Source organism: Callithrix jacchus, chromosome 12, assembly GCF_049354715.1.
Source record: "Callithrix jacchus isolate 240 chromosome 12, calJac240_pri, whole genome shotgun sequence".
Lineage (NCBI taxonomy): Eukaryota > Metazoa > Chordata > Mammalia > Primates > Cebidae > Callithrix > Callithrix jacchus.
Window position 1 is genome coordinate 69,612,512 of NC_133513.1, and position 1,125,818 is coordinate 70,738,329.

General features: G+C 38.5%; 5 protein-coding genes, 1 long non-coding RNA gene, 2 other non-coding genes and 3 pseudogenes across 63 annotated transcripts; 6 read left to right on the forward strand and 5 right to left on the reverse strand.

Moving 5' to 3' along the window:
* Nucleotides 1-16,487: 16,487 nt before the first annotated feature.
* LOC144578695 (uncharacterized) lies at nt 16,488-25,305 on the forward strand. Its single transcript, XR_013524965.1, has 3 exons — nt 16,488-16,600; nt 17,161-17,256; nt 25,193-25,305. It is a non-coding gene; the product is annotated as an uncharacterized LOC144578695 (long non-coding RNA).
* A 22,719-nt stretch (nt 25,306-48,024) lies between these two features.
* On the reverse strand, nt 48,025-66,925 carry CDK1 (cyclin dependent kinase 1). Of its 4 annotated transcripts, none has more exons than XM_035268359.3 (8): nt 66,871-66,925; nt 65,180-65,241; nt 57,169-57,325; nt 56,241-56,364; nt 53,781-53,951; nt 50,232-50,395; nt 49,994-50,135; nt 48,025-48,377 (listed from the first exon to the last, which is right to left on the reverse strand). In XM_035268359.3, the coding sequence occupies exons 2-8, from the start codon at nt 65,214-65,216 to the stop codon at nt 48,279-48,281; spliced, it is 894 nt and encodes a 297-aa protein (XP_035124250.1). In that variant the 5' UTR covers nt 65,217-65,241; nt 66,871-66,925; the 3' UTR covers nt 48,025-48,278. The 4 variants fall into 4 exon arrangements, with proteins under 4 accessions (XP_035124250.1, XP_017834585.2, XP_078202051.1 ...); XM_017979096.5 differs by having other exon boundaries at nt 66,833-66,925; XM_078345925.1 differs by having other exon boundaries at nt 66,773-66,925.
* Nucleotides 61,271-61,870, forward strand: LOC100407960 (serine/arginine-rich splicing factor 10 pseudogene; annotated as a pseudogene).
* Nucleotides 66,926-108,911: 41,986 nt separating the features above from the next.
* LOC144578694 (uncharacterized) lies at nt 108,912-118,622 on the reverse strand. Of its 2 annotated transcripts, XM_078345926.1 has the most exons (3): nt 117,924-118,622; nt 116,979-117,065; nt 108,912-109,018 (listed from the first exon to the last, which is right to left on the reverse strand). In XM_078345926.1, the coding sequence occupies exons 1-3, from the start codon at nt 118,489-118,491 to the stop codon at nt 108,999-109,001; spliced, it is 675 nt and encodes a 224-aa protein (XP_078202052.1). In that variant the 5' UTR covers nt 118,492-118,622; the 3' UTR covers nt 108,912-108,998. The 2 variants fall into 2 exon arrangements, with proteins under 2 accessions (XP_078202052.1, XP_078202053.1); XM_078345927.1 differs by lacking the exon at nt 108,912-109,018 and having other exon boundaries at nt 116,978-117,065; nt 117,908-118,622.
* On the reverse strand, nt 112,591-113,146 carry LOC103796729 (large ribosomal subunit protein eL32 pseudogene; annotated as a pseudogene).
* A 12,296-nt stretch (nt 118,623-130,918) lies between the features above and the next one.
* On the reverse strand, nt 130,919-131,059 carry LOC118146633 (U4 spliceosomal RNA). Its single transcript, XR_004732473.1, has one exon. It is a non-coding gene; the product is annotated as a U4 spliceosomal RNA (small nuclear RNA).
* Nucleotides 131,060-154,076: 23,017 nt separating this feature from the next.
* Nucleotides 154,077-154,679, reverse strand: LOC118146333 (ADP-ribosylation factor-like protein 4A; annotated as a pseudogene).
* Nucleotides 154,680-263,056: 108,377 nt separating this feature from the next.
* On the forward strand, nt 263,057-805,040 carry ANK3 (ankyrin 3). Of its 50 annotated transcripts, XM_078345880.1 has the most exons (53): nt 447,689-448,201; nt 557,832-557,933; nt 558,313-558,411; nt 558,589-558,687; nt 567,016-567,114; nt 573,726-573,911; nt 574,570-574,593; nt 575,772-575,870; nt 602,568-602,666; nt 623,567-623,665; nt 629,790-629,987; nt 632,395-632,493; nt 635,157-635,255; nt 637,726-637,824; nt 639,387-639,584; nt 641,288-641,386; nt 641,670-641,768; nt 651,134-651,331; nt 656,340-656,438; nt 664,378-664,476; nt 664,569-664,667; nt 665,156-665,251; nt 670,868-670,940; nt 671,111-671,173; nt 691,239-691,292; nt 698,421-698,544; nt 703,460-703,562; nt 723,000-723,106; nt 725,511-725,543; nt 728,208-728,432; nt 728,974-729,072; nt 731,196-731,350; nt 749,496-749,707; nt 750,986-751,193; nt 753,160-753,256; nt 753,579-753,807; nt 754,767-754,892; nt 755,633-755,755; nt 756,195-756,221; nt 758,083-758,164; nt 762,173-769,978; nt 770,603-770,677; nt 774,339-774,470; nt 775,386-775,529; nt 778,541-778,849; nt 779,117-779,207; nt 782,829-783,207; nt 785,177-785,227; nt 786,913-786,999; nt 793,454-793,537; nt 793,669-793,725; nt 794,789-794,876; nt 803,620-805,040. In XM_078345880.1, exons 1-52 carry the CDS (start codon nt 448,088-448,090, stop codon nt 794,855-794,857), a joined length of 13,926 nt encoding a protein of 4,641 aa, XP_078202006.1. In that variant the 5' UTR covers nt 447,689-448,087; the 3' UTR covers nt 794,858-794,876; nt 803,620-805,040. The 50 variants fall into 50 exon arrangements, with proteins under 50 accessions (XP_078202019.1, XP_078202020.1, XP_078202006.1 ...); XM_078345884.1 differs by lacking the exons at nt 786,913-786,999; nt 793,454-793,537; nt 793,669-793,725; XM_078345883.1 differs by lacking the exons at nt 786,913-786,999; nt 793,454-793,537; nt 793,669-793,725 and having other exon boundaries at nt 794,789-794,866.
* Nucleotides 805,041-945,872: 140,832 nt separating this feature from the next.
* On the forward strand, nt 945,873-1,060,703 carry CCDC6 (coiled-coil domain containing 6). The gene is made up of 9 exons (XM_002756339.6): nt 945,873-946,251; nt 1,000,724-1,000,873; nt 1,020,312-1,020,440; nt 1,035,747-1,035,850; nt 1,037,662-1,037,822; nt 1,043,900-1,044,056; nt 1,046,454-1,046,554; nt 1,054,954-1,055,078; nt 1,056,439-1,060,703. The coding sequence occupies exons 1-9, from the start codon at nt 945,949-945,951 to the stop codon at nt 1,056,631-1,056,633; spliced, it is 1,425 nt and encodes a 474-aa protein (XP_002756385.1). The 5' UTR covers nt 945,873-945,948; the 3' UTR covers nt 1,056,634-1,060,703.
* On the forward strand, nt 966,213-966,274 carry LOC118146547 (U7 small nuclear RNA). Its single transcript, XR_004732403.1, has one exon. It is a non-coding gene; the product is annotated as a U7 small nuclear RNA (small nuclear RNA).
* On the forward strand, nt 1,059,029-1,105,543 carry MRLN (myoregulin). Of its 3 annotated transcripts, XM_054242215.2 has the most exons (4): nt 1,089,551-1,089,652; nt 1,091,757-1,092,006; nt 1,103,950-1,104,055; nt 1,105,310-1,105,543. In XM_054242215.2, the coding sequence occupies exons 2-4, from the start codon at nt 1,091,998-1,092,000 to the stop codon at nt 1,105,468-1,105,470; spliced, it is 276 nt and encodes a 91-aa protein (XP_054098190.1). In that variant the 5' UTR covers nt 1,089,551-1,089,652; nt 1,091,757-1,091,997; the 3' UTR covers nt 1,105,471-1,105,543. The 3 variants fall into 3 exon arrangements, with proteins under 3 accessions (XP_054098188.1, XP_054098190.1, NP_001293150.1); XM_054242213.2 differs by lacking the exons at nt 1,089,551-1,089,652; nt 1,091,757-1,092,006 and adding an exon at nt 1,059,029-1,068,802; NM_001306221.1 differs by lacking the exon at nt 1,091,757-1,092,006 and having other exon boundaries at nt 1,105,310-1,105,540.
* Nucleotides 1,105,544-1,125,818: the final 20,275 nt, after the last annotated feature.

The window sequence follows — 1,125,818 nt, forward strand, 5'->3', positions numbered from 1 at the left end:
ACTAGTGAGTACAATAGTGAATGTGCTGGTCTGAAAAATCATAGCATTTTATTTCACTATCACTACCGTTCAGTTAAAAAAAAAATTAACGATTCATATCCAGAGCCAAGAAAATGTCCTATCCCTATGTTTACCCACTAATCCTACTTCATAGAAATAATTCAAACCTTGGAGCCAGGACAAGAGATGAAAGGGGGGCATTTCCCACATGAGTGCATTCATTGCATTTTTATTTTTAATAGCAAAAATTAAAAATAATCTAAATGTTTTATCCTAGAGACTACCATTAAGTTAATTTTGGCACAGTTCCTAAAAGGAATACCATGCAGCCATTAAAATTTCAGATTATACTGTGGGGTATTTAACAACATAAGAAAACGCTTATTTTATAATAAGGGAAAAAAGCGCATGATACAAAATTGCATAACAATATGGAAACCATATGCCCACAAAGGATTATAAAAAGAAGAGTTTTTGTAGTAGGCTGGTAAGATTATACATGACTTTTTTCTATTTTTCTAAAACTTTGTACTGTTATTATATTACTTTTAGCATTTAAAAATATTTTTAAGAACATAAAAACAGTTTTCTGCCAATATACCACTAAAGAAGCATCCATATACATTTTTAAACTCAAATGTATTCCTGACAGGGTAGAGAACACATTTTTCAAACAGTACTTCCACTTATCTGTAGATGCACTGAAACTCTACTAAATTTTCAATGATACAAATTACCTTTCAACTTGAAAGGTATGCTAAGGCCTTTAGATAAATATAACCAGTGCTGGTGCCCAACACCATTATTTTAAGTAATTTTAAAAAATCTATTCTGCTCTTGTTGCACCTGGTAATTAAGTTCAAACATCCTGAAGAAGGCCGCCTCATCTCCCTGAGGCCCAGAAAGAATTTCAATTGCCATTTTAAGCTTCCAATTAGTTCACAACATAAAATTACAATTTACTTTTGATATATTTTCCTCTGGGCCTAATTTTTTTTTTAACCACTCTTATAACCCATATTTTAATTATGCCTGCTTAGTCTTATGCAAAACATTCTCTCTTTTTATGCTAGGCTCACCAAACTATAACCTGACTACTTCAGCTACTGTCCTATTTAACAATACCTGTTTCTTGGAGACAACTGACTGTCTCTCCATGCTTCTGGAAGAAGCTCTAGGACTGCAAATCTCCAAGTCTTGGCCCCAGCCTGCCCCCTGCTCCTTGTCAGCAGGCCCATAATGAAGCGGTGTTATTCTCAGGTAGGACTTTGGGGTCTTCTCTCTAATATCTGTTCTCATTTCTCTAGCTGGTTTCCGGAATGGTTGGCCCCCATTGAGATATAGGGGATGAAAGAAATAACTAAAACTTATTTTCCCACCACTTGGAAGGCAAGTTGCTATTGTCACTGTGACAGGATAATTTATTGATATATTAATTTCTGGGGGTTTTTTCTGAATTCTTCTGCTTTTCTATTTTATTTCATTTTATTCTATTTATTTTTGAGAGGGATTCTCTGTTGCCCAGGCTAGAGTGCAGTGGCGCGATCTTGGCTCACTGCAACTTCCACCTCCCAGGCTCAAGCAATTCTAGTGCCTCAACCTCCCAAGTAGCTGAGACTATAGGCTTCTACCACCACACTGGGCTAATTTTTGTATTTTTAGTCGAGACGAGATTTCCCCATGTTGGCCAGGCTGGTCTCGAACTCTTGATCTCAAGTGATCTGCCCGCTTCGGCCTCCCCAAGTGCTGGAATTACAGGCATGAGCCACTGCACCTGGCCTCTCTTCCTATTTTAAGCAGATTGTCAAACCTTCCTAATTTCTTAACTCGGGGATTCTTACCTTCTACTAGGGTCAGAACTCTGACACTGATTGGAATCAAAGTCTTTTTTAAAATACTTGTCATAAGCGAGATTAGACAAATAGTGAGAGAGGAGAAAATTGCTCAGGAAGCAGGCTGAGTGAGGCGTATGATCGCCTTCCCCATCCCCTCAATGGAGAGAAGTCACCTAGGTGACTGAGCCCTGGGAATTGTGGGTAGCAACAGAATGGCCCTGTAGGGAGTTATTTCTTCCCCAGGCCTCCTGGTTTTATGCTCCGCTTGTCATAGACACACACAAAACTATATACTCCTTATATATTCATTAGCGAGTGTCTTAAACACCCATTATTGTGAGTCACAACTTTAAGACCCCCAGGAAGTGTCTCTCCCCATCTCTTGTTCTGTCTCCTCAAATTCACTTGTATCTGAATACCATAAAATTGTGTAAGTTATCCTGATGATGATGTCAGAGATGAACACTGATTAAAAGTGTGGGAGGATTTGAGAGGAGGAAGAGTTTAGGTACAAAAAAAGACAAATTAATTCATTTGTCAAGTCCTTTCTATCAATTAACATTAGAATCCAGTAGAAACTTGCAAAGGAAATATTAATTCCCAGTAGTGCTAAGTACCCTTTTCTTGTGTGTATCTTCATGTCCCAACTTATGGCTACAGAGCAAGCCAACAATTAGAGAAATATTCCTAATATTTGCACATTATAGCTGAGAGATATTTTATAACACTAAAGAATTCATATCGCCTTTAAATTTTTTACACATGGGTCTAGATTTTTATCTGCACAAAATGTAATCCTGATATAATACCATGTCAACAAGAAGAATATTGAACACTGGAATTGTGAACCTTTTTATTTAACGAGATTGAATTTAAATTTCAAAATTATTTTGAAGTTTAAACTACATTCATATACCCTTCCTTTACATTTTTATATTATCTGTAGTATGCATTTTACATTTCATTTTAATAGACATAGCTTAAAAGCAAAATAACAGCAAAATATTGCTAATTCTTTAAAATGCATTTACCTTAATTCTGTATCTTTTGATGAAGAAATATTCAAATTTTTAAAATCTATTGGATCATTATTGTCAATAGAACAAATTATGTAAAATCTTGATTATAAAATGGTTATTTTGCTGTTATAAATTTTAAAACTACATTTTATGAAATAATTACATAACAATTTGAGATATATGTATGTGCCCATGTGTGTTTATTACCCCTCTAATCATTGCCAGCATACTAATAAAATGCCCAGTCATGTTCACCAAAACTTTCCTTTGTATTTGACTATTTGATAATTTTCAATTACATAAAAATAATGGCCTTAAACATATAGTTTGTTTTTTTGTCCTTATAAAGGTATAGTAGTCACATTAGAAAGACAGATTATATATTGCACATTTAGGGAAAGGTCTGACTCCCAACCAACTGGCTTCCTGGCACAAGCCAGAGAACTGAGTCTCTGGCTCTGATTATATCATATGCCTGTTCTTGAACCATTCTCTTAGACCAGCTGATTGCAATGCTCTATTGACCAGCTTGGAAAGACTTGCCCTTCCAGAGTCTGGGATAGAATCATTCCCACCTGGACCTCACCAAGTGAGATGGCAAGGGCCATTCCCAGAGGCAGATCAAGTTTAGTGGGTTCTAATGCATTTTCAGTTTGCAGAGCCCTTCAGAAAAAAAAAAAAAGAATAGAAAACAACAAATATAAAACTAGATATTGTAGGAAAATACTTTAAACAAGAAAAGAAATAAATCACAGATCCAGAAAAGTTAAGAAATACCACAATCATCACCAAATCCTCCCTTACTATGTCCATAATGGCTTTTTTTTCTTGCTATGTTTTTTGGCTGAATACTCTTCAATCACTTCTTCATACAGCAATAACTTCAAAGTATCATTTTTAAGGAAACTAGAAAGATAATTAATCCTTCTTCTACCATGGTTAATCAGAATTTCTTGGAGTTTTTTGTTTGAGGTTTTTTTTTTGTACTGATGGCTTTTTAATGTTCGTTCAGCTTCACAACTTGTTATTGATACTTTTCTGTGTATTGTTATCATTGCTGCCAAGTTTGGAATCTCTCAAATTTCTCTTCCATATGAGCTGGAAGATTTCCAGCCATGTCAAGTTGTCTTGTCCAAGGACTGATATTAAATATTCTTAGAATAGTTGATGCTCATTAACCAGTTTGCTGTAGGTATTCTCCTAACACAACAGCAAGGCAGTCTTCACAGGGTAACGGGTATTTCTGGAAGTCAGGAATTACATTAGGATCCCAGTACTAACTGAACTGTCATAGAAGTGACTGTGAGCCACGTAAGTATATCCGTTAAACTGAAACTAAATGTATGATTCCCAACTCAACTTCCCTCAGTTGAATTCAAAAGTAGGCCAACAGCCCTTCTAAACATCTCAAACACAATGGAAGTATGAATGAGGAAATGCCAGAACGAAAAGAGACAGCGGTCTTAACCAGTTAAGGTTAAAGTATCTCACTTTTGCCCACAACAACACAAGGGCTTTGTCTGAAGTCTTAGCTGCAGCACTTTCACAGTATATCCACCTCTAGCAGTTTCCCAAGGAAATTCTGATGCTATTACCTGAAGAAGGGGGAATGGATTCTGGCAGGCAAACACAGTAGCCACCTACTGCAATCATTTTGGCTTTTTTCCCTTTCCATCAAGAAGGCATTATTTCCCCCGGGAACAAATATAACTTCTACAAAACATTTTTGCTGCTCTCAATTATAAAACACTTTGGTTTTTGCTTTTGCTCTTTTTTGTTTTGTACCCCAATTTTATTTAATGAAGTCCCTCTCCTTTTACAATGCCCACCCCAACTGCTGTCTTCTTTATCTGTGATCTCCCTGTCCTAGAGTTTTCAAGATCTGTTCCTCAGAACCTTAGCTTTGAGACACTGTATTTTTTTTTAAGTGTTTGAAACAAGTTGCACAATTTCTCTCTCTCACTTTTCAGTTCAGAATGCATATTAGGACTTTGGGTTCTGAGAAGTCTCACATTCAAAGAATATATATATTTTTTTGTGTTAAGGTGTTGGGATCCCACTCTTTCACCCAGTCTGGAGTGTAGTGGTATGAACATAGCTCACTGCAGCTCACTGCAGCCTTGACCTCCCAGGCTCCAGAGATTCTCCTGCCTCAGCTTCCTAACAAGTAGCTGGGACTGCAGATGAGCACCACAACGCCTGGCTAATTTTTTTTTTTTTTTTTTTTTTTTTTTTGTAGAGATGGGGTTTTGCCGTGTTTGACAGGCTGATCTAGAACTCCTGAGCTCAGCCAATATAATAAATAAAATATTTTTGTACAGCCATACAGTATGACCACTTCAGCCTCCCAAAGTGCTGGATTACAGGCATGAGCCACCACATCTGGCCAGAATACTCATTATTGAGGGTATACTCTATAGCAAGCTCTTCTAAATGCTTTGCATGTCTCATCTAATCCTCTCTGATACCTATGGAATCTATTATTTTCATAGATGAGGAAATTCTTGGGTTAAATAACATGACCAAAATTTCACAATGGGTAATTGAAAGATAACCGGATTTGAACCCAGAAACTCTTAGCCACTCCCCATTTGATTTTGTTTACATCAGTGCTTCCTGGCTAGGCATGGTGGCTCATGCCTGTAATCCCAGCACTTTGGAAGGCCAAGGCAGGCAGATCATCTGAGGTCAGGAGTTCAAGATCAGTCTGACCAACATGGCGAAACCACGTCTCTACTAAAAATGCAAAATTAGCTGGGTGTGGTAGTGTGCCCCTGTAATCTCAGCTACTTGGGAGGCTGAGGCAGAAGAATTGCTTGAACCTGGGAGGCAGAGGTTGCAATGAGCTGAGATCATGCCACTGCACTCCAGCCCGGGCGACAGAGCAAGACTCCATCTAAAATAATAATAATAATAATAAATAAAAATCAACAGTGCTTCCTAACATATTCAGTTACAGACTCCTTTTCTGCACGACCCTTATAAAATCGCCCAAAACAATACAGTCATGCACCACATAACAATGTGTGTAATAATGGACAGCATATACAATGGTGGTCCTATGAGCTTATAATGGAGCTGAAAAATTCCAGTGGCCTAGGGAAGCCTTGATGATATTGACCTTGTGTAGGCCTAAGCTAATGTGTGTATTTTTGTCTTAGTTTTTAACAAAAAAGTCTAAAAATTGAAAAATAAATAAAATGTTTTAAAAACAGAAAAAAGCATATAGAATAAGAATATAAGAAAAAATATTTTTGTACAGCTGCACGATGTGTTTAAGATAAGTGTTATTACAAAGCATTAAAAGCTTTAACAATTTTTTAAAGTTTATACAGTAAAAGTTACAGTAAGCTCAGGAGGCTGAGGCAGGAGAATTGCTTGAACCCAGGAGGTGGAGATTGCAGTGAGCTGAGATTGCGCCACTGCACTCCAACCTAGGCAACACAGTAAGACTCCATCTCAAAAATTAAAAAGTCACAGTAAGCTAAGGTTGGTTTATTACTGAAAAAAGTTTTATACTTTTAGTGTAGCCTAAGTGTACCGCATTTATAAGATCTATAGTAGTGTACAGTAATGTCCTAGGCCTTCACATTCACTCACCACCCACTCACTGACTCACCCAGAGCAATTTTCACTCCTGCAAGCTGCATTCATGCTAAGTGCCCTATACAGGTGTACCATATTTTATCTTTCGAGTATATTTTTACTGTACCTTTTCTATGTTTTGATACATAAATACTGACCATTGTTACAATTGCCTATAGTATTCAGTACAGTAAGATGCTGTACAGGTTTGTAGCCTAGGAATAATAGACTCTACCATACAGCTGAGCTGTCTAGTAGGCTATTCCACCCGAGTTTATGCATGTACGCCCTATGATGTTTGTACAACGATGAAATCGCCTAAGGTTGCATTTCTCAGAATATATCCCCATCATTTAGTGGCACATGAAAGTAGTCCCAAAGGACCAGTGTCACTGCTACATTCCTATGCAGTGCAATTGTGCCACTCCCAGACCTTGCCTTACTATCTCACAGCAGTCACTTGTATATGCTTCTCATCTCCTCCAGCAGGTTGTAAACCCTGTTAAATGGGCCTTTATCTTAGTCGTATTGACCCTCACGCCTCCCATAGCATCTGACACTGTATCATAGTCTACTCTGATACACCTGTGGTACCTAACACACACAAACCAATAAATATTTGTGGACCAAATGCATGTTGATAGCATTTCAAACTTTCCCAACATCTAATTCATTTCAAAGGGAAGAAAGCAAGTCCAATAAACTAAATGATAAAAAATAGTAGGCTTTATACAACTTTTCCAAATTCTTTCATACTGCTCCAATTCTGATGTTTACCAAGTAAGGAAATTAAAAGGCAACTACAAACTGTTTTAATAGTCAGACAAATTCAACTTGGAATCAGCACAGAGAAATACTATTTTTGAAGGCCCATAACTGAAAAGGACTGGAAAACATATTAAATAAAACTCAGAAAAGAGTCATAGCCCAGTATTTGCAGTTTTGAGAGAGAAAATATACAACATTCTTAATAGTATCTACAAATTCTTACATCATAGGGACACAAAAACTGTTTATTCCAGATGACAGCTTCTCAATTCAGGTTCTTGTCCTGCAACTGAGAATAAACAAGAGTACCCATAGAATATTCTGTTGTAAGAGCTACCAGTACAGAAGGTATTGTAATTTCAGAAAACTCAAGTTCAAATCATGAGTCATCTTCTCCATTTCACTCACCATTCTGGTAGACTTTTTATTGGTTAAAATAAATATTTCTTACTGCAAAAAGTAAAAATAAAAAAGAATCTAAGCAAATTGGCACACTCACTTTCAAAAACTTAATTTAAACACATTTTTGTACCAACATAAATAAAACTTGCTCAATTTTGCAATATCTTTTTTAGAAAACTAAATGATTTAACTTAAAGCTCCCTTGCCTGTGTTATAAATATATTGCATATTATAAATCCATATTACATACACTATTTTGATTACAAGCAGCCAGTCCAAATATTTAAGGTGGAGTGCTCTGAAGAGTAAAATTCTCTGCAGGTAGCAAGATGTTGACCAAAGCTGCCTGCCAGGAAGAATCCCAGCTGTGGAACTGAATTCATCCTCTATGTGCCTTCCACAGTGATCTTGCCCTGCTTTTCCTGAAAGCGTTCAATGGCTCCCTAGTATCTTCAAAAGAAAGTATAGGCCAAGAAGCTCCTCCATGGCCTGAACTCTGCTTTCTTCTTTAGCTTTATTTCTCTCCACTTCATCCATACAGAACCACTGTGAGTTTCCTGCACATGCCTTTATATTTTAGACCTCTATGGTTTTGCTCAAAACACAAAACATCCTCCCAATTCTAACCCATCTTTTCTCCCTCCTCTGACTTTCCCTGCCTCTTCAGCTTAAAAACTCCTACTTATCATTCAAAACAATGCTTAGCCCAGCAATCCCACTCCAAGGTACATACCCAAGAGAAATGAAAACATCCACACAAAAATTTGTACATGAATGTTCATAGCAGCATTATTTATAAGACGCAAAATGTGCAAGCAACCCAGTTGGTCATCAGCTAATAAACAGATCAATAAAATGTGGTATATAATAGGACACTATTTGGCAATACAGAGGAATGAAATACATGCTACACGGATGACTCTTGAAAACATTATGCTAAGTGAGAGAAACCAGTCATGAAGGACCATATATTGTATGATTTCATTTGCATTAAATGGCCAAACAGTAAGTAGATTTGTGGTTGACTAGGGCTACAAGGATTGGGGGAAATGGGAGGTGACTGTTAATGGGTACATGGTTACTTTTTGGGCTGATGAAAATGTTCGAGAATTATTTGTGGCTATGTTTGCACAATTTTATGAACATACTAAAGCTATTGAATAGTACACTTTAATGAGTGAATTGTATGATATATGAATTATCTCTCAGTAAAGCTGTTATGAAAAATGGTGCTCAGGTATCGCCACTTCTGGGGAACATTCTCTGATTTCTCTCTGAACAATCTATAACTCCATCCTCTGATTCTTTCTATCTTTGGCACATGAATTTTATCACCAATGTATAATAACTAACAGCAATCATTTTGCCAACTACTTTACACCCAATATCTTAATATTTGTAATAAACTTGTGAGCAAATTATTTTTATGCTGATTTACAATTAGACACATTTTCAGTGCTTTGTCATTCCACAAGACAGTTTCCCAAAGACAGAAGTTGCACAAATGTGGTCCACAGTTATTTGATTTTTAACCTTTATTTTAGGTTTAGGGGTACATGTGCAGGTTTGTTACGTAAGTAGCATGTCATGAGACTTTGCTGTACAGATTTTTTGTCACCCAGGAAATCAGCACAGTACCTGATAGGTAGTTTTTTAATTCCCTTTCTTCTCCTTCCACCCTCAAGTAGGTCCCTTATCTATTGTTCCCTTCTTTGTGTCCATGTGTTCTCAATGTTTAGCTTGCACTTATAAGTGAGAACATGCAGTATTTGGCTTTCTGTATAGGTGCATGTGTCTTTATGGCAGAACAATTTATATTCCTTTGGGTATATACCCAATAATGGGCTTGCTGGGCCAAATAGTGATTCTGTTTTAAGTTCTTTGAAAAATCGCCACATTGCATTCCACAAGGCGGAGCTAATTTACATTCCCACCAGAAGTGTATGAGCTTTTCCTTTTCTTCACAATCTTGCCAGCATGTTATTTTTCAGTTTTTAATAATAGCCATTCTAACTGGTGTGAGATGGTATCTTATTGTGGTTTTGATTTGCATTTCTCTAATGAGAGTGATGTTGACCATTTTTTCATATGCTTGTTGGGTGCATGTATGTCTTCTTTTGAAGAGTGTCTGTTCATGTCCTTTGCTCACTTTTTAATGGGGTTGTTTTTTGCCTGTAAATTTGTTTGAGTTCCTTATAGAATCTGGATATTAGACCTTTGTTGGATGCATAGTTTTCAAATATTTCCTCCCATTCAGTAGGCCGTTTGCTTCTTTTCTGTGCAGAAGCTCTTTAGTTTAATTAGGTCCTATTTGTCAATTTTTGTTTTTGTTGCAGTTGCTTTTGGCATTTTGTCATGAAATGTTTGCCAAGGCCTGTGTCTAGAATGACATTTTCTAGATTATAGTTTTGGGTTTTTATAGTTTTAGGTTTTTATAGTTTTAGGTTTTACATTTAAGTCTTAAATCCATCTTGAGTTGTTTTTTGCATATGATGTAAGCGAAGGGTCCAGTTTCAGTCTGCAGCATATGGCTAGTCAGTTATCCAAGCGCCATTTATTGAACAGGGAATCTTCTTCGCATTGCTTATTTTTGTCAGCTTTGTCAATGGTCAGATGGTTGTAGATTTGCGATAGTATGTTCGGGCTTTCTATTCTGTTCCCTCATTCTATGTGCCTGATTTTGTACCAGCACCATGCTGTTTTGGTTACCATACCTTTGTATTATAGTTTCAAGTTGGGTAATGTGATGATTCCAGCTTTGTTCTTTTTGCATTGGCTACTCAGTGACCCACAGTTCTAATGTAGCCTGATGAAATTTGTTTTGATCCAAACTCACAGTGTTTTTTAAACTTTAAATTAGTCAATAGCATTTTGAAATCAGGAGACTTAATGTAAACATTCATTTTTTTTTAGCATGTCTTAAAAGTTAGAGAACCCAGTGATAAAATTTGAGCAAAGCCTTTAAATCTGGAAAGCACTCTACTGCTTACCATAGTCTTCACTACTCCCTGTTGTGTCATATTCAGCCCACTTAACTAATTTATGCTACTTGCTTAAGGCAGCACGGACAAGAACCATGTCCTATTCATCTTTGCATCCCTAGCACCTGGACAACACCTGATAAATAGCATGGGTACAATAAATATCCCTGAATTGTTACTTCTCCCTGATTATAGAAGAGCTGTGTTTTGAGCATGTTCCTGATCCTTTTTTTTTTTTTTTTTTCATCATTTACCAGCCAATAACTCCCCAGAGTAGAGCCCTTGCATTAGGCCCTTGTTTAAGATTAGTTCTACAAGTGTCTATCAAATCCTAGCATTCCAGAAAAACAAAAAGAGGTAAGGTCTTATTTACCATAGTCTTCACTACTTCGCAAAACCATTAGCAAGTGGTACCAAACTGCTATAGTTTTAATGTTTGTCCCCCTCCAAAACTCACGTTGAAACTTAATCTCCAATGTGGCAGTATCAAGAGGAGGCATCTTTAAGAGTAACTGCACCATGAAGGCTCTGCTATGATTAATGGATTGATGGGTTAATAATGAATTAATGGATTAATGGGTTATCATGGGACTGGGACTGGTGGCTTTATAAGATGAGGAAGAGAGACGTGAGCTGGCATGTTTAGCCCCCTTGCCATGTGATGCCCTATGTCACCTTGGGAGTCTTCAGAGAGCCCTCATTATGAATACTCTCACCAGTTGTGGCCACTTGACCTTGGACTTTTCAGCCTTCATAACTGTCAGAAATAAATTCCTTTTCTTTATAAATTACCCAGTTTCAGATATTCTGTTACAAGCAACGGAAAACAGAATAATATACAAACATAACTAACAAAATTTAAATTAGGTATACAGATTATAGCATTGGGTTCCCTGTAGCTACCCTATGAAAAGATTCAAGTTTAGTAAGCAAGGTTTAGACAAAAATACGTGTACATAAATAATAAAACATTACTAATTTTTAATTATCCAATTGGAAGCAATCTGGTCCAGTCTAAAACTGACCTGAGAGTTTTCTATGAGGGTACATCTTGTCAAGCAAAGTAACAGCATAAATGGAATTTGCAGGGATTTGCTTAACATATTTATCAAGGGAGAAAATTCTTAGGACTTTATTGAATCCGTTATTGCCTGTGTGAAACTTGCGCTACTCAAAATGAATCTTTAATTATTTAAAATACTTCCAACAGGACCCCTTGGAGCATTTTATTGACACCTGGTACTGACTTTAGTGACTATGTATACCGAGCTCCAAGTCAACCTTTCACTAATTCACTAGTGGTTCAGAAAATTAACCCTTTTTTCACACATAGTTATATTACTCATGCACATACATTAAAAATGCAATTAATCATGTATATATCGTACATACATGTAAAGTCCTTAATCTACTGTTTTTAGATAAATATATCTTTAATTTTTAAAAATTTATACTCATTTTAAAAATTAGAAGAAACGACATTAAATTTCTCTCAATCCCAACCACCCAAAGACTAACATTTAACATTTTAGTATCTTTCATTATAGTTTTCTTTCTAAGCATATTTTTTGCATAATTTAAATTATAAGGCAAATACATGGCGTTCTATTTTAAATTATAACTTAAAGTTGTTTGTTTTTGTTTTTGTTTTTCACACAGGGTCTTCTCTGTCACCCAGGCTGGAGTGCAGTGGTGATCATTGCTCATTGAAGCCTCAGGCCCCTGGTCTTAAGTGACCCTCTCACCTCAGCCTCCTGAGTGGTTGGGACTATAGGTACATACCACCATGCCAGGCTAATTTTTTTGTAGAGATGGGGTCTCACTCTATTGCCCAGGCTGGTTCAAGAACTCCTCACGTCAAGCAATTCTCCTGGCTCAGCCTCCCAAATTTATGGAATTACAGGTGTAAGCTACCATGCCCAGCCAACTTTAATGGCTGCATAGTATTGTAATATGTGTATATACCCTAATTTATATAGCTATTTCCCTGTTATTAAACATTTAAATTATGTCTTCTTTTTTAGATTCATTAATAATGCTGCAATTAGTGAAAAACTTTTTCATATTTCAAGATATGTCCTCAAGGTAAATTTCCAAAAATAAAATTTCATTATTGGAACCCTCATCTGTATTAGCAAACTGACATCCAGGTTGAATTGATTTTAACTCCTATCAGCAGTTGGAGACTCAATTCATTTTTTTTTCTTCTTCCATATATAAACTTTTTAAACTGACTCTTAATAATGATTCATATTTATGGGGTACAGAGTGATGTTTCAGTAAATGTATATAGTGTGTAATGGTCAAACCAGAAAAATTAACATCACTACCTCAAACATTTATCATTTCTTTGAGTTGGGAACATTCAAAATCCTGTCTTCTAGCTATTTGAAAATACACAATAAAGTGTTAATTATAGTCACACTGGAACTATACTATAGTAATATATCACACTGGAACTATACTATAGTACTATATCACACTAGAACTTTTTTCTCCTATCCAGCTATACTTTCGTATCTGTTAACCAACCTCTTCCTATCCCACCCCCACTCTTCCTCCCCTCTAGTAACCACTAATACACCACATTTTCTTTATCCATTCATCCCTTAATGGACACTGAGTTTGGTTCCATATCTTGGCTATTACAAATAGTGCTGCAATCAGCATAGAAGTGTGTGTATCTCTTCAACGTACTGATTTCCTTTCCTTTGTATATATACCCAGGAGTGGGATTGCTGGATCATATGGTAGTTCTATTTTTAGCCTTTTGAGAAACCTATATCATGTTTTCCATAATGACTGTACTAATTTACATTTCCACCAACAGTGTGTCTGAGTTCCCTATTCTCTGCATCCTTGTCAGCATTTATTTTCTGTTTTTGACAAATAGCCATTCTAAGTAGGGTGAGATGATATCTGATTGTAGTTTTGATTTGCATTTCCCTGATGATTAGCGATACTGAACATTTCATATGCTTGTTGGCCATCTGTATGTCTTCTCTTAAAAATTTCCAGAAAATTGTCTCTCAAGATCAATTGCCCATTTTATTTATGTATTTACTTACTTATTTATTTTTGAGATGGAGTCTCACTCTGTCACCCCAGGCTGAAGTGCAGTAAGTAGGCATGATCTCAACTAACTGCAACCTCCACCTCCCAAGTTCAAGTGATTCTCCCACCTCAGCCTCCTGAGTAGCTAGGGCACCTGTAGGTGCCCACCACCAGGCCTAGTTAATTTTTTTTGTATTTTTAGTCAAGATGGGGTTTGTTTCCTTTTTTGTTTTTTTTTTTTTTTTTTTTTTTTTTTTGGAGACGGAGTTTCGTTCTTGTTACCCAGGCTGGAGTGCAATGGCGCAATCTCGGCTCACTGCAATCTCCGCCTCCTGGGTTCAGGCAATGCTCCTGCCTCAGCCTCCCGAGTAGCTGGGATTGCAGGGACGCACCACCATGCCCAGCTAATTTTTTGTATTTTCAGTAGAGACGGGGTTTCACCATGTTGACCAGGATGGTCTTGATCTCTTGACCTGTGATCCACCCGCCTCGGCCTCCCAAAGTGCTGGGATTACAGGCTTGAGCCATCGCGCCCAGCCCAAGATGGGGTTTTAACCATGTTGGTCAGGCTGGTCTCAAACTCCTGACCTCACATGATCCACCCACGTCAGCCTCTGAAAGTGCAGGGGTTACAGGCGTGAGGCACCATGCTCAGCCCAATTGATATCTCAAAATTTGATTATTTAGTTGTTAGCTTTTTTGTTTTTGCTGTTGAGTTTCTTATATACTCTGAATATTAACCCCTTTTCAGATCAACAGTTTGAAAATATTTTTCTCATTCTCTCTTCTATCTGTTGATAATTTCTTTTGCTGTACAGAAACATTTTGGTTTGAAATGATCCCATTCGTCTATAGCTTTGGTTGCCTATCCTTTTGAGGTTTTATCCTTTGCCCAAATCAATGTTCTAAAGTGTTTCCCCTACAAATTCTCCTAACAGTTTCATAGTTTTGGGTCTTATATTTAAATATTTAATCCATTTAGAGATGACTTTTGTATATGGTGAGAGATAGGGGGTTAGTTTCATTCTTCTGCACGTGGTTATCCAGTTTTCCCAGCACCATTTATTGAAGAGACTGTTCTTTCCCCAATGTACGTTCTTGTTACCTTTGTCAAAAATCAGTTGACTGTCAATATGTAAATTTATTCCTATGTTCTCTATTCTGTTCCATTGCTCTATGTGTCTCTTTTTATGCCAATACCATGCTGTTTTGTTTATTACAGCTTTGGAATATATTTTGAAGTCAGGTAGCGTGAATATACTTTGTCAGTAATGTATTTTGAAGTCAGCTTTGTTCTTTTTGCTGAGATTGGCTTTGGCTATTTGGGGTCTTTTGTAGATTCATACAAATTTTAGGATTGTTTTTTCTATTTCTGTGAAGAAGGGCATTGGTAATTTGACAGGGATTGCATTGACTCTGTAAATTGCTTCAGGTAGTAAATCGATTCCTTCTTCAAGAGTGCCTCTTCTGGAATCCTTTCAATTGTGATGTATAGGGCTGGCTGTAGACAATCTGGAGAAATAGGAAAAGTATGCCCTTGGTGCCACATTACTTGCTTTTCACTCCTGTTTCTTCAGCCACCTCTATCCTGCCCCCATCCCTCCTTTCTCTTCAGATATATAGTGTTCCTGCCTTCTCCACCAAAATCCCTACTGGGCTAAACATTCCAGTAAGGACTAATTGCTTGAGGCATACCTAGGAAAATACCTTGCAGCATTCCCAGGAGCTACAAGAGAAGGCCTTGAGGTAGAGGATACGTCCGGGAGGGGATGGGTAGAGAGGCTTGACTCTCACTGTGTAGAAGGCTGCTGGTCTGTTTTGATAGAATCGTTTCGATTTTGATGATCTTTATTTATTTTTCCTGATTATAAAAGTAATTTATGTTCCTTATTAAAAATCTAGAAAACATTATCCCCATATAAGGGAAGAACCAAAATCACCCAGGATTGCATCACCCAGCTCAGTGCAATTACTACGAAAACTTTGTATACCCTGTACCCTCACTTGAGCTCCTGGAGAGGCTGCTGCCCAAGAGAGAAGCTGGGTCCTGCTTATTCCCTTTTGATCAGCTCCCAGAAACCTGCACTCAACTAAGTCACCAGAATTAGAACCAGAAAAGGCAATTTTATCCCACAGAAGCTCAGAGGGCTTTTAACCTTGCAGAAGATAGCACATTTCCTGTCTGTGTTTGGAATTCAGAGGCATTTCCTGGAATTCAACTACCTTCCTCTCTCTACAAGGGAAGAAAACAGTTTAGAAACCCAGGCTCCCCAGAATGAGGACTGAGTCACTGGCATAAAATTCTTGATACAATTTTCCCTTGAGTGTAATGATCAAGTACCTTCTGTTGGGCTTCTGGTTTCTCGTACTTCTGGCCAGACATTTGACTCAAGGTCAAGTTTCTGATCTTTTCTTACATAACTTAGTTTTCACTGGATTCACGCAACTTTCCCACTAATTTGTCCTTGGGAGACAGTATGGTACAGTGGTTAAAAGCATGAGTCTTATGACAGAGCACTATGAGAGTGTGGCCATGGTGAAACAGGCACTGTGTTCTATCGCTGGTGGACATGGGAAAGGGCACAAGTCCTTTGGAATGCAACTTGGCACAATGCATCAAAATTACAAATGCACATGGCCTTTGATTCAGTAATTCCACTTCTGGGTATTTATTTCACAGATAGCCTGCACATGCAAGAAATAAACATGTGCTGGATGTTTATTGCATTTATATTATGACGTTATTTTATTCTAATTGTAAATATTTTAATTATGTTATAAATAAGTACATCATAACTACATTCTATGTTGTTATCATTGTTATTATAGCAAAAGGTTTGGAAACAACCAAAATGTTCATCAGTAGGAAACTCATTAAATAAATTATACAACACTGGCATAACGGAATACTATATAGATGTTTAAAAAGTGAGACAGCCCTCTATGTACTGACATGGTAGGTATTTCACATTACATACAGAAGGTATGTAATTCACATAATATAAAAAACAATTGAGTTTTAAAATATGTGATCTGCTTATATATTCATGATAGTTTTTTTTATATGTAATATATAATATCAGAAAGGCAGCTTAGAGTAGAGAATAAGAACACAAACCCTGGAACCAGGCTGCCCAAGTCTGAAACCTGGTTCTTACTGTCTGTGTGATCTTGAAGACACTTAACCTCCCTGTCTCAATATGATCGTTTACTACTTACCTCGCAGTATTGATTAGAGCATTCAATGACTTAATATGCATGAAGCAGTTAGAACTGGGTGTGATGCACAGCAGAGAAGTTACTATTATATACCACACTTTGAAAAGAGCAAAGTGTGAAGGTGTATAATAACAAATAACTTCTGCAAGCCTAAGATTCTTCTCTCCTTACAAATTGTGCTTACTAGTAATTGAGATGTCCCAATAATGTGTTAAGTGTGGTGCTGGCCCATGGTATGTGCCCAGGAAGTGTCATGGTTCACAGTACTGCTTGCTTTTCACTTTCATTTTATTCCAGGTATCCCCAGAACACTGATTCTCCTCCTCAAGCTGCCTGCATTCCAGAATCTGAGACCAGATTTCCTTGGATGGAAGAGTAAGGCCAGACTTTGGGGTGAGTGACACAGAGCAGCATTTAAATCCCAGACAAATCCATTACCACTAACAGTATGGACTTGGGCAAGTGGCATCAACTCTCCAAGCTTTAGTTTCCTTGTTTGTAATACAGTCATGATGGCAATATTAATAGCCAACATCTTGTAGGGTTGTTGCAAGGACTAGAAATAATATTTGTAAAGCTCCTGGCACTGAGGAGGCACTGGGTCCATTACCAAGAGGAGAAGGAAAGGAGGGGCTGAAAGACAAGCAGAATGGCTCTTATCCCCAGCTCCTCCTCTTCCAGTATTATCACACAATGGGTCTTCATGCCTGCTGCACAGACAAAACCAATTCACTGAGACCATGGCATTGCAGTAAAGAAAGAGTTTAATTATCATGACTTGGGCCAGGCAGAAGATCGTTATCACTGAAATCAGTATCCCCACAGCTCAGAGGCTAGGGATTTTCAAGGATAGTTTTGTGGGCAGGGGACTAAGGGTGCTACTGATTGGTTGCGGATGCAATTATAGGGAAATGTGGAAATGGTCCTTGTGCACTGAGTCCATCTCTGGGTGAGAGCCACAGGGCTGGCTGTGTTGTGAGCCATGGGTCCATGTGGGGTCGGTCAGTCAGGCCAGCATGCAAAAATCTGAACAACATCCCAAAAAAGCAATCTTAGGCTCTACAATAGTGATGTTATCTGTAGAAGCAATGGACAAAGTCATCATTTTTATGACCTCTGGCCACGTGACTCCTGAACAGTCAGGGATTATGGGAATTAAGCCTACATTTTAGCAGAATTTAGTCTTCTCCCATAATCCTAATATTGTGGCCTTTCATTTGTTTTACAAAGATGATCTTTGGTCCCTGAACAAGGAGGGGTCTAGTTTTAGGAAAAGACTATTATCATTCTTGCTTCAAAGTTAAACTACAAATTAAATCTTCACATGATCAGCTTTGCCTATGGCCAAGAATGGGTGAGAACAACCAGCCTCTGAGGCTAAAAGCAAGATGGAGTCAGGTATGCTAGATTTCTCTCACTGTCATTTTTGCTAAGTGATTTCGCTAGTGTTGGGGATGGGCTAACTACTGAAGACTAGTTGTTGAGTCTTGTCTACATTTAGCCTCCTGGGGAAAAGAGAGCATCTGGGTTAAGCAGACACATTATCATTCTCAACGATGCCAAATAGAACAAGTTTTGCGTAGGTCACCAGTCAGGAAATACACTGTGCAGTACGCTAAACAAGTACAACCCTTTGTGAGCGCCTGTGTGTCAAAGGTTGTCTTCAGCCCAAAGAATACACCCACCGACAGGGCAGGTGAAGTCCCTGCTCTCATAGCACCTACATCCCAGCAGAAGTGAGGCAAACCTAAACCAGCAGACAATGAGGATGATGTTTGTGGGGTGCTGCCCAACTGAGATGGTCATGAAAGTAAATTGTGGAGCTCAGGAAGTTGGTTTGGGGTTTGGGTATGCTTTTTTCACACTGAAGATGTTCTAGTCTTTAGTTTTTGAAAGACTGGGCAGTTCAGACATGTTTTGCATCCAAGGAGAATGGAAGAGGTCAAGTTAAAGGTCCAGACACCAGTTTAAATGCTAGCTCCGACATTCACTAGGGACTGTTCTCATTATTGACAGGTTAGCGACTGGGCTGGAAGATTGTTCATCATCAATGTCCTCTCCAATTCTGACACTCTGGGATCCCTGCTCAGCTAGGCATTAACCATAACACTCATGTGAGGTCACTGCAGAATTAATATCATTTTTATGCCTTTGCAGACTTATTTTTTCACTTTCCCTCTTGCTGAGAGTCATGTGTAGCTCTCTGCATTATGGAGTCAAGTTGTTACTATTCTGGAGCAAAAGGTTGAATTTTTGGCAAGATTCAGATAAGCAAAACCCTGTGTGTGTCTGGTAAAACTAAATAGTAATTGCAAAGTATCTCTTGCTACAAGCCCAAGATGTTTCCCAGATTTTTAAATATCTACTTTTAAATTCATGATTCTTTTGAGAAAAACAGGAAAGTAAAATAAATCTTCTCTTTTATGTACAAGTGCCTCAGGGAAAACAGAACTTTACGTAAATAGCTGCAGGTGGTGATGTAATAGTATCACAACAAGCCCCTATAAATTTTGGAGTTCTCCAAGTGAGCTATGGAACAATGACTAAAACTTTGCAGATTCTGTTCCGTCTCCCTGAAGTACTCTCCTCCTATCTCTCTGCTTGCACCTAATTCTCCTGAAGAATTTCTAATTTTCCTACTGGGAGTGGTGGCTCATGCCTGTAATCCTGGCACTTCGGGAAGCTGAGGTGGAAGAATCACTTCAAATCAGGAGACCAGCGTGGCCAACATGGTGAAACCTCATCTCTATGATAAATACAAAATTATCTTGGCGTGGTGATGCATACCTGTAGTCCCAGCTACTTGGGAAGCTGAGGCAGAAGAATCGTTTGAACCAGGAGGTAAAGGTTGCAGTGAGCTGAGATCACACCACTGTACTCCAGCTTGGGTGACAGAGCGAGACTTCATCTCCATAAAAAATCTCTAATTTTCCTTCAGTTGCAACTAACACATCCCTTTCTTGCAGAAGCCTTCTGTGACCAACCAAGACTGGGTGGGTGCCCTCCTCTGTGTTCCCTTAGCAATCTCTATCTTTGTCAATGATTTAAATAAGCTTTACCACACTACTTAAACAAAGTTATTTTTCACCCTTTACCTCAGATGCATGAAATCAGTTGAAAAATAATCCTTGGTTTGTAATGAATGCATTATTACCACTGCTATGCTTGGCCTTGTTTTATAATCAGTATTTTATTTCAACTGTGTATTTATTTATAGTTCTGCCCAAGAGAAATATAATACAAGCCGCTGCCCAACAGAAATCTAATGCAAACCACATTTGTAACTTTAAAATTGCTAATAGCTCCATTTTAAATAATGTTTTATGTAATTCAATATATCTGAAAAGTTATTCCTTCAACATTAATCAATTATAAAAATTATAAATGAGATATTTACATTTTTTGCAAATAAAAGCCTCAAAATCTGGTATATATTTTACCTTTAGAGCGTATCTCAGGTCTAGTCACACATCAAGTGATTGGGCAAATCAACACTATTCCTGATGCGAGGTAATAAGAAGACACAGCATCCTTTCCATGGTGTTGCTAACAAAAATGCATACTCTGAATCTAATCATGAAGAAACATTAGACAAACCTGAATGGAGAGACATTCTACCAGATATTTTGCTTATACTTTCCAAAAGTGTCAATGTCAAGACAGACAAAGCAAAAGCAGTTTAAAGGAGACTAAAGAGACATAACGACTGAATGCCACATATTATCCACGCACTTTTTTACTAGGTTAAAAAAATTAAATTTTATTCACACACATACACATATGGCAATTGGAAAAATCAGAATAAAGTCTGTAGATTGTACATGTTTTAACATTAATTTCTTGATTTTAATCATTGTACAGCAGTGATGTAACAGTGTTCCTGTTTTTAGGAAATACACACTAAACGGGAGGAATTGTAACTTTTGCAGTTCAGTCTCTAATGGTTCAGAAAGCAATATGAGAGAGTGAGAAGAGAGAAGAGCAAACAAAATGTTTGTATTTGGAATCTGGAAGAAGGTTATTCAGGAATTATTTGTATTAGTTGTTAAACTTTTGTTAGACATTATGTCAAAATAAGGAGGTAGATTGGTTTTTTTGAAGTTTACTGAATGAATACATTTCTAGAAACCCCACCCTCTTCAGTTTTTTAATTTAGGCATTAAAAGGTGTTCGAAGGACGAAGTGGAGGAAAAAGAAAATTCTCTTAATGGTTATTATTATATTCTTATATTGCATTAATCATAAGTGCTAAAAGTGCCTCCAGAATTTACCTCCTTTCTTGTGATTTTTCTTAAAAGGGCCTTTAGATCCCTGAAATTGAGGTTTTCATTACATGAATTCCAAATTATTTTGTTTCCACTTTGATGTGGGGGAAAGAGGATGTTTTACCAGCTTCTAACATTGAACCCAGAGGGAAAAGATAAATTATAAAATTACTCTTGGAAGATTGAGAGACACTTGAGTCATATCTTAGCTCTTTAATCATCAGGAGTTGGGGCAGTTCACAAGGAACGTTAACAGGAGCTGCTTCTCAATTTGAGTAGGCCCTTGATGCCAGGCTCAGGGACAAGACTCTCTATCTGTGACTCTTCATTCCTCTCTTCTGGTCTGGAAGCTTATCGCTTGTGGCTTGTGGCTTGACTGCTTTGAGACTGAAAAGGGGCCTAGGCCTTCTAGGGTTGGCTGAAAATGTGTGTGGCTTAGAGTCTAGCCCTATATCTAATTAGAAGTGGACCATGGAAGTGAGCCAGAGTTTTTTTTAACAACACGCCTTCAGTCTTCACATTTCAATTCTGCAAAGGTAGCCTCACTGGCCTCCCTCTAGTGGTCCTGAGTAAGATCGTCTTGGCCAGAGGAGCCATTCTCCCTGTTCAGGAAGGGATTATGAGTGTTGGTTTTGTATTTTAAGAGCAAGAACCATATAAATTATAGTTATTTGAACCCAAGATAAGGATGTTAAAATCTAGAGAGGTCAAGGAAATCTCCCAAGGTCACAGAGTGACTTAGGGGCTAAACCAGGACAGGAACATCAGTCAGCCCCCAGGACAACTCACAGGTGAACCTACTGACTTCCCAAGCATACTGGAAACTCCCAGAGCCAAACTTAGAATAAAATACGAATCCTTTACCCCTTTCATAGAGCACCCACTGCAGAGTCCTTCATAGCCTGACCAATTCATTTCCCACCGTTCCCCTGGCTGTTCCCAGGCTCCCTGGGCCTCAGCCACCTGCTTTATTTTTAGTAGACAGCGTGCATCACCCTCTGACAGAAGATTGTGCATCTATCCATTTGTTTATTGTCTCTCTTCCACACGAGAATATTAATGCCATGAAAGTAACATTTGCATTTCCAGGGATTAGCCTATCACAGTGACTAAGACATACTGGCTGAATAAATGAATTATCTCATGTACCCAATGGATTTCAAAATATTTGAAAGCTTGTTCTGGATTATGCTAATAATAGCACAGAGAAATGTATTGATGAATGCGTGTAAGCCCTCAGCTCCCTACTTGGAAGTAGCTGTTCCTAAAAAGCTCTTGCTTTCTTTGTTCAGACAAAATAAGTTTGAGAAACATTGAAAACTGCAACCAATCCAGTCCCAATATCTTAGTGCATGGCTGTTTAATGTGTGGGAGATGTGTGTCAGTGTACCATTTACCATTTTGCTGAGTTCTTCTTTGAATAGTAGGCTTAACAAGGGCAGAAAGCCTCTTTCTCCACCCCCTTGTAAAAATTCACCATGCCCATTTCAAGCAATCACCTAGAAAGGCCCTTTGACCTACATTCCTTGAGCATGAACAGGAAGAAGATCATAGCATGGATAGGAAGAAGGTCATAGCTTGGAGGTGTCACCAAAGTCGATGATGTTGATTTGTCCTATCACCGGTGATAGGACATCTTAGTATAGGTGATAGGACTGATGCAAGGCAATAAGAAGACACAGCTTCATTTCCATGGTATTCCTCACGAATATGTGCATCCGGAATCTAATCGTGAAGAAACATTAGACAAACCCAAATATTCTGCTTGTACTCTTCAAAAGTGTCAATATCAAGAAAGACAAAGCAAAAGCAGTTTAAAGTAGATTAAAGAGACATAACAACTGAATGCCACATATTATCCAGAAACTGGCACCAGCCCTACAAGTGAACACCTGCCTTTATGCTTCTACAAAAAGTTGCAGGTGAGACTAACATGGCTCCTTCATTCTTGCCTGGCTTACAACGGGAAGATGGGATGCAGAAGGAACATTTAGGGGCGACAAATCTGAGAACCAAGTGTGTGTTGAGCATTTACTATTTGCCTGGCTCTTTGCAAGGAGCTTTTTGTTAATATTTCACTTGATCCCTACAACATTCCTATAAAGTAGATTTTCTCTTTTCTGCAAATCAGGAATTGAGGTCCAGAAAGGTTAAGCAGTTGTCCGTGGTGAGACAGGTAGCCAGTCATAAAGGCAGGGCTTGAACCCAGACAGTCTGATTCCAGGGCCTTCTACTACCCTACAAAGGAGTTTGATGGGCAGCTGTGCTTTTGTGGCTCATGCTTATAGATGAACAGTTAACTCTCCTTCACTGACTAAGTCCTATTCAGGATGCTACAGGGATACAAAGAGATCAAGGATTGACCCCAGTCCTCCAGTATGTATCCGTTTAGTTGGGGGAAAAAAGGCTTAAAGGTAGTGGTTACCTTTTGGGAGTTGGGATGAGGGTGGGGATGACTGAAAGAGAGCTTTCAGAAAGGGGGCTTCTGAGTGCTAGGAATATTGTTTCTTGATCTGGTGCTGGTTACAGTAAGCATGTGAAACACTTTGTGAAACTTCACCTCTTTGTGTATATTATATTTCGCAAAAGGCATAAAATTGGGGCATTGAGTCAGGACTCTGGGAAACGTAGGAGCTGCAAAAGAAGCCAAGAGGCAGCCTTTCCCACAGCCCTGATGTCCAGGCCATTCTCCAGATCTTCTGACTAATCCGCTCAGTAATTAAGGGCTAGAAGGGTGAGAGATTGAGATTTTGAAGGACCTTTAGCATCAAAATTCCCAGGGTGGGCTCACCTCAAACTCAGTTTGGTTGTAAAGCAGAGTTAAACAAACATCTTAAGTAACATTCTAAAATGTTGTAAATAAGGACTAACACCCCCAAAAGAAATCTATTATCACATATACTTGTAAAATCCCAGGCTAAACAAATTTAGATTCCTTTTGTAACCACAGGACTTGTCAGAGCCTTTAATTATGAGTCTCCAGAAGGGAGTTATACTTTGCAATTTTTCCCAAATTTATTTTACTATAGAATCCTTTTTTCTTAAAATTTTAAGAATTAACGTTCTAGTGAACGAATTGTGGGAACTGCTATTGTAAAGTTCTGATTTACAGATACAATTCAGCCAAAGATCATGGATGCTGAAAGTCATCTGTCAAAGCATTTCCTTGAAGATTTTCTGAATTATCCCCACTGTCCCTCAACAAACCAGGACTGCTGGTTCAAAAGACCAAATAAAATACTCTATAACCTAAATGCCTGGATAAATAAATGATGGGGGAAGAGGAGAGTTGGAAAGCTGAGGAGAGTTGAGGTGCAAGGAGGAAAAATTACAGTAACTTGAGCTCCAGATTATTTTGAATGGTCTTTTCATAAATTAAGGCTCTTTGGGTTGCAAGAAATCGCAACCACCAGAGTCATGTGGTTGAACAAATGATTATTTATGATGAGGGCTTTCTCTTAGAATCCAAGAGTGGCTGATTCCCCTTCTTTTTTATTTTGAGACAGAATCTTGCTCTGTCGCCAGGCACCAGGCTGGAGTGCAGTGGGGCAGCTTGGCTCACTGCAACCTCCACCTCCTGGGTTCAAGCAATGCTCCTGCCTCAGCCTCCCAGTAGCTGGGATTACAGGCGCATGCTACCACGCCCAGCTACTTTTTGAATTTTTTAGTAGAGATGGGGTTTCCCCATGTTGGCCAGGATGGTCTCGATCTCTTGACCATGTGATCCTCCCACATTGGCCTCCCAAAGTGCTGGGATTATAGGCGTGAAGAATGGCTGACTCTATGAACATGAACAGTTAACTCTCCTTCACTGACTAAGTCCTATTCAGGATGCTACAGGGATACAAAGAGATCAAGGATTGACCCCAGTCCTCCAGTATGTATCCGTTTAGTTGGGGGAAAAAAGGCTTAAAGGTAGTGGTTACCTTTTGGGAGTTGGGATGAAGAAAGTGCCAAGGACAAATTGGGATCAGACATCCAGATGCCATCAAGGCTTCCTCAGTGCCCTGTCATCCTTACCTCTGCTTTTGTTTTGTTTTGTTTTTTGCATCTTGGTCCACAAGATGGAAAATATGGTGACCAGCAGTTGCAGAGTTTGTCCTGTCATCTGTAGAGAGACTCAAGTGACTCAACTGCAAATTCCTGAGGAAGAGATTTTGGCCAGGCTACTGACCACCCAGGAGGTCAGCGGAAAGGCCACATTGTATGCCAGTGACACCAACACCATGTGAACAGAGAAATGCATTATGAACATTCACACAAAGGCAGCAAGCCGGGGAGACCATCCGATAGGTGGCCATACAAATCCCAAGATTTATTTTATGTGTTCCTGCTTTTTACAAGTACTTCTTTGCCTTTGGTGTAAATAAAGAAATAGTGTTTTATTGATGACCAGGGAACTTTCAGTTCCTCAGAATCATGACTGAGAACATCAGCTCTCTTTTACTGACCTACAGATGCGTCACATGGAGGCCCACTGCTGACTGCGCTGGTCATCTCTGAAAATCATTTTCCCCAAGTAACATGAGAGCAGTTTGCCCTTTTTAAAATGATTTGTTTCTTTCTCCTAAAATTTGAGTGTGAAGGGAAATGTTGTCGATTAACAATACACATTTTTGGAAACTGGTTATTTGAAGCTCCACTGTGCCTGATTTCAGTTGTTTTCCGCTCTTACATCCTCCATATTTAATGCTATCGTTTTTGAAAATAGATTGACTTCAGAAGTATTTCTCTCTTGCTTTGGAGATTTTGCACATTGGCCCAAATGGGTTTTTATTTTCCATTTTAATTTATACAGTATAAATACAATGTTGGACTTCTTTGGAGTTAACAGTTTCACTGCAGATGTTTCTTGAAAGCCTTTTCAATTCATAGTGTTGGTGTAAAAAAAAAATTTTTTTATTAGCCTGGCTGCCTGCCAGAAAAAAAAAAAAGTACCATTCCATTTTGCATAGAACTGTTAAGATTTTCTTTCTTTCCTTTCTTTCCCCACCCCCAGCTAGCTACATGACTGTCAGGATTAAAGATGCCATAGCGACATCTTGTGGTCAACCACCAGAGACACAGCAAAACATGTCACAGTGGGATAACAGAAGTGACCTCGTTCATTCTCCCACAAGTATTTCTTGATTTACTTTACTTGCTTTTTATTTACCATTTGGCTCAAATTGCTCTCGATTTCCATGTTGTTTTGCTTTATGGAAAATGTCCAACTTCGCTCCATAGAAAGGATAAACACTCTGTTCTGGAAACGAAAGGCGGACATAACTCTTGCTTTTGGCTTTTGTTAGACTCCTCATAAAAATTGTTGTGCAAGTCACCCGGTAATGACTGAAAAATATTCAAACCTTTTTCCTAAAAAAGTGATAGGAGGCAATGACTCTAAATGGGCTTTCATTCATTATTCTAAGTTTTCAAAAATAAACTGGTTTTTTTACATCACTTGTATATTTAAATGGAAATGTATAAATAAGAACCCCACACTTTATCTCTCTAGCTAGTATCAGTGAAGATAAAATCTGCTTGCATTATTTTTTACTTTTAAAAGAAAAATACACAAAATATTATACAGTAATCAAAAATTGCGTTTACCAGAAATGTTGCATAACATGAAAGATATGATACAATGTTAAAAATGCAAGCCACCAAATTATATAAGGTATGATCCTATATACAGATCAATGTAAATAGCTACATGGGTGTGAATATCTATACAAGTGTGGATATAGACGTCAGTATCAAGGTTCGTGTGGAGGTGGGTGTAGACACAGAAATAAACCCAGAAATATACATACTGATAAATATTTTCTGTTTCATGTTTTCATTTATTCTCTTGTTTTTCTCCATTTTTTTCACTGTTTCTTAACTGAGCATATGTTAAGATCATAATCAGGAAAAATACTCAGCACTTTTTAAAGGATTGAATTTCTCTTTGTTTATATATAGAGTATCTCCCTTTTGGGATGACACAAACATTTTTTTAAAAATTCCTGTAAGTGAATTGCATAGAGGTGCATTGAGATGAGAGAACCTAAGTGAATAGAGGACAAGAGAAAATGCTTGAGAGCGTTGAAATGCTTGGAATCCTGGAAATATAAAGACCGGTCCTGTCTCCTAGGTGCCTTCTCCATGGAGCTGATGGGTGGAAGGAGGTCTCTCTGGGGTCTATGGGGATGCTCTCTGCAGTAGATGTTTGCCAACGCCTTCAAAGAGACTATAAAGTAATTCAAGTGCGTCTTTGGTGCAAAATACACACACGACTAACATATGCCAGGTGCTGTGCTAGAATTCTGACATATTAATTATGATCCTGATAATTCCACAAAGAATTTCCAAAGGTGAGAAAAATGAGACTTGAAGTGCCCCAAATCACACAATGGGTAGAGCTGGATTTAAACTCAGTTCTATGTTCTTTGTACTATATCTGCCTTTGACAGTCCTTTTCAGCAGGTGAAATTCTTTACACACACTTTTAATGACCACATCTCCAGAATCATAAGACCAAATTCCTGTAAGAGCCATCACAATATATCCTGAGGAAGAATTCCCATCAGGTGCTCTTCAAGGTCCACTGTCATGGTGAGCATCTTTTGTCTACTTGTTCCTCATATTTCCATGGAACAGAGGTTTCCTGCTCTACTCCCCAGGATGCAGTGGCATGGGGTAAACTTCCAATTGTCCCTCTTCCCCCTCCCTCACTTGACCTCTTAGGTAGAGCAGTGGTATATTTGACTGGTGATACTGGATCATACTAACCAAGGGGCAGGACCACCACACTGTGAAGGTAACACATAAAGCTATCAGGCCTTTCCTTGCTAATCAGTAAGTGTAATATCGTACCAATAAAATGTTAACTGTTTTTTAAGCTGAATTCGTTGATTCTAAAGTTCAAATGGAAAAATAAACAAGAATGAGCAAGAAAACCCTGATAAAGAATAATTTGAGATTTTTTTCAAACGAGAAATTAAAGTATTTTATAAAGCTATAGTGATTAAAAATGTGTAATGCTGATGGATGAATAGATAGAGATCAATAGAAAAGAAAGTCCAAAAATAGACACAAGAGCATATAGAAATTTCACATATCCTAGATAGAATCTCAAATCAATGAAAAAAAGATAGATTATTCAGTTAAAAGCTTTAAGGTATCTGGATGGCATTTATTTATTTATTTATGAGACAGAGTCTTTCTGTGTTGCCCAGGCCGGAGTGCAATAGCATGATCTCAGCTCACTGCAACCTCCACCTCCCAGGTTCAAGTGATTCTCCTGCCTCAGCCTACCAAGCAGCTGGGATTACAGGCACTCACCACCATGCCTGGCTAATTTTTGTATTTTTAGTAGAGACAGGATTTCACCACATTGGTCAGGCTGGCCTTGGCCTCCCAAAGTGCTAGAATAACAGGGGTGAGCCACTGCACCGGCCTCATGTTTTATTTTATTTATTTATTTTTTTATTTTTTGGAGACAAAATTTCACTCTGTCGCCCAGGCTGGAGTACAGTGGCATGATCTCGGCTCACTGCAACCTCTGCCTCCTGGGTTCAGGCAATTTTCCTGCCTCAGCCTCCCAAGTGTCTGAGATTAATGTTGCATGCTGCCATACCCAGCCAATTTTTATATTTTTAGTAGAGATAGGGTTTTGCCATGTTGGCCAGGCTGGTCTCAAATTCCTGAACTCAGATGATCCACCTGCCTTGGCCTTCCAAAGTGCTGGGATTACAGACATGAGCCACCATGCCCAGCCTGAATGGCCATTTAAAAAAAAGTTGGTGCCAGATGTGGTGGCTCACTCCTGTAATCCTAGCACTTTCAAAGACCAAGGCAGGTGGATCACTTGAGGTCAGGAGTTCAAGACCAGCCTGACATACATGGTAGATCCCGTCTCTACTAAAAAATAAAGAAAAACTATCAAATGAGTTGGGTGTGGTGGAGTGCACCTGTAATCCCAGTTACTTGGGATGCTGAGGCAGGATAATCGCTTGATCCCAGGAGGCAGAGTTTGCAGTGAGCTGAGATTGTACCACTGCACTCCAACCTGGGTGACAGAGTGAGACTCTATCTCAAAAAAATTAATTAATTTCAAAAAATAAAGTTGGAACCCAAACCTCATACTTTATGTCAGGACAAATTCCAAATGGTGTAAAAATTTTAATGTAAAAAATAGCATGTTACAAGTGATATAAGAAACCATGAAATAATTATTTAATAATCTTTTCTGGCTAAACTGATCCAAAATTTTTAAAATTTCTTTTAAAAATTAAAAAAGATTTAAAAATTATTTATAATTGCAAAGTGAATATCTTTTGATTTATAATTTACACAAAACACAGAAGCCACAAAATCCTGCAAAACAATCAAGATCAAAAGAGAAAAGACAGAACTGAAAGGAAGAATATATTTGCCATAGACGCAGTGCTAAATTTCCTCAACATATAAAGAATTCTCGAAAACGAACAAGGAACAAACCAATGACTCAGTTGGAAAATAGACATGGGATATTAACCAACTCTTGCCAGCAAAGAAAACTCAAATGAGTCTTAAAACATGAAAAAGAGCTCAACATCACTCAATGAAAGAGATGCACATTGCAGCTATAGGGAGGTATCATTTTGCACTAAGCACATTGGTGGAAACCAAACTTTGTAACAGACAGCGCAGGGAAACAGGCATTCTCTTACATTGCTGGTGGAAGTGGGAATTAGGTTTAGAGCCCCATGCAACAAAAGCCTCTGTGAAGGGCAACCTATAAATGCATGTACCATTTGACCCAGCTATTACACCTCCAGGAATTTATAGTTCAAAAGGTTCTCACACATGCAAAATGACATACGTACACAGTCTATCACTGCAGCAATGTTTGACATAACAAAAGGCTAAGAACATCCTAAATATCCATAAAGAGAATATTGGTTAAATAAATTGTAATGCATCCACATTAAAGAATACTGTGTAGTTATTTTTAAAATGAAGAAGCTCTTTATGGGTTGATAGAAATAATCACCAAGTTATTGTCAAGGTAAAAAAACAAAACAAAACCAGGGCTTAGGACTGTGTTATAAGTGAAAAAAGGGGAATATATGGAATATACATTTCTGCTTATGTATGGGCAGTTGATCACTAAAACCAGTGCTAACAATGATTAGTTAAATACCCAGAGACAATGGTGTCTGAATGGTTTAACCACACAGGGTCTGCTGCTTTCACCAACTCAGAATGGTGAGACCTTTTATAATGCTCAAGGCTGTGCTCTCCACCTGCCTGCTAAGGTTCGCCTAATAGCAGAAAACAATGAAAGGTCCCCAGGGAGGCCTGAGGACTTTCTGACATGTCCTCCAAAAAAAGGGTCTTTTAAAAACCATGGAATATTATGCAGCAATCAAAAACAATGAGTTCGTGTCCTTTGTAGGGACATGGATGAATCTGGAGAACATCATTCTCAGCAAACGGACACAAGAACAGAAAATGAAATACCACATGTTCTCACTCACAGGCGGGTGATGAACAATGAGAACACATGGACACAGGGAGGGGAGCACTACACACTGGGGTCTATTGGGGGGAATAGGGAAGGGACAGCGCGGGGGACGGGGAGCTGGGGAGGCATAGCATGGGAAGAAATGCCAGATGTTGGTGAAGGGGAGGAAGGCAGCAAATCACACTGCCACGTGTGTACCTATGCAACTATCTTGCATGTTTTGCACATGTACCCCAAAACCTAAAATGCAATTAAAAAAAAAAAACTACATGAAGTTTCCTTTTTATCTTAATTAATTGGCACTCTAATTAACAACATTTTTGTGTGAGTTTTAAGATAAAAATGATAATGGACTTCTTCCCAACTTTGGAAGCAAGAGAGGATCCCTTAGGACTCAAAATCACTTTTAAATTGTCCACCTTTCTGTTCTTGATCTCTCCTCCTGAACTCCAAATAATAACAAAAACAACTGAGATTTGTTGTCCACCAGACTCTTTGCTTAGATGCTTGCAGCAATTCTAGGTTGTGAAGATTCTAATTATCCTCATTTTTAAATGAAAAAGCGAAGGCTCAAAGAGTTTAAATGACTTTTCCAGAATCACACAGAGCTACGAAGGTTGAAAACGGTAGAAAGGTTGAAATTCCACTACATATCGATCTGACCACAAAATTATATTTCTTTCTCTGTATCAAGCAATTCCCAACCCCCCCTCCTACTGTTTTTTGACACCTACTTAGAACTCTCTATTTATCATCCTAGTCTTCCTCCCTGGAATATTAAATTTCATACATTCCTCTCGCTTCAGGATCTACGAATCTAACGGATCGCCATCCTGGCGATGCACTAGACTCTCTTAGGGAGATTTTAAATTACACTTATGCCCAGAATTCACCACCCAGACACTGTTCTCATTGGTCAGACAACAAAACAGAAGCAGTCATGAAAGACCTAAGCCAGGTGAAAGCTGGGTACACTGCAGAGTCGTTTTGACCTCCTCCTGGGATACTGCAGAAGGAAGCTGCATCCCTGTAACCCAGTCCAGAGCCCCACACAATGGAAAACTATAAATAGCAGCCCTGAATCACATGAGGGTTATGTAATATAAGGTCCACAGAACACTGCTGCCTTTATCACTCAGGCTTAAGTTGCACTGAAATGGAAACTCAGCTGATGCCCTATGTATTAGTTTCTCCAAAAGATGAAAGTCTCCCTACCTTTCCCCATTTATTGGCCCGTATTTGTAGCAGGGTTCCTGGGGTCCTTCCTGCTAAGGGATTCCTGCTGTCTTTCCAGATAACAAGTGGGCAATTTTAGCAGAATAATTATTTTTATTTGTGGAGATAAGACCAGATTTTCCCCCGATCACATGAGAAGGCAGTGCACATGGGCTTTTCAGACACTTGGGAGGACTGAATCACAGGCTCAGGGAAGGAGATGGGCTGAACCAGTTTGTACAGTTCCAAAGAGGTCACCGCTACTCATTCCTCCAATGGAGATTTGCCAATCTTCTGAAAACCCAAATCGACTCTGTGACATTTGACTCATATTAGTAGAGGTTTGTGGTGATCCCAGAGCTCCTTCTGAATGCACAGTTGATTCTCACTGGTTGGTAAAACGTAACTTTGAAATAAATTGTTCCATGAGCAAAAGAGTGCAGATACTATAGCAAAGACCAGCACCCACATTCTCCTTTTCTTCCTCCGGGTGTAACTAGCCCTCATTCCCTACCCTTGCTTGCACTTAGGCATGGTGTGAGACTGTGTTCTAGCAGTAGAATGTGAGCAGAAGTGAGGGGCGATGCGTCCATACCTGGCCGTGCACATTCCTCCATGTTTCATCTATCTGCCTGCTGGATGGCTGCAATGGAGACACCTCCTGGGGAAAGTCTGGAAGCCACAGGTTGAAGAAGCTAGAGCATCACCAGTCTGGATCCCCAAAAGATTTGCCTGCAGGAAAGGCATGCTGCCATCCTTTTTATTGTCCAGGGCTGTCATAAGAACAAAAAGTAAACTTCTATTGTATCTAAGCCACTATACACCATAGGGTCTATTGCTTACAGCAGTTAGCCTTCTCCATCTAATCATATAATGACATGTTATTATACTTGGGCATCAAGGACAGGAATTTCTCATTTTCTTTAGAAGAAAAGATCATTCTGAATGACCTATCCAAAAGCCATTTTGCCAGCCTACTTTTGTCCCTAGGAGGCCCTGGGTTTGATAAATTCAATATTCTTAACACTCTAAAGCCCAAAGTGGATGTTTTCAAGGACCATCTAGTTTATCTCTGATATAGATGAGGCAATTTCTCAAATTTCATATCAAAACACGGACACTCCAAGCAAAGGCTTTAGTAATGGCCTGAACTGGAGGAAAGGGATGCTTCAACTACACAGTATTACACAACATTTGCATTACACAACAGATGGTTTCCTAGAACAGTCATACAAAATTGAGATTTTTATGAACCTGATGATACATCAAGAAGATGAAAAAGAATCTGTCTTTAAAGACCTTCTTGCAGTTCAGATAATCACAATCCACTTTCTTTACCTAAGTTATTATTTGAATTATCATAGATTTGTTTTGTTTTGTTTTTAAACATGACTGGCATTTTTGCAGAAGTTATCAATGATGATTCCACTGAGGCATGGGCTGAGGCAGAATGAAGAAAAAGACAAGAGAACACTCGAGATTGCAGGTGTCCAATATTTTGGCTTTTCTGGGCCACAGTAGAAGAGTTGTCTTTACATCTACACATAAAATACACTAACACTAACAATAGCTGACGAGCTACAAAAATAATAATAATAAAAATCACACAAAAATCTCAGGTTTTAAGAAAGTTTACGAACTTGTGTTGGATCGCATTGAAAGCCATCCTGGGCCACAGGTTGTACAAGCTTACTTTAGATGAAAGTGAAAAATAATATTCAGTCCAGACATCAACAGTTGCACAGCAGAAAGGATTCCTGGGCAAGAAAGAGTATTCAATGCACAGATGTTAGGTTAATGAGAAGAACTTAATTAGTCAGTAAAGCTGGTAGAATGCTCCCAGGAATTGACAAATGGGGGACTCTGTTCGACATTTTAAGCCAAATGTAAATGTCTGGAGGTATAAGAGAGGGGAACTCAGGACCCCAGCTGATGCTCCTTCAACTTCAGCTAGAAGAGGAGCAGGGCTACAGGAAGCAGTGACGATGTCTGGCACTTACTTGGGAAATAACTCTGGAGAAGAGTTCCAACGACAAAATAAATATAAAATGCATTCTTCAAGTAATAATAATAATAAAAAAAGTAAGTTCTTAAAACTCTGGATCCTGACAGGAAAGGGCATATCCAGGTAAAAAGAAATCTATCCTTCCTCCATGTTAGACAGAGGATTTGACACAGTCCACAGAACTTTATCATTTTGTATTCAAACTTTACCATTTTAGAAACCTTATTTAATTATCTCCTCAGCCATCAGGCCAAATCTGAACTCAATGACTTTGGAAAGCTTCCCAAGTGAGCTTTTCAGCAGAGTCATATACACTGTTCAGAAAGAAGAGGCAGTGTAGCTGTGGCTTTGGAGCAGTAAACTCCAAATTCTTGAGTGCAGCCTCCTCAATAAAACACTATTGAGTGCACAGCACAAAATATGTATATTTATTTATTCATAAGCACATGTGTACACTGCTGTACTAATATATTATACATGATACAAAACATCTTCCCAATAATAGAAATATTAAAAGGATCCATTAAAAGAAACATTAAAGAAAATACAATATTTTCTTCCTGTGCATTATGTGGATTGTCCTGTGTACCACATATTGGACACCATGACCTTAAATCCTGCTCCTAGAAGAGAGAACTTGTCTTCAAAAGAGTAATCGTGGTTTCAAAAAGAGATGAAAAACTCTTGCTTATGTGATACTGACAGTGATACTTTTATAGAGCGGTCTCTGGGTGTCTAGGTTGAAAGTGAGGATTGCATATTATCTACTAATGCTGTATTTGAGGTCTGTTGCCTGAGTAACCAGAAGAATGATATGAAAATAGAGATCCTTAAGGAGAAAAGCCATGCTTTATTTATCTTGTCTCCCTCTAGGGCTAGCAGGGTGCCCTAGGGGACATACTGGGTCCTCAGGGATGCCTGTTTAAATCAAACATGAATGAATGAATGATTGATATGTGAAAAACATTTTTAAGCCAGGAAAAACACAATTAAGATGCAACTCTCACCTGTCAGTGAGAAGTCTCCATTGCAGGTAAAATGCACAATTTCTGCCTCACCTACAATTTAGAACTCCAGGGACCAGAACTCAGCCAATTCTTCCCCATATCTTATCAGGAGCTCTCCTTCAAAGGCCTTCAGGGTCTGGGCAGGTACCATACATGCCTAAAGAAGACCAAGTAAGGCAACAGGGAGAAGTAGTTCAAACTAGCAAAATGGAGAGTGCTTAGGAACTGATGAGGATGGCCATGTCTCCTTCTTAGGCTAAGTATTTTTATCTGGGTATCTAATGGTTTTGGGACTTGTCTCATCAACTACATTGTACGTTTAAAGAGGCCTAGGAATGTAGGGTATTTCTCCTTTCTTCTGTTCCCAGCATGGTCTGGTGGAATGAAAGTTAGACTTGGAGTCCAAACCACCAACTCTTCAAGGCACTTAACCTCTCTTATCCTCAGTCTCTTCATCCAACCAATAAGATTAGTACTACCTCCCTCAAAGGAATGTTGAGAAAAGCAAATGACTTTTGCAAACTGTGGTACATATATTAAAGAATTACTATTACAAGTAAAGTAGTGCATACATACTTGTTGCAGTACATTGAACTGAATAGAGGGGTGATATAATTCCTTACACTAGGCACTCAATCAATATGTGTCTCTATTTAAGACTCCTTTTAAAAATAAAATATGGCTGGGCACAGTGGCTCATGTTTGTAATCTTAGCACTTTGGGAGGCTGAGGTGGGATGATCACTTCAGCCCAGGAGCTCGAGACAAGCCTGGGCAACAAAGTGAGATCCCATCTCTACAAAAAAATTTAAAATTAGATGGGCTTAGAGGTACATACCTGTCGTCCCAACTACTTAGGGAGCTGAGGCAGGAGGGATAGTTTGAGCCCAGGAGATGGAAGCTGCAGTGAGCCATCATGATACTCCAGCCTGAGCCTGACCCTGTCTCAAAACAATGAAAATGAAAATAAAAATAAAACGAAGGGGATATATAGACAGATAAAATAAAACATAGAACAAGTCACACACATGGACAAACACATCACATTGCTGTCAGCAATGAACTTGGAAATTTCAGACATTTGTGATTTCACGGTAAATTAATGTTTTTCCACTTTACAGTTTAAAGTAAATGTTAATCCTGATTGTGTTTCACTGGGACATTCAAAACATCTATTATAAAGTACCAGAGTCCTAAACACTGTAACAGTCATCATTACACATTTCCGGGTGGCAGAATTACTCTTTACTGTGCTTTTCTCTTTCTTCAAATTTTCTTTGCCAAACACATTTAAACTTTTCTGAAATTAAAAAAACAAAACACCATAGACTGAATTGCCTTGCACTGGTAAGTAAACACAGACTTTTAAAAGAAAACTTGAAAACTGTCATAGGAGATTAGGAAAGAAATTATCCAAATGATAGTCAATTCACAAGAAATAGCTAATCCAAATGTAAAACCTTTGGAAAGCCAAGGCTGGTATATCATGAGGTCAGGAGTTTGAGACCAGCCTGACCAACATGATGAAATTCTGTCGCTATTAAAAATACAAAAATTAGCTGGGCAAGGTGGCACGTGCTTGTAATCTCAGCTACTCAGGATGCTGAGGGCAGGAGAATTGCTTGAACCCAGGAGGTGGAGGTTGCAGTGAGCCAAGATTGTGCCACTGCACTCTAGCCTGGGCGACAGAGTGAGACTCCATCTCAAAAAACAAAACAAAAATTTAAACCTGAGTTTAAAACTATTGCTTAAACATTGCTTACATCTGTAGTTTTTAAAAAACTGCCTGTGTGTTATTCTCACGTAAAAATTGGGAAGTATAGCAATATATATTCAAATTTTCTTGAATTTGTATAAAGAAAATGTTAGGGGGCTGAGGAGGAAAGTGAGAGGTGAGAACCAAGCTGATAAGAATCAAAAATTTATGTTCTTTTTGTTATGTTCTTTGAATTTTAAAAATAGCATATGCAAGTAATAACTATTCTAAAATACACATGTCATACAAGCTCCTGACCTTTGCTCTGGGGAGTCAGTCCTCACAGTGGGTTTGTGCTGGAGGCTGCCATTGCCAGTGGAGAGATGAATGTTCAGGCCTAGGCAGCCAGGGAAGCATCAGACAGGTCCTAGGCTCATTCCTCAGCCTGCTGAGGAGTCGTGCTCAGATCTCTCTGCTTCCTGAGGCAGCACTCGGCTTTGGCCATACGGCGTCTTTGTATTCTCTACTCCAACTCAGCATGGCTCTTGGCTGCCAGTTGGCCACATTGCATGGAGCTGGTTACATTTCAGGGACTTGCCCTGTCCAATAAAGTTTCCAAACCAGGCTCAGTAAAAATGGAAAGAAACAAGTTCTCATTATAGGCTTGAGTTCGGCTGAAGCTGTAGTACAGTTAGGCTAGGAGAGCCTGGAAGTTGCCCCTAGTGAAGCCATACCTCCTCTAGTGTCCTGGCTGGGACCTGCAGCAAACAGAGCCTGATGTTTCTTGAGTCCAGCCATCTATGCTCCTTGGCTAGCCAGGTATGAACCACTTTCGTGCACTTGCCCTGTCCAGGGGATTGGGTTGCAGAAGATTTGTCAACACAGGTAGTCTGGTCTTCAGCTTAGCTCATGATTGAAGGCTCCCGTCTCATCACCAATCTTCTGTGACACTCGGAAGCATTAAAAGTATTTGAGAACCACACTAAAATTAGAAACTTCTGTCTGTGAAAAGATACCACTGAAAAATGGCAAGACAAGACTAAGAATGGGAGAAGATATCTGCCACACATATAACACAAGATTTGCATATAAATCTAAGCAACTCCTATAAATCAGTAAGAACCAAACAATCAAAAAATGGGCAAACATGCAATTCACCAAAGGGAGAACCTGAATGGTCAATAATATATACAAGGAAATGAAATGAAAACTTCAGTGAAATACTGTTTCAGGCCAGTCAGATTACCTAAACCTAAAAAGTCTGACAATACCTAATACTGGCAAAGATCGTAACAATGAGAACTCATACACTGCAGGCAGAGGTCTAAATCGGCACGTGTGGAGAGCCATTTCAAGTTAAGAATGTGTACAACCTACATATTGGGATGCAACCAAGAAAACAAAAAATCATTGCAAGTATTGAAACGGAAAGCGTTTAATCCACAAAATAGGTTATCTGGGAACCGAAAGAGTTAAGTCAAACAGTAGTCAGCGAGGCCACCAGGAATGAGCAACTTCAGGAAACCACTGCCACCCCAAGTCTAAGACGAAAGCGTCGCCCCACCAGGAGTTAACTGGAGTTGTTGAGAGGAGGTTAGAACCAGGGTGGGTCTGTCCAATGGGTGCTAGAGGTGCAGCAAGAGGCCATCTGAAACTGGGAGACATGGAGCCGAGCACTCTGGCTTCTCTCTCCTCTCTCCCAAACCCAGTGCCTAAACCCAGAAACAAGCCAGGTGACACAGGGGCCTGGGAAATGCAACCCATCTGGGTCTGCTCCTGAGATACAGAGCAGAGCAGAAGGGCAAGGAGTTGATCTGCAAAAGAAACAAACACAACCTTGCCCGAGAAAATGAAGACATATATACTAGAACTTATAGCCTCATTGTTCATAAAAGCAAAACACGGGAAACAAGTGTCTATCAACAGAAGAGATCAATGAATTGTGGTAGAGTCATACAGTGAAATACCCTACAGCAGTGAAAGCAAATGAACTATAGCTACATTTATCAACATGGAGAACTCTCACAAAGCAGAGCCAGACAAATAAATTTCAAGATGTATAGTGTAATACCCTTTATATGCAATATGATGATGACAGATAGCTAGATAGATTGTAAAAGCGGAAAAAGTATAAAGAAATCAATCTTTATTTTAAGGGCAAAAAGGGGATGTAATCAGGGAGAGAGACACTGAGGGTTTCAAATTTAATAATAATGTAACTGAATGATGCATACATGAGGTCACTGTACAGTTATGGAAAATGTTGCATCTAAAATGTTTCATAATACATGAAATTTTAATTTTACAAAGGAGCTTGGAGGAGTATGAGTGATGCAGGCCTGGCTACTTTAAATGGTAGGAAGAGACTCTATTACCTTTGTTTTGGAGACAGGACTTGATGCAATTGCCAAGTGCAGGCTGGCCCAAGACATCCCCTTTCCAACTCTTGCTCTTGGCCCCAACACGGTTAGGCAATCAACCCCTGCCCCCATCATCTCTAGATGAGCAGTAGCACTCTACCACAATGGCATTCTCCTGACAGTCCTGTAGATCAGGTGGGTAGGCGTTCCACCCCAGGCTAGTCTGAATGAGATCTCAAACAGGCACATTTCAGAGCTCCTCAAGGGGTCCCTTTAAAGCACTCCCAAATGAGCGTGTTTTAGATGGTAGCATTCTGAAAGCACGCAACAGCTTTCCAAAAATCACCCTCCCCCAAATCTCCCTTCTTCACTCTAAGCCCCTTTCATTTTCTTTCTTTGGCTGAAGGATCCAAGCAGGACCAACACTTTATGGATGTCTGACCTGTGCAGTCACACAGGGCACTTAGAAGGGCCCTATGCTTGGTTTAATGCTCTGCTGTTGCTATCTGGAATTTCTTAATAGTTTTTTAACAAGAGGCCCTGCATTTTCATTTTACACTGGGTCCCACAAATTATGTAGTTTCTTGTGAACCTACAAGTTGTGGGACAGCTTCTTAGAGCCATTTCCTTATAAATATGTATATGAGATAGGGAATTCTGAAAACTACCTTGTTGTCCTTAGTCAAAACTGAGGCAGGAAGAGTTCCATTCTAAGATCCTGTTACATGTATTCACTTGCATATAATCTCTTATGAAAGGATGTAAAGCAAGAACTATTAACCCATTTAGTTCAAAACTATTAATACGTCCTCATGACCTTGCACAGTATCTGACTCATAATAGGTGCTCAATACTCATTGGATGAACGAACATTTATAGAACCATGAAATCTCTGCTTGTCCTAGAATTGCTTTCTAATAACACGGTTTACAGGAATATCATCTACCAGATTTTATGCAGAGGATATTCTTGAAGAACTTGCATAATTCAATACAAATTTTTCCACAGTAATAAGTATTAAGTAGGGAGATGCTTCCTTGAAACCTGTGACTACTCTATATTTGTACTTTAATGCAGCTCTTTTTCTCAGGATCATCACTTTTTTATGCGTTGCTCACTGTAAAATGTACTATGGAAATTGGCCTTCTTTATGACATTAAAAGCACATCTCAAGTTCTTCAAAATTTCCTAATTCTAAGTATTTCAGATTATAGTAAATGTTAAAACAAGTAGAAAGTCATCACCAGAGATACCTGCAGGAGCTGTGATCCAGGGACACCACAGGCTGATGCATGCAACTCCGAAAAAGGACTGCAGGAATTTCTCTTTACTGGCCAAAGGGCCACGTGGCAATAGCATAAACCAGTCTGAAGGTTATTTGGCTTGCTAACCTTAAAATGAATTTTCAGAAATGGGGGGTATTACATTCATTCAAATTCTACACATAATTCCTAAATAAAATTTAAAAATGTAACTTTATATCTTATATTTGCATAATTAAGTATATACAAATATAACCATCCTGTATTATCACGCATTATCCAGATTTTAATGTGTCCATAAACACATTGCTTTACACCAAACACAATAACTAGTGGATGGCAAATAAGAAGCAACAGCGCTGTGCACCTCCAGAAAATATAAAAGGGTACTGGTAGCATAACCAAAGGCAAAGGTACTTATTTAAATCCATTTGGTACACAAGGCAATGATGGAAGATGTGAAATATCTGCCTAATCCCTAATATTTAAATTCTAGACAAAACATTTCTGTCCAAATCAGGAAGTGCTTTATTTACTTTGATCTAAGTCAAAGGTAGCTGGATAATTAGTTTTCTTTAAACAACATTCAGCTTTGCTGACATCTCATTTTCCAAAAGCAGCTGCTAACCAAATATAGTATTGTTTATTCACTCCCTGGAAGGCTGTTTTTAAAAAGCACTTCTTCTGCTAAATATGCTGCATCACATAATTGGAGATAACAGGAAAAGTAGGAGTTGCTGTTTGTATTTAAATAAACATCTGCTCAAAAGTCCAGTTTTCTGTTTGTGAATAATCCTTTTATGCCTTTAGGCACACTGAATTATTGTTTACTCCTTGCTTTTTGCTCATGCTAGGACATATTCCAAACATTTCAGGATATTTCTCCTGAAAAAGGATAAAAGAGATGAAGTTGAGCTCTTTGCCTTTTTCCTTTACTATACATACATTAGATGTTTCTGCGCCAGTGACTTTATGAATATGCAATATTAACTATCACAGTACATCTTATGTGGTACATGCTTTTAGTTAAGCTGAAGTTGGATAAAGTTAGCTTTATTGTTGCTGTTTGTACTATGGCTATTTAAAAATACCTGTGGTATCTGAGTTAAATCTCCAATTACCCTCCAAAGAAAGGTAGAGAATGAAAATTATTGTTACTTTTAGAGAACACACCCAGTACTTAGCATTGCTTGGTCTATATCTACTTGCACTGTACACTGTACATGCCTTTACACTTCTAATTTCACTGAAAACCCACTCCAGGCAAATTTCTCTTACTTCTATTTTCTCCTCACTGGTCATTGGAATTCTCTTTTGCCTGGATATTTTATCCTCCAACATAATTTCTTTCTTGACTTCATGGTGCTGACCTTAAAGCAGAGTAGAAATCTTTTTAAATGGAGATCAGAAAACCCAGGTTCTATTTCTCACTCTGTTGCTGAGATCTGAAGGCTCCTCACTGGGAAAACATAGACTGCATTGAATGATGTTCAACATCGAATTCGATGTTAAAATTTTGATTTTACTAAGCAGGAAGTGAGATTTATTGTTAAAAGCAGATGGGTTACACAGTGAAGGCCAAAATTTGGCACAGTGGAGTTGAGGGGTTTGCTCTTTGGGGTTATCCTAGCTGTCATGACCTTCTGTTAGCGTGGGTAATTAAGAGCTCCCAAACAGTGCATTTGTCATCTAGTTCTTGGGGTTTCAGACCAATGTTGACTGGTCAAAAATTTAGCATTTTGTGCTCATCTGGGAAATTTCAATCTTTTTATGGTCTGAGCCATTTTCTATTACTGCTTGTGCATGAGAAGTATTTTAAACAAGAAGCCAAAGCACATTTCTAAAACTGTTCAGATTCTAGCAAGAAGATTTAAGATGGAGCAAATGCTCTGCTTCCTATTTGGATTCTAGGAGCAGTGAACACACTTCATGAAGAATACATTTATATTTTCTTGCACATAAATACATTTGTCATGATACCAAAACCATTGAGACAAATGGTTATGTTCAGTTGGGAAATGTATCTTTTCTCTCTGTATTAGAAAGAATGTGTTACAGTATACTTATTCTTGTGGTTTTATAGTTCAGAGCATTTTTAGAGTATAGGAAGCTTCTGTCTATTGAAATAGCATATGGCCCTTAATTACTATAAAGCTCTTTACAAATATAAAGAACTAATACTCATTAGCAAATAAATTCTCCAAAAAACATTCTGCTTTTGTAATTGCATATTTCCTTAACAGAGAAGTAGAACATGGTTTTGAAATCATAATAGGGAAAGGAAGGAATGTCTGTAGAAAAGTGTATTTTACAGATTTCTACTCTTGACTGGCAAAGAGTAGGTACCATATATAAACATACCTCAGCAGTTTGTATTAAATAGGTCCCTTGAAAGGTCAGTTAGCATAAAATATATTTATATCAATACCATCATATACAAACAATACTAGAAGCTGCAGTAAAAACAGTAACTATGAGCAATATACAGAAAGCTTTTAAAGAAGTTGAGATATTTAATTAGGAAATGATTTATAACTACAGGAGTGCTTAAATTGAGGGTTTTAAAGAAATTATTTACCCAATTGCTTAGTATTGACAGCTGTATTAGTTGGGACTCTGAGGTTTAAGTGACAGAAATCCAACTGAAAGTAGGTTCAGACAACACACACACCCCCTCTCCTGCATCTGGGAGGAATGCCAGGCAGCTCACAAATAGTAAGGTAGTATTGCAGGAACCAGGGCCTCAGGACCAGATCAAGTACATCAAGCTCCTAGGAATCTTTCTCATCTCAGTTCGTTCCAGAATGGGGATGTTTCTCAGGCTCTCCAGTCATGTCATCCCAATTTAGCAACTTCGGCAGAACTGCATTCATTTATGTTTTGTAGAGAGGGGGATCTCGCTATGTTCCCCAGGCTGGTCTTGGAACTCCTAGGCTCAAATGATCCTCCTGCCTTGGTCTCCCAATGTGCTAGGATTACAGGGGTGAGCCACCATGCCTGGTCTCTAGAATTTCATTCTCTCAACATTTCTATAGCAAAAAGGGCCCTGGGTTTTGTGAGGTAATTTGCCTACCCCTTGCACTGATTTACTGCTGCTAGGATGTGGCATATTGTGACGGATTCAACCTGGGTCACCCTTGTGAACAAGGAGTGGAGAGCCAGCATTTAAAGCCCCATGAGGACCACAAGCAGCAGTAGAGTTCTGTAAATAAAATGGGGATATTATTACCTAAATGAGATAGGAAAACCAGCTGGACTGAAAACTGCATCTTATTTTGGTGGCCTTGGTCTTTCCAACCTTGAGGCAGGATTCTGATAATCTGCCTGGAGATTCAGTGCTAATGAGAGGTCTGTAGATCTGTACTATTGGTTTTGAGCTTGGTGCTGCTTGGCCTGTCTCGATTGCATTGACATTTTGGTTGTTGGTTTTTTTATGAGACACAGTCTTGCTCTGTCACCCAGACTGGAGTGTAGTGGCAACATCTTGGACTGCAACCCCCACTTCCCAGGTTCAAGTGATTCTCCTGCCTCACCCTCCCAAGTAGCTGGGACTACAGGTGCCCACTACCACACCCGCCTGGTTTTTGTATTTTTAGTAAAGAAGCAGTTTCACAATGTTGGTCAGGCTGGTCTTGATCCACCAGCCTTGGCCTCCAGAAGTGCTGGGATTACAGATACGAGCCACTACACCTGGCCTGCACTGACTTTAGCATTTGCCTGTTTCTTCCTTCAGTTCTTTCTTCTTAAGCCTTAAAAACCAAACACACATTCTCTTTAGGAATTTACCTTGGGAACCAACATGATGCAAACAAAACAGTCTTAAGTCAGAAAGCTCTGAAATCCCATGATCTGGCACTTACTAGCCTTATCATCTTCCACAAATTACTTAAGTTCTATGAGCCTTAGTTCCATCCTCTGTAAAATGAAGGCTCCCACTCCCTGATATGGATGAAAGAAAAAAAGGAAATGGATATAAAGCATAAAAGCAGCTCCTAATGGATGAGCAGTAATTAGTAATTATTACTGAAGGTGAGATGCCTCTACCTTTGGACCTTAAGGACTGGAATTGGATCTAAGGCTCAAGATATTAGACCAGTGTGGCCCCTTCCCTCATTGGACTTACACTTTAGTAATGAAGAAAATGAATATGTCTATGTGTAATGAAAGAAAAAAAATGCTGTCGTAGGTTATATAAGGAAAAAGGGCTGTGAGTTCAAAGGAAAAAGATTATTACTACATGCCAAGAATATTACCTATGCTCTGGACTTAAGTGCCAATTACCGTTGCAAAACAATAGGTATAACTGCCCAATTTTTGTAATGTATTGAAAAAAGCTTAGCGCAGGACATTTGGGACATGTCCTATATATGCAGGATGCTCGGCAATCCTATCTCCATCCCTCATATTGAACCTACAAAGTAGGTACTCATTCCCATTGCACAACTGAGATGCTCACTTGTTCAAGGCTACAGACAGAAAAGGTAGAACTGGGAACCACTCTTATGTCTGGCTTTTAAGCCAGGAATCTTCACATCATACTACACACTTCTCAGGGATGACAACGAAATACTAAGGTTCCAATTCCAGTTCAGCCTCTAAGTGTAGCCTGACCTTTGATTTCTCCTTCTGTACCTGTGCTTTGCCTGCACACCTGGCAAGCTGACCAAACAGCTGAGCTTCTGTTCAGCTCTCTAGAGCTGAACTACTGCCTATGTAGTGATTTCTCAGTGTGGTCCCTTTAACCATCAGCATCATTACCTGGGAACTTGTTGGGAAAGTATATTCTTAGGCCACAACAGACCCATGGAATTGGAAAACAGAATGGGTTCAGCAATCTGTTTCAAGTTCTTCAGATCTTAATCCAAGTGTGAAAACCACTGATCTACAGCATTCTAAAATGCAGCTATTGATTTAAAATGTTGTTATTGCTTCTAAAATGCTGCTATTGCTTGTGATTACTTTAGTCCATGACTCTCAGGTACATTTTAATTTTTTTTTTTAAGAGATGAGATCTTGCCATGTTGTCCTGGCTGGTCTCAAACTCCTGAGCTCAAGCGACTCTCCCACAGCCTCCCAAAGTGCTAGGATTACAGGCATGAGCTACTGTGCCCAGTTCAGGTACATTTCTTTTGAAACTTTTAAGGCATCTTAGACACATGCAATTTATACTATGGCAGAGATGACAATGTGTACTATTGCTTCCAAATCGATTAATTTCATCTCCTACCCATAACAAACAAGTCACAATCCATGCCAATACCATCACTTTCCCACCTTTCCTTCTCCTGGGCCTTATTTTTCAGTCTGAAATACCTCTCCCTCTGCAGTCATTTATGCTTTAATTTACCCCTCTATCCTTCTTTGTTCCCATTAGTCATGCTTCACTCTAGCCATCTTGTCCCAAACCCATTTAAACAATGTCCTCTCTTTTTTTTGTTTGTTTTTGAGATGGATTCTTGCTCTATCTCCAGGCTGGAGTGCAGTGGCACAATCTCGGCTCACTGCAACCTTCACCATTTTAGCCAGATGGTCTTGATCTCCTGGCCTCATGATCTGCCCACCTCAGCCTCCCAAAGTGCTGGGATTACAGGCATGGGCCAAGGCGTCAGGCCTCCTCTCTTCACTCCTCATCCCACACACATCTTTGTCTGCAATGCAGAATGATTCTATGGTCCTGTGAAAACTCACCGACTTATTTGAATATGGCAATTATTTAAACAGGAATGAGACTAAAGTTGACATATGAACTACTGTTTGCTAAATTAACTAATGTTAAAAAAAATTCCACACAAATGTTTTCAAGTCTCAAGGGCTTGGAAATACTTTACTATAATTAAAAACTATTTTACCCTGTTAATCTAAGTCCCCAAAAGGCCCTTTATTGGGCCATTAAATTCTCAAATACTATTTTTTCAAAACTTTTAACTTATATATGTCATGCCCAAATAAATTAGTAAAGACTTCATTGCTGTGTTCATGTATATTAAGTCTTATACTGGTGACTATATGTATGTACAGCTTTTTCCCTCTACTAAAGAGTACAGACTCAGAAAGAGTAACTTAAAGATATTGCATGAAGTTTTGAGACAACTAAAATCAGATGTAGGACCTAAATGATCAAATTCACCACCAACTGATGACAACGGGATTCATCTAAATCAGCTAGGGAAACTTTTGAAAAGATACATTATTGGGATACATTTCCCAGTTTTCAAAATCGGAATTCAGGGTAGTGCCAGAATTAGCTTCTGGGGGTTTCTAGCACATCACAGACTTAAGGATCACTGGCCTAGAGACAAGCTTCATTTTAAAATTAATCAGAAGCACCACAGCACAAACTAATTTAAAAATACATTTGAGATGAGGACACAATTCAGTAGCATTTCACCTACTCGCTGAAGTTGACACAGGATGAAAAGTAGTTCACTCATTATAGCAAGTGAGGACAGTGTCCTATCATCTACCTCATTTCCCTGGTCTACCAAGTCAGTTCTAATTTGATGCATTATTGACTTTTCAGACACTTGGACTCTGTGGATCAAGAGTGATGAGGTTGCATGCTGTTTCTACATTATCTACAAAGCCTCAAACATTTCTATCACCCATGTAGCTATATATTATAGGAAAAAAACAAATAATTTTATGGGATACACTGATAGTTTCTGTTCTACGCTGGGGTAGAAAAGGCGTTGGTGGTTAATGCTGGTCCTATATCACTAAAGGGTTACAATCCACAATTTGAAAAACAGATCTAATTCAATGCCTCATTTCATAGGTAAGGAAACACAAACCTGTAGATATGCCATTAGACCATCTTCAACCTTTAGTGTTACCTTTCATTTACCAAATTCCTGCCATGCAGTCCTGAACAACCCTCCACATTATAACCCCAAATGACTTCCATTAATAGGCTCTACATTCTCTTACAACAAACTGGCTTCCACCAAAGACCACAGAACAAGACAACCAAGCCACCAATCTTAAAGGGTCCCACTGCTGAAGAAAGTGACCCACACTTTCTGCTTCAGAATGCAAAATTTCCAAGACAAGATGGATTAGACAGATCCCTCATTACGCATCCCATCAATTGAGGGGTAAAAATCAGTAACCCAGCAATGTACATTCTAGCCCATTAACCAGGAGGAAGACTCAAGATTTGGTTGGAAAAAGGATAGTACAGTAAAAAAGTAATACAACTATTGTACATTTCTCTTGATTGCAGCAAATAATTCAAATTAGGCTGCTTATTGGTAAGAACCACAATAAGTATTATTTAAAAATTCCCAAAGCTAGTAATTTTAGCTAAATATTTATACATTAGAGCCTTTTTAGAAGGCTACTAATAAACACTATGTCAAAATGTATAGTTTTAAACTCAGACTTGAAAGCCAAGATAAGCAACTCCTTTAGTTATTATTCCAACCAAGGCAAAAAGAATTCACTTAGACAAAAAGCTTTCAAAACGTACCTAAAAATAGGATGGTTCATATATTTTCAAAACTGTTGCGGACAGCCCTTCATCTTTTTAAGACTTAGCAAACTTTGGCAATGCTCTCAGGTCAGCTTTTTAAGTTACTGAAAACTCCTATAAATTTAGCATCATTTCTCAAATCTGTATGGTTTTCTCATTCTGAATGCTTAAACATTTAGGTCAAAAATTAAATTATCAGTAGAAAAATATTCATATTTAGGCAGGTTGCATAGTTACCACATGGCAAGAAACTGATGAGAATATTTAAACATTCAGAGCATAAAAATACTTCAAAGCATTATGAAACTTGAACTTAGCACTTTCCTAAACTTTAGTAGTTCCAACCACAGGAAAATACAACTGCCATAAGGACTGAGATGATTTAAGCCAACTCAAACTTTTTCCCAGTTCCTGACATCAATATTATAGTTTTATTATAGTAACGAATAGTTGGTACAGTGAGACCTACACACATATACAGAATTATATTTAAATTCATATAGAATATTTACATTTTAAGTTATACTTTTGAAATTAGAAGATGAAGTACAGCTTAAGTTTGACAACAGAGAAATATATAAGACAAAAATAGACAGAGTTAACAATAAAAACACAACTATCTGTTCTTGATATAAGATGTGGAAACTTTTTGTCAGAAAGCTATATCTTCTTAATCTGATTGTCCAAATCATGAAAATATGGATGATTCAGTGCCATTTTGCCAGAAATTCTTTTGGCTGGATCGTAGATTAACATTTTCTGGGAGAAAAATGAAAATGAGATACTTATTTAGGAAATAAACCATTTTTTACAAAATCCCCGTAAAGCCTTAACTTTTCTAGCAATAAACCAAAACTAATACTGTCAGTGAATATCTATTAAATGAGCATTTCTATTAATTTAACACCAAACCACACAGATGTCTCATCCCCTATATTTCACCCTTTAGCTCTAGAATAACTCACTTCATAAATCATAGATATTCTCAATAACCTCTTTTTGTTATCAATTATGGTAAGACTCAAGCATCCATAAATAGCTTTAAAACCAAGACATAAATTTAGGAAAGATGACTAGTTAATTATATTTACACTGAGAATTAAATGGCGTTCTGAGTTATTTTATTTACAACATTCTTGAAATGGCAATTAACTATGGCAGTTTCTGATGTAGTGTCCAATAAGTTCCAAATAACCCCCCCCACAGCACAATGTGTTATAAAAATAGCTAAAAATGAGTCACTAAATGAATTATGGTCAGACAACTTAGTGTTAAAGTTAGTTTATGCACCACTAGAAAAAGCTAAATAAAGTTTAGGAGTGATGTTTAAATTTGATCTTTAAGAAATACTAATCTTAAAAAATCAAAATCAACAAGCAGACTATAGATTTTACTAACTAGTTACCATGTGAACTCTCATGTAACCAGCACCATACAAACTGCTACGGATAAATCATAGCACTCAATTCTCACAACTAAAAGTAGGTATTAGTGCCATCTTACAAATGAGAACATTGAGGCTCAAAGGGAAATAACTTTCCCAAGTTCACAGGGCTAAGAAATGATAAAGTTCAAATTTGAAATCAGTTTAATTTACATTAATGGTTCTCAACTAGGGTAGACTTTGCCCATCAGGAGATATTTGGCAATATCTGGTGACATTTTGGTTATCCTAAGTGTGAAGACTTACTACTGGCATCTAGAGAGCAGAAGACAGTGATGTCATACTGCTAAATAAGCTAGGATGCTCAGAACAATGCCAGCAACAAAGATTTATCCACTTCAAGATATAGCAGTTATGGCTAGACTAAGGAATATGATTTATAGTATTTGATTTGGGGGAAATCTAAGCTTAATTCGGTGGCATAATGAATTCTTGAACTGTGAAAGAAACCCAAAGACCAATGAGAAAATGTATACAATGTATAACAATAGATCTTTCTGATGGAGAAGCTAGGTAGAAAGGGAGAAATAAAGCTTATTCAGATGATGACTTTAATAATTAAAAATATCAACAATAAGAAAACACTTATGTCTAGCATAAACTAAGTGGGCTCAGTAGTGACAAAAATGCTAGAAAGGAAAGCCACTATAGTTCAGCAATTTAAAAACAAGAAAAATGTGTATTAACCCTGGCCTCTCCTTCAGAATGTCCATAGCTACTTGACAGATAAAACACAAGAACTAATGCTAAATCCTCCTCTCAAAGTCACTAGCGCCTCTTGATATCTAAAATGAAGCTAGTATAATACAATGTACATAAGATACCTAGCTCAAAAATGTTGGTTTTCTTCCTACTTCCTAGGTAAAAGAAAGAATTGAATGCATTCAGAATCATCAATAATTTGAAAGTTACTATAAAGGGCACTCCTTACTGAGAGCAAATCCAAGCCATTTTCATCCAAGTTTTTGACATGGGATGCTAGGCTTCCTGGTTTCCACTTGGGAAATGTATTCTTATAGTCCTGTAAGGATTCCACTTCTGGCCAGACTTCATTATTAGGAGTGCCCAAAGCTCTAAAAAACAGGTAAACAAAAATTTCTTAGTTAAAGCATAAATGTAATCTCATTGTTAAATGTGTTACCTTTATTATTTCAGTTTTTAATAGCTACCTGAAAATCCTGAAGAGTTGATCAATTTCTGAATCCCCATGGAAAAGTGGTTTCTTAGTTGCTAGTTCAGCAAATATGGTGCCTATACTCCAGATGTCAACTGGAGTCGAGTAACGAGCTGACCCCAGCAATACTTCTGGTGATCTGTACCACAGTGTCACTACCTATCAAAAAGCAAATTTTTACAATGAATACATGTGGTGCATAAAATTATCTAAACTTGAACATTTATATTTTTACTAGGGCTGTCCTTTAAAGGTTGTATGAACTGTCACCAATAATATTGTTTAAATCAATTAAAAGTACACAAAATTAAGATAAATATTTCATTTCTAAGTTCTATTCATTAGAATAAAAAACAGATAAAAGCATAATAAATCTTCTTTTGCTTTTCAAATCACTAAAGATCAAGACAGTTATACAGAGCCTTATCTCCCCCCACCCCCGCCCCCCAAACCACCACCAACCCTGCTGAAAAACCAAAATCATTGATTTGGGATAACACTGAACAAAGTGCAGGAAGGGAGGGGAGTGAAGGGGAGGAAGGAAGGAGCATCCAAATTGCAAATTGTCCCTGTGTGCAGAGATGATCTTATACATAGAAAAACTTAAAAGACTACACCAAAAATTCTTAGAACTGATTAACAAAGTTGTAGTATATAAAATCGAAATCAGCACACAAAAATTAATAGTTTCTATATACCAATAACCAACTAGCTGAAAAAGAAATCAAGAAAGCAATCTAATCTGCAATGGCTACAAAGAATACTTTTAAAAACCTAGGAATAAAATTAACCAAGGAGATGTATATATAATCTCTACACTAAAAACTTAAAACATTGATGAAATTTAGGAAGATACAAAAAAAGACAAACCATCCCATGTTCATGAATTGGAAGAATTAATATAAAAGTTACCATATTACCACCCAATGCAATCTACAAATTCAATGCAATCTCCATCAAAATATCAAGGGCATTCTTCACAGAAATAAAAAGAAATCCTAAATTCATATCGAACCAAAAGAAAAAAAAAACCCTGAAATAGCTTAAGCAATTCTGAGCAAAAAGAACAAAGCTGAAGATATCACACCACCTGACTTCAAAAATGTAGTACAAAGCTATAGTAACCAAAACAGCATGATTAGCATAAAAACAGATGCATAGACCAATAGAACAGAAAAGAGAATCCAGAAGTAAATCCATGTATTTACAGTCAACTCATTTTTGAGAAAGATGACAAGAACATTCACTAGGGAAAAGCTAATCTCTTCAATAAATGGTGCTGGGAAAACTGAATAATCCATATGCAGAACAATGAAACTAGACTCCTATATCCAACCATAAACAAAAATCAACTCAAAATGGATTAAATAAGACCTTAAACTATAAAACTACTAGAAGAAACAGGGGAAACACTATTGATATTGATCTGGACAAAAATCATATGGATAAGACCTCAAAAGCTCAAGCAACAATATCAAAAATAGACAAATAAGGCCAGGTTCAGCAGCTCATGCCTATAATCCCAACACTTTGGGAGGCCAAGATGGGAGGATCGTATGAGCCCAGGAGTTCAAGGACAGTTTGGGAAACAGGCTGAGAGCCCTGTCTCTACAAAACTTTAAAAAATTAGCCTAGCATGACGGTGCCCGCCTGTGTATGGTTCCAGTTACGGACGTTGAGGCTGCAGTGAACCCTGTTCCCACCACTGCATTCCAGCATGGGCAGCAGAGAAAGACCCTGTCTCAGCAACAACAAATAGACAAACGGGATTATATCGAACTAAAAAGCTTCTGCACAGCAAAAGAAACACATAACAGAACAAAGCGACTATCTGCAGAATGGGAGAAAATATTTGCAAATCATTTGTCCAACAAAGAATTAATATCCAGAATATACAAGAAACTCAATGGCAAAAAATAACAATAAGAATCCAATTTAAAAAATGGTGAAATGATCTGAATAAAACTTTCTCAAAAGATATACAAATGACCGGCAAGTATATGAAAAAGTGCTCAACATCACTATTCATCAGGGAAATGCAAATCAAAACCACAATGAACTATCACAACCCAGTTGGAATAATTATCATCAAAAGACAAAAAAATAACAAGCGCTGACAAGGATGCAGAGAAAGGGCAACTCTTATGCACTGTTGATGGGAATTTAAATTAGTAGAGCCATTATGAAAAACTGTTGAGAGGATCCTCAAAAAACTACAAATAGAACTGCCATATAATTTAGCAATCGCACTGCTGGGTATATATCTGAAATCCCGTCATTTATGGCGACATGGATGAGCAGTGAAATAAGCCAGGGACAGAAAGATAAATACCACATATTCTCACTCATATGTGAAAACTTAAAAAGTTGAACTAATGGCCATAGAGTAGAATGGTGGTTATTCAGGGCTTACTAGAGGAAGCTAGAGATAAGCTGGTTTATACACACAATTACAGCTCAGTAGGAAAAATAAGCTCTAGTGTTCCACAGCACTATAAGGTGACCACAGTTACTAATGATTTACTGTAAATTTTCAAATAGCCAGAACAAAGAATTTTGAATGTTCCCAACACAAAGAAATAATAAATATTTGGGGCAATGGATATGCTAACTATCCCAATTTAATCAATACACATTCCATACATGTGTCCAAATACCACACTGTACTTCATAAATATGTATAATAACATGTCAATAAAAAATGAATAAGTCAAATAACAGCTAATTAGAGATCTAGAATTAACCAACCATTTTAGTATATTTATCATAATGGTAAAAATATTGCCTCTAACTTAGAACAAAGCAAATGAGGTCAATAGTATTTGTTTAAGACAAAGAAAACAAAAATAATCTTAATTTATTTATATAGCCATGTAAAAAAATGATAAAAAGGGCTAACAAGCAGCCAAGACACATAATTAGATGAGCTCAGTTATAAGTTTTGATCTGGAGACAGTATTTGGGTCAAGGGTAGACAGCTTTTCAATAATCCTTTACTATACAATGTTCCCTTTCCTTCAGAAACTCTAAATGCCAAGTCAGCAATATAACACAGATCAAACATAATTATATTTAGTAATTCCTAAATGTATCAGAAATAATATACTTTATTATTCAAAAACAAAACTTATTTTTGAATCAATCTGACTGTAATCAGGGAGGGTCCAGTCAGGAGACAGAAACTGACATGGTAATTTGAATGGGGAAGAGTTTAATATAAAGAATTAAACTATAACAAAGGATGGGAATAATGTAAATAAACAGTAAAAAACAATGAGAATGTAAAACCTGTAGCCAGGGAATCCCCTTCCTCCTGTACCCTCTACCTTAACAACACAGCAGCTGGCAAAGAAAAAAAAATACTTAAAAGGCTTTGGTTCCATTTTCAAATAGCATGCAATGAATTTGGAGCTGAGAGGTAATAAACTGATACTGGCACAGAGTAGATATCTTTTATTGAATTATTTTTTGACTTCACAATTACGGAAAGAAATCTAGCAAACACACACATTCAAAAGCCATCAAAAACCACTATTCTACTTACCTCATGTGTATATACTCTAATAGGTATTCCAAAAGCTCTGGCAAGGCCAAAATCAGCCAGTTTAATTGTTCCTTTGTCATCAATCAAGAGATTTTGAGGTTTTAAGTCTCTGTGAAGAACTCTTCTAGAGTGACAAAACACAATCCCCTGTAGGATTTGGTATAAATAACTCTGGAAAAAGCAAATAAAAGTCAGAAACTTAAGTAAAGTATATGATTTCCTAAACAATCAATCTGTTTCAAAGATATAAAACATTAGGATGAAAGAAATAATTTAATCACTAAAGCTGTCAGGCCATTTTAGGCTAATAAGCATTTGTGGGTGGGAAGCCCATTTATATACAACATCACATTTGTATACTTAAGAAAATGATCTTCACCTTATAGACACATCTATAACCATGTGAACTCATTTCGTTTTTTAAAAAAAATTTGTTCCCGACCCTTAAATTACAAGTTGCTTTTCTACACAGAAGTTTCTTGAATTTTCTTCTATATACCTCTACCAACTAACTCTATTTTCTATCTTGAATATGGTTGGCCTTCTCTTTCATTTTTACATATTCATTTCCTTTTTGAAAAAATTAGATTCTAAAAGTGATGGCAAAGAAGATATTATATTTATATATTTAAATGGATAAAATTATTATAAAATGCTGCTTAGTAGTTCAGAGAAAAGTTCTTTACAACGTCATTGTCATTTGCAGTAACATGGCTATTACAAAAATATAAAGCAAACAGAAAAATTAGTTTGAAATTGGAAAGTAATACAGATGCTCCATCTTAAAGAGACGTGGCATTCAAAAACAAAACAAAACAAAACAGATGATCCATCCAGATAAACTCATTCTAAGTTGAAAATATCTTGTCCAAATGCATTGAAAACACCTAACCTACCAAATATAGCTAAGCATAGCCCACTTTAAATATGTTTAAATTACATTAGCATATAGTCAGAAGTGTTGAATACCTCGTTATTTATTGAATACTGTACTGACAGTGAAAAAACAGAATGGTTGTATGGGTAAATGAAGTATAGTTTCTAGTGAATGTGCATCACTTTCGCTTCATTGTAAAATTGAAAAATTTTAAGTAGAACCATTGTTGCCTGAACATAAAACCAGTTAGAACAACTGGCTAGCCATATGGAAAAAGATAAAGCTAAATCTGTATCCTAGCTTTTAAATAAAAATAAATCTTGATCCATACAGAATTTAAGACAAAAAAGTATGTGTGCAGGATAGGACTTACTAAACCTACCAGAAAAATACTGACATAAATTGTTCTAATACATACAATCTTTGAGTGAGGAAGACTTCAGCAATGCATAAAAGCAGAAAGTCCAAAAGTCATGCAAGATTATTAAAGATAGTATCCTGATAAAAAATAGTGGAGAATAGGTATAGGCTGTTTATAATTATAAATATGAAGTGTTAAATGCCATGAAATAGAAAATTAAAACAATATTAATAAGCCTTTTTCACATAATGGATTGGTAAAATAGTTAAAAGGTTGATAAAATCAAGTTTTGGAAATGATGTACTAAAACAGTAAGTGTTACACACCATAAATATTTAAGAGTAAATTGCTACAAGTTTTTTAGAGGGCAACTGGCAATATCTATCGAAATATAAATAAACATCTTTAATCAACCATTCCAGCTCTAAAAATTTATCCTATAAAGTTGCATACAAAGATAAATTATCTATAAGGACATTCAGTGTAGTACTGTTAATAAGAGCAACAATAATCGAGTTAGAAAATAAATGTTCATCCATATGGAAGTGGTTTAAATAATTATATCTGAAATGTAAATAGACATAGATCCACATGTCATATTTTATACAAAAAAGGGAAAACATGTATATATACACACACACAAACACACATATATGCAAATAATTCCCTTTTGTGTAAAAAAAATCTTTATATACATACAAAGTGAACATACAAGTAAAAGATTACAAATAAAACTAACAACAGCTGCCTCTGCAGAGTGGTTGGGTAGAAATGGTCTAAGAGTAAGACACTTTTATATTACTTCAGTAAACTATACAATTTTATAATTTAACTGAAATATAATAAATGTCTACAATAAATTGACCAAAACATATTCAAAACCAGAATAAAACACCTACATCTACCACTCTGCCCTAGGCTTTCATTACTTTGTATAGCTGACAGCCAAAGAAAGACCAGACTACCCTAGTTTCTAACAATATTTATCACTTCTATGCTATCTCAGGCGCTACTTTTTACTTAACTAGAAACACTATCTGAGAATAACATGAATAACTCTAACCTGCATAAACTAACTGTGAGGGAGAAAAATGAAATACGTTTCTTATTCTATTTTCTAACACTTTTTTCAAGTATATTGCCACAAAATGCAGGGACTTCTATATATAATCCCTTTATATCCACAGTACATAAATATTAATAAAATTAGGTAAGCTTTTACCTTAACAAGTGAAGAATCCATGTATTGGCCAGGAGGGATAGAATCTAAGTATTTCTTCAGATCCATGGAAAGAAATTCAAAGATGAGATATAACCTGGAATCCTGCATAAGCACATCCTGAAGACTAAAAAAAATATATATTATATGAAAAAAGAATCCAGCAAACATTTCTGACCTCTGTTTCACAAAATAAAACTCCTTCCATAATTTCAGTTGCTATAATAAAAAGTGGGGAAGACATACTAGCTTCCCTAATGAACAACACAAAACTCAAATTTGGAAGAGGAATCTCAGGGCAATAATTTAAAATTAAGCCTTGAACAGGACGTGCTTACTTATAAGTAACCTATATTCCAAAAGAACATATCTAGATTGGCTACTAATTGTTCAGAGCTTATCTTTTCATTGAAGTCAATTACACAAATAAATTTTAAAGTGGTATCTGACCTTAAAAGTTACTTCCAATCTCCAGCCCCAGCCAAATACGATTAGATTTTAACTTAGGCTATTAGGAAGACAACTCCCCAAAAACACCCAGTGCAAATACTTGAAGGAAAAAAATCTTTTTCATTTGACCTAGCTACCTTTCTTAAGACTCCGACTAAAGTGTCTTCAGGACTAGAACTCCTAAGTAAGAGAGAGTTGACAAAGCTCTATAAAAAGGGCTTTATTCCCATGGCCAATTTACCTTGCTTTTCCAGTCTCAAATATTAATCTACATCACCAAGCTCCTGTGACTGTGTTCCTGCTTTAACAGCCTATTCTATTTTACATATGTGCAGCATTCTCAGCTAACAAAAATAGTAGGGTTCTAGTCCACTCAGTAAAGCTAGATCAAGAAATTAAGCAAATGTTAAGATTTCCAAGTTGAAATTTACATTTGAAACAGCATGCAGAAAATGGCTTACATTCAGATATCATTCCATACCTGACTATATTTGGATGACGAAGTTCTTTTAATAGAGAAATTTCCCGAATTGCAGTACTAGGAACCCCTTCCTCTTCACTTTCTAGTCTGATTTTTTTCATGGCGACCACTTGACCTGTAGTTTTGTGTCTACCTTTATACACAACTCCATAGGTACCTGAAACAAAGTAAATAATACACTGTGTGACACAACCCACAAACTGAAAGATCTTTTTTTTTTTTTCCTGAGGCAGGTTCTTGTTCTCTTGTCCAGGTTGGAGTGCAGTGGGGCGATCAAAGCTCACTACAACCTTTACCTCCTGGGCTCAAGGGATCCTCACACTCCCATGTAGCTGAAACTACAAGCACATGCCACCACACCTAGTTAATTTTTGGCAGAAATGGGGTTTCACACCATGTTGCCCAGGCTGGTCTGGAATACATGAGCTCAAGCAATCCACCTGACTCACCGTTGAAAAGTGCTGAGCCACCATACCTGGTCAAACTAAGATTTTAAGATTATTGAATCCCATAGGGGTCACATGATAGAAATGTCTGGCATGGCCAGATGGGAAATATCTTACTCATACCCTCATTGCTTCCAAAAAGAAATTGAGAGTTGCCACAATCTGTATGGCTTAAAAATATGATTCATGTAGTCATCACAAGTTTTCTATACATTTAAATTACCGTTAATGTTCCAGCATATTTTACAGAAGAAAATAGATCATTTGCAAATTAAAATTAACCTCCTGCCAAAATCCTACCCAGCAATAAAGTCGGCATAAAATATAGTGTAAAAATGTGGGCTCATGAAATACTACTGATAAGAGTCACCATGATACTTTTAGAAAATTCTGCAGTGTTTTATGCTTTTCATAACACTTTCATCTATATCTCAAAATACAGTAAACAGTCCTCATTCTCAAAAGAATGGAGATAAAAGACCAGGTGTTTGTTTATTAGACCTATTAAAGCACATAGTATGTACTATATATATTAGGAAAGCCTCACACCCATTTGCAAGTTGATGAAAACACTGATTTTGATATATTGGCTTCAGGTAATGCGCAATGTCAATTGTAAGGGACAGTAGGGAGGGAGGAGGTGAATACAGGGAATGAAATGGCAATAAGCAAGAAGACTGTCTAAAATACATCATATATGTGGCAGCACTGAATTCCCTAGGTAAGTCTTTGTAAAATTGGGTCGAAGTTTAGGGAAATCCTGAACTCCTTAAGTACACATAAAATGTTGTTGAATGGCTTTTGCTTTCCATGGCATTGGTTTAACTTCAAAAGTGATTAGGAAGAAGGCCTCTTCTATAGCTTTTATGAGTTTCTCTGAAGGTACCAATATTTCAAAAAAGGCTAACAACCAGCAAATTACCAACTGCTTAGTTAGAATATTAAGCCCTTTGAGCAGTAGCAAATTGATGTTACTTAAGCTTTGTTCTAATTTTTTGACAGAGACTCTACACAAAATCTGTTTTCTTAAATACTGATGTCATTTTAAAACTATAAACTGACATAAAATTCATTTTATATTATTTCAATTGTGGATTAATGTATAACTTGTTGATAACCAAAATTACTCTGTTAAAGGAGAACTGACTATATTTTATCCTCACAGCCATCCTTAAAAGTAGGTAACCTTCATACACATAAAATCTATACTTTTTTGGATATAAATTAAGCTCACATTAAACACAAAAAGTAGGTAAACGAGTAGCACACTCATCTAGCATACTGTTAAAGAGATCTTGGGAAGATTAGTCACCTGCAAAATACAGTCAAATAAGCAGTTAATGGTAAATTCAGAACTAATTTTTTTTCTAACACCCTTTCTTTTCCCTCAAGTGTACAATCTCATCTAATCCTAAATAATTTTCAGAATTAACAATTGATTAACCAGTGGCCAACAATCAATGTGTTGAATTTTAGAGATAATATTACTTCTCACTGAACTACTGGAATGGGATTAAACAAAGCAGAACTATTCTATTGGTTAATCATCCAAAATTATTTTTTAAATACATCATATATGCTCCAAACTGAACTAAGAATTCCAAAGATAGAAATACTCTAGGGTATCTAACTAATTATAAATAACTAAGGAAGCAAAAATCATTAACACAGGTAAGCCTAGGAGATCAGCCTAAATCTACCAGAAGACTTATCCCAGGAAACAAACAAATAAAAAAATATGTAAAATATGATCAAGTTATGGAGGCCCATAAGCAGAAGAACTTCCTTAAGTAAGTATTTATCAAACGCCTACTAAATGCCGGGTAAGGTTTCACTACCATGGATACAGCTACTCCATGATCCAAAAAGACATTTTCTTAAGACAGGAAGGAGGAGTTCAAGGATTAGTATGACAACACTCAGATTTCTGTAATTCAGAAGAAGCCAGAGAACAATTTTTGTAATATTTAAAATAGAAAAGTCTGGATGTATTTAAGAAATGAATTAGGTTGTCAAGACTCACTGTCAACTGAGAGAAAAGGCAGAGACTGTCTTTTCAGAATTAAAAGAGGTATTAACTGCCACATGAAAGGCATGACCTTGGGTAAATATTCAGAATATACCCACAGATTTAGGGGAAGAATATCTCTACAACTTACTTGAAATGCATTAAAACGCAAAACATCTGAATGTTCTCACCACAAAGAAATGATGAAGTGATGGATAGGCTAATTACTCTGATTGGATCATACAACACATACATGTATCAAATCACCAAACCATACCCCATAAATATGTACCATTAAAATCTGTCAATGAGAAAAATAAAAAATAAATTTGTGTTAACATACACACAAATAAAGTAAATATGACAAAACACCAATATCTTCGTAAAGTATTACAAGTTCATGCATAAATCTTTCAGTATATCTATAGATTTGGAAATGTTCAAAAAGAAAAGTTGAGGGGAAAAAAATATAACTTTAAAAACAGTACTTTAATACTAGACTTTAACCAGATACCTGGCAGAAACAAAAAAAAAATTGTGTGTGGATTATTTAGGCTTCCAATTATTTCCACAAGTTCATTTTTCCAAAATAATATCCAGAACATAATCCAAAACAATCAGGCACTGGAGTTGAAAAGACAATCCAAGCCAGAAAAAGAAACAACAGAGTTCAGAAGAACAAACAAGGAAAATAGTTGTTATTATTATCTATTCATGTATCTCCTGTGTATTATGCACTACTGCCAAGGAGTGGGCAAACAGTTGTGAACAAGACAAAAATCCAGCTCTCAAGGACCTATGGTATAATAATTAAAAAGGATATTAAGCACGATGCAAAGGGAACTACAAAATGCTCTCAGACTAGACAAAATAAAAAAAAAAAATGAAGCTAGTAGAGACTGGCTTCCAGGTAGAAAGAACAGCCACTGCCAAAACTCATAGGCCAAGTCACAGGATACATTTGAGGACAAAAAAATCCAAATTATAGATGAGTGGCATTAGATGAGGCTGGTAAGGAAACTGTTCATAATAATAATTCAACCTTCAAATGATAAGCATTTGAAGGTTTTCTGAGTTAAAGCACTCAAATGCTTTCCATAACACTGTTCCATTGAATAATCATATCTTTTGTGGTAAGTCCAATTATCACCATTTGCAGAGGGAGAAACTGAGATCCAGAAAAGTTAGAGGGTTTACCACTGTCACACTGCTAGAAATGAAGAATGGGGGTCTTATGACTTACATGTATGTAACGGATTAAATTTAAAATTCCCTTCTTAACTGCTCCTATTTGTAGTAGCTATTAAAGTACTTTTTTCAGGTCAAACCTGTACTCTTGTATGCTTGGAGTTCTATCATCTTAAAGAATAATATATTTACACTTTAAGGTCTCCTTTTGCTGGGCGCGGTGGCTCACACCTGTAATCCCAGCCCTTTGGAAGGCTGAGGGGGGCGGGTATGGATCACCTGAGGTCAGGAGTTCCAGATTAGCCTGGCCAACATGGTGAAACCATGTTGTCTTAAAAAAAAAAAAAGAGGCAGTTGTCGTAGCAGAGCCCTCTGGCTGTATGTGTCTGAGGCTTCGGCGCCGGAGCCGCGGACGGTTTGCTGAACCCGTTAGTGCACCTGGCCAAGACACGCCGCCGCCATGTCCAGCTACCTGCATCCCCCAAACACGTCTCTGTTCGTCAGGAACGTGGCCTACAATACCAGGTCTGAAGATTTACAGCATGAATTTGGTCGTTATGGTCCTATAGTTGATGTGTATGTTCCACTTGATTTCTACACTCACCGTCCAAGAGGATTTGCTTATGTTCAATTTGAGTATGGTCGTGATGCTGAAGATGCTTTACATAATTTGGACAGAAAGTGGATTTGTAAACAGCAGATTGAAATACAGTTTGCTCAGGGGGACTGGAAGACACCAAATCAGATGAAAGTCAAGGAAGGGAGGAATGCGTATAGTTCTTCACGCTATGATGATTATGACAGATACAGACGTTCAAGAAGCCGAAGTCACAAAAGAAGGAGATCAAGAAGTCGGTCTTTTGATTACAACTATAGAAGATCGTATAGTCCTAGAAAGCGTAGACCGACTGGAAGACCACGGCATAGGAGAAGCCATTCAGACAATGATAGATTCAAGCACCGAAATTGATCTTTTTCAAAATCTAAATCCAATTCAAGATCACGGTCCAAGACCCAGCCCCCCCAAAAAATGAAGGCTAAATCACGTTCTAGGTCTGCATCTCACACCAAAACTTAGAGGCACCTCTAAAACAGATTCCAAAACACATTATAAGTCTGGCTCAAGATATGAAAAGGAATCAAGGAAAAAAGAACCACCTAGATCCAAATCTCAGTCAAGATCACAGTCTAGGTCTAGGTCAAAATCTAGATCAAGGTCTTGGACTAGTCCTAAGTCCAGTGGCCACTGATAGTATAAACCATGGTCATGTTTAGGCATGTATCATTTACTCATAGTTTTGTTTACTTAAATTATCAGGAATACAATGTTGCAATGATGCTTAAAAAACCCTTGTTAGTTTTCCCTGTACCAGGCAATGGTTATAATTAAAACCATATGCTGTTGAGAAGCCACTCTTAAGAGTCCAGTATGTTTAATGTTATGGGCGGGAAGCTACCAATTTGTGGTGTCTCTGTACATTTTTTGTAAAGATTCTCATTTTTTATGCTTGAAGTGTTTGGTGAAAAGATGTTAGTTGACCATAATTTGCAATACTGTCTCATTAAAAATAAACTTTCATATTCATATTTGGTGGAACTGTTAACCTAGAAATGTAGCTTGCTAATAAGATAAAATGATACAAAAGTGAAGTAGTAGCCACAGTACAGCACTGACTGCTCAGACACATTTAGGTTCAGGGTGGGCTTTTATGTCTTGTCAAAATGTCTAGGCCCGGCCAGGCGCAGTGGCTCATGCCTGTAATCCCAGCACTTTGGGAGGCCGAGGTAGGTGGGTCATGAGGTCAGGCATTCGAGACCAGCCTGACCAACAGGATGAAATACCCTCTGCTAAAAAGACAGAATTAGCTGGGCGTGGTGGTGCACGCTTGTAATCCCAGCTACTTGGGAGGCTGAGGCAGGGGAATTGCTGGAACCTGGGAGGTGACAGTTGCAGTGAGCCAAGATTGCATCACTGCACTCCAGCCTGGGTGATGGAGTGAGACTCCAACTCAAAAAAAAAAAAGTCTAGGCCCATGATAATTACTTATGATGAAGTGTGGATTAGTTCTTTTGTTAACCCCACTGTCTTGGGGGAATGATGCCAGCTGGGTTAGGTAGTATTTTCAGGGAGATTGAGTTTTTGACTGAAACACAGAGGCTTCACTGCTTTTTTTCTGGTTCCTGTGAAGATTTGGAACATAGAAAACACGAAAACTTATCCTAAAATTTGAGCAGGTCAACAACAGCAAAAATAATTTTAAGGAGAAAGGAATATTCTTATGTAATTATTCTGAAGTTTAAGGAGCATTGTTGACCATAATATTGCTTAGTTTTCTTACTGCTGTTAGAAGGGAGTAAATTGTTTCAAAGTAGCTTCTGTGTGTGTGTGTGTGCACAGTGTAAAAGAACTAAAATTTTTTGATGCTTACAGCACTTGGCCTGTGCATTTGTATCAAAATTTGCCTGCCTCTTTATGAGCGAGGCCTGCTTTTCACACCTTAGTTTATTTAATATGAGGCAAGTTGAAAGATAACACTCATTCTAGGCGATTCTGTGGTACCATGAAATTAAAAATAATTTTGGAAAAAGCATTAGTTTTGAGCAAGAGTCACATCTGAGTTTGTGATTATGAGTGTAGTAGCTGACTAAAAAATGAAGTAATATCCTTACCCATTTCTAATTTCTAGTATTTCTCTGAAAGATTGTTTGGGGGACAAAAGTGACTTGACATGCCCAATTTCATTTCAGAATAAAAAGCTAGCATCTTTAAAAATCAGATTGCTTGCTTACAGATATAAGTAAGAACTATGGAGAAACAATTCCTTTTAGAGAATTACTTTTTTCAATTTTGGTTTTTGGAATCTAGGCTTTGCCTGTAAAGAATAAAATGATGGATTTTAAATACTGCTTGTGGAATGTGTTTAAAGGACTGATTATTTTAGAACCTTTGTATATTTGATAGTATTTCTAATCTTCATTTCTTTACTGTTTGCAGTTAATGTTCATGTTCTGCTATGCAATCATTTATATGCACGTTTCTTTAATTTTTTAGATTTTCCTGGATGTATAAACAACAAAAAGTCTATTTAAAACTGTAGCAGTAGTTTGCAGTTCTAGAAAAGAGGAAAGTTGTGGGGTTAAACTTTGTATTTTCTTTCTTATAGAGGCTTCTAAAAAGGTACTTTTATATGTTCTTTTTAAGAAATATTGTGTACAACCTTTAAAACATCAATGTTTGGATCAAAACAAGACCCAGCTTATTTTCTGCTTGCTGTAAATTAAGCAAACATGCTATAATAAAAACAAAATGAAGGAAAAAAAAAAGGTCTCCTTTTATGCCAAACTGCAATCAACACTAATTCTCTGAAAATTTAAGAAACATACTACAAGGCATTAGACATACTTATCACATATTTGTAATTCAGCAGCAAAATTCATTTAGAATGGGTATGAATTAGGTATTTAAGTGATTAAAAAATATATACACACACACACACATCCAATCTACCACTACACTAACTTGTCATTCCTATTTCACTAAATTCCCTCCAGTATAGCCCCATTGTTTTTTATTATTTCTTCCCAAGTGGAGTCTTTGATCACATTAAAAATATAGTTGGGAATTTTCTTCAGCCAGAACCTATACAAACTGGACTCTATTAGCAAATTATTTTGTTCCCGGAGAATTGAGAATGTCAAAACTCCTGGAAAGAAACTGGGATGTTCTGTTGCGGGACTCAAGGGGACAGGTTAAGGGATATGATTTGTGCCATATATAGAGCTAAACATTCCTTCAAGTATCACAGAAAGGGAATGATTATATACATAAGTTATAGTTTTAGAATAGATTAAACACCTACATATGACAGGTCATTTATACTTAAGGTAACTAAATATCAAAATTAACTTAAGTCAAGACTGACTTAATAGAAGATTAAGTCAATTATTGTAACCAGTCTAGAAAATCTGAATAAAAACATTTATCATCTTAAAAATAACTGAGACTAAAAATATATTATGAAATTAGCATAATGCTGCTGCCCTAACCTCTGTCCCTAAATACATGTACAAGTTATCAACAGTGTCTTCAAAACAAGAGTAATGCTGTAAGTGTTGGGTATCAGCAGAATGTAAGACTATGGGGGTGAGGGGAAGGATCATTAGGGACTCAATAATTTTGATTCTCTTGAAATATGAACAAATTTGTGTTTAAGTTACTATGTAAACAACATATATTAATATACATTGATATTACAAGACATCTTAGTCGTTAAATTTTAACAAATATTTACATGTGTTCATATTACAGAAGTTGGTGGTAGCATTGTTAAATCATTCTAAAAAATGTTATATTACTAAAGCCACTCACCTTCTCCAATTTTCTCTATTTTAGTATAATCTTCCATAGTTAGTCAATAGGTATGGTAGATCCTAAAATGAAGGGAAAAACTGACTTAATTACATGCCACTAACTCGAGTAGTTTTAAGTATTGAGATACTATATATAAAGCATTTTCCACAATGCATACTGCAGTATAGTAAATATTCCATAAATATTAATTACATTCAAATATTTACAAGGGTAAGAACTCCTACAATAACTTTCCATCCTTCTTGACTCCTGAGACATTGGAAACATTTGTATATTCCATCCTAGTATAGTATTTAGCGTCTTCCAATCAAAATAACCCTCAAATTCAGAAATCAATTTGTCTGTTCTTTCCAAACAAAAACCAGAATGTTCCCTTTATTTGACAATTTAAAGTAGTACCAGCATGTACCAAAGTTATACCGAAATTTTTTTTGTTTATACCGAAATATTTCAACAAATTTATACCGCTTTATGATATTCCTAACATTATGCAAAACACGGTTTTTTAAAGATATAGAACTAAAATGTGTTCAGACTGTTCATTAGGAAGATTGTGTTTAAAGCGGCAAAAACGTGTAAGTGTTTACAGTTGCCCACGTGACAATTTTAATCTTTTTCCTTTGCTTGTAGAGGTCACAGAAAAACATGCTCAAGGCTTTCAAGATACTTTTTGCACGAGTAGGAAATACCACTTAAGCACGCTAAAACAAAAGAATGAAAAGTGCAATTCTACAGATAAATTATAATTATAGCCTACGCAATTTCAAGGACCAAGCAGAAACGCTGTATACTTGAATCACAATGAATGGTTAAAAAAAAAAGAGCTGACAATCAGAAGTTCAAGACTTCCTCTTAAGTTTGCCAATGAAACGTCAGAAGTCCAGGCATAATTACTTCGATTTTTCTAACACGCATCCCTGACGATAAAATCATTTATAAATACCACTCTGAATAGATTTTTAAGTTCTATTTCTCATTCATCTTCAAAGAAAAATCAATCCAGAAGGAAGCCGAGGTATATTTCTAAATGAAAACAACAACAACAACAAAAACTGCACTACACTGCTCTTGAGTGTTGAGTGCCTGGGCTGAGTGTTCTTAAAAACTCCAGGTGGGCCGGGGCCGTGGGCAGAGCCAGCTCGAGAAGGCCCACGAGTCCCGGGAGCTGTTTCTCAGGGCGGCCTGGCTTTAGGAACCTGCGCCCGTACCTGGCCCAGGTGCGGTGCCGCTTGCTCACCCCCGAGGCAGGATGGGAGGGCGCGCAGGGGGCGGGTGCAGGAAGGAGCCGGCCACTTCGCAGGCGCTCACCATAGGGGAGCGGATTGTGCTTCAACCTTGACCCGAAAGCCTCCCCAGTAAGTTTCTGAGAGAAGCCGACCTCGAGCCCTGACTGCAGGCAGCCCCAACCGCCACCCCCACAACCCCGGCTGGGCTCCGTCAGCCTCACTCTAAAGCCGGCCCGGTGTGGCTCACATGCCCAGGCCCCGGCCCAGGAGAAGGCCCTGCCTGCCCTCCAGAGACCCAGCCTGGCTCTGCGCAGATCCCTGCTCCCCAAGCCCGGCCTCCTATGAGGACTCCGTTCCTCAATACCCAGCCTCTGAGGCCCCTGGGCTCAGCCTCTAGGAGCGACCCCGACACCAGCCACTCTACCCGGCTTATTATCCCACGGCGGCAGCAGAGGCAACTACCACAGCCACGTCGCTTTCCGCTCAACTTCCAAGAGCCAGCTTTGAAGCGAAGTGCGAGCAGTTTCAAACTCGCCGCGCTAAAGGGTCCCAGATCCACCAATCAGGTAGCCCGTAGACTTTCAAAGCAGCCAATCAGAGCCCAGCTACGCTTGGGCAGGCCTCGTGGGTGGGTAGAGCGCGAAAGAGAGAGGAAAGGGCGGCTGGAGAAAAAGCAGGAGGGCGGGCGCTCTCCAGCCCTGAGAGTGTCGTCCTACTGTTTCTAGTCAGCGGAGCGGGAAGCTACTACTTGCTCCGTTCTTTTTTTTAGTTTTTTTCTCCCAGCATTGCCACAGTTCAAATTTATTACACTCAAAATAGCTCATCACTCAAAGCAAAAAAGGGATATTGTGTTTACATCCAGATTCCATTACTTTAACATCTAATACTTAGGGTAAGCAGTGTATAGTTACGTTTTTCTAAATGCGTGATTTGCGGGCTGGCTCCAAAGAGCACATTTCAGCCACCTTAAGAAGAAAATGGAAAACTCAACAGACCGCCTCAAAAATGTAAAAGAATATTTATTATTTATATCGTTGTGCTTTGTTTCTACTTCGTTTGAATTTTAATTTATTATTTACATTTTTGTTTAAAACATTTGAAATGTTTTAAATTTTAAAATATTTTCACATCAGAATTTTAAATATATAGAGAGACATATATTTAGAGACTGGGTCTCATCACGTTGCTTATTCTGGCCCCCAACTCCTGGACTCAAGCAATTGGCCTCAGCCTCCGGAGTAGCTGCGAGTACAGGCACTCGGCACAACGTCCGGTTTCACGCCCGGCTTAAATATTATGAAAACACAAAAATTCACAATTGTATGAGGGAAGAAAAACAGACTTAAATTATGCTTTAAATAATACAGTGTCAAAAACGCTGTCTTCAATGCCCTCCACAATATCCTTAAGAGCGATTTCTGCACTTACTGCACTTCAATATCTTTTTCCCTCCCTCTTTTCCTTCCTTCCTTCCTTCCCTTCCTTTCTCCCTCCCTCCCTCTCTCTTTTTTCTTTTCTTTCTTTCTCTCTCTCTTTCTCTCTGTTTCTCCCTTTCTTTCTTCTGCTTGTTTGCAGAGACAGAGTCTCCTCATGTTACCCTAGCTGGCCTCCAATCCTAGGCTCCATGGATCCTCCTGCCTTGGCCTCTGAATGTGCTGGGATTACAAGTGTAATCACCAGCTCAACCTAAACACCATTCTGACGTCTTTTTAAAATAAGTAAATAAAACAGAGCTAGACGTAATGAAAGTCTCCATTTTAAGGATTTTTAGTTGCATTGACCCTAATAGGACATAGAACAAAGACTGATTGCCACACCCACTACAAATATGTATTAGAAGACCCAAATTAGGATATGGAATGGAACTTCCTTATCCTTGTGATATAGACTATATCACATGCATTTAAGTGTTTAATACCTTTTTACACAATGAGCTGCATCTATCGTCTGGTGCTATACTTTGCATCTGGCTCAATCTTGAAAATTTTTGCTCCTAGGTGACAGAGGCAGAGCATTTGGGATTCATGGTGGAGGTAGGAATTTAAGAACTCCTGCTGGAGCCTAATAACTTTTAAAACTTTTAAAATAAAAAGTTCATTGTTTAAATGAAAACTGACTGCCCCAGAGAAGTGCTTTCAGGATCCAGGCTGTTCCGTGCAGTTTATGGTACTGGTTTTATGAATTTTAATATGTCTTTCTCTTTGAGAGGCTTAAGGAATTCAATTTCTGTATCATCTAAAAATGGCAACTAATTTATTATATCCATTTTACCTTCAACATAAAGAAGACCACAAGCTTCCACAACTGTGATGCTAGGTGTACCAATTAACTCAATCATCTTTCTATATAAAGTTTCAGAGGTTCTTGTAAATCCATGTTATCATCTTGGCAAATACAGTTTATTACCCTTTGGACCAACTTCTATATAGTGTCTCTAAAGTGCAACACTGTGCTTCATAGACACAAAAATGAATAAGATCCAATTACTGCTGGAGGTGTTGAGAGTAGGGGAACAGGATGATTACTGAGGGATTCTCTTCTGGTATTCACCTTGGAACTTACGTTATAGGGCGATGTGAGAACACAGAGGAGGAAATTGCTAATGCAAACGGAAGGGACATTTGAGCAAATGCTGGGGAAACAGAGGAAATTGTATGAGTAAAGCACAGAGGCCAGAAAGTCAACCCAAGTAATTTAGGGTGCCCTCTGTGGTAAAATGCAGGGAGTGCTGCATCCTGTGACGTTAAAGTCAGAAAAGGGAGTTTGGAGTCAGAATCCTGAGGAGCCCTGAACACTGTTCCAAAGGATCTGAGCAGGAAAGGGACACGCAGCCTTAGAACCATATCTTAGTAAAACTACCCTAGAGGTGGTATGAAAAAAAAAAATCTGAAGAGGAGAGCAAGGGCAGGCATGTGCTCTGAAAATTGTCATATTTATATTTTGGTAAATGCATTTTGGAAGGAAAAGAATGGTATTGCATGTAAGTCTTATTTATTTATTTTTATATTTAAGTATTGCTATGTTGAATGTTTGTTCTCCCCCGACTCCCCAAGTTCATATATTGAGGTTCTCACCCAGCTGGGGTGATGTTTGGAGACGGGGCTTTGGGAGGTAATTAGGTTTAGATGAGGTCATGAAGGTGAAGCTCTCATGATGGGTTTAGGGCTCTCATTAAGAAGAAAAGCCCAACAGCTTGGTAACTCTCACTCTCTGCCATGTGACATTAGAATTCCATCTGTGAGGAAGAGAGCCTGCATCAGAATCTGATGTTGCCCGCCCTCTGAACTTGCACACTGAGCCTCCAGAACTCAGGGAAAATAAAATTTTGTTGTTTAAGCCACCTAGTCTATGGCATTTTGTTGTGGCAGCCCAGGTCAAGACAAGTGGTTTTTTTAGATAAGAAATATTTGCGAACATTTGCTTAAAAATACACCTTAGGAGGGCACAGTGGCTCATGCGTGTAATCCCATCACTTTGGGAGGCCTAGGCGGGTGGATCACAATGTCAGGAGTTCAAGACCAGCCTGGCCAAGAGACCAGCCTGGCCAATAGGGTGAAACCCCATCTCTACTAAAAATACAAAAATTAGCCAGGTGTGGTGGCAGGCACCTGTAACCCCACCTACTCCAAAGACTGAGGCAGGCGAATTGCTTGAACCTGGGAGGTGGAGATTGTAGTGAGCCAAGGCTGCACCATTGCCTGGGTGACACAGCAAGACTCCAACTCAAAAATAAAGAAAAGGAAAAAGAAAATACACCTTGGAAAGGAGGTGGAAGAAACTAATAAAAATATGCCTCTGTGGAACACAAGAGTGACCTGGCAGAGGTGAGAAAGGAGAGTTTTGTATCTTTCAAATGTTGAGCCATGTGAATGTACTACCCCAGCCCCAAAATAAATGAATGAATGAATGAATGAATGAATCAGTCTTGCCAAGGCCTCCACTGCTACTGAATAAAAATTGTAAAAATTGGCCCAGCACAGTGGTTCACACCTGTAATCCCAGCAATTTGGGAGGCCAAGATGGAGGATCCCTTGAGACTAAGAGTTTGAGACCAGCCAGGGCAACATAGTAAGACCCTGTCTCTATACAGACAAATATATTAAAAGAAAGAAAAATGTAAAAGTTTCTGCAAAATATATCCAAAAGAAGAAGATTGATCTTTCTTCATGTTAATTCAGAAAGAAAAGTGATAGATTATGCAAGATATATAGATTCAAGTCTTTTCATCACAAGTGAAAATACTGAACTATTGTTGCTATGACACAGTTGGACATTTTTCTGATTATAAAAGTAATGTAATTTTTCTGTAAATTTTAAAAAATTAATTCAAAATGTAAAATACAGATAATAAAAGTTTGTCATACACAACTTCCATCTTCCCCATTTTCATTCCCTCCCCCAAAAGAGAAAGAGATCACTCTAAACCTCTTGGTAATTGTACTTTAAATGCATACATGTCAATTTACCTTAATCTCTCTGGAATTTTAGAAACTGGGCATGATGTAGGGAGAAGAGATTCATACATCAACCTTGGGACTAAAGAGGATCAAGGATACCAGGTGAGTAGATGTGGATCTCCACTTAGGTGGGGTACAAATGTTTACAATGCAATACGGTGAAGACTGCTCTGTGCAGAACCTAGTGGAGAGGTCATTAAGCAAGGCTTCATAGCAAAGGTGACTGAACCAAGTCTTAAGGATTGAAAAGAGTTTGACAAGCAGTTAAATGAATGTGGATAGCTTCTTGATCCATTGACAAAAAAGAACAATGTGAGTTTGCTGACTGAAATTAATTCAGTATGCTGGAACATAAATAGAGTCTAGGGGCTGAACAAGGGTCATAAACATTAGGCTAGGGAGTTAAATAATATCCACACCTTGAAGATAATGTTCAAAGTCATGCTAAAATATTTGGATTAAAGGTTGGACTCAAAAAAAATATGTGAATAAGGAAGTGACATAGTCATAAGTGGGAGTTAGGAAGGAAAAGTCACGAGAAGGGCTGATGAGGCAGCATCAGAGCCGGCAGACATTGGAAGGCTCTGCAACAGCCCCAGCAGGTGCTGAACTTGGGGAGATAGCAATCAGTTTCAAGAGGAGGAAATGATGATGAGATATTTTTAGGAGCTGGGACTGGATTAAATAAGGGGGAAGGAGCCATCAGGGATGACTCGGGTGTGTGTCTTTGTAACAGGCTGAGGGTCCTGCTGTTCCAGAGAGAGGCTAAGGGGCAGCTATGGGGCATGGAGCATCACTTTGGGCATACTGATAGTGAAGTACTGTGGGACAACCACATGACTGGATATGGCCAAGGGTAGGTGTGAGTTTCATGGAAACTGAAGTACATATCACTTAGGGATTGCTATGATTTGAAGGTATGCGCCCCTCCAAAACGCATATGTTAGAATTTAAATCCCAAGGTGATGGCATTAAGATGTAGGGCTTTTGAGAGGTGATTATTAAGCCTTGAGGGCTTTTCCCTCATTAATGTGATTAATGCCCTATTAATAGATGCTGCAGAGAGCTGCTGGTATCTTTCCATTTCTTCTGCTATGTGAGAACCCAGAGTCCATTCTTTTTGCCCTTCTGCCATGTGAGGACACAGCAAGATGATACCATCTGGGAAGCAGAGAGCAGTCCTCACCAGACACCAAATCTGCTGGTGCCTTGATCTTGCACTTCCCAGCCTCCAGAGCTGTGAGAAACAGTTTATAAACAACCCAATCTATAGTATTTTATTATAGCAGCAGGAACAAACTTAGAAAGGAATCCCTTTTTCTGTAAATTTTAATAAAATACCATAGATTAAGCAAAATTAAGTGTGAGGGGGATTATGTATTGAAAATAAGAAATCACAAAATCCACAAATTATCTTTTTATTAATTGCTAGATACATCTTTATAATGCCTTTTGTCCTACTTTTTTTTTTAGCTGTAGTTTTTCAAATCATATTTTAACTGTTTGGCTATCTACTCACCTTACAAGCTACTTCATCTTTGTATTTTCATGACACAATTTTATAATATTTTCTATGTACAGAAAAAAGATACTTTAGTCTTACCTCTAGCATGGTTAATCCAAACTGGTTTTGTATGAGTGATCATTTCAAAAAAGTTTCTTTGGCATCCTAGTTCATTATTGCTTATGTCACCAGACACCAAATCTTTGAATTTGAATTTCTGGTAAATTTTTGAATTTCTGTTCAATTTGAGAAAATATTTATTTCATATCTGAGCTGTTTGTACTGCTGCTCTAAGTGTGTGCCCCACAGATGTGAGAGTTATGGTAATTCTAATTTGTTGTTTCCACATATTCTGGATTCCAAAAATTATCTTGTGTTTTTATAATTGTTTATGGTGTATTAATGAGTATATTTCTGACATAAGAGAAGTTCAGTTTACATGAGGTAATGATGAAAATCAAAGTCCTGTCTGCTTATAATGTTATATGTTTAAGTTTGGTTGGTTGGTTGGTTTCTTTTTTAAATTATTTTGGAGAGGGTCTTGCTCTATCACTCAGGCTACAGTGCAGTTGTACAATCATGGCTCACAGTAACCACAAACTTTTGGCTCAAGTGATCTTCCACCTCAGTCTCCTGAATAGCTAGAACTAGGTCAGGCCACCACACCTTGCTAATTTTTTGGTAGTGGTGGTAGTGTTGAGACAGGATCTTGTTTTGTTGCCTCAGCTGGTCTCAAACTCCTGGGCTTAAGCAGTCCTCCCACCTCAGACTCCAAAAGTGCTGAAATTAACAGGCATGAGCCACCATGCCCAGCCACATCTGATAGTTGAAAGAACTTTCCACATGTTAACTTCTCCTCTGTTACCCACTACTTACTTACTTCTGGTTCAGTTAAGATTTTTTACCTTACACCTGCACTTCCAGATGCCAAGAGAGTTTGCAGAGCAGGTGGAAAGAGTTTCCTGGGAGTTGTGCCTACATTGGGACTGCTGGCAATAACTTGGAAGTGCTGTGGATAAACAACTGGATACCACTAATTCCAATCTAAAGTAGGTCTTAGTCCACTCAGGCTGCTATAATAAAATGCCATAGACTGAGTGACTATATACAACAGAAATTTATTTCTCACAGTTCTGGAGGCCGGGAAGTCCAAGATCATGGCTCTGGCAGATTCATTGTACAGTGAGGGCCTGATTCCACATAGATAGCTCTTTTCACTTGAACCTCAGATGGTAGAAGGGACAAGGGATCTCTCTCAGGCCTCTTTTATAGAGGCATTCTTCTCATTCATGAGGGTCCCTTCTTATGAGCTAACCATTTCCCAAAGACCACACCTCCCAATTCATTACCTTGAGGATGAGAATTTCAACTATAAATTTTGAGGGGACATAAATATTTAGATCATAGCAATGTATCCTCAACTCAGTTTCCCTGGGCTGAATCCCAAAAATGTTCATAGTCATTCAATGCCATTGGAGAGGTGGGAAAATGTGACTGATAGAGAATGGAAGTGGAAACAAACAGCAGCCTTAATCAATTGTAATTAAAATATCTTACTGTATACATTTTACAAAAACTTACTACATGAGCACGTTGCTAAGTATCCATCTCAGAGTCATAAGAGGGACCTGTGCAAAGCCAGGGCCCCAAAACTTAAGATTCATTAGAATCATGGTGCATCTAACTCCTGTGGACAATTTTATATATAGTTGAAGCTGAGATAAATGATCAGGGCAGTCATTGTAGTTGAACTGCTTAGGTATTTTTTATATTATTATGGATTCCTGATGTCCCTTAAACTTTATCACAACACTACTTATGACTAAGATAGGCCTTTCTTCCAGAACTAAAAATGCAGAGTGAGAAGTGATTCTTTAAGTTTTTATCTTTATAAAGTCATTGCACCAAACAAAGGCAATGGGTTATGATTAGATTTCTAATCAGCAAGTTAAGGAATTAATATAAAAGCTCATGTTCTAATGGTGTTGAATAAATGAAGTTCTAATTTAACTCACTATTCTGTCATCTGAAATGAAACAGGTCTGAGATTTAACATCACGAAATATTCTAGTTCATTTCAAATGTTTACTATAATTAATGAATTTCAAAGAGCAAAGCTACAATAACATTTCTCTTACTGCTAAAATGATCTGGAATATAATTTATTCTTTCCTCAAAAATGAGACAAGCACTTCAGAGTCTTGTAGTACCTGAGGGCCTCCTTATAAACATCCCTTATCTGGCTCTGTGCTGTGCATTGTTTTATAGCAGGGATGTGCTGCTGAAGTACTACACAGGGCACTATGCAAAAGGTTGAAACTGTGTCAGTTCCACTCACCAAATATGGAGTGTCTTCTGTTTACCTGACATTATCTGAGGACCATTAGATACAAAGATGAACTAGACTATCTGTTCTTTTAAAATTATTTAAAATTTTTCTAATTTCCATAGGTTATTGGGAAACAGGTGGTGTTTGGTTACATGAGTAAGTTCTTTAGTGGTGATTTGTGAGATTTTGGAGCTTGAGAGAAGGAGCCGAGATAAGAAATAATGCAACAAATGATTCTACTTTCTTTATGCTAATTATCTTCCTCCCTTGAGCTGGGTTTTTGAACCAAGTGTGGTGGAGATACAAAGAGAAGAGACATCACATCCAGATGAGACAAAAGCAAATGAAAAAAATTTATTTGCTGTGTTAATAACATTTTATAAAATTATCAGTGCCTTTCTTATGCCCCAAGCACTAGCTTAAATAATGGCTACACAAACAAGATTAAAATACAAGGCTGCCCTTCCATGCTTCAGAATCTAGGTGGGGAGACACATAAAAAGAAAAATAATTTAAAGAGAAAAATTAACCTTTTCTTTTTTTTCTTCTCTATTTTTTTTTGACGGAGTTTCGCTCTTGTTACCCAGGCTGGAGTGCAATGGCGATCTCGGCTCACCGCACCTCCGCCTTCTGGGTTCAGACAATTCTCCTGTCTCAGCCTCCTGAGTAGCTGGGATTACAGGCACGTGCCACCATGCCCAGCTAATTTTTTGTATTTTTAGTAGAGACGGGGTTTCACCATGTTGACCAGGATGGTCTTGATCTCTTGACCTCGTGATCCACCCTCCTCGGCCTCCCAAAGTACTGGGATTACAGGCGTGAGCCACCACGCCCGGCCAACCTTTTCTTAAACAAGACAAAACCGAAAGTTCTTCTTAACCCTGGAATTGTATTTTCCTTCCACAGCCAATTCCCTAAACCAGAGACTCTAAGGCATGTTGGCTGTGCTATCATGACAAAGCGCCCTTCTAAAATGAATATGCCGACAGGGTGGTTAAAAATTCAGATCTAGAGATGGCCTTGGCTCAAATCTTTTTAACTCCTGGTTCCTGCCTTACCTCATCTATGACTTTGGGCAGTATTTCATTTCTCTGTGCCTTCTCAACTCAAACGTTGATAATAATCGTACCCAGTTGCAATGCTTTGATCATAAAATGAGTTATCCAGGTAACGTTTACTTAGATCATTGCTTAGCTTGAGGCAATCTCTTCACACATGATTTCTTTTCCTTAATCTCATTGATTACTATCTATTCTTACAAAAATAGCTCTGGTAGTGGGTACTGGAGCAGAAAGTTGCATACATTGCTACTATGTCACAGGAGAAAGGAAAATAACTCTTGGGAAGGCAGATAAGTTTCCTTAATGATGTGATCCCTGTGGTGGGTTTGGAAGGAAAGATGATGTTATCCTTTTAAATGGTAATGAGGGACAGTGGGAGTGGCAAAAACATCCACAGCATGTGCAACAATGCATGTGCAGTGTCCTAAAGGCACCTGGCTTGCTCAGGACTGATGAAAGGAGTGTGTTACACTTGAACAGAGTGCCTTTGAAACAATTCTTGAAAGATGAGCACAGTTTTGGCAAGCAGAGATGGAAGAAGGACGTATCTAGGGTGGAGATGACTAGGTGTGTGGCATTCTAGGCAGAAAGAGGGAAACATGGGGAGGGTTGAGAGAATATCCAGGAGTGGGATTTGTTTGGAGGTAGGGAGGATACAGGGGGTGAAGGGCTTAGTGGAATGGAAGGAGAGTTGGATTCATATTGTGAAGAGCTCTGGAAGCCACCATGGGAAGTTTGCCAGCACCACTTCAAGCAACCCAATGGGAAGAATAGAAGGTTCTTTTTGCTTGATTGAGCAGGGACATGATAGAATCAAATTTTTCCTTTATACAGATTAATCTGACAGTACTTTCAGAAGGGATTAGCATGGGAAGATAGAGGAGCAAGAAAGCCATTTAAAAGACAATTCTTTCTAGGAGTTCATAACATCCAAGGCTGGGACCAACTCTATAAAGCTAAAATCAATAAATTTCTCTCTCTGTGTGTGTGTATGTGTGTGTGTGTGTGTGTGTGTGTGTGTGTTTAATCTGGAGGCTATGCTGCAAAGATATTACGACTGTGATTCCACTAGAGGGTAGTAGAGACAAATTGGTAAAATAGACGAAGCTGCTATTTTCCCTACCTGCTATAAGTCAACTATTTTCTTGTGTATATTTTGTAATGGTTGCAAGTTTAATTTAATTACTCCATGGATAAGAGAAATATGACAAGTACATTTAGTGATATATAGTTCTAGACAGTTTAGTAAGTTCAAGGGATCAATTTTTAGAAGAGAATAAAGCTGGATTGACAAAATCAGGAAACTGGATGGCATTTAGCCTTTTTACAATAATCAATATTTCATTATGGCATTTAATTTAAAAATTTTCGTTTAAATTGAATGGTGAATATTACATCCAAATCTCTTATTGATTATAGTAAAAAAAAGAAAAAGAAAGATTGGTAAAAGTTAATTCTGGTGTGTACTCTTAGTTAAGTAATTTGAGAAGGTATTTCTTTGATATATTCATCTATAGATAATATCCTAAATTAGATACCACTATATTATATTTATTGCGTATTTTAGCATACACACACATATACATACACTTTTGGAAAGTAATAAACAGTGTAAAAGATCTATAAGGTACATACTGTTTTGTTTTTCAACTTGTATTTTTTTTTACTGTTAATTTATCATAAGGAAATAATTCTACATGAATAAAACCACATACCTGAAAAAGTTCATTACACCATTTCCTAAATTAATAAAAATTTATAGCCAACCTAGAATCTAATAGGGAAATGATAAAATAGGTAAGTTAGGGTACTTTTCTTAATCAAATACCACATACACAGACATACATACAGTGATAGCAAGTTTGTAAAAGCATGAACTTATACTAAAAGTAAGTAGATAGACAATTATTCACTTAGTGTTATGGGATGTGTCATCATTTATAAACACTTTTTCCAACTAGTTTTATGTTGTTTTTATAATGACTACATGCAAAAAGGTTAATATACTGTCAATAATATTTTACTTATAATTTCAAGACATTGCCACTTAGCTAACTTTACAATTGTTCATAATCCAAAGATCACTATAATATATTAACACTTTAATCAGAGTAACTTTCTTCAATTACTTTATATTGTTAAAAGGAAGGGAAGGGAGGGAAGGAAGGAAGGAAGGAAGGAAGGAAGGAAGGAAGGAAGGAAGGAAGGAAGGAGCAAACTGAGACTCTTAGAATGCATCTGCTATCATATCTACGATGAATTATCTCTAGAGTAAGCTGTAGTATTTAAAAAGATTTCTAAGTACCTTCCTCAATAGCTTAAGGAAAGGAATGCAAAGAGTCCAACAGAGCAAACAGAATTCTGAAATGGAATTTGTCCATATACCATAAGTACAGTATATTACCAAATTCAAATGGGTATGTTCTATTACACACTCATTTGAAGATGATAGAACATCTTCTTCCATCTTTAAAAACCTAACAGGCCAGGCCCAGTGGCTCAAGCCTGTAATCCCAGCACTTTGGGAAGCCAACACAGGCTGATCGCTTGAGGCCAGGAGTTCAAGACCATGTGGCCAAAATGGTGAAACCCTGTCTCTACAAAAGTACAAAAATTAGCCAGGTGTGGTGATGGACACCTGTAATGCTAGCTACTCAGGAGACTGAGGCAGGAGAATTGCTTGAACACCAGAGGTGGAGGCTACAGTGAGCCGAGATTTCACCACTGCACTACAGCCTGGGCAAGAGAGTGAGACTCTGTTTCAAAACAACAACAACAACAACAACAACAAAAACATAACAAAACCCCAAACTAAAAATAAACTCATCTTCATTCTAATGGCTTTTAAACACTCACAAAGGCAATAAGCATAGAATTATAGAGTAATAAAATGTTAGAGGTGATGGAGCCTTAGAGACCATCTAAAGAAAAGGGAAGAGAGTGTTAAGGAGTATTAACATTTCTTTCATTTTTACAGCAACATGTACTTATTAAATTTGTCTTGTTATTTAGCTACTGATAATAGTGTAACTTTGTCAGTAAGTAGGGTGTGTGTGTGTGTGTGTGTGTGCGCGCGCGCGTCTGTGTGTAGGTAGGTAGGTAGAAAAAGTCATCAGTTAAATGCTTCAAGATGGTAATAATAACTGTTATAATATTTAGAATTGTGCCAGGAACTGTTCTAAGTACTTTAAATGGACTGTCTTTAAAGATGCAACAATTCTGCTAGTGCAGCGCCAGCTTCAGATGAGGAAACTGACATCTCAAGAGTTTAGATAAATCATGCAGTGCCAGACAGCTAGCAAGGGGGAGTACAGACACTTGAATCCAGGATTTTCCTGACTTCAAAGCCCAGCTTCTCTACCAGCATTCACTGTTCCACTTATGTGCAATAAAGTGAATATATGGCACTCATTTAAGATGATAAATTACTTTAAATATCATTATTAATTTTGATACATATAAATTATATATTTTGTCCCCTTATACTGTTGTATCTGAATGACAATTTCATTCTTACCAATATCTTCCTAAATCACAGTAGAAGTATACCATTTTCTTTAAATGAGAATGTGATTAGAGAAGGTTGAATCACTGGTTGATAGTAGAGTATTTAAAATAGTTTGTTCATTATTCTTGGAACGCCACAATCATTAGCTTCAGATGAAATGGATGAAATACTTTAGAACTCATTCTTATATAGCTGTAGTTTCAGGCTTTCTCACACCACTAGAATTTTCCACTCAAGATACATGGTTGTTTATTTTTAGTGCTTTTGTGGGAATAGGCAGGGGGTGACTTAAGAATACAGAAGTGAACTAATGTAATCCTTGGTTCATGACACATTCCCACCATTGGCGTGTTTATGGGCATCCTTATTTATATGATTATTAATTTATAGTAATAATGTAGTAAACACCAATGAAACTCTAACCCAACATTAAATCTGGATCCTGAACAATAACTTACGCGTGTGTGTGTGTGTGTATGATTCTCTTTGCATCATCTCATTTGACCACTGCGCAAACCTCAGGTAACTGCTGCCATCTTGAATCATCATTCCTTTGCTTACCTTTTTATTTAGTTGTGTCTTACCTGTACAGTCTTTAAAATGCACAGTCTTAAAAAGTCCTCTGAAAGTTTATTTAAAAAATGTTTTAAACCTCAAAATAGTTGAGAGTAGTAGCAATAAAACTCATATACCCTTACCATAGATTCCTCAATTATCACTTTACCAAATTTGATTTCCCTTCCCATCCTTTCTCTCCCCTATCCTTCCATTCCCTTCCCTCTTTTCTGCCATTCTTCTTCCTTCCTCTTCCTCCTCCTCCTTCTTCTTCACCTTTTCTTTCTCCTTTCCCACTCTCTTCCTCTTTTCTTTCTTCTCACTTCCTGAACCATTTTGAAGTAAATTACAGACATCATGGCTTCCTCAAATGCCTCACTATGCATTTCTTGAGAATGATGTTTTCCTATATAACCAAAACACCACTATCAAAACCTAAGGAAAGTAACACGAATTCCATAGTACTCTCTAACATAGCATTCGCATTCAAATATCCATAATTTTCCAAAAAATGTCTTTTGGATTTAAAAAAATCTGAGCTACAGTTGAGACATATGAATTATGTCTGTTTATTATATCTCTCTTTTAATAGTCTTCCATCTTCTGTTTCTTTTGTGTTTTGTGAGATTATATTTAAGCCAGCTGTTCTGAAACGGTTCCCACATGGTACATTTATCTGATCATTTCTTCTTGGGGTCATTTAACCTGTTTCAATATCCCTGTATTGCATACAATATTTTCTGTATTGTATACTGGTCTGGTAGGTTTGATTAAGTTCAGGTTATGCATTTTTGGTAAGGATACTTAATAGTGAAATTGTGCATTTCACATGGTAGTCTGTCGAGAGGGACATGATTCAGGTTGCCCACTTCACTTAATTGTAACTTTTTTTTTTTTTAAATTGGATTTTAGGTTTTGGGGTACATGAGCAGAGCATGCAAGACAGTTGCGTAGATACACACATGGCAGTGTGCTTTGCTTTCCTTCTCCCCTTCACCCACATTTGGCATTTCTCCCCAGGCTATCCCTCCCCACCTCCCCCTCCCACTGGCCCTCCCCTTTTCCCCCCAATAGACCCCTGTGTTTAGTACTCCCCTTTCTGTGTCCATGTGTTCTCATTTTTCATCACCCACCTATGAGTGAGAATATGTGGTGTTTCATTTTCTGTTCTTGTGTCAGTTTGCTGAGGATGATGTTCTCCAGATTCATCCATGTCCCTACAAACGACACAAACTCATCATTTCTGATTGCTGCATAATATTCCATGGTGTATATGTGCCACATTTTTCCAATCCAGTCTATTATCAATGGGCATTTGGGTTGATTCCAGGTCTTTGCTATTGTAAACAGTGCTGCAATGAACATTCGTGTACATGTGTCCTTATAGTAGAACGATTTATAGTCTTTTGGATATATGCCCAGTAATGGGATTGCTGGGTCAAATGGAATTTCTATTTCTAAGGCCTTGAGGAGTCACCACACTGTCTTCCACAATGGTTGAACTAATTTATACTCCCACCAACAGTGTAAAAGTGTTCCTTTTTCTCCACATCCTCTCCAACATCTGTTGTCTCCAGATTTTTTAATGATCGCCATTCTAACTGGCGTGAGATGGTATCTCAATGTGGTTTTGATTTGCATCTCTCTGATGACCAGTGACGATGAGCATTTTTTCATATGATTGTTGGCCTCATATATGTCTTCTTTCGTAAAGTGTCTGTTCATATCCTTTGCCCACTTTTGAATGGGCTTGTTTGTTTCTTTCCTGTAAATCCGTTTGAGTTCTTTGTAAATTCTGGATATCAGCCCTTTGTCAGATGGGTAAACTGCAAAGATTTTTTCCCATTCTGTTGGTTGCCGAACCACTCTAGTGACTGTTTCTTTTGCCATGCAGAAGCTGTGGAGTTTCATTAGGTCCCATTTGTCTATTTTGGCTTTTGTTGCCAATGCTTTTGGTGTTTTGTTCATGAAGTCCTTGCCTACTCCTATGTCCTGGATAGTTTTGCCTAGATTTCCTTCTAGGGTTTTTATGGTGCCAGGTCTTATGTTTAAGTCTTTAATCCATCTGGAGTTAATTTTAGTGTAAGGTGTCAGGAAGGGGTCCAGTTTCTGCTTTCTGCACATGGCTAGCCAGTTTTCCCAACACCATTTGTTAAACATGGAATCCTTTCCCCATTGCTTGTTTTTGTCAGGTTTATCAAAGATTGTATAGTTGTACGTATGTTGTGTTGCCTCCGGTGCCTCTGTTTTGTTCCATTGGTCTATATCTCTGTTTTGGTACCAGTACCATGCTGTTTTGATTACTGTAGCCTTGTAGTATAGTTTGAAATCCGGTAGTGTGATGCCCCCCGCTGTGTTCTTTTTGCTTAGAATTGACTTGGCTATGCGGGCTCTCTTTTGGTTCCATATGAAGTTCATGGTGGTTTTTTCCAGTTCTGTGAAGAAAGTCAATGGTAGCTTGATGGGGATAGCGTTGATTCTGTAAATTACTTTGGGCAGTATAGCCATTTTCACGATATTAATTCTTCCTAACCATGAACATGGAATGTTTCTCCATCTGTTTGTGTCCTCTCTGATTTCGTTGAGCAGTGGTTTGTAGTTCTCCTTGAAGAGGTCCCTTACGTTCCTTGTGAGTTGTATTCCAAGGTATTTTATTCTTTTTGTAGCAATTGCGAATGGCAGTTCGCTCTTGATTTGGCTTTCTTTAAGTCTGTTATTGGTGTAGACGAATGCTTGTGATTTTTGCACATTGATTTTATATCCTGAGACTTTGCTGAAGTTGGTTATCAGTTTCAGGAGTTTTTGGGCTGAGGCAATGGGGTCTTCTAGGTATACTATCATGTCGTCTGCAAATAGAGACAATTTGGCTTCCACCTTTCCTATTTGAATACCCTTTATTTCTTTTTCTTGCCTGATTGCTCGGGTTAGAACTTCCAGTACTATATTGAATAGGAGTGGTGAAAGAGGGCATCCTTGTCTGGTGCCAGATTTCAAAGGGAATGCTTCCAGTTTTTGCCCATTCAGTATGATATTGGCTGTTGGTTTGTCATAAATAGCTTTTATTACTTTGAGATACGTTCCATCGATACCGAGTTTATTGAGGGTTTTTAGCATAAAGGGCTGTTGAATTTTGTCAAATGCCTTCTCTGCGTCAATTGAGATAATCATGTGGTTTTTGTTTTTGGTTCTGTTTATGTGGTGAATTACGCTGATAGACTTGCGTATGTTGAACCAGCCTTGCATCCCCGGGATGAATCCTACTTGATCATGATGAATAAGTTTTTTGATTTGCTGTTGCAATCGGCTTGCCAATATTTTATTGAAGATTTTTGCATCTATGTTCATCATGGATATTGGCCTGAAGTTTTCTTTTCTCGTTGGGTCTCTGCCGGGTTTTGGTATCAGAATGATGTTGGTCTCATAAAATGATTTGGGAAGGATTCCCTCTTTTTGGATTGTTTGAAATAGTTTTAGAAGGAATGGTACCAGCTCCTCCTTGTGTGTCTGGTAGAATTCGGCTGTGAACCGGTCTGGACCTGGGCTTTTTTGGTGGTAGGCTCTTAATTGCTGCCTCGACTTCAGACCTTGTTATTGGTCTATTCATAGTTTCAGCTTCCTCCTGGTTTAGGCTTGGGAGGACACAGGAGTCCAGGAATTTATCCATTTCTTCCAGGTTTACTAGTTTATGCGCATAGAGTTGTTTGTAATATTCTCTGATGATGGTCTGAATTTCTGTGGAATCTGTGGTGATTTCCCCTTTATCATTTTTTATTGCATCTATTTGGTTGTTCTCTCTTTTATTTTTAATCAATCTGGCTAGTGGTCTGTCTATTTTGTTGATCTTTTCAAAAAACCAGCTCTTGGATTTATTGATTTTTTGAAGGGTTTTTCGTGTCTCAATCTCCTTCAGCTCAGCTCTGATCTTAGTTATTTCTTGTCTTCTGCTGGGTTTTGAGTTTTGTTGATCTTGCTCCTCTAGCTCTTTCAATTTTGACGATAGGGTGTCAATTTTGGATTTCTCCATTCTCCTCATATTGGCATTTATTGCTATATACTTTCCTCTAGAGACTGCTTTAAATGTGTCCCAGAAGTTCTGGCATGTTGTGTCTTTGTTCTCATTGGTTTCGAAGAACTTTATTTCTGCCTTCATTTCGTTGTTTACCCAGTCAACATTCAAGAGCCAGTTGTTCAGTTTCCATGAAGCTGTGCGGTTCTGGGTCGGTTTCTGAATTCTGAGTTCTAACTTGATTGCACTATGGTCTGAGAGGCTGTTTGTTATGATTTCAGTTGTTTTGCATTTGTTGAGCAGTGCTTTACTTCCAATTATGTGGTCAATTTTAGAGTAGGTGTGATGTGGTGCTGAGAAGAATGTGTATTCTGTGGATTTGGGGTGGAGAGTTCTGTAAATGTCTATCAGGTTTGCTTGCTCCAGGCCTGAGTTCAAGCCCTGGATATCCTTGTTGATTTTCTGTCTGGTTGATCTGTCTAGTATTGATAGTGGAGTGTTAAAGTCTCCCACTATTATTGTGTGGGAGTCTAAGTCCTTTTGTAAGTCATTAAGAACTTGCCTTATGTATCTGGGTGCTCCTGCATTGGGTCCATATATGTTTAGGATCGTTAGCTCTTCTTGTTGTATCGATCCTTTTAACATTATGTAATGGCCTTCTTTGTCTCTTTTGATCTTTGTTGCTTTAAAGTCTATTTTATCAGAGATGAGAATTGCAACTCCTGCTTTTTTTTGCTCTCCATTTGCTTGGTAAATCTTCCTCCATCCCTTTATTTTGAGCCTTTGTGTATCCTTGCATGTGAGATGGGTTTCCTGGATACAGCACACTGATGGGTTTTGGCTTTTTATCCAATTTGCCAGTCTGTGTCTTTTGATTGGTGCATTTAGTCCATTTACATTTAGGGTTAATATTGTTATGTGTGAATTTGATACTGCCATTTTGATGCTAAGTGGCTGTTTTGCCTGTTAGTTGTTGTAGATTCTTCATTATGTTGATGCTCTTTAGCATTCAGTGTGATTTTGGAATGGCTGGTACTGGTTGATCCTTTCTATGTGTAGTGCCTCTTTTAGGAGCTCTTGTAAAGCAGACCTGGTGGTGACAAAATCTCTGAGTACTTGCTTGTTCGCAAAGGATTTTATTTTTCCTTCACTTCTGAAGCTCAGTTTGGCTGGATATGAAATTCTGGGTTGAAAGTTCTTTTCTTTAAGAATGTTGAATATTGGCCCCCACTCTCTTCTGGCTTGTAGTGTTTCTGCCAAGAGATCTGCTGTGAGTCTGATGGGCTTCCCTTTGTGGGTGACCCGACCTTTCTCTCTGGCTGCCCTTAATATTCTCTCCTTTATTTCAACCCTGTTGAATCTGACGATTATGTGCCTTGGGGTTGCTCTTCTTGCAGAATATCTTTGTGGTGTTCTCTGTATTTCCTGCAATTGAGTGTTGGCCTGTCTTGCTAGGTGGGGGAAATTTTCCTGGATGATGTCCTGAAGAGTATTTTCCAGCTTGGATTCATTCTCTTTGTCCCCTTCTGGTACACCTATCAAACGTAGGTTAGGTCTTTTCACATAATCCCACATTTCTTGGAGACTTTGTTCATTCCTTTTTGCGCTTTTTTCTCTAATCTTGGTTTCTCGTTTAATTTCATTGAGTTGGTCTTCGACTTCAGATATTCTTTCTTCTGCTTGGTCGATTCGGCTATTGAAACTTGTGCATGCTTCGTGAAGTTCTCGTATTGTGTTTTTCAGCTCCTTTAATTCATTCATATTCCTCTCTAAGTTATCCATTCTTGTTATCATTTCCTCATATCTTTTTTTAAGTTCCTTAGTTTCTTTGCATTGATTTAATACATGTTCTTTTAGCTCACAAAAGTTTCTCATTATCCACCTTCTGAAGTCTAATTCCGTCATTTTGTCACAGTCATTCTCCGTCCAGCTTTGTTCCCTTGCTGGTGAGGAGTTTTGGTCCTTTCTAGGAGGCGAGGTGTTCTGGTTTCGGGTGTTTTCCTCCTTTTTTTGCTGGTTTCTTCCCAGCTTTGTGGATTTGTCCGCTGGTCGTCTGTGTAGTTGCTGACTTTTCGATTGGGTCTCTCTCCGCAGACTCAACGCGAGCTCCAATCCTGGGTTGTTCTCACATCGCCATCTTGAGTCCTCCCCCAATTGTAACTTTTAATTAAATCTTTTCATTTTAGGCTGGGCATGGTGGCTCATCCCTGTAAACCCAGCATTTTGGGATGCCGAGGAGGGCCGATCACTTGAGCCCAGGAGTTTGAGACCAACCTGGGCAACATCATAAAACCTGTCTCTCCGAAAATTACAAAAAAATTAGCTAGTTGTGGTGGTATGTGCCTATAGTTCTAGCTACTCAGGAGGCCGAGGTGGGAGGATGACTTGAGGTCAGGAGTTTGAGACTGCAACAAACCATGATGGTGCCACTGCACTCTAGCCTGGATGACAGAGCAAGACACTGTCTTGAATAAAATAAAATTTTCAAATATAAATTTTTCCATTTTATAGTTGTGTCATAAATTCTTGAATACTCTTCCACTCATGAAGCGGATCTTATTTCTTCTCCCTCCAGCCATTATGCCATGAGGACACCTATGCCATGGTTGGAGAGGCCTATGGATGAGAAACTAGTCTCCTTCCAAGAGCCAGCAGTGAACTAGTTCTGCTAGTGAATGAGCTTAGAAGTGGATCTTGTGCCAGCATTTGGTTATTAAGTTATATTTTTCAAGAAGTTTGTCCACTGGGTACCATTTTTCAAGTTGTTGGTATACAGATTGTAATAGTATTCTCTTATTATGTTTTGTATTTCCAGTAAGGCTATACATTGTTTTAATTCATAATACTATTCATATGTGACTTTTCTCCTTTTCCTGGTACAATCTTGCCAGAAGGTTTTCTGCTTTGTTCGTTTTTTCTTAATGTTGTTTTTGTTTTGTTGTTTTTTAAGACAGAGTCTCTCTCTGTTGCCCAGGCTGGAGTGCAGTGGCACAATCTTGGCTCACTGCACCCTCCGCCTCCCATGTTCAAGCGATTCTCCTGTCTCAGCCACCCAGGTAGCTGGGACTACAGGCACATGCCACCACACCCAGCCAAGTTTTGTATTTTTAGTAGAGATGTGGTTTCACCCTCTTAGTCAGGATGAAATCAATTTCATGACCTCGTGATCCTGCCGCCTCCACCTCCCAAAGAGCTGAGATTATAGGCATCAGCCACCACACCTGGCCAGCCTGCTCATTTTTGAAAAACCAACGTTTATCTTCATTAACATTTTCTGTTGTATCTGTAATTTTATATTCCATTGATTTCTGCTTCTATTTGTATCATCTCTCTTCTATAGGATACTCCTATGTATTGAGTATCTTGTCTTTCTTAATATAAGCATTAATATCCAAAAGGTCCCTTATATCATTTTTGCTGTGTACTATGAAATTTGATATATAGGGTTTTAACTTTTTGAATGTATAGAGACAGTAAAAATAACTGTTTAAATATTATTGTTTGCTAATTCTGATATCTGTGTCAGGTCATCTTGCTTCTTAGTTGATTTTCTCTTCATTATTGGTTGTATTTTTCTGTTTCTTTACATGCAGTAATTTTTACTGCATCAGCCATTACTTTTACCTTGTTGGGGGCCAGATCCTTTGGTATTGCTATAAGTATTTCTGAACTTTGTTCTGAGGTGCAGATTAAGTTCCTTGGAAACAATCTGATTTTTTCCAGTCCTGCTTTTATGATTTGTGACAGAACAAATAGATAGAACCAGCGTTGTGTTTAGTCTGGAGCTAATTGTTCCCCATGTCTGAGGCAAGACCCTCCTGGTTACTCTTTTGGTTGTCCCAGAAATTATGAGGTTTTTTACTCTGGCAGGTAGAAGCAGACACTGTTCCTGGCCTTGGGTAAGCAGCAGGTACTACTCCCTTTAATCTTTTGGGGTGGCTGTATTAGGCTCCTCCAGAGAAATAGAACAAATAGGGTGTGTGTGTGTGTGTGTGTGTGTGTGTGTGTGTGTGAGAGAGAGAGAGAGAGAGAGAGAGGGAATCGGCTCATAAGATTATAGAGGCTGAAGTGGCCCCAGATCTGTAGCCAGTAAAGCTGGAGACCCAAAAGAGCCAACAGCATAATTTCCACTCTGAAAGCCAGAAGGGGATTCTAGAACCAAGAAGAGCTGATGTTTCAGTTTGAGTCCAAAAGCAGAAGACTGATGTTCCAATTCAGTCAGGCAAGAGAAATTCCCTTTTACTCAACCTTTTGTTCTAGCTAGGACTTAAGCTGATTGGATAAGGCTGACTTCTCCCTAATTAGGGAGGGCCATTGCCTTTATACAATCAATTCAGATGTTAATCTCATCCCAAAACACTCTCACAGACACACCTAGAAGCATGTTTAACCAAATGCCTGGGCAGCCCATGGCTAAGTCAAGTTGACACATGAAATTAACCATTACAGTGGTTCTTTTCCTGCCCTCTGCAGTTCATTCACTTGAATTCTCAAGGGAGACCAGCTTCACATTTGCAGGGGATTCTGTGCTCTCCTTCCCAAGATTCTGTCCTGTAAATGTTAGTCTTTTTGGTTTGTTTCTCTGGATTCTCAGCCCTGTCTCTTCAACTCAGAGATTTTACTGCCTCTGCCTGGGTCCCCTTCCTGCACCAGACTGTCTCAAGGTAGTGAACGGGGGCAATCATTGGGCTTACTCTATTTGATTCTCATCTCTCATGGATCACTGTCTTAAATTGCCTCATGTCCAATGTTTTGAAAACTATTATCTCATATATTTTGTCTATTTTATTATTTTCTATAATTCTTTGAGATGGGGGAGGATTAATTTAGTACCTGTCACTCCAGGCTTCCAAGCAGAAGCACCTATAGTAGTCTACATTTTATTTTTAAATTTCCAGTATAATTTTTTTCTTTAACCCAGGGTTATTTAGAAATATGTTTTTAAAACTTGTAAATATTCTTCATTTATTATTTTAAAATTATTTAAACTTAAAACAGAATTTTGTTTATGTCCATTAAGTTCAGGCTCATTATTTGTGTTACTCATATATCTTTATCACTGTGGAATTTTTTTTTTAATTTTCAATCCTTGTTTGGTTGAAAGCACTGTTGAATTTCTGACAGCCTCATCTATCAATAGTTAAGAAAAATGTGTTGAAATCTCTCATTATTATAGTTGAATTTATCAATTTCTACCAGAACTTCTACCAAATTTTGCTTCATATTTTAAGAATGTTTTCCTGTGCAGCTCTGTATTTGGTATTTCTATAACTTCTTGGTGAATTGAACTTTTAATCATTATGTAGCAACCAAGTTTCTTTCTTAATAATGCTTTTGTTCTTAAAGCATATATCAGAATTGTCTAATGGAAATATGTGAGGCATATGTGTATTTTCAGATTTTCTTGGAGCCACATTATAAAGGTAAAAAGAAACAGGTGAAGTCAATTTTAATAATACGTTTTTTTTTTTCTTTGACACAGAATCCTGCTGTCTTTCCCAGGCTGGAGTGGTGACATGATCTCAGCTCACTGCAACCTCTGCCTCCGGGGTTCAAGCATTTCTCACGCCTCAGCCTCCTAAGTAGCTGGGACTACAAGCATGCACCACCATGCCCAGCTAATTTTTTTGTATTTTTAATAGAGATGGGGTTTCACCATGTTGGCCAGGCTGGTCTCTAACTCCTGACTTCAGGTGATCTGTCCACCTCGGTCTCCCAAAGTGCTGGGATTACAGGCATCAGCCACTGTGCCTGGCCAATAATACATTTTATTTAATTCAATATATTTAAAATATTATCAGTTAAGTGGATAATTCATATAATTATTAATGAGATATTGAATATTCTCTATATTTTGTGGTAAGTCTCTGAAATCTGGTATGTGTTGTACACTTAAAGCACATCTTAGTTTACACTAGCCTGGAGTGTGGTCAGTGCCTACCTTATTGGACAGTGCAGTTCTACCTAGCTATAGCAGCTTACATTTCGTTACTGTTAGTCTGTTACTTCTTTTTCCATCTTGTATTTGAAACTGTATTCTTAAGCTCTATAGCCTTGTAAAAGGCACATGCATTATTTTATGGAGTCTAAGATAAATATCAAATTTGGCATTGGGACAACGTTGAAATCAGGATACATCTTATAATTAATGGAAAGTTACAGTCTCTGTCAGCCAGGTGGCATTTGCGACATAGTTTTCATTGCCTGTACATGCACAAGCATCAAAAGAGCCTGTATCAAACTTGAAGAATGGGTGTCAGTGGCTTGGAATCAAATTTTAGTAGAGCATAGTGGGGGCTCTTTTAGCCCCTAAGGTTCACATGGTTGTGGGAAAGGAGTAGAGAAAAGTGTTAATCCAATATGTTTGGCAACATTCATAAAGCAAGAGTAAACAAAATGGACTAGTTCTACATAATCGCAAGGTTGTCTTAAGAGAACAGAACCAATGTTTTTTAGTTATTTTATGGATTATTTTAGGAAGTGCTGAATCACCTGTGCTTTTGATAGCATGAACAATAATATTGAGAAATAAAAAGGTGATTCATGAGAGCTGAGTGGAACACTTTAATCAATTTTCTTTGCTTTTGTTTTACTTACTTTCTCCTCCTCCTCCCCCTCCTACTCCTCCTTCTTTCTTCTGCTCCTTCTCCTTCTTCTTCCTCTTCCTCTTCTTCTTCTTTCTTTTTTCTTCTTTCTTCTTTTCAGATGAGGTCTCTCTATGTCCCCATGCTGGTCTCAAACTCATGAGCTCAGGCAATGCTCCTGCCTCAGCCTCCCAAAGTGCTGGCATTACACAGGCCTGAGCCACCACACCTGGCCCCAGCTTCTATTTTACTTTCTATATGTATGTTAGTTATATAGATTAAAATATATGTCTAAATACATCTAAAAGAGCCCTTTAAGCTAGCATAAAGTCTAAATGACTGGAAAGATTTTGTCATAATGGATAGCATTTCTTCTTCTCCCCTTAGATTTACATATATAAATCTTACATTCTATGGTATGTTAGATTTGATGAAATAAGGTTTCTAGATCTCAGTTCTGCTTTTATACAATGTGACAATCTCTTTTAATTAGTAAGTTTCGTTCACTTAAATTTATTGTAATTATTAATATATGTAACTATTTATATAGTTTATTATTTATATATATAACACTTTTTCAGTATTCCTTTTTTGGTCCTCTCTTTACATATCTTTCCATTTTGGCAGGTTCTCACACCCCTTAATATATAAAATATTAAATTTGGGTTATTTATGGATATTTCTCTCTCTTTCTCCCCACTACTATACAGATATAGAAATGGCCCAATAATGACCTTCAAAGATAACTGTATTCTAATCTCTGGGACCCATGAATATGTTACTTTACATGGCAAAAAGGTCTCTGCAAATGTGATTAAGGTTAAGGATCTTGAAAGAGGGAGAGTATCCTGAATTATCCAGTTGGGCCCAATCTAATCATAAGTATCCTTAAAAGTAGAAGAAGGGACTGGGCACAGTGGCTCATGCCTGTAATCCCAGTACTTTGGGAGGCTGAAGCGGGTGGATTACTTGAGGTCAGGAGTTCGAGACCAGCCTGGCCAACATGGTGAAACCCTGTTTCTACCAAAAATATAAAAAATTAGCCAGGTATGGTGGTACACACCTGTAATCCCAGCTACTTGGGAGGCTGAGGCAGGAGAGTCACTTAAACCTGTGAGGCAAATGTTGCAGTGAGGTGAGACCGTGCCACTGCACTTCAGTCTGGATGACAGAGGGAGACTGTCTCAAAAAAAAAAAAGAAGGAGTCAGAAAGTCAGACTTAGAGGTGACTATTTTGAAGAATTACTGGAAAGAATCAAGGTTGCTACTTTGAAAATGGAGAACAGGGCCATGAGCCAAGGAATGGGACAGCCTCCAGAAGTTAGAAAGGGCAAAGAAATGGATTCTCTCTTAGAGCAGGCTCCCCAATTCCTGGGGCCACACCATGGCCTGTTAGGATCCAGGCTGTGCAGCAAAAGTTGAGCAGTGGGGAGAGCATTACCACCTGAGCTCCACCTCCTGTCAGATCAGCGCTGGCATTAGATTGTCATACGATCGAGCACAAATCCTACTGTGAACTGTACATGTGCAGGATCTAGTTTGCATGCTCCTCATGAGACTCTGAGGTGGAATGCTTGAGAATCGGAGGAGGAATGGTTTCATCTCAAAACCAAACCCCCAGCTGTCTCCATCGTGGAAAAATTGTCTTATATGAAACCGGTCTCTGGTGCCAAACAGGTTGGGGACTGCTGCCCTAGAGTCTCCAGAAAGGAATGATACCATTCTTATGCTTTTATTTCATCCCAGTCAGATGTGCATCGGACTTGATCCTACAGAACTGTAAGGTTCTGGTGTTGTTTTAAGTCATCAAGTTTGTGTTAATTTGTCACAACAGTAATAGAAAACTCATGTAGAAATTTTAAACACCACAAAGTTTACCCGGTATTTGAAGACCTTTACTTCATATATAGTTTTCATATTTTCTAGACTTGTCTTTTATTTGAGTGCTTTATGTATAATTTTTCTCAGGGTAGAATTTTGTGTGGTATGTTTTTTGAGGCCTTCTATGCTTGAAAATATTTTTTTTAACAGACCCTTATATTTTAGCTGTGTAAAAAATTCTAGGTCCTTATTCATTTTCCTTTTTTTTTTTTTCTTCGATTACTTTCAAGACAGTCTTGCTCTGTTGCTCAGGCTGGAATGCAGTGGCGTGATCTCGGCTCACTGCAACCTCAGCCTCCTGGATTGAAGTGATTCTTCTGCGTCAGCCTCCAGAGTAGGGGGGGATTACAGGTGTGTGCCACCATGCCCAGCTAGTTTATGTTGTTGTTGTTTTGTTTTTTGTATTTTTTAGTAGACATGGGGTTTCACCATGTTGCCCAGGCTGTTCTCAAACTCCTGACCTCAAGTGACCTGCACACTTTGGCCTCCCAAAGTGCTGGGATTATAGGTGTGAGCCACAGCACTGGCCCCTCATTTTCCTATTTTTAACAAACATGTCTGCTCTTTCTATAAGCTTGTAGAATTTCTTTTTCATTTGATATTTAAGTTTTCCACTTAGCAGATCCAGGTGAAGTGTTTTTTCTCTTTATTTCTTATGTTTTGGGCTTTATAGATTATTTCATTCTCAGTCTTATATCTTGCTTTAATTTTAGGATTTTGTCTTCATTATTTCTTTAAATAATTATTCCTCCCTATTTCTATTTTTCTCTACTTTGGTGACTCTTTTACCCAGGTGTTGACAACTATACTCTTTCTTATCACCTAGCTTTACCTTTGTATTTTTAGCTTTTTTTCTCCTTCTTCCTTTGATGAGAATTCCTCAGTCTGACCTTCCAATACATCAATTTTCTTTTTTTTTTTCTATATGTATTTCCTCTCTTCTTGAATATATGTTTTAGGCCTTTTTGATTACTTGCTTAATTTTTAAGTTTGTTTTGAATGCATTGTCTCCTCTAACACTGCTTCTGAGGCAGTCTGTAATCACTTGCTATTTTTCCTTATAAATAGGTATCTGCTTGTTTTAGCCTGTGAGATCCTATGTTCTAGAAGTAGTACCTGCTTCACATGTTGGGAAAAGCCAAAGTCCATCCCTGGCTAGGTGCTGAGGAAGTGAGAGGAGTCTCAGAGAAGACAGTACTAGGCACAGAGAAGCACCATTAATTACTCTTCCCTCCACGACTGGCTGCATGAAGCTGCTGTCAGTGGAAATACTGCTTCTGCTGAGAGAAGGAGTGTGTAACTGAGCCCAGGAGTGGGCTCAAGGGCGAGCGGTGGGGAAGCAACTGCTTAAGAGTACTCTGTCCCTGCCGGCTTTCTCTGCTCTTCACCTGCAAAGCTCTTCTGTGCTTCAATCTGATCCAGCATTTCTCCCCAGTCTCCTCATGGCTTCTAGTTGTTTAATTTAAGAAGATAAGAATGCAAACTATGTGAGCCTGGAGACAGTGACTGTTTATCTTTGCATCCACAGGGACCAGGATAGGGTCTGGCACTTGGTAAGGGTCCAATAAATAATTTTATAGTGCATTTCATTACATGGAGTTAGAGAGTGGAATGATAGAGAAAAGAGATTGGGAAGGGTGAGTGGGAAGGAGGAGGGAGGATGAAGAGAAGTGGGTTCAAGGATACAAACACACAGTTGACAGAGGAATGAACTGCAGAGGAGGGTGGCTTTACATAAGCAAAAATGTATTGTGCTTGGATGATGGATATCTATATTGGATAGTGATCGAGTCAGGATATATACCCTAAATATCCTGACTCGATCACTATGCAATATAGATGTGTAGCAAAATTTCACAAGTACCCCATAAATTTGAACAAATGAAAATAAATAATTAAAATTCAAGATTATGAAAAGCTCATTTTTTTTTTGCAGTGAAATAATCTGAAATAGTTATAAACTATACTGGGGGTGACACAAGAATGCTACTTACAAGTCAATACAAACATATAGACAATTTAACAAAGATTGAAGATAGAATGTAAGGCTCTAAAAAATTTTTGAAAAAAATTAATTTCATCAGGTTCTACAGAAGTAAAAATTATTTGGTTTACTATTCATACACACAGAAAAGCCAGACAAAAAGTACTTATTTTATGTACATATATGTATATATATACATATATATTATATACATATGGTTTTACACGACCTCTATGAGACATTCAATATTGTTGCCAAAACATTTTTTCTTGAAACTCTTTTTAATAGATGCATTCTTTCTACTAACAGCCTCTCTCATGGTTTTTCTCTTACCATTGATTTCTTTTACTTTTCTACTTTTCTTTTCTTTCTTTCTTTTTTTTTTGAGACAGAGTCTTGCTCTGTCACCCAGGCTGCAGTGCAGTGGCACCATCTCGTCTCACTGCAACCTCCGCCACCAGGGCCCAAGAGATTCTCATGCCACCCTGCCCAGCTAATTTTGTTGTATTTTTAGTAGAGAGAGTTTTCCTCACATTGGCCAGGCTGTTCTCAAACTCTTGGCCTCACATTGGCCAGGCTGTTCTCAAACTCTCAAACTCTTGATCCACCCGCCTCAGCCTCCCTAAGTGCTTGGATTACCAGCATGAGCCACCATGCCTGGCTGTTTTACCATTGACTTCTGCTTCCCAATTTCCTTCATGGACTAATTTCTTTTCTCTCCATTGTGGATCCCAGGGTTCTGTCCTGGACACTCTTCTCACTCTATTTCCTTGCATGATCTCATCAAACCCCAGGATTACAGCTATCACTTACATAATGGTGCTGTTTTGTATTTGCAATCTTCACCTCTCCTTTGAGTTCTAGGCTTTCTACATACTAAACTTCTCCACCTAGAGTTCCCACTGGCATCTTAATCTCCAATATCTTCTCCCACCAAATACAGCCTGTTCATCTTACTAATGGTTACCATTTTTACCCATGGCAGAAATCTCAATGTTGATCTTAAAGATCATTTTTCGCCCTGAGTCACACCTAATGCAACATGTCCACTCTACCTTCTTCTTTCTTTCCATTCTTACTGTAACTCCCTTGTTTTAGGCTTCCATCAATTATGTTTACCATTTCAGTATCTGCCTAACTGGTTGTCCTTCCTCCAGTCTCTCCACAATCAACCCCCTCCATAGCTGGGCCATGACCTCCCTGAAAATCATTCAGTAGTTCTCCATCACGGAGATAATAAAGCCCAAACCTATTAGTATACAATTCCAAATCCTTCAATCCCAGTCTATCTGATCCATGACATCTCCTGCCAACCCCCATGCTTTATTCTGTGCTCTAGTAAATTCTAACAACTTGTGATTCTTCAAACGTGTCATATTGCACTCTCCCTGTCAGGAATGTCTACCTGCTTTACCTACTCTTTCTTGAGTAAGAAGGTTCAGCAAAAATCTGGCTAAGTGAAGGAGAAAGGTTTCAAGTTTAGCTGGTAAAAATGGAAGCAATAAATTCAGTAACATCAAGAGAAAGAGAAGGTCAGCCAGAACATGAGACAAAGTAGCCTTGTAGAGTGAGAAGGAAAACAAGGAAATAGAACTGTTGGAGTTTGATTGTCCAGTATCCAGTTCTTGGTGGCCTGGCAATGGTGTCATCATTTTACAGTAATTATTCCAAATGAAATAAATAATAATTAGGGATCTTGGACTAGTCACCATCTCCTTGGAAGGAAGTCAGGAGATGATGTTGGGAGGGGGTCTGTGCTGCAAACAATGAATGAAATTATGAAGGCAAAGGAAATGTTGTATGTATATACAGGATTAACTTGATCCTGCACTTGGGAGAGCTTTCTGGTACTACACACCTGTTTTCCCCACTATTTTTGGTCAGAGTCAGTGAAAATTAGTAAAGCCGGTGATTTTTTTTTTTTTTTTTTTTTTTTGGGATGGAGTCTCGCTCTGTTGCCCAGACTGGAGTACAGTGGTGCAATCTTGGCTCACTGTAACCTCCACCTCCCTGGTTCAAGCGATTCCCCTTCAGCCTCCTGAGTGGCTGGGACTACAGGCGCATGCCACCACACCTGGCTAATTTTTGTATTTTTAGTAGAGACAGGGTTTCACCATGTTAGTCAGGCTGGTCTCGAACTCCTGACCTCACAATCCACCTGCCTTGGCCTCCCAAAGATTACAGGCATTAGCCACCATGCCCGGCCTAAAGCCTATGAGTCTAAGTGTCTCTCATACTCATTTTGTTATTGGAAGGAACCCTAGAAATCAAGAACCTAGACTTGGGAAAGACACTCACTGTCTACCCCGGTTTGGAACAATCCAGGCAGTTCGCTATTGACCTGCTCTTCCTGTCTTTGCTATTAATAGGTGACAAAGGGATAATGGGGTAGACAGGGCAGCATCAAATCTATCCAAACCTACTCTAGGAATTAGAGCAGGGAGCTGACATCAGTAAAGTACTTGTTATATAAACTGTAGTTTCTCAAAACATAATCCTGTGCTACTGTTAAAAATTAAGGTTCAAAGGAAGAAGGACGGGGGTGGAGAGAGAATTTTTTCTGTACAAAAATGATATCATCTTTAATATATTGTTTTTGTTCCTGTTTTTTCTTAAGACAGAATTTTACTCTTGTTGCCCAGGTGGGAGTGCAATGGTGCAAACTCGGCTCACAGCAACTGCTGCCTCTCGTGTTCAAGTGATTCTCCTTCCTCAGCCTCCCAAGTAGATGCGATTACGGGCATGTGCCATCACACCCAGCTAATTTTTTTTGTATTTTTTAGTAGAGACAGTGTTTCTTCATGTTGGTCAGGCTGGTCTTGAACTCCTGATCCCAGGTGATCTGCCCACCTAAGCCTCCCAAAGTGCTGGGATTATAGGTGTGAGCCACTGTGCCTGGCCCAATATATTGTTACATGACATAAATCAGATGCAGAACAGTGATTATTGCATGCTAGCTTTTGTGTAAGAAACAGGAAAATAAGAATATATGTGGAGTATTTGCTATTGTTTGCATAACAACACTAAAAAGTTACAATAAGAACCTAATTAAAACAGTTTCCTATGGTGGGAGGAAATAGAAAGCAAGGTGAATGAAGATGGTGTATTAGCAAGATATCTTAATTATGACTTTAGATATTGTTTTAATATTTATGCAAATATTTTATATATTGAAATAAAACTAGCCATTGATATGTATTTGTCACCTCTTAGAAACATCAACAAAACTATCTGTTGATTATCAGATAACTGGCAGAGAGAGAGAGAAAAAGGTTCGTGACAGTGTTGTTTTTAGAACAAAGGAAAATAACTGCGATAGTCACTGATTAAGCACAATAATGTGCAATTATACAGCGAATACCTAGAGTTGTTATGATGTAGATACATATTTATGAACAGTCCTAGTGGGAAAATGTGATATCAAATAGTATGCACAGTATGATCTCTGTATATGCAGATTAACAACTGTGGAACAAATACAGCAAAATGTTAATTTGAAAATACAGGTGACTGTTGTTTAACCTTTGTTTGCTAATATGGCTAACAAGTTTTTTTTTTTAATCTATCAGGTAAATTAAAGTTTAAAAAAATACTAACTCTCACCGGCCCTTGTCCTCTCTCTACTCTTTCAACGGTATGTCCTTCCATATTTGCTACTACTAGCATATATCAGTAGCAGAAGGATTGATGTTTATTGTTTACCATGTCCCAGGCACTGTTATAAGCACTTTGCAAGAATTATATAATTTAATAATCAGAACAATATCATGAAGTAGGATTTACTCTATTTCCATTTACAGATAATCCCATGGCAACATGAGGGTATGTAACTAGTCCCTTTCACGTGGATAAAATCAGTGGTGTGGATCATCAGCTTAGACGATTTGACTCTAAAACATGCGACTGCCCTGACTATTCTATCACATTCCACAGGCAGCTGCACTAGATTCTTCTCTCACTTCAATATAACTATACAAGTCTGGCAACCCTGGCACTCTCTTTAATTTCTGGGTTCCTGCAAACTAGCTCAGCACCTTACTTTTAACACACAACTTCATGTTTGTTGGATGGATGAATGAATGAATTTTTTTTAAAGCTGTGAAGCTGTTCAGCTTTGGCGGCTCTCTGGCTATGATCTAGTGCGATCGTTCTTAATCATATAGGTTGCTTTCCTTCTATGTTGCCTGTCAGAAACAACTGTCCAGACATATTACTCTGAAGTCCATGTTTTTGACAGTCATGCATTAGTTGTACTGTATAGTTGAGATATAATTTTTTATCCCATAAGCCTGCCAAGGAAAATTTATAACACATGTATTGAGTGCCTGGCATATAGCATGCTGTGTCCTAGGCACCCAGTATACCAAGATAAAAACTCAGTTTATGATTGTAAGGAACTCATAGGCTGGAGCGGGAGGCAGGGGAAGGGTGTATCTAGTCATGGATCTTTACAAATGAGATGGAAGAACACACAAGTTGCCTGAGAGCCAGTGGAAGAGTAACTCACTCCAACAGGGTTGGAGTATCCTGCAAGACTTCCCAGAGGAGGTGGCAGTGACTGCACTGAGTTTCAAAGGATGAGTAGGAATGAGGCTAACAGTAAGGAGGCAGACAAGAGGAGGATAAACCAGCCAACACTTCTCATAGGAGCTTGAAGTCAAGGGAAGTCCATTTTATCCACTGAAATTGTGAAAAAGTATTTTTCTGATAAGAATCCTAACCATTTCTATGCGGATGGATCTCTTAAAGTAGCCAGAAGAAGGAGGATTTAGAAATTGTGTGAAGAGAGAAGTGCAAGCCTATATGAGTGTACAAGATGAAAGGAAAAAAGACCAGTTACATTAAGTGGAACACAGAATCTTGTTACACATCGCATCTTTGTTTTCTGGCGTTCTTAACAGTAATTGCAGTAATTGTGAGTGGGCCAGTCCCCTCTGCTCTGGCTTAGGCACATGAATTCCTTTCACTGACTCTGATAGCCATGTGCAAATGCAGAGTAATTTTCTCATTATGACTCACTATTCAGTGACTGGGAAAAAATTAACAAGCCTCAAAATAATGCCTTTTTTATCCAGACAGAATTTTAGCCTTTGTAATGTCAGACAACATAAATATATGACATCTTCTAATTTTAAAACCTTTTTAAAAACAAAGGAAGTGACTAAGCTTATTCTTCATGGTGCCCAGAGGCTGAAGGAAAATTATTACAAGTGCTCTAGGTGACCAGGTGAGGATATGGGAAAAAACATCCTGATAGAGGACTGAGTTCATTTAGTCAAATCATCCAATTAAAAAAAATTACAACTGCCTTAATTTCAGTTTAAATACTGGAAACTATATCCCAAATTTCTTTATCTCAACCACTGTGCTTGTCAGAGTGGAAGAATTAATTAGAAGTTAATTAAATTCCAGGCAATTTTTAATTAAGGGGTTTAAAAACAATTAAGACAGGCATAGAATTGTTACTTAACTCTAATTAGAAGAGAAGTAAAAATCAACAAAATAATCCAATAGACTTACATTTTACCTATAAAGGAAGTTTTACATCATCACTATCTAATTAAGTAGACAAAAATGTGGGGGGGCGCGGGGGGACTATCTTTAAATATGAACAATTTGGGGAAACGGTACCAGAGATGGTGCCTTTAATCAGATCAGATGGGTATGATCTGATTTTTATGTCTTCTGTGCCTTCAGTGAATTGTTTTCAGATCTCTCTTAATTGAACAGCTGGTAGCCTGGGGCGATCCCGGACAGGAAGTAGGTAGATCTTTATGTTTAATACAGAGTGCATTCTTGGCATACATTAAGTGCAAAGTACTAGCCGGTTGTATCTTTCATCAGGCAAGGTTATGGAGAAGTTTATTACAGGGCTTCTTTTGTAATGAATAGGTATTACTTTTGCTAGTTAAATGATGAAATCGTGCTAGTGATTCAGGATGGGTGTAATTTGTGTTTGATGTTCAGAGTGGTTGGCTAAATAGCACATTTTCCATCCCAAAGCTATATGTATCCTCTATTACCACCCCTTGTAAGGCAGGAATTGCTGATGTGAAGATAGCCATTGCCCACACACCAGGAAAGAGCAGGGATTAGGTGGCGGGGAGTTAGGGCACTAAAGTCCTTGAGCCGGAGAATCTTAAGGATTGCATATCTGACCTGTTTACTTGATTTTCTCTTTTTTGTGTCCAAAAATTAGTCTTTACCTCTGTCTCTGTCACCATCCCCAGGTCTCCCAATGACTTAAATTGTGCTTCTCAGTCACTTGAACCCAACCTCAATACTGTAAGGTACAACTTTTGCTGCCTGCAGACATGAGTTTTTCAGTAAGAAGACTGATATCTTACAGTCACTGACTTACTATCATTAGACTTACAACTTTTCAATTTTACAATGGTGCAAAAGCAATATGCATTCAGTAGAAACCGTATTTCAAATTTTGAATTTTGATCTTTTCCCAGGCTAGCAATATATGTAGGTCAACATTTTATTATAAAATAGGCTTTGTGTTAGATGCTTTCGTCCAACTGTAGGTTAACAAAAATATTCTGAGAATATTTAAGAAAGGCTAGGTTAACAATGATCTTTGAAAGGTTAGATATACTAAGTCCATTTTCAACTTACAATATTTTCAACTTATGATGAATTTATTGTGACGAAACCCCATTGTAAGTAAAAGAGCATCTGCATTAAGCTAAAATTCATGTCTATAGCTTCCTCATGATATTTAATATGTGACAGAGATGGTGTTTTACTCTTGACTGGGGTCTCCTGACCATGGCATTATGGACATTTGGAGCTGGATAATTCTTTATGTATTCATACATTTATTTATTTTTGAGACAGGGTTTCACTTTGTTGCCCAGGCTGAGTGCAGTGGTGCAATCACTTCTCACTGCAGCCTCAAACTCCTAGGCTCTAGTGATTTTCCTGCCTCGGTCTCCTGAGTTGCTGGGACTACAGGCAATTCTTTTAAGTTTTATTTTATTTTTAATTTACACATAATAATTATATATATTTATGGGGTACAGTATGATGTCTGCAGGCATGTATATATTATATAATGATCAAATCACAGCATTTAGCTTAGTCATTACCTCAAATATTTATTTCTTTGTGGTAAGAACATTCAAAATCCTTTCTTCTAGATATTTTCTTTTTTTAAAATTTATTTTAATTTATTTATTTATGATCAAGTCTCACTCTGTCACCCAGGCTGGCGTGCAATGGCACGATCTCAGCTCACTGCAACCTCTGCCTCCCGTGTTTAAGCAATTCTCCTGCCACAGCCTCCTGAGTAACAGGGATTACAGGCACCCACCACCATGCCCAGGTAATTTTTGTATTTTTAGTAGAGATGGGGTTTTATCATGTTGGTCAGGCTGGTCTTGAACTCCTGACCTTAGATGATCCATCTGCCTCAGCCTCCCAAAGTGCTGGGACTACAGGTATGGGCCACCACACTATTTTGAAACAGTATTCTTAATTATTGTCATGCTACTGTACAATAGGACACTAGAATTCATTCCTTCTATCTAACTGTAATTGTGTACCTGTTGACCAATCTCTCCTCCTGCCACCCTTCTCCTACTCTCCTTAGCCGCTGGTAACCACTGTTCTACTTTCTACTTCTGTGAGATCAGATATTTTAGATTCCATAAATGAATGATATTATGCCAGACACAGAAAGAGATAGTCTCTTTAAAAATGCAAATTATTGGGCCTCACTCCAGACTAGATTAGATGTCCTCCAGGCTCATCCCTGTTGTTATAAATGATAGAATTTTATTTTTTTATGGCTGAGCAGTATTCTATTGTGCATTCATACTACATTTTCTTTATCTATTCCTTTGCTGATGGCCACTTAGGTTGATTCTGTATCTTGGCTATTGTGAATAATGCTGTAATAAATACGAGAGTGAGGACACTCTTGGATGTACTGATTTCTTTTCCTTTCAATAAATACTCACTAATGGGATTGCTAGATTGTATGGTAGTTCTCTTTGAAGAACCCACTTACTGTTTTCCATAATGGCTGTACTACTTTGCATCTCTACCCACAGTGTGCAAGTGTTCTGGTTTCTCCACATTCTCATCAGCATTTACTTTTTTCCTTTGGATGATAGCCCTTCTAACTGGGATGAGGCGATATCTTGTGGTTTTTGTTTGCATTTCCTGGGATGGTTAGTGATATTAAGCATTTTCTCATATACCTGTTGGCCATTTGTTTGTCATCTTTTGAGAAATGTCCTCAGGTCTTCTGTCCACATTCTACTTACATTATTTAGTGTTTTTGCTATTGAGTTGCTTGAGTTTTTAATATATTCTGGATATTATTAACCCCTTGTCAGATGGATTATTTGCAAATAGTTTCTCCCATTTGGCAGGTTGTCTCTTCACTCTTAATTATTTCCACTGTTGTGCAGAAGCTCTTTAGTTTTATGTTGGAACTAGATAATCCTCGTAGAGAATAATAATATTAACTCTGTGTATTGCAGGATATTTAGCAGCATCCCTGGCCTCTGATCATTAGATGCCAGTGCAACCCTAAAGACTGTGACAATCAAAACTGTCTCCAGACTTGGCCAAATGTGCCCTGGAGGAAAAATAGCCCCCAGTTGAGAACCACTGTGCTAGATCTCCTTCCCATCAGGCATAAGGAGGAAATTCTGCTTTCTGGCAAGTTTGAAGAGTGCTGTATCTTATCTCTGTATTTCACACCTTGACCTAAGAGGAGAAAGAAATCCTTCTGACCCCACCGTGATAAATCGAACTCTAACAGAAAGCTCCCAAACCAGTTTATCAAATTTCTATTGCTGTTACCCAATAGATAGCCAGTTTCTCATTTAATGATTTTGCTGTTGGTAATTCATTTCTCTTTCCCTACTGTTTTGTTCAAAGAGATAACTCTTTTTTTCAATTTTATTTTTCAGGTCTCTGGCTTACTGGGAAGTGAGATCTTTTTTTCTCTATAGTGCCAGTCTCTTGGTCATGCTGGTTGGAATTGTTTTCCTCGTGGTCACCCCAGACCACACTCCTGAATTTCTTGAATGCATTACACAGCATTATGCACATGCTTCCATCCTTTGATTGTTGAGCTGCCAGTCAGTGCCTTTTGTCCAGTCAGTCATAGAGTTTTCCACCCAAACACACCTGAAAAGAAAATATCCTCAACCCATAATCATTTCCACAGACCTCCTCTACTTGGAAAGCCAGCTGTGTTCTCACTCTTTCCTTCTGCCCACTGAGCCTCTTCACCCAGAGAAAACTGGCATTACTTTCAGGAAGTTGTTCTTACACTGTAGCTTACAGCAGAGTCACCTGGAAGGCCTGCTGAAGCATGGATTGCTGGGCCCTAACCCCAGACTTCTAATCCAGTCTGTAGTGAGGCCCAATAATTTGCATTTTTAACAAATTTCGGATAATGCTTCTGCTCCAGTCATCTCACCTTGAGACCACTGCCATAAGGCATAATGGCAGAGGAAAAAGCCCTCCAGGTGAATCTGATTGAGATAGGGTGCCCACCTAGTGCAGGATCATGGTTTTATTTCCTCCTTTCTCCAAAGATCAATGTGTCTTGAGGGGTTCCATCCTGCCAGCAATGTCAGTTGAGCTTGGAAAAGGCTACGAAAAATTTCCAAAGCTATGGAACAAAGCGCATGGACTCAAAATAGCCAACACTATAACACACATACACTTGGGTTGTTCTACCCCTGATCACACGGTGAATTTCCAGCTGCACTGGCTTTTAGAGGAATGTTTCACCACAGTCCTTCCACAAAAGAGAGAACATTTGCTTACTTAAAAACTATGGACAATTACATTCAAAGCTTTCTAAAGAATGTAACAATTAAATTCAAATCTTTCTAAAGAAATCAAGGAGAGACCAGGGACTTGGAGTGTAAACACTTGGAGTCTAATCTGACAGGAATTCAGGGAACAGAGGAGGTAGGCTTGGACAGATCCTCTACAGGCTCCCATCTTCCCTCACCTCCAGCTCCTGTTCTGGTGTCTTGTGCCCAGCTGACAGTAAGCCCGTAATAACATCTAGGAAGCACCCACAATATGCCATGCCTTGGGCTAAACCCACTATCTACTACAACAGAGTGCCTATTAGAGATACTGCAATTTGAATAATCGTGGAACTCTCTAAGATCTAAAGAAAGGCAGCCATGTTGAAGGGCAGGCAATGTGATTCATTAGAACACAGGGCACCATTTGTCAACCTTCTGATTTACCAGCTATAGCTATCCCTATTAAAAATTTCCACTTTGGGAATCAGGAGAGTGTATGTGGTCCTCTCTTCACCTGGCATCCTGTCAAGCTGATCTTCTCCCTCCCTCCCTTTAAAGGGCCCTATATGCATCTCTCTGCATTCACTGACATTGTCCCAGAAACCTCTATGCCTTCACCTTCTACCACACACATACTGCTGTCTGAGAGGCAGAGGAGCTCACAGGCAGTAGGATTTAGGAAGATTTCAGGACCGTCTCCTGAAAACAAATGTCTCTCATTATTTTCTCACATCCCTGAGAGAGTTGAACAGGTAAGGCAAGCATGTGGCACACATGGTCTCTTCCCCGATCTCTGACCAGTGACATGCATCACCAATTGATGATGGCACTCTCTCCATTGAACTCAGACCAATCAATTGGAGGTGACACTGTAGAGGAAACTCATTTGACATGCCTAGACTATGATATGCATTTGAAGATGAGGTACTCTGTGATCTCTTCCTAAGTTGTGAATCCACTTAGTAATTTCTGAATTCTAACCTTTCATTAAAGCCCAGGTCCCATCTTATGTATTTTGAGAAGCCACCTCTTATCTTACTGTTGTCTCCCCTACATTTCTCTCCTCTGATACTGATATATCCAAGGGAGAATTCAGATTTTGCGGGGACTGAAACCTGACAGCAGTTTTGTAATTTTTCTATAGAGAAAATGAAAAGATAATTCAATTTTTCCTCTAGGTTGATCCAAATTTGTTTAGAAAAAATTATTTTGGCTTCAGACTAATTATTGATTATGTCATGTAAATTTTCAAGATGATCTCTAATATGGGAAAACCAGTATCAATTTTATTTCATATTTGAGCTCTAAGATTTTAGAGCATCTCAAGTTTGCTGTGCAGTGTCTAATCAGAAACAGTCTTGTAATGAATGACACTCATTGGCCAGTTTGTCCTCATGTCCTCAAGTTTTATTTCTAAGTGGAATGCATCTAAATATCTAAAACCATTGTGGGCAATTCATCATGCCCTTGCAAAGAGCATCAAGCATGTATCGTGGAGCACTGAGTTAGGCATGTTTCTTCCCAAGCACTATGGACATGATCACCTCAGTGTGAGCAAAGTGATGTCCCTTCTGAAGCAGGAGCCAGGCCTTCTATTCGGCTGTGTGTCTACTGTCAGCTCTTCAAGGATGCTCAGAGAATAAATCCAATTTCTTTATCACCCATAAGAAAACCCAGTCCTTAAAAAATGTCATGTGACTTACCCAGAAAATTGGAGGTAGAGCCTGGACTAGAATCAGGTAGGTGCACTCTAAGATTCATGCAGTCTCTCCCCTCTGCTTAGAAAGGTCATCATGTCCTTGCTATTTGAAAAATATTTCTAAAGCTCATCATATACTGGGTATTTGATAAATATCCCTAAGTTTCAGTCCTCTCAAAACATCTAGTAAAATGCCTATAAGAATTCAAATACATATCCTTTAATTAATGAATGAGCAACTAAGTGAATGAAAAATATAGTATAAGCATCTCCAAATATTCTGGTTGCTCTTTTTAATATTTTTTTGTATTAATGGTGTTTTATATTAGTAGCCATAATTTCAGGCTTTTTTTTTTCCTTCTGAGATTAAAGTCTTGATGAAATCATAGACTGGTCAGTACTGGAAGACACCCCAACAATCATATAATTCAATCCTTTTTTTTTTTTTTTATCCAGTGGATAAGGAAACTGAGATTGCAAAAGCTGAAGTTATTTACCCAGGGCCTTAGAGTAGTTATTCTAAATACTTATCCTGGCTTTTTGTCATGCTCTTTAGTATCACAAGACAAGTGCTTATCATTTATTTTTAATAGACCCAGAATTTAGAGAGTCTGAATCTGCCTTGAAATCAATCACTTCAACTGCACCCACCCCTTATTTTTCACTTACGACATTAGAGTATTTATTAAATATCCTGTGTGTTCAGTGCCAAGGGGAAAGCAGAGACATGGTCCTTACCCTTAAAGAACTCATAATCATATATGTTCATAGAAACATATGACCTTATTTATGACAGGACATAATTATGGGAAACATTTTGTCAATTTCATTTGAATTCTGTATGAAATAAAAGTTATTTCTCTTTTAGACCACAACTTTTTCATTTTTAAATGAGACATTTGAAGTATGCACTCTAAAAGCTAAATCATTTCAGCAAGACTGCTTATCTTTTTTTTTTTTTTTGAGACTGAGTTTTGCTCTTCTTGCCCAGGCTAGAGTGAAATGGTGCAATCTCGGCTCACTGTAACCTCTGCCTCCTGGGTTCAAGTGACTCTCCTGCCTCAGGCCTCCTGAGTAGCTGGGATTACAGGCATATGCCACCACACCTGGCTAGTTTTGTATTTTTAATAGAAATGAGGTTTCTCCATGTTGGTCAGGCTAGTCTTGAACTCCCAACCTCAGGTGATCTGGCTGCCTCAGCCTCCCAAAGTGCTGGGATTACAGGCATGAGCCACCACTCCCAGCCAAGACTGCTTACCTAAACAATCAAATTTAGCCACATCAAGATGGGGCTGTCACTTTTAAGGGTATTATTCATTGAATGGACCATATCTTCATCTTTGGTCATTGAACTAACTGGCTAAACATCATTCATGTATTTTGTTTTTGTCTGCTATGTCCATGGGACTATAATTTAAGGAATGTGAATAGAGCAGCACAAACCAAATGCTTCTCCCCAAAAACACTATGATGCATGTCATGGGAAATGGCCTCAGCCAGTCCTGGGAGGCAGTAAAATGTGAAGAGCATGGAAGTTGGGTTAACAAACATTCATTTATCAGATATTTATAAATAATTATTAAGTCCTTACTAAATGCCAAGCACTACTGGATACTCAGAGTCAATATAGTGGTGAATAAGAGAGAAAGAGATCCCTGCTTCTATAGAGCTTATGCTCTAGTGAAGTAAAGAGGTCATGAACAATAGAAAATCTACATAGTAATAAGCACTATGCAGAGAAAAAAAAGTTTGATGATAAAGCATAGATTGGAGTATCAGGAAAGGCTTCCAGGGGACAGGGGACAGGGAGTGACTTAGATGCTGTCATTCAAATGACAAGAAGGAAGCAAATGAAGAAGACTTGTGGGAATAGCGGGGAAGATTATCTGGGCAGAAGGAACATGATGGGCAGCGCCCATAAGGGAGGAGGCATGGCTTGGAAACAGAACTCACGCTGGTGTGTCTGGGGTCTTCAGGAGAAGAATAGGGCAAAGATGAGGTCAGAGAGGCAGGCAGGGGCCAGACAATGTCATACTTTGTAGGCAGGGTGAGGAGTTTGGGTTTAATTTCAAAGGCAAGAGAAGCCATTGTAGGGTTTTCAGTAGGGAAGTCACATGATGTAATTTACATTAAAAAAAATCATCCTGGATTCTGTGAGAAGAGTCAATTGTAGGGAGGAGGAAGGGAAGCAACGAGGTAAATTAGGACACAATGGCAGTACTGCATGTGAGAGACAGTGGCCACTAAAAGGAGATGGGGCTGGCACATGGACAGATATGGCTACTTGACTCACTGGCTGGGGGAGCTGATCAAATCAGCCTTTTAAGTATGAATTTTCTTACCTATGAAAAGGGTATAATAATGTTCTCTTGGAAATTTGTTCTGGGCATTAAATGTGATAATCCCCAGCACATACTAAGTACACAGCGACATTCTAGAAAATGAAAGGATAGTGTGCTAGTAACCTGGATCAGTATCAGCAAGCTCTGGCCCATCCAGTCCATTACCTGTTTTTGCTGATACATTTTATTGGAACAGAGCCATGCTTGTTTGTTAGATCTGCTTCCACACTGCAATAGCAAAGTTGAGTAGTTGCAACAGAAACTATAACAGCCTGCAAAGCCTAAAATATTTACAGCCTGGCCCTTTAAATTAAAAGTTTACTGATCCCTGATTTAGATTGTAATGAAGAGTAGAAGGTAGAAAGAATGTAAGAGATATGAGATGTATCTTTACAAGGAGGAGGCAGACAATTCAGAGGAACATTAGTAGTGTGTCATGCACTATATTTTTTAAGTGCTCTGCAAAAGAAAAGGCCCCAGCTGTAAAGACATGATTAATAAAAGGAAGCATTTGAAATAAACTTCAAATGTCATCATCACACAAATCAACCAATAGTATGTAACATTTATATAGTGCCCTTATATTTCCATTATGTTCATCAATAATTTTAGTGTAAGAGAAGACAAGTAATGGAAAACAGCTAGCAATAAATTGCAAGAATCATAAATAAAATACAGAGTTCATCCATGCAGTCAATAAATATAAATTTGGCACAAAATTTATACTAGGTCCAGTGCTAGGTGCTGGGATGCACAATGGTAGACATGACAGCCACAGTCCTTGCTTTCATGAAAATTGAGTTTAATGTTTCCTTTTGGGGAAGGACTGTCCCCAGCTTCATGTAAGTACCTTTGTGTAAATGAAGAAATACCCTCTCCTCCTTCCTCAAGATACTTTATCTCCATCTGTAAGAAACATTCCACAAAAGATTAATTTTTCTAGAGCTTTGATTGGCATCTGCCAACAATTTTAATATAAATGTTCAACTCTACTGTAATTATGATGTAAATGGCTCTGGGGCATGACACCTATTGGAGTACAGAAACATGTTTAACTCTATGCAGAAGCATGAAATGTATGTGCCCACAACAGAAAGGGATGATAATATGGAAAGAAGGTACTGCCTGAGCTGAAGATTATGAAGACTGTTTCTCTAGGCATCAATTTTTACTAAGTTGATGATCCCTAATTATGGTTTTATTAGTAGCCTGCGGGTATCTGGAATAATTTTATATGCCATTTTAAAACTTTCAATGTGAAATTTAAGCAAGCAATATATTATACTTGAAAGAGTGGACAAGGGGAAGATTGTAGTAAAATGAAATGATCAATTATAGGATGTTCAAGTAACAAAAAATTTTGGGGTCTCTCAGAGCAAAGCCGGTTTGCATAGTTTTGGGGAGTTGTGTTGGTATGTTTCTATTTTTATTAAATTTAATTTCTTTATTTACTTTCTAGTTTAAACAGAAAAATCCAGATTTGAAGTTCAAAGCTTTATATCACATAAGTAGTATATGATTAGAATTCCTAGGGGAGAAGTCCCATATGGGGCCATTAGAAACAGTTCTATAAAACACAAAGGCTAAAACAGGCAATTCCATTGGCACTGGAATCAAAGCATGCATGGAGTAGGTCAAGCACCTTCATGATTTTTTTCCCTTTGTTCAGAAACAAAATGAAAAGATGTATGAATTGAGAGAGCCTAATTCTGGTTTAGAATCAGAATGGAGGAGCGTAAAGGGTGAAACAAGAAAGAACTAAGAGTAATATGTGGGAAGAAATAAAAATAATTTTTTATTTTGAGACAGGGTCTCGCTGTTGCCCAGGCAGGAGTGCAGTGGTGCAATTGCAGTTCACTGCAGCCTCCACCTCCTGGGCTCAAGCTATCCTCCTGCGTCAGCCTCAGAAATAGCTGGGACCACAGGCATGTACCGTCATGCCTGGCTCACTTTTAATTTTTTTTTTTTTTTTTTTTTTTTTTTGTAGAGATGATGTTTTGCCCAGGCTGGCCTCAAACTCTTAGGCAAGTGATCCACCTGCCTCAGCCTCCCAAAATGCTTGGATTACAGGTATGATATACGGCACCTGGCCAGATGAAAATATTTTAATTATAAGTCTGGTCCTCTTCATTCTCCCAAATTCTATTCTGAAGGTTTTTATTCCTCTTCCCCTGTGTCCTAGATGCCATGCCAATGAACAAAATAAAGTTCCTCTTTACTTTTCTTTCCTAAACACCCTCAACCAGAACTAACATAGTTCAATTCACTGGGAATTCAGGCAGAGATAACAAAGTTTGCTTTTCCTTATTAATAAGTGGCTAAAAGTTACCAGTTTATTTTCCATCACTAATTAGTTTTGCTTTACATTAACTTTATATGTGTATTTTTAAGGAATGATATTACATATTGTCATTGCTTTAAATGTTTTTGAAATCCCAGACCAAAGTGAATGAAAAGAAGTGATGAAAAGTTCTGATCAAAACGTGGAGATAAAGTAGAATGAATCATACTGATTATTTTGTGTTCTGTAAATCTATTGTGAAGTTTCTTATCCTATTTCATAAACTACTTTGGGCCTGGAGTTTTAAAATCAACAATTAGTTATCTCAAATATGTTGAGTCATAAAATGTTTGTCATTTTACAGAATATATCAGATAATCTCTATTTCCTTTCAAATGTTTAAAAAAAAAACCTCAAAGGATTAAGAAATGGAAATAGACACTAAAATAAGTCACTTAACCATATCCTACATGGGATTGCAACACTAACTCGATAAATAAACACTATACTCTCATTCCACTTGACCTTGATAAAAAGATTGCTAAGTCATGATCTTTAATGAGTGTTTAGAAGTATGAGTTTCTACCCAGTTGAGACCATTCTTGAGGGGAAAGGCCAAAAGCCACAGGAGAGAAAACATTTTGGTTCAACTTTGTGCTTGGTGAGCTGTTTTCCCTCACAAATTCACAAATTAAGGGACATATTTCTACATACTATCATACTCCCATGGCTTGTGGTAAGCAAATATATATCTCTTCTACTTGAGAAATGTTTTCTATTACTTCTTTTGTGAAAGAAGCACACATTCATTAAACATCCTCTCTTGAACTTTAAACAAAATTTCTCATAGGCGAAAACTTTCTGTATTAACTCGTTTCCTTGTTTCTTGGAGATTTCATAGAACCTACGTAAGAAACCAGCTTTTTGCTCTTGCGAACGGTCAGGTAAAGAAATTCTGCTGTTTAAACATAATTGTTAGTGTCTAATTATAGTAAAAACTACTTTGGAAGGAACAGTGTCTCATGGTAGCTGTGAAGAAATGTCATAAATTCAGAAGCTGAGTGAGTGGGAGAGAGGAAAGTTCATACAGTCCCCTTTCTACTGATGGTTCTTGATGACATTAGGTGGCTTAAGGACAGGGGATTAAATAATATTGGATCACGTAATATGTGACTGCCTTTTCTGCTTCTCTTTCCCTCCTGATAATGTCAAGGAGAGAGTTTGCATCCAGTTCTGGTTTTCCTGTCCCTTTAGAGCTTTCTAAGTTTTCTTTTTGACAGAGAGGGCTTCAGACAGAATATAGAATAAAACAAGAAAGGAATAATATAATAATACTTTGTTTTAATCCTGTGTGTTCAGTGCACATGAAAGTGATTTTTCCAAAGATACTAAAAGAAAGTTTCTTTTAAAGATAAGTGTGTTTAGAACTTCCAGATGACCGAATACATGGAGGTGTCTGGAGAGTGGTACCTCAGGGAGGGCACGGAAGCTTTCATGCCCCTTCCCCTGTACCTTGCCCCATGCATCTCTACATCTGTATTCTTTGTGATATCCTTTATAAGAAAATAGTAAATGTAAGGTACTATGTCATTCTTTATGGTACCAAGTAAAGTGAGAGTCCTGTTGTCCATGGTCAGCCAACCTGGGACTGTCAGGGAAGTCCTGACCATTTATTTACTATGGGAAACATGATTAGAGTTTGACCAAATTTGTTCAAATTGGGGGAAATGTAACTGAAACACCAGTGGCTTGTGTATCGCACCATTTGAGGGACCAGATCATATGACCACAGTGTCATCATGAGGAACAGACCAGAATCTCCAGCTTCAAGCAGTGGATGCCTAGGAAGGAAGATCTATGACCACAGACAGAAATCTGGTGGCTCTAATTGGCCAGTCCCGGTCTATGTGACCCTGACTCAGTGGCTGTATTTCCCTGTACCTCAGCTTCCCTTTAACAAAATTGGATAAAGGGTAAAATATGTGTTTAGATAAAAAGTAAATTAATGTAAATAAAAACATTAAGTAACAAAGGTGATGCAAGAATGTGATGAACTACAGGGTCCTTGGCTCATGCCTATAATTCCTAGTACTTTGGGAGGCCTAGGTGAGAGGATTGCTTGAGTGCAGGAGTTTGAGACCAGCTTGGGCAACATAGTGAGTCTCTGTCTTTTTTTTTTTTTAAGGAAGAGGCCAGTTTTATTTAAACACAAAACATGCACATAAGCTGTCTACTCAGTTTCTTCGCTGCACAGCCTGGCATTGGAGTTGGTGACTTTGATGGCCAGCTGGGCAGCTCTTTCCACGATGGCTTTGCGGTTCTTGGAGGAAACATTGTGAGCGATCTCAGTGCAGTAAGATTTGTTACACATCAGCAGCACTTCCAGCTCCTTGAAGTTGTGGACCAGGAACTTCCGGAAGCCACTGGGCAGCATGTACTTTGTTTTCTTATTGCTCCCATAACCAATGTTAGTCATTAAGATCTGGCCCTTGAACCTTCTACGAACCCTGTTGTCAATACCTCTAGGTTTCCGCCAGTTATGCTTAATTTTGACATATCGGTCTGACTGGTGCGGAATGAACTTCTTGGTTCTCTTTTTGACGGTCTTGGGTTTCACAAGGGCTCTAAGGGCGGCCATGATGCCAAGGAGGAGATCGCTGCTATCTCCATAGGCAGTGCCATGGAAGAGAGCGAGTCTCTGTCTTTATGAAAAATCAAAAAATTACCTGAGTGGGGTGTCATGTTGCTGTTAGTCCTAGCTACTCAGGAGATTGAGGGAGCTATGATTGTACCACTGCACTTCAGTGACCAAAAAAAAAAAAAAAAAAAAAGGAAAAGGACAAATGCTATAAAGTGACTGAGTTTGGAACCCACTGTTACAGTTCTCTAAATAGAGATTAATTCGCCTTCCACCAGACTTCATCTTAAACAAACAAACAAAAAACCACTTCCTTTTCTTCTTTCTCTCTCCCTTCTTCCTTTCTACCCTCTATCATTTAACAAAATGGATTCCTAGTATATATAATATGCCTGACATATTAGGCACTGCAAACTCAGAAATGCAAAGATCAGTAAAGGTATTATCATCTTTCTTCTCAACCTGCTCAGTCTCACTGGAAAGACAGATGTGCAAACAATTATTCTATAGTTAGAAATGTAACATGTATAGCTGAGCATGGTGGCGCATGCCTGTGATCCCAGCTACCTGGGAGGCTGAGGCAGGAGAATTGCTTGAACCTGGGAGGCAGAAGTTGTGGTGAGCTGAGATCACACCATTGCACTACAGCCTGGACAACAAGAGTGAAACTCTCAAGAAGGAAGGAAGGAAGGAAGAAAGGGAGGGAGGGAGGGAAAGAAAGAAAGAAGGAAAAAAAAGAAAGAAATGAGGGAGGGAAGGAAGGAAGGAAGGAAGGAAAGAAGGAAGGAAGGAAGAAGGAAGGAAGGAAGGAAGGAAGGAAGGAAGGAAGGAAGGAAGGAAGGAAGGAAGAAATGTGACATGTACGCAAGGTGTATAGTAGCCTAGAGGAGGAACAAGCATTTGGGAAGCAAGGGGAGATGTCAGATTTCAACCTTGAGAATCAGTTCGATGAAATACAGTCCAAGTTCATAACTATACCCTTAATTTATTCAGCAAACTTCTACTGAGCCAGATGCTGCATTAGGTCATGGTGATTTGGACATGAAAAAGATACAGTCAAAGCATCAAGAAACTCATGATTTAAGTGGGATATAAGCAAGGAAAGAAATGGTTATATAGGTCTATAACCCTTACCTGAAACCCCTGAAGGCAAATATGTTCACAATTCTGAATGCTTAGTATAGTGATTTGGCATATGCACTATATATCACATAATAGTAGTAAAAGGGCCTGGGGAAGTCCCTCATAGTTAAGACATAGAACTAGTCATACTAAATGGAATAAAGAGTATAAATACCCTTATGTCAATTCTGTTTAGGTGTTTAGTTTTTGTAATTGTTTAGATTTCTGAATTGCAGAAAGTGTTTGGGAACATATTCAAAATTGTTAAGAGTTATGCTGCAGAGTATTTTGGCAGAACAAAGAAAGGGCAACAAACTATGCTGTAATAGAAAAAGAGTCATGGAAGGCCTCCCTGAAGATGTATTTTCTGAGCGGAGTCTTGATGGATGAATAGGAATTAACCAGGCAGAGAAGATGGGTGAAGCAGAGAACTGGAGGATGGGGAGAAAGGTTTTCTTGAGAGAAAGGTTTTCTAGGCAGAAGAAATGGCTTGTAGAAAGACAATGGCCTTGGTGTTTGGGGGGAAACTGCAAGTAATTCAGAATGGCTGTGCTTGTGGGTTGCCAAAGTAGATGGAGAAGGGGATGGAGATGGAAATGCTGATGGAGAGCAACTGAGATCTAGTGGAAGAAGTGGACAAGGACCCATGCTGAGTTAACCTTTATTGTGAAAGATAGAATGAGATACTAAGTAATATTTTAACATTGTATAATCATATTAACAGATTTGAAATTTTAGACAAACCATAAGATTGGATAGAGCTGATATACTACACAAAATTAAGAGGATATTGAAGTTGTTCAGGTAAGAAATGGTGAGAAAATGCAAGTTGGCATGGTTTGGCACATAGTAATTGCTCAATAAATCATAGCCCTTAGAGGATCAAAGGCAGGGATGTGGTGGAGATAAAGAAGAAGGGACATTCAAGGACTCAGTATTTGATTGGGTTGGGAGGTAGGAGGCAGTCTCCTCCCCTGACTTCAAGGTCTTGGTTGCTTGGTGGAGCTAAGACAGAGCATTGGTAGAGCACATGATTCTGTTGTCCTGGGCAGCAGAAAAGAAGAAATGTTTTCCATTTTGGATGAAATGAAATTGGGTTTGGGATTCAGGGAAATTGTCTTAGATGGATTTGGGAGTCATTATGTTATAGCTAAGCCTTAATGTGAATAAGATCATAAAGAGAGAAATAAGGCAGACTAAAGTTAAAGTCCCAGAAGATGTTTAAAGAGGAGATAACAGCCCTATCAAGTGCTCTTGAAAAAAATCTAGATAAGGGTCTAGAAAAGACTTTCATGGCTGTAGCAAAGAGGAGATCAACTATAATCTGAAAAGAGAAGTTTCAGTAGCTGAGGAAGGGCAGAGTCCTGATGATTATTAATAAAGGAGTGTGCAAGTGAGAACATAGGGACCCCAGTGTCAACTACTGTCCCTTTAAGGTACTTGGCTGTGAAAAGAGAAACAGAGAAGAGACAAACTTAGAGACAAATGTAGACTGCACGGGAAGATTTTTGGTTTAGTTTTTAAAGGTAGGAGCGATGTTGCCAGACTGTCAGTTACTTCTTGCCGTTAGCTTTTCAGCTGTGTTGCAGCCTGCCTCTGGAGGAGGGGAAGTGTCTTTGATGCTCCTGAACACAAGCATTTCTCAGAAACAGATGGCCAGATAAACAGACTGGCTAGGAATAGCTCTGCAGGGAAGTACCCCTTTCTGGGCTTCGCTCCCAGGTGCTGCTCCTTATGCTAACTTCCTGTAGAGTTGTTTTTGTTTTTGTTTTTGTTTTTTTTCCTCTCCCTCTATTGTCTACCTGGCTGGCTGCTTGCCTCTTAAGATGGCTCTTGTGACTGTATCAGTGCCAGGGAGTTGGCTTGTAAAAATACCTGTCTGTGTCTGTGGAGGCTTTACCAAGGTGATGTGCCTCCCAAGCCACCAACACCTGGCCCCTGTAGTGTGAATTGTCTGTCTCACACATTCAATTTGGCAACCAATTTTTATGAGTGCCTGAAGGGATAGACAAGTAGGCTAGGCACAGTGAGAGATAAAAGAAAACAGGACCTTTGCCCCAACGGACCTTAAAATCCAAGGCATAGGATAGTCTTGTAAATAAGGACGATAGTGGTTCTTAACTTTCTGGGGACACCCAAATCCTTTTGAAAAGTTGATGAAAATCATATGCTTTCTCCCTATGAAATAGCACACAGAATTTAACATACAATTTCAAGGGGTTTATGAACTTGCTAATTCGGAAGTCGCTTATAAATCTCATGTGATGAATGCCTAAAGAGTTATTGTTGCCCTAGTAGCGTGTGACCTTGGCTAAATAATGCTTCTGAGATTGTTTCCAGATTATGCTGCCTGTCTTGTAAGGGTTTTCTGAAGACTAAATGAGACAACATGAATAAAGTGCTTAGCACAGGTTCCAACACAGAGCTAATGCCCGATAAATGTTATTCCAGTTTTCTGTGTGTTACGGAGAAAATGAGCAAGGTGTTAGATGGGAGTTACAGCTAACTTGCTGTAGTGTTCTCTGGCAATGAAATCATTCCTGTATTTAGCTGTTACTTGTGGCAAACGTATGTTTCTCATACTTTAGTCATTCCCTGCCTACCTTTTGAAATTTTGCTTATCCCAGTCCCACCTGGACAATTACTCTTTTAAAATATTTTTTAAACATACACACTTGCTTAGGAAAGAACTTCTGGATCTCTACCTTAGATAGAAAAACCGCTTTCACTTGCCTTAAATGGAAAATAACAGTATCAATAAACAGTGAAACTAAACAATGAAAATGAAACAATGTTATAAATTCCAGTTAGATACCAGTGCTTACCTAGGGCTTTGAGCCTGGGGCCTGCTCTGTGATAAAAAGGGAGTTTACTGTTTGAGAGAGAATACTTTCTCCTTGTATGCAGAAGAACTGAAAGAGAATCCGAAAAGAAATACATTTCTTACTGTGTGATTCATAGTCATTTAACGCCCTGGCCCTGCTAGCATCTTCCCTGGCTCCAAGTGAGATGTCCTCCCTTTGGGAGACATTAAGTGAGGGCAATCGCTCCCCTCGCCCCACGCCAAGCCAACTAGAATAGTAAATTCTGTGGGGGCAGCGGCCTGATATCCACCTATCCTGCCGGCCTTGTCCAGGACAGGAGTGCAGCAAAACTCTTGTCATAAGAGCTCCTAGAAACAAGGACACTCAGAGGTCCTGCTCCCCATTCTGTTGCTGGATCAGGCTCAGTGCCTTCGTCACACCCCGGGCAGCTCCGGAGTTTCATGTTTTAATTGGGCATGTAGCTGAAGCAATCTGAGGGCTGCCGGAACCTCGGTGGGGTGGAAAGGAGTCTGTCTGTGGGCATTGCTTAGAAGCTATCTGCCCAGCAAACACTGCTTTTACATAGATCGTACCCTACAGATTAATAATAATAATAATGCAAAACCCAAATTGCCTAATTTTATTGCCTGATTTTATTCCCTTAAGCCCTAATAAGCACCAGTAAATCGTAGAATGTTATTTTATTATTATTAACTATTATCATTATGGAGATGGCTAATGAAACTCTATTCAGCAGCCCGGAGGAAAGGGGACTCGCCCTCCCTTTCTTCCTGGAACTGCCTCTGATGCCCCCAGTCACCCTGAGGCCACCCGCCTCTTACTCTGGCCCCCTGGCCCACTGGGTGTGATCTCAGGGAGGTGGGAGCAGCGCAGCCTCGGCCTCCGGCCCAGCCGCATCTCTACCTGGGCCGGGCCCGCCCCCCGCTCACCGGCCCGCGCTGGCACCTGGCGGTCGTCGCGGACACAGCAGGAGGAGGAGGAGGCGCCGCGCGGGGCGGGCGTCGCGGGGCCGCGCTTGGCGTTCCTGAGCCGCGGCCGAACTTTTTCCCAAGAAGTCCCAAGTCTGGGGGACGGAGGAGCGGGACGGGGAGGAGAGACCGGAGTTCCTGGAAGGAGCAGCAGCAGCAGCCCCACAACATGGCCTCCTCTGCCTCCTCCTCTCCCGCAGGCGCCGAGGACTCCGCTCCTGCGCAGGTGAGCACGGCGCCGCCCCCCTACCTGTGGCTGCCTTCACCCAGGGGCACTCGGGGACCTGGCAGGCGGGAGGCCCGGGCGGGGTTAGAGGCAGTAGCCCTGGAGACTGCCTGGAGTCCTGCCCTCCTGGGGTGCCAGGCGGCGCCGCGAGGCTCAGGGAAGGCGAACGGAGGGGACCTGGTTCCTGCTGTTCGTGGGGGTCCGGTTGCGCTCGGAGCGCGGGGCTGAAGTTGCGGCCCGGGACACAGGCGCGAGCTGGAACTCGGTCCCAGTGCTGGAGCATCCCCAGGAGAGAGAGGGGACCGAGGACTTGGGGCATCTGCTTGGAAACATTCGTCTAGAAAAAAAAGCGGGGCCCGGGCTCAGGACGCCCTCACCTGGGTCTCCCGTCTTGGGGCTTCCTTGTTCCTGGCTTGCACCTCCAACCCCTTGCCAGGCTGAACCCTTCCTAAGGACACGACCTAAGCAGGCTGCAGAGGCTGCATGTTTGGCAGGGAGGAAATCACCTGGTTCTGAAATCACCTGGTTCTCAAAGTTACCTTCAGAGTTAGGCTTTTTTTCCTCCTTTTTCTTTTTTGAAAAGTGAGTCTATTTAACTCTGTTAAAGAATAGAATATACTTTATAGATTGAGACAGAAAAGTACAGAGTAGGGTGGCGATCGTGACAGTGCCCGGGGGTGGCTTTGGTGGGTTTACCTTCTCCCGGATCTCCGAGAGCCTTGTAAAGGCACGCAAGCAAAAACACGAAGTGGAAATCGGGTGCCTGACGAGCAAAACCGCAGCATCAAGATGATCTCCTTCTTCCCACCCCACACCCCCCAGCAGATTGCCACCTTTAAGCCCGGAGGCATTTAATAGCAATTTTGGAGCTGCCACTGCGTGTATAATGTGGGATAATTGGTTTAAAACACTCGCTTATGTTTGCATGTGCATAGAATGGCTAGGGCAGGGTTCTTGAGAAACAATAGTTGTCCCGGGAAGGGGGTTGGGGAGACAAATGAGAGGGTGAGGAGGGAGACTTACCTTTCGCATACCTTTTAGGACTTTTTTTTTTTTTTTTTTTTTAATCCTGGGGCTTGCTCTACCGATTTTTGCAAAAGAATAGATACTATGTGTTTTAAAAGTGAGGCACATTAGAATCGTCTTGAAAACAAAAGTTCAACTAGTTTTAAGTTATGCAGAATCGCCCTTGAAACACAAATCTTGCCCATGTCGTGTTTTTCCTTTAGTCGTTATCTCTAAAAATCCTCAAGGAATCAAGGAGTCTTCAAAAGAAGACTGAAGTTTTGACCAAGTCAATTGCTGATTTTGCTTTTGCTTGTTTGAGTGTGGCTTGTCTAGTTTTGAAAGAGTTCACTTTCTCTTATTAGTAAAAGCATAGAGGAGTCATCCTGGGGTTATACAGGACCCCATTCCAGGAAGGTAGGCCAGGGTAGGTAGGCTTTAGAGGGAGACAGTCTCAGAGTGGACACAGATTGCTGCTTTGGCAGTTCAGGCAGCCTTATAATCTGCTGACCTGGACTCAAACGGTGCACGTTTAAGGAAGCAAATTTCTGTATTGAAAGTGAACGTAAAGTTAAAACCACAGTTCCAAAACGAAAACTGACTGAGGCAAAACAACCGTTTGATTATCTCCAAATCAGCTACTCACATCCAGAGAGCCAGCTTCTCTTAGTTCTCAAATCAGTGGAGGATAAATAAGTAAGTTGGGAATTTGGACTGTAGACTGTTATTAATGATGGTTCTCAGTATTCTTTTTGTTAAGGCACAAATAAATATGTTTCATAATCTACACAGTGATGTGTAGGCCTCACAGCAGATCTTGTAGCCTAAGATTCTTCAGACAATGTAAAGGCCAGGGGTGTGTTTTGGAATCCAAGGAAACTATGGATTGTGAATCTGTTTGCATTTTTGTGTAGTTATATAAGTACTGTTTTCTTTTTTTCAGTACTTATTTTTTTTTCTTTTTACAGTGTTCATGAGTTTAATGAAAGTGAGTGTCTTTAACTCTAGAATAATATTGATAATTGAGAAGAATATAATTGTTGTGGACTCTTAGCAGTTTTTCTTAGGTTAATCTCCAAAAGTTACTTCTCTATTTAAAGTTATTCATTTTTATACACAAAATGTCCATATATTTTTGTAGAGCATGTTATTGTAATTATATGGAACCTGTATAATCCAAATTGGAGATATGTAAAATTCTAACCTATATAAATGGGGTTTTTACCTTTTTGAATGAAGTAAATACCTGACACTGATGAGTCCAACTATCTGACACTCTTACACAAGATTCATTCTGAGTTAGAACACATGATGAATTTAAATTGGAATGTTTAGCTTTGATACAACTTCCCCAAATGCATATTATTAAAGTTAATCCTTCTGGAAAGATCAAGGTTACTAAAGATCTAATCAGATCTGAAGTAACTTTTCTCTGATTGACTGGGCTGATGTTCACATAACTATATCCTTGGATCTTGCAAATGTGAATGCCAGTCAGATGCAGCTTAATGTTAAGGTACCTGGAACAATAGGGCCATTTAGTTGTCATAATTTTCATCCAGTGTCAACGTGTGAAAATAGCTTAAACATTTTCAATTGCCTTCTATCCATGACACAATTTTAAAAGTTGATGTGATATAGTGTACTTTCTCTTAGATGTGTGTTTTAAGTACTAGAAGCTCAGTTGTTATTAGTTATAATTTGAAAGTTCTATTCGAGCAGGCATGGTAATTTATGCCTATAATCCCAGAACATTGGGAGGCCAAGGTGGGAGGATCACTTGAGCCCAGGAGTTCGAGACCAGCCCTGGTGACATAGTGAGACCCTGTGTCTTCAGAAAATAAACAAATTAGTGGGGCATGGTGGCAAATGCCTGTAGTCCCAGCTACTCTGGAGGCAGAGGTGGGAGGATCGCTTGAGCATGGGAGGTTGAGGCCACAGTAAGCAGTGGTCATGCCACTGCACTCCAGCCTGGGTGACAGGTTGAAGTGCAGTGGAGTGAGACCCTGTTTCAAACCAACAACAAAAACGCCTTTAGCATTAAGTTTAGTGTGTGCTTGAGGACCATGCATCTTTTTTCCTGATTAGACTGTAAAAGATGTGGTAACATTTCCAAAATATACATTCATGGTTGAAATATACCCTGTACACTGTCTCAGCATGCTTGAAGGTGGACAAACAAAATCTTCCAAAGGGTTTGTCCATTCACAAAGACATAGATTTTCTCAGGAACTGACCAGATTCCTGTTTGACCATGGGAGTGAGATCAATGGTACCAAAATAGAAGCAATTCATTGATGTTTTATGGAAATTAATCCTCAATTTTCTCTCTTGGGAAGGTCTTGTATGGATCAATTACCAAGTGTCATATGGTGTGATGGGCAAGAAGAAAGCAATCACATGAAAGTTATGTGTTTTCAGTTCTGAGTAAACGGTAGTATTTTCCCAGAATAAACTGGCTCTACTATTTGATGTATATTAATAACCTGAGGTTAAATGATGTAATGTTTTGAGTTAGAGCTTTAAAATATGAAATAAATTATTTTGGTGTTTTTTTGATTAGATGATGCTTTGGCACTGTCATTTGCAGATGATAAGAGAAGGGAAGTAATGAAAAATGGCCCTAACATGTATTTTGGACCTGGCCTGGTAAGGGAAAGTGGCAGAAATCAAGTTAGTTTGAATGCCATTGTTGAATTAAGTTATGTGTTGCTAAATTGGAAAGGCTGTTCTCCTAAGTGTTTTAAAGATAACTATGGTGATTAATTGGTAGCTGTTATGTCATCTAGCTTCATTTCTGGGCTGGGCTACTTCTCTGGCAGATGCCAAGGCTTCATGCTAAGGATCTACTCTACAAATGTAGGGCCTCTCTTTCCCCTACTTTTTTCATGTTATGATGCTTTATAGGGAATCTAGCAAAAAGCAGCTCTGTGACTGTGGTGTTGCTCGTTAGCATCAAACGTAGGGCTTGATACACATGAAGGCCAATTAATGTTTGTTAAATTAAGAATCTAAAAATGATGAGGACCTGACATTCGGATTTAGTAGCAGCTTCAATTATTTAAACAACACATACTTTTGAGCTCCTATCATGTAAAAGGCACTCTTAGGGTACACAATGAGAGCATGGTTTTAACTGTTAAGTAAAAAGAAGTATGCAATCCAACTAGAGAACACATATGCATCTTGAAAATATAACTGCATTGTCTAGTAATAATAACAACCATGACTTATTATGCCTCTCACAGTAGAGGTACTTCACAATCAGCTTGGGGTTTGGTATTGTTACCACCTCCCACCCCTGGCATTTTATACATCATGAAATTGACCTTCAGGAAGAGTATGCAAGTTCTAATGTGGTAACCTGAAACTTGATTGGAACCTTTGTCTAGTAACTGATGGAGAGAGCAATGAGAGTAAAACCAGGAGTCAAGGAATGAAGTCCCTGTTCTCAACTAACTAGTTCTGTAACCTCAGAAATGTGTCACCTCCTGGGCTTCCATTTCTTCACTAGACGAAGGAAAGCATTATATAAAATATTTCTAAGGTTTATTCCAGCTCTAACAGTCTATGATTTAAAAAATTTAACTGCTAAAAGAGTTACAGACAATCAGTAATAAAGTGATACATTTCCTTGTTTCCAGGGCACATTTTTTCTCCTCACATTGGCATTCCTAATGTTAGGATAGTTTTCCAAATGTTGGGAACTTTTACAATTATCGTATTTTAAAAAATGATTTATTTTTCCCTGAAAGTCTGATTTTCAAGCAATTGTGCTTCCTACTATTGATGGCATCTTAGACAACAAGAAATTTGTTAGTTCCAACAGGAAGTGACAAGGTGACATCTCAGTGAGTTTGGGCTGGTAATTGAACACTCACCAAAGAAAAAGAACTTGAGTGTAGAAGAATGGGGTCATTTCTCATAGTAGGTGGAGAACAATTGAGAATAACTACTTGGCCTCTGTGGGTCTTTGAGGTTTTCTTTCTTTTTTAAACAAGTTGAGATATTATCAGTGGTATGCTGGTAAAATGGATCTAGAAAAAAAAAAAAAAAAGCCCTGATTTGTAGCAGTTGCCTATTCCTACCTCTACCATGGCTGACTTCAAGTTACCAACAGATGAACATGGAGCTGGAAAGAGCAGTACAGAATTCATAAGCACACCACTTACATACAGTGAGATGCACAGAGGTCATTTTCAGTTGGATGAACAGTTTGCTTTTTCCAATTTATATGACACCAGGTGGTATCAGGCACACATGGGGAAGCACAGATAAATAACATGTTCTTACTTTTCATAATGTCATTATTTAGCAGACTGTTTCCATGAACTTTTATGTAGAGAAAGGGCTCTTGCACTGAAAATAGTTGATTAGGTCTCTCTTTTCCCACTGAGAACAAAATAAATACCCAGTAGATCCTTAAATACCTAGATTAGGTCTGAGAGAACTGAGGTCTGTAACTGGCTTATTTGATGTTAGAATGATGGATTATGATTTTTAAGACCCTGTTTCTAAGGCTGTCAAGCATAATAGATTCTGGTTCTGCTGTGTACGTGTTAGTACATGTGCATGTCTAATTATCACCTTTATTGAGGTATAATTCACATACGATAAAACTCACGATATTTAAGTGTACAATTTGTTGAATCTTGGCAGGTCTCATACCCTATCACAATAGAATATTTTTACCAAGCGAAGAATTTACTTGGGTTATTTTCCAGTTAAACTCCCAACCCTCCAGGAGAACGCCATTCTGATCTCTTTCACTATAGATAAGTTTTGCCTATACATATTTTTGTGTGTCTAGCTTCTTTGAGCATAATGTTTTTGATATTAATTTATGTTGTTTTAGGTATTAGTAGATTCTTCTTTTTTATTGCTAAGTAGTATTTCATTATATGAATATGCCACAGTTTGTACATTCATCAGACATTTGAGTTGTTTTCAACTTTTGACTATGACAAATAAAGATGCTAAGAATATTTTTGTGCAAAAATATTTTCCCTTTCTTTTCTTGAGGATGGTATGTAAATACTTAAGGCTAAAATTGTAGGATCCAAGGTTAGTATATATTTAACTTTATAAGAAAATATTCCTGTCTTACCTCACACCTCTAGGGAATGAAAGATTATAGATCAGAATGGTAGGGTAGAGGAAAACCCATTGGAGAAAATATTACTTTGGCGTTTACTTGAGAATTTAAAGAAATGCAATCATAACTATTGATGAATGTAAATACTGAAAAGAGACACTGATGTTAAATCATTCTCAAACAGGAAGTACCCATTTACAGTAAAAGACAAACGAACAAACAAAAACCAAAAACAAAACCATGGTTTTAGCATTAGAAGAGCTATGTTTTAGTCTGAGTCTTACTGGTATAGCAACTGTGTGACTTTGTAAACAAAATCTGAGCCTCCACATCTTTCAAATGGAGATGAAGCAGCTTTTTACAATGTTTTTATAAGGATTGTAACTAAGGCACATGGAGCACTTGGTACATACAGAATATTAAGTAGATTATAGTGTTTATTGTTGAACCTTGTGTGCATCTTTGTCCTTCCTGTGACATTTTGTTCATGTCCTTCTGTCTGCCTCTGCTACAAATATTTTTGAACGTATCTTTTTGACAGAAATTAGATGGAGTGGAAAGGAGAAACCTGGACTTTAAGGAGCTAGAGTTTTCTGGCTGAATGATTTAATTACTTGACTTGGCAAATTCCTTACCTGTGTCTATTTTGTTATATGAAGAATTAAAGTCATTACATCCACCTTGTGGGATTGTTTTAAGTGTTTGAGAGAAACTATGTGATATGCTCATATAATAGATGCTCAATAAATAGGAGCTGTTCCGTGATACCAGGAGCTACCATCTGTGAAGTCATTATATTTATGTACAAAATTCAAGACATATATGGAAAATTTGGATGTGTTCTGTGTGCGTATCTGCTGTATGATTTTTTTATATTTTAGGATTAGTAGAGGACCCTGTACATAGTTCTTAATATTTGATGAAATAAATGCGTGGATGAGTAAACAAAGAAGAAAAATTATTTTCCCCATTCTGTTTCAATTTCCCCATGTTTGGGTATCCAGGAGAAAGTTTCGTTTTTTAAGCTTTAGGCTTATTCACTTATCTCCTCTCTTTTTGGGGCTGGGATGGGGGGATGATAGTTAGAAACTTTTATTATAAGAACAAAAATAACAATGCTAACTGCTTTTACCTTTGTAAGCAGCTATTTCTGTATTTTAAAAAGTACTTTCATGTTATGTCTTTGCATTCATGTCTCACAACCATATCAGGTAATTGAAGTAGAGAGTCTCATTATATTGAAAAGGAAAGAAAAGTGACATTCAGGGTAGACTTGTTCCTGGTCCTTACGGAGCTAATCAGCATAATAGCAAAGCCAAATTAGAGAAGGAGGGAATAAATAGGAAGCCTTGTGTGTGCTGGTGGAAGCACAGACAGGGGCTGCTGTTCTGGAAAACAATCTGGCATTACTTAAGCAAATTGACTAGTTATCTACTCTGTGAACCAGCAATTCCATTCCTACAGGTGGACACAGGAATGTGTGCCAGAGGTCCCCAAGAGGACATGTCCAAGGTTGTTTACTTCTGTTATTAGTGGTGGAGGGAAATGGGAGGTAACTGAGCAAGCATTGCTGGGGGGAGAGGAAAAATGGCAGGTGCCCATCATGTAGTTGTCTGTGGCCATAGATGCAAAAGATTAGATAAGCAAAAGCAACTCAAATGCACTTTAAGAATATGGTGCTTGGTGAAAAGGTGAGAGTGTGAAATATAAGTATTAAATCCTTTGTGTGAGTTTGAAATGCATAAACCCACACAGTACACATTTTGTAAGAGTGCTTACAGAAAGATGCTTCTTAAACACATTAGAATGGCTGCCTGGGTGGGACCCAGAGCACTGGAGTGGGCTATGGAGATAAAAAGGAATAAAGAAAGAAAGAAAATAATAATGTACCATGAACCGGGAAGTATAGTTAACTCAACCCTCTGGATGGTAAAGTTAAACAAAACTAAACAATACATTGTTATTTGATACAGCTTGAGTTCCTTTTATTGTGATTAACTCGGTTACCATGAGGCTTAACCAAAGAGATCCTCACATTATCATTATATGGGATGGATGTTCCAAGTGAAATACAATTTGGATTGGTTTCTAAAGTTTCAAGTGAAATTTCAGAGTAAGATCTTTTTTCCTTTTAAAATGTTTACAAGAGAGTATGCTCGATTTAGTGTGATTTAAAAATTAAGTTCCTTGTTAATTTTGCATTTTGGATAATAGAGACAGATGTGTCATATAGTACTATCAGTTTTTACAGAATTAGAATGCAATATACTAAATCTTTAATTCTAAAATGATACTCAAAGCATTGTATCTTTATCATACTTCATGGATTTAGAAAGTACTCGGTATCCTATGGTACCTAAAAATATTTTGCTGCATGTATCCTTAAAGGATTTTGATATGTAAATTTTGGGGGGAGGGCAGATATATCACATTCTATTGCAATACTTGTTTTTCAAGTTAACTTTGAAGTATAATAGATCACCTTTTTGTGGTGGAGTGGACTAAAAACAATACAGATTTACTAGGTGCAGTTCTGGAGGCCAGAAATCCACATAGGTCAGCAGGGCTGTGCTCCTTCTGGAGGCTTTAAAGGAAAATCCATTTCTTTACCTTATTCCATTCCTAGAGGCTGCCTGTGTTTCTTGGCTCTTGGCCCCCCATCACTGTGACCCCAGCTTGGGTCATCACATCAGAGTGCTTTTCAATTTACCTTCTCTTTCTACCCACTATTTGTAATTCTGAAATGATAGTTATAGAAAATGGTTATAACTATGTTTTATATATGATGTACATTTTTGTAAAATCAGCTATCTCTATTGTTTAAAAAACCAGGCCCCACGTAATGTCACATGCCTGTAATCCCAGCTACTTGGGAGGCTGAGGCAGGAGAACACTTGAACCCGGGAGGCGGAGGTTGTGGTGAGTCGAGATGGCACCATTGCACTCCAGCCTGGCAACAAGAGCAAAACTCTGTCTCAAAAAAAGTTGGGGAGGCGAGGGCCCTAACGGTTAAAAGTTCTACTCAAAATAATCAGCCTTTGAGTATTTACCCATTGCTACTGAGGAGGTGTTGCTGGTATTCAGTAGGAGAACTCTGCTGAGTCAAGAAGGTCACCCAATTATTTTAATGGTAGGTGTAGGAGCTGGAGAAAAGCTGATTACATCTTTGACCCTAGAGTCCACCTGTTGGTGAGTGGCATTCAGGTGAGAGTTTCAGGTTTATCTGTAAAATGCAGGAAAAGGCCGAGCTCTTGTGTGAGAGTCTGATCTACACTAACACTTTGTTGTGTAAGTGTGCCTCTTATAAATTTCAACGAAATGTTAACAACAAATAATAAATTTTAATGTTGTGTTTTGGTTTTCTCCACACTGAAATGAAATACACAGAAAAGGAGGGTGTTGTGATCTTGAGAAGGGATACAAAGAATGTCCAGAGCGTAAGTGGTAAAAATTAGATTCAAGTGTGTGATTATGAATCGCTCTACCATTTAGTTTCCACATCTGCAGCCTGGGAATAATAATTCCTACTTTGTCTCAAGACATAAGGTTCAAATTGTATGATTAGAAAATTCAAATTGCTTAGTGCTATGTGAAAATATTGATATGAGATTTTTTAATGTACTTTTTAAAAAATGTGCTGCTCTTTTCAATATAATAGTTTTTCCATTGAAGTAATTTAGTGTGTGTTAGTTTTTGTATTGCTATAAAGGAATATTTGAGATTGGGTGATTTATAAAGAAAACAGGTTTATTAGTTGGCTCATGGTTCTACAGGCTGTACAGAAAGTATGGTGTTGGCATCTGCTCCTGGTGAGGCGTCAGGAAGCTTCCAATCATGCTGAAGGCAAAGACAGGTATGTCACATGGTGAGGGAGGGAGCAAGAGAGAGAAGGGGAAAGTCCCAGACTCTTAAACAACCAGGTCTCCCATGAACTCACTAGTGAGAACTCACTCATCACCAAGGGGATGGTATTAAGCCATTCATGAGGGATCTGCCCCATGATCAAAATACCTCCTACCAGGCCTCAACTCCAGCATTGGGGATTATATTTCAACATGAAATTTGAAGGGGACAGACATCTAAATCACATCCTTTAGCATCTTGGCAAATATGATAATAATAGCAAAAACTATCTCAGTGATAAGTAAACAGTTTAAAATTTGACATCTGAAAAGATTTGTGATTTTTAGCCTCTCTTTGAGGTTCTGGCAATTAATTTTTTAACAATTTTTAATTTTTTTAGAGACATGGTCTCATTTTGTTGCCCAGGGTGGAGTGCAGTGGTGTGATAGTAGCTCACTGCAGTCTCCATCTCCTGGGCTCAAACGATCCACCCGCCTCAGCCTCCTGAGCAGCTGGCACTACAGGTATGTGCTGCCACACCTGGCTGACAATTAAATTTTATTAAACATCAGATATGCCAGAAAACTTTGCTTTCAGGCTGGGTTCAATGGCTCAAACTTGTAATCCCAGCACTTTGGGAGGCTGAGGTGGGTGGATGATGAGGTCAGGAGTTCGAGACCAGCCTGACCAACATGGTCAAACCCCATCTCTACTAAAAATACAAAAAAATTAGCCATGTGTGGTGGTACATGCCTGTAATCCCAGCTACTTAGGAGGTTGAGGCAGGAGAATCACTTGAACCCAGGAGGCAGTGGTTGTAGTGAGCTGAAATTATACCACTGCACTCCAGCCTGGGCAACAGAGAAAGACTCTGTCTCAAAAAAAAAAAAAAAAAAAAAAAGAAAGAAAAAGGAAAGAAAAGAAAACTGTGCCTTCTTAGGTACTGAATTCAACAGAACAGGTGCATAAGCAATAATTAAAATCTTTTTGCAGCCCTATCCTTCATTTTGCAGAGTCTGGTTAGATTAAAAAGCTGCTATGGGGTATAAGCGGTATGAAATGGCATGGTTTAAGTTGGTGTGGATGTCCACTTAAGTCTCTCTCAATGTGTGCAACAGATCAACTAGAAATTATTCAAATGTTTGAAATGTCATGAACTGCTGTCTGAATTGGGACATTTGGATTAAACCTATCATTCAAAATGTATATACACTTGACAAAATCACTTCTGCAGTGTTTCCTCCTAACTGGTAAGATTTCAACCAGTTTAAAGATTTGAACTATGATGAAGGTGTCAATGAAAAGTAGTACATGCTATTTTGCAAAACCTCCACTGAACTAATTTTAAGCTGTAGGTTTACCCAGAAATTGATGAAGACTCTGCAGGAATGGGTAAATACTTTAATGTGCATTTATGTGGATTCTTGAAGCAGCTTTTATCTATTAGTGATTATTGTTTGCCCAAGTTAGAAATCTGAGTCACTAATAAGTGTCTCTTTCTCCCTGTCTCATGGAAGGAAGTACAAATTGTTTAAATACTACCCCATAAATGCCCATTGAATCCAATCCTCTCTCCAACCCTCTGCCACTGCTTTAGTTCTGGACCATTTTTCACTTGGGCCATTTGAGCAACTGCTTAAAATTTCTCCTTGTTTCCACCTTGTCTTTAAATAGACAGCTAGTCTCACCATTTATCTGTACAAAACAATGATATGATGGCATTCCTCTGTTTAAAAACCTTTTAAGATTACCCATTATAAATAGAATAAATTCCAAACATCTTAGGGGGGTTATACAGAATATCTTTTGCCATCTTGATGCAATACATACAGTTTACCATTTTACTCTTTATTTTTGTGAGACATCTGATCCTGTGACCATGCTATACTTAATTTTTCAACCTTTCTTTACATGCACTCTGCCTTTGCATGTTTCCATGTCTTCATACAAGTCTTCTTTCTGCTGATTTGTGCCATTCTCATTTTTCTCTTCCTGGCAAATATCCCTTCAAGACAAGACAAGCACAAGAGCTCAAGAACTCCTCTTCTGGGTAACTTTCATGGTCTTCTGCAGATGGTGTCAGTCAGTCTATCTTCTATAGTGTTGCAGTACTTCATGTACATTCTGCAGTCATGGCATTTATCACAGTTTATTGGAACTATTTACTGTTTCTTTCCTAACTAACTGGACAAATGGACTCCTAGAGGCTATTTTTACTAATTGGTCATTTTTGTATCCACTTACCCACATCTAGGATCTAGCACATCGGGTGCTCAGTTGATGGCTGTTAAACAAAAAGATGCTCGGTTGGATGGTATTTACTAACATGGTCTCCTGTAGGACAGTGTTAAGGTCACTTTGACCTTCAAAAATCTTCAAAAGGACTGGGCTTGGTGTTCCATGCCTGTAATCCCAGCACTTTTGGAGGCTGAGGCAAGCAGATTGCTTGAGCTCAGGAGTTGGAGAGCAGCCTAGGCAATATGGCAAAACCCCGTCTCTACAAAGAATACAAAAATTAGCAGGGTGTAGTGGTGTGCACCTATGGTCCCTGCTACTCAGGAGGCTGAGGTGGGAGGATTGCTTGAGCCCAAGAGGTGGAGGCTGCACTGAGCTGTGATTTGTGATCACATCACTGCTTTCTGGCCTGGGTGACAGAGCAAGATCCTGTCTGAGAACAAACAAAAAACCTTCAAAAATATTTACATTTAAGTCAGACATAGATATATGATAAGATTTTAGAAATGTGTTAGAAATCTGTCAAGACTATACATTTATAATATAATTACATTTTTTAAAAATTCAGTCTCCATAGAGACTGTCAAAAATTGCCAATGCCGACTATATTTCAAGTCATCATGGCGGGGTATTGGGAAAAGTTTTCATTTAGCAATAATTATGCCTCAGATAAACCTCATTGGCTATGATACTGCCACTGTGCAAAGCTTAATATATAATCGCTTTTAATTGTAAAACCTGCAATTACTTTTTTTTAAATTGCATTTTAGGTTTTGAAGTACATAAAACTGCAATTACTTTTGCACCAACCTAATAGTATTTTGTGTTTCTATATTTTTGGAAGCTTTGACCCTGCAACAATTTTCGGCTAAATAACATAGTGTAGTGGATTTTATAGTAGCTGTGTGACAAGGGTAACTGAATTCATTTCTCAAAGACTCATTTCCTCATCTTTAAATAGGGTGCATATCTCTTAGGGTTGTTGAGAGAATTAAATGTGATCCTTCATGGAAAGCACTTAGCACATTGTCTCGCACGTAGCTACCATCTTATGAACATCTACTGTTAAAGCTGAGTTTTACTATGTGTGTGTAATATCTGTGCTAATATATGTTAATAATATGCATTTCTACTGTGTATTCTTGTAAGGAAGGGACAGTTCTCATAAATTCTCTATTGCAAAAGAACAGCAGATTCTTTTGCTTAAACTTCCTCCTGTTATCTCATCCTCTTATAATAAAATGATGGGAATTCGTTCAGTATTTTTCTTTAAAGTGATCTTAAAAATATTGATTATTGATATAATCAGTTGATGTTAAAATGAAGCCAATCTCTCTTCTGCTTGCTTGTGATAGATAGCAGCTGGAGTCTTTGAAGACTACAGTGATCTCATGCACAAGGCAAACAGTGCCATAATGTGCTTACTGCACCAAAATCAATGCCATATATTTTTATTGGTTTATAAAACTTATAACCAAGTAATATAGCAAATCGCATCATAATTAAAGTCACAAGAAAGGTTAAGAAAATATTTATAATAATGTGACAAGATATTATATCTCTAGTATGCAAAGAACTTGTATATATTTCCAAGAAAAGAACAAAGCACCGAAAGGAAAAATGGCTATGGGGTATGAATAGACACCTCACAAAGGAAGGAAAGTAACGGGCTAATAAATGTGTAAAAATACATTAAATTGACAAGTCATAAAAGATTAAAATGACTAATTTTCATTTGATAGCATTTTATTTTTCAGATTGGCAGAAATAAAAATCTTTACAATGTTGAATATATGGACACTTCCAATTATTGCTGATTTGAGCATCAGTTGGTACAACTTTTTTGGTGGAAAGCATAGGCAAATGATTAATCTGTTAAAATAAAAATATGCTGACTGTTTGCCACAGCAACTCACTTTGGGGAACTTCTGCAACAGATATAAAAATATTAATATGTAAGGATATATTAATATTTATAAGGATATTTATTACAGCAGTGTTTGTAAAGCAAAAAGATCAAAAACAAACTAAATTTACCTTCATGGGACTGGTTGAATATATTTATGGTTTCTTTATTATATGGAAAGTGATAATTTAAAAGTGAGTTAGAGCTACAAATAGTAAAATGAAAGGATGTACGTTATTCGTTGTTAGGCAGAAAAGCAAGTTAATGAGCAGTGAGTATTGCATAACACTAGTTTAAAACCAAAAAAAAAGTCATACTATTTGTCTGAATTAAGGTTGTTCTTGGGTTTGGTTGTCTCAGGGAATGAAATTTTGAAGGGAGGAAAATTTATTAGCTTTTCTTTCTGCTGTATAATTTGATACGTTAAAATAAACATGTGTTTTATAATAAATCCAATAAAGCAACAAAAACAATCAACAAAAGAAAAATTTAGGGTGAAGTAAAAGCAGAGAGCAGTTTCCTCTTGGACATGTTTTCCTTGCATACATTTTGTGTACTATCATTTGTTGTACATTTGGTCTTGTGAGTGCTCCTTATTCACATAGTCACAGAATCTCACTCTGTAAAATGGCTTAGTTTCCCTCTGAATGGGATGGCCATTAAAAAATTTTTTTGAAGTAAAATAAAATGGCTTGGCAATTGTGCTTGTGGAATATTTCTCATGGCTAGTTAAGGTTTTTGTGATGTATACAGTCCTACTGTTTAGAAATTACATTTGGAACTGAGCTGGAGCATATTGCTTTTGTTCAGATTGTCGATAGTACAAACATGTTTTTATAGAGTAGAATTAAGGATGCGTTTTTTTCCCCCTTCTATGTTTTATGCCCAAAATCAAATAGCCCTGTCCTCATCCCTTTTAATTTCAGGTAAGTAAATTCCTTGCATCATTGACTCCTCCCATTTTAAATTATTGCTCAGGTGAACAAATTCCTTACTTCATTCACTCCTCCCATTTTAAATTATTACTTTGCCTGTAAAGTTTAAATGTTTTAAAATAATGGTTTTTTTTAAATTACAAAAACAAAGGTTATTACTGAAAAATCAAAGTCATGTTTAAGTAAATACCAAACAAAACCAATTTCTTTTCTTTTAAAACAACAACAAAAATGCTATTAAACTAAATTTGGCCTAAAGCTGTCTCTGCATGTAGTGAGTTCCAACCCAACTTAGCATGTAAACAAAGTGCAACAAAACAGCATATATTCTTGTAACAAATAGCTAAGTCTCAGCCAATCACAGCAGGCGAGTCTCAGCCAATCACAGGCTAATACCTGATCAGACCACTCCATAGAAGGCAAATACCTGATGGCATCCTGCCTAAATAAGACAGATGTTGAGCTGTAACCAGTGAAACTGTTTGTGTGTTATTTCCCTTTTCTGTCTATAAATACTGTCTGCTCATGTTGCTGGTAGCTCAGTCAACCTTTTCTGGTTCTGAGGGCTGCCTGTCTTATAAATTGATTTTTGCCCTAATAGACTCTACAAAATTTAATTTGACTGAAGTTTTTCTTTTAACAACGCAAATCTCACCAATTTGGTGTCAATCTCTCAGTCTCTTGGTAACTTTCAAACTTTTCATTACAAATAGTTTTCATGAATAGTAATGAAGTTCAAGGGATTTCAGAGTTAGACTAATCTGAGCTTTCATTACTTGATTTTGTTGACTTGTGTCTCAGTTTCTTTTCTGGAAAATGGGCATAATAAATATTATTAACTTCCCACAGGATTGTTGCAAGCACTAAATTGTAAAGCTCAGTGCTTGGTTCACGGTAAGTTCTTCTTATTGTTAGGCTTAAAGATTTTACATATGTTTATTACATATTGCTTAAATCATCCATGTTCAGTACAGAGATGAACCTTTTTAATAACATGGCACACTAGACTCAGAGACAGGCTACTCCCAGCTGAATTTGATGCTGTGGAGTGGTAGTTACACTGGACTCTGCCATTGCCCTGAAAACTGAGGGACTAACTCCTCACTCCCAGAACCCTTGTCTGGCACAAGTTATCACAAGTGGAACATGCATAAATGGTGTGGATAGTTTTAACAGTTTTATGCCCCCTTTGTTTTTTGAGTACCGCTACCTCTTCCTCTTGATAGGTTATTCCAATTTACATCTCACAGTGTAGAAGAGATCCCAGTTTCTAAACTTTTCACAGCATGGTATTTTTTTTGAGATGGAGTGTCGCTCTTGTTACCCAGGCTGGAGTGCAATGGCGTGATCTCGGCTCACTGCAACCTCTGCCTCCTGGGTTCAGGCAATTCTCCTACCTCAGCCTCCCGAGTAGCTGGGATTATAGGCGCGTGTCACCATGCCCCGCTAGGTATTTTTTCTTTACTTTTGCCAGGGCGATTGGTGAAAAGTGGCCTCATATTGCTTTATGCTGTGATTATAAATTTTGGTCAATATAAAAATAAAATGTGGAATACTGGCTTAATAAAAAAATCCTCAAGGGATAAAGTAAGGAGGAACTATACCTGATAATCTTATAAATCACTGGCTGGATAAGTAGCAATTTCTGGGTCTCTGTTCTTTGTATGTTTCTTATGAGCCAGGCTACTCTTTTTTCATAGCTGCTCTTTGTGATTCTGGTGACAATTGTGTAATCTGTTACTAAATGAAGATTGAATATGGAAATCTTAACTCTCAGCTTTTTCCTTTTTAACATTGATGAAAGCTGGTCACAGTGGTTCATTCCTGTAATTCCACCACTTTGCGAGGCCACGGCCGGAGGAACACTTGAGCCCAGGAGTTTGAGACCAGCCTGGGCAGCATGGCAAGACCTTGTCTCTACTAAAAGTAAAAATAGTTAGCCAGGCATGGTGGCATGCACCTGTAGTTCTAGCTATTGAGGAGGCAGAGGTGGGAGGATCACTTGTGCCCAGGAGGCGGAGGTTGCAGTGAGCTGTGAATGTGCCACTGCACTCCAGCCTTGTTGACAAAATTTTGTTTCTTAAATTATCTAAAAAAAGGCCTAAAAATTAAAAAAAAAGTTGAGTGTGAGATTGTAAGAGAAAATAGAGAATAATCCATGACTTGAGTGGAAGACTGAGACTTACTTTCTTGGCTAGAGTTTCATGAAAAATTTTCCTACACGTTTTTGTTTTCCCCTAAGCAGTTTTTCTTGAGAGTTCAAGAAAGTTAATTTTTTGAAAAGTAATTATATACTTAGAATGACATTTTAAAAATTTTCTTGGATTTTGATGTTAAAATACAATTTTTATGAGAGATAGTATTCATGATTCTTGATAGGAATTATTTTCATGTAATATTCATGTCTGGTAATAGGTACACAAGAAAAACTTGAATATGTATCACATGTAGCGACAGTGTATTAGCTTTCAGTTGAGAGCATGACATTTCTAACTGACCACCTGAAAGGCATCCGCTTGAAACACATTTTCTGGTGTTGAAGCTAGATTTACCTTACTTTGTACATACACATTTCTAATTTTTTGTACAAGGGAGAATATTTCGTTAAGGAATAGAGCCAAGTTGATTTGGTCAACATGGTCCTTAAGTTTCAAACCTTTGATCTTCAGGTTAGAACCTTAATGGTTTTGGCCAAAAGCCATTGTAAAGTTGAATTAAAAAAAAAAAAAGGTCAATCGAAAATAAATCATAACTTTCATGGTAGAATAGAGTTGCAAATATACAAAACCTACCATTTAAGAATACATTTTATCAGTAGTCAATATCACTACTCAAGTATCTGAAATAACTTTTATACTGGTTTTAGAAAGAAATACAGAGTCTCCAGAAGTTACTCCTCTTGCCATGACCCAAATATACCCCCTTCCCTGTCTTTGTGTTTTGGTTTAAATTGTTTTCTTTATGTATTCTCCCCACCCTTATCTACCCAAGAAAGGTCTTACGTACTTTATGCTCATTCTTTGAATTCACTTCTTTTATAAAACCTTGGATTTGTGTTTTTCTCACCACCAGATATTGTGTGTATATATGTGTGTATTTTCATAGCTTGTGTTCCTTTATGCATTGTTCCTTTAATTTATCTGACAGTGACACACCTCTTTGTGCCAGGCATTCTGCAGGGTACTTGATTTACAATGGTAAATCAAATACTGTGTTTGTCTTTACAGACTTTACAATGTGATTTTACACACACACGGTTTGTATATGTAAATATATATAATATATTTTGTACCAAATTAAAAAAATTGTAGACTTATTTTCTAGAGCAGTTTTAGGTTTATAGAAAAATGGAGTAGAAAGTGTAGAGTGCTCCCATATATCCCACCTCCCCTAAACCCACACATGGTTTCCCCTGTTAATAAAATCTTGTGTAGAATGATACATTTATTAAAATTGATAAAGAATATTGATACATGATCATTAACCAAAATGCATAGTTTACATTAGTGTTCACTTTTTGTGTTGTACAGTTCTATGAATTTTGACAAATATATGATGCTTATATTCTTTGTTACAGTGTCATGCTGAATAGTTTCGCTGCCTTAAAAATCTCCTGTACCCCACTTATTTATCCCTCCCTCTGCCCATGAATCTCTGGAAGCCATGTTTCCCAGACTTGTCTCAAACTTTAGGGGCTCAAGCAGTCAGCCTCAGCTACTTGAGTAGCTTGTAGATATAATGCTCCTCTTTATCTGATATTTTTCCTTGCTCTGAAATCAGCATTTTAAGAAATTAATATAGCTACTCAGCTTTTATTTGATTCATGTTAGCATGGTATATCTTGTCCATTCTTTTACTTTTATTTTATTTGTTTCTTTATATTTAAGGTGGGTTTCTTATAGACAACATATAATTAGGTGTTCTTTTTTGAATTCATTCTAACTGTCTCTGTCTCTTAATTTGTGCATTTAAACCTTCATGTTTAAAGTATTTATACAGTTAATATATACCATATTTTTCACTGTTTTTATTTGGTGCCCTTATTCTCTGTTTCTTCTCTGGTATTGAGCACTTTATAGGATTCTATTTTCTCTCTAAGCCTATAAATAGTATTCTTTAAAACATATTTTGGTGGTTTCCCTAGAGCTTGCATTAATAACCAATCCAAGTTTAGTTTCAAATAATACTTATACCATACCAGTATATGAATAATACAAATGCCTTATAGCAGAAGCTATTCACTTCCTCCCTTCCATCCCTTATAATATCGCTGTCATTCATTTGGCTTATTCTGCAGAATGTCTAAATTACTGGTAGATTGACAGATCCAGAAGGATAAGCTATAATCACTGAATTACAAGCTGTATCACCAAACAAACTATAATAACTGAGTACCTTGTTACTATTATTATTATTTTAGAGATGTTGGGCTGGGAGGTCTTGCTGAGTTGCCCAGGCTGGCCTTGAATTCCTAGGCTCAGGCAATCCTCCCACCTCAGCTTCCTGGATAGCTGGAGCTACAGGCATATGCCACTGTGCCTGGCTTACTGTTATTGTATGGCAGGTCTTCTGGTAACATATTCCTCCAATTTTTGTCTGGAAAAGTCTTTATTTCTCTTTGCTTTTGAAGAATAATTTTCTTGGAAGTGAAACTATAGGTTGATGGGTTTATTGTTTCAACACTTTAAATATTTCATGCCACTATCTTGCTTGTGTGCATGGTTTCGGAAGAGAAATTTAATGTAGTTATTATCCATGTTCCTTTCTTAGGTAAGGTGTTTATTTCCTATGGCTTCTTCCAAAGTTTTTCTGTTTACCTTTGATTTTCTGCAATTTAAATATGATATGTCTAGATGAAAATTTTTTGGTATTTATTCTGCTGGCATTCTCTGAAATTCCTGAATCTGTAGTTTGGTGCCTGTCATTAAATTTGGAAAAATTTTGGCCATTATCTCTTCAAATACTTCTACTGTTCTTTTCTCTCTATCTTCTCCTGGCATTACCATTATATATTTATTACACCTATTGTAATTGTCTCACATTTTTTGAATATTCAGTTTCTTTAAAAAAATTTTTTTTCTTTTTGTATTTTATTTTGAGAAGTTTCTACTGACATCTTGAAACTCACTAATTCTTTCCTCACCTGTGACCAGTCTACAGCTGAGCCCATTAAAGGCATTCTTCATATCTGTTAGTGTTTTCATTTTTAACATTTCCATTTGATTCTCAGAGTTTACATCTCTCTGCTTACATTACCCTTCTATTTTATATGTTGTTCACTTTTCCGGTTACAACATGTAATGGTTATTTTATGTGTCACCTTGACTGGGCCAAGGGATGCTCAACTAGCTACTTAAACATTATTCTGGTGTTTGTTTGTCAGAGTGTTTCTGGAAGACATTAGCATTTAAATTGGTAGACCTAGTAAAGTAGCTGGCCCTCCCCAGTGTGGGTGGACATCATCCAATCTGTTGAGAGCTTGAATAGAACAAAAAGGCAGAGGAAGGTTGAATTTGCTTTCTGCTAGACTAATTGAGCCAGAACATCAACCTTCCCTTGCCCTCAATATACCTGGTTTTTAGGCCTTCAAACTTGGACTGGACTCTGCACCATTGGCTCTCTGGCCTTTGACTACACCACTGTTTTTTCTGGGTCTCCAGCTTGCTGATGGCACATTGTGGATCTTCTCAGCTTCCATAAATGCATGAGCTAATTCCTAATAAGAAACCATTATATAGGTGACCCTTGACAACGTGGGTTTAAATTGTGTGGGTCCTCTTACATGTGGCTTGTTTTAAAAAAGTATATTGGAAAAGATTTTTGAGATTTGCAACAATTTGAAAAAACTCACAGATGAACCATGTAGTATAGAAATGTTGAAAAAAGTAAGCAAAAGGTATGTCATGAATGCATAAAATATATGTGGATACTGGTTTATCATTTACTATCATACAATATAGATAATTCTATTATAAAAAGTTAAAATTTATCAAAACTTAGAAATACAGACCATTCATGGTACCACTTACAGTTGAGAGAAATATAAACAAATGTAAAGATGCAGTATTAAATCCTAACTCCATAAAATTACCTGTATTACATACTGTACTTCTGTAATAATTTTGTAGTCACCTCCTTTTGCTATTGTGGTGAGCTCGAGTGTTGAGCAGCTGCTTCAAATGTGATGCTAGTCATCTCCGTGTGAGCAGTTCGTATCTCCAGTAAATTTTGTATTGCAGTAAAAAGCGCTCTCTTACAGTTCTCATGTATTTTTCATCCTTGTTAGTGTAATACTGTAAACCTTGAGTAACACTATGGGATCCATACAAAGGGCCACTAGTGATGCTGGCAGTGCTCCCAAGAAGCAGAAAAGAGTCACGTCATTAAAAGAAAAAGTTGAGTTGCTTGATACGTACCTTAGATGGAGGACTGCAGTTGTGACTGCCCATCATTTCACACAGATGATTCATCTTATAAACAGATGATGTAAACTTCTATTGACAAATACGATTTAGAACTATAAATACATTTTCTCTTTCTTATGATTTTCTTTCTTTTTTATTTTTTTAGATGGTCTTACTCTGTTGGCCAGGCTGGGGCACAATCATGACTCACTGCAGCTTCAACCTCCTGGGCTCAGGCAATCTTCCTACCTCAGCCTCCTGAGTTACTGGGACCACAGGCGTGTGCCACCATGCCTGACTAATTTTTGTTTTTATTTTTGCAGAGACAGGGTTTTGTCATGTTGCCCAGGCTGGTCTCAAACTTCTGGGCTCAAGGGATCCTCCTGCTTCAGCTTCCCAAAGTGTTGGGACTGTAGACATGAGCCACTGCACCTAGTCATGATTTTCTTAATAACATTTTCTTTTCTCTATCTAATTGTAAAAATATAGTACATAATACATGTAACATACACATAATATATTATGTCAACTCTTTATGTTGTTGGTAAGGCTTCCAGTCAACAGTAATCTAGTGGTAACTAAGTTTTTGGGGAATCAAACTTTTGTACACATTTGTAATTGCTCAGGGGTTGGTGCCCTAGCCTAATCTCCATGTTGTTCAAGGGTAAACTATGTGTAGATATAGATATAGTCTATTGGTTCTGTTTCTGTGGAGAAGTCTAAAACAGAGCCCTTAGTATATACATCATTCTTGCTTACAACTTCCAGTCTAATAGTTCCAACATCTCTGTCGTATCTAAGTCTGGCTCTGATGCTTGCTATGGCTTTTCAAACTGTTTTTGGCCTTTCAGCATGCTTTGCAAGTTTTTTTTTTTTAATAGCCAGACACAATAAATCGTGTACAAGGAACTGAAATCAATAGACTTTATTGTGAGATTTTGTGTTTATCTTGCTAGAAATTAGGTTGTGTTTATTGTTTGTTGTAGCTTTGGTGTGGTGGTCTAAAATATCCTATAGTGTCTTTGTTTTTGTCTCTCCTGTTGCCTTGGAGTTCCTTAGAGACTCTTTCTTAAACAGGGTTTGAGACTTGCAGTTCTTTCAGGTGTAATTTCCTGTTATTACATCGAAGCCCAATTGACTGGGTCTCACTCAGTCTTTTAATGTGCCTGTGCTCCTGAGCTGTGACCTTCACAAGTGCTTCTCAGTCTTTCTTTTCCTCCTTAGGTGAGACAGAAATGTCAGGGGGTGCTGGAATTGGGTATTTCTTTTCCCTCAAGTGGGTTAGGATCTGGTAAATCCCAAGTCAGTTATGCTCTGGCAAATCAGATTCTTTTGAGGAAACACTTTATTAAGGAAAACAGAATGTTCTGGATGTATTTCAAAATGGCTACTTTTCACCTTCCCCTGCTGAACTCATGAGAGTGGTTTTCTTCTTTCTGCTCTGAGAACTTTGTGGGGCTCTTAGAGGTAAAAATCTCTACCTCTTGAAATTTAACTCATTCTTCAGGGCTTATCTCACATGTATTCCCCTCTGTGAGGTTCTGTTTTGACCATTTCTTCTCATGGATTTTGTTTTCTCACCTTTGGTGTTGTACCTCTGACATCCCCAAAACATGGAATGCATTGAATTACATTTGGCTTTTGTGTTTTGACTTGAAGAGAGGATTTCTTTGTAGGTAGGCAGGATTCTCTAACTGTAATAGCAGCAAAAAAAAACTTTGAAGACAAATGGAAAATTAAACTGTGGCAGATTACTGGAATTCTGGACTTGACTAAGGTTTGGGTGTCTTAGCAAGGTTAGAGGTAAATATGATAATGAGATAGCCAAGTGGGAAGGGCTCCCTGGCAGAACCTCTGACAACCTGGATGGACACATGGGAATTTCATATCCTTTGCAGTGGGGAGGAGCCTGGCCTCTCCTGTCCCTGGATGTGGTATGTGGGATTCAATCTGCGAGGCGGGAAGGGCACTAGCAGGATTTGGGCTTTGCAGAATGTCCCTGTTTCCCTTTATTTACTTTTTGCCCAATAAATCTTGTTTTTCCTCACTCTTCAAATTGTCTGCAAGCTGTATTCTTTGTGGTTCTGTGACAAGGACCTTGTCTTTAGCTGAAATAAGAAAAAGTCCTGAAACACTAAAACTTCTGGAATGGAGTTTTTTTTTTATTAGAAAAGAAAACACCAACAGCAAAACATACAAATTGCTAGCTTAAAAAAACTCATAATATGCACAGAAATTATTTCAAAATCAACTTGAATTTTTAAAAAATTGGCATTTTAAATTCTATAATCATGTCTAAGTGTATCAGAACTATATTTTGTGGAGTTTCAGGAAAACTTTCTATGGTGGCCCAAGTCAGAGTATCTGTAGTTCTGCCACATTCTGTTAATTATTATAGTGTTTTCTCTTGATGATTTTAGATTTAAATCACTTTATCAAGTTTAGAATTGAGGCTCTAATTTTACAAACCTGCTCCACGCTTGTGTTTGTATTAATTCAAGCAGGGTAAGCAATCTCTGAACTCAATTGAAATGTGACATCTACAGTTTTAAAGTGAGTGGTTAAAATGTCATATTTTGATGTAAGGTTTCATATTGACTTTTGAGGTATGTAGCTTGTAAATAATTTCATATTAGGACTTCTGTCATGTAAAATTAGATTTTACATGATCCAAATAATTCATGATAATGATTTTTGACTATAAGATTAGGGTTGGATTGTGGGTTTTTTAAAAATTATTTTTTGGCAAAAAAATGACATTAAAGTAATTATTGTCTATGAACTCCTAGAATTTATAGTAAAGGAATATTTACATATAAACATACATTTGTATATTATTATTGGGTTTGAAACATAAGCATGTTTATATGAACACACATATATACCATATTCATTTGCTTTGGTTTCAAATATGTAGTCAAATTATGTCCAAAGTATGCCAGGGAATGTAAAGTTTAAACTAAATGACAGACCTGAACTTACTGTGCTTTAATTATTTATTATGTGTTCTACAGGTTGTTTGACTTGACTTTGTTAATTGTCTAATAAACCTGAACAATTTGTCTACTGGACACAATAGTAGTAATTGTGGCCATCTTGAGAATAATGAAGGCCATAGAAAAAGACAATCTTACTACTCACAAACATTATTCCCACTATACTCTAAAATATGAAGGAGAGATATAAGAGTTAAAGAAAGAGGAAAGAAACATGAAAAGCAGCTCAACAGTCAAGACAAGTTTATTTTGGAGACTATATCTGAGAGGGCCTTCTGGCTGATTTCAGTCAGGAGCAATCTCTCTTACAGACTAAGAGTATTTATTGGTGAGAGAGCTCATCACAGGCTTGTAATGTTTCTGTTTGGGAAAGTTTATGGTGGGGTTCAAATGTCTTGGTCAGAAGGGCAGTTATTTTGAGCTGACATCTCTCCAACTGGGAGGGAGGTTATTTTGGGGCTGGCATGTCTCTGGTCAGGGAAGGATTTATATTATGGTTGGAATGTTTCTGGTCAGAGATATCATTAGTGGTTTATGGTCATGCTGACCTTAGCCATTAGGCTGATACCCTTTGAATTTAGATGGTTTTTGATCAAGGGGAACTTTAGAATAGTGGTTCTTGTCCAAGATGGCAGTACTCCTGCCCAGTGTCAAGAGAGAATCAGAAAATAACCTTTAGTAGGTTGGGTGCAGTGGCTCATGCCAGCACTTTGGGATGCCAAGGGGAGCTGATCACTTGAGCCCAGGAGTTTGAGACCAGCCGGGGATACATGGCAAAACCCTGTCTCTACAAAAAATACAAAAATTAGCCAGGCATGATGGTGTATGCCTGTGGTCCCAGCCACCCAGGAGGCTGAGAAGGGAGGATCACCTGAGCATGGGTGGTTGAGGGTGCAGTGAGCCCTGACTGCGCCACTGCACTCAATGGAGATGACAGTGAAACTGTCTCCAAAAAAAAGAGAACCTCTAGTAGAAAACAAAACTGGGAATGTATATTGATACCAGAGGTTAAATCATTATGGTCCATAATAGCACTGGTGATAGCTTTTCCTTGTAATAGATGGGCATGTACAGATGCTGCTTGCTTAAAGGGAGGTTTTAGTGTTTTTTGTACATTCATATTTTGTTTGGGGGAGGGGAGGAAAACACATCTATGCCATTATCTAAGCTTTAAGTAAGGAAACTTGTCATAAATTTTAGAGACACTTGAGTGTCATGGTAAGTTAAGGACATAGACTTTGGAACCAGTACTCAAGTTAGTTTCATATAACTTAGAGCTTCTGTTTTCCTATATGCTAAATTTCCTGTATCCTAAATTAGGAATAATAATATTATACCTACTTCATAGGATACCCATGGGAATTAAATATGAATATCATTTAAAAATTACATAGTGTCTGTTACTCTGTGAATGTTAGGCAAAATGTTACTATCATCACCTTTATCTGTTTAAGTAGATGGTTATAGAAGTAACTTGTCTTCCCTTCTATGGATATAAATCAAAACAGGTATTGAAGTTTAAAAAGAAACTATTTTAGGAAAAGAATTCTCACTTAACTCAGAAGAGACACTAGAGTTACAGTCTTGTAAAAAATCTGACTTAATTAAACTCTAAGAAATCTCAGTCTTTAATACTGAATCAATAAGCTTTAAAAATAATATCTGTCAAACAATGATATTCATAGCAGATTTTGAAAAGTAATTTATTTATTTTTAGCTTTTCTAGGAAAGCTATTTTTTGTCTCTGAATGGGTTAATTGGCTTTCATTGTTCTAATAAAGATTAAAAACCAGAGCTTTAAAAATGTTTCATTTTACCAATGAAGAATCTTTAAATGAAGATTCTATTGATTCATTTAGAGAACGATAGATACCACCTGTGATCTAGTTCTAACTTTAAAACATAGTTATTTTTCAGTTATTTGCACCTAACTTGGAGTGCTAGGATGTATATTAATAAAATATGTTGCAATTGTCCCACGATGATAGCACTGTATTGTTAAAAGAAAATTTCTGGCTAACCCCCAGCTGAATTAAAATGAATTTGAAATCTGAGCGGAACATTAACTGTCTGATGCATCTGGATTCTTTTTTCATTCACATTCATTTCCTAGAGTGACCTTTGTACTTCCTCTTTGTAGCGTTTCTTTGTTGGAAAAGGTTAGGAGGACAACATTATTAAAATTCTTTTTTTTTTTTTTTTTTTAACTTCACCCCCATTATTGATTACTTTTTCTGGGATTAGTTTTTTCTTCTGGGTTTCAGGATGAAGGCCTTTTACTCTAAAATCTCTATTTCTCAGATACTTTTTTGTATAATTACACTAAACTTCATTCAGAATTTAGGCATATGTTGATTGCTGCTATTTATGCAAGCTCAATATTCAATCTGGATTGATTAATATGTATTATAAGTCTGATGTTTATTTCAGCTGGTTTTAAATTGAGATAGTGTAAAAGGAGAAATAAAACTGATAGTGAGGTGAAATGGTTTAAAAACACTGTACTTGACATTATCTACTATAGTGACTTTAAAGCTTCTTGGAGGTTTAACAGCCTATTGTTTGATTTTGATATCACATCTGCATTATTAAGCTTATACTTATCTGACAATGCACAATTAACTTTTGTAGAGGCAATAGGATGTAAGGATTGAGAGCATAGCCTCTCCATGTGGTGTGGGCTTCTCACAGTGTGGCAGCTGGGCTCCAAAAAATAATGGCCTAAGAGTAAGTATTTCAAGCAATCCAGGTGGAAATTGCAGGGCTTCTTATGACCTGGCTCAAGAAGTTACACAGTGTCAGTTCCACCACATCCTATACTGATCAAAAGCCGGTGTTAAGGTCAGCCCCAATTCAAGGAAAGTGGTCCGAACAAGGGCATGAACACCTGGAGGTGGTCATTGGAATGCTGTCTTTGAAGACTAACTATTAGGCATATGGAACTACTCATCACTAAATTCAAAACAGGGGTTACCTTTGGGGAGGTCAGGGAGAAGTTCACAGAGGGTGAAATACAATTAAGTAAACACTGTATTTTTTATATATGTTGTACTAGGTGGTAGATACATAGCTGTTAGTTCTATTATGCTTTTCGGTATTTTTGAAATATTTCATCATTTTCTTCTCTCCTTAAGTGTGTATTTCCTTTCCCTTCCTGTATGGAATTACATCTTAATAAAATATATTTGTATGCTTAATTAAAAAAATTGATCTTTATATTAGACTTCTTGGTAATAAATACGTATATAAATTAAAAGTAATTGTTTAAAAATTTTCTATGACCAGAGGCTTTAAATGCTAAGACTTTTTTTTTATTGGTTTCAAGTTCCTATTATAATTATTTGCATAAAGTCTATACAAATAGCACAAATATATTAAAAGATTTGATTATTATTGCATGTTTTTAAAAAGTAAAATTTTATTGGAAATGCATTTCTTAAAGAGGTGGGTGAGACTTTTTACATATCTTCTTGGAATATTAGTTACTTGAATAAAACAGGGTTCAGCAATTCTTTTCCTGTTGGTTTTTATTACTATAATCGTAAGAAGCCTAGATCACATGCACAATAAGTGGTAATAAAATAATTTTTGGTAACAGTGTCATTCAATTCTTTGACCTTCCTCAACACCATATGACAAAAATCACATAATCTGTTATCTGTTATCAAAAATCACATTTAACAATCAGCTAAACACCTGAAGTTTGCCCTTCTGCTCTGTTTAAAGCAGAGAATTGGAAATACCTGACTTGCAAAAGGATTGGCTAGTCAGATGTTAGAGTCTGATTTCTTTCTGATTTTACCTTATTAAGTTGACTGTAGTAAAATTTAAATTGTCTTTTATTTGGAGTCCCAGTGGTTGTTATACCCTGACACCATGCACCCTAGAAAAATTCAGAGTAGGAAAGAGGTTTGTGGGTTTTTTGTTTTGTAAATTGAGCAGACAGGAATTATTAGAGGAGGAGAAGAATGTGTGACACTTCCATACATTCTTAACAGATCAATTTTGAGAAAAGGTAGAAATGGAAATTGAGAACTTAGGAATAGGTATACAGAAATATCTATGCTCAGATTTGTCATCCTGAACCTTGTGGGGTACACACCATAGCCCCAGTTTGAAGACCCTCATTTGAGACAGCCCGTGACAGAAGGGACAACACCTTGGGCTACATTGGTCTTGTCTAACAACAAAATGTACTGCAGCTGGAGCCAGCAGAGGCAGAGGTCCTGCGCTCTGTAAAATGTATGCCACTATTGCTTTATGTAGGAACGCTACCCAGTGTTGTGTTACTGTCGTCACAAGAATGTTTTATGCAAGTTGATATATGGTTGGTCACTCAAAACAAAGCAAAATCCTTTATCACACATTGGGTTTTAATTCTGTCCCATAACACCTATTTGGATCTTAAATAATGTGGTTCACATAGCTTCGGTCAGTCTACTTGATGATGGCTTGAATTTAGCTAGTGATGAGGAATAGAGGGCTACTTGGCATATTCCTTACCAGCGAAGGCTATTATTCATAACCCATCCTACTGGGTTTAAGAGATAGTAATGAACTGTTTTCCTGTTGGAGATGAGTTTGTGGTGCAGATACATGTGCATATGCATGCATGTGCTTTGGCAGAAGACATTTTAGAGCCACGGCCTTAAATTATTCAGTCTTAAATATTTAAACCTCAACTCAGCTCTTGAGGGAAAGAGGAGAGCGGCTGAAAGCCCAGAGTTGGGAATTAAAATGCAGATACTGTATTTGGTATTGCTGTGTTAAAACAGTAATTTGTTAATCATGCAAGAGGTATAATTGACCTTTTATAATAGGTCAAGGATCCAGACCTATATTTTGGCTGGGAAACCAGGTCATCTCAACTTACCTTTTGTGAGCAGCAGGGGATCCCCTCTGTAGGGCAAAATGTCCTTTCAGAAATTACCTTTGACATGCCAGTAGTTTAAGTAAGTGAAAAGTGGCAACCATTTATTGGATGTTCTGTGTGTGCCTGGTACGATTCTAAATGCTTTATACTGGTCCTTTAATTTAATCCTCATAATAACCCTCGTGAATGGATTTCAGAGATACTGATCCTCTCAGTCTCAGAGTTGGCAATTTGCCTACAGCTCTGAGCAGCCTTTTCTACTCACCAGACATGCAATTGCAAAGAGTATTTTTTTTTTTTCAAATTTCATATAGCTTCAGGGGTACATGTTTGTTACCTGGATAAATTGCACGATGCTGGGGTTTGGGCTATGAATGATCCTGTCACCTAACTACTGAGCATAGCACCCAGTATATTCTATATGTGTCAAGAACTGTAAAAGATTGGGAGACTTGCCATGGAGTCTAGGAGAGCTGACTTTGATCTAACAGATCTGTGGGTAGATGCCATAAATGGACTCGATAACACTAAAAAGAGATAAAAACACATACACAATTGACCTGTTCAGTGAAGTTATTAATAGAGGTCTTCATGGTGAAGAAAATCTGTATGGGTTTAATCCAGGAGTTAAAAATTAGTGGTCTGTGGGAAATTGAACCTACAGATTGTGTGATAGTCCAGTACGATATTTAAATAAAATTAGCATTTGCCTGCCTTTTCATGGGGGCAGAAACAATAACAGCTCCTGCTGATGCTGTAGCCCCAAAGCTTCACACGTTTATGTTTTCCTGCCTGGCTTCTGAAGGCTTCTGAGTGTGTAGCTCTTGGTTAAATCACTCAAAGGAGGTGGTAGGTCATACATGGTTGGTAGGCTATGTTAACTATTTGTTTTAGCTATTTTTACCAGAGATTTGGGAGATGGTGGTGGTGGCAGCAGCCCTGGATTTATCCAGCAGGCATATTTTAAAAATGCTTAAGCACCAGCTAGTTAGAAGTACAACAAAATCCTCATTTCTTTTTTGAAAAATTGGTTGGAAAAAATTTATTTAGTGTTTCATAAAAGTATTAAGTTTTAGGAAAAAAAATGCCTGTCATGAAAGTATTTGGAAAATGATATGATTTTCTGTAATTATTATTAGTAAAAATCAGAACTATTTTGGATTTCCTTATACAATATTTCAGGTTTTGAAAAAAAATTGTATTGCATATTTTGAGAGAAAGAGATACCATGAATTTTGCATTGGAGCAATGATCATCTCCTAGGGGGAGGTGATTGTTAAGAAAAAAAAACTTCAACCTGAAAATCACTCCACAGTTCAGGTCTGTACAATGTACCTACCTTAATTATCATGATGGGTTGTGACTAGTAGGTATCACACAACAAACTAATTTCCTTTAAAAACATTTTCTTAAGTTTTTCTAATATATAAAATTATAGTGAGTATTATAATGATCATTGGTGAATGTACCAGCAGCTTTATAAAATCTTACTTTTTTTCCCCATAATTGTTCCAGATATTTCATAAAAAATAAATTATTTAAGTACTATTTATTCCAGTTTTTAGCACTTCCTAATCTGACTTCTTCCTCATTACATGCCCAGGATACTACCTTAAAGTTGATACTTGCTATTCTCAACCATGTTTGTATACTGCATTGGCACATTTGAATCTACAGAGAATGTGGAGTACTGTTTCATATTTAATATGTTTCAAACATGATATTACTGTGTTTATACTGTACATACAATTTTGTACCCTTTTTTCCTCAACCTAATTTTGAAGTTCATCTATAGAAATGGAAAAATTCATATAAATATAAATTACAAAATGAATGTCTCTAGTTCATTTTTTTTTGTTTGTTTTGTTTTTTCGAGATGGAGTCTTGCTCTGTCATTCAGACTGGAGCATAATGGCACGATCTCAGCTCACCGAAACCTCTGCCTCCCGGGTTCAAGCAATTCTCCTGCCTCAGCCTCCCAGTAGTTGGGAATACAGGTGCCTGCCACCATGCCTTGCTAATTTTTGTATTTTTAGTAGAGTCAGCATTTCCCCACATTGGTCATGCTGGTCTCAAACCCCTGACCTCAAGTTATCTGTCTGCTTTGGTCTCCCAAAGTGCTGGGATCACAGGCCTGAGCGACCGCACCAAGCCAGTTCATTCATTTTTAACTGCTGTATGTGATTTCATTTGATAAAGTCACCTTTATTTTTATTCATTCATTTATTTATTTATTTATTTATTTATTTATTTATTTATTTATTTATTTTTGAGACAAGGTCTCACTATGTTGCTCAGGCTGCACTGCAGTGGCACGACCATAGCTCACTGCAGCCTTGACCTCCCAGGCTCAAGTGATCCTCCTACCTCAGCCTCCCAAGTAGCTGGGACTACATGCTTGTGGCACCACACTTGGCTAATTTTTTATTTGTTGTAGAGTTAGGGTCTCACTATGTTTCAGGGATGGTCTTAAACTCCTGGGTTCAAGCAATCCTCCTACCTTGGCCTTCCAAATTGCTAAGATTATAGGTGTGAGCCACCGTTCCTAGAAAAATATATCTCTGTAAGCTTCCGTTCTCTGTTGACAAACATTTTATTTGTTTCCATCTCATTATATGAGAAACAGTCAGCATTACATAGTGGCTGAAGCGGGGATACAGGACGTATTTTCTAGGTTCAAATACTGATTTTATATTTTAATAGCTGCTTTGCCTTGGGCAAGTGACTTAATCCCTCTTGCTTTACTTTCCTCATTTATATTATGGTATATTCACAAAATGGAATATTATATAGCAGCTGACAGAAATAAAATCTAGCTATATCAATCTTAAGACTTTTTATTGTGGTAAGAACACAACATAATATCTATCGTCAATAAATTTTTAAGTGTGCAACAGAGTATTGATTATAAGTACAATGTATCACAGATTAACTTATTCATTTTACTTAAATAAAATTTTGTGCTAATTAAATAGTAATTCTGGGCCAGGCATGATGACTCATGCCTGTAATCCTAGCACTTTGGGAGCCTGAGGTGAGTAGATCACTTGAGGCCAGGAGTTCAACCCCACTGTGGCCAACATGGTGAAACCTTGTCTCTACTAAAATACAAAACATTAGCCAGGCATGGTGGCATGTACCTGTAATCTCAGTTACTTGGGAAGCTGAGGCATGAGAATCACTTGAACATGGGAGGCAGAGGTTGCAGTGAGCTGAGATCGTGCCACTGCACTCAAGCCTGGGTGAGGAAGGGTCTCAAAAAAAAAAAGTTGGAAATTCTTCATTTTCCTCTCCTCCCAACTCCTAGGAACCACCATTTCACTCTGAGTCTATGAATTTGACTATTTTAGATGACTCATAAAAGGGCAATCATGCAGCATTTGTCTTTCTGTGACTGGCTTATTTCACTTAGCATACTATCCTCCAGGCCCATCCATGTTGTTGCATATTGCAGATTTCCTTTATTAAGGCTGACTGGCATTCCATTCTATGTATATGCCACATTGTTTTTATTTATCTCTCACTGGACATTTAGGTTATATAACCACATCTTTGCTATTGTGAATAGTGTTGCAGTGAACATGGAACTGATAATATGAATATCTCTTCAAGATCCTGATTTCAATTCTTTTGGATAAATACTCAGAAGTGTGATGACTGGTTCATATGGTAGTTCTGTTTTTAATGTTTTGAGGAACCTCCTTAACTGTTTTTGGTAGTTACTGTGCTATTTTATGTTGTGACCAATAGCGTGCAAGCGCATCAGCTTCTCCACATCCTCACCAATGCTTATCGTGCTTTTTTGTTGTTGTTGTTGTTTTTGTTTTGATAACAGCCTAACACATGTGAGGCAATATCTCATTGTAGTTTTGATTCGAATTTTCCTAATGATTAGTGATATTGAGCATTTTTTTGTATATCTGTTGACCATTTGTATGTCTTTGTATGTCTTCTTTGCAGAAATGTGTGTTCAAGTCCTTAACCCATTTTAGAATCAGGTTCCTAGGTTTTTGTTTATTTTTTGTTATCGAGTTGTAAGAGCTTCTTATATATATTTTTGGAGATTAATCCCTTATCAGATGTGGTTTGTAAATATTTTCATTTCCTAGGTTGCAATATAAATACTAATAAACCATTGAGAGGGGATGGACTGCGATATATATAGTCATGTGTTGCTTAATGACAGAAATATTTCTGAAGAATGTGTCATTGGGAGATTTCATACTTGTGCAAACAGAGTGAATTTACACAAACCTAGATGATATAGTCAACTACGCTATTTAGGCTATAGCCTAATCTCCTAGGCTAAAAGCTGTGCAGCATGTTACCATCTGAATACTGTAGCAAATGTAACACAGTGGATGTATTTGTGTATCTAAACATATTCAAGCATAGAAATGATGCAGTAAAAATATCATATTTATAATCTTATGAGACCATGATCATATATGTGGTCAATCATTGACTGAAACATTGTTACACTTTACACTATTTTGTGAGGTGCATGATTGTACATGGCTAGATGTAGGTTATTGTGAAGATACTAGGATTCCTGTTGGGTACTGAGTTTATGGGTGCTTGTTACATCTGTAACATAATTAACAAAGTAGTAAGTTCACGTGGTTCAAAAATGGACCTATGAAGAGACTATGTTGTGAATGCAGGATAATAATTCATATTGTGTACATGAGGTCTAAAATTATACCAAAATAGAAAGTAAAAATATAATACCTACAGTTGTTAGAAGGATTAAATGAGTTAATATTTATAAAGAACTTTTATTAATGCCTGGCACATAGAAAGTACTAGACAACTGCTTGTTATGTAAAATATATGTACATCTTTAACTTTACAAGGTACTGCCAGACTGTTCGCAAACTATTAGTACTAATGAATTGTATAGCTTCCTCCCACTCCAAATGCCACAGACATGCATGAGATGACATTTCTTCATATTCTTTTACCATTTGAAATCATGAGGTTTCTAAATTTTTATCAATGTTTGGTTGTGAAACAAATCTCACTGTGGCTTTAATTTGCTACATTTTCCTAATTTCAAATGAGGTTGAACAACCTTTAATATGTTTAATGTTATTTTGATTTCCTTTTTTTATAAAATGTATAATTACATTCTTGACTCATTTTCTTTCCTGTAAGGCTCTTTGTGTTTTACCTATTGTCTTAAATACTAAGGTTTGTAAACACTCTTGGTGTCTAATAGTGTACCTCCATGCATACTTGTTTAAAATTGTCTGAGCTATTCTTGCTCTTCTAAAAAACATTATCAGTTTGTCAATTTGCCTAAAATTTCCATTTTTATTTTGGTTGGAATTGTTTTGAGTTTATAGATCAATTTTGGGGAGAATTGATCCATGAGAAAATTTTACTAATAACTTTTTTTTTCTATTTATAGCTAGTGTTGCTCTATTATTTTGCTCTGTATTTTTTGTTATTCTATTTGTATGTTTATATATTACTTCCCATTCTTTTGTGTTTGGAGCAGATGCATGCACTTAATTGGTAAGTTTGACATCTTTATTAAAAGTCCTCTGTTCTTTACATGTTCTCCTTCTCAGATCTTTCTAGCACTCACAGTTCCAACTATCATCACGTGTAAATAAATCCTCAGTCTCTTTCCCATCTTGTCTAGTCCTGCTCTTAATTCCCAAGGTCATCATTCTAGGTCTTTGTTTTTCATTCCCATTTTCAGTTACAAACCTTCTCCATCCTAAAGTGTATTGCCAATGTTTTTTACATTAGCTGAAGATTAGCCAGCCTTCTTTTCATGAGTGTGGGTTATTTCTATATAACAAACATGCTATAAATCTTCAGCAAAGGCTAATAATTTGACTATAAGGCTTTGTAAACTAATGTTGGTACAGTTACAAGGTCTTTCTTTTATCAAAGGAAATAAAAGCATTTGGATATCAAATATTGTTGGCCATTTTGCCTTTTACATGGGTTTTTGAAAGGTTTTTGGCCATTGTGCATTATGAACAGATTAGATGTTCTGCCTGAAAAGCACTCATCCTGAATTTCTGCATTAAAAAAAAATATAAACAACGTATTTAAGACTATGGTTTGCATGACCATTCCTCAGATGCTAGAACTTCAAGTTCTTCTGAAGGCAGCTGGGGCCTCTCTAAGTGGATGAGGCAGCTGCATTTTTCCATTAGGGTTTTGAGCAGTACTGCCAAGGAAAATCTAAATGATTTGAAACACATCGTCAGTACAGAACTTTAATGAGCATTTGCTAATAACTGAGGGAGGGGCATTAAAAACCACATCCACATTCTTTTTTTTTTTTTTTTCCCAGTTCTTTAAAGTTTTATTTCATTAACTTTGGGTCAAATTTCCACAACTATGTTCTAGTCAATTTCCCATCCTTGCTTGGCTTCCCCAAATGTACCAAAAGATTTGTGGGGTAGGGAGAATCACTGCATTTACTCCATCTTCCATGAGGCAGGAGTTGGGCATCTGACTGTCCAACAAAACAAAGATTTGATAGCATCCAGGAGGGCGGACAGGCAAACCAGGCTGTAGATACTCTTCTATTTGTCAGAATCAGACCAGACAAAACCTACTCCACACAGATATAATAGATATTGATATTCATCTTTTCTTTTTCTGTTGCCACAACATTTTTCTTCTTTGAACGATCATACCATGTAGTTTCTCAAGCCCTTCCTTTAGGCCATCTCCTTTGATTGCACAGTTAGGCTGAAAATGCCATGGAGTTGATGAACTCAGTTCACCCACTGCTAACAATTTCTCAATTTCTGAAAGAGACACTGAGTTCCTCAAGTCTTGTTTGTTAGCAACTAGAAGCACAGGGACTCCTTGATTTTCTGATATCCTAGTTATTTTGTGAAGTGCTGTTTTGGGTTTTTCCATCCATTCGACATCAACAGAATCCACAACAAATACAATGCCATCGGTGCATCTGTTGTATAACTTCCACAGTGGCTGTAATTTCTCCTGACCACTTACATCCCAGAAATGAAAAGTGACTGTTTTATAATTTCCCAGGGTTACCCTACTTTTCTCAGCGTTAAATCCTTTGGTAGGTCCAGTATTTACAAATTTATTGAACTGCAGTCTGCATAAGACAGTTGTCTTTCCAGCCTAGTTCAAACCCAGAATAGCAATGTGGAAGGACTGAAATGAAGGCAGGCTGGACAGGATAGAAATCTGGTCTGATAGTCCATTCCCCATTTCCAGCTGCAAATCAATGTCCCAAGTTGACATGCATTCTTCTTCTTGTTTTTGAACTTCTCTTCGTAGGTGATCCAGCCATAAGACTGACTAGCCATCCTTCCCTCCTCTTCACTCAGTCTCTCTCTCAGCTGCTGGGGAGGCGTGCTCACTGATACCTGTTAGCTGGCCCCAGGGAGGTGAGGGCGGTGGCAGAGGATTGGACACCCAACGGGCGGCATGCGCCAGTCTGCCCTAACGGTGCTGGCCTGGCAGCTCCACATGACAGATCCCGCCCCCTGCCTGCGCACCCCTAATCACACTAAGGATTATCAGAGATGTCAAACTGCTTCTCCCTACCTTCCAAGAGAATTATGATTCATTTTTTCGTTATTTAATGTTAATACTTTTCTTGCTTCATCCATGATTGTCCATCTATTTTGACCCTGTAGAATCACTTGATACGTAGTTCTTTTGATTCACATTGACCGAGCAAACAAACAAAAATTAAGGGCACATAGCTCAAAAGGATTTTTAGAGAATGATGGTATTTCCATGAGTTTTGAAGTGGATATGGAAGAAGGCAAACCTTGTTTCTAAAAGGAAACCCCACTTGTGAAGTGTCTTCAAAGTGAAATTCATAGTCATGTTTCTAGTTTGGCTTCCCTTTGGGGGATAAGGACAAAGTGTTACATCCTCTGTAAAGAGAGTGATATGGTTGCAGCCAGTCCCGCATTAATTACGAAGCTCGATAGCATGGATTTGACTTATTTTACTACTCTCTTCCTTCCGAAAAGCCCCATGCTTTGTCAAAGTTGGTAACTGTACCGGATACCGTGGGATAGTTTCAGCACTTACTGAACAATTTCTAAAGGCCAGAAATTATCAATTGTCATTTATTTTATGTTAATAACCTTCCTAAACAGATGTTGTGATAATCATTTAACTAATATATAGGGGGAACCTTTGTCAAACTGTGGGTTTTCTCTGCTCTCAGACCACCACAGCAGTCATCATCACAGAAAACTTGCCCAGGACCCAGGTTCTTAACCATTGCACCCTGCTGTGTCTAATCAACAGAGAAGATAAATTCGGTTTTGGTCATGCTGAGGTTGAGGCACCATCAAGACATCTAAATGGAGTTACCCACTGATTTGGAGTTTAAAAACAAAATTTAAGCCAGAGAGATGGATTTGAGAAACATTTACCTGTACACAGTAATTGACCTGTTTGAGGAGGAGGAGGTAGAGTAAAGGAGGAGGAGGCCTGTTGGGAATACTCATTTAGAACCATTCCCGGAAGACTGAGGTTGTGCAGCCTGCAGAGGTAGGAAGAAAACCAGGAGAGCATGGGCTAGATATTCAGTGACATCTTTATGGAGGTAACAGGTTTTGAAAGGAGGTCTCTCCAGCCCCTACTGCTGCTCCCTCTGTGACTCAGAGCCCCTGGGCTATGATGGCACTCACTGCCTTGTCCCTGGCCTTAAGGCATGCCCTCTTCTGCTGTGGTGGTAGCAGCAGTGAATCTGTATGGGTTGGCAACAGCTCAATTCTTGTCTTCTCCGAGAAAATAATTCTGCTGAAGAGTGTAAAGTCAAGTGGGAGACCAAGGCAAGTTTGTTTTTTTTCCTTAACTAATTTTGTTTCCTTTTTTTTTTTCTGAGACAGAGTCTTGCTATGTCTCCCAGGCTGGAGTTGCGGTGACATGCTCTAGGCTTATTGCAACCTCTGCCTCCCAGATTCAAGCGATTCTTGTGCCTCCACCTCCTGAGTAGCTGGGACTAAGGTGCCCGCCACCAAGCCTGTCTAATCTTTGTATTTTTAGTAGAGATGGGGTTTCACCATGTTGACCAGGTGGATCTTGAACTCCTGGCCTCAAGTGATCTGTCCACCTCAGCCTCCCAAAGTGCTGGGATTACAGGCATGAGCCACCATGCTGGGCCCCAAGGCGAGTTTTAGAGCAGGAGTAAAAGCTTATTTAAAAGTTTTAGAGTGAAAATGAAAGGAAGTAAAGTACACTTGGAAGAGGGCCAAGTGAGTAGCTTGAGAGTCAAGTGCCTGGTCCAACCTTGACTTGGGATTTTTATACATTGTCAGGGTTCTGAGGTTTGCATTTCTTCTCCCCTGATTCTTGGGGTGGGCTGTTCACATGCACAGTGGCCTGCCAGCACTTGAGAGGGGCCACATGCGCAGTGTGTTTACTGAGTTGTGCACATACTCATTTGAGGCATTTTTTTTTAACCAGTCAAGCATTCCCAGAGGAAGGTCATATACTGGCTAAACTGCCATTTTGACTCCTGGTGTGCATGCTTGAGCCCACTCACTCAACTCTTGAAATCTTAATGGAAAGCTGCTCATCACCAGCTTCTGGTGTTTTCTATCTAATGGGAGATTGCCTTTCCTTGGGGTCGGATTGTGACCCATTATTATTTTAGAGAAACTGTTTAACAACCACCTGACCATCACCTTGATGGTTCCCTGACATTCCCGGTGGGAGGGGGGCCCTCTCCTGCCTTGCTTATGTCTGTCTACTTACTGTAATAGTACTCCCTTCTACTCAGGCCCCAATTATATATCACCAGAGTATTTTATCTCAGACCAAGCTCTTTGCCTGCCCTGTCCATGCAGCATTTTTGGTATTTTGCATTCATGTGCAGTCTGTGGCCTCTGTTTAAATCATTGCCCTCCTTGGTTGTATAATCCGGAGACCCATGTTTTAACTATTCCCTAGGCTGAGGACACTGCTGTCTGCACCCTGAGCACTCTCTGTAGCAAGCCTCTTTCCTGTTCCTCAAATCCCTTTATTATGTGATTTCCACCCTTGCTTTTCAGTTCAGCCTGTTCTCTGTGATCAGCTTTTGAACCCTTTAAAACCCAATGGTAGACTCTTCCCAGGTAACCTACTTCCATGTCCAAGTCTGAGCACTGGGTTAAACCTATGGTTGGTGTGCTTATTTTTTTCTGAGCTTCTGAATATTATAGAAAAAAGTCACAGAACTGCATTAATTTGCCTCCAAATATTTTGTTTCTGAAACTGTGAGGTCTTAGTCATCTCCTTATTTTTGTCTTAATATTCAATAATCTATAAATGAGTTCTATAACATATAAATGTTGACTACAGTGGAATAAAATAAATGTTTGCTAGTGGTCTGTTAATATTATCTGTAATAGCCTTTGTAGATTTTATTTAGGAATAATATTTGATATAATCTAGTAAATACTTTTTGAAGTATTTTATAAATTGAATATTTTCTTAATTGCAAGGAAAAGAAAGTCATATTGTGTTTATATACTAGGGTAAGTCTGGTATTTTGCTTATATACATATAATCTTATCTAGACTTACGGATTTTGTGGTTTTTAAAGGCTATGCCAAACTCTCTTAATTTTATTCTCCTGACCCAATGTTTAGAAACCTTGTCCACTTAATTGTTTCTTAAGTAATCACTTGTTTTTCGTGTTTTTCATGTTAAAGCCAGTACTACAGTCAACATATGGTATCCTATTTTACTAAGCTGACAATTTAATTCTCACAAAAGCCCTATCAATGCATTTTCTTGTTGGATTCTGCAACCTTAATAAACTTTAAAATTCAATTTCTGTTATAGTTTTGAAATATTCAAGCTAACTCCCACAGCTTTTACCACTGCCTTTGTGTACATGAATTGTAAGAAAATTGTTCTAAAGTTATTGTGCCTTTTTCTCAGTGTGTGTTTTATGTCATTTGTTCTCCATCTGTGAGGGTAAAATCACCAGCTTACAGATAACAGCCTCATTTCCATTTCTTCCCTAAGTTAGTATGGCAAAGGACTGTTTGTAAGTAGGGCATTCTGAGCGGATTTGGGCAGCTGGGATGGAATTTGGACTTCTGTGACAAAGGACGGGTAGAAGTCTAGCAGGACCTGGCATTTGAAAGGAGTATCATGTAAGGAAAAGCTAGTAACGTGGTAGTGGTTTTCTTTTCTTTTCTTTTTTCTTTTTGGTAGTTGAGAAAGGATTAGTTTGGGATTCAGTCTCTAGGTGAGGTTGTGAGAAACAGCTTGGAATTTGAGAGTCTCTGGAGATCAAACCTAATACTTCAATGAAAAAGCCAGTGCTTTTATTATTCATAAGTCATTTTAAATATTCCATAACCATTTGTACATCTAAGGCATTTAGGTATTTCAAATATACTTACTTCTCTGAAAACTGGAATGGTAAGATTGCAACCTTGTAAGCTGCTTCTTTGAATAGGAAAGCTAAATGATGTACGTAAAATTAGTTGTTTAAAAAAGTTGTTATCTCTGTAGCCTCTAAACCAAAGATTTTCTTTTGATAAATGTTAAACTTTTGAATGATGTAATATATTGTAGACTAATATCTCTGGCAGGTACTGATTTAACTCTAGGAAAGATATGTTCTTACTACCACATAACTATAAATACATATAGTTCTTTTTCTTGTCTTAATTCCTTCTCCAGTTGACTGCCTCACTGTCATTGTGTCTCATTAAATTGGGGTCAGTCAGTTCTTTGAAGGAACAAGGTGGTTAGAATGTTGATGTTTCTTTGATCTAGGTTATTTATGAACATTGCCGATGTACTTTCTCTGGACCATAACTGTACCATTCCATTCAAGGGCATCTGGTCTTGACCACCCTCTGCCCTGATAATCCATCCTCAGGTATGAGCAGACCTGGTAGCAAAATCGCTTAACCCTCAGATTGTTAAGAAAATGTTTTAAAATTGATACATAATAATTGTACAGATATCACATGGTACATGTGATATTTTGATACATACATAGAATATGTAGTGATCAAGTCAGGCTATTTAGGATCTCCACCAACACAAGCATTTATCATTTCTTTGTGTTGGAAACATTTCAAGTCTTCTCTTTTGGCTGTTTTGAAATATACAATAAATTATTGTTAACTGTTGTCACTCTACTGTGCTAAAGAACACTAGCTCTTATCCTTCTATCTAACTGTATGCTTGAAACTGTTAACCAGCCTCTCTTCATTCTCCCTACCCCATGCTTTTGAATGGATAAGGAATCACTTTGCTTCTGTCCTTTCATCATAGTTAGGCATCTTTAGTTTCCAATATGTTGTACTCCTTCTAGTTATTGCTTTCCAACACAACATTGAAGGAATCATGATGATTAACGATCCTTAATGAGTCCTATAACTATATTTTACTCTGAGGTTTGAAATGTATTTATGTTAGTGTTTTATAATTGATGAGTATTATTATTATTATTTTTTAGGGAGGGAAGGAGGAAGGGAGGAAGGGAGGAAGGCAGGAAGGGAGGGAAGGAGGAAGGGAGGGAGGAAGGAAGGGATAAAGGAAGGAAGGGAGGAAGGGAGGAAGGCAGGAAGGGAGGGAAGGAGGAAGGGAGGGAGGAAGAAAGGGATAAAGGAAGGAAGGGAGGAAAGGGGGGAGGGAGGGAAGGGAAGGGAAGGAAGAATTCAAGCAATGAGAGAGACATTGCCGACCTGGATCTAGAGGTTTACAAGTTGATTTCTTTTTTTGAGAGAAGGAGAGAAAAAAAAATGAGTAAAGGAGAGAAAGAAAGAGGAAGAGAGAGAGGGAGGGTGAATGGAAATGTTGCTTTATTCTGAAAAAAAATGGGTATTAATAATGGCCAATCAATGTTTCATTTAAACCTATGAGTAGGTGTGATGTGGTATTGACAAGAATGTATATTTTATGTATTTGAAGTGGAGAGCTCTATAAATAATTATTAAGTTTACTTGTTCCGGATCTGAGTTCGAGTCCTTGATATCCTTATTAATTTTCTGTCTCATTGAATCTAAGTCTCTATGTATCTGGGTGTTAGGATTGTTAGCTCTTGTTGTTATATTGATCCTTTTACCACTATATCTTTGTTGCTTTAAAATGTATTTTATCCGCTACAAGAATTGCAACTCCTGCTTTTTGTTTATTTATTTATTTATTTTTGCTCTCCATTTGGTTGGTAAATCTTTCTCCATTCCTTTGTTTTGAGTCTTTGTGTATCCTTGCATGTGAAACAGGTCTGGATGTAACATGCCGTTGGGTTTTGGCTGTGTCTTTTGATTGGGGGATTTAGTCGACTTTAAATTTAGGGTTACTGCCATTTGATGTTAACTGGTTGTTTGATCCATTCATTGATGAAAATTCTTCTTTATGTTGGTGCTCTTTACTTTTTGGTATATTTTTAGTAAAGCTAATACCGGTTGTTTCTTTCTGTGTGTAATGCCTCTTTCAGAAGCTCTTGTAAAGCAGGCCTGGTGGTAATAAAATCTCTGAGTACTTGCTTGTTCATAAAAGATTTTATTTTTCCTTCAGTTGTAAAGCTTAGTTTGGCTGGATATGAAATTCTGGGCTGAAGGTTCTGTTCTTTGAGGATGTTGAATATTGGCCCCCACTCTCTTCTGGCTTGTAGAGTTTCTGCTGAGAGATCTGCTGTAAGTCTGATAGGCTTGCCTTTGTGGGTAATCTGACCTTTCTCTCTGGCTGCCCTTAGTATTTTCTCCTTCGTTTCAACCCTGGTGAATCTGAAGATTATGTGCCTTGGGGTTGCTCTTCTTGAGGAGTATCTTTGTGGTGTCTCTGTATTACCTGGGGTTGAATGTTGACCTGCTTTGCTAGTTCAGGAAAATTTTCCTGAATAATATCCTGGAGAGTATTTTCCAGCTTGGATTCATTCTCTCTGTCGCATTCAGGTACACCTATCAAATGTAAATTTGGTCTTTTCACATAGTCCCACATTTCTTGGAGACTTTACTCATTCTTTTTATCCTTTTGTCTCTAATCTTGTCTTCTTGTTTTCTTTCATTAAGTTGGATTTTGACCTCTGTTATCCTTTCTTCTGCTTGAACAATTTGAGTGTTTAAACCTGTGCATACTTCTCGGAGTTCCTGTATTGTATTCTTCAGTTCCATTAATTCACTTATATGCCTCTCTAAGTTGTCTATTCTCAATAGGATTTCGTCAAACCTTTTTTCAAAGTTCCTAGTTTCTTTACGTTGGGCTACAACATGTTCTTTTAACTCACCGAAGTTTGTTATTATCCATTCCTTGAAGAGTGATTCTGTCATTGGGATGCGCTCGTTCTCCATCATGCCTTGTTCCATTGTTGATGTGGAACTGTGATCATCTTTAGAGGGAGAGGCGTTCTGATTTTGAGTATTCTCAGCCTTTTTACGCTGGTTTCTTCCCATCATTGTAAATTTATCCTCCTGTTGTCTTTGAAATTACCAACTTTCAGATTAGGTCTCTTGATTGGACGTCCTAGTTGTTAGTTCCCAGGGCCAGAATGGTGGCGTTAAGACTGATCGTGCTTTTCTGCCCAGGATTCTCCTATCTGGCTTCCTTCTTGTGTCCGTAATGGGCGACTCTGCCTTCCCCGGGCTCCAAACCTTGGTCAGAAGGGGAACCAGTCTCGTTTACTCTGCGCCGAGAGCTGCCGCACTGAGGTGCCATCACAGCCGCTGCGCTGATCTCAGGAGTTGTGCTGGGGACCCGTGTGGGTCCTCCAAACCTTGGTCAGAAGGGGAGCCAGCCCTGTTTACTCTGCTCCAAGAGCTGCCGCGCTGAGGTGCCAGCGAAGCTGCTGCGCCGGCCACAAGAGTCGCACTGGCGACCCGTGTGGGTCCTCCAAGCCTTGGTCAGAAGGGGAGCCAGCCCTGTTTACTCTGCTCCAAGAGCTGCCATGCCAAGGTGCTGGCGAAACTGCTGTGCTGGCCACAAGAGTTGCGCTGGCGACCCGTGTGGTTCCTCCACTGGGGATCTTCTGCTCCGTGAGCGACCAGAATTTGTCTGAAAGTGTGGTGTCCTCTAGTTCTCTGCGCTTTGACTGAGAGCTGCAATCCCAAGCTGTTATCGATCGGCCATCTTGGATCGTTCCTCGATGAGTATTATTTTTGCTTTAGAAATACAGAAATGGATTCTTCAGCAAATATGACAAATTACTTATATGTGTCATGATAACGGTTTACTGAAAATGAATATAATAGACCTTAATTTATAATTCAATTAGCATATACTTGTAGTGATTTATAAAAATGTAGAATAACAAATTTGTATGTAAAACTGATGGTCTAATCCTTATTTTAAAATGTAATAGACATAATCAACATATACATCCTTTTATGCCCATTTCTATTAGTTCATTCTTATTGAGAAAAGGGAAAACATTTTCAAATTACTTGCAAGCATTATCTACTGTTAGTTTAGTAGAACAATATTCCTTTTAAAAATAGCAACACCAGCAGGGCGCGGTGGCTCACGCCTGTAATCCCAGCACTTTGGGAGGCTGAGGCAGGTGGATCATGAGGTCAAGAGATCGAGACCATCCTGGTCAACATGGTGAAACCCCGTCTCTACTAAAAATACAAAAAATTAGCTGTAGTCCCAGCTATTCGGGAGGCTAAGGTAGGAGAATTGCCTGAACCCAGGAGGCGGAGGTTGTGGTGAGCCGAGATTGTGCCATTGCACTCCAGCCTGGGTAACGAGTGAAACTCCGTCTCAAAAAAAAAAAAAAAATAGCAACACCAATTATTTTGCTTTGTTATAGTATTTTCATTTATTTTATTGGCAGTTTCATAGTGTTCTATCTTAAAATTAAGTAAGCTTTGCCTTTTGAGCTAGTCATAATTTTTATAATTTCCAATGTACAGATGAAGTAGAAAAGATAAAATATTCTTGTTTTTGAGGTGAACTTGTATTTAAATGTATAAACGGTGCAATTTAACTTTTAGGTTACTCTTTTAAATGTGGATTCTTTTTTTTATTATTTTTTCATTCTCCAATTATCTCAACATTTTAATTTCTTTGTTGGCTATGTTCCTGAAGGACTGTAGCCCCAAATATGTAGAGAATTGTGATGCCTAATTGACCTCCTTTATATATCTTTTTGATTTCTTATCACCTTTTGGGACTAAAGTTCATTTGGAATCTGAAGAATGTGATACTGCCTCTTTTGAGAACAATGAACATATTTATAAACAAAATTTAGTGAACTCTGGCTCTTTCTATATGTAGATACTATTCTGGTCTAATTTCAGAAAGTACTCAAATTTAGTATATATTACTTGTTTCATGGGAACTTCCTATTTCTATAGGACTATTTTGCATTTATTAAAAAATACTTATCAATCATCAGTTTTGTGCATGCTATAGAACTTGGGTACTGAGAAGAAGCCAGAAATTCTCAGAGAAATACAAATCTATACTGTCTTTTGCACAAATTTAGAGGACAAATTGTATGGACTGGAGTGGTCACGGATGTTCTTGGGTGTGTTGGATTGAATTTGGCTTAAGAAAACTGGGAAGATGGGTGGAAGAAGTGAGTGATGCTAGTCTGGCTGCAAACATTTAGTGATGACTCAAACCCTGGAATCCTTATATCTTTGAAGGGAGATAGCCTAGATCCTTATAGGATAAATATGTAGGCTAGAGCAATGTTTTTCAAACTTGAGTAATGTACTGACTCCTTTTAAAAGAAAATTATTGTGGCCTGTGAATGCTGACTGAAATTATTTTTATTTAATGTTACTTAAATATGTAAAAATATAAAACTTAACCTGAATGTTTTATGTTCATAACTCTTATGCAACTGTAAAATCCAAAACTAATTTGAAAATTCCACAAACAATGATAATGATATGTTGCTGCAAATAAATTGTCACTTGCAATGGACATGTGGTGCTGGCTTTTATGGCATGAGTTCTTTTGAGGTCAGCTTGCCCCTGATACCAGGACTCAAATGTATGGTTTATGTGTTTGTTCTTTTCCTAAAAATTGGCTTAAAAATATTTGAAATATTACTACCTCATATCAACTTGACTGTAAAGATAAAATAGGCACAATAATCAGTTGTGAGATGGTCATCCAGATGACTCAGAATATATGTGTTCATTTATTAAAGATCATAATTGCTGTGGTTATATAAATCAGAATAGTGGTTATCTCTATGGGGAGATTGACTGTAAAGCGGCCTAAGATAATTTTGGAGGGTAGTCAAAACTTCTAACAATTTGACTTGGGCATTATTTTCATAGGTACACACATGGTATGGTTTGGATGTTTGTCTCCTCCAAATCTCATGTCGAAATGTAATTCCCAGTGTTGGAGGTGGGGCTGTGTGGGAGGTATTTGAGTAATGGGGGCAGATCCCTTATGAGTGGCTTGGTGTCCTCCCCGCCATAATGAATGAGTTCTTTCTCTGAGTTCACATGGAATCTGGTTGTTTAAAAGAGTGTGGCATCTCCCTATTCTTTGCTTCCTCTCTCGCCATGTGGCATGCCTGTTTCTCCCTTTACCTTCCACCATGATTGGAAGCTTTCTGAGGCCTCACCAGAAGCAGATGCTGGCATCATCCTTCCTATAATGCCTGCATGTACAGGAAGAACCATGAGCCAAATAAACCTTTTTTCTTTATAAATTACCCAGTCTCAGGTAGTCCTTTATGCAATGAAAACAGCCTAACACAACACATTTATAAAAACTCATCAAATTAAACATTTTATTTCACTGTAGTAAAGTTTACCTTAGCAAAGAAAAAAATTATTGAAATGAAGATATAAATTTTTTTTAATACAACAACTCTCATACTCTGACTTTATGTATATGCACTTAATTGGGGACCCACAGTCAAGGAAGGCTACTGAATATTTACGACCCCAGTAGGCTTTGGCCCAAACTTATGTGCTGTTTCCTACCCTGAAGAATGGAACTGGACCATATCTGGGCAATGAAGACTCTTTGCACCCAGTGTAGAGACAGCCTATGCAAGGTGTCTTATGCCACCAAGCACCTTGAACCATGCTGATTTCAACTCAGGCTTCTAATTGGAATATTACTCTGAATATTTTTCCTTTCCCCATGGTAGCCACGTAGGGGAAGAGAGAGGAGGGTTACTTGAAGAGTGCAGAAAGAAGGAGAACCAATTCAAGTTTAGTAGATACTTTTGTCCTGAAAAATCTCTATTTTCACAGTGAACACTTGAGGGACATTATTTAAAAACTTGTCTCATGATCAGGTGTGGTGGCTCACACCTGTAATCCCAGCACCTTGGGAGGCCAAGACTGGTGGATCACCTGAGGTCAGGAGTTTGAGGCTAGCCTGACCAACATGGTGAAACCTCATCTCTACTATAAATACAAAAAAATAGCTGGGGGGTGCAGGGACCTGTAACCCCAGCTACCCAGGAGGCAGAGGCAGGAGGATCTCTTGAACCTGGGAGGCAGAGGTTGCAGTGAGCCAAGATTGCACCATTTCACTCCAGCCTGGGCAACAAGAGTGAAACTCCATCTCAAAAAAAAAAAAACTTGTCTGAAGAGAGGTAAAAATTAAAGCTAGATGTCTAATCCTGTGAGTTATTTTGTATTCTTTGGTTTTTCCAGCTTGTTGAGGAGAAGGAATGGGACCTTATAATCTCTCATGAATGTCTTTCCTCTTCTGTGCCTATGAAAAAGAAAAACAAATGTGTTTTTGAGCAAAACATGTTCACAGCAGCAGTTTCTAAATACTGAAGAATTATTTGATCATTCTATCACATGAACTCTTTTACCTTTTATAGGTTTTAGATAGATGGTCCTCATCTACACACAAAGATGATTTTTTTTACCAGATTTAAATTACAGAAATATGTATTGTATCAGGAAAACAAAACATGTTTTCTTCTCTTAAACAGTAAACACTCATCATACTTCTGTGACCAGAATGTGTGGGGATTTCTCCCTACTAACAACCAGTTTTCCAGTGAACGACTGGGCGTCCTAAACATCAATTACATTCAGACACTGTTTGCCTAGAGTTAGAGTTGGCTCTCCTAGGTTAGGTACAAGGTCCCACAAGACTGTCCCTCTGTTTAGATACCAATCGCAGATGGTAGGTTGTCACCTATGCTTCTGATCAACTGCTTATAAATCAGGGTTCCTAGGACCCACTTCTAGAGTTTGATTACTAAGATGGCTCCCAGCACAACTCAGAGAAACACGTTTACTGGTTTATTATATTAATAAAGGTTAGAGATGAATAGTCAGATGGAGAAATACAGAGGGTGAGGTCTGGAAGGGTTTTGAGCACTGGAGCTCTTGTTTTCGTAGAGTTGGGATGCATCACCCTCCCTGCACATGGTTGTGTTGTCAATCTGAAAGTTCTCTAAACCCTGTAGTGCAGGGATTTTTTTATGGAGTTTTTATCAGGTAGACATGTTTGATTATTAGCTCAATTTCCAGCCTGTTGCCTCTTCCCAGAGGATGGGGTGGGGATGAAAATTCCAAGCTTCTAATCATGGCCTGGTCCTTCTAGTGATCAGTCCCTGTCTAGTGGCCAACTAACAGTCACCTCATTAGACAGAAGATGGCTCCTCTCAACAAGGAAATTTCAAGGAATTCGTGGCTCTGTGTCAGCAACTGGAGGCAAAGACCCAATATTCAAACAAAAGATGCACCTAGTTCCTCTGCTCAGTAAATTACAAAGGTTTTAGGTGCTCTGTCCCAGAAACCAGGGTTGGAGACCAAATCTTTTTTATCACATTGTCATAACTGTTTATAGTTGAGTAACAAATTACACCAACAGCTTAGAACAATAAGTGTTTATTATCTCATGTAGTTTCTGTGGGTTAGGAATCCAGGAGCACCTCAGCTAGGGTTTCTGATTCATGATCTTTCACGAGGTTGCTGCCAAGATGTCAGCTGGGACTGCTGGGTCTGCATACATGACCCAGAGAAGCTTGTTTATAAGCCTGGCAAGCCAGTGCTGGTCTTTGGCAGGAGGCTACAGTTACTCAACAGGTGGACTTCTTTATATGGTGCCCTCACAATTGGAACCCTCCATTGGGCTGCTTGAGCATCCTCACAACATGGCTGCTGGATTCTTCCCACTATGAGTGGTCCTAGAGAGTAAGATGAAGATTGCAATGTCTTCTGACTTAGCCTTGTAAGGCACATTCCTGCATTTCCACAGTGTCCTGGCTGTGCTGCATACTGGGGTACAATAGTGAGCAACAGATATACACACATTATGTGGCCTTACAGCTTGCAGCCCAGACAGGGGAACACCTATATATATATACATTTTATAAGTTCAGTAACAAAAAAGAATATTTTCCAAGGCAGAAATTGCTGTGACAAAAACAAAGGAAGTGCTGAATTAGAGTGTAACTGGGAGGACCCACTTAGATTGAGATACCAAGGAAGAGCTCTGAGAGGAAGTGACTTTTAGGCCCAGCCTAGAGGCATGAGTAAAACCAGTCGCAGAAGGGTTGGGAGGGCAGAGGGAAGATCCTGTGCAGAGGCCAACAGAAAGCAAAGCACTTGGCCTATTTGAGCAATCCAGAGGAGGCCAAGGTGACTGAAATGTAGTAGGAAAGAGAGGACGGTGAGGCACAGGTGGGAGGTAAGTGGAGTTGGATCATGCAGAACCTTGTGGATCATGGAGTTAAATTGTTAATACAAATGCAATGGAATATGTATATTTAGGTTTAGCTGCATGTAAGTGAAACCAAAGATTAGTTTATATAAGATAAGGGTTGGTTTCTCTTATGAAAGGAGTCATGTGGTAGGAAATCCAGGGTAATTTCCGACCCGGGTTCCTATTGATTCACTTATTTATTCAACTATTTTTGGCTTCATTATTCTATTGCATTTGTATTGACTTTCACTCTGAAATTACATTGTGCCTTAACATGGCTGGTACAGCTTCAGTTGTTACATCCTTGCTGTAGGTCAGAAGAAGAAGGAAGATGGAAAGAGCAAAACAGGGACTTCTCCCAGCTGATAGTCCCCTTTGGTGGCCTTCAGAAGTGCCGCAAACACTTCCACTTTGAGTCGGCTAGCCAGACCTTAGCCACATGCCCTTCTTCAATTGCAAGGGAGAGTGTGCGTTTTATTTTGGACAAAGAGTACCAACTAAATATCATGTCCCTGCTACTTAGTGGAAAGTAGCAGGAAGTTGGGAAACTGAGTGGGGGCCTGGTCAGGCAACCAGCAGCCTGTGCCGCAAATGGGAAGCCCCTGCAGGGGTTAAAGCCAGGGAGTGTCATAGTGCTGTATAAAAGGAATATTCCAGCACCTGGTGGAAATGGCTTACAGAGGAAAGGAGAGGAAGCAGGGAGGCCAGCGAGGAGCCTATTGCAGTAATCTAAGGGCTAGATAATGAGCCTGGGCTAGGTTAGAGGTGGTGGTTTGGAAGCGGGTGGATCTGGGATGTATAACCCAGCTCAGATTTACAGGTCTTGGTGATAAGCGAGGTGTGAGGAAAGGGGAGGAATCCAGATGAAATCCAGGTTTCTTGTTTGAGCACTTTTGAGAGTAGTGGTGCAATTTATGGAGATGAGGAAGACTAGCAGGGGAGGGTGGTAGAACTGGCCTGGAGGGAAAATTAGGGGGTTGGTTTTGAGCATGTTAGGGTTGAGAAGTTAGGGTTTGGAAGGTGTTGAGTAAACCGTTGATGTACATTTCAGGAGTTGGAGGGGAGGCCAGACCATATTCATTGTTTTTGCAGCCATGGGCTATTTAAAATCAATTAGGGGCTGAGCACAGTGGTTCATGCCTGTAATCCTAGCACTTTGGGAGGCTGAGACAAGAGGATCCCTCGAGCCCAGGAGTTTGAGACCAGCCTGGGCAACATAGCGAGACCCTGTCTCCACTAAACAGAAAAAAAAAATAGCTGGGTATGGTGGTTTGTACCTGTGGTCCAGCTACTTGAGAAGCTGTGGTGGGAGGATCACTAGAGCCTAGGAGGTCAAGGCTACAGTGAGCTGTATTCACACCACTGTACTCCAGTCTGGGCAACAGAACAAGGTCCTGTCTCAAAAAAATAAAAAAAAAAGTAAAATCAACTAGGGTGAGATTATAGAAAGGGAAAGGAAGTAGGCCTGTGTCCTAGCTCCAAGAGACATTAACATTTTGAGGTTGGATAGAGAAGAAGTCAACCAAAGAAAGTGAGGAGGGGCCAAGGAAAACCAGGAGGTGTGTGCTGCCATGGAAACCTGGCCAGGCAGGGCTTCAGAATGTAGGGTGTCAACTGTCCCAGGCACCTGAGAGGGAGGCTAAGATATGGTCAGAAAGGCATCCATCAGATATGGAAAGCTGGCAATCACTAGTGATTCCCCAGGCCAGCATCATAAGAACATTCCAGGGGAGTGGTGAGGATGGAAGCCAGAGAGCAGTGGGTCGAAGTGGGATTAGGGACCCAGCAGTACCCACCTGCTGATATAGGGTGCAAGCCTCTGAAAGACAGAGTGTTTCTTAAGACAAAAAAATCAACACCAGTAGATAAACAGAAGAAGCAAAATGGAGCCCATAAAATGGGTGTAAGTGGCTGCCAGCAGGAATGCATTTGAAAAATAGTTTTTGAAACAAAAGCAAAGTTTGTCAAGTTATTGAGCACTGCACTTCTGTGCTGACACTTGTCAGGAGCAAACTTGGTTGTGAGGGAGCAGTTCCAGGGCTCTGTCCTGAGTGAAGCTCATAAATACAATCAGTTCAATCCTCAATCCAGCCTGGAAGGAGAAAAACCTGTTTGACACGTGTGTGGAGACAACGTAGGCCTGGCCATTTAGCCCCATTTTCAAAACTAGGAGATCACAGCGAAGAATTGCTGACCCCCACAGCTGCTACAGTGTCATATCTTGTGTTTGCAGACTTTTGGTTGGGAACAAGCTGAGCCTGGCTGACGTGCACCTGCTTGAAAGTTCCCCTCACCTCCCAGTGGAAGAGGGACTTTCTTCTGTTCTCTTAGCATTTCTTCTATATAGCAGGAATGAGCAATATCCCTGTGATTAAGAAATTCCTGGTGCCTGGTAGCAAGAAAAGCCCACACCCTGATGCCAATGATGTGAAAACAGTTCACTAGATCTCTATATTGTAAAGCTGGTATTTATTTATATCTGTGAGTCGGTCAGCCTCCGTGGATTGCTGTGCCCCTTAGGTACTATAATCAGTGCCACACTGTGGTGGTCCCTAGGCCTATGAATAACTACTTCCTCAGCAGTTCTTATGTTTCAGGGGTACCTTCTCTACGGAAGATCTTAATTCGCTCATGAGTAACTGGGAGAGAGAGCAGCCAGATTTAAGTAAGCCCTTCATCTGATGAGTTATTCCCATCTCCTATGGCTAGTCCATCTTGCTGTGGGTGAGGGTGAGAATTATGTTCTCCTCTAAGTTTCCTCTTTCTTTTCCTTTTTAGAAAGTGAAGTGAGATTATTTGGAATAGGTCAAGGATCAGGATTGTGTTTATTTCTTAATGCAGTGGACTTTAAAATGTGATCCCCCAAGCCAGCATCATCAAATTCACCTGGGAATTTGCTAGATGTGCATTTTTTAACCCTAATTTAGACTTACTGTACACAAGCCGAGGGATGGTTCCCAGCAATCTGATCCCAAGCAAGCTTATCTTGTGCTTTTAACAAGTTTTCCGGGTGATTCTGTTGTAAGCTAAAGATTGAGAAACATTGTCCTAACCAGGAAAGAGAGATTCAGGCTCATTGCAGAATAAGGGACACTGATGCAAATTACTGAGGATAGAACTGAGCTGAGGGTTGACCATGTTACATGTCAATAGAAAGCTACAGGTTCCGAATCCACTCTGAGGCCCTGGAGATGTCCCATGTCCTCACTGGAAAAGAAAGGAGTGGAGGACATCTCTGACTCAAGACAGCTTGAGTAAGACAAGTTAGGTTGCAAAGGGAACAAAAAAAGACAAGGTTATAAAATATAAAAATATGCATTAGAAATATTTCCGGAAGATTTTCTAGCTTCCTTTACGATGCTTTTGATGTCTCTTTAGAGATGGACAGTTTTAACTTTTATAAAATTTTTTGTATCATTTTAATGCTTTGGTTTCTTTTTCTGTTACTCAAAAAATAATAAGAATCACTGTGTTTAGCAAAACCTGTTTTTAGTGTGTTAATTTTTTATTTCAATGTCTGTAACACATTTTTGGTTGTCTTTATTTGTAGTTAAGAACATTCTGGTTTGGTTCTTTAGACTTTTAAAAGTGGTCCTTTTCAAATCCTCCTAGTAGGAAATGGGGGATAATTTTATATCTCTAAAGTCTAGCTTATCTCTGTAATGGGGTGGCTCTTCTCCCTTTCTTCAAATATAATATAACATATTTTATCCTAGAAAGAAACTCTGAAGAAACTGGGGTGTGTGCCAGATTTAGCAAATAGAAATACAGGATGCATAGTTAAATTTGAATCTCAAACAATTAACAATTTTTTTTTTAACAATAGTATCAGTACACTCCCTGCAGCATTTGAGACATACTTATATGAAGAGTTTATTCATTGTTCACCTGAGATTTAATTTTAACAGGCATCCTCTATTTTATCTGACAACCCTAAATTGGTAGTAACTCTAAAATTAAAACATCTAACTATTACAGTCTTTCAGAATTGCTCCAGCTCTTATTAATTAAAAGTTTGAAGAGAAGAGTTATCATCTTAGATAAGGTTGGCTGTGGGATATGTGCAGTTTTAGGTGCCCTGAAGGAAATGCCACCTTTTTCTTTCCTTTTTCAGAAATCACACTGGAATCAGTGAATAAGAATGATAGACTTATAGGGATCATCTTGTTGATAGTCACTTTTTTTTTTTACAATATAGTTTTTGAATAGGTAATATATACACATCTCTTTTTTCTCTCTCTCTTTGGTTTTCTACATTTAAGAAACCTGTTGGTATACTTTTAAGAACTGTGGTCAAATACAAGTAAAAGTCACCATCTTAACTATTTTAAAGTGCATAGTTCAGAGGCACTAAGTACATTTGCACTGTTGTGCAAACACTCATCTCCAGAACTCTCTTCATGTTGCAAATGAGTGTTACTCTGATTTAATGACTGTAGCTCTGCACCCACTACACAACAACTTCCATTTCTCTGTTTCCCATCCACTCGCAGCCCCTGGCAACCTCATCCACTTTCCATCTTTGTGAATTTCACTACTCTAGACACTTCATGTAAGTGGAATCATACAGTACTTGTGTTTTTGTGACTCGCTTATTTCACTTTGTATACTGTCTTCATGGTTCATCCACGTTGTAGCATGTGTCACAATTTCTTTTCTTTTTAAGGCTGAATAATATTCTATTCCACATTTTATGTATCCATTCATCTGTTGATAGATACTTGGGTTGCTTATACTTTTGGCTATTTTGAGTAATGTTCTTATGAACATATGTATACAAATATCCTTTTGAGATCTTGCTTTCAATTTTTTTGGGTATATGCCCAGAATGGAATTATTGGGTAATATGGTAATTCTATGTCTAATTTTTTGAGGCACCTCTATACTGTTTTCCATAGCAGCTGTACCATTTTACATTTCAACGAATAGTAGATACATGTTCTAATTTTTCCACATCTTTACCAACACTTTGTGTTTATTTCTAGTAGCCATCTTAATGGGTGTGAGGTGGGCACTTCTTATATTTAAAAAATAAGTCACTAAAAATATAATTCTTTATTATTGGTAACATTATTTGATTCAAGTGTATGACCATGTTGTTACATGGTGGTTGAGAACTGCTATTCTATTCTATGATACTAGGTTGGCAGAAATTGCAGTGGGATTAGGATGGAGAAACTGGATAACTCTAACAAAATATCTCAAGATATGCTTCATAGAATGGCTTCTTGATTTTATTTTTCATAACTTCCCAGAATGTCAACTGTATTTATATTAAAACAAATACTGAAGGCACAGTCTATGTTGGAGTATAAGTGAGTATGTTTTGTCTGGAATACCACCCTTCTCCCCATGACAATGTGGTAGCCTCAAGAGCAGGATTTATGGTCAGAGGATTTGTTCAGCCTGTATTTCATAAGCATCTGCTACATGCCAGGCAACATATTTGATGTTGAGGACACAAAGAAGAATCAGGCCATTTAGATTTTGTTCAGTGCTCATCAGGCACAATGATGAGCATGCTTTAGAATCTTAGAAAATGCTCTTTGAGTATAACTGCATTTTGATGTATTTGGTCTTTTGTTTTACAGTAGTTCAAACAAAATGAGAGTGGACAATATTACCGTAGCATATTTCTTTAAATAGTAATATACTTAAAAATATTTTTTTAACAGTATTTTGGGCTCCCCAGTGTTCCTGAAGGAGGTATTAGTCTCATTTTATTGATGAGGAGGCAGAGGCTTCGCATTGTTAAGTGACTTCTACAGAGTCCTAATCTGAGTACCTACTGGGGCTGGGAAGCAGCTAAGTCATTATAGGCAACATTCTCATTCTTTCTGTCGTGGTGTGCTGGCCATTCTGGATAGGAAGTGCTCTCTGTGTTCTAATTTTGTAACAGGATCCTGTGAAAATTTATAATTGATTCTGTGGTTTAATGCTTATTCTTTTTAAACTATGTTGCATATTGGATACAAAAGCAATTTAAATCCCTTATATTTCACTCCTCTTACGTTCTTGTTAATCAACATTTAGCATCTATGCACTTGAAAATATTTCAACTTCATTCAGAACTAATTATTACTTTGTGATTTGAGTATTATCGTATATGACATGAAGCAAATATCTGAATACCGTGCAATACCTTCTGAAAATAATCAGTACCTTATTTAATGGAGGTCATTGTTAGAATTTTAAATTTTATGCTTTTAAATGGATCTTGGGGTTAATTCTTTTTTACGTTTTATTTCTGTCTTAACTCCTGAGTCTTCTGCTAACCATTTTGGCCTGCGGTGGTTTCTTTTGAGCTAATTTATTCTGGTTTCTCTGTGTTTTGAGACTTTAAATGGCTAACTTTACATGAAACAAGCTTACACTAGGACCATCTGGTATAACAAGGTGACCGATTCTCAACTTGTTTGATTAAATGTTTCTTTCTGGAGTGTTCTCTGCTATCTTTGTACACACATAGATATCTTTATCTGGTATAATATTTTGTATTTCAGATTTAAGACAAGGTCATTGCTTCTTAATTTTTGTCTCCTTATTTCACAGTATGTGATAACTATTATTTCATGCATAATTATAAAATTATGCCATAATAAAACCTCTTTTACCCTTTGCCCTAACTTGACAGTATTAGTAAAAGAAATTTGACACTAAACTCTTCTTTATTCATCTGAACCGTCTAGAAATTATTAGAAGGGCTGGATCAGATTTTAAGCTGAGTTCGTATCAGGGTTTGTGCTGTCTCATGTGTCCTCCTGCTTTCCGCCCTAACAGTGTGGTGGGAAGCTGCGTGGGTGGGTAAACGGTAGACTGCATTTATGTTCCCAGGAAGGCTGTTTGTTTTGCCTTCCGAGACAGGCAGGATGCAATAAGAGGAAGAGTGCTACATGATTAGGCAGATAAGATGCATTTGATTTTGAGTAAGCCCTTTCATCTGTCTCATTTCATTTCTTATTGAAAATATTAGGATCTGCTCTGTTCTAACTACCTCACTGCTTATTGTTGCAAGAATAAATAAGACACAATTTGTGAAAGCTCATTGTAAATTCCAAAGCTTTATACCAGAATAATCTTGCATGTATTAATTTGGAGAAATAAGTTAATGTGCTACCTACTAAAGATGAAAGCATGAAAAATACTTTACTTTAAATGGTACTTTTACAGTTTCAAAGTGCCTTTACATGTAAGTCTCATTTGAGCATTTTAACACCATTGTGAAGATAGAAGGAAATGCTATTACCAGAGGTATTCTGTGAAGGAGAAAACTCAGGGTTTTGGTGCTGTGACTGCAGTCAGGAATGGAGTCTAAGGATTGAGACTCTGGGGCTTCCCTCCAGATCTGGACCACTATCACTACCTCTGTCTTCCCTTTGTGCTCTTGAGCAGGTGTAAGGAAGTCATAGCCCTGGACAGAGCAGACCCGCTGTGCTTTCATATCATCTCCTTTCAGCTGAGACTTGTAATACTGGTCAAGGTAGAGCTGCTTGGGTTGAAACAAGCAATGAGGGGCTTGGGGACCCTTTCTGTTAGCCAATAGCTTCAACGAGGAGCCTTAGTGGAATCCGCTTCTGCCTTCTCCTTATAACCACTCTATCAAAATCAGTAGCCCTTTTCCCACAAATGCTTGTTGTACTAGTTTCTGGAATCGGAATTTTAAACCTCCTAGTGGCCAAGAATGTATACATAGGAAGTGCTTTAATGGCAGCAATCTGATGGGGGTAACGTGTGCTGTTTGCATGGCTAGCACATTATTTTTAGGTGAAATGCTCCTTTTGGGGAGTGATTTCATGAGGGGAGTTCATGGAGGAGAAAAAACTTGGTATTACCAGGAACTCTTACGTTGTTTGACTTGACTCATTTCCTCAAGTAGTTTGTTCTTCAGGACTTTTGAAGGACCTTATGTGAGGCTTATTTGTATAGCTCACGAGGTCTTACACAGGTGTTCTGAAAATAGCCCAGAAACCAAATGAATAAAACATAAAGTCCTGGAATAGTTTGTTTATCTTAAAGGCCTGTTTAATAGTAGACTGTACTCTTAATATATTCATCCATTCAACAAATATCTTTTGAGCACCAACTACATGCTAGACCTGGCTCTAGAGACTCAGGATGATGTAGTGAAGAAAGCAGGGTTCTGTCCTCTTGAGGCTTGCATTTATGTTTCAGTTTAAAAACATACATATAAACATTTGCTAGGAATTGATAATGGTATTTGTTCTCATTAAAACTTGCTTAAGAAAATGATCAGTATATTTTATATGTTTATTTTAATAAATGATTCAGATTACCTGTTATAAAGTAACAGGCAATAATGAATGTGCATACACACACACACACACACACACACACACACACATATTTGGCTGTAGGGCTGTAGGTTAAATTGTTAGAATTTGGTTCTAACACTTCCTAAGACTGTTAAGGATTTGATTCTAGAGATTATATAGCTATTATTCTTGTCGGTTTTCCCCAGAAATTTGTTGTAGAAATATTGGTAAAGGATTAGTTGAATTCATATATAATTTCCATGTTATACATTTTTCTCTTTTAGTACTTAACAAAAATATCCATCAGATATGAAGTAGGCACATACTACACTTCAGAGTGCAGCATGTCAGTGGGCCAGTTGAAAACATTTTCATTTTCTTCTCATTGCAGGCCAATCCCACAATTATAATTGACTAGACGTGGCATTTTTTTCATCATTTATTTCTTTTTTTCCAAAATAAACTCAAAAGAGACCAATAGCAGTCATAGTCTACAGATTTCTCATAATTTATATTATTTTTTGATATATTCTAACTGATTTAATTTAAAAAAATCTCGCCAGATTGATTGAAAATAGATATTTAGCCTTGGTTCCTACTCTTGACAGCCTGATAGTACAGCAGCTTGGAGCTACAACTGGGACCAGATGATCTGGTTCAAAACCCAGTCTGGCTTTGTTTGGGGGATAAAAGTACATACTGGTGTTTGAGTCCACTCAAAAAAAGTGAACTTAGAGGAAATAATAATGCTTTTCTAGCCCAACTGAGTCAGACGGAAGATGAGGGTCTGAGGGCCTCCCAGTGGGTGGCCGGCATCATTCCTGTTGATACCATTTTCAGATGCTTTTTCTTGCAGCTACACCTGGAAACAAAATGTTTGTCATTCATCTGTGCAATGGCTGCCTGAGACTTTTGAGTCTGCAAGCTCATGTATAGTGAGCAGACCATCACTGTGCTGCGAGCTTAAAATCCAAAGTAAAGAAACAATAAAAAAAGGTAAAATATAGGTTAAAGTTATGGAATCTTCCTGGAGTCAATTGATATCCATAAGCAAAGCTGTAGAATACACAGGTGAAAAAAATGAAGCTTTTCTAGGCTAAGGAAAAGGAAACTAGAAGGGCAGATGGTTATGCCCTTGTAATCTCTATGTCTGGGCATGGTGCCTTTTATGAATTGGAAAGACTCCCTGAAGAGCATTACCTTGGTAGATGGAAAAAGAAATGTCTAGAATTTACAGTAGTTTTATTTCTGGCTCTCATTCTTTCACTTTCTAAGAAACAATTCCTTTAGTTTTATGATTGCGAATTAGAAGTGTAAATGTACAATTTTTGTAATATGTGCTTATATGTTTATATGTAATTTTGACAAGTATACATAAAACTGTAACTTAGATACTGTCAATATTCCATCATTGACAGTATTTAAGAAAAAAACAAAACCAAACATTTCCTCTCCCTGCTCTACCCCCATTACTTCTCCCTCTGTATTTTATTTTTCACATTGCTGCCAGAGTCATCTTTCTGATCATTCTACTTACCAGCTTAGGAACCTTTCTTGGTGGTTTCATAGTTTTACAGAGGTAAGCCTAAACTTCTTGATATAATTTCCAAGTAGATTGGTTGTACATTATGGGTTATGTGTTATACATGTAGGGTGTGTGTGTGTGTGTGTGTGTGTGTGTATGTATGTATGTATTTAAAACTCTGAGTCGTTTGCTCCTTTTTTTCTCAAGGCTTTAGGCAAGGTCAATTCTTGATTCCTGAGATGACTTTTACAGTCACACTGCGCAGCTCATACCATGTTATTAGCCTCTAGTGGTCCCCCATCCTATCCCTAATTCTCTGTCTAGGAGAATTATCTTACTTCCACTTTAGGGACCAACTTAAATGCCAACTCTTCCATGAATCCTTCCAGGAAACTATTATTATCCTGGAGAGCTATTAATACTTTTCCCTATTCCATATCATTTATTCCATATCCTCAAAGGAACCCAACACAACCCAGAGTTGCTTTGTTATCCCACTAGACATGCAAAGAAACAAGAACATTTGATGTATACTCAGGAGAAAGTTTTCAAGTAGGAGGGAAATGACAACAGGGGCAACTTGGATCCACAGGAAAAAAAAAATGAAGAGTACCAGAAATGATAAGTATGTACATAAATACAAATATGATTATTGTTGCAACAGTAATTATGACTTGACGGGTGTTTTACTTAGTGATAAGTATGACAGTATCTAACCTGATTGAGGCGAGACATGCTTCTATTTGAAGCCTCTCTGCATCCCTAGTGCCTAGAGCAGTGCCACACACATGTAGTCTTTGCAGTAAATATTTGACATATTCATGCAGAGGCATGTAGATCCATGAAATATTTTAGTGCCTGTATGTGGTAGGATCTTCAGTGAATAGGAGGGTGAATAAAAGAGGATTCTTGTTCTGACACAGCTCAAAATTTAATATGCAAGCAATTGTCTAATCAGAAAAATAGATGCCACCAAAAAGGCATAACTCATGAGTCCTGGGAGTTCACAGGAGAAATGTACTGATATACATTCATGTACACCTACCTGCCTACTTACCTACCTGCTTTTCTATCTAGATAGCAACAACAATCTCTAGTATTACCAAATTTTAAGAATAGGTAGACTACTGATAAAATTTTAAAAAGCAGAAAGAAATCCTAAAAGTTTGCAGATAATATTTTGGAATATTTTATCTTATTTGTTGCACAATCTCATGGAAACAAAGGATGCCCATTATCAGATTCCTTTGTACCCTTTGTCCCATTTTTCAGCTTTCTAGATCTTAATGTGCCTTTGTGTAGAAGGCAGTCAATTGACTTTTCCTATTTGTATTTTTTCCCCATTGATTTTACATTTACAACAATGTACCTTAAAGCAAGGGGCAGTCTTTTCCTTAATCACTTTAATGATGATTGTATCTTATAAAAAATGTATGATAAACTAAGGATACACTCTTTTTATTAAAAATGTTTACATATACAATGAATATGGTGTTTCAGAACGGCCAAATAACAATTATGTACCTTTGAGTTTTAAAGTTGTACAACTGCCAACTACTTTTAGCATAGGCAGAGAAGTAATAGGGTCACACAGTCACTCTTGCAGATAACTGATAAAAATAGAATAAAGTAATAATTAAAAATAAGAAACTACAATTATTTACAGATACTGGAAAGTGTCACGGAGCAGATAGAAACTAGAAAAGAAACTAGAAGAGAGCAAATGGAACTGGAAAAAAGAACTGTGACCGAAGGGGGTCAACAGGATGAGTCGTACCATTCTGGCCTGATAGTACCTTTTCCCTGCCATAATTAGGTCAAAACTGCAGCTTTGTTGGCTAAAGGTACCAGAGATTAGAAATCAGAGCTGGAAAAAACAGCACATTATTAATTCCACTTTTTGTGGAATTCATTGCATAACTCAAGAGCACAAAGATTTTTTTTTCTTCTATAAGTTTTCTACCTTTAGTTTTTATATTTAGGGCTACAATTCATTTAGAGTTGATTTTTTAGTCTAGTATGGGGTAAAGTATGTTGTTGATTTTCCCATATAGATTTCCAACTATTATAGTAATATTTGTTGAAAAGATCCTCCCTCCCTTCCTTCTTTTTTCTTTCTTTCCTTTTCTTCTCGTCCCTTCCCTTCCTTCTTTCTTTTCTTTCTCCCCTCCTCACCACTCTTCTCTTCCTCCCTCTCTCTGTACCTTTCCCTTCCCCAATAGACCAATCAACTCCTATTAGAATGAAATACCAATAATCTTCAGAGAAATGCAACACATTCCAGAGTTGCTACAATGTATTATCCCACTAGACAGACAAAGAAACAAGAACATTTGACGTATACTCCGGGGAAAAAATTTAGGTAGAAGGGAAATGATACCAATTGCAACTTGGACCCATAGGAAAGAATGAAGAGCACCAGAGATGGTAAATATGTGGGTAAATACAAAAGACTATGACCACTTAAAGCAAAATTACAACTCTATATTATAACTCTGGTTTATAAAGTATATAAATATAACATAAATGATAATAATAGTTCTAAGAAGGTGGTAGAGGTCAAGTAAGTAGAAATATACCATTGTATGGTTCCTATATTTTACCTGGATGAATTCAGTATCAACTATAATTAGAGAAGGGTAAGTTAAAGATGCATATTTAATTCCCAGAACAACTGCTAACAAATAATGAAGAGATACAGCAGAAAGCCAATAGTGGCAATAAAATTGAGTTTTAAAAAGACACTTGATTAATAGAAAACAAGGCAGGAACAAAGGAACAAAAAAGATGAGACAATTATTTTAAAAGAAAGGCAAACCTGAATATAGTCAGATGGATACTTACATTAAATGTTAACACTCCAATGAAAAGGCAAATTATCAGACTATCTTAACAAAAGCAAGGACCAAGTAATGCTCTCTACCAAAGGTGCATTTTAATAACAGGATACAATTATATTGGCAGTAAAAGGCTGGAAAATAATACAGCATGAAAACAGCAAAAAGGAAAGAAAAGAAAAGAAAAAGTTGAAAGAGCTATAGACTTCAAAATAAGGAGTAAAATTAGAGGCAATGAGGAGTATATAATGATAAAAGAGTCAAAATAAGAAGATGTTAACACTTATAAATGTATATGCACCTGGTAATAGAATTTCAGGACAAACTAAAGGAATAAATAGAGATAACCATATAATAGTTGGAGGCACATCTCTTAGTAATGACGTTTTTTGGATATAATTAAACCCAAAACATCAGTAAGGATATAGAAGATTAGAACAATATTCCTAACCATTGTAATGTAATTAATATTTATACCACACTACACACAACTGCAGAATACTCTTTATTTTCAAGTGCATATGGAATATTCTCACAGATAGACCATATACTGGGCCCTAAAACAAGTTTCAATAGATTTCAAAAGATTGAGATCTTGCAGAGTATGTACTCTGGCCTCAATAAAATAAAACTAAAATCAACAATAAAATATCTAGAAAAGCCCCCAAATACCTGGAAATTAAATAAATTTCTTCTAATTAACCCTAGATCAAAGAAGAAATCAAAAAGGAAATTAGGCCGGGCATGATATATGTACCTGTAATTCCATTGCCTAGGGAGGCAGAGGTCATAGGATCACTTGAGGCCAGGAGTTTAAGACCAGCTTGGGCAACATAGAAAAACATAGACAAGGTTTGGCTGTGTCCCCACACAAATCTCATCTTGAATTGTAGTTCCTATATTCCTATGTGTTGTGGGAGGGACCCAGTGATGACTGAATCATGGGGACGGATCTTTCCCATCCTTTTCTTGTGATAGTGACTACATCTCACAAGATCTGATAGTTTTATGAAGGGGAGTTCCCCTGCACAAGTTCTCTCTCTTCTCCTGCCACCATTCACATAAGATATGACTTGCTCCTCCTTACTCTCTGCCAGGATTGTGAGGCCTCCCCAGCCATGTGAGAGTTTTAAACCTCTTTCTTTTGTAAATTGCCTAGTCTTGGATATGTCTTTATCAGCAGAGTGAAAACAGTCTCATACACCCCTTAAATAAAACAAAACAAAACAAAAAATGCCAACAACAATTAGCCAGGCAAGATGGCATGTGTCTGTAGTCACAGCTACTCAGGAGGCTGAAGCAGGAGGATTTCTTGAGCCCAGGAGTTTAAGGCTGCAATGAGTAATGATCATGCTACTACACTCCAGTCTGGGCAACATGAGGGATACTGGACTCTTAAAGAAAAAAGAAGAAATTAGATATTTTGAGTTCAATTATAATGAAAATACAACATACCAATGTTTGTAAAAAATAAATTGTATGGGGTACAGCTGAAAGTGCTTACAGAAAAATTTATAGCTTTAAAATATTTGTATTAAAAAAGAATGACTGTAAAATCATCGATCTAGGCTTATTCATTCACACTTTAGGAAACTAGTAAAGGAAAAACAAAGTAAACCCTAAGCAACCAGAGGAAAGGAAATAATTATTACATTGGAAATTAGAAAAATAGACAAAAAGACAAACAATAGAGGGAAATCAGTGAAACCCAAAGTGGATTCTTTTAAAAGAGAGGTAGCATTGATAAATCTCTACCTAGACTGATTTAAAGAAACAGAGAGGACACAGATTACCATTTTCACAAAATAAACAGAGGATACCAAGACAGATACTACAGACATTAGCAGGACAATACGGGAATATCATTAATAACTTTATGCCAATAAATTTAACAACATAGATGCAATGTACTAAGTCTTTGAACCACACAAATCATCAAATCTGACCAAAAAAAAAAAGAAATAGAAAATGTCACTAAACCTACATTTATTTAAAATGTTAAATTTGTCATAAAAACTTTATGAAGAAAACCCCTGGCCAAGATAGTTTCCTAGGGAGTTCTGTCAAACAGACTCATGAATTACTTAATGATATAGATACATATTGAGAAATTCGTTAGGTGACTTGGTTATTGTGCGAGTGTCATAAAGTGTACTTACGCAGACCTAGATGGCATAGCTGACTACACACTTACGCTATATGATATAGGCTGTTGCTCCTAAGTTACATGTTACTGTATCATGTAACAGGGTACACAGGAACATGGTACAGGAACATGGTACAGTAACCATGTACAGTAACATGGTCCTGTGTACCATGTTACTGTAATGAGTACTGTAGGCTATTGTAACACAATGCTATTTGTACATCTCAACATAGAAAAGATACAGTAAAATATGTGTCTAAAAGATAAACAGTGGTTCACCTGTATAGGGCACTCACGATGAATGGAGGTTGCAGGACTGGAAGCTGCTCTGAATGAGTCACTGAGTGAGTGGTGAGTGAATGTGAAGGCCTAGGACGTTACTGTACACTACTGTACATCTTATAAATGCGGTACACTTTACACTAAATTTATAGAAATATTTTTATTTTTAATAATCTCAGCTTATACATTTTTAACTTCTTAATAAACTTTAATAAAGTACATACAAACCTTTTAATTTTTAAAAAGTTTTTGATGTTTTTATAATAGCACTTAGCTTAAAACACAAACATATTGTACAAATGTCCAAACTTATTTTTTTCTATCTTTATTCTAGAAACATTTTTCTATTTAAAAATTTTTCCTTTTAAATGTTTTTGGTAAAAGCTAGACACAAATATATGCATCATCCTAGGCCTATACAGAGTTAGGATCATCAATATGACTGTCTTCCACCTCCGCATTTTGTCCCCCTGGAAGGTCTTCAGAGGCAGCAACATGTCTGGAGCCGTCGTCTCCTGTGATAACAATGCCTTCTGGAATCCCTCCAGAAGGACCTGCCTGAGGCTGTTTTACAGCTAATCATTTTTTCTTTTATAAGTAGAAGTATGCTGTAAAATGATGATTAAAACGTATGCTATATTAAATACATAAAGCAGTAACAATTATTTATTATCATCATCAGGTATTATGTTCTATATGTAATTGTGCAATACTTTTATGTGACTGGCAGCACAGTTTTGTTTACACCAGTCGTACCACAAACATGTGAGTAAGGTGTTGCATTATGCTGTTATGATGGCTATGATGTCACCAGGATATAGGAGTTTTTCAGCTCCCATATAATCTTATGGAATCTCATCATATATGTGGTTTGTCATTGACCAAAATGTCAATGTGCAGTACATGACTGTATTAAAAAAGAAGAATAACAATAAACCTACACAAATGCTTTCAGAAAATAGAGGAAGGAATACTTTTCAATCCGCTTTCTAAATTCATAATTGTTAGGATACTTAAAGGCAATATAAGGAAAAAAACTATAAATAAATACCTTTTATGAATATATATATAAAACACCTCAAAAATCTTCAGAAAGAAGTCCAATAGTATATTTTTTAAAGGATAACATGTCATAACCATGTAGGATTTATCTCAAGAAAGCCAGTTTAACATTCAGAAATCAATGTTACTTACCATAGCAACAATATACAGGAGAAAATGTTTATGATCATCTTAATAGATGAAGAAAATAATATATCATTTAACACCCTGATATTCATCATAAACACTCTCAACAGATGAGGAATAGAACTTCCTCAACTTCAGTAAAGACATCTGTGAAAAATCCATAGCTACCATTATACTTAATGGTGAAAAACTAAATTCTTTCCCCCAACACTGAGCAGAAGGCAAGAACATTCACTTCTTTTCAGCACAGTACTGGAGGTCCTAATTAATGTAGTAAAGCAAGAAAAATAGATAAAATTTGTACAAATTAAAAGTAAAACTGTCTATTTGTAGACAACATAATTGTCTATGTAAAAAAAAAAAAATCCCTGGAATGTATAAAAGCTACTAGAACTAAGAAGTGAGTTTGGCAAGGTTGCAGGATATAAGAAAAATATACAAAATCAATAGTATTTCTATATAGTAGCAATAACAAAAATAAAATGTTAGTACAGTTCCATTTACAATAGCATTCAAAAACATGCAATATTAAATGATATACAAGATATGTCAATGAAAAATACAAAAACATTGCTGAAAGAAGTTTAAGAACACTCAAACAAATGGAGAGATATATTTATGAATTGAAAGACTCAGTTTGCTTCTTAAACTGATCTATAGCATCAGTGCAATGCCCATAAACATCCTAACCTAGAATAGCCAAAGCAATTTTGTTTGTTTCTGAGACAGGGGCTCATTCTGTCACTCAGGCTGGAGTGCAGTTGTGCTATCTTGGCTGGCAGCAGCCTCTACCTCCTGGACCCAAGCAATTCTCCCACTTCAGCCTCCCAAGCAGCTGGGACCATGGGTGTGCACCACCACCCCTGGCTCGCTTTTGTATATTTTGTAGAGATGGGGTTTCATTGTGTTGGGCAGGCTAGTGTCCAGCTCCTGGCTCAGGGATCCTCCCACCTTGTCCCCCTCCAAAGTACTGAGATAACAGGCATAAGCCACCATTCCCAGCCCCAAAGCTATTTTAAAAAGAACAAAAGAATTACATTACCTGATTACTATAAAGCTACAGAATTGGGGAAAGGAGAGATACATGTATCATTGGAACAACACAGACAGAAAGTCCAGATAAACACTAACATATATACTTTCAATTTTCAACAAAAATATCAAGGCAATTTAATGGGCAAAAAAATTTTTTTAAAAATACTACTGGAACAACTGGAAATCTGTATTTAAAAAGTTGACACCAGTTTTTACCCCATACTATACTAGAAAATGATCTCTAACTGTATTGTAGCCCTAAATATAAAAGCTAAAGCTGTAAAGCTCCTAGAAGAAACTAGAAGAAAAATGTTTGTGACCTTGGCTGAGAGTTCTCAGGGCACAAAAACCTGACTACAAGAGAATAATTCATCAAGTGGCTACTTTCAAAATAAAAACATTTGTGTTTTGAAAAATAATAAAACAGAAAGAAAGTGTCAGAATAGGGGAAAATATTTGTGATATATGTATCTAATAATGTATACCTAGAAATTATAAAGGTCTCTTATAATTATAACTAGACAACCCAAGAAAAGTGTGTAAAATATTTGAAAAGACACTTCACAAATGAAAATATATAATTAGTCAAATAAACATAGGAGGAGAGGCTCACCATCGTGAGTATTTGGGGAAATACAAATGTGTAAAGGTCTGCGCTTTGTAAAATCTACCCAGACTCTACCTCCTGTCTGGTCTCTAGAGAGCCCTTGCCCAGTTTTCTGTAGAATCATTTTTGATATTCGTTTCATTCTTTATCCTGCCTCTGCTCCAACTTCTAAATACTTCTGGTTCAAAGTTACCAGACTGGAACCTTTGTGGTCCCATTTCTTTGCCCAGTTTAGGTTTTTTTACATTTTTCCTGGAAGAATGTCAATTTCGCAAACAATAATGTAGTGAACAAACTGGTGTCTTCCCTCCCCAATGAAAACCACCCAAGGAATTTCAGTACTTGGCTAATACTGTTCTAAATTGTTATGCTTTACACAATCATGCCCCTATTTATGCCTCTGTCTCCATTTCCTTTTCTCCTTAGGTTTTGGTTAGGCTTTTATTAAGGTCTTTTTCTCAATAAGACCTTTTTTAGGGTTCTTTATCTCTCCTTTTAATTCCATTAGCATAGTACAGTTTTTGTTGTTGTTGTTTTGAGACTGGGTTTCGCTCTTGTTGACCAGGCTGGAGTGCAATGGCATGATCTCGGCTCACTACAACCTCCACCTTCCAGGTTCAAGTGATTCTCCTGCTGAGGCCTGTGCCATCACACCCAGCTAATTTTGTATTTTTTTTTTTTAGTAGAGATGGGGTTTTACCATGTTGGTCAGGCTGGTCTCAAACTCCTGACTTCATGATCTGCCCGCTGCAGCCTCCCAAAGTGCTGGGATTACAGGTGTGCGCCACCATGCCCGCCTGTTGTTTTTGAGAAAGGTTCTCCTTCTGTTGCCCTGGATGGAGTGCAGTGATGCAATCATGGCTCAGTGCAGCCTTAATCTCCTGGACTTAAGTGACCCTCCTCACTGAGCCACTTGAGTAGCTTGGGCTACAGGCTGTGCCACTATGCTTGGCTAATTGTTTTATTTTTATTTTTAGTAGAGATGAGGACTTGCTGTATCTCGAACTCCTGGACTTAAGCAATTCTCCCACCTAGGATTACTTGTGTGTTGGCATTACTTGGCCAAATGCTGTGATTACTTGGCCTCCCAAAGTGCTAGGATTACAGGCATAATCCCTGTCCCTTGACTGTTAATATAGTCTTTGAACTCACTCAGATGATACCAGTTCTTCCAGGAAAATTCTGTTATTTTTATGGGCAAAAATTAAAAGTTTAATATTTTTTTCTTAAAATTATATTTTATAAGACTATACTGTCTAGTTTTTAGACCAACAATCTTTTAACTGGGTATTATTTGAGTGTTTGTTTTGTTGTGTGTGAGAGGCCAGAGTGCCTAGAGTGGGAGGGAGGACAGTTGGGTGCATTTAATTTACAAACACTTGTATAGTGCCTCCTATATGCCAGGCACTATTCTTAGCACTATCACCAATATAACTCTTCTTCATGAAAACCCAACAAAGTAGATACTCTCATTATCTCTATATTACCAATGAGAAAACTGAGGCAGAGAGAAGTTAGGAAATCCACCTCAAGGTCAGACAGCTAATAAATAAGAGAGCTTTTATCTGAAGTGAGAGTCTGGCCCCAAAGTCTATCTAAATTGCTAATCTGTGCTACATTATATAGCAAAAACATGCATGTTAATTTACAATGTTATTGTTAAAGTAGAACATGTTCATTTGCATTTTACTCAAAAAAGTATGTTTCTTGTGTATGTCCTCAATCTGCCACATTAAATTTCTTTATGAAGTTTTTTTAAAGTTTTGGGCTTTATGTGATGAGCTCTGTTAGTTTTGATGGAGGCACTTGCTGAAACAGCTTGACTAATTTCTATAGGAAAGTGTAGTGGGCTCCATATGTCAAATGCTGGAATAACCACTGATCTTGATGTGTTACCCTTGAACACACAAAGCATCTGTTTTCTGGCTAAGAACATTTTCCAAGACTTCATTACTTCTATCACTAATTATATTTTACTAGTAGCTAATTTTATTTCAGGGCTAATTTTATACAGGTACATTGTGTGTGTGTGTGTGTGTGTGTGTGTGCACGCGTGTGTACACATTTACATATATAAAAATATACACACATATGTATATAAACAATATGCATATTGTTTTAGAGAGGGAGGTTCTCGCTTTGTCACCCAGGCTGGAGTGCAATGGCTCAATCATAGCTCACTGCAACCTCAAACTTCTGGGCTCAAACAGTCCTCTCTCCTCAACCTCCTGAGTAGCTGGAACTACAGGCATATGCTACCATATCTGGCTATATATATATATTTTTTTTGGTAAAATTTTGTATGGACGGGGTCTCACTATGCTGCCTAGTCTAGAACTTCTGAACTTAAGCAACGCTTTTTGCCTTGGCCTTCCAAAATACTGAGATTACAGGCATGAGCCACCATACTGGGCCCAGATGCATAATATTTTTGACCTTTCATGACAGTTTTTTTGAAAACTTTGAAGCCGAGTGGAGAATTACAAAGTTGTGATGAGATACAATTATTGTAAACAGCCTACTGGGGTCCATTATTAGATTAGTGCCTTGTCTACAAAGCAGTCTCTCCACCTTCTAATTCAAAGTCATGCCTCTATAACATTTCAAATTTTTCACAATATCTTTCATGAAAGCTAAAGAAGAGTCACAATTATGCCTATTAGAACTACACATGCCAATGTCTATTACACTTCATGTAGGGAGCAAATTTTGCCTTATGTTTATTTTGGCTGATTCAGCACTTGCTGTCAAAGGCCATGGATCTATTCACCTTAGTTTTCTTTAGCAGTACTCAGCACGGAACTTTAAAGCAGGAGCTTGTAAAAAAAATTTTTTTTTTTTTTTGGTGAAGGAGTAGATAGTACTTTGTGAGCTATTCAGTCTCTGTTACAGCTATTCAGCTCTGCTGGTGTGACTCTAAAGTAGCCTAGCTAATACATAAGTGAATGGGTGCAGCTGTCTTCCAACAGAACTTTGTTTACAAAAACAGGTAGCAGGCTAGATGTGGCCCTATGCCACTGTTTGTTGATTCCTCTTTAGAGCGTAGGTTTAGCAAATCATCTAGCAGTCAGAAGGGTAGGCTGCACTGCATAACAAACACATAACTCAAAGATCTCAGTGGCTTTGCACATCAATGCATAGTTTTTGCTTATGCTTTCTGCCTAGTGGGAATTGGCAGGAGATTTCTGCTCCTTCTAGACACTCAGGGACCCAGGCTGTCGGAGACTTCATGTAGACATATGTTCTCATCCAGTAAACAAAAGGCAAGGTGACAGATCATGAAGTGTCTCTTAAAGCTTCCATCTGAGGGCGACACATTTCATTGGTTGAAACAAGTCCCATGGCCAACCTTAACTTCAAAGGGAACAGGCAGACAGATTCAACTCTATCATGAAGCTGGAAGAAAGAGAAATGGAATATTTGTGAACAGCTGAAGAATGATAACAGATAAAACATACAACAGCATAAAAACAAATGCAGAGCTGCTCAGGTTGAAGCTGTAGTGAGGTGGCTAAAAGTTCTCTCCTAACACAACTTCAGGGGCCTCCTAGGACTCAGCAGATTGTAGTTTAAAAGCCTCTGCTTTAGAGAAAACTACTGCCTACTCAATTGGGAGAACTAGTTCTAGGTTTCAAAGATGTGTATCAAAAATATGTTCTGCTGAATGGATTACACATGTCATTTTTGAAGCAATTCACTGACTTTACTAAACTTTTATGATAATTCTTACCATTGGTATTTTATCTAAGATGTTATCAGAAGTACTATTCCCATGAACATATTAAGATGCCTATGCTTTAATAGGTTAAATGGTTACTTTGGTAAAAATCATTATACTATTAAAGAACTGTAGAGACCGTGTATCTTAAAAAGTATTATTTATTTTTGGTAGTATATTTTAAATGTATTTATTAGGAGTTCATGTTGATATGAGTAGTTTTTTGATGGGGAGGCTTGCCAATGATCAGATCTTGGCTTGCTCTATGCTCTTCCCCCTGTGGAGTTCCTGGGAGAGCATATGTCACAATACTGGCAATCCAAGAAGCAAATGCTCTGTCTTAGTAACTGGGAAGCTGTGTTGGAGTGTCTTGAATCTGTCTGGGAACAGAAGTTTAGGTGGTTCTGCACAGAAAATTAGCCAGTAATGACACTGATTCCCTTTATATTCCCTAATGAATGGAACCAAGAAAAGAGACATGGGAGCACTCTTTGTGCCTTCATAAAGGCCACTCACCTTGCTGGTTATGGTTGCCCTGGGTTCTGGCCGATATGATTAGCAAATTCTCCTTGGTTTTGGGGGTCCAGGAGCAGAAGGCACTTGGAAATAGCTGGAAGTGGTATTTGAAGTGGGAAGAGGAGCAGAAGATATCTCCTCCCAACCATTTTTTTCTTTTTAAGGCAGAGTCTCATTCTGTTGCCCAGGCTGGAGTTCAATGGTGTGAACTCAGCTCAGTGCACCCTCCGCCTCCTTGGTTCAAGTGATTCTTCTGCCTCAGCCTTCTGAGTAGCTGGGACTACAGGCATTTGCCACCATGCCTGGTTAATTTTTATATTTTTTGTAGAGACAAGGGTTTCACCATGTTGGCCATGCTGGTGTTGAACTCCTGACCTCAGGTGATCTGCCCGCCTCAGCCTTCCAAAGTGTGGAGATTACAGGTGTGAGCCACCATGCCTGGCCTTCCCAACAAGATGTTAAAGAAACTTCCCAAAAGGCAGACGTTGTTTCTTTCTTGAAAATTTGAAAAACTTGTTTTTATTCCTTAAAGTGTGGTTTCAATTGAAAAGGAAAAGATTTTCCTCTATTCTGTGATATACAATGATGTGTTTTTAGCCTCTAATTTGTTCCTTGTGCAACTGATATCTATAAGCAGTGTTATAGACAGAATTTGTCCTTCCTTTTCCTGCTCCACACAGGACATATTGTAAAACCTTTTCACAAGGCAAGTTTTTATTTTTACTGTTTTTAGACACTATGAATTTAAATTTTTATTTAAATTGGGATTCTTCTATACTATTTAGATATTTGTATTGTGTTTAACTTTTGTTATAGGGAGTTTAAAAAATATTTTACTGTTCTAATCAATCATCAATTAAGTTGTCCAGTGATAGGACTAAAGAAACCTGTCAAAGAAAATTTAAGCACTATCCAGTAGATGGCAGCATGGCGTTGCACATGAAATAAAACTTTGCTGAGGCCATTGTATTGCAGCTGCAATTTGGCATTATTAAGGCAAAATGACTTCATATTTCATTTAGAAAAGTACATTTTCAACAAAATAGCTTTTAGATTAGAGCTGAGCAATTTCTTCCTTGATTATAACCTAAATTACATGATTTCAAGTGTCTTGGCTTTGCCTACCCCATAGCCAACACCTTGAGGTTAGATGTAGCATGTTATAGCTTTTATTTCTCCTCTAAATATTGTTCAGTGCAATGCCAGGCACATAATTGTGCACCTACTTGCTCATCAGTGTTTTGGTTTAAAAATGATTTAAATGTGTTATTGTGCTTTCTATTCAAAACAGTGTCCCATAAAGCCCTGTTAGCCTGTCATGACTGTATACATCACACACGCACACACACAACACATACAAATATACCCCAATGGCCACGCTACCTAGAATAATTTATATTAGAAAGTTTGATATGTAAACCCTCCGTGAAGGCTATCAGGGATTTCCATGTTGCTAAATCCCAGGACACATTTCAGGCCTCATCTTTCTTGTCCTTAGCAACTTCTGCACTGGGGTCTCTTGGCTTATAGCGTTCTACCTTTTCCTATTTTTCCTTCCTTTTCCAGCAGCAACTGCTTAATAGTCATTAGCTTTCTCCTCTTGTCTTCTTGAGCTAAATGTTGGGGTTTCTCAGGTCACAGTCATCTCAGACAGCCTTCTTCTTCTTCTTCGTTTTTTTTTTTGAGACGGAGTTTCACTCTTGTTACCCAGGCTGGAGTGCAATGGCACGATCTCGGCTCACCGCAACCTCCGCCTCCTGGGTTCAGGCAATTCTCCTGCCTCAGCCTCCTGAGTAGCTGGGATTACAGGCCCGCGCCACCATGCCCAGCTAATTTTTTGTATTTTTAGTAGAGACGGGGTTTCACCATATTGACCAGGATGGTCTTGATTTCTTGACCTCGGGATCCACCCACCTCGGCCTCCCAAAGTGCTGGGGTTACAGGCTTGAGCCACCACGCCCAGCCTCAGACATCCTTCTTTCATGCCCTATAATCAAAGCAGTGAATTCTCTCCATGACAGGGGCTCTACCCCAGGGAGGCCACAGGCCCTGAGCCTGGAACTGGATCTCTGTAGTTGTCTTTTTGTTCTTGAAGAGATGGAGTCTTGCTGTGTTGCCTAGGCTGGTCTAGAACTCATGACCTCAAGCTGTCCTCCTGCCTCCATCTCCCAAGTAGCTGGAACTGTAGGCACGAGCCACCTAGTGCAGCCTGCAGTTATCTTTTATCTGGTTTTCTTATCTTTAGGCCCACCTTCTACTAATCCCTTCTCCACATTTCTCCAGAAAGAGCTTTTCCAAGGTGATCTTACTTCTATTCATAGAACACTTTCAAGTTTCTTCATTGCTCTTAAGAATCAAGTCCCAAATCCTTAACACCGCACTGTATTTCTGGCCCAATTAATGTCAGGTCAGTCTTGAGCCATTTTCCCTCACTCATTGTACTCTAACCAAATAGCTTTTTTTTTTTTTTTTTTTTCATTTCCACAAAAGCCCTTTCTGCAAAAGCTCCCGGACTGCAGACATTGGAACATGTTGTAATCTTTGCCTGGTGCTCTCTTAAGGCCCCCAACCCAGTATCAGTTTAAATGCCACTTTCCTAAGAGTGCCTTCTCTTCCCCATTGTTGATATTAGATCCTCCTCCTCCTGTAACAAGTTCTCATTTCAGGTTGCATTTATTTCAGAGCATTTATCACAACTCTAATTAAATACAATTTTGTGTAACCAGGTGTTCCCTCCTAGACTGTAAGCTCTGCAAGAAGGGAGACTATAAGCTCCACAAGAAGGGAGACTGTTACTACCTGGTTCTTTTTGTACCCTGATTCTTAGCAACATTTTTGAGACAGACCAGGCTGCTGTGAACATGAGATCAACTGTGTTTAATAGATGCCTCAGTAACTTCAGAAACATTTTATTCTTATTTCTTTTTTTTTTTTTTTTTTCTTGAGAGGGAGTCTCCCTCTGTTGACTAGGCTGCAGGATGCAATCTTGGCTCACTGCAACCACTACCTTCTGGCTTCAAGCAGTTCTCCTGCCTCAACCTCTCTAGTAGTCAGGATTACAGGCGCCACCACCATGCTCAGTTAATTTTTGTATTTTAGTAGAGATGAGGTTTCACCATGTTGGCCAGGCTAGTCTTAAACTCCTGACCTCAAGTGATCCACCCACCTCAGCCTTCCAAAGTACTGAGATTACAGGTGTGAGCCACTATACCCAGCCTGTTCTTATTTTCTGAAGCTTAGCTTTTCATTGTCATAGATTATACATTAACTTACTAGGCCAATATCTTTGACAGAAATATCGTTCGGAGAAATGTGTTTAAAATTACTCATGTCAAAATGCAATTTTTAGAATAACAGGTATATTTATAAGAAGTGGCTTAGTTTTCTTTTTAAAGATCAATAATTTTTCATAGAATATATGCATATTTTTATTTATTTATTTCTGTTGTTGTAATCCCTGTAGAAAATTGTGGAAAAAATGAATTAGGTGACAAAAGAGGATTTCAAATTCTGGGCATCAAAAAAAATCTCATTAGGAAACATTTTCTTAGGATATATGAGAATTATATACATCTTAGCCCACATTTCCAGAAATATCTAAAATTAAATGGAAAAAGCATTAAGACATTTGTATGAAAGCCTCATCATTTTTTACAGTAAATAAAACTTTAGTCCTAATCAACCTTGTAGACGACAATTACTCCTAAAAATATGCCTGAGTTTTATGTTTAAATTTGAATGTCAGGGAAGAACTGCGATGACTCATCATTTTTTTAAAAAACTAAAACTATCTGTAATTCAGGCCTGAATTTCAGAGCATTTTTTTAACTGAATTAACTTCCTTGGATAGCTTTTCTTATTGATTTGAAAATTGTCTTTTGGCATAATAAAAATTGAATACCTCCCTGCTACACGACTCACAATTATACTTTTCTGTAAGATACATGATCTCTTGCATTATCTAATCTAGGAGAAGAGGGAGGGGAGGTTGAAGAGGATGAGTATGCGGCTGGAGGAGAATTATTTGCCAAGAATAGTGTAATCAATCCCATAAACCAAGCTGCAATTTTAAGAATCCTGTTGTGATGGTGATTAGACTCATAAATCTCTTTGCTGCATTTTTTTTTTTTTCAATAGGTACTTTAAAGACAATTATGCCTTCCTTTGGTTCGAAGAATAATTTAAAACCTGATTTTATTTAGTAGTGAATTTATTTACTTAGAAACATATAACATGAAGGAAAAATCTTCATGAACTTACAGTAGAAATTTTTAAAAAGTCTTTTTTCATGCTACATGAAAACATTTTAAAATAAGAGTAAAACTGTATTTTAAAGGCTGAAATAATTAGTGGAATCTACTTTGTTTATTTGTTGGTTTGGGTAGGTGCTACATTCTCCTTATTTTCTCTGGGCAGCTCTATCAAGAGATTGACCGTGCCTGATAAGCCAATACCTGCAAGGCAGATATAGATAAAACCAAGAGATGGGAAGTCATCTTACATTCATTACTCTCTTCTCCAACAGACAAGCAAAACAGAAGTTCATTAAATTACTCTTTTACTGTTAGTCTGGGTTCCAGGCATAAGGGTCGGAGACAAGGACTCAAATAGCACTATTACATTTATGTTTCTTTCCCTTTGATATTCAGCACAACTTCCCTCTTGGTAGCCTCTTGTCCTAGTAACACATTCTCTGGGAATGACAAAGGTTTTCTTTCCTGGTCCTGGATTACAAGTCCCTCTGTTAAAAATGTCTTCCAGCATCCATACAAATCCTTGAACACTGAACCTGCTTGGGTCATGTCCCACTTATGGATTAATCATGGGACTTTGAGGAATGGGGTCATATGTCAATCTGGGCCATGTGGATAACCCATCACTATGCAGAGGTTGTAGTCACTCAAACTGAGAGCTCTACCATGTGAGAAAGGTTGGTTCCTAGAAGGTAAAATGAGAGTTTGTGTATTAGGGTTCTCTAGGGGGACAGAGTTAATAGGATGGATGGATGGATAGATAGAAATGAGTTTATTAAGAATTAATTTATACAATCACAAGGTCCCACAATAGGCTGCAAGCTTGAGGAGCAAGGAGAGCCAGTCTGACTCTCTAAACTAAAGAACCTGGAGTCCGAGGGCAGGAAGCATCCAGTACAGGAGAAAGACATAGTCTGGTAGGCTAGGCCAGTCTCGAGTTTTTACATTTTTCTCCCTGCTTTATTCTAGCTGTGCTGTAAGCTGATTAGATTGTACCTACCCAGTTTGAAGGTGGGTCTGCCTTTCCCAGTTCACTGACTCAAATATTATTCTCCTTTGGCAACATCCTCACAGATACACCCAAGATCAATACTTTGTATCCTTCGATCTAGTTAAGTTGGCACTCAGTATTAACCATCACAGTCTGTCACCAGGTCAAGGAAGGGTTGACAGATAAAAATAAGGTGGAGCTAGGATACCAGGATTATTAACGTTGAGTATGTGCTTACTGAAAAAATCTGAAATACAGAAAAGTATAAAAGAGAAAATAATGCTTAACATTTTATTATAGTACATTTGTTTTTATATGTGTGTGTATGTTTTAATTATGCAGCTGAATTTTCTGTTCTGTCAAGTTTAATATGTATAGTATTTTGAAGCTCTGTTATTGGACACATGCATATTCTGAATTATTATTAAACCTTCTAGTTAAATTAACTCCTTATTATAAAATACCTGTCTTTATCAATGATAATATTCTTTATTCTCAAGTCTACTTTTCACATATGAATTTAGCCTTTTGGCTTTTTCTTGTCTTAGTATTTATATGATCTATCTTCTTTCATCATTTTACTTTTAACCTGTATCTATAAATTTCAAGCAGATTTCTCATAGAAAACATATAGGTGAGTCTTGTTTTTTATCCAGTTTGATACTCTCCTTTTTCATTGCAATGTTAAATGATTTATGGTAAATGTAATTATTGATCTGATTTGGTTTACATCTGTTATTTTGCCATCTGTTTACTATTTGATCCGTGTGTTCTTCCCCCCCCCATTCTTCTTTTGGAATAATTATTTTTAATGATTCTGATTTACCTCATTTATTAGCTTATTGGAAATGTCTCTGTGTTTTATCTTTAGCAGTTATTTATTTTAGTGGTTTCTCTATGGATTGTCCTATGTATATTTAATATTATTATATATTCAAATACTAACATACCACCCATATAAGAACCTTACAACAGTATACTTCTATTTGTTCATCTCATTGTTTTATTAAGTTTTTATTATACATTTTACTTCTACATGTTACAAACACCACAATATATAATTGTTATTTTTACATTAAAAAGTAACTTAAAATATAACTATACTATTTTTAATAGATTAAAATATTTTTAAAACTACTTCTTATATTTGGTGCTTTGGACAATCTTCATTTCTCTGTTAAGACCTTAAGACCTACATTTCCACCTTTAGTGGAAGTCTGGTGGTAATAAATTCTCTAAGCATTTTTTTTCTTTTTATTTCTTCTTCATTTTTGCTGGATATAGAATTCTATGCAGTTCTCTTCTTTCAGAACTTGGAAGCTAACATTTCATAATCTTCCAATTTACTTGGTTTCTGACAAGACATCTTCTGTTGTTCTTATTTTTGCTCTTAATGTGTCTTTTTGTCTGGCTGCTTTTAGAATTTTTTCTTTATCATTTTATCACTCTTTATCAGCAGTTCAATTATAATATATTTTTTGTGGTTTTCTTTATATTTATTGTCTTTGGGGATTGCTGAGCTTCTAAAATCTGTATACATTTTATCAAATTTGGAAAATTTTCAGCCATAACTTCTTTAAATACTTCTGTACCTCCCCGCTTTCTTCGTGATTACCATTATGCATACGTTAGACTGCTTGATATTGTCTCGCTTGTCACTGATACTCTGTTCATGTTTTCAGTCTTTTTTCTGTCTGTGCTTTATTTTGGATAATTTATATTTCTGTCTTCAAGCTCATTGATCTTTTGTTCTTATGATGTCTAATTTTCTATTAAACTCATCTAGAGTATATTTGACCCTAGAAGTTATTGAGCATATTTTTAGTTCTACAAATTTTATCTGGGTGTTTATATATTTTTTAAAATTATCTTTTTATGATGGTCATATTTTCCTTTATAGCCTTGAGAATATTTATAATTTTTTTTCTTTTTTTTTTTTGAGATGGAGTTTCACTCTTGTTACCCAGCCTGGAGTGCAATGGCGCAATCTCGGCTCACTGCAACCTCTGCCTCCTGGATTCAGGCAATTCTCCTGCCTCAGCCTCCCGAGTAGCTGGGAGTACAGGCACGCACCACCATGCCCAGCTAATTTTTTGTATTTTTAGTAGAGACGGGGTTTCACCATGTTGACCAGGATGGTCTCGATCTCTTGACCTCAGGATCCACCCGCCTCGGCCTCCCAAAGTGCTGAGATTACAGGCGTGAGCCCCTGCACCTGGCTGAGAATATTTATAATATTTTAAGTAATTTTGCTAACATTTTAATATGCTAATTCTATCATCTGTCATTTCAGTTTCTGTTTTGATGGATTTTTTTTTCTGCTTCTTTGAATGTCTGCTAATTTTTGATTAGGTATCAGGCATTAAGATTTTTATATTGTTGAATGCTGGATTTTGTTTTATTCCTTTAACCAGAATTGGATTTTTTTCTCTGTTATGCAGCTGTTACTTGCAGATCAGTTTAATCTTTTGGAGCAGCTTGTAAGTTTTGTTATGACAGGTCTAGGGTAGTGTTTGTTATCAGGCTAATTTAGCCCCACTACTACAGCATGACCTTCTTGAGGTCTACCCAATATCGCATATATTACAAGATCTCTCCACTCTGGCTGGCGACAACATGAGCTATTTGTAACCCTGTGTAAGCTCTAGGAATTTTCCAACCTACTGGTTCTTTCTTCTACCTCATGGAGGTTCACCTCATCCATGCATAGATCTGTACTTATTTAATGATGTAGCGAACTTCTTTGCAGATCTTTGGAACCTACAGTGCAGTTCCCTCCCCTCTTATACTCAGTTCGCAAATTCAAATTATTTCTGAGTGTTTCATATGTTGGAGTTCTTCCTTCCTGCACTGTGGCTTGAAACTGGCTCTCAGAAAGTTGGTGCAGTCCTACTGAGGGTGTGGCAAAATGAGCACACAGGGCTGAACTCACTCCTCCCTCTCCACTCAGGAATCACAGTTCAGAACTGCTTGTTTTTCAATGTCTGAATAGACATTGGAACAAATATTGTTTAGTTTACATCAGAAAGGAAATTTCTATAGCAGTTAATATTTTAGGGTTAGAAACAGAAATAAGAAATATTATGTAATTGGATTTATTTTAGAAATGCATATTTCACTTAACATTATAGTATTTTTCTCATATCAACTGGTATAATCTCATTTTACCCAGAGGAGGCGCCATGATTTATTTAACTCTTCCCTTATTTTTAGAATATTACACTTGTTTCCAGTTTTCCTTATGTCAGAGAAGGCCATGTTAAAAATCTTTGAACATGAATTTTTGTTTTATATATATTAAGCTATATCCTTGTGATATATGTCTTAAGGTAGAATTATTAGTTTGAAGAATTTGAGAGTATTAAGATGCTACAAATATATTGCTAAATACTTTCCAGAAAGATTGTACCAGTTTTCCTTTGGCATTCTATGAAAGTGCTCATTTTGCCACACCCTCAATTGCACTGTCTGTTTTCTTCTTTGAGTGAAAGCATATGAAATGCAATTGCTATGCAAGGTGACTTGCCAGGAAGAATCAAGCACAACCTTCCCTGCTAATGGTTTATAAGTAAGTCATGAAGAGAGATAGTAAGCCAATCACCAGCACGTGATAAATTAGGGAACTTAGTAGCATGGGGAAAAGGGTGATCAAATTCTGCCTAGGAAGAACCTGTAAAGTTTTTTATTAAGTATTTGAGGAAAAGTGGTTTTAATAAGATTAAAGAGAGAAAAAATGTTAGAAAAGTTAATAGATTATTTAAAGTGACTGAAATGTGAAACAGCATGGCATATGCCCTGCATGGTTTAGCTGGCACTGTGGGCATGTTTGCAGTGAGAATGTACTAGGATATAAAGCAGAATTTGAAGGTAGGAAACAGATGCAAAGGTTTCCGCATGGTCTTGAGCAAGTGAAAGTCACAGCCCAATCTTCTCCATTTCATGGGGTGTGCAGACACTTTAAATGTAGTGAAGTTCAACTGTTTACCATTGGGTTTGTTTTTCTTACTTTTTACAAATGGTCCCAAGTCTTTTTATATCATGGGCCTGTTTCATTTGAGAGTTAACACCCAGTAACTAAATACGGTAGCAACTCTTTTCTGTTGCTTGTTTGTTTTTTAGGAGAGTAGGTCGAGGCCTTGTCTGTTCTTGTAAATTCTTTCTTGTCATCTAAACAGTAGACATTGCACTTCTGTGCAGGCATAGCCCTGCCTGAAGCAGTCTTTCTTGAGCTGAACACAGAATCTGCTGTTTTTTGTGGTTGAGTGTTCTGTCTGGGCTCTTACTAACTCAGGCTCTCTCAGGATGGAGATTTCATCTTGGCTGTCTGCCTCATTAGAATATAAGCAAATCGTAGGTATTTTGTACTAAAAATTTGAATGCAAATTAGCCATCCCCTGAAGAGAGGAAAGTTGAACAATGTTAAGAACAGAGGAATTGAGACTTTGGAGGTTGCTTTTTTTCCAGCCTAGTTTAGTGATTAATAGATTGAGTGATCTTGGTCAAGTCACTAACCCCTTTAAACCCCTGCTTCTTTGTGAATAAAGTGACCTTTATATTCTCATTAGATCTAAGCTTTGAATGTGTAAGCAAGGGTAAAAAATTTTTTAAAAATGAAGAAGCCAAATTTTTCTTCATTGTGGATTTAGAAATTAAATTTGTGTTGCTTATTAAAAGCAACATTTAGCTATATTATGTAATGATTTAAATTTCCAGCTTGCCAAAGATTCTTTTAATAAGCATGATTCTAGTTTTTTAACTAATTTTCTTCTCACCATGATGTGTCAGCTTAATTTGTAAGCAAAATATATTGGGTTACTTTTCATTTATCTTAGCATATATTTAAGCTTAACATGTTTCACTATGAATATAGTTAAAATAAGGTGCTTATATGACTGTCAGATATTTTCTTAAGAGTTCTCAAATGTCAAGACTTAAATTCAGAGTAGTAGTCCTGCTTGTGGACATCCCTGGCCTTTGTCTATTTCTACTTCTGCCATAATTTTAAGGCTTTTACCTGTCCTGCAATGTGAGATGAGAGAAAAGGCTGTCTGGGGCTGTGTATTATAAAGCGCTATTAATCTGATTCTAAAGTTATTTTTGGCTTCAGTAAGCTTTTTGCTTAATATCCAGGCTTTAAACTACAATAATTAATTTTTTTAAATGACTAACAAACATTTTAAGTTCCGAATAATGGACTTGTGATTGAGTTTTGGACAAATGCCTCCTCATGTTTTGGATTTTACTGGTATAGAGGGCACATGTGAAATGTTCTATGAATGACTTGGAACCACTTATATGAAGTCAGGTGCAAACTGATAAGGTGTTCAGAAACTATTGATGTTAGGTCTATCAGGCCTTAGGAGGAGGGGCCTTTGGTTGTTGCACTTCTATCTATTCAATCTAATTTTATAGATTTTTTTTTAGGCATGTTTGCTGCTTTCACATTTATATTAACTGCTTCTCATATGATTCATACTGGGCTGAAACTCCAGTTATATGAGTTTATTCAAATTATGGAAAAATCAATAGATACTAAATTTGAGGGAGTCTCAGAAAGACAACTCTCTACAGATAGATGAAAGGAAGTTAGGTGAAACTACCTTTTGAATAATGAGAGGTCTTTCATCAAGACTATATCTGGAGGTATAGAGTAGGATAGAGAGTTAAGAAAACTGAAATATGCCTGAAGTTTAACCCCTAAATTAGTAAGGTTTTAGAAATGTGTGAGCTCCCAATAGTATTATAAAACTTTAATATTCAGTAAATCATATTTCTTATCAGCTGATTTTTCTACTCAAGCTATAAATTATAAACAAGTTCGGTTAGGGGAGAATTTTGGAATACAAATACTTGACAATCTTACACTATTTTCCTCTTCTTGTTGAATTATCATGTGCCTTCAGAAACTTCTACCCAACCAAACTAGACCAACCGAACAAAACACCAACAGAAATAGTAGGTAAAAAACTCAAAGTAATTTCAAGGATTCTGCATTAGTCTGTGTGTTGTAAAGCTTGTTGTATTCCGTTATATAGAATGAGTGAATCAATTGCAGTGAATTATTCCCCACTCAAATAGTAACAATTGAATCCCATGCACTCTATTATAATTGAGATATATCTCTTATTTTGATCAAAGCATTAGAGTTTACACAAGCTCTATGAGATTCATACCTTATTTCTTTCCTTGTCTTATGTTAAAATACACTTTCTATTGTGTTTGATTCTAAGGCAGAAAGCAAATATTTGTTAGGCAAAAACAACAGCAGATATTCACTGGCAAGCATTAATTTTCAACTCAAGAGAAAAATGAAAGAAAAAGAGAGAGAATCCAATACGGATACTTCAGATCACATGGAGGTTTAGGAGATGCTCTGCCATTGATTTCCTTTACCATGTTGCATGTTGGTAAATATCACCTACAGTTATCCAGAAAACCAAAGAGGTAGACTATCCTTATCCAATGCCCAGACCTCCCTGCCCAGCTCTAGTTTTAAAAAAAAATCCATTTGATTTTATTGGATTGGCCAGCTAAAATTTAAAGCAATGAATCATGACCATGTTTTATATCCAAATCTGTACATTTGTTTAGATTTGCTTAAATATATATGTTCATATTGCACAAAGTTTACATCTTTGACATTCTCTAGTAAGGACTGTTTCCTTTATATCAATACATGTTTATGTGTTTTTAACTTACATGATGATTCATTGTGTTTGCTTAAAAAAACTCCAGTAGTCTATTATTAGAAAATAAATTATTCCTAGCCATATGATAACACTTAAAAATAACCTTAAAGGAGTCTCTGTGATTTACATTTTTTTCAGTCTTAGGAGGTATATTTTTAGCATTTATTTAATGTGCCATTATTGCATGCAATGAAATGTCTTAAGCTTTGCTGTATGTCATGTTAGTGCTTATTTTTAGTAGGTATCTTGACAACTGTATTGTTTTGCATACCTACTAAATGTGGATTTAATCTAGGTGGAAATTCCATTTCAAAAATTTTAAAGAAAATTTTAGTTATACCCAATGTGAATAATATTAAACTTTTAAACATAACTTTCATTTGCTTTTATCAAATTGAAGTATAGAATCTCTATATACACTAGTCTATCTGGAACTACCTGATAGAGATAATAACCTCAAAATAGAATATTTAAAAATTCCTATAGCTTTAATTTGTATAATAAAGTCAACTATCAAAGCAAGAATCAGTAGTGTTTGTATTGTGTGTATTTTGTTTTCTGTTTTTGAAGACAGGTTCTCGCTGTGTCACCTAGGCTGGAGTGCAGTGCTGCGATCATGGCTCACTGCAGCCTCGGCTTTCTGGGTTTAAGCAATCCTCCTGCTTCAGCCTCCCGGAGATCTGGACTATAGGTATGAGCCACTGTGCCTGGCTAATGTTATTAAATTTTTTATATAGGTGGGTTCTCACTACGTTGCCCAGACTGTACTGAAACAGTTGGGCTCAAGTGATGTTCTTGCCTCAGCTTCTTGAGTAGCTGGGACCACAGGCATAAGCCTGGCTAATTTAAAAAAAAAAATTTTGTAAAGACAGGATCTCACTGTGTTGCCTAGTCTTCTCTTGAATTCTTGGGTTCAAGTGAGCCTTCATCCTTGGCCTCCCAAAATGCTGAGAATACAGGTGCAAGCTACCATGCCTGGGCAAGAATAACTAGTTTTAAACAAAGATTTATCATCTTAAACTTTATACTTTCCTACGTCTGTTTTTTTTCCCTTTTTGCTAACAGTCAAGGTTTTCAAAAAGCAAATGATTTGAATTCTATTGAGCCATGATATAGAATTTTAAATACTATATGTAAGTGTTCTCTTGTAAATAAATTAGAAGTAATTGAAAATGTGATTAAAGGATTACTGTCTTGATGATGAAAGCAATTTGGTTTTTACCTAAATAAATAGGAACTATATCAATTATAAGGCAACATAACATTAAGGGGTATTTTTTTAAGTTCATTTTATCTGAGCTGAATGTTGATTTTGTAGATACAGGGTTTGAAGGTAGCAGTTGACAGCAGGGAACTAGTTGATGGGAAAGACCAGCATCCCAAAGGTTGGCTGGGTGCTCCCCACCAACTGGTTTCATTCTTACGTCTTTATTTGGGTTCCTTGGCTGAGACTAGACATTAAGGAACTTGATAATATCTAGACATAAATTGTAATCCCCTAGTTCATTTCAATACTTTCTGAAATGTAAATTTTAATTTAATTAAATTTTTATTTATTTATTTGTTTTTGAGATGGAGTCTTGCACTGTCACCTAGGCTGGAGTGCAATGGTGCAATCTCGGCTCATTGCAATCTTCGCCTCCCAGGTTCACGAGATTCTCGTGCTTCAGCCTCCGGAGTAGCTGGGATTACAGGTGCACACCACCACACCCGGCTAATATTTTGTATTTTTTTAGTTAAGACAGGGTTTCACCATGTTGGCCAGACTAGTCTTGAAATCCTGACCCCAGGATCTGCCTGCCTTAGCCTCCCAAAGTGCTGGGATTACAGGCTTGAACCACAGTGCCTGGCCAGTATTAACTATTTATAAGGAAATCTATGACTTTGGACTGGGAAAATATTTAACAGGCAGATCAGTACAAAATAGAGCCCTTATTACCTGGCACAGTCCACCTTTTCCTGCCATCCCAAACCTGTTCACATCTTCATAATTCCCATTGCAGGAGATGGCATCATCAGCCTCCAGTTGCTCTTGTCAAAAACCTGGGAGTAATAACTGATTCCCCCTTGCTTTTGTCTCCTGGGCTTAAATCATCAGCAAATCATGTTTTCCGTACCTCCAAGGTAGATCTTATTTATGTTCACTTCTTGCTGTCAGCAGTGCCACTTACTTGGCACAAGTCATACCATCATCTCTCATGTTGGTGATGTCATAGTTTCCTTTCTGGTCCCTCTATGCAATCCATGTCCACACAGTCATAAAATCAGATTCCTACTTTGGCTTTCTCTCCCTCTAGGTTTTCTCTGTTCTTTAACCCCACTGACCTCTGTGCTTTCTTGTCAACCTATTAACCTCTTTCCTACTGCAGTGTCTTATAACAGCTGTCCTGCTGCCTGGCTGTCTGTCTCCTCCCATGGCTGACCCTGCATCCTGGTTCCATTTCACAGCCCCTTACTTCCTTCCAGAGCAGAGCACTGACCTGCAATGCATCTTGACCTGAACTAGCCCACATCTTAAAAATCCTCTTTAATCACTTCACTCTGATTAGTTGCTCTGTAGCACTTTCACATTTCTTAGTTGCCTTTGTTTACTTACCTATTCTCTAACATTTTCTGCTGGAACCTAAGCTCTATGAATGCAGAGACCTACCTACCTATCTATCTTGTTCATCTTGCTGTTACAGCAACAATTGGTAACATAATAGGTACTCAATAAATAATCATACATCAAAATAGTTTATAATACACATGGATTTAATACATGGATCTTTATCATTAACTTCAGTGTTTTAAAACAGAAATGTAAATAGTAACATTTTAGTTTTTTTCTTTAGCTGTATTAATTTTTTTCACAGAGTACTTATATTTATCTAGCACATTTTGTAGCAAATTGGTAACGAGGAGGAGGGAGATATCATGCCCTTTGACAGATAAGTAACTGACACTCAGATTAAATGATTTATGAAATTCATATGCTGATAAATGGTAGAATAGGAATCATAGAGGCTTTAATGTCCTTTAAATACAACCTCCTTTTGCAAACAAGAATCCAAGGCTTTCAGACGTTACATAGCTGAATTCTTGAAAAGAACACGAACTAGGAAAAATGCCAAAATAAAGTAAAATAAACCAATAAAAATTAAAATCTACACAAAGTGTTCTTGTGTTGCTTTGAGGGTTCACATTGCAATGTTGCATGCACATCTTTTGCAACTGGGGAAAGATATATCCATTTTCACAAAAAATTGTGAGTCTATATTTAAAAATATAAATTACATGTTCTCATATTCATTATTGTATTGACATGAATTCTTTAAGTACCATAGGCATTTGGGTTTTTTTAGAAAAGATTTTAAATACGCCTTTTATATTTTCTAGCTAATACTGTCTTTCAACACTGATTTTGTTTATTAAATATACAAAAGCATCCATAACATTTGTAATAAATGTTACATGAGCTATTTGGTCTCCAGACATCACCTCTTTGACTCTCTGTTGCTATGGGTTTTCATTAGTATTCCATGGAGCCTGGGTTGCCATAGAAAATGTGTGGTTGTAGAGGAGTTACCATGGCAACAGTCCGCCATTATGTATTTTTCAATATCATCTAGCTCGAGATGATAGTGAATCTAAATGATATTTATTTAGTGATTCAGTAATAAAAAATAAAGCAAACATAATATTTTGATATCCTAGTTAAATTCAACAGATATTTTAAATATGATGCTTCTTACCTTTTATTTAAATAAATTAAATAGAAATTGAAAGCTGCTCTAAAAAGCTAGTTTTTAGCAGCCATTTAACTTGGTCTCTGGAGATACTAAAAATTTAAATTGCCTTAAACATTTGACATGCATATAAACTTCCATGTAATAAAGCTCCTTGTCAAATAAACATACATTTTGTTGTAATGGTCTCCTTAACAACCTTGAACCCTAGCAGCTCAGGTACATGTGAGAAGACAAACAAGAGTATGTTTTTCAGTATCACATTACACCTATTTTGAAACCGACCACATAAATGGAAGCAAATTACTCTTCAATATTTGCATAGCATTTCACAGACTTTAATGAAATATTGGTTGGCTGTTTATTTTCTTTCCGTTAAAAAAAAAAAAGAGTATTTTTTTTGTCTTTCAAATGGAACTCAGAGATAAAGAGGGAAATCACCTGGTGACTCATTGTTCAATGTAGCTTTTCAAAAGAAAAAAAAATCAGAGAAACTATTTTCAATAAAATGGCAAATCCCTGAGTTGAAGAGAAGTTTTAAACATACTACTCAAAAACTATTTGATATATTCCGTCCTTTAAAAATCATTTTGAAATTCCTAACCCATCGTAAATGTTAGGCCTGACATGTCAATTATCTACAAATAATCATTTTTAACTTCATAGAGTGACAAACCATTAAGTGGGAAAAGTGGTATGACAGCAAGTCAGCAAATTGGATCCATGTAGCTTAGAGATATTTTTTTAAAGATGAGTGAACTTCGACAGTTTTAATGTTGCGATCTGGTTACTTATTTATTTAACTTGCCAATTCTGGCAATACATGATGAAATTGTGGCCATACGTGATGTTGGGACTCCCTTGTTTTGTTTTCTTCAAACGATTTTGTCTGGGAGCTTTCCAACAATCTTTCCTGAAGCGGGGGTTTCCCGTGGGACATGTAAAGCTATTCCTTTCTGCAGCAGAGGCTAAGCACAGAATCATAGGGTCCTAATTTTAGCACTTCAGAGAATCAGAGAACACATGAATTGCTCCTGCATGATCATGGGAGATTTGAGAGAAAAAGATAAAAGCAAACACAAATCAGGTGGAGCCTGCAAAGAGGCGGTATGTTGGGTTTGATAGAAAATCAAAAGCAGATATCCTAATCCATGATGTTGTCATATCATAAAACCTTTAGCAAAGAGTAGCTTCAAGTAAAATGAGAGTAAATTACCCTGAATTCCAAGCTATGGGGTTCTCAAACAATGACATTCACCTATAAATGGCATCTGACCTAGTCCTGATAGTTTTACAGATAAGGGAATTAGTAACTTAATGGATATTATCAATTGAGGATGGGAGTATTGAATTTAGGAAAAATACAAAATGAAATTCTTGGTATTCAGTAAATTAAAGGTTTGTTGTTGAGAATACATTAAAAATATTATTGTGTGCATTCATTTTCTCTGCCACAGGATATCTTTGAGCAGTAGGCAACAGAATATCCCGCTTGAAAGCATGAATTTTGGAGTTAGACTCCCTGAGTATTAACTCTGATTTGATCATTTACTAGCTCTGTGGTCTCGGATAAGTTAATCAACCTCTGAGGGGCTCAGTTTCCTTATTCTTATAATGAGGATAATAACTCTAATGATGTTATGGGGTTATTTTGAGGATTAAATGTATTTAAATTTGTAGAGCTTAGAATTGGGTCTGGTATACAAAAAGTACTATTCAGGTGCATGTGAATTAAAGAGAAAAAAAGTACAAAGTTTGGGGTTCGGAGTCATTCAACTGATCATAGCCAATCGGAGGGCAAACTCTTGACCAAATGAAAGAACAATTCAAGTCAAATAAGTCAGATAAACAATACCATAGCTAATGAGCTTGTTTCATGTTTTTCAGATTTAAAAAGTTACATGTAAAACGTTGACATAACATTAGTAGTCTTTTATACTCTATGCCAAGGTTCCATTTGCTAGCAAGCCTACCCAACAAGGATTAATTAATTAGCCTTGGTCATTGTGACGTTCATTCCCTGGGTAGAGGTTTCTGGCAGCAGAATACAGATGCCTTTTTTTTTTTATGATAGAAGATAATGATGTCAAGTAGAATTTGTTATTATGATATATAACCCTCCTTTACCTGTGTTTACTCCCCTTGATAGATCTTCAGTCAATTCATAACAAAAGAATTAAATAGAAGATAAGTACAATTCTTTCTAGAAATTGCAGTTTGATTTGATACATAATTTCATGTTATAGTTAAATTCTTTCAATATCAATGAATTTAGTGATGCGTATTTAAATTGGATATCACGCTAATCCACACCTCTAATTCGGACTCTCGTTTCTTTTCTGAGGTGACCCTAGACTGAATGAACCTTGTGCTATTTTTCATTCACTACTTTCAAGCCCTTCTCCGTCCTCAGTTTCTTCAGTTTCTTTCTCTCCCTACATTTGGTAAATCCCAAGGCTCTGTTCTCTTTTTCCCTCCTGTCTTTTCCAGGGCTTTTTATTTCCCTCCTCCAATCTCATGGTCCTACTTTTGCCTCTATGTGGTTTTCTTGAAAACCATCCTGTTCCTGTCCTGATCTCTCTCCCTAACTGGTCCTCAGTCTGACTACAAGCTAGTATTTCCACTTGAGTATTACACTGTTAAAACTTCAAATAGGCATATAGCCCCAGGCCCTTGGTACCTATTATCTCTGTCCAACTCTGCCTCTTAAACTCATTCCTATTGTCCTGTCTTTTAAAGCAGGTGTTTCCTTTTACCTTTTAAATTTTGTCAGGATACTAGCAGCTCCCAGGCACCGAGGCTCAATGTTTTGGAAGAACTGTGAATTCAGTGCAATTAACAACAGACCTGTCCAGGGCTTTAATGCAAAAGGTTTAAACCAACTATCTGTGAATACAATTTTTAGGGTCTCTTTGGATGGTAAAAAATAGTCATTTCAGTAATCCCTAAATGAAAATTTACCTTTTTCTTTAATTATGAACATAGGCATAAACCACAGGAGAATGAATTGTGACTTCGCCACCATAGTAATTATGAATATTATTATATTTCATTATCCTTGTTGAAGATGTCTTGAAGCATTATTTATGCTCTTACCTATTTAAAACTTATAGATGTTATTAGGCCTATTACTTGACTGTACAATATAATGCATTAATAAAGAAGCAAATATATTCTCACAAATTTGAAAATATCTTGAAACTATAATATTGCAATCCAGTAAATATAATTCAACGATGTCATTGTCTTTAGCTAATTTCTTTATTTAGAAAATATGTAATCACCCAAGATAGTAGAGGTCAGGAGAAATAATGGGATGTCCATTGGTTTGGCTTTCTTACCAGCCTTGTTTTGTTTCATGCCTTTGAAAACAGTATTCTGAGAAGGGCTCCAGAGGTTCTGTCAGTCTCCCAATGGGAACACCTTCCCAAAGAACAATAAAGAAAAATTGAACCCTCGTTCAATTTTTTTTTCTTTTTTGTTTTCCTGTTCAATAAAGAAAAATAAGAACCCTTATTTTCCTGGAACAAGTGCTCCTATAAAAGTTGACAATTTTGAATGTCACTGCTCTGATTGTTCATTCAGCATTTTAAAAATATGTACTATACGTACTAATGTCCTAGATGTTACTGTAATCTCTATTTCGTGTCAGTTTTTAGAATCAAAATATCGTAATTTTATAAGAACCTTGGATTCTTTTGAAGAACTTTTAGAATAGCAAAATAAACCTAAGATAGAGATGTGTGTGTGTGCGTGTGTGTGCGTGTGTGTGTGTGTGTGTGTGTGTTACCTTCTAGAATCCTGGCAAAACAGAACTAAGTGAGCTTGCCAGTAATTTATCAAACAGGATAAGACTGTAGATATTAATAAGCTGGAAATAATGGAGATAGTAAACAAGCGGAGAGGATGAGCCAGGTAACATTAGAGACCCAACTGAGTACATTAGCCTAGTGGCTCCTTAACACATAAATTAGGTATTTTGGGAAGTAAACTGATTTTGATAATCTATGGCCACATAACAGAATGTCGTCAAGCTCTTTGGGTCATCTGTGGATTTTAATTAGTTCTTCTTCTGACTCCTGAGTGCCATTATCTTGGGTGATCACATACTTTCCAAATAAAGAAATTAGGGACAATGATTTAGGTGAATTATATTTATTGTCTTGCAATTCGGATGTCTATTACCATGTAACAAACCACCTCAAAGCATAGGGGTTTAAACAAGGCATTACCATCTCTCATGGCTCCGTGGGGTTCTTGTCTCTTACATGTGTGCAGCCATCTAAAGGCCCTACTGCTCTGCTCATCCAAGGGGGCTTCTCCACTCCCAGGTCTGGTGCCTTGGTGTTCCCCTCTGTGGCTCCTTTCTGAGTAGAGTAGCCTGGACTGTTTCATATGGTGGCTTAGATTGCCAAGAAGCAGGAAGCCGTCCTCTTAAACACTAGATTCAAAGTGGCTACAGCGCATGGCGGATACTTGTTCTGCTGGCCAGACAAGATTCCAAAGGGTAAAGAAACAGACTTCACCTCTCAAGGGGGTTATTGGTGTGTGTGCACAGGGAAGAAGGAATTGAAGTCACTCGTACTTACTTCACATTTCCCCTGCTTCACCTTGTTTTCCTCCTGAAACCAGATCTGTTTTCTTAGTTCTCAATTTTCATTGACTAACTATTTAATTATTTTCTCTCAGGCAAACTCCTTTAAGTTTCCTATATCGAATCAGATCTCTATCCATTTGTGTTTGTTTTCTATAAAGTTCTAGCACAGATGCCTCCTCGATTCCACCCTGTTTTCTTTTAAGCCACCAGCACCTCATGCACTGCTGCAGAGGGTTTCTTGTGTTGATTGGTGTAAAGATAGGAAGATCACAGGACCACGTTCATTTCTGACACCAACTGTAAGTTTTTGAGTTTCAAGGTCACCCTCAGGATTCATAACTTGCTAGAAAGACTCCTGGAACTCTGAAAGCTGTCATACTCACAGTTCCAATTTATTAAAGCAAAAGAACACAGGTTCAAATTGAGCAAGGGAAGACTGGGGAACACAGATCAGGGTCTAGAAGAGCTCCAAGCTTCCAGTTGTTCCTTCCTGGTGTAGTGGTGTGGACATTGCCACTCTCCCAGCAATAGTGCGTGACAACATACATGGGGAGTGCTAACCAGGGAAGCACACTCAAGCCTTGGTGTGCATAATTTATTTCAATACTTTGTACTTTATTGAATATATTAAATATATTACATACATCCCCATTAGCTTTGACTGCAGTGATGAGTACTTTTTTTTTTTCCTACTTTTAATTTAGTTTCAGGGGTATATGTGCAAGTTTGCTATATTGGTAAATTGTATCATGGGGGTTTGGTTTACAGATTATTTCGCCATCCAGGTAGCAAGCATAGCACTCAAAAGGTAGTTTTTCTGTCCTTACTCGTCTCCCTCCCTATACCCTCAAGTAGGCCTCAGTGTCTGTTCCCTTTTTTGTGCCCACCTGTACTCAGTGTTTAACTCCCACTCATAAGTGAGAACATACGGAGTTATGTGGCTGAGGCTAGTCACACAGGCATGGTTGGTCACAGAGATATTGTTGATTGCTCCTAATACCATGTAGCCACAGGCGTCCTACCATAAATCAGATTGTTTGCATAGACTGAGATGTGGCCTAAAGCCCCAAGGTGAACAAAGCCACTCTTTTCAGACAGGATATCCCAAGGGCTTAGAGCTTCCTGGGTGAAGACCAGAGTTCTCTTTGGGCAAGGTTAATTCCTTAGCGCTGAGGTCCTTCATCTCCCTCCCTCTCCATTCCAGTTAATACGCTCTTGCCAGGTAAATTGCTCTAATAAATAGTTTTAGTCATTGTCAGTTTCCTGCTCAACAACCTATGATATCTTCTTAATGCATTTTTGTCCCTGTGTTCCAATTTTTTTCAGGTGGCCTTTATTATAAATTTTTTTATTTTTGGCCCCACAAACTAACAAAATGTCAAAGTGGTCCCAGGTTTCTTAATCACTCTTTGTTTTCCTACCTGGCCTTTCTGCTTGCTGTCTTCTCAGCCTGCTGTGTCCTTGCCCATTGAACTCCAACCTGTCCTGTGGTCTCATCTGTATGATAGTGCCCTCACTGTCAGAAAGGCTTAATTGCTTAAAATAGATTTATTTGATTCCTTTTTGGATCCCTTTCTTTGTACCTCTGTGTGGCACTTGCTATGGCTGGCCTTGCATTACAGTTATTTTTGTACCTGTTTTATTCTCTTTCCAAGACAGTAAGTGCCTCCAGAGTAAAGGTTGTACCTTATTCCTCTTCATATTCCCCGCAGGAGCCAAGATCATGCCTGAATCTGGAAGGGATGGAATACGGGGAGAATCTAATTCCTACCTTCCTGGGGAAGACCCAATACATGCTTACTATCACAAGTACAGACTCCTTAAAATGGTAGCTTCTCTGTTGTATTTAAATCCAGATAACAGTTTCTGTAATAAGCCTTCTTCAGTTCTATAGTGGGCTGTGGTGGTTAGGGGAAATTCTTTTGAAGAGTTTTAAGTAACTGAATTTACTTAAGCATGTAAACACTAGCATTGCATTTTTTGGTCAGTATGCAGCATTTGGCACTACATATAGATCAGGGATTTTGTGGAATCTAACCTAAAGGATCTGACTGGGCTCTGTTGGTCCCATGTGAAAAATAACCTTCTAGGATTCGCTTAACTTCAGATCTGTGTTCTCTCCTCTCTCTCATTTTAGAAGCCTGTTTTCTCGCCTGCCAGAATTCTAGTATGCATTTCACTAAGATAGCTCTTTTAATATATCATTCATATAATGATTCAGCATGTATTTAATAAGCATGGTTTATCAGATACTATGTAAGGTGCAAGAGATATAGCCAAACAGCAATAGCTCCTGTCCTCAGTTTCTCTCTTAGAAATAACTTTAAAAGCCTCAAGTGGCCAGGCACGGTGGTAAACACCTGTAATCCCAGCACTTTGAGAGTCCAAGGCGGGCAGATCACGAGGTCAGGAGTTCGAAACCAGCCTGACCAACATGGTGAAATCCCATGTCTACTAAAAATTCAAAAATTAGCTAGACATGGTGGGGCACGCCTGTAATCCCAGCTACTCAGGAGGCTGAGGCAAGGGAATTGCTTGAACCCAGGAGGCAAAGGTTGCAGTAAGCCGAGATCATGCCATTGCATTCCAGCCTGGGTGACAGAGTGAGACTCCGTCTAAAAAAAAAGCCTCAGGCATATTTTTTGTAGGTTTAGTTAACCTATAAACTTACTAGCTTACTGGTGTCTGTAAGCACTCCAGTTTCACAGACACGAGTGATAAGATCTCCAACAGCTAGTATTTATTAAGCATTTACCCATTCTACATCTATCACTTCATTTTATCCTAACAACCTGTTAGGTAGAAGCATAATCATTATTCCATCATAAATGAGGAAATTGATGTGATATTTCAAGAACTGCCTATTTTAGAACTTGTACTCTTCACCACTGTGTGATTACTATGAGATTGAGTAAGCGTGAGCACCATTTTGCTTGAATTGACTTTGATCTTGCATTGTTATTTCAGGCCAGGCTTCAAAAGTCTTCCATCCAACTGTATTAAAATTTGCAATTTGAGTTGCCACTATATTATCAGCTAAACAATGGGATCGAACCTGTTCCTGGGTCCATAGTGGTGGTATTTGTCTTTGTTCTTTACAGAGCCTCATTATATTGCTTGAATATCATCTTGAAAAAAACATAGATGATGTTAGAAATATTTTTTGACTAGATAAAAATTGCTAACAATAAATGTGCTACTTGGAATTTGCTAGTACTTCATTCTAACTGTAAACATTGGTCTGAGTTCAACAAGTGAATGATGACTTTTTTCAGCAAATGGGTTGACATTATGCTCCTCAAACCTGCCATGAATTACACGACCCCGGGAGAGTCTAGAATATTAGTTTGATAGCGACGAATTGTTGCACTGCTCTCTAATGCAAAATATTATGAATGATAGTTATTTCAGTTTATTTATTCAAGTATGTTTGAAATTATATATTTGAAGTTCTGTACTTTCTGAGCTCTGTAGTAGACTTATTTCTTTATGGAAATAAAAATAAAATGTCAAATTCAGGACCAAAAAAATCTAGAATTTTAGTTATGTAAATGAGTGAGATAAATAGTACTGTTTTAGCACCCCCTCTGTCAAAGGTCCTTTACTGAATGCTTCATCCCAGTAGGCACTTCTCTTCAACATCTTGGCAGGTTCGTTTGTGAGTGTAAGTAAACACATTGCATTGCATTGCCTTGTGTTGTTTGCAGTGGAGAAATATTTGCCCAAATTGCTTTTCTCTAATCTAGCCAGTGTTATTTCAGTAGAGAAGATTGCAGGCAGGTCACAGAACAGCTAGCATGTACATAAGCTGTACATGTACATAAGCTGTGTAACTTTGGACAATTTAGTTAATCTAAGTGTCAGACTCTTCATCTATAAAATGAGAACAATACTAATTCCTACCTCATCTTGTTTAAAGGATCAAATATGGCTTCTGATGGGTGTACATTAAATGCCCAGCAGCTCCAAAAGGCTGTTTTACTTGTTATTAGAGAAGTATCCACTTTCTTTATTTTTATTCATTAAAAAAATGCAACTTTAAAAGAATAAGTGGTCTTGGTAATTAACATTATTGTGAAATATGAAAAAGCCACTTCAGGGTAGAACAAAAAGCAATAACACAACTAATAGTTTCTTAAGTGGGTTGTCAAGATGTCACACTTTGATTCTTGTGGTCAATATAATAACATTTCAATTCATGCCTAACCCTCGGTATCAAATGAGTCTCTGGAAACCACAAGTTACTAAAACTTTTTGGACTCTAGAGTCTCTCAACCTGGGTTCAGATAGAGTCTCTGTTACTTATTTACGGTGTAACTTTGGGTTACTTATTTTCTTTGTGCCTCAGTTTCCTTTTATGTAAAATGGGATAATAAAAGTACCTATCTCATAGGGTTGTTAGGTGAGGATTAAATAAGACAATATTTGTAAACTCTTTAAAAGAGTACCTGGAAGATACAAGGATTAACTTCAGTTATTTAGATGGATGGTACTAGTAGAACTAGATTTTTACACAAATTTAATAAACACCTTTGATGGAGACGCATTTTGAATCTTTTTTTTTTGAGACGGAGTTTCGCTCTTTTTATCCAGTTGCTGGAGTGCAATGGCGCGATCTCGGCTCACCACAACCTCCATCTCCTGGGCTCAAGCAATTCTCCTGCCTCAGCCTCCCGAGTAGCTGGGACTATAGGCATGCGCCACCATGCCCAGCTAATTTATGTATTTTTAGTAGAGACAGGGTTTCACCATGTTGACCAGGATGGTCTCGATCTCTTGACCTTGTGATCCACCCATCTCGGCCTCCCAAAGTGCTGGGATTATAGGTGTGAGCCACTGTGCCCGGCCCCGCATTTTGAATCTTGATAGAATAATTTGAATAATTTATAGAATAAATTTATTAAATCATGGATAGAATAATTCTTTATTATCATACACATTGACTAGCTGGAAATGTGAAATAAGAAATATGTCAGATATGGAAAAGTCACCAATGAAAGATCTTTTTGGAAACAGAGTCATTATTGAAAAGAAATCATTTATAAGACGGTATATAGTTATTGTAAATGATGTTCAATCCTTTTAATTTAGCATTTGTAGGAATATTATAATTTCCATTCCTGCCTTTATAAATGCAGGCATGGTTTGGCCCTTATATCCTGGCTTGTTACCAGAAGAGATTATTCAGTCAAGGAAGAAACAAGAACTGTGTAAGACAGTCTCAAAGTAATCACTGTGGACTTCAGAATAGTCTTATTGGAGAGCGATTTCTGAGAAATGAACCACGATTGCTTCTGTAGCTCCAGTAGCAATAGTAAATGTTTGGTAACTAATGGTTCTGGAGACTGTGGATATCAGTTTCAAGAAACAGGAAGAACTTGGGACTTGACCACAGAAGTCCTGGATTCAGGTTCTCTTGCTTCCATTACTGACTGTGTAGCTCCAGGCGCTTCACTCATTTCTTTGCTTACCAGTTTTGTCTTGTATCAGGTAAAAAGAATAACATCTATTCTGATGCTCTGCAGGATTGTTTTATGAGTCAAAGAAGATACAAAGTGAGAGCCCTAGGCACATGACTGTGCTTTCCATTTTTACTAATGTCAAGACAAGAGTCAAGAACCAAGCATTTTTGTTTGTGGAACCTAAATACATGGCCTGGCCTATGAGAAGAGAAAAGCAAAAGAGATATATTCTCTTTAAATTGTATTCCACTAAATTTAATTATAATTAGTTTAATTCTGTTTAATTATTCAAATTCTACTTAAGCACATCACTTTACCTCATAGCATATCCTTTTACCTGTTTGGCAGAATGAGATTGGGGAAGAGGAATATAGATTGGGGCAGGGTTAAGGGAGGGGGAGAGGGCCTTGGTGTACAGCTGGTTACCAGAAAATGTGGGTGTGGGTGTGTTTTGTCAAGACTTGGTCATCAGATGAGGTCTTAACAAGATAGACTCAAGACTCTTTGGGAGTGGGCCTGGGCATGGGAAAGGAAAAGAGGGTAGGATCTATATGTTTTGGGATACAGAGAGGTTTGGGAGGGGCAGGATCTGGGGTTTCCGTTAGGGAGATGGGAGAAAGCCTGGGGGTGGGGGTGAAGGAGCTCTTCCAGAAGAGGGCACAACTAACCCAGAGAAAGATAATGGCCTGGGTAATTTTCTTCTAGGAACCACTGCAGGGTCAACTTTGATTATGAAGCTTTTTAATACAGGACATTTTTTTTTTTTAATTTCTAGTTTTAATTGACAGTTGCTAAAGTTAAGTTATCCTAGAGTAGCACAGAAAGACATGTATTTAGGGTCAGGTGAATAGGAGCAAAACTTGCCTTTCCATAATATGGTGAGCTGCACAGGAGAAAAATTTGGATCAGATTGGCTGGTGGCCAGGAAAAGGAAAGTGGATGGGCCAAATCTTATTTATACTTGGCATTTGCTCTGACAGACACCTTCAACCCTAATATATAAGGAAGAAGGAGGAGGCCAGGAGATGCCACAGAAACATTTCACTCTGGCTTTCTCCTTCTACCTTGCTGTTGACTACCATCTCCTTCTTACCTGCTAACTCAGTCCTTTTCCTCCAAGAATTTCTGTTTTGCTTCAAAGTCCTGTGCTTTTCTGCTTCAGTGTTTGTACCTCCAGTGGCCAGAGCTGTGAGTTCTTTTTTCTTTCTTTCTTTTTTTTTTTGAGACGGAGTTTCGCTCTTGTTACCCAGGCTGGAGTGCAATGGCGCTATCTCGGCTCACCACAACCTCTGCCTCCTGGGTTCAGGCAATTCTCCTACCTCAGCCTCCTGAGTAGCTGGGATTACAGGCACGCGCCACAATGCCCAGCTAATTTTTTGTATTTTTAGTAGAGACAGGGTTTCACCATGTTGACCAGGATGGTCTCGATTTCTTGACCTCGTGATCCACCCGCCTCGGCCTCCCAAAGTGCTGGGATTACAGGCTTGAGCCACCGCGCCTGGCCTATGAGAGTTTTTTATTCTCTCTGCTTAGAGGATAACTAAGGAGAAGTCCCAGCTGTGTCTCTGGCATGTCCTACTAATTTGCTTTCACATAGAAGTATTGATGAACATTAAAATATTTCTGCTGATAATGGATGACCTACATTTCCTTAGGTGAGCTAATAAACTAACCATCCTTTATTGCTTTACTTTTACAAGACGAGGTTTTATAAGGTCTAAACCACTTTTTTGGTTATATATAATTTTTTTTTTTTTTTTTTGAGACAGAGTTTCACTCTTGTTACCCAGGCTGGAGTGCAATGGCACTATCTCGGCTCACCGCAACCTCCACTTCCTGGGTTCAGGCAATTCTCCTGCCTCAGCCTCCTGAGTAGCTGGGATTACAGGCACGTGCCACCATGCCCAGCTAATTTTTTGTGTGTTTAGTAGAGACAGGGTTTCACCATGTTGACCAGGATGGTCTCGATCTCTTGACCTCATGATCCACCCGCCTCGGTCTCCCAAAGTGCTGGGATTACAGGCGTGAGCCACCGCACCCGGCCTATTATATATAAATTTTGGACAAAGCTTATTACTGGGTTGGAGACTGACTACATTATAGGAAAACAGAGACATTGGAACCAGAAAACTTGGGTATGCATTCAGGCCCCACCATGTACTGACTGCATGACTTTGGGCAACTCATATTACTGCTTTAAAAATCAGTTTCCTCTGTGGGAAGGATATAAAAAAAATTAATATTATAAAATAAGGAACTGAAGGATCTTTCCATAAAGACTATCTGTTTGAAGCCCAGAATCAACATCAAACTCATTGGTGAGCCCCTAGAAGCTTTGCTATTTTAATTAGTTAAAAGACTAAGGTATCTGTGGTTACCATTACTTTTGAACATTGTTTTGGAAATTCTGGCCTATGTAATAAGACATGCAGAAACATATTAACATGAGAGAACTGCAGGAAAAAAAGATCTGAAGAATAACTGTAATGAAAAGTGAGTTGGGCCTGTGTAAAGAATAAACAGGTAGAAACAGCCAAGAACATGTCTTGAAAAAGAAATTCAAAATACTTTTCTGACCAAATGTTATATATTCTATAAAGTTTATACTGTGAGCACAAGAATTGACAGATGGATCAGAAGAATAGAAATGAATAGTCCTGAAACCAGTGTCTAGTTGGCTTAATCGAGGATTTATGCTGTGCTAGGCCCTGAAGTAAGGGATTTCTGTACATTACCTGGTTTAACCCTTACAATAAGACTGCAAGATGGGCATTGACAAGATAGACTTGACCAGGTGTCAAAATTGACATCAGAGCTCAGGTGTGCCTCAAAGCAAAATTGGCACTGATGAACTAGGAAGAAGTAGATTATTTCACTAGTGGTGCTGGGGAATGTCTGGGAGAGGTGGTGCTAAAAAATTATAGTAAATACTCATCTCATGCCATACCTGTGATAAAGTATACATGGACTAAAAAACAAAAAAAAACTAAAAAGAACCAAGAGTAAAAGGTAGTGATAGGACTTGGCAGACAAGGAAAAGAAAACATAAGTAGCTATTTAACTGATACTAGATTGAGGAGGAACTTTCTAAGCATAGAAGCCAGAGAAGACATCCCAAAATAAGTGATTGATATATTTAATCACGTAAAATTTAAACTTCTGTGCATCAAAACCATTATAAACCAAACCTAAATGCAAATAACGGACTGGGAAAGCAAATGAAAATATTTATATAATTATGATACACAAATGATTAATGTCCTTATTGTCTAAAGAGCTCTTACAAATCAATAGAAAACCACAAATCTCCTAAATAAGAATAGTCAAAGGCGCTAAAGGGGAGAACTGCAATCAATTTTAAAAATTGCTTAGTTGTAATAACAAGAAAAAATAACTCGAATAAAAAGTACATACCATTTCACTATGAAATAAAAAAGTATTTTATGAAAATGCTAAGATATATTTATGACTTTTTAGAGAAATGGACACTTTCCCATACTGCAAATTGTTCTCTTGATGAGCAAGCTGTAGATTTTGCCCTTTTGGTGGGCACATAATAGGCAAGTGCCATGAAAAAAGTTTGTTCCTTTCCTTCATAAATACCATTTTGGTGAATTTCACTTAAGGAAATTAGCAGATAAAAAGTCAAGATTTTTATGCAGCAAGGTTATTGCAATGTTAGGTATGCTAGACAAACAAAAATGTATATCATAAATATAAGGAAGTATTTGAAAAAATTTTGCCATGTAATTAGGAGGATTAGGATGCAAATATTAAGACCATATATTCAGACTATAATATGGAAAAATGATATGATTTTAAGGGGAAAAGTCTAAATATTCTGTATATATGGAATAATTTTGATCTTGTTTAAAACATTGTATATGTGAGACTGTGTGTATTGAAAGAGAACAAAAAATATTAACTTTTCTACTAATGGTAGGATTATGATTGATTTTTATTTTCTGTGCTTGGCACATTTTCTGTAGTCAGTGTGCATTGCTTTATGATTATACAAAGCTATTACATTTACTGTTTTAGAAGTTGTGAAGATTAAATAAGAAAATCTAGCTGAGATACCAGGAATAAAGTTAAGGTTTTAGAAATGTTAATTTCCTTCTATTTTTTTCTTTATTGGAAGCTCAAATAGAAATGTGGAATTGCAGATTTAATTCCGTATGATTTGATAGTGGGTTTTGAAAGCTGACAAAATGAGATAATTTTTGTGGTGTCAATTTGAATCGCCTTTGATAGAGTCGAATGAACTGAACACAAGTGTAAAGTCAACTGCAAAGTAGAATGTTTCTTTCTTTACATTCTACATGTTTAAACTTGAATGTCAGTTGGAATAATTCGCATATTGCACATACTACTATATTCTGATAGGAAATGAGCTGAAGGTATTTCTTCCCTGATGGGATCAAGTTAATATTTTGTAAAAACAAAGTCAGCCTTAATCTTCATCTTGGAGTTCCTGTACTCAGAGTAGATCCTTAGTTTTCTATTTGAGGTTGTGATAATATTATAGGAACCATGTCATCTCTTGCATATTCAAACTTTTGGCTTTTACATGCCTTGGTATTCTGATCCTTGCTAAACAATATTTACAGTAATGAAGTTTGGGAGGAAATGGATTTCTTGTAATAGCTGTGCTAGAAAGTTGTATGGGAAAATGTTTTTCGATGCCAGCATTTTCATGCGGAGGAATTTTTTTAGGTTATCTTTATTATTACTGTTACAGTTGCATCTCATTGATATATTCATTTCAAGTCCAAGATCATACTTTTTATGTATCTGGCACAATTTTATTTTTAAAAATTCTCTTTAGACTATTGATGCTATTGATTTGGTGTTCCCGCTTTTCTTTTTTTTGGAGTTATCTAAGCATTTCCTGCAGATGTCTTTTTTTTTTTAACTAGAATCCATCATATTTCCTATTTTACTTTGTGATCAACCCTTTTAAGGCACTTACTATGTTTATAAGTCAATTAATAATGTGCCCGTGTAAATCACTGTCATGGCAAATACATGGTATTCTTTTATCTTTGCTAAATATTTGTTTCTTTACTTTTTCAGGGTGGCTTTGGATCAGATTATTCACGAAGTTCTGTAAAGGTAATGAAAATTAAAACTAAACTCAACAAATATTTTGTGTGGACAAGTTTCTTATAATTATAAACATAGACTCAAATGAATTATTTACAGGAGATGGTACTTTTTAACCAGTTTATTATTGTTGCTGTTATTTAACTAGAGGACAGTTTGAAGGCTTTTATACCCTTGCCTAGTGGGGCCACCTGATCACCTGAACATGTGCTCATGGTAGGATAATTCCTTGATGTTATTAGTTGTGTTTCACATCTGCTTCTCAGCTGTGCAGTTTGAGGCTTGATAATAATGGCATGTACAAAGTAACCAAGACCCCCTGGAGACTGGTACAGCAACCATTTCTCCACTGATAATGCCATGAAAATTAAATGTTTGATTTAGCTAAACTGAAAAGTCTACGTGGGAGTCCCATTATGATCAGGTGTTTGCTTCTAGATCTGGAATTAGAACAAGGAGAGTCACTTCAATTATTTTAATAGTGAAAGACCTTTAGCTATGGTAACTTGATATGTCTGTCTAACCTTGAAGGGTATTCTGCTCAGTGGGCTATGGAGGCTACCTTTCCCCTATACAGTAATGTGTAAATGCTTCTCATCTTCTGGAGTCATCACAATTCATCTCTCCATATGCCCGTGCCCAGAATAGTGGATGCACTATTCTTTTCAATCAGCAGGGTCAGGTAAAGGTTAGGACAGACTGCATTTGAATGTCAGTTCTACTTGCTTCATTTTCTTTATATAGAAATAATAGTATCTGTCTCATAAGTTTGTTGTGAGAATTTATTGAAACAAAACATTTAACTTGGTGCCATTTATTAACTACAAGCTTAATAAATATCAATATAATTCACATTATTATTATTTTTTTCTTAAGACGAATTCTGCAGTCATATGTATATATTTTACTAGACTAAATTATGTGAAATTGCCATTTTTGTAATTAAAAAATAGTCTAACACCAATCATTTCACATGATTAAACTCATTATAATTCTATTTTCTCTCTGTATCTTTTAGTTACTTTGCTTCTGTAACATATTCACTACACAATTCTGTGATAGACTTGAATTACCTTCCTTTTTTTTGAGATGAAGTCTCATTCTGTTGCCCAGGCTGGAGAGCAGTGGTGCTATCTCAGCTCACTGCAACCTCTGCGTCCCGAGTTCAAATGATTCTCCTCCCTCAGCCTCCTGAGGAGCTGGGATTACAGGCACACATCACCGTGTCTGGCTAATTTTTGTATTTTTGGTAGAGATGGGGTTTTGCCATGTTGACCAGGCTGGTCTCGAACTCCTGACCTCAGGTGATCTGCCTGCCTTGGCCTCCTAAAGTGCTGGGATTACAGACGTGAGCCATGGTGCCCAGGCTAAATTATCTTCCTAAAACGATTTTTTGTTAGTTTGTTTGTTTTGTCTAGTAAAAGGACTGAGTAATGCTGATTTTTTTTTTAAACGAATGACTCCTAAGAATGATAATGTAGTCTAGTAAGACCTTGACATTGGTTCAGTAGGCTCATCATGATACCAGCTGGGCTCCAGCTCAGCAGGATGTTGTAATGTTGCTGGTCAATATTAATTGTGCCACCAGTAATATGCTAAAATCAGATTTATCTGGGTCAGACACACAATTTCATCTTAGCCATATGATATGTTCTACCTATCAAAGTACTTTTCCATTTTTAGTGTATTTACTTTCTCAATAATTTTAAGGAGCAAAAGTATAACTATTTTAATCCTTTAAAGATTAAAAATGGAATCATACAGGAGCATAGATCTAGTTAGTGGCTATTCAGAGAATTAAATTTAGGTCTTCATAATTTCAAAGCCAAGACAGGCTTTTTAGGTCTTATCCCAAGTTCATTTGATGTAATTGGATAAGTAATTCTCCCAATTTCTCCCATTCCTACTATATTTCCAGGATTCTGTGGTTGCTCTAAAGCATTCTCTATGCTTTAGAAATTTATATCTAGTATACTTAATACAATTTTTGAAATGAATGGAAAATGAATACTCTGATGAAGAACAAAAATATAGGCTGCCACATCTCAAGATTGCAATATTTTAGTTTATCTTAAACTTTCTACAAGAATGAAAGAACTATTCATATATGGATTGAAGACTTTCCTGTTCTCTTGTACTCACATATTTGTGCGCAGTCCAACCTCATTTATAGTCCTTAGCCATTTAAACAGGTTCTGAAATGAATGTGTGGATATGCTACCTTATGTAGCAATTTTTAAACGTGGTTTAAATGCTGTCTTTACTGAAATTCTGACTCTGTACATGTGATGCCAGAAGACACAACAGCTATAGGGAATGCCAGGCTGAAATGATTTCTTTAGAGGCTCCAACATCACCAGGAATTCAGTTAGGTGAGAGATTAAAACTGAGTGAGGCAAAAAGAGGTGAGAGTTGATTCCTTTTATCCCCAACTTAAAAGTATCCCCTACTGTACATTTTTGGTATCTTGGGAGCATTTCTTCTGAACTTGAACCCATTTAGCTATACATTTATCTACCTCGGTGCTTTGGAACCCTGAGGCAGCTCAATTTGCCTTCTTTCTTCCTTGTCATAGTTTCAAAGAACCTACATTTCAGAAGTGAGAGCTCTGAACTCGACAGAGATAACTTGCTGCTTGGCACGCACTCAGCTCCTGTAGCTCTTGTCACTTAATGGTCCAACCCTCTTTGCCAGCAAAATGATGTCTGGGGCCTCAGTGGAAAATGCAGAATCCTTTTTCAGAATCTCTGTTATTGAATCTCCTCACTCAGCTAAAATATTAAAATTCTCCTGGGATTAGGGAATGAGATAGGAGTTCATAGTGTGCAAATTGAAGAGGTAGTTTGGATGAAATCTGAATTTAATGAGATAAGAGCATCAATAAAAATGAAAGAAAAACCATTTATTTTGTGTGGTATCTGATTCTTTCTCCATTTCTTCACCCCACCCCTCCACTGCTTTGATTATGTGTTTCTATAGAATGCCACGCCAGTGGCAACATTTAAGAACCCGGGGTCATTTTTAGATTTTGTATGCCAAACACTTGCCTAAACAAGCCTTTGATTTAGATGCCTGTAAATGTGACTTGACATCTATAGATAGGTGTGCTGTCAGGATGCTCGATTTACTTAATAGAAAGGATGAAGGAAAGTGTGAGCATATCTGATCGAATTCTTTTGTCTTTAGACTGTGGAATATGAGTCATCAGGAACAATGCTGCAGCATGTCAGGCAAAGGCTGAATCCCAATAACACAATTCTAAAATCTGTCAGAATTGACTCACGCCCAATGTAAGGGTATGGGTTACAATGAGGCTGACTAAAAATGCGTAGGTGATTTTGGTTGCTGGCAAAAGGTTGTTTTCATTCTGCATTCAGAAGAAATCAGAGCTACCACTGTTCCAGCGGGAGGCTGCCCTGAAGGTCTTGATGTGTGGAGATTGCCTTCTGTTAGGTTCAGAAGTGCGAGTGCTCTGGCTGCATTCTCTGTCATTTTATTTATCCTCACGACTGAGCCAGCAGGCCAGGTGTGTCCTTCCTCTGCTGATTCAAGCGGGCCCTTCTTGAAGGTGTGTGCTCTGTAGAACGAAAAGACTCCCATCTTCGTTTCGGAATATCGGTCCCTAAACACCTTTCTGTAATGTCTGAGGAAGATATATTTGTATTGATTTCTACTCTAAGGAGACTAATGTTGCTATAGGCCCTTTAACAAATGTGTTAGGAATGCAAATATGTGCCTATGGAAGAATAAAATATTAATACTACGTAGAATAGTTATAAAAGTATACAATTTACTCATATAGAAATTATCTTATGAATGACCACTGTAGTTAACTGACATCTAGCTATCACATGCAAGTAACTGACACCAGCTTTGAGCCCACTAGCTTTGAATTCTTGTTTGGCAGACCAAAAGATGCATAACCGCAAGCTGTTTATCTCATGATCTCACAAAATAATACTCTAGCATCCTTTAGCTCCTGAGAAAATCTAATTTTTCAATTGCCCCTCTGTTTTCCAGAATCACTCTTTAAGTTGTTGAAGATTTCAGAAACGAAGTCTGTTATCACAGTATTTCCTTGCAGACATCTGATTCTTCCTGAAGGTGGAAGAATCATCAATTTTATTTTTTTTCCTACAAGTTTAAATGCTTTGCTTAAGTCTGTGGTGAGGATATTATTTGTCCTAGAAAATGACTTAAAAATGTGACAGTCATCTCTACAAATTTGGATTGGTTAATAGACTCAAGATCTTGGCAGTTAGTGAAGTTTCATTTAGAAAAATACTGTATTTAGAGACCAGCCATGAAGATAATATTCAGGAAGAAATCTTTCTACAAAAGGGGCCCTCCTTGCCTTTCATTGAGTACTAATGGATAGAATATTTTTTCATGCTTATTAAATATTTAACAACTTCTTTCGTGACTTGTCTGTACATCTATCAGTATTTTTCTTGTTAATTTATATGAGCTTTTTATGTATTAATACTATTATTCCTTTATCATTTTGGTGGCAAATATTTTTTCTAGATTGCTTTGCCTTCTAACTCTCTTTGTAGTCTGATTAACCCTTAAAGTTTAATTTTAAAATCTAGCAAACAATTGTGCTGGAACTGTTAACTGTATAATTGTTTTCAAATATGTAAATCTTTAGAAAATATATTTGGGCACAATTAAGGATCATAGTTTTCTTAGCGTGATAAATGTGGCTGAAAGATAAGCTAAAGTCAGGCTTTGAATTCTAAGGCAAAAGAGCATCCGGTATAAATATGTTTCAGTCTATGTTATTGGATGCAGTTATGGGTTATGATATGGTAAGGTTTCCGTGAATGCTAATCTCTTCAAAGCAGTGCAGTGGTTTTCAAGCAACTGCATTTTGTCATATCTCACTGTCATATTATCTCATTTTCTGTCATATTATCTCATTGTTTTGTAACTCTCATAGAAGTCCCCTTTTGAATCTATCATAGTTGTCAAGGAAAAAAAAAATGGAAGAAAAGAAGTCCCCTTTGTGGTAGACTTTTTAATGGATTTATTCATGTCATGTCTACGTCTATTATCACATCTAAACACATCCTGTAATTCTAAGGTGAATTCTTGCTCTGCAATCCTCATCTCTGTGGTGGAAGTTGTGGTCCTCACTTGGGTAATGCAGTAGCTCTTGATCACAAGCTCCCTCCGGCTGGAGGGCAGTATAGCCTAGCAGTTCAGAGTACGAGTTCTGCAGGTTGGAGTCTGCCTGGCTACTCATTAGGAATCATGAGCAAGTTACTTGATCATCTTATTCCTCAATTTTCTCATCTCTAAAGGGGATTAATTACAGGTATCTATCTCATTGGGTTGTTATGAGAATTAATTGAGAATGTATCATTTTCAAAAAGTTCTTGGCGCTTATGTTTGATAAATTTTAACTATCAAACATTCCTTCATTCTTTCCTCTTTCCTTTTCTTCAGTTGATGGTATTCTAAGCCCATTTTCCACGTAGCAGAGGTTTTGTTTTATTTTTTATTTATTTTTATTTTTTGGGTTCTTTCTGAGACGGAATCTCACCATGTTGCCCAGGCTGGAGTGCAGTGTATGATCTCGGCTCACTGTAACCTCCACCTCCCGGGTTTGAAGGATTCTCCTGCCTCAGCCTCCCAAGTAGCTGGGATTCTAGGCATGTGCCACCCCACCCAGCTAGTTTTTTTTTATTTGGTAGAGATGGTGTTTTGCCATGTTAGTCAGGCAGGTCTTGAACTCCTAACCTCAGGTGATCCATCCACCTCGGCCTCCCAAAGTGCTGGGATTATAGGTGTGAGCCACCACACAGCCCAGGTAGCAGGTTTTAAGAAAATGGTGCTAAAACATAGAAAATCATGAGGGCTTAAAAAAGAAATGTTAAAGCAGTAGACAAGAACTTGGTGATGGAGCCAGGGAAAGATGCTTTATAGTTCAGTTTCAAAATGGTCAAGGTTTCTTCCTATGCCTGTCTCCCTGACTCACATGTCACATACTCCACATTCAAGATATTCTAAAAGTGGGATCCGAAATAGAGGAACAGGATTTGAGGATGTTAATCTCACTTTGGTCTTTAATAATACATCTTTATCTGTCTATCTAATATGTGTACTATCACTGGATATTCCAAGCCATTTTATATATATATATTATATACACACACACACATATACATATACATGTATATACACATATATATGTATATATAGATAGATAGATAGATATTTGTATACACAAACATTGTGGATGTGTATTTGTTTAAAATATATAATGATGTAAATTAGAGATCTGGAAACTCTCACATCCCTGTTGAGCCTCTGATGGGAGTTACTCTGCTAATTTATCCCAGGGGAAAGAGCTTTGATGAGACAAATACAATATTCTCTAAGCTACAATGATACACTACTCTCTTCACGATACAGTATAATGCATATCACCCACTGCTTAGTCTGTATCTCCAAACACAGAGGTTATTGCAATAAAAAATGCTTCTGTCTCAAGCCATAAAAAAGTAGAACATATATATATTCTTTCTTAGGTTCACAAAGGAGAAAAAGACTTCCTGATGTAGCAGATTGTGGTTTGTATTTTGAGCTTATGACCAGTCTACTGATACTTAATTACTTCAAATGGTGCAGTAAAAAACAAAAGTAAAAGAACGAACATTTATTGAGTAGCCATTATATGCTATATGATGGTAACTCATTTGATTCTCCACTGATTCTGTAAAACTGGCTTGATTACTCTCAATTTATGGATGGGGGAGCAAAGGTTCAACACAGTTGGTATATAGCAAAGCTCTGTTTGAACCCAGATTTCAGTGAGTCCCCAAATCATGCCCTACCCAGGGCCATGCTGCCTGCTGATACATCTGGATTAAAAAATCCAAAAAAATGGATCAAGAATTTCCAGGTATGACATTTGGAGTGCTGGCCCTGGCTGGCTACTCCCAGGGATATCAGCTGGAGGAGGCTGTGGCTGATAACAGTGCGAGGTAGGGTAGGTTTCTCCAACAGACATAAGCTTCTCCTCTTTTTGGGTACAGCCTCACTCTTGGCTACTCACTTGCGTGCTCTGACTTCTACCCTACTTCCTATGACCTACCGCAGTATTTTTATTTGCTAGATTTGCATTCTTACTAGCAAAGCCATATTGGTGACAGTTATTTGCTTCACTTATTTATTTCAACTTGGATCCAGTGTTTTGAATATCTAGCTATAATTTGAGGCGTATATAACCTTCTGAGAAAAGAGTCAGCAATTAAGATGTCAGCCTTGTCAGGATTCCGGAGCACTATGCTGATAGGTACTTGGAAATGATATAGATAGAACATATGCTGAAACCTTCTGGTGTGTAAATATGTTGCTCTTTAACGGAAAGTTTCCAAAATTCAATAGGCAGCCTTTTGCAATGATTTAGGTATTCTGGACTGGATTCAGCCTCCCTTAGTAATTTTTTTTTTATATTAGAAAGGGAAGCAGTATGTGGTGTAAGGTAAAGTGGGTAAGCCTGAGAGTCAGACCGATTCAGACTCAAATGTTAGTTCCACCCTTTACTGTCTGTGTGTCCCTGGGCTAGACACTTTACCTCTTTGAGCTCTGGTTATCCATCTGCAAAATAGATGTGATACCTACTTTATGGGATGGTTTAGAACACCCAGTATGGTGCATAGCACAGACTGTCACTGAGCAAACACGAATTCTCTTCATCTTGACCTAGAAGATAATGCTTTTTAAAGTTCTTGTCTTCAATGGATGCTTATATATGGACAGGAAGGCTGGTTAAAGAAGCCTTTTCTCACATAAAGACTGTCTTTCTTTATAGTCCTATATCTGTTCCAATTCAAAGGAAGGTTTAAGCTTTCTCATTTCCTTGATACCTCTGCATGAGATAAGGCTTGAACTCAATATACAACAGCTTGTTGGGTGTGTTTCGTACATCTGTTACGTGCAAGTGTTCTTCCTGCCGGATCTGGGGAGCAGTGAGAGTCACATTTTGCTAGTAGACTTAGCTATTGATGATTTCAACACAACATTTATCATGACATAGGGGATGCTTTTGAAATTGTGCAGGAAGCTAAAATGAGTAATGCAGCAAATCAAGGCTTACAGCCATAGAAGGAACCACTTCTTGGCTGGGTAGGCAATGTGTTTCTTCTCAGACTCCTCTCTTCTGTGAATTCCATGCTCCATGATAAATACTGTCCTTTCCTACCAGCATACCTTATTAAAGTAAACTCATCAGTTTTTGCCAATGATGTCAAATGTGCCCAAACAAAGGCTTAGAGTTAAGTACAAGCATATCAAGGTTTTATCTTAATTAGCTCTTATACATACTCACCAGTGTCTGAAACTGGTTAACTGTTCTTTCACTATTAATTCAACAGCTATATGGGTCACGTATTTTAAATGAAAAAATAATATTTTAATAACCAAATCAGAGAAGACTTTTCTCTCTACAGAAACATAAGTTTTAGAAAGCATCCTGTGTACTTAAAAAAAAATCATCTCATGAGATCAATTAATTTGATTAATAAAAAGCTTTTAAATTATTTTCAGTATTTTACTCTTAACTGTGTTATAAAAGAAAATGTTCCCCAATCCAATTTATAATTGTGTTTAGTATTGTTCTAATTCAGCCATCAAAAATACTAAGAAAGTCATCATTTTTAAAAATCAGGAAGTGTAGGGAACTGGGGAGAGACTGACTACTTCATTTTTATGTTCCTTTTCTAATTGTCAATACTGCTACTCACCAACTGCTAACACTAAATGTTATGTTGGCTTAACATCTAATGATAAAGCTACATTTTAGTTTTTTTCCAAGCACTTCTTTATAGATGGAAATAAATTAAAATTTGCCCACTTTTGACTAATAATTTGAAGCTCTAGAAATCGTCAGTACCAGTATGGCACTCCTACATGACTTTAGGAAACAGAAACTGTTGCATAAAGTCAGAAAGAGTATTCAGAAGTTCATAAGTGCCTTCTGTTACTTTACTTGAAATTATTTGATTTTTAAAAAGCATCATTATGAAATGAGCAGAGAAGCTCTTATTAATACAACTTTATAGATAAACAAACTGAATCGCACAAAGTCACACAATTGACCCGCCTATGCATAGAGCACAGACCTTTGTCCATTGATTTTTTTCTATCATCCCATTACCTGACTGAACTCATTTAAGAGATCACATTCACATAGTTTTCTTGCAAGAAGCAAGCAAGCTTTATTCCTTGGTGGCCTGGACTTTCAACATGAATGGACAGAATCTGTAACTAAGTATAGAGAAACTAAGACTAAGCTCATAAATGCTTGTGAATTCTTCTGTATGTGTCTCTGCTTTCCTTTCTACTTATTTATTTATGTTTTTATTTTATTTTTATAGACATGGGATTTTGCCTTGTTGCCTAGGCTGGTCTCTAACTCCCTGCCTCAAGGGATCCTCCTGCCTCAGACTCCCAAAGTACTGGGATTTACAGGTGTGAGCCACTGCACCTCGCCTGCTTTCCCTTCTTTAAGAGCATTTGAGTCTGTAGACATATCACATCTTGTGATGGGTGTCATTTGTGTATTTCCTGTAGAACCTAAATGGAGAGAGACTGAAAGCTGGTCTGTGGCTGTCGGTTGTGCTGATGCCACTTCAGTTTACTGATCATGTTTACCAGGCTCAAGCTTTTAAAATGAGGCTCTATGGAAATGAACTGCTCATTTTGGGGACTTGTTCGGGGCTGTGATTAGCCATTTACAAAGATGGTGGAATATACTAAAAGATCAAGCTGTAATAATGTGTTTACTGGAAAATTGAAGTCAGCAAAACTTAAATCTCATTCTGTTGTTCAATAATCATCTAGGGAGCAGCATAGAAAGTAGACTACAATGTTGGTGTTTATGGAGTGAAGGTCCACTTTCTACCTTCTAGCTCTTGAACCTGTGATTTAGTTGTGTGGAGCTTGGTTTCAATAATAAAGCACACTATCTGTGACTGTTAGGCCTTTCTTTCCTATGTAGGAGTTGTCTTCTTTGAGCAGAGGTGGTGGCCACTCATTAAAAATGTTATAGATGGGCTTAAAGCATTGGAGAAATTCCTTCCAGATCTTTGGTTTTATAAACCCCCAAAGCATTATTCTGTTTTCTTTTTTTACTTTTGCAAATTTAGGTAACCTTGAAAAATATACTGAGTAGCTAGCTTCTATTTCCACAGCACTGGCATGGAAATTTCTTACAGGCTAGAACTGCTGCTACTGCTGCTTAGATTGGTTGCTATGCAACCAGGAGAGGAGTTCACAAGCTTTGTCACAAGCCAGCAATCAAATGAGAGGCAATATATTTGTGTGTGTGTGTGTGTGCGCGTGCTTTTGTGTTTGGTATTGCTTGTTTACATCTTTTGTGAAGTTTTTATTTGTAGAAATGCCTTTTCCAGAGAGACTTTGTTTGTTGAAGGCATTTTGGTTTGATCTTGCTACATTAAAAGGTGAGCTCCACCTCAAAAGCTGTAGGTGTTGAATTAGACCTTGAAGCAAATAAGAGTTCTTATAAAAACATGATGATGTCACAATGCTGCTTTAGCTACTCTCTATTAAGAAAACATATATGTACCTTTGAATTCTTTCCACTGCTTATTTTTATTTATTGTGTGCTCTTTGACATAAATCCGTGACTTGGAACCTATCATGCCTTCATCCTCTTGATCTTGAAAGCCACCTCTGAATATAAGATCATTTGAAACTTTATGGTGAGGATTTGTTCTGGCTGAATTCTTTGGAACCATCTTTCATTTAAATCCTTCTTAACCTTTACAGATTTTGTCTTTCCAATACTAATGAACCAGTTTTTAAACCAATGCTGGAATAAATGCTTATAACCTATGTTTATATTTCAATTATCTATTTCCAATTATACTTGGATATGTACTGAGTGAGGCTGAGGGGTGTGCCTCAGAATTATTCACCGTGTTCTTACAGGTAGACAAGCAGAGATGGGGACACTAAAATGAGACAGCTCCTATCCAGTGTCCCAAAGGTAGAAAAGATGAATTGCAGAAACTACATATCAATTAGCTTGATACCAGTATCTGGCAAATCATAGTCTGGGTTCTTGAACTACTAGCTTGTAATTCCATAGCCACTGGAGATGGGTTTTGGTAACACATTTGATGAAATATTTCTTGTGATAATCAACATTTTATTATGGTGAGCTCTAATTTTAATGCTTTAGAAATAGCAGTTAGCATTTTTTTTCCACAAATGTTTTCTATTTAAATTATTTGAAGAAATGCAACAGAACATTGAAACTGAAGAAAATGTTTTTGAAATTCAGGGATATAATATTTCCATATAAATGTTACAATTTGCATTTCCCCCTACTAAATTGGCCTACTGTAGGAAAAATCCTTTTTGCTCTTTTGCCTTTTAAAGTCAATATTTATATTTAGCACTTCATTGCATGATGCCACACTCACATTTTAGGAAAGTGTAACTCAAGAGGTTCAGGATGAGCTGTCTTTACCATTTGTGCTCTCCTACAGCAAGTGCGGTTCTAGTTATGGCTCCTGTTACTGCTGGGGGTTTGCATATGATGTCAGTGCACTAATGGCTGTTAGAAAAAGGCCCAATACCTCGTCTTAGTTTGCAAACTCCTTTTGAGTTCTTCATAGAGAAGTGGAGAGTGAACCATTTTAAATCAAACCATAAAACAGGAATTGGGAATGAGGATTTCTTTCACTTCTTCAACCCACAAGCATTTGCTCAGTAGGGCCCTTCACTGGTTTCAAGACAAGTGGAGCAGATGTATTCTGCATCATGTACTAAACTCTCATTCTGACCCCCTTTTTTAAGATCCCTTTAGCAGACTGATGAAGCCCTATAACCCCTTCTCAGGAGGAAAAATTTAAATGTGTAAAATGAAATATAGGAAAAGTAAATTATATTGAAATTATTATGGAAAGATTTTAAAATTGTGATAAAATAATAGATACATATTAGTGTTACATTAAGTAATGAGATCTAGGAGAGGATCTAACATCAGCTATATTTTTGATCTCGTGATGTTTTAGGTCATATCAGGAGATATCTGTCTAATCGTAATCCATGAATACTACTGTGACTTGTATCATGCCTGTATTTATAACGGAAGGAAATGCTAGATTTCAGTGAGATGGCTGTGAAAATAAAGATGTACTTTTCCCATCCAAGCTCTATCTGCAGACCCATTTCGAGGGGTCCATATATCCCACTTTAAGAACTCCTGATTACATGATCCCCATTGACACAAAACATAAAATTTAATATTAAAATAAGGTTATGATATAGTCTTTTCAGATGGTATGGTCTCTAGGGTTGGTATCCTTGGGGGATATTCCAATTGCTATATGTCATTCAAACTATATTAAGCATGCATATTAGCAGAGACAGGTCAGTTTCATATGTGTATTTTCCATGTGGTCTAATTATTGATAGAATGGTAAATTTTTACAGAAGATGCCAAACAACTGGGCCCACTGCCAACTTTCCATAACATTGTGGAGGGAGGATAAGAAATAAAGTCATAGTTTAAGTGGTGAAATTTCATCTGAACAGGCTGTAAGTGACCAAGGGGAAATGCCCAACATATTAATAAATAATGCCAGTAGTCACCTTGAAAATCTTCTGCATAAATAATAATACTGATTTTTATGGATTTTTGTGAGAAATAAATGAGTTAATCCATATATATCACTTAGAGTCATACCTGACACGTGGTAAGACCAGTATTAATGCTACTCTTAGTATTCCAGCATAAGCTATTGCTACTACATTTTACAAAAGTGATTCAGCTATCTTTAAAGAAAGATTTTATGTACATGCAAGTTTGTACACACAGTCTTTTTATGACTGCATCTATATACACTGTACTTTTCCCTGAGCATATCAATAAATATATTTGATATTATTGCATATAGAATTGCCTTTTTTTAAAAAAAAATAAACTTTGTCCAGTAGAATAATTTTAGCCTTACTGAAAAGTTGTAAAGGAACTCAGAGTCTGCAGATGCCATGCCCAGATCCTCTATTGTAAACATCTCTACTACCATGGCACATTTATCAAAATAAAGGAAACAACATCATTACCACATTACCTTATATTCACTAAACTCCATACTCTATTTAGATGTCACTAGTTTCTCCTTAATGTCCTTTTTTATTTATTTGGTTCCAGGATCCCACTCACTATCCAGGTCTCCTATAGCCTCTTCTAATCTTTGATAGTTTCTCAGTTTTCCTCTTTTTTTTAATGACCTTGATGGTCTTGAGGGACACTGGTTAGTTTGTAGATGCCCCTCAATTTGAGGTAGTCTGAAATTTTTCTCACGATGACACTGGGGTTATAGGTCTTGGAAGCTTTACCACAGAGGTGAAATACTATTCTCATCACTAATAACAAGATTATCTGCTGTCAACATGACTTACCATTGATGTTGCTAACCTTGATGATCTGAACAAGGCGATTTTTGCTATGTTTACATTATAGAGTCACATTTTTTCTCTCTTTCCATACTCTGCTTTTTTTAATAACAAGACAATTAGTACACAGCCCATACTCAGGGGGTGGGGAGTTAAATAAGATCGACTTCCTTGAGAGGGGTATGTCATGGGTGTGTGTGTGTGTGTGTGCACACGTGTGCACACATGTACATGTTTGATGACTTTGTAATAGTCCATTGGACTTTATAAGACATGTGAAAGTCTTATTTTTGACATCTGTTGATATTCCCCAGATAGAAATTAGATTTAAAGTTCCAAAAGATGTTTCCCCAAATCTAACCCCTCCCTTCATACATATTTCTTATTTGGGGACACCTCTTTCTAGCTTCCCTGAATCTTCTTTTTGTTTGTGTTAAAATAAGTTTCTAGATTTTTTTTTTGCCATGGTTTGTGTAGATAGCTGAATTCAAAATAAACAATAAGCCACATTATAGATGGCTTTGTTCTCATCTATATTCATAGATGAGGATGTTTCAGCTACTTACCTGACAGCAAATTATTTGATCCAGATAACTAAATAATCAGTCCTTCACAGAACCATGTTTTTGAAATTATTAATATCAAGGCATGCTGCTGTCTTATCAAAGGTCACATAGAACCTTATTGCATAAAACATCAGTATGCACTCACATATTTTGGGGCTCTTTATTCAATTAGCAGATTATTTATTGAGCTTCTGCTATGTTCTCACCATGGTATGGTGGAAAGACAAACTAGATACCTCCTATGAGAAGGTTATATTTCTAGTAGGAGACAGAATAAACACATTAAAAATTAATGGAAAAGATCATTTTAGAGAGTGGTAAGTGCTTGGAAGAAAAAACCCTGAAAGCAGGGTGAAGTGCTAGTGAATTCTTTGGTCATGATGACTATTTAGGGACTGTTCTATGTTTTGTGGCCAGGGAAGTCCTCAGGAGGTGGCAGTTGAACTAAAGCCCAGGGATGTAGGAGCACCAGACATATGAAAACCTTGGAGAAGAACATTTTAGAAAAATATAGAGTTAGGAATAAGCCTGACAAACTCCAGGAATAAAAAGAAGGCCAGACACAGATTTTCAATAAATGTTGATTAAATTCAACTGAAAACAGTGTCATTGTCCAATACCCTGTATGAATTCAGAATCCTAAATTCTTCAGTATCTCCTAGCACTTGAAACAACTAAGACTAACATCCAGTTAAAAGTAGGAGCTTTGTCGTCAAATATTGTTTGCAACCTATATAATTTTAGGCAAGTCATTTAAGCCATTTTTCTGAGTCTACAAACTGAGGCTATTTAAAGCTGTCTAATAGGATTGATGGAAGAGAGTAAAAGAAAGAATGTAAAGTATTTAATATGGAGCTTGGCACATTCTAATTATTCAATAAAATGATTGCTGTGCAAAAACAAAACAAAACAAAACAAAAAACAAAGAGAAAGCCAGAGTTGTAGAAGAAAGGACAGAAGTAGGCTACGGCAGAAGGCGGGGCCTGGTCCGTATGGGGCTTCACAGGCAAAGTTCAATTTTGTATGGAATCCCTAGATGGCTTTAAGCAGAGGAGAGGGACATGCATTTTTAAAGACGTGAGTGTTTTAAAATAATCTTCTAACTGCTGTATGGAAAATGGATTATGGAGAGAGAAGAGGAAGCAGGAACACCAGTTAGGATCACTGTGAGAGTCCTTGTGAGAAACGGATGATGATTGGACTAGGGCAGTAACAGAAGGATAAAAGTAGACAGATTGGGATATGTCACATGGTTAGAACTGTTAGAATTAGTACATGAATTGGAATACATTATTGCAGATGGGAATCAATAGGAAAGATAAGGTGATGATGTTATATAAACTGCCTCAAATATAAATAATCTTTCATGTGAGTAATGTAAAAATATTTGACTTTATATTTTAAATTAATACTTTAAAAGAAGAATGATATCAAATATCCATATTAACACACTAGGAATAAGTTAGGGGGTCATGTCCATTATAACTCAGTTCACCTATCTAGTAATAAAAGAGAAACCTTGCTTACCTAGTTAGTGAGCTCTTTATTTTACCATCTGATGAGTCTGTCATAACTACCAAACACAGGCCAGGCTCATTGGCTCATTTCTGTAATCCCAGCAGTTTAGCACGCCAGAGGGACAGGATCACTTGAGCTCAGGAGCTTGAGACCTGCCTGAGCAATATAGTGAGACCTTGTTTCTATGGAAAATAAAAAAAATTAGCCAGGCATAGTGGTGTGTGCTAGTAGTCTCAAGTACTCAGGAGGCTCAGGTGGGAGGATTGCTTGAGCCTAGGAGGTTGAGGCCACAATGAGCCATGTTTGTGTCACTGTACTCCAGCCTGAGTGACAGAACAAGACACTGTGTCAACATGAACAACAACAACACAAATAACTACCAAATACACAATGTTAAGGCTTTGTCTTTAACAGTTAATATCCAACTGAGGGATTAGCCTTCTCATTTATTTACTCTTTAATTCTCATGAATTCTAATTTCAATAATAATATTTCTGATGTAATGGTCACTGAATTGCTTTTATGTCATAATGATGTTAATATTTAGCAAAGCAGAACACTTTCAACCATACATTGATGTTTAATTTTGAGGTTACTGAGGAAACATTTAATTTCGTACTGTTACTTTCATACAAAATTACTTTTGATAAAGGGTTTTACAAAGGTTTCTTTGGAATGAATAACTAAATATAGTCACAATTTTGACATTTTGACATATCAAATACAGCAATTCATTTTACGAGGACTTGGAGTTTAATTTTATACAACCGCTTTGCTTTAAATTTCCAAGGTAATCTTTTCATATGAAGAAACATTGTTAATATAACAAAAACTTCATTAGTCAGGATCAATTTAATATATTTAGATAAAGTAGGCAAGATAGGTACAATATATTTTTGTATCCTAAAAGGAAGGATTTGCTAAGGAACTGAGGCATAAAGAGAAGGGAAATATTTGTCTCTTTAATAAACTTTTAAAGAATACTGCATAAGTATGTGGATCTCACCAAAACTAAACAAAGGGATGTTGTTGATATGCTGTGTATACCTCTTGTCTAATTATTAGGGCAGGTGTAACTGTACTTTAATTTGCTAACACTTAGTTAAGTTAGATTGTGCTACAACGTAACAGATGTTTCTGTATCCCTGGATTTAGTTCTTGTTGTTCTTATTTAAAGAATAAGATGCTCTAAGTTGAAATGGATTTCTCTATCAGAACCTGTTAGTTTCAAACAAAGAATTCTGCCCAAATTTATTATTAGGAATATAATTAATTCTATGTGTTGAAAATTTTTGGTATCACCTCACCAAAAGTATTGGAAGTATTTTAGTATGTGAAGTCTAGAAAAAGGAACCAAGCTTAATGAACTACTTTATAATAAACACTTTAAAATTATGAAAATAAGAATAAATATGTAACATTGCTTCAGTCCTTTTGAAATAAGAAAGGACACAAATAGATGGAAAAACATTCCATGCTCATAGTTAGGAAGAATCAATATGGTGAAAATGGCCATAAATTACTGCCCAAAGTAATTTATAGATTCAACGCTATCCCCATCAGGCTACCTATGACCATCTTCACAGAACTGGAAAAAACCACCTTAAACTTCATATGGAACCAAAAGAGAGCCCACAAAGCCAAGACAATTCTAAGCAAAAAGAACAAAGCTGGAGGCATCATACTACCTGACTTCAAACTACACTGCAAGGCTACAGTAATCAAAACAGCATGGTACTGGTACCAAAACAGAGATATACACCAATGGAACAGAACAGAGGCCTCAGAGGCAATGCCACACATCCACAACCATCTGATCTTTGACAAACCTGACAAAAACAAGCAATAGGGAAAGGATTCCCTGTTTAATAAATAATGTTGGAAAAACTGGCTAGCCATGTGCAGAAAGCAGAAACTGGACCCCTTTCTGATACCTTACACTAAAATTAACTCCAGATGGATTAAAGACTTAAACATAAGGCCTAACACCATAAAAACCCTAGAAGAAAATCTAGGCAAAACCATTCAGGACATAGGCATAGGCAAGGACTTCATGACTGAAACATCAAAAGCATTGGCGACAAAAGCCATAATTGACAAATGGGATCTAATTAAACTCCAGAGCATCTGTACAGCAAAAGAAACAATCATTCGATTGAACTGGCAACCAACAGAATGGGAAAAATTTTTTTCAATCTACCCATCTGACAAAGGGTTAATATCCAGAATCTACAAAATACTAAAACAGATTTACAAGAAAAAAACCAACCCATTCAAAAGCGAGCAAAGGACATGAATAGACACTTTCAAAAGAAGACATATATGAGGCCAACAAACATATGACAAAATGATCATCATCACTGGTCATTAGAGAAATGGAAATCAAAACCACATTGACATACCATCTCATGCCAGTTAGAATGGTGGTCATTAAAAAATCTGGAGACAACAAATGCCAGAGATGTTGTGGAGAAATAGAAACAATTTTACACTGTTGGTGGGAGTGTAAATTAGTTCAACCATTGTGGAAGACAGTGTGGTGATTTCTCAAGGACCTAGAAATAGAAATTCCATTTGACCTAGCAATCCCATTACTGGGTATATATCCAAAGGATTATAAATCATTCTATTATAAAGACACATGCATACGTATGTTCATTGCAGCACTGTTTACAATAGCAAAGACCAACCCAAATGCACATCAATGATAGACTGGACAGGGAAAATGTGGCACATATACACCATGGAATAGTATGCAGCCATAAAAAACGATGAGTTTGTGTCCTTCGTAGGGACATGGATGAAGCTGGAAACCATTTGTTTTCAGCACACTGACACAGGAACAGAAAAACAAACACCTCATGTTCTCACTCATAGGTGGGTGTTGAACAATGAGAACACATGGACACAGGGAGGGGAACATCACACACTGGAATCTGTTGGGGGGGAATAGGAGAGGGACAGCAGGGGTAGGGAGATTGGGGAGGGATAACATGGGGAGAAATGCCAGATACAGGTGATGGGGAGAAATGCCAGATACAGGTGATGGCGGGATGGAGACAGCAAACCACATTGCCGTGTATGTACCTATGTAACAATCCTGCATGTTTTGCACATGTACTCCAGAACCGAAAGTGCAATTAAAAAAAATATATATATATATATATATATAAAATTGCTTCAGTCCTTATAAAATATTTTGTTATTTTATCATGTTATTCTTAAGAAAGGATTGCAGTTCCTCTAGCTCAATATTTTATTCTCCTTGAGTTAAAAACAAAAACAGAAGTTGCCATTATGAATCATATTGATCCCTTGATTACATTGCTTGAGCAAAGAGGAAAACTCTGTTGAAATTCTTGAGAAATTCCATGGCATCTAGCATTTGAGCTGATTCTTCAGGGGTGTATAGAATTTAATTTAAACAAAGGGAAATGACAAAGCCTTGAGGGAAGTGAAGGAGGCGGAAAATGACAGTGCTGATTCTGGCCTGCCTGTTATAACCAGGGATGGTGCCTGATGCCTGACTGGTCACTGAGATGTTTGAAAGGTACCCTGAACAGAGAGACTGCTAAATACATACAGTAGTATAGATAGACAACACATTTGCATGTTGATTTGCCTACAGGTTACAAATGTGTATTTGAATCAGTTAAGACAGCAGAATCCCATAAGCTACATTCATGTTACGATATCTCGGCAGTCTATTTTATTTGCTTCCCATCTCATTTGTAATTACTAATCTGACTGCTGCAGATCAAAACAAGAAAGAACATGTGTGGTAGAAGAGAGAATTCATTGGAATTCCTCTGGCTAAATGTTACTAGACATCTCCGAGATGAGCTTTTGGTTTGTAGTCTCCTGGTCTAAGAGTCTGTAAAAGAACAGTTGATTTAATGGTTTCTATTTTTTCACCTTTGCGGGCTTTCTTTAGTGGAGGAAAATGCTAAGAATTTTTAAGGAAATATTTAAATAACTGCATTTTTTAAATCAGGAAAGTTTCATATTGATGGAATCTTTTCATGTGGTATAGATTCAATTTTTTAAGTAAATAATCTTTCTATAATTTACTGATTTAAAAAACTTGGTTTCTTATACATCTGATTTGAGTTCTGGGTTTCTAATGTCCCAGTCAACTGAAAGTTTGTAAAGGAACAGGTGATTTCATGCTTCTGTTTTCTTACTTGGGGACACTCACATTAGTGATAGCAATCCTAAAAGACTTTCAAAGATTACATTTAAATAGTTCCATTTTTTTCTTAAATCAGGAGAATTCTACATTCAGTGGATTCTGAATTAATTTTTAAATTAAGGTATGAATTAATTTTTTGATGTAAATAATCTTTCTGTAATTTACTGGTTTCAAAATGTACTTTTGTATATTGGATTTACTTAAAGTGAAATATGTCTAATGTACTATTGACTTTATATTAAGACCATTAAAGTATCCAGTGGACACATCTATCAGTACTTCTCAACATGTATTCTAAAATCCTATCAGGTTTAGAGGATAGGCAATCTGGAAAATTATATCCGACACAATATTAAAAGTAAGAGTTTATTTTAACATAGCCTGTCATAAAATAATGGCTGCAACTGGGTATGGCACTGTTTCTATGTTTGATTAGGGCATGCATATATGACATATAAAATATTGTTCTCATTCTTGTTCACAGCAGTAGATTTATTTGGGTAAATTTTAATTTCAGTGTTGGTGATTTCATTATTGTTGAGTGTTCAGCCATTTCACAGCTTGTTAAAGATCTATTTCAAGCATTTTTTTTTTCAGAACAGTTTCCCAGTACTAATTATTAATGAGAACACACAATATGTAGAACAAATTCACATATGTAAAACTGACAATCCCAGAAGTGTTATATTCTTATTTGTATCACAGTCTTATTCATGTCAGGTAAAATCCACATTTCTCAAATTTCTCTTCTTTTCCTCATTGAGCCTCTTAGCAGGGATGCTGTACATGATACTGCAGGCATGCTGTTAGGAATATTAAAAAGGTTAAGAACCTCAAGCTGAAGAATTATGGGAAAAGGATTCAGTGTGAACTGTCAGTCAGTCCTCTCTTGCATTTTTAATTGTTTTACTTTCTTGTTGGCAGTATCTTGGGGAAAATGAAACTGCGTTTGCAAAAATTATGATAGTGAGAAAAATCTGACATAGGAAAATTATAACAGTGAAAGAAATCTGACCTAATCAACTCCATCTTGCTTTTAGCTATCAAGCTGCCCCTGCTCATTCCCGGTTGCAGGCCAAACTAACTTTGGTAAGAATTTAGTTCGTAGTTGAAACAAAGATGATAACAATTCCTTCCTGAAGCAAACCCCCTTCTTGTTTGGGGACCAGATCTCCTTTTTAGAACTAACAAATTAGCCACAAGATTGAAAATTACAGCTCAGTCACACAACCAGAAACCAAAGATTTCTAATCTAAGATTGGTGTTTGAGGTATTTTTTTAAACCCTGCATTCTGATAGACCAACTGGTGCCATCCAGTCTAGTAAAGTGGCCCATCTGTTCTTGTGGCCCCACCCAGGAAGTGACTCAGTGCAAGAGGGTAGCTCCAATTTCTATGATTTCATCCTGACATAACCAATCAGCATTCCCCATTCCCTAATCCCCTGCCCACCAAACTCTTTTTCAAAAACCCTAGCCTCCAAATGTTTGTGGAGGCTGATTTGAGAATAATAAAACTCCACCCTCCTGTTTAGTTGGCTCTTTAACTATTGCAGTTCTCATATCTTGATAAGTTAGCTCTCCCTGGGTTCTTCTCCAACAAGAACCCATAGGACAGTTACAAAAATCTGAAGCTCTTTTACATGCCACCATTCATCATTTTTTTTAAAAAAAATTCATTTCCCAGGGACCTGTTTGAATTGACAGGTTCTATGCTTTATATCAAGGTCTGAACATTTTATTTCTTTTTCTAGAATGTTTCACTCCCTCAGACACCATAGATTCCAGTGGATTCTTACCTCGTTGGAAGTAGCAATAATCTAAAGGATCCCATTAAGCCAGAATCAGCCTGAAATTGCTAGTGGCTGCCTGAAAGGACCAGTTATCATTCCCTGCAAGGTTGTTGGGAAGAAGCCAGAGAGCATGCATTTCTCAGGCATAATCAGCAGGACTAACCTTTGTAAACCCTCAAAGACCTCATCATAGTGAAACTATTGCTATAATACAGCAATAGTTCACAAAAAAATGCCCGGAAAAAAACCAACATTGCAATGAATGTAAATTTTCTGCAGATAAATTGCAGACTACAAAATGGCAAAACTCATAAAAAATTTTCTGCGTCTATATTTTACTTTTCTCATATATATATTTTCACATATAGTGTGTGTGTGTGTGTGTGTGTGTGTGTGTGTAAAAAGAGGCATATAATCCTTATCCTTATACGTAGAAATGCAAAAAGTATGATAGTAAATAAGTTAATAACATTAATTTGTAAAATGTTATTAAATCTAACAAATGACTAATATATTTTTGAAAGAACAAGACTGAAAAGAATCAGGTTGGTGTTGTAATCCAGATTTTAAAAGAAGTTCATAAAGTCTTTAACTGAAAAATGTATTTATTTGTAGAGAAAACCTCAGAGAGAACAAGTAACATATACTGAATTATTAACTGTTGTTTAGTATGATAGGCGTGAAAGCTATAATCCGGGGATTAGCTTTAGATTGTGTGAGTTGTTTTCGTGACCATATTGTCCCTGCTGTATAGCAATCTTTACAAAGAAGCATTGAGAGGGTTATAGAGAAAATGATAGAAAGGTAGGTAGAAAGATTTCTATATAGGTAGATGAACAGGTTACAGTAAGAGAGAAGAGGAAGAGAAACTTTTAATTTTTTTCTCATGTTCCATATGAAAAGTAAAACAGAATTCTTTAATCAGTTTTAGTTCTATACATCTCTTCTATGAATGTCAGTCATTTGCCCAGTGCGATGATATAGATAAGGAAGCTTCAATGGGACTATGTAAACATGTGACTTACCCTAATTTGCATTTTAGAGCATGTGGAAAATAGCTCTTGGTTCCAGGCCATCTATTCTTAATGTATAAGTATGTTCTTTCACTCTAACCACTTTTAAGTCAAAGCTTACAGGTATTTCACTCACAGAAACCCATGTAGACACCTTCATTTTCCTGTTTGTAGCTTTTTTTTTGTTGACAGAAAAATTAATGGATTAAAACTTGAGTGAGGGAACCATGCACATAACCGAAGTTCCCTTGAACAGGGGGTATTTTTCTTAGAACCCTTTCATCAAAATTACCTTTAGTACATATTTAATTATCTTGTAGTAAATATACATTTGACCTCCTAACCTTAAAGGCTCTAAAGGAAACAAATAAACATTGTTTATACTTTTAGAAATATTGAGAATGCCCAGAAAGCAACAGAAAGCTCAAATGTCAAGATTTTTTTAAAAAATAATTTTCCTCATTATGGATTAAAATGTTTTGTTTGCTACTTGAAAAAGATCTGGAGGCTATTTGCCCTAAAGCTGCCTTTTATTATTCTATACTACTTGTCCCTAAGTACTTAATTCTCTTTATAGTGAGTCCTTAGAGATCAAGGCAAGATATCCTAGGATAGAAATCCATGGATAACATTTTACATACGGCAATAATTCATATATTTTGATTAAAACATATTCTTTACTTCCCAGCTAGGGAACAGGACAGGCACAGAATATTTTAAAAGGGTGGTAGTGAGGAAATGGTCATCATTTCCTTGGATTTGGAAGACCTATGATAATGAGAGTTAATTAATAGGTGTACAAAGATCCTTAAGACTAATTGCTGTGTTCACTTAAGTGTCAGTTAACTTACTAGGTGCTACTAATTATCTTTCAGGTAGCCCTTGGCAGCTCTAAAGATTTCTATGTGATGTTGATCTCAACAAAGACATAGGGGTCATTCATGCCTCTAACAAATTCTAAGTAGGTTTCATAAAGAGGGAAGCAAAAGGAAAAGAGTTTTTTTTCCCTACCCCTTCTCTCCACTGGGATCTAGGACTTTGGAAAGAAGGATCGGGTATGTTTTCTCTGGATTTGTTGTAGAACGTTGCTTCAGCTACAAATTATTCTTGTATTTAGCCAGTCAACTGCCCAAAGAGCCTACCAGAACCGTCAGAAGGAGTGTGTGAGGGGAACACTCTCAAACTCTTGTCTGTCTTAAAGTAATTCAATCTAAATTTCTATTTTATTTTTTTTAGACACAGTCTCCCTCTGTTGTTTACATTGGAGTACAGTGAGGCAATCTCAGCTCACTGGAAACTCCACCTCCTGGGTTCAAACGATTTTTCTACCTCAGCCTCCCGAGTAACTGGGATTACAGGCACTTGCCACCATGCCTGGCTAATTTTTGTATTTTTAGTAGAGATGGGGTTTCACCATGTTGACCAGGCTGGTCCTGACCTTAGGTGATCTGCCTGCCTTGGCCTCCCAAAGTGCTGGGATTACAGGTATGAGCCACCATGCCCAGCCAAAATTTCTATTAACTCAGTTACTCAATTATTCACTTGATTCCCCTCCAATCTCTCCATGCCTTACTTCACATGTAGTAGGCTGGTTATGGTGTACTCTCCCGGACAATAATCTTTGTGTTTGCTGTATAGTTCATTGTCCTATACATTCTATAATCTGAAATAAAAATAGTGTTCTTTGTTGCAAAGAAGAAACTGATTCTGGCTACTTTTTTTTTCTATTTTTTCTTAAATTTTTGGATTATTTAAAAAAATGTTTGTGGGTACATAGTAGGTGTATATATTTATGGACCACATTAGATATTTTGATACAGCCATTCAGTGTGAAATAAGCTCATCATGGAGAATGGTATATCCGTCCCATCAAGCATTTATCCTTCAAGTTGCAAACAGTCCAGTTATATTCTTTGTTATTTAAAAATATACAATGAAGTTATTATTAACTATAGTCACTCTATTGTGCTATCAAATAGTAGGTCTTATTCATTCTTCCTATTTTTTCATACTCATTAACTATTCCCACTTCTCCCCCAAGCCTCCACTACCCTTCCAAGTCTCTGGTAACCATGTTTCTGCTCTCTATGTCCTTGAGTTTAACTGACTTGATTTTTAGATCCCACAAATTAGTGAGAACATGTGACATTTGTCTTTCTGTGCCTGGCTTATTTCACTTAAAATAATGACCTCCAATTCCATCCACATTGCTGCAAATGGCTGGATCTCATTCTTTCTATGGCTGAATAGTACTCCATTGTGTATATGGACAACATGATCTTTATCCATTCATCTGTTGATGGATACTTAGGTTGCCTCCAAATCTTGGCTATTGTGAACAGCGCTGCAACAAACATGGGAGTGCAGATATCTCTTCCATATACTGATTTCCTTTGGGTATATACCCAGCAGTGGAATTGCTGGATCATATGGTAGCTCAATTTTTAGTTTTTTGAGGAACCTCCAAACTGTTCTCCGTAGTGGTTGTGATTCTGGCTAACTTTAGCAGAAAAAATCATCATTTGAAGAATATTTGCTTGAGCCTGGGAGGTCAATGTTGCAGTAAGCCATAATTGCTCTACCGCACCACTGTACTCTATGGGTGACAGAGCAAGACTGCCTCAAAACAATTTTTTTTAATAAAATAAAAAATGAAGGATGTTGAGTAGATTGCAGATTTGAATGGAAGCCTGGAGAACAAGGCTTGGAATTATGGCAGAAGCAGAAGAATGTGGTAAGCTAAATAATACTGCCAAGGTGACGCCCCAGAAAATGTCCAGTTAGGACTTTAGTAATGGAGCTGGTCATGATCACTGCTGGATACCAACCCCAATCATCACTTCTGTGAATAACCTGCTGCTGCCCCTGCATTTTGTGTCTCTTGCTCTCTGGCACACACGTGTCCTTTGAGGTATCTGGGATAACTTCTAGGTTTTCAGTACCTCTCTGCATGGTGTCTTCAATGTCATTAACTACAGTTGGCCCTCTGTATACACGAGTTCTGCATCCACGTACTAAACAAACTGTGGATTGAAAATATTCTGGAAAAATAAACAATAAAAAAATAACAATACAACAGTAAAAATACAAATAAAAAACCAATACAGTATAACAACTACTTACACAGCATCTGCATTGTATTAGGTATTATAGGTAGTCTAGAGATTATTTAAAGTATGCAGGAGCATGTGAGTAGGTTATATGCAAATACTATGCTGTTTTATATAAGGGACTGGAGTATCTGCAGATTTTCCAATGTCCATGTCTGCTAAATGGCCACAAGGACCTTTGAGGAAGGCTAGTTTGAAGACTTATGAACTATACTTATGACGTTACTGAAGATGTAATCATTCTTCATGTTGTTCTTCACTTTTAAGTTGATCTTAAAAACATAGCAAACTAGAACCATTAAATCTGAAGCACTCACTTTCTAATTATTTGTGTGGGTTGACTGCCATTTCCATTTATCTTAGCCAATTTTCTTTTCAAGTAGTTTCCAAATAGCCTCATAAAGAAATAAAGTGAACAAGATGAAATTAATTTTAATAACATATTTTATTTATTCTAATATACTCAAATATTATCATTACAACATGTAGTAAGTATAAGTAATTATTGAAGAGATACTTTACATGTTTTTTCATACTGAGTATTCAGTGTTCAGTGTATATTTTACATTTACAGAACATCTTATTCACACTCAACACATTTCAAGGGTGCAATCACCACATAGGACTGGCAACCTCCACCTCCCAGGTTCAAGTGATTTTCCTGCCTCAGCTTCCTCAGTAGTTGTGATTACAGGTGTGCGCCACCCCAATTGGCTAATTTTCATATTTTTAGTAGAGACGGGTTTCACCATGTTGATCAGGCAGGTCTTGAACTCTTGACCTTGTGATCCCCCCGCCTCAGCCTCCCAAAGTGCTGGGATTACTCACTTACTCACAGGTGTGAGCCACTGTGCCCAGCCTAGTATGTTCTTTTTATAAAACTTATCCAGAATAAATGTAAAAAAATTGTGATTCAAAAACTACACCTACTTGGATTTTTAGAAATCCAAGTAGCAGCCAACAATTATTAGCGAGGGTCTACGTTGTGGAAATCGAAGGAAGCCTATATCTTCAGTTAGGATTGGTTGAGAGAAAAATCAATAGCAATTTAGCAATACTGAAAGGAAGCTGGTTGAAACAGTACATTTAAAAAATGGTTGTGATAAATTATCCATAATAACCAGTGAAATCTTTTTCCATCTAAGACCTTTTAGAATGATCATTGTTGAAAGAAATGAATTACAAGATTATTTTATTTCTGATTGGGCATACCAATGCCTTTTTTTCTTTACACTAGTTTCATTGTCTTCTATGGAATGGAGGCAGTGCTCTCTTCTTTAATGCTATCTGCCACCAGTTTTATCCTGCTTCAAGCCACAGTCATGACTTCAGTTGTCATCATATGGTTAGTGAGCCAAGTCAACATGCTACCTGGAACTTAAAAAGAAGTCTGTCAGCAACTTAGTTTATTATAACAGGCATGAAAACTGTTATGTGATGCCATTGCATATAGAATCTGTGTGAATAATTATTAGGCATTTGGATTTTTGGATAGGACTTATTAAGAGCTCATAAGAGATTGATATGTTTTTAATTTGCCTAAACTTTTTATCATGGAAAATTTCATATATGTGCAAAATTAGAATAAGATACAATTTTAACTGGCAGATGATTTTTTTTCATCTATAACTCTATCACCAGTTATCTGAAAATAGAATTTCAGAATCATTGACAATTCATAAATAATTTCAGTATTTTTAATAAAATGCTACATCACACCAAAAATGTAAGAATCCTAATACCATCAAACACTAAATATTTGCATTTCTGAAATTGTCTTTTTAAAAATAATAGGCTTGTTTGAATCAGGATACAGTCAAGATGTACATGTTGCCTTTGGTTAATAGGTTCAAATCTCTTAATCAACAAACTCCTTTTCCCTTTCCCCCTTGTAATATGTTTTTGTTCATTTGTTTTGGTTTTTGTTTTTGAGACAGGGTCTCACTCTGTCACCCAGGTTGGAGTGCAGTGGCGCAAACATGGCTCATTGCACCCTCAACATCCCGGCTTTAAGCCATCCTCCCAGTTCTGCCTCCTGAGTAGCTGAGAGTATAGGCATGTACCACCATACCCAGCTAGGCTTTTTAGTTTTCTGTAGAGACAAGGTCTCACTATGTTGCGCAGGCTAGTCTCACACACCTGGGTTGCCATGACCTGACAAAGTGCTGGAATTACAGGCATGAGCCACCTCACCCAGCCTCCTGGTAATATATTTTTTGAGAGAATTAGGTAATTTGTTCTTAAAATGTCTCACAGTTTAGATTTTGCTGATTGCATCCCTGTGATATATCATGTGCCTGTATCTCCTGCATTTCTTGTATAGTAATAATTAAACTAAGAAACTCAACCAGATTTATATTTAAATTTTTTTTTGCTAGTAATATTTCATGGGTGCTGTTGTATGCTTTCCTATAGAATCACATAATGTCTAGCTGTATCTCTTCTTGTGATGTTAACTCTGGTGATCATGTTTATGCATCATCAGCTTGGACCATCCATTCATTATAAAGTTCTCCGTCTAATTTTCAGCTAATGGTTTAGCAGCCATTGATGATGATTGCTTTGATCCATCATTTCATTAGGATTACAAAAATTCTAAAACTGTCATTTTTTTCTTAATTTATTGCCTGGAATATTTTGACATAGAAAAACTTGTCTTTATCCACAGTCTGGTTACTTTGAGGTACAGTTTCTAAAGCAAAGGATTAATATTTGATTTTTTTCCTTATTTAGTAGTTTGGTTGGTTGGTTCCCTGAGGTATCCTTCAAAGGTAAATAACGTTTTGGTGGCTTTTTTTTCTTTTAGTATTATTATAATTCCTGGATTAAACATTTTAAATGTATTTTAATCCCTTCTATCTATTACTGTTTTTGATGCCTCACTCTGGCTAGTCGGAAGCCTCTTTAAGTTGGCTCTGAGTCCTTTCAATGTGACTGCGGTGGATTTTGACAGCTTTCTTGCTTTCTGAAGCGCCAAGATGTTCTAGGCTCATCTTACATTTCTCTGTTCCAGATCTTGAATCAGCCATTTCTATGAGGTTTTGGGAGGTGATTAAATGTTTTTAGAGATTACACCTGGGCATCTCAAGTTTTAAGCTTAAGGAATTTTCAATCTGAAGTTTGTATTAGTTAGGGAAATACAAACTTCTAATGAAACTTTCTAATGAAAGTAGCCATAATCTCAGTGGCTTAATGTCATTCAAGTTTATCTTTACCTAATGATATGGTTAGGCTTTGTATCCCCACCTAGATCTCATCTTGAGTTGTAATCCTCAGGTGTTCAGGGAGAACCCTGGTGGGAGGTGACTGGATCATGGGTGCTGTTTACCCCATGCTGTTCTCATGATAGTGAGTGAGTTCTCACAAGATCTGATGGCTTTCTAAGTATTTGATAGTTCCTCCTACACATGCTTTCTTCTCTCTCCTGTTGCCCGGTGAAGAAAGTCCTTCCTTTCTCTTCCCCTTCTACCATGATTGTAAGCTTCTGAGACCTCCCAGCCATGGAGAACTGAGTCAATTAAGCATCTTTCCTTTGTAAATTACCCAGTCTGGGGTATTTCTATATAGCAGTTTGAAAATGGACTAATACACCTAATATATTGGCAGAAAGTCTTCCATGCAATGATTTGCAGATCCAGAAGCCTTTTACCTTACAGCTATCATAACTCTTAGTGGCTCAGAATCCTGTCCTTTCAGCAGAAAAATCCAAAAAGAAAGTGGACAAATACCTACTTTTTAACTGCTTTGTTCTGGAGGTGATACAAGCAATTTCTACTTTTTATTAGTGAGAATTAGTCATGTGGCTCCACCTCAAACCAACATGGTGGTAAATGTAGTCCCTGGCTACAATATCTACAGTATAGATATTGTACATTCTATAGAATACACATTGTACACTATATCATAGAAGCAGAGCACACATCTTGGTTGGATGTCAAGCTCTCTTTGCCAGAGACCAGCTCTTCTGTTACCCCAAATGATGTGCTCTTCCCTACTCCTCCAGAGACAATTCGAAGTCTCAGTTAGTTACTGCATCTGGCTCAAGGCATAGTATCTTCCCTCACATTAAATAACTATATAGTGGTGGGGTAAAGACAGGCAACCACAATAAGACTCCCATTTAAAAAATGAAAGTGGATCACTGATCCGTAGGAATTTTGGGCTACTGTTGAGTATATATTGTGAGGTCTTTCTCTTCTGGCATTGAATGAAATTTCTTGATTAGACTCAAATTCTACCCTCTGAGAGCAATCCCTTGCTAATTGCTCTTTGTAGCCCTTGTCACCACTCTGGAAATTCTTTCTTATCCATTTTCATACATGTCCACATTTAAAGTGATTATTGAAGATTGTGCCATCTTTGGAATCTATACATCCTTGAAATCTGCTTTCTACCCTTGCAAGTTTGAAGGTAACTTTGGAAATTCTAAGTTTTTTCCCCTCCTTTTTGAAGGCTCAAAATCGCAAAGTCTTTTTGATTTTTTTAAGAAAATGGCCTGATTTCTTTAGTAATACAATTCTTTTTTTTTGGAGGGAGTGCATAGTTTTGCTCTTGTCGCCCAGGCTGGAGTACAATGGTGCGATCTCAGCTCATTGCAACCTCCACCTCCTAGGTTCAGGTAATTCTCGTGCCTCAGTCTCCCAAGTAGCTGGGATTACAGGTGCCCATCACCATGCCCAGCTAATTTTTGTATTTTTAGTAGAGATGGGTTTCACCATGTTGGCCAGGCTGATCTCAAACTTTTGACCTCAGGTGATCCACCTACCTCAGCCTCCCAAAGTGCTGGCATTACAGGTGTGAGCCACTGCGTCCAGCCTAGTAATACAGTTCTTTACCTTGGTACATCTCTAATCTATATCCTTACAGCTAGTTCCATTTGCCAACCTCTGTCAAGATGTAACAAAGGTCTGTCAAGATATAACTACCAAACCTTACTGTTTCCTTTGCTTCCCAATTCCCTTGGCTATATGTCCCATTTAGAGGTGGCTATTATAGGCCACTTGAAATGATAGGGAGAAAGACATTCTTAATCTGACCTTTGTTCCATGGCTAAATCTCAATGGGTTTTTTTCCTTCGAAGTCATTCTCAGTATCCTATCTTACTGTTTCGGGTCTTTGGGGGCACTCCACTTTTTCACTTCTGCAAGTCCCCAAATTTCTGAATGTTCTCTATCCTATACTTAAACTTTCTCATAATTTTTGCCTAAGCTCATCTCTTGCTTCCAAATGTTTGCCAAATTGCTGACGATAACAACCAACATACACAACATTTACAGGCACAACAAACATGGAATCTGCCTTTCAAATTACTGTACACCAGGTTTACCAAGTGTTTCACCACTGGTATACATCAAGGCTCTAACTCTCCAGCTTCCAGCATCAATTTCCTTGCTGCACAACTGCAAGGCCAATTTTAGATGTTTGTTATGGCAGCATCTCACTTGAAGGTACTAATTTCAGTATTTGTTGGGGTAATGCTGGTTGCTGTAATAGGGACTGTCACAGAATCAGAAAATTTTGGAACTAAAACAGGACTTTAGAGATCCTGAAGTGTATCCAACACTGCTTCATTTTAGGAATCAGAAGCAGACATGGGAAAAGGCTGTGGCTTGCCGAGAGCCATAATAATGACCTTGAGGTGGTCCATCTACCAGTTCCACTGGGTCTTGGTGACCTTGGCCTCTTCAGCCCTTTGCTCAGCTCTGGCACATACTGGAGACTTAATGAATATTCATCAAACTGTATTGGGAATGTGTAAGTCTAACTGTATGAAGATATTGAGTTTCAGACAAAAAGAGAAGAAGGAAGGAAAATTCAGGAAATAATTGGAACATCAGTAGAAATGCCTCAGGGAAGGTGTAGATTAGAGGAACTACATCACTTTGTTATGTGTCTTTTGTACACTTTCATGCTCTTCATCTTTTTTTGTTGTTGTTTTCATTAGGAGATGGGGTGTTGCTTTGTTGCTCAGGTTGAAGTGCAGTGGTGCAATCATAGCTCATTGCATCCTCAACTCCTGGCTCAAGTGATCCTCCGGCCTCAGCCTTCTGAATAGCTGGGACTATAGGCACATGCCACCACACCTGGCTAACTTAAAATTTTTTTTGGTGGAGACAGGGTCTTTCTTTGTTGCCTAGGCTGACCTTGAACTCCTAGCTTCAAATGATCCTTTTCCCTTGACCTCCCAAAGTGCTATAATTATAGCCATGAGCCACTACACCCAGACTTGTGCTTCCATAATCAAAATATTAAGGACACTGTGATGTCATACTTTTGATATCAGACAGCTGTTCTTATGTCATCTTAATAATAAGCCATTTACTACTTAGAATAAAAACAAGCAAGTAACTGGTCCAGCATATGGACCTCTTAATCTTAATTCCCAGTCTTCCTCTCACCTGTCTCTGAGCTTCTGGTGAGAAGTGGAGGTAGAGAGAGTTGGTCATAATTAGGATGAGATGGGCCAAGGTTGAGGAAAGGAATGCTTTAAGATAATAAGAACCATCATCTTTTAAAAAATGATTGACACATAATCATACATATTTTGGGGGGTACAATATGATGGCTCCCTACACGTGTAAAATTGTGTAAAGATCAAATTAGGAAAACTAGCATATCATCACTTTAAACATCACTTTTTTTGTGATGAGAACATTAAAAAATACATTATTCTTAACTTTAATCATCCTGCTATGTAACAGACCACCAGAATTTATTCATCTTATCTAACTATAGCTTTATACCATTGACCAATCTCTCACTATCCCTCTTCCCTCTTTTCTTCCCTATCCCTGGTAACCACTATTCTCCTCTCTACTTCTATGGGAATAACTTTTTAGATTCTACATATGAGTGAAATCACACGGTATTTCTCTGCCTGGCTTATTTCATTGAGGTAATGGTCTCCAGATTCATCCATGTTGCTGCAAATGACAAGATTTCATTCTTTTTTAATGGCTGAATACTATTCCCTTATGCATATGTATCACAGTTTATCCATTTATCTGCTGATGGATACTTAGGCATATCTTGACTATTGTGAATAGTGCTGCAGTGAGCACAGGGGTAGAGATATCTCTTCAACATACTAATTTTATTTCCTTTGGATATATACCCAGTAGTGGAATTGTTGGATCATATGGTAGTTCTATTTTTAATTTTTGAGGAACTTCCATATTGTTCCTTCCATAATGGCTGCACTAATTTAGAGTCCTACCAGCACTCTTTTCTCCACATTTTCACTGACACTTGTTATCTTTTGATATTCAGATAGTAGCAACTCTGACTGGAGTGAGGTGATAAGATCAAAGGAAAAAGCTTCTACACAACAAAGGAAACAGTTAACAGACAACAAGACAACCCATGGAATGGAAAAATGGATTTGCAAACTATACACCTGATAAAGAGCTCGTATCTAAAATATATAAGAAATAAATATATTTACATTTTATTTTATGTAGTGTATTATACAAAAAGTAATATGTTTTAGGGATTGGAAGCCAACATGGGAAAAGGCTACAGCTTGTCCACGGCCACATAGTGACCCTGAGGTGGTACATCTACCAGTCCCACTGGGCCTTGGTGATCTTGGCCTCTTCAGCCCTTTGCTCAGCTCTGGCACATATTAGAGGCTTAATGAATATTTGTCAAGTTGGACTGGGAATGGGGAAGTCTAACTATATGAGGGCATCATTGAGTTTCAGACAAAAAGAGGAAGGAAAATTCAGGAAACAATTGGAACTTCAGTAGAAATGCCTCAGGAAGATGTACTGCCTCAGGGTCACTTTGTGGCTCTGGACAAGCGGCAGCCTTTTCTTTCTTTCTTCTTTTTCTTCTTCTTCTTATACACTAAGTTCTGGGATACATGTGCAGAACCTGCAAGTTTATTACATAGGTATACGCATGCCATGATGGTTTGCTGCACCCATCAACCCCTCATCTCCTAATGCTATCCCTCTCCCAGCCTCCCACCCCCTGACAGGCCCCAGTGTGTGATGTTCCCCTCCCTGTGTCCATATGTTCTCATTGTTCAACTCCCATGTATGAATGAGAACGTGCAGTGTTTGGTTTTCTGCTTCTGTGTTTGTTTGCTGAGAATGATGGTTTCCAGCTTCATCCATGTCCCTGCAAAGGACATGAACTCATCCTTTTTTATGGCTGCATAGTATTCCACGGTGTATATGTGCCACATATTCTTTATCCTGTCTATCATTGATGGACATTCGGGTTGGTTCCAAGTCTTTGCTATTGTGAATGATAAGCTGCAGCTTTTTCTCATGTTGGCTTCCAATTTCTAAAATATATTCCAACAACTCAACAGCAAAAAAGCAAATAACCTGATTAAAAAATGGGCAAAAGACCTGGATAGGCAGTTTTCAAAAGCAGACATAGAAATGGCAAACAGGCTGTGTGTGGAATGATTGGTATCCCTAATTATTAGATAAATGCACATCATAAACTACCTTTATATTTTGATGGTGTGCGAGAAATGGCCTCCTGAGATTTCTGTGTTAATGCTGTCTCTCACACCACATCAAAATGTAAAATGGGGTTTCAGTTTTTAGATAGAATAATACTTCAGTGTAGGACAATGTCCAGCATGACACAAAACTCTGTAACTCTGTTGCTCGTCAATTCATTCAATTCATTAATTCAGATGTTATTTATAATGCACCTCTTCTATACCAGGCCTTGTGCTGCCATCTAGGATGTATATATGAGTTGATATAAGCTTTGTGCCAGGAGCTTACAGGCGATTCATGTTTATTAAGTTTCAGAATATTGTACTGCACCAGAATATTGGGGGTAGCATTTTCAAAGATGATAAAAGTTTGCCAGGACATAGAGGTGATCTTCTTTGATTACTGTGCTTCTCCCTTATAGGTAGAGAAAACAAACTTGTAGTTCATTTCTTTCATATTTTTTCTACCCTTCAAGCCTGAAAACTGCCTGGACAGCTGGGCTAGCCCAGATTCCCTACGAAGGTGTTCTGTTCAGTTGTTTGGGGACATTTTCAGTTTCTGGGTGAGCATGTCTTTAGTTTGTAAGTAAAAGTCAGTGTAAAAGTTGGGTTTGTTTAAGTAAAAAATAATTTATATGCTATATTACAAGAATTAAATAATAAAGAATAACTGTATACTGAGATTAATTATCTGGAGAGCTTTCTGGATAACTTTGGAGGATTTTATAGTGAATAATTCCAGAGGATAAATAAATTTTCATACAGAATCATATAATGATTGTCTCAAGCTAACTTTAATTTATATGTAAAAATTCTTATTTTAAAATTCTTTTATAGAGGAGGTTAGAAAAGGGCAACGTTTGAATATGTTTAAAACAGCAGTGGTAGGTTTGAATTAGCTAAAGACGGTATACAAAAGAAATCGTGCTGTTTATATGCTGGCTGTCATCTGAATAGGACTTTATAGAGACTTATTAGATATCACTTATGGCTCCCCAATTACTATTCATTTGGAATAGCGGCTGTGTGTTCTTTACTCCTCTGTTTCAGAGGCTTAAAATTAAATCCATCCTCCTTGATTATCTTGATAGACTGAGCATGGTCATGAAAATAAAATTCACAAAATAAGAAATAAGAAATGAAAGTTATTAGCAAATGTGAAGAATGTAAAGAAATATGAAGAGTGTTCTACCAACCAAAGCAATGCAAGTTAAAACACAACATAGTATTTTTCCCTTATCAATTTGGTAAATATGACAAATGATTGTTGCTAACTTATGATAATGTGGTTATAAGCAAACACACATCCTTATATATCACTGAGGAATGTTTAGATTGAAAATGAATGATAAACTCCAGAGGAATATCATTTTCACTGCTGATCCTGATAGGCTTTTCTGAATCATTTTGCCATATCTTAAATGTATGAATCATTTAAGATTAGGGGCATTTTGTGTGTCAAAAACATCAATATTACAAATAATTAAAGGGATACTTATAAAAGGATTGACGTTGTCCTGCAGTCCCATCACTTTAAGAGGAATGCATGTTCTCAGTCATTTGACTGGAGAATCTTGGGTCAAGGACCATGACAAATCCAGAAAACTATGTGGCAATCAGTATAAACTTATTTTAGAACTAAGGATGTTACCTTAACTTTATACTTATGACTGCCAACTAATCTGAGGGATAATAACGACATGATGAAAATATCATTGGCTAGAACCTTGTCCTGGTTTTAATATCAGTACCATTTTTGATCATGGGCCTGAGGCAATATTTTGATGTCACAGGTGAGGGGACAGCTCCTTAGAACAGCTTGCATTCTCCATGATCTTCAATCCACAAACTCCCCACTTCGGTAACTAATTCCTCTTTCATTGAACTGTCTCCTTTATTTATTTATTTTTTTGCCACTAGAAAAAATTTTTAAGCTCATTTTTTTCTTCTGTTCCTTGAACAAATGATTTCAGGCATCTATGTCAACAATTATTAAACAAAACCAAATAATAGGTAGGAGAGATGGAAACATACTCATCATTATATCATGTTGATTTTAGGCAAAGTAGCATTAAGATTAGAATAAAGTTTTAAGATACTAGAAAATATCATTTCAGGTAAAATTTAAAAAAACTAATTTTATCCCTTTTATTTTAGGAGATAAACAAATAAGGCTCTTGATAGTTCTATGTTGTTGGAAAATGGAGAGTTGCTAAGTTGCTATGTTGGATGGATATTTGATAATAAAGAACTCGAGTGTAGCTGTATCTGTCCATCTTTTGTATGACTTTTCACAGCAATGAAAGAAAGCCAGGCAGAACTACTGACCCCATTTCAGTACTCAAATCTAAGCAGCCATGTTTCATAGTCATTTTAATGTGAGCATTGCTGGAGATTACCTTTTACAAAGCAAGGGACTATCTTTAGATGCTATCATCATGGTTCTCCTTTACTATTATGAAGTAAAACATATGAATTTAGGGAAGATCAAAGGAATGACTTACCAGCTCCTCACCTCACAAAAGAACGTATATCTGTCATGTAAATATTACTGGGCATCTAAAGAATATTATTAGCCTAGTGAAAGAAAATTACACTCCTTAGAAAACCATTCCAATGAAAATGTAAAGATTCAAGGAAGTAAATAAACAAAAAGCAAACCACCCATTTGCCAGTGTTGTCTCTTGGAGCATTCTGTCTCTCCCTATTTTACTAATGTACTTTTATTATATCATTGTATTTTAATGAGAATATGGCTGAATAACCAGGAAAGAAAGAAAACTCAGAACAAAACTGGAAAATCTTGCTATGGACCTGCTTGAAGGGTTCAGTGCACTGTCAGAAATGGATCTAGCTTATCAAAACCATACTGTTACAAACAGTGTTGTTTACAGTTAAGCTACGTTTAAAAAATTCTATCTTAATTTACAAATGACCATTAGATATGGCAAAAATCATTGTAGGTATTTGAGGTTGGGTTGAAAATTACAACTCAATTCACAATCTCGTTCTGCTTCACCTTATGCCCCACACCTACCTGAATTTCCAGTTGCTATAAGAAGATGGACCAATGTCACTGTGATCATTTTTCAGTATGAATACTCAAAGAAGAAGGCTAGAATCCTGAATATATAGAGCATGTTTTTTCAGATGCTTTCATCACATTAAGAATACCAAGACGTTGTATAAAACCTAATGACTTTTATACATACATGTGTTAGTCTGTTTTCATGTTGCTGATGAAGACATACCTGAGACTGGGTATTTTATAAAGAAAAAGTGGTTTAATGGACTTACAGTTTCATATGGCTGGGGAAGCCTCACCATCATGATGGAAGGAGAAAGGCACATCTTACATGGTGGCAAACAAGAGAGAATAACAGAACTTGTGCAGGAAAACTCCCCTTTATAAAACCATCAGATCTCATGCGACTTATTCACTAGCATGAGAACAGCACAGGAAAGACCTGCCCCTATGATTCAATTACCTCACACCCATTCCTTCCATGACACGTGGGAATTGTGAGAGCTTGTAGGATTCAAGATGAAATTTGAGTGGGGACACAGCCAAACCATAGCAATACAATTAAACTCTGATGCTTTAGTATTTGTACATCTTTACTATGGCCTAGAAGTTTAGGGCCCCAGGAACATCACGTGAGGTAGTGGACAAGCAGGAGAATGATAGAGTACTGGTGGTAGTGGTGGAACTAACTCCAAGACCATCCTTAGCCTAAGGCGATGTAAGCTCTGTGAAAAGAAGAATGGCCAGTTTGACTTAGGAAGCAGCCACCTATTTCTGCTCACTCTCTTTGTCCTGTTCCCTTCTCTGATGGCATTCACACAAAGTAGTGCAAAGTAACCCCACAGTGAAGTTTTCATGAAATGCACCTGATGGAGCCTAGTTCCTTTTTTGTTCAAATTGAAAGTAAATGCATATCTATTAAGGACAAGTTTGTTTACCTTTGAATGTCATCTCAAATTTCACTCCTAACTTGACATTCTCTGGGAGATACTGGGGTAGTGCAAAGAAGCTTCAGAGCAGTTGCATCTGGTCCCAGCTATGCTATGAACTGGCCAGATGACTCAGGGAGAACCCTTCCCGCAGGTGGCGGAAGAGGGGACAGCACCTTAGTGTTTCACTCAGCTCTAAAGATTCCCCAGTTTTCAGAAAACAGCCTATTTGCCTATGGATTTGTCTTTCACTTTACAAGTATTTTAAACATTAAGGAATGGTATCAAGGGAATGCTGTTGGTAATATTTAGTAACTATTTTAGCTTGCCAACTAGCAGTGCAAATTACAGTAAGTACATGACGTCCTAACCTTAAAAATAAAATTAGCCTGTTCATATAGGTATTTCTGCTGAACTTCAATGGAAAGTTGTTGCTTCATTTTGTTTTGCCTTCAATATAATATACATATATGTCAGTCAAACAACTATAATCAGTGTTAGTGTTTGCAGGTGAATGTTTGCAGAAGATAGCTTCAAAAAATTTGCTTCCTAATAACCCCAACCCTGTTATTATTCCTATGGCAAGCTACTTTCTGTTTTAAAAATAGATCTGTTCTACGAGACTTCAGTTGGCTTTGGTTGGTGTCCTCTTATGCGAGTTATTTAATTTAAAAATAGAATGGTCTCAGATCTGTATCAACTAGTTTATGATGGCCTCTATCTAGAGTAAACCCCAGTGTAGGCAGTGAATTCTGTGGAGTAAAGTTCGGGAACTTTATAATCCAGTCATGCTTTCCTCTTTGGTGAACTAATAGAGTTTCGCACCCAAACTGATATTTTCTACGTAATCAGCTTATGTTTTTTCTTAGGTTAAACTTAATTATTCCCTCCAAGAGTTGAGGGAATTTTATAATTTGGGTGGAAAAGAGATTAATGCTTCAAAGTCGTTAACATTTAACATTTTTGAAACAAGTAATCAATCACCCCTAGACTGTTTTTAGGTCAATCAAATTACTCTTTTACACAAAACAGTTTTAATTTAAAATGCACCTTTGGCCATATTAAAACAATTATTATTTCTTGGAATTCATATTTCCAGAGTGGAGGTGTAGCAAAACATCATTAGATAATAATAAAGTAATACTTTTTCTATTAAAGGTAAGTTGTTTTAATTTTTCAACCTTTAAATAAAATTAGTCCTATTTTATAAAGTGAAGATATGTTTTTACATTGTTAGAAATTAAATTACCATTGATTTTTGTGATGATTTAAGGCCTTAATTCAAAGACGGAGGCTCTTTTTCCCTTACAGAGTTTCAGAGATGTAATTGTTTCTTTTAAAAAGTCTGAAACCTATCAAGTTACAGAAAGTGGACATAAAACATGTGATATGCCACATAGTTTTATTATTAAATTATAAATTTAAATGATACATTTTGCAACCTAAGTAATTTTACCTATTTTAAACATATTTTTCAAAATTGTGTTTTCTATAAGACCTAATTGGACAATGTTGGCATCTTGAAATATTATTCAAAGTTACAAGTTCCTCATCAGGAAGAATAATTCCTTCTTAAAATGACCTTTTGTAGAATTTGCCATATACTCCAGTCTTTAAAGGTCCTGTTTTTTCCCCTCCAACCAGCAGAGAGCACTTTAGCCTGTAATATGAACATTACATATACAAATGAATACAGTCAAGATCATGCTTTATCAAAGAAATGGGCAAACAAAACTACCTTTAGTCACAGGTTTATTCATTTCCTGTCAATTCATGTTTATTCCATCAGTTTCCTAAAATTTGCATTCATTTAAACAGATGTTTATAGTTTAAAAAGAATTTTATAATGACATTTTCTTCAAACACATTCTTGTGCTATGTCCTGGGCCAGACATACCGTGTTAATTATATTTTGTATATTTTATAATCCCAATTAACTTGTAAATTTTTATGTGAATGAACTAAATGTAATCTCAATTTTTGTACCCCCTCAGTTGTTTTTGGTTTTTGTTTGTTTTTAAAGAAAGAGGGCCGTGGCTCTGTGGATACTCAGTAAATAGTTGTTGACAAAGGCTTATTGTGGGAGGTAAACCCTACTGCCTGGAATCTACTATAGACAAATTCCTATAGGTGGATATACTATCTCTGTTGCTTGCTTAGTGAAAAAGGCCAATATTTAGGTGGGAATGTCGAACTGAATTCACCTGCTTAGACTCTTCAGTTTATGAAGAATTTGTATAAAGCACCCATCTCATCCTCATCCTTCAGAAGACACACGACTAATAAACAAGGTGCAGCTGATTGATGTCAATGAGTGGTAGAAGCAGTAAAGGTACTGCCAGTTCCCCTGACTTCCCTGTTTTGAAGATGAGCAAGGGTTGAATCACTGAAGAACTTGAAAGGTTTATTTTGCTATATTGAGATGCCCTACCTTTTATATTGCATGACAAGAGGAATGCTATTGAATAGCAGCAGAAAACGGAAACTATGGTTAAATAGCAGTTCAGTGTCTGAGCAGAAATGTGGGACATAGGGATTAGATGCCCAACACCATTCAGAATTCTGGCCACCCAAGACTTACTGAAATGTGTATTATTATAATTAATGCACACACCTCAAATAGAAAGTAGCTCAAATAGCTGCCCTATAGTTGATAAAATCCATGTGGCTCTCTAAGTGTGTCAATTGTATCCCTATGCTTGACCTACTCAGCCCTGAGTAAAGCATCTAAGCATCCCTCATACTCATGTCTTTCTCTGGGACTGGTGGTCCAGGTGTAGGGGAAGGAATGTTGGTTGAATATGGGCACAAATTCCCCTTTGTATGATAGGTAAAAAAATGGGGACTATTTTAGCCTAAACAGATTTGTCCTTTTGGTTTAATATTTTAATATCATCTCCTCAAACCAATGTTAAGTTCTCCTACACATAACACTGAAAAATTAGCCCTCTGTGACTTGTTTTTCCCTGTATGGGTATGTTTTGTATTCATTTGAATCCCATTTCTCCTGGAAAAAAATGTTAATATTCATTTGAATGCTATGTCTCCTGAATAAAAATGTTAGAGTGAGGAACTAATATGATTTATCCTGGCTCCCAGCCCCTAGGAGTGGACCTGAACCTGCTCTCCCCTTCTTTCTCCTGTTCCCACTTGTTACCCTACTCCCACCCTATACCTGTGTTAGTTATCTGCTCAAAGTACTCTGTCTTCATCTTAGTAGTTGTCTGTGGTGGCTCCTAGATCCTTAATCTTTCCTGAATCAGAGTGTATCTGGCATGCTTCTAAAGATGCTTTAATGACAGCTCGTGATAGTAATTTGGCTGATTAAATGGATGGAAGGTGTGGTGAGGGGGTTTCCACCCAGATGTGAAATACCCCAGATACTCAGAAAATATCCATATTCCTGGGGCTCAGGAGGGTGTGCAGCAGGGAGCGTGGGCACAGTGTGTGGCCAGGGCAGCTGGGGAGTGTGTAATGTGATCTGAGACCTGCACTGCCCTGAACACAGTCAGGAAGCACGGAATGTTTCTGCCACAGAGACAGCAGCCTTGCTCTGATTATTTCCTGAATATTCTGGAGGGTTTCTTGTTGGTTGATTGGTTGGTTGGTATATTCATGGAAGGAAACAAATGATTATGAATCGTGGCAAATTGGGTATGGGGCTTTCCGTCATTAACCCTTCATTAGAAATCCTTAGGTGAAGATTGGCAAATACCCCCATTTTTTGCAAGTCACATTTAAATAAAAAGTAATCATGGAGAAAATCTAGCCAGTGATGTGACTTCTCTAGTAGTAGTAGGTCTCTTTTATTGTTTGAATCATTGAGTGTTTTTTTTTTCAAACCAAGTAACCTGATCTTTTATCACTCTCCCGACTGCCTCCTCCGGTATGCCCTGATGCATTCAACACATGTGTTAGTATGGGAGGCTAGCAGCACAGAGAGCAATTTACATTCAGCTTCCCAGCCTGCTAGAAGCAGCAAATCAGCCCCTGGGAAGGCTTCGGAGACTTGTCAGCAGTCTGTAGCTTATTTCTGTATGTGTGAGGGTGTGTGTGTGTGTGTCTCTCTCTCACCATTTCCAGGCTGAAATCACTGTGGAGGAACAAGCAACAAAGTCTTGTCAGGACCTTATCTCAGGGTAACGATTAGTTAAAAATGAAAGGCTAAAATATTGATTTTTCTTTAGAAGAGTAATTGACTGTTTGATGTAGAGAACACCCAGTTTCTTCCTGAGGAAAGCTGAACAGGGCTACATTAGCAGCCCGCGTCTCTGACAGCAGCAGGGGCTGGGTTGAAGCAGCGGCTGCTTTGCCTGGGGAGCACCCGTAAATGGACTTTGGTCTCAATGCTTTGACTCTTTGTCGTGGTTTTGGATGTTGGAATACTGGCGGTGATCTGTCTTTTATAAACTCACCTGATTTAAAGGAAAGATGAGTGAAGAACCAAAGGAGAAAAATGCAAAACCTGCTCATAGGAAAAGGAAAGGAAAAAAGGTAAGAAATGAATAAGCAACATGTTCTCTTCATTGTTCTCTGGCTCTGGGGAGGAAGTGATCTTTAGTCTGGATTTTTAAGAGATTGGCTTTAGATTTTGAGAAGCTGCTGGAATCAGAATGCTTTTGTTTTTCTGGTCTATTAATGGGTGTGTTCTATCTTGGAGGAAAATCACAACTCGGATACATTGCTAAAATATTTAAACAGTTAAATACAGTCATTTAGGTTTCACTGAAGTGGTGTGTTTTTCATAGTGATATTCAGGATTATTAAGTAAACACATGTCCTAATTATGTGGGTGGGTGTGTTTTTTTTCCTCCTTTAAATTTTACAGAATGCTTGGTAATCAACAGGGTACACTTACTAATGCATATTATTATGGTATAGATATTTAGCTTTAACATACATTTTAAGGTAACTTAGAGAAACCTGTGGTTATACTTTAACATTACAGCATGGAGGTGAACTCCATTTTAATTATTGATCACTTTATGGCTGACAAATCTCAGGTTTGCATTCAACCCTGCAGTCATACAGCCATATGTCTAGTTTGTCTATTATAATCCATAAATTTAATGTTGTTTTCCATGTAAATTGAGGAATCATCAATATATAAATGGATGATTATGGTAAACCTGTAGATTCATTTTGGTTTTCTTGAATATGTATATCTTCAAATGTGCTTCTAACTTTTTAATACATTTTGAAATGGGGAAAAAAGATCATTCCCTAGATCTGTCATTTGGTTTTGATCCATTTTGGTTTATAAATTGTCCTGGTTTTAGGGTGTGCCACCAATGGAAAAGACGGTTGGACATCTGTAACAAAGAAAAACAAATCTCTAAAATAGGATTATAGCTCATAGATGTTTAAGGAGAATGTGTGCTATATTTTAAAATCTATAGTCAAAATCTTCAGATATAATATTTTAATTTCCAGGACTCTTATATATAATTTTACCTCTTTAAAATGTTTTCTTGGCCCAATGTAATGTATTGCTCAGACAGTGGATAGAGAATGGTTGCTTATAGTAGAGAAAATAAGGATTTCAGCTACTCATGGAATATATCAGGCATTTAAAAAATGTTCATAGTCTGTTTATTATTAATTAAAAGATTAATTTGAATATGATGTTCTTAAGAGACCTACGACCAGCAGACTGTTCTGAGGTCACGTCTGTGTACATGCCAACATTCTAGGGCAGTGGTTCGACGTCTTCCAGATAGCGAATCTGTGCAGACTGGTTTAAGTCAGACTTGACTTCTTGCACATTGCCTCGGCAGGGGTTGATGATGTTGCAAAGGTGTTAGTCTGATTTCCCAAGGGAGCAGGTCTCAGCTGCACAGCACAAATGATTTAATGCTTAGCATAGTGGCACTGGTCTTAAAGAAAAAAACTGTCAGGTTTGCTCATGTTTATGAGATATGGATTTAAGTGTCTGACAGGCTCCACCATGATTCTGAACACAGAGTGTCATAGAGAGCCCAGACAGGCACATGGGCCACGACAGTGCAATCCAGATTAGAGTGAGCAGTGGCTGGATTCACTGTAAATTATTGAGCTTTTATGTGGAATCCTTTAACATGGGCATTTTTTTCCCTTCTCTCTCTACCTTGAAATTTTCCCAGCTGTGTTCCATGTCTCCTTATATGAGGTTATCCTGCTCAGAGCACAGTATGAAGTCAAATGCTTTGAGCCCTTCTTCCTTCATTTCACACTCTCCCAACTGCTACTAGGGCACTCTTAATGAAAGCTTTGATCATCACCCTCTGCTTGCTCAGTGAATACCAAATTCCTGACCATAGGACTTGAAGCTCTCCGCAGTCTAACCTGTACCAACATCTCAGGTTTTCCCCAAACCTCATCATACTTCATACACATCTAACTCTATCCAGACCAGGGTTTCTACTAGTCCCTGAATTAAATCATTCTTCTAATGCTTGTTCTTTGTTAATTGAGAATGCATTTCTGTGCCAGCCCACTGGGTGACATCCTACCCATCCTTGAAGGTCAGACCCAGATCTTGCCCTCTTCTTGAAATCTCTTGATTCGCCTAGTTGGAAGTTAGTCTTCTGGATGAACACAGCACCTTATACTGTCTGGACACTTAAAACATTCTGCTTCTTTCTCAAGCTGTTGGATACCTGCTTTATTCTCTTGACCAAATTGAACCTCCTGATATTTTCCTCCAAAAGCACTCAGCATGCTGCCTTGCATGCATTTGGCGCTAAATAAATGTCCCATTGAATTATTTCTACCAGCTTACTGATCAGAGTTTACTAAGAATTTTCAGTGTTAGAGCAGATACATATCAAAAATAAGATATCTTTCAAAGAAATAGGCCTTTTCTCCCCATGTTTTCTGGAAAAAGGATACAATATGTTGTTGCTGAAAAAATATGTATACATATATATATATCTTTTTATTCTGAAGCAAATATTCCAGAAGGTTTCTGGGTGCTCCAGTTGACTTATACTGAAGCAGGGGAGGGTGTGGCCAAATAAAAGCATTTCAGGTGGGAAGTACATGCAACCTGCCAAACTCTGTGGCAACAAGCTCCCCAAGCATTCAAAATACTTCCTGGTGACATATGGAATTATTTTAATACAAAATTTAGTGTGACATCATTTTCTGTAAAAAACAATCTATCTTAAAATGGCCTTTAAAATTATGTGTTGGTGTTGAGTGTTTTCGGAAGAACAGATCACACGCTTAGGGCATTTGAGTATAAAGTCTCTCTTGAGACATTTAATATTGAGCCATCAAGATAAATGTGATGGAATCATATTATTTCTCTGTTAGCACATAGTATTTTTGTATTTTGATCAGGAATATAATGTTTCAAGTTGGTGTTAGAAAATGTTTTTTCTAATAATTTTTGTATTTTGTTCTAGACTGTGAAGAGGGTATCTGTGTGTATCCACATCCTATAGCTGTTTATCTCTCCTTATGCTAGTTATGAAAGGATTTGCTTAAAGAGATGTGGGTGCTCTTCTAGTCTTGCTTCCTACTTAATATCTTGTCTTGAATAGATTATTGAAACTCTTTATCTATAAAATGGGGATCATGTACCTGAGGCAGCTACTTGGGACATTAGGAAAGTAAAATAAAAATAATTAGACCATATTTTTAAAAGAGTTTTTAAAACAATACACCTAACCTCAAAGTGGTCATGATGATGGAATTTCAAGCTTGATGTAGAGTAACTGATCCTATAGAAGAGATGATACAGGAGAACATATTGTCCTCTCTGAAATACTGTAGAAGTGCTTATTTTAACCAGCTACCAAGGATAAAATGTAGGAAATGACACAGAGATTTTATTTCTTTAGCATCTGTATTAGCTTGGGCTGCCATAAAAGAAAAATACAATAGACCAGGTGGCTTAAACAACACAAATTTATTGTCTCACAGTTCTGGAGACTGGATGGCTGTGATCAGGGTGTCATCATGGTCAGGTCCTGGTGGGGACACTCTTCGCAGCTTGCAATGGATCATCTTCTTGCTATGTGCTCACATGGCCTTTCCTCAGTGTGTATCTTTGGAAGGAGAGGCATCTTTTCCTCTTCTTTTACGGCCACCAATCCTATTGTATTAGGACTACATCCTTATGACCTTATTTAACCTTAGCTATCTCCTGAAACCCCTGTATACACATTCAGTTACATCGGGGGTTAGAATTTCAACATATGAATTTGGGAGGTTGAGGGGAGACACTATTTTTTTCCATAGCAGCATCCAAAGAAGGGTGTACTATCCAGGCTCACAACTTAGATGTACTTAATATATCATGTGATAGTGACTGAAATTCTTTCTATTAATCCAGTTCACTTAGCAGATGCCATGTAGGGGAGAGCCTTCAATTACGGGGGCCAGAGCCAGCCACAGGCATACCTGGGAGATACTGTGAGCTTGGTTCCAGACCACTGCAGTAGAGCAGATATCACACTAAGCAAGTCATGCAACTTTTTTGATTTTCCAGTATAAAAGTTATGTTTGCACTATGCTGTAGTCTATTAAATATAGTCTATGAGTATGTGTGTATTTTTTATGCCTTAAAAGAAAATGTACATACCTGAAACTTCTGCAAGTCTTAATCTTTTTGTTTGTGGAGGTTGTGGAGATTCTTTTTTTGACGCTGATGGGTAGTAGTTGCCAAAAGTTGGGGTGGCTGTGGCAATTCCTTAAAATAAGACAACCATGAAGTTTGCCACATTGATGAACTATTCCTTTCATGAAAGATCTCTCTGTAACATGCAATGCTATTTGATAACATTTACTAAGAGTAGAACTTTTTTCAAAATTGAAGTCAATGTCAATCTCACCACTGCTTTATCAACTAAGTTTATGTAATACTCTAAATCTTTTGTTGTCATTTCAACGGTGTTCATATTGTCTTCACCCAAGAATACACTCCATCTCAAGAAACCACTCTCTTTAATCATTCATATGAAGCAACTCCTCGTCCATTCAAGTTTTATTATCAGATTGCCACAATTCAATCACATCTTCAGGTACTTAGTTCTCTTGCCATTTCCACCACATCTGCAGTTACTAATACTTCCCATGTTGAAGTCTTGAGTCTCCAAAGTCATCCATGAGGATTGGAATCAACTTTTTCAAAACTCCTGTTAATGCTGATATTTTGACCTCCTCCCAGGAATCACAAATGTGCTTAATGGGATCTAGAATAGTGAATCCTTTCCAAAAGATACTCAATTTACTTTGCTCAGACCCATCAGACAAACAACTACTAATGGCAGCTATAGCCTTAGAAAATGCCTATCTTAAGTAATAAGACATGAAAGTTGAAATTATTCCTTGATGATGGGCTGCAGAATGAATGTTGTATTAGCAGGCCTGAAAACAACATTAATCTGCTTGTATATCTCCATCAGAGATCTTGGGTGACCAGGTGCATTGTCAATGAGCAGTAATATTTTAAAAGGAATTTTTTTTTTCTGGCCAGTAGGTCTCAACAGTATGCTTAAAATATTCAGCAAACCATGCTATAAACAGATGTACTGTCATCCAGGCTTTGTTGTTCCATGTATATATCTTAAGCAGAGTAGATTTAGCATAATTCTTAAGGGCTCTAAGATTTTTAGAATGGTAAGTGAGCATTGGCTTTCCCTTAATGTCACTAGCTACATTAGTACCTAACAAGAAAGTTAGCATGTCCTTTGAAGCTTTGAAACTAGGCATTGACTTCTCTCTAGTTATGACAGTCTAGGTAGCATCTTCACCCACTACAGTATAAGGCTGTTTTGTCTACATTAAATATCTGTGGTTTAGTGTAACCACCTCCGTCAGTTTTCTTTGCTAGATCTTCTGGATAACTTGCTATAGCTTCTAAATCAGCACTTGCTGCTTCATTTTGTACTTTTATGTTATGAAGACAGCTTCTTTCCTTAAACCTCTTGAATCAACCTCTACTAGCTTCAAACTTTTCTTTTTCATTTTCCTCAACTTTCTTGTTTTCACAGAATTGCAGGGAGTTGGGGCCTTGCTCTGCAAATGTTGTGGCCAGTTTTCGTTTGTTTTGTTTTTAAGAGACAGGGTCTCACTCTCTGTTGCCCAAGCTAGAGCACATTGACATTATCATAGCTCACTGTAGCCTCGAACTCCTGGGTTCCAGAAGTCCTCCACTTTAGTCTTTCATCTGGGATCACAAGTGTGCTCTACCACATCTGGCTGACTTTTTTTATTTCTTATGGAGATGAGGTCTCACAATGTTGCCCACACTGGTCTCTAAGTACTGGCCTAAAGTAATCCTCCCCTCTTGACCTTCCAAAGTGCTGGAATTACAGGTGTGAGTGCCACCATGCCTAGCTAGTGTCTGGTTTGATCTATCCACATCAGTCAGACCTTCTCCTTACCACCACTAAGGCTATTTTGCTTTCTCATCATTTGTTTGTTCAGTGGAGTAGCACATTAACTTATTTCAAAAACTTTTTTTTTTTTGCATTAATAATTTGGCTCACTGGTGAAAGAGGCCTAGTTTTTGGTCTGTCTCAGCTTTTGGCATGCCTTCCTCACTAAGCTTAACCATTTGTAGCTTTTGCTTTAAAGCAGAAGATGTGTGGCCCTTCCTTTCACTTGAATATTTAAAGGCCACTGTAGGGTTATTACTTGGCTTAATTTCAATATCGTTGTATCTCAGGGAATAAGGAGGCCCAGGAAGAGGGAGAGAGAAATAAGAACATGTCAGTGGAGCAGTCAGAACGCACACACACATTTATTAATTAAGGTTTCCATCTTATATGGATGTGGTTTGTGGCTACCCAAAATAGTTACAATATTAATATGAACTTCAAACATCATCAATCCCAAATCACTGAGACAGATATAATAATAAAGAAAAAAATGGAAATATTTTGAGAATTACCAAAACATTACCCAGAGGTACAAAGCAAGCACACAGTGTTGGAAAAATGGCACTGATAGACTTGCTCATTGCAGGATTGCCATAAACCTTTAGGTTGTAAAAAAAATGCCATATCTGCAAAGCACAATAAAATGACGTATATTGGTATGTTAAATCAATCTGTGCAGAAAGTGTTAAGGGAACCAAATAAAGCTGAATTCATGCTTTATTGGTGGCAGAAAAGAGTGAGCAGTAAATTCCATTTGGAGAATGAAGTCATAAAAGGATAGTTGAAGGCACGCTTGCATTGAGATTAGGAAGATAGGTTTTCCAAAATGACAGAGGGTAAGAGCATTCCAGTTAGAGAGTGTAGGATGAGAGAGAGAAAATAATTCAGAGCTGCCTGGTGTAAGTTTATGAATCTAAGCATTGGTTTGTATATTTGGACTATAGAGCACAGGGGTGAGTCATGGCAAGATACAATAGTAAAGAAGAAAACAAGGAATCTTAGCTAACAACATCATTTTTGTTTTGGGGTTTCCCAGAAGGCTTTGAGCATGGAAATATTGAGGTCAGACATACTTTATAGCAGGGGTCTGTACTTTATGACATGGACTTTTATTTATTTGTGCCCTGCTGGGAACTGAGCCATACAACAACAGGCAAGTGAGCATTACAGTCTCAGCTCCACCTCCTGTCAGATCAGTGGCAGCGTTAGATTCTCATAGGAGTGTGAGCCCTACTGTGAGCTGCAACATGCGAGGGATCGGGGTTGCATATTCCTTATGAGAATCTAATGCCTGATGATCTGAGGCAAAACAGTTGTATCCTGAAACCATCTCCACCATCTGTGGAAAAACTGTGTTCCACGAAACTGGTCTCTGGTACCATTGGGGCCCACTGCTTCGCAGGAAAATGTCCCAACTATTTGGTAGAAAGGCCAGGTCTTTACTTTTGTACCATCATCTATCTGGTAGGACTTTATGTTCCATTGGACCGTGGACCAGAGTATACACTTTCCTTGTGAATGATTACTGAAGACTTGGTCCCTTGAGTGTTTCATTTAGTGATTATTTTTTAAGGGGAAATTGGAGAAAAATATTTATATACTTAGGATTTTACTAGGTAAGGAATCACACTACAGTGAGTTTGCTTATTTTTTAGAGAATGTCAGAAAAAGGATTTTCACTATTTCAGCTCAGCTGCCTTTTCCATCTTAAGAATAAAAACTACCTTACTTTATTTAAACTAGTTTTGATGGTTTGTGTTTCTTCTAAGGGTAGATTGCATAACTTTATCTCATTCCTTCTCTTTCTACCAGGCCACCATGGCTTTGCCTGATGTGTGAGAGCTGTACTTGTTTCTTCTCTGATGAAGCTCAAATTATTCAAACATATATTTATTTTTTAAGGGAGAGTCAAAGGAATGTCCATTTCTTATTTTCATTCACTATTCCTAATGCTGCTGGAATGATTTTGCTGTATTCTTGTCTGGTTCTGGAGTCTTCATTAGGGTGTCTTGAACACACCATACCCTCTTACTAAGTTGATTGTGTGCTGGCAAACTTTGAGCACACAGCAGTTATATTGACCTGTAATTTTCATTCTTGTGTTTGGACATTGCTTAATTTGCTTACTACTGCTCTACAGGCAAATAACCTTTTGCAGTCTTTTGTTGTTGAGCAGGTGATTTGAGTAATTGTGTGCTGAGCATAGTCACATGTTCAGTGCATTGTTACTTCTAATGATATACTCCATATCAAGAGGCATTTTAATTCTTTTTAATTTTACTTTATACTTCATTGTTGAATTTTTTTCTCTTAGTCTCACATAGCTAGAACTTTTTAAAAATTTATTTTCTACTTGGCTGTTAATTTTATTTTTATAAATGCTATCCATTTTATAGTCAGTAATCATTCAAAATGATCAATGTCTTGTGCACCCACATCCATGAAACAGAAATTTTGTCTCCTTCAGTAATTAATTTGAAATGATTCTTTTTGAACTTAGCATTGAAATGTGCTTATTTTAGTTCAGATTTTCATGTTGTCTTTGCACAAGCTAGTTGCACACTCGGAACTTTCTTTTTATAAGGAGGCATTGGATGTACCTGGGATATTACTTCTTGATATCAGAATTTCATAAAAGGATAGACCTTTAGTTTAATATCACCTTTTAAAAATCAAACAGTGAGATTTTCTTCAAACTTTTTCTTAGAAAAAGGATGGAAAAATATGATTAAATTTATTTTATATATAGTAGCCTTGGGGCATAGACTCTGAGCATGGCTTTAGATTGAAAATTGGTTTGCAGTCCCCTTCTCCACAATTTCAAAATCCAAAATGAAAAATTGAAATTTTTTCCTTAACTTCTTTGGCGGCAAAAGCTGACCTGACCTGAACACATTTGGCAGCAAAACCTGATCTGACCTTACGTGAAGCTATTTATAGTCTTTATTCATCCTACTTAGTGTGAGTATTCATGTTTTCCTGTAGAAGTAAAAATTCTTTGCTTATGGGATATTGCCCCAAGACACTGCTGGGGACATTCATAATATTTATACATACCTTTCTAAGATGGAAAAGTTCTGAATTGCAAAGCTTTGCTGGCTGCAAGGATTTCAGAGCATGGGTTGTGAGTCTGTATTGAGTTCTGAGCTGGGACTGGGAGCCAGTAAGGTTAGCTTGGGGTGAGGAGAAAGGGGCTTGTTTTTGTCTTTAATAAATTCCAGATAAAGTGGTGCTCTGTAATGACAAGCACTATAGCAAAGGTCTGTAATGAAGTTTTCAGTTTTGTAGAAAAAGATATTTCCAGAAGCACCCAACAGAAAACTGCTTACTTGATAATAAATCTGAACATTTGGACCAGGTGGTTTTCAGGCTAATATTTATAAAGTTTGTTTTCATTTTTTTTCAAACCCAATGAATTTAATGAATTGTGACATATCAATAATAAAAGAAAAAAAGGGTCCTGATTACTATTTTGGATATTCTTTATATTTTGTTGTTCACAAGCATTTGATGAGGTCATAAAAAATAACTCTGGTATATATTTTCTGAAAGCAAGGATATAGACTTTGGGGAAACCATTGTTTGAATCATTGTACCTGCTCGACAAGAAAATAATGTTAATTATATGAATGAGAATTAATATTGCATGATTAGCACGTACAATGACTTTGTCATCCATCTTAAAATTCTCATCTATGCTATGGCTTTTATGCAACTTAATTTTAAGTTATCAGTGTATTTTTTTCCTGTGTGTTAGATGGTATAATTTATTCCGTGGCTATGTTAATAGCTAAAAATCTAAAAATTTCTTTCAAACTCTATTGATTTTACAATGTTTGTCATTGAAATCTTCTCTTGTCATAGAGGAAGTATCAGAAACAAAGCATGTTTAAAACATGGCGAAACCCCATCTCTACTAATAGTACAAAAAATTAGGTGGGCGTGGTGGTGCGCACCTGTAGTCCCAGCTACTTGGGAGGCTGATGCAGGAGAATCACTTGAACCTGGAAGGTGGAGGTTGCAGTGAGCCAAGATCATGCCACTGCACTACAACATGGGAGACGGAGTCTCCATCTCAAAAAAAAAAATGCTGCCTTAAGGTTGCTATATATTAACTGGTATCTCTAAAAATATTGTTAACATTTTTAGAGATACCAATTAATATACTAGCTTTAACAGCACCTGTAAGAAAAATGAAACTCTAAAAAAAAATTAAAAATAAAAAAATTAAATTCTAAACCAATTATGAAGTTTCAGTGCATGAGAAGAGTTTAGGTAGTGAAACTTGGAATATTAAGCAATTTGCTTAAAACTTTCATCTAATTCACTAGTCTTTTAAGTTATATGTTCCATGAGATATGTTTGTCTGGCATTTCTACCATGTGTGTGTTTAAAAATAAAGTGTAATTATGCAAAACTATTTAACTATCTGTTTTATTGTTTTGATTCTCCTCAATGCCATACCATTGATTCCTTCAACAAATATTTTAAGCACTTACTCTTCTAGGTGCAAGGAACACATGAGAGAACACGACAAACAATAAACACACACAGTACATGACTAATAACTGTCACTAGTTATCACTAGTTAAAATTACACAAGAGGCTGCTACAGTGGAGAGAGGTTAGGGCTCAGACACAACTCAGGATCAGGGTGGCCAGGGAATCTGGTGGAAATGATGACTCTTGAGTGTGAGTGTGCTCAGTCACCACAGGGACTTGGTCCACTCTGGAGAGAAGACTGCAGAAGAAAGGAAGCGCTTGGGAAAAGGCCCTGTGGTGCTCAGTTTCGGAGAAAGAAGCATCATTTGATCTCATAATGGACTCTCCTAGTTGTCATGAACGTAAGAGATTTCTTCACACAGCCCTCACATGTTTCTTTTTTCTTCCCAGAATCCAACCAATGTTTTGTGAATTTTAAATGTAAGGAAAAATATTTTAGGGAGTTAGCTGGGCACCCATGATACCTGAACTGTACAGCATCCTGTGAATTTTTGCTGAGTGAGTGAATGTTGAACTTTTATTTTACTTTCCACTCTCCTTGCAATGCTTCTCATTGTTAGCCACTGTGACTCATGTACATGAGGAATTTAAAAACATCTTGCAGGAAACCACATCTCTCAAGCCTCCATGTAACAATTACTTAATTTGGTACACTGTCTACTCGACAAAATAGAAATACAAATAAAGGTGCACATCAGAAATTTTAACCTTGATAAGATGCTTACACATGATAATTTTTGCAAATGATATAAATGAAGCCTGTGAAATATTTCCTTAGAATACGGGCTGCCACTCATGCATTTGTATCATATTTAACATTAGCATTTGTGTGTCCTTAGTAAAACATTAAGCAATAATTATAGCAAACCACACTAATTCCTTGAAACAAAGCTTAACCTCTGGATAATTTATTTGGGAACATTGTACAATTTTCCCTTGTTATTTTCATGACACTAACTTACTTAGTCTTTGCATATGGTGATTTTACCACTAGATAATTTATCTTGGCATTTTACAATATTGAAAAATTTCTTTGGAATATTTTCATACTATCTTGAGTGATAGTTTCTATGTTTTTCAAGCCAGTTCCTTTTAACATGGGAACATCAAAAATACATGCACAAGTTGAACTATGGTGGCCTATTAATGAAAAAGATTTTATGTATAATTACAGGTAATTAAGTGAATCATGTATTCAAGTAAATATTTATGAATTGACTTCAAAGTTTTTTTGAAGTTAATTCAAAAGCTACTGTGGTTGTAATTTGATGGATTCTCATCCCTATCTCCCAACAGAGATGTCTATTAGAAATTTAATGGATTTCCTTCTACTACAAATGTGGGGTTATTTCACTCAATCTGTTTTGGACAAATAGAGAAGCCCAGGAAACAGCTTGGTTTGAGATATTTGAAGTTCCCGTTCTGACCCATTAAGCAGAGCTGTTTATTCACCATTGTTCTCTATAACTTAAAGTTAAAAATTAAATGTCTTAAAGTTAAAATTAAAAAAAATGTATAGAGCATTTATAAAGTTAGACTAGCAATATGTTCTAGATTCCAGCCTTTTTTTAAAAAAGAAATTGCTAAACATGGCTTTTGATGAATTATGTGAACAAGCTTGAAATAGGTGCTAGTACCAACTTATACCAACACATTAGTCCTTAACTGAGACATTTTCACTGTCTTTCATAGAATTTTGCTATTTTAGGAAATTTCTAAAACAAAGCTCTAAAAATGAAGGAGTGACCTCTATATTATCAGAGTGTAAAAACTATAAAATATTATATTTAATTGCTTATATTAATGACAAATTTTCTTTTGATAGTCCACTTGGTAAAAGTGCTTTTAACACGAGTCCCTTATCTTTTTAAAAAGGCTTTTTGGAGGTAAATTCTAGATACTATAAATAAGTTATAAATATGCCAATTATATTTTTCTACCTACTTACCTACCTACCTACCTACCTACCTGAAACAGTCTGTGTCACCCAGGCTGGAGTGCAGTGGTGCAATATTGGCTCACTGCAACCTCTGCCTCCCAGGTTCAAGCGATTCTCCTGCCTCTGCCTCCTGAATAGCTGAGATTATAGGCACCCACCACCACACCTGGCTAATTTTTGTATATTTCACAGAGATGGGTTTTCACCATGTTGACCAGGCTAAATATTTTTCTGTTTAGATGACTAATGTACTGATGTGGTTGTATTAAACTAACGTGTTAACATATGTCTTTTATCTGCTACTTATAGAGCTTTTCCAGAATCTTTAACATGGAGATTCTTCTAAAAAAATTTTAATCATAAGCTTGTGGTGGAAAAAGAATTCTCTGCATGGTGACCTGGAAAGAGCAGAGATGGAATCACATGTATTAGAGTTTGAATTCTGTACCACTGTTTTAAGAGCTATTCAAAATTTAAATTACTTAAATTTTCTAAGTCCTTGTTTTTATAAAATAGGGGTATTTTGCCTAATAGACTTAATATAAGGGTTAGAAACAATATATGTCAAGCAACTAGCACGGTTTTTAGCAAAAAGTAGGCATACATGCATTAAAATGAATGAAATAATGGCATTCACAGCAACTTGGATAGATTGGAAAGCATTGGTCTAAGTGAAGTAACTTAGGAATGGAAAGCCAGACATCATATGTTCTCACTCCTAAGTGGAAGTTAAGCTATGAGAATGCAAAGGCTTACCAATGATACTATGGACTCTGGGGACTCTGGGGAAAGTGTTGGCGGGGTGAAGGATAAAAGACTACACAGTGGGTACAGTGTATGTGGCTTGGGTGATGAGTGCCTCCAAATCTCAGACATCACTTCTAAAGAGCTTACTCATCTAACCAAACACCACCTGTTCCCCAAAAACCTATTGAATTTTTTTTTAAGTAGGCATAGAACATATAGTAGCTATTGTTCTCATTAGTGTTAAAAGCGTTGCTAGCATAAGAATAGATTTTGTGCTGCTTATCACCTGTGAAGAAAACAAACTTGGGGTCCTATAAATACAGTTTCTTGTCTCTGAAGTCAGAATTTTTGCCATCCTAATCTGACTGGCTTTATTTCCTTCTTTACAAATCAGAATAATTTGTTCCATGATGGTAAAATTAATATGTAATGTTGATTCCTTCCTCCCTAATAAGAAAATTAGAAATTTGTCTTCCAAGATGTACAAACATTATTGCTTTAGAAAATTATATATTTACTAAATCTCTAGGGATATTTTGATTCTGGAACAAATTTATGAAACATACTGAATTATATAATCATAAAAATTGGCAGAGATAGTTCTTAATATATTTGTGTAACATTAACTTCTGATGATACACGTTAGCTAGGATTTGGATTATTAACATTAGTATATTAGCATAATAGTGTATATTTTACACATATTTGTGTTCTAAAAATCCTTGGCACTGTTGTTTATTTAGGAGGAGGGAATAGGGTAGCATATAAGAGAGAACTGTGCACTGAGGCTTCAAAGTCTTAGTTATTTGTCTTGGCTCTGATGTAATAGTAGCAAGAGGCAGTGTGCTGCAAGGAATATGAGATTCAGAATCAAGTGATATGAAATTTCCCATTGCCATTTATATGGCCACACACATACCTCACTGTTTTCTGCTGCGAATATCTAGCACCTATTTCAAATTGTTACAATCTTACACACTGAAATTGCCACAACTGTTTGTACTTTTAGACTATATACATAAAAATATAAAAATATTCACTGTGTTTACTGTGACATTGAACTGAAACTCCCATTTTCTAATATCAGAAATGCAGTTGAATGAGATGATACTTGTGACCCTTACGGGTTTTAAGAGTCTACTCTAGGCCGGGCGTGGTGGCTGAAGCCTCTAATCCCAGCACTTTGGGAGGCTGAGGTGGGTGGATCATGAGGTCAAGAGATCGAGACCATCCTGGTGGTGAAAGAGATGGTGAAACCCCGTCTCTACTAAAAATACAAAAAATTAGCTGGGCATGGTGGTGTGTGCCTGTAATCCCAGCTACTCAGGAGGCTGAGGCAGGAGAATTGCCTGAACCCAGGAGGCGGAGGTTGTGGTGAGCCGAGATCGCGCCATTGCACTCCAGCCTGGGTAACAAGAGTGAAACTCCATCTTAAAAAAAAAAGAGCCTACTCTATAAAAGATATCGAAGTCATCTTTTCAAAGCAATGGGTAATAGGTGGGGTTTGATGCATTGCTGTGTGTTTGCTGAAAAAGGTGCAAAGGCCTAAGAGAACCTCTTCTTGGTAGTTGCTGTCTTCCATTCAACATCTAACATTACAGTGCCTCTGATGATACAGCCACCTTGTTTACTAAGTTGTATTCTGATTTTGTATTTTTATCATTGAGATGCAAAGAAAGCAAGAAACGTTACCTAATCTTTCACCTTTCAAGTAGAATTTCAACTGCCATCCTGTATTATATTTCATAACAACAATGCAGTACAGCATTTTGAATTTTAAAATCGTTTTGAAAAGAGCACCCCATTTAATGGCAAAGTAGTTGGACCCTTTTATGTCTGGGCCTTTTATCAAATTTCCCTCAGGGACATTTTGTGAATTGCTTACATCTAGGTCATGAGCAGTTTGTCATCCTGACTTTTAAAATTGTGACAAAATACTCATAACATAAAACTTACTATTGTAATAATTATATATTGTATTGCAAAATAGATTGGTTGCAATATATATTTAAGTATACAATTCAGTCGCATTAACTATATTCACAATATTGAGCAACTATCACTACTCTTTTGTTCCAAAACTTTCACACCCCCCAAAGGAAGCCCTGTACTCATCAAGTCCCTCTGAATTCCTTCCTCTCCCCAGGCTCTCGCAACCACTAATCTGCTTTCTCTATGGATTTTTCCATTCTTGATGTTCCATATGAATAGAATCATGCAACATTGTCCTTTTGTGTCTGGCTTCTTTCATGTGGCATGTTTTTAATGTTCATCCATGTTGTCACATTTATTAGTGACACATTTATTAGTGATTATTTCTTTTTTTAGCTGAATAACATTCCATTGTGTGGATATTCCACATTTTGTCCATCTGTGGATGGATATTTGGGTTGTTTCTATTTTTTGCCCATTGTGAATAAAGTTGCAACAAATATCGTGTATGAGTTTTTGTTCGAACGCTCATTTTGAGTTCTTTTGGGTATATACATAGGCGTGGAATCAATGGTCACATAGTACAGAGGTCCCTGAAGTTTTTGGCACCAGTGTCTGGGTTTTGTGGAAGATAATTTTTCCACAGACCACAGCAGTGGGGGAGGGGGATGGCTTTGGGAAGAAACTGTTCCACCTCAGATCATCAGGCATTAGATTCTCATAAGGAGAGCACAACCTAGGTCCCTCGCATGCATAGTTCACAACAGGGCTCATGCTCCTATGAGAATCTAATGGCACCACTGATCTGACAGGAGGCGGAGCTCAGGCAGTAATAACGCTCACTCTCTCACTGCTCACCTCTGCAGCCCAGTTCCCAACAGGCCACAGACCTAGAAGTTGGGGACCCCTGATATAGTATTATATTTCCATGTTCAACTTATCTAGGAACTGCAAAGCTGTTTTTGTCTGATTGATTTATGGACTTTGATTTTTATTGTATTAAATATTTTACTGTTTTATTACTTATCTAGTCACATTATATATTACTATTTTGGAAGTTTTTGGGCAAAATGTAGTAAAAATTTGTGTATATTAATCATAGAGAGATGGAGGTAGTGGGATGGGATGTGCAGATAAAGACAGTGGCACTGTTCTGCTGCAGAGAGGGGATCCCTGCATGAGTTTTTAGTGAACCGCAGCAGGTGCACTCCAGAGCACTGGAAACAACTGAAATCACTATGGTTCCATTCCTGATGAGGACTTTGTAATTGACGTATAAACTTTGAACAGTGGCAGAACTGAGAAGACTTGCAATTCCTGTTACATCCCTTATTACGACACGTCAACTGTTCCAGAACAGAGGCCTTAAGATAGATCAGTAGTCCAGAAGAAAGAAATTTACACCAGGCCAGAAAGTAGATAGTGCACTTAGCTACAGCTGGCTTAAGGTTTCTTCTCAAGAGAAGTAATTTAGAGGTAAGTTATATGCCTTCTGTTCTGCATGTCGGTTAACTTAACCATGGTTCAAATAGTATGTAATTCTCATTTTATAGTGGAAGTTCAGTTATCTTCACTTGATTCTCTTTTAATATCTGGAGTCAGAGAATGCCCCTGAGCAGTGTTACAAAGAGGTTTCTGAAGCAGGTAGGCTATGACTGACAACTGCAGCCACGACTTTGGCCCACAATTTTGGGGAGTATCCGTTGAGCTATACCCCTGGGAATTTCCTTTAATAAAGGCCTACTGAATATGTGATTGTAATGGGGAAGTTTATATCAAACAATTATTTACTGCCTTGCTCACTACAGGAAAGAGAAAAGTGAAGGAAAATTATTTGCTCATGGATCACATGAGCTTCACAGACAACACAGAAAAATTCCCACCTATCAGGTACCCGGCTCTCTTTTGGGTAGGGTAGGTTTTTTTGTTTTATTTTCGTATGTGCTGATACCGAACCTTATAAAAATATGCAGTCAGTGCAAATTATTCCATAGTCTACCGGTCCAAACTAGTAAGGTACTTTCTAGTCATGACATGCTACAATATTGAAGGTTTAGAATGACCTATTCAGAGGAACCATCCAAGTTTGTTTTATGGTCTTCAGATTCAAAATACAATGTAGCCTTCATACCTGAATGCTTTCATATTTTTTCTTGCCTTATATTTATTTATAACTAAAAACATTTGTAATTTATTTTATTTTTTATTTTTTATTTTATTTTTAGAGACAGAGTCCCACTCTGTTAACCAGGCTGGAGGACAGTGGCTCCATCATGACCCACTGCAGCCTCCATCTCCTGGGCTCAAGTGATCCTCCCACCTCAGCCTCTTGAGTAGCTGAGACTACAGGTACACACCACCACACCCAGCTAATTGTTCAGTTTATTTGTAGAGATGGGGGTCTCACTGTGTTGCCCTGTCTGGTCTTGAACTCCTGGCCTCAAGTTATCTTCCTGCCTCAGCCTCCCAAAGTGCTAGGATTATGTGTGTGAGCCAGTGTGCCTGGCCAAGTTTTGTATTTTCAATTCTAATAGAATATATTCCAATAAAATCTGGCTTCCTTAACTAACATTTTCTTAAAATGTCTTGCTTTAAATTTCTTTATAACTGGAAGTTTTAAATCATTTTTTTCTTCTAAATGTGTCCCTTATTCCCAGCCAGCTTCTGTAAGAATTTTGTACTCCAGTTTGTTTTTAAAACAAAAGAATTACAAAACTGAAAATTTGGAAATATTTTTGCTGAAAGAATCAATTTAGAAGCTGCTTCATCTTTTTATTGCTAAATAAATTTTTCCCTAAATCTTATTTAGGGTCTTACATGACTCAATATGACTCATGGTATTAATATGATGTAATAGCATAACTTTAATATAGTGCCTAATAATCATTCAAACTGTGTAATTACCAGGATAATACAACAAATATAAATGGTAAAGTATGATTTATTTTACCAGGAAAATAAATTTGGTATTAAGTTGGTGCAAAAGTATTGAGGTTATTGCTATTACATTTAAGTAATAAAAGAAAATTCTCTTTGGAATGCACCTTGACACATGAAGATGTCAGCATCTATTAGATGGAGTTTTATTTTTCCATCCAATAGATGCTGGAATAGATGGAATTTCATTTTTCATTTAAATATGAAATTCATAGTGGTTTTAGGCTTATCATTTACTTTAGAATGTATTCATTTACTTCCTTTATCTTTGTGCTAAAAAACCTGATGCCATTGTAATTTCTGGCTTCACTGGTTTGAAGGTGGTCAGCAGCAAGCAGATATCATTTGTAAAAAGATGCTACAACAGAGAAAGGCTAGGATTTTGTACTGTAGGCTCTTACCTTGAGCTGCCACCAGTTTGGAGCCCAGCAGGACCACCTGTGCTTACCTGCAGTCATGGTGCAACACACTGCCCTGGGCTCCCTGAGTGCAGCCCTGTCCCTGCTCTCAGGGAGATTACAGTCTCATGGGTTGACTACTTTTGAATTTTACTTAGGGAAAGAGTTTTAAGTGATATAGTTTGAAAAGGTTAATGCATGCATAAAATAAAAAGCATGGCTTAAGACCAGGAAGAACACAGACTTAAAGATGCATTTTGTGCTATGGCATATCTGAAAAAGGGGAGAAATTTGTTTTGAACCTTGGTGGCAAATTCTTTCCTTTTCTTTTTTTGAGACGGAGTCTTGCTCTGTCGCCAGGCTGGAGTGCAATGGCGTAATCTTGGCTCACTGCAACCTCCGCCTCCCAGGTTGAAGTGATTCTTCCACCTCAGCCTCCCGAGTAGCTGGGACCACAGGCGCGCGCCACCACGCCTGGCTAATTTTTGTATTTTTAGTAGAGACGGGGTTTCACCATGGCCAGGATGGTCTCGATCTCTTGACCTTGTGACCCGCCCGCCTCGGCCTCCCAAAGTGCTGGGATTACAGGCATGAGCCACTGCGCCCGGCCCTTGGTGGCAAATTCATACAAATCAAGAGCCAAAGAAGTAATGGAATCGAATAAATTGGGGCCGGTCTTGCCAGCTTTTAATGATTACTTAAGAAAAGCCAGAAATCTAATTTCTATGTGAAAGCTCTTGATGCTGAAATGTTGAAACTAATATATTTTTTAAAAAATTTAGCGTCGGTTGAAACAAACAAAAAACCAGTCAACCAGCACAGTCCCTGAACTCCAAGTCTGTACCTGTTTTGAACTGTGTTATAAAGGGCTGGCTACTATCATCAGTTATCACTGAGCAGAATGTTGCAACTGAGATCCTACGCAGAGAATCTTTGTGGTAAATGTTTATCTAATATATACCTGTCTTCTTTTCCTTTATTAATTTTCAAATTTTTTTTTACTCTTTTAATTGTTCAAGCACTGATTTTAGATTTTACTTTCCTCTCCTTCCCCTGCCCTAGGCAAAGCCTCTTAGAAAAATGATTTAATGAGCACTGGATACATTGTGTTCCCCAAGGTACTGAATAGTTGATTTTGAGTAATAAAAGGACAGAGATGATAGCTGAAAAAATCCGGATAATGCCTGAGCAGCTCAAGAGCTATAAATGGAGATGGAATTTCAGATTTCCAAATTAGTACATATCAGGCAGGTATTTATTTTATTAAAATCATATTATGAATTAACTATTTCATAAAAATAGAAGATGAAATTAACATTTGCTGAATCCCTTCTATGTGCCTGATATAGTCTATGAGATTTATGTAAGTTATCTCATTTTTATTAAGTCCTACAGCAAACCAATGAAGTGTTTCTTCACTTTTTCACTAGTGCTCAAGCTCAACCTAAGAAATGTGTCTAAGGTTACCCAATGGGTATGAGGCTGACCAAGGATTCCAGCCCTTCAGAATCCAAAGCCTCGTTTCTTCCATCTTGCTCTTTTAGCACGTCCCTACGTTAGAGAAGTTTGCCATTTAGGCAGCACAATTAAATTTCAATAATTGTAATTTATCAGTTGGTTATCACTGCATTATTTCATTCTCATGCTGCTGATAAAGGCATATCTGAGACTGGGCAATTTTCAAAAGAAAGAAGTTCATTAGACTTACAGTTCCACATGGGTGGAGAGGCTTCACAATCATGGTGGAAGGCAAGGAGGAACAAGTCATCTTATATGGATAGCAGCAGGCAAAGAGAAGCAGAAAAACTCCCATTTTTAAAACCATCAGCTCTCGTGAAACCTATTCACTATCACGAGAACAGCATGGGAAAGATTCATCCCACAATTCAACCATCTATCTCTGGGTCCCTCCCAAAACATGTGGGAATTATGGGAGCTGCAAAATGAGATTTGGGTGGGGATACAGCCAAACAGTATCAATCACAAAGTGAAAGAAGCAGGAACACCTGCTTTAGTAGATTTTGTAAAGCTTGAGTAGATTTAGTTCTTTATACTTTATTGCTACATACAGCAAATTTCCAAGATTTCGCAGCAAACTGGGTTCATAAAAACAGCTCAGATCTCACATATTGAGAGTTCATGACTGATAAACGAACATTAGTAGTAAGTAAATCTATCTTCACTAAAGTGCAATTCCAAATTCACAAGGTGTCCAATATCCTTAACAAAAACATATGCTTGTACTTTGTAATTGTACATAAAACTTTAAAGCCAGTGATGTTTATATTTATGTTGTAATAAAAACATTTTTTTGAAATCTCACATATGTATATGTTAGTTGGTTGTGAAATCTGAGACATGGGTATTTAAAAAGTGTTATGCGTTCAATCTCATTAAATAGTTAAGAGCAGCACAAAAATTAGCTTACATTTTATAGACTAGAAGATACATGAAGACTCCTATTTCTAATTGTAGATTAACAAGAAATGAATATGAATATCATGTTTTCTCAGCTCTAAGTGATATAATATGTCTCTGAAATTGGAGTGTATCTTGTAATCGATAAAGTCTTATCCTTGGTATTGTCCAGGCAGCAGCCTTGATGAAGTTGTCATTGCTCTCATGTGTGCAGACTTGGTCGTTCTTGCAGGTAGTATGATTGTAATGCCTCAGAATTTTAGTCAACAAATAAAGATCTTTTGAGAGAAGAATTTTCAGATAGTAGGGTGGAAGAACTTCGTGGAGACAGTTGTGGAGCACATTAGAAATGCTGCATCATCTCCCATCTTGATGAAACAAAGGTTGATGTTACATGTGAAATAAGGCATTGATGACCTGATTTCAAGAAGGACTTAAAAGAGTAGTACTCTGAATATGAAGAAGTATTAAGAATACCTCAACCAGGCTGGGTGTGGTGGCTCATGCCTGTAATCCCAGCACTTTGGGAGGCTGAGACGGGCGGATCACTAGGTTAGATCAAGACCATCCTGGCCAACATTGTGAAACTCATCTCTACTAAAAAATAAAAAAATGAGCTGGGCGTGGTGGTGCATGCTTGTAGCCCCAGCTACTTGGGAGGCTGAGGCAGGAGAATTGCTTGAACCTGGGAGGCAGAGGTTGCAATGAGCTGAGATTGTGCCACTGCACTCTAGCCTGGTGCCTGGCAACAAAGCAAGACTCTGTCTCAAAAAAAAAAAAAACCTTAGCTAGTTTATTTTACTTATATTTTCCCATTTTACATGCGTGTTAAGGTCATAGGAGATAAAAGTCTCTCTATAAATGAGTCAAATTTTTCAAAAAAACTAAATTTGAAATTTCATGTGATAATCAATTGAATTATAATTTGACAGTATTTTTATTTGTGTTACATTAAAATGGTACATTTCATAAGCAATGGCATCTTAAGTGTGATTAAACATGGTAGTAAATAACACTTCAGATCAAAATTCAAAGCTCAGAAATAATTAGTATTTTCATCACTAAAATTAGATACTTAGTATTTTTTCTCTATGCTATAATAATACTTGCCACTCAATTATAATTTTAAAACTTCTATGTAGTTCTGGAAGACAGGGTTTTTCTTTGCGATTAAACCAATGTCAAACTAAGTATATAAACTGAACATACATATCTTCTTTTCAAATTTTTGTAGTTTAATTTGTAAATGGCATCCCAAAAGTCAGCAGTGTGTACCAATTTAAATTTGTAAGTAAGATAAAATCAAAAGTAGAAACATAACTGAATGGCCTGAAAATTAATTGGCTCTCACTTTGATGCCTTCTGTAAATGTTTCCTCAATAATGGCCCTTTCTACTATTTTCAATCTGATTCTTATTTTATAAAACAGTTGTTCTTTGATCTGTTATTGAATGTATTGACCATGCCTTTTCATTCTGAATTTGCAATTTAAAACTATTACAGTGATAGATATCTTTGAATATTCAGATTCTAAATTCATGTATAAAATACTGTTATATTGAAAAAGTAAGCAAACAAAAAATCCACACCAGGCACTTTATTGTGTGATGTATTGAAAAGAGAGCCAGTATCATGATATTGGTAAAATACGCAATTGAAGACAGGAAGTATTTAACTTAACTTTTGTGCATAAAAAACTATTAATAAGAATACACTGAATCCTTTCATAATTGTAGCTATATTGAAATGAAAGAAGCCTCACTCCTGAAGAGACATTGCATATTTGAAATGATATGGTTGATATATTAAGCAGAAGTTACAAAAAGGCATAAAATCTAGTGTATGAGTAAAAAACAAAAGCAAAAACAAAAAATTTTGCCAGTTTAAAAACCATAAAGTAAAATTGACTTTACTATAGCAATGACTTCTCCAAAGATATATTAGCTCCCAGGAAGTGTTGTGTTCATGCTTTTCTGCTGACTTTAAAAGGCAGATGCATAATTGTAAAGTTAAATATCATTTTTCAATCTTTATACTTTCATGCTGCCATTTTGTTTTATGTTTATTTTTTAGAGAGTATATTTTCCTGTCTTTTTGGAATATAAAAAATACATCTTATTATGAAAATACCAGAGAAATTTGAAAACAAAAACAAAAAAGAAAGAGAAGAAATCTATATAGCCACCTAAAAAAATTCATTTTAGTGTTTTAGACTTTTTAGAAATTTACATCTTTTCTATACTATTTTAAAAACTCTAAACATATATATTTTCCATTTCTTTTATACAAATTCCTCTTATTTAGTTACTTACAGAAAAGAATCTAAAGGCTGCTTACATATCTTATTTTAATCAAGCCTATGCATTCCTAAGACACATGAATATTTTTACCCATTATTACATTTATATAATAATAAATATGTAATATATTAAAATATATACTTATAAAAGTATATAAATGTAACATTTTTATAATCTTATTTAAAAAATGGTGTGATTTACATATAATTTTACTGTTGTGATTTTTAGTTTCAATAATTTTCATATGATATGGCAGATTACCGAACAGGTCTGTTCTCTTAGTTTGAATTATTCTAGTTCACTTTAACGAAAGCAAAGCTTCCCTATGGAAGGATAGTAAATACTCTTGCTTATTTCTTTGAAGGCATTCATGTCTTCTACTCTTCTTGATAGCATGTTCCTTCTAGGTATCTGTGCAAACAACCCAGAGTAATATGCCACCTAGTGACCCTATAAAGAATTCACAATTTTCAATCAATAGCCCAGCACACATTAAAGGCATTTCATAGAGCAGGTCTTTATCAAAATGCCTGCCAACAATACGTGTATATGTACTGCTTTGGATCTTCTCTTTCATTTATATTTCCAAATGTCAATTATAATAATAATATTTGGATTTGATGTAAAAACCTTCAACATATAATTTCCATTCCGCCTGAAGTAATATATGTGATAGTTCTCAATAAAATCCAAGTTAAGTGGCCAAATGGCCTAGAATTCTGGGCAGATTAATCTTTTTTGTGTCTGGAATATAGTTAAGTGTTTCAGCAAGTTAAAATATGTTATAAGCACTAGTTCAGTTAATTATGTACCCTGGAAATAAGCATTCAGCCTCTTCCCTGAGGTAGAAGTAAGAGAATTGTTCTCTAAACAGAATATACATTAGTTGTAAGAAAAATGTTGTGTTATACTATTTATACTGTTGAAGAATAAGAATAAATTATTAAACTGCAATAAATGAATAGCAAGATTATACAACATTTATCCCTGTGGTAAAGTTATTGAATCATAAACACGCCAAATATTAATTATTAATATTTTCAACTACAGCTTTTGAAACCTATTTCAATGTTATTAAATATTTTAAACTCATGGTATCTAACATTTCCTGGAAAATCATGGTGTTTTTGTATACAACATAGTCAACATGATGGGGGGGGTGCGTGTGTGTCTATGTGTGTGCATGAAACACACCCTTCTCTCACTCATATGTGTAGCAATTATTGATTAGCTTGGTTTCCTTAATAATTATATCATTCAGAAGGACTGGTAATAAAGGCTTTGTTTCTTATTTAATTTCTATGGGAATTGGAAATGTCCACAATATTGCAATTGAGGATTTGACAATTCATTTTCGTTGTGCATATGATTTGGATTTTGGTATTAAGTTGTGGATTAAGTGAGCAGAAGCTATAAATTCTTATTATAGAAAGCCCTGGTCCAGGCAGTGACTCATACCTGTAATCCCCGCAATTTGGGAGGCCAAGGCAGGCGGATCACGAGGTCAGGTGTTCGAGACCAGCCTAACCAATATGGTGAAACCCCATCGCTACTAAAAATACAAAAATTAGCAGGGCTTGGTGTGGTGAGCCTGTAATCCTGGCTACTCAGGAGGCTGAGACAGGAGAATCACTTGAACATGGGAGGCGGAGGTTGCAGTGAGCCAAGATCATGCCACTGCCTTCCAGTCTGGGCGACAGAGCAAGAATCCATCTCAAAAAAAAAAAAAAAAAAGAAAAGAAAGAAAGAAAAAGAAAAAAAGAAAGGCCTGAACTCTCAGCTTCAGTTTTCCTAACCACAAAAATGGGATAACATGGGCTTGTCTACCTCATGAGTTTGTTGTAAGAATTAAATGAGATTGAGAATGTGAACTTTTTCTATGGTTTATAACCATGTAGTTTACATAGAATGCTAATTATAACAATCCTGTACTATAGTATTTTAGAAACTAGTTATATATTACAATGAAGGAATGAACTATTACAGTCAATGGGAACTAGTTAGGTATATTTAACTACTTAAGTCTATAAGTGAAGAATGTTAATAAATCAGGACCCAACCCTTATTTTGAACTATTACACTTAAAATATTTGGGAAATATGGCCGGGTGCAGTGGCTCACGCCTGTAATCCCAACACTTCGGGAGGCCAAGGTGGACAGATCACTTGAGGTCAGGAGTTCGAGACCAGCCTGGCCAATACAGCAAAACCCCATCTCTACTATAACAAAACAAAAACAAAATAGCCGCACATGGTGGTAAGCACTTGTGATCCCAGCCACTCTGGAGGCTGAGGTGGGAGAATCACGTGAACCCGGGAGGCAGAGGTTGCAGTGAGCTGAGATCGTGTCATTGTACTTTAGCTTGGGTGATAGAGATTCCGTCTAAAAAATTAAAGAAATGGGAAATATTTAAAAATTGGTTTGAAATTCATTTGATTATATAAAACAGGTAGTTTTATATAATCTGAAACTATGTATTATTTATTGTTAGGTATTATGAATGTTCTCTGTGAATGTTTTCAAATACTTTGGAAAACTTTACTCTTTGAGAGAAAATGATGAGAACCTGTCCTCAGAGCAAAGGGTGCTTATTATGCCATTTCAGACTTGTGTGTTTCTTTTGCAGTGTCTTCTAATTTTAACTAATAATTTCCACTCAAAGGAAATCTGTGTAGTGTTTTTTTTTTCTTAGAGATTAAATAAAACAGAGGGCTATAATGTCAAGATAGACAGCTCCAGCCTTCTATATTGCTTGTGGATAAGTTTATAAAACAGGATTTCATACTACCTTTAAGAGTTTGAATAGATAACAGCTCGCCTTTGTTCTATCCTTTTCGTAAATACATGGTTAATTTGCTTAATAAGGGCAATTCTCAAGGGCAATTCTTCTCTCTCTCTCTCTCTCTCTCTCTCTCTCTCTCTCTCTCTCTCTCTCTCTCTCTCTCTCTCTCCTCTCTCTCTCTCTCTCTTCTGGTTAACTGCACAAGTTATTTATAAGAGTTCCATTGAGGGAACTGACAAGCTGAGGAAGCAAAGGCAACATTAGTAGCAGTTCAAAGTATGCCTGGTTTCAAGTTCAGGCTCTCATGTTTACCAGCGGTGTGATCTTGGCAAATCACTTTACCTTTTTGTGATTCTGTTTTAACTTTTGTAAAATGAGGTTAATATCATCTACCTTATGGAATCACTATGAGGATTACATAAGTTAAAATGTCACCTGGCACTGGGAAGCACCATGAGAGGATCTGCCTCTCATAAAGTGGCCTGATGTAACTTTTGTTGATTTTGTTTTCATTTGAATGTTTTTTCAATATGGTTTCAGTTTTGTAATTATTTTTTTTCTCTGTGTGTATGTTCTACCTTTTTGCAGAAATTAAACTCAGTTGCTTGTTATAGGACGGGTCACATGTCTGAAGGAAGTGAAATTGCAGAATTAAATAGAGCAGTTCAATGGAATGGAATGTGGAAATATCTTGTAATTATAAAAAGACTATCCAGACTTGGCACCATGGCTCATGTCTATAATTTCAGCTCCTCAGAAGGCTGAGGCACAAGAATCACTTGAGGCCAGGAGTTCGAGACCAGCCTGGGCAACATAGTGAGCCCCTGTCTCTACAAATAACGAAAAAATTAGCCATGCATGGTGGTGCATGCCTGTAGTACCCTATTCAGGAGGTTGAAGTGGGAGGATTGCTTGAGTCCAGTAATTTAAGGCCACAGTGAGGTATGATTGTGCCACTGCCCTCTGGCCTAAGCAACAGAGTGAGACCTTGTCTCTAAATAAGAAAAAAGACTATCCAGATGTGGGTTATTATTATCTGTTGTATCTTTGCCCTCTGCAGAGGATCCTTGCTTTCTGGAAGACATGGCAAGGATTAACATGTTGGTGCGAAGAGCCAGTTACCTCTCAGTCCCTCTGGGCTGAGGCCTCCTTCTGAAAACTCATTATAGCATTATCTTGTCTTGTAAGTGGATGATAGCACAGGCTTAGCATTATGCCAATTATATAATTTTCATGATATAAACTGAGGTGATACTGCCATTGTGTAATGTCCTTAAGAAAGTCTAAATATCATATAACCAGATTTTAATTATAGTGCCCTCTGCATGTCTATCCTGATCTTTTGACCTTGTGAGTCAGATCTATATATACAATATTCTTTCCTTTGACTTGGTAAATATTTTAGACTAGATCTAGTATTTCTTTCAATCCTTTGAAAATCTTACACATTCATGAGAATTATAAGAACTGTTCCTGCCATCATACTTTCAAGCTTGAAGGCTTTTAGTATTTCTTTTTTTCTGTGTTTTATAACCAAGATTTATAATACTTGCTTGCACAAAACATACTAGAAACTCTATGAATTAAAAAAAAAAATCAGACACATCAGTGTCCGAGGTGGGTGGATCACCTGAGGTCAGGAGTTCAAGATCAGCCTGGCCATCATGGTGAAACCCCATCTCATTAAAAAAAAAAAAATCAGAAACTCTATGAAGTATTTGTAGAACTTTTTTCTAATTATTATTATTTGACTTAAAACCACAGAATTTCGATCCTGGAAATACCTCCACACAACATTTAGTTCAATAAAAGACACCGATATGCTCCCCAGAGATACATAGCTGGAAAATAAGATGAAATTGCAATCCCTGGACAACTAATTTCTGACACTGCTAGTTCTCAAGTCTCGCTTTTTTGTTCTCTCCATCTTTTTTGTTCTCTCCATTTTTTGGCTTCCATCTCTTCTCCTGTTCCATCTGATGTTGCTGATCATGTCTTTCTAAAAGCACCCCTAGGTTTCCTTTACAGTCTTTTATCGATCCTCTTCCTACCCTAGCATCATCACTGTTCATCACAATTTTGATTTACTATTTTATGGGTCTTTTGTACTGACTAATTATGGTTGTTTAACTTTTTAAAAACATCAGTGATTGTTAATAAGAGAGCCTTGTGGGAAAGAATCAAGAAGGGACAATCTTAGCCAAGATAACATGGCACAATGCTCCATTTTAAAAAATATTATCTACACCCTAAAATGATTAGTTCACTAGCAAATCACATAACTACACATCTACCATTGAATTATTTGAGGATTTTAAATGGATTTGTGTTAAAATACTATTTGTTGAGATAAAGTAATATGGAAATCTACAAACATTGGTAACCAATATTTAGACTTCCTCAGTTGTCATAGGTTAAAGAGTACTATAGATTAACACAAACAAAATGATCAAGACAGCCTTATAAATGAGAGAATATGGCGAAAACTTACCAATTTTGCATTATTTTAGTATTTGTATGTGTTGCTTTAGATTAAAATCTAAGTCTATCACTTCAGAATGAGCTGTCTAATAATATTTTCATATGTACAACTGCCAGTTAGAGATAACTTGAAGTTCAGTGCAAAGTCATTATCTTTTAAAGGAAGAATTTGTTAACCTGTCAGAGTTTGAAGGTTATTAATGGTGATTAAATATGGGGGGAAAATGGAAAGCAATATTTCAAGTGAGGTACAAAAGAAAGCAGAAATGTGGCAGGGATGGCAGAGGAGGATGTTAAATTATTTTATACATTTAGGATTTAGTAATCATGTTTTCATTACTCTTTTTTACTTCTCAGAGACCATAATGACATTCTAATTTAAAATTCTTATATAACAGCATCAACATCAGGTAGTCTATTGAATTAAAGGGTATTATCTCAAAATGGGTTGAAATATGACAAGACTAATATTGTTTCCTGCCAAGACACATTGAGTGGGCTCTTAAAATAAAGCATATATGGCTATTTATTGATGCCTGCCCCTTTCTCTGGGTTGCCTTCTGGAAAGTGTTTTCTATACAGTACATTTTGCTTTCTGCAAATTTCTGGGCATACAGCATACAAGTACATAGATCCCACTGAGTGTTTTGCACTATAGCAAGCCAGGGAGAAAGAAATAGACATAGCCCCCCCTCCCATTCCATTGTCTTTCCCCTCGAGGAGTTTACACTCTTATTGAAAAGATGGGAAATTAAGCAACAAAACAATAACATGAGTAGCTTATTAAGTAAAATTGAGACATTAGCTGTATGTCCTATAGAAATTTAGAAGAGATAAGAACTGAGTCTGGACAGACTAGGGAAAGCACCATGCTGGAGCTGGGAATTGAGCTAAACTTTGAAAGTTTTGACAATTACGTAGGTGGGAGAAGGTGGGCATTGTGAGAAAGTGGAATTTATATCTCAGGAATAAATATTTGAAAATTTTAGATTAAATTTTATGAGATTAAAAATATTTAAAAATTAATACATGTACATGACATAAAAATAAAAATATATAAGTAGTGGGTACATACCCAGTGACAAGAAAATTCTTCCCCAAAGAGACAATCACTATTACCAATTCCCGTTCAGAGACAGTCTGTGTATACAAAAATGTGTGTGTGTGTGTGTGTGTGTGTGTGTGTGTGTGTCTGTGTCTATATTTTTTTCCCCTGGAACTTAACCTTTTCCATGAAGAGATACCTTGCTCTTCACTACAGCTCAAGTCAACATATGGAAGTGCTTACATTATTTAAATACTTTAACTACTCACCTATTGATAAACATTTGGCTCATTTCCAATCTTTAGCTTTTACAAATTCTGCAGTAAATATACGTATATCTTTGTACATTCAATGTTTTTGTGCATTCAATGTTTTTCTAGGAATGGGATACATTCCTAGAAATAGGAATCTAGGGGCAAAAGATGTATACTCTAAATTTATAGATATTGCCAAATTTCCCTCCACAGAATATCCCCCAATTTATCCCATATTTCCTCTCAATCGTAAATAGGACATCCTGTTTCCCTACAGCTCTGCCATCACATAGGGTCGTCAGACTTTTTGATATTTGTCAATTTGAAAGGAGAAAAATGTATTTCAGTTAAAATGTATGTTTCTTAGGTTCATGAGATTCTAAGTAATATGCATAGCACAGTCCCTTATGGATGATTCAAAACATGATATTTTACTAGAAAGATTACTTATAGGATACTTACTGGTTTCAGTGACAGCTACAAAGCCTCACTAAGGGCAAGCTGAATCATGTTGGGTATGTGGGGTGTTAATTACCTTAGTGTTGTTGCCATACATTTTTCTGGCTCCCACAGCTTTAAACATCATTAAAGTAAGTGAAAGAAAACGCAATGTTTCAAACCTCAACCTGCTGCTGAGTGCGCTCTCAACTGCTTGAATTAATGACTCAGTGAATGAATGGGAATCTTAACCTTTAGAAAGGTGAGATTTCAAAGGCAGGAGAGATAAACCTCACGTTCTGGTTTTGTTCTCTGATCATGTAATTATTTTAATTCTCTCTCTACCCAAAGACTAATCAAGGGCAGAATGAAGAAATATGCATTATATTATCCTTAGTGTCCTGAAATAATAAATAATGTACTTTATTGATAAAATGGTTCTGGATTTCTTTCTGTGATTTTGTTCCCCTTAATTCATATCCACATCTGCTATAAGGCATTTTTTAAATTAATAAACCTGCCAGATGTATCTTCTTAGTAAAACAAAACAAAACTAAACTAAAACCCAATCCTGCTTAGAAAAGAGAATATAGCCAATCCAAACATTCTTAGCATTTTTTCATGTTGTGAACTGGTGTATTGAGGGAATGTAATTCCCAAAGTAGGGAAGATTAAGGGGGTATTTGGGGTAAATTTATGTTATTGTAACTGTAATGCAGGATCTCAGACACAATAAAAGAATCAGACAGTTGCTGGAGGGTGGGGACTCTTTTTTTTTTTTTTTTTTTGCTAGGGGGAAGTACCATCAAATGAGTCTAAAATTCACAGGAAGGAAAGAAAAGGATTTAAAACAGAAATTATAGCCAAACAGTTGGTAATTGGTGTGTGGTGTTCACATGTATGAGGGGAAGTGAGAAGATGTTTCTTGGCTCAAACATCTTATTCTCAAATAAACTACAAATGTGTTTACAAATTAAGAGCACACTAATCTATGGCAGCTCAGCCCCAAGGAAGTAGATTTTGTTTTTTAGTGCTCAGAAATGAAGAGTTCCCACAAGGAACTTTGCCCACTGTACCAGATAAAAGGATCCTCACAAACAAAGCGATAATTCAGTTACCTGTTCCTGAATAAAAGTCTCTTGTATTTTTAATCTAAGTACAGTAATTTCCCAATTTAGCTTTTTGGGAAAAGCCTCTCAGGGTGCTATGACAACGCTCATTTTCCTTCCCCAAAGGAGCTCCCTCCTTTGCCAAAGCCATATTCTAGCCTAGTAAGTAGTGGGACTTCATCTTTAGCCACACTTTTAGGAGTACTCTAGAGAGTCTGGGTGTTATTCTTAAGATATTTATAGCAAAAGGAGCTGAGTGAAAGCTGGGTGCTGTGGTGGTATAAGGGTTATTTTTAGTACTGTCAGCACTTTGTGTTTTTGCAAAACTGTCGGCTTCTATGAACAAGATGTAAAAATCACTAGGTTTCTTTCTTTACAGTACTGTAGAGCAGTTTAAAAAAGAAAGAAAGAAAGTGTAATATTATCTCACATTTCTAAATCTGAGTTTGTTTGCCATTTTTATATTGTTAAACCTATCTTTTATCTTCTGCACAGGCATAGATTGAGCTTACTACCATTATTGCTTTACTGATGACAAGGGTGATGCATACCAGTGAGAAATACGAACAATATAGAGACCAACAAATCAGAAAATGAAAATCTCCCTTTAATCCCCATCAGATGAAATCTCAATGAAGAGTTTTGAGGAGACTCATACAGACTTTTGTCTGCATATTTTTATTACATATGTAAATGTGCACACATACGTGCATATTTTTGACCTAAGATAATATCGTATGTTTTTTCCTGAAGCTTTGCTTTTTTTCCATTTGTCAATATGTTTTGCTCATGGTTCCATGCCAGTACATGCAGCATTACTGGATTACTTTTTAACTATTTGATGTTCCATTATGACTATCATAGTTTAGTAAACCAGTTGCCTTTTGATACATATTTATGTTATTTTCAATTTTTCACTTAGACAATACTATAGCAATAAATATTTTTGTACATGCTGATGCAAATATTTCCACAATATACTTGCAGTGAAATTTTGATATGCACATTTAAAAACACCAAAGCCTTTAAATGAACAAATTGTCACTGTCATGACAGGCTTTTAAAGGCAGAGTTATTTTAGAAAACCAAGTAAAGTCTAAACCCAATGGCTATGTTGGTGATAGGTCCCAACATAGCCTATCCTCTCCATTCATGATAACAAGATGCAATAATTTGCCCAATCTCTTGAGTTTTAGAGACATTCTAAACTGCCCTCTGTGTAGCTTTGTGAAGCTCTCACTGTGGTGTCTCTTAATCACATTGTCATGGCATCTTCATCCATGTACCTTCTCCACCGTACCATGCTTTCTCTTAGCTGACAGTGTTTAGTATTGACTTGATAAATGGATTCCTAATGTGCTTCCTGATGGAACTCAGAGAGCAATTTAACCCAGTTGCAATAACCATGTTTTAGAAAGATTAAACCCATTTGGATTACTTTACACCAAAGAAGGAGATTTATCTGAAAGATCCAGATGAATTTCACGGATCCCATGGGTTTAAAGCACAGTCATACCTCAGAAAAGACTAGAACCAAGAACCGAAAAGCCATATAAAACTGAGGTCACTTCATCTTCCCAAGACCTTGGGGTTTCTCATCTCTCTGTCTCTTCTGCTCTCATTCGTTTTTTGGATAATCAATTATCTTGGCCCATTAAGTAGAAACAACTGCCCAAAGCCATCAAGCATTTAACAAAATCAACTGTCTTAGAGTCGCAGTTCCAGATTTCCTAGGACAGAATGTTTTATTGGTCAGTGTAGTCATACGTTCACCCCCAGTACAGTTAGGGAATCAGAGTTAAGGAGACTTACATTTTCTTCATATCAATCACTTCCTTCTTCTCAGGTGTTACTATCTCAGAGAGGCCTTTTCACCCACCCAAAATGTACCCCTTGTCCATAACTTTTCCTCTCCTGATCCTGTATTATTGTTTCATGGCACTTAATCTTGAACTACTTTTTTGTTTTTGTTTTTTTTTCCCACCAGAATATTAGCTTCGTGGTAAAAGAAAACATCTATCATATTCATTGCCATAATACCAGGGCCTAAAGTAGTGTTTGTTTTCATAGCAGGCACTCAATAAATACATGGTGGGTGAAGACCCAAGTGGACAGACCCAGAAGACACTCCTTTGTCTTGCAGAGGCTGTCTCTTGGGATTTCAGTGGCTAGTGTACATTTAATTGTACATTGCAGCTTCTCTCAGAGCTCTTTTGTCCTATATGTGCATTTGACTACTTCTCTTATTTGGACACCATATATTTCACTACTCTTAATTTAAGCAGGGCACTCTCACGGTCAAATTGCTTACAGTTTATTAATTTAATCTCATAGCAACCACACAGGGTGAGCAAGTCAGGTATCATCTTCTTTGGTAGATATATTAACTGAGACATTGCAGGATTTGTTCAAAGTCAAATACCTAGTAGACAATAGAGTTTATTCTAGAACTCAACTCTTTGCTGGGGTTCCTCTCAATAATCCCTAGCTCCTAGGATTAATTATTGGGAATTAACAAGGAACTTTTAATTCCGACCCAAAAGTGCTATTTCTTCGTCAGGTACAACAAAGGACTATGCCAAGAAAAATCAATGCTGGTATAGTGTATATCTGTTTTTCTTTAACTTCCTGTGGATCGATTTTATATGCATGAAACTTCTAACAATAATAGTTGTATTTTTATATATTTCTATTTCAAGGTAGTGTTGATATAATTGTGACATTTCAAGTATTAATGTTAGTTTCATTTTTTGATTCATAGCCTATTTTATGCTTCCCTTGGTAACAGATCTCTGAAAATGTATCATCAGAGAACAAATACTGTGATACTCCGCGTTTGTTCATACTGTGATACTCCGCGTTTGTTCATACTGTGATACTCCGCGTTTGTTCATACTGTGATACTCCGCGTTTGTTCATACTGTGATACTCCGCGTTTGTTCATACTGTGATACTCCGCGTTTGTTCATACTGTGATACTCCGCGTTTGTTCATACTGTGATACTCCGCGTTTGTTCATACTGTGATACTCCGCGTTTGTTCATACTGTGATACTCCGCGTTTGTTCATACTGTGATACTCCGCGTTTGTTCATACTGTGATACTCCGCGTTTGTTCATACTGTGATACTCCGCGTTTGTTCATACTGTGATACTCCGCGTTTGTTCATACTGTGATACTCCGCGTTTGTTCTCCTTTACTTTTATTACTACTTATTCATTCACTGTTAATGGAGAGATTACTGTGTGCTACATTTAAAGAACTTTATGGAAATAACTTGTGTCTGTTGAATGTAGACAACCAACAACAAAAAAATGGAAATATATATGCAGATATTTTCATTAGAAGCCATTGTTTCCATAACTATGGCACAGAGATTATAATTTTAAACATACCATTTGTTTGAGAAAGTATGAAAGTTACTAAAATGGATGCTGTTGGTATGTGTCTCATTCAGTAGTAAATATATATTTACTATTTTCTATGTGAGAGAAGACAACCCCTGCCTTTAGAAGTTTTAAATGCAGAAGAGAAAGTTACCTTAAGAAATAACTGCAGAACCATGGTGTATGTTAAATGTATTTGAGCCTTCTTTCTATGTATCTGGCCCAGTGTCTAGTAGATTTCATAGCACACAGAATAGAGTATGTAGATGTTTGTTGAATGGCTAAATAAATAAATGACTGGATACTCAAACAAACTTCCAAGTAGAGCCATTAAAGGAAAGGGCTTGATGAAGAAGTAGGCTTTTAAGAGGCAGCGTGGGAGCTGGAAGGCAAGTATTTCAGGCAGAGAGAATTAATAAGAGTCATGATTTCTTTTCTAAGGAAGCAAAAGATAATGAACTATGGCAGGAAGCCTGCTTGCAAACAGGTAACTGGGAGAAGTTGGCTTTTAAGAATCTTGTGCACCTCACTGTACAGAAAGGTCTAGTATATAAGGCTTTTCTTTAGTGGTGGACAAATTTGGAGTTCTGTAGAGAATGCATTTTCCTTGTCTATTATCCTTATTTACCACTGGCCCTTTTCTTTGCCTCACTCAGTTTTAATCATCATCCTGAAATATCTTTTCTACTTCTAAAAACAACTATCAAGGGACATGTGACCCAACCCAAATATGAAACTATGGTTGGCGGCCCCATGGATAAGGAACAACACAAAATCAAGTATAACCACAGTTGCCCTGCTTAGAGGGAAATGACATTTATCTGAAATTATTTTTGATGTGTTCAGATTTTAAAAAAGAACCTAGAATTTATTCATTACGCTAATACATTTTAAATGTATTCCCTTATAAGAATGACTCATCATGAATCACACATTATAGGAGCATTTTAGTCATTGTACACAAATGAAATAATGACAAAGGAAAATGAAATGTCACCTTGTTTGTTCCATTATGTTAAGTGTGGTTTAAAATTCAGATTATTTTTAAGTTATTGCCTATGGCCAATACACCATATATTCCAAATCTATCATATTTTTGAAAATCAAGTACAAATTTTTAAATTTGTGAAATAAGGCTGCTCAGGAATATTTATTTTATTTGAGCATTACCTTATTTTTATGATATAGAAATTAATGAATATACTTTTTCCATGACATAAATTATTTCCATTTTCTTCCATAAATTTCAAAGGCAGGCTTCTCATTTAAGCCAGTGAGTTGGAGTATTGTGAATCTAATATTACAATATATACTAAGAATGACTCTGAATTATCAGGTGGGTTATCTGGTAGATATTTTACTTAACCCCATCATTTAATACCTCTGTTTTCTGTGCATATGATGTGTTGGTTTGAGGTTCTCAGTTGAAAATGATAGCTACTGTCCACTTTAAAAGTGTTTTTTTATATAACAATCTTAAAATAATTGGTATGTACAAGAAATACATGAAAAATCTAAAACTAGATTTGCATCACATTAAGTTGCTGAATTGTTTAACACATCCTTTTATATATTTTTCCCCAAATCTTGTACCAACTGTTGGAAGAACTGAGTAGCTATAACAAAGGCATTTCAGAAAATAAGACAACTGTTTTCATTCTACAAAATGACAGTCCCTGAATGAAAACTTTTGTTTAGTTGAATGTGAAATTTAAAATCCTTTCTCTAAATTTTCATTTCTTTCAAATCTTTCCATTGAAATGTGAATTTTTTTTGCCATTTTTTTTCCTGTATAATTTTTCTTGAAGCTGAATGTCAACCATAGCGATTTCTGGCTCTTGCTGGGGCAGACATTTAGGTTAATGCTTCTGCTGGCTTTGTTTCAGCCTACTGAAGAATTTTGATTACAATTATTGGGATTACTTTAATTTAGAAAAGTGCCAGTCGCTTTTTGCAAGCATGATTTATTCTCGAATAAATCAAATTAAAAGTTTTTATAGACAGCAGACCTGTTTTCTTGGCGCTTATACTCTTGGGTGCACTATTACTTACAGAAGAAGAAACTGGAAGAAAGAAGATGACTTATTAGAGTTGAGTCAGACTCTGTTGTGGAAAGCTTTGTCACCCATCAAACCACAGTTAACTGGGTGGATGCATTTTGCTTATCCCTCTTTTCAGTAGAAGTGGCATTGTTTTGTTGTTTATGTGATTTACCTTTTCTTGAAGTGGTATGAGAAGATCCCAGAAAAAGGAATCTTATATCTGAACTTGTGTTGGGTATATTTCATGATACTCAGGAGAGAACATTCCTCTCCTTGAACATGTCAACTATTTTAGAAGCATACCCTATGATTTTTATGAAGGCACTATTTTCATGTGTAGCTTGTAAAAGTGTATTTAAAAGGATTTAAAAGAAGGAAAACAGATGAGTTGCAGGTGGCATTTGTCTAATTTTTTGCTATTACATCATTGTAACTACACAGCTTGTTTAATTTTTCATGCATGCATTAAAATATATGTGTACTATTCTGTAAAACAAATTTTCTGAAGCTTAACTAAGGGGATGCAGATTTAAAGTAGGATTGTTAAATTTTTCATCTGCAATTATAAAATCAGTGATTATGATCTTGACAAAAATAATTACATATGCATTTTATGATGGGTTTGATAAGAGAAATGGTTGTGGATTCCTGAAAAATAACCAAGTAAACTTGTTGAAAGTAGTTTTTAGTCACTCCTAATAATATCACAAGCATATTGTAAAATATTTGTAACCACATAGAATTCTTTTTTGCTTAGTTGTGATTTGCAGTGGCATCCTCGAAGAGAAAATAATTTGATTGTTATCAAAATCTTGAATTGAAATAACTAACACTGTCTCCAAAATAATATTTGTGACTTTTTAGTTGGAGGTTTCAAACAGTTGCTTTGCTGATAGTTAGAGCAACCATTGATTAATTATCATTGCTTACTTAAGAGGCCTCTTTATACAATTTTTTTTCTAATCATCTCCCCCCAGTGAAATGTTAGTACTACATCTACCTTATATCTCTTTATGTCCTATATTTATATCTGTACTTTATGCATAAAAATAATGTGCAATGTGTGAGAGTTTTCTTCCCCAAACTACAGAACCAACATGTGCCCTGTGAGGCTAATTAACACCCCCACCAAGAATGCGTGATCTAGAATAAACTCCATTCAACCCTGACGGAGGTGAGATCAGTAACAAGCCAGGAAATGTCAGCCCCTTCTCTTTATTGCTAAGTAATATAGAGGGTACATAATTTTCTAAGTTGTAACATTAGACTTCCTTACTATATTATTTCCACTATATATAGCTAACCAGTGTGTATTTGCCATATATTCAAATAGAAAATAATTGTCTCTTCAGATAAAGGGGCTTTCAGAGCCTTCTGAAATAAAGGACTATTTTGAGAAAGGACAATTTCTGCTGGGTATCAACAAATCAGAAATTTTGAGTGAACGTATTTATCATTGCTATAAAATAGAGAAATGAATAGTGAGGAATTTCCCATTCTGGATTTGGCTCACACAGTATATTGGGTTCATACCTGGCCTAAATTGGAAAGCGCACTGACACTGAGTGATTGTGAAACTGCAAATTACAGCCCAATAAGTGTTGGGATGTGTCTAAATCTACAAGTGCTAAGATTTACGGTTGCCAGTCTATAGTGACCTGTATTCCTAGTGGCAATGCTGAATAGTTTCACAAAAAGAAAAACATGTTTCAGGGTAGGCGCTCTGGAGCCCTAGCTGCAGTGAGCCCAGCTTGCTTCCAGCAGTTGTATGAATATTTACCCAGCTGTGATGAAATTAGGTTTGGTTTTGAGGATCCCTGAAGGTTTAGCAGTGGAGGCTGATTGACACTAGGTGATCCTGCGGGGGATTTTTGTTTTGAGTTTGTTTCTTGCTGAAAAGCTAGGGAAGTACTTTTCCATCCTATAGCATTGGGACTTTTGTCACAAGCCAATAGTTTACCAATTGCAGTAACAAGAAACATGTATTTTCTGCATACTTGAAAACAGACAATTGCCATTTTAACCATTACAGCCAGCTTATGGCTATGATTTCAGACTAATTACAGTTTTCTCACATATACTAATAACTCTAATTTAGAATTTTTAAATAATCCACACTCTCAGGTAGAACTGACAAGCTTCTAAGAAGGAAAAACTTTGTGTATATCCTGGAGGAAATTTAGGTTGTTGCAGATTTAATGCTCTGCCCTACAGTAATGAGATGTATTATTTTTCTTGAGTGCCAATATATTTTATGCATAAGACTGTTTGAAGCAACTTCAATTAGAAAAAATATATATATACCGAAGAATTCTTTGACTTATTGCAATTTAGAACACCCATTTATCTTTTACTATGTAGTTGACCCTTGACCTTCACAAATTTAATAGCAGAGTCTCAGTATTTCCCAAGTGATGCAGAGTAATTTGCAATTCTGCTGAGACATGAATTTGTTTGGAGTTCTGGAAGGCTGATGAGCAGAGGTAATTCACTTCGTGAGAAGTCTAGCCATCCACTCAGGACCTGCCACCCATTGCACTCTGACTGTCCGATATTATTTGTTTGCACCTATGTAGGAAATTATGTGCTGGAGTGATCCATGAATTTGGGGAGTCACAGAGGTCTCTAGCTGATCTAGTCATACATATCAGCACTCTGTGGCTATTGTTACTATTCTGAAGTATCAGAGCAGTGACTCTTAACACCACCAACTAAAGATTCCTATATGGACCTCCTGAGAATCACTTCCATAGAGAAAAGATTGTGTCATAAATCCTTAGCATGTCAGGGCAGGAAGAACAAGCAGAGGGAAAAAACCAACTGGAATGAGGCTTGAATATAACAATAGAAACAAAACACCTTAATTTTTTATTAAATATCTTAATATATCGAGTGCTACCATATATTACAAGGATAAATCTTGCTGATATTCTAATGAATAATAGAACAATTTCTTAAATTAAGTCTTTGTTGCAATTAGATAAATAAAGGTAGATGGTATAAAGGGGCTTGAGAATAATAGTCCATATTCTTCTTTAACTTTCTTCTCTACCAGTTAATCTTATATATTTACCTTTGGAATATAAAACAGCTATTCCCTAAACATAATTCAGCCCAGCTCATGATAAAATGAACATGCATTATAAATAATGGGGTCAGAAACAGGTTCAGTTTTATTGTGCATTTGTTCCCTCTTCACCCTCATTCTCCACTTGCTTTTTTTAGTGTTGGTGATACTTCCCCCAGAACCCACAGAATTATCTTCTTCTTAACTCCACTTCACATGATGCTACTAGGCTGTAATTTCCACTGGCTTCATCATTTGTCTTGAGAAGTTTTGCTTACTGGCATGTGTGTAGGAATGTTTTGGTAAAGAAGAAGAGTGCCTAGGCTGGGCTTTAGAAGATTGGAGAGGCTGGAGCCCTTCTTCCGCTGCTCTGGAGAAAAAATAAACTCTCTGCCCAGCTCCTGGGAGGGTGCTGAGCTCTCCTCTGAGTGACAGCTTCCTTGACCCAAACATGATGGGATTCTTCTGACTCACACAGCTCCAGTCCAACTCTGAAGTTCTGAGAGTTTGTGAATTCTATTATTCTTAGCCACTCCATCATCTACACAACCAGGGAGCCGCTGTGCCTCCCAGGGCCTGGTACTAGCTCCATTTGACCCAGTCCTGTCCAAATTGAGTGGCAAGGGCCTGGGGCAGGCAAGAACTGAGTTCATGAGAGCAGCACTTCTCAAATCTTTAGAGTCCCAGGATCAAGTTCATACACAAGAAATGCTGGAGAGACATTTCAAGGAGTTGCATTCCAACATGATACACTGTTTTATGACTTTTGCTGGCTGAGAAGAATTGCTCGCAGCCCTGAGCAGGCTTTCTTAGCCTCCTAAGGTTATCTGTTAAACATTCAGCCACTCTTCTTACAATTACCCTCACCAGGTTCCCTGTCCAACCTTGCCCACCACAACTTGCTCAGCTCAAAGGTCTGTCTCACACCTATACCCATAAAATTATCCTTCTTCAATGATTGCAAAAATTATTATAGTTAGTGATCATATTTGTCAGCATGCTTGAAAAGGGCCTATAGCATTCTGGTTGAAAACCAGTGGTCTAAAGATGTGTTTTTCAAAGCGCTGAGACCAAGAGATCACCATCCATATCACCTGGAACTTGTTAGAAATGCAAATGATCACCACGACCCCCAGCCTAGACTGCATGAGAAACTCTGCAGTTGGGATAGTGCACTCGATGTTTTAGCAAGGGCTGCAAACAGTTCACAGCCAGCAAAAGTCGTAAAATAGAGTGTATCATGTTGAAATGCAACTCCTTGAAATGTTCCTCCAGCACTGCTTGTGTGCGAACATGATCCTGGAACTCTAAAGTTTTGAGAAGTGCTGCTCTCATGAACTCAGCTTTTGCCTGCCCCAGGCTCTTGTCACTCAATTTGGACAGGACTGGACAGGAGCTGGTACCAGGCCCTCGGAGGCACAGTGGCTTCCTGGTTGTATAAATGAGAGTGCACCCCATTTAGCATTCTGTTGCCTCCTGAAATTTGGTCTGCTGTACAAAGATGACGATGCATACATTCAACTGAGAGGCCTGAGGAGAGGCCTGATTGTGAGAAGTATGTAACTGGATCTCTTTAGACCCCAACATGCAGATTAATCTTAGTAAAAATCAATCAAATTGATCGTAGCCCACTTTGATTTTAGAAAGTGGTTCCTAAGCCCTGGCTGTGTGTCAGAATCAGGCTTTTAAACAATATGCATTCCTATGTTTCGTCTGCGATATTGCAGTTCGGTCTAGTCTGAGGCCCAGGTGCCTGTTTTAAATGCACTCTCCAGGTGTGTCTGCAGCTAGTCTGCAGAGTGTTTGTGAAGTACTTCTCTGGATGGTCAAGTGTGAGTGAACATTTGAGTCACCAGGAGGGCTTCTTTAGCCTGATTCCTGGCCTCATTCCTAGAGATATCTTTTCAAGAGGTCTGAAATAATATCAGGAATCTGCTTTTCTAACAAACTTCTAAGTGATGCTGCTTCATGGACCGCAGAGTGCTCTGACCTAGAAAGCTACAATACAAACTTCTGAGCTCCCAGGTGAATGTCATACTTACTTTCGTGAGCTCACCAAGACTTACAACAATCTCACTGATGTTTCCTATTTATCATTATTTTCCTTACTTTTTGAAATAGCTGATATATTTACAGAATTTTAAATTAATGTTTAACTTTTAATTAATTTTTTAATTAATTTAAAATTCTGTAAATATATCAGCTATTTCAAAAAACAAGAAAAATAAAATGTATAAAAGGACATGTAGTAAATTTTCTTTCTTCTGGTCCACAGCCACTGATTTTTCCCCACCAGAGACAACTAATATTACTAGTTAATTGTGTATCTTTCCAGAGATATTTATGTTTACAAAGGCACATGTATATAAATATACATGAACCTCCTTCGTAATTAAAATGTTAGCATTCCCTGTTCTGCACCTTGCTGTTTTCACCTAATATACTTTATGAATCTTTCCCTCTCAGTAACTAGAAGGCTCCCTGGTTCTTTGTGTGTGGTTGTGTGGTACTCATTGCACGATTTTCTCATAATGTATTTCAACAACCTCTATTCATGGGCGTAAATGAGTTGCCAGTCATGGAGTCCACAAGTAGCGAGCAGCCATCCAAAGTCCAAAAACATCACATCTGAGCAAATCACCTTATCCTCTCCATTCGCTCCTGAAGAGATTGCTTTCTGAACATTGTCTGTTAATTGTATTCTCATTGCTTCTAAGTAAGCAAGAACAAAGTTTAGTTGTGCTCAGTGTAAAATGTAATTTTAAAAATTACCATTAACATATTAAATGAAGACTTCTCTTGGATAAGGAAGGGTGGAGAGTAGTATTTATTGAGTGCACCTTCAGGGCCGTGTCCTTGGATCGAGGTGTTCTCAAACTCAGTGGTTAGGAGGCAAATTCTTGGTGGATATATGTTTGTGTTTGTTTTCCACAAAATAGCATCTGGCTCTGAGAAATTAAGGGTCAGAGCTAGCAAATAGTGGAGCTAAGGTGTTAACTCGCGTCTTCCAAACTTCAAAACCCCATAGGTGCATTCCCTTATGAGTGTCTTCAGGTTCGGGGTGCTCAAGGCCATGGGGGCTCAAATTCAGCTTCCTGAGCAGGGCCAGCTTTAGGCTAAGGTGAGTAAGGCATGTATGGCAACAAACTTATGGAGGTGCACACTTTCAGAATCATCCCCATATGTGTGAGGTGCCTCATTTGCCCTGGTCTAGTCAGCCCCAGTGCCTTAGTTTTCTTATCTATAAAAATTGTACCTATCTCACTGGGGTTTTTTTGGTGAAGATGAACAGAATCGAGGATTAATACAATTTAAGCACATAAAATATTTACAAGTCCTCACCTATTACAAGTTCTAGTTAAACTCAGTGATCATTAAGTTCAGTTTCTTGATTCTTCCCCTATATAGAACAGTCATAATCTTGATTAAATAAATAGGGCTTCAGATGCTCAAAATTTTAAAAAAGAACAAAGAAAAATTTTGATGGCTTCTTGTGAGCTTCCTTTCATGGACTGACTCAAATAGGAAGATCAAGATCCCATCATCTCCTTTCAAGTCATCATCTCCTAAAAATCTACCCAACAGAAACCACTGCCTGGGCACCAAGACTGGTTTCTGTCTTGGGGTGGGGGAGAAGAGGCAGGGTTCTGGCAAAGGCCAGCCGGCTGCAAGGGGTCAGGCCAGGGGACGGCGTTCTCAAGACTGGAGCCTTGTTTCCTTCTTCAAAAGCAGGAGGTGGGATGGGGGAATCCCGATTCCTTTTTAATGCCAGCTTTTATTCCATTCCTTTTGAGAATTCCCTCCTTCCCACACTTCCTCCCACTCAATATCCAAAAATATTAATGCTTGAGAATGAAAACAAGGATAGGCTTTTAAGTAAGTCCTTTGAAAATGTCTATCATGTGTCTTATATATTGGTTTAGAAAGTAAGATGATCAGGGGTTGTATATAGATGGTGTTAATGTAATGTCTAAATGCTATATTGTCACATCTTATGTTTGCCAGTGGTTAATCAGAACCAAGACTAACAGATTCATGACTAAAAGCTGTCAGCTGGTGTTTGTAAGGCATATTTTTTCTTTTCTTTAAAAATGAATGTTCCTTCAGAGTATGCGAATAAACAAACATGTGTTTGAACTTTGCCATTCTTGCTTTTGATAGGAGGAAAATCAGCTCACTCTGTGTATATATTTACAACACTCTGGAGTGAATGCACATGAGCCATCAAAGTATTTCCGTATATAATCTATCTTAATTTTCAAATAAATTGTATTGATTAAACCTCTGTGATGTGTGGCGGTAGCACACAGATCAGTTAGTGACTGACAGCCTCTTCCACCATGTGCGTCTGTGAAGACAGTCCTGATTGCACTCTCATTGTGTTTATGCCTAGGCATTTGGGAACATTTTGTGATCCAATGTTTCAGAGCCTTCTGAAAGCCTTTGCTTGGGAGAAGCACACTCAGGCCTGATGACTGCATGCTAGCCAGGCATATATATATGACTGTTGTTTCTGGCACTTTGCAGATATGTTTTCTCTCACCCTTATTGTCTGCCCCCACTTTATCTCAGGAGAGCAGCTGCTGTGCACCCCCTTGCTGGTTGTTCTTTGCACATGCCTTCTGTGCATGTCATGGTACTGTTGTGAGTACCCTTTGAGGTTTGGTAGATTACAATGTTCATGGTAATGGTGAACCCGTCTTATCTTTAACAGATGGCTCAGATGTGAAACTCAAATAAATGTCCATATTTGGTTAGTATCTTGGCATTATTATAAATGTTAATGTCACCCATCTCAATCGTTTAGGCAGTGGACTCCAAACTATTTTAATCATTCATTCAGTTGTAAAAACTCGGCATCTGTACACGATATAGATCAGTGATTATTAACAGGAGATGCTTTTGTCTCCCAGGGACTACTGACAATGTCTTGAGACACTTGGGTTGCTGCAGTGGTTGGGGAGGAGGGTGAGGAGTGGTGCTGTAGAAACCTAGGAGGAAAAGGACAAGGATACTGTTAAACATCCCAAATGCACGGGGCATCACCCCACAGCAAAGAATCATCTAGCCTAAAATGTCAAGTACGCTGAGGTTTCAAAACCCTGATGCATAGGTTGAACCCTATGAAATGCACACAATTTTTAATTATGCATATTAGGCTGAGCCACATAAAAATGCAAATGTTTTGATTTATAAAAATGGAAGTTCATACTGTTCAACCTAATGTATATAATTACAGATTTTTGCATGAATTGCTGTACGAATAAGTTATTTACATTATAAAATTCAAGAGCACTGATTGTTATAAAGGCTATAATTGAGAATTTTAATATTTTCTTTTTGTTTGCTTATGGATCATTTTGCATGTATCCCACCTTGGTAAGCACTGTTCTGGACTTTTAATCTGAAGGTTGGTGTGACTGCCATCAGTTTATTAGGCTAGAGCGCTCTCCTGCCGTGCTCTTTGGAGCAGATAGGGGTTCTTTGGTGATTTCTACGGTGAAATCAGGTAGGGCAGACAGACCTATAGGAATTTAGGCTCTAATCTTGTTTGCTATGTCAACTGAAGCAGCTCTTCCCTGAAATCCTGAAGATATCCACCTTCCATTTAGACTGCATTGCAAGAAAGACTTTAGCAGGCAAAATTATAGTTTGAAAACCACTGAAGGAGTTGGTAACTTACCGAAGTACAGGGATTATTTCCTTTCTCTGTAGCCTCAGTATATAGTACATAGCAACTGCGCAATAAATGCTCTTTTGAATGAATTTCAGAGAAAATGCTACTTGAATTGAAAAGGACTTTGAATTATGGAAAGGCAATTTTTTTCTTTTAGCAATACTTTCTGAAAAAAAGCATGATTTTCTTAAGGTTCTTAGCCTTAGGCAGTTTTATAGGCGATTTTTGTTTTGTTGGTTTATCTGGTGGTATTTACTCAGAACTCAAGTGGCTGTGTGTTTCTGAACCCCTTTCTCTCTCTCTCTCTCTTGTGTTCTTAAATATCCTGCAATCAATATGGATTACTAAAAACAAAAGACTTCTCCTGCATATGGTTACATAGTGTACATTGATCTTATAAAGCATGTTGAAGAGATCTGGTGCTTATCTTCCTAGCACCCAAGCAACTGATGAATGTTAGCTTACCTAGGGAGCTTTGAAAAATCCAGATAACTGATTTGGGGTAGCTCCCTAACATCAGTATTTTTTAAATGGTCCTTAGGTGATTCTAGTTTTGTCAGAGCTGAGAGCTACTGATTTAGAAATTATCATTTGTTTTCTACAACTTCTTTTTTAATTTAACTGCCTATCTAGCACTTTATGTAAACGGTCTCCAATATCTATATATTTAAGTGAAAAACAAGACATGGATATTTGTTAGATGTATGTAGATATATACATATATGTATGTGTGTGTGTATAACATGGATATTCACACAACACATATATTCAGAAAATGACTTATAGAGAGACGCACCACAATTTTCAGTGCTGATCACTTGAGTGAGATTTGGGGTTTGGAGACTCACTAACTGTCCAGTTTGCATTTTTTCCCTATGAGCATTAAAAAAATAAAAGAGCAAAAACAACAAACTGCACTGAGCCTGTATTCCCTTATCAACCTATATTTTTAAATTTCTTCATACTAGTCTTTTTTGAAATATACCATGTGGGTCTCTCATTTCTTTTCCACTGCATTGACATAATTTCTTTGGAAATCTATTGTAGAAAATATTAATTTGGCACTGGGAAAAGCTAATTATCTCTATCCTAACAACCTCTTTAGAAAGATTCTAATATATTCCTACCACAATGCCTTTTTTGTTTCAAAGTCTTGATGGGTAAGCATATTATACTAAAGAGCTGTTTTGTCACAATGATCTGGAATAATCCCTCCTGACATTTTTATGAGTCACTGCAAAATTCAAAGAATGTCTGTTTGATGGAACACATAATAAAAGGGACTCCAATGTATAGAAGCAGAGTGTTAGGGATAATGTTATATTTTATAATCGCCCCAGCTGAGATTGATACTGTTTTTAAAGTTGCTACTGATTTCACTGCTCTAATAACACTGATGAAATCATTCTTAGGAAACCAACATTACAGTACCCAGAGAACAATCCATCAAATACATCTTTTGTGTACTGAAGAAAATAACAGCTTCAAAAGGCCTTCTAATTTTTCTGTCAACTGTGTGTGAAGAATGAGTGTATTTGATTTCACTGAGAGGACCCCGTTAACTAAGGGAATTACACAAGTGAAAAATATCATTAGGATGGGGAATTCTTTCACAGTTGACTTGCTTTATATTGTCCTGGAGGAGTCAGAGTTTCTGACAAGTTCCATATAAACCTAGGCTAGCTCACATTACATTTTATTTCTAGATTTTTGTGGCTCAAATATTCTTTTTCTACGATCTCTGAAAAAGCTTAAATCAATTTGGCCTGGTTTCCCTTGATGCAGCATCAGGCAGTCTGGACCAGTTCTTCCCCTTCTGCAAATAATGTTAGAGCATTCACATCTGTGCAGAATCAGTGAACTCACAGGAACTAGCATTTGCCAGGTGCTTCATCATTTACAAAGTGCATTCACATGCATTTGTTCCCCACAATAATGCAAATGATGTAAGCATTCTATTCCTTCCACATTGCAAGGAAGTTAAATGATTGTCCAAATTCATGGTTTGAATAGATAGGACCAAAATACACGGTAAAGGGGCAGGAATCCTTTTATGTTTACAAAATAAAAATAAATAAAAATAGTTGACAAAATCTGGAGTGTCTTCTCTCAAAAAAGAACTGCAGCCATGTAGGACAGAACCCACATCTCTTATTTCCTTAGTAACCACTGCAGTTTAGCGCATACAGTAGGCTCTCAGCAAATACTTAATATCTTATCTTTCTAAGACACCTAATGAGTTCTTTAAATACCGTGTTCTCTTTCTTTCTAAAGAAACTAATAGTTTTCTTCTACCCTTCTAAATTTTACATATTATTGAAACAATGTGTGTATTAAATGCAATTTTCCTAGTGTACCTCATATCAATGAAGAGTATTTGCATGGATTTTCCTGAGATGCTGAAGGACAGCTCTGACTATTAATATTGAGAATCAGCTTTGACATTTTTACATGGTTTCTGGGAGTGAAAGTGTTAAAATTCTGTCTCTTTTCAAGATGGATATTTATATTTATATTAGAATCTTCTGAGATTTTTCTCAAAATGAGATGCTTCTGTTTACATATGCAAACTGTGCTGTGGTTTTAGAGCACAATTCCTTCTACAATTGCCCATGAGAGAAATGTCCTTTGGGTTGGAGTTTCTACAAAAAAATTAATTTCAGATGAAATTATTAGAGGGGAAAATTAAGTACTTAATTTAAATAATCTATGTTTTGATATAAAATATCACAATGATTTGAATAAGCAAAAATTGACAAAAGACATTGCTTAATTATTGATTCAGCCTAGGGTACTCAATGATTACGTTGTAAAACATTTCACTTCATGGGTTTAGTTCATCAAGTGAACTGTAGGTTCATGGACTCTTCATGCTTTTGAGGTGATGCTCCCTTTCATCCTTGTACATGTGTCCTTGCAGGCGTTTAAGACAAATCGAATTTCCCTTGACCCCAATCTTAGTGCCTTCCACCCTGCAGGTCTGATGAAATATATGGTTTTATTGAGTCAGCAGATTTTATGGTTGTATTAGTCTGTTTTTATGCTACTGATAAAGGCATAACTGAGACTGGACAATTTACAAAAGAAAGAGGTTTAATGGATGTACAGTTCCACCTGCCTGGGAAGGCCTGACAATCATGGTGGAAGGCAAAGAGGAGCAAGTCACATCTTACTTGGATGGCAGCAGACAAAAAGAGAGCTCGTGCAGAGAAACTCCCATTTTTAAAACCATCAGAGCTCGTGAGATCCATTCACTATCACAAGGACATGGGAAAGACCTGTCCCCATGATTCATTCATCTCCTACCAGGTCCCACCCACAACATGTGGGAATTACGGGAACTACAAGATGAGATTTGGGTGGGGACACAGAGCCAAACCATATCATTCTGACCCTGGCACCTTCCAAATCTCATATCTTCACATTTCAAAACTAATCATACCTTCCCAACGGACCCCCAAAGTCTCAACTCATTTCAGCTTCAACTCAGAAGTCTAGAGTTTAAAGCCTCATCTGAGACAAGGCAGGTACCTTCCAGCCATGAGCCTGTAAAATCAAAAGCAAGTTAGTTACTTCCTAGATACAGTGGGGGTACAGCCATTTCAAATGGGGGACATTGGCCAAAACAAAGGGGCTACAGGCCCCGTGAAAATCCAATGCCCAGCAGGGCAGTCAAATCTTAAAGCTCCACACTGATCTCCTTTGACTCTATGTCTCAAAGAATTCAGGTCACACTGATGGCGGAGGTGGTTTCTTGGGCAGCTCCACCCCTATGGCTTTGCAGGGACAGCCTCTTTCCCACCTGCCTTCATGGGCTGGTATTGAGTGTCTGCAGCTTTTCCAGGCACACAGTGCAAGCAGTCAGTGGATCTACCATTCTGGGTTCTGGAGGATTGTGGACCTCTTCTCAGAGCTCTACTAGGTGGTACCCCAGTAGGTTTTCTGTGTAGGGGCTCCAACCTCATATTTCCCTTCTGCACTTCCCTATCAGAGGTTCTCCATAAGGGCCCTGCCCCTGCAGCAAACTTCTGCCTGGGTATCCAGACATTTTCAATAATCTTCTGAAAGCTATGTGGAGGTTCCCAAGCCTCAATTCTTGGCTTCTGTGCACTTGAAGGCTCAACTCTACATGGAAGCTGCCAAGGCTTGAGGCTTGTACCCTCTGAAGCCACGGCCTGAGCTTTACATTGGCCACTTTCAGCCATGGCTGGAACATCTGGGACACAGGGCACCAAGTTCCTAGGCTGCACACGGCACAGGGACTCTGGACCCAGCCCATGAAACCATTTTTTCTTCCTGGGCTTCCTGGCCTGTGATGGGAGGGGCTGCCATGAAGACCTCTGATATGCCCTGGAGACATCATTTTCCCCATTGTCTTGAGGATTAACATTTGGCCCCTTGTTACTTAGGCAAATTTCTGCAGCCCACCTGAATTTCTCCTCAGCGAATGGGATTTTCTTTTTTATTGCATTGTCAGGCTGCAAAATTTCCAAACTTGTATATTCTGCTTTCCTTATCAAACTAAATGCCTTTAACAGCACCCAAGTCACATCTTGAAAGCTTTGCTGCTCAGAAATTTCTTCTGCCAGATACTCTAAATCATCTCTATCAAGTTCAAAGTTCCACAAATCTCTAGGACAGAGGCAAAATGCTGCCAGTCTCTTTGCTTAAACATAACAAGAGTCACATTTTCTCCATTTCCCAACAAGCTCTTCATTTCCATCTGAGACCACATCAGCCTGGACTTTATTGTCCATATTGCTATCAACATTTTGGTCAAAGCCATTCATCAAGTCTCTGGGGAGTTCCAAACTTTCCAATATTTTCCTATCTTCTTCTGAGCCCTCCAAGCTGTTCCAGCCTCTGCTTGTTACCAGTTCCAAAGGTGTTTCCAGATTTCCAGGTATCTTTTCAGCAGCACCCCACTTCTCATACCAAGTTATATTAGTCTGTTTTCATGTTCCTGATCAAAACATACCCAAGATTGGGCAATTTACAAAAGAAAGAAATTTAATGGATGTACAGTTCTACATGGCTGGGGAGGCCAGACAATCATGGTGGAAGGCAAGGAGGAAAAAGTTACATCTTACATATGGCAGCAGGCAAAGAGCCAGCTTGTGCAGAGAAACTCCCATTTTTAAAACCATCAGATCTCATGAGCTCCATTCGCTATCACTAGAACAGCATAGGAAAGACCCACCCCCATGATTGACTCATCTCCCACTGGGTCCCCGCTACAACATGTGGTAATTATGGGAGCTATAAGATGAGATTTGGGTGTGTACACAGAGCCAAGCCATATCAATGGTCTATACTCTTCTGTGGATTACTCTCTTCATTGCCAGGCTCCAGGTTGCTGCTTAACCTAGCGGTTCTAAGGCTTTCCTGATAATTAGAATTACCTGGAATGGTTTTTTTAAAATCCCCAAGACCTTTTCTTGGAGACAAGGCTTCTTTTAGTCTAGGAGATTCTTATTACCAGGAGTTTGTAACCCTTTGCTTATACCACCAAGTTTAGGATGGGACATTACGACCTAGAGATAACTAAGATGGTAGTGGTGGAATGAGTAAAAGGGAGAGGTCAGAAGAAATAAAATTATTTGTTCTTTGAGTTCTTTTAATTTAATGTAAGAAAAGGCCTGGACAAAGTCTTTCACACCTTTTGAACAGACTAGTGTAAGTTTATACATATGTGTGCAGATGTAGATGATTATTTTTAAATGCCTGCCATTTATTACATACCTGGTATCATTCTTCAGAACATAAGCATCTCACTTAACCTTACAACAACTTTTATTTTTTAATGATGGTGACAAAGTGTGTATATGATCACATGCTCTTCTTTTATCAGTAGAAAAATGTGTATCTCTGATAAATTACTTTTGGTACATAAATGTTATTCTCACAATTCTTTGGCACAAATAAACTTCTCCATATACCAGGAAAGGATGTATAAGACTCTGAAATGGGCAAAAGTAGATTACTAGATGTCTTTTTAATGGACTGTTAGGCAACCTCAAGTATACTCTTCCCTGGTTATCTAATTCTCTAGAGGTGTGCTCTTTTCATTATCTTTAACATAGGCTATACAAAACTGATAGTAAGGCAAATGAATTTTATCTATGAATATTCAGCTGACACCACCCATCTTTCTTACAGAAGAGGTTTTGTGTCTTCTAATTCATTGCAGCATTTCAGATTGTCCATGTATGTGTTTGCTCTTTGAACTGGTTGTAATGTCTTACAGGTTTCCTCATTAAGGATTTCAATAAAATCTTTGAAGCATGTCTATTTCATATACATAGAATAATCATCACTTTAGTCTTCACAAATTATCCTTTAACTCATATTATCCTTATGAAGTCTTATGAGGATTATAAAATGGATATTACTATCTCCATGTAGGAGAGGATAGGAATTCAGCCAGTGGATGGGATTAGAAACCTATTAGACATGGACAAGTGCTTAGGAACTTCTAGTTATGCTGGACTAGAGGATCTGGAATTCAGCAGGATTGACTGTCAGTTCAGATAGCCCAAAGCTAGATGGTGGGTACAGATCCAAAACCTGGGTCCAGGCAGAAGGTCAAAGATGTATACAAACAACAATTGTAGGATATGGGGAACGAGCTGGGATATAGGGAAGGAATTTTTTTAATCTACCAAAGGAGACAGAAAAGGGCCATGTTTCAAGCAGAAATCTGGCCCCAAATCATGCATTGGCTACGAAAAGAAGTCTCAATGTGGAACCTTAGCAGTTCCTTTGTGTCAGAGCCATTATGTCATCCTTTGTCAGCAGGAAACAACCTCAGCGTGAGCATTGAAACTAAGCATAAAATTGGAAACACCTGGCTAAACGGAGGCGCTTGTGGGTTGAGGCAGGCAGCGAACTAGATAAAGACAATGGCCTTCAGCTGGACTCAGCTGCAGGGAATTGCACTGATTTTTAGCCATGTGGTTTACTTCAGAAAACTGCACACATTTTCCAAATCCCCGTGGAGCTGACATTTTCTTACTACCCTGATTAATCAAACTGTGTTCAAAGAAACTTCTCTGCCCAATGTATTCTTAGTCCCTTAATGGCAGCAATGCTACCTAGTCTCCCCTCTATCCCTCCACACTTAAATTATTCCTGAGGTTATGTTAGCTGCCATTTTAATGTGGAAGCAATGTACAGTGAGAAGAGAGTGATGTATTGAAAGTGAGTGACTTAGAAAATGGGAGATTTTGTCATTGCTTTTTTGGTCCCGTCACCTCAGTAGGGAGCATAGTATTCAATAGGAAGTTTCTCAAGCCTTGCTTTTCTTCTTCCTTCCTCCCCAGTGTCTGTTGTTCCCATCTTTGTGTCCATGTGTACCCAGTGTTTAGCCTTCACTTATGAGAATGTGCAGAATTTGGTTTTCTGTTTCTGCATTAATTTGTTTAGGATAACAGCCTCCAGCTGCATCCATGTGGCTGCAAAGGACATGATTTCACTCTTTTTTATTGCTATGTAGTATTTCACATGTATATGTACCACTAAAATGGAATTTTACATCAACAGACCTGAGCTTGAATCTTGGGCTTATCATATACAGTAGTTACTTGACTTTGTGTGGCTTGTGTTAACGCTGCTTAAATGGAAACTCATGATCAGAACACAATACCTCATCACTTCATGATAAAAATTTCAATAATTTAATAACTGATCAACCCTCTAACCCATCTTCCTAATCCTATATGCACACATACACAAACCATCATCCCTAATGTCATCAGTATTTCACAGTGTTATCTTTATGATTCTATGCCTTTACTCTTAATGTGGTCAGGTGTGATAAAATGAACAACAAAATATAAGCTCTTTGAAGGCAGTTATTTATTCTTTTTGGGGTGTCCCCAGTATCTAGAACAGGGACTAGAACATAGGTGTCGAAAATACATTTGTTGACTTATTTAAAATTAGAAAACCTAAGATGAGTGCTGAGGCTTGTTCATTTTCAAGCTCTTATCTTCTCTGAGAATCTATTTAAGTTATCAGAATTTAGAGTGAGAGGCAGCTTCCCTGCTGGCAAAATGAGGAACTGGGGCAAGATAAATGTGTCCAAACCTCTGGGATGTATTGTCATTCATCCTTCCTTTTGATTAATGTTTCCACCAGCATTGGGCTATAAGCTCCTGGAGGGCAGGGATTATGCCTGAACGTGGATTTTATTCCCTGTAACACCTGTCTAGTGTCTTAATACACAGGACACTGTGAGATATTTGGTGAGTGGATAGACAGAGGAGCTAGTCTGTGTTCCAGTGGGTGCCTCAAGCCACACAAGCAACTTTGTCAGCCTCTTTGCTGAAGCTTGTCATTCTTTAATGTCTCACCCAGGGCATTGGGTCCAGGCAGGGGGCCCCTCTCAGCTCCACAGATATTGCAACGTTGCTTTTCTTTATTCTTCTTACTTTTTAGCCTACAGCAAGGAGGGAAGCAAGGGTAAGATTCTCTTACTGTGTTTTCCAGCATCTACAGAAAAGGCTTTTATTATAAAGGGGAAATAACTTAATTGCTCATCCCTGAGGCAGAAGGAAACCAGGTAGAAAGGAGGCTGGGAACTGAGCCAAGGAAGAGATGAGGATGCCTCCCAGTGCTTCCCAGCAACACTGGGCTGGGTTCTTTTTCTCATTTTGGATTAGTCACGAATTAACAAAATGTTTACAGGCATCACAAATGGGAATTGCATTTTGGTTTGGATAATTAAAAGCTGTTTCCATCAAAAAATTTGTATTCAAATCCTTGGTGGTCTTCAGGTGAAAATAATCTTCCTGTCATTAAAGCTAATTAGTAAGTGGCTACGTGTGTTTATCTATGAAGCTGCAGAGAATGGTTTCACAAGTTGTGAGAGTGGGAGTTGGAAGGGAGGGGGAATTGGTAAGGAATCACCATCGGTGTCTAGTAGTCAGCTAGGCTTACTGGGCACACTGTATCCTAAACAAGCCTGATCCTAAGGTTCATTTGGAGTATAGATTCTCAGGGCTCTTAGAGATTCTGATTCTGGGGTTCTGAAGTAAAGCCTGGAGTCTAGATTTTTTTTTTTTTTTTTTTTTTTTTTTGAGACGGAGTTTCGCTCTTGTTACCCAGGCTGGAGTGCAATGGCACGATCTCGGCTCACCGCAACCTTCGCCTCCTGGGTTCAGGCAATTCTCCTGCCTCAGCCTCCCGAGTAGCTGGGATTACAGGCACGCGCCACCATGCCCAGCTAATTTTTTGTATTTTTAGTAGAGATGGGGTTTCACCATGTTGACCAGGATGGTCTCGATCTCTTGACCTCATGATCCACCCGCCTCGGCCTCCCAAAGTGCTGGGATTACAGGCTTGAGCCACCGCGCCTGGCCCTGGAGTCTAGATTTTTAACAGGTACCCCAGGTGATTTTTATGATGGGCTTAGAGTCAGAAAACCTGCTGTGTGCCTTTTATAAGTATCTGAAGACTCCAGCTTCCTGTAGGAACGTTAGGAGGCTTGTAACTCAAGGAGGCCAGAGCAGCAGCAGTACAGGCCTGCTACGTGTCACCAGGAGCATTTAATCTGCTGGGAAATAGGAGCTTGCTATTTTTTCTCCTTTGACATTTCCTGATATGCACCATGTCATTTGAAGGTAGAAAAAGTAAGTGCATTTTACATAAATTATGGGATGACAACACCAGAAACTTCTGGCAGCATGGAGTAAGTTCTTCCGTGATGTCCTTCTTGCCCCAGGCTTTAGATTAATATTTGGCTATGCCGACCTCTAGGGTAGCATGGTGCTGACATATTTTGGCTACATTTATTCAGTATTTCTGTTGTTCAAGGCTTTTCTAAGCCAATGAATCATGCCACTTAAACTGCACAACTTCTCTGAGATGCAGTATTATTCTTACGCTTACGATGGGATGCATGATAGGAGCAGAGGGAGGTTGAGCAACTTGCCTGAGGTTACACAGCTAGCCAGTAGGGTGGTTGTCTGGTTCCTACCTCTTGCTCTTCCCAGTTTCTCTTTAATGTCTGCTGGGGAGGGAGGCGTCAGTGGCTGATTCGTCTAACTCTGGGAGAGTCATCTTAATGGTTTTTTACAGAGCATACTTCTGTCTCTCTCTCTTTGTTTTCAATAATAGTGTCTTATATGGGTCTGTATTTTAAGTTTACAAAGTACTTTGAAATATAACATCTTGTGTGAGTCCCCACAATCCTGAGAGGTTATTTCCCCATCTGGTAAATGGGGGAACTGAGTCTTAGAAAGTTATAACTTGGACAGGCTTGCAGTTACAGCTTTTACTTTTCTGTCATTTTATTTCATTAGCTTTTTGGGCAGGTAATAAATACATACACGTGGCCTCAAATTCAGATTGTACAAAGGGTACATGTTCTGGTTAATCTCATTTCAGATGAGATGGAGCATGTTCCGGGTGGTGTGGCCACAGGTGGGTAAACTCATTTAATCTTCTCAAACCTACCAGCTTTATAGCTAAGAAAACTAGGATTCAGAGTGGGTCAGATAACTTGTCCAAGACCACACAGAGGTGGTAAATTGAGGTCCAGAGTTCAAAGCCCAGAGCAACTCCGTTCCAAAGCTCTTACGGAGTATGACTCTACAGTGTTTTCCTTAGTCTGCAGTGATCAAGGAGGCTATTTTTCAGAGGGGTTTTAAGAGGAGCATTATCTCCTCCTCCTTAGGAAAAAGAGAATTCTCCTTTGTGATCCCTTTAGTGACAGATAAACCTGCTGCATATTTGGAGTGTTGCTGCATTTTTTTTTTTTAAATATACAAAGTATGGTCTTGCTATGTTGCCCTGACTGGCCTGCAGTAGCTATTCACAGGCACAATCATAGTTCACAGCAGCCTTGAATTCCTGAGCTCAAGTGATCCTCTGGGTAGCTGGGATCTCAGTTATTCACTACTGCTCCTGACTAATGTTTTCCCCTCCATTTTCTGATGGGGTGGGTAGAGGTAGTGAGAAAATATTTGGCAAAACAACAGCCTCTTTATTTTGTCTACAGGAGTAAGTTGCTACAGTCTTTCAAAATATTAGACGCGAGGCTAATTAAAGTAGGACTTTACAGTGAAAAACAGGCTTGAAGCCCTCTCTGCTGATGGCAGTCTTGTGCTTTTCCCACCACTCTGTCCCTCTCTCTTCCAGTGGTGCTGTCAATAGTTTTAAGTCTGTTAAATGAGATTCTCTAGAACAGATTCTGGCTCCCAATACGTGTGTCCTCAGTCACATGGATTTGTGTTACAAGTAGGTGTTTCTTCTATTTCAGCCAAGGTTCTTGATATCCTTTTCTCTTTTGGGGGGCTCCTCTTACATTTGATGACTGTTCTTCATTTACATCTTTTTCATTGCTGTGGAATTGAGTCCTTGGATGCCTGTTGGAGGGAGGTAAACTTCACATAAATTTCACCTCCTCCTTGGCCACCCTTAATAGTTCCCTCCTGTGTTCCCTATTATTCTGGATCAGTTCCCTATTTATTACATTATCCCGACCCCTGTAAATTTTGTTGAAAGAACTGACCACAATTGGTAGTGACACACTGAATAGACAATTTTCCCTTTCTGAAGTAGGTTGATCATCATCAAATCCTTGATCATTTTAGTAACTCTTGATCTCTTACAATTTATATTTGAATAGGGTGCTACAGATGATACGGAATGTTCACATACAGTACCTCATTTAATTCCCTGCAGCATTGCTGTGGGATGTACATCTTTATCCTGATGGGGTGGGTGAGGAAATAGGCTCAGAGGTGTGAGGTGAATCTCTCAAGGCAACACCATTACCAGTGGCAGAGATGGGTTTCAGCTTCCCTGGTTATCCCACAGCTCCACGTTCATATACATGCAGTCAATCAGGCAGGTCACTAGATGTTCTTTACATTGATCTTGCAGCTGATAATAGGTAGTTTTGGGAAAGAAAATGTTAGAACTGGAGGGGATAATGAACCAGTTAAACTCCAAGCCCTGTTCACCTGGGCCATTCTGATTGCTTAATACCTAAACCTTGCTGGCTATTCCATTTTAAATGTCACTCCTGATTAGGATTTGCTTGATTTTGGAATTTTTATTTCATCCATCTGCTGATTGGGCTATACAGTTGCCTCTTGAACAGAGATGGGGCTGGGGCGACGACCTAGCACAGTAAAAAATCTTATGTGTAACTTGACTTCCCCAAAACTTAACTACTAATAGCCTACCATTGACCAGAAGCCTTACTTATAACATAAACAGTCAACTAACACATATTTTGCATATGTTTTATGTACTGTATTCTTACAATAAAGTAAGCTACAGAAAAGATTATTAAGAAAACTATATGGAAGGGAAACATTTACTATTCATTGAGAAGAAGTAGATAATTACAAAAGTCTTCATCCTTATTGTCTTTACATTGAATAGATGGAGGAGGAAGAAGAGGGGTTGGTCTTGCTATCTCAAGGGTGGCAGAGGCTGAGGGGGAAGGGGAGGCAGATACACTCAGTGTTACTTTTATTGAGGCTCACCCCTGTAATTCCAGCACTTTGGGAGGCCAAGGCGGGTGGGTCACAAGGTCAGGAGTTCAAGACCAGCCTGTCCAACATCGTGAAACACCATCTCTTCTAAAAATACAAAAATTAGCTGGGCATGGTAGTGCACGCCTGTAGTCCCAGCTACTCGGGAGGCTGAGGCAGGAGAATCACTTGAACCTGGGAGGCAGAGGTTGCAGTGAGCCGAGATTGCACCACTGCACTCCAGCCTGGGCAATAAAGTGAGACTGCAACCAAAAAAGAATAAAAAAGGAAAAGAAAAAGGTCCATGTATAAGTGGATTCGCTCAGTGCAAATGCATGTTGCTCAGGGGTCAATTGTTTATATGTAAGGCTATTTTAATTCATTAATAATTGTTTCTTATGACTACCTGAGATAGTGCTATGCATAAGAATGTCTGTTAAGAAATAGATTTGTTCCCCTTCCATATGTTATGCATTACTTTAAAAGATATTAAAAAGATAGGGTCTCTAATTTTTCACAGTATGTTGAAGGTAAACAGTACAGTATATTTAGGGAGAGATTGATATGTTATCAAATTGAAGCCATATGACTTTGAAATTTTGATCGGTATGTTACCAGTCTTTTCTTTTTTTTTCCTACTCAACACTAACTTCCTATTTAGCCAAATTCCCTTACATTAAGACTCAACTCCCTTTAATTTTTCACTTCTTTTGAGTTTCACTTCCTCAAAAAAGTCTTCCTGGTTCTCTCTGCCAACCTAGAGTGGTATCTTATTGTTCTGAACCCCCGTGCATGGCAACACCGTCAGAATAAACAACCTCATATAAAGTAGGCTCTTGACTGGTAGTTGGATTTTTATGTTTAAATATCCCCAATTACTTTATTAACTCTCTGACTGTAATGACCACATCTTATAATCTTTGTTCCCACCGTAGCTACTCACACCTAGATGTATTTTTATTCATTTACTGAGCAATATTAAGCACAACCTATGGATCAATCACTATTTTAGATGCTAGAAATACAAAGGTGAAATGAATTGCTCTCTTCAATTGTTATCTCATGAGGGAGGAAGACACATAATTTAGAGAGGAAAAACACTAAAGGTATGAACCTCTTGAAATGGATTCAGATTTCTGTCAATTTTTATTTTTCCTCTCATTAACTGAGACACAGCTACATTTTTAACATTAAAGTTGTCCATGATTCAGCAATTCCTAAGTGCAAGTTTTTAATGAAAATAAATACGAATCAAGTAAATTATGGAAAATATTTCCTTGTTATTTCTATTCTTAGTTTACCTTGCAGGAATTTCCCGCATGTCCCGCAATAGAGGCCACCATTACTGCTATATTTCAGCTGTTTTTGCAGCTCTTAATCCTACTTGCTCATGGCATATATGTAATCCAAATGATAACACAGAATTAGTTTCCTTATGCCTAATATTTCTCCGTTCTGCATCAGAACCATAGTTGGTAATTTTCTATAAAATTTTATTCCCTCAAGGACAATTTTTCAAGATTGCCATAGGTTTTGAAAGAATCATGCTCCCATTAAATGAAGAGACCAAGAATATCTGAAGCCAGGAAATTATTGATAGCATCTTGGCCAGCAGCAAAATCATTTTCCTCGCACTACAGTGAATAACTGATTTTGCTTAAGAATTTTCTTTTCTTCTGCAGAAAGATCTTTTTTTTTCCTATTTCCTCGGTATGAAAAATAACCCTTGGCATATACATCATGACACTTTCCCACTTGGTAGTATCTTAAACACTTAAAATCAGTAAGGCTTTTTCACTAATTAGATGAATATTTCCCTTTTAGGATTCTTTATTCTTTAGTTTAAAAGGCTTTTCAAGGATTATTTGCATTGTTTGATGCAGGGTGTAAAACCAGCTGAAGACATGAGTGTTGGTTTTTCATGACTGCACTAAGACCACTGATGCAAAATGACCCTATTCAAATCTGGTTTTATGATTTTTGTTTTTGTTTTTGTTTTGTTTTATTTACCCTCCGACTTCTGGTGGAAGATAAAAATGAATTTTTCTGTGCAAGATAAGACCAAGACTGGTGTCTGTACATTGTACTTTTTTTTTAACTGATGGAAAAGATGAAAGTTTCTAGAAATGGGTGATGTGTGCCTCTTGTCCAGGAAAGGTGATTCCCTGAGTTTCACCGCAGTGAAGAACACTCTGTGCTCTATGGAGAGCTGCTAATGTTTCCAAAACCTAGATCATTTCAGGATGGCTCTTCCAATCTTGACTCAGTGTTTACATTGAGAATTGAGACCTTTAAATGTCTCTGAAATTCTGTCATTAGCAGAGGCATTTGAATCTCTCTTTAGAAAGGAAAATATTCTGTATACTGCACAATTTGCAAAGTCTCCTCTCATTAAAATAAAGCCCTTCTCCACTGTCCTGCTGATAGTAGGAGAAAGGTGGGGGAGCAGTGGGTAAGAAAGCCGGAGTGCCTTCTGGTACTGGGGGCACCGAGCTTATCCTTTCAGTATTCTGCAGGGAGTTGAGGTCTCATCTCTTAATAAATGTGTGTCATAAGAGACTGGAGGCCACATGCAGTCATCTGTAAATGCTTTGAAAATATTCTGAGACACGCGAAGAGCTATTTGCATAAAATAACTCTTGTGTTAAGAATACCCTCTGTGAGATGCATTAAGTATTTATTTTATCTCTAGCTAATAGCTTTTATTATGTAATTCTGAGATGGAACTTTATTATTAGTAGGGCAAAGCACAGATGTACCACTGTACTACTGCTCATCTTCTAACACAATAGTTACTTTTTAATCCTGTGGAATTCACAGAAAACAATGATTTGGAGCAGGTTTTTTGTTCTTAGTCGCATTCATTTTCTTGTCATATTTCTCTTTCATTCTTTCACAGCAAAAAGTTAAAGCCATAGTAACAAAATGCCCATTCCAGACCTGCTTTTTTATTGGCCAACATTTTCTTGCTGACAAATTGAGGGTAGAAAGTAGATAAATAGGGATTAAACAGTTGTGACCATTTCTATTTGAAATAAAATTGGCTCATGAATATACTTGCTTAATCTCATTCCAGTGTTCAAGTGGTATCCACAACAGTCAGTAAGACAGGGTAGGTACCCAGATCTAAAATATAGAGTCATAAGAAACAGAAGGTAACTAGACCTGATGAATGCGATTTTCCCCTTTTAAAAAAAGTTTTCTCACTCTGTAGAAGCACATATCAGTTTTTCCTTATAAAGCAGATTATGCAGTCAAATGGAAGCTGGCAGCCCAAAGCATGTCCTCTAATGTAGAGGCATGGGCTGGAATCCCAGTGGAGAGCCATGTGGCCCTTCCCCTCTGATGCTACGTTTCCTTTTTTATTTAATTTTATTATTTATTTATTTTGAGACGGAGTCTTGCTCCATCACCCAGTCTGGAGTGCAGTGACACCATCTTGGCTCGCAATCTCTGCCTTCCAGGTTCAAACAATTCACGTGTCTCAGCCTCCTGAGTAGCTGCAATTACAGGCACCTTCTGCCATGCCTGGCTAACTTTTTAGATTTTTAGTAAAGATAGGGTTTCACCATGTTGTGGCCAGCCTGGTCTTGAACTCCTGCCCTCAGGTGATCCACCCGCCTGGGCTTCCCAAAGTGCTGTGATTATAGGCAGTGAGCTACTGCCTCAGACTCTGACACTACATTTCTAAATCTGTTTTCTTATCTGTAGGATAAGAATTACACTGTCTTCTTAAGAGGATATTAACTAAACTAAAATCAGCTGACAGGTGAAATGCTTAGTATTGTCACCTGGTGGGTAATCAACCACTTTTGAATCAGATTCTTTATATGATTGGCCCCAATGATAAGGTTATTAGTAGGGAGAATAAAACCGCACATGTGCCAGAACATTCAAAGGAATGTTTTGCTCTTCAAAGTCTTCACTATAGAAAGTACTATTTGTATTCAAGAGCTACTTGCCTTGATACATGTGTGTGTGTGTGTGTGTGTGTGTGTGTGTGTGTGTATGAAAGCTCTACCTATCACTTACCTATGTGTCTATGCAATAATGTTAATGAATGCAAATATTTTAGAAGATTTGACTTTTCAAAATAACAATTTATCTGATACTAAGTGAAAGACTACTTCCACCAAATAATACGGTTTTTGGTTGTTGTTTTGTTTTGTTTTTTGAGACGGAATTTTGCTCTGTCACCAGGCTGGAGTACAGTGGCCTGATCTCAGCTCACTGCAACCTCCGCCTCCCCGGTTTAAGCAGTTGTCCTGCCCCAGCCTCCGTAGTAGCTGGGACTACAGGCACGTGCCACCACGCTTGGTTAGTTTTTTGTATTTTAGTAGAGACAGGGTTTCACCATGTTGGACAGGATGGTCTCAATCTCCTGACCTCATAATCCACCCACCTCAGGCTCCTAAAGGGCTGGGATTACAGGCATGAGACACTGCACCTGGCAACAATATGGTTTTTAAGTCAAAATCAAAATGTTATAAAGAGGCTATTGCCTTGTATGATTCATATAATGTCTGAAGACAGCTGTAAAATGGGAGAGGTGGTACTTATAGGAGAATGAGTACCCTACTTCCATGTGGAGATACTTTGAAAGGAGGTCCGATGCCATTGATTATAGAGGTTATGTTATATGTATTTATTATCTCACATTTTATACATCAGTTATCAGTCCTATGAACAATCCTTGAAGAAACTTTTGTGAGACCAGTTTTAGAGAATTCATCTAAGGACAAATAATGATTTGATACTTTGCAAACTTTGATCCACTGAAGCATTTTATTTCCACCAAATGCTGATTGTTAATAGTTTATTCTAAGGGAATAATATTCACTCTCTTGGAGAAAACAGCCATAAAGCCGTACTATTATCATTTTGATTTTTTCTGAAGTGCACAATTACAGACTCTTCCTCAGTCTTTCAAAAACATGTCAAAATGAATCCCATAAGGAAAAGAACTTGATGTCTTGACTCATTAATCTATGAAATCTGAGTGATGATAATACACAAAATACATATCTTTATTCTAGCTTTGCCATTCTTGAACATGTGGCTTTCAGCAAGTTTAACTCTTCTTTTTCTTCCTTGTTTACAAAATAAAAGAAGATACTACTAGTTTATGCCTCAAAGAATTGTTTAAAATACTAAATGAATTTATACATGTAAACTGCTTTCGTCCTTGACACGATCTATGTTCTCATACATCCTAGTTGTGTTATGATTTTATATTTATGGAGAGACAGAGGAGATTCACTTATGTTGCTTTTTTTTTTTTTTTTTTTTTTTTTTGCTAGTTATTGTCGTTGGTGCTTCACTGTTTTGCATATATCCTATGCCTCGAGACAAGAGGACTGTTTGGCTAAAATATTCTTTTGAGAATGTGCACACCAAAGTGTGCAAAGGCGGAAGACTTCAGGGTAGTGAACAGTGATGGTATTTGCTGCTCTGTTTACGGCTCTTTGAGCTGCCAGTTGCCCTAAAACTACACCGGCAAACTCCCAGCAATAACTAGCACCATTTAGTACTATAAAGAAAGAGTTGCAGCTGATCCAGTGACAATCATTAGACACTTCCTGGGAAACATCCTCAAGATCTTAAATGATTCCTGGTTCAATCACCTGTTTTATTGTCACCTCTGCACTTCAACAAACTGAAGAACAATTGTTTGTCAGCTCACAGTAAAGAAAATACTGTACTTCTGCATCCAATTAACTTGTATCTGTCAAGGAATTTATAGATTGTAGGTAGGGGAAGGGACCTTCTATTTTCAGTGTTATGAAAGGCCACACAGTTATATTTGTCTTTTTCTTCGTCACATAATCTGCTTTAAGTCAAAGCTAATTAGTAGAGATGTGAAGAGATAATTGTGCCTTCATGATTAGAGAGATTTAAACCTCTGCTTTTCTTTTTGTAGGTAAGTGAACCTGGCATTGGGTATTGCTTATTACGCTTCCTGTCTGGCTCTTACTCATGTTGTCATTTTGTGGACTAAAACTCAAGGCAGTTCAAAAATACTGATATGCAGGTGCCATGGATGCTGTGGAAGTGTGTGTCCTGAGAGAGATGGTAAGTGTTGGTTTTCCATTTTAAACATACCTCATGATATCGAGCGGCCCCCTCCTTTCACGCCCTGATTCCCTTCTTCCCCCAAAAGTGGCTCTCTTGGTTTAGTAAGCATCTCTAGTCGGCAAACTCAGAAGAATGAATAACGAGATTCATTTTGTAGGTCTGTTGGATGAGTTTTTGCGGGATAATTTTTACCAAAAGCCTGAAATCATTTGGCATTGTTGGTGTTTTCAATGCGTCTGCATCACAGCACATTGCATCTCACATCTGGCCGGTTTGGAATGAAACTTAGAATATCACTAGACTACAGTGCTATAATTGTCATGAAGTGGTTTTTGTAGCTTAGAGAAAAGAAAACGCTTGGCTGAAAGAGAATGGTCTGAAGTCCCACCCAAAGTAAAACATTCTAAATTAATAGTTGCCTGAAGACTAGAGTATTATTAAACCTCTATTTAAAAAAATTCAGAGTTGCAATCAAAGAAGTGTAATTGGAGTTTCCTTTTTAAATATTTGAAGACTGTATTTACTATGTTGTTGTTCAAATATTAGATCTATATTTAGAAGGAAATCTAGAGGCATTTTGAGCTAAATAGGAATGTGGATTCCTATTCGATTCACTATTGGAAAAATACATTGTCATTACAGACTTTTTAAAGTATTAAGTAGTTTTTTAAAAATGCCGTAGGACTGTTATAGCTAAATCCTTTAAATATCTTCATTGTTCTTAATCTAGGAGTTAAAAGTCTAGTAACATTTTGTGCTTTTTTTGGTGAAATTGGAAGTTTATTTCACTAGTTGGCTATTTCTTTACATTGAGACTATTTTTCCCTCTGAACAATTAAAAATTAAGAAAAATTACACTTAAATATAAATTCTTGATGGTTTCCTTTGTTGTTCTTTTTTTCAATTTGTTGTTATTGGAGAACAGATATTGAATTAAAATATTTGTTGAAATATAGGCCTAAGTGTGTTTTCAGATTGACATACTTAGAAAGTACCTGGATTCATTGGTTTCCTATTTATTATAGCTTTATCTGGGATAAATGTATAGAAATCTTGTCATGATCTTTAGAAATTTTACTTGATTGGATCAATGTTACTAGTATTCTAAATGCTGACCTATTTCACCTTGATTTTTTTTTTTCTAAGAAAATATGTTCGGGTGGTATGATTCTTTTAACTCTTAATTATTATGCCATTGTGACACATTAACTTTTGGCAATGATTATTTTTAAAGTAAATATATACCTCCCACCAAAGCACCAGGTTTCATTCCAGTTTTAAACAGCCCATTTCTTTGTTTTTGAAAAATGGATACATAATGATGGTACATATTTTGGAAGACACAATGTGATGTTTCCGTATGTGCATGCATTTGTGTAATGATAAAATCAGGGTGTTTAGCATATCCATCAACTTAAACATCTACCATTTCTTTAAACAACCTATTTTTAAATCCTGGATGGATGTGTGAATAAATGCCATTTTATAGTGTGGTTATTTTCACAACAAATTAATATTTACATTTCACAAGTTGGGGACTATGAATTATAAAGAAAATATTTTTTTCCCATTTATTATTTGCAAAGTAACTGCTTTCACTTCTAATGGGAAAATGTCCTTTTTAAAAAATTGGACATAAGAACTTTCAAGATGAGTGAGGCATTGAGAGAATGGGGCATGAATTTCAGACCTGTACCACTTTCTAGACCTTTTAATCTTGTAAATTTTATTTCTAGTTTATTCATCAGAAACTAAAATCTCAATCAACATTATGCTTTGACCCAATAAACTCCAAATATCGTGGATTTTACCATGATACTCCTGGTCACACAAGTTTTAATTCTAATTAAAAGCAGAGTCATGTCTACATCTGCTGAAATCCAGAACCTGTAATCCTGGCAAACTGGGGTCCTTTAAAAGCCTGTGAAACTTAACAGTAACTTAATATACAGTGAATTGGGTTTATGTTTGGAGTATATGGTTTACATCATAGCATGTTTTTAAGTCCCAAAACTTTGGAAAGATGCCCCAAGCCACATCTTTCTCTTTAATATAATTTCAGAAATAACTGAAGTTGTTATTCCTAGATAAGCTTTCTAAAGTCACTTTGGGATTTTCTTGAGTGATTCTTTTTGCATTGCATGTCATTTGCATAGTCCTTTAAAGGGTGCTGATGGTAACTGAGTTGCTTCCCCTGTAGGAGCAGAATCATTTCAGTAGCTGTTATAGAACAGTACTTTTTTTGTTACTAAAATGATACAACTGGATGGGAAGGAAATAACTGTATTTGCATATTTTCCTGTATCAGTGAGCACTCTCATCAGTTTTATTGTTTATATTTAAAAAAATGAAATAATCACCCAGTCTTTTTCTCTTCTGTTGTACTCTTCTGAGAAAACAGGCTTGGGGGGTTTACTGTGAGTATGAATAGTTACTTAATTGGGTGAAGAAACTTGATCCAGGTGTCTGCAGAAGCAGGTTGTATTTGTGGCTGGCTGGACAAATTTGACCCTGCCCCACACCGTGATATTCGCCATCTTAGTGTGTAAACCACAGTAGGTTGTCTGATCTGCTTGAGATTGCAATATATTTTAATTGTGCTTGGAAAATACAGATTTGAGGTTTGGTAAAATAAAAAAAGAGAGACTTCTAAAAATGTTCTAACTCATTTCAGAGTTTTCTAATATAGACACTAGAAATTTAAGGGTCCAAAAGAAACTGGAATATTCTGAGAGAGTTGGAGTGGGAGGAAATGAGAATTTGGGATGTTCATTGTACCTCTGGATCCTCCTCTGCCAAAAGAATTTTGTAGCATAAGGAACTGAAGATGTCATAGCTTTGGAAATGACACTACATGTAAGGTTGAACTCGGACTCTTGATCGGGAAGAACTTCTGGTTCTTCCCCTGATGAAAAATATGGTCTTTTGTAATTTCTAGCAGAACAATAGCTAATGCTTAATTTGAGCAAAAATTAATCTTCAAGAACTAAAATATTAAAGATGAAATATATCTTGGTAGATGAAGTAAGAGATTCATGTTTAATATAAAATGTTAGGCAAATGATGAGTGAATTTTTTTAGTCTGCAAGTAAAATGTCAACTCTTTCAAAAATATATATATATATCTTTTATGCTGTAATGTTTAAAGGTCATATTTTATAATTCATGTTGATTAACACTATGTATAATAGTTTCATATATTTAGAATTCTAGATTATCTCTAAAGAAAACTTCTTACTATAAAAATAACACACAAAAATGGAGAAAACTATTTAATAAATCCTATGTTGCAAGATTCAACAATTATCATCACTTTGCCATATTGCTATCCTGTCTTTGGGGGTGGAGAGTGCTGAAATATTATAAAACGAATGTTAGACATATCATTTTCTTGTAAATGCTTCATATACATGTCTAAAAAAGGGATTTTTTAAAGATAACTACAATAGTATCATCACACATGGAAAAGTTAAAATGATCCCTTCATATCCTTTAATCCCTAGTTTACATTCAAATTTCCCTTACTGCCTCAAATATGTCCTCTTTCTTTCTTTCTCTTTCCCTTTCTCCCTTTCCCTTTCTCCCTTTCCCTTTCTCCCTTTCCCTTTCTCCCTTTCCCTTTCTCCCTTTCCCTTTCTCCCTTTCCCTTTCTCCCTTTCCCTTTCTCCCTTTCCCTTTCTCCCTTTCCCTTTCTCCCTTTCCCTTTCTCCCTTTCCCTTTCTCCCTTTCCCTTTCTCCCTTTCCCTTTCTCCCTTTCCCTTTCCCCCTTTCCCTTTCTCCCTAGTTTGAATGACTTCTAGTCATAGGGCTTGAAATTCTCACTGTTAGAATAATTCCTTTTGGGCTTTCTAGAAATGCTTATTAAAGAGAAATCAAGGTATCACATTACTTGGGAAAAATAACACGTATGTGTCTCACTGTCACCTAAACCGAGATGAAGAGCTCGGTAGCCACCATCCAAGGAATTTCTTGTCCTTGGACAAACATTTCATCTGGGAATTTTTCTTGGGCTCTGGACACCTGGGAAACACCTTGTAAAGACCAAATTCTGTTGAAGTGGAGAACTTCAAAAGAAGAATATGAGATCTCTTAGGATTATTGCCTCTGGTTTCTAATAAACTGAATTATGTTGATAATACCTATCCCAGGCTCTGTGGTCTGTGGAAGGAAGAGTGGATCAGGAGTAAAGAGATACTGATCTCTTCAGTCCTGGATTCCAGGCAGTGTAGCTTGGTGATCAACAGCACAAGCTCCAGATTTACATTGGGTGGACAGTGTTTGTTCCTCCTGCTCATGTGACCTTAAAAAATTTACTTAACTTTCTGAGAAGTCTCCGTTTCTGGATCTGTAAAATGGTAATAGTAGTAGACATTGGCCTTATGGGGCTATTATGAGGATTTAGTGAGACAATCCACGTAAAGTGCTTGCACAGTTCTGGTACTTAGGAAATGATCAATAAATGTCATCACTACGGTTTTACTATTGATTGTAGCTGATGGTTGTTTCCTTCATTAAAAACTTCTTTGCGGCCGTGCGCGGTGGCTCACGCCTGTAATCCCAGCACTTTGGGAGGCCGAGGCGGGTGGATCACGAAGTCAAGAGATCGAGACCATCTGGTCAACATGGTGAAACCCCGTCTCTACTAAAAATACAAAAAATTAGCTGGGCATGGTGGCGCGTGCCTGTAATCCCAGCTACTCGGGAGGCTGAGGCAGGAGAACCCAGGAGGCGGAGGTTGCGGTGAGCCGAGATCGCGCCATTGCACTCCAGTCTGGCTAACGAGAGCGAAACTCCGTCTCAAAAACAAACAAACAAACAAAAAACTTCTTTGCAAATTCTGGCAGAGAATTAAATTTATCAGTTGCACTTTCTCAATATTTACATTTCTTTGGCTAATAACAGTTACTTAATTTACAGAACTACTCTTTGTATGCCAAAGTCCTCTAATGATAAACGCTAAATTTAAAAAGTTTTAAGAGCAGCATGTCAACAGAACTCCATTCAACCTATTTGCTGATTGTTTATGTACAAGAGTATAAATGGATGTTAAATTTTAAATATATAAATATAATATAAATGTATATAAGGTTGATACATAAGACTGCAGAGTTAAGTGCGCATAAGTAATTGAACCAGAGTGTACTTGCTTGCTTTTTTCTTTCTCTTTTTCTTTCCTCCTTTTGTTCCCTTTCTTTCCCTTTTTCGTTCCCTTTCTTTCCCCTCCTCCCTCCCTTTCTTCCTCCCTCTCTCTCTTCCTTCTTCTTTCTCTCCTTCTTTCTCTCTCTTACTCTCTTTCTCTCTTCTTTTCTCTCTCTCTCTTCCTTCCTTCCTTTGCCTGCCTGCCTTCCTTCCCTCGCTCCCTCCCTCCGTCTTTCTTCTTGGTCTCTCTATGTTGAGAGACTTGGTCTGGCCCAGGCCAGAGTGCAGGCTGTTCACAGGCACAATCATCACGTACTGCAGTTTGAAACTCTTGGCCTCAAGCAGGCTTCCTTCCTCAGTCTCCCAAGTTGCTGGAACTGTAGACATGTGCCACCATGCCTGATAAGAGCTTTCTTTAATGCCAAGTATTCTGCCAAATGTTTCACGTAGATATTTCATTGAATTTTGGCAACGTTTTTATCGTTCTTGCTACTGCTGTCCTGAGGGCCAAGGCCACACTGTTAGAACATGGAAGATCTAGAATATGACTCAGGTGTGTCCAGCTCTGGAGCCCCCCTTTACCTTCCACATACACTCTGCTTTTTGGAACCCATTTTCAACCAAGGGACTTGTTATTGGCATCTGTTTGTGAGTGTGATATGTTACTGTGAGGGAAGAGTAAGTGTTTGCATCTTGTGGTCCAAGAGTTTCTCCAGGGGCTGTAACTATATGAACTGTCCCTATAGCTCTAGTACCTACACTACCATCAGTTCATCCTTAAGGTCTCAGATAGCTGGTCACTCTAGCTAAAACTTTTCTAGCTGGTCAGAAGTTCTTGTCACAGTATTTTCTTACTTTGCTTAAATTTGGGGTATCCTATAGGCATTTGGGAAGATGTTAAAATATATCCTCTTTTCCCCCAACAATGGACACAGTCTCATCCCATCACCCAGGCTAAAGAGTGCAGTGGTCATAGCTCACTGCAACCTCAAACTCCTGGGCTGAAGTGATGTTCCTGCCTCAGTCTCCCCAGTAGATAGACTAAGGTTTGCACCACTAAGCCTGGCAATTTTTCAATTTTATATTGTAGAGATGGGGTCTCACTATGTTGCCCAGGCTAATCTCGAACTGTGTCTTCTTTCAATGGACAAGTTTTCATGTCTTTTGCAGAGTCTCACTGTTGTGGCTTGGGCCAGAGTGCAGTGGCACAATCTCAGCTCTACAGTCTCTGCCTCCCAGGTTCAAGCAATTCTCATGCCTCAGCCCTCCAGATAGCTGGCATTACAGGGGTGCACTACCCAGCCAGGCTGATTTTTGTATTTTTTTTAGCAGAAACAGGGTTTCTCCATGATGGCTAGGTTGGGCTCGAACTTCTGGCCCCAAGTGATCTGCCTGCCTTGGCCTCCCAAAGTGCTGAGATTACAGGTGTGAGCCACAGCACCTGGCCAAGTTTTCATTTTCTAGGTGCTGTTCGTTACTTGAAGAAAGACATTTACTTTGTCAGCACTGTGGTTTGTCATTTGGAAAGAAAAATACACCCTCCTTAAGAAAGTGAGTTCCCTGTAATGTGGTGTGCTTTCTACTAGGATTCAAATCAGAAAGAGTGTTCAGCACAGATGTCTTTATTCTGTCCTCTTCCTCTCACCTCCTGCGCTCAGCCCACTGTCCTCTCTGCCCCGTTCCTTCTTGGGTTATCTTAAAGTCAAAAGCTCTCAGGACTGTATTGATTGGGGCTTGCAATCTTTACCTGTCAGTAAAGAATACCTTTGAGTACAGCAGCCTCTTTGTATTTTGATGACATGGTTGATTAAGTGGAGACTGTAAGGACTTGGAAAGTAGAATGTTTATGTGGTTTGCTCGCATATCTCAAAGTAGATAGCACTTTGCAAATGGTAATATTTGTTTAATAATGAGATATAATTACCACAATCAAATATTTAATTGAGAAGAATATTATGTACATGTGGGACAGATTTCAAGGTGTGATTTCTGGGCCTTCCCGCAAAAAATGTTAATACCCTCTAGTGCACTGGTTTTATACTTTTGTACTAAAGGAATCCCCTGAAGTACTTGTTATAAAATGCAGATTTTTGATCACACCCATAGAGATTCAGATTGAGTAAGGATGAGACAGGGCCCAGAAACCAGGGCAATTTAAAACATTATCCCAGTTGCTTCTGTGCTGGTGATCCTCTTAAAACACTTTGAGAATCATTGTTCTAGGGTGGATTTGTTGTCTGAAAATGTCACTGTATTTTCAATTGTTATTTTAGAGGGTTGTACTTACTGTTGGGTTAGAGCCTAGAGCAGGTTAAGCAACTGACTAGCCTTTGTAGCCCTTTTTCACACACCTCTCTTTCTGTAAAAGGTATCTGGTATCCTCACATTACCTGTTTCAGATAGATTCCTATTACCCTCCACAAATTGAAACTTTTTTCTTCGTCATGCTTAACTAGCTGTTTCCCATAAACCCCAAATGTGAGATTTGGTATGCGTGATTGACAGTTGCTTAAAGTGTTACCCTTTCCCAGAGTTCAGTTTACAAAACCCAGATGAATAACTTCTTATAGTGAAAATTTAGTTAGTAAGACAGATTTGGGAATGGGCACAGGAAGACATGATTTAGGGCAAGGATCGTTCTTCTTGGAACCGCTCCATTCTTGCAACACCTGAGATATTATTAAGACCTGACATTGACCAAGCCAAGGTGGTAGCATTTTCTGCTTGACAATTGATGCAGCAGGAGCTTAGGTAACTTTGTCAAGCTGTCTGGCTTTTGATAAGTGCCATAGTTGTCTGTACTATAACAGATGATGTGTAGTCAACCTAAGTGTTTCTGAAAGATATGAAAGGGAAATATTTAAACAGTTCTTTAAAATAGTTCAGTAGATGTGGGATGAGGATTTGGGGTAGGGATTGGGAACAGTATGGACAAAGCAGATTGTCCTGGTATGTTGATGTTCAGTGAAGCTCATTAATGGGCACAAAGTGGTAAATTTTTACAACACTCTATTATGTGTGTGTTTCAAATTTTTACCATAAAACATTAACATGGGCTTAAAACATTTCACCAAATGTGGCCAAGCCTTCCTTTTTGTTATTTCTGAACTAGCCCCTCAGTAATGTGGCATTCTGATGCTATCTGTCTCTGGCTCCTCTGTAGGCCTTGCTGTGTAGACCAAGTAACTCAGCGTGGAATGGGAAGATGCACCCGTGTTAGGGAAACACTGTGCTTTAAGTAGCCCTTATGAATGCGACGTGTTCTCTCCATATCTCTCAGGTTTTAATCTGGACAGAAAAGTTAAAATCAAATTGGTGTTCTAGAGTCATTTGACCCCTTGATGATGATGTTTCATAATTTTTCACCCATTGTGGATAGCTTTTTTTGAAACGTCAAGCTTTAGTTTTCTTTTCCTTTATTGATGATTTATAAAAATATGTATTATATGTATAATGAGCACTACAAATCATACTTTATAGAAAACTAGTAATTGCTACCCACAGGTGCCTACATACAGCTGAATGAGTTACCTAATTTTATTTTTGCATGATGTATTAGAAATAAGATTCCCATGACCCTTTTGAAAAAGAACGTGCATTTTTCTCAAGTATCCAGTATTCTAATTAATTTTTATGGACATATTGAGGCTAGGAGAACCTCTGAGGGTGGGAATGTGTCTTAATCTGTCTTTTCTCCCCTGCAGCATCCTGGAGGACAATATAATGGGTACTTAGACTATAACAACAAATAAATAAACAGTGGTTAAAAGAACTGCCTTGTTACAAAACTGTGATTAAGATACTATAAGAAGATAACGTGACTGGATTTTTAATTAATTGCTTGATATGACAAGCGTAGATTCATTGAAATCAATCATTTTCATTGAATTTGTGTGAAGTATACTTATAAAATCTTTATCCCCAGGTATACTGATTGTTTTACAAATATGCCTGATGCCCACCTTACAATTTTATATTTTAATGACATGCAGTAGTAATTATTTGAATGGCAACCTACCTGGCAAAATCAGTCAAGTCAGTTAAAGTCAATGAAATGGGAAAAGAATGTTGATTGAGTCGGTATGTGCATTAAAAATATATTATTGGCTATAATATTATTACATCAGTCATCCCAGCACTTTGGGAGGCCAGACGGGAGGATCACTTGAAGTCAGGAATTTGAGACCAGCCTGGGCAACACAGTGAGACTGTATCTCTACAAAAAATAAGAAATAATTAGCCAGGTATGGTGATACACACTTGTGGTCCCAGCTACTCAGGAAGCTGAGACAGGAGGATTGTTTCAGCCCAGGAGTTCAAGGCTGCGGTGAGCTGTGATTGTGCTGTTCTCCAGCCTGAGTGACAGAGTGAGATTCTGTCTCAAAAAAAAAAAAAAGTCATTAAACCAAAAGATAAAAATAAGCTAACTTCAAAATTGGAGTTTCGTTGTATTCTCGTCAATATACCCAGAGTCAACGCATTTACAGAACTGTATATCACAAAGAAACAGTGCTCTGTAAATCGGAGGGTTTTTGTTTTGTTTTGTTTTCTCATGAAATTAGCTTTGAGCTATAAAAGATCAAGAGAATGTGAAGAACAGCTGTTCTAACCATGGAAGGTTGAATATACCCAGTGATTCAAAGATAGAGAAAGGTGAAAAAGGTCTGGGGACAACAAGGTGGAAATGGGAAGGAAGGCTTACAGATACTTGTATGAGAACAGAGCATGAGAGGCAATTTGGAAATAGAGATTGTGGGTGGATTGTCAGGAGTCTGACGGTGATAATGGATGTTCCAACAATAGGTAAACACAACTGCAGATAAAAGCTCTAAAAATATTTTCTTTTCCCAAGAGATGCTGAAAATTATGTTCTCTGAGTTACAGGGGTAAAATGAAGTTTTGTGCATGATTTATAGCAACTATATCTTGTTTTTGAGTGTACTGGGCTTTGTATGGTGCATCTAAATCTCAGTATTATCATTTAGGACAGTACTTTTCAAACTTTGTGCATCAAAATTATCTGAGTAGCTTTTTAAAACTGAAGGGGACCTGAGCATTAGTTTTAAAATAGATGGCTACAGTATCAATCAAATGAAATTTTTAGTAGGTAAATCCTTCTCTAAAGAATACCAAGCAAAGTACCATCCTTTTTGTTCCTTATAAGAACCTTGAGAGCTATGTACAGGAAATGTGCCAAAATGAAATAAAAACAAAACCTAAATCAATCAATCACGTATATGTTGAATTTCCTTCCAGCATTTTGCTTTGTACATTTTTATGCTTGCTTATCTCACAAACTCTGACATACAAAATGTAAAGACATGACCTCCTAGGACTTCACTTTGTGTGTTTTCTATGGTTGGCTTTGGGTTAAGCATAGATATAATTAAGTAGGCACCAGAACAACCATAATTATTCTTTCTGACTATGCTATTAAGAAGATTGATACTAGGCACATATTTATTACAACTTACTTGGGCCATTTTTTTTTTTAAGATAGGGTCTTGTTCTATCGCCTAGGCTGGAGTGTTCACTGCAGCCTCAACCTCCTGGGCTCAAGCAATTCTGCCTCAGTCTCCTGAGTAGCTGGGGAACCCAGGCATGAGCCACCACACCTGTTTTTTTAATTTTTATTTTTTATAGCGACAGCATCTCACCATGTTACCCAGCCTGGTCTCAAACTCCTGGGCTCAAGTGACCCTCCCACCTCAGCCTCCCAAAGTGCTGGGATTACAGGCATGAGTCACCACACCCAGCCTGTTTTTGTTTTTGTTTTTTTAAAGCTAATGTTTTATTCAAAAAAACCAACAACAATAAACTATTTCTGCAACAAGTCCTTTTCAGAGAGAATTGAGCATCAATGGTAGTGTATATAATTTCGGTAAATAATAAAGATACAAAGTAGTAGGACAATAGGTAGAAAATAGGAGACCCAGGTTCTATTCTTCCACCTGCCTCTGACCTACCTCCCAGCCAAGCAGTTCATCCTTACCATGTCTTGTGGTATTCTCCTATGTAAATTAGGATGATCTTTTTTTTTTTTTTTTTTTGGTATCACAAAGTTAGAATGAGATTCTATACCAAATGAGATTTGAACATGTCTCTTATCTTGGACAGAGGTTACTGTTGCCTCCAAAGTAATTAAAGTTGAATAAATTGTGCCATAAGAATGAAAAGAAAAGCTAATGTTTGTATGGAAGATTTTCTTCTTGAAGTCGTTTTGGAAAAAAGTGATCAGATTAAATTTGTCCAGAGATGGAATGTTATGTAGATTTCTATTTACAAAGAAAAAAATTTATAAAGAAATAGGAAGAAGATTACATTTCATTTTGCCTGGCTTGTTTTGCCAGTAGCTTGTTTTGAGCTTATCTTCAGTTGTTTGAAAGAAACCTAATTGCTTAATACACAGGAAAGGGCCTCATTCACAATTCTGTCATCATGAGTACGACAGAATCTGTTATGAGTAGGTTGGTTTTAATACATAGGAAAGTGTAAGGAAATTTCTATTATGTCTCAGTATTTGTTTGAATTGGTAAGTGCTGCTTGGTATTTAGTAACACAGGAAACTCTTGAGTTCGATGGGCAACTAGGAATACAGCCAGTAGAGTTCCATGTTGAACTTTGGTGGTGTTCATATCCAAATCATACGTTACCCACCAGGAGAAATGAAAATTTATTTGTGTTTGCATTTACTCATTCCATATTGAGCTCCTTCATATACCAGACACTATGTTGACCTTAGCTATATAAATTAGAAGCAGGCAATTTTGCCATTCTTGACATTAGAAACAAGAGGGGGCAAAAAAAAAAGAAAAATGGAAAATGCACACACCAGTAATCTGTTCTTAATTTAGATTATATCAGCTATAAGAACACTTATTAAATGCCTTTCTGAATAGGGATTTGCAAAGACAAGTTAATTATTAAAGACAAGCCTTGTGGAGTCTTATAAAAAAATCGCAACTAACTGCTGCCTCTGTGCTTGAGGGCTGATGTCTTTTAACTCTGTTTGTCCCACTTAATGTTATGATCATAAAATTGCAAATTTATTTTCTCTTCTCTTCCCTCTACCCTGTATGCTGGAATGTGCAGTGAGATCATAGAAATGTCTAAGTATTAGAAGTTATTTCCAGTATTTTTCATACTTCATAAAGGCAGTTGACCTAACATTATTTTGTCCTGAGTCAGACTACTGGCTTTTTGCTGGAGACCCCATGTGCACAGTGAACAATTCAGCATTGCACTCAAATTCTGAGACTAGCTTTTATGAATGACGGGCTCTGTATTTCAATGAGAACTCAGCCAGAGGTCAAATAGAGGATACTCTAGAAGTGTGCTTCTCAAACTGTAATGTGTCTACTAACCACTGATGGCTCTCGTCAGCGTGCGAATTCTGATTCGGTAAGTCTAAGTGTAGCCCAAGAATCTGCTTTTCAATATCTTACCATGTAATGCCAATGCTGCTGGTCCATGGACCACATTTTGAGCAGTAGCATTCTAAAATTATAGCATGAGCCTTAACCTCAGGGATCTTAGTATAGTTTTAGATTATATTGACCTTGAAATGTTAGTATTGGTTTATAAAACTTTAGAAAAACTTCTTAAAATTGTCCCATAATTCTACACTAGAAAGCAATTGTCCTTTCTGTTGACCTGAACTTTTTGCTACTTTGTGAACGTTTCTTATAGAAGATAGTTTCTCTCTTTTACAAAGAAATGAGGGATGAGTGATGACATGTTTTATCTTGCCCTCTGCTATTAATCTGATCTTTGGTGGAAAAGGTATTGTGAGATTTCTTGGTTCCTTGTAAAGCTAGTTGTCTAGGGTTGTAAATTCTTTGCTAATCTCTGTAGAATTCATCCTATTCTGTAGTAATGCTTTAGAATGGTAGAGCATAATGCAAATTATTTGTTTTATCTATAAGGATGTATACATTTACATCTGTATCTATACTCTCAAACCTGTGCTATGTCATTCGTAGTATTAAATTTATGTAGTAATACTTTAAAAAATCAAATCATGTTCCCAGAAACATATAACATTCCCAAATTTTAGAGTGTATACTTCTTGAATGTAACTGAGAGAACATCTTTTATATTAACTAATAAAAAATAAAATTGATCACTCAATTTTTTAAAATAAGGCTAAAATAAAACACCTTACCTTATTGGAAGCAGTTTGCATTCATTCTACAAATTTTTACTGCAAACTGTGTGCCAAGCATCAGGTTATACTGTGGAGAGAGAACAGGCAAGTATTTAGTATTTTTATTCTTAATCATGAATATTTTAATACAATGATCAAAAGAGACAGCGCAAGAGTGCCTAAATTGAGACATATAGAATTATGTCAGCATAGAGAATGTTTTTATATAAGCACACAGACACACGTGCAGTGCATTCATAGGTCAGATAATTTATCACTTATGCAATCTTTCCATATTGAAGTTTATTCTCCTGGTTTCAATAATAGCACTCTTTCCATTTCCAGTCTAATGATTTTCTTCCATCTCTGGTGCAGATACATTTTTTTCAGGATGTTTTCCACTTCAAGTAATAGAAACTTTGACTGAAATAGGCTCATACCTTAAAGACAGGTATTCTCTCATAAAACTGAAAGTCCAGAAGCAGGACAGGCTTTGGATCTGGTTGATACATTAGTTCAGCAATTTCATTAAATGTCAGGTTCTTTCCATTTCTATAAACAAGGAAAAATTCCCCAGAAGTCTCCCACCAAACTTATTTTTGGCCTGGACTGGGTCCATATCTCTCCTAGTCGCTAGCAGAAAAGATGACGTTATCGTGATTGATATGTTCTGATCATTTGTAGTAAGATGGAGTAGTTGTTGGGCAGTCAACCAGTGTCCACTATCCTCTTTCTCTGACAGCTTTAAAATGTTAGTATTCCCAAAGATGGTGTTTGAGAATCTCTTTCATTCTTACGGTATACTCTCTGTGTGATTTTATCCAATTCTGTGGCTTAACTACCTTTATGTGTGATAATTCTTACATCTCTATAAAGCCAATCCAAAAAATGAATATATATAGAGAGATGCAGGAACATGCAATTTCTCCCTAGAACACTTGGCTTGACACTGCTAGCACAGTCTCAAATTCAATATACTCCAAAATTTAGCTTTTTATTCTGTTTACCTAAAAATCCCAATCTCCTACTACCAAATTGGCTAGTCATTTAAACCCTAAGGGTCATCCACGTCCACTGAATGAGTCAGGAACCAAATTCTGTTAATTCACCTTCCTTCCCTTCCCTTGTCCTCATTCTTCTCCTCCTCCTCCTTTTCATGTGGCTGCCTCTTCCCATAGGGCTTTTACTGTTTCTAACTTGAGTGTTTTCTAACTGATCTCTCCTTCTCCACTCGTGCTGTTACCCACGTGCAATTTCTTCTTTACATTTAGTAAGTGAACATCCCACAGTTACATCTGATCTTGACACTTCCTGCTTACAGTCAGCAACTCCCATTTGTCTAGCGATATTCCTAGCCCTTGTGTATCAAGACCTAAATCTTATCACTTTAGCATGACAATGAGTCCTGCCTTTTCCAGTGCCCCTATCTTCTAAACTCACAATTCAATTAGCTTTTCTTATTATTTTCCCCCCAAACACACAGTACCATTTCTGAAAGTGTCTATTCTCATGCTGTTTCATTTACTTTTATGTCTCAGGACAATCACTATCTCCTTTTAAAGAGATCAGAACTTTTTTACTCCTTTCATACTGCCAGGAGAACTGAGGATGTTGGGGTTATGATGATGATGATGATGGTATCTAATGCAGTCATCACACATTGCTTAATGATCGGAATATAATCTAAGAAGTGCACTGTTAAGTGATTTTGTTTGTGAACATCAGAGTGTCCTTGCACAAAGCTAGATGGTATAGCCTACTACACATCTAGGCTATATGGTGTGTGGTTTATTACTCCTGGACTACAAACCTAACAACGTGTTACTGTACTGAATAGTGTAAGAAAATAGTAACACAATGGTAGGTATTAGTGCAATAGAAAATCTTCAGTTCCATTATAATCTTATGGGAACATGGTTGTATATGAGGTTTGTCATTTACTGAGACATTGCCATGCAGTTCATGACCATATATATTGCCAGGCACTGTTGAAAGTGCTTTACACATATTAAGCCATGCAAAACTACTGTGAGGTAGGCACTCTTATATCCATATTTTATATGTGAGGAGACGGAGGTACAGGGAGATGAAACTACCTGCCCAAGGATTCAGAGGTATCAAGGAGTAAAATTGAGATTTGACCTTAGGCAGTCTGGCTCCTAGATCAGTACTCTTAAGCACTACACTGTACTGTGTCTCAATCATTTGATCAGTCTTTTCCTGGGAGGCATTTTACCTTGGACACAGTTTTATTTTACACTTAGGACATTTTACTGCACTGTGTTTCATGTCTAAGTTCCCCGACTCTATCAAAGTTCCTTGAAGGCTGGAGCAATTCTTATTCACATCTAGTCCTCAACACAGTAGGCACAAAGTGTTGGTAGGACGTGGATAGAAAGGAATGGAAAGAATGATTGATAAAGTATTTATGGATAAAGAAATGAGTCAACATTTCTCTCAAATGCTTTGAAAATGTTATGATTTACATTCACAGAGGCAGTTCTTCTGCATTTTACCAAGTCTGCAATTTAAAAACAGATTTATGCAAGACAATAACTCACCCAGGTCGATCCCTCACTTATGTGTTTCTTCATCAAATATAAGTCATTCTATAAAAAGACTAATAAGCAAATGTTGATTGCAACCTCAGTCATAATATTAAGAAAAGGGAACCAATTCAAATACCCACCAATAGGTGAAGGGATAAACATAGTGTGCTATATTCATATAATGGAATATTAATCAACAATTAAAACATGAAATGAATATTTGATGCCATCTTGCAACATCATGGATGAACATCAGATGCATTATACTGAACAAAAAAGCCAGACACAAAAGAGTAGTATGTGATTCCATTTAGACTAAGTTGTAGAACAGTCAAAGTTAGTCTTAGTTCTTCTATAGATCAGATCAGTGGTGGCCTGAGTGTGTGAAGCAGAATTTATTGGAAAGGGACAGGGAAGAACTTCGAGTGATGGGGATGCTCTCTGTTTTGTTCTGGGTGGTGGTTATGAGTTTAGACAATTATCAATATTGATTAACGTGAACACTTAGAATCTCTACCTTTGATTATATGAGAGTCCTGCCTCTATTTTTAAGAAATGGTGGTGATAGCCAGGGAAGTGGGAGTCAGGGAATTTTATTTGAAGATAGAATAAATAACAGCAAGTTTGTATGCTAAATAAAATCCAGTGGAAGAAAAGCATTGATGAATAAGAGACCAGGGAGAATTGGTGAAGCAATGTGCTTGAGCAGGAGAGAAGATGGGAGTGAGCACACAGGTGGAGGGCCTAGCTTTAGAAAGGTCATTGATAAAGACAGGATGTGTAGCTGTAAATGATGATCGCTGGTTGCTTATGATGTTCTGAGTCTACACAGGTCTTCCTTGCCTGATTCTCCACAGGGAAATAGGAAGGCAGGACAATAGTTTTTAGTGAGGGTTAAGAAGGAGGTACAGGAGGTCTGAGGAAGCGCAGAGCAGTGGTCCTCAGACTTTTTTATGCATCAGAAGCATGGTGCATGTTAAAATAAATGTTCTGGGCCTCATCCCAGAGTTTCTGGTTCAGTAGGACTGGGAAAGACCCTGAGAATGTGCCAAGAAGTTTTTAGATGATGTTGATCTAGATACAACTCTGAGAACCACTGGTGAAGAGCTTTCACTTTTATAGCTGAGACATTCGTGCCTTGCATAATAAAATGGTTCATCTAAGGTGACGGACTGTGACTAGTAAGTAGTCCAGGCTGCTGCCTCCAGCTTGGGCTCATCCTACATATGCGCTCTGATTTCAGGGAGGGAGAGAGCAGTAGAAGGCAGTAGATTCTTTCAGGGGTTAAGTGGGGAGTGTGCACTAGGTGGGGAATTTTGGAGAAAGGAGAGGCTGACCTCACCAAAGCAAATTTTGTGAAGGTCACCTTAGTTTACTATGCCCTGTTCCCTGATGTGGGCAAGAAAATGTTTTTGTCCTATTCAGTACATAGGAGCATAGCTTCAGATTCTAGGAGGGCTTTGCTTTGTTTTTCTTCCTATGAAGGAGGTTTGTTCTTAGGATGTTCATTAATGGAGATATGATTATATTATTTTTAAAAGGCTGGTTCCTCATTTGCATGCACATGCTTTTTTGGACCCAGGGCACATATATATTTTAGAGACAATTATGCAAATATGACTAAAATATCTATAAATATTTAAATACAGATTTCTATTGTATATACATGAATTATATTGAAAAGCAACACAGTCAAGGTGAAAGGTGAATTTGAACTATGTATAGTAATACCAATTAATAAGCCTGTTTATGTTTAAAGAAAAAAAATCTAGAAGGAAATGTGCTGAATATTAACTGTGGCTTTTCTTTGAGTTATATGATCACAGATGGTTTTAATTTTTCTATATTTTTCTGCTTTTAATGCTTCTAAAATGAGTAAACTTATTAAAGGAACTATTCATAGTAACATATAATATAATACATAACATGTAATAATAACTAACAGCATAAAGGCTAATTTGTGACTAGTGCATTAGCTTTGGCTCCTGGGCACTTAGAATAAATCAACGAACACATAAAATATTCCTGTATATTTAGAGTTGATATTTTGCAATATCAATGATTAAACTCATGGTGCATTGGAGAAGCTATTGATCCTAGTGGATATCTTGGCACAGTGTAACTGCACATGTATATTTTGGTTTGAAGTGCTATTACCCATGTTTATGTTGTTTGCCTTTTTGGATTATATATTTCTTGGAACAATGGACTATGGCCATTGTAGAAATTGTCATTTGCTTCCAAAGCAACCACTTGTACTAAAAGTGCTATAATTTTGCCTAGAAAAAATATTAAATGTATTTTATCTGTATAAAAATAGAATACCATATCCATTTCTGGCTGGAATCTATTCATGGAAATGAGCGAAATTTTCAAGACTATGTTTGGTTATGACAAATCATTGCAAATAAGATGAATTCTTTGATTTAAAAAATTTAACAGCCCCCAGTAACATATGGTATAGTTGTCTAATGAATGAATAAATGACAGCTTTTATCAAGATTCATCTTTTCTAAACATTTCACTGAAAAATACATTTTTTGGCAAAGGAATGAAGTACTGATATTTGCTATCAGGTGGATGAATCTTGAAAACACTAAACAAAGTGAAAGAAGTGAAACACAAGAGGTCAGCATATTGTCTGATTTACGATTTCATTCATATGATATGCCCAGAATAGGCAAATCTGTAGAAGCAGAAAGCAGATTCATGATTGGGACAAAGGGCTGGGAGAAAAGGGAGAACAGGGCGTGATTACTAATGGGTGTGGGGTTTCCTTAAGGAGTGATCAAATATTCTAAAATTGTGATGGTTGCACAACTCTGTAAATATACTAAAACGATTGAAATTTACACTTTAAATGGGTGAGTTGTATAGTATGTGAATAATATCTCAAACGATTACAAAACATTTTTAAAAATATTTCTCAGCATATGTTTTAGGAGCTCTTCATCTGACTGCCCTTTCCTGTTCACCTTCCCATTCTTCCAGGGCATGTGTAAACTTGTCCAAGCATTTAGACTTTGAAGCAAAACAAAACTTTGCCTAAGGGGTTTTTCTCAAGTTGAGCTACTTTTGGCAAACATTTTAATTAGGTGACATACAAAGAAGATCCAGAAGGCATCTATCTCATTTAATTAAACACTTTTTAGTATTTGTTTCTACTTCTCTACCCCTTCTATACCTCTTTTTTCCCCCATATGTTACTTTCTTTTGGTATAGTAGAAAAAGTACTCAACTTGGATTCTTTCATAGGTGTTTGTTCTCAGCCTATAGGAGGAAATTTGGATGAGATGTCCAGGGTCTTCAGAAGTGTAATCCATGAGCATTCAGCATCAGAATTATCTGGAGAATTTATTAATATTAAAAATGCAGATCTTAAGTTGAGTTTCCAGAGACTCTTGGGGTTTACCAGTATACTTTCCAAGTCAGATTTTCTTTGCTGGGACCCAGAGAGATGCATTTCACCAAGTACTCCTTCCTCTGCCCTGCCACCATCCCTGTGTGATTCTCAGGTGCATTAAAATTGAAGAATCGCTGCTTATTAATTTATTAATGGCCCTGCCCATCTGTCCTGCTCAACTATTATTCATGTCTTTTCTGTCTCATTTGGCTTATTCTTTCAAGGCATTAGGCAAATACTAAACTTCTTTGGTTTAGTATTTGCTTAATGAAGACTGGGGCCAAAATAGTTACCTGAGATATTTGATTTTCTGGTGAAGACGCCTTCTAAATATCTTAATTTTCTTCTTTGAATAATTTATTTCCTTCATACCTCTCCTTGTTTCTCTTCTTTCAATGCAAAGTACTGGACAATTCCAGGTGTTGTGCTAAACATTAGATATTCTAAGTCTTTCAGGATTAATAAAATATAGATATTTTCAAAAACAAAATGGACAGTATAGAGTTCTTACTATTTGGTTTAGTTATTTTCCCTTCTCAAATTAGGTTCATTTTAAGTTTCTTTCTTCCTTCAACTGCTCATAGCTCTAACTTTGAGAGCAAATAATGTATTTGTGTTATTAAATTTGGGAAGAATTACATATGGATCCTCAACTTTAAAATTCAGCAGTGTGCATAAATAGCCTGGAATTTACAAAAAAAAAATGTGTTTTGTGTATTTTTTTTAATAAAACAGACTAAAACCTAACATATAACCTTTAAGAATTAGAGTCTGGTTTGAAAAGAATCTTTTAAAATGTATTACTGTGTATACTACAGAAAGGAGGGACACATTTCTTACTGTTTGCATGAATATATCAATAAAAGCAGTTCAGCTATTAACTTAGTTTATTTTAATATATATTGTTAAACTCTTATTTCTTAGCTTAAGATTCCATGGCTTGGAATGTTTTAAGTGTAAAATATTGACTGCAGAGGGACTGGAGAATAAAATCAGAAAGTCTGAAACTCAAACATACTTATAAAATGTGACCATAATTTTGTTACAAATAACCATAGGTTTTGCTGCTGCTGTTATGAGACAGAATCTCCCTCTGTCACCCAGGCTGGAGTGCAATGACAGGCCTCGGCTCACTGCAACTTCTACAACTTCAAGCAATTCTCCTGCCTCAGCCTCCCGAGTGGCTGGGATTACAGGCGCCCACCACCACACCAGGCTAATTTTGTTGTGTTTTGCTTTTTTATTTGTTTGTTTGTTTGAGACAGAGTCTCACTCTGTGGCTCTGATTGGAATGCAGTGGCACAATCTCATCTTGGCTCACCACAATCACAGTGTCCTGGGTTCAAGCAGTTCTTGGCGTCAGCCTCCTGAGTAGCTGGGATTACAGGTGTCTGCCACCACGCCAGCTAAGTTTTGTATTTTTAGTAGAGACAGGGTTTCACTATCTTGGCTAGGCTGGTCTTGAACTCCCGACATTGTGATCCACCTGCCTCAGCCTCCCAAAGTGCTGGGATTACAGCCGTGAGCCACTGTGCCCGGCCTAATTTTTGTATTTTTAGTAGACACAAGGTTTCACCATGTGGGCCCAGCTGGTCTCAAACTCCTGACCTCAGGCAATTCACCTACTTCAGCCTCCCAAAGTGCTAGGATTACAGGTGTGAGCCACTGCAGTCGGCCTTTTACTGTTGTTGAGACACAGTTTTACTTGCCACCCAGGCTGGAGTACAGTGGCACTATCTCGGTTCACTGCAACCTGCGCCTCCTGGGTTCAAGTGATGGAACTACAGGTGCGCACACCACACCTGGCTAATTTTTTGCAGCTTTAGTAGAGATGGGATTTCACCGTGTTGGCCAAGCTGGTCTTGAACTCCCGACCTCAAGTAATCCACCCATGTCAGCCTCTCAAAAGTTCAGGGATTACAAGCAGGAGACACTGCACCCAGCCACAAATAACCATAGATTTTAATTGAGGCTTAATATTTTATTTAAAACTAATAAGTGGCTGGGAGTGGTGGCTCATGCCTGTAATCCCAGCACTTTGGGAAGCCAAGGTGGGTGGATCACCTGAGGAGTTCAAGACCAGCCTGACCAACATGGAGAAACCTCGTCTCTACTAAAAGTACAAAAAATTAACTGAGCATGGTAGCACATGCCTGCAATCCCAGCTACTCAGGAGGCTGAGGTAAGAGAATTGCTTGAACCTGAGAGGCAGAGGTTGTGGTGAGCTGAGATCGCACCATTGCCCTCCAGCCTGGGCAATAAGAGGGAAACTCCCTCTCAAAAAAATAAAAGCTAATAAACAACTTTTTATTCACTGTTCTTTTTATTAGAGGATAAATGAGATTTAATTAAGAAATTGCTAATTATTTTTTCCATTGCACATATTTATATCACTTCCAGAGAATTCCTATTCAGAAATACTGCTTCTAGTGTGTGGGTCAATTTCTTATCAGTTGGTACAACTGGAGCATCAGCCTATGAAAAATGTTCCATTCTTTTTGAGTGAAGTTTTTCTGAGTATGCCCTGATTACTCAAGCACCCCTTTCCTGTTCCACTGGTTTCCTCTTTGCTTTTTTTTCCTTCACTTTGCCATCTCATTCTTACATCATCTTTCTGTACTTTCTGTTAGTTAGAACTTGTCCAATCCCCTCCATTTATAGTGTCTGAAAAGCCAGTTTTTCAATGTACTACTTTAAAATTTATAGCTGCTTTAGGTGGAATGTCTCAATGTGCCCATCTTGCCAACATTTTTCATGCCATCCTATGTTGTCATAACTGTCCCAGCAAATACAACTCGAGTATGCCAGAACTGAAAGCTGGAGATAAGAGAGTCACAATTAAGGCACAGGTTCTGCCACAACAATGCCCACAGCTAATTTTAAATCAGTATGGCAGATGTACAGAGACTTGATCACGGAGACAATGGGAACACCAGGTGGGGACACTTACCCCACCCCTAGAGAACTGTGCTTGGCTGATTTACCAACATCTTTGCCACCTGCCTCCCACCCTCTCCCAAAGGTTTAGTGTCCCTTGATGTCCCTAGAACCCCTTAATAATCCCTGCCAAAGAACTGATCACATTGTTCAACTCTTCCCTGAGGATAATGCCTTCCATGTGACTGGGACATATCTCCGAGATTCCCTGCCTGTTTGCATGGCTTCGTTCACTTCCGATGAGAAAAGCCAGAAATAAACTTCTCTTTGCTGTTCCATCAGTCGGACTTGCAGAGACCGGTAGCCTTCCTAAAATTGGAGGTGTCATAATCTCTGGTGAGCACTGGGTTCCTGGACAGATGTAGACATGGAGAGAAACAGATTTCAGCCTCTAGGATGTTAGAACCAAAAAAATCTTGTGTAATGTGTAATAGAATCCAGTCATAGTACAGATGATGAAACTTACTCAAGTGTTGAGTGACTTGCCTGCATTATTAAGAGGTTTTTCTGGCACCATTAGCTGGGTGCCTTAATTCTTCATTTATTCTGTTACTCTTTCTACAATAGTACTTCTTGAGATTAGTGGCCCTTTATTATTTTTGTTTGATGATTCTCATGATCATCAAAGAAATCTCTGGTTTAATTATATCAGTGATCTAGTTAAGTCAATGTCATATTTAGAAATGCCAAAATACATACACAGATACGTGTGTGTATGTAGTTTTGAAATTCATTATTTTACTTGATTATAAAGATAAAGGGAAAATAACATTAGATTTATCTTAAATTAGTTTCTAAATACAAATCACGTCATAATTTTTGAAAAGGTCAACTTTGAGTCAGGAATGGGAAATACTCAACTCAGTGGCCCAGTGTGTAATAGGTGGAAGTTGCTTAGATTCTGTCTTTGTTTTTACCATTGTATTAGCAATGCTGAGTCCATCATCCAGGGAAAACAAGTGAGTCCTCCCACAGATTATGTAGTTAGATGTTCCTGTTTCCCCTTTATGTGTATTACCAAGCTCTTCACGTGATTCTCTCTGATAATTAACAGCCTACATTTTTTAAAAGAATAATGTAATGAAACACTGATTACCCATCACCCAACTTAATGATCAATTCATTTCCACTCTTGTTTCACTTATCTTTCCCACATATCTCTGATAGGACTTAAAGTACAACCAAGATTACCATTTTTGCATCTAAAAATAATCCTCTGATATCATCTAATTCCCATTCATTCAAATTTCCCCAGTTGAAAGAGTCAAGATTTGAATAATGAATACCTTAGATTTATGCCCCTCTTTTATTAATTAACTTGATAAAAGTTAATTAATAACTTTACTCTCATAAGCCCAGCTGACACAACCGTCATCTGAGGTTGTTTCTCATTTCCATCCCCCTCATTGATTTTTAGTTTTCCTTATTATTGTTCTTTTCCAGCTTTCTCCATCTTGGATCTCTGTCGAATGGCTATGCATTTTCAGTATTTCCCTATTTAGCTTCATTGGTGGTGAATGTTAGCAATACTTTATTATTGCTTATCTTAATTTAGGATGTGAGTTCAATAAGGGCGTAGGGAGGAATGGTATCTCCAGAAAGAATGCACGTGGTAAGTAGAAGTCCAGGCTCCTTGTCTTAACTGTGTTCTTTAACAATGTCAGCTTAATCAAGTTGACTAGACACTTTGCTTATCTGTAAATTGTGGACAGTACCTGGACATTGTTCTGTCCAACTATATATATGTTTTGCAAGTCTATTCAAGCCCTTTGTGGCCTAGTCATAAATAATTACATACGCTCTGCTTGCCTTCTTTTAAGGTCTTGTTTGGGGGTATAGACAAGCACATGGAGTGTGTAGCTGACATGGGTCCATGGTTAGGTCTCCATGAGTTCCTGGGGGCTGGAGGGGGAAGTCGCAGAAAACATTCAGGCTTCTAAATCATTCTGTCATTGAAAGCAAAAGCCTAACAAAGTATGCTCTGTGTCATTTTAAAATTGCTATTTCACATTGATATAAAATCAAAGAGAAAAAAAATACCAGTTAGCTTTGGTAAGCATAACAAAAATGCTGAACAGAACTTGTTGAATCAAAGGTCTTTGTCTTTTTATTTTGAACCATACTGAAAATTATCTCTGAAGGAACATGAGCATGAAAAAAGGAGAAAATGGACAGCAAGGGTTGCAAAAGAATGCGTAGTTATTTACAATCATGTGAAGTGTGTAGCTAACATAGGCCCATGGTTAGGTGTCCATAGGAACCTTGGTTCCTATGACTATATAGTTGACGAAAATCCCATAAGATATTAATGTAAAATATTTTGGAAGTTTTAGGTATTTTCATTATTTTGGATTTGAATTTCTTAGAGATATTACAGATAGAAGTCTCTTTGCTTAGTATGAATCATGGTATTTCATACTTCCCTCCTCCAGAGATAAGGTGTTTTATGATGATTGAATGCCTGGGCCCTGGACTCAAACGGACCTTTTTCCCAAACACCAACTTGCCACTTGATAACCATTTCTTGGGACTAACAAGATACATAACTCCATCAAGTTTCAGTTTATCTACACAATTCAGATAAAAAATACTTCTTATAAATTGTTAGGAGGATTAAACAAGATAATGTGTATAAGTTCATCAAGTTTCAGTTTATCTACACAATTCAGGTAAAAAATTTCTTACAAATTGCTGCAGGGATTAAACAAGATAACGTACCTAGCAGAACTCAGCACTGTCATATCCACATTAAGCAGGAGAATGGGGTGACGATCATGTGTCCTTCCTTGATCCTCAGCATTTAGGACAGTCCTGTGCTTAGTTCTTCAATTTTTCTTTTGTGAACATGATTCTATAACAATCTGTTGTCTTTTATTTTTCCTTTTTTAAGGATCAGAGTCTCTTGGATGAAATCTTAAGTGTTTTTGCTTTTAACTTTGTTTTAGTAAATGAGACATCTTAAGATGTTGGTAGAAGGCTGAGTGCAGTGGCTCACACCTGTAATCTTAACATTTTGGGAGGCCAAGACAGGTGGACTGCTTGAGCCTAGGAGTTCAAGACCACTCTAGGCAATATAGTGAAACCTGGTCTCTACAAAAAATACAAAAATTATCCAGACATGGTGGCAGGCACCTGTAGTCCCACAGTTACTAGAGAGTTGAGGTGGGAGGATCTATTGAGCTCACAATGTCGAGGTTGCAGTGAGCTGTGAACAGCCACTGCACTCCAGCCTGGGTGACAGAGTGAGACTCTGTCTAAAAAAAAAAAAGATGTTGGTAGAGAGTAGTTGTGATTATTCTAGGTATGTATTTCAGAACACTTGTAAGTCTGGTGAAGGAGATTTTATTTTAAAATGGTTGAAGATTAGCTAAAGGAGAAACTGACAATATCTTTGGTTTGGAAATTAGAAGACGTGGGTTCTGGCAGAAATCAGTTTGCTGCTCCCAGCAATTTACTTAATTTCTCTGGACACCAATGTCCTCTGCTACGAATGTGGGGTTTGGAATTGGTGATAGTGCAGACGCTTTAGGTCCAGCGTCCTGTGGTGATTGTTGGGAAGGTAGAGCTTTGCCGTTTGAGTCAGAGCAACCAGGGAGCAAGGCTGATGGGTTTGAGTTAGGAATTAAAGAACAACAGGAGATGACAGAAGGCATTACTTTTCATAATCAAGGGAACAATATGGGGAGTGGGAGGAAAATTGAGAACTGAAGAACAGAAAAGGAGAGCAGTGCCAGGAACTTTAATCTGACTTTTATTTTTTGAGCAATGCCAGGATTTCATAGCAGTCTCCACTGATGCTTCTGGACATACCTGTTTTAAGGAGTATCTCTCAGGGAGTGTGTATTGTAAACCCAAGTTCTGAGGAAACCCTAGGCCTTTGCAGTTGGAGATAAAGACAATATGAATGTTTTGGTGTCTGTGTTAGGATGAAAATGAGAGTATGGTATGACGGCTTTTGCTCTCAGGTTTAAAAGGAAGTTCAAATTTGTGGCTTGTGGCTGGGTGCAGTGGCTCACGCCTGTAATTCTAGCACTTTGGGAGGCCAAGGCAGGCAGATCACCTGAGGTCAGGAGTTTGAGACCAGTCTGGCCAACATGGTGAAACTCCGTCTCTACTAAAAATACAAAAAATTAGCCAGGCATAGTGGTGGGCACCTGCGATCCCATCTATTCGGGAGGCTGAGGCAGGAGAATTGCTTGAACCAGGGAGGTGGAAGTTGCAGTGTGCCGAGATTGCACCAGTACACTCCAGCCTGGGCAATAGAGGGAGACTCCATCTAAAAAAATATACATATATCTGGCTTGTGTTCATAGCCAATAGGAACTTTGGAATTTTGTTCAAAGGCCAGGCAGCAGAATGTAAGGCATGGCTTTGGCTAGAGGCCTGGATATTAGTCATGCTGGCAGATACGGTGAAATCACTTTGAAAACATGTGCTCATGCTGCCTTGTGCCAGTTGTTCAACAGGATTTCCAAAAATCTTCATCATGACAATTTGTGATTGGATGCAGGGATGTAGAAAGATCATCATTTAGCAGTAAAGTACTCCTTGGTATTCTTTGACAAACAGTATCCTCTGCTGTTCAGTCTTATTAATATCACTTTGGTTAACCTTTAGAGGAAAGTTTCATCGAGATGAATAACCAGGGAGATTGAAGGATTACTCAGGCAGAGATTCACAGGATGCAATATTCTGGGGAGGGCATTAGCTTCTAAGATCTGGGACTTTAGCTTTGGAAGTCCAGCAGCACCATCTCTCAGTGTGTACACTGGCAGTCTAGTTCAACTGATTCTAACAGACCAAATTTATAAGATTCTGATGTATAAATGAACATGGTAATTTATATGATGCATGAATGGATTCAAAACTTTTGATAGCAATTTCTGCCAAAAAGAACTCTAACCTAAAAAGGGCATTACTATCGGAGTTTGCACAGAGTTTAGGGAATTATTTGAGTGACCTTTTTGGCAAGTATCATTAAGTTGTAATTTTTATTGGTAGTTCACAGGTAAAACCACTAAAAGTAGTGAAAAACCAAGTTGGTTGACTAGGGAATCCTCTATGAAAACCTTTCCCCTGCCTTATTTCCATGTTAATTATCTTCTTAAGTAAACTCTGTCTTGTCATTGTATTTCCAGTTTCTAACAAAGTGCTTATGAGATATTTGCGGAATGATTGAATGGTAGATGCACAAATATATTGACTTGAATTTTTTTCGGAAATTGAGTAACAATCAGTTTTGTTTTAGCTTTCACGTCCCTTTTTCTTTTACCTCTTCCAATTGAAATGGAATGTTTCCAGGTCTCCCGGCCACAAGTTAGGTTACTTTGTAATCTCGTTCATTAGGTGTTCATTTTTTCTGGTTTCATTCTCCTCTTTCCCTTCAAGATATTTTCCACAAGAATTCATCTGTGCCCATGGCTTTGAACATGTTTAAATGCCGATGATCCCTTCTTGTAAATGTAGTATGTCTTGAGCTCTCGTGGGCATTTTAAACAGAGCAAGACCAAACTGAACTCATCATCTTGCCCCAAACCAGCTCTTCTCTAGACCTTTCCTTCTTTGTAATGACTCAGGTGCTCATGTTTAGAACCCTAGGAGTAGTCCTGGACCCTTCTCCTCTCTGCGGCTACTCATCTAATCAATACTGCTGTGTCAGGGGTCAAAAGTGGTCACATTTCCTAAACAATAGTTTTGTTTCACCACGGCAGTGCCTGCCAGCTTTTTATATTTATTGCTAACCTCCAAATGTACTGAAAAGTTACTGTATATGATGTAATGGGAGCAATCAAAGATCAACAAGACCAGGCCCCTTCCCTCAAGTAATCTGTAAGGAGAAAGAGGTTTGTCATAAAAAGGTTGAAAACAAGTTAATGTGTGGTAAGTAATTAAAGGTATTGTGAAATTCTGGAGGTTAATTTTGGCTGTGTATGAGGCTTCATGGAGATGACTGTGTTTGAACTGAACCTTGAGGGATGATTTTGGCTAACATAGCTGGCTGTCTCCTTATATGCTACCAGTCTATAAAAAGAGGTATCTAAGATAGGAGTGTCTCCATTTCTTGGTGTTTCAGTTTCATGATAGCCTCATAGTAAAGAAATATATTTCACTGGATGCCTTCGAAAATTTTTAGCTGACATATAATTCTGTAACATGATTTTAGGATTTCAAAAACTCTCAGGACCCAGAAATGAGTCAGCTAATCCTCTTAATATGCAGTCATGTGTCACTTAACCATGGGGATAAGTACTGAGAAATGCATAGTTAGGCAGTTTTGTTATGCAAACATCATAGAGTATACTTATACCGGATGGAATAGCCTACTACACTCCTAGGCTATATAGTATAGCCTATTGCTCCTAGTTCACAAACCTGGGCAGCATATTACTGTACTAAATACTGTAGGCAGTTGTAACACAATGGTAAGTATTCATGTATCGGAATCTATCTAAACATAGAAAAAATACTATAAAAGTGTGGTTTTGTAATATTATATAACCACCAACATATATGTGGTTTATCATTGGCTGAAATGTTATGTGGTGCATGACAGTACACTTTTTATTAAGGAAAAATAATCCTTCAGTTGCTTTGATGTTTTTATTAAATTTCAAGCAATTCCTTGGACAACCAAGTTTAGCTTGTTAAGTATTGGTAAATAAATAAAGAGTCTTTAGTTCCATGTATTTAGAAAATTTGGTTATTAAAGGTGAGATTGTGGCTTGGGAACAGCTGCCTTTTCTTTAAAAAATATTAACAATAATGACAATAAAAATAATCACCATGTTCATATGTCAAGAACAGTGTTATAATATATACTTTCCATTAGCTACCCTGTTCAGGCTTCGTAATAACCCTTACGATTATTAAGGCAGATATTACAATCCTTGTTTTATGTGAGGAAATTAAGTCTCAGATATTGTAATCCAGGTCTTTTGACCCTGAAGCTTAGGCTGTTAACCACTAACATGCTCCATTTGGTTTTCCATGATTTGTGTTAATGAAATATGTTTGTCAAATTTTGCTTTTTTAAAAAACAATTCTGTCAGTGAACTCGATTAGCTCAAAAATATCATTTCTCCTTTCACCTTCCTTACTTTTCAGGCTAACAAAATTATGAGAAATTTATATATTTTTTGTACAGTATTTCCTTGCTCTCAGAAATAACTGGCTCATATTAATGATCTGTATTCACTTGAAGGAATAACCATTTATTTCATCTCAATTATCTTTAAATATTTGCTGTCATATTTGAAACAGAGCTATAATGGTAATTTCACAAAGTTCCACTAGTCATTCTTCATTCCATTCAGTTTTTGTTTCTACTATTGTAAAAAATCATCTATCATTTAACCTACCGAAATAGTACAGATTTTTTTGGCATTGCAGAAAAATATGTGACTGTTAGGAACGAAATCAGAAAGTATGAGAAATGACAATTTTCTAAAGTTTTGATTTTGAAGTTGAAATTGGACCATGAAAAGAAATCCATTGAGTCAGACTAATGACCTATTCAGGTTTGTTTCCTAAAAATGTTAATTTTTGACTGCTTCATGGTTGGACTCTGGAGAATCTCTTATCATGTTACATATCACAGAAAAGAAATTCATATCTTTGGAGATTAATGATGAATTCATTTCCCCCTCATCTTTTTGTCCAAATGAAGACTGTCATTTGACTTCTCACTAAAAGAATGTCTCACTTAGTGGGTAATGATAGTTGATTATTTACATACTTGCCAGTTATATATTTTAAGTTTTACAAAGTTACCCAACTTAATATTATTCCAGAAATGTCCTTCCTGCAGGATAAGTAATAGATTACATAGGCTGGGCACATTGGCTCAAACCTGTAATCCCAGCACTTTGGGAGGCTGAGGCGGATCACGAGGTGTCAGGAGTTCGAGAGCAGCCAGGCCAACATAGTAAAACCCCATCCTTAATAAAAATACAAAACTATTAGCTGTGCGTGGTGGCAGGCACCTATTATCCCAGCTACTCGGGAGGCTGAGGCAAGAGAATTGCTTGAACCAGAGAGGCGGAGGTGGCAGTGAGCCGAGATCACTACATTGCACTCCAGCCTGGGTGACAGCGAGACTCCATCTCAAAAAAAAAAAAAAAATTGGTTGCATAAAAATATTTCAATCTGTTCATTTGCAACTTTTTTGTCTTGTTTCTTTACTGTGGAAATAACAGGGATATACAATTAGATTTTTGATAAATGTTTTTTAGAATAACTATCATCCTTTTGCTTACCTGTTTTCTCAGTCATTTATATAATTTTTATGTGGGAACTTCCTGAGCTTTCTAAGAACTTTCTGCTTTTATGTATTTATCTTTATTTGTTTTAGATTGACTTGCCCAAACTGGAGCTGGCATTCACGATCTTACTGTGCTCGTCGGTTCTAATAGCCCCTGTAACGCTTTGTTTTCCACTGTTCTTCATGCTACCCGGTATGTGTGTGTGTGTCTGTCTCTCTGTCTGCAGATATGTATATTTCACATTCGCCTATACTTCATATCCACAGGTCATTTTTGCTTTAGAAATTAGAACATAATTCAAGGCCCAGGAGTACAGAACATATAATTTCTGTGATTATTTCCTTGACCTTCAGTGTTGATTTTGCCGCTTATTCCATACGATTCAGGTATTTGGACTTGCACGACCTCGTTCCAGATGACAAGTACGATCTTTCCTTTTTCCAGACAGAAATCGGCCATTCCCCCTACCCTTCTTACTCACTGCCATGTTTGTTTCCCACAAATTAAATCCCATAGTTATGAAGTCTCCAGAAAGATGTTAATTTTTTTTTCAAAAATGTTAGCATCAAAGGGCCTCTTTACCCTCTTCCCTCTTCTTGAAATTTAACTAACTATATATTTTAAGCAGTAATTTTCTGTGGCATGCAGAATTGTGGAATAGCACACACTTTATAAAGAGGGTTCACTTAAGAACAGAAGTGGCTGGCCTTTTTCGGTGGGTGTTCTGGAAGATTTTTTTGCAGGCTTGCTTTCCTTTAATGTGCCACTGTTAGCAATTTCAAAGCTGGAAGATGCTCATAAACAGCTTTTCATATTAATTTAGGAGGAAAACCTCTCTCTGTTCATGATTGTATTGTTTTCAACTAGAATCTGAAAATGAATGATGGTTATTTTTCATTTAGTATCCATAATCCAATTTAATTTTTACACAAGGACTTCATTTTATAAATGAGAGGACTGAATCTCCAGAAGATCCATTGACTGGCTTAGATTGATACAGTCCATGAAATAACAGAGCTGGAGTTTTGGCTGTAAATCCTATTCATATTCAGAGTTTTGGCTGTAAATCCAATTGATATCCAGTGTTTTGACTGTAAATTCAATGTTCTCACCACTAGAATGAAGCTACATTTTGGAAGTTGCCCCCTTAAACTTTATCAAAAAACATATGGTTAGTGCCTACATATAATTTTTGGCATTGCATAATGTAGTTTAAAATAGCAGAGTAGGAGCTTATAGGTTGATATGAAGCTTTTTGTTAGCTGGAAGAAAGCAAATTCTACCTACTTTTCGCTATTTCCTGATCGTTCTCTTAGGTAACCAAGGCAAACAAGTTAAAGTCACTTAAAAAGGGATATTATAATGTTCCGTGCCTACAGAAATTATATTATCGTTTGTCCTCTAAATATACAATTTACATCATCAAGTCACATGTGGGTTGCCATTTTTTTGAGCATTTGATATGTCTAAAGGTTTCTCCTTTTGTTCCTTCAACTCTACTAACTCCCTTCATTATGAATGTGATTTTGGAGAATAAATTTGGAAATTGTTCTCTTTTCCTCCATTAAAGTCTTTTAAAAAATATTTTATCTGTTGTTTTATTCTGAGATCACAGTTACCAGATTCATAACATTTAGCATCTCCCTTCATTGCTGAAGACAAAATATTAAAACAACAATACGGCCGGGCACGGTGGCTCATGCCTGTAATCCCAGCACTTTGGGAGGCCGAGGCAGGTGGATCACGAGGTCAAGAGATTGAGACCATCCTGGTCAACATGGTGAAACCCCGTCTCTACTAAAAATACAAAAAATTAGCTGAGCATGGTGGGGTGTGCCTGTAATCCTGGCTACTCAGGAGGCTGAGGCAGGAGAATTGCCTGAACCCAGAAGGTGGAGGTTGCGGTGAGCCAAGATCGTGCCATTGCACTCCAGCCTGGGTAACAAGAGCAAAACTTCGTCTCAAAAAAAAAATATATATATATATATATACAACAATAAAACATAAAGGTAGAGTTTTCTGCTCAGTCCTGTTTTGATTTAATCAAGATTTCTCTTTTAGTTGTTTTCTTCTTTATGCATTGATTAGAGATGATATTTTGGGGATTATAAACCCTTATGTTTAAAGCTGCTGCTTTAGGTGGAGTTGGAATGTATCTAACAGCATGGTGTGTGTCTTTGGTGCACCTTGGCTGCTTCAGAACCAATTTTTTTTCAAAAGCAACTCCATTCCATGAGATCAGTGGAAATGCAGTGTCCAGACAGGCTTGTGGGATGTGGCCAGAGTCTGAGAAGGGCTCTCTAGTTAGTGAAGATATACCAGTGGATATACCAGTGGGTAGTGGGAATAATTATCACTTAGTAATATGTTCTATTATTTGAGGAGAAAAAAGAATCCCTCTAAATTTTACAACTGGGATTTATTTGCTGATATGATAGACTATTTCAAAATTAAACTATTTGGCTTAAACAAAAACCTGAACAAAAGCAGGTTTTTGTTCAGATGCATTTGTTTGGGGTTGGAAAAATTGTGTATGATACAGATCTAGATATGCTTTTTCTCCTAAATGGGTAAAATCAGACTTCTGTTGTCAGTTCTGAAATAGGACTGAAACATGTCTATAGAGCTGATGTGACAAACCGAAGCCAAAATTTATGGACAGAAGGAATGGTAGTGAACAGGAAATGCACACTTATCTCTGATTCTTAACTCTAGTTATAGTGTGATGATTATTTTCAACTTGGATTTATATAAAATGGGGAGATGGTAAAGTTTTTTCTGTCATAGTTTATTCTATGTATATTTTTCTCATAGGGATTATGGTCATAGGTGGCTACCAGTAGGATCTATTGCTTTTATTTGTTAAAAAGTTGAGATTTATATCATGGCTTCCTTTTCATTCAACATTACTATATGGTGGCATATGTGCTTTAGTCCTTCCAAATCCTTCAAATGAATTTTCTACTTTCAATGCTGCCAGCAAGTTCTATAAATTTTATTTAAATTACTGATTGGATGTGAATGGTAGCTCCTGAATGACACACATTGAAATAGGTAAGACTGAAGATGTGGGGTTAACAAGATAACATTTATATTATATAGATGATTAACAATTTGTTTTAGATATTTTAGTATATAAAAACCTTATAGAAAAATTTTAAATGCAGAAAAACATAATGAAGAAAATAAAAAACTTCTATATTCCCTCTACTTAAAAATAACTACTAATCATATATATAGTATTATATATTTTTCTATACATTTTTCTGTGAATACACACACATACACACACACAGATGTGTGCTTTTTTCAAAATGAGCATGGACTATTTAAAAACAATAGGCTTGCATACATAATAATTCAGTTTTAAATTCATACAGAAACTCTTATTCAGTCTTATTCTTAACCAAAAGACAAACTGAGGCCTAATTACGATTTGAAAGCCCACAATTGCTTTCCAAAAAGCAAGAAAGGCCAAAGTATGAATTCACAGATCTTAAAATTACCCAATCTTAACTGCTTGATTGCACTTCCCTTTTAAGTTTTTAATAGAAAGCCGGGAAATATTTCTCCTTTGATTCAACCCACTGTTCCTATCACTGACCCCTACTTTCAGAGAGAGGCAGAGGTATCTTTCATCCTTTCCCTATTCTTGGCAGACTTCTCTTCGAGTGACTTCAGCAATCTAAAGAAATTTTGGCCCTGCCCTCTGGCATTAGAATGCCATAAAGATCTCTAAGTCTGCCCATGCGTGGGAGCACTATCTCCATTATGTGTGTGCGCCCATTCTCTAAGCATGTATTTCTGCCCCTTTCCTGCACTCCCTAGACTTTTCGAAAAACTGCTAAAGGATAGTGAATTTGTACCTGACACTAACTATAGCAACTTTGGAATTTCTTTGGAAATGTTTAATTTATTAGTAAATTATTTTTTAGAGATAGGGTCTCATTCTGTTGCCCAGGTTGGAGTACAGTTATGTGATCATATCTCACTACAGCCTCAAAATCCTGGACTCAAGCAATCCTCCCGCCTCAGCCTCCCATGTAGCTGGGACTACAGGTGTGCACCACCATGTTTGGGTATTTTTTGTAGAAAAAGGGTCTCATTTTATTGCCCAGGCTGGTCTCGAACTCCTGGCTTCAAGTGATCCTTCCATCTTGGCCTCCCAAAGTACTGAGATTACAGAGGTGAACCACTGCACCTAGGCTGTTTATTCAAAAAGTTCGTATAAACATGGCATTCCACACTCATATGTCATTGTTTTCACAGAAGGATAATTGTCAAGTCATATTACCATTCACCTTCCCTAAGTTAAACCAGTACTCTAGGAAGATGTCCACATTTGCCATTGGCTTTTTATGCTTTAATGTCCTCACCACCAGCCTGTGTACTTGAGGTTGAGAAGTCACGTAATTCATTCATTCAGTGAAGTCTATTACCTAGTGCTCCTAAATAAACGGGATAGGGAAATTGTACTTTTCTTAAGGGGTCCTTCATGCTCACCTTTTTGTTATCTTCATGATAGGATCACATTTGAGGTGAGCATTATTGCCTTGATTACGTCTTCTGATCCTCTTAGTGAATGTAAAATCCCAACATATTTTTGTATTTAAATATAGAATATAACGTGTAGACAAAGAATACTTAGGCATCTGGAAGTTTCTGAAGAATTGGAAAGTAGATGTATATCCTGGATTTTCTTTATAAAATGAATAAATGTAAGCTCTTGATGTAAGTACTTATAAACATTTAGAGAATAGATATATGAAGAAAAAACAATGGTAATCCATCACTCGACAAAAATCACTATTAATATATTTTTAGGCATTTCCTTTCAGAATATCTTCTATTTAAATATATGAGTGTGAATGTCTGTGGGTGTCTATAGACGTGTCTGTGGAGATTACAAAATTGGAATCATGCTTTATATTGAGTCTTGTATCCTTTTTTTATTTGATATTCTGTGCACATTTTTTGATGTCGTGAAATACTCTTCAGTGTGCTAAAAATACTCTCAATTGTGTGATCTGTTATTTAAACATTAAATAATTCCTACCTTACAGCTGGATATTGGGAAGGAGGAGGGAACTGTAGGTTGTTGCCCCCGTTATCAGGAGTTTCAAGTTGTTTTCCTGAGTCTTTATGAGCTCTGTGTAGAAGAGAAAGGCCTCATAGGCAACGAATGCTATGATTTTACAAATGTTGTGTAAGTTTAAAATCTCAGGTTTCTTTTATCATAAGTTATTCATTCACCAGATATTCAGTCAATTTCTACCATGTGTCAAGAAATGTGTGAGCAGTAAGGCTGGAGTAAGATATAGTCCTATTCTTAATGCTTGGGCAATTGCTGTTGCCTGACCCAGTCTCTGTTGAAAGTAACAATGTTGCTTCTTAAAACATAAATGAATTTATTTACTTATTTACTGATTTATTTATTTAGACGGAGTATCTCTCTGTTGCCCAGGCTGGAGTGCAGTGTCACGATTTCGGCTCACTGCAATCTCCGTCTCCCGGGTTCAAGCAATTCTGCCCCAACCTCCCAAGTAGCTGGGACTACAGGCACATGCCCTTGGTTAATGTTTTGTATTTTAGTAGAGACAGAGTTTCACCGTGTTGCCCAGGCTGGTCTCCAAGTCCTCAGGCAATCCACCTGCCTCAGCCTCCTGAAGTGCTGGGATTACAGGTGTGGGCCACCACGCCCAGCCATAAATGAATTATTTTAAAAGGAAAAGCATTCCTTTTCTGATTGTTCTGATAAGTTTATAAAATGCTGCAACTGTATCTCACTCCTGAAATAGAGCTTTGAGAAGTCCTACAGCTAAAAAAGAAAACTGAACAAAACCCAACTCTATTCAGCTTTATTAAATCAACCACTTCCAGAACTTTTCTAATCATAGAAACCTTTATCCTAGCACATTAAGATGCCCCTGAATTCTCCTAAGGAATACAGTAAATTATTTGGCACCACAGTGTTTTGTGATGGCTTAGTTCTTGGTTGAAGGTTGAATCGTTACTGGAAATAATCTATGTGATGTTACAAATTATCAAGGGACTTTTTTTCTAATCTTGAGTTACTCTCAAATGATAGCATGAGGACTATCGATACCAAAGTGCTATCCTGAGATTTCAGCACTGCTAGGTAATTGCAAAGAGGATTGCACTGGTATTTAACCATGTATGTATGTCTGCTTGCAGATCATTCAATTAGTCTTTGCCTTGAACTTCTGAAAAATCTTTATTTCCAAGTCTTATTTGATATCTGTCATAAGCATGACTTGAAATGCTAAATTAGAGCCACTCCATCTGATAAGATCTAAGTCTCCTTCTCTAAAACTTTTTCTACTAAATTTCCCTGAAATAAATTCTGTGCCTACAAGGGCTTTTACTGATAATGACTTCTTATCAAATATTAATATTGTTATTAATCTACTTTTGGCTCCTTTTTGTAACTCTTCTCTCCAGGGCCCTTATTTGCAGTATTGGAAAGCTCCAGTATCCAGTGGCAGCTCCATTGAGCTGAAGCACATTTTCATCTTAGCTTATTTATTTGATGCATGTATGTTTTCCAGTACAGTTTACTCTTTTAGCGTAGTATTTTGGTGTCAGGCCATGGATTAAAAGTATTTTGATGTATATTAAGTATGAAAGCATTAGTAATTTCTTATAATAATGATCGGACTTTTAAAATGTTATTCTTGGAAGGCGATTTGGTGATTTTTCAATAGCCACAATGTATATAGTGTTTGATCAAACAATTTTACTACCATGAATTCATCCAGTGGATATCCTCATATAAAAGAAGCCCTCATGATAATGTATAAGGACCATCATTGCAGCTTTGTCCTTCTAAAAGGCATTCAACAAATGACTGTTGGTACATCCATGCAACTGAATTCCAGGCAGCCGTTATTAAGTATAAATATATCTGCATGGGAAGATCTTCAGCCTAGACCAGTAGACTGTATGCCGGTAAGTGGGAAAATGATGCCAAGTGGTTTATACAGAATATCTTCTTAAAAGTAATAGCAACAAAAAGGTAATACACACACATATACACACTGTATATCTGTATGCATGCGTTTTTGTTTGTTTTCTGGAACTATACACAAGATCTATTGGCTTCGTATCCTTTGAGGATAGGGACCAACTGGCTTGTAATTTGCTTTTTATATTTTTCTGTATTGTTTGGAATTTCAAACTAATTTTATTTATTACTATTTTTTGATGGTGTGAGTTTTCTGTATGATATAATTTGGAGTCTTTTTTGTAAATGTCAAATGAGATAACACATATCAAAAGCCTAGAGCAGTCAGTGCTAATATTGGTACTATTTCAATATATTTTTTTAAAAGCCAGTGCTGTGAAGAAATAATAAGGGCACCAGGGGAGATGAAAGACATTCTAAAAGTCAGAGGAGTGCAAGTCAGGGAAAAATATGAGAAAAAAGGGTTTGTTTGGGGGATGTGGGAAAGGATGGCTGCTTTTAATTTTGTTTACTTTATTCAAGTTTTGTTCTCTCTGTAAACTTTATTATTTTGTACCTGGTTTTTTTCCCCCCCAATTATTTGGCTTCTATATTAGATTACTTCTCTACTCTGTGCTATTCCATTTCCTCCCCCTCCCAGCCACTGACTGGTCTGTGTGGTTCTTTGTTGCTCTCTTTTCTGGCAGGGTTGCAGTGGGAGCGGGGCTTTGGGTATTGTTACCAAAGTCAACATCAGTCTGTTCTTTGCTTATCACTGGCCAGCCCCGGGGGTGATTCCTCTAACAGCCTAATATCTAAACTGCCTCAAATATGTATTTCTTCTTCTTAAGTCAACTAAGTCTGACATTCTCTATCCTTGTACTAGGAGATAGTAAATTGCTAGGGTTTTTTTGTTTCAAAAAATAGTATGAAGTTGCTTAGCCATGATACTGCATTGATATTAACGGAAAATGTGAAGTGTTGCATGCAAAAAGTATTGACTTGCAAGAAATCACTGTGGTTTATTTATTGTCATGGTTATCTAACTTAATTTACCAAGCACAGCTCCCCTAATGCACAATTGTGTAATTGAACAGCTGAGGCCCACACAGTTACTCAAAATGACAAATTTCTATCCAGCTAAATAACAACGAAGAGCTGTAAAATGCACATTTCCCCTGTGAATATTGTAACCTCCTTAATGCTCAAATGCTTAATATCCCACCATTTCTGTGATTTTTCTGATGTGGCTAGCTGGTAAACCAAGGAAAGCCAAAGAACTTTGTAGACTTACATGGAGGATTATTATAGATATTTCCCCATCTATAAGAGGAAAACAGTATTCAGCTGCGCTTCTGGTCCCTGTTGGCTTTTCTCTATCACTAATTCTGAAGTTGGGGAATGAAATTACACACAGATAAATAGATTACCATAGAAGTTATCTTTGACCATTCAATTAACTTGTAAAACTTGATTTCCATGAGACCACAGCTCCATATATGAGGCACAGTTGATTTGGTGAGAGAATAGGTTTTATTGGAATGGATTCATTTTCTAGTCAGATAAATGAAAGGATGTGACTCATTGATAATGTGTTGATAGCCAGTTTTTAATACTGGTAAAAGTTTATAATTGGAAAATAAATATTATGTTTAATACATGTTCCTTGTGAGATAAAAATGGTATATAGGACCACTAATATATATATACACACACACACACACACACACACACACCACTTTTTAGTATATAGTATATAGTAAAAAGCAGTATATGTGTGTATTTGTGTGTGTATGATACACATATATTTACACTCACACTAAAAGTGGTGTGTATATATATATATATATGTCCTATATACCACTTGTGTGTGTGTGTGAATAAATACACTACGCACATACACACACAAACCACTTTGTATATGACCACAAAGAAATATTAGAAAAAATATTAACAAAGACAAGGCTGTCTTAGTATTTCGTTTTAGCCTTATCTTTTATTAATTAAGCTGTGCAATAACAAATCACAATAACCAGTGTATATTGAGTGATGTAATATATTATGCCAAAGTTCTTTTGTTGTGCCATCTCATTTATTTTCATCTTAATGTTGGCTTTATTTTAAAGCCAAATATGCTAAAGTTCATCCATCTAGTAAATGTCAGAGCTGGGATTGGAAACCAGGCTAGAATATCCTTGTGTATGAATCCATAATCATAGTAAACAAGAGACTGGTTAGGGGAACAGTTTGGATGGAATAGAGGGAGAGTCCAGTATGTATGTGATTTTTGCTATTTTAATTGAAAATTGTAGATTTGTAGAATATCAGATACCTATACTTAAATATGAGTGCAGCCAAATTATTGCTGTTCCTTTTTCTTTTAGAAACTTGGTATCCAAAACTAATTCACAAATGAGAATCTCCACATCTGTACTTAATTCATAGTTTCCTCACACATTTATAGACAATATACACTTTAAGCATATATGGTGCTAAATTACACATTTTTGTAAACGTTTTTATATATTTTTCCATTTTTATCTTGAAATACTGTTTGTCTTAGTAATTTCACGTTGTGTTTATGTAAGTTCAATTACTTATCTTTTAATTATTTGCAGCTCCATATTTATTAGGTTTCTCCAACTTGTGTATTAATAACCAGTCTATAAAATTTCCAAGAAATAAATCAAGTTTGTTTGCTTAAACTAGTTTCCCTTTTCTTTAATTACCTATTCTTCTGTGAGAAAGCAGTTTAAGTTCATACTTCACATTATTTACTAGGAAACATTTCTTAGTTGAAAATAATAATATAAAATAGTTGAATAATTTTTTTTCTTTAATTATAAAAAATCGAATGTATTTTAAATGTTACTTGTAAATATTTAGGTGAAAAATGTTCTCATAAAAGATTAGTAGTGCCGGCCTGTGGCTAAATGTGCCTTTATGAATAATTTTGATATTTAAATATTATAAGCATCAACCTGTTTGGCAATTATTTTAAAAACTTTGTGTAAAGAATGGAGCCCTACTTCTCTAAAAATCTGATACCGCCCACATTCTGCTAAACATATATTCAGGATTAGGATATAAGCGTTAGTGGAATAATTTTATTATCAAAATGAAATGAAACTTTTAGAGTGGCAATATGGGGAGTGGAAGAGTAACTATATGTTAATGAATTTCTGAGTTGAAGCCTAAGCAGTGGCTATGTGATAATATTTGAGTTTGTTCTTTTCTCCTATGAAAGTTTGTTCATTTTCTGTTTCGTAAGGGTAGTAAGCTGATAATGTATTAAATTGCCAAGTAATTGCATTTTGAATCAGCCAATAAATTTTTAATCTTGGATAAATTGCATACATTTCCTGAGCTTCACTCTCCATATCCTCTTCTCTCTAAGAGCTTTATTGAGATATAATTTACATACCATACATTTTACTCATTTAAAGTATACAATTCAGTGGTTTTTAGTATGTTCACAGAGTTGTCACCATTACTACTAATTCCAGAGCTTTTTCATCTCAAAATAAGAACCCTACTCTTATTAGCAGGCACCCTCCTTACCCTGGAAACCCTTCCATTTCCCAGCCCTATAGGTGACTACTGATGTACATTTTTACCTTACACATTTGCTTATTGTAGAAATTTCACATAAGTAAAATCATACATTATGTAGTGTTTAGTTTCTGGCTTCCATCACTTAGCATAATGTTTTCAAGGTTCGTCCATGTTGTAGCATGCATCAGTATTTCATTCTTCAAGTGACTGAGTAATAGTCTATTGAGATATGTACATGTTGTTTATCTATTCATCAGCTGAAGGACATTTCAACTGTTTCTACGTTTTGGCCATCATGAATCATTACTGCTGGAAAGATACATGTGCAAGTTCTGTTCACAAGTTTTGTGTGGACATGTGTTTCATGGGTACATATCTAAGAGTGGAATGGCTAGGTCAAATGGTAACTATATTTAATGTTTTGAAAGTCTTACAGGCTGTTTTCCAAAGCAGCTACACATTCCCACCAGCAGTATATGAGGCTTCTTATATCTTTACAATAGGAATAATAAAACCTATTTAAGGCCGGGCGCAGTGGCTCAAGCCTGTAATCCCAGCACTTTGGGAGGCCGAGGCAGGTGGATCACAAGGATCGAGACCATCCTGGTCAACATGGTGAAACCCCGTCTCTACTAATAATACAAAAAAAAATTAGCTGGGCATGGTGGCGCGTGCTTGTAATCCCAGCTACTCAGGAGGCTGAGGCAGGAGAATTGCCTGAACCCAGGAGGTGAAGGTTGCGGTGAGCCGAGATTGCGCCATTGCACTCCAGCCTGGGTAACGAGAGCGAAACTCCGTCTCAAAAAAAAAAAAAAAAAAAAACCTATTTCACCATTGTTGTGAAGATTAAACAAGGCAAACATGTGAAGTGATTAGAGTGTTATTGGCATAGTGAGGGTTTAATAAATGTCTCTTTCTTTTCCTTGTCATTATTAGAAAGACCTCTTATCTTGATCCAAAATCTTGAGCCACAGGAATGTAACTGAAGAGAAAGAATCTAATGCCTCCTCCAAAGCGTGTCCTTCAGATACTGGAAGACAATTATGAGGTCCTCTTTATCAAAGGCCCTACTTAAACCATGTAAGGCTCCATTTTTTTTTACATGTTTTGCATAAATAGACCCATGTATTGTTTCTTATATAATTCTAGAGGTGTTCAAGAGAAACAAAGAGAGTGAATGGCATGACCCATGGTGTGATGCAGGAGCAAGAGCTCTTGCTAGAATCTGCTCCCATCTCTCCAACTAACTGTGAATCATTGAATTGTTCCTTAATGCCTCCATAAAATAAAGGCTCCTATGAGATGATCTCTAGGGGGCAGTTCCAGCTCTACGTAATATTTGGATTCTACTATAGCCAGAAAAAGAGCTTAGTTTCACTATTATGTATACTTTTCCCTATGAAATACCCTAACTCTTCATCCTAAGTCCCTTCTTTTGAAAAAATAAAATAAAAACTGTGTTCCTGTTAGGAATTCTTACACTTCTGTAAAGCATTCTGTTAAGGTTTACTGTTGAGTTTATTTCAGAAATCATTTGAGAAGATGATGTCCCTGGCTTCTAATGAAGTAAAGAATCCTGCAGTGTTTGGCCTCAGTGGCAGAAGTGACCTAGCCTTTCAATTTTCCTCTAGTCACACTTTCTCACTCACTTCAGTTCGGTTTAATTTCCTCCCAAAACTCTTCAAAAGGAACCTCTTTCTTTTGAACTTTACAGTTTTCTGCCCTATAGATACAGACATGATGACTGATCAGGAATATATTTATTTTTCCTGGTCATTTAGATGTGGATTTATGTTATTCCAAGCAACTTGGAAATCGTACATATTGGTCTGTAACCTTGTGCAATGTGCACGGGAATTCTCATAGTTCACAGAAGGTCTAAAAATCCTGAGCTGTTCCGCCACCTCCCCCTCAATAGACCCAAAAGAAATATTTCTTCAACTACTTCCTGGAATTGTATAACTCACTAGTAAAATTCCTACAGAAGTCTTAGTAGAAAATGAAAAATCTCAGTTTCTCTCTTTCTCTCCCCGTCCCCCCTACCCCCTCCTCCCTCTCTTTATCTTTTGAAACTGGGTCTCACTCTGTCACTCAGGCTGGAGGCTGGAGTGCAATGGGGCAACTGTGGCTCACTACAGCCTTCAACTTCTCAGGCTCAGGTGATCTTCTCACCTCAGCCTCCTCAGTCGCTGGGACTACATGCATGTGCCATTAGGCCCAGCTAATTTTTATGGGGACAGGTTTCATTGTGTTGTCCAAGCTGTTCTCAAACTCCTGGGCTCAAGTGATCCACCTGCCTCCTCCTCCCAAAGTGCTGGGATTACGGGGGTGAGCCACCAGGCTTGACCAGGAACTTCTTATGAGAATCTGGTTTACCACAGAAGCATGGTTAGAAAATAGAGTGCTGAAACGTTTGCTTTGGAAGGCCTAAGGGTGTGGCTCATTGATTTCTGGATAATGAGTACAGCACGCTAAGAAAATGTTTCTATGAGCATTTTTTTTAATGCTTTAGGGTGACTTTGCATTTTTAATATGAGCATAGAATTAGTTCCACACATTGCACCAAATTAAAAGTGACACGTGTTATAATTTTGTTTTCGAATATTTGACATGAGGTACTTTGATAGTATGATATTGGGGGATACCAAGTAGAGCTAAACATAATATACTAATTTTTGAAAACTAGCAATAGAACAGAAATAGTCCACCTTCAAATGCTAAAGAAAACAATCCGAAGCACTTTGACAAACAGTAGTTTCTCAGCACATTACGTCAGGGTGTTCTGTGCATGCGGATCACTTTTAGTTAGGTAATGTTTAAGACGCTTTAGTTAGAGCATGCTCTTATAGAGACAGTTCAACTCCCTGTCCACAAAGAAGGCTGTGTGAATCTTTGTTTAATTCCGTCAGATATCTCGGGATAAATGACAGGTTATTACTTTGTGTAGTTATCTGGTTTTCAGAAAAAATATTTGTTTGGAGAAAGATATGTGTTAATTTGAAGCATCACATTTTAAAGCAAAACATAACTGTTTATAGTTAAAAATGTAAAGATGAAAATAATCTTATACATAGACTTTTTCTTGCCTGAATAAATAAATAACATTTTGCTCACCTCTTGATCAGCTCTGTGATGTAAGTTGTTCTATTGAATGGTGACAACAGCACCGATTAGCACACTCACTCTCTGGCATCATCTCTCTGCAGATGTATAGGTGTTTCTTCTTTAGTATATATACCGATAGTACCCACATAGGAGGTACAAAGTTCAGTACAGTGTGGAGATAAATCTCTGTGTTAAACAATGCTAATCTTTTCCGTGTTTCTTGAGCATTTCATAGTTTTAGTGGAGTACATTTCTTGGCAAAGAAGGCAACATTTTTAGCTCCTCAGCAGAGAGTTAAAAATGTCTTCTTGGTGGAATGAAGCCATCATTCCCCTCGGAGCATGCTACACAAAAAGCTCCCTTCCTCCCCACACTAAAAAAATTTTTCTAGAGGCTAAAGAGTTGAGCCTATTTTATTATATTTGTTCATTAAGCTTAAGTCTCCCCAAAAAAGTAGAAATGAAAAGTGTTTGTAAAGAAAATCTGTTATCTGTCTCAAAAAAAAATCTCCTAGAAAATTCTTTGGTTTGGGTTTTTTTTTTTTTAAGCAAGATTATAAAATTTTCACTGTTGAGAATAAAATGGAACAGTTATGTCAGACTGTCATTTGCAACAGGGCTACTAACCTGTAGATCAGGGAATTTTAATGTATATTCAGTAATCTTGATATTCTTATGGAAAAAATGGGGAAATGCAAGGAAGAGAAATACAGTAAATAGTTGAGTGATTTTGCCCAAAGATGACAGGGAGCTTTACAAAAAAACATGCCAGAGTGTTTTGTCTTGAGCCTTGACCTAGCCACTGTTTTTGTCAGTGGCCAGGATAAAACAGACACAATGCTTATCCCCTCAAATCTAGGCAGATGGGAAATATATTTACTGTCAAAAATACCAAAACAACATCTGAAAAAGTGGGTCAAAGAGATCACTCTTAATAGGGATACATATAAGGTTTAAGAAAACCTGTGGAACAAGTCCAAAAGAGGAAAGCAATTTTAGCTATAGAACTGAGGGAGGCTGGGTGTGGTGGCCCATGCCTGTCATCCCAGCACTTTGGGAGGCCAAGGCACATGGATCACTTTAGCCCAGAACTTCTAGACCAGCGTGAATGGTGTGGTGAAACCCAGTCTCTACAAAAAAAAAAAAAAAAAAAAAAAATACAAAAATTAGTGGAACATGGTAGCACAAGCCTGTAGTCCCAGCTACTGGGTAGGCTGAGGTGAGAGGATCACCTGAGCCTGGGAGGTCAAGGCTGCAGTGAGATGTGATTGCATCACTGCACTCCAGCCTGGGAGACAAAGTGGGACCCTGTCTCAAAGAATAAAAAATAAAATATTTAATAACCTAGGGAAAGAAGACAGTGAAGAACACAGATAGGACAGTAATTTTTAGCTTTAGTTATACATTCTTTATAGGTACCTGGAGAGTTTTTAAGAAATTTCAATACCTGGGCATCACTCCAGCCAATTAAATTGGAATCTCGGGAGGTGAGGCCCAGGTATTTATACATTTAAAAATCTCCCCCTGTGATTTTATAGTGCATCCTAAGTAGGAAACCACTGATTTTATTTATTTTGTAGATAGATTTATAAACCCAATAAAGAACTAAAAGCACATGACTGCCCATCTCTTTTTAAAAGAAAAAGAAAAGCTGAATTTTTTATTGATCTGATCACATTTGGAGTAATTTAGGGAAAAAAGGAAGTCTGTACAGGAAGAACAAGACTAAAATGCTGAACTGATTCAAAGTCTTGTCTGAGAACTCTTTAAGAAATTGTAAATATTTAGACTCAATATAAACATATACATTGGCAGTAAACATTTTCAAGGAACAGATCTTAGCATGCATACTTTTACACTCAGGGTTATTAAAGGAAACTGGGGGTTACTATTTAGGGAATGACTCCAAAAATATAGACTAGATTGTCTGTAGAGAATCAGAATATTACAGAGAATTTCCTGTGAGAAATAGGGGCCTCATTAAAACACATCTTCTCCTTTTGATAGTTTGGAGTTGTACACATATATCAAACATTTTTTAGTGTGGTTTTTTTTTTTTTTTTTTTTTTTTTTAGCTTTATCAACAGAGTAATCTAGAATACCCCTGGCCTTCCAATCGGGGAAAAGCACCGATTTCTGCCAAATCTTCCCGTTTTGTCCCTTATTAGCTAGTTGAGTAAATCTCTTCTTTCTTCTAGAGTCTCTCTCGAGCACAAATTGCACATCTGTAAACCTGCTCTTCCATTGTTCTTCCTCATTCCCCTTGGGCACCCCACCCGCTGACTACCTCTTTCAGCATCTAAGCAGCATTGCACAGAACTTCCCCTTTATTCCCATCTTGTGGTAGGGAGGTAGCCATTGCTGATTTGGTGATCACAGAACAGGGAACAATGTGAAAAGAAGCTCTTTTCACATCAATCTCTTTACTCTGTCAGGGGTGAAATGTGTGAATTTATATTTGATTGTGTGATTCTCAACCTTGCCCAATCTGAGTTTGCAGGGGAGTCATTTACAACACTTTTCTTGATATTAAGCCATTCAAATAGTGGTTATATTGTCTTGTTATTAAGTTGTCCTCAAGTCAGTGATTGCCTTTTCCTGCGGATGGTTTTGCTGCAATTTTTGATGGGATGTTGAAGTCAGGGCATATACCTAGACAGGGAAGTCAGACAAAGTATATCTTATGTACACAGATTCACTTTAAATAAATGCATTATTGGGCCCACTCTGGCTGACAGTCTTCATTCACCCTGCTTGTTGATGTTTCTATCTGTGCTTCATAACATGTTTGGATGTTCCTATCCATTTGCAACAAATCAATGCACTGAAAATATTTTGATCAAATTATGTGTAGGGTAACTCTATTTTAATAACTGCAAAGCATTACTTATTAAACTGCATTAGTTCTGTTAATCTTTATTATTTTGCAGTGTAAAGAAGTAGTATGGAAAGTATAGCAGTCATTGACTGTGGTTTAGGTTTGAGTAAAGAGTTTTTCTCTTCAGATCTGTATAGGGGAAATGATGCTCTCCCCTTGAGAAAAAGGACCAGAAACCAGAGCCTTTATTTTAATAAAATATGAGCAGCCTATGTTAGGGTGTGATGTGCTGGGAGAGATCATATGATAGAGGCCAGTGTGGCCATTCAGGGTAGATTCATGCATAGTAGAAAATGAACATGCATTTTGAGCTCTGTGACCTGTGCTAAAATCGCATCCCTGCTTCCAGCCAGTCTTGCACTAGAAGTCTCTACTTTTCTATTAGTATCTTTCTCTGCAAAGTGAAATTATTTGACAGAATTACTCAAACCTCTCACTCAAAATCCTCTATGGTATTGTGAATTACAAAGTCATATCCCATGTATGTACAACATTATGCCATAGATTTGTGTTTTGATAAAATTTAGCAGTAATTGAGGTGCCCATACTATAAATTTGTGATCCTTCCTGCATTGTGTTGTTAGTGTCTTTATGTGGAAAATACAATAATAAAATGAATTATTAGGGCTATAGACAATAAGAACTCTGAGGTACAGTCTTTTGGTGGTAATACTTTCTTTTTTTTTTTTTTTTTGAGATAGAGTTTTGCTCTTGTGGCCCAGGCTGGAGTGCAATGGCGCAATCTCAGCTCACCGCAACCTCCGCCTCCCAGGTCCAAGCAATTCTCCTACCTCAGCCTCCCGAGTAGCTGGGATTACTGGCATGCACCACTACACCCAGCTTATTTTGTATTTTTAGTAGAGACGGGGTTTCTCCATATTGGTCAGGCTGGCCTCAAACTCCCGACCTCAGGAGATCACCTGCCTTGGCCTCGCAAAGTGCTGGGATTACAGGCCTGAGCCACCATGCCTTGTCAGTGGTAATACGTTCAAAATCCAGAAAACTAAGACACTTTCTCCTCAATTTCTTAGATATTTTGGCATATTAGTGACTGTATAAATTTAACATAAATTCAGATATAAAATGACACAAAATAAATAATACGTTGAGGTGAAATCAGAACAGAGCTCTCAGAATGCCCTGAAAACACCAGCCAGTCTAATTTGAATGCAGTGGAGATAGCCTGTTAGTTCCCTAAGAAATATTCAAAAGACATAGGAAAAATATATCTGTTTGGTTACTGTTTGGCAATCATCTTTTTGTGCCTTAAGTTTCTTATAAGTTCCATGCAAAGTTGTATTTTCTCCCCAGGTTTCTAATAATTCTTGCTTTCTTAAATATTGCCTTTCTGCTTCTTCATCTGCTGAATCATTGTATGTGCCTCTGGGAGACATGTGGTTATTTCCCAAAGGGTTTGCTCCTGACGACAAGTGATTCCCTGCAATATTAGCAGCTTAGGTGTTTCTGCTGTTTGGCTTCTTTCGAGATAAATCACAGTTTTGTGAAGGGAGTGTACAGCTAAGCTTGGGAATAGGGAATTTCATGTGGGTATGCTCAAAGGAATTGGTGGTGTGTTCTAGGCTGGCTATTGCCTTGAGACCATGTTTCAGATGTTAGAGGGCAAAGGTGAGAAAAACCGTTCTGCCATCTGCTTTTCTGAGCTGAGCTGTTTCGGTTCTCTCAGGCTTGTGTCTCATACACTCGACTCTGCTTTTGAAGCTCTTGCTCAGAGCTGTGGTATATTTCAGAGACATAAGGAAGTTTTACAAAAAACCAATTGGAGACAGATGGCTTTCAGATAAAGGAAGCACTGAAAATATTGGCAAAGGAGATTGGCAAATGTCTAGGAGAGTGTGTGTAGGTTCCTAAAAACAGTACATTACTAGGAGTCCATTGAAGGAACTTAGGGTTACTGATCCGAGATGTCTTTGGTTAATTAAGGTCATATTCCAGAAAGTAGCTGCATTTTACTTGCTGGATGAGAAAGACAGAGAAAGCTTTCTGGAAACAGTTTTGAATGCCACCAGGCATCGTTAATTAGAGCTGACAAAAAAAGCAATCAGTCAGAAAGAGAAAAGACTTAGAATGATGGTTCAGCATTGAAAGCAGATGATCTTAATAAAGTAGAAGAGGGTTCCAGGCAGTTTCAAAAAGTAGCTAAGTAAAGACTCGGAGGTAGTTATTCAGAAAAGATATCAGGAACAGGTATCTGAAAAAGCCCAGAGTACCTTGTGAATCCAGGTATGTGATTGTCAGGTTGAAGTTCCTAGTTAGCACAGGACCCAGGGGCAATTTCCCTGACCTGCCAGATCATACAAGGTTTTGAAGTGAGAAATATTGTGAATAAGACAGACAAGTGTGCTGTTAATACAGATGTGGGTGGCTTTCAGATAAAGGAAACACTGAAAATATGTGCAATGCTTTTGACTGTCAGACCAAGAGACTAAAAAACCTTTTACATGTCACAGGAACACAATGCCAGATTGTTGTGTGTAAAATGCATCTATCCTTTGAAAAGAAAATATATTTGTTCCTTGTAGACTGATTCTCTCAAGACGCAGTTGAGTGCTTTTCAGTTTAGACTCTCCGATATGCACTATCACTCATTTTGATGCATTATATTTTATGGCACTTTTTAGTGTCCTTCTAATTTTATATTTAAAAATCCCTCCCATATTACATAGACCACATATCATCAACATTTTCTGTTAGTAGCATTAAGGCCAACAATTCTCTTTGATAAAGGTAACGCATACTCATAAATTCCTTTTGTTTTAGGTCTGAATGACATAAGTAAGTCTTCTTACTTTGACTATAGTATTTACAGACCCGCCAGCATGAGCCTAATGTCTTCACACAGCCATAACTCCAGTGAAATGATTGGGAGCCTCATGTAAATCTGGCTGGTGTTAATAACTTTCTTCTGTTATTATTCCCATAAACTATCCATTACTATGTGGTAGATATTTTTTCTTGAGCCTCATTATTTTCTGTTTCCCTTTCTCTCATCTAGTTTTCCAAAATTATATTGCAAGTTCATAAGAAAAAGTAACCTCTGCTTTCATCTCTTCTGCTCCCAAAGGTCAGAACCAGTCTCTTTCTTTCTCGTGCTCTGGCCGAATTTTCTCAGTACTGCCGTTAGGACAGGACAGCCATTGTAGATGAGGTCCTAATCAGCTGGCATTTGCCCATTTCTTCCTCTAGATTGTGAATGCCTTTGGCATCTGGAGGTATACCTAATTATTACTTACCACAGTAACCCAAGGTGTACCAGACACATATTAGGACCCTCCCTAAGAAATGTTGGATTGTACCTTCCTGTAAATGAAATCATGGAGTATCTGGGCTGCTAGCAAATCTCCTTTTCTTGAGTTACTTTGATGGCAATATGAGATAACTGGAAGAAGCTAGTTTCAGATGAAGGAACATGACAGGAGAGAGTACACTTTCATCTCCCAGCAACTTCCATCTGTACTTGCAGGATGCTGATTCCGAGGGAAGAACACCACAACTTCCCTGAGCAATTTTTATATATGGGAAATAATAACAGCCAACATTTTTTGTTCATGCCATGTGCTAGATAGTTGAAGGCACTTTCCATCCTCATCCCTTTTATTCCATGCAATAACCCTATGAAAAAGATTCTATATTCCCTTACATGTGAGAATGGAAAGAGACAGGTTAACTAACTTACCCAAGAACATTGTAAAATGGCACAACAGACCCATGCTTGCTCCTGTTCCTGATTCAGGCCACGCCTTCTCTCTGCTCTACTACACTCCCGCGCACTGCCTTCACTGATTCGCTCTCAGACTTAAATGGTTTCTGGCAGGATATACTAGACTAGGAACAGTGAGGACCCAAAGATAAGGCAGACATGAAGGAAGGGTTGTTTGCTTTAATAATAAAGCAGAGCCTAGAACCTCCGGGAAGGTACTCTCAAAGGAAATCAGGAGGCCATACTCTCTTTTCCTGTCATTTTCACCTTCCTCATGAGGCTCCATCCCTTCATGTTCCTTTTCCAATACTCTACTAAGGAGACACTGACGATCATTTTATCCTATGACTTAAAGGGTGACATGAAGGGGGAATCCCCTTTTTTAGTTCCATTAACACAACAGAGACCACTGGAACTTGCTAAATACCAAGGGAGAGCAAAAGGAATATAAACACAATTTTAGAACATATTAGCATTTAGAACATATTAGCAATCTAATCTATAAATTCCAGACTTCCGTTCTACCTGACTTCATCTTCTGCCAGGACTGGCAGAGCCTTTATCTTCTGTTCATTTTCTTCAATTTTCATATATTGGCACGGTGGATCCTAATTTTTTCTTCCGTTATGAGGGCACCTTTTACTTAGTATAGAGAAAAAATTTATTGTACAGAGGAATTTTTAGGCCCCTTTCAATTACTAGACCCACCATTTCTACCCCTTCCTGGTATCTGCAATTTAGCTCTAACTTTGCACATGTTTAGCTTCTTTCTATGCAGAGGGTGCTGTATTATTGCCCTCTGCCCAGGAGCTCCTTCTGAGTATTTACGACAAACCTTGGTGAAAGCCAGGTAGAGAGACTTCCTTTGTCTCTTTTTTAAGGCTGTCTTACAGGCCCAACTTCTTAAGAAATATGCCCCTTCCTTAAATTGACTCCAGGAATGGAGACCCACCAACGTTTGGCCTTTTGGCCAAAAGAATAGAAAGGTCCCAACTATAGTTGTTAGTTGAAGACTCAGGAAGGCAACTAAGCACATGGCCCAGGCTCAAGGGAGAGAGGAGCAGTAAGCGGAATTCTATTCAGTGGTAGAGGGCAGTCAACAGACTAGGGTTGACCAGACCTAACAGCAGGAAGCAAAAATCTAGTCTTGGAGATGGGGATTTGGAAGTCAGGTGCCAATCCCTGAGTAGACTTTCAAAAGCCAGGCTTTGAGTCTTAGAGGAACTTGGGTACAGGACCAAAGGAAGACTAGCAGCTAAAACTGAGTTGATGTTGGCTGATAAGAATCAAGAATGAATGGTGCCAGAGCCTGCTAGGAGACGATCCTATTCATGATCACGGTACCTAAAATGTAAGGAATTGGCAGGATTCGGTAAGAAGACATGATCACAATTCCAATTGGCAGTTGCAGTCTCACTCATTATTATAGTTTGATTGCTGGTTAGTTCATTTAGGTTAATAATGTCAGGACAAGGGCATGTTTCCTCCCTCTGTGGAATCAGGGTAGGAGGGAAGTAGTTTGAAAAAACATTGATTGGTATCGTAATATAATTTATTACTCATGGGAAAAATAGCCCCATTGTTTTTATAGTGTAAATTTTAGAAACTAATGCTTGACAAGATCTTTTTGGCTAATGATAGGAAATAGGGTGATTCATTCCAAGAAAGGGAGTGAATCAGTCTCCTAGGGGAGATGAGCTATGTTTCCCCAAAGGAGGCGTTGGCGGCTTGACTCCTAACTGGATTTTTTGCCAGATCTCACAGGCATTTTACTTCCTTGGTTAGATGCAGGATAAGATTCTCTCAAAAGAAAACTCCATGGTAGGCACCTTCTGCTAATCAGGACAGTGGATTCAAGCCTTTTAATATAGGTAGATCTCCAAATTCTGTCTCATGTGTGACATTTATTTTAAAAATGACATGCTAAATTAAATCAGCTATGGAGACCTGGGTCTCCCTGCCTAGAATGCTTATAATATAGATTCACCTTTGGTCACAAGAATTTGGTTGTCTAGATTGAAGAGGGAGCTGTTTAATAACCTCATTGTACATACCTTCACCCATATCATCACATCTCCCAAGGGGAGTGACTCTTGAAATTAGAGTGGCAGAAGGACTGATTCTATTGAGACCTAAGAAGCATTTATTCTTAGACCAGTAGCCAAGACTGAGTTGACATTGATTGACACGGGCCAAAAAAATAGTCAAAGCTTCCTATAGGGTCAGCCTATGAGTGGGATCACAGTGCCTCAAATGTAGGGAATTTGAAATATATTCAACAATGACAGAGGCACATAATTAAAATTACAGTCACTTCTTTTACTAAAGTCAATGTAATTTCTTAGTGTGATATAGACAAAAGATTTATATTTATAGGCAAAGGAAAATTTTAAACTATATTTAAACAATAAACATATTACAATAGTTTTAAGGTGACCAATTATAAACTGCATAAAAACTGTAATGAAATATAAAATGTTAGTGCATTGAAGGCTCCTAGTGCATTAATATTTATTGCCTGCTTAAATTGTTTTGTGCATACTTTGAATAAAGATTTTTGTTACCTATGTTTAGTTGAAGAATATTTTGACACAACAGGATTAAAAACTAAGAACTGTTGTTCTTTAAAATTAATCGTCTGTATTAATTGGGAATTTTTCAGTGTTCTGCAAGCAAAAAGAAAATATCCAATGCTGAGAAAAATATTATCTATAATGCCTAGTTTGAAATTTTGGGGCAAATAAAAGCAACCTTATTATTCTCATTAATTTTATAGTGGTTAAATTTGGTAGTTAAATTGGATTTTGTAAAATATTTTTAATAACTAAAAACCTCTTTTTTCTGTTTTTTGCATTGGAGTTTCTTATTAAGATCTTGTTTGAAAATTATTATGCTTCTTTAAAAACATTTTAACAACTACAAAAACACTTCAGATATTTGGGCACACCACACCAAAGAATGCTACTTATTGCAATATGTCACAGAAATGGAGTTTTACAATAATGTCCAACATTTTCATATTTAAGAATGTGATCTTATTTTTCCTCCTGTTCAATTTAAGTGATTAAAAAACCATTTGAGAGCTTAGTTGCAGGGCTGAATAAGTATTATTTTGTGACTAAATTTTTCCAGTAATAACTCATTCAATTAGCACTTCAAGCCCAGAAAGCTTATTTGAGAACTAACAGCTTCAAGTTGGGAGACAAATTATTTTATCTTTGATTTGCAGGTAGAGACAAATTGAACTGCAGAATCCTTTTGTGTATGTCATAAAAACGTTATCCCAGGATGTCCTACTTCTGGCAGAGCCAAAGGGTGGCCTATTTTTGTCTTGGTGCTTTGAATGGGGCTTCTCTTTGGCAGGGGGCATCCTGTAAACCGACCGTCCTGGCCTTCTTCCCTATTGTAAAGGAAGTGCTCTTCCTGTCCTTATCAATTTTGGGGTTACAATTTCACAAGGCTCTAAAGCCGCCAGGAGACACGGGAGATTCTAAGAGGCTGGGCTGGCATTAATAGAAACTGAAGGCAGGAGCCTGAGGGCAGTCTGTGGATAGGAAAATAGGAGAAAAGCGTCATCCTTGCCGTGGATTGTGCTTTTTCTTCCTCTCTCATTTTCCAGTGTATACAGAACATTACATTTTAATGTCAAGGAAGACAGAATGATGTTATCAAAAGATACAGTCCTTGAGAAGTTTCTATTCCAAGTCAACATAACAGTTCAGTACCTATAATCCAACCTATTATGATTTAGTAGATGAACAGAAACGCAAAGGAAGCATCCAGTTCTTCGTGAATTTAAATCTACACTTTCAAAAGGGAAGGGAAGAAAGTGGTAGACAAGGATGGTTTTTAAAAGGCCGAATTTGCATATAGGAGAAAACATGCCAGCTGTTTGATTCATTGTTGGACCTAAAATGATGGGAAACCTGTAAACCAGTCATATTTGTTCTGGCTGTAAATTTCTATTTCATTTATTTTCAGTGTCTAGTTATGAACAGTAACCAGATTTTAGTAAGTCACATGGGAGTTAAAATGGGAATACCTAGAATTATTGCTAATAGTTAGGCATAAAATTTGAAAAATGATTTTTATGACTTCAGAAACAATCACAATTGGAGATTTCTATTTGTGTGTGTGTCTGTGTGTGTAGAGACAGAGAGAGAGAGAGAGAGGCTATTTCCTATTGGTTTAGTTTAATATTGAAAAAGGTCCATTTTCAGTCAGAGTATAGAAGAAAACAAATAAGTAAAGGGGAGTTTAAGTTCTCAGACATTGATTCAGCCATTTTTTTTTTCATGTGTATTTTCTAGATCCTACCTGAATCCCAAGATCATTACTGTTTAGCTTTGAAGTCTCTCAGAGATGGAGGATTTGGCAGTCACACACACGCACAGACAAATTTGGGACACTTTAATTTTCTTTGAGGACAGAACTCCACAAAGACTATTTAAATGGCTGGAAAGTGTATTTAAATTCAACAAAGAATTCTTAACTTGAAGGAGTTAAAATAGATTTTGGAAGTAGGTCATAGATATTTCTTCTCCAGAAAGCATCTGTGCAGAGTGGTGAAAGAGGGTGAGAAGAGCCCCTAGTCTGCGCTGGCACTTGCCAGCAGTGTGCGATGCAGTCCTCAAAGGTATTTTGTAGATTGCATGTTATTTTCGATACTGTATGTAGGATTAAATGGGTTGAGAGGTTAAGCAACTTGCCCAGGCTTTTATAGCTAGTAAATCCTGGAACCGAGATTCAAATTCAGGACTTCCCGTTTCTAAAGATTGTGTTTTTTTCACTCCACTGTACAACTCCCCCTAGAGATCATTTTCATAAATTTGGTTTTCTTTAAAACTACCAATTGGATTTGCAGAGTTTCTTTCAGCCCCTGCTGCCATGTGAAACAGAGAAGATGTCTCACTGATGTGGTCAGCAGTCCCTCGGTACCACAGAAAACGTGGTGCAGGTATTGTGATAGCATTCTTCTCCAAAAGCAGTGAGCACCTGTATAGCTCACAGTTTGGTTTATGTAGAACTTTCTGGTAGTCACAGAACAAACAAGCCTTCCCAGCACAACTAATAAAAGGAGAAATTAAATGAGAAGTAAGAGACACCCAAATCTGCAGGAAACCTGCAAACAACTTTAAATCAAAGGTGCACTTTTGGAAATCTCATTTTTAAAAAGTATAAACTCACATAATTGGACTGGGCTTGAATTACTGGCTACCTTTGTAAAGTTTGGAAGATCTTAACATGAGAAGACTCTCTTTGTGAACTGCAGTTGGCATTCCTTACTCTGGTAATATTAAGAAGATTTATTATGAGGGTTCCCCCTCCTTTTAAGGCAGTTGAAGGGAAGAAGACCAGCTCTCTAAAGTTCCTCTTTAGTTCACTGCAGATAGGATATCAAGAATACTTAAAGGGTGTGGACAGGCACAGTGACTCAGTGCAGAGGCTGAGGTGGGAGAATTGCTTAAGTCCAGAAGTTTAAGACCGGCCTGTGTAACAGAGAGACACCTTGTCTCTATAAAAATTAGAAAATTAGCCAGGTGTGGTGGTTTGCACCTGTGCTCCCAGCTATGCAGAAGGCTGAGGCAGAAGGATTGCCAGAGGACAAAAGGTCAAGGCTACAGTGAGCCATGATCACTCTACTGCACTCCAGCCTGGGTGACAGAGGGAGCCTATGTCTCAACAAAATAAAATAAGAAAAAAAGAGTACTAAAAGAGTTCAATGCATGATTTTTTTTCAGTGATGCTTTTGAGAGATCCAGTAGAGAATACTGGCTGGGCCTTTTGCCGGAGCCTCATTCTTTCAGGTGGATTTACAGCTCTCCTCTGCTAGCTTTAGGCTGCAATGATTATTGCTACCTCCATCAGAATGTAGGTGTCTATAGGAGGTTCTCATCCAAGATGAGAGGAAGTGCCAGGCTGCCTGAAGGTATTTCCCACACTCACCAAAGCCCTCTTCTAAAGAATGCAATCACTGTTGCCAATGAGCAACACTGACAGTGCGCAGCCATCCTTGCCTCCTGTTAGAACTTCATCCCACAGGAACAGCCCTGGTTGCTATGAAGAAACCACAACAGAAGAACCTCTCTGGTACTGAGGATGCACGTAGCTGTGGTGGTTACACTGAAATCAATAAGGGCACAGTCCTGGCAGCATGAATTGCCAAGAAACGGTTCCTTGGAGTTTGTACCTGGGGAAAGAGTGGCGAAAAGAGTTCCAGAGCTGATCAATCCACTCTGCTGGTTTGCACTGTGCGTACCGCTTGAGGCTGGATGTCACCATTCTTACCCCCAGGGTCATGGGGATGTCTAGAAATTTAAAGATAACATTTTCAATGAATTTGTAGAAACATATTATTCCATTTTATTCCCCCAAGAAGGCAAAGTACTTCAGCAGAGTTTAGAGAGCAAGACAGAGCAAACGTGCCTCAGACCCATGTGCTGGTGAGACTCCACTCTGTTTCTAGAAGTAACCTTGCCACAGGTCCTCCAGTGTATGTTCAGTGTCCTGGAAGAAAGTGGAAACCCTTGGGATACACTTGTCAAATCCTTCAGTGATGGCAAGAATCACTCAGTTCCTCAAGTGACTTCTTTTTCTCAGGCTAGGCCAAAGGGTAGCTCCACACACACCTGCAGAGTGTGAGCCGTGAGAGCAAACAGCCCAAAGATGACCACATTTGGAGCTGCCTAGAGGCCCAGTGCTACCATAATGCCAGCTAGTCCTTGGGCTCTAGCAGATTTCCCTGGTCTGGGTACTTATAAATACCTTCAAGGGTACAGGCAATTGGGGATGTTGAGGAAAAGACAAAAAAAGTCTGATTCTGTGTTCTGGGTAGGAAGTGAAGCTTGCGTTTTTGCTTCTCCCTAGCATGAAGCAGCCTAATGTTGCTTCTGTACTTTTCCTGGATCCCCATGTGTTCTTCAAAATGCAAGGCCATGTGAAATATATAGGTTGATCACCGGATCAGCTGCCAGAAGACTTGCACTCCAACTTGCTCCAGCCTCACCAAGTTCTAGGCCAATGGTTTTGAAAGGGTTAACTTTACCTCTCTGAAGCCTCAATTTCATGCTCATCTCTTTTTAATGTCTGTATGAGTTTCCAAGGGTTGCCATAGCAAATGACTACAAACTGGGTGGCTTAAACAACAGAAATGTGTTCTCACGTGCGTCTGGAGGCCAGAAGTCTGAAACAAAGGTAACTGCAAAGATGGCTCCTTGTGGGGATTCCGAGGACAACTCTCTTCCATGCCTCTCCTCCAGCTTCTTGGGTGGCTGGCAATCCTCAGTGCTCCTTGGCTTGCAGATGCATCCCTCCAGTCTATGCCTTCACCTTCCTCCTGTGTCTCTCCCTCTGTGTGTCTCCAAGTATCTCCTCTTCTGTCTCTTGTTAGGACATGTGCCATTGGATTCAGTGTCCCGTAATCCAGGATAACCTCTTCTCAAGATCCTTACCTTCATTACGTGTGCAAAGAGACTTATTCCAAATAAAGTCACATTCTGAGGTTCCCTAATAGACAGATCTTTTGTGGGGTAAGGATTTAACCCACTACAGGACTGGTGGTATCTACTCTACCTGCTGCATAGGTCCGTATTAGTAATAAGTGAGAAAATGCATGTTAAGTGTTTTGTGAAATATGAAGTGCTATTTTTTTTTCACTTTTCAACTCAGTGGCTTTGGTAAATTTCCTGTTTTATAAAGAAACCCTTTCTCCTATTCCTGCATTCCGTTTTCATTATGATGTGATCCAAAGCCATCTTTCCAGATTCACTTCCTGGTTTATCCTCTAAGGCATCTCATACTCCAGGTGAAAGATATCACTCTTTTTTTTGATTCATCATGCATTTTTCATCCCTCTTGTTTTTTTTCACTCATTTTTCTCCCTTACTGTAAGTTCTCTTTCCTCTCCTACTTATCTCTCCAGGCTGGGCTGCTAGCCTATTTCTTTGGCTAACTATGCTTCTTCCTGTAAGTTGAAATTATTCCAGGGGTGTGCTGGAGCTAGCTCATACTGGCTAGAAAGAGCTGATTGCTGATTGTTAAATATTCAGTAATACTTTTGGCAGCTCAAAATCAGCCGTGATGGAAGTGTTACATCACAGAAATTGGCAAACACCACAAGTCAGAGTTTGTTCATTCTCTCTCTTTGTTTTTCTTGAGACAGGGCTTCCACCTGTCACCCAGGCTGGATGGAGTGCGGTGGCATAATCCTGGCTCGCTGCAGCCTTCACCTCCTGGGCTGAAGTGATCCTCCTGCCTCAGCCTCTCAAGTAGCTGGAACTACAGACGCTCTACCATGACTAGCTAATTTTTCATTATTTGTAGATATAGGGTCTTGCTGTGCTGCCCAGGCTGGTTTTGAACTTCTGGGCTCAAGCAATCCTTCTGCCTTGGACTCCCAAAGTCTGGGACTATAGGCATGAGCCACTGTGTCCTGCCTCTTTATCTTTTTCTCGCTTTTCTTCCTCATTTCCTCTTTTTTCTTTCCATTGCACCGCTGAATTTTTTGGTTGTCTAGACTTTTAGAGCATTTTATGTTTACCTCTATTTTAAGATTCTAAACATCTATTACGTAGTTATGTAAACAGCCATCACTTGTGCTAGATTTTGAGTCCCTTGAGACCAAAGGAATATTCTGTATTCTGGAAGAGATATGGAGTTGTCTTATTTCTCACAGTACCTAATCATAAAAGGCTCTCAGTAAATGGAGGAGGGTAAATAAATGAAGAAGAGAGTAATGCCAGTGCGCATTTACTGAGCCTCCTCTATCCCAGCAGCTCTGTGAAGCAGGTATGATTATTGGGCCCTTGTATGGAAAGTAAGTATCTTAGAAAGTCTTAGAAAGGTGAGTATCTTGCCTAAAGTCACACAGCTAATAGGTGGACCCCAGCAGTCTGAGCCTGAATCCGAAATTCTTAAGCACTACATGAATGAGACAAAATTTCCTATCCCAGACTGAACTCTGCCATCCAATAGAGTTGCCACTGGCTACATACAGCTACTAAACACTTGAAATATGGCTACCATGAATTGAGAAGTACAAAACACATACCAGATTTCCAACATTTGTGGTGGAAAAAAAATGGTTGTTTAAATATTGAAATGTTAAAATAATAATGTGAATGTATTGGGCTAAATAATATCTATTAATAAAATTCATTTTGTATAGTTTAATGAGGGTACTAGAAAATGTATGGGTAATATATGTGTCCGGCATTATATGTTCATAGAAATACAGACTACTGTCTCCTAGGACCTGGAACTCTCCTCTAGCCACCTTATTACCATACTAGCATCTATATGTCCAGAGAGATCCATGCTTATTTTAGCATAGGGCCAAAGCATGTTCATTCAGAGACTATTTCACATGTTTCTAACCTCCTCTGAAATTTGCCTCTTGGTCATTTCCCTGACCCTTTGAGACAAGACGTTTGTCATGAATGAAGAGATGAAGGTCAGTGCTTCAGTCAAATTGGCATCTTGTGGAAAGGTCGGGCATCCAGGGAGTCATGAGAGAAGGTTGGAGCCATTGGCCAAAATTTTATCTCTGAATAATCTGTGAATATCAGTTACAATAACTCTGGTGTTTGCTCAGTTGGAGAGGAGCCACGGCTCAAAAGAAGATATTTCAAAGGAATTAGTAATCAATTTCTCTCTTCCTTTAGGGCAGGAAATCTGCTTCCAGTAAACACGAAATAAGCCATGCTAGAATCCTGCTGTTCTCCCCAACTAGCTAGGTTGGGGTCCTGGGCTTGGGGGGCCGTTCCAAACCGTTGAGTAGAGAAAATGCATGAAGTGGATGACTAAGACTTAGCCATGGCATCCTACCAGGTTATCCAGGAGGCAAGTAGTAAAAGAAGAGGAGGAACAATTTGTGTAAATAGGTCAACTAACTGTCTTAGAAAACAGAAAACGGAATACCAATAAATGTCAGTAAAAGGCATCTACCAGCCTCCTTGCTTTTCTGTTGCTGCACCAGGGGAGTTCTCACATGTTCCAGTCTGAGTCAGAAGGAAAGACAGGATGTGAAAACCGTGGTTTTCCTGACTTTCTAATGAAGAAATAAATTCTGAAAATGTTACGATGACATTTTATTTTTCCTCAGAGTGCTGTAGTTTCATATGATTATTTTGGCTTTTCTTCAGTGCTGTGTGTCTTTCTGATTTCCAAGTCCCAGAAATATAAAGAGTCTCCCCAGTTTTGCAGCCGGAGAACAAACATAGATGTTAGTGCCAGGCTGTGGCCTTGATGGCTGTCTCTGCAGTTGCAGAATGCTGAGGGCTTTCCCTGCCTGTTCTCTGGATTCCCAGGTATATGGAACTGAGTCCCATCTAAGCTGCTATGTTGCGAATGAGTGGGCTTTGCAAAGTATGTCAGAAAGGGCTCCCTGTGGCAGGGGGAGCCTATCTGCCCTTCTTTCATTAATAGAGCACAGTAATTTTAAGGGTCCCTAGATTTGTGAATGTCATTCTTCTAAAGGGAACAAAACCGTAAGATTTTAGGGAAGGAAAAAAATTCTTAAAATCATCTAGCCCAACTCCTTAATTTTTAGGTAAGTGACACAGCAAGGTTAAGTCACTTAAGCAGGGTCATATATCTGCGCCTGCTAACTGCTAGTCCAGCCTTCTTTCTACCACATCGGGCCATCCCATTTCAGTAAACAACTTCCAAGTCCCTCATTTCATTCACAGGAATAAGGTAGAGGGCAAGAGACTAGGTTTAGATCAAGGTCAGGAATAAATGTCATTTTTGACATTCAATAGGAAAATCTGGGCATGATGCATTTTGCCCAGGGAACAAATTTCTCTCTGGCTCCCTGGGCAAAATGAACAAGAACACCCTGTCTCATAGTGACTTCGGAATTCCCTTGCTGTTTGCTTCCCCCCGCCCTCCACATGCAGACATCATTAACTTCAGGTAATGTCAATGACTAGAACTGTGATGCTTTTACTGCTGGAGTAGCACAGACCCCCTTCTTTCTGTTAGCCAGAGGAAATCAAAAACTTTAGTGACCTTCCATAAGTATGTTTTTGAGGGAAGTATAACCCTGTCTAGCAGCCTTAGAAATGGCTCTATTTTTACCTTTTCCTAAACCATCACCATCTTCTCAACACCCTCAGTTGGATACTTTATCTCTGCTCTCCATTTGTCCTGATACCCCTTTGTCACCAGCTGTGAGATTTTCAGAATGCTTGAAAGTGAAATTCCTCATTTTTTCTTGTGAGGTTTCTTCTTCCTCTCTGGGGGAAGCCCTCTCATCTTTGAACACACAAGTCTCCCCTTTCCCGCAAATAGAAGCAAATGTGCACAGATGCCTGGGATGTGGCCATGTGGTGTTTGGCAGGGCAGTCGGCTCTAGGAGAGTGCCCAGCTTCTCACTCCCCTGGTATTTCCTGTCACTTGTGGAACTTGTTTCCTATTACTTTCACTAACCCAGGAAGGTCTGTATTTTAAGCAGACACTTCCTGCTTCCGTAGCACTTCTTACGTACAAGATCCAGAGTAATCTGTGGATCAGACGGAATGATTAAATGTCAGAGTAAACTCATCTTAAGTGGTGCCTCACTTCCAGTACTTGTTGGGTGCCATTTTGGTTTTTCAAAGGTGTTTTTATTGGTTATGGTAGTTTTGGGTAAGACCATTTATCTTGATAATATAAAAATATTTTTTAGTATCCTAGCCTGTTTCCCACAGTTAAACCTCCAAATTAACTTGAAGTTGGAGCTGCTTTGAAAGCAACCTTGGCATTGCTATTCGGAAAAATGGTATCAAGCTTCAGAGCCTGTACATGTTATCTGCCCTTGGCTGTATGGAAAAGCTCAAAAGAACAAACAAGGAGAGAGATAAAGAGGAGTAAAATATTTTGTTTGGATAAACCTTTGTCACTGAACGTCTTTGAACCCAAGGAAGACACCAGAAAGTCTCCAAACTTCTAATTCATCTGTAAACTGGAAACTCATACTAAGTCATGCTGACTGTAGGAATGAAGAGATGAAGAGGAAGAGGGAGCTCACTAGGAATATCAGGTACCACCCAGAATTAGTGCCAGCTGATCCTCGGTCAAGCTGTTTAGGCCTTGGAGAAGAATGAGTTCCCAAGGTCATAATGGAACACATTCTGAGATCCAATTTTCTCAAACTTACTTGGCTCTGGATGACTGCATTTCAATCTGATGGAAGAGATATTTGCTTCCTGGGAAGGTTTTTCTTCACAACAGGCAAGCAAAATTGCTCTTTAAAATATGCCTCTTCATGGCTGAGGAACACAAAATCCTCCATGGCTTAAAATTCTAAATGGCTAGCCATCATCAAAAATACCCCAGCATCAACGCATCAAGGCACCAGGTTTGCTGTGCTTTCAAGCTGGATATTAGAAGCAGGTTGTAAAGTGCTTTCTGCTTTCCCCTCCTTTTGTTCCTCAGAACAAACACGTTGTAATTTTAAGAGCAGCACTAATGGAGAAAAATGTTGATGACAAATGCCAGTGGTTACATTGGGCAGGCATAAAACACAGCTTTCTGTATTTTTATGTTCTTTTTTGTATTCTGTGATCATCTGAGAGAGGCTTTGTCTACTTTCAATGTCTGTATTTTTGTCTTTGATTGATATGCAGTAACAGGCCTAGGAAACAAGATATAATTCTGCAACAGCCCTTTCAAAAATTTCCCTCACAACCTGACCTAGCCAAAAAGTTTGAGAACTCTGGTGCACTGTTTATGTTGCCAATCTGATTGGGAGTTATCCAGAAATCCTTGTTTAAAACTGTCACTGCAGTTATTTAGGGAATTTTATTGGCTAGTAACGTATGAAACCTATGTTTGATAGAGAGGCTTGTACAAATATAAATGGTATTTACCTGTGAATTTCAGCTCTCCTTTCTTCTTAGTAGAAGATACACAAGACAAACTAAAGGTTGACTAATCCTGGAGCCCTGATATCTTCCTTAATCACTGTTGACAGCTTAATAACTTTACTGTGATCCAAGTATGTGCAAAGAACTGTTTTTTGTTTGTCTGTCTGTCTGTTGAGATAGGATCTTGCTGTTTTGCCCAGGTTGGAGTTCAGTGGTGTGATCTCGGCTCACTGCAAACTCTGCCTCCCGGGTTCAAGCAGTCCTCCCATCTTAGCCTGCGAAGTAGCTGAGACTACAAGCATGCACCACTACACCTGGCTATTTTTTTGCGTTTTTTGTAGAGATGGGATTTTGCCATGTTGTCCAGGCTGGTATCAAACTCCTGAGCTCAAGCAGTCTTTCCACCTTGCCTCTCAAAGTACTGGGATTACAGGCATGAGCCACTGTACCAGGCCAAGAACTATTTTATCTTTTTTTAAAACATAGTTTCAATAGTTATTTTTCTTGTAATCTAGAATATTGCATTAATTGTGTCTTTGAAATTACTCCAAAATTATTTATTAAAGAATAAAACTATCTCTCAAAACATTCTGACATTACATTAACAGCTATGTAATTGTAATGTTAGCAGTAGTTCATTTTTAAAACAGTTAAAATGCAAAAAAAAAAAAAGTCATTTAATTTACCAACCTCAAAATTGTGCTGAATTCAATAGGAGTAGCTACAAAATTGTAACCAAAAACAGAAAATTAGAAGGTCCTTCAGACACTTCACAAATACCCAAAACTCTTACCATGTATTCACAATTCAAAACTGTGTGTTAAATTAAGCATGTTAAAGAAAAAAAGAATGTTTTTTCTTAGCAATTTAAGAACTTGCTTAAAAAGAAAAAAAGATCAACCACTCCCTCTAGTGACAAAGTAAAAATTAGCAACAAAATGAAATTCAGTTAAAATTCCAAACACTGTGGAAATAGAAAGCCTTGTATTTTGGATGAAAGGATTTATGGCTGGAATTAAGAGATTAAAATGCAGAAAAGTGGGTGAATGGAGAATATTTACTTTGTGTTTTTAAGTATTAATAGCCACTTTTTGTCTAGCCTGTTTCTCCTTTTATTCATTGTCTTCGGTGTGTGTGTGTGTGTGTGTGTGTAGAAACACACATATATAAGCATATATACATATGTACATATACTTATTTATGTATGTACATGTATATATATGTACATGTGTACATATACATATATGTACATCCCAGTACTCAGAAGTATTCATTCTAACATTTGAGATAATGTGTATCTTCCATGGATTTTTTATGAAAAATCTGACCCTTTTCATCCTAAAAAATTTTGCTTAAGCATCATTGGGGTGGCCCTCTTGTTAACTGAAGGTGAATTCAAGGGTCCACGATACCCTGGTAGTTGTAGGTTTGAGTAGATTCTGATATTCGTGCATCTGAGATGGACATGGGCTCCCAAGTAAGCAGCAGCTGCCATCTCACTTGGCACCTATTAGAGGACCAGAAAATGTTTGCTAAAAGGATGCGTGAAGTAACCTCACTATTAAACAAGAGCTCTGAAGAGTAGAAAGAAGCTTTAACTGAGCAGGGCTTTGTAATATATTTAGCCAAGAAGGACATCCATTTTCTGATTGCCACTAAGCATCTGTCGGTATCACACTGGGGTACTCTCCTTGGAATGTCAAAGACTTTTATTTTTAGTCGTCTCTTTTAGTAAGTACAATGTCCCCCAGGAACAAAATAGCATTTTAACTTGAAGTAAATTGGGCAAAAAGCAATGGGTCATGGTGGGGGTTCTGAAATGAAGGAGTTTATGTTGGGAGTAAGCATTGAAAGATGTGGCTGGGCTGTTTTGGAAATTTGTGGTTATTTTGGTGCAGAGTTCTGCAAAATATTTTTTCACTTTCACCATTCTCCCAGAAAGAATGTGATGCGGATTCCAGAAAAAAATAAAGTAAAGCCTTTCATCTAGATTATGAGACTGCAGTGATCTATCCTCAGCCCACACCCCACTCCTAGTCCTGCTCTGATACACACACACACATTTTATTCTAACAAATGTCCTTTATGTTTTCCCACCTTTATGTTTTTTCTCCAGTTGTAGCTTATGCTTGGACTAACCTTCCTCTTTCCTCACCTATATTACCCAGGTACTAGCTTAGCTACAACGTCTATTTTAAAACAGATACACAATAAATACTTTTCAAATGAACAGTGAACTCAGAAAATTCTTAGACAGGTATCCTTTAATGTTCAGCTCAAAGGCCGCCTCCTCCAAAAAAGCATTCATTGAAACTTGATGTACATCATGAAGCTCTAAGTTGAAGACAGATATTGTGAGTACCTACTGTGTACTTTACATGTGTTTATTTTCACATTGATCTTTGGGCTTGATTAACTAAGTTTAAACCGTCTCTGTAAGTACATTACCTTGGGGTAAATCATTTGACCTGCCTGTGCTTTAATTTTTTATCTGTCAAATGGTGATAACATCTGCTGCATAGAGTTTTGGTGGTTCAAATGCTATAATCTATGTAAGAAATTTAGCATAATGTGTAAAACAAGAAGAAGCAATGATTGAATGAAGAATACTTTATTCGAAGTGAATCATGAAAGAGTTTTTAGTTTTTTTCTTTTAATGTAATACCTAACACAATACTGAGTTAAAATTTATTAAGTACAGTCTGCCTTCTGTATCTGTGGTTTCAACATCCATTGGTTACATATCTGCAGATTCAATCAATCTCAGATTGAAAAGTTCAGGAAAAAGCACAATAAAAAACAATGCAGCAATAAAAAGTAAATCAAATTAAACACAATATAACAACCATTCATATAGCATTTATATTGTATTATGTATTATAAGTAATCTTGCAAGGATTGAAAGCATACTGGAGGATTGCCTGTCGTGATGGCTCACACCTGTAATCCCAGCACTTTGGGAGGCCAAGGTGGGTGGATCACCTGAGGTCAGGAGTTGAAGACCAGCCTGACCAATATAGTGAAACCATGTCTTTTCTAAAAATACAAAAATTAGCCTGGCATGGTGGCATGTACCTGTAGTCCCAGTTACTCGAGAGGCTGAGACAGGAAAGTTGCTTGACCTTGGGAGGCAGAGGTTGCAGTGAGTAAAGATCGTGCCACTGCACTCCAGCCTGGGTGACAGAGCCAGACTCCATCTCAAGAAGAAAAAAAAAAGTATACAGGAGGATATGTGTAAAAAAAGATATATCATTTTATATCAGGAGTGTGAGCATCTTGGATCTTGGGGTCTGCAGGGGATCCTGAAACCAGTCTCATGGTTACAGAGAGACAACTGTCTTTGTTTGTTCTTCAGTGCACAATTTTAAGCAAAATGTGTCTTAAAATTCTACTGAGCGAAAAACAACCCATGGCTTCAGACTGTGGGGAAAGAGAATATATCCCAAATTCACTTGGTTAGTTTATATGGCAGAGAAAGGTAAAATAAACAAGTTACGATAAATACTTGGAATTTTAGAAAAATACTTGAAATTTATACAAAAATCTAGGTCTTTGGTGCTTCACTGAAATTGATGTACATGTAGAAACACTAGAGGGAAGTGTTGTGGACAGCAACATAAAAAGGGGTAGGAATTAAGAGCTCTTACTGTACTTAGTACAAATATAATTTTATATATTTTTATTTACTTATGCCAGATATAAACATGTTCTATGCCTAAGTTGTTTAACCGTGAAACAGATTTTAATAGGAATTCCAGTCATGTAATTGCTATTGTGTGTGTGTATAGGACCTACACACAGCATTTCTAAGAGAAAAATGCAAGATATGAAAAGAAATCAAGCTTCAGAAACTTTATAAACAAAATATCCAGAGGAAAAAATGGCTTCTGATAATATGAATCAGAAGTTTCATTATATATTAGTTCATTATTTGTTTAAAAAAGTAATGCTTTCACCTAGATGTTTTAGAAAGTATATTAGGATAACAATCCTAGATTTCTAAATCTCTAGAAATTGTTTGTTCTCAGGCAATTTTGGCCGGTTTTCTAATCTCTGTAAAATCAGGAGTGGAATGATACTTTGATTGACGATTATAAAAATAGTAATGCTCATTGAAAGGCAAATCCGAACAATGCAAGAGGAATGGTATTATAAAGAAAGCAGTCACCCACAATCCATCTTACTACCCAGACATGACTGGTGACTTGTTAATGTTTTTGGTGAATATCTTTCTAAATTTTTTCCTGCCTTCTGCTTCTTTTCCCTTCTCTCTCTTGCCCACCCTCCTGCCTGTAGGCAGTACCCTTAAATCAGCATTGCCATTTCAGATCTGTCTCCTGAGTGAGTGCCATTCAGAAGTCCCACAAGCTCCTCAAACTCAATATTTTAAAACCAGTGTAAGGAAAACTACCTCTTTTAGTTTTCTATTTAAAAGGTCTCTACTATTAGTTCCAATTGTTGAGGCAATTTGCCACCTCACACACTTGGCTTCCTACCTTAATTTGGGATGGTTGGATGAAATTTATGTACCTTTTGCTACGTAAGTCTCTCAACATTGAGAGCTCTCAAACTGTGCAAAGGGATCGCTCAAGAAACATGACAAAGATGCAGACTCCTGTTTCCCACTCATAAAGATCCTTAGCCAGTGAGTCCTTGGGTGGGAGTCTCAGCACTCTGCATTGTTTCCTAGATGATATGGTTTGGCTTTGTGTCCCCACCCACATCTCCTCTTGAACTGTAATCCCCAGGTGGTAAGGGAGAGACCTGTGGGAAGTGAGGGGAGGAACTGTGGGGGTGGTTCCTCCCATGCTGTTCTCATGGTAGTTAATGAGTTCTCATGAAATCTGATGGTTTTCTAAGTGCTTGGTTGTTAGAACTCTTGGTTGAAGAACTCTTGCTTGTTCTTCTCTGTCCTGCCGCCTTATGAAGAAGGTGCCTGCTCCCCCTTCCACCATGATCATGAGTTTCCTGAGGCCTCCCCAGCCATGCAGAACTGTGAGTCAATTATAGCAATTTTCTTTATATATTGCCCAGCCTTGGGTATTTCTTTGTAGCAGGGTGAGAACAGTCTAATACACTAGATGACTCCCATCACAGGTTATTTGGACAACTTCTCTGAGAGCCACACTTTGAGCAACTCCACCGAGTCAAGGGCAAGGAGGTGAACGTTGTTTAAGCTGTTATTCTCTTCCTCTATTCTCCCCCTACTCTTCCTCTTGATTTTTTTGCATGAATTGTTGTAACGGCCAGACTCGGGAATACTCGCTGGCAGTGGAGCATTCTGTGTAACGTGGAAGGTTCCTGGGGGCACACAGCAGGGAAGGGCATATTGAAATTTGTACAGATTGAAAAACTCAGAGGGCAGAATGAGTTCATTAACTAATTTTTTCCGTGAAGCGAAATGTCCTACAGTTTGTTTAGGTTTTCGCACAGGTTTTTCAGGTGCTGGAAGTAGGAGTATCTAGCTAAAGTGGAAATTTAGGAAAAAATTACAGTCATGAATTGTCAGAGCTGCAAGGACTTCAGATGTCATTGGAACCAATGCTTTCCTTTTCCAGAGAAGGGAACAAAAGCTCAGAGAAGTAAAATGCCTTGCCCAAAGCCACATAGCAGGTTATTGTCAGAATCAGCTCTAGAACTAGCTCATGCTCTATGTAGTATTTGCTTTTACCCTCAGCGATACTGATGGATGGCATTCCTGAGGCTCACAAGGGTTTAACAGTTTAAAATATCCCATGGGGGCTGGTTTCGGTGTTTCGCAACTTCATATATAAGTTCTCAAACTAGGTCTATTTTTTTAATTGAAAAACGGGTTTTTTTTTTTTTGTTTTTTTGTAGAAATGAGGGCTTACTATTTTGTGGACCTGGCAGGTCTCTAACTCCTGGCCTCAAGCGATCCTCCCACATTGGCTTCCCAAAGTACTGGGATTATGGGCATGAGCCAACTGTACCCAATCTTTCATATGTTATTTAAATGACAAAATGTTTATGCCAGTCTCTGCCACAGGATTCTGTTTAATGTAGTATTTTTGATAAATAAGCTATTCCCTTCTCCAGCAGTTCACAGAAGTAGCTACAGTGAGCCACCACATTGAGTCCTTTTTACAATGGAGCCACATTCTACTCAGTGGCTAAGATCTCAAAGTCAAGGCTTATCAAAATTCACCTTGAAAGGATAATCTATCATTTCTCAATAATTTCAACAGTACAAACATTTCCTGTGGATTTGGAATAGATCTTCATTTCTTCAGCTGGATTAGTTAGTTTGTGTTTAGAATCATGTTATAAGAAAAAAATACTATTTTAAACAATAGAATCCCAGAGTTTCCCACATCCCTGAGAACCTGAGACTTTCTAAGGGAATGACAGACTTGGCTCACTTTGTTTTAAGACTCTTAGGGGACAGATGATCATTCTCTGAAATGGCCAAAGGAATTTTCCATGATTTAAAAACTTTTCTTCCTACCTTCCTTCCTCACCACAGCAGAGGATCAGTTCACCTGCTCTTGAGGGAATCAGAATCAAATGTTATCAGGGGAAATATCTGACGTCTGATGCACTTTCTCTTAGGGTAAATTACAGGGAACACAATTATTCTTTGCTTGTTCTTCTCTTACGTCATTATTGCTGGCAGCTCAAGGTTTCCCCGAGGCTTTGTACTGGACACTTGTTTGGTTTTTCTCACTTAATAGAAACTTGTCTTTTTTTTTTCGTCTAACACCTAATCAGTCAATCATTGTGAGGTGGTGATGGCTGGAAATGGCTTAGGTGTTCACATTGGGCTTACCCCACTCCACACTTTGCATTTTAAACTGGGATTTTTACTGCTTTAATAACTAAAGTACTGAATGTTGGGATGCAGGAACTAGGTTAGGCCTTCAAAGGGATGTAGTAGAGGGGAGAGAAGGAGGGAGAGTAAATTTTCATGGGAGCTTCCTATCTCATCCTTTCAATTAGACCTAATGATAAGAGGAGTTGAGGCTCCATTATTTCAGGAAGTGGAGTTCTCATTGCTAGTGCTGGTCCTGTCCATCCAGGCCTCACTCTTCAGTTCATACATATATGCATATAACTTTGGGCAAGAACAACCTGGTGTATTGAAAGTTATTTTTAAACTAGGTGTGTTCCTAAAACCACTAGCTAATCTAGGAGTTGGAGAGTAGAAAATTAGGCGTGACCATCATACACAAGGATCAGCATGAATTTCAGGCCAAGATAAGTTTGCCTCTTCTCGGTTTTAATGGACACTTCAGCTTCTCCATTTGGAAAGAGTAGTAAATAATTCTTTGCTGTTATATAATAATTGCCAGAAATGTAATAAAAGCATGGAGTTTTGGAGTATATGAGAACATCAGAGCCAACTCATGACAGTGTGCATAAATGGAAATACATGCGTTCTGGAGGGAAACTTCCAATCAAACCTCACTCTCTGTGAGGTACTGCACACGGTGCTTAATCCTTTTAAGTCTGTTTCTTCATCTGACAGGAGAATTAGGATGAAAAGCTCTAATGTGTCACCTTGATGTGAGTGTGCTTGCTCTAGGTCGAGAGATTAACAAATTTATATGCCTGTTCTCCTATCCCCCTTATGCACACTACAGGAATCCTTTCTGCCATATCCTTCAGCTTGACTATTCCAGGGTAATGGAGCATATTAATTTTTTGAATAGCCATTTGCATTGTTAGAAAGCTTGAATCTGTCCATTCATTCTTTGATTAAGTAATAGTTATTGAGTCCCTCCCAGTGCCAGGCACTGTGCTAAAAAAAAAACTTTGCTTTACATCAAATCCTGAGTCCCTGTCTCGGTAACTCTGTTTTTGGGTCCCCTGGCTCCTGCAGCACTGCAGGGTTCCCCTACCTGATAGCTCTACTGCTAATATAAGGACATGCCAAAGGTCTTTCTTGCATCTTTTCTTCTTTGAAGTGTCTTCAGCTGTTTTCTCCCACCTGTCACTATCCTGTCAGTTGCATTCTTTTTCCTAGTTGCATTTCAATTGTTTTTATCTTTCATAAAATATGGCACCCAGAAATCCCACCCCATCTGTTGTCTGGCCCTTGCTGAGTCCTGGCTGAGTGCTCTAAGGCTCTAACTTCCTCTAACAGGACCATCTGCCTGTGCTCATGAATCTAAGACTGTGTTTGCTTTCTGCCACATTTAGATAGTAATTGTGAATTTGTAATGCCCCAATGAGTGGTCTAAACACTCTGGAGTCAGTGATAGCTCAACCAGAGGCTTGGTTTGGAGAAGCAGTGTTCCAGGTGGAAGAAAGGCCCACATGCCTGAAGCCTACATGGGGTCCTGTGCATTCTAACGCCAGTCTACATCAGACTAGATGAAGATTTGACAGACCCCATGTGATAACTGATTCTCTGCAGTGTTCTGATTATATCTGTTGTTCCTTTTTTGTTTAAATCCACCACAACACTGTGGATTAAAATAGATTCTGTTGATGTGACACCAGGTGCAACCAGAGGAAAAAGATCACTTATCAAAATATAAAAGCTTTTGTATTTCAAGGGACACTATCAGAGTGAAAAGACAGCCTGGAGAATGGGCAATGTATTTGTGGATCATCTGTCTGTCAAGGGACTTTTATCTAGAATATACTTTAAAAATCCTTACAACTCGACGATACAAAGATAAATAACCAAATTGAAAAATAGGGAAAGCATTTGAATAGGTAGTTATCAAGATAGGATATACAAATGGCCAACGAGGACATGAAAGATTCTCGACATCTTTAACCATCAAGGAAATCTAAATCAAGACCACAATGAGATATCACTTTACACCCACTGGAATGACTATAAAAAGGGCATACAACAATGAGTGTTGACAAGGGTGTAGAGAATTGGAACCATCACCACTGCTGGTAGAAATGTACAATAGTGCAGCCGCTTTGGAAAATAGTTTGGCAGTTCCTAAAAATATTAAAGTTACCCTGTGACCCAGCAATTCCACTCCTAGGTATTTTCCTGAGGGAATTGAAAACATTTTTCCACACACAAGCTTGAACACAAATGTTCATAGCTGCATTGTTCATAATAGCCAACAAGTGGAAACAGTCTAAACACTCATCAACTGATGGATGGAGAAACACAATATATCCATACAAGGGAATATTATTCAGCTGTTAAAAGGACTGGAGCACTGATTCATGCTACATGGATGAAACTTAAGAAACATGCCAAATGAAAGAATCCAGACACAAAAGGACAAATAATGCATTCTTACATTTATATGAAATGTCCAGAGTAGGCCGATTCAGAAAGACAAAGTCAATTCGTGGTTGACCAGGACTGGAAGAGGGGAAAATAGGCAGTAACTGTACTGGGCATGAGGTTTTTTGGGTATGTGTGTTTTTGTTTTGTTTAGTGATGAAAATTTTCTGGAATTAGATACTGGTGATTCTACAGCTTTGTTAAAGGGAAAATATTATATCTGAATTACATCTTTTAAAAAAATTTTTGCTAAAAGGAGATTTTTGCAAAAGGTCTATATAGTGATTAGGACTCACCTAGAGGAAAGATTTTTCTAAGACAAGACAATGTGCTGGAAGTAAGAGAAAATAATGTGGAGACAGAACGAAATTTGTCTTTTAAGGCATCAGTTTATATATTTGTTTTGGTAAATGAATTATTTCCAGCGTAAAATGTCATTTAAATCAAACCAGTAGGAAACAAGTTTTCTTAGCAGGAAAGTTTACAAACTTTCAAAAATAGTCATTCCAATAACTGACAAAGAAGAAAACAAATTCAACCTGTAATTCTGTATTGTGTTTTAACACCAGGAAACAATATATTAAAAAACAAAGTACTGAGCAATGCATTATGACCTCGTATTCCAGTGATGGCTATTAAAGTAACACAGTTTTCAGCACTGAGGTTGGTTCATAGGAAAAGGGGTAGTATTCAGGTGACCACATCCTCTTTTCAGGAAGTCATAATTATAACTCATTGACCAATGCACTCCTTCAGTTACTTCTGTTGGACATTTTCACAGAGCCTTATACAAAATTTTCTTTGAAAAACAGTGAGCATACTTAGCTTAAAGGAAACTCAAGTTCACATAAAACACATTTTTACATTAATCAAAAATGAAACATCACTGACTTTTCAGTTTGGAGAATGCTCTGGAAAATTGTTAAGTGTGAAGTCATTGCAGGCATATAAATTATAAAACCATTTGATTTGAGCTTCTGCAAAAATGCATACACTGTACTAAATAATGAAAAGATCTAGTATTGCCGGGCGCGGTGGCTCACGCCTGTAATCCCAGCACTTTGGGAGGCCGAGGCGGGTGGATCACGAGGTCAAGAGATCGAGACCATCCTGGTCAACATGGTGAAACCCCGTCTCTACTAAAAATACAAAAAAATTAGCTGGGCATAGTGGCGTGTGCCTGTAATCCCAGCTACTCAGGAGGCTGAGGCAGGAGAATTGCCTGAACCCAGGAGGTGGAGGTTGCGGTGAGCCGAGATCGCGCCATTGCACTCCAGCCTGGGTAACAAGAGCGAAACTCCGTCTCAAAAAAATAAAAAGATCTAGTATTCCGGTATGCAGGTGGGGGCATAGTTCTTAAGTTTAAGCTTTTCCAAATCTGGTTGTTTTCTCAGAATATTCCACAAGGTGGCAGTGCAGGAAAGCTCTACACTCAACAATTCTATTGAAGGTGAACCTGTCAAAGAATTTAAGGCTCCATATTTACAAAACAGTGTTTTCTGAGCTAGGAATTGATGATCAAGTGGATTTGATTTTTTAGAGAAAACACAAATTGGAAGATAACTCACATGACAATTTTTCTGACTTTGTTATTTTGTTAAAACCGCTAATATTCTTTAATTAGTGACTTCATGTGTTCTATTCAATATGTGATTTGATTTAAATGCCACATTCCAATTACTTATAGCATAATAAATAGACTGTATTCCTTCTGAATATTGAAAACATGGGCTATGCTATAGAGCCACTAATATGAAAATAAACTTTTGAAAATCAAAGTTATAAGCTGACAAGTATCTATATGTTATATTAAAATCAGGATGAATATTCATAAGCAAAGGTAAAACCATTTTATTTAATCAGGAAATATGAGACCACAAATACATTTTTGATATTCCATAGGGGTTTTGCATGTTTAATCAAGGCCTTCCTTATTGTTGCATAAAGTATTTTAAAATTATTTGCTTGTACATTCAATTTGTTCCCCTTTTATGACACAGTTGACTTTTTTAAGGCTAATGAGTAATAAACATAGCTGGTATTTGCTGTGAATTTCTACAGAATCTGTTTAGCACATGCCAAGTGTAGAAAGTTTCAGCAGCTGGAGATGATGCACAGTAAGAGATTTCAGAGTTATCCTGCAGGCCATCCAAATCCTGCTGGCAAGATTAAGAACTACTCATTCAAGCCGCATTTGATATATGTACTCAAATTTGGAAATATATCAAAAACTTGAATATACTCTGGGTGATTATCTCAATGATGTAGTAAGTGTTTTTCTAAAATATTCTAAAAGCATAACTAAATTATTATAAGCCTTCTTCCCGGTTTCTGCTCCTTTCTCTGCCCTCTACCTCCCTACTTCCTTTGTCATCCCTAGGCGACTTAAATATTTGTTTTTTCTTTTTTTATTTCTTTCTGAGACAGAGTCTTATTCTGTTGATGGGGCTAGAGTGCAGTGGCATGATCTCAGCTCACTACAACCTCTGCCTCCTGGGTTCAAGCGATTCTCATGTCTCAGCCTCCCAACGTAGCTAAGATTACAGATGTGCACCACCATGCCTGGCTAATTTTTGTATTTGTAGTAGAGACAGGGTTTCACCATATTGGCCAGGCTGGCCTTGAACTCCTGGCCTCAAGCAATCCACCCAGCTGGACCTCCCAAAGTGCTGGGATTACAGGTATGAACCATGATGCTTGGCCTTACATTCTCTTTTTCAGTGTTGTTCTTCATATGTCTTTTTGTTGTTTTATTGTTTCTTTTTCACCAGTCATTTCTGGACATTTAGGCCGTGATTAGCACCTGAAGTGGGGCAGTTTTTAAAGAGCACTGGGGGCAGTTTCTGTCATCATTATCCCACTGTCTTAGTCTCAAACTGGCTCTATCACTGTGGCCAACCTTTGGCTGAGGCTGGAAAAAGGAAGGACACTGTTGATGGTGCAGTGGGCTGATGCAGGAAGAGGGGCACAGGGCAAATTTTCAACTTGTTCATGAAGATATTCATTCTGTAAATGACTTTCTCAGAAATGGCAGCAGAGCCACAGCAGGATAATTTCACTTTGGTAAGAACTTGTGCTCTCCTTATTACTGCAAGATCTTAGAATAATGCTGAGAAACATTTTATTCCTGTACCCATGCCAGGCCTCCTCCTGAATGTACAAGAGCTGTAATATTTGACCTCATGTTTGTTCAGCTTTTTCTAATGCAACTCTGTGTTCTAAGAGTTAGTCCTTTTTATTATTTAGAAGGGAGCTGACGTACTCCATGGATAGTCAATTCCTAGAGTTAATAAGGATTACAGTAGATGTCTTTGCATAAAAAGTGCCAGTAGGATGTTTACCTTTGTGTGTGTTAGGAGATCTTCTGCCATCAGCGTCACCCCGACTCAAGGAGGAACTAGGAAGTAGAAGTTATGGTCATCAGATACTGTGGACTAATGTCCTTCAGAGAATACCTTTGTGTGAACTCTCTGAAAGTTTATTCCCAAGAAAATACAACATACCTTATAGACAAGCTCTCTCCTGGGGGCACCAAACTCTCGATGCCTTCATATAAAGCAAAAGAAAAGAAAGAAAGAAAACTCCAGCTGGTTTGAGGAAAAGTTACCATTCACATGTTAATAGCAATTGCTATAATATTTGATGCAGCCCCAAAGCCCTGTAAGAAGGAACAGGTATTCTGACTTACATGAACATCCGTCCTATTCAGTGTGATATTGTCAGTATCCACTTTGCAAGTTGAGCACTTATTTATAAACAGGGATTGCCAACGGCCATCAGAATAATGTTTATTAATCACCTCTTCAGACACATTTTAGGCTGCTTTGAATGTTTGGAATTCTGATTTCATTTCATGAGATAGGTAGGATAGAGTTAAGGCATCTAAACAGTTTGGGATCCAGGTGGCATGGAAAACAGGCTAACAGATGGGAAGGAACAAGTCAGAAGGGCAAAGACACCGCAAAGAATTGTTTAGATGTATATGGTTGAATGTGGGACCTTTTTGTGCTAGATGTTGTCCTAGTAATTTACATTTTAATGATGGTAATAATAACTAGGGTAAATGTTTTACTTCAGGGGTCCTTACCCCCCAGTAGTGGTCCATGGCCTTTTAGGAACTTGGCTGCACAGCAGGGGATGAGCAGTGGTCCGGAGAGCAAAGCTTCATCTGTATTTACAGCCACACCCCGTGGCACAAGTTACCACCTGAGCTCTGCCTCCTGTCAGATCAGCAGCAGCATTAGATTCTCAAAGGAGTGCAAACCCTATTGTGAACTATGCAAACCCTACTGTGAACTGTGCTTGTGAGGGATGTAGGCTGTATGCTCTTATGAGAATCTAATGCCCGATGATTTGTCACTATCACCATCACCCCCAGATGGGATCATCTAGTTGCAGGAAAACAAGCTCAGGGCTCCCGCTGACTTTACATTATGGTGAGTTGTATAATTATTTCATTATATACCACAATGTAATAATAATAGAAACAAAGTACACAATAAACGTAATGTGCTTGAAATCATCCCAAAACCATCCTCCTCCACTGGTCCATGGAAAAATTGGCATCCACAAAACCAGTTCCTGGTGCCAAAAAGGTTGGAAACCACTGCTTTACAGGCATCAGCTTAATCCTTAAAACAAACTTACCAGGCTCACATTTTTTTCCTTATGTTTGCAGATGAGGAGACTAAGTCTCAGAGAGGTTGTTCCTTGAGCCTGGGGTCACACAGCTAAGAGATAGCAGAGTTAGAATTCAAATCCAAGTTGTTTTTTTTTTTTTAATTTCAGACCTATTTGTGTTATGAAATGTTTTTGAAACTCCATAAAACTTGATTATTCTAGGAGATGAGGAAACAAGAACTTACGATTTTTCTCTCGTTACCCACAAGTTGATTGTGTGTGTTTTATGCCAATAAAAATTATCTGGGGTAAAAAAACAGCAACAATACATGTGACTAGGATAGCCATACTCATCGATTGCCTGGGACAAATCGTTCAGATCTGTTACCCTGGTGCAGTTACTGATAGCACCCCCTTTCAATCTTATAGTGTCCCAATTTGAACAATGAATTACATGGTCACCCTGAAATTAACCTTTTCGTTTTTTGTCAGAGCAGATTCTGAGAGTAGAGAAACCCTGCCAGTTTGGAGTTGGTGGACAGATAACTGGTCATTTCTCTTGCACTCGATGGACCACCTATTCTACTTCATTCTAGGCGTCTTCAGGGGAATGATGACATTTGGTCTTTGGACTACTTGAACGTAGATATTACGGGGTACAGACCAGTGAATTCTGGCGTGCTCTTCCTACACACTCCTGTAACTGCTATATCTAAACACTCCAGTTCTCCATCCTTGATTTTCTTGGCAGTCAGCCTTCAGGCAGACTTTCTGTCCAGACTTCCGAGCCTGTGAGCCATTGACCACACTGGTGCTAGTTAAATGCATTGGTCAGAAAAACTTTAAATAATGGGTTCTCTACTAATCATTATATTTTTTATGAGACAGATTAAAAAGCTCAAGTAAAATTTCAACAATATAACTTCACGCAATTGTTTATTACTTGTACGTAAGCAGATCTATCCACATGGGATAAATATACTTTTGCCAGTCATCACAGTTGAGTAGGACTAACAATTTCCAAACCCTCCTTTTTTCCTTTTTGAAAAGGGGTATGAGGATTAAAGCAGTGGCTTCTTTTTAAATGTTACATTAAAATAGGGGAGTAAAAGTGATGACTTGATGAATAATGTATACTATTGAGAACATGTTTGCATAGAGAGCTCTTGTGTTTTAAAGAAATATCATATCTATTACCTTAATCCTCTAACACTTCTGTGTTGAAAGTAGGACAGGGAATTTTATCCATTTTTATAGAGGAAGCATCTCAACTGTGGAGGAGCTAAGTGAATTTTTACCAGTTGGAAGTAAAGCCAGGACCAAAACCAAGAACTGTTCTTCCAGGCCAACAGCCTTCCACTGAACCAATGTTCTGACTGTTCATCTGTATTTCTGCAACACATTCACCCAAAAGCTTTTCTTTCTTATACTCACTTATTTTTCCTACAAAAATAAACTCTTAATCTTTACTAATCTTTAAAGGCTTTTTGGAGAAAATTCTATCTGTTCTATTTGGGATAAAAGGGCCCTATTTTATATGGAATATAGGTACCCTCTTTCCCCCCTTTTTCTCACGGCCTTTCTCTCCTATTCCACATCTCCTTGTGTAAGTCCCTTTTACTTTCTTTCTTTTTACTTTCTCCTAGGCTTATAGAGAAACAGGAAGGAATATAGGAGCTTGAGAGAAGATGAAAAAGTACCTCAAGTTCTGTTATTTTTAAGTGACTCTGCAGTTGTCAAATAGTTTGATCTGATGGATTATATACATTCAGCACCTTAACTTCAAAACCGTGTGACTTACATATTAGCAGTCTCTGGAGGTCACGTGGGTTTTTGCCTCTCATAAAATACCTGAGATGCAGGCCCTGGGTCCTGTAATCACATTAATTTTTGGCAGTTGAATTAAAGCCAGATTTTAACACTGAACTTTCAGGCTCCAAATACATTTATGAAATACAGACATTTAAAATGAACATCCCTTATTCCTGGAGATTTGATAGGAAGTGATATTTCTAATTTTGTCTGTGAATTACCTTCCTCACAACACAGAAGGCAAGTGAAGACATGTCTTTCTCTTACAAAATCTAGAAAATCTTCCTGCTAGCATTTCTCCTTTGCTTGTGCATGTTTAATACAAGCAAATGTGGTTCCCAAGAAGTCAGAGTCCATTCTGTGTCCGTGGAAAGCAGGTTGGAAATTACCTAGCCCTTTCTAATAAAGGGAGAAGATAACACTGATTTATTCAGGGAAACCCAACATATTCCATATCTAGCTCCTCCTTAAGTCTTAAGATGTGATTTCAATGCCAGTGCAGTTTCTAAAAACAAATGTTGCTTGAATTTTCAGTAAGCCACTGTTTTCAGGGCTGTGCTGTCCTCCTTAGAACGCTGGCACCTCTGAGAATGATGTTGTGGTGCAGTGATGAAGCCATCAAGTCTCTGAAAAGATAACTGTGAACAATAGGGAACTGTGCGGAGCAGCCCATTTTCCATCTTTCAATCTTCAGCGTGTCCCAATTTGTCTTTCTTTGGCTAAGCCACTAAAGTTAGTCACAGCACCATGTAAAATGAGGAGTTGTATTTTCAGAAGCTAACCATCTTTCAAAGGAAGGATGAGCACAGAATCTAGGCATGGCTCCACATTTAGGAACTCGATAGAAGCATTCTCCTCGTGCTTGGTCATGTTTCAGACAGCCTCGTTGTTTGAACTTCACGTTTTGATGTGATTGTTTAATTCGGTGATCACCCGTATGGGTCTTTGAAGGACTCCATAAACAACTATGAAGAGCTCACTGCCTAGACTCACCACATGGAAATGTGATTTAGTTAACCTTTCAGAATTGGGTATTAGAAGAAATGAAGCCATTGGAAAAAGATAAGTAGCAGGTTACTGCTGATGTGGGCTCTGGGGCTAGGCAGGTTATGGTACAGATCGCCTTCTAAGTGAATGCCAGCCTCTTCCTCAGGGAAGATCTGAGGTGTTAACATGCTCACTAGTAACAGTGCATTGTTTAACTGCATACTCAAATATGTCCTTCTCGGTACTTGAGGAGTCTCACCTGTTCAGTGCATCGTCAGAAAATCTGGGTTCTAGTCCAGCAATGCATCTAACCCACCAACCTGGTGATCTTCGGAAAATTGCTTTGACTCTCTGTGCATGAAGATTGGATGGCATCAGTATTTTATTTTTTACCTTTTTATTAACCCACCTATCTTTTCAAAAACATTAAAATGTCATGCCCTTCTCTAATTTTTTTCAATACAATGTCCATGGTAACTATAATAAAAATGGCATCCATACTGGATAATGTTCTTTTGAAAGATATTTGATACTAACTTGATTCTGATTATGTGCCATTTCTTTCACTTACCAAGTTTGAACTTCTGAGGATTTTTTAGGGTTCTGAAATCCTATATTCTGTCATGAGACCTATCTAGGCAAAAGTGCTTTTAAAAGAACCATTTTCTGGTTTTCTCTTATCTCTGCAGCTCATCAACAAGAATTTCAGAAAAGCGTACCTTACTTTTTACTCTGTTTTGACTGGGAATATCCCTGGACTTTCACATCAGATGCCCACACACATACAGGCCAAAGTCAGGATATGTCGGTTGGTCTGTCTGTCTGTCTCTCTCTCTCTCTCAGGTACCTGTCAGTAGTTAATTTGCACCAGAAAGAAATGTTTACTGCTTTCTGTTCTGATATTTTCTGATTGCTCATTTGATTTACATGTAGCATTCTGTTGAACTAGTTGCCTACGTTGGGATGTTGAGTATAAACATTGCTCTGAGTCTGCGAATAAATATTGCTCTGAGTCTGAGTCGTGAAGTTCTTCATGAACTTCATCAAAGGCTCAGTTGATTTCCAAGTGGTAACACATTCTTTATCACTTGTAATTTTGCCAGCCTGGTGGTATAGAATTGTCAGAGCGTGAAGGGAATTTGGAGCATTGGATTTGGACCTCTCAGTTTTACAGAAGTGAAAACTGAGGCTCCAAGTTCACTGCAATTGAGTCTCACTGGGAATCAGGTGTGATTTTGCTTAAATTTCAGCCTCTTCCTTAAGATGCCTATACAATGCCTACAGTTTTTCACAGGATCTGTTCCCATCAGCTGTTCTTTACATATCGGCTTCTATACTTCATAATTTTGGAACTTGGGTGACCTAATTGAAGACGCTGATTTTTGCTTTGCTAAAAGCTTCTAAAGCTATAAATAAGTAATTGTGGGAAGATGCTTGACGGCCTTTCAGCTGAAATAATAATCTCTTGGATTGATAGGGTTTCTCTCTTACAAAAGCTAAAAGCACGTCTTACATGTTAGCACATTCATCAACATCCCTCTGGAACTACAGCAACAGATTTGATCATCTGGATGATTCAACAAAACTTGGAACAAGGATTTGCCAAATGACCCATTATGTGTCCTGCCCCTGAGTTCAATCGAAATTATTGGGATTAAAGAAATTATAAGACAAAGTCCTGCCTTTGAGTTAGTTATAATGAGATATGCAATTATGAGATGAGAAAGGAACACAGGAATCTTTGTATAGATCATTACATTATAGAAGATGGTGATACCACAACTTGAGGCAGTGGCTAAAACTAGGGACATGGCAGCTGTGGGAACAGGTGAGAAGGAATATAGATTTATGCTAAAACAAGGAGGTGGGAGACAGGAGCATTTGGATTATGATGAAAAGGCATCAGCCATTCAACAGGAGTTTTATTGGCCAAACTGGAAGCAGGAATCAAGGGGAGATCAGGAGAGATTAGAGAATGTGGTGGGCTGAAAAGGTGAAAATACAGATGAACTGGAGAGGAAGAAAGGTAGTTAAAAATTGATAAACATTTAATGTTTTCAAATATTTTTGCTTCCCCAGATAATCTCCAAAGTTTGTTCTTAGTCAAATATTCTTTTTTCGTCTTTTCAAATCTGAGAGATAGCTAGGATGATTCATATTATACCCATTTTAACAGATGAGAAAACTGAGGCCTAGAGAAGCTAAAGGGCTTTCTCAAAGTCACATGGTAATTGGTAAAGACTAAACAAACCTAATATCAGCTGATCCTCTGGTAACTCACACTCATCATTCTACTTCCTCTTCTTCCCCCTTCCCCCTTGGTTATCTCTAAGCCTATTTGAACCGTAAGCCCAAGACCCATTTCTTTACATAGCTTTTGCTGACTTACCTCAGCCATTCACTGTCATGTCAGAGGAGCCCACCTTAGCTTCCTTAATCTTTCATGAGCTATTTGCTAGGTATATTTTAAGGAGGGCAACTACCTGCCTCGGGAACAAAAACTTGAATTCACAGATTATGACTGTATCATCGGGTTGGTTGTTTACTTAAGGAAGAACTTTATCCAAGATTAATGGCACATGATGAAGGATGCATTGTTGAATCAACTTGGTTTGCAGAGGTGAAATGAAAGGCAAAACCTTTCCTGCTTACTAATGGCCATAGCTGTGGAAAGGGATCTATTGTTTAAACACATAGAATTTGACAATAGAAGTGGAAAGGAAAACAGAATCACTACATATTGCAATATTTCTTCCCAGTACTTATTTTATAGTGTTACCAATGTAGTAGCTTCCAAACTCCTTTTGTGTGCTTTTGCTACTGTCCTCTGAACTCAAATCCATCTTTCCAGTGCTGCCAAAATTATGGGTCTAAAACACAAGTCTGACTCTGTCACTTAGTCAGTAAAACCCTTCAGCTACTCCTCACTCACCTAGAGGAACAACGCAACATTCTTACCTGAATATACCAAGACTCCATCACTTGCCCCACCCAGCTCTCCAGCTTCCCTTTTCGTCACTCTTTACTCTGAAATGTACTTCACCTCACTTGTATTTCCACAAGCACCCTAAGAAGTGTCACCTTTTCATATCTTTGCTGCTTCTGTGCTTGAATTTTTTCCTATTAACATGCCCATCTGCTATTTAGCCTTCGATATTCAGCTGGGGCCCCATCTCTTCTAAAAAGTCTACCCTGAACCATACTCTTTCCCATCTCTGACTGGCCTAAAGACCCCTCTTTGGGGGTCATAGATGCCTTTCTGTGTACTATCATTGAAATAAGAAATTGAATACAAAGTAATATCTTTACGTTTCATTATCATACGTCACCATTGTTAACATCTCCTGTAGTGTCTGTAACCACCACATACTTGGCACACCGGCAGTTAGGAAAGGTCTGTTGAATAGAATCAAGCTATAAGAGGGATACTATTTAGATTTTTCATGTGATAAAAAAAATTTTCAGAGCAACTCACTGTCTTTCCCAAGGTTCGGAACCAGGAAATGGAGGGAACTAACTGCTACAGCATGATGCATCCAACAGTTCTGCTTTCATTTCTGTCTGGTCCAGCAAATCCTAAGAGTGGAATTATAAGGTTCTCAAGGGCACAAGTGACTTTTTTCTTATTTCCTAATCCCAAGCATATTCATATAGGAAGAACTAAAAAATGTTTGGTGTAATTGACCTGAATTTTCTTCGTATGCCTTTCTTCATTATTTCTTTGGAGTTGGGGTACATCTCTATCTTTGAATACTGTCTATATTAAAGAGTCACTATTTCCACAGTTATTCAGCGGACAGATATTAAAGAAAGACTTGATTGTTTTTTCCCCTAAAATTAGTTTTCTAGATTCTTTTATTGGTGACTTTATCCAATATCTCTCATAAAGTCTCAGTATAATGAGAGTGATGGTATTATTTATCACACTTTTGAGAATGAAAGGGAGCACTATTAACAATAATTTGAGAGGACCGATGTGACTGGAACTGTGCTGGCCAAAACCAGGACGTGTGGTCACCCTAAGTATAGTGACTCCCAGATAGGGGGAACTTAAATTCCACATTTGTAACCAAGACTTTAAATCAAACTTTTGCTGTCCTCTGAGTTTATCATAGCATAGCAAAGTGCTGACAGTTGGGCACAGCTTTTCAAAATGTAAAATTCGTTGACAAAATCTGGAATGCCCAAAGAAATTATATATATCTGCCAATATTAAAAAGCGTATGTGAACCTCAAAATTAACTTTACTTTCCTTTAAAGCCACCATCAGAGTAATTTTTATGAAAGAGTGGTAGGAGAGTTGTTCGCCACTAGCATACTGCGGCACTCTAGAATACATAAACCCTGCACAGGGATATTACCAAATTTGGAGCAGTGTATAAAGTGCATATTCTGGGTTTTCATAGCTTTATCAGCTTGCCTGCCTGGTGGCATCTTGGCTGACTTCATTGTTCATGAAATACAGTGAAGAGTGGGGACCAACTTGGTCTTAGTTAAGAGGTAAAATGCAGGGCAACATGAAGCTATTGGTAAATATAAGGAGTTTTTTTTAATAGGGATATACAAGAACTTTATTTTATTAGTAATAAGAGATAGAGTCAAGGCAGTTGTCCACAGAGACTCCAGCCTGAAGATTATCCCAATGAAGAGTGACAACCATGGACACTATTCTAGATGTTCTAAGCTAGCATATTGTTATAGCTTGATTATTAAAAGTCCTGGTAATAAAAATTCTAGAGTGTTCTGTGAAAACAGAAAGATGGAGAGTCATGGTGAAAGAATAGGTATTCCAGACTTCCCTACCCCACCTAGTATTAAGGCATTTTGACTCAGAGGCTTCTATGGATATTATTTTCTTTTTATTTCTTTTATTTAAAAATCAAATAATTGTCAATAATAAAGGAAGGCCATATGCAGATACCTAATGTGGACATAGACCACAAGCAACTTTTTTGGAAGCAATTGTCTTCTTTGGTGCTCCTCTTGCCCCTAAAAATATATTTAGGACATATTTATGGGAGAATTCCACTAGTTGGGTTTTCATCTAGACGAACACTGCTAACTTATGGGTCTTTTGAAATTATTTGGAGGTGTTTGGATTGTCGTGGTGACTGGCGGGACACCACTGGCATCAGTGGGTGGAAGTCGGGGGTAGTATCAGCCCTTCGCCCTTCAGTGCACAGAACTGTCCTGTACAGTAAAGGATTGTCTTTCCCCAAATGTCAATAGTGTCTCATTGTGAAATGCCATGGAGAGCACGCATTCTCATGTGGTAACATGTATTCTGTTTTCTCCATATGTATAAAAGTCAAAGCATAATTTTCCTATTTTAAAACTACTGAAAATCACTCCTGCATGAGCTTTCTATTAGTGTGATTATTTTGACTGAGAACATTTTTAAATATTTGGCAAAGCTCTCTTTATTAGCTTGTGCAGTCTACCTACTTCTTATTTGCATTTTAAAAACTTCCCTTATTGCAACAGCTGTGCAAAAGCCATTACAGCTTAGGAGGGAAAAAGGAAATAGGCTATGTTTCTGAACCAAATTAATGAAAGGCATTATTAAAGGAAAATGATTGCACAAGCTTTATTACCTAGAAATGAATAAAATAATGTGTTGCTGAATCCAAATAGAGTGAAATCCAAAAGATAAGAATCTTATAAAAAAGATGTGTCACCTCTTGTCCCTAGAAGCATATATTTTAATATTTTAGTCAGATCTTTATGGTTATTTCAATGAACTTGGATAGCAGTAGAGGATCTGTATCTCTTGGCAAATCACTGAAAGCTTAGAGCAGTCTTTGTCAGTTAAAATTCACATTGCTAATCACATGTGAAACGGAATAATTTTGTACATAGAAGATGCTCAGCAGGTATTTGTTGGCAGCTGTATAGATGAATAAGTTAATGGAAAAATGAATGAATGAATGTTTATTCCTTGTGACTTTTTTGTAACCAGGAATCTGTGGCTCTAAGTCTTAGCCAAGGGTAATTAATAGTAGAAACTTTGGGGGAAGACTTTGGTGGCAGTTATTCTAAATTAAAAGGCAAGACAGGGTCAACATTTAAAAACTACAGCAAGCATAGAATCAGTGTGCAAATAGATTTCTTCATCACCAACCCTCAAGCCATGGTCAAACTCCTGCTCTATAGTATCTAATCTGAACTTTTGTCTAAGACCTTTTATTTATTAATAAAAATGTAAAATTTTTATACCACCTAGTTTTTTTTGTTTTCTATTGTGGTTGTGGTTGTTTGATTGGGTTTGTTTGTTTTTTTTTCTTGTAAATCTGTTTTAGTTCTTTGTAGATTCTGGATATTAGCACTTTGTCAGATGGATAGATTGCAAAAATTTTTTCCTATTCTGTTGGTTGCAGGTTCACTCTAATGATTGTTTCTTTTGCTGTGCAGAAGCTCTGGAGTTTAATTAAGTCCCATTTGTCTATTTTGGCTTTTGTTGCCAATGCTTTTGGTGTTCTAGTCATGAAGTCCTTGCCTATGCCTATGTCCTGAATGGTTTTACCTAGGTTTTCTGCTAGGGTTTTTATGGTGTTAGGTCTTATGTTTAAATCTTTAATCCATCTGGAGTTAATTTGAGTGTAAGGTATCAGGAAGGGGTCCAGTTTCTGCTTTCTGCACATGGCTAGCCAGTTTTCCCAATACCATTTATTAAACAGGGAATCCTTTTGCCATTGCTTGCTTTTGTAAGGTTTGTCAAAGATCAGGTGGTTGTAGATGTGTGGCATTGTGTCCAAGGCCTCTGTTCTGTTCCATTGGCCTTTATCTCTGTTTCGGTACCAGTACCATGATGTTTTGATTACTGTAGACTTGTAGTATAGTTTGAAGTCAGGCAATGTGAGGCCTCCAGCTTTGTTCTTTTTGCTTAGAATTGACTTCCCTATGTGAGCCCTCTTTTGGTTCCATATGAAGTTTAAGGTGGTTTTTTCCATGTCTGTGAAGAAGGTCATTGGTAGCTTGATGGGGATAGTGTTGAATCTATAAATTATTTTGGGCAGTATGGCCATTTTCAGGATACTGATTCTTTTAACCATGAGCATGGAATGTTTCTCCATCTGTTTGTGTCCTCTCTTATTTCGTTGAGCAGTGGTTTGTAGTTCTCCTTGAAGAGGTCTTTCATATCCTTTGTTAGTTGTATTCCTAGGCATTTTATTCTCTTTGTAGCAATTGTGAATGGCAGTTTGTTCTTGATTTGGCTCTCTTTAAGTCTGTTATTGGTGTATAGGAATGCTTGTGATTTTTGCACATTGATTTTATATCCTGGGAGTTTGCTGAAGTTGCTTATCAGTTTCAGGAGATTTTGGGCTGGGATGTTGGGGTCTTCTAAATATACAATCATGTCATCTGCAAACAGAGACAATTTGACTTCCTCCTTTCCTAATTTAATACTCTTTATTTCTTTTTCTTGCCTGATTGCTCTGGCTAGAACTTCCAATACTATATTGAATAGGAGTGGTGAGAGAGGGCATCCTAGTCTAGTGCCAGATTTCAAAGGGAATGCTTCCAGTTTTTTGCCTATTCAGTGTGATATTGGCTATGGGTTGGTTGTAAATAGCTTTTATTATTTTGAGATACGTTCCATTGATACCTAGTTTTTTGACAGTTTTTAGCATAAAGGGCTGTTGAATTTTGTCAAAGGCCTTCTCTGCATCTATGAAGATAATCATGTGGTTTTTGTCTTTGGTTCTGTTTATGTGGTGAATTACGGTTATAGACTTGCGTATGTTAAATCAGCCTTGCATCCCGGGATGAAGCCTGCTTGATCATAATGGATAAGCTTTTTGATGTGCTGTTGCAATCAGTTTGGCAGTATTTTATTGAACATTTTTGCGTCTATGTTCATCATGGATATTGGCCTGAAGTTTTCTTGTTGAGTCTCTGCCTGGTTTTGGTATCAGGATGATGTTGGTCTCATAAAATGATTTGGGAAGGATTCCCTCTTTTTGGATTGTTTGGAATATAAACTATTTCCTTTTGGTCATGAGAGTATCTCCTAAATTAATTAAAGCCTGTAGGTTTCAAAAATAGTCCTGACTGATACAACTTGTTTATACAGTAATGACCAATTCTGAATGAGGATACAAATGCTATGTTTACAATGTAAGAATGTGGTTGGATTTTAACTACATATTTGAAAAGATCTAGTGGGATTACTTGTGCCTGGTTAACACACCCCTGGAGTGCCTGTTCACTTAACCTAAGATCTATGGTAGTCTGCTCTTTAGTGTGAGGTTGGGAGAGGAACTCCTAGGGAGTAAAGGGAAGTCAGTCACAAGATCACTGTCTACCTCCAGTACCTGTTGGGAGTCAATGTGCACCGCCCCCCCTTAATTGTCCTCCAGTTGATTTTCCTTTGAGAAATCAAAACTTGATTGTTCTAGTCCCACAGGCTGGTAAGTGGTGCAGTTGCCTCCTCCCCACTCTCATCGCATCACTGTAGTTTACATGGAGTTCTCAGAGATGGCAGCCTTTCCTCTTCCACATTTATTAAAAATGATTTTCCCTTTTATCTCCACTGTTTTATCGTAATAAAAGATAAAATTTGCCACTTTAACTATTTTTAAGTGCACAATTCACTGGCAGTGATTATATTCAAATGTTGTACAACTATCCCTACTATCTCCAAAATTCTTTTATCACCCCAAACTTGAACTCTTTATCTATTTAAGTAATAGCTACCAATTCTCCTCTTCCTCCCAGAAATCTCTTATCTCTCTGTGAACTTGCCTAGTCTAGATATTTCATGTAAGTATAACCATGAAGTATTCTTTTTGGTGTGTATTTTTACTTAACATGTGCTAAAGTTTCATATGTGTGGCATGTATCAAAATTTAATTTTTAATGGCAGAATAGTAATAATTTTGTATGCTGTCTTAAAATTTCTATTTAGGGTTGCCAGGTCAGATACTGAATGCCCTGTTAAAGTTGAATTTCAGGTAAACAAGAAATATTATTTTCTAGTGTAAGTATGTCCCATGCAATATTGGAGACATATTTATACTTTAAAAAATTATTCATTGTTTATCTGACAATTTAGATTTAACTGGGAGTCCTGTATTTTATTTAGTGAATCTGGCAACCCAATTTTTATTGCATTTATTATTTTGATATTATTTTGTTACATTTTCTTAGTATATTTAGATCATCAACAGTTTAGGTCCTAGGCATTAAAAAATAAATAAAACCCACTTTTCCTCAAGAAATATAGAGGTAATATGAACAGATAACCTTAATAATGAAGCAGTGCAGCTATGAAAGCAAAGAGGAAGGGTACTTGGGCAACCTGGTGATTGGGGAAGGCGTTTGCTGGAAATGATACTTGGGTGCAGGTGTAATAAATTAACCACCTAATGAGACAGGAATCAGGTTCCAGGCAGAAGCAATAGGGACAGTGAGTCAGTATGATGTGTATTTGTTGAGGCTCTACTGGAAGTCAGAGTTGGGGAAGCTTTTGAAATCATGGTCACAATGGTGCTTCAGATGGATGAGTCTGGCTGTGACCTGGATGGTGCATATCAGGAGGCCAGGACTGAAGGTAAGGCAGCTTGGAGGCTGCTGCAATAGTCCATCTCAGGAATGATGAGTCAGAACTAGGGCTCTGATAACTGAAGAAGGAACAGACCAAAAAATATGCCACAGGCAAAGTCACCCGTCCTTTCCTGTTAGATGTAGATCTCACAAATAGTGGGTGGTAACTAGATATGTGTTTTTACTCAAGAAAATAGAAATGTGTATGTGGTAAAAGCACAAACAATTTTTTAAACCTTTCTATTATAATTAATATGTTTAATTTGAGTGATTATCTTGATACTGTATCTAAATGAATGCCTGTTTACTAGGCAGGGGATCCAAAGGTATTCCAGAAAAAGACACTGGTACCCATTTTCTTAATGTTCCTTCCCCAGAGTTCTCTTTAGGGAGTAGGATCTGATTTATTTCTGTTGGTCCTAATTGTGACATCATCCACCTGCCATTCTGTGTCCCTCCAATAGTAGCAGCTAGCTTTCCAGGAAAACCACGGAATTCCTGCAGGTTTTCATCCAGTCTTTCCGCAGGTTGCTAACTTCACAAATGGCACATCACCTTTCACTTACATCTTTTTCTTCATCCATTGTTCAATTGCAACCTGCTGCAAACAATGCCTGCTCAAACATCTGTTTCTGAGATCAGAACTGTTTTGTAAAACACCAACCTTATACAGAATTCCTCTGTTCCCGTGAAACCAGGCATGCACTAGTAAACTAGATGGATGGTCAGACCAGCTTCTATATGTGTTTTCATCCCAGGTTTCAGGCACTGGCCAGGTTTACAACTGTTTCTTTAACCCTGGTGGCGGGGGGCGGAGAGGGGGGTGGGGGGCCCTCCATTTTCTCAGCTGGCCCCTATCAAGTTGCTGTTTCTCAAACCACCTTTGTCTTGGCTTAATGATTCTTTTTTTTTTTTTTTAGACAGAGTTTCGCTCTTGTTACACAGGCTGGAGTGCAATGGCGCGATCTCGGCACAACCTCCGCCTCCTGGGTTCAGGCAATTCTCCTGCCTCAGCCTCCTGAGTAGCTGGGACTACAGGCATGTGCCACCATGCCCTGCTAATTTTTTGTATTTTTAGTAGAGACGGGGTTTCACCATGTCAACCAGGATGGTCTCGGTCTCTTGACCTCGTGATCCACCTGCCTCGGCCTCCCAAAGTGCTGGGATTACAGGCTTGAGCCACCGCACCCGGCCAATGATTCATTTTTACTAATGACATCTTCTAGAACCTTTATCTCTAATATCTAGGACTCACTTTTCCCCTGAGTGCACATGTTCCCCAGAGATGTCTGCTAAATCTCAAACATTTTCTTGTCAATTCAACTCTGTGCAGCTAATGAAGTTCCTTTCTGCCTGCTGTTTGCTGCAAGGTATCCTTCATCAGATCTTCCTGCTTCTCTCAGCCATCCTTTCTTTTTATTATTATTAATTTTTTTTGGAGACGGAGTCTCACCCTGTCATCCAGGCTGCAGTGCAGTAGCACAATCTTGGCTCACTGTGACCTCCTACCCTCCAGGTTCAAGTGATTCTCCTGCCTAAGCCTCCTGAGTAGCTGAGATTACAGGCACCTGTCACCATGCCCAGCTAATTTTTGTATTTTTAGTAGAGATGGGGTTTCACCATGTTGGCCAGGCTGGTCTCGAACGCATGATCCACCCATCTTGGCCTCCCAAAGTGCTGGAATTACAGGCGTGAGCCACGACGCCTGGCCTCAGCCATTCTTTCTTTACCACCATCTCCTTCCCTGTAGAGTCATTCTCCTAGTCTTGGAGAACAGTTTATTCTTGGTGCAATTTTCTCCCAAAAACAATTTTTGTAGTCAACTCTATTACCCTGTAGTTTATATATCTTAAAACATTTAGCTTTAAGTGTATGGCTTCATGGGTCATAACAAATGAGACCCCTTGTAACCACCAGTGAAATGAAGATATAGAATATTGCTGCCCAGTAAAAGTTTGGGCGATGATAAAAATGTTCTATGCTGTCTAATATGGCAATCATAGGCTACATGTTTCAATTGAGCATTTGAAATGAGCTAGTATGAGAAAATGACTTTTTAAACTTATTTAATTTTTAAAATGTTAATATATCTAAATAGTCTTAGACGGCTACTGTATTGTACAGCTCAAATATAGAACTTCCCCATCATTCCAAAAGTTTCCTAATGTAACACCTCTTTGCAATCCCCTCCTCACAACTCACTAAGCACCACTGGTAATGAATTTTGTCACTTAGGACTTCATAGAGGCCGAGCACGGTGGCTCATGCCTGTAACCGAGCACTTTGGGAGGCTGAGGCAGGTGGATCATGAGGTCAGGGGTTGGAGACCAGCCTGCCCGACATAGTGAAACCCCATCTCTACTAAAAATACAAGAAATTAGATGGGTGTGGTGGTGGGCACCTTTAATTCCAGCTACTTAGGAGACTGAGGCAGGAGACTTACTTGAGCCCAGAAGGTGGAGGTTGCAGTGAACCGAGATGACACCATTGCACTCTAGCCCAGGTGACAGTGGGAGACTCCATCTCAAAATAAGTAAATAAATAAAATGAAAACACCTCTGAGATATAATCCATACACCACACAGTGTACCCATTTCGCATGTACTTAATGATTTTTAATATATTCATAGATGTGGGTATGTCTGACTTATTTTGGTCAACTTGTTTTTAAGATTCATCTGTGTGTTTGCATGTGACCATAGTTTATTATCCATTTTCTGTTTTAATAGAAACATCCGTTTTTGGTGCTATAACAAAATTCCACAAACTAGGTGGATCATAAATAACAGAAATCTATTTCTCACAGTTTTGTGAGACTGGAAAATCTAAGATTAAGGTGCTGATAGGTTTGGTATCTGAGCGCCCACCTTTTGGTTCTTAGAGGGTGTTTTTTCATTTTTGTCTTCACATGGTAGAAAGGATGAGGGTCTGTCTTCGATCTTTTTTTTAATAAGGGCACTAATCCCATTCATGAGGATTCCTCCCTCACGACTTAATCACCTCCCAAAGGCCTCACCTCCTTATACCATCACATTGAGGGTTAGAATGTCAACACATGAATGGGGGTCAGGGGACACAAATTCAGGCTGTACAATAAACAAAAATAGAAATTATCATTGCTTTAACCAATGCCATATGTAAGGGTACTAGTATCTGAATGAACAGGAGCTTTATTCAATGCACCTATTGTCCATTAATATTTTGTCAGGTACTATTTTCTTTGTTGCTTGGGTGAAATATTAGGGCTTAAAACTCTGTGACTCTTATATAACAAAAAGCCTCTGGCCACTTTTGGTCACAGAAATACTTTCATTTAGGTAATTAACAGGTTGATTTGAGTATAATAGTAACCCAGAATTTCACTGGATGGTCAAGCTTCTTCCCTCCTCCAGCTCCAGCCTAATTGGAAGTCTGTAGCAGGGGTTGGGAGGGTTCAGGTTTCCTGCTTACTTTCCTGCTGCACATTTATCCTCCCTCTCCGTGGTGGCTAATTCTGGACACTCTGGGGTTGCAGCAGGTGGAGGGAGCAGAGGTGGGGACAACCACTGACGTCATCTGGCAATAGTTTCCTCTGGTCATTTAAGAGGAATTTAAAGGTTGTTCTTCCTGCATTTTGCAGATGATCCAAGCTGCCTCTGATTGATTGTAGGTTTTAGGAGCCTTCTTCCAAAAACATAGGCTGGTCTGCTCATTTTCCTCCCTTGGCCTCTGGGAATACTGGAGTACCAGATGCATGCCGCTCCTTCCAGAGGTCCTCATAGGCAGGATTTTCAGTAGCTCCAGGCCAGACTGTCTTTTTTTACCCCGTGGCCTACAGCCGATCACAAGAAACACCTGTGCACTCTGGCCTTGCTGCAGGTGGAACGGGGCAGCTGACGACAAAATCTGGTTTGTTTTTTCTCCTCCTGCTGCCTCCCTTCAATAGCCACAATAGCCTCCCTTCAGTAGCCACAATAGTCTCCCTTCAATAGTCTCTGGCATGGACATTCCCCCAGGCATGTGTCAGGGACTGGTCCACTCAGCCCCTGGAACTCCAGAAGACCTGGAAGGAAATTCCTCGACTGTGTTCTCACAGTCATTGTGGGTGGAGATTAGTCAGAGCATACTGATAATGTCTCCAAATGATTCTTCTCTAATCTTCAGGGCTTCCTCTCAGCCTTTCTAATACAGTCTGAAGGTGAGAACACTAAGGCTACAAAACTGGCTCTCAGATACTCCTTTGGCAAATGCTGCTTAGGTGTCTAATAGCTCATTCTGAAAGGTGGAGGTCGCTGCCACCACCTTTTTATGCCTTTAGCCAAAAAGAGCTACTGAACTATATGATTTGAACATTCCTGTAACATATAAAATAAGATTTTGCCAGCATTGCACCATCTACCCTTCTCCGATAGTCCATGGAGCGTAGGAGAGAAGGTACATTCACTTAAACCTTCCCCAACCTCCAGTGCCTGTTCCTCTACTGTGGCTTCCTTCCCTATCTCCAAAGGAGATCTCCCTCAAAAAATTGTACAGCTTCTAATCCCAGCACTTTGGGAGGCCGAGGCGGGTGGATCATGAGGTCAAGAGATCGAGACCATCTTGGTCAACATGGTGAGACCCCGTCTCTACTAAAAATACAAAAAATTAGATGGGCATGGTGGTGCGTGCCTGTAATCCCAGCTACTCGGGAGGCTGAGGCAGGAGAATTGCCTGAACCCAGGAGGCGGAGGTTGCGGTGAGCCGCGATTGCGCCATTGCACTCCAGCCTGGGTCACAAGAGTGAAACTCCGTCTCAAAAAAGAAAAAAAAAAATTGTACAGCTTCTTTATACCACCTTTTTTTTGCAATTAATTAGACAAGTTTGTCCTTTACTGTGGTTACTTGTGGATATGTTTTGTGTTCCTTGAACTTTACTGAAAATTGATCTTCATTATTATAAATAACCTTGCATGATCCTGAGAAATTTTACGTATCCCTGTTGTGTTTCAGAATCCAATTCTTGTAGACATGTAGACATGGGAGTGCACTGAATGGCTGAACACAACAGGCTATGGTTCAATGCCGCCCTTCCCAGCAGGAAGTGGGTTAGTGAACTTGCTGGAAGCAGGATTGAATCTATTCCACAGAACAGATCTCTTGTAGGGATGTTTCCATGATAAACATAAATGCTGGTAACTTAAAATGCCATTGTTTCTGTGATGTGAGACTAATGGAAACCACTTTTTTCAAATCGCAAATGTCTTAAAAATTGGAGACAAAATTACAGTGCTTATAGTATAATATCAATATTTTATGTTCAAGTTGAATTACAGAGCATTTGAGAGTGTGTTTTAGTTTTTTTTTTCTGTTTTTTTTTTTTTTTTTTACATAGAGTCTCACTCTGTCACTCAGGCTGGAGTATAGTGGCACCATCATGGCTCACTGCAGCCTCAAACTCTCAGGCTCAAGTGATCCTCGCCCCTTAGCGTCCCTAGTTGTTGGGACTACAGACGAGCACCACCATGCCCACCTAATTTTTTTTCAATTTTTTTGGTAGAGATAGGGTTTCAACATGTTGCCTAAACTGGTCTTGAAATCCTGGGCTCAAGTGAATTACCTGCATGGGGCTCCTGAAGTGCTGGGATTACAGGCATGAATTGCCACACCCCGCCTGTTTTAATTTATTAAATATCTATTGAATACTCTGCATTATTCTGAATAGAACATTTTGACTCCCTTTTTCCTGGAGTAAAATTGATTTTTCCCCATACTTCTGTAGAATTACATACTTATTTTATTTTGCAGACTCTCCCAGATTTCCCAAAGGTTAGTGTGATATTTGATAGTGAGCAATATTGTTTTGAAATTCAAGTAATAGGTCTTAGAGATTTTTATATTTTTTCCAAAGAGCAGAGAAACTACTGAATAACTACCTTGGGAACTAGAGAAGATTGTCAGTATAATAAAGATTTTATCTGTCATCTTTTCAAACACTTATTCTGTAGAGCTTTAGCTGAGGCACTGGCATAGAAGTTTCACAGGTACTAACATAAAGAAACGTGTCAGCCCCCACTTTATATTCATTCCCATTAATTTCATGAATCCTTCACTTGTATACTATGTGCCATAGTATCAGAAGAGGAAATAGACTTCTTTTATGAACTCAATATTGCCTGTAGTAAATTGGCCAAAATAAAGTCTTCATTCAATGTCATAAAACTTTAGTGAGGCTAGAATTGCTACAATCTCTTTTATAAAAAGGCTCAATATTAGTATCATAGAAAGGTGATAATTATTTTGTACTTCACAGTTCAGTTTTGTAAAGTCAGGTTTTACTGTTTACTGAAACTGGGAGGAAGGGTTATTAATGAGTAGACTTTAGTGGGTGCTCCAACCTTTTATCGATTCATTAACTCTTTCAATTATTTATTGAGTCCTTATTATGTACCAGATAGCATGCTGGGTGGGAATAAAAAGATAAATGAAGTGTGGACTCTGTCCTCAAGTAACTTGAGAGAGAAATAAGACACACACATTGAAATAATCATAATTCTAAAGAGAAAGTCCTGATCATCATTAGAGAGAGAAAATTAGTTAAATACTTGTTGCACATTCTCTCCATGCTGGGTGTAATTAGCAATGGTGCTAGCATAGTGAAAATTATAGACAGTCTCAGCTCTAAGGGAGCTACTCTGGCTAAACCTTCCTAACAGCTGGTAAGTAATTGACAGATTTTTTTTTAACACTCACATAGCATATTAGTAGGGTGTTCTGAAGAAACAGAACCAATAGGAAATATACAAAGAGAGATTTATTGTCAGAAATTGGTTCACAGTGATTATGGAGGCTGAGAAGTCCTACGGTCTTCCATTTGCAAGCTGGAGACCCAGGAAAGTCAGTGGTGTAATGCAGTCCTTGTCCAAAGGCCTGGGAACCTGCAGAGCCAATGATGTAGATACCAATGTGGGTCTGAAGACCTGACAACTAAGCTGAAGAAGTTGGATATACCAGCTCAAGCAATTGGGCGGGAAGAGGTCAATTTCTGTTGTTCTCTTCAGGCCCTCAAGGGATTAGATGAGGCCCATCTGCATTGGGGAGGGCAATCTACACTACTGAGTCCATAGATTCAAACATCAATCATATCCAGAAGCACCCTCACAGACTCACCTAGAATAATGCTTAATCTTGAGCACCCTGCAGCCAGTCAAGTTGACACAGAAAATTAACACACATAGTTTGTCTACCTGGTGGCTGGGAACAACTTCCCACCTGCTTCCTAACCAGCAGCCAATGAGAAATTCCCTCCTTACATACCCTGTACCAGCCACTTTCGGGGCTCTATTTATTCTATGGTATTCATAAGCTTTTTAAAGATTCAAAAGTAGCTTTTCTTCAAGAAAAATTGTAGGATTCATTAGAACTAGGTAGTACACAGCTGGGATTAATTGCCCTGGCTCTCTTCCTATCTTTTTTTTAAATTGGACTCCTTATTTTTATATCATACTTACTGGATTAAGCACTTTACAAATATTCTTTCATTTTATCTCCATAGAAGCCTCATGAGTACTTTTTTTCTGTATCCTCATTTATATACTTTAGAAGTATGGAAACTGAGGCACAGGCAGAAGGGGTCACTTGTCTAAGGTTATTTTTCTAGTGAGTGACCACACTGGTATTTGTGTTCAGGCAGTCTGGTTCTGGAGTCTGGGCTCTTCTCCAGTCCACTGTGGTGCTGCTTTATTCATTTATATTCCTATTTCTCCAAGGTTGGTAAGAGGGGCACACAGGTACCTGCCCCAGCTGGAGTCAGGCTCTCTGCCAGTGTTCCCCACTTCCACCCCTCCAGAAACTGAGAAGCAGACTGCCTGCACGTGGTCCCTTCTCCCCAAGCCTGCTCTATTAGAAGTGGTGCTCTTTTGGCTGCTTTTGTTATTTTCTCATACACACAAAAGAACCATCAAGAAAACATCTCATCTACTTATCCTTAATAGCACAACAACTTCATCTGGCTTAAAGAAGTTTACCACTTCTCGGTTTAGGTTGCCCTGACCAGAAAGTACAGTTATTGCTAACCAGTTGTACATTTTGAAAGATACATACTTCTGAACCCTAAACAAAACTGGCATAACCTTTTTTTTCTCTTTTTCAAGTGAAAAATAAAATATTCTGTGCAAGAAAATCACAGAAGGTAGTAACTACTTTCTCCTTCCTCTTCCTAATTCTGTAACTCAGTGAAACCTAACTGCTAAAATAAACTGCAAATCTAACACAATACAAGTTCGTTTCTAGTTCACATCACCATCTATGTGGCTTGGTGCAGGGTGCAGTTATTTGGAAACAAAGTGCCTTCCAGCTTGGGGCTCCATTATTCACCAGTTCCTTGGAGTTTCCCCACTGGATCCTTGATGGCTGGGTCAAAAGCCAGTAGGAGAAAAGGGAAGCATAGAGACAAAGACTGAATGCAAGAGGCCAGGTATAGTGGCTCACACCTATAATTCCAGCACTTCAGGAGGCAGAGACAGGAGGTTTGCCTGAGGCGTGGAGTTCAAGAGCAACATAGTAACACCTCGTCACTGCAAAAAAAAAAAATGAAAAAAAAAAAAAAAAAATTGGCCAGGCATTGTGGTGTGCACCTGTAGTCCCAGCAACTCAGCAGGCCACAGCAGGAGGATTCCTTGAGTCCAGGAGTTTGAGGATGCAGTGAGCTATGATTGCACAACTGCACTCCAGCTTGAGACAGGGCAAGAGAGTTGAGACCTTGTCTCAAAGAAAAATACTGTGTGGGAGGTTTTTAAGAGCCTGGCCTGGAGATGCCACATGTCAAATCAATCTGCATCCCCTTTTATCTTCAGTCACACGGCTTCACCCCCAGGATCATGAAAATTGAAAAATATCTAGCCAGTCTCTGCTATACCAACCAAAGTTTGATACGAATGAATATTCTTTTTGTTATGTTTTCCTTCTTCCCTCCTCCATCCTTCAAACAAATATTTAATAAGAACTATCTATTCAGTGGCTCAAGCCTGTAATCCCAGCACTTTGGGAGGCCGAGGCAGGTGGATCACAAGGTCAAGAGATCAAGACCATCCTAGTCAATATGGTGACACCCTGTATCTATTAAAAATACAAAAAATTGGCATGGTGGCGCATACCTGTAATCCCAGCTACTCAGGAGGCTGAGGCAGGAGAATTGCCTGAACCGAGGAGGCGGAGGTTGCGGTGAGCTGAGAACGCGCCATTGCACTCCAGCCTGGGTAACAAGAGCGAAACTCCGTCTCAAAAAAATAAATAAATAAGAACTATCTATTAAGTGTCAAACACTCTATGGAACACAATAGTGAAGAAAAACAGACGTTACCCCTTCCCCCATGAAGCTAAAGACTTGGTGTGGGGAAATCACACACAAAGAATATAAAGTTACAACTATGAGTAATGCCATTTTTGTTTTTACTTTTGAAATCTTTTTGTATAAAGAGGTGGGGGTCCTACTATATTGCCCAGACTGATCTCAAACTCTTGGGCTCAAGTGATTCTCCCACCTCCCAAAGTGCTGGGATTACAGGCATGAGCTACCACCCCTGGCCTACCTAGTACTTTGAAACAAGGTGTGTGATACTATGAAATTTACAAGGTTAGGAGTTTACTCAATCAGTGTATCAAGAATACAATACTTGAGCTGATTCTAGGAGGCTGAGGAGGCATCATCTAGGTGAAGAGAGGAAGTGCAGGGACTGGTAGAGGACCAGAGTATATGCACCCTGTGGAGTGAGATAAGCCTCAACAGGATGAAGCTGAGAGACTAGGGGTCAGAACATGTGACCCCTGATTAAAGAAAGGTGGCAGAAGATGGTGTCATTCTGAGCTAAAGACAGTGGCAGATTTGTGGGAGACACATCATATATTTTTAAATGTTAAGTTTGATATATCCAAGGGAAAACATCAAATAGGCAGTTGAATTTTGTGACCAGAAGCTAGAGGAGGGGTCTAAGCTATGAGTCATCCCACATAGGTGATCATTCAAGCTTTGGGCATGGAAGTGTCCTAGGCAGAGAATATGGAGTGGGAGAGGAGAAGCCCCAAGATGGAGATTGGAGGGCCTCTGATGTTGATTGGGAAAGCAGGCTGCTCTGCATCAGAAACAGGAGCCTGACTTCTTAATAGGGAAACAGAAACTCCTTTGCAAATGCTACTTTCTAAGCTTTATTTTCTTTTTTTTAAAAAAACTAACCAGTGGAAAGTGAATCCGCCAACTTCTTTATATATGCATCTTTTTACTTAATCAGCAAAGAATTTGTTGTTTTTTAAATAAATGATAATCACATAGACTGATATTCTCTGCCATGAACTATACACAGGAATATTTGCAATAACTTCCACATTTCAGAATGGAGACCCCGTACCAATTGGTGGGAAAGGTGAAACTAATGCTATTGGTTTCTCTCGGTCTCTCCAGAACTGGGAAATTTGCTGTTTGGGTTGGGTGGCAAGTTTCATGAGCTGAACTTTGAAGGAATGCAAGATAATACATGGCATGAAGGGACCCTTTTTCTTTTTAATGAAACACATAAAAGGGAGAAATCAGCTATAACTCTCACTGCAGTGCTAGCTATTTATGTAAATTTGGGAAAAAGAAATTTGAACTCTGCAGGCAACTTGCAGTAAAGATTTTCACTTTGCCTTCCCAAATATATTGACATCGCTGCCTGCTTGAGGAGGATAGCAGAGGCAGGCAGAAGCCACATAATGATAGCGTTGCAGCATGCCTGTTTCTGAACTCCTTCCTCTTGTTAATTAGTTAATGCACCAGTGTTATTAACTGATCTCAGAAGCACGTCTTTACTCAGGAGGAGCTCAGTTCATATAAAAGCCTGGTTGAGGGGTTTGGGAGGGGGGACAAAGAGGAAAAGAAAGCCAAAACCCAACTGCAAGAGGAAAGCTTGCATATCAGGTCCAGTGACAGACATGTTTTCTGCGTACGCATTAGGGGAAAGGGTCTCTTGAGATGGCACATTGGTCCCCAAAGGAGTAAAGCGATTGGTGCTTTCTTTTGTGTTTAGATCTTTACTGCTCATTTCTTTAGAGTTATTCTTTCTTATTACAGTGTGTATTAGTTCATTCTCACATTGCTATGAAGAAATGACTAAGACTGGGTAATTTATAAGAAAAGAAGTTTAATTGGCTCATGGCTCTGCAGGCTGTACAGGAAACATGGCTGGGGAGGCCTCAGGGAGCTTTCACTTATAGCAGCAGACAAAGCAGGAACAGGCATCTTCCCGTGGCTGAATAAGAGGAAGGTGGGAGAGAGGATGCATTACACTTTTAAACAACCAGATCTCATGAGAACTCACTATACAGTACCAAGAGGGCATGGTGCTAAAGCATTCATGAGAAACTGTCCCCACGATCCAGTTACCTCCCACCAAGCCACACCCCAACACTGAGGCTGACAAACATGAGACTTGGGTGGGGACACAGATCCAAACTATACTACAGTGACAAATAAATCATAAGCAGTCAGGCTGATAGAGTATAACGGAAAGTTCAAAATGGAAGGAGTGTTTCTTAGGGAAGGGAGTTCCTTATTCTATTGTGTTCCATGGATTTATTCCAGAGAAGCCAGGAAGAAAATGAGAAAACATCACATAGAAGGTGTGTTGGAAATTATGTTGCCTGAGCAGATGGCAGCAGGGATAGGGGTAGTCGGCAAAAGTTATTGATTATCCACTGTGTGCAGAGTGTGGGAGACACAGTCAAGGGCAGGCTAAGATGTGAGCTTCCTCATTCATTCTTCACAGAAATAATCAAGTGGCAGAGATGGGACAAACATACTGGAAAAGTGTAGCATCGTTTTGTGTTGCTTCCAAAGGACAGAAATTCATTAAATATGTGACATAAAATATCCAGTTATAATGTTTATTGAAAGTCTTCGGAGTAATTTGCTATATCTGGTCTGTGCCATTTCTGAGCCTTATGCAAAAGTCATTTAATTACTCTTGAGCCTCAGTTTATGCAATTTATAAAACAAGAATTATAAATTCATAAGATGGTTTATATAAATCATGGTGTGTAGCAGTTTTTCCATACTGATTGATGAATACATAAATGAATAAATGAATTACTTAGCACAGTGCTTGGCACATAATACTCATTAAATAGATCTATTATTGCTATCACAGTATTATTTTTGTAAGCCATTAAAGAAAGTGGAAAATGTCTCTTCCCTTGTAATATAACAATCACATATACTCTTGCAGTTTTGCCCATTGACATATTAATTGAGAAATGATTGGATAATTTGCATCCTCACAATTCTGTAGAGAGGAATAAATTAGAATTATCACTAATATTTTCCTGCCTCAGTTTCCTTCAAGATATTTGGAGAGAGACCAGAAATTGAGTTTAGAGGTGTCACATACTTCAAGAAAAGATCAATTTTCAGTGGGATTTTGAATACACAGCTTGGCACCAAGGAATAAATGAAATAATGTGAATTATGGAAGTGATCTGACAGAAACTCAAAAGCAGGGGTTACCAATTTGCTCTAGTTTCGAGTTAGAAAGAGTAACTGCGACCTTCATGTGATGCAACACAGTAGAAAATCAGCAGGGTTCTCAATGAATTTCTATCTGAAAGTTTGCCTAAAAAACGCAGGGAAAATTATATATTTCTATTTATAGTGCAACTATTATAGCTTTACAGAACAAAAGGTCTATTATGGCTGATTGATTTGGTCAAGTGACATTAAATGGCTTGCTTTTCTGGTATAATTTGCCCAGGCAAAAGATTTGGTGGCAAAAAATAGTGAGTGAGGAAAAGGCAAGGTAATAAAAAAAGAAAAAACAACATTTACCAAATATCTGCTATAAAACAGGCACTGTGCTAGTTACTTGTTAGGGAGTTACCTAATTTATTTGTCATAATAACCCCAGGTGATAGGCAAAAACCAGATTAATCTGACTCTACGTCAGTCCTCCTATTACTAACCTTTAATGAGAAAACCTAACTTATCTAGGGTAGGAGTCCCCAACCCCTGGGCCTGTTAGGAACAGGGCCACCCAGCAGGAGGTGAGCGAGAATTACCGCCTGTGCTCCACCTTTTGTCGGATCAGCAGTGGCATTAGAATTTCAGAGGAGCACAAAACCTATCATGAACTGTGCATGTGAGGGATCTAGATTGCTTGCCCCTTATGAGAATCTAATGCCTGATGATGAAAGGTGGAACAGTGATCCTGAAACTATCTCCCACCCACCCCACTCCCCAGTCCATGGAAACATTGACATTTGTGAAACCTGTCCCTGGTGCCCAAATGGTTGGGGACTGCTGATGTTGGGGTCAGCAAACTACAACCTATGGCCCAAACCTAGTGCCTGCCTGTTTTTGTGAATAAAGTTGTATTGGAACATAGCCATGTCCATTTATGTATCATCTATGGCTGCTTTCATGCTGCAAAAGCAGAGTTCAATTGTTGCGATAGTCTGTATGGTCTGGAAAGCCTAAAATAGCTACTGTATAGCCCTTTACACCTTTACAGAAAGTTTGAAGACAAAAAAAGTTTGACCCCTGTTACTGCCCTGACACTTGGAGTAAAGTACTCTTCGAGAGTTTCTTCCACAAGAAAACAGATAACATTTCTGGCCTTGTCTAACATACAGTGTTATAAAAATATAACCTGTTGCATATAGTAATCATATGTAAGTTGAAAAATGGTCTATCATGCAATATTGGTTACTTTTTCTCTCAGCATGCTGTTAGGAGAATTTTCAAACCTAAAAAAAAAGGAAGAATATATAGTGAATGCCCACGTACCTGCCCTTAGATTTTGCAATTAACATTTTGCTGTATTTGTTTTATTACCAACTTATCCACCTGTCAATCTCTCTATACATTCATCAATTTATCTTTCTTTTTATGTATTTCAATACATAGATGTCAGTAAAATTCACCCTAAGCAGACTAGCTAGTATGTTATCATCAACTGGAGGTATTTATTTACTTTTTTCTTAGGTAAAATTTACATGCAATAGAATACACAAAACTTAAACGTACCATTTGATGATTGTTGGCAAAAGCATATACTTAATAACAGACCTTTGTTGAGACACAAAGTATTACTATCATCCCAGAAAATTTTCTCCCTTCCCAGTCAGTTCCCACCTCACTCCACTCTCAGAAGTAACCTCTGTTCTGATTTTTTTCACTATAGATTAGTTTTCCCTGTTTTAGAACTTCATGTAAATGAAACATACCATGTATACTCATTTGAGAAAGGCTTCTTTTACTCAGCATAATATGCTCAGTAACCGTAGGGTTTTTTTTTCTTCTTTAATTGTCATTAAGTGGAGGTGTACACTAGTTTGTTTATCCATTCACCTGTTAACATCTGGGCTGCTTCAAATTTTTTGTTACAAATAAAGCTTCCATAGACATTCTTATACAAGTGTTTTTGGACATATGTTTTCTTAACTCTTGTGGGAACGTCTAGGTGTGGAATTGCTAGGTTATAGGGTAGGTGTTTGTATTATTTTATAAGAAACGGCCAAATAAGTGGTTGTGCAATGTTACACCCTCCACTCACAACATATTAGAGCTCCGGTTTTTACATCCTTGCCAATATTTGGTGTTGTCAGTCTTTACTTTTAGCCTTTCTGGTAGATGATAGTAGTATCTCATGTCAGATTTCATTTGCATTAGTCCCCTACTATGTACTGACCAATTGGTAAGTGTCTGTTGAAGTATTATGTTCATTTTTAACTGGGTTGTTTATCTTGTGATTTGTTGGAGTCATTTGTATTTTCTGAACACTGATCCTCGATCAGATATATTCTTGAGAATATTTTCTTCTACTTGTGGCCTATTCATTTTCTTAACAGTAGCCTTTGAAGAGCAAAAGCTTTAACTTTTAACGAAGTCAACACATTTTTTAAATTTTGTGGCTACTATATTCTGTATACTGTCTTAAGAAATGTTTGCCTACCTTTATGTTGTAAAGATATTTCCCTATGTTTTCCTCTGAATGCTTTAGAGTTTAGTTTTCATGTCTAGATGTATGATTTCTCTTGGATTACTTGTATTGTGTAAAGTAGGAGTCGAGGTTTATGTTTATTCATATGGGTATTCTGTTGTTTTACATGATTTGTTCAGAAGATTTTTTTTATTGAATTGCTTTGGTGACTTTGTTGAAAATGAATCGATGATATACGTGTAGGTCTGTTTCCCTTGCGTTGTTCTTTGTATCTGTCTTAATGCCAGTACCATACTGTCTTGACTATTGTGTGTTTCTACAATAGTAAATTTTATATTCTGTTAGTGTCAATCTTTTAATTTTATTATTTTTCAAGATTGTTTTGGATATTCTAAGTTCTTTATATCCGCATACAAATTTTATAGTAAGTTTGTCTGTTTTCTAAAAACAAAAAACCTTGTGGTGTTATGATTGGATTGTGTTGAACCTACAGTTCTGAGGAGAATTTTCATTTTAATAATATTGGGCCTTTCAATCCTTGAGTGTAGTATATTTCTACCTTAATATAGTTCTTCTTTAATTTCTCTAAGCAATGATCATAGTTCACAGTGTGGAGGATTTACACATGTCTTTCATTAAATTTATCCAAAGTACTTTGTGGTTTTTGGTGCTTTCAAAAGTAGCATCGTTCTTTTTTAAATTTGATTTTCCAATTGTTTGCAGCCATCATACAAAATACAGCTGATTTCTGTATGTTGATCTTGTATCCTGAAACCAAGCTAAATACACTATTTAGTTCTAGGCGTTGTTTCGTGAATTCTTTAGTATTTTCTGTGTTAACCATCATGTTATTTATAAAAAGAGCCAGTTTTACTCTTCCTCTCCAATCTTGTGGTTCTCTTTTCCTTTGCCTTAGTATACTGGCTAAGGTCTCCTGCATAATGTTGAATAGAAGTAGCAAGAGTACCAACACTTTTGTCAGACTTAGAAAAAAAGCATTCAATATTTCACCATTATGTGTAATATTAGCTTTTGTAGGTATCTGTCAGATTGAGAAAATTTCCTTCTTTTTCCAATTTGTTGAGGTTTTCTCTTTTTGAAAAATATCATACATGAGTGAATTGTGTCAAATAAATGATCTGCATCTATTGAGCTGATCCTGTGACATTTTCCCCTTATTCTGTTAATGTAATGCATTGTCTTGACAGATTTTTAAATATTAAAACAAGCTTGTATTCTGGAATAAGCCTCACTTTATTAAATTTGATTTTGCTAGTATTTTGTAAAGCATTTTTACATTTTCCCTGATGAGCGAGATCATTCTGGGATGTGTATGTGTGCATAGTTGTAATTTGTTTATTAGGTTTGGTGCCTTATAAAACAAACTGAAGTGTCCTCATTTTCTCTATTTTCTGAAAGAGTTAGTGTAATATTGATATTTTCCCCAAAAAAATGTTCAGTAGAAACCACCAGCAAGACCATACAGGTGTGGAATTTTCTTTGTGGGATGATTGTTTTTGTAGTAATTTAAATTTCTTTAAAAAACATAGGCTCCTTAGATTTTTCCTTTTCATCTTGTGTCAGTTTTGATAAGTTGCATTTTTTGAAAAATATATTTATTTTACCAAAGTTTTCAATTTATTAGCATAAAGTTCTTCATAATATTTACTTTTGTAATATCTATAGGCTTTGTAATGATAGCCCCTCTTTTATGCCTAATATTTGTAATTTGTATTCTCGGCCTTTTTTTTTTTTTTTTTTGGTATCAGTTACTTGCACTGCAAAACAAGCCACCCCAAACTTAGTGGTTTAAAATAATAATTATTAATGTAACCATAGTTAGGCCATTGGGCTGGGATCAGCCAGGCAGTTCTTGCGGTTCAGGCCGGTTCACACAAACAGGATCTTTAGTTACCTGCCAGTCTGCTAGTGACACTGCTGCTCGGGCATAGCTGGCTATTGTCTGGAGCATGGGGTGATGGGCCACATGTCTCTGATCATCTACCAGACCAACCCAGGCTTTTTCACATGGTGGCTTGGCAGTGTTCCTAAAAAGAATGGAAGTGTACAAATTCTCTTGAGGCCTAGGCTTGGGCTAGTGCAAAATTGCTTTTTTCTTCTTTTTTTGTACATTCTGTTACTTAAAGTCAGTCACATAAACAAGTCAGACTTATAGAGAGGAAACATATAGCCCATCCCCAATTCCAAGTGAGTGTGCATATAGGACCATTTTTTTCAGTCTATTGCATGTTAAGGCATATTGTGACAATATACATTATTCGTTATGAATCTAACAGTTCATGTAAGTAGTCTAATGTTACTATCAATGTTATAACACAGTAATCCTCAGGCATCTTCCTGGACCTTACTGAGCATTAAGTTCTTTGGTGTCTCATCAAAACAATTTCCTCCATTAACATGCAAGTTTTTGTTGTTTATATTCTTAGTTTTATAAATCACTTATTTTGGTTATCCACACAACCTCAAGCCAGTATAGTTCTAAGCTTCTATTTTGATCCATATTACCACTCTATGATCCATAATACTTGAATAATTAAAAATGTGGCACTGGTAAATACTATCATGAATATATTCACTTTTGGTTTAAAAAAATAGCATGGGTTTTAAATAATTTACACCTGTTAGTAAATTGTAGGTAAAATGAAACATAGCACAGATAATATATTTCTGCATGTTTCTAGTTCTGTCTGCCAACTGTTAGAGAAAATTCTTGGACAGAGAATAAATAACTAGAATTGGAAATGGGATCATAGAAATACAGTTTAATTCCACCAGTCTCTAAGTATGTATTTTAGCTTAGCCATTAAGTCAGGTTGATTTCACCTTTTACTGAAATCTACCTCCAGAAATTTATCCTAAGTTACTTATGGGTATGTGAACTCATCTGATGATAAGTGGTTATTTATAGCATTGTTTCTCTCATAGAAAAATTAGAGGCAATCTAAATGTATAATAGAAGGGGACTGGTTTTAAAAATGGCAGGTACATCACTTGGCATATTATACAACCTTTTAAAAGTTATAGAAGAGGACTTAGTGATCTGCATGGGCATTTAGTATATGTTAACATATACATTTTAAAGCAGATTGTAAAACTACTTGAATGATTATGTTCTTAGTAAAAGAGTTACATTCAAATACATATAAACATAAAGAGGGCTTGTAAGAATATACAACAAAATACTAATGGTACTCATTTCTGAGTAGTGGCAATACAATTTTTAAATTTTTCCAAGTTGAAATTTTCCTTTTGTGTATCCTATGCTTTTTGAGTGGCAGTTTTTAAGTTTTATTTTACTGTGGTAAGAACACATATAAGCTTTACCCTTAACAAACTTTCAAGTGTACAGTGCAGTATGGTACCATTGACTACCAGTGCAAAGGTATACAGCAAGTCTCTAGTCATTATTCATGTTGCTTGACCAAAATTTAATGCCCATTGATTACTAACCTCCATTTTCCCCTTACAGCCCCTGAGAACCGCCGTTCCACTCTTTGATGCTCTGAAGTTCACTATTTTAGATACCTCATATAGTGGAATCATGCAGTATTTGTCTTTCTGTGACTGACTTATTTCACTTAGCATAATGTGTATTTTTTGCTATTCTGTTTTTTAAATGCATGATTTGACATTTTTAGAATGAATATATGTTGAAGACAGGAAAAATGAATAAAAACGACTTTTACAAAAAGCTCCACACAGCCACAGTTTTCAAAATTATTTTTATTTTTTTGTTGCCATTCTCAATATAGGAAGAGCTCATGATCTTTAGAAAGCCTGCAGAATCAGGTATATAAAGTATTACAAATATTCTACTATAAAGACACATGCACACATATGTTTATTGGGGCACTATTCACAATAGCAAAGACTTGGAACCAACCCAAATGCCCATCAATGATAGACTAGACTAGATAAACAAAATATGGCATGTATACACCAAGGAACACTATGCAGTCATTAAAAAAGGAGAGTTCATATCCTTTGTAGGGACATGGATGACGCTGGAAACCATTATTCTCCCAAACACCGCATGTTCTCACTCATAAGTGGGAGTTCAACAATAAGAACACATAAACACAAAGGGGAGCATCACACACCAGAGCCTTTTTGGGGTGGAGCGCTGGGGGAGGGATAGCATTAGGCGAAATACCTAATGTAGATGACGTAGTGATGGGTACAGCATGGCACATGTATACCTATGTAACAAACCCCCAAATCTGCATGTTCTGTACATGTACCCCAGAACTTAGAGTATAAAAAATTTTTTTTGGCCGGGCGTGGTGGCTCAAGCCTGTAATCCCAGCACTTTGGGAGGCCGAGGCGGGTGGATCACGAGGTGAACAGATCGAGACCATCCTGGTCAACATGGTGAAACCCCGTCTCTACTAAAACTACAAAAAAAATTAGCTGGGCGTGGTGGCGCGCGCCTGTAATCCCTGCTACTCGGGAGGCTGAGGCAGGAGAATTGCCCGAACCCAGGAGACGGAGGTAGCGGTGAGCCGAGATTGCGCCATTGCACTCCAGCCTGGGTAACAAGAGCGAAACTCCGTCTCAAAAAAAAAAAAAGAAAAAAAATTTTTTTAAATTATTATTTCTCAAAAAAAAAAAAAAATACTTGCAGTTACTTCATACACTGGGGCCTGTCAGGGATGCAGTGAGGGGAGGGAGAGCGTTGGGAAAAATAGCTAATGCATGCTGGGCTTGATACCTAGGTGATGGGTTGATAGGTGTGTAATAAACCGGCACATTCTGTACATGTACCCTGGAACTTAAAATTTAAAAACTAAAATATAATTTAAGATATGACAGGAAATTCCCCTAAGCTGAAGCAAGATTGTGTCTTTAGAATCTAAAGGCAACCTGCACCTGCAGGCAGTTCACCTGCTTTTATAAATAAAGTTTTATTGGAATGTAAAAAAAATAAAACAAAAAAACTTGGAATGATCTGCTTATCCCCAAGACTGTTTTTATTGCCACCTTAATAGAACAAGCCATCATGAAATGTGGTAGTTACCTTAGGATTGTTGTTCCTACTGCTAATACTCGCAAGTACTCATAAAGTGGGACAATTTTTTTTTTATAAGCTTGATGTTCTTTTTTTTTTTTTTTTTTTTTTTTTAGTTTGCCATTATTGCAAGAAAGGCTTGTAAAAGGTTTTGGTCGGAAAGCCAAATCAGCATTCTTATTCCTTTCCCACAACTCCTATTCATAGGATCTGAAGTCTTTTTAAAAACTCAAATTGGCTAGAAAATTATTGTTAAAAATAGACACAAATATTGCATCTGTGTTAAACCACTAGTTATTATCCTGTGCTTGTCTTACCAATCTGACTGAAGAGCTCACTGACAAACATCCGTTACACATCTGTAGTAAAGTGGTATTTCTATTTCATAAATCCCACTATTATCACTGGTGTAGTACAGATTTTAGCCAAATCTTACTAGATTTTAGTGCCATGGCTACACACACACACACACACACACACACACACACTGATTGGAGGTTTTGATTTATATTTTATTTTCATTGAATAGATTGTTAAAGTTAAATTTTCATCTAGAAAATGGTTAATGTAAGGGACACTCTGTAATGCCCAGAATGCCCAGGGATATTGAAACTTTCTGGAACCCAAATTAAATTTGATTTAAATTAGATGTATGCTGGAAAGAATTTTTAGAGTGGAGCAAAGTGTTGCAATATCACCACCTCTGCAGAAAATACCATGATTTACATTTTTTGATTAAATTATTTGGTTTGTTGCAGGAAGGAGCAAAACCTAGATACTGAGTCTATGGAGTTTAGTGAGAGGTTTCCTGGGCCTGCAGAAGCACTAGGGCAGATTCAGTCCACCTGGGTAACTGTAGCGGCTCCTTGCCTGCAGCTCCGTTGTTCAGGCAGCTTGTTCCATGTCAACACCTGCTCATTAGGAACTGGACCAAGACTCCCAGAGAGCTCTCCAATGGCCCTGGTTTTGTATCCCTGCCAATCTGCGCTAGAATTTAATAACAACCTTGAGGTGAAACTTGGGCCTTTCCTCATTGCTAATCCCCAAAACCATCTGGCCCTTCCCTTTCACTGAATAACAATTTCGTGTATGCATGGAGGGAGGAAGGAGGATGGGGTGAGAGAAGGGGAACAAACATCTTACATTTCTTAAAGGACAATGCACTCACTTTCAGAGTAGATAGAGTTTCTTTTAGGTCACAGACCTGAATGCGTTCTTTCCATTGCTTCCACATCTTTAATGGCCAGATTAATTGTTTAAAATTTGTACCACTCATTAACTGTTGACAAACCTCCAAGTTTAGCTCTTTTAATGAAAGAATGCCAAAAGGAAGCCTGTAAGTCTGTAATCATGATTCTGATTTTTAAAAACATTATGCATTTTCTCTTTAATTTTCCACTGGGCTTCGTACAGTATTATATAGGAGATACCCCATAAATATTTGTGTATTCCTGTGTGTTGCTCTCCAAAGTGATTGAAGTAAGTTATGTGCTCTACAAAGTAACAGAAGATATGTGTAGTATGTAATAGAAAATTACAAACAAAATATAAAGCATCAGAACTTCCTATGCCCTGTCCCCACGCTAGGGGAGGAACAGGCCATAATGAAGCCGATGTCCTGTGCATTGAGTAGAGAACACCATGTTTATGATACTCTTAGAAGTTCGCTCCAGGGAAGATGCCCACTGAGTGAATGGCATGTACATTCAATCAGCTGTACTACTTAAAATTGTTTTCTTACTTATGCTCGGTGAGCATGTGTTGAGTTTGGGTGTCTTAAATAATGTATAGGATTATGCTGCTTTATTGTAGGAGTTACCCAATAAATATTTGTTAAATGAGTGAATTAAAGAAATATTATCTGTGTGGACATGGTATTGAAAATGTACATAGCAACATACATTTTTATATCCCTGAAATGTCAGTTATGTTCAAATCCAAAGTACAAATATTCATGGCTATTATGTGAATATACACATCCACACATGTATACTTACATGTATGCACATATACCCATGTGTATATGCATACAGATATGCACATATACATGTATGTACACATAAATATTCCAAGCATCAGGTTTTGACCATGCTGTTCATTCACACTTTCCCAGAGACCCTCAGAATGATATGTTATTAGCAATGTGATACCTCAGACGAGCGGTCAGCAAACTGTGGCTTCCAGGCCAGATCCAGCCTTATTTTGGAATAGCCTGAAAGCTAAGGCTGTTATTTACATTTTAAATGATTAGCAACAAATTAAGAAGTATATTTGGTAACACCTGAAAGTTACATGAAATTCAAATTTCGGAGTTCGTAAATAAAGTTTTATTGGATCAGAGAGATACTTTGATACCCTTACGTATTGTCCCTGATTGCTTTTTTCACAGAGTCCATTAGATGCAGCAGACCACCTGGCCTGCAGACCCTGAAATATTTACTCTTTGGCCCTTTATCTTAAAATGTTTGCTGACCCCTGCCTTAGAAGACACAAAAAACAAGTAGGATGAAATCTGCCCGAATCAAGGAATACCTCACAGTATTTCAAATGATGCTGTCCACCCCCAGCCCCTTTTTAAAATAAATTGGGAAAGAATGAGAAAATTGTTCTGGAGTTGTATTTTTTAAGGGACTTCATCACCTTTATCTCCTAAACGTAGGACCTTATATCCCAAACAAGCACTTTTGATATTCAGACTTTAATCATTCCTGTGATTATACTGGCATGATCTAATGGGAAGGACAAAGTTGCAAAGTTGTAGAACGTATAACATGAAGCTCAATTAGTCTGATTCCAATTTGCCTTCCAAAACAACATGAAAGAGAAAACCTGCTGACACTTGCCAAGTTCAAGGATAGGTAAGAAAAGGGGGAATCTCAAATCTTCTCAGGAACCCTGAGTGCCAATCTGTGTTACTGTCTCCCCAACAGGCTGATGTCCTGTGTTTATATGTTGTTGTTTCTGTTCTCCGTGATGTCTGTGTTGCTTTATAGACATTGGTCATTGAAACACACAGGTAAGATAGGGAAGAAGCAGGTGTTGTTTCCACTCTACAGAAGAATGAGGCTATAAACTCTACATTTAGCCCTTTCCATGGCAGGAAGTCAGTTCAGTGCATAATCCAAGAAAATATAATTTTTTTTGGTCAGACGTAAATTTCTGTATGGTTGATATGTCCCACAACATGATAAAGAATTACTATCCGAGTCTTAGTCTGAAACATAACTGATTTTCATTATAGGATCTGGTGTAGTATTTAGCTTTTTTTTTAATCCTGCTGTAAGTATGACCTCCTAAATCAAAGAGTTAAATGCCTCGTTCTCTGAAGATAAAACTCTTTGCTCTCTTATGTGTGCTGCTCCATTCCTCATACACAGGGTCAGCAAATTATTCCTAGGCCAACAGTTTCCTGAATCTTCAAATCCTATCTCCTTTGTACTTTTGCCTTTTAGAAAGAAATGTTTTGAGAAGGAATTTACTTTCCTTATATCTTGATCAGAACTCACCAACATAAAAGGATGCAAAACCTTATTGTAATTGTATTTCAGCATCACAGAGTGTATATATTGGGAGAGTTTAGAACTCCTTTTATGTTACAGATACGGAACCAGAAACTAGAAAGGATAAGGTCTCTGTAAGGTCTCATAGCTACATAGCAAAAAAATTGGGGTAAGAGCTATTGTGCCATACTTAGTTACTTTCATTATATTTCCTTTCGGCCAACTTAGATATAATTATTATGTAGACATTAAATAACGAGAGTGTATTGAAGAGTCAAAAGAAATAATTTCATAGAATATGTTATATTTGACCATGACTCAACAAGACTTATTTCCACGATGTACAGAAGAAAATTTATCTCATCACTCAGTGGTTACACTTTATTAGTTTTTTTGTATTGTTATTAAGCTATAAGTTTAGAAAGGTGATGGAAGCTATAATTATACAAATAGTTTAAAAGATAAGTGTTACCAAGGCATATCTGTTGTTTATCTTCAGTAATAAGTATATTTGAATTAAACATATTACTTGAGAAATCATTCACTCTTCACTATTAAATTAATTTCCTGGTTTAGAGGGCAATTTTTGGAGAATTACTACCCTAATAGAGTGAAATACCTGGTTCAGTTGGCTCCTCACTATCTTGATTTATTTTTCCTAGGGAATCTAAACATGGAATGAAGCAGAAAGTTCATAGACAATTGTTCCCCATCCAGTCACTTTCAATTCACTCATACTATTTTATTTTCTTCATAGTACTTGTTACTATCCAAAATTATCTTATTCATTTCTTTATTTGTTTACTCCCTGGCCCAATACTCAAGAATTGAAGCTTCTGAAAATGGGATCTTCTCGGCCTCATTCCCTGTTGTATCACCAGCACTAACAGCAGTAGCCAGGGTGTAAAGGGAGTTTTGTATTCTCTGTTCAGTGCATTAGGAGTTGGGCATGTTGACTAGAATGTGAAGGATCACTTGTGAAATCAAAATTCCATGGGCAAGGAAAAGAGATCTGACCTAGAAAGCATTGTGCTGAGTGCTGACCTCTTCATTCTGTTTGACATTACCCCATCCCTGCTTCTATACCACCTGTCTGTGTGTTCTAATTATTGGCTTCCTTGTCTTTTTTGCCCACGGAAACTTGAGGGCAAGGACCAAGTCTCATTCCTCTGTACGTCCCTGGTGCTGAACACAGTGATTGACCATCAGGGTGAGGGAACAGGTCCATGAGCAACAAATGCTTCTTTCAGCACAAGTTCCTGAGAACACACTATATCATATGCATCACTTCTTAAAAGAAAAAAAAAGCAGTGGTTTATTGCTAAGTGTTCTCTGCTTGTTTGACCAAACACCTGCCTTCAGGAAGACAGTTTCTGACAGATCGGGCTCTCTTTTTGTTACTACTGTGTAAGCTCGTTATATAAACCAGTGCTCTTCAGTAGTAATGGAGTGTAAGCCACGCATCTAATTTCAAATTTCAAATAGCCACATTTAAAAAGCTTAGGGAAAGTGAAATTAATTTAGTAATAGATTCTATTTAACTGAGTATATCCAAAATATTATTTCAACATGAATCAATATATAAAATCATTGAGCTACTTTGCATTTTTTTGGTACTAAATCTTGAAACCTGGTATGTATTTTACATCTCAATTTGGATGCAGAATTTTTGTTGGAAATACTTGATCGATATGTTATGTCATGAAATTTAAAGTTAGAAAAGTAGATTTGCTTATCCAAACTGTTCCAAACGCACTTGCATGTGTTCTAGTATCTGAATTAAATATCAGTTTTAAATTTGAAATTTTAAATAAAACTAAAAATTTTGTTCTCCAGTTACACTGCTCACATTTTCCTACCCAGTAGCCACACATGACGAGCGGCTACTGTGATGGCCAGTGCAGATTATAAACTCTGCTTGAATAAACCTAAACCTTTCCTATATATTTTTTTGTTTCCAAATACCCAGAACTTCCTATCACACCAAATCACAGAATTCTAGAAGAGTGAGGACTGTCATCAAAGTCACCTGGTCCAGCTGCCTCCTTTTACAAGAGCCAGAGGGCAGAGAGGGAGTGTCCTGCGGTTCATCTTCCTCGCACCCTGCTGTTGGTGCCTGGTTTGCACTCAGAACTCTGCCAGGCACTATCAGCCTACTCCTTCGGGTTGAACAGACACCAATGATGTGGCTGTGGAGGCCTTCTATGTGCAATAGAGGATCTCCTCCTCTCTGCAGGCCAGTGTGGGTATGATGATGAGACCTCGGGGAAGCCTCCCTATGTGCCTGCCCCTGTCTGCCCATGTGAGGTCACAGAAGCAGCTGGCGTGCTTGGGACCAGCTGGCTCTCTCACCAGCACTGAGGTCAGGCTGGATAATCAGATGGATGGGGAAAGAGGGCAGATCAAGAGCTAAGACAGATGTCACCAAGGCCAGTGCTTGTTATTCAGAGGTGCGACCCCCTACAAGTGTATATGAATGGCCACCAGTCCCTCAGTGCTATTCAGTCAGTTTTTTTCTTTTTTTTAGGGACTTCATATTGTCTCATCTAAAAGTGAAAAATAATATGTGACTGTGAGTTGAAAATTTTCCAGGTGTGTTTTTTCTCTTTTATCATTTATAATCATTGACAGGTTTAGTGCTTTTTTTTCCTGTTCCTCCACCTTGTTTCAAACTTGCTCTAGGTCTCTTGATATCATCTAGGATGCCAAAAATTAATGAAATGATAGTGGATCCAGATTTCTTTGCGAAGGAGAAATATTTTGACTGTCTCTTATGTTGAGGCTGCTCTGCTTCTGAGGAAACTGAAGTGGGTGCAGCATGAAGTCATTCTCATTCCATCAAAACACACATTTGCCTCATTACCAAGAACCTGGAGTAGGGATGAGGAGGCACACCCTCCCTGGCAGCCCTGGAACCATTTCTCTCTTTAGTTTCTTTCTTGGTTCCATCCTCCATTACTTTATATACTCCCCATCTTCTCATTCTTTATATCACAATGCAATATTTTTTTAAATGTGCACAGGTCTTGTAACTTCAAAATCTCCAAGTGACAGTGTCATTTCTGTGGAAACCACATACATTGTTATTTGTTTGTATGTCAACTCAGTTTAACAAGGTAGAGACACAATACAAAATGATAAGAGACTAGTCAGGTTATTAATTGGCTGAACTAATATTCAAAGCTTGTCTTGAAATCCTGGAAAGGTGTATGTGAAAAATGAGAGGGGAGAAATACTTGGCTGTGATATCTAAAGTCTGTAAGGCATCTTAATGAACTGATTTGTCTTTATTTTCAGTGGAATATTTAGTCACAATTCTTTGATTCCTGGATTAGATGATCTGGGGTATGAACAATTACTCCATATGCCCAGCATGGAAAGAGATTTTTATTGTTTTTTAGAAGATTCATGCTCTAATAATGCACAGGCAGGAAGCACTCTACATGAAACTTGTTAGTTCTGGTAAGAAATAAAACAATTATTTTGGACACTTTTTAGTAGGGAGAATCACTTTTTTGACCTAACTTCCAGGAACAAAGCTGCAAGCAGGGAAAATAGTGAGACTCATTGGGGTAGTACACCGGCTTTCAAGTTGTGCTCACCAGAGCTGCCTTCTGGAGGCAAAGAGCTGGGCTCCAGGACACCATTTTTCCCATTCAGCCATGCAGCTCCACTGTTATATTTATTATAAGTATCTTTCTTGTAAGACTTATTCAAAAAATAGTTTCTTCAGCTAATAAAAATTTGATAATCCCAGCACTTTGGGAGGCCAAGAAAGGCAGATCATCTGAGATGATGAGTTTGAGACCAACCTGACCAAAATGGAGAAACCCTGTCCATACTAAAAATACAAAATTAGCCGCGAATGGTGGCACATGCCTGTAATCCCAGCTACTTGGGACACTAAGGCAGGAGAATCACTTGAACCTGGGAGGTGGAGTTTGCAGTGAGCCAAGATTGTGCCATTGCACTCCAGCCTGGGCAACAAGAGCAAGACTCTGTCTCAAAAAAAAAAATTGAAATATTGTTCTGTATTGTATTTTGAAAGCATGGGTTAGAAATTCTTGTACCTAACTTTTATAAAACAAGAACAGATTTTTTCTTTTTTTCTTGAAAAAAGTCACTTAAGAATTATCCTCAACTTTTTTTTTTTTTTTTTTTTTTTTTTTTTGAGACGGAGTCTTACTCTGTCGCCCAGACTGGAGTGCAGTGGTGTGATCTCCTTTCATTTCAGTCTCCGCCTTCCGGACTCTAAGTGATTCTCATGCCTCAGCTTCCCATGTAGCTGGGATTACAGGCACACCCCAACATGCCCAGCTCATTTTTGTATTATTATTAGAGTCGGGGTTTGACCATGTTGGCCAGGATGGTCTGGAACTCCTGACCTCAAGTGATCCGCCCACCTCGGCCTCCCAAACTGCTAGGATTACAGGCATGAGCTGGCATACCCGGTGCATCCTCAGCATTTAATAGCTTTGACATTAGGCCACGCCCATCCTATACAAGTCCTATGTATACATTCTCATGGCCAATGGCAAGTAGTAGGACTGGCTAAGTTGCTGTAGATGGAGGTGACTGTCGGACTGACTGACCTTGTATTGTTGTTTCCTCTAAGGCCATGTTTGCATCTCATACTTGTTGCTACCAAGGATCTGCCCCCCTTCTCAGACACATGAGCTTGTACCAACTGGACAATTAGTTGTACTTTAAAGATTCATACCAGTTTTGTAATCTGAATGACCATAAGTTCTTAAAATTTAAGTGGAAATTTTTGATAAAATTTTGGTCAAGGAATAAAGTTTTTAAAAGTTCTTTTAATGTTTTTATTTCAGCTATAATAAAAGCTTTCTAGAATTATTGATAAAACTGTCAATTCAGTTTTGGGGGGAAACTGGCATTTCTGGCTATCTTGAGCCAATGCCTTTGTGTTGAGAATAAGTACACAAGGGGTTAAGAGCTACTTGTCAGGTAACTCTTAACTGTGTAGGGAGAAAGGGATTCAGCCTTAGTAATAACGCAGTCAAAACCTAGGACCCACTGACTGCCTTTCTTAGTAGTCACTGTTCAAAGTTCTGGTTTAGAAATGGAAGATAAAAGACGACAGTTTCTGTTTAAAAAGTAATCTGAGCAAGCTATACCTTAGGATTTTTTTTTATGGGCTAACCACTTACTGAGATAAGGGAAAATCCAAGTTAACAAAAAAGTCACATTATGGAGTCATAAAAAGTCATGACACAGTCTCAACTTCTGAACATTTAGGGGAAGCAAAGAATTATTCTGGAGAGAAATATGTTGAAAACTACCTGCGGCATATTTTCCTAATTTCCAACTAGGCTTTTGCTGATAGAAATCAATGAGAAAGTATAATGCTTTGCTGCTTCAGATGGAGAATTTACTTAATCAAGCATACTTCTAAATATATTTTAAAGTATCATTAGTGTCTACAAAGAAAAAAAAAAAGATGATCCAGGAGCCAGTGGGAAAGCCGCCAGCTTTTTAGCTGACTGTTCTCTTCAACTTGCTGAAAATAAAAGAAATCGTATGAACGTTTTTCAAAAGTATTGGATGATTTATACTGGGAAAAGGCATACGAAAGTTTAATTTTTACTCTGCCCCACCTGTTACTAATACAGTAAAATATCCTAGCAGAAAAACACTCATGTTTACTACAAAGACCCAAATGCCTTTTATCTGCTTTCGGATCCGAGTTACATTTAATCCTCCACCTTCATTTTTCCCCATTTTTGTATGGTTTCATAGGCAATGGAGAAACTTTCCAGAACTCTTTCTTCATGAAGATAGTTTCTGTGGAAGTCAAGCATGTGAGCATAAGTTCACATAGTAGGCCCTTGGTAATTCTAGGACCAGAGTTGTTTCCCTGTGGTTCACAGTGAGGCCTCAGAGAAGTGTGCAGTCCATCGGTAGTAAGAATGGGACACCATGGTGCCTGATTCTTTCCCTTCCCATTTTTATCACTGCTTTGCAGAGACTATAAAGCATCCTGCAAGAGGAAAAGAGAAAAGATCTTTGAACTCAATCTGGAAGTATGGTGAGTAGAAGCTGTTTGCAGGAACTCATGCTTGGCACTCTTTGTGAAGCAGGTAAACAGCGGCTCCAGAGAACCCCAACCAAATCTTCACATGATGCATTGGACTTGGTGGTCTATCCTTCACACACCCACACAGTCAGGCCTGCAAAGCCAAATGCAGTGACCACCAAAGTTACAAACTTTTGCATTGGAAGCATACGTGCTAACAAAGTCTTTTCATCAGGACATCATCTTTTTTTTCTGCTCATTTCCTTGGTGAAATTGTTTTTTTCTCTTTCTTTTTTTTATCTAGGTCTCATATGTTTTAGGTGCAGCCTGACATTTCAGCAGTGTTTTGCTAAAGCTCTTACTGTGAATACTGTGTAGTATGTGTGCAAATGACTCCTAACTTATTAGATTTCTTCCAGTGCGTGCATCCTGGCAGAAGACACCCCAGCAGGCCTTGAGCATTGCTGCTGCTTCACTTCACATAATGAATATTCAGAGGCTGCAGTCATTGAGAACTCAGGTGGCAAAAATAGTAAGGTGATTGAAGCAAACCCTAACATGAAAGCAAATCTGCATTTCAGTGACTCAGACACACTGATTACAGAGCAGATTCCTGACCCCCAGACCCCATGAGAGGAGAGTCCTGGGGAACCTCCTATGAATGAGGCATCTGTTCCATACACCAACATGCTCACATCTTTCTGTATGATGTGTTGTAATCAGCATATTGTTTTTAAAAGACAGTAAGCCCTTCTGTAGTCCTCTCCACGAAATGCATTTAGGCTGATAGTTGTTCAGCATAAAGGATGGACTGTTGAGACGGGCAATACATGCATTGTTTTCCCTGTAATGCAGTCAGGATCTCCAGAGCAAAATTTAGTGTGTTTTTTGAAATCTTATTTTATGTATTTTGTCACCATCAGCAGTTGGACTAAAGTAGGAACAGCTCCATTCTATCAGGGGTTAAATTATTCTCAGTGTAGATCTAGTGGTGATGTATAAATTGCAGCCTTTTCTTTTTTTCAAAGGATTCTAAAATAGGTTTTCAGAATTAGTGCTGGATTTCTGCTTCTGCATGTGTGGTGACTCTTGATTCTTCCCCTTTGGAGAAGCATCCTTTGCAGCATTCCCCCTTCCGAGGAATCACTTAGACACTTCCAGCTGGTGGCAGGGGATACAGCCATAATACAGCTTCCTCTGTCCCAGCTGTCTTCTTCACTACGGTAAATGCATTACGATGGCTGCACTCTCCTGTAAAGGTTCAGGTAGAGGAAGGTGTAGGATGAAGTCCGGACACCGTCGTTGGGGTTTTTAAAAGCTTCAGCTTCTCCAGCATCTTTTCATGGTGAATGTCTTCCTGCTTCTAGTCAGGGCTTTCTCTCTAGTGATTGGAATGCTGCTGTAAGCCTGATTAAAGGTGCCTGAGGATATCACCTTTTACGAGGAAGCCGTGCGTGCTTGAGAGGATCTTTTTAAATGCATTATGGCTCATGCAGCCTCACAATTAAAGAAAACCAGGGATTTAGAAATCAATGCTGAAGAAGAGCCTGAGAAAAAAAGGAAACACCGCAAACGGTCCCGGGATCGGAAGAAAAAGGTAGCTATGTATGCCAGAGCATATATCTTGCCTGGATTCTTTTTGTTTTAATCTCCCCCTGGCATCTGTTAGAAGCATTTAGGGCTATTTTTACATGCTGGGTAGAGTGTAAATTGGGTGTGTAAATTGGAAACAGATGATAAAACCCTATGGCAGACCATGGCCCTAGGATGGGCAAGTCAAGGTTTTCTGGAGTGGGGTGATTGCAGGGCTATGCGGAAAGTGTGCTTCACTTTACATAGGATAGGCATGGGCTTGTTTCCATGACACGCAAAGGTGTTGTGAAGGAGTTACAAAAGTAGTTTGTTCACAGCGCAGTCAAGGTTAAATGCACTGCGGTGACTTAGGGAGAGGGAGAGGCCAGAGAGCCAGGCTTTGTACTTCTTAGAGGTTTGTCTCGTGGAAAAAGAGCTTTTGTGCTGGAACTGTGTCACATGCGTGCGTCTCCCAGGCAGATCTGTGACCTTAGAGACGTAGCACAAAAGTCATTTCCTGCTTCGCTTTTATTTCCTCTTTCTTCCCTTTTGCCTGTTTTTTCTACAAGGTGCTTTTTGTCAAGTTGTGCAATGGAAATAAGCTGTCAGAAATAACTTTCTTTTGTTAAATAAAGCTGAAATCACAGAGGTTTGTTTTTTCCTGCTGGGGGATTATCCTGAATGCAGGAATTCCAGGGACCTGCAACCTTCAACACTGATTGTATTAGATCAACGTATGGACATTGATGATTCCTTACTGATACTCCAAGGCAGGGGGAAAATAGGAATGGTCTGGGTCAGTGGTAGTTTATCATAGCCCATGAGTACTAAGAGGGTTTGCCCTTAAATATGACTCCTAGGTACTGACCCGGGAGTAAGACCCCAAAGTATGTTTCCTCCATGATAATTAACAAAAATTGACTAAAACTCTGTGATCTGAATAGGAAAGGCAGGTCACAAAGCATTTTAATGTGTCTTTGTGAAAAATCCCAGGGGAAAGATATCCTTAATATGCTCTGAGCAGTGAGGCATGTGCTTTCTAAATGACATGCAGTTTTCATCTTCCATATGTACCTCTCTTCAGGAGTGACCGTGAATATTTCTGGTACCTTTGCCATTTTCTTCAGAGCCAGGATCTACAGAAGACTCTGCCTTTTGTTGCATCGCAGACTTTAGATTGAAGCTGGAGAGCTGCAGTTGTTTTGCTGCATGATGTTAAATATAGCTAGTTCCTACTTTGATATTCTTGTAAATAAACTTCTTGAATATATTTTCATAAAGAGAAGAACTTGGGTTAAGAAACTGTGTGCAGGCGTATTTCAAAGCCTTGCACAGCAGAGTTGTTATGAAATTGCCATACTTTGCTGGATTCTGGGCTAATTTTATTGTGTGAGGTTTCTCTGTGGGTAGGTCACTACCACTTGCCCCCTCTCCATACATCTCTACCCACCCCTAACGTGATAAACTAGCTTCTAAGAAACATGGAAAAGGTACATATATTTGTGTGAAGATACAGTGTCATATTAATATTGACACTATATGTTAGGGTTGTTAGGTTAGCTAGGTTTACGTACAGCAGTTTTCTGTAGCAGCGATGACAGATCTGTCACCTTCGTGCCTAGGCCCCTGTTTGACTTGGAAGCAAAATAGGGAAGGGGTGAGGCAAAGGGAGTTTCTGGACTCACTGAGCCTTAGCAAATGCTTTGTGGACCAAAGTGCTTTGTTAGCAGTACAACAGAGTCTGTCCAATGTAAATCTCTTAGCAACCAGAAGGGAACATGGAGAAATATCAATATCGCTATTGTAAATGTCCAAGTAGCTTTAAATGTTTTGTTCTCAGGACACTCACAGAGTAGACCCTGAACGTGGCTCATGGATAACACTTTCATTGCTGTTGTACTTGTTACTTCTTAACATAGTAAAATAAGTATATTCTCTATCAAAGATACAGTATATTATGGAAGACACAATATTTATAGTCAAATTATTTCATGGACTACTTGTAATATATAAAGTGAAGACTGAATTAATTTGAAGACACTCTAGATTTCCTTCAGTGGCATAGCCATGTATGACCCTCATTCCCTACAAAGTGAATTGTTTCGACTTTGACTTTCTTTCTCCCCACCTTTTTCTAAGATCCTAATGAAGGCCTGTAGGCTACTTGGTTTCTTGTTGTAAATCTCTTGTCAATCAAAAATGCTGCTTCTGAGTATTTTGTGGGTTATTATGGACATAGCTCCTCTTGTCCATATGCAGAAATATCCTATAGAATCTTTTTTTTTTTTTTGAGCTGGAGTCTTGCTCTGTCACCCAGGCTAGAGTGCAGTGGTGGTGTGATCTTGGCTCACTGCAACCTCCGCCTCCCGGGTTCAATCCATTTGCCTGCCCCAGCCTCCTGACTGTGATTACAGACACCTGCTACCACATCCAGCTTATTTTTGTACTTTTAGTAGAGATGGGGTTTTGCCATGTTGACCAGGCTGGTCTCAAACACCTGACCCCAGGTGATCTGCCCTCCTTGGCCTCCCAAGGTACTGGGATTACAAACATGTGCCACTGTGCCTGGCCAGGATCCTTTAATTACATAAAAATAATAGTGAAAAATCATAAAATAGAAAAACTTGGGAAAATCTTAGAGTATCTAATTTATAAAATAAGGAATTTTGTCCATGATATTCTTGCAGTTCAAGTTTGGGCAAGACCAAAGATGAAGCTTTCTTAATTGTATCTGATGACACAGAATCATATAGTATGGGATCTCACTATGTGTTATCGTGAAATCATAATACACATGTAGACTTAACATTGAATTCACATTTCATCGATTTTTTTTTAAACCCAGTGAATTATACATTTGGTCTATTTTGAATACGTTAGTCATGAATACATGATTACCAGTCCAAAAAGAAAAACAGTACAGAACTTCTAGGAATTTATAATTAGTTGAATTTTAATAAAGATGTGTTTTATTCTAGACATAAGCAGTGTTAAGAAAAAGGAAATCTTATTCGTTGAAAGGAAATGCATCTGGGTAAATGAATCTTTACTCTTTTATTACTAATTTGTCTGGCTTGGGGAAAAAAAGTTTTAATGAGTATCTAGTTTAAAAGTTGCTTACCAGTGCATTTATAAACACCCCTTACCCGCTCTTTCCCACTGCCCTTCCCTGCCATATATTTTTCCCTTCACACTTCTCTGCTCATGGGCTGCTTAGGTTGCCAACCAGTGGGAGGCATGCCAAAAGCAGTCAGAGTGCCTTTGGGTGGGTTATTACTGGATCCCTGCCCTGACTGAGCTAGTTGCAGAGAAGAGCTGTTTATATACCCTGCTCCCAGCAGGGCCCTGGTCCATGGGTGGTGGTTGGTAGATGGCTTGTCCTCCCATAAAGCCATGAGGGGCTGAAGTCACAGGTGCTCCCCTCGGGATCAGGTCACAGTCCTTGCACATTCCCTGTCATTGCTGGCTTCTGGTACCATGTTACCTGCCTGGTGTGCCCTCCCCCACATAAACTATAAAATACATTTCAACAGTGAGGGATGTTACCAGAACTGACCCTAATTTGTTCCCTAAGTGAGTTTTGTTAGTATATGAATGTATGCTTGCATATATTTACCAGGTCCTGTCAAAAAACTTTGAGGCAACCTAATGAAATTTATAGGAAAAAAAGGAAACATTATAGAGTTTGCTCTCATCAGATAGGTAGGTAGGTAGGTAGGTAGATCTCTCTCTATATATATGTGCACCTGACACAGTGCTAGATACTGAGATAAAGTAACGTCTTTTTTGATATTGATGTCAAACTTATACAGTTCATCAGTGACAGAACAGGAACAAATATTCATTGCTTTATTGTTGCTTTCATGTATTCATTCAGTAAACATTTATTAACTGACTTCTATGGATCAGGCATTGCCTCAAATATTGGAGACAAAGCCAATCAAAACATAGTAGCAACACTACGGTAACGCCCAGAAGAGGCAGGGAGGGAGAAAAATAAGAGCCATTAATCACTCTCCAGAAGGAATGAAGACACCACAGGAGTTCACAGAAAGACCCTCACTTGACTCAGATGGGCTCAGAGAAGGATCTCAGTGAAGCTGAGCCTTGAAGGAGGAGTCAACAAGGTAGTCAAGCAGAAGAACAGGAGTTTTATGCCCAAAGTGATAGAAGTGGGAGAGACTCTTGGGCTGTGTGGGAAACAAGCAGTATTTTGGAATTCCTGGAGGAAAGAAAACTTGAGTGTGTGGCAGGAAAAGTAGGCAGGGGCCCGAGCATGGAGACCTTCATAGTCTATCTTGTGTAGTTAAAAATTATCCTGCTCAAAGCAGGGAGAGACCTTAATGGCGGTGGTAGAAGAGAGGACTGTGAAGAGCTTTATGGGGTAGAGCCGGCACTCAAGCATCCGTGTTGTAGCAGCAGCAGGGAGAGCAGTCAGGAAGCTCTGATGGAGATCCAGGCACGAAATGCTGAGTGTGAACCAAGGCGGAGACTATGCCAGTGGAGAGGGGGTGTTGCATACCAAAGATATTTAGGGGAAGACTCAGTAGAACTTGGCAGTGGATTGTAGGCAGGATGTGAGAGAGAGATCGGATTCTAGGATAACTGCCAAGTTCCTGGCTTGAAGGGGAAGAGGAAGAATTAAATGTCCTGGATTCATGTCTTTTCTCCCAGGCCATTTATTGACCACTTATTCTGCACCAGGAAGGGTATTACATTGCTTTATAGGCGGAGGCTCCTTTAATCTACATAATAATCCTGTGAGAAGAGAAAGTATTTTTTTATTATCCCCATCTTACAGATAAGGAGACTGAGGCTGAGCCTTGAATCTAGTTGCCTAAAGTTTTCACCCTAGTCAGATAGTCGTAGAGCTAGGATTCCAATTTGGGCAGTCCAAGTCTCTAGCTTGTGTTCTTAACTACTATGCCATACAAGGTGTGTAGTATGTGGCATTAATATTTACACAGCTACACATCAAAGTGGGCTTGTTTCAGAAATTCTTCTAAGTGATAAGCGATTTTCTAGACATTTGAAACTTGAAACGACAGCCTTTGTGTCTCTAACTAACTCAGTATTGTAGTGTCTGTTTTTCTTACCCTCTGCAGTAAATTTTAATGTTTTTTTCTTGAGGTTCTTTTTTTAAATTTTTTTGGAAGACAGAAATGAAAATTACCAACACAAGGATTTCAAATCCTGAGACACATTGTGTAATGACAACGTAACAGTGTGTGAGATGTCTGCTCTATGTCAGGCGGTGTGCAGAGGGATTCCCATGCATTATTCCTTTTTCTTCCCTATGACTTTCCTATGAGGCACACCTTATTTTCATCTTCATTTTCATAGGTAAAACGAAGGCTTAAAAAATGCCTTGCCTGTGGTCATATAGTTCATGAGTGGTGGACATAGACTTGAACTTAAAGGATTTGGGGATCCATATTTAACCACTGGGTTTATTGTAATGAGATGCTAGCAGTCTCTTTTAAGGTTAACTGCAATGATTTAAGGGTTTGAGAACAGAGTTTTTAACAATATGAAGGATAGTGTTGTTGATTTCTTGCTATAGAAGCTCAATGCTTCCTGACATTTTATAGGCTTTCCCCATTCCTCGTCACCTAGGTATCTATGACACCCTGATCTAAGATGCCAGGCATGAGTAAGGTTTTGTACTGCAGCAGCTGGACTTTTATGGCAGAAGATTGTGTAGATCCTTATGTGATCAAGGAACCCTGCTCTGTTCCCTGCTGCATCGAGTATATGGACTCCAGGTCTCCAGGGAGCATGGTCAATTAGCATACTTGATCTTCTGTACCGTAATTATGTGTTTACGTGTCTGTCTTACCTAACAGACTATGAGCTCCTTGAGGCCGGAGATGGTATAATTATCTATTACAGACAAAGTGGGGCTTGCTGGGTGGTGAATGAATGGATGAGAGGCAGTATCATGTAATGACTAAGAGTATGAACTGTAGAGTAAGATTGTCTGAGTTCAGATTTTGGCAGTATCCATTAGCTGTGTGACCTTGGGGAAGTTATTTAGTCTCTCTGTGCCTCAGGCTCTTCACCTGCAAAACAGATGTAATAGTAGCATGTGCTTAGTATAGGGTTGTAATGGGATTTCAGTGAGTCCATATTAGAATGGTGCTTGGCACAAAGTAAGAGCCATAGTGTTAGTTGTTGTTGCTGCTGCTGTTGTTCAGAATGTACAGACAAATGAACAGAAGAATAAATGGACTGTAGTGTGACTATTTCGTGTTAGCCAGTGTACTGAGGCATTAACCAAAGCCAAGGTATGTTTATGCATCTTGCCTCAGGTCACAGAAATACCTGGTCTTGGAACCAAGGCCTGTGTGGTTCTATGTCTCTTGCTTGGGCCATCAAAACCTCTACAGGAGAGGTTTTCTTAAGGGCGAGTCTTATTAATAGACATCCAGGGTGAATTCTTAAGTCAATAAAAAAATGATCACTTTTGAGATGTTAAGAGTTAAATTATTTGCTAATTCAAATTTTAATAAATAATTTAAATTTAACTACAAAATCTAGCCTTGTATAATCCTTCATACTTAAGTTAGTGTACTCCTGCATTTAAAATTTTTAAGTAGAATCCATTGACTGAAAAAACAATAAACGCATTGGCTTATGTATATAGATTAAGGTATAGATTAAATATTGAGGGAGAATATCTAAATCCAACATTATATTGTCAGTTACATAATTCAAATTTTACTTTCAAGAAATAAGTAATTTGCTATAGTTTTGCCCAAATGGGTGTTCTAGTTTATATTATGTAAATTAAAAGTAGAAGAGTTAAAAGCAAAGCAGAGGACATCAAGCTTGAATTATTTACATATAGGTCAGATTTTTATCTCGTCTTATTTCATTCACCCAGGTATCAAAGTTGTTAAAAACATTCCCTCTTTTTCTCAGTTCGTCAGCCTCCTTCTTGGCTACATGCTCTCATGGACCCAAAGTGGAGTCATGAAATGGGATTGTCCATTATTGTCAAATTTGGGAGGTGCTTATAAAATGTATAGATTTCAGTTCAGATTTAATTGGTTCCTGTAAATTACTTCTCAGTCATGGGTGACTTTTTGATTAGTTAGGATCATATCCTCAGTGTTATTTGAACTTAGATGTATCTCATTAGAATGGGAAGATCAGAGACTACCATTCATATCTGCTGGGTATAGCTCAGCTTTTCCTAGGAAAAAAGTACTAATATCATAATCATAGGAGAAGAAGGATGTATGGACTGCAGGGTAAAAAATGGGGACAAGAACTAGACATAAAAGGGTTGGAAGAAAGGAAGTTCAAGATTTTCTAGGTACTGGAAGTCAGAGACACTGAAACATTTGTGACATCCCGTGAAGGTACACCTGAAATCAGAAATACCTGGTCTTGGAGCCAATCAGATAAATATCATTCTTTTATCCTAATAAAGTACAATTTTGTAAGACATCTATACAGTGAAAGAAAGTATGAAAACATAGTAAAGTTTATTTAATGGAAGATTAGAAACATTAATAAACAGGCAAGCAACAAGGAGAGATGTGGGAAGTATCTGGGGCTAAGTATTACAACTCATGGTATTAAAGAGAATGGGCCTTGGGGCTCAACGTGAGTTCACAGAGAAGCTGCTACTAATTAACTGTGTGGCCGGGAACTAAATTTCTTTGGGCCTCAGTTTCCACGTTGATCAAACAGGGATACTGTTTTTTCTTTGCATATGTGTTGTTGTGAAGAGTAGAGATACTGCAAATAACTGCATTTTGCCAGGTTCCTTGCATAGAAAGAGAGTGTATTTAGCAAGTCTCCAGCTTCTACTCCTAAAGTATAGGCTCTCAAATGTCATTGAGGGTTTGTAGCCAAGAATGAGGTTGAAGAACTGAGAAAAAGAGGGAATGTTTTTATCAACTTTGATATCTTATAAGCACTCAAAATTATTTGCTGAATTGATATGGTGAATGAAGTTTTACTAATAGACCATCATTTCCAAACAACCATTGAAATCCCTCAGTTAGCTCTTTGCAAACTTTCCACAGCCCTCAGGGAGTTAAATCTGTCATTTTGAGAAACACTCCTGAAGACTCATATTTTAAATACATTTTTCCATTCATTAACATTAGTACTAATTAGCTTCTCTCAGTAGTTAAATGATTGCTGAGGTAGATATTAAAGAAAGCTTAAGAACCATATGCACAGATAGAGGAAGTATCAAATGATTCTTTTAACAAAATAAGTTTATTTTTCAGATTTGAGCATAAATGTTTTAAAAGGGAAAAAGAGGACTACTTGGGTTAAATGAAGAAATCTTCATTATATAGTTTATGTATTGTGATTATGGAGAGGACACAAAATATTACTTAAACAATGAAAGATTTATTACCAACCAATTTATCCCCCTGTCTAAATAGTGTCCATGATAGAGGTGTCATTAGTTTCAGGATAGACGGGTCCTGGAAGAGGAATGGATAATCTAACCAAGGTAGACTTATCTGCTGTACCTGCTTTCTGAACCTAAGGTGGCCCACTGGCTGTCTTCCTTTATCAGCAGATTCCCTTCTCCCTGCGATCTGATTGCTATTTGCAAGAGCCTCTAAATTTTTCAGTCACATATAGCTAGTTAACCTTCACCTGACCAAACTGGCCCACTTCCATAACTGCCATTTAGAATTATCAGTGTGTTCATCTGCTCCCACTCGCCTTAAACCAAACAGAACTGAGTCTGAAACCTGGACATCTTTCCTTAGATGTTTTCATCATAGATCCTCTGTGATGTTTTTTATTGTTCCAGGAAGGTCTACCCACCCCGTGAGACATCCAATAGCAGAAGTGTATTAGGCAGAATTTACCTGTCCTTTTATTTGTTGAGCTATAATTCACTGAGGGACTGCATTGGGCCAGGCATTCTACCAGGTACATGACATGGATCATTGTATGGAATCCTCATGGCATGGGTATTATTTTCCAATCTTCTAGATTAGGGAAATTATACTCTGAAAGTTTCAAAAACTTGCCTAAATTGCACAATTAGTAAGTGTAAAGCTGTAACTCAAACCCCGACTGACCTGATTTCCAGCCCTGTGCTTTTTTCACACCTCTCCACACCTGGAATTGCCTCTATTTCAACTGAGAGCACCATTTTACAGAATACTGAGTTCCATGAGATGAATCATTCCTGGACTGTGAAATGCCATGCAAGGATTTCTCCCCACTAGGAAAACTCATATCGAATCCTTTTTGTGATTTACCTCTTTCCCCCGAAAGGACATTACAGAACAGGACATAGAGAGTAGGAGGTTGATATTACTGGATGTAATAAATAAATTGACTCAACCTCAAATGACTTTTACTTCATTTACTGGAAATGCATTCTACTTTAACAGTACCATAATCCTATTAATGCTAAATAAAGAAATATAAATATAGTTAATTCCCAATATGTTTTTATTTTTGAAGATGAGTGGCAAAATCACTGCATCTGATTTGGGGGACATTTCTTTGATTTTTTTTAAATTGACAAATAATTGTACATATTCATGAGGTACATAGTGATGTTTCAATATAATGTAAAGTGATCAGATCAAGATAATTAGCAATATTCATCGTGTCCAACCTTTATCATTTTTTTACTGTTGGACACATTTGGTATCCTCTGCCTACTTGAAACTACATATTGTTGACTGTAGTCATACCACTGTGACATAGAATGCTAAATTTACTCCCCTTATCTAGCTGTAATTTTGTATCCTTAACAAATCTTTCCTCTATACTTTTTTTCCCCTACCCTTTCCAGCCTTTTGTATTCTCTGTTCTTTTTTCTTCTGTGAGATCAACTTTTTTTAGTTTCCTCATATGAATGAGAACATGCAGTGTGTAACTTTCTGTTCCTGGCTTATTTCACTTAACATGAGGTCCTCCAGTTTTACCCACATTGCTGCAAATAACAGGATTTCATTCCTTTTTATGGCTGAATAGTATTTCATTGTATATACATATACTTTTTTTAAATCCATTCATCTGTTTCTGGATACTTCGGTTGATTCCATATCTTGGCTATTGGGCATAGTGCTGTAAGAAACATAGGAGTGCAGATATGTCTTCGATATACTGATTTTATTTCCTTTGCATAAATGCCCAGTAGTGGCATTGCTGAATTATATGGTAGCTCTATGTGTAATTTCTTGCGGAACCTCCATATTGTTCTCTATGGTGGCTGTACTAATTTACATTCTCACCAACGGCGTATAAAATTTCCCTTTTCTCTGCATTCTTGCCAGTATTTCTTTAAATTGTCTTTTAGATAATAGCAATCCTAACTGGGGTGAGATGAGACCTCATTGTGGTTTTGATTTGCATTTGCTTGATGAGTAGTGATGCTTAGCATTTTTCTTGTATTTGTTGACCATTTCTATGTTTTCTTTTGAGAAATGTCTGTTCAGATAATTTGCCCATTTTTTAATCAGATTGTGTGGGATTTTTGCTGTTGAAATGTTTGAGCTACTTGGATATGCTGGATAGTAATCCCCTGTCCGCTGAATAGTATGCAAATATTTTCTCCCATTCTGTAGGTTGCTTTTTTTTCACTCTGTTGATTGTTTCCTTTCCTGTGCAGAGGGCTTTCAGTTCGATTTAATCCAATTTGTTTCTTTTTGCTTCTTTTCCCTGTGCTTTTGAGGCCTTATTTATATTTTCCCAAACCAATCTCCTAAAGCATTTCCTGTATGTTTTCTTCTAGCAGTTTTATCATTTAAAGTTTTACATTTGGGTCTTTGATCCCTTTTGAGTTGATTTTTGTGTAGGGTAAGAAGTAAAAGTCTAGTTTTATCCTTTTGCATATGGATATACAATTTTCCCAGCACCAATTATTGAAGGAACTCTTCTTTCTCCAATGAGTGTTCTTGGCACCTTCATCAAAAATAAGTTAGCTGTAGATATGTGGATTAATGCTTGCATTGTCTATTCTGTTTCATTGGTCTATGTGTCTGTTTTTATGCCAGTACCATGCTGTTTTGGCTACTATAGCTTTGTAGTATATTTTAAGTCTCGTAGTGTCAATTTTTTGCTTTTTGAAATGAGTCTATGCCCACATTTGCCAGTGCCTTTCATTTTATGCTTATCATTTTTTATGAGAAAACTGTGGTAAAAGCTGGCTTTAAATATCTCCCTCAGTGCTTTAAAACAGACTAATTTTTAGAGTTTAGATGAGAAATTAAATGCAACTTGTAGAATGGTAAGAAATTAACACCAACACCAAAAAAATACTTTAGCTGATGATATAGACAAAATGTTAGAAATCAATCACCTTGGGCTTTACCACATTCTTTTCTTATCGGGATAGAAAACTCTCATAGCCCTTAGGAAGTGATGGGGACTTTTTTCTCCTTGACAATAGAAAAAATGAATAAAAAGTTAAATTTGAGGAGGAGGCTTGGCAAAAACTGAAGTTCTCAAAAATTTGATGAGTCAAAAACAGATGCTTTTAGGCATTGCTAGCAAACTTCAGTTTGGATTGATAGGAAACATGCTATCAAAAGTTAAGTTCAATTAACAGTAAAAATAATGGGTTGGTGTCAAAGGTTGTCATCTCATGAAACAGCTAAATCAACCCTCTGAGTAAGGAGGCATTATTCGCATTTTGCTGATGAGGAAATCAAGAATTAGAACTTGCTTTTTATCACTATTACTGATAAATTCAGAGGCTGACCTTGAACCCATGGCTATCAGACTCTAAGGCCCCCTGCCCCTCCCACCTATTCACTATTCTGTTTGCAGATTATTCACCAGTCATATAAGATTCATGCATTTGGAGAAGCCTTTTACTTTGATTTTTATTTTATTTTCTATATATAATGATTTTTATGTCATGTAATTTTTATCCCTCCCTCATCATCACCAGCATTATTGTTCATTTGTTTTATTTAGTAAAACCAACGAAAAAGTGCTTTTTAAATAATGGTGCATGACTGAAGCTTTATGTTTTTAACTTCAGATGTTACATGGGGATGTTAAATATTATTGCAAAAGCACAGAGCTATTTTTGAATCAGGTGCATACAGATCATAATTGATATTGGCACTGTATATTTACAATAGTCTAGGGATGCAACATTTGTCAAAATCATAATCTTGAACAATGCATTTTGTTTTCTACTAGTAACCCCCTACAATGTCCAGTTTTTAAAATCCTGGCCACATATCTGCTACCTGGCTGGTTAGGGGTGAAGGAGACAGGACACGCTGCAAGAGACACAGCATCTGAGGTCACTGAATCCCCTCACTGTTCGCTGCTTCCTCCCCTGTTCTGCAAGGACCTGCTGTCCCTCTGTGCAGTGGCTTGGCTACTGCACCCGGATTCACTAACATGATGAGTATGTTTACTTAGCTCTGTCAACACTCAAAATACATTTGCCTGTCCTTAAGTAACAGTAGGATAACCATATTGATGTTTGAAAGTGCTGCCTGTAATTAATTTCTTTCTTTTGAAGCATGGCCATTGTTAACAATCCCTGTTTTACTATGCTTCTTCAGCTGGAGCCATTCTTTGCCATCTAAAAATAAATGGCTTTGTTATACACATTTATTCCATCTGCATTTATTGCAAATACAGTTAATATATTAATACTAGGAATCCAGGCAGATGAAGTGCACACATTCGTTTGTCTTCATTATTATAGAATTAGTGATCCTGATCTCCTCAGTTCCAGTCTGATTCATTTCAAAAGATTTTGAGTGTGCCTTGTCTTTGCTGAAACTGCATCTTTGAGGGTGACCATGAATGCATTTCAAATGCATGTTTACTCTGCTGACTGGGTCATGGCCTGGCCAGTGCAAGCACTCGTCTTGATTTTCGAGTCATGCTCGCGGTCTACGTTAGCATGAGTGTTCTCTTGCTGTGGAGTGTGTGAGTCCAGGTTCTGGTCTTGTTCTGAGCTCTCCATGGAAGAGCCTTGTCTTCAGCGGCAGGTTGTAATTTGATTTTATATAATATGTTTCAGTGGATTTTCCGTGGGATTAGATTCAAATAATTATATAGCCATCCATTTGGCATCTGATAGACATTATGTTTTTAGCTGCTTTCTGGTGGATTAGTTAGGATTCTGTTGTGGCGCAGGAAAGGAGAGTACTCTTATGTTCATTTGGCATTCTCAGCTTTGACCTGTTTTCCTAGACCTCCATTTCAGCTTTAGTGGAAACTAAATTATTAATATGATCTGTATTGTGCCTGTGCAGAGAGCTTAATTCAGGCTGTTTTTTAAAGTGCTGCCAGGAATCTCTGAAGTAATAGGAAAACAGATTTTTTGGAAGCCCTGTCGAATAAGAGATAGGGCCTGGGCATGGGCAGCTGAGGCAGACCGGCTTGGGTTTGAATCTTGACACAGTTACTACTACTTCTCTGTGGAGTCTGAAGTTGGTTGCTTAAGCTCTCCGAGCCCCTGTGCCCTCATCCATAGTAACACCTACCTTGAAGAGACACTACAAAGGCTAAATTAAATTGAACATGAAGTGGCATCTCAATGCAGTGATTCAACAAATGTTAATTCCTCCCGCTTCCCCACTCCTTTCTTCGTTCCCTTGTCCATCTGGAAGAAATGAGGGTTTGTTTTATGCTAAGCATATTTAGTGAGTGGCATCAGCTAAAATGGGCAAAGTAAATTTGCTAAAGTGAGTTACAAGCTGAGGGCAAATAAATAAGGAAATGATAAGTACCTGTATGTGTTTATGTTGGGGGAAGTAGGGAATATGTATCCCAGAAAGGACAGTTAAAACCAGAGCCGAATTTCTATTAGGAAGAAATGCGGTTTATGGAGGCATTACAGGTGGGCAGGAGGCTTGGGTTCTAGGGAAGTGCGGTGGTTTTCCCCAGATCACCCAGTGCCGCTCCAGCTGCTTCCTCACCAGCACTCGAACGGTCAGTGGACATGCCTCAATCTGCTTCGGAGATTTCCTAAATTGTGATAAGCCAGTCCTTCCCCCAACCCAAGCAGGCCTTAATGGGTTTACCTTTGAGTCCCCACTAAAGGCTGCCCACTGGCAGTGCTGCTTGACTCCCAGAGCAAAAACCTCTTGGAGGAAATTCTTCAGCACAAGTTCAGTTCTAGTGACTCTGATAAGAGCGCTCATCGCAGTTTCTCAGGGACAATTAGAAGTAGGCAAATGCATCAACTGATGGGTTTTCTTGCTAAATATTAACCACCAACCCAAAGAAAACTGCTTTCAGAGCTCCTGACAGTATTTAGTATCTGTTGTACCCCTTGTGCTCCCTGCTTGATCACTTGTAACGTACCAGAGCATTCTGTGTATTCTTCGGACTTATTTTTAATCACCATCTAAATAGATGTCCATTGTAGAAACTATGTTAAACCTAGCGGAGAGGCAAAGATCACCCAGAGAATCACAGCTGTTTCCATTTTGAAATGGATTTTTTTCAATGTTTTTGTGTGTGTGTATATATTTCACTTCTTTCCTTTCTTCTTAAATTTTTTCTTTTCTCCCCAAATGAAGATGAGATAATAATAGTACCTCCTTTTTTGTAACCTCATTTTCCCACCAAAAATATTATGAACATTAAAAAATGAAGATATGTCCATTTCAACATATTTCTATATATTTTTAAAGGTTCTATTGCATTCTACTTTATGAATGTACCCAGAAGTACCAACTGATCTGTTCTTTTTCTATATTCAGTTTGTTTTCATTTTAACTGTTGTGAAAGATGCTGCAGAGGACAACAGCATGTCATCGTTTTCCTAAAACACAGCGTTCCTGTTTTCTGCTCTCCTGAGTTTTTGTTTTGTTTTAACATGGCATTCCAGGTCCTCCATTCTCAAGCCAGAGCTGGCATTTCCAACTCATTTCCCACAAATCCACTAGCTGACCTTAGTTCTGGTCAGAATAACTCTACTTTTCCCATCCCCAGAGCATACCCTACTTTGTCACTGTGGGTCTTAGTGTTGGTCTGCCTGCAACCCCTCCTTCTATCTCATATATACAAATCCTTCCAACTGCTGAGGCTCATCTCCAGTCTCCCGCTGTTCCTGAAACGCTAGTTTACCCAGTTGGAAGGAACTTCTTTCATCTTAACTATTTTACAACTGTTTGTATCTGTCAGGAAACTTAAGATACTCTACATGAAATTATAGTTTTTGTGAAGACATCTGATGGAAAGCCATAGGTCTTGATTTGGAATATTGGTAAGGCCCCTGAGGTTGCACCTGGAGCCCCTTTCCTTAACTGTTTTATCTCAAGGACCCTGACACCCTGGTCCTAAGTGTCCTTCCCAGCACCAGGAGTATCCCTGGTGCTCCTACTGCAGGACAAGTTCCCTGGGTGGGACCATGAATCACAGTGTGTCCTCTTCTAGCCCCCTTAACTCTGTCCTGTTGAATGAAGAAATGATAGTGGGTACACAGCTCTCTGCCCAGTGCTCTGTACTTTTCCTCCAGCCTTCATTAACTCATGTGCAATTCTTTTAGGCCAGTGACTCTCAACTGGTGAGAAAGAGGCTTCATCAGGTTCACCTGGGGTTAGTGTAAGCACCTGGCCTGGTTTGCCCAGGACTGAAAGGTTTCCCAGGGTTCCACTTTCATTGCTAAAAGAAGGACAGCCATGCCTCTCACTCCAAGAGCATATTAGAATTCATGTACAAAGTGGTGGGCAAATTGTAAAGCAAGGGATAGATCCTCCATGTTACCTGTCTCTAAAACCATCTCAGCCTTGCTTGCCTTCTGTGGCCTTGCTTTCCATCTGTGATTACGAGATTCCCCATTCTTCCTCTAGGAGTTCATTTCCAATTTTGTAATTTCCAGTGTCATCAGCAGGCATTACTCCATTCTAACTTTTCTGCCATCTTCTCACTGTTTAAGTACAGTGAACTCTTCCCCATGTCCTGATATGGTGAATTGATTACATGAACATACATAAAATTCAGCTTTGGGTACACCAACTCCTGCTTTCATTATTTAGAGTCTCATCCAGGATCCAATTTTTCCCTTGCTTTTATCACTCTGGCTCTTCAACTCCCAGGTTCTTGTTTCTTACTCATTTGTGTTCTTGTTTTGATTATTTCCAACTTTAACTTTCCCCTACCTACACTACCTTAGCCAAGGGATGAACATTAAAATCTTCTCCCCACACCTGGTTGCCACCTTCTACCTGATGAGGTATTGGACATAGACATCAAGAACATTACTACTTTCTAATTTAATTCTAGTTTCACTTTTTCCTGTCCCAGTCAGAGAAAACCTACCATCGTTTTGTTAGAAAATATTTTGATGGCGGGGTGCTACAAAATTATGTAACTAAAATACTGTGTGTGCAAGAGAATCACTTTTTACTCAAATTTATATGATAGAAATGACAAACATAATTTTAAATTGCTTTACAATAAACACTGTGTTAAGAAATTCTTTATCATGCCTCCATTTTTATACCAATCACTCAAATCATATTTAATGCATTTCTAATGACTTTATGGGCTGCAGATGAAAACACATGATTCAGGCACTTCATTAAAGTGAGTAAATGAATGATTTCATTTATTTTAAGTAAAAAGAAGAGCTACTGTAGGCATCTGAATTTAAACCTATAGGATTTATATAAATACATCTGTTTTGAAGGGCAGAGTTGTGTGGAAAATTCCCAAAGAGTCTCTAGAGTCCAGGAATCTTAGCGATGGAAGGGACTGTTGAGGTCAGTGAGCCAGGGCCTCTGCAGAGCCAGCCTCTCCTTGACAATAGCTCTATGCATTGTCAGTCTCTGCTTATGAATTGCATGCGACTGGAAATGCCCTACCTCTGAATAGCCCCCATTGCTGAACTGTTCTGATTGTTAGAACATCCTCTTTCATTCTGAGACTAAATCTAGCACCCTGTCATGGCTACCCATATGCCAGCTATATATATAGATGAAGATAGTGCTATGTTGGTGCTGCTGCTTCTCTTCAAGTTATCACTCCCTGTTTCTTTAGCCGGTCTTCATAAGACAGACAGTCATGATACCCCTGAAGCCCCCTCTGAGCCATCATGAGATAACTAGAATTGACACCGTATTTGATGTGTGGATTGTCCAGATCAAAATATATTGATGTAGCAGGTCTACAGTTGTTGCCACAATTGGTAAAAAAGGGCCAAGGTCACAGTTGTTTTGAGGAGAAAGCAATTGAGAGCCCATTCAGACCATTTTCATGGGAACTTTGTTTCTGTTTCACATACATTTTATTCTTCTTCTTTAACTTTTAGTTTTATCTCTTGGTTGGCTTTGAAATAAATGCATTTAAGTGATTTGTGAATATACTGCAACATTTATAAACAGCAGTAAGGTGTAGAATCATGAAGATGTGAAAGCTTTTTTCCTTCTTATATTCTATCTTCTGTGTTTTCCATTGTAGTATTTCCCATTACCTTATGCCTCATACTTAAAAATTATTTTCTAAATACTGATTAAGAAGCAACCCTATGCCCTACATTGCTTTCTCTTTTTTCTGCTTCCACTTGGCTTCTGCCCTTCTATTTATGTTTTTGCTTTCTTTTCTCACCTTCTTTATCATAGAAGTATTCACTAAAATTCACTAGAACAGATGGAAATATTTTAATATCAACTGGATACCAGAAAGGAACAAATTATGTAACATGTTAAAATTTATGAACAGCTGATTTTCATATAGTTCAGACCAAACAAATTTAATAAACAGTTGGTTTCTTAGGGACTGAATCTTTAGATACTAACCAGTATTTAGAATTATCTTGACTGGAAAATTATCCCATAAGGAGGACATAAAAAGAACAAAATTCTAAAACATGTAAGTATTTGTTGTGGTGCAGTGAATATGGAACATACATGTTTTGATTCAAAAACATTTCAACATTTTAGTTCAACAAATATTTATGTGCTGCAGGGGTGCAAAGAGAAATAAAACATGCTTCCAGTCCCTTGGGAACTGGCAGCCTATTAAGAGAGACAGAAGCTTTAAAATAGTCTTACAGTTGATATAGAGAATGTATAAAGTGTAGCCTCACCAACATCTGATATTTTTGACTTGTTGACAGTAGCCATTCTGACTGGCATAAGATGGTATCTCACTGTGGTTTTGATTTGCATTTTCCTGGTGATTGGTGATGTGGAGCAATCCTTGGTTTTTTTCTGTTTTTGGCCACTTGTATGTCTTCTTTTGGAGATCTTATGAAGGGGTAGAGGAAAGGGATGAGACAGATGCGTAGATTGAAATAGTCCTGAAAACTGAGATGGCAGATATTATAAGGAGCACAGGTAGAAACACTTTGAGAATTGATGCGGCATTCATTGGGCATGATGATTTACTGATGTGGTTGGAAGAGAAAGGAAGGATCCCAAAGGAACCTGTAAGAGATGTCATGTGTGAGCATCTGTAACCAATACATGCTGACACCTTGTATTGAGAATGGAATGCAGAGGGATTGGTTTCTATTTATTTAGGATATGCCCCTTCCTTTCCTCTTGATGTCCCCCATTGCTTTACTTTCAATTATTAACAGTATGTTTGCAAAGTAGGAAGTGTTATCTCAGGTTGATGTTTAGCTTGAGTTTTCAGAGGTAGCTCACAAATACTGAAGTTCTAGAGTTGAAACAGAAATCCACCAAGCTGATGAATTGGAAACTTGGAGAATAATTACTGAATAATTTTGAGAAGTGTTGAAGCCTCTGATTTTTGTCTAAGCTGTCATTCATTGGGCATGATGCATGTTAGAAATGCTAGTTAAAAGGCTTCTCAGATTTAGACTATGACAGTCTTTATGGTAAGAACCGTGATGTTGTTGTCCTGTTCTCCCATTTACTGTGCTACAGGTATTTGCTGGATTCATGATAAGGCCTTTAAAACAGTGTCATATTTTAATGTATTCTTCTACTTTGAGAGCAAAATTTTAATGGTGATTTTTATATATTTTTACTTTTTAAATTAATTTTTCAATGCTATTCATAGTGACTTTTAAAAAACAGAAAAGTAGAAGAAAATCATCCACAATAAGTTCCGTGTGACCAATTTAATACAATCCATTTCTTTTTCACATGCTGTAATAGCATTAAAAGTTCAATTTTCAGAAGTTTAAAGAAATGAAAAAGGGAATACTTTGAAAAATAATTTTATATGAGAATAGTTTTTCCTTTCAAATCTGTTTGTGAACAGAAATAGGCGTGATTACACTTGTGATGTAAGCATGCTTTGAGAAGTTGCCAAGCTGATGCTAAACAACATGGACTAGATTTCATTTTTCTGAAATGTGCCACTTTTATTGAAAGATCGTTTAAAATGTGAAGCTGAATTTTAAAGACTCTTGCAAGAACATTAAAGTGCACTTGGCTGATCTCTTTATAAAATACTTCTGGTGAAATGTACATAATATTTTAATGAAAAATGTTACCTTAATATATTAAAGCTCAAATTGACAGTAAAGAAGGCCATTGTCCCAAAATTCATGAGATTAATTTGTTTTCTAACTCTTCCTCTTATAGTTTGTGTTAATTTGTGTTTGTAAATCTCTCTGTATGTTTAATTTCATTAACCTGGCAGTTGTGTATCAGTATTGGCAGTTACTAGTTCTAGCAGAAATAAACAGGTATCTAACGTGATAAAAGTTTATCTTAGATGAGAGTCAAAGTAGACAAAAATGAGAGGGAACACTTCACAGTTCATGTTATTTTCTTCTAAGATTAAACAGATATATCTACTGCTCAAATAGATAGTTATATTAAACAGGAAGTTCCCTGGATGGAATGATTGTAAAATATACAATGACACTTAACAATGTAAAGAAATCTTTTTACAATAACTGTATTTATATATACATTTATGTATATATTTTATATAATTGTATCTTGTATCTGATAAGATATTCAATTATCATAAAATGAGGCATACATATAGTGTAAGGCAAGAGGCCTTCTTAGACTCATCTTCTGTGCTGTGACCACAGCTGGGTCATTTACTTCTGATAGGACTAGGAAGTCCCATAGTCCCTGTTGTCAGCATGGGGAAAATGACAGGAATGAATAGCTCAGAATGTTAGCTTGAACTTGCAATTTAATAATGTTGAGCTTTTAATTGCATTCTTGGCAATGTTGACTTTCATCTCATAACAATAAACTGTTGATGGTAATGTCCTAGTAAATAAAGTGTGGTGCTGAAGCAGAGACATGTGGCACAAAGAATCCCTCAGCTTTCATGTAAATGTGCAGCCAAAGGTGTTCATTTTATCTGCTTATTTGCCTTACAATTATATGTACAGAAAATTCTGAAAGGAACTCTGTGCTTAGATCTTATTATTTTTACTGTTTCTAGGGAGTTGTTTTTTTTTTTTAACTGAGGTATAATTTTCCTACAGTCAAATGCATTGCTCCTAATGGTAAGTTAATCAGCTTTGACAAATGCACACAGTCATTTCACCTATTCCTTCCACAAGATGTAGAACATTTCATCAGCCCTGAAAGTTCCTTTGTTCCCTCTATAGTCAGTATCCCCTACTACTTGAAGTAGGCAATGTTAGAATTTCCAGCACCAGGCTGGATCTTAATGTTAATTCTTAGAGATTATATGTCAGACTGACATGTCAAAAGGGATCTTCAAAACTATGTTTTTCTTTGAGGAGTTTTTCTCCATAGAGAATTATTTGGAAGTACATGAATGAGGATTTAAAACTCAGAAATACAGATTTCCTTTCCATTGCTTCTAAAACACATGACAGCATTCTTGTTGTCTAATTGTTATTAAAAGACAAGCAGGTCAGTTTCCAGCCTGTCAAAAATATTTCAAGTAATTTTCTTTCTTGTATTTTCATTTGGCTCTATTTTAATTTCCACTTATGCTAAAAAAGATTGCCAGCATAATAAATTTCACATAAATCCCTTAACTTTGTATGGTGTATTTCACATAAATGCCTACCTTTGTGTAGGGTGGAGTAGATGATCAATTCATATAAATTTCACATAAATATCTACCTTTGTGTAGGGTGGAGTAGATGATCAATTCATATAAATTTCACATAAATACCTACCTTAGTGTAGGGTGGAGTAGATGATCAATTCATATAAAGTTAGTAAGAACAGTCAATAAACATCATGAATAAAGACAAATAGCTCAGTGTACCCCCCTGCCCTGAGTTTGGAGAAGCAATGTTTGCCTTGGTATCTATCAGCCTCTGTGGGGTGATAGGAGATCAGGTCAAACCCTCCTCACACACATACCTTCTCCATGACTGTGTGCCATTGCACGAAATGTGAAGCTCTGTCATTTGGATCTTATGGTAGCCAGACAAAGAATACTTTGGTTCTTCTTGGAAAGTGTGTGTGTGTGTGTGTGTGTGTGTGTACACACTGGTATAGCATCGTATATTGCCCTTAGAGATTTTCTCTTCCCTACTTTTAGCTAATGTGCTTATCTTGATAAATACATTTCAGAGGCAAGTTTGTAATAAACTGAACAATGCAGTGAGATACATGATTCTAGGATACAGGGCTGCTTGTGTTTCATTATTGCAACACATGGAGTATACGATGAAATTGCACTGCTGTTGTAATTTATTCTCTTTATTAAAATAGACAAGCATTAGACAAGCCATAAAATTTCCATCTGCATTCACAGCAGGCTCCCACCATCTGAAATACAGATTTTCCCCCCTTCTCTTGAAAAAACTCAGGACTGAAACATTTTAATATTGGGGATCAAGAGAATTATAATATTTCATTTCTGAAAGTGATGGTTATCCTCATCTGTGCTTTTGACTGCTGCATCCATTTTAAAGAGAAAGTTCGCCTTTTATACTTAAATGTCACTGAGGACACGGGAGTTGGGTCAGAAAGATCTGCAGTGCAGCAGAGGGAAATGAATGGGTTCCCAGCTTGATCATTCTGCTGTAGTTCTGTTTCTATCACCCTACCAGCCTAATCACCTTCAGAAGGAAAACAAAAGACATTTTTGCAATGTACTGATGATCACTCTCGAGGCAAGGCAACCATTGTCATTTTAGCATATTTTTCTCCACTGCCTGAAGTACAAAGGCTTTTAATAATGGGAAATTGCCAACCAACGCATGTAAAAGTGAGAGCCTCCTTCTCTGGCTAGAGGAAGAATTCATTTCTTTCTTTCTCTAATTTCCAAGCCAAACACTTGCTGGACATTTTAGGCATAGAAAGCATAGAGTTCTATAAAGATAGCTAAAAAGGTAATTGTAAATTCTGATCCTCTTTTTAGCAAACTGTTCCCCCACTTGGAGAATATTCTGTTTCAATTTTTCATAAAGGCAGTCTGATGAAAAATTTAAACAAACTCTTTTAGGAGCAAGTCTTCCGTCAGATGTCACGCCAAGCTCCCATTTGGTAGGAACGGTTATGTAAGGCAGTCTGTGCCATCTATCTCAGTAATAGACATTTAACAGGAATCCAGGGTCCAGGAAACTCCAATGTTTGTCTCTCCCAGAAGACTTTATGTTTGTGGTATTTCTGCCTCTGTTAAGTGTAATAAAAAATTTTATAAAGGTTAATCTGTTCAGAACAATGTTAGGAAAGGAGGGGGTATATTCTCTCCTTGGAGAGTAAAATGTTCATGCAGTTCTGTAATTAGGTAAATTTAGTAAGAATAAAAATGATACTAGAGCAAGTTTGTTCATCGGATAAAGGGATAGGATACAGCGCTTTGAGAAGGACCTCCAAGGACACTGAAGGGGAAACTGAAAAAAATGAAAGTTCTGAAGTCGTAAGCAGTGCATATTGATTTATTATTTACAGAGGACTTTCATGCACATTATCACATTTGATCCTTGTAACTCTGTGAAAAAGATAATGTCGTTTTCTTGCTCAAGGTCAGTTGGCTACCAAGTTACTCTGAATTCTGACTGATTTCCTCCCTGCCTCCCCTCTTCCCTCTTTCCCTTCCTTGCCAACCCCCCTCTCTTCCTGCCTCGTTTCTTCCCCACTTTCTTTCTTTCTTCAACGTGTTAAACATGAAAAGTCTAGTATCTCCTCTTATTGTGCTAGAATAACCATTTCAGGCACATACTCATGGTGAAAGCAGCAAAGAAAGGTCTAAACCTAACCAGATTATATCACAGAGACCTGGAGGAGGTGCTGAAAGTGTCTCCTTTCCTGGCAGGGTCATTAGCACTAAGGCAAAAATAGAGAAAGAGCAGTTGGGTTTTGACAAAGAATTTCTAAGTACAGTGGTTTAATTTTTTATTTCCAAGACAGAGCCTCTGTCACCCAGGCTGGAGTACAGTGGCGTGACCTTGGCTCACTGCAACCTCTGCCGCCCCGGTTCAAGCTGTCCTCCTGCCTCAGCCTCCCAAGTAGCTTGGGAGCGCATGCCACCAAGCCCAACTAATTTTTATATTTTTAGTAGAGATTTCACCATGTTGGCCAGGATGGTCTCAATCTCCTGATCTCAAGTGATCCATCTGCCTTGGCATCCCAAAGTGCTGGGATTACAGGTGTGAGCCACCATGCCTGGCCTAATATTTTGGTCCTAAAACACAAATATTTTGCCCTTGACAGGTGAGAGAGAACTAAGGTTTGGTATAACTTACAAAGATGAGATATGTGTGAAGTTGTTTCAACAACTGTATGTATATGGTAATTTATCATTATATTATTATTACTGTTATCACTCTGCTGCTGACACAATCATAGTTTATCTTGGTAGTTAGGAGTCAGTCAGCTCTGGAGTAGGATTGCTGGATTTCCTGTGTTTGAGTCTCACCTCTGTTGCTTACTAACTGTGTGGCCTTGGGCTTGTTAATTAACCTCAGTCAATTTCCTCATATATAAAATAAAGACAACAATAATCTGTCTCTGCAGGAGATCCTTGGGAAAATTTCCTGAAATGGTCAATGTAAATTGTTTTAGAAGTGTGCTAAAAAGTCTGATGTTTTTCTCTTGTTCCATTAAAGAATATACTTCAGATTAAATCTTGGTTGAGACTTTCATAGATAACTTTCTCAATATTTTTTAACAGCAGCTATTTCTTAAACACTAGGCAACCAAGAGAGAAATGCTTCCAGTAAGTGGTAAAGGCTTATAATATCATTCAATGTCATATAATTCAATTTTCCCTTTTAAGAGCAGATTGATTGGCTTTTATTGTTTTAGAGGTTTATTTTACAACAAACATGAAAACTGCTCAAGGAAAATGGTGATAGGTATTATCAGATTTTGATTAATAGAATTTAAAGTGGAATTTTGGAGTGATCTTCAAAGTATTCAGATTGATCTATAACTTGATAAGAAAGTATTTTTTGTTGTTTTTGAGTTCTTGGATATCATTTGGCAACTTACATGTTCTTTACATTGAATGATATCTCTAACAGAAAAAGCGAAGTTCTTTATAAAGAACATCTTGCTAATATAAGAAGTTTTTCATTTCCCTCCTCTCATTTTCTATTTTTTCAACAAATATTTTAACATCTATTTTTTTAGGCACCGTACAACATGAGGGAAAATAGTGGCAAATAACAGCCAAAGCCTTGCCCGCTTGGAATTTAGAGCTTGTGTTTTCCATACCTTGAAAAACCATTTGTTACATACTTATTTTCCTTTTTTTAAATTACACGCTTATTTCACATTTAAGTGTTTAGTAATTTGGGGATATTTGCTCTCAAAAAAACACATCCACAAAAGTTGAATGTTGCCTTTACCCTTGGAAATACAGAAAATGTCTCTGTATTTATGTTTTAATTTTTTATTCTTTTGTTTAAAAGAATAAAAGAATATAGCTCTTCCCCATTTATGTATAATTTTGTAAATTGTCCACTTTAAAAATTATTACCTTATTTTCTCATTACATTAGGAAACCGTTTACTAGCAGGCTTTATGGCTATATTGTCTTATTTTTCTAAATTATATCCATTTGTATTAACTCTTCTTTTGATATACTGCTTTACATCATTTCTAGATCACTTGAGGAGGCTTAATCATACTTTTACACTGTTCAGTTGGCCAAAATAAATGATTATCTAGATACTGTTGTTTTCTCTTAAGATTAAAAAAATCTCCTTCCTCCCTTTTAACTCCAGTGGTCTGGTAGGCAACACCTTGGTTGTTACTTAGAAACAAATGAATCCTATCTTTTTATAAAAACTTATGACATTTTTCTATAAGAAAAAGGATTTAGAAAAGACATTTATGCATATATTCCCTTTTCCTGGTTGTACTGCCTTTTTCATTCTCATTTTTGGTACGTACATCATATTTACTCTTTTGTTCTGATTCATGTTAAGGTTGTTTTGTTTTGGTTCTTTGGAAGTTGGTTTGACTTAAGGAAATTATAATTTTTTGAATTTCTTTTTGGGCTGTGTCAACATATTTTCTAATGAAAACATCCTTTGGGGCCATCACAGTCAGAGAAGTGTTGCCTTGTATACTTAGCCACACCTCCCAACCTTGAAAGGGTCCTACCTCTAGAGCCTAAGAGAGTCGTTTAAGTTGCACATTCTGAATCCTATGGCAATCTTCCCTATTTTGCTCTATCTGGGCTCTTTATTCTTCTCTAATTTTCTTGCCTCTATCCAGATACAAGTGTTTGGAGGAATGTCTCTAGCCACAAAGAGCAGTATGTCTAACAGTGAGGTGAACAAAGAGGGGTTTCCTTTTCTCCCACAATGCAAGCAATCTGAAGGCAGATGGCTGCTGGTGTTACTTTGGTTTAGTGATGCTGGCCTTCGCTCCCTTCGTTCCATGCCACAAATCTGCACTCAAGGTGGAAAGAAGTGAAGGATAGGATCAGCCATTCAGTATCTTTATCGAAAAAAGCAAATGCCTTCCCTGAAGTCCCAACCAACTTGGTTTATGTCCTGCTGGCCAGAACCGCATGTTATACCCCTGCCACCCCAGCTGCTAGGGAGACTAGAAAATAAGTAGTTGGCATTTTTGCTGGAGGGGGTAGCAAAAGAAAAGGGCTTGGGAATATCCAATGGATGAACAGAGAACCAGTCATCTATGTCCAGGATAGCCCACCCTATCTACGCTCCCAAGACGAGCTCTAATGTCCCCAGGTAAAGCCTTTCCCAGATCCCTCAGACAGAGTTTACTCTGTGAATCCACCTGGTACTGTGGCCATCATCAACTAAACTAAGCGTGCTCTCCAGGCGAGGGCTCCATCACCGCACATGGTACCTGAGAGATGGTGCTCAGTGAAGGTTTGCTAAGAAATGAATGAATGTGTGGGGATCCTCTTGGTGTTGCCTGAAGCCAGCTGCTGGAGGTATGCAGAGTGCTGAATGAGGAATTCTCCTTTCCACCTGACGTTCCATCCTTGTCCCTGGACATTCCCCTGATGAAATGCGAAACCACAGCCCTGACCACTATATTCATTAAGATCCTATGGGCAGCTTTTGGCCAAAGTGCTGCAGGCTCACGTGTAATGGAAATATTCTTGTTGGGACAGTAAGCATTCTGCCTTCCTAAAATTCGTACACAGTTGTAAATAGTTATACAAGAGCCATTTAGTCTCTTGATGATATAAATTTTAGCTCAGTATTACAATCAGTACAGTTTTCTGAAATGACAAAATGTACAAAATATCTATTCATAGGAATTATTCTTGGTTATGTCTGAATAGGCATATAATTCAAAATATAGTTTACACTTCCTGGAATTTATCCAGATAAGAGAGTTAAACAAGTGTGCAAAGATATGTGCAAAGTTGTTTTGTTTTATTCTAGTAGTGTTTTTTAAATGAAATTTGGAAAAATTCAAGTTCTTTACTAGGATTTGGGTTAAATGGATAATGGAACACTATGGAATCATTAAAAGTGATCACATAGGACATCCTGAGAGTATAGATTTCTTATGGGGCATATCGAAGGCTGTGTGTATGTGAGAAGTGAGTGACCTCTCTCTTCACAAAGCTGAAAATATGCATATATAGGGGTAGCTCTTCACCAAAATGTTAAATAATTATCTCGTGATGGTAATATTTTTTAACTTTAAGATTTTTTGTATTAATTTATTTTTGAAACAATGTATATGTGTGTGTGTGTGTGTGTGTGTGTGTGTGTGTGTGTGTGTGTGTGTTCCAATCAGAAAAAGTAGTTTTCACAAAGCATAGTTTTGTAAAAAATGCTTTAGGTCAATGAAAAAAATAGTATGAAAAACTATGTATGAAAGTTCAACTAACTAGACCCAAATTAACAATAAAACTGAATTAACAAACTTATTCTCATAATTCACAAGAGTGGAAAATCAGGACAAAAAGGGAACTATAACCAAGAATATACTGTAAATTATAATCTTCAGAATATGTCTTGGATTACGTCTCTTCCACTTCCCCCATACCTTGTTCCACTACAATGAATGATATCCCTGACTCCAAACTCCTGCCATTTCCTTTCTTACTGAATAAAGTGACTGAACTATATGAAACACAAGTAGAATAATACATTGATGAATTTTTTTCTTTTTCTATTATTATTATTTTTTTTTGAGATGGAATCTCCCTCTGTCACCCAAGCTGGAATGCAGTGGCACAATCTTGGCTCACTGCAACCTCCACCTCCCGGGTTCAAGTGATTCCCCTGCCTCAGCCTTCAGAGTATCTGGGACTACTGGCATGCACCACCACACCCAGCAAATTTTTTATATTTTAGTAGAGATGGGGTTTCACCATGTTGGCCAGGATGGTCGTGATCTCCTGACCTCATTATCTGCCCACCTTGGCCTCCCAAAATGCTGGGATTATAGGTGTGAGCCACTATGCCTGGCCACAGAATATTTCAACATCAAGATCTAAACAAAAAGTATTTTCTGAAAAGTCTTGAGTTAAACCAAAACTTAAATTCACAATTCTATTCCCTGAACATTCCAATTAATGAAGCATTAACTGTAGAAACTTTGAAGAAGTGATTTTAAAATTCTCACTTTGAAATTCCAACATATCAAAGGACTGTTACTATAAACCACAAATACAGGTGAGAACTCTTGAGAGCAGTTCACTCATGTTACTGTATTGCCCTGCTTTTCTGTAAGTAGTGTCATAGTAGCAAAATTCTGATTGACTCAAGTGGAAAATGTATTGGAGAGGTAAGGGTATATATTAATTCTGTGGGATACTGAACAGGTTCCTTAGTCAAGACAAAAAAAAAGAAAACCCCAGAAGAAAGATTTCGAAAAATAGAATTGATTCAATGTCTTGATTCTGGAATATGTCCAGTATCTCTCATTTTCTTGTTATAAACCTGCATGAGTTTTCAGACTAATTAATAAAGATTTTTATATTGTATTAATTCAGAAAATTGATCTTTCTGGTCTATTGTTTTTAATAATAGTTTAAGCAGGTGTGGTTTCATTTTCACCAATCTTTCCTAGAAAAAAACATTGATAATCTTTCTCTGTAAATCTTCCTTTTTCCTTCATGGATAGATCATAGGTAGAAATCAAGAAAAATAATGGTTTCTCTTTTTAAATAAAGGTTTTGCATGATTAGATTTAAAGTTTAAATGAGATTTTTTTTCACACAAAAACATTCTTTAAGCTTCAGTAAATCCAGATCCTGCCTCCTGGGATATCCTGTCACTAAAAGGAAAAGAGAGTGTTTTAGATAGTATTTTTTATTTTTTGAGACAGGTCTCACTGTCACCCAGGCTGTAGTACAGTGGTGTGAACTGTAGCCTCAACCTCCTGGGTTCAAGCAGTCCTTCCATCTCAGCCTCCCAAGTAGCTGGGACTACAGGTACACACCACCATGCCACGCTAGCTTTTAAATCTTTTGTAGAGACAGGGTCTTGCTGTGTTATGCAGGCATCCAGGCTGGTCTGGAACTCCTGGGCTCAGGCAATCCTCCTGCCTCAGCCTCCCAAAGTTCTGGGATTACAGGTGTGAGCCTGGCCCTGGCTAAGTACTCTTTATTTTCTCCTTACATGGCAAGAAATATTTCACACTAACTTTGTTTAAAACAAAGTGAAATAGTTGTCATGCTGTAAGTTTCTTGAGCTCTTAGCTAAGCACTGTTATTCATTTAGCTACCTGGAACAAAAGAATTGTTTCTGATCAAATTAGATCCTCACTTAATACCTTAAGATTTTGCTCCAGGCCGGGCTCAGTGGCTCAAGCCTGTAATCCCAGCACTTTGGGAGGCCGAGGTGGGTGGATCACAAGGTCCAGAGATCGAGACCATCCTGGTCAACATGGTGAAACCCCGTCTCTACTAAAAATACAAAAAATTAGCTGGGCATGGTGGCGCGTGCCTGTAATCCCAGCTACTCAGGAGGCTGAGGCAGGAGAATTGCCTGAACCCAGGAGGTGGAGGTTGCGGTGAGCCAAGATTGCGCCATTGCACTCCAGCCTGGGTAACAAGAGTGAAACTCGGTCTCAAATAAAAAAAAAAAAAAAAAAAAGAAGATTTTGCTCCAAACAGGCAAATAAAGTAAGCCTAAAAGGGTGGTCGTCTCTTGCTCTGCCAGACACACATATAGGCATGCATATACACGCAGAGTACCAGAGGCATCAAGATTTGAAACTGTGGTTAAAAAGCTCTATAACTATCAAAAGCATTTCATGAATCCTAAAAGTACTCGATATTTTAGATATCTCTTTGGAATCATGTAATGTGCCATTTTATTCATAGTAGTTCAAAGTTTGGAGAGTACTGATACCAAATAGAAATTTTATAAAGGAATAGCAGAGTTGCCCTTGATCCTTCAAGTTTGGTCTAATTGGATTACTTCGTATAATGATTCAGAATTGTTAAATTTTAGATACTAAGGCTGAACTCTTGATTCAGATTGGCATGTCACTTAAAATAGCTTTGATTGATTGCTCAATCCATTGGTTAGTTTTAGAGACAGAGACTTGCTCTGTCACCCAGTCTGGAATACAGTAGCATGATCATGGCTCATGCTTTGAACTCCTGGACTCAACTGATCCTCCTGTCTCAGCTTCCTGGAGTGCTAGGATTGTAGGCATGAGCCACCACACCTGGCCCAAATAGCTTTGTTTTTAAAGGAATTTTTAAAAGACCAATTAATAAGGATTTAGATCAAATTACTCTAAGGAAATCATAAATCACACCAATAAAATCTGAACTTAAGAATACATGTGACGAATGTTTAAAAGAACCTCAAACTAACTGGTATATGATAGGGTGCTTTAATAAATAATAGTAGTTAATTTTGGTGTGACTTGAAAAGATGCTATTAGCTCTGCACCACAGTTGAGCTTGGTATATATTTGCAGAGAGAAATTGATCCGAGGGAGCCATTCCAACCAACACTCCCACTCAAGGTGTGAGGAGTATGCTTTAGCTGGAGAGGAGTGCTATTGATGCCACTGACATTACTGGATCTCAACCACATTGGGGGATTAAGGGCAGCAGGTGCTTATGAAAGATGAGAGCCAGGCATCTTTATGAACCACTGTCACTTCTCATTACCATGTATGTAGACATGGCATGCAAGCAGACATTAGGCATTCCTTGAGCACCTCCCTAGTGTCAGACCCTGTTTCACACATCAGGGATACAGTTGTAAACAAGACAGCTTGAGACCCTGCAAGAATGGAGCTTATATATAGTAGAGATAGTCAAATAACATGTGAACAGTAAGCCAATAAGATAACTTCAGTTCCAAATAAATTTGTGAGGAAGGAATACTCAGCTAAGGTGGGTAGGTGGTAACTAGAAGAGTTGCTTTATTTATTTAGGGTGGTTAGGGTAGATCTCTCAGAAGAGATGACATTTGAGTTATGATCTGAATTACTAAAAGGAGAAAATCTTTTCCAAAAAAAAGTTTTATCAAGCAGAAGGAACAAGAAGTGCAAAGGCTCTGTGGATTGATCCAAGCTGGTGTGTGTGAGGCTCAGAAAGGTGACCAATGTTTAAGGAGTAAAATGAACAAAAAGAACAAAAGTGGGTGAAGTTAAATTTATCCTTGATGGGTCTGTTCTACAGCCAGCTGTAGCTACATCAGCAAGTCAGTCAAATATGCAAGTAGCGATGTCAATCAGGAGTCCAAACCTAAGACATGAAACGGCCATCTGTGAGTGTACTGAATTTTAAGCCAATGGAAACTCAATGAGAGGGTAACTAAAGAAGAGAGGATGATTGAGCACAGAGCACCCCCACACTTAGAAATGTAGAAAAGGAAGAGGAACTAAATGAGAGACTGAGAAATGACACACAGTGAGGTAGGAGAAAGACCAGGTAGGTCTGCATGATTGTCTAGGGAGGGTGTGGCCGATCAATAGTATCTGATACAAGGGAGGTGCTTAAGGAATACCTGACGTGTGATTGCATGCCCTGTCTACATAAATGAATTTGTAAGATGTGGGTTACTGGCGATCTTGCTAGGTGGGTTAAAGATGAAGTAAAACAATATGTTGTAGCATTCTATGGTGAAAGGAAGCAGATAAATGACATAGTACCTGGAAAAGTGGGATAAGAGAGAGGTTTTGGGTTGTGTTTGTGTGTGTATGCTTGTTTTTAAGTATGAGAAGGATAGGAAAAGCATCTTATTGATGGGAAGATGACCACAGAGATGGAGAAGTTGACAATGTAAAAGGGAGAGGAGATAATAGCAGGAGCTGAGTTCTTGAGAAGACAAGAGAAGCTCTGAATGATGTGAGGGAGTCAGCACCCACATGCAAGTGTTGGCCTTAGAGAAAAGCAAGGATGCTTCTGCCATTGCAGAAGGGGAGAGAGTAAAGTGGCTAGAACAGATTCCGAAGGTTGGTAGAGTGGCAGTCAGAGATGAAGTAGTACTCATCACATCTATTTCCTCTATGAAATATGGGGGATGGCTGGAAGTGAAGGGGGTTTGAAGAATGAGGAAAGGACAAGAAAGCAAATTTGCTAGGGAAGTTTATGAGACCATCTGGCACTATTGAGGGTCCATTCAAGATTCTTGGTAACAAATTTGAAGTATGTCCCATCAGCAAAATTGGGTGATTTTCTCTGGGATTGTTCAACTGGCCAGATCCAGGTGCAACTCGATTTCCTTATTCATGTTGAAGGTATGGTTGAAATGCTGAGAGCAAAGCATATAAAGGAAGTGATTGCAGAGGAGGTCATATATTGTAAGCTGCTAAGTAGGAAACTGAAGATAAGAGAGGGTGATGGATAGTGGAAACGTGATGGGGTCTGTGGATGTGAAGGTCTGTACGGAATGGAGTACTAGAATAAGTGAGCCAAGAGACACAAGGGGATGGTTAACTGGAATACCCACAATAGCTATTTTGGAGGTGATGCAGCTGTTGGTGGTTAAATGCAGCATATGACCACACCAGTGTATGGCTGACGTGGACTGGAGAAAGAGCCTTGGAGTGAAGGAGGTCAAGGATATAAGAGTCCAGAGCCTCGGAAACATCACTACATGAATGTTCAAGCTGCAAAGAAAGCCAGGATCAATAGTGGAGAAAAGATGATGGGCCATGGAATGTAATCATCAGTGACCAAGAGCAGTGATGAGGATAGGAATGATAGGAAGTGTTTGGGCCTAGCACGGTGGATCATGCCTGTAATCACAGCAATTTAGGAGGCCGAGGCAGGTGGATCACTTGAGGACAAGAGTTCAAGACCAGCCTGGCCAACCTGGTGAAACCCCATCTCTACTAAAGATACAAAAATTAGCCAGGTGTGGTGGTGCACACACATAATCCCAGCTACTCAGGAAGCTGAGGCACAAGAATTGCCTAAACCTGGGAGGAGAGGTTACAGGTTACAGGAGAGACTCCATCTCAACACACACACACACACACACACACACACGCGTGCGCGCGCGCGCGCGCGCGCGCACACAGTAAGTGTCTGGGAAACTTGAACTTTTGATAGTAATCAGGGGATCTTAGATATTAGGAGAGGTGAGACTGCTCCGGGAAATCTCTCCAGAGGATGGTTGTTAATCCAATAGAGTCCAGAGCATTTAGTTGGAGCCAGTGTGCAAGTGTTCAGTTCTCCAGCTACTGAGCAGTTGGGTAAACAGGGATTTTTTATCTGAGGGAGCTTCCTGAGCTAGGATTCTTCAAGGGAGGAACTGGATGGCAATTCTCCTTAAGCCAGTAGACACCACATCTTCTGGGGATATACGGCAAGTGGTAATCTCTGGGCATATGATCTTTCTAGAGTCAGTAGGGTTATTATTGACTATGTATGTAGACTGAATCCAGTATATAGATACATGCCCAGAAGCAGTTCTCAGCTCCCAAATGATTTTAGAAATCTATGTATTGAACTCAGAATGTATTTTCCTGTGAAAATTGTGTTTAACAACAGAGGGTGTCATTTTCAGGGAAAATGGTGTCATTTCAGGTTGTCATTTTCAGCCATATTTTGGCTTCAGATAAAGCCATATGGAAAAACTTTACCCAATCCCCTGGCTCTGACCAGCAAGGTCATGGGCAATGACAGTCCTTTAAAAACTAGCGGTGCCACTAAAGGCTCCTGAGGAACTGGCTATTCTAGACAGTGGCACAAAAGCCGAACTTAGGTTTTTGTAAAAAATAAACGATCACTGCTTTCAACTCTGTTAGATCTTTGAGAAGAAAATAAAGGTGCTGACTTTTTGATAAGGTTTTGTTTCTGTTTCAGTTACACTTTTGGGAGAATACGGTTGTTTTTCATTTTGTTGGTTTGTAAATCTTGAAAATTGTGAAAAATGTAGATTATAAAAATAAAAAATTAGCAATACAGATTGTAAAAAGAAAAAAATAGCGATCATGAATAGCGTCAACACCCAGGATTAAGCATTGTTAACATGTAGCATATTTCCTTCTAGTCTTTTTTCCAATGTACTATTTCTTAAGTGGTTAAATTATATTCTATGAATAGTCTTGATAAAATAAATTTGTAATCTGTCCTAAGATTAAGCACGGAAACAAGATCTTTTTATTCTAAAGTTAACTATGAAGATTATCAGACTCAGGGTTATTTCTCTAGCAGAAATATCAAATGGTGAAATTCTCTCTGGAAAATTCAAAACCATCAATATCTAAAAATACAAATAAAAATATTTTTTAAATTTAAAAATTTGTAAGCGTAAGATAAACATGTATTATAACTTTCCACTTCCTATACAACTGCATTGTAGGGGCGTAGCTCTTCTAAAATAGGATTAAAAAGAAGGTATTAACATTAAACACAACTTGCATTACAGTTCCCTCTCCTTATCAGTAAGCAAGAGCCAGGAAGAACTGGGGCAAGAGCTATTTTTATGTTATATGTTCTTTATTTCTGGGATTTGCAAGAGAAATGGTGGCAAACGGTTTCCTAACTGCTGTTCTTAACTCTGGTTTATTTGGGACGTGTTATTAAAAAGCAACAATGTTTCTGGTTATTTTTCATTAAGGTTTTACTAGACAATGTCAAATTCAGGATTCTATTGAGTTTGAAGATAGTATCTTTTTTGTGTGGTAATGAAAGCAGTTTGCTACTGAGAACAGTGTTTCAAGCAGGTGAAGATGTAATCCATCCTGTCTTTAATGACAACTATAATTCCTGGAGAACCACTGAGTTATCTGAAAGGCATAAAGCATTCAGACTTAAAGGTTTCTGAGATCTCTCACATTTCTTGTGGCAGATGTACCATTCATCTTGGGGGAAGGGAAGAATCGCTTAAACCCTAAGGCTTGATTTTCACAATCCTGGAACAATTCACAATTCACAAAGTACTCAGTGGTCAAGTCTAGCTGATTGTATTGGAGAAGGTGGGATGGAACTGAAAACTGGGCTATTTATTCAACTTTGAGAGATAGTATACAGTGCTGTGCAGGCGACAACACGATCTCCATGACATCATGGACTGCACGTGGGTATGGAGATGCCCCAGCCAAGCACAGCCATTTCGTGCCTGCTCACAGGCTGGGCTGATAACAATGCATGCGGCTCTGCTGGCCCTGCCTGCTGACAACCTCTGGGAAAAATAACAGGCTGGGATCTCCCTGGGGAACCCCAGAAGAATTGAGTCAAAGGTTAGTGCGGTGAAACAGTAGGTTTCTGAGGCAGTGTTTATTTTAGAATTGGTCTTCCTTCTAAAAACTGCCCCTGTGATCTTTGTATTCCTTCAGTGGTTATTGAATGCTCCTGGTTTCCGCTTTCCCCAGAACAAGCAACAGCAGATGCAGGGAACAGAATGAAAGGCAGGCTTGTCATCTTCTGCCTCAGCTGCTAATCTGGGGGCAGTGGACCAAAGGTCTTAATCATATCTAGCACCTTCAAAATGCAGTAATTCCCTCAGATGAGAGCAGGTTGTTTCCCAACAAAAATCAAGCAACAAAATTAACGACAAAAAGATTACATGGCAGGAAATCCTATAGGCAGTAAATAGTATGAGAATCTAAAGACCAGTGAGTGTTAGGCAGGCGTAATCAAGGAAAGTTTCACAAAGGGGCTTATAATTAAAATAAGTAATGAAAGGATATTCTATTCCTGGTTTATTATAGCACATATTATAAGAGTTACAGAGAACTAGTGGACTAAAGAAATAGTAGATTTAAGAGTCAGGGTTCCTCTAGGCGGCGTGGCTCATGCCTGTAATCCCAGCAGTTTGGGAGGCTAAGGCAGGTAGATTGCTTCAGCTCAGGAATTTGAGACCAGTCTGGGCAAAGTGGCGAAACCCCGTCTCTAATAAAAACAAAATTTTGCCAGGTGTGGTGGAGTGCCTGTAGCGCCAGCTATTTGGGTCTGAGGTGGGAGGATGGCTTGAGCCAGGGAGGTGGAGGATGCAGTAGCTGAGATCACACTCCTGCACTCCAGCCAGGGTGACAGAGTGAGATCCTGTCTCAAAAAAAAAACAAAAGAAAAAATCCATACCTCCTATTTTTCATTTGTTTCTTTACATTCTTTTTTTCTCTCTCTCCATCTCTTTTAACCGTTTTTCCCTCCTCTGCTAAGAGAGTCTAGTTTCATTTACTCACACTAAATGCAAGTATAATTTAACTGTATTGTTCACATATATATAGCATAACATAGTACTTACCATCCCTGAATCTTAAAATTCAAGTTTCTAAGTAGAAATAGAAAAGTAAATGGCTCAACACTTACATCTTCTACTTGCTAGGAATCCTGCCCTCTGTTCTTTCGGGAATGAAAGCAAGAAGAGGAGAAACACATGTTAGAAGAGTTGAAGGAGCAGTTCAAAGATAGTGGAGACATTCTGAGGAACCTCATAGGAAGTTCTCACCTGTGCTCTCAGGGCCCATGATATTACCAGTATATGCCAGACACCATAGTTTCCTTGGATCTGGTATCATACTTACACAGCTGCCAGCTAGTTTGAACTTCTAAGTGCTGCAGTGACTGAAATTAGATTATGCATTTGTCTAAATGAGAGCTCCCTCTTCAGCCAGTTCCATAGTGTCTTCAAGCTAGCTTCTATGTTTATGTGCGTGAGTGAATGAACTCCAAAGGCAAACATTCAGCAAGGACTTTATTATCACAGGTGAGAAAGGGATTTTGTTTAGTTTTTCAATTTGCTATTATTTATTTATTTATTTACTTACTTACTTATTTAGAGAAGGAGTCTTGTTCTGTCGCCCAGGCTAGATTGAGTACAGTGGCATGATCACAGCTCACTGCACCCTCTGCCTCCTGGGCTCAAGCGATTCCTGTGCCTCAGACTCTTGCATAGGCATAGCTAGAATTACAAGCACCTGCCACCCTGCCCAGCTAATTTTTTGGCATTTTTAGAAGAGACAGTGTTTCGCCATATTGGCCAGGCTGGTCTCTAACTCCCGACTTCAGGTGCCTGCCCGTGTCAGCCTCCCAAAGAGCTGGGATTACAAGTATGAGCCACTACATGCCAGCCTTGCTATTTATTTAATACAGAATTCAAATGAACATGAGATTAATTTTCATTGTACACTTATGCTTTACATTTATAGTGGTATTTTTTTCATTTCTAATGCATTTCTGGATCTTTTTAATGCATTATTATCTGAGCTACTTGTTTTATAATCCTTATTAGAAAGAAATTTTAACAGGGAGGTATACATTTACATTCTTGCTGAACTGTTCTCTCAGACCACGAGGACTAAGCAGTGGTCCCCTGGCCACCTGTGGCTGCCCAGTCCCCGTTAAATTCCCTGTGACTTGCCTTGATTGTTCCAGACTCTGAATTGTAAGTAGCTGCACCTTTACCTTATCCTGTCATACAGTTTCCCAATATGGTTCAAAATAGAACTTAACACCTTAACGTGGTCTGTAGTTTGTGTGTTTTAGTAAAAGAACCTGGACTAAAAAATGCAAAGGAGTAGCCTTTTATTTTTCTTCTTCAAATAGGAAACTTCCCAAATGCTTCTGCCCTGGGATGGAGCAGTCTGTGATAGTACTGAATTGAATAATTCTAGACTTGGCAGTTCTATGTCAAAGCAAGTCTCATAAACACAGCAGATGTACTTTCTGGGTGACTGCCATTAGCATGCATCTGAGGGGTTATTGACTGGTTATGGGCAGATGTCGGGGTGGAGGACAGTGAAGGAAGGGGAACCAGGACTTTTCCCCTCATTGTTTTATTTTCTGAGTGATTGCCCCAAAAGAAAAACTTTCCCAGTCTGAATCTCTAAGTAGATCTTTTCTGTTCAAATGTTTGTGGTCCTATTAACTATTGGAAGTAAAACATTCTCAGTCTGAATCTCTAAAAGGATCTTTTCTATTTAAATGTTTGTGGTCATAGTAACTATTGAAAGCATTGGATTGGGAGTTTTTCACTGAACTGAAAGAAGTAAGCCTTAAATTACAATTGTTTCTTTTTAAAAAATGAGAAAATATATGTTCTCTGAATGGTATTGTCTGCTTTTATAAAAGTCAACTTAGGAGATTTTTTTCTCTATGAAACCGATAAAACAGTTTCAAGTAATTGGAGCTAAATTATTCTTCCGGGAACACAGCCAGGTCAGTGGCCCTGGGAAGTATTGAAGGGAACAGGGAGCTCCAGGGTGGGCAGCAGCACCGTTACCTTTGTTCACCTGGTGAGCCAGAGGTTGTGAGACCCTGTGGAACCCAGCTCAGCTTTCCTGGGATCCTTTTCCTTCTTGATGGCTGACCTAAAAAACCCGTTCACACTATGGTGTTTCCCCTCTCCCTGTACCAGCAACCTTCAGTTGCTTTTATCTTGTCAACAGTTACATTTGCAGACGTCTACCTGCTTCTTTTCTTTATAGATTAGAGCTGAGGTTTAAGAGACTCTCCTGGTTAGATTTTTGAGTCTCTTTCCTGGGGAAAGAGGACTGAGAGGATTGGCCTGAACAGGCTAAGGGACTGCCTTCATTACTATGAGACAAACTTGGAATCGCTTCTCTAAATCACTTTTTATCTGTCCTGTCTGCCCTTATTTGTAACATGCCAAGAGTTAGAAGACCCCATATTGTTTGTGCAGGGTGTTGTGAGGAGCTTTCCGTGACCTAAAGTTTTTCAACCACATTTATTTAAAGCCATAGCTCTTTCCTCTGTTCCTTTAAGCTATCTCATTCCTAATTCATTCCCTCCCCCACACCCTCCACTGCTAATATACAAGTGGTCTCCTTAAAGCCAGAACCTTTAGCTACCATCTATGCTCAATAATTAGCTAGCCTACATTTATTGGCTGTGTACCATGTATTCTACTACGCATATTATAGATAATCTGCATACATTGTCTTATCTCTCCTCCTAGATTTTAAGTTTCTTAAAATCAGGGACAAAGCATTATCTGTGTTTGCCTCTCCTTAGTGTAGTGCCTTGCACTTAGTAAGTGCCGAATAAATGAGGCCATCACTATGATTGTCACTTGACTTGAAAAATATAAGAAATGGATATGTTAGCTATTAAGTGTGTAGTCTCACCATTGTATCCTATTCCATTCATTTCTAGAAAATGCTTATTAACTAGACAGGGCCCTTGCTTTATTTTCTTTCCCTGCTATTTTCTTGTCTTTCTGTTCCAAGTCTCCACTCACTTCTAAAAAAATATGACTTGTCCAGAGACTCATGTTGCTCTGAATTTTCTTATTCTTCCATGAATATCTGTGCCTATTAGAAGGGAGAACAGAGGGTGGGAGTCTCTATTTCTACCCTCATTTCAACTTTTGTTCCAATGATTGCTACTATTTTTACATCCTCTCCTCTGTTTCTTTGTGCTTAGAAAGAATTAGGGTTCATGTGGGTTTTTTGCAGATAAATAGAGTTATTTGTATCCAAAGAATTTGAGTTATTTTGAGTCTCTCTTTATGAAGAGCAAAGCTTACAAATCAAGAGTAAGGATTAAGATTTTCATACGTTTTGGAGTTTTTTATGTTAAAAAAGTGATTCTAGATGCACTGAATATTTCATCGATTTGTTTACTGAGCAGGTATCTTCCTTAGCATCAAACAATTATCCTTAACTAATCTTTGCTTATTATTTTCATGAGAACTAAAATTTCTATTTCCTTCAGTTTTGAATTGCCTGCCAGAGCTATAACACATGAGGTTTTTGTACTCTTTCTCTAGTAGTTGATGAAATCCAGAATTCAAGCTGTCTGCCTAGACATCTTGCAGATAAAGATTTCTGATTTCTCTGGTTGAATTCATGAGATCACAAGTTGAATGAAAGGTTAAGTTCAAGTAGCAAGTGAAAAGCAAAGTGCAACACTAAACAGTTTGTACCAAAAATGTCCTGCATTTCCCTCTTTAAAGCAGCTGTTGCTCAACCAAGTTGTGGTGGTACTGATGCTTTTCCCTCTCTGTGTTTCTCATGAGCCCATCTTGTTACCGCTTACTCAGCCTTGGAGCAAGGCATCTTAAAGTACAGTTCATGCTGGAGAGGCTAAAATGGCAATAGAGAGTTTATAAATATGTGTTAGAGACATATACATTGTATGAAGATGTACACATTGCTATAGCATCCCTTCTGTCTTTTGATGTTATAGTGTAAGATCTTTGAGCAGATAATGGATATACCCCCTTCATTCAATGTACAATTATAGAGACCCTATTGTGTGCATGTCACTTACTGTATCAGGCAATGTGGGCCTATAAGGACTGGATGAGACTACTAGAAATTGATTTTTGTGTGGCTTGTGAAATCACATTTTATTTTAAAGGTACCCCTTCTATAAAATAGAGATTCAGTTTCTCATGTGTATAAAAACCACCACCACTGCTACTATTAGCACCTACCAAATACAGGGCTTTACTCTATGCCAGACACTAGAAGGAATCTCTCAGCCCTCTGAAGTGGGTAATGTATTGGTATTTAGCAGCTGGGAAGCCTGAGGCAAGTAGAAGTTAAATTACCTGTTTTGAGTTAGATAGCTGGTTTGTTTCAGAGCTAAAGTTTGAACCCAAGTCTATCTTATTCTAAATCTGCATCCTTAGTCACTATCTGCTACTGTCTCCTGGAGGTCTTCAAATGCCAATGCTTCCAGAGACAGCCAGTTATTAGTTTTTTGGCTGAAGTTTTCTTTCATATGACAGATAAGACATACACATGAATAATTAAAACCCTACACCCCAGATTTCTGTGCCACTTAGACTCAGAATGGGCTGGCTTGGGTGTCAAAGACGTAAGACTCAAATATGAGTTGGTTTGGGAAATAGCAGAGGCAAGATGGAGGAGCCTCCTTTGGCCCTTTAAATAATTTGTGATCCATTCCTCATCCTATTGCTAATGAGGCTAGAGAGAATATAAGGCCCTAAATTCGTGTAGGAAACAAAGTCCATTTTCTGGCTGACACTTTCAGTACAAAGCAAGCAAACAAGGCACAGCCTTGTAACGGTGAGGGGTTGGGTCTGGGGCTAAGAAGTTCAAAGTCACACGTGACACTAAGAGCCCATCTGATGTTCTCACTTATGCTGAAAATCTGTGCACCAAATATAGTCACACATAGTTGAGAATTTAAGGTAGTGGTTGTCAAAACTTGGTCCCTGGGCCAACAAGATCAGCATCAGCTAAGAAATTGATGGAAATATAAATTCTCAGGGGGTGAATCCCAGCCATCAGTGTTTTAACAAAGAAATCCTGATTCATAATGAAGTGTTGCAACCATTGACTTAAGGTATACATTTTTATATCATTACAAATAGGTCTAGTGATACAAGAAACAGCAACAGATTTATGATTGTATCAATTCACCTATTTGGAACTTAACTGTTCATTACCATTTTTTGAGTGTCAGGCACTTTGACAGCTCTCTATTTCATCTTTAAAACAATCCTGTTGGATATTCTTATCCTCATTTTTAAAGATAAGGAAATAGAGGTTCAGAGGTGTTAGGTGACTTGTCCAACATCATGCAGCAAACATGTGTCTTGGCATTTGATCCACATTTCTGGAAACATGCTCTCAAAGTGTCCAATCCCAAGGAACTGCTTCATGGTCAAACCAAAAGACAGATACACAAGCAAAAATTGGAAAACCCTACTATGTATTTATTTTCATGGTGATGAAATTAACCTTTTCAGCATGCAAAGAGTTAACAAGCTGATGTTCCCTTAAAAATCTACATAAACTCTTCTAGACTAGAGAAGTATTGTAAAGAGATTAAATATGCATTCCTTCTATATATAGTTTAAAATCATGGAATACTGTGTAAATTTTAAGTAACAATAAATTTTAAATAAATTATAGTAATATTTTAAGTACATGACATTTTTGAACACCTGCTAGTGGGAAAATCATTTAATAAACATGTATCTAGTATGTATGTACAGTACTGCATTAGGTACTGGATAGAAACTAAAAAGATAATAATGGTCTCAAGTTGTTTAAAACACTCTTATAGCCGGGCTTGGTGGCTCACACCTGTAATCTCAGCACTTCGGGAGGCCAAGGCAGGTGGATCACGAAGTCAGGAGTTGTAGACCAGCCCAGTCAATATGGTGAAACCCCATCTCTACTAAAAATACAGAAAATTAGCCGGGCATGGTGACAGATGCCTGTTATCCCAGCTACTCAGGAGTCTGGGGCAGTAGAATAGCTTGAACCTGGGAGGCGGAGGTTGTAGTGAGCTGAAATCACGCCACTGCACTCCAGCCTGGGGCGACAAGAGCAAGACTCCATCACACACACAAAAAAAGACTCCTATGTGTGAAACCATTAGAAAACAATAAAAGATAGAGTATCAGGCCCTAAACGACATGATGTAATAGTGGTTGAGTAAAGGGTGAGATCAGTGAGGCTCAAAACACCCATTCTCTGTATATCAAGCCACCAATGTTTTCCAGAAGAATAAGTCTGTATGATTGGTAAAATGAAGTTAGTTACTCTGGGCCTAGGGCAAAAGACATGAGGCATAACTCACTCTGTGTACGCACTTTTGTGTATATCTGTTTGTATATATATTTCCAAAGTATGAGAGTTGGTTATGTAGGTACATGTAAAACATCAACAGTAATTGCTGAATTGCCCCCCATCCCCTGCAAGTAGAGAATTCTTTAACAATATCTGATAATCTCTTTGTATTCCTTAACACTGGGTGTTTATTATCAATATTTTAATCTACTAATTTAGTAGGAAATAATACCGTTTTCATGTGAATTTATTTAAAGATTTGTAAGTTTGAGTACTTTTTGTATGCCTATTTCATGTTTATGTCCTTTGCATATTAGTTTTCATTTAAGGGTTTCCTTAATTGTAAGAGTTCTTTGCACTGTATGGATTGCAGCCTTTGTTGTATAAGTTGCATATATTTCTTTTTGTTTGTCCTTTTTTTAACCTTTGTTGTGTGCCATATAGAACTGTTACATATTCATGTACACAAAAATATAAATTCTATATTCTCCATGACTTTTGCATTTTTCTCCTACTTAGAATTCCTGCTTCAAAGCAAAATCATCATCCATGTTTTCATCTGGTTGTTTCCTGGTTTTATTTTGTACACATGTATTTTTAAGAAATCTAAATTTTATTTGTTATAAAGAGCTAGGAACTTAGCTTCATTTTTTTTTTCTTCTATTGGCCAACCACATGTTCTTAACCCAATCATTATGAATAATCTACCTTTTCCCCACTGATTTCAAATTCTACCTCTATTACATATTAAACTCCCAAATTTACTGGAGTGATTTAATTATTTTTGAACTAGTTTTTAGACTTCCTGTCATCTTCCCCAGATCAGTCTGTGTTCCTAGAATCAATTGCTGGTTAATAAGGGACCACATTTGTCAAAACAGTTTCCTCTTAGCACCGCCTTCAGTCTACTTTACAGAAAAGAAGTGAGATGCAAACAGTTTTAAAGAGTGTTTTTATTAAGAACATAAGTCTCATGATTTTTAACGAATATATTATATTCTCCAAAAATGTAAGATCCATGAGGACCTAGAGCAGTTCCCCGAGAAGAGCTGATTCCTAATAAATATGGGTTGGATGAATGAATTGGAGCCTGTGTATTGTCATATCATGTCTGTTTTTTCTTTCTAAAAGGCTAATATAGTTCATCCAGAAAAGAAAGTAATTCACCTAAATGGATATAATTCAGTCATTTTGTGTTGGGTACTATATGCCAAAAGCCAAAAAACTTTCTAAGAATCTATCTGAAGGAAATTAATCCAAAAGGAAATGGAAAATTACACCTATAAGTATTATCCTTGCAGTACTCTTCATATTTGCAAAATGTTGGTAGCAAGTAATCTAAATGACCAATAAGATGAATGACTGACAAAATAATTTAGAAGAAAACACAAAAAGTAGGGATATGGTATGCCAGCTGTTAAAACACACATACACACATGCACATAGTAGAGAAAGCCTAGAATGAGTTACATGAAAAATGATAAGTTGTACTGGGAGGTAATATTTCAGACCCTATTTCCTTATTTTCAGAAGGTTAATGCTAGCTTTTTGTTTCTGTAGTAATAAAATAAATAGCACCATGAATTTAGTTTCATGCTCAGTTGAGGCACAAGCACATGTGCAGCATCCTAAATTGGGCACTGTTTCAAAATATTGGCCTGTGTATTGTCATATCATGTCTGCGCTTTATGCAGCAAGAAAGGGGCAAAACAAATGGGCATTTACCAGCAAATCCACGGACCCGGGCCTGTATTTGAAGACCCACCTATACAAATGTCAGAAGTTTCGTTAGCCTTTTCCGAATGAAGATCTCTGATGCCTACTTTCTATTCTCTGTATTCACACGCAATGCATTTTTAAAAAAATCTCTTTCATCTTTCCAAGTTAACCAAATATTTCATTTGAATTTGCAGATCACACAGTGAATTCTATTGATGCACAGATCTGTAGATTCTATTATGGCTACAAAATAAGTGAGGTACCTCCCACTGATAGCCACTTTTGAAGCTCTGTTTTCAATGTTGTATATTCTAATGAAATCTTGTTCTTGGTAAAATATCTTAGCTATATGTTTTGATCTAACAGTTTTTAAAGGAGTTTTGAAGTTGTGTACCTAGTGCCAATAACAAATATAAAAGGTATTTTCAGGAAGGTGGTGGCAACATTTTTCAGAGGAGTGTTCTTTATGATGGCTTGTGTGCATGGGAATACCGTGGGGAGACAGAACACTTTGTCATACCTCTTTGCTGTGTGTCTTTGTTGAACACAGAGCTGTCATCTGTGTTCCTCACATCTCCTGTGAAATCTAGGCTCTCCCTTAGCATCTTTGGCATAGGAATAATCTGGTTTGGTAACTATGTTATTGTTTTATTTTTCAGTTTTCTACAGCTACAAAAGTACCTTTTCAGATGACATTTCTCTTAGCATCCAAGAAATGTAAAATATGAAATTAAGAATTTATATGGAATATGAAATTAGGCATATTAATTAATGTGGAATATGCTTCAGCTGCAGACATGATATTAGATAGCCTGAAATCAGTTCACAGATGACATTCAGTGCTCTCTTTCCATTTGTTATCTACTGGATTTTGGATGTTGGAAGCAGGTGATTTAGGAAAATGGCAATGGAGGGCAGGACAGGGCCTGCTTTTATGAGCTGGTTTAGGATTAGGCAGTTATTAGATCTGCCTCTCCCTTTGCCTCTTCACATGTTCGAAAAGGAGCAATCACGCTAGAAAAATACAGGCCTAGGTCCATGGATGTGCAGAACTAGAACTTGCCACAGTGCAAGAGTTCTCAATGTGGTCTCTGAATCAACTGCATCAGCATCATCTGGGGACTTGTAGAAATGCAGATTCTCAAGCCCCACATCAGCCAGCTTGAATCAGGAATGCTGGAGTGGGCCCAGCAGTGTTTCCACAAGCCCTCCGGTGATTGTCATGCATGCTCAACTCAACACGACACTTACAAGAACAGAAACTTTACCCACAACTATATTCTTGTCATCATCACTTCTCTTTATGACTGCTTAGTACATAAAATCCAATTTCAAACTTTAGAGAAAGGTACCTCTGGATCTATCTACACTCTCACTCCTCAGAGAAGCCATTTCTGATCATTTCTGGTCTTAGATATATTGGTATTATTTACCAACTCTAGAATATTTTCTTAATATATCATCTGTAAGAAGTATTTATTGCAACCTCCTTTGAGAGATGAGGATTTAGCTTACTGATACTCTGGTTTCTTTCCCCTGGCTCCTGCCAATTGTTTATCACGTAGATTTTTGAATTTTTGGTTCTTCCAGAGATTACTTTTATAACTTTAAATTCCTACGTCTTTACTCATTTATTTTACATAGTAAATTTTACTATGTAAAATAAATGGACATCCACTTCCCTACTCCCACTTTTCTGCCTCCCTTCCTCTTTCATATAAACCATTAATTTTTATTTTGTTATGCTGAATGCAAAACCACTAATTTTAGATTGTTGACATTTTATTTTACTGTGATAAATTATATAATAATTTGTATATACATTGCTTCTGAAAATTGGAAATAGTCTTTGCAATAGGATGATTGTATGAATATTATTCATTGCAGAATAAAGGGATAGGACTGATCTTTGACTTAATATCCCACCCACGAGTGTGTGTCCTCCTGCCCTTGATTGATTGCCTGGGTTTGGTCTGTAGCCTTACATTGTATCATAGGAATATTTCTCAAAGTGCTTTCTATGGGTTTTAAGGAAAAATATGACAAAGTAAGCTTGGGAAACACCAACTGAAACACGTGACTGTAGAACTCATCAAAGTCTTTAGTTTCTAATGAGAATTGTTAATCTTCAAGAGAGGGATTGGTATATAGCATTTCTTATATGTAGTGGGCTGTGGAACCCCTTTTTCACAGGCTATCTCAATGAATTCATCTTATGTAGAAAATATTTTGGAAAGTGGTGTCATATGGGATCTGTCAATTCCAGGTCCCAATGACCTCATCTCTGCCTAGATTCTACATCCAGCCTATTACCTATCTTGTCTGGGTTAATGCTCAGACTTAGTGAACCACTGCTCACTGAGATCCCAGCCCTGACTTCCTTGACCCATGAAAATACATTTTCTCTTAGCTACCATGTTAGTTTCAAAGAACTAATGTGTACAATCCATGTTACAATCAAGTCTTGCCAATACCATTGCTTCAGTCAGAGTGTACCTTGACTGATTGTCTTTTATCAAATCATAGGAAGGTGATTTGCATGTTTCCAAAATCTTGGTTTCTCTTGAGTTTTCCTCCAAATTATCCTAGAAGTAGTAACCTTAACCAACCTGCCCCTCTGAAGATATTTTCTTTCTGAAAAGCAGAGCCATTCTATAATAAAACAAATTGACTCATTTAATAAGAAAACCACTGAAGTATATTTGCAGTTCTGAAGATTTTATTATTCAATATCTGAATTCTTATCTACCAAAATAAAAAGGTATTTTTTTTTTTGGAAAGGACTGTTTTGGAATACTGCAGTGTAGGAGACATTTAATTTCAGTCTGATTCATACTTCTCAAGAATAAAATATACCATCCTGAGGACAAAGGCCTTGTCATATTGCAGCATATTGCAAAGTCTAGGCAAACATATGAAATGGGACACAGAGTAAATCTTTAATAAAAATATTTATTAATTTTGACTGAATGAAACTTTCCTACCTTTTCTCCTACAAATTTGGTTCCCTTCCAAACCTACTCCCTCTCATGAATGTGTAATTTGTCAGCCAGAAGGAAGTAGGTTTATATTTATCTTTCTGTAAGGTATCTCCAGTTAAACCACTGTTGAGATACTTTGTGTGTGTGTGTGTGTGTGTGTGTGTGTGTGTGTGTGTGTGTGAAGATGACCAGTTATCTACCCTAAAGTATGATATTATAACAAAAAACCTATTCCTCGTGTGAATTTACCCTATCAGGGTCTACTTAAAAACCAATTTATACATTTTTAACCTAAAATTAGGTTTCTTTTGACTAAACTGTATATTTTGCATAACCATTCATTCAGAAACCAATCACTCAGTGCCTACTTTGTTTAAAGCACTGTGTCAAGCACAGAACAGAACACAAAGAGGAACCAGGAATGATCTCTACCCTTAAATGCCCACTCTTTAATTGGGAAAGCTGGACAAACACCCAAGTGGATAAAGTGCAAAGCAGACGCCTGCCATGTAACAAGACCACAGGAGCAATTCTTTGGGAATTCTCTGAATAAAAATAATATTCATATTTAGATTATTTTAGTGAGAACTCTGATATTTTCCACTCATATCAATTAATGATAAATCCTAATTGGTAGATTCTGGGAAGAATCTAGAGAAACATAAGGACTGTTTTTTACCTTTGAATCAGAAGACAAGGTATGAACACAAAAAAAAAAGGAATTGATAATGATTGAAGAGGTAGCCATCATAAGCCAAAAGATATATGAGCTGTTATAAAGTAGAGCATGACTAATCACCAGATGAATAGATTTGAGTTTCTAAAACTCTCTCCATTGGCTTTGATTCATTTTTTACACTTGCTCAAGAATTCAGAATGTCCCAGATGCTCAGTAATAAAAATGTAGAGTTGAGTAGCCCATGTCAAGACGGAGAGAAAGAAAGATCAGAATTCTCAAGAGCAGCATCACTGAGGAGGTAGTCAGATGGCAGTGGCTTTGAGCAGATGCTAGAAGGGATAAGGGACAGTCAACATTGAATGATGGCTCAGAAGTTCTGCACTGGAGTCAAATAACCTTGGGTTTGAGTCCCAGGTCTTAATACTATGCTCATTTTGAAAACTTGGGCAAGATTTTTAATCTCCTTAAGCCTCTGTTTTCTTATCAGTAAAATAGTAATGCTAATAGAATTCACAGAGTCATTGTGAAGATAAAGTAAAATTTTGCACATCAAGTCTTTAGATCAGAGTTTGCACAGATTAAGTGCTTAGTTGATGCTGGCTGCTCAATGTTGCTACCATTTGTACTACTGCCTCTATAGCATCTTCTCTGATCTGTAGGAAAAGATAATAATAGTACCTTTGGCCAGGCACAGCGACTCATTCCTGTAATTCCAACACTTTGGGAGGCTGAGGTAGTAAAACTGCTTAAGGCCAGAGTTCGAAACCAGCCTAGCCAACATGGTGAAACCCCATCTCTACTAAAAATAAACGAATTAGCCTGGTGTTTCAGCACATGCATGCAATCCCAGCTACTCAGGAGGCTGAGACATGAGAATCACTTGAACCTGGAAGGTGGAGATTGCAGTGCACCGAGATTATACCCCTGCACTCCAGCCTGGGCAAAGAAGTGAGACTCTGCCTCAGAAAAAAAAAAAAAAAAAGGAAGAAAAATGAGCTGGGCCTGGCTGTGTACAACTTGTAGACCCAGGTACTTTAGGAGGCTGAGGCAAGAGGATTGCCTGAGCCCAGTAGTTCAAGTAGTGCAGTAAGCTATAATCGAGCCATTATAGTTCAGTACTCTGGATGATTCAGTACTCTAACCAGTACTTAGACCAGTGGTTCTCAAATATCTGCATGTATCAGAATCACTTGGAGGGCTTGTTTAAAACACAGGTTTCTGGGCTCCACCCTCAGAGGCTCTGCCTCGGCAACAGAGCACTCCAGCCTGGGCAACAGAGCAAGATTCTGTCTCTAAAATAAAAATTTTTAAAGTACATCTTCATACATGGAATTTTTTGTGAGAGTTAAATGAAAAAGTATTCAGAAAGCTTAGCCAGGGCTGTGGCTTCCTATTCCATGATTTCTACATTGCACATTTCAGAGGGGGTGGGCATCAATCTCCTTACTATCATCATAGATACACGTAACCATTAGTACCTTTTCTTGAGGAAGTGACAATTATTTTCCAGTTTGCAAAAAGCCGTATTTGTCAGCAGTGAGCTGGGAAATGGCAAGCATGTCATAAATTCTAGCTGGTACTGTTACAGCTGCTGCTTTTGATGCTTCTATAATTCCTAGTGATTTTTGCCTCCTCTTCTACTACCCATGATTTCTGTTTGCCAAAAGCCTTCATCCTGCCCTGGGAGGAGAAGGCTGTCTGGACAAAGTAGAAGAGCTTCTCTGGTTTTATTTCATTTAGTATTTTCAAAAACAGTGTAGGATACATTTGTTTTGCATTTTAAGGAGAAAGAAAATATTCTGCTCCTTACTGAAAAGCCTCAGGTGGCCCTCAAGTGATAGAGTGATAAAGTTGGAATATAAACTTAGCTTTGTATATATTTTTCTGTTAATATACACAGCCTCCCCAGAGGAAGTGTCTGTCTTTGTTTTACATGACGGGGAGAACTGACTGAAAGGCCATGTGAGAGGATTATGGTGAAATAGTTATGTGCATGTGACATGATATGTTTATAATTCAGTGAAACATGTACAGATAGTATCATAAAAGTATCCATCCTTTCCTAAGAGAAGAGTTATAGGATTCTAAGGTTTGCTGGTGCTTTATCTCTCTTAATATTTTTATTTTATTTCACAATCCAGAAATATTTTTGGCCTCTGAGTATATCGCATTTTCATCGCAATGCGGAGGACTAAACTCCCACAGATGTTAGTGGAAGCCATATAGCTATGCAGCACTTTTCAAAACGTACCACTTAATGTCTGAACCTTTTAATCATGCTAGAATGTTTTTTTTTCTAGCAAATAAACACAAATCTATTTTGGTACTAACAAAGAAAAGAAACAAGCACACATTCGATTTCACTCTACTCTTGGAGTATATACTAACTGTCTTTGGAAACCCTCCGAAGGTCTCTGAAGCTCTCTCCGAGACTTCATGGCTTCCAGACTCAAATATGGCTCCCATTTATTTGGAGACAAACAAACAAACAAAACCTTCAGACAAGTAAAATTTTTCTACATTAAACTTCTTTGGGGGAAAAGATTCTAGGAAGTATTTAAAGGGCAAGCCTGAGTTAGGGATTTATTTAGAAAAGCAGTATAAAAATTTTCTCAAAGCGGGGACCTTTCAGCCCAGTCTCCTCTACTGTATAAATCACCATATGAGATGATGAAAGTTGGGGTGGCAATAGTTCCCACAAGGGCTGGGGACACGCAATGTCACACAGATCCTTGAATTTTCATTGCCCAATACACGTTGACATACCATGGGTGTGTCCTGATGCTACTGACCTGCATTCTACTGAATTTGAGAAACGTCTGCTTATGGCGCATTTTTCTTACAATATCAATTTTCTATGTATGGTTCCTAGGCCAGCAGCATCAGCATCATCCAGGAACTTGTTATTAATGCACATTCTTGAGCCCCAGTCAAGGTCTACTGAATCAGAACCTCTGCTGTGTGGGGCCCAGTAACCTGTGTTTCAGCCAAGTCCTCCAGGTGATTCTGATGCAAGCAGACATTTGAGAACCACTGGTCTAGGTACTAGCTAAAGTACTGAATTAACTTGAGTGCTGTTTTATATACCTGCTGGATGGGTGGAGGTTTGTTCTAGCCTATTGCCCAATCTTTTTACCAGTTAACTCTTTGTACTTTAAGTCAGTCAGTGCTCTGTTTCACACTATATTCAACCTCAGAGTGTAAAGCAGTGGGAGCCAAGGCTCAAGAAGAAATCAGAGATGGAGAGAGAAACAGGAACACAGGTACATCATTCTCAGTACAGGTGAGAGAGGTCAGGCATCCAGCTTCTTCCTCATATAGTTCACAACAGCAATTCAAGCATTTGTAAGCAATGGGACTGAGATCAAAATGTGGAGATAGATGAAATGCCATATGAAAAATCAAATAAAAAATCAGATAATGGAAGAAATTCAATGCTGCTTCATTGGCCAGTCATGTACAAAATGCTTTTTCCTAATATGGTTCTGCAATAATATATTTTTCTACTACAGCATTCACCAGGATGTGTGAGTAATAAGAATGACTTGTAAACTTATATTCATAAATCTGTGAAGGCAGGGAATATCTTGCTGTATTAATCTGTGGTATGCCTTAGTACCCACCTAACGTATATTAGGGGGTTTAATGGATAGTGGAATTGAATCAGGCACTTCTGGTTTGGGACAAGCTGCATGCTTGCCAATTATGAGATAAAAGAGATGTCACTGAGAGTGAAGGGGAAACATACTAAGAAGATAAACTAGGGAAGAGCTCAAGAGATTGTGGGGTCAAAGAGGAGGCACAGAATTTAATAGGGAAAGTATTCAGTAGGAGCTGATAAGAGAAATGCTGTAATTGAAAGTAGGAGTCTGGCATTGAAAAGAGAAAGGAAGTGGTGGGGAAATGTGATATTTGGAGGGAAACAGAGAGGGTTGTGTATAAAGAGCAGAACTTAGATTGTAGGGCTTGGCAAGAATAGAGGATTCAGAAAACAGAATGGAACAAGATGGGGGTGGCAAAGAAAAGACTCCACAGAACACATGGAACTACCATGAGCAGTGGAGAGAGGAGAAAAAGCATGGGGCTGGGGAATGAGTATTTTCTATTTTACTTGATAGTCTGGACTTAAGGACTTTAAAGTTCATTGTTGTCTTATTGTTTCTTCACCAAAGCAAAGTCCAACTCATAATTAAACCATCTATCAGTGTCCCCACAACTACCCAACTCTCTTTCCAGAGAGCCCCACTACATAATTTGGTTTTGGCAACAGAAATTCTCTATCTTCCTCTGGTTTTTTAGAGGCTTTCTCCTGATGACAAGCCACTGAGGAGCAATTCCTGTCTGCTGCCTGAAAACCAAGAGGCCAGGCCAGCAGGCTTAAGGGTCAGCTTGTATTCAGGTGCCATCCCTCATCAGCTAGACTGCAAAGAGACTGTAGATGCATGCAAAATGGTCCGAAGGAGGAGTCCATCTCTTTGTCTAACCATTGGGTACTTTTCTCACTGAATACACACTTTACTCTGTGAAGGGGCTCTCAATCTTCAAAGGGGCCTGATCTGGTCAAAAGCATCACCTGGCTTCAGTAGATATGCTAGCTATTCACTTATAGTTGCCTTATGCAAAATACAAATTTAACTTGTTTTTTTTTTAAATAAACCACTGATACTTTTTTCTTAAAATGCACATTCATTTTAGAAAATATAAATAAGCTACCTAGCTAAATGTGTGTGTGTGTGTGTGTGTGTCTCCAAATCCCACCACACCAGAAATATGCAGCTACTGTCACCACTTTGGCATAGTGCTCTTCTGTGCGTATCTATGTGTTTGTGTCCTAGGAAAAGCAAATGTATTCCTTCAGGAAAAACACATTGGCAGAAGAGCATACAGGACTTACAGTTCATGTTCTGCATTGTGAGCTATCAGTTACTATGATTTACTGAATTGAGGGGTACATTATGAGAAAGTGAAATCTGGGTTTTCCTCTCCTCTCTCTCTCTTATATTTTAAACTTTTCTCCTTCTCAAGAGCTTTCACATTCTCCTGCAAATATGCCCAATTCTCTCCCAGCATAATTCAGCCTTAGTTGCTCCCGGGACTCCTGCCCAATGCCTTCCTCTCCCCTTTTAACCTCACCTTTTGCAAGAATACTTTAGTCATGGCCTTGACTTCCCAACCTGCCCCAATGTGACTTTTGCCTGCTCCTTGGTACCAGGTTCTCCTTCCCCAGCTGTATTAAAAATACTCTCAATAGTGCACCAGTGATTGCCAAACTTCCGTATCCAAAGAGTATTTTCTGGACTTCTGAATTATAGTGGGCACCTATGGTTATTGCTCCTTAAAATTCTAATCTATTGGCATGTGTGTCTTAGCCTGGGTTGGCTTTCCATCTCTGCCATCTAGAGGTAGCTGTGCAATTTTAGACAAGTGTCTCCACCTCTCTCTGCTTTGTTTGCCTCACTGGTAAATTGGGCAAAATAATAGAACCTGCTGGTTAGGGTTGTTATAGGATTAGATGAATTAAAAATTTACAAATCAATTAAACTGTTACCTCAAGAAATAATAATAAACATTGATGTGGATGATATCTTCCCATACCTGCCCATTTTATAAGGTTAGTTTTTAAGTCAAGACTGATGAGCTCATTAAATTTCTGATCACTCCATCTGTAGTTGCTCAAAATCCTAAGTTCCAAAACTGTCTTTATTGCCTGTATTTACATAGCTTGACATTTTGCCCTGGTTTGCTATTCTGCAGCTGTTTGTAAAGGCTGGAATTTAGGTGGGACCACCTGCCGCCTTCACTCTGCCAAACAGCAGGAATGGTGCAGGCCTGACGTCTCATTTGCAGGAGAGAAAATTTTATAGATTGTCTAGAAAAGAACAACCTCCAAGTTAAATGCTACAAAAAAAAAAAAATCCCTCTGCTATGCAGAGATCATTTATTTACAGGTTTTTTTTAATGTCCCACAGTATCTTTATTTCCTTGAGAAAACAAAACCTTTTTCTTTCTAGCTGCATGGAGGTTGACTGTGAAGTAGAGCTTGTCTTTAAGATTGTTATTTGTAATCCTCACTTTCCTCAGTAGCCACAACCTCATTCTTGTTCTTGCCCATCCAGAGGCCCCTGCTGCCAACTTGGGAAGCATTCTATAACCTGGATTGTAATCATTTTTCTTTTTCTCAGCAACCCTCAAACATACACACGCATGCATATTTTTCTTAAAATCCCATTTTCTCAACATGGCTTAAGTTGAAATAGAGGACTTAGACTCGTGTCAAGTGTCCCCTTGAAACTAAACTAACAGTGGGAATATAAATATAAAGCCATGTAAAGCCAGTATGGTGTTTCAGACCTCTGAAAACCTGGTGAAAGTTATAGACTGCATCTTCTACTCCAGATGTATGTTAACACCCAACAGGCACATCGTTGTTTGAGGTTCATGAATCTCCTGAATTTGGCCCATGGAGTCAAGTTTAATAAATTAAAAACTCAAGTTTAGATGTTTACTTTTAGGCCTATTAGATGCTAAGTTGTAATAACTTTATCACTAGAAGGGGGCCGTACTTGGCTCTTGCTCTCAATTTTAAGGTAAAACATTTCCCTTTTTTTTTTTTAGCAAAAAAAAAAAAAATTGTACTGCCTCATAAAAGACTTCAGAGATCGATCATCTTACAGTAAAAAACTTGCTGCAAAGTTCTGCAAGGCTACTGCTTTCCCTTACACCTCCTAGAGCTAAGGGGAGAGACCTTGGCCCAGCAACTTGGGATCAATCAGGAAATTTGCCTAGGAAACTCATCTGGATCTTCCAGCTCTGCTCTTCTGCACCCGGATAGATTTGAACCTCTCTAGTTGGCAGATATGTAATAAAGCACAGTGATGCTGGCTTGCTAAGAATACAAATTTTCACCATGGTAGTAAATATTTTATGACGTGCGGGGGGAGGGGAGGATTGTGGTGTGGTGGCTTTTGGGTGCTATTAATACAGATCATTTTTATCAGGGGAAACATTTATCATTGAAGTACATTTTCAAATTAAGTTACAAAGATTATTTTATGTGGTCAAAGTAAACACGTGAAGCTCATGTTCATTGCATTGTTAGTTAAAATCATTAGGTGACAAAGTGTGAGATAATTAGTATGCAACATATTCAAGACTGCAGACATTGTATAAGAGCGATGAGTACTAACAGAGGTTACCCAGTTCCTTCACCTGGGATTTCGAACCTTTTATAGTATGGTGTTAATTTCTGCTCCCTGTTGAAACTCCTGTGAGTACAAAGGTAGGAAATAAAACACAACTAAGCAACACATATATACATCATTAGTGGACAACTGATGTAAGTAAAGAAAAAATATATATAATTAGAAATAAATAGTGTCCCAGATTCAGAATAACAAGATAATATGTGTTTTGGTTGGGCTCATCTGTAGAAAAGAAAATTTACTTTAAAAACACTATGAGAATGGAGATCATTAAAAGGTCAGGAATCAACAGATGCTGGAGGGGATGTGGAGAAATAGGAATACTTTTACACTGTTGGTGGGAGTGTAAATTAGGTCAACCATTGTGGAAGACATTATGGAGATTACTCAAGGATCTAAAACCAGAAATACCGTTTGACCCAGCAATTCCATTACTGGATGAATTCTACCATACAGATACATGCACACATGTTTATTGCAACACTATTCACAATAGCAAAGACTTGGAACCAACCCAAATGCCCATCAGTGTTAAACTGGATAAAGAAAATGTGGCACGTATACACCATGGAATACTATGCAGCCATAAAAAGGATGAGTTCATGTCCTTTGCAGGGACATGGATGAAGCTGGAAACCATCATTCTTAGCAAACTAATACAGGAACAGAAAACCAAACAATGTTCTCACTCATAAGTGGGAGTTGAACAATGAGAACATATGGGAACAGGGAGTGGAATATCACACACCAAGGCCTGTTGGAGGGTGGAAGGCAAGGTGAGGAATAGCATTAGAAGTAATAACTAATGTAGATGACTAGTTGATAGATGCAGCAAATCACCATGCCACGTGTATACCTATGTAACAAACCTGCACATTCTGCACATGTATCCCAGAACTTAAAGTATAATAATAATAATAAAAGAGGATGCTCAAAGAAAAAAAACCACTATGGAAAGTTTGAGACTTTAGATGTATACCCATATGTCCCATTTTTAGAGTTCTTTATAAAAAAAAAATATATTAAAGAGCCTTTAAATATAAATTTGTATGCTTTTATACTTCAGTGCCGGAAAGGGTGTATATGTGTACGCACACTTTAAATAGACCCTGTGAATTAGCCTAAAATTTGTTCCATGTTAGAACACTGGGATGATGTGGTTTATTCTTATTTCTATTAATCCTCCCAACAGACCCATTCTCCTTGTGTTTTAGTCACTTTTCACTGTTCATTGATTTCTCTGATACTATCTTAAAGCACCGATTCTTGGAATGGTCAAAATTAAACCACATGGCAGCGATTCCAGACATGGCACAGAACCATCAAAATATATTGATGCCTTCTTTCAATATGATTTAGAAATTAGAATAGAGTGCTCTTATTTATTTATTTTTGGCCTTTCCCACATATTTGCCCGTGTTCCTTTTCTTCCTCCTCAGTAGCTGCTGCCAAGCAAATGTGGCAATACTGACAGTTGTCACTTTACAGCAGCCTTGCCATTCCCTTCTGTCTCCCTCCATGTGTCCCTTTCAGTGGGCCAACTGGGGGGTGACTACAAAGGGGTGCAACTGGCAGAAATTAGTAAATATCTTTCTAAAAGTTATAAAAATATGTGTCGGGTGTTACCATCAGAGCAGTGGTGCCAATACCTACATACTCAGCCCTTGCAAAATTCGTACTTTGCATTAGAAAATGTACTTGATATGAGGTGAGTTTCTAATGGGAAATTGTGTCCTATTTTCCCCACACATTGCATTAAATATTATGCATATAATTAAGCTACATATGTCTTCACCAGAAAATTGATAGTCATTTTATTCTGGGCTGAATGAAGCCCCGAATTGCTTCTTTATACTTTTCTCAATCTAGAATCAGAACATTAAGAAAACATGCCAATTTGCATGTGCTTGTAATGACAGAGATGGAGGGATGTCTTAGTTTTCATCATGAGGAGAATGGTAACTCACTGATGTCCTTTTTTGCTGAGGTTAGCACAATAAAAAATGGGCTTAAACTGCAACAAAAAGAAATTGAGTTAGCCACATAGGTAAATGTCATGATGTTATGAGTCGTTCAAGCGAATTACTCAGAGACTAGGTCTGAGTTTTAGAAAAAGGTAAAAGGTATTTATACTTAAAGGGACCAGAGAATCAATTTCTTTCTGATTTTATCTTTAAAATGGTTTCTCTGCAAAAGTAATTTAATATTTAATTTAACATTCATTTCCGAATGAAGTCAGTTCTTCAGTTCTAATTGGTTGTTCCTTACAATAAATCAGTAGGTTTTAGTTTAAAATATAAACTATTTTTTTTTAATCTCCTGGAGAAAATTAATTTGGTTTATCGATTAGCAGATTTTAACTCAAGGACAGGTTAGTGTGTTGATCAAAAAGACTGACCTGTTTGGATTTGCCTTGAAAGAAGAATGGGCAGGAAAGAAATTTTAAGCCACAAGCAACGTTGAAGAATGACCTGCAAGTTCACTGCAGTGAGAGTCTTTGTTTTCTTAATTAGGTTGTTTTAACTTCACAGGAAGTTTTCCTCCAAATTATTGATATCTTAACTCTTAAAAAATTTAATCATTCTCATTGTCAAAATTTCTTAAGGTAAGTCATCTGATAACTTGCCAACCAGAGAGAACCACTGTTTCATTTTGGTTTATTTTTTCCCAGTCTTCTGTTTGGTTTTGGTGTATAATACATGCAGATACATATTTGTAAAAATAATTCCAGATCTTGTTTATTTTACTTAGTGTTACAGCCTAAGCATTTTTATCAGATCATATGATATTTCATAAACATTGATTTAATGCCTGCAGTATATTCCACCATAAAGATACAATCACTTTATTTAATCATTTCTGTTATTAAGTATTGCTTACCATTGCTTCTAATTAAGATAAATGTGCAATGAATATTCACTGGTAAATCTTTGTCCAAATTTAATGTTATTTCTTTAGCAATAACACTTTTAACTCTATCTTTGTCTAAAACTGACACCATCTTTTTTAAGTTTTTTATTTTCTATTGCATTTTAGGTTTTGGGGTACATGTGCAGAACATGCAAGACAGTTGCATAGGTACACACATGGCAGTGTGTTTTGCTTCCTTTCTCCCCTTCACCCACATTTGGCATTTCTCCCCAGGCTATCCCTCCCCACTTCCCCCTCCCACCTCCCCTCCCTTTCCCCCCAATAGACCCCAGTGTTTAGTACTCCCTTCCCTGTGTCCATGTGTTCTCATTTTTCATCACCCACCTATGAGTGAGAATATGCGGTGTTTCATTTTCTGTTCTTGTGTCAGTTTGCTGAGAATGATGTTCTCCAGATTCATCCATGTCCCTACAAACGACACAAACTCATCATTTCTGATTGCTGCATAATATTCCATGGTGTATATGTGCCACATTTTCCCAATCCAGTCTATCATCAATGGGCATTTAGGTTGGTTCCAGGTCTTTGCTATTGTAAACAGTGCTGCAATGAGCATTCGTGTGCATGTGTCCTTATAGTAGAACGATTTATAGTCCTTTGGATATATACCCAGTAATGGGATTGCTGGGTCAAATGGAATTTCTATTTCTAAGGCCTTGAGGATTCGCCACACTGTCTACCACAATGATTGAACTAATTTACACTCCCACCAGCAGTGTAAAAGTGTTCCTTTTTCTCCACATCCTCTCCAGCATCTGTTGTCTCCAGATTTTTTAATGATCGCCATTCTAACTGGCGTGAGATGGTATCTCAATGTGGTTTTGATTTGCATCTCTCTAATGACCAGTGATGATGAGCATTTTTTCATATGATTGTTGGCCTCATATATGTCTTCTTTTGTAAAGTGTCTGTTTATATCCTTTGCCCATTTTTGAATGGGCTTGTTTGTTTTTTTCCTGTAAATCTGTTTGAGTTCTTTGTAAATTCTGGATATCAGCCCTTTGTCAGATGGGTAAACTGCAAAAATTTTTTCCCATTCTTTGGTTGCCAATTCACACAAGAGACTGTTTCTTTTGCCGTGCAGAAGCTGTGGAGTTTGATTAGGTCCCATTTGTCTATTTTGGCTTTTGTTGCCAATGCTTTTGGTGTTTTGGTCATGAAGTCCTTGCCTACTCCTATGTCCTGGATGGTTTTGCCTAGATTTCCTTCTAGGGTTTTTATGGTGCCAGGTCTTATGTTTAAGTCTTTAATCCATCTGGAGTTCATTTTGGTGTAAGGTGTCAGGAAGGGGTCCAGTTTCTGCTTTCTGCACATGGCTAGCCAGTTTTCCCAGCACCATTTGTTGAACAGGGAATCCTTTCCCCATTGCTTGTTTTTGTCGGGTTTATCAAGGATTGTATGGTTGTAGATATGTTGTGTTGCCTCTGATGCAACTGTTCTGTTCCATTGGTCTATATCTCTGTTTTGGTACCAGTACCATGCTGTTTTGATTACTGTAGCCTTGTAGTATAGTTTGAAATCCGGTAGTGTGATGCCCCCCGCTGTGTTCTTTTTGCTTAGAATTGACTTGGCTATGCGGGCTCTCTTTTGGTTCCATATGAAGTTCATGGTGGTTTTTTCCAGTTCTGTGAAGAAAGTCAATGGTAGCTTGATGGGGATAGCGTTGACTCTGTAAATTACTTTGGGCAGTATAGCCATTTTCACAATGTTAATTCTTCCTAACCATGAACATGGAATGTTTCTCCATCTGTTTGTGTCCTCTCTGATTTCGTTGAGCAGTGGTTTGTAGTTCTCCTTGAAGAGGTCCCTTACGTTCCTTGTGAGTTGTATTCCAAGGTATTTTATTCTTTTTGTAGCAATTGTGAATGGCAGTTCGTTCTTGATTTGGCTTTCTTTAAGTCTGTTATTGGTGTAGACGAATGCTTGTGATTTTTGCACATTGATTTTATATCCTGAGACTTTGCTGAAGTTGCTTATCAGTTTCAGGAGTTTTGGGGCTGAGGCGATGGGGTCTTCTAGGTATACTATCATGTCATCTGCAAATAGAGACAATTTGGCTTCCACCTTTCCTATTTGAATGCCCCCCCCCCTTTTTTTTTTTTTTTTTTTTTCCTGATTGCTCTGTCTAGAACTTCCAGTACTATATTGAATAGGAGTGGTGAAAGAGGGCATCCTTGTCTAGTGCCAGATTTCAAAGGGAATACTTCCAGGTTTTGCCCATTCAGTATGATATTGGCTGTTGGTTTGTCATAAATAGCTTTTATTACTTTGAGATACGTTCCATCGATACCGAGTTTATTGAGGGTTTTTAGCATAAATGGCTGTTGAATTTTGTCGAACGCCTTCTTTGTGTCAATTGAGATAATCATGTGGTTGTTGTTTTTGGTTCTGTTTATGTGGTGAATTACGTTTATAGACTTGCGTATGTTGAAGCAGCCTTGCATTCCCGGGATGAATCCTACTTGATCATGATGGATAAGTTTTTTGATTTGCTGTTGCAGTCGGCTTGCCAATATTTTGTTGAAGATTTTTGCATCCATGTTCATCATGGATATTGGCCTGAAGTTTTCTTTTCTTGTTGGGTCTCTGCCGGGTTTTGGTATCAGGATGATGTTGGTCTCATAAAATGATTTGGGAAGGATTCCCTCTTTTTGGATTGTTTGAAATAGTTTTAGAAAGAATGGTACCAGCTCCTCCTTGTGTGTCTGGTAGAATTCGGCTGTGAACCCATCTGGACCTGGGCTTTTTTTGTGTGGTAGGCTCTTAATTGCTGCCTCAACTTCAGACCTTTTTATTGGTCTATTCATAGTTTCAGCTTCCTCCTGGTTTAGGCTTGGGAGGACACAGGAATCCAGAAATTTATTCATTTCTTCCAGGTTTACTAGTTTATGCGCATAGAGTTGTTTGTAATATTCTCTGATGATGGTTTGAATTTCTGTGGAATCTGTGGTGATTTCCCCTTTATCATTTTTATTGCATGTATTTGGTTGTTCTCTCTTTTCTTTTTAATCAATCTGGCTAGTGGTCTGTCTATTTTGTTGATCTTTTCAAAAAACCAGCTCTTGGATTTATTGATTTTTTGAAGGGTTTTTCGTGTCTCAATCTCCTTCAGCTCAGCTTGTGCATGCTTTGTGAAGTTCTCGTATTGTGTTTTTCAGTTCCTTCAATTCATTCTTTTCCTCTCTAAGTTATCCATTCTTGTTATCATTTTCTTGAATCATTTTTCAAATCTTTTTTTCAAGGTTCTTAGTTTCTTTGCATTGATTTAAAACATGTTCTTTTAGCTCACTAAAGTTTCTCATTATCCACCTTCTGAAGTCTAATTCCGTCATTTCGTCACAGTCATTCTCCGTCCAGCTTTGTTCCCTTGCTGGTGAGGAGTTTTGGTCCTTTGTAGGAGTTGCGGTGTTCTGGTTTTGGGTGTTTTCCTCCTTTTTGCGCTGGTTTCTTCCCATCTTTGTGGATTTATCCACCTGTCGTCTGAGTAGTTGCTGACTTTTCGATTGGGTCTCTGAGTGGATGCCCAGATTGTTGATGATGAAGTATTTCTGTTACTTGGTTTTCCTTCTACCAGTCTAGCCCCTCCACTGTACAACTGCTGAGGTCCACTCCAGGCCCTGCTTGTCTGGGGTGCACCTATAGCGGCTGTGGAACAGTGAGGGATGCTACCAGTTTCTTTTTCTGCTATCTTTGTCCCAGAATGATGCCTGCCAAATGTCAGTCTTCTGGATATAGGGGGGTCAGGGAGCTGCTTGAGGAGACAGTCTGTACTTTATAGGAGCTCAAGTGCTGATCTGTGAGCTCTGTTGTTCATTCGGGGCTGTTAGGCTGCTACATTTAATTCTGCTGCAGCAGAACTCATAAAAAAAAAAAAAAAACCTTTTTTTTCTCAGATGCTCTGTCTCGGGGGGTTGGGGTTTTCTTTATGTGTCCATTGCCCTGTCCTGCCCAGCTAGTCACTATTTGCCTGCCGAGGCTCCGCCCTGCTGGTGTGAGGTTCACCATGTTGCTGCAGGCTCTGCCCTGCTGCTGCGGTCTTCGCCCTGCTGCCACGAGCTATGCCCTGTGGCGGAGTCTCTCCATTGTGGCGGGTTGCCTCGGCAACAGCAGGCTGCGTCAGCAATGGGAGTGTACCTCAGTAGGAGCATGTTGCCTTGCTAATGGCAAATGCCCCTCCCCCACCGAGCTGCACTGTCCTGGGTTCAGCTGTGCCCACAGTGAAACTCTCCACCCGGAGCGTTTGGAATTGCCGTTTTGTTTGTCCCACTGCCCTGGCCCAAACGCCGTTTCCCTGGAATCTCCTGGCCTGGCTCACTGTCCAAGTCCCATTCAATCAGATGGGATATGCCAATCTGCCCTCTCAAGTCTCAGATTGCCGGTTCAACAGGGCACCCGAACCAGTGCGCTTTGTGCGGAGCACTGTGGAGTGCCGCCGGCTGCACCAGCCGCTGGCTGCACCAGCCAAAACTGCTTCGCTGGTGTCCCATGTCTCTTTTATACCTGGGAATTTCCCCGTTCTGTGGGCAACAAAGATCCATCTGGAAATGTGGCCCTGACTCACCCTCCACACATTCACCAAGAGCTTCAATCCTGGGTTGTTGTCACCATGCCATCTTGAGTCAGTCGACACCATCTTATAACTGATTTCATAAGCCTACGTAATTCAATAAAAGAGAAGGTATTAAAAATGTCACTGAGACTTCTATTTCTTGTTGTATTTGCTTCCATTGTTTCAATTGTTGTCTCTCAAAAATGTACCACTGTATCAACTTGAACTGAAGAGTTCCCTATCTTGGAAATATCTATTTTAAGTGAATCAAGCCTTTTATCTACTTTAAGTGAATCAAGTAGATTAAAAAAAAAATCATCATTTTTTTAAGAAAATGTTCATTTAATAATTTCTTTAATTGATGTCAACTCAAGTATGTGTAAAATACAGCCAAATTTACCAAACTTCCGCTTACACACACATACCTTTCTAAAAATCAATCATTTTGACTCTAAAGCAGTAGTTTGAAAACCTGGATGAAACTCTGGTTATCTGAAGAGTGCTTTTAAAATACAGTTTACTAGGCCTGCTAAAGCAGAACGTCCAAGGAGTGGTCCTAGAGAACCGATATTTTTAAAATATGGCCTGTTAATTCTGATGGTCAGCCAGTCTGAGGAGCTGTAGAGTCAAGGGCATCTTTTAGGCTTTATCCTGTGATGTTAAAAAGATATCAAACAGAAGGAAGAAGGCATGGAAGTCAGGAAAGTCTATTAGTTACAGTGACATAGCTTTTGAGCCTCTCTTTTACTTCCAAGAAACCCTACAGCACTCTCCCATATCCTCACCCTTATTCTTTCCTGGACCATTTAAGAGGACAGTGAGGGACTCCAGATCTTGAAGACAGTTTTACTTCAGTATAACGAGAGAAAAAGATTAGTAGAATGTGGGAGTCAGTGCAAAAATAAGTTTTTTTATAGGCAGTATTTACCAACCATCCACTGTTCTAAATTTACATACTAATATGTATTGTATCTGTCCACTTAGAAAAAAAATCAAACAGAGCATGCTATCTTAACATAAGAGAAAATGTTGCTATCTTAACATAAGAGAAAATGTCTTGTCCCCTTTTTATCTCAGAAGAGAGAGGACAGTCAGTCTCCCTAAATCCATGTATACCCTGAATCAGTAGCCAAAGAACCTACGAAAGAATAGGCATAGAAGTGAAGGGTGGTCATGACTGTCACCTTGCCTTCCACTGATGCCGCACTTGAATCAATCAATCTGGCTCTTCCCTTTCTTCCTCTTTATCCCACAAATATTTATATGAAAGCTGCATGATCACATGAAAATTAATATCTGACTTGCTTTATGAAGGCCAGTCCCTGTATTAAGGGAGCTTATATTTTAAGAATGAGAGAAGACAGGTAATCTACATCCACCTATTCATGTAAATCAATGAATGCCAGTAGGAGGCTTCGTGAGAGGGGTTGTATGATTTGGCTGATCATTAGAGAATAGGTGGTGGCGATGGTCAGATAGTCTTCCAGGGAGACTATGAAAGGAGGGGGGTGGCATTAGAAACCAGAGATGAAAAATACTTGCTCAAGTTCAAATATTTAGATGTGGTATGAAAAAGAAATCAATGATAAAGACTCACATCAGGATAGAGAAGGATTTGGAGATAAAAGTAAGGTACAGAATCCCACTGGAAACTGTTTGAGGCAATCAATCATCAGAACTTTACCCTTGATCTTGAGTGAAATGATACATGAAGCCTTTTGTGATGCAGCAGACTGATACGAACTTTGGCTTTCTTAAGCAAAAGGTAGTTTCATTTATTTTTTATTTTTTTAAACTTCTTAAGTTCAGGAGTACACATACAGTCTATTATCTAGGTAAACCTGTGTCATGGGGATTTGTTGTGCAGATTATTTCATCACCCAGGTGTTAAGCCTAGTACTCATCAGCTGTTTTTCCAGATCCTCCCTCTCCTCACACCTGCCACCCTCTGAAAGGCCCCAGTGTGTTGCTCCCCTCTATGTGCCCAAGTGTTCTCATCATTTAGCTCTTACTTGTAAGTGAGAACATGCTGTATTTGGTTTTCTGTTCCTGTGCTAGTTTGCTAAGGATAGTGGCCTCCACTCCACCCATGTGCTGCAAAGGACATGATCTTGTTTATTTTATGGCTGCATAGTATTCCATGGTGTATTCTTTACTCAGTCTATCATTGATGGGCATTTAGGCTGATTCCATGTCTTTGCTGTTGTGAATAGTGCTGTAATGAACAATGTGTGCATGTGTCTATATAATAGAGTGATTTATATTCTTTTAGGTATATACCCAGTAATCGGATTGCTAGGTCTTTGAGGAATTGCCACACTGTCTTCCACAATGGTTGAACTGATTTTCACTGCCACCAACAGTGTATAAGCATTTGCAAAGGGTAATTTTCTGAACGATACCTGGAGGTTGTGTCTAAGACAGGGGTAGGAGACTGAGGGTTGGAAATCAGAGAATCAGTAAAAGTGTATTGCTCATGCCTGTGTCAGGAATAGAAAGCATGAAAATCCACTTCTCATAGTTTGCTCCAAACCATCTTACAATTTTATGGTCATTGCAGCTAGGTAAAAAAGCCCTGGGCTGATGGTGATGGTGGGGGAAGGGTGGTTTCAGGCTGGTAGTTAAGTGCTCCAGCTGGGAAGGGACATGTGTAATTTCTACCTACCAGCCTTTGCCCAAAAGTGGACACTGGTATCCTGCTAACTGCAGAGAGATGTAGTCTTCTCACAGGCACAGAAAGAGATGAAAACCCTATGTAGGGACGTATTCAGTGCCTCTATGATAGGGGTAAGAAGCAGGACAGGATCAGAGACCGAGGAAGTAGGAATAACAGGAACCTTGTCTCAGATGGTCTTGTCTGGGCAGTTCCACTGGTACAGCTGAAGCGGAACAATACTCACACTCATTGTTGCTGTCATTAAGATTCAAATGTCAGAGAAGAAATGTCTGATTAGCCTATCTTGGTTCAGGTGTTCACCATCTAACCAGGGTAAGCAGACTACATTGTGGGTAGTGACAGGCTTACAGTTAAACCATAAGGAAATCAAATTAGGAATTCATATCCTAGCAGCCTAGGATATGAATATGAGCTGTTTATTTAACAGCAAAAATATCCACCTCAATCTAGAGGCTGCTGAGAGTATCACATTTCGGTATTCACCAAATGTTTATGAAACAACTACTATATGCTATTCTACGCACTAGGGATACAGCAGTGGGCACAATAAACACAATTTTACTTCTTAATGACCTTGCATATTTAATAGGTAATCTTGGTTGGTGAATTGCTCTGTGGCATGTAGAATATTCTAGAATTGTAAGGATAAAAAAAGATTTTATGGCCTAGGCAGGCAAAGGGAGAGCTCGCCAAAAAAAGGGGGGAAAAATGATTTTAGAAGCCTTAAGGGTCTCTGTGCTTCTCATTCCTGAAAGATTTCAAACTGAATCTGACTGACCATGTACTACTAATGTTCTAGAGGGATTGTGTGGATTCTGTGAGCCACAGAGACTGAGAACAACCTTTGCTTAGGTTCCTTTCAGGTTGAGAAAGTTCAGTGAATTAATAAAAGCCCAATAAAGGGACACTGTCATTGAGAAATAGACATGAAATGAGATAATTTGGGCAATATTGTAATCAGAGAGAAAATATTTCTTCTTGGCAGTAGTAGACTCCATAGGTCACCCTAAGTAGAATCTGAAACTGGAGATCCAGATGAGTGCTCAGCTAATGACGGTACTGATAACTCCCTGCTGCCACACATGCTCACCTCCCACTTGTACTTTCTTTGTCTTCTGTCCTGGTACCAACTGTCCATGTCTAAGGACGTATTCTCAATGTGTACACGAGCTTCATCTATTCTTGCCAACTCTAGGGCATCACTCCAGCATTTCCTTCTTCTCTTTCTGCCATAATATTTCTCTCTGTAGCGAATGGTTCCCATCAGTATCTCACATGCTTGTCCCCTGTCTTCTTCTAGATACTACGTCTTTTCTCTGTCCCTCTTTATAGTCAGATGTTTGAGTTGCTCACATTCATTGCTTCCAAGCCTCTTTTCTGGGTCCCCTGTGAACCCTCTCTAAATGGCATCATCCCTTACCACATCATCCATGCTGCTCTTGCAGGAACACAGTAAATGCTACAGTCAGTTCTCAGCTCTGGTCTGAACTGCCTGGCAGGAGCATCGACACATTTGACCACTTCCTCCTCTTTGAAACATGTTCTTCACTTCACTTCTAGGACACCTCTTTCCTGTTTTTCTTCCTACCTTGCTAGCTACTTTTTCTTGGTCTCTCGGCTGGTCCTTTTTCATCTCTCTAACTTCTAAATGCTGACGTACTCCTGAGCTCAGTCATTAATTGATATCCCTTGTCCATTTTGCCTTTTCCCTTGGTCATATCATCCAGTCTCATGGTTTAAAAAACCTGGCAATATGTTGATAACTACCAAATTTTTATTTCCATTCCAGATATCTCCCCTAAACTCCAGGGGTGTGTGTGTGTGTGTGTGTGTGTGTGTGTGTGTGTGTGTGTGTGTCTGTCCGTCCGTCCATCCAATAGCCTACTTAAAATCTCTACCCACAAGTTGGGATAAACAGTGCTGTTGTACCATCCCTATTGCTCACAATTCCCATGCATTTTCATCGGATTGCTAGTTGTTAATACCTACAACTTAGCCAGAAGGCTCTCTTTAGCTACTAGAGCCTAGTCAGCCTACTTGGCCTATGTATGGGGCTGAGTTAACTCCCTCCATAAGCTTCTGTCAGCCAGTGACGGATGAGAGCTAAAGGATGAATGCTCCAACTCGTTCACTCCTCGGGGACTTCTGTGCTCCTGCACAGAGGTTTGTTTTGAGGTATGTTCTGTTTCCCAGAGTTCCCCAGAGAGACTGAGCTCCACTTGCCTATGGTGTCAAAGGCTTGGTAATACACCCTTTACTGGAGTCCTTCTCTCACCTGTCTCACTTCAGTTCCCTCTGGGGTTTCCTGGGATCATCTCCTGGTAGATTACTTGCACTCAAATATGTGTCTCAAGGTCTGCTTGTGGGGATATCCAAGGATAGATGTCAAATGGGCATCTCAATGATAACATGCCCCAAACCAAGCTCACGACCTTCCTGCCCAACCTGCTCTTTCCATAGTCTTGCTTATCTCAGTAAATGAGGAACTTCTTCCAGTTATAGGTCAGAAATCTTGTGCTCACACTTCATACTCAATTAGTCAGCAGATCTGCCTTTAAAAAATACCCCAAATTCAACCACTGGTTTTTTTTTCCCCTATAGGTTTTCACCCTCTGGAATAGTATAATAGTTGAAATTTTGAAATTATTTGTATCCAGACAATTAATTTTTGAAGAAAAGAAATGTTGATTTGTTTCATTTGCCACTGGATCCTCAATACCTAAGAGAGAGTCTGGCATACATTAAACACAAAAAAATATTTGCTAAGAGAGTTGCATGGATGCTAAAAAAACAGTCAGTTGATGAGAAAAGGCCTTGGGGAGGAAAGGGATAAAAGGATATTACATAGACTGCTTGGGGAGGATGAATGTACTTTTTTCCAGACCAAATGTCTTTATTATTAAAGTATTAATACAACTAGAAAAAAACCCTAAGACAACTTCATCACTGTAGGACACTACAGTAAAATATTATGTTACAAAGGCGGAGGAAGTCAAAAGATGAATGAATCATTTTTAATAATGCATTCTTCCAACTCCCACCCACCACCACAACGGTGCTGTGTGCTCAGATTTACAGAGACTTACCTATTTGTGTGGGTATATTGAAAACAAGTTTGAAATGTCCAGAATTACTTTAAGTGAGTTACTTTCAGGGTCAATAAATGTACAGTTCTCATGATCTGATGATCAGCAAAGTGGAGGCAGGGCAGCACAGGGGTGACAGAGTCAGCTCTGCAGTCAGCCTGCTGATTTCAGTCCCAGCTTTGACTCTCATTTTTGCAGTGTGACCGTGGGCAAGGGTTATATGACTTCTCTAATTTCAGTTTCTGCATTTATAAAATTAGACTAATAATGGTTAATAATGGTGCCTATCTGACAAGGTCACTATGAGAATTAAATGAGCTAATACATGCAGAGTGCAGAGCAGAATGCTTAGCAAGAGTAAGCCCTGAGTTAGCGGAAGATACTCTTTTCTGGTTGATTCATGTCCACATATATTTACTTGTCTTTTCTCCCAGGCTACACTGTGAGTTCAAAGACATGTAAGCTACACCTTTTCTTTGTTTTTTTTCTTTTCCTTTTTTTTTTTTTTTTTTTTTTGAGATCGGGTCTTATTGTATATCTCTGTGCAGCCTTGACCTGTCAAGCTCAAGTGATCCTCCCACCTCAGCCTCTTGAGTATCTGGGACTCCAGATGTGCACCACCAACCCAATTTTTGTAGAGAGGGGGCCTCATTATGTTTCCAGGCTTGTTGCAAACTCCCAGCTCAAGTGATCTTCCTGTCTTGGACTCCAAAATTGCTGGGATTACAGGTGTAAGCCACATGCACAGCCAGTTGTCATAGCTGTGATTATACATAGCATCATTATTATGTTTGTAATAATTTCCACTTTTAATATTCAAAATACCCTCATTGTAATTGGAAAAGTGTACATACATTAAAGTATACTTTTTTTTTTGTCCTGATTTTACTAAGGAAGCTTGGAAAATTTCTCTGTAATACTGATTTTCAACCAGACTGGAAAACTTTGTGATGGAGCTTGCTGGGAGGATTTTGTCACCCCACACATACCCAGTAGAGAGTCTGAATCACTGCTGCATGAGGTCACTCTTGCGAATGGGGTGGTGGGAGAAGGGAGGGATTGTATTCCACAGATTGAGAATACTCTGTTTGATGGCATTTTATACTGGTATGCACCAAACAATCCTTTTCTCAACTTGCACTATCCCATCCAAAATAGATAGGAAGTCACTCTATAGGCTGTGCCGTGCTCTGTGTGTTCCCTTCAGATTTCTGTAACCACTGAGACTATTCCTGTACTCTGCACACAGCAGACCTACAAACATAACTCTTTTTTTGTTTGTTTGTTTTTGAGATGGGATCTCACTCTGTCACCTAGGCTGGAGTGCAATAGCACAACCTTGGCTTACTACAACCTCTGCCTCCTGGGTTCAAACAATTCTCATGCCTCAGCCTCCCCTGTGTTTGGGATTACAAGTAGATACCACCATGCCCAGCTAATTTTTCTGTCTTTTTAGTAGATACAGGGTTTCACTATGTTGAATCTACTATGTTGATCACTCAAGTGATCCGCCTTCCTCAACCTCCCAGAGTGCTGGGATTACAGGCATGAGCCACCACGCCAGGCCCATGTTGTTTTTTGAATACAAGGCCAGAGGTTGCTGGAGCATTGAACTCCCTCCTTTATCCAGCCTTGCATTTCTGTGCTTTAAGGTACTCATCACAGGCAAAGCACATGGAAGATTTGAGACAAAGTCAAGCAAATGGTTCCAAGTTACTCCAAGAGGGAAATTGTAGATGGTAGTAGGACTGCTGCCACAAGTTAGGCACCGGGCCCAGCTCCTTCTAATCCAGGAAAGAAAGTGACTGAAACTGAGGAGAAACTGATTTTAAGGCATTCAGGGAGAACCTCGCTTATACATGATCTATGTGAAGAAGGGACATAGAGGGCTGAGGGAAACTGATGTCTGTTTCCTCCAGGAATTCCTCTAGAGTACCAGTTTAAGAAGCCCTTGTCTGGAGTGTCGTGGGGAAAGTTGGGGTGAACAGAGGAAGAGATGATAGGGAGTATTTAGGTTATAAGTAATCATAATCAGTAGTGAAGAGTCAGTTTATGAGCAAGATAGAGATAGAACCTTTAGGCTAGTCAATTTACTGTAATGTTTTTAAAAATCTGAGGATGGTTAAATTTTGGTGGTCAAGTAGAGAAGGATTTCTTCACCGCATAGCTGTCTCTAAACACTTTGCCAGTTACTCATGGGTGGAGGCAAAGTTTCATTCCATGAATCCCTAAAACTGAGTGCAGTGCCTGGTGCCTAAGAAGTGATCGTTAGGTACTTGTTGAATCAATAAATGGATGTGTTTTAAAGCATCTTGGACACAGGCAAACTATGTACTTAAATACTAAATAATGGGTACAGAGTAGAAGATGTGTTTATAACAAATTCTACCTTACTATCCAATTGCTTTTCCCTGGTCTGGCATTTGTTGTGTTGTCTTATTACTGCTGTCGTGATGGGAGACTACATTAAGGAGCAGAAGTTAGAAATTAAAAGGCGTCTTTCTAGTCCATGCTCTAGTGCAACTACCTGTTTGGGGGAAAGGTTTTTAATCTCTATGAGTGTTGGTTTCCTCCTCTGTTAAAGAAAGAAAATAATAACAAACCTGCCCAGAGTACCTTACATCTCAGGTACTAGTGATGATCAAATGAAATCAAAAATGTAACAAAGCCTCTGAACTAGACCCATCCCTTTGCCCTTTGCAAATGTCTATTGTAGCAGCCTATGAATAGTGTTTTCTCAGGGCAGGAATTTACCCTACAGTCCAGTAATATTTTGAAGTAATCAGTAATCATTTTTACTAAGAACGCCAGCTCATCAGTCTTCCATAGTGAACAAGCAAGAGCGTAAGTCTAGATTACCAAGTACGTGGCTGATTAGTGAAGTGTTCTTCAGAATTCAGTGGCATCAAATGGCTTCATACTTAGGATCACAGTAACCTAAAATGCCACCAGGCACTCAGAGAAATTGTCTTTGTTTCTTAGATTCAGAAAAGTTTTCTTCCATAAATTATCATAGCATTTGGCAATTTTCTAATCCAGTTATTTAAGTCTCTGATCACTATCAGCATTTAGAGATGATGTTTTGTGTCATAACGTAAAGAGAGAGATTTAAAAAGAGATACAAATAATGTTTTGAAACGGGGCAGCGTAATGAGGAAGCGACCTTTACTTCTTGGTGTTCTGGAGTGATGATGGTTCTTAATTTGTTGAAGTAAGATCCTCCCCTCCTCTCCCCAGTGGCCTCATGCAGAAATACGAAAGCAATTTGCACTCTGCTTCCCAGAGTTCAGGGAACCACTAAATCCTGTGACATTAAGACTACCTAGTCTGGTATATTACAATCGAATTTTTCTTTGAGTCAACTTGTATGTGGTCATGAAAGATGTTCATTAAGTCAGAGATCTGTTGGTTTATTGAGGCTTGTGAGATAAAGTTGATCCCATTATCTACAACCATTGATTTGAGAGTCTAATCTTGAAAATTCAAATTCTAATCTATTAAATTTTTTAAAGGGTGTATTACTGTTTGTATAGTCTAAGTGAAAATGTACTGTAAACTGTTAAGAAGGACACTCTAGGCAATGTTTATAAAGCAGGTATTGAGTAGATAATTGAAAAATTATTATATAAACATATGAAATAGTATCAGGATAAATAGCTCGTCCATGCCAGGCTTCATAGCTAAGTGACGAGTTGATAGGTGTGGCAAACCATCATGGCGCGCATTTACCTATGTAACAAACATGCACATCCTGCACATGCATCCCAGAACTTTAAAATAATATAAAATGGGCTCAGATAACCCAAAGTAAACTATTTGTATACATTGTGCACAGTAAATGGCATTTCTTTGGAGCATCTGTGTATTGTTTTTATAACCTTATGAATATGTCAAAATACTGGCATCATGGCAAAACCCCATCTTAGCCAGGTGTGGTGGTGCATACCTGTAATCCCAGCTACTCAGGAGGCTGACACAATAATCACTTGAACCCAGGAGGCAGACGTCACACCACTGTTCTCCAGCTTGGGCATCTGAATAGGACCCTAAATATACAAAGTACTTGAAACATTACCAGATGTTCAATAAAGGTTAGCATGCATGTATACGGATGGAATTTGCCCTTGCCATGTACAAATCCAAGTCCTTATAATATATCGAATATGGATGGCTAGATTCTATTCTTATGATATATGCAAATGTGAGACAGGGTTGCAGTGTCTCTAAAAGAATAATTATAAAACCATTTTCTCTTCCTTTTTGTAAAGAAAAACAATGGAAATTACAACTAATATTTGTTGAATGCCTACTTTATATACATTAATTAACCTCATTGTATATATTACCTTTATTTATATTAACTTATTCCTTTTAGAAACCCTGTGAAAAAAAATTGTTATTATGCTCATTTTTAAGATGAAAAAAGTGATAAATAGCCCAAGAAGATGAAAAGAAGCTGAAGAAGTAGACCAAGGTCAAGAGCTAGGAAGGAGCCGAGCAAACTTTAAACCCAGGTAGTCAGCCCTTAACCTGACTTCTTGGTTTGTGTGAGGACATGTAGTTTGCTACATGTCCTCACACAAGGGGTCATACATTTATCTAGCATTTCTTGTTCTATCTCTGCTTATTTAAACAGTTTTTCACAGGGTAAGCACCAGGCTGCCCCAGAACCTTTGATAGCAGCTTAGGAGAATCCAAAGGTTAATAAGCATATCCTCATACCTCACCAAGCTGTGTGGAGTTCTCAAGTCCTCCCTGTCTCTCGCCACAGAAGCTGTGGCACAGGGGAAACTTGGTTTGGGCAGGTTTTTGATGTCAAGGGAGCCCTGAGTTTCTGGAAATCCTATCTGCTGAGTCAAAAGCATTCTTCTTGATTATTTCCGTTGCAATTAGCACATACAGTTAAAAGCTGAGGCGATTTCAAACACCCCTGAAATATACGCATTGGAATATGCTGAATTATTACCTTATCACTCATAATATCTGCTGGCAGAATCTTGCTGGAACACGTAAAATAAATCCTTAACATGCTGGTTGGGGAGAGAATGGTGGCAAACGGGGCCAGCTCACTCCTGGCACAGTAAATCTGCCATGGATTGCTGAGATTAGGAAGGAGTTAGAGAGAGTGGCAGCATATATATTTTTTGAACTTTCCCAAATCCTGTGGAAAAAAAGTTAAGCAAGTGAAGCTAAATGTTCAAATTAAATTTTACCAAAACCTTCTCTCCATAATAACAGGTGGATAGGTTAGACAACTTCCTGTCATTTCCATTGTCAGTATTTTAACAATTGACTCATTTCTAACAACTATTTTGGTGGAATCAGTGTTTCTGGACCTGTTTTTACTTTTTAACTGACAAGTGCTTGAATCATTGCAACCTGAGTGAGCTCTGACTGGGATCTGTGCCAGAATTCTTCTTGGGTTCTTGGAAGGGTCCTTGCATTTACTGGATCTAACCAGTGATCTGCTTGTGGGTTTCATTTGCACACCTCAGTGAAAGTTATATAGATCTTAAAACACAATAATATAAAAATACTTTCAAGAAAAATTTAAATAAAAACATAACATTCTAGGAAACAAAAACAATGTCAAGTTGGGAATCCATTCTGTGTATCAGAGGAAGAACTCAGAGCTACTACTTAACTTATTTATGCACTTATACTTTTTATCCCCTCTATCTCTGGCCCTAAAGTTCGGGCTGTTTTAAACTCTTCTGGACCTTCTCCCAACCCCTACCTTCCAATATAATGGTAGGCCATTCTAGAAAAGAACGAAAGGGTGGATAATGGGCTGTGTAAACTGGAAAATTCCACTCTAAAGTACCATGAGAAAGTGAATTATATCATCATTCGTTTACATTTCTATAATTGTGTGGTATCAGAAGTCTAAGCCAATGTAAGAGCTTTACTTTTAGACTTAAAATCATGTGAAATTTGTTTTCAATTTTGTTTTCTTTTTTAGACAGAGTCTTGCTCTGTTGCCAGGCTGGAGTGCAGTGGCACCATCTCTGCTCATTGCAACCTCTAACTCCCTGGTTCAAGCGATTCTCCTGCCTCAGTCTCCCAAGTAGCTGGGATTATAGGTGCACACCACCATGCCCAGCTAATTTTTTTGTATTGTTAGTAGAGACGGGGTTTCACCATGTTGGCCAGGATGGTCTCGACCTCCTGACCTCGTGATCCGCCCACCTCAGCCTCCCAAGGTGCTGGGATTATAGGTGTGAACCACCACACTTGGCCCCAAAAATCCTGTGAATTTTAACATAACTCTCAGCTCCAGAATAGAAGGGGTTTCTTTTTGGATGTGCCCTTCATAGTTTATGTCCAGTTCTTTTAATTCCTTGCCAATATATAGTAACAGGAGAGTGGCATCTTAAAACATCCAGATTTACAGCCTTTCTTGAACTGTTAGGAGATCCACATTCTTGCACCCATCAACTTGAGCCAGTTGTGTGCTGTCCTCCTCAGATGGAGTTTATTCCTTCACTCATCAGGGTCTAAATTTTCTGCACAAAATTTCCCCATTTGATGAAAGTGAAGCTCATGTTTTCAGTCCCAATTATGCTCTTACAGTTGTATCTTCATGGGATTGTTCCACAGAAGTATGCTTCTTCTCTTCCCAGTGAGTCATGTACTACTCATATAACAGATTCCAGAATTGTGTCCTCATTTGCATTTCCTGCCTGGCCTAGACCTGGCTCTATTTATATAACATAATCGAAAAATTGCTATTTTAAGGGTTAATTTGGTTAATTCCTGTTGAGATTCATGTTGTGCAAGCTCTCTCAAGTATAACACAATAGTAAAGAGGATTTGCTTACAAAATGAATAACAATGACTTCTTACAGTATTATGAAAATTAACTGGGAAAATGAATGCAAAATGCTTAGTGCAGTGCCTAAATGTATTGTCAGTATTCAGTTAATAGTATAAGCATTATGTATTTCTGTCTACACTAAAAACAGTAACTGGACATCATTTGATGAAAGCTAAAGCTAAATCATTTGAAATTGCTTTTTAACTTGATTCTCTCAAAGTATCCTCCTAATCAGAATCACAACTGTACTAAAGGCTATTTATTCACTCGAAAAATATTTACTGAATACCACAGTAACCAACAGGTAACTTTTTGTCTTAAAAGATCGCACACTCTAGCAGGGAGATGGAGAATAAACTACTAGAGATACATATCAATTCAGATAGAGACAAGAGCCAGTAAGCAAAAACCAAACAAACAGAGGCAGGGGCCAGGGTAATGGGTGATGCGCGCTGGAAATCCTTTTTTTTTTTTTTGGCTAAGATACTCGGGATAAATCGTTCTGACAAGGTTACAGGTGAGATACATCAATTAGAGGTGATTTATTAACTTGGTTCAATGTCAACTGTTGGACTATTTATTCTTGTGTTTCATTTAAGACTTTTTTTTCTTTTTGCTAAACATTTCTGTAAATATAGGGGATGTTAGGATAGCCTGGTTTAATGAACTTGGTTTGAAACTGGAGAAAAGAATATTTTATGAAAGTACTGGTAGTTGCTGGAAACCCAAGATCAGGCAAAGACCAATTGAAGATTCAAGAAAATAGAGTGACTGATGACTGAAGTTAAGGAGAAAATGAATGGGACTGGAGAACAGGCAAAGTGATGAGCTGTGGACACCAGAGGATCTATGTGGTCTGGCTCATCCTTTCCCTCATGAAAGACAAACCAATGACATCATGAAGTCAGCACTTTTTCCTTACTCTCCGCACAAAATATTATCTACCTGAGTCAAGTGAGGCTCTTTTTTCTATCCCAATTATATTTTACAATATTACATTCACATGGTTCTCATAAATAGGCTTATTCTTTCCCCTGTGACTCATATATCACTCAGAAGTTACTGGCTGCCTGTAACTGACTGAATCTCCAAACTCTCTTGAGGATATCTCTTCCACAGAGGTGTTGACCGTAACAAAGTTGCAGTTCATGTTATCCCCAGACCAGATGTGTGCAGTTCTGTTCTGGCCATTTTTGTGGACAGATCTCAGATGTCATGCTCTGTGAAAAAAGAGCAAAAGTGAACAGGACGCCTGTCCCTAAAGTTTAACCATAGCTACTAGAACTGGCCTTCCCAGCAAGAGCCCCATCCTATTTTGCACACTAGAGAGGTCCCAGGTGTCTTCAGTTTGGCCTCTTGATGGCTGTCAATCATGGAGCTGCAAAGTCCATGTCTACCAAGACAAGGCTGGGGAGAACTAGAGCAAACTATAGAGAAAATGCCCAGCTCTAGGTCACAGCTGTGGCTCTGATGCAGCCAGTTATTGCTATACAGAAATGAAGGTGTAGTTTTGCTTAAACATCTGATTTTCGTAAGAAGAGGCAAAAATCTGAACTCATATAAAATCTATTTATTTGTGAATATTGGCAATTAGTTAGATTTCTAACATTCAACAGATGTTTATTGAGAGCTTCCTTTGTGCCAAGCCCTGTGCCAGGCACCATCCTTCAGGCCTCTTTATGTGGATAAGAAGATTTTTTATTTCTAGCTCGGGACATATTCGGGAACCCAGCCCAGAACTGGGCTCAGAACAAGGGCTCAATAATTGTTAATTTTCTTCTCCTCCTTCCCTGAAGCTGCTCCCAGGGAGAAATCTTTGAGAACTCATTTTGCTTGACTTCTTCCCTCAGCCTAGGATATGTTTATCTTTCTTTAACAATTTTAACTACTCTCAAAAGCCAGCTCAAATCTATTCTTTTTTATTCCTGCCCACAAACTCTGAACTCTGCTTGCTCACATTCATTTATTAATTGAGCAGCTACTATGTTCCTGGTGCCATTCACAAGATAGACAAAAGCCCTGCTTTCAAAAACTAAAGTTCTACAGGACTGGAGGCAAGGAAGAAACAAACTATGAACCAGTAATAAGTGAGAAATTGATCAAATGGTATTACCTGGAAAATAAGGGTGATGTGGTAGTTATTTCAGACCTACTTTGGATTGAGTGGCCAGGAAAGGCCCCTCTCAGGAGGCAATATATATTCTGTGACCTATTGATAAGAAGGAAGCAGCCTTGAAGGATTTAGAGGAAGACAGCATTCCAGGTGGAGGGAACTGCAAGTTCAAAGTCCCTGCTGGAGGAATACAACTGCCTTTAGGAAGAATATATAAGAAAGCAGTGTGTCTGGAGCATAAATTAGAGATAGAGGGGAGAGGTAACAGGTGAGACCAGACCAGAGAATTTGGTCAGGCATAAAAAGAAAACAAAGTCTTCTTCCACCATTCCCCCAACTGGAGTAAAATTTCCTAGAAGGAACTAGGACTATTTTTTTTCCGCTTCTGCACACCCAATTACTTAGTTACTATTTAGTTAATTGACTGAATGTGAGGAACTCACTAATCATTTAGTGTAGCCAAGTAGGGTTACATTTCAGTGGTTTGATTTAGGAATATTCAGAAGGGTACATCTAACGGGCTACATCTAGGAGCCTACGAGGTTTCAGCAGCCCTTTCTTGATGGCTATTTCGGCAGTGCCCATCTGAGGACAGTTTCATTCCTTGCTTCTTCATTGACCCATGTGCTATTTCATTGCATGTTATTTTGAGCCAGTAGCCGACAGCCCTCTAATATGGTTTAGGGAATAAAGAAGCAGGCAGAGGGACACTTCCACAAGTCTTTGTAGTTGAACAACCAACACCAGAATATGGTTTTTCTTCACTAAGTCTGTCATTTTAATGAGAGAAGTTTTTTGCTTTTTCCCGTCTCTGATAACTGACTCTGATCATCCTTTGCCTCCCCAATCCCCCTTCATCCTTTGCCTGAGAGAGATTAAACGTGGCTGGAATGCAGGCTGGAGTCATTAAGTGTTCTCTCCCTTAAAACGAAACACATGACATACACCAGTCCTTTCTGCAGAGTAGTGGACTATCATGTGACTTGCTCCACTTGACCTTTTGATTTCTAGAGTTGAAGAAAAGGACATTGCAGAGAGGGGTGATAAATGAAGGTATTTACTTCTACCCCCTTTTTGAATTTCTGGGAAAAAATTTTCAGTAGAAAGGAGGAGGTAATGTCAATAATTACATTATTCTACACATTTTAGCCATTGAGAGTTACTTGTATTAGAACTGATTACAGATCTGTCTGGCATAGACATCAGGGCTCCTAAGTGTAGATTTTCTGCTTAATGTACTGTCAAATTGATTTATTAATTTGTTCTATTTGTTCTCTTCCTGTCTCCTAAACTTTTGTTAATACATGCGTTTTTAGTTCCTTGCATTAAACTATTATTTACTCTTTTTTCTCATGTTGCAAGTCATGCATAATTTTGTCCAAAGAATATTTTTCTGGAATAATAGTGCTTTTCATTCATAGAAGAAAACTAGTTTTCTTTAGAGAATTATCCAAATTTAACACATCTCCTATAATAAATGCATGTGTGTATTTGTTTATTACAAAAGCAGTGTCTGGAAATGGGATCTTAGTTTGTTCCTTTTATTTGTGGATGAAGATCTGTCATCCATAAATAAAACTTAGAATAAAAGCATTGCAATTAGAATTGAATAATTATTGAAGATTCCTGGAAACGGGTTTGTGTGCACATGTGTATCTGTTTTGCTCATGAAATGACTTTTTAAAAACTGGGGTATGGCACAGTGGTTCAAACCTGTATTCCCAGCACTCTGGGAGGCCAAGACCTCAAGAGGATCTCTTGAGGTCAGGAGTTTGAGACCGACCTGGACAACATAGATAGACGCCGTCTCTACAGAAGAAAAAAAAATTAGCTGGGTATAGTGCACATAACTGTAGTCTTAGCTATTTGGGAAGCCAAGGCAAGAAGATTACTTGAGTCCAGGAGGTCGAGATTACAGTAAGCTATGGTCATGCAACTGTCCTCTAGCCTGGGCAACAGAGATCCTGTCTCACAAAAAACAAAAGAAAAGAAATTGATTTTACTGATTTCTGCTTGATAGAATGCCAATTGTAAAACTGCTAAATGTTTGATTCTGAGACTATTGATTTTGCAGGCCTAACTTATTCCTATGTTTCTTTCTTTTTTTTTTTTTCTGATGCTTTAAATAGAGAATTTTTAAAGGGATTGGTATATTTCTACAGTTGTTTTTTCTTTACTTACAAGTATTTTAAACAGTACGTTAATTTTCAAACTACAGACATAACTAGCCATTGTAAGTTATTCCAACCTTCTTATTCATCTCCAGAGATGTGTGCTGGTATCATAGTTTCAGAACACCCTCCTGGAGTAATGTGTCACTGTCAAATGCACAACTGTAAGCTCATCAACTTTAAAGGTCTTACTCTTCGGCTAATCAAACCCCGCAGAGTTCATTACATTTTCAAAATTCTCCAAGCCCTGATTATACATGACAGCAGAAGCATAGTCAATTTCATCTAACTAAGAATGTTATCATTCAATGGAGCTCCTCAGAGAAGGGAAAAAAGTAATCATTTCATAATCAATTCTGAGTTTTGCATGCTTCACATTTATATATTCAAGAGCATATGAAATAAGAAATATCTCATCATTGTGTTTCTTCAGGCTACACTGAACACAGCTTTGATCATCCAGAAATATCGTGGCTTTCCTAATGTGATCTGAGCTTATAAAAATCAGCATGCTAAGGGCCGGGCACGGTGGCTCACACTTGTAATCCCAGCAATTTGGGAGGCTGAGGCAGGTGGATCATAAGGTAAAGAGATCGAGACCATCCTGGGCAACATAGTGAAACCCCATCTCTACTAAAATACAAAAGTTAGCTGGGCGTGGTGGCCTGTGCCTGTAGTCCAAGCTTCTTGGGAGGCTGAGGCAGGAGAAATGCTTGAATCTGGGAGGTTGCAGTGAGCTGAGATTGCACCACTGCACTCCATCCAGCCTGGTGCTTGGTGACGCAGTGAGACTCTGTCTCAAAAAAAAAAAAAAAAAAAAAAAAATCAGCATGCTTTCATCATTAAGGATCAGCACCATTTATATGTTTTTATCTGTAAAGTATACAGGTATCAAGAACACATACATGAAGTACTGAAGATATTATTATTACATGTGATTTCTTCTTTAGTATCTTTTCTTATTTCTATGGCCTCATTTGCATCCTGGACCATTTGCAGAAGTTAAGGAAGGGGAGGATGACGAGATGTGTAAGTTCAACTATTTCTCCTGGATTACAAGATTTTGAAGAAATGTGGTAGTGGAGCTCAGGCAGGAGAGGTATTATGAATGTGAGTAGGAAGCTATGAACTCAGTGGGAAAAACAGCACCCAAAGTGAAAGTTCCCCCAGGCATTCAGTGCCAGGGGAGTCATGACTGCTTTCTATTAGGGATAAACCAGGCCTCCTGAGGACTTAGTGAAGTGGTCACTCCCACCTTAGAATCAGTCATATTAGTAAAAGCAACCTCCAAGATAACTGCTCCGTGCCCCTGCCTAGACATATTCACTGGGTTTTGGATAGTAGGGACTGAGGACCTGAGGGGTGGAAGAGAAAATGCAGCTGGAAACAGCCTCTCTAACCTCTTTCTCTCCTCCCCTCCCCAAGTCTGTTGAGTTCCTGACCTCATGGTTGCCAAAACAGACATCTAAAACCAGATTCTGGCCAGGCACAGTGGCTCATGCCTGTAATCCCAGCACTTTCAGAGGCTGAGCCAGGCAGCTCACCTGAGATCAGGAGTTTGAGACCAGCCTTGCCAATGTGGTGAAACCCTGTTTCTACTAAAAATACAAAAATTAGCCGGGCATGATGGTATACATCTATAGTCTCCGCTACTCGGACAGCTGAAACAGGAGAATTGCTCAAACGTGGGAGGCAGAGGTTGCAGTGAGCCAAGATTGCACCATGGCACTCCAGCCTGGGCAACAGAGAGAAACTCCATCTCAAAACACAAAACAAAACAACAAAGATTCCCTCCAAAGTCAGCAGCCTCCTGTCAAACCGGATTCTCTACACTTTTCTTTTATCCTTTATCTTATCTGTTATCTCAGCTGGTAAAAGAAAGTAGAATATGTTCTAATGAAGATCATAGAAAATACTAAATACAGCCAATCTAGATTACTTTGCTGCTTAAAACTCCCTTTTAGATTAGATCATTTACCCTCTTAGAAGCTCAATGAGCTGCTTTTTCCATGTGTTCCTTTGAATATTGTCTGCGTCATGGCCTCAGTTTGAAAGAAGGGAGAAAACAAGAAAAAGGGCACATTTTGTTACTACAAGTTTCCAGGAGTCTCATCAGTGATATAAATACTATTGTCACATTTTCTTTTTTAAAAAGAATTTCATATTTTTGCTGAATATTGAACAGAGAAAATTTTATAGAATCCAGGTCTTGGGGCTGAGCATTTCATGTGTGACACACAACGAGAGGCTAGAGAGGATATTAACCCTTTAAATTATTACATGAAAAGATAGTAGGGTTTTTGGTCATATAAAGCCAATGGGTGAGTGGACTCTTCTGGGGGCATGTGGAGTTTCTACCATTTTTTTCAATCTCATTATCGCACAGCATTCTAGGTTTCTGGGAGTTCACAGCCTTTCATTTAAAAGTACATCATAGGTCAAGCATAGAGGCTTATGCCTATAATCCCAGCACTTTGAGAGCTGAGGCAGGAAGATTGTTTGAGCTCAAGAGTTCAAGACCAGCGTGGGCAACTTAGCAAGACCTCATCTCTACTAAAAATAAAAAAATTAAAAATAGCCAAGCATAGTGGCACATACCTGTATTCTCAGCTACTTGGGAGGCTGAGGTGAGAGAATTGCTTGAGCCCTGGATGATGAGGCTGTGGTGAGCTGTGATCATGCCACCGTGCTCTGGGCTGGGTGCCAGATTGGGATGCTATCTCTATTAAAAAATAACAAAAAATTGGCTGGGCATGGAGGCTCATGCCTGTAATCCCAGCACTTTGGGAGGCCAAGGTGGGTGAATCACGAGGTCAGGAGTTAGAGACCAGCCTGGGCAACATAGTGAAACCCTGTCTCTGCTAAGAACAAACAAACAAACAAAATAGCTGGGTATGGTGGTGGGCACCTGTAATCCCAGCTACTAGGCCACAGTACAAGACTTAGTCTAAAAAAAAAAACAAAAATTACAACTACATCATAAGGACACAGCTGCCAAACCCCTGGCTCTAGATCAGTGGTCAGAAAACTTTCACTGAAAGGTTAAATAATATTTTAGTTTCTGTGGTCCATACCGTCTCTGACAACTACTAACTCTATCATTGTAGTGTGGCAGCAGCTGTAGACAATTTGTAAACAAATGACAATCACTGTGTTCCAATAGAACTTTATTTGTGAATGCTGAAATATGAACGACATAGGATTTTCACAGGTTAGAATATTATTCTTCTTTTGATTTTTTTCAACCTTTTAAAAATGTAGAGCTGGGCAGAGCATGGTATCTCATGCCTGTAATCCCAGGTTTCAGGATCCTGAGGTGGGTGGATCGCTTAAGGCCAGAAGTTTGAGACCAGCTTAGGCAATATAGACCCTGTCTCTACAATAAATTTTAAAAATTAAATGAGTGTAGTAGCTCATACCTTCTACTCAGGAGGCCAAGGCAGAAGGATCACCCAAAATACCCTAAATCTTTATGCTTGTCCAAGGAATCCGGTTATGAATTCTAGACACAATAATATCAACTCACAGTGTGCCATCATGGAATCACTCTGGGTTTTTGTTTCCTCACCTTTAAAATGATGAGGTTCAACACTTTTACACTCCTGGTGGGAATGTAAATTAATACAACCACTATGAAAAACAGTATGGAGATTCCTTAAAGAACTAAAAGTAGAACTATCATTTAATCCAACAATCCCACTACTGGGTACCTACCCAAAGGGAAAAAAGTCATGATGTGAAAAAGACATGCACACACATGTTTAAATCAGCACAATTTGTAATTGCAAAGATATGGAACCAACCTCAATGCTCATTGGCCAACAAGTAGATAACGAAAATGTTATTTTACATATATATATGCGTACCATGGAATACTATTCAGCTCTAAAAAGAAATGAAATAATGTTTTTACAGCAACTTGGATGAAGGTAGAGGCCATTATTGTAAGTGAAGTAACTCAAGAATGGAAAAACCAAATATCGAATGTTCTCACCTATAAGCGGGAGCTAAGCTATGATGGACACAAAGGCATAAGAGTGATATACTGGACCTTGGGGACTCAGTGGGGAAGGTTGAGAGGAATGAGAGAGCAAAGACTACAAATTGGGTACAGTGAATACTAAGGGTGACAGGTGCACCAAAATCTCAGAAACCACCACTAAATAACTTATCAGTGTAACCAAAAACCACCTTTACTCCAAAAACCATTGAAACAATAAAAAAGGATGGGGTTTAATTAAATGAGCTCTGAGATTATGTGATTTATTCTGTTTATTTTCTGTGAAAAAATGTATTTCTACATACTGGCTTTCCTCGAGGCAGGGCATATTGTTCTCATCAAATGAGATGGAAAATGTTAGCACCATATCCCACTGTGAACACAGCACTTTCAGTCAATACACCAGGCTCCCGGCTCAGGCTCCACCGACCTCCCCATCTGCCTGGGCTTACCCTTTGGGGATTTCAGTTCTGCCTCCATCTCCTTTTGCTACTACAGTGTCTTTGAGATGAGTAACAATAGTTTGAGAAACAAAATGTCCTGGTTGGGGGGTGGGTTCAAAGACACAATTATGGGAGTTATTAGTCTTCTTGTTTAATGTAATTGTAGAGTGTTTTTCTCTGAAGAGCTCTACAGAAAGATTGAATGAATTGGGATTATTTATCCTGGAGTGGGGAAGACTGTGGGGAGGGAAATAACTCAGTAATAGCACGGAGTGTTTAAAAAGACGATAACCAACTGCTGTCTCTTCTCACTAAAAACAGAGATTAAGAAATGGATAGCAGAGATCTAAATTAAATGTGAGGAGTAATATCTTGCCAGTAAGCATGATTAAACCCCCAAGAAAGTTCCTTGGGGAGGTATCAGTGGATAGGAGCATGTGAATGTCCTGCCTAGAGCCAGATGTCTTATTTTCTGGTTTTTGTTGATGGGACTAAGGACCACCTACAAGATCTGAGGGACAGATCCCCAGGCCTGGCCTCCTGGCCTCCAGCATTTTGATAAAGCAAAGATTCTCCACACAGACATAAAGAACAGACCAAAAACTGCAGCAAATGTCATTGGAACAAAATCTACAGCTTCTGGGAAGTGAGCTGAGCTTGGGGTGTGTCCTGGAAGTTTATGGAAGAGTTCTATCTCAATTGGGTAAAGCCAGGCATGGGGGTAGTGAAGACTTTTTAAGCCAGCCTCACCTTCTCCAGAGCATCAACTTGTGGCATTTCTTCCCTTTCTGACTACCTCCCCTACCCACCGTGACCACCGCAGCCAGATCAGATTTGCTATATTCCAGAGAGGACTGGCTCCACCTCACTGTATGTCAGATGAGAAACAGACACAGAGCAAGCAGGGTGCTGGTTTTCCAGGCTTCCCTGCCAGAGCAGTTTCCAGCACATACTAAGTGCCTACCCTGTGCATGGTGATTGTATACATGAATGAATGAAGCAGGGGGCAGGAAAGAGGAAAGGGGCAGGGAATAATGAACAACCTGTAACTGGAACCCTAGATTTTGATATGCAGTCTCTCAATTTTCAAATGGTGGCAACCGATTTCAATATTTTTTCTATCTTTATTAAGGTATAATTTACAAATAAAAAATGTACATATTTAAGGCATATAACTGCACTTTTTTTTTTTTTTTTTTAAAGACAGAGCCTTGTTCTGTCACCCAGACTGGAGTGCAAGGGCACAATCTCGGCTCACTGCAACCTCCACCTCTGGAGTTCAAATGATTCTCCTGCCTCACCCTCCTGAGTAGCTGGGATTATAGGTGTGCACCACCATGCCCAGCTAACTTTTGTATTTTTAGTACAGAGAATTTTGCCATGTTGGCCAGGCTGGTCTTGAACTCCTGGCCTCAGGTGATCCACCTACCTCACCTCAACCTCCCAAAGTGCTGGGATTACAGGCGTGAGCCACCACACCTGGGCAATGTTTTGATATACATATACATTGCAAAATAATCATCGCAGTCAAGCTAATTAATATCTAATACCTTTTATAGTTATTTTTTTGCTGCGTGTATGTTGTGAATAATTAAGTTCTACCCTTTCAGCAAATTTCAAGTATATAATAAAGCATGATTAACTATATTCACATTACTGTGTATTAAGTCTCCAGAACTAATTCATTTTCATAATTGAAAGTTTGTACCCCTTGACCAACATCTTCCCATTTTCCTTTCTACTCCTATCCCTTCTACTCTCTGTTTCTATAGGCTTGACTTTTTTCAGTTTCCCATATAAATGGGTCATGCAATGTTTGTCTTTGTATGTCTGGCTAATTTCACTTAGCATAATGTCTTCCATGTTCATCCATGTGGTCACAAATGGCAGGATTTATCTCTCTTTATGATTAAGTAATGTTTAACTGTGCATATATACCACATTTATTCATTAGTCAACAAACAATTTAGTTTTCTTTCTGTATTTTGGCTATTATCAATAATGCTGCACCAAACACAGGAGTGCAAATATCTCTTTGAGATACTGATTTTATTTCCTGTGAAATATACCCAGTAGTAGGGTGCTGAATCATAAGGTAGTTCTGTTTTTAATTTTTACTGTTTTCCTTAATGGCTGTACTAATTTACATTCCCATCAACAGTGTACCAGGGTTCTCTTTTCTCTGCATCCTCACCAACACTTATTCTCTGTTGTCTTTTTAATAATAACCATTCTAAGTGGTATGAGGTCATATCTCATTGTGGTTTTGATTTGCATTTCCCTGATAATTAGTGATGTCAACCACCATTTCATATACCTGCTGATCTTTTGAAAGGCCGGACTTACACACTGGCCTTCCTAAAGTCAACTTTTGAAAAACATCTATTCAGATTCTTTGCCCATTTTAAATATTGGGTTATTTGATTTCTTGATACTGAGTGGTATGAGTTTATTATATTTTTTGGATATTAACCTCTTATTACATGTATGGTTCACAAATATTTTTTTCCATTCCATAAGTTACTGAGTGGTTTCACTTATTGTTTTCTTTATTATAAAGAGGCTTTTTAGTTTGATGTAGTTTCATTTATTTTCACTTTTGTGGCCTAAGCTTTTGACATCAAATGCAAAAAATCATTGCCCAGATCAATGGTAAGAGAACTTTTCCCTTATATTTTTTTCTGTAGTTACATGGTTTGTGGTCTTACATTTAAACCTGTAATCGATTTTGAGTTCATTTTTTTACATGCTGTGACATAAAATTCTATTTCATTTTTCTGCATGTGGATATCCAGTTTTTCGAGCACCATTTATTGAGAAGACTATCCTTTCCCCATTGTGTGTTCTTCAAACCCTTGCCAATGATCAATTGACTAGATACACAGATTTGTTTCTGGGCCTTCTATTCTTCCCCATTGCTCTAAATTGTCTGGGTTTTTTTTGGCCAATACCAGACCATTTTGATTACTGTAGCTTTGTAATGTATTTTTAAGCCAGGTAATCTGATCATTCTAGTTTTGTTCTTCTTGCTCAAAATGGTTTTGCTAATTCAAATTTTTTTAAAAAAACTATGGGAGTCAAGAAGACATGTTTACTATTTGCTGCTAGCATGTGGCCTTATCTTTAGAATCATGTAGAATTAGGTGTAAATACTGCCTACTTACTAGCTGCTAACCTTGCCAAGTTCTTGATCTCTCTGAACTCTAGTTTCCATTTCACAAACAGAGAAGCTGCTTTACAACATAGCTATGAAAACTAAAACAATGTATGTAAAGAAATAAATGTAGTGTCTTGCATGTTTGATAAATGTTAATACTATAATAGCTGATATAATAATGTAATAATAAATAGCTGTATAAATATATCATGATGTTGACATATAAAATTGCTGCATTCACCTGGTTTTAACCTATAAAAATGGCAATTTCATATGGTTCAACATAATATTTAGTATAAAATCCTCCCCATCTGCATTATTATGACATTATTGCCAATATCAAAGCCTATATATATATACCCTAAACACACTCTTAGGATTCCCCCTTCCCTGCTCTATTTATCTCCATAGAATTTATTGCTTTGAATGTATTCAACAAATTATTATTTTTATGGTTTATTATCTGTCTGCCCATGCCTGCTGGTGTGTATAAGAGTCAAAAAATAGGAATTTTCTCAATTTTCTCCCTTGTTTCCCCTGACCCTCACACTGAACCCCAGTGCCTAGAAAAATGTCTGGCACTTAGTAGGCTCTGTATAAATTATGTGTTTAATGAATAGACTTACACACTGGTCTTCCTAAAGTTTAATTGAGTCTACCATGGTCATGTTCCTTCAAGCCTTAAAGGTTTAAGAGAAGTATTTATTAGAACAGTTCTAAATAAAATATAAATGCAGGTTGTTACAATGATGGGTTCTTTAGGGCTCTGATTCTTGTGTGAGAACAGTAAAAAGTTGCCTGAAGTTTTGCATATTTGAAAAGCAGAATTTTATTAGTTGAATAAAGCTAAGTAAAAAATATTAATCTGGACCAGGTGCAGTGGCTCATGCTTGTAATCGCAGCAGTTTGGGAGACCAAGGTAGACAGACCATTTGAGCTCAGAAGTTTGAGACCAACCTGGCCAACATGGTGAAACCTCGTCCTTACTAAAAATACAAAAATTAGCCAGGTGTGATGGTAGGCACCTGTAGTCCCAGCTACTCGGGAGGCTAAGGCTGGAGAATTGCCTGACCCAGGGATGTGGAGGTTGCAGTGAGCAGAGATCCCACCATTGCACTCCACCCTCGGTGACAAAAAAAAAAATTTATCAGAAGTATTCAATGAGTTGTTTGGGTTTTTTTCTCTCCTCCTAATTTTACACATGAGTTTGTTGTAGTGCCGTATTTTTATAAAGATGATCATCAGCTGCGTTTGCCCTTTTATAAAAGGAAATTGGTTTAGTAAAGTAACTCTCCTTGGCAGTAAAGTATGCCCTCAGAATGTGTGTGTGTGTGTGTGTGTGTGTGTGTGTGTGTGTGTGTGTGTGTAACTGTAGATGTACATGTATACACAGACATATATTCATTAGAAAAGCTAATATAGGGAGGGAAATTAACAGTTTAAAAAGCCCAATTGTAAAAGTCAAGCCTGACTGGGTTCCAGAAAGAGGAGAAAACGGTGGTATTGTCTTTAGAAGGAATGTCAGAGTAGCCTGTGTACCGAGGAAAGTGCTGATAAGCAGAATGACAAAAGCTGGTCTCATGAGTGATTCCAAGCAGCCAAAAAGCCAGGCTACAATCCCCAGCTGATTGCCCTGCTATTCTCGGTATTTCACATATCATGACTAAATACACGGAACCAATATGGTAAGTCGTGGGGAATTCTGGGAGGCACTGCGATGTTTGTAAGGGCCCAGGCAGATTCTGTACTCTTGTCTGCCCCACCCACCCCCCATTTAAATACTCTAGTTAGTTACTTCTGACCAGCTCCTACCTCCTTCCTAGGAGGTGGGGAAAACCTTTACATTTCCGAAGGCAGATATTTTTAGATGTGATGCTCTCTGTCCAAAGTGTTAACTAATTGAGTTATCAGGTTTCCTACTTGACCACAGAGAATGGCAGTGGAAGAGGGAGAGAGCTTCCCAGAACAAGTAAGCATTTACAGCTTCTAAATGAAATGTGCGTTCCTTATAGACGTTTTGTTTTGCCCTGAATTGTTGTGCCTTTTAAAAAATGTTTGTTGCTGGGTAGGAAGAAAATTGTCCTGTTTGTACCATGGATCACTTGAGTTAAATATGTGTAGGACAATGGACTGTCCTTTCTGTTTTGTTCCGATCTGGACTCGAGGTATGTTTTGCCTGTGATATAATTTGGAGTGAGTTCAGCTGAGGCCTGCCTTAAGAGGATGCATAACAAAATACAAAAAGATGGGTGATTAAAAGTGCAGGAAGGGCCTGGTAAATCCAAGAGTGTAAAACGGTTTAAATGGTTGCACTTTCCTCAAGAGAAATCTAAGAGCTTGAAAATTCAGCTTTTTCTGATGTATTCATTACAAGGAGCAATATGGAATTTTACAGTTGGGGGAGAAAACATAGAATTAAGTAAAATTAATTTTTGAAACTTATAAATGGTAGATGAAGGATTTAATTAGAAGTTGGAAAATGGAATTTTATTTCTATCTTAATATAATTGCACATAGGTAAGTCATCTTGTTTAATAATTTTAAAGAATTGGCATAGTAAGCCATCTCCCCCCTTAAAGGATACTATGTAGATAAAGGGGGTAAATATTAGCTTTATGTTTGTGAAGTTTTGAAGTTGTTTCTGAGGGATTTACCTAATACTATGTAGATTATGGTATAGTTGAAAATTTTCATTTAATCTCATTTCTATCTGTATCCTTTCATCTAACTGTGTGATGTTACACAGTTAACATCAGTGTATCCAACTCTGAGAACACCTTAAATCCCTGAATATTCTTTTTAAACATTTAGTGAAATGGTCATAATGACTAGAATGAGACATCATAAAAATCAGGACATTGTTGCTTGTTCTAACAGGTGGACAGACATGCTAATGTTTTGAGAAACAGCTGTCATTTCACAGTGTTACAAAAGGCAATTTGGAAAACTCTCTTACAATTTTTATCTTTATTTTCAATGGATTCAGTTTTCATCTTTGTACTCTTAAAGACAGAATAATTTTTGCAAAAAGATTAACTTTTTGTGACCTTTATGGAATGTGGCAATATTGCACATGTACAACTATGAAATTTCAATCTGAGTGAGATTTTGTAAACATTCTGTGTGTCTCAGAGAAAGACTTGTTTAGGGTAAAATTTGAGATTAATAATAAAGCTATAAGATTGTTCATGAATTCCAGACATCAATGACAATTGTAATTTACTAGTAGTGTAAGCATATTGGCAAGTGAATCCTAAAAATCATGTTTTATCACTCTAAAAATAATCAACTTAGCCAGCCAAAACTTTTAAACTGTAGTGTTAAATTTTGATATCTATTCTATTCCGTCAGTTGTGAAAGTTTTACGTGTGCATAATCCTAAATTACACAGAAAGCTTTGAGAAATACTCATTGCTGGGAAGGGTTTGAACAATAAGGCTTGCTGTAACAAGTCTTAAAGAACGTATCTGAAGAGTTCTGCCCTTTTATTAATTAATAAGTTTAAAAAGTTTGAGGTCCAAAAGGAAAGCCCAAATAAAAGCAGACCATGTTGTTTCTGCCTCCTGTCAGAATATATCAACTAAATGATGAAAGCATCTGATCTCAGCCCATATGTGCAGTGTTTTCTGTTTTGGTGGGCATGCTGTCTGAAAAACGTGTAATAAAATGACAGACTGAATTTGAAATTATCATGCCCTAAGCAGTAACTCTGGAAGGGTACTGACCCGATACAAATCATATAGAAGTTCCATCACAATAGAGTAGCATAATATTGCTATACTGGGTTTTGCTGGAAAATGAGTAAGAATTATTCCTCTCCTGCCTTCATCTCTGACTTGAGTGGAAGACTGAACACTCTATCTGCATGAGCTGAACTATGGATAAAATCCTTGCAAAGAGGGTATAGTAGATAATTGCATTTTCATGAATGATCATTAATACTTTCTTCTGCTTCTGTTTGGCTTGGGGTTTTTACAGTATTTAGAGATTTTCTGTATGGAAGAACTGGAACTAGTTTTGACATAAATGACTGATGAAAAGTTAACCTTAAAGTTTAACTCTTCAATAATGCTCATGAAAAAGAAAACTAGACTCTAATATTGAATAAAGCCCAAATGTAATCCAATTTTAATGTGCATTTTAGGGGTAGCTAATAAGAAGATCCTTCAATAGCAACTAATGTGCATTAATTTTAAATCCTATAAAGTTACCCTATAATGCCAAATAGAAAATTTTCAAACTCAGTTGTTTCCTATTATATATTTCTTTCAGTGATTGATCCACTAATAAATACATATTTAACTCTTGAAGGAAACCCTCATTTTATTGTTGATGATTTTCACTTAAGAAAATTAGGGGCAAGTAGGATATTTTGTATAGTCATAAAGAAGAAAAGGATCACAAAACTTGTCTTTTTGTTGCTGAGACTATTATAGTGTTTGTTTTGAAATGGAAACTTTTAGTTATATAGTAAATATAATATTTACCAACTATATATGTTCTCTGTGACAATATAAGGATGCTACCTCAGGTCAGTTATAAATTTGGATGATAATTAAATTTAAGTTATCCTTAAGACCAACGAGAATTTACAATATAATGTGGTGTCTTTAAATAGTCATTCTCTTTTTAATGTTAAGACATTTTTAGTCACAAAGTAAATATATGTCTGCAAACTCTATCCTAATGCAAATGTTTATTTTTTAAGAGTTTTATTGTGGTCCTCAGAATATATTGCAAAACCTAGTAATAAAAATTAAACTGTGTCTTCTAATTAGACTATTGATAAATATATAATTAGATTAATTACATAAATTTTAGTGTATTTCAGGGAAATATTCATAGTTACTAATAATTACTTGTTAAGCATAAGAATCTATAAGGAATTTAATTCTTTCATTTTAGGAGTCTCTTTTTATTTTTGTAAGTAAGATTTTTGTAAAAATATCTTTGTAAATATTCATGATAGCAAACATTTCCAGAGAATAATGTTGGGTAGTGAATGCCATTTTTTTCTTCAGACAAGTGACAGTGAGTTATGGCAACCAGTTTGAAAATTGCTTTGCAAAACCTAGATATGTTTCACTTAGTCTTTAATGATTAATTATTTGATTATTTTCAATATCATTTTGATACATTGTAAATTTACATACTTCTGTAATTCAGTGATTTTTGTCATAGTTTGAAAACACTTGCATCTGTAAGATAAGTTACATTTTGAATATTGCAGCCTTCCTTCCCCCCCCCCCGAGACACAGTCTCACTCCATTGCCCAGGCTGGAGTGCAGTGGCACAATCACAGCTCACTGCAGCCTAGACCTGCCAGGTTCAAGCAATCCTCCCACCTCAGCCTCCTGAGTAACTGGGATTATAGGTGCACACCACCACACCCAGCTAATTTTAAAAAAATTTTTTGTAGAGACAGGGTCCCACTATGTTGCCCAAGCTGATCTCAGACTTCTAGGCTCAAATGAGCCTCTCATCTCAGCCTCACAAAGTGCTGGGATTACAGGCGTGAACCACTGCACCTGGCCCTACTGTAGACTTTTAAACCCAGTCTGGGTCTTGCTCATTATTTGATCCACATAACCTGGAACATAATATGCATTCAATAAATACTTGTTAATATTTTAAACAAAGCTTCATCTTTGACGGGTACAGCCTCTCATAATTGTGGTCTTCTATTCACCACTTAGTCGTACAAGAGACTATTTTAAAATATTTAAATATTTTAAAGGAACATGCTGTAGTTAACTTTCCATTTTAGTGACCCAAACTAGCCGTCATTTCCCATCTATAAGTTTCCCAGAATAGAGGATTTGTATCTGTAGTTGTGTTTGTGCAATAATGACAAGTTGTCCTTAAGGAATTCTCCTGCTATCTTTCTGGCGGCATCACTTGCAGTGGAATTTGTTGCTTATTTCTCACTTGTCATTTCTAAGGACCTTAAGTGGACATCCTATGGACAGTGTCATCCACTGGGGAACTGTAGTAGTGTCCAAGTATTTGAAGTGTATGGACAGAACCACTTGAAAAGACTCTATCTAGGTGTACTAAAGCAAGGTAGCAGAGAAGCAATGAATGGGTACTGATTAGAGTGATCCTGATGTGCTCTTTTGCAAAAATAGCAACAGTATATTTATTTAGACTTAGTCTTCCTGCTCAGTCATGCCTTTTTTTTTTTTAAGTATTCTCTTCGGAGGTGTTAGGCCTTGGTATCATGAGGTCAATCAAGAACTCCTGGGTGTCCCTGAGACCCTTCTAGAATACCCTGAAGACTGGTATCCCTCATGTACCTCAACCAAAGCAATGCATACATTAAAGAGATTTGCAGACTCATGAAACCATACCTTTTTTGAGTATTTGTTTTGGAAAATACAGTTAGGTTTTGAAAGACGCATATTTTAAGTTAGCATGTAAAAAGTTTGCCATTTTTTTTAAATAAATTGATTACATTTTAAATTCTTAGGTTTATTTTCTAATGTGATAAATATCAATGGCTATAATCCTCACAATCAAAAGCTCTTTGGGGCTCCTCAGTAATATTTAGGAGTATAAAGGTATCTTGAGTAATAAGTTTGAGAACTACTGTTGTAGACAGATCTCAATGTGAGTGTTCTATGCTTTGCTTGTGTCCCTTACTTGCTGAAAGCACCAGGCAAATAAGGTCAAGTTCATAGGTTCCGTCCCTGTATGACCAGCTATGTTTATTTGACTCACATGGTTAAAATTGTAGCCAAACTGGAATATTAACTCAACATAATTTTAAAGTGATAATAAATAAAGGATAATGTTAATTAGGGACCAACTGTATGCCAGCCCATTTCTAACTGCTTGGCATGTACTATCTCCTTTAATATCAACAGCCCTCTGAGTTAAATTTTACTGCTAATCTCATTTTACAGATGAGGTAACTTGACTGCAGTATGTTTAAGTATCTTGGCCGGTGTCACATCCTTTGTGAATTGCAGAGCCAGGTTGTGAACTTAGGCATCCTGGGTCCAGAGTCTGAACTCTGAAATCACTAAACTATATTGACTTGCCAATAAAAAGTTTAGATCTCCCTGCAAACACTTAAAAAACATATCACATAGCTCCTTAAATAGCAGTCTTTGATCCTAGTAACCCTTGTACATTTCAGCTCTTAGACTGTAACATAACTGAAAGTCACCCTCCATATTATAACTACATATTCCAATGGTTGCTTTAACTTTGGGATAAAGCCCACTCTTACTTGTTTCATTTTACATCATAAAAAATAACATCTTCCTTATTTTCTTTACTACATGTTTCCCTTGCACTTCTAGAAAGATCTCTTGTATGTCTAATGTATGTGCTCTTTCTTTATTTGTCCTTTTATTGTATTTAACGTAAAGCTGCTTAAGTCTTCCAATTCCAAATCTAGTCAAGGAAAAGTATAAATGTCACTTACAGATTATTTAAGATCCCAAATCTAGTCAAGTAAAAGTATAAATGTCACTTACAGATTATTTAAGATCCCAAATCAGTCTATCTATCTGTCTGTCTATCTTACTTCTGTAGTGAATTAAACTTTTTTTAAAAAATACTTTTATACATTCAAATAAGAACTTATTTAGTATATTTTCAGCAAGGCCTCCTAAAATCCTTTTGTTCATTACAGACTTAAGTAAAAATGAAAAATTTTCAGTGAAAAGAACAATAGCATTTGTGTGTATTTGTTTTTTTAAAACTCAGCATTAAACCATCCTCCCTACCTCCCAAAAGAGGCAGACAGTTTCATTTACCACCAGTTCTAGCAAGGATCCAGCTGCACCAGCTGGTGCACAACATTTTAGGTTGGTAAATTCAAGAACTCACTAGCTAACGCCTCTTCTCCGTCTGGTGCCCTGGCCTCACCCTTCAATTCCTCTGGGCATTTAAACCTCGGGCCTGTAATGATCTGACCAGGAAGCTGAAGTCCACTATATTTTAATTTCCTAGCTGATTCACACCACATCGAGTATATTTATACATTGCAAAAAATAGTTATGTTTGCAGTAGGAAGTCTATCCACACTAAAAATTAAGCTATTTGTTTCTTGTTCTCAAAAAACAAACAAACAAAAAAAAAAAACTGCTGTTGAGAAAATGTTCATCTACTCAAATAAATTCTTTCTCTTCTCTCTGCTACCTTAACCAATTTTAGCTTATCACTGTTTTCAGATGCTATATATAAAATGTGAATAGTTGCCTGGATTAAATATTTTAGGACTCATGCCAATACCTCCTACATAATAAGGATCCTTAAGCATGAAGCCCTGAAATCCTTGTTCTGATTCATAACATGCCAAATAAATGGAAAAATCCCAAACAGTTATGCATTTTATATAATCTACCATGTATAATGCCAGAAGTTACTGCTGTGTATTTCCTGAGTGGAACACACCAATGTCTTAGTATTATGAGGTACATCTCTAAAGGACTCAGCAGTTCGTGGTCGTTGTGGTTATTGTGCAGCCAAGCTATGCAAAAATTTGGAATTTGTTTTATAAACAAGGATCTCCATAAATTCCAGATTTTAACTGCATTATACTATTTCATTTCATTTTACGTTTAGGAGACAAAGTTGCCAGTGATTTTTAGCCTTTGGGTCTAATTCATTCTTGTTCTTGTGTCATTAGGTAGCAGGAAGAATATTAAAGCCAGGGAACCCAGATTCTATTTTTAGCACTTTCTCTAACTAGTTAAGCAAATCACACCTCTCTCTGCTTCAGTTTTCTATGTGATAGAGATGATACCGTGACCTCTGCCTACCTCAAAGTGTAAGATGTGTATAACAGAATTGTACATATTATTTTGTTTAATACAAAGCAAGTTATTTATGAAGACTAAGAGTTAATCATTACTGTATTGAATCTTTGCTTATTAGTTTACTAGTTCAGGGCTATGAACCATGAGTTTATTTAGTAAACGTTGAGGTGAATCGAGGGCATGTACGTAAACGACTAACGCTATCACAGGATGATAAATGAAGGCACGATGAGATGCATGCCAGTGGACCCCTCCAGCAGAGGGGTGTTTAAAGCAGCCACTTTCTCTGGTGAACAAGGAAGAACAGATTATGCATCAAGCATTTCCTAGGCAGCTTGGCTTACAGAAAAGCAAAAGAGAATTTCTTAACAGACATGCTCATGTGGGAAATAATTGAGATGGTTGAACCAGATGAAGCCAGGCAAAGAGAGAGGAGGGAGTGACCGACAGAAAGTTTAGGGCCCCAGGGGCTCTCTGGTTTTTTGTTGTTGTTGTTCAGCATGCGCCTTCTGCCAAAGAAATGAAAAATACTTTAGGTCCTATGATTTGGGAAGGCTGTCATCTAGAACATTTGTAGATTACAAACCAATCTGAACTGCTATTTTATTCAACTTTTGACTATTATCTTATTTTAACTCAATGGGGAAAATAATTTATGAAACAAACATGATTATACTTTTCCAAAGGACTAAATCTTCTATATATGTTTTTTGTCTGTTTGTTTGTTTGGGACAGAATCTCACTCTGTCGCCAGGCTGAAGTGCAATGGTGTGATCTTGGCTCACTGCAACCTCCGCCTCGCAGGTTCAAGCGATTTTCCTGCCTCAGCCTACCAAGTAGTTGGGATTACAGGCGTGTGCCACCACACCCAGCTAATTTTTATATTTTTAGTAAAGATGGGGTTTCACCATGTTGGCCAGGATGGTCTGGATCTCTTGACCTTATGATCTACCCACTTCTGTCTGCCTCCCAAAGTGCTGGGATTACAGGCGTGAGCCACTTTGCCTGGCCTAATCTTCCTTATATTAACATTCTATTTGTGTGTACTAAGAAAGAAAAAATTCTCCAGGGCTGCTGTATGTTCTGAATTGCTTAGCCCTGAGAATGCAATGGATAGACTTGTTTTTTTTTCTTTCCCAAAGCAATATATTACTATTTCTCTTGTGTTTCCTTGTCTTGAGAGCTAACCAGTAACAGCTTCAAACACAGCAGAGGTTTCAAACAAGTCTGGTAATGACTATACCTGCAAAACATACTTTTCAGAAATGGTTTCTCCATATGTAGCTTATTTATTTGAATCTTTAGATTTCAGAGTAACCAAAGCTAAATATTTTATTAATTTTAGGGTTGACCTGTCTGCTCCTGTTGTATAGCTTCACCCAAGTAAAGACAAACTCAGGCTATCCTAAAATTTCCTAGTGGAATAAAGTTGAATAATTCATTTTAATTTTAAATTTGAAAAATATCTTGAGCTGAGCATGGTGGCTCACACTTGTAATCCCAACACATAGGAGACCAAGATGGATGGCTTCCTTGAGCCCAGAAAGTAGAGAACAGTCTGTGCAACATGGCAAAATTCTGTCTCTACCAAAAAACACAAAAATTAGCCAGGCATGGTGGTATGCACCTGTAGACCCAGCTACTAGAGAGGGTGAGGTGAAGGATGCAGTGAGTCAAGACCACGCCACTGAACTCCAGCCTGAGTGATAAAGACTGTCTGGAAAAAAAAGAAAAGAAAGAGGCTGGGTGCAGTGGCTCACACTTGTATCCCAGCACTTTGGGAGGCCAAGGCTGATAGATCACGAGATCAGGAGATTGAGACCATCCTGGCTAACACAGTGAAACCCTGTATCTTCTAAAAATACAGAAAATTAGTCTGTCGTGTTGGTACGCACCTGTAGTCTCAGCTACTTGGGAGGCTGAGGCAGGAGAATTCCTTAAACCCGGGAGGCGGAGGTTGCAGTGAGCCAAGATGGTGCCACTGCGGTCCAGCCTGGCAACAGAGTGAGACTGTCTGAGAGAAAAAGAGAGAGAGAAAAGGAAAGAAGGAAAGAAATGTTGGATAAAGGTCTATACCTCTTTTCACATCTTGGATTAGGTACTTGGCCACAATAGAACTTTTATTAACACTGCTCCATCTTTGCTCATTTGGAAAATTAAACACTTACCATCAGCAGTGGAAGTGTTTGCACACTGCATAATATCATGGAGCTTTTAGGGCAGGGGGGATCTCATTTGTTATCTAGAGAAATCATCCTGTCGGTTCCTTACGGCATTTATAGGATTCTGCCTAACACGGAATAGTGACTTTGTGACTACAGCACAGTAAGATACCTTGCAACTTCCAGACTGTAAGGAAAATTAAAGTTTTGAGTCAAAATAGTTTGAAGTCAAAATAGTTGGCCACAGCCTGGTACAAATCAAGCCAAAATGTTACTATATTGACCTCATTAAGACACAAGTTCTTCTCTCCTGATGCCTATGGTTTTATATCCTCTGAAAGACAAGTGAAACTGGCTCTTTAAGATCTTTCTTTATATTATCAGAAAATTTGAGACAAATACAAATCCTGTTTTGCAGCTCAACATATTCAAGTTTATGTTGAGGAATATTGGAAATACCCATCTACCACCAGCACCTGACATGTGTTTTTCCTCCCATGGGAAAATTGTTTTTCTTCTCTGTATTTATTTTCATTGCTAATCAGTCTCCAAGATAATTTTTAGGGGTCTGGATTCTGGGTGAGAAAAAATATCCCCCAGGGCAGGAATTCTGGATCCTCCTTTTGATGTAACCCAGATCATGGTAGACAGACTGGTTGAGGGCATGTTTTATCAGCATATGGCAAGGTAAATCTCTTGAAAACACTGCCTTTGCAAAAACAAAAGCGTGCCAGCACTGTATTTTTTTTAACTGGTTCCCACTCCCCTCTATTTAGAGATAAAGATGGGAATGTTGTTTTGCCTTTCAGCATGAGAGTGGCCACTGTGTGCAGATACCCCAGCGTGTTTGATATGTGCGCCAGCAGGGGCCTTTCTGGCACAGGTCCCAGTGTAAAGACGCTAACCATGCCTCACATGTGTTAGGGGACAGTGACCTCATTTTCAGGGATGAACTGAGGTTACTTCCAAGCAAAATCCATGCAAAGGCAGCCTTGTAGCAACCAGAGGGCATCTGTGGAGGCAGTCCCTTTTACTGTGGTTGGTTTTGATAGTGAGGATTGCTAATATAGATTGTCTTTAGAAATTTAGAAGTATTTTTTAATTGGTTAAGTAACCACTCCTCTCTGCTCCTCTTCTGGCTGATTTAAGGATGAGAAATGCGGGTCTATTTCCAATAACTAGATGGCAATTAAGTAGAAAAAAATAAAAGCTTAATAATCAGGTTTTTCCTGACTAAAAGGGTTCAAGTTTTTTTAAGCTTTTGCCATGAAAAAAAAAAAAACATAAAATTCCCCTTTATTTAAGATCTTCACACCCAAAACACATATTTGAAAAGAATATATTTGCTAACATAGACCAATCTCTTAAAAAGAGACATGCCAATGTCTTAACTATCCAAGATTTGTACTGACTGGCGGCAGATTAGAGTATGAATGTCACAGTTGTTTTCGTTTGTGTAATTGGTTGCATTCTTTTGAAATTGGTGGGAAATTAGATCACTGTGCATGATATCTATAAAAATATCAGTGCACAATATCTTACTCTAAAATATCTGGCAACTGTGAGTGGTCGCAATTGGATGGCCATGTCCCAGTGATTCAACTCTACTGTAGTAGGAAAAAAGAAATCCCTCTCATGTGCTTGGGCAGAGCCACAGCTGTGTGTCCCACGCCAAAGCCTTAAACACAGAAGAATGGCCTTTTCAAGTCATTAGACTTATTTTTTTGTTGGAAGTTATCTTATTTTAAGTAGGCACATTTTAGATTTTGAAAAGTTCAAATCCTCATTCTGATGGAGAATAATTTTCAAACTCTTTTTACTTTGTCCACCAAAAATTATTTCTCAGTGCTACCAAGCAAAGCCTCTCATCTTTATTTTCTGGCTATACAAGTTTGCCTTTAAAAGCAGGGGATATAAGGCTGGGCACTATGGCTCACGCCAGCACTTTGGGAGGCTGAGACAGGCAGATCACTTGATCCCAGGAGTTTGAGACCAGCCTGGGCAACATGGTGAAACTCATGTCTACAAAAAATACAAAAATTAGCCAGGTGTGGTGGTGTGTATCTAAAGTCCCCACTATTTGGAAGGCTGAGATGAGAGGATCACCTGAGCCTGGGGAGGTCAAGGCTACAGCAAAGCCATGATAGTGCCACTGTACTCCAGCCTGGGCATGAGAGTGAGACCTTATCTCAAAAAAGAGAGGAGGAGGGAGGGAGAGAAGGAGGGGGAAGAGAGAGAGGGGGAGAGAGAGAGAGAGAAGAGGAAAGGAAAGGAAAGGAGAAGCAAAGAGAAGAGAAAAGAGGAGAAAAGATGAGAAGAGAAGAAGAAAGAATCCAGAAGCTGTGGATTGCTTGAGCCCAAGAGCTTGAATACAGCCTGGGCAGCAGAGCAAGACTCCGTATGTTTAAGAAAAAAAAAAAAAACAGGGCATAGAAAAAAAGGGTTGGAGGAGGTAATTATGAAAGCCAAGAATTTAAAATCTGGCCATGAGATCTTGATCTTGTATGTGATATTAGAAGCCTGTCAGTATACCTTCAGAGTACCTCTCACATCACTCCTTTCTTGTCCATTCCACAGCTAGCTCCCCAGGTCTTCTTATCACATTATCACACACAACTGTATTTCACAATAACCTACTTCAGTGGCTTTCTCCTTTGGTGAAGGAGAACTTAATGTGCAGCCAAATGAGATCGGTTTGAGCTGCATGATCAAAACGTCCCATCTCAGACCCATGGAATTTGAATCCCTTGGCTGTGACGTGTGTGAGTGTGTGTGTGTGTGTGTGTGTGTGTGTGTGTGATCCTACCTGAGAGATCCTTGAGGTATGCGGGGTTGACAACAAGGACCAACAGATCTTGTCTCCATTTCCTCCCACACTCAAATTTGATATCAATTAATTGGGCCAATACATAGCTTTAATGATGTCTTTTCACTCCTCAAAACTCTTTATTTCCTTCTGGTATCTTTAGGGTGAAGTTAAATCAGATTTGTTTGGCATTCCAAACCTTCGCTGAACCTGTCCTTTATGCCTGCTCTCCCCACCCAGGGAAATCCCCTTTGAGTAGAGCTTGTCTGTTCACCGTTCCTCAAACCTTTCTATCTCTTTATTTCTACCTAACTTTTCTTTCTTTTATTCTCTACTAACCAAATCCCCTGTAGAAATCCTGCCTCCTCCTACCAGCTGTTTTCCCAGCTGTATCCAGGATGCAGAAACAGCCCTTCCCAATGAGCTGCTCTGATTTTATCAACCTCTATAGGTTCCTCTACTATGAATTCAGGCTCCAGTTTGCACAGCTAGATTATAACATTATAGAAAGCTGCATCCTCAAGATGGAGGACAAAGACCTACTCTAAAACAGATTATCATCCATCTTTGTAGGATGTGTGATCCTAAGTAGAACAGACCAAGTGCTGTAGGAGTCCAGAGTGAGAAGGGGTCATGCCTGGTGTTTATCAGAGAAAGTAGCAAATATGAAGGGATCTTTGAGCTGGACCCAGAATTTAGTAGGTGAGTCTGTTGGTTGGAAAGGGAAAGTGAGGAGGGCTAGTGAGCATTGCTAGTGGAGCATTACTGTTATTACCAATGTCCTGGGTGAAGTCACAGTGCCAGGAAATTATAGGGGGCAGTTGAGGAATAAAAAGATACCTAGATTGCTTTCAAGATTAGTGTTGATTCATGTTTTGTTTCAGGCAGGAAGTATGCATTTGGGACAGGTTTTAAAGGGCCTGTGCGCTTATGCCATAGAAGTAGATTGGATATTATGGTTTAAAAGCAACAACATTTGAACAAGTGAGGTATGGCATCAAACAGCAGTATATGAAACAGGTAAGGGTAGACCTACTTGGGATGAAACTGAAGATAGACACACAGAACTCTGCTGACTGAGCCCTACACTTGATCTCAGTGTTTCTAAACTTCAAGGCTCCATAGAACTCAACTGGAAAACCACTGGTGTTGAGGAAACAGCTGGGCCTGTTATCGAGCAGTCTTGGGTTTCATTCCTTGCTGCTTACTTATTAGTTATGTGACATTGGGCAAAACATTTAACGTTTATGAAAGTTAGGTTTCTGCCTCTGTAATGAGATTCCTGCTTTGATTGAATACTTAAGAAATTAATGATAATACAGGTATGGTGAGACATATTGGATAATAATATATGTAAATGCTTAGTGAGGTCCCAGGTACTCATTTAATTGCAGCTATTTTCCTTGTTTTGACTGTCTTAGAACCCTCAGTGGCTCTTTATACACTGTTCAGTGCTTCCAGCAGATCAACTAGTGCCAACTACAACCTCCTAGAGGTTTTTTAAATGATCTGGGCATTATAGAGCAAGGGTCTGAACTGGACAGGGAGCAGGATGAATGAGGAAAAAATAAGTGAGCATATGTTCAGCTGTAGGGAAAGCTAAGATGTTAGGGAAACAATAAAAACAGGTTTTTGAAGTGCATCTTTGAACTACCACTTTAAAAGTAAGAAGCCTGTAGAGATTTACAAATATATATATGTGTGAAAGCAAAAGCTATTATAGTTTGTTGTGTGAATACAGAGTATAGCAGACAAAGCCTAGGACATGCCGACAGGGGATCACCTAATAAGAGACCTCACATTAATCTGGGCCCCAAATGGTGAGCCCCCAGTATAAGAATGGACAGGAAATAAACCCACCATACAGAAGAGACAGAAACAAATTCCTGTCTCCATTTGTCACCAGATGGAAGTAAAAAGAAAGTCTGTCCTGAGAATTTGTAACTGCAAGGAATCCCTCATGTCTATACCAGTTTGACACCTAAATTTATCCATGTAGTCTTAACAAAAACAAACAAAAAATCTCAAGCCAAGCATTTATTTTTAAAGTAATCTTGGGTTGATAGTGCCTCTAGCAACGGGCAGAACCAATCTCATATTTCTCTTTGGAATCTGATAACATTAACCTAGGCATTAAAGAATTACCAAAGATTAGTTTCTATGGAATATGAAGTCACAAGCAATAGTCACAAGCCACAGAAATGTAAATTGCTGCAATCACTTTGAAATACAATTAACTAGAAATTAACTAGTAAAGCTGAGTAAGCACATACTGAGTGACCCAGCATTTATGACCCTAAGATTTAAAAACCCCTTGCCTTTATGCACCCCAACTAGAGCCAGAATATTAATGGCAGTATCTTTCATAGTGGATCCAAACTGGAAACAAGACAAACCTCCATCAACTCTACGGTGGATAAATACCTTGTGTTATAATCACATAATGGACTCTTTCTTCTACATTAGCAATAAGTTACCCACATGTTACATATCAACATGGAAGACTCTAAGAAACACAACATTAGACAAAGACAGAATGATACATAATATATAATTTTACTTACATAGCATACTAAGACTCTTAAGTACTAAGTCAATTACATATTATTTAGCTCAGGGAGGGGTACATACATAAATGTTTAACGATAAAGAAAGGCATGAGAGTGAATGGCTAAAACACAAGATGCCTTAGGAGAACCATTCATGAAGGGACTTGTTAGGAGTCTTCAAATCCACTTGTAACTTGTATAGTTGAGCTGAATAGTGCATATATGTGTTTCATATATGTTTTATGTGTTCTTTTGAATGTATGATATGCATCATGATAAATACTTTTTCTAAAAGGGGAATGGAGAACTAAAAAAGTCCCTGAGTTGGAATATTGAATCAGCTGTGTACACATAACTTTCTGGAAGGGGGTTTGAGGGAAAGAGGAAGGAAGAAAAGGTAATCAGAGAGATACACCAAGATCGTATGCCTGGGTGGATAGGATAATCTTGGGATGTTTAAATAAAAATGAGAAAATCTCTTGTTCATATCTGTCGTTAGCACCTGGCTGCAGGCAGATTGTATGTCTCAGCACACTTTTTTTGTTGCTGTTGTTGAGTGTGGGACATGGAAGTGTCTTGGGATGAGGATGAGCACTGTGTGGATATGGAGTGCTGGGCTTAAAGAGAATGGTGGAAGCCATGGAAGCGATGAGGTCACCTAGAAAGAACATGCAGGAAGGAAAGAAATGTGAGCTCTGAACATAGTGAACATTTTCAGTGATGGGTTGAGGCAGTGAGGCACAGAAGGAAGTGAACAAAGAGATGACAGAAGAAAAGCTCAAGGGAAGATTTTCAAGAAAGAGAAGTTATTGGTACCATCAAATGGTTCAACATTACTAGAGGAGAAATTTGAAAGTCATGAAACTTGATGACAGGAAGGTCATTGGTGATTTTGTACAGAGAGACTATATTGATTAGTGAGAGAAACCATATTGCCAGAAGAGCAAATATGAATTAGTATTAAGGCTATAAGTCAGTGTGAACCTAAACCACTTTTTCAAAATATTTGATATTTAAAGGAGAACTTAAAAACATCTATTTATTGAGTGTCTAGCTATGCACTCACATTAATCACTTTACCTGAATTATCTAATTTTATCCTAACTGTAGGTTATTTTATTCCCATTTCACAGCGGAGAAAACTGAGATGCATAGATATTTTTTAAAACTTGCCTAATCTGAGGGGTAGAATAGCTGAAATACAGATTTGAGCTATGTGACTCCAGTGCTTTGGTTCTTACCTAGTCCAACACAGTGGGAAATAGAGGAGATCATCACTTATAAAGGGGTGCTGGGTAAAAAGGAAAAGGAAACTTTTTTGTATTTTGCGTTTTGTTTTCTATGTTGGTAGGCAGAAGACAGGGTACCAGTAGAAAAAAGGAATTTGAAGTTTACAGAAGGGATCATTTGACCCTTCACATGGTACCCAGGTAGCTAGGAAGATGAGGTAAAGGGAAAGATTAGCAAATTGGCACATCAAGTAGAAAGAGGTTCCTGAGATCGCCCTTGAGCCCTACAAAGATTTAGAAGCAAAAAGGCAGAGCTCTATTATGTACTCACTGGGTCTCCAGTATGCGTTTTTTCAAGTGATCCACTGTAAGCCTGATCTTGAGTCTCATTATAAAAGTGAGGAAATTCTGAGCCACGGAAGATATATCCAAAAGTTCCCAAAATAGTTAATTTGTTGGATGGACAGATAAGTGGATGGACTGATGGAAAATGAATGAATGAATGAGCTGAGAGTTACTGAGCATTTGGAATAGACCAGGTACTTATTAAGTTCTTTCTTAGAGCAGTGATTAACAGCCTAGACTCCAGAGCCAGGCTGTATGGGTTTGTGTCCCTGTCATTCACAAGCTCTATGACCCTGGGAAAGTTACTTATCCTACAGCTCAATTTTCTCATCTACAAAATGGAGCTGGTAATAGTACCTACTTGTGTTAGTTTGCAAGGGCTGCTGTAAACCACCACAAGCCAGTGGGGCTTAAAATAACCGAAATGTATTCTCTCACAGTTCTGGAGGCCAGAGGTCCAAAATCAAGGTCTCAGCAGAATCATACTTCCTCTAAAGACCCTAGGGGAGGACTCTCCTTGCCTCTTCCCATGTCTGGTGGTCCTTGCCTTGAGATAGCATAACTCAAGTCTCTGCCTCTTCCTTCACTTGGTCATCATCTCTCTTAAGTGTCCATGTGATTTTTCTTCTTACAAGGTTAGTCATTGGATTTTAGACCCATTCTAATCCGGTATGACCTCTTCTTAGCTAATCGTATCTGCAAAGATTGTATTTCCAAATATGGTCATGTTCTGAGGTTCCTAATGAACATAAGTTTTGGGGAGACACCATTCAACCTACTACATTACTTTATGGCACTGTTAAAAGGATTAAATAAATTATTATAAGGAATTATAAAGTTAATGCATATTAAGTAAAGAATAATATTAAGTTAATATTATTTAAGTGCTTATAATCATGCCTAGCTTATAGTCAGAGGTATGAAATATTATTACGGAGGTTGGCATTCTGAAAATGCTTATTCTTTCCAACAACTGCTTTCCGCTGAATAATGTCAATATTCCACTGCCAGTAAAGATGCTGAGTTACTAGATTAATTCATAAGAATGCTTGACTGCATCCCTGAAGATATTTTCTTGAAAACATACATGATTCACATTTCTAGTAAAATGACTAGATGGGACATTAAATGCTAACAGAATCAACTTTCATTTTCCAAATTTTTGGTCACCCAGAAGGAAAAAAGTGCTGAACAACCTGTTCATACACATTTTTGTGCAACTAACTCCTTAGGCAGTAGCCTTGTCTGTGTGACTTTTCATGTGGCTAAGCCCCACTTGTCTTTGAACCTAATTTCCTCCTTAGTAATTTGTTGACATTTTTGGTGCATCTTTAGATACAGCATCAAAAGAGGCATTGTTTTGATACAAGGTTATCAAAAGGTTAAAAAAACAAGCTATAGACTATGTTAAGAGTAACTCTAGTTATTCCATGAAATGACAGAAATGAGATACAACCTATGATACTGAGTCTAGTAAAAATATTGTGTTCTTCATACGTGAAGGATATAAACAACAATGCATAAGTACTATATAGTACCTATGGGCTAACTTGGGAGAGAAAAATGGTTAAGAATCCAATATTTGCCCTGCCACTTATGAAAGGTTATTTTAGAGGAGAGTAAGAAGTTGTGAAATGAAAGCATATAAGTCATTATTTGTACCACATTTATTTTGTTCACCACTGTGTATCCAGTTATTGACAAAATGACTAATACATAGTCGAGATTCAGCAAATATTTGAGGAAGGAAGCTGTGGCTACATTGCTTGCTGGTGGCTAAGGGTAAAAGGAGGAGCTTACTGGTTATTTTTCTGTGGGTTTTGTAAGGTCATTTCCTAATATGTAAATTTTCTTTAGGGCAGTCTTCATTCCCCTCTTCTTGCTTTTTCTCTACCTTTCCCCCCTTTTTATTTGCAGTAGGTGGTTGGTATGGTTTTGGGGTGGTAAGCGTGTTGATATGTAACAGAGGGCCAAGAAAAGTGAAGAAAATTAATTTCCATTTTTGCTTGTATTTCCTAAAGTTCTGAGGTGGTCAATTAGCTATCTCAGAGAATTGTTTGATATCAGGATGATTGGATGAAATAGATATAATGCAGATGTCCACCAGAGAATTTTCTATCAATAGAGCAGGAGTTCTTAAATGCAAGTTCACGAGCAGCCTTAGCACACCTGAGCCACATGAAATTATGTGCAAATTGTGTATTCAGATTAGATTTGGTGTGTGTATATGCAATTGTTGAAGAAAGATCATTCATTCATCACCTTTATTAGTCTCGAATTCAGATTCCAAATAGAGAACCACTGAATTCTAAGATTGGTTTTATACTGATTTTGTTTTGTTTCAGAGGTTTGGGTGGGAAAATTCTGAGGAAATGTGAGAGGAAAATGGAAAGTATATGAAATTATTAAATATTTCCAGATACGGGATCAATTCAAAGGCTTTTTTCTTGAATTGCAACAGCTCTTTTTAACTTCTTTAGCTGCTCTTTTATATGTACGCCACTTCGGAGTTTGGGATGCTTAACTCACAGTTGTTATCTCTGGCAGTTGAAATATCCAGGCAGACTGATGTCATTTGTTCCCAGAACGGCATCAGAGCCCTTCTGGGCAAATTCACTGATAAGTCATTGAGCAGGCACAAAGATGATGATATTTTATGGTGCAATGAGCCATCCTTGCATAGCTAATTTAGTTCTAACTGAACTTATAAACAGAAGACTAACCTCTAAATAGTGAACCTCTTTAAAAACTGCATTCTATTTTTCTTTAAATCCTTGGAAATTTTGATTTGTCCTTTATTTAACTTGAACGTTTATCTCTTGTCATCTTTTTAACCTTCTGCTCTAATTAAATAATTTTCATGCTTATCTCAAATTCCAATTTTATGTTATTTTACGTAATAGCTATGTGTGCTCTCAGACACCTGACTCGGTGACTTAGCTTATAATCCCTGGTATTCACCTTTGTATCTATCAGATTCTCAACTTAAACTGCTGTTGCTGCTGCTAATAAAGCCTCCTGTATTATTTCAGGCAGTAATTTACTTCAGAGGCTATTTCTACCCAATTTGCTTATTTGTTGATTCATTCATTGACAAAACACTTAGAGGCACTTGCTATATGCCAAGAATGCTTCCAGTTGCAGGAGAAACAGAAAGATGGGTATTAGGTATAGAGTCACATTGCCTTGTGCTGAATTCAAGGCGTGTGGCAAGCTAAACAGGCCAGAGTTCAGCCTCCTGAAGCATACAATCTTTATATAAGTTGGGTTACTATTTATTTAAAGCAGTGGTCCTCAACTGGGATGGCTTTTGCCCCCTCCCCCAAGGGACATTTGGCAATTCTGGAAACACTTTTAGTTGTCACCAATAGGGGGTACTGCTGGTACCTAATCAGTAGAATATGCTGGTAAACATTGGAAAATGAATAAGACAGTCCCCTACAGCAGAGAATTATCCAGATCAAAATGCCAATACTGCCGAGGCTAAGGAGCCCCGATTTAGAGTCACAATAATGATTGAGAGGCACACTACCATAAAGGGGAAGGGGCAGGCCACCCCAGAGGCAGTGGCCTCTCCTCCGAGGTCCTGAGCAAGTTGACTCAGTGAATCGACCCACACTGGAACCACAGACCCTTCTGAGGGGTAGAAGAATTTCCTTCTTCTCAATTACATTTGCATGAAAGAATTAGAGTTCCTCTCTTAAAGACTGGCATCTGGGCTGCTTTTCAGTTGCCTGCTCCTTAATCTGCGTCCTCTGCTTATTCTGAAGGAGCTCAGAATTGAGGGTAGAATAAGGAGAGGTATACCAAAATCTGTGATGCTGTGTGGTACACACAAAGAGAGTTCAGTGAAATTCATGCTGGGAGCACTGAGAAACTAAACTCCACCTGGGGGGTCTGGGCAGGCTTCACAGATGAGGTGGCATTTGAACAAAGGCTTTGAAGTCAGTGTTCACCATATGGCTGAAAGAAGACACTTTTCTCTTTTAAGCCATACCCTTCGTGATTGCATTTATAACCAGTGACAAGATGTGTTTGGCTGCTCTTTCAGGAAAACCTGCTTTTGTATTGTACTGTATTAAGCAAGACTTCTTTATAAAGTTTGCAGGCCAGGCCCAGCTTTGCAGTGTCTTTCTTCTCACCATCTTTCTATTAAAGATTTTAATAGTAGATGGTTTCAACTGTGAAATTATAGATGTTAGAGTTTAGCAGTTGCAAGCTCTCAGTGAGTGAAGTACATGTCTTGTTTTTTAAAAAATTTTTATATGTATTTCTTTCTGCTGCTGCTCCTACAGATGGCTATGTACTATAGGAAAATCCAGTAGAACATCATTGCCTGCAAATTTCTGTTAGACTGTGCTAAGTACAACGTAAAATGTGTCAAGCATGATGGCTCATGCCTATAATCCCAACACTTTGGGAGGCCAAGGTGGGAGGATTGCTTGAGGCCAGGAGTTCAAGACAAGCCTGAAAACATAGTGAAACCCCTGTCTCTAAAAAATAGCCAGGCATGGTGGCACATGCCTATAGTCTCAGCTCCGCGGGAGGAGGAGGTGGAGGATCTTGAGCCTTATCGCACCACTGTGAGATGTGATTGCACCACTGCACTCTAGCCTGAGCAACAGAGTGAGACCCTGTTTCTAAGAAGAAGAAGAAGAATGCCATTTTGAAGCTATTAATTGGAAAAATGGCTGTGGTAGATATGGATAAATGGAATAGATGTTACTTTTCTGCTACAAGAAAATAGTGGGGTCTTCATAATGTAATTATCAATAAGTAATCAAATTTCTCTTTTCCCTCTGGAAATTGTGTGTTGATTTAAGGTGCCTATACGTTATAGGGAATTTTCTCTCTCAGTTTGGAATGAATTGTTGACATCACACAAGGGGTAACACTGTACCATCAAAAATAACTTTTAAAAAATTTGTCCTTTTCTTGGTTCTTTTACAAAGAACTTTTATTCATGTCTCCATGTTAGAAATAAAACAGTTCAATTATTTTAGTTTGAACCCTAAGCTGGATAGTTTAGAAACATGCAGATTAGCTTCATTTTTCATCAACATGTTTCTCTTTTTTATTTTAGTCTGATGCCAATGCAAGTTACTTAAGAGCAGCTCGAGCTGGACACCTTGAAAAGGCCCTCGACTACATAAAAAATGGAGTTGACATCAACATTTGCAATCAGGTTAGTGGGAGTTATTATTGAATTTTTTACTTAAAATTCTAAAAATCCAGACTTTAAACTCCTTAAAAACTTTCTTTTTTGTATGTGAGATTTTTTCCATTGAATTTTATCAGCTTGTCATTGTCAAATTATTCTCTGCTGTGTTAGAAGAACATTCAGAAATGTAGGCATATGTCCCTTAGTTAATTTCTAAAATTTAGTAAATGATGGTAACAGAATAACCCATGTAGTTTTCAAGTACTTTGACGTGTAATTCAAGTTCCTGCACATGCAAGTGATCAATAGGTAGGACATTACAATATCTCAGGAGTTCTTGGTAGGCTGTTTACTGCTCTATTTTCAACCTACTGAGTAAAGCTTTTCCTTTGCTTTTGATCAGAATGGGTTGAATGCTCTCCATCTTGCTTCCAAAGAAGGCCATGTAGAAGTTGTTTCTGAGCTGCTACAAAGAGAAGCCAATGTGGACGCAGCTACGAAGGTCAGTATCACATATCGAATGCTTTTGGTACCACTTGCCACGTTCTATGAGAATTCAGCCCACAGTAAGAATTGGGGCACAACTCTCATAAGATATTTGTCAAATTTGTTCTCTTTGAGGATAACAGAAAAATTCAATAGATCAGTGAATTGATATATCTTGATTTTCATTTTACAGAAAGGAAACACAGCATTGCACATTGCATCCTTGGCTGGACAAGCAGAGGTAGTAAAAGTCTTGGTTACAAATGGAGCCAATGTCAATGCACAATCTCAGGTAAGTGTACAACTCCATGCATAGACATTGTTACAACTTACAAACAGTATTCTTTGGGTCAGGTGCTTGCTTAGTTCACATATCCTCTAAGAACACAATGCTTAAGAACTACATTTAAAACAGTTATATTACTGCACATTTTGGAAGGCAAAGGTGGACAGATCACTTGAGGCCAGGAGTTTGAGACCAGCCTGGCCAACATGGTGAAACCCTGTCTGTACTAAAAATACAAAAAAAAAAAAAAATTAGCCTGGCATGGTGGCACACGCCTGTAATCCCAGCTACTTGGGAGGCTGAGGCACAAGAATCACTTAAACCCAGGAGGCAGAGGTTGTAGTGAGCCAAGATTGCACCACTGTACTCCAGTCTGTGTGACAGAGCAAGACTGTGTCTCAAAAAAAAAAAGTTAAATTATTGCAGATTATTTAAAATCACATGTATTCTCATTTGCAATATATAAGTGACAGAGATTTTTAAAGTGGTCTGTCTATAAAAGATACCAGTCATAGATGCAAGTGTTTAAAGAGTATCTGTAATTCAGGGTCTTACACTGTTTTATGATGCTAGCTTAGGTTCAAGCTCAATATTTATTAACCTACAAAAGAAATAAAGATGCCTATAAATAAGGAAATGTTCTTAAAATTTCAAAATATTTCAGTGTTTTATCTATTTGGGAAAGGGGAGAATATACTTAATTCCTCCTTATAACTAAAGTATCTTTGTTGCTGTCTGAAACAGGTTTTTTTTAAAAAGACAGAAGGAACTTTAAGAGTCCTCAAATTCAAAAATTTTCAGATTATTTGTAATGAACATAGGTGCTCCTATAAATTTTACATGGTCTTTCCTGAATTTCTAAGAGAAATGCCAATAGCTTATTATTTGATAGACTTTGAGTCTAAAAGAATTAACTTTATTTTGTTTAAAAATATCTCATTATTCAAGTATTCATTATTCGGGTCCCCACAGACAGGTCATGTAGGAAAGCAAGTATCATCACAATGCAAAAATATTCACTAAGAACATGACTGCATTTAAAACTGGTTCCCACTCAGATTTTCCTTCCAGACAAATGCTGACTCCCATCCCTATTTGTCAGTGTCTCCCCAGGGGTGTTGGATATTGAACAAATTGATTGTAAAACAAAACTACAAGTTTTGACAAAGACACTAGATTACCTGAAGTCAGGGAAAGTGATGTTGGAGAACTTCTGAATGCACAGCTAAGCTGTGTGTACATAGCACTCTGGCAGCATTAGGCTAGGAAGCATGTGAAAAGTTAGGATGATTTCCTGATAGCTGTTTCATATAAGAATTATTTGAAAATACATAGATTAAATGAAGACCAAAAGTTAAGTGAGATCTTTAGATGGCAAATACTTCTTACAAAAGATGGTCTTTTTTCTCATGCTATGAAAATTTTAAAGTGAAGAATTTCAACATATATCATTTTGTTGGGAAAAAATAACACTTGGTTTAGTCTTTGTTCATTCCGAGCACTTATACAGGAATGCAGTTATAATCTGTATTATATTAAATCATATAAGCCTATTTTTATAATTTCCAGTTTTATCTTTTAAGAGTGAGTCTGAATCAAACTTTTTAAAAAAATTATTTACTATGGCCTTTTGCTCTCCATTTTAAATGCACTCGATTTTACCATGCTTTTCCAGTACTAATTATCTTTGGATATCAAGTGTCCTCTGTTTTATGGGTTCACAGAATTGCAGTGACTTCCTCCCCTGTTTGCTACAGACATAGTAATGACAGCTCTGATGCCATAAAATGGCAGAGTCAAAGAAAAGGAACTGCATAGTGCTTCCAACTGCAAGGTTCTGTATATTTGCTCTAAATTCATTCTAGTTTCCTGTGGTTGGACCTTTGTTATATGATCTAAGCCAATTATTCTGATTCCCTAGGAGAGTTCCTCGGAGTAATAATGCTTTTCCAGAAAGGAATAATATACAACTAAATAGCAACAAGTATGGTACTTTGAGAGAGATACAGACCAGCTGACTACAATAGAAGCATCATGCTTTTAAATGAAATTTTTTTTAAATACTCCAATAATATTTTACTGAAATAAGGCTAGGTAGTTTTAAGCTCTGAGATAGTGGGAAAACTCTTTAATCCATATTCATTTCTTTTATTATTTTCTCAAGGGAGGAAAAAAATAGACCTCCTTCTTTCAAACATCACATCCGCTATTGAATAATAGCCATAGTTTTAAACTGACTCTGCAGTGTTTGAGAGAAGCTGCAGTTGAAATAAAATCCTAATCAGTTCTAATTTGAATTTATACACATTCCGCACTGATGATGCAGTAAGGGAGAAGAACATAGGAAATTCCCTGTTACTTACAGTTGTGCTTGAAATTACCAGCCACACATTGCACAGCAAAGCATTTCCCCCTGCATCTGGACACCTGCCCTCATATGCCTTCTGAATTCGTTCTGTGGATGGAATAAGTAATGAGATGAACATGTGAAGGAAGGGAGTTTTTATGATAATTCCTGGTAACAACTCTTCAGCAGGAGCTTTTATAAAGAGTAACAAGCAACGATGTCAATTCCATTTAGGCAGCAGCACATAAAACAGTACAGAAATATTAGTATTCAAGAAAGATGGCATCACTGTTGACATAAAATTTTAACCCATAGGCAATATTTAATAGCTAACAAAATATAGTGTAAAAAGAGTCCCTTACTCTTCATTATAAAAATTCTCATCTTAAACATAAAAATGACATTGGGGTATATAAAGTTCTCATCTTATAAACTAAGGCTTTATAAACCAGGAATTTATAGATTTTAAGGTAAGTTTTGTCATTGCCTTGATCTTAGGTCCTAACAAGTTAACCCTTTCTTTTATTATTTAACATTCCAATCATTGAGTCCTACTCTGAGAAAGAAATTGAGTTGACTAAATTGTGATAATAAAGAATTCTATTATTAAATCCTTAATGCTTTATACTAGATAGATCAGCAATGATTAACAATGTTTGCTGTTGAAAAATCTCAAACTGCACAAATGACATCCCCCACTCTTCCCTCTTTCTCTGTCTTTATAATATAAAGCACAACTGAATTTATAAAGAAGCAAAGTCTGTTTCCAATAACATTTTAACTGCCAAAGTATTTTGAATGAATGGATTTTCATGGTGGTATTTGCAAAGGTAACAGCCTTTAAGTTAACCAGTGCCTCCTTGTTCTTTCTGGGTACTCTGATATTCCCTATGGTGGGACAGTTTGATCCTGACACAGTTAGACAGTACAAGTATGGGACTTTGGGTATGGTTCAGATTGAGCCTTTGTGACCTTACATTGCACCTCTAATCTAACTGACTTTCATGAAAATTAGTGACATATAGGAATCAATGCAAATCTTTCACCATACCCTTAACATCTTAATTAAGAACAGCACTTTATGAGTTGCAAAGGCTAGCCGTAGAAAACTAGAATGAATAGAAAAATTTCATGGATGAAATGTAAGCCCTTTCCCAAGTGAAATCATAGGAATACTTATTATTTCATTTTCTTTTATTTTGGTGTGTATTAGACAGCATGCCTCAGTACTATCAACAGATTTACATGCTTATAATAGCACCACTATAAACATTCAGAGCAGAAGGTATTGAATATATTGGATAAAATCAGACTTCAAATAGCATACTCACTCCCTCTAAGCTGCTCTGCCTTTAGAGAATTTAATCTGTTGTTGCTACAGAAAAGAAAATGCAAATTGGGCATTCGTATATTCCTTTTCAGCTAGCTTTGTTTTGGAAATGTTCTAAATTAGGAAATTACTATAAAGACAGTGGTATACTTTTTTCTGTTATTTTGAAATTTGACCATTCTCCCAATCCACGTGCCATTTCACAGTGAACAGTTATGGTTCTAGGTTGTCTAATGACAACACATTGAGTTAAGGGTGTCTCAGCCTCTTTGAGCTGGGGAGTGATAGCAGTATTTTTATTCACCCTTTCCAAAGGACACTTCTGATTTTCTCTCTAGAATCATAACTAAATGGCATGTATGTGTTTTCATGTCTTGACCATTTCTTGAGACATAAAATTTGTAATTTGGGGTGTTATTTGAATTAAAGGAACAGAAGTTAACTTAAGCACAAGAGGAAATTTATTGAAATTGCTTGGGGAACACAGAAAATAGAAAGCTAAAGAAACTTTCAGAAAGCTTTGGAAACCCCATAGCTAGGGTGGAGAGTAGGAGAACATAGTGAGAAGCAAGACAGTAAGGCTGCCCTCTGACCTGGTTCTTACAGGTCAACCAAGGCTGGAGAGGGAGAATCAAGGGTGGACCTAAACGAGAAAACAGAAGATAGCCTGCATGTGTGTCTACTCTGTAATTAATGAAGGGCAAGCTCATTTTTCTCAGTCCATCCAGGACAAGTCCTATCTGCATAATGGGAAGAAGTAATTCTCTAAAAGAAAATAGGGGTGACATTTTCTTGAAGGGGAAATGGGTATGAGGACTGGTGACAGAAACTAAAGCAAAGTAAAATAAGCACCCACACTCTACAAATGACCACTCTAAAATTGAAAATTCCACCATGAGAGGCTCACCAAAACATTTTATCAGTATAGAGCACAGAAATAGCATAAGAAGGCCACGCACCATGCTCACGCCTGCAATCCTAGCACTCTGGAAGGCTAAAGCAGGAGGCTAGAGTTTGAGACCAGCCTCAGCAACATAGTGAGACCCTGTTTCCACAAAAATAAAAATTAAAAAGTTACCCAAATGTGGTGGTGCATGCCTGTAGTTCTAGCTACTCAGGAAGCTAAGGCTGGAGGATCACTTGAGCCCAGGTTAAGCCTGCAGTGAGCTGTGATCATACCACTACACACCGGGCTGAGCGATAAGAACAAGACCCTATCTATATTAGTCTGTTCTCATGCTGCTAATAAAGATATACCCAAGACTGGGTAATTTATAAAGAAGAGGTTTAACTGACTCACAGTTCCACATGGCTGGGGAGACCTCACAATCATGGTGGAAGGCAAATAAGGGGCAAAGTCATGTTATACATTCTGGCAGGCAAGAGGGCTTTTGCAGGGGAACTCCCATTTATAAAACCATCAGATCTCATGAGGTTTATTCACTACAAGAAAAGTATGGGGGAAACTGCCCTATGATTCAATGATCTCCACCTGGCCTTGCCCTTCATATGCAGGGATTATTACAATTCAAGGTGAGATTTGAGTGGGGACACAGCCAAACCATATCACTATCTCTTAACAAAAATGAAAGAAATAGCATAAGACCCTTCAAGGACAGATATTGTATGATTATGTTTATATAGAATAACCAGGATAGACAAAACCATAGTGACAGAAAGTGCATTAGTGGTTACTAGGAGGAAACGGGGAGTGATTACTAAGGAGTATAGGGCTTCTTTGTAGGATGATGAAAATGTTCTAGAATTAGATAGAAGCGTTGCCCAATTTGATGAATATACGTAAAGCCACTAAATTGTACACTTTAAAAAGGTGAGCTTTATGACATGCAAATTATATATCAATAAATATTTTAAAAATCAAAAAACAAGCAAGGATGTAACCATTCAGAAAATGATCAACTCTCAGGTAATAATCTTAGGATGGCAAGTACTCTAAAAGAAGGTGGAAGCTATTGTGGAAGACAGTTAATTACAGGGCTACATCTTTCTGTGACTTGTGTCTACAAGCGGTTCTACATAATCCTAATTCTGTGCATCTCAGTTTCTGTCATTGTAAAACAGGGCATGTGGAATGATTTCAGAGTTGTGCTTCTTAAGAATAAGTCTCTAGAAGCTCCAGGTTCGTAAGAAAGAATTATCTTAAAACCCAGTGCCTGAGTCTGGACTTTCTTCATGGATCCTGAAATGGTTGGTTCTGGAAAGAAACTGTGACAACGATGGACATTTACTAGAGCCAGACATGTGTGGATAGACTAGTGTTTCTTAGGCAGTCTTGGACCACAGCAGACCTCCACCCTGAAGCTGAGAATGAACTGGCATTACTTGCCGTGACATAAATATCTTGTTGATATTTATGTCTAAGAGGAAAACATTTATTTTGGAACTATTAAAAAAAACAAACTTTACCCCTAAAAATCTGAACCTGTCCTCTCAAGGTTTCAGCCTTCAGAGAGAGCACCGGATGAGGGAAGGTAGACACTTAGTACCTAGTTTAGCTATACGAAAAAGCCAACTGGTTTTAGCCTTTCTTTTCTTTTTTGTTTTGTTGCTTAACAAATATTTAAGGCTGTAATGACCTTTCATTTTGGTCTAATTCGAAAATGAGAAAATAGCAATATGATGAGGATAATCCTAAACTCCCTTTCAGTTTCACTCATAGTGCTGGGAAGAGGGACAGAGATGAAAGACACACAGGCCTATGGACACACACACTCACGCGCGCACAGTCCTATGGACACACACACGCACACACTCACATGCACACACAGTGCTCCAAGTACTCCATGCTTCATGTTTAAATGTGGTAGAATCTTTCATGATAGATTGTGGCTTCATGTTTAAATGTGGTAGAATCTTTCATGATAGAGTAGAGTAACCATGGGCTCCAGAGATATTATCAGGTAGACAATTTAAAAGCAAGAAGATTGAGTGTGATGTTGCATTCCATCTCCTCTAATTTTGTGTTTCTAATATGGAGCTTGGCAACCAGATCACCTAACTTGTTACAATTGTGTGCCAAAGAGAGAAAGTAGAATAGAGGAACTCTGATAAGTACACAGCCTTGGTGGATTTGTTATATGGCATCAAATTTATCTGCTCAAGGATCTTTTTAACTTACTTTTTAGTTCTCAGTTATAAGCCAAAAGCAGGGTGTTCACCAGAGGCTGAACTTATGGATAAGTAAGGTAATCATATAGTAGTTGATATTTATAATAATGAACCTAAATCTTTTTGTCACAAAAGTTTGAATATTTGCTAACATTGTAGTTTAGGATATATTTACTTTTAGTTGTTGAAATTGCACAATGTATACAATAAAATTTTTAGAATATTCGGTTAAATAGTATTGCATTTTGAAAAGCATATTCAAAAAGAATTTACTGGCTGGGTGTGGTGGCTCACAACTGTAACTGAGCACTTTGGGAGGCCAAGGAAGGCAGATGGCTTAAGCTCAGGAGTTCAAGATCATTCTGGGTGACACAGGGAGACCCAATCTCTATAAAAATATATAAAAAAATAAGTAAATTATCTGGGTGTGCATGCCTGTAGCCCCAGCTACTTGGGAGGCTAAAGCCGAAGCATCTTTTGAGCCCAAGAAATTCAGGCTGCAATGAGCTGTGATCACACCACTACACTCCATTCTTTTTGGTTTTTTATTATTATTATTTTGAAACAGGGCAACAGAGTGAGACCCTATTCAAAATAATAATAAAACAAAATATTATAGTTTGAAAACTGTAATTCGTTTGATGTTTATATCTTGCAATAAGATTTTAAAATAGTATGGTATTTCAAAGATATGTAATATATTCTTCTAGAAAACACATGTATATGCAATATATTTTTAATAGGAAACTTAAGATGTAATATGCATGTTAATTTGCTTGGATCCAATTTCTTTGAGAGTTGATGCATATTTCAGAGAGGCACACACACACACACACACACACAAACTAAATATATGTGTATACGTAGGTATGTATAATATATAGGGATATATGTATTCTGAACATAAAAATACCTTGGCAAAAAAATACAAAGGAAGGAAACCTACAAAAACAGACTATGAATTAAATTGAATCATACCATTATTGGCATTTCTTTTTTCGCTCTAAAGACCACATCTGTGCTAACCTTGAAGCTATTTGAGATTAATATAAATTCATTCCCATGTCGAAACTACTTCAGATGCTTACTTTTGTGTGAAAATATTACATGTTTATTTAAAACAGATAATTAAGGCTTGGGAGCTACAGTGACAAAATGTGTTTTTCTTCATCTTCTCACGGCATCTAGTAAAACACTTACACATGGTAGGCTCTCAATAAGTGGCTGATGACTAAGTGAGTGTACTTATTTTTAAAGTGGGTAAATTGCGTTGACTTATACTTGGACTATTTACTATAAACTATGATCTATACTAAAATTATGAATTATAAAAATAATTTTGAATTACACAGATTAGGAATTTAGCTTAAGGGATGGTGCTTGGGTTTTCTAATAATTATTAGTATCTATATGAAAGTATTAAAGTTATTGTATGTGAGTACTTCTTAGAGCATAAATCATTGGTATCATGGAAAAATAGACTGTCTCTGGAAAGCTGCAGATTAACATTGTTTTTCTTATTTGGCAGAATGGTTTCACGCCATTGTATATGGCAGCCCAGGAAAATCACCTGGAAGTTGTCAAGTTTCTTCTTGACAATGGTGCAAGCCAGAGCCTAGCCACAGAGGTAAGTCATTTTGGTTTTTTTTCCTATGGTAAGTTCACATATTTACAGGGCATTTTGAAAACCTGGAGTTGAGAATTTGTCTTACTAGTATTTCATTTGAAGATGTATATTAATGTGTGGGTTCACAAGTTTTATGAAATACATTGCTAAATCTTTCAATCTTTAAATCTGTCATCTTTTAATCTTTAAAAATCTTCTGTTGCATAGATACCTTTTCTGTTCTTAAATGCCTGATTCTATGCTATAGTTGTACTATTATTTTAATATTTAACATATTTGCTTGAGAATTCTGTTTTGTCTCTTACAATTTTGCCTCATGGGCAAAGGCAATAATTGTTTTGGAATAACTGATTTGAACTATCATTTCAATAAACCATTAGCTTTAAATTGTTTCTTTCCAAATTTAAGTTAACCTAATTATGATGATTGAATTTGTGTGTTTTTCAAGTTGAGACTTAATTCATACTTATAAATAAAACTATTAGACATTTTTTTGAGACAGAGTCTTGCTCTGTCTCCCAGGCTGGAGTGCAGTGACACGATCTCAGCTTACTGAAACCTCTGTCTCCCAGGTTCAAGGGATTCTCCTGCCTCAACCTCCCAGGTAGCTGGGATTACAAGCACCTGCCACCATACCCAGCTAATTTTTATATTTTTAGTAGAGATGGAGTTTCACCATCTTGACCAGGCTAGTCTTGAACTCCTGACCTCGTGATCCACCTGCCTCGGCCTCCCAAAGTGCTGGGATTACAGGTGTGAGCCACCATGCCCAGCCAAAATTATTAGACATTTTAAAGTATTAAATAGACATGGTATTTGAAGAAAAAAATCTTTGCAGTCTATAATAGATGAATGATTAAAAAATAGAAAGTTATTTAAGCCATTGATACTGTCTTAGGTACTGTTTATTTTTAAAACTAATCTGGATGGAAGACTGGAATCACTTCAGCATGTCACCAAATATCTATTGCTAATAATAAAGGATTAATAAATGAGTATTTTTTTATTTCTAACAAAACAGTGAATTAGAGCAGATGCAGGGTTATCCTTATTATAAACCACTACTCTTGCTTGCATGCCGATGTGCTTCAAGCACATCGATGAGTGGCACAGAAAAGATGGCAATAGAGGAACTGCATCTAATTTCACTTAGTTTTTGAGTTTATACCTTCTAGGGAAACCACTACATAAATTAAGAGATAGCTCACACAAAAGATATACAAACAATCATAAATATATGAAAAATTCTCATCTTCGTTTATAGTCAAAGATGTATTTATTAATCAGATAAAAAAATCTTACCTTTTGTCAATGAGACTAAAAAATAATCGATAGGGAGAGGAAGCCAGAACTTTCCTACAATACTGGTGAAATTGATTGTTAGTCACAACACTTTTGCAGAGCATTTGGCGGCAACTATCAAAAATTAATATTTACAAGCCTTTTTACTTGGCAGTTCCACTTCTAACAATTTATATTATAGAAATACCAGATACATAAACTATATATTATAGATATATGTGCATTAGGATGCAAAAATAGTAGAAAAGAATGTCAACACAATTAGTAACAGCAATTTCGAAAAACCAGAAAGAATCAGCCAGGGGTGGTGGCTCACGCCTGTAATTCTTACATTTTGGGAGGCCGAGGCAAGCGGATCATGAGGTCAGGAGATCGTGACCATCCTGACCAACATGGTGAAACCCCATCTCTACTACAAATACAAAAAAAATTAGCTGGGCGTGGTGGCGCACACCTATAGTCCCAGCTATTTGGGAGGCTGAGGCAGGAGAATGGTTTGAACCCATCAGGCAGAGATTGCAGTGAGCCAAGATTGAGCCACTGCACTACAGCCTGGGCAACAATGCAAGACTCAAAAAAAAAAAAAAAATCAGAATCTAAATATACCACCGATAAGAATCCTGTTTATTCAGAACTATTTGGCTTTGAAAGGAACTGAAAAGAAACCTGTTAATAAATGTTCGCATATTTATGTAGTAAAATGCCGCAGTTCAGCACTGTTAAAAATGAGACAAGCCTCTGATATAAGAAAATGTCCATAGTAGATTATTATCACTGGTTTGCCCTGAGAATTAGGAGGGAGCCTTTGTACTCATCAGTACTGTTGGGGATTTTTATACCCATTTTTTTCATTTTATACCCATCCATACTTTAGGGGATTTTTATCTTGAGAATGCTATTTTTTAAAATAGTATTCTTAAAGCTAGTTAAGAAATAACTACTGATTGATATCAAAATAACAAACATTTAGCCAGGTGCAGTGGTGCACACCTGTAGCCCCAGCTCCTCAGGAGGCAGAGATGGGATGATCACTTGAGCCTAAAAGTTTGAGGATATAGTGCTCTGTGGTCGCACCGTGAGTAGTCACTACACTCCAGCCTGGGCAACAGTGAGACCCTGTCACTAAACAAACAAAAAAGAACAAACATTTGCTAGGCAGAGAACAGTGCCTCTCTTCAGACTCAAGAGTAGCTATTTAAAGCACAGTATGATGCACACATTGTATCATAGTGCACAGGGGAAAGAGAGACAGTCAGGGGCTACTGGCTAAGGGAAAACCCATCCTCATTTTTGGCTGGAAATATTAAACAATATAAATAACCTAATGAAAGTGATTCCATAGCTGTCTTTGTACAGACGGTATGGTACTCTCTTTTTTACACTATGATGTACAGATCACTGTCTCTCCTTTAGAAGCAAACATAACCCCAATTTACTACTAATAGATTTGAATTAGCTTGTAAACCAATTGCTAATAACTCTCAGAGCTCTCTAGTACTTTTTGAAGTTTTCAAGGCCCAAAAAGAAGCCCTACAACTAACTTAAAGAAAAATAGTATGTGAGATCTTCAAATCACTTCAGTCTTTTGGTCAAGGATATATATTTTAAAAGCTTTTACTCCTTTACATTAATTTAATTTCATGTTATTTTTGTAGTTTTACGGGGAAAAACAATATTGTGTCTAATAAGTCATGTTCATGTCTTCAGGGAGGTTGCTATTATATTGCTGCATAAACAACACCTAATTACCTAGAGATGTTTGAACCTTTGAATTTTTTCTCTTCTTCGGATTATTGGTATTAGAGAATGAGAACAACAGGATATAAGACATTTTATTCAAATGATATTCTAATTACTGTATTACACTCTTATTAGCAATAATATTGGTGTCATTTATAGAAAAGTCTGTATTTACAGAACAAATAGTAGGGGACAATTAAAGGATCCTTTAAATAGCAAATTTTTGATAGAATCCTTAATTCACTACATAATGGGATATTGCCAGATTCTTTCAGATGTGTTTTTTTCAGTAAGCCTGGCACACTTCAAATCTTGTATATGTGCAGCAAGACTTCAATATAATTGTGTTTTTGAAAACTTTTTTATATTACTGTGTACTGCATATTATATCTTTTCTATCTGTCTATATCTGTCTATCTTCCTCCTGCTAATTTTGATTCTGAAGCATGCAGTAAATTTGTTTGTTCATTTGTTTCATGAGTAATTATTAAGCATCTATTATGTTGCAGACACTGCACAAGGTAGTGGATCTCCTTGGGTAACCAGGGGATGGACCCTTTTTTCAAGTATCCTGTATCATATTTCCTTTCTGCTCATTTTTATCTTAAGAATAACCACACACAGCAAACCACACCATTTAAACTTGGTTTTGAAACAAAATCTGGAGCTGCTAATTTTAGCTGTCAACACCTTAGAGCTGGTATCTTTGTGTCTTTAATTGGCTTATGCAGGAAACATATTCTTGTCAGTGTTAATCGGCTCAGTGGCAGTTTATTTTCTGGTACAAAATAGTTTCCTTTGTGAATAGGTCCTGTGAATTTTAAAATTCACCTCAGTGGAAATGTAGCCATTTTGTCTGGATTCACAACAGAAGTGGACTGACATTTTTACCGCATAGGTTTTGTTCAGGTTTTTAAAGTGAGATGCAAAATTAAATCTTAAAACACAATTTTCCTTTTGCCACACTCTCATTTAAACAATGCATATTTCCTTTTTTTTTGCAAAAGTAACACATTACATAAATTAGAACTTACAATAAAATGCAAGAAGTCTGTTAGTTTTTCCTAGAGATAACATTTTTATCCAATTGTTTGCGCATGTACACATTATATACATGTAATACCTTAATGAAAGCATCCATACATTGATATGTAGACTACTTTTCTTATATATTCTAAAGTTTCTGTCTGTAAGTGTAAACCTATAGCATCATTTTAGTGACATCTTGGTTGTATCCAGTCTTTCCCTGTTTATCCTGCCTTTTTGTTGTTGTTGTTGTTGAGACAGAGTCTTGCTGTGTCTCCAGGCTAGAGTGAAGTGGCAGCATCTCGGCTCACTGCAACCTTTGCCTCTCGAGTTCAAGCAATTCTCCTGCCTCAGCCTCCCAAGTAGCTGGGACTACAAGCACGTGCCACCATACCCAGCTAATTTTTGTATTTTAGTAGAGACGGGGTTTCACTATGTTGGCCAGGATGGTCTCCATCTCTTGATCTTGTGATACTCCCTCCTCAGCCTCCTAAAGTGCTTGGATTACAGACGTGAGCCACCGCGCCTGGCCCTTGTTATCCTTCTTAAGGCTTCAGGGAATATCCTTCTAAATGCATTGGTTATGTGATTGTTTTCCTTTTTCCTGCTGTCTTGGGTAGTAAAGTTGAAAGAAACAGGTGTCATTTAAGCCAGATCTTGAAGCATCATGGATAGACGGGATGTGTATACATAGAAGAAGGGGACATTTCAGGGTTGGGGAAATAGCATGAGTACAGGTGTCAGAAGAGAATTAAGTCTGTACGAATTAAAACACTGGTAAGATTTATCGGGGAAGATACTGAGCAATAATGCCACTTAGGTGCTTTGGGTCAATGTTTTGCACGTCTTGAGTATAAGTGTACTGATTTGCATTCAGTCAAATGATTTATAAGAGCCTTTCTCTGTATTCTAGCAAGGGAAAGAGTATTGAAAGGGATGTTTTAGGAAGACCTAGGTGTATACATGCTCCTATGTGCTTTCCAAATGTTCTTCTGTACCATAGGACTACAGAAATAAAATATGACCCAAATAAAAATCATAAGTCACTTGCATGCCAGTTCTCTAGCAAAAAATAAATAAATAAATAAATGCCCTCTTGATTATATAATAACGAGAACATTGCAGAATTACAATTTCTGAGCCAGTCTTAGAATTTTCTATCCTGTGCTGTTTTTTTGCATTCAACAACTCTAGGTAATCTGCAAATTAATTAACTGCAGTGAAATCTGTAACTGTGTCCCCTTTATCAAGTCCCAGGGTAACATAAAGGGAAGATTCAAAATCTATAGAGTACGTATGTGTGCACTTATGTCTGAATTTATTCTAAAGTCATGTTTTAATCAAATCCATAGAAGCCAGGAGGAACATGGTAGTTATCAGAGGCTAGGAACTGGGAGTAATGGGGAGACAGGAGGTAATGGTCAGAGAGGAGGAATAAATTTCTGTTTTTATTTTACTTGTTTTGAAATCTATTGCACAACTTGGTTAACAGAGTTAGTAATAATGTATTGTACATGTCAAAATTGCTAAAAGAATAAAGTTCAAATATTCTCACCACAAAAAATAAGTATTTGTGGTGATGAAGATGTTAATTCGCTGGATTTGATCATTCCACTTGTATTCATAAATCCTAGTATCACTTTGCATCCTATATTTGTAATTATAATTTTCAATTTAAAATAAAATTTAAAAAGAAAAAAGACAACCAGAATAAATAAATAGTCATGTTTGCATGATCTTTGTGTTGTTTTCTCTCACTGGTCACAGCAACTAAGGTCTTTCTCTTAGCTCTTGAAACCTTAGTCTCTATAGACTTTTCGTAAAGCAGCAATGAGTACCATTCGTGAATTCACATATCCTGACAGCACCGGGAATATGCGAGGCAATGGGGCACAGGAATGAACCAGACAGGCCTATATCTCAGTTTTTAAAAATCCGTGGAAATTTTTACATCGTATTTAAATGAGTTCCTGAGATTTGTTTTGTAGACATTCTTGCTCTGTTGCCCAGACTGGAGTGCAGTCGCATGGTCTCGGCTCACTGCAACCTCCACCTCCTAGGTTCAAGCAATTCTCCTGCTTTAGTCTCCCAGATAGCTGGGAATACAGGCGTCCAGCGTACCCAGCCATTTTTTGTATTTTTAGTAGAGATGGGGTTTCACCATGTTGGTCAGGCTGGTCTTGAACTCCTGACCTCTAGCGATCCACCGGCCTCTGCCTCCCAAAGTGCTAGGATTACAGGCATGAGCCATCTAGTCCTGAGATTATTTTATGGATGTTGATATTATGGCAACTTTTTCTTTTCAATGTAATATTTTTGTACATTTTCAAAAATTTCCCATTTGATACACACACAGAGAGAGAGAGAGAGAGAATCTTTCTACATTTCTCTCCATTTAAATATGTTGTTAGTTTTAATAACTCCAAACAAAAATTGATGTCTGTTCACTTGATTGCCTTTTTTGTTGATTTTTTTTATTTGTTAATTTCATAAAAAAGAAAATATTCATTGGAACCAGTCTTGACCCATCCATTTACTTGCAGGATGGCTTCACACCATTGGCAGTGGCTTTGCAACAAGGTCATGACCAAGTCGTTTCGCTCCTGCTAGAGAATGACACCAAAGGAAAAGTGCGTCTCCCAGCTCTTCATATCGCGGCCCGAAAAGACGACACAAAAGCCGCTGCCCTGCTGCTGCAGAATGACAACAATGCGGATGTGGAATCCAAGGTGAGGCGCTATAGCCACGGGCTTGTCATGCAGCTCTCCTGTGTTGGTCTCCCTCTTGGCAAGCTTATGCCACACCCTTAACTTCACTGAAGGGAGGAAAAAAATGTGTGTCCGAGCTAGCCACTGAAGGCACAGCCTCCCTTCACGTTAGAAGCTGGGACTGAGGAGACTATGACCCTATGCGTGCTAAAAGGGAGGCCACCCCAAAAGAAGTCAGTTTCTATACAGTGATCATTTCCTTCCTTTGAATATAGTTTCGGAACATATTCAACACTTCAGCTCAAACATCAGGGTAAAAAATTACAAAATGCTAAAGACAGTGTAGACAGCAAACCTCTGTTTGATACCCAAGGTGACAGGCCAGGCACTGAGCATAGATCAGCTGTGGAGAGCATGCCAGCAGCAAGAGAGCCACAGCCAAAAATTTCCATCGTCATGACGTGTGGTACCTGAAAGTCTCTGTGACTGAAATGTGGCATTTGGACCAGGCCTTTGCGTAGCCCATCATTCAGTCTAGCTTTCTTTCTGTGCCTATTGTGCTTTCATCAGCTTCCATCCTCATTACTTAGCTGTCATGAGCTTTCTGCAGTCCATATCACCAATAGTGAACTAACCGTTCATTTTTTCCTCCTCTTTGCTTCCAAATGTGTTAACCTAGATGGTGGTGAATAGAACAACAGAGGTATATATACATATATATATGCATATACGTGTAGTCTATATCTGCATCATCATTTTCCCATTACTTAGTGCTGCTGCCTCATGTCTCTCCCTTCTTCTTTGCATCGCCTTCTGTAGGCTAGATACCTGCTTTATCCCTGATCCCTCCTCTCCCCAAAGGAGCATGTGCCAGATAAGATAGCAGTAGTTTGACTACCAGGGCTTTCTGCAGCTGAACCTGGTGTTTGAAAGAGAAGAATGAGGAATCCTTGACTCTTAAGGGTATTGCAATAGAGCTGTGTGAGATGAAGAGTTGGGACACTTTAGATGTTTATCAGCTATATCTAAAGCTGCAGACAACCCTGTCATTCTACTCATCCAGGACTGGTTTCTTAGGGTTGTGCATGACACTTACCCTCTGTGGTGTCAGCAGAAGGAAAGGTATTTCAGACTGGCGTCAGTGTGACCCACCCTTCTACAAGAGTCAGTGAGATCGCTAGCATGGCTAAGAAGCTTGCTAACAAATTAGAAATGCATCTAGTTCCTACAAGGTTTCCATCTTTGGGGACTAAGTGAATCGCTGCATGTTTTAGCATTTTTAAGGAAGTAAAATGACCTTGGTATAAACAATCCAGAAACATGTGTTATTGAATAGGCATTTGCTAACAAACAGATTAACTTGTGGATTCTTCATGGAATACAGTTGCCCATTATATAAAACCAATTTTGTGGTAGTACCTCTTCCCCCGAAATTGCTTTTGCCATTAAAATTGGCATTTACTATTGGTTAATTTGCATCTGTATCAAATATATAAACTAATTGAATTTTGAGTTTCAATGCACAATTCTATCATCAGTAATAAAACAGTGGTACTAATCAAGCTATCAGCTTTAACGATTTTTCTCGTCATCTCTATCTTAATTTTTTGAAATGTTGGCTTTTATATAGTTCTGTTACTGGGTTGCTAAAATTGCTCAGTCTCCACCCTTGGTTCCTCCCTGGCTATTCTTCTGCCTATGAGTTTAGGGTTTATTAGAAACCCTGCGAGCAATTGGCACTGATCGAAACCTAGTACAGAATGGAACATAGACCTCAGCATATTTTGCTTCCTCATTTTGATTTGGGCAGGGCTATGATATTTGCCTGTCTGACGGGGGCCAGCAGGAATCAATTGAACGTCTGCTGTGTTTTCTTTACAGAGTGGCTTCACTCCGCTCCACATAGCTGCTCACTATGGAAATATCAATGTAGCCACGTTGCTGTTAAACCGAGCGGCTGCTGTGGACTTCACTGCAAGGGTAAGAGCACAGCCATGTGTCCTGCCTTTAAAGCATTTGAAATGATTTTACACTCCATTTTCCCAAAATGAGGAGGCTGGAACAAATGACCTCCAAGAGTCTTCCCAGTCAGTGAAGGCTATGACTTTCTACTCATCTTAGTGAATGTTCTTGCTTTTACATAGGTGTGCCTGTTTCCTAGCAGGAGAGGTAAACCAAGATCAGGAATGCTAGGTGGGATGGGTGATAAATAAATATATACATGCATATATAGAAGATGTGATTCAAGGAATCATGGCTGGGACAACAAATGAAATTGAAATTTTATTTCAGAAGTTGAAATTTCTGAAACCCTTAGAAATTGGTCAGCTGGCACTCGATGCTCTAAAGATCAGGGTCTTAACCTTACAATGGGAATGTTCTGGAGTGTCCAGGTGAGGCCTAAATTACAGAAGCCAAATAATGAGACCATCTTTTGCCTTTATCTTCTGGCCCCTACAAACTTTCATAATAAGTAGAGATTGTGTAACCTGAATAAGCTCATATCCATTGGAGAAAGGAATTGCAATGTTACATGGCCCACAGCACAGCAGGTTGGGCATCCAAACAGAGTAGTACTGCTCTCACTTTAAAAACCGCTGTTCAGCTTGATCATCAGAAACACTATCAGAACTACAAGTGAAGCCAGAGGAAGGATCAATTAGTGGCTGAAAGTCTGGACTGTGACTTGAGACTCCTTGGGTTCAAATTTTGGCTTTCATTTTCCTCCCTGTGTCCATCAGTTTCCTCATTTATAAGATGAATATTGAAATTAAATAAACAATTATAAAGTAGCACCTCTACCTCATTAAGTCCCTGTGAAAATTAAAAGAAATAGCGTATGTAAATCACTCAGCCAGTGCCTGACATGGTGTCATCACTAATAGCAGCAGCAGTAGTGTATTCAACTGTTTTCATATTACAAAGAAGTATCTGAGATTCCATAATTTATGAAGAATAGAAGTCAGTTGGCTCCTGGTTCTGCGGGCTGTACAGGAAGCATGAAGCTGGCATCAGCTCGGCTTCTGGGGAAGCCTCAGGAAACTTAGAATAATGGCGGGAGGCGAAAAAGGGGCAGCACATCACATGGCCAGAGCAGGAGCAAGAGAGCCAGAAGAGAGGTGCCACACACTTTTAAATGACCACATCTTGTAAGAACTCCCTCACACACTTTTAAATGACCAGATCTCGTGAGAGCTCCCTCACATGCTTTTAAATGACCAGATCTCGTGAGAACTCCCTCACACGCTCTTAAATGACCAGATCTCGTGAGAACTCCGTCACACGCTCTTAAATGACCAGGTCTCGTGAGAACTCCCTCACACGCTTTTAAATGACCAGATCTCGTGAGAGCTCCCTCACACGCTTTTAAATGACCAGATGTCGTGAGAACTCCCTCACACACTTTTAAATGACCAGATCTCGTGAGAACTCCCTCACACACTTTTAAATGACCAGGTCTCGTGAGAACTCCCTCAGTATCACGAGGGCAGCACCAAGCAGATGGTGCTAAACCATTCATGAGAAATCCTTCCCACTGATCCAGTCACCTCCCACAAGGCAGCACCTCCAACATGGGGTGCTACATTTTAACATGAGATTTGGGTGGGGACATACATCCACAGTGTATCAAGCAGCACTGTTATTTTGAACATAACACTTGGAAGTATTATTTTTTGCTGAACGCTCACTTCTTAGAAGAGAAATGGAACTAGATTGGCTAGGGAGACAGTGGATAATGCCAGAACCAGCAGTACAGTGGTAGTTGCATCAGCAGTAAAAATAATATGATTTATGAAGTAGTTCCTGACTGTAAGATGCCAGGCTGTGCATTTTATCTCACACATCCTAATATAAGGAAAGGCATAATTTATCCTTATTTGCAGAAGAAGAAACCTAGGCTTAGAGTTAAGATATAGCTGCTTTAGGATCACGGCGCTAGCAGGTTGGAAGAGGCAGGATTTCAGCCCCAAAGCTCCTAACCACTATTCTCTTCCCTACGCAACTTAAAGGGGGTTTATTTTACTTTTCATCTTGTAATTCATTCGTTCTGTAAAAATTAATAAGGGCTGAAATTGTACTAATAGAAAAGTTATTTCCTACCCTATTGTTACAAGTTTACTGAACACCTTCATCAGTTTAAATGACTGGAGAGCAACAGCCAATTTTATTCAGTTTTTCTCATTGCATTAACTACACCCTCTATGTGGCAGATCCAAGGCCTAGTTTGACACTTTGAAGGGCAAAGTTAAGCACTTCGTTAAGTCAGGTATAAACATGGTATGTCAATGTTGAAACTGAAGTTCATTTCAAGATGCATTCTTCTGCTTTTATTTCTGTGATTTACAGCATAATAAAAACCTCATTAAGTTACATCTTCTAATTAGGACATTTGGAAAATTTATGTCAGGGTGGTGTTTGAAGTTTGTCTTTGCCTTTGTTTGGAAATTTCCTGAGGTTCCTGAAAACAAGAGGATTGGAGAAATGTTTAAGCAATTTAAGAAGACGTATTACAGTATTTTCAGACTTTTTCAAGTGATTCTAAAATATCCATTTGCATTAAAACAATGACTGTGGTAATTACAAAAGATGCTCATTTATGGATTAAGAATCAATGGAGATATCAGACCCAGGTTGTTAACCTTTGCGAGTTAGTTACCATATATGATTAAAGTACGTACACTGTGCTTTTGTTTAAAATGTGTTAAAATTCAGACTTTTCACTGATTCAGAAATGCATTTTCCCTAGTCTTTCCTAATTAATGATGTCTAATAGCATTCTGAGCTGAAGGCTGTGGTGGAATTTGATTTTATTTAATAGGAGGCTTGGGCCGTTGCAAATTCCCCAGTAAGTTCTGCTTCTCTCTGCAGTGGGTGATTGATGACTTGCTTTGGGGTACCTGAGAACTCTTTATAAAAAAGAGCTTAAACGGAGGCAACTGCCAGTTGCCTTAAGCAATCCATGGTAGGCTCCAAATCTGTAGCAATTTTCTTACATAATAATCTAGCATCTCCACTTTTGTATTACAGAGACCTCTCCCTTCCCAGCTTCCATGGGGTCTTTCTAGGTCATAGCTCTCTCAGGAAGGTAACAGAAATAGCAGGTGAAAGTCAGAGGCCCCTGAATGCAGACAGGAACAAAGTGTATCCAGTCAGAGCAATAAAGGGAGCATCATTAAGCCTCATTTGCTAAGAATTGGCTGCAAATTGTTACTATAAATCATATGCTTCAGAGCCAGGTTTGGACAGAGGTATTGATGAGGTGGTTAGAAGTAGATAAAGAACACCAGCACCCTTTGTCTTGGGGGGGTTGTGATTTCTGTTTTCTGTCTGTGACAAAATACAGTGGAGAATGGAAGATTTAAATCAGTGAAGAAAGAAGTAGGGCAGATCAAGTCTTGCAGTTCTTTACAGCACTCTGAACTGAGGGCATATCCCAGAGAGTGACCACCTGCTAGCAAAGAGAGCTGAGGAAGTAGAAGAAGGACAACGCTCTGGAATTGTTTCCTGAATGCAATAGATGTTCATTTCCAAAGCAGATAATAGGCAGAAACAAACACAATGTGACTGAAGGGAGTACACAATAGAATGAATGGCTTTCCATGTTTGTATGTAGCGCCAGCTAATTTATGCAGCAGTAAAGCAGGTCCCAGTCAGTGATGAATGTATACCCCTGAGTAGCAGTTCTGGTAACTGATTTATAGCATACTTAACAGTTTTATTAACATCTTTCCTTCAATTTTTATTACGATGTCAATTTTGACTTTTGCATTGTAATTTTGCTATGTATATATAAGATATCCTGTCTGACATCGTCAGTATTTTTTTTTTTGGATTATCCTTGGAGAGCTATTCAGGCTCACGGGCCTGCCGCAGAGAGTTATTGCAGTAGCTGCTGAATGCTGCAATGCTGTGTCAGCATTCTTCATTCTTTGAACTGAGTCTGCTGAGATGGCACTGACACTGTCTGAATTTATGCATGACCCTTGCTCTCTTTGCAAATCATTCTAACTCTCCTGGGAAAGAGAATGTAACTCAAACATACCAGATCTACTACTGATTGTCATTCCAGTAAGGAGCATGCATGCACTAGAGTAACAAAAGGCCAAATTATATTATGTGGATGCCTGCAAAGTTCCCTTTATTGATTGAAGAAGATAGATGAATACTTTGCTGGCTGAGTTTTTTCATCAAATATAATGGACCACCTAATCTCATCTTCACTCTTGTCATTGACCTTTCCCTTGTAAATTATTATTCAGCTTCCCATTTTGAGAAGATAATTGAATCATGCATTCTTCTGTTAGTCTTGCCATTTAGCACTTTTTGTTTGGATCTCTGAAAGGATTAGGGATTTATGTGTTTGGATTTTATACCTCATTTGCTTCCAAAAGGATTTCGGGTGGTTTACAGATTAAAATGTACAGACATGAAGTGGGGAACCAAAAAGGTAAATGTTACCGAGCAGCAGGAATGAGTCAGTAAATACAATGGAAAATAAATGTAGGCCTTAAAAGCTTTGATATATATGGTGGAAAGGGAAGCATGGATAATAGAGTTTTCATTTTTGACAAATGAAATTTTGCAGTTCTTCATAGAGACTAATTTTTGTGTGAAATAACTCAAACATTATTTTTATCATATGAATCCTTCTATTAAGAATAGAAAGTTACATAGTTAGCAATATCTTTAAAAGGCTCAATTGTACTACTCCCTACTGCCTATGACTGCTGTATCTCCATCTATGAAGGCACCTTGCCCAGAGAAGCTGAGAGACTGTGGCCCTGCTACTTAACTTTATGATGTTCTAGTTGTGTAGGAAAGAACTTGGCATGTATGCCACAGATAATGACTGGTTAACATGTCCATTAGACTGCCTTCCTCAAATATCCGGTATTTTATACAAAGTTTTAACAGATATTGGACCACATTCAGAACTCTATTAAATCATACAAAAGGTTACTTTATTTAAGATATTCTAATGTTTGTATAAAATGAGAGCAAAGTTTTTAGATACTTGAACTATTAAACATGTTCTTCTGCACTTATACACAGAACAAGAATGTTGGTAGGAAAGTAAATTCGTTTAGCCACTAATTGGAAAGCACTTTGCGATTTCTCAAAGAACTTAAACCAAACTACCATTCAACCACTGGCTATGGATTAAAAAGAAAATAAATTGTTCTACCAAAAAGACACGTGTTCACATGTTCATTGAAGCACTATTTATAATAGCAAAGACACAGAATCAACCTAGGTGCCCATCAACAGTGCACTGGATAAAGAAAATGTGATACATATACACTATGGAATACCACACAGCTATGAAAGAGGAACAAAGTTGTGGTTTTTGCAGCAGGATGGATGCAGCTGGAGGCCATTATCCTAAGCAAATTAATGCAGGAACAGAAAACCAAGGGCCACATGTTCTCATTTATTACTGGGAGCTAAACATGGGGTACTCATGGACATAAAGATGGCAACAATCAATACTGGAGACTACTCTTGGGGGGTGTTGAAAAACTACCTATTGGGTACTATGCTCACAACCTGAGTGACGAGATCTTTTGTACACCAAACTTCAGTGTCATGCAGTATACTCACATAACAAACCTGCACATATACCCCTGAATATAAAAGTTGTAATTATTTTTTTAGAAAGACAGGTTCTGCCCAAACCTGAAGCCAACATGGCTTACCACATGCGTGAGCAAAACAGTATCCATGGATGAGCATTATCTGGGGATTTCTTTTCTAAATTCAATCCAGTTTACCAATATTATAGAGCATGTACTATGAGCTGGACCTTAAGGTTCAGACTTGAGTAACCTACTTACTCTACCATTAGTATTTATTACTAATATGAGAATACTTTATATTTGGTTAGTATTTTGCTACTAATTTGTTCAGGCACCAACGTGCCAAACCATGTAATACAATTTCTCCCTTAAGTCCCCAAAACGTAGCTACATCTAGGCTATATTGCTGAACAGGACTTTTTTTGAAAACTCAGGACTTGATAAAAGGAGTTGAAAGCAGAAAGGCAAAGCTGAAGGATAGGTCTTCTATAAGTGTCCCTGAAGCACAAGCTGTGCCTCCTTCCTCAGGGTTCATCTGGTGACCCGTCCTGAGCCCCCAGAGACCACTGTGTTGCAGAGTCCCTCTCACTTCCCCCAAGTGGGAACCTCTTTACCACATCTCTCCTTGCCAGAGTCCAGGCCTCTTGACTGCCTCTGGGGCCCAGTGAGAAAGGAAAACTCTGTTTTCTCTATACCTGGACTGTCACTTCTGTAGCCACTAACTTGGGGGAACTAGGTTTAACTTAAATAAAATTTAAGTTGTATGTTTTTATTCCCAAGAGCATTTTTTTCTTTAGCATTTTTTGTTTCTAAAGAGCATTTGATTCTCAAGAGCATCTCTTTCTCTGCACCTGGGCGATGCCCACTAACTTGGGGAACTAGCTTTAATTTAAATGAAATTTAAGGCATATTTTTTAATTCTCAAGAGCATTTCAAGTGCTCAATAGCTAGTGACTATTGTCTTAATAAATGACACAGAAATATAGCATCATAGAAAGTTATTTTGAACAAAGCTATGAAACCATTCATCTTAGGCCTTCCTTCCCTTCAGTGTCATAATGATCTGAAAATGCAACTTTTCCCTCAAGGAAGATGGTTACTTCCTGCTCCCACAGGTGAGCATCACAGCCTTTACTTCCAATCACATTAGCCCTCAAATATCATTTTATTTATCTGCTATTGTCCATTTTGCACACACTATTTGCTACCTAAGCCCCTTGAAGGCCGAGATGCCCTAGGCATCCTCTGTCTCCAGGTTTTTCTTTGGTCCGCAGGTGCCTACCACGTGCCTGGCTCTGTGCTAGTGACTTTAACATAAACTTAATTCTTTGATCTTTCAGTGGATGATTTGTTTTCGCTGCCTGATAGCCTTTTTTCCTGTCCACCTACTTTGACATGTTAATATAGTCACCAAAATGTTCAGCTGCATTTCATTCAGCTAGAAGTCAATGAATGTAAAAACATCAGCAATTCTGCCTGCTACAAAATAAGTGCTCAGTAAATGTCCATTCCCTTCTCTTCTTCTGCAGGTGAAATTTATAGTAAAAATTATTTAAGCTATGATTTATTATCTAGCTTCTTTATTAGGCATTTTATACTTATTATAACAATCCTACGAGGGCTAAAGTAAAAATGTAATAAAATAAAGCTCTCTCCTATATCCAGTTTTCATCTCACATGCAAGACTTTGAATTTTCCATGAACAGACCTGTATCATCTTACACACTTTGGAATCCCTGGAGTATAGCTCAGTACCCAGTGCTGGGAGGGACTCAGTACATATTTATTGAATTCAAAAATGAACAACAAAGCCAAAGCCATTTCTTGGCCTTCCTGTCCACCACTCCTAGTCACCCCCAGTGTCTATTCAAACTTCCTTTCCTCTCCCTAGTCTATCAAAATTCCTGTTACTTCAACCTGAATCTCTCCTGGTCTAGGAGCTCCTTTCCAAACTAAACTCAGCTTCATTAAGGGAAATGGAAAACTACACAGGATTCCAATAGAATTTTGGACCAGTGCACCAAGCCTAAGTGTTGAATGTCAGAGGCAGAGGGACAAGTTTAATTGAGCAGCAGGGAGACTTTGCTTCGTTCAGCTCTGTAGATGACCTTGGATGACAGGCCCAGGCTAATGGGCTAAGCCTAGGCTAAAAGTCCATTTCCAAGCTTTGTTCAATTAAGAGTGTTTTATGCAGGGCCCCAGGTTCTGGGCTATGAAGGCCCCAAGTGACCACCAGAAGATGCTAGATAGGACATTAACTACTGAAGCATGGAGAAGAGGCGAGCCTGGCTCCAGGAGGAGTGTGGCAAACTCATAATGGTTTTACAAGGGTATAGGGCTTCTGGAGACTACTCTGGTTTGTGTAGTGATGCACTTGCAGACATATCTTTAAAAGACAATTGGCCCTCCATATTCTTAGATTTCACATCCGTGGTTTTAACCAACCATGGATGAAAAATATTTGGGAAAAAGACAATGAAAAATAATACAACATGGAAAAAGTACAAATTTTAAAATAACTATTTACATGGCTTTTACATTGTATTGGTCATAAATCTAGAGATGATTTAAAGTGTACAGAAAGTGTGTGTAGGTTATGTGCAAATGCTGTTTTATGTAAGGGACTTGAGCATCCACGGGTTTTGGCATCCTCAGGAGTCTTGCAACCAATCCCCATGGATACCATGGGATGACTCTATATTTCCTCTCATTATACAAATCATGCTTTAAATAAAATACAATAAATCACAAGTGAGAAAATAAAAACCACTTATAGCAGTCATTTTTTTAGCATTTGAATGTTTATCCCAACAGAGACCAAACACATACATTTCTTTTCATTGGTACATATATTTTAATAGGTTTATCTCCTAGTATAGGCTCAACAGCATTAAAGGCAACGACTTTTTTCCTTTTTCTAAGGGTTATATAAACCTCTTGAATGAAAATGGGGATTTGAGAGCCTTAGCAAAGGAATATGAGTTATGGGAAAGTAACCATGTGTCTATTGCATTAAACATATTCTTGTTGCCATGGTGATTTTAACATCTCGGGAGGAACAAAACCAGTAAGTTTTTGTAAGGTGGCAGAATGGAGGAGATGCCTGTTTACATTTGCTCTTATAATTATACCATGTAATCTCATTTCTGCCTTTTCCTGAATGCCACACAAAGGAGAATCTTCTGCATACTTTTTTTTAAAAAGTATTTTTATCTGATATCCATTTATATTTTTGAACTTTTTGCATCTTCCTGTGTGGGGTGGGATCTATGCTGTTCCTCACCTGAAGAAGTGACATTTCTAAGTGACAGTGGAGTGAGGGGGAAAATACATGCTGGACCCTAGACTCTTGTCTTGGCTGTATCATTGGTCACTGATGTGGTCCAGGGCAAGTCCCTTCACTTGGCCAGCAGTTTTCTTAGCCAAGTGAGAGAGATGTCAGTCAACCCCAGGCCCTTGCCGTCTGCCCAACCATCTTGTCCGACAGCAATGGAGGCTGTCTTCAGCTTCCCTCCCCCTTTCACGATAGAGTATGTATAGGACAGTGGCAAAGTAAACCACGCTGAAGTCAGACTGCTGGAGTCCCACAGTGGCCTTACAGCTTATCCTGGTGCTCTTGAGTGAGTTGTTTATGTTTCAGGGTAATCATCCATAAAATGGGTCCAATGGTAGAACCTAACGCTATCATTGTGATTGAATGAAATAATTCACAGAAATTGCATAACACAATACCTGGCCCACAAGACATGGGCAAGGGCTCAAGGCTGATAGCTGTCATTGCTTTCATCCAGGAGGGGACCCTCTCGCTGCAAGGCACATTCCCCTGTGAAGCATGATGTGGATCAGATAAAGTACATCTAGAAGTCATCAGCAATGTGGCTTCTCAGAATGAATTATGTTGTTTGCAGTTGTGTTTGTCAGTATAAGGAAGTGAGCCTTTAAGAAACCATTAATGAATGACATTGTTTGAGATAGTAAGAAAACCAATAAAAGAAATCATAGAAATTGGGAGGTTTTTCACTTTTTCTCCTTGAATATGTGCCCTGACTCCCCCAGTGCTGTTCTAGAATTGTCACTCTGAGAACATTTTTAAATGACCCAAATCCTATTTTGAAGTTGTGTGACATAAAGTTCTATTAAGATAGAAGTTGGTAGAGCTCACTTTATTCATTTGCACTTTGAGAGATAATTATTCATTAGCTGTAGAATTTTTAATTCTCCCATTCAGTGAAAATAGCAGCTAGGGCCTGCCATGCCCCAGACTGATCTTCTGCTAAATGTTCCGGCACGTTGTCCACACTCCCTGTCATCAGACAGTGAATTTGGATCTGCTCAGATAAACCCCAGTGCCCTCTTGAGCACTGCAGTTCTTTCACAGCAATGAAACAATGCACTGCTCTTCTTCCTCTGGTGGTTTGAAGAATATGCAGAAAGGGCAAAGGGGTACCTAGAATGTAGGGGTTAGGGATTCATAGAACTTAAGGGTTGCACAGGTGTCAGTCCCTTTGGACACAGGCAGGATCATTTACTGGCCATCTTCCAAACTCTAGCAAGAAGTTCTAAGAAAACAAATTCAAACAGAAGATCAGCATGGACCAGATAATTGGAAGAAAAAAGTTGCGAAGCTAGACTGTGATGGAAATGTAGAAATGGGGATCAGCTCCAAGAAAAGGAGACTGAAGCCCACATGCAGGTGTGAAATGAGACTGGAGATGAATGATGAGAGTCTAGCCCAGTGGGGAAGGGGCTCAGTGAGTGCCAGACTGGGCTGCCAACGCCCCCTTGATCCTGTAGGTAGAGGGAGTTATTTATTGCAGGTCTTAAGTGGAGAGGTCCAATGATGGCAGTAGTGTTTAAGGTGCATTGTGACATGTCTGAAGAGGAAATCAGGAAACTGAAGTTACAGGCTGTGGCTGACTCCAGTCACAGAAAGAAAAGAACTGACAGGAGCAGCCTGTTACCCCCTGGTATGATGCACTTCTCCTTGCTGATGACCTCTGTGGAGTCCTGCCAGAGCCACTGGTTTTCAGTGGAGGAAAAAGGAGCATCACCTTCCTTAAAATATTTGAAAATTTGTAGAGGTATTTTTAGTTGTCACAGTGGTGGTTGGCATGTAATGGGAGAGGGCCAGGATGGCTTAGCCTCCTTCAACACATGGGTCGGTGTCCCAAATAACAGTGTCCCAACCAAAAGGCCAGTGACACACCCATCAGACATGCTGGATTGAACATCTCTTTACAGCCAAGAAATGGAGCAGTGAGATGTCCCAGGATGGGAAGGAAGGGCCCAGAAATCCATGGTTGGTCTTGGATGCTCCTCAGAAAGTGTCTAGCATCCCCCAGCAATGTATCCCAGAGAGCAGTTGGTCAGAAGACCCCGAGGCTCCATTCAGCTCCTACTACTGCTAAGACTTTGAAACATGAGGTGGGAAAAAAGTTAACCCAAAATTCAAACTAATTTAGTTAATAGCTTTCATGTATCACTGGGTATCAGGCATAGTGGCAAGTATTTCATTTATTCTTCACAATAATTTTGTGAGGTGTTGGATATGATTTCCATTTTATACTAGGAAGCAAGAAGTTCCATAGCTTGTGCAAAGCCACACAGTTAAAATAGTGGAGCTGGTGCTAAGATACAGTAAAGTAAGACAATACAAAAAAAAAAAAAACTGTGTAGTTTGCAATATTGTAACATCAAAGGCAATGTGTATTTGGACTTTGACTTAATCCAAGGTCATCACAAGAAAACCAGAACTGACAGCAGCTTCTGTGTTCTGCCTGGTGATTTGGTCTCTGCCTGGGCCAGGCTTGTGAGGTAAATTAAATACATTTTTGAATCCCTAAATAATCATGCTTTGAAATGGACTCTGGGTATTTACAAACTCAATGACCTTATGACAAAATCATACAATATATATTCCCTGGTAAAATATATAAAGGCAGGCTTGCCTCTAAAAGGAGTGAGGCCCCCTGAGTTAAAATTTTAAAGCAAATTTTCTAATAGTTTCTAAGTCAGGACCTCTCAACTAGTTTTTCTCAGTTTGCTTCAGCCACGTTTTCCTATGGATTCTGACTCATTAAATCTGTAGTGGGGACTTGCAATTTGCATTTTTAACAAGTTCCTCAGGTGATTCTTCTGATCAGGTGAGATTAGAAAATATTGACCAAGGCCATGTTATGAAAGTGTTTCTCCATATAAATTGCCCAAAATTGAGTCATGTAAGTGTTTAAGAATAATTTACTTGTAACAATTATTCTTGTGTTGATAACCCCTTAATATAGCCTTGAGTTTATTTTTTATCTTACATCTTACAAAATACCTTTAGGTATATAGTACATCATATGAAATTCACAAAAAATACACTTTTTTTTTTTTTTTGAGACAGAGTCTCATTCTGTCATCCTGGCTGGAATGCAGTGGGAGGATCTCGGCTAATTGCAACCTCTACCCCCCAGGTTCAAGTGATTCTCCTGCCTCAGCCTCCTGAGTGGCTGGGATTACAGGCACCTGCCACTATGCCTGGCTAATTCTTGTATTTTTAGTAGAGATGGGGTTTCACCATCTTGGTCAGGCTGGTCTTGAACTCCTGACCTCATGATCTACCTGCCTCGGCCTCCCAAAGTGCTGGGATTACAGGCATGGGCCACCACACCGGCCAAAAAATTATATACATTTATATAGATGATTCAATGAGGCTCCCATTTGTCTTAGGTCCTACTTAGAATAAAGTGGCAGAACACGGATGTGAATCCAGACCTTCTAACACGTTTTGGTATGCCTCAGTGCGTGACCTGCAGAGCTGGTGGGACATGCTGGGTTGTGAGGAGAGTCAGCACTGTGCTCAGCAGGCAGCCTCAGTACCTCATTCTCATTGATGATGGAGTATTGGCCATTGGTGGTAGCTGGGGTCTTCATGGGCCCCTACAGGAGTAGCTCAGTTCCTTAGGACAAGTGTACTGCCCACAGATAAAGCTGTTGGCCCCAGACTGACTTTGGTATTTCCAAACCATCTTTTTTTAGAAACTTCATTGTTTTCGTTTCTTGATGTGTTTGAAACTTCAGCATCTAATTTGTTGAAAGATCAAGTGAGGTCAAGATACCTGAGAAACTAAGAATTTCAACTTAACTAGTATCTCAGAAGCCTGCAAGAGTGACTTAGTTTCTGGAGAGGTAAGAAAAGATATTCAACACAGAAATTAATTTAGTTCCAGGTTTATCAGAAGTGATACAGAGTATAGAAAATTTGTAATATAAATCCCTTCATTTTTTTAAGAATTTTTGATGGCAGAATGTTCAAAAAAAGGAGGTAGATTTTTTATTGAAGTTACAGCATTCATTAGAACCATTTCAGGAAATCCAATATCATTAGATCAACACATTTGAAATAGTTTCAAATGTTAAAATAACTTTCCTCAATGTAGAGAAAGTAATCAATTCCTCTACAGTTTAGTTTTAAATGCCCCTTTCCATTTAACTACTATGTATGTCTCTCTAGTCACAGATCTTTCTAGCTGGGAAGGGCTTTCTTTACTGTAAAACAGTAATTGATTGAGCTTTAATAGTGACCCCTCTAAAGAAATATAGAGAAAAGTCATGAGTTCTTATTTAAAATGAAAGAGTTGGACTAGCTACTCTTTTAGACATTACTATTTTTTCTGGCACTGAATACACTGTTTCCTTTGGTTGGAAATTGTTTGTCAGCAGCATTTCTTTTCTTTCTTTTTTTTTTTTTTGAGACAGAGTCTCACACTGTTGCCCAGGCTGTAGCTCAGTGGTGCGATCTCAGCTCACTGCAGTCTCCGCCTTCTAGGTTCAAGCAATTCTCCTGCCTCAACCTCCCAAGGAGCTGGGACTACAGGCATGCACCACCAAGTCCAGCTATTTTTTTTTTTTTTTTTTTTTTTTTTAGTAGAGACGAGGTTTCACCATGTTGGCCAGGATGATCTCAATCTCCTGACCTCGTGATCTGCCCGCCTTGGCCTCCCAAACTGCTGGGATTATAGGCATGAGCCACCATGCCCAGCCATCAGCAGCATTTTCTGTATAGAGACTGTGCTACTTGGATTCAGAGCTGGAGATAAAGTTTAGAAAGTGACTCACTATCAGGATTTATTTTCTCTTCTATGACCCACAAGAAAGAGTCAGCACAGCTTTTGGAATCAGACAGCTCAGGGTCACATCTCAGCTCTGGTATTTTCTAGTCATGTTACCTGTAACCCCCTCCAGCTTCACTTTGCTCCTCTGTGAATTGACATTAATAGCCGCTATTTCATGGGTTGCTATGGAGATAAAATGAGATGATGCATGTTTTATAGAGCCTGTACAAAGTAGAGGTCCCATAATTGGTAATTTTATTCCATTTTAATTATATTTGTTATGTCAAACAGTTTCTTGGTCTAAATCAGTGATGTCCTTTTTTTTTTTTTTTAAGTATAACTCTTTTTTAAAAAAATTTCTACAGGAATTAGGCATTTACTATGTCAATCTTTAGTGCCCCTCCCCAAATTTTTCATTGTTTATAGGATTGTGGAAACTCTGAAATGTAGCCTAAAAAATTATATTTTAAAAGCATGTATGGAACACTTATTAAAACAGCTACTATCAAAAAGAAAAAATGAAAATCAAATCAGAAAATAGCCAGTCTTGGCAAGGATGCGAAGATATGGGAACTCTTGTACATTGTTGATAGAAATGTGAATTTGTACAGCCACAATGAAAGCAGCTCATCACTTCCTCAGAAAGCTAATATAGTTACCATATGGTCCAGCAGTTTCACTTCTGGGTATATACCCAAAATAATGAAAAGTAGGTTCTCAAGAAGTATTTGTACATGCATATTCACAGCAGCATTATTCACAGTAGCCAAAAGGTGGAAGCAAGCCAAGAGTGCAACAGATGAATGAATAAACAGAATGTGGTACATCTACACACTGGATCATTCCTCAACCTTAAAAAGGGAGGAAATTTTGATGCATGCTACAGCATGAATGAACCTTAAGATATTATGCTGGCCAGGCACAGTGGCTCATGCCTGTAATCCCAGCACTTTGGGAGGCAGAGGTGGGCGCCTCATCTGAGGTTGGAAGTTGGAGACCAACCTGGCCAACATGATGAAACCCCATCTCTACTACAATACAAAAATTAGCCAAGGCATTGTGGTATGTGCCTGTAATCCCATCTATTTGGGAGTCTGAGGCAGGAGAATCGCTTGAACCCTGGAGGCAGAGGTTGTAGCAAGGCAGGATCCCGCCACTGCACACCAGCCTGGGTGACAGAGCGAGACTCTGTCTCAAAAACAAACATACAACAAAACACAAAAAAACCATTATGCTAAGTGAAATAAACCAGTCACAAAAAGACAGATACTAAAATTGCACTTAACACAAGGTATCTATAGTAGTCAGATTTAGAGACAAAAGTAGAATGGTGTTGTCCTGGGCTGGAAGGAAAGGGCATGGGGAAGCTGATGGCTATAAAGTTTTTCATTTTTCAAGATAAAAGGAGTTCTGGAGACTGATTGCAGAGCACTGTGTACTTAATGCTACTGAATTTTTTACTTAAAAATGGTTACACTGGAAGTTTTATGTATATTTTACCACAATTTTAAATATAAAATATTTTAAAGCATATATTGAAAATCACTGGGCTCCAAAGACCCAGTCACCTGTAACATCCAATCATGCAAAGATGGAAGATGCAATTAAGGGAGGAGGTCCAAGATGAGCTTCCATCCTGGTCTTTCTCCTCCTGTGGCAACTGCTGGGATTGTGTGTATTGGCTGAGGGTGTACATGGGGAGAAGCAGGTGTGGGAATCTTTAGATATGGTCTGCCTTCCCCCTAAATCACTTGAGAACCAAAGGAAGACCTGGCAGTGCCTTATCTGAATTGTTGATGAGCCAACCTCAATTCAAAGGGATGCCTCTGACAGGATTAACAATAAACAGCCTCATATTATCCTTAAAAGAAAATAAATAAGGCTATTGAGTTATTTAGAGCAGAGCAGATCCCAACACTCAGAGCCTGACTTCACAACAAACATCAAATATCCAAGCATTTGCTGCTGCTTCCTGGGAAGGCCAGCGCTATCAGGTGTCTGATCAAATGGGATTAGTTGGTCTCTCTGAGAGGAGTGAGGTGCAGAAATGTCACTGGCGTCAGTATCTTTGGTGTCAGTCTCAGCGAGTCCAGTATGGACTTAATCTCCTTATCCAGAAAGCACACAGAGAAAAGTTGGTGTAGAATAAGCAAGCAGTTAGCAAAACTGGAGATGAGAAAAGGACTTTGTCTAAAAATATCTATTTCATTTAATTAAAGACCCATGAGTAAAGAGGGGAAGAAAACTGACAATGGCGGTCATCTTTTTTCTTTTCTTAATTTATTTTATTTTTGAGACAGAGTTTCTTTCGCTCTGCCACCCAGGCTGGAGTGGAGTGCAGTGGCACGATCTTGACTCACTGCAACCTCTGCCTCAAGCAGTTCTCATGCCTCAGCCTCCCAAGTGGCTGGGATTAGAGAAACACACCACCACACCAGGCTAATTTTTATATTTTTGGTAGAGATAGGGTTTTGCCATGTTGGCCAGGCTGGTCGTGAACTCCTGGCCTCAAGTGACCCACCTGCCTCAGCCTCCCAAAGTGTTAGGATGACAGGCATGAGCCACTGTGCCTGGCCTGGTGGTCATCTTAATAATGATCACTATGGTATGAGGGAAGTTTCTGCATTTTTTTAATACCATGTCCAATTTTTTTTAAAGAAATCTCCTGCATATAGTGTCACACTAGGAAAGCTGGAGTGTTTTCTTATCAGTCTATTCAAATGTTGGAAATTTTCCTGAGTATATCCTTGAAATCTCAAATCCTTATCATTGGCAGTTATCATTGTTTGCATATTTTTATGGGATTCTTAAGGAATTTAAAAACTAGGCATTTTCATGGAAAGAAAGTACTAACTAGAATATGGATAAAGCTTGAAAACATGCTAAGTGAAAGAAGCCAGTCACAAAAAATTGCATAATATATAATCTCATTTGTATGAAAGGTCCTGAATAGAAAAATCCATGGAGACAGCAAGTAGGTTACTAGTGAACAAGGTCTTGGGAGACAGAGAAATGGGAAGCACTACCTAATGGTATGGGATTCCTCTTTGAAAATGATGAGAATGTGCTAGAATTATATACTGCTGGTGATTGCACATCCTTGTGAATAGACTTTTTAAAAAATCACTGAATTGTACTATTTAAAATGGTAAATATTATGATATGTCAATCTTATCACAATAAAGCCATTATAAAAACCATTAGAGAGAACTTTCAATGGAAAAATAATAAAAACTTACAGAAAAATATTATGTTTTTATATTCTCTAGGAAAATTAAAGGGATGGAAATTCAGTTCTCTAATTTTCTACATTGTATCAAAATCTATATGACTATTAAATAGAATTTATCAAACATTTGTTGATTACCCGTTCTGTGCCAGAGAGTAAGCAGATGCACCCTCTCCCCTTAGAGGCTAAAAGACTTTTCAAAAGATATATATTTATAGGGTGAATAAGGATGGTAGTAATCTTTGCTTCTGTGTATTTCCTGTGCTTTGTCTGTGAACTTATTCACTAATCATTTTTGTTTCTATTTGTACTAGAAATAATGTTAAAGTACAAGAGAATAGAATGTGAGAAAGCATAAAATCCTAAAATGTATGTGTTTTAAATATAAATCGTTAACACTGAAATCTTGATCTTCAATTTGTTATGCTACTTTGACTAATTTTTTAATCAAAATAGTAATTTTGAGGCAAAAATTATGACAAGTGGGAAGAATTAGCAGAGGATACTGGTGGATTCCATCTCAAAGTAACGTTTAATTATTTTAGAATTTGTCTTCAGTGGAAACATGTCAAGGAACCAAACTAAAAGGTCATATAAGTTAATTGTTCATTATCTACAAGATTTTGGTGATATCATCCATTTAACTCTCTCCTTAAATGATAACTTCTCCCAGGCATTTTTAAAGAAAAGAAGAGACATGGGGTGGGGGGAGACATCAGTAATTCACATATATCCTTTATATATTTAAATGAAAAGTTTTCCATTTATCACAAGTAATATAGAAAATGGTCCTGATTTCACCTTGGGCAGTTGCAGATATGTACCTGTTTTGGGGATTATTTCATGAAATAAATTTGGCTGGATTTTTCAGAAACAGCTGAGAAAGAAGAAATAAGCAGGTAATTCCACCATTTCCCAGCAGAGGAAATTGTTTTTTTCCAGGTCCGTTACATCAATAGTACCCATATATTTCTATTATATTCTATCACATATATCATGTTATATAACACATATATCTATCATTTTAAATCAGCTCCATCTTGGCCCAAGCTTCCCTTTCCTCTCAGATGCTCCTGACCCCAGCATGGTTCACAGACACAGCCTGTTCTGAGCTGATGCTCCTCTAAGACCTTCTGCATCCCTCTTAAGATTCACCTGATTTAGCACCTTATAGTTCATGGCTTACTTTAGATTTGCATGTCTTTTCTACCCAAATTATTTTATAATATCCTTGTGAGATACAGTTGTTTCATACATTTTTAAATGTCCATATAATAAGTAATAAAAATAACACCTAATAGTTACAATGTTTACTAAATGCCAAGTACCATTCTTAAGACTATGCTTATTAACTCATTTACCCTCAGGGCAATCTATTATCTTAGTCCGTTTTTTGCTGCTCTAACAAAATACCAGAGATTGGGTAATTTATAAAGAAAAAAATTTCTTATATTTCTGGAGGCTGGGAAGTCCAAAGTTGAGGGGCTGCACCTGGTGAGGGCCTTGTCAAAATGGCAGAAGACATCATATGGTGAGAACAAGAGTATGCATGTCCAGCTCGGGTCTTTCTCCTCTTCTCATAAAGCCACCAGTCCCATTGGGAGGCCATGCCCTGGTGAGCTTATCTAATCACTAATCCCTGCCAAGGACCCTACCTACAAATCACATCAACATATGAATTTGGGGATTAAGTTTCTAACACATAAAATTAGGGGGGCGTATTCAAACCACAGCAACTATGATATGAGTAAGTACCATTGTTAGCCTAATTTTACAGATGAGAAATCTGATACAGAGAATTTAAATAAACTTAGCTAAGGTTAATTAGGTAGTATGAGGCAGGCCTAGAATTTGAACCTAAGCAACCTAGCCCTTAACCGCTGTCCTGCCCTGCCACCATCCAGTCTTTCTCTCTTAGCACACTCTTAGGTGCTCCAGAAATGCTTTAATAGTAAGACATAATTATGTGTTAGTACACTACAAAGTAAGATGATGGCATGGCCTGGTCTAGTGAAAAAAAATATGAACTGGGGTCAGAGAACTGATGGCAGCTTTGTGACATTTGGCAAGTTTTTTTTATTTTTAGGGTCTTCAAAACATCAGATTTTTATAGATTTCCTCTTTTGAGGGTCGTTGTGTATATTAAGACAAAAGATATGAAATACTTGTGAATTTCCTTCTTTTGACACAAATTATCTCATGTCTCCTCTTGATACCCCTGTGATGGGGGCAGTGGAGGTATTGTGTCCACTGAACAGATGAGGAAATAAGCTCATTAAGGATAAGGCACACTCTCAGTATCGGCTCTCATAAAATGACTGTGGAAGAGTGAGCGTTGGGGCCTTGTCTTCTCATTCACGGTGAAATGTGCTTGACACTAGACATATGCTAAGGATGGGATTGAAATAAATTTATATCCAGGATAGAATTTCTCCCCCTATGCAATTCATTATTACAATTTTTCTTTACATTTCTAAGCCAGTTTTATAGTTTAGGAAGTACTGTAAACATTTATCTTTTTTTTAGAGTTAGACGATCTTTTAACAGTTATCCTAAAATATATGATACAATGTAACATGCAATACCATATATTACTGTAGAGAAGTATGATGACGTTGCAGAGGAATATATTGAATTTTTACAAATCCCGAGAGATCTTAGTTCATTCTGGGTGATTTGCTTCTCTTTTCTCTAAAAGTAGAAGGCAAAACCTATTGTAAATTAGAATTTTTCCCCCTAACTTCAGTGGTAGGGGCCTTCAAGGAGTATAGGTTACAGACAAAAACCTTATCTGAAAATCCAGATGGAAGGAGATCAGCATAGAAGAAAGTGAATAAACTACAACAGAAAAAAGGCTAGAAATGGTATCATACATAAGAAAAAAAGCCACACATTAGAGGATATAGCAGTGATTCATGTTGTTTTCTTAAGTACTTAATTTATTGGCCTAGAAATTTGAGAGAATTAAACTTGCTGTGTACTATAATTTTGTTCAGTCAAATTTCTGAATATTTATCCAGGTCCCATTAATGCTTTATATAAATACATGTATAGCCAACTCCCTTCGTTGTTTATAAAATGTATCTGTGTGTATGTGTGATTCCCTTTTTGTCTTTGTCCACCATTTTTCAAAAAGGATTAAAGAGAAGTAAATACTAGAGAAAAAAGGTATTTGTTAGTCATATTTATACTTAGGTTTTTAGAGTGAATAAATATTACCTTGAATAGTTTGATGTAATAGTTAAGTTAAATAAGATGCTATTGTGCTGGCAATGAAAATAGTGGTTTATAAATAAGCCCAAAGAGCTTAGTGAAATAGAAGGGGCAGTACCTGGGAGTTGGGAAACCTGGGGTCTTGACCAAGCACCAAGTTCTGTGACTCCACATAAATCACTTAGCCTCTTGGGTTAATATAGGTGACTAGGCTGAATGAACTCAGAGGTCTTTCAGAAACTTCCCAAATGCTAATGTATTCAATAATATTTTAAATGAACAAGAAGAAATTTCTTTGGTACAAGAAAAACATTCTATTAAGAAACTAATATATAAAAAATTACAATGGTATCTACTTTTTTGTTTGCACTAAATCAGGTCAGATTCAAAACTCCAGGTGGAATTTGTTTTTATCCAAATTTAAATTCATGCTGCTTCTCACAAAGTGCCTATTAGATCTTTAACTCTAACCATACTTAATATTCTCCTTTAATGGGAAAAATTAGTCATGTATTTTTAGGTGCAGAGTATCTTCAGGTTTAGCAGGTTTCTTCAGAGTTTACATATTAGGGACATTAATGGCTAAGTTAAACTTCTCTGGGGCACTAAGAGTACAGAATGCAAGTGATGAGAGTTGAGACAGATGGTAGTTAAGTGGGCTGCAAATTAGGCAATGTTAAAGCACAGCCATTTTTCCACTGTACAAATGTACATGCTAGACATTTTTTAAAAAGCATGAAGGAGCAAAAGTCATCTGTAATCTCATTACTGAGAGAAATTGTTAACATTTGGATTAGTATCTCACCAGGCACCATGGCTCAAGCCTGTAATCTCAGCACATTGGGAGGCCAAGGTGGGTGATCACTTGAGGTCAGAAGTTCAAGGCCAGCCTGGCCAACATGATGAAACCCTGTCTTTACTAAAAATACAAAAATTACTTGGGCATGGTGTGGGCCACCCAGCTACTTGGGATGCTAAGGCGGGAGAATCACTTGAACCTGGGAGATGGAAGTTGCAGTGAGCTGATATCATGCCACTGCACTCCAGCCTGGGCAACAGAGCCAGACCTTATTAAAAAAAAAAAAAAAACTACAATACTAGAATGCATATATATTTATGCATAAAAATTTAATATATCATGTTTTCCATGTTATTATCATAGTATACTTTCAAATATGATACGAGCCTGACAACAGTATAGTTCCAATTCCTCCTTCCCATCTATGTGTGTGGTTGTTGTCATGCATTTTACTTTTGCATATATTATAAACCCCACCATTCATTGTTTTTGTCTTTACTTTGGCCCATCCATTACCTCTTTTATTTATCTTCTTTTTTCTTTTTTTTTTTTTTTTGCCATTTCCAGAGCCCTTCATTTCTTGGTGCAGATCTAAGTTTCTATTTACTATCATATTCCTACCATCTGAAGAACTTTCAACATTGTATGTTTTTCAGGTCTGCTGATGATGAATTCTCTTAGCTTTTGTTTATCTTAAAAAGTCTTTATTGCTCCTTGAATTTTTTAAAGGTATTCTCATTGGGTGAAGAATTCTGATTTGACAGTATTAAAAGATGTCACTTCTTTTTTTCTGGATTGGGTAATTCCTGATGAGGAGTCCGCTGTACTTATCATCTTTGTTCTCTGTATAAGATATGTCTTTTCTCCTCTAGCTACCATCAAGATTTTGCCTTTATATTTCATCGCTGGCAATTTGATTGTTGTGTCTGGTTGGAGAGTTTGTTTATTGTTTATCTTGCCTGGTATCTCCTGAACTACCTGGATTTGTGGTTTTCTGCCTTTCATTGCTCCAATAAAATTTTTGATCATTATCTCTTCAAATATGGCTTCTGTCCCATTTTTTTCTCTTCTTATGCTGCTCTCATGAGCCGTTTTATATCATCCCACAGTTCTTGGATGCTCTGTACCTTCTTTTCTACTTTTTTTCCTCCTTAATGTTTTTAGTTTAAATAACTTAAATGGACCTATCTTTAAGTTCAGTGAATCTTGCCTCAACTGTGTGAAGTGTACTAAGGAGCCCAAGAAAGGAATTCACTCTGATGTTGCAGTCTTTCTTAATCATGTTTCCCTTCGACTCTTTGCTAAGAATCTCATGCCTTTGCTGGAATTCCCTATCTTTTCATGCATGTTGTTCCCACTAGATAGAACACTGGATATTGTGTGTAAATAATATTGTGTGTAACGGGAGAGATTGAGTTAACTAATATTTTGGCCTGGAAATGAGCATACTCATACTTTTTCTTCTGTGCTGTAAATGTGAGAGGTGGAGCCTGTTTAGGCAGGAGTTGAGCTGAATTCATTTTTTTTCCCAGGCTTCAGATTCCCCTAGTGGAGGGCTGCCATTGACTTCCATTTAGGGTGGAGGCTAGGGCATCAGAGAATTTTGCTTAGTGTTAGTGCTCCACCCTGAGCTTTCTCTGCACACCTGCAGCACAGAGGAGGTCTCACCACACTCCTGCCTTACCTCAGCAGTTGACTACTCTTGCTTGTGACTCTGTGCTAGGCTGGTGCTGCGGGTCTAGGGTCTTTCATGCAGGCTCAGACTTAGTCTTTTGGGAGTGTGCCTGGATTCAGGGCTGAGTCTTTCTCCATATTTCTGCCCTTTCTACCACAGCAACCAAACTCTGCCCTGTATGTATGGTTACAGATTTGAAGGCTGTTTGTATAAACTGCCAAATTGCACTCGAGCAAGCATGTACAAACTTGGGTTTCATGAGCAGCAAACGTGGGTTCTCTTAGGCAGGCTTTCTAGCTCTAACATCACTGAGCTTTTCTGATATGTTGAGATTTCATGATTCTGTTGCTTGCTTAGGCAGTAAAAATGCAATAGCCTTACTCACAGTAGGGCATAGTACATTTTTTTGTTGTTGTTAACTGAGGAATCAAAATAAAAGTAGTCCACTGAGTGGCCCTGAGGTACCACTTTCATTTTGGTTTTTTCCTACTTAACAGGGGCATCCACAGTGTGAGTAAGGAATAAAAAGTGTTTGCATTTTATTGGAAGCTGCATTAGACGAGATGAGAGGCTAGGGTTTTTACACAGAGGCCTTCTGAACCCTGCCTGAAAATACCACAGCCTGAGGGTGTGGAAACCTGCATTCTCATCCTGATTCTGCCTCTAATTAGCTGTTTCCTGATCTGCAAATTACCAGTTCTGTCCCTCACTTTCTTTATCAAATGGAATTAATGATACTTATCCCATTTCAGTGGATTGTTGTGAGGGTAGAATGAAATTACAGAAGTGCAAGTCCTTTACAACACTGTTTAAGTGCTATAGAATATAAAATATTTCTCCAGGAAGGGTCAGAGGGGTGTAGAAAATGTGGGAGTTAGAAACTCAAGGCATCTTTTGTCATCTACACATCCATAGTATGAGAGCATGCATGAATATGGAAGAGAGCGAAATTAGAAATAGATTTCTTCCTCTCACTAAAATTAGCCTGTTTGTGATAAAGGTTAATTAAGTCTTTCTCAACCAGTGAGGGCATGTTTTTAAAGGGAAATGGCATGCCAGCCCTTACTCACACTGGGAAGTGATGAGGTCTTCATGTCACATCCCACTTGGGGCTCAGTAAGTTTTCCTACTGGACTGTGTTTCCTTTATTCCCATCCTGACCCTCCACCTGCTGTGTCAGCTCTAGAATTCATCCACTATGTGGCTTGGGTCACTAGAGCAACTTGTACTCAGAAAACAGAGACAAGCAAGCAGATCTAAAGGTCATCATGCAATTTATTTCCTTCTGCCAGCTTTCACTCATACCAGATAGTCCTCCACACCGAAAAAGACCACAGTGGGCAAAAGCCACAGCCTATAGTTTTATTTCCTCTTTTGCAGTCTGTTACATGCAGTTGAAAGCTGTGCAGCTGCAAGCTGGTAGGTGCAGAGCAGGGGTTAGCAAACCGCTGCACACAGGCCAAATCTAGCCCACTGTCTGTTTTTGTAAATAAAATTTTAGGAACACAAATGCTCCCTTTCTTTACATATTGCATGTGGCTGTAGCTGCTTTTGTGCTACAATGGCAGACTTCAGTAAATGAAAAAGACTGTATGGCCTGCAAAGCAGAATATAGCTGCCATCTGGCCCTTTGCAGAAAAAGTTTACCTACACCCTGGGTAACAGCAATATTAGTCATGTTTACTTTCCCTAGCATCACTAAGAGACATTTGTTTTCCTCAGGTCTCTTTCTTTTTTCGTTGAAGATTTATTTTCTAGCACGTAAGAAAAGTGAGCAAAGAGAATGTGCAAGCTTTCCATATGTGGAAAGATTGTAAACCGAATCCTACAATCATTACAAGCATTTAACTGGAAAAGTTTACATAAAATACAGGGAGAAAAGGACATGTTAACATGTTAAATAATTCCCCGTGAGGACTCGGTCAGTCAAATCCAGACTGTGGAAGAGTCTACACGGTAAACTACCCAGTTTCTTCAATAAATAAATGAACACAGGGTGGGCAGTGGGAGGGAAGGCGGGATAGAGAAGCTGCAGAGATTAAGAAAGACTTAAAGGACCTTTCAACCTAATGCAATATGTCGACCTTCCAATTGGAGCAGACTAACAATGGGGATATTAGAGGTAATGGGAGAATATGAACATGGAAGGTGTCTTGGGTGCCATAAAGGAATTATTTTTACTTTCTTAGTTATGATAATGGTATCATGATTTTTTTGAGATGTGCTTATCTGTTAGAGGTAATTAAATTGCAGTATGTATGGGTAAAATAACATGATGCCAAGAAATTTCTTTCTCTTTTTCTTAAACTCCTTCAGAAAGAAAAAAAAAAAAAAACAGTAGGGAGCAGAAAAGAAATAATATTGGCAAAAGGTTGATATTTACTGAACCAGGGTAAGGAGCACTTGAAGTTCATTATGTTTTTTGCCCAAACTTTGTGTATGTTGGTGTAAGGGTTATTCTCTGTAAGGTTTATTGCCGAGTTTAAAATAAGGAAACTGAGGCCTGCATGAGAACAATTAGATGCCAATTTATTCGGCTCCTGGATGAGGTTCTGAGGTCCCGGGGAAAGAGGCCAGAGAAGTCACGCCCGACTTCTCTCAGGCGTGGGGGTTTTATAGGGAGTGAAGCCGTTTGATCGGCTGTGGAGAAACAGGACATGGACGGGGAAAGCTGCTATTGGTAGGTAGGCGGGATTTCCGGTGAGTGGGCTAGGTGCCGAGTGCAGAGCTTAGTGCTGAGTGCAGAGGGGATTTCCAAGGCGGAGCTAGATGATGGGCTATTCTGGTGATGCAATTTTCAGGTGGGGAGAGGGATGGGTGTGTCCGAGCTCCCAGCAAGGCAACCGGCCTTATAGTTGGAACCTTTCATTATTGTGTTTTTAAAATTAGGCATGTAAATGTTTAAGAGTTGAATCTGCCAACGGTTTCTGCATGTGTGAAATGGGGATTGTAATTCAGATTATATATGATATTATGGGGATTGTGAGAATTAAATGAGATAATAAAGAATTTAGCGTAGTCTCTGATATGCAGGAAATGATCCATACTTGATAGCTACTATATTGTTTCTGTTATCAAACTACAAATACATAATCCCTGTGAGCCTTGTTTATTTATGATATAATTGATTCTTTGTGAACAACAGACCTCAAACTCATATTGCTGCTACACAAGAATAAAAAGCCAGACATAGTGGTACACACCTGTAGTTCCAGCTACTTGGGAGGCTAAGGCAAGAGGATCGATTGAGCTCAGGAATTTGAGATCAGCCTGAGCAACATATGAGACTCTGTCACTCAAAAAGAAAGAAAAAGAAGAAGAAAAATCAAAAGAGGGAATTTGTTTCAATGTATGCATACATTTCCTTGACAGTCTGGAAACATTCATAACACCTGTAAGATGCTTGGCAAGGATAACTACGGTAGCTACCATTGAAATCAAGGAGAACACAACTGGAATTTCAGATTATCCTAACAATGTCACTATTCTTCCAATATTTGTAAAAGAAGAATTATGGTTTTCCATAAGACTGCTAATAAAAGCCTGTAAACACATTTAAGAATCGTGGGCATGGGAAGTCATGTGACTTTGTATAGAAGTAACGGATTTTCCAGTTTGAGTTTCTGTTGTCTCTCCTTGACAACCTGATGCTCCCAACTGAACCTGCGAAAGGCTCCAAGTCACGTGACACTCCTTTAAACTCAGTCTGTACTGACTTAGCTACTTGTTAGTCAACCACTGACTAGCCAGTGTGTATCACTTGAATTTATATAAAAATACACTGACTTCAAAATACAGGATTTTTGAACAAAAAAAAAATCATCACCTCATCCATGGGTCACCTCAGGTGATTGAAATAAATTAGCTTGGACCTTGCCTCACAGATGCCCTTACAACTCATTTTTTTTTTTAAGTTTCCTTCTGAAGAAAATTCCTGTCAGAGAAAAGTATTAGAAAACACATTATTCATAAAGCTGTTTAATAAAGATGAGGGGGAAAATGGGGTTATGTTGGGGGAAAGTTTAGAAAGGAATGTTTTGTTGAAACCAAAAATATCAAATCTGTGCTTTTTTTTCTGTACTTCCCAGAATGACATCACTCCTTTACATGTTGCATCAAAAAGAGGAAATGCAAATATGGTAAAACTATTGCTTGATCGAGGAGCTAAAATTGATGCCAAAACCAGGGTAAGTGTGCAACCTACATACCTGCTTCTACTTATTTTCAGGAAGTGGGAATCCTTTTCCTAATACCTTTGGACTGAGACAACATGGGCTTTATTTGTGTTCTATTTGTTATGGTCTCTTGGAAAATGACTGCTACTTTTGTTCTTTTTAAAATGGGATGGCCATCCATTTGTATCCATAAATACTTAATTCACAGTTAAATAGTACCTGGCTTTAAAAGTTCTAGAGTTTTTGTTGCATTTAATTTCCAGGACACTGTAAGCTAAGCTATTCAGTCAGTTTGATACTAAAACTGAAAGTTATTCTATTTAAAAACAAATCTGTCTACCCTGTGCACTGCTTCTGGAAGATGTGACTGCTGTGGAAAACAGTGTGGAGCTTCCTAAAAAAAAAAAAAATTAAAAATAGAGCTACCATATGATCCAGCAATCTCACTTCTGGGTATAAGTTCAAAGTAATTGAAAGCAGGATCTCAAAATATTTGCATAAGCATGTTCATAGCAGCAATAGGCAAGAGGTAAAAGCAGCCCAAATGTTCAGGGATAGATGAATGATTTTTAAAATGTGGTATATACATAAAATGAGTATTATTTGGCCCTTAGTAAAGAAGGAAATCATGTTACAGTATTGATAAATCACGAAGATATTATGCTGAGTAAAATATGACAGTCACAAAAGGACAAACAGTGTATGGCTCCACTTATATGGGACATCTAGAGTAGTGAAAATTATGGAAACAGTAATATGGTGGTTGACACGAACTAGGGGTAGAGGAAATGAGTTATTTGATGGGTATAGAGTTTCAGCTTTGCAAGATGAAAAAGTTCTAGAGATCTGTTATACACTGTGAATCTGGTTAAAATTACTGAACTGTCTACTTAAAAATGGATTGTGAGGGTAAATTTTATGTTGTATGTATTTTATCACAATTAAAAATTTTTTAAAGGCTGGGCCCAGTGGCTCACAACTGTAATCCCAGCAGTTTCAAAGGCCAAGGTAGGAGAATCACTTGAGCCCAGGAGTTGGGACCAGCCTGGTCAACATAGTGAAACCTCCATCTCTACCAATAAAAGAGAACAAAATTAGCCGGTAGTGGTGGCATGCACTGTTGGTCTTAGCTACGCAACAGGCTAAGGCAGGAGGATCGCTTGAGCCCAGGAGTTCAAGGCTACAGTGGGCTTTGATCACACCATGGGAACAGAGTGATACCCTATTTCTAAAACAAACAAACAAAAAAACCCAACATTTTTAAATAAAAAATTATAAAAACCTATATATATGTCTAATCTAGGTGTTTATGGCATGTTGCTTATTTGGTGTGATGCATTGTGGGTAGGTGAAAGAACCAACCAATTCAAATCAATTCTGATTTGAATCCAGATTCTAAACTTAGCAAGCTGACTCAGGTAGGCTGTTTAACTTTACCAATTGTAATTTCTCTATCTGAAAATAAAAAAAATTAATGGCCATCTTGTAGATAATGTTTGTAAACTGTGCCACCATAAAGTAAGCCAGAAATAAATTATAGCCACTGCTAGTATATCTCAGCACTCCAATTAGTATTAAACTTCTAGCCAAGGGTTTTATTTTTCAATATTTCTCATGCAAGAAGCAATCTAATCAAAAGATGGTGTCACCACAAACATCCATCTAGGTAAGCGTTTTAAGTAGTTTTTTTGTCTCGTAACTGCAACTCCTGCAACCCTGTGCTTCCCTCTTCTAAAAACTCTGATTCTTGTTCCTAAAACTGACCTGGTAGTCTCATCTTAATTTCTGTAGTGCTTTGGTTTACGACTTCATTTTTTATTCCTTGCATTTATTTACTCAGCCAATAAATGATTGTTGAGTGTCTACTGTGGGCCAGACACAGCAGGTGACAGAGCAAGACACCACAACATTTCCCTGCCCTTATGAAGCAAAAGGTCTAGTGTGTCTTCTGTACTTTGACCCTGAGAGAGCCCACCCATCGGTATTTGGCAAGAGACCTGGACTTCTTTTTCTTGATTACCATTGAACCTGGAAACCATGTATGTACCTTAAAAGAACAAATGTTCTAGATAGGAAAAGGGAAGAAAGAGGAAGGCTGACCCCTAAATGACTGCCTTACTAGGGAGATAAATTGAATAGAGGTCTTACTGAACTGATTTTGCATCTTTTCAATAAGAAGCAATTATTAGTATGTAAAGAATGCTAGAACCAGCAGCTCAAGCAAATACAGTTCATGTAGTGGGACTGCTGCTGCCAGAGTGACTCCTTTTAATTACAACCCAAGCCATGGGAAAAGCAGCGCAGATAACACTTGAGCCCAGTCATCTCAGATCCCAGCTCCAGTGAAGAACAACACAAAGAAGCGAGATTCAGAAACTGACAGCACAGAATCCAGTTGAATCAAAAGTCCTAAGTGCCATTCTGAGTCTTACCTTCTGACATCTGTTTAAAAGAGCTGGAAGAATGAAACTAAGAAAATTATATGTTAATTACAACTGCTATATAGATATTTTGTTTCAAATGAAACTTTAAAAGGCTGAGAAGTTTTGTAAATAGGTTTGAATCTTTTTAGAGGGTTTTTCTTCTGGAAGCCATATTTGATGGTATACTTTTCTTCATTGGTCTTATTTTCCTAACCACTCTTGATGGTTAGGAAAAAATTAGTAAAGACCAGTATGTTTGTACAGTATGTTTTACATGTATTTAAGTAGCATCCCATCCCAACTTCCTTTAATTACTTATCTTAAAATAATGAACACTACAGATAGTATGATATTTTGCTGTTATCAATCATTTCTAGATTATAAACTGACTAAACTTAAATCAGGGAAAAGTTGGTATTTATGTAAAAAAAAAAGTTTTTGCCCTTGTGAGTTCATCTAACATCATAATTAATTATGTGGCTGTGACATTCACAGTCATATGGTCCCGATAAACAAGTTTACCTAGCCTACTTTGTTTTACTACATGAATGAAACTGATGGTTCAATTTCAGAAGTAATGATTAACAGGTATATGGTCACAGGATTTACACAGACATAGCTACAGTGTAATCATTTACACTATTTTGTGCTCAGAAGAAAACAAAACAAAAATCTGTGTAACTCTAAAACATTGAATGAAACTATTTTACCTGAACTAGATTTTATCTAAAAGTAGGAAGAATTTTTACTATGCTGTAATTTATTGTATATTCTGGCATTTGAAGTGAGACAGCTGCTCTTTTATTAATGAGACATGAATTGTGTCTCAACAGAAACTAAAGGAACATTTCAGAATAAATTATTATTGTATGTAAACTATTACTGAAAAAAAAAGAATGCTAGAACCATTGCTTTAAATGGCAGGGGTCTTCTGCTAAGTGTAGGTTATTTAAGGAGTTGTAAGGAATAAAAGGTAAAGATGTGGCCAGGCGCGGTGGCTCAGCCTGTAATCCCAGCACTTTGGGACACCGAGGCAGGAGGATCACAAGGTCAAGAGATCGAGACTGTCCTGGCCAACATGGTGAAACCCCATCTCTACTAAAATGACAAAAATTAGCTGGGCGTGGTGGCGCATGCCTGTAGTCCCAGCTACTCAGGAGGCTGAGGCAGGAGAATTGCTTGAACCCGGGAGGCGGAGGTTGCAGTGAGCCAAGATCACGCCACTGCACTCCAGCCTAGCACCTGGCAACAGAGCAAGACTTTGTCTTTAAAAAAAAAAAGTAGAGATGCATTGCATCTGTTGCTTAATTATCACATGGAGTAAAAGGGACATTTGTAAAGAGGGGGAGTCTTTGCAAAGAACATTTTCTCACCTTCAAAGGGTTACCAAGACACACGGAAAAGAGAAGCTTGAAGAGATGCCTGGATTTACAGTTGATATATCGATTGGAAATTACCTTATTTCTTCCTCTGTTGATATAGTCAGTCAACAGAACAGCAAAATGATTTGTCAGTTATTTTTCATCATTTATCAAACACTTACATGTCCTTTTTTGTTCAATGGGAGAAGAAAAAGGATACGCAGGAAGTTCAGGCCCCATCTTTAGAGGGCATAGAATGTCGCAGGGGAGGGCCAGGAGAAAAACATAAAAATTCTTCTGCATAAAAGTACCAAAGATAGGAAATAATCTACATAGGCAAAGTTTGGTGTGCAACTTGGTTTCTGTGCCACTTTTGCCTACCTGTTCTGAAGGGCTGTCTTATTTTTAACAAAGATGTAGATTCCTTTGTACCTCCCATTCAGTTTTGACTTGGATTTAATTCCTCCTGTATTATGTGAAGGAAAGACGTGGAGAACTGGAGAACAGAAATGCCTGACATTCTTTTGCAGTTGTCCTGAATGGAGTGGGTCGGGGGAAGGGTGTCAATTGGGCACAGACTGAATTTCTGGCAGACTAAATGGGAGAAATTATAGTATGTACCCGAAATACGTCAACGATTTTGTGTTCTCTTCATCAAAGTGTCCCTTCTCTCCTGCTGAAACGATGAAGTAGTGATTGGGTGTGTCGCTGAAAGGGAAGAAGCTGGCTAAAATGTCAGAGCCGTAGGGGCAAGCCCCAAAATAGAAAGGATAATTTTTTATAAAAACAAGTTCTAACTACCCAATCCAGTAGCCCTTGAGAAAACAGATGCCATTATCTATCTATCTGCCTCCCACCAAGTACTTACTATTGTGGCGACCTTGCTTGCATTCAATAAATCTGACCTGGTACACACCTATCCCCCATGTTTTAGAGGCAGGAAAGCATCACTAGACTTCAGCTCAGAGGCCAGCACTGTAAGGGACCTCCTTCCTATTGTTCTGTGCCCTACATGGGCACTCACAGAATAGAGGATTCACTTTAAAAGAAGATTCTTAGAGCTCTTTCATTCAAGGATGTAAACTTTAATTGTGTTCAGGGTAATTTAGGTAGGATCAGAGCAATATCTTAACAGCTGGAAAGGCAGACGAGTGAATTTAATTTCACCCTAGTGCCTAATCTCTAATCTTAAGTGTGACTAGCAAGTAGTAAAATTGGGACCTGAGAAAAGTTCGCCCTCCTGTGTCTTAGTTTCCCAGTACAGATACAAAGTTGTTTCTTAAGATCTCACTCTCTCAGCTAGAAGGGCACTGGATATTTTAACTTTAAGAATAATTAGTTATTGTAAAATTTAGGGTGATTGCACGTGAATCTTCTTGTGCCATGATCTGATGAATTATAGACCCTTCGGGTTTCTGTTTAGCTCATTTCAGGAAAGTCATTCCCATTTTCCCAGCCATATAATACTAACTAATATCAACTAGCTTGTTAACTCCTGCTCCTGTTGATAGCCAAGAATAGGTATATAGAGGATCTCTGTCATAGTGGTGGGACATGTGCTGAGATGTAAACACCTATCAAGGCATATTTGTCAATTTAGTCTATATGCAGCTTTCTAATTTTATTTTATTTATTTATTTTTATTTTTATTTTTTTAAGCTTAGATCATCCTTCTAGACTACTGCAAATCCTTAACTCATGAAAAGAGAATGGGGCAGAGTGCAGTGACATATGCCTATAATCCCAGCACTTTGGAAAGCTGAGGTGGAAGGATCACTTGAGCCCAGAAGTTTGAGACCAGCCTGGGCAACATGGCAAAACCCTGTCTCTACAGAAACTTTTTTTTTCTATTTTTTTTTTCTTTTTTTCTTTTTTCTTTCTTTTTCTTTTTTGAAAAAAAAAGGAGTGAAGGAGAGGAAGAAAGAGGAAGAAAAAGAGGGAGAGAAAAAGGGAATGTAGCTTTATTCTAAAAATGGGTATTAATAATGGCCAATCAATATTTTGTGTATTTAAGGTGGAGAATGTATATTTTGTGTATTTAAAATGGAGAGCTCTATAAATATTTATTGAGTTTACTTGTTCCGGATCTGAGTTCAAGTCCTGGCTATCCTTATTAATTTTCTGTCTCATTGAGTCTAAATCTCTTTATGAGTCTTATGTATCTGGGTGTTAGGATCATTAGCTCTTATTGTTGCATTGATCCTTTTACCACTATCTCTTTGTTGCTTTGAAATCTATTTTATCGGATGTGAGAATTGCAACTCCTGCTTTTTATTTATTTATTTATTTATTTATTTATTTATTTATTTATTTATTTTTGCTCTCCATTTGGTTGGTAAATCTTTCCCCATCCCTTTATTTTAAGTCTTTGTGTATCTTTGGATGTGAAATGGGTCTGGCTGTAGCATATCATTAGGTTTTGGCTGTATCTTTTGATTTGGGGATTTAGTCGACTTAAATTTAGGGTTACTGCCATTTGATGTTAACTGGCTATTTTATCCATTCGTTGATGTAAATTCTTCTTTATGTTGATGCTCTTTACTTTTTGGTATATTTTTAGAAAGGCTAATACTGGTTTTTCCCTTCTATGTATAATGCTTCTTTCAGAAGCTCTTGTAAAGCCAGCCTGGTGGTAATAAAATCTCTGAGTACTTGCTTGTTCATAAAAGATTTTATTTTTCCTTCAGTTGTGAAGCTTAGTTTGGCAGGATATGAAATTCTGGGCTGAAAGTCCTGTTCTTTAAGGATGTTGAATATTGGCCCCCACTCTCTTCTGGGTTGTAGGGTTTCTGCTGAGAGATCTGCTGTAAGTCAAATAGGCTTCCCTTTGTGGGTAACCTGACCTTTCTCTCTGGCTGCCCTTAGTATTTTCTCCTTTGTTTCAACCCTGGTGAATCTAACGATTATGTGCCTTGGGGTTGCTCTTCTTGAGGAATATCTTTGTGGTGTTCTCTGTATTACCTGGGGTTGAATATTGTCCTGTTTTGCTATATTCGAAAAGTTTTCCTGAATAATATCCTGAAGAGTATTTTCCAGCTTGGATTCATTCTCTTCGTCATATTCAGGTACACCTATCAAACGTAAATTAGGTCTTTTCACATAGTCCCATATTTCTTGGAGACTGCTCATTCCTTTTTATCCTTTTTTCTCTATTCTTGTCTTCTCGTTTTATTGCATTAAGTAGGTCTTCAACCTCTGATATCCTTTCTTCTGCTTGATCAATTCGGCTATTCAAACTTGTGCATATTTCGCTAAGTTTTTGTGTTGTGTTTTTCAACTCCGTTAGTTCATTTATATTCCTCTCTATATTGTCTATTCGTGTTAGCATTTCATCAAACCTTTTTTCAAAGTTCTTAGTTTCTTCAATTGGGTTAGAACAAGTTATTTTAACTCCCAGAAGTTTCTTATCATCCACCTTCTGAAGCCTACTTCTGTTAATGGCACACAGTCCTTTTCCATCAGGGCTTGTTCCTTTGCTGATGAGGAACTGTAATTCCCTGCAGAGGGAGAGGGGTTCTGATTTTGGGTATTCTCAGGCTTTTTAGGCTGGTTTCTTCCCTTTATTATAAATTTATGCATCTGTCGTCTTTACAATTACCACCTTTCTAGTTGGGTTTCTGAGTGGATGCCCAGTTTATTGATTCCCAGCACTGGAATCTGAGCAAACCACTGCGCCGTCCAAAACAGCAGCGATAAGACTGATGGTGCTCTTCTGCCCGGGAATCTCCTCCTGTTTACTCTGCACGAAGAGCTGCCATGTCGAGGCACTGGCAAAACCGCTGCTCCAGCCACAAGAGTCGCACTGGCAACCCATGGGGCCCCTCCACTGGGAATCTTCTGGTCCATGAGCGATGAGAATTTGTCTGAAAGTGTGGCGTCCTCTCGTTCTCTGCGCTTTCACTGGGAGCTACAATCCCGAGCTGTTAGTGATCGGCCATCTTGGATCTCATTTCCCAGCTTTCTAATTTTAAATTGATTTCTGAAGTTCATTTTTTCAATAAGATCTCGATGCTTTCATTTCTTTATAGACTAAAATATCTTGCTGAGAATGGCCTGCTATTTCTTTCCACTGAATTCTTGCCTTCTTTAAAGCTAGCATGAGTATTTGGTACATGTTGAAGGAAGATACTTTGCAATGGGTGGTTTCTTGTCATTTTTAGTTTCATCTGCATTAATTTACAGACCGATCAGAGACTCAGTATAGACCCTAAATCAGAACCATTTAAGACTTGAGTTTTCTATCTCTTTTCACTGACTCCTCTCCATCTAATAATAAAAGCAGCTATACTTGTGTTTAGTGCTTCAGAGAAGATGTGGAATCCCAGGTAGCATTGCTAATAACTCTACTTTGTCCCTCCCAACTTCTAGCCTTCTTAGCAAGTCAGAGAATCCTGTCACCACAGCGTTACTTAGAAAACTACACCTTAACACTAAGATGCACATGGTCATCTTAGTATCTGTCACACTTAGCATACTTAGCACACTTCCTGGTACATATTAAGTGCTTAATAAGTGTTTGCTGAATATACTGAAATAAGATATACTTCTTAATATTATGTTTGTCAAAACGTCTTAATGTACTTGACTTTATACTGGTCCTATGGCAATGTAATTTTTCCCCTGAAGTTAATGACATCCAGTTTATGTACAAGAATAAAGAGGTATTTATGCTCAGGTAGATGAAGTGTTTTCAAAGCACTTCCAGTGTGTTAGTTGTTAAATTGTTACTACCTGGGAAGGTGTCAGGGGACACTTGGATGTACTATAACTTTAGCCCATACTTGCCCAAAAAAGCAACTGGTTCTGTTTCTCAGGTTGAATACTAACAAAAAAGAATTGTTGATACCAACATTTGCTTTTCATTTTACTTCCAGGAATGTAATTGTCTTGGTTAAAAATAAATCCTTGCATAAAATATTAAATATTTCAAAGGCATAGAATAGTCTCTCTGAAAAAGAAATTCGGAAACAGTATTACCTCCTTGAGTTCTAAAATAGCTATGTTGACAAGAACATTGGAAATAGTGAAGAAGACCCTCGGTTTCTATATTAGTTGAAAGTAGCCTAAAACTGTTTCTTCATGTCATATAAAAATATACCAATTTTTTTCATTTTTATGTCACAAATATTACAAGTTAATTGAAAACATTTATTTAGATTAAAAGGAAGACGAGTAATCATGAAGTGCCAGTAGCCTTCAAAACATGAGAGAATATCTTTGAAGGAAAGAACGTTTTTTACTGTTGCAAAGCATCCTGAGAACATGGAGGGAGCATCTCTGGTTTTCTCTTTCTCCCTCTCCTAATGTTTTTACCTTACATTGTAAACCTCATTTCCCTTGCCCAACTAGAGGTCTGAAAGTATTATGGCAAAATTTGTAATTGTTGTACCAACCTAATTAATGTCATATGCCTTGTTCTGTTGAAGAGTCTACAAAACAGGCTCAGGACAGTTTTATTTTAGATCATTGCTATTTGGTTCCAAGTGCTGGTGGTCAGAAGGTTGTCTACTTTTCCCTCCTGTTTTTTCTTTTTTTTTGAAATGGAGTCTCTCACTGTCGTGCGGGCTGGAGTGCAGTGGCACGATCTCGGCTCACTGCAACCTCTGCCTCCAGGTTCAAGCAATTCTCCTGCCTCAGCCTTCCAAGTAGCTGGGACTACAGGCACCCACCATCATGCCCAGCTAATATTTTGTTTGTTTGTTTGTTTTTAGTAGAGACAGGGTTTCACTATGTTGGCCAGGATGGTCTCAAACTCCTAACCTCATGATCCACGCATCTCATCCTTCCAAAGTGTTGGGATTACAGGCGTGAGCCATCACACTCAGCCTCTCCTGTTTTTTCTTAACGTATGTTGGTAATGCTCACATCTAATTTTTTTTAAAATAGCTGTGCATCAGTTAGATGCACAAATACTCTATAGCTGTCAACTAAAACCAACTTTAATTACCCTCCTTCCTCAGGAAATATAAAGATAAAATAAGTTATTAGTGTTTTGTAAATTGTGAATATTAATTTAAATTGTTTTAAACATGTAATATCTTATAAGAAGCACATAAAACACCTTTGTATGTTTGAAATCTTTTTTTTTTTTGAGATGGAATCGCTCTCTGTCACTCAGGCTGGAGTGCAGTGGCACAGTCTTGGCTTACTGCAGCCTCCACCTCCCAGGTTCAAGTGATTCTCCTGCCTTAGCCTCGCGAGTAGCTGCAACTGCAGGTGCACGCTACCACACCCAACTAACTTTTGTATTTTTAGTAGAGACTGGGCTTCACCATATTGACCAGGCTGGTCTCGAACTCTTGACTTCATGATCCACCTGCCTTGGCCTCACAGAGTGCTGGGATTACAGGCGTGAGCCACTCTGTCTGGCCAGAATGATATTTTATAGTAGGCTGTTCAGTATGTACTAATTGGAAGGTCAAGAATTCTCTCATGTATTCAAAGAAGAAATATTCATAAAGTGGTGCATGATGGAAACAAATACAAACTATGATGGCATAATATGCAGAGGCCACATATCCTGTTTTTACTCAAATGTGTGAGAGTTCTGGCATCAGGTTATGGTGGAATAGCTTGCATTGGACTAAGCCTTCTACTGAGAAAAATCATCAGCTATGGACAAAACCAATCTGCTATAAGTTCCAAATTATTTATAACATATCATTCAGAGTACCCAGCATATAATTTAAAAATTAAACGAAGGCAACTGGAAAATGTGACCTGCAGTCAAAAGAAAAGTTAGATAATGGAAACAAACCCACAGATGACTCAGCTGTTGAAATATGCTGAATTTAAAATAACTATGATAAACATGTTAAGCTATAGGAGAAACAAGTATAATGAGGGGAAAAGAACCAGATGGAAATCCTATGATTGAAAGGTACAATATCAGAAAAATTTTAAAAATCATTAGCTGGGACAAATAACAGATTGAATACAAAGGAAGAAAAAAATTGGTGGACTTGAACACAGTCATAGAAATCATCCATACTAAAGCATAGAAAGAAAAAAGATTAAAAATCAAATACACTGCTACGTCAGTAACCTGTGGAATAATATCAAGTTGACTCAGTTTATATAATGTAATCCAAGAGGCAAAGGAGAAAGAGAATGGGGCATGAAATAAGTTTATATTCACTTCCAAATTTGATCATAAACTGCAGCCCTCAAATCAAGGAACCTTAGAGCATAAATACAAAGAAAAGCACACACAGTTATATCACACAGAAAACCAAAAAGTCAAAACTAAGAAAATTTAAGTAGCCAGAGAAAAAGATACATGATGAATGGGGAAAACAATGATAAGAATGTTGTCTGACTTTTTATCAGAAACACTAGAGGTCAGAAAACAACAGACCATCTTTAAAGTGCTGAATAAAAAATATCTAGCAATCTATATAGATTGACATAAATATGTAGCAAAATATATTTATATCTGGTAAAAGTTATATTTACATAATAACAGCAAAATAAAGACTGTTTCATATAAGCAAAAACTGATAAAACTTGTTACCATCAGGCCCATACTAACTAAAATACTAAAGAAATTTCTTCCATCTAAGGGAAATGATACCAAATGGAAAATTGGACCTACATAGAGGAAAGAAGAGCTGAGAGTAGTAAATATGTGGATTAGATAAAATATTATTATTCTTAAGTTCTTTAAAAGTCAGTAGTTGAAACAAAAATATCAACCTATTCTGAGGTCTATAATTATAATAGTATGTAAAAATAAAATATATAGCACAAAAGATAAAACTAATAGTGTAAATAGAATTATAATATTGCAGAATTCTCATACATAAGGTGATATTGTCAGTATATTATATATGTAATAATATTACTATATAATACTAATTATATAATGAATACTATATATTATATATACTATATCATGTTATACTATATTATACTATATTCTGATATATGGCATGTACAATACAGTATATTTGCATAGTATATATAACATATACTATATATTAACACATAGTATATAATATATTACAATGAATACTATATATATACTATATCTTCTATGTTATATATCACATGCTATATACTCTGTATTATAATATATAATATACAATGTATTATATTATTATAGTAATTACAATGTATAATATTATAGTAATATTCAGACTGTAGTAAGTTAAAGATACACATTTTAATTTATGAAACAACTATCCCCCCCAAAAATAATTTAGCTAAAATCAGCAAGAGGTAGCCAATGATATATATATATGTTTCAATGTTTAGAATACTAAATAATTCTCAGCTGGGTGCAGTGGCTCACACCTGTAATCCCAGCACTTTGGGATGACGAGGCAAGTGGATCATAAGATCAAGAGATCGAGACCGTCCTGGCCATCATGGTGAAACGTTGTCTCTACTAAAAAGTATGAAAATTTGCTGGGCGTGGTGGCTCTTGCCCATAGTCCCAGCTACTCAGGAGACTGAGGCAGGAGAATTGCTTCAACCCAGAAGGTGGAGATTGCAGTGAGCCAAGATCATGCCACTTCGCTCCAGCCTGGCAACAGAGTGAGACTCTCAAAAAAAAAAAAAAAAAAAGTAATACCGAATAATTCTCAACTCAAAGAAAGACAAGCAAGGGTGGAAAACTACAATACAAATAACATAAGGGTGTGTTCTATTCTCAAAACAAAGGCTGTAGATTTCCAAGTAGACAGAACACAAAAAGATTTTACCTTATTTTCATTTAAACACATAGGCGATGTGGCAATAGAACAAGGAAGCTAATTAGCTATATATAAATGGCTGAAATGAACCTTAGATTTTAAAAAGAACATTGACTACTTATGTTTTTTGAAGGGATTGCTTGGGATGTAGAAGGAAGCCAGTCCTTCAAAGGCAGGCAATCCTGAATGTAAATTCTAATTCCAACTGTTTACTCTCTGTACTTGCCATGTGACCTTGAGTAGGTACATGAATCCCCTGCGGCAGTTTTCTCATCTATAAATGGAACTACTAATGCTCTTCTCAGGGAATTACTGTAAAGATTAAATAAGATGACAATTATAATGTGCCTAGAACATAGAGGACATTCAAAAAAATTTTATTTTACCTCTTAGGCTACCTCTATAACTGCCCAACACACAAAAAATGAGGACACAGTCCAAATTTTTGGTGAAAATGCCAATATGTGAAAATAGCTTTCCTGGTCAGGTGTGGTGGCTCATGCCTGTAATCCTGGCACTTTGGGAGGCTGCCGTGAGAGGATCACTTGAGGGCCAGCAGTTGGAGACCAGCCTGACCAACATGGTAAAACCCTGTCTCTGCAAAAAAAGTATAAAAATAACTGGGAGTGGTGGGGCTACTTGGGAGGCTGATGCACAAAAGTTGCTTGAACCCAGGAGGCAGAGGGGGCAGTGAGCTGAGATCGTGCCATCACACTCCCACCTGGGTGACAGGGAAACTGTCTAAAAAAAAAAAAAGAAGAAAGAAAGAAAAGAGCTTTGCTGTTAGACTGTAAGTGATGCCCTTTAGTTTGTCTTTCACTATCATCATAGCTCTCTTCTCCTGAGGGACTATCTACATTTTCTTTCATTGTTTTCAATTTTTAATTAAAGATTATATCTGGTTCTACAGCCATGATCTATCTGAAGAGTTCTCTCTGCTTGAATTCCTTTTCCTTCTCTAGAATGAAGGCATTTATTTATTTATTTATTTATTTATTATATTTTTGCTTGTGAAAAAGAAAGAGTATCCTAAAGGATACAAATTAAAATAAATATGTCTCTTCTTAAGAATATTTCCCAAGTGATGAATTTGCATCACTCCAGTATTCACTTTGAGCAAATTTGACCTGCTAAAGACACATTCTGGTTTCATGTTCCTAGGTGTGATGACTTAATATCCTGCTTCATGCTTTTCAGAAAAATCAGACCTAAAAGTCTTTTGACTGTCGTATGTGCAAGGCTGTGCTCTTAGTCTAACATGAGAGCATTCTGTCCAGCCAGTAACGTGCAATTCCCATCCTCACTTATAAGATTACTGTCACTGAAATGAAATATGAGACCTGGACTAGCCAGTTTGCATTGCTTTAGAATTCTGCCCAAGGGAAACTTGTTCATTATGTGAGTGCTTTAAAAATCAAGGGAATTGGAAAACATTACTAACCCCATGCAATTTCATTTCCCTTCTGTAATGTTACTATGGCAACTCAACATCCCTTTCCTTCTCTCCTGTCCAACTGCATATGTTGCCTTTCTTGAAGCAACCTCCCTCAGTCCCCCAAAATTGCCTTTGTCTAGCATTTTTCAATGGAGATCAACACTGTTTTTTGCAGTTGAAAAACTGCTTTTTGGTCTACAGCTCATTCTATGTGACATTGTTCATTAATTGTAAATTTCTAGGGGTTAGAAGCAAGTCAGAATCCTTATTCTGCATCAAAAAAAAAAAAAAAAAAAAGCGTGGCTCTGATTTTAGGGAAAGGAATATGCCAGCTCTCTGCTACATTGCAAAGCACAATATCAACCATAGCTCTTTTATTAAGCTTATTAGTATTCTGAGTTAGAAAAGAAAATATCTTATTTAGAGCAAATTCTGAAAGCTAAGAGACTTAGTCACATTCTTAAATTGTATCCCAATTTACAAGTCATTTATTCGAGTGAGAATTTTACTTTTCTGGAAAAATAAGGTATTTCAACAGTGCTACTGAAGTAGACAAAATGAGTCTACTGTTAAACAAAAAGGATGACAAGGAATGGAATTTTAAACAACTAACTAGAAACTTTTTTTTAACTAGCCCTAAAACACATTCATTCATTCACTTCATTCATTCGTTTACTCAGTAATTTTTATTAGACAACTTTTATGGACCATGGTACTAAATTACCTCCTCTGTGAGATTCATTTATCCCTTAAGCTGATAACCTTGTCCTCAGAGATAAACTAGTATTAAATAAAAAATTATTCATGATATTTGTAAGAAAACAGTAAAGCTGACTTTATCCAAAGGGGACTACTACAAAGAAATTTTGTAGTAGTAAAGAGAGATCTAGTTCAACCTTGAATACAGCAAGGAAAGGTGGGAATTTATAGTCAAGGAGTAAGGTGTGAGGTCAGTAAATAGAAAATTACTAAGAGGAAATGTCAGGGGTAGGGGCAATTCTGGCTAAACTGACTAGAAAAGATAAGGTCAGGTTGATAAGAGAGGCTGGATGAAAGATAAGGAATTTAATCTAATAGTAAGGATGTGGGATTTTCATTAAACTGATCCAGTAGGAGTCTTGCTAAAATTGAACTAAGCAGCCACTAACATATGGCAGCCTAAAAGTCAGGGCCAAAATGAGAAGAGAATTCAGAGAAGCTGTGTAGAACTAAGTCAAGAAGAGCCTCTTTGTCACTAGAAATATTCATGTGTGCACACAGGTAAAGAAAATGCTAGGTAAAAGGTTATAGTTTCCTCAAAAGAGGTATAGAAAATAAGACAGGAGTCCAGAAGGTAGAAAAATTATATTTAATTTGTGGAAAGCCTTCAAAAAAAATGCTCTGCTGTAAGACAGTAAGAATCCTATAGGAAGTAGAAAGGAACATAAAGTAGCATGGGCAAGACAGTAAAACAAGACAGAGGTTGCTGTGAACCAAGGTCTCACCACTGCCCTGGACGATAAAGTGAGACTCCATCTCAAAAAAAAAAAAGAGGGCAAAATCAACAAAAAATGTATGTCTGTAAGAAAGAACAGTATACCTCAAAGGATTAAGGAGTTGTTGGTTGAGACAGATTTTGCTCTTAGCCATACACTTTACATTCAGTATGTAGTATTTTGCTTTGTGGAAGATAATTTTCAAGGATGAATGAGTGGAGCTAAAATAGTAATTTTTCAGTGTGACCATAGTTAGAAAATACTGATGAAAAGAGTCAAACCTTGGGATAATATTTGAATAGATTTATTCTGAGCCATACATGTGTAACTGGTGGCCTGTGATGCAGCTGTTAGGAGATCCTGAGAGCATGTGCCCAAGGTGGTTGGGGTACAGCTTGGTTTTATACATTTTAGGGAGACATGAGACATCAGTACATGCAAGATGTACATTGCTTCCATCTGGAAAGGCAGGACAATGGAAGCAGAGGGGCTTCCAAGTCATCAGTGGATTCAAAGATTTTCTTATTGAAAGTATTATTCTGGTTGAAAGAGTTATTACCAATACAAAGGAATGTCTGGGTTATGATACGGGGGTTGTCGGGACCAAGGTTTTATCGTGCAGATGAAGCCTCCAGGTGGCAGGCTTCAGAGAGAATAGATTGTAAATGTTTCTTATCAGACTTAAAGAGTTTGTTCTATCAGTAATTCCAAAAGGGAGGAGGGCAGAATGAGTCCTGTCTGGCTTCGCCTAACCATCATGACCTGAACTAGTTTTGCAGGTTAATTTTGGAATGCCCTTGGCTGAGAGGAGGGGTCCACCCAGATGGTGGAGGGCCTTAGAATTGTATTTTTGGTTTACAAGAATGTCTAGGCATATTTTGTCATTTTTTACTTCTTAGAACCTACAGAAGAAAAAAAAAAGTTTGACCTTTTAGTTCATAAAAGACAATCAGTGTACTGAAGTCTGTACGAAATACTTTTTGTGTATGTGGTGGAAGGTAGGTGTGATTATTGTATATAATTTCTCCAATAGATATTTTCAGGTTTTACATTATGAAATAGATATTTGGACATTATTTTTTGTATGTTTCCAGATTTTATTTTATTAGCAAAATGCTGTTTTCACTTGAAAGTCTGCTTTACTTTGGTTTATAAAAACAAATGTTTTAAATCAACATAGAGGCAGAAGATTTAAAATGCTCCAAAGAATGTTCAAATTAGATCATGTACTATTTACAATTCAAATTGTTTTTAAATAACATTGATACTGTTGAGGAATTTGGCCAGTAGTTTAGAAATAGGGTTGTATCTTATTAGTTATACATTAGAATAATTAGGCTTACTTTCAAGAACTGCTCACACAATCTAGAGAGTTATATGAACATATTGAAACAAATTTCGATGTTTTTTGTAAATGTGATTATCCTTAGGGTAGGTACTAAGTACCAGTCTCGGGGATCTTCAATTTGGAGAACTCATAAACCAGGAACACTGGTGAAAACTTGTCCAGCAGGATTGGGGCCACTTTGTTTTAAGTGAATAACTCTCTACTTCCTCAGCTTCCTGCTGATTTTCCCTTCCCACCTATACTTTACCACGTATTCCCTCTGCCCTAGTACCAAGAAAAGCCTCATCTCACACACATTGCCCAAGGGTGCCAAAACCCCTGAGGTGGTGAGGGCAAATCCTCAATACAATACTGGTAAACCAAATCCAGCAGTACATGACAAAGTTTATCCACCACCAGCAAGTCAGCTTCATCCCTGGGAGGCAAGGCTGGTTCAACTTACACAAATCAATAAACATAATCCATCACATAAACAGAACCAACCAAAGACAAAAACTGCATGATTATCTCAGTAGATGCAGAAAAGGCCTTTGATAAAATTCAACATCCCTTCATGTTAAAAACTCCTAACAGGCCGGGCGCGGTGGCTCACACCTGTAATCCCAGCACTTTGGGAGGCCGAGGCGGGTGGATCATGAGGTCAAGAGATCGAGACCATCCTGGTCCACATGGTGAAACCCCGTCTCTACTAAAAATACAAAAAAAATAGCTGGGCATGGTGGCGCGTACCTGTAATCCCAGCTACTCGGGAGGCTGAGGCAGGAGAATTGCCTGAATCCAGGAGGTGGAGGTTGCGGTGAGCCAAGATCACGCCATTGCACTCCAGCCTGGGTAACAAGAGCCAAACTCTGTCTCAAAAAAAAAAAAAAAAAAAAAAAAACTCCTAACAATCTAGGTATTGATAGAACATATCTCAAAATAATAAGAGCTATTTATCACCAACCCACAGCCAGTATCACATTGAATGGGCAAAATCTGGAAGCATTCCCTTTGAAAACAGTATAAGACAAGGCTGCCCTCTCTCAGTACTCCTACTCAACATAATATTGGAAGTTCAGACCAGAGCAACCAGGCAAGAGAAAGAAAGAAAGTATCAAATACAAAGAGAGGAAGTCAAATTATCTCTGTTTTCAGATAACATGATTTTATATTTAGAAAAGCCTACCATCTCAGCCCCAAAACTCCTTCAACAGATAATCAATCTCAGCAAAGTCTCAGGATACAAAATTAATGTGCAAAAATCACAAGCATTCCTTTACATCAATAATCGACAAGCAGAGCACCAAATCATGAATGGACTCCCCATTCACGATCACTACAAAGAGAATAAAATACCTAAAAATACAATTTACAAGGGATGTGAAGGACCTCTTCAAGGAGAACTACAAACCACTGCTCAAGGATGCAAACAAATGAATAAACATTTCATCTTTATGGATAGGAAAAAAATAATATGAAAATGGCCATACTGCTCAAAGCAATGTATAGATTCAATGCTATTCCCATCAAAGTATGTTGACATTCTTCACAGAATTTGAAAAAAACTATTTTTTTTATTTTTTGAGATGGAGTTTCGCTCTTGTTACCCAGGCTGGAGTGCAATGGCGCGATCTCGGCTCACCGCAACCTCCGCCTCCTGGGTTCAGGCAATTCTCCTGCCTCAGCCTCCTGAGTAGCTGGGATTACAGGCACATGCCACCATGCCCAGCTAATTTTTTGTATTTTTAGTAGAGACGGGGTTTCACCATGTTGACCAGGATGGTCTCGGTCTCTTGACCTCGTGATCCACCCGCCTCAGCCTCTCAAAGTGCTGGGATTACAGGCTTGAGCCGCCACACCCAGCCAAAAAAAGCTATTTTAAATTTCACTTGGAATCAAAGAAGATCCTGTATAGCCAAGACAATCCTAAGCAAAAAGAAAAAAGCTGGAGGCATAACACTACCTGATTTCACAGTATACTGCAAGGCTACAGTAACCAAAACAGCATGGTACTGGTACCAAAACAGACATATAGACCAATGGAGCAGAACAAAGACCTCAGAAACCTGCAAATATGTGATCTTCAACAAAGCTGACAAAAACAAGCGATGGGGAAAGGATTTCCTATTCAGTAAATGGTACTGGGAAAACTGGCTAGCCATATGCAAAAAACTGAAACTGGACCCCTTCCTTACACCTAATACAAAAAATTGGCTTAAGATGGCTTAAAGACGTAAATGTAAAACCCAAAACTATAAAAACCCTAGAAGAAAAACTAGGCAGTAACATTTAGGACATAGGCATGGGCAAAGACTTAAAAATGCCAAAAGCAATTGCAATAAAAGTCAGAATTGACAAATGAAATCTAATTAAACTAAAGACCTTGTGCACAGTGAAAGAAACCATCATCAGAGTGAATAGGCAACCTACAAAATGAGAGAAAATTTTTGCAATCTACTCATTTGATAAAGGTCTAATATCCAGAATCTACAAGGAACTTAAATTTACAAGAAAAAAAACAACCCCATCAAAAAGTGGGCAAACGATATGAACAGACAGTTCTCAAAAGAAGACATTTATTTGGCCAATGAACATATGAAAAAAACTTCAACATCGCTGATCATCAGAGAAATGTAAGTCAAAACCACAATGAGATATCATCTCACATCAGGCAGAATGGCAATTATTAAAAAGGAAGGAAACAAGCCTGGTGAGGCTGTGGAGAAATAGGAAAACTTTTCCACTGTTGGTGGGATGTAAATTAGTTCAACCACTGTGGAAGACAGTATGGCGATTCCTCAAGGATCTAGAACCAGGAATACCATTTGACCCAGCAATCCTATTACTGGGTGTATCCCCAAAGGAACATAAATCATTCTACTATAAGGACACAAGCACACGTATGTTTATTGTGGCACTATTTTACAATAGCAAAGACATGAAACTAACCCAAAGGCCCATCAATTATAGACTGGATAAAGAAACCATAGTATATATCATGGAATACTATGCAGCCATAACAAAAAAATGAGATCATGTCCTTCACAGGGACATGGATGAAGCTGGAAGCCATCATTCTTAGCAAACTAACACAGGAACAGAAAACCAAATACCTCATAAATGGGAGTTGAACAATGAGAACACATGGACACAGAAAGGGGAACAACACACACCAAGGCCTGTTGGGGGCTGGAGGGTGAGGGGAGGGAACATAGAGGATGAGTCAATAGGTGCAGCAAACCACTATGGCACACATGTACCTAGGTAACCTACATGATTTGTACCTGTATCTTTTTTTTTTTTTTTTTCTGGTAAGATTTTAAAGACAGAGATCATCAAGTAATTTTTCACATGGAATTTAGTTCAGAGAATTTATAACTCTCCTGCAATGCTCTATGCAAACAGGGTTTCTCAGCACTAATATCTATAAAAGCAAACATCAGGGCTAATATAGATGCTGAACCCTGTCTCATTCTAGCAATAACTAATCTTCATTAGCAGATACATAAGCTAGTCATCAAAAATCCATCTTATTAAAGGAGAAATTTTTGACACATTATTTTTGTGGAATGGTCACAAAACTTTTAATATATTTTTGCTGTTTTGATTGGATGTATTCAAATAATTATAATAATCGTATCAGGAGATTCATTTTTTATATTTAGAGATGTGTTGGGAAATATTTAAACCTTTCTTAAATTTAAACTTACATAATTTCGTGGCAGAGAAATATGTGGTAATCAATAAAAAACCTTCAAGCATAAAGTTACATTAAGATAAAATTATGTAGGGGAAATGGAATGGAAATAGAAACACAAGAGGAAAAAGAACAAATGTAGAATTTCTATTACAAATTTCTATTTAAAAGTTTATTCTTGTGTTTTTTTTAATGGTGAGCATCAAATTACTTGGAGTACTTAGATTTTATTGGCTATTCAAAAGAGTAGTGGAAAAGTACATATTTAAATGTTAATATTCAAACTTGTGGGAAATTACATATCTTACAGTTACTTAAACATAGAAAAATGTAGTTTTCAACTTAAAAATAAGAAAGTATTTTATGAAATAAATGAGCAAATGCTCGAAGCCCTCTTGCCTACAGCATATTGGGTGCCATGCCGGATCTTGAAATAGACTGCACTTATAGAATTCATTGTCAAATTTAATTGGCGACGTTTTCTTTGTTCTTCAACAGGATGGTCTGACACCACTGCACTGTGGAGCAAGGAGTGGTCATGAGCAGGTGGTAGAAATGCTGCTTGATCGAGCTGCCCCCATTCTTTCAAAAACCAAGGTAACTTCATTTCAGGTTTCTGGACTGTATTTATTTTGGTGGTTATATGATGAAGCCTTTTGAATCGCATAGAAAATGACATTTTCAGTGTAGCAATCAGAGTAGCTATGTTCACCAAATCTTTAGAGAACCTCAAAATAAGTTTGGGTTTGTTAAGATTTTATGTACAATGTGCTATACCACAAAGTCACTGGTGTGTGGGCGAGTGGGGGGGGGAGTTTTGTTTCAGGAATGCTTACTGCTTGATTTTACTCAGTGAAATTTTCATAGCTCAGAAATAATTGCTTGTCACGTTAAGAAAGACTAAAAGTTCTACGCTCTCTAAAGTATAGTGCTGGCTGTCTTTCTCTAACCCCTCAGCTTATTTCTTGAGAGTTTACAGACTATTAAGGAGGTCAAGGATATCACTTAGCTAATGAAGACTGGAAACTTTGGCAAAATTGCACCTTGATTGGGCTTTTGGGAGTGTTGATATATCTGTAAGGAACACATGATGATTGCTTGAAAAAGAAAATAATGGTTGAGTGTCTTTTAGACTTCTTTTTTTTTTTCCATAGTAAAACTATTTGACATCATTTGAAAAAGAATATTTGCAAATAAATTTTGAGACGTATAAACCACCTCATTGTCACTACTATTTTTATTAAACCAGTGATTTTTTAGAAATGATGTGAAGCTTTATTAAGAGCTTTAATCTCTGAACATTATCAAAGCAACAAGAGCACGTATTATTTCTGTTTATACTCTGATCAGTGCTTCCTCAACAATATTAGGAAGACGGGAAAGGGTTAGATGGTCTGGACAATTCCATCACCCATTTAAAATGTAGGGTTTCGACTGGTGAGCTGTGTGTGGAGGGTGTTATCTAACAGAATCAAGCAGCCATGATGTTTTCTATATATGATGACATCTTAGCCTTTTGAGTGTTTCTCATCTTGATGATTCTATATATTCTTTTCCCATATCCCATATCTATTTTATTTCCCCCTCCACTGCTGTCTTCTAAGCCACATTATCATCTCTCCCTGAACCACTGTGGTAGCCTGCTATTGATCCCCCATTTCCCTTCTTGCTCCTTTACAATTCAGTTCCCACTTTGCAGTCAGAGTGGCCATATAAACTGTCAACCAAATCATGTCAGCTCCTGCTTAAAAACCCTCCCATTAATCCCCATTGTTCTTTTTCAAATTGATTTTCATTTTCCCAAAGCTATAAGGACCAATGTTAAAAATCAGAGAGTTGCTCATCTTTTTTCTCCTATTCATCTCATTGCTTTGGATTTTTTTCTGAGAAATTTTGTTGATTTTTTTTTTGTCCAGACTTTTAATTTTCAAGAACATTTTCTTGTTCTCTGATAGCTTCTTTTCTTAAAGTATTCTATTCTTGTTTAATGGGTACAATATTTTCTGTTACCTTTTTGAGAGCAGTTGAGATACCTTTTCTTTTAGTTTTCCTGTTTCCCAAATGTGCCTAATTCCTCAGATTTTCTTTCTCTCTCTCTCTCTTTTTTTTTTTTTTTTTTTTTTTTTGCTTTGCCTCTATCTTTTATATTGAAGGATTCCGACAGTGGCTGTACCTAACTATGTCAGACACAAACATGTGAGTGGAAGCTCTAAAGAATGTAGGCAGTGCTGATCAGATGGCAGTGGTTAAGAGGGGCTCTTTAATGTCAGGATTTGATTCCTTTTACCTTGGGGCGGTACAGTTTTTTTGAAAGACATACCCACCAACCTTTGTAGTGCACACCTGTGTGAATCTGAGTAGGGGAAAGAAGCTGCCAGTCTTTGCTTTATGCGTACTTTAATCATAATAATGATAACAATATTTACATAGTGATTACTGCTTATCAGGCTCTTTGTTCTTTACACGTATTAATTCATTTAATCCTCACAATTGCTCTATGAGATACTGTTATTGCTGTTACTCCCTTTTCATAGAGGCGGAAACTGAAACCCAAAGACATAGAGTAGCTTTCTCAAAATCTCAGTTAGTACAGAACAAGGATTTGAACCCATACAGTCTAACTCCAGAGACCACATCCTTAACAGCTCCATTCTCCTTCCTTTTTCTGTGACCACTTACTCTCGGTCCAGGTCCTCATCACTGTGCTCTGTTCTGCCTGGGCCCTTGAGTCCGCTCACCTTATCCAGACACTAAACTCTGATGTTCTTCAGGCTAGAAGGAGGCAGTTATCTGACTATGCTGAGTTGGGAAAGGTCTGGAGACCTGAGGGCTCCATACACAGCTTTTGAAGGAATCTTACTCGCGGCCCCAAGTCTCATCTTATCTTCCGAGGTACTGCGTTTCCACATCCTCTACCTTTTTGGGATTTGAGAGGCAAATCAGCTTGTCTTTTTATTCCCAGCAGTGTGCTGGAGCCTGGTTGTATCAGCTCGTGAGCTGGTTGAGTTCATTTCTTAATTCCACATTCAGTAACATCATATGGACGGCTTGAAATTGCTTATTGTGGGGGTATTTACAGCGTGGAAATTGGCTCGTGCCACACACTGGGGCTTTTCCTTTTCCAGGAGTTGGATGTTAAACGTTTGTCAGCCCAGCACTAATTATACTGCTTCACAGACACTTGGGTTTCAGCCTCTCTCTTCAGCTGGATGAATTACCTCTTTTTTTTTTCTTTTTCTTCTTTTCTTTTTTTTTGCCTGCCCCTCGAATTACCTCTTTTCATATTCCAAAGTTTGGAGACAACCCTCATCTGTTTTTGATTCCTTCCCCATTGTGTACGTGGGAATGGAAAAGGACATAACACATGTGTGTCCGTCTGGATTTTACCCTTTAAATTCGATTACTGCTATTTGGTGGAGTTTTGGGAGAGGAAGTATAAGTATAGCTATTACATCTGCCATGTTTGGTCAGAAGCCCCCCTCTGCACTGAGGATAGCCTACTTAACAGATTCTGACCACCTTTCTTCCTCATCTCCTCTGGTTTTGCTCCCCCCGACCATCTTCCAGATGGCCAGCCTTCTTTTACTTCCTTGACTACACGTTTGTTCTTGTTTCCTGTTTTCTTGGTTTGTGTTCCCTCAGTTTCTTCCAGATCTCTGTGGCCCCCTACATTCTTCAACTCAAATGTCTTCCTCCTAGCCAGGCGTTTTCTCACGATTTACCCCTTTCATCTTCACCACCCCCCGCCAGTGCCATCTGGCCATATTTTACTTCCTTTAGAGCTTTTAACACCATCTTGAAATTATCTGCTTGTTTACTTGCATGCATGTCTGGTTCTCTTCAGCAGAATGAAACAAGAATTTTTCCTTGTTCAGTGCAATACCCACAAGCACCTAATTTAGTATCCAGCACACAGTAGGGCTTCAGTAAATATTTGTTGAATGACTATTAAATGAATGACTACATTCCTAGCCTTAAGGCCATCTGACCAGTTTGTCAAGAATTTCATCATTGGCTGGGCGTGATGGCTCACGCCTGTAATCCCAGCACTTTGGGAGGCTGAGGTGGGCAGATCACGAGGTCAAGAGATCGGGACCATCCTGGCCAATACAGTGAAACCCCATCTCTACTAAAAATACAAAAAAAATTAGCTGGACATGGTGGCACGCATCTGTGGTCCCAGCTACTCGGGAGGCTGAGGTGGAAGAATCTCTTGAACCTAGAAGGTGGAGGTTGCAGTGAGCTGTGATTGCACCACTGCACTCCAGCCTGGTGACAGAGCAAGACTCCATCTTTTAAAAAAAAAAAAAAAAATTTATCTTACTGCGCTTAGAAAGCCCATCACATTGGATCCATATTTTGAGGCACCATATGTAATACCACCTCTTTCCATAGGGCAGTTGATCTTTACTGTTTTCTTATCCTTCTCCACTAATCTTTAACTTTCCCATTCATACAATCATTGTGTTTTTGCATTGCTAGAGAATTTTTTTTATTGACACTGCCTCCCATTACTACTCTCCACTATTACTTTTTCTCTCAGATTTTGTGGATTTTTTTATTTGCTTGTTTACTTCAAGTTTTCCTCTAAGACTGTATCAAAACATAAAGCAGACGCCGGGCACAGTGGCTCACGCCTATAATCCCAGCACTTTGGGAGGCCGAGGCAGGTAGATCATGGGGGCAGGAGTTCGAGATCAGCCTGGCAAACATAGTGAAACTTCATCTCTACTAAAAATACAAAAATTAGTCGGGTATGAAGGCATGTGCCTGTAGTCCCATCCACTTGGCAGGCTGAGGCGTGAGAATTGCTTGAATCCGGGAGGTGGAGGTTGCAGTGAGCACTTTGGCCTGGGTGACAGAGTGAGACTCTGTCTCAAAGAAAAAAAAAAAACATAAAGCAAAAGAATGGACAGGAATAAAGCAGTCCATATGCTCGTGGGTAGCAGTATCTCAAATGGGAAATGTTCCTACCTTTTCCTGCACCTTAATTTCTGTGGTTTAAAATATTTGAGGGAAACTTTTTAGGCAGAAATATACTGATAGACTGACAGTGTACAAGGCCTTTACATTGACCTAGATATTTGATGAGCTCTTTCTGTATATGCAAAGCTCTTTCCTGGGCAATGGAGAAATAATAACCATGTACCTCTTGCCTTCGAGGAATGCAAATAGTTGAATATATGTCAGAGTGAATAATGCCATGAGAATGGTTAACGAGAAGCTTATATTACTTTTTCGTATCTTGTATGCCATTAGTTGATAGATTCAAAGCAAATAACTTGGCTCAGAGAATTCAGAAACCTCTGGTTCCTTGGAGCATACTGGACAGGTCATTATTGTCAAAATTCATTGACGACCACTGTTTTAGAAACTGAATTTGCTGCCAAATTACTTTTCTCAAAAAAATGTTAAATTATATTACAATAATTAATAGAGCCTCTCTCGATAATTGAATTCTCTTGGAATTTCCCAGGCTCCCCCACTTTGCCATCAGAGGTAAAGGAAAGGATCGATGTCTTCATATCTTGTTTTGCCTTCTTTAGGAAACATATTGAATGTCAATGTCATTCTAAACATTTTTAAGGTTTTATTTATTTATTTACTTGACCCTATTTATTCTCTCTGCTCTTTAAATGAATTTTCCAACTCATTCCTACTCCACATGATTAACTGTGTTGTTAAACCCAGTTGATTTAAACTAACAAGGCAAGCATTAGCTAATGGTTTTGTCAATGTCTTGCCTTTCCTCCTCATAGACACCTGGGGGCACCAGATTGATGGGAAAGGGAAAAGTTTTTCTTTCTTCTTTGATGTGAGATGAAATGCATTACGTTCAGACCTTTTATTAAAAAGTCAAATCAATATAGTCTTCAATATCAGGTATTAGTAATTTTTAAGGACAAAACTAATACCAGTCCAATGAATACCAATCTTCATTTTTTCCTTTTGTCTTAAATATTAAGAATTCCTATTCAGCCAAGTTACAGTGGCTCATACCTACAATCCCAGTGCTTTAGGAAGCCAAGGCAGGAGGATCACTTCAGGCCAGGAGTTTAAGACTAGCTGGGCAACAGGGTGAAACCCCATCTCTATTTAAAATAAAAAGAAAAGTCAGCCGGGCACGGTGGCTCACACCTTTAATCCCAGTATTTTGGGAGCAGAGGCAGGCAGATCACCTGAGGTCAGGAATTCGAGACCAGCCTGACCAACATGGAGAAACCCATCTCTACTAAATACAAAATTAGTGGGGTGTGGTGGTGCATGCCTGCTACTGGGGAGGCTGAGGCAGGAGAATCCCAGCTACTGGGGAGGCTGAGGCAGGAGAATCACTTAAATCGGGAGACAGAGGTTTCAGTGAGCCGAGGTCGTGCCATTATACTCCAGCCTGGGCAACAAGAGTGAAACTCCATGTCAAAAAATAAATAAAAATAAAAGTAAAATTCCTATTCATCTAAGTCATGACCCATGCTGCAATTCACACTACTATTAGGAAAAGACATTATCCTTGACAATTTGTTATTCACTGACATAAGCGGTGGGAGGACCAGTTTTAAAAATAGCTATATTTCAAATACTTGTCAAAAGCTTTTAAAAATAGAGGGTATTTTTATGTGAAGAACTGAAGTTTTCATCTGTTTATATTTGCACTTTATTTTGTGTTCTGCACATTTCTGTTTAAAAGAAAAAGAATAAATGTTGATTTCTTTATGTGTTCCAGAATGGATTGTCTCCATTGCACATGGCCACACAAGGGGATCATTTAAACTGCGTCCAGCTTCTCCTCCAGCATAATGTACCCGTGGACGATGTCACCAATGACTACCTGACTGCCCTACACGTGGCTGCCCACTGTGGCCATTACAAGGTCGCCAAGGTTCTCTTGGATAAGAAAGCTAACCCCAATGCCAAAGCCTTGGTGAGTGGCTTGCCAGCGAGTCCAAGCTCAGTGGTCCTGCTCACAACGTTCTGCCTCTGCATGTGAAGGGATTGCTTTGAGGAGGTTAAAATGGAAGGTGCTAGTTACAGTGTACTTCTTGTCAATTTTTTCAAATATCCTTCAAGAAAATCTACAAAATTTTCTACTTCTGGCTGATGGAGCCAAATTGTTAATGTTTTTATGGTCACATAAGTGTTTCCCTTATGAACCCAAAGACTCTACAATTATGAAAAGACTAAGGTGGCCAACGTCATCTTATTGTAGATAAACTTATTCTGTGAATTAAAAGTTTATTCTGAAATCTGAAAATAAGGCAAAGTTATCGAAAAACTATTTTAAATATAAGAGGTCTGGGAACTTGTGAGCTAAAATTTTATATTATCTTAACCTTGTAAGTTAATGAAATATTGCCTGTAATCTTCTGTTTCCATTTGCCAGTCAGAATTTTGGTCCAGTTTAGAGGCTTAACTTTAAGATAATTTATTCTCCTCACCTTTAGCTATTCTATACTTTGGTTTTCTCAGCAAGATGGTGCTTGTTGTCTTTGCAAAAATAAATGGTCCCAACTTAGTGAGCTGTCTATTTCAGAATAAGTACTCATGTTTAGGAAAAAATAACTCATCCAATTTTAGGGAAAACATGTGGGATTACTAGCAATTTTGAGGTAGAGGTTGTCATCCAATTGACCCTTTTAGGAAGGGTTTTTGCCCCTTTCCAAAGGGTGTGGTCATCCTGTCTGGATAGGTCCATACCACCTCTTATACTCTGGGGGCTCTAAAATTCAGAGTGGGTGGGAAAGAATGACAAAAGAGAAACTCTCCAGACCCCAAACAGCTCCTTGCCACTGTAATTCTACAACCTTTTACCACAGCAACATTTCAAGATCTGTTGACCCACCCAGTCTATCAAATGTGTCTGAATTCTGAGAATAGAGGAAAGGAAATTAGCAGTCATGACTCATTTTTCCATACAAGAAGAAATAAGTCCTAAAACAGGGTGTGGACTCCCGCTCTCATTTTCCTCTGACTCTGAAGATTCCGCAACATATGGAGGTTGCAGCCAGTCATCCTGGGATGGATTGTGGCCAAATGGTCTGAGAAGCCTCGGTGAAAGCACCTGCGGTGATTTTAACCGAAGCTTTTGCAGTGGACTCTAGTATTTTATAGTTCTCCACTTGCAGCTGAAATATGTGCCACATTCTCAATCATCAGGCAGGACAACTTGGGATATAATTTATTAAAAAGCAGATTCTTGTATTAGATTAAATAGTAAATCAAATGATTCAAATAATGGGATATTTACATTTCTGCATCCTTGGAGTAAACACCTACTTGAAGCATAAAGCTAGAGAAGAAATGAAAACATTTTAGAGCTGGTCTTTTAGTTGTCCTAAAACACAGCAAAGAGGACCGAATAAACCGGGCTGAAGCTGAGCTGTGAGGACAGATGTTCCTGCCCAGACATTTTCAGACTATATTTGAAATGAGATATTGATTGATTGATTGACAGAGTCTGACTCTGTCACCAGGCTGGAGTGCATTGGCGCTATCTCGGCTCACTGCACCATCAGCCTCCTGGTTCAAACGATTCTCTTGCCTCAGCCACCCAAGTAGCTGGGACTACAGGCATGCACCACCACACCCAGCTAAGTTTTGTGTTTTTAGTAGAGAAGGGTTTTCACCATGTTGGCCAGGATGGTCTCAATCTCCTGACCTCATGATCTACACGCCTCAGCCTCCCAAAGTACTGGGATGCCAGGTGTAAGCCACCGTGCCTGGCCTTTTTTTTTTTTTGAGATGGCATTTTGCTCTTGCAGCCCAGGCTGGAGGGCAATGTCATGATCTTGTCTCACTGCAACCTCTGCCTCCCAGGTTCAAGCAATCCTCCTGCCTTAGCCTCCTGAGTAGCTGGGATTACAGGTGCCTGCCACCACACCCGGCTAATGTTTGTATTTTTAGTAGAGACAGGGTTTCACTATGTTAGCCAGGCCGGTCTCAAACTCCTGACCTCAGGTGATCCACCCACCTCGGCCTCCCAAAGTGCTGAGATTATAGGTGTGAGCCACCACACCCAGCCTGGGACATATTGTTTGGAAGGGTGAATTTCAAAATAAAATAACAAAAGAAATGATCATTTTTACCTCAGCTAACCAGGAGACTGTAACAAAAATTCAATTCCTGTTCAAAATTACCAGGGTACCTTGGGTTCCTAGAGAAGCTAGACTACCTCTACTTCCAGAGTAGAATCTACATGCTGCCTAACCCCAGTACTTTCTGTTCATTTCAATGTACCACGCATCATTTTAGCAAAACTCTTTTAATGCACATAGTGAAACTGGATGTTGATGGAATGTAGTCAAGCAGGTATGTGTATTCGTTCCTTGCAGAATGGCTTTACCCCTCTTCATATTGCCTGCAAGAAGAATCGAATTAAAGTAATGGAACTCCTTCTGAAACATGGTGCATCCATCCAAGCTGTAACCGAGGTGAGAAAAGTTAAGATTTCTGGGAGTCCTGAGATACCAATAGTATAGCCTTAGCAGCCAGAGCCCCAGGGCTATCTCCAGGGACCAGCTAGTTTGTGTATCATGATCATAGACTGCATTCTGAACTCTTCAGCAAAAGGGCTGCCAGTCCCTAGGAGAAGCAGACAACCATGTTGGTGGGTGAGCTGGATGCAAATGTATCATCGTGTCAAGAAATGTAGCCTAAAACACTCACTCGGGGAACGGCATCATCACAGAAAGCATAATTTATATAAAATCCTGGACAGTGCTACTTCTCTAATGGGTTCAGTTTTGTCCCCCAAGGGGCGTTTGGTCATGTCTGGAGGTACTTTAGGTTGTCACAACTGGATAGTACTACTGGTATCTAGTGGGTCAATGCCAAACAGTTTACAGTATACAGGACAGTCTCCTGCAATGAAAATTAACTGATTTAAAATGTCAAATGTGCTGAGGTTGAGAAACCCTGCACAAAATGACCTTAGTGCTTTTGTCGAGTAAGGATTACTCTGTCTCCAAACTCAGAATTAATGAAACAGCTGCTGAGGTTAGTAAAGGATTAGACCTACGTTTCTCCCATAGAAACCAACTCAAAACTCAGAGAAATGATCCATCAAAATCAAGGCTGCACCTTCTACAAAGCAAACCAAGCCTGACACCTACCCTTTCAGACTTGTCCCAGGCCCTCAACCTCCACCTCCCTGCCTCCTACCACTCTGGTCTTTGTTCATTCTAATTCTAACCCTTGGGACTTCCAAAGACTAGACACTCTTTGGTCCACCTCTGTATATCTATACCTCTGTGTGTCACACCCCCTTGGCCCGGCTAATCCTGCACATCCTAAATCTGGGCCACCTTCTTCAGGAAACCTCCCCTCACTCACCAGCCTGGAATACATGTTCCTTCTAGAAACCATCCCCACATCCTGTGCATATTTCCATCAAAGACTTTATCTAGCTATCTGACTTATGACTCAGCTGCAACCCCACAACCCCCAGAGGCTGAAGACTCCTTGGAGGCTGGGCCGAGTCTGACTGGTCTTCATATACCCACAGTGCCTGGCTCGTACATAGTAGATCATTCAGTAAAGTTTTGTTGAATGCCTGATGCTTAACTATAGGATTTGAAGCAAACATAAAAATTAAAGTCTAGTCTAGTGATTATTGCTTGGCTTCAGTTTCCTGCCTGCAAATGGAATATTTGCCTAGATTTGTAACACTTAAAATTTCTAAAATATTAAATGGTTGACAATATGAATATTGATTTGCCATATTGTCAGACTTATGGCTTCATATTAGGCAACCTGTTATTTTTAAGTATAAAATAGAGAGTTAAAATGCATAGGAACCCTTTTAGAGATCAGGATAGGCTCTGAAATAAAAGTAAATTCTTGGCTGATGTTTGAGTAAATGTCCAGAGACGTAAACCAGTAATGTAGCTCTCTGCTCCCTAAGAGCTTTAAAAGGTAGTTCAGACAAAGATTTTGCCTTGAACGAGTTATAACTACTCCCCCTACTGATGGAAAAAGGTTCCAAGACTGTAACAAAATTCTCATTTTCCAAGTTGTCCTCTAGCGTCTCATTATTTGAAGTCTAGGCAGCCAGGATTATTCCTTTTCTGTCTTTTACCTCACTTTGATTTTATAGCATTCCTTTCATATATTTTTGACATTCCTCAAGTCTCTGCTAAGATTAATTATCCTCTTCTGTCTCTTTTTAAAAAACAGTTTAGCTTTTTCTAGATATACTAAAAAAATTTTATCAAGTTATGATGGACATGTTCTAAGCTAAATTAAACTGAAAAATTTTAAATGGAATCATTTCACATAAAAAGCACAAGTAAATGATACTCTTTAAAAAGATTAATGACTTGAAATTTTATCATTTTTATTCTCTCTATTTAAATCTCACAATCATGGGCATGTTCAATATGAAAATACCCTGTAATTAATAAATTCTGTTTTATGCTGAAGAGTGCTCTGGGGTCTGTGTATAAGTATATATATGTATGTGTGCATAGGATCTCAAGCAATTCAAGTCTAATCTAGTGACCATTGTAATATTTACTTTAATTATATTGCCTTAATTTGTAATATCCATAAAGTTAAAATATTAAATGTTTGAAACTATTAATCCTGATTTGTTCTTTTATGTGTGACATAATCAATTCTGAGTGCATGGGAATCCACTTTAAAGCCCAGAATAGGATCTGAAATTAAAAAGTTGACTTTTTACTAATATGTGTGAAATCACCACTGTCCTCCCTGTACATACACACATACTTATATGAATAAAGAAGGTTTATTAGTACCTAATAAAAACCTTCAAGTTATTTATCAATTTTTTTCAAAGATCTACATTGAAAGTATGAAATAAATTCTTTTTCTTCTTTAATAGGTATGACATAAGTCTTTCACAGTGACAGAATTCATTTAGGAAAATGATGATTATGTGTTGATATATTTACCATATAGAATCTGTGGCATAATGGTGAATGTCCTGGTGTCTTCTAATCTGATCATTAAATTGGTTTGGATGGATGGATGGATGGATGGATGGATGGATGGATGGATGGATGGAGGGCAGGCTTACAAACAAACATTTTTTATGCTAAGCCAACAAACCATTTTCTTCTTTTCCCTTTAGTCGGGCCTTACCCCAATCCATGTTGCTGCCTTCATGGGGCATGTAAATATTGTATCACAACTAATGCATCATGGAGCCTCACCAAACACCACCAATGTGGTAAGTATTCTTTGAACAAAGGAGATCCATTGTGAGTATTTAATGAACTGCCAAAGGTGGTTTTTATCTACTTTTTTATTTTTATTTTTTAAGAGTTGGAGTATCGCTCTGTCTCCCAGACTGGAATACAGTGGTGCACTTATAGCTCATTGCAGCCTTGAATCCTGGACTCTAGTGATCCTCCCACCTCAGCCTCCCAAGCATCTGGGACTACAGGAGTGTGCCATCATGCCCCGCTAATTTTTAAATGTTTTGTAAAAACAGGGCCTTGCTATGTTGCCCAGGCTGGTCTTGAACTCCTGTCTTCAAGCAATCCTCCTACCTTGGCCTCCTAAATTTTGGGCTTATAGGCATGAGCCACCATGCCTGGCCTTATTGTTGTTATAATTAATTAATATGTAATTAATATGACTACTTAAAAGAAGAAAATTCAAGAATGCATTTGGTTTCCTTTACTACAAAGGCAAGATACTCTTAGTCTCTAGTTGGTCAGAAATTGTTAGGACTATGGACTATGTTCATTAACCTTACAGGTGCACTACTACTGGATATTATGTTTTAAAAAATTAAGTGTGGGGGGGATTTTTCTATAACAGAAGCATTAAAAAGTATTGCATGTTGGAGAAGTGGTTTAGACACTATCGTTATTTATACAAAGAAGTGATTGCGGCAGGGTGCAGTGGCTCACACCTGTAATCCCAGCACTTGGGGAAGCCGAGGTGGGCAGATCACTTGAGGTCAGGAGTTCAAGATTAGCCTGGCCAACATGGTGAAACCCATCTCTACTAAAAATACAGAAAAGAATTAGCTGGGCGTGGTGACGCATGCGTGTAATTCCAGCTACTCAGAAGGCTGAGGCATGAGAATCACTTGAACCTGGGAGGCAGAAATTACAGTGAGCCAAGATCACGCCATTGTACTCTAGCCGGGACAACAGAGCAAGACTCTGTCTCAAAAAAAAAAAAATAGAAAGAAAGAAAGAAGTGATTTTAGCGAACTTTAAAGTAGTCTCTCTTTAATATACTTCACCATGTTATAGCAAACCCATGGAACACTGTGTTCATAGATTACCTGGTGGTATTATTTTTTCACACTAAGCATTGCTCTGTAGGAACCACGAGGCTCCCTTCAGAGTGGCTATCAGAGTAGTAACTTACCACCCATGATCTGCATGTGGCATTTGACATTGTTCTACAGAATTTCAAATTTGACATCAATATTAGCCAAACAGACCACGAGCATAACAACATTTGTCAGACTCATGAGCCTTAAAGAAGTAACAATAAAACAAGGACCATCCTGGCACAGAAGGGGCAAGCTAGGAGGTCCTGCACCCTCACCCTGAGAGTGGGGCTCCCCAGTAAGACTGTATCTTCCAGCTGCCCCAAGCAGTACAACCATAAGGTAGAAACAGACCAGCTTCTCAGATGAAATATAGTCTTTCATGGTACTAATTGTAGAGAATGTTTTCATTCATAAAGAGAATGCTGAGAAATACACTAAATGACGTCCTCAGCACCTTTCCAGTAAACACAGTCCACCAGCTTCCTGTGAAATCTGTCTTCATGTGTCCTTGCGTGGAAGTAGGTGGCCTGTAAAGCAAAGCTCAATTTATAAAGGCAGTTTACAAGTGAGCATCACTTGGGTGAGAAAATAGGATTTCTGTTATTTGTATGTTTCAGCGTATCTCTTTCCAATATCATTTTCATTTTTAATCAAGTAAAGTAATATGAATTAAAATCTGTTTGGTGAAAAAGTAGGGGGAGGGTGGTCCGGTGCAAATAAAATGACCCACTGGGAAAATGCCCAAAGATGAAGATACTGATCTGTTCAGATAAAACAGGAAATACAAACCAGCTGTTGACAAGCCAAATCTGGCCCTCGGCTGTGTTTATGTTGCCCATGTAACATGCACTTGTGCCTGAAAGTGTCAACACATGTTTTTAATTCTGAATTTATGGTCAATATTTAAGAATTGGAAAATTCATACAAATATCCAGACTGCCACTTCTTTTGAAAAGTAGCAAGGTGTGACATGGTAAGGCTGGCATCCTGCACAGTGACAGCAGGGAGCTGCAGATGCAGGGGCGGCGGGGGTTGTGGGCTGCCCTCTTCAGCGCAGGTATGGGCTCTCTGGTACATGCCACACCCACCCTGCTGCACTCACTCACCGGCCTGCTTGGCTCCTGTGAGAACTCACCTTTCTAGCTACAGGGAGGCCACACTGTAGGTTACTAAGTAGCACCCCGGCACAGTGATTGACAAGACCCCCTTGGCTTATGCCAAAGTCTTTGCCTCAGACCAGCTTCCTGTGAAATTCTTTTGCATTTGGTTTCATATCTTTTCAATAAGGAAGTGCTTAGGACTATTTTTGATTGTTGAAAAAATGTCATTATAAGCTTTATGCCAAATAAAATACGGCACTCTTCTTCAGAGCTGCAGCTAATTTACTTTGGCTCATGTCCCCTAGAGAGGAGAAACAGCACTGCACATGGCGGCTCGCTCTGGCCAAGCTGAAGTTGTGCGGTATCTGGTACAAGACGGAGCTCAGGTAGAAGCTAAAGCTAAGGTACGTATTTGAAACGGAGGAAAAACCCTTTGATTTTCATAAAACTTTTAAATATATACATGACATCGTTCAAGAACACTTTAAAAATAGTGGACAACCTCCAATGATGAAAGTCCCTACCCAGATAACATTAAAAAACCACTTTTCTCCACATTTGTTCATTTAATTATTTGACAAAATGAAATAGGATGACTTGTGCCTGAAAGTGTCAACACATGGCTAGTCCCTAACAGGGTAGGGACTGAATCTAGACTTAGTCCAAAGTTCTTCACACTCCATGGAGAAGGGCTTCTGCACAAAGCTTCTAGAATGATCACGACTCGGAAGCGTAAGTGAGCTTTCTTGGTTGACTTATATGTCAGCTGTCAACAGCCACAAATGGAAAAAGGGGCATTTTTTTTTTTCTGCACAAACTGTTTGGTCACTCAGAATTGGCCTCCTATCTCACCTGCAGGAGAAACCCACTTATCTGCTGCTACTGAGATGAATAGTTTGCTCTAGTTATCAGAATGGCAGTTCAGGTCCAGAATCATAAACCATTTAATTTCAACCTGCAATATGTAAATATAAATATACTGAGTCTGCAGTCTCTAGTTTCAAGTTAAGGGGTGGCTGCAGTAGCAGTATATGAGATCTGTCTTTGGCACCTATTTTTTTCGGCTTTCAATATTCCTCTTCTTCCTTGTGGTATCTCCCTAACTCCTCCTACGCTTCCTCCTGGTTAGATAGTCCCTCTAACTTTGACACTGACCCCATCCCCCCTACTCTTCCAAAACGGTGTCCTCTATTCTAGCCTCTTTCTCTGCCTTTCCTTCTTAAAGCACTTAACTGAACCTTATCACAATTTAGTAGAGAATTTCTATTTGGAGGGCTACCACAGGGGATATTTGAGCAAATTAGGGTAAGTTGTACCTCCCACTTAGGGATAAGACCCTAGGGGATCAGGATTTGGTGAGTACCTCCTGCCTTTAGATGAATTGTAGTGAGGGGGCTGTCTAGTCTAGACAGATGCAGCCCATGCCAGGATGCACAGCTTGGCAAGCAGAGAACATCAGCCCCTGCTGACGCTTCGACCCGGAGCCTTTGCGCAGGTATACCGCGCAACCCTGCACTGCCTTCCTCACCCTCTCCTTTTGTCTACGGGAAGGCCGAACCAACAAAATAATTCATTCCATGTGAGTGCTAATAACTGGTGTGGAGGTATAATGTCCCTCCCAGGTATATGAGTTTTTACTAGGATATGTTCTCTTATCTCCCAAAGAAGGAACAATAAAAGTTCAAAATTGATTCTCTGTGGCAGGTGATGGTGGGGGAACATTTATGGATAGAACCATGTTTCACAGTTTTATTATTAATGGGTCACTCTCTAATGCTATTTAATGAGCTTAGAGTTACCATCTCATTTCTGAACGTTGAAGAAAAAGATAAGATCTTTTTTTTAGCATTGACTCAAATAGTTGAATGTACCTCTTACATCAGGCAGCTAATGTCCCCTGAATTTTTCATAAATGCATCACTGTTTTCTCAGCTCATCGGCCTTACATTTCTACCTTGCTGTTTAGGATGACCAAACCCCACTCCACATTTCAGCCCGACTGGGGAAAGCAGACATAGTCCAACAGCTGTTGCAACAAGGTGCATCTCCAAATGCAGCCACAACTTCTGGGTACACCCCACTTCACCTTTCCGCCCGAGAGGGGCATGAGGATGTTGCTGCCTTCCTTTTGGATCATGGAGCATCTTTATCTATAACAACGAAGGTATGAGACTGAATCTCAGAATCCTCCTCTATCCCCCCAAATACATCATCCTTACAGTTCCCAGCACAGTAACAGGTCCAGAAGCTGCACGACAGCATCCGTTCTTGCAATCCTCAGTAGTCATTAATATGGCCAGCAAAGCTCTGTGGTGGTTAGTATTTTGTGGATTTTTTTTTCTTGTCTTAAGTTTCTTGGCACATTTTCTTCTAATGAAACCTTACTGAAATCCAGAGTCAGATTTCTAGTAAGTTCTCTGATGGACTTAAATGGTAGTTGAAAAACAGAGCTACAGATTAGCAAAATGCTCAGGCCAAGCACGCAAACCACGTTACCACAGCTCAGTTGGTGGATGCTTTTATAATACTTGCAAAACAGGCAGTGAATTTTTCTTGGGGTTGTTTTTGTTCTTTTTTGTTGTCATTATTGTCTTCTCTGACTTAGGGTTTATTTTTATTTCAACTCGGATGTCTTAGAGTAATACCCTAACAACATACAGTTGTTCTGCATGTGCAGAATGCAAAATTTGGAGCTCATTTTTCTTGTGATACTACATAAGCCTAGCAAGTGTGATAGCAAGATGAATGGGCTTATGGCATATCTTAAAAAGCTAGTAACTGGTACTGCACTCCTTTATTTGGATGAGATAAGCAAGATTAATGTGTATTCAATATAGAAGATAATTACAAATACAAAACTATCAGGATAAATGATGACTACCTCAGACTTCATTTCTTGTGATTCTTTAGGCTCTTCAGTAGAGTTAAGATGCAAGTTCAGGAAGCTCATTTGATGTGAAACAGAATAATGATAATGGGTTGATAGGGTCGCGAGTATTCAGGCATTTCACCGTATCAGCTGCACATTCCCTTTACTTTGCTGTGGTCTCCTGAGGTCGAATGTGCTGATGACCCCCCCTAATCCCTGACCCATGGCTGGGACCGCCACAGTAGCATGCTGATTGGGCTGGTTGACACACAGCTTCTTGTAGGAGTTGGAAGCCTGAGAGAGCAGCCACTCAGCTATTAACATCCAATTGGTGTATATTTGTCCACGTGTCATTATTCAATTCACCTATAGAATAGACATCATCATTTTAGATTCATGTCATTATTCAGTTCACCTATGGTGGCAAAGGTGAGAGAATTTCTGACTCCTCCTCCTGAAGACTAGAGCACACGTAAGGATTGTGTATACACAGAGAAGCAGGGAAACAAGAAGAGAAAGTGTCCGGTCTGGTGATGTGAGATTGTAAGAGGTTCAGACTTGCCCTGGATTTTCCCAAGCCCTCCAAACTGAGCGTGTTACTGTAACTTCTTCCCACGATATGAAACTCTTAAAACAGCCCTAGAATAAGCCCCAGATCCAGCTCTCCAACTTCATTCTGGCGAGATACCTGATGACTTCCAGAATTAATAGCATGCATGCCGTGGCTCAGTCAGCAGAAGGGAGAAAGATTAGGTATCCTGGTATGTTATGCTCACACCCTATCAAGAAGGAGGCTTTTTAACTCTTATTTAAGAGTCTTGGACTTTAACTGCAGACTTCACTGCTCATCATTATTAGAACAGTTCATCGGTTCTGGAAAGCAGAGCCCTTATGTCTTATCTTTTTGTTTGTTTGGTTGGGTAGTTGGTTTGGGTTTTGTGTGTGTTTTCCTTATGTCATTTCTATTATTCATTATTTTTATGGGGTTTTTTTTCCAGAAAGGATTTACTCCTCTTCATGTGGCAGCAAAATATGGAAAGCTTGAAGTCGCCAATCTCCTGCTACAGAAAAGTGCATCTCCAGATGCTGCTGGGAAGGTAAGAGATCCCCAGCCACGCTGAAGCAGGCCACTTCCATGATAACAAAACAGACACTTGCTAATATTTACTAATGGCCACCTGAATTATACCTAAATATTTAAGTCCTACTAGGATGAAGAGCCCTTGGGAAATAAAAGGTAAATACTGGGGTCCAAGTATTGTGGAAACTGGAATGTAAATATGCCTTATGCCGTATCCAGTCTAATCTCATTTCCTCAATCTAGGCCTCTGGTATTAAGACACCTTTGACACTGGTTGTTGTTTCTGCACGTGTTTTCAGAGCGGGCTAACCCCACTGCATGTAGCTGCACATTACGATAATCAGAAAGTGGCCCTTCTGCTTTTGGACCAAGGAGCCTCACCTCACGCAGCCGCAAAGGTACCTTTAATTCCACAGCCTAAGGAGACTGATGGGTGAGGTCTATCAGTCTCTCTGTGCACATGTACTTCTGCTCCACCAGGAGTGCCTTCCTAGTTTAGGCACCACTAAAAAAATCACAGCAATAGAAGCACCTTAGGACATCTGTGCCTTCTGTGATTAGGTCCACTAATACGGTAGATGCTCAGGAAATATTTACTTGTCAGTTGATTTTATTTGACAATTCAGGACCTCCTGGAGGAAGGAGGGTTGGAACACTCTTTTGCCAGATGAAAAACAAGCACAGCCTGAGGGAGTAAGAAAGTTCTGATTTGTCAGAATCATGAAATATGTGTTACATTTTTCTGGCCATGTTACTGCCTTCAAGTTGTTTATTTGCATTTAGTAAAATGGGGTTGAGAGGTTTTATGTGTGGTTTTTATTACTGCTAAGGAGAATCTTTATTGTTAGGGTATTTTTGATCAGTAGACAACTTCGATTTCTGAGAGAGGAGAGGAACTGAGTGGGTGTATTATCTTATTATTTTAGTAATCGAATTTGGGGGGCAAATCATAAAGAAGAGTTTCCTTAAAGACAGGTTAATAAAGTGCTGTTGGTTTAATAAGCTTCCTATTGTTAAGCAGGTGGCTATGGTCAGAGAACACTGAAACAATGCAACCGACCATTTCAATCTTGTTCAATTATTTCAGTGAACCCTATTGGTTGAAGGACCCTTGAGTACCCCTTATGCTTTTTACATCTTTGATTTACTATTCCATGTTGGGGCAGCTGCAGTGTTCTCCTTTAAACCTAATGTTTAGATCACATCACTGTATATACAGATCGACGAACTGGAGTTGTTCTAGATTACTTTGGATACTCTAAGAGATCAAGTTTTAGGTACTCTCTCCATTTAGGAGTATGTTATCTTCGATTGGTATTTTTTTCCTGGAAACTTTCAATCATTTTCTGCCCTCTCCTCTCCAGAATTATACCCAGTGAAATCTAAACTTCAAAATCAAACTCCCAAACTTGCTTTTAATCTAAATGTAGCTTTCCCCTCCATAATTTCTGACTCTGACAACATTCTTTCTATTATAAAACCACACCTTGACTTGATAAAACTTTATCTTTGTTTTGCTTTGTGACAGAGTCTTGCTCTGTTCCCAGGCTGGAGTACAGTGGCGATCTAGGCTCACTGCAACCTCTGCCTCCCAGGTTCAAGCGATTCTCCTGCCTCAGCTTCTCGAGTAACTGGGACTACAGGCATGCGCCACCATGCCCAGCTAATTTTTGTATTTTTTAGTAGAAATGGGGTTTCACCATGTTGGCCGGGATGGTCTCGATCTCTTGACCTCGTGATCCACCCACCTCGGCCTCCCAAAGTGCTGGGATTACAGGCATGAGCCACCATGCCCAGCCAATAAAAGTGTATTGTTAAAAAAAAAAAAAAAAGATATAGCAGCATTATTCATGATAGCCAAAAGGTGGAAACAACGCAAATATCCATTGATGGATGAATGCATATACTCACTGTGCATACACACACTGGAATATTATTTAGCCTTTAGAAAGAAGAAAATTCTGATAATACATGGTGGAATCTTGAAGACACTGTGCTAAGTAAGCCACCCACAAAAGGACAAATGTATGACTCTGCTTACATGAAGTACATAGAGCAGCTGAATTTATAGAGACATAGGATGGTGGTTGTCAAGGGTAGAGGGAGAAGGGAATGGGGAGTTAATGTTTAATGGATACAGAGTCTCAATTAGAAAGACTAAAAAGTTCTGGAGATGGATAATAATGATGGTTGGAGCACAATGTGAATATACACTACTTAATGCTGCTGACGTGTACATTTTGTTATGTGTATTTTAGCATAATTTTAAGGAGAAAAAATTGTAAGAAGTTTAATGTTGTACATTTTATTTCATTTCATGTTTATACCCCTCTATGTATAGGCTACTTTTCTTTTTCATTTTTCTTTTTTTTTTTTTTGAGCTGGAGTCTCACTCTGTCGCCCAGGCTGGAGTGCAGTGGCATAATCTTGGCTCACTGCAACCTCCAGTTCAATCTCCTGGGTTCAAGTGATTCTCCCCTCTCAGCCTCCCAAGTAGCTGGGATTAGAGGTGCCTGCAACCATGCCCAGCTAATTTTTATATTTTTAGTAGAAATGGGGTTTCACCATGTTGGCCAGGCTGGTCTTGAACTCCCAAATCCTCCTGCCTTGACCTCCCAAAGTGCCCAGCCACTACTTTTCTTATGGATAAGTAACCTCAAGTCCTTGGTAAATAATAAGGGGAAATAATTTGTAAGTGAACTGTTTTTTTTCCTTGGATGAGATAATAATTTTGGCACAAAAAGCAGTGTAGCATCGACCACAGTTATAAAACAGCAAGTGCAACCAATGATTCCAATCTCTTTCTACTCTCAAATAACTCTTAAAAAGGGCAATAGTTGGTATATTCCTAGTTTATTTCCCCTTTATATTTGTCAAACAAGACTTAGTATTCATAGTTCCATATCTGCAAATATCCCTTACAAAGATTTGAAAAGAAAAGCTGTCCTTAAATCCTTATAACATTCCATTAGCCTTAGGCATGTTTTTATCGTCAATTAAACACAGGCTTTTCTAATGGGACATTGATTCTCATTTGCATGCACAATTGCCTCCATAAGAGCCTGGGTAATGCCATCTCTGGCACATGTTCAACAATCCCTGTCTTCCAGGGCAGTGGTACCTGCCAGGGACTTTTTCTAGACTTTAATCTTAAGCAAAGCCAGTCGTATAACTTTAGGTATTGGCTTTATCTGCTAGGAAAAAAAAAAAAAAAGCCCCAGCTAAAATGGTTTAAATTGATGGGCCTCCATTTTCTCATGGCACAGTCTCATAGACAGGACTGTTGTTGATGTTGATGTAGGGTGTTGAGGCAAGTTCCCTGTGACTTTTTAAAAAATCGGTTTGGGGGTACAAATGCAGTTGTGTTACATGACATAGCGCTTAGCGCTGAAGACCAGACTTTTAGTGTAACCATCACCCAAAGTGTGTACATTGTATCCACTTGAGAATTCCTTGTCCCACCCCACTCCTACCCTCCCACCTTTCCAAGATTCCAGTGTCTATTATTCCACTCTCTGTGTCCATGTGCATGCATTATTTAGCTCTTGTTTTTAAGCAAGAACATGCAGTATTTGAGTTATTTTACTTAAGATAATGGCCTCCAGTTTGATCCATGTTGCTGCAAAAGTTGTAATTTTATGAGTAGTATTCCATGCTGTGTGTGTATTTATTTGTGTGTGTATATGTATGTGTGTCATAAATTATATACATTATATATATAATTTATTTCCAGCTTTATGTTTGTCAAACAAGACTTTATAGCTGAGTAGTATTCCACTGGTGTGTATGTGTGTGTGTGTGTGTGTGAATACAGATACACACACACACTGTGGAATACTATTCAGCTATTAAAAAAGAATTAAAAATGTATATTCCACATATTCTTTATCCAATTATCCATTGGTGGACACTAAGTTTGATTCCAGGACTTTGCTGTTGTGAATAGTGCTACAGTAAACACACAAGTGGGCCAGGCACAGTGGCTTATGTCTGTAATCTCAGCACTTTGGGAGCCCGAGGTGGGCAGATCACCTGAGGTCAGGAGTTCCACACCAGCCTGACTAATGTTGAGAAACCCTGTCTCTACTAAAAATACAAAATTAGCCAGGTGTGGTGGGGCATTCCTATAATCCCAGCTACTCAGGAGGTTGAGACAGAAGAATCGCTTGAACCTGGGAGGCAAAGGTTGCGGTGAGCTGAGATTGCACCATTGCACTCCAGCCTGGGCAACAAGAGTGAAACTCCATCTCAAAAAAATAAATAAATAAATAAAATAAACAAACATACAAGTGCAAGTATCTTTTTGATATAATTATTTATTTTCCTTTGGGAACTATCTAACCATTCGTAAGTTTGCTGGATTAAGGGTAGTTCTCTTTTAGTTCTTTGAGGTATCTCCTTACTATTCTCCTAAGAGGTTATATTAATTTACATTCCTACCAACAGTGTATAAGCATTTCTTTTTCTCTGCATCCTTGCCAACGTCTATTATTTTTGACTTTTCATAATAGACATTCTGATTTGTGTGAGATGGTATCTAATTGCGGTTTTGAGTTGTATTTCTCTGATGATTAGTGATGATGAGCATTTTTTCATATGCTTCTCGGCCATTTGTGTCTTTCATAAAATGTCTGTTTGTATCCTTTGCCCCCTTTTTAATGTTTTTTTTTCTTGTTGAGTTGAGTTTCTCATAGAGCTTGGATTATTAGTTCTTTGCCAGATGTATAGTTCGTGAATATTTTCTCCCATTCTGTAGGTTATCTGTTGACTCTGTTGATTATCTCTTTTCCTATGCAGAAGCTTTTTAGTTTACTTAAGTCTCATTTGTCTGTTTTTTGATTTGCTGCGTTTGCTTTTGAGGTCTTAGTCATTAATTTTCTTCCCTAGGTCAATGTCCAAAAGAGTTTTTCTTATGATTTCTTCTAGAGTTTTTATAGTTTCAGGTATGACATGTAAATCTTTAATCTATCTTGAGTTACTTTTTGTATATGCTAAGTGTATGGGTCTAGTTTCACTCTCCTTCATGTGGCTATCAAATTTTCCTAGCACCATTTACTGAATAAGATGTCCTTTTCTCTGTGTTTATTTTGTTAACTTTGTCAAAGATCAGTTGGCTGAAGGCATGTGGCTTTATTTGTGAGTTTTCTGTTCTGATCCATTGATCTATGCATATATTTTTATGCCGGTGGCATGCTGTTTTGGTTACTATAACCATGTAGTATAATTTGAAATTCGATAATATGATGCTTCCAGCTTTTTTCTTTTTCCTTAGGATATCTTTGTCTGTTTGGGCTCTTTCTTGTTTCCCATGAATTTTAGGGTTGCTTTTTCTAATTCTGTGAAAAATGAGGTTGGTATTTTAATAGGAATTGCAATAAATCTTTGGTTTTTCCCTCCAAAGATTGTTGATCAGGTTGCTAAATTTCCTTTCAAGCCACAGGCAGCAAAAATATCAGCATAACAGGGCTTTCCCAGAAGTTCCACCAAACCACATCACCTACCCAGCAATCCCATTACTGGGTATATATCCAAAGGACTATAAATCATTCTACTATAAGGACACATACACACGAATGTTCATTGCAGCACTGTTTACAATAGCAAAGACCTGGAACCAACCCAAATGCCCATCGATGATAGACTGGACTGGGAAAATGTGGCACATATACACCATGGAATATTATGCAGCAATCAAAAATGATGAGTTTGTATCCTTTGTAGGGACATGGATGAATCTGGAGAACATCATTCTCAGCAAACTGACACAAGAACAGAAAATGAAATACCGCATGTTCTCACTCATAGGCGGGTGATGAACAATGAGAACACATGGACACAGGGAGGGGAGCACTACACACTGGGGTCTATTGGAGGGAATAGGGAAGGGACAGCGGTGGGGGGAGTTGGGGGATAGCATGGGGAGAAATGCCAGATGTGGGTGAAGGGGAGGAAGGCAGCAAATCACACTGCCATGTGTGTACCTATGCAACTATCTTACATGTTCTACACATGTACCCCAAAACCTAAAATGTAATTAAAAAAGAAAAGAAAAAACCACATCTCCTTACACCCCATTGGCTACTTCTATGTGCAAAAAAAGTTGGAAAATGTGCTAACTAAGCACATTGCCAGAGAAGTTTGTTTGTTTTGTTTTGTTTTTATTTATTTTTTGTTTGTTTATTTGTTTTTAACTAAGAAAGAAAGGAGAACAGATACAGAGTAGACTGTCTGCCTTCCTTTTTTGTGAGACGAAGTTTCGCTCTTATTACCCAGGCTGGAATGCAATGGCACGATCTTGGCTCACTGCAACCTCCGCCTCCTGGGTTCAGGCAATTCTCCTGCCTCAGCCTCCTGAGTAGCTGGGATTACAGGCACACGCCACCATGCCCAGCTAATTTTTTGTATTTTTAGTAGAGACGGGGTTTCACCATGTTGACCAGGATGGTCTCGATCTCTTGACCTCGTGATCCACCCGCCTCGGCCTCCCAAAGGCTGGGATTACAGGCTTGAGCCACCGCACCCGGCCAGTCTGCCTTCTTTACTCCAGGGGAGCTCAGGCATTCCTGAATTCTGGCAGTGGTGAGAGATAAGGAACAGAGCCTCAGTAGGGTATGATTACTATATGGATGTGACAGCAGCAACCTCAATGTTAACTCTTCATCAAATCACATCCTGTGTCCTTTTTCTTAGAGTATGTGATGCCTTCTTCTTATCATTTCTTCTACTTTCTTCTCTTTTTTTAAATTGCCAGTGTATTGTCTTATTCATACGTGTCCTAGAAATGTGATGAGGTTTCATGAAATTGGAGTGCTGAAAAGTAGTGGGCTGCTCTAATCCATTTTAGCCCACTACTATGTCCTGTGTCAGGACCTTAAGCTGGCAACAGGGTTGGCTTGAGTTCAGGCATAAGCTGGATCCTAATTGTGGAAGAGATAGTAAGCTTTAAGTGTTATTTATCAGGTTTCTCCTCCATAAAATATACAAGATATCTATTGATATGGATCAGTGTATCCGTGAAAGTTCTTGAAAAAAATTAAAATATTATTTAAATGCAATATGTTACTTTTGATAAGTCTTTCTGAGATTAACTTTTCATACTAAAATAATACCTGAGTCATTTTTCCCTTGCTTTGTACTTTCCTTTGTATCTCAGATAAGGAGCTCAAGATAAATCCTTGAACAATAATAGTAATTTGTCTGGAATTGTCATACATTATACAGCTAAGTCAGGCTCGCTGGTATGCACGTGTGCGCGCACTTGTGCGTGCTCTCTCTTTCTCTGTCTCTCTCTCTCTCTTTCTCTCTCTGAGTTCTAAAGACAGGCTCTATCTATGTTGCCTAGGCTGGTCTCAAGCTCCTGGGCACTAGTAATCCTCCTTCCTCAGCCTCTAAATTAGCGGAGACTACAGGCATGTACCACCAAGCCTGGCTGCTACAGCTCTCTTAATAAAAAAACATTTTAGAACATAGGATTCTTTTTGGTGGAATTAGAAGTAAACAAGAAGATTTTCATATGTGAGAGGATCTTGAGCTGCTTTACCTTGGTTAGGGGTTGAGAAATGACTAACCTGAAGATTATGTCAATAGCAAAAGCAAAAAGAGAGAAGATGCATGATAAGAAGCTAAATTCTGAGTTTATCTTGCCTTTACCACTCTAAGCAGTTAGGTTAGTGTTAGACACATTGACTAATTATATTTCCTATTTTAGTGCTGCTTTGTGAATTTTCACTTTTACGCTGGAGTGCTGGGGAGGTGAAACAGCTCACCCACTCCTGTCACTCATTGTAGCATTGGACTCAGACCAAAACTCTGCATTTGGCTCTAAGGGCATCGGTCTCTGAAGGGTGTGTCCCAGCAGAGGGCCAAATGCTTCTCAGGGCAGCTGGGGTTTCCAGATGGCAATAGGTCAAAATTAAAAATAGGGATATAAAATATTTTACCCTTGCTCATCCAGTTTGGCAGAGGCTCATTTCAGAAGAGTCTAGAAGTGACGTTTCCACTTTCATGGGTTGATATAAGGGTTTGTCAAGTGAGGAATGCTGTTGGATTTGGACATGCCAGTGACTTAAATGTGAGGGTCACTGCAGCAGGGTGGCTGAGTACTGGGTGCCACAGCTTCTAAAATCCCTCTGAGTTGTTTCTGATTCTTCCATGTGACTCAAAAAGAGATTGTGACTGATCGATTGTCCAGATTTGGATCATACTTCCAAATATAAATTTATAGATTCTATTTTCCTTCTCTAAATATTCCTATCCATGGAAAAATTCTAATTTCTCATTGGCATATTTTATATACTCAGATTCATGTCCATGTCAAAGTGGAATCTTGCCCTTCTTATAAGTGACTGTAAACCAGGGCAACATCCCCCAAAACTCGTTCTTGGGACAGGAGACCCCAAATGGCTCTTGAGGCACAGCTGACTAACAGCTTATCAAGGGAGTCTTGATTGTCTGTCTCTGGGCGTCAGGGATCAGCCAAGAAGGATGCCAGAATGTGCTGAAAGCTCTAGTACTGTTGATTCAAAATCTGAGGATTCCTTTCTTCATGTAATTAATATATGTCAGTTATTGTGAGGCACTAGAGAGATCCAAAGACAAATATAACACAATATGTGCCCCTAACAAATGTATATTTTAGTAGGAGGGGACAGATAAATAAACAAAAGAGTGTGCCACTAACTATCCCCAGGACTTTGGTAAGAGTCATTCAGGGCGGGGGCTGGGGCTGAGGCTTGAGGAGTGGGAAGAAATTCAAAACCTCATGGAGGGTGTGACCCTTAAGCTGAATTTTCAGCTGACAGATGCTGGCTCCTGGGCATGTTGGGGAAAAGTATTCTTGCAGAATAAAGCAAGACAGAGAAACGTGAGACTGTATTCTGTTTTGGGGATGTGCAGGATGACAGACCAACATGAAGGCAAATTTTGTAATAGAGGAAGTTAAAGGGCTAAATGACAAGAGATGATAGTGTCTTGACTTCCATGAAGTTGTTGGCAAAATTAAAAATTTCAACTTGTAAGCAATAGATGGCCATGAAAGGTGTTCTTCAAATAAAAGAATGAATGGCTCTGAACATGCCCTAATGATAACATTGTTTGTTCCTTCTTCCTCCTGTCCTCAATTTAAATAAAGCAACTAATTATTGAGCTTGTTGTAATATAACTTTGTAAAAGGGAAATCTATATTCCTTTTGGAAAACCAATAATACTCTGACTCTTTTTGATTAAAGTATTTATATTAAATTATGTTTTCCAGCCAGGCATGGTGGCTGACGCCTGTAATCCCAACACTTTGGGAGGCTAGGGCGGTGGATCACGAAGTCAGGAGTTCAAGACCAGCCTGGCCAATATGGTGAAACCCCACCCTACTAAAAATATAAAAAAAAAAAAAAATTTGCTGGGCATGTGGTGGTGCACGCCTGTAGTTCCAGCTGCTCAGGAGTCTGAGGCAGGAGAATTGCTAGAACCCGGGAAGCGGAGGTGGCAGTGAGCTGAGATTGCACCACTGTACCCCAGTCTGGTGACAGGGAGACTCTGTCTCAAAAAAAAAAAATAAAGAAATAAGCAAATTATGTTTTCCCTACTTAGGAAACATGAGTGCACTATATTCATGGTACCACTTGGCTTACCAGTATTTGCCTACTTAATCACGATTTCTTAAGCAATCATAGAAAGCCACTACAAAGAGATATATACTATTTGAAAATGCACTGTGCACATTTTTATCTTGTTCCTGGGCATGTGACCAAGTGATTTGTGTTGACAGAATGGTTATACGCCACTGCACATTGCTGCCAAAAAGAACCAGATGGACATAGCAACAACTCTGCTGGAATATGGTGCTGATGCCAACGCAGTTACCCGGCAAGGAATTGCTTCCGTCCATCTCGCAGCGCAGGAAGGACACGTGGACATGGTGTCGCTGCTCCTCGGTAGAAACGCGAATGTGAACCTGAGCAATAAGGTAACCCACTTTCTTGACGAAGCATGTGGCTCACCAAAACCTCACGCCTCAGAAAGGTCACTGAGAACTCACAAAAGATCTGGGTCAAATATGATGTGTAAAGTGTAATAAGAGCTGTTTACCAGAACAAAAATTTGGAAACAGTCTGTTTAAGAAAAATGGTAAATAGGCCAGTTGCTGTGGTTCACCCATTTAATTCCAGCTATTTGGGAAGACAAAGTGGGTGGACTGCTTGAGCCCAGAAGATCGAGGCTGCTGTGAGTCGTGATTGCTTCTTTATACTCCAGTCTGGGCGACAGAGTGAGACCCGGTCTCTCTTTTTTTTTTTTTTTTTTTTAAAGAGAGAGAGAGAGAGAGAGAAAGAAAGATAATGGTAAATAAATAATTCATTCATGTAACTGAGTGTATGTGGAGGTGGCTCTGTAGACATGTAGCTATAAAAATGAAGTATACAAAGTTTTTGTAGTAACATAAAGTTCTGTTATAATGTTAAAGACCACCGCTGTTACTTCACCACGACATAGCAAATAAGAAGTTATAAATTGCAGCCCATTGCTTTATTCTACAAACATTTTTGGGCTCCTGCTCCTTGCTGATCCAGTTTTCAGTTCTAGGTTACAATGAGAAATGGGAAACATTGCTGCCTTCATGAGTTCACTTTAATAACAAATGTAAAGTAACTATTTTATGGAGTAGATAGAAGTTGTTGGCCATTTTGAATAAACTTGTGAAGACTGTTCCTTAAACTCTTCAAACACCCATACGCTCATCTTTGATATCGTCATTATTCAGGAAGAAAAGACAAGAGTTCTGTCAAGCAAAGCAAAAGTTCAGCCCACAATTAACTAGAAACATGTTAATGAAGTTACTGCCTCTCGCTGTATGTATCAGAGAATTTGGATTTGCTGAATTGCTCAGTAAGATTTGCCCAAAACACAAGATAAGTGTTTCTAAGTGTTAGATAATGGGAAACCATGCAAAAGGGCCCTCGGATTCCTGATAACCTCCACTCTCTGGCATTTAGCTTCTCTTCTACCTGCTGGGTATGGGCATAGCTGTGACATTTCTCAGCCCTAGCTCAGATATTGGAGTAGAGTTTCAAAATAGCAGTAGTCTTATGTTGCAAAAACAAGTAATTTAAATACTTTTAACACGCCTGCCTGTGTTTTGAAATCACAGAGTTTGAATCCTAAGTTGGATTCTTCTGAACTGTGTCATTTAGGCAAGTTAAATTACCTCTCTGAGCCTCAGTTTTGTCCTGTAGGAAGTGTTGTAGATAACAATACTGACTTCATGAGATGCAGTGAGGATCCACTGAGATAACATTCAGCACCATGTTTTAAGTAGAAAAGAATAGTTTTTTAAATTTTGGAGCTTTTACAATTTTGGAGAGTTTACTCCATACTAATCTTAATTCTCAAGGTATTATTCAACAAATTCTGTACCCCAAAAGACATACACGAGAGACCAGAGATATCTTTTTTTGGTTTTAGAATTGTAAAAATATTTTTTGGTCATTACAGAGCAAACACATTCTTTTAATTTTATTTTTTTCTTATTAAACATTTCTTTTAGGAGTATGTGTCTCAGCGTTAATGGGACTTTAAAGTAATTTCAAATAGTCATTATAGTTAAGATTTGTTTGACCTTTTGAATTTTCTACAGTTTTATATACCAATTTAGAGACCAGAATTTTAATGGCTTGTTACAAAATTCAACTTGTCTTTATGACAAAGAGGACCTTGCATTTCTCAAATTGAAGCACATGCTGGTATCTATTAGAGTGTATTTTCTCTTGTGAGCCCATAATATTGTATTTCATCAATTCTTCCAGAAACAATATAATACTATCACAGTTGGTTTCAATTGAATATTTTCAGTAGGTTTGATACCAAACTATAGCATGATTGACTTTGTTTCTTTAAAATCCTGCAGCCAGCTAGTACAATATATACCCAGCCTGAATTCACCTTAGATTCACAGAATGATTTTTCAGATTCACAGAATCACAGCTTTCAGATTCACAGAATGATTTTTATTTTACCATAAAAATATTTATGGTAAAAATTTTCTCAGTACTGAACCCAAAGATGTACAGTAAACCAGGGAAACCTGAAAATTTCTGGCCACCTTCCTGAATAAATGATACACAAGCAGAGATATTCCTAACGGAATTCTTAAAAATCAACTGGCTTTTCATTAGCATGTTGAACTTCAGGAACTTTGGAGAACTTTTAATACTTTTAACTTTCAGCTTATCATTAGAAACGATGTAATGAGAAAGCATTTGTAAATCCTTGCCTCCTTTCTCCGCTGTCATTTTCGTATAAAGTACTAAATATGCCCTCATATGAAAACAGAAAAGCAGCACAACTTTTTATTATTCAGTAAGAAACTCTCTCTGTTTTTGTCAGTTTTTCCCGAGCTGCCAGTGTTTTAAGCATCCATTCCTCACTGTCCCCTCCTCCCTGCTCCTGCCTACCCTTCCCTCTTATCATATAACTCTACATTTTATTTCCTTGCTATGAAATAACTATTAAAAGAAGTATTTAGCTTTCCTAGTTTATGTTGAAGTAAACACTTTATTGTTTTCGCTTTCTTTTTCCTTACTAGTAACCAGCACTTTCCCAGCACTTTTAAGGAAAAACAGTCATGGACCCCAAGTTACTGCTGAAGTGCTAGCGTTCTATTTGATTCAGTTTTGCTTTTGATGTTCCTATTTTCCCATATAGGTTTTGCAGACCCCATGGCTATATTTTTATACAACTGAAAGAACATTAAACAGAGCTGTTTCTATTTTAATTTGATGTTTCCTCTGTTTCAAATAAATGCCATTTTTAAAGTGAGCAATGGTTAAAATGCCATGAAAGATTAACAGGTAACTTCTGAACTCAAATAGGGCTGTGGTTACCTTCAGACTGTTTTTTAAAATCTTTGAAATCATAACCATAAATGTAAAAATAAAATGTCATCTATATAACTTATCCCGTTCTACCTAAGAAGAAGGTTTAATTTTTTTCCCCTGATTTAATCAATGAATGGGTAGATTAAATGCTAGGTGCTAGACACTGGTTACATGAAAATTAAAGACAATACTCGCCTCAGCAAGCTCGCAGTGGTTGAAGAAGACAAGCAAGAAAACAGAATTTAAATGCAGGATTATGATTTTTTAATAGAGGTGAGCACAAAGTAGGTTTGCACATAAATGTAATAACTTGGCCCTTTAGTGAAACAAGAAGAGAGAAGAGGCCAGTGAGGCCTGAAGTGACTCCATGCAGTGAGTGGGTCAGCCATGTGAGCAGCAGGCACTTGGGCATGGGAGCATGAGAGGACAGCACACGCCCACCACACATTTCTCAGTCTTTGCTGAGAGCTACTCTGAAAAGTATCCTCAGTGTCGAGAGTCTCAAACTTAGAAAAGGTGACCATGACACTCACAAAATGTTATGGCTGACAATATTATTTCCTCTAAAATAGAATGTGAAAAATTGTTCTGTGATGAGGTCAGCGTTTGGGTGGTGCCAATTTTGGCCCAGGCTTATTTTTGTTGAATTTCAAGTGAATACATCAGTCCTCCTTTTCCCATTTCCCCTTCATTCAGTTTGAGTAAGCTTCCTCCAAAATTCTATAAACATTATTAAAAAGTCCCAGCTTGATTCTCTCTGAGTTCTGTAATTGCTCTGATGGAATAGCAACCCCTGAATAAATAATGTTTCACATCTAGAAGGCTCTGTGCTCTTCCTGAAACTGCCTTTAATTCCTTCCTTTCCTCTGACAAATAGGACAGGCTGATGTTTTCATTGCACAGATACTAGAGAGAGGGGAAGACGTCCAGGATTAAGATATTAACTTCTGTGCTTATAATGGGTGAAAGTAAAAAATCTGAAAGCATTTACACCAACCCACTTTCTCTGAAATTTTATTTTGAAAACGCTTTACAATTTACAAGGTTTTTTTAAAACCAGAGTGTAGTCTTAGTAATATTTTTCCTGGTCATGAGAGCAACCATGTGTTCTGCAAATTTTCTAAGGGTTAGTTTCAAATACTGTATCAGTCTTGTTAAACCCACACATCATCTAAATGACCTGGAAATTCTCATGCTCTGCATTCACATTACATTTCATAGGCGATCTTTCCTACCCAGAGTGACATACAGAAAATATTCATTAGACCATGGGAATTAATATGGAGAAAATATCAGCATATGTCAATGTTCACTTTGTAAACAGATACCATTTAAATAATTTTTGCTAAAACTAGTGCCATTGGTGATATAGTAAAACTTGCATAATTTTGTCAAAAAAAGAGGCTAATTTTTGGAGATGAACACTGAAGTGTATGAGGGAAAATTATAATGTCTAGATTTGTTTTAATACTGCCACAAAGAAATGAATGAAAAGGAAAAGAGGGATAGATGAAATGAATATAGGAAAACTTCGATAATGGCTTAGTCTGTGGTTAAGTATACAAGGCTCACACCATTTCTTACACTTTTGATTATGCCTACAATTTTTCATGCAGCCTACAGATAGTAATCTTGCCACAGTGCTAATAGAGTATAATATCTATCTATCTATCTATCTATCTATCTATCTATCTATCTATCTATCAATCATCTATCTATTTTGAGACAGCGTTCTTTGACTCCTGTCACCCAGGCTGGAGTGCAATGGCTCTATCTCAACTCACTGCAACCTCCACTTACTGGACTCAAGCAGTTCTCCTGCCTTAGCCTTCCAAGTAGCTGGGACTACAGGTGCATGCCACCACACCTGGCTAATTTTTGTAGAGATGGGGGTCTTGCCATTTGCCCAAGCTGGTCTCGAATTCACAGGCTCAAGTGACCCACCTGCCTTGGCCTCCAAAGCACAGACATTTATTCCACAGTTTTTTTAAACATAGAAATTCTTGGCTTACCATCTTAGAATTCACAAATGGTTTCTAAAACATGGCTTTGTGTGTGACATTCCTTCCTGTAAGATGACTGTGCACTTTGAATCTTTTGCAGAGTGGCCTGACCCCACTTCATTTGGCTGCTCAAGAAGATAGAGTGAATGTGGCAGAAGTCCTTGTAAACCAAGGAGCTCATGTGGACGCCCAGACGAAGGTATAGCCCCTCCTTTTCTACACAGAAAAGAATGTGTCCATTTGGTGACTGCTGTAAGGAAGAAACCATGATTGTATCAGGAGAACAAACCCTTTAATCATCTCTTTCCTATGTGGTATCTTAAATGTATATGCGAGAGAGCAAGACTCTGTCTCAAAACAAAACAAATAAATGTGTATTTATGCAAGGGACACTAAAGTCTCTGGTTGCCATATTCCAGGGACTTTTGTCTTTATCGGCCTAGCTACTTTATCCTAGCTGCATAGCAGTTTCCCTCATCTTAATGCTGTTGAGCCTCCTTATGACAGATACGTCATTCAGGGGCAGAGTGTGAAAGCTTGTACCTTTCTTAGTTTTTGTGATGGATTTTTAAAATGCTGACAAATAGACAAATAGAAAAACTTATAATTTGTGACCTCTACATTCGTTCAGCATGATTTACGAAACAGATTAAATTAAGGCTTCTTTAATTATTACTCACTTGCTAAACTCCTTATGGTTTGTGTGCTCAAGCGTGCGTTCTTCGTCTCTCAGACAAATAGCTCTCATTTCAAAAAGAAAACAAAATTGCTGATTAATCTAAATGCCACAATTCAAACACAGGAAAAAAAAAAGGATTTTTCATGTTATCAAAGATATAGCTTAACATTAATCACATTTCTCTGAAAATTTTTTTAGATGCTTAATTTTGTTATTTCTTCCTATCAGATTTGTGTTATCTACTCTAACATATTTTCTCTCTACATGCCACGTTTGACACGAAAAAGAATGACTACTAAATATTGTGAATAAAATATTTATATATAATATAGGTAGGATCTGAGGTATATGGACATATTGAAGTTATTAGTAATACAGAAATAGTACCCCAAATTAGCCAGGTAAAAGGGTATTGAAGGCACCAAAATGAGACTGAAATGAGACTGAATTTAACTTATTTTGTTTATGTTGCTTGAATACTTTCATCAGGAAATAATTCTCCACTTTGGAAATTTGCAACTTCATAGGAAATGTCTTCGCTCCGTATTGCTTTATTTACACACACATACACACACAGAGAGAGAGAGAGAGAGAGAGAGAGATTTAAACACTTTATTAGGTTCTCTCTCCTCCTTATAGATAGAAAACTCTAGAAGGCAAGATCTGGGTCAAGTTTCTCAACATTTTCCTGCCCTAGCACATCCAAGACATGCCCTAAAATTCAGCCAGGGACTATGGGGAGGATTCTCAAGGCCAGGTGGGGGAGGAGAGAAACAAGTACTGCGCTCCCTCCATCTGTTTCCCATTTGCACACACAGCCCCTCAATGTACGAGTCTCAGGACTCTGCCATGGTTTACTCCTAACCTAGCCCAACTCAGGTCCCAATTGGCAGTCATTTTTTTCTCCAAGAGGGAGTCTCTCTCTGTCACACAGGCTAGAGTGTAGTGGCTCACTGCAACCTCCACCTCAAGGATTTAAGCAATTCTCCTGCCGTAGCCTCCCATGTAGCTGGAACTACAGGCACGTGCCACCATGGCCGGCTAATTTTTGTATTTTTTAGTAAGAGATAGGTTTTTGCCATGTTGGCCAGGCTGGTCTCAAACTTCTGACCTCAGGCAATCCACCACTTTGGTCTCTTAGAGTGCTGGGATTACAGGCATGAGCCATGGTGCCTGGCCATGGATTGTACTCCGTATAATATCTTGAAGCATGTAACCTTTCCCACCCTTTACAAATGGAGGAGAGCATCTCACTTTGGAAAGCATCTCTCTGTCCTTTACAAGTTCTTTTCCTTTCCTTTCTCTTCTTTGCAAAGGTCATAGCCACCAAAAGGAAGTGAAGCCATGATTGCCCCATAATTAGAGCACAGCAGAAGTGCAGATAGATGGCTTGCATTTGCTGCTTAATTTTGTGAATAAGGAGTTTCTTGTATCCCATGAATGTCGACTTTCTCATTGGTAAAGAAGACATCCCCAAGCAGCCCACAGGTGGGATGTATACCATTCAACTCATTGGCTTACATGAAGAAATAATTAATAACAATAAAACTATCAAGTTCTCTTCTCTCGGATGAGGAAAAAACTAGAAAATCCTAGTAACAGCCTTTGCAGTTCTCTCTCCCTGGCACCCCTCCAGTTTGCTGACCCTTTATACCCCACCCACCTTTTGCATTGAAAGTTCGCTAAATGAGTTTAAACTAAATTGTGCCACAGGGTTTAATAATCAATGTTGATAGAGACGAAGCCCCTGCTTTTGCTTTTTAGAAGGATAAGGTCCGGAAGCATGTTATTTAGCCCACCCCTGAAAGGCACTGATTCTTAGAGGGCACTGAGTAGGGATCAGGAGTTACATTAGATTCCTTTAAATGTGTGTGAAAGTATAAAAAGCTTTGAGAACTTATGTGAGACTTACTCATTTCACATTCATTTATAGATTTCCCACTGGTCACCAAATTCTTACCTGGGGGGATATATTTCTTATCCTCATAGAATTCATAGTTTAGAGAGCAAAACACATAGTATTATACTAACAAAGTCATCATCATCATAAAATAGAACAATGTATCACCCACTTTCTCTGTGCCAGGTACTATTCTAAGTGATTTTTATTTATTATTTTAATTCTTACAGCTGCTCTATGAGGCTGGTAAAATTAGCATCCCCATTTTACAGATGAGGAAATTGAGGCACAGAAAAATTATTACACAAGTTCCCAAAGCTAATTATTACAAAGCCTGATTTTGACCATGTGTCTGTATCTAGAAATATACATATAATTTTAGAGTATTAGGTATTAACTACATTTTTTGACAAAGGTAGGTAGGAAAGAGGAAGCTACAGCTAATTCAGTATCATGGGAACATGAGAAGAAGAATGGGGATTATGTCTTAAGATAATGCTAGAAAATTAAGAAGATCTCAGAGGGCCTTAATATACCAGCCTACGCTGTTCAGCTCTTTATCCTGTTTGCGCTGAGAAGCCACTGAAGGTTTTAAACACCAACGTGATAAAATCAACAATCTGCTTTACAAAGATCCTGAGAAACAATGCAAAGAATAAGGTGATTATAAAGCTTAGAGCAGGGGCAGTTAGGCTATTGTGAGGTCCAAATAAAGAATAAAGAAGGCCTCAACAAAGTGGCAGATGAAACAGCGAGGAACAGGAGAGAAATCTGAGAAACAACTAAAAGATATACAGACAGTTAAGATTTGAAGATCACTTGTGTAGGGGGACTGAGGAGAAGCTAATGGGTAAAATTCAGGATGAAATTAAGGATCTGACCTGTGTAACTGGGTGATCACAAGTACCATTCGATGAGACAGGTAATAAAGGAGACAAAGCCAGTTGGGGAAAGAGGATGATGAGTTTTTATTGGGCATGTTGAATCGTAGATTACCTAGGGGCGACTCAAGTAGGAAGATTCAATAAATGACTCATTTATTGATCTGGACGCAGGAAAGGACGAAAGATGAAGATTTCGGAATCATCAGAATAAACGCATTAGCTGACACTGTGAAATTAGATGTGATCCCCAAGGAAAAGTGTGGTACAAACCAAAGACAAAAAACCCTTGGGCTCAACTCCATTTTACAATGGATGGAGGAGGTAGAAGAGGGCCTGTCCAAAGGTAGAAGAGAAGTCAGGAAAAAATATAACAGGACTGTCAAACTATGAAAAACTGTCAGGGTGTTTCAGATAAGAGAAGCTCCAGGTACATGCGTGCTATGCATGGATGGGCACTTGGGATATTAAAAAGCAGTTTGACTAGAGTAGTGGAGATGGTGAAATGTAGGGAGAATGGGATGGAACAGTGAGTGAAGATTATTTTTTTCAAGAAGTTTAGTTTTGAAAGGATAGAAACCTAGAGAAAAGGAGAGATATTTAAAAGGAATGATTTTTGTTTCTAATTTGGGAACATTAAAATATGTCTATAATCTGAGATGAGCATGCCATAAGAAAGAAAAATGGTTAGCAAAATTATAAGGGGTATGAGAAGTGGGAAGGGCTGAGCCAGAGTTGAAATGACCATTGCTTTTTCTTGTTTATTATGATTATTATTTTTGAGATGGGTCTCACTCTGTTGTGCAGGCTGGAGCACACAGGCATGATCATGGCTCATTGCAGCATCAACTTCCCAGGGTCAAGTAACTGTCCCACCCCAGCCTCCTGAGTAGCTGGGACTACAGGCACATGCCACCACCCCTCGGCTCATTTTTATTTGTATTTTTAGTAGAAACAGCGTTTTGCCATGTGGACTAGGCTTGAACTCCTGGCCTCAAGTAATCTGCCAGCCTTGGCCTCCCAAAGTGCTGGGATTACAGGTGTGAGCCACCGCACCTAACTTTATCTTTTCCTGTTTTCAATCATTAATTTACCAGATATAAGATATTTATTGAACACTGATGATCTGCCAGGCACTGTTTTCAGCACGAGGTAATAGATGTGTCAGACACTGTTGAAGTATTTGTTGACGTAGTTAATCCTTATGACTACACAATGAGGTTGATACCATTATTGAAGTCCATTTTATAATACATAAACCAATGCACAGAGAGGTTCAAAAATTTGTCCAAATTCACACAGATAGTAAGTAGAAGAGCTGAGTCCCAAACTCAGACGGTCTGCCTCTGAGGCTCCTGGCTGCTGAGCCCCTTCTTCCCTCCTTCTCATCAGTCAGAATTGCAGCCTGATGAGTGAATGGATGTAAACATCTACTCCTTGGCAGTCAAGAAAGGAAAGTTGTTAAAGACTCGGATGTATTTTGCAGGGTTTTGCTGAGCTTTATCCAGTGTTGCCAAAGGCAGGAAGGAAAAACCTAATCAGCTTGTAATGATGTTATCAGTGAGACTACCAAGAGGCAGAGAGGCTGCTGGGTTCGCTAGGCTATGGCTCTTGGTTTGCCTGTTTATTTAGCTACTCAAGAAAAAAATAGTAACTCTGAAAAATTTGTTACTGCTGATTAGAATTTCTCCCATCCCATCTGAGTGTATTTATGCAAGGTGCTATTTTGTGTGGGAATGCTGTTAACCCCAATGAATGAAAGAGCCCACATCTGATTTCTCTGAATGCAAGTTCAGTCTTCGTGGCCATGCCCAGGTATTTTTGACAAAACACTTTAGTGTTTATGGAACAGCAAGACCAGTGTCCTAGAATATAGCAAACAAGGAAGAGAATGGTGAGATGTATGGATGGGGGTTGGAGAGGTTGGGGGAGACTAGAATTAGAGAGTTCCTAACACTATATTATAATGACTTAGAGTTTCATAAGAATGAGATAGGAAGCTATGAGGATGAATATTACCTGTACATTAAAATATTTAGGCCAGGCACGGTGGCTCATACTTGTAATCTCAGCACTTTGGGAGGCGAAGGTAGGAGGATCACTTGAGCCCAGGAGTTTGAGATCAGCCTAGGCAACATAGTGAGACCTCATCCCTACAAAAAATAGAAAAATTAGCCAGGTGTGGTGGGTGCATGCTTGGGAGACTGAGGCAGGAGGATAGATTGAGTCCAGGAAAGGGGAGGCTCCAGTGAGTCACGATCCCATCACTACATTCCAGCCTGGTGAGAGAGCAAGACCCTGTCTCAAATATACATATACATATACATATACATATACATATACATATACATATACATATACATATGTATGTATGTATGTATATTTATAGGTATATAAATCTAATCATCCCTGTCTCAGACACACACACACGTATAAATCTAATCAACACGTCCATCTCAACAACTATTAGAAATGGTTGTATTGTACCTTAGGCAAATTGACTAAAATCTCAAAGAATTTTTTAATATTTAGATTTTAAAAATATGTTGAGTCCATATGGTTTTGACTTGTAAGGGAAGTTCTTTGAACTTGGAAATGATGTTACTTCAATCAGTTAAACCAATTGTACTAAGCGTTGAGTGGATACATTATTTTCAAGCTTCCCTTATTAAACAGTATTCTGATCATGGGTGCAGTATCTGAGTTCCTCTGTACTGAAAAGAAGAACCCTGCAAAGCAGGCAAATAGATTCTGGTCACCAAGAAGGAATATCCTCCATCATGTAATTAAGGGTCGTTAGAGGCTGGAAGTCAGTTTCCTATATATGGTTATGGTAAGCTTATCAGGGACAGTCTGCTCAGCGTGGGTGCACTGGCAGTTTGTTTTGTGAAACAAAGTCTACCAAGAGTCAACTCTCTAGGGCAGTACCTCCCTGGTAAAGTATCTTCACCTTCTGCAATCAACTGTGGTTTGGGCATCTCTTTTTCAAATTCAAAAGTATCCATTTACTGGGGCCACCATGAAGATACCAGTACCATCACAGAAGATACAGACCCTTGACAACATGGATCACCCCCCCACATTCCTGTTTAGAAATGCTGCAATTAAAGGTCAATGTTCTCCCTTTCAGAGATCTGGTACTGCCAGTGTCATTATGAACAGGGGTTCTGAAATTGCAGGGTAGTATTGAAGCAGGAGGGCCGCAGACAAACCTCTCAACACCAAACAGGGAAGGAAGTGGTCATTTTATTCATCTGGGAGCTGCGGTGGCATAGATACCTCAACAACTGAGCTCCCCAACAAAGAAAACCTTGGCTTACAGTCTGAGAGCTGCACACGTGAGAGGATGGAGAGCATGGGGGACGTGACTAGGTGGGGGTCTGAGCAGTTGAGCAAGAACAATACCTTCCAGGGAAAATTCCTCCTTACCATATCCATGGTCTATAGATAGGGTTGTGGTTAGCAGTAGGGGGTTTAATCCTTTAGACCTGACCAGCAGCACCAACTCTGGCTGACTTTTAACTTCTCCTTTTGAAATGCAATGTAGAAGGCTAAAAGGGAAATGGCCTTAGAAGCTTGGGAGGAGGGGGTCTCCTTCCTCAGTTTGTTATAACAAACATACCCTCTATAGAAGGATCTGGAATACCCTTATTTTAAAAAAATAATTATCAGCCAGATGTGGTGGCAAATGCCTGTAACTCCAGCACTTTGGGAGGCCAAGGTGGGTGGATCACGAGGTCAAGAGATCAGGATGATGAAACTCCATCTCTACTAAAGATACAAAAATTAGCTGGGTGTTGTGATATGTACCTGTAGTCCCAGCTACTTGGGAGGGTGAGGCAGGAGAATCACTTGATCCTGGGAGGCAGAGGTTGCAGTGAGCCGAGATTACACCATTGTACTCCAGCCTGGGCGACAGAGCAAGACACCATCTCAAAAAAATTATCTAGATTGTATACACACACATGTGCACACGCACACACACACACACAGAGAGAGAGAGAGAGAACTTACAGACCCTCAGGGGTCAGTGGATACTAATTTGAGAAACAATCCATTTCTTTGTCTAAATCAGTGAATCAGCGGTTTTCAAACTCTGGGACTCTAGGTAGGAAGGCAAAAGACTAACGATCTTGGTATACCTTGTTCAAGTTCATAATTCTCAGACCACCTGAGGTCACACCAGCCTCCGTCTCTTTTTTAGTGTTTCTGTGCATTTTCCTATCTCTATCAGGCATTTTGATAATTACCTCTTGCCATGTGTTATTATTTAGCCACTTCATTTTTGCCTAGGTTTTAAGCTTTCAGAAAACATTCAATAAAAAGTCAAGACTCCGTAAAGTTATCTTCCGACCCTGAACGAGCAGCCACTGAGTCAGTCAGTCTATGTTATCACTTGTTCCATCTTCCCTTTCTATCTTGAAAAGTTCTAAGAACAAGATAAGCTGATAAAAATAAAGCAGTCTAGGGAGCTAACAATTTTATGGGCAATGGTATTTTAACTTATACCTGAGTCTTATGCTGAGAATTATCAAGGGCAATTTTTTTTACACAGAGAAGGAAAAAACACCTACTTTTTCCAGCTCAAAAAGGAAGATTAAATAACAATTTTGCTTCTGTTTAGGATAGCTGTTAGTAAAAGTATAATTATAATGCTTTTTAAAAATAATAATTACAGATGGGATACACACCCCTGCATGTGGGCTGCCACTATGGAAATATCAAGATTGTTAATTTCCTGCTCCAGCATTCTGCAAAAGTTAATGCCAAAACAAAGGTAAGCCCCTTCCTTCTTTTTTGTTTCCACCAAAATCATTTATTTTTGTTTAAAAGGAAGTAAGAATCATCTCTTCCATCTTCCTTCTCCAGAATGGGTATACGCCATTACATCAAGCAGCACAGCAGGGACATACGCATATAATAAACGTCTTACTTCAGAACAATGCCTCCCCCAATGAACTCACCGTGGTAAGCACTCAAGGCCAGCTCGGGAGAAGAGGGAGGAGATAGATGGGCCTGGCTCTGGTGTCTTCTTACATTTTTCATTGTACTTTCATTAAGAGGGATACACAGAGCATTCAGTATAATGAGAAAAGAAGAACAATGAACAATAACAAGAGCTGTTCAGAGAGAGAGAGTGATGATTAGTGTTTTACCTGTGAAAACTACTGAATGCATTGTCACCTAGTAGGAAGTACACATGTAAGAAAAAAAATTGTGTTGGTTTCATTGGTTGCTTACTTAGAACATGAAAAAGCTTCTTGGATTGCATGTGTAGCTGCCCAGACTTTGCTGTATGAGTACAAACAGGTTAGGTGGGTTTTGTGCAAGGTATGTCTCTAATGAAACACTTTTTTGTGTATGACAGTGGGATGGGTCTGATTTTGTATCAGCAAAAAAAAAAAAAATGTGGAATAAGGCTTGCTAATTCCTGGTTCATGTTTTCCTTTTGCCAGAATGGGAATACCGCCCTTGGCATTGCCCGGCGCCTTGGCTACATCTCAGTAGTGGACACCCTGAAGGTAGTGACCGAAGAGACCATGACCACAACTGTAAGTAAGGAATGCAGAGCCTTGTTTTCCTAGGAGCCAGCTTTCAGTCAGTTTTCATGGGCTTTTCTGAGATGAATATTTTTCCCGTTCATAAACTAAGCACTGTGTTGTAAAATACAGTTGCCTCATTGTTAGCAGTCAGGATAGCAGAACTTTTACTGCCAATATGAATAAAAATTTAAAACACTAAGAATGCCTATTTAAAAGATGCATTTGTAGCTACGGAGTTTTTACCTCCATATACAACTAAATGTGTTTGTTTGCTTTCATGTAACAACTTTTTAATGAAGTGGTGAAGGTAAAAATTTTTTAACATCCTTCTTTGACAATGTAAAAAAACTGAAAACTCTAAGTTGGTTCCTTAAAAATGTTTTAATGCACAAATGGTACATGGATACGTTATCATTCCTGTGAAAAATTTTTACATTGTTTAAAAAAAAAATCCAGATGGAATCGGGACTGGTTTTGCCTACTACTGTCACTCATCTTCTGTCCACCTATTGGAGTTTTTATAAGAAAAACAATAGGCTGTTTTGTTAAAATTTAAAGTGGATCTTTACCAGGAGGCCCTATTGCTCAAACACACTTTTCCAAACTGCAGCCTCTAGGATAAGTCATCTCTTTTCAACCCCATCTGGGGCCTTTGAACAGCATCAAGATTTGATAACTTTGGAATTAAGAACAAATATTACATGATATCAGAGGCTTATTTGAGTTCTTCCTAATTCCATGACTCAACACCTAGGCCTGAGATTGACTCTGTTCAGAGTCAATCTGAACAGGACTCTGGAACATTTTGAATTATCAGCTCTGTCCCCTTTTCTCTCCCACCACCTTCTAACATGAAGGAGAAAATGGTTAGTACCTGCAAATTAGTTTGTATACCTAGTGCTTTTTGTGAAAAACATGGGTTGAAAGTCTCTGTAGCTACCTGCAGTTTGAGTTGTCTGGCAGTTTTACTCAATGTATCATTCTTAGTCATTAGAAACTGAAAAATAAACCTGCTGATTATGGGAAAAAAATTTTGTAAATTGCAAAAGAGAAAACAATTGTTTTAATGGAATAGAATAATGATTATCAACCAGCACACATTCTGAACTTCATGATATACTTTGTCTAAGAGATAAATTTCCACATGTTGCTTTTATACACCTCTTGAGTATTTCATTGTATTAAAATGTATTACTAACTTCCCCAAAAAATGTTCAAACCATTAATGTTTATTACCTTTAATTTTATATCCCATATTGCTCTGTCTAGCATAGGACAGGAGAAGAAGAGGACAAACTATTTAACAATAGACGAGTGTCACAATGCTATAAATATTTGAAGTTGTTGCAATAAACATACAATATTAATACTTCTATTTCAATGGTAAAAGAATTGAGGCATGTAGAAGTTCAAAATGCAAATCTTATTTGGTTGAATGTAAATTACTTTCTCACCCAATAGGAAAATTCAAAATGTTTCTTCAAAATCAAAAAAGCTTTAAGAGAAAGTAGAGTGAAAGACAAAATAAAGTTACAGCTTCAAAAAATCTGAAAGCCCAAGAAAGGTCTCAAAGGTTCCCATCAGAGGAGTGAATGGATGCAGGAGTGCCTTTTCACTCTTCACATCATCAGCTGTCCTTGTTGGTGACTTTCTGCAAAAAAGAAAAGACACTCTGCATGCTAATTGGAAAGGTCCAGTTTGCTTAGTGAAGAAATGAGGCTTCCACCAAAAGAAATATTCACGTTGATTAAAAAAGAGTCCATAGAATTTTCTAACACTTAGTCCAGCATTGTGGTATTTGGTGTATTATCTCAAGCTGAGACACCACCTTGTCAGCCATGCTTTAGTGATTACATGTAAACTGGCTTAGGCAGGACTGATGTAATTCAGGGTGGAGTGTATGATTTTAAGCTAATAACTATGGCTCAACCTCCACCCACAGGCATGATATTTGTATAGCCAGTTACTGGGACTCCGGCAGCCATTGATTCTATAAGCAGACTTCAATTTTTCAAAATGGAAAGAGAATGTCTTTTCCATATGAGTAAAATACATGATGTGGCAATGCTGAGAAAGATGCTTTAGTTAATTAGATTACAATCAAAACAGCATACCAAACTGAATAGATAGAAGCTGATATTCAAAAGATGTGAATTGTGTCTTTTGAAACTGCATTGTTTAAAATACCCAATTTCTTCATAGGTAAGGAGCAGAACACCTCTAGCACCCAGATATTGGTTGCTAATACCATTCTCTACTAAAGGCAACCAGGGCTCCTTGGAGAAATGCTGAATCTGAGACTAGCACAGGAAATATATTAGATGAGCCTGGAATATCTTAGAGTGTCAAAAAGTATGGAAATGTTCCTCCTTCCCTGACCCAAAGCAAATAAACTAATACACAGACACAATGGTGGGGGTATATGAAAGGGACATAGGAATAAACTGAAAGAGTTCCCAATGGCCACAGCTGGAACAATTTGACAAAAATAAATAAATATAACAGTATTTTACAAGTATAGTACAAATTATAAAATAAATATCCATGAATTCATACTATTATATATAAGTAATTCAATAAATGTAAAAGAAGACACAAATTTCTCAGGTTAAAGAATTCCAAATAATGCATGAAAATACTCCCAAAGAAGTAGAACATAATTCCCCATTGCTTATGTGTGGGCTGAACATAGTGATTTCCTTCCAAAGAAACAAGTGTGGAAGCAGAGGGAAATAGAGTAACTTTACAATGGAGAAACCTGACAAATACTGCCTCAGCCATATGATCAAGGTCAACATCAACAACGATAAGTCATGTTGATGGTACATACCGTTGACACAATGTGATGAAATGGTACTTTTCCTCTGTGATGTTCATCCCTAAAACATACAGCCCTAGTATAGTCATTAAAAAAAAAAAAAAAAAAAAAAACAACACCATGAGACAATCCCCAGTTGATGGATATGTTACAAATATCTGACCAATACACTGCAAAACTGTCAAGCTTATCAAAACCAAGGAAAGTAAAATCTAAATCAAGACCGCAGTGAGATACCATCTCACGCCAGTCAGAATGGCGATTATTAAAAAATCAGGAAACAATAGTTGCTGTTGAGGCTGTGGAGAAATAGGAATGCTTTTACACTGTTGTCTGAAGTGTAAATTAGTTCAACCATTATGTAAGACAGTGTGGCCGTTCCTCAAAGACCTAGAACCAGAAATATCATTTGACCCAGTAATCCCATTACTGGGTATATACCCAAAGGATTATAAATTATTCTGTTACAAAGATACATGCGTGTGTATGTTGATTGTAGCACTATTCACAATAGCAAAGATGTGGAACCAACCCAAATGCCCATCAATGATACACTGGATAAAGAAAATGTGGTACATATATACCATGGAATACTATGCAGCCATAAAAAGAAATGATACCATGTCCTTTGCAGGGACATGGATGGAGCTGGAAGCCATTATCTTCAGCAAACTAACACAGGAACAGACAACCAAACACCACATGTTCTCACTTATAAATGGGAGCTGAACAATAAGAATACGTGGACACGGGGAGGAAAACGAAACACATTGGGGCCTGTGGGCGAGGAGGAAGAGCATCAGGATAAATAACTAATGCATGTGGGGCTTAATACCTAGGTGATGGGTTGATAGGTGCAGCAAACCACCATGGCACACATCTGTAGCTGTGTAATAAACCTGCACATCCTGCACACATATCCTAGAACTTAAATTTAAAAAATAAAAAAAAAAAAAAAGGAAAATTGGCCAGGCACAGTGGTTCATGCCTGTAATCTCCAAACTTTGGGAGGCGAAGATGGCTAGACTACCTAAAGTCAGGAGTTTGAGACCAACCAGCCTGACCAACATGGAGAAACCCTGTCTCTACTAAAAATACAAAATTAGCCTGCCATGATGGCGCATGCCTGTAATCCCAGCTACTCAGGAGGCTGAGACAGGAGAATCACTTGAACCCAGGAGGTGGAGGTTGCAGTGAGCTGAGATTGCACCTTTGCACTCTAGCCTGGGCAACAAGAGGGAAACTCCATCTCAAAAAAAAAACAAGGAAAGTCTGAGAAATTGTCACAGCCCAGAGGAAACTAAGAAGACACAACTAAATATAATACAGTATCCTCCGTGGGATCCTAAACATAAAAAGGACATTAAGCAACAACTGAAGAAAAATGAATAAAATATAAACTTTAATCATAACGTATCAATGTTGATTCATTAATTGTGACAAATGTTCCATGCTAATATAAGATCTTAATAACAGGCCAGGCTCACACCTATAATCCCAGCACTTTGGGAGGCTGAGGCAGGTGGACCACCTGAGATTGGGTGTTCGAGACTGGCCTGGCCAACATGGTGAAACCTGTCTCTACTAAAAATACAAAAATTAGCCAGGAGTGGTGGCACACATCTATAATCCCAGCTACTTGGGAGGCTGAGGCAGGAGAATTGCTTGAACCTACGAGGCAAAAGTTGCAGTGAGCTGAGATTGCACCACTGCACTCCAGCCTGGGCAACAGAGTGAGACTCCATCTCAAATAATAATAATAATAGAAGTTTTAAAATAGGGGAAACTTGGTTTGAGGTATATGGGAACTGTCTATACTATCTTCACAATTATTCTATAAATCTCCAACTCTTCTAAAAATAAAAGTTTATTTTTAAAAATATTCCATTGCAGTATTACATGCTGGAAAAGACATCAAGTAATGCTTTATTTCAACACAATAACTGGGGATAGGGATAGAAATCACATTTACCAAGTATTGTCTCTAAGAAACAATGAATTTGTATGTCTTTTTAGTTTTAACAACCTGGCTTTTTTTCAGTTGTCTTATTTAAATGTGTGTCTTCCCTTGTACCATTAGTCTCTTATATGCTGAGAATTTTTTTAAAAAACAATCACTTTTAGACTAAAGTCATTAAGATTTTCTCACTGTGATGCTGACCGTGTCTTTTGGATGGATAGAACCAAAGTTATCAAAGAGCAAGTAAAAGAGGCAGAGGCATTTGCTCCATAATATACTGTTCTTTAAATTTTGGGGGAGGCTAAAATGATCCTGCCAATGCATCACTTTTAAAGTATCTTTTCATATACATTGTTTTAAGTATTCTAATATTTTGGTTTATCTTAGGAATTAAAATTACATGTAAAAGGAGAAGACAAAGTAGATGGAAAGCTTGACAAAAGTAATAGAAACATATTTCTTGCAGTTCATTTGACTTCTTTTCAGCCAAGCAAGACCTTTAGTGGAATGCGGTGGCAGATTCATCAGACCATGAAAAAGTACAGCAGTGGAATAGGAGGGGCAGAATCTTCTCTTTTCCTTTAAAAAGCTTTATTAGAGACCTCAATCTTTTAAGCTGTGTTGATTTGCCACTAGAATTCTCTCATTTTGTATTCCTCTGCTCTGTATATGGTGACCACCTTTATGCCACTAAGGGACAACAATTTTGATGTCATTTTATATGTGGGAGAATCAAGATATTCAACACATGCATTTCACAAGAAACTGATTAATTCAGAGATAAATGAATAGACCCATTAAAATGTACAGTCTGCTCACACTAAAATGACTGCTTTTTTGTTACTAGACTGTCACAGAGAAGCACAAAATGAATGTTCCAGAAACGATGAATGAAGTTCTTGATATGTCTGATGATGAAGGTATGAAAATGTTCTTTGCATTCATAATAATTAGGAGTGACTGTGTATTTTGTTTGATTCCTGAAGAAAGTTCATTGCAAAAATGTTTTTCAGGAATATTGAAATGTTTTGTTGTAATATCAAGAGTGTGTATTTTTCATCCACTTATATTGTTCACTTAAATCATGCAGTTCGTAAAGCCAATGCCCCTGAAATGCTCAGTGATGGCGAATATATCTCAGATGTTGAAGAAGGTATTTGCAAATTTTTATTGTGATGAAACTTAACTACTACCAACTTTCTCTCTCATTTCTTACCTTTGAAATATAATATTTCCTTGAGTTACTAACTTCATATTATCTTGAGATTATCAATTTGTGTATCAATTAAATAATGTATATCTGGTATTGTTAGTTCTCCTTTTTAAGTCTCTTTATCTTTCCTTGAAACAGTTTCCTAACTTTAACATATAAAAGTGTCACTAATTATCTGGATTACTTGCCTTCTTCTCTTTGTTTCTATCAAACAGAATACTAATGTTTTTATTGGTTGCATCTGAAATCTAGAAAGAGAAAACTGATTAATGTTTATGATTACAATATTTTTTAAAACAAGTAAGAGAAGGTTCCTTACAGGGAGTCCTTTTAAATGCCCAAAGATTTGCCCATTCTGCTTAACTTTGTAAAAAAAAGATCTTGAACTAATGATGAAAACAATCTGAAAAAAGCTTTTGAAATAGCAATTTTCAATAACGATTTAATGAAAGAGATCAAAATATTATTGTAGCTATGCTTTATGTGTTTTAAGAAATTGGTTTCTGTCTTGCTTAAAAACCAATACTTTCACCATGATATCTGTATATCGTGATATATAGATATATCAATGAATGGCATCTTTAAAAGGACTATTGGAAAACTAGCATTTTTATAGTGAGTAAATGTTGTACAGATGATACATTTTGGAGTTTCACTGAAATAACAAAATATTTACCATGGGAAAATTATATTTAACTTTTTTTTTTTTTTTTTGCGTCATTTGACTCTCTCAAATGATTGGAGACCATCAGATACATTCTACCATATTGTGATCTCCTTTGCCCCCTCTCATGTAGTAGTTTTATTTCAGGTTAGTCTTAGTGTTGCTTGTCCTTTTTTTTTTTTTTTTTGCCTTTAAGTAATCTTCCCTATTTTAATTCATGTTAGTTCTTTCTTTGATTTGCACGAATTTCAATGGGAACCTAAATAATGGAAAAGCCTATCTGATCCGAAGCCACTTTAACCTTTTTGTTATCTAATCAATGACTTCCCATTGTAAAGCATTGTGGCCAGGGACTGCACACCCCAATGGGCTAATGACCTGGTGGTCATTTAGGGACCTGGGAGGATCTGGCTCAATATTTGTAAATGTTGTTTTGAGAAACATTAAAGGCTTTACTCACTTTTCTTTCTTCTTTTCTGAATCATCAGCTATACATTTATTTACCTCCCTTCTATCCCCAAATGAATATTTGTTACTGTCTTCAGGACTTTTAGAGTAATATACCTGCTGTCATATATTTCATTACCTTCTCAGGCAACATTTCAGAGTAATTTTGTGCAGAAGATAAAATTTAAAAATGATATTCTTACACAGATGTTTACACACAAGAAACGTGACGTCAAAAGTATGTTCGTCAAATGTAATTATTAGGAATCATAGTATGACAATCATAGACCTAAAAAAAATGTACTGGTCATTAACAAAGTATCCAAAATTAGCCCCATTGATGAGAAGCCAAGTTTGAATGGACTATATAACAGCCTTATATGTGTGGATAACTAACCAAATAATTTCAAAAAAAGAGATTTTCAATCTCTAAATTTGAATTTAATTGACCTTGTTACTTAACTAGAAATGTTAAGTAACGAAATGTTATCTCAGCTTGGGAATTTGAAATTGGCAACTTTAAGTTCTCGTTTTATTCATCTTTTCTTTAAAATCTTTGGCCCTTACTTTATGGTATGTCCAGGGCTGTTGAAAACAAATGGCTTTTGATTTTATGGTATTGTTGAATTTAATGTTGAACAGGATTCTTTAAAGGTCACTCAGTCTGAACAAACATCTGCTCGAATCTCATCTGCTTAGGATCTCCTGTGCCCAGCCCCTTCAAATAATGGAAATTCTTTAATTCCTAAACTGCCTAGTTCATTTGGACAACTCTGTCTTTTAAAATTCTTCATTTTATTGAACTTCCTGTAGCTTCTACTCATTGATTCAAGCTTTGGTATATTTGACTAAGTTGATGAGAAGACGACATTCTACATAGTATTTGGAACAAAATCTGCCTCTTCTGTGTGATTATCTTTCAGATATTTAAAAATACTTTTTCTATTTCTTCTTAGTTTTTTAATTTTTTCTTCAGATACAGCATGGCTATCTCCTTCTGTTGTTCTCCTCACCAACCTGGTCACCCTCTCCTATGCATTTTCAACATGTCTATGCCATCTCAAGTTGAGGAGACCAGAACTCAACACAGTATTTGAGGTGTATTCTCATCAAAGCAGAGTATGGCAGGGCTATTGCATTCTCCATGGAAGATATTAAATGTCTATTTTTGAAGATTAAAATACCTTTGAGGTTATAATGTGCTTTCAATTTGACTCATATTAGTATTACTGTCTGCTAAGGTCCCTAAATTTTGCTTATAAGAGCTCAAGTAAGCCACATTTACCCAATTGTGTATTTACATTGTTCTCTGATGCATAAATTAGCATTTCTAACTACTGCAAATTCCAAAACAAATCATTTTGAAATTTTAATTCTAAAAGGACCCCTACAACTGTAATGATAGTTTTAACTTCTGACTCATTTGTCTGATGGTCGTGCCAGAGCTTTGTCACGTTAGTTAGATTTAGTGTTGCCCATTTGAGTAAGCTCCTATGCAGCTGTGGCAAATGTTCATTTCCATGAAGCCATAGGCATGTTGTGAGTCTATCTACAGGAACTCGTGAGACATCATCACATTGGCATCCCAGGGTGTTAAAGAGTAATAGCAGCTTTTAAAAGCAAATAAAAATAATAGGCAACTTAGGCTGCCAGTTTTTCTCAAGAAATAAAATAGAGTTTGTAATAAGAGAAAATAAAATTTTAATCTTGATTCTAAAAATCTGTTGTAAGTAGATATTTAAAATAAATAAAATAAAAAGTAAAGTAAATATTAAGGGAGAAATGCCAAAAATAGTCTCTCCCTTCTTTCTCATTCTCTTCCTTTTTCTTCTTTGCCTTCTCCTTATTGTCCTCCTCTATCTTTTGTACACTATGAGAAATTAGTATACATGAAAGAATGTTTGGATTCACTTCTCAAAAAAAAATTAAGGAATACAAGACTAGACAATGTTATCATTTAATGAGGTTGGAGAACAGTGGGGCCAAGAAGTGAAGTTGAACGCAGGTTGAAGCATCAGCGAAGCAGAGCAATAGAAGAGGTCAAGCAACTTTGTCCAAGGCAGGTGTTTAAGCTCACATTAGGCAGATGGGGACTAAGCAGAGCTCCTGAGAGGGCCAGATGCATTTGTAGATACCTTACTGCTCTACTGTCTCCTGTCCCAGAAAATACCTATTACATTCATATAAGATTAATATAGGTATAAAATTAGTATCTTGATTTTAGTGCCAGTTTGATTCTTATATTTTGCAACTCTGTTTATTGAAAATATGAAAGAATGTGTGTATAGAAAAAGGAAGAAAGAAGGAAAGAAGAAGGAAGAGAAAGGAGAGAAAGAAAAAGAGGGAAAATTGAGATTAAGGTTCAAGTGATCAAGTTTGGCTTCTCCTCCCAGGGGATTTCACATTGGCTTTGGATCAGCTCTGATCTTAAATTGCAACTGTCTATAAAATGTATTTTATAAATCAGGGTGGGGGGAGTATAAATGTTATTTTAGCTTGCAGAATTCTAGTGGGTTAAAGTGTAGTTACAGATTGAGACATAATGAGAAGTGAAATTAAGCCAAGAAAAGTAAAAATCTAAAAGGCAGCTCTGTGAAATATGACTCTATTAAGCAGGGTTAGGAGACAGCAGCTGGTGAGACAGCTAGGAAGAATTATCTAATTCTTAGCTACTTTCAAATTTGATCGGGCTGAAAAATACCTTTCTGAATCAAATGCAGACATTATTAAAAGAAAAAATAAGAGGCTAAGTATACATGTGGTAAAATAATATCAGGTAGGTGTAAGTTTGAGATACAGTAAAGCAATAAAATTTTAGCAGATAATAGAATGACATGAGGGTTAATGAGAGTCATGTTCACTCAGCTTTGTGCGAAATTTGGTGGCCAGTGGAAGCCACAGCAAATTAAAATCCATAGATTTCAAAGAACTGAAGGCACAAGTTGGAGTCTTGTAAGTCTGTTCCTGCCATTACACTAATGAGGAAGAAAAGCCAAGTACACATTGAATGGTCTTTCCAGTGAGGTTAGTGGCAGAGCTGGACAAGAAGACTGATCTGACACTGTGTAGTTTTAGATCATCCCATTCCCCCACCCCCAAAATCTAGTCAAGTAAAACATTGGGAGTGGAGAAGGAACACATAGACCTCTAACTCATTGTGATCAATTACTTGCAAACATCACTGCATAGATGATCTCTTTCATTGCTAGTACAACTTGATCTGTTTCTTATATATAGAACCCAAGAATGCATACTTTTAGCTTCAAAAAAAGAGAGGTGTGGCAGGTGCAGTGGCTCATGCTTATAATCCCAGCACTTTGGGAAGCCAAGGTGGGTGAATCATGAGGTCAGGCGTTTAAGACTATCCTGGCCAACACAGTGAAACCTCGTCTTTACTAAAAATACAAAAATTAGCTGGGCATGGTGGTGGGTGCCTGTAATCCCAGTTACTCTGGATGCTGATGCAGGAGAATCACTTGAACCTGGGAGACAGAGGTGGCAGTGAGCTGAGATTGGGGGTGCCACTGCACTCCAGCCTGGGCAACAGAGCTAGATTTTTTTCTCAAAAAAAAGGGGGGTGTGTTAAGGAAAAGAGCAAATCATGTTCTTGGAAACTATCACAAGGAAATAAGAATTTTAAAAATTTATAATTATGGGTACACAATAATTATATTTATGGAATATATGTGATATTTTGATACAATCATACAGTATGTAATGATCAGAGGGTAATTGGGATGTCTACCAGAGAGTAATTGGGAACATTTCTTTGTGTTTGGAACATTCTGGTTCCACCCTTTTAAATATTTTGAAATATACAATCAATTATTGTTAACTATAGTTGCCCTATTATGCTACCAGACACTAGATCTTATCCCTTCTGGCTAACTGTATTTTTGTGCCAATTAACTATCTCCTCTTTATCCCCTCTCTTTCCAGCCTCCTGAAACCATCATTCTACTCTGTCTCCATGAGTTCAGTTTTCTTTTCAGTTCCCACGTATGAGTGAGAACATGCTAAATTTATCTTTCTGTGCCTGGCTTATTTCACTTAAGATAACGTCTTCAATTCCATTTGTGTTTTTGAAAAAAAAAAAACCACATGATTTTATTATTTTTTGTGGCTGAATATTTCATTGTGTGTTTGTACCATATTCTGTTTATACATTCATCAGCTGATGAATCATAGGTTGATTCCATATCTTGGCTACTGTGAATAGTGCTGCAGTAAACAAGGAAATGCAGATATCACTTTGAAATACTGATTTCCTTTTTTTTTTTGGATATATACCCAGCAGTGAGATTTCTGGATCATCTGGTATTCTATTTTTAGTTCTTTGAGGAACCTCCATACTCTTCTCTATACTAACTGTACTAATTTACATTTCTACCAATAGTGTATGAGGGTTCCTTTTTCTCCATTTGCTATTGGCACGAAGATTATAATGATTTTTATATGTTGATTTTGTATCTTGAATTCAAGTAAATTTGTTTATCAGTTCTGACAGGTTTTTGGAGGAGTCCTTGTGTTTTTCTAAATATAAGATATCATCTGCAAATAAGGATAATTTAACTACTTCTTTTCTAATTTAGGTGCCCTTTATTTCTTTCTCATGTCTAATTGCTCTGGCTAGGGCTTCTAGTACTATGTTGAATAAAAGTGATGAAAGTGGGTGTCCTGGTGTTGCTCCAAATCTTAGAGGAAAGGCTTTCAGTTTTCCCCATTGATACTAGCTGTGGGCCTGTTGTTTATGGCTTTTATTGTACTAAGGTATGTTCCTTCTATACCAGTTTTTTGACCATGGAAGGATATAGAGTTTTATTGAATGCTTTTTCAGCATCAATTAAATGATCATATGGATTTGTCCTTCATTCTGTGGATATTATGTATCGCATTGATTCATTTGCATATGTTGAACCATCTTTGTATCCCTGGGTGATGAATCCCATTTGATCATGATGAAAGATCTTTCCACTGTGTTGTTATATACGGTTTGCTAGTATTTGAAGATTTTTTGCATTTATGTTCATCAGAAATATTGGCCTGTAGTTTCCTTTTGTGTGTGTGTCTTTGTCTGGTTTTGGTATTAGGGTAACACTGACCTCATAGAATGAATTTGAAAGTGTTCCCTCAATGTTCTTTAGAATAATATAAGTAAGATTAATATTATTCTTTAAATGCTTGGTAGATTTAAGCAATAAAGCCATCAGGTCCTGGGCTTTTCTTTGATGGGAGACTTTTTATTAGCACTTCTATCTTGTTACTAGTTAGTAGTCTATTACAGTTTTATATTTCTTCATGATTCAATCTTTATATGCTTTATGTGTCTAGTTATTTATCCATTTCGATAGGTTTCCCAATTTATTGGCATATAGTTGCTTATAATAGTCCCTAATGATCCTTTGAATTTTTGCAGTGTCAAATTGTAATATCTCCATTTCATCCCTCATCTTATTTATTTGGGTCTTCTCTTTTTTTAGTTAGTCTGGTTAAAATCTTATTGTCTTTTCAAAAACCAGCTTTTTGTTTCATTGATATTTGTAGTATATTTTTAGTCTCAATTTAATTTACTCCTACTCTGATATTTATTATTTATTTTCTTCTACAAATTTTGAGTTTGATTTACTTTCGCTTTTCTAATTCTATAAGCTGCCTCATTCAGTTGTTTATTTGAAGTTTCCCTGCTTTTTTGATGTAGGCATTTATTGCTATTAACTCTTTTAGTACTACTTTTGATATCTCCCATAGGTTTTAGTCTGTTTTGTTTTCATTTTCTTTTGTTTCAAGAAATTTTTAAAAATTTCTTCTTAATTTCTTCATTGACATAATGGTCATTCAGGAGCATATTGTTTGATTTCCATGTGTTTATATAGCTTCCAAGGTTTTTCTTTCTATTGATTTCTAGTTTTATTTCATTGTGGTCAGAAAATATACTTGATATGATTGCAATTTGTTTTTAAATTTTTTGAGACTTGTTAGCAAATAATGTGTATTTTACAGGTGTTGGACAGAATGTTCTGTACGTGTCTATTCGGGTCATTTGGGCTATAGTAGATTAAGTCCAGTGTTTCTTTGTTGATTTTCTTTCTAGATGATTCCAATGCTAAAAATGGGGTGTTAGTGTCCCCAGCTATTAATGCATTGGGGTCTATCTCTTTACCTCTAATAATATTTGCTTTATATATATTTGGGTGCTCCATCATTTGGTGTGTATATATTCATAATTTGTATATCCTCTTGCATAACCCCTTTATCATTATATAAGGAATGTTCTTCTTTGTCTCTTTCTACAGTTTTCATCTTGAAATCTATTTTATCAAAATATAGCTATTCCTGCTTTTTTTTTTTTTTGGTTCCTATTTGCATGGAATATCTTTTTCCATTCCTTTATTTCAGTCTGTGTGTGTCTTATAGGTAAAGTGAATTTCTTATAGACAACATATAGTTCAGTTTTGTTTTTAAATCCATTCGGCCACTCTATGTCTTTTGATTAGAGAATTTAGTCCATTTACATTCAGTGTTATTGGTACTAGCTGAGAACTTACTATGCCATTTTGTTATTTGTTTTCTGGTTGTTTTGTTTGTCCTCTCTTCCTTTCTTCTTTCTTGTCTTTCCTTGCATAAAAATGACTTTTCTCATTGGCTGGGCATGGTGGTTCATGCCTGTAATTCCAGGATTTAGTAAGCTAAAGCAGGTGGATCACTTGAGGCCAGGAATTCAGCCTGGCCAACATGGTGAAACCCCAACTCTACTAAAAATTCAGAAATTAGCTGGGCATGGTGGCGTGCACTGTAGTCCCAGCTACTCAGTAGGCTGAGGCAGGAGAATTGCTTGAAACCGGGAGGCGGAGATTGCAGTAAGCCAAGATTGCACCATTGCTCGGCAGCCTGGCTGACAGAACAAGATTCTGTGTCAAAAAAAAAAAAAAGTGCTTTTCTTTGGAAGTATGTTTAATTTCTTGCTTTTAGTATTTTGTATATCTATTATAGAGTTTTTTTGTGCTTACCATAAGGCTTGCAAATAACACCTTATCAATTATTTTCAACTGATGACAACTTCACTCTGATTACAAAGAAGACAGGCAAAAAGAAAACTAAAAACTCCACACTTTAACTTTATCCTCCTCGCTTTTTGACTTTTGTTGCCTCTATTTACATCTTTTTGTACTATCTATCTCCAACAGTTGCTGTAGTTACTATTTTTGATAGATTTCTCTTTTTGTCTTCCTACAAAGGTATGAGTGGTTTATGCACAACAATTACAGTGTTAGGGTAGTCTGTATTTGTCTGTATACTTACATTTATCAGCGAGTTGTATGCATTTAGATGATTTCTTTTTGCTCAATAATATCCTTTTCTTTTAGACTGAAGAACTCCCTTTAGCATTTCTTGTAAGATAGATCTGATTTTTCATGAAATCTCTCAGCTTTCGTTTGTCTGGGAAAGTCTTTATCTTTGCTTCTTTTCTCTCACAGCCTTTAGAATCTTTTCTTTATCCTTGATCTTTGAGAGTTGAATGACTCTATAAGGTAGTCTTATTTGGGTTGAATCTGCTTTTTGTTTGATTCTGTTATACCTGGATATTCATATCTTTCTCTAGGCTTGGAAAGTTTCCTGGTATTATTTCTTCGAGCAAATCATCTATCTTGATCTCCCTCCCTCTTCCCCTCCCTCCCTCCCTCTCTCCCACCTTCTCTCTCTCTCTCTTTCTCTCTCTCTCTCCCCCTCCCTCCCTCCCTCCCGCCCCCTCCCCCCACATCTTCCTTCTCTTTAAGGCCATAACTCTTAGATTTGTCCTTTTGAGGCTATTTTATAGATTTTGTAGGTATGCATCATTCCTTTGTATTATTTTATTTTGTTTTTTCTTCAGTGACTGTCGATTTTCATAGAGCCCATTTTCAAGCTCATTAATTCTTCTGCTTGATCCATTCTGCTATTGAGAGACTGATGCATTTTTATTTCGTCAAGTAAGTTTTTCAACTCCTGAATTTCTGCTTGACTTTTAAAACTTATTTTAATCTCTGTTAAATTTATCTGATAAAAATCTGCTCTTTGTTATCTTAAAATGCATTGAGGTAGTTTGGGCAACATAGGAGACTCTGCCTTTACAAAAAATAAAAATAAATTAGCTTGGCATCATGATCCCAACTACTTGTGGTATTTAAGTGAAATGACCACTTGAGCCCAGGTCAAGACTGCAATGAGCTGTTATTGTGCCACTGCACTCCAGCCTGGACAACAGAGCGAGAACCCTTCCCAAAAAAAAAAAATTCATTTAGCTTTCTCAAGACAGCTATTTTGAATTCCCTATCTGAGATGCCATATATCTCTTTCACTCCAGGACTGCTCACTGATGCCTTAGTTAGTCCATTTGGTGAGGGAATGTTTCCTTGGATGTCCTTGATGCTTCTAGACATTTGTTGATTCCTGAGCATCGAAGAGTTAGGTATTTATTTGTCTTCACAGTATAGGCTTGTTTTTACCCATCGTTTTTGAGAGGGCTTTCCAAGAATTCAAGAAGGATTCAGTGTTGTGACCTAAGCCCATTGTCACTGCAACCATTTGGGCACTAGGGAGTGCCCTAAGCCCTGGAATGCTGCAACTCTTACAGACTCCTAGATACACAGCCTGGGTGGATTTGGTGAAAATAAGGGAGAACTCGCTGGGTTACCAAGTAAAAAGTCTCTCTTTCTGGAAGAGGAAGTCCCTCTTGACACCAGGATTCCTGGAGTTGGGGGAGGGACAAGGCAGGCACTTTAATGGCCATCACAGTGGACCCTGCACAGGGTCACATGTAAAGCCTTGCAGACCAGCACAGTACTGAAGCTAACCCCAAGCCTGTAGTCACTACTGCCTGGCTGTCAATGATACTGATTCTAGGCCAAAGCGACTTTATTCAGCAGAATGGGGTTGTTTCATCAGGACAGTAGATTCCCTGATGGTCCGGGGTGGGTATAGAAACACTGTCCAAAAACAAAGACATGGAATCAGGGGGTTCAGGAGTCTCCATGGTGCTTTATTTTAATGTGGCTGAGCTGGTACCCAAGTTACATGACAAAGCCCTCTGTATTCTTCCCTCTCCTTTCTCCAAGTGGAAAAAGTCCCTGAGCTGCACTGCCTGGAACTGGGGGATAGGTGACACAGGCACACCCTTGGCCACACAGCAGGTGTCACACCTGAAGTCTACCACTTCTGTATTAGTCAGGGTTCTCTAGAGGGAGAGAACTGATAGGATAGATGTATCTGTAAAGGGGAGTCTATTAGGAGAATTGATTTACACAATCACAAGGCAGAGTCCCACAATTAGGCCATCCGCAAGCTGAGGAGCCAGGAAGGGAGTCTGAATCCCAAAACCTCAAAAGTAGAGAAGCCAATAGTGCAGCCTTCAGTCTGTGCCAAAGGCCCAAGAGCCCCTGGCTCTCGGTGTAGGTCCAGGAGTCCAAAAGCTGAAGAACCTGGGGTCTGATGTTCGAGGGCAGGAGGCATCCAGCACAGGAGAAAGATGGAGGCCAGAAGACTTAGCCAGGCTAGTCCTTCCATGTTCTTCTGCCTTCTTTTATTCTGGCTTTGCTGGCAGGTGATTAGATTATACCCACCCAGATTGAGGGTGGATCTGCCTTTCCCAGTCCACTGACTCAAATATTAACCGCCGTTGGCAGCACCCTCTCAGACACACCCAGGAACAATATTTGCATCCTTCAATCCAATCAAGTTGACACTCAGTATTCACCATCACAACCTCCAAGATCAGTGTAGCACCAGGGCTTGCCTAAGGACTTCAGTCCTTGTGACCTGACTGCTACTTAAATTTATAATGGGCCCCAAGCCACTTTAGTCAGCCAATGGTGAAGCTGGCTAGGACTCAGTTTCCCCTTGCTGGAGTGGAGGGTTCCCCTCCAGCCCAGGGCTGTCCTAAATGCTCCTTCCATGGGCGCTGGCAGAATTCTGTCCTGTGCTGTGTTCCGTTGCAGGGCAGCACTGAACTCCAATGCAATGTCGCACACTCATTTTGCTCTTTCTTTCCCACAGATTCTTTCTCTATGCTGTGCTGCCTGGGGTTGGGGGAGGGGTAGCGTAGATAATACAGAACTGTCTTTCCTAACTTTTCAATGCCTCTTCCCTTGATATTACATTAAAATCAGGTTCTGTGATTGCTCACCTAATTTTTCTGTTATTATGAAAGTGCTTTTTTGCATTGATAGTTCTTCAGTTTGGGGTTCCTGTGGGGGGACAATTGCTGGAGTCATCTTTCTCTGTCTCTCCTCCCCTTTACAATAATAATACATTTTTTAAAGAAACTTCCTCTTTATTTTGGCAAAAGAACTATATAGACCAAGATGAAAATTCAAGTAAAATAAATATAAGCATAATTTCTAATAGATTTTAAGAACTAAAAGCCAGTCGTTTTAATGAACATATCAGTATGCTCTCATTAGGAGAGAATAAGCAGATTTTGGTTGTTTTGTTTTGCTTTGTTTTGAGACAGATTCTCACTCTGTTGCCCAGGCTGGAGTGCAGTGGCATGATCTCAGCTCACTGCAACCTCCGCCTTCCAGGTTTAAGTGATTCTCCTGCCTCAGCCTCCTGAGTAGCTTGGATTACAGGCACCTGCCACCATGCCTGGCTAATTTTTGTATTTTTTAGTAGAGACAGGGTTTCACCATGTTGGCCAGGCTGGTCTCAAACTTCTAGCCTCATGTGATCCACCTGCGCCAGCCTCCCAAAGTGTTGGGATTCCAGGCGTGAGCCACTGTGCCTAACCAAAAAAACAGATTTTGACTTGACACAATCCAAAACTCAAAAATGTAGGGAGAATTACTTTGGGAAATGTGAAGGTAGGTCTGAAGAAGACCACCAGGAAAAGACCATTTGGGACCTCTTTTTGCCAAATGTCTAGGACTCTACTGCTACCCTGATCTCCTAATCATCCTAAATAAATAAGACTGTTATATTATTAGCTTACTAGATCAAGCTGCCCTCAGATGATTCAAGAGTTTGGCTGCATTCAGTCATTGTTCTTAGCAGCAGCAGAAATTGTTCTTCACCTGAAAATTTATCATTTTACAAGAACCTCTTACATTATATCATTTAGCCTTTTGCCTGAAGATTTCTCTGCTTACAATTGGCCTTTCAAATAGACATTACATAATTGCATGCATCTCTCGGGGATAAAGCCAAAATGGCAACTTTAAAATACAAGAAGAAAAGACTAAATCTTATTCTCTGTTTTATCCCAAGAACCTAGTATACTGTTTGGCACACAGAGATCTTCTATACATCTTTGGTCAGTTGCATCAACGTGAAGGCATACCCAAGAAAAGGATAGTTTTGCAGGTTTCTGAGATGAAGCAAGATGAAGATTACCTACAATGCCACATTTTCCTTCCATTCAACCCCTTTTTACTGAGACAGTCCTAGGCTATGCCTTAAGTTGATCAACAGCTTTATAATGACTCTCCCAAAACATATCTGCATCTCAAGGAATATTTGATGAATTTAAAAGAATTACCAGCTAAAGAAGATTTGTGGACTGGGACAAGAGCCTTTATTCCAAAGCAAAGTCTGTTCCATCACTAGTATCCTGTCTTTGGAATTGGAATCATATAGTGATTATCACCCTTACTATCCACTTATCCAGCTATGTACATTTTCATTTAGGTTCTGACATTAAGTCACCTTTCCTAAACATACCCCTTGAACGTAGTGTCTCTTCTCACCCTTCTCCATCTCAGTATATGGCTCTATCACTCAAGGCAAACTCTGAGTTATATCCAGTCTCTCTTCCCATAGCACTTCTATTCAGTCCATCAGCAAGTCATATCAGTCCTACTTTCAGAATACATCTCAAATCTCTCTTCTGTTCTCCATCTCCATTTTTACCACCCCCATCCAGGCCACCAACATCTCTCCATGGAATACTGCAGGAGCCTCCTTACAGATCTCTACTTCTCCTCTTACCCAGTAGACTCAGCTTTCTGCACAGCATCCACACAGGCCTTTAAACATATACATAGGATCATGGTATTCCACTCCTTAGCTTAAAAGCATCCAAAGCTTACACTTAGGCTTTTCGGATTCATTCATACTGTTGCATATAACTGAAGTTCACTCATTTTCGTTTCTATACAATATTCCATTGTCTGCCTTTACCACATTGAGTCATCTACTCTACTGTTGATGAGAAGAATGTGGGTTGTTTCAGGTTTAAGACTATTGCTGCAAACCTAACTTATGTAAGTTTCCTGGTACACATATACATACATTTCTGTATGATATAAACCCAGGAATATAATTGCTGAGTTGCACAAAAGACAACAGAATTCATCAAAACCAGGTGACAATAAACTATGCTTATAAAATTAGATAGTGAGATTTTTTGAGCAAAGAAAATAAAATATAGAAAGCAATTACCTTGAGGAAGTACAAGGGACCTGTGTTTAGGGTGGAGGAAGTGGGAGTCTTCCGAGGCACTAATGATACTCTATTTCTTGACCTGGATGGTATTTATTTTATAGCAGTTTGTTAAAATATACATTTACATTTTATATATTCATCTGTGTGGTTGCTGTATTTTATAACAAAAGTAACCAAGCCCCACAAATTATATAAACACACCCCTAAAGTAGTCAAATATGAAACTAAAAGTCACCCAAGGCTTTATATTGCATTTAGAGTAATTTCAGTCACTTGCCATAGTTAATAAGTCCCATATGATATGGTCCCTGGCTACCCGCTCTTCATTCTTTCACTTATGCCTTTTTATTTCATCCAAATACTCATCTCATTTTATTAGTCATGGATTTCAAGAGTCAGCGACTTTTTCTATAATGAGGCAGTAGTAAATATTTTTGCATGTTTAGTCCATATTGGTCTCTGCCACTGCTGCTCAACTCTGCCTTTGTAGTACAAAAGCCACCGGAGATAATACCTCAACCATCAGGGCTGATTGTGTGATACTAATAAAGCTTATTTACAGAAATAGGCAAGAGGCTGAGTTGGGTCCATGGAATGTAATTTGCCAACTCATAACTAATTTTTTATATTTTCTTTCAAACTAGACTAGTCAGTGCCGTAGGATCAGAGTTGTCCTGGTCACTATCATAGCTCTTAGGATATATACATATGTACCTTCATTCGTGAATGCATCTACTGGCTTCATTTCACACATTTACCTGTGTCTCTGTCTCCCCTAAGGATTCCATATAAACTAATACTGTCGCCATCAGAAACAAGGTACTTACCATTATTGAGCCTTCCTGTGTGTAGCCTTTAATGTAGGCATTAAGCTAGACACATTTCATGCATTATATAATTGAACCCTCACATTAAGTCTCTAAATTGGAGCCATTGTCATTTCCATTTCATAGAAGTGGAAAATAAGTTTCAGTAAGGTTAAGGAACTTGATTAAGGTCACACAACATCAGTGCTAGGGCTGATACTCAAATCCTTGTACTTAACTTCTAATATAGATGTTGCCTGGTATTTTAGATAAGAGCCTCAGAACCGTTTGGTTATTGTAAGTTTGAATGACTATGCTAGTCTGTTTTGCATTCATATGAAGGAATATCTGAGGCTGGGTAATTTATAAAGAAAATAGGTTTATTTTGGTTCACAGTTCTGCAGACTGTACAAGAAGCATGGTGACTAAAACAGATTGTAATTTTGAACACTTTTTTCCTCTACATTGCATCTGTCCTTGCCCATCCATCTGCTTCTGATAAGACCTCAGAAGCTTTTACTCATGGCAGAAGGTGAAGGAGAGTCAGATGGCAAAGGAAGGAGCAAAAGAGAGGAAAGGAGGGAACTTCAATTATATACAACAGTATGAATAAATCCTAAAGCCTAACTGAAGTCTCTTTTTAATGCCACATCTCACGGTAACTAACAGAACAAGCACTCACTCTTTACTGAGGGGATGGCATAAGCCATTCATTGGGGAATCCATCTCCATGACCCAAACACCTCCCAGTAGACCCTGCCTGCAACACTGGGGATCACTTTTCAACATGAGATTTGGAGGGAACAGACAGTTGAAGTATACATAATGAGATATATAAAAAGCATTTAGCCTAGAATTTGGCATGTGGTAAGAGCTCAGGAAATGTCACTTACTTGATACTTTATCTTTTTACTTCTCTTAAAGTACCAAACATCATTATTAATCCTATTTTTACTCCTAATTTCCATTTTGTTCAAATTTAATACCCTAATTTAAAGTAGTATTAGTCTTAATTACATTAAGGAGTCAGTTTCAAGGAGTTTAAGATATTTGTTCGTGTTCATACAGTTACAGAAACTAGAATTTGCATTTAGATTTTTTTGGCTTAGGCTTTCTATTCAATGAGATGCTATGGTAGTCTGTTTTGCATTGCTGTAAAGAAATACCCAAGACTGGGTAATTTATATAAAAAAGAGGTTTATTTGGCTCATAGTTCTGCTGGTTGTACAAGCATAGCACCAGCATCTGCTTGGCCTATGGTGAGGCCTCAGGAAGCTTCTATTCATGGCAGAAGGAGAAAGGGGAGCAGGAATGTCACACAGCAAGAGAGGGAGCAAGAGAGAGAGGAGGAAGTGGCAGTCGCTTTAACCAGCTCTCTCTTGCATGGACAAATAGAGTGAGTACTCACTCATTACAACAAGGAGGGTATCCAGCCATTCATGAGGGATCTGCCCCTATGACCTAAATGCCTTCCACTAGGCCCCACCTCCAACACTGGGGCTCAAATTTCAACATGTAATTTGGAAGGTACAGACATCCAAGCCATATCAAGTACTGTAAGAGAATAACAGATCAAGTGACTAGAAAATTTAAAAGACAGGGAGATTCTCAAAAATGAACTTGAAAGGCGTTTTAAAGAATAGATAGGATTTGGAAACACAGAAATTTTGCAGGGGTAGAAGGGTGGTTTGGTAGAAGGGTGATTGGGTAGAGGTGTTTCAAATTTAGAAAACTCATTGGTCAAAGCATCAGAGACAGAAAGGCACAGGCGCCCCCAGGAGAGCTCAGCACACAGGAGTGGGGACAAGGGTGCAGACCCAGGCACCAGATGAGGTCCCCAGGGCAGCACACAGGGAGGAAGGGAAGAAGTTCTAGGAAACTCTGGGCACAGATAAGAAGAAGAGGAATGCTAATGGACATGGAGATGGAGTGGTGAAGGATGAAGGGGAAACCCTGAGGAGTGGAAGCTAGAGGAAGCCTGGGAAGAACTTTCCTAGAAAGTTCCAATCAGATGAGCCCAAGTGGTATAGGAGGCCTGGCGCGGTGGCTCATGCCTGTAATCCCAGCACTTCAGGAGGCTGAGGTGGGTAGATCACCTGCGTCAGGAGTTTGAGACCAGCCTGGCCAACAGGGTGAAACCCTGTCTCCACTAAAAATACAAAAAGTAGCCGGGGAGCTAGGGCAGCCTATGGAATATTTAAGAGATGACAAGAAATTGTGTGCGTGTTTAACTGCAAACAACAGGCTTTTGTAGTTTTTTTTCTTTTATTTGCTCCAAACAAATTTTAATTTTGAATATTTTTCCCCCCTCTAAATTGTGTCTGTCCCTCCCATCCACCTGAAAATTCTGACCTGCTTCCTGTGGGAGGTTGTCCTCATGTGACCACGTGGTAGCCCCCTCATTAACTCAGAGAACACAACAGTGAGAACGATGAGCAAGGGATAGACAGGGAGGTACACAGGGAGCTGGGAGCAGTAGGAGTGAGAAGAGCCCAGGAAAGATGTCCAAATGGGAAGGGGAAGTCCAGAATCCCAATGAGGATGAGAGCTGAGGACAGGATGCATGTGTCTTTGCCTTGTGTGTACACATCTTTGAGGTATAGGTTGGAAATGCAAAGCAAACCAATAAATGGGTGTTTATTGCCTGGCACAATGATAGGCAGTTTGGGTGTAAGAGAAAGGAAAGGCCAAAATCCCTGTTTATACCTGAGCCTGTACTTTTTATAGCTGGGAACGGTGATGAATATGTTCCTGTATTGTACTCATGGTCTTTGTGTGCCTAGGCAATGAAGAGATAAGAATAATAAGGTCTGGATTTGGGGTTGAGGCTAGACAAACAGCTAGGGAAGAATGAATAGGAAGAATGAGCTGTTATGACACTGCCACCTTGAATTTAGCTTCCTAATTTCTCCGCAAGTGAGAACCAACATTTGTGTGCCTGATTTCTCAGGGCTAGTTTGTGGTTAGTTAATTAGTTCATTGTCTAGTCTTCTTCACAAGTGGCTGAGAGTTTAGATAATAAGAACAGTGTAAGTAATCCTGTGCTTCTTTCTACCTGCATTGTGTCTTTAGACTTCAGTGCTCCTTTGACCAAGTCAGTGTGGTGTTTAGTCTTTAGAGGACTAAAGGAATTTCTGCATCAGAGTTAGGGAGTACTAATAAGAAAGAATACGAAGAAATTATAGTGTCTGTCCCAACATTGTCTTTTTCTACCTCTTCATAAAAAAACCTGAATTCTCTTTATTCTGTGCTTTGTGGCTAAATGTGCTTCATTTTAAAACCTGTATAGCACTTTACTGCTCCTTAATCCCAGCTAGATACAGTTTCTAAAGTAAGTATGCATGACTCAGGGTTGGAACTTTTCCAGGTGGAGCCATGAAAAATGTCCTCTCTGATCTTGGTTGGGTTAATAAACAAACCCATCCCAGAAAGGAAAGAGAATTCAGGTTTTTCCTGTGAAGAGGTAGAAAAAGAATCAAATTGACTTTGTACTCAAAAAAGTAGCTTAAGCAGAAAGTCATTTGTTCTGTGGAATGAATAATGGCAGTTCGTTGTTCTTTCAGAGGTGTGCAAACTTTGTCATTTCAAACCTGACTCTTTTTTGGCTGCCTACAATGCCATGAGCTCCTAGAACTAGGGACAGGAAGGCGGAATGCTGTCGATGGCCCTCACGCAGGAGGCACATGCACCGCTTAAAGTGAGAACACACTTCTTCCGCCTTGTTAGGTTACCCAACGCTCATTTAATTGTTTCCTCAACTTACTCCATAATTAACACCCATTTTCAGAAGGAAAGCAAGAAAGTAGTATTAGTCTATTCTCACACTGCTATAAAGGAATACCTGCAAATGAGTAATGTATAAGGAAAAAGGTTGAAGTGGCTCATGGTTCTGCAGGCTGCACCAGAAGCATAGCAGCTTCTGCTTCTGAGGAGGCCTCTGAAACTTACAATCATGGCTCAAGGCAACGGGGGAGCCAGTACTTTACATGCCAGTGCAGAAGGAAGAGAGAGGAAGGGGAGCTGCCCCTCACTTTAAAACAACCAAGTCTCATAACTCACTCACTCACCATCACAAGAATAGCACCAAGGGGACGGTGCTAACCCATTTATGAGAATCCACCCATGTGATCCAGTCACCTCCCACCAACCCCCATCTCCAACACTGGGGATTATAATTCAACATGAGATTTGGTGGGGACACAGAGCCAAGCCACATCAAAAGTATATTCTAGCACTTAACCTATGTTTTAAAAGAATGACGACTATGGCCAGCATATGATGGCAAAGGGTTAAAGTGAAGACCCTCTCTCCCATCCCCTAAATAATCCTTTCCTTCTCCCTATGGAGAGGAGAGGTGGAGAGTGAAGGGGGCAGGAAGTAACTGCTCAATCTATTCTATCCCTTGAACATAGGGCTGTCAACTTTTCTCTGAGCCTCCAGTCCTGCCAGAAGGTACATTGATGAGCTGGGCTTGCAGCATCTCCACTGCAAGGCTTGCAGGTTCTCCAGCCTGACACAGAAGTACCTGGGGTACACTCAGGAACCTCCTGAAGTAGATGGCACAATCCCATCCTCCAAACACCACCTCCTGCTTTTTATCACCTCTCAGAATATTCACAGGAAACCTTACTTAACCCAAGCTCTTGCTCCAAACTGAAAAATGAGAGGAGAAATACATGCAGATCTGCCATCTAAGTGACTTTCCCACCAACTATTCTGTAACTCTGAGCTAGAATTAGACTTTTAGAATTCAAGTTTGAGTGTGGATCAGGATCCTAATCCTACCATAATTCCTTTTCTTACTCCTGCTTCCTTGTTCTTTTGAGCATGAAAATGTCAGGAGATCAACGGAATAGTAATGTGAGCGAATACAGTTATTTGGATTCTGTAGGCTGAGAATTTATGGTCTAAATGTTGAATGAGATATAATCTTTGTTGGGCGCACTTTGGGAGGCGGAAGCAGGTGGATCATTTGAGGTCAGGAGTTCAACACCAGCCTGGCCAACATGGTGAAACCCCATCTCTACTAAAAATACAAAAATTAGCCAGGCATGGCAGCGGGTGCCTGTAATCCCAGCTACTCAGGAGGCTGAGGCAGGAAAATTGCTTTAATCCAGGAGGCAGAGGTTGTAGTGAGCTGAGATTGTGCTGTTGCTCGCCAGCCTGGGCGATAGTGAGACTATGTCTCCAAAAAAAAAAGGGAACAACAACAACAGACACTGGGGCCTATTTGGGGGAGGGGGTGGGAGAAAGGTGAGGATCAAAAAACTACCTGTTGGGTGCTGTGTTCATTGCCTGGATAATGAAATAATCTGTACACCAAACCCCCGTGACTTGCCTTTACCCGTGTAATAAACCTGCACATATACCCCTGAAACTACTAGAAGTACCACATTAATAGTGTGCATCTCCTTCTTTCTGCCTTGTGACTTCACTTTTACTGTTCCATCTCTTAAAGAGGCATGTAAGGTAGAATATCAAAGTATCGAGTGTTCCCTCTGCTTGATTGCTGGTTATCCACTAGTACATGTACACATCTTCGTGTCTACATGGCAGACTTATGTAAGTCACAATATTGTTTCTGGTGGATGGAACATAGAGTTTATAAGACTTATCTGCAGTCCCTATATTTTGTTTTGTTTTATTTTGTTAATTTTATTCGTGTTTTGAATAGGTAATAGATGCACAAGGTACAAAATTCCCAAGGTGCAAGAATTTACAGTGAAAAGTAAGTCTCCCTCCTCTTTGCCCCAGTAAATATAGCTCCCATCTTGAAAGGCAATCACTGCTCTTTCATTCATTCCACATTTATTGAGCACCTACTATGTGCCAGGTTCTGTTCTGGGCAATGATATGGAGCAAAACAAACAAACCCTCCCTGCCCACATGGAGCTTACATTTTGGTTATGAATTTCTTGTAATATTCATTCAGTAGTATCTTAACTTTTGTATGGCCAGCCCACTGTGTTAGTTGAAAGAAGGGCTCTAGAGTGACATCAAGTGATTTTGAATCACATTTTTTCTATATTCTAAGTAAACTTGGATTATTTATTCCACTACTCTCAACTGTGTTTTCTTTATTGTGAAATGGAAATAATAATTCTGTTTTTTAAGATGTGAGAATTAAATAAAATAATACATATAAAACACCAAACACAGCGCCTAAAACATAGTAAATGCTCAATAAATGTTAGTTTTAATTATGATAATTGATCGGATTCTACTGTTCTGTAATGCTGACCAGAAATAAAGGATTTGTTTTCCCAATAGTTTTCATTTCCTCTCTTTTCTATTGATCAAAGAAAATCACTTTCTAAAGCATAAGCAACAGCAAATTTAAGTCATCTGATCATTAACCTCTTGGGCATTAGACTATTTGCTGAGTTCTATTAAGAAACCAACTTCTAATAAATCAGTAAAGTATAGAGACACTGTTTCTTTTTATTCTTTCTAATCTTTTTAATCCTCTGTAATTTGGAGGCTTGTACTATTAACTCATTTGGTCTGTACTATTAACTATTAATTTAAACTATATACTGGAGATTCTGTATTTTACAGCAGAATCAAACACTTCTGAGCAAAGTTTCTAACAATACGATTTGGTATCCTTATCTTAAGGATCTTTATGACTCAAGCCTCCAGCCAGATGGGAAAATAGCTTTCAGTCCCCGGAAAAGTGGCAAAAGTTTTCCTTGGTGATGGTCTTAAGCTGGAAAGAGATTAGAGGAGAAGTACATTGGGTGGAGGAAGAAAAGAACTTCTAGGATAAGAAAACGCTTTTAAATATTAGGCCAATAACTGTTTACTTTATTCGACATGAAAAAGGGTCATTAGTGGGCATAATGAAAGATTGCATGGATGCTGGGTTGGTATATTACACCATGTACTGGACCACTGACCTGGAATCTAAAAAGCAATGAAGGTACACACATATTTGGACCACCACAGTCCTGATAATCATTTAATGTACTCTCTCTCTCTCCTTTGTTCCTGTTTCTATTTTGTATTGTTTTCCTGGCTGACAAAGTTTATGGATCTTTGAATGGTTGATTATGGTGTAGGGAATCTCTTCTTTCAGCCTAGTCATGATATAGGGAGGACTGGGAAGAGGAGACAGCTGAGTAGTTGACGTAAAATGCCTTTGACCAGCTTTTATTCATTGGTTAATGGTGGGATCATGTAAATTTGGGGTGTTTTGTGTTCTTTTTAAAATAATTTCTGGGCTCTGATAAGTTATTGACAGAAGTAGATTAACAATAAGAATGTCAGTGTTCAAGATAAAAGTTTCAAAATGCATAAATCAGTACTAAGTGAGTGAGGCCTTCTCTAGTGGCATTTGCCACTGTACTCCTGGGCTTTGTGTATACACATCATTTAAAGCCCTACAGAGCTAACTCTAATTTATCAGTGATACATTAGGCAACCAGAATGTGATCTCTGTGGCTTACCTTTGGACCTTGTCATTTCTCATTTTTGTATTTGTTACCTATTACAAAGTAACAGCCCCCCAACAAACTCAGTGATTTAAGGTATTATTATCTCCCATGTTCCGTGAGTTAACTGGGGCTCAACTGACTCTTGGGATCTTTTATGAGATTGCAGTCAGATAGTAGATGAGGCGGAGGAATGTGACCAGATGTCCAAGATGGTGTTTTCATTTAAAGACTGACACCTCAGCTAGGATGGCAGGAAGAGCTGAGGATTGTCTGGGCATATCTCTCTCTCTCTCTCTCTCTCTCTCTCTCTCTCTGTCTCTCTCGCTCTCTCTCTCTCGCTCGCTCTCTCTCTCTGGCTCTCTCTGGCTCTCTGGCTCTAAGCAGCCTCTCCATATGGCTACCAGCTTATTTATAACATGGTACTATCATCATAGTCAGATTTCTTATACTGGGACTGGCTTCCCCCAAACCACTGTTTCAAGAGACTGGAGGAGTCTGCAAGGTTTCTTTGAACACAAACTTATTCATGCAGAATCGCTTTGCCAAATTTTACTGTTCAGAGTTCCAGCCAACCCAGATTCAAGTAAGGGTACTACATAAGGGAGTGAATAGAAGGAGACATAGTTCATTGGAGGTAGGAGTGAGGAGGGCATTTTGAAGACGAGCTACCAAAATCCTCTTTGCCAAAAAATAGTCAAATTCTTCTACAACACAACTATTACTCTACTGTACCAAATACTTCTAGGAAACATAAACATACACAACTCCTTTTTAGTAAGTGAAAATATGTGACTCTTGGTAGCATATTTTTAAGCAGAATATATCTGACATAAAATGCATGTCATCTGTTAATAAAATTACCTTGGTTGGCTTATACACACCTGTTAGAAGCTGCCACTAGCGGAAATATGCTTGGATTATATAAAGTTAACAAATAATACAATTCATCTCATTCCTTTCTAATCTTTGTTACAGTAGCATATTGTACTATCTAATAATGACAGAATGTTTTGTTTATTGAAAGGAGTGGGAATGAACTTTGTTGTTATTGGTCATTCATTCATTCAATTAACAGATTTTGTGATTACCTAACACAGTGCCTGTCTTATTGTAAGTAATGGAGATCAGGGACACTTTGCTGCTGTGGTTGAATTGTGCCTTCACCAGTATAAATAGTAGCAATTTAAATGCTAACTCTTTGAGTAAATGCATTCAGATATTTGGGCACTAGAAAAAGCTGTGCTACAGAATAATAGTCATAGTGCTGATTAAGCCCTTACTTGTGCATTATTTCATTTAAATCTCCCCAGGAGGCCTTAGTGTAGAGGCAGACTCATTACCCCCAGTTTTATAGAGGTTGGAACTGTGGCTCAGAGTAGTTCAATGGTATTTCAAAGGTCACCCAGTCAATGCATAGTACAGCTTGGATTTGAACCTAGAGCACCTACTGCGTGAAACAGCATTAAAATAATACCATTGCTGCCAGGCGTGGTGACTCACACCTATAATCCCAGCACCTTTGGAAGCCGAGGCAAGCGGATCACCTGAGATTGGAAGTTTGAGACCAGCCTGACCAACATGGAGAAACCTTGTCTCTACTAAAAATACAAAAAAATTAGCCAGTTGTGGTGGTGTATGCCTATAATCCCAGATACTGAGGAGGCTGAGGCAGGAGAATCACTTGAACCTGGGAGGTGGAGGTTGTGGTAAGCCAAGATCATACCATTGCACTCCAGCCTGGGCAACAAGAGCAAAAAAAAAAAAAAACATTGCTTTTATTTCTAAATTCCACATCTTTTAAGAAATGTTCTCACCATTTTAAAATGGTAAGTGAACAAGTACTTAATAATATAAGGTTATTTTATTTTCATTAATCTTTGGCCAAATGTATTAACAACACCCACCCCTACTCCAGACATCTTTTGGTTTCACAGTGATCATTTCTGAAGTCTAAGAAGTATGGCTAAAGAATAATGGACACTTACTTTCTTTCACTGAAATTTTACTATATACCAGTCATTTAGCTTAATATTTGAAAAGAGTGCTAAGTTGCCATGGCATGTAGATTTAAAAGATAAAAATAAAAATATGTTTATTACCAGTTGTGGATTCCAAGATTATTTATGGAACTTCCATGGTACCTGGCCTAGGAAGAATATGGCTCCTAATTTAGGGGATCTCAGCAGCCAACGGGAGAGACTAAGCAGATGTCTCTGGCAATACATTCTGAGTAGAAGGTGAAAGGACTTCTAGAAAGAGTCAAAGATTAGAGAAATTCATCTGGTTAAAAAACACGGAGAAAGGTTCCATCAAGAGAATACACGCTAGTAATGGCTCAATGTTTAAAGAGTTTAAGGACTTCTAGGGACTGAAAAAATTATGTATAACAGGAGGGAAGGTGGGTGTGGAAGAATAGCCCAGAAGGAAAAATAGCCAAGAAGTCAATGGAAGGAACATTGCATCATAGGCCTTGCTGAGAAACTGGAATGAATGACAGTCTTTGAACAAGGCTTTGCTAGGTACTGTAGTTTGGATTCTAAATGCAGACATGAAGAGCCGATGAACATTCAGACATTTCTCTTTAAGCAATACTTCCCCTTCTGTTCTTTTAAAAGCTGGAAATTATTCTCCGCTTGGGAATAGTTTTAACTATGTTCCAGACATTATAAATGGCTTCCTTTATATTTCTGTGTATTTACGATGTTGATCACCCAGGCTGATCAGAGTAAAACACCAGGTGTCATAGCACCCTAATATTTTTATGAATCATGCATTTATTTATTTATTTATGCATCTATCCAGGGAAAACAAATTTATTCCCCACTTTATCAGTTCTACAGATTCAGAATCCTGTATATTTAGATAACATTCCAAGGGAACAAATGTGCTCTTATAAAGGAGTGCTTACTTCAGCAAGGCAGTTTCTAAACCCTTTACTTTCTAGCTCAATTCTCCAGCTATTCTGGGAAAAAAAAGTAATTGAAATGGCCTCTCCAGTGTACCCAGATGGAAGATGGGGAAGTCCTGCTAGTTTTTTCCTTCACTGCCAACACAAACAGGGTGGAGCAGCTGAGAAGGAAGGCCACTAGTGGAGAGAGAAAGAAACAGTGTAACAGCCAAATGACAGACCTCCTCAGCCCTGCCTCCTACCTGGGGCAACAGAGACCTCTCCAGCCAACCCCAGTTCTCCCTTTGCTTTGCACTTCTTCCAGGGACCTGGCATCTCGAGAGAGAGCACCGGTGAATCAAGTAGTTGAAAGAACTTGGTCCAAAAATAAAACAGAACAACCAGTTGCTTTTTCCAACTTGTCTCACTTCTCCTCCCTTCCTCAAACTCTTGAGAAAAAGCAGTGGCAATGAGTGTATTGCAAAGCGCTTCTTGGAGAGTTATGGGAAGCACTGCTGCTTTCCTCAGCCCTGTTTCACAACCTCAACTCAAGGGCAGGCCCTCCCTCTCTCTTTTTCCCCTCCTTCCACCTGACAGGGACCATAAATAACTGAGGCTTCCAGTGTTCCCAGCTGAGAACAAAGTTGAAAGTTTGCCTGGAGCACTCGGTGCCACTCCCCGCCTGGGCCACTGCTTCGTTTTCTTCTAATGTTTTTCTTCTACCTGGGTTGGCTGTTTCTTCATTCAAGAGTCGCCTCCTAATTAAATGTAGCACTTCGCTCTCTCACTACCGGAAGGCTGTCTCGGTTACCCGGCCAGGCACCGAACCTTGGTATCAAATTACCGAAAGTCTACACCGGAGCAGTCCTCATATTTACATACAAATAACTCAGGGGCTTGCATTTATGTCACCATTCTGTCCTGCTAGAGGCTTGCCAGAGGAGTTTTTAATCCAATCAGGAGGAGCTTTAAAAGGATGTCTGCGGAGTGATCAAAAGGATCTTGATCTCAATTAAGTGGGTTTTTTTTTTTAAAGATTTTTGGGGGGACCCGAAATTTTGAAAATCTTCGAACTCTGAGTGGGAAAAGATGTGTAATTCCTCAGTTGCCTACGAGGATATCAAGATGCTGAGAGGAATTCGGCGGTGGTGAAGAGAGTGGATACAAACCAGGGATTAGTTTGCTTGAGCTGGTCTGGAGGTTGATTCTGAATCACTGCTTAAGGAATTCCTGGAAACATCAGGAAAACATTTGATCATCCAAGCCTAGTGGAAATGGCTTTGCCGCAGAGTAAGATCTTTGAGTTGTGCTTACCGTGTGCTGTTTTTGTTTGAGATGCAGTGAATGTGCAAATAGCCCAGCCGTAAACAGTTACTTAAAATAATCTCTTAGTAAGGGGTAGCAGCAGTAGAAAGTTGATCTGTTTAGTTTTTACATTTGCAAAAACAGTAGTTGACAGTGTATTTTTAGACTAGATTGGTAGTTTAAAAGCTGAGCTCTTGTGGTTTCCTGAGTTTAAATGAATGGAAATTGTAAACAGTACCTAATGTAGGAATTGGAAAATATAGCTGGGGGGAGTGAATCACTTACCTTTGAGAAAACACAACATGGACCCTTTTAAAAACTCTTTGGCCAGTAAAGCTTGTGTCCAGAAAGAAGATAAGAGTCATAAGAAACAGAATTTGCCCAGTGGGGAAGGAACTTTTCTACAGCCTGTGCTACCTTTTGAGAAGGATGGGAAATGTCCCAGAGGGCAAAATACAATCGAAAAACCTGCCTTGTCACTCGTGGAATGTGGTTTTTCCGTGTGAGGTCATGTTTTGCACACGTAGCTAGTAAAAGTATTTTACATACTCTTTGTCTTGATAATGAAAGAGCAATTTATATAGTCCCTTGAAAGTACTAAAGCACCCATATTATCTCTGGAGAAGGTGTCGTTGCTTTCCGTGTAGATTTGAAGCACTGGGGCAGTTGGGCTGTTGTTAATTTGATAGGTTTAGAATCAGTTCAAAATTGATGTGTTCTAAGGCTCTCCGACCAAGCAAGTTGTAGTTCACATAACTTGCTACTTTCTTACATAAGCCCCGAACTGAAATCCTGTGTGTGAGAAAACCGTTTTTTAAAAAATGTCTGTTTCCTTCCTATATATAATTTCAAGAACAGTAATGAAGAGGTGGTTCTTATTTTGCCATCCATGTCCATTCAAACAAGCTGCCCTCATCGTGGGTGAGGTCAGGTGAGGAAAACTCTGACATAAGACATCCACCTTTCTAGTCAGTCGAGGCTTAAGGTGAAGCAAAGGGATAGGGGTAATGTTTTAAGATTCATACTTTACCAGGAAGTGTTTCCGCTACTTAAATTCACTCATGAAACTGTACTAACCTTTACCTATGCCTTTTCCTTCTAAATTATCCAGGGGATAGGGGAAAGTGAATAATTGGGGATTTGCTAATAACCAAAGGAGTGGTTTTCTCCACAGCTGACACAGTCAAAAGAAAAGCTTTTGATGTAGGCTTGCTCTCTACATCTACAGGTGAAGATGCAATGACGGGGGACACAGACAAGTATCTTGGGCCACAGGACCTTAAGGAACTGGGTGATGATTCCCTGCCTGCTGAGGGTTACATGGGCTTTAGTCTCGGAGCACGTTCTGCCAGGTACTTCATTGTTCCTCTCTTTCATAGTTAACCATGATTTGTCATAAATCAAAATCATGTTCATTTTTTGCATTATCCCAAAATGTGTTCTTTGGATGAAGATGTGAATTTAGTGAAATGTTCTCGATGTAAATACACATGCTCTGCTATTTTCTTTTGTTGTTTGCAGTTGTTAATTTCATGTGATTGGACATGTTAATTGTGTGTTCTTTTTTCCCCACTTTGCAGTCATGCTTCCTGCACAGTAGCAAAAGAGCTCATTGGCAAAACTGGGAGAACCAATCTGGGTCACATATTTCAAAATTAAGTTTTGTTCCATACTGAAAAAAAACATTATTTGCCAATAAGTAAGAAATATGTGTATAGATTGTTCACTATTCTCTCTTTGTTACTGAAATAATCATTTATGATTAAAAGAGAGCGTTTTTGAAAAAATTATATAATGTTTGTTAAAGTTGTCCACCAAGTGTTTGAGTATGTCTTCTAAAACTGTTCCATTATTTTGTTTACAAGGGACATGTTAGAAGTATGACAGTGATTTATCTAAAGTCACAGAGAGGAATGGTGACAAATTCAGTTCTTAAAACTGAAGTGGAAAAGTTTTGTATGGGAAAACCTTGCCTTAAACTTTACTGACACTGGTTGAAAGAAACAGAACCTTGTGCAGAATTTGGAGACTTCTTTGCCCTAGTGTGGATTAACAGGGTGTTTGCTGACAGTCAAGTTATTTTAAAGCTAATGATTAAACCTTCTAAGCCAGAGCCCTGAGGACATTTTCCTATAGTTTAAGGATCTGTTGTAAAAAGTTTCATTGTCTAATAATGGCACTTCCTGCAAAGTAAACCCTGGAGTTTATTCTCAGTGTAGTTGGTATGGCCAGTATGGATATTGAATTGATTTTTCTTCTAGTCTTTTTTTTAAGTAGAAATTAGAAACTCATATAGCTTAGTAAAACTTTTGCCTTATAAATACATTTATAAAAGGTCTTAAAATCCTACCGTAGCAGGTGTCATTAACAGGAAGAGGAAAAGTAACTTTTAAAAAGCATGCAATATTTTAGGTGATCAAAGATAGCAACAAGTTAAAATGGAAAATATGTAGGACTTTTAAGGTTCTTGAGATCCTTTAGATCTTGTTTATGTTATAGAGATTTATAGCTTTTGAAATCCAATCACTAGCTTGCCTTCTCTTCTTCTGATAATACATGACACATTTTGTGATCCATCATTTTTACGTAGAAAACTGTAGCAGCTGACCTCCAGTGACACAGGAAACCAGAATATCGCCCTGAATATCACCCTGTAATTTTTTTCTTAAGATAATTCCAAGGCTTTCACACTTCTAATTTTGATTGCACCATTATTTGTTGCTATTATCTGTAACTCATTATTTTTTACTTTGATGACTCATGTTATGCTCAGAGGCAAATTTAAAAAAAATCTATAAAGCCAATATTTTTAAGCACAAAGTTAGAGTATTGTCAAGTAAAATATATTCTGAGTGTAACATTTTAAAAGGAATACATTAAATGTGTAACTCATTCAACCATAACATCTTATTTCTTTTTTCCCTGTCTGATTTTTTGCTTTCTATTTCTTCTGTGTTTTTTTTTTTTTTTTTTTTTTTCCTAAAAATACTTTAAAATAGTCCCAAGATCAGGTAAGAAGACATGGCCCTTTTATAGTGTTTCTCTTCCCTTCCCTGGCTCATGTTCTCATTTTCTTTTCTTTAGCATTGTAATGTGATGTGCTGTGCTGTGATGTGCTGCAATGTGCTTTTTTTTTTCTGCTCAGCTTTAGAAAAATCAGGAAAAATTTCATGATTTTAAGAAAACTAGAAACTAAATATATAATAAATATTACTTACGCAAAATTGACCAAAGACTTAAGGAATTTCTTTCGCTTAACAAGTTTTTTTTATAATGCATGAAGTAATTTAAGAAATTTCATTGGGTTTGAAGAAAAAGTCCTGATGTGAAGGGCCGTTTGTTTGCTGGTCGCTAAGTTGTGCTAGGTAGATTAGTATAAATTTAGAATTCTGAGGCATGTTTTCCTAACACTTCCCATATTTAACACTTAGAGTGTACTGATGGCTACAAATAAAATAGATGGCCTTAGTTAAAAGCAATTTAATGCTCTCTAAATCCCCATGCAAATAATCTTTAATTTTAGGCTGAAAGTACTTAGAAGTCTTAAGGATTCAGAGTGAAGCTTGATGGATTTAATTGACTCCATATGTCTAATGTCTAATTTAAATTGGTCTGGAATGATTAGCAGTAGGAATTTTAGACATTATGCAAAACGAAGACATCCTTAGGCCTTTCGGTTGATAGCTCCCAATTCTGGGCTCTGTTCTGCAGTTGGCACTCATAGATAAGTTAAAAGAAGGAGGAGATGTTTCACTGTGTTGGCCAGGATGGTCTCTATTTCTTGACCTCATGATCTTCCCGCCTTGGCCCCAAAAGTGCTGGGATTACAGGCCCTGTCTCTACTAAAATGTAAAAATTAGCTGGGCTTGGTGGTGCACGTCTGTAGTCCCAGCTACTTGGGAGGCTGAGACACGATAATTGCTTGAACCCGGGAGGCAGAGGTTGCAGTGAGCTGAGATTGTGCCACTGCACTCCAGCCTGGTGACAGAGCGAGACTCTATCTCAAAAAAAAAAAGGAGGAGATGTTAGATGTTTAAAAAGTATCAACAGATTTTAGAGGCATTTAAAAATTGAAATTAAAATGAATAGGCAGCTATTTTTTAAAACTTTTAAGTGTTTGTCCACACAGAACACTGTTTCATACACCACCAATGTTAACATATCATGCTATGAGGACCATAATTTGAAGAAATGAATGTCCAATGCAAAGAGTGGCCAGTGACTTTCAAATCACACCACTGGAGCAAAATGTAACATTGTTATGAATACTTAGAAGCTGCACTAATAGTGTAGCCACTAGCCACTTATAGTTACTTAAATTAAAACTAGTTAAATTCAGTTGTTCATTCACACCAGCCACTCTTCAAGTGCCCAGTAGCCACTGTTAATTGGACAGCTCAGATTTAGCACATCCCCTTCATAGTAGAAAGTTCTGTTGGACAGTGTTGAGTGAGAGAATTCCTGCTTATAGGAAGCTTCTACTGTATTTGAGGGAAGGTAAGAGACTGGAAACAGGAGTGACAGGAAGGCTTGCAGCTGAAACCGGGAAGAAAAGAGTAATGGGTCCCATGATTGGGCATGGAGGGCCTGACCGTGCAAGTGGTCAGAGTCATGTGGCTTACTAGATAAGTTCCTCTGTGCAGGAATAATGCTTATAATAGTCTTCTTCTAAGTTTTGCTGAATACACTAAATAATGACTCTGTAGAATGATGGTTATGTGGGGATAAGAGAGGTCCGTCTGAGATTCTGGTGAAAGTGAAGGCTCCAATCCTAGAAGAATGTGCTTACCTATCTGTGTAGACTCTTAGAATGATGCCTCTAATATCAGGAGGCGCTCTGTACCTTGATAAAAGGATACTCACTTTCTAGTTATCTTTAGTATAGCAGGCAGTGGGGAAAAGAAATTGTCTTATGCAAAGAATCATTTCTTATTTACCTCTTAGTTGTATCTTCTTTATTTCCCCCTCAAGCACACAAAAGGCAAGGCCAAAGCCAAAGTTGCGGGAGTTCAGCTGGTAAAGATGCAAAAAGCCACTTTTAGATCCAGAAGGTTTTTTTACCATATAGGCAGTGAAAGGAAGAAGTGAAAGGTGCTGCCTTCTCATTATCCTTGTCCCCTACACCTAAAAGGACACCAAAACAAAAGGGGCTGAATGTCTACAATGCTAGCTGTGGATACTTCATTGCTGAAGAGCCAATTATAGACTTCAGCTAAATGGTTTATATTCTGCAGCTCTATTCCAAGGAGGGCAGAATAGGAAGCCTCCCACATCATTAGAAAGAGAAAGTGATAGTAGCTATCTCATGACAGCCTCCCAGGTGAGATGGGGAGGTGACTTGCAGATGATCTCATGGAAGCTCCTCACCAACCTCCATCCTCTGAGTTCCTGGAAGATCACAAGGTGTTCTGTGAAGACCCAGATTAGCTTCAATTCCGGTTTTGCCTGAATGACTTTTGTGAATACGTGCAAGGTCATGAGAGTGACATGGCAGAACTGTTCTCCCAAGGGCCCTTCCTCTATTGAATTTTAGTTTAGAGGTCACTGTGATGAGTGGCATATCAGGATATCAGGGTACCTGCATCTGAGAAGTTCAAGGGCCAACGGAGGATTTGAAAGAGACTGGAAAGAACAGTTGAAGGAGCAAGGAAGAAAAGAGTAGAGCAAAGAAAGAATATTTGCAGAGAAGACCAAATAACTATGCAGGGAATTTGAATGTTTCCTCAAGGCCAGGAAGATGGCAAAGAGGATCATGCAAAGTGTATTCACAACACTACTTCCTTCTGATGTTTTCTGTGAGTAGCAACGACAAAGCAGAGCCCTCATGAAGTCCCAGAGACTTAGAAACAGATCCATTTAAAGTAGACAAAATTCCAATCAGTAGCACATGTCAAGCAGACATAGGCCAGAAAGAGGGAACATTCTAACAAGATCTTGTCCTAGAAAAATCTATCAACTATCTAGAGTTATCTGGTTCTTCTCAATTGTCATGTTGGTTCAACTTCATAGTGAAACATCCAAAGTTTTCATGCATTTCACCTTCTCAAAATTGGCCTAATTTTAAACAAAATCTGATCATAAGGTTGTCTACATGGAAGATGTTTTCTCAAATATAAGGGATTTTACTTTTCACTGTGTCCTTTTGAGAACCACTTTCGTTGATATTTTTAGCCATCTTGCCTGTTCTTAAAGTTGCATGCATTAATTTTCTTTTATTCATCTCATCATCATCTACCACTGTTGAATGGTTAACTGTAAATACAACAGCCTCCGCTCCTTCAGTTCGGATAGGTCTTACACCTTGAACAGAAGCTCCTATGCACGGGACAGCATGATGATTGAAGAACTCCTTGTGCCATCCAAAGAGCAGGTATGCATTCTTCTTAACATATCCTTGATCATTCAACTTTCATCTGTATGATTTAATCAAGCTCTTTATCTTATGACAAAAAATACATTTCTGCATGTTCGATTTTGCATTTGTAAAGCTTCTAGTACTGTCCAGTTGAAGAAACAAAATAAGTTGTATTGTAAGCAGAAATATTCCTATCTTCTACAGTGAGTCTCTAAAATTCCACAGAGAGGAACTCAGAAAGTCCTAGGGAATGTGGGGTTGCCTTTCTTTTCTCTGGGTCAAATCTACTTTAGTTTTCTTAAAGGAGAGTTAATAATTATTGGTAGCTGAAGTTGCTGGTATTAACCTCATGAATTTTGTTTGTTTGTTTTTGTTTTTTGTTGTTGTTGTTTTGAGACGGAGTCTCTGTCACCCAGTCTGGAGTGTGGCGGCGCAATCTCAGCTCACTGCAGGCCTCCACCTCCCAGGTTCAAGTGATTCTTGTGCTCAGCCTCCTGAATAGCTGGAACTACAGGTGCACCACCATGCTCAGCTAATTTTTGTATTTTTAGTAGAGACAGGGTTTCACCACGTTGGCCAGGCTGGTCTCAAACTCCTGACCATAAGTGATCCACCCGCCTTGGCCTCCCAAAGTGCTGGGATTACAGGTGTGACCATTGCACCCAGCCTGAATGTTGTGTTTTGCTAAATGAACTGTGTGTGTGTGTGTGTGTGTGTGTGTGTGTATGTTGGAATTTGTTAGAATTGTTTTTAATAAGTAATTAAAGATGAGACTGGTCATTTTTTGTTCCCTTAGCTTCAAAGTTGCCTTTGATGAATGTCTAAAGATGTGATAGTATTTTGCTTTCCACCAGAATCTCTGCTACATATATTTGGTGTTTGTGTAACTTTTTTCTTCCAATAATTGTGGTTGGTTAGATAGTGAATTACTTTAAGAAGTTCCAGCAACACAGTCTTCCTGCATGTGGGCTCAGGATGGTCCTGGAATAATTAATACATAGATAATACCTAGATTTAAGTGTGCACAGTAGTGATTTAATTATAGATGAAACTGTCTGGACAATAAAACTTTCAAAGGTGGCTTATAATATTTAAACAATGTAAATAATTGGTGAATCATGCTGGGCTTTTTGACTCACTGCATAATGAAGGTGAATTGGAGCAGATGAATGAATAAGTGTTAGTCACTTATAGCCAAGTTAGAAGTTAAGCAATAGGTAGACTTTTGGGACTCCCACATGTCTGCAGATGCTGATGTCTAGACATACACATGTGTGTTGTACTTGGACCTACAATAAATATTTTATTATTTTTTACTCTCTGGAACATGCTTAACAAGCAGGCCTTACAGAGGTGAATACAGGGGTTATTCAGTGTTTGGTCAGACAAAAAAACACTTTTAAAAATGATTCTAGACTGGGCATGGTGGCTCACGCCTGTAATCCCAGCACTTTGGGAGGCCCAGGTGAGTGGATCACTTGAGGTCAGGAGTTTGTGACAAGCCTGCCAATATAGTGAAACCCTATGTCTACTAAAAATACAAAAATTAGCCAGGCGTGGTAGTGGTTGCCTATAATCCCAGCAACACAGGAGGCTGAAGCAGGAGAATTGCTTGAACCTGAGAGGTGGAGGTTGCAATGAGCCAAGATCACGCCGTTGCACTACAGTCTGGGTGACAGAGCAAGACTCTGTCTCAAAAAAAAAATAAATAAATAAAACTGATTGTCCAGGAGCAGTGGCTTACACCTGTCGTCCACCACTTTGGGAAGCTGAGTTGGGCGGATCACGAGGTCAGGAGATCGAGACCATCCTGGTCAACATGGTGAAACTCTGTCTCTACTAAAAATACCAAAAATAGCTGGGCCTGATATTGCATATCTGTAGTCCCAGGTAATCGGGATGCTGAGGCAGAAGAATCGCTTGAACCCTGGAGGTAGAAGTTACAGTGAGCCGAAATCATGCCACTGCACTCCAACCTGGTGACAGAGGGAGACTCTGTCTCAAAAAAAACGAAAAAAAACCAACAAAACAAAAAAGTGATTGTAGGTGCATGTATCAGTGTGTTCTCATGCTGCTAGTAAAAACATACCCAAGACTGGGTAACTTATAAAGGAAAGAGGTTTAATTGACACACAGTTCCTCATGGCTGGAGAGGCCTCACAATCATGGTGGAAGAGCAAGGGACTTCTTACATGGTGGTAGGCAAGAAAAGAACTTGTTCAGGGAAACTCCCCTTTATAAACCATTAGATCATGTGAGACTTATTCAGTATCATGAAAACAGCACAGGAAAGGCCTGCCCCCATGATTCAGTTACCTCCCACTAGGTCCCTCCCACAACACATGGAAATTGTGGGAGCTACAATTCAAGATGAGATTTGGGTGGGGACACAGTCAAACCATTTCAGCACAGTAGCATGTCATGGGTTTCAAGTGGGTGTTAACAGCACTAGAGAAAGCACTTGTCTCAAATAATGAAGCTAAGTTTTTGGGTATAAGGTGTTGCCAGGATTGGTTGAAATTTTCTGCTTGGTTGACTATGGTCATTACTTAGTTTCTAATCCTGCTCTTTTTCATGTTCCCAGTTTAAATGAGATGACAGTGGATATATTGATAACACTTATAAGTGTAAAAATGCCTTTATTCTCCACACTCGAAGGAAACCCCACAAAACTTATAAAATCAAAGGTGAAAGGAGACTCCCTGGCTATCAGTGACACTTTGCTCATGTAGAAAGCATATGCCAAGGAATTCCTGATCAAACCTAATTGTAGCTTATATTTCTGCATGTTAACTTGTTACGGGTCAAGGGCCTGAAGTTGGAACCACTACCACTACCATCACCATGGCCTTACCATCATCACTATCACCTCCACCACCACTACCACCACCATTACCACCATGGTTACTCTACCACCCAACTTCTGCACATCAGCGTTAAAGTAAAATGCAAGTGTTTGTGGTGCTACAGAATGGCTTCTGAGGGTTCTCACATCATTGCCTATTAACTGTTACCAAGACCTACTTACTGAGGTCGACTGGAGGAGCAACATTTACTCAGAACTGAGAATTTGTGAACAGAAATAGAAGACAAAGATAATTTTTGAGAGGAAATTAATGTTCTTATAGTCAGCTGTTGTTTCCAACTCAAAAAATGCCTCTGTGGATGTCATGAACACTTCTGTAGACCCATCAGAGGAAAGGAGAGCAGAGGGCACCCTAAAAAAATCCTTCAAAGTGAACTTTAAGTTGATAATGTAAAAACAGGAAGTTGCTGTCTTTCATGAGCACAGAATAACCGCAAAGGGATTCCTTGTGGAGCCGGCATGTTTAATGAGCATTTAACACTGCTCAGGGCCACACAAATCCAGGATAACCTGGCAAGAGATTTTAACCTGGCACGAGGGGGAAATAAAAGGCATGGACATTTTAGGGACTGTTGGGGGCATTTGAAAATGTTTTGGAGATATCTCTGTATATAAGAAGTTGTTGATAATTTTCCCAGCAATGGTAATTTTAGCATTGATTATTTTCTTAGCTTAACACTGCTAACTTATTGAACCTACTCAGAGAATACTGGGTATGCATGCTGAAGTTTTCAGGAATTAAACAATCATTAATTCAGCTGTTTATTTCCAAATAGTTCAGCCAAAATGCATGTGGGTAAACTTAAAGCAAATATAGCAATGTTAATTGTCAAATCCAGGTGGAAGGTACATGGGGTATTCTTTATACAGTTTTTCAACTTTTTTACTTGTGTGAACAATTTCAAAATAATAACTTGGAAAAAGGAGGAAAAATTTTGAAAGAGGTGCATTAACTTTTTAAGTCTCTAGTATTGAGACTAAAAAAGTTAATGCACCTCTGTCTATTATTACAGATAAATAAAATTATAGGTATAGAGAAGGAGAAGGAAAAGGCTAATTCCTTAAAGGAGAAGCCGGCAGACAGAAGTGTCTAGGTATACTGTGCAAGACTAATGGGAAGCATTTACTTCGGAAGTGCATTTAAACTCTTCAGAATTAAATGACAAAATCATTACTTTCTGTTTTTCATTTCTCTAATTTTGTATTTATAATTTCAAAAATCTAGCTCTTCCACAGTAATAATTTTGTTGGAGGGTGGCTCACACGTGTAATCCCAGCACTTTGGGAGGCAGAGGCAGGTGGATCACCTGAGGTCAGGAGTTCGAGAGCAGCCCGACCAACATGGTGAAACCCTGTCTCTACTAAAAATACAAAAAATTAGCCGGATGTAGTGGCAGGTGCCTATAATGCCAGCTACTTGGGAGGCTGAGGCAGGAGAATCGCTTGAACCTGGGAGGCAGAGGTTGCAGTGAGCCAAGATTATACCACTGCACTCCAGCCTGGGTGACAAGAGTGAGACTCCATCTCAATCAATCATTAAATAAATAAATATTTTGTTGGAAAGCATGAAAGAAGTTTTAAATATTTAGAATTCCCAAAGCAACGATATATAATGTACTGTCAGATTTTAAAGTACTCTGTCATTGCCCAGTTAAAGTTGCCTTGACAAGTAAAAAACAAATAAAAATGAAGTCTCTTCAATGAGTAGACCTCACTCATACAAAGTACAATTGCTTCTTTATTATCTGCTGATTAAGCAGTTTGCATATTAACCACAGTTAAAGTGCAGTTGAGACCCAGGGTGATGAGTGCAGGCCTGGTCAGCCTACCTTCTAGGGACCCATGCTGGCTGAAGGTGCCTGCGGAGGCCAGAGCTGGGGGAGGGGAGTGGGAGAGGTGGAGCTATCCCCACCCTCTGTTGGGCCTGAGCACTGATTAGTCTGTAACCTACTTAATTCCTTCCTGGATAGTAAAGAATAGACTCTTCAAGTACAGGTTATTATGAACTTCCTATTCTTTTACCTTCCCTTTACTTCAGAAGTGCATTTAAATCTATTAGAATGAAGTGACAGAAAATTATTAGTTTGTGTCTTTCATTCCTCTGACTCTTTATTAATACATTTCAAAATGTAGCCTTTCCACAGTAATCATTTCATCAGAAAGCGTGAAAGAAGTCTGTTAGCCAAAAATCATCTGAAGATGTTTTGGAATATGTGTATGTAAAGGAAATCATGTCTTTGATTTGTCAAAATATCTTTTTATTTAAAGCAATGACTCAATCTGGACCACTTATGAGAATCACTTGGAGAACTGTATGTGCGTGTGTGTATGTGTGTGTGTATGAGAGTGTGTGTGTGTGTATGTGTGTGTGTGTGTGTGAGAGAGAGAGAGAGAGACTTGCTGTATATCAGGCTGGAGTGCAGAAGCATGATCTTAGCTCACTGCAACCTCCACCTCCTGGGTTCAAGTGATTCTTGTGCCTCAGCCTACATAGTAGTTGGAATTACAGGCATGCGTTACCATGACTATCTAATTTTTGTATATTTTAGTAGAAACAGAATTTTGCCATGTTGCCCAGGCTCGTCTTGAACTCCTGGTCTCAAGTGCTCCGTCCACTTCAGCCTCCCAAAGTGCTGGGATTACAGGTGTGAGCCACCATGCCTGGCAACCTGGAGTTTTTTTGTTTTGTTTTTTGAGACGGAGTTTCGCTCTTCTGCCCAGGCTGGAGTGCAGTGGTATGATCTCAGCTCACTGCAACCTCCACTTTCTGGTTTCAAGCAATTTTCCTGCCTCAGCCTCCAGAGTAGCTGGGATTACAGGCACCTGCCACCCTGCCCAACTAATTTTTGTATTTTTAATAGAGACAGATTTCATCATGTTGGCCAAGCTGGTCTTGAACTCCTGACCTTGTGATCTATCCACCTCAGCCTCCCAAAGTGTATAGGTGTGAGCCGCCACACCTGCCTGGAAAACTTTCAAAAAGACAATTGCTCAGTTCATCATTTCTTTGGCCTGGGTAGAGCCTGGACCTGTCATTCTAAATGCACATAAGGTTGAAAGCCACTGATTCATAGTCAGTGTTCTTAATTTAGGCCAGGGCGGCTCACACCTGTAATCCCAGCACTTTAGGAGGCTGAGGCAGGTGAATTATTTGAGGTCAGGAGTTCGAGACTAGCCTGGAGAACAGGGTGAAACCCTGTCTCTACTAAAAGTACAAAAATTAGCCGGTCAGTGGTGATATACACCTGTAATCCCAGCTACTAGGAAGGCTGAGGCAGAAGAATCACTTGAACCTGGGAGACAGAGGTTGCAGTGAGCCAAGATTGTGCCACTGTACTCCAGTCTGGGCAACAGAGTGAGACCCTGTCTCAAAAAAAAAAAAAAAAAGAGTAACTCATCCCCGGTGATACAACTTATATGTGACAGAGTCACTGGCCATCTGGTTCTAGATTGCCTCATTTTATCCTGAACATTCTACATCTGCATTGCTCAGGGCAAGAAAAAGGCCCTGAGGAGTCCAGGGATTTTATATTCTGTCCTCCAGGATCTTGTACTTGCTAATATTCTTGGTCGGGCCACAGAACCACCATCGTGATCTATTTTTTAGCATGAAAGATTGTATTTAGACATATTTAGACACAGTGTTCTTCTTTATGTTTATTTCTAACCCTAATAAAGTCTTTTATTTATTCAGTGTGCTTTAAAAATAACTGAGATACTATAACATAGTAGCAATTATAAAAGGTATGAAGGAAATTATGGCATAGAAGGCATCATTACAGGAATGGAAATATTTGACCTTCAGACAGCTGAAAGGTAGAAGGCATGACATCAGTTTACAAATATTTTAGCAGGCTAACCAATTAGTTTCACTTCCTTTAAATGACCTTAGAAGTAGTTGTAAGACCAAAACATATGTATGTATTGTAGGCAGAAACATTTAATTCAATATGACTTTTTATAGAGTCATTCAAAGAGGTCACTTATTGATGTGGGTGGGTTTTGCCTACGTACATCTATTTGGCTTTCCACGTATACCCATCTTCATGGCAGTGCCTGGATCTGATGGTCAGTCCCTTACCCCACCCATTTCTCAGCTAATGTTCAGAAGGGGCATAAGTCCCTCGTGTTCTCTAACAGTGAGACTCAAATCAGGTCGTTCAGATCATTCCTTTTCCTGGATTACAGTGATTACTTTAGGATGAAAAGTAAAATCTGAGCTCATCTAGTGAGACTCAAATTTGAGACTTTGTCTAACCTTTTGGGAAAGAAAAACTCCACTGGGGTTCCTAAGCTTTGAAGATGATATAAGCCCAACGCTGCTGGGGATAGAGTATAAAGACAAGTGATTCCTACTATCATTTGAGCTGGATTCAACCTACCTTGAAGTTAGCACCATTCAGTTTTTCTTGCCATATAAACCAGTAATTTAATTTCAGTCTCCCCCTATCCCTGGAAAGGGAGTATCTTAAACCAGTTTAATTTGGTTTTCTGTCATAACAAATGTGCTTGCTATTGGTGGTAATGAAACCTGGTAGGGACAACAACGTATCAATGGTAACATAAAAAGTCCAGCATCTTCAATTGCCATTCAACCTTGAAATTCTATTATTTTTATTTTATGCTTTCTCTTAGAAATAAGTAAATCCAATTTTAACAAAGGAAAAAGAAAATGAGAAACTGATTTAAGAAAATGCTATAAACTTGGGTATGTCTTTTATTCTTTTTTTCTTTTTTTTTTTTTTTTTTTTTTTTTTAGACGTAGTCTCACTCTGTCATCCTGGCTGGAATGCAGTGGCATGATTCCAGCTCACTGCAACCTCTGCCTCCAGGGTTCAAGCAATTTTCATGCCTTAGCCTCCCCAATAGCTGGGATTACAGACATGTACCACCACACCCGGCTAATTTTTTGGTATTTTTAGTAGAGACAGAGTTTCACCATGTTAGCCAGGCTAGCCTCAAACTCCTGGCCTCATGTGATCCACCCACCTCTGCCTCCCAAAGTGCTGAGATTATAGGCATGAGCCACCACGCCTGGATAAACTTGGATATTTCTAAACAAAAATGTTAGAAAGGAGCCCCTTGCCAATTAATCACTGTAAAATGAACACCTCCCATTTCCTTACAGTTCTGTTGACTTAGAGGTAGTGCATCTATGAAAAGAGAGGAATCGGACAGCTGCTTGGCCCTACTCTTTCTCTTGAGTAGATTTCTTTCTTTTTGAAGACTTCCTTTTCAGATTAGATATGCCTACATGGTTTGTTCCTGAGGGGACCAGCGGCAGGCCTTCAACAGTAACTGGTTTAGAAGGCTTAACTCGACTATGATGTCAGCAGTTGCACTGGCTGTTTGAATGCTGACTGTGGAGAAAATTCCGTATATTGGAGGCCTTGTGATAGCCATCATGTACATGAAGGCTGCTGTCATACCTTCCACCCTGTAACTCTTCTCATTTGTCTCACAGCCAAGGATTCCAATTCCTTTGGATTGCACCTGGTCTTTTTGAGGCTAAGGATGATTTCATGTACATTTAGTTAAGTAATGTGTTACGTACATTAGCAAGTAGTTGTGAACGTTGGAGGGTTCTTCAGGAGAAACTACCTGCTTGTGTTTTGAAGACCTAGGCATTTTCAGTTATCTCAGTAATAGGAAGAGAGAATACCTAACCCAAAAGGCTGCCTGTGCTAACAGTCAGATTTTCTTCCTCTGCCTCTCAACTCTATTCCACCCACACTCCCACCACTTCCCCTACACCCACCGGCAGATTAGCCTTGCTATTTCTTTCACGTAAGCTAATTTCTAAGGAGGTGCTCAGAAACGTGCATGGTGGCAGAAGGTAGAGCCAGCCTCAGATTAAAGATTTGCTAGAGATAGTCCCCCTGGAAGATAAGCACCTTTGGCTGGTGACATTTAATATGCTGCTTTCTCTCTTCAAAGTGCTTTGCCAGCATTACTCAGGTGATCCATTCAACACCTCTCAAAGATTGGTCAGCAAGATTACAGATTTATTTTTAAGGCAAAGAGGTTGATATTGTGACTTCCTTAAGGTAGTACAGTTAATTTTGACATCTCAAGCTGGGTGTTGACACACTCAGCTTCCACTCTGACCTTGACTCACCTTCTTTTGTTTAAGTTCATAACAAAATTGCCTTGAAATCAATCCAATTTGGAAATTCAAAGAACGAAGTTTCTTTATAGTTTATATGCTGTTCTCATATAAAATAACTCTTAAGAGTGATAATAGTTGACTTCAAGAAAAATACTATAAGGGATAAAAGACCTGCTTTTTCTATTATAGTAGACCTTTAATTTTTATTTTATTTTGCTACTTGTGTCAGGTTTCCTTTTACGGAATCCAGTTCTTAAAAGTGTTTCCACGTAGTTGTGCTGGGTGTCTAAACCTATTATCTATTTGGGTAGATAGTTTGCCATTTCACTCAATATCCATTGCAGGTTACAATAATTATAGTAATTAGTACAGTACCTGTCATAATATTTTATAATGCATCATTTCATGCTTTTGGCTACCTAATGGAATAGGTATTATGACTACCACTTTACAGACGAGGAGACTAGGGCTGTGAGGAGTGTTCAGCTGGTCCATAGCTGTTAGGTGATAGAGCCGAGAACAGACTGTAAATCTGATGGGTGCTTAAACCCGTTCTCCTGCTCGCCACTAGGCAATAGGGCCACTCTAATAAGCAAAGCCTGGCATATCTGAGTAAATAATGTTAGACATGGGAAGAATTTATGTGTAGACAAGGATTTTACAAAGCCGAAACACCACTATTGTGTTTGTTAATCCAGCAGGCAGCTCTGACTTCTTCCTGTGGTGTGAAAAGGATATGCTATCCTAAATATCTACATAGAGGAATGCAACATTATGGAAGTTTAAGAAATAAATTATCTTCAAGTATTAAAAATCTTATGGGGTAGGCTGGGCACAGTGGCTCACACCTGAAATCCCAGCACTTTGGGAAGCCGAGGCAGGTAGATCACTTAAGCCAGGAGCTTGAGACCTACCTGGCCAACATAGTGAAACCCCATCTCTACTAAAAATACAAAAAAAAATAAAATCATCTGGACGTGGTGGCACACGCCTGTAATCCCAGCTACTCTGGAGGCTGAGGCAGGAGAATCGCTTGAACCCAGGAGGTGGAGGCTGCAGTGAGCCAAGATAGATCATGCCACTGCACTCCAGCCTAGGTGACAGAGCGACACTGTCTCAAAAAATAAATAAATAAAATGAAATAAAATAAATACCTAGGGATATGAGATTAGCATCATCTGTGTTTTTGTTTGCATGATAATTTAGAATTTTCAAGTCTCTTTCACATTACTTGGGTCATTCATTCTCACAGTGAATTCAGGGCAATTAATATTTTCTACCTGTCACCCTAATGTAGAAATGGAGGTTTAGTGAGTGTCTTGACTTACCATTCACTGGGATATGGAGTGACACCACCTAATTCAAACCCAAGTCATCGTCTTCTTTGTGTGGGGAACTGATACTCACATGAGTTCGCCTGCCTTGGCTCTGTCCAATTTGTGACCATAGGGTGAAGTTATCCCTGATAGCCCTTTACTTTCCGGGGCTCCCAGTCCAGTTGTATCATCCAGCTGTTACTAAACTAACTTGTATTTACAGTCTTCCAGAATTGTTGCAATGGGTGTTGCATGTGACCTGTTATAGGGAGATAAACTGGGTGCTGTTAACTAGCCTGTTAAGGCTACTGGTTAATATGGAAGACCACCTTCTCCAGAGGTGGTAGAGCTGTTAGATAAGGAAACTTGCAGATTTAATTCTGGACCTCAATTCATGTCATCTAACACTGGAGGTTGACAGCACCCTAGAGAATTACTAATAATTGGAGTTAATGGGGTATCTCCTTCTCTCTCTCTCTGTCTGCCCCCCCCCACACACACACTTTCTTGACCCCACCTCTTTTCTTCAGTGCCTAGACATTTATTTCCAGACCTGGGCATGTGGGTGTGTCCTTGTTTGTAAGGCCAGTATGTACTTGCTCTCCTCTTTCCTTTGATGAATAGGGCTAGTAAGAAACTATTTTTGGAAAGTATTAAGCTCTTGGAGACAGTGATATCATCATTAGTCAGGCTTTGGACTCTATCGAATACTATGCATTTTTAGTTTAAGAGTCCTTGACATCACTTCCAAAATGAAAAGTGGTTATTCATATTATTTTTGACATGGGAATAAAAAATATTAAAAATTCCATGTGAATGTTTCTTTAACATAGTGTTCCCTATTAAAGCCACCTAGTGTTAGGTGTTGACTTTGTATTGCTAAGTTTTGAAGTCTCTCTAAACCTTAGTTTCCTCATCTATCAGATGGCTCCATTATTTCCCTGGCTAATAGGTTCTGACAACTCAAACAAAAAAAATGAATGTATAGACCTTGGTCAGTTCTTGCCATTGAATTGATGCACGGTAATTTGTGATATTGCTGGTAACAAAAGAATGTAAATATTTGAGTCAATAAATAATACCTAGTCATTGATAAGATACATTTTTATAACTGAATGGCCTCCGTTTGTTTGATAAAAGCATCCTGTGTATATTACTATAAAGCCCCAGTGCTGGGACTGGAATTTTTTTTTTTTTTTTTTTGAGATGGAGTCTCACTCTGTCGCCCAGGCTGGGGTATAGTGGTGCAATCTCAGCTCACTGCAACCTCCACCTCCCAGGTTCGAGCAGTTCTCTTCCTCAGCCTCCCGAGTAGCTGGGATTACAGGCGCCTGCCACCATGTCCAGCTAATTTTTGTATTTTTAGTAGAGATGGGCTTTCACCATCTTAGCCAGGCTGGTGTTGAACTCCTGACCTTGTGATCCACCCACCTTAGCCTCCCAAAGTACTGGGATTACAGGCATGAGCCAATGTACCCTGCCTTGATTCTTTCTGTTGTTTTCTTTTTTTTTTTGTACATTTTAACCATTCCCACTCTGCCCCCACCCTGTGTCCCCTCACTACCCTTCCCCTTCTCTAGTAGCAATGTTTCTACTTTCTATCTCCATGAGCTCGATTATTTTAATTTTTGGCTTTCAAATTAGTAAGAACATGAGAAATTTGTCTTTCTATGCCTAGCTTAGTTAACATAATTACCTCTAGTCCCATCCATGTTGTTGCAAATGACAGTCTCTTATTCTGTTTTATGACTGAACAGTACTCCATTGTGTATATATATATACTCCATTGAGTATGTATTTTCTTTTTCCATTTGTCTGTTGATGAACACTTAGGTTGCTTCCAAATCTTGCCTATTGTGAATAGTGCTGCAATAAACATGGGAGTGCAGATGTCTCTTCGATATACTTCTTTTCTTTTGGGTATATACTTAGCAGTGGGCTTACTAAATAGCTTGGCAGCTCTGTTTGCAGTTTTTGAAGGAACCTCCAGAGTGCTCTCTGTGTTGGTTATATTAATTTACATTCCCACCAACAGTGGATGAGGGTTCCCTTTTCTCCACATCCTCTTTAGAATTTGTTATTGCCTACCTTCCAGATAAAAGCTGTTTTAACTAGGGTGAGATGATATCTCATTGTGGTTTTGATTTGCATTTCTCTGATAATCAGTGATGTTGAGGACCTTTTCACATACCTGTTTGCCATTTGCATTTCTTCTTTTCGGAAATGTCTATTCAGGTCTTTTGCCCATTTTTAATTGGATTATGAGATTTTTTTTTCCTATAGAGTTGTTTGAGCGCCTTATATATTCTTGTTATTAATCCCTTGTCAGATGGATAGTTTGTAAATACATGCTTCCATTCTGTGGGTTGTCTCTTCACTTTGGTGATTGTTTGTTGGGCAGAAGCATTTTAACTTGATGTGATCCCATTTGTCTATTTTTGCTTTGGTTGCCTGTGCTTGTGGGTATTACTCAAGAAATCTTTGCCCAGTTCAATGTCTTGGAGAGTTTCTCTAATGGTTTTTTTTCAGTAGTTTCATAGTTTGAGGTCTCAGATATAAGTCTTTAATTCATTTTGATTTGATTTTTGTATATGGTGAGAGATAGGGGCCCAGTTTCATTCTTTTGCATATGGCTGCCTAGTTTTCCCAGCATCATTTGTGGAAGAGACTATTCTTCCTCCACTGTACATTCTTAGTACCTTTGTCAAAAATCAGATCACTGTAGATGTGTGGATTTATCTCTGGGTTCTGTTCTGTTCCACTGATCTATGTGTCTGATTTTTCTCCAGCCACCATGCTGTTTTGGTTACTATATATCTGTAGTATAATTTAAAGTCAGATAATATGATTCTTGCAGTTTTGTTCTTTTTGCTTAGGATAGCTTTCGCTATTCTGAATATTTTGTAGTTTCACATACATTTTAGGGTTTTTTTTTAAACTTCTGTGAAGAATATCATTGTTATTTTTATAGAGATTACATTGAATCCATAGACTGCTTTGGGCAGTATGGACATACTGTTAAATATTTAACAATATTGATTCTTCTGATCCATGAACATGGAATCTCTGTTAATCATTTTTTTCTTTTTATTTATTTATCATTTTTTTGAGATGAAGTCTTGCTCCTTTGCCCAGGCTGGAGTGCCATGGCATGACCTCAGCTCACTGCAACTTCTGCCTCCCGGGTTCAAGTGATTCTCCTGTCTCAGCCTGCCATGTAGCTGGGACCACAGGTGCATCCCATTACACCTGTCTAATTTTCTTTTTGCATTTTTAATAGAGACATTTTTAATTTAAATTAATTAAATTTTAATTTTCTTTTTGCATTTTTCACCATATTGGCCAGGCTGCTCTTGAACTCCTGTCCTCAAGTGATCCACCTGCCTTGGCCTCCTAAAGTGCTGGGATTACAGGTGTGAGCCACTGTACACAGCCTTGTTAATCATTTTAAATATCTATTTGTTCAGTAACTAAATGGAGGCAAAGTTTTTTGTTAGTACTATGGTGCTATGCACAGTAACATGTCAGAACACTTTGAAATTCATATTGTTTATTAACATAAGTGAATAGTTGAAATTTTATATTTTGGTTTTAAGTAGATTCTAATTCTGTAGAAATAAGTGTTTGCAGACAGGTGCATGGAAATGAAATACCAATTCAGTATCTATGTGGAAAACCACAGGTTCTCTTGAATTGCTTTGTTTTATATTTGGATGGATGCTCCGTAGGAAGAGTATTTTGTTTGCCTGTATTTAGGTTATTAAAATTGAGCTACGTCTGCTCATGAACCTAAGCAAACCTCTCTGAAAACACAAAACTCAGAAAGTACTAAGGTGCCAAAAATGTGTTTAAGCGTTACTATTTGGGACAAATATTGGGACATATAGCTCAAAATAATATAGCTCACTGTTTTGAGCAAGTATGATATTTGTGCATGTTATGACAAAGCTTCAATGAGTGGCAAAGTTGCAAGAGTAGGGAAATTAAGAAAGGACTCAAAGGAATGTAGAATCCGTGTCCTGGCACATTCTGGCTTTGAAAAATATTACATGATTGCAGTGATACCTTTTTGTGAGATACAATTCATTGTTTTAATAATTAATGGCACCAGTGCATGTTTCTAAGAGTACCAAAGGTAAGTAATTTACTGTAATTACCAAAGAGGAATGATATTATTTATTTATGAGAACTTCTTTTTAAAAAAATAAACCTTTGTGAAAAATAACCTTAGGCCCCCCAAAATAAGAACTGTAGCTTGCCCTCCACACCACTCATGCCAAAAAAAATTAAAGGAACAGCACAATATTGTATTAAGTATTTTGCCCTACTCTGAAGGTTTGTTGGTATGGGTCTCCAAATTCAGTATAAGTTGTTATTAAATGAGGGCAGACTCAAACCAACACCTCATCTTTGGTTAACCCATATAGAATTTAGGAACTTTCCTAAGTGGTTTATTGCTTTTGATGGGTTAGAATCTTCTCTGTGGATTCTTATTAGATGCATAATTGTACACCATTCACTGGATATGTCCTCATTCATTAAATGCAAATAAAGCTGTTCCTTATTCATTTTTGCATTTTCCTAAAACCTGGGTGAGATAGTGACTTGTATATAATTGCTCTACAAATTTATTTTTCAATTTGATTTCAGGATTTAAAAAAAAATCTGTGTAATTCAGAATAAGTTTAAAATTTCAATTTTATTATTACCAAAGTTATATAATTGAACAAAAAGCCTTGACCAGGCGTAGTGGCTCATGTCTGCAATCCCAGCACTTTGGGAGGCCAAGGCAGGTGGATTGCTTGAGGTCAGGAGTTCAATACCAGCCTGGCCAACATGGTGAAACCTCGTCTGTACTAAAAATACAAAAAATTAGCTGAGTGTTGGTGGTGCACACCTGTAGTTCTAGCTACTCAGGAGGCAGAGGCAGGAGAATCTTTTGAACCTGGGAGGTGGAGGTTGCAGTGAACCTAGATTGCACACTGTATTCCAGCCTGGGTAACAGAGTGAGACTCTGTCTCAAAAAAAAGGCTGTGAAATATTTGGGTGGGGGGCTAGGGGAGGGATAGCGTTAGGGGAAATACCTAGTGTAGATGACAGGTTGATGTGGCACAACAAAACTACCATGGCACATGTATACCTATGTAACAAACCTGCACATTCTGCACATGTATGCCTTAACTGAAAGTATAATAATAATAAAGCCATATTCTACAAGGCACACTTGTTAGGAAAAAAACATAATCCCCATATACACTTTCAGTCCCCAGTTTTGCCTATCCAGAGACAAGTACTTGAAATAATTTTTGATGACTCTTATTATGTGCTTGCATATCTCTGAATACTACATGAGTATTGCTTCTTGCTGATTTTTCTGCATTTCAGGAATTATTTATTGACTTCCTCAAATGAAAGAGGAAGCTTTAATATTTTTTCACACTTTTTCTCCCTGACCATGCACACTTAGTATTCTACCATTTCCCCAAACAGTTGTATTTTATTTTGGTTATATCTGTATTTGGTGATTATATTGTTATGCCTATTTAAATGTTACTCACATATGTGGCTTACATTATGACTGCTTTTTCTTTATTTTTTTGTTTGAGAAGGAGTCTTTCTCTTTCCAGGCTGGAGTGCAGTGGCACAACCTTGGCTCACTGCAACCTCTGCCTCCCAGGTTCAAGCGATTCTCCTGCCTCAGCCTTTCAAGTAACTGGGATTACAAGTGCATGCCACCACGTCCAGCTAACTTTTTTGTATTTTTAGTAGAGAATGGGTTTCACCATGTTGGCCAGGCTGGTCTCAAACTCCTGACCTCAAGTGATCTACCTGCTTCAGCCTCCCAAAGTGCTGGGATTACAAGTGTGAGCCACCTCGCCCAGCCTGATTGCTTTTTCTTTCCGGCACAATATTTTATTTTCCCTGAAGTTTTTTCATTTGTTTGATATCCCCTGTACATATCGATAGTCCAACCCCAGAACTCTCCCCCAGTTGTACAAATCTCTCATTATGTTCACATTTGTTAGGTGATCTATCTCTTTCGTCTGCCTACCTCATGTCTCTTAGAGCTTATTACTTGTCATGTTCCTTGTAGGTCCACTGCACAGATGTGCTCTTGAGCCTTCCTTCATTGTAACCATGAAAATTCCCTTTGTTTTCTCTTGGGTTGGAGTCCACGTCCTCCTTTTTCTTGGGTTACTCCTCATGTCAGTGGAATACATCTTAACAATAGCTTCCTTAGAGGGTGCATGAGAAATACGTTTTAAAAGGTTTTATATATCTGAAAATATCTGTCTAGTTCATGCTTGTTTTTAGTTTAGCTGGTTATAGAATTCTGACTCGAAGTCATTTTCTCTAAGAATGTTGAAGGAATGACTCCATTGCCTTTTTCCTTCAAGTTTTGCTGTTATAAGTCTGATACAGGCCCTCCATCTGTGACCATTTTTTCTCTCCATGTTTATATAGGCTCTGTCTTTGTCTCCAAATTCTGAAATGTTATGTTGATGTACCATAATGGGTTCTGTATTCATTCCTAGTGCTGGTCACTCCAGTGGGTCACTCAGTGGGTCATTTTACTCTGGCAACCTGTGTCTTCAGCTCTGGAAAAGTTTCTTTTCCTTTGTTTTACTGTTTCTTTCTAGAACTTTTCTCTTTTTTAGACTGATGAGGATTTGAACCTCCTGAACTTATCTTTTGTTTTCATGTATTTTCTCCCCTGTTTTCTACAGTTAAAAATTTCTCTAAAATTTCTAGGGTTTTTTTCCCCAACATATTTGTTACTTTCTAAGAGTTATTTCCACTAAATATTTCTTTTTTTATAACAAGTAGTCTATTGTTTCGCAGATGTAAAAATATCTCATCTCTTTCTAGATATTAGTGAATATTTTGAAGTTTTCTTCTCCCTGAAAAGCCCATTTCCTCCAATTTGCTTTCCTTCTGTTTGCTTGTTTTTGTTTTTATAGTAGATGCTTTTCTCAACTGTCTAGTAGCTATTGGCTGTCTATTTATCAATAAAGTCATTGGAAACTCTCTGTATGGTACAGAGGTTGTCATCCATGATTTCCTCTGAAGCCAGGGTATTTCACTGGAAAAATACCAGTGGGCAAGTCAGACATCCCATTTTCTGTCTAGTAGCTGTCGGCTGTCTATTTATCAATAAAGTCATTGGAAACTCTCTGTATGGTACAGAGGTTGTTATCCATGATTTCCTCTGAAGCCAGGGTATTTCGCTGGGAAAATACCAGTGGGCAAGTCAGGCATCCCATTTTCTGCCTAGAACTCTATCCCTAACTGTGTTTAGAAGACCAGTAAAGGAAGAAGGCTGGGAGTCTGAGTATTCAGTATATGATCTTCATTTTTAGGATGGGGCCTCTAGCCTTCTAGTCTCCTGCCTCTAGCCTTCTGCTAGGGTTGGTGGTGGTGATGACAGGGCATCATTATTTGACGACTAAGGGAGGGGATTATGAAGGTCAGCTCACTTTTTAAAGAGAATTTTAGCCAATCCTTTTGTTTCTCTGCTGATGTATTTTCTCTTATTCTCTCTGTCCTTTCTGTATAAATGTATTTTTAAATATGTGACTGTCGCTTTACTGAGGTTTCAGTAGGAAGCAGATTGAGGGGGGATCTGTGGGCAAATACCTTTCATCAGATTTGGCATATTCTTAGCCATTATCTTTGTAAATATAGCTTCTACTTTATTCTCCTCTTCTATTTCTAAGGGTCTAATTTATCAGTGTTCCACATCTTGTACTATTTTCTATTTTTTTAACATATCCTTCAGTTTTTATATTTTTCCACTTATGGCTCTAACTTATCAACCCTCTTATATTGTGTCTAAAGTCAAGAACTGACACTGTATTTAATACTGAACCAATGCCCATTTAATTCTTTCTTATGTATATTCTAGTGTTCTATCCCTTTTAATTTATTTTCTCTTTCTGCCTATTTTTGTAAACATACTAATCATAGTTATTATAAAGCACTTAATAGCTTACCTCAGAATCTGGATGGCCTGGGAATCTATTTATAGTGTCTGTCCAGCTTAGGTTGGTTTTATTTTGTTTTTCTGTTTTTATTCACATACTCTGGCCATGCTTGGCAGTGTTTCACTTTATGCTAGACATGATGTATAAAAAATTGTGGACACACCGATGGTGATTTATTCTTCCAGAGAATGTTGACCCTCCCTCTGCTAGGAAAATAGAATAGTAGATGATCATTTTAATTCGATTAAGATTTTGCTGAAGTGAAGCTGGTTTGCAGCCTCATAAAAGCTCATACTACCCCTGGTTTCCCTCCAGCTCACCAGCATCCTTATTTAAAATTGTGGTATGATCTTCAAATCTCTTTCCCATTATAAGTTCTAAACTTTTAAGTCATTTTCTCATTACCTGCCAAAAATCTCCATTATGCTCTTCAGAGATATTTCTGGTTAGGTTTTGAGCTTCCTGTTCTGCACAGCCCCAGAATTCAGCAAATGTTCTTAGCGTGCTTGAGGCCACCCAAATCTCCACCAGAACTCTCTTGGCTTTTCTGTTCAACAACAGTGACCCCTGTAGGTTAAAAGTATAAATCTGTTTGCACTGGAAACTGACAAAAGCTCATAAGTTAAAAATGTGCAACAGAAAGTCAGTTGAACTCCTGAAGATGTTCCCCTTCCCAGAGTTTGGTGGTTATTTTAGTTCTCAGTGCTTTAGCCACCCTCTGCTGCATTCAGATACGATTTCTTTATTTTATCCAGCCTACTTGGCAGAAGCACTAGACTGCTGCTAGCTACTCCACCCTGCTCGGAACCAGACATCAAGATTGAATTTTTCATTTTTTATTTTGAGAATTGGGAAAAAACATTGCAGTTGTTGTAGGATTAATTTGGAGATGTGTTGAAGTGATTTAAATCATAGTTGGAGTTAGTTCTGTGCCATGCCAGTTACCCAGGGTGCTTTCTTAAAAGATTGAAATAAAACAAAATATCAATAGACTTTCTTTTCTAACATTATTATACTCAAATTTCAACATATTCCTATACAAGAGAATTTAAAAATTATTTATGTTGAATGTAAGCCTATCTGGAATTAGAGGAATACAGATACGTTTTATATGTATAGAGATACCGGTCATGTATAGTTTGTTAATGTAATTTAATTGACCATTTTATTTTACAGCATTTAACATTCACAAGGGAATTTGATTCAGATTCTCTTAGACATTACAGCTGGGCTGCCGACACCTTAGACAATGTCAATCTTGTTTCAAGCCCCATTCATTCTGGGTAAGTAACCTAAATGTCACTTTTCTTTATCCTCTTACATGAACATTGCATTTATTATTTACAGTTATAAATTCACATCAACAAGCTTCATATATATGAATATATTCATGTATGAAATGTATACTCATTAGTATATGTAAAGTATATTTGTAATCATTAAATTTTTTCTAAGCAATTCTGTATGGGTTTTTTATGAGCAAAAAATTAATTTTGTTAGAAAAAATAATGAAATTATTGGTATAACACACTTTTTTCCTGGCTATTTTGATCTTCTAGGTCTTTAATTTTCCTTTTCAGAAAATTTCCTTTTTAAATATTTTAAAATTTGAAATATAGTGATTTTTCTTCATTTTACTTTTCTATTCAAATGAAGTTTCTTCTGGGTTTCTGATTTTCTCAGAAGAATTTCTCTCAGATATTTAGTGGTTGTGTTTTTTGTTTTTGTTTTGTTTTGTTTGACAGGGTCTGGCTCTGTCGCTCAGGCTGAAGTGCAGTGGTACAGTCCTGGCTCACTGCAACCTCTACCTCCTGGGCTCAAGCCATCCTCCCACCTCAGCTTCCTGAGTAGCTGGGACAGCTAGGTGCGCATCACCATGCTCGGTTAATTTTTGTGTTTTTTCATAGAGATGAAGTCTTGCCATGTTGCTCAGGCTGTTCTCAAACTCCTGAACTCAAGCAATCCACCCACCTGTGCCTCACAGACTGCTGGGATTACAGGTGTCAGGCACCACACCAAGCAAATATTTGGTTTTTAAATTAGGAGTAAGCTGTGGCATTGTCATTTTTTTCTCATATGATACAGGTCTTTGATTTGGCAAATGATTTGTTTTGTGTTATTTTCCTTTTAAAAGAATATGTAAATTTAAACTTTCGATCAAGTTGGTGCCTTCTGCATTTCTGAAATAAAAATTACAGTTAAGTTGTATTAAATTAATTAGAAAAAAGAAATGAATAAAAAGAATAAAGATAAAAAAAATAAAAACATACCAGTGTCTACACCAGAAGTGCTGTGGTTAAAAACCACATCGAGTAACCTCCTCATGCTGCCTCCCTGGTCAGTGGAATTCGAGACAGGACTCTAAAAGGGAACTTGCTTCAATTACTAAATTAATAAATTAGTGTGTCTTTAGATACTAGATTCTTCATCTGTAGTTAATTCAAATTTGGGATAGTTGACATCCATATAAGTATAATCAAAATAATCTATTAAAATGATGAATATTTCAAGGTAGTTTTGCCTTTGAAATTGGCATTTAGGTCATAAGGTAATTGTGATCAAGGACAAAGGCAGATTATTTTGGAATTAAATAAATTAACAATAACAGTTGTGAAGTGCTTCATATATTACGTATTTTCTGCTGCTTCTAATTAAAATAAATTGTAATAGCTAATGTTTACTTAGTTATTGTCATGTACCTGGCATTGTGCTAAATCTTTACATGTATTGTCTCATTTGATATTTACTTGAAATTTAAGATGATACTCTGAGATACATATTACTCATTATCCCCATTTTACAAATAAAAAGGCTCCGAGCAATGCTTCAGGTTATATAAAGAATCATCATAGATTTTGGCTTTGTAATAATATGATTCTGAGAAACAGATCAGTATCATGCAAATGGGAATAACTGACATGAAAGTGCTTCATAAATTATAAACTTGATGGTGGCTTTTGAGTTATTAACATTACATTTCTTTAACTCAATTGGAAAAACCTTGAAATATTATAATATTAATTTTTAAACTGCTAAAATATATAATTTATATTAGATGCATATGGGTCTAATATTGGAAAAGCAAAAATATATATATCAGATTCGAGAAGGAAAATATACAACATTTGGGATACATTCAGGGAGCAGACATGTTGAAGACTTTTTTGAATCAGGCTTGATGAATTGCTGCCATAATTCAAAGACCTGAAACCATCACTTTGTATTCTCTACAAATCAAAGACAGGTAGTAGGGCTTAATTTAGTAAGCTGAGAAGCTGAAGAAAAGTGATAATAAAATCAGAAATGAACTTTCCCATACATTAAAAACAATGAAGTACTTGAATATGCAAGTTATCTTCCCTTCACCTTGAACTTTATTGAAGACAATAGAGACCGTAGACATGTGCAGGAAAGCAAAAGTGATGGCAGCTAGTGTGGGCTTATTTGAAAAGGAAAATATAGACCAGGTGTACACTTAGAAATATTCACTGATGCCAGGTCCTTGGAGTAGTTTATGTAGCTACGTAAGGCAGATACTTTTCTAGGTTATCCCACAAATGCCAAATGCCCTGGTTTCATTTTCTGATGGTTTTTATTTTTCCTTTGCTTGTCATTGACATTTTCTGTTGCTTGCTTCTAATTATATTACATTAATTTTTCCCATTTGCTTTCTAAATTATTTTGCAGCTATTCTTCTCCACTTCCTCAGTATGATTCAAGGTGATAACTGTGTCCTTTATGTGAACCATCCTTTTTGTATTTTTAATTTCTGTGAATTTTTCCCACAGTTAGATTGTGTCGGTGTCTGTAGTGTATCAGCGTTTGTCATCCTGCTGTTCCTAAAACTAGAAACATTCATGTATTAGCTTTAGGATCATTTGTAGAATTCGTGCTATAGTTTAAATATTAATAAGATACAAATATTATTACATACCACCTTTTAATTTGTTCTATAAGTTATGTTGCATGACTTTTTTTGCACAGAATATGTAATACGTGAGTTTGTAAAACAAATCGTTGTATTTTATAATGTTACTGAATAATAGGACCCATGTCCTGTTTAATGCATAGTTCCACTTTTCCTCAGCCTGTTGACTCTGTGAAGTTGAGAACCTCAGAACAATAAATGGTTGCTAATGAGCACCAGCCATGCACCATGTGCTATACAGAACACAGATAAAGAGACTCTTCCAGTTTATCGTTAATATCAACCTAACTACAGTGTTTTTTCTATTGGTTCTGATATTCTTTACAGCTGAGATATTTTTATTTTAATTCTGATAGACTGTACACTACGTTCAGTCCACTCAGCTCCAGTCAGCTATCTACCTATCTATCCATCCATCAATCCATGAGTATTAGTAACCAAGTCTCACTTACACAGTTTCTAAGCAAAATAGTTTTCCTCATTGATTTATTCAGTAAGCATTTATCATGTTCCTGTTTTGTACTAGAATTGTGCTTGGCTCTGCAGGTCAAGCAATGAACAAGACAGACCCAATCAGAATTATTATCTATATTGTTGAGACTCAGCAGTTGCCAGAGCAAACATTCCCTCTCAGTGGAAACACCCCAGTGTGTGTGTATGTGTGTACTGACAAAATTGAACCTTCAAGCCCAGAGTTTGCCATGAATTCTTTTAAATCCATTTTGTTACTATTAGTCCCAATGAAAAATGGATTTCATAGTTAAAGCTGCTAAACGCAGGGAAGGATTTGATTTTGTCTCGTAATATTGCCATATCGCCTTCATTACTGAATAAAATTGGTTGATAAATATACGTATGTCTAAGAAAATGTAGGCATTCCCAAGCAATTTCAAGTGAGCCTCTTGTCTTAACATTGATTGTTATCATGACACTTGTACAAGTGAACAGGTATCTTTTTCTTTGACTAGGGTAGAGTGATTTTTGTTTTCTTTTTGTTTTTGAGTCAGTGTTTTCCCATTTTACCTTGATTATCATAGTGCTCCCAGTCTCCCAAGATTGATAGAATGTTATAAAAGACATAAATTAATCCAGAGTAAAATGGTTAAATCCAAAACAAGCAAATGGGTGTGATGATGAGTCCACCTTACTGATGAGCAGAGTTGGTGCTAGGAATCTGATAGGCTAAAAAATGATCACCAGCCCATTGCCTTTCCCTGTGGGGATCACAGGCCAGTTTGCTTGTTTGAAAAGGTCACTCTTTCAAGGTCAAAAGGTATCATTGTTCAGAAAAGGGTTCCCAGCTAGGAAGTCCACGCAAGGTCTTAAAATCTGTTTGCAGGATATTAGCATTGTTTTTAGAGGAAAAAATAGTAAAGAATTTTGATGGATGGGATTATTTCCTTTCCAGAAATACTAAAGGAATTCAGATAGTTTTCTAATTATCACCATTTTGTACTGTGCTAGTAATCTGTATATTTTCATATGTCAAAATCAGAATACCAAGATATATTTGTGTTCCCCGGTCTGACCTTAACTCTTCCACATGTTGGACTCATTGATTGATGTTTACTTACAGCTCTGTGATAATGATAACTGTGTTATAACTCTGCGATGATGATAGTGGGAGCATGCATATGTGAGAGAAGACAGTGATTCTAATATGCTTCACCCAGATATAACACAGTTCATTTCTTTACATTTTCATATCTATTAATCCATGCAGACAGTTTTTTCCTTACTACCTTTAATAAAAGGCCAATGACAGAATTATATAATTTAGAGCCATTTTCTAAAAGTCTGAGTTGCATTTTTTCTTGTTGCATAAATTATTCAAATGTAGGCTATTTCAAACAGATTTGAAGCCCATATTTATATGGAAAACATTTAATCCCTTTCCATCAAAATCTAGCAAATCTAGTCATCCCCTGCTTTTATCCTTATATTCTGCTTCATCATGGTAGAAATTAGTGTTGGTATAATTAAATATACATTCATTTTATGAGTTGTAAATGTCAAGACATACTGTGGAGTTTCATCTTACTTGTAGGAGTGCATATGGCAGCATATGGCAAAAACGACTTATAGTTAAAATGACCTTTGAATATAAAGACCACAGTTCGTTTTTTTTTTTCTAATGCATGAGAATCCTCTTAATAGACAGTTTTTACCCCAATTTTGAAACCTTTCTTATTCCTTCCATTTGAGCCTGGAAAAGTAGTTGGCTTCTTTGGGGGTTAGGTTCCACCAAAAATAAGTTGTGTTTCAGTTTTTGAAAGTGTGCAAGTTAAAAGCATGTTTGATGTGACTCCACTGTATTTACTTCCGATTTATCTTTAAAGAGAGGAAATAATAGCTATGTTGTCTGTCGCATTAAACTTTAACATTTCATTTCACAACCTGCTGTGAACACAGTTTATTTCCATCCTTGATTTCGCCTCTGATCTTCCCCACCACAGGTTTCTGGTTAGCTTTATGGTGGATGCGAGAGGGGGCTCCATGAGAGGAAGCCGTCACCACGGGATGAGAATCATCATTCCACCACGCAAGTGTACGGCCCCCACTCGAATCACCTGCCGTTTGGTAAAGAGACATAAACTGGCCAACCCACCCCCCATGGTGGAAGGAGAGGGATTAGCCAGTAGGCTGGTAGAAATGGGTCCTGCAGGGGCACAATTTTTAGGGTAAGTTGTTTTGTCAATTTTAACCTTGGTCCTTACACATCTTTGATTTTCTTTACCCTTGTTAACTCAAGGAGTTAACTCTTCAAACTGCTTAGTTGGACCCGATTGTGTATACTTTTTGTAAAGTGTCAAAGGTCAAAAAGCTGTGTGATTCCATGAAAGGCTAATAGACTGATACTTTCTTAACTCAGTTTGCTGGTCAAGGCTTTTACTAACCAAGAAGCATGTTCTCTGCTCAGCAAGTGCACGGAACTCCCGTGGTCCCTGTAGAAGTCAAGGCACCATTCTAGGGAAAAAAATGCAGATGCTGGAATGATTTCACCACATTGAATATATGGCTACTTTGGGGACATGTCTTTTTAAAGGAAATTTTTCAGGAAACAGTTCATTGTGATACGGTATTTTACAAAAAGGAAAAATAAATTTAATTCGTTTTCTGAGGTGGCACTTGGGTGCAAATCAGGCAGGCTCTGTCGTGACTGACAGTTTGTTCACAATTTCCCCTTCTCGTTTCTCTTTCTGCTGCATGGATGTTATTCAGTAAACTGCATCTTCCTACCAATCCTCCCCCTGTAAATGAGGGTGAGAGCTTGGTTAGCCGAATCCTGCAGCTGGGGCCTCAAGGAACAAAATTTATTGGGTAGGACCTTTATAGACAAGATACAGAATGTCTACAATTTTTTTCCATTTTCAATTTTTTTCTGTCACACCCATAGTCTGATTCTTGTCTTAAGTTTATTTTTATTTTTTAAGTTTTTTTTTAATGCTTTCAGTTGATGTGTGTCACTGAAAGAAAAGAAATCATAGTGGCTTGACTTAATGTAGCACCGCTACCTATCTTGTGCTTTTCAAGCATGTGGAATTCACTGCAAGCATTCTGCTTTCATAACTTTGTGCTTTTGTAAACCTTTCTTTAATTTGAAATGTTTCTTCTGAATATGATACTTTTAAGACAGCGACAGTCTTTCATTTTAACCCAGTGTTAGGGAAGGTATTTGCAGGCTTTGAATCAACATTTGCTATAAATTTCATGTACGTACGCCTGTGTGTGTGTGCATGCATGCGTGTGTGTGTGTGTGTGTGTAATTAGATCTTTTAAAAGAGTACATGAGTACTGTAATTTTTTATGGGCTTTGAGAAGAAGTCATCAATATGTAAACTGATTTTGAAAAGTGTTAGGAACACAAGATATTTAAATAAAATTAAATAGGCAGCAGATAGAATATTCTTTTAAAGTTACTAAATTGTTTTGTTTGGTTTTGTTTAAGCTGAAATGCATTGGTATTCGTTGTTTGTTCGCTTGTCTGTTTGACTGTTGTATTTGCCTTGGCAGTCTGCATGAAGAAACCTGTTAATGAAAAGCTATGCTTGGCTTTCACCTTGGTCAAAGGCCCTTGTTCATACCTTCTTTCCAATATCATTGAGCATCATACATAAAGCCACATTCCTTAAATATTTACAGAGACAGTATCTGACACATTAACCTGCAAAGATTGTATCTTCTCAAAAATAAACATAATTTAATGTTTAATTATAAGGTATAGTTAAACATTATGGTAAATATCTTAATTTGAAATCATTAATACTTCTAAGAACACGATTTGTTTTCTACCTATTGAAGAATAAAGGCATTATAAACATTATTTCTTAATATTTAATTTAAATAAACTATAATGATTTTGCCAAAAGCAAAACAATCATATTTATCTCCATTTTAAATGAATACTTTTCTAATAAATCAATATTCATGTTTTTATTTATGTTATTTGATCATTACAACTACTATTCCTTTTTATGCTCTTACTTATTTAAGCCTGTATCTTCTGTTACCACATATACCTAAACACATAGGTTAAGAAGTGAGGTTCCATACAACCTCTGTAGGAGAATAATGATACTGTCTACTTAAATGTCATAAAATAAAGCTGCACAATCCAACTACATAAACTGTGTGTGATTGTGGTCTGCTTACTTCCATTCATCTTTTTTAGTATTTATCCTATTTTAAAATGTACCAAAATTACTTCCCGTGGCTTGATTGGCTATGTTCAATTTGCAGCCATTCTTTTACATTCCTTTGCAAAAGGACACTGTCAAACTTTACTACGTCATTATATGACAATTTCAAACCAGCAAGTGTTTTTTTTCAGAAAGTGTAAGTATTCTTATGCAGGTTATATTAGAACCAGAACTTGAAGCTATTTACTACCATTTCACAACTTGAAGAACATAGGCTCTCTTTACGGTACAGGCCATGAAAAAAATGGAATCTTACTGTTGGAGCAGTAGTTATCATATTGATTGTTTCCTTGCAAAAGAGAAAATACAGCAATAATCTTTCAAACTAGGAACTTTATAGAATTTTTTCAAAGAAATGACTGTGTCCTTTTAAATCATTAGCATTTGTATAATATACCTATAGTGTCTTTTTAAAATGGACCAACTTTCCTATGGTCTACTTTAGTAACTTTCCATTTTGATTCAAAATTCCTATTCATAGGTACTGAAAATTTTCTCCCGTTAAATCCAATGCCTAACATATAGTAGTCCTCCAAGAACTGTTTGTGAATGAATGAATGATGGCATGTTATCAGGCTTCTAAAATATTATTTAATTAGCAAATGATTCTGCAGCTTTGAAATCATTCCCAACCTTAGTGGCACCTCTGATTTTCAAATGAATACTGTTATTGAAATAGTTTTAAAATATGATACTATAAATATATTTAATTTGATACAAAAATAATGTGGATTTTTTTTCCAGCCCTGTCATAGTGGAAATCCCTCACTTTGGGTCCATGAGAGGAAAAGAGAGAGAACTCATTGTTCTTCGAAGTGAAAATGGTGAAACTTGGAAGGAGCATCAATTTGACAGCAAAAATGAAGATTTAACTGAGTTACTTAATGGCATGGATGAAGGTAACAATGATGGCTCCTTTGTTCTGTAAATGTCTGCAGGCAGAAATTGAAGGAATGACTGGATTACGTGAAACAGGACTTGAATTTCACACATTTGTATTTTAAGCTAGGACCCAAGTTCTTCAGCTTTTATTCCTGTTTTCTATATCATAAAGCGTGACGTTTCATTTAATCTAACACACTTTTTTCACCATAATATAAAAGTACAAGTATTCTGATGATTCTATCTTTAATCACATACATCAATCTTTCCAATACCAAAGAAAATTTTCTAAGTCAAAAATGGGCAAGGAGAGGGTGAAATAGTAATGGAAGGTATGCAAGGCATGCTGAGCATTTTGAAGAAAATGTGTTCACATTTTATTTTTTGAATTTCTTCCGGTCTCTTTCAGCTTTTTCAAGTTCCTCCCAGATAATTTCAGTATCCTTCATAAATTTTTAACTTCTCTTGGGCCATAATTAGTTTTTAAAAAATGTTTCATGGTAATTATTGGAGTCTGTTGTGTTTCAATGTCTTGTTCTTTGACCTAGTAAGACTGGTATATATCTGAGCATGTCACTTTTTCATACACAACTTCTTCAGGCTGTCTGACCCTAAGAACATGAGCAGTTTTTCTTAGTAGACATTAGGAATGGTCTGGTTTTGAGAGCAGGTGTTTGATGCAGAGTTTTCCTTTAAAAATGTAAAAAAAAAAAAAAAAAAAAGAACAGGCTTACCATAAAGTCTGATGCTGAGAGAAAAATATCAGAGCTAATTCTTCCTTTATTCTCACTTCCTAATCACTCCAAATCCAGGAATTATTTAAATAACAGCTTTATTAGAGAGAGAATTCATATTTCATAAAATCCACTCTTTTTTAAGTCACTAACTTTTGGAATGCACTCAGCATAGTCTCTCATGGGTTTCATGGTTTGAACCAAGGAGCTAGATGAACTGAAGGGTACTTGAAGAATGACCTTGGGCAAATTTCTTGATCTCTGTGAGCCTCTGTTTCTTCTGTAAAATGGAGATTACCTTCCTAACTTCCTAGGGTTATTGTTGAGAATAAACACAATAATTATCTGAGGTCCATATGAAATACAGTCCTTGTCATGGAGTAAGCCCTTGATAAGTATGAGTTATTATCATTATATTCTCTAGAAAAAATGGTCATGCCAAAGGTTTGGTATAAGACACATCACTACCGACCATGAATTTAAAGATGCCTTTACAGCAAGGTAGAGGGAAAGTAGAATTGATGAGTGTCTGGCATTCATGAAGCACTGATAAATGCCTTCATAAGTGAAAATTGAAAACGAAAGGATAGCACTGCAAATCAAGTGGTTTTTAATTCTACTTATAAGGAAACTGAAGTTCAGAGATGTCAAGTAACATATCTGAGGTTACCCCACTGAGTAGTAAGGCTGAGGTCAAAATCTAGTTCTACTTCTTTTCCCTTTTATGAGATGAAGTCTCACTCTGTTACAGGCTGGAGTACAGTGGCATGGTCTCTGCTCACTGTAACCTCCACCTGCGGTGTTCAAGCAATTCTGCCTCAGCCTAAACTAAGGCTCAGAGAGATTGAGTGCTAAACTCAAACCTGCACATGTAGGTTTTCTATGTAGGTAAACTCGCGTTGCAGGTGTTTATTGTACAGATTATTCTTTCACCCAGGTACTAAGCCTAGTACCTATTCGTTATTTTTTCTGATCCTCTCCCTCCTCTCACCCTCTACCCTCAAGTAGGCCCCAGTGCCTGTTGTTTTCCTTTGTGTCTACAAGTTCTCATTTAGCTCCCACTTGTAAGTGAGAATATGCAGTATTTGATTTTCTGTTCTTGCATTAGTTTGCTAATGATAATGGCCTCCCACTCCATCCATGTTCCTGCAAAAGACAGGATCTCATTCTTTTTTAGGGCTGTATAGTATCCCAAGATGTAAAGAGACAATGATATAATTCTCTGTCTTGGATTCTATGTGTGATTTTGGAAAAACTAGACAGCATTTCTTTGCCATTTTTTTAAAGACTAGATAAATTTTGATTCCATTTTAGACAATTCAAATGAAATGCAAATACTTGTAGGCTTAAAGAATCAAGGACCGGAGGCCACTAGAGCAAAAGTGAGGATGGAATTTTCAAGGCACAGGTTTTCTTCATGTATTAAACTTAATAGTAACGAAGGAACCGCTACACACAGTTTATAACTGAAGCTCAGTTAATCCCATTGTATGCCAAACTCCAGCCCATCTTACCAGTCTTCTCATATCCCCAAAGACACTTCATTCTTTTTTATGGTAATTCAATTTTAATTTTTTGAGCACCCACCATACTGTTTTCCATAGGCAGCTGCAACATTTTACAGTGCACAAGGGTTCTCCACATCCTTGCCAACACTTGTTATTTTCTGTTTTGTTTTGTTTATGATGGCCATCCTACTGGATGTGAGGTAGTTCAACATAAGTTTTTATTTCACTTGGGTAAATGCCTAGGAGCAGGATTGCTGGACTCTATGCTACATCTACATTTAAATTTATATTAAATCATTGAGCCATTTTTCAAAATGAATGTATCATTTTACATTCTGTCCAGCAATATTGAGAGTTTTAGTTGCGCTGTAGCCTTGTTAGCACTAGATAGTCTCCTTTTTAAATTTTAGCCATTCTAGTAAGAAAGTGGTAGTATCTTACTGTGGTTTTAATTTTGGTTTTAAGACACTTCATTCTTATCAGAACTTTCCTCTCTCTAAAAACAGACTGACAAAAATAAAACCCAAATCTGTCTTTTTAAAACACCAACTTATCTTTTTCCTTGAAGGTTCAACTATTCAAAGTTCTAGTTCAGAGAGAAGCATACGCACAGTTTAGGAGGTTTTATGGTTTTTATGTTTTTTGTGTTCTTTTATCCTCTCTACTCTGTTCCCCTCCCTTTTTGCTACTGAATAACTGTTAATTAACAAGATAAAAATAGTTGCTGAATTAAACCAGTGACCAGATCACTCAAGGTTTCCTTAAAATAGAGAAATAAATTGTCCTACCATTATCTTATATATTGTATCAATTGCATAACAATTAATTAAGCTTTATCTGTCGTCTGTGGCAGGTGACCCTTGATAGTTCCTGTCTTGTTATAAATGTCTACTTTTTCAACCCCCTTCTCCATAGATGAATTCTTTGTGCTACTTCCTAACCAATTTATATGTTGCTTTTTTTTCCAAGTCAGAGACTTGCTCTGTCACCCAGGCTACAGTGCAATGGCGCAATCTCATCTCAGTTCACTACAGCCTCTACCTCCCAGGTTCAAGCAGTTCTTCTGCCTCAGCCTCCCGAGTAGCTGGGATTACAGGCATATGCCACCACACCTGGCTAATTTTTGTATTCTTAGTACAGATGGAGTTTCACCATGTTGGCCAGGCTGATCTCAAACTCTTCACCTGGTGATCTGCCTGCTTGGCCTCCCAAAGTGGTGGTATTTACAGGCGTGAATCACCATGCCCAGCTATCTGGCGCTTTTACAGCTAGTCCTGTTGTAGGCTCTTTTAAGAAAATCTTAAAGCTCAAGTATTTAAAAAACATCTTAGCAAATATTCTGATCACTTATTTTTATTAACACAATTGTAAAGATCGGTTTATGTTCTATATACTGTGTTAAAATGTGTGAAGCCTTTCCATGTACTCAATCAAATTTAACTGTTAGAATAACTCCTGGGAATGAAAGGTTTAAGGAGGAGGATAATTCGCCCCATGTAATGTGGTGGTTGGGATCATGATTTATGGAAGTTACATAAAACAGAATTCTCATCTTGGCTCCACCACTTACTTGTGTGACCGTAGCCAAGCACTCAGTCTCTCTGAGCGTTTAAATTTGTTTAAAAGGCTCTGAGTGTTTAAATTTGTAAAGTGAGGATGTCTAATAGTGAATTACTGGGGAACAGATGAGCTAATACATGTAAAGTTCCTAGCATGATGCCTGATGTTGGAAAACCACTCATTGTAGTCACAGTCACAATTGCCATGTAAGTTGTGCAGGAGAGCAAATAGGTTCTGAAATCCTGTCTTTTCCACTTGTCAAGCTATCTGCCCTGACACTGGTCTGTAAGTCATAGGGGTTCTTTTTTCTAATTTGCTCAAAGCTACTATCTAGTTGCCAAGCTGTATATCTACAAGGTTTTGTACACCCCAAGGGGGCACCCTTTTCCAAATTGTGTAGAACACGAGTCATATATATGTTAGCTGGCATTTAAATTTCCCATTACTAATGAAGGCACCCTCTTAGTTTCTTTGTATGACACAAAGATGGTATATGTTCAGGAAAAATTGTAGCTGCAAAATAAGGGGAATTAAAAGTTATTCCTTATCACCCAGGGACAAAATCATCAATGATTTTGCTAATGAAGTAGGTGTGTTAGCAAAGGTCTATTGAAGAAAGAGGCTAGAGTGACACAAAGGACAGTTGGTCTGGGTATGAAGAACCTGCCATCAGCATTAAGGTATCATGGGACAGGAACAACTTTTCACTTTGGCAGCAGACAGACATCTTGCTCTAGTCTTTGTCAATGCTTATTTTCTCAGCAGAGACAAAGATGCTGCAAACAGAAAACAAACATTCGTTCCCCTACCAAAGTATTATGCACCAAACTGAATTCACGTTATGAGTTTAATGAAAACCTGACTTTAATTAAACTCACAAAGTTGAATTAAATATGTTTAAAATTACACCTCCAAATTCAGACCCCAAAGAGTATTGTGTAGTTTGCAGTTATCTTGGGTCTGGAAGTATTTTCTGGTAGAAGAGGTCTGGTAGAAGAGGTCCTTCCTCCCGTAGAGGTCCTCAACTTACAAATCGAAAAGCTCAAGAAACGTTCTAGTCCTGCGCTGTCCAATACAGTAGCCACTGGCTCCCTGGAGCCACAGAGCACTTGAAAGAGAACTAGTACAAATGGAAATGTGCTGTAAATGTAAAATACACCAGATATATGAAGTTTAGTACCCTCCTCCAAATACATACCTCATGATTCATTTTTACATTGGTTACACATTGAAATGGCAATATTTTGGATATATTAGTCTAAATCAAATGTGCTTGTAATCCCAGCTACTCAGAAGGCTGAGGTGGGAGGACTGCTTGAGGCCAGGAGTTCAGGAGTTCAGTCTGGGCAACATACAGAGATCTCATCTCTAAAAGAGAAATAAAAAACTAATTTTACCTGTTTCTTTTTTAGTGTGGCTATAGGAAATTTAAAATTACATATCCAGTTTGAATTATATTTTTACTGGACACTGCCTCTCTGGACAGTGTGTAGGCTTTGTTCTCATATCTATTTGGCTTTAACATAAAAAACATGGCTACCTAAGTATTACACAGGAGGCTTTGAGTATACATGAATTATCCAATTATTTAAAATCCCAGTCACTATCTTGGAACAAAATGTGGCTGACGTTCCCCCAAACAATTTTACAACGCTAGGAACTTATTTTCTTGTCATTGCTTAACTTTCAAATGAGAGCAAATGAGGTTTTTAAGATAATACATTTTAGATTGAACGATTACATTATTGTTTCATTGTAAACAGAAACCAGAAAGGGAAATTGATATTTACTATGTAACAGAAAACAAATTTTGTAAATTTACTATCTGACTATATAAACAATATCTTAGAAACAGACTTCTTAGTTAGAAGTTGCTTCTTAGCAGGTGGGCGCGTGGTTCATGCCTGTAATCCCAGCACTTTAGGAGGCTGAGGTGGGTGGATCACCTGAGGTCAGGGGTTCAGGACCAGCCTGGCCAACATGGCGAAACCCCATCTCTACTAAAAATACAAAAAAAATTAGCTGCTGTGGTGGCCCATGCCCCATCTCTACTAAAAATACAAAAAAATTAGCTGGTGTGGTGGCTACTCAGGAGGCTGAGGCAGGAGAATCGCTCGAATCCGGGAGACGGAGGTGGCAGTGATCCAAGATCATGCCATTGCACTCCAGCCTGGGCAACAAGAGTGAAACTCCATCTCAAAAAAGGAAAAAAAAAAAGTTGCCACTTGAATTCATTTCATTATAATTTGTTTTTAATTTATAAGCCATGAGACAGTAATCTTAAGTGTCAAGTAATTGTAGAAGCAATTGAGCACAGATAAATGAAATATATAGCTTTATGTTGTACACAGCCCCATCTGCTGGAGAAATCTAGTACCAGTTTTGAAAAATTCCAAAGCAGAGAATAAAAATGGAATTTAACCAAATCAGGAATATGGTTGGGGTACAAAAAAAAAATTTGAAACATAGCAAAATACTGACTTTCACCCTATTGCCATAAACTGGCATTTAAAATCAATTGAGTGATGTCCGTCATGTTGTAAAGGAAAGGAAACTACCAGAACAGTCCCCCAAACTAGTTTAGAAATAAAATTCTAGTTTAGAAATGAAAAGTAGACCAAAGAATATGAGGATCAATTGATAAGGGTAAGTTTTTAATGCATTTATTGTATGGATTGGCCAGAAATTAACACGTCTTTATGAAACATTAGTGGATCAAAATGATATCAGACATCCTGCCCCCCACATCAGGCACAGTAGAGCTTTTAAAGCCCTCTGAGGGTCCTAGAGGTTGGGTGTCAGCCTCCACTACCTTTGTTGATGTGAACAGAGAGACCAGTGTGCCAGAAACTGCAGGTCTAAGCTTTTGGAGTTTAGTGTGTTCTGTATTTGCTGCTCATGCGAGGTTATTGATTCATGGTGTTTAAGACATTATTTATGATCCTGGATTTTGAAGACAGAATTATATCAATTGATTTTTCCCCTAGATGTAACAGTAATGGCTTAAGCAATAGGGTGAAAAAAGAGACATATAGAGACTAATGCCTGAAAGCATGTTTTTATTTGCAGAACTGGAAAAGTAAATGAACGTTCTCACATTTCAAACACTTTTCTAGAAATAACATAGAGAAGCAGATACAAAGAATACAAGTCTCTTAATCTACAGTCATGGAAGAAAACCTTAGAAGGATTACTCCAATGTGGCCAAACATCCCCTACTTCTCTTCCTCCAGGAAGCCCTTCCTAAACCCCAGGCTCAGATTAAACTGGTAAATAAGACCCACAGCACCATAACTGCAACTTTGAGCTTTGGTATCTTCCTTGATGCACTGCAAAAGCCCAAGAGGACAGAGACCAACTCTGGCTTGTTGACAGCCATTATGCCTAGTGTATATAACAGCTCTTGATACAGAGTTGTCACTTCCTCATAGTCTGCTGAATGAATGGAGAAATGAATGACTTGTGTCAGGCATATGCACCCCTATTGGTGACACTTTTTCTCAATAATCCAGTGACACATACTTCAGAGAGAGAGAAACTTTCTGGAGGAATGGAGGCTATATACCAAATGGGGAGAGGAGGGCTGGGGCCTAGGGAAGGCTCTGGGGCAGGTTATAGTTATTCTACACACAGAGTACCAATTATAATCTTAAATGTCAACGCTGAAAGTAGAGTTCAAGAAGTAGTCACATTTCTCCCTGATTTTTAAAGTAATACCTCATAAGCACATAATGATTAAAAGTGAGTCTTCTGAAAATAGCTTTAAAAATACATGATTGTCAGAAATTATATTAATAGACTGCTAAAACTGAAGGGAAAACAAGCAGGTATATCACTATTTCCAGACATTCTGCGACATCAGCACTCATTGCACTGTGCAAATCTAAACAACAAAGAGGTCTCTACCCTGAATAAATATGTGAAATAATGCTAATCCAAATAGATATAAAGCAGATGACAAAATTGAATAAGAATATTAAACACTAAAATTGTAAAAGGTGCATGGAGACTTTTGTACTATCTTTGCCATGCCCCATGAATTTACAATTATTTTAAAATAAACATTTTTTTAAAAATTGGAAAAGTTTCAGCTGGGCATGGTGGCTCATGCCTGTAATCCTAGCACTTTGGGAGGACAAGGTGGGTGGGTCATTGGATGTCAGGAGTTCAGTACTGGCCTGACCAACATGGTGAAACCCTGTCTCTACTAAAAATACAAAAAAGGAAAAAAAAAAATAGCCGGGCTTGGTGGCACACACCTGTGATCTCAGCTGCCTGGGAGCCGGAGGCAGGAGAATCACTTAAACCTGGGAGGCAGAAGTTGCAGTGAGCCAATATCACCCATTGTACTCCAGCCTAGGCAACAAAAGCAAAACTCTGTCTCAAAAACAAACACAAAAATTGAAAAGGCTTCTATGCTGTTTACTTCAAGGAAAAAGGATCAAGTTATATCATTTGAGGATTTTTCCCTATAAGATCTTAGGTGAGCTTGTTATGAAAGCTGGATATTTTGATGGAGCTGAACTTCAATTCCAAAGGGATAGAGGCCTTTGGAATAGGGATAGTTTTCTAAAATAGTTCAGTGAATATACTACAAATGCTACGTTGTTCTACGTATTCTCCAGCTAGAGTTGAATATTACAGATTTATTTTTATTTTCATTTCTCCCAACTTATTTTAATTTTCAGTAATTGGTGATTTTTTAAATGGAATGAAATGGAAATGAGCATTCAGATACACTGCAGAGATAGTGTAATGATTATTTTTAAAATCTAACTTGGTATTCTCTTAGCTCTACTACAGATTGGCTCTCTGGCTGCCCTCAAAAGCTGTGTTACCTCAAAAAGAATATATAACTTTTTTAAGTTATTATGTGAACAGAATTGTGCTGGGTGGTTTTCAGTCATTTATTTGTCATATCTATCCCAGAGGAAACATCTCATCCTAATCATTTAGATGAGGAACCTACAGCTCATAGAAGTTCAGGAAGGGGCCTAAGGCCCAGGTGCGCTGATTACAGAGCTAGATTTCAACCCTGGGCACCTGTGTACAGTGACGTTCCACAGGCCCTTGCTTTTATGAAATCTAACATTCTAAAAATCCTTTATTTGTTCACGTCTCAGTATCAAATACCCCATTCTTAGAGGAGCTGAGCAAAGCACACACCTGCCTAGAAATGAATCCTGATACAGACATCATTCTTTGGGAAACCTTGAGGCCATTCGTATTCCTTCAGGGGACTATTCACACTCCAACCTGACCAGGTCACAAGTAGCCTTTGAAATCTGATTTGATATGGGAAAGAGAGCTGTGTCCCCATTTAACCAAGTGATTGAGACATTTCATTGCATGCGCCTGTAAGAGTGAGGCAAAACTAATCAGGATGGTCATTTCAAAGTGTTAAGAGGGCTGGGCATGGTGGCTCACACCTGTAATCTCATCACTTTAGGAGGCCGAGGTGGGTGCATCACCTGAAGTCAGGATTTGAGACCAGCCTGGCCAACAGGGTGAAACCCTGTCTCTACTAAAAATGCAAAAAAATAAAAATAAGTTGGGTGTGGTGGTAATCCTAGCTACTCGGGAGGCTGAGGCACTAGAATAACTTGAACCTGGGAGGCGGAGGTTGCAGTGAGCTGAGAACACGCCAGTGCACTCCAGCCTGGGTGACAGAGTGAGACTTTGTCTGAAAAAACAAAAAGCATTAAAAGTAAACCATTTAGTCAGAACATGGTTTCAGTCATGTTGTTTATGCTTCACTGTATTATGGTCTCCATAACCATTTATATTTGCAAAGCATTTTATGATTCTTATTGTTTGTAGCAAAACCTAAGTCAGTCACAGAGAATGCTGTCCCACCTTTTACAAATAAACTGAGTCACAAGGTATTTAAGAAATTTATCATTTATCAATGAGGCACAAAGGCAATGGAACATTAGTGGCACTGTAATCAGGGCCTGCTGTTTGGATAGGTCAGTGAGAAGTCAGGTCACCTTTTCCACCATGGCATTTGCATATCTATTCATTACTCATCCAACTATCAACCATCACTCATGTGTCAGGCAGTCTGCAAAGATACTGTGTTAAAGAGTGGTTGAAGTCCATCTCTGTGTAAGTGTATCTCTTCCCAGCGCCCCTTTCCTAGACCTATGTTCTAAGCTCTAAAACTGACCAGCCAAATCCATCTGGGCAAGTCACTTAACCTTTCTGAACTTCAGACACCTATTTTACCAAAATGCTGCATGGGGCAAATAGTAATTGACCTGACACAAAGGAGACCTTCAGTCAGTATAAATTTGAATCTTCCTCCTGGCCCAGAATACCTATTTCAAAACTCACTTCTTTTTTCCCTTTAATCCTCTTTCTGTATGTGAGAATTTCACTAGTAACAGGTTTAAAGAGGGAGCGGAGAGAGGAATTTCAGGGTCTTTTCATAGCCTATGATATCATGAATCACACTGAAAGGTAAGAAGCTCTTATGTTTATGTTTCATTGTTTACCTTATAGCAACTTCTGCCATTTTCTCCCTTAATTTTTTTATCTATGCAGTTAAAGTGTCCTCTTAGAAAACGATGTAAAAATAATATTTATTTTTGCCAATAAGCCTCTCTTTTCATATTAAATAACTATTCTTTTTTCTAGGGTCCTGTTATGTTTTTAACAATTTGGTCTAATTTTTTAGGACAAAGTACAGGATGAGAGTCTACTAAGACATTACTTTTCAAATGTCTCATAAAGTCACCTGGATAGAGTGAAAAACAGATTTTTAGGTTTCATTCCAGGTCTGTCTAGTCAGAAGCCCAGGAATCTGTGCTAATAACATGTAGTACTGATGTTTCTTACTAACTGGCCAGTTTGGGGAACATTGCATTAGGAGCTAGGAACTCTGCAAATGTAACTGTGATAGAGGCATTGCATTTGTGCCGAAAATTACTTTGTTGAGCTTTTTTTCTGCAATGTATAGGATGGGACAAAACAAAAGATTCTTGGTAATATATGGCTGCTTCTGTGACCTAATTAGTAAGGTCTATTTTTAAAAATATAAATACATATAAATTCAGTCCCAGAACGAATATTGGCATTGTCCATTTTTACATTATCAGACTTTATTACTATTTGTCTAGAAATCTGACTTCTCTGATATACTTTTATTTATTTATTTTTGAGATAGACTCTTACTCTGTTGCCCAGGCTGGAGTGCAATGGCGTGATCTTGGCTCACTGCAGCCTCCATCTCCCAGGTTCAAGTGATTCTCCTGCCTCATCCCCCCCAAGTAGCTGGAACTACAGATACATGCTCTCACACCCAGCTAATTATTGTACTTTTTAGTAGAGATGGAGTTCAATCATGTTAGCTGGCCAGGATGGTCTTGACCTCTTGACTTTGTGATCCGCCTGCTGCAGCCTCCCAAAGTGCTGTGATTACAGGCATGAGCCACTGCATCCAGCCTCTGATATACTTTTTTTTTTTTTGAGACGGAGTTTCACTCCTGTTACCCAGGCTGGAGTGCAATGGCGCGATCTTGGCTCACCGCAACCTCCGCCCCCTGGGTTCAGGCAATTCTCCTGCCTCAGCCTCCTGAGTAGCTGGGATTACAGGCATGCGCTACCATGCCCAGCTAATTTTTTGTAATTTTTAGTAGAGACGGGGTTTCACCATGTTGACCAGGATGGTCTCGATCTGTTGACCTCGTGATCCACCCGCCTCGGCCTCCCAAAGTGCTGGGATTACAGGCTTGAGCCCCCGCGCCCGGCCTGGTATACTTTTAAAATATATAAGGCAACACTCCCTGAGAGAGTTTTATATTCTCATGAGAGTTAAATTCATTTTGGATAAATGTTCATTAAGTAAACAGTAATTTGAGTTATAAAAACATGGACATAATAGATTTCACTGTGGATTAAAAAGTAAGATTAGATCCACTTTTTTACATGCAAAATTTTTTTTTAATAAAAATAAAACTAGACCAGGCACAGTGGCTCATGCCTGTACTCCAAATCCTTTGAGAGTTTGAGGCAGAGAATTGCTTGAGGCCAATAGTTCAAGACCAGCCTGGGCAACATGGCAAGGGCCAATATCAACAAAAAAGTTTAAAAATTAGCAGGGCGTGGTGATGTACATCTAGCCATTCAGGAGGCTGAAGTGGGAGGATCGCTTGAGCCCAAGAGTTCAAGGCTGGAGTGAGCTATGATCATACCACTGCATTCCAGCCATAGTGACAAAGTGAAACCTCATCTCTAATAAAATAATAAATCTCTTTTATTTTAAAATAAAAGTGAAATCTCCTAATAAAATAAAAAGTAAATTCAAAGTAAAACCTCATCTCTAATAATATAAATCTACTTTAAGAACCAACAATAACTAGTCTCTACTACTACATGTATTTTATAGCAAGACTTAAAGAACTGTACAGTTGTTTGATTTGAAAAGTGTCTGAGTCTCATTGATTGCCAGTTGATTTCTTCAGTGGATGCTCATTTAGCACCTGCTGTGTGCCACATCACAATATCAAACATCACTTAATTTAATAATAGTTTAACTGTGGTTACTTCACTTTTTATGAAAAGAACACTGAATTTTTAAGACACACTAATAATTTTATTAGACTCAAAAGCCTTATGGGAACGTACTCATGATGCCAAGCAATGTGGCCAGACAGGGTGTGCGCGTTAGCTGAGTGTGGAGAGCCCCTGCTTCCTTCCTTCTTGTGGCCTCTCTCCAGCTGTCTGGGTATTTAGTTATCTATTTTCCAGCACTGAGCTAAGGATATTTCATTTTGTATTTCACTTTCCTTTTTTAAAAGCAAGACATGGGGAAAAAAAACATGTTTACGTTGATTGTATTAACACATTAAGATGTTATCTAGTGTTATATTTATATACAATATGTATTAATGCTAATCCTATCAATGGTCATATCATAAATTTTCAGGTCATAAGAATTGTGTAGTGACCACTTTTACCACCTCCTCTTGCCTTCTCACACTTACCTACTATCTGCGTCATTTATTTTAACTTATGCAATATCCTAGAATTTCATAGCCTAGCCATCAACTGCAGATTTTGAAGAGAATATGCCTTTCTTTACAAAACAGTATTTAATTAATACTTTTCATATTTTTAAATTTTTTTTTGGCTTTTAATCTCAGGAAAAAAACTTATAAATGTTTTAATCACACAAATAAACAGGAAGAAACCTGGTTATAAGAAACAAGAGAGGGATGGGTGTGGTGGCTTACACCTATAATCCCAGCACTTTGGGAGGCTGAGGTGGGCACATGACTTGAGCTCAGAAGTTCAATGCCAGCTTGGCCAACATAGTGAAATCTCATCTCTACTATAAATACAAAAATTAGCTGGGCATGGTAACGCATGCCTGTAATCCCAACTACTTGGGAGGCTGAGACAGGACAATTGCTTGAACCTGGGAGGTGGAAGTTGCAGTTAGCCGAGATTACATCACTGCACTCTAGCCTGGGCAACAGAGTGAGACCTTGTCTCAAAAAAAAACAAAAAAAATGTAGAATACTTTTTCTCCATTTCATCATGTAGCCACCTGGAAATCTGAGTGTTCAAGAATGCAGTGTATGTGATTCTATTTAAAGAATAGTACATGGAGACCCTAAATGTCCCCCTTGCCTACAGCAGTGCCTGAAATGCCCACATTAGTTTTGTCTTGGAGTTGAGGCTTATCTTCAAAATACTGTTGAAATATACATTGAAGGTCAATAACCATGCAAGTTTTAATGATGTCAGAAGAATTGCTAAAAACTTTGAAATACAATGGACACAACACAGAGGGTCCCCGAGCTGCTGGGGAATTCTAAAATATGCCAGAAGTTGAATGTGGAGGCTACTGATTAGCTTTACCTGGGAGCTTCTGTTTAGTTAGAAATCTGAGTATCTCCACTTACAACTTGTCTGCTGTGTCTGATATGTACATGTTCACTTTATTTTTGAGGGGGCTTTAATGCCTTATCAAAGGTGATAGAGTATAGCTTAAGTGTGGTCAGCCTGCCTCCATTACACAAAGTGGCAATTCTTCCCAATTCACTGCTGTCATCATTTTCAGGGATGTTATAGCAGTTTCTTTCTACTTTTAATCCTCACAAATGTGTGCACATATTCCCAGGACTCTCTCTCTCTCTCTCTCTCTCACACACACACACACACACACACACAAAGCTAAGAAGTGTACAATACTGCCAGTTCCCCAAAAGGTGCCCCAATTCCTCTGGTGGGTCCAGAGTGATCTTAAGTGAATCTCATACTCACAGGATACACAGCTTGTTATATGCGGAATTTGGAAATCTGCCCCATTTGAAGGATGCAATTTCATGATCATGTCTTCTTAAATTGCTAGTAGCATAAGGAGTCCTGAGCCATTCTGAAGGAGAACATAATGAAAACTTTGTGGCTGAAGTGAAAAAATACCTGCTTAGCTGATGAAATGTTGTATAGAAATTTAAGCAGATAATCACAACTTTCTCAGTTGCAGCATGAGTTATGAACTCTAGGAATTCACTCTCTTAAGCAAGCCAAATCATGGAGAGGAAAATATATTTGCTCTGTATGGAAAATTTTATCTCCTTTCAGTTACATTGAATAGGTAAAAACTCCTCCAGAATATTCTCCAAAGCAAACTATTCGATTATTTTCTATTTTTCTATATATAACTTTCTTTTTAAAAATTATTTTTTTCATTTTTTACCCTAGGATCTCAGTGTTTAGGTTTACAGAAGAGAATATACTTTAGGAGGCAAAAAGGAAGATACTTTAGGATGCAAAAATTCCAGTTTCTTTTTTTTTCTGATACTTGCCTTTTTTAATTAGACAAGAAATAGTTCTGAAGTCATTGTTCCATTTGGGAAATCAATGTTTGATAATAAAACTTCTATTGGTGGCTCATTTTTAAAATCTGGGTTGAATCCTGTTTCTCTCCTAGTTGATAATTTGGTCCTGTCATCTCAGAGGATGGATCATTTAGTGGTTGATTTGTAAAATGAAAAGATGTATTGATCCAATTACCTAATCATTCATTTTGCCATTCTACAAATTTCTATTTGAAATAAGCCATAATCTCAGCCTCACGTATTTGTTAAGGAGGCAGAAATGTTAATAGTTAAGGGAAGTGGGATATGTGCTTATGTATCTGAGGTCTGAAGAGAGGCCTATAGGAGTAATGAACAATAAAAACAACCCCAACCCCCAAAGTTTGGGGATGTTCCCTCTATTTTGTTAATAGGTAAAACAAATACAGCTATATAAATATAAACTCTCGTTCCCTACCCTCTTCTCATCTCCCTACCCCAATTCCATTTCCTTTTCCTCTGAAGTAACCATTGCTAACAGCCTAGAATGTTTCTTCTCCATCTTTCTTAGAAAAATATACAAACGTGCAGATTATTTTCCCCCATAAAGGATTATGCCGTGCACATGACTGTGCATCTTGCTCAGGTGTCCAGTGGTTTCCGCAGGTTATACAGGACATTAGCTGCCTGCCTGGCTCCCTCCCTTTCTCCCTCCCTCCCTCCCTCTGTTCTACCCTCTAGTGTCACATCTCAAATCATCCTGTTCAAATAAGCATCTCCCCTCCCACCCCCATCCTCCCTGGTCACATTCTATTCTCTCACCTCAATTTATTTTTTCTTCCTATTTGTTTAGTGATGTACCTGCCCCTCTCTAACCCCTATCAGAATAAAATCTCCATGTGAGAGTGACTAATTTCCTCTCTATTCTCAGTGACTAGATCAGTGCCCTACAAGGTACCTCAGCAAAAACTTGGTAATGAATGAATTGGAATCATTCTGTTTACTAGCTGCAGGAATGTCTGGAATAAGGGGAAACTGTTATTTATGTAACCATTCCCTTTCAATGGTTACATAGACATGCAAGGGCTTTCAAGCTTTAGTCTTTTTTTTTGAGATGGAGTTTTGCTCGTTACCCAGGCTGGAGTGCAATGGCACGGTCTCGGCTCACTGCAACCTCCGCCTCCTGGGTTCAGGCAATTCTCCTGCCTCAGCCTCCTGAGTAGCTGGGATTACAGGCACGTGCCACCATGCCCAGCACCATCCCGGTCAACATGGTGAAGCTTTAGTCTTTATAAGCAATGCTGCCGGGCACTGTGGCTCACGCCTGTAATCCCAACACTTTGGAAGGCCGAGGCAGGGGGATCACCTGAGGTGAGGAGATCAAGACCATCCAGACCAACATGGTAAAACTCTGTCTCTACTAAAAATACAAAAATTAGCCAGGTATGGTACCATGTGCCTTTAATCCCAGCTACTCAGGAAGCCAAGGCAGGAGAATCACTAGAACCTGAGAGGCAGAGGTTGCAATGAGCCAAGATCCTGCCATTACACTCCACCTGCAAGATAGAGCAAGATCTGTCTCAAAAAAAAAAAAAGAAAGAAAGAAAGAAAGAAAGAAAGAAAGAAAGAAAGAAAGAAAGAAAGATGTTAGTAAATGGGATTGCTGGGTCCACGGTAGTTGCACTTTCAATTTGAATAGATGATGCCCAGTTACACTGTTAAAAGATTATTGCCATTAATACCTACCTGCAATGATGAAGGCACCTGTTTCCCCTAATTTTTCTCTGATAACAAGATGTTATTCGTGTTTAATTTTAGCTAATCCAAGAACTGGGTGTGGAGGGAGATATGTCATTCTAATTGGCATTTCTGTGTAAATAATCCAGTTTGAATATTTTAATATGTTTTATTGACCATTTTTCAGCTTCTGTGAATTGCCTGTTTATAACATTTTGCTATTGTCTTTTGACTTGTCTGCCATCCTCTTACTATGTTTGGTATTAATATTGAGCATATTAATCTTTTGTCAGGTGTGGCTATTTTTCCAGTCTACTTTTTGTTTTTCAAGTTTACTGTTTTTGTCATGGAAATCTTTACATTTTTATGTAGTCAGATATATTACCTTTTATATTAGGCTTTTAGGCTTCTGGGTTTCCAGTTTTGTATAGGAAAGTTTCTCCTAAGGCTAAACCATATTTTCCTGAATTTTCTGGTAAGATGTCAATTTTTAAAAATAGTTGTCTCCTAAGCAATGAAATTTTTTATTTATATACAATTTTTTGTTTTTCCAAATAGATTTTCTATTATGTAAATACCATATTTTAGATAAATCATCTTTCTCTCACTTACTTGAAATTTAAATATATAACCTTGATTTAAATATAACTTAAATACATAATCCATACATACAAGTAAATATATATGGATTTATATATATATATAGTATACATATTTAAACTTGAATCTCTTTCTTGATTCTCTATTATTGTCCTGAACTATTTGTCTATTCCTATGTATAATTCTTATATTCCTGTGTGTGTTTAACTATTTAATTATGGTACATCTGAGTAAAGTTTAATATCATATAAGCTAAATTCTCCTTCACAAACCTACCTTTTCAAAATACTGTTGCTAATCTCAAACACTTATGCCATAAAAATGTTTGTTTATTCCAATGAGGCCCACCAGAATGATGTATAAAATTTGGCTTTAAAAAAAAACATAAAACATCTGGATTCACTAGGGGGATAGACTGGAGTGAGAAGTGAGTTGGTTGGGAGGTGGTCTTAGCAATTAGGCAAGCTAAACCAGGGCCTTAACACCCAGGTAACAGGAGGGTGAGCCACATCCAAAAGAGAATCAACTGGACTTGGACTCTGATGATTAGATATAAAGTATGAAGGAAGTTGAGTGATAGCTATTAGAGTGAAGGAGTGAGCAAATTGTAAACCCTTTCCCAGAGTTAGGGCTATGGAGAAAAGCATTTTTGGAGGTAGACAGGAGGGAAGAAGGTGTATATCCATTTGTGGACAGGTTGAGTTCCACTCATGAGAGCCATTGATGGGCACAAAGAAATTGAAGATGATGATATTAAACATTTGGATAACTTTAACGTATTTGAAAGAGATTTTTAAATGACGTTCTGGAGCTTTCAGGCATACTTAAGTTCTTATTCACTTTCTTGTGAGGCCTCACTTTTTTTATTTTTCCTGACTCATTTCTACTTTTGGTAGCTTGAGGGCAAATTATTGTAAATTCCCACCTTTGTTCTTGAAAACTGGGAATTTATCCACAGGTGGTAAAATGTCAGTTTTTGAAAATGTTTGTTCTGATGTGTAAAAATATTTTCTACAAATATTTATATTAATAGTTTTATAATAGTTTTGCAAAACCCAGTATTTTATGGTCACTACCATTTTCTCTGTATCATAAAAACTGAATAGGCTACAGAGTACAAATGATTTTGACTATTAAAATAATATATCATTTTGACTTAAGGTATGTTGTAGATGTGCTTATTCTCATGGCATTTTCTTTCATTTGTCTTTTCAGAACTTGATAGCCCAGAAGAGTTAGGGAAAAAGCGTATCTGCAGGATCATCACGAAAGATTTCCCACAGTATTTTGCTGTTGTTTCACGGATTAAACAGGAAAGCAACCAGATTGGTCCTGAAGGTGGAATTCTGAGCAGCACCACAGTGCCCCTTGTTCAAGCATCTTTCCCAGAGGGTGCCCTAACTAAAAGAATTCGAGTGGGCCTCCAGGTAGCAGTCACAAAAAGTTGTTTTCTTCAGTATGTGCAGAGCATGCGAATACATATTTTGCTCTGGAAATAGTTATCCTAACTCATCCTTAATGATACTGCTAATTAGGCCATTTTGGGAATCATTTTCCTATGTCAAATAAAAAGCATCAAGTGTAAAGTTAGTTAACTGGCCTGTTAAATAAGGGACATATTTTAAGGTTCTTCTGTATAAAAGTCTCAGTTGGTTTCTGATGAAAAATAATTTTTTCAGTCATAGGTTATTGGTCTCAGTATGTGGAACGGCACACCAAGCCATAGTTTATGATATGCCACATCATAAAAATCAGTTATAGTGAAGCCTGAAAGCTTTAGTGTTTTGATTTGATTGAAGTAAATCATAAATACTGGGTTTTATCCAAACCAGTTGGAACTTGATTTGGTTTGGAAAGCTGACTGGAAATCTTGGAAAAAAGATTTTTCTTATATTTATTTCAGTTAGACTTTAGTTCTTTCTTTCTGTATTGAATAAGGAAAATGAACTAAAATAACTTAACTGGTGCTATTATTAATATAGTAAGTAATAGTTTAACTGAAGGTTCACGTTCTTCTTGTGAGCCTGGACTCTCCTGCCCAATAGAGTTACTGGGTTTTTGTTTGTTTGTTTTGAGCCAAATACTCTTAAATCCTGAGATGATCTTTAATAAATACTCAGCTCTAACGAGACCACCCTACATTTCAGGGGTATGAAGCTCCCTTCATCTGTCTCCTATATCAAATTATGTCACCAGAAAGAAAAGAAACCAAATGGTAGAACAGAGGCTTGGTAGACTAGAATTGAAATCTTTGAAATTTTGAATGCCTTTTTGTTATTAACTCTGAAAGCCTCAGTTTTTATGTGGGTATGAGTTGCCCTTATGAGGTTTTACTGAACGTCCTGCATAGGTTTAAAATATATTAAACCTCAGCATATATTGTCCTTTAATTTGGACTAGGCTAAGACACTTCTCTGCCATGAGACTAGATCCCCTCTCTTTCATGCAAGCCAGTGCTATTCGTGTTTTACAGGGGAAGTACTCAGACTGGCCCATTCCTGCCATAGTGTTTGGTTTTCTTTATTCATGCTTTCCTAAAATAGTAAGAAATGTTAGAAAAGCAAGACATGGGGGCAGTTTTTTTCTGGTTGTCTGTTTTTTTTTTGTTGTTTTTTTTTTTTCTTCTTCTCACTTAAAAAGTAAACTTCCTGATGGAAAAAAAAAAAAAATGTTACTTTCATTTAAGGTCCTTTCTCTGTCTCTAGGCCCAGCCTGTTCCAGATGAAATTGTGAAAAAGATCCTTGGAAACAAAGCAACATTTAGCCCAATTGTCACTGTGGAACCAAGAAGAAGGAAATTCCATAAACCAATCACAATGACCATTCCGGTGCCCCCGCCCTCAGGAGAAGGTGTATCCAATGGATACAAAGGGGACACCACACCCAATCTTCGTCTTCTCTGTAGCATTACAGGTTTGGTTAAGTCACTGCTGTACTTCCTGTTGATTCTCAGAGATTCTGTACAAAGACATAAAACCTTTGAAATATCCATGCCAACATTATAAGAGAAAATCAAAGAACAAAATATTTTACTTGTCCATCACCTCATCTCTGATTTCCCCAGGATAATTTTTTTTTTTTTTGAGACGAAGTTTCGTTCTTGTCACCCAGGCTGGAATGCAATAGTTCGATCTCGGCTCACCACAACCCCCACCTCCTTGGTTCAAGCAATTCTCCTGCCTCAGCCTCCTGAGCAGCTGGGACTACAGGCGCGTACCACCATGCCCAGCTAATTTTTGTATTTTTAGTAGAGACGGGGTTTCACCATGTTGACCAGGATGGTCTCGATCTCTTGACCTCGTGATTCACCCGTCTCAGACTCCCAAAGTGCTGGGATTATAGACGTGAGCCACCGCGCCCAGCTGATAATTTCTTTAAGATCCTGACTTAAACTTAAAATTTAGTGAGAGCATCTTTCCTGCGATTAAGGTTAGCATTAGTTAGAAGTATCACTGAATCTACTGGAGCATCTGGGTAATTTCTGATTCGATCTAGGTAATTTCTTGGTGACCTAGGTAGATGTAATGGACCTAGCAGCATACTTTAAATTGCAAGGAAATTGGGTGGACTTTGGGAGTAATACATGTCCTGCAGAGCACTAGTAACAGGAAAATGTTGAGTACATGGTTTTTCTCTCCTACTCTACCCACCAGTGTAATCCTAGAGTTTAAACATTCAGGGCTCAGAAGAACACATTTTGTGATAAGCACATGGAATCTAGAGCTCAGTTCATCCTTTGATTATCCTAATCCAATTTTTAACTGCAAGCCCAAGATTATTAAAAATAGGTTTTGTTTCTGTTTTCTGAGGAGCAATTTTAATGGCTGATGCCCTTTTTTACCCTAGGTAATTAATTGGTGCAGCCATGTACAGAATGAGATGTTTCTTAACTTGAGTAGTTCTTACCTTTTAAAAGAGCAAGAGGTAGGGCACGGTGGCTTACGCCTGTAATCCTAGCACTTTGGGAGGCTGAGGCAGGCAGATCACGAGGTCAAGAGATTGAGACCATCCTGACCAACATAGTGAAACCCTGTCTCTACTAAAAATACAAAAATTAGCTGGGTGTGGTGGTGCACATCTGTAGTCCCAGCTACTCGGGAGGGTAAGGCAGGAGAATCACTTGAACCCAGGAGGCAGAGGTTGCAGTGAGCCAAGATAGCACCACTGCACTCCATCCTGGTGACAGAGCAAGACTCTGTTTCAAAAAAAAAAAAAAAAAAGAAGAGACATAATTATCCATCTGAAACAAAAAATCTTTGTACTTACAAATTGCATTTATAAAATATACTTAGAAATTGTGGCTGCCCCAAGTTTAAGCCATCCATTGGAACCCAGACAAAAAACAAGGAATTAAAAAAAATATAACATCGTGGCCGGGCGCGGTGGCTCAAGCCTGTAATCCCAGCACTTTGGGAGGCCGAGGCGGGTTGATCACGAGGTCAAGAGATTGAGACCATCCTGGTCAACATGGTGAAACCCCGTCTCTACTAAAAAATACAAAAAATTAGCTGGGCACGGTGGCACGTGCCTGTAATCCCAGCTACTCAGGAGGCTGAGGCAGGAGAATTGCCTGAACCCAGCAGGTGGAGATTGCAGTGAGCCGAGATCGTGCCATTGCACTCCAGCCTGTGTAACAAGAGCGAAACTCCGTCTCAAAAAAAAAAAAAAAAAACAACATCGTACAAGGAAATCACAATAAGCCTGGTAAACGTATAAAAGGAGAGTACAGAGGAAAACTACCTTTAGTACACACTATTAAATTGAAGGTGTTGACATTTGCCAGTTTATGGCTATGCAGAAAGAAGAAAATGATATGATTAAAATTTTACAAGGACCATCTCCCATGATAAAGTCAACATATCTGCTGTTGTTCTCTCAGGGGGCACTTCGCCTGCTCAGTGGGAAGACATCACAGGAACAACTCCTTTGACGTTTATAAAAGATTGTGTGTCTTTTACAACCAATGTTTCAGCCAGGTATGGAAATAAAGAATTCCAAAAAGCAGTAAGGAATTAGTTGTTATTACCTTTTGGAAAGTAAAAATTGTTGTGTTCAATACTAAAAAAATTGTGAGAAAAAAAATCCTTAATATTTGCTTATCAAAATTATCCTCAAATAACAAACACAGGGTTTCTGTGTTCGATAAATGGGAAAAAAATCTTTGCTATTTAAAAGAACAAGTTAATACCCTTTTGGATTAGTTCCTTTATATATTCTGAGTTTTTAAATTGTCAAATTTTTTACGATTTGGCTTTTAAATAGCCACATTTTCACACTTCTGTTTTTTGTTTCATTCAGATTTTGGCTTGCAGACTGCCATCAAGTTTTAGAAACTGTGGGGTTAGCCACACAACTATACAGAGAATTGATATGTGTTCCATATATGGCCAAGTTTGTTGTTTTTGCCAAAATGAATGATCCTGTAGAATCTTCCTTAAGATGTTTCTGCATGACAGATGACAAAGTGGACAAAACTTTAGAGCAGCAAGAGAATTTTGAGGAAGTCGCAAGAAGCAAAGATATTGAGGTACCTCATTCACAAAAACAAGTTCATTACATACCCTAGATATGGAGTTTTATTTTGTCGCCATAATACCACTCACTGTATAATACCAAGTACATTATTGATTCTACTTTTACTTTAAAAAATTTGATATAGATTAATAGTCTTATTCTTATTATTTTTGAGATGGAGTCTCACTATGTTGCCCAGGCTGGAGTGCAGTTGTGCAGTTTCCGCTCACTGCAACCTCTGCCTCTTGGGTTCAAGGGATTCTCCCACCTCAGCCTCCCAAGTAGCTCGGATTACAGGTGCCTGCCACCATGCCTGGCTAATTTTTTTGTACTTTTAGTAAAGACAAGGTTTCACCATGTTGACCAGGCTGATCTTGAACTCCTGACCTCGTGATCCAACTGCCTTGGCCTCCCAAAGCCCTGGGATTACATGCATGAGCCACCATGCCTGGCCTATACTCAAAATTATTTTAAGTGTTTTTGGGAGTTGTCTTAGCTGGTTAAAATGTAGTACTAATAAATCTAAGTTAATGGTCTCCATTTACTTGTGGCCACTTGAGTTGCCTACTTTTCAGAATGACTGTTTATACACATTGATTTTCTTTTTCAAACCCAGTGATCATGTAAGTATCTAAGAGTCCAAAAAAAAAAAAAAACAAAAAGTTTTCAAAATCTATATGAATAAGCGATTGATGTCAGGCACATTCTTAAATATTTTTAAGGTTGCCAGAATAAAAATAAGTATATAATTCTGTTCTGTATATGTCCATGATATGGATTCCAATTACAATTGGTGAATTGTAAGCACACAGCATTATTTTTATTGAAAATAGCACCACAGAAGTAACTGCCTAATAGAGAGACAAATGTGACATAGTAACATGTCAGTCTTTTAATGTTATATGATATAAAATGTCAAAATATTTCAAACTCAGATTAACATCAAATTGTTTATTTCTTTTACTCTAAAAGGTTCTGGAAGGAAAACCTATTTATGTTGATTGTTATGGAAATTTGGCCCCACTTACCAAAGGAGGACAGCAACTCGTTTTTAACTTTTATGCTTTCAAAGAAAATAGACTGCCATTTTCCATCAAGGTAAGTCATCTTCAACAGAGAATCTGTGAATTATGGGGAAAAAAATACTCTTAGAAAATATAAATAATGGTTTTAATGGTTTATTTAGTTTGAAATATCCCATCAAATCTGAACTCCTAAGGTCAAATTTTATTCTAGTTCTACCAGAGTATACTTTTAGCCACTAATGCTTTATAATTGGTAAAAAGGATCTTTAATTTTTAAAGTGTTTAATAACATTTATGTTTACACAAACATTTGTAAAATCAAATAATCTAGAGTAATAAAATGTATTATTTCTGGTTAGTGTTCAGTAATCAAATAATGTATGAAATTCAAATTCAGTATTCAAGTTTCATTTTAATTTCTGGTGGAGCCAAGGGACATTCTAGAGGGATCATCATCTTTCTCCAAGTACAGAAGAAGGCAGGACAATTGTTTTATTGTTATTATTTGCTGTTCCGGTTGCAAAAGCTTAAGCTTTCAGAAGAAAAACCCTGTTAGACAGAAGGAAAATGCACATAACTCAGACTATACTATGAATTCTCAGGATTAGATCATCAGACACAACAATCCTGCAGTTAGGAATTGGGCATCTAATTCTTGTTGAGTTCAGGTTGACACATTATTGTTATCATCTTTTCCCTTTACCTTTCCTGCCTCTCACAGGGCTTCATAAAACAAACATGTTTAACTCCTATGCAGTTAAAAATCCTCAGTAGGTCTCATTCTATAACTATCAACTACCGAAACTTTTCTAGATTAGAGACACCAGCCAAGAGCCCTGTGGTCGTCTGTCCTTTCTGAAAGAACCAAAGACAACAAAAGGACTGCCTCAAACAGCTGTTTGCAACTTAAATATCACTCTGCCAGCACATAAAAAGGTATCTTTTAATACTGCTTTATTTTAACTGTCTTTCCCTGGTCTTGAAGAAGTGGGCCTTTGGTATGCAATTAAGGAATGCTTTGTAACATGGATAAAGTTCTTGAAACTGAAGTTTTGTTAGTCTCCTCGTGTAGATTGCATAAGTCTTGTTACTGTGGTGTCAAATTCTTAAGTTTGTATGATGGAGTCCTCTCTGTTTACCGCTTTTGCTTCTGCTGATAGTGCACAGACTTTTATGCTTTCAAATGATGTCATATGTTACTTTGCCGTGGATGTACAGTTCTTGATATTTTTGTTGGCTTTTTTTAAATTTGCTTTGCTTTCTAAATCAGCTCGCATTTGTGCTCCCTACTCAGTCCTTTTCATATCCTGATATTCTTTTCCCTGCTGTCCATTATAATATTCCTTGTCTCTGCAATGCATCTTGGAACCAAAAGGAGACAGAGTCAGATCAAGATGATGAGGTAATATGAACACTTCTGCTTTTATTCTATCAGAAGTAGAATAGAAATTGAATCTGTATGACAGAAGTTGCAGAGGGCTGAAGTGTGGGAAACAAATTATATCTGTGCAGATCTTAGGAGAAAAGGGTATATATATATATATATATATATATATATATATATTTTTTTTTTTTAATGGTTGACTCTTCTTCCACACGTAACTAAGAGTACTTCATTATATTTAACAAAATTATAATTCAGCTAATTATTTAAAAACTGAAGTTCTTTAAACATTTTAAAATGTGATAGATTGGCATGTATAAACATTAAATTTTTTTTTAGACAAGCCAAATGCAATCGTGAGAAAGGGGGAAAGAGTAGGACCAGGAAGTTTTATCTATGACTGACTATGAACAGTCAACTTCAGACCATCCAAATAAACATTTTGTAAAAGTTTCAGCCGGGCACGGTGTCTCACACCTGTAATCCTAGCACTTTGGGAGGCTGAGGCAGGTGGATCACGAGGTCAGGTATTCAAGACCCGCCTAACCAAGATGATGAAACCCTGTCTCTACTAAAAATACAAAAATTAGCCGGGCACAGTGGCAGGTACCTGTAATCCCAGCTACTCGGAGGCTGAGAATGGCTCGAACCCAGGCGGCAGGGTTTGCAGTGAGCCGAGATCGCACCACTGTACTCCAACCTAGGTGACAGAAGGAATTATAAGGTGACAGAGTGAGACACTGTCTCAAAAAAAAAAAAGTTTCATGTGCCTATTTCACTATCAACTATATCCTACTATCATGCTTGTTATAAATTTAAATCACGATCACGTTTAATATGTGAAATTTATTGTACAAACTTAGTCGTATGTAATACAAAATATTCGCTCACCAGCTATTGATAAATTGTTGATATTCTCACTAAAGAAATTTATCTTGACCATTTTTTTAAAGAATGTAGCTCAATTAAATTGTCTCCTAATGTTTCTCTAAGTTATATGATAATTAGAATTTTAAAACCCCCACACCAATAGCAATAAGTAGAATCAAGTAGCCTTAGGACTAAGTAATAAATAGTACCTCTGACCAGGCACGGTGGCTCACCTCTGTAATCCTAGCACGTTGGGAGGCCGAGGCGGGGGAATCACCTGAGGTCAGAAGTTCAACACCAGCCTAGCCAACAGAGTGAAACCTTGTCTTTACTAAAAATTCAAAAATTAGCTGGGCATGGTGGTGCATGTCTGTAATCCCAGCTACTCGGGAGGCTGAGGCAGGAGAATGGCTTGAACCCAGGAGGCAGAGGTTGCAGTGAGCCAAGATCATGCCACTGCACTCCAGCCGAGGCGACAGAAGTGAGTGAGACTCTGTCTTAAAAAATATATATATCCAAAAAACTAAACAACAACAACAAAAAGTACTTTCTAACAAAACCAACCATTAATCTGTTTTCAGTCTCCTCATCTACGACTTATGCCTATTAACATACAGATACCCCAGCAGTAATTGGAATAATAAACTTTGTGTGCCTTTCTCCCTTGAATGTACTCACATAGAGTGAGTGTACTTTGTGATATATGTGCTTTCAGTATGAACAGATCCAGGAAAAGTTACTGCTCAGCATCAGAAGTCTCTGTAATGCTTGTCTTTTACTTGTACTTCCCTGTAGTCTGCTGTGTTGGTGCTCTTAAATTTGCCACATGATGATATTTTGGTTAAGACATGGAGGTGGGGTGGGGTTATAGAATCCCAGTAGGAAATTAACATTTCCTAAGAGGAAAAATAAACAAGTTATCCACATGCCATCTTACAAAATGTTTTAAAACTGTGAAGATGTCACAGGGAAGTTGGAAATAGAGTCGCCTTTTTTTTTTCTTTTTCAGATTGAGAAAACAGACAGACGACAGAGCTTCGCATCCTTAGCTTTACGTAAGCGCTACAGCTACTTGACTGAGCCTGGAATGAGTGAGTTTTCTAACACATTTATTAATCTATGTGGATTTTCATAAGAAGAGACATTTTTTCTATACAAACTAAATTTTATTTAGATCAAAGGCAAAAAAAAATTGTCTGCAGGAAAACTCTGTCATATAACTTAGGTAATATTTTTTGTACGTGGTTGAAAATGTGAGGTAAAAACAGCCCTAGCTCATACTTCAAATTAGTTTTTAAAGCCATTCACTATTTTTAAATTGGAAACGTATTACTTTTCCTTTAAAACCCTGATTTTTACTTTGTTAACTATGCTAGGAAATAAATATGAATGTTGCTTTAGATCTATGCTCAGATGAAAAAAAATTTACTCACATATTTAGAATAGTAGAAAAAATGATAAAGTTACTTTGTCATCTCATTTTTCTCCGTATAGATAGGCTGTCATATCCTAATCCCGATTCTTTTTCTTTCCTCTTTGCCAGAATCACATTTCCTTACCTTCTTGAGGTAGCACTTGTTTACAGATTCTTCTTTCCTCGCTCCCTTGCTCTCACTTCCTCTCTTCCTGTCCTTTATTAAAATATCAGTTCTAAGGCTGGTCTTCACTGGGCTGGTTAGATAGACACTTTTCTTTTCTCAGTGATTTTTTTGGTTGTTAGCAGGTTAGCTGGCATGCACTTACCAAGATATAGATTCATTCAACCATATCCATTCATAGATTCTTTCTGTCTGCTTCCTCTTCCCTTCCTTCCTTCATCCTTATAATCATCACTTCTGATGATCTCTACAGCCCTCAAGATAACTCCCTCCACTAGCAGGAACCAGGAGTACTGAGCACAGCACTGTATTTGACTGACATATTGGTGCCACTTTAACTATTCTCCTCATTCTAACTGAGGGGAAATTATACAAAAAATTATTTTTAAATGAGTGAATCATGCCTAGCTGTTTCCCATTGACACAGTTTCTTAAGTTCAAGGAGGTTTGAAAATTCGCCAGTAAGAGTCTCAACTTTGGCTTTTCCCACCTTTTCTGAAGTCTTGTTTCTGTGGGCCAACAACAGAGCACATAAGATCTGCGGCAGGACAATACTGCACTACTCAGTTGAGAGGGTCTTAGCATCATCTTCTGGAGCCTAGCTCCTTGACTATGAGGGAAGTTTTTATATTCAAATACAAAATGGAGAATATAAATGAAAGAAGGCTACCACATTCAAGAATGTTCCCTCAGATCTCAGTTCTCCTCTAGCAGAAATGTCTAAATCCTCCCAGAAACATAAGGGCTGACATTAACTCATATTATGCTACAGAGCAGAAGGGTGTATGGTGTGTGTGTGTGTGTGTGTGTGTAGCTAGATGGTTTCCAGTGGAGCTAAATACCTTGGGGAGGTTTTCTTTGGCATACTATTTTGCCCTAGAGATCCTAAGTGGGTAGTTGGTCGGGACCCTCCAAGCAACATCCTTAAGCTTTGGACAGGTTCAATGGACCAGCTACTTTAGGTCGGAGGCCCCTCAGGCAGGTGAGTTTCCATCTGATTCTGGTCACTAAGGCTAAGTCAATTGAATGTTTCCCACTTATGATAGTATTACTGGTTAGATACAGCTAAGGTGTATGCAGCTTGTGTTCTTGGACTTTTGGTAGAAGAGGAGGGAACTTTTATGAAAAGGCACATAAGGGTGGTAAACAGGGGAATTAATAGGAATTAGAAGTGACTAAAAGAAAACTAAGTCTCAAAACTGGTGTAATAGGAACTCCAAGTGAATGCCACTTTTCCCTCACCAACCCCTTCCCCCTAGACAAAAGATTCTGGATTAGTTCAGTACCTGACATCCAGAAATTCTTTCTTATAAAGGGATCCCAAAATATATGTCATTAAAGCATAAAACATGTAACTGATTGATAGGTTCGTTGTTCCTTGCGAAGTATAAAACCATAGACATGGTTCAAAAGACTTTGCCTGATAGAACCACCCTTCAGTGATAAAGGATAGATGCTTTGTCAATTTCTGATAGTTACAAAAATAAATGCTTATGAGACACAGATTAAGCTCAAATCATTGAATTGAAGGGATCTGTGAACCTTCTACTTGCCGCGGGGCATTTTTCAAAAGAGTTAAGCCATATAATATTGAGAATTATGGCAAGGAGGGGTAATGAATAGGCAAGTTTTTCCTTAGTGCTTCCACTTTCTTTAGAGTAATATGTAAGCCTAGGAAAGGATATGTTCTGGATGTCAAATTTAAATGTACACTAGGAATGAACATCTTCACCCTTGTGGGAGTAGCTGCTAATCCATAGACTGGATTGTAGCAATTGCATGGGCACAGCATGAAGAACAACATAAAAGCTGAAGCAGATTCTCCTTTTCTCTTTGAGTTTGACTCTTCTGAACCAGGGCTTCCTTGGAGGAAAACTGTACTCAGTTTTGATGTAAAACCTCAGCCCTCAGCAGGCCTTGCAAATCTCTGTGACTAGCTTGGTTTGTTTGAGTTGCAGAAGCAGAGAGGACTAAGTATGTGTTTTCGCTCCCCAGCAAGTGTGCTTACTTCATTTGTATGTTTCTTGCTCCATTGCCAGAAGAAATGCTTGGTATTACTATATCCATTCTTTCTAGTGGTAGGTCTGCCTCGTGACTGCTTCAGTGTTTGTGATATCCATGCATCCCATGAATATTAGGGGAAGGCACCAGAATTGGTACCTTTGAAATTGATAAACATATATACACACACCCTATATCCTGTAGGTACTTAAATATGGGGTGTTAAAAATATGAATGCACTTTTTAGATGTCCCCCATGATAGCTTTTGAGAATTAAATGTAGAATAGGTTATGAAAAAATATCTTTGATAAACTGTATGCTTTCATCAAAACGTAATGAAGACAGTTACAGACATGGAACTGTTCAGTTGCAGGTGATTTGATAATGTGCAGTGGAAAACATTTTCCTAAAATCTCAAAAGGTACCAAGACTTCATATCTCATGGAAAAAGTGTACTCTTCTTTCTAAATGCCCTTGTGAAAGTATCTTTAAAGTTTAAATATTGTGCATAATATGGCATACGAATTGTATTACTTCATTGGCTTGTTTGCCATGATATATTGTGCATGATAAAATGTTTTCAGTTGCTTTGCTTGCTTATGGTAACCATGAACCATATTTTCTGTTTTTTCCTTTGTGTGTGTGTGTATGTACACGTGCCTTTTAAAGTCATTCCATATTACGTTTTCTTTTCCCCTCATCAAAAGGAATATACTGCATGGAAAAGATAAATGCAAACATTCCTTTTCTTTGTTTTTGTTTAAAATTCTGACTCAGAAAACTTCTTGCTCTTATTGGCTTTTTATGGGTGTAAAGCATAACCGAACTGTGCATGGGAGAGACAGATTTAAAATCCAGTGGCTTCACAGTTTGCACATCAGTTGCCTGTCACTTAAAAGTTATTTTGGATCCTGCATGAAATAGGCTTGAGTGCTTTTTGAAAAAAGTTTTAGATATTTAATGTACAGCTACATATATTGAAATGGTTCTTAGTAGGTGCAATCTGTATTATGGAAAGGCTAAAGGAGAGAGAGGACATTAGAAATTACTAAAATGAAAGTTGTATGGTTGCACGAAACAAACATGTACCTATACAGGCAAAATAGAACAGCTACTGCTATTTCAAAACCAACACATAAGAAAGTCAATAGGAAGTAGGGAACAGTTTTCCATTGTGGTTATTTTTCTCATCATCAATTCTTTCCTTATGTTTTCTGTTTTTCATTGTTTGCCTCTTCAGTTGCAATGTGCTTTTCATTTCACATTACTCTGTTTTTTTATTTAGTTAGTTGTTTTTTTCTTAACCAGATTAGTTATGTCTGTAGAAATTTATTTTTCCTCTTAATTGTTCCTTTTGCCTCTTCCATTCTAAATCATGCAAACAATTGTACTTGCTTTTGTAATATTTCAAAGTTTACTGACCAATTTTTTTCTCTGGTCTCTCTGTTTCTCAACCATTTTTGTTGATTTTTGTGTTTGATTTCATTTTAAAATTTAAGAAACAGTTGAACGGAGCACAGGAGCAACAAGATCCCTCCCCACCACTTACTCATACAAGCCATTCTTTTCTACAAGACCATACCAGTCCTGGACAACAGCTCCGATTACAGTGCCCGGGCCAGCCAAGTCAGGCTTCACTTCCTTATCAAGTTCTTCCTCTAATACACCATCAGCTTCTCCGTTAAAATCAATATGGTCTGTTTCGACTCCTTCTCCAATCAAATCCACATTAGGCGCGTCAACTACATCTTCAGTTAAATCCATTAGTGACGTCGCATCTCCAATTAGATCCTTTCGGACAATGTCTTCGCCGATAAAAACTGTGGTGTCACAATCTCCATACAATATCCAAGTTTCCTCTGGTACCCTGGCTAGAGCTCCCGCAGTCACGGAAGCTACGCCCTTAAAAGGGCTGGCATCCAATTCTACATTTTCCTCTCGAACCTCTCCAGTGACTACAGCAGGGTCTCTTTTGGAGAGGTCATCAATTACTATGACACCCCCTGCCTCCCCCAAATCAAACATTAATATGTATTCCTCAAGTTTGCCATTTAAGTCAATTATTACATCAGCAGCACCGCTAATGTCTTCACCTTTAAAGTCAGTGGTGTCGCCAGTTAAATCAGCAGTTGATGCCATTTCATCAGCCAAAGTTACAATGGCATCTTCCCTCTCATCACCTGTGAAGCAGATGCCTGGACATGCAGAGGTAGCATTAGTCAACGGATCTATTTCCCCCCTAAAATATCCATCATCTTCCACTTTAATTAACGGATGCAAAGCCACTGCCACGTTACAGGAAACAATTTCTACAGCTACAAACTCTGTGAGCTCTGTGGTCAATGCAGCCACTGACACAGTTGAGAAGGCGTTTTCTACCACAACTGCAATGCCATTTTCCCCACTCAGGTCTTACGTTTCTGCAGCACCATCAGCTTTTCAGTCACTAAGAACTCCTTCCGCAAGTGCACTCTATACATCCCTTGGGTCGTCAATATCTGCAACTACCTCATCTGTAACTTCATCAATTATAACAGTGCCAGTATACTCTGTAGTCAATGTTTTGTCAGAACCAGCATTAAAGAAACTTCCAGACTCTAATTCATTTACAAAATCAGCAGCAGCCTTGCTGTCACCCATTAAAACATTGACTACGGAGACACGTCCTCAGCCTCATTTCAATCGAACTTCATCTCCAGTTAAGTCATCTTTGTTCCTTGCACCCTCTGCCCTTAAGTTGTCTACACCATCTTCTTTATCTTCCAGTCAGGAGATACTAAAAGACGTGGCGGAAATGAAAGAGGACCTAATGCGGATGACCGCAATACTGCAGACAGATGTGCCTGAGGAGAAGCCATTCCAACCGGAACTCCCGAAAGAAGGGAGAATTGATGACGAAGAACCTTTCAAAATTGTTGAGAAAGTAAAGGAAGACTTAGTGAAAGTTAGTGAAATCCTTAAAAAGGATGTGTGTGTAGATAATAAAGGATCACCCAAATCACCAAAGAGTGACAAAGGACACTCTCCCGAAGATGACTGGACAGAATTTAGTTCTGAAGAAATCCGAGAAGCAAGACAACAAGCTGCCGCCAGCCATTCTCCAACTCTGCCTGAGAGAGTGCAAGTAAAAGCAAAGGCCGCCTCCGAAAAGGATTATAACTTGACCAAAGTTATTGATTACCTAACAAATGATATTGGGAGTAGTTCACTGACAAACTTAAAATACAAGTTTGAGGATGCAAAGAAGGATGGTGAGGAGAGACAGAAAAGAGTCTTAAAACCAGCAATTGCTTTGCAGGAACACAAACTCAAAATGCCTCCAGCCTCCATGAGGCCTTCCACCTCTGAGAAAGAATTGTGTAAAATGGCTGATTCCTTTTTTGGAACAGATACTATTTTAGAGTCTCCCGATGACTTTTCTCAACATGACCAAGATAAAAGTCCCTTGTCTGACAGTGGCTTTGAAACAAGAAGTGAAAAGACACCTTCTGCCCCGCAAAGCGCTGAAAGCACGGGTCCTAAACCACTTTTTCATGAAGTTCCCATCCCTCCTGTCATTACAGAAACAAGAACTGAAGTGGTTCACGTCATCCGGAGCTATGAGCCCTCAGCTGGGGATGTTCCCCAGACCCAGCCAGAGGAGCCTGTGTCACCTAAACCTTCACCTACATTTATGGAATTGGAACCAAAGCCCACCACCTCTAGTATTAAAGAAAAAGTTAAGGCATTTCAGATGAAAGCCAGTAGCGAAGAAGATGACCACAATAGGGTTTTAAGCAAAGGCATGCGTGTTAAAGAAGAGACTCACATAACCACAACCACCAGAATGGTTTATCATTCTCCACCAGGCGGTGAAGGTACATCTGAAAGGATTGAAGAAACCATGTCAGTCCATGACATCATGAAGGCCTTTCAGTCCGGGCGAGATCCTTCCAAAGAACTGGCAGGGCTGTTTGAACATAAGTCGGCAGTGCCTCCAGATGTTCACAAGTCTGCTGCTGAAACCTCAGCCCAGCATGCAGAGAAGGACAACCAAATGAAACCCAAACTGGAGCGTATAATAGAAGTCCACATCGAAAAAGGTAACCAAGCTGAGCCCACTGAAGTCATTATTAGAGAAACCAAAAAGCATCCAGAAAAAGAAATGTATGTGTATCAGAAAGACTTATCCCGGGGAGATATTAACCTAAAAGATTTTCTGCCAGAAAAACACGATGCTTTTCCTTGTTCAGAGGAACAGGGTCAGCAAGAAGAAGAAGAACTTACTGCTGAAGAGTCATTGCCTTCTTATCTGGAGTCTTCCAGAGTAAACACTCCTGTGTCCCAAGAAGAAGATAGCCGCCCTAGTTCTGCTCAACTCATATCTGATGACTCTTATAAAACATTGAAGCTTTTGAGTCAACACTCAATAGAATACCATGACGATGAGTTGTCAGAACTAAGAGGGGAGTCTTACAGGTTTGCTGAGAAAATGCTTCTGTCAGAAAAGCTAGATGTGTCTCATTCTGATACTGAGGAGTCGGTTACAGACCATGCAGGACCCCCTAGCTCAGAGTTACAGGGGTCTGATAAGCGGTCCAGAGAAAAAGTAGCCACTGCCCCCAAAAAAGAAATTCTCTCCAAAATCTATAAAGATGTTTCTGAAAATGGTGTAGGTAAAGTGTCTAAAGATGAGCATTTTGATAAAGTCACAGTGTTGCACTATTCTGGCAATGTTAGTAGTCCAAAACATGCCATGTGGATGCGCTTTACTGAGGACAGATTAGACAGAGGTAGAGAGAAGTTGATATATGAAGATAGGGTGGACAGGACTGTGAAGGAGGCAGAAGAAAAACTGACTGAAGTGTCACAGTTTTTTCGTGACAAAACTGAAAAGCTAAATGATGAACTGCAGTCCCCAGAGAAAAAGGCACGCCCTAAAAATGGCAAAGAATATTCTTCTCAAAGCTCTACCAGTAGCAGCCCTGAGAAAGTACTGCTGACAGAACTGCTGGCATCCAATGATGAATGGGTTAAGGCAAGACAGCATGGCCCTGATGGACAAGGCTTCCCCAAAGCCGAGGAGAAGGCGTCCAGTCTGCCCAGCAGCCCAGAGAAAACGGCTCTCTCCCAACAGACTGAGGACAGCAAGTCCACAGTGGAAGCCAAAGGAAGTATTTCACAGAGCAAAGCACCAGATGGGCCCCAGTCTGGATTCCAGCTCAAACAATCTAAACTCAGTTCCATTAGATTAAAATTTGAACAAGGCACACACACAAAAAGTAAAGACATGTCTCAAGAAGACAGAAAGTCCGATGGCCAGTCCAGAATCCCAGTTAAAAAAATACAGGAGAGCAAGCTACCCGTCTACCAAGTTTTTGCTAGAGAAAAACAGCAGAAGGCCATAGACCTCCCAGATGAAAGTGTATCTGTGCAAAAAGATTTCATGGTATTAAAAGCCAAAGATGAGCATGCCCAGAGCAACGAAATTGTTGTAAATGATTCTGGCTCTGATAATGTGAAAAAACAGAGAACTGAAATGTCAAGTAAAGCAATGCCTGACTCTTTTTCTGAGCAGCAGGCTAAAGACTTGGCATGTCATATAACCTCAGATTTAGCAACTAGGGGACCATGGGACAAAAAGGTCTTTAGAACATGGGAGAGTTCGGGAGCCACTAACAATAAGTGTCAGAAAGAAAAACTTTCGCATGTACTTGTTCATGATGTGAGAGAGAATCACATTGGTCACCCTGAGAGTAAAAGTGTTGATCAAAAGAATGAATTTATGTCTGTGACTGAGAGAGAACACAAATTGTTAACAAATGGCTCTCTCTCAGAAATTAAAGAAATGACTGTAAAATCTCCCTCCAAAAAAGTCTTATATAGGGAATATGTTGTGAAAGAAGGGGACCGTCCAGCTGGATTGCTTGATCAGCCTTCCAGGAGGAGCGAGAGCTCAGCTGTGTCACACATTCCCGTCAGAGTTGCTGATGAGAGGAGAATGCTGTCTTCTAATATTCCCGATGGTTTCTGTGAACAGTCGGCATTTCCAAAACATGAACTATCACAAAAGCTGTCCCAGTCAAGCATGAGTAAAGAGACAGTTGAGACACAGCACTTTAATTCTATAGAGGATGAAAAAGTTACCTATTCAGAAATCAGCAAAGTTTCCAAACACCAGAGTTATGTAGGTTTATGCCCACCTCTCGAGGAAACTGAAACCTCGCCCACCAAATCTCCTGATTCTTTAGAGTTTAGCCCAGGAAGGGAATCTCCCTCTAGTGATGTATTCGACCACAGTCCCATTGATGGATTGGAAAAACTTGCACCACTAGCCCAGACAGAGGGAGGGAAAGAGATAAAAACTTTGCCCGTTTATGTCAGTTTTGTACAAGTGGGGAAGCAATATGAAAAGGAGATACAACAAGGAAGTCTAAAAAAAATCATAAGTCAGGAATGTAAGACAGTACAAGAAACCAGGGGGACCTTTTATACAACCAGACAGCAAAAGCAACCTCCTTCTCCCCAAGGTAGCCCAGAAGATGATACTCTAGAGCAAGTGTCCTTTCTAGACAGCTCTGGGAAAAGCCCTTTAACCCCAGAAACACCCAGTTCAGAGGAAGTGAGTTATGAATTTACATCTAAGACACCTGACTCACTCATAGCTTATATACCAGGCAAACCCAGCCCAATTCCCGAGGTTTCTGAGGAGTCAGAGGAGGAGGAACAGGCCAAGTCAGCCTCCCTAAAGCAGGCTACAGTGGAGGAGATAGCAGTCAAGCGTGAAATGCCTAATGACATGAGCAAAGACTCTAACCAAAGACCCAAAAGTAACAGAGTTGCCTATATTGAATTTCCCCCTCCTCCACCACTGGATGCAGACCAGATTGAGTCAGATAAGAGGCATCATTATCTCCCAGAAAAAGAGGTTGACATGATTGAAGTCAATCTGCAAGATGAGCATGACAAGTACCAGCTGGCTGAACCTGTCATTAGAGTACAGCCACCTTCACCAGTTCCTCCCGGGGCAGACGTCAGTGATTCCAGCGATGATGAATCTATTTATCAGCCAGTCCCAGTTAAAAAATACACCTTCAAATTAAAGGAAGTGGACGACGAACAAAAAGAAAAACCCAAAGCTTCTGCTGAAAAGGCTTCCACCCAGAAAGAACTGGAAAGTAACGGATCTGGAAAAGATAACGAATTTGGCCTTGGCCTTGATGCACCTCAGAATGAAACTGCCCAGAATGGGAACAATGACCAGTCCATCACAGAGTGTTCCATTGCCACCACAGCGGAGTTTTCTCATGACACGGATGCCACAGAGATAGACTCTCTGGATGGCTATGACCTGCAAGATGAAGATGATGGCTTGACGGAGAGCGATTCTAAACTCCCTAGTCAAGCCATGGAAATTAAGAAAGATATATGGAACACAGAGGGCATTCTGAAGCCAGCGGACCGCTCTTTTAGCCAAAGTAAACTTGAAGTTATCGAGGAGGAAGAAAAGGTGGGACCAGATGAAGACAAGCCACCTTCTAAAAGTTCTGCATCTGAAAAGACTCCTGATAAGACTGATCAGAAGTCAGGGGCCCAGTTCTTCACACTGGAAGGCAGACATCCTGACAGATCAGTGTTTCCTGATACTTACTTCAGTTACAAAGTAGATGAAGAGTTTGCCACTCCTTTTAAAACAGTAGCTACCAAAGGTCTAGATTTTGACCCTTGGTCCAGTAACCGAGGGGATGATGAAGTTTTTGACAGTAAATCACGGGAAGATGAAACTAAGCCCTTTGGGCTGGCGGTAGAAGACCGCTCTCCAGCAACAACCCCTGATACAACGCCAGCCAGAACGCCAACTGATGAAAGTACCCCAACTAGTGAGCCTAACCCCTTCCCATTTCATGAAGGAAAAATGTTTGAGATGACTCGCAGTGGTGCAATTGACATGAGCAAGAGGGATTTTGTTGAAGAGAGGCTCCAATTTTTCCAGATTGGTGAGCATACTTCTGAAGGGAAGTCAGGGGACCAGGGGGAAGGGGATAAAAGTATGGTCACTGCCACACCACAGCCACAGTCAGGGGACACCACTGTAGAAACCAATCTAGAGAGAAATGTAGAGACACCTACAGTGGAACCTGACCCCAGCAGCCCGACCAGCGGAGAGTGTCAGGAAGGCACATCCAGTAGTGGCCCCCTGGAGAAATCAGCAGCAGCCACTAACACCTCTAAAGTTGACCCCAAGTTGCGCACGCCTATAAAAATGGGAATTTCTGCATCCACCATGACCATGAAGAAAGAAGGCCCTGGAGAAATAACAGATAAGATAGAAGCTGTGATGACCAGTTGTCAGGGATTAGAAAATGAAACTATAACAGTGATTTCAAATGCAGCCAATAGCCAGACGGGCATTAGGCCCCATGAAAAACATGATTTTCAGAAAGATAACTTTAATAACAACAACAATTTGGATTCTTCCACTATACAGACAGATAACATGATAAGTAATATAGCTCTGACAGAACATTCTGCACCCACTTGTACCACAGAGAAAGATAACCCAGTGAAAGTCTCATCAGGAAAAAAGACAGGGGTACTACAAGGACACTGTCTAAGGGATAAGCAGAAAGTTCTTGGAGAGCAGCAAAAAACAAAGGAATTGATAGGGATTAGGCAAAAATCCAAACTTCCCATAAAGGCCACTTCACCAAAAGATACCTTCCCACCGAACCATTTGCCAAACATTAAAGCAAGTAAAACGAAGCAGGTTAGTCAATCCGAGAAAACCAAAGGCCTTACTACTTCTTCATGTGTAGACGTAAAGTCCAGAATTCCAGTGAAAAACACACACAGGGATAACATAGTCGCAGTTAGAAAAGCACGTGCCACACAAAAGCAAGGGCAGCCAGAGAAAGGCAAGGCCAAACAGCTTCCATCCAAGTTGCCAGTAAAGGTAAGACCCACCTGTGTCACTACCACTACCACCTCCACCTCCACCTCCACCACCACCACCAGCACAAGCACAGTTAAAGTTAGGAAAAGTCAGCTCAAGGAAGTATGTAAACATTCCATTGAATATTTTAAGGGAATTAGTGGTGAGACCTTAAAGCTTGTGGACCGCCTCTCTGAAGAAGAAAAAAAGATGCAGTCCGAGCTGTCCGATGAGGAAGAAAGTACCTCAAGAAACACGTCGTTGTCCGAGACTTCCCGGGGTGGCCAGCCTTCAGTTACATCGAAGTCTGCTAGAGATAAGAAAACAGAGGCAGCACCTTTAAAATCAAAGAGTGAAAAGGCCGGCAGTGAGAAAAGGAGCAGTAGAAGGACTGGTGAGAATGAAGGCAGTCAGGTCTCTCGAGCACTCTGCTCACATCCTGGAGAACGAGCATAGTTTGTAAACACTTTCCAACTCGTAGACCCTAGTGCATGAACTGTTGTGATTGCCTGTGGAGTGACTTAACCGTAGTTTCTCATTCTGTCATTGTCATCTGTATGTGCTGTCGTATATACTCTTCTTTCTGCCTTTTGATCAAACTACACAGTAGACAGCTAGGGAAGCATGCTGAAGATATTGGTGTCATTCAAGATGAACAAACTTTTTTTTTTTAATGTGCTAATGGATATGATTCTGTCAAAGTTAAAGCACACATGTTGAAATCCCATCATGGTGTTTTCACCAACACGACACTTCTGTAATATGTTGTAAACTAGCTAGCTCGTCAGCATGTTCAATCCCATTACATTGAGCATCCATGTAGTCTGACATTTGGCCTGATAAAGGTGAAAAACAAGTGAGCCATGTGCAAAGAAGTGTTCATGTAGGTGACTAGGACACATTTAAGTGTACAGTGTTAGCATTAGTCTCTCTGTAAAATCTGCGTACTGCTAAAAGCAATTTTCCAGTATCGTATCTTTCTTGATGATTATTTTAATTAAGAAATTGTAAATCGTAGGTCCACAGAGTCCATGTGAACGGACAGATATCAGGATGGCAATAGTAGCCGACCACCTGGGACTTAGTTGGACAGGTAAGTGTATACGCTCCTGAATGAAACAAATTAGTTTCTTCATTTCTTGGTCTTACTCACAAGCAGTTCAATATATTTATTTGAAGAACAGAAACAAGCAACTAGTAAAAAACATTTTTATCATCAACAATTTTATCTACCCAGAGATAAATACTGATTGTACCTTATATACTGTGTTTTTCCAATGCCTTTGCTACACATATGCACTAAGAAGTAGAAATTTAAATTTATTTTACCTTAAATTTAAGCATTTTCTTCACAATGTCAATTCTGTAGTACAGGATAACCTTTTACCGAATAGCAAGTTTATCTCATAGCACAAAATAAAAACACAGCTAAGGGCTTTAATTAATCCAAATTTTTTCATATGGTTTATGTCCTTAAAGCAGCTTTCTAGGCAACGGTTCAATTAACCCATGCCTAGGTTGCACAAATTTTAGTCATTTACTGTGAAGTCCTCTTGACAGTTTTTACGACATACACATAAAACTTTATTTGCCTGATACTCTTCTTTAGGTAAACTCACTTTTATGTTCAAATATTTATTTAAAACAAAAATCCTGTATCATTTTGATAAGAGGAAAGGATTATTTGCAATTATCTATGTAAATAAGAAAACAATGACAGTTCAAATTTTGAATTAAAAATTTTTAAATATGTAAATATATTTAATTCACAAAAGTTGAATTCTACAAAATAAATGAAGCTATGATCAGTGTATAGAAAAGGAATCTTTGATTTTGTTTCATTAAAGATGAAGATGGCCAGGCATGGTAGCTCATGCCTGAAATCCCAGCACTGTGGGAGGCCAAGGTGGGCAGATCACTTGAGGTCAGGACCAGCATACCCAACATGGTAAAACCCTGTCTCTACTAAAAATACAAAAATTAGCCAGGCATGGTGGGCACTTGCTTGCCGTCCCAGGTACTTGGAATGCCGAGGCAGGAGAATCGCTTGAACCCAGGAGGCGGAGGCTGAAGTGACCCGAGATCATACCACTGCATTCCAGACTAGGTGACAGAGTAAGATTCCATCTCAATAATAATAATAATAATAATAATAATAAAAGTTGATCAGATTTTATATCAATAGGATGATTCTGCATTGTAATTTTGAGCTTAACAGGACCCTCAAAATCCTACCTCACATGAACCTGAGAAATTTTAAGTTTTATAGGTTAAGTATATTTTTTAGTGCATGGTCAAATAATAAATATTCATTATCATCACATTTAAAGTCATCTTGCATACCATTAGCAACATACATTCCATACAGTTATCTCTGTTTAAAGGGAGAATATGAAACTAGATAATAGGAAGCAATTTCATTTAATTTTTTTCCTTGGAAAGCCCTCAGCCCCCATCCACCCTCACCACCACTACCCCATATCAAACCTCCTCTCTTCATCAACCTAGTCTCTGCTCTCAGGTGTACTGCTTATGACTGGGAGCTGAGTGGAGTTATGAAAAGACAGGTGGTCTGAGTAATGTTTTGTAGGCAGTTGAGAGTTAATAGTAATTTGTTATGTATAAATATTTACTAATATCTAATATTTATATTTTAACATTGGACATTGTAATCTGAAATTATAATGGAGCAAATGTTTGTTTTGCATTATATGCTCAGAACTGTTAAGTTATTTTCCTTAAGCAAATACAGACAGTAAATTTTTAGAGATGTGGCTTAATGGCCAGACAAAAAGCCATAAACCTAAAATTCTTAGTCAGCAAAGTCAGTGTCTTTGCTCTTTATTAAGTCTCTAGACAATGGATACAGTTTTGTCACGAAGTCCTGTTGGGCAGTAGGAGTATTGCTCTTAAAATACAGAGATGAAGAACTTAAAATAGTTAACTTCTCTAAGTAGAGTTACTGTATGCTCAATGATAATTATTAAGAATATTAAGCATTTAAGAGAACAAAATTTACATCTGTCCCTAGAAACCACTATTAACACCTTATGTGCTTTTTTTTTAAAAAAAAGAACTTTTTATAATGTTATACATATAATGTAATCTGCTTTTTTAGTTGTAACTGTGGTTTTCTACAAATTAAATATTTTCTGATCTCAGTTTTAATGCATTAAAAAAAAATCCAACAGATGTACCTTATGATGGTGGTTTTCTAACTGTGATTCACATTGCCTCAGTGAGTCATAAAATCAGTTCATGCTTTGTTTTTGTTTTTAAATGGAATATTATATAAAAGAATACTGCATATTACATGTATTAAGGCTAAATTTTGCTCCATGGAGATCTGATTTTATTTATTTAAACACCACGATATATAATGTATTTTTAACTATAGGCCATTATCAAAACAATTGTTTGAAAACCACTGCCTTAAATTAACTCTTATTCTTTTGTTCAACATGTGGATTGTTTTCAGTGAACATTCATGTATGTAAATCATTGTATACAACCTTTATATATTGTCAGGGTACATTTCTAAATGTGAATCACTTGGTCAAAAGATAATGGATTTTTTTTGAGCTTCCAAATGCATTTTGCAAAATTGATGGAAGTATTTTGTAAGGGGGATAGAGTCTTGACCAATTCCTTTCCCATGGGATCATTTTTGCCTATTTCTTACTTTTTGTCATCATTTAAGGTAACACACACTTGATAAACTGTTTTAATAGATAAAAAAAAAAAAAGTGGGAACTAAGTCTTCTTCCCTTCTCTGACTTCTAAGGCAGCCTACAATACTGAGATCTTACATATCTTTCCAAAGACACGCTGCAGTTTACAAGATTGAATATATGAGTATATATGATATATCCAAGTAGAGGGATAGAAAGCTGCCTCCCTTTAATGTTTAATCAAGTAGCTTCATATCATATACGATGATCTGGCCTGGAGTCATCATATAACCTCCTGTGTGGAGTTCATGAAAGTTCAAGGCATAAAAGGTAGAATATTATGTAAATAAAAGGTACATTTCATGAAAATTGGTTAGCACAAACCCTATCAGCATCTCTTGTGCCATATACATGAATTGTATACCCCTATCTTGTAATTTTCCCAAATTGTAGAGAATTTGGCTGAATTAAAAGAATCATGCAGTATCCTCTTTGTAAACTCCAAAAGTCTTTAATTTTTTTGGAGACAGGGTCTCACTGTGTTGCCCAGGCTGAAGTGCAGTGGCACAGTCTCAGCTCACTGCAACCCCTGCCTGCTGGGCTCAAGTGATCCAACTCAGCCTCCTGAGTAGCTGGGACCAAAGGCTTGTGCCACCGTGCCTGGCTAATTTTTGTGGGTTTTTGTTGTTGTTGTTGTGTATGTGTGTAGATGGGGGTTTTGCCATGTTTCGCAGGCTGGTCTTAAACTCCTGGGCACAAGCAGTCCACCTGCCTCAGCCTCCTGAAGTGCTGGGATTATAGGTATGGGCCACTGTACCCAGCCTAAGACCAAAAATCTTTATAAGATCTCTAAAAAAAAAAAGTCTGATTATAAGTAATTATCTAAGGAAAGTTACATCACAGCCTGCGTATGATCACTACTTTGCTATGAAACCAAGTATATAAAGATTAATGCCTGAGGCTGTACTTGAGCTTGACGGTAAAATTCCTTTTTCTCTTTATGGCAATTGAGCATTACTTTTGTGAAACATGTGTGATAAAAGTAGAATATGCAATCTTAGTAACTGTCTTTCTTTTCTACAGAACTGGCAAGGGAACTGAATTTTTCAGTGGATGAAATAAATCAAATACGTGTGGAAAACCCCAATTCTTTAATTTCTCAAAGCTTCATGTTATTAAAAAAATGGGTTACCAGAGACGGAAAAAATGCCACAAGTATGCCAAAATTGTATTATTTTAACTTTCAAAATTGCATATATGTAATATTTTAGATAAGCCGACTGTTAGGTTCATTCAAGTATTGTTCTAATTTTCTGTAATCTTTAATGTAGAAAAATAAAATAAGAGTAATCATGAGGTAATAGCAAGTCTTTTGACATTATACTTGTATAATTTAGTGTTAATAGTTTAAACTTCTATTCTTCAGAAGCTCTTTGGAAAGAAAGTAGCAGGGAATTTTTTTTGCATTTGGCCTGCCTTTCTCTCTGTATCCATCAAGACTCAAAAAATAATTTTAGTTATTAAATCAGTTTCTGGGACACAGTCATCAGAAACACCCTGAAGTTACCACTATGGCTGGAGGTGGATGTACAGAGAGAAGACAGAATCATATTAGGAGAGCAAATACTTTTATTCAGCTTGGTTGGCTCTACTCTTGTTGGGTTTGGTTCTGTTGCAGCTGGGACTGGGTGGTAGTGCTGTATTTTCACAAGTGCCAACCCACAACAATGTGGAATAAGTTATCGTGGGTTTGCCTATGTCAACTTGACCTTAGAACGTCATTAAAATGCTAAGTACCAAATATGAGGATGACCTATTTTGACATTCTAAGAGGAAAGGAAACTATTTAGTTTTATTAGATCCCCTTACAACTAAAAGGAGTCTAGGTATTTTAAGGCCCATCTGCTCTGTTATAGCGGATCTACAGCTTTACAAAGTGATGATTAAGACTCTGACATCTTCCCTGTAGCAGCGAGCATTCTGAGTCCTCTGGGTGGGGAGATTGCAGAGATGGAGTAAGAAGGAGATAAAATGTCAGGAGGGTTGCAAAAGCCATGCCTTTGTGTAGATATTGTGCTGATGGAAAGAGCCGAATTTAATTGGGTTTTCAACCTTTTTTCTCCTTTTCAGCTGATGCCTTAACTGCGGTCTTGACAAAAATTAATCGAATAGATATAGTGACACTGCTAGAAGGACCAATATTTGATTATGGAAATATTTCAGGCACCAGAAGTTTTGCAGATGAGAACAATGTTTTCCATGACCCTGTTGATGGTAATTGAATTTAGTGTTCATATTTATTCAATCATTTGATAAAATTTGTAAGTGCAGTCAGACAAGGCAGTCACTTAAAACCAACTAAACTGTGATTTGCTTGACTTAATTTCTCATTTTCACAGTATTTTCTCTGCCACAGTCTGCAAATAAACACTCTGATAGCAGAGCAAACTTGGTAAATATCTCTGTTTATATACAATCTAAATCATGAAGTATGCAAGCATAAGGTATCTGAAAGAGTTGGTATTTCTAATATTTCACATGACCAAATGGGAGAAAGTTAAATATCTAGAGAATGGATTGCTTTTGTCACTTTTAATTTTTATATTAACTCCCTCAAACTAGTTACCCCTTTTGTTAATATATAGGTAAAACAAATGAGCCATTTTTATCAAATAAGCAAGGTATTGAGTAAACTGTAGGCAATATAGTATACAAATTGTAAGGTAAAATGGCAATTTACTGTTGGGCACCAAGTGTTTAAATATGCACTGAAAAAGACTGACGTATCATACAAATAAATGCTTTAGTTATTTAACATTTTTTTTAACTTCATATGCTGCCATTTAGTCTTTGGAAAAACTGCTTGATCTCTTGTATATCAAAGGCAGCATGATTTCTAATTCAACCAGCATAGATGTTACTACTAATGATTCCTCTTTCACATTAGCTTAATTTATATAATAATCTTGTCACTTTTTCCTCATTATGTAAATTGGTGCTTTTTTTCACTGAAGTATTAAGAAAAACATAATAAATAGCATACTATGTTTTTCAAAATAGTCCTGCCTTACCTTCACAAATGAAAATTTATTCCTACAATAAATTTTTGTTTTGTTTTTGAGACAAAGTCTTGCTCTGTCACCCAGGCTGGAGTGCAGTGGCATGATCTCAGCTCACTGCAACCTCTGCCTCTTGGGTTCAAGCCATTCTCCTATCTCAGCCTCCCGAGTAGGTGGGACTATAGGTGTGCACCACCACACCAGCTAAATTTTCATATTTTTAGTAGAGGCAAGGTTTCACTGTGTTGGCCAGGCTGGTCTCAAACTCCTGACCTCAACTGATTCACCCATCTCAGTCTCCAAATGTGCTGGAATTATAAGCATGAGCCATCCCAGTGAGCCTCTACAATGAATTTTGAGTAGAAAATTTGATGATAGTGTGGAGGCAGGAAGAGGAACTAGGAATCTTTTTCTACTATTCCGTTTTTAAACTGACAAAGTTAGACTAATAAGAGTCACTGACTTCTAATTAATTTGTGGAAAAATATCTCAAAATTCTTAGAAAGTTTCTGCTTATTAAAAAGTTTAAGTCTGGCTGAGCACAGTCTGTCTCTTAAAAAAAAAAGGTCAAGTCAACAAAAAATTTAAAGTATACTTGTTATCCATGTAACAAACACAATGGGTAATAAAGTAAAAAGCAGTTCTTTTTAGGTTTATAAATACCTTATACCATTGGGAAAATGCTCCCTTTGAGCTATGTCTTATATGCAAGGCCATGTATTGGTAACCAGATGTTTTTTGCACTACATAAATGTAGATCATCATATCAAATTTTAAATTACTGATAAGTTATAGTTTATACATTCTTCTATTTACTGGGAAAAATATTTTTTGAGTGACTAATAAAAAAGATCACCAGAACATGACCGAAGTAGTTGATGGCCTTGAAAGCTTAATTTAATTTGAACATTTTTAAATTGGAATATCTTCTTAAAATACAGTCACAAGGGCTTTTTGTTGCTGTATCTTAATATTTTTATATTCCTTGTTCAAAATTTCTTAGGGAAATTTGGAAACATACATATGAAGTAATTTCACTTAGGCAGATTATAAACCTCAGCTAATCTTAGCCAGCTTTTCAACAAGAGTCTGGTTTACAAATGACCATAACTGAAAAACGTTCACTTACCTATAGCAACTTGAGTTTACAACAGCAGCTAAGTTGGTATTTACCTTGGACTGATGGAAAGATTAGACTTTCATTTTGTAGACCAACAATTCAGAAACTGTGCTTTGTTGCTTTTTTCCTGTCTCTCCTCTTCGTTGAACTTTTATGAAACTTCCTTTCCTCACCATGACCAGACCGTTGTTGACTATTCTCTCTGCCAAGGCAGAAAAATGCTTCCATAGCCCACACAGCAACGTTTAAAATGAGGGACTAGCTCCCCCCTCCCCTTTTGTGTAGGCTGGTTAATAAACTCTGTGTTTCGTAGCATTGTTGTGAATATTCAGAGTGCTCCTTGCAAATGGTTTTCCTACTATCTCTGTTGTGTATCATTTCTCTTTATTTGATTCGTGGTTCTGAGTGGACCCTACCACCAACTTCACCAAGACCTTCATGTACACCACAACCCTTTCATCTCGGTCGTATCTGTTTTTGTACAACACCCAAAAACTACATGGAGTCTTTTAAACTTGGTGTGTTTTTTAAATCTTCTTAACATCTTTTTAAATTTTATTTTCCCAGTGCTACTGCTCTAAAACTAAAATCATTTCTTTCCAAATATTAAATCCATTTTTCTTTGCTGTAAATTTCCTGTGAAAGGAGGACTAGGTCACATTGCTCCTACATACAGTTCTTAAAATAAGTTGTAGATAATTACAAAAACTGGTTTCTTGTGGCTTGCTGTATTCAGTCCACCACAGTATGAACTTTGCATGCTAAATATAGCAAGATAATAAGTATCTCATATAATGACAACTAACTTTATGTTGGATTAGTCTGCATACTTTCGATTAGTGTGCATATTTAAGTTATTGTATCATAACTGCCAAAACTGATAGAAACAATTGATATCTTAACTGGTATTCTATTTTATTGGAGTTTGCACTAGGTTTTTAATTTCATAGTGTTACATTTAATTGAACTAAACTGATAAATTTATCGACATTAATCCGTAATTCATCATACATTTTCATGTCTGATATAATTTTAGTCATTCCATGTGTTTTTGTTTCATGTATTCTAATTCATTCCAGTCAGTCCAAATGTACTGTCTTCCATAGGTTATCCTTCCCTTCAAGTGGAGCTGGAAACCCCCACAGGGTTGCACTACACACCACCCACCCCTTTGCAGCAAGATGATTATTTTAGTGATATCTCTAGCATAGAATCTCCCTTTAGAACCCCCAGTAGACTGAGTGATGGGCTAGTGCCTTCCCAGGGGAACATAGAGCATTCCACAGATGGACCTCCAGTCGTAACTGCAGAAGACACTTCCTTAGAAGACAGCAAACTGGAAGACTCAGTGCCTTTAACAGAAATGCCTGAAGCAGTGGATGTAGATGAGAGCCAGTTGGAGGATGTATGTCTGAGTGAGTATCCTCAATACCTCGGAAATTTGGCTGGGGCCCCAAAAGATGTTAAACCAGCACAGCCTAGAAAACTAGGAGTAAGCTCTGCTCAGCAGGAGAAAGGAAAATCTGGTCCTGATGAGGAGATGACGGAAGAGAAACTCAAATCTCTATTTGAGGACATTCAACTTGAAGAAGGAGTAGAGTCTGAGGAGATGACAGAAGAAAAAGTACAGGCTATTCTTAAGCGTGTTCAGCAAGCAGAACTGGAAATGTCTTCAATTACAGGTTGGCAGAATGAGACATCAAGTGGAAACCTAGAATCGCCCGCTCAAGCTCGAAGAATAACTGGTGGGTTACTAGATCGACTGGATGACAGGTATGGCTGTTTCAAAAAAAAAAGGAAAGTGAAACACAGGTTACTTGTTAGAGTTTATCTTAAATACATGCTTTTTAGCGGTGACTTCTAAATTACCATTCTAGTTCTGGAATAAAACCTGCTTTAAAGGTCAGTTCATTCTGCTAATCTGGAAAGGAAAGTTAATTTAAATTCAAATTAAATTCTCAAAACTATTGAGAAGCTGAAATAAAATACAAGAAAATTTACATACATGCACAGGATTTAGATGTCTTTACTTTAGAAGACTATGGATGTCTTTACCTTAGAAGACTATTCTTTTCTAGTTTATTACTTGTATGATTCTTTCAATATAGCCAATAATTATTGTTCATTTAAAATAATCAGTAAGATAGGCAATCACCTGAGGCCAGGGGTTCGAGACCAGCCTGGCCAATGTGGTGAAACCCCATCTCTACTAAAAATACAAAAATTAGTCGGGTGTGCTGGCATGTGACTGTAATCCCAGCTACTCAGGGGGCTGAGACAGAATTGCTTGAACCCACAAGCTGGAGGTTGCAGTGAGCTGAGATCACACCATTGCACTCCAGCCTAGGTGACAGAGTGAGACTCCGTCTCAAAAAAATAAGAATAATAATGAATGAAAGTCCATGTTGTTTAGAAATATAAATATTTCTGTTTTTTCCTAACTGCAAACATAAATATGCTCATTATAACACTTAAAATGCAGATTAAACAAATCGATATACCCTGTCACCTACCAATAACATTTTGGTGGGTTTTCTTCTATGCACAGTTTTTTTAATGTCTTAATGTAAAAAGTGCAGAGAAGCAAAAAGAAAAGCCATCCATTCTCCTACCATACTAGGAAAAACTGATTTTACATAACCTTCTATTTTTCTACATGAGTCTTGTTTTTCAAACAGGTATATGGTTTTTTATACCAAATGTTGCCATGATAGACATTGTCTTTACCCAAAATAATTTCCTGGTCATGAATCTGGTTAATTCTTATACTGGCCTTGCTCTAGAAAGGTGAGAGTGTAGAATCTGAGGCATAGGTTCAAATCCCACCACCATTAGGTATGCACTTTGTGATTTTGGATGAATGTCTACACTCTAAGAATGTCACTCTGATTATCTTTAAATATAAGAATACTACTACCTTTTTTAAACAGATTTATAGATAGAAAATAATGTATCATGTCTACAGAATGACTGACACAAATAGTAATTTCTCAGTAGCACTAGGTATTATTTTTATTTACATACACATTAGACTAAAATATATTTTACTTCAATGACAGCTAGATAAACTTTGGTTGCACACAAGAGAACTTATATTGTTTCATAACCAAATTTTACTTTTCATGTCATTAATAAGCTTCTTGCTCAATAAAAATTCCCAAAGAGGGAGCTTACAAAACTACTTTTGAAAATTGGAGGCATGAATAAATTCTGTCTACCGTGTACAAAAGAGACAGTTCCAAAGAAGACAAACAGTACTAATTTTGATGTGTATGTTCAGATCTAGTCATACAACTTATAATTATATATCAGGGAATAGATATAGGAAAGATGTTCATTATTAAACAGGCTGAAATTCCTTAATTTATATAGGCTCTGACAGTAAATTATATAGAAAAAACACCAGTGAATCCCCTGATTCCATAGAAGGAGGAAAATGCCAGCCACTTTGCTCCTGTTATCAGAATATGTAGGCTAGGAGAACTTAGGTAAGCAATGTGGACTGGGGAATAGAAAATTAAACCAAAGTCATAAAGCTATATATTACAGGATCCTCACAGTATGCTTGGATTATTTATCCTGACACAGAGAATAGAGTGTGCAATGGATATCTTTTAAAAATAAGTTCAGATAATCAGAATCTGATTTAAAGGAATACACACACATATAAGTATATATTATATATATAAAGCATTGTATTAGTTATTGCCTAATAGTGGTAATAAGCAAAAATGCTAAAAATAATACATAAGCTACAAAAAAAAAAGTAAAAAACAGTCTATACTGAAACTTGTCAAAAACTTAGAAGTCAATTTAAAGGAAAGCATTGGAAAGGAAAGGTTTTTTTTTGTTTTTTATTTTTTGTTTTGTTTTGTTTTTTGAGACAGAGTTGCCCTCTTTTTGCCCAGGCTAGAGTGCAATGGTGCGATCTCTGCTCACTGCAACCTCCGCCTCCCAGGTTCAAGCGATTCTCCTGGCTCAGCCTCCAGAGTAGCTGGGATTACAGGCATATGCCACCCACCCGGCTAATTTTTTGTATTTTTAGTAAAGAAAGGGTTTCTCCATGTTGGCCAGACTGGTCTTGAACTTCCGACCTCAGGTGATCCGCCAGCCTTGGCCTCCCAAAGTGCTGGGATTACAAGTATGAGCCACTGTGCCTGACCAGGAAAGAGTTTTACTAGTTAAGGGAGAAACAGTTCTCTCAGTAGGTAGAAAAGGGTGCACAACACTCAAATCACTTGTGAGATGAGCAGAGTTAAAGAGTAGAGAAAAATGAGATTCAAGTAAAGGTATTAGAGTTGGAAAAGTGATGACAGGATTCATGACTGAAAACATACACTAAGAATTGGAATTTGGGGTTCTTGGGATAATACCACAGTCTTGACCACAGGAATTCATTTTGTTCTTTTTGGAAGACAAGGTGCAATTTTTTGTACAGCAGCTCAATCTTTGCTCACTGCAACCTCTGCCTCCCAGGCTAAAGCCATCCTCCCCCTTCCGCCTCCCAAGTAGCTGGCACTACAGGCATGCACCACCGTGCCCTGCTGCTTTTTGAATTTGGTTGGTAGAGACATGGTTTCACCACACCCAGGCCAGTCTCAAATTCCTGGGCTCAAGGAATCCTCCTGCCTCAGCCTCCCAAAGTGCTGGGAATACAGGCAAGAACTTCTCCACTGAGCCTGGCCAGCAGTTGATTTTTTACTGGTGATGGAAAAGCATTCTGAAATTTCTTTTTTAAGATTGGTAGGCTTAGACCTCTAGGTATGTCCATGAACCTCTCGGGATCATTGTCAAGATGCTCGAATTCAAATAGCTGTAGAATTGCAAGTTAAATATTTAGATGAGAGCATGGCTAAGCACTTTGGCAACTGAGATCTGGGGGATGTCTAGAAGCTGTGTAGCACCTCCTGACACCCACACCCTTGAGAGCCCCTTACATTTTATTTTTTTATCTTGAGACAGAGTCTCACTCTGTCACCTAGGCTGGAGTGCACTCACCTAGGCTGGAGTGCAGTGGCTCACTACAGCCTCCACCTCTCTAGTTCAAGCAATTCTCCCACCTCAGTCTCCTGAGTAGCTGGGATTACAGGCATGCACCACCACTCCTGGCTAATTTTATTATTTTTAGTAGAGGTGGGGCTTCGCCATGTTGACCAGGCTGGTCTCGAGCCCCTAACCTCGTGATCTGCCCGCCTCAGTTTCCCAAAGTGCTGAGATTACAGGCATGAGCCACTGCGCCCGCCACATTTTAAATCCAGTGGCCACATTTTTCAAACTTTTCTATTTTATGCCTTCGGAAGTAGTTTAAAAACACAGTTCTTAAAGCTTTAGAGCTTCTGAAACCTATATTCAGGCATATGTTGCCATTGTAAGTTTGCAACTTTTCTTTTACAGCCCTGACCAGTGTAGAGATTCCATTACCTCATATCTCAAAGGAGAAACTGGAAAATTTGAAGCAAATGGAAGCCATACAGAAATCACTCCGGAAGCAAAGACAAAACCTTACTTTCCAGAATCCCAAAATGATATAGGAAAACAGAATACTAAGGAAACTCTGAAACCAAAAATACATGGATCTGGTCATGTTGAAGAGCCAGCATCACCACTAGCAGCATATCAGAAATCTCTAGAAGAAGCCAGCAAGCTTGTAATAGAAGAGACTAAACCCTGTGTGCCTGTCAGTATGAAAAAGATGAGTAGGACTTCTCCCCCAGATGGCAAGCCAAGGCTTAACCTCCATGAAGAAGAGGGGTCCAGTGGGTCTGAGCAAAAGGTATGTCATCTGCTCATCCAGTAGCCGTCATTGAAATGGAAAGTATTGATTACTTCTTTGGATTAATCTTGTAGCCCAGGGTGGTGGTGGTGGTTGTTTTTAACCATTTCTAAATTATAAATGTGTGAAATTGTAGCACTAATGGTGGAGGTAAAGAAAGTACTGAGTAAAACACATAAGTAAAAAACAGTTCTGAGTAGAATGTATGACATTTGATCATACCTTCATTCATTGTGAAAGAAAAGGGAATAAATATCTGTTTAGCCATTTTTAGGAGAGACAAGAACCAGAGAGACATTAAGAAACTAGTTCAAGATCCAGTATTTTATCTGGGATTTAGGTTTCCTAACTCCTATTCCGTCTTCTTCCTCATGGGAGGAAGATAATCATTCTGATCCTTTCTGATTCCTTGGCATAAACAGTCTATAGCATCTGACTCATTTAAGTTCTATTCTGTATGGTCTGTGGTCTGAAAGGTGTTTTAAAAATTAAAGAGATGAAATTCCAAGCTAAAATGAGGTGAGTTTACAGCAGTTAAAAATTTAAAGTTAGAAATATCATTTTTTATAATGTTTTTTCTTTTTTTTGAAAGAAAGAATATAATTTTTATATCTAAGTTGATGATTGTCTTAACATGTGTTTCTAATCACTTTAAAACCTTACTATGATGAATTTGCTTGCTTTTCATACTTGTTTTTGTGGTACCATCTAATAGGTTTTTTTTTGAGGTTTGCTATTTTTAGATATAAGTATTTTGAACTGAAATTATGACTCATACATGGATATAAGAAAATAAAAACCCGCTCTGTTTCCTACATTTTTTTACTGCATTTTATTCTCAATTTTTATGTCTTTTCAACAACTCTGCAATTGACAGAGATTGAAAGTTATACATCTTTGGAATAGTAGCATTTGCAGTTTTTCCCTGAGACATATCTAGTTCACTGAAAACCTTACTTTAGTGTTTTGGGAGGAAAAAACAAGTCTTTTCTAAAATAATGAGTTCAAGATTGATTTGAGGTTTAAGACTTTTAGCAAACTCTCAATCGCTCAGGAGCTAATTATCAGCTTATCAGTAATATCCTTTTCCTTTTCCCTTCTGCAGACTATGTTTGACTATTTTCATGCTTGTTAGAAAGGAGAGTAAAAGGAAGTACAGTTCTAGATCATCTGGTTTTTTTCCCTGTTAGTTGCTTTGATACAAGATTTGATGGTGGTAATCAATTGCTTAAATTATATCCTAAAATAATCTCTAGCTCATTTAGTAACTGCCGTCACCAAATTTTATATTAATGGTTTTGTTTTTGTTTTAAGCTCTTTTAAGTCTTTTTCAGGCCTTTCTAAACTTCTTCCTGACAAATGTGGTTTTGAATATTGATTTCTGTCTTTGACTTGACTCTTAGTGTATTTTAGTAGTGTGAGTTTTAGATAAGTTTCCTATTAAAATGATCCCACAAAATATAGAGAGAAGCAGTAACATAGTGGTATTTTTCTTGTGAATGTTCTGCAAAGGGCTGTTAACGTTCTAAAGGCAAATTACTATACAAATACATATAAACACTGCTGTGTGTATACATGTGCATATGTATGCACTATTGGAAAACCATATTGGCCATTGGCATAAAGATGGTTGAAAATTAAGTTTTAAACCCTGAGTGGAAACTCAGCTGAGTTTGTCAGTAAAGGAAAATAATTTACGATTAGAAAACATTTTCCAGATTTCTTATAAAGGAGTTTGTGCCTCTGCTATTGGTTTCGAGTCCTATTCTAATGCATAAAGATTTCATGACCATAAAAATCCATAATGGAATTAAAGCTTCTAGGAGACATGAACCTGACCTCACAAGAAATCCACAAAGATGTTTAGGATGTGTCATTTGTGGCTATACCATAGTATAATAGCAACCAACTAGGTCATCTGATGTATGATCTCAGAAAACAGCCCCCTTTTTATCCTCCAAAAAATCAGGTCAAAAGTCCGGGTGCGGCTCTTACACGGATGACTGCCTGCTGTTATAAGGTAAAACTCTGCTATTTTCCACCTGTTTCCATGCAGTGGCCCATAGCAAAGGAGTATTGAGAAAATCCCATTTGGTTTCCTTGTTTTCCCCTTTACCAATTCTTAGACAATTCTCTAAAAGGTATCTGAGCCTGAGATTCTACTTCCATCTGCACTTTAAGGTTAGCAAAGACTCCAGGGAAAAAGTGGAAACTGAAACACTGGCCCAGTGGCCACTTTTTTAATATATAAGGGGGTGTTCTCACATGATTCTTTGTGTTTGTTTTAACCAGATATTCTTCTACTTTCGAATTCACCCAGGTGAAAATGTTTCCCCAATTTAAGATGCCATGTACGGATAATTCAGACTCAGTTTTCCCCTTTGCCTCATCCAACCCATTAATCCTAAAATGCTGACTAATAATTATTTTCCTTCATCAAAACAAATTCCTTTTACTCCTTTCTGCCTTCTTGAGACTTTGCAGGGCTTCCTCCCACAATACTTAGATCATACTACGTATCCTAAATTTACTGTCCTTTACTGAAAAATTCAAAATATTAATAGCAAATTTCACTTCTTTTAAGCATAGTGGTTATGATTTCCTTTCAAAACCATATTGTTCATTGGAGCGGTTTGTTGAGATGTAATTCCCTACAAAGTCTAGGCTGATATTATTGTTTAACATTTGAAAAGACTTGTCAAGTTTACTGTTGGTGAAAAAAATGGCCTAGTTTATTATCTATTCAACTAACTTTTCATAAAGCATTTTATCTAATAGCTATACCTCCTATAGCAATTTTATTTTGCTTCCACTTAAGAAAAAAAAACAGAATTCATTTTTCCAATAGTTGTTAACTAAATTCCTGTCTCTAGGACTATTAGATTTAACATAATGAATTAACTTCAAAGACAAAATAGCAGAATTATTTTCATAGTTCCACCATTAAAAGTTAGACTTATAACCACTCAGTAAATACTCTTCCCCCTGGCATCTAAGTAAAAGCTAAAGATACTTTCTCTTTCAAATTATGAACTATTTGCCCCTTGGTAGTTTTTCCTAATTCCTACCTTTATTGCCTAAAAATTAACATTTTTTGCAGTAACTATATTCTTGTTACTATTTTATAACCATACTCTTGTTCTGTTTTATATCCGTTCTTTCCAGCTTTCACGCATTTATTCCTTCATTCACTTGAATAAATTCTTTCTTAGTACCAGTTATGTGTTACATAGCAATTATGCTGTTATTAATCTCTTGATATAAATATATGTGCCAAAATATGCTAATATAAATACTTTTTTTTTGTAGATCAAATGAAATGTGGCCCAAAAATACAAGGGTATACGCATTCATGGCAGATGAATATAGATCTAAAACTAGTTTTAAAAGGAATATGAATGATTAATTGTAGTTTCTGATGCCAAAAAGGCTCCATAATTATTTTTTACTAATTTATAACCAGCCTGATCTTTACCTGTACACACACACACACACACACACACATATCTACAGAGTAATTTCACTTAGAATCCGGGTCAAAAATATTCTTCCACTTAATTTTTTTAAAGACTCTCACAAATATACATCATTATTTTCCTTAGTTGGCAAAAAAAAAAATCAAGTAGATGTAATTCTTTTTGATTTCCCTTCTCAGAATATTTTTTAAGTGTGATGGTAAAATTATACTAAAAATGCATTTATCAGGATTTGAAAGACAGTGAGAGTGATTCAAGCTCAGAGGAAGAACGGAGAGTCACTACCCGAGTTATTCGCCGGCGTTTGATTATAAAGGTATCCTGTAGCTGGATCAGTATGTGGCATTGCCTTCCTTGTGGTTTTGAAATGTCAGCATGATTGATAATGCAGTGGCTTTGTGTAATTGTTTTGCACACTTGAAAGCTTGTAAAAACAACAACCAAAAAGCAAAGAAGCCATGTTGCGTGGTATTCTGTATAGGCCTATTTCATATGTGGCATTTGTAATTTCATTTGAGGATTCTTGGCATTCGCATCCTGCTTTCCTTGAAGAAGTGTTATGTGAGTGAGCAAAGACTCTACCTTGGTGACACAGTAGTTCATATCAATGAAATGTTCAATTGGAACCTTAGAAACAGTAATAAAGTGTGAGGTAACATAAAGAAGAAAGAAAATGAAAGAATTAAAAGGCTTCCTTCTCAGTCTCAAATTCCTACTGCCTTAAGATTTTTTTAAATGAAAACCAGTTCTTCATAAGCAATCAGTGGCTGAGAGTTTGAGGTTCTATCCTGGCATGGATATATGTGACACAATGCAAGTCAAGTAAAGAACAAAATTCTGAAATAGGTGTTTCACTTTACTAATATATCAAAAAAAATCAAGCTGTATTTTAAAGTATAGGAGTCAATTTTTTTGAAAAAAGGAAAATATTAATCCCACCCTATTATGGCACAATCGTAAGCACTGTTAATAAATATTCTTTCTTTCCTGCACAAAGATCTGTTGAAGCACTGACCTTATGCATAGTAAGATTCCACAGAATCCTTCTTGCAGTCTGCCACTTGTTTTCATTACTTCATCATTAGAGAGGTCTTTCTTAGTGTTAGAATAATTGAGCTCAAAAAACTAGAAAGCCATTTTCAGTGCACAGACTTTTGAATATGATCCAAATAACTTGAGGCTTCTTGGTTAGTGCTCTAGAGAGAATGAGGAAGAGAATATCTATTGAAAACCATTTATCAAACTTATTATCCAATCCCAAAGTGTCAAGAGACCCAACAGAAAGCAGAAAAGTTGGCACAGGTGTCAAAAATTTCTTAACCCTTCTGCTTTTCACTTTTCGTGAAGAAACTCCATAGAATATGCCCTAATGTAGTTTTTCTAAGACTCTGGAAGCATTAAGGAAGAAAATAAATCTTTGTCTACATGTTGAGAGTTATCCTGCAGATCAGTGGTAAGCTCAATAGTGTTCCTTTAAAACCCATGAATCATGTCTTTGAAAATTCCATATAGGCAAGCCAAATTATTAATTGCTGTCTAGCACATTTGCAAGTATTCAACCTGCTATCTATAAAATCCTCATAATCAGTCACCTAACACATGTTCTGTGGGATGGGATGGGGGAATGGTTGATTCAGTTTTTCTGAGTTTTTGCTATTCTCATAATCAGTGACTTCAAGAAATGATATTTCAAAGTGAAATATCTAGAAAAAGCACACAGTGCTTTAAACTTGTCTTTTATGCTTACAATAGCACATACTAATGTCACATCTAAATCCACCACATTTCTTTATAATAGCTGCCCATGATAGGAGCTGACTTTCTTCTATCTAGGACAAAAGAAAATATAGCCATGCGAAAAAAGTGGAAGGCAGGGGATAAAGAAGTTTTTCTCAGAGAAGACAAAAACAGTACCTTCAAAACATCCCAAATCAATAAGAGCTATTTCTTTTGGTCTTCCAGAATTCTAGACATGCACCAGCAAGTTAGCTATTAAGTAATTTTCTTAGAGTGAGTTATCTGTTTTTTAGCTTAAAATATGATTATAACATATTAATACATTTATTAAGAACTTAGGTTTAAAAGACAAAAATCCACTATAATGTTGTACTATTCATAAAACAGGGGAGTCTGTATTCTCCCCAAGTACTTCTTGAAGTTAATGTAATTTTAGAGAGATTGAGTGGAGTCATCAGAGAAGAGGTTTTATAACTGAGGAAGGCATTGTATAAATAATTGGATCACCTACAAACAAGCTTGAGAGATATCTTTCATATGTGATGAAAAAACAGAAGCTAAAAAATAGTCATAATCATTATTGGAAGCTATAGGTTTAACAAAAACACTTTATAAATTATTTTTCTGTTCAGATATTTGGAGCAATTGCAAAGAGTCACATTTCTGTTTCTTTTCTCTTTACTCCATATGTTGCAATTTTTCTAATGGAAAAGAGCTCGAGGCCTATAATAGTACATGGTAAATATGACACAGGAATCATCTCTGTCAAAAATATAAAATGGGAATGTAGTGCCTAAATGGGTCATTGAAACTGAAATTACTGTTTCCAAGAGCTCAGAACTGAAGATTGGAGATAAACTGATTTATTCAAAATGACACAGCCAGACAGCAGCAGCTCTGGGACTAGAACCTAACCCCTAGCTCTCTTAGTAAAGTGCCTTTCCACAACACTATACAATTGGACCTCTATAGCTGGGCATTCCAGATGCACAAATTCAGTCTCAGATCTAAAATATTCAGAAGATAAAACAAAAAGCAATACAAGTAAGAAGCAATGTAGTATAACAACTATTTATATAGCATTTACATTACATTAGGTATTATAAGTAATCTAGAGGTGATTCAAAGTATATGGGAGAATGTATGTAGGTTATATGCAAATTCTACACCATTTTATATCTGGGACTTTGGCATCTGCAGATTTCGCTATCCTCAGAGGTCCTGAAACCAATCCATGTGGATACTGAGGAACAAATGTATTTCTCTTCCATAACAAATAAGGATTATTTTGCTAGACTAAATCAGGTATTTGGCCATTCCGACCTTTTCAGCAGCACAGAAGAGGGCAGCATTGGGCTGTCATTCCTGGAAATGAGGCTGGAATGCTGGGAATTTGACCTACCTCATGGATGCTGTCCAAACCTGGACTGACCCAGCGTAATTAATACTGTTTGCCATAGTAAGCCCCCTAGCACTTAGTATCCCAGTTCTGAAAACTATTCTGGGGTTGTTTCATCCCTCCCAGAGCTACCTCTGGTTGGGAAGTATCTCCCAAAGGAAACAGTATGTATGCTAAGGATTGGAATGCCAAAATCTGGGCAAATCTGTCTTCTTAGAATTCCATTTGTACAATAAATGAGGTGATGGTGATTTTTCTCTTGACTTTCAAAAAGGATCCATTCTTTTTCTATGAAGTTTTAACCTTTTTTTGTTTTTTAACATTTAATGTTTCCAAATTCCTATAGAATGAGTCAGGTTAACAAATTATCCCATTTGTCATGGGACTTAAATAAATATGCTGATAAAATTTTAATCTCTATATAATTTGATAATATCACAAGGGTTTCAAATGCTTAGAAGCGATTTAAATTACTAACCAGTCCTGAGTTTATCTTATTTGCTAAGCAAATCCAGTGACTGCAAAGGTAAAAAACTTTAAACCAACACACAACCAGACTATTGTAAAGTTTCATAAAATTCAAATAACTGGATTTTTACTATAAAGTACAACTGCATTTTTATTTCAAATTGTCAACATTTTTACTGTCTTTCTAAATAAGAGCTTACATGTATGTTTCCCCTAAATCAGGTAGTTTAAACCTATGGTAAGCTCTATTCATTTGTTCCTTTTCCCAGAGGTAACCACTGTTCATAAGCTTTGGATTGTTTTTACACACACATAGAAGTATAGATAGTACATGTACAAACATCCTCAGCTAGCTTTCTCAGAATATAAAAATGGGTAATACTATTCATATTGCTTAGTACTTGCCTTTTGTTAAATAGATCGCAACAATCCTATTTTTGGACAATTCAAGTTTTAATGCATACATCAAAGCAAATAGGTACATTTCATATTGCCACTCTTCCACTTTTTTCAAAAATTCACAGAGAAATAAAAGTTACAAAATGCAGTGCTTCTAGCAGGAGTTCAAAAGGAATTACAGGTAATTTTCATTAGGGCAGTCACCGTAGCGGAAAATGTTAATACCACGTGTTCTATAATTTTCCTTTATAATCTTCATGGGGAAAGGATAGAGGGTTTCCAAGAATATTGTCGACAAGACCACGGGGACAGTTTTGTTTACTTAGAAGTACAAAGTGTTTTCAAGAACTTTAAAAACTCATTGAGATTCCTTTTTCCCATTGAAGAGAGGCCACAGAGCTCTCTCCTAGGTAACATTTGGTCTCTATATATTTGACAGAATTAAAGATGGATAAATTTTTTCAAAGCATATTTTATTACTCCTTACTGTCTTCCCTATCTATTTAATCAACTCCTATCTAATCTGTTCCTCCTGTTTATTTTGGCTTATTATTTATAAGTAGGGTTTTGCTTTTTGTAAGCCTATTACTCAGTCAATATACTTGTATGTAATCACTATGCTTATACATACGCCTACTGCACAGTCATTTCAGAGACTGTCCAAACAATTTAAAAATTAGCTGATATCTTTTCCCACAAAAGGATTCAATTCATTCATTACCTGCCCAGTAGGATACCATTTTAGGGACTTTCTTGGGTCCAATTATCTATCGCTCGAAGAACTGGACATTTCCAAAAGTTAGCTCAAAAATATTTGTCATTCATGTTTAAACTATAATGAAAACTTTCATCACTTTTTATTGGCTTTTTTGCTTTCTTTATGACTTCAGTTTTGAAATAAAATTTTGAGTTTATTCCAAACATTTGAAACCACCAACCATAAAAAATACAAATAACACTCCCATGAAAAACTTGTTGTAAATTTTAGTGCATTTATACAAGACCTCTACATTTTTCCAGTATTTTTATTTTCCCCTCTCTTCACTGCGCTGATTCAACTTGTTATAAGCAAGATTGGGGATGCACTAAAAAAGAGCAAGAAACACTTTATGTTCATTCCACGTGTATACCATAGTGAGGAAAAACAAGTTAAATGTCCCACTCATTGTGATGAACTATGCACCCACAGTCTGTAAGAACACAAAATCATTTTGTAATAAGAACAAAGAATGAACAAAACTTCGTTAGCAAAACAAGTGTTTTAGTCTTTATTCTGTTATTTTGAAGCACAACTGCCTTTCTGCTAACTGTGACATATGGCAATCACTGAATGTTCTCGCCACTGGCTGGCACTGACGAAATTATCAGAGCCACTATCTTTTCCATTCCAGTAACACAAAGAGTTAGAATCTCACTTTCCCAGGAAGGCAGCTATCTTTGTGATTGGCCATTTTCCCTAAAACAAAACAAAGCCACATCTGTACACTGCCAGGCAACATTATCCATTTCACCTTTTCAGTAAGAAGTTTGACTGATAGATCATAGGTTCCTGAAACAAAAGTCCATCCTTAAGATGTTTATCCTTGTTCTCCCAAATATAAGTGGCACAAATATAAGTTGAACACAAATGAAGGTAATGTATTGCAGATATGGCGCTACCTTTGCTGAGCAGTGTGTCTTATGATACAATCATAGAGTTAGTGGAGAGATACTATGGAGCCATCTAAATCCACCAAGCTGTCTATGAACAGGAAAGTAGGCACCCACCCTGGGGAGTTAAGAATGTATTCTACTTTTAAAACTCAGAGTAAAACCTTTCAGTTTCCCCCTCAAAATTAGATAACAAATCAGAAAGCCAGATTCTAACTCTGTGTTACTGGAATGTAAAGGATAGTGGCTCTGGTAATTTTGTCAATCCCAGCCAATGGTGAGCACATTCTATGACTGCCATATGTTCCAGCCAATAGAGAGGCAGTTCTGGTTTAAAATGACAGAATAAAGACTAAAACATTATTATTTTGTTCTCATTCTTTTTTCTTATTACAAAGCAACTTTGTGTTCTTATGTGGGTACAAAGATCAGAAGATATAATCTTAAATTCCCTTGGTATTGATTTCATCTATTTTTTTGCCTATGGTAATGAAGATACTTCAGCGTATAAACTATGTACATATATCAGACACCGTTATTCTCACTTATTTTAAGAGTTATGAAAGATTCAGTCTTTAAAACAAGATTCTCTCTGTACCCTGAACTTTTCTCAAAATCTTCTGAAATGTATATATTATCTTAAGTGATATATACCAGAGTGATAAATGTCATGCCCAAACTAAGGTACTATCTTAGTTCAAGTTAGATAAAACTCAATCCACAAACATCTCTAGAGATTTGGTAGAACTCATGAAGAAACAGTGCTCAGAGTGAGACAATCTAATCAGAGCTCTAATCATTGGCTAAAATTTGTTTCAACACATGAAGCCTTTTGGTTTCCAGTATGTAACCGCATCCTATAATTATGTATTTTCAAATTCTTCCTTCTGGAATTTGTTGCTTACCATCACTTTTATATGTACTTGAGGTTTAATGCTTGAATGCTGTTGACTGCTGAATAACTGTCAGTGAAGGTAGGCTTTCCTCTTGCACTGGAGTAGCAAGTAGAATTTACAACTTTTTTCCTCTAAAATTCCAGAGCATGTACGTGGTGTTTGGAGTGCTGTGGAGATTTCTCCATTTAGTATGTTGCTAACTTTTATGCCACATCCTTTAGGGAGAGGAAGCAAAAAACATTCCTGGTGAATCTGTCACAGAAGAACAATTTACCGATGAAGAAGGCAACCTCGTCACCAGAAAAGTAATCATCATTCAGATTTTGTGCTTCTCTTGAAATTTAAATTTTCTGCATTAAAAACCCTGCTACTTTTGTGCTGTAGTGTCACCTCTTGAAACAGAAAAATCTCTACTTTTCACCATTGCTTCCTACAGATCACTCGGAAAGTATTAAGACGAATTGTTATCCCACAAGAGAGAAAACATGATGTGGTAATGGAGAGGGACTGCCAAGGAGAATGGAGAGGACAAAAGCTTTGTGCGCTCCCTAGAAACTGCTGCTAACAGGCTGGCATCTGCAGTGTGGCATCTTGAAGTGTTTGCTGCTTCTGACATCTTATGCATTTGATCAGGGTCAAAGAAAAATAGTTTTCTTCCTAACATTCTTTAATGTTACTTTTTTTTAAGAGTTTTCACAAAGATAAGGTCATTTATGGGGGACAGAATGTGCCAGTTTGAGGGAGAAAAAAGATAAAATCCTTGACCCTTCACCACCAAACATCTGAGCAGTGCCTCAGCCCCACCTAGGGCTTGGCTGTCAGCTGAGTGTCTGTTGGGACAGGGGTGGAGAGCACTACAAACGCACAGACTTTAAAGTTAGTATGGCAAAAGGCTCAGTTCAAGATCTGCACATCAGATCCATACATTTTCCCTTTCCAACATGTTCTAAATCTGAATTCCCCCATCCTAATCTGAGGAGGGGGTTCCCCTCTTTGGGTTTTAACAGCTCATTTCCCATGTACCAGTTAAAGAATCCCTCCAGCCAACTCCTATCTGTCAGAGAAATCATATCTGGTTATTTTTCACATGTTTCTAGTCTTTATCCTTTCCTTATTAAAAACAGAAACTTGGATAGACTATGTTTACATTAGAAAAAGTAAACGGAAAATTTATCGGAAGTAGTACATCAGAAAATTGAAAAGTCTTCTTGTGTTTTCTGTTAAGAAAAAAAGGGTGCCTTGTGAGCTGTGGTGACTTTCTTTTAGCTTACTATAGGAAATGGACAGGCTGCTCATTATTTTGATTTATCACTAACCTACTGAATTATTGTCAAGCACTTATGTTGTATTCATTTGACAGTGCTCTCTAGCTTGCCTTGATGATGCTAAACTGTGTGGTTAAGCCAAATAGATTGTATGTATTTTTGGAGATGAAGTGACAACGTGCTTTAAACTATATCATTTCTCCTATTCCAGCCTCCAAGGATCAGAATGGGACTGCTTTATAATTAAAACTCTTTCACTATGAAATCTTAATATGTACATTCCTTTTAAAGCAGGGAGAAGTTTTTAAGGTGAAAGCGAAGAAAGAAATCCGGCATGTGGAAAAGAAGAGCCACTCGTAACAGCGAACGGTCAGTCGAGGTGACGTGTGTTCATATCAACAACAGTAGGACTTAAATTCCTGTGAAACTTACAAGTTTCACTAAATAAATGATTCCGATTTTTTCCTGTCCTTTTTCACTGAATTCCAGCTTTGAAAATCAAATACGAAGTTGTTCAAGTTCTGTTTATGTTTGCATACATATAAACACTAAAACTTGACTTTGGCTTCACGGTCCGTTCACTTTCTCCTCACGAATTAGGCAGCAATTTAATTGTAAATTATGTTTGCAGAATCAAATATAAATAATGATGAGTAAAGGCTCACTATGAAATACGGTAGCCTTATGCAATCTAACAGAAAGACTATTTGGCAACAAATAATTCTTACAGATATACTCTGAGAGTTTTATTGATCCAGCCTTTCACCATTTTAGCAGAACAGCATCTGAGGTTATAATTTTGGTGGAAATAAAGTGAGTTTCCAAGTCTACATTAAATGACTGACGTATCTATCGAGTGTTTCATATAAACAAAAGGAAAAAATAGGTTAGTGACACTATTGTTTGTTAAGTTAAATGTTTAGTAAGTGAGCTTTGTTTACATTTGCCTGGACTTTTCTTTATAGGTCACATTGTTTTCCTTTACATTGTTTTCTTTCTTTTTTTTGAGACAGAGTCTCAGTCTGTCGCCAGGCTGAGTGCAGTGGTGCAATCTCGGCTCACTGCAACCTCTGCCTCTCAGGTTCAAGTGATTCTCCTGCCTCAGTCTCCCAGGTAGCTGGGACTGTAGGCGTGCACCACCACACCCGGCTAATTTTTTGTATTTTAGTAGAGACAGGGTTTCACCATGTTGGCCAGGATGGTCTTGATCTCCTGACCTCGTGATCCGCCCGCCTCGGCCTCCCAAAGTGCTGGGATTACAAGTGTGAGCCACTGCGTCCAGCCCTTTTACACTGTATTCTATGGTTTACTTTGTCCTATTTCTTTCTACTTAGCTACATTTAGAAAGGCCATTTAGGGTGGGGGGAAAAAAGTCCTCTATAGTCTGTAAGGTAAAGTAAAATCATTTCTTTAGTTCACCTACAGTCCTCTTAGCCCCACAGGTTAAAGTAGTAAGAAAGAGCAAACAGATTCTAGTTTTCACTTTCATGCATCTGCAGTTCCCTGCTTACCAGAACACTGGTATGTGGAGTGCTGAGGGAAGGAACTAGGAAGTAATGTAGTTTCACTGCCTGTAAAAATAACAGATGCTGGCAAGGTTGTGGAGAAAAGGCAACATTTATACACTGTTGATGGGAGTGTAAATTAGTTCAACCATTGTGGAAAGTGGTGTGGCAATTCCTCAAAGAGCTAAAAACACAACTACCATTCAACCCAGCAATCCTATTACTGGGTGTATATACCCAAAGGAATATAAATTGTTCTATCACAAAGACACATACACAGGTATGTTCACTGCAGCACTATTCATAATAGCAAAGACATGTAATCAACCTAAATGCCCATCAATGCTAGACCGCACAAAGAAAATGCAGTACACACACATACACCATGGAATACCAGGCAGCCATTAAAAAAGTGTGAGGTTGTGTCCTTTGCAGAACATGGATGGAGTTAGAGGCCATTATCCTGAGTAAACTAACACAGGAACAGAAAACCAAATACTGCTGTTCTAATTTAGTGGAAGCTAAATGATGAGAACACATGGACACAAAAAGGGAAACAACAGACACTGGGGCCTACTTGAGGATGGATGGTGAGAGGAGGGAGAGGATAGGAAATAGTAACTATCAGGTACTAGGTTTAGTACCTGGATGACAAAATAATCTGTAACAAACCTGCGCATGTACCTTTGAACTTAAAATAATTGTGTGTGTGTTTAAAAGTATTCGAAGCCTTTGAAGGATTTTAAGGAAGGACCTAACTTGGTCTTCTTTCCTCCCTCTCTTAAAAAACTTGAAGAGCATGGACTATGCAGAAAATGGATAGGGGGACAAGAATAAAATGAAGGTAACCAGTTTGGAGGTTATTGCTTCAGTTCAACTAAGCCATTATTGATGGCTTGGGCTGGGAAGATTGACAGCACTTGATAGATTAGCTTGTGGGGTAGAGTGGAGAAGCACTGAGTCAAAAATGACTCCTAGAGTTCTGGTGTAAGCAACTAGATGATAGAGAAAGAAGCAGAAGTGGAAGAGGAATGAGTTTTAAGAAGAGTGACAGGCATTCAGGCTTGGACTTGAGTTTGAAATGCTATGAGACATCCAAGTATTTATGTTATATACCCAAGTCTGGAGCTCTGAGAAAAAGTTGGGTCTATGCATATAAAAATGTGGGAATCGTCACAAAAGAAATGGGAATTGAACACCAGAGAATAGATGTGATTATTTAGGGAGAAAGTTGAAGTAAGCCAAGAAGGGACTTAAAAATTGAGTCCTCAAAAGCAACAGTTCAGAGTTAAAAAGATTGCCTCTGACCTCTTCCTTCCTGCAGAGCTCCAATCATTACCCTCCTTAGTAAGCACTCAGGAAGTGTCAGCTATTACTGCTAGTATTAAGAGAACCAAAAATAGAACTTTGAAGAGCTTTGGATTATGGAGCAGCAGCCAGTGATGCTAGAATACAACAGTGGGAGAAGTGTCTGAAATCCTCTGCATGTGATGGTGTCTTACACTTCAGAAACGTTTCTATTATTCCACATCACTTGTTTCTCATAGCAGCCCTAGGAAATTAGTGAAATGTATTCTTGTTCCTCTTTACTAAGGAATGAACAGTAACAGAGAGAGAGCAAAATCTCTAAGGCTGAGTGCGGTTAATGACAGGTCTGGATTTCCTGATTCTGATTCTCGGAGGTCAGAGCTATGGCCTGAATTGGTTCACTACAAATTCAGGACCCCACTCTCCAGAATATTTTACCAGATTTCTTCTAAAATAAATATAGAGTTTTTATATTATATTTTTCTTACCCTTAAAAAATCCCTATTAACAAAAGCCTTGGCTTCAAGGTAAGAGCAAGGGCTTGATGTCCAGTTCTGGCTCCACTATATATTAACAGCATAACTTTGAGCTTGCTAGTTAAAGCTTTGTGGCTCTCTTTTTGGCCAGGCACAGTGGCTCACACCTGTAATCCTAGCAGTTTGGGAGGCCAAGGCAGGCAGATTACCTGAGGTCAGAAGTTAGAGACCAGCCTGGCCAACATGGTGAAACCCACCCATCTGTACTAAAAAGACAAAAATTAGCCAGGCGTGGTAGTGCACACCTGTGGTCTTAGCTACTCAGGAGGCTGAGGCAGGAGAATCGCTTGAACCCAGGAGGCAGAGGTTGCAGTGAGCCAAGATCGTGGCACTGTACTTCCAGCCTGGGTGACAGAGCAGGACTCTCTTGAAAAAAATTAATTAAAAAAAAAAAAGCTTTGTGGCTCTCTTATCTATAAAATGGAGAAAATAATAGTACCTCACTTATTAGGATTAAATTAGCTGACCCACTTTAGAACAGTTTAGCATAAATATCTTTACCTAATAAAAATAATAGCTACAAAATTTTATTACTGTTAGATTTTTCTTTCACTGCCAAAACATGAGTGAACATTTTTCCAGTATTTTTTCCCAGTCCTTTGACTTCAGATACTTTTTAATCGCAAGTGACTAGAAAAGAACAAACAAAAAAGCTCTATTTATTGGTACTAGTGAAACAACGAAGCTACCTGAAACTGCACAGTAGTTTATTATAGTTACATAAAGTAATTAAAATTCATGTTTGGAAAAATGTCTTAGTCCCATAACTTCTGTAACTACAGAGAAGGAAAAAGAGAAGAGAAGGGAAAGGGAGAGGGGGGTAGGGAGAGAAACAGAGAACTAGAGTAAACACCGCCCTGTCCCCACTGGGCTCAGGCTTTCCTTAAGCCGTGACACAGCTAAGACTTAAAGATGAGTAAGAGTTGAACTACAAATGTGGATTTCATTAGGGACAGTGAAGCCTGAACATTCAAGGAGATGGCATTTGAAACACATTTGAAGGGTAGCAGAGGAATTAGCCACAGACGATGATCAGAGAAGGGAAGTATAAGTATAGATGGATACAAAATCATGAGCAAAGACAATGAAGTAGAAAACAATTTGGAGTTGATACCTGGCATGTAATCTAGATCCTCAAAGTGAGGTTTGTGGACCGCAGTATCAGTATGCCTAAAAGTCTGTTGTAAACACAGTATTTCAGGCCAGCGCAGTAGCTCACTCCTATAATCCCAGCTATTTGGGAAGCTGAGACAAGCAGAGCAGATCACCTGAGGTCAGGAGTTCAAGACCAGCCTGGCCAACATGGTGAAACCCTGTTGTGATTTCAGAGATTTCAGTAGCTGGGATTACAGGCACATGACACCACACCTGGCTAATTTTTTGTATTTTACAGGTTAAATATTTTACAGACTAAAAATACAAAACATTAGCCAGGCATGGTGTCACATGCCTGTAATCCCAGCTACTGGTGAGGCTGAGGCAGGAGAATTGCTTGAACCCAAGAGGCAAAAGTTGCACTGAGCTGAGATTGTGTCATTGCACTCCAGCCTGGGCGACAGAATGAGACTCTGTCTCAAAAAAAAAAAAAAAAAAAAAAAAAAAAGCACAGAATTTCAGAAACATTGACTTACTGAATCAGAATCTACACTGGAAGAGTCCTGTGTAATGCTTTGAGAAGCACTGCTCCACAACATTTGACTGGCTCTCAAATTATCAAGAGTTTTTTTTTTTTAGACGAAGTCTCTCTGTCACCCAGGCTGGGTGCGATCTCAGCTCACTGAAACCTCGGTCTCCCAGGGTCAAGCAATTCCCTGCCTCAACCTCCCAAGAGCCTGCAATTACAGGTCCCTGCCACCAGGCCCAGCTAATTTTTGTATTTTTTAGTAGAGATGGGGTTTCACCATCTTGGCCAGGCTGGTCTTGAACTCCTGATCTCGTGATCCACCCACCTTGGCCTCCCAAAGTGCTGGGATTATAGGTGTGAGCCACCATGCCCAGCCAAATTCTCAAGAGTTTTAAAAAATTTCTAATGCTGCACACCATCCCAAAAACTTCTATGTATACTCATGGGATGTAGCGTGGATATTGTTATTATTTTAATCTTCCCAGATAATTCTAATGTGCAACCAAGTTTGGGAACCACTGGAGATGGCAAAACAACTCTTCAGTGGAGAATAGTTCACTGGGCTGGACCACAGAAAGGTTCAGATGCCAAATAAAGATAGGAGACCCTTTTTAAAGCTAGGCAGTAGGGTCTAAAAGCCACAGCTATGTCCATTGACCTACAAAAGACAAGTCGGTTCTGTACCAGAGCATGCTCCTCTTTGTCAGGTCAGAATGCCTAGCTTTAAAAAGGGTCTCCTATCCTTAAATATGGTGTATGAAGTACATATTTAACTGTAAAGTATCAACTGCCATGAAAATCCAATGAATTGCAGTTTTCTTTTTTTTTTTTTTTTTGGTTTGGTTTTGTTTTTTTTTTGAGACTGTCTTGCTCTGTCATCCAGGCTGGAGTGCAGTGGCATGATCTCAGCTCACTGCAATCTCCACCTCCCAGGTTCAAGCCATTCTCTTGCCTCAGTCTCCTAAATTGGGATTATAGGTAGCCACAACCATCCTAGCTAATTTTTGTATTTTTAGTAAAGACTAGGTCTCACCATGTTGTCCAAACTGGTCTCAAACTCCTGACCTCAGATGATCCGCCCCCGTTGGCCTCCCAAAGTGCTGGAATTATAGCAATGAGCCACTCTGGCTGACCCTGTTTTCTTCTACTTTTAAATGTTTCCTAAAAATACAGTGAAATGGCTGAAAGGAAAGACTGGTTTTCTGATTTAGTTTCTCCCACCTTTAGGTTTGAAAGTCATACAAAACCCAAAGAAAGATTCATGAATGCAGGTGCATCTATCTCATATTCATTATCTAAACCAGAAAAGGGAAATGATTGAAAATCCTATTTCTGAAATGTCATTTTGATGGCTTCTGCCCTCACACCTTCCCATCAGATGGCGCTGTCATCACAGTTTATACTGTATCAATAGTTTTATAACAAGTACCTAGTCACTTAGCCAAGGTTCTCCTGCTTTTTCTGCAACACTGTACTTGGAATAAAGTATTTTGTCAAATGAATGACCTTCCCGTACCCAGTGTGGTTGGAACCAGCATGCTCTGATTGCATAACCAAGAAAAGAAAAACTTATAAGAGGAACTAACTCCCACTTAAAAAAAATCACCCAAACCATCCTCACTAGAATATAAGTGGGCATAATTCACGGCATTTTTTTAAATTATAGAAATATATCCAATATATCCAGAAAGATAACATTTGCTTGCACTGAGTTGAGATGAGAAAGGCCTGGCTACTTATTACAAAATTAATCTGGAAAGTTGGATTGGCTTTTAGGAGACATGGAGAGAAAGAAAAGTTCAAGTGGGTTGTAGTGATGATCACACATCTACATAAATTTGTTAAAAAATATCAAGCCAGGCCAGGTACCATGGCCCATTTGCAGTCAGGAGTTCAAGATCAGCCTGGCCAACATGGTGAAACCCTGTCTCTTCTAAAAATACAAAAAATTAGCCGGGTGTGGTGGTGCATGCCTGTAATCCCAGCTATTCAGGAGGCTGAAACAGGAGAATGGCCTAAACCCAGAAGGTGGAGGTTGCAGTGAGCAGAGATCATGCCATTGCACTCCAGCCTGAGCAACAGAGTGAGATTTCATCTCAAAAAAATAAAAAAATTAAAAAGAATAAAGCTGTGTATAATAGCGGAAATATGGTATATATATTATATATCAAGCTTCAAAAAGTCAGGGAGAGGGGCTTAGAGAAAACAGAGAGTGAGGCACTGTGGTAACATTATCATAGAACCATCTAAGAAGTCTGGTGCCTAAAAGATTAGGATTAAATGATAAAAACAGGTGAGGAAATCCTGATCATCATATTCTGATTTGCCCATCCTCTGCAAGATGATCTACCCAAGTGAGTCACTTTCCTTCTTTGGAACCTCAGCAGTCACAGGGAGGGGTGTTGAAATCACATAAGAGGAATTGATACCTTCATGTTCTTGGCCCCAAGCATTAGTGACCTGGGGCATGGAGGTCAGTAGCACTTTTAATACTAAAAAGGAAGCCAGGGCCTGTCGTGGGGCAAAGAGAGGAAGTGCTGTGCCAACAGGTTTCCATAAGCCAGGGTGTCCTAGGTGACCCATCTAAAGAGGAAGATACTTGTCTGAGGTAAGTAAACATCCTCAAGGTCACTAGAAACACTTTTGGGCCCCAAGAGAAGCAGAATTCTAAAGGTTGTCCTAGATCTGCAAATACAGTTCATTGCTTATATGTGAGTGAGCAGAATTATTCTTAAAATTGTTCTTGCCTTACTCAGGATTTCTGTAGGAGCTGCATCTTGTTCTCAAGTTTGTCAGCTTTTCATACTGAACAAGGAGGAGAGACAATATATAGGAAGTACTTTGTTTTATGGAAAAGCCAAATTCATATCACAGCAATAGTACACAAAAGTATGAAAACCTCTGCCAAAAATTGATTTAGTTTGACACAATAAGAATGGAAATAAAACACTGATGCTTTATGCAGGAATCCTCCAGCAAAACAAGACTTTCTCAGTGAAGCCTCCATTAAAAAGTTCAAATAAAATTAGCTTGTCCCATTATGACTGATATGGACAGGAGAAGTGAACGTTCTTTGCAGTGATAGAGGTTTGTCTTTAATTTTAATTTGCTTATGGAAAAGAAATGTCATCATAATGAAGTAGTGACACTTTTCTTCCTTTAGTTGAATTTTTGGAGAAGTGAGAGACTTACAAAATAATCAGAAATAGCCGAGATGCTCTAGACTAACTCCATATCTCTGGCCCTTTTTGCTCATGGAAGTCCCAACCCCCTCTTTCAGCCACCTCATTTTACAGATAAGACTAAGGCCCAAAGGGCTACAAACGGCGTCCCCCAGCAGCTGAGTGACCTGAGCTTCAGACAGAACTAGAAGGTCTTGCCAACACAATCTCTAAAACCGTCACCAAACCAAACTAGGTGTTTGCCCATGCACAATGGAAAGTCAAACACCAAACACCGAACACCAGGTTTTTGCGGGAGAAAGGTGTATGGCCACCTGACTGACAAGGAGACTGGAGGAACCACTCAAATCTGTCTCTCCAAGCTGGGGGCTGGGTCAGGTTTTAGAAGCATAGGGTTATGAGGCATGATCTGATTGGCTCTTGCAATGAGGTGACGCCAGGGCTCTATCTGATTGGATCCTGCCATGAGGCATAGGCTTCTTAATCAGCTCCTCAGTCTGAGAACTTAGGTTCCTCCCATGGTTGCACATTTAGTTTATCTGGGCATGCTCAGGTTATGTGACCTTCCATCTGTGGGGGCTCGGGGAGGGTCTATGGCAACCCAAAAACAACTCACAACTTTGTCACATAAAAGTTAAACCAGGTTTGTCTGGTGCAATTACAAAACTCAAATACAGTAATAAGCAAGGCTCTCTGGAGGTCACAGGGTCACATACATAAGGTCACTGCCTTCTAAGAGCTTTCCAGTACACCTTAGGGCCTTGTCCTCTAAGGCATCTAGCAGGTAGCAGCATCATGTAAAACCACCCCGTAGGGAATAGAGGGTCCCTATTCTCTAAGACTTTTCTATTGAATGGCAAGTAAGGCTTACACTGGTTCTCTTAGAAAAAAAAAAGGGCAGGGGGAGAGAGAAAAAAAAAGAAAAAGAAAAAGCTAAACTGGCTATCTACTGTCTCTCTTTCCACAGGATCATAAGTTTTTACTGCCAGTATTGAGAAATTCATGGAAGAAATGTCAGCAGGAAGTAAGAATTCACCAAGAAGCGTGTGTATGTTCGCTGCTTCCACACATTAATGGCATGATTTTTTTTATGCAAAAAGAAAAGAAAAAAAACCCACCTATTTTAATTTAGCATGAGCCAATTTACAGAGCATGGAAATCACTTTCATTTCCGGATTGGCACGTGTGCAATTAGCAATGCAGTGTATATACAAGAAGCCATGCTGTTAACAGTTTATCTCATGTGATTTTGGTGTCATTTACAAAAGGAAGAAATTCCTGCCATCAGAAGGAACAGAGGAGATGAAATGATCAAATCACAGAGAAACACTAAAATTACTAAATCTACAACAGCTCGCCTTATTTTTCTTGGACCCAAACTGTCAGGGTATAAACACTATTTGTTTCTTTTTTAAAACATCGATAGTTTTGCTGTAAATAATAACACTGTATAAATTCTAACAAAAATAGAATAAAATGTTGATAAGGCACTGCCTCTTAGAACACAGAATATTGCAAATGCATTTAACAAATAGGGGTCTCAAGTGACTTCACCCTAGAAGAGGAGGGAGGGGTTCTGGGTGGGTGGTGGGGGGGACTCTTCACTGACTCTTGTATATTAGCAATTATAATGTTTGTATATGCAAAACTGCTAGCTTGATTTTAAAAAAAAACAAATCTTTAAAATCTGCTGCAAATTTAAATAATTCCCAAAATGAGGAATTCTGTAGTTCTGTGAAAAAATTTTTTCTTCAGAATACTAATATTTTGATGCATGTGTATCACCTTATTTTGATTAAATCTTTTCCAATTTTGCAAACACTACAGTATACTGCAACACAAAAGATTTTATCTGTAAACACAAAGCCCTTCATCTAATATTTGTTGCTATTGCCAATTTTTCAATGAAATGACCTAAAAACAAAAAAAATAACCTATACGGTAGTTGCTTTAGGGGTTGGGGGGGTGCTATCTGTTAGTGCTTAAAAGGGGGTAAATGCTTGCCGCTTTAGAGGTGGATGGTGCTCATAAGAGGCCCCAGTCGGGGGTATTTAAAATGGACTGAACAGAAATCCTTAGCTAGTAGAATGGCAGCACGCTGTAAAATTATTACTGTATTGTGTACTGGCTATAAGATGTAGACACATTTCAGTAAGCCAATCATTTGTAACCATTCTAGCAGTGTCATATTAGGTTAACAAGGCTGCTGTGTTTTAAAGGGCATTTTTATTTGGGTTTTGGTGAAATTCTTTAATTTGTTGATTATATTCATATAAAATCAGCATTCATTGACACATAACTCTAATGACATATGTATGAAAAACCATACACTGGATGACCTAGTCGATTATTTAAGCATAAAATAAATTGTGTTAAACTCTTCACCTATCTGTGCTCTATAGTGTCCTTGTTTTCTGGCAAAAGGTAGCTGTCTAAACCCTTGTCATATGAGTCCTGGCCTATCTACCCCATTGGTCCTATTTGTGCCTCTGTGTCACTGAAGAGATAGTCTCTAACATTCATATTTGCCCTGCAAGCTCCCAGCTTATAAATTCTGTGCATTTCATGGGGGAGCCAAGAATTAAAGATCAATTGACAAGTAAACTTTGCCCACATCTGTTCAGGCCATCTGAACAGTGGAGAATTGGAGATATTTAGCCAGCATGTCAAGCAGTTGACTGGCACTTCTAGGAACCATCAACATGCAGTTGCTTTTAGCCCACAGAGCATTTCTTTTGTTAATTTACATTTATTGTCCGTTCTTACAAGTTGGGAGATACTACATAATCAAGTTGCTAACTTCTCTTAAGAAGCAAGATTTGGCAACAATGGTCCTCATTCCCAGAAGGTAACAACCTACTGGGGCCAAGTTGTCTCTGTTTTCTCCAGCCAGGCACGGGGGTCTACTGATATCACTGCCACAGCCCCATTTCTTATATATGTACGTCCTAACTATGAGTTTGCAACCCATATACTGCGTGAATCTAAATCCTCCTGAAGCAGAGACTGTGGCTGTTTTTTCTTTTTTGAGAGAGAGTTTTTCACTCTTGTTGCCCAAGCTGGAGTACAATGGCGAGATCTCAGCTCACGGCAACCGCCACCTCCTGGGTTCAAGCGATTCTCCTGCCTCAGCCTCCCAAGTAGCTGGTATTACAGGCATGTGCCACCATGCCCAGCTAATTTTGTATTTTTAGTAGAGATGGGGTTTCACCATGCTGGTCAGGCTGGTCTCGAATTCCTGACCTCAGGTGATCTGCCTACCTTTGGCCTCCCAAAGTGCTAGGATTACAGGCATGAGCCACCACGCCTGGCTGGCTGTTTTAACTTTTATTCTAGTTACCAGCATAGTATATGGTAGTAGTGATAAAAATAACTATCATCATCATCACTAAAATTGGAGTGCTTACTATTCTGTGTTCTAAACACATTCCATCTACTACCTTACTTAGTCCTCATAACTACTTTAAGAATTAGGCACTGTCTTTGATAGTGACAGTCCTTTTATACAATTAAATGAGTGCTTAGAGACTTTCAGAAATGTTATATATTGCCTGTTCATTAAAGATTATTACCAAATGGAATGAATTGTCCCCAGTTGTCCTGCATTCAATATCAATGCAGAAGAAATGCACAGATACTCTACTTTGTGTAAAGAATGGGGCTAGGTTGCATCTGCATGGTATCCCAAATAAATAAAAAGTGCCCCTACCCTTACACCAAAATTATTTTATGATGGGCAAAGTTAGACCCTTGAGAGGTTTAAAAAAACATTAAAAAAAATTTTCCCAAAATGCCCGTATGTAAAGCCAGGATCAAAATACAGGTGTCTTAACTGCCTATCTGAGAGTTATGAATTTCTGACTCCGTCTTTGACAGAAGGTATTTATCCTGAACTAGAAACTCAATAATGTACAACTGTCTAGGTATTAAATAGTTGTGTTTATATACCCAAAAATTTTACTTTAGGTATATGTGATGTGCTTTGCTTCACATCAAGCAGAAGCTCATAAGTTTACTCAGAAGTATCCAAAATATGACATTCAAGATTTAACTTGCATATGTGTGTATATGCATATATTTATACATGTATATGTGGATTGAACAGTACATACATTATGTATTTCTAACAACATAATCTTTGGCCTGCAAGCTTATAAATATGTATTTAAGCTTTTCATTGATTGACATTCCTGTAAAAAATGAATTGTGATTGATAAGTTCTGAATATTTAACTTTTTCCATTTTATATTCTTACTAAATTATTGAGTTTGTTACATTAAAATGTGTTATCACTGTATTGTCAAATTAAGGCAATACACTTTGCAGGATTATTTCAATACTTTTAAGAGGCATCTATTTCTTTCTTGAACACATAAGCAGCCAGCTTCCTTTTCTCCGTAAATAAGGACTTTTTTGGCATCCTGATGTTCCTTCCTGTTCATCTGGTATCATCCTGGAGTTCCATCAAGCCTGAGGATTTTCTCCATGGCCAATAAACTATTATCTGCAACAGCTCACGTTTGGCTGTATGACAGGCATAAGTGAGAAGCCCAGAAATAAATCACAAAAATAATGAGGCATCTTGTGAGTCTCTCTGAAGAAGCCAGTGAAGCAAAAACTAACTTCTTATCTGAGTGAGTCTTGGTATTCTTGATTTGCTTGAAGAGGCTGTGGCATATTACAAAGTGTATAGTTTCCTAGGCATGTCACACTGCTTCTCTTTCGTGAATGAATGATCAAATTGTCCAGCAGTAAACATTTACAAGACTGAGATTTGAACCAAACTTTTCAAGAGTTTTTTTAATAAGAGGTGGAAGGCAGTGGTGTAATTCCTTTGCACGGTTACCTGGCTAAACATGTATCAACACAAAAAGTAAATAATAGAGCAGATTCTGACAAGTATCCTTAGTAACAGGTCCAACCGCTTTCATTTCCTTAGTAGAATTAAATGCTGATAGTTCAGAAAAGAGCACAATGAAATGCTCATTGATAGCTATGTATGATATGTGTAAGTAGGTGAACATGAAGTGAAGCATTTACGCTTCACCCCTTGGTGCTTCCTGAGTTGGGGAACAAAACACCCTGAGGGTTGCATTTCCAGCTGGACATCCTGAGACTCCTCACCAATTACAAGAGTTCCAGAGCAAAGCTGAGATGAACATGCTCAGAGAATTCTAAGGCGGTGAGAAGAACCACCTTAGAATGCCACAGGGAGTACACCAGAAGCAATAACCGTGAGGACTTTTCTTCTAGGGCCACCATGGAACTTTTGATATCCCCTGAAAATGTGATCCCCCTGTCTGATTTCCCCCAACATTCTCAACTACCACTTCTCTTTTGCCATTGAACTCAGCCACTGGCATAATTCTGAGAGCTGGGATAGAATGATGACTTGCCAGCTTTTCAAAAAAGTTCTATCACATGATATATGTCACCAGGTCCTCATACTAGACTGTACGCTCGCTGAGGACGGGGACTTTGTTTTGTTCTTTGTTACATCTATAGTACCTAGGATAGTGCCTGACAACTTATTGGGTGCTCAAGAAATATTTGTTGAATGCAAGAATGAATGAGTCAACAAACATCAGAGGGCAAGGAACAGTAAATAGGGAATGTTACTTTACACCATTTTCTTTACAGGTTCAACCAAGGTGGAAATTGAAGGAAAGCACAGCTGTTGATTCTAATGACTTCATTCACCAAGGACTAACTTGTGTCACCAACCTCCACTGGCCCATTCCAGTTGCATGACCTCCTTCTTAGCCAAAAAGTCCTTAATAATTGGGTTTCGGTGTACTGATACCTCATGAGCAAAGAGCATAGTCATGTTGCTAAAGTGGGCTTCCTTCCTGTGGCCATGAGCTATAGTGCTCATCCCCATCACTGACTGGCCACTGAGAAACCAGGCAAGAGTGGGGAGAACCCATCATGAACCCTCCTGTCTATAACAGTCAATTTTGTTGCCTCCACCTTGGTGTTGCTGAGTGAATGTGATTCACTATTGACCATGGCTCCTCTTCCCTGTTTCCTCTAAAATCCAACCTACTTTATTCTTTTTTTTTTTTTTTTTTTTTTTTGAGACGGAGTCTCACTCTGTTGTTACCCAGGCTGGAGTGCAGTGGCATGATCTCGGCTCACTGAAACCTCTGCCTACTGGGTTCAAATGATTCTTCTGCCTCAGCCTCCCAAGTAGCTTGGACTACAAGCACACGCCACCATGCCCAGCTAATTTTTGTATTTTTAATAGAGATGAGATTTCACCATATTGGCCAGGCAAGTCTCAAACTCCTGACCTCATGATCCGCCCGCCTTGACTTCCCAAAGTGCTGGGACTACAGGTGTGAGCCACTGTGCTTGGCCTTACATTATTCATTTCTATTCCGTATCTCTGTTTAATATCATTAGAAGGAAAATAAAGCAAATGGATGCTATCCTGTTTAAAATCCTTCTTTCTGGAAAACCAGATATCTACCTCATTTTTGTCCTGTATTTCTCAATGCCAGTAAGAAGAGGCTGGAATAAAGGAGCAAGTAACTGAGAAGAGAAAGATAGATCATGTGTTTCTACAAACCCATGCATTCCCTCCAATCATTCATCTCATTCCACAACAGATACTCAGTGTCTGACACTTTTCAGGAGCTCTCCTAGGCACAGGATACATCATTTCTCTTCCTACCACTGTCAAAGTGAGGAGAACAGTGTCAGCCTCTCTGTGAAATCTAAATTAGGGCTCCTCAGGACAGGAAATGCTAGAATGACTTGTGAAAATAAAACTACCACAGTACATCATAGGCAGTGCATGCTGGAGACCATGAGAAGACATGTAGGATGGGGAGGAACAGCCCTGTGGCTGCTGAATGTAACCGCTGCACTTTCTTTCTTTTTTTTTTTTTCTTTTCGAGATGGAGATTCTCTCTTGTCCCCCAGGCTGGAGTACGAAGGTGCGATCTTGGCTCACTGCAACCTCCACCTCCCAGATTCAAGTGATTCTCCTGCCTCAGCCTCCTAAGTATGAGATTATAGGACCCGCCACCACACCCACCTATTTTTTGCATTTTTAGTGGAGACAAGGTTTCACCATGTTGGCCAGGTTGGTCTCAGACTCCTGACCTCAGGTGATCTGGCCACTACGGCCTCCCAAAGTGCTGGGATTACAGGCGTGAGTCACTGCACCCAGCCCCACTGCAATGTTACATTCCACCTGCTAGTCAGAATTGAGACTCAAGGACTGACAAAAATATTTCAATAGAAAACTTTAAAAACATTTCAAAAGTAGTTAACCAACTCTATAATACTGTATAAGCCCATCTGACTCTCAGAGATTGTGAATTTAGGCGAAACCTGTTTTAACTTTGAACTCAGACTCAACATTCTCCTTCTAATGTCAAGTCCTCCATAAATTTGACCACAGATCCTACCCCTGCTGATGCTAGTCCATACTGGCAACTCATAAACTAAAGGAATACCTCACAATTTGGCACTCAAATCTACATCCTTGATAGTTTCTCTCGTAGTCCCCTTGCTTAACAAGGCTTGTGTTTTCCACATTTCCACAAGCAGAGCTGGGTACACAGACGGTTTGTAATGTTGAGCTTCGCATGCCTAATCATTTACCTGTTCTTTGTGGTAAAGCCTTAGACTTCAACTGTGCTGCAATACACATCTGACAGCTCAGTCTGGGTGCACACCCCACCCACTGGAAGCCAGTGCTTAAATGTGGTGAAGAGCAGAGCTAGAGCTACCACACAGCCTGGCATGCTGACACTGTTATCATAGTTAGTGAGCCTTGCCCGTGGAGCCTGAACTAAGAAGTAAATAAAGACTATCTAGAGAAAAGCCTATAAAAGATTAACCTATTCAAGAACATGTGGCTCAAAAAAATAATAAAATAAAACAAATGTAGTGGTGACAGCTGTAGACTTGTAAGCTTTAGAGTAGCCCTCATGCTTCTGGCCACAGAACTAGATTCTCAAGTTCCTTAGGCCAGAGTGGTCACACTAAGTGTCTATGGAGGCTAAGCAGGTCATCAAAGCAAAGGGATTGTGGTAGACTGTATTGTACATAAATATTAGCTGCCTCTCCCTAAGGGTGGATTACACTTCCCAGCCCCCTTGCCTTTACCTTGGCCATGGAATTTGCTTTGGCCAATGAAATAGCAGCAGATATTCTAAGAGGTAGTGTATTTTTCTTCATGTACTCTTTCCTTCTACTCCAGTGATGCTCCAGAGAGACTGCTCCCTGCTCTGGTGCTGGGGTGAAGATGACGTGAAGCAGAACCACAGTCCACTCACATGGATATGCAATGTGAGCGAGAAGTAAACATTTCTGTACTAGCCAGAGATGTTTTAGTCATTCGTTACTGTGGCACAACCACCATCCCAATTAATAAACAAGTCAGGTATAAGACATTAGGGCTGATGGGTGCTGGGTAAGCGCATTCCTCTTCTAATGAGGTTGCCTTGTGGGAATATAAGCCCAGCTCTGCCAGATTTTGAAGTTTTTTAAATATTGGCAACCAATTTAATTTTTTCCCCCAATAATTTTGTATGGGCCAAACAAAACATGCCTGTGGGTCACCAGTTTTCAAGCTCTGCCACTGGCTCTTGGCATTTGCAAAATGCACATATTCTTAAATCATGCTACTCAAATTTATTAGTGTATGACTTTTGATCACACCCTGTGAGGCTAGTGTGCATAAACAAATTAACTCCTGAGTCAGATTCATAGACTACCTCTTATCCCCACCTCAGTATGGCTTGATTTTTCTCTATGGCACCCTTTCAAACCCTGGAACTCTAAAGCTCTCAAGGAGTCACTTAAGCTTTTTTACTTACATTTTATTGCTTTTTTAGTAAAGACTTCGGTCCATTTGGGCTTGGTATGGTTCCCTGCCTACCTGTACAACCACATCTCATGCCATCTTATGTCTTTCTCTCATTACACTTTAGACCAGTGATAAATTATAGCCCATGGACTGGTCTTAGTCTGAAAATCCCTTGCTATATGTCTGCAATGAGACAAGAAACCTGAGCCAGAATGTCAATCAACTGTGTTACTAAGCACATTCTTTAGTTCAGCTGATTGAAAAAGTACAATATATTAACTTATGTAATACATAGACTTCCCCATGTAGTCTTATGCACTATTTATTTAAGAACATATCTTGGTTTCATGACTAGAATAAAGCCTTTTTTAGTCCATGAGTCTCAGCTCTCATTCCTTTTTATTTCTGATATATACATATGTCTAGAACAGTGACTCGGACATGGTATAAACTAAATAAATACCACTTGAGCTGAATTTGATTTACAGCCATACCCACGGACATCCATGTCCCACTTTCATCTCCCCCATGCAGATTTCAAGCATCTCTTGAAAAATCAGAAGAGCTGACAATTCTGGGCCTGAATTCTTGCATTGTAGTATTTTGCTAGAGATACCCTAAGCACCGTTTTTGGTTAGAACAAGTGCTCACAAGTTTTCTGCAGTCTCTAGTACTCTATAATGCCTTGCACAAGGCCCTGTGGCACTTGATTTTTGACTATTGTAAAGCCAAAAGAGTTTAGATTGCAGCTACCATTTTGCCCAACTAGGGTTAGAAGAGCTGCAGCCATTATAGAACGTAGCCACTCAGGCTGCCCGAACAGCTCTTTTCTGTTATTGTTCAACCAGCAAATGTTTTCATTTCAGCCAGAAAGATGGCTAATTTTTCTAGCATCAATTTAGCAGAGGCTGTGCAGTACTTGGGTGATTCAAAGTATCAGATCTAAAGATCTGATCCCATGACACATACCAGATGAGTTTAACAACCTTCCCATCACAAGTCCTTGGCATGAAATGGAAGAACACTATGATGACACCTGACAATAATAGAAAATACTGTGGTGGGGAGTCGAGTTATAAAGCTCTTCTCAGCAAGACTTCACTGGGGGTGGAAGTGCAGCAACCCTCAAAGGCAAACTGAAGTTTTGATACCTTACAGTGAGTCACTGAAGATGTGAATGGTTTCTCTTGACATTCACAGCATTCGCAAGATACTTATCCAAAGCCATACTTGCTTGTGCTTCCCTTCATCTCTCATTTATTTGTTTAACAAATGTTTGAATGACTACTAGAGCCAGGCCTTGTGCTAAATGCTGTGGATACAGCAATGAATAAGAAGGACAGGGCCAGGAATGGTGGCTCACTTCTTGTAATCCCAGCACTTTGGGAGGCCAAGGCAGATGGATCACAAGGTCAGGAGATTGAGACCAGTTGGCCAACATGGTGAAACGCCAGCTCTACAAAAATACAAAGAGGAAAAAAAAAGCCAGGTGTGGTGGTGCACGCCTGTAGTCCCAGCTACTCAGGAGGCTGAAGCAGGGGTATTGCTTGAACCTGGGAGGTGGAGGTTGCAGTGAGCCAATATGGCACCACTGCACTACAGCCTGGTGACAGAGCAAGACTCTGTCTCAAAAAAAAAAAAAGGACAATAAGCAAGTGTACAAATAAACAAGACAACTATAGTGATACATGCTATGAAGGTAATAAATATGGTGACGTGACAGAATAATTGGAGGAAATCAAGATTCTCTAGAGAGGGTATGCACAGAAGGCATAGAGGGGGTGACATTCGGAAGCTGGGATGAGAGCCTTCCTGGCATCCCTCTGCCAAGGAGTACAAATGGGATGGGATGAGAAAAGAAGGCACGTGACATTTTTTGAGAAACAGAAAGAAGCTGGTGTGGCTAGAGCCGTGCTATGCAGAGCATTAATCAGTAACAAGATAAAGGACTTGTACCAGGTTGTAAATCTGCACCACTTTCTTCTCAAGAAAACAGTACAACGTATATTAATATAAAGCACAAAACAATAAGTGCTACATGTGTTGGCTCTTATGATTGTTATGACTGTTAATAGTATTATTGTATTATCATAATGATCTCAGGACTGCTTGACAAAGTGAACTGGAAATGGCCTAGCAGAGAACCTTGCACATATTAGACACACAATAAATACTAGTTTGAAACGAATGCTTAGTGGAAGAACAGCATTTGAGTTGGAACTTGAGAAGCAAGTATGACTTTAATACGTGAAGAAAGAAGGTCTAGGCAAGAGGAATAAAGAGGCTAAAGTCTAAAGCCATCCAAAGAGGCATGAGCAAAATTTGTTTTGATCAGAGTTTGAGGGGAAAGGAGGAACAAAGATGAAGAAGAGAGATTTACCATTGAGAGCTTGGACATCACAAGAATTTTAGGTACTGCTTTCAGCAGCCATCTTCATCAGTCGTATCTTGTGTGTGCTTGCTCACATCACTATGTTTGCAAAAAGTAGGTGCTCAGTGACTACAAGGCTCTTATACACTGGGCTCATCACGCAAGATTCTAAGACTGTGAAACCCAAGTCCATATTTGAAAAGTGTTCCTGAGTTACCTGTGGGATATATCTGGGCTTGAAAACCTATCTTTTTGGACATGCACCATAAGAATCTATCTTCATATAATCTTAACAAAGCAATTTCTCATCCCTCTCCCAAGTAAGTGAAGCATAGTTTTCACCAAGCACATTTCCTATAGCCAGCTTAATAAGAATAAAGAAGTCATTGGATGTGTGTGTCATTTGCATGATTTAAAAGCTAACCAAGATCCAAGATCCACTGCAGAGCAAGAAACAACTACTTATGAAAGCCCAATTGTTGAGTGACATGAGGCAGCATGAGCAAACTAAGACCCAAGGGAGTTAAATGACTCTTTCAATGTCCCACAGACCGCTTGTGGTAGAATCAAGACTAGAACTTGTATCTTGCACCACACCCTCCTGCCTCCCAGTTGGTTTACGGAAGAACCTAAAGAGTCATGTATAGGAGATGGTACAAAAAGATATCTCTCTCCAGCTGGATTCATCTGAGCTCTTTGTGACTGCAAATCCAAAATGTTATGAGGACTCGTTGGCCCTTACCTTTTATTTAAAAGAAATTTTGAAAGTTTAAGTTGAAAATAATTGTACATATTCATGGGGCACAGCGTGATGTTTTAATACATATAATGTAGTGATCAGATTAGTGTAATTATCATACACATCATCTCAAATATTTATCATTTTTGTGTTGCAAATATTTGATATCCTCCTATTTGAAACTATATATGATTGTTAACTATAGTCATCCTATGGTAGTATAGAACACTAAAACTTATTTCTCATTTCTCCTCTCTAGCTGCAATTTTGTATCCTTTAAATATTCAGCCTGTGGAGTATCTTCTCTCTTCCTTTGTCTTCCCTGAGTCCTCTTGTTGGGTCTCCTGCTCCCTCTCTAGTGCTCCTGATTAGTTAGTCCCAATGAGAACCTCTTCTCCTATCCATCCTTTTACCATTGGGATTAACCAAAACTCTGAGTGATCATATCTATTCCCAAAACTTTAGTAAATATTAATGTGCTGACAATTCCCAGATCTTTATCTCCCTTTGCTATATCTCTGCCCTAAACTCCAGAACTCATGTATCAGCAGTCTTCTAGGTCACTCTACTTAGATACCACGCAGGCTCTTCAAACTCCTTGTATCCAGAAATGAACACTTGCCCATCCCCTCAAAGGAAGTCAGCTCAGATACTCTTCTCTGTGAATGGTATCCCATCCATCTCTTGCCCAGAGATGGCTAACTTTTGTATTTTTTTTTAGTAGAGACGGGGTTTCACCACGTTGGCCAAGCTGGTCTTGAACTCCTGGCCTCGGGTTATTCACCCACCTTGGCCTCCCAAAGTGCTGGGATTACAAGTGTGACCCACTGCACCTGGCCATGAGCATTTCTTTTAAAATCTCTGATCATATTGCTTCTGAAAAATGAACTCCTTTGAATATCATATAAAACTTATCTGTAAGACCTTGGACATGTCAGTAAATCTCTCTGAGCCTCAGTTTTCTCATCCATATAATGGGGTCAATAATCTATACTTCACTGTATTATACTTAGATTGGATGATGTAGGTTAAATGATTGGTAAAGTTCCTGACACAAATGAAGCATTCAGTAGATTGCAGCTGCTGAGGTTTATTACTAACTGTAGGCCCTCAATTATCTTTCATTCTTTATGTGGCTCACCTGATCTTTAAATATTTTGTTAAAAATCTCTCAGAAAATGTGATTCTGGAGTGATCTCAGGAACTGAGATGGAACTCAGTTCCAACATCCACTCCCTCACAAGAGTACTTTCGGCAGTAGGTAGATTCTTTCCTCTCTGGATTCCCTTCCCTTGCCCTGTGGTTTAATAGCATTGTTTATTCTTCCATCTCTTCCTTTTCTCTGCCCTCTCTATTAATTGTGAGCTCTTCAAGATAAGTGATCATGTCTTGTTTTGCTGTCAATGAAAAGAGAGAACTGACCAGGTGCGGTGGCTCATGCCTGTGATCTCAGCACTTTTGGAGGCCAACGTCGACAGATCACAAGGTCAAGATATCAAGACCATCCTGGCCAAGATGGTGAAACTGCGTCTCTACTAAAACTACAGAAATTAGCTGGGTGTGGTCGCTCACATCTATAGTCCCAGCTACTCAGGAGGCTGACGCAGGAGAAATGCTTGAACCCGGGAGGCGGAGGTTGCAGTGAGCCGAGATCACGCCACTGCACTCAAAGCCTGGACAACAGAGTAAGACTCCATCTCAAAAAAAAAATTAAAGAAAAAAGAAAAAGGAGACTTACCCATCCTGCCCCATGACAGCTCACTCCCACTGTTTCAGCTGTCTGATGACCACCCTGCTTTTTGCTCAGCTAATTCTTTGAACATATCATACTTCGTTACAAAATTCACTTCCTTTTATTAGTACAGCCATCCTTCAGAATCCATAGGGGATTGGTTCCAGGACCCCCAGGAGATAGCAAAATCCACAGATGCTCAAGTCTCTGACATAGAATAGCATAGTATTTGCATATAACCTATGCACACCCTCCTATGTACTTTAAATCATCTCTAGATACTTATAATACCTAATGCAATGTAAATGTTATGTAAGTAGTTGTTATACTGTACTAGTTAGTGACTGACAAGAAAAAAAGCCTACACATGATCGGGACAGATGCAATCATCCAGTTTTTTTTTTTTTTTTAACACAAAGTATTTTTGATCTGCAGTTGGTTGGATCCATGGATGTACAGACCACAGATATGGTGGAAAGACTGTATATGGTCAAAGAGAATTCTACGAACAGTAATAATAAACTTTCTTTCTTCTGTCTACTCTTTCTCAGCCATTATTTTGTTTGATTTCACCATCCTAGGAGGTAGACAGGGCAGAAATCAAAGGAGTTGATTGTACTAATAGCACTGTATCCACCCAAGTGGGCCACTATGTCAGGAGTCACACAGTGGCACACTTGGGTGGATACAGTGCTATTAGTTCAGAGTCATCTCATACATAAGTAGATGCATCCCCATAATCAGAATTTTTTTTTTTTTTTTTTTTAGATGGAGACTTGCTCTTCACCAGGCTGGAGTGCAGTGGTGCGATCTCAGCTCACTGCAACCTCCACCTCCCAGGTTCAGGCAATTCTGCTGCCTCAGTCTCTCAAGTAGCTGGGACTACAGGCACACACCACCATGCCCAGCTAATTTTTATATTTTTAGTAGAGATGAGGTTTCACCATGTTGGCCAGGATAGTCTCGATCTGCTTACCTTGGGATCTGCCTGCCTTGGCCTCCCAAAGTGCTGGGCCTTCAGGTGCATACCACCATGCCCAGCTACTTTTTATGTTTTTAGTAGAGGCAAGGTTTCACCATGTTGACCAGGATGGCCTCAATCTCTTCACCTTGTGATCTGCCTGCCTCAGTCTCCCAAAGGCTGGGATTACAGGCATGAGCCACCACACCCCAGCCCAATCAGATTTTTTTTTAAGGACTAATTTCCCCATACATACAAAGGCTCAGGAAAGCAAGGGCTGATTTTCTATTCTCTAGCAACTCTTAAGACCGTTTTAAGTGGGAAATTTTTGTCCTATTGGTTTGGACATGGAATACATTTAATAGGATGTAACCATTAAAGTTTCTGGGAACTATAAATTATTCAGAAACCACCAATCTGAAAGCCATTCTGATAAAAGACAAGGAAGGGTAAAGAAGAGTGGGTTAGGCATAAATTAGAGTTAAAATATCAGCATTATGAAGGACTTCCCTACCTTATAAACAATTGCCCTAACTTTTACTATAATAATACAATAAATGCTTTTTGTGCAAGAAGAAAGAGTTGAAACCATCATGTCAATTTTAAATGCAAAATTTCAAATCAAGAGGACTGTTATAAGGCTCAAATGAAATAATTATTGTAAAATGCTTAACAGACCTAGAACGAAATAGCACCAAGTAAATAGTAGCTATTATTGTCATGTTAGTATATACTAATGTTCCCTGAAACAAGAATCACCTGGAGTGTACCTGACAAAAATATCATTTCTGGGGCCTATACAAGGCCCATTAAGACAGAATCTCCAAGCAAGGAGACTGGCAAGCCCTATGTTTACAGCTGTATTTTACATGATGAGTAAGGAAAAAGATCTATACTAAGAAATTTTGGCCATCTTAATGATTTTCCATTAATTCCAGGATGTGTTTGGCACAGGGTGGTAGGATCTTGCATTCAGGCCACTCTTTTCTTCCCTCTCTACATTTGAGTCTTCTAGTATCTAATTTATAAATATAACAAATATTTTAATATTCTTTCAGTAAAGCAGAGAAAAACCTTTCCTGGTTACTGTCTCCATACTGAGTAGAAGAAGTTGTTACTGAAACACCAGGGCCTTCAGTCTTGGTTCTGCTGCTCGATGCACAGAAAGCCAATCACTAAGATGCCAAGTGTTGCCAAGGAAGAAGGCTTTAATCAGGTGCTGCAGCCAAAGAGATGGGAGCTCAGTCTCAGATCCATCTTCCTGACTGACTGAAACCACATGTTTATTTGGCAGCAAGAAATATAACAATTTGTAAGAAAACAGGAACTTGGGAGGGGCAGGGAAGCAATCATGGTGAATTAGGGGCCGGCATCTGGTGCCGTGATCTGGTTTCAGTTCTTTAATACTCTTTCTGAGAGGCCTAATGCTCATTTCCTGAGGAAGGAACTCAGATAAAACAAATATAAGTTTCAAGCTTTTTAAGACCAGAAGGGTCAATTTCTATGTTTATCACACATAACAGTCCATGGGGCAATTGGGTTGGTTTCAAAATGACTTTAAAGGGAAATACGTATTTTTCAAATTCCCAATTCATCTTTACAGCATTTGAAAGTCATTGATACTTAACAAAATCAACCTAGTTTTCCATTTGCTTAGACATCTGGGAAAATCTTGGGACAGAAGAGACTTGAAAAGAAGAAATGGATGAAACAGAATACATTAAAGCTGGACAGTATGAATCAAATAAACATGTATAGATTTAATATTAATTAGTACTTTACTGATGAAATAATACAACAATATCAAGGATATTTTGAAAAAAGAAAAAAGCCACCTAAAATCCTACTGGCATAATGACTACACCAGTCCCTCCAGTCCATGTGTTCTGCATCTGTGGATTCAACCAAGCATGGATCAAAAATTTCTTTAACAAAATGAATGGTTGTGGCTGGGTACAGTGGCTCACACCTATAATCCCAGCACTCTGGGAGGCTAAGGCAGGTTAATCACCTGAGGGCAGGAGTTCAAGACCAGCCTGGCAAACATGGTGAAATCCCATCTCTACTAAAAATACAAAAATCAGCTGGGTGTGTTGGCACACGCCTGTAATCCCAGTTGCTAGGGAGGCTGAGGCAGGAGAATCACTTGAACCCTGGAGGTGGAGTTTGCAGTGAGCTGAGATTGTGCCACTACACTCCAACCTGGGCAACAGAGGTAGACTCTGTCTCAAAAACAAAACAAACAAACAAAAAAAGATGGTCGCGTCTGTACTGAACAATTACAAATAGACTTTTTTGGGGGTTCATTATTCTCTAAACAATACTGAACAACAATTTACATAGAATTTACATTATATTAGATATTATATCTAACATAGAGATTATTTTCAGCACAAGTATGATGGTTAATACTGAGTGCCAACTTGATTGGACTGAAGGATACAAAGTATTGATCCTGGGTGTGTCTGTGAGGGTGTTGCCAAAAGAGATTAACATTTGAATCAGTGATCTAGGAAAGATATATCTGCCCTTAATCTGGGTGGTCACCATCTAATCAGCTGCCAGCACAGCTAGAATATAAAGCAGGCAGAAAAAAACATGAAAAGGCTAGACTGGCTTAGCCTCCCAGTCTATATCTTTCTCCTGTGCTGGATACTTCCTGCCCTCAAACATCAGACTCCAAGTTCTTCTGCTTTGGGACTTGAACTGGCTTTCTTGCTCCTCAGTTTGCAGATGGCCTATTATGGGACCTTGTGATCATGTGAGTTAATACTACTTAATAAACTCCCTGGTCGGGAGTGGTGGCTCACCAAGGTGGGCAGATCACCTGAGGTCAGGAGTGTCAGACCAGCCTGGCCAATATGGCAAAGCCCCATCTCTGCTAAAAGTACAAAAATTAGTTGGGTATGGTGGTAGGCACCTATAATCCCAGTTAGGAGGCTGAGGCAGAATTGCTTGAACCCAGGAGGCGGAGGTTACAGTGAGCTGAGATTGTGCCAAAACTCCAGCCTGGGCACAAGAATGAGACTCCATCTCAAAACAAATAAACAAACTCCTCTTTATATACATATATATATATCTATCCTATTAATTCTGTCCCTCTAGAGAATCCTAATACAACAAGCATACCTCGTTTGATTGTACTTCACAGATACTTTTCTTTAGGAAAAAAAAAATTAAGGTTTGTGTCAATCCTGCATTTAGCAAGCTTATCAGCACCATTTTTCCAACAGCTCACATTCACTTCGTGTCTTGGTGTCACATTTTGGTAATTCTTGCAATATTTCAAACTTTTTCATTAACTGTGATCTGTATTCAGTGATCATTGATGTTACAATTTTAATTGTTTTGGGGTGCCATGAACTATTCTAAGACAGTAAATTTAATTGATAAATGTTTTGTGTTCAAACTGTTCCACTGATCAGCTGTTCCCCATCTCTCTCTTTCTCCTTGGGCCTCCTTGTTTCCTAAGACATAATCCCAGCATTTTGGGAGGCTGAGGTGGGTGGATCACAAGGTCAAGAGATCGAGACCATCCTGGTCAACATGGTGAAACCCCGTCTCTACTAAAAATACAAAAAATTAGCTGGGCATGGTGGCACGTGCCTGTAGTCCCAGCTACTCAGGAGGCTGAGGCAGGAGAATTGCCTGAACCCAGGAGGCAGAGGTTGCAGTGAGCTGAGATCGTGCCATTGCACTCCAGCCTGGGTACCAAGAGTGAAACTCCGTCTCAAAAAAAAAAAAAGGAAAAGAAAAAAAGCTGTCTCCATAACAAAAATGCAAGGTGAAGCAGCAAGTGCTGAAGTGGAAGCTGCAGCAAGTTATCTAGAAGATCCAGCTGCAGCAAGTTATCTAGAAGATCCAGCTAAAATCATTGATGAAGATGGCTACACTAAACAACAAACTTTCAGTGTAGAAAAACAGCCTTATATTGGGAGAATAGGTACCTAGGACTTTCATACTTAAAGAGAAGTCAATGCCTGGCTTCCAAGCTTCAAAAGACAGGATGGCTCTCTTGCTGGGGGCTAATGCAGCTGGGGACTTTAAGTTGAAGCCAATGCTGACCTTCCATTCCAAAAATCCTAGAACCCTTAAGAATCACACTAAATAATTCAGAAGCAGTGGCTTACACCTGTAATCTCAGCACTTTGGGAGGCTGAGGTGGGCAGATCACTTGAAGTTAGGAGTTCTAGATCAGCCTGGCCAACAGGGAGAAAACCTGTTTCTACTAAAAACACAAAAATTAGCCAAGTGTGATGGTGAGCACCTGTAATCCCAGCTACTCAGGAGGGTGAGGCACAAGATTCACTTGAACCTCGAAGGCAGAGGTTGCAGTGAGCTGGGATCACGCCACAGCACACCAGCCTAGGTGACAGAGCAAGACTCCATCTCAAAAAAACAAAAAGAATCATGCTAAATCTACTCTGCCTGGTGCTCTACACATGAAACAACAAAGTCTAGATAAAAGTCTTTTTACAGCATAATTTACTGAATATTTTAAGCTCACTGTTGAGACCTACAGCTCAAAATATTTCTTTCAAAATATTACTGCTCATTGACAATGCACCTCATCACACATGAGCTCTGATGGAGATGTACAAGAAGATCAACATTGTTTTCATGTCTAACACAATATCCTTTCTGTAGCCCATGGATCAAAGAGTAACTTAAATTTTCAAGTCCTATTATTTAAGAAATTCACTTCATAAGGCTGCAGCTGCCATAGATGATTCCTCTGATAGATCTGGGCAATGTAAACTGAATGCCTTTGGGAAAGGATTCACCATTCTAGATGCCATTAAGAACATTCATGTATTCATGGGAGGTCAAAATAGTAACATTAACAGGAGTTTGGAAGAAGGTGATTTCAGTCCTCATGGACGACTACGAGGATTCAAGACTTCAGTGGAGGAAGTAACTGCAGATGTGGTAGACTTAGCAAGAGAATTAGCATTAGAAGTAGAGCATGAGGATATGAGAGAATTTCTGCAATCTCATAAAAAACTTGAGCAAATGAGAAGTTCCTTCTCATGGATGAGCAAAATTTTTTTTTAAATGGTTTTTCTGGGATGGAATCTACTCCTGGTAAAAATGCTCTGAACATTGTTGAACTGACAAAGGATTTAGAATACTACATAAACTTAGGTAATAATGCAGTGGCAGTATTAGAAAGGACTGACTCTAATTTTGAAAGAAGTTCTGTGGATAAAATGCTATCGAATAGTATCACATGCTGCAGAGAAACTTTCTTTTCTTTCTTTCATTCATTCATTCATTCATTCATTTTTTGGGATGGAGTTTCACTCTTGTTGCCCTGGCTGGAGTGCAATGGCACAATCTTGGCTCACCACAACCTCCACCTCCCAGGTTTAAGGGGTTTTCCTGCCTCAGCCTCCCAAGTAGCTGGAATTACAGGCATGTGCCACCACACCTGGCTAATTTTTTTTTTTTTTTCATTTTTAGTAGAGACATGGTTTCTCTACGTTGGTCAGGCTGGTCTCAAACTCCCAACCTCAAGTGATCCACCTACCTCAGCCTCCTAAAGTGCTGGGATTACAGGGGAGAGCCACCGAGCCTGACCAAGAAACTTTCATGAACGGAAGAGTGAATCAATGTGGCAATCTTCATTAATGTCTTATTTTAAGGAATTGCCACAGCCACCCCAATCTTCAGCAGCCACACTCTGATCAGTCAGCAGCCATCAACACTGAGGCAAAAGGATTATGACTCACTGAAGGCTCAGATGATTGTTAGTATTTTTAGCAATAAAGTATTTTTAATTAAGGTACGTACTTTTTTTTTTTAGACATTATGCTATTACACATTTAATAGACCGCAGTATAGCATGAAAGTAACTCTTATATGCACTGGGAAACCAAAAATTTGTGCGACTCACTTACTGTGATATTTGTATTACAGGGGTCTAGAACTAAGCCTGCAGTGTCTCTGAGGTATTCCTGTATACATGAGGATAAGCAAAGATTATATGTTAATACTACAGCATTTTACATAAAGGACTTGAGAATCCATGGATTTTGGTATTCACCAATCCCACAGAGACACCAAGGGACAACTACATTTTGTTTTTGTAATTTCCCTCTCAGTGATTTGTATGATTCTGTATGTGTGTAGTGGGGGTGGGGGATTGCTCAATGCCTTATTGGTCTGTGCTCTATTAAACTAGTTGTGCTAAACAGAACATTTGTAATCTGACTACAAGCAAAGAAAGGGCCAGAAACCTTTTTGTCATAATACTGCAACGCTGGTTACTTTTGACAGTGCAAAAAAATCTAAATGTTTACATATGCTGGACTTGAAGAAAAAGGAGTGGGTGTGTAGCAGAGATGGAGGACTCTGGAGGGGAGAAATGAAGGAGTTCATAGAGGGCAGAAGCTCCTTAGCAACAGTGAGAGCAACGGCATGGGTAGCTCCAAGAGCTCAAAAGGAAAATCTATCATATGTGAGGGATTAAATAGAACGAACTGAACAGAGTAGACAAGGCATCACTATTCCTGTTTTGCTTGGGTGGGGTGGGGAACGACTCCATGTAGATCACAATAAGCACTTGAGTACAATATAAGCCCATTCTCTATAGCCTTCCAGATTGCATTTATGACCACTCAGCCAAAGTAAGACTAATATTCAAAAGTCCCAATTTTTAGGTATTGAGGACAAGGAAAACAGAGTTTCATGTGCATACATGCTTTTATGTAGTTTATATCCTGCTGTACTAGTTGTATGACCTAGGGCATTTACATAACCGTTATGTTTCTTCATCTGGCAAATGGGGGTGATAGTTTTACCAACCACAGATGGTGAAGATGAGATCATCCATATAAAGCACTTCAAAAAGTTTCTGGCACAGAGTAAGTGTGCTCCATAAATGCTACCTGCTTTTCATTATTGGCATTGGTGGTGGATTCTGCTTAGAGGTAAAGCAGAGGAAAATGCCTTGCTTGGGTCCCTCTGGCTTATGGGTAGTGATGCATGCAGGTGGGAGGCTCACGACCACCTTTCACGCTCTAGGATGCTACAGGCTGCTGCAGAGGCCTGGGGACACCCACTTTGGCTTTCCTCCACTTTCAGTTCTGCCTCCAGTCTGCTTCTAAGACCTCAGGGCTCCAGCAGTCTTCTCTCTCACACCCACACTCCAAGGCAAATGGGCCTCCATTCCTAGCCCAGAGACAAAAAGTGAGGATCCTGCCATAAGAAACTTAACCCCTTCTCTACCATGCAGCTCCCCCTCTCTAAAGTCAATCCCTGACCCCCTTCTCTAAAGTAGAAAGGTCTTTCTTAGAATAATAGTCTCAGTTTCACTCATGTGTCTCAAAATCCACTTCTGCCCCAAGGAAGAAGAGAAATTTTTGTTGTTGTTCAGAGTCATAAAATGTGTCTACCTTGGGTGGGGAGTAGGGGTTGAGTCATGGGAAACTTCTATCCAGAACCTATTTTTGTGAGTTGAGCCCACTTAACTATGCCAACTGATTAAGATAAAAAGCTTTTGGTTCTTGGATAATTTATCTAATTCAATTTGGGGTGATCAAGAGGTAAAGTTCAAAGCTTACCAAGTCATAAATTAGTGAATTCCCTGGAAAAATTACATAGGGTTTCAGAAGGGAGAACTCCCTCTTCTGGGTGCAGGCTGGGCAGTGACCCAAACAACAAAGCATGCTTGGTTACAGTAATGGATGAAAGACCATGGCACACCAAAGATCTTCAACCGCAGGCAGCAAAGTCAGGACAGGCGTTGGGGGTTCTCATGAGGATACTGGAAACCTTTTGACAGCACTAACCTAAAGGCAAAGCTGAGTTTGGCAACCAAGTAGTTAGGATAGGAATTGAGTCAGGAAAGAATCCAGGATTGTTGTTAAATGCTTTCCCTGTGGCTTGAGTCTGCCACCTTCAAATGCGGCCCTATTCACTCTGGGAGCATCTTATAGGTACCATTCACCTCAGAAGTCTTCTGCAAAGTACAAAGTACCTCAAAAACTTTGGTTGTTTTTAATGCTATTGCTATCAACAGTGTATGGTGGTGCTGATTCATCAGAAATCATTTGAAGTCTGTTTGCTTTTCAAAACTGTTTATTATCTTAGCCAAGGGACTAGGCATTCTTAATTCCAGTGCTGTTGCTTTTATTTCTTTGCTACTTTTTAACCAATAGGGGAAAGAAGGAATATTAGACTCCAAAGAGTTATTTTCTCCGGATTTATCTAGTTTTCTAGGTGCCATTAAGTTTTCCTTTTTTTAAATTTTAAGTCTGTTTTAAAACAACAAAGTGATTAGTATAAGTACTAGTTATAGGGAACTGGTTCTGTCGTCACGAAGTCTCCTGAAGACATCAAGCAAATAGGTAGAAGTATGGAGAAATAGACCAGGCACAAGCTTCTCAGTGTGACAGATGTGGGTTCAAATCCTAACGCTGATCGTAGGCAAATTTTCTTTCATCTGTAACTAGGTTACTACCCTACCTTACATGAGTAATTGAGGATTCAAGAGAATATATCCTTGTCCAATAACTACCATATAACTGATGCTCAATAAATGATAGCTATTCTTATTGTAATCAGATACAGAATTTTGATTAGGAATTAAATTATCATGGCCGTAATAGAGTCAGGTTGAACACTATGCAGACATGGCAAATAAGTCATTTTATTAGCACCACACTCTAACCAACTGAGCTAACTGGCCAGCTGATAAATAAGTCGTTTTAAAGGTTCCTTGCACTGTGGCAGGAATGCAACATGGTGGGGTAGGAATAAAAGATAGAAAAGGGACAGGGAGCAAATAGATTGTGAGTCAAAAATATTCTTTATCTTATGCCCCATTATAACTGCTCTGAAAACTTTGTACTAAGACACATTTCACATTGTTTATATAGAAATTAAGTTGCAACAAAACATATACAAAAAAGGCCTTTTTATTCTTGACACATGGAACTGAAAATGTCAATCTTTACCACCTCCTCCGAAGAGGGGGAAAAGGAGTAAAACTTGTTCATGTCTTAGAAACACAGAATGCTTAAGATACCTCATTACTAAGTACATTTTATTGACTCCTAAAAATGAATTCTGTGGATTACTATTAGATCAGAAGTGTGCTTGTCTGCACTGCACAGAAAAAAAATGGTTTTAAGTGTATTTATATCCCCTTACTTATCTAAAGTCTCAAACGTCCTGTTGTCATAGAACTGTATTCCCTGAGGATCATATTAGGTATGCTTGCATTCTGTGCAAAGTGATTGCCAGTATATATCACACTTGCCAATCCCTTGTGGAAGACAGCTGATTATTCAGGATTCAGATGTAAGTATCTAGTGTAATCCACTAGCTTGAACTGAAATGGAGCTGAAGTAGTATTGATGGCTACAGAATGACAAGGAGGAGGAAAAGATTAAGAACAAAATCACTGAGTGCACTGGCTCACACCTATAATCCTAACACTTTGGGAGGCTGCAACTGACGGATCACTTGGGCCCAGTTCAAGACCAGGCTGGGCAACATGGCAAAACCCCATCTCTACAGAAAAATATGAAAAATTAGCCATGTGTGGTGGCACACTTCTGTAGTCCCAGCTATTTGGGAGGCTGAGATGGGATGATTACCTAAGCCCAGGGAGATTGTGGTTGTAGCGAGCCATGATCAGTTCACCACCAGAGTCCAGCTTGGGCAACAGAGACCTCATCTCAAAAAAAGAAAAGTAAATAAAAAATAGAAAGAGAGAATAAGAACAAAACCAAAGAGGAAGGTGCACTTGGGTAAGAAGGGCCACAAGATAAGACTCCATGTTTTTTCTATTTTTTTAATGCCAATAAAGAAGGGTTACTAGTCCTAGTTCTTGACCAAAGAAACCCACCTGACTAACTTGAACAGAAAAGGAATTTACAGAGAGAATGTCAAACAGCTCATAGAACCATGGGAAAGTGTGGAACTCTGGAAAACAGGGCAACTTGGAGCCTAGGTCTTGTCACAAGAGAAGCCTGGTCAGGGAGCCACCTTGCAACTGTGAGGGACACTCAATGTCACCAGTGCTGGCATTGGCGTGAACCCCAAACTGTCCTTGCTTCTTTGTGACACTCACTCCAGACACGAAGTCCTGGTGGGGATGGTCTGACAGACTGAGCTCAGGAGCTTAGGCTGTGTCCTAGTGGTCAGGGGATCTAAAGGATTTGGCCTCTTTTAGCTTCCACAGTTTAAGGTGGAACCCTCACCTGCTACCAGACTCACCAAACAGAAGGTGGCTTAGATGTTCGGCAGCCTCCCCAAAATGCTAAGGTTCCCTCACAGAAGGTTTCCTTTGTGTTTATGATTTATATACCCTCTCTACCTTCAGAGAACACTTATGAATGCTAATAATAAAAGACCCTTATTCAATGGCTGTGTTAGAAGAATGAAATCTAGAGCCATGGGACAAGGCCAGAAAGGACTTAAGAAATTGGAGTGGAAGGATGACAGAGGGAGAAAGAGGACATTTTTTCTTATTATTTCTTTTCTTCTTTTTCCCTCTCACATTCTTCTTCTCAGTAGCATGAAAAGATATTTTACAAGGGCACTCCCAGCCCATAGGGTGTCTAGAACTTGCTCTTCAGTATTCTCGGATCTGTTTTCTTGAGGTTTATATAAAAGGGCTACTAATATACAATGCTGAAAATCTTCACGTTATTGGCAAAGGTACTAAAAGCAAAATCTTTCCGTCTGTGATTGAGGCCAAGTGTTGTGAAAGGAGGAGCTTTAACCTGAGTCATCCAAAAACCTGTATCTAGTTCGAGGCGTTACCTCTAAGAAATGAAATGACCACAGGAAACCCACCTAACCTCCATCGTGGTGCTCAAAGTGGCTAAAATGACACAAGACTACAATGAAAGGTAAGGTGTTTCTGGACAATCAGTGGATTTGTTTACCACTCATTCATCTACTTATTCATTAACTACTATTTGGTAAGCATAGCAAATAAGACAAGGGTTACTACTCTCAAGAAGCTTACATACTAATAGTTTAATCAGAGTTAGAATGAAAACTGTAATGCCATTGGTGGTTAGGAAGGTAACAGAAACTGCAGGAAGCTGCTTTTTTTATGAGTTGTTATTGAGCGGTGGAGCCTATGGCAAGCCCTACCCAAAAGCATTCAATCTTATGTTTTAAAAAAAAACCATATATGTAAAGAAGGAATTAAAACATAGGACATGATATGCAATAACATATGTACAAATCAATTCAGAAACTAAGTTATTTGTTCTGTCCAGATTAGAATAGTAACAGTGTTAGAAAATTTTTCAACAGGACATGATGCCTGAAAATGGTTTTGAAAGACGAAAGGAGATCCCCAGGTAGATAAGTGGGAGAAGGGCAAAGTATCTATCATGTGCAAAGACATGTAGGATTGAAATGTTATGCATAATGGGACCTATAAGACGTTTAATGGGATGGATCCAGAGGAAAGCAAGGAAGAAATGAAACTAGAGAGGAGATCTAGAGTTAATTAACAGAGGACCTAGTATTACCACCTTTAGACAAGCGGGGAACAGAGGAAACAGAGAGGATCTGAAGTAATTGGGAGGAAAGATTTAAGAAAGCATAAAAACAAAAGCAAAGAGAGCCATTAAAAGGGACAGCAATATCATAGATGAAAGATAATGGGGCCCTCAATGACGTGTCTATAGAGATGGAGAAATGCTAGATCTAAGGACTATCAAGGGGATAAGGCTGGAAAAAAATTAGTGGTTTAATAAATTTATAGATTAACTTAGTGTGCTGCCATTGAAAGAGATCTATGATCAGGGAAATAGATCTATGAAAATCAGGGAAAATAATAGAACAAGGATACTAGTGTCCTAAAAGTCAACAATGGAGACACCTTTACTTGGAAATGGATGTGAACAGTATGAAATGTCATGGAAAGACTAAGTAAGTTAAGGGCAGAGACATGTTTATTGATATTTAACAAGGTCTTTAGACTTTTGGTGAAAGCAGTATAAACAGTCTTAACGAATGGCAGAGATTACCCCCAAGCAGGGAAATATACCTGAGGAAGGGGATGTATAAGCAGACTCCACAGTGAAAAGCCCAGCCCACTGGCCCTATATGATAGATTCAGGAAAAAAAGATGAAAAGGTCTGAACTTTTGATTTGTTTTGCTATCCATATACATATTCCTCCCTCTTCTGGTGACAGCATCTTGATTTTTCCTTAACGACTAACCCTCCATTCCCTCAGAGTCTGCTAGGTTTAGGACAGATTTCCCTAACCACCACATGGACACATGACTCAGACCTGGCCAATCATAGGATTTCATTCCATTGGCCATAGCAACTGATTCAATGATGAACTCAAAACTCAAAGCAGACCATGAAGACACAATCCTTTGGTGTTGGTTTTTGTGTTTGTTTGTTTTTAGTTTGTATTTTGGCATGAATTGGGATGTCCTTTTTAGAGCTTTTGAGCTCCTTTCCTCTGGGATTACCAAGGAAAGTTCTCTTTCCTCCAGCATTACTGATATTGCAGGACCTAAGCCTGGAGATGCTGGAAACCAGCAGATCCAGAAGGCTTGCCTGGGAATAAGGCCAACACATAGGAAAGCAGAACTGAGAGATGGAAAAGAGGGCAGAGGAGGAGAAGAGAGAAAGTGACTAGGTTCTAATGACATCATTTGAGCACTTGAAGCCAACAAATACTTTTCAGTAATATGAGCCAATAAATCCTCTTTATTTTTATTAAAGCCACTTAGAGTAGGGATTTCTGTCTCTTCTAATCAAAAAGAGCCCTATTCAAAACAGTGCATGGAGAGGTGTGGGAAGCAAACCAGTTTCAATTCAGCTTTGCCTGGAGCCAGCTCTGATCACGGATCTCAAAGTTTACCTTATTCACCACCCCACTCTGCCAAAAAATAGTTTAGGGGTCTTATCAACTTAGTCTTCCAAAGGATCGATTCATTGAGAGGAAGCTATGAGGAACCTTGCAGAATCTCAGCAGCTTGGCCCTGAGCCAGAACCAAATTGTTGCTGATGGATCAAGGTTTCTGGGGACCAGCTGTGAAGAACAGATATCATACAATCCTTAGAATTCTTAGAGCAAGGACCCCTGACTGCTATTGTTCTGCAAAAACTGGGAACCACCTTTTTCTGCCAGAATAAACCAACATCTGAAGTGCAATTACCATAAGAAATGGAACTGCAAACCCTTGCTACTCTACATTTGAAGCAGACATGATGGCTTCTAGGCAGTTGTGCTCAACTCCAGGGGCACCAAACACATTTTAGTTATGTGAATAGCATCCCCTGGATTTATGCCATGCTTAACCTACACAGCCATATGTAATGACCCTGGCAGATACTCATGAATTAGTGAGAAAATTAGCATCCATGGGCCCTCAAGTACAGTGAGACTTTCCATCTGTGTCAACTACAGAGAGGATAAGAGAGAAAGGAAACCATTTGCAACAGTTCAGATAGAAAGAATCTTTAGCATTTCAGTTCTTCAGACAGGAGCCAGCTGAGTTGTCTGCGTGAACCTACCTTGTCCCAGAGCCAGTGTCCCAAAGGGCTAAGTGTGAGGCAGGGTGCGTGGCCAAGGATAACTCAACAGTCCATCCTGGTCTGAGTCCTCACATGTTCTTTCCCAGAAAAACTAATTTGGGCAAACACTGAGTAAAACAATTGGTCCTCCAAAGCATTGGGATTTTTGGCAAAGATAGTACTGAGCCAACTTAAACAAAAAACAAGTGGACTTAATTTAAATATAGGCAAAGTCAGTTTGGAGTCATAATTAAACCCTCAGGATTCCACTGTGCCCCTTCTCTTCCAGGTGTGGGGCACAGTAAAAATAGCTTCAGATAGCCTGTTCATATGCAAGTTCAGACAAGACTTGCCCCAAATCTTTCCAGGGCCTGATATTGAGTCTACTTCACATGATGTGAACAGTGTGCCCAAGTGAGGCCTAAATACAGGTCTTTGCCCCTTATCAATTCCATGTGGGAAATACAAAAAGACTGTCTTTAATTTCCCCGATATGGCCTCAAACACCAAGCAAACTGCCCTAAAACTAATAAAAGCAGCATCCTGAAAATGGTGCTAAGCTTTCCCCCCACACACTCTGAAAAAAAGCAAAATAAGCTGGGTGCGGTAGCTCATGCCTGTAATCTCAGCACTTTGAGAGGCCAAGGCAGGTGGATCACCTGAGGTCAGGAGTTCAAGACCAGCCTGGCCAACATGGTGAAACCCCATCTCTACTAGAAATAAAAAATTAGCTGGGCATGGTGGCATATGCCTGTAATCCTAACTACTCGGGAGGCTGAGGCAGGAGAATCATTTGAACCCGGGAGGTGGAGGTTGCAGGAAGCCAAGAACATACACCATTGCACTCCTGCCTGGGCAACAAGAGCAAAACTCCATCTCAAAAAAAAAAAAAAAAAAAAGAGAGAAAAAAACCCAAAATCAATTTTCCTTTTTCTTTTCTAATAATTTCTACTTTTATTTTACAGTACATGGCTGTATTGCATGATGGTTTTGGTGTAAAATTGATCTCATCATCCAGGCAGTGACTCTAGTATACCCAATATTAATTTTTCAATCCTTGCTCTCCTCCCTCCCGTCCTCTTAATAGTCCCTGGTGTCTATGGTTGCCTTTTTTACGTCCCTGAATACCCAATGTTTAACTCCCACTTATAAGTGAGAATATGCGGTATTTGGTTTTCTGTTCCTGCATTAATTTACTTAAGATAATGGCCTCCAGCTGTATCATGTTGCTGCAAAGACTGTGATTTTTGTCTTTTTTTAATAGCTGCAAAAATCAATTTTTCTTATGTCTTCTGTGAAGCTGCAAAATATAAAGGAGCCATTTTCTCCATAACTGTAACCATCACAGGCAATCTATTTGCACTCATGGGTAAAGTCTGATTTGGAGCATTTTTTCTAAACTAGTGAGAACTTTCACTCGTAGCTAATGATCCCCTCATCTCACTTGCATTTTTTTCTGAGTAACAGAAATTTTCACCTTGGATGATCTAGTCCTTAAACATCTGTAATATGTTTCCAAAGAGGCACTGTTTCAACATGAGCTCTGCATTAACAACTGGCAGAAACCTTTGTCTTTTCTCTGTCCCCCTTACCATGATGGCTGTCTCAAGCCAATATTAAATATTCTGCTAGTTTACATTTGTGCAAATCAAACACACACCTGTTGGTTCCCCTTAGCATTTTAGAGATAGGGAATACAGCGAGAAAGTCATAGTGGAACAGCTATCACTTACTGAGTACCTAAGAGTGCTTTACATATGTTGTCTTTACTTCTTAGAATAAACCAGCAAAAGTGGTAGCACAAGCCCCATCCAAAGTTATTAGGTATTATTTTGTGGTGAATAGTTCCGTACAAACTTAGCCCCAAAGTCCAAGAAAGCAGAGAGGCTGAAGAAAGAGACTAACATAGCCACTCTCAGAAAGAAACATCTAATAGGGATTTAAGAACGAAAGCCATGCTTGTGTCTCAGGTGGTGGCAAGATGAGATGGTGGATTCCCACACCATTACCTTCCAGACCTGGGGCTTACCTTAGGAGAGGAATGTGTAGGACAATTATAGCAAAAGGCAAGAATGCTATGTTAATCTGCATAAGGGCATGATTTATGGTTAAGGATGTTTAGACCTAAGAGCTGTAAATACACACTTTTACATAAGAAATGACAAAACAGAAATCGAAACAGCCTAACTAGAACTAGGGTTAATCAGAAGTCAACATGGTGGATTAGCATACAAGATGGAGTTGCTTTAGCCTCCGCAGGTGTCAAAGCTGAAATTTAAACTCACATCTACCTAAGATGAAAGACGAGGATCTTAGGTTATGAACTTTCTCACTAGGTCAGCTTGACAACAAAAAACACAGGCATCTTTAACTCACAGAAAACTGGAATTTTATCAATTTGACATCACATAAAGCACAGTTCCTGTGGTGACTGGTAGGAGATCCCAAACCTGCCAGAGGAGTGGTGATCAGCAGATTTGCTTCTTAATAACAAGCAAAGTTATTTAGCTCATAATTCTAGATGCTGGCAAGTTCAAGAGCATAATGCTGACACCTGGCAAAGACTTTCATGCTGTGTCATTCCATAGCATAGAGCAGAAGGGCAAGAAACAGCAAAATCAAGACAGCAAGAGGAGGTTAAACTCACTTGTATGAGAAAAACATCCCCACAATAACTAGCCCCTCCCTTGATAACAACATTAGTCCAACCAAAAGGGCAGAGCCTTCATGACAGTCTCTCTTCCTTAGGCACCACCTCCCAGCACTGTTGCATTGGGGATTAAGTTTCCAACATATGAACTTTGTGGGAAATCTTCAAACCGTAGCATCTACCAAGGGAGATGGGAGTAAACATTAGAGCTATCCACAAGAAACAATGTCCCCAGTTAGTTTTTCTGGTTATAAATGGGCACATTTGCTACATACTCCTTTTTGCCCTCCTTTCACATACCTATTTTGAGCATTATCTCTATGCCAAGATCTGTAACGATCATACACTGAGAGATGAAGCCTCACTGGTTGGTCAACTAGCCCTAGTGTCACCATTTACAGCAGGGACAGGGAGGCAAGTGATGGCCTATAACATATCAATGCAGCAATTGTAAAAAGCAGATGCCAATCTTCACGATGAAATCCAGACCCTGAAGGCACCCAAGTATACAATACCTAGACATAAAACATTAACTTCAGGTGGTCCCCTGGGTTCAGTTCTTGTCTCCATTGTTCCGTCTTCTCTGCGCCAGCAACTCCTGGGTGAGCCTAACACAGACCCTGTTACCCTGTGACCTGCAGGTACTGGGACATACTGAAGGAGGACCCTGCAACCTTCAGAGGCTGGAAAACGGGTGATGCATCCTCAGCCACTCTTCTGTATTTTCCTGGTTCTTGGTTTTACAACTGAGATGTTTTTACATCTCAGTTGGTTTTACAACTTGGGATGACCCAAGATGCTCACAGTAGCCCTGTCTCTTGGAGTGTCTGATTCCCACTGAAAAATTATTTTGTGAACTTATTACAAGCAGGGTTCCTGTGTTGCACTGAGACTGGTGGGCTGTGCACAGAGAGGCCACAAAGTTACCTTGAATAATCTGAATTTGAGCATGCCACAGCCTCAGTTTGATGGCACCAGCAATCAATCCTCTGATGGTCACACCACCCTCGGCAGAGGCCTACTGGGCTGTAAGAGTTCAAGAAATTCTACTGCATCTGCCTTCCGAATAGGAAATGTTGACATTCAGCGATGTGGCCATAGGATTCTGTCCAGAAGAGTGGGAATGCCTTGATTCTTCTCAGCAACATTTGTATAGGAATATGATGTTAGAAAACTACAGAAACCTGGTGTTCCTGGGTCTTGGTGACTCCAAGTCAGAATTAATTACCCGTCTGGAGCAAGGAAAAGATCCTTGGAATGTGAAGAGACAGGAGACAGTAGTCAAACACCCAGCAAAGACATGGAATCAACCTAGATGCCCAATAGCGGTGGATTGGATGAAGAAAATATGATGCCTATACACCCTGAAATATGACATCGCCATAAAAACAGGACAAACTTAAATTCTTTGTAACAATGTTGATACATATGGAGGTCATTATGCTAAGCAAATTAATGCAGAAACAGGAAACCAAAAGATGCATGTTCCTACTTGTAAGTGAGAGCTAAGTACTGGGTATGTGTAAATATAAAGATGAAAACAATAGACATGGGGGACTAGAGGAGGAAGGGAGAGAATACAAGGGTTAAAAAACTACTGTGTACTGTGATTACTACCTGTGTAGTAGTAGTACCCCAAAGCTCAGCAGTCCATAGTGTATCCATATAGCAGACCTACACATGTAACCTCTGAACCCAAAGTAAAAGTTGAAAAAAAAAACAAAAACAAAATACCAAAATATGTTCTCTTTGTAAATGTGCAGTCATAGTTGAAAACTGTAGCTATCTAGAAGAAGTCTTTTTTTAGTAGGATATTATGCTTATTCAATTGTTTTCATTAATTTTTTGTTGTTTTTGTTAAATTGTGTTCTGCCATTTTACATTCCTGTGTCTGATTTTAGTACGGGCTATGTCACATTAATTAATTGTTTTTGTTTTTATTTACAAAGTAAAATTTTCTATGTCAATATTTAATCCTGTATACATTAAGACAATGTTTGGACAAAAGTGAGATATGAGTCTGCTAAATATCTATTGCCAATATAATTATTTTTGTGTTTGACTGTATAAGTATTGTCCCTCTTTCATAACTTGAATAGTTGGCTTTGTTTTTTGGTTGATTGTGAATGGTTGTTTTATTTTTAATTCTAAAAAATACATAAGAAAATTTATAATCTTTAATGTTTTCAATTATATAGTTTAAGTATATTAGCAACATATCACTAGAACATATTAATTTTTATAAAATAAATATGCAATATACATGAATCCACTATTTATTCCTATTAACTTGCACTTTCCAAACATCATTCTGTTTTCTCTTTTTAAAGATGTAACTATTTTAGATACTCCCTGTAAGTATATTCCTACAGTTTTTGTGTGTGAGACTAACATTAAATGTAACATAATGTCTTCAAATTTTGTCTTTATAGTAGATACTAGAAAATTTTCTGCTTTTTAAAAGTGGAATAATACTTCATTTTCTTTGTATTTCAAATTATATTTGTCCATTTATTTTGTACAAGAAGTTTAAATTGTTTTCACCAATTGGCTTTTGTGGATAAGGCTTCAATAAATTATGTGTGAATAACTCATTTAACTATAAAAAAATTAACTTCATGCATAGTTGACTCATTCCTGTTATCTAGCACTTTGGGAGGTAGAGGAAGGAGGATTTCTTTAGGCCAGAAGTTTGAGACCAGCCTGGGCAACACGGCAAGACTCCATCTCTACAAAACCTTTAACAATTAGGCTAGTATGGTGGCACACACCTGTAGTCCTTGCTATCCAGGAGGCTGTGTTAAAAAGCAGGAGGATGACTTGATCCTGGGAGTTCGAGGCTGGAGTGAGTCATAATTGTGCCACGGTACTCCAGCCTGGGTGAGAGCAAAACTCCATCTCAAAAAAAAAAAGACCACACAAACAACCTGAAGCACCTAAATGGAACACTTAAGAGGTTACATATTTTTGGCCTGGTAATGAGAAGGAAGATTTAGACAGCCATAACTGCCTGCCAATGACAAAGTACCTTCCAAAAATCACACTGATGATTCTGTCAACATCACTGAACATGAGTAAAAGATAATGGGAAGTAAGGAATCCTTCACATCTCCAGCTCAAACAAGTGAGAGCAGGAGTTCACCAAAAATATCTGATCAATATGGTTCTCATAAAACTTTTAATATAATACTAGAAGATAATTAAATGAACAAAATAAATGCCATTCTATTATACTGCAGGCATATACATTTATATATATTAAAATTTAAGTTGGGGAAAACTAAACTAATAATTATTTTACTAAAACACCAGCGATTTGATCTAGGTTCTGCTGATTGTCACACAGAAAGCCAATGACTGAGATGGTAAGTATTGCTGTGGAAGGTTTTAATTGGGTGCTGCAGCCAAGGACGTGATAGCTCAGTCTCACATCCAACTCCCTGACCCATTAAAACTAGGGATTTTTATAGCAGGGAAGAAATGTTAACAATGTATAAGAAAATAAGAACCAGGATGGGGCAAGGAAGAAATCAAGATGAGGGTCCCACATCTCATTGTCTAGATGTGGTGATATGATAATTTTCAGTATTTTGGTACTTTTTTTTGAGAGGCCTTAAGGTCATTTCCTGAGGCAGGAACTCAGATAAAACAAATGTAAACTTTAAGCTTTAAGACCTGAAGGGTTAATTTCTATGTTTATAAAAAAAAAAAAACAAACCTATCTATGGGACTATTAGGTCAGTTTCAATTAATTTCCTGGATTTTAGTTTTAAAAATGTTATAGATTTTAGAATATGAAATACTTTTGTCTGATTCTAAATTTGAGATTTAAAAAATTAAGAATTTTAAAAAGTAGGTGTCATAAAATTAAAATGAAATCTTATTTCTTAAATACAACCTCAGTTGATTTTACCTTCACATAAAAGACAAGGTCAGGGGAGATCCAAGATGGCCCTTTTAGGAGCAGCTCAGGATTGCAGCTCCCAGTGAAAGCGCAGAGGGTGAGTGGATGCCACATTCCCAGACGGATCTTTATTACCCACAGACCAGGAGATTCCTAGGCGGAGGAGCCCTATGGGTCGCCTGTGCGGCTGTTTTGGCCAGCGCAGCTGTTTTAGCCAGTGCAGCTGTTTAGCCGATGCCACAGCACAGCAGCTCTCCATACAAAATACACTGGCTTGGTTGCCCTTTTAAGCTGGCCAGGAGATTCCCGGGCAACACTGTTGTTTCAGCCGGCGCCATGGGTCACCGCACGGGAAATCACACAGAGCCCAGCGCCCTTTCAGCAGGCGACTGGAACACCTAAAAGAGAGTCAACCGTTCAACTTAAAAAACAAAAAAAGGCTCTGAGGCAGGGAGCCAGGTGATCAGGCTCGGCAGGTCCCACCCCCACAAAAACAAACAAACAAAAAACAGCAATTGGACTCGGGGTTGAGAGTTTCACGGCAAGTGCAGCTGAACCCAGGATGGCACAGCTAGGTTGGGGAGGGGTGTCCACCATTACCAAGGCACTCCACCCCTACGGAGGTAGTCTGCCATTGCTGAGGCAGCTTGCTGTTGCTGAGGCAACCCGCCATAACAGAGAGAGTCTGCCATTACAGAGGCAGGCCACCATTGCTGAGGCAGTTCTAACCACACCCATATAAACAGGACTACAGGGAAGCTCAACTGCAGCAGGGCAGAGCTCAGCAAAGCCTCTGCAGGCAGACAGTCACTAGGCTGCCTCCTTGCTGGGCAGGGCAGCCCTGAGGAAAACAAGGCAGCAGCTCAACGGATATTCATAAATAAAGGCCTAACTTCCCGGGACAGAACACCTGGGGAAAAAAAGGCGGCTTATGAGTTCTGCTGCAGCAGACTTAAACGTACCTGCCTAGCAGCTCTGAATGAACAACAGAGCTCACAGCTCAGCACTTGAGCTCCTATAAAGAACAGACTGTCTCCTCAAGCATATCCCTGACCCCCGTATATCCAAAGAGTCACCTCACAAAAGACTGACCAGACTGACATCTGGCAGGCATCATTCTGGGACAAAGATAGCAGAAGAAGAAACTGGTAGCAACCCTTACTGTTCTGCAGCTGCTGCAGGTGATCCCCAGGCAAGCAGGGCCTGGAGTGGACCTCAACAGTCTTACAGCAGAGGGGCCAGACTGTTAGAAGGAAAACTAAGAAACAGAAATAACTTCATCATCAAAAACCTGGAGATGGGTCCACTCAGAGACCCAATCTGAAAATCAACAACTACACAGACGAAAGATGGATAAATCCACAAAGATGGGAAGAAACCAGTGCAAAAAGGAGGAAAACACCCAAAACCAGAACACCTCTCCTCCTACAAGGGATCACAACTCCTCACCAGCAAAGGAACAAAGCTGGATGGAGAATGAGTGTGATGAAATGACAGAATCAGAATTCAGAAGGTGAGTAATGAGAAACTTCTGTGAGCTAAAAGAACATGTTCTAACTCAACACAAAGAAACTATGAACCTTGAAAAAAGATTTGAGGAAATGATAACAAGAATGAACAACTTAGAGAGGAACATGAGTGAATTGATGGAGCTGAAAAACACAACACGAGAACTTCGCAAAGCATGCACAAGTTTCAACAGCTGAATTGACCAAGCAGAAGAAAGGATATCAGAGGTCGAAGATCAACTCAATGAAACAAAACAAGAAGGCAAGAGTAGAGAAAAAAGCACAAAAAGGAATGAACAAAGTCTCCAAGAAATGTGGGACTATGTGAAGAGACCTAATCTATGTTTGATAGGTGTACCTCAATGTGACGAAGAGAATGAATCCAAGCTGGAAGATACTCTTCAGGATATTATCCAGGAAAACTTCCCCAACCTAGCAAGGCAGGCCAATATTCAAGTCCAGGAAATGCAGAGAACACCACAAAGATATTCCGCGAGAAGAGAAACCCCAAGGCAAAAAATAATCATCAGATTCACCAGGGCTGAAATGAGGGAGAAAATGCTAAGGGCAGCCAGAGAGAAAGGTCAGGTTACCCACAAAGGGAAGCCCATCAGACTCACAGCAGATCTCTCAGCAGAAACCCTACAAGTCAGAAGAAAGTGGGGGCCAATATTCAACATCCTAAAAGAAAAGAACTTTCAACCCAGAATTTCATATCCAGCCAAACTAAGCTTCATAAGTGAAGGAAAAATAAAATCCTTTGCAAACAAGCAAGTACTCAGAGATTTTGTCACCACCAGGCCTGCTTTACAAGACCTCCTGAAAGAGGCACTACACATAGAAAGGAACAATCAGTACCATCTACTCCAAAAACATACCAAATGGTAAAGAGCATCAACAAAATGAAGAATCTGCATCAACTAATGGGCAAAACAGCCAGCTAGCATCAAAATGGCAGTATCAAATTCACACATAACAATATTAACCCTAAATGTAAATGGGCTAAATGCACCAATCAAAAGACACAGACTGGCAAATTGGATAAAAAGCCAAAACCCATCAGTGTGCTGTATCCAGGAAACCCATCTCACATGCAAGGATACACAAAGGCTCAAAATAAAGGGATGGAGGAAGATTTACCAAGCAAATGGAGAGCAAAAAAGAAGCAGAAGTTGCAATTCTCATCTCTGATAAAATAGACTTTAAAGCAACAAAGATCAAAAGAGACAAAGAAGGCCATTACATAATGGTAAAAGGATCGATACAACAAGAAGAGATAACAATCCTAAATATATATGGACCCAACACAGGAGCACCCAGATACATAAGGCAAGTTCTTAATGACTTACAAAGAGACTTAGACTCCCGCACAATAATAGTAGGAGACTTTAACACTCCACTATCAATATTAGACAGAACAAACAGACAGAAAATTAACAAGAATATATAGGACCTGAACTCAGACCTGGAACAAGCAAACCCAATAAACATTTACCGAACTCTCCACCCAAATCCAGAGAATATACATTCTTCTCAGCACAACGTCACACCTACTCTAAAATTGACCACATAATTGGAAGTAAAGCAGTCCTCAGCAAATGCAAAAGAATGCAAATCATAACAAACAGTCTTTCAGACCATAGTGCAATCAAGTTAGAACTCAGAATTCAGAAACTAACTTAGAACCTCACAGCTTCACGGAAACTGAACTACTGGCTCTTGAATGTTGACTGGATAAACAATGAAATGAAGGCAGAAATAAAGAAGTTCTTCAAAACCAATGAGAACAAAGACACAACATATCAGAATCTCTGGGACACATTTAAAGCAGTCTCTAGAGGAAAATATATAGCAATAAGTACCCACATGAGAAGAGTGGAGAGATCCAAAATTGACACCCTATTGTCAAAATTGAAAGAGCTAGAGGAATAAGATAAAAAAAAAACTCAAAACCCAGAAGACAAGAAATAACTAAGATTAGAGCAGAAACAGGAGGAGATACAGACACGAAAAACCCTTCAAAAAAATCAATAAATGCAGGAGCTGCTTTTTTGAAAAGATCAACAAAATAGACCACAAGCCAAATTAATTTAAAAAAAAGAGAGAATAACCAAATAGATGCAATAAAAAATGATAAAGGGTAAATCACCACAGATTCCACAGAAATTCAAACCATCATCAGAGAATATTACAAATAACTCTATGCACATAAATTAGTAAACCTGGAAGAAATTGATAAATTCCTGGACACTTGCATCCTCCCAAGCATAAACTAGGAAGAAGCTGAAACCATGAATAGACCAATAACAAGATCTGAAGTTGAGGCAGCAATTAAGAGCTTACCACACAAAAAAAGCCCAGGTCCGGAAGGGTTTACAGCCGAATTCTACCAGACACACAAAGAGGAACTGTTACCATACCTCCTGAAACTATTCCAAATAATCCAAACAGAGGGAATCCTTCTGAAATCATTTTATGAGACCAACATCATTCTGATACCAAAACCCGGCAGAGAGACAACAAGAAAAGAAAACTTCAGGCCAATATCCATGATGAACATAGACGCAAAAATCTTCAATAAAATACTGGCAAGCCGATTGCAACAGCACATCAAAAAGCTTATCCACCATGATCAAGTAGGATTCATCCCGGAGATGCAAGGCTGGTTCAACATACATAAGTCTATAAACGTAATTCACCACATAAACAGAATCAAAAACAAAAACCACATGATTATCTCAATTGATGCAGAGAAAACCTTTGACAAAATTCAACAGCCCTTTATGCTAAAAACCCTCAATAAACTCAGTATTGACGGAACATATCTCAAAATAATAAAAGCTATTTATGACAAATTAACAGCCAATATCATACTGAATGGGCAAAATCTGGAAGCATTCCCTTTGAAATCTGGCAGTAGACAAGGATGCCCTCTCTCACCACTCCTATTCAATATAGTACTGGAAGTTCTAGCCAGAGCAATCAGGCAAGAAAAAGAAATAAAAGGTATTCACATAGGAAAGGAGGAAGCCAAGTTGTCTCTATTTGCAGATGACATGATAGTATATCTAGAAGACCCCATTGTCTCAGCCCAAAATCTCCTAAAACTGATAAGCAACTTCAGCAGTCTCAGGATACAAAATCAATGTGCAAAAAATCACAAGCATTCCTATACACCAATAACAGACTTAAAGAGAGCCAAATCAAGAATGAACTGCCATTCACAATTGCTACAAAGAGAATAAAATACCTAGGAATACAACTAACAAGGAACGTAAAGGACCTCTTCAAGGAGAACTACAAACTACTGCTCAACGAAATAAGAGAGGACATAAACAGATGGAGAAACATTCCATGTTCATGGTTAAGAAGAATTAATATCGTGAAAATGGCCATACTGCCCAAAGTAATTTACAGATTCAGTGCTATCCCCATCAAGCTACCAATGACCTTCTTCACAGAACTGGAAAAAACTACCTTAAACTTCATATGGAACCAAAAGAGAGCCCACAGAGCCAAGTCAATTCTAAGTAAAAAGAACACAGTGGGAGGCATCACACTACCGGACTTCAACTACAAGGCTACAGTAATCAAAACAGCATGGTACTGGTACCAAAACAGAGATTTAGATCAATGGAACAGCACAGAGGCATCGGAGGCAACACAACATATCTACAACCATACAATCTTTGATAAACCTGACAAAAACAAGCAATGGGGAAAGGATTCCCTGTTTAATAAATGGTGTTGGGAAAACTGGCTAGCTATGTGCAGAAAGCAGAAACTGGACTCCTTCCTGACACCTTACACTAAAATTAACTTCAGATGGATTAAAGACTTAAACATAAGACCTAACACCATAAAAACCCTAGAAGAAAATCTATGCAAAACCATTCAGGACATAGGAATAGGCAAGGACTTCATGACCAAAACACCAAAAGCATTGGCAACAAAAGCCAAAATAGACAAATGGGACCTAATCAAACTCCACAGCTTCTGCATGGCAAAAGAAACTGTCATTAGAGTGAATCAGCAACCAACATAATGGGAAAACATTTTAGCAGTTTACCCATCTGACAAAGGGCTGATATTCAGAATTTACAAGGAACTCAAACAGATTTACAAGAAAAAAACTAACAAGCCCATTCAAAAGTGGGCAAAGGATATGAACAGACACTTTACAAAAGAAGACATACATGAGGCCAAAAATCATATGAAAAAATGCTCATCATCACTGGTCATTAGAGAAATGCAAATCAAAACCACATTGAGATACCATCTCACACCAGTTAGAATGGTGATCATTAAAAAATCTGGAGACAACAGATGCTGCAGAGGATGTGGAGAAAAAGGAACACTTTTACACTGTTGGTGGGAGTGTAAATTAGTTCAACCATTGTGTAAGACAGTGTGGTGATTCCTCAAGGACCTAGAAATAGAAATTCCATTTGACCCAGCAATTCCATTACTGGGTATATATCCAGAGGATTATAAATCGTTCTACTATAAGAACACATGCACACGAATGTTCATTGCAGCACTGTTTACAATAGCAAAGACCTGGAATCAACCCAAATGCCCAGTGATGATAGACTGGACAGGGAAAATGTGGCACATATACACCATGGAATATTATGCAGCCGTCAAAATCGAGTTCATGTCCTTTATAGGGACATGGATGAACCTGGAGAACATCATTCTCAGCAAACTGACACAAGAACAGAAAATGAAATACTGCATGTTCTCACTCATAGGCAGGCATTGAACAATGAGAACACATGGACACAGGGAGGGGAGCACTACACACTGGGGTCTGTAGCGGGGAATAGGGGAGGGACAGCAGGGGGTGGGGAGTTGGGAAGGGATAGCATGGGGAGAAATACCGGGTATAGGTGAAGGGGAGGAAGGCAGCAAATCACACTGTCACGTGTGTACCTATGCAACTATTTTGCATGTTCTTCACATGTACCCCAAAACCTAAAATGCAATTTAAAAAAAAATTAAATATCTTTCTTATTTTTAAAAAAGACACAGTCATGGTAAAATAACAAATCTTGTATTTTTGAAAAATAAAAAATATATCAATATTTTCAAACATATGCTTTTTAAAAACCATAGGGAAAATATAATCTAATAAGAGATTCATGGATCTGTAAAGAGTTGAGTAGTTGGGTAGTCAGGGGGCTCACCAATACTCTGAAGCCTTGTGTGTGTTTGTGTGTAAGTGCCATCAGTGGAAAAATGGGGGAGGGAGTAATTTTTCAGATTCTCAAGGGTATATGTGACCCACACGAGGGTTGATACTGAGTGTTGGAAAGTATGAGAAGATTTTAAAACCTTATCAGTTATTGGAAGCTATGATGATCTCTTATTAGAATTCAAAACAAAAACTAACCAAAATATAGGTACAAAATCTGAACTCCAATGTTCAAATGAATTAAAGATCCTTGGGGGCAACAAAAGAACTGACTCTGTCTGTGGCCCTCAGTAGCATCCACTGAGCTGATAGTCCATCAGGTCATTGTTCTCTCTATCCCTCCACAAAGAACCAAGCCCATAATATGTAAGAGATTTTCATTGTTTTTTTCAGCTCTGGGGCTCTGGCAGTTCACAGCAGCTGGAACCAGTCCAAGCAGCCTGCTGGATAAGGATGAGCTATGTATTTCATTTTTATAGACCAAATGGCTTCTCGATAATTTATCATCTGTGTGATAGAGAAAAGTAGCAATAAAATGTGATTGTAAATCCCTACATTCTTCTAGAATCAAGAAAGGTACTAAAAAAAAGCTAAAAGAGAAATGACAGCACAGCTTTGTGACCTAAAAATGTGCGGCCGGGCGTGGTGGCTCATGGCTATAATCCCAGCACTTTGGGAAGCCAAGGCAGGCGGATCACAAAGTCAAGAGGTTGAGACCATCCTGGCCAACATGGTGAAACACCATCTCTACTAAAAACACAAAAATTAGCTGAGCGTGGTGGCACGCGCCTGTAGTCCTGGCTACTCGGGAAGCTGAGGCAGGAGAATCACTTAAACCCAGGAGGCAGAGGTTACAGTGAGCTGAGATCAGGCCAGTGCACTCCTGCCTGGCAACAGAGTGAGACTCTGTAAAAAAAAAAAAAAGTGTGTTTTTCTATCAAATGCTGTTCTTGTTTCTTGAACTAAATATCTCTGAAGATGTTGAATCTCAAAAGTAGAAAATTTGTGGGGTGGGGGATAGAAGAATTCACTGTTTCTGGGCAGCCTATTATTGAGTGAATCCCTGAGATAGAGTCTTTGATAACAGTTTTCTAGGAAACATTTTATCTGCTATTTCCTGTTAATATAAGAACTGCATCACTTTAAAATGTTTGGGACCCTCATCCCAGGAAGCATTAATCATCAGAGGAAAATAAATCACGCACATGAGGAGGAGTTGGGGCTCATGTTACCAAGGACTATAAGAAATAAAACTCAAAAAATAAAATAATTAAAAAGTTTAAAAAGAAATAAAACTTATCATTGAATGGGTTTCATTGGAATCTATTTCTAGGATTGCTCCCATTTACACATCTGTGGCATTTGCTTTACCCCAAGAAAATATTTTCATTCTAAGATTTTTCTGTTTCTTTTTCAGCAAAACTTCATGGCTTTAGATTCTCTCAGATGCATCCCCAGCAGATGTTTAAAAGAACAGTGTAACTCACTCACTTCATATTGCCTTCTGCAAATGCAGGAACTCTTAAGAATTCCAGCCTACACAGAAGAACCAGACTGGAGACTGACTCCCTTCGCTACCTTGTCAATGTACCCCAATCAAGGCCTGTGCACACTGGTGGCTACTAGGTGTTCATGGAATAGTAACCATAGCTAACATTTATATAGAGTTCACTGTGATAAGCACTTTCCTTCATACAAACACTGTCCAATAGGTAGGATTATCACACCATTTCATAGATGAGGAGATGGAAGCACAGAAAGCTTAAGTAAGTTGGCCAAGGTCACACAGTAAATGGTGTAACTGTAATTTAATTCTATAACCCATTGGAGTATGAATAATTTTCCTACTTTTTGCACAAGAAACATGAGCCTCAAACAAGCCTAATGACTAACCTAAATTCACACAACCAGTAAGTGGCAGTTAGAATCCACCCCAAGGCAATCAGTGTTCTTTCCCATGATTCTCTGCAGGCCAATGACAGCAACGGCAGCATTTAAATCCTTAAAAAAGTCTTACTTTGGTCTTTGTTTCCTGTATATCAAAAATAATCATTCATCCAGACAGAAAATAAGGAAACTAGAAATAAAGCTCCCAGGAAATAAAAATGTTCTGTACATTTCTTGTTCTCTTTATATGTGAACAATTACTACAGAAGACTAATGGGCTTACTTCGCTTGCTTCAAGCTTCACTGGCAAGAACAAACAAGTTTGAAGATTCATACACACATCAAAATACCAATAGCATAGAAAAGCAGTTGCAAATACTATCAATGTCCTGGCAAGAACAAAGGAATTCCAACTTACTTCAATTCAGTTAAGGGCGAACTATATTGGCAATTTATTTCTAATAAATGAACTATTTAACTTGGCAAACACTGGAGTAGGAGAACTTGCTTCTGAAGCACAATGTCATTTGTGAAAAATGCACTGAACCCTGCATTATGACATTTGCACTGACCTCAAGTGTTTATCATCTTAGAGGAAATAAAATGTTTTTGGCAGAACGAGTTTTTAGGCTTAGAGTTAGAATTAAACCAGGCCTTAGACAAAGATCTTGCTCTTGGCAATTCTTTGTGAAACAGCCACATTTTGCTGTCAGCACCTCTCTAGCTTACCTACCACCTCAACTCCAGGTGTGCTCCTAGGATTTACATACTGTCCCAGGGATGTTCACAATAAGCCCCATCCCACAACTATTAAAACTGCCTCCCTGAAAAGTTCAATGTGTTTGTACAACAAAGACTTCTTCTCCCCATTAAATAGAGAAAACGCTAGAGTATATTTTCCAGAGGAGAAAGGTGTGAAATGGAAGTGTGGAAAGACTGCTAAATATCCCCCAATATCCATTTTTCCTTTCTATATTTTTGTAATATAACTCCTCTGCCCAGCTAGAGATATACAATCTAGCATGTCTACACCTAGCCATGGCCATGTAGCTAAGTACTTGCCCATAAAACATGAACAGGAACAATGGTGCAACTTCTGAAAACTTCTTTACTTCAAAGCTAGCCACTTGGCATCCACTCCCTTTTTCCCCTTTAATGGGTGCTGGTAAACCAACTTCAAACAGGTGGATAAGGTTAAAACTCCAGGGAAGGGTGGAACAGCCAAATAGAAGGTCCCTGGATCATCTGCCTATCATTGGGAGAGAAATAAACTTTAATTGTGATTAAGCCTCTGTCATTTCCATTAGTCCGTAAAATGCTCACATCAATATCTTAACTCTATGGACAAGAAAGGGAGAGCAGCAGGAAAACCTCCCCAGAAGTGAGTTAGAGTCACACACATAGACCCCTCCTTTGAGACTCAATTTCTTCATCTTTAAATGGGAATAATCCCTCTTTTTCACTAAATTAAATCATGTATGTTATACATTAAGGAGACTGTATAAGTTTTCAAGCAATAGTAACTTAAAATTGTAATCTTCTCATTTGAAATATCAAATGTTATATCCCCCTACCTATCCAAGTAGTCACCAAGTCCACATATGATAGGTCAGATTATTATACCATTTCATAGATGGGGAAATGGAGGCACAGAAAGTTTAAGTAAGTTGACAAGGTCACATACTAGTACATAGTGTAACTGTAATTTAAATCTAATAATCCACTGGAATATGAATAATTTTTCCTACTTTTTGGACAAGAAACATGAGCCTTCTTTATTATCCATTCTTTTGATTCTCATTGCTACTATCATTAAGTCTGGCCAGAGTCACAACAGACTAGCCATGAGCTGAATCCCATCAGAGACATTATTTTCCTGTAATTAGTCACCAATTACCATTTTGCAGTTAAGAGAACAAGGGATCTCTGGAGAAATGGACAATTCTAGTATGAGCAAGAAATTGTAAAAGATTGGCCAGACACAGTGGCTCACACCTGTAATACCAGCACTTTGGAAGGCCAAGGCAGGCAGATCACCTGAGGTCAGGAGTTCGAGACCAACCTGACCAACATGGTGAACCCCCACCTCTACTAAAAATACAAAAATTAGCCAGGCGTGTGGCGTGTGCCTGTAATCTCAGCTACCTGGGAGGCTGAGGCATGAGACTCACTGGAACCTGGGAGGCGGAGGCTGCAGTGAGCCAAGATTATGCCACTGCACTCCAGCCTGGGCAACAGAGCAAGACTCCGTCTGAAAAAAAAAAAAAAAAAAAGATAATCTGGGACATCTTGCCATATGAGATAGTAATGCACTTATCATACTAAAGATGCATCAAATGACTCAGGGAATGAACCTGAAGAGGCAATGACAGATCAAAAGTGAGATGAGTTAGTCATCAATAATAAATGCAATGGATTGAAAAAAAATCAAGTGTATTTAAATCTGTTAGTTCATAATCATAAGATAATTAATTGATAACCATGGAAGATGATTAAGAACCATTTCATTATTTGAAAATTTGTAAGGGGAAGAATTGAGCATTCATCCTGCCTGTCCTAAAGGAAGCATACTGCTAGGTAACCAAGTAATAGATGAGAGGGAAGTTTCTCTCTATAAAAGTTATTCTAGCAAATAAAAGGCTGGATTCCATGGCTTATGCTTGTAATCCAGCACTTTGAGAGGCTGAGGTGAGAAGATGGCTTGAGCCCAGGAGTTCAAGACGAACCTAGGCAGCATAGCAAAACCCTGTTTCTACAAATTAAAAAAAAAAAAATTAGCAAGGCATAGTGGTGCACACCTGTAGTCTCAACTACTCAGGAAGCTGAGGTGGGAGGATCCCTTGAACTAAGGAGGCGGAGGCTGCAATGAGTTGAGATCACAGCACTATACTCCAGACTGGACGACAGACAGAGTGAGACCCTGTCTAAATAAATAAAATGAAAAAAAGAGGTTTACACATACACAATACATACATAATCAATAGAGTAAAAAATCACTATTCTACAACCTCCAAAAACCTAATTGAACCAGTATTTCAATATGGATAGCTGCTAATATTAAAAGAGACAATCAGACATCATATCTCTTTGTACATGGAAAAACACAGTATCACTTATGAAGATTTGCCCCAGAAAACCCCAAAGTAGAATCTGATCAAGCTTCTACAATTCTACCACCAATTAACAGAAAATGCAGAGTAAAAGTAAAAACAAGTGATACTTCAAGGATGCAATCAACAAAACCCAAACTCTAGGAAACTTCACAGAACATATCAGTTTATATAACAAACAAATTACAAGAAAAAGATACAAGATAACAATGAAAAATTGTCACCCAACGCTCAGCAACGAGACCTAAAGCACAGACTTTACCTAAAAGAGACACTCACTCAAGTTCTGTTTCTGCCATTTATAAGCCATTTGCATGGGGGAATTAATTTAACCTCTTTATGCTTACCTTTCTTCACCTGTAAAGTGGGAAGTACTAACCAGTACTGTTAGTATTACCACTTTACAGCTGAAGAAAGGTAAGCTTAAATAGGTTAAATTAATTTCAAACCTTTTTAAGAATAAATGTTTCCAAAGAATGTTTGAAATAATGCACACACAATTGCCTAGCTTATAGTACACGTACTAAAAAATTTATCTTTATTATCTTCATCATTAGGGAACGTCTGCTGAATGAATGATTAAATAACTAGAATTAATCTGCCAAAAATACCGAATGTAAACTATTCTTAGCTGATAATATCAGCCAGGTCATTTACTCAATATTTATTGGGCACTGGAGCTGGCTCAGGAGGCACAAAAATACATGTAAATGTGACCTCCACCCACACACTTTGGCCTTTTCAAAAAAAGCTAATGAAGATGTCAAGGCCTATTAACAGCCTGCTGGGAAGAACTTTTAGGAAGGACAGCCACCACATATTTGTACTTTCATGCAAAATCTGACTGAGATAGTGCTCACTGTTGTGATAGTTTACTCTATATGATTGAATCACTGTAGAATTACTAACATTCTCACAGACTGACAACGCTTGCCTGCTTTCTACTCTTGCCATTCCCATCTGTTCCTCTTTTTCATCCACAAGATTTCCTTTCACTCCATATACCTCCTGAGGATCAAAATCCTATGACACATTTGTCTCTATGACCTGCAAGAGGAAGAAAATGCATAAGCTTGCCAGAATATTAAAAGAACAATTACTTCCTCATTAGAAGAGAGCCAACCTATTTTAATGTTGAGATACAAATGATTAATGCAGTACAGACAGTTCCTACCTCATAAACAGTCAACTTACAAATGACCCAGACACACACTACTGCCTCACCCCACCAGACTGCTGTTGCCACGGGAACCACTCGGAGTAGGGAGGGGAGGAAAACGGAAGGTTTTACAGAAGCAGGGCGTTCAGAATAAAAGAAAGAGAAGAAATTGAAACAAGGAAAATAGCTTGTCTTTCCCAGCATATCTCGAGTTTGTTCACTGAGCTCTGTTCCAGTGCCTGAAATTCTATAATTACAGAGGACACAGTTTAGCAAAATCTGTTTTTTTTTTTTCAAGACAACTACTTCTGGTGGAAGTATTTACAATAATACTCAATTACTTCTAGGATAACTTTTCAGTAACAGTATTTTTTATCAGAGGCAGAAAGATGCCTCTGATTTCATTAGCTGCAACTGGCAGTCAGCGTCCAAGGTACAGCATCCTCAGCAAGACACATTCAGTTTTAAGTACAATTCACAGGCACCAGGTACACAAAACTCCACTTAGCATTTGCACATGTAATATAACAGGTGAGGCACCCCCGGTAGTTATACAGCACAGTAGTCCTGAGTATCAACAGCCCCTCCAGTGCGGGCAGCAACAGGAGGTTTTGTCATGAAAACCTAGTGTAATAGAGAGGCGAAATAATGGATTTGGAATTTCATAAAACAGACAAAATAACCACTTTGGGGACCACATCTAAACCAGTCATACAAAGCTACTTAGGAGAAACGGTGAGAACTAAAAGCTTAAAAGAAAAATCTGCCCAAGCCAGTGGCTGCTTTTTACCTTTGAGTTGGTATGAACTGTAAGATAGATGTTTTTTTCTTAATTTGAAGTCAGGTGCTGTATCTATACTTAAAAGGATTTTTTTTTAAGAATAAATGTTTCCAAAGAATGTTTGAGCAGTTATTATCACTTCTGAAATTTGACTGAACACAATTTTAAAACACTTTTATGTTATTAAAATAATACATGATCATTAGAAAGTTGTAACAATACACGGACATCTAGGAAAAAACATCTCCCATTCCCACCCCAGCCAAATACCACTCCCCTAAAGGCAGTAACACATACTTTCAGTCATTATCCACAATTGGTACACATACTCATATACACAATCCTACATGAAAGCATCTATAACTTTCACATACACCCAAAGGATATCATACTATACCTACTGCCCTGTTATTTTCTGTTTAATTTTTATTGGAACCCTTTTCACATTAATATATATGGTTACTTCACTCTTTTTCAAGGCTATCCAGTAGTTTATTGTACAAACTCTTAGTGTCATTAATTTTTCAATCTTACAACAGTGAAGCAATGAATATACTTGTGCATGTCTTTACACATTTGTACAAAGCATTTTGGTAAGGTAAATTCTCAGAAGTAAAACTGTTGCACCAACGAGCCTATTAAAATGTTTATCATGTGCCGGGCGCAGTGGCTCATGCCTATAATCCCAGCGCTTTGGGAGGCCAAGGAGTTCGAGACCAGCCTGGCCAACATAGTGAAACCCTGTCTCTACTAAAAATGCAAAAATTAGCTGGGCATGGTGGTGCGTGCCTGTAGTCTCAGCTACTCAGAAGGCTGAGGTAGGAGAATGGCTTGAACCCAGGAGGTACAGGTTGCAGTGAACCGAGATTGCACCACTGCACTTCAGCTTGGGCAACAGAGACTTCATCTCAAAAAAAATAAAATAAAAATATTGTTTATCACAACTGCCAAACTGAACTCCACAAGTTTGTGTTTTCCAAACATCATCTTTAAACATATAAGTGCAATGAAATTATACAAATCCCAATCCATAGATGGAATGGACAAAATCCAAGATAAGATTCTCAACTAGGAATGGCCCATACCACTGTTTCCACTTGCTTGAAAGTCTTTCTCTTGACCAAAACGTGGTTATGGAAAAAAAAAAAAAAAAGCAAGCCTTCCGCCATATTTCCCAGGGGGAAGACAACTGATATTTAAAAGGGTCCAGATGCTGCAACAGTTGATTGCCAAGTGCTTGCCTGGATCCCTCTCTGTTCTACCTATACATATTCCACCTTGGTCTATTCCTTTCCCTTCTTTTATTTGGCTTATTTGCTTTAGCTTTTTCGAGCCTAGATATCGTAATACACATCCCTTCCTCCCTCTGCTGATAAGAACACCTTCTTCCAGGCCGGGCGCGGTGGCTCAAGCCTGTAATCCCAGCACTTTGGGAGGCCGAGGCGGGTGGATCATGAGGTCAGGAGATCAAGACCGTCCTGGCCAACATGGTGAAACCCCATCTCTACTAAAATACAAAAAAATTAGCTAGGCATGGTGGCGTGCACCTGTAGTCCCAGCTACTCAGGAGGCTGAGGCAGGGGAATTGCCTGAATCTGGAAAGCAGAGGTTGCAATTAGTCAAGACTGTGATGCTGCACTCCAGCCTGGTGACAGAGCAAGACTCTATCTCAAAAAAGAAAAAAAAAAAGTCAAGAAACTGTAATTCTATTTACCATAGCTACAAATAAAATCAAATACCTAGGAATTAACCAAAGAAGTGAAATATCTCTACAGTGAAAATTATAAAACACTGGTGAAAGAAATTGAAGAGGATGCAAAAAATGGAAAGATATTTCATGTTCATGGATTGGAGGAATCAATATTGTTAAAATATCCATACTACCCAATGCAATCTATAGGTTCAATGTAATCCCTATCAAAATACCAAAGACATTCTTCACAGAAATAGAAAAACGATCATAAAATTTGTAAATTTTAGGATGCTCTTTTGTAGAACCACAAAAGACCCAGAATTGCCAAAGTTATCCTAAGAAAAAAGAACAAAACTGGAAGCATCATACTATCTGACTTCAAACTATAGTACAGAGCTATAGTAACCAAAATAGGATGGTACTGGCATATAAACAGACACATAGACCAATGAAACAAAATATAAAACCCAAAAACAAATCCATACATCTACATTTAACTTGTTTTTTTACAAAGGTGCCAAGAACATACATTAGAGAAAGGACAGTCTTCAGCAAATGGTGCTGGGAAAACTGGATATCCATATACAGAAGAATGAAACTAGACCCATATCTCTCACCATATACAAAAATCAAATCCTCATGAATGAAAGACTTAAATCTAAGATGTCAAACTATGAAACCACTAAAGGAAAACATTACAGGAACTCTTCAGGACATTGGACTGGGCAAAGATTTCTCGAGTAATATCCCATAAGCACAGGCAATCAAAGCAAAAATGAACGAATGGAATCACATCAAGTTAAAAAGCTTCTGCACAGCAAAGGAAATTATCAAGAAAGTGAAGAGACAAGACATAGAATGGGAGAACATATTTGCAAACTATCATCTGACAAGGGATTAATAACCAGAATATAAGGCACTCAAACAACTCTATAGGAACAAAATCTAATAATCTGATTAAAAATAAGCAAAATGTCTGAAAAGACATTTCTCAGAAGAAGACATAAAAATGGCAAACGGGTATATGAAAAGGTGGCCAACATCGTGGATCATCAGAGAAATGCAAATTGAAACTACAATGAGATATCTTCTCACCCCAGGCAAAATGAGTTTTATCCAAAAGACAGACAATAGCAAATGCTGGTTAGGATGCAGAGAAAAGGAAACACCGGTACGCTGTTGACGGGAATGTAAATTGGTACAACCACGATGGAGAACAGTTGAAAGGTTCTTTACAAAACTAAAAATAGAGCTACCATATGATCCAGGAATCCTACTGCTAGGTACAGACCCAAAAGAAAGGAAATCAGTACATAAAGATATCTTCATTCCCATGTTTATTTATTTATTTTGAAACAGAGTCTCACTCTGTTGCCCAAGCTGGAGTGCAGTGGCGCCATCTCCACTCAGTCTGCAACCTTCGCCTCCTACATTCAAGCAATTCTCTTACCTCAGCCTCCTGAGTAGCTGGGATTACAGACACGCGCCACCACACCTGGCTAATTTTTGTATTTTTAGTAGAGATGGTGTTTCACCATGTTGGTCAGGCTGGTCTCAAACTGCTGACCTGGTGATCTGCCACCTCGGCCTCCCAAAGTGCTGGGATTACTACAGGCATGAGCCATCATGCTCGACCCTTCACTCCCATGTTTACTGCAGTACTATTCACAATAGACATGATTTGAAAGTGACCTAAGTGTCCATCAACAGGTGAATGAATAAAGAAAATGTGGGTGCTAGGCATGGTGCCTCTTGCCTGTAATCCCAGCACTTTGGGAGGCTGAGGTAGGCGGATCACGAGGTCAGGAACTGGAGACCAGTATGGCGAACATAGCAAAACCCAGTCTCTACTAAAAATACAAAAAAATTAGCCAGGTGTGGTGGTGTAATTTCAGCTACTTGGGAGGCTGAGGCAGTAGAATCTTGTGAACCCGGGAGGCAGAGGTTGCAGTAAGCCAAGATCAGGCCATTGCACTCCAGTCTGGGCAACAGTACAAGACTTCATCTCAAAAAAAAGAATATGTAGTACATATAGAGTACTAATCAGTCATAAAAAAGAATGAGATCCTGTCATTTGCAACAACATGGATGGAACTGGAGGTCATTATGTTAAGTGAAAAAAGTCAGGCACAGAAAGACTTCACATGTCTACACTTATTTGTGGGAACTAATAATTAAAACAATTTATGGAGACAGGGAGTAGAAGGATTATTACCAGAGGCTGGAAGGGTGGGGGCTAGGGGAATGGGAATGCCTATGGGTACAAAAAAATACAATAAGATCTCGTTTTTGATAGCACAACAGAGTAACTACAGTCAATAATAATTAAACTGTACATTTTACAATAACTAAAAATATAACTAGGTTAATTGTTACACAAAAGATAAATGCTTGATTAATGAATAACCCATTTACCCTGATGTTATTATACATTGTATGCCTGTTCAAAACACCCCATATACCCTACAAATAAAACAGGAGAGAGGTCAACCAAAATGCACAATAAGCAGATTTGAAAGGTAGATGGAGACAGAGAGAGAAAGAAAATCTTGATGAAGTAATTTGAGTTCTTAGAAGTTAACTACTTTCTACTTACATAAGTCAATACAGTCTCTTTATACTTAATATGGTCCAAATTGTGGTTTTTGTTCCTTAAACAGTAAGGGTTATGACTAATATGGCATCGGTCTCAGACCCACTGGTTTGTTTTCTGACTTGTCTCCTTCCTAGTTACTCAGTATTCTTTTGTCTGTTTTCCCTGAGTTTTCACCTGTCTTAGGGCTCTGTCTCCCAAGGGCATCCCTAGTAGTAATGTTGGCCAGTGTTCCTCAGATAAACTTCTCTCCCTTGAGTTGGCCAATAAGATGTACATATTATACTCCTGGATGAAGTACCCCTCACTCGTTGTGTGACCTCGGCCCTCATTTTCCTCACAGTGTTGTTGGATGCACCTTGAACAGCACTAAACACAATTCCAAATATTTCTGAACAGCTTTCAAAAATAGTGGATGTATACTGTGAGGGTCACAAAAGGTGGGTTGGACACATTTGCAGTGATAGAATGAATGAAGTTGAACGATGGAGTATTTTGTGTGTAACCAAAGGGCATTTGTTATTTCATTTCCATTTTCTAGTAAAGGCTTATGCCAGTTTTACAATATCAATGTGGTTTGTGTAGTCATTTGCTAAAAAATTACATGACCTTCTAGGATAAGCACTTTAAGTTTTTTTTCCATTTCAAAAACAAAAACATTAAAAAATAAAACCATGCTTAATTCTAACACCCTAAAACAAGTATTTCCTTCCAGTTTGCATCTAAATGTATTTTTTTCCACAGATGGAATAACAGTGGTGTAATTTTATGTTTCCTTTTTTCACTTGCATTTAAAAATAGGCTTTGCCCCATGCAGGATCTTTATAATTCAACAGCTAGGTAATATTCCTTCCAATAGAGACATAATTTATATGACTACATATTTTATACTTTCTGATATTTGGACATTTCAATTTTTTTCAAATATTATAAATTCTCCAATAAAAAGTGAAACTGTCAGCTCAAAAATCTGTGAACAGCTCTTGCTTCTCCAATGAGTCTTCCTGAGTTGCCCCTACCACCAGCCAAGTGTGAGTTTACACATGTGGATGTTTCACTTTTAATGCAGCAGACCCTGTCTCTGGTAGTATCTTTTTTTTTCTTCCTCTAATGTAACAGGTGTAACATGTTGCCTTCTCAGTGGGCACCAAATAGCTCTGAGTTTTGCAAAGAATAATTAAAATCTAAGAAAGGAGACAAAAATAAAAGCTTGCAAGTATGAAAAGTTTCTATTCTAAATCAAGCAATTTAGAAATAGAACCTTTTCTAAATCAAGAGATTCAAAAATAGAATGATAGATTTAAAAATAGATGAACACTAGTAGTGTATAACTATTTATAATTCTTTTCCCTTTTCAGATCTGTAACTTACAGAGGAGAATGTAGTCTTGCATGCACATGTTAACCTACCAATAACAAGTCTGGTTTCACAGAACTAAAGCAAGACTGCAAATTTGTCCTTTTATAATTTTTTTAAAGGGCACATACTTTACAAAAGACAAAACGAAGCAGAGGATAAGAGTCAAAGGGTGCAAAACCTAGATTTTCCTTTGAGAGATTTTACAGAGAAGAGGGTTAAAATTTATGAACCAATTGTCATCCAAAAAATCCTATCAGTTTCTCTACTCTCAATGCATCTACCTTCCCTGTTCCAAGTTTTAACCTTTCTTTAAAATAAGTATTCAAGCTCTAAAGCTCCACAGTGCTATATTTAGGAAGCAGTAACAGACTAAGGTGGGCTGTTAGGAGCCCACGTGAGGCCTTGATAGGGGTTCTGGAATACTATTCATTTTAACTTTGGGATTTTGCTAACAGTGAGTAGCAGCTCTCGGCTAGACTTAAGACAATAAAGACTGACAATTATAGACAAATTTAAACAGTTGTGGTCAGATTGTGGAGACGAACAGTCCTAAAATAGGTTGTATACTAACTAAATAGACTGTTTTCAACTCCTAGCTTATGTATCAGAGTAATGAATGGACTCCATAAAAATAATAGAATGGTGCCACATACCTACTCATACAGTGATTATATTCCAAATGCCATACCTGAAACTCCTGAATTCAAACCGGTCACTTGTAAGTTTTTGTCTTTAAATATATATAGTAAAAGGAAAAAATTCTGTTTCTAGTCCAAAACATTCTAGAACTCAGATTATTGAGAGCTCATGTATGTGATGTGCTTAGTGTATTCAAACCTTCATTTATTCATTCATTCAACAAGTTGAGCACCTACTAGGTGCTAGAAATTCAGTGGTGAATAAAGACAAATCTATGTCATTTGAAAACACATTTTCAGGCATGGAATAAAAGAACAGCAGGGCACAGTGACGCACACCAAAGTGTAATCCCAACACTTCGGGAAGCCAAGGCAAGAGGATCTCTTGAGCCCAGGAATTTAACACCAGCCTGGGTAACATAGTGAGACCCTGTCTATACAAAAAAAAAATTTTAAATTAGTCTGGCATAGTAGTACATGCCTGTAGCTCTAACTACTGGGGAGGCTGATGTGAGAGGACCATTTAAGTCTGGGAGATGCAGGCTGCAGTGAGCCATGATTGCACCATTGTATTCCAGCCTAGGCAACAGAGCATGAGTTAGAATAAATAGAATAAATGAGTATAATAAATTAAACTTATTAGAACATTATGTTATGTCCCTGACAGAGCACACAAGGACCTGAAATGTAGAATAACAAAGCTAAAGATGCAGGGAGGTCCTAAACAAAGTATGGTCCATTGCACTTTAAAGCATCTATGCATCTGTCATTTTGTTTTTGTTTTTTTGGGGGGTGGGTTTTGGGATGGAGCCTCACTCTGTCTCCCAGGCTGAAGTGCAGTGGCATGATCTTGGTTCACTGCAGCCTCCACTTCCTAGGTTCAAGTGATTCTCCTGCCTCAGCCTCCCGAGTAGCTGGGACTACAGGCGCATGCCACCATGCCTAGCTAATTTTTGACATTTTTAGTAGAGATGGAGTTTCACGTGTTAGCCAGGATGGTCTCATCTCCCAACCTCATGATCTGCCCACCTAGGCCTCCCAAAGTGCTGGGATTACAGGCATGAGCCACCACGCCCAGCCTGCATCTACTGGTTTTAATAGTTCTCTGTTTTTTCCCTTTCTCTCCTCCCCACTCTTCCTCCTCTGGCTTCTACCAGTCTAAAGCTGCTTCAACATCTCCACACTGCGTGTACACACAACAGGTGCATATATGCACACCCCATATTTGATGACCCCAAACTTTGCTTAATATAAAGAGATGAAAATCTCCTACTTTAGGCTTGGTGAGGTGGCTCATGCCTGTAATTCCAACAGTTTGGGAGGCCTAGGTGGGCAGATCACCTGAAGTCAGGAGTTCAAGACCAACCCAGTCAACATGGTGAAAACCGGTCTCTACTAAAAATACAAAAATTAGCCAGGCATAGTGGTGCACACCTGTAATCCCAGCTACTCAGGAACCTGGGAGGTGGAGGCTGCAGTGAGCCGAGATGGCGCCACTGCACTCCAGCCTGGGCGACAGAGGGAGACTGTCTCAAAGGAAAAGAAAAAAAAAAAGAAAATCTCCTACTTTAAAGAAACTGTATGCCATAGGTATTCCTAACAAAGAACAATGAAATGTGTATTGAAACTTCAGCTTGCTTCCCTTGCCCCTGCCCTCCCCTCCACCTTGGCCCCAGGCACCATTTTAATCCCTCATATTGCTTGACCAGAAAACTACTCAGGAAACAGCATTTGAAAATAATGGCAGACTTTTACAGAGGGCAAAACTGAGTAAGAAAGGAGCAGTAGTTACCACACGTTTTTAAACCAAGGCACTTTCCTACATTACTGCCATTTACATTTATTTTCCCCCCTTGAATGTTATCAGTGTTTGCTATCAACTGGAACAGTATGGAAGTGACTCTCCTGAGGTTAGAAACAGTCTAACCCTAGTTCCCAGTACAATCTTCACCAATTCAAAAGAAATTAGGTAAATCCTACCTTAGAACATGCATCACAGGCTGCTTTCTGAAATTCTCTGGCGAAAGGTTCAAGAATCCCAGCAACGAGGATCATACCAGGAAAATACATCTCACCTGGGATAGCAGTATGAGGAGGATGGGCAAGTTCCAGGCTTTGAACTCCATCCACTCCCAGCTGTGTGCTTAATTAAACTGTGATTTCCAGAATGGCCTCTCTGTCTTAAATGAAAACCAAGAGTCATGATGTAGTTCTACAGCTCTGCTCCAACGCACAGATTTTGATTTTTTATTTTGGCAAAACTTCAAATATGATCAGGTGAGGGAAAAAAGTTCCAAAATGCCATAGAACCTTCTTAGATCTTCCTGGTCACAGCTTAAAGAGATACACATGAGGATTCCTTCATTAGACTCACTTGGGATAATTTAATCTGAAAGGGGAAATGAGTAGCAGGGGTTGGTTTTGTTTTTAAGCAATATGCAATCATCAAGAAAAAAACTGTAGCTGAGGTTGATCATATTAATGGCCTGGAGTTCTTGTTCAAAGTAAGGAATCATCCAGACCTTAGATTCTCATTTAATTATACAGGAATGTGAGACTGCATATTGACTTGGTTTGTTTTTTTGGTGGGACTTCTGGGTTTTTTGTTGTTATTTGTTTGGTTTTTGATTTTTAGCATTAACATTTGAAAAAAAAAGTGCAGATAGTTAACCATAGCTAATAGCATGGTTGCATCTTTATCATGAATGCCTAATAGTTATACATTTTTATGGGGCATATGTGATATTTTGATACAAACAAACAACGTGTAATGGTCAAATCAGGGTAAACCTCAAGCATCTATCATTTCTTTGCTTCATTTCTTTTTAAGTGTGTCTCTGATTTGTAAATATGCATACAAAAACTGGAATATATACCAAAATATCAGTAGTGATTATTTCTATGTGGCAAGATTCTACTTGAATTTAGTTATTTCTTTTCTCTGTTTTTAAATGTTTCCAGACAATACAACCATACTATTTTTTTTTTCTTTTTATTTTGAGACGGAGTTTCCCTCTTGTTACCCAGACTGGAGTGCAATGGCGCAATCTCAGCTCAGTGCAACCTCCGCCTCCTGGGTTCAGGCAATTCTCCTGTCTCAGCCTCCTGAGTAGCTGGGATTACAGGCACATGCAACCATGCCCAGCTCATTTTTTTTGTATTTTTAGTAGAGACGGGGTTTCACCATGTTGACCAGGATGGACTCGATCTGTTGACCTCGTGATCCACCCACCTTGGCCTCCCAAAGTGCTGGGATTACAGGCTTGAGCCACCACGCCCAGCCACAGCCATACTATTTTTTAAAGTTATTTACCATTTAAACTTTTCAAAAGACATTAATTATCTGCTAATCTTCTGAAAAAAGCACAACTGGAAAACACATTTTTGTAATGGTAGCAAGACTTAGCTTAGGGGTTAAAAGACATGGTTTTCCCAACTCAACTCAGAAGCATCCATTTTCAAAATTCTCTAAATAGAAAATGAGTGAAAGATTTATCCTATTCATACCACATGTGTCTTAACCTATCCCCGAATGTAAATTTGTAGAGCCAATTGCCTACTCAACATCTCCAACTGAACATCTCAAAAATTTCCCAAAGTTAACACATCCCAAACTGAAATCTTTATTCACTTCCCCTAAGTCAATTCCCCTCCACAATCTCCTTTTCCTCATTTGTTCAACCAATAACTTGAAGTATTTTTGACTCTTCCCTTTCAAAGCTCATATCCAAATTGTCAACAAGTCTACTTTTTTCTATCTTAAAATAAATCCTCAGATTTTCAGTCAGCCCTGAAGTATAGGTTCTGTCTCCACAGTTTAGTCCACTATGTGCTACTGTAACAGAGTATCTATGACTGGGTAACATAGAATGAATAGAATTATTTTTTAGAATAATAAAAAATGAAATTTATTTTTTCACAGTCATGAAGGCTGAGAAGTTCAAGATCAAGGCACCAGCATCTAGGGAGGGCCTTCTTGCTGTGTACTCACATAACATAAGATGAAACGGCAAAAGTGAAGTAACTCCCTTAACATCAAGTCCTTTTATAAAATGGCACAAAATTCCATGTAGTGGGGAGAGGCCCGCCTGGCGTAATCACCTCTTAAAGGCCCCACCTCTTAATATTATCACATTGGCAACACCTGAACTTTGGTGAGGGACACATTCAAACTATAACATCCTTTAAAAAACAAACCTAAGAGGTGGACAAAGTGTAAAGTCTCACATGACCCATGCCTTCAACTATAACAACTTCAAATTACTTGTAAATAAAGATATAAACACAAAATTACACTTTCATTGCCACTGCAAGCCTGTGAATACAGAAAGTTAGGGGAGTTAAAATTCTATGTGGAAAAGAGAAAAGAAAAGGAAAGAAGTGAGATTACTATTTAGAACACAGATAAAATCATCCTCAGACAGAGACACTCTGAAACTGAGTGCTATAATACTGAAAACAGTGGGACTTAGTAGTACACAGCACTGCCTACAGGAAAGGGCTTGAAAGTGAGATATCAGACATGTCAGCCTTGAGAAATTACTGCTGCTAGGAGAAAGGAAAATAAATACAGAAGTAGTGATGCCCCTCAGATGTGTGCCACAGAGAGAAAAAAGAAAGTAAGAAGACAAAATTAAGGGTGCTATGAAAACAGAAGAGAACTACAAGATATGCCAAATCTTTCCCCCTTCTCCACCACATCACCACCAAGATCTTTTATTAAAGAAACTACATTTCACTATGCTGTCTGAACTAAGGACTCATAAATTAGAAACTCTATCAACAAATGCCTAGATTTATAAAATAATCAGACCACTGACGAAGCTACCATAAGAAGACAAAAGAAACTGAGAAGCTGAACATTGCAGCTCATAAAATATACTTCCCCAAACCCAACCCTAAAGCAAAACCAAAGTGTAACAGAACATTAAATTTGAATATATCCTCAAACAAGTATTTGAAGATAAAGAAATCAACTAAAATCATAAAATCAAAAAGAAAAAAAAGTCAAATATAGGAATAAGTGAAATAAGGCAAGTGAACACAATAAAGAGTTTTTTAATGACAGGTATCTCAGAATAATGAATATATTATATGGTATCTGAGAATAGAGTCCAGTGAAAATTTAATAAGGGACACAGGAAAAAGAAAAAAAAAACCAACAAGATCGACCAAACAAAAAAAAATCCATTGGATAATGAAAATAAGATGAAGAAAGAAGTAAAAAAGGGTCAGAAAAAAAAGTGGTTGTAATGGGAATACAAAGATAATCTAACATATATATAATTGCAGACCATGAAGACAATAACCCAAAAAATGAAAGAGACCTATATATTTAAAACTATAATCAAACTTTACAGAACTATTTTAATCCTAAATTTATAAAATAAAACGTCCTACTATGTATGTAGGAAACCTGACACAAAATGTCAAGAGTGTGTCAAAAATATGAATATGAAAACAGTAGAGCAACATTTTTTAAAAAATCAATGAAAGAACATAAGTATCAAAGACTTTTGTATATAGACAAGTTATCCTTCAAGCATCAAGATGTAGTAAAATAATTTTAAACACATAAGAACTCAAGAATAATTTAATCGTGAATCTTTAATAGAGAATATGTTTGAACAGGGTTAATAAACCACAGCACATAGGTCAAACCTGGCCAGCTACCAGGTGTGTGTGTGTGTGTGTGAATTTTTAAGCAATTATATTGTAAACTGTTACATAAGTAGTTTCCTAATAGCCTGTTTTGCCTCTTAGCCATAAGCCTAAATATTTACTACCTAGCTCTTTCAATGTTTGCTGACTCCTATGCAACAAGATTAACTTTATCCAACCCAAAGATGACTAAGCACTGTCTAAATTATAAATACAAAGCCAACCATTAGAACAATGCAAATCTTCCTAAATATCAAACAAAATTTTTAAAGAAACAGCCACAAAGTTACGCCATTTAGAAAAGGAACGTATAGCTAATAAACACAATAACTATAATATAAAATAATATGGGAGTCAAAACCAAACATACCAGTTATGTTAATAAATGTAAATGGGATTAAACACAACTTTTAAAAATAAAAATAAAAGCTGTTTTCAAATTGGCTCAAAAAAAAAAAAAACCCGGCAGGGCGCGGTGGCTCACGCCTGTAATCCCAGCACTTTGGGAGGCTGAGACGGGTGGATCACAAGGTCAAGAGATTGAGACCATCCTGGTCAACATGGTGAAACCCCGTCTCTACTAAAAATACAAAAAATTAGCTGGGCATGGTGGTGCGTGCCTGCAATCCCAGCTACTCGGGAGGCTGAGGCAGGAGAATTGCCTGAGCCCAGGAGGCGGAGGTTGCGGTGAGCCGAGATTGCGCCATTGCACTCCAGCCTGGGTAACAAGAGCGAAACTCCATCTCAAAAAAAAAAAAAAAAAACCCACAACTTCAAGCTCCATACAAAAGATATATCTAAAACAAAAAGATTCAAACAGGTTAAAAATAAAGGAAAGAACAAAGATAGGCCAGTTAAATGTAAACATTTAAAAAGCAGGGTTTAGAAGAAGTAAAACTGACTGTTTGCAAATGACATAATTGTCTATGTAATAAATTCAGAAGAATTGGTAAAAAAAAAATTGGAACTAGTAAATGATTATAGCAAGGTTGCAGAGTACAAGGTTAGTATACAAAAGTCATCTACTGTCCTATATACCAACAATGAAGTAGAATTTGAAATTAAAAATATAATACCATCTACATTAGCATCCAGAAAAAATGAAACACTTGGATATAAATCTAACAAGATACATGATTTATAAAAGAAAAACTGCAAAATTCTGATGAAAGACTCAAAGAAGAATGAAATAAATGAAGGGTTATTCCATGTTCATGGATAGGAAGACTCATTATTGTCAAGGTGTCAGTTCTTCCCAACTTGATCTGTGGATTCAGTGCAATTTCAAAGTTTTAGCAAGTTATTTTGTGGATATCAACAAACTGATTATAAAGTTTATATAAAAAGATAAAAGACCTGGCTAGGTGTGGTGGGTCATGCCTGTAATCTCACCTCCTTGGGAGGCTGAGGAGGGCAGATCAGCTGAGGTCAGGGGTTTGAAACCAGCCTGGCCAAGATGGAAAAACCACATCCTTACTAAAAAATACAAAAATTAGCCAGGCATGGTGCCTGGTGCCTGTAATCCCAGCTACTTGGGAGGCTGAGGCAGGAGAATTGCTTGAACCTGGGTGGAAGAGGTTGCAGTGAGCCAAGATCATGCCATTGCACTCCAGCCTAGGTGACAGAGCAAGACTCCATCTAAAAAAGAAAACAAACAAACAAAACAAAACAAAAAACACCATGGTGGCCAGTGCAATACCAGAGGAATAGAACAAAGTTGGAGGATTCAAACCATCCAATTTCAAGACTTGCTAAGAAGTCATGGTAATTAAGATAGTGCAGTATTGGTGAAAGAATAGACAAATTGATGAGTGGAACAGAATAGAAAGTCCAAAAATAAATCCACATAGATTTAACTGATTTTTGACAAAGAAATAAATGCATTACAATGAAGAAAACATAGTATTTTCAATAAATGGTGCTGGAATAAATGGATGTCCATATGAAAAAAAAAAATCTAGACACAGACCTTACAGTCTTCACAAAAATTAACTGAAACTGGAAAATAAACTAATATATAAATGCAATACTATAAAACAACTAGAAAATAGCTGATATGCTTTGGCTGTGTCCCCACCCAAATCTTTTCTTGAATTATAATCCCATAATTCCCATGTGTTATAGGAGGTACCTGGTGGGAGATAATTGAATCATGGGGGCAGTTTCTCCCATACTGTTCCTGTGACAGTGAATAAGTCTCATGAAATCTGATGATTTTATAAGGAGAAACCCCTTTTGCTTGACTCTCATTCTCTCTTTGCCTGCCACCATCCAGGTAAGATGTGACTTGCTCCTCCTTACCTTCCACCATGATTGTGAGGCCTCCCCAGCCATGTAGAACTGTGAATCCATTAAACCTCTTTCTTTTGTAAATTGCCCACTCTCAGTATGTCTTTATTAGCAGTATGAAAATGCACTAATACAATAGCACAGAAAATCTAGATGACCTAGGTTTGTTAATGACTTTTTAGATATAGCACCAAAAGGAGAAAACATTTGCAAAAGACATATCTGATAAAACAAAAAACTATTGGCCAGGCACTGTGGCTCATGCCTCTAATCCCAACACTTTGAGAGGCTGAGGCAGGTGGACCACAAGGTCAGGAGATCGAGACCATCTTGGCCAACATGGTGAAACCCGTCGCTACTAAAAATACAAAATTTAGCTGGATGTGGTGGTGCATGCCTGTAGTCCCAGCTACTTGGGAGACTGAGGCAGTAGAATTTCTTAAACACAGGAGGTGGAGATTGCAGTGAGCTGAGATCACACCACTGCACTATAGCCTAGCCAGGTGACAGTGAGAGACTCGGTCTCAAAAAAAAAAAAAAAAAAAAAAAAAAAAACTATTATCCAAAATATACAAAGAACTATTAAAACTTAAGAAAACAAACAAGCATTAAAAGATGGGCAAAGACCTTAGCAGACTTAACAAGGAAGTTATAGAGATGGCAAATAAACATATGAAAAGATATTATACATCATCAGGGAAATGCAACTTAAAACAATGAGGCTGGAAATGGTGGCTCACTCCTGTAATCCCAGCACATTGGGAGGTCGAGGCAGGCAAATCACTTGAGGTCAGGAGTTTGAGACCAGCCTGGCCAACATGATGAAGTCTTGTCTCTACTAAAAATTCAAAAATCAGCTGGATATGGTGGCAGGTGCCTGTAGTCCCAGCTACTTGGGAGGCTGAGATAGGAGAATTGCTTGAACCGGAAGGTGAGATTGCAGTGAGCCAAGATCTCCCCACTGCACTCCAGCCTGAGTGACAGAGCAAGATTCTATCTCAAAAACAAAAACCAAACCAAAACAAACAAAACCCCCCACAACAATGAGATAACACTGCACACCTGCTAGAATGGCCAAAATCCAGAACACTGACAACACCAATGCTAGCAAGAATAAGGAGCAACAGCAACCCAAGGTTGGTGGGAATGCAAACCACCACTTTGGAACACAGTTTGGTGATTTCTTATAAAGCTAACCACACTCTTATCATGAAATCCAGCAGTTATGCTCCTTGGTTCTTACCCAAATGTATGAAAACTGGTGTCCATACAAAAACTTGCATATGAATATATATATTTTAATTGAGACAAAGTCTTGCTCTGTCACCCAGGTTGGAGTGCAGTGTCGTGATCCCGGCTCACTGCAACCTCTGCCTCCTGGGCTCAAGCAATTCTCCTGCCTCAGCCTCCCAAGTAGCTGGGACTACAGGCTCACATCACCACACCTGGCTAATTTTTGTATTTTTAGTAGAGACAGGATTTCACCATATTGGTCAGGCTGATCTTGAAGTCCTGATCTCGTGATCCACCTGCCTTGGCCTCCCAAAATGCTGGGATTACAGGCATGAGCCACTATGCCCGGCTACATATGAATATTTATAATTGCCAAAACTTTAAAGCAACCAAGATGCCCTTTGGTAGGTGGATGGATACCTAAACTTCAGTACATCCAGACAATGGAATATTATTTGGCACTTTAAAAAATGAGTTATCAAGCCATAAAAACACATGGAGGAACCTTAAATGCATATTACTAAATAAAAGGAGCCAATCTGAAAAGGCTGAATACCATACTATTCCAACTATATGACATTCGGGGAAAGGCAAAACTATGGAGAGGGCAAAAAGATCAGTGGTTTCAAGGGGTAGGAGGTAAGGATGAAAGTGGAGCACAGAGGATTCTTAGGGCAGTGAAACTACTCTGTATGATACTATAATGGTAGACACATGTCATTAAACAATTATCCAAACCCATAGAATGTACACTATCAAGAGTGAACCCCTATGTAAACTACAGACTTTGAGAGATTATAATATCTCAGTGTAGGCTCATCAGTTGTAAGAAACGTGCCACTCTGGTGGGGGGATGCTGACAATGGGTAGGGCTTTTGCATGTGCAGACACAGGCGATAGATGGGAAATCTCTAAATCTTCCACTCAATTTTGCTGTGAGCCTAAAATTGCTCTAAAATTTTTAAAGGCATGGTTGCAATTCTAATCTCAAGCAAAATAAAATTCAGCCCCAAAAAGTATTAAATGAGACCGAAAAAAGGACACAGTAGAAACTAAGAAGATACAATTAGAAACAGTAACAATAGAAGCCTTTGATATATCACCCTCAGCACAAAATGAGACCATCAGACAAAGAATAAGCGAGAATCCAGAAGAGTTCAACATAATCAATAAGCTATGTTTTACAGAAATATGGATATATATAGCAATATGCTCTGAAATAATGATTTAATGAAGCTAGAAGTTAAAAACCAAGTAAAATAGCTCGAGTAAAGTAAAATATAAGCAAAAATTAAAGAATTTTTTTTAAAAATGATCATTATATGAGGTAAAAACACATATAAAAATCTATGGGATAGATTTAAAGCAATACGCAAAAGAAAATTCATAGCTTTAAACACCTATATCAAGGAAAATAAAAAGCAAAAAATAAATGAGTTAGATCTCCAGCTCAAAAAACTAGGAAAAAGCAAAGAAAAACTTAAGATGGGAAAAAATAAAAACAAAATAAGAAGTTAATATGCTGAAGAATAGAAATATTTATCAAAGTAATAAATTTGTAAAAATCAATAAAACAGACAAGTCTTGGACTGTATTCTACTTATTATAAAGTACATTATTGGGACAACTGATGAAATTAGAATGTGCACTGCAGATTGGATAAAAGTACTGTATGAGTTTTACATTTCCTAAATTGTACATTTCTCCACTGTACTGTGGAGAATAGTCTTGTTCTTGGAAAATACACACTAAAGAATTTTGAGGTAAAGAGGTATAATGTATGTAACTTACAACCAAAGAGTTCAGAAAACAATTAAACATCGACACGGATAAGGATCCATAAATGTGTGTGTGAGTGTGTATGTCAATAAAGAGAGAAAATGGAGAGAGTGGCAAGAGAAAATGCCAGTATGACAAAACTTTAAGAGTCAGTGAAACCCTGGGCTTGGCACGGGCTCATATCTGTAATCCCAGCACTTTGGGAGGCTGAGATGAGCAGATCATGAGGTCAGGAGTTCGAGACCAGCCTGGCCAACATAGTGAAACCCTGTTTCTACTAAAAATACAAAAATTAGCTAGGCATGGTGGCTAGTGCCTGTAGTTCCAGCTACTTGGGAGGCTGGGGCAGGAGAATCACTTGAACCCAAGAGGTGGAGGTTGCATTGAGCCGAGATCACACCACTGATTTCAGCTTGGGCAACAGAGCAAGACTCCGTCTCAACAGCAACGAAAAAAAAGGTAAGTGAAACTCTGAAAGTGTATATAGTCTGAAGTTCCTTTTTACTATTATTACAAGTATTCTGTAAGATTGAAATTGTTTCAAAAGGAAAAGGTAATAAATAAATAAATGTCCCTGGGTCCTGAATCCAACCACTTCTCATCAAATTTACTGCCATCACCCTAGTCCAAGCTGCCATCTTCCCTTGCTTACTTACACTGCTGCAATAGCCTCCTAACTGGTCTTTGCCTCTATCAATTTCAACACAGCAGCCAGAGTGATCTCTTAAAATCAAAAATACAGGCCATGGCAGGGTGTGGTGGCTCATGCCTGTACTCTCAGCACTTTGGGAGGCTGAGATGGGCAGATCACTTGAGGTCAGGAGTTCGAGACCAGCCTGGCCAACATGGTGAAACCCCATCTCTACTAAAAATACAAAAATTAGCCAGGCATGGTGGTACATGCCTGCAATTCCAGCTACTCAGGAGGCTGAGGCACAAGAATCCCTTAAACCCGGAAGCAAAGGTTGAAATGAGCTGAGATTGTGCCACTGCACTCCAGCCTGGGTGATAGAGAGAGACACTATCCCCTGACCAAAAAAAAAATTCAGGCGGAATATGGTGTCCCAGGCCTGTAATCCCAGCACTTTGGGAAGCCAAGGCAAGCAGATGGCTTCAATCCAGGAGTTCAAGACCAGCCTGGGCAACATAGCGAAACCCCATCTCTACAAAAATTATCAGGGCACAGTGTCACACTCCTGTTGTCCCAGCTACTGAGGAGACTGAGGTGGGAGGGTCACTTGAGCCTTGGAGGCAGAGGTTGCAATGAGCTGAGATCCCACCACTGAACTGGAGCCTGGGTGACAGAGTGAGACCCTGTCTCAAAAAGTAAAAAAAAAAAAAACCAAACGTAAATATAACCATATTATTATCCTGCTAAAATACTCTGATGACTTCCTATCACACTTAAAATCTAACTCCTAATCAAAGCCCCTATGCCATCTGGCCTCTGACTAAACTTCCAATCCCTTCTGCTGCCATTCTCCAGCATGTTTACTCTGGCCTTACCACATTATCTTTCTTACAACTACTCAAAAACATCAAGTTTGTTTCAGCTGCTTGGTCTTTGCACTCATTGTTCACTCTGCCTGGAATGTTCTGCCCGCAGCCCTTTAGGGGGTTGTCCCTCCCTTCATTCTAGCCTCTGATAAATGGCCTTCCCTGATTACACTAACTAAAAAAGCAGCCCTATCATTCCCTAAGCCCTCTCTCCCTGCTTTAATTTTCTTCATGGCACTTTTGGACAAGTTTCATTATATTATCACAATGGAACAAGAAATGATCAGATCACATTAGGAAATAATCCGTTAGCAAAGTTTTAACACTGTAATATTTCAGAGACAGTCATTAGATTAACCCTGTAACCAGGTCCTCTGCCTTTGTTCTAAACAATACACCATTTTAAATAGACTGACAACTTCAGGTTTTAGAATGCCAAGTAGCATGTGAATTCATTCATTAATTTATTCATCCACTCAGTGAAAATTTATTGAGTATTTACTATATGTTGGGTCCTGTTCTGTGTACTGTAGCTGCAAAAGGGTACAAAACCGAAAAAAATCCGGGCGCTCAAGAACCTTGCATTCAAGTGAGGATGTCAGACAATAAACAGAACAGGAATAAGTGCCATAGGAAAGGGATAGGATATAACAGGGTTAGTTTGGAGGTGGAAGCTGATGGTAAATAGTGTGATCAAAGAAGGACCCACTAAGAAAGCGGCATTAAAACTGAGACCTAACAGGTGAGAGACAGTGCCATGGAGATATGTGAGCATTGCAGGCAGACAGTACATCAAATGCAAAGTTTCTGAGGCAGGAATTGTCTGATGTGTTCAAAGCACAAGAGTAGCTCAAGAAAAATAAGCAAAGGAGAAAATGGTAAAAGATGAGTTCAGAGAGGAAAAAGGAGGAGGCAGATGGGGCAGGGTCTGGTAGGCTATTGAAGGGCAGGCCCTGCAGGCCCATTGTGAGTGCTCTGACCTTTACTTTAAGTGAGATTGAGAGCCATTAGAGAATTCTGAAGATACGTTATTATTAGACTTCTGTTTTAACAGCATTGTGCCCGCTGCTATTTACAGAAGGGACTGCAGAGGAGCAAGAGAGGAAGAAGTGAGACTAGACAGAAGAATTTTAAGTAATCCAGGCATGAAAAGATTGTGGACCAGGGAAGTACCACAGAGGAGGTGGTAAGAAGTGTTGGATCCTGTGGAGCAGATAGGATTTACTAATGGATTGAACGGATGCTAAGTGAGAACAAGAGGCATCAAAAATGATCCCAAGATTTCTGCTCTGAGCAACTAGAAAGGCGGAGTAGTGATTCTCTGAGATCGTGATGCCTGTGGGAGGAACAAGTTTAGGGGAAAGATCAAGGTTATAAGTATTTTACAAAAATAGTCTCTTCTGTGATTAAATAAAACAGAACTTTATAGTTAATGAGCCAAATGGATTAGAGATGCACTGAAACACTGCTCCCTTTGAGCCTGAGAGTGGAACCTGCAGGGCTAGTCCCTCTACTGCGTGCAGTCTCCTCCCTCTACCCCAGTGAGCCACACAGATATTATCATCTTCAGTATGTGCAAGATGTGGCAAAGAGGAGTAAGCACTGAAATAATAAAAAGAGGAACTTGTCTTTCTGCAGGCTCACTAAGTTAACATAGGCAAATAATCTTTACAGACAGCTTGATTTGTAAGTTGCATGTATGTGTGTAGTACTTCCACAGAGTCCACTCAGATGGAATTTTTGGATGTGGAAATAAATTAATCTAAAAATGTAGATATTTTTCTCTTCTTCCCAGCAAAAGCAGTCTGTAACTACTCTCCCGCATTTTCTTTTTCTTTTTGTGTGTGTGTGTGAGTCGGAGTTTCACTCTTGTTGCCCAGGCTGGAGTACAATGGTGTGATCTCGGCTCACTGCAACCTCCACTTCCTGGGTTCAAGCAATTCTCCTGCCTCAGCCTCCCGAGTAGCTGGGATTACAGGCACCTGCCATCACACCTGGCTAATTTTTGTATTTTTAGTAGAGACAAGGTTTTGCCATGTTGGCCAGGCTGGTCTTGAACTCCTGACCTCAGGTGATCCACCCACCTCAGCCTCCCAAAGTGTTGGAATTACAGGCATGAGCCACCATGACTGGCCATGATGCCAGCTCTTGAAGAACTCATGGTCAGGTGAGGAATTCATGCCTATTGATTACCTTTATCAAATAACTTAAGTAGTTCTGAGATTGTCTTGGTAGGATCATTCTGTTTTCTCCATTTGGGTGCTCTCATCTCTTTTAATCTCACCTCAAAATCTGGTTTATGTTCCAAGGGCCTAGGTCCCAAATCCCAAGTTCCTCACAGAGCTTTCTCATGCCAGTTCGAGATCATGCCTCCATTCTCTGTTTCCTTGCATTTTTACTGACAAGGAATTTTTCCCTCATTTAGAAATCTTATTGTATACTTGTTCACATTGGCCTCTTTGGGAATATTTTCAGCCTCTCCAGGGCAGTAACCATGTCTTACAGTTTGTTTTTGAGACAGGGTCTCACTCTGTCACCTAGTCTGGAATGCATGGTTCAGTTCACTGGCACAGTTCACATGGCCTCAACCTCCCAGGCTCAGGTGATCCTCCCTCCTCAGCCTCCTGAGTAGCTGGGACTACAGGCATATGCAACCATGCCCAGCTAAATTTTTTTGTATTTTTTGTAGAGACAGGGTTTCATCATGTTGCCCAGGGTGGTCTGGAACTCCTGGAGTCAAGCAATCCTTCCCACTCAGCCTTCCAAAGTGCTGGAATTACAGGCATAAGCCACTGTACCTGACCAAGCCAGTTTGTTTTCCCACCCAGCCAAGTACAAAATAGGTGCCCTAGAAATGTCTATTGGACTCAGTTTAATTTAAACCTCTGTGAAGATGCAATTTGTATCTAACTGCAATGCAGGTCAGCAGTGTAATCTATTCTTGTGTTCATGTAGGCTTTTTTACCCTTTTGCCCTCCTGTTCGGTTAACAATTCTGTCCCCTTGTTTCTCTGGATGGAGAGACTAGCAGTGATCAATTCTGGCAAATCATCAGGGTGAGGGCCAGACACATTAGATTCAGGTACGAGAGACATAATCAGCACGTGGCAAGGGTTCTTAGGAGGCATTTAGGGGAGAATAATTTGTTACACAGACCAAGTACTAGAGCTTAACTATACTCTGGAATCATTTAATAAACATGAACTAATCAGAAAAATGCCTAAGAGTACACTCCACTAATTTAAGTTTCTTGTGACTATTAGTCATGCTTTCTGCAGGACTTTGGCCATGACTAAGCTTCTAAATGAATGTCTCTCTGGTCCTGCAGAATATCACCCTTGTATATAAGATCCCGACAGTGCTGACATCCATCTTCCCAGCAATTGGTTACTTTCTCTGTCCTACAGGGCTGATGCCCACGTTTCTGTTTCACAGGCATGTACTGTGTTTTGCTGGGTTTTTCCTTTTGCTCCCTTTATGTTGCTGCTCTCTCCCTTCTATATTCTCTTACCTATGTATTTTCTCTTTCTTTCCCTGAGGTTGCTTATTTTCCCTGAGGAAACTCCATAAAAAATAGAAAGGCCTAGTTTCCAGATAGTACTGCAAAAGAGATACTACCAGTGCCACACAAGAAACAGGCTTTCCATATCTAGCACCTTAGAACCAGTGTATATTTGTACATACAGCATACATCAGTGTGTGTATGGAAACACAGACACACATACTTTTTTTCTAATTTCAAAGGATTCTACTATGGAAAGGATTCCATGGAACATTTAGGTCCTTCTCAGTAAAATTTTCCCAGTTGTGAGAATTTACTTTATAATTTTCCAATACCTTGTTGCCTGTTGTAGGCCTGTTCTAATTCTCTAGGTCTGATGTTGTCAAGCTTCCTTCTGACTCCTGGTTCCACTCAACTTATAGCCCTCCCTTACCTTGATGTTTTCTGCTGTTCACTCTTAGCTCCTCCTTAAGGTATCTTCCCCATTTGGCTCTTTTTATTGAGAATACCTGTGTATATTTGAGAGGCATGGGTAGGAGATAGACTACTGTAGAGAGCTATGGAGATCACGTCCAGGTCCAGCTGATAATTGTTGCACTGACAGGACCCACCTGGCCCCTGCAAGGAGTCTGTTCAGACACTTTTCTGCAGCTGGCTACGTACCAGGTATTAAGGGATCATGTCTCAAAGCATGAGAGCCTGCAGCCATGAAGATAAGCCAAGAGATACCATCTCAACTTTACTGGGTAGGTTTACCCAAGCATGCAGATGCTGGCCCTCTGCTTCCAGCACCTCTTAGTCGTTGTGGGGCAATACTGGTCCACTCCAGAAAAAGCACCTGGCAAAGCACCCTAACTGACATGTACAACTGGTATCACTTTGCTGCCTGTTACAGGGCTCCTGCAATGCAGTGGGCCCCTCTTCCAGATACCACTCCTTCTAAGCACCTGCTTCTGGTAAACCATACAGTTTGTGCTGCTTCCTCACACTCCCTTTTCTATACCTGTCTCTTCTCTGGTATATAAACCTTCATTCTCCTAGAGATATAGGAGTCTAAGATTCCTTCCCTTGACAAAAATTAACTTTTTAAAATTGTCTGGCAAACCCATTTACATTAAGGTATAAAAAACTGTGTCTTGATTTAAAGAAGTAAATGACAAAATGTGGTATCTGAGGCATGAGTACAAATTTAGGAAAGGTCTCAGTGGCAGCCCCTTGCCTCATATTCAGGGTTTTGTTTTTTGTTTTTGGAACAGAGTCTCACTCTGTTCCCAAGCTGGAGTGCAGTGGCAAAATCTCAGCTCACTGTAAATTCTGCCTCCCAGATTCAAGGAATTCTCCTGCCTCAGCCTCCTGGTAGCTGGGACTACAGGCACGCACCACTACAACCGGCTAATTTTTGTATTTTTAGTAGAGATAGGGTTTCATCATGTTGGCCAGGCTGGTCTTGAACTCCTGACCTTGTTGTGATCTACCCACCTCGACCTCCCAAAGTGTTGGGATTACAGGCATGAGCCACTGCACCCGGCCACATTCAGGGTTTTTTATTTAATCTAGGTAAGGTCAGTGCTGCTAGTTTAAAGTGTCAATTATGCAGTTGCCAATGATATAAACATTTACTATTCATTTTTAAGCTATATGTACCATGGACAATCAGAGAGCCTGGGTCAGTTTGTTGTCAACAGAAAGATCAAAAATTAATTTTGCTTCAGTGCGATAAAAATTTAATTAAGAAGATTTTCTTAAAAAAATATATCATTCCTAAGTAAAGCAGCCACCCCAGTGGTGCCTGGCCCACAGTTGCCAGAGGATCTAATGCTTGTGTCTGGGGCCATGTGGGTGGGTGTTAAACAGCCCATATGGTATGATGTTCATTTCCTGTATTTCAAGCAAACAGCAGGTGGACTGCCTTCCCACTGCCTTTTAACAGGCAAATCAACTAGAAAATCCAGAATGTGGTGGACAATGCAAGACCACAGAAGTCGAAGGGCACTGAGAAAGAAATAAGCATGTCCTGTATGCTGATGATAATGATAATATTATAATGGGGCAATATTTGAGAGTGTTAAATATATTTGTATTTAACTCTAGTTTCTAAGTGATCAGTAGTTCTCAGATCAAGAGGCATCCAGTTTCTTATCATGTAGGGATTTAACCTTTCGGTCATCAAAGTTGAGCAATAGAGGCTAGTGGTATAAGGGAAGTTTCTGCAAACAAGGAGATGAAGGAGAAGGCCTGTTCCGATCAACCCCTAAAAATCATGGACAAGAGAGGAGAGAAAGGAAAAGGAAGCAGGCTTTCTGACATATGAACTGACTATGGCTGGAATGGCAGAGGGTTGTTACTTAGGTTGAATAAAAAGCCAAAACAGAGGGAGTTTTGATCTACTCCCCCTTTGGAATCCTGGTATGAGACCTCCATGCCAAGCACTCTGCCAGCCTCTGGCAGAGGGTTACAGCGGATAGGTTCAGCAGAAACAGGAGAGGCAGGTAGTGTTCTTTGCTCCCTATGGTCTATGCATGGTATGCAGTGAATCTAGAAAGCTCTTGTGTGTGCCGGTAAGGAAATAGAGAGAGGTTGGGAAGACTGTTGGAATTACAGATTCCTGGAGTTGGGAAAGGAAGGCTTGCAGCTCAGGACCTTCAATGACTGGAACAACGTCAAGTCAGTCATGTCGAGGCAGCAATGGATACCATTGTTTACCAAAAGATCCAAAGGAACCAGTTTTCCTGCAATAGATGCCAGTGCAGTGACTAATCATCCATCCCATGGCAAGACAAATTAAGAAAGATAACAGGTAATTTTCCTCTGTCACCAGGAAACCTCATAAGCTTTTACCCTATACAAAGAAATCTTTAAAAGAAAATTACATAGTATGGGGGCAACAGTCCCATTATAAAGATGTACTTTAGACTAGTTAAATATTCCCTTGAAAGTCTTTTAAAACCAGAATAAATATGGTTTCTGCCACCACCATGAGCCACACCTTGCTATCCAGCAAAGGATTATGAGAAAAATCTATTAAAAGAAGTAGACCAGATGCAGTGGCTCATGCCTGTAATCCCAGCACATTGAGAGGATGAGACAGGTGGATCACGTGAGGTCAGGAGTTCAAGATCAGCCTGACCAACATGGTGGAACCCCCATCTCTACTACTAAAAATACAAAAATTATCTGGGTGTGGTGGCGGACACCTATAATCCCAGCTACGTGGGAGGCTGAGGCAGAAGAATTGCTTGAACCTAAGAGACAGAGGTTGCAGTGAGTGGAGATTGCACCACTGCACTCCAGCCTGGGCAACAGAACAAGATTCCATCTCAAAAAAAAGGGGGGTGGGGCGGGGAAAGAAGCAGCTTTATTTTCTTCGAACATCTCAATAGAACGTGTAAATTTGCTACCTTGTTATCAAATGAACATTTACTGAATGTCAACAGCGTGACAGGTATTGTACAAAATTTTAAATACAACCTAATTTTATTTACTGCTTACTGTGGAGTAGGAACTATTCGTACTATTCTTATCCTCCTTTTACAGTCGCAGAACTTGAAGTACAGTATGATTAGGTAACTTGTGCTAAATCAATGATGGGATAAGGATTTGACCTCAAGCACTCTGATGCAGAACCTACACTCTTAGATATGTTCTCAAAACCCTTCCTATTGTGTGTTATATAATTAACAGAGTTTCCTACACAGGTCTCTCTTATTTGACTAAAAATGATTTGAAAGTGATGATAAAAGGAAACTACCCAACAATATGGGAAGTATGAAATTATTTATATAAATTGTTGCCAGGCTTGAGTGCTGTGGTGCAATCTCAGCTCACTGCAACTTCTGCCTCCCAGGTTCAAGCGATTCTCTTGCCCCAGCCTCCTGGATAGCTGGGATTACAGGCACATGACACCACACTCAGCTAATTTTTGTATTTTTAGTGCAGACAAGATTTCACTGTGTTGGCCAGGATGGTCTCAATCTGTTCACCTCATGATCCACCCGCCTCGGCCTCCCAAAGTGCTGGGATTACAGGCGTGAGCCACTGCGCCTGGCCAATTGTATATTTTTATACACAGAGAGTTATCTGAAGTGACATTTGCCAAGAGATTGAGAATTGTTCACCCTGAGTAGCAGGATTTAGAATGACTTAAATTTGTCCTTATTCTTTTTGGTTTAACTACAATTTTTATGTTACAGATTCACTTGATAAGCAGAATAAGGCTGGGTGCTGTGGCTCATGCCTGTAATCCCAGCACTTTGGGAGGCCAATGTGGGCGAATCACAAGGTCAGGAGTTTGAGACCAGCCTGGTCAACATGGTGAAACTCTGTCTCTACTAAAATTACAAAAATTTAGTTAGGGGTAGTGGTGGGCACCTGTAATCCCAGCTAGTCGGGAGGCTGAGGCAGGTAAATTGCTTGAACTTGGGAGGTGGAGGTTGCAGTGAGCCGAGATCACGCCACTGCACTCCAGCCGAGAGACAGTGCGAGACTCCATCTCAAAAAACACCAAACCAAAACATACAAACAAAGAAACAAATAAGCAAAATAATACAATGAGGTTTGTGTTAGAAAACAATTGACATCACTAAAATAACAAATCAGAAAATCTAATGCTTGATAAATGCAATTTTATTTCTTTACTGCTGCAGGTCAGGTAGATTCCTTCTGAATGGTAACTTGGCAATCCAGTCTACTTCTGTCTTTTAGTTTCACCATTTTAACCAGCAGTTTCTAGGGACACAGAGGCCGAGGATGAAATAGAATAAAGAATTTGCACCTGCTGTTAAATGCCTTCATTGGCCCAGAACTAGTTACATGGCTGCAATTAAATTGTAAAGGATAGGAAGTGTGGTCTCTCATGTGCTCCAGAAGGCAAAAACTGCATATAGATAAACACAAGTAATCTCCATGACAATAGGATTTCCATTTTGAAGATCATTAAAAAAAGAGGATGGCCTCTAGAGTCAGGCTGCCTGGGTTCACCTCCCAGCATAGACACTTATTGACTATGAGATTTTGAACAAGTTATTCACCCTGATTGTGCCTCAGTTTCCTTATCTGTCCAATGAGAATAACAGAGTTGCTATTCAGATTAAATGAGATTGTATGTTGACAAGTACAATAGATTGCACACAAAGATGGCTATGGTAGATCCTCCTGTTCCTGTCCATTTGCAATGTGACTTCTCCTCTCTTCCCATCAAAAGGTGGAGTTTTGTTACCCCATAGATCTAGGTTGTACCTAGATCCTGTGATTTGTTTGACTAACAGGATATGTAGAAGTGATATGTATTCCACGCCTAGAATACAAGCAGCTTGCAGCTTCTCACATCTTGTTAATTCTGCTCTGTAACGCCCATATGAAGAAGCCTGATCTAGCCTGCTGGAGGATGAAAGATCACATGGAAGAGAGACAAACTCCCAGTTGAATCCCCCTCGGCTAACCAGTTGTAGCCATTTACAATCTCCAGACATACAAGAGAGGACTAGTTAGGTCATCAGAGCTGACAGATACTTTGCAGTCATATGCATGATCCCAGCAAAGAAAAGCAGAAATACCATGCAGCTGAGTCCAGCCCAAGTTGCTGATTCACAGAATTGTGAGCAAATAGAATGTTTGCTGTTTTAAGCCACTAAATTTAGCACGGTGTCTGGCACACAGTAAGTACTTACTAAATGTCAAATGTCATGATGTTATCATTACTATATTCATTTAATTTAAAGCTCATAATATTTCTATAAGGCAAACAGAGCGAGAATTTCTAATCTCATTTCATAGGTGAGGAAATAAAAAGCCAGAGATGGTAAGTGGTTTGCCTGACATCACATAGTCTTTAAGAAATCAAGTGAGCATTTAAGATTCGGTTTTATGAATTCTTCTCCTGTGCAGCCCTATTCTACAAAAATAAACCCCTTCATGAACAGGAACAATGAGCCACAGTGCAATATTTCTCCTATAGTTTCCAAATTACTAATTTTCCATCAAAGTGCTTAATCAGCCTCCCAGTACCTAAGTCTTTCCTGTTAACAACTTGCATTCAGTACCTACAATGTTGAGTTAAACTTGTTTGACAAAGGTAACTAAAGCAATTATTATTATTATTGTGAGACAAGTTCTCACTGTCACCCAGGCTGGAGTACAAATGACACAAACTCAGCTCACTGCAACCCCGCATTCCTGGGCTCAAGCAATCCTCTCACTTCAGCCTCCCAAGTACCTAGGCACATGTCATTGTGCCTGACTGATTTATGTAATTTTTGTAGAGATGGAGTCTTATTTTTCTGCCCAAGCTGGTCTCAAGCTTCTGGCTTCAAGCAATCTTTCTGCCTCAGCCTCCCAATGTGCTGGGATTATAGATGTGATCCACAGTGCCCAGCCTGCAATTTTTGTTTTAATATCAAGGAAAATAATTTACTTGGTAGAGACTTGGAGAAGAGGTCTTCTCTTTGTAATCAGAAGTGAGATTTACAGGGTGTCCATGTACCTGACCCAGTAGTGATCAAAATTTTCTGAGAATGATTCCTACCACTTTGACAATGGATCCCACTGACTTGTTAATCACAAGTATTAACAAGTTCCAAAATTCCCCATTTCCCCACCCACACCTGCAGGTATTTCTTTTAGTCATATATGTATCTCAGTGAGTTTTAAAGGTTCTTGTTCTCTTAGAGTTGAAAGATGAGTTCTATCCCATTGAACCAACAGAAATCCATTTTTTTGCAAACATTTCTAACCTTTCTCTTTACACCAAAGAAGGACTTCAAACATAATTATCTCTTTCCTTCATTTTTCCATATTCAATTCATAAGCAAATGTCTGGCTTTATCTGCAAACACTACCCTGAGTAAAAGCACTTCTCACCAACTCTACTGTGAAAGCACTAAGTCTAAGTTATCAATATGTTTTTTTTTTCTATGTAAGTATTTACTGAGGACAGGCAATGTGTTCGAAAAAAGAATTCAGAACATATAAGGAATTCAAACAACTCAATAGCTAAAAATAAATAAATAAAATAGGCAAAAGACCTTAATAAACATTTCTCAAAAGACATACAAATAGCCAACACATATATGAAAAACTACTAATTATTAATCATTAGGGAAATGCAAATCAAAATCATAATGAGATATTACCTTACTCCAGTTAGAATGGCTACTATGAAAAAGACAAAAGATAACAAACATTGGAAAATGTAGAGAAAAAGAAACCCTTACACGCTATTAGTGAGAATGTAAATTAGTACACCCATTATATAAAGCAGTATGGAGGATCCTTAAAAAACTTAAAAATAGAACTACCACATAATTTAGCAATTCCACTACTTGGTATATATCCAAAAGAAATGAAACAGGTATGTAAAAGAGATATCTGCACTCCTATGTTTATTGCAGCACTATTCACAATAGCCAAAACACAAAATCAGCCTACTTGTCCACCAACAGATCAACAGATAAAGAAAATGTGGTATAGATAAACAATTGAATACTATTTAGTCATAAACAAGACTGGAATTCTGTCATTTGTAACAACAGGAATGGACCTGGAAGACATTAAGGTAAGTGAACTAAGCCAGACACAAAAAGACAAATACCACATGATTGTACTCATATGTGGAATCTAAACAGCTGATATCATAGAATTAGAGAGTAGGATAGAACAGTGGTTACCAGAGACTGGGAGAGGCAGGAGAATGGAGAAAGATTTGTCAACAGGTACATATAGTTAGCTATGAGGAATGTGTTCTGGTGTGCTATTGCATGGTAGTGTGATATATATTTCAAAATACCTACAAGAATTTTGAATGTTACCACTACAAAGAAATGATAATTGTTTGAAGTGACAAATATGCTCATTACCCTGATTTGATCATTACACAATGTATACATCTATAGAAACATCACATTATATTCCATGAATATGTATAATTATTATGTATCAATTAAAATTTCTTAAAAAGAAAAATAGTGCCAGGCATGGTGGCTCGTGCCTGTATTCCCAGCACTTTGGGAGTCTGAGGCCGGCAGATCACCTGAGGCTGGGATTTCAAGACCAGCCTGACCAACATGGAGAAACCCCATCTCTATAAATAAAAGAAAAGAAAAAAGTTGGGGGTGCTTAAATGCAAAGATTACTTGCAGTTTTCAGCTGAGTGATCCATACAATATAAATAAACTCTTCATGGTTACATGCTTCTCAAACTAGGAGAGTTTAAAAAGAACAGCATTTAAAAATAACAAACATGGAAGGAGGACTCAAGATGGTGCTGTGAGAACAACCCAGGATTGAAGCTCTCGGTGCATGCGCAGAGAGGGTGAGTCAGGGCCGCATTTCCAGACGGATCTTTGTTGCCCACAGAATGGGAAAATTCCCAGGTATAAAAGAGACGCGGGATGCCAGGCAGAGGTTTTGGCTGGTGTAGCCAGCAGCCGGTGCGGCAGTGGCCCACGCCGTAGCACAGCGGCGCTACACAGCGCTCCACACAAAGCGCACTGGTCCAGGTGCCCTGTTGAACCGGCAACCTGAGACTTCAGAGGGCTGAACTTGAGACTGAACAGGACTTGGACAGTGAGCCAGCCCAGGATATTCCAGGGACACAGCGTTTGGGGTAGCGCAGTGCGACAAACAAAACAGCGATTCCAAACACTCCTGGTGGAGAGGTTCCCTGAGAGTGCAGCTCCGTGTGGGAGGGGCGTCCGACATTATCGAGGCAACCCGCCCCTACTAAGGTACATGCCCATTGCTGACGCAGCCTGCCATTGCCGAGGCAACCCGCTACAATAGAGAGACTCCGCCGCAGGGTGTAGCCTGTGGCAGCAGGGCAGAGGCTGCAGCAGAAGGGCAGAGCCTGCAGCAACAGGGCGAACCTCACACCAGCAGGGCGGAGCCTCAGCAGGCAAATAGTGACTAGACTGCCTCCTAGCTGGGCAGGACAGCACAACGGACACTCAAAAATAAAGCCCCAACCCCCCAGACAGAGCATCTGAGAAAAAAAAGGTTTTCTTATAAATTCTGATGCAGCAGAATTAAACATAGCAGCCTAACAGCCCTGAATGAACAACAGAGCTCATAGCTCAGCAATTGAGCTCCTATAAAGTACAGACTGTCTCCTCAAGCAGCTCCCTGACCCCTCTATATCCAAAAGACTGGCATTTGGCAGGCATCATTCTGGGACAAAGATAGCAGAAAAAGAAACTGGTAGCATCCCTCACTGTTCCGCAGCTGCTATAGGTGCACCCCAGACAAGCAGGGCCTGGAGTGGACCTCAGCAGTCGTACAGCGAAGGGGCTAGACTGGTAGAAGGAAAACCAAGTAACAGAAATACTTCATCATCAACAATCTGGGTGTCCATTCAGAGACCCAATCGAAAAGTCAGCAACTACACAGACGACACGTGGATAAATCCACAAAGATGGGAAGAAACCAGCGCAAAAAAGAGGAAAACACCCAAAACCAGAACACCTCGCCTCCTACAAAGGACCAAAACTCCTCACCAGCAAGGGAACAAAGCTGGACGGAGAATGACTGTGACGAAATGACGGAATTAGACTTCAGAAGGTGAATAATAAGAAACTTTTGTGAGCTAAAAGAACATGTTTGAAATCAATGCAAAGAAACTAAGGACCTTGAAAAAAGATATAAAAAAAGATTCGAGGAAATGATAACAAGAATGGATAACTTAGAAAGCAATATGAATGAATTAAAGGACCTGAAAAACACAATATGAGAACTTCACGAAGCATGCACAAGTTTCAACAGCCGAATTGACCAAGCAGAAGAAAGAATATCAGAAGTCGAAGATCAACTCAATGAAATAAAACAAGACACCAAGATCAGAGAAAAAAGCGCAAAAAGGAATGAACAAAGCCTCCAAGAAATATGGGACTATGTGAAGAGACCTAACCTACATTTGATAGGTGTACCAGAATGTGACGAAGAGAATGAATCCAAGCTAGAGAATACTCTTCAGGACACTATCCAGGAAAATTTCCCCCACCTAGCAAGACAGGCAAACACTCAAATGCAGGAAATACAGAGAACACCACAAAGATATTCCACAAGAAGAGAAACCCCAAGGCACATAATTGTCAGATTCAACAGGGTTGAAATAAAGGAGAAAATACTAAGGGCAGCCAGAGAGAAAGGTCGGGTCACCCACAAAGGGAAGCCCATCAGACTCACAGCAGATCTCTCGGCAGAAACACTACAAGCCAGAAGAGAGTGGGGGCCAATATTCAACATCCTTAAAGAAAAGAACTTTCAACCCAGAATTTCATATCCAGCCAAACTGAGCTTCATAGGTGAAGGAAAAATAAAATCCTTTGCGAACAAGCAAGTACTCAGAGATTTTGTCACCACCAGGCCTGCTTTACAAGACCTCCTGAAAGAGGCACTACACATAGAAAGGAACAACCAGTACCAGCCATTCCAATATCACACTAAATGCTAAAGAGCATCAACACAATGAAGAATCTACAACAACTAATGGGCAAAACAGCCAGCTAGCATCAAAATGGCAGTATCAAATTCACACATAACAATATTAACCCTAAATGTAAATGGACTAAACGCACCAATCAAAAGACACAGACGGGCAAATTGGATAAAAAGCGAAAATCCATCGGTGTGCTGTATCCAGGAAACCCATCTCACATGCAAGGATACAAAAAGGCTCAAAATAAAGGGATGGAGGAAGATTTACCAAGCAAATGGAGAGCAAAAAAAAAGCAGGAGTTGCAATTCTCATCTCTGATAAAATAGACTTTAAAGCAACAAAGATCAAAAGAGACAAAGTAGGCCATTACATAATGGTAAAAGGATCGATACAACAAGAAGAGCTAATGATCCTAAACATATATGGATCCAATACAGGAGCACACAGATACATAAGGAAGGTTCTTAATGACCTACAAAAAGACTTAGACTCCCACACAATAATAGTGGGAGACTTTAACACTCCACTGTCAATATTAGACAGACCAACCAGACAGAAAATCAACAAGGATATCTAGGGCTTGAACTCAAACCTGGAGCAAGCAAACCTGATAGACATTTACAGAACTCTCCACCCCAAATCCACAGAATATACATTCTTCTCAGCACCACATCACACCTACTCGAAAATTGACCACATAATTGGAAGTAAAGCACTGCTCAGCAAATGCAAAACAACTGAAGTCATAACAAACAGCCTCTCAGACCACAGTGCAATCAAGTTAGAACTCAGAATTCAGGTGGAGGACTCAAGATGGCGCTGTGAGAACAACCCAGGATTGGAGCTCGCATTGAATCCGCAAACGATGAGTCAGAGCTGCATTTACAGACTGATCTTTGTTGCCCACAGAACGGGGAAACTCCCAAGTATAAAAAGACACGGGACGCCAGGCAGTAGGTCTGCCTGGCGAAGCCGGCAGCCGGGGCGGCGGCGGCCGGCCCTACCCAGCAATCCCCACAGGGCGCGCGTGTCCGGGTGCCCTGTTGAACTGGCAACCTGAGACTTGAGAGGGCTGGACTTGAGACTGAACGAGACTTGGACAGTAGCCCAGCCCAGGGGATTGCAGGGACAGATCGTTTGGGATACCCAGTGGGACGAACAAAACCGCGATTGCAAACTATCCCAAGCAGACGGTCCAAGAGGCTCTGTGGGGGAGGGGTGTCCACCACTACCAAGGCAACCCGCCCCAACTGAGATACACGCCCACTGCTGACGCAGCCAGCCATTGCCGAGGCAACCCGTCCCTACTGAGATACATGCCCACTGCTGATGCAGCCTGCCATTGCTGAGGCAACACGCTACAACGAAGAGACTCCGCCGCAGGGCGTGGCGGAGACCACAGCAGAGCCTGCAGGAACAGGGAGAATCACACAACAGCAGGGCGGAGCCTCGGCAGCCAAACAGTGGCTAGTCTGCCTTCTAGCTGGGCAGGACACCTCATCGAACATCCAAAAATAAAGCCCAAACCCCTCAACACAGAGCATTTGAGAAAAAAAAACAAAGGGGTTTTTTAATGAGCTCTGTTGCAGCAGAATCAAACATAGCAGCCTAACAGCCCTGAATGAACAACAGAGCGCACAGCTCAGCAATTAAGCCCATATAAAGTACAAACTGTCTCCTCAAGCAGCTCCCTGACCCCTCTATATCCAAAAGACTGACATTAGGCAGGCATCATCCTGGGACAAAGATAGCAGAAAAAGAAACTGGTAGCATCCCTCGCTGTGCCACAGCTGCTAGAGGTGCACCCCAGACAAGCAGGGTCTGGAGCGGACCTCAGCAGTCGTACAGCAAAGGGGCTAGACTGGTAGAAGGAAAACCAAGCAACAGAAATACTTCATCATCAACATTCCGGGTGTCCACTCAGAGACCCAATCGAAAAGTCAGCAACTACGCAAACGACCAGCGGACAAATCCACAAAGATGGGAAGAAACCAGCGCAAAAAGGAGGAAAACACCCAAAACCAGAACACCTCACCTCCTAGAAAGGACCAAAACTCCTCACCAGCAAGGGAACAAAGCTGGACAGAGAATGACTGTGACGAAATGACGGAATTAGACTTCAGAAGATGGATAATGAGAAACTTTTGTGAGCTAAAAGATCATGTATTAAATCAATGCAAAAAAACTAAGAACCTTGAAAAAAGATTCGAGGAAATGATAACAAGAATGGATAACTTAGAGAGGAATATGAATGAATTAAAGGAGCTGAAAAACACAATACGAGAACTTTGCAAAGCAAACACAAGTTTCAATAGCCGAATTGACCAAGCAGTAGAAAGAATATCTGAAGTCGAAGACCAACTCAATGAAATAAAACAAGACACCAAGATCAGAGAAAAAAGCGCAAAAAGGAATGAACAAAGTCTCCAAGAAATGTGGGACTATGTGAAAAGACCTAACCTACGTTTGATAGGTGTACCAGAATGTGACGAAGAGAATGAATCCAAGCTGGAAAATAGTCTTCAGGACATCATCCAGGAAAATTTCCCCCACCTAGCAAGACAGGCCAACACTCAATTGCAGGAAATACAGAGAACACCACAAAGATATTCCGCAAGAAGAGCAACCCCAAGGCACATAATCGTCAGATTCAACAGGGTTGAAATAAAGGAGAGAATACTAAGGGCAGCCAGAGAGAAGGTCAGGTCACCCACAAAGGGAAGCCCATCAGACTCACAGCAGATCTCTTGGCAGAAACACTAATAGCCAGAAGAGAGTGGGGGCCAATATTCAACATTTTTAAAGAAAAGAACTTTCAACCCAGAATTTCATATCCAGCCAAACTGAGCTTCATAGGTGAAGGAAAAATAAAATCCTTTGTGAACAAGCAAGTACTCAGAGATTTTGTCACCACCAGGCCTGCTTTACAAGAGCTCCTAAAAGAGGCACTACACATAGAAAGGATCAACCAGTACCAGCCATTCCAAAATCACACTGAATGCTAAAGAGCTTCAACATAATGAAGAATCTACAACAACTAACAGGCAAAACAGCCACTTAGCATCAAAATGGCAGTATCAAATTCACACATAACAATATTAACCCGAAATGTAAATGGGCTAAATGCACCAATCAAAAGACATAGACTGGCAAATTGGATAAAAAGCCAAAACCCATCAGTGTGCTGTATCCAGGAAACCCATCTCACATGCAAGGATACACAAAGGCTCAAAATAAAGGGATGGAGGAAGATTTACCAAGCTAATGGAAAGCAAAAAAAAGCAGGAGTTGCAATTCTCATCTCTGATAAAATAGACTTTAAAGCAACAAAGATCAAAATTAACAAAGAAGGCCATTACATAATGGTAAAAGGATCAATACAACAAGAAGAGCTAACGATCCTAAACATATATGGACCCAATGCAGGAGCACCCAGATACATAAGGCAAGTTCTTAATGACTTACAAAGGGACTTAGACTCCCACACAATAATAGTGGGAGACTTTAACACTCCACTGTCAATACTAGACAGATCAACCAGACAGAAAATCAACAAGGATATCCAGGGCTTGAACTCAGACCTGAAGCAAGCAAACCTGATAGACATTTACAGAACTCTCCACCCCAAATCCACAGAATACACATTCTTCTCAGCACCACATCACACCTACTCGAAAATTGACCACATAATTGGAAGTAAAGCACTGCTCAACAAATGCAAAACAACTGAAATCATAACAAACAGCCTCTCAGACCATAGTGCAATCAAGTTAGAACTCAGAATTCAGGAACCGACCCAGAACCGCACAGCTTCATGGAAACTGAACAACTGGCTCTTGAATGTTGACTGGGTAAACAACGAAATGAAGGCAGAAATAAAGAAGTTCTTCGAAACCAATGAGAACGAAGACACAACGTGCCAGAACCTCTGGGACACATTTAAAGCAGTCTCTAGAGGAAAGTATATAGCAATAAGTGCCCATATGAGGAGAATGGAGAGATCCAAAATTGACACCCTATCGTCAATATTGAAAGAGCTAGAGGAGCAAGATCAAAAAAACTCAAAACCCAGCAGAAGACAAGAAATAACTAAGATCAGAGCTGAGCTGAAGGAGATTGAGACACAAAAACCCTTCAAAAAATCAATAAATCCAAGAGCTGATTTTTTGAAAAGATTAACAAAATAGACAGACCACTAGCCAGATTGATTAAAAAGAAAAGAGAGAACAACCAAATAGATGCAATAAAAAATGATAAAGGGGAAATCACCACAGATTCCACAGAAATTCAAACCATCATCAGAGAATATTACAAACAACTCTATGCATGTAAACTAGTAAACCTGGAAGAAATGGATAAATTCCTGGACTCCTGTGTCCTCCCAAGCCTAAACCAGGAGGAAGCTGAAACTATGAATAGACCAATAACAAGGTCTGAAGTTGAGGCAGCAATTAAGAGCCTACCACACAAAAAAAGCCCAGGTCCAGACGGGTTCACAGCCAAATTCTACCAGACACACAAGGAGGAGCTGGTACCATTCCTTCTAAAACTATTTCAAACAATCCAAAAAGAGGGAAGCCTTCCCAAATCATTTTATGAGACCAACATCATCCTGATACCAAAACCAGGCAGAGACCCAATGAGAAAAGAAAACTTCAGGCCAATATCCATGATGAACATAGATGAAAAATCTTCAATAAAATATTGGCAAGCCGATTGCAACAGCAAATCAAAAAACTTATTCATCATGATCAAGTAGGATTCATCCCGGGGATGCAAGGCTGGTTTAACATACACAAGTCTATAAACATAATTCACCACATAAACAGAACCAAAAACAAAAACCCACATGATTATCTCAATTGATGCAGAGAAGGCATTTGACAAAATTCAACAGCCCTTTATGCTAAAAACCCTCAATAAACTCGGTATCGATGGAACGTATCTCAAAGTAATAAAAGCTATTTATGACAAGCCAACAACCAATATCACACTGAATGGGCAAAAACTAGAAGCATTCCCTTTGAAATCTGGCACTAGACAAGGATGCCCTCTTTCACCACTCCTATTCAGTATAGTACTGGAAGTTCTAGCTAGAGCAATCAGGCAAGAAAAAGAAATAAAGGGTATTCAAATAGGAAAGGTGGAAGCCAAATTGTCTCTATTCACAGACGACATGATAGTATACCTAGAAGACCCCATCGCCTCAGCCTAAAAACTCCTGAAACTGATAAGCAACTTCAGCAAAGTCACAGGATATAAAATCAATGTGCAAAAATCACAAGCATTCCTCTACACCAATAACAGACTTAAAGAAAGCCAAATCAGGAACGAACTGCCATTCACAATTGCTACAAAAAGAATAAAACACCTAGGAATACAACTCACAAGGAACGTAAGTGACCTCTTCAAGGAAAACTACAAACCACTGCTCAACGAAATAAGAGAGGGCACAAACAGATGGAAAAACATTCCATGTTCATTGTTAGGAAGAATTAATATCGTGAAAGTGGCTATACTGCACAAAGTAATTTACAGAATTAACGCTATCCCCATCAAGCTACCATTGACTTTCTTCACAGAACTGGAAAAAATCATCATGAACTTCATATGGAACCAAAAGAGAGCCTGCACAGCCAAGTCAATTCTAAGTAAAAAGAACACAGTGAGGGGCATCACACTACCGGATTTCAAACTATACTACAAGGCTACAGTAATCAAAACAGCATGGTACTGGTACCAAAACAGAGATATAGACCAATGGAACAGAACAGAGGCATCAGAGGCAACACAACATATCTACAACCATACAATCTTTGATAAACCTGACAAAACCAAGCAATGGGGAAAGGATTCCCTGTTTAACAAATGGTGTTGGGAAAACTGGCTAGCTATGTGCAGAAAGCAGAAACTGGACCCCTTCCTGACACCTTACACTAAAATTAACTTCAGATAGATTAAAGACTTAAACATAAGACCTGGCACCATAAAAACCCTAGAAGGAAATCTAGGCAAAACCATCCAGGACATAGGAGTAGGCAAGGACTTCATGAACAAAACACCAAAAGCATTGGCAACGAAAGCCAAAATAGACAAATGGGACCTAATCAAACTCCACAGCTTCTGCACGGCAAAAGAAACAGTCACTAGAGTGAATTGGCAACCAACAGAATGGGAAAAAATTTTTGCAGTTTACCCAACTGACAAAGGGCTGATATCCAGAATTTACAAAGAACTCAAACAGATTTACAGGAAAAAAACAAACAAGCCCATTCAAAATTGGGCAAAGGATATGAACAGACACTTTACAAAAGAAGACATATATGAGGCCAACAATCATATGAAAAACTGCTCATCATCACTGGTCATCAGAGAGATACAAATCAAAACCACATTGAGATACCATCTCACGCCAGTTAGAATGGCGATCATTAAAAAATCTGGAGACAGCAGATGCTGGAGAGGATGTGGAGAAAAAGGAACACTTTTACACTGTTGGTGAGAGTGTAAATTAGTTCAACCATTGTGGAAGACAGTGTGGCGATTCCTCAAGGCCTTAGAAATAGAAATTCCATTTGACCCAGCAATCCCATTACTGGGTATATATCCAAAGTACTATAAATCATTCTACTATAAGGACACATGCACACGAATGTTCATTGCAGCACTGTTTACAATAGCAAAGACCTGGAATCAACCCAAATGCCCAATGATGATAGACTGGATTGGGAAAATGTGGCACATATACACCATGGAATATTATGCAGCAATCAAAAATGATGAGTTTGTGTCGTTTGTAGGGACATGGATGAATCTGGAGAACATCATTCTCAGCAAACTGACACAAGAACAGAAAATGAAACACCGCATATTCTCACTCATAGGTGGGTGATGAAAAATGAGAACACATGGACACAGAGAGGGGAGTACTAAACAGTGGGGTCTATTGGGGGGAAAAGGGGAGGGCCAGTGGGAGGGGGAGGTGGGGAGGGATAGCCTGGGGAGAAATGCCAAATGTGGGTCAAGGGGAGAAAGGAAGCAAAACACACTGCCATGTGTGTACCTATGCAACACCCTTGCATGTTCTGCACATGTACCCCAAAGCCTAAAATGCAATAAAAAATTAAAAAAAAAAATAACAAACATGATTCTGTCCTTTTGCTACTGTGGACATAATGACTGTTTTGCTTCTCATGACACTAAGAAACATTATAATGGCTATAGCAACTAAGCTGCATCAATAACGTTGTTCCTTTAAAGAAATCCATGAAGACAATACAGACATTCATTAAGAACAAAATAAAACAGTGAGGTAAATGGTCTGAAATAATGTTAAGGGAAAATTGATATTTCATTACCTTCAAACTGGAATGCGTGCAAATGAGAGGGAGCAAAATAAAACATGAAAACTTCCTTTAAGGAAATGATGCTGTGGGTTGATTTTTCACTATTTTCCCTTACTATTATATAGTATGTGAGAACTAAATAAAATCAAGAGGGGGAAAAAAAAGAAAAAGAATCAACCAGGCCCTGGTTGGTGGGGTTAAGAGTTGCTCTGGGGGCCCGGGCGCACTGGCTCAAGCCTGTAATCCCAGCACTTTGGGAGGCCGAGGCGGGTGGATCACGAGGTCAAAAGATTGAGACCATCCCGGTCAACATGGTGAAACCCCGTCTCTACTAAAAATACAAAAAATTAGCTGGGCATGGTGGCGCGTGCCTGTAATCCCAGATACTCAGGAGGCTGAGGCAGGAGAATTGCCTGAACCCAGGAGGCGGAGGTTGCGGTGAGCCGAGATCGCGCCATTGCACTCCAGCCTGGGTAACAAGAGCGGAACTCCGTCTCAAAAAAAAAAAAAAAAATAGAGCTGCTCTGGGAAGGTGTGAGAGCTGCAGAAATCATTTAGCCTGTCTTTTTTTTTTCTCTAAGACTCTGATTGTGATTTTTCTCACTAGTGACAAAAGAGATAATCTCTGGTGAGAATGAAATGATAAAGGGTCTTTGAAATTCTCTACTCTCTGAACACAGTGATTGCGAATGAAAGATCTCAGGAAAACTTTTCAAAAGGCTTGTTGCTCAATCACCAGGCTTTCAAGGAGTTGTGAATTGACTGCTGTCTGCAATATCACCAGAAACTGCTATTGCTCTCATGGCAAGCACAGGCTCAGAATGAGAAGCTGCTGAGACTCAAAGCTATGTATTAGCCCCAACCTCTATACAGACTCACCGCGAAGCCCTTTGATTTCCAGCCGGAACTTTTATGAGTCCACACCACACTTAACTAAACCCTTGACCTAACAGACCTATGCAGAAGATAAAACCCCAAAGGCAGCTAAGGGATTTAGTATTTTAGTCATGTTCTTTCATGCTTTAGTACCTTTAAGGTAAGCTCACACAAAGGTGGCCATGAAACAGTTAAATAGCAAAATCCCTGACTTCTGTAGTCAGTGAGAAATATCTAAGAAAGTGTCATAGGGTCAAAAGCTTCTTTGCAAAAGGAAGACATTTCAAGTCACAGATTCATTCTTTTTTTTTTCTACTCATTCATTCATTTTCTTCAATAAACATTTAGGAAGCTCCTACTGTTTGCCAATAACTCAGCAGAGCTCTGGAGAAACAGACGAATTCAATGTGGCCTGTGATTTTTGACTAGGGACAATTCTCCACCACACTTCTGATAACAGACAAGCTTTTCCCCAGCACCACAGAGTTAGCTAACCATAGTGCTCCATCCCGCTGGCCTCAAGTGAGAACCCTTCCTCCAGGAATTTTCTTCTGGGACTAACGGGAAGGACTCCCACTTACTCCTGAGGATGCCATTTTGGAAACCTAGTACTATCATGGCCAAATTGCTATGTTGGTGGAATGGCACCTACGGGAGTGAAGCCACCACACAGATGGAAACAAAGGAGGAAGTGAGGGAAGGGAGAGGAAAAAGGAGGAGGAAGAAGAGAGAAGGGGCAAGGGAAAAGAAGATAAGGATACCACTTGGCATTGTTTGCCCGGATAGAGTCCTGCCACAAGCCAACAGCACCACCACCTTTTCTAAAAATCAATTTTATGACCCTGAGGCAATATTTCTTGCCCTCTTCCCATGCATTCTCTTTGCTACGTTGACTTTTACTGCCTGAAACAAAGAACATTTAGATGAAATCAGAGAATTAGAGGTCAATTTAGTAGCACAGCAGCCACGCAAACAAATAATTGCAAAAAAAAAAGTGATGAAGCATAAAGACAATACACCGCCATGGTACAAAAAAGAAAGATCAACTCAGTTTGAACAATTTCTAATCCATCAGCCAGAGGTTGGCTTATTCTTTTTTTTGTTTGTTTGAGATGGAGTCTTGCTCTGTTGCCCAGGTTGGAGTGCAATGGCGCGATCTCGGCTCACTGCAACCTCAGTCTCCTGGGTTCAAGTGAATCTCCTGCCTCAGCCTCCGGAGTAGCTGGAATTACAGGTACCCGCCACCAGGCCTGGCTAATTTTTTGTATCATTAGTAGATGATGGGGTTTCACTATGTTAACCACGCTGGTCTCAAACTCCTGACCTCTTGATCTGCCCTCCTCAGCCTCCCAAAGTGCTGGGATTACAGGTATGAGCCACTGCTCACCTCCCACCTTAGCTTATTCTTTTTTTTTAGGGACATGGCCTATAACTCCATCACAGAAAAAACATGTAGGCATCCTCTTACTCAAGAAAGGCTTTGTGACACTGAAGGTAAGTTTGGAAGAACATGGGTCTGTAAATCTGAGGAGTTGGGAAAGATACAAATAGATAAAAACAGAACTATGGTTCAACAGATGTGGTATATTTGATATGGTATATTAGATACATTCACAAATTCTTTGCTGCCCTCCTAGTAAGAGGCATGGCCTGCCAGGCGTGGTGGCTCTCATCACCTGAGGTCGGGAGTTTGAGACTAGCCTGACCAACATGGAGAAACCCTGTCTCTACTAAAAATACAAAAATAATTAGCGAGACATGGTGGCTCATGCCTATAATCCCAGCTATTTGGGAGGCTGAGGCAGGAGAATCACTTGAACCTGGAAGATGGAGGTTGTGGTGAGCAGAGAACTCTCCATTGCACTCCAGCCTGGGCAACAAGGGCGAAACTCTGTCTCAAAAAAAGAAAAAAAGGCATGGCCTAATTCCTCTCCCCTTGAAAATACACTGATATTAGTGTATTAAATCTGTACCCTTTCATACCCATCTTTTTCATGTGGTGAAATGAAAAATAAAGCACTTCTGCTGTCTCAGCACATTTTCGAGACATTCTAAGAAATGTCTTGAAAAAGTAAATCTATAAAGGCAGACAATAATTAGTGGTTGCCTAGGGCTAGGGGTTGGGAATGAGAACAATTCCAAATGGGTATGAGGTTTCTGTTTGGGGTTCTAAAATTAGATTGTGGGAATGTTTGCACAACTCTGAGAATATACTAAAAAAACACTGAATTGTGTACTTTAAGTAGGTGAATTTTATGGCGTGTGGATTACATCTCCATAAAGCTGTTAAAAAATTAGATAAAATGGCCAAATTCCTTGAAAAATACAATTTAACAAAACTAATACAGGAGGAAATAGAAAATCTGAATGAAATTACATATCAATGGAACTGAGTCCTTCATTTAAAAAACCTTCCCACAAAGTAAACTTCAAATCAAATAGTTTCAATGATGAATTCTGAACATTTAAGGAAAAAATAATACGAATCTTACAGAAAACTCTTTCAGAGACTAGAAAAGAGGAGGGTTTCAATTCCAACTAATTTTATAAGATCTGCATAACCTGAAAGTTTCCTTCTATTCCTAGATTACTGAGAGTTCATAAAGAAGTATTAAATTTCATGTAAAAAAATTCTGTATCAAGATGATTATATATATTTTCTCCTTTATATAAAAAGGATGATATGACCAGGTGGAATTTATGCCAGGAATGCAACCTTGGGATGAGCATAAAAAAGACAAATTGTATATCATTGTTAAATCATACTTCACTAAAATTAAGAATTTCTGTTCATCAAAAGTTACCTTTCATAGAAGGAAAAGACAAACCACAGACTGAGAAAAGATATTTGCCATCAACCAGTGGTATACCAAGGGCAAGGTATTGGGAAAGTCTGCCTTACATGCAGACAGTAAAAGGGTTCATTGTCTGAAAATATAAAGGAAATACTAAAATTGACTAAAAGTCAGTCTGCACTTTATTATTATCATGCACTGGAAATTCTAAACATTGTCATAATAAAATACTAATCTAGAAAAAAATATCTTGTATTAGTTTAAGTTCTAAATGAAAGTAAGATCCACAAATCTGGAGTAATCCAAAATCATTTCAGAGAGTCCATGGAGTCAGAATATTTTCATAATTAAAACATCGCCTTCCGGATGGGAGGATCCAAGATGACCGATTAGGAGCAGCTCAGGATTGCAGCTCCCAGCGAAAGCGCAGAGGCTGCTGCAGGTGATCCCAAGGCAAGCAGGGCCTGGAGTGGACCTCAGCAGTCCTACAGCAGAAGGGACTGAATGTTAGAAGGAAAACTAAGAAACAGAAAGAAATAACTTCATCATCAACAAACTGGACGTCCACTCAGAGACCCAATCTGAAAGCCAACAACTACAAAGATGACACATGTATAAATCCACAAAGATGGGAAGAAACCCACTGCAGAAAGGATGAAAACACCTGAAACCAGAACACCTCTCCTCCTACAAGGGATCAATACTCCTCACCAGCAAGGGAACAAGGCTGAATGGAGAATGAGTGTGATGAATTGACAGAAACAGGCTTCAGAAGGTGGTAATAAGAAACTTCTGTGAGCTAAAAGAACATGTTCTAACCCAATGCAAAGAAACTAAGAACCGTGAAAAAAGATTCGATGAAATGCTAACGAGAATAAACAACTTAGAGAGGAATATAAGTGAATTGTTGGAGCTGAAAAACACAACATGAGAACTGCACAAAGCATACACAAGTTTCAACAGCCGAATTGACCAAGCAGAAGAAAGGATGTCAGAGGTTGAAGATCAATTCAATGAAATAAAATGAGAAGGCAAGATTAAAGAAAAAAGGGTAAAAAGAAATGAACAAAGTCTCCAAGAAATATGGGACTATGTGAAAAGACCTAATCTATGTTTGATAGGTATACCCGAATGTGACAAAGAGATGGAATCCAACCTGGAAAATACTCTTCAGGATATTATCCAGGAAAACTTCCCCAACCTAGCAAGGCAGGCCAATATTCAAGTCCAGGAAATACAGAAAACACCACAAAGATATTCCTCAAGAAGAGCAACCCCAAGGCACATAATCGTCAGATTCACCAGGATTGAAATAAAGGAGAAAATGCTAAGGACAGCCAGAGAGAAAGGTCAGGTTACCCACAAAGGGAATCCCATCAGACTCACAGCAGATGTCTCAGCAGAAACCCCACAAGCCAAAAGAGAGTGGGGGCCAATATTCAACATCCTTAAAGAAAAGAACTTTCAACCCAGAATTTCATGTCCAGCCAAACTCAGCTTCATAAGTGAAAGATAAATAAAATCCTTTATGAACAAGCAAGTACTCAGAGATTTCATCACCACCAGGCCTGCTTTACAAGAGCTCCTGAAAGAAGCAGTAAACATAGAAAGGAAGAACCAGTACCAGCCACTCCAAAAACATACCAAATGGTAAAGAGCATTGACACAATGAAGAAACTGCATCAACTAATGGGCAAAACAGCAAGCTAGCATCAAAATGGCAGGATCAAATTCACACATAACAATATTAACCCTAAATGTAAATCAAAAGACGCAGACTGGCAAACTGGATGAAAAGCCAAAACCCATCAGTGTGCTGTATCCAGGAAACCCATCTCACATGCAAGGATACACAAAGGCTCAAAATAAAGAAATGGAGGAAGATTTACCAAGCAAATGGAGTGCAAAGAAAAGCAGGAGTTATAATTCTTGTCTCAGATAAAATAGACTTTAAAGTAACAAAGATCAAAAGAGACAGAGAAGGACACTACCTAATGGTAAAAGGATCAATGCAACAAGAAGAGCTAACAATCCTAAATATATACACACCCAATACAGAGCACCCAGATTCATAAAGCAAGTTCTCAATGACTTACAAAGAGACTTAGACTCCCACAAAATAATAGTGGGAGACTTTAACACCCTGTGGTCAATATTAGACAGATCAACCAGACAGAAAATGAAGAAGGATATCCAGGACTTGAACTCAGACCTGGACCAAGCAAACCTAATAGACATTTACAGAACTCTCCACCCCAAGTTCACAGAATATACATTCTTCTCAGCACCACATCACACCTACTCTAAAATTGACCACATAATTGGAAGTAAATCACTCCTCAGCAAATGCAAAAGAATGGAAATCATAACAAACAGTCTCTCAGACCACAGTGCAATCAAGTTAGAACTCAGAACTGAGAAACTAACTCAGAACTGCACAGCTTCATAGAAACTGAAAAACTGGCTCTTGAATATTGACTGGATAAACAATGAAATGAAGGCAGAAATAAAGATGTTCTTTGAAACTAACAAGAATGAAGACCCAACGTACCAGAATCTTTGGGACACATTTAAAGCAGTGTCTAGAGGAAAATATATAGCAATAAATGCCCACATGAGAAGCAAGGAAAGATCTAAAATTGACACCCTATCGTCAAAATTGAAAGAGCTAGAGGAGCAAGATCATAAAAATTCAAAACCTAGCAGACAACAAGAAATAACTAAGATCAGAGCAGAACTCAAGAAGATAGAGAAACAAAAAACCATTAAAAAAAATCAATAAATCCAGGAGCTGGTTTTTTTGAAAAGATCAACAAAACAGATAGACCACTAGCCAGATCAATAAAAAAGAAAAGAGAGAATAATCAAATAGATGCAATAAAAAACAACAAAGGGGTTATCACCAAAGATTACACAGAAATACAAACCATCATCAGAGATTATTACAAACAACTCTAGGCATATAAACTAGTAAACCTGGAAGAAATGGATAAATTCCTGGACACTTGCACCCTCCCAAGCCTAAACCAGGAAAAAGTCGAAACCATAAGTAGACCAATAACAAGGGCAGAAGTTTAGGCAGCAATTAAGAGCCTACCACGCAAAAAAAGCCCAGGTCCAGATGGGTTCACAGCCAAATTCTACCAGACATACAAAGAGGAGCTGGTACCATTCCTTCTGAAACTATTCCAAACAACCCCAAAACAGGGAATCCTACCCAGATCATTTTATGAGACCAACATCATCCTGATACCAAACCCAGCAGAGACTCAGCAAGAAAAGAAAACTTCAGGCCAATATCCATGATGAACATAGATGCGAAAATCTTCAATAAAATACTGGCAAACTGATTGCAACAGCACATCAAAAAGCTTATCCACCATGATCAAGTAGGCTTCATCCCAGTAATGCAAGGCTGGTTCAACATATGCAAGTTTATAAATGTCATTCACCACATAAACAGAACCAAAGACAAAAACCACATGATTATCTCAATTGATGCAGAGAAGGCCTTTGACAAAACTCAACAGCCCTTTATGCTAAAAACCCTCAATAAAGTAGGTATTGATGAAACGTGTCTCAAAATAATAAAAGCTATTTACAACAAACCCACAGCCAATGTCATACTGAATGGGCAAAAACTGATAGCATTCCCTTCGAAATCTGGCACTAGACAAGGATACCCTCTCTCACCACTCCTGTTCAATATAGTATTGAAAGTTCTAGCCAGAGCAATCAGGCAAGAAAAAGAAATAAAGGGTATTCAAATAGGAAAGGAGGAAGCCAAATTGTCTCTATTTGCAGATGACATGATTGTATATCTAGAAGACCCCATCGTCTCAGTCCAAAATCTCCTGAAACTGATAAGCAACTTCAGCAAAGTCTCAGGATGCAAAATCAAGGTGCAAAAATCACAAGCATTCCTATACACCAATAACAGACTTAAAGAGAGCCAAATCAAGAATGAACTGCCATTCACAATTGCTACAAAGAGAATAAAATACATAGGAATACAACTAACAAGGAACGTAAAGGACCTCTTCAAGGAGAACTACAAACTACTGCTCAACGAAATAAGGGAGGACACAAACAGATGGAGAAACATTCCATGTTCACGTTAGGAAGAATTAATATCGTGAAAATGGCCATACTGCCCAAAGTAATTTACAGATTCAATGCTATCCCCATCAAGCTACCAATGACCTTCTTCACAGAACTGGAAAAAACTACCTTAAACTTCATATGGAACCAAAAGAGAGCCCGCAGAGCCAAGTCAATTCTAAGTAAAAAGAACACAGTGGGAGGCATCACACTACCGGACTTCAAACTATACTACAAGGCTACAGTAATCAAAACAGCATGGTACTGGTACCAAAACAGAGATTTAGACCAATGGAACAGCACAGAGGCATCAGAGGCAACACAACATATCTACAACCATACAATCTTTGATAAACCTGACAAAAACAAGCAATGAGGAAAGGATTCCCTGTTTAATAAATGGTGTTGGGAAAACTGGCTAGCTATGTGCAGAAAGCAGAAACTGGACCACTTCCTGACACCTTACACTAAAATTAACTTCAGATGGATTAAAGACTTAAACATAAGACCTAACACCATAAAAACCCTAGAAGAAAATCTATGCAAAACCATTCAGGACATAGGAATAGGCAAGGACTTCATGACCAAAACACCAAAAGCATTGGCAACGAAAGCCAAAATAGACAAATGGGACCTAATCAAACTCCACAGCTTCTGCACGGCAAAAGAAACAGTCACTAGAGTGAATTGGCAACCAACAGAATGGGAAAAAATTTTTGCAGTTTACCCGTCTGACAAAGGGCTGATATCCAGAATTTACAAAGAACTCAAACAGACTTACAAGAAAAAAACAAACAAGCCCATTCAAAAATGGGCAAAGGATATGAACAGACACTTTACAAAGGAAGACATACATGAGGCCCACAAACATATGAAAAAATGCTCATCATCACTGGTCATCAGAGAAATGCAAATCAAAACCACATTGAGATACCATCTCAGGCCAGTTAGAATGGCGATCATTAAAAAATCTGGAGACAACAGATGCTGGAGAGGATGTGGAGAAATAGGAACACTTTTACACTGCTGGTAGGAGTGTAAATTAGTTCAACCATTGTGGAAGACAGTGTGGTGATTCCTCAAGGACCTAGAAATAGAAATTCCATTTGACCCAGCAATCCCATTACTGGGTATATATCCAAAGGACTATAAATCATTCTACTATAAGGACACATGCACACGAATGTTCATTGCAGCACTGTTTACAATAGCAAAGACCTGGAATCAACCCAAATGCCCAGTGATGATAGACTGGACAGGGAAAATGTGGCACATATGCACCATGGAATATTAAGCAGCCACCAAAATTGATGAGTTTTTGTCCTTTGTAGGGACATGATGAACCTGGAAACCATCATTCTCAGCAAACTGACACAAGAACAGAAAATGAAATACTGCATGTTCTCACTCATAGGTGGGTGTTGAACAATGAGAACACATGGACACAGGGAGGGGAGCACTACACACTGGGGTCTATAGGGGGGAATAGAGCACTACACAGCTGGGGGTGGGGAGTTGGGGAGAGACAGCCTGAGGAGAAATGCCAGATACAGGTGAATGGGAGGAAGGCAGGAAATCACACTGCCATGTGTGTACCTATGCAACTCTCTTGCATGTTCTTCACATGTACCCCAAAACCTAAAATGCAATAAAAAAATAGTAAATAATGTAAAAGTAATTGCTTTATATCATAGAAACTTCTGGAAGTTATTGCATAAAAATTCTGCTTTAGTCATCCTTGAGGATTGTGTTAACCCTTGATCTGTAAAATTGTCTTAAGCATTTCTAACATGTTAAATCACAAGAGTTTAGCTCAGATTTCCAAAGAGCCATATATTTTGGTCCATAGTGAGTATAAATTTACTGTTGTATCTTGTGTCCTGATTCTCTGATGTTTGAACTTGGCCATCTGTGAGTGCTACTCTTTTAAGACTAAAAGACACCTACTAAATAGGAATAAGGATAACCAGTTCTACCAAAAACATTACCAACCAAACCTCCCCAGTTCTTGTTTTGGACTTTCCTTTTGTTTTCAACCTATTGAACTATAAAGCAGCGATTTAATATTTCCCTATTATTCTGCTTTGGCTAACGTACTGAAATGACCACACAGCACTTCACTAGATCTTTTCAGTTGTTTGCGAATTAAAATAATGCCCATGTTTTACAGTTTTTGGAATTGTCTCAGCAATAGGTCTATAGTTTCAGGACCTGTATTTATAAGATCAAGATGCTTTCATGTGTTTCAAAAATAGCTGTATCTTTATTTTTTGGTTTTTTTTTTGTGTGGGTTTGTTTGTTTTTTCACTTTTTAAAAGTCACAGTGTTTTGAGCCTGGTGTAAATGCCAGGAATGGACTTGGTATCTGCATCTCCCTACTTGTACTATACAACACTTGCCGTTCAAATAATGAATAATACCTTGTCAGGATAAAAACTTATACCCTCTGTGTGATTTTTTTTAAAGATATGTGATTTCTAAAATAAACTTTTTGCATATAATCATCAAAAAAAAAAAGGCTGGGTGCAGTGGCTCATGCCTGTAATCCCAGCACTTTGTGAGGCCGAGGCATGTGTATCACGAGGTCAGGAGATCAAGACCATCCTGGCCAACGTGGTGAAACCCCATCTCTACTAAAAATACAAAAAATTAGGGTGAGCATGGTGGCGCACACCTGTACTCACAGCTACTCGGGAGGCTGAGGCAGGAGAATTGCTTGAACATAGGAAGTGGAGATTGCAGTGAGCCAAGATCATGCCACTGCACTACAGCCTGGACGACAGTGTGAGACTTTGTGTTAAAAAAAAAAAGAAAAAGAAAGAAAAGAAAGAAATGTGTCAACATGTGGAAAAATTGAATTAAACCAGGGAAGCAATATTTTCCAAATCATAAATGCATGATGCTGCAATGTCAGGCATGAGTAAAAAGATTGATTCAGAATATAAGTCAACAGATTTTAATTGAGATAGTATGAAAATTTCACTTGTATGGTTTCAGAACACATAACTAGCCTGTAAGAAACTAACTTTTGTCAAGTTTTGGTGTACTATCAAACACGAATGCCTACAATTAATTAAAGAGCCTACTAAAATACCCTCCCTCCTTCAACTACATATTCATGTAAGGCCAGATTTGTTTCATCTGCTTTAGAACAATATATAGCAACAGATCAGATGCAGAAGCATATTTGAGACTCAATTGCATCAGTGTGAAACAAGACCACTCTTCTCACTAAATTTTGTTTTGTTTCAGAAAATTAATTATTCTTCATAAATATATATAATGTATGTTATATGAGTTTATGTATTTTTATGGTGTAAACTTAATTTTAAAACTAATACTGTTCTTCAGCTTTCATTTCGAATAGGGTAAATATCAATAGATTTAACCAACATAAACAAAAGCAAAGAGATCAGTAATATACAAGAGTACAATGATGTTCTAGGACCAAAAAGTGTAAGCACTGCTGTTTTAAACAATTGCTATTACTGTTGAGTTTTAGTGATATATGTAATTATCAAATTAGTACATTATTATCACTGACTCTGTAATAAGTGTTTTATTATTTGTATAAGTTAATTCAGAGAACTCTACTTCTACAGTTAGCCCACTACCCACAGTCTCAGCTACATGCCTTCATTTGAAACAGTTCATAACGATCCACAATTAAGCTTGCTTCACATGGAGTTTTTGTCTCCATCTCTGTGGTACTACATACTCCAGCATTTAAACAGTGAATTCAAAATAAAACAATGAGAAAAGTGATTGTTAAAAACAAGCAGAACACAGGTTACTTCAATTCTGTCATTCAATGTGACCATTTGGAGCTTTTATTTCTGTTGAGATTTTAAAATGATTAAACAGTGTTAACTGTTTTAGTAAGGGTGAATTCTAGTTCCTACGTGAAATATTTTGCTAAATTTTAATAGAATCTGTAAACCTGAAATGTATTTTTTAATTGTTCATTTTAAGCTAAAATATCAAGAAAACAATTTTTACTGATTATTACATTATTATTATTATTATTATTGAACAATAATTTTATCCTATAGAGTAGGAGGATGTCAACAAAAGATCCTCTTGGGATATCATATACATTAGATATATCACTACTAACACCATAATAAATGGTCACATGTGGGACGTTTCCTCCCTGAGTTCAGTATCAGGAACTTGTTTTTATTGTTGTTTTTAATTGAGATGGGATCTCATTCTGTCACCCAGGCTGGACTGCAGTGGCATGATCTCGGCTCACTGCAGCCTCAGACTCCCAGACTCAAGCAATCCTCCCACTTCAGTTTCCCAAGTAGCTGGGACTACAGGTGATGCCACCGTGCCGAGCTAATTTTTGTGTTTTTAGTAGAAAGGAGTTTCACTGTGCTCTCCAGGCTGGTCTCAATCTCCCAGGCTGAAGAGATCTGTTCACCCGGCCTCCCAAAGTTCTAGGAAGGACTTATTTTTCAAGGATAGCTTATAGCTCCTTTGTTCATCTGTCCTTTTTTGTGTCTGACTTTTTTCACTCAAAATTTTGACTGTAAAATTCATTCATCTTGTTACATGTAGCAAGTAATTAATTTTATTTAATCTTCTTAATTTGGTATCATTTTTCACAACCCTGCTCATGTCATCTCGTCAGTGAAGTCCCCTCAACTCCTTAGCCAATTATAACATTTTGTAAAGCACTTATCACATTGAAGCTAGCCTATTATCTTTTTAAAGCTAGACAGCTGGGGAACCCATTTCCTAGTCTAAGGTTTCACACATAACAGTATCTCAATTATTGTATTAGGGTTCTCCAGGAAAACAGAAGAGGAGATGTATATATGTACATTACATATACACACAGACACACACACACACGTATCAGTTCAAGGTAGGAAGAAACCTAGGTCCTAGCTCAAAAGCAGTCAGGCAGAAGAAATTCCTTCTTATTCAGCCTTTTTGTTCTATTTGCGCCTACAACTAATTGGATTAGGCCTACTAACATTAGAGAAGGTAATCTGTTGTACTCAGTCTAGTATTTTTGGAGGCTAGCATGCTCCAAAAATGCAAACCTTGATAAGTAATTATACTCTATTTATACTTGATTCAAATATTAAACTGATCCAAAAACTCCCTTACAGAAATAACCAGAGTAATATCTGACCAAATATCTGTGTACCCAATGGGCCAAAGTGATACATTAAAATTAACTATCACATTTATTAGTATTTGTTAAATAAGTTGATCTTTCCATCAGTATCTCAGGAAAGACATAAACATGTAGGAATTATATTTACAAAGCAGAATACAATAAGGGCTAATAAGGGGTATATAAAATTCAAGTTTTGCTCCATCTAAAAATTAACTCTTATCTGACAAGCAATACATAAGTAAAATTTTGATATGAGAGGACTTGTGTAGTGAGGACACGATTGTATTGAGGCAGCTTCAGCATAGCAGATTCTTCCTCAGTTTAGATTCAGATCACCAACGGAAAGCAGCCTTTGACTAAAGAAGGTTTCTGAGATGGATGTTCAGATAACTAAATACCCAGAGTGTTCCCCAACCTGGGTGAAATTTTTTAAATTTTCCAATGTTGGAATATCTTCTGTTGTTATCTCAGGGATCAATCTTGGCTGTGAGTTAGTTACCATGGAGACAAATGAAGTCTTATGGTTTTCCCTTAGCATTAAGAAAATCCAGACTGGTACCTATTGAGAAAATATTCTAACATGTGGCTTTACACCAAAACATATGACTATGTCCTTAAAAAAAAAAAGCAATCGTATCTGTACAAGAATGTGGAGGCTAGCATGCTCCAAAAATGCAAACCTTGATAAGTAATTATACTCTATTTATACTGTCTTTCACTTTTCTAATTTCCAAGTAAAAAGTGTTTATTGGCTAGGTATGGTGGCTCACGTCTGTAATCCCAACACTTTGGGAAGTCAAGGAGGGCAGATCATAAGGTCAGGAGATCGAGCCCATCCTGGCTAACATGGTGAAACCCTGTCTCTACTAAAAATACAAAAATTATCTGGGTATGGTGGCACGAGCTTGTAGTCTCAGCTACTCAGGAGGCTGAGGCAGGAGAATAACTTGAACCCAGGGGGTGGAGGTTGCAGTGAGCTGAGATCTCACCATTGCACTCCAGCCTGGGTAACAGAGCAAGACTCCATCTCAAGAAAAAAAAAAATTATTTTAGAAAATTTGAAAAATAAGTTAAAACCCAAAAAGTAAATTTAAAATCACCTATAATCATTTTTCTTCTTTTATGGTGGGAAACAAGATATAGTAAACCGTGTAAGCCTTTTCCTCTTCCCCTCCAATCTCACCACCCCCATCCCTGAAATAATCACCTTTATCAGTTTGGTCCTTTTCAGTCTTGCCAATTTCACTCCTATTTATGCATTTATTGATGCAGCAAATACTTACTGACTGAGCACCTTGGGCTAAACATGATTTTAGACACTGGTATTTCATTGAATCCAATAAGATACCTGTTCTCATGAATGTTTTATAAATTCTAGTGAGAGAAGACAAAAAGTAGGCTGGTTGCGGTGGCTCACGCTTATAATTCCAGCACTTTGGGAGGCCAAGGCAAGTGGATCACAAGGTCAGGAGTTTGAGACCAGCCTGGCTAATATGGTGAAACCTCGTCTCTACTAAAAATACAAAAGTTAGCCGGGTGTGTTGGCAGGCACCTGTAGTCTCAGCTACTCAGGAGGCTGAGACAGGAGAATCTCTTGAACCTGGGAGGTAGGGGTTTCAGTGAGCCGAGATCATGCTACCGCACCCCAGCCTGGGCGACAAAGTGAGATTCCGTCTCAAAAATAAATAAATAAAAAGTAAATCAATAAACAAATTAATAAACCAAAATATACTGGCTAATAATAAATGTTATGCAGAAAATAAAAAGGTGCTATCATATCTGAGACTAAACTATGACAATAAAATCAGCCCTGTGAAGATTGAGGGTAGATATTGCAGACACAGAAAACAGTAGGAAAGAGGCCTTAAACTAGATAAAGAAAGAAGGCCAGTGTGTGTAGCTCTATAATATGGTAGGAGTGGAGGGAGAGAGCAAGAGAGAGTTTTGAGATGGGAGTTGAGCATGGGAGGGATTTGGGGAAGGTTAAGTGTTGAAAAAGTCTGGTTTCTAAGTGCAAGAGAAAGCCACTGAAGAATATTAACAGGGGAGTGATATGCTCTGATTTATATTTTTAACATTTTCACTGTGGTTTGACTGTGGAAAATAGATTTTTGGGCAGAGATTCCCAGCATGAGATCCATAGACACCCTAAGATATTCATAGCTAGAATTCAGGGAGTTCATTACCTTGAATAGGAGAAAAGTACCTGGCCTAGACCCTCAAAGAAGAAAAAAAAAGCTCAAAATTATTCTACTTGTTAATCCTACAATTTATCTTCCCAGAATATCTAAATAATTGTCTCTGGCTTCAGGAGGGTAGGAGGATCCTCAATTATAATAGCAAGGTTCTTCCTTTTTCTATTTCTTCTCTAAAACTGTGTTTAAAGCTAAATCCTATTGGAGGTCCTTGCGTAAAGGACTTATAGGAAGAGAAACCCAGGCTTATGGGAGGCAACCAGATTGAGAGTAACTTGTGGGGGTTGGGTAGAAGAGTCCCCACAACTTGAACCTAGCACCTCCATACCCCACCTCATCTTATCTGTTATTTTGGCTCACTGCTGCCAATAGCAAAAGGAAGGCAGAAGTAAAAAATACCTTGGAAGAGAGCAGGAGAATGAGGCTTAGGAAACACATCTGGAAAGAAAGAATCAAGTGCTTCTTGAAACTATTTAGCAATATTTCCCAAACATGAGCACTTGTGAAAAACAAATTCCTCTGCTCCACCCTAGATATATTAACTTGGGCCTTCTAAGGGTGGGGACAAGAATCACTGCTAGCAATTATAATGATCAGCCCATTTGGAAAACACGGACTATCTGTGGGTTCAGACCTGAGAAAGTGCAATTTGACTCTCATAGCTCTCACATATGGTTTTTGATTTAAATAGTTACGGGCATCTTCATTGGCAGATTATTAGAAGGGTGACTAGCATATTAATACACTAAACAATTCATATTAAATAAAACTGCTGAGATTACTGACATTGAAAAAGAGAATGAATTATATATCTACCATTGTACCTTCAAGATGTAAACTTATTTTCTTTCATGCTGCCACAACAAGTGGACTCCATTTGGTCTTGCCCAAGACCACACAATTTACTAAATGACACTTAGAAACCCGAATAAAAGTGATTAATACGAGTACCTTCTGAGCTCTGAGTACATTTTCCAGATAATCTATTGTTTCTGCATTCAGAGAACTGACTGTGTGTGTGTTGTGTGTGTGTGTGTGTGTGTGTGTGTGTGTATGCATACAAATGTGCACATATGGCCAGACTCAGTGACTCATGCCGGTAATCCCAGCACTTTAGCACTTTAGGAGACTGAGGTGGGTGGATCACCTGAGGTCAGGAGTTTGAGACCTACCTGGCCAACATGATGAAACCCATCTCTACTAAATATACAAAAATTAGTTGGGCGTGGTGGTAGGCACCTGTAATCCCAGCTATTCGGTAGACTGAGGCAGGGGAATTGCTTAAATGCAGGAGGCGGAGGTTGCAGTCAGCCCTGACTGTGCCACTGCACTCCAGCCTGAGCAACAGAGCAAGACTCCATCTCAAACAACAACACAAATGTGCACATATGTGCATGGAAGCTTTTTGTAGAAGGAGGGTTCTTTTTTTCCAATAGAATCACAGAATATTAGAGAATTAGAATTGACGGTATCATCTAGTCTCATGGCTTTAAATGCTATCTACATATTTCCAGCTCCAAATTCCATATCTCTAGTTCTGACCTTCCCCTGATCCTCAGATTCTTATACCCAATGGTTTACTCAACACTTACTTTAATATACATCTAAAAGTTTATAAGACTAAAACTAAACTTTGGATTCTCAACTAATGATAGCAAAGCTCTTCCTTTTCAATTTTTTCTCTAAGACCATGTTTAAATCCAAACATGGCTTTCTACTGGAAGCCAGCTTACTTAAAGGGCTTATGAAAAGAAAAACCTAACCTGATGAAAACAAGACTAAGCTCATGGCAAATAAGGCATCCCCCTTTTTTTTCCATCTCATTTGATAGCAACTCATTTTTTCCAAATGCTTGGTCATCCTTAATTCTTGTTTCTTTCCCATTCCTCACCAAAATCCTTTACCCAAGATTTTCTTTCTTTTGTTTGTTTGTTTGCTATTTTGTTTTGAGACAGGGCCTCACTCTGTCATCTAGGCTGGAGTGCACTGGTGGCCTGATCATGGCTCACTGCAACCTTGACCTCCTGGACTCAGGTGTTTCTTTTACCTCAGCCTTCTGGGAACACCCAGGATGGGTGTAGCTGGGAACACCCAGGATTCTTGCACCACCACACCCAGCTACTTAACCAATCCTTTCTGCTTCCCCTGTAAACATATATCCAGAATCCATCCACTTGTCAACACCTTCACTGTAAACATCCCAAGCCTTCCCTTGATAAGTGTAGGAGCCTTCTAATTGGTCCCCTTTACTTCTACACTCGCCCTTCTTCCATCTACTTTTAACATACAGTGAAGAGTTCTTGATTGCCTATTTCATTTTTATTATGAAAAAATTCAAACAAATACAAAAGAAAGTATAATAATGTAATAAAACTCCCATACCTACTCCTCATTAGCTTCAACAATTGTTGATACATGGCCATTTCTGTCTGATCTACACCGCTGTCCACCTTCTCCTCACCCCAAAGAAGAGTAGGGTGGGGAGAAACCCTCAAATGACTTCCTGTCTCATTCAAAACAAAGTTCAAAATCCTTTCCATGACATACAAGTGCTCTCTCATGCTCCCTCTTGCTTACTCCCTCCCCATAACATTAAACCTCCTGGCTCTTTCTCAAACATATTAGGATGTTTCTGTCTCAGGGACCTTGTACTTGTTTCCTGGAATTCACATTCCTCTGACCCCTCGATATTCCCCTAGCATGCATGTTTCCTCTCTTCCTCTAGGTCTTTACCTTGTTAATTTAAGCTTAGACTAAAGCTGCCTTCTTAAGTTTTGCCTAAAAGTCTCTCCATATATAGCAAAAATAATCTAAATGGATGGTAAACAGACTGTAACCTACTCTTGTACTGAAGAAGGAAATTAAATAATAGCATTGATAGAAAAACAAAACCTTAAAATTTATAGTTGCTAAATAATATAGTAAATTTTGTGGTAGTGTGTGCTGTTTAATACAATACCTCCCCAGCTCTGTCTAAGGCAGAATATTAACTGCCTCCCTGTAAACCATTTAACCTTATCTATCCTCCCTACATTCTTAGCAAAGTTTCCAGGCATCTAAAAGTTCCTGTGTTTCTTGCTCACCAGCTGCAAGGTCACAAAGCAAATAGGCTCAAAACTGCGAAATGTGGTTTTCAAAATGTTACTTTTGAAATGTAAAGTGCATCACAAGACTAATAAACTGTTCTTTGTTCTGGCTTCTGTAAAACCTGCTTCCAGCTTCATCATCTTGCACCAACTAGGTGCATAAAAGGCACTCCATTTTCTTTGTCCTTTGCTCAAAATTAGAAAGCAATTCCATTAAGCCTGTAATCACATTCAAAAAAATTATCCTGCAACCCTCATTGGTCTCTCCAAATCTCTAATTTCTGGCTACAGTACTAATTACAGGGTTTTGACCAATCATAGGGTGCCAACAGCTAAAATCATGTTCACATAAGGTAAACACCAAGCAATGACCAGTTCAGCTATTTCTAAACCTCACTTACATCTTCTGCACATAAATATTCTCTTACCATGTGGCAGCCCCAGAGTCACTCTGAACCTGTTCTGGTTCTGTGGGCCGCATAGTTCATGAATCATTCTTTACTCAAAGTTTGCTCAATTTAATTTGTCTGAAGTTTCCTTATAACAGTCAGAAGCATTTCCTACTGCCTGGTTTTGCTGACAAATGATAAGCTTCAAATATTCCTCTGCCCCTTGAGATTCCTATAAATTGGCTGCTAATAGGCATAGTTTAAAATTCTGCACTGTTCACTTTCTGGCTATTAATCCTTCTACACATATGTAAATTTCCATACAATACCTTATTTCTAACAAGATGCAACTACCCTTTGTGAAAGGCATTCTCACCCTTTCTCTGGGCTGAGTGATATGCTCTCTGCTGCACTTAGACCAACTAGTGACCAACAAGCCCCCAAAAGCAAAGGCATCAAAAACAAAAATGAAAAAATGGGACCAAATTAAACAAAAAAGCTTCTGGACAGCAAAAGAATTAACAGAAAAACGTGGGCAAATCACATGAACAGAAATTTATCAAAAAAAGTATACAAATGGTCAACAAACATGAAAAAATGCCCAACATCACTAATCACCAGGAAAATAAAATGCAAATTAAAACAGATACTGTTTTAAAGAAGGAATACTTTCCAGTCCTGCAGCAAGGTTGAAGCAACTCATTGTAAGCCAGATAAGGACTCTGAATTTTATTCGTAGTGTTGCACCATAACACAGTAAGACTTCAACGTTATTATTAAAATTTATTTTAAGGGTAAACATTTCTTATGAATGTACTTAATGGCACTGATTTATCATATAACAGAATAAAATAGAACTGGTCTTTTCAGCAGGCTGGAATCACGCATATCACCTCCTTCAGCCTCTGAGGCTTACTCTGTCCCACCTCCACCTCCGGGATCCAGGTGGATAAGGCTGAGGCCGGCAAGATCCCTTCTTGCACCCGTGCCTCAGAAGATGCCATTGGACTGTCAGCCCTGTGTATTTATTAACTCGTACATGCATTCATCTACTGACTCACCACGGTCTGATCCCAATACCCAGGAGAAGGCCAGTTGCAGCGGGCAATAAAGCACATCTGCAGAAAGCGCCAAGTCAAATTTCCCAGCGTCCTCCGGGCCGGCCGTGCCTTCTGGAAGTGGTGGTCCCGGCACACCTGAAAGTTCATGCTGCATCTGCGCAGCTCTCAGCTCTGCTTTCTCTCACTGTGACACTGCTAGAGGTGCGGGGTCAGCAGGAAACTGAGGCTTAACACTCGGTCTTACACCTCTCTAATCTTACCTCTCTGTGGAGCTCTGATTCCCTATATCACTCAGGCCTTCCTTCTCTCAGGCTTTAGAACACCAAGGCCAGCCCCAGCTTTTTACAGTATCCAAGCCCCATCCCTTAACAGTGGCCCTTCCTCTGCATCACCTAAGCCCCTCCTTGGACTCCCTTGGCGGCTTTTCTAGGGATTTTCAACCCAAATACTTCTCTCATGTAGGAAACTCAGGCTGATGCACTTATAGTTTAAAATATTTTGAACCCCTCTTCAAAAGGAGAGTCTTACTATCCTGTATATTCATGACTGAGAAATCCAGTGTAACCAAATGAGCTCTTTTGAAAAAAATGAGTAGTCGGCCAGGCGTGGTGTCTCACGCCTGTAATCCAAGCACTTTGGAGGCCAAGGTGGGTGGATCACCTGAGGTCAGGAGTTCAAGACCAGCCTGACCAACATGGTGAAACCCCATCTTTAAAAAAAAAATGAGTAGTCATACTTTTAATAACAATGAGTTGACATTTTTGAAAGCACTGGATGTGGCAATTTCAGTGATAAGTGGTTTACATGCATTGTCGCATTAAATTTTTAACACATTTTTTCAACTCTTAAGTCAGAAAGTACCTACAGTCATTTCAAAGGGAACATTTAAGGTAGAAAAAGCTCAGGCTTCTGGAGTTCTGACAGTTGTCTTTTAAAAACACAGAAAGGGCCAGACACACTTTGGGAGGCCAAGGCTGGCGGATCACAAGGACAGGAGTTCGAGAACAACCTGATCAATATGGTGAAACCCCATCTCTACTAAAAAAAAAATATATATATATATATATATATACACACACACATATACATATACAAAAACTAGCCAGGTGTGGTGGCATGTGCCTGTAATTCCAGCTACTCAGGAGGCTGAGGCAGAAGAATCAGTTGAACCTGGGAGATGGAGGTTGCAGTGAGCTGAGATCGCACCACTGCACTCCAACCTGGGTGACAGAGCAAGACTCTGTCTCAAAAAAAAAAAAAAAAAATGAGGTCATTAGAGAATATTTTGAGTAAAATGTGTATTATGAGAGAATTTCAAGGCATATGACAAATAGTATCATAATGTTATTGATTGAGCTACAGAGCAGGGAATATACAACTCCTTGAACAAGTACACCTAATGAATACTCAGCCAAGCACAGCGGCTCACACATTTAATCCCAGCACTTTGGGAGGCCAAGGTGGGAGGATTGCTTGAGGTCAAGAGTTTGAGACCAACCTGGACAATAGAGAAGGACGCTCATCTCTGCAAAAATTTTTAAAAGTTAACTGGGTGTGTATGGTGATGCACATCTGTAGTTCTAGCTATTCAGGAGGCTGAGGTAGAAGGATCATTTTAGCCCAGATGTTTGAGGCTGCAATAAGCCACGATCACACCACTGCCCTGTACTCCAGTCTGAGCAACAGAGCAAGACTCTAACGACAACAACAACATTACAACAAAGAATATTCAACGACTGATTAACACTGAACACTTCCTATGGGTTAGTCATCAGATTAAATGCTTTACATGCTTTAATTCCATTTAATTCTCACTACAACTCTGTGGGAGTATTATTACTCTTTACCTTACAGGTAAGGAAGCTGAGGCACACATTCATTAAATAACTTTTCCATAGTCACACATCTAGCTACTAATCAATAGAGATGAGACTTAACCTCCAGCAGATTCATATCAGTGCACTCCTGCTCAATGGCCATGTATACTGCCTCAACAGGATCTTGATGGGAGGACTTTGTCCTTGTATGCTATTTCTGTTAATACTTTGGATGAAGATGTGGATGGCTGGCATGCTGGTCAAATTTAAGCATAATCAAAAGCAGGGAAGAGGAGCATGAGAACTGCTTTCAAAAATTTGAAGAGTAAGCAGGGTGCAATGGCTTACACCTGTAATCCCAGCACTTTGGGAGGCCAAGGCAAGTGACCCACTTGAGGTAAGCAGTTCGAGACCAGCCTGGCAAACATGTCAAAACCCCATCTCTACTAAAAATACAAAAATTAGCCAAGTGTGGTAGCACGCACCTGTAATCCCAGCTACTCAGGAGGCTGGGACAGGAGAATCACTTGAACCCAGGAGACGGAGGTTGTAGTAAGCTGAGATCGTGCCACTGGACTCCAGCCTGAGTAATAAAGCAAGACTCCATCTTAACAACAACAACAAAAGTAATTAAAACAATTGAACAGTCAAGGAGCAAGCTGGACAATGGAGAGAAGGTGGTATTTACAGAGTGGTGATAAATGTCATCTGGATGTAAGGAAGACTATCCTAACAAGTCTGTCTGAAAGAAATGAACTTCTTGAACCTTTCTCTTGTGTATGCAGAAATTGGGTGTCCCTTTGTCAAGAATGTTGTAGAGGAGAGTGAAGTACTAAGTAGACCACATGAAATTTCTGTTTTTGTTGATCAACAATGGTCACATATCTGTAATTTCTTAGGACTCAAACTAATGTTATTTAAGATCATTTCACTCTGGAATTCAGTAAGCTGCAATGATATCTATGGGTACTTTCAACTCAGAACTGAACAAGATTTCCAGTATTTATCAAGCTGAGCAATGATCTGGAGCAACAGAATCACTTGAAAGTGACACCTCGAAGACTTGAGCCTGTCTTTTCTTCCTCTATTTATATTTCCATTCATACATAATTTTAGCATCTGGGAGAATTATTTTCTCCCATGGACATATGCCAAAAGCTACCTCTGTTCAGAGAAAGCTTCTAGGTTTATGCAAGGAACTTGGTCCATAGATGCACGCAATGCTAACAGACTAAATCCCTTACCTCCCTTCCAATTTTCTTCTGGGCCACGGAGTTCCTACATATTCTTAAGTCTCTAATATGGTAATATAGGCTGTAGGAAATAATGCCTAGCTAATTGAAATAAAAATTGAAGCTTTCTCCTTCACCCATGTTTTTATTATGAAAAATTATAAATATAAAATGTTGAAAGAATAGTATAATAATCATTCATATGCCTACCATTATATTCAGCAAGTTTTTACATTTTGCCTTTAAAAAACATTTTTATATGTATGTTTGTATACATATTTTTGTTTGAGAAATCATTTCAAAAGAAGTTATAGGGAATATATCAGTTTATCTCTTCAGCACACATCTCCTAAAATAAGAAAATTATCCTACATAACTACAATACCATTATCACATGTAAAAAATTAACACTAATTCCTCGATATCACCCAATACACAATCTACCAATTTCTCCAAAAATCTCAAAAAGTCTTCCAGAGCTTTTTTTTATCATCCAAACTAGGAAGCAATCAAGTTTCTCACTGCATTTGGTTGCTATGTCTCTTAAATATCTTTTCATTTAGAAATCACCCCACTTCTTCTTTGATGATGAGTATTTTATGAAACCAGATAGTTGTGTTGTAGAATATCCTTTCTTTGGGATTTGATTTACTGTTTATGATGTGTTCAACCTGATCCTCTATCACCTTTATTTACTATAAACTGGAAATTACATCTCAAGACCTGGTTCAATTTGGGTTAAACATTTTTGTCATACATATTTCATAGATGACACTGTGCAGTTCATATTGCATTCCATTAATAGTCACACAATGTTTGCTTATCCTATTACTTGTATTGCTAAATTAGGTGAGTCGGTTAGGTTATTTCCTAGTAAAGATACTATTTTCTCTTCATCTTAGGGAAATGCTTTGGCAACGTGATAGTAACCTGTTTGCCAACAACCTTTCACGGAGTTATTTAGCATATACTGATGACTCTTGCCTGCATCCATTATTTCATGGGGCAGAAGAGTATGCAGAATGCTGTTTGTAATTACATCACCTCTCCTATATTTTATTAATTGGCAGTCTTTTGTAAAAGAGCATTTATTCTCATTAACTGGAATTAAACTATATTTCCTTCTTAAACACGCAAAATAAATGCTTATTTCTTTTTCTTTCATTAAAAAAAAAAAAAAATGAGGCCAGGTGCAGTGACTCACACCTGTAATTCCAGCACCTTGGAAGGCTTTGTGGGAGTGTTGCTTGAACCCAGGAGTTTGAGACCAGCCTGGGCAACATAGAGAGACCTTGTCTCTACAAATAAGTTAAAAAATTAAGCTGGGTGTGGTGATACATAACTGTGGTCCCAGCTACCAGGGAGGCTGAGATGGGCAAACTGATTGAGCTTGGATGGTAGAGATTGCAAAGAGCCATGATTGTGCCACTGCACTCCAACCTGGGTAACAGAGTGAGACTCTGTCTCAAAAGAAAAAGCAATTTTTCTGGTTTTTCTTAAGGAGACAGTTTCTACTCTTTGAAATGAGTAAATATTTCCAAAACCAAAAGCAAGAAATTGTTTCTAATCTTCTCAGTAAAAGAAGAGGTTAACAAAATTTTAATTGCAATCTAAACATGTAATTTATTTCTCTAATTATTTTATTAAGAATAAAATTGAAAACTCACCATGTTTAAGAACAAAGTTTAAAAAAGCAGCACTTAAGTGGCTAGCAACTCATTTCCACAAATTACTGCTGCAAACATTATTTTTTCCAAACACTATTTAAAGAATCAAATATTGCTTTATTAAAGGAATGAAAATAACCAATTTGAACTAGAGGAAGTTTATTTGCAAAGATGAAAAATTATTACCTATAAAATTATGTTATGTTTAGTGCTTTTCCAGTCCAATAAAGTTATCTCTTTTTTTGAGACAGAGGCTCACTCTATTACCAGGCTGGAGTGCAGTGGCACGATATCAGCTCACTATAACCTCCGCCTCCCAGGTTCAAGCAATTCTCCAATCTCAGCCTCCTAAGTAGCTGGGACTACAGGTGCCCACCACCACGGCCAACTAATTCTTGTATTTTTAGTAGAGACGGGGTTTCACCATGTTAGCCAGGATGATCTCAATCTCCTGTCCTGGTGATGCGCCCACTTCGGTCTTCCAAAGTGCTGGGATTACAGGCGTGAGCCACCACACCTGGCTGTCCAGTCATCTTTCTCCATGACTGTTCACTCTTCCTCATATCTAAGTGGTTAGCAATTTATCAGAACTTTAGTAAAATTTCTTTTGAAATTGATGACTTTTGGAAGAAAGGGGAAGAAGAGAAAAATGTCCCCACAGTGAACAACCTGGAAAACCAATGAATTAAAGAAAAAAGAGAATTCTCCAGATGATACAAACCGCTCTAGAAAATTCCCTTTCAGTTTGGACCACATAAGCTTAATATCAAAGGCATGTTTGATTCTACCTCATCCTTTCTAACAAACAAGTAGAAAGGATCAGCACATACGCATCAAGGAAATCCATTAAGGAAATCCATCAAGGAAATTCCTTCTAGCCCAGGAAGATCCATGACACAGAATGTTTCCTGGGGCACAGGGAGCAAGTTGAGTGACCCGTCAGACTTCCACAGTTTTCCAGTGTATTTTTTCAGTGCTACTTTGAAGAGATGGAGACATCTTTACTATTCTGTCAGTTCTCCTATGACACTTATTTGAAAATGAGAATTTACTCCAATCCAACTGATGTATTAGAGAATAATTTGAGTGCAAGGCAATTTTTCTTTGCTTGCTTATGTGTGATTTTATCTGTGTAAAACACTAGGTATAACTAGAACACTGCACCCAACTGAACACAGTCAAACAAGAATACACAAAAGTTACTGCAGACACATCAAACATCTACCAGCTACTTCAGATCATTATGTGTGCTACAAACCATCACATCTCTGTTAAAATTTTCTAATTTCAGAAAACCCTTCTTAGATCATCACACAAGAATTCACAAGAGGAAATTCCACTGACCCCGTTTCTGCATCCAAACTTCATCTTTTTCAAGGTAAAGTACCATATTTAGTGTATACATTTCCTACTATTTAACATGCATAAATCTGTGCTGCCATTTTCATTGGGTTTTTAGCATTTTTAACATGTCACTGAAATTCCCTCACTCCAAGAAAATGTAAATGTTTACTTATTTTACTTTAGTAATTTTATTGTTTGTTCTCTGTCAACAAAGTTTTAATCCACCTGGAATTTATTTTCATATAAAGATATAAGGTAGATCTAGCTATTTATTTTTAAAATTCGAAATGAGACCAGGCACAGTGGCTCATGACTGTAGTTCCAGCACTCTGGGAGGCTGAGGTGGAAGGATTGCTTGAGCCCAGAAGTTTGAGACTAGCCTAGGCAACATAGCAAGACTTCATATCTATGAAAAAATACAAAAATTAACCAAGCATTGTCGCATGCACCTATAGTCTCAGCTACTTGAAAGGCTGAGGTAGGAGGATTACTTGAGCCTGGGAAGTAAGTCTGCAGTGAGCTGAGATCATGCTGCTGCACTCCAGCCTGGGCAACAGAGTGAGACCCCATCTGAAAAATAAATACATAAAATAAAAAATAAAAGTATAAATGCTAGCAAAATATCATAACACAATTTCTATATAATCTATCATTTTCTAACTGCTTTGAAATTCTTTTTCGTTATGCACAAGGTATAACTTGTGTTCATTTCTGTACTTTCTCTTCTTTTTCAGTAATCCATATTCCTATTTCTGTACCAGTACCATACCTGCATTATATTGTAGGTTTATTTGTTTACACCCCAGTATATTGTAAGTTATCTGGCAAGTTATCTTATAAGTAAGTTCTATATCTCCCATTGTAATTGTATTATTTTTACTTTGAAATGCCAATATAGTAAATTTTATTGATAAATGTCCTTGTATCCCTGAGATGAATCCTATTTTATAATTTTTTTTTACTACAAAATTCTATTTGGTAACATTTTAGTCAAGGTTTTTATACAAGTAAAATGAGATTAATTTGTAGGTATGCTTTTATTTCCCATCTCCCATTCGCAAGATACTTTTGGTAAATTTTGGTATAGGTATTATGCTGATTTCACTAAAAAGAACTATGAAAATGAAATTGCATAATGATAAGAGTTTGCTTTATAATTACTTGGGTGAGAGAAGGGGGTGGTGGTCATGAAAATATGCCTCTTAGATCTTCCACTGCCAGGAGCACAACTGACTAGTTCCAACTGTTGTGCTCTGATATCAATTCATCACCAGTTTACGCAGAGGTCATGTTTCTCATGGACTAGTCCCAGTCAATGACTTAGTACAGCAGAGATCTTAGGCAGGCCCATTCTTAGGGAGTGAGTAGGGTACTTGTCTCACATGTCACATTGGCTTGAGAATTTCCCATTGGCTTTGTTGAAAGTTTTTGAAGACTCCACTGAGGTCTAAGACATAGCCTACCCAACTTTCCTTCCTCCCTTTTCTTCTCTACAGAAGTTAAACTTGTATTTCATTCTGACAGGTGTTAGTTCCCTCTAGTTCCCTTCCTTCCCCCGCCAATGAATCTCTTGTCCATTGCATCCTACCTTCACATTTGTCTCTCAAAGTTCTGAAACGAACATAGAGATCAATGTAGAGAGCGAGTTTTCATCACTGGCCATCTGTTGGTGATAATTGTCAAAGGTAGATGATGGGTATATTTAATCATCCACTGTACTGTCTAAAAAACAGAAAGTCAAATGAACAAACATTTTTCAAAATAAAACATAACATGTGGCCAAGAAGCATATGAAAAATGCTCAACATTGCTAATTATTAGAGAAATGCAAATCAAAACCAGAATAAGATGCCATCTCACACCAGTCAAAATAGCTATTACTAAAAAGTCAAAAAATAAGATACTGGCGAGGTTGCAAAGAAAAGGGAATGCTTATCCACTGCTGATGGCAGTGTAAATTAGTTCAGCCACAGTGAAAAGCAGTTTGGTGATATCTCAAATAACCTAAAACAGATTATCATTCAACCAAGAAATCCCATTATTCGGTATATACCCAAAGAAATATAGACTGTTCTACCATAAAAACACAGGCACACATATGGTCATTGCAGTAGTATTCAGAAAAGCAAATGCATGGAATAAACCTAAATGCCTATCATCAGTAGACTGGATAAAGAAAATGTGGTATATACACACAGTGAAATACTATGCAGCCATAAAAAAGACAAGGTCATGTCCTTTGCAGCAACATGGATGGCCATTATCTTAAGTAAACTAACACAGGAACAGAAACCAAATACCACATATTCTCATTTATAAGTGGGAGTTAAACACTGAGTACACATGGACACAAAGAAGGGAAAAATAGACACTAGGGCCTACTTGAGGGTGGACAGTGAGGATTGAAAAACTACCTATCAGGTACTATGCTTATTACCTGGGTGACGAAATAGTCTGTACACTAAACCCCCACAACACACAATTTACTTATTTAACAAACCTGCACATGTACCCCAAAACCAAAATAAAAGTTAAAAAATTGGGGCTGGGCATGGTGGCTTATACCTGTAATTGCCGCACTTTGGGAGGCTGAGACAGGTGGATCGCCTGAGGTCAGGAGTTTGAGATCAGTCTGACCAACATAGTGAAACCTGTCTCTACTAAAAATACGAAAAATTAGCTGGGCGTGGTGGTGGGTGCCTGTAATCCCAGCTACTTGGGAGGCTGAGGCAGGAGAATCGCTTGAACCCGGGAGGCAGAGGTTGCAGTGAGCTGAGATCATATGATTGTACTCTGGTCTGGGCAACAAGAGTGAAACTCTGTCTCCAAAAAAGAAAGTTTAAAAATTTTGCAATAAAATGCCTAATAAAAATACATTAATTAATAAATAAAGTTTATTTATCAAAAAAATAAATCAATAGGAAGTCCACTGTCATCTGTATTGTATTAAAATACCTACAGTTAAAAGTTTACATTAAAAGACAAGAAGAAAGAGAAAAATGCTGACAGGTAGGAGGAAAGAAAAGAAAGAAGGAAGGAAAAGATAGAGTGAAAAACATAGATAAAATAATCACTAGGCTTAACATACCCTGCTTTGTTCATCATATGAGAACATGCATTTAAAAACAAATACAACTCTGAAGGCTACGTGTGTGTGTGTGTGTGTGTGTGTACTTTGAACAATACCTACCAGCATTTGTCCCTCATTTCTCTGTTTCCCAAGTCCATGAACATTGTTAGTCTACTTTCTACCCCATTATCTTCCTAACTGAACATTTCATATAAATGGAAACACACAATGGGTGTATTTTGTCTTCTTCTTTCTTTTAGCATAGTGTTTCCAAGGTTCATTCATGTTGTAGTATTGATACCAGCACTTCATTTCCTGTAGCGGCTATATCCATTGTATGGATATACAGCATTTTGTTTATCCATTCATCAATACATTGATATTTGGGTTGTTTCTACTTTTTGACTATTCTGAGAATAATGCTGCTATGAACATTTGTGTCCAGTTTTTGTATGAATATATGGTTTCAATTATCTTGGTTAAATACCTAGAAAATGGAATTGCTAGGTACTATAGTAACTCTAGGTTTAACATCTTGAGAGACTGCCTACCTGTTTTCCAGTGTTTGCCAATGTATAACCCAACTATCATATGATTTCAGCTCACTGCAACCTCTGCCTCCTGGGTTCAAGATTCCAATTTCTCCACCTTCTAACCAATACTTGAGAATATCTGTTTTTGTTTGTTTGCAGTGTTATGAAGTAGCATCTTATGGTTTTGACTTGCAATTCTCTACCGACTAATGTTATTGAGCATTTTTTCATGCACTGTAAGCTATTTATATGTCTTCTTTTAAGAAGATGCCTAGTTAAATGTTTTATTCTTTTTTTCTTTGCTCATTGTTTAAATTGAGAACTTTTCTTTTATTGTTAAGTAATGAGTTCCTTATATATTCTAGATGCATTCCATTGTTAGGTATATGAATTGCAAATATTTTCTCTCATTATGCAGTTATTTTACAGTTTCTCAATGGTGGTCTTTGAAACACAAAAGTATTTAAAGTCTAATGAATTCTAGTTTATCTATTTTTATTTTATGTCACTTCTGCTTTCGTTGTCATGTCTAAGAAACCAGTACTTAATACAATTTTTTTTTTGAGATGGAGTTCTATTCTATTGCCCAGGCTAGAGTGCAATGGCACCATCTTGGCTCACTTGCAACCTCTGTTTTCCAGGTTCAAGCAATTTTCCTGCCTCAGTCTCCCGAGTAGCTGAAATTACAGGCATCCACCACACCCAGCTAATTTTTTATATTTTCAGTAGAGATGGGGTTTCACCATGTTGGCCATGCTCATCTTGAACTCCTGATGTCGGTGATCTGCCGCCATGGCCTCCCAAAGTGCTGGGATTACAGGCATGAGCCACTGTGCCCAGCATCAATGCTTAACACAAATTTATGAAGATATTTTCTTTCAGGAGAATCCTTAAAAGAAAGTTTTACCCTTGTATTTGGGTCTAAAATCTATTTCGAGTTAATTTTTTTGTGTATGGGATGAGGTAGAAGTCCAACTTCATCCATTTGAACATGAATATTTGTCAGGCCTCCATGTGCAAGCCTGGACCCAGAAAGTCTGAAGTCCTGCCTGCCTCGGCTGATCGCCCAAATGCCCCCCCCCATCTCTGGGTGGGGGGGTTTCCTCCAGACATTGAGCTTCTCTCCCCACCCTTCCATCTTAACTGTTATTATGGCAATGTGAATACTCCTCACTCTACCCTGCCATCTTAACTGTTATTATGACAATCCATCTTAACTGTTATTATGGCAATGTGAATACTCCTCACTCTACCCTGCCATCTTAACTGTTATTATGACAATGTGAATACTCCTAACCCTACCCTGTCATCTTAACTGTCCTTGCTCTGTGAATATCCCTACCATCTTAACTACTCTTACGCCTTACCCCACCTGCCATTGTAACTGAACTTATGATAATGTATACTCCTTGCCCCTACCCCCACCACTGTAACTGATATTACTCTGTAACACCCTTGCCTCCTGAAAAAATGCCCCAACCTATAAAACCAATTCCCACCCCTACTCCCTTTCCCAGTCCTTTCTTGGATTTGGCCTGCTTGCACCCAATCGTGAAACAAAACAGCTGTGTTGCCCACACAAAGCCTGTTTGGAATATCTCTTTATTAAATGTGTTTTATATTTGGTACTATTGGACACAAATAACAATATTCAGTTGCCCAGTACCATTTGTAGAAAAGAATTATTTCCATATTGAGCTGTCTTGGCTTTTCTTTTTTTTGAAAACCAAGTGAATATAAATGTTAAGGGTTTATTTCTGGACTCTCAATTTTATTCTATTACTCTACAGGTCTATCCTTATGCTAGTACCACATTGTCTATTATATGACTGTAGCTTTGCAGTACATTTTGAAATCAGGAAGAGTGAGTCCACCAAATTTTTTCTTTTAAAGATCATTTTGAATATTCTGGATCTCTTGAATTTCCCTGTGAAATTTGTCATCACCTTAACAATTTCTGTGAAAGCAGCAGCTAGGATTTTGACAGGCATTGGATTGAATGTGTGGATCAATTTGGGAGGTATTGCCATCATAACGATATTAAGTCTCCCAATTCATGAACATAGGATGTCTTTCTATTCATTTAGATCATCTTTAAGTTCTTTTAAAAATGTATTACAGTTTTGTTTGTTTGTTTGAGGTGGAGTCTTGCTCTGTCACCCAGGCTGGAATACAATGGTGTGAGGGTCACTGCAACCTCCACCTCCCAGGTTCAAGTGATTCTCCTGCCTCAGTCTCCCAAGTAGCTGGGATTACAGGCATGTGCCACCACAACCAGCTCATTTTTGTATTTTTAATAGAGATGGGGTTTTACCATGTTGGCCAGGCTGGTCTCAAATTCCTGACCTCAGATGATTCTCCCACCTTGGCCTCCCATAGTGCTGGGATTATAGGCGTGACCCACTGTACCTGGCCAGGTATTTCAGTTTTTAGTTGAAAAGTCTTGCCCTTCTTTTGTGAAATTTATTACTAAGTGCTTATTCTTTTTGATGCCATTGTAAATGAAGTTGCTTTATTAATTTCATTTTTTATTGCTAATGTATAGAAATGTGACTTTTTATATATTGATCTAGAATTCTGAAAACTTTCTAAATTTATTTATTATTTCTAATAATTTTTAGTGGATACCTTAGCCTTTTCTTTAAGGAAAGACCATGTCATCTGTTAAAGAGTTATTTTTATTTCTTCCTTTCCAATCTGGATGCCTTTTGTTGCTTGTTCTTGCTAAATTGCTATGGCTAGAGTCACCAGTACAATGTTTCTGAATTGATGGATGAGCCTATAAATCGGCCAGTTTGGTTGTGCTTGTCTGGGCATACCTAGGTTCAACTGTATATGGCCTTCTATAGCTCTAGATTGAGGAACAAGACTCCAGAATGCAAGCTGGGTTTAAGTCTTTTCTACATTCTTTTTGAATCTGTGGCTACCGATGCTTGTTGGATCACTGGAGTGCAAGAGGCTAAGTCCAAGCCATGAAAACACCTCTACAGCTTCTGCTTAAATACACTCGGCTCAGAGAGACAGGATATTGCAAAGGTAAGTGAAAGAGGGGTAAATGTGTATTTTTATTAGAAAGAAATGAATAACTGGGACCAACTATCTCAATTAAAAATAAAATCTGGCGGTAAAAATGGTGTGAGAAACAAGTTAGAGAAAGTACTTTGGCATTAGATCCAAAGTGCTTTTTGTATTTATATGTTATCCGTGGTAGTTTGATCAGATCTGCTGTTTAACGAAATTAGTTCATTTACTCATTCCACAGATACTTACCACTCTGTCAGGTGGCAGAGTTCACGCAGTTTTCTCATTACAGGTCCAGGAGTAACTCTCCTTTGCCCCTTCAGGTAGATTCTTACATCATTCTTTGTGTGCCTACCTACATTCTGCCATATACCTGAGATATTTTTATTACATTCTTCTCAAATTATCCTATTTAGGTCTGTTATTTGTTTATTGCTAGAACCATGACCAATGTATATTCATTGATAAGAGTTTTTCAAAATAATGCCACTGTAATTACTAAAAATAAGACTACTCGGCATAAAATTTCACCATTTTTGTTCTTCTTCTTATCTTTACAAAATATCCCTCCTAGAAAATATAGCCAAAATATGTTTTATAGTATATTGCTTTTTCATTGCTGCCGAATATTTCCACAAACTTAACAGTGTTAAACACCACAAATGTGTCATCTCGCAGTTCTATAGGTCAGAAGTCCAGGTTGGCTTGGCTGCGTTCTCTGCTTCAGGTTTTGGAAGGCTAAATCAAGAGTTGGCCAGCCTGGAACTTATCTGGATGCTCTGGGGAATAATCCGTTTCCTAACTCATTCAGGTTGTTGGCACAAATCAGTTTCTTATGGTTGGAGGTCTGAGGTCCCCATTTCTCTGCTGACTGTCAGCTTGGGATCACTGTAAGCTCCTAGAGGCTACCCTCTAGCTTTGGGGAATGGACCTCTCCAGCTTGGTGTCAGCCACCATACATTGAGTCCTTTTTATGCTTGGAATCTCTTTGATTTCCCTTTCTGCAATGTCTCCTTTGCTTTCAGTCAAATTCTCTGCTTTAAAGGGTTTATGTGATTACTTCAGCCTAATTTTCCTATATAAAGTCTATAACCTTAATTGCATCTGCAAAGTCTTTTTTGCCATTGTGATGTAACCTATTCAGAAGCTTCAGGGATTAAAGTGAGGCTATCTTTGAAGACCATTATTCTGCCTACCACATATAAACATTTAAAAATTATTTTCTCTGTGATTATGTCACCAAATTGATACATAGTAAAGATTACTTGTTGAGGTAATTTTTAAAAAACTTTCCTTCAGAATAATTTTAGACTTATAGAAGAGCTGCAAAGATAGAACAGCTAGTTCCCATATTCCTTTTGTTGGGTAAATTTTGACTTTTAGAAATTTGTTGTTTTAAAAATTACTTAAGTGGCGTGTACCTGTGGTCCCAGCTACTTGGGAGGCTGAGGCAGGAGAATTGCTTGAACCCCGGAAGTGGAGATTGCAGTGAGCCGAGATAGCACCACTGCACTCCAGCCTGGTGCCTGGCAACAGAGCAAGACTCTGTCTCAAAAAAAAAAAATTATGTAAAATATTTTGTTTTGTTTTGTTTTAGTTCTGCAAAACATTCACATGGTTCAAAAATCAAACCTGTAAAACCAGATACATTCCAAGATTTGGCTTTCATACCATCTTACCTTCCTTTGTCTTCCTCTTAAAAAATCACTTGTTTACGCCCTGAAATCTGCAGATACCCCAAATGCTGATATATCCCTCAGCCTTTCCTACCTGAAATGATGATTCTACAGATGTTTCCTCTTTCCTCCTGTGTTTTTCATCAGGAAAGGGGGAAATACTATTATGAAGCCTGATGATATATTCTGCCCAAGCAGAGAAGAGGCCATAAAGGGCTTCAGGTGGAACATTCAAATGTCTACTCAATCACAGACCACACTCCCACCACTCCAGGGAATCACTGGATATCAATCAAGGCAGCATATCAGAGTTACTGCAACTGACTATATTGCCTGTATTGTTTGATCACTGAAGTGCAAGAGGTTAAGCCCAAGCCATAGAAACACCTCTACAGCTTCTGCTTATGTCAATGGGACAGGAAATACATTCTGCTCAAAGAGACAGGGTATTGCAAAGGTAAGTGAAAGAGGGGTAAATGTGTATTTATATTAGAGAAATGAGTAACTGGGACCAACGACCTCAATTAAAAAAATCACAGTACAACCATCATCAGTTTGATAACATTTTGAGGAGAATAAAAAAGGCATGTTCATATTAAATGAGCACATAGATTGAGTGGGATGCATTCCAGTTTCAAAAGTGTAAAAAGTACAAAATACAAATACATCTTAGAACAAGGAAATATGGTCCAATTCAAGTCATTCTGCAGTTAGATTAGACCCAACCTGAATATTGTCTTCTTCCTTTCTTTCTTAAATCAATTTGTAATTGTGGTAAAATAGACACCGTAAAATTTATGATCCTAAACACAGTTCAGTGATATTACATACATTCATAATGTTGTGCTACCATCACCACCATCTATCACCATAACTTGTAAAATTTCATCTTGTAAAATTGAAATGCTATATCATTTCCCGGCAACTATCACTCTTCTTTTTGTTTCTGTGATGTTGACTACTCAAAACGCATCATATTAGTGGAATCATATAGTATTTGTCCTTCTGTAACTGACTTATTTCATGTAGCATAATGTCTTCAATGTTCATCCATCCTATAGCATATATTGAAATTTACTTCCTTTTCTAATTGTATTGTATTTTATTTTTTGAGACAGAGGCTCACTCTGTCACCCAGGCTGGAGTGCAGTGGCACAATCTTGGCTCACTGCAACCTCTGCCTCCCAGGTTCAAGTGATTCTCCTGCCTCAGCCTCCTGAGTAGCTGGGATTACAGGCACATGCCACACACACAGCTAATTTTTATAATTTTAGTAGACACGAGGTTTCACCACGTTGGTCAGGCTGGTCTCGAACTCCTAACCTCATGATCCACCTACCTCTGCCTTTCAAAGTGCTGAGATGACAAGCACAAGCCACGGTGCCCGGCCGAAATTTTCTTCCTTTTTAAGGTTGAACAATATTTCAATGTATGTGTATACTACATTTTGCTTATCCATTCATCCATCAATGGATACTTGGATTTTTTCCATGTTTTAGCTATTAAAAATAATGCTTCTAAGGACATGAGTGTACAAATATCTCTTATTTGTGGTCACCATGGAGATTACATTTAATAACTTACATTTATAATGTTCTAATTTGAATTGATAGCAGGTTAACTTTAATAACACAAAAACTTGGATCATTCACAGTATCTTTTTCATCCCTTTCAAGGGTCAATGTCACAAAACTAAATGTATTAAAATGCATTAGTCTCTTAAATTATGCAGAGAACAAAATATAAGTTACAAACCAATGATATAATACTAGCTTTTAATCTAATGATTTAATGTATTAGTCTCTTAAATCATGTAGAAAACAAAAAATGTAGTTACAAACCACTATAATAATACTAACTTTTATCATTGCCCATGTAATTACCTTTATTGAGATCTCTATTTCTTCATACAGCTTTTAGTTACTATCTAATATCCTTTGATTTTATCCTGCAAAACTCTCTTAAGCACTTCTTGCAGAAAAGTTCTCATAGTCACAAACTTCCTCAGCTTTTATTTATCTGTGAATGTCTTAATTTCTCCCTCACTTTTGAAGGACAGTTTTGTCAGATACAGAATTATTGGTTGGCAGTTATTTCCATTTAGCACTTTGAATATGTTGGCCCACTGCCTACTGGTCTCTGAAGATTCTGATGAGAAATATTCTGATAATGTTATTAAGGATCCCTTGTATGTGACATGCTGCTTCTCTCTTGCCACTTTCTCACTTTTTCTTTCAAAAGTTTAATTATAATGTGTCTTGGTGTGGGTCTCTTTCAGTAAACTCCTACTTGGAGTTTACTGAGGTTCTTGGATGTTTATATTCATATGTTTCATCAAATTTGGGAAGTTTTCAGCCATTGTTATTTTTCCATATTCTCTCTGTCCCTCTTTCTCTTTTTTTTCAGAGACTCCCATGTTAGTTATGTTGGTTTGCTTGCTGATGTCCCGCAAGTCCCTTCAGCTCTCTTCCTTTGATTCTATTTATTTCTGTTTCTCAGACTCTAAAATTTCCATTCTCCTATCTTCAAAATTCCTGATTATTTATACCACCTGCTCAAATCTGCCTTTGGATCCCTCTAGTGAGTTTTTAATTTCAGTTATTATGTATTTTAGCTCCAGTATTTCTTTTTGGTTTCTTGTTTGGCTTTCTATTGCTTTACTGATATTTCCATTTTGTTCATAGATTGTTTTCCTGGCTTTCTGCACATCTTTCTTTAGTTTGCTGAGCATTTTTAAGACAGTTGTTTTTAAATATTTGTCTAGTAGATCCTCTATCAGGTCTTTCCAGGGACAGTTTCTGTTGGTTTATTTTTTTCCATGATTGAGCCATACATTTTTAATTTATCTGTATGCCTTGTGATTTTTTTTGTTGTTGAAAACTAGACATTTGAATCTAATAATGTGATAATTCTGGAAATAAGATTTTTCTCCTTCTCAGGGTTTGCTGTTTTTTGTTATTGTGGTTTTTAAAAATTGTTTTGGAGGTTTTTTATTGTTGGAGCCTGTCTCTTTGCCAAGGATTGGCCTTAGGCATAAACTTAAAGCCTTCTTAGGTCTTTTCTGGGCCTGCATCTTCTCTTTGGCACCCATGGTCACTTTCTAATTTTCCCGTATTCTATGGTTGTCTATAAACGTTCTAGTCTTCAATGCCTGGCTCCCAAAAGGATAAGAAAACAGAGAAATGAAAATGAGAAGGAAGGAAAAGGGCACTGGTCTTTAAGTTCTTTGGAAGTCACTTCCACTGGAGGAAAAGAGCGCTTCAAACAATGAGAGAAGTGCAAAAACAATGGGGGCCTGCTTCTTGTCTGTACCACAGTGATCAGGAGCAGTAATCATCAATCAGGGCACAAGTCCTCAATATTTGGAAAACAGAGTGCTTTTTGTTCATCCTGTCCTACAAGCTGTGAGCAAGCTGCTCCAGGAATACATGCACACCTGCCTGGACATGGGGAGGAGTGGCTGCTACTGTGCTAAAAGTCAAAATTGACAAGAATTAGCTATAATTTACCATCTAAACCTTCCTCTGGTAGTTGCAAACTTTCAATAGACCACAGAGTTCCACAGCAGTTACATCAGACAGATTCTGCTAGTGCAATTTTTGTCAATATGCAGAGAGAGATTCCTGGTGCTTCCTACTCTGCCATCTTCTTGGAATACTTTTTGTATTCTTTCCCATATATTTTCAAATTTTTCAGGGAGAAAATATGTCAAAGGCTGCCCCTTTCCTGGAAGTACATGTTATATTACTTTAAATTAAATGCAGTTGATTCTTGTTATTCATGGTAGTTATGTTCTATACTGTTGCTGCAAACACAGAATTAGTAAATACTGAGTCATTGCTCCTAGAGAAAATTTAGGGTTAGGCTCCAATAAGCATTTGGTCACAATATTTTCATCAACCAATCAATACATAAGCTTGTTTTATGTATGTTTCTATCTAAACACACCTACTTAACATGTTGTTGATTTATTAACATTGAATTCATGGCCAACAGAGCTGTAATTCATGCCTGAATGTAACTTACCTAACAAACATATTTTCTCCCTAAGGCACATCACAGCATTTTTGTACTCAGAAACACTAGCTATCATTTCAGCACTATGGTTGGGGGCTATTTAAACAGTGAAATAATAAAAAAAAAAAAGCACAAAATTGTGAAATGCATGCAATTTAGTCCATTTAGTGTTGCTACATGGGAATAATTGAGGCTGAGTAATTTATAAAGGAAAGAGGTTTATTTGGCGTATGGTTCTGCAAGCTGTACAAGAAGCAAGACACCAGCATCTGCTTCTGGTGCAAGCCACAGGCTGCTTCCCCTCATGGCAGAAAATGACAAAGGGCCAACATGTGCAGAGATCACATTCTGAAAGAGGAAGCAAGAGAGAAGGGAGAGAGGTGCTAAGCTCATTAACTATCAGCTCTCATGGATGGAAGCAAGCATTGTGCGGAATCTATCCCCATGACCCAAATACCTCCTATTATGCCTCACCTCTAAACACTGGAGATCAAATTTCAACATTAGGCTTGAGAGAACTGAGGTAGGAGGCAGGACTTGACTTCAAGAGGCAGGGCTCAGGCTGCAGACCTGACTGAAGACTAGCTGAAACAGGGAGGTGAAAGCACCTCTCCACAGGACATACTCACCAGTACCATGTCAGTTTACATTGCCATGGCAACACTTGGAAATTACCACCCTTTTTCATGGCAACAAACCAACGCAGATATTACTACCGTTTTTCTGCAAAATCTTCCCCTTATTTTGCATATAATTAAAAGTGGGTAGAAATATGTCTGCAGAACTGCCTCTGAGCTGCTACTGTGGACACACTGTTTATTGAGTAGCCCTGCTCTGCAGGTAGCAGTACCTCTGCTGCTGCTGTACGCTGCCACTCTAATATAAGTTGCTGTCTGACACCATTGGATCGCCCTTCAATCCTTTCCTGGGTGAAGCCAGGAACCCTCCCAGGATAAGCTCCAATTTGGGGACTCACCTGCCCTGCATCAGAACAAACATCCAAACTATAGCAATGCAGTGCTAAACAGACTGTGAAAAGGACATTTTTCACAGTATGAGAGCTAAAGTAAGAAGGCAGAGTGTCATCTTGTTCTGATTCAGGTAAGAATGTAAATATTGGGTGACAATTTTTCCACTGCTATGTTCATATCTGCAAATGTTCACAAATGTGCAATGGTTTTTGACTTGGGGGTTACAAATAAGTTTTAGCAGGTAAGCAATTAATGAATGTGGCATCCATAAATAATGGGATCATCTGCATTTTAAACATACAAAAAATTATTGAACACCTTAAAATACATGATCTAGCCTTGTCAAGTCTTAACATTTTTTATATTTATATCAAGTCCTTCACACACTTAGTTTTTAAAGAAATAAAATATTACAGACTCAGTTGAAGTTCCCAGTTTTCATCTTTCTTCATTCCTGCAATACAAGTACTAACTACTTCCAACCCTGCTTACCTTCTGCTCTCAGGCAAGATCACACATTCAGGGTGATATGGCCATACACCTTTTTTCCCTTTCTAAAGGCAACCACTATCTGAATTTTGTAGTTATCATTATGCATGCCTTCTCATACTGATTACATATGTAAGTACTCACAATGATTGATTTGCCTGCTTTTGAACTTTGAGTAAGTCACATCTTTTGTACTATGCTTCTGCTACTTGTTCTGTATTACCTTTAACATAATTTTTTTGAGAATTATCCAGGTTGATACATATTGCTTTAGAGAATCTGGTTTTCTAGCTATATAATATATCTGTATTTAGCCATTCTCTTGCTGGTGTTTGTTTCTATGCTTTGCTCTTTATGCAAAGAAAAAATTCCGCAAAGATTTTTGTTAATGTTTCTTGGGCACATGTGTGATTGTTATCTATGTATACCAAAGAATGGACTTGATGGGTTATAAGAAATTACTTTTAACTTTATTAGATTTTACTAAATTGTTCTCCAGTTTATGCCTCTATCATCAATGAATGAAAGAAAAGAGTTCCCATTGCTTCCTATTCTCACCAACACTTGCTATTGTTAGATACAAATTTTGTTGCTAAATAAAATTTAGCAAGGATATCGCACTGTGGTATTGCTTTAGAATTTAATGGTTACTAGTGAGATTGAGCACTTTGGCATTTCTTTATTGGCCATCTTTTTTTTTTTTTTTTTTCTACTGAATTGTGTGGTCAATATCCTTTGTCTTCTCAGGGGGTTGTTTGTTTTGTTTTTTTACTCACTTATAGGAGTTGTTTATATACTCTGGATCCTAATCCTTTGTCAATCATATGAAATGTAATCTTATCTGCTGCATGTAGTTTCTCAGGGACACAGGCTGGGGCTCTACTATCTTTAATTTGTGTCTTCTACAGTGGCTTTGGAGGTCACCATTACATTCAGCCATAAAAGAGAAGAGCATGGAGGACTGTGGCTGGAATTTTTAATGCTCTTTAGTTGTCAGTGGCATATATTACTTCCACTTTTATTCCACATTAGAGAACATCGTCATAGGCCCACATCTGACTGTAAAGAAACTTAAGAAATACTGTTTTGTTGCATGCCCTGAAAAAGAGAGAGCAATTCTGAATAGTCAGCAGTTTAATAGCTTTTAATTTTTTTTGCACTGCTCTTGTCTGTTTTTCATATTACATTTATATTATTTTCATAAAATAGCTGTGAGTTATCACCTTGTTTTCTATTCTCTGGAACCGTTTGCATAAGGCAAGGATTATTTGTTCTTTGATTATTCAGTAGCACTCTCTTATAAATCTTTCTGACCTCAGTGGACAGTGTTTTCAGGGGGGGAACATTTTAAACTTCTGATTAAATTAACTCAATGGTTACATTCATGTGTTTTACTCGTCCTTGGTAAATTATTTTTTCTTAAAAAATGTATATTGTGGGCCGGGCGCGGTGGCTCAAGCCTGTAATCCCAGCACTTTGGGAGGCCGAGGTGGGTGGATCACGAGGTCAACAGATCGAGACCATCCTGGCCATCATGGTGAAACTTCATCTCTACTAAAAATGCAAAAAATTAGCTGGGCATGGTGGCGCGTGCCTGTAATCCCAGCTACTCAGGAGGCTGAGGCAGGAGAATTGCCAGAACCCAGGAGGCAGAGGTTGCGGTGAGCCGAGATCGTGCCATTGCACTCAGGACTGGGTAACAAGAGTGAAACTCCGTCTCAAAAAAAAAAAAAAAAAAAAAATGTATATTGTGTCTAAATTTTTTAATTTCTTGGTGTAAAACTGCTTATAGTTGTTTTCCCCTTATATATTTGTTTCTGAATCTCACTGTCTGGTACTTTGTTAGTTTGTTAAGTAGTTTGAAGATTATTATTTTTTAAAATATTGGTAAATTCTCATGTTCAATTTGCTTTTGACCCATAATTTATTTAGAATCTATTTAAAATATATAAATATATATATTATTTCAGGTATCTTTATTAATGATTTCTCATTCAATTGCATTATGATCAGAAAGCTTAATCGTGGTTCTTTGCAGAGGCAGAAAAGCCCAGTTGTTAAGAGTATATGCCCTATAATTAAGTATTTATAATTAGGTACTTAGTAAGATTTATATATCAGGGCAACTAAATAATCTCAGCTAATAAGAAAAGGCTCTACTTTACAAAGGAATGACAACTAATATAACTAGAAGAAATAACAGAATTAGAAACTACCATTTTGTAATCCCTAAAGAAATTACTGATTGGGCTGGGAGCGGTAGCTCACGCCTGTAATCCCAGCACTTTGGGATGCGGAGGCGGGTGGATCACCTGAGGTCAGGAGTTAAAGACCAGCCTGACCAACATGAAGAAACCCCATCTCTACTAAAAATACAAAAAAATTAACCAAGCGTGGTGGCACATTCCTGTAATCCCAGCTACTCAGGAGGCTGAGGCAGAAGAATCACTTGAACCCGGGAGGCAGAGGTTGCGGTGAGCCGAGTTAGCACCATTGCACTCCATCATTCAGCCTGGGCAACAACAGTGAAAGTCCATCAGAAAGAACGAAAGAAAGAAAGAGAGAAAGAGAGAAAAGAGAGAGAGAGAGAAAGAAAAGGAAAGAAAGAAAGAAAGAAAGAGAAAGAAAGAAAGGAAGGAAGGAAGGAAGGAAGGAAGGAAGGAAGGAAGGAAGGAAGGAAGGAAGGAAGGAAGGAAAGAAAGAAAAGAAAGGAAGAAATTACTGATTTAGAACTAGGATCATCAATGTATGCTAAAGCCATTGGTCAAGTGATAAGAAACAGGATGACAGTATATCTAATGCCAAGACATCACTACAATAGTGCAATGGTGAGACCTGCAATGTTTAGCTCAGTGATTAATCTTAGCATCCATTTTTAGTCAATAACCAGACATCATATATCTCCTGATGTATCACAATGTGAAGAACTCACCATCACCTATGAAGTATTCTTGCTAAAAATGTTTAACATGAATCAAAACAAGGTTTAGACCTTAATTCTGTTTTGTAGGAAATACAAAGGGCAGAGGAAAAAGTTAAAACAGTATCAAAAGGAAAAACTGGGGGAAATCTAGAAGTGAGATGTTCTATAAGTATCTTCAGCATTTTAATGACATGAAAAGAGTGATAGAAGGGCTTTATTAAAACAAAAGAGATTGAAGAGATGAGCCAATTGAAATGCAATGTGTGGCATTTTATTAGAATGTGATTTGAATGAACCAGTTTCAGAAGACATGCTGGAGATAATTGGGGAAATTTTGACATCAATAGGATATTGTATTATATGAAGGAAATTATTATTAAATACATTATGAATAATTGTATTGTGGTTACATAGGAATATTATTTGAGATAAAACATTATATTTCTATTTTACTTAAAAGTATCTGAATATACCACTTTCTTCCTTAGAAAGAAAAAATAAATGTTATTCCTACAAGACAAAAATCCAATCTTGTTACTGTGGTATTTTTAAAAAATGCTTTAAATTTGGTCCCAATTTATGTCTCTAGACACTTGCTTTCATCCAGCTTATGTCCTGGCCTTTCTAAATTTCTCACTGTTTTTCAGTTTATATCATAAGCTCTTTTTTTTTTTTTTTTTGCACTTAAAAGGCCCAGCCCTATCTTCTCCATATAACTATTAAAATAAAATTGATACCATACATATGTGCACATTTACATGTGCATACTCATCAAAACAATATTCTATGGTTTTAATGGTGGCAATGGTTATTAAAATATATAAAATGTAAACTTGAAGGGTATATATCCATCATGGAGAAAAGGAGTCAGAAGTCAAACAGTAAGTGGTTGTTAATGGGGGCTTGACTGGAAGTGTGCTGAATCTTTTAGAAAAAAGGAAAAGATTCTAGGAAACACAACCAAATGGCAAAACTTATTAATTCAGAGTGTTGAGTCTCTGTGCTTGTATGTTTAAAATTTTTTTCTAAAAAGGGCACATATATAGATTGTGTTAGTTCAAACTCCATCTTCCAATTTATCAGTTGATAAACTTCAGCAATTTTCTTAATTTCTTCTAGCTTGAGATTTCTCATCTTTAAAATGGGGATAAAAATAGTGCCCACCCAAGTAGGGTTGTTGTGAGGACTAAATTTTATGTATAATGTTATATTGTTACATATTGTATTTATAAAGCACTAAAGCATTTAGCTTGGCACAGGGTACATGCCTAATACATATGAGGTATTCTTCACTGGGACCTCCTTTGTGGGCTAGTTCCTTGTCAGTTTTGATATATTGTGTGCCTGAATGAAATGCTTTTTCTATAAGTGTTGGGTGCAATTCTAGGTATGTATATTAAATCAAGCTTGTTAATAGCGTTTAAGTCATCCACATGCTTTTAAATTTTTCATTGGCTTAATTCTACAATAATTGTGGACTTGTCAACTTATTCTTATAATACTGTTAATTTTATATGTTTATATATTATATATTTGAGGCTATACTACCAGGTGTATAAAAATTTAGAATTGTTATATTGTCTCTGGTTATATTTCAAATTATTACATGTCTACCTTTTCTTATATCACAGTGTTATTTTTTAAATTTATTTGAGGAACTTATTTTAATAGGGCTCCTCCAAGGGTTTTTTATTTTAATAGGGCTCCTCCAGGTATTTACATAATATATATTTTTCATTCTTTTACTTTCAAATTTTCCTATAAAGTTTATTTTGTTGTTGTTTTTTGAGACAGGTTCTCTCTCTGTCACCTAGACTGGAGTGCAGTGGCATGATCTTGGCTCACTGCAGTCTTCACCTCCTGGGTTCAAACAATTTGGCTGCCTCAGCCTCCTTAGTAGCTGAGATTATAGGCGCCCACCACCACAACCAGCTAATTGTGGTATTTTTAGTAGAGACAGGGTTTCACCATGTTGGCCAGGCTGGTGTCGAACTCCTAACCTCAACTGATCCACCCGCCTCAGCCTCCCAGAATGCTGAGATTACAGGTGTGAGCCACCATGCCTGGCCAATTTCTATAAATTTCCTGTGTTGTGCAATTTCCATTTATTGTGATTTTTTTTTTTTTTTTTTTTGCTTCTCCTCTCTCCTTTGGCTTTTTTAAACCTCTTATTGGATTGAACGAGTATTCACTGTTCTGTTTTATTCCCTTCAACTGATTTGAATGATAAAAATTCCATTTCTGTTCCTTTAGTGGTTTATTATACTTTAAAATATTGTAATATACATTACTCAATGAAAACATAAATAAGTCATTTTGTCTTCTTTTTGAACAGTACAAAGTTTTTAGAATGCCTCAACTCTAAAATACTCTATACCCATTTATTGTTGTTTTCCAGCATTTTAATACTCCATAAAATAGTTATTATTAGTTTTTAAACTTGCATTGTCATAATTATTTTGTATATTTTTTGCACCAAAACAAACTCGTACTTTTTATAACATGTTTGAACAGGATCTAGTAGGAGGCACTAAGAAGGATAAGATGTCAGTTTGAAAAGAGCCCGTATCAGAGTAAGATGAATTCTACTAAAATGAAGGCAAGAACAAACGTCAAGTTTATGGTGAAGCTTGGGAAGAAGGATGAAATCATTAACACTCTACAAAAACGTTTATGGGGACAACGCTGCAAAAAAACAAGGCAGTTTACAAATGACTAACTCATTTTAAGAAGGTACAAGATAGCTGGATGCAGTGGCTCACACCTGTAATCCTAGCACTTTGGGAGGTTGAAGGGGGCAGATCACCTGAGGTCAGGAGTTCGAGACCAGCCTGGCCAACACGGTGAAACCCCATCTCTACTAAAAATACAAAAAAAATCAGTCAGGCGTGGTGGCACATGCCTATAATCCCAGCTCCTTGGGAGGCTGAGGCAGGAGAATCACTTGACCCTGTGAGGTGGAGGTTGCAGTGAACCAAGATCGTGCCACTGCACTCCAGCCTGGGCAACAGAGTGAGACTCTGTCTCAAACAAAAGAAGGTACAAGGCAATATTGAAGATGAAGCCCATAGCAACATATCATCCACATCAATTTGAGAAGAAAAAATTAATTTTGATTCTGCCCTAAGTGAAGAGAACTGATGATTAACAGTGGAAACAATAGCCAACAGCATAGATATCTCAATTGGTTCAGCTTACACAATGCTTACTGAAAATTTAAAGATGAGTAAATTTTCCACTCTATGGGTGCCAAAACCATTGCACCAGATCAGCTACCGACAAGGGCAGAGATTTTAGTGGAATTTTAAACAAGTGTGATCAAGATTTTGAAGCATTTATCCAAAGAATTATAACAAGAGATGAGATATGGCTTTACAATCCCCAAAATAAAATACAATCAAAGCAATGGTTACGAAGAGGTAGAAGTGGTCCAGTGAAACCAAAAGCAGAACAGTCAATAGCAAAGTTCAGGGCAACCTTTTTTTTCAGAATGCCAAAGCATTTTGCTTGTTGACTTTTTGGAAGACCAAAGAACAATAACATCTGCTTGTTATGAGAGTGTTTTGAGAAAATTAGCAAAAGTTTTCACAGAAAATGCCTGGTAAAAGTCACCAGAGGATCCTTCTCCACCATGACAATATTCCTGCTTATCCCTCACATTAAACAAGGGTAATTTTGTGAGAGTTTTGATGGGGGGTCATTAGGCATCCAGTTGCCTAATTACTGATTTTGTTCCTTCTAACTTCTTTTTTGATCTTTAAAAAAAAATCTGTAAAGGGCATCCATTCTTCTTCAGCAAATAATGTAAAATAGACTGCATCAACACAGTTAAATTCCTAAGACCCTCAGTTCTTTAGGAATGGACTGAATGGCTGGTATCATTGCTGACAAGAGTGTCTTGAACTTGATGGAGCTTATGTTGAAAAATAAAGCTTATGTTTTTTATTTTTATTTTTTCATTAAATTTTCCACAAAGTTTTTGAAGTCCTTTCATATATCTGGGTTTTTTTGTTTTTTTTTTTTTTTTTTTTTGAGACAGAGTTTCGTTCTTGTTGCCCAGGCTGGAGTGCAATGGCACAATCTCAGCTCACTGCTACCTCTGCCTCCCAGGTTCAAGCACTTCTCCTGCCTCAGCCTCCCAAGTAGCTGGGATTACAGGCATGTACCACCAAGCCTGGCTAATTTTGTATTTTAGTATAGATGGGGTTTCTCCATGTTGGTCAGGCTAGTCCTGAACTCATGACCTCAGGTGATCCGCCAGCCTCAGCCTCCCAAAATGCTGGGATTACAGGCATGAGCCACTGTGCCCAGCCTGAAGTCTCTTTCTATATCTTAAAATATCTTTATTTTATTCTTAATCTCAAAAAGTAGTATAGCTATACATAGAATTCCTAGTATAGTTATTTTCTCTCAGCACTTTGGTATTATTTTTGTCTTCTAGCTTTTATTTTGGTTATTAATAAATCTATTGTCACTATAATTATAGGTATTTTTCTTTGTAGATAATTCCTATTTTCTTTTTCTCTAGTTTCATACAACATTATTTATGCTTTCCTATAATTGTTCTTCAGAATTTTACCAGTGTAAGCTTAAATACTGTCAATGCAGTTTTACTTGTATTTGTACTGTTGCATTCTCATTTTACCTTCTGAATATGAACATTCATATTTTCTATCAATTTTGGAAAGTTCTCAGATGTTATCATTTTAAATATTGTCCCTCCTTTCTTTCCCTTTGTTCTCTTATTCCTAAATGTCTGTTATATGTATGTTGGAACTTCTTCCTCTATCCTCCAAGTCTCTCATCTGCTCTTATATTTTCCATCTCGGTAAGTCTTTGTGCTACATTCTAATTTCCTCAGACCTAACATCTATTTTGCTAATTCTCTCTTCAGTTGTGTCTAATTTGCTGATTAATTTACCCCTTAAGGGGTTAAAATTTTAATCATGTGATAAAATTAAAAACTGCTCAACTAGCAGCTGCTATCTAGATCATGATATTCCTAACTCAAATAAAACAATGCTATAAAAATGTTTACATAAGGCTACTTCATGTCAATTGTTAGAGCAAAACAGAAAAGACACCTTGTAACTACAAAAATGACTAAGTGTCTCACTCTTGACTAATATTAGTAACTACTGCTCTTTGGCTGGTGATAACTCTAGCCCTTCTTTAATACTCCTGATACTTATCAAATTATTAAATCACCAAATTTCCTCCATTTCTTGACAACATCTGATCCAGAACTGACTCCTGCTTTCTTAACTCCTGCTTACAAATAGCCAGTTCAAGTGCAAATTCCCATTCACAATTCCTCTGGTGTGTTTTCTTTTTTGATTTAGGAAACAAAATAAAGCTAGCTTTTTAAAATATCTTCAAAGTGACTTTTAATATACTATATTTTTAACTTCTAGGTGTTCTATTTTACTTGTTGATTATCTGTTTTTTGTTTGTTTTTTGAGATGGAGTCTCATTCCGTCACCCAGGCTGGAGTGCAGTGGCATGATCTCAGCTCACTGCAACCTCTGCCTCCCTGGTTCAAGTTATTCTCCTGCCTCAACCTCCTGAGTAACTGAGACTACAGGTGCATGCCACCATGCCTGGCTAATTTTTTTTTTTTTTTTTTGCATTTTTAGTAGAGACAGGGTTTCACCATGTTAGACAGGATGGTCTCAATCTTCTGACATCAGCCTTGGCCTCCCAAAGTGCTGGGATTACAGGTGTGAGCCACCATGACCACTCAACTGTTTTGTTTTTAATTTTGACTGTGTTTTTATTTTCTATGTTTTCTACTCCTTTTATAGCTCTAATTATTTTAAACATACTTAATTTCGCCAGTGCAGGTTTAGCCAGCATTTGTATTACTTGAAGTTGTGGGACATCATTTGCTAATTTTTGTTCAAAAATGGAATATTTCTCTGTGTGTTTTACCATTTTCCATTGTAATCTCATTTCATTTTGAGACTATGTCCTTCTATAGTGAATTTGTGTTTGCTTCTGCTAGGTGCACCAGGCATAGTACCATTTCAGCACCAACTATTTTTAAAGTCTGTTTACTTTGTTCAGTAATATTTTACATAGAATACAATTCACTCTTCATATACGAGGAGATTTGACAAATGTGTACATTTGTGTAACCATTCCCAGTCAAGATATTGAACATTTCTGTCACCCAGAGTTTCCATTTCAGGTCAATCTTCAAAATAATATGCAATCTTGGAGATTTCTGGACCATGTAAACAGTATGAAGTATATATGTGCCCTCTAACTCTATTAGGCTTAGGTCTGGGTTAGAACTTTTCTAAACAGACATCTTAAAAAAACAAACAAAACTCTAAATTTCGTTTAAGGAAAACAAGCTTCCTTGTTTTCTTTTCTTTTCTCTCTTTTTTTTTTTTTTTATTTTGAGAGAGTTTTGCTCTTGTTACCCCAGGCTGGAGTACAAAGGTGCAATCTCGGCTCACTGCTACCTCCACCTCCTGGGTTCCAGAGATTCTCCTGCCTTAGTCTCCTGAGTAACTGGGATTATAGGCATATGCCACCACTCCCGGTTAATTTTGTATTTTCAGTAGAGAGGGGCTTCCTCCATGTTGGTTAGGCTTGAATTCCCGACCTTAGGTGATCTGCCCACCTCTGCCTCCCAAAGTACTGGGATTACAAGTGTGAGCCACTGTGCCTGGCCAAGCTTCCCTTGTTTTCTACCTGTTTTTGGTATGGAGATTTTTTCCATCTAGTTGAGCCGTTTGGTGTGGATGTAGCTTTTTGATGGTCCAGCATTCCATGTATGTTTTAGTTAAATCTTCTTGTCTTGAATGTACCCAAAACCTCAAGTTATGCTCTTGATGGGCATTAAACTATAACTCCATGTTTAGTGAGACCCACAGTGCTGTTGTCCAAGTGTTTTTCTTTTGTTTGTTTGTTTTTTGAGATGGAGCGTCACTCTGTCACCCAGGCTGGAGTATAGTGGTGCGATCTCAGCTCACTGCAACCTCCACTTCCCAGGCTTAAGCAATTCTCCTGCCTCAGCCTCCTGAGTAGCTGGGACTACAGGTACATGCCACCATGCCCGGCTAATTTTTTGTATTTTTAGTGGAGACAGTGTTTCACCATCTTAGCCAGGAAAAGTCTCGATCTTCTGACCTCGTGATCTGCCTGCCTCGGCCTGCCAAAGTGCCAGGATTACAGGTGTGAGCCACCGTCCCCACCCTAATTTGTGTATTTTTAGTAGAGACAGGGTTTCACCATATTGGTCTGGTTGGTCTAGAACTCCTGATCTCAGGCAATCCACCCACCTGGGCCTCCCAAAATGGGGGGATTACAGGCATGAGCCACCATGCTCAACCCCATTGCCCAAGTTTTAGCTGCCAGGTTTACATCTTTTGTTTTTGGTTACCCCTTCCTCTTTTTTGATACATTTTAATGACATATAATGTACATACAGAAAGGTACACCAATCATAAGTATATAGCTCAACACCTTTCCATGAGTGAACATTCCTATTCAACAAGCACCCAGATAAAGAAAAAGAACATTATTAGAAACCTGTTAGGATTCTTGCAATCACTCCCTTCTCTAACAAGAATCATTATTTGAACATCTAACACCACAGATGAATTTTGCCTATTTTTGAACAGCATATAAATGCAATCATACAGCATACAGTACTCTTTAGTGTCTGGCTTCCTTTGCTTATCATTATGTTTGTGAGGCTTATGCATGTTGTTTCATGTAGCCACAGTTTGTTCATTCTCATTACTGTTATTATTCCATTGTACAAACACAACAGGATTTATATTGTAGGCGGACATTTGGATTGTTTCATTTTCCTCTTCACTAGTGGAGCCTGGGATTTCTCTTTACTTTCTTTGAGCTCTGCTGTGTATTGAATAGGATTAAAGCAGCATTTCCTGGTCAGCAATTCTAGATGTTCTGTGTCAGGGAATATTATAGATTTTACTGGCTGCCAAAGCTCTAGAGACATAAATCATATGTTCCTTTTTTGAGTTGGAGTTTCGCTCTTGTTGCCCAGGCTGGAGTGCAATGGTGCGATCTCGGCTCACTGCAACCTCCACCTCCTGGGTTCAGGCGATTCTCCTGCCTCAACCTCTCGAGTAGCTGGGATTACAGGCACGCACCCATTCCTGGCTAATTTTGTATTTTCAGTAAAGACAAGGTTTCACCATGTTGGTCAGGCTAGTCTTGAACTCCTGACCTCAGGTGATCTGCCTGCCTCAGCCTCCCAAAGTGCTGGAATTATAAGTGCGAGCCACTGTGCCTGGCCTGAAATTCTTACTTCTCAAATGATTTACTTTAGCTGATTACTTATTTCTTTAGACTGTTATCTGTATTAATGGTTTTAATTCCTGTGAACCAATAATAAGTGAATAAAAACAGGAGCATAGGGATGAGATATGTAATTAATCTTGTAGTCATGATCTCTTGCAGAGTTGGGATATTGCATGTGCAAGGCTAGTTTAATGTTAATAAGTGTAAAATATTTTTAAAAGCGTGTTGTAGAAACAGAGTGACTGGGCCAGGCATGTTGACTCATGCCTGTAATCCCCCACTTTGGGAGGCCGAGGAGGGTGGATTACCTGAGGTCATGAGTTCAAGACCAGCCTGGCCTACATGGTGAAACCTCGCCTCTACTAAAAATACAAAAAATTAGCCAGCCATGATGGTGGGTGCCTGTAATCTCAGCTACTCAGGAGGCTGAGGCAGGAGAATTGATTGAATCTGGGAGGCAGAGGTTGCAGTGAGCTGAGATTGTTCCATTGCATTCCAGCCTGGGTGACAGAGCAAAACTCCGTCTCCAAAAAGAAAAAAATAAGAAAGAAATAGAGTGGCTGAAGATGGCAATAGTATAAAGTGTGGATATGGTTGTTTGGGACCAGGATCTCTTGTCTAATTGAGACTGAGAATATGAAATGAGAAGCAAATTCTCTTGATGACTCAGTGGTATCTAATCAAATTAGATTAGATACCACTCCAAAATGGAGCTGCCTTTTGTTCTACTAGTTTAGTGGTTCCCAACTGGAGGCAATTTTGTCCCCCCACCCCACCCAGGGGATATCTGGCAATGTCTGAAGATGTTTTTGGCTGACATACTACTGGCAGCTACGAGGTAGAGGCTAGGGATGCCGCTAAACATACTACAATACAAGGACAGCTCCCTAAACAAAAACTTACCCTGTCTCAAATGTCAGTGTTCAGAAATGTCTTGCTAGACATCGAGACTAGACAAAGTCTCTAAATTAAAGGTGTAATTAAATAAATACACTATCAACTACTTTTCAAGAAACGATAGCATTTGGCTGGGAACAGTAGCTCTTACCTGTCATCCCAACACTTTGGGAGTTCAAGGCAGAAAGATCACTTGAGGCCAGGAGTTCAAAGCCAGAAATTCAAGACAAGATTGTTCAACACAGAGAGACCTAGTTGCTAAAAAAAAAAAAAAAGATAGCACTACATGAACAAATTCTTCCATATTTCTATCCAAATTCTGACACTCTGTGGCTCTCCCTAATTCTTTTCAAAATTGTAATGGTGAGTCCTGCAACAACTAAATCCATTTAGGATTTGAATAAAATTACTCGGATCTGACATTAATATAACTAGATATGTACAGCAATTTGTTTATAGCTATTAAAAATTAAATAACAAAATTGCTCTATGATTTATGCCATTATTATTTTTATTTTATTGTTGAAAACATTAAAGTTCCAAGGCCATGGAGTAAGTCATTTGCGATCATGGCATTAGACAAATAAAAATCTTGATGTTGTGCCTTGCAGTTAGACTACAAGGTATTCTTTTCCTTTGTTCATGTATTTTTGCAGCTTAAATTTAGGGCAAAGCTAAATTTCATTATTTCTCCAAAGGAGGTGATTACCTAAATCTGTCCCTTCTTCCTCCAGGCAGCACATACTACCATTTATTCTTCTGATTCATTTCCCCTAGAAAGCTGAGAAGGAGTTTTATAATGATATTATTGGTTTTGTAACTGGTGTTTCCATTGTAATGCTATTACGGAACCAGTGTTGTGATAAATGATCTGTTTATAAGGGAAATCACTTTTACAAGAAGTAGAAAATTAGACACGCTTCTGCTTTGCAATAACAATAAAAACCACGGTGAAAAAATATTCTCCAGTTTATTCCCATCTGTCTCAGCAGGGAAGCTTTAGAAGATGGCTTTCTCCCTAAAGTCTTCTAAACACGATTACTACCTACAAGTACCATGTCAAAATGCAAATTTCCTCCAAATCCTATTGAAGGCCACTACATTCTTAAGCTAACCATGACGTGGGCCCTTTAAGAAAACCAGGCGCTTCAAACTCCACCCCTCTGCTGACTTGAAGCAGTCCATCAGTCTTTCCAAGGCGGTTAGTTTTGTGGTGACGCTAAGAGAGAGTTAATTTGCCCCCTGCTCTGCCTGGAAGAAATGTTCCTGTTGCAATAAGCTCTAAAAGTGGAAGCTTTAAGATACTGCGGAATAGGGAACAATAGAAACTTGTGAGGTATAGCAGCCAGACCCACTCTTAAGATTCCTTCACAGTGCTGAATAAAGTGGAAAGAATGTTGTTAAATCTGTTTCCCCCTGTGGTGCTGCTTCTCCCTGCTAGCTTTACTCTTCCATTTCACCCCTCAAGGGAGCTTTCCAGAATCCGTTTCCAACTTAACTAGCTAATTGTCTCAAGCACTAGATCCCCAAAAGGAAAAGTGAGAGAACTAAATTTCAGTGCAAATTAAACTGGATCACTTGTAACAGAATGATTTAGATTGGCTATATGTTTCTCAAGAGCAAAACCAAGCATTACCCACCTGCTACGCAAACAGTGACCGAGTCCAGAAGTTCTCTAGAAGTAAGCTAAAAAATACCTGGGAGAAACGGGGATTTAGTTGCAGTTGGCATTTGAACTGTTTGCTAAGAGCAGCCATCTTGGTGAAAGATGATGTCATTTGGAACACTTGGTGTTTTCGAGTTTATTCTGAGGTGCCAGTTTCCATGAGCCATTGAATCACCGTTTAATCATGAGATCAAATTTAGGTTTATAGGTAATGAGGGAGTGGGAATGAGAATCATTCTTCCTTCTTCCTAACACTTTAGAAATCTTTCAGAAAGTTCAACGCAACAGAAAAAAATTACACTTTTTTCCATTATTTTCTGTTTCCATGTGTTGTTCTAATGTTAACTAAGCTTGGGTAATAAAACTAGTCTGGTCGGTTTCACTTTCCAATTTTTATACATAAGTGAAAGCTGTTTTGTGTCAACAGGGCAAAGTGTTTAGAATCATCTCACCTGCTGGGCCAATTTCCTGCAAGCCTTTCTTTGGGAAGAGGGAGGGATAATAAAATTTTTGACTTTTAATTTCTTAAACTGCAAAGCTAGAACCCTGAATTAGACCACATTAGAGTAATTACTGTTTTATTTTTACATGCTAAAGTTTTCTAGGAGTGAGCAAGAGGATAGCACAGAAGGGTTATGTACTCCCACTCAGTCATTACTATTTGTGTAGCATAATGTTATGTCTGCAGTTGCTTTGGAAAAGTGGCACTTAAAGAGGTATTTCAATCTTCTACTGAAAGTGTTTCGTTTTCCTTTTTTTCTTCATTAGATAAATGTTACTGTCCAAATCCTACTGCGTGACATGTGCTGCAAATGTTTGAAAGATGCAAAAAGAAAAAGAAAAAAAAGTTGCACCTTGTTTAAACAATTGATCGCAGTGTGGTTTATGAGGTTATTAGAGAGCGTTGTGTCGCTCCTGCACATTCTTTCTTAACAAGGTTAACCTGTGGCTGCTGTTTCACCCTACTCGGCCTCTTACAGAGGAACTTTGTTCTCTTAGCTTTATCCAAGCCTTCCCAGTGAAAAAACACCTTGCTTTTGAGAATATAAAACTGCGTGTATGTGTTAAACAGATAGAGGGAGACACGCGCACACAATCGGCGGAAGATGGGGCCACAACACCGGACAGGATGGATACCGGAGCCCGGCTGACCTTTCCACGTGTTCCGGACACCTGCAAGGCTGGTGGGCCATTAGGTTTCTTTTTTCTCCCCGCGGGCGCGAGCCCGGAAGAGGCTGGGCGGCCGTGGGCTTAAATCAGGGGGCTCGGAGGCCCTCCCTTGGAACACGTGTGGCTGGCTAGCCGGTGGTGCGGGGTCAGTCTTTGGCTTTCCCGCACCCGCAGTGCCTGCGCGTTCCCAGCCTGCCCATGGTCACCAGGCGGCGGCGGGCGGGTCCTCTAGCTTTCCGCCAGCTTTGCTGGGCGGCCTAGCGAGCGCGCCCGACCCGGCTGGAGCGAGCCCCAGTGCAATACTGCCCGAGCCCGGGCGGGGTCTCTGTTCTCTGGCAGAGGAGGTCCCTTGGCAGCGGGAAGCGCCCTCTCTTTTTCTCGCCGCCGCTCCGAGTCTGCGCCCTGGTGCCAGGCGCCCAGCTCGGCGCTTCCCTGTGCTCGCCCGGCGCCCACTCATTCGCAGCCCGGCCTTCGCTGCCGCCGCCGCCTCCCTGCTGCTCCTCCTCCTCCTTTCCCCAGCCCGCCGCGGCCATGGCGGACAGCGCCAGCGAGAGCGACACGGACGGGGCGGGGGGCAACAGCAGCAGCTCGGCCGCCATGCAGTCGTCCTGCTCGTCGACCTCTGGCGGCGGCGGTGGCGGCGGGGGAGGCGGCGGCAGTGGGAAATCGGGGGGCATTGTCATCTCGCCGTTCCGCCTGGAAGAGCTCACCAACCGCCTGGCCTCCCTGCAGCAAGAGAACAAGGTGCTGAAGATAGAGCTGGAGACCTACAAACTGAAGTGCAAGGCACTGCAGGAGGAGAACCGCGACCTGCGCAAAGCCAGCGTGACCATCGTGAGTGTTCCCCGGGGGCGCGCCGCAGCGCCGACCTCCGCCCGCCCGGGGAGAGGCTGCACCCGAATCCAGGCAACTCCGAGGCTTCCCCAGATTCCCAAGGACCCTCTGAGACCACACTCCCTGCGGGGACCTGCTGGCCTCCGGAGGAGAGGGAGGTGTCCCTTCAGGGCCACGCGGGTCTGCCCTCCTCGGGAGACTCGGGACCCTTGCGCGGTGCGAGGGAAGGCTGCTGTGGCAACCATTCGTGGTCCCTTTTGGCCTCTGGAGAGGAGGCCCCTCAGGGGCTGGGTTTGGAGGCTGGCGGCGTGGCTGGGGGGCGGGGTAGGACTTTTTTCAACCCTAGCATGCTTGAGGGGTGCGTCTAGAATCTGAGAAACCCCAGTCTGGGAGACAGGGAGGAAGCTGGGATCTCTTCCTGGGGCCTGGCTCAGAGTGTGGGGATTCGTAGCTGGGCTGGGCACTAAGCTGGCATCAGGACGGCTCTAGCTGGATCGCCCGGGGAGGGGGCGGGAGAGAGTGGCCGGGAATCCGGGAAGTGGAGTTTTCTGGCCAGGATCGAGAGGCAAGGGCGGGTACGGCGCTAATGCTCCCACCTCCATTGGAAGCCCTTTGCTTTGGGGTGGGAGGGTGGACGGTTTACAGCATCCTGGCCTATACAGGGCTGGGGCCGAAACCAGGGGAAGGGTAGCAACTGTGACTCCGTGGCTGAGCAAGGGAGGTACGTGTGTTTGCTTCATTCGTGGAGTGGTTAGGAGCTTGTCGCTTCTTAGTCTAGTTACTGGAGAACAAGCCATCTGTTCTGTTTCTACCTGGCCCCTGGAGGCTGCCCGGAAAAGGGTAAGCTTGGTCTGTAGGTCTCTCCCCTGGCGTGGCAGGCGTTTAGAAAGGCCCCTATAGCAGCCATGAGGCGAAACGTAACTAGAAAAAGTACACTGTGTGCTCTCACCTATCATCCCTGCCAGCTCGCCACATCATTAACATGCAGGATCCCCACACAGACAACTGTATTGAAATCAAGTTTCCCAGCCAGGAGCAGAGAAGGAAATGTCAAGAAATCAAGGGGATAAATTGCCATAGCTGCTGCAAAATAGCTGATTAGGCTGAATTTTGAAATGAAGACAAAGGGATGAATTTGGAGATGGAGGTTCATACCCTGGAAATGGGGCAAGTTTAGGATGCCCCTTGTGCTAAGAACTAGCCTTCAGCGAAGGAGCCTCTGTGTGTGTGTGTGTGTGTGTGTGTGTGTGTGTGTGTGTACACCCCAATGCTGGCTCATACATGAGAACTAGATGGCATTCTTAATTTGTGTAGAAAGCAAGTTTCCACCAAAAGTTCGTGATCAGTTGCCTAAATAGCAGTTGATTGTAAAAAGAAACTTCTCATGCTCAAATCCAATTTTGGACAGTGGAATTGGAGCAACTTTCATGTGAGATGGTAAAGTTCTCGAAGTGCCCTTTTGGTGGAAAGGGGGGGTGGGGGTGGGGAATTTGCAGAGGCCACCACTTCCAAGCCTCCTATGCAGCTTTCTTGGCTGACAGAGATGTCTTTGCTGAGTAGGGGTTAAGAAGAGAGGGAAGTTGGTGGAGGCAGTTTATTTAAGGTTTGGATTAGTAAATGAGAGGGTTAGTTTCTTGGAGACTGTGAGCCATGGAAAGTGGTAAAACTTACATGAAACAAAATAGCCTTTTGCATACAGTGGGCAATTCAGGCTGGTTTTGTTTATTTGGGAGGGAGGAATGGTGGGAGGGGGGATGCAGAGACTATGAAAGGGTTATCTGTTTGACACTTCAACCATATTATAAGTAGGTTTGTGAATTGTACTCACTCAAACACGTTGGCTTTGTAGGACAATTGTGTTCATTCCTGGAATTTAAGATCAGAGGCCTAAAAGTGTATAAGGTGGTGGCTTTTTTTATTAGCACTTACCCTTAACTAAAACTGATATCCAACCAAATATAATTTGTGAAATGTCCTGTGGTGTTAATGAGTAAAGTTAAAATTGTTTTAGGTGACACTGCACAAATACCAGAAGCCTCTCAGTTCTTTAATCTCTGACTAATATATTCTGGGAGACAAATAAAAAAGTGCTTGTGGTTCGCCTGGTTTCCTAATACTTGGCAGTTGTTACTAAGGAGCTGAATGATAAATGCAGAAAAGAGATTCCCTCAAGGTTTTGCAGGTTTTGTTAACTGACCTAGGATCCAGATTCTGTGGGGGTACATTTGACCTCTCAGGTATGTAATTTGGGAGGAGAGATGTATGTGACTCCATGAAATGAGTCTGCGAATGTAGAGAGTCCATTGAACAACACTTTAGTAGTTTATGTCAAGGTTAAGCTATACAATCCCTGACATTGCTGACTTAAGCATTGCCCTTGCTGATAGCAGTCTAGGAAGTTTGAGATACTCAATTAAGTGAAGGTCTCAATAGATTTTTAACTATTTTAGTTAATTTGAAGGGAAGATGGTACGATAATTCTGTTACTTGCCTTCCTGGCTCTTTTTAGTTCTAATTATGATATTAATGTTAGTGTTCTTGGGCACTAAAGGTGATTATGGCCTTCATTTTCCTTGTGCATGTTCAGGAAGGCACATTGCCTTTCTGCTGCACCCTGGGTAAAAGACAGGCTTTCCCCACCCCCCGCTTGTTTTGTTTTTTAATAGACTTTATTTTTTAGAGCACTTTTATCTTCACAGTAAAAACTGAACATGAAGTACAGAGATTTCCCACGTAACCCCTGCCTTCACACAGGCACAGCCTCCTACACCATCAGCATCTTACACCAGAGTGGTCCATTTGTTGCAGTCAGTGAACCTACACTGATAAATCATTATCACCCGAAGTCTAGAGTTTATTTAGTCCTGTATATTCTATGGGTTTGGACATGTGTCCATCATTATAGTGTCACACAGAGTAGTTTCACTGCCCTGGAAGTCTTCCACGCTCTGTTCATCTTTCCCTCCCTGTTAATTCCTGGCAACCACTGATCTTTTTACTCTCCTTTGCTTTGCCTTTCCCAGAATCTCATATAGTTGGAATCATACAGTACGCAGCCTTTTTACTTAGTAAATGAATTTAAGTTTCTTCCATGTCCCCCAACCCCTATGGCTTGGTTTCTGTTCAGAGTTAAATAATATTTCATTGTTTGGATGTATCATAATTTATCCATTCACCTACTGAAGGTCATATTGTTTGCTTCCATGTTTTGGCAATTATGAATAAAGCTGCTGGAAATATTCCTGTGCAGGGTTTTGTCTGGAAAGAAGATTTCAGTTCATTTGGGTAAATACCAAAGAGCACAATTGCTGGATTGTATGGTAAGAGTATGTTTAGTTTTATAAGAAATTGCCAAACTGTCTTCCAATGTGGCTGTACCATTTTTCATTCCCACCAGCAATGAATAAGAGTTGCTGTTGTGGGGCCGGGGGTGGTGTCTCACACCTATAATCCCAGCACTTTGAGGAGGTCCAGGCGGGTGGACCACCTGAGGTCAAGAGTTCGAGACCAGCCTGGCCAACATGGCAAAAAACTGTCTCCACTAAAAAATAATAATAAAAATAGAAAAAAAATTAGCTGGGGGTGGTGATGCATGCTTGTAATCCCAGCTACTCTGGAGACTGAGGCAGGAGAATCGCTTGAACCCAGGAGGCAGAGGTTGCAGTGAGCTGAGATCACGCTACTGTACTCTAGGCTGGGCGACAGAGCTGGAGCCAGACTCTCTCCAGAAAAAAAAAAAAGTTGCCATTGCTCACCAGCATTTGCTGTTGTCAGTAGGTGTATAGTAATATCTCAGTATGCCCTTTTTAAAGCCAAGTCCAAAGGCTAATAGAAGCTCTTAACCAATGGTCTCTTTTGGTGTAAGCAGCTATTCTGATCAGACTACCCATTTAATGAAGGACTAGTTTCATGGACCTGTGTTCTCAGCATCTGTATAATAGCAGTAAACATCACCTGTGGGAGAGAATCAACTGTAAGAAGCCTTCAGTCATGTCCACAAATGCCCAATGCACCTGTGAGTTATAGCCTGCCCTAGGCCATTTTATTTGGTGCTTAAAGGTGGAATAGAATATTTTGACTGATTATTTGATTTTTCCCATTGTCAGCGGTGGAAACCTGCTGCTGATTACAGATCATAATTTCTTTTTTGGACTAAGAAAAATAAATACATAGTCACCTTTTTGAGTAGCTTTTGTGTGTTAGGCCAGATCTGTTGGCTTGTCCTATGAGTGAGACTGTGATTGTGGATTATCTGATTCAGTGTAGTGAGGATTATCAGGGGGTGGTGGTCTTAGAGGAGGTGAGGAAATGCAATTATGGGCAGTAATTGGATGGCTTCAAAGTTCTCAACTAGTTACTGGTATTACCTGTGTATAAACAGGGCCTCAGGTAGTTCTGTAGGGTGTGTACCTCTTCCAGGCAGTTTCAGACCTTTGGTATGTGTTTGGTTAGGAAATCAAGGACTATAATAAATCACTAGTATTTAAGTATCTTTCTGACTGTAAAATTAATCCTTCATTGTAGAAGTTTAGGGAAATACAGAAGTACAAGGTGTTTTGAAGTTATAACAGAAAAACACGTTGGTCTGGCATGATTAGAAAACCTATTTTAAGCATCAACAGTGTAATGGTTTCATTAACCAAGAAAAGCTGCCATATAGTTGGTATATATTTTGGATTATTTACTCTGGAAGCCTAATATGTTGTCTTCAATTTTTAAGACTTTTGTCAGACTCTCTGAAGCTACAAATCGACATTGCCCTTATAAATGTAATGATGAGAGTGTTGTGTCTGGTTTTTTTTCCCCATTTGGAAAAGTATTTCTTAGATTCTTATGGAAACACCCAACTTCAGACACAACGTTGAGCAAAGTATGACCTCACAGTTAGGTCTGACTGTACACAAGTGCCCTTATAAATGTGATGAGGAGAGTGGTGTCTATTTTTTTCTCCCATTTAGAAAAGTATTTCTTAGATTGTTTTGGAAACACCCAACTTAAGACAACTTTGAGCAAAGTATGACCTCACAGTTAGGTCTAATTGTACACAAGTATTCTTAAAGAGGCCATTCTCATATTTCTTCAGCATTTAAGAATTTTTCACATTTGTAAGTACTTCCTGTGTGTTTCATATACTCTATTTGTACTTAATTTTTAAAAATCTAATTCTTTTTTTTGTGCATTATAACATTACTCTATTACCCAGACTGGAGTGCAGTGGTGTGATCAGGTCACTGCAGTCTCTGCCTCCTAAGTTCAATTGATTCTCATGCCTAAGCCTCCCTATTCCCCAGTAGCTGGAACTACAGGCATACACCACCATGCCCATCTAGTTTTTGTATTTTTAGTGGAGGTGGTATTTACCATGTTGCCCAGGCTGGTCTCTAACTCCTGGCCTAAAGTGATCTACCTGCCTCTGCCTCCGCCTCCCAAAGTGCTGGGATTATAGGTGTGAAGTACTGCGCCCAGTCAAAAGCTGAAATTTTAAAGGTCATGAGAGTCTTTTACAGTGCTGTCCTATTTGCTAGAGATGGAGAATCATTAGGGAATCCACAGTATCTGGTTTGTGGTGACTATCATTCAGGACCAGAGAGGCTGGTCTATGGCAAAAATCAGAGGTAGCCATTGCTTGATTAAAAATATTCAATGGCTCCCCATTGCCCTTTAATCCAGGCAAACATCAGGCTCTGCACGATTGGAATGCGCTGCTTGCTTCATAGTCACACCCCTTACATGCATTTAGCCCTGTGTGTATTTTATTTTTTTATGTTTATTTATTTTTTTTTTGAGATGGCGTCTTGCACTGTCACCCAGGCTGGAGTGCAGTGGCGTAATCTTGTCTCACTGCAACCTCTGCCTCCCGGGTTCAAACAGTTTTCTGCCTTAGCCTCCTGAGTAACTGGGATTACTGGTGCATGCCAGTATGCCCTGCTAATTTTTGTATTTTTAGTAGAGATGGGGTTTCACCATTTTGGCCAGGCTGGTCTTGAACTCCTGACCTTGTGATCCACCCACCTCAGCCTCCCAAAGTGGGATTATAGGCGTGAGTCACCACACCAGGCCACAGTGTGCATTCTCTAAGTTCTCACGTCACTCCTTCAACTACTAGCACCAAGAATTTTAGTAGGTTTCCTCTGGCTCCTCAGTGGTACCCCTTGTGCTCTTAAATGTTTTTCTATATTCCTCCCCTCCCTTCTACCTTGTCAAATGAAGTAGACTGTACTGCCTCCTCCACCTGAACCTCTTCCTGGTATGTCTTGATACTTCCTCTTTGTCAGTCACACACCGGGGTATGCACTTGCTGATGTGGTTCCATAGAACCCCCTCTGTCACTGACACTCAACTACAGAAATCTTTCTCAGTTCATGTGTAAATTTCTTTGGGGGCAGAATTTGCCTTGTTCATCACATTCCTCAGTGTTTGGCATTCGGGAAACACTCAGAAATTTGTCGAGCTGGCTCCAGAGGCATGGGAATGTGTGTACTTGTTTCTTTCTGCAACGAAGGTGCCAACACTCTCTCCTGTACCTTGTTTCATGGAGCCACTCCCCTGCCACAATGGCAAGCACTTTTCTTTACCATGGTTGATAAACAGCCCAGATGTGTGAGTGGATACATTGTATACTTTGGGGATCACTGCAATCAGTGTGCCCTTGGCTTCTAGCTTTGGGTGATATGGGCTACCTTGTAACATACACCTGGGTGTTCCTGATATGTTTTATGTGAAAGGGGACAAAGTGTTTTCAGGTTCTCCTTTCTTTTCAGGTTCTCCTTTCTAAGTGTTTCTGAGCAAGGCTTGGAGGAAAAAGTAGCTCTGTTGGAAGTGTTCAGATTTCCTCCCTTGGTTTTGGTGATGGTGACAGATCATTTCAGGTGTTTTTCTATGACCCTTTAATGTTGAAATGCCCCACTGGGAAACAAATCTGTCCTATTGCAGGGGGGATGCATTAATGCCAATAAATACTGGTGACCTGTAGGAGGGATAGGGGAAGCATCTGAAAACAGGGTGGGGGATTGTTGAATTCTTATAGATGTCTGCTTGTATCTTGCGGAGACACAAGTATCATCACAGTGTACTTTTGTGTGTGTGTGTGTGTGTGTGTGTTCCTTAAATCATGCCTTGCAGAAATAATTGTGTTTATGCTTCAAAATGCTAATCCAAGCTACTGAACTGCAGTCAGTCTGAGTAAGGAATAATAACAGTCTTTTCTGTCCCCTTTGCATACTTTTTCCTTAGTGGTAGGTGTTGCTTTTTGTTTTCAGTCACAATATGGGTGACTTCAGATATATTGAATTATTGTCAAAGTTGGCAGAGTAAATGTTCATAGGTTCAATATGTTCCTGCTTGGTGGTGGTTGCAATTTTCTTGAGAGAGGACCTAATCCTCTGGAAAATATTTTTAATTGTCAGGATCTTGCAGTGTTGTTAACTTGCAGATTCTTCCTGCTTCTCCAAGACTGTCAAATTTTCTCATCTTTTATGGCTGTACAATCTACAACTGTGAAGTTTATTCCAACCATGATACCAGTAAATTGCAGAGGTCACTTTGTGTAGGTTCTCTCTTTAGCGATAAGTATTCTTTTAAAAAGGGTTAACAATGTGATCGATGGTTGTTTAAAATTATCCTTCCGCTTTAGTTGTTGGTTCCTAGATTGGACATGGAGTACAATTTAGTGATTACAGTTCATTACAATACTCATTGTTTTTTGCTGCGAAATTTTCTGCTCTCCTCTCTTTGCCCCCACCTTTGCTTCTTCAGTAAGGCATAAAATGGCATGTAATAAACATAGCCTCAAAGAGGCAGGATTCAGCCATCAAGTGCTTATAATACTGCCTACTGTGTGCTACTCACAGAAGGAATATCCAGAAGGAATGTTAGGGCTCCCCTGGTAGCATAGTGAGGAGTGCACTTGACTTTCATTCAGCCTGGCCCTGGTCTGGTGCTGTAGAGAATACAGAGCAGAGGGAAACCGTCTTTCTCTCCAGCCTTGGGCCTGTGCATTGCAGAAGAACCCAACACACACATGGACGCAGGAAGGGAAGCTTTGGCTGACTCTTGTGGGGGTTCCCAGGGAGGGGAATTTTACCTTCCAGCTTCCAAAATGAAGTTTATCTGTCTTTGTGAATATCTTTAAGGAAAACAATGTGTTACATTCATTCACAGTTTAATTACCTTGTAGTTTATTTTGTAAGGTAGAGATGGGGAGAGCTGTTGCTCAATTTATGCTGAGGTGGCACAGGGAGGCTCTTGGTTTGTTTTTAATTTTCGTTTTTGTGTGATGATTGAAAAGAAATGTCATTGATGTTTTAGTTTCATAATCTGCATCTGTCAATACATGGAAATTATCTAGGTGGTTTTTTCCCCTCTATTCTGTTATACTCTGGGGCCCACCCATGTTTCTTTCATGGAATATTGGTGGATGGACTGAATTTCTCAAGTTTTTAATCTGAAACTATCTGAAAACAAAGACTTCTGGCAGTAAAATTAGAGGTACTATCTTATAGGCAATTTTGAATTCTAGTTTTTTACAAAAGCAGTGCTGATTGATGCGCTAATCTTCCAGGCATCTGTTCCAGATCAATCCAGCCTTGGCGGTGCCAGGTGTGTGTCCAGAGTGATCTGGGTAATAGCCACCAGGGCATCTCAGGACACTAAGGATCAAATGAGGCCACTTGGTACCACAGAACAGAGTTGGAATGTTCAGCCAGGCATAGGTCATAATTCAAAATGTTTTCCAAAGGAGGAAGGAAGAGAGTAAAAGAATGAAAGCAGCAGGGATTATGGGTAAGCTAAAGAAAACTCTTAGAAATCTAGTTACCTGTGTTACACACTTCACGTGTTGCTTTTATAAGTGAACAGTTTGAGTCTTTTGTGCTCTCTGCTTGTTGAGATTGTATTAGGCTGAAAGGAACAGATTTGAGAGAAAAATAATTACACCTGGTGTTTCATATAGAAAGCTTTGCAACTCATGAAATTATTTTTATGCGAGCTTGACTTTTAAAAAAATTATCCTAATATGCCAACCCAAATGATAACTTTTATTCTACTGAGAGATGTTTTCCGTGGGTAGGAGCGCTTCACTAGACCTTAGTGTATCTAAACAAAGACATTTATTGAGTCAAAACTAAATGAAGTGTCTCCACTTCATTTAGTAGCCCCACTAGTCTTTGAGGAGAAAACTGACTAGGTGATTTTAATTTTTTTGTTAACCAAAGTACTGTTTTAAGTGTATTCGCCATACAGTAGAGTTAGACTTCTTCAGGTTCAAATCACTACCTGGTAAGGGTTCATGTCACTTGGAAAGTTTATTAACTGTTTTATGCCGTTTTGAACCTTGCATGCATGGAGTTTATATTGAATAACACCTTAGGTACCCAGAGAAGAGGATTAGTGACTTTTTTTGCATGATTTTTTTTTTTTAGTGGTAAAAACATATACAACATATAATTCACTGTTTTAACCATTTGTAAGTGTACAATTCAGTGGCATTAAGTACGTTCACAATGTTTTGCAGCCATCACCATTATCCATCTCCAGAACTTTTCATCATCCCAAATGGAAACTCTATATTCATTAAACGATAATATCTATTTTTTACTCCTGGGTAAACCTATTCCTGGTGACTTTTATATATGTATATATATATTTTTTTCTTTCTTTTAAAGAAAGACTTACTCTGGTCTACAAAAGCAGCTAGCTGCTTTTCACTGTCCTGGTCCTGAAGTTATAAATTTGGACCTAAAGTGTTGATGTCCTGTTTTAACTTAAGTTTGTACTGCCTGTTAGCTGTCCCATATATGGTTCTTTTCTGTCACTCAGCAAATGTGCAGTACCCTAGCCCTATGCCCAGCTCTGGGCTTGGCGCCAATAAGCACCCAGATGTGGAGATGCTGGATGGGGGGATAACCCATGGCGAGAGCTTGTCCTCTAGGAGGGAAGGGACTTTCCCCCATACCTCTCCCCAGCACCTCACAGATGTTGGTTACTTTCTAGTTTTATTTTTAATGAAATGTGTCGTATGCTTTTAATTTTCTTGATAGCATTTGGAATAAACTGTAATTTCATTTTTTAAATTATTTATTTTTATTCTCACAGCTGCAGCTTATTAGTCAAGGGACAAAGCATATAGGGCAGAGTCCAGGAACATTTTTGAGCCTCTACTTGTCCTCTCCCCACGGAGTGTGGACAGTATTACTTTCCTGGCAACTATGTGTGACAGTACACATGGAGTGTTGCCAACCAGAGAAGTTTGGCCAAGCCTTGGGGTGCAGAGTTCTTTCGGGGACTCCATCACATAGACGTGGCTGACCATCCACAGGGCAGGTGTCAGTCACCAGGCCCTGAGAAGGCTGTGCTGATACCACATGGCCCAAAGTGCTCAGGCTGAATCACACTGTTAGGCTTTCCTATGTGATCCAAGGCCCTCAGGTAAACAGATGCTCTTATCGGGCATGACATTCCAAAAGATTAGAAATTACCTCCAGGAAGTCAAGGGCTAAGGCCAGACCTCTTTTGGGGCAAGGAAAACAAGAAGTTTACAAGGTTTGAGGGAAAAGGAAAGCTTCTAGAATTTTTATTCACCACCATTGTCCCACTTCCAAATCTTTTTGTGTTGCTGTGATAACAGCGAATGTTTATGCAGTGCTTACAATGGGATAGGCACTACTGGAAGGTGTGTGTATGTCCTCTCATTTAATCCTCACTATGGTCCTATGATCAGTACTACTAGTTATCCATAGCTATAAGCCTACAAATTTAGGCTCAGATTGGCTGGGCATGGTAAGTCACGCCTTTAATCTCAGCACTTTGGGAGGTGGGTGGATCACCTGAGGTCCAGAGTTTGAGACCAGCCTGACCAATATGAAGAAACCCCATCTCTACTAAAAATATAGAAAATTAGTCGGGTGTAGTGGCGCATGCCTGTAATTCCAGCTACTCGGAAGGCTGAGGCAGGAGAATCACTTGAACCTGGGAGGTGGAAGTTGCGGTGAGCCAAGATCGCACCATTGCACTCCAGCCTGGGCAACAAGAGTGAAACTCTGTCTCAAACAAACAAACAAAAACAAATTTTGGCCCAGAAAGGTTGTATCACTTGCCTGAGGTCCCATGGCTATCAGATGGGACTGGGATTTGAGCCCAGGTCTGACCTCAGAGCTTCTACAGCCTGTGGGAAGATGGCCCGTATATTAATTTAGGGACAAGCCTTTTTGTTTGGTTGATTTTCTTTGAGACAGGGTCTTGCTCTGTCACCCAGGCTGCAGTGCAGTGGTGCCTTCATAGTTCACTACAGCCTCAACCTCTTGAGCTCAAGCGATCCTCCCACCTCAGCTTCCGGGGCAGCTGGGACTCCAGGTATGTGCCACCACTCCTGGCTCATTATTATTATTATTATTATTTGTAGAGACTGGGTCTTGCTGTGTTGCCCAGGTTAGTCTTGAACTCCTGGGCTCAAGCAATCCTTTCACCTTGGGATTACTCCCAAATTCCTGGGATTACAGGATGAGATACCATGCACAGCCCAGGGACAGTTTTATCTTCAACTTGTTGTGGACATTTTCCTATTAGAGATTCTTATACAGTTCTATTCAGTTAGGGTAGTAAGGGCTGCCCCATTGCCACAGCAAATTCCCAGGATGCTGGGCCTAAGGGAGTGTTGCCAGGGTAGCAAACTCTGTCTTGGAAAAGAAAAAACAATAGAGAAGGGTGCCTTCAGTGCATAGGGGACAGTTTGTGCTCCCCTTTCTGGCTCAGTTGCCCTCCAGTTGGGCCTTGGTCTGTTCCACCCCTGCATCCTCTCCAGCATACCCCAGGATGATGGCACCTCTTTCACATGGCATAGCCTATGGATTCCTCCCCGCTCCTCCCCATCCCAGCCTGGAATCAGTTTCTTTCTTTGCATTTATGTTACGGTGTCTACTTAAAAATAGTTTGATTAGCACAGTACAAGCAGTTTTTTTTTTTAAACAAACATGAGTGCCTGCTGTATGCCAGGCAGTGTGCCTGTATATAACAACTGGGATGAGATTGTGCTGGTGGCATTGGTGGTGGGACCCTGATTTAATCTAAGAGTGGAGGCAGAGTCAGAGAGTGCAGGCTTTGGAAGGAGGAGATTTCTTAGTCAAAATCTAAAGGATAAATCCAAGTGAATCCAAAAGAAGTAGTGGGTGAGTGATGGTAGGACAAGGCACTCCTCCCACACCCAGGCAGAACCTGAATGCCCAGAGAAAAATGAGGATGGGAGAACAGTGCCCAGCTGGGCAACTCCTGGGTTCTCTTCAGGAGCTCATTATGGAAGGGCGGTAATGAGAACAGTAAGAGCATTTCTGCCATTTGGAAATCCACTCTGGCTATTTAGTGCAGATGTCTATTTGTGTCTTTTTTTTTTTTTTTTAAGGAAAATTTGTATTATTGTAGCTATTTTTAGGTACAGAAAACTCAACAGTGTATATTTAACCCAGCTTAGTGGCAAGTTCTTTAGCTTTTGCCTTTTTGAGCCTGGCGATGCGAGCCACAGACTTGGGACGTAGGACATTGCCTCCCCAGTGATGGCGGATGGTATCTGTTGTTGTATTTGTGTCTTTTTAATGAATTATTTGAAGGCAAGTCTTTTGTCATTTATCAGCTGTAGGATGATCTGTCTTATTCCATTGTAACTGCTGCCACATACAGCAGTCTTGCAGTGTTTCTGGATACCGTTTTCAACACTTTACCTTTAGAGACTCTTTGACTCCTCCAGACAACCCTTTGTGATCTCCATGTCACTGATGAAAGACATGAGGCACAGGGAGTCCCAGCAGCCCCTTGAAGATCGCAGTAAGCAGCAGAACAGGGATTGAACACATCAGTCAGATGGTGCCTTGCATGGTGACTACCACATAAAAATCCTGCTATTTGAAGGGTCATTTGTGTTTTCCATAACCTTAACACAGCTGTTCAATAAAATCTATGGAATTGATTTTTGGGAGTGCTCACTTTTCTTCTTTGTAAACTCTTCACTGGAGAACAATATATTTATTGTAAAGTGTACAAACTTTGAATGCACAAATTTATCAAATAGTGCTGATTGTATTTATTTATTTATTTATATGTTTGAGACAAAGTCTCACTTTTTCACCCCAGGCAGGAGTGCAATGGGGCGATCTTGGCTCACTACAAACTTTGCCTCATGGGCTCAAAGTGATCTTTCTACCTCGGCCTTCTGAATAGTTGAGACCACAGGCGTGTACCACCATGCCTGGCTATTTTTCTCTTGGATTTTTTTTTTTTTTTTAAGAGACATGGGTTCACTGTGTTGCCTAGGCTGGTAGTCTCTAGCTCCCAGGCTCAAGCAATCCTCCCACCTCAGCTTTCCAAAGTGCTGGGATTATAGGCATAAGCCACTACACCTGGCTGCTCAGTGAATTTAAAAATGAAATCACTAGTGTAACCACCACCCTGCTTAGAATACATGCAACTGTCAACACCCCTGACACTCTCATGTGCTCTGTTCCAGTCAGTACTCCCCAAAAAAGGTAACCGTGTTCTGACTTATCTCAATAGATTTGTTCGTTTGAACTTCATACAAATGGAATTGTACAGAATGTATTTTGTGTGTCTGGATTCTTTGGTTATCCTAGTTCCTTTACGAATATTAAACAGTATCCATGCAGTTGCAGATAGTGGCAGTTCTTTTTTATTGCTGTGCAATAGTTTGCATAAGTATCTGTGAAATTATTTGCAGTTTTAGAGTCAGCTTCCTGGGCGGCCCCACTCCCTTCCCTCAGTGTTGGTGCTGGGCAGTGGGATGACATAAAAGGAGTGTGGCACAGCAGAGGACACACAGGCCCTACAGGACACTTAAGTGCTCCTTAATTGAGGTCTGGCTACCCTACTAGCTAAGCTATATTGCATTTAGGGTCTTTGAGCCTTGGTTTACTTACCTGTTAAGAGTCTGTCGAGTTAACAGAAATCTTGCTCCCATCCCACAGTTACGAAGATCAAATGAGATGATACATACAGGAAAGTGTTGGGGTAAAGTGTGAGTTATTCCTGTAGAAAAATGATATTAAATATTATTAGTATTGCCCCACCTCACCCCCTTCTATTGTCCTCCAAAATACATTTCAAAATCAGTCCTGCTCTAGATAATCCTATAAAATGATGATAGAAAAATAATCCCTCAAAAGCTGAGTTGGGGCGGTTGAGGTGGCACCAGAGGCTCCCTGGGCACTGCAGGCTGGGAAGCTCGGGTATGCCTGGGAACTGAGCAGGTTTCTGAGGGTTTGGTGAGCCAGGATTATACTGGCCTGTGTGGCTGTGTAAAAGTAACAGGACTGCAAGAGGCAAACACACTTCCTAAAAGGTCTCTTGTTTTTCCCTGTATGTCAGTTACAGAGCTCTCTCCATTGTGTTTTTTGCAAAAGTACACGTTTTCTGACTTTAGAACTGTTGGCAGACAGAAGACTGTCAAAGCTGGCTTTTCTGATAGAGACTTTTGACCCTCTTTCGTCGGGGTACGGGTTCCAGAAGGTGGAATTTGATGGCCAACGCCCTAGTGCCACTTCTCCTTAGTTGCTGGTTTAAAGAACAGAAACTAAAACATGAATCTTTGAAATGGACTGACTTTGCAGGATTGCAGTACCCAAATGATGGAAGGACAATCCCTGATTATGGGCCGGGGTGGTCTGTGGGAGACAGTAGTTTTCTCTGTTTGCAATGGAGTCATCAAGTGACCTCTTTTCTTTGTTGCCTCTGGGTTGCTCTCTATCCTGGGGACTTTCTGAGGGTCGAGAAGCATGCTTTTCCCTCAACTACTATTAATATTTTGGTTGTATTGACTTTTGGGATGGTAAGAAAGGGCAAGGAGGGTATTTTATCTGATTGAGGGACTCTGCTTGCATTGTAAATAAACAAGTTAAAGTGAGCTCAAGAATGCCCTTCCCACTTTTGCTGTTGTCTGTCCACCAGAGTTGGGGAGGCTCTAGCCAAAACTATGGGAGCCCTTTGGTTTCACCGTCTCCCTCTCTGCTCCTTGTCTGCACACCTTCTCATTGAACTCTTTTTCAGGTGAGGAACATTAGTGCTAATGACAGTCATTCATTCCATGGTTGGTTCTTGCTTGGCCCAGAGCCTTGCAGCTCTGGGTGATTGCTGCCTGGCAGTGATGTGTAAAGGGACTGGGATTCTCTTATTAGGCCTCAAATAAAAACCTGTAGGCTTTACTGCTTTCTTTTCTTTCTTTTCTTGCCCCAATTCTCTTCTGTAGGTTCTACTGCTTCTGTTTTTATGCTTCTTTGTTTTATGTGTTGCAGATTGGCATTCCCTATTGGGCTGTGTGTATTTTCCCTTCTTTGTGTTTTTTTCTTTTTTCTTTATTCTTTTTTTTTTTTTTTGGAAACAGAGTTTCACTCTGTCACCCAGGCTGGAGTGCAGTGGCACAATCTTGGCTTACTGGCTTACTGCAACCTCCTGCCTTGGATTCCCGAGTAGCTGGGACTACAGGTGCATACCACCACGCCCAGCTAATTTTTTTGTATTTTTAAGTAGAGACAGGATTTACCATGTTGGCCAGGCTGGTCTTGATCGCCTAACCTCATGATCCGCTTGCCTTGGCCTCCGAAAGTGCTGGGATTACAGGTGTGAGCCACTGCACCCAGCCCCTCCTTTCAATTTTATTCATTAACTGCTTTCTGATTTTCCCACCCTAGAGTGCTTTGGCAGAACTTGGAATAACAGAAAGCGATTTGGAAACCAACTAGGGTTACCAGTTAGCAAATAAAAATGCAGGATGCACAATTCTATTTCAATTAGAGATAAATAATGAATTCTTTATTAGTATATGTATGCCCCACATGTTGCATGGCACCTGTATATACTAGAAAAGCATTTGTTATTTATCTGAAATTCAAATTTAACCAGGCCTCCTGTATTTTATCTGGTAGTCCTAAAACCTGGAGGACCTGTGTTTAAAAATCTGTTTGCTCCTTCCTTGCTGTGTGAACCTGGGGCAATTTAGCTGACCTCTAAGCCACCTTGCCCTCTTTGAAAAGGCATCATAGTATCCTAGCTCTCCAGTTTTGGATAAATGATATGACTTAGGAAGAAATACTGTGGGGATAAATGATATGACTCAGGAAAGCCCTCAGGATGTATTCAGCACAGATCTTCCTTCTCCTTCTCAATCCAGTGATTATGGATTTGCTTCTTGCCTCTTTCTTCCCTTTTCTCTTTTCCTCCCCCAGAAGCTGACACAATGTTCTCTCCTTTGCAAAGCTCTTTGGAGTCTTCTTACGATGGCACCTCCACTTCTTCCTCGGCGGCTCTCAGTTTGCTTTCACATTTCCTGTTCTTCCACAGCAGCTTCCTAGTCTCCTCCTCTCTGGAAGCCATTGTTGACTGCATGGCTCAGGTGTCTGCCTTTACTTGGCCATGTTACCAATCCCCTTGTTTTATGTCTCCTTTCCTCACCAGCCTGCAGTGGTACCATAAAACTGGGCCTCTCTGCCTCACCTTCTCTGTGGGATGAGACATCAGTCTTGTCTTTTTTGAGGAGTCTCAGCTTCCTGAGAAAGGTGTGTTTCAAATTCAGGGTTTGCAGAAGGGCAGCTTGCATTTGGCCCATAGGTGAAGGGTTTGGCTCCAGAATTGTGAAGGACTTCTGAAGGCTTGAGCACGCCCTCTGCTCTGTCATAGGCATCACCTCCGTCTGTTGTGTTGCTTTACTTTGCTCTTTTTTTTTTTTTGCGTTGCTTTGCTTTGCTTTGCTCTCTTTTTTTGAGATGGTGTCTGGCTCTGTTGCCCAGGCTGGAGTGCAGTGGCACAATCTCTGGTCCTGCAACCTCTGCCTCCCAGGTTCAAGCGATTCTCCTAACTCAGCCTTCTGAGTAGCTGGGATTACAGATGCCTGCTATCATGCCCAGCTAATTTTTTGTGTTTTTAGTAGAGATGGGGTTTTACCATGTTGGGCAGGCTGGTTTCGAACTCCTAACGTCAAGTGATACACCCTCCTCAGTCTCCCAAAGTGCTGAGATTACAGGTGTGAGCCACTGTAGCCAGCCTTCCTATTGGTTTTTACCTCTGCAGCTTCACATGCTAATTTATTTCCCACTCTGATGGCAGTTGAGTTTGAGACCCTTGGAGTATGCTGTGGATAATGACTAATGACCGATGTGTTCTACCTTGATGTAACCCTTGAAACAAAACCGTGGGGCCAGGGAGAGAATGGGAGTGCAGAGAAGTGAACTTGCCAGGATCATTCATCTGGTAGGTGATGGGGCAGGATTTGACAGCCGGGCTTGGGAGCCTCTATTCTTAACCACACTACATTGTATTTCTAAGACCACTTGCAGCAGTAATGGTCCATGAAATTCCTTGTAGGAGTTTGAAATATAGCACTGTTTTGTTGTTGCTGCTGGTGTTTGTGTTTTGAAAATTCGTAATGCAAGTCTTTGCCCTATAGTTTGGGCAATTGTTCTAATTCTTGGGTGTCAGATCCTTATCAATTTCCCCCTAAAAGAATCCTCCTAGCCCTGAAAGATGTTTCCAGGAGTATTCTCTTCTTGTGGCCTTCCTCCTTCACTTGTGTAGACTGAGGCACCCATGCATTCATTTAACCCAGCATTTTTTGTGTACATCCTAAGTGCTAACTATGTGCTTGAGATGTCCTTTTAAGAGCAAGGCAGGATATAAACAATAACCGAGTACCCTGCCTTGGGCTCCTGGCATCCGAAGCCCAGGAAGACCTTGTGCCTGCCATGAAGGAACTCAGAGCCTTTTGAAGAGTTGTGGGAAGGCAGTGTCCTTATAGCGAGTGAAGGAAGATGGCTAGTTTATCATTCAGTATTCACACAGAGAAACAAACCACGTGAAGCTGAAAGGGAAGATGTAATTCAGGGATTGGTCATCCCAGTGATAGAGTTGCTGAGAGTCTCAAGTGGGGTGGGTGGTGAGACAACCCAAGAATAAGCAGGAGCAGAACACTGCTCTCACACCTCCTCTGGAGAATAAAGGGAAGAGGTAGTGTTATCAGAGCCCAGGGGCTGCGGTCACCAAGAAGTTGGAACTTCTGTGGACCTTGAGACATGGGTGCTGCCTAAGATGGAGAAAGGGGAGAAATACCCCTAGTTCTTGCTTCCATCTTCCCATCTCTTGCTAGTGCATCTTATTGGCTGAATCCCATTGGCTGATTTTGGGAACTGGGAGGTGCAGCCTGCAGAGGTCACCTGTACCTTGCAGAGCAGAAGAAAAGGGCAGTGAGGTATCTGGGGCCAGATAGAACCAGGGCTGGCCAGGAAGAAATGAATGAATATGGAATGACTGTGTTTGGGTTGGGCAGCTGTTGAGTACTTTGTAGAGAGCAGAAGGTTGGAAGACTCAAAGGTTTTTATTTCTTCAGGAAAATGTGAGTAAAGCACATTCCAGGGAGAAGGATCAGCATGGATAAAGGCATGGCAGCTTGAAACAGCAGGCTCCACTTGTAGTGTCCCATGCAGCCCAGAATGGCTAGACTAATACTTGAGGTCTTTCCTGTCTGTCCTCCTCCTGCCTCAGAAGCCCCTCCCATCGAATGCTTTCTCACGTGTCCCTGTTGTCATTTGTCATTTATGGTTAATGCACATTTTCCTGCAGGGAATGCCAGATGGGAAATTCTGCACCTGAAAGTCTTCCAGGCCAGCTGCTTCTGACACAGAGCCTGCCCCACATAGCCAGTGGGGAGCATCTTAGGATGCCTCAGTAGCCCTTGAAAGGAATTCATGGGCAGTGCCAGTCAGTAATGATGGGTGAAGGGTGCTCTGATGAGGATGCTAATGCCCTGGGAGGAGAAATGGCTGCCTATTTAGTGACTTAGATGCCTTATCTCCTAGCTCTGCATGTCTGGCAAGCAATCAGATTGTGAGAATACTTTTCTCACATTTACCTGCTGTGAAATTTATTTTTATGATGATAGTGGATTTTGTTTAAACTTTTTCTATTATGGAAAATTTCAAGCATATACAAAAGTAGAGTGAATCCACAAACCACCAGCTTCACTAATTATTGACACATAGTCTGAAATAGTTTCACCATAAATGGTTCAGTTTGCGTGTCTGATAAGGATTTTGTAATCATACCATTATCATGCCTGACAAAATTATTTATATTTCTCCTGGTAAATTAGCGTTTGAAAGATAAACATCACAGGCTTTTCTGGGATCAAAGGCATTACCCTTACCTCCCCTCTGCTATTAAGCCCTGTGCCCTTAGGCTGCTCTTGGGCTGCTGGCCCTAGCTCTAACTTTCCTCCCTAAAGCTGTTGAGAGCAGGCTTGGAGACCTTTTACCTGGGGCTGTGTCTCCTCCTCAGCTTCCGAGCATCCCAGTTTTGCTGGTTCTGCCCTCAGTAGGTATGCAGACTGGCTTCCCAGCCCCTGTGACGAAGCAGCAGGAATTTTAGGTCACCACTTCACCTGTGTGAAACAGACCTGAAGTGAGGCATTCTCTGCAGCCTTCCCTGAAAGCTTCTAGCTGAGAAATGTCTGAGCATCTGGGGGAGCCATGCCCTCAGAAGATGGACTGGCATCTATGGCTTCCAGAAAGTCTGACTCAGTGCTATGTGTGAAGTCTCGCGAGGCTGGAGAGCACCAGACAGGAAGCTGTGGGCAGTATGTGCAGACACGTGTCTTCTGGACAGGTAAAATAACAAGCAGTGTTTGCCCAGAATTTCCAGCTCTGAAATCTGCAGCTTGGCCCGCATCTATGGAGTGGTCTTAGCTAAATTATTTCAGTTGAGTCTCATGGCAAATCTGTGGAAGTAGGTAGTGTGTGCCTCCTTTAAAAACAAGGGATGTGGGGCTCAGGTGACATGCTGTTAAATTATTGGCCAGGGAACAGTGCTGGTAAATGGGACAGGTGGGATTTCCAGGGAAGTGGCCTCACACCCAGGCTAGGGTTCTTTCTCCTCTGTTAGCTCCTTGGCAAAGGAGAAGGAGGTTAAAAAAGTGGTCTGATAAGTGTTACAGCTTTTTTAGAATTTGTCTAGCAGGCTTTTTGGTTTTTGCCAGAAAGTCAGTCTGCATACGATATTATATTCTTTTACTGCCCCTCCCACTGCTATTTAATTATACTCTCGAGATATTTTTTCTATTTTTTAACAGTTGCATGGTGAGCCATTGTGTGGATATCTCTTACCATTGGGCATTTAATTTGTTTTCAGTCTTTGGTCTCACAATATCACAGTCACCTTGAACACAGATCATTTTGTATGCGGGTGAGTGTATCAGAGGGGATAATTCCTAGCCACTCTGTTCAACCATTTCCTTATATTGATTCAATCTTCCAGTCCTAAGAAGTAGCCAGTAGTATATATATATGTGTACACACACACACACACACACACACACACACACACACACACATATATGTATGTGTATATTTTTGAGACGGAGTTTTGCTCTTGTTACCCAGGCTGGAGTGCGATGGCGCGATCTCAGCTCACCACAACGTCTGCCTCCTAGGTTCAAGCAATTCTCCTGCCTCAGCCTCCCAAGTCGCTGGGACTACAAGTGCACGCCACCACGCCCAGCTAATTTTGGTATTTTAGTAGAGATGGGGTTTCACCATGTTGAACAGGATGGTCTTGATCTCTTGACCTCCTGATCCACCCACCTCCGCCTCCCAAAGTGCTGGGATTACAGGTGTGAGCCACCACTCCTGGCTGCCAGTAGTATATTATACTTGTTTTACAGACAGGAAACTGAGGCCCAAAGAAGGTTGGGTGACTTGCGTAAAGTCATACCCCAGAGAATAGGAGAGCCAGAATTGACACCTAGCTAAGCAAGCTGATTCTAGAGGAATTCCCTCAATTTTTGATGCTGGCTTTCTTGGTAAATTCACAGAAGTGGTATTGTTGTGTCAAATGCTCTATATATGTGTAATTTGAATAGATGTTGCTTGTACAGTTTACACTTCCATTAGTAGGATATGAGAGATATGTTGTCCCATACTGCACTGTCAGTGAGTTTTATCACACTGGATTTTGGAAGTCTGGTAAATGGACAGTGACATATTAGTACCATCTTTGTGTTTCTCTCAAGGGGGTGGATAAACATCATTTCTTATGTTTGTAAGAGCCATTTGTATTCTTTTTCTGTACCTGCCTAGTTGATATCCTTTCTTGTTTATCTTTGGAGACCTTGGTCTTTCTCTTGCCCATTTTTCTTAGCACTCTATATATTACAGCGAGTTGATCTTTTTTCAATTTTGAGTTGCAAAAAATTTTTCCACCTTTCAATTATCTTTTGACTTGGCTTTTGGTGTTTTTTGGCCACAGCAAAGTTTTCTTTTTATGGTTTCTTGATGTCATTTATAATCTCCGGGAAATATTACTAACATTTTATGGTAAAACCTTACTGTATATTTATTTCTTTGGAAAAAAGTAGGACAGGCTACTTTTGTAGTCTATTGCATTTTTGTTTCAATGATAGTGCATGTAAGGCAGATTCTGAAGGGTACATAGAAGTGGTGATGCCCAATATTTTAAATTGCATTAAACCACTTGAACTCACAGTTGCATGTTGGATACATCTCCTGGTGGTGTCTTTTTTCCTTATCCTTCTCTATATAACACTTTGTATAGTTCATATAAGATCTTGAGTTAGGTTAATTTCCTGTGACTAGTTGATCAATTACTGAATTGTTTATTTTGGATACTATTATTGTAGCATTTTTCTTCCTCCAGAAGCTGTTGCTTAAATGGATTCAAGTGTAATTGGCATTATTTTTCTATCCTGGTCAGTTTGGGGCTCTGTTTATCTGGTGGTTTTATTTTACTCTGCAGTATTTTCCATTTCTCCTGCTTAAAGATAGATTTAAAGCTGCGGTCCTTGAATTTAATCTTCTTTCATATTGATCAATCTTCTTTGTTCATCTCACAAATATTACAAATAGGATACATATTACAAACCTTCTTTGTTCATTTGACAAATATTTCTGAGGTTATTCTGTATATAAGGTTGTGAGACAGTTTCTGCCTCTGGCAGCTGATATTATAGTGGTGGGGGACATAGATGTCAGAAAACTGATTTCACAGTTACAGAATTGAAATTGTGATAAATCCTTCAAAAGATAGATGTGTTTTTCTTAGAGGATATGATGGGAGGAACCAGACCAGTTTAAGGCAGCCAAGGGAGCTTCCCTGAAATGCCATACATGCAGGCTGTAACCCCCTGTTTTTTTTTTTAAGTTAACCATAAAGAGAATGGGTAAAAGAATGTTCTAGGCCCAGGGAAGAGGCTATGCAAAAAATCCTGAAAGCAACGGAAGTGCAGGGCAGGTTTGAGGAACTGAAAGTCAAGTTGTGGTCAGAGTAAGACTGGGATATGCCCTGAGGCTGGAAGTAGGTGGGGCCAGGTCTGAATCTTGATTTAGATTTGAATTATTTTTTGAATCTAATTCAAGGGGTAATGTTGGCATATGTGCCTTTTAAATTAGGAGTAGGTTTTTAAGTTCTGGGGACCATGCCAATCCATAACTTTTAGCTAAATAAATTTGACCTACAAAAGTGGTACTTTAATCCATTCTCTTAAAGTTTTTCATTAGGATGTGTTTTTGCCAATAGCCTTTGTGTTTTAAAATCTAGATGTGGCAAAATAATTTACTGCTTTAAGCAAACCTCCCGACATGAGTGGGGGATTGAAGAAAGAATGAAGATGGAAGGACTATAGATATAACAAATGTATCCAAACTGGATTTATCTCTTCCTCTCCCTGGTTCACACTTACTCTCTGCCCTTTCATTCTTTTCTTTTTTAATTAAGATGGAGTCTTGCTCTATCACCCAGGCTGAGTGCAGTGGTACAATCTTGGCTCACTGCAACCTCCATCTTGCAGGTTCAAGCAATTCTCCTGCCTCAGCCTCCCGAGTAGCTGGGACTACAGGCGTGCGCCAACACACCTGATTAATTTTTGTATTTTTAGTAGAAATGGGATTTCACCATGATGGCTGGGCTGGTCTCAAACTCCTGATCTCAAGTGATTCGCCCACCTTGGCCTCCTAAAGTGCTGGGATTATAGGCATGAGCCACCGTGCCTGGCCATCTTACACCTTAAGTGTTTTTCTGGATATATATTCTGCAAATACAAATGTGTGGCTATATTGTCCTCTTAAAAGATACCCAGAAATGGGAGCACATTGTATATGGTTCTGTATCTTGCTTTTTTTTTTTCTTCCACTTAACACATGTCATGAGTTTATCCCCATCACTAGGTATAGAATCGCCCATTTCTTTTCAAGGGCTTGCTGCAAAGTATTCTGGAAAATGGGAGCACACTCTTTAACTCTTCCTCTGTTGATTGTTTTCAGTCTCTTTCTTTCTACAAAGCAAGTCACAGGAAACATTCTTTCAAAAATTTGTAGCAAGTCTTAGCAATGGTTTTTATTATCTGTAGGCTAATCTAGGAGTAGAATTACCAGTTCTTAGAGTGTGTGCTTTTGAAATTTTGTATTCCCTTGGGCAGTGGTAGGTCATCTTTTGCTTATTGTCATTGCTGTCTCGACCTGAAATCCCTTTTTCTTTTGACATTCTTCCTTTCTTTTTTTGGTCCTGTAGGAAGGAACTTCTTATTTTTTTGTTTGTTTTGAAACATAGTCAACTTTAACACTAAACTCCTCTTTTGCTTAAATAGCTTAGAAGTAAGTGAGAGAACAAAGATAATATGGTGTTTAGTACTAAATGTTCCTCTTAGTAAGAATCTACAGATTGGTTGATGTTAGGAGTTTAAAACTGTTTTTGGATCCCATTAAAGACGCATCTCCTGTTTGTACGGATCACTCAAGTCACATATGAAGGCGATGGTTTTTGTAAAAATGCTAGAAAATGTTGGGAAATTTTTTCAATGTTTGAGGCTTTCTGTCAAACCTGAGGGTTTTGAACTCTGACAACAATACATTAAACTTTATCCAGTTTATACTGCGTACAGAATTTCTTAAAGCATGTTCTACCCTGATCACCATCAGTATATGTGATAGGAATCTTAGCCCTCTGTTCTCAAATATAGTTTAGGGAGTTTTAGAGCAAACTGTATTTCCTCATTAAATAATCAATTGAGTTGACTCCAATTTGTGTATATCAAACCAAAAAGAACATACACTTTTAATATTCTGGTTCAGTTGGATAGGATTTGTAATTTTGAGTAACCTTCCAGTAAAACTTTTAAATGCATTACCTTTTTCCCCATCATCAGCCTGTGCTGACATAGATTCAGTTGACAGAATTTGAAAGAGCAAAGGGAATAAAAAGGAAAGTCTAGATTTCTAAATACAGAGAGAGAGAGAGAGATGATGGCTCCCATGAAAGGTATAGCATTGCTTCTAATAATCACTTGTGATAGTTAGCTCATCTGGGATGTCTGAGTACGTCTTACTTTTTGACTCTGCAATATCTTTGCAAGGTATTGATTCCATTTCACTTGGAAGTCATAAAAGGGAGAGTTTATATCCTTTCCTTGTTCCCATTTCATAGCTTCCAGTATCACATTTCACTCATTGCTATACTTTAGTCTTTTGCGTAACTGATAATGTTGTTTGCTTATTGCAAAGACACGTGGCATTTAACTCAAAGACTAAGACTCAGAGTCCATTGACGGTCCAGAGACCGAAGAGACCACAGTGGGCAGTGGACCCAGTTGATAGGACCCTCCTGAGTCCCTGAGACTCATTGTGTTTTGGGGGTATGAATATATCTTTTTTTTTCTTTTTCCTACTGAATTAAAGATTTTTCAGTTAAAAAGTTGATCAGTACAGTAAACACTCTTATTTATACCCCTCACCTAATTTCACTAGTTTTTAAGGTATGTCACTTCCATGTCACCACTTCTCCCCCGCTTTCCTTCTTACTCCCTCTCCTTCCCTCTGTTTCTGTTCCCTTTTGTCCAACCATCTGAAAGCAGATTTCAGATATAAGATCACTTCATTCCTAAGCATTCAGTGTGCACCTCCCAGGGACAGGGATGTGGAGTAAGAGTATTTTTGAGATTACATCTACCCTGTCACACATTGTCCCTTTCATGGGGACTCCCACGAGAAAATTGTTTTCTTAGGTTTTAATACCAAGTTGAGCTCCTCAGTTTTGGGGCAACAAAAACTGCTAGGTGTCTAAGATGTTTAGCGAAGTTTTTAAAACGCATACTACCTGTTGATTAGCATCTATGTAACTTTAACTTTTGGCTTCATTTGACTACTGGACTTTTTTTCTTCTCTGGCGATTAATGCCTTTTCTCCCTTTCATATCTTACACATTTTCCCCAGTGAATTTTAGAATGAATTGATGTCTAAAAATTAGCCCAAAATAAATCTGAAATTTTAGTAAGGCCTTAGCTGATCCCTAAGAGAGGAAAAGGGGTAATTGTCTCACCCCATTATGCCCCTTCTGGGACACCAAGATAAAGAAGGTGGAATTTCCCCTGTGTAAAGCCCCAGTAGTTTCATTTTTTCTTATGAAAGTACTACTGGCATGTTAATCTTAAAACCATTCTTAAGACTTAAAAGGCACATCACACTCTGGCTCACACCCACTTCTCAGAGATTGCCCTGGACCGCTCGTTCTTTGACCTGGGGTGACTTTCAGTATCAGGGGCCCAGGAACAGTGTTGCGTGGTAGGAAGCGAACATGCTTCTTGGTAACATCTGTGATAACACAGTGAAAATAATAGATAAGTTATTGGTTGAAGATGACTATTACGGTGGAAGATGTTGTGGATTTAGGCAGAAGGCACTTGACTGAGGAGACCCATGAGACCTGCAGGGTGGGACTGAAGGGCTTAGGTCCGGGAAGGAGGAGATAAAGGGAGTGCAGAAGGGGGCGGGGCAGATGATGCTCTGCCAGATTACAGAAAGATAGTCATCTCTGATCACGTCAGAGCTGATTGTTCCTTCCTGAGTTGCACAGAGGTGGCACTGGGCAGAGACTGGACAGCAGGACATCAGTGGTTTGAACCGTCATGCTCTGTGCACCAGGCTAAATACAAGCAGTAACTCCCATAACTCTCAAAAGGAGCCTGTGAGTCTAAGAGTTAACCTCATTTACAGATGGAAGATGTGGCTCAGAGAGGTGAAGGAACTGGCCTAAATGGTGGACATATGCCACTTTCAGAGTCTCAGTTAAGTGGAGGCTGCTCTGTGACATGCTACCACTTTATCTTTTTCTTTTAAAAACTTTTTTTGGATTGTAACTTACAACACATATGGCAAGTATACATTTTGATTAATTTTCACAGATTGAAGGCACATGTGTAACTTGTGTCCAGATCAAGAAACAGAATATTACTAACACCTGGACCCCACTGTGCCCCTTCTAGCCATTATCCCTCCAAGACTAGCCACTATGCATAGTTTGAACTCTACTTAACTGGAATTAGTGTGTACTCTTTAAGTGTTTGACATCTTTCTCGCAGCATTCTGTCTGTGGGATTTATCTATATTGTTGGTCTCTTCCCGTCTGAGATTGGGTCATAGGACCTAGAGTGTCCAGAAAAACCATTTGTTGCTATAGGGCTGTAAAATCCCCTTAGTGTACAGTTGGTATTTTCAGAACTTGTAAAATTGGAAAATGTGGTCTATCTGTGTCATTATGGTTTGCTATGATGTGAGCTTTAGAAGAAAAAGCCACCCGGTTTTCAGAGTTCTTGGTATAGAGAATTTCTCTACATTAAGAAGGAAATGTCTTCATTATTTTTTAAAGACTCGATTAAAAATCTTGCTGCACTCAGAGCCTCTACCAGCGACATTTTGTCTTGTAGCTGTAGCATGCTTCGATGCAATAGCTAGGATCCTGAAAAGTTTATTTGGAAATGAAGTTAAATTTGGTTTTATCAAAATATCAGTGTATGAGGGAGCCTGATCATTGGTAAAATGATGAATCATTTGTGCCCTCAGCCAAAGACTTCTAGGAACATACCTGTCATTGAACAAGCTTGGGTTATTGCTCAGTGCAGTGAGGGGAGAACACATTAAAGAGAGGAAAGGCATGTTAGAAAGAAGTTATTAGGAGCTTTGGACTTTGCTTGGGTAATATTGGAAAGGGCTGATGGAAAGTAGGGAAACAAAGGTTATTTTTATGTTGGGTGTTTTCAGAAAGTGGGAGTGATTCTGTGATTGGGTATCTCAACACCTTTAGGGAAGGCAGATTAGAGCCAGGCCACAGCTGTAATTGGTGAAGAAGTAGTGGTTACTCAATTTAGCCAAGAATAGGGGATGTTTGTATTTTGTGGGTTTCACAGTACTCTTGTTTTGTCTCACTTTGTCATGGTCTTGTTTGATGTAGATGTTTAATGAGCTTGCTTGTGTCCTTCTTACAGGAGAATGATATGAGTTAGCTCTAAGTGTCTGATCAGTGTGTAATAATGAGGTCTAGCTGTGAGTGTCTGATTAACTCCTAGTTCTTGCTTGTTTCACAAGAAAAAAATTTCTAGACTCTTGTTTTTCATAAATCTATAGTTTATAATATGGGTGTTCTTAAAATAGGATTGAACTTTAGTAACTTCTTATTCCTTAAGATACTAAATAAGTGTTCTGAACAGGAAGTATATTTAGAACATTACCCTTGAGATCCTTGTTTTCCTGCTGCTTAAGTGACTGGGGTTACCTTGTGTGGACTGGTTTCGGAGGTTTTAGGTAATCCTTATCAAGTCATGTGGACCTTTGGCAATTGCATAATCACACTTGACCCTTCACTCCTTACCTGTTGAGTGAGGATGATTTTAACAGTGGCCCAAATTTCTTAATGGCCCCTTGTGAAGTAATTTTTGGATCGCTCAGTGAGATGATAACTGCTAATTTATACTGTGCCTACTTCCCAAACGGATTTGAGGTGGCCGAGAAGATGTCCCTTCCCTCTGAGCACCAAACTGCATCTTTTCCTTTCCTTTCCCTTATGGCTTGGCCTAAATGAGTAGTCACAATTGTTAAATAATTTCTTGTCTGTGAAAAAATGTTTTCTGGAAGGGAGCTGTTCATCCAAGAAAACTTCATTGGGATACCCCATGGAGGCACTGAAATCTCTCATTATGACTCTTTTAAAGCAGGGTTTGAGGAGAAGACTTGATGCTTTGGTGAGCCCAGTGTTGTGATTAGCTGTGAAGGGTTAGGGGTTTGTGTGTCACATTCTGGATCACCTTAGACTCCTGAATGTTTTCACATGGATTGGGATGTGACTTGATTTTCTTGTCTAACAGAACATTTAACCTTCTGATTTCTGGCACCTCGGTTTTGCTACATAGCCTTATCCATAAGCTGCAGCTGTGAATGCCTTCTCATTTGGTTTCATGGGATAGATTGTGAAACTGGCTAATATGAATGGTAAATTATCCCTTGCAGTATCCAGCCTGACAATCGTCAATAAAGGGAAGGGAAAGAAGATGAGGAAGGGTGCTTGGATCAATGGAATCAAAACTCAGACCAATTCAAGTAGATGAAATAAACAAGGTGGGCGCTGGAAATGTAGACATTGTGCTGTCAAGCATAGGGCTTCTTGTGCATGTTTTGAGGTACTGTCTAATTTTGTCTAAACATAGTATATGGCCATTTATTCCATCGAAATGCTTTGGAATGGCATCTAAATCCTTGAACTGGTATCTAACTTCCATAGATACCCAATAGATACAAATGTTTGTGGAGCAAGAGAGACAGTGGAAGAGTCAGGGAGTTGGTCTCCTTCCCTCAGATGGCCACGTCAGTTTCCATGTACTGGTGTGGGGTTTCTACTGGTGCAGGTTTTTTATAGAAACGGATTCCCTGACCCTACCCTAACTGTATCATAATCAAAGAGAACCTGACTTTCTGCCATGTCCCATTTACATCTTGACCTTGGAACCTAGCCCTCACATAAGAACCACCTCCATTTCTTTCCTTTCTGTTTCTTGCATTTATCTGGGATGTTCTGTACCACGTTGAGTCATATTGATGATAGCAGACATCCTATTCTCCTTTCAAACTTTACAGGAATGATTTTAGTGTTTTATTAAATATGTTATCTGAATAACATGAATAATCTGAACATATGTTATCTGAATAAATATGTTATCTGAAAAGCTCTTGGTAGATGCTTAGGTGAAGGATGTTTTGCTATTGTGAATGAGCAGAATTTTGTCAAATGTTTTGCATCTATTGAGATGGTGATGTATTCATGCACTGCATAATGGCATTTCAGTCAGTGATGGACTATGTATAAGACAGTGGTCCCTTAAGATTAAAATATTATATTTTTGCTGTACCTTTTCTATGTTTAGATACATAATAATCGTTGTGTTACAATTGCCTACAGTATTCAGTATAATAACATGCTATACAGACCTAGGAGTAATAGGCCATACCACATAACCTAGGTGTGCAGTAGGCTATACCATCTAGGTTTATGTCAGTATACTTTGATGTTCACACAATGATGATATCACCTAACAATGCTTTTCTCATATTATAACCTGTCATTAAGCAACACATGACTGCATTTTTAAAAATCTCAGTGTAATGAAATACAATTGTCTAATGTTGAGTTATTTGCTTATTTCTGAGATAAACTCTATCAGCTTATAATTTTTTAAGAATTTTAATACATTGCTGTGCTCATTCTGCTGATATTTTCAAAATTTCTGTATATGTGCTATAAAAAAGTCGCCTTTTGGTTTTTTGGTATGATAGTTTGGAAGCAGGGCCACTTTTGGATAGCTTTTCTTCATTTTTTTCCCCCAGCTTAACAGGTGTAGCTTATATAACATGGCAGTTATCTTTATCTTAAAAGTTTAGTGGAACTTGCCTATTTAAGGGAAAAAAACACACCTGGGCCTGGTATCCTTTCTAGGTAAGGGAGCCTTTTCAGAATTCTTAGGAGCTTTTATGGTGACAGAATAGTGATGTCAAATAATCTATTTAGTGTTGCAGCTGGGCGCGGTGGCTCACGTGTATAATCCCAGTGCTTTGGGAGGCCCAGGCGGGCAGACCGCCTGAGGTCAGGAGTTAGAGACCAGCCTGGCCAACATGGAGACACCCAGTCTCTACTAAAAATACAAACACTAGCGGGGTGTGGTGGTGCCAGCCTGTAATCCCAGCTACTTGGAAGCTGAGGCAGGAGAATCACTTGAACCCGGGAGGCACAGATTGCAGTAGCCAAGATTGCACCACTACACTCCAGCCTGGGCGACAGAGTGAGACTCAGGCTCAAAAAAATATGACGTGTACATGTACTCATGTATGTATGTAGGCTTTTTTTCTGGCCATATGCTTGGCATTGTGAATGTACCCTTAAGATTTTTTAACAACGATTTTTTTTGGGGATTGCAGAATTTATTATTTTGATAGGAGTATATGGTTTCAAGTTAATGTCCAAATAACAATTTCCTTTGCATAATATCATGAAACACATTCAGAATGCCATGTGGTAGGCTTGAGCTGGGCAGAGCGTTTCTCTTGGTCAGTTTCAGCTAGTTAACTTGCTGTGTAGGTCTTAAACATCAAATTGTATACAGAGGTCTCTGTCTTAATGTTATACAGGTGTTCCTGAAAAACTTTGCATTCTCCAGAATCATACACTAAAAATATTAGGGCTTGATGGAACAATAGCTTTGAGGCAGACCACTCACTCAAACTTTGCCATGTTGTAACTGGAGAATTAAACAGTTTTTGGTTCCTTGGGAGGTGCAACTTGGACTTGTGATGTAGTTTCCAACAGATCAGCAACTTTAAGATGAACTAGTGCTTGAAGTGCCAACTATATGCAGGACTCGGCATTCACAGATGGAAAGGTAAAAGAGGTCTTTGCCTTTGAAGCTCACCTGGACAAAAACCTTTAAACTTCTGTGCTCTAACCTTTTTCCTCTATGTGGTATTCAATTCAGAAAGATTTCATCTGTCCCAAACCTTTCCTGGTTCAGTCACTGAGTACCCTGTAACAGCCACTCTAGATGAGCAGATCTCTACCAGACCGTAAATATTATTTTAGTGATGATAAGTAGCTATTTTTTTGAGAAATTCTGGAAAACAGCTTCATTATATAGATACTAGGTCATCAGTGCCATCCCTCACAACCACCTCTATTCTGGTTTGTGTGCTTCTAGTCATTTCTAATGCATCCAAGGGTTGATCTGAACCTTTTAAGCAAAATTTGGGTCATATTGTGGTTCCCAGCATGTCTTTTTTCCTAACTGGACACATATCGTGACAGTTTTTATTTGTTCTTAATTATGGTAGCGTATTATTTCATTGTCAGGATAAACCATCATTTATTAGTGCCTATGTTGGTTTTCTGTGGCTGCTGTAACAAATTATTACTAGTGGCCTGAAATAACACAGATTTATCTCACAGTTTTGTAGGTTAGAAGTCCAATATGGATCTCACTGGGCTAAAATCAGTGGGACAAGGCTGCAGCATTTTTCCGGAAGCCGCAGAGGAGAATCTATTTTTTTGCCTTTCCACCTTCTAGAAGCTACCTGCATCCCTTGGCTCATGACCCCTTCCTCATCTTCAAACCCAGAAATGCCAAGTCAAGTTCTTGTCATTAGGCATCACTCTGATCTCTTCTCTGCCTCCATTTTTCATTTTAAAGGACCTCTGTCATTATATAGGTTCCACTCAGAGAACCCAGGATAATTTCCTTAAAGTCAATTGATGGGCAACTTTCATTCTCTCTGTTCCCTTAATTCCCCTTTGCATGTAAGTGACATTTTCATGGGATCTGGGGATTCAGATGTAGACATCTTGAGGCAAAGTTTGCAGGAGGGAGCATTCTACCTTCACTGATCTCTTATTGTTATGAATTGGTTGTTTGCATTAGTATGGAGGGTATTTCTGTGAATATCTTTGTATATTGATCTCTTTGTATCTTTGGCTAATCCACATGCCACCTTTCTGTAAACAGTATTTCAAAGTGATAATTTTAATATGTTTGATAAAAATGATAAAATTAGAGAAACTCTAGTCTTGGTTGGATAGGAGAACAGAAGGCAAGTTTAGTGCCAAAGAAAACATTTTAGAACTGGGAGATCAATTTGTGCCTTTGTTACATTTCTGTTAGAGTGTAAGGTCCTGTCTCATTATAGTTTTAATATATTCCCTGTGTCTTCTGGCATATGGAATCTACATACGGGTGTGTGTGTGTGTGTATGTTTATGTATGTTTGCTATGTAAATGTGTAAGGAAATGAATGTCTACACTTTGCACATGCTTCACCACTCTTTCACTTGGCTTTCTTTCAGTATTAGATGTCATAGATCTAAGTTACTAACTATGGTTAATTTTGCAGCATTTGGGACTTTGACAGCTGTACTGTGTCTAAATGTACTGTTGCATCAACATCACAGGAATGGGGAAAATTCATTCTCATAAAGCATTTAAGATATATTTGGATGGTTTTAACTGTTCTGTCTTGATAATTTTAAAGTCTAAATATGCGTTCTGTGTCCTTTTTTTTTTTTTAAATAAGCAGTCTATTACAGAATCATCACAAATTTAGGTAAATACTATTGCCAGAAGCCAAGAATGAAAAACATGCAGTTACTTTGAAATATTCAGAATAAAGTGGCATATTAAAATATTAAATATTAAAATATAGTTTCACAGTCTCTTGTCCATGGTGCCAGATGTGTTTTAGAATTGTTTTTTGGTGATGGGAGTTGGGTGTGTTTCCCAAGGCTGTTGTAACAATGTATCACAGACTGAGGGGCATAAAACAACAGAAACTAATTTTCTCACAATTCTGGAGGCCAGAAGTCCAAAATCAAGGTGTTGGTAAGGGCTGTTCTCCCTTGGAAACCTCTGGCAAAGGAAAATCCTTCCTTGATTCCTCAGTTTCTAGTAGCTCCAGGCGTTCCTTGGCTTGCAGCTGCAGCACTTCAGTCTCTGCCTCTGAAGTCACATGGTCAGCTTCTCCTTGTATGTTTCTGTCTGTATTTTCCTTTCTTATAAGGACAGCAGTCCTATTGGATTGGAGCCAACTCTAATGATCTCATCTTAACTTGATTACATCTGCAAAGGACCTATTTCCAAATAAGGTCACATTCACAAGAATGTAGGGTTAGGAATTGAACATATCTTTTTCAAGGACACAATCCATCCCATAAAAGGGAGTGGGGCTATGGAAAGGTACTGAGCACTTACCATGTATACGGCAGCACCGCCAGTGGGCTGGAACAGCAGGCACATCAAACACCTCAGCAAAACATGTGAACAGGCACGCTAAGTTTGACGATAAAGCTGCAAAGAGCCTCATGTCAATTCAGATCAGGCTTTGCCACCAAATGAATGCAGTTGTTTGGTTGCTTGGGAAATGTAGCTTTCGCTTTTCAGTCTTCTGGGTTTTGTCATTGTGTTTAAAGGATTGAGGACCTGTGCTAGATTTTCATCTTAATTCCTAAAGATATATTAGCAATATTTTAACAAGTTCTATTAGGGAAGAGTTACTGCTCATGTACTATCTAATGTTGTTATCTTCCCCCGTCACTCGGCCCCAAAGCTGGAAAATTATCTTCTTTGACCGGATGCAGCCCCAGGTATCAAGGTGGTGATTTAGTTTGACCATGAAATCCTTGTGTCCAAATAGAATAGAAACTTTATGCTGCAAGTTAACCCCTTGCTAACCTTCCATCCCTCTTCCCTCACTGAAAACTAGAAAATGTTAATACATCAATAACCTCCAACTCACAAAGCCAGCCTTATAGTTAATGCAGTGTATGTTTTACTTCTTCAGATGGCTTCCATAGAAAGTCAGTCCAGAAGCCCAACCCCTGGACACCTTTGCATGAGCAAGTGGACAAGGAACAGGATGTAAACTGGCTACCATTTTCTTACCTGCAATGGCACAGGAAACAGACACAGCTTTGTAGCTGCAAATGTAGGCAGCTGTTCAAGTCTCCATATCTTAACTAAATACTGATACCCAAGGCTGGGGAATCTGCTGGAAGAAGCATCCAGCTAGCACAGCCTCAGACATTGTTCAGGCATGCTCATTGTAACGATTCTTAGGGCAGAAGCATTGGCAACAACTGGAAGGAGTGTCAGGCAGTAGAGAGAATGGTTTTGGCACATCAGTCAGGTAGGTTTTTTACAACATCAAAAATTGTTGGAGGAACATTTAATCATAGAGATACTTAAAATCTAGTAAGTGGAATGAGGATACAGTGTGCATATAATGTGAACCAATTTTGTAAAATGTGTAAGTATGTACAGAGATTATAAGGGGTGGATAACATTAGCCATGTTTTTCATAAGTGACTCCTTATTTTCTTTATACTTGAGAATTTTCTAGTTTTCTGTAATCAATTTTCCCGCTTCCTCCTTTCTAAGTCCCTTTCCTTCCTCTCTTTCCCTCCTTCCCTTCCCCTCCTCTACTTCCCTTCTTCTCTTCCCCTCTTCTCCTTCTATCCTTCCCTTCCCCTCCCCCCTCCCCCTTCCCCCTTCTCCTCCCTCTCATCCCCCTCCCTCTTTCCTCCTTCCCCTCCCCTCCTTTTCTTTCCTTCCTTCCCTCCTCCTATCCATCCATCTATCCATCAGCTGCTGTGCCATAAAGGACTTCAGATTATCTCCCATTTTACAAATGGGGAAATGTAGGCAGGCTGAAGAAAGAGAGCAGCTTGCCAAGGTTAATTAAGAGTTAATAGCAAAACTAGGACTAGGGCTGAGGTCTCCTGATGAGCTAGTACAGTATATTCTTTATCTGCTCCAGGCTCTCTAACCAAACTGTTCATTGGAAACTTGGGGCCCCATCCTTCAGAGCTGACCCAGTTTGTCAGGGCAAGGGTCTGGGCATCAGTAGTGCATCAACTTTTTTTTTTAAATGAATATTAGGTGATGCTAATGACATCTTGATGTTGAGCTTTGGGAATCCATGGCCTATAAAGCAGTCTCTCCCAGATTTGTGTGTACGTGTATACATGTATAAACCCAAGGTGAATGTTTATTTTTACATACCTGAGTGCTTCGTATAGACAAGGCAGTGTTCTTAGCCCTGCAAATGAGGTGTGACAGGTTAGCCTCTTTAGCAACTCCAGAGGCACTGTTAACATATCTTAGACACGGTTTTATTAATTTTTTAAATATTTACAGTTATATACATGATACTTACACATGTTTATATAATCTAAATTCTTATGTATAATACATTAAAGCATTTTATATATTCTTGTTAAATAAAACTTCACTCATGGGATCATAATGTGCATACTCTTTAGCATTTTGCCTCTCCAATTTACTGTATCTTGGGGGAGCTTTTCATTTCTAAACCTAGATCTGACTCTCCTCCCATACTGACAAGTTTTCATTTCAGGAATTGTATAGGGCAGAGGCTAAACTGCTGAGGGGGAGACGCCAAAATACAGCTACTCAGTTTATGGTGCTCTCATCTACTAGTCCAGGGCTGGTGGGTGACTTCTCCATGAGGTTGTTCACTGGGTCTTCCAGTTTCGTAGCTGTACCATCTCGCAGGATGTTAGCCTTGCCATGGTGGTGGGAGCTGCCTTAAAACTTCTGGTTTGATTCCAGCCTGTGGAAAGTGAGAAGGAGCATGGATGATAACTGCTTCATTTTTTAAGATATATCTCCAAAGTTGCATGTCACTTCCATCCACCTCCTGTTGGTCAGAAATCAGTCCCATAGCCTCACCTAGCTGCTGAGGAATCTGGAATATGTAATCCAGCTGGGTGGTTCTGTGTCCCACCTGAATGTAGGAGAGTCCTCTTATCAAAAAGAGGATGAAGAAAGTTAATGCTGGGGATCAGTCACATACCATTCACTACAGCTTGATTCGTGATCCAGCAGCGGTGACAGGATGGAAGAGTTAGAGCTACCAAATATAGTGCTATGTTTTGGTATCAGTGGCATCTGTGAAAGTGGATGTGGTGTGTGAAAAATGGTGATGGATCTGGAACTACTAGACTGTGAGCTCTTCCAACAGCAGTGATAATACCTTATTCTTTTCTGTTATGAGAATTTGACCCAGTGCTTTGAACTTAAGTTAACCAGCAGAGGAGGGCGAGGAGAAAAGGTTGAGATCAAGAGAAGGCTTCTTCTGCATCTCAGTGAGTGCCCATATGTTAACCAGTATCAGAGTACTTGCCATATGCCAGGCACAGTTCTAGGTTCTGAAGTCACCACCGGCCCCGATTGTGCACATAAGCCTACAGTCTGGTGGGGGTGATAAACAGTAAAAAGATACATCCTGGTGACAATAGGCAAGATACATTCTTGATGGAAAAAAGGCAGTGTAATGGGGTGGGGAACGGTGGCGAGGGCTCTTTAGGTTTGATGGCTGAGACAGCCTCTTCAGGGAGATGAGATGACAGGTAGCCAGCCTGCTTTGTGGCAGAGAGTCTAGTTAGCGCCCGGATCCCACAGTAGGAATCGCAAGTCTGGCATGTATGGGAACAGATATGCTGGAGTGGCTGGAGTGTCATGAGTGTGGGGGCAAGAGGCAGGCAGAGGCTGGACTATGGGAAGGTTGGTAGATGATCCAGGGCAAGGAACCACTATTTCTAAGTATGATGGGAAGCCATTGGAGAATTTGAGCAGGGCAAAGAAGTGGTCAGTTTTCCATTTGTAAAACTGGGTGTGCAGAATGAGCATGGGTTGTATGAGCACAGGAGTGGAAGGATCAGCAGGGCCAGGTAGGCGGCTGTTGTAAGCCTGATGAGGAATGATAGTGGCTGGAACAAAGGCAGTGAGAAGGCCAGAAAGAGACATTCAAGATTTATTTCCATTGGAAACAGGACTTTCTGATGGGCTAAATAGGCACAAGGGTAGTGAGAGAAAGAAAACCAAGGCTTACTTCTTGCCCTTTTTTTTTTTTGGACCAACTCCATGCCTCAATGCTTAGGAATGAGGGGAAGGAATCCAGAAAGATGTTTGGGGTTGATTATGTTGGAGGTGCCTATATGCTCTCAAGCTGGTGATGGTAAGTTGGCAGTTGGTTAAGAGTCTGGAGATCTGAGGAGCCTTTTCTGACTAAGTGGTCTCATGTTTCTCTTAGTCAAGTTGCGCTTAACTGGAAGACTTTGGGCCATAGTTTATACCACTACACTGAGATCATTAGGGCATGGTAAGGATGAAGTGTGCTCTTTCCTGTGGCTCCTGTTGGCTTTTGAAAGACAGGTTAAAAGGCATTCTTTTTAGATATAGGGTGTATCAGGAGTCCCCAGGACCACCCTCAGGTTTGATGATTTGCTAGAAAGACTCACAGGACTCAGTATCTAGTCATACTCACGGCCAAGATGTATTAGAATAGAAGTCTGCAAAGAAAAATTGGCATACGGAAAAAGTGCACCGGACAAAGTCTGGAGGAAACCAAGAGTCCTCTCCCGGTAGACTCACACAGGATGTGCTTAATTCCCCCAGCATTGCATTGTAACCACCCGTGTGAAGTGTCATCTACCAGGGAAACTCATTGGAGCCCAGGGTTTTTAGTGGGGGCTTGGTCTGCTTAGCATGTACCAAAGTTCCAGAATCTTAAAGGAAAGCAGGTGTTCATTGTAAACCATATTGTTTGAAAAGCTTAGGCACGGTGAGCCACTGTTTATTTGGGTGGTGGTGCCGGGGGTGGGACTATCCTACAACTGAGGTTTCCACTTGCCATCTGAGGACCAGCCTGGTACGCGGGACTTTCAAATGATACTGGTTTATCACTGGCTTGCTGGAAGCAGACCTGTTCCTGTGGCCTCTTTGACTGGTCCTCCCTTAACCCTCATAGATCTGCTGTTATTTAGTATCTGAAAGAGAAGGGGAGGAAAGCATGAGGAGGAAAGTTAAATTAGCAGAGTTGTCATGCCAAACCCCTATCAGCCTCCACAGGGAGATACCAGATTCAAAAGGCCACGTAAGAGACCTGGAGCCAGCAAATGAGACGTAGAGTTTTATTAGGGGCTTTCATCCAGGGGAGAGTGTCTGGTGGCAGTGAGCTGGTTAGGAGAACCACCTTAATTACAGAAACTGTCTAGTGGCGACAGGCTGAACAACATGTCTGCTTGGCCTGGTGGTGATGGGCTGGGCAGGAAAATCACATAGTTCAGTGGTGATGGACTGGGCAGGAAAACAGCGGCCTATGCAAACAGCCTGCGGTTTATGTAGCATTTTCACCCAACACCCTCCCCTTAACAACAGCTTCTACCTAGCGACCTTCATTTAGCCCAGAACTCAGGGCCTTAATCCCCTATACAGCCCATGTTCCATAGGATGGGAGGGGGCCCAGAGTGTGAACCCAAAAGTATCCGAAGCAGGTCTCAATCAATTTAGAGAGTTTATTTTGCCAAGATTAAGGCCATGCCTGTGACACAGCCTCAGGAGGTCCTGATGACACATGCTCAAGGTGGCACAGCTTGTTATTATACATTTTAGGGAAACATAATACATCAGTCAATACATGTATGATTTATATTATTTTGATCTGGGAAGGGCAGGACAACTCAAAGTGGGGGCTTTCAGGTGATAGGTAGATTTAAAATTCTTCCTGGCCGGGAGCAGTGGCTCACATCTGTAATCCCAGCACTTTGGTAGGCTGAGGCGAGCAGAATTGCTTGAGCCCAGGAATTCAAGACCAGCCTGAGCAACATGGTGAAAACTCATCTCTACCAAATAATAATAACAACAACAATAATACAAAAACTAACTGCAGGCATTGTGTCGTGCACCTGTAGTCCTAGCTACTCAGAGGGCTGAGGTGGGAAAATTACCCAAGCCCGGAAAGTCGAGGTTGCAGTGAGCTATGATAGTGCCGCTGCACTTCAGCCTGGGTGATGGAGTGAGAACTTGTCTCAAAAAAATAGAAGATTGGCAATTAGTTGAAAAAGTTATTATCATAGAAAGGAATGTCTGCATTATGTTAATGGGGTGTGGAGACTATATTTCTGCCATACAGATGAAGCCTCCAAAGTAGCAGACTTCAGAGAGAATAGATTATAAATGTTTCTTATCAGACTTAAGGTCTATGTTGATGTTAATGCTGGTCAGCTTTTCCTGAATTCAAAAAGGGAGAGGAAGGTATAATATGAGACATGTCTGACCCTCTCTTCCATCATGGCATGAACCAATTTTTCAGGCTAACTTTGGAATGTCCTTGGCTGAGAGAAGGGATCCATTCAGATGGTTTGAGAAGCCTTCGAATTTAATTTTAGTTTATAAGATGTGAACCTCCAGGTTGGCCCCTCCCAGATTCCTGTCTCAGAACACACATTCAGATGCCTCTACCATAAAGGTCATTTTCCAGGTATGCTTAAGTTATTGCTCTCTGGTGCATTTACCCTACAAGAGCTTGCTGTCAACACATAGGAACACTATGTGTGGCATGTATGCCATCAGGGAATATATACTATGTGAAGTGATGGTAGTGATAGCAGAAAGTGTCTTTTGCAAGTCTTAAAGAGTACCTGTTGGTCACCCAACATTTAGTTACCCTCAGTTTGAGAAAGCAAATTACAGGGCATTTCTTTCTAAAGATGAGCTGCTTTATGATGTTCACACGCTGACAACAGCGTAAATAATGTTGGCTTTTGTGGCAAGTTAGGGACTTTTTGGAGAATGACGCTGCAGCCTTTGGATCAGAGGAAGGTATTGTTACTGGCTTGTTGAGGTTAGCCCATAGAAAGACTAGGAGTCTTGGAGCCATTCCAGGCTTTGCTTGAATCGTAGCCCTCATACTATGTAGCTGAGATCCTCAGGCAGGTTGTTTGACCTCTCTGACTGATTTCCCTCCATATGTTGTGGGGCTCAAATGTGTGGAGTCAGTGTATGGATTAAATGCAATACTGTATGGAAGAGCCTACCATGGTGCCAGGAATACAATCAATATTTAAACATTCTCCTCCATTATCAAGGATGATTGTCCAGTATTATGAGTATATGCATATATAGAGCTGGTATATTTCTGTATGTTTATGCTCCTTCCTATTCAGCAGGTGTTTGGATGCCAGACCTTAGGCCTTGAGAACTCTCTCGAATTTCTTCTGTTACTGTAGTGGATAAAAATGCTTAGCTTTTTCCTCTGTGCAGCTTAATCCCATTTCAAATCTCTTTATTCTTGAGGCTGTTTATGTAGCCAAGGTAAGATCATTCCAAGGCCAATTACTAAATGTATGGATTAATGATGTTGATTTTCTTTAATTGCTAGGAGGATTATATACCCCTTCAGGGAAGGGTTAGTGTCTGTGGTATGCAGTGTCACATCCACACAGCGCTTCTTATGTAGGAGATGCTCTATCATAGATTTTAACTTTTAAAAATGGAATAATTGTAGCTGATTTTTCTAATTGACAGCAGTTCTGGTTAGGAACTTATTATGGGGGGCAAGGAGAGGAAGCAGATGGCAGATACCTTCTGGGACTAGTGTTGAGGTTCACCCTGCCCATATCAGAAGTTGTGGGGACTTGTTTAGAAATTTAGGCTTCCTGGTGTAGAGAAGCTTTGCGTTAGGCACACCGTGAGTGCATGGCCAGTATTTAATCTGGAGTCATATATATATATTTTTTTTTTGAGACAGTCTCGCTCTGTCAACAAGCTGGAGTGCAGGGGTGTGATCTTGGCTCACTGCAACCTTGACCTCCCAGGTTCAAGCAATGCTCCTGCCTCAGTCTCCTGAGTAGCTGGGACTACATGCATGCACAACCACACCCAGCCAATTTTTGTATTTTTAGTAGAGACAGAGTTTCACTATGTTGGGCAGAATGGTCTCGATCTCTTGACCTCGTGATCCACCTGCCTCAGCCTCCCAAAGTGCTGGGATTACAGGAATGAGCCACCATGCCTGGCCAGAATCATATTCTTTTGCAATCATTTTACAATCAGTTAACCTCCAAATGGAGATCAGCTGCCAGTGAATTTTTTCATTGCTTGGATTTTTGTTTTGTTTTGTTGTTTTTAATTTCCTTTAAGATTTCTTTGTCTTGGAGAATGCACCTTGTGGGGGAAAGGGTGGGAGGCGCATTGGATTCTACAGTCATCTCTGTCTGTAATTGGCCCTACTTTCTATTGCAGAGGTCACTTTATCACAGAGCTCCCCCTATTGATTCTTTGAAGTTAGAAGATGCTTGACTACCTCCTTTTCTCTGCACGGGTGCAACTGAGAAATACCTCACGTTTTCCAAGCATGTAGAGCTGTAGGAATGGTACATGCCAGTCTTCAGGTATTAGCCATTACATGTGGGCCAGGGTTGGAAACCTCAGGTGTCAGGGATAGGTACTGATGTAGAGGGTGTGGCATTGATAGTTTTTTTGTAAGAAGCTGGATAGAAGCCTCCATATTTAACAACACATCTTCCAAGAGCAGTGAATAACTTTCCCCAGTGGCTTCTGAGCTAAAATGTTTTGGAGGTAGTAATTTGATCAACTTGATGATCGTGTATTAAGTTAATCGTTGATGTGAATCACAAACACAGAACACCGATGTACTCATTTCTCCCTTATAGTTTGTGACTCTCATTCTTACAAATGTGTGTGGTTTGAGACTATTAGCCATGGCCCTTTGTTGTCTGATCTCTTTTTACATATCATGCATACATCTGAGGAGGTCTATACTTTTTCTCTCATTAAGAGGTGGGAGTCTAGTTCCTGTCCCTTGACCTTGGCTGTGATCTTGCGTCTCAGCTCAGCTGAACCTCCACCTGAATGCAGCCATGAGTGAACCCAGTGAAACCAGCCAAGAAACCACCCATTAACCCATAGAGTAATAACAATACCTTGTTGTTGTTTATAGCCTTAAGTTTTGGCATAGTTTGTTACAATAGGTAACTGATTGAGTAAGCTTGTTCTGGCAGAAAATACTCTGGCAGGGATCCTATCATGCCCTCCAATATCCCGCCGAACAATCATCAGGTTTAAGAAAGCCTTTCACCTCTTAATATATTAATAATTTGGATCAGTCTGATTGCTTTCTTCTCAGTTTCTCGCTGAAAGGGTTGTTAGGTGCTAGCTTTGTTTTGTAAGGAAAGGAAGGTTGTTGATTTGCAGGCATGATTTATTTTGAGGAAAGGATTGTTTGGGTGTTATGCTTTACTGGGGTTAGGGACTTAGCAACTTGAGTAGACTGTGCATCTATAAATGTAGCAATAGGTAATAGGAATTTTGAGAGGAAAAATAAGAAAACACCAAAGTAGCTTTTGAAAATTATGCCTTAAACTGGTTCCATACTTAAAGGTGGGGGGAACTTTATTCTACTTTGATTGAATCTCTGCTTTTAGGACCCAGATTCAGGCTACTTTTGATAGCAGAATTCTGTTACATCATGGCATGAATGAGTTCTTGAAAGCTGGTCATGGGAACTAACTGCAATTTATGTTGTTGTAATAGAAAATGTTATCCTAACAACCAACTCACAAATTAGACCATTTGTGACTTTTAGAGCATTTATGAGTTGGAATATGCCTATAACTATAGTAGAGATGATATTTGAATGATGGGCTAGCTATTTTTCTAAATACATCAAAGTGATAAGACATGCCCAATTTTTTTTTTTTTTTTTTTCGAGACGGAGTTTCACTTTTGTTACCCAGACTGGAGTGCAATGGCACAATCTCGGCTCACTGCAACCTCCGCCTTATGGATTCAAACAATTCTCCTGCCTCAGCCTCCCGAGTAGCTGGGACTACAGGCGCGCACCACCATGCCCAGCTAATTTTTGTATTTTTAGTAGAGACGGGGTTTCACCTTGTTGACCCGAATGGTCTCAATCTCTTGACCTCATGATCCACCCTCTTCAGCCTCCCAAAGTGCTGGGATTATAGGCATGAGCCACCGCGCCCGGCTATGCCCAATTTTTTAAGTCAGTGAATTGTTATAGTGATGTTGAGTTAGGGCTTTTCATGTTTTATTGAATTATACATTTAAGTTATACATTTAAGTCTGTATCTTTTATTGCTTTCTAAGGTCATTTAACATTTTTATATTTCATTGACATTTCTTTTTTTTATATTTCTGATATAAGTAAAAAGCATGCATGTTATAGAGCATGCTTTTTAAAAATCAGCTTATTGAGATATAATTTTATATACCATAAAATTTACACATGTAAAATATATAATTCAGTGGTTTTTATATTTACAGAGTTGTACTAAAATCTTATTTGAACACTTGCTGTTCCTCTCCCCACCACCCAACCTTCCCTGCCCTAGCCTTATACAACCACAGATCTTTCTGTCTTTATAAATTTGCCTGTTCTGGACATTTCCTATAAATGAGATCATATATGATCTTTGGCATCAAGCTTCTATCATGTCGCATAATATTTTTGAACTTCGTATTGTAACATGTATGGATTCTAAGAGGGAAAATGATTTATCCACAAAGTTATACTTATACCATTGTTTAACTTTTTTTTGGGAACAGAATCTCACTTTGTCACCCATGCTGGAGGGCAGTGGGGTGATCTTGGCTCACTGCAACCTCCGCCTCCTGGGTTCAAGTGATTCTCTTGCTTCAGCCTTCTGAGTACTGGGACTACAGGTGCCTGCCACCATGCCCGGCTAATTTATTGTATTTTTAGTAGAGACGGTATTTCACCGTGTTAGCAAGGATGGTCTCAATCTGACCTCATGATCTGCCCTCCTCAACCTCGCAAAGTGCTGGGATTATAGGCATGAGCAGCTGCGCCCGGCCAACTTTTATTATGTAATATTTTATTCCAACAAAAGAATAGGTGGACCATAACACATGTAAGTTAGAAAGCATGACAAAATGAGCACCTGGATTCCTACTACTCAAGAACAAGAGTGGTACTGATACCATTGCATCTACCTATGAATTTCATTCCTATCTTGTTCCTCCCACCTCCTCATCTCTATGTGAATCCCTAAGCAATATATTATTTCTTCCGATTTTTATCAATAAATGTATTTTTCTGCAGCTTTTTTCAATAAGTACAAAGTTTCTTAGCTTCATTCATATTATATTTAACTGTATTTCTTTTGATTTCATTGCTTTTTAATTTTCTATGTGAGTATATTGTTTTACTTCTGAATAGGTATTTGGGATGTTTCCAGTATTTTATTTAAGAATCAACAATGCAATGAATATGTTACAACTGCTTTCTTCTATACATGGAAGAGTTTATATAGGGCCTATACCTAGCAGTAGAATTGCTACACAGTAGAATACAAAAGCATTTAGTTTTAAAAATATCTGTACCAATGCACACTGCCATATGTATTATATAAGAATTCCCACTGATCTTCATACTTGTCAACGCTTGATATTATCAAACTTGTTATTTTTTGTCAATCTGGGATGTCAGAAATTGTAATCTGAATTTGTACCCTTTTAACTATTTCTGAGGGTGATTATGAACTTTTAAAAACTTTTAAAAAATTTGTCATTCAAATCTTCATTTTTAAAAATGCCTGCTTGTGTCATTTTTTCTTGAGACAGGAGACATTTTCCTGTCTCAAGAAAAAATATATATATATATATATATTTCATATATATATATATATTTCATATATATATCATAAATATATATGTGTGTGTATATATGTGTGTATGTATGTATGTGTATGTATGTATGTGTGTGTGTGTGTATATATATATATATATATATATATTTTTTTTTTTTTTTTCTCTTTGAGACAGAGTCTGGCTCTGTCGCCCAGACTGGAGTGCAGTGGCCCAATCTCAGTTTACTGTAAACTCTGCCTCCCAGATTCAAGTGATTCTTGTGCCTCAGCCTCCTGAGTAGCTGAGACTACAGGTATGCACCACCATGCCTGGCTAATTTTTTGTGCCTTTAGCAGAGACAGGGTTTCCGTGTGTTGGCCAGGCTGGTGTTGAACTCCTGTCCTCGGGTGATCCACCCATTTCAGCGTCCCACACTGCTGGGATTATAGGCATGACCCACCATGCTGGGCCAGAGGTTATATTTCTTTATAAAGTTGTTGTTTATGTATTCTAGATACTAGTCACTTGTTTCTTAAAATGTATAAGTATCCTTCAGTTTCAGGGCTGCCTTTTCACTGTTTTTATACTGTCCTTTTTCTCTGGCTGCCTTTAAGATTTTCTTCTTGTCTTTGATTTTCTGTAATTTGATTATAATTATTTGGGGATATGTGTCTGTTTTCTGTTCCTTTTGAATTTATCCTGAATGGGACTCTCTGAGCTCCTTGGATCTGTGGTTCATTCTGTTTCACTAATTTTGGAAACTTTTGCCATATCTTTTCAAGTCCTCTGTTTTGTTAGTTTAACATTTTAGAAGAAAAAAATTGTTGGACCATTTGATAACCCATGGATAATCTGTCCCTCACCTTCCTCACTTTTTGTTTGAATTTATTTGTAAAAATAGTTTCTATTGACTTATCTTGAGTAAAGTTTAAGCCACACCAAGTCAACTGATGAGCTAATTGAAGGAATTCTTCATCTCTGATTAGCTTTTTAATTCCTATCGTTTCCATTTAGCTCTTCTAGTTTCTATCTCAGTGAAATTTCCAATATGTTTATATGTATTGTTTACCTTTTCCATTAGACCTTTAAACATCTTAAGCATAGTTGTTTAAAATCACTGTATGATAATTCCTACATTTAGGTCATCTCTGAGTCTTTTCTGTTGTCTTATCTCTTGATTTTATTTGTACAGTCTTGTAATTTTTTTTTTTTTTTGTAAATTTTGATCAAATGCCAGACATTGTGTGTGTAGAAGACCAGTAGAGACCATGGTAAATTGTTTTGTTTTCTGAGACAGAGTCTCCCTGTTGCCCAGGCTAGAGTGCAATGGCATGATCAAGGCTCACTGCAGCCTCAACCTTTCTGGGTTTAAGTGATCCTTCCATCTCAGCCTCCTGAGTAGCTGGACTACAAGCACACACTGCCACAGTGAGCTTATTATTTTTTTTTAATTTATTTTTATTATTTTTTGAGACAGTCTAACTCAGTCACCCAGAGTGGAATACAGTGGCGTGATCTTGGCTCACTGCAACCTTTACTTCCTGAGTTCAAGCAATTCTTGTGCCTCAGCCTGTAGCTGGAATTACAGGCACTCGCCATCAGGCTTAACTAAGTTTTTGCATTCTTAGTAGAGACGAGGTTTCACCATGTTGGCCAGGCTGGTCTCCAACTCCTGACCTCAAGTGATCCAACTGCTTTGGCCTTCCAGAGGACTGGGATTACAGGCATGAGCTGCCACACCTGGCCACACCCATCTTATTTTTTAAATTTTTCAGAGATGGGATTTTACCATGTTGCCCAGTCTGGTCTTGAACTCCCAAGTTCAAGTGATCTACCCACCTTGGCCTCCTAAAGTGCTAGGATTACAGACACAAGCCATTGCACTCAGTAGTTTTTCTGCCTATAAATGAGTATGCCTCTTCTTCTGTTAGGCCATGAATAGGGGATTGAGTTAACTTGATCAGTAATTGAGTTGCATTTGGGTCTTCATGTTATTTCTTTCATTCTGCCACAGGTATTAAATTCTTCCAGCTGTGAACTGCTGTTACCTTATACTTAAAATAGTGCCCCACTTTCCTCAGTGTTCTTGCTTTACTTTCTCAGTTCTTTTAGGAGTTCTCAAATGCCTGCGCTATAGTATAATCTTGCCCTGGACCTTTCTTCAGCAATAGATTACCTTTGGTGGTTTAGATCTCATATCTGGGTACATCGTAGAGGCAGGGGGATGATTATCATTTCCTCTGATCCAGTTTAAGGTAGATCCTGGTACCTGGGTCATGGAGATAGGGTCTCCTCAGCAATCCTCTTCCCTTCTTCCTCTGGTAGTCAAACTGCCTTGAATCTGATGTGTATATATGCAGAAAAGTTTCCAGCCTTTCCTTGGGGGCATGATCTGTGTCTGAGTCCTGCAGATGAAAGGGTTCCCACCTTTGCTTCACACACAGACCAGTTTTGCTTCTGGCTCTCATGCTGAAGCAGTCCCTGTTGGCCTCGACTCTGGGATTGGAGGGTTTATTGTCCCACCCAGAGTGGCTTAAGGTATTTTAGTTTTTATTTTATCTTGAGACAGAGTCTCACTTTGTTGCCTAGTCTGGAGTACAGTGGTATAATACTGGCTCACTGCAACCTCCGCCTCCCAGGTTCAAGTGATTCTCATGCCTCAGCCTTCTAGTAGCTGATATTACAGGCATAAACTACCATACCAGGCTAATTTTTGTATTTTTAGTAGTAACAGGGTGTTGGCATATTGACTAAGCTTGTCTTGAACTTCTGGCCTCAAGTGATATGCCTGCTTCAGGCTCCCAAAGTGGTTGTTTCTGTATCTATGGATTCATGTCTTTTATTAGTTCTTGGAAGTTACCAGCCATCATCTTCAGTTACTCTTTCCCTCTTTTTCTCTATATTTGTCATCTTAATCTTTACTTACATGTGTATTAAATCTTTTCATTCTCCTTGCTATGTGCTTTGATAGTCTTTCCCATTTTTCATCATCTTGCTGCTTTGTGCCACATTTTGGATTAATTCTTAGGTTTGACTTTTGGTTATTTACTTTGCTATTCAGTGGTGTCAGATTTGCTATTGAAATGGAAAATCCAAGATGAATGTAAACATTTATTTTGAGACATTCTGTTTTCTTTTCAAACCTGCTTGATCTTTTGTTAATCTCTTGCTGCTTATTCATCATATTTTGTTTTTTAAGTGTTTTATAAAGTTATAGTTTCTGAGAATTTGAATATCTGAAGCCTAATGGATCATGAGGATTTTGGGGAGTTAGTACATATATATGGGGTCCAATATAGATTGTTTCTGTTAATTTATTTATAGTGGTTTGTGTCTTTTGTATGATTTTTGTTTGAGAACACAACATGGAATTCTTTTACCCTCATTCACACACACACACACACACACACACAAACACACATTTTTTCCAGAAACTTGTTTTCTCATTAATCCTTCTGTTCATGTCCCCTCCCCAAACCTTTTTGTATCTTTTTAGTGCTTACTCATGCAAGGCAAGGCACTAGGATAAACTTTTTTCTTTTTTTGAGACGGAGTTTCGCTCTTGTTACCCAGGCTGGAGTGCAATGGTGCGATCTTGGCTCACCGTAACTTCCGCCTCCTGGGTTCAGGCAATTCTTCTCCCTCAGCCTCCTCAGTAGCTGAGACTACAGGCACGCACCACCATGCCCAGCTAATTTTTTGTATTTTTTTTTTTTAGTAGAGACGGGGTTTCACCATGTTGACCAGGATGGTCTCGATCTCTTGACTTCGTGATCCACCCGCCTTGGCCTCCCAAAGTGCTGGATTACAGGTGTGAGCCACTGCGCCCGGCCCAGATAAACTCTTAATGCAAATTATTTCAGTTTATCTTCACAACCAACCAGAGGGAGGTGCCATTATTTCCACTTTAGAGGAGAAAGCAGCACCCTGAAGAGGTTCCATGATTCTCGTAGGGTCATACAGCTGGACGAAGGCCCAACCACCTTGTAAACCAGGTAGTGTGAGTCAAGCCTGACAGTGTCTATGAACCTCCTCTAAAGAGTGGTCTGCAGGGCAGTACTTCAACTGTGTGTCCCTTGCCGATAAGAAAGTAAGTTCATAATTTCAGTGTAAACATTTAACTACTTTTCTAGCAATTTCTCATTGCTCTGCATCCAAGTAAGTGACCAGTGGATCCATCTTTTTGAACCAAGCATGGACCAGGTTGGGTGTTGTTCAACTTACATGATGAAATGTGTATGCAAACCTGTGTTCTAGTTATGTGCAGTAGGACGTGAACAGAAGGACATGTGTCTGTCCACTGCAGATGGGGGTGGGCAATGACATCTACCTGGTCTTTCATGAAAGCTGGTTTGAGAGAAACCACAGTTGGTAAAATTTAGTGACAGTTAAGAATGTTTATCCAGAAAGTCACTCTTTGGTGCTGTTTTCTCTCTTGCTTTGCAGTCGTGTAATAGTGGCCTGAGCTTAGTAACTGAGGCAGAATTGTCACATTTGCCAGGGCTAATAATGATTCTTTTCCAATACCTGTGTATATGAGTGACTTGCTGGCAATACTGGAATGGAATAAATACTATGAATGCTTTAATTATCAACTAATAGTTGCTTTTATTGTGAGCTAGTGTGCAGTATGTGAAGGAAGCATATACTAGTCTAGTGTCTCCAAAGACTACATGGAGAATTGTAATTCTCGAGCATGTGATTGAAATTCTCTTCTTGCTTCTTCTAATAGTAGAAATAAAGGCACATACAGACTTGTCCTCTGTGTCATCTGCTACCTATCCTTGCTGTACTGGCACTTAAATATTAAATAGATGTTTACAGGACAGTGGTTGGTGTTGATAAACCCGTTGCTGTGACCGACAGTCAAGGTAATATAAGAGTTGCCAGACATTGGTCATGAAGGATTCTGCAAAAACTCTCACTATCTCCCAGAACAATCAATACATGCAGTGGTATACCCAGGAAAGGACAGTTTAAAAAGAACAAGTTCTTATTCAGTTGCCTGATGGTGTGTTGGGTGGTTCCCGCTATCCTAATAATATGATTTCAGATGCTATTTCAAACTGAAATGTTAAGATTATTAATTTGTGACTAGACAACAAAATAGTAAATTGAAATAATTAAAATAATAAATGGAGCCTGCCTTGACTCTTAAAGCTGTCTTAGTTTCATGATTCTTTGTTATTAAAACAAGTCACCTACTTAAAAGTAATTTTTTTGTTTTAAGTAAGTGCAAATGTGTTATCTTGGTAGGCAGTTGAACTTTCTCCTGACCATATCCATAGGGCTGCTACCAAATAGATGTTTGTCTGTAATTTCTTGCTTTGGAGAACCGTTCTTTTTCTTATGCTTAATGGATTATGAGTTGCACCATTCTGCGTGATTTTGGTATTGGAACTTGGATTTTCTCTTCAGTGGTTGAGTGCTATTGTGAAGGGTTTTTAAATTCTTTCTGTACTAACCCTTGATTTCCAAAATGCCATTATAAAAGAACAGAAACACTAAACAGTAACATTAGAATCTCCTGTCAAATTTGTGCTAAGGTTATGGTAGCAGTGGGTCAGAACAAGCTGTGTTTTCCTTATCTGCAGAAAATTATGCTCATTTAGAGTGTGGTTGCCTAAATACAGGAGAAGATGTTTTCTTTAATTTTTTTGGTGTTTATTTTTCCCACGGGACTTGGTAAATTTCTCCTGTTCCTACTCTCCCTTTCTTTCTTTATTTCCCTTTTATTAGATTTTAGTAGGGTGGGAAAAGAATAATGAAGAGATGCTTCGTGGTCTAGTCCTCATATTAACAGACAGTGATTACTTTGGGTGAGGGGAAATTACAACACAAATTAATGGTTCTGGTTATACCAAATTTAATTTCTAAATATAGCAATTAGAACCTGAATATGGAACAGGAAAATATCATAAAATTCTTCTATTTCCTCCCTATTTTCCCAGTCTACAAACAGATAAAACAGTATGAAAATGTTTCTTCCTTCAAAGAGTTTCTAATAATTTTGTTCACATTTTCATTTGAGAATTTATGGAGCTATAGGTAAACCTTGCTTCATTTATTTAGCTTTGGAAATAGAATTTTAATTTTGAATTGGGATATGTTTAGATATGCTGAGACTTGGCAAGCATTTTAGATAAAATGGGAAATGTACTGATAAACCTGAGAATGAGATTTCATGAGGTACCCTGTTTTTTCTCCCCTCTGTCCACTTTAATGCTTTGTGAATGGTACCTGGGGCTTGCTTCTTTGCTTGTAGGCCACTGTCTACCTGGTTCCTTGCTGGCTGCTTTTGGGGCAATACATTGGAAAGGTAATTTGTTTTACAGCTTAAGTAAAAATTTCTGCCTTTAGATTGGTAGGGGAAAACAGGACTAAGACTGAGACCGAGGTGATACTGCATGTGAGAAATCTGCAGGGAGAGGTCAAATGGACACTTAATGCTTCCTTTTTAATGATGCATAAGTTTATGCATATTATCAGGACACTGTATCCGATTTCATTTCGTTTTTCCTGAGGCTGTACTGAATATAGCATCCTGCTTTATTGTCCTCATTTATGTGCTCATTCCTGAGTTGATCAGCACCAAATGGAAAAAGAGGGAGCTCTGGGGTTTTATGTTTGGAGGACCTGGAGATCTTGTACTGATATTTTCTCTGGGTCTTTAGATGCCATGAGAGGCAGAATAACACCCCCCAATTAGAAACAAGAACTGGCAAAAACTTAGCTAAAGGTGGCCTCTGGTAAAAGCTGTGTTTCAGGCTATGTAAGGCTTTGTTAAGTTAGCTAGGTTTTAACAGCCTTCACCAGAAGAGTTTCTCATGTTCATTCAGTGGTCCTGAGAATGGCATTTTCTATTAATGAGCTTCGCCCAGAAATAAGTGGCTATTCTAAAACAGTGAATAATTTTGTTTGCCAAAGCTTCAGCATCCCAAGACCTGTGACACATCTTTGGAAGGCACATTTAGAGCAGGCCTAGCTTTCTTCAGCTTCTCCCTCCCCCGTCCTTTTTACATTTTGCTACTGTCCTTGGGAAGAACTGCAAAGGAAACCAGTGCTCTGTGAATACAGTGTGTTGATTATGAGTCCTTTTAAAAAATCAAGATATAATTCAGTTCACATGCTGTAGCATTCACCCTTTTAAAGTATATTTCTGTGGTTTTTAGTATATTCGGAAGGTTGTACAAACTTTTAGCCCCAATTCCAGAACATTTTCTTCACCCCAAAAATAAACTACAGTCATGAGGAGTCATTCCCCATCCCCCTCTACTAGAGCCACTCATCTACTTTCTACCAAAAATTATTTTTTGTGTTACAGTAAACTCTCCTTTCTCTATAACTTAGTGGTTAGATGGATTGGGGAGGGGGAGCTTCACAAGTAAACTCTTCAGGTTGATTTTTCAACTTCTCACAGGAATAATCTCTTAGTTTTTTATTTTCTACTTGTCACTTCTCGGCTCCTGTGTAAAGGGAAAGGTGATCCGCCTAGCCTCTGAGTCCACTTCACTTTTACTGCTTATAATAAAATTTACCAGTTATCTAAAATACTAAATGTGTGTTAGTGTGCAAGAAGTTGACTCTGACCTGATAATGAATTTGGTTTATGACAAACACCCTTTTGAATGCCAAGTCTAGAATCACTTGCAAAAGCTCTTCAGTTCCTTTCAGCCTTTCTGTTCTCTAACTTTTAGAATAGTCAGAATTCAAATCATATAGAACTTTGTCAGTCAAAACTAGAAAAACAGTTAGCTTGGATAGATGGCAGGCTTGGATATGTATATGTCAAATATGCCTTAAATGAATACTTTGGATTCCTGCCCATTGCACTAGTATGAAATCCTAGAGTTTGAGAGTTTGGAAGGCAAGTGGGGATTGATTTAAAGGAGGAGGGGAAGTAGAGTCCTCAGTAGTTTTCCTTGATTATAGTGGAAAGAGTAAGACATTGAGAAGCGTTAATGAAATGGGAGGTGTGTAAGGGAACCACTGGGGGAACCTGTAGACTGCTCACGGGGTGCCCTGGGCTGGTAATACACATTTATTAGCTGAAGGATTTTGTCTTTGTTGTTTAACTCTTTTGGACCATGCCAGAATGACTTAAAAAATTTGAGTGCTGGACTTTCTCCCAAAGCCTCCACTGTTTGTGTTTGTGTAGCTCTGTTTTTTAGTCAGTGTACTATGTGTGGCTCTCTTTTTTAGAATTTGTCAGCAAGCAGTTTCAGAAGCTGGCATACTTCCTCTAGGGCCACAGTGATGGAGAGCAGGGAGGGTGGACTTCACAGAAACCATGGATATTAGAATGTGTGGATGTTGGGGAAGCTGGCGAGTATATACAGAAATTGAAACCGCCGGAGTTGGGAGTGATGGTTGGAGCCTTTTACAGTAAGAGGTGGTAATTGTTTAATGTGGGTGCCCATTTGTCTTCTGCCTGTCTGGCTCTTGGAATATTATAAATAACAGGTGCTGGAGGCTTGGAATTCATGTGGCTTTTCCTCTCTCGATTTGGCAGACAAAACAGAGATGCATTATTTGGCATAAATGCATCAAAGTGTTGTAATTTAAAATAGTCTTTAGGCTGGGCGTGATGGCTCATGTCTGTAATCCCAGCACTTTGGGAGGCCGAGGCGGGCAGGTCACAATGTCAAGAGATCGAGACCATCCTGGCCAACATGGAGAAACTTCGTCTCTTCTAAAAATTCAAAAGTTAGCTGGGTGTAGTGGCACATGCCTGAAGTCCCAGCTAGTCGGGAGGCTGAGGCAGGAGAATCATTTGAACCCAGGAGGTGGAGGTTGCAGTCAGTGAGTCAGGATCACGCCACTGCACTCCAGCTTGGTGACGGAGTGAGACTGTCTCAAAAAAAAGAAAAAAGTTATTTAAATAGACTTGAGTTTGTTTAAAACAAGTATGCTCTTTCCAAAAAGATTAATTTTCTTCAAAGATGGTCAGGCTTTTCTGTTTAGACAGAATCATAATAAGCCTAACCTATTAAAACATTTTTTTCAGGGAGAGAGGAGGGTATCAACAGAAGAATATTTTCATCTCCATTGAATAATGCTTGACCCCCTTTTCTTCTATTTTTAAAGTTCACTAATCCCTCTGGCGACTTGATTCCAAAAAAATTCCCAAAAGGGAAATAAAGTAAAAAATGAAGCCCCTCTCACCCACCTTTACCCTTCACCCCCCAGATTCCCACTACCTCCTGATGACTAGTTTTAGCCATTTGCATAATTTTTTTCTAGTAATTCTTCAGCTATTCAGTAAACATGTAAATGTGTCCATGTATATTTATAATACCTTTTATTTTTTATTATTTTGAGACAACATCTTACTGTCACCCAGGCTGGTATGCAGTGGCATGATCTCGGCTCACTGCAACCTCCATCTTCTGGGTTCAAGTGATCCTCTTGTCATAGCCTCCCGAGCAGCTGGAACCGCAGGTGTGTGCCACCACACCTGGTAAATTTTTTGTATTTTTGTTAGAGACAGGGTTTTACCATGCTGCCCAGGCTGGTCTCAACTCCTGAGCTCAAAGTGATCCACCCACCTCTGCCTCCCAAAGTGCTAGGATTACAGGTGTGAGTCAATGCACCTGGCCCATAATGCCTTTTTGATGGCATATTCAAACCTATCCAAACTCTTTAAGTGACTTCATAAGGAGGTGATATAATTTTACTTTTAAGTGAGTTGAGTCTGCTCCAGTAAAAAATGTTGCCCAGATATTTTAATTGTAAACCTTTGAGATGTAATGATCTGTGAGAGTTATCATGAATTGATGTACATAGCATAGGACTTGACCTGTCTGCTACATGAGGAGGACCTTTCTGTAATCTGTTTATTTTTGACAGTTTCATAAAAGCTGCAGTGTGATATTTGCTAATTTCTTTCAAATATCACTTTAAGAATAAGGACCACATAGTAAAGGGGGGCTCTTTGGGGTAACAGTAATATTCATTTTTATAGACTCTGCTGAATTCCTCTGTTTTCCATTTCTTGGGTGTGTTGGTTCACAGCTAAAAATAGAGCTCTAATTAAAATGGGCACCCTTTCTGGAAATAAAAACTATATTTCAATTAGTTAATTTCCTGTTTCCTTAACATGTGTTTTGTTCTTTTTTTTTTTTTTTTTTAACAGCAAGCCAGGGCTGAGCAGGAAGAAGAATTCATTAGTAACACTTTATTCAAGAAAATTCAGGCTTTGCAGAAGGAGAAAGAAACCCTTGCTGTAAATTATGAGAAGGAAGAAGAGTTCCTTACTAATGAGCTCTCCAGAAAATTGATGCAGGTAAATTATCTTTTCTACTCCCTCATCTTCTCTGCCTATTTTCCTCTCTAGGGAAAAATGACTTTGATATAACACTTTGCTTATAACATTTGCTGATGAGGTTGTAGCTTAAGTTCTTTGGAGATTCAAAATACCAGGTAAGGGTAGCAGCAGTGATACTCAAGACTGTGTTTTTTTATCTCATCTGAATATTAGGTAAGCTATTTTGTATGCTGAGCATTTCCAAAAAATTGCTGATGAGCACAAGATCTTGGCATGAGATGTTGAATGTAGCATTTTTGGAAGTATGGGGATTAATGCCAAATGTGAAATATTTCTCCTTTAATGTTGAATCTATAATAAGTACATAAACTCTTTGGCAGCCATAGGTGGGTCTTTTGCACTAAAATATGAAGATATAAAGTGAAACATCTTTAGGAAATAGAAAGGTATCCAAGAGAGTTAAAACTACCCACAATCAACCATGTTCAAATGAGTGAATAGTATGTTCCTGGGCAAATATCAAACTGCTGTTAGAACTCAACATTGATGACAAGTAATATATAGAAGATGCCACACAAAACATGTAGGAAGGTTTGATTTTTCTAATTCAGAGGCTCATTCTCTCCCCCTCCCCTTTTTTTCTGTCCCTTCAAAACTTATGGTAAAGTACGAAGGTAAAATTTGCTTAGGGGAAATAGTTTGTGGGTATGAACTTAAAAATAAGTGAGATATTGAGTTTTCATTATTTAACAAAACTTGTTCAAAATAGTCAGCAGGTATAAAATTATGAGAACATTATTACCATTTTGTCTTTAGATGTTTGTGAAACATCCCCTTATAACATCATCAATAACAATTTCATTGATTTGCTTAAACTATATATATTAGTGAGGTTGTAATTAGAAGGTATTTGAGGCTTAAAAAAAAATCTTCCTAAGTTCTTTTGTTACCTCCCCACATAGATGATCCTGTAAGAGTATACTGGAAGCTCTGGTGTAGAAACTTTCATGTTAAGACCATAACATGTTCCAGGCAACTTTTACCCCTGTCTTTCTATTTGTCTCATTTTTCTACCTAATTTCTGAATAAAGATACTGTTAATCTTGCACAAAATTTGATTTATATGGTAGTTACTGAAATGTGAAGAATAGTGGTAATGGCGATTACTGTCTAGCAGAGATTTATGACAGAATTTTTGCACTGAAAGCTTTTGTTTGTCATTTGCATTGTGATTTGGAGAAAAATGGGTGGAGAAGGTTAGTTTGACCTTTGAGTATATCTTACCAGGGCAGCATTTAATGACTTATTTTACTCGGTGCTTGTTGAATCAAGGGGATGTAATTATGGCTTGCTTTTCCTTTTCCTAAGTGTATGTGTAATCAGGTGCCTTAATTTTTGACACTGCAAGAAACATTTTTTTCTTTAAATTGACATGGTTATTTTTTGACATCTTTAACCAAAGTACATTATAGGACCATCAAGACCTAGCCAGATCATGTTCCTTTTCTCAGCATATCTTCAGTATGAGTGATTGTATTGTCTAGAATTGGCCTCTCATTCACTTACGTAACCCACCTACCTTCCAAGAATATTGATGTTCCTTAAAATAAGATACTAAAAAAGAATGAAAACATAAGGACATAATGCAACAGCAAAGGAAGTTATTTATAGTTGTATACTTGGGGTTAGAAGGCTTGAACTTAAAATTGAAGCTCTAAACATCCTCTAAATAATGTTATAACTTGTAGAAATGTAGTGATTGTTTTTTCCTAATTCTTATGTCTAAAAAAGTAGCTCTTGGTCAGGAGAAAACAAAATCAGACCAAAATCATGGAAAAAATGTTCAGTGGATGGTGAATCTTTTTAAAGGGATTGAATAGTATATAAAACTGAACAAAATAAACTGTTTTTGCCAAAAGTGGTATACAATGTGTAACCCTAGTCTTCCTGTGGGTATGTCTTACGTTTGCCTTCAGCCAAAAGGGCCTAGTATGAAGGTGTGATTCTGTGAAAACATTGTTTGGGGATCTCTAGATTGATCGAAGCTTGTTGGTGATTCAGTTTGTAGAATCTGGACAGATGGATGGTTAGCATGTCCCTGAGACAATCTGTCATGCATCCCAGCTTGGTTTTTAGGCTTAATGTTGTGGTAAAATTTACATAACATAAAATTTACCATTTTAGCCGTTTTTGAGTGTGCAATTCAGTGGCATTAAGCATTTTCACCTTGTTGTGCAGCCATCACCAACATCTGTCTCCAGAACTTTTTCAAACGGAAACTCTGTGCCCATTAAACAATAATGCCCTATTTGCTTCCCCTGGTCTTTAGGGTTTTGAAAGGAGATGGATAACAGATAGTTTCAGGTTCAGGTCTCTGGCCATTTCTCAAGCTGTTGCCATTCTGAGGCATGATAGGAGATCTGTTGCTTTAGACACCAGGTATTACAACATGTCTGTGTTTTGATAAGTGCCTAAGAACCTACCCCCTATTGTTGGCCAGTTGGAGGGGTATCATAGCTGCAGCAGGGAAAGGGTTACTCAACCCTCAGGCTTCCAATATATATTTCCTTAATGGGTTCAACCAGTCTTTTGTTAAATGCCCACTCTTTCACCACCCAGCATGAAAATACTGTTTTCCATCTGCAAGGTTTTTGGAGTAATTGACACCAATAGACTTTTCCAACTATGTAATTATTTTAATATGGCTTTCTAGGATGTTTGCTTCTGGATAGGACCTTGCTATGAAAAGACTGCTAAGAGGTACCACCCACAGACAAATGGATGCATTGACCTGTTCACTATGAAAGTGTTCAGCATTTTTCACCAAAAGGCCACTGAAAAGACTGAGAAGGCTGTGTGCAGATCAATTTTTGTTTTGTCACAGTGCTTTGGCTATTATTTCTGATAGTGATTAGATAATGCTTTTATGTGCATTTCAAAGGGATTCTTTGATCCTGAGAACAAAATGAGACTTACTATAGAAGAGACATGTCTCTTCCTGTCTGCTATGGCCAAGTCGGGTATCCAATACCTTTAAAAATGGAATCAAGTTTACTTAAGCCTACATGAGAGGAAATCCCTTTGCTCTTTAAAAGATCCAGTTTGGGAGATGACTTAAACACCTCCATGTTTGTTAATCCTCACCAACAGGAAAGCAAACACACACAAAAGGGAGCTTGCAGCTCTTCTCCCTTGGTTTTGTGTCTATCTAAGACAGAAAATACCTGACTGAGAAGTCTACATCTTTCTGAGCCCAGGCCATGGGATTAACTACCTGACTGGTGAGAAATTGTTCCAAAAAGAACACTGTTACTTTTGCTAAGGTTAGCCTGAACCTACATTAGAGCTAAATTCTACTCTTGAATGCCTTGAAGAGAGGTTGTTCTTTAATCATTATTTGTAATTAGAACTTTTCTTTAAGAGGTGGTTGTGAGCAAACTTGTCAGAATTTTATATACAGGCTGGGCATTGTGGCTCATGCCTGTAATCTCAGCACATTGGGAGGCCGAGGCAGGTGGATCACTTTGAGGCCAGGAGTTTGAGACCAGCCTGGCCAACCTGGCAAAACCCCATCTTTACTAAAAATACAAAAAATTAGCTGGATGTGGTGGAGCATGCCTGTAATCCCAGCTACTTGGTAGGCTGAGGCAGGAGAATTGCTTGAACCCAGGAGGCAGATGTTGCAGTGAGCCGAGATCACACCACTGCACTCCAACCTTAGGGATAGAGTGAGACTCTGTCTCAAAAAATGAATTTGATATACAGTAAGTCTTCACTTAACCTTGCTGATGTGTTCTTACAAACTTTGTCTTTAAATGAAATGATGTATAATGAATCCTATTTATTGGTTTATTTTTGAGACAGAGTCTCACTCTGTCACCTAGGCTGGAGTGCAATGGTGCCATCTCAGTTCACTTTCCGAGTAGCTGGGATTACAGGCACCTTCCATCTTGCCCAGCTAATTTTTGTATTTTTAGCAGAGACAGGGTTTCACCATGTTGGCCAGGCTGGTCTTAAACTCCTGACCTCAAATGATCCGCATGCCTTGGCATCCCAAAGTGCTGGGATTATAGGCGTGAACCACCGCGCCCAGCCAGTGGATCTCATTTTACCAGAGACTGATATAAACAAGAGTTAAGTTCCTACTGCATATTTCTGGTCACAAAAACATCACCAAACTTCCAAATAAAGACCTCAAACACTTCTAATATTAAACACTGAAATAAATTGAATTATGTATACATTTTTAAAAGATTGATTAAGAACAAGTAAGATAATGTCTTAACCAATTATTCCAGTTTAGGGTCGCAGGTGGCTAGAGCCTGTCTTGGCAGTTCTGGAGAGCTTAGGTTACAAGGTGGGAATCCACCCTGGACAGACTCCATTCTATTCCAGGGCACACTTGCACGCCTACCCACACTGGCTCAGACTGGAACCATTTAAACAATGCCAATTAACAGGATGTGCATATCTTTGGGATGTGGGAGGATGCTGGAGCACCTGGAGAAAACCTACACAGACATGGGAAGAACACGGGAAATCCATACAGACAGTGGCCCCAGCGGGGAAGCAACTCCACTCAACATCCCCCATCAACGTTATAATAAAATGACATGATTTGAGGACCTGCTTTAGAACATGTATGTTAGGGAAAAACAAGTTTAAAAGGCCATTCTTCAGAATGTCATAGCAGTAATTATACTTGAGTGCTGAACTTACAGGTTATGTTATTTTCTTTGTGCCCTGTTCCTTCTAATTTTGTAACAGCAACATGATACTTCTGTAACTAGAAAACATCTTATTTCTTGAAAAGGAAATGTCAAAATTCTGATGCATGGTTTCTCCTTACCTTTTGAAACCACCTCCTTCTGTGTCTTTGACTTAGAGAGCTCAGAGTCCTGCTATGCTAGTTATGTCTCTTTGTCATGGGCAGCAGTGCACCAAAGCCCCCTGCCAAGTCAGGCTCATCTGCAAGTGACAGGAGATTCTGGACTGCCCACGTCATTAAGAACTAGTATAATCAGAATGCTCTAATGATTGGCTTAACTGTCTTGTCAGTCTTAGTATGATTCACTCCACTGGTCCTCTATTGTAAAACTTTGTTTTGTTTTTAAATTTCTAATTCCCCTGGCAAGCTCTTAACCACCAATCATAAATGCCTACTGGAAGACTTATCAATTATCTCAGATGCTGAGATTGATAATGGTTTTAGCAATTGCAGGCCCAAAGCATCAACTTGACTTCCTGCTCTCTTTGGGAGCACTCTCAGCTTGTTATGAATTGTCTACACTTTTCTCAACAATACCACTACCAAAAGTTAACAAACTGTTTTTTAAATCATAGGACTGGGATAAGAAGAACACTGCATGTTACATATGTATTAATATTTTCAATCTAATCCAGCTTGCAAATTTCAGACCTTAAAATAATCAATAGATTTGTAGTATGGTACTTTTGATTCACATTAGAAATAGGATCTGATTCTCAGAAAATAATTTGTATTAATAGTTAGAGCAACATTATTATAGCCATATCCTAATAGGGGAACACATTGATAACTGGAAATACTTAAGAAAAGTTTTCTGGATCTCTTATTAAGGCAGTATGGCTAGTTTTTATTATTAGTGACGTGGTTCCTGAGGTTAGAATGCTTCCTGGAAGTAAAGTAGTTAGAGTTTTTTTAGCATCTATGGAAAGATGATAAATAGAAGACAGGAAGGAAGTTGTGGGCAGAAGTACTGCTGAAACTACCTCTACCAAAGGATTTATAGCTGAGCAGTTCAGAAGGATATCATGCAACAGAATTATTCTTCTATCTCATTTACACAGAAATAAACTGAGAAGAATAATTTCAGTAAGTCTCCAGATCTGCCTGTTCATCTAGACAAAGGGCTTAGAACTTCATTTGCCTTCTTTTTCTGGTCCTGTCAATTTTGGAGAAGTGGTTTCTCCTTCCAGTACTATCTTACTGGATTCTTTTTTCTAGAGCATATGATTATTTAACCTTTGAGTCTCTTTCTGAGTAGCATGACATTTCTACAGGCAAAGGAAGTGAGTATAGACTCCCAGTTCTTTTCCTTTAGATGCTTACACTAAAATCTGAAGCATCCTCTTTGCCCTCGGTCACCTTCGAGTTTCCCAAGCCACTAAGATGGCAATGAAATTATTTGTTTATGCAGGTAGCAAAATCACTGATAAATGTCAAGCTGATAAATAATATATGAAACTCCATTTAGTTAATTTTAAAGGCAAAAAGGCTAACATGCCATCATTGCATCCATTCAGATGAAACCTTGGTTCTATGTTAGGGGAGAGATCTAAATGAAATATGTCCTTTATAGTTAGATGGTTAGATCTGTGGCCCTCTCAGCTTGCAGTTTTTCAGTGCCCTTAAAAATGATCAGAGAACTTTGCTATCACAACATAAGCTTTCAAAACAGTTGGAACGGAGCTTTTTCTTGTTGTTGTCATTCCAAATTATCTGAATCTTAGCTTTGTCTGTCTTACATTCACAGTGCATCTACAAAGAGCTACTGGGTTGTTTTTAATGCATTTTAAAAGCTGAGCCACCAGTTGCCAAATTATAAGCCAGAATTCTGTTAGTAGCATCCCAAAAATCTCTCATTACAATGTAATTTGTTATGAGTAGATAATATAATAAACCAGAAGTAGTTCTTCTGTCTTGAAGTTGCTGAGTTTCTTTTAAAGTGTGTGTGCATGTGTGTACATACTAAGGTTATGGCTAGATGTGATGTGCTAATAACACAGGTTCTAAAAAAAAAATAAGGGCAAAAGTAAGGGCTCAAACGCTTCCCATGCTGACTTTTTTTGACATAAAATGTGTGAAAAAGTATGTAGAAGGAAAAATAAAAGTAGAAGAAAAGAAAAAAATAATAATTAAGTGAAGCTGGAGTTAAACTTGCTTTATTTACCAAAGTAGGTGGGAGAAACATTGTTATTTCTAGTGGAGAGGTGAATCGTGTCTATTGAAGGATACTTGGCCCCACTGTAGATGGACTTTAGCTATCACTAGAAACACTTTTAAAATAACTTTAAAACTTTATAGTTCTAGGCTGAAGCACAGTGGCTCACACCTGTAATCCCAGCACTTTTTGGGAGGCCGAGGCAGGTGGGTCACGAGGTCAGAAGATTGAGACCATTCTGGCTAACACAGTGAAACCCCATCTCTACCAAAAATACAAAAATTAGCTGACGTGGTGGCGGGCACCTGTAGTCCCAGCTGCTCAGGAGGCTGAGACAGGAGAATCACTTGAACCCAGGAGGCAGAGGTTGCAATGAGCCGAGATCACGCCACTGCACTCCAGCTTGGGCAACAGAGTGAGACTACATCTCAAAACAAAAAAAAAACAAAAAAAACTTTGTAGTTCTGAACATTAGTGCTTTGCATTTCATTTTCAAACAATTTACAGTCAGCCCAATCAGTGACTACTTTAAAATACTGAGTTATATCCTGCTGCTGTTTTCACCTTCCTGTTTCCTCCATTCATAAACTAGGTAAGAAAGATAGGCCTTTTATTTTAATTTTCAATAATGCCTCAGCTTAGAATGAATTCTTTGGACTAAGCACTCTTTCTTCTTTAGAAGAAAATGCCAGTTTTTACAAAATGGATTTTTCAATATGCCAGAACCTAAAGAATTTTTTTTTTTTTTTTTAAAGACAGAGCCTCTGTGTGTTGCCCAAGCTGGCATGATCTTGGCTCACTGCAGCCTCCATCTCTTGGGCTCACATGGTTCTCATGCCTCAGCCTCCTGAGTAGCTGAGCTAATTTTAATTAGCCAAGCTAATTTATATATATATATATATTTTTTTTTTTTAGTAGAGACAGGGTTTCACCATGTTGGCCAGGCTGGTCTTGGACTCCTGACCACAAGTGATCTGGTCTCCTCAGCCTCCTAAAGTGCTGGATTATAGGCATGAGCCACAGTGCCCTACAAGGACTTTAAAAAATCTTTTCTGTGGAGCCTTTTTTTTTTTTCTTTAAATATTCCTCCTAATCAGATTTTTTAAAGGTCTTAATGCTTTTAGTGGCATCATGCTCCTGAAAATCCAGGAAACTCAAACTTAACCCTTTAGGTATTGCAAGTAGATAGGAAGTCTGATATTATCCTGAAGCCATCTGCTCAGAAGTGAGGGCCTGATTCTGGTCCTTGGTGTTGCTAACAAGGGACCAAAATAAAAAATAATTAATTTCTGGAAGAATCTAGCTATTTTTTCTCTTGGTAAAGTTATATTGTGGCTTTTCCTATAGAAAATAGCAGGTTAGGTAACTCAAACATCACTGAAGATAAACAAAAACTGAACAACATCCTTTTCAAAGAATTAACATGATGGTGAAGAACTGTTGGGCAGAGATCTGAAGGAGGGCGAGAATTAAGCACCCAAGGCTGCTTCTATTCAGAGGGCACTTGGAATTTATTCAGAAACACCTGACATTTGTGCTTTTGGTCTTTGTGTGAAGTCAGTTGATTGCTTCTGCTCCAAAGTTGGAGACTGTGATCAATCAACCCTGCCTCAAGCTGGAATCATAAAGGGTTGCATCCTTAGGCTAAGTGTGAACTAGTTTTACATCAGCTGGGTAAATCAGAGACACAAGGCTTTGATTTGGGATTAAGGTAGACCCATATTTATGGTGCCTAGCTGAAGAAGATGGAATTTTCTGGAGCAAGTTACTATCAGCCTAGACTACAAGCTTCTCCTGCAGATAAATTTTAAAATACAATATTCAGCCCACAGTTAAACATCCATGCACATGAAGATAGGAGATTCCGTGAACGTAAATGAGCAGAAATAACAGAACAGAAATGGACTTCACAGATATTTCAGATATTGGAATTACTGGGCACATGCTATAAAGCAGCCATGCTTACTATGCTCGGAGAAGTAAAAGCCAAGCTTAAAATTTTTGGCAGGAAACTGGAAACATAACACTTTCTTGTAGACATTCAAATGTTAAATGAAAAACTAATGAATACCTATATGGCAATACATTTGAAATTTAGATGATATGGACAAATTGTTAGAAAAACACAACTTTCTACAGCTGACTGAGGAAGAAAAAGAAAACTGTCTTCTGTCCAGTAAGTAAATTGAATTAGAGATCAACAGCCATCATAAACGATGAATTCCAGGTCCAAACTGTTTCAATGAGAGTTGTACCAAACATTCAAGGATGAAGTAATTTGTCTTCCATAAATTCTAAAGGGGAAAAAAATGGGTTCCCAATATATCTTAAGGGTAACATAACCTTTAATGCTCAAACTTATCTGTAGTTCAGAAAAGTCAAATTATAGTGCAGTCTCAATCATAAGCAAAAATCCTAAACAAAATACAAGTAAATGAAGCCAGCGATATATTAAAAGGACAGTGCACCATGACCATGTTGTTTTTACAAGGAATGCAAGTTTAGTTTACCAGTAGAAAATCAGCAAGTGTAATTTGCCACATTCACAGAATAAAAAGAAAAAATCATTATCACGTTAATAGATGGAGAATAAGGATTTGATAAAGTGTAGCAGTTCATAATAAACATCTTAGTGAACCAAGAATGGACCTTAAACCTGACTTTAAAAAAAAGTATTTACATAGGCCAGGTGCGGTGGCTCACACCTGTAATCCCAGCACTGTGGGAGGTCAAGATGGGTGGATCATTTGAGGTCAGGAGTTCAAGACCAGCCTGACCCAGCATGATGAAATCCCATTTCTACTAAAAATACCCAAAAAAATTAGCCGGGCATGGTGGCGCACACCTGTAATCCCAGCTACTTGGGAGGCCGAGGCAGGAGAATCACTTGAACGTGGGAGGCAGAGGTTTTAGTGAACTGAGATAGTACCACTGCACTCCAGCCTGGGCAGCAGAGTGAGACTCCATCTCATAAATAAATGTGTTTACAAAAAGCCTGCCCAAACCATTTTGTTCGATTATGAAAAGTTAACTTTCCCTTTAAAATTAAGAACAAGACAAGGATGCCTAATGCATTTACCTATATTGATTTTTGTTGTGGCTTTCTAGCAAGTTCAGAAAGGCAAGAAAAAGATGTAAGGATTGAAAGGAGGAACTAATATTGCTATTTATTGTGTACGTGGAGAAATTTTAAATCTCAAGAATCTACAGGTAAGTAATTAGAATTCAGTTTTCTCACTTGAAAAATTGTTTCTGTGTACCAGGAATAAGCAGTTAAATGTGAAATATGAAAGCCTCAAAAACTAAGAGAATGGATTAAGTGCCACAGAAAAATATAGCACACTATAAGGGGCATAGCGACAGTTGAAATTTTAAGTGAGTTCAAGTCGTCGAAGTAATATTTAAGCAAAATCTGGGAGAAGCAGCAGCTAGCCAAATAGGTTTTTGTGGAAAGAGCATGGTAGCAGAAGGAACAAGGAAATGCTAAGGCCTTAAAGTAAGATTGTGCCTGCCATGTTGGAGAAGCAGCAGAGAGACTGGTGTGGTTAGGTTGACATTGTGGGGAGAGAAGAATGATGGATGAAATTGGGGAGGTAATGGGTCTGGAGGCTTGATATGATAGAGGCTTGGGAGCCACAGTTGGCACTTTGGCTTTCATTCTGCATGGGAGCCACCACAAGGTTGAACAAAGTAGCAAAATGATCCTACATGACTCTTAAAATGATTGCTTTGGTTGCTGTGTCACAGAGAGATTATGGCGTGGGGACCAAGGTGGGAGCAATGAGACATATTAGAAGGATATTCTGTAATACTTGCTAACACGTGGAGTGGGTTATTCAGGGTGCAGTAGTGAAGATGGTGAACGTTGGATTCTGGGCACATTTTGAAGAAATAGCCTCATAGGATTTGTGGATGGATTTGAAGGGGTGTAGAGAAAAGAGGATCAAGACTTATGGGTGTGGTTCTCAGTGACTGGAAGAATAGTTAACCACCATTTAAAATGGAAAAGGCAGCAAGTGGAATATGTTTGGAGTAGGAAGGTCAGAAGTTCAATTGCAATGTTTGGGCTTCCAAATGGAGAGAGCAGACAGGCAGTTGGACAGAGGTTCTGCCTCTCAACAGAGAAGTCTGGGCTAGAGATATAAATTTGGGAGTGTTTTCTTTAGAAATTATTTATTGCCATGGAAATTAATGCTGTCACTCAAGAGGTGTGCCCAGAGAAGAGGGCCAGAGACATATCGTAAGGAAAACACAAGAATGAGCCACAGAATGAGAGAAGAGATATGCAGCATATGTAATGGCAAAGAACTGCAAATCAGTAAGAAAACAAACAACCCAGAGGAAAAACAGTGAATGATTTTTAACAGAGTCTTCACATAAGTACATGGCCAAAAAGCCAGTAAACAAATGGAAAAAGTATACAGCCTCATTATAGTCAGGAAAGATGAATTAAACCACAACAAGATACTCCTAATAAACTATTATGCATTGCAGGTAGAAATGGAAATCAGTATACACATTTGAAAACAATTTGGTAGTACCTAATTAGGTTGGAAATATTTATTCTCTATGACCCAGTAGTTTCACTTCTGGGTATATATCATATTACATGCACATGTATACCAGATATGTAGAAGAATGTTCTTTGTGCCATTGATCATGATCAAAAACTAGAAATGACCCAAATGCCTGTCATCAGTTGAGAGGATAGATTGTAGTATAAATAGCTGGATACTGTGAGGCAATGAAAATACAAACCACAATTAATAACAAGTTCATTCAGCAGAAGAAGCTGGCTGGATATGAAAGAATGCAAAACTAATGTTTGGAAATAAATGGGTACATAGGTTATTTAAAAAAAAAACAACTTAGGAAAAATATTAGGAAGTAAATACCATAAAGATTAGAATATTGATTATGTCTAGGAGTTGGAGAGGGGCTATAAACAGGAAGAGAAACGTGGGCTTTGGGGCAGACCAAGATATATGGGTGATGTCATAGATCTTGATTAATCGACCCCTCAACTGTTGTTTTGCTTATCCTGAGGCTTAATTTAGGGCAAACAGTCCACCTAAAGTAAGGATGTTATCATTTATTAAATCAGTATTTGCATTTGCAATGTATTTTCTATGTTTTGGAGTAGGATCAAGGAAATCCTAGTCACTGCCATTTATAGAGCTTGCAATCCTGTAAAGGGTGATTGAGAATGTACCCAGGTGCTCTAGGCTAGCAGCATACATCAGAGATAAGGGCAGAGGCTTTGAAGCCAGAGGCCCCAGTTTGAACCCTGGATTTACTCTTTATCTGTGAAATTTCGGGCAGATCACCTAACCTCTTTAAGCTCTGGTTTCATTCTTTCTAAAATACAGATAACAGTATCTACTGTAGAGTTACGGAGATTCAACCATCAAGTGCATTAGTGTATATAAAGTGCTTGACGTATAATAATCACCCTGAAGCCTTAGCTGCCTTTAAAAGTAGCTGATGGAAAAGATAGAGGAAAACATCATGAAATAGACATTAAAATGCACCTAAACGTTAATGTGCTCCCCATACCTTCAAGGAGGGTGAGTGCACATTATGCTGAGGGCCTGTGGGAAAGCATTGGGAAAGTCTTGTGCGCCATCCCCCAGTCTCGGTAAGTTGAGGGGAGGGATTTAGATCCTGTAGGCAGAGGCACAGCATGAGTGGGACATGTGGGCAGAGTGAGTGGCATAGTTGCCATAAGAGTGATCCAGCATGGCCAGCAGGTGTTGTGATCTAGAAGCCCTTGGACCAGTGTGGTCACCAAAAGTGTTTAGCCGGCATGATGGGATTTTTTTAAGAGACTAGAAAAGAACGTGAGCTTTTCCTTTAACTGTATTGGCTACCACTCCCTGGCTTAGACCCATCTATTCTTTTTTCTTTTTTTTTTTTTTTTTTTTGAGACAGAGTTTCGCTCTTGTTACCCAGGCTGGAGTGCAATGGCGCGATCTTGGCTCACCACAACCTCCGCCTCCTGGGTTCAGGCAGTTCTCCTGCCTCAGCCTCCTGAGTAGCTGGGATTACAGGCACGCACCACCACACCCAACTAATTTTTTGTATATTTTTTTACTAGAGATGGGGTTTCACCATGTTGACCAGGATGGTCTCAATCTCTTGACCTCGTGATCCACCCACCTCGGCCTCCCAAAGTGCTGGGATTACATGACCCATCTATTCTTTGTTTGCTGCATGCATGAACCCTGAAGACATTTATGCTTGTAAACCTTAGACTGTCACATCAACTGAATATGAAAATAGCATGAGGAAGACGTGGGAAGCTTGCAGAGGGATTGGATCATGGAAGGACTTGAATGTTATGCCAGTGAGTTTGGACTTAGTCCACAGATAGTAGGCAGCCATTGAAGGGTTTTGAGCAGGACATTGAAGTAATAGAACTTGTGCTAGGATGATCTATAGTGGACCTGGGGAGATCCAGTAGGAGGTTTTGGCAGTAGTCCAAAGGAAAAGGAATAAAAGGCCTGAACCAGACTGGGGCCATGAGCACAGAAAGGAGAGAATGTGTGTGTGTGACAGCTGTTACGGAGGCTGACTTCATGGGCCTTGGTAACTCATGAGATGTGAGGCATTGACCCAGAATACTGGAACCAGTAACAGAAGGGGAGGAGGTGGGAATAAGTGTAGGCCCAAGAGGCCCTTAGTGATGAAGTACTGAGTTTGAGGTGGGAGTCTGAATTTATGCTCAGTAGAACAGCTGACAGTAGATTCTTGAAAGACTCTTTATGTTCTGAGATTTTTTAGCTTTTTTCCAAAGTTCATATTAATAACATGATGGTTTTGACAGTAATGACTTAATTACTTTTTTCCAAAGCTCATATTAATAACATTATGATTGTTTTAATCATGTAATGACTTAATGTAGTTATTGTCCAGGGGTGGCCTTTACTTGGTTCAATGCAGGTAGCTCCATTCCTTGGTAACTGTCAATAAACCAAGGATGTTAGTTGTGGTACTGTGCGTAATAGAGGTATTTATTAGTTGACTAGTGAAAACAAAGCTGGGGCATCTCAGGTTTATTTATTTATTTTTTTGAGATGGAGTCTCACTCTTGTTGCCCAGGCTGGAGTACAGTGACACAATCTTGACTCACTGCAACCTCAGCCTCCTGGGTTCAAGCGATTCTCCTGCCTCAGTCTCCCAAGTAGCTGAGATTACTGCCTGCCTCAGTCTCCCAAAGTGCTGGGATTACAGGTGTGAGCCACTGTGCCCAGCCTGGTTTATTCTTAAATTGTCTTGAAAAAGCTGGGTCCTGCGGGTAGTGGTCCAAGGCAGGGACTGACTTGACAACAAGCCCAGACCTGCATATTGACATTTCGCACAACCTAGGATCCAGCAAACCTGCTGCTTCATGTTGGGTAGAAAGGTGCTCTAAGCATTCAGCCCACATGTGTACCTATGGAACCTGTTGGAGGAGGTTCTCCTACGTAAATGATTTTCATTGCGTCTACCTGCTAGAGAGAATTTACTGAGAATAAAAAGTCATTTGGTGCAGAGTTCTTGAATCTATTATGTAAAAGGCCTGGTTCATTGAAGTGATTCCAGAAACCCTTTGTAAATTATAAGTACAACAATTATTGCTAATTGGATGATGCTTAAGGCTAGCCTGCTTGAGATCAAATTAATGCTACACTGTATTATTTCATTGGGCTGGAAGTTTGCTTTGAGACTACATATGTAATCAGTGGATGTTATAAGGAAATGCTCATTTTAGTACTTAGAATTTTAAAATTATACTGATTTATAATTGCGTATATAGTTGCAGTATTGCTCATGCCCTTTTCAGTTATGTTAATATATTTTTCTTGTTGGATCCCAAGGAACAAACTTTATATAACCCTAATTCTGTTGAAAATGTGACCTGCCAAGGGGTTATATCTGATTCCATGGGGATATTTGTAGCACAAATAGAGTTATAAAACTGTTCCATAATCTTTGAGATTGACTTTATAAAAAATGTATTTGTAGAAAATTCTGATTTTTGAACAAAGCCTTTTAATCTGCCTAGGCATATAGCTTTATATATAAGGCAGACACATGAGTTTCATTTCAAAATATTAATAAATATACTTGACTATTGTTAGATGGAATGATTTTGTTATAGTTTAGGATCTCTGTCCTTATTGGAAGATTTAAAAAAAAAAAAAGCTTTATATATAAGGCAGACACATGAGTTTCATTTCAAAATATTAATAAATATACTTGACTGTTGTTAGATGGAATGATTTTGTTACAGTTTAGGATCTCTGTCCTTATTGGAAGATTTAAAACTGTTCATGTAATCGTATGTTAAGACCTATGATTAGAAATTTAAAGTCATGCTTAGAAATGTTTGCCCGTATTGAGATGATGGGCATCAGAGATGAAACTGAAAGCTAGTCTTGAGTCAGCCTGCACCAGGCTTCCCGGGGTTTTTATGTCTGTGGTACCATAAGCTATAGCTTTAAAACAGGCAGATTGATTCAGGGTGTTGGTTCAAACCCTATTGGAGCCACATTGCTTGAATTTACATGGTATCTGTTCAAAAGAGAATATTTGAATTTTTCTCAGACAAACTGTGAGAGGCAAATTATGTAGTTATTAGTTCTTCAAGGTCCTATGCACACATTTGCCTCCTACCTCTTGTTCATTTTAACCTTTGTTTCATGATTTTAGGGAACTGAGGAACTTCTGTGTTAACCTCAAGCAAGCCTTTTTTTTTTTTTCTTTTTTGACAAGATCGCAGTCCGTCACCCAGGCTGGACTGTAGTGGTGCAGTCACCCTCACTGCAGCCTTGACCTTCTGAGCTCCAGCAGTCCTCTCTCGCCTCAGTCTCCTGAGTAGCTGGGACTACAGGTGCACACACTACCATGACTGCCTAATCTATTTTATGTAGAGACAGAGTCTCACTGTGTTGTCCGGGCTGGTCTCAAACTCTGGGACTCAAGTAATCCTCCTGCTTCGGCCTCCAAAAGTGCTGGGATTACAGGCATGAGCCACTGTGCCTGGCTGTTTCTTTTTTATTGGCAGTTTCTTTGTTCCAAGGAAGAACCATATTTTCTGTTTCTGGTCTTTGTTCAGGAACTCCATGCTCTGCTTCTGTTGCATGTCACCTGAGAGGCGGCAGAACACAGCAGGCAGCAGAACTGTTTGTTTCAGTACTGTCTTTGGGAGATGATTAAAAACTGTGAATCTTTAGCAAACAGAGTTAGATTTCAGAATGTCTTGATACTTTCCAAATGGGTTAGTGTAACCCAGTGACCTTGCTTGAGTTCTGGTAATGACAACTTTACCATCAAATTTTCCTTAGGGTATAGCTCTCAAGTGAAAAAAGCCTCCTAAAATTGAGAGCTCTGTTAGGCTTTATTACTAGTTCAATCTGTAGTCTTAAAGGAAGTACCTAATCAGCTACTTACAGTGTTAGACCATCTGTCTAAATATGGATATTTTCCTGCAAGCTAATGAGAGCCTTACCTTTCCTCAGATTAACATTCTATGACAAACGCTGCTTGGTGGACAAGAGGTTTTTTAATATTAGATTATATCCTTTATTGCTTTAGTTTACCTCAAAGCAGAGGCATGATGCTAAGAAAAAGAAAAGGTTTCTTTCAAATAAAAAAATAGCAGCAATTGAAAACATTGGAGGAAAACATAGCTACTCTATTTGAAAAGCTATGCAAATAGTTTAAAGGTTTTACTACTTAAGATTATCATCTCTCAATAACTAGTAGATACTGGTGAAGCTTATTGTTCATAACTATTTTTAGGGCAAGGATGATATCTTAACTGAAGATCTTGCCTACCACTTCCAGAGTACCTGCAGATAGAAGACAGAACAACACACTTACTAAATGAAAGCCTCAGGCACAGATGTGCATGCTTTGCTATATTTTTTCCTCCTAAGCGATGCTTGTTCCATTGGGTTCATTTTGTCGAAAGTGCTGGGAACTCTTCTTGTTCTCTATTTATTCATCTTAGTTCTGTTTTTTATCGTTGTTTTAATCATTTATTTTGCCCTTCTGATTGTAATATCTTAGTTCTTCTTTTAATTGCTGCTTGATCTTGCAGAACCTGAGTTTGAAGAACTAGCTAAATATAGACTTGTCACTCTAAGTACCTCCTTATACCGGCTTTTCTCATGGGTCCCTGCAAGGTTGACCGCTGATTTTTTGGCCTTGAACATCAAAAGCAGTTGGAAGGGAAAACAGCATCTATTTAGTCAACATTTCCAGTGTTGGAAGACTGTCAGATTTAATTTTTTTTTCTTTTTTGAGGCAGAGTCTTGCTCTGTTGCCCAGGCTGGAGTGCAGTTGTGTGATCTTGGCTCACTGCAATCTCTGCCTCCCTGCAGCCTCTGCCTCCTGGGTTCAAGAGATTCTCCTGCCCCAGCCTCCTGAGTAGCTACAGGTACATGTCACCACACCCAGCTATTTTTTTTTTTTTTTTTTTTTTTTTTTTTGGTATTATTAGTAGAGAGAGAGTTTCACCATGTTGGCCAGGCTGGTCTTGATCTCCTGGTCTCATGTCATCCACCTGCCTCAACCTCCCACAGTGCTGGGATTACAGGTGTGAGCCACTGTGCCTGGCAAAAAAAAAACAGTTTTTTTTTTTAAACTGAGTATATGTTTTCAGGGCAGTGTACACTGTCAAATGTGGAGAGTGTTACATGTAACCATTTTGAGTTGATCAGGCCTGCCTCAGCTCTCAGTTCTCCACTGTACCCTAAGGAGGGTTTACAAAGAGACATCGAATCCCCTGGGCAAGCATATGTGGCTTATTTTTTCCTGTGTTCAATCATTTGACTTTCCAGGTGCTCAGGGTGTGGTAGGTACTGAAGTGAAACAATCTGAAGGTGACCTCCCTTGGGTTTGCTCAGTGATACACTGGGAGAGAGCACTGGTTTGGGGTGATGGGGGGGTCTGGGTCCCAAGCTCTGCCACTTTATAGCTGTATTGCTTCAGTCCAATAATGTAATTTGTCATATATAAAATGAAAATGACCATGCCTGTCTCAGTGCAGTGAAGAACCTGGTGTATAGTATCTGCCAAAATAGATGGCTTGAACATAAAATTAGGGAACAGTGTCCCATCCAGCCAAAAAATAAAACTTTTATGTGTTTCATTGTTTTTAGTGACTTTTACTTTGTTCCCTTAATTCTGAAACATCAGGCCAACTCCTGCTGTGGATCAACTAAACCCCTCAATTGAGAGTGGTATAAAAATAATGCATGATTATTAATGAGAACCTCCCCCAGAGCCTGTGGGTCCACTAGATTTCTTTTATTTTCCTTTGGTTTTGGTTTTGTAGGTTGGAGTCTGGTTTGTGTGTTTTTGTTGTTGTTGTTGTTGTTTTGAGACGGAGTTTCACTCTTGTTACCCAGGCTGGAGTGCAGTGGTGCGATCTCGGCTCACCGCAACCTCCACCTCCTGGGTTCAGGCAATTCTCCTGCCTCAGCCTCCTGAGTAGCTGGGACTACAGGCACGCGCCACCATGCCCAGCTAATTTTTTGTATTTTTAGTAGAGACGGGGTTTCACCATATTGACCAGGATGGTCTCGATCTCTTGATCTCATGATCCACCTGCCTTGGCTTCTCAAAGTGCTGGGATTACAGGCGTGAGCCACCACACCCGGCCCAGTTTGTTTGTGTTTTTAAATTTTCTCTTGCAATGACTCCATAGCATTATCTTTTAATTGCATAAATTAGATTTTTTTTTTTCGCAACAGAGTTTCGCTCTTGTTGTCCAGGATGGAGTGCAGTGGCACAATCTTGGCTCACTACAACCTCCACCTCTTGGGTTCAAGCAATTCTCCTCTCTCAGCCTCCTGAGGGTAGCTGGGATTACAGGTGCCTACCACCATGCCCAGCTGATTTTCATATTTTTAGTAGAGACAGAGTTTTACTGTGTTGGCCAGGCTGGTCTTGAACTCCTGACTTTAGGTGGTCACCCGCTTTGGTCTCCCAAAGTGCTGGGATTACAGGTGTGAGCCACTGTACCTGGCCAACATTTTTCCTCTTGGTTTTTAGGGAAGATGTAGGAAGTGTGGTATAGGGTCTCTGTATCAAAAAATAATTATCGTGCTGATTTTTGTGAAGGCATGCTTACTTGTACACTAAGAAATAGCATTCTGAGTAATTTACCTAATTTGTGAGTCTGACATCTTTGCATACATGATGCAAATCTGAATAAACTACAATTCATTTAATAAAAATCGGTATGAAATTTCTATTTTTAAAAAATGTATTTGTATGCCTATAGTATAAAACCTACAGGGTAGCAAAGAGTATATTGCATAACACAAATTTCATTCCTATCCCCTATGACTTTTGGTTTTAAGTTAGAGGAACCAGTTAGACACAGATTTACTAGGTATACACTTACATATTTGAGCCAAAATGGGTAATGTAACTTTTGTGGTGTAGCCCCTTACTTGGTTTGGTCACCTTTTGGAGCCAGTGTTTTTATGGCGTTTGAGTTGCTTGATTTCCACATCTGTGTGTTTTTCATTTTCTAGTTGCAGCATGAGAAAGCTGAACTAGAACAGCATCTTGAACAAGAACAGGAATTTCAGGTCAACAAACTGATGAAGAAAATTAAAAAGCTGGAGAATGACACCATTTCTAAGCAACTTACATTAGAACAGGTAAGCACCTATAGCTCTTCGTATACATTATATTTTCTCATTATCAGCTTGTTCTTTTAAGCTTTAAGATGCCTTGAGGAATTTAAGTGAAAAGTGTTTTTCAGCCTTCTCTTCCCGAAGTGGAGAATTCATTTCTGAAATAAGTATTGACAGGTTTACATAGTTCCTATCGTTCTCTCACACATTTTCTCTGTTTAAACCACAATTAATAAAGTTTCAGGAGATAAGTTGTGATGTACTGATTTATAGCGGGAAATGTCAGGTTCCTTTTTACAAAGCAAAGGGAGAAGAATGTTTTTAACCACACAATAGTTTCTGTGAAAGTTCCTAAGACAGTGTTGCTATGGAACTAAAATTGGTCTTTCAAAGCTTTTTCAGAATAAACAGTTAACATTTTCTTCTTTTGATTATTAGCAACCTTACCTGAGCCTTCTCTTCTCCCAGTCCAGACTCGTTGGTACAGACATGGAGTCATAGACTTGGTAACTCACTTTGGGTCAGCCACGTACTGGTTGTATAACCTTATGTTAACTTCATTAATTTCTCTGGGCTCACGTTCTCCATTTGTAAATAGAGCAAGACAGACTAAAACCAGAAATGGCAAACTCAACAAGGTACAAAGGTGGGAAGTAGTAAAAGCACATGATCCCTTTGTCCTCTGCCCTCAGCAATGTTGGGACATGGGCCTTGGGAGCCCAGACTTGGTCTGTGTACCCATTTATTGCACAGAACTCTGGGCAGCTATTGTCACTCCATTCAGGTGTGTCAGACTATATTATCGCTAGCCTTGGTGTTCCTCAATGCCTTTTCCAATGCTAGTGTCCTGAAATTTTAGTTTCCCTAAGTATAAGAGGCTGACTAGTGTACTGCTACCTGAGTTTCCATGTAAAATGCAGATTAAGATCTTCCAGCTGTTTGTATTTTAGATCCTGATTGCCCTGATTAGGGTAAGCCTCATTAAAGTTGTCTGATTTATCTCACATGCAGGATTCTCCCTGTGCACCTTACTCCATGTTAACTCATTCCATCAATCACTCTCAGGACTGCTCTAGTTTGAATATTTTACCTAAGAATGACACAGCGATGGTGCTGCAAGGTTTGAAGGGAAGTTAGGGTTTGTCTTAAGACTGACTTTAGTTATTTCTGTTATTCTTGTATTTACCTGTAGCAAAGCAGGAAATGGTACTAGGTTTACCATTCTGTTCAGAGCTTCACCTGTTTAATTCCCAGGATAGTCAGCAGCTCCAGTTTTGTTCAAGTTAAGCTTTGAAGATTTGTGTTTAAGTCCATGACATACCAAGTATTTACTTGTTAATCAAGAGTTAACAAAGTGACCATGTGAAGTTCTTACAGAAATTGGTATTAGAAGAGCTTTGCCTGGGCATGCCTTTCACAATGATGATTGTCAGTATTTTAAATATTATAGCTTCTCTCTGGTATTTTTCACAGACTCCTAAAGGAGACTGAAACTAGGGCTGTGACCCAGAGGATTTAGCTATGGCCACAAGGGGGAGGTGGTGGCTAAGTGTCAGAAAGAAGGGCAGTCTCATCCTACAGTCCCCGGGAGGAAGTCCTGCCTCCCTATCTTAAGACCTTTTGCAGACTTTAGTAACTGAACCCATTTAAAATGAAGTCTGAAGCATGCATTCTCTATCCAGTTTAATAACTTAGTGGCCTTTTAGACTTATTTTAATTCTTGATGGTAAAGAAATAGATTTCCACAATAAAATACATGTATTGCAAAGCCCATTCTAGAAGGAAGCCTTAGATCCAGCATATGAAGACTGTGTTTTAATTAAAGTGGAAAAATTTAACATTGTCATAAAAATTTCCCCCACTCTGCTTTGGGTATGACCAGGATAATTAAATGTATTTTGTTTGACTATAAATAATTTTAGTCAGCTAATTTGTCCTACCTGTTTTCCAGGAAGATAAGTGTGTATATTATTTAAGCCTCAAATGTCTCACTACCTTCCTTGAACTGGTTATCTGTCTCTTGAGTTATGGGCATATTTATGCTCATGTGTCATTTGTGATCTGGTCCCTTTAACTTTCTTTTTTGCCCATGCTGCTGTTGATGCCATCGTATGGCATGCATCCTGCATTAATCCAATATACCTGTATTATATTGCCTGCTGTGTGTCACAAACTCTTCTAAGAAAGATGACAGGAGGTCCCTGGCCTTTGAGGATCCTGCTCTAGGGAGGCCAGTTCTGAGGGATGCACTGGGTAGAGTAATGTGATGGAGGAGAGTAGTGGTGCTACTACCATAGCACAACAGCCCCCTAGCCAGTAGAGAATGCCTGCAGCTGCTCTGAGATTGATGCAGAAGAAAAGATACACACTGGCTAATTGGGTTTATGTTCAGCTATGTTGCAGAGAAGCAGAGGTGGGAGAGGAGGCAGAAATGAAAAGAGAAAATAGGTAGCAAAAAGTGCTTTCAGGTACTACATAAAACTGCCAAGAACAGAAAAAGAGCTGTGAAGATGTGAAGTTGACTGCCCCTACTCTACTTCAGGGTCATGGAGTAAGAGGAGGTTTTGGTATCTGCTGTATGGTATACTTGAGGACTTAAGCTTAACTTTCCAGTGAATGCCAGATGGAAGGAAGCCACATAGCTCTACCAAGGCTTGTGCAAGCCTCAGTGCTAACTGTGCTCAGTGGCTGCCTTCAGCCACTAGATGACATTGGGTGACTTAAAGAGGCTTGGATGGGACCCCAGCTTCCAGGGGCATCACAGGGAATGACCCTCACTCAGCTCAGTGCCCCTCACCATCTACAGCTACAGCAAATCACAGAGGCCAGGGTTTAGAATTATGAATTTGAATCCTCAGGACAAAATGTTATTTTTCTTCATTGTCTTAATGAAACAGGGAAATATCTAGTATATTTTAAGATCTTTCGGGAAGGAAAGAAAACTTTCACATTTCCAGTTCTTAGAATAGTTGCTCCTAACTTATTAAAAACAGTTAACAGTAGCGCTAAGGATATAAGATGGCCTTTCTGCCTTGCTGGTCTAGAAAGTAATTCATTTCAAAAAATATGCCCAAACTGGTATCATAGCCAGTCCCCATACAATTCTGATGCTACTAGTAGCTACAGCAACTAACTCTAGTGAATTTTACTGATAATCTGTGTGTCTTTGTGATTTATGAGTGAACTGAATGGCCAGTGGCTCATGTTCAGGTTTGCATCCTTGGGTGATTTGGTTTTATTAGCTGTTGTAGAACATGGTTGTATTAGTCCTTTTTCACACTGCTGATAAAGATATACCCAAGACTGGGCAATTTACAAAAGAAAGAGATTTAGTTGGACTAGTTCTACGTGTCTGGGGAAGCCTCACAATCATGGTGGAAGGCAAGGAGGAGCAAGTCACATCTTACATGGATGGCAGAGGCAAAGAGAGAATGAGAAAGATGCAAAAACAGAAACCCCTGATAAAACCATCAGATCTCATGAGACTTATTCACTACCATGAGAATAGTATGGGGGAAACTGCTTCTATAATTCAATTATTTCCCATCTAGTCACTCCCACAGCATGTGGGAATTATGGTAGTACAATTCAAGATGAGATTTGGATGGGGACACAGCCAAACCATATCAATGGTGTTTCTTAAATTCACAGGTATTTTAGAATTCCATTCATGTTAAAAGCTGCCCTTGCAGATTCTGACAGTTAGAGGAATCCATTGAAATTGTGCTGAGTAGAGCACCTACTGATTTTTCTGTGCCATTTTAAAAACACAAAGAAAAACCATGTTGCTTGAGGGTTCACTTGCATTAAAGAAATGAAATTTAGTGACTACCATGCATACTTTGTAGTTTAGTTATTAATATGAATTTCAAATTATGGAAGTCTTGGAATCTTTTTTAAATCAAACATTTGCATTGTAAAAGTGATCCGTTGTTCTTTCAAGACAGTTTGGAAAACAAGTACAAAAACGAAAAAACATGACCTAGATTGCAATTCCCCTAGAAAAACAGCTATTGATGTTTTTTCTTCATCTTCTCCTCCTCTTCCTTTTTCTCTTTCTCTCTTTTTAAGTGGATTTAAAATTGGCTACCCTGCTTTTTAAAAAATAAAACATCATAACTTACATCTGCACATTTAGATAAGCTGTATTGGAGACATAATCATATTAAGTCCTGAAATCGGCTTGGTGGGAATTTGATTATAGCAAGTCTACGTTGATGTTTCAGTTGCCTGAGAAGCTTGGGTACATTCATCTCATCTACTGCTTGTCCGAGAGAGGTGGGGAAGAAACCTCAGATAATAACTGAAAAATAAGTGGGATTTTGTGCCTTGTAATTGAGAAAACTAGGGTCGATACACAATACTCAAAAGAAGCTTCAGGAGGCTCTCTGTTCAGTTGATTTGTTTTGGAATCCATTTGTTGGGATGTGATGAAGCCATCTAAGGGATGCCAACTCCAGACCTGTGAAAGTAGACTCTGAGCTCTGTCAAGGGACAGATAAGGCTCTCTATAGGATATGAAAAAGGAAAAATATTCCCCAGAATTCCTTAGACTTAACTTCAATTAAATAGAAAACTCACTGTGTTTCATCTTGTAAGACTATTTTGAAGCATCAGATGCCACATGTAGGTCAGTTTGCACCGGTGATATTACATGATAGGAGGGGAAATCTCAATGTATTTCCTGTGTAAAAGGAGAGGCAGCTCGTCAGGATCAAATGATGTGCATTTTCTGGTCACACACTGGGGACAAAGACCTTGCATGTTAAATTGAAGGGCACAGGTGTGCTACAGTAGAGCAGTCAAACCCAGAGATACTATACTGAGACTTCCCTGTTGTAACTGTGAAATGCGCAGGTCTGTTTCTTTATGATCAAAACAAGAATTTGGTTGATGGTTTAGAAAGGTATTCTCCATGCTACATCCAGATCCATTTCACATGCAAGGATACACAAAGACTCAAAACAAAGGGATGGAGAAAGATTTACCAACCAAATGGAGAGCAAAAATAAATAAATAAATAAAAAGCAGGGGTTGCAATTCTCACCTCTGATAAAATAGATTTCAAAGCAACAAAGACATAGTGGTAAAAGGATCAATGCAACAATAAGAGCTAACGATCCTAACACCCAGATACGTAAGACCTATAAAGAGACTTAGACTCCCTAGACTCCTACACAATAATAGTGGGAGACTTCAACATCGGTATTAGATAGATCAATGAGACAGAAAATTAATAAGCATATCCAGGACTTGAACTCAGATCCGGAACAAGTAAACTTAATAAACATTTATAGAACTCTCCACTTTAAATACATAAAATATACACTCTTATCAGTACCACATCACACCTACTCACAGGTTTAAATGAAATATTGATCGGCCATTATTAAGCACAATTATTGGTATAAAAGAGGTTTTCAATACCCATTTTTAGAATAAAGCGACATTCCCGTTCTCTCTCCCTCTTTTTCTTCCTCTCCTTCACTCCTTTTTTTTTTTCTTTCCGTCTCTCTTTTCAAAAAAAAAAAAAAAAGAAAGGTGGTCTCCCTAGCTAAATACACAGCAAATGAATGAATGGCTAAATAAACTTATCCTCCCTATGTAAGGAAGTGGGATCAATGTGGTAATGACAAGCAAGAATGATTTCTTTATCCAGGGAACTTCCATTTTGGATAAAGAACATCAAGTTTGTTCTTTATCCAAAACTTCCATTTTGTATAAATCACATTACGGCAAGAGAAGTTTGTCTGAAACTTCCATTTTGTATAAATCACATTAGGGCAAGAGAAGTTGCCCTGTTGTTTTCTTAAAGACACTTATTTTAACTTTTAATAATATTTTGGACGGGAGGAACGAAGTCTTGGTATTGAAGCAGGATATTTCCCTGACCTCTTCGCAGACTTGTGACGGGTGCCTTGTTTACTTAGCCCACCACTCTCGGCCCCTTGCAGGAGGGAGCATGTAATGAATGAGTATGGGACCTGGAGTGAGCAGGTGCTGGAACTGGCCAGCTGCTTAGACTGGCAGGAATGAGCTCTGTGCAGGCCCCGCAGCAGCATCTAGGTGGAGGTGCCTGTAACTCCCGAAGCCCCAGAGGGTGTGTTACAGTACTCTTTTAGTTCTGCTGTCCATGGATGGCTTAAGTGTTAACAGTTTAGTGGGCCCTTTGCCTTTTTGCATGAGGCAGCTGCCCTCCACCAGCAAGGGCAGAAGGCCAGTGTAACAGCCTTTTGTATCTGCACTCATAGCTACCAAGCCTTGTCTGGCACCTAGAAAAAGTGAGGTTGCATGAACGAATTGAAGGATGGTAAATGGCGGGGAGTTTATTGCCAGTGAACATGGCTCTTAGCGGGAATGGGAGCTGAAAAGGGAATGGAACAGGTAGGTAATCTTCCCCTGAAGTCTGCCTGGATTCTTCTCCAAAGTTATGGCAGTAAACTGTCTCTCCAAAGTCGACATTTCTCTCCAACGTCCAGCTGTAGTCACGTCTACTAGCTAAGTCTGGGGTTTTTTTTTCTTTATAAGCATAGGGGTGGGCTGGCGTGGGGCAGGACCATGGGTGGTTTAGGAAAAGGCAACATTGGAGTGGAAAAACGGATATAAGTTTTCACTTTGGACTGTGGTTTCAGGGTTTTTGGCTTATGGGGTTCTGCCAGGGACCTGCCCTTTTCTGCCTAGAATTTCTTTTCCCCCCTTCCCCTGTCACCGTGTTGCCCAGGGTAGTCTCAAGCTCCTGGGTTCAAGCAGTCCTTCTGCATGAGCGTCCTAAGTAGCTGGGATTATAGGCATGCAGCACCACACCCAGCAAGATGCTTATTTTAGGTAATAGTCTGATGGCAGGAACTGCCTATTATTTTAGGTAATAGTCTGATGGCCACTGATCTGATAGTCTAGATTTGCAACAGTTACAGATGTCGTTTCTTTCCTAAGGACCTCTCCACTGAACTCTTGGTATAGTAAAAGAATATATACCCAGCACTCTGAAACTTGCTTTCTCTCAATGGCAATTGTCTGTTATAAGAATCCCCTCGAGCAGTGAACCTAGTATGCAAATTTCTGTAATATTACATTTATGTCAAAGTGATGAAAATGTTAAGTCCAGAAACTGTATTAATCTGATTAATTAAATGTGTGTCTATTTTAAAAGTTATTTCTCATCATTGAAAAGTTATGAAATGGTGTCATTTTCATGTTAGTAATGGCATATTAATATTGTCCTGAAATTATATCAGTTTCAAAGAACAAATCTAGTTCTTATAGGTACATAATTTTTTAGAAGAAAAAAGAAGTAAGCCATATTAAAGAAGGTTAACTCTGAGCTATCTGGAAAAGTCTCTCCTCCAAATAACTGAGCTTTCACTGTCATTTATTTTTCTGAAAGCTGATTGGTTCATTCTGTATTTTAAATATGTCAGATAATACCGCATTAATGGATTGTTGTTTTTGGATATACTGTTACTTCAGTTACACTAGGAAACTCAGTGTTTTAAGATAAGATATCTAGGTTTTTTCTATTATAAAAAGAGCAGATGTTCACTAAGAAATTGGGCAGAGCAGGAAAAAGTAAGAAGATAAATTTCAACAGCCTAACTTTCACCCAAAGGACCATATTTATCTTGCTGTATAGTTCTTTTTGATTTTTTTTTTGCATATTTTTCCTTTTTCCTGTACTTTAGATGTATGTTGGTAAGTTTCTTTTCAATTATAACTTTGATCTTCTAGTCTAGGAGGTGACCACCATTCTTGCCCCTTTTTCTTGCTTCTCACTGGCAGACTTCCATCAGCTCTTTCTGTTCTCAGCATTCTATGAACCGCACTGATGACCTAGAACTTGTTCTTAAAATTCTGAAAGCAATCACAGCTTGATTAATCAAATAGACACCTGGGGAGAACTCTGTGGTCTATGGACACCTGTGTTAATTTATCTGTAACACAGATCCATTACTTGTCTTTTTCTTTTTTTTAATAAATTTTATTTATTTATTTTTTTTAAAGACAGGGTTTCACCATGTTGGTCAGGCTGGTCTTGAACTCCTGACCTCAGGTGATCCGCCGGCCTCAGCCTCCCAGAGTGCTGGGATTACAGGTGTGAGCCACCACACCCGGCCTGTCTTTTTTTTTTTTTTTTTAAAGACAGTTTTCCAGAATGCAAGGGTCAGATATCTTCCACCTTAGGAGGATGCCGGAACGGAGCAAAATTCCACTGGTCACCTGAACAGAGAGCAGACACAAGCATTGCTTGTTTTACCTTACTTGTGTCCATTGCTTTACTTTGTGAAGGCTTTGCCGAGGACCATTGTGAATTGTTTTCAGCTATTTTCATGTCAGATGCTCATGATACATTTTTAATAGCCCCCTCATGAATCCTGTTAGTCACTTCTTTCCAATATAGAGGCACAATGTGGATTAACTCAGATGTATTGGAAAATAGGATGGAATGAGATAGGATCTTTTATTGTCTCTGCTTTTGAGGTAGAAGCAAAACTGTAACCATTTTTTTTTACTTTTATTTATTTTTTTAATATTGTACTTAAATTTTCCCAGGTGATACTACGTACCCCAAGTCAGCACTTTGAACACTTGGACATCTATAATATCACATAGTAAAGTGATAGGAGATGGGGCTAAGCTATTAATGGCCTTTAGACTTCACCTTTAGACAGAACCTAATCTGGAAGGCTTTGGGAAGTTGTGTTAATCCCCAGCACACTCTGGTGTTTGCTTATGACTTGTCTCTTACTTTAAAAAAAAAAATTGGGCCAATTTAAGTGTTTGGTTAATGTGGGTCTTAAAGTATTCTGCTATCTTTTTTCCTTTTTTGGAGACAGGGTCTTGCTCTGCCACCTAGACTGGAGAGCAGTGGCACAATCATAGCTCACTGCAGCCTCAAACTTCTGGGCTCAAGAGATCCTCCTGCTTCAGCCTCTTGAGTAACTGGGACGGGAAGTGCATGGTACTGCACCTGGCTCATTATTTTTTTATAGAGACAGGATCTCATGTGTTTCCCAGGCTTTTAAGTGCCTGGCAAACTTTGTGTTCTGTTTACATGATAGACTTTATTTCATAGGCTTTCCCTTCTCTTTATTATGCCTGGATTAGTACATGTCTTAGGTATAATGGACTGCTTTCCAAAATTTGTTTTATAAATCAGATGTTTGGGTTTCAAAACAGATTTTCCCATAGTAATTATGATAACACGGTACTTAGACTAAAACCTTTCAAAGCAGATTGAAAAGGTTCACTAAAACCTTTCATAAATCCTATAACTGAGTATAATATTTAGCTAGAGTTCTCGCCCGGCTTTTTTGTCAAAGATTCTTTATGCCCACCCCAGCATCGTAGTCCTCTTAATATGGAAAAATGCAATAGTAAGAAAGAACTGTGGTAGCATTGGGAGCCATCTCTCAGCTGCCCTACTCCCTTTCTGCTTCTTTGGGTCGGGGGTTAGGATCTGTCTAGTGACATAGGTAAGACCGGCTGTGAATTCAAATAAGCCAGATGCATTTTTATATATTAAGTATATCCACTGAAGAAGTTCTAAATTTATTTTAGGACCATAATAAGAACCCCTGGTCTGACATTAATTAACCTGCATTGAAAAGTAGAGCTACTCAAGAGGAGTAAAGAATTTGGCAGTTCATTGAACTGACTTAATTACAAAGCAGGCTTTCCAATGAATATTCAGCTCCAATGAATAAATCAGCTCTATCCCTTGGTGCTGGGTGCTTATGGAATAATCACAGTAAGGGGTTTGGGTTAGCCTGAGAATTAGATGTTTGGCAATGAATGAGTGTGGTACATATTGTATGAACACCAATTCTTTTTAAAAGTGATCAGATATTACTAGAAAGTAGGTGGAAGGGAGAGTATTACAGATAGAGACCAGCATATTGAAAGCACTGCCTCACTCAACTTTTTACATCTGAAGCAAGAATGTCCAACTTATTACCCTGGAAACTTAATATATATTATGAGATTGTGCAATGACCAGTACAGTGTAAGCATTGAAAAATCTGATTTAATTGGCAAAACTGATATGTTCACTTTGGCTCTAACTATATAGGATTTGGAATTATAAGTGGGTGGGAAGTGGTGGACAAACAGATAAAGAACTTAAGGGGAAGTTAACCAAGGGACTCAATATGATTTCCTCTAATTTCTCTGCTCTTCAATGTCAGCCAGTGCTCCTCAGCAGTGCTGAAAAATTGAGATATTTAAAACTGAAAAAACAAGAGGCCTTGTTCTTTACAAGGCTAAAGATAATATAGGGTCCTATAGCACTGCCAGCCTGTGTAATGCAGTAGAGTAAGTCCTCACTTAATGCTGTCAGTATAGTTCTTGGAAAGTGACTTTAAGTGAAACAACATACATGAAAATCAGTTTTACCAGAAGTTAACTGATATAAACAAAGGTTATGTTCCTATGACATACTTCTGATCACAAAAATATTATCAAACTTTGTATAAAGACCCGACATATTTCTGATATTAAACATTGAAACAAATGTGAGCTAGGCATGTATTGAAGAAAGATTAATGAAAACCAGATGATTACCCCATATTTAGTGAATCAGTGAGTGATGGTCATAGTAGTCATGTGTAAAATCAAGGGATAAATGTTTGCAAAGTAAAAATTGTAAGGAGTATGTCCTCCCAACCCACAGTTCAAAAGCAAATTGTAACAATTACAGTGGTTCGCTGAACACTTGGATACTGTATCATTGATTGTCATGCATTTGTATGATTAGCATATTCTTTATGAATTTGTATTGTACCATAATTTGTACTCATTGATTTTCTAATGTGCTTATTCCAGTTCAGATCAAGGGTGGCTGGAGCCTGTCTTGGCAGCTCAGGGCACAAAGCAGGACCCAACCCTGGCCAGGGCATCAACCCATTGCAGGACATACTCATACACACACTGGCACTCACTCCAGAGGGACCATGTAGACACTCTGATTGCACTTCTTTGGGATATGAAAGTAAACTCGAGTAACTGGAGAAAACCCACACAGACATGGGGAGAACATGTGAACTCTACATAGAGGCCCCACTGGGAATCTACCTTTTCCTCATCAACATTATAATAAGGGGACATTGAACATTCAAGGACCTACTGTGCTTGAGAATCCACACTGCTGAGCTGGGGCCTCCTGTGTTGCCCGCATCATGGAAATAAATTAGTAGAGCAAATTGGGATGGCAAACCCAAGTTTCACACCCAGGGTGCCCAGGTTTGCTGAGGTGGGCAGTAGGTTGATAGCTGGTAAGTCTACCAACAATTGCCATGAAGGAGCCCAACCCATGTTTCCTGATCTCATCTGTTTCCAAAATCGCTCATGAACTCCCTAAACTGTCCATATTTTCCTGGCATCAGCTACCCCCAACTCTGCTACTTCCAAGTATTGTTGGCAAAGGAGATAGGCCCACAAACCACAGCATGATTTGCCCTAAATCCATGTTTCCTTCAATTTCTCTGTACTTGCTGGTTGAACAGGACCCAGCAATTTTAGCTGCCATAGTGACCAATAACCATTCCTATCTTGGTGATATCACTGCCTGAGTCATGTCATCTTCCAGGCTAGTGGTTTCCTCAGCTTTAAAAGGATGATTTGCCTTGCTGCTTCTAGCTCTAAATATGTGTGATGGAACTAGCTCCAACTGAAGACAGCTTCTGTCTTGAAATTGGGAAGGGAATGACAGAATGGGTAGGCCAGAAAGGGACTGCAGGTGTCATCCAGGCCAGACTTCTCATTTCCTAGATTAGGGCATTGGGTCTGCAGCAGGCGAGTGACCTGCTCAGAGACATATACCTCATTAGTTACTTATGGGTAAAGACAGCTTTGTCTTGGTTTTGCTTCTCAGAATTCTTGATTAGTGTTGGAAATAGCTGCTCAGTGCCGCAAAATAAAATCAGCATTGAGACAAAGGGTCTTTCAGCAAAGCAATTTTTACTTCCTGATCTGCAAGAAGAGTACTCTCACTAGCCATCTTGCCATGAGAGTACAATGAATAAAAGAAAACAAACAAATTTATTCCTTACACATTTGAGGTCATCCTTACTGCTGTGTCTGATTTCCGTTGGCTGGAGCCAGCCCTCACAATCTAAAGTAAAACCTTATTGGCTAACATCTGAAAACTTTTCTAAACAGGTAAAATCAGTGGAGAGCTGGGACATGCCTGTGAGCACATCCAGCACAGATATGTTGGTTAAAGTACAAGGACATAGAGTGTACTACGTGCCTGGAAGCAAGCATGACATGTCTAACAGCTACATAGGATAGGGCTTAACAAAGTCATTAGCACACTTATTTTTTAAGAAGAAAGGAAACTTTAAAAAGGAGCTTTTCTACTTCCGACAGTTAGTATTATGTGTATTTACTCTAAAAGTAATGGAACATGAGTTTCTCCACTAGATATCATACTGCATAGTGATGCCTGCTTGAACTTTTTTTCTTGTTTATCAACTAACTACCTCCTATGATACTTTTAAAGACTGGAATGGAATCCTTAAAGGTAAAAATGTCTCATAGTTATTTGTTTAAGTAAACATAATTCAGAGGCTGGGGCAGTGGTTCACATCTGTAATCTCAGCACTTGGAAGGCATAGGCAGAGATTGCTTAAGACCAGGAGTTCAAGACCAGCCTGGGCAACATAGCAAGAATTAATCCTACAAAAAATAAAAAATTAGCCAGGTGTGGTGGCATGTGCCTGTAGTCTTACCTACTTGGGAGGCTGAGGCAGGAAGATTACCTGAGCCCAGGAGGTTAAGGCTGCAATGATCCACGATCGTGCCACTGCATTCCAGCCTGGACAACAGACCAAGACTTTGTCTCAAGAAAAGAAAAGAAAAATGAAATGACTGTTGATTGCAATTCAAAGCTTGGCCAAAAAGTATCATTAATACAGAGAATCGCAAAGTTTAATAGGAGTCCTATGAGAGTTCCAGGATTTCTCATTGTTGCCGCAGGTATGAACTGTTTAACATTCTGAGGAGCATTTGCACGTTAGTGGGGTCCCAGCTTTGTGGCACAATATATCTGACTTATATTGACACCCTGCACCTCCCCCTTTTTGCCCTTGAACTTTTCTTCAGAATTGCATTCTGCCATCCAAAAACAACATATTTTGAAGCTCTGTTTCCAGTTTGCTATGTAATCATGGCTTATTCACTTGTCAAATAATCCCTGTAATATATACTCTAATATATATTGATGGCCTATGAGGTGCCAGATGTTATTCTAGATACTGAGGATACACCAATGAATGAAGCAGACAGGACAAGTCCCTTATGGGACTTATATTCTAGAGGGCTGGAACAGAAATAGAATGGATATCCAGGTATGGTGATTATCATAGCCAAAAAGTGTTGAGTGCTTTCTAAGTGCCAATTAGTTATCAATGGTTTACATAAGTGTACAAATGCAATGCTCACTGTAATTCAATGAGCCAGGCATTTTTTTCCTGATTTTGCAAATGATAAAATTATATCTGGTAATTTTCTCCACATTTTCTAACTAGTGATTGATGGAGCTTGGATTTGAACCCACACATTTGGCTCAAAATCTATGATCATAAGAGAGAAGTGTAATTATAGGAGTCTCTCCCCAGTGTATTGGCTGCTGTTTTGTGACTGTACCTAAGTTTGTAGGAAATATTTTATTCAAATGGCCAGTTGTTTCTACAGCTATTTTTATGGCTTGGAGAGGAGAAAAGAAAAGCCTAGAGCTCTGTCATCATATAAGAGTGTTTTTCCCATCTGTTTGACACCTCCTTTTTTTTCTAAACTTAGAAGATGGTATCATTATCCTTGTATCATTTCCTCCCAGGTCTTGATTGTGCAGATTCTAAGGCAGCTGACTTTATGCATATTCATTCTGGCTCAGATGTGAAACAAGTAGCTGCTCACCTTCACGTGGCTGTCTTGTGCTCCTTTGTGAATACGGGCAAGTCTTTTGCTCTCTGTGAGCTCCTTAAAGACCTTGGGTGCTGGTGGTTGTACTAATCATCTCCAGGGTTTGAGATTGGTGCTTCTTAAGACTAAGTCACCAAGAAAGCAGTTTCAGAAAGAGGAATGTCATTTGGCTGTAAAAATAAAACCACACTTTGGATATTATTTTCTGATGTTTGATTGCTTTAAAAGACTACATTTTATTCATGCTTTTTGTTCTGCCTTACTGTATACACAGGGGTCTTTGATCAATGAGGAGCTTGCCTCTGTGACCCACTAAGGAAATGTGAAATCTATTAACATCTTTTTTAGCTGTGCAATCAAGAATCATTTGTTGACTCAACCATTGAAAGGGCGAATTGGCACTGGTTGAAGAAGTAACATGGAGGCAGTAGAAAGACTCTTTGCATTGAGAAAATTTTTTTCCTTTTAAAATTAATTAATATGTCAAGTACAGAGAATGATAGAACACATGTCCTCTACTCATTGCTATGAAACCTGTTATTGCACTTTGAATCTCTCATACCAACCCTCTTTTTCTGCATATCTGTTTCATACTATTTTACAAGTATATAATAGTTTCATTTACTATCTTGACCCTCACTAAAAGGAAGATCCATGAGGGCAGAAATTCCTGACTCCTTGGTTCACTGCTATGCCCACCCACCCCCCACATTATTTAATCATTGTTCTCAGTATTTATTATGTATTGCTCAATATAGATTAATTGAATTTTACCATGTTTGCTTCATTTTATGAACAGAACACTATTGGGGTTCCCTCTCCAACTGCAAAGCCTCCCCCAAATCAAATTTTCTTCCTTCCATAAATCCTTAGAGTAATCACTATTGTGGATTTGGTGTTTATCATGTTTTGTATATGTTTTTATATCTTAGTACATGTTTCTTTACCTCCATTAGCCAGTATGTAGAGTTGTTCGGGAGCTGTTGTTGAGTTATTTATATGAATGGTCATACAACCCTTCTGACTTACTGTATGGGAAAAGCCCGGAAGAGTAACTGTAAGCTCAGAACTGTAAGGTTCAAGCCCGGAAGAGTCCTGATATGACTAGTACCCTAAACTCCCCTAAAGACCTCTCTAAGGAAGACTTTCCACATGCCATGAGTAAATGCTGAAGCAAGGAATGCAGTTCATGGACCAGACAACAATTAAGCATTAACATCCAAGAATGAATCTGTCTAGTTTTTTTTCAGTTAAAGTTTAAGAACTAGATATACTTAATATGTTTATGCCAGAAAATTGGCCGTATGTTTGCAGTTTTCCCCAACAAAAGGGGTCCTAATTGTTCAATCAAAAAATGTGTTAACAAAGTATAAGTGGCCTGACATTTTGCTAATACTTTTTTTCTTCCTTTAGTTGAGACGGGAGAAGATTGACCTTGAAAATACATTAGAACAAGAACAAGAAGCACTAGTCAATCGCCTCTGGAAAAGGATGGATAAGCTTGAAGCTGAAAAGCGGTTTGTTTAGTTTGCTGTTCAATATAGGGTTTGTGTGTGTGTGTCTAGAGTGCTGTTGTGGGTGTTACTGAGAGATAGCAGCAGACACTTTAATTCCTTTGGTGATTTGCATCATTTTAATCTGCCAAAGGGAAAATTAAATGTTGAAAGCCTTGGAACTAGTCCCATGTTGGACACCTCTTTATTCTTTGCTATCACATTGTCCCTGTAGAATTTCTTTTCCTTTGGTGTGGTCATGGTGCTATTGTTCACCTTTAAATTATTTTCAAGGATGACTGCAATTTCAACTTTCCACCTTATTGAACTGGTTTCTTCAATTGTTTTCTTACATATTTTTTTAATTTTGTTTCTTCCCTCCCCAGCCTTAACGTTTTTTTCTTTATTTTTTTTTCTTCTTCAGTTTTATTCTAAAGTACATAGGGTATATGATGTACTATTGTTTATACATCTCTAAAATTTGCTTCATTAGGAAGGCTGAGGTTTTAATAGTAAAATTGTTTTAAAACCTATTGTAAAGAAATACCTTTACATACTTAAGGCTAGGATTCTTTGTATAAAATATATATACTTGGAAGTGGAATGTCACTCAACAGCAAACATTTCTTAAACCCTTTGGGCAAGATAGGCCTTTATTTTCAAGCACTGAGTACTTAGGCAGTGTGTCAGGCAGGGCTTGTGAGAATGGGAAGAAGATTCTGTATGTGGAATGTGTGTATGGGTGTAAAAAATGAGTTTCTTAAAAATGGTCATTAATTCATTTCACCAAGATCTTTTGTTTGCTACCCAGAGTCCTTCTGCTTTAAGTTGTTGGTTTGGATGCATTTTTGTAAATTGTTTTGAGTTCATGTCTACACTTGCAAAATATAGGCATACTGCATAGGTTTAAGAAAAGTGAATATTTTATGTAATAAATGCAGGGACCATTATAATATTTAACACACTAGTTTTCTCAAGGGTAGACCGGGATGGAGGAACTCAGTTTGCTCTTGGACAAACTCAAAGGTACAAAGTTAACAACAAAACAAGACAAAAACCCCAGCAGCAATGGAAAGGGATCTAGAGATCTGTTGCCAAAGGAAGACTTCGTAGAAAATAGTTGGAGGTTTTACATGTGTTTGTACTAAATTATTGGGTTGAACAATATGGAATTTTTCATTTTCTGGTCAAAGCTATTGAATGTCTGCATTTTATATTCTTGAACATAAAAATAATTGGTAAAGAAGGTGGCACTACCAATTATTAACCTGATCATTTTGGTTTTGTTTTTAACTTCTTACCTCTGCTGTGGCCAAAAGCAAAGGGCCCCTAGTCTAGTTTGCCTTGCCCTTACAACAGGTTTTGCAGGAGGGAATTTTAGAAGTTGAGTGTCTGTGTGACTTTACCCTCCAAGGAGGTTCATAATAGCTTAGAAGCTTTAATCAAAAGCTATAAGAAGGTTGAATTCCCTCAGCATCATCATACAGTAAACCCAAAAAGTTGAACATTGAGTCAGCAGATATTCTGAGTACATACTGTATTCCAGGCATAATTATCAGATCCAGGTGTTAAATAAAGACTGTTCGGTATTTTTTAATTACCAGTAGTCATTTAAAGGAAAAAAGGAGAGTAGAGTCAGCTCTGTCTTTTGACCTGCAATACCAGGTAAGAGTAACCAGAAGTTTGATGTAAAATGGGCAGAGAAATTAAGCAACCCTGTGAATTCTGGCAGTAAATAGGAGCTTGCTTTCAAAACAAACCTGCTAGCTAGTATGTTGTTTTGTCTTTCTAAGGCAAACTGTTTGTCATTGTTGGAATTTTTCTTTTCAATAAAGAATCCTGCAGGAAAAATTAGACCAGCCCGTCTCTGCTCCACCATCGCCTAGAGATATCTCCATGGAGATTGATTCTCCAGAAAATATGATGCGTCACATCAGATTTTTAAAGAATGAAGTGGAACGACTGAAGAAGCAACTGAGAGCTGCTCAGTTACAGCGTACGTAGCCTCTGGTTTCACTGGTTTTGTAACCCTAGAGTTAATAACCTTACCAAATGCAGGCTGATACCAATATTGAATTACCACTGAATTTGCAGTCATTAAATTCATATATCACTGATGCATGTTTACTTAAGTTTATCATCCTGGAATGGATTCTTTTTTTTTTTTTTTTTGAGTGTTATAGTAGGGGAGAACAAAACCATTTAGAATACTTCCAGAAAATAATTCAAGTAATTTCAGGAGCATCCAAGATCACAGGTAACATTTTTAATCTTCTCTCCCATGTTTATATCTAGGATTGTGCTAACAAAAATATTGCAGCAGACCTCAAAGCGCTTTCAAAATATTAAGGCAGAGAGTAGTGTTTACCTTCCTTACTGCTACATTCAACCTTAGCTGACATTTGTTCATGGTATTTGAGGAGTAAATGCTTTTGAAATTTATACTCAGTATTTTGGAATAAGCCAAGATGTTAAGTTGAAAAATCAAAGGACTAGAGTTCTGAATACCTGCTAGGTCGCTGTGTATTTTCTTGAGTCCCTCCTATTTGCTTGTTCGGCTGTTCCAATTTATTTTTCTGAACAGATAATTCAGTGAAAGGTTTGCAGTGAAAAAAATAGGTCTTTGTCTTTTTCCTAGTCTCTAGCTACCCTGCTCCCACAATTATACATTTGTACTGTATTTTTCCAGATATATTTGTATATAAACTTATTTATACAAATACAGTTTACCCTTGAACAACATGGGTTTGAACTGTGCTAGTTTGCTTATACTGTAGATTTCTTTTCTTTTCTCTTTTTTTTTTTTTTTTGAGATGGAACCTGGCTCTGTTGCCCAGGCTAGAGTGCAATGGTGCGATCTCAGCTCATTGCAACCTCCACCTCCTGGGTTCAAGTGATTCTCCTGCCTTAGCCTCCCTAGTAGTTGGGATTACAGGTGCGCACCACACTCAGCTAATTTTAGTATTTTTAGTAGAGCTGGGGTTTCACCATGTTGGCCAGGCTGGCCTCGAACTCCTGACCTCATGACCTTCCCACAGCCTCCCAAAGTTCTGGGATTACAGGCATGAGCCACCGTGCCCGGCCGGATTTTTTTTCCAATACGTACAGTTGTCCCTTCTTATCTGCAGGTTCTGCATCCAAAACCAAAGGTGGGTGGATAATACAGTCTTCATGGGATGTCAAACATGTAGATGTGGAAGGCTGACTTTTCCTATCTATGGGTTCCTCAGGGCTGACTGCAGGACCAGAGTATGCACACATATTGGTATACTTGTGGGTCAGGGATTCTGAGGGACAACTGTAGTAACACAATGAACACTTTTTTACACCTTTCTCTTTTCGCTTACAATGCATTGTAGTTTTTCCCCCTGCTGTTATGTACAGAGCTGCCTTCATCCCTTATTTAAAGGCAGCAATTTAATTGATTGTATGGATATGCCATAATTTAGTCCTATACCAGTGGACCCTTTTTGGTTGCTATGCTACCACCTCAATGAACGTCTCTATACACAGGTTTCTGGGCTTTGATACCTGTGTAAGAACACCTTCAGGATAGATTCCAGGAAGTGGATTTGTGGGGCCACATGGAATGTGCATTTTTAAAAGTTCAGTGGTTCTTACCTTTGTTTTCTTCTCTGAAGTTCCTTACAAATTCTTGTGCTATGGAGCATCTAGGATGGTGCATCAGCATCATCCCTGGAGCCTGTGAGAAACATGATGTATTACTTTTCTATTTCTACTATTACAAATACCACAAAACTAGAGGCTCAAAACAATACACACTTAACATTTTACAGCTCTAAGATGGGACTCACTAGGCTAAAATCAGGGTGTCATCAGGGCTGCCATTCTTCTGGAGGTTTGTGGGGAGCCTGTTTCCTCACCTTTTCCAGCTCTAGAGGCTGCCTGCATTCCCTGGCTTATGGCCCCTTCCTTGCAGTTGTACCACTCCACCTCTGCCTCTGTTGTTGCATCTTCTTTTCATTCTGATTCCCCTGCCTCCCTTTATTAGGGTCCTCGTGATTACGTTGGGCCCATTCTGATAATCTAGGATAATCTACCCATCTCAAGGCCCTTAATCACATCTGCAAAGGCCCTTCTGTCAATTGAGGTTAGTAGCGTTTATAGGTTTTGGGGATTAGCATGTGGGCATCTTTAGGGAATCACGATTCTAGCCCTATACAGATTTCTGGACTTACTCCAAGGAGTAAAAAAGGAGTATATTTTTTTAAAAATTAAGTAATCCTACTTTGGGAGGCCAAGATGGGTGGATCACGAGGTCAAGAGATCAAGACCATCCTGTTCAACATGGTGAAACCCCGTCTCTACTAAAAGTACAAAAATTAGTTGGGCGTGGTGGTGCACACCTGTAGTCCCAGCTACTCGGGAGGCTGAGGCAGGAGAATTGCTTGAACCCAGGAGACAGAGGTTGCGGTGAGCTGAGATCGCGCCATTGCACTTCAGCCTGGGTAACAAAAGCGAAACTCCATCTCAAAGAAAAAATTAAGTAATCCTGATATAGACCTCAGGTTGATAATTACTATGTGTGTTTGGTGAAAGTCACTGAGATAATGTTCTCAAATATTTAATAAGATGTTTTATGAGTTTTTACCACGTGGGTGCACAAACACCTTTTAGCACCTTCCTGAGCTCTTTCCAGGGCTGTCAGTTTGTGATTTTCTTTCTCATTTATAATGCTTCGTTGTGACCCTAGCAAAAATTTAGAAGGCATATGGGGAGAATTCATTCTTACTACTCTATCCATACTGCACTATTAGGTCTCTGAAGAGACTGCAGATACTAACAGGCATTTGTATGTGCTATTTCGGATTTTGTAGGACAGAGAAAGCTGAGCTAAAGAAGCAGCAAGTGGCACTTAGCTGCTTGCAGTGGTTGGATTGGGCCTAAAGGGTGTTTTAATGACTTTTCATCCTCCATTCCTTGCATTCTCCTTAGGTTAGATGACGTGGGCCTCTTTTGGATTCAGCTGTGCGAGGTGGCTCCTCACCCTCCAAGCCTGACTGCATCTGAACTTGAACCTCTCTCTCAACAGTTCTCAGCAATATTTGAACAGTGGAATCTCCTGGCCAGCATTTAATAGATCAGTGGCTAGGACTCATTCTTGGGATTCTGACTTAATTGGCTTGGGGTATGGTCTAGGCATTGGTATTTTCTAACCATGTATTTGAAAGGGAACACAAGCCATGCAGACCTTTGGATCATTTGGGAGCCACCTCTTTGGAATCTGTGGAAGTCATCCTCAGTTCACACCATCTTTGACTAAATACAATAAGTCCTTACTTCACATGATTCTTAAGTTCTTGCAAGCTTTAGGAGAACAACTTACTGCATAACCAAGCCAATTTTACTGTAGGCTTACAAGAGTTAAGTTCTTATGGCATACATACATTGTTTCACTTAAAGTCACAGTTTCCAAGGATCTATGGATGATATTAAGTGAGGGCTTACTACACTGGGAAATGGCTGTAGACCAGGGGAGATACAAACTGTGGCCCCTGAGTACTAGGGAGTTCTGTGTAGAAGGAGGACGACGACTCATAGGAACAGATCCGGTCAGGTGAGGCGGTGTGCCAGCAGGGGGCAGCCGAGAAATGCTCTGCCAACAGCCTTCTGTGTGTGAGTCTGTGGCACCAAGAGGTGCTGGACCTGGTGCCTTCTCTGTGCCTGTCTTCTAGGTCAGTTGCTGAACTGCCAGGCAGTCTTCCAGCCCATCACTTCAGTTGACATCCCTATTTATGGATATATTGTTTAAGGATTCCCCCTGCTGAGTTCCCTGATGCTAAAGGATTGCCACTTTCTTTGAAAGACAGTGTTTCCTCTGAAGTTACTCTTCTTGGAGCCTCACTAATCTTTAATTCTGCAAAGGATTCCATGGCAGTCTCTAGCACCCTTCCTGTAAAAGGCATTATAAGATTCCTATTATGGAAAAGAAAGTCAGCTTGCTCTGATAGTCACCCTTCTAATCTAGAAACAGCAAATACTCCAAGGGGCCAATCTTTTGTTTCCTGTCGAGCTAAGTGAAAAATTCTGCATGCTTGCGTATTTGGGATGAAATAGTTTAAATCGTTTATATTAAAAGTGTACTTTGTAAATATTTTCCCAGCATGCCTTCAATTAAAGAGATTTTTGAGTCTGGATTAGACCGTGGGGTTTCCAGCTATGCTGAAACAGCCAAGGGATTTAGTGTTTAGTGCACGTAATAGTGTTTAATAATTTGGTATTTTTATTTGAATTTCTAAAATAAGGATATTCAAGAGCTTTTATATATTCTGTAATGATGCTGTCTTGGAAATCATTGAATACTTATCAGAAGTCTTCATTGGCTAAAATGCCAGACCTTTGTAGAGTTACTTAAAACTGAAACTAATTTGATGGGAATTGAGAGTTGAAGTAGGGTCAATCTGTGGTAGAAAAATGCTCAGTGTGGCATTCAGCTCCTTCTTTCTTCCCTAAATTTGGACTGAACTGACAATATGGAACAACAGCCTACAGGAAACTCTCTTAGATGTGCTCATGGCCACTCTGAATTTGTAGCTGCTTTTCAGATAAGATAAGTATATAGATATTTTGCTTTTCCCAAGTTCATTCACAAAGACAAGGGAAAGGAGTGAAGCAAGAAGATGGGTAGACACACATTTTGTATTAGATAATTCTAGTTTCTTGGTAGCAGATTCTGTGTGAGGTAAACCAGAAAGGAATGGGGGCAGTGGGACGGTTGCCAAAAGAGAAAGGAAGACGTGTTTTTCTTTTTTTGGAAGGGTGGAGTATGCCACAGAATCCTGTGAAGAATAATCTCAGAAGTACAAAAGTTGTGATGGCTCCAGGGAACTTAGCTGAAGGAGACCCTGGATCCCCATAAAGATGTCAGTTCCCCATTTCAGATTCCTGGGGGAGGGTGTCCAAGTGGCTCAGCCGGGGTCCAACATCGAGCCCCAGGGCTGGTCAGCTCTGTCCTGGGAGACGGCTGCTGTAGCAGAGACCTGGATTTGTGGAACAGCTCCTGAGCAGAGGCATTTGTCATAAGCGAGATGCCATTCCAAGGGGTGCCAGCTATATACAGGTCTTCACCTGCCGTCTGTCGTGGCATGTGCATGAGTCAGGGTAACAGACAGCCACACACATACCACAAATTAGACTTTGAAATATTAATCTAAAGTTTTCTGATTTACTGTGTCAGTGTCTATTCTCATGAAAAGAATGTCAACTGTTATCACATGTGTTCTTAAGTACAGTGGTTCTTGGTGTGCCTCCACCACTGTGCACAGCAGGCATGCCAACAAGTGTCACAGGTTCCCCTAGATGGCTCACTGTGTCTGGAATTGAGAGGCAGCCAAATTGGTATCTATACAAGAGCTGGTGGGTGGAATCTTGGCCTCCCTCCTCTCCCAGCTCTGGCAATGTAGAGAAGAGCTGTGGTAGTGGCTACTTCAGGACTCAGCGACAATTCCATTTCCTCTTGTACTTAAGGCACTTTAGAATGCAAGTGAGTGGGAGTGAAGATGCCTAACCTGCCAACAATGCCTTTTATATTTTTTTTTCTAAAAGGAAAGCATCGGAAAACTGTTATACTTGAGATGAACTTTAAATCCAGATCTCATCTATGTGCAGGAAAATGAGAAAGATCATCTTTTTTGTGTGTTTTTTTTGAGACAGAGTCTTGCTCTGTCACCCAGGCTGAAGTACAATGGCTTAGTCTCAGCTCACTGCCACCTCCACCTCCTGAGTTCAAGCAATTCTTCTGCCTCAGCCCCCCCAAATAGCTGGGATTACAGGTGTCAGCCACCATACCTGACTAATTTTTGTATTTTTAGTAGAGACAGAGTTTCACCATGTGGGCCAGGCTGGTCTTGAACTCCTGACCTCAGGTGCTCTGCCCTCCTCAGCCTCCCAAAGTCTTATGATTACAAGTGTGGCTACCATACCTGGCCAGAAAGACTATCTTGTAACAGTTCCCTCTGTCTATGGGATAGGGGCTAAACTGAAGTCTCCTTTTTTTTAGATTTGGATGTGATTGCATGAAACGTGGTTTAATTGAAAACTCTGACTTTTCAGATTCAGAGAAAATGGCACAGTATCTGGAGGAAGAACGTCACATGAGGGAAGAGAACTTGAGGCTGCAGAGAAAGCTACAGAGGGAGATGGAGAGAAGAGAAGCCCTCTGTCGACAGCTCTCCGAGAGTGAGTCCAGCTTAGAAATGGATGACGAAAGGTGTGTGCATGTCCTATGAGCCTTGTTTTTGTTTCTTTGTTTGTTTTTAAAAAAGAAAAACCCAGGTTCCAAAGGGCTTTTCTTTGGCATCCTGTTAAGTGTATAAGGGGATGGCTTAAATATTTATTTATTGTACTAATAAAAGATGCTGAGAATGGGATAAAGATTGAACATTTTCCTTAATCACAAAAAGATGGGAAAAAAATGCCCCTCTAAAATTATTTGTTGGGGAGAGAAATGGAGACAGGATTATTTTAGAGAAGCAGCAGAGTTTACATTTGTTGTTGAATTAGTTTAATACAGAGGTCTATCTGTTTAAAGCATGGGGACATATTAATTCCTGTACTGTGTAACGATAAGCAAGCTATAGTGCAGCTCGATGAAAACAATGCATGCATAGGTTGAAAAGAATCAGCAGGGACACAGGTGGAAGTTGTTGAAATCCCACAGGGTCTTGGCTTAACACACTTGATAACTTTTGAGCCTTTTTATAGCCACTTTAAAAAATAAAACAAATGTATTGCATTCATCTGTTCAAACCTAAGCAATGAATCCCCGCATGGCCCCACTGTGAGTGATCCATCCTTTGGCTAACTAGTGAAAATGGTCTCAGGTATTTGTGCCTCATCCATATCTCCATTGTCCTCCTATCTAAATTTGGGAATTAAGTGGTTGTAAGATAACAAACAAATATAAATGGAAAAAATTGTTCAGTCAGCAGAGAAACCCAGCAGTTAGAGAATTAACCTTTCTCTGAACCAGATCGTTTATGCAAGGAAATTCTCCATTCTGGATCAGGGATGCCCTGGCTTTACATGGGCCATATCTCAGTGTGAGAGGTGAGATTGGATATTCTTGGGGGTCCCTTCAGCAGGACTGGGCATTCAGTGTCTGAAACCAGGGCTACTCATGGCTGTGACTAGTAGCACTGTCTGTTAATGCCAACATGTGCTGTCTGAAACATGTAGGCGTGTTAGCACATCCGTACTCTGTTTCTATGATGGAATAGATCGGGAGGACTAACAATGCTGTTGATCAGTTTGCTATGGACAGTGGCATTGCTGTTTAAAGAAAAATTTAAGGTTATAATGAAAGTCTATATTTTTATAATAAGAAAAAATGAACAGCAGTAACAGATTATCCTATTTTAAATATGCATGTTTATGCTTCTTCATTTGAAAATAATAAAGATTATTCCTTCTCAAAACCTTCTTATAAAACTACAGTTTCCTATTCTTTCTAAAATCTATATCTCTTAAGAACCATTTGACTAACACTATCAGCTAGAATTCTAAATAGCTTATTAGCTACTTTATTAAATACCATAAGATGCAGACCATATCTAGCATCAGGGACCCAATTTGGGGTAAGATACACCCTAAGGAAATATGTCTTCTGACTGCAGTGTCAATACTGAAGCAAGTTTAGCTTGCCAGGTAAGTAGTTTTTTCCAGAACCGGTATTCATTTCAGAACGTTTGCCCTACCTTTTGGAAGTCAGATTATCCCAGATAGAGCACAGCTGCCCAATACTTTCCCTACTAGGAACAATGATACTACATTTGGGAGAAAGAAAATAGCCCAGCACTTAAAAGACCACAGACACCTCTTAGTCCGCTAGTGGATGTGTAGAGTACAAGAAGTTCCACCTGGTGCCACTAGGGTGGGTCGCTTGTGCAGGATGGTTTATCAGGAAGTCTCTCAAGCAGAAATTTCTCCTAGTCAGCACTCCCTGCTCATTTCACAGAGTGTAAGCTGATGTTCCTGATGATCACACTTCAGCACTTTCAGGTCTGATGTGACTTCTGAATCCAGGAAAAAGGCAGACTCAGCATGGTGTGGCCAAGCGTGACCTGCTGTAGGTGTTCAGTGCTCAGGTCTTATTAAATCCTAGTGTGTGACTATCTGTTAAGCAGGGCTTGCTTGTAAACAGTGGATACTCTGTTCACAGGAATGAGTATCTGTAGGCTTTAATTTGATGACATAAATCTCAGAGGGCTTGCTTGGTTTTGAGTTTCAAATAACAATTTAAATGTAGACACTGACATGTGAGTATCTTAGTAACTCTTGGAACAGTGGAGGTGTATTTCAGCATAGCTGTTGTGTGATGGAGAAAAAACTGGTCCTCTCTGTGATATGCTGCAGCTCTTTCACCTGACCTCCATCCTGAGCTAAACATCCTAGATTTTTCAGCTGGTGATCCTTGGAGTGAGGTTTGTCAAACAGCAGAGCGGTGTGACTCGGGAGTACATTTTATAAATGTTTCTAACTATAACATCACTCTAAACATTCAGAATTTTGATCTCAAGATGTGAACCCCAAATATTTTCTCCTAAAAACTCTCTTAATAACTATTTTAATGCAGGTGGTTCCATCACTTCCTCCTCTCTCCTCTTAGGTATTTTAATGAGATGTCTGCACAAGGATTAAGACCTCGCACTGTGTCCAGCCCGATCCCTTACACGCCTTCTCCAAGTTCAAGCAGGCCTATATCACCTGGTGAGCATATGTCTTTGGCTATTTCAGTGATTGATTCCTGGTACATTGAATAGGCATCCCTGATTATGGTGCCTTCACCTTTTTGAAAAAAAGAATATCTTTGACTATGATTTTAAGTAATGATGGGTAGACAAAAAAGCCTTAGGTAGATTTCTAAGATGCATCCTAGCACACCTTTTATGGGTTCTTTTGCCATATTCCACATACATTAATCTCATTTTTATCCTCAGAATAATTAACGTAGGCATCATTTTCCCCATGTCAAAGTAAGGAAGCAGCAATTCAGAGGGTCTGTAACTACTGGTTACACAGCCAGGAAGTGGCAAGGCAGGGCATGCCTGTTTCCAAAGCCTTGTGTGTTCTTTCTAACATGAGCTGCCTCCTGATATCTCCTGTGATTGGTGAGTGGGACCTGGCCCTAGTAGGCAGGCCGCAGAAGAGGGAAGGAACTACTGTCAGGCAGTCTGCTTCTGGCTTTGCCCTCACAGCCTTTTCCTCAAAGGCTTGCTTGTCTCCATCTGACCCCAAAAATTCTTTCCTGAACTCTGTGGCTCAGTACCAGCACGATGTGGGACTCTCAGGCCAGGAGGTCAAGTAACTGATCCAGTGAGAAAGAAAGATGAAGCAGAGGGTGGAGTGGGTGGCCAGTGGAGCAGAGGGAGGAGAGAAAAGGTGACAGGCCAAAGTATTGCATCTTGGGATCAAAATGTTGAGACTAATTTTCTGCGCTTGCTGGTAAACAGATTTTCAACTGAGTTGGGAGAAAAGTGTGGAGGGGAGGGTGATAGAGGCAGAGTTTTGCAATAGAATAGAATGAGGTGACTGCTTTGAAGGATGGCAGCATGAAGTTTTTATAAAGTAAAACAGCTTTGCATCAGGATAACAAAAGTTTACAGCACTGTGCTGCTGATAACTTTTTTTTTTTCTTTAAAGACGAAGCAATCAAAAGACAAAGTCTAGCACAAAGGGTGGCCACCTTTGTACCAATGGGCCAGCATGCTCTCTGGTATCGGACAGGGGTAAAGATGCTGATTGCCAAGCAGAAGGACTTGCTATCAAAGATCAATGGCAGGATCGTCACAAGTTGTTCTTGCCAAAAGGATGTTCCCAAACCTGTTTCTTCCACCCTCTAGTGCCATTAAATCTCTCTTTAGAAGCTTCTCTGCCTCTCAATTTTCCCAAAATAGCGCTTGGGTTTCTTTACCATGATAAAGGCCTTTTTTGCCTTCTGATGTATTGATGTAAAAGGAAGTCGTGAGTCAGGAAGAAGTAAAATGGAGGATTATTTTATTATTTTTGATAGTGATGCTGATTCATATTAAATATAATTTAATACCCTGTTTGATTTATTTAAACCCAAAGCCTTAGAAGCATATAATTTCTGATTGATTAAAAAGATTGTTGCAATCATGGAGAAAAGAAAAAGAGCAAATGTCAGGCCTTGGTTAGGAATATTACTTCTATTTTACAAAGATTCTTGAGGAAGATCTTACTCTATTTACATAATTTTTACTTTCACGGTACCTGTTCCTATAGTAGGACCTCCATCAAGTGGAGGGCTTGCCTGGATAGATAAGCTATTTGACTTTTCTTAAACTGTGTAATAAGTAACACTTAGGTTTTTTTCCTTACAGCTAAACTCAATGAGAATAGTTTCATTCTGTTTTAAATTCTATAACATCATCAAAGGAGATTTTATCTATTTGGAAGCAGAATTACTCCATTCTGATCTAGTACATTGTAGTGTTTTGCATAGAAGATCACCAAAACCTGAATATTCCAGTTTTCTTTTCACATTAGTTTTTATTGGAAAAATTTGTGGTTCTCAGTATTAATAATATCTAGTCACTTCCTTAGTGGAAATATGCTGTTGGAATAGCATTCATTTCCATTTTAAACATATTGGCTCTGAATTTTCCTCCCTTTCCATTTCTGATTGACATTGGAAATCTTGTGTTTTTATTTTCACTAACTGTTTGAAATATTGGAAATTACATATTGAAAATGTACTTGAAAAATGCATAGCCTAAAACCAAGAAAGAGTATCATCTTTATTATATTTGGACTGCTTTTATGAATTATATATAGGAAGAGTGTTACTTTTCAGGTCATTCATCATTTTATGCAGTGTAATAGAGGACATTCCCAGTTAGCATGTTGTGATGTGTCTGAATGAGGGATAGGCAATGATGAGGTCTAAAAAATAGGTCTGCACCCTAATGGCAATGAACGTACCCCACAGATCTTGATTTTGAATTCCTTTTGCCAATTTAAACAACTAGAGCTGCTTGGAGAAATGAATGTTTCTAGAATTGGGGCACAGAATGTACAAGATTTGCACTACCTTGTAGTACAAAAGAGTAAAGAAGAGCCCAGAAAACAAAGTGATGAGGGTATGTCAGGATTCAGGAGCTCCCAAACACCAAAACTGGGACAATTTGAGCAATATTAATTATTACATTATAACATTATTTAATATAAATCAAAAATCAAACATATCCAGAGTCCAAACTGATATGAATCAATGACTAAAGAAACAAGGGAGAAGATAAAAATCCTCGTGGAGAGAATTCCAAGTAATATTTATAGATATTCTGCCTTCAGGAAGATGGAAGTAACACTCTACTCAAGCGTGGGCTAGGAGACTATCATATTTAGAGGTCAAGTGTAAGGAAAACTTGGCAAAGGAGATTAGGAAGTTGTCACCAGAAAAGTAGAAAGAAAATTGGTATATGATGTCACTGAGATCAAGGCAAAGAATTTCACCAGGAAGGGAGTGGTCAGCGGCAAGGTCAAGTAAAATTAGAGTGGAGATCAGTGATTGCCACGGGCAGCAGAGAGCTCACTGCCAACCTTAGCTAGAGCAGTTTTTGATGGAGTGGTATGGACAAAAGCCAGATCAGGAGTTAAAGAGGATATTGTATCTAAATTGTTAGAATTTTTAACAAAGAAGGGGTTTTATATATGACTTGTGTGTGTCAAATAATTTTAAAAGGAAGAAAAGGTATCTGCCTTTAATTTGTTTCTACTTTTTTTTTTAAAGCAAAGAGATATTAAAACTTGGAGCATTCAGAGGATATAAAGAAGCAGAAATAAAATCATCCAGAATTCTTCCATCCAAATGTGGTGTTAATGTTTTAGGGTTTTCAGGTGTCTCCTGTCCCACTCCCTACAATTTACCTTTAGGTAGTTGTTTCATACATATTATGAAATGCTTTTGTATCTTGTTTTATATTGCTTAGTGTTTTTTCTCAGTCATGAATTGCCTTTAATTATCATCTTTTAAATTTACAGTCTTGACAGTGAAATAAATCTTAGAATTTTTGCTGTAGTTATTGTATTTCCATATCAAAGCAAGAGAAGTTTATTCCAGCAAAGACTTTATATCAAACCATAATATTATATTTGGTAAGCTGGCGTTTGTCGTTTGGCAATTTCAACTTAGGTTTTGGTGGAGAGGGGTTATCCTCTATTATACTCCTGGGTCAGAGGGTGAAGATGCATGATACTTAGAACTTAAGGAAAAACAAAAATCAATTGTATATGGTTTCCAACCTCTAAGAGCTTATAATCAACAACAGGGCCTACAGAAGTAGGTTAAAGAAAAAAAACTAATACAAGGCTAAATGTAATAAATTTCATAAAATGTGTATATTTTATACCCTTTAAAAAGTTACATAGTTAAACATATGGCAGTATGTCCATTCAGTGGAATGCTATTCAGCAATAAACAGATTAACTGTTGACACTTAGAACAATTTGGATAGATTGCAGGGGCATTGAACTGAATGAAAAGGGCTAATCTCAAAGGATTACCTACTATATTATACCATTTCTACAACATTCGCAAAGTGACAAAATTATAGTGATTAGTCATTGCTAGGATGAGTTAGGATTAGAAGAATGGTTGAGCTGTACACATGCAGACGCACACAAAGAGCACACATGGAAGCTGATGAAATCCAAACCAAGTCTGTACCTTAGTTACTAGTATTGTATCAATGTCAATTTCCTGGTTTTGACAATGTGCTATTATGTTAGGTATAATCGGGGGAAGCTGAGTGAAAGATACATGGGAACCCTGTAATATTCTTTTAATTTCTTGTGAATTGAAAACTATTTCAAAATAAAAAGTTATTATAATTTTTTTAAACCCAAGGTAAACTAGTTTAAAAAGAGGTTCAATGAAGAGAGAGCTACCAGCTTAGAGAGCTTTTGAGATGGGCTTTGAGAGTAGTTAATGAGCTAAAGTGATTCAAACCCTTACTTTTGCCAGGCAGTCTCCAAGCACTTTGTGATATTATCCATTTCATCCTCATGACAACCTTGCATAGCCACAGTAATCCCATTGAACAGCTCAGGAACCTAAAGCATAATGAGATTAAGGAACTCGTCTACTTTTTTTTTTTTAGACGGAGTTTCACTCTTGTTACCCAGCCTGGAGTGCAATGGCGCAATCTTGGCTCACCGCAACCTCCGCCTCCTGGGTTCAGGCAATTCTCCCGCCTCAGCCTCCTGAGTAGCTGGGATTACAGGCACATGCCACCATGCCCAGCTAATTTTTTGTATTTACTTTCACTTACTGCTAAGTGTCAGAGCTAGGATTCAACGTAGTCTGACTCTAGAATCTGTAGTCTTTGTCTTCTCCAAAGCATGAGTGAGGTGCCTATTGACACTGGGGGCAGGAAGAAGCAAGTACTATGGTAAAGAAAAGACATTCTCAGGCTAGGGCACTGGTTAACAGAGGCATAGAGGTCTCAATCAAGAGCAATAAAATCACTATGGTTCTTTTCACAGCTGCCCTGGGGTTCACCTCCCTGGGGATTCATTGGTTTGGGATAAGGCAAGCAGAGCTTTGATATTCCTGTTGAGAACTACTGACCTGGAGCCTCAGAATATAGTTTGAAGCCAAATGTAGAAGTCTTGATAACAGCTAGAGAAGGAGATTTTTTTTTTTTTTTTTTTTTTTTTGAGATGGAATCTTGCTCTGTTGCCCAGGCTCAGTGGCATGATCTTGGCTCAGTGTAACCTCTGCCTCCTGGGTTCAAGCAGTTCTCCTGCCTCAGCCTCCCAAGTAGCTGGGATTACAGGCATGTGCCACCACGCCTAGCTGATTTTTTGTATTTTTAGTAGAGTCGGGGTTTCACCATGTTGGTCAGCTGGTCTTGAACTCCTGACCTTAGGTCTCCTCAGCCTCCCAAAGTGCTGAGATTATTATAGGCATGAGACACCGTGCCCAAGCAGGATGTTTTTTTTCTTAAGTAGGCAAGAGAAAGTCTGAAGATTCCCTTGGTCAACCTCGTGACTCCAGACCCTATGTCCCCCTCCCAGCTTGCAAAAGGCACCCTGAACTGTGACTCCGTAACTTTCCACTGCCTACCCCAAACCTAGAAAACCAACTGCTATCCCACTACCCTTTGCTGACTCTTTTCAGACTCAGCCCACCCTTACCTGGGTGAATAAACAGCCATGTTGCACACACACACACACACACACACACACACACACACACACACACTGAAAGTATGAAGATTCTTGATTAGTGGCTTACCATACTCATAATTACCCCTCAGAAAAATTAACTCAGTGATACTAGAAAATAGACTCGATTTTTAAAAATGAACTGAATTCCCTATTTGGAGACAAGGATCTACTTTTATATTTTATAACCTTTCTCTTAAATATAATAACTTCTGTAAGAAATAAAATTAGGGTTTTATTCCCCAATGTTATTTTAAAGAAAATGTTTCTTTTTCCAGATGAATAATGTACTTGTGATTCCAATAAATATCACATTAAACAACCAGTTATTTTCCAAAGTCTTGTCCTTTATCCCAGACCTCCATTTTTGTAAATGTGAATAAAAACTCCACAATTGGAAATGGAAATATGTCAAATAGAAAGCATCACTAATTGATAGTCAAATCACAGGATAAACTTTTAGCATTAGATGTTGAGAGCACAGAAAACTCCTACGATAATAGCACAACTAAAGGAAAACTTGTCTGAACAAAAAAGACAAATGAAAAAGCATACTTGTTTTTATGTAGTTCAGAAAAGCAGTAAGTAGAGTTCATCTTGCTTGGCCTCTAATAGGTGATAGTAGGTTCAGAGTGATTGTCAATTGGTGGTTCCTATCCACATTTCCCCAAATTGCTCCTTTGTTTTCCCTTTTCACTTTGTCATATGGAACCTACCTTGTGCTAGGTATCGTGGTAGATGTTGGGAACTCAAAGGTGTAGACAGCTAGCCACATTTGTGCAGCGATAAACAAGTAATTCCTCAGACCAGCTGGTGACTTCTGCACTAACTCTCCGAAGACCAGGGCTGCACGTGCCACATGTAGGTGAGGGTCGCTTTCAGATATTTTCAAAATATTGTTGTTGGACCCCAATCCAAACCTGTCTAACAGTAAGGAGAGTCTGGACATACAGATGGTACAAACACGGTGGAGATGATCCTGGAGTGCTAGAGGAAGACTACGCAGAAAATTATAGTGGACTGGGGGTTGTTTCTTCCTTAAATACCAGGTTCTTTCAGGAACATTGGCATATGTAGGGCTTTTGTTCTTTGTATTGAATATCCTCAAGTTGTGCCATTCTCAGTGGTTTTGTTAGCTGTTATGGCTGAGACACACACACACACACACACACACACACACACACACACACACACACACAGTCTCAAACACGCTCTTCCTGTCTTGTTGATATGCTGATATATATATTTTTTGGCTGGGGCTAGTGAGGTTGAGTTCATTGGCTACTTAATATTGTCTCCAGTTTGGTCAGTTGTTGATACAACTTTTGACACTACTGCTTCTCTTGCATTTGATGTTTACTCCTTTGCTCTATTTTCTCCGCTTTATTCTTATTCCTTCTCATGACTTTTGCTTTCCTGAATCTCAGTGGAACTCCTGACAGGGTTTGACATAAGGAAATCATTATTGTGGTGAAAAATATATCTTAATGTAAGATCTATCCTCTTTTAAATGTACAATACAGTTACTGCTAACTATGTACAATGTGCAGCAACTCTCTTTTGCTTATTCATTTTGCTAAACTGAAACCTTATACCTGTCGAGCAGCCAGTGCACCACCATTCTACTCTGTGTCTATGCGATTGGCTATTCCAAATTCCTGATATAAGTGGAACCATGTGGTGTTTGTCCTTTTGTGACTGGCTTATTTCACTTAGTATAATATTATCCAGGTTAATATGTTGTTGCATATGGCAGGATTTCCTTCTTTTAGAGTGAATAATATTCCATTATATGTTCATATACACCATATTTTCTTTGCTCATTCGTTGATGGATAGTGAAGTTGTTTCCACATTTTTGTTATTGTGAATAACACTGTAGTGAATACGGGATTGCTAATATGTCTTTGAGATCCTGATTTCAATTCCTTTGTATAAATACCCAGAAGTGGGATTGCTAGATCATGTGGTACTTCTAGTTTTAATCTTTTGAGGCATTTTCATACTGATTTTCATAGTAGATGTACCATTTTACATACCAACCATGTATAAGGGTTTTTTCTCCATATCCTCACCATCACTTACCTTTTTTTTTTTTTTTTGATAATGGCCCTTAACAGTTGTGAGGTGATATCTCACTATACTTTTGATTTGCATTTCCCTGATAATTGTCTTTTCATCTATCTATTGGCACATTTGTGTGTCTTTTCTAGAGAAATGTCTATTCAAGTTCTTTGTGTAGTTTTTCATTGTGCTATTTGAGTTTGTTTGCTTTGAGCCATAGGAGTTACTTATGTATTTTGCGTATTAACCCCTTACCAGGTATATGGTTTACAAATATCTCTTCCCATTCTACAGGTTGCCTTCTCAGTCTGTTGACTGTTTCCTTAGTACAGATGCTTTTTAGTTTAATGAAGTCCCACATACGTTTTTTGCTTTTTTTTTGTTGCCTCTGTTATATCCAAGAACTCATTGCTAAGACCAATGTCAAGGAGCTTTTCCCTAATTTTCCTTCTAAGAATTTTATAGTTTAAGGTCTTAGCCTTTAATCCATTCTGAGTTGACTTTCATATGGAATGTAAGATAAGGTCTAGTGTCACTCCTCTGCATGTGAATATCCAGTTTTCCCAACACCATTTGTTGAAGAGATTGTCCTCTTTCCCCATTGTATATTCTTAATGCCCTTTTTGAAGATCAGTTGACCATATATGAATGTTTATTTCTGGGATCTCTATTCTGTCCTAGAACTTAACTTTTATTTCCCTTGTTGTCCATACCATTTAGGGAGCCCACCATTCTTTTCCTCTGTTTGTATTTTTGTGGGTGATTTAGAACTTCTGCAATTTAAAACCTCCTAGATAGTTGAAGACACCAGATAATTGAGCTTAAAATGATACTTTATTTGTTGTTATATTTCAGGTCTATCATATGCAAGTCACACAGTTGGTTTCACGCCACCAACTTCACTGACTAGAGCCGGAATGTCTTACTACAATTCCCCAGGTCTTCACGTGCAGCACATGGGAACATCCCATGGTATCACAGTAAGTGTCCACGGTGTAGGAAGCAGCACTTTACCCCTGAAAGTGGCACTGACTGGTGTTCTGGAGATCAGGATCAGTGCCCTTAGATATCTGCCCTTCTTCCTGCCTCCTCCATCAGTTCACCTTGAAACTGTACAGACTTTGAAACAGTTTACCAAATTCTGGTATTAAAACTAAAACCCTTCCCAGGAGACAAAACTAACTTCACTTCCTATGAAAAATTACCCTTTGTGAAATATAATTTGAACACTGGCCAATGCTTTGACTGAACTCTGGCCAGCTCCTTGCTATAAAGAATTATTGTTGGTTGCCACAATGTCTAAAGGTATTTATTGTTTGCACCTTCACAGTTCACTGACCTTCAGTATTCTTCCTGAAGTTAGCCTTTCTTGTCATGTTACTCAGAAGTTTCTCTCCTTGAATTATAAGGAAGCTTAAGCGCATCTGGTTCCAGCTTTACCCAAGGGAGTTTTTTCTTTAGAGTTGGCAATATAGTTGACAAATAGAGCCATTAGAAAAGTAGCTAGTGGAGTGAGAGGATTGAGGGTATTTACAATAACAGAAATACAAATATTTCAAAGAATAAATTCTTAAATTTCAAAGAAAAACCCTCTCTTAATAATGCACTTAAGGTATTTCTGAAGCTGTTTTGCCAGTTTGATGGACTATAAGTTAAAGTAGGAACTTTTTTTTTTTTTGAGACAGAATCCAACTGTCACCCATGCTGGAGTGCATTGATGATATCAACTTACTGCAGCATCTCCCTCCCAGCTCAAGTGATTCTCTTCCCTCAGCCTGCCGAGTAGCTGGTATTACAGGCACACGCCACCACACTTGGCTACTTTTTGTATTTTAAATAGACATACGGTTTTGCCTGTTGTCCAGGCTGGTCTCAAACTCCTGGCCTCAGGTGATCTGCCCACCTCAACCTCTAAAGTGCTAGGATTACAGGTGAGGCCACCGTGCCCGGCCTCAAAATTAGGAAGATTTTTGTTGAGCTGTATCTTTCAGGATATGGAAAGCTTGTTAGAGATAAGTGGTAGAAGGAATTCGTGGCACACACTGACAGAAAAGATTTAAGGGGATATTTTACGGGTCTCATTGAAGGACCCAAGTCCAACAGTTTGTTCAGCACAAGTCGTGCAATAATTTTATGTAGCTTTTTCATAAGTGGAAGTATAAAATTGCTTTATTTGAATTTTATTACTGGTTCAGAAATCAGTAGGGATGAAGAAGGAAATCCCTGGTTTCTTGTCTTTGTTGGTTAGTGTTTGATTAGCCCCAGTGCCAAGTCAGGCTGTGTTAGGTAGAATGAGCCATCTGGACCTAGACTGACTTGCTGTTCCTGTGCCCTCTGCAGAGGCCTTCACCACGGAGAAGCAACAGTCCTGACAAATTCAAACGGCCCACGCCGCCTCCATCTCCTAACACACAGACCCCAGTCCAGCCACCTCCGCCTCCACCCCCACCACCCATGCAGCCCACGGTCCCCTCCGCAGCCACCTCGCAGCCCACTCCTTCGCAACATTCGGTGCACCCCTCCTCCCAGCCTTAATGCATGAGCTTAGTCTGAATTTCAAGTTGGGACTCATCCATTGGAGCCGTCTACTCAACGCCAAAGGCTTCCTTCTCTGGCATATTTGGATCTGACTTATTTGCACTGAGGTTATCTAGGCTTCACTATCCATTGTGTTGTAAATGTTTATCAGAAATGCAGCCAGTGTTGTGGGTCTACAACACTAACCAGACGACTTTTTCCATCAGTGTTTTACTTGAATCTTCATGTACATCCATTCCCTGGCTGGAACCTTCGCTATTCGGTATTTGGTATTTCAGCAGCAGTGTGCAATTTTTGCTTGGCCCCAGAGCTTCATTCTCCTGGCTTTTAGGTTTGTAAAAGAAAAAGGGATATCTTTTTTATATTTTTTTCCATGAATTTGCAGAAAATTACTGAGCTGTTGTTACCCTCTTCTCTCATTATAATAGTGTTTACCAAACATACCAATAATTCAGCACTACAATTCAGACCTTTGAAAATCTAGCTTTCAGCGTAGAACAGAAAGTTAGATGAATCAGTGCCCAAGACATATTTTCTGTTTAATAGAACTTTCTACAGATAGACTTTTTACAGGTTATTTTCAGTGTATTATTGACATCCATGTCTCTCGTAAAACAGATGGCCTGAAGTAATTAATCACGTGGCTGTACCTTCACATAAATGGGATGGATAATTATTGTATATTAAGAAGTGATTCTCTTTTTTATCCTTCATGTTAATCTACCTAACCTGGCCCCCTCTAACATGAGTCGATAAATGTTGTCCTACTCACCCGTGGTTTCAATGGCTAATTAGAATGTGCTATTTGATTTCTGCTGCAGAAGGCAGTGTGATTGTAACAGAAACAATGTGGCTTCCCTCTTTCATTCTTCATTTGTGTTCTCCTAAAATAGAGTTTGAACAAATATTTTAAAGGTGCAAAATACGATTAGAAAATACTATTTGAAATGGACATTATAGGAATATCTTGGCGTAATGGCCAGAAAAATACTGTATTGCTTGGCAGAAAAGAAAAAAGGTCTAAAGAAAAGTAGCACATTAGCATTGACGGCTGCTTATTTTACCCAGCATAGCAAGTGCAGTGTATAAAGAAGTATATTCTAAATATATTATTTCCATCCATTTAGCACAAATAAATCATTTGGTTTCACTTTGCAGTGGAACACTGAGTCACTCTTTTCTTAATACTTGCAACATCTTAATTTTCGTTTTTCAGCAGTTGCTGTTTTGTACTTTGGTAGTAAAGTGATTTTTACCACCTGTGTTTGCATATTTATATATGCTGTGGATGAAAACTTACTAGAGAATGTATATTTTATGACAAGAATGTGTATCTGTTGGATATAATCAGAACTGAAAATTAATTTATCAGTAATTTTTAAGAGTCCATGTTTTGTGACAACCATCTCTAATAGCCAATTCTTTATTAAACACACTCCTAAAAATAAGGAACCATGACATTGTAGATATTTAATATTGTACAGTATAGAAGCCTCCATTTTTGCCTTTGAATGCATATTGAAGAGTTAACAGAATGAAAAAAAAAAGTCTTGTTGGATAATAGTGCTTGACTAGCATTTTAAGATCTTAAGAGTAAAAGCAAGGTGAAAAATAAGATTTTTTTCACCTCTTCCTGTTTCCACCCCCAAACTGAGACCATCACTCAATTGTTTGGAAGAAACTGTAGGTCTATATAAATTTTATTTATAATGTATGTATAATATACATAATCACAGTACAGTTCTCAGATGCAGGGAAAAAGTTTGGCATTTAATCATTGAGACTTTAGGTTTTTGATACGATGAGACCGGGCCACGTCAAACCCGAATTTTCACCAACAGTTCACTGACCCTCCTGGTACATTGCCATTCCAAGGAATTCTGAGAGTAGGCAAACAAATTTTGCCTTCATGGTACAGTTCTCAGTTTTTCTTATAGGAGAAATATGGTATATGTTTACAAGAATCTTTTATGAGATCATAGATTTCAATTCCTATCGATTTAGTTACCTCTTGAAAGCACAAAAATTGAAACATTGCCATATGTTGAATTTTTAAAAAGCACTTGGAGTGAGCAAACAGTTCCTGATAAATGCCTTTTAGAGATAGGTTCTTGACATTCAGGCATCTGCAGAAGGGTTCTGGTTCCCCAAGTCATTTCACTTCAAAGTTAAACACAGCTCCTTCAAACAGCACTTTTTCAATATATATCTAGTTGCCTCTCCCTGTGGTGGGCATTCAGAACTGATAGAACAAACACTACTCTTCTGAATTTGATAGTTCATGTCCTTTGAAGTGTTTGACAACCCTATGTGGAGCCTGTAACACTTGGGTAGTACCCAAGTGCTACCTGCTAGGACAATTTCTTGGCAATTGTCTAGCTACCAGGGATCAGTCAGATTCAGATTCTGAGCCCATAAAGGCAAGAGCCCCTCTCATCTATGCGAAGCTGACTTCCTTCAGGTGGGCACTTCTTATGGGGACTGATTATGGTTACTGCCATTCTGTTACCCACTCTCCCAGGCGAGCCCTGGATTGGCTCCCAGAAGGCCTTTGTAAAATCAGTAGCCATCCTGCAGGCAGGCGGAAGCAACGGGGGCTTCAGTAGCTTCATTTTCCTGTCTTGCAGACAGAGACCCTTGGCTACCACTGTGCTGCTAATAGGATAAGTACTCTGTTGCCAGATTACCATGCCTTTTATACAAAACCAAATTAACTTACCTAATACCTGACACCTCTCTGGGCTCTGAACTGCATTTTCTCATCAAGCATGTTAGCACTCTAGACAGAATTCTAGAAATTTGGCAGATAGTGGAAGTCTTTAATTGAACTTACTCCTTTGTTGACTGAAAGGAGTTTTAAATTCTGAGCTCCTGAGATACTGACTAGCAACCATGGAATGAATGTGTGACCAGAATGTGGCTTTGACACCAAGTGCTGCTGTCCCTTTGTAATTGGCTTCTAATGGATTCAACCAGAAGTAATTGATAATGTGAATTTTTGTTAATTGTTCACTTATAGGAAAATAGAATATGTAGACATGAACTTTTCCTGCACGAAGCCTTGCTTTTAGAGGATGCCCTATAAGGCCAGAAAAAGCATAGTAACTTGTGCTTTGAGAGCTCAATATTTGTATCTTATCAGTACAGAAGAAATATTTCTGTGTAACTTGATCTTCTGTCTAGTACTTGTCTTATAGGTAACCAACACTGAAAACTTTGTAGTGATGACTACCAAAGAAATACATAGTAAAACAACCTTTTATTTCCAAATTGTTAAAGAGCCAGCCATTGATGCTGCTACATGAGTTCCATGCTCAAGAGCCATTGTAAGAGATTAAGGGGTTTCTAGGTTTTTGGTGTTTTCTTGTTTTTTTCTTTTTTCTTTTTAATTTTTTGATTAAAACATACACACAGCTGTTAGCATAAAGTTATGGGGGGCATTTTCTGGGATGCTCAGCAGTTCTCATTAACTGCCACGAAGGAATCCTATGTCTCGATAGCATGGGTGCTGTGTGCGCGTGCGTGTGTGTGTGTGTGTGTGTGTGTGTGTGTGTGCATGTGTGCATTCATGCCTTAACTCGGGTTACTGCTCAACTTTAGTTCTTGACTTAGTCTGCACCGTCATCTAGATTGTTTTGTACATCTCGGTCTGAACTTCATCCTGGCAAAAACAAAGTTGCAGGCACAACAGTTTAAGAATGCATTCCTCCAGAAGAGTATCTGGTCAGATTGACCCTGAGCCTTCTTTGGACTTTATTTGGAACTTAGCCTGGAAAGCAAAACTGGACTGTCCAACAGAAAGATGTCAACAAGGAAAAGAGGAGAGCCACACGCTAGCATGCCTTTTGCCTCTGCATATCTGTGCACACTGTGTGTTGTTCATGATAGCTTGTCTACAACTTGACTAGGTTGGAGTTCTGGTAATAGTGGCAATCTTGACATTCTTGGTCAGAGTTTAGAGAGATGTAAGACTTTCAATTAATGTCTTATTTACTCCTTTATGTTGATTAGTCTTTGATACATGTGCTGAATCAGAAACCTAAATAAAGATAATTTTTTAAAATGTACCTCTTGAGCCTTAAATTCTATCTCTTTTCATTTCACTTTTCAGGAAAAACCAGCATTGTTTCCCTGTTGCTTCTGACAGACATCTAACTTAAATTGTAAACTCTCAAGGCTGCCTTAGAAAGTAAACTTAAACAGCTGGGTGCAGTGACACAAGCCTGTAGTCTCAGCTACTCAGGAGTCTGAGGTGGGAGGATCACTTGAGCCTAAGAGTTTGAGGCTGTAGTAAGCTACAATGGCACCACTGCACTCCAGCCTGGGTGCCAAAATAAGATCCCATCTAAAAAATATATGTATATAAACTTAGGAAAATGGCATGAAAGGGGCTGGCATAAGTTTTATTTTTTTTGACAGAATCTCACTGTTGCCCAGGCTGGAGTGGAGTGCTGCAATCTTGGCTCACTGCAGCTTCCACCTTCCAGGGTCAAGCGGTTCTTCTGCTTCAGCTTCCCAAGTAGCTGGGACTACAGGTGTGCGCCAACATGCCCAGCTAATTTTTGTATTTTTAGTAGAGACAGGATTTTTCCATGTTGACCAGGCTGGTCTCAAACTCCTGACCTCAGGTGATCCACCCGCCTCAGCCTCCCAAAGTGCTGGGATTACAGGTGTGAGCCACCATACCCGGCTAATTTTGTTTCTTTTTTTTTTTTTTTTAAGCCTTTTCAGTGAACTTTATAATGGATAAATTTCAAAAACAGTAACAAGAATGTGAAGAGAGAGCAGATCTTAAAACAGCAAAAGTGAGAATGTTCCAAGTACTGATTGGTGTGTCTGATATAGTGTAGCCTCATGTAATATAAGGCAAGCACACAACGCACAACAGGTAGAACAATGAACGAGCAGAAAGCTTTCTAGCTTAATTAATAATTTTGTTTTTTGTTTTTGTTTTTTTTTTAAGAGACAGGGTTTCACCTTGTTGGCCAAGCTGGTCTTGAACTCCTGACCTCAGGTGATCCGCCTGCCTCAGCCTCCCAAAGTGCTGGGATTACAGGCGTGAATTGTTTCTTAATCAGAGTGCTGGCTACCTGGATGTATCGAGGTTTTGAAAATTCATTGAACTGTACACCTACGATTTGTGCCCTGCTCTGTATTTGTGTTATATTTAAGTTTAAAGCAGTAAACCTAGGAGGTTTTGAAAAGGGAAGCCATGCCCATTTCCAAAATGTTACATACAAACACATATATATACAGGATTTGGATGTCACATCTGGGATGTTTCATAAGCTTTAAAGTTTCAATCCATCTGTATGGTGTTTTTCCTCTGCTTTGTTTGGAAGCATGGCTTTGTGATCAATTCTAAGTGTGAATACCAATTATTTCCCTGGGATAGGTACTTAACTTTTCTGAGATTCAAGTTCCCTACCTGTAAAATAAAAATGTTATGTGCCTGGCTATAATGAGAAAATTGATGTGAAGGTACAGTATAAAATAGGACACATAAAATAGGACATGGACTAGTCCCTTCCATATCCATTCAATGACTGAATATTTGGGGTAATATTTTAGACATGCTTGGGGGGCATATGGTTTGGCAGTTGCATTTTTGTAAGCCCATAGTAGTTAGAGTCCACATTCTGTGGAGGAAATGCACAGTACTCAGCCGGATCCTCTTAGGAGTATGGTTTTCTAGAACCCATTTGTGATGCCTTTTTTTTTTTGAGACGGAGTTTGTCACCCAGGCTGCAGTGCAATGGTGCCATCTCGGCTCCCTGCAACTTCTATTTCCTGTGTTCAAGCAATTCATCTGCCTCAGCCTTCCAGGTAGCTGGAATTACAGGTGCCTGCCACCACGCCCAGCTAACTTTTTACATTTTGGTAGAGAGGGGGTTTTGCCATGTTGGCCAGGCTAGTCTCGAACTCCTGGCCTCCGTTGATCCACCTGCCTCAGCCTCCCAAAGTGCTGGGATTACAGAAGTGGTGTGATGCCATCCTATGAGTACAGACTATTTAAATCTAGGCTCTTTTCTATATAAAAGTAAATAAGCCTTCAGTGAGTTTTGACTGACTCTGGCTTAAGCAGGATTCCATTTTAACTCAGTGAAAGCAATAAGTTTTTAATTTGGTTGAAATTACCAAATGACAACACTCCTCTCTACCCACGGAAGCTGGATTTTAATTGTAGCCTGGTGAAAATATTAGCCAAGGAATTACCCAGGACCTCTGGATTCAAGTCTTATCTTCGTCCTGCCCTAGCTTGAATATTCTATTGGTGGAGATAGCTGTTTTTATTTCAGGTCGAGTTTGAAGAAAGTAATTTAAACAAAAAAGCGCTCAAAAACAAGTAAGTAAAGGTTAAGCTGCATGTGTACTTTATAAAATTTTAATATCTTTTAAAGGCTATGTGTCCACATGGCACTTCTAAAATTGAAACAGTTGGTCTAGAACATTTTTGTGTTTATGTAAAACTCTTAAGTAAATCTAAGAGGTCCTTGTTTTAACATGTGGGCTATTTAAATTAAAAACTTGTGGAAATGCAATTATATTCTGTCATATAATTCAGCTCAAACTTTTAAACGTACTCTTTAGAAAAAGAGGAAGAAGTCAGTGCATAGTAAATTATGGTTTGTGTCTGACGTGTATGTTGACATGAGAGATTGAATTTCTGTTCCTTCAAATTTTCTGTCCAATATCAACTGTGATTTCATATTGCATTGAGTGCTATTGAGCTAAACATATTTAGATCTTTTTCCAAAGGTCTTATTTTCTGATACTCCACTGATAACTTAGTGCAACGTTCAAGATTACTAAGTACACCAAGAGGAGATCTTAGTAATATTAAATTTTTCATCTTAACAAAAAAGGGAAAGTCAGACTCAGAAAAACAGATGTTTTCTCAGGGAAACAATGATAGGATTAGCAGACAAGGATGTGAAACAGGACTTATAAATGTTCTCCATGTGTTTGAGAAGACAGAGCAAAGCATAAGCATGGTACGAAAAATAAAAAATAAAACCTGCCTGGCGTGGTGGCTCACGCCTGTAATCTGAACACTTTGGGAGGCTGAGGTGGGCGGATCACCTGAGGTCAGGAGTTCGAGACCAGCCTGACCAAATGGTGAAACCCCCATCTTGAAAAAAAAAAGAAAATAAAACCTAAATTGATCTTTAAAGATAAAAAATACAATATCTGAAATTTAAAACAAAAATCATCTAAGTCTTTTGTGGATTTATTTTTGAACTCTTTGACTGTACCTGAGAAACATTAAAAGGCACCCCTGCTGGTCGGTCACAGGCACAATGGCTCATGCCTATAATCCCAACAGTCCTCCCAGCCAAGAGAGGAGGTTTTCTTGAAGCCAGGAGTTTGAGACCAGCCTGATCAAGATAGTGAGACACCCATCTCTACTAAAAATTAAAAATTAGGCCTGGTGGTGCACACGTTTTTGTAGCTACTCAGGAGGCTGAGTCAGGAGGATCACCTGAGCCCAGGAGTTTTAAGCTGCAGTGAGCTATGTCCGTGCCACTGCATTCCAGCCTGAGTAACAGAGTGAGACTGTCTCAAAAAAAAAAAAAAAATTAGGAGGCCGGGCGCTGTGGCTGAGGCCTGTAATCCCAGCACTTTGGGAGGCCGAGGTGGGCGGATCACGAGGTCAAGAGATCAAGACCATCCTGGCCAACATAGTGAAACCCCGTCTCTACTAAAATATAAAAAAAAAAAAATTAGCTGGGTGTGGTGGCGCGTCTGTAGTCCCAGCTACTCGGGAGGCTGAAGCAGGAGAATTCCTTGAACCCAGGAAGTGGAGGTTGCAGTGAGCCGAGATCGCACCACTGCACTCCAGCCTGGCACCTGGCGGCAGAGCGAGACTCTATCTCAAAAAAAAATAATGGGGTTGTTGGGGGGCAGAGAACTGTTTAAATTCAAGTTAAGCCTGTGGTCTACTTTTCTCTCACCAGGGGATCTTTGCCTGTGTTCTGGTAGACCACAGTTGGGAAACTATTAACCCTGGGGACTTAATACTGAAATCCATCACATCGATGTTGGGCATGAAGCCTCGAGGCTTAGGGTAGCCAAATACTGCAGAAAGAGTCCTGTGAGTTCAAGTCTGGTCTAAGTGCAATTTTTAAGCTTCTATTTCCTCTTCTATAAGAGAAGAATGAGAATGATGTCTTGAGGATCAAATGAACATATTAGTGTTAAAACTTTAGATGCCATAAGGTTCTTTTTTTGTATCATAATTCACTATTTCCATATCATTTCATTCATCCTACAAATACTCTTAAAACACCAATTATATCAGCCATTATGTGTGGCACTGAGGATGCGGTGGGGAGCAAGGAAACTGCAGTTCCTTCCCAAGTGCGGTGAGTGTTGGGGTCGGGACTCCCCAGCATCAGAAGAAAGGAAGGGTCAGAGAAAGCTTCCAAAGGAATTGATCTTTAAGCAGTTCATTGAAGAACAGGTGGGATTTAGGTTAAGCGTCTTGGACAGAACAATCAGCCTGTGTGGAGATGAGGGGGGGATAAGACCCTTGATCCAGGTGGTGATTGTGTGGGGTCCCTGAGACAGACATGGGTGCAGAAAGCTTACTTGCAAGGTGATTCCTGGAAGTAGAGGGAGAGTAGAGAAAGTGAGGCCAATGAAAGTAAGTTAAGAGCTGGTTAGTGAGTGGGCCACTGGAGCCGAAGGCCACCAGGGTATCCCCAAGGAATAACTCAGAATATGCTTCAGCATTGGGGTCCACTGGCTCCTTTCACCCATTGATTGAAGGTGCCCCTAGAGAGAATGACCCCCCAGCTTAATTTGCGTTTTCTGGATTGTGTTTAAGAGGCTTCCTTGAAGGCCCAAGGCAGCAAAGCCTCAAGTGGCCACCCCATAGTTAATGAAGGATGCTGGCAAGGTTCATGAGTGTCCACAATGAAATCAGGTGGGCCACAGGGCTTGATGCCTTGCAGTAAGTAGGTCTGTTACAGGTGGCCTGGGGGGCTAAAAAGCTCTCACCATCATTTGGTTTGGCCTGAACAGTTCATGAAAATTTGAAATACTTTTTAATTTAAAAATGAAGGCTGGGCACCGTGGCTCCCACCTGTAATCTCAGCACTTTGGAAAGCTGAGGCAGGCAGATTGCCTGAGGTTGGGAGTTCAAGATCAGCCTGACCAACATGGAGAAACTCCGTCTCTAATAGAAATACAAAATTAGCTGGTGTGGTGGAGCATGCCTGTAATCCCAGCTACTTGGGAGGCTGAGGCAGGAGAATCGCTTGAACCCAGGAGGCGGAGGTTGTGGTGAGCCGAGATCATGCCATTGCACTCCAGCCTGGGCAACAAGAACAAAACTCCATCTAAAAAAAAAAAAAACAAACACTAGACTTGTATTTGTAAAAACCCAGATTCCTAATTTCTCTTGAAAGGCAGGACCTCAGGGCCTCATCCCTCCATTACACAATCACCTAGGGCTGAACAATACCAATGATATGTATACCCTGGCATAGAGTATTTCAGGTGTGAAAGAAGTTTGACATGGCTAGAGCTTGTGTGCATTCTTGGAAGGGAGAGGTAAGAATTGAAACCCAGTTTGGAGAGAGGTCTGCACCAGAAGTTCCTAGCACATGTGAAGCTAATAATAAGATAGTTTGTAGACACAAGGGACTGTGATAAATCAGTATTATAAGCCTCAAGGTTGGTCAAGATATGAGGTAAGATCACAGTGTTAGTGTGTTCTCTCAGCTGTGATACTATCTAATTTGCTCCTTAGTCTCCTTACTATATAGTCCATATATAGCATGATTTCTCCTTACTATATAGTCCGTATATAGCAAGCTGAGATGAGGATGTGCTCATAGGTCTAGAGTTACAGAGATGAGTCAGACAGGTGTATGCTGATAAATGTTCAACACTTCTGCTTTCTGAGAGGATAGCTCTGATTTTTATTGCTTACTGATTGTTGTAGTGTAAATATCCCCCACTGTGGCTGATTTCAATCCACCAATGTGAATTTGTTGAACTTGGAGAGACATGTGCCATAGTATACCATTGCATAGTTTTTCTACCTTACAAATATATTAAATATAAATAAACTTAAGAGCATGATAAAAGTACAATGTAAAATAATTAGGAAGGTGGGGCGTCTTGACTATGTACCACCTTTGTTCTTAATATAAACTTTTGAAGTGTTCTATATAATTTTTAATATTGTCTGCTTAACGACCAGCTCACAGAATTCCTGGAAGTTTAACACTTGGCTCTCGTGAGCTTTTTCAGCTGGTTCTAGCACACCTCTGTGCCTGGGAGGTAGGTGGAAACTCCTTTATCAGAAGGCCCCTGGTGTTTGGAGCACTCATGGCAAATGCACTGGTGACATTAGGGAAAATAATTTATTTTGGGAAGCTCAAATCCCATTCACAGCTGCAGGCTCAGAACAAGCTTGGTCTGGATTTGGCAGAGACAACAGGTTGGATGAGACTCCCTCAGGAATCTCAAGACAGCAGAGGTAGCTGCTTTTGGAGGAAGGATGCCATGTGTCAAGTGCAATGCTGTTTGTTTTACTGGGGTATGCTCATCTCAGGAGCTTGAGTGTGCAAGTTTCTCAGGCTTTTCTATTCCGTTTTTCGGCCCTAGCCTGTCTTTATCTTTCCTCACCATCATCCTAATTTTCAGCCAGGACAGGAGGCCAGAAGTTCATTCCACAGAAGCAGGGAGTTTACAAGGGGCCTGAGGAGCTCCACTGGGCAATCACTTTTCTTGCAGCTGTGCTGTTGTCAGGCAGTCTAGACTAGACTGGCTGCCCCTCATCCAGTTCCTCTTTGTCTGGGTCTGACTATAAACTGAGACACGTAAAGTTTAACTGACTTGGCAAGAATCATGCATGCAGTAAATGCAAAGCCCAGACAGTCTGGCTCCAGAATGTGTGATCTTAACCACTTGATGGGAAAAAATTGGTAACAAGGTGGGTGTACATACTGTGAGGCAGGCGTGACAGACTTAAGGAATTTCAGAGTAGGGACCATTGGCAGTTGTCACGAAACCCTTGGGAAGCTACTGGAGATGTCAGAGCAAGGAGGAGGGGGGCCGATTTGGTTAGTATTGGAGAGAAAGGAAGACTGTGAACTCTGGAGAGGCGCTTGTGTGTATATGTTTGTGTTGTCTGGGCATGCTCTCAGAAACAAAGAAGACTGCCTCTCCATGCAGCATTCAGCAGCTGCGTGGTCAAGGATGCCTGGACTGAAGGGGAAAAGGATGAAACACTCTCTGGACAATTGATACGAAAGAATGATGGTTAATTTCTAGACATGATAATGGTATTGGGCTTATATTTCCTTATTGTTGTTTTAAGGGTTTTGTTTGTTTGTTTGTTTAGACAGAGTCTCACTCTGCTGCCCAGGCTGGAATGCAGTAGCATGATTTTGGCTCACTGCAGCCTCTACCTCCTGGGCTCAAGGTGTCCTCTCACCTCAGTCTCCCATGTAACTAGGACTATAGTTGCACACCACCACGCCCTGCTAGTTTTCATATTTTTTGTAGAGATGGGGTTTTGCCTTATTGCCCAACTGGTTTTGAACCTCTGGGCTCAAGCAATCCACTTGCCTCAGCCTTCCAAAGTGCTGGAATTACAGTCATGAGCCACCACACCAGGACCATTTTTAAGGTTTTTATTCTTGGCTATAGCTATTAGCCTGAGAACTGAGGCCTTAGATCCATGGGAAATATCAGGACCTGGAATGAAGGTGCTGGGGAAGTTCACATCTCACATTCGGGGAAGATTCCATGTTTACTATGGGATTATGAATTTGGAGGTGCTTCCCCGTAATTATGAGTTCAAAGGCTTACTCAGCAAAGCCGACAGGGAGTTGACAGGGTTGCCTGCGAGGTACCAGAGTATGGCCTGTGGTATGGTTTGGCTGTGTCCCCACCCAAACCTCAACTTGAATTGTATCTCCCAGAATTCCCACATGTTGTGGGAGGGACCCAGAGGGAGGTAATTAAATCATGGGGATCTATCTTTCCCGTGCTATTCTCGTGATACCGAATAAGTCTCACGAGATCTGATGGGTTTATTCAGGGGTTTCTACTTTTGCTTCTTCCTCATTCTCTCTTGCTGCCACCATGTAAGAAGTGGTTTTTGCCTCCCACCATGATTCCGAGACCTCCCCAGCCATGCGGAACTGTAAGTCCAATTAAACTTTTTTTTTCTTCCAGTTTCGGGTTTATCTTTATCAGCAATGTGAAAATGAACTAATGCAATTAATTGGTACCAGTAGAGTGGGGCGTTACTGAAAAAATACCCGAAAATGTGGAAGTGACTTTGGAACTGGGTAACAGGCAAAGGTTGGAACAGTTTGGAGGGCTCAGAAGAAGACAGGAAAATGTGGGAAAATTTGGAACCTCCTAGAGACTTGTTGAATGGCTCTGACAAAAATGCTGATAGTGATATGGACAATAAGGTCCAGGCTGAGACGGTCTCAGATGGAGATGAGGAACGTGTTGGAACTGGAGCAAAGGTGACTCTTGTTACGTTTTAGCAAAGAGACTGATGGCATTTTGCCCCTGCCCTAGAGATTTGTGGAACTTTGAACTTGAGAGAGATGATTTAGGCTAACTTGTGGAAGAAATTTCTAAGCAGCAAAGCAGTCAAAAGGTGATTTGGTTACTGTTAAAAGCATTCCATTTCAAAAGGGAAACCGAGCATAAAAGTTCAGAAAATTTGCAGCCTCATGATGCAGTAGGAAAGAAAAACCCATTTTTTGAGGAGAAATTCAAGCCGGCTGCAGAAAGTTGCCTAAGTAGCGAGGAGCCTAATGTTAATTCCCAGGACCATTGGGGAAAATGTCTCCAGGTGATGTTAGAGAACTTCACAGAAGCCCTTCCTATCACAGGTCGGAGGCAGGAGGCCCAGAAGGAAAATATGGTTTTGTGGGCCGAACCTAGGGTCCCCATGCTGTGTCCACCCTAGGCACTTGGTGCCCTGTGTCCCAGCCACTTTAGCTGTTGCTAAAAGGGGCCAATGTAGAGCTCAGGCTGTGGCTTCAGAGGGTGGAAACCCCAATCCTTGGCAGCTTCCAAGTGCTGTTGAGCCTGTGGGTGCACAGAAGTCAAGAATTGAAGTTTGAGAAACTCCACCTGGATTTCAGAAAATGTATGGAAACACCTGGATGCCCAGGCAAAAGTTTGCTGCAGGGGCGGGACCCTCATGGAGAACCTCTGCTAGGGCAGTGCAGAAGGAAATGTGGGTTTGGAGCCCCCACACAGAGTCCCTACTGAGGCACTGCCTAGTGGAGCTGTGAGAATAGGGCCACCATCCCTCAGACCCCAGAATGGCAGATCCACCGACAGCTTGAACTGTGTGCCTGGAAAAGCCACAGACAATGCCATCTCGTGAAAGAAGCAGGGAGGAAGGCTGTACCCTGCAAAGCCACAGAGGCAGAACTGCCAAGATCATGGGAACTGACCTTTTGCATCAGCATGATCTGGATATGAGACCTGGAGTCAAGGGAGATCATTTTGGAGCTTTAAAATTTGGCTGCCCCACTAGACTTCAGACTTGCATAGGCCCTGTAAGCCCTTTATTTTGGCCAATTTCTCCCATTTGAAACGGCTGTACTTTCCCAATACCTGTGCTTTTGATTTTACAGGCTCATAGGCAGAAGGGATTTGCCTTGTCTCAGATGAAACTTTGGACTGTGGACTTTCTGGTTAATGCTGAAATGAGTTAAGACTTTGGGGCACTGTTGGGAAGGCATGATTGGTTTTGAAATGTTAGGACATGAGGGTCCCAAGCCTCAACTTGAATTGTATCCCCCAGAATTCCCATGTGTTGTGGGAGGGACCTAGGGGGAGGCAATTGAATCATAGGGGCCGTTTTTTCCCATGCTATTCTCATGATAGTGAATAAGTCTTATGAGATCTGATGGATTTATCAGGGGTTTCCACTTTTGCTTCTTCCTCATTCTCTCTTGTGGCTGCCATGTAAGAAGTACCTTTTGCCTCCCACCATGATTCTGAGGCTTCCCCAGCCATGTGGAACTGTAAGTCCAATTAAACCTCTTTTTGTTCCCAGTTTCTGGTACGTCTTTATCAGCAACATGAAAACAAACTAATATAGCTGGAAAAGAGCAGTACTCCAAGCCATAGATCATGCAGGATTAAGGTAGACTCTTCCTTAATTTATGGTAACTTCCTGGGTTCTTTTCCCCCTACTTTTTCTTAATGCATAAGACACATTCGACCTGTTTCTTATCTCTATAATAAAAATATTTTTAAAATATATGTATATTTTAGAGGTTTGTAAATGAAGTATTTGCAGAGACAATGACATGATATCTTGGATTTGCCTTAAAATAATTCATGGAGGATGGAAGTGGGAGTGGGTATCAAGGAAGTAAGATGGGCAGTATGTCAATTGCCTAGGTGATGGATACCTGAGTATTCATTATACTTTCTCTACTTTAGTATGTATTTAAAAATTTCAGAAATTGAGAGAATGGGAATCAATAGAGTTTTTGTTTTTAATTTTAAGTTCAAGGGTGTATGTGCAGGTTGGTTTTATAGGTAAACTAGGTAAACTCAGGTCAGAGTGGTTTGTTATACATATTATTTCATCAGCCCAGTATTAAGCCTAGCATACATTATTTTTTCACACCCTCTTCCTTCCCCCCACCCTCTACCCTCTGACAGACCCCAGTGTCTGTTGTTCCCTTCTATGAGTCCATGTATTCTTATCACTTAGCTCCCCCCTTTCAGTGAGAACACGTGGTATTTAATTTTCTGTTCCTGCATTAGTTCACTGAGGAAAATGGCCTCCAGTTATATCCATGTTCCTGCAAAGGACCTGATCTCGTTCTTTTTTATGGCTGCAGAGTAGTCCACGGTGTATATGTAGCACATTTTCTTTATCTAGTCTACCATTGATGGACATTTAGGTTGGGAATCAATAGATTTCTTAAAGATGGGAAGGAAGAAGGGAGTGTTAGAAAAAGTGCTAGAGATGCTACCATAGAAATTACGAATTTTGCCAGCAGGCAATGGTATTTTATGCACCATCCTCCAAAATGAGAAACATAGCAAGGAATTGAAGGAATTGTTCGGAACCGAACTGAAGTTTGTGGGCCCTGGGCAACTTGTTTGGAGTGACTGACATGCTGGTTAGTTTGAAACCAAAAGAATGTTCTCTCCTTTATTCCCTTTTTGTTTCTGTCTACACTTTTCCACAGATAACAGGGCTGGCATGTAGGGGCTTCCCTTATGTTTTGGAAAGACCGCTGCCTGCAGTTGTCCTGTGGGGTTCTAACTTTTTAGCTGGAGTGTGATACTGCTGTCATTATGTTTTGAGTTGACCTCATTGCCCTCTAGGACCAGAAGAAGGTTGGGGTGAATTCACATAACTTGTGAATCCTGATGAAGTGACATCAGTACTGAGGTTTCTGAAGAAATAATCTACATTTAGCCAAATATCAGAGTAAGATATCTATGAGTGTGTAGGGCCTGAAGAACTAGATCCAGAAGAAGAAGTCCTTTAGGCTTTATTTTACTGCAGTTTTTCCTTTTCGTGTGTGTGAAAAATATAAGATTCAGCTTTTGGGTGCTTTTTTTTTTTTTTTTTTTTTTTTGAGATGGAGTCTTGCTCTGTCCCCCAGGTTGGAGTGCAGTAGCACAATCTTGGCTCACTGCTACTTCTACCTCCTGGGTTCAAGTGATTCTCCTGCCTCAGTCTCCTGAGTAGCTGGCACCCACCACCGCACCCAGCTAATTTTTGTACTTTCAATAGAGACAGAGTGTCACCATATTGGTCAGACTGGTCTCAAACTCCTGACCTCAGGTAATCCACCTCCCTCAGCCTCCCAAAATGCTGGAATTACAAGTGTGAACCACTGTGCCTGGACTTGGGTGCTTTTAAAAATTCAGGGCTTTCTCTGTTCTGGACATTTGTAACTCACTGCAGAAGGTGTTCAGGTTATGCAATGTATAACCCCAGGTTGAGCAGCATGGCTGCGCATAAATCAAGGTGCGATATAGAATAAGCGGTCAGTCCTTTGATGGTGTGGCTCTGAGATGTGTTTAATGTCCTACTTGACCAATTTCAGTAGCTTCCTTGTCTCACTAGGCCTAGGTCAGTACTTAAGAATAGTAATTTTAAAATTTTGTAAATGGCTACATGGATGTGGGCAGCACATTTCTGATGTTCTGAGCTCCTTCTCTAAGGGGGTCATTACAGCTTTAGTCTATTAAAATGGTTTAATAGAGCTAAAAGTAGAGAAAGGTAGAAGGAAGGAAGCCTCCAATCTTCTCTACTCTTCTCCTAACTGTCTACAAGGGCTGAATTTGTTGATCTGATTGGATTAGGGTCTATGTTAGACCCAGGGAACCAGAAAGGTTTCATCAGTCTCTCCTGATGCCCAGATTTCCAGCCATGTTCTTGAATCTGATGAATCCTGCCTTCCTGTTCTATTTTCCCATCTGAAAAGAGGTACTCAATATCCTTGATTCTAAAGAAACAGAAATAGTTTGACTCAGCTATCCAAGATGATTTACTGAAATGGGAATTGTAACAGCTTTGATTTAAAACGTAGTGATTTTTATGTGTTAAAGCAATTAAAAATCAAGTACTATTTTATGTCACTTTCTGTATGCTTTAGGAAAACAAGTGCCTTAAATTGGCATTAAGATCCTCAATTGTTAAATTTATTTAATTGCCATTCAGACAAAGTGAAGGTTCTTTGTTATTAGCATTCTTTATACTATGAGAGTTCCTTCAAAGGCTAGGGAGAAATTGCTCACATTTTGAATTCTGAGCCAGGTTTGACGTGTCTATAAGCCCAAACCCTGAAATGAATTTTTGGTTTTGCATGATAAATGACTTATCTGGAATAGTGATCCCCAACCTTTTTGGCCCCAGGGATCAGTTTCATGGAAGACTATTTTTCCATATGAGCAAAGGGTAGGGATGGGGAGATGGTTTAGAGATGAAACTTTCACCTCAGATCATCAGGCATTAGATTCTCATAAGGATCGCACAGCCTAGATCCTTCATATGCCTAGTTCACAATAGGGTTCATGCTCCTATGAGAATTTAATGTTGCTGCTCATCTGACAGGAGGCAGAGCTCAGGGAGTAATGCTCACTCGCCACTGCTCACCTCCTGCTGTGTGGCCTGGTTCCTAACAGGCTACAGATCAGTACTGGTCTGCAGCCCGGGAGTTGGGGACCTCTGATCTATAAGGCTGGATCAGCCTGTCAGTGGCTCTAAAGGAAATCCAGCCTATAAAGAGGGATGGAACTCATCCATTTTGATCTCTACAGGTTAATAAATTACCAAGAATTTCATTACTCTAGGATTTACCCTCCTGTCAAATCTAGCTACAAAGTGATCAGACAGCTCAGTTGATACTAGGTGTGGCTCTTTTCTTTTTTAAACAATTTATCACTGAAATATATGCTTTTGCTGTAACTACTCTGTATACTTTAAGACCTGGGTCTAGGGTATCTGGATTCCAATAGTGGCTCTGACACCCATATCCTTAAATAGATTGCATAACCACTCTGAGTAGTTTTTTTCTTTTTTCTCATAGACTTGTAAGAGGATGAATGTGTTACTCTGTGTGAAGCTCTTAGAATGGAGATTAGAACAAGTTAAGCCCTCAAAATATGAGAATTGTTATTAAATATTCCTATATTCAATGGTTTCACTGCACTAAGATTGTCACAATATTAAATTCTGGTGATAGAAGTCAACTTAGCTTGTCATAGCTCTGTTTTTCTTTTTCAATGCTCATTGTCTGAAAATGCAATTTTAAAAGACCACTGCAGTCTTCAAAACTGACTTAGTTTTCTTGGCAGTAGTGGTGTGTAAATGCTGCAGCTAAAATATGGAATATTATCATTCAGAATTTTTCTGAGTTATATACTATATTTTGGAGCCCGTGTTTATTAGGAATTACTCCTGTGCTTTATTCTTATGAAGTTCGTGCTTTGACCATGTGATGATATACTGTCAGTCTCCAGAACTGAGCGGTACTATCCACCTCCGAGGTACTCACCTGGATTGGCCACACCACTTCCTCCCATTTGCCCAGAATTGCAACTAGGCCAAAATTGAATCAGACAGGACAGAGACATTGGCAACACCCTAAGATGACTGTTCTCTGTCACTTCTTCCCCATGACCCCCACCATCCCAAAGACATTCTCATCTCTTTAAAAACTATTAGGCTGATTAAGGAGAGGAAGTTAGTTTCCTGACAAATATTATTGCTGAAGCATAGTCCTTTAGTTACATATTGCTAGTTGCCTCACTTTGGATAAATCTTTCTGAAATAAGCCAGTCTCCTGTCCTAAAACAAAATTCCCTCATGTGAGATCCTAGCTATTCTGCTAAGGAAAAACAAAGAGGTTCTTGCTGACTCTAACATTGCCAAAGGATGTGCCGAGCCTGAAGTCTGATGAAAGCTTCCTTCTGCTGCTCTGATGAACTTAACGGGGTATTGGGCTCATGAGGAGGGAATGTGAGGGTTCTTGAACTTTGTTGTTTAAGGAATCATCTATATTTCTTGCTAGTTGCATGGACTACTTCTTTCAATTTACATTTATCAGGCCAGGTTCTGCTTAATGGCAAAAACCAAAATCAGCTTCTTAAAATTTTGGGGATAATACTTGAAAAACTGCCTTAACCCATAATTTCATGGATTTTTTTTTATTTCCAATGTTCAATGGCAGTTTTTAACAACAACACTCTTTTGTAATTTAAGAAATAAAGTAGAGGGGAGGGGAGGGGAGAAAAAAAAAAGAAAGAAAGTGGCCAGGTACGGTGGCTCATGCCTGTAATCCCAGCACTTTGGGAGGCTGAGGCGGACGGATCACAAGGTCAGGAGTTTGAGATCAGACTGGCCAAAATAGTGAAACCCCATCTCTACTAAAAATACAAAAAAATTAGCCGGGCGTGGTGGTGGACACCTGTAATCCCAGCTACTCAGGAGGCTGAGGCAGGAGAATCGCTTGAACCTGGGAGGTGGAGGTTGCAGTGAACAGAGATCATGCCATTGCAGTCCAGCCCAGGCAACAAGAGTGAAACTGTCTCAAAAAAAAAAAAAAAGAAAGAAAGAAAAGAAAAAGAAAAAAGAAATAAAGTGAGAGATCTGTCTCCAGCAACAAAAATGAGGCTAAGTATCGAAGTCTGCATAGTGCATATTACATCAAAACTAAGGAAATAAGAACTTATTACCATTCTCAGATTGCAGTGGGTGTGTTGGAAAGTGCATGAACTGGGCTTCGAGAGGCGGAGTTTCAAGTGTCCTTTGGCCACCTGCCTGCTGTGGTCCTGGATCAGTTCCTCCTCCACACCTCTTGTCAAAAGTCTTGCTCTGTGCCTGGCACATAGGAGATGCTCACAAACTTCTTGTTTTTCTGTTTCTTATCCACCCAAATCACCTAAACTAGGAGTCCTGGTGGTGTCCTGGACTTTTTTGCAGTCTCTCCCCACCCAACTCCAGCCAGTCATGAACTCTTGCCAATTTTACCTGCGAAGTACTGCTTAACCCTGTCCTCTCTCCCTGACCCCAGGTCAGTTTGGTTCATATTGATCATTGGATTTGTTTTTTGTTTTTTTTAAGACGGGGTTTCACCATGTTGGTCAGGCTAGTCTTGAACTCCCAACCTCAGGTGATCCACCCGCCTTGGCCTCCAAAGTGCTTGGATTACAGGCATGAGCCACCATGCCCAGCGATCATTGGATTTGTATAAAAAATAAATAATTTCTCAGCTGCTTTTCTGGCCTTGAGTCCTGCCCCACCAACCCCTCTTCCACAAATTTTTTTCTTTTTTTTTTTTTTGAGAGAGGAAGTCTTACTCTGTCGCCCAGGATGGAGTGCAGTGGTGCAGTTTCAGCTCACTGCAACCTCTGCCTCCTGGGTTCAAGTGATTCTCCTGCTTCAGCCTCCTGAGTAGCTGGGATTACAGGCACCTGCCACCATGCCCGGCTAATTTTTTATTTTTAGTAGAGATGGCGTTTCACCATGTTGGCCAGGCTGGTCTTGAACTCCTGACCTGAAGTGATCCACCTACCTCAGTCTCCCAAAGTGCTGAGATTACAGGCCTACAAATCTTTCTAAACTAAAGCCTGGCCTACAAATCTTTCTAAACTAAAGCTGATTGCATCTCGCTTTTGCTTAGAAGCGTCAGACCCATCTTGCCTATAGGATGAAGTCTTTGACATTATGTAAAAATAGCAAGAACTTTCATAATTCTTACTTTGTGCACTTCTCAATGTTTCACACATGTTAACTCAATCCCTGCAACTACTTTATATAAGGATTACTATTATAATCTCCATTTTACAGGTGAGGACTGAGGCATAGAGAGGATAAGTAACTTGCTTGGAGTTAAACTGCTAAGTGATGAAGCAGGATATGAAACTTCTATATATCCCTGCTTATTCTGACAGTCTTGTCTCTGGCCACTTGTGCCTTATTCTGTATCCTCCAGCAATGGCCAGCTGCATTTCACTCTCACCCCAGCCGGATTCACTGGGCGCCCTTGCCGTAGTTTTGCTCCTGCTGAGAGCTCTGCCTGGAATGCCTTCTCCAGTAGACTCCTTTGCCAATTCTTACTCCTCCTTTCAGAACTTGGCCCCAGCATCATCCTCTCCTTCTGTCAGTCTTCTCACCTGGCTCCCGGGGTTGCTCTTACATTCTGGTGCACCTCCAGAATTGCTGGAAATGGTAACCAATCCAGGAAGTCAATGAATGTAGGAAGCCAAATAATAACCCCTGTAGTAATCTTCCCCAAACAGCCATAACTTGATTAATAACTGACAGCTTTCCTAGTTTTTGCATGGGCTTCCAGTTTAGGACCAACCAAATAAAGCAAATATGCATCCCTAAGCCACTACATAGGATGCTGCTTAGCTGCCCACAGCTTCCCCACACCAGCAGCCTGAAGTCTTTTTATTCTCGCCCCCACTATAAGTCATTCCCATTCCTCTACCTGTCTTTGCATCTCTACCAGATGCAAATGATGTTGGCTGACTCCCTCGCTAAGCAGGTTCTGAATAAAAAGCCTTTGCTTGTTCTCATTTGGGTGGTCTTTGTTCACTTCCACAGACTGGAAAATGTTCCCTGAAGCTCCGGATATTCCATTTACTTTCTTTCATTCTTGGATCCGTTTCCTTTTCTTAGAACACTGGAGAATGTTTTTCACCATCCACAAACATTTAGCAGGGTTGGGCATGTTTGTGCTGCAAAGAACACTTTTTACCAGATCAGAGACAGCACCTGGATTCCCAGAGCTGCCGCTGGTGATGTCACAGCCTTTAGGCTTCTTTCTCCATCCTCTTACCTGAAAATGGGACTAAAAAAATTCTTTTCTGGTGCGGTGGTTCATGTCTATAATCCCAGCACTTTGGAAGGCTGAGGCAGGCAGATCAACTGAGGTCAGGAGTTCCAGAAAGCCTGGCCAACATGGTGAAACCTCACCTCTACTAAAAATACAAAATTTAGTTGGGCATGGTGGTGCATACCTGTAGTCCCAGCTACTTGGGAGGCTGAGGCAGGAGAATCACTTGAACCCAGGAGGTGGAGGTTGCAGTGAGCCAAGATCACACCACTGCACTCCAGCTTAGGCGGCAGAGTGAATGAGACTCCATCTCAAAAAAAGAAAAAACATTATTTTCTGTTTACATGCTGGAACCAGACCCCGGGGTCCTCCAGGTTCACATCTAGCGCACCTCTCAGCACTTTCTCACCAATCCCAGTCAAATGAAACCATTCAGACCAAGAAACACAGAGTTTTTTTTTTTTTTGAAAAGACTATTGCAGTAGAAGGAGGGGACGATTGTAAGAGGGCAACACACTGACCACAAGATCTGCAAGAGTCTCAAGAGAGACCTCGGATGTGTGATCATGAAGGGCGGCTGCTCCATATTCTGGCTCAGGCTGAAGATGGGTCAAAGTTCAGGAGCTTGTGGGGAGGGGAGAAGTCTAGGTGAAGTTTGGTCCAGTCTTATTAGTGGGCATTTTGTCCACATTGGTGAGTGGGGACAAACAATTTGGGTAATCATTTATGAAACAAAACTTGGAGGATTTGTGTCTGGCCTTGTCCCTAAGTAAGCAAGGGGGCATTCACAAGTCTTACCTAAGTGGCATGGGGAAGAGTAGTTCTTTGCAGCAAGCTGGTTGGAAGGATAAAAGGAAGGAGGATTTCCCAAGTGCTGTTTTCTAGGAGCACAGGGCTCAGGCAGAGTTCAACACTGTCATCCGTTTATGGATGAATGCATAAACAATGTGGCAGATGCGTTCAATGAAATAGTATTCAGCCTTAAAAAGGAAAGGAATTCAGACACATGCTACATCTTGAATGCATCTTGAGGACATCATACTAAGTGAAATATACCAGTCACAACATGACAAATATTGTATGATTCCACTTATATGAGGTAGCTGAAGTAGCCACATTCATAGAAACAGAATGTAGAATATTGGTTGCCTGGACCTGGCAGGGAGCGTGTGGGGAGTTGTTTAATTAATACAGAGTTTCAGTTTTGAAAAATGAAAAGCTTTCTGGAGACTTTGTGCAACAATGTGCACAAAAATGTGAATGTATTTAACACTACTAAACTGTACACTTAAAAATGGTTTGTTGAACAGGGTTTGACCCAAGAAGAAATTTTTAAAAAACGGTTTAGATACCCTATCCCCCACCCTCTGGGGTGCCAGGCAGGGGTGGCCTCCAGGCCTGTTCTCCACTGTCATTGGCAGCAGTGGCCCTGAGGCCCCCCCAGCCCTCTCCATGCAGGTCTTGAGCCCAGTTAAGAGGCCACTGGCCAGGCCTCCCAGGCAGGTGTTTTATGTTCAGCAATAAAGGTTCTGTCCGGAAAAAAAAAAAAGGTTTAGATAGGCCGAGAGCATGGTGGCTCATGCCTGTAATCCCAGAACTTTGAGAAGCTGAGGTGGGCAGATCACTTGAGGTCAGGAGTTTGAGTTTCACCATGCCTGGCCAACTTGGTGAAACCCCGTCTTGACTGAAAATACAAAAAGAAAAAAAAAAAGATTTGGCCTGCGTGGTGGTACACTGCTGTATTTCCAGCTCTCAGGAGGCTGAGGGAGAAGAATTGCTTGAACCTGGGAGGCAGAGGTTACAGTGAGCCAAAATCATGCTACTACACTCCAGCCTGGAGACAGAGTGAGTCTTTGTCCAAAAAAAAGGTTTTGATAGTAAATTTAATGTTATGTGTCTTTCACTACAATTAAAAATTTTTTTTAAAAAGCCCTCAACATTATCATTATCTCCTTTGATTCAATATTAATAAATATTATTTAGCAATGAACAACTGAAATTGTTGATAGTGAATCTCCTGAGTGAGGAGAAACAGGGTCTAAGAGATAATCCCCTGAAGACTCTTGTTTGTGTTAATCCTGCAAAAGCAGCTGAAGCATCTGTTGAGAGGTAGTAGTAAAGGTGAATTGTTTTAGTGTCTTGCTGATCATCCTATAAGGGGAGATGAGTAAAATGAAAAAGACAAATATTAATATAAAAGGTTATAATAAAGTAAGGAGCCAGGAGTCAGATCCTGAGGCTATCCAGTCCAGCAGATTCCAAGAGGTCAGTGGACAAAAAGCTTTGGGTCATATGACACTGCTCATTGAGTTTGTCGAAGCTAATATGTCAATGTTCTTGGCAATGTTGTCCACGGTCTTGGTTCCCTCTCACGTAAAGGCATTTGTAACCTGAACATTTTATTATACTTCCTTTGAGGCTCAAAGAGTGCCTTTTCCAGGGAGAAACTGGCCCCTCCATAGTCTGCCTCAGTGATGAGTATTTCAAGATACGTATCAAGTCATCCGAGCTTTAAGGCACAGTGCTTCCTCAGGTGCTGAAGGAAGTGGGCAGCTACAAGGCAACTTCGAGTTTCAGTAAGGATCTGGCTTTACAAATTTTAATCTGGATTGTCAGGATTCAATTATTGGTGATGCCAAGACAGAGGGAAAGATAAAAATTGGAAATATTAATTTGAAGGCTGTAGACTGATATTAGAGAAAAAGAAGAGTTAAAATTTGCTAAGGTTTGACAATATGTACAAGATGACAAGATCTAGTACAATTTACAGGTAGTAACAAACTTTGTTTTTCGTATCTGTCAGTTGCCTGCAATTTACAAGAGGTTCAAACTAGTTTGAAAACAATGAACAGGACCAGAATCTGGTAACCCACCAGGATGTGCTATAGTTTTCCACTGAAACACAAAAATTCTCTCCACAGATACTTTCCCCTTTGACCAAAATAATCTCAAAGGACCAGACACAGTGGCTCACACCTGTAATCCCAGCACTTTGGGTGGCCAAGGTAGAAGGATTGCTTGGGGCCAGGAATTCAAAACCAGCCTGGGCAACAGAGCAAGACTCTGTCTCTACAAAAAAAAAATAAAAAATTAGCTGTCCATAGTGTCATGCTCCTGTAGTCCTAACTACTTGGGAGGTTGAGGCAGGAGGATTGCTTGAGCCCAGAAGTTCAAGGCTGCAGTGAGTTATGATTTTACCACTGCACTCCAGCCTTGACCACAGAGCCAGACCCTAGCTCTTAAAAAAATTAAATAAATACATAAAATAATCTCAAAGAAGGTTTATTCTTGGTCAAAAAATAAACTCGACATCATTAAATTTGACCTAATTATTTTAACATATGCAGCAAGAATGGTGATTTAACATATTGGCCCTTTAAGGTTTGCTTTATGGAAGATTTCATAAGGATATTCAAAATGGACCTTTAAAAACCTCTTGAGGCTTGATTCTTCTGAAAGAGTATTTAAAAAACAAACAAACTCAAACCTCTTGAGGTTAAGAAGCCAAGCCACGCCAAGATTCACCATCAGATTTTACCTACATTAATCATAGATTTAAGCAAATTCCTCTCTTATCAAGGTCACTCAAATAGTCTCAGTTTCCTTGGCCCACTAGGAAAAGAATCTTATTCCTCTGCAAGGCTGAGAACCCCATAAGCCAACCCTGTAAAGTCAGCCTCAGTTCCTTTAAGGCTTATTGGCCATATCTTGATTCATTCTCAGATACAACATTCTGAACAAAGCCTTATTCAGAATAAGCTTTGTTGTATAAGTAATGTTTTCAATTACTTCCTCTTAATAAGGAGAATAGATTCTTATTTAACCTATGCAAATAACTATATTGCCATGGAAATAAGAATATTCAATAAAAGTCTCCGAATTCTGGAGGAAACAGGAAGAAAAAGTTAAATGTTTTGTTTTTGTTAGTCTACATTTTTTTTAGATAATAGCGTAAAGAGAAAGTAGCCCTCATATCCAGAAAATAGAAAGTTAAAGTATTAGCAGCATTCCAAACAAAACCCAAATGATTCCTCCTCATTTTGCTCAGGCTTATTCTTGCTCTGTTCCATCTTGGATTAGTAACCTCATGAACTTGTTAACTTCTTAATGAAAATGCCATAAATCCTAGATGGTCCAATGGCATGGGCCCCAGCCTATTTAAGCAATACCCTCATAAGCCTGTGCCCATGAGTACTCAGCATGGTCTTTTTCTGTGGTGCTCTAAGACTGTTGGTCAAAGCACTCAGGTGTATGGCTGATTTGCAAGTGCTTTCAGGGAAGAATCAAAGTAAAACAAACAAACAAACAAAAAGCTATCTCTAGATGCCAAGAGACTGAAAATGACTATAGTTAATTTATTAATGATAATTTTTCAAAAGTGAAAGATCTGATTAGTTCATTACAAAACTAATGCAATTGACAAGGAAATCTGGTTGTTTCTGTGGCATTTAAAATAAAGCAGTGAATTTAAAATCAAAGGGACAGTAGAAAAGTTTTTTTTTGTTTGTTTTTGAGACGGAGTTTCGCTCTTGTTACCCAGGCTGGAGTGCAATGGCGCGATCTCGGCTCACCGCAACCTCCGCCTCCTGGGTTCAGGCAATTCTCCTGCCTCAGCCTCCCGAGTAGCTGGGATTACAGGCACGCGCCACCATGCCCAGCTAATTTTTTGTATTTTTTTTAGTAGAGACGGGGTTTCACCATGTGACCAGGATGGTCTCGATCTGTTGACCTCGTGATCCACCCGCCTCAGCCTCCCAAAGTGCTGGGATTACAGGCTTGAGCCACCGCTCCCGGCCTGAAAAGTTTTTAAAAAAACATAGGCGGTAACAGAGTTGTAAAGAATCTTAGTTCTTTCAAGAGTGAGAAGACTTTGTTCATTTAAGTAATCGAAAACATGAAAAACTCAACGTAAAGCACAGAAAATCATTCTGATAAAACGGAATCCTTGCCTTTCAGGTAGATTTCTCAGAAGGTAAAGTCTTAACAACCTCTTAAGAAGTACATAAAAAAAAAAAAAAAAAAAAAGGCTGGGCGTGGGGGCTCACGCCTGTAATCCAAGCACTTTGGAGGCCAAGGCGGGCGGATCACCTGAGGTGGGGAGTTCAAGACCAGCCTGACCAACATGGTGAAACCCCGTCTCTACTAAAAATACAAAGAATTAGCTGGGCATGGTGGCGCATGCCTGTAATCCCAGCTACTCAGGAGGCTGAAGCAGGAGAATTGCCTGAACCCAGGAGGCGGAGGTTGCGGTGAGCCGAGATCGCACCATTGCACTCCAGAGTAGGTAACAAGAGCGAAACTCCGTCTCAAAAAAAAAAAAAAAAAAAAAAAAAGTACATAAATAATTCATTAAAATTTTGTCATTTAACAGAGAGAAAAGCAGTTTTAATTTCTGTTAGCATGATATTTGATATCAAGGCTCTTTTCAAGAAAAATTTTATAAATAAAGTCACTAAACCTTAGCCATTTTCTTTTTTTTTTTTTTTTTTTAACCTTCACCTCCCGGGTTCAATGATTCTCCTACCTCAGCCTTCTAAGTGGGATTACAGGTGCCTATCACCACACCTGGCTAATTTTTTTTTTTTTTTTTTTTTTTTTCGATCTTGGTGAATCTAACGATTTTTTTTTTTTTTTTAAAGAGAAAAAGAAGGGGAAAAAAAGAAAAAGGGGGAAAAAGGAATATTACTTCATTCCTAATATGGGTTTCAATAATGGCCGATCAATATTTTGAGTGTTTAAAGTGGTTAATGCATATTTTATGTGTTTAAAATGGAGACCTCTATTGTGTTTATTTGTTCTGGCTCTGAGTTCAAATCCTGGATATCGTTATCAATTTGTTGTCTCGTTGAATCTAAATCTATGTGTCTTATGTATCTGGGTGTTAAGATCTCTTATTGTTACATTAATCCTTTTACCCTTGTATCCTTATAGCTTTGAAATCTATTTTGTCAAATGTGAAAATTGCAACTCCTGCTTTTTATTTATTTATTTTTGCTCTCCATTTGGTTGGTACGTTTTGTTTTTTTTTTTTTTTTTTTTCCCCAACCCTTTATTTTGAGTCTATGTATATCTTTGGATATACCGTTGGATTTTGTCTGTATCTTTTGATTGGGAGATTTGGTTGATTTAACTTTAGGGTTGCTGCCATTTGATATTAACTGGCTATTTTGTCCTTTTGTTGATAAAAATTCTTCTTTATGTTAACGCTCTTTACTTTTTGGTGTATTTTTAGAAAGGATCATACTGGTTGTTCCTTTCTGTGTATAATGCTTCTTTTAGAAGTTCTTGTAAAGCAGGCCTGGTGGTAATAAAATCTCTGAGTACTTGCTTGTTCCTAAAAGATTTTATTTTTCCTTCAAATATAAAGCTTAAATTGGCAGGATATGAAATTCTGGGCTGAAAGTTTTGTTCTTTAAGTATATTGAATATTGGCCCCCACTCTCTTCTAGCTTGTAGGGTTTCCGTTGAGAGATCTGCTGTAAGCCTAATAGGCTTACCTTTATGGGTAACTTGATCTTTCTCTCTGGCTGCCCTTAATATTTTCTCCTTCGTTTCGATCTTGGTGAATCTAACGATTATGTGCCTTGGGGTTGGTCTTCTTGAGGAATATCTTTGTGGTGTTCTCTGTATTGCCTGGGGTTGAATAGTGTCCTGCTTTGCTAAATTAGGAAAATTTTCCTGGATAATGTCCTGGAGAGTATTTTCCAGCTTGACTTCATTCTCTCCGTCACATTCAGGTACACCAATCAAGCGTATATTAGGTCTTTTCACATAGTCCCATATTTCTTGGAGACTTTGCTCATTCCTTTTTATCCTTTTTTCTCTATTCTTGTCTTGTCGTTTTGTTTCGTTAAGTTGGTCTTCGACCTCTAATACCCTTTCTTCTGCTTGATCCATTCGGCTGTTTAAGCTTGTACATATTTCACTCAGTTCTCGTGTTGTATTTTTCAACTCCATAAGTTCATTTGTATTCCTCTCTATATTGTCTATTCTTTTCAACATTTCATCGAACCTTTTTTCCAAGTTCTTAGTTTCTTTACATTGGGTTAGAACAAGTTCCTTTAACTCCCAGAAGTTTCTTATCATCCACCTTTTAAAGCCTACTTCAGATAATGGAACACAGTCCTTTTCCATCAGGGCTTGTTCCGTTGCTGATGAGTCCTTTTCCATCAGGGCTTGTTCCGTTGCTGATGAGTCCTTTTCCATCAGGGCTTGTTCCGTTGCTGATGGGTTCTGATTTTGAGTAGACTCGGCCTTCTTAGGCTGTTTTTTTCCCTTCATTGTAGATGACCCGCCTTTCTAACTAGTTTTCTGAGTCGACGTCCGACTTATTGATTCCCAGTGCTGGGATCCGAGCCACCCACTGTGGCAGCCTAAATAGCAGCAGTAAGACTGATGGTGCTCTTCTGCCCGGGAATCTCTGGTCTGGCTTCCCTCTTGAGTCCGCAACAAGCGGCTCTGACTTCCTGGAGCTCCAAACTCTGGTCAGTAGGGGAAGCGGTCCCGTTGGCTCTGCGTGAAGAGCTGCTGCGCCGAGACGCCGGCAAAACCACTGCAGCGGCCACAAGAGTCGCGCTGGCGACCCGTGGGGCTCCTCCACTGGGAGTCGGCTAATCGGTGAGTGACGAAAATTCGTCTAATGATGTGGCGTCGTCTCGTTCTCTGAGCTTTCACTGGGAGCTACAATCCTGAGCTGTTAGTGGTCGGCCATCTTGGATCTGTTCTCTTCAACCTTAGCCATTTTCAACTACAGCAAATAAAATTCCCTTCCTGTGCACCTGCTACAGGTTTCTACACATTTAATTTTGTGCTGCCTATTCTTCTTCATCATTCTGGAACAGTCAGTCATTTTACTGTAAGACAAAACTATGCTCCTTTCCCTTAACAAAAACACATCCTGAGTACGTTGCTTAAAAGTTATTCTTCTCTGCAATTACCTTTTTCAGAGAATCTCATTCACAAAAAAAATCAGTCATGACTTTTTAACTTCTATTTATTTAACAGAGATAGCTATGAAGTAGATAGCTGTGAGCTGTCAGACACTACAATTTTGTAGCAAAACTTATGAATATACACTTTTTTTTTTTTAAAAGACGGGGTTTCACCATGTTGGTCAGGCTGGTCTTGAACTCCCGACCTCAGGTGATCCACCCGCTTTGGCCTCCAAAGTGCTTGGATTACAGGCGTGAGCCACCGCACCTGGCCATGAATATACACTTTACAATGTTTTATAGCTTAGATGTCCTTATAATACAACTTCTCAATGTGGCAAAGTACATAGGGCCTTAAAATTATGCCTAGCGATTAATATTTCAATATTTTATATTATTAGAAATGATGTAGGTATTTAATAACTGTCCATTAATCAACTTAAGCTAGCATAAGTTTCAAGTTACCAAAAGATCTTGGAGACTGTCTTCAAGCTGACATACCACAAAACATAATTATTGTTAAAGTTTTTTCATCATCTTAAACATCTAGGAAACATAATACTAGTTTATTCAATCAGTAAAGCTGTCCAAGTTCCAGAAGAATAAGCCCAAATAGAATACAAATATATGCCTGTATTTTGCTGAACTTGGAGAACACAGAAGACAACTCTTTCTATCAAAAGACAAATATTAAAGTAGTCCTTTTTTAAAAAAAGAGTTACCTAAATTTTATGAATTTGAATTCTTAAAACATTTGCATTCGTTTTTTATAAAAATACTTTTTAAAGTATTCGAAGCTCAATTTTACCACCAACAAGGTGGCTTAAAACAACAGGAATTTATTGTGTCGGTTCTGGAGACTAGAAAACCAAGATCAAGGTGTCAGCAGGACCATGGCCCCTCTGAAGGCTCTGGGAAGGGTCTTTCTTTGCCTCTAACTTGCTTCTCTGGTGGTTTCCTATATATATAGTCCTTGCTATTCCTTGGCTTGCAGACACATCACTCCAGTATCTGTTTCCTTTGTTACATGATGTCTCCCTGTGTGTCTGACTATGTCCCTATTTCCTGCTTCTTACAAGAACTTGGGTCATTGGATTAGGGCCCACCCGAATCCAGCATGATCTCATCTTGATTACATCAGCAAGTCCCTATTTCCAAATAGGGTCACATTCACGGATACTAAGGATTTGAGCTTGAAAATATCTCTAGTGGATGCAGTTCAATCCAGAACAGCTAATAGTGGGCCTAGTGTTCTTAACACTCATCAGTCAGCTGCTGAGTGGAGTGTCCATGCCCCAGGGACCAGTAAAGATAGACCACTAGAGGTGTGTAAGAAAACATTAGAATGTCTTTATTTTTACATTTCTTCTTTTAGAAATTGTATTTGTGCCAGGTGTGGAGGCTCACGCCTGTAATCCAAGCACTTTGGAGGCCAAGGCGGGTGGATCACCTGAGGTCGGGAGTTCAAGACCAGCCTGACCAACAGGGTGAAACCCCATCTTAAAAAATAAATAAATAAAAATAATTTCAAAAAGGAAATTGTATTTGTACTCAAGCTCTTTCCTGATAACATTACAAAAAAGAAATTGTAAAAAAAAAAAAAAAAAGAAATTGTATTTGTATTTTATTATGTAAATGACATATTTACAATAGTACATGCATATGTTCTATAAATAAAAATACACATATTCAGTGAATACTCAAAATTTTAGAATTGATCAGAGAATGGAAAAAAAAGAAAGGCCCTATACCTATTCCACTCCTTCTCTCCCATCTATTAAACTGGTTATCACTAGCATATTAGTTTCTCTTTTTCACAGTTGCCTCAGTAGAATAACTCACCACTGTGTGAAATTTGTAGTGAGGTGTCCACCCTTACCCATCACAGCATTTAGCTGAAAAAAGGTTTAGTTTGACAAAAGACCAGTTGCTAGGTCTGAGCCAGGGTGACAAGTAGCTGGAATCTTAAGAATGAAGCAATTGGCTGCATGCAGTGGCTCACGGTGGTAATTCCATAACATTGGGAGGTGGAGGCAGAAGGAGCACTTGAGTCCAGGATTCAAGACCAGACTGGGAGCATAGCAAGACCTCATCTCTACAAAAAATGAAGAAAAGAAAAATTTAGCTGGGTCCAGTGGCACATACCTGTGGTTCCAGCTACTCAAGAGGCTGAGGTGGGAAGATTGTTTAAAGGCGTCCCTCACTGTTAATTCAATAGTCTAATGGTTTAACTTTGAAATACAATTTTATAGTCAGCAAAATAGAATTTTTTTACAACTTACAAATTCTCTGCATGTTTAAAATGTTCTACTATATTAACTCAAGGTAATAAAGATTTATAATTTTAAATCCTTTGGCAGATAATGCTCCAAATCACTGTGCTTTGGTATTGATGTTTAGGAGGCTTATACAAAAAAAAAAAAAAAGATTGCTTAAAGTCAGGAGTTCAAAGCTGCAGTGAGCTATGATCATGATACTGTACTTCAGCCTGGGTGACAGAGTGAGTACCTGTCTCTATTTAAAAAAGAAGAAGAAGCAATTTAACAAGCATAGCTCCATGCAGAGATAAGTAATGTATCTTTATATATTTCAATAACTTTTCTCTAACTGTCAGGTTTTTTTTTATTTTTTGAGACAGAGTCTTGCTCTGTTACCTAGGCTAGAGTGTCATGGCATGATCTTGGCTCACTGCAACCTCTGTCTACTGGATTCAAGTGAACCTCCTACCTCAGGCTTCTGAGTAGCTGGGACTATAGGCATGCACCACCACACCTGGCTAATTTTCTGTATTTGTTTGTAGATACTGGGTTTCACTGTGCTGCCCAGGCTGGTCTCAAACTTTTGAGTGCTGGTATTACAGGCATGAAGCACCACTCCCAGCCACATAATTGTCAGTTTCTTTTAATACTTCAGACAGAGCCCGTGTTTAAGGTAATTAGGTATAAAGACATACTGTTAATAGTATAAACAATTTGGTATCATTTGTTGGGGAGGAGGGGGCGGCACAGAATTTGGAAGGTTTTGAAATAGAAGTTTTCAAAAGAGGAGAGCCACTGCAAACCAGAGCCAGGTGATAATTACATCTCTGTTCTGACCACATCAATTCTACAGGTTTCTTTTTATGTATGATACAATCTCAAGATCCAGCCTCCAACCCCAACATATACCTATACATTTCCAGGAATTGTTTTGGGATCTCTAAGGGAGGACAGCTGATATGATATGCTCACAGGTAAAAATAACTTTAAAATGTTGATAATGTACATTTCAAAATCTATTTATTGACATATTTCTAAAATTGAGGAGTTAATGTAAACAACATGTAAACAATAGATGTACATTTTATGTATAAATTTAAAAATATATTCAGATGTCCATGGAAAAGAATTGTTCAGAAGAGCCAAGCATAGTATAGTCATGGTATTTTTTGACATTCGGGATATTTTTGTTGGTTGTTTAACTCTTCAAACATTTGACATAAAGGTCTATTGATTGTAGAGGAACTGATCTCCTTCTCATGGGTTCTTTGAGTTCCTGTGTGGGCATAAGTGTATCTTTTTATAATTTATTCCACCTGTGCCTGTCAATGTCTTTCCACTTGCCTCCTCCTGTGACATTCTGGCTCATGTTTCATCATAAAGCTCTAAGCCAGTTATTAATAACAGACCAGTGAGCCTCCTGATCCACCAAGACCATATGGTGTTTTTCATAAAAGAGAGAGATCATTCCCTTGACTTTGGACTTCGCTTATTGAAACCCTGAACAGTAAGTGTGTGTGTGTTTTTTTAATATAGCATTTTAAGATGTTGATGTTGGAGGAAAGTTTAGCGTGACTCTTCTGTGCTTCTGAGAATATACTAGGGAGAATGTACTAGGTTAAAATTCACTAAGACTCACAAAGCCTGTTTCCTATTCCCCGCAACACATCTGTGCTTTTTATAAGGCTGATTATAAAGAGAGATTAATGAATTAGATTTCTACTCCTTTCATTTTCTTTTGGTTAAATAAAGGCAGGAGGAGAAGTAAAGGATTAGTGATACATCAATTACTTGACCAAGCCTTGTGGCTGCAGCTTGACCTCCTGTCTCCTTGTATTTCTTCTCCAAATAGAACTCCAGTGATTTCAAAGAGAACTTTCACATATGAAAAGTATATGTGGAAGATAAGGGGGAGGAGACAGGAGTTGGACAGGAGACCTGGGCACTTTTGGTCTTTTTATCCCTTGTTCTAGGTTTGGATCAGAGAGGATACTTGTCTCGTTCCATGGGTTCATTGCTTCCTTGATTTTTAGCTAAAAGCTTTGTCTTTGCAGCCTTCTTTATAACGGTTGCTCCTGAGAGTCCTTCAAAGTAGGTCACTGTGTTTTTCTGTCTAGAAAGGGGGGACCCTGAGGCCCAGAAAGGCCAATGCCCTGTTTGGTTCTCTTCAGCAGAGCTGAAACCTGACATTCCAATCCTTCTTCAAGACCATAGACTAATATAGCTTTCTGCTTTGCTTATGTATATTTAATTCTTGAACATGTACACCAGGCTTCTAAATAAAATGTGTAAGGGAGGCATTACAGTGAATTGGGAGGAGGCAGATGTGGGCTTGTTGTTGTGCCCTGGCTTGGACCACGTACAAGCTGTGTGATCCTAAGCAAGTACTCAACTACTCTGAGCCTCAGTTTGCTCATTTGAAAAATGAGAATCACAGTCTCTTTTACAACATGGTGGGGATTACTCAGTGTATCTAAGCAGCCAAGTATAGTGACAGTGACAGTTATTTTAACACATTTATAAATTGCTTCTTTGAGTTTTTCCTGAATCTTCCTAATTATCTCTCATTTGTTTCCAATTTAAATCCAGAGCCTCCAAGTGTGGTTTTTGATGGGAAACCTGAATTTAAACTGTAGAGGCAATATTTGACTTTTACTGCTTTTAATAACTTCATTTTTAGATAGTGTAAGCCATGCAAATTCTGAGGACAGGTGGATTGGAGGATGCTATGTTGTTAGCAATCAAGACATTAAGTCTACAGCTAAGATCAATGATGATGGGAAACCTCCCAAACCACTTCAAAATGTAAACTGTTACTTACATAAACTTATCTGTTCTATTGTAATCAGCATTCTAAAATATTTCTTTTAGCTGTCTTTCCATGTTTCCAAAGGACTGATTTCCGTCCTTGCTATATCAGATTCTGTGTGTTTGGATAAGACAGAAAGAGAGTTGTCTCAATATCTGTTTTCCAAAGTGTTGCCCTGTAACTCAGGAGATATGATTGGATTTTTGTTTTCCTCTATAAACTTTAATTGTGCAAATATATGTTTAATTTCTACCCTGTGCAACACACCATGTGCTAACCTAATGTGGAATGTATAAAAGTCGGAATGGGCTTGCTCATGGTTCAGTCCTCCTTGGGTATCACTGCCCAGGCTGGAGTGTAGTGGCCTGATCTCAGCTCACTGCAACTTCTGCCTCCCAAGTAGGGTAGTGATTCTCCTGCCTCAGCTTCCCCAGCAGCTGGGATGACAGGGGCCCACCACCATACCCAGCTAATTTTTGTATTTGTAGCAGATACGGGGTTACACTATATTGGCCAGGCTGGTGTTGAACTCCTGACCTGTGACCCACCCACCTTGGCCTCTCAAAGTGCTGGGATTACAGGCGTGAACAACCGGGACCAGCTCTTATTTTTTTTTTTTTTTTTTTTGAGCAATGATATCACTCTGTTTCCCAGGCTGGAGTGCAGTGGTATAATTTTACCTCACTGCAACTTCCATCTCCTGGACTCAAGTGATCCTTCCACCTCAGCCTCCCAAGTACCTGGGACTACGGGTGTACACCAACATGCCCAGCTAATTTTTTCTTCTTTTTTTTTTCGGTAGAGACAGGGTTTTGCCATATTGCCCAAGCTGGCCTCAAACTCCTGGGTTCAAGTGATCCACCACCTTGGCCTCGCAAAGTGCTGGAATTACAGGCATGAGCCACAACATCTGGCCAGCTATCATCTTCTAAGTAATGACTTTGTGAAGCATAGAAGAGCAACACTTGAAAATCATACCTCATCCACCCTATGGAGAAAAAAAGAGTTATTGTACACTTACTTTGTTCTAAGCTCTCTGCAAAATGCTAGAGGTATCATTTCTGCTCTAAAATTGGTCATAGTCTGTCATTTAAACTTGAAATTCTGTTCTCCAACCTAGCCATCTATTTTCAGTTAAACTTGACTCCAAAGAACAATCAGTTTGTTTCAGAAATGAAATCTGCACCTAAAAACATAAAAACATTACCAGCAGTGAATTTATACCAAGGAGTATGTATTGCAGGCCAAGTAGGCCATTTAAAATGTTTTGCCAAATGCTTTTGAGAACTCAGAAAAGTCCCGAGATTGCCCCACTTGCCTCCAGTCACCATCTCCAAATGGAATGACACTTGTTTGGATATCTGAGATCTGCAGGTCAAAAAACACAAACCTAACAAACAACCTCCCTCAGCCCCATTCCTGAACCTCACACCACTAGAAGGACAAGTGTCTACTGTCCCCACTCTGTTGGGGCTCTCTGAGGAAGCCTCACACAGCTGATCCCCAGCCAGGGCCCGGGACATTTCATCAGGCTTTGTAAAAGCGCATCACAACTGCAATACATGAGGAGGGCTGGAAAACTTGGCAGGGTGAAGGTTGTTAACATTTTGATTATTTCAGTTCTAGCATATTTCTTAATGGTCAGTACCCATAACTGAGTAAATTTATGTCATCTTAGGGGTAATGTATGATCTGTTTAGGGCAAGAATTTTGCAGCTAGAAACTTCAGTGTTCAGAGTCCTGATAGTAGATGATGCAGAAGTCATGTTTGTTCATATGTAGAAAAATTGTTCATTTTAAGACAGAACATTTACTTCTAACATTTGAGGCATGGCCATCAATGGGAAAGCCAAAACTGAACAAGCATTGACCTAAAAAGGAAGTTGAGTGGGCCAGTCATGGTGGCTCAAGCCTGTAATCCCAGCACTTTGGGAGGCTGAGGCGGGTGGATCATTTGAGGTCAGGAATTTAAGACCAGCCTGTTCTATATGGTGAAACCCTGGCTCTACTAAAAATACAAACATTAGCCAGTGTGGTGGCACATGCCTATAATCCCTGCTACTCGGGAGGCTGAGGCAGGAGAATCGCTTGAACCCAGGAGGCAGAGTTTGCAGTTAGCTGAGATCACACCACTGCACTCCAGCCCAGGCAACAAGAGCGAAACTGTCTCAAAAGAGAGAGAGAGAGAGCATGAGAGGTTTTGTTGAAGGGAAGAGAAGCACAGTGGCTCCTGATGGGTCTGAGACCTGCTTTCCCACCTGGGGTGGGTGGGTGATCAGAGGGCCCCTCAGGAGTGCTGCCAGGTGGGCCGACGTCCGCTGCTCATGCGTCTGTGTGTCTGCCTCAGCTTCTCTGAGCTTTCCATCTCTAAGGGCTATTCGTTTCCTCTCATCTAAGCCAGCCACTCCATCCCTCTTCATGGTTGGGCTGCAAGGAAATGGCTGTCTTTCTGAATCTGATGCTTCCTTTAACTAAGCGCTGTTTATCAAGTGTCAGGCAGCATGCTGGGCTCTTGGCTTACATTTTGGTTTGCTTGTTTTGTTTTGTTTTTTGAGACTCAGGCTGGAGTTCAGTGGCATGATCTCGCCTCACTGCAACCTCTGCCCCCCAGGTTAAAGCAGTTCTTGTGCCTCAGCCTCCCAAGTAGCTGGGACTAAGGTGCACACCACCATGCCCGGCTAATTTTTGTTTTTTTAGTAGGGACAGGGTTTTGGCATGTTGGCCAGGCTGATCTCGAGCTCCTGACCTCAGGTGATCTGCCCGCCTTGGCCTCCCAAAGTGCTGGGATTACAGGCATGAGCCACCACACCTGGCCTCTTGGATTACATTTTTACCAGTCCTGCAATATTGCAGTGGCTAAGGCAGTGGGCACTGGAGCCAAACAAATCTCCATAAAAATCCTTGGTCACCTCTTTACTACATGTGTAACCTTGGACAACTTACTTAACCTCTCTGGTTGTCCGTCTTTTGGAGTAAGATAATAGTGGTATGAATATTCTACCTCATAAAGTTTTATGAGATTAAAATCAAAGTGTGTGTAGAAGGCACTGAACTTTAGTTATGAATAAAGTCCTTTCAACCCCCCACAAGACAGATACTAACTCTCTCTGTTCTCCAGATAAGGTAGCATCTGAGGTTAGGTGCTTTGTCCAAGTTGCAGAGTTAATACTGGTGAGAGCCAGGATCTAAAACCGGTTCCATCTGGTCCAAAGCCTGTACTGTCTCCTCACTCCACCTTGCTGACTGATCATCTGTGAAAAACATGTTTCTGTGTTCAGTCGAAGTCCACTTTGTCAAATTCTTTACCCTGTGGCCCCGACCTGCCACATTTTTCACTTTTCATTTGTGATTCGCTTTGCTCTGGACTCTCTGGTTATACATGGGCCCGAATGAAAGATGTTGGAGGATGATCACGTAGCCAACTCTGGTGAAATGCAGAATCCGTTCTATCATAAATGTCAGAACATTGCTGAGTCAACTGTGGCACTAGCTTTGGAAAAAGTCGCTGTGTGACCTCAGACAAGTCTCTTCACTTCTCTGGGCCTTATTTGTCAAATGAGAAGTTTACAAAAGCTCTAATATCTTTTCTATACCAACATTTCCTTAATACTTTCAATCTTTCCCCATTCTTGTTTTTCTTAGCTAGAAAGAGAATAACTGCCTTGAAATAATGTCTTAATCAGGAAACAAGGTTCAAGAATAATGCCTGCCAGCATTTAAACATAGAGCCATAGGCCATTATTTAATTTTCATACAAGCTTTCTATCAGACAAGGCTCATGTCATTGATAAGTTAATATCGCGGATATGTGTTAAATTCCCTTTTGCATATAATTCAAATTTGGGCAGAATTGAAGGGAACTTAATGAGTTCAGAAAATGCAGCTTGAACTCAAATTTTAGAAGCTTACAGAACACAATCCATTTACAATTGCATATGCCCAAATTTTCCCAAATTACCCGAATTTGAGTTCAGTGAGGATGAACCTCCAGTATGCCGTAGAAACAATGACCAGCCCAACAGATCATTCCATTCTAAAACCCTGCAACTCCTGTGCCAAGTTTTTCTTGCCTTCCAACAACTTGACTTGCTTCCCCAATTACAAGCAAAAAAACTAAAACAAAAGGAAAAGCATTAGTAAGACATAATTCCCATATGATCTCTCAAGTTTCTAAAAGACAATTTTCTTGAACATAAACATTCTGGGAAAGGGAGATGTTTTCCTTAGGGAGACAAGTTACAGGCACCCAACTTTGGGATTTTATTTTTTAAATTATTTTCTGGGAAAAGTAGACTTAGTATGTATATTTTTCTTGTTATAATTGTCATTTGGACAAAGTGAACTTTCATTCTTCCCAGAAAGCTTATAGTCAAGTCAGTATTTATTGAGAACTAATTAGTGTCAGAGACTGTGAGGTACTGGAATACAGGATGAATAAGGCCATCCCCCACCTTCTAGGAAGGCAGCACGGACTATGGGGTATTGCATGTAAACAACCATGATACAGTGTGCTCCCTGGCAACATGATACAGACAAGTGGGAAATACATTCTGTCTAAGGAAGTCAGATTGGATCACAGAGGAGTTGACATTGAATCTTAAAGGATGAATAGGAGTTGAACAATTTTGCCTGTTTAGATGCTTAAAGAGAATTTGAGGAGAACGATTCATTCAACGGCTACTGTCTAACAGTAATATGCTAGACTGTAATTAATAATAGACACCATCACTTATTAAATGTTTACTTTTTAGGCACAAGTATTATCTCATTTAATTCTCAGATTACCCCAAGAAGCAGGTACCATCATCACCATTTTTTGGAACTGCCAACTGAGGCACAGAGTTAATGTAACTTGTTTAAGGTCTCATGCGCAGTGGCAGACTTGAGATTCAAACTCTGTCAGTCTGATTCTAGACCCATCTCTCGAACACCATGTCTTGGTGGCATTCTTACTATTTCTCAGCTTAGTTAATATTAAGGAAGTCAATGGGAGAAACTTGTTTGCCATAGGTGACAAGTGGTTAACAACAAATAATAAATATGAATAAAATAGATAGTAAAATATAATAAAATAAATAATAAAAACTATACTTTTGGCCAGGCACGGTGGCTCATGCCTATAATCCCAGCCAGCACTTTGGGAGACCCAGGTGGGCCGATCACCTGAGGCTGGGAATTCGAGACCAGCTTGATCAACATGGAGAAACCCTGTCTCTACTAAAAATACAAAAATTATCCTGGCATGGTAGCACATGCCTGTAATCCCAGCTACCTGGGAGGCTGAGGCAAGAGAACAGCTTGAACCCAGGAGACAGAGATTGTGGTGAGCTGAAATCACGCTATTGCACTCTAGCCTGGGCAACAAGAGTGAAACTCAATCTCAAAAAAACTGTACTTCCAGTGAAATTTGTTGTTAAATAGTGAGCTCACAGTTGTGATCTGGGCAATGTCCCATTTACAAAGGGCAGATTGTTTTGATGTGAATAAATTAACAACTAACTGTTGTAAAGTGAATTCTGGCAAATTTGGGGTTACCAGGCCCAGAGGGGTAACTGTGAGCTCCCCTATCCCATTGTTCTACAGGCAGCAGCTCACATATATAGAAAGGATCCAGCACTGAAGAAGGAGAGAGGCCATTAATAATTATGTGATGTTTCCATGCCAGTATAGTCAATTTCCATTATAATGTAGATCTTTTCAAAAGTAACTTTTCATTTGAAAACGAATAAATCAGTATACTTGAAAGAGTGAGGCATCTGGAAGCTGAAGTACTGGATTAGTTTCTAAACTACCGCACAGAACACTCAGTGTTCTTCATCTTCCAATAGTGCATAAGCAGTGCCAGGCACATAATAGGCCCTCAATAAATGGTGGTCATTATTAATATTATTTACTTAGGTGGCCTATTAAGCAAAAATGAACAGATTTCAATTGTGTCTCATTTTTCAACGTGTGCCTCTAGGGAACTTCTATCAGTATTATCTTAACTGTTACATATTGACTGAAACAAGGAGAAGGATTAGAAAATTTTTATCAAAAAAGAAAATATTTTTGAAGTGTGACTCATGTGGTTAAGACTATAAACTTGAATCCAATGAAAAGTGTTTTTCTTTAGAGTGAAAAAGAGACTGCAAAGTATATTCATTCTGCTCTTTGTCCCAACCCAAAATCCACACTTAATAAAGAGAAATGTTAGAGGTTAGGAGAAATTGAGAGAAGTGTGAAGTCTCAGAACTAATAATACTTTTATATAATAGTGGGATTTTTTGTTTGTTTGTCTTGTTGTGTGTTTTTTTTTTTTGCTAGGGAACCAAGCCATTTAGAAAATGCACTCTTCTTATGGTCCCTGGAGTCAGAGTTGATTTGAAAAACTCCTTTTTTAAATTTTATTTATTTATTTATTTATTTTTTAGATGGAATCTTGCTCTATCACAAGGCTGGAGTGCAGTGGCACAATCTCAGTCACTGCAACCTTCACCTCCTGGGTTCAAACGGTTCTTCCGCCTCAGCCTCCCGAGTAGCTGGGACAACAGGCACGCACCACCACGCTTGGCTAATTTTTGTATTTTTAGTAGGGACGGGGTTTCACCATGTTGGCCAGGATGGTCTCGATCTCTCAACCTCGTGATCCACCCACTTCGGTCTCCCAAAGTGCTGGGATTACAGGCGTGAGCACACCCAGCAAACTCCTTTTTAAAAAAATATTTAAAAACAAAATAGTAAAGGTTTCATAGGCAAGGCCCTGTAAACTGGTGGCTGAGTGAAGAATAGAGAATACAGTGAAGACCAGCTTCTAGAAACCAAGGGTTACTGCTGCTCTCATTTAACTTTGTGGGATACCACTGCTCGACTATCTAATAAGCAATGAACAGGTCAATTTGAATTTGATTATTTGGACCTGAATCTTGATAGAATTTCAAAAGAAAAAATGCTTATACATTGGATAAGAGTATCCATTCTACTTCCATTACAGCATTCTATAAAATAATAAATTGACTCCCAATGGCCTCTAGAAATGGGGAAAAGAAAGGCAGAGAAGTTCACATGGGAAGGGAAATTATTTGCCATCATCTGACGTTTCAACATAAAAGAAATATTTGACCCAAAATAACCTAAGCTGTCATATCAGACATGAAAGTTCATGTCATTTTTAACTATGATGTTGAAACACTACGTTCAAGATAAGACCAGGGTCTTGAGATAAACACATTCAATAAGTTGTAGCATAGTTTGTTTTTCTTATTTTGTTTTATTTTTTTCTGAAGCCAGCTTCAGAAATTGTAGCATAGTTTTTAAGGTATCCTAACATGTTTAAAATTTGTGTATATTTCTTGGTACATGTTTTTATCAGATTAAAAAAAAAACTAGGATGAAACTAACAAACAAACAAAAACTAGGAAATATTTTATCCTGAAAATTGCTGCTGTTAAATAGCTTTTCTCTCCAATAAATACCCCTTCAATACTAAAGAAGAAACACTACCATGATTCTAGCTGAGTGAAAACTAATTAGCAAAATGTAAATCAAAGCCTCATGTGACTCATGCTTTTAATCCACAGTAAAGCCTGGGTGTGTTAGGAAACTTGTGATGACACAGATTTGTGTCCTTCCAATTATTTAGCTCTAGAAACAGACCTAACATCAAGGGGAAAAAACAACAGGAACCCCATGGTTCCTGTTTCTCATGGTGGAAGAGATTTGCCTTGTTTATCATAGAAGTTACATATTTTTATTAAAATGTGTCATTGATAATGTAATTTTCCTTTCTTTTGTATTTGTTATAATGATTGGTTTGACAAAAATAAAATCAGTATACATTACTTGGAAGTATATCAGAGGGAAGAAGACTAGCAGTAATGAGACTACTTTCCTTAGTATTCTGAAGTTATACAGGCAATATCCTTTTAAATGAATGAATGTGAAAAATGGAAACAACAAGGGGGGAAAAGTGAGAAATGAAAACAGCAAAGGGAAAAGAAATCACCCAAATCCCTTCCACCCAAACTTAACAACTTCGGCCACTATTGACATTTGGATGTAGTTCTCTCTGGTCTTTTATTTTGTTTACTGTTTTAATTATGAAGTCCAACATACATACAGAAAAACATATGAAGGCTAGGCACAGTGGCTCACATCTGTAATCCCACCACTTTGGGAGGCTGAGGCAGGAGGATTGCTGGAGGCCAGGAGTTCAATACCAGACTGAGGAACATAGTGAGATCCCGTTTCTACAAAAATAATAATAAAAAGAATTACCTGGGTGTGGTGGCACATGCCTGTGGCCCCAGCTACTCGTGAAGCTGCTTGAGTCCAGGAGTTCAAGGCTACAATAAAATAGGATTGCACCACCACACTCCAAGCTAGGCTACAGAGTGAGACTGTCACAAAAGAAAGAAAGGAAAGAAAAAGAGAGAGAGAGAAAGAGAGACAGAGAGAGACAGGAGGGAAGGAAGGAAGGAGGGAGGGAGGGAGGGGGGAAGGAAGGGAGGGAGGGAGGGAGGAAGGAAGGAAGGAAGGAAGGAAGGAAGGAAGGAAGGAAGGAAGGAAGGAAGGAAGGTTGGTTCTATGTAAAGTTTAGTAAATAGTTAAAAAGTGACTGCTAGCGTAACCACCACTAGGGACAAGAAATGAAACATTGTTGGAATCTCTTGCCTATTTCCTTCTCCTATACTTTCTAAAGTCAGGCCTATTCTGACTTTGTGGCAGCAAATCCCTTTCTTTTCTTGATAAATTTACTACCTGCATTACTGCCAACCATACCTGTACCCCTAAACCATGCACTTTAACTGTATTTTCTAGTTCATATAAGTGTACTTAACACTGTTGTCTTTTGTGTCTTGCTTTTAAAAATTAAATGCTATCTTTGTTAGATTCGCTCATCTTTGAATTTTAAAATTCAATGTTATGTTTGTAAGATTCACCGTTGTTTCTGTCTACAGCTATAGTTTAATTTTTATTGTTGTATAGTACTTCATTATATGACTAGGCCACAATTTATCCATGTACTAGTGACATTTAAGTTGTTTCCATATAGCCAGCCGTTCAAAGCTGCAGTGAGCTAGAATCACACTCCTGTTCTCCAGGATTGCTTGAGGTCAGAAGTTTCAGACTAGCATGGGCAACATAGCAGGACTCTGTCTCTACAAAAAAATTAAAAATTAGCCAGGCAAGGTGGTGCACACCTGTGGCTCTAGCTACTCTGGAGGCTAAGGAGAGTGGACTGCTTGAGCTCAGTGCTTCAGTATCAGGCTGGGCAATGCGGTGAAACCCCGTCTCTACAAAAAAAATTTTTTAAAATTAACCAAGCATGGTGGTACATGCCTACAGTCCCAGCTACTCCGGAGGCTGAGGTGAGAGGGTTGCTTGAGCCCAGGGTCGGGGGGAGGGCGTCGAGCCTGCAGTGAGCCATGTTTGTGCCACTGTACTCCAGCCTGGGTGACAGAATGAGACATTATCTCAAAAAGATAAAAAATAATGAAGTCAATAAAAAATGTAAAAAGGTACAGTAAAAATGCAGTATAAAAGATAAACAGTGATCCCCCTGTAAAGGGCACTTACCATGAATGGAGCTTGCAGGACTGGAAGCTGCTCTGAGTGAGTCACTGAGTGAGTGGTGAGTGAATGTGAAGGCCTAGGACGTTACTGTACACTACTGTACATCTTATAAATGCGGTACACTTAGGCTACACTAAATTTATCATTTATTTCTTTCTGCAGTAATAAATTAACTTTTAAAATAAAGAAATAAGCTGGGAATGGTGGCTCACCTCTGTAATCTCAGCACTTTGGGAGGCTGAGGCAGACGGATCACGTGAGGTAAAGAGTTTAAGACCAGCCTGACCAACATGGTGAAACCCCAACTCTACTAATCATGCAAAAATCAGCTGCATGTGGTGGCATGTGCCTGCATCTCAGCTACTCGGAAGGTTGAGGCAGGAGAATCGCTTGAACCTGGGAGGCAGAGGTTACAGTGAGCCGAGATGGTGCCATTGCACTCCTGCCTAGGCAACAAGAGCAAGACTCTATCTCAAAAAAAAAAAAAAAAAAAAAAGAAAGAAAGAAAGAAAAGAAAAGAAAAAGAAAAAATATTAACTTTCATATGCTATAATTTTTTACTTTATAAACTTTTTTTCTTCTTACAGCAGAACTGCCAGAAGAGACTTTATAAACATTTTTATTTTCTTAATGTTTTGACTGTTTTGTAATAATACTTAGTCTAAAGCACAAACACATTGTACACAAATATTTTTTCTTTATATCCTAATTCTATAAACTTGTTTCTATTAAAATTTTTAATTTTACTTATAAGATGCAAACACACATATTAGCTTAGGTCTGCAAGGGTCAGGATCATTAATATCACTGTCTCCACGTCCATATCTTGTCCCACTGGAAGGTCTTCAGGGACAATAGTCTGCATGGAGCTGTCATCTCCTATGATAATGATGCCTTCTTCTGGAATACCTCCTCAAGGACCTACCTCAGGCTGTTTTACAGTTAGCTTTTAAAAAAATAAAGTACAAGGGGTGCACTCTAAAATAATGAAAAAACTATAGTATAGTCAGTACATAAACTAGTAACAGTCATTTATTATCATTATCAAGTACGACATACTACACATCATTGTATGTGCTATGCTTCATAGGACTGCCAGTGCCGTAGGTTTGTTTACATTACCACAAATACATGAGTAATGCATTGTGCTATGACATTATTATTGGGTACCAGCCCCAACCCCATACTTGGGTGCCCTTAGTCCCAGTGGTGACAAGGGATTGAGAAAAGGAAATAAAGACAGAGACACAAGAGTAGAACTTGCAGCATGGGTCTAGGGGACCAATGCCAGCATGGGAACTGCATTGGCCCTCTGGTCTCCAAACACTTATTTATTTATTTAAAGATGGGGTTTCACCATGTTGGCCAGACTGGTCTCGAACTCCTGACCTCAAGTGATCTGCCCACCTTGGCCTCCCAAAGGGCTGGGATTACCGGCCCAAACACTTTTATTATATGCATAATCTCATTGATTTTATGGGCGAGGAAGAGGAGGGTGAAGGGGTGGGTAAGATAGCCCAGGGGAGAGCACTTGAGATCCTTCTAAGACATGCTAAACTAGTACTCTGAGTTGTTGTTGTTGTTGTTGTTTTTAATAGAGATGGGGTTTCTCCGTGTTGATCATCAGGCTGATCTCGAACTCCCTACCTCAGGTGATCCACCCACCTCAGCCTCCCAAAGTGTTGGGATTACAGATGTGAGCCACTAAGCCTGGCCTAGTACTCTGAGTTTACCTACAATTGTTATCAGGGTGCAGCGGATAAGGAGCTACCGGGTCTGACCACACCCAATGCATCAAGGGGCTTTTATCTCCTGAGCAAGAGGGCAAAGAGCAATTAAAATTACTCCATATTCCAAGAACCTAGGCAGAGCCTGAGGCATTCTGTGATTGCTGCCTTGTAAGGCTTTCCTCCTCCTTGCCAACTCCCATCTAGAATGACCCTCCCTGATCTTGTGAGCAGAGGTCGCCTCCCTTCTCAGAGATCTTGGCACAGACCCACTTTATGAGACCTTCATGTCATTTCCATGTTGAGAAGGCATTTGCGGGACCAGAGCAGTATTGCCCGTTCTGCAACCACCCTGGTGTTCCCTGGTGTCACTGCACTCTCGAATGGTCTTTATCTTAGGCCTCCTTTTGCCGCTTGATTTCTAATTAACTGCACCAATAATATAGTTAAGTTCGGTGTATAGACTTCAGTGTACTGTGAGCCAAGTAAGCTTATAATTATTTAGCTAGAATTAACATAGGTCTCCCCCTGGCCATCTTGACCCACAATTATAACAACTAGGACTTCACTAGGGCATAGGAACTTTACATCTCTGTTATGATCTTATGGGCTACTGTTAGTCCTTTATTCACTGAAGTCATTAGGCAGTGTGTGACTGTACATGGTTAAAGGAGACAGCAATCAGATTTTATAGCCTGGTCTTTTGTAACAAATTCACTCCTCCCTTTTCTAATTTATTTGTAAACATGATATAAAATATTAAAACATAATACAGGTGGCCCTCCAGATCCCTGGGTTCCATATCCATGCATTCAACCAACCACAGATCAAAAATATTTTGAAAAATCTGTATGTCTCTATTGAATATGTACACTTTTCTCGTCATTGTTTTGTATACATTCTAGCATAACAGCTACTTACATAGCATTTACATTGTATTAGGTATTATAAGTAACATATGGAGATGATTCAGTAAACGGAAGGATATGTGTAGTATGTAAATACTATGCCATCTATAAATACTATATCAGAGACTTGACCATGTATGGATTTTGGTATCCATAATTACTGTATCTGTGGGGTATCCTAGAACCAATCCCCCATGAGTACTGAGGGATAACTGTACTTAAAAAACAGACAAAGGACCTTATGAGTTATGCTCCCTGACATACAAAGGTTTTTATGGCTTGTCATAAAGATATTAAAACCTTGGTTTCAAATAATTTTTAGGGAATTATTTCTTTAAAAAGTGTGGTGAGTGTTTGCCCCACCAGGGAAATCCTAACATTTAGCTTAATCTTTCTGTGCAGTGTTCAGTTTTAAGCTACATGATTCTGGGATAAACAGAAATTAAAGTGTCATATTTTCAAAAGTTCACTCTTAGACGTCTCCTTCTTATCTATTTTTTTTTTTTAATAGAAATGAGGTTTCACCATGTTGGCCAGGCTGGTCTCGAACGCCTGACCTCAGGTGATCCACCCATCTCGGCCTCCCAAAGTGCTGGGATTACAGGCGTGAGCCACCACGCCCGGCCCCTTTCTATCTATTTTTGAAAATAATTTTAGAAGTTTTTCTGTGTTCAGACATAGACTCATGCCTCCTTATTAAAGGAAAAAAAAAGAAAAAAGAAGTTTTTCTGTGTAGGCTCCCTGCCCCTACACTTCCTACACTACCTCACTGTCCAATAAACACTTTTGCTATGTTTTGACACAGGAGTCAAGGTTGCTAAGAGACCACACCTGTGCTGAATGCACTTTGTTCTGGCAAGAGCAGAAAAGTGAGAAGCTGTGTTACCTACTACTACCTGGGATTAATTCAGGTGAGAAGTGGGTCTGTACTCACTCCTCATGCCTCACCGATTGTCTATCCCCCTCCTCACTTCTTATTTCAGTGTCTCTCTTACTCTTTTTGGAGAGAGTTGAAGGTACCCCTGGGAGCCACAGACTGAAGAAACACAAGGTGGAGTTTGAGGTTTCTGGAGGGAAGGAAAATCACTTTACAAATCCATGTAATATTTTTGCTCCTTGTTGCTGAAACACAGGCAAAAGGATTTGTTGCACGCAGGGAAAATTCTGGGTGTTTCTTTTGCTAATGATTGCTGATTGCTGTATACTTTGCAGCAAGTAATTCCCTTCTCTAGGAATGGAGCAATTAATTATAGAAATTAATCAAGATTGCTCAAAATGAGTACTCTGGCAGAGTACTCATCTCTTTTCCCTTCTCTCTTTCTCATTCTTTCTTAAAAGTTAACCTGCCTTTTTGATTTTGGGGTGAAATAGCAGATGAAATATTTTACTACCCAAATCTTGCCACCTTTTTGATATTGACGTTCATTTTGAGTTGACTATATATGGGGACCTTTGGTGTAAGGCTTTGAAAATTACTTATTTGCCTTTGCATTCCCTGTAAAAGGGATTAAAAATGTTTCTAAATGCCCTGCCTAACAGACAGTTGGTAAAATGTTCTGACAATGTGGAATGCAGACCACAAATTCCAGGTATTTTTTAAATCCTGTTTTATTAATACAGAAATGTGGAGGAAATTAAATGTTTGATGTCTTAGTAAGTGACCAAAACATGAGACAGGATCTTGAGGAAAGAAAAATACCATTTTTCAAAATCATTACCTGCCTTTTTTCATGTCTTCAAATTCTCACTTAATGGTAACATCAATAGTACAAGTTAGAGGAATAGCAGCTTCCCCATTGCCAATAAAAATGATTGAAATGACTGTAGATACTTCATAAATAAACTTAATACTGATAACATGAAAAGGGAATGGCCATTATGAAAATTCCTTGAGCTGTTTGTTTTAGAAAGAAAGGCAAGTTTGGCATAGAGAAAAGCCTGTGATTTTGACATAAAGTGGTCAAAATAAATGGGAGAAAAATATTTGCGTTTATTGGAGAGAAAAAAATTTTATGTCATTGATTGCTTGCTTACGAATAGGTATGGAATATTCCCTGGAAGACTTACCTTGGTCACTATCTCTCATAGTGGAAATCTTAGATTGAGCTGAAAGAATCAGTATTATAAATGTGTTCATTTGAGGATACTTTTCTCTTTTTTCCTAGGGAGCAGGAGTTTTCTGGATATGAATGGTAAAAACTGGATATTAATTTCTACTACTAATCCCAACAGCCTAGAAGATGAAATTGTGGGAAGACTTCTAAAAATTTTGTTTGTTATCTTTGTTGACTTAATGTCTATTATATATGTTGTGATAACTTCTTAGAAAGCTGCCTTCCTTTACTTTCCATATAAATTTCCAACTGAATTACAGTTAATAAAAATTTGTATTTTAAAAAGTTGAGTGACTCACATTTTATGACATTGCCAATTTATTCTAGAAGCCAACAGGGTACTGCAATACAAACAACACTGTGTATTGTTGAGATCTTTATGGTTTATGAAACATTCACATATACTGAAGTGGATTTTTTTCCCCAAAAACCAGCTATCCTACTGAGTCATAAAGCTTCTTGGTTTTTGGCCAGGCGTGGTGGCTCATATCTGTAATCCCAGCACTTTGAGAGGCCCAGGTCGGTGAATCCCTTGAGCCCATGAGTTTGAGACCAGCCTGAGCAACCCGAAGAAACCCTATCTCTACTAACACTAAAAATTAAACAAAATTGACAGGCATGGTGGTGCATGCCTGTAGTCCCAGACACTCACACTCGGATGCTGAGGTGGAAAAATCATGTGAGTCCAGGAAGTTGAGGTTGCAGTGAGCTGCGATTGAGCCACTATACTTCAGCCCGGGCGACAGAGTAAGACCCTGTCTCAAAGCAAAACAAAACAAAACAAAAAGAAACAAATTTTTTTAGGATGTTTACCTATGTTATATTTTATATAATTCTATTTTAACATACCAAGCTTAACATTCCAGTAGCATAATCTTTACATATGCTGTACCAATTTTCTCATACACATATTTTATCTGTTTGTAGGTGGATTGTTTTTCTTAACCCTGGGCAATTGAGTGACTTAGGAATGAACTTAGGAATGAAAATACTTAGACTTAGGAATGAAAATACTTAGAAAAGATTATTTTAGGAAAACAGAACTTACAAGGAAGGAGAGAAGGCAGAGTGTATCCTATGTTGATTTCCTATTTGAGACTAAATGCTCACTCTATGTCATTTAATGTAAGGCTTACAATAATCCTAGGTGGTACGTGCTTCTTGCCTCCATTTTACAGAAGAAACTGAATCTTGGAAGAATTGTGCCAGTTTGAGGCCAACACTAGGAAGTGTCTGGAACCATATCTGGAGCCTTCACAATCTGTAATATGTTGCCTCCAAAGGTAAATAATAACTATAAGACAAATGTGGTTAAAAATCAATCTGTAGAACTAACCTGTTTTTCTTACATTAATTCTTTATTCAAGCCCAGATTTCTGTATTTAATATTGCCCCATTTTCTTATTCCACATATACAATTTTTTTTATCAAGAAGAAAGATCAAGTTTACTTTTTTCTTATGTCCCACTCAAAATGGGTTCTCTTCCCCTGTGTTCTCCATTTCCTCTTTATCTCACAGTCAGTGTTAAAAGATAACTGTTGAACTTGTACTTTTTAAGCTTTTGAAAAACATATGACTCTCTGTCCTTTAGGCTTTTTGAGTTTTTACTTTGGACACACATGCTCAACAAAAACCTGTTTTCTTCTATGTGATAACTATTTTCTTTGATTTGGCCCAATCATTAATGCAAGTTTTCATAAGAGATCTGATTAAGTGTGAAAGGAATCTGGACCTTTGCGACATAGCCTTTAACCAGCTCTTACTTAACCAGTCAGCAGTGTTGTATATTTAACTACAAACCAAATAGAGTCAAAGTGAGCCTTAATTGAAAACAGTAGCAGAAAATCCTATTCTTCTCCTACACTGCATTATCAGACCCTACCTTTTGGGTATAAGGACCACCTCCTGTTGATGTGCTGTGTTTCTCCCCAAACTCCTATATTTGAGATTTGTTGGAACCTGTTATCAGGTTACTCCTATTTTCAGGCAGTTTCTTTTCTCTGAAAGCTTCCAGGCAGTAGACAATGTGGTTCAAATAATCTATTCTGAAGCCAGACTGCCTGGGTCACTTCCTATAGTTTGATGGCCCTATAACTCAGCTTCCTTACCTATGAGAGCTTTGCTCATAGGGTTGTAGAGAAAAATGAAATGAGATGACTGATGCAAAGCACTTAGTACAGTGTCTGGCATATGGGAAACTCTTAATCTATGATAGATCACTGTCATTATCCTCAGGTGGGAGCAAAAGTGATGTGGCTTCCTTCAAATTTACACTCTCCCTTACACTTAGAATGACCTTACATTAACCCATCACATTGGCTAGAGGAGGTGACTGTTCCACTGGAACCTAGGCATAGTTCCACTGGAGCTATAGATCTAAACTGGTTGACTTCCCAGGGCGTCTTTTGGTTATGCTATTTTGGGAGCTGGCAATTACAACTATGTATCATAATGTGACTTGAGACAAGAAAAGATACATGACAAACATCCATTTTCTTTTTCTTTTCTTTTTTTCTGAGACGGAGTTTCACTCTCGTTACCCAGGCTGGAGTGCAATGGCGCGACATCCGCCTCCTGGGTTCAGGCAATTCTCCTCCCTCAGCCTCCTGAGTAACTGGGATTACAGGCACACACCACCATGCCCAGCTAATTTTTTCTATTTTTAGTAGAGACGGGGTTTCACCATGTTAACCAGGATGGTCTCGATCTCTTGACCTCGTGATCCACCCGCCTCGGCCTCCCAAAGTGCTGGGATTACAGGCTTGAGCCACCGCGTCCGGCCCAAACATTCATTTTCAACATGTAATAAGAGTCTTTTTTTTTTTTTTTTTTTTAAGACGGGGTTTCACCATGTTGGTCAGGCTGGTCTTGAACTCCCAACCTCAGGTGATCCGCCCACCTTGGCCTGCAAAGTGCTTGGATTACAGGTGTGAGCCACCACACCTGGCCAAGTAATAAGAGTCTTAATATGCAAGTGTTGGGGCTTTATAATTGGCAATAGGTTATTTTTTTTCACTCTTAGAAAATATTCATTCAGTTCCATTTTGCCAGATTGTGCTGGTCAGCCAGGCCAAGTTGTAAACAAACAAGTTGTGTTATGAAGGGTATAGTGAGAGGTGATTCCAGAACTACTAGCAGTGGCAACTTCTGGGGGGAGCTTGTTAGGCATCCAGAATCCTAGTCGCCCTGAGACCTACTGAATTCAGAATCCACATTCTAACAAGATCCCCAGTGTTCCATACACACCTTATGAGAAGCCCTGGGCAGCTCACATGACTAACTGTTCCTGCCATCTTGTTGCTCTGGCTACTGAGCTATGTGACATTTGGACATGTTGCTTAATCTTTCTGGGTCTCATACTCCTCCTGCATTAAAATAAAGACAGACACACACAAAAAATGGCACAGATATGCTTTGCATATCATGTAGAAATCTGTGAATGTCAAATGATTTGGGCTAAAACTGACATGAAAATGCATGCCAGAAAAGAGTTATGTAAATCCAAGTCATTGTTTTTTTTTTTAAGACAGAGTTTAGCTCTTGTTACCCAGGCTGGAGTGCAATGGCACGATCTCGGCTCATTGCAACCTCCGCCTCCTGGGTTCAGGCAATTCTCCTGCCTCAGCCTCCTGAGTAGCTGGGATTACAGGCACGCGCCACCATGCCCAGCTAATTTTTTTTGTATTTTTAGTAGAGACGGGGTTTCACCATGTTGAACAGAATGGTCTCGATCACTTGACCTCATGATCCACCCACCTCGGCCTCCCAAAGTGCTGGGATTACAGGCTTGAGCCACAGTGCCCAGCAACATCAGGAAGACAAGAGTAGCTCTTTGAGGTAATGAATCCGTGACTGCCTTTGATAGAATTGGAAAAGGATTGTAACAATATCCATGGCAAATATGTATGTATACAGTATGGACTGGGTAACACAGAATTTCCTCCTGTGGATTTCTGTGATGTTTCATAGAACTTAATGTCTACCTGTGCTGTGATAATTAACCCTCCAACTGAACTGAATAGTGTTTCTTCACTTGCCACTAATAGATAGGCCATACCTGAGTACAGATATCTCTGCGCTATTAATTTCATAATCTCTTGGTATTAATTCAAGTGGAATTGCATCCTTCTTAGTGCTGTAATCCCTTGAAGAAATTATTCCGAATTAAGAAGAGAGGTCAGAAAATGCCTTTCAGAACCCTTGTTATTTATAAATAAATGTACTGTGCTGTATTTTGCGTACATTCTGAAACAACCTGTACAAGTATATGCGGTATTTCCATTTCATAGATGAGAAAATGCAGGTTCGGAGAAATTTAGTAAGATGCCCAGGTTCATACAGGACATCCTGACTGTGGTGATGCAGCTAGAAGGTGAGAGAGCCAAGACCCCCAACTCAAAACCATCTGCCTCTAGAATCCTGTTGCCAATGATTGAAACCATTCAGTGATTCTGCCTCATAACATGCCTGAGGAGTGCTTACCTCACTGCTTCCTCATTTGGAAGATGTGAGGTTTGAACTGTAATGAGGGCATCCCAATTCTAACTCAAGGATTCAATAGTGAAAATGCAACCTGTTAAGTCTATTCTAAATGTATCAGGAGATCATTTGCAAGGTCTTACTTTACAGATAACTCTTTCCTCTTTTCTAGGTCTTCAGTCTGTAATAAAATGGCATATGTATTCTCCAGTCATTAAGCTCCATTTTTTTTTGTGTTATTAAATATGAAGTCAGGCCTTGTAAATGGGAGTCTCAGATCATTGTTCTGTGTTCGGTACCCAAATAAATTAAAGCTGCACCCATAAAAATATTTTAATGTAATTTTTTGAATAATCAAAAAGTCTCAAATACTATTTTAAATAATTTATTTTCAAAGAACTTACAAGTATAGGTATAATTTGGAAACAATTTCCAATTGTTTGGGTTTTATAATGATACCTCTTGTGTGACCAGCACTCTTCAGTTTATGAAGCACTGAGTGACACATTAAGGGTTGTAGATGGGGTAACATTTGAGTGTCCACTTGAATATAATGACTTACAAGAAAAGTAAGCCAGAGAGCCGTTCCAGTAAGAATGAACAATTCCTTGATTTGCAGTGGAAGGAACATTAAAATCTAAAAAAAAAAGGAATGAATTCCTAAGTCTATTGCATAATTGGGATAAACTGTCTCTAGAGATGGGGGGGGCAAGGTTTGAGAGGGGATCTTAAATGTGTGGAGTTTGTATGACCACTTAGACCCAGGGTGTTGTTCTGGGCTGTTCTCTGCATGACTGTTTACTGATCTTACTGGGAGCTGTACCACTCACTGGGCAAACGCAGGGCAAGATGCTATGTAGGCCTGTCTATGATCAACAATGATCAGACTTATTTATAAACCCACAGGAAAGCCTCCTGAGGGCGATCTGCCATCTGACCTGAGACTAGGGTGAGGAAGGATTAGCGCTAAGGCATGGGAAGTCCTTGGTGGCCAACTAGGTTTCCAGTGTGAGCCAGGAGACTCATTTGGCCTTTTAGCCAGGAGGCAGCTACAGACTGTTCTCTGGACTCTTGTATAAGCTGCAATATCAAGTACAGAGCCTGCCCTTTTGGGTGTTGTATATGGAAGTTGATTATGACTTATACCAGGGAGATCATTTACCCAATAAATATGTATCAAGTACCCATAGCCTACTTGGCAGTGTTGTAGGTACAGGATATACTAGAGTACCAGGCAGGTGGGGCCCCTGTCCTTATGGAGCTGGTTTTCAGGGAGGAAGGCAGACAAGAAGTTGATAAACACATGAGAATTTCATCTGCTGTGGAGAAGATAAAACACAGCAAAGAGAGACCTTAGGTGGAGGAAGAATATTTTAGCTAGCAGAAGCTATGAACGTTTTCCTGAGAAAGCTATATTGGAACAGACTTGACTGGTGAGGAGCCTGCTAGGTGGAGGCGTGGAGGAAAAGTGAGGACTCAGATGCCAAGGAAAGCAGATACAAAGACCTTGGGAGCAGAACTCATTAAAGCATTAGTAAGCTGATATGGTTTGCCATTGCCCACCCAAATCTCACCTTGAATTGTAATAGTCCCAACATGTCAAAGGCAGGGCCAGGTGGGGATAATTGAATCATGGGGCCAGTTTCCTCCATACTAGTCTCATGATAGTGAACAAGTCACGCATGATCTGATGGTTTTATAAAGCACACACTCTCTTGCCTGCCACCAGGTAAGACATGACTTTGCTCTTCATTTGCCTTCCCTCGTGATTGTGAGACCTTCTCAGCCATGTGGAACTGTGAGTCAATTAAACCTCTTTTCTTTGTAAATTACCCAGTCTCAGGTATGTCTTTAATAGCATGGAACAGATTCTCACACTGCTAATAAAGACACTACAGAAGCCCAGTGTGACTACAGCTTAGTGAGTTGTGGGGAGCTAATTTTTCAGGATTGATAAAAATCAGCTTCTATATAACTTCTCTGACATTTATCCTGCAACATGGATGGTTAGGGAAAACTTCCAATGACAGAAGATAGAGCTTCTCTATGTATTGTTCTTTATTTTTCTTTGAGATGGAGTCTCGCTCCGTCACCCAGGCTGGAGTACAGTGATTCAATCCAGGCTCACTGTAACCTCTATCTCTCAGATTCAAGTGATTCTCCCTGCCTCAGTCTCCCGAGTAGCTGGACTTATAGGTGCACACCACCAAGCCCAGCTAATTTTTGTATTTTGAGTAGAGACAGGGTTTTGCCGTGTTGTCCAGGCTGGTCTCAAACTCCTGACCTCAGGTGATCTGCCCACCTCAGCCTCCCAAAGTGCTGGGATTACAGGTGTGAGCCATCGCGCCTGGCCCTATGTATTGTTCTGTGTCCTTTCTGGCAGCATATGTCACAATTTAAACAGTGAATCCTCTCTCTGAAGGTTGTGATTTTTCATGGTTATTCCAAGCTGATCTTGTCTGACCCCTAACTTGCCACAATATCAAGCAGCTCTGTTGCTCTACTAGATTAATTGAAAGGGTGTGTTTTTCTGACTTTTTTTTTTTTTTTTTTTTTAGATGAAGTCTCACTCTGTCATCAGGCAGAGTGCTGTGGCACGACCTCGGCTCACTGCAACCTCTGACTCCCTGGTTCAAGCAATTCTCCTGCCTTAGCCTCCTGAGTAGCTGGGACTACAGGCATGCACCACCATGCCCAGCTAATTTTTTAGCAAAGATGAGATTTCACCATGTTGGACAGGATGGTCTTAATCTCCTGACCTCGTGGTCCGCCCGCCTCAGCCTCCCAAAGTGCTGGGATTACAGGTGTGACCCACTGCACCTGGCCTTTCTGATATATTTTTAAAACCACAAGCAGAGCTAAAATTACATCTGGGTTTTTTTTTTTTTAGTAACAGCTTTATTGAGATATAATTCAGATATTATACAATTCAATTGACATATATGGATGTATAGAATCAATATTGTGAAAATGGCAATACTGCGAAAAGCAATCTACAAATTTAATGTAATTTTCATCAAAATACCACCATCATTCTTCACAGGACTAGAATAAACAACACTAAAATTCATATGGAACCAAAAAACAAGACCCCATAGTCAAAGACAGACTAAGCAAAAAGAAAAAATGTGGAGGCATCACATTACCTGACTTCAAACTATACTATAAGGCCATAGTCACCAAAACAGCATGGTACTAGTATAAAAATAGGCACATAGGCCAATGGAACAGAGTGAAGAACCCAGAAATAAAGCCAAGCACTTACATCCAACTGATCTCTGACAGAGCAAAGGAAAACATAAAGTGGAGAAAGGATACCCTATTCAACAAATGCTGCTGGGATAATTGGCAAGCCACATGTAGAAGAATGAAACTGTATCTTCTTCTCTTACCTTATACAAAAATCAACTCAAGATGGATGAAAGACTTAAATATAAGACCTTGAACCATAAAAATTCTAGAAGATAACATTGGAAAAACCCTTATAGACATTGGCTTAGGCAAAGGCTTCATGACCTGGAACCCAAAAGCAAATGCAACAGAAACAAAGATAAATAAATGGTACTTAATTAAACTAAAAATCTTCAGCACGGCAAAAGAAACAATCAGCAGAGTAAACAGACAACCTACAGAGTGGGAGAAAATCTTCACAACCTGTGCATTTGACAAAGGACCAGTATCTAAAATGTACAAGAAACTCAAATAAATTAGCAAGAAAAGAACCAAACAATCCCATCAAAAGGTGGGTTAAGGACATGAATAGACAATTCTCAAAAGAAGATACACAAATTGCCAACAAATGTATGAAAAAATGCTCAACATCACTAATGAGCAGAGAAATGCAAATCAAAACCACAATGTGATACCTCCTTGCTCCTGCAAGAATGGCTGTAATTCTTGTAATCAAATAATAATAGATGTTGGCGTAGATGTGGTGAAAAGAGAACACTTTTACACTACCGGTGGGAATATAAACTAGTACAATCACTATAGAAAACACTGTGGAGATTCCTTAAGGAACTAAAAGCAGAATTACGATTTGATTCAGCAATTTCACTACGGTATCTACCCAGAGGAAAAGAAGTCATTATTTGAAAAACATACTTGAGGCTGGGCGTGGTGGCTCATGCCTGTAATCCAAGCACTTTGGAGGCCAAGGCAGGTGGATCACCTGAGGTCGGGAGTTCAAGACCAGCCTGATCAACATGGTGAAACTCCATCTTAAAAAAAAAATAAATAAATAAAAACATACTTGACATGTATATAGCATGCATGTATATAGCAGCACAGTTCACAACTGCAAAAAAATATAGAGCTAGACCAAATGATCATCAATCAATGAGTGGATAAGTAAATTGTAACATATATATATATATATACACACACATACCATGGAATACTACTCAGCCATAAAAAGGAATGAAATAATGGCATTTGGCCAGGCATGGTGGCTCACGCCTATAATCCTAGTACTTTGGGAGGCTGAGGTGGGTGGATCACCTGAGGTCAGGAGTTCAAGACCAGCCTGGCCATCACTGTGAAACACCATCTTTATATAAAAATAAAAATAAAATAGCCCGGGCATGATGGCTCACACCTGTAATCCAAGCACTTTGGAGGCCACGGTGGGCGGATCACCTGAGGTTGGGAGTTCAAGACCAGCCTGACCAACATGGTGAAACCCCATCTTTATTTAAAAACAAACAAAACAAAAACAAACAAACAAACAAACAAAAAAACCCGGCATTTGCAGCAAACTGGATGGAATTGGAGACCATTATTCTAAGTTAAGCAATTTAGGAATGGAAAACGAAACATCATATGTTCTCATGCATAAGTGGGAACTAAGCTATGAGTATGCAAAGGCATAAGAATAATACATGGGACATTGGGGACTTGGGGAAAAGGATGGTGGGTGGTGAGGGATGAAAGACTACACATTGGATACAGTGTCCACTGCTACAGTGATGGATACACTGAAATCTCAGAAATCACCACTAAAGAACTTATTCATATAAAAATAAAATAAAGGGGCTGGGCACAGTGGCTCACCCCTGTAATGCCAGCACTTTGGGAGGCCGAGGTGGGCAGATCATGAGGTCAAGAGATTAAGACCATCCTAGCCAACATGGTGAAACCCCATCTCTACTGAAAATACAAAAATTAGCCAGGTCTGTTGGTGGACACCTGTAGTCCCAGCTACTCAGGAGGCTGAGGCAGGAGAATCGCTTGAACCCGGGAGGCGGAGGTTGCAGTGAGCCGAGATCGCACCACTGAACTCCAGCCTGGGAACAGAGTGAGAGCCTCCATCTAAAAAAAACAAAACAAAACAAAAAACAAAAAAACAAAAAGGAGAAAAAAATCAGAAAAAAAAGAAAGCAAAAAAACAAAACAACAAAAAAACCACACACACACACACACACACGCACGCAGGGCTAAAGTTACATCTGCTGTATTTTTTTAGTAACAGCTTTTTTGAGATATAATTCATATTCCATACAATTCACTTGATACAGAATTGACATACAATTTAAAGTGTACAATTAATGCTTTTTAGCATATTTACAGTTGTGCAATCATCATCACAATCAATTTAGAAAATTTCATCGTCCTAAAAGGAAACCCCATGCCCATTAGTACACTTAAGAAGCTTCTCCACCTTTTCCCCCAAACAGGTCCCCCTCCCCAGCCCTAGGCAACAAGTAATCTTCTTTCTGTCTCTATAGATTCACCTAAATTCTGCGATGTTCATATAAAGGAATAATATAACGTGTAGCCTTTCCTGTCTGGCTTCTTTCGACTTAGTATTTATAAGTACTTTTACAGCAGAATCATATTCCATTGTATGGATATACCACATTTTCTTTTTTTTGAGACGGAGTTTCACTCTTGTTACCCAGGCTGGAGTGCAATGGCGCGATCTCGGCTCACCGCAACCTCTGCCTCCTGGGTTCAGGCAATTCTCCTGCCTCAGCCTCCTGAGTAGCTGGGATTATAGGCATGAACCACCATGCCCAGCTAATTTTTTGTATTTTTAGTAAAGACGAGGTTTCACCATGTTGACCAGGATGGTCTCGATCTCTTGACCTCGTGATCCACCCGCCTCAGCCTCCCAAAGTGCTGAGATTACAGGCTTGAGCCACTGCTCCCAGCCATACCACATTTTCATTATTTGTTCATCAGTCAATGGGCATTTGGGTTGTTTCCTCTTTTTGGTTAATGTGAATAATGCTTCTATGAACATTCATGCACAAGCCTTTGTGAGGGCGTGTTTTCACTTTTCTTGGTTATATACCCAGGAGCGGAAACTATTGGCTCATATGGTGACTCTATCTTTAACCTTCTGAGGAACTGCCAGACTATTTTACAAAGTGGCTGCCCCACTTTTATAGTTTTTGAAAATATTTCTCCTAATCTCTAGGAAAGGAAGCACAGTGTTGACACGTGATAATTCAGCATTTCATATGATAAATAGGCAGATTATGAAATAAAGACATTTTTAAAAAATGAAAGTTTTAAAACTCAAATCAAAGTAAGAAGTTTGAGTTTTAAAACTTTCATTTATTTTCTTTAAATTTCTCTTTTATGTCATCTAGTAATAACATACCTTATTATTGGGGTTCCTTATTACCCATTGCATATTCGATTATTAATTACATAAGAAATTTCTCACATTTTCTTCAAGTGTCTGAGGTCAAGTAATGAAGAGCCAAGTTAACATGAGATACTTTTTCATGGACAGTCATTACATTTATTTACCTACTAAATCACTGGGTACCTACGCTACGCCTGGCATGTGTGTGGTGCTGAATATTTGCTTTGCTATTTTGTACTTTAAGAGATTACTTTATTATTGCAAGGTTGGTGGAACACTGTGTACTACAAAGAATTATCATGGCTAATTTTCCACAAGCAGGTTCTTTGCATATTGAGTGTTTTGCTTTGGTTATTCATTAGTTACATACTTCTTTTTTTATAAAATATGCCATTTGGGCCACACTTGGTAAGTCAACCTTTTTGCAAATTACACTTGTCAGCACCACAGGAGTTCCATTAGGTATTTATTTTTCCACCTCATAGCAATGTTCATTTCTTAATGTATTTGGTATATATTATAACACTATTGGCTAGAGAACCTATTGAAAAATAATCTTGACCAGCCAAAGAAAAGTTGAACTAGCAGCCTTTCCAAGAATTACACCTAAGGCAGAATCCAATCCTTTACTTCATTAAAACCACAGTTGATAGAAGATGTACCCGAGTTACAGAAATATTGATGTGATGTGGAAAAAGGGTGTTGCCTGAGGAGTGATTTAATTCTATTTAAATTCACATTAAAAGGCCACGTTTCAGACTGTTTTGGTCTCTGGACTTTGATTCTCTGAACTAGTTACCATACCTGCTTGTCACTACAGAAACTTCTTGGATGAATTTGAATAACACGGATGCCAGTAGTGTAATGGAGATAAAAGAATAGTGTATATGACATCCATTCCTAGTCATTGTAAGTTTGTCAATGGATAGAATTTTCTTCTTTTAACTTTAGGACAAGAAGGTTCAGAACCTTACTTGCCATGGGTTCTTTGGTATACTCATGCCAAGTACTCAGATAGCACTTCCTTACTAGGTGTTAGGCTGTTCTGAACACTTTTTTCTGGTTTAATTCATGAATCTTCACAATTACCATATAAGGTAGGTATTATTTTGCTCATTTTATAGATGATGAGACAGGCACAAAGAAGTTAAGAACCGTCATCAAGATTATGAAGCAAATAGGTAGTCTTGGCTTCAGGGTCTGTGCTCTTTTCCTATATGTCCTCTCTTCTTTTAACCTCTTGGGATTTCTGTTTCTTTATCTAAAAAATTAGAAGATTCAATCCTACATTGAATATGAGGTTGCACCTGCTAATCTCCAGGGTCCTTTTCCTAAGACTCAGGCTCAGATTCAGCAGTCTCAAAAAGAGCATTCATGGCCATGTGTGACTAAGAGAAATAATCAAGAAAAAAATCTCTAGGAATTAAAACACCCAGAAACAATCTCTTTGTGCCTCCAAGGATGTCTGAAGGACCACATTCAACAAAAGAAAATGCCTATAATTATCATTGTTCATGATGTTGACGCTTAATTCAGCCTTAGATTGGTGGGTACCAGAGTCTTTGTGATGGATCCAAGTATTTGTACCGTGGGTCATACCTCTCTGTAGATTTGGAAACATAATGACTTTTCATCTAAATACACAATGATAGATTTGGTTGAGGATAAAGGAACTATTGGCATGCTTCCGTCTGAGCCAGCTGTACCCCAAGGATTTGACAGATGTTAGCTTCTTATTGCCAAAAGATACTGTCTCTCTCTCTCTTTCTTTTTCCTAAGACCTCTTTAGCCTAATCATCAATTTCTGATTCTTCTTGGTTAGGACAGGCCTATTTCCAGTGAAACTTTAGCACTTGCTTTATCAGACACCTTTCCTCAGTATATTGTATCTCATAGATTTTCCACTTTTTGTTTCTGTTGCCTCTCTTCAGTGATCTATGATTATATTTTCCAAGTCACAAATCAAGAAACTGAGTTTGACAAAATAATTTTGTACCATTTCCAGTTGCAAAAGAAATCTTGAAGATGTATTTTAGATTCAATAATGCTGGAGTTTCATGAACTTTTTGTGTTACTGGAACGATGAGACATCATATTTGAAATTGGAACTATCCTAGAGGATCCTGCAATGTGAGGCATACTTCCCTCATTTTCTAGCAATTCTTTGTTCTTATTATTCTAAATTCTAATTGGAAATCCAGAAACTACCTTAGACCTCTATCTTTACTAATCGCAGCAACTACCAGTTATGTGGTACTTCTCAATCTTTCAAATTGGTCCCTCTATCATTTTATAATTTGATAAATTTTAAGTTTTCCTATCCTTTGCCTCAACTATTATATCAGCTTTCTAACTAGTCTCCTTCCCAATCAGTGCACCCTCCAATATGGTTTCTAAGAGTTATCACCTTGAAACACAAATTCAACCATTTCCTTCCTCTGTTTAGAGTGTTTCAGTGGTTCTCCTTTGCTGAATAATCTTCATTTGAAGATGAGAACTTCCATGGTCTAAACCATCATAGAGAACATTTGTTGTTTTCTTGCTAGTCAGCATCCCAGTTTATTTATGGAGAATCATCTCTCCCCTAATGAGTACTCTCAAAGTGCCCTGTCTTTCCCTGCCTTAGAGATGGTTACATGTCCCAAGTTAAGTCAGTCACACTTTCTTCTGGGAATTTGAATCTTGAATAAATCCCTGCAAGGTTGGAGCTCATTAATTTTCTCATGAGGATGTGTAGTCCCTACCTATGAAATCTCTATATCGACCTCGGTCCTTCCAAGTTTTCCAATTTATGCTATCCTGCCAAGAGATGGGAACTGTTACCCGCATTTAAAAGCCCTATGCTTGTTTACCTTCCACTTCCCACAAATACTCTGACTTTTAATCACTTGTAATAATCCACTGTAATTCCCTAGCATACCATGGGAGTCTTTCATGTCATGAAGACTTTGCAAATGCTCTCCTTTCTGTCTTGGAATGCCTCCCTCTTAAGCCAAGCAGTGCCTCGGACTCTGTGTTTCTTTAACATAGCACAGGTTCCCTGATTGGGGGTGGTTAGTCCATACTAGTAATTATTGTCAGTCTTCTTTCCTAGATTGCAACCTCCTTTGTTTTATATGATGCATGGCACAAAATAAACAAGATTTATTATTTTCTTTTAATTTTTATTTTTTGAAACAGGATCTCACTCCGTGGCCCAGGCTGGAGTGCAGTGGCACAATTTCTGCTTACTGTAAACTTTGCCTTCCAGGTTCAACTGATTCTCATGCCTCAACCTCTTGAGTAGCTTTTTTTTTTTTTTTTTTTTTGTTTTGTATTTTTAGTAGAGATGGGGTTTTGCCATGTTGAACAGGCTGGTCTTGAACTCCTGACGTCAATGATCTACCTGCCTCAGCCTCCCAAAGTGCCAGAATTACAGGTGTGAGCCACCACACCCAGGCTACAAGAATTATTTGATGAATGAATAAATAAAATTACAGTGTAGCTTGTAGTTCATACATGGGAATTTATGGTATAGATAATAAATAAGGTGCATCTCCAGAACTGAAGAAAAGGATAAAAGGTTTAAGACAGCAGAATCAATATAAAATTCACGAGACTGACCATAGGAGAATTGCTGATGAAATTAGGGCAAATTTATTAAAGTAGGAGTGATGATAATGTTGATGAAGAACATACAAACACAGAGCATGTATGTTACTAGCTAAGTAGTTTCTAATTAGGTAAGTAGTTTCAAAATATCATTTTTATTTACTTACTTATTGAGTTTTAGAGTCGGGGTCTTACTATTGCTCAGGCTGGACTCAAACTTCTGAGCTTCAGCAATTTTCCTGCCTTAGCTTCCCAATAGCTGGGACTACAGACATGTGCCACCACACCCAGCTGAAAATGTTATTTTTAGCCATGCGTGGTGGCTCACACCTGTAATCCCAGCACTTTGGGAGGCTGAGGTGGGCGGATCATGAGGTCAAGAGCTCGAGACCATCCTGGCCAACATGGTGAAACCCCGTCTCTACTAAAAATACAAAAATTAGCTGGGCATGGTGGCGCACATCTGTAGTCCCAGCTACTTGGGAGGCTGAGGCAGCAGCATTGCTTGAACCTGTGAGGCAGAGGTTGCAGTGAGCCGAGCCCACACCACTGCACTCCAGCCTGGTGCCTGGTGACAGAGCGAGACTCTTGTCTCAAAAGAAAAAAAAAGAAAATGTTATTTTTAATACAGCTTGGTTAAATAGTAGTAGTTGAGAGCACAGAATCCAGAGTCAGACAGCCTGGGTTTTAATCTCTATACCTCTGTGTTTTCATTTTTTGGATGGAAGAAATTGTACCTACCTTATAAGGTTGTCATTATGAAAATAAAATTATATAGGTAAAGTACTTAGCACAGAGCATGGTGGTTCTAGTCGTTCTTCATTTGCCACCCCCCGATCCCAATCCAGTTTCTGCCCCTCTTTGACTCTGTTTCTGGGAGGCTGAACCCTTAGAGGCAGCATTCCCGTAGCTCCCTCAATGCCTGCCTCTGCTTGGGCTTGGCCAAGGGTAGGCACCACCAAGAGATCTGAGAGCAAAGAGAGAGGTGAGGGTATTTTATTTGCTCTACACCCATTTTGATGGCTTGTCTCTGGGAATAAACCACCTTCCTTCCCAATTTCAGCCCCCTTCAGGTGCTGCTAGCCTGGGCCCTGGGCACACTAGATCTTCCCTTTGTCACTGAAGCCCTGGGAGCAGTAAAGACTTCCCACTGTCCCTCATGGGACACCCTTTGGGTGTCTTCTGTTTATTCTTTTGCCTCTGCCCACATTGCTGTAAAGTGTTTTTGCCTTAAGATTTCTTTATTTGACTACCTGGGATGAATCCTGTTTCCTGCTCAGACCCTAATACACCGTGTATAGTAATTTCTTTAAAATGTGAGCTTTGGTTTTTGGATTAAATTATTAACATCAAATAATTAAGGTTAAATTATTAAATTATCAAGTAGATGACTATTAATTATGTAAAAACAAACAGGGATATTGAGAAGGCAGGATTCAGAAACATCCTCAAAATAAAGCAGACTGGGCGTGGTGGCTCATGCCTATAATCCCAGCACTTTGGGAGGCAGAGGCAGGAGTGTCACTTGAGCCCCAGAGTTTGAGATCAGCCTGGGCAGTGTAGTGAGACGCTGTCTACACTTCCGCCAATACACACACAGTTAGCTGAGCATAATGCTGCATGCCTGTGATCCCAGCTACTTGGGAGGCAGAAGTGGGAGGATCACTTGAGCCTGAGGAGGTTGCAATTGTAGTGAACCAAAATCATGCCACTGCACTCCTGCCTGGGCAACAGAGACCCTGTCTCAAACAAAACAAAACAAAACAAAAAACACCGGAACTGACCAACCAACCAAACAAAAACCATAAAGCAGGGGACACATTTCATATCTACAGTAAGTTGCTTGGCTCTAGTTTGAAATAACTCCCAAGTACTTTGATGGAAAAGTGTACGTATCTCTGCAATGTGGTAAGTGGTAGAAACAGATGAGCAAACCATTCTATGTGAGCACAGCCTGGGGTCAGGTAAATGGAGGATAATTCATGCTCCTTTTAAATTGCTTCTGTCTGCATTGATTTCAGTCTGCATCGATTTCATTGATTTAAATACTGTTAACTGCTTGACTACTTTTTTCCCCCAAGGGGTATGCTTTTTCCTGTATAATTCACTTTCATGGGTTAGTTGCCTTCTTCTAAATCATTCCCAAGAAATCGAAATTGCAGCCTGTTGAATAGATAAATCTAAGGTGACCGTATTTTCCAAATAAAAATTATTTACTTAATCAAACAGGGGGCAAACTCTTTGGACTATCTACAAATTGTAAGCAGTATGGACCCTGTACATAGAGTAAAAGTTATGGTCTTCTCTTACATGAGGTAATGAGGAAGAGAAGAAGGCTAGAATATAACACTTTGAACTGACACCTGTTGCTGTCTGAAACTTTATGTAATACATCTAAGTCAAATACTTAGGCAAAAGCACAGTCAAAAAACTGGCACTATTTCATAAAAAGATTTGATTTGCTCATCTTGTGTTTATATTTATATAGTATTCGTCTATTCTACCTGTATTTTCACAAGAAGAAATTGGATCCACTGGTACATTTGAACTCCACACCCCACCTTTGGTAGTAAACCCTTCTTCCTTAATGATGACACTGTAGATCACGTAGGCTGAATTTGTAACACATATGATTCTATGAGTGGATTTAAAAGGTGGGAAATGGCTTTAAACTGTCCTGGACACATGCAGAACTTTTCCTCTCCTTCAATGCACTTTTGAGAATCTGCTATGTGCCAGGTACTCTGCTGGAGCCTGGTATAAAGCTTTGTAAGCACAGCTGGAGGTCCTACATTTTGTGTGAACCCTGGACTCACATCACCTGTGTCTGCCTGTCTCAGTCACTTTGGTGTCCTCTAACTTTGGACAGCTCTCTTAATCTCATCAGGCCTTAATTTTTCTTATAAGAAGAATATGCACGTTCTGTATAATTTTATGTTTCTGACTTCCACTTTCATGAGAATTTAGAGTGATGGTTCAGAGCAGGGTCACTGAAGTTTGTGGGTCAAGATGGCCGGGGGAGACCTATGTTAATTCTAGCTAAATAATTATAAGCTTACTTGGCTCACAGTACACTGAAGTCTATACACCGAACTTAACTATATTATTGGTGCAGTTAATTAGAAATCAAGCGGCAACAGGAGGCCTAAGGTAAAGACCATTCGAGAGTGCAGTGACACCAGGGAACACCAGGGTGGTTGCAGAACAGGCAATACTGCTCTGGTCCCGCAAATGCCTTCTCAACATGGAAATGACATGAAGGTCTCATAAAGTGGGTCTGTGCCAAGATCTCTGAGAAGGGAGGCGACCTCTGCTCACAAGATCAGGGAGGGTTATTCTAGATGGGAGTTGGCAAGGAGGAGGAAAGCCTTACAAGGCAGAGATCACAGAATGCCTCAGGCTCTGCCTAGGTTCTTGGAATATGGAGTAATTTTAATTGCTCTTTGCCCTCTTGCTCAGGAGATAAAAGCCCCTTGATGCATTGGGTGTGGTCAGACCCGGTAGCTCCTTATCCGCTATACTTCTGATGCAGCAGCACCCTGATAACAATCGGTGATAAACTCAGAGTACTAGTGTAGCATGCCTTAGAAGGATCTCAAATGCTGTTAAATGCTCAGTGTACTAGTTTAGCTTGTCTTAGAAAGATCTCAACTACTTCCCTTGAGATCTTCCATCTTACCTACCCCTCCACCCTCCCCTCCATGCCCATAAGATTAATTAGATTATGCACATAATAAACGTGTTTGGAGCCCAGAGCCAAGGGCCAACATGGTTCCCACACCGGCTTTGGTCCCCTGGACCCATGCTGTAAATTCTACTCTTGTGTCTCTGTCTTTATTTCCTTTTCTCAATCCCTCGTCACCGCCAGGACTAAGGGTGCCCACATGCAGGGTTGGGCTGGTTCCTAACAGAGGTTCAAATCTTAGCTTCACCTCTCATTATGTGATTGAGGGCAAATTATTTAGCTTCTCTCTGGTTCTTGTTCATTATTGGCAAAAGGCAGGTGAGAATAATAGAACCCTCTTCTTAGGTGTCTTATGAAGCTTTAAATTAGTGTAAGAAGTCAGTTCTCATTATTAGCTCTCCCCAGCCTTGAATCATTTTCTAAAGTAGGTTGGGGAGAGCACAGGCTTAACAATCAGCCAGGCCAGTCTCAGAATCCCACTCCATCACTGACCCACTGAGTGAGTCAGCAAGTAACTTAGCCTCTCTGAACCCCAGTGTCATCATCTGTAAAATGAAGATATCAATACTTAACCAGTCTGGGCATGGTGGCTCATGGCTATAATCCCAACACTTTGGGAGGCCAAGAAGGGAGGCTCACTTGAGCCCAGCTGTTCGAGATCAGCCTGATCTCGAACACCTGGGCTAGATGGCAAGACCCATTCCCTACAAAAAACTTTTTTAATTAGCTGGATGTTGTGGTGCATGCCTGTAGCCTAGCTACTTTGGTGGCTAAGGCGAAGGATCCCTTGAGCCTAGGGGTCAAGGATGAAGTGAACTGTGATCATGCCACTGCACTCTAGTCTTGTTGAGAAGTAAGACTATGTCTCTAAAAAACCAAACGAAACAATGCCATTTATCTTCCCCATTTCCTCTAAATTAAAAAAAAACTTCAGTCCAATAGTATGACAAAAGATAAAGGCAAGAAAATGCAAAATGGTATTCTGGAGAATTGCAAACAAAAATACAATATAGTATATCTTTAAGGTCACTTTAAACATTTGGAAAATTGTCCTTTTAAACAAAAGCTCTATAAGCATAAGAGAGAATGATTTATCCACTTTTATTATTTTCTGATCATTTATCTGTTAGAGTGTGAGAGAATAAATTGGAATTAATAAAATAATTTACGGATAGATCTCCAAGCCAACTGCTATAAAAGCCACAAAGTCAGTTTTCTTTCATTGTTTTTATTACAAAGTGTAGTTATAGATCGTGTTTGTAGCTATGCTGTCATTCATAACAGGAGAAGAACATCATGTGAAAAGATAAGAAACCTGCATGGTGTGATAAGTCAGGGAGGAAAGTCTGGTCAGCCAGGCAAGCACTGGACCAGTGAATCGGGTGCTGGTCAAGTGCACCACCTTCCCCTGACCTTATGACACCTTGCTCTGCCCTCTGCGTTTTGTGTTTCTGCTTCCTTGCTGGGATAAGGACCAAAGAACAACTTTAGGTTAATTTCTCCATCCATCTAATTCTCTGAAGGACTAAGGTAACAAATAGTTTAAGAAAGGGAGATCTTAGACCAATTCACAAATTATGAAGCTCTTTACAAATGCTTCCTAATAACAATACAAAGCAAAGAATGGATTCCTTTATTCAGTTGACACCTCTGCATCAACTTTTCTTTTTTTAAATTTTGTTTTATTTTCCTTATTATTATTACTTTTTTTTTTTAATAAAGATGGGCTTTCACCATTGTTGGTCAAGCTGGTCTTGAACTCCTGACCTCAGGCGATCCTCCCGCCTTGGCCTCCAAAGTGCTTGGATTACAGGTGTGAGCCACCACACCCGACCTCAACTTTTCTTTAAAAGCATTTCTCAGGTTCCTTTTATTTCAAAGGCAGTGAATCTTGCATCCTTTTTGTTGCTGGAGGTAAAAACTTGGGGGCATAGAGAGGTGGTTTTAATCTTATCTCTGCTGACTTATCTGCCTCCCTCACCCCCAGAGTGATCTGGAACACACCTTGAGCTTCTCCCAGTCAAATTCCTGTTGCAAGTAAAGTGCCAGGGCTTGACTAGATCTCTGAGTTCTCTCTTACATGTCTCAATCCTCTCTTGCAATGTGACTGAACAATGAACCTTCACAAGATGATGGGGGCAATTTTCACATTCCAGCCTGGCAACAGTTGCCTGAACCAAGTGTCCACTGCCTCAGGGCCAGATTCCAG

What these genes read in the sequence shown, in the direction of transcription:
- CDK1 (XM_035268359.3), bottom strand. Translation starts at nt 65,216, where the DNA reads ATGGAAGATTATACTAAAATAGAGAAAATTGGAGAAG. An exon ending in CGTCATCCAAATATAGTCAG is followed by an intron (nt 56,365 to 57,168) that starts GTATGGAATGAT and finishes TATTTTTTTTAG; the next exon opens with TCTTCAGGATGTGCTTATGC. An exon ending in TTAGAGTATATACACATGAG is followed by an intron (nt 50,396 to 53,780) that starts GTAAGTAGAATA and finishes GCTTTTTGATAG; the next exon opens with GTAGTGACACTGTGGTACAG.
- LOC144578694 (XM_078345926.1), bottom strand. Translation starts at nt 118,491, where the DNA reads ATGCCCCAAGTCCTCGGTCCCCTCTCTCTCCTGGGGATGCTCCAGCAC. An exon ending in GTGTCCGCGACGACCGCCAG is followed by an intron (nt 117,066 to 117,923) that starts GTGCCAGCGCGG and finishes ATTCTCTTTCAG; the next exon opens with TTCTTCTGCATACAAGGAGA. An exon ending in CCCCAGGCTCAAAGCCCTAG is followed by an intron (nt 109,019 to 116,978) that starts GTAAGCACTGGT and finishes TGTTTCTTACAG; the next exon opens with ATGGAGATAAAGTATCTTGA.
- ANK3 (XM_078345880.1), top strand. Translation starts at nt 448,088, where the DNA reads ATGGCTCATGCAGCCTCACAATTAAAGAAAACCAGGGATTTAGAAATC. An exon ending in TATCTCAGATGTTGAAGAAG is followed by an intron (nt 671,174 to 691,238) that starts GTATTTGCAAAT and finishes TGTTTTGAATAG; the next exon opens with GTAATAGATGCACAAGGTAC. An exon ending in CTAGATCGACTGGATGACAG is followed by an intron (nt 779,208 to 782,828) that starts GTATGGCTGTTT and finishes TTTCTTTTACAG; the next exon opens with CCCTGACCAGTGTAGAGATT.
- CCDC6 (XM_002756339.6), top strand. Translation starts at nt 945,949, where the DNA reads ATGGCGGACAGCGCCAGCGAGAGCGACACGGACGGGGCGGGGGGCAAC. An exon ending in GAGAGCTGCTCAGTTACAGC is followed by an intron (nt 1,037,823 to 1,043,899) that starts GTACGTAGCCTC and finishes CTGACTTTTCAG; the next exon opens with ATTCAGAGAAAATGGCACAG. An exon ending in TTAGAAATGGATGACGAAAG is followed by an intron (nt 1,044,057 to 1,046,453) that starts GTGTGTGCATGT and finishes CTCTCCTCTTAG; the next exon opens with GTATTTTAATGAGATGTCTG.
- MRLN (XM_054242213.2), top strand. Translation starts at nt 1,068,770, where the DNA reads ATGATTCCGAGACCTCCCCAGCCATGCGGAACT. An exon ending in CTCCCCAGCCATGCGGAACT is followed by an intron (nt 1,068,803 to 1,103,949) that starts GTAAGTCCAATT and finishes GTTTTGACACAG; the next exon opens with GAGTCAAGGTTGCTAAGAGA. An exon ending in ACTACCTGGGATTAATTCAG is followed by an intron (nt 1,104,056 to 1,105,309) that starts GTGAGAAGTGGG and finishes CTTTTTTCCTAG; the next exon opens with GGAGCAGGAGTTTTCTGGAT.